The sequence below is a fragment of the Tenrec ecaudatus genome, chromosome 1 (assembly GCF_050624435.1).
Source record: "Tenrec ecaudatus isolate mTenEca1 chromosome 1, mTenEca1.hap1, whole genome shotgun sequence".
Classification (NCBI taxonomy): domain Eukaryota; kingdom Metazoa; phylum Chordata; class Mammalia; order Afrosoricida; family Tenrecidae; genus Tenrec; species Tenrec ecaudatus.
Genome location: NC_134530.1, coordinates 93,258,773 through 94,128,021, shown reverse-complemented (window position 1 = coordinate 94,128,021; position 869,249 = coordinate 93,258,773). Strand labels below are relative to the sequence as shown.

General features: G+C 41.7%; 1 protein-coding gene and 1 non-coding gene across 3 annotated transcripts; both read right to left on the bottom strand.

The window, feature by feature from the left end:
* Positions 1-206,991: 206,991 nt before the first annotated feature.
* On the bottom strand, positions 206,992-756,679 carry PDE4B (phosphodiesterase 4B). 2 transcript variants are annotated; one of them, XM_075557209.1, is made up of 16 exons: positions 756,638-756,679; positions 753,506-753,744; positions 382,265-382,459; positions 359,971-360,007; positions 359,815-359,885; positions 349,995-350,044; positions 250,690-250,802; positions 225,160-225,253; positions 219,071-219,249; positions 217,774-217,872; positions 217,470-217,634; positions 216,136-216,235; positions 213,925-214,079; positions 213,687-213,809; positions 212,789-212,971; positions 206,992-209,309 (listed from the first exon to the last, which is right to left on the bottom strand). In XM_075557209.1, exons 1-16 carry the CDS (start codon positions 756,677-756,679, stop codon positions 208,944-208,946), a joined length of 2,211 nt encoding a protein of 736 aa, XP_075413324.1. In that variant the 3' UTR covers positions 206,992-208,943. The 2 variants fall into 2 exon arrangements, with proteins under 2 accessions (XP_075413324.1, XP_075413329.1); XM_075557214.1 differs by lacking the exons at positions 753,506-753,744; positions 756,638-756,679 and adding an exon at positions 687,781-688,016.
* On the bottom strand, positions 345,428-345,591 carry LOC142437900 (U1 spliceosomal RNA). Its single transcript, XR_012782402.1, has one exon. It is a non-coding gene; the product is annotated as a U1 spliceosomal RNA (small nuclear RNA).
* Positions 756,680-869,249: the final 112,570 nt, after the last annotated feature.

Below are 869,249 nucleotides of genomic sequence, written 5' to 3'. Positions count from 1 at the left end.
AGCTAGGAGTCAAAGGGCATTCATGGAGGTCTAGACAAAGACATGTACATGCAAATATATATAGGAGGATGGAGAAATAGATCTATGTGTCTATATTTATAGGTCAAGTATTAAGGTGGCGGAAGGACCTTGGGCCTCTACTCAAACACTCCCTCAATGCATGAATACCTTCTTTTATTAAATTGGAACTCCATGATGCTCACTCTCCCGACACAACGGCTGGAGCCAAAGTGGGTGAACAAGTAAATGTGGTGAAGAAAGCTGATGGTGCCCGGCTATCAAAAGAGATAGTGACTGGGGTCTTAAAGGCTTGAAGATAAACAAGCGGCCATCTAGCTCAGAAGCAACAAAGTCCACATGGAAGAACACACCAGCCTGTGTGATCGAGGGGTCCCAAAGGGATCAGTTACCAGGCATCAAAGAACAAAAAATCATATCATTGACTGCACACCTCCATGATAGGATCGCTGAAGACAAGTGGGTGCATAAGCAAATGTGGTGAAGAAAGCTGATGGTGCCCGGCTATTAAAAGAGATAGTGTCTGGGGTCTTAAAGGCTTGAAGGTGAACAAGCGGCCATCTAGCTCAGAAGCAAATAAGCCCACATGGAAGAAGCACACCGGCCAGTGCGATCACGAGGTGCCCAAGGGACCAGGTATAAGGCATCATGCAAAAAAAAAAAAGATATAAGTGTGTGTATGTATGTGTATATATGTGTATATGTATATATGTATGTATATATATGTATATATATATCATATTAAATGAAGGGGGAAGTGCAGAGTGGAGACCCAAGGCCCAAGTGTCGACCAATGGAGATCCCCTCATAGAGGGGTTTAGGAGAGGAGATGGGTTAATTAGGGTGTGAGGTAGTATCGATGAAGAACACAGCTTTCCCCCCGATCCTGGATGCTTCCTCCCCCCAACTACCATGATCCGAATTCTACCTTGCAGGGCTGGATAGGACAGAGGCTGTACACTGGTGCATACGAGGGTTGGAGGTACAGGGAATCCAGGGTGGATGATACCTTCAGGACCAAGGGTGTGAGGGACGATGCTGGGAGAGTGGAGGGTGAGTGGGTTGGAAAGGGGGAACTGATTACAAGGATCCACATGTGACCTCTTCCCTGGGAGAGGGACAGCAGAGAAGGGGGGAAGGGAGACTCCGGATAGGGCAAGATATGACAAAACAACGATGTATAAATTACCAAGGGCATATGAGGGAGGGGGGAAGGGGGAGGGAGGAGGGGAAAAAAAAGAGGACCTGATGCAAGGGGCTTAAGTGGAGAGCAAATGCCTTGAGAATGATTGGGGCAGGGAATGTATGGATGTGCTTTATACAATTGATGTATGTATATGTATGGATTGTGGTAAGAGTTGTATGAGTCCCTAATAAAATGTAAAAGAAGAAAAGAGAAAAAAATGATTAGGGCAAAGACTGTACAGATGTGCTTTATACAATTGATGTATGTATATATATGAACTGTGAAAAGAATTGTATGAGCCCCAATAAATTGTTAAAATTAAAAAAAAAAAGTAATGAATACTGAAAAAAAAATCTAATAGTTATTGGAATTTGGAATGTATGAAGTATGAATGTAGGAAAATTGTAAGTTATCAAAAATGAAATGGAGTACATAAAATTTGATATCCTAGGGGTTAGTGTTTTGGAATGGGCTGGTATTGGCCATTTTGAAAGAGAAAAATCATATGGCTTACTATACTGAGAATTATACAATCTTGAAATACAATGTTGTCTGTGTATAGTATTATATCTATCCACCTGTGGTAGTTATAATTTGTCAACTTGAGCAAAGGGGTGGAGTCTACCCTGCCAATCAGGTCATAGCCAATGGTGCCTCTGTGTGGGCACGACCTTCTCCTAAGGATCCTGGGAACTCCTGTCTTCTTCCGTTGCAGGCAGGATACACACTCTCCTTGCAAGACATTCCTTTTGACAAGCCACATGGAGCTAAGCTGGTGGATCCAAAGTCCTGGAGCTGAAGGAGCCACATGGAGACGCACATCAGCATTGATGTGGTTCCATTGCCACTGGATCCACAATACTTTCCAACCACTGGACTATAATCTTCCTGCATGTATTCTGTGAATCTCAAGAGAAATTTATAGATTGGTATCAGACATATGGCCTAAACTCGACTGATCGACTTGATCTGGACTGAGCTGGGATGTTTTCTCAAGCGATATACAATTGCTCTCCTGAATTATATGAAAAGTGTGTAAGACATAGTCTTGCCATCCTTGTCTCTAAGGAGGGATCTGGCTTAAATTCTTCCAAGAACGAACAGTTTGTTCTTCTAGCGGTCCATGGTACTCTGAATATGCTTCACCAGCAGCACAATTCAAATGCATTGATTCTTCTTCAGTCTTCCTTATTCAGTGCCCAGATTTCACTTGCCTATGAGGCAATGGGAAATACCATGCCTTGGGTCAGGTACCCCTTAGTCCTCAAAGTGCCATCCGGCTTTTCAATATTCTAAAGAGGTCTTGTGCAGATTTATCTAATGCAACTTTAAAAACAAATCTCTTGACTGCTGCTTCTGTGAGCATTGATTATGGATGCAAGCAAGACAAAAATGCTTGAAAATTTCAACCATATATCCATTTAACATAATGTTACCTATTGGTCCAGCTGTGAGAATTTAGTCTTCATTACACTGAGTTGTAATCCATACTGAAGACTGCAATCTTTGATCTTTATCTCTAAGTGCTTCAAGTGCTCAATTTCAGTAAGCAAGGATGTGTCATGTGCATGTAACAGGTTGTTAATAAGCCTTCATCCAATCTTGGTGTCACATTTTTCTTCATACAAGCCAAATTCTCTGATGATTTGCTCAGCATACAGATTTAATAAATATGGTGAGAAAATACTCCCTAACACACACATTTTCTGATTTTAAACCATGTAGGATCCCTTGTTCTGTTTGCGCAGCTGCCTTTTGAGTACTACGAGTGTTCTGGAGTTTCCTCATTCCTCTCAAGGCTTTCTCTAGTGTGTTATGATCCACACAGCAGTCTGCCTTTGCAGTCAATGAAACACAAGTAAATGTCTTTCTGGTCTTCTCTGCTTTGAGCCAAGATCCATCTGACATCAGCAACGATATCCCTAGTTTCACATCCTCTTCTGAATCTAGCCGGGAGTTTTGGTTGGAAGATCTCCAGGAGAATTTTACTTGCAGCAGGCATTAATGATATTGTTCTGTAGCTCAAGCAATCTGCTGCATCACTTGGCTTCCCACTTTGAAGGAAGGGACCACTGCAAACCATATGCATAGCTTGTAAATCACTGAAGCTAGTGGTGAAGAAAGTGAAGAATTCTACCACCTTCTTCAGTAAGTAAATTATCACACAGTTGATGCATGTGTGTGAAATGCATGGATAATTATGGGTAGTTCGAATGCAAAAATTGGAAACAAAAAGGATCAGTAGTTGGAAAACATAGCCTTGGTGATAGAAATGAAGGTGGAAATTGCATGATATAACTTTTGGTCATAACATATATCTTTCTTCAACAACACAAATGGTGACTATACACAGGGAATTCCCCAGGTGGAATACACAAAGATCAAATAGACAATATTTGTGGGAAGAGATGATAGACAAAGTAATATTGGCAGCTAAAACTAGGCCAGGGGCCGAGGGTGGAACAGAATGGATTTCTTATATATAAGCTCATATTGAAGCTGAAGAAAATGAAAATAAATCCACTTGAGCCACAATATAACTTGGAATGAGTTCCACCTGCGTTTAGAGAACATCTCAAGAACAGATTTGATGCTCGGAACACGAATGACAGAGACCTGACGAGCTGGGGGGAATATCGAGAACACCACTCACAAAGATAGGAAAGATCATTTAAAAGACAGGGAAAAAATCAGAAGTCAAAATGGATATCAGAAGAGATCCTGAAACTTGCTAAGGCAGATGGAAGAAGGATGAAGCCAAAAAGCTAAATGGAAAATTTCAAAGGCAACTCAAGAAGACAAAATATTCTAATGAAATGTGCATAGACTTAGAACACCAAAAAAGGAGAACTGAAGAAAAAAATCCAAGTCTCAAACTGCAATCTTTGTCCATGCAAAGATTCTATGGACAAATTACGAAACGATGCAGGAACCATCGAAAGAAGATGGGGAGAATACACATGATCATTGTACCAAACACAACTAGTCATCACGTCACCATTTAGGCGGTGGCATATGATCAAGAAGCAACGGTATTGAAAGAAGAAGTTCAAGATGCACTGAAAGCATTGGCCAAAATCAAGGTTCCAAGAATTGATGGAATAACAATTAAAATGTTTCAACAGAGAAGAATGGGGATTTCAGAACATTTCCTTTTGCTAAAGGGGAACTTGTACATGGCTTAAGAGGAAGTCTTGTAAACAGAACAAGGGAATATTGCAGGGTTTCAAACCAGAAAAGGTTTGGGTAGGGTTGCATCCTCTCACCATACTTATTCAATCTATACGTTGAGCGAAGCATCAGAGGGCTGGCTATATACGGAAGAATGCAGCGGCAGAATTGGGGGAAGGCTCATTAACACCTATAGATGACACAACCTTGCTTGCTTGCAGTCAGTGGGAGAACTTGAGACGTTTGCTGATTAAGATGGAGGATTGTCGTCTCAGTATGAATTACAACCCAATGTAACGAAGAACCAAATCCACACAGTAGATCAACAGATAACATGATTAATGGAGAAAATATTGAAGTTGTAAAGGATTTCGTCTTGCTTGGGTACGTACTCGGGGTTCACGAAAGCGGCAGTCAAGAGTTAAAAACATGTTGCATTGGGGAGATCTGCTGCCCAGCTCCTCCTTGGAGCATTGAAAAGCTTGGAGGTTATTTGAGGACTAAGTAATATGTGCCTCACCCAAGCCTTGGTATTTTCATATGCACGTTACTTCATATGCACGCACAATTGGGACATTGAATAAGACTTGGCCGTTGAATTGTGGTGCTACGGAGGAATATTGAAAGTGTGACAGACTGCTAAAACGACAAGTGACAAGTCAATCTCTTGGAAGAAATTAGAGGCAAAATACTGAGACTTTGTCTCCCGTACATTGGACATGTTGTCAGGAGAGAAGAGTCCTTGGAGAGGGCGTCGTGCTTGGTACAGTGGAGGGGTCGTGAACGAGGGGAAGGCCCTCATTGAGATGGAGTGGCTGCAAGCAGGGGCTCACGCACGAGAGCGATTGTGAGGGTGGCCCCGGCCCCGCAGCGCTTTGTTTGGTTGGGCAGTGTCTCTGTGAGTTGGAATCAACTGGATGGCACCTCTAACAACAACATATTATTATTCTAACAAATATAGAGTGATGGAATATTTTAGTTAAAACAAAAGGCTTGTCAATATCTAAAGACCATTTTCAAGTGACAAATCTGAATTTTTTTAAAAAAAGGAAATGTTGGCTCCAACGAGTTTGTAAAAATAACGGATTTATTTCACAAATAGATGCAATGATTTTAAGCAATGTATTAGAAAATTAAATACAATCTTTAAAAATAGATAAAAACATCAAAACTCAGAAATAGTATCATGGAATGGAAGATTATCATGTATTCAAAAATATCATGTTTATTAGTAATGGAGAAAACCCTATGAGTATCCTGGTGCATGTAGTAGTTAATAAAAGTCAGCACTCATCTATGATGAAAACAAGAAGAAATTGGAAGAGGGCTGGGGAAAGCTGATGGAAAGAGAAAATTTGCACGTAACAATAAAATACATTAAGATCCTCTATAAACTTACAAAGTGTGTCATCCAAAAACCTTTAGCAAATATTCTATTTAATAGTTAAACATTAGCTACATCTCTTCAGATCAGAAATAAGGAAGCTCTGATATTGCAGATTTTATTCAACATTATTGTGAATTTCCTAATCAGCTCAATAAAACCAGGAAAAAAACCCAAACTGGTAAAAAGGAATACAACTGGCAATATTCATTGATATGTTTGTCTATAAAGGTTACCCAAAAGAACCAACAAATAACCAAAGGCATTACTGAGAAAGCTTATCAAGTTTCTGAATACCAAGTCAATGGTTCCAAACCAATTGCTTTTCTGTTGACTAGCAAAAAAAGAAAAAGTAAAAGAAATAAAACAATGTAATATTTCAATATATATATTCACAAAGATATGTTATCTGGAAATAAATGAACAAAAGGTGTTTGATCTTTGTGTATAAAAGTATGAAATATTGCAGAAAGCCAGAGAAAACCTGAAAGTGAAGTATGGTGTTAACGAGGAGCCCTGCTGGCATAGTGGGCTAAGCATTAGCTTGCTAAGTACACATCAGCAGTTCGGAGCCCACCGGCTGCTCTGCTGGAGAACTATGAGGCTGTCTTCTCCTGTAAAGGTTAATGTCTTAGCTGTTGGCTGAGACTCTGAGCAGCTTCTGCCCTGTTTAAGCTTAGCGGGGTCCTTTCACGCTTGTTTTGTGAGCTTAGTAGGTTAAATAGTTTGCACTGGTTTTGCAATAAATCCACATAACCCACTAGCAGTTGCTTGTTTTCTTTCTTACTGTGTGTCCATAAACTGATACCAAAAGGCATGGCATAGTGTTTTCCACTCCTGACATAACCCTTAACATGCACAAAATGAGGTGAATCAATAAAATAAGATGTGAAAAATATTCTATAAAGTTATTTTGTATGATGTCAATTTTATTTTGCCTCATGTACATCAGCATAAATAAATAAATAAAATTCCTCATATTAAAAAAAAAGAACAACAGCTTCAGAAACCTGAGAAGCAGCCCTTCTCTGTCCTGTAGGGTCACGATGCATAGGAACTGCTGAGACAGCAGAGGGTGGGTAGGTGGTTCATGGACAGTGTTACTATATAGATGGATCAAATATTGTAGAAATGACAATTGTATAAATTACTATAGAAAGTCAATGCACTCCCACACTACCGGATGGTAGGATTTTCCATGGTGATGATTCTAAAATGTATATAAAATAGCAACAAACCTAATCAGTGATAAGAAGAACCAAGCTGAGATTCTGCTGTATCACAACTTAAGCAACTGTAATTAAGACAGAACACTATGGGTTTTTTTTTTTTTTTGGTTTAACCAAGAGGCTAGTGGAATAAATTAGAGAATGGAAGCATACTACAATGTCTGGTAAACTTTTTCTGTAACAACCAGGAGCACCGGAGGCCCCCTGGTGGGGCTCCTACCCCTGAGGTGAGCGGTACTAAACCATCGGATGCTCTGTGGGAGAAAGGGGAAGCGTTCTACTTGGTAAACAGGCTCAATCTCAGGAACACCCAGGGACAGATCTCCTCTTCCCGACGGGCAATGCCAGGGACAGTGCCAAATAGCTAGTATTTTACATGAAAAATAAACTAAACTTAGATTCTCGATTCTCATACAGCAAATCAAGCCACGGTATTCATCTTTAAATAAAACAAAAACATTCAATATTTAAAAAGAAATTATGGAAGAATTATCTTTAAGTCATCACTGTAGAGAAAACATTTTCAAGACACACATATGCACAAACACACATGCAAACAACCTCATCCCCCCCAAAATCCCAAACTATAATTAAGCCATAAGGAAAAGACTGGCTAGTTGACCTTCACTGAAACATCAAATTTATATTAACCAAAAACGCCATTTACAAGAGCAAAAAATAAACCACAATTTGAGAGAAACTATTTCCAATAAAGATTTTGTTTCCAAATATATGTCACTAAAAATCACCAAGGAAAAGATTAAACTCTTCACCACCATTACAATGACATGCACAGTTATTTCAGAGAAGAGACAAGGATCAATAGTTTTACTATTAAAGTAAATATGTACACATAAATTCAATGTCAGTTGAAAGCAGGTAAATAAAATTTAAACTAGATTGATAAAATTAAAAAGTAGCTTAATGCTACACATTAACATGGTGTCCAGCATTAATAAATGTATAGGGCTTCTTGTATAAAAACAAACTGATATAATTATCTTATAAAATATAACAACATTTCAAGTTTTGTTAAAGATACATTGGCCTTAAGATTTATCGATTCCAATTCAGAGTATATAAACTAGAGAAACTCTGGCACATGCAATTCAGGACTATGGACAAACCAAAGACAAAAGTACCCACTGACAGAAAGACTAGTGAACTCAGTAGTAAGTGATGTATATTCTTATCATGAAATAACATGCACAGATAAACTGAATCAGGGACATTCAACGTGAATGAATCACATGTTCCTGTGGAGAGGGAAGAATGTATTATAACATTTTTATAAAGTTAAAAAAGGAGGATGTTTAAAGTTGTAGAAACATGGAGGGAAATTAAGGATTACATCAGGGCAGGAACTCTAGAAGACTCAGTAGGTATTTGTAATGGGCCCATGATTATTCTATTATACTCATCTTTGTTCTATTTATGTATGCCACCTATATAGAGACTCTCATATGTATACACAGTATTTGTGAGTATAGTATTTCAAGCAGGATTTTTCTATTTTTTTTAGATTCCCTTGAATCACTTCTTGATACGTAATGACCCCACATGACAGAATAGAATTGCCCTATGGAGTTTCCTAAGTTTTAATCCTTTTGAGCTCAGATCCCCAGGTCTGGCTTTCAGGGAGCCACTGGGTGAGTTTACATTGCCAGCCTTTCGTTAGCCATGGAGTGCTTAACCAAATATGTATTTTTAAGAAGAGGTAGGTGAAACGATAGAGATAGAGGTGGGCTGCATGTTGCTGCAAGGCCAGAAGCGATGCCACCAATATTTCCAATACCAGCAGAGTTATCCAGGGGGGTAGCTTTCGGGGCATAGTCTAGGGTAAGGCCGACGAGGAAGAACGGCCTAGCAATCTACTTTCGAAAATTGACCAGTGAAAATCCTATGGATCACATAACATTGTCCCACACACAAACGGAGGGTGAACTCCTTGGACTGGACCGCAGTATGCCCTCCCTTTCGTTCCCAGCTCACGGAATAGGAAGGCTTGGCATTTTCTCTCTTTCTCACGTGAGCTTTGCCATTCATTTTCTTCCACTGCCAAAAAGATCTTCTAAGGTTTGCCCTGCATGTTTTGCTTCATTTTTTAAAAATCCAATTCCAGGCACTCTCCACCCTTGCTTTCCTCTCTGACTTCAGCACCCATATCACAGTTCTCCTGTTTATCTCCCCCTGTCCTCAGTGCCCCTTCCCTGATCCAGCACATCACCACATGCTTCCTTGACATTCTCCCTTCCAATGACCTTCATTTCCATGCGTCTTAGTTACTAAAAGCTTAGCTACATTTGGAACTTTATCTTGTTTATCTGTAACAGTTAGCCTTATTTTGCAATAATCTCACGATAATATCTTTTCTGCCTTTCCTGTCTTTTATATTACTTATCGCCTTCACATCTCTTGCATATGGTTTGACTCAGAAGTAACTTATTTTCTTCTCATTGGAAGTAAAATCTGGGTAAATGTGCTGTAGGGCAAAAATAGAGCTACTTTTTAAAAATTGGAATATACTTCACGCATCATACAATTTAATGACTCATTCATATTAAGAATTGTGTGATCATAACCACAAGCCATTTCAGAACATTTCTCCTCATAAAAAGTTTTGTTAGCTCTTCATTTCCCCAGTCCTCTCCTGCCATGCCCGAAGGCAATTATCACTCCAGGTATGGTCTCTAACCTATCCTGGGTTTCATATGCAGAAAAGCATACAGAACACAGATAGGGAGGAAGCAAACAACAACAATGATTAAATAAAACATAGGAAAATATCAGTAAAAAAAAAAGGCAAAGAGTATTAAAACCTGAAACAACTTTAAAATGGCCAGAAGGGAGATCATATGAACCTAACATCTGCCACAATTGGCTTTACAATGCTTTTATAGTTAGACTATAAAAGGGGGATCTTTGACAGCAACATCTTCTGCAAGTTTGATCACACATTCCCATGTTTTGCTTTATTCTCTTACTTCCAGCACTCAGATGTCTTGGAACCTTTACGTTTTTCTTGGTAAACAGTATTGATTCTTCAAAGTCAAATTCAGGCCTCTCCTATGACACTAAGAACAAGGATCCCTCGGCCCCCCCCCCCCCCGCCCCCGTTTTCTTAGTTCCTATTGCAAGTACCAGATCAGCTTTTGATTATATAATCTGTTATCTCCTAATTATTTTGTGTATATTGGTCACCACCTGTGTTAAACAGGGTTCTCTGGAGAACAAAACCAGGACACTAATAATTAATAAACAGTTAATTAATCCATAAAGCAGTACAACTGGCTCAGTGCAGCTCACTTCCGTGAGACAGCTATTACAATGGCAATCCTTCAAGTCTTGAGGGCCGCAGTGTAGTCCTCTGTAGAGCAGTTCAGGCTATCTGGCCACAGGCAGCAAACAGCAAGCAGGTCACCAACAGTCAGCCAGATGGCTGGGTCCGACAGTCCCCAGCTCAAGAGATGTAAATTCCAGAAGGAAGACTTGGAGGAACTTCAAGTTACAGCGACACAGTCCATGGTTCAGGTGTCCTACAGGTAGTGTAGCTTGCAAATTGAGGCACAGAACAAGCAAGGCAGCTGCACACTGATCTGATGATCAAAGAGCAAGAGAGAGAGGTGCGAGACTCACTGAGCCACTGATCTCTCCACCCTTCATTTAATCTCACATGTGCTTATTGGCCATGTTGGCACAGCACCCTATCATAACTCCACAAGAAAGGACCATACCTCCATTTTACTGATAATGTCCAAATTACTCCAGACAGTGCTGGATACGTATTTGGTATTCAATATTTATTTGATAAACTAATATACTATTTATTAACTTTTAAATATAAGTCTGTAACAAAAATATTGTTATACTTATTTTGAGCAGTGAAGAAATTCAGGAAAGCATAAATGCTTTTCATAGGGTCTTTCTAGAGAGTTCTGGGACAACCCTGTTAGGAACATTAAGTCATATTTTGGGTGCCAGAAGCCAGATGTGGTTGTGTAGTTTGTAGAGTAACTAGGAACAAAATCCACAGAGCGCCTTAATAAAATTGTTATTATTGTTCTTGTTGCTAGTTGCCATCAAGTTGGGTCTGACTTCGGCTGACCTAGGACAGCAGAATGAGATGTTGCCTACCCCACACCATGTTCATAGTCATTGGTACATGTAAGTCTATTGTTGTGGCTGCTACCAATTTGTCATCTCCTTGGGGAGCATAATAAAAGCAAGAGTTTATATAGCATCTTATATAGCCAATTTGCCAAGTAATTTATAAATTACAAGCAATTTGTCAAATGAAGCAGCAAGTTCAAGGTCTGGCCTTTGAACCCAGACTTATCTAAATGTGAGACTTATGACTATACAGAATAAACGTATCTTGAAACCAAAAAAGTACAAACTCAATGCCATCAAGTCAATACTGACTCATAGTGACCCCTCCTGGGTTTCTGAGACTAACTGTTTACAGGCCGACAGTAGGCGCCGACAGCCTACTCTTTCTCCATGGAACTGCTGGTAGTGGCTTCAAACTGTTGATCACGTGGATCACGGTCCAAAGTATAACCACTACACCACGTGGGGTCCTTGTAAATTTATCTTAGGAGGAAGTTATCCTTTGGGTTCAATTTCCACTCTTTCTTTTGTTAACAGACCTGTATTTGGGGAGGGAGTAGAAACCTTCCAGGATAATCCTTTATGAAGAGAAAATGGCTGCTATCATTTTACAACATGATCAAACCTCTTTACGCAAAACAATTGGTGTAGAGAGTGATATCAGGCCTCAGCTGAGGAAATAATGTCTTAGTCACTGGACAAATGACACAAGCTGGCCTATTTAGAATTCTTCCCTGACAGGTAAGAAACTGAACTTTGGAAATGGGGTCCTTTTTCAAGCTGTAAAGATATAAGCCTGAAGTTGTGACTGTAACCTTTATGGAAGACGATTAGCCTTCCTCTCGCTGCACTGTTGAGTGGGTTTGACCTTCAGTGTTTTGGTTAGTAGCAAGTCTGCCACCCCAAGACCTAGTTGTGGTTGCTACATGCATCAAGTTGGTGCTGAATCATGATGACTCTGTCTATGTTCAGCAGAATGAAATAAGGCACAGTTTTGCTCCAACCTCACAACTGTTTTTATGTTGAGTACATTTTTGCAGCCACTACATTAATCCGTCTCCTTGACAGTCTTCCTGTTTTCACGAGTCTTCTACTTTACCAAGCATGATGTGCTTTTTCAGGTGCTGGTCTCTCCGGATGCAAAGGTTTTTCCATGTGCAAAGTATGTAAGACGAAATCTCATTATCCTCCCATCTAACAAGCATTCTGGCTGTCCTTCTTCTAAGACAGATTTCCTTTTTCTTCTAAAAATCCATGGTACTTTCAATATTCTTCACTAGCACCACAATTCAAACACATCGATTCTTCTTTGATCTTCCTTATTCAATGTCCAACTTGCACATGCATATGAGATTATTGACAATTCCATGCTTGGGCCAGCAGGACTGGAGTACGTGATATCCTTACTTTTAAATACTTTACAAAAGGTCTTGTGCAGCAACTTTACTCATACAATGTATTTGATTTCTCGACTAGGACTTCTATGCACATTGATTGTGGATCCAAGCAAGATTAAATCCTTGACAAATTCATTTTTTCTCTATTTATAATAATGTTGTCTCTTGGCCAAGTTGCCAGAGTTTAATTTCTTTAAGTTGAGTTGTAATCCATACCGAGGGCTACAATCTTTGATCTTCCTCAGCAAATGCTCCAAGTCTTGTTGGCTTTCAGGAAGCAAGGTTCTGTCATCTGCACTTTGCAGGTTTTTAGTGAGTTTTCCACTGATCCCAATACCACATTCTTTTTCATATAACATGAGGACAATGAAGCACTGTGGAATTCACCTTTTTTCTAATGCTATCTATAGGTTGTTATGATCCACATAGTCAATTATATGGGCATAGTCAATATAACATAAGTGTGATTGGTAGGTTTAAAGTGCCAACATGGCCAATAAGAACACGTGGGGTTAATAAGGTCGCAGTTTGATTGGAGGGCAAAAATATGGCTTGGTAAACCCACCCCCCTCTCTCTTGTTCTATGGTGATTGGACCAGTGTGCAGTGCTTTAACTAGTTCTCTGACTACCTGTCAGGATGGCCAATCCAAGACCTGCTTCACCATGTTGCTGGTGTGTACATCACTTGAGCTTGAGCTTGAGGCTGTTGGATCCTGTTGTCTTGCATTGCTTGAGTTCCATATCTCATCCAGGCTTCACTAAGTTTCTGAGCAGCTGACTGTTGGTGACCAACCCGGCTGTTTGCTGCCTGTGGCAGGACTGCCTGCATTGTCCTAGGGAAGACTCAGCTGTCTGCTTCTTTGACCTTGCACCCAGTTGCCCTTGTGTGCTGAAGAATTTCCAGGATATTAACTCTTCCATGACAGTGAGTTGAACTGAGCCCTCTGTACTGCTGCATGGGCTAATTAGCTGTTTTATTCCTTTGTGCTGTATCTATCTATACATAAAATCATAAGTGTCATGATTTTGCTTCTCTAGAGCAGTGGTTATGAACCTGTGGGTTGCGACACCTTTGGAGGCTGAACAACCCTTTCACAGGGGTTGCCTAAGACCATCGGAAAACACACATTTCTGATGGTCTTAGGAACAGAGACACCACTCCTCTATTCATATCCAGGCGGATCCTCCCACAGGCAGATATACCCACATATGAGTACCCGGGTTGGCACCATAATGTACTTATGCAGACCAGTCACATCTGTAGAGAGCAGATACTGTGTAGAGAGCAACTACTGTGTTGAAACAACAATATTGGAGGTAAAACAACACTTCATGAATTATAATTACTGGGTAAATGTAAAATCATGTACTGTAAAATCATCAACTACTGCTATATGTATATACAAACACATACACACACCATGGGAACTTAATCTGGATGCTGATAGGTCTTTTTATATTCAGCTGATGTGGATGTGAATATTGCCCCCTTGTGATAGTAACAGGTATGTAAAAAAACAACAACAGGGAATGGTAAATCATAGGAAACTTTAATGAACTGTTTTGACTGAACTATGTCATGTATCACCTTTTGTATTATATTATTTTCATTAGCAAATCATCCATGACAATGGATCATGTAGAGAGGAACATTAAGAAAATAAAATATAGTGAGGATTTTTTACAGTATGGTTTTACCTCAATAATTACAGCAGGAATTGAGAAACTGCAATGTGTTATTTGTTGTGAAGTTCTGTCAGCTGAATCTATGAAGCCAAACAAACTGAAATGCCATTCTGATAGCAAGCATGTGAGCTTTGCCAGCAAGGGTACCAACTAATTTAGAGGCAAAGGTGATGGACTCAGGAAAGCCCGACTTGACACTGGTGGCAAGTATCAGAAACAAAATGTAGCAGCCTTCGAAAGCTTCCTAGTTGGTGGCACTCAGAATCGCCAGAACTATGAAACCTCCCACCAATGCTGAGGATTTACTGTTGCCAGCAGCCGAAGACATTGTTCGAGTTATGATCGGAGATGAATTTGTTATGAAATTGAGTGCAATTTCTTTATCTAATGCACTGTCCACAGAAGAATAGATGACACCACTGCTGATATTCTTGATCAGATAATCCAGGAAGTTAAATCTGCCTCACTTCCAATATTTAGGACACAGCTTGATGAATCTACAGATGTTGCAAACTGTTCACAGTTACTGGTTTATGAGAGGCTTATTAATGATGGTGATTTTGAAAATGAGTTTCTTTTTTGCAAACCTCTTGAAACAACAACTACTTCACATGATGTAGTTGACAGAGTTGGCTCACTTCTGAAAGACCATAAGATCTCTTAGGAAAATGCTTGTGGTGTTTGCACAGATGATGCTCCAGCTATGCTAGGATGTCGAACTGGATTTCAATGTTTGGTACTGAACGAGTCACCAAAAAGTCACTGGAATTCACTGTATGATTCATTGGCAAATATTAGCAATGAACACCCTGCCACAAGAGTTACAAGAAGTAGTGAAAAGAGTCATATGTTCTGTCAATTTTGTAAAGGTGAGCACATTAAACAGTTGACTGTTTATGAAACTGTGCAATGAGTTGGATGTGCCAAATAATGCTCTGTTGTTTCACACTAAAGTGAGATGGTTGTTGAAAGGAAAAGTTTTAAAACGTGTTTTTGAGCTTTGTGATGAACTCAAAATGTTTTTTAATCACAAAGAAAGACCGTAGTTAAAAGCACTTTTCAGTGATAAAAGTGAACTGCAGAAAATAGCTTACTTGGTTGCCATCTTTGCCATCTTGAATGAGCTAAATTTATCACTGCAAGGACCAAATGCAACAGGCCTTGATTTGTCTGAAAAGGTCTGATTATTCCAAATGAAACTTCAGCTTTGGCACACACAAAAAATTGGTTGAAAATAAAATTTACATGTTGCCTATGTTATCTGCTTTCTTTGAGGAACATGACATTGAACCAGATAAAAGTATTATGATGATAATTTCTGTGAAAGAACACTTTCCAAATCTACCTGACAGTCCATTTTCACTTGCCAGAAGCCCATTCACAGTCAAAGTTGAAGATGTTACTAAGACAGCACAAGAGGAATTCATTGAACTTATTAACAGTGATAAAGCAAGACCTGATTTCTCTACAATGCCATTTACAGATTTCTGGATCAAGTGTTTGCAGTCATATCCTGTTCTGTCTGAGACTGCGTTGTGCCTTCTTCTTCCATTTCCAGCAACATATCTTTGTGAAACAAGGTTTTCCAGCTCGTTGGTTATCAAGTCTCAGTACAGAAGTAGACTTGTTGTGGAAGATGATCTTCATTATGCTCTTGCAAAGACTTCCCTGAGAATTTCTGATCTGCTGAGAAAGAAGCTATCTCAACCTTCCCACTGATGTTGGCTTTTTATGCGTATGGTTGCAAAATGTAGCAATGTGTTTTACTGTTGTTATATTAAGACTGTTACCCATGCTACACCATGCTTCAAGACAAAATGTCATTTATTTGTAATTATAAATAAGTATTTCACAATATATAATTACATATTGTTTTTGTAATTAATCACTATGCTTTAATTATGTTCAATTTGTAACAAGGAAAATACATCCTGCATATCAGATATTTACATTATGATTCATAACAGTAGTGAAATTACAGTTATGAAGTAGCAATGAAAATAATTTTATGGTTGGGGGTCAGCACAACATGAGGAACTGTATTAAAGGGTCATGGCATTAGGAAGATTGAGAACCACTGCTCTAGAGAACCTTGTCTAACACAATAAGTAAACATCTTTCTGGTATTCTCTGCTTTCAGCCAAGATCCATTTTATATAAGCAATGACAAAACACATATTATATCCTTGCTGAATACAGCCTGAATTTCTGGCAGTGTGTTCTGTTAATATACTAGTACAACTGTTATTGAATTATCTTCTGCAAAATTTTATTTTTATATGCTATTGTTCAATAATTTCTACATTTTGTTGGGTTGCCTTTCTTTGAAATGGATACAAATATGTATCTCTTTTAGTTGGTCAATCAGGTAGCTGTCTTCTAAAGTTCATAGCCTAGGTAAGAGAGTATTTCCAGTGCTTTGTCAACTTGTTGAAACATCTCAATTGTTATTCTAGAAGTCCATTCTATTCCAGGAACCTTCCTTTTCCCTAATGGTGCAGCTTGAACTAGAGAAACCAATAACATCTTCATTTTACTCAAGAAAATTTAGGTTGGCTATCTGTTACCTGAGAGGTGCCCTGGTGGCATAGAAATTTACTAGTTGAGCTGCTAACTGAAAGGTATGCAGTTCGAAATTACCAGCCACTCCATGAGGGCAAGATGAGGCATTCTATTCCTGTAAAGAGCTACAGTCTTGTATCTCCACAGGATAGGGAGAAACTATGTGCCCCCACCCCACCCCAAGAAGAATGTGCTTCAGAGGACAGTACTGAAGCTACAGCTTGAGGAGAGGGGCATGTCTGATTAGACCACACAGGAGAAATGAAGAGGGAAGGAGAGTGAGTGGAACACATCTTGGACCACCAAACCCCGAGGATGATATTCCTGCTCAGAGCAGACAATGCAGAGAGGACCAAAAGGCTGGCCCCACCAGGAGACACGACACCCCTCAATGAACCAGTGCTATGGGGAACAATACTGGAGACACAGTGTGAGAGTTTTGCCCAATCTGGCCCCATCACACTGGGAGGAAAAACACTAAGGGCATGCAACAGAGCAGCAAGGGGAGAAAAGGGATGAAGTGCCCAAGGAACATCTAAAATAGACTTTGGGGACAGGGTGTGGCACCCCATCAGACTTGACTGGAAAACACTCCTAGAGGTCAAAAAATAGAGCTGGAACTACTTATAGGCTTTTCTTTTTTGTCATTGCTTTCTTTTTGTTGTTGTCATTTTGTTTTGTGGTGTTTTTTAAAAATTTTTTCTTGTTTTTTGGTTTTGTATTCCTTTGTTGTTTTGTTTGGCTTTGCCTGGTTTTTGTGTTTATTAATGTCTCTGCATATCTATCTAGATAAGATAGGCAGGACAATTCTGAAAAGAAAGTAAAGGGACTGATGGTTCCAGGGGACACAGGAGAAGGGGAGGTGGGAGAAAGGGAGAGGGCAGGTCAACCAGCCAAGGGAACAAGTGAACTAACATCAATGGAGAGAAGGGCGTAGGATGCCTAGTGTGGCTTAATCAAGGGCTATATAACAGCGAGGAACAACTGAACCTGAATGAAGGCTGAGCATGATAGTGGGACAAGAGGAAAGTAAAAGGAAATAGAGGAAAGAACCAGGAAGCAAAGGACATTGATAGAAGTCTAAATACCGTTGTAAATATATTTATATATAATGATAGGGAAATAGATCTATACTTATATTTTTATGTTAAGTATTAAGGTAGCAGATGGACATTGAGTCTCAACTCAAGTACTTCATCAGCACAAGAACACGTTGTTCTAATAATCTGGCATTTTGTGATGCTCACCTTCCTGACCCGATCACTGAAGACAAAATGGGTGCATCAGTAAATGTAGTGTAGAAAGCTGAGAGTACCCAGCTTTCAAAAGTTCTGGAGTCTTAAAGGTTTGAAGATAAACAAACAGCCATCTAGCTGAGAAGCAATGAAGCCCACATGGAAGTTAGCACACCAGCCTGTGTGATCATGAGGTGTCAATGGGATGAGTTATCAGACATCTAAAACCCAGGACAAAATCATACTGATGTGAATGGGGGGTGTGGGATTGGAGACCCAAAGCCCATCTCTAAATAATTGGACATCCCCTTGCAGAAGGGTCACAAAGAAGAGATAGGCCAGTAAGTGTGCAGTATAGCACTGATGAAACATACAAATTTCCTCTAGTTCTTTAATGCTCCAACCCCTACGATCATGACCTCAATTCTTCCTTACAAATTAGATTAGACCATGTGTTAGTCTAGGTGCATTATAGAAACAAATCCCCACAAACTCATGTATGAGAGTTTTATATAAATGTTGAGTGTACATCAAGAAAACATCCCAACCCAGTGCTCAAGCCTACAAGTCCAACACCAGTCCACAAAGTCCTCCTCCATCTCACAAAACAAATGCAATGATGTTGACTACAGGAGGAAAGTCGAATCAGTGTGTGTAAGCATCTCAGCACTGGCAGCGGTCTCCACATGGATGTTCCAGCACCCAGGGCTGCATCAGGGTAGGTCCATGTGACTTCTCCTTGGGGATGTCTTGAAGGAAGTGAGCCTTGCCAGCTGAAACAGGGAACTGGCTAAAACAGCTGCACCCTGGTCCGACCATCAGAAAGCAAGAGACCTGAGAACTATAAAGGGGAGGCTCACTGAGCCATTTGATCTGTGCCCTTCAATTAATCCCACATGCGTTTATCAGCCAGATTGGCACAATAAACTTTAACTAACTCAGACCAGAATATGTACACTGCTACAGATAAGATCCCACAACTCAGGGAATCCAGGACAGTTGAAGCCCTCAGGAGCAATAATGAGAATAGAGATACCAGGAGGATAAGAGAAAGGTGGGACTCGATCACAAGGATTGATATGTAACCCACTCCCAGGGGAACAAACAACAGAAAAGTGGGTGAAGGGTGACAGAGGATGATGTAAGATATGAAAAATAATAATCTATAATTTATCAAAAGTTCGAGAGGGTGGGTGGGGGAGTGAGGGAAAAATGAGGAGGTGATACCAAGGGCTCACATAGAAAGAAAATGCTTTGAAAATGATGATGGCAACATATGTACAAATGTGCTCGACACAATGTATGAATGTGTGGATTATGATAAGAGCTGTAAGAGCTCTCCATCTCCAAAGTGTTTAATTAAAAAAAAAAAAAGAGACTCACAGTTTTGGAAATCCACATGGGCAGTTCTACCAGGTCTTGTAGAGTCTCTACAAGTCAAAATTGACTCAATGGCAGTAAAAGCCAAAAAATAATCAGAGGGCCGCAGATTAGTTCTAATACATGGATGTAGTATTTTATAAAATAGGGTCATTACTTTGAACAATCAAGTCTAGAGATAGCCATTCTCATGTTAACATTGTATTTTTCACTTGATCCAGTATCTTCCTTGGAATAATTATTAGTCAATGTGCTAATGACAATGAAGATATAAAAAGAAAACCAAATACATTTAAGTATATGCCATTTCATATTAGCTAAGAAACTAGACTCACAAGGAAACAATCCCAACTAAATGAGTTTCAGCTTATAGCAGAATTAATTTCTCCAAAATGATACATTTGTATTAGCAAATCAACCAATTTTTGACAATGGACAAGAGAGGCACACACTACCATGAATTATTTACATATCACAAAAACAAAACTTTTTCACAGTGTGTTTGCATTTTGAAAATATAATTATATGAGCTTAATTTTATAACTGGGCTTTTATAGGGAGTGGTGTGGAGTATCAGAGCTAAGCAGCAAGCTCTAAGATGTAAAATATTCATTGGTTCACCTTGTCATTTTCTTTGCTCCCAAGGGCTAAGTGCCCTGACCTCTAAGGCTGTGTGTGTGTGTGTGTGTGTGTGTGTGTGTGTGTGTGTGAAGCCTTGGATTGGAGGTTTATTTAGCAAATCCCCTTCAAAACCCATAAGCTCCTTGTCACTGTCAGCAAGTGTCCAGAAGGTGCTTTGTCAACAGACTCCGTTGAAGGACACAGTAAGGCGCAGACAGAATGGGAGGAGCCTTGGGAGATTCTGAGAACACAGTTATGTAAATTGAAGACCGGTTTTCATCTTGAAGTAAATCATATTTGTATGACTCATGCTTTGTTTTATGATATGGGTCCGTGTGTATGGTGAGTACACATGCGCACGTATCAGCTGAAATTGGGAAGTTTCCATATGGTGCATAGTCCAGGAAAAATAAAGGCTATAGGTTTTATGATTATGTTCCAAACAAGAACAATATCTCGCCTCTCGCTGAAGAATTTACCACAAGTTAGCCAAAAAGTATTTACCAGAGTAATACAGCAGCTCAAAATGGATCAACATATGTCTGAGATATAACATCACTCATGTGCCCAATCCCTAGACATAATCTAGGATTTATTTATACCGTTCAAAATCAAAGAAGCTTATGGAATTTCTCTTTTATCTCCTTTTACAAAAGGTTGTATCCTTACTTAGTCACTTCCCTGGAGATAGGCCAGGGCAAAAATATGTCTGCCATAAAAAGGACAAGTTCATAAATTCTCTAAATCTTATCATTTTTATAGTTGACTAGCCAAATGTTGTATCCATAAGGTGTAATAAAAGCAGGGTCTTACTAAGCACATTATTTTTATTTCAGGGTTTCTTGATAAATATTGATAGATATATCAATTTTATTAAGTGGAAAACTGTAGTCTAAATTGGATACACATGATAGACTTGACAAATGGATTTGAAATGAGAAGTATGTTCTCTTTGTGAACCAAAGTAATGCAGCAATTACTAATTCCATTAGGGCATTGGCTGATTATATTCACTATGTTCATTTATTATTTTGGGTGATATGCTCTGCCCTAGTTTCAGTTCTGATCTATTTTTAACTCAGATGACTTGTGTATTCCCATTGCTAAACTATTCTTCACTCAACTCTTTGAATCAACATCATTGATACGTTTTGCCTGTAGCTTCAGCCTCACTTATTCTGACAAAAACTGACAAGGACGTTTGGATTTGCATTGATTCAGGAGCTGAAGCCTAGAATTATTTTTTATTTTCAGTGTAGTAGCAAATGGACCTACGGTGAATGTGGATGCCTGAAAGACCTCCTGGGTTGGATGCCTGGGCTGCGTTTAGTCTTCATACTGTCATTGTCAGGGATCTGGCACCTTATACTTTACCCCACAAGTTCCTTGTTATCCATGCATCACGTATACCTTCATAACATCAGGCATCACTGTCACAGGGTTACGGAACATGAACCAGGAATAAGAGGTCACTTACTGTGTCTAAGTTTGTTCCATAAAACGGATGCACGGAAAATATGAATGTGTATATTTGAGCTAGTAAAACAGGGAAGAGAAGTGGATGGGAGGTAACAATGTGGTGACAAAAAACTTGAAAAACAAATACTGGAGATGGGTCGACAACATGAGTAATGTAATTGGTGTCACTGGATTGTATTTTTTAAAAATATTTAACTGGCTAATATATTGTTTTACAACAATTTAGAAAAAAGAAAAGACATTATTAAAATATAGAAAGAGTAGGAGGCTGACAGAGCTAGGTGGCTGTGTCAGTCTGGGATGATTAGAGAAACAAATTAATATACATTCATATGTATATTAGAAAGAGCTTTATACACAAGAGCAATTGTATATTGGCAAAACATCCTACCCAGTCCAGTTAAAGTCCATAAGTCCAACATTAGGCCATATGTCCAATACTAGTCCATAGATTCCTATTTAGACTCACGCAGGCATGTAATAATGCTGAATGGTGGAAGATCACAGGCCAGTGAGTGGGAAGTCTTGTGGATCCAGTGGTGGTAGAAGAATCTCAATGCTTGCAGGGGTCTTCATGTGGCTCCTCCAATGCCCAGGGCTCTGGCTGCCTTTAACATAGCTCCATGGGGCTCATCATCCATAATGTCTTACAGGGAGTCCGTGTGTGCCCTGCCTCCTGGGAGCTTTTTATCTCCTGTCGCCTCCAAATGAGGTCATCAAGCTGTGAGCTGAGTGGCAGGCGAAACTCCACTCCTTCACTTGGAAGTCCCAAATTGACAATAGATTATGTAACTACAACAGTGACTGAGACTGGAGAATCAAAAATCTGTCACTGCAATGCCACTACAGGAATGCAACAGGAAGAACAGCACGTATGGAAAAGCTAGCAAGCTTCTGTCACTGCAAGGTGAGAACTTCTTCCATGGGGTATGGATGGACGCCTGCCACATTGGATTGCAATGGTTACCCCAGATTCACTTGATTCGTTTTTTTATCTTCCATATCTCACAAAGATTTTCCTTATTGAGAAACTCTAATCCAGAATCCTATAGCACAGGCATCTTTAGAAATGTAGTTCCCAGACTCCAGAGGAACTTGCCAGGATGTTACCAAATGGACATCAATCTACCAGAGTCTATTCCTTAGGAAATTTGACATCTACACCCATGAATTATAACCTCTTTTAATTTCCAAATAAGGAACATATCAACTCCTTTCAATAAGGAGGTCTAGTGGTGTAGTGGATATGTGTTGGCTGGTAACTTCAAACTCAGCGTTCTATACTCCCGGCCTCAGGAGAAAGATGGGGATTTTTTTCTCCCTAAACTGTTACAATCTCTGAAATTCACAGGGGCAGTTCTACCCTGCCCTGCAAGGTCGCTATGAGTTGGCATCGACTCGAGGGCAGTGAGTTTAGGTTTGGTTTCGCTGCTTTCCATAATCATAATGCGACCATCCCGAGTGTATCCAGAGATCAACCGACACCGCTCCTAAAGAGGAAGCGCAGGTTTTATACAGAATTCTAACTGACTCTGGATCCCGTCTATCCCTCTTATTTGAGCTACACCTAGCTCTTGAAAATCTTGTAACATAAATACTGAAATATAGGGATGATCATTAGTATACATTAGATAATATATAAGACTGAAGGGGGGAATTAATTTATTAATATATGTGAATTCATTTGAATCAAAGTAATAAATTAGCATAATTATCATGATTGTGTCTTCATCTGGTGGCATGGCCATAATTGATATTTATGTATTTCTTATTACACAAAACTTCTCTTAATCCCTTTCCCCCCAACAAGTTGCTCAGTGGGATGTGCTTATGTTCAGTGGGGTTATCCAAATATTTCTAAAAGATTTCTGCTTTAGCAGTATTGCTTGTCTTGAATCTCTATAGTTTATTATTTTTTCAAAGGAAATGGATATTAAAAGACACTCCATTGGATCTTCTTATTTCTAGTCATATCCCTCCTACTCTTATTGTATAGTAGCATGCTCATTTCTACTTTATAATCAGGAGAAATTACTCCAAGAATTATAAAAAATGAAAAATCAACTCACTGTCACAACAGACTCATAATTATCATATATCCCACAGTGGCATCAGATTCCCCTTAAGCATTATTGTGACACCCTCATTAGCCTGTTGGCTTAGTGGCGTGAGATGCTTAAGGCATTCAGATGTTAGTTTCCATTTCTAGTTCATTATAAGTATCGTTTGTACCCTGATTGTAGGAATTAAGACCTTAACAGCGCTAAGCCCCACTTGCACGCATGAGATCTGAAGTTTTTGCTTGTGGATTCTTAGAACTAATAATGAGAGACAATGCATATTCACTCCAGATGGCATAGCACCATATTAAAAAAAAATACCTAACTTACTTCCATGGGGTCAATTCTGACTCATGGATACCCTATAGACCGGGGGGCTCAATACGTTGGTCACAATCTACTGGTCGATCTCAAATGTAGTGTGGGTAGATCGCATGGCATTAAAAAAGTAGACATAAGCCTATCATCAGTCCCGTCACTTAAGTGGTATGCAGTGCAGCCAATCAGATGCAATCTTAGTTGTCAAACGCATGCACAAACAACTGCGCTAAGTGCAGTAAAACTGACAAGCTAAGTTATCGCCAATTTTTCGACCTTGTTTTTTTCCTCTTAAACATAAGAAGGGGTATTAAAATGAGTGGGGGAGCTGGACCAAGTAAGAAGACATAAATGTATCACTTTCATATGGAATGGGAGATTTTTACACTACAAGCTGACATTCAACTGAAGTCCAGAGCGCATGAACAGTTCTGGAATTTACTCACAGAGGGAAAGTACCCAAACATAAGAAAATGTGCTACCTCCTTGACTGCATGATTCGGCTCTACTTATTTATGTCAGTCACCCTTTTCCACATAAAGATCATTAAGTCCAAGTACCGTTCCACCATGACTGATGATCATTTGGAAGTGTGCTTGAGACTGGCAGCCAGCAGCTACTGTCCAGATATTGCATCCCTGGCTCATTCCATTCAGTGCAAGTCATCAGAGTAAACTCAGGTAACCACAAAAAATGTACATAATTAATTGTGTTGTGTTGTGCAATATGGACTCATGCGGTTAAGCAAGGTACGTAAATATACATTGTACACATGAAGAATCTCAATTCATTTATAAATAAATGTTATAAATACATAAAATAAATATATGTTTTGCATTTTTGTCATTGGGAGATGATTTTGACTTGATCATTTTATAAGTAGCTCGCATGCTGAAAAAGTGTGAGCACCCCTGCTGTAATAGTTAACAGAGGACATACCTAATGCAAGGTATCCTTTGATCTCTTGACTTTAATCTCTTCAGTGAGCATTGATTGTGGATCCAAGAAAGACAAAAATCCTTGACAACTTCAATCTTGTCTCCGTTTGTTATGTTATCCATTAATCCAGTTGTGAGGACTCTGGTTTTCCTTACCTTGAGTTGTAATCCATACTGATGACTGCAATCTTTGATCTTCATCAGCATATATGTTTCACGTTCTTCTCACTTTCAGCAAGCAAGGTTGAGTCATCTGCATTTTGCAGGATGTTCATGAGCCTTCCTCCAATTCTTCCATTCTTCCTCATATAATCCAGCTTCTCTGATGATTTGCTCAGCATGCAGATTGAAGAAGTGTGGTGAGAGGATACAACCCTGATACACACCTTTCTGGATTTTAAATCATGCAGTATTCCCTTGTTCCGTTAACACTACTCTTGAGCCTCTTGATCCATGTAAACTCCCCCAATTAGCATAATGATGTGTTCTGTAATTCCAGTTATTCTCAAGGAAATCCATAATTTATTATGGTCCACATAGTTGAATGCTTTCACATAATCAATAAAACATAATCAAACATCTTTCTGATGTTCTTTGTTTTCAGTCAAGATCCATCACACATCAGCAATGATATTCCTTGTCCCGTGTTCTCTTTTGATTCTGGCCTTAACTTCTGGCTGCTCCTTGTCAATGCACTGCTGCCTCTGTTGTCAGATGATCTTCAGCAACGTTTTACTTCATGTGATATTAATGATCTTGTTCTACAAGTAGAGCATTGTGTTGGGTCATCTTTCTATGGAATGGGTAGAAATATGAATCTCTTCTAGTCAGTTGGCCAAGTAGCTCTCTTCCAACTTTCCTGGCAGAGATAGTGAGTGCTTCCAGTGCTTCATCGTCTCATTGAAACTCTGGAGCCTTGTTTTTGGCTATTGCCTTCAGTGCAGCTGAAACTTCCATTCTTAATACCATTCATTCTCCTCAAATGCTTATAGTTGTTTTTGGTAGTGACTGTGTATTCTTTCCATCTGCCTTTGATGCTTTCTGCATCATTCAATATTTTGCTGATAGAATTTTTCAATATTGCCTGAATTCTTTGCCATGTCTTTCAGTTAAAGCTATGCTGAATGTGTTCTTCCTTTTTGGTGTTCGAACTTCAGGCCTTACATCTCATTTTCATATTTTAGTTTGTCTTCTTGAAACGTCCTTTGAAATTTTCTGTTCAGCTTATTGACTTCATCATCTCCTCCGTTTGCCTTAGCCACTGTCTGATTGAGAACAAATTTCACAGTCTCTTTTGACATCCACCCTTGTGCACAAAAAGTTGTGCTTTCTTGTCTTTTGAAGGACCCTTTGCTATCTTCATACATCATTATCTTGCTGTCATCCCACAGCTCTTCAAGTATTCTGTCATTAGTGTTCTAGTTGCCAAATCTGCTCTTCAGATGTTCTTGAAATTATTATTTTGGCTCTGGTGGACTTGTTCCCATTTTCTTCACCTGAGCTTACCTATGATCAATTAATGATATGCTCCACACTTGGCCCCTGGCCTACGTTTAACTACTGATATTGAGTTTCTCCATCTTCCCACATATGTGATCAAACTGTGTGTTCCATCTGGAGCAGCCCACGTGTATATGGCCACCTTTTTGTGTTGAAGTTGTTAATGTTGCAAAATTCTATCATATGACCTGCAGCTTTATTGCTTTCACTGAGGCCATATTTTCCAATTATTTTGCCGCCCTCTTTGTTTCTAAGTTTTGCATTCCATAGCCAATAATTATCAATGCGTCTAGATTGCATATTTGATCAATTTCTGACTGAAGATATTGTTGTTCTATTTATACATCACTAACTTTAGTGGTTGGTGCATAAATCTAATGATAGTTGTACACACTGGATTTCCTCGGATGCAGCTAGATACGATGTTATCACAGATGGCATTGTATTGAAAGACAGATCTTGAAATACCCTTTTTGAAGATGAATTCAATACCATTTTCTTAAGTCTGTCATTCCTGGCCAACTAAACCTTAAAAATGCCTGATTCAAGCGGTCAATATCAGGTCCATGCCAGCTCACTAATGCCTAAGGTATTGATCTTTATACATCCTATTCCTTTTTAATTTTTATATATTTTTACATTTTATTGGAAGCTCTTACAGATATTATAACAATCCATAGTTTCAATTAGATTAGGCATAATTGTACAATTGCTGCCAACATCATTTTCTCTTTTACTTTTTTTTTAAACAATTTATTGGGGCTCATACAATTCTTATCACAGTTCATACATATACATACATCAATTATATAAAGCACATCTGTACAGTCTTTGCCCTAATCATTTTTTTCTCCTCTTTTCTTTTTTTACATTTTATTAGGGACTCATACAACTCTTATCACAATCCATACATATACATACATCAATTGTGTAAAGCACATCCATGTATTCCCTGCCCCAATCATTCTCAAGGCATTTGCTCTCCACTTAAGCCCCTTGCATCAGGTCCTCTTTTTTTCCCCTCCCTCCCCTTTCCCCCCTCCCTCATGTGCCCTTGGTAATTTATACATCGTTATTTTGTCATATCTTGCCCTATCCGGAGTCTCCCTTCCCCCCCTTCTCTGCTGTCCCTCTCCCAGGGAAGAGGTCACATGTGGATCCTTGTAATCAGTTCCCCCTTTCCAACCCACTCACCCTCCACTCTCCTAGCATCGTCCCTCACACCCTTGGTCCTGAAGGTATCATCCACCCTGGATTCCCTGTACCTCCAGCCCTCATATGTACCAGTGTACAGCCTCTGTCCTATCCAGGCCTGCAAGGTAGAATTCGGATCATGGTAGTTGGGGGGAGGAAGCATCCAGGATCTGGGGGAAAGCTGTGTTCTTCATCGGTACTACCTCGCACCCTAATTAACCCATCTCCTCTCCTAAACCCCTCTATGAGGGGATCTCCCCCATTTCTGTTGTCTGTCCCCCAGGAAGGAGGTTATATGTAGATCCTTGTACTCAGTTCCCCCTTTCCAACCCACCCTCCCTTCACCTTCCCAGTGTTGTCACTCTCACCACTGGTCCTGAAGGGATCATCCTCCCTGGATTCCTTGTGTTTCCAGTTCCCATCTGTACTAGTGTACATCCTCTGGCCTAGCCAGATTTGTAAGGTAGAATTGGGATCATGATAGTGGGGATGGGGTGGGGAGGAAGCATTTAGGAACTAGAGGAAAGCTGTATGTTTCATCATTGCTATACTGAACCCTGACTGGCTCGTCTCTTCCCCGAGACCCTTCTGTAAAGGGATGTCCAATGGTCTACAAATGGGCTTTGGGTCTCCACTCTGCACTCCCCAACCCCATTCACAATGATATGATTTTTGTTCTGATGATGCCTGATCCCTTCGACACCTCGTGATTTTACAGGCTGGTGTGCTTCTTCCATGTGAGCTTTGTTGCTTCTGAGCTAGATGGCCGCTTTTTTTAACTTCAAGCCAGTAAGACCCCAGACGCTGTATCTTTTGATAGCCAGGCACCATCAGCTTTCTTCACCACATTTGCTTATGTACCCGCTTTGTCTTCAGCAATTGTGTCGTGAAGGTGAGTATCATAGAATGCCAATTTAAGAGAACAAAGTATTCTTGCATTGAGGGAGTACTTGAGTGGAGGCCCAATGTCCATCTGCTACCTTAATACTAAACCTATAAATATATGCACAAAATCTATTTCCCCATCCTCATATATAAATATATTTACATATGCACATGCCTTTATTTAGACCTCTATAAATGCCCGTTGCCTCCAATTCTTTCCTCTATTTCCTTTTACGTTCTTATTGTCCCGCTATCATTCTCAGCCTTCATTTGGGTTTCAGTAATTTCCTCTTGGCTACATTACCCTTGATCATGCCCTACCAGGCCTCCTAAACCCTCCTCACCACCAATTTGGATCACTTGTTGTTCCCTTGTCCCTGGGTTTGTTAATACCACTACCTTTTTACCCTCCTTTTTACCCTCTTTCTCCCCTCCCACCCGCATGACTCCTTGAAAAATGATAAAGCAATATTATTTCCATGTCTTACTCTGATTGCTGTCTCCCTTCCACCATGGCTTCATCCCTCCTCCTCTCCCTACCTTCCTCCTACCCTCCTGGTATAACTACTCTCATTTCTGCTCCTGATGGTTTTATCTGATCTGGATTCCATGTGTCCTGAGCTCTAATCTGCACCTGTGTCCATGCTCTGGCCTAGACCACAGTGAATAGCAGGACTGAGGTCATGAAAGTGGAGGATGAGGCATCTCCCGGGAAACAGAGGAATATTGTGTGTTTCATTGGTGCTGTCCTTACTGGGGTTGACTCATCCTTTCCTTGCTTCCCTTCTGTGAGGGGATAACCAACTGTCCTCAGATCGGTTGGGGGTTTCTGCTCCAACCCCCATGTTCTCAACAATATATATTTTTTTGTTATTTTGGGCCTTCTGGTTCCTGTTCCCTGCTCCTTTTGGCACTTCATGATTGTACAGGCTGGTGTACTTCTGCCTGTGGGTTTGTTTCTTCTTTTAAACCTTTAAGACCCAAGATGCTTTATCTTTTGATAGCCAGGCACCATAAGCTTTCTTCACCACATTTGCTTGTGCACCCATTTTGTCTTCAGTGATCATGTCGGGAGGGTGTGCCTTACAGAATGCCAGATTCTTAGAACAAAGTGTTCTTGCATTGAGGGAGGGCTTGAGCAGAGGCCCAAAGTCCATCCACCCCCTCAATGTATTGTCATATAAATATATGTATCCATATATGTACTCTATTTTTATGAATTAATATGTTTACATATGTGCACACCTATGGTTATGCCTCTATCCATAGCTTTGCTTCCTAGATCTTTCCTCTGTTTCCTTTTACCTTCCTCCTTTCCCACCATCACACTTGCCCTTCTTCTGCCTCTTAGTAATTCCTCTCAGCTAGATTGCTGTTGCTCCAACCCCCCAGGATCTCTAGATCCTCCATGTTGTTGATTTAAATTCCCTAGTTGTTCCCCTGTCTATGGCACTGTTTGCTCACCACTCCATTCCCTCACCTCCTCCTCCTCCCCCAAAGTCCCTCTTTAATCTTTCTTCCCAATGTTTTAGGCTAGCCAACAATAATGTAGATAAAACAAAAAGAAAATAAATTAGAATCAAAACAGAAAATAGTTACACACACACACTTTCCAGATTTCCAGGCCTGTCCCATAGACCTTTATGACTATCTCCCCCCTGGTCCTTGGAGGGCGGGGGTTCTTGGGACTGCCCCTCCCAGCTTGAAGTCTATTTTGGGGGGTTCCTCAGGGGCTTTGTGGCTTTCTTTGCTCCCATTGCTGATCTGTATGTACTCTTCCTGGTTTGCTGTACTGTGGGGCTTTCAGACTGGACTCACTGCCCGCTGTGTGTCTCCAGTATTGCCCTCTGCTGCAGTACGCTCCAGTCAGGGGCCATCACATCTTGAGCTGTCATTAGCCCTACAGTCCTCTCTATGCAGTAGCCACTCTGTGAAGGGACACCGTCCTTGGTGTTCCGATTTGGGGTCTAGAATCTTACTCTCTGTTTTTCTTTCTTGGTTTGCTTGTGGGTGTGGCAGGCTGACCCCTCTCCCCAACCTGTAGGTTTAGTGTAGCACATACTTCTAGGGAGGGGGCCAGTTTAGCTCTGATTGGAACCGGTCCTGTACCCCTCTCTGTTCATGGGTTGCTCCATGTGGTTACATTGTGCTCAAGGTTTTGTGTGCTGTGGTGAGGTATGCATGCACACTCCCAATTCTGTGGAGACATAACCAGTACTCTCCCCCCAGGGTGGGGGTAGTTCCCTGCTCCCCCTTGCCCCACCCTCCACTTTTCCCCATTCCCCTTCCTAGAGTCATACTTTGTACTTTCCAAATTTCAGGTATAAATAGCAGTTTGTAGCAGCTTCTTCTAATTTTGAGGCATTCCTCACAGGGAAATAAAGGTCCAAAAGTCTTTACTCCTGAAAGCGTTGCTCTAGCTACATCATTATGGTCGACTCCACTTTCCTCAGTCAAAATTTGAATGCCTTCCAACCTGAGGTGCTCATCTTCCGTCAGTATCGCTGGCAATTTCTGCTGGAACTCATGAGATTGTCAATGTTTCCATGCTCTCCATACAATTTTTCACGACTAAAACCTCTGAAACAAACAGCCTATTGCTTGATTGTGGTCTGTTCTTAGACTAGAAGCTCTGCTGAAAGCAGTTCACTGTGGGTGACCCTGCATGCATTTGAAATACCAGTGATACAGCTTCCAGCATCACAGCAACACATGAGCCACCACAGTAGGACACACTGACAGACGAGTGGTAGGTTAAAACAGAACAGAACTGCCCCTTTGGATTTCTGAGGCTCTAAATCTTTAGGGGAAAGATGGAAAGCACACCTGTATCCAGAATAAGTGTTTATTTCACTTAGAACAAATCATTGCTACTAGGCATTGAGCTGTTCCTCCCAGAAAATCGTTCCATCTTTGGGGAATCAGAATTGATCTTTGTTGTTGGTATACTGACCACTTTGTGGAGGTGGCGGCTAGCTGTGTTGGTGAGCAGAAGCATGACTTTGGCGAGCTTAAGCAAAAGGGGCTAGGAAAGGTGGTGCTGTGGAGGACAACGGACTGACATCTACACAGGGTCATATTCTCTTTCTGATTATTTTAAGTCTCTTTTGGTGGGGCATTCCTTTGGTGAAAATGTACATTGGATGGGCAAAAATATCCTCATATTTTCTACCAATTTGGAGATGTCTTTGATGTAGTCTTACTTTGGTTTGTTGTTTTATTACATAGAGGCCATTTCTACCATAATATTCCTTCATTCTCAGTTCAAAAACTAACATAGATAGTCTGAGTATGTCTACCCCAACTGTACCCTAACTGTACTTGAGAAATGGTCTATAGCATGATAGACAAGAGCCAAATTCCAATAATCACATAATTATCAAAGTCCCCGCTTTTGATGATTGGATCTTCATTATTGGCCCCAGTTTAGGTCAGTTTATACTAACCCAGGATTTTTTTTTGTCTCATTCTCTTTCAGTAAGGCACAGTCATGCTGATAAACAAAAGCAAATCTCTTTAGGAAAGAATAGGAGGAATGTTTCAAAGTATAAATTTTGGGATATGAAGAAGAAATTTTGGACCACCTGGTAGCATAGTGGTTATGTGTTGGGCTGCTAATCTCGAGGTTCTCAGTTCAGAACTACCAGCCACTCCATGGGAAAAAGATGAAGCTTACTACTCTCATAAAGACTGATAATACCAGAAAACCATAGGGATAGTGTGGCCCTGACCTAGAGTCACTATGATTCAGAATAGACTTGATAGCAATGAATTTGGAGAAGGAACTATACCCAGAGTGATCCAGTGTATTAGTTTCCTGTGGTTGCTCTGACAAATGACCACAAATGTATTATCTTACAGTTGTAAGTCAGAAGTTTGAAATAAAGTCTCAGTAGAATAAAATCAAGTTGTTGACTACATATTTTTCTGATGGGTCTAGGAGGGGGATCCACTTCATTATATATCTATTCCACCTTTAATGTTTGCTTATATTCCTTAGATAATATGCTTTTATCTTCAAATCCAAAAGTGCTACTAGAGTCTCTCCTGAGGCCATCTCCTAGGTCCTGACTGCTTCCCTCTTCTGTAGTTTAAGGATTTTTGTGATTACATTTACCCCACCCAGATAATACTGAATAATCTCCTTAGTTTGATGTCAACTGAGTAGCAGTCTTAGGTCTGGCTGCAACCTTAATTCCCCCTTGCCATAAGACAAGGGATCAGGATGCATGTATCTGCTTACTACCCCTAACCACCTCGTTATTACAAAGCTGTGATTTGGTCCCAGCAGGGAATTTGCTGAGGAAACATGACTTTGTGTGTAGGACTTCTTTCAGAAGATACAATGTTTCTGCTGTATGTTTGCTTGCTTATTTTATACAAATCAAGTAAGATTTCAGTAGGTAGACTGCCATGGTCAGAGGGACCCTGTGCTCAATTATCCATCGCCAAAGATTTCTACAGGCCAAATCGTTGTGATTACTTTTGATCTCTGTCCCTCGGGAATCTCAGCGTCTTCTGAATTCAGTAAGCCCATTTTGATTGCAGCATTTCGTACATTCTTTGTAGCGAATGTCAACTGAGAGCCTTTCAAGGATGTCTTTGCTGCCCTCACCAATTTACTTCATCAGGATGTGTACTTTGCCGACTCCCAGATGACATGGGCAAGCTGGCTATTTATAGCAATTCCACTCTTGTATTTATATCCGTATGAGTCTTTGGATATTTTTCTCTCTGGCAGTAACTCTTAAGTGGGAGCAAACTTGTGCTCCCATGGATATTGACCACATCTGGAGACATTTCTGATTGCCATAATTTGGGAGATTTACTACTGACATCCAGTTCATGTAGGTATAGGCTGGGAAGACCACTAAACATCCCACAATGACAGGACACGCTCACCAGCCCCTCCCTACCCCTAAGAATCTTGCTCTAAAAGTCAATAATTGCCAAGACTGAAAAGCCTTGCTGTAGAATAGAGTTTACCAAACAAGAAGACAAAAAGTAAAACTCACTCGGAATTTTTTCAAGCTGAAAATGCTGAAGAAAATTCAAATCTTAAGTTGAAATATTGAAGGAGTCTCTGAGGGAAAATAATGAACAATGCAAGAATCATCAGAAGAAGATGAAATAAATAAATAGAGTAACTGTATCAGAAAAAAGATGGTTAATGTCCAACCATTTCAAGGGTAGTATATGATAAAGAACTTAGGAAATTAAAGAAAGAAGTTCAAGATGCGCTGAAGATGTTAGAGGGGGGAATAAAGAGAAAGCAGTCGCTGTTCCAGGTTGTGTGTGTGTGTGTGTGTGTGTGTGTTTTGTTTTGTTTGCTTGCTTGTATGTGGGAACTTTTGTTTGTTTTATTTTATTGCTCATTTCTCATTCTGGCTGATGAAGTCAACAGTCCCAATATAACCCAGAAAGATTCTCACCTCCAACAACTACAACCATGGGCCAGGGTCACCACCCATCAATTACCACCTGATCAACAAATATAAATAAACAAACAAAAACCCCACAATGTCTCAGAGATAACAGATAACTTCAATTCACATGAAGAAGCAAGATAGAATGTTGCAAACAGGGACCAAGATACAGAGTCAAAAGATCCTTCTAAGGAAGAAAGGCATTGTAACTACCTGAAAAGGAATCAGAAGAATGACAGCCAAGTACTTTTAACAGATGGATAAAAAGATCGAGAGATTTATGGGTAAAAGTAACAGAAAAATTAGAAGAATTCAGGAAAACATTACACGTACAATATGACAAAAAAATGAGAAAGACTAAATAGAAATTTTAAGATGAATACTGTAATATTAGAATTATATAACACTTAGGAAACTAAGAAGAGTAAAATTTAAGCAATGGAAGGACAAATTAGTGAGTTTAGAGACAAAGTTCTTGATATCAGTCTATGAGGAAAAACTCTCATAAAAGGGGTAAAAATAATCTGATGAAAATTTAAGAATTATGTGCTACCCTATCGAGAGAAGCAACATACAACAGATAAAAATTCCAAAGTAAGAAAGAAAAAATGTAAAACCCTCCACCACCAACAGTACAATATATGTTTTTTTCTAGAGCACATGGAACATTATCCAGAGTAGACCATAGGTTAGGTTACAAAGGAAGCCTAAGTAAGTTTTGAAACATCGAGATATTACAAACATTTTCTCAGATCACAACTCTATAAAACTAGAAACCAGAGATAGAAAGATCAAGGAAAGAAAAATCCACAGAAATTGAACAACACTGTGATGATTAGGTTTTACGCTAACGTGGTTGGGCCAGGATTATCCAATGATGCGATCTATCACAGTGTGGCCATTTCATGATGGAATCTTTAGTGAAGAAACCAAGCAGGGAGAAACAGGGTGCAGTGTTGTTTGGTGCCGTTGAGTCTGTTCTGACCCTTAGCAACCCTATGCACAACAGAACGAAGCACTGCCCAGTCCTGGGTCATCCTCACAATGGTTACTATGCTTAAGCTCACTAGTGCAGCCACTGTTTCAATCCAGTCTGTTGAGACCCTCAATGATGGTGGAGTCCTGCTTCCTCCATCTGGTCATAGCTTTGATACAATTGAAGGAAAGTTCTATTCAGGGTATGGCCTACACTTAGTACAGCTTGACACTGTAAGGAAACTAGCTCACTTGTGCTGCTGGATCTGGATACTGCACTTAGTCCTTTGACCTCCTGTTATATTGCCTGCCAATCCCAAGAACCATCAGTGGACTGCTCACCTTTGATTCATTCAGCAATTCATCCACAAGCCTGTAGTCTTCCTGCTTATTGGCCCCTCCAGCCACACAGGTTAGGATATGCCTCCAGCTTGTAACCTGACCCATGGACTTGAACTATATTGAACTTGTCCACTTTTACATAATTGTGTGAGCTAAAGAATGAATGTGACTGATTTGGCTTCTCTAGAGAACCCAATCTAATACAAACACTAGGTTTAAAAATTAATGGATATTCATCCTTATAAGGAAGAAAAGGGGAGTGGGGGCATGGGGCACTAATCCACCCAAGGGGAGGGTATTGTTTATATCTCCACAGGGAAAGTGGAACCAGACTTCGACCCAGTGCCGCAAGGTGTGAATGCAGCATTACGGCATGGAGTAGGGAACCAGTGGAGAAGTCTGGGAGGCTGGCCCCAGCACCAAAAATTAAGTGGATTCCTGCCCTTCCCCCGAGAAGAATTTATTTCAAAGGACGACATTGATTGTCTGGGAGAGGGACATATCTGATCACAGCACACGGAAACAGGTGAAGGAGGAGGAGGAGAGAGTGGAGCACAGACTGGCCCACCAGGCCGTGAGGATGATGTTCCTGATTAGAGCAGCCAGTCCACAGAGAGAACAAAATGGCTAACCCCACTGTGAGACATGATGCCCCTCAGTGATACAGGGGACAGCATCAGAGACACTGTGCAAATTGCGCCTGACCTGATGCCACCACACTGAGGCAAAGCACTGGGGGAGTGCAGCGGAGCAGCATGGGGATGGAGTGGCAAGGTCCCCAGGGAATGCTGAAAGTGGACTTTGGGGCCAGGGCGTGGTGCCCCAACAGACTGGACTGGAAAACACTCCTAAGGGCCAACAAACGATCCTTGAACTAACTACAAGCTTTTCTTTCTTGATGTGTTTTGTTTTGTTCTTTGTCAGTGGTTTGTTGTTGTTGTTTTGTTGTATGGTTGTATACTGTTGCTTTGTTTTCCTCTGTCTTGTTTTCGTGCATGTTATTATCTCCACAGATTTGTCTAAATAAGACTGGCTGGATGAACTATCTGGAGGAAAAACAACGGGACCAACAGTTTCGGGGGACTTGGGATAGGGAGAGGAGGGGGGGGGCGCGGGTAAGGAAGTGGTGTTAACACCCCCAGGGACAAGGGAACAGCATGGGACCCAAATTGGTGGTGAGGAGGGAGTGGCAGGCATGGTAGGGAATGATCAAAGGTAAGGTTATGTAAAGAAGAGGTATAGCTATAACCCAGGTGGGGACAGAGCATGGTAGTAGGGCAGGAGGAAAGTCAAGGGAGATGGAGGAAAGAGCTAGGAGGCAAAGGGCATTTATAGAGGTCTAGACAAAGACATGTACATGCAAATATGTATATGAGGATGGGGAAATAGACCTATGTGTCTATATTTATAGGTTGAGTATTAAGCTGGCGGAAGGACCTTGGGCCCCTACTCAAGCACTCCCTCAATGCATGAATACTTTCTTTTATTAAATTTGCACTCTACGATGCTCACCCTCCGAACACAACTGCTGAAGCCAAAGCGGGTGAACAAGTAAATGTGGCGAAGAAAGCTGATGGTGCCCGGCTATCAAAAGAGATAGCGTCTGGGGTCTTAAAGGCTTGAAGATAAACAAGCGGCCATTGAGCTCAGAAGCAACAAAGCCCACATGGAAGAACACACCAGCCTGTGTGATCACGTGGTCCCAAAGGAATCAGTTATCAGGCATCAAAGAACAAAAAATCATATCATTGGCTGCACACCTCCATGATACGATCGCCGAGGACAAACGGGTGCATAAACAAATGTGGCGAAGAAAGCTGATGGTGCCCGGCTATCAAAAGAGATAGTGTCTGGTGTCTTAAAGGCTTGAAGGTGAACAAGCGGCCATGTAGCTCAGAAGCAACAAAGCCCACATGGAAGAAGCACACCAGCCTGTGCGATCATGAGGTGCCAAAGGGACCAGGTATAAGGCATCATCCAAAAAAAAATACCATAGTGAATGAAGGGGAAAGTGCAGAATGGAGACCCAAAGCCCATTTGTTGGCCACTGGAAATCCCCTCACAGAGGGGTTTAGGGGAGGAGATGAGTCAGTCAGGGTGCGATGTAGTACCGATGAAGAATACAGCTTTCCCCCAGGTCCTGGATGCTTCTTCCCGACAAGTACCATGATCCGAATTCTACCTTGCAAGACTGGATAGGGCAGAGGTTGTACACTGGTGCATATAGGAGCTGGAGGCACAGGGAATCCAGGGTGGATGATACCTTCAGGACCAGGGGTGTGAGGGGCGTTACTGGGAGAGTAGAGGATGAGTGGGTTGGAAAGGGGGAGCCGGTTACAAGGATCTACATGTGACCTCCTTCCTGGGAGATGGACAACAGAGAAGGGGGTGAAGGGAGACTCCGGATAGGGCAAGATATGACAAAATAATAATCTATAAATTATCAAGGGCTCATGAGGGAGGGGGAAGCGGGAAGGGAGGGGAAAAAAGAGGACCTGGTGCAAAGGGCTTAAGTGGAGAGCAAATGATTTGAGAATGATTAGGGCAAAGAGTGTACAGATGTACTTTGTACAATTGATGTATGTATATGTATGTATTGTGATTAGAGTTGTGTGGGCCCCTAATAAAATGTTTTTTTTAAAAAGCCTCCAGTTTCTCAATAGAAAATACAAGTTTCTCAATTGAACATACAAGTTCATTGACTCATGTCAAGCTTTTTGTTTTAATAAATGAGTCTTCTAATCATACATCCTTGAATAAATCATTTCATTTTTATATTATAAAAATTTCTCTAAATAAAATCAAAATCAGGGTAAGAGGTACATGTTGACTGGTCAATCAATGAGATTCTAAACTTAGTAATTCATTCCTACTGCCTTCATTCAAGTAAATATTCCATAAAATAAAGTTACACATTTTGTTATGTTAGAGACCTTTCAGAGTGCTAATGAAAAATCTAAATAATGAATAACTTATTAATGCTATCCTTGTCTGTCAGTTTGTCATACTGCAGTGGCTTGTGTGTTGCTGTGATGCTAGGCGCTATTGCACTGTATTGCAAATACCAGCAGAATCCCCCAAAGTGGACAGGTTTCAGCAGAGCTTCCTGACTAATGAAGAACTCAGCTTCCCTCTGCAGAGCTGCCTAACACCCAATGCACAAGGTTGCCAGGTTCTGGGGCCAAATCAGTGGAAGCAGAACATTGTCAGAGAGTGTCGAGGATGCGCCTCTTGAGCTGAGAGCTCTTGAAATACGAATGAGAAGGAGCTGATTTCTCATTATTCAAGTCCAACTTTTACATACGTATGAGGCACATGCTTATGGCTTGGGTCGAAGACACTTCAACCTTCAAAGTAATACCCTTGCTTTCCACTAGTCTAAAGAGGTCTTGTGCGGCAGAATTACCTAGTGCAATATGTCTTTTGATCTCTTGATTGCTGCTACCACGAACATTGATTGAGGAGTCAAGCAAGATAAAATCCTTGACAACTTCAACCTTTTCTCTGTTTATCATGTTACCTACTGACCCAGTTATAAGGATTTTGATCTTTGCATTGAATTGTAATCCATAAAGAAGGCTGCAATCCTTGATCTTCATCAGCAAATGAATTGAATTCCTTCTCACTTTCAGCAAGCAAGGTTGTGTCAACTGCATATTACAGGTTGTTAATAAGCCTTCCTCCAATCCTCATGCCCCGTTCTTCATATAATCCAGCTTCTCTGATGATTTGCTCAGCATACGGATTGAATAAGTGTGGTAAGAGGCGAATACCTTGGCGAACACCTTTTTTATTTTAAATCATGAAGTATTCTCTTGTTCTTTTTGCACTGCTGCCTCTTGATCCATGTACAAATTCCACAGGAGCACAATTCTTCTCAGATTATCTATAGTTATGATCCACACAGTTGAATGCCTTAGCATAGTTAACAAAACACGAGTAAACATCTTTCTGGTGTTCTCTGCTTTGAGTCAAGATCCATCTGGCATCAGCAGTGTAGTCCTCATTGCACATCCTCCTCTGATTCTGGCCTGAACTTCTGTCAATGGACTGCTGAAACCTTTGTTGACTGATCTTCAGCAACATTTTATTTGCATGTGATATCAATGACATTGTTCTATGATTTGAGCATTCCGTGGGGTCACCTTTCTTTAGAATGGGTACAAAGATGGATCGCTTTCAGTCAGCTGGCCGTAGCTGTTTACTAAATTTCCAGGCAGAGAAGAGTACATGCATGCAGTGCTTCAACAGCTTGTTGAAACACTTCATTTGGTATCAACTCCTGGAACCTTATTTTGGGCTCATGATTTCAGTGCAACTTGAACTTTTTCCTTCAGCATCCTTGGTTTTGGTTCATATTACACTTCATGAAATGTTGGAATATTGACCACAGTTCTTTTGGGTACAGCAACTCCGTGTCTACTTTTGATGCTTCGTGTGCTATTCAATATTTTGCCCATAGAAGCTTGCGTTTGTCTTCAGTTCTTCGGTTTAAGATGTGCTGAGCATAGTCTTTCTCTTTGGCTTTCTAATCCTAGGTCTTTGCACATTTCATTATAATATTTGACTTTTTCTTCTCAATTTACCCTTTGAAATTTTCTGTTCAACTATTTGCCTTCATCATTTTTTCCATTTGCCTTAGCTACTCCTCAATGAAGAACAAGTTGAAGAGTCTCTTCTGACATTCAGTTTCTCTTCATTCTTTCCTGTCTTTTTAATGACTTTTGTTTTCTTCCTATCGATGTTCTTGAGGTCCTCTGACAGCTGATTGAGTCTTCTGTCATTACTGTTCATTACGGCAGATCTGATCTTGAGATATTCTAACACTTTAGGGAAGATAGACTCAAGGTCATCTCTTGCCTCTTATCGACTTGTTTGAATTTTCTTCAGCTTCTACCTGAACTTACATATGAGCAGTTGATGATCTGTTTTAGCTGCCGATAGGGAGCTTCTCCAGCATCTCTTCCCACAGATGAAGTCAATTGATTTCTATTTATCCTCTTTGGAGAAATCCATGCACAAGGTTGCCATTTGTGTTATTGGAACAAAAGTATGTGCTACAAGTTGTTGGTCTTGCAAAATTCTTTCATGTCATCTCCAGCTTCATTACTCTCACCTAGGCCAGATTTTCCAACTACTATTCCTTCCTCTGTTTCCATTTTAATCTCCAGTAATTATCAATACATCTTGATCGTGTGTTTGATCACATTCAGACTGAAGGCATTGGTAGGATTCTTCATCACTAGCTAGTGTGGTTTTGCTAATGGTGACATTTTTCCAATAGTGGCTCAGAGCTACAGATAAATACTGAATCCATGATTCTCTTGATGTCTCACTTTCTCCCAGGCCCACTTAAGGACTATGTGAGTTTTATAGGAAACCTAGGGAACCCAGCAGAATGGGGTGGATATAAATGTGTGCATGTACAGATACATACACACACACGGAGAACTCAGAGAGCTCATGGAAAATCCCATTATCTTTTAATTGCATTTTTTTTCACACACTCTTTGAAGTTATCCCTATTTAAAAAAAATTTTAAGCCAAGATTGTCTTTCAGCATTTGAAATGACCTTGAAGATTTCCTTTATCAAAGTAGAATTTTCAGTAGTCTTATTTCAAAAACAAGAAAACAGGAGATGATGAATCATTTCCTGAAGCTGTGTATGTCTTGGGAATAAGTAAAATAAATGAACTTCTACTCCCATAAACAAATTTTCTATTTTGAGTAAAATGACCTAAGCAATATGCTGTGAACTCATTCTATCTAAACATTGTGGGTACTTAAAGATTCTTTCATATTTGATGTGAGTTTTTAAATCCCCTCAAATAAACCCATTCCATAATAATTTCCAGTTTGTAATAAATTTTTTTAATAATTTGTTTCCATTACCCTATACTTAGGAGCCCTGCTGGTGTAATGGGTTCTGAGCTGGGCCGTTAACCACGAGGTCAGCATTTTTAACATACTTCATGCTTTTTGGAAGAAAGATGCAGTTTTTCTGCTCTTGTCAAGAATTAAAGTCTTGATTTACCTTTTGACCCATTTTCAATTTGTTCTAGTTTTTAATATTTTATGCTTTCTTTTCTTTTTTTTTTGCTTTCTTTTCTATTGAAGTTTTTCTCTTGTACTTTGTTATTATTGTTAGGTTTCTGTTTTAGTATGGTTTTCTGCATATGAAATCCATGATAGGTAAATCTATAGAAATAGTAACAGAATTTTCTTGGGGGTATGGCAGTGGAGGTTAGGGGGAAATGGCCAGTTATTAATAATAAGTACAAGAATGTGTTCTAAACTTGATTGTGGTGATGGTTGTACAACACTTCTTAATATGATTGAACAACTGAATTGTTAAAAAAAAGCATAATTTTGGGATGACCTGGACCAAGTTATTATAGACTTTATCCTATCTTTGACAGTCTACTAGGTAGCTTCTTATGTCCTTGGCATTGGTGACTGACATAGTAGTAATATCGTGGTTCAGAAAACTGGCCACATCTACCACATTGACTTTGGGCACATTCTTGGAAACCTGAAGTCTAAATTTGATTAAAAGGGAGCCACTGTCCCAGTTTCTGGAAGGCTATGAACCATAGTGAGAGCCTGTGTTAGGCCAGCTTGACTAGGGAAACAAATCCATTGACATTCCTATATATGCAAGAAAGAGCTTTATGTCAAGAAGTAATTATAGATCAAGAAAACAACCCAGCCCAGTCCAACTCAAGCCCATAAGTCCCATATGAATCCATAAGTTCAATTTCAGACTCACAAAGCCACATACAATTATGCATAATGCAGGAAGACCACAGACCGGTGGATGCAAAGTGGTGTGGATCCAATCGTGGTGGCTCTGGCAGCAATCAGGGTCACCAGCATGTAGGGGAGGCAGAGAGAGGAGGGAGATCCCCAGGGCCCTCCTGCTGAGAAGGTCACACCCAAAAGGAGGCACCACCAGGCTGCGGCCCGATTGGCAGGTTGAATCCCACCCTACATTTTTATATAACTTCAAGTTGATATGAAATTATGCAACTACCACAAAGGCCAACATGAGTTTGCAGGGTCTGCACGTGGATGACGCCTCCAGAGAATCCCTCTGACCATGGACCAGGGCTGGGAAGAGCCTTGCGATCAGACAGAGCACATTGGAAAGTGGATTCATGCAGCCGCAGCTGTAACACTTTATAATTTGTTCTCCCCTTTTGACACATTTTAAATTTGTTCTAGTTTTTATTGTTTTCTGCTTTCTTTTTGATTGGTATTTTTATTGTTTTTGTTAGTTGTTAGTGTGATTTTTCTGTATGTGAAATTAAAGACAGGTAGATCTATATAGAAAGTAATTGGATAAATAGTTTCTTAGGGTTATGGCAGGAGAGGTTGGGGAAGGGAAAACTAATAGCAATGAGAACAAAATCAAAGAATTCAATAGATGTTCATCAATCAATAAAAATGTATATTTTGGATATTTTTTCCAATGGCTGTTTTAAAGATGCTATCCTTTTTCTGAATTCTCATCTAAATATCAGTTTCTCTATTTCAATGAATTCAGTTGAATGAACAAATAAATAGATTATAAATCAACATAGTACATAGGGACTCTTAATAATTATGAGGGTGTTTTTTTCAGATTCCTTAAAACAATTAAAAATTGAGCTTTTGAACAATACCAAACTTGGTCATTTGACTGTAAAATTTAATGAGGCCATAAAACTCAACATGGAAAAGAGAGAGAACAATATACCAGCTATCATACGCTTAATAGACAATGGATGCATTTTTAAAATGACCAGTAAGGAATCCTGCAGGTGTAACAATGAAAGTGTTTGGCAACTAACCTAAAGTTTAGCAGTTCAAATCCACCAAACAACTGCATGTGAGAAAGACACAGGGATCTGCTTCCATATAGATTCCAGTCTAGAAAGCTGTATGAGACAGTTCTAATCTGTCACACGGAGAGACCATTAAATGAAAAATGCCTCAGCATATCAATAAAAAACAGTGATAACGCTCTTAAACACTGCAAAATATGGACAAAACTAGAGAAGATTATGCTTAGTAAACTCAGTCAATCTTACAAACATAAACAATGTCACCACTATTGTAGGGGGAAATATGGTTTATACACTAATAGACAAGCCTTTGAGGTCTACGGAAAGGCCAGGGGCAGGGGGGGGGGGAACAGAGCTAGGGGAGCGATGAGGGGAGGAGAAAATAGAGGACTTAACTTGGGGGAAATGCCCCCCAAAACAAATTAAATAAAAATTGCTTCATGGAGAAAAAAAACAAACCCTGCAGATTCCTTAGCCTTCAGATCTTAATCTTGGTCTGAGTGTCTGAAGAGGGAAGAAAAATAAACCAGAAGTGGCTTTGGAGTCTTTAACGACATACGGGTTCATTTAAAACATTAAAATAAAAACAAAGAATGAAAGTGACTCAAAGGCATGTGAACAACAGCAACAAGCAGGTCTTGGGAGCGGTTAGCATGACAAACCACCTGGGAAATAACTTAGTGTGCTGGTAACATGAGGTAGATGGAATTAACCATCCCTAGACCTTACCCTGGTGGCCAGTGGTTCCTCATTGGGCTGCCATTCACAAGGTCAGGCTGCCATTCACAAGGTCAGGCTGCCATTCACAAGGTCAGGCTGCTATTCACAAGGTCAGGCTGCCATTCACGAGGTCAGCAATTTGAAACCACCAGCCACTCTGCAGGAGAAAGACTGGGCTTTCCACTCCTTTCAAGAATTCCAGCCTCAGAACCCCACAGGGGCACTTCTACCTGTGTTATAGGGTAGTCATGAGTCAGAACTGACTCAGTGGCAGTCAGAGAACTTGCCCCACCTCTAGGCCTCCAGACATGCTGCTGAACGATATAGTATGCTTCTATATTGCTTAAGCAAAACAGTTTTTAAGCCAACGTTTCCAAGCAAAATAAAAGAATTTCTATTGCTTGTAGTAAATTGGTGTGTCTCAGCAAATTTGTCTTGCAGGTGAGTCTTAGTCCCCAGGAGTTCTCAAATTCTCAATGTCTTTAAGGCACTCACCTAAGCTTTTACATAGCGATAGCTTATGAGCACTACTGGAACCACATCTAGGAAACCAAATAACAAACTCAATGTCATCGAGTGGATTTAAACTCATAGCAACTGTTTATAGGAGTAGAAAGCCCCATCTTCCTCCCAAGAAGTGGCTGGTGGTCTCTTACAGATCACAGCCCAATATGTAACCACTACATCACCAGAATTCCTTTACCTGTACAATAGACCACTCAAAGTCCCTAAATCATTTCCCATGGTGGTGCTCTGGGGTACAAACTTAATGAAAGCAGAAGCTGAAACTAATGTCCTTTAGGTAGTTGAGGCCTCAGGTCTCATTCACTGAAGAAACTACAATAGCTTCACAGTCTCTGGAGCCAGGGGAAATGGTGATCCACATGGAATTAGGCTTCAATAATGCATGGGGAGGCGAGAGTGGCCCTATGCCTAAGAAAAGATTGCTAAAGGTTGAGACAACTTGGCTTTGGGAACCCCACATCTGTGCTTGGGAACTTGAGTCTGAAATGACTTCTGGGAATCTAGCTGAGTGTGGTCTTAGAACCAGATGTATACTGGTTGAGATGCATGGAAGAGAGGAAAGAATACTACTAGGCATTAATAACAGAATTCTCGTCATGATTATATAACTGACTGACTGATTTCAGGTGAGGCACTTAAATTCTCTGAACTAAAATATCCTCTTCTGAAAAATTGGGACTAATGATACCTACTCTTTCTATATCATAGAATCACTTGTTGGTCCAATCCTATTATTTATTCTTTAAACAAGTGTTAAGCACATATGCTCTATGTGCCGGGCATAGTTAGAGGCTGGGGATATAGTGGTAAGTGATGATGTATTTCCTCTCCTTACGAAACTGTACTCTATATCAATATTTCTCAGCCTCACCCTTATTGATATTTTGGATTGGATAACTATTTGTAGTACGGAGTGGGCCTTATAGAATGTGTACAAGCATCCTTACCTAGAGGTCAGTAGATCCTTGTTTCCATCCATGACAACCAATAATATCTACCGACATTGACAAGTGTCCTTTTTGGAACAAAATTGGCCCTAAGTGAGATCCATTAGTTTAGTGAAAGACCTGTGGTTTCTGAAAAAATAGGTAGGTTTTCTCTTTCTTTCTCTTGCTGGATGTAAATTAGAAATCATTTCTTGATTGAAGCCGCTTTATGACTAAAAAGAGGAATCAACTGCTCCAGTAGGTGGCAAAATGGAAAAATGGAAATAACCTGAGGCTATGGTAATATGACCGGGAACATATTATCCCAGGAACATGCCCTACCCTCAGTTTCCTCATCAGAGAGATAGTGAATTTCCATGCTGGTTATGCAATAGCACTCCCTTTGGAGTTTAAAGAACCCTAACTAATATGACCTCTCCAAGTCTGCCTGTGTCCTAAATGGGAACAGTAATATATTCTTCAGGTCTCTGCTTGGTGCACATGCTTAATTAACTTGACTGCTTTCTGAAAGATGGTAGGTTCAAGTCCGCCAAGACGTACCATGGCAGAAAGACCTGGTTATCTACCTCCATAAAGATACCATTGACAAACTCTATGGGGCATAGTTCCACCCTGACACACATGGGGCCATCATGAGTCAGAGCTTACTCACCAGCAACGGGTAAAATGCATTCTTTGTATTACTGGGAGGATAAAATGTTTGTCAAATACTTTGTTCATTGTTTGACATACTGCATGTGTTTGGAATGGTTATTATTACAATAACTGCATTTTATTGCTACTCCTTCAAGACACTCTGCCATTTTCAAGTCATTTTATTTTCCTATTAATTCTACTACTAAGTGTGTGTTTCAAATACTAATTATTAGTTGATTTCCTTGGAAAATTTCTCCAAAGATGCTCTACATTGTCCTTGTAACTACTATTTGCTGAGCAAACAATAACATGAGCCTTTATGACCACTACTTTCAGCATTTTTAATAACTTGATTATTATTACCTCTGTACATGGGTATCCCGTATAAGACACATAGAGCTGTGGGTTTCCAACGAGATTGTAACTCTTTTCAGGAGTAGGAAGCCTCATCTGTCTCCCGAGGAGAGGCTGGTGGCTTCAAACTGCTGACCGCGTGCTTGCCCCCCAACACGTGACCACTATGGCACTGGGCCTCCTCTGGAGAAGGATATTTTGTCAAGTAAAGTGGAGGGGCAGTGAAAACAAGGAAGGCCTTGGACAAGATGTATTGACCCAGTGGCGGAAACAATGGGCGCAACCAGGAGAACAATTGTGAGGATGGGTCAGGGCTGGGCGGTGTTTTGTTCTGCTGTGCATGGAGTCACTATGAGTTGGAACCCATTCAACAGCATCTAACAACATACATGTATATACCCAATGCCCATGTTGTATAGCTACACTATTTGAAAGAATTTCTCATTCTTTGGTGGGAAGAGTCACTTCATGGATACTAAAACTGCATCTTCAATTAAAAAATAACATAGAAATTAAGATATTGTTATAGCCACAGCACTATACTTACTTACTTATCCAGGCTGCAGCAGCTCTTCAGTAGGTTGGGGTACGCCTAATGAGGGCTCACAATAGCCATGTTTCCTTCCCTTCCTGGGCCCACAGGGAAACTTCCTGATCCTTACAGTCAGGTGGGCGTGTGACTAACTCTGGACAGTAGGCTGTCAGCAGAGATGACAAAGGCATTCGTGACTGGAGCAGTTAGAAGTGAGTAGGGGCTTCCAGGTTATCTATTTTGTGAACATGTAAGCTCTCTGTCTCAGATGGCCTGGATACAAGATGGATGCTACCTACATCCTTATTTGCAAAGGGACAGTTTTGGAAAGCTGTCTGACTTCAAGGAGACTTTATGAGCAAAAAAAATATATATGTTAGACGACTGAAGTTATTGACGTTACAAATACTGAAGTATTTGTAACCAATACCTAGTCAGTGCCAGATCTGTGTAGGATTGCTCCTGCTTCCTCTTTCATGATATCTGCCCCATGGTTACACCAAGCTCCTTTTATTTGCAATCATTTATGTGGGAGGTATCACATATTACTGAATTTCCAAATAACCAAAAGGAACCAGGTTGAAAACTAAGCAGGCCTTATGACTGTTCTGCTTTTTCTTAGAAAATATTCAGTCCGACAATCACTATACGTTGCAAGACCAGCCTAAATTCAGTATTTGGATGGATTCATCTAAGATTTAATCGAAACTCTGAACTTAACCAGCATTGCCATGATTCTAAAGCCAATTAAAGACACCACAAGAATGAAAACTATAGATTAATTTCCCTTATGAATATAGATGCAAACATACCCAACAAAATTTTAGCTACCCAAATGCATCAGCACATTAAAAGGAGATTGCAGAACATGATCAAGAGGGATTTATCCCAGGAATATGATTCAATGTATGAAAGCAATCAATATGCTACTACACATTAATAGAGAGAGGGAGCATAAACACAATCATCTCAATTGGTGCAGAGAATTCAATTGACAAAATCCCGCAGCCTCTCTCATGATTAAAATACCCAGCATCCTGATAAAACGCATTTGTGAAGCCCACTCAGCTAAATTATCCTCCATGGTAAAATTTTGAAAGTCTCCCCCACCTGAGTGCTGGAAGAAGATAAGGATTTGCATTTTGTCACTTGTATTAAATATTGTACCAGAACTTTTAGCTAGGGGAATTAGGAAAAGGAAAGAAGTAAAAAAATCCATATTAGAATATAAGTAAAATGATCTCTAGTTTCAGATCACTCGATCTCAAACAACAACAAAATTCTTAGACAAACAACAACAAAAATACTTTTAGACATATTAAGCAACTCCAGCAAATTTACAGGATAAGAGATCAGCACACAAAAATCACTTGCATTTCCATGTGCTAGGAATAAAGAATCTCCCCCAAATTAAGAAACCATGTTACAGCAGCTTAAAAAAATAAAGTACATAGAAATAAAAGTAATCCAAAGAGGTACGAGACGTACTATGAATAGTTCAAAACCTTTGACAGAAAAATTAAACAAGACTTAAAGAAACAAAATAGACCTTCAATGTTCATGGATTGGAAGACTTAATATTGCTAAAATGCCAACACTTCCCAAATTGTGCTACAGATTAAATGCAATGTCTATAAGAATCCCAACACCTTTCCTTCCTTCCTTCCTTCCTTCCTTCCTTCCTTCCTTCCTTCCTTCCTTCCTTCCTTCCTTCCTTCCTTCCTTTTGTCCCCCCCAGAAGTGGAGAAGCTAATGTTTACATTTATATGATATTGCAAGAGACCTTAAATAGTCAAAACAATCTTGAAGAAGAAAAACTAAATAGGAAGACTTAATACTTCTCCGTTTGAAAATTCACAGTACCCAAAACCGTGTGTGATTGGCATAATGATCAACTATACAAACATAGCTTGGTGATCTTGTGGGTTTGGTTCCAGATGCCCGCAATAAAGAAAATACCACAACAATGTAAATTAGGTGATTTATTTCTGGTTTCCTGGTGTGCTCACAAGGTAGGTTTACATTATATTGTAGTCTAGTAAGTATGCAACAGAGTAATGATAAAGTTCAAAATGTGAGAATTACCAAATGTGCCACAGCGACAGGATGATGTGAGTGAAACCTAGTTGCGAATTCAGAAACAGATTAATATATCAGTGGTCAATTGATACTTACTAAGGGGATTAAGACCAGTTTTGGGGAAGAATAGTCTTCAAAAAAAATCATGCCAAGATAACTAATTCTCCATATGCAAAAAAAAAGTGAATTTGGTACCTGTGTTAGTTAGGTTTTGTGTCCACTTGGCTTGGTCCGATTCTGCACGGTCTGGCAGTATGCCCTCCTCCATCGGTGTAGGTTACAGCCCGATGATGTCTCCTTGGGTGCGCACTTTCCGATGGCTGTGAAAGAGACACTGCCGAGAATCAGCCTTCGCTCCTTCCTTTTTCGCCGCCCTGCTTTTGAAGTCCGGTCACTTGGAATGTGAATGTGTGCGGCTGGCCTGGGATATTGTCTGCTAAACTTGGAGCTCTCCTGGATCCTTGTCTGCTATAACATCTGATCTCTCCATCTGTCTCTGCATTCGCTCTGATCTTCTGGGTTCGCAGCTTCCCAGCGCCAACCAAGCACATGTGTGAGGAAAAGGCTCTAGCACAATATATGACAACCAAACCGGACTCACCCACAGCTGTGTTCACATAGCTGTGTTACTGGCTTGGCTGCTCTAGAGAACCCAGAGTAACAGACTCGCAGCATGGGAAAATGAACTCAGGATATAGCAATGACTTACAGATACACACACACACACACACACATCCTTGTGTCAAGGGCTGACTTTCAATCGATTGCAGCGAGGGAGCTGCTGCCCTGCTCCAGAGGAACCCCCACCCAGAAGCAGGTCATAAAGGAATGCTTTCGCACCAGGCTGCCCAGGAGCATGCGGTGAGTGACTGGCGAGGGGCGGCCGCCTTTCCCACTGCGCCCTATTTCCCTGGACGAAGGGCACTCCCCACCAGACCCCGGTCCTGGCACACCACAGGGATGCACAGCCCACTGAGATGGGCTCCTGTGCCGACTGGCTGGCGGCTATGGTGGGGCGCAGGCTAGCCCGAGGCCAACCGCGGCTCCGTGATGGCGCTGCCATGTTGTTCCTCCTGGGCGGAATGACGTAGAAGAATAAAACTCTTAGAAGAAATCCTCATGACCTCGGATTTGATCATGGTTTACTAGGGATGGTACCAAAAGTGCAAGACATGAAAGAGAAAATATAGATAAATTGAACACGAAAATTTCACATATCTGTGGATCAACTGATACTATCAAGAAAGTGAAAATACAGTCTATATGAGAAAATATTTTCAGATCATCGATGGCAAGCTTCTACTATCCAGAATATATAAAGAACACTTATAACTCAATGGCAAAAAGATATGACTCAAATAAAAACTGGGTAAAAGGTTGAAACAGATGTTTATTGAAAGAAGGTATGGAAATAGTCCATAAGCACATGAAAATACGATGAGCCTCATTAACCGCTAGGAAAATGCAAATCAAAACCACCAGGAGGTGAACGGTGGCTCCCACAGGACAATCGCTGGCCCCCACCTCATAGCATCAGCAAGAGGGGGGGAGGGGAGGAGAGGGTGGTGGTGATGGGGCGCCTGCCGCTGGGCCTGGTGCCCTGAGCAGGGCTCCCCGCGCCCCTGGTCTAGGGGCCTCTTCCCTAGCCCCCGTGTTTTCCATGTTGTTTTTTATTTTAATTGTTATTAAACAGAGGGGACTTTTTGTTTTCATATTGATTCTGCTGCACGGGCCATTGAATAAAGCTAGGAAATGCCAAAGAAAAGAAAAGAAAGAAAAAGCAAACCCACACGGAGAACAACCACTTCATAGCCACTGCTGTTGGTGCGTGCTGTCAAGTCAGTTCTGACGCGGAACGACCTTACGCGCAACAGAACCAACCAGCACCCATTCCTGCCACGCAGCCCTGCGCCGTCTCCGGAATTGTTCTTTGTATGCGTCCTATTTCATGCTGTCCCTCTACTTGACAAAACATGATGTGCTTCCCCAAGAGCGACTCTCGCGGATGATCTGTCCAAGCTCGTGAGATGAAGGCTTGTCATCCTTGCCTCTAGAGAGCGTTCTGGTTGTACTTCTTCTAAGACAGCTCTGCTGGTTTTCTGGCAGTCAGTGTTCTTCACCAACACCATAGTTCAAATGCATCGTTTTTCTCCCATCTTCCTAGTTAAATGTACAGTTTTTGCATGTGTATGAGGCAATTTAAAATACATGACTCGGGGGAGGTGCACCTCAGTCCTCAAGTAACATCTTTTCCTTTCTTCCTTTCTTTTTTTTTCTTTCATCTTTTCTTTTCAACACCAAAAAGAGTTCTCGTGGAGCAGACTTACCCAATGCAATAACCCATTTGATCTCTTGATGGCTGTTCCCATGATCATTGATTGAAATCCTTGACAACTTCAATTTTTTCTCCTCAATAGCCATTAGGATCACTACAATTTAAAATTTTTAAAGAAAAATAACAACTGTTAGAGAGGATATGGACAAATTGCCACCCTCTTCCATTTTTGATCAAAATATAAATTGGTGTTGCGGTTGCTGATAACAGTTTTGTTGTTCCTTAATAAATTATACATAGGGTTATAGGTAACCCAGCCATTCCACTCCTGGGCATCTACTCTGAGGAATTTAAAACTTATACATGAATATTCAGAGCAAGACGATTCACAAGAACTGAAAGGAAGAAGCAATCAAATGTCCTTCAGCAGATGAATGGGTAAGTAAAATATGAAATACATGTGCCATGAACTGTTATTCAGCCTCATAAAGTAATGCAGTACTGATGCATGCTGCAATGTGGATTAACTTAAAAACATTATTTTAAGTGAAAGAAAACATACAGTGAAGTCACATATACCATTTGTATGCAATGTAGAGAATGAATAAATCCACAGAGGCAGAAAGTAGTTTAGTGGTTGCCTAGGACTTGGAGGAAGGGGAAAGGAGAGATTCTTTAATGGATAGTGGATTTCCTTTTGGAGAGAAGAAAATGTTTTGGAAGTAGAAGTGACGGTTACCAAACACCAATGAATTATGCATTATAAAATGGCTAGTTTTATGTTATGCAAATCTTTCCTCAATTTAAATATATACAAAAGAAAAAAATGTTTGAATTTACAACCTACTGTACCCCCTCAGTTAGGCCTCTATCATGATGAAGACCACAGCAAGAATAGCACAAGATCACATTGCTTCTGCTCTCCATACTCATCTGTTCCCACATGTTACATGTAGATTTCATGTGGTCAAGTGTAGGGAGATGATCTAAGGAAAGTTGGCATTTTTCACTTGAATTTAAAACTTATTCATGAATATGTATGCACCATTGTTTTTGCTTTCAAAAGGAGCTCTGAAAGCACAATGGGTTAGGCAATGGGGACAGCTAACCACAAGGTCAGCAGTTCAAATCTACCAGCCATTCCAGACTTACAATATCAGAAACCCTCTGCAAGGTTTCTGTGAGCGCAGAAAGAACAACACTCCCTGATTTCAATATTTACTACTAAACTACAGTAATTAAGACAATGTGGCAAGAGATGAAAACACTGCCACTGATTTAGCCAATGGTATAGAATTTACAATTATCTCTAGGATTTACCTAATTGTAATCATGTGCAACTTGTACATGGATTAAGAGGCTGTTATGCTAATAGAACGAGGGAATACTGCATGGTTTAAAATCAGGAAAGGTGTGTGTCAGGGTTGTACCATGTCACCACACTAATCCAATCTGGATGCTAAACAAATTATCTGAGAAACTGGATTATATGAAGAAGAATTTAGCACCAGGATTGGAGGAAGGCTTATTAACCACCTTCAATATGCAGATGACAAACTTGCTTGTTGCCATTGAGGAGGAATTGAACACTTGCTGATGAAGATCAAAGATGGCAACCTTCAGTAGGGATTACAACTCAATGTAAACAAACAAACAAAAAGTCCTCCCAACTGGATAAGAAAAGTTTGAAGTTGTCAAGGGTTTTGTCTTCCTCTGATCCACAAACAATGGTAAAGAGATCAAATGATGGATTTCATGGGGCAAATCGATTGGGTAAGACTTCTTAAGAGTATTGAAAAGCAGGGTGGATCCTTTGAGTACTAAGGTAAGCCTGACCCAAGACATTGGCCTCATATCTATGTGACAGTGTGATGTTAACTAAAATAGACCAAAGAAGTATCTGTGAATTTGAACTCTGATGCCTGGGAAGAAAATATTAAATACCATGGACTGCCAAAAGAACCAACAAACTTGTCTGGGGTGAAGTCCAGGCAGAATGCTCTGTAGAGGCAAGGGTAAGGGGCACTTCATCTCATGTATTTTGTATATATTATCAGGCGATACCAGTCCCTGGAGAAAGACCTGAAGCTTGGTAAAGTAGAGGGCGGCCTAGAGAAGGAATGCCCGTGACAAGATGGACAGACACGGTGACTGCGACACGGAGCTCAAGCATGGGAACACTTGTGAGGGCGGTGCAGGGTATGGGGACGGTATGCACAGTGTCACTGTGGATGCAAACGGATTCGATGGCACCTAAGCACAAGAACAACAGATTTAAAATACTGCTGAGAATAGGGAATTATGCGAGTAAAGGCCAGCTTCATACTGCAATACATGAATTGTTGACAGACAGATAGAACTCTTAAGTGACTGGACACTATTTACACAAACAATAGGGGTTGTTAATAGGGCAACACTAATTCACCAAGACAGAATCATGCCAAATAAACAGTCATCTAATGAGGTGTCCACTAAGTCCACATGAAGGAAGCCCACTGGCCTTTGCGACCCGAGGCTTATAAAGAACAAAATCCAAGTTTGAAGGAGGGAATGGTACCAGAGCTTATATTGTGAACACCTGGTTTGCAGAAAGTTACAGATGGCAGTGGAAGCCCAAAATCCATTTGCAGGTCCCCACATGGTTTAAGCACGTGGTGACCACTCTCTGACCGGAGTCCAGGGATGTGGATAGCATTGTACCAGACAGAGAGCCTGGTCAAGTAAATCATGGCAGATGGACTTAGGTTAAAATGTAATCCTTTATCATCTGATCTCCCATGGTCCCATTTTAAAGTTGTTTCATTTTTTGTTATTTTCTGCTTTCTCCTTGATTGAGGGTTTCTTTGTTCTGTCTAGCCATTGTTGTTGGGATTTTTGTTTGTTTGCTATTTGTGTTTTGCATGATATTCTGTATATGAAATCCAGGACAGGTGGATCTATAGACAGTATGACAGGCATGACAGGGGAGAATGGGGGAAATAGGGAGCTAACAACAGTGAGTAGGATCCAATACGGTTCTGAGATTTGATTGTGGCAATGCTTATACAAATATTATTATTATTACTGATGGATTGAATTGTGTGATGTGTGAAGTATATGCCAATAAAGCCATTAAAAAAAGAATCACAGTCTCAAAACCTGACAGGGCCACATCTACCCTGTCCTCTAGGGTCACTATGAGTCATAATTGACTCAATGGCAAAGAGTTTGGTTTGGTGTTCTAGGTTACCCAGGATGATATGTTCTTTTCCAGGGATTAAGCTCTCATGATAGCATATTCAAAGTAGGTGAGATGAAGTCTTTCCATCTTACTCTGAGGAGAATTCTGGCTGCACTTCTTCCAAGACAGATGGCTTTATTCTTTTGCCAGTCCATGAGACTGTCAATGTTCTTCACCAGTACCATAATTCAACTGCATCACATCTTCTTCCACCTTCCTCATTCAGTAGAAATCCTCCACATGAATATGAGGTGATTAAAAATACCATGGGTTGGGTGAGGTGCACCTAAGTGTTCAGAGTAACATTTTAGTTTCTTAACACTTTAAAGTAATCTTGTGCAGCTGACTTACTCAATGCAAAGTGTGGTTTGATTTCTTGGCTGCTACTGCCATGAGCATTGCTTATTTATCGAAGCAAGATGAAATGTTTGGCAACTTCATATTTTCTCCATTTATCTCCTTTATCACAACTCAAATGGAGGATTTTTTTATTATTGAGGATTTTTTTAATTCTATGCAATAAATTGTAATCTATCCTGAAGACCACCATCCTTTATCTTCCTCAGCAAGTACTTCAAGTCCTCTTCATTCTCGGCAGCAAGGTGGTATCATCTGCATATTGAGGGTTGTTGATAAGTCTTTCTCCAAACCAGATGCCAAGTTCTTTTTCATATAGTCTAACTTCTCAGGTTATTGCTCAGCATACAGATTGAGCAAGTATGGTGAGATGATACAACTCTGACACACACATACCTTGATTTTAAAACATACAGTGCTCCCTTGCTCTGTTTGCACACCTGTCTCTTGATTTATGCACAGGTTCCACATGAACACTATGAAGTGTTCAAAAGTTCTTCTCCAAACTATAATAATGTATTATGATACACACAGTTGAAAACCTTTTCATAGTTCATACAACACAAGCAAACATCTTTCTGGTATTTTTTGCTTTTAACCAAGATGCATCTGAAGTCAATCATGATATCCGTTTTTCCACTTCCTCTTCTGAATCTATCCTGAATTTCGGTCAGTTCCCTGTCATTGTACTGGAGCAAACATTCTTGAATGATCTTTAGCAAATTGTACTTGCATGGGATATTAAGGATACTGTTCTATAATTTGAGCATTTTGTTGGATCATCTTTCTTTGGAATGGGTACAAATATGGATCTCTCACATTCAATTGCAAGGTAACTGTCTTACTAATTTATATATATTTAAATTTTATTATTAATTAAGAGTTACTACATATATTATATCATTCTATAGTTCAGTCACATCAAGCAGAATTTTACAATTGCTACCACAGTCAGTTTCCATTCTTTTTCTTCCTGGACTCCTTGACATCAGCTCCTTTTTATAGCTAGCCCCATTGCTAGTCACCCCCCCTCGCCCTGTGCCCTGCAAAAAAACCCAAAACCTGATGCTACTTGCTTCACCTATCAGTTCATCCATGCTGTGCTTTATATACCAAAAAACAGAAAAGCATAACACAACTTTAAGAGAGTGACCCCTATGACATAACAACCTCTGAGACAAACCCTAATATGAACAAACAAAAACACAGAAAATGTTGAAAACCAGATTATGTCCAGCATGCATCAGAGTGGGAACAACTGACCAAATTTTGACTGTTCAAGTCAGGTTTATCCCTTTGATAATCTATACCCATCTCTCCAATGCACTCTGTTTAGAAACCACTCTCCTCCCATCCCTCAATTATGGAGAGAGGGAAAGCACTGGAGGCTTATTTCCTACGTAGTTCCCCCTGTCATCCATAGTCATCCCTAAAATGGATTCTCACAATTTAGGCACTGACACTAATTCTTCTTTCGATTTTGGATTATATGATTTACATAAACACTCAGTGACTAATGATGGTGTGCTTCTTCCCTGTGGACTAGCTGACACTCACTTAGATGGCTCCTTGTTTGGAGACAAATCTTTTTGTCTGCCTAATTTCTTGGCATAGATGAGCTAGTGCCTTCATTGCTTCACCAGCTTGTTAAAACATTTTAATTGATATTCTGTCAATTCCTGGAAAGCTGTTGTTGGTTAATGGCCTCACTGCAGCTTGGACCTCTTTGTTCAGTACCACTGGTTCTTGATCATATGCTACCTATGTGGGGACCCTGCAAATGGGTTTTGGGATTCCCTAGACTTCTTCAATCTGGGCATTCATAATTTAAGTCATCCCACAGTTCACCAGGTATTTTGTCATTAGTGTTCAATGTGCCAAATATTTCTTAATATTATCTAAACTCAAGGGATATACTTCAGGTCATATTTTGGCTCTCATGGACTTTTAAAGTTTTCCTTGAGTTTCAGCCTACACGTAGCAATGAACAATTAAGGGTCTGTCCATAGCCGGTGTCTGGCCTCAGTTTTCCTGGTGCTATTGAGTTTCTCCACCACCTCTTTCCACAGATGTAGTCAATTTGCTTTCTGTGTATTTCATGTGGAGAAGTCAATGTGTGTAGTTTCCTTTGTGATTTTGAAAATGGTATTTTCAATTCAATCTCCAACTTTATTTCAATCACCAAGGCCAGATTTTCCTACTACTGTTCCTTCCTCTTTGTTTACAATCTTTGTACTTGAATCACCATCAGTGCATCTGATTGCATGTTTGGTCAATTTCACATTGCAGACAATAAAAAACTCTTCAATCTCTTAATTATCAGCTTTAGTGAGTGGTGCTTAGATAGGAGTAAGAGTCGTAGTGACTGGATTTCCTTGTATGCAGGTAGCCATTATCCTATCACAGACAGTATTGGACATCAACATAGATCTTGAAATGTCCTCTTTGGTGACAAATGTGAAGCTTCTCCTCTTTCATTTGTCAGCCCCAGAATAGTAAACTCTATGAAAATGTGATTTGAAATGGCCAATGGATGTACCGTTCAGATCACTGATGTGCAGGATGCGGATCTTCATGCAGCACATTTAATTTTTGACAATTTGCAATTTTCCTAACTTCATGCTCCTGACATTCTAAGTTCCAGTTATTAATAGATGTTTGCAACTGTTTCTTTTCATGTGAGCTGTGTCCCATCAGCAGCTGACCATTCTGAGGGTTCTATTCCATTCCTGCCAGGCTGTAGTCCACTGTACTTTGAGAAGGCAGCTGTCCCTCAGGCAGGCTTGAGTGCCTTCTGAACTAACGGGCTCATCTTGAGGCACTATCTCTGAAAATGCTTGGCTGCTCTTCATGAAGCTTTCAGTATCGAACAATGTTCCCCTGATTTCATCAGGTTTTCAGCATCTCATTCCTCCGAAGTGGGCAGTCTGTTCCTGCCTCATAGTCGGTTCTTAGTCTGGATGTTCTGCCGAAACCTGTTCACTTTGGGTGACTCTGCTGGCATGGTTTTCAGCAGCACTACACACAAGCAAACACAGTATGACAAACTGACAGATGGATGCTAAAGATGGATGTGGGAGCATAGGGGTAACAGTCTCTCTCCTGCTCAATATAATGGGTGCCCTATTTGATAATAAGATAGCACAAGAAAACCCCATTCTAACATTTTGTTATATGTAGATAATCCTTTTAAAGTCCCAGATTAATTTTATTTTAATAATTTTACAATGTTATATCTTTTAAACATGTATCATACAGTTTGCCTTTAAACTTAAATAATTTATAAATGACTAAAGATGCATGCATATTAAGTATGCTGTTATGCCTAGAAATATTTATGTCTCTTGGGATATAAGTATGCAAATTTGAACTATACAAATTTGCAGGTTTCTAAATCAAAATGTCCCCAAATGAAGACAATGAAGAAAATTTGGAGGATGTATTTATAATGAAGATAAAATGTGTGAAACCATTCTTTAAGCATTTGAAAAATAATTATGTGGGAGAAATATTAGAACTATTTATGTTATCTTGGGAGGGAAATCAACCAATCAACAGGAAACTCTGGCTCATCATGAGAATTAACATTTTTGTGCATGAATTAGGTGAAAGTTTGCAGAGCAGGGCAGTTTTTAATTGAGCAGTTCATTCACATTTTGTTTCATTTCATTGATTGAAATACCCACAGTGAAACCTTGCTGATACCATTTCTTCCCCGAGTTCCCTGCTTCCATTCTGTGTCTTTCTCACTCTTCTGAACTTTGTCCTTGGATAAATGCTGCTGTTTTTACCTTATAAGCTTGGTTGCTCTAAGTGTGCCCCCGTATTAGTGTTTCCGTTTAGACCTGTCCATTGTTTGGCCAAAGATTGAGCCCTGGGGTGAGGCCATGCCCAGACCTGAATAGTGGCTAAAGGCCATAGTCTCAGACGGGGTTCCACCAGTCTCTAACTGACCAGTAAACCTGATCATTTCTAAGATTTTGAGTTTAATTCCATATTCTTGCCCATCCCTGCCCCAACTCTATCAGGGACATTTAGAACAGTTGTCAGTGGCAGGTAGGCATATTCAGTTCTGGTTTCAGGGTTGCGGAGACTGATTCCCCATGGTCTATAGTCATTAAACCAATTATTTCCATGAATCTTCTATTTTTATCACTATTCTTTTATCCTGACAGGGAAAAATCAATAGTTTCCCTTTATATGGCTCAACACAAGTTTTTGGGATCCCACTTGCTACTCCTTCAAGTAGAATATAGAGCATTGCTTTTGTGAATTATGCTAATTGGCCTATGTGTCTCCTAAGACTATGGTCCTTAGTCCTGAGGCCAAGTGACTTGAGAATTAACTCTTTAAAGAACAGACTGTGGCAAAGACTTTACTCTTTTCTCCTCACTGAAGCATATACTTAGTAGCATTTTCCAACCCCCTATTCAATTGGGTATTTCCATGTGATCATGTTTTGACTAGTGATACGACATATGATGTCGGCTGCTTTCAGGCCCGGTCCATCAGCATCTTCCTAACATCATTCTCCTTGTTCTTCATTTCCCATTGGCTCGATGCTAATGGCAGGGATGTGTTAAGAATTTTATTCCAAAGGTGGAAGGAGTCCAGAATCAGTTCTTGAGAGGTAGTTCGCTAGCTACCAATCAGGTAAGAATTTTTAGACTTTATGTGATTTGCTTACTGGGTCACATGCTACAGTCATCAGCACTGCCCAATGAACAAAAACCGAAAAACCCAACTCACAGTCATCGAGTTGATTCTGATTCACAGCGACCCTATAAGGACAGGATGGAAAGAAAGTTCCCTGTGGGTTTCTGAGACTTTACCTCTTTATGGGAGTAGAAATCCTCATCTTTCTCCCATGGAGCTGCTGTATTTTTTTAACAATATTTCAGTCACATCAAGAAGAGTTGTACTATCACCAGCACAATCAGTTTTAGAACATTTTCTCCATTCTTGTACTCATCGTTATTAGGTGGCTTTGAACTGCTAACCTTGTGGTTAGCAGCCTAGCACATCACCCACTATACCACCAGGATTTCTCACAGAATACAAGAATTGTCAAGATTGGAAGGGTGCCATTGGGAAGTACTGTATTCTTTGTCAATAAGGTGTACACAAAGATGCCTCAGGAAAAGTTAAACATTTGCATAATGGTTGAATTATGTGTTTACAGATTTCCTCCAGTCACTCAAATATTTTTTAATTTACTGCACTCTGACATCAATTATGTAATTTAGAGCACATTTCCTTTAACAGTCCAAAAATCTCTCTTCTAATTTGCAATTTCTATAATACTATAAATATTTTAGACAACTAAACTTGTTATATCTGAGTGTAAAATAATAAGCACTATAGAAGAGTCAGGATATAACTTATGCAGAAAGAATCTCATTGTGCAATATATTTATACACACAAAAATAGATTAGAATGAAAAGCACAAGACAATAACTATCTTATTAGCTGGGGATTCTAGCAATGCCTAGTTTTTATTTAAGCTTTTTTGAATACTCCATATTCATTTTTACCAATATTTTTCTTTAAGAATTAAAAAAAAAGACTATTGAGGAAAAGGAGGAGGGCCCTCAACAAGATGGATGGGCACAGAGACTGCAACATGGGCTCGAACATTACAATGAGGAAGATGGATCTGGTCCGGGAGTGTTTTGCCCAGCTGTACATATTGTCATTCTGAGGCTTAATCAACAGCAGCAACTAAGCTATTCTAAATATAAAAAAATGTAAATATACTTAAACATTGGGTGGGTAAGGTTCATGTATGACATAAGTATGTTTGCTTTGATCTGCAGATTTTGTCATATCCATTACCTGTAAACATTCAAACTCTATTGTCCACCGTTCAGGTGACAAATCACATTGCCTCCAGCTAGTGATGTTGTTTTACTATATGTTCACTTCAATTTTATTCATGCCCTTTAGTGGGCATACATTTCTCATTGCTTTATTAAAAATGGAAATCAAGGAGAAGGCTGATGTTAAAACTATTTATCTCATTTTTCATGGCTCATTTCATTAACTGATTGTTCACATGCTACCTATTGTAACCTCACTGAAATCTTTGATTAAAACAATTATTCACAGTTGTAGGCCTTAAAAATGTTTGTGGTGTGTGTGATGAGGTATTATTCTCTATTGTCCACAGAATTATAGTTGAATAACTCTCATTATAGCTTTTGTTTTATTACACCCCCATCCCCAATTTACCTTTGAATTACTTTTCAGTTTGTTTTCCTCTTGCCATATGCAGTTTTCATTTTGTATAATTGTAAAAGAAGGTTGTTTCGCTGATCTATTTTATTTCCTACCTTAAAATCACCAACAGAGCTAGCCATAGAAAAAAAGTCAATTTTCACAATATAATTAGCTGACTGAAATCAGATCAGTGAGTACCTCTGTCTCTAAGTGGAGCCCTGGTGACATAATGGCTACGAGTTGGTCCCTATGGTCTGCAGTTTTAAACCACCAGACAGACGCTGGGTGGGAGAGAGATGGAGTTTTCTACTGTAAAGAGTTACAGCCTTGGAAACTTACAGAGGCAGTTCTGGCAACTCTGTCCCATATGGTCACTTTGAATTGACATTGACTCAATGACTGTAAGTTTGAAGTTTGAGTTTTCTGTTTCTAAAGGCCTATGTTGAGGGCTATGTGTTACAAGGAGAGCCAGCTTCGTACCATGTCGTATCACTAGTTCTGGTGAGCAGACAATGCCCTTTCCGCCGTCACATGTTTCCATATTTCAGTGGTTTGAGTCATGGGTACTCGAGGACCCTGCAGTAGTGAGGACAAGTTCTTGGTGAATAGGAGGTGTGAGCACATTTTCAGCAATGAAGTTGACTTTAGAAGTTACCAATGCATTCTGAACACAGAGAACAGATGACATAGGAGCTTTGTACTCAGTGTTCCCACTGTTAAACATTGTTGGAAGTACCTTCTGACAGATCAGAGGTGCCTTCTGAGATCTTGGGGCCTGAGTATAAACAGCTGAATGATACCATCTAAGAACTTTTTCTTTAAAAAAAAATGAAGATGTATGTCTGACACCATGAGAGAAATAAAAATCCTTTTTTATTTATGTTTGAAATGAACGTATACGTCAGTAAAGAGTCCCAGTCCTCTTCAGTTTTACTTTTCTTCTTTTCTCAGCCACTCAGACCAATATTGAGATCCAAGGTGGAAGGAATCTGGAGGAGATTATATATATATATATAATATATATGTTTGTGTCAAATCCTCCTTTTTTATGTCCTCTCCAACCCTCCCCTCTGCCCATTCCGACCCCATTACAATAAAGATTTTTCTGTAGAGGAGGTTGATGATGATAGTTCACCTAGTTAATAAGTTGAAGGCATTGTGCCTCATATATATTACTTATTTAATGCTCAACAGCAATTCTGGATAGTAAATGTGTCAATAATCAGTTAATGATTATTTCTGGTATCAGGAATAAGCACAAGTTCTTTTTTGCATTCCTTTTTATAGAGCTATGAGAATCGGAGGCAAGGGAACACTCTCATCGCTGCTATATGCAGGTGAGAAAACTGAATCAGAGAGAAATATCCAAAGTTATAATGAGTGTTTAATATTCATGTTAAAATTAAGGAACACCTTTGATATGAAGACACATAAAGTGGGCATAATAAACATACTTTATATTTACATAGGTTATCTTTAATTTTCATAATAACTTTGGTAGATAGATTCACTGTCCTCATTTAACACCAAGAAAACTGAGGGTCAACCTTAGAGAAATATTTGTGGTCTCATAGTAAGAAATTGCTGGAGGTACAAGAAACACACAGATTGTTTGATGAAAAAAAAAACAATAACCAAAACCCAAAGCTACAGATGGGCTTTGGGTCTCTACTTTACCCTACCCCTCATTCACATCGATATAACTTTTTGCTTGAGTATCTGATGCCTGATACCCGATATCAACAACTCATGATCACATCCCCTCATAGAAGTGTCACAAGGAAGATGAGCCAATCAGGGTGCAGTACATGAAAATATACAACTTTCCTCTAGTTCTTTAATGCTGCCCCCCCCCCCACGATCATGACCCCAATGCTACCTTACAAATCTGGCTAGACCAGAGTATGTTCACTAATACACATAAGAGCTGGAAACACAGGGAATCTAGGACAGATAAACCTTTCAGGACCAATAATGAGAGTAGAGATACCAGGAGGGTAAGGGTAGGGTGGGGGGTGAAAGGGGGAACCAATCACAATGATCTACATATAATCCCCTCACAGGGGTACAGACAACAGAAAAGTGGGTGGTGGAGGCAACGGTTAGTGTAAGACATGAAAAAATACTACTTTATAAATTATCAAGGTTTTATGAGAGAGGATGGGTGAGGGAGGGGGAAATGAGCTAATACAAAGGGCTCAAGTAGAAAGATAATATTTTGAAAATGATGATGGCAACACATGCACAAATGTACTTGACACGGTGGATGTATGGATTGTAATTAGAGCTGGAAGAGGATGTCCAGCAAGCGGGTGACCAGGTAATACATAACAGAGGCACTCTGTGGAAATCAGCACAGGAGAGCCTCTGAGAGGGAAATTTCACTCTGCTGGTTCACAGGAGGAACATCATAAACAAGCAGACACAGATTCACTAGGTTTTGAGGCTTTTGACTTACCCCTGTGGAGGCTGGCTAAGGCTTAACCTTAGTCCCACCACAGTCTCAGCCAGAGGTGGGCTCCTTTGGCCTTCCCAAGGGCAGCTTGCTGCTGCATCTGGGCAAGGTTTAAGCCCCTCCAGCCCCAAAGTCAGGTGATCGAGGTTCAGCTATATCTTTTTTTTTTTTTTGGTGTTTTTCTCTTCTCTCTTTCCCCCACAGTCTCAGTAGTCTCAGGTCTCCCCCTCTTCTCTTTCCTCTCACATGCCACTGCCAACCTCCATGCCACTCCTATTCACCTAGGCCAATTATGCCTACCCTCCACCCAGCTGAGGAAGCTCCCACCCTCGCTGCAGGGGAACTCCTACCTACTCTCCAAGGCCCTGTACGTGGTTGGGGGAACTTCTGCCTATTCTTTGGGTTGCTCCACTTGGCTGGGAGAACCGCTGCCATCCTCTGTGGTCCCACATGGTTGATGGAACTTCCTCCCACCTGCCATTGTGTTTCACATGGCCTAAGGCAGCTCCACCAACCCTCTCCAGCACTCCATGCTGCTGTGGGAACCTCAACTAAAGCAATTCTAGTGGGCCCACTAGATCCCACCATCTGCAGTTCTACACCAAAGTGGGCACAGCTACCTTCCCTCTTTGGCACTTCTGTTGCAGCAGGCAAGCTCCCTGAGGCACCTTAAGCTGCTGAGGGCCACACCACCATAGCTTCCTGTGAGATCATCAGTGCAACATCATCTTTTCAGGTCACAACTACCCAATAGCATCCCCTGAGAGGACCATCCAACTTTCCCTCCAAATAACAGAATACTGGTGGACTAGGGAAAGAGTGAAACCACAGGAGGATAAAGCAGTAGCCCAACCTCACAGTGCAATTAGCTGCAGGCAGTTAGGAGAAGCATTCCTATAACTCTTCCGAGAGATCCCAGTGGTCTTTGAATCTCTAGAAAATTGTGCCAGGCTCCTCTCAAGCAACCTAACACAAATAGCAATCAGACCCAACAACATCAACTAAAAAAAGGAGAAAGAAGAGGCAATGTTGGAAGAAGTCCTGAACCTAATGGCATGCATAGAAGAAGCAGACATAGTAGTGCTACAGAAAGAAATCTTCAGAATGTTGCTTGGAATCATACAGTATTTGAGGGAAGCAATACAGAAAAAGGATGAAATTATAGAGGAGAAAAGGGACTTAAGGGACGAGATAACAAAGACCAGTCGCAAATTCACAGACGTCACCAAGAGGCTTGAGGAGACAGAGAATCGCAAGAATAACCCAAAGAACAACCAGGCAGAATTCAAAAAATGTGAAAGGCAGTCAAATAAGATAGAGAAGCTGAAGAAAACCTAAGAGCCATGTCTGATGCAATGAAGAGAAACAACATTAGAATAATTGGACAACCTGAACAAGACATAGCAAAGAAATCAATGGGAAGCATAGTGAGGGAATTCTTAGAGGAAAACTTCCCCAGCTTAATGAATGAAAACCAGGCAACCATTCAGGAGGCCGAGAGAACACCAGCTAGACTGAATCCCAAGAAATAAAGTCACCAAGGCATATAAGAGTTAAACTCTCCAACGCTGAAGAAAAGGAGAAAATCAAAACAGCAGCTAGGGAAAAACAAGCAGTCATCTATAAAGGTGACCAATAAGAATATACTCAGACCTATCAGTGGGCACTATGAAGAAGAGGAGAGAGTGGAGTGATATATTTCAAAAATTGAAGGGAAATAATGCAACAAGAATACTCTATCCAGCCAAATTATCTCTCAAGAAAGATGGAGAAGTAAGAGTCTTCCCAGGCAAAGAAAATCTCAAAGAAGACGTTAAAAGATACTCAGCCCTTCAAAAATTCCTTGCCAACCCAGTATGGGCAGAAGAACAAAACTCAGCAAGCACTAATAAGAGACTGCCACATAGAACAACCCCACCCAGAGGGCAATAAAGAGAAAACAGACCCAAAGATAACATTGGCTCAAGGGTGGAAAGAAGGCAAGAATGAAACACACACACACACACACACACACACACACACACACACATACACACACACACGCACAATGCACTGATAGGACAGGGAGGTAGGAGAACACGAACACAAAAGGTATAAGATGACATCACAAAGTTCATAGATGGATGTAATATCCCTTAATATCAATGGACTGAACTCAGGCACTAAAAGGCAGAGGTTAGACTGGCTTAGAAAACATAACCCATTAATCTGCTGCCTATGGGAGACACATAAAAAAAAAAACATGGGTAGCGGGGGAATGGGGCATTAATTCCCCCAAAGGGAGAATGTTGTTTATATCTCCACAGGAGAGGGAAAGAGGGACCAAACTTCAACCTGGTGCTCCAAGATGTGAATGCAGTATACCGGCATGAAGCAGGGTACCAATAGAGAGGTCTGTAGACCTGGCCTCAAACTCAACTATGTGGACGCCCCCTTCTCCTCCCAGAAGAATTCACTCCAGAGGACAGCTCAGGGAAGCTACAGCTCAGGGAGAGGGGCACGTCTAATCAGAGCATATGAAGAGGGAAGGAGAGAGAGTGGAACACATCGTGGCCCACCAAGCCCCAAGGATATTATTCCTGTTGGGAGCAGTCAATGCACAGAGAGGACCATAGGGCTGGCCCCACCATGAGAAAAGAAGTACTTCAATGACCCATAGTGCTACGAGGAACAACACTGGAGGCACAGTGCAAAAATTGTGCCTGATCTGACCCCACCACACTAGGGTGAAATGCCAAGGTTGTAGAACAGAGCAGCCAGGGAGCAAGGGCGAGCAAGAAGTCCCCAGAGAATACCAAAAGTAGGCTTTCGGGACAGGGCATGGCACCCCATCAGACTCAACTAGAAAACATTCCTAAAGATCAACAAACAGACCTGAACCTATTTATAGGATTTTATTTTTTTGTTGTGGGTTTATTGTTGTTTTGTTTTGCTCTGTCTTGGTTTGTGTTTATTATTGTCTTTGTATGTCTATCTAGATAAGATAGGCAGGATAAAAAATGTAGAGGAGGGTCAATGGGTCAATGGTTCTTGGGGAAACACAGGAGGAGGGAAAGCAGGGGAAAGGAAGTGGGTGTTAACAAACCTAGGAACAAGAGAACAAGTGATCCAAATCGGTGGTGAGGAGGGCGTAGGATGCCTGATAGGGCTTGATCAAGGGCAATGTAACCAAGAGGAATTACTGAAACCTGAACGAAGGGCGAACATGATAGTGGGACAAGAGAAAAGCAAAAGGGAATAGAGGACAGAACTAGGAGGCAAAGGGCATTTCTCGAGGCCTAAATGCAGGGATTGTACATATGTAAATGTATTTTTATATAACAATAGGGAAATGGATCTATGTACATATATTTATAGCTTTAGTCTTAAGGTAGCCGATAGACGTTGGGCCTCTACTCAAGTACTCCCTCAATGCAACAACTCTTTGCTCTAATAACCTGACATTCCGTGATGCTCACCTTTCCAACACAATTGCTGAAGACACAATGGGTACATCAGCAAATGTGGTAAAGACAGCTGATGGTGCCCACCTATCAAAAGATCTTAAGGTCTTAAAGGCTTTAAGATATACAAGCAGCCACCTAGCTGGGAAGCAACAAAGTTCACATGGAAGAAGCATACCAGCCTGTGTGATCATGAGGTGTTGATGGAATCAGGTATCAGGCATCAAAGACCCAGAACAAAAAAATCATATCAATGTGAATGAGGGGGATGGTGAGTAATTTGCCTTCTCTTTACAGAAGGGCCACAAGGAAGAGATGAGCCAGTCAGGGTGCAGTATAGCACTGATGAAACATAAAGATATCAGAGATGAAGAGGAAAGGGTTGGAAGGCTAGAAGCCTGGAAGATTTTATGAAACAGTTACTAAGAAATTAAACCCTAAGAACATTTTGCAATATATATATGTAACAAATTCCATAATGCAGATGGTTTACTCCAATAATTAAAGCCATAGCTTCACTAATTAACTCACTCTGACTGTGTGCACACGTGCTTGTCTAACATTCACACTTAAGTGTGCACACATATACAAACACATGCACACCCAGGTACACATTCTGATCTAATGATATAGAATCCTCAAGAATGAGTGTCCTCATGCAGGTGTAATCTCTTTTGTTGGGAAAAAAGGATGATAATGAAATAAATGGACAGCAACCATTAATTCAAAGCACCACCATGTCATGCTCATTTCAGACTCAGATTCAGACTCATTTATGAGAATGATGCGCCTTTTAAACCAAAGGCCATCGTAATGACTAGATAGTACAGTCTTCACAATCTACATCTACACGTGTTGCACGAAGCATTCCTTTCTTTTGATGACTTCAGTACCTACAAGATTTAATGTTTGGTTCCAAACCAAATCATTCGGTTACATTTGTGATTCAGTCTTACAAAGGCAGGAGAGGAATTTAGCATGATATGAATATATTTGCAGTAAAAAAGGGTTTAAAAACAGTACAATATTTTAATGTGTTTTCTGATTGCTTCCTGGTTGCAAATATTTTTATTAATAGGGGGAAAATCACATAAAATGAAAATAAAACTTGTCAGCAATCCTGCCCAGAGATACTTAAATTGTGTTCCTTAATGTGCTCTGATATAAATACATGTGTAGGTGTGTTTATCCGGTAGAGGAAATACTAATGAAATTAAAATTGTTTTTATTTACTCCTACCTTCTACAGTAATGGCAGAAATTTCATCACTGGTAGATGATTCTTCTGGTTATTTGGGGAATAAGAAATGCAAATATTTGGTAGATCTTTGCAGGAGGACGACAGGTAAAGTTGCTACCATACATCACCCACACATTTACACAAAGCCTGATTTGTGTGAGAAAGAGCACCAGGGGCAAGCTCTATTTTTTTGCTGAATAAAGTCACAGGAAGCACATTCAGAGAGGCCTCACACAATAGTGGGAGGCTGGGTGTCCACAGGGTGTCAGTGAGAAACTGGGCCCCGAAGCTTGATGTTTGCTAGAGTTCCAGGAATTATCATATCTGCCATTGAACTGGAAATTGGTTCCCATCCTGCGCTTTATATTTTGGTTCCTCCCCAATCAATTATTCACCCAAATTTCAGAAACTCCTCATCTACACAAGAGCTTTGTGTTTGACTCTTTGGATAAAAATGTAGAATGCAAGTTTTGTCCCTTTCTCTGCTTTTAATCTTTGCATATAAATTTTTCCGATTGAAGTCATAACTATTAAATAATGAATTCCTTACGTGTTTGTGTGTTGACGCATTCCCCAAAGAAGTGTATGTTCTTTAATGGACACCATGTCAAAACAGCTATTTTGGCAACCTCAAGAGACTCAGTGCACGTGCCTTTTCAATGTCCTTTGAGTTGGGGGACAAAACTCAGCTGAGGGTGTTAGAGCAGGGCTGTAGGGTGGATGAGATACTGTTTCCCAGTGAAGTCCTCCTAGGACAGCTCTGGCTGCCCTTGAAGAATGAGTAGGTGCACTGTTGTGATGAAAGAAAGAAAAAGCAAGAAAAACATAAACCCTCCACACATTTCCCTGGACCTTTCCCTCACCAAGACAGCTTTCAATTTTTTTCAACCACTTTGGGCTGTAATCCAAAAGGTCAGCAGTTCCAAACGACCAGTTGCTACCTGGCAGAAAGACTGGGTTTTCTACTCCTCTAAAGAATCACACTCTCAGAAACTCACACGGGCAGTTCTACCTTGTCCGACAGGGTCTCTATGAGTCAGCTTCAACTCGATGGCAGTGAAATGTTTTAGTTTCTTGATAGTAAGCTGCTGAGATCATTCTGTGTTCTTTGAGAAAATTGATATCAAGGATGTCTCTTTGGAAACTCCCAATGACCATAATCTTCTACTCTGAAGTCTGCCTTGAATATAACCAGTCCATGGACATGCTTTTAGAGATGCCCTAATGAGACTAAGGCAAATAAATTATTAAGAAAATTCACCAGCAAATACCCACAGAACCAGAGACCCGTTTAAACATTCTTCGAATAAAATGAGTGCGTGTATGAACTGGAATCCTGGTAAGAATGTTTAAATGTATCCACATATGTGTATATACTAATGTTGTTGTGACATGGTTGTGTTCCTGTGTGTCACAGAATGAAACACTACTAGCTCAGTGCAGTCCTCACAATCGTTCCCATGTGGGAGCTCAATGTTTCAGTGATGGCGTCAGTCCATCTTGTTGTAGAAGGTTTTCCTCTTTTTCCACGACTCTCTATTTTACCCTGTAGAATGTCCTTCTTCACGGACGAGTCTCTCTTGCTCTAGGTCCAGCGTACTTGAGATGAACTCTCTCCATCCTAGCCTGGAAGGAGCTGTCTGATGTCACTTCCCTAAATATAGATTTGATCACCCTTTTGGTGCTCTGTGGCATGCAGTGATACCTCGGTTATGGAACTCAAGTTCTTCCAAATTCGTGTTCAAATACTGAAAAGTTGAAGTTTTTCCCACAAGAAATAACGGAAAACCAGATAATTGGTTCTGAGGCCCAAACATTACACTTACAAACTCATTTTTTCCAGGACTTTAAGTCACTATGAAGGTGGTTGGCCTTCTCACATATCACTGTCTTCGATCTGCTCTGGCCCTGCAGTTGTTTCTGATTTATCTGAATTAACAGGCGCTTTTCAACCTCTTCAATGACCTGGGTCTTTGTTTCCTGGTTAATATTTTCACACCTCTCACTGCATTAGCTTCTTGAATGGCACTTCCCCTCCTGCCCCCTAAATGTTGAGAATGCTACGGAGCCCTGTTGTATGCAGGTGCCAAATCGGACAAGGCCGTGACCTGATTCAATTTCCCCAATGATTTCTTTCTTTAATTCTACTGTGCTTCCCACAGTTTTTCTCTTAGCTTTACTGCTAGTATCACTAATGTTCTTCGGAGCCAGTGTTACAATGTTTTATGACAAAAAAGCCCAAGAAAAGCCCAGTGACGAGTCTTTTAATGCACCGACACCAGCACCGTATGCTGTCTGAGTGAGCGATGCTTAGACCTGTGGGTCCCAGGTAAGACGTGAGGAGTGACTCACCCTGGGCCACACACATTTTTTTTAATTGGATTTTTGGTTAAACTATCGAGCAAAGTTACAAACACTGAGCACATGTGTATTGACTTTGCAGCTTGAGTGAAGGGCAGTTCGAACACAGAACCATTCGATAACCGAGTACCACTATATTATATATTCTTTGAATTCAAAGGCATAAATTCTTCTTCAGTTTTCCTTACTTTCACATGCATTAAGAGAGATTAAGTATACCATAGCTCAGGTCAAGCACACGCTAGTCTTTAATGACATGTTTCCTTTTTAACACCTTCATTAGGTCTTATGCAACAGATTGTCCCAATGCAATTACATCATTTGGTTTCCTGACTGCTGCTTCACAGGGTGTTGTGGATTCACATAAACTGAGAGGCTTGACACATTCAATCCTTTTCCTGTTCATCATAATGTTGTATTTTGGTCTCGTGGTGATGATGTTGGTTTTCTTTATGTGGCAGTGTAATCTATGTTGGCCTCTGTAGTTTTTCATCTTCATGAGTAACTACTTCAAAGCCTCGATGGGTACAGGAAGTCAGTTTATCTTATCTGCATATTGTGTGCTGTTAGTCTTTTTCCAATCACGATGCCATATAAATCTTCATATTGGTCAGCTCCTCAGATTATTTGTTCAGCATACAGATTAAATAAATATGGTGAAAGGATAAAGCCTGACCCATGGCTTTCCTTGTTTTAATCACCCACGAACCCCATGTTCCCTCTGAGTGACTGCCTCATGGTCTATGTATAGTTTTCATATGAGCACAGTGAAGTGTTTTTGGAATTATCATTTTGAAAAATGTAATTCATAACATTTTATGATCCACACAATTGAATGGCATTGCATGCTCAATAAAATACAGTATGCATTTTTTGGGTTTCTCTATTTTTAGCCAAGATGCATCATATACAGGCAGTGATATCCCTTGGTTCATGTCCTCTTCTGAATTTGGCTTGGATTCCTGGAAGCTCCCTGTCAATGAGTGGCTGCAACAGGGTTTTGAATATAAGGGAGTCTGTTAGCCTGAGTCTTCTAGAGAAGGTAAAGCAGTGACACTTACAAATGTGTGTGTGTGTGTGTGTGTGTGTAGATAGATAGATATTGAGGCCTGTGGCATAATGGTCACACATTGGACTGCTCACCACAAGCCAGGTCAGCAATTCAAAGCCACCAACCCACAGCATTGGAAACGCACAGAGGCAGTACTACCCTGTCTTATAGGGTCACTATGAGCCAGAATCAACTTTATGGCCATGAGTTTGACTTATAGAGAAATTTGTATCAAGATTATGGGTCACACAGTTGTGGAGGTGAGCTAGTCTGATTTCAAGCAGATTCTAAATCCGTGGCCAGATATTAAGCTGGGGACTTCTCCTAACTTGTATAGCTTTGGGGACTGATGGTTCCTAGATTAGCAGGAAGACCTCAGGCTGGAGAGGCAAATAAATCCCAAGTTAATATGTCAGATGAGAGGCTGCTGATGGATCCCGGGACTAGCAGGGTGTTGTTTCAAGTCTAACATACAGAAATCCATAAGATAAATGCAGGATTCTGACACAGCAAAAATCAAGCTTGCTTCCCCACAGCACTCCCCTATGTAGGAAGTAAGCCACTCCCCCCACCAAGAAACTTTCTGTCAATTGCCTCAGGGCTGTGACATCAATAAGGTGGCTTCATTCTACCTTAGTCATCTTATAACTGATCGACTGCTGATAGCAGACCATTTTATGAAGCTGATTGCATTGTATTAGGTAGATCATGAGGGATTACTAAGCCTTACGTGACAAACCATTGAGAATTCTGGCCAAGCCAAGTTAACCTATAGACTGTTATAGTGGACAAAGCTACATACACGCACATAAGATGTACACACACATGTTGTATATGACACATGGCAATATACACATCTATGTACATATATGCGTGCATATGCATGTGTGTATGTAACACATCACATTGCATTGGGAAAATCTGCACAAGAGATTGAGAACAATTGAAGCCCAAGGATGTTACTTTGAGGACCAAGTTGCGCCTGACCCAAGGCAAGGTATTTTCCATCACTTCATATGCATGTGAAAGTTGGATGTTAAAAAAGGAAGACTGGAGGAGAATTGATGTATCTGAATTGTGATGCTTGCCAAGAATATTGGAAATACAATGGGTTGCCTGAAGAGAAAACAAATCTGCCTTAAATGAAGTACAGCCAGAGTGCTCTTTGGAAGCAAGACTGGTGAGAATTCATGGCATGTACTTTGCCCATTAGGAGAGACCAAGACATCCTGCCTGGGAAAGTGAAGGGGCAGGGGAAGAAGCAGGCCCTCAGTGAGTGCCTCAATGAGATGAACTGACCCAGTGGCTGCCACAATGGTCTCAAGCACAGCAGGAGTCGTGAGGGTGCTGCGGCCCGGGCAGTGTCTCATGCTGTTGGATGTAGGGTCTCTGTGAGTCATGACCTACTTGGCAGTACTTAGAGCAGCAACAACAGCCTGTGTAATTCAGAAAGGAACCTGACTGACTCAAGTGGTTTGTGATTAGATGCACAAAAACCCCCGTGGACTAGTTTTACTTTGTAACTCATGATATTCTCAAGAGTTAAAGTGGATTCTATGGCAGTTTATGGCAACATAATACAGAAACAAATATGATACGTATATCAGTATATACAATTTTGATTACTTTCTGAAAAAACAAATGCTTAATAGCAGGATAATTGGGTCGAAGGGCATGAATATTTAAACATTTTTATATTGGCTGCAAATTTTAACAAAGAAAGATTGGGACACAGATCTGTTATGAGGTTAGAGGTGCCCATTTCATCACACCTTTATTAAAGGTAAAAATTTAACAAACTCTTCACAAAAAGGAATTTCCTGTTTATTTATATTGTCTTAATTATTGAGGTTGCATTTTCTGTTACTGTTGGATAGATAGGAATTTTTTCTGAATACTTTTCTTCCTTTTTATTGAACTGAAACACATTTTCTTACAGACATTAATGCCCTGTGATATATATTACCTACATTTTCCCTGAGGAGTGCTGGTGGCATATGGGGCTACCACTGGGGCTGTTCACCACACGGTCTGCAGTTGGAACTCCCGAGGGAGAAAGATGAGTCTTTCCATTTGGGGGCTGGACATCTGGATTCAGGCTGCCTCCCTTAGGGGAAGGCTTTCTATTGTCTGTTCTAGAGGAAGGCCTTTATCTCTTTGAGCTTCTGCTCCTAGGCAACCTTCTTATGACATGGTTCTTCCTCCATTCTCTGTTCTCTTGTTTGCTTGTTTCATCTCATTTTTCTCAAAGGAGGCTGACTCAAGATTCACCTTACACGAATCCTGTCGTATTGATATAACAAGGCAACCCACTCCACATGGGATTATAATGACACATGCAGAGGATAGGATTTACACCACCTATTGGTGGGCGGGGGGGCATAATTCAATCCATAACGGTATCAACCAGCCAAAGGGTCAGACTCCAAAGAGAAAGGCAAAGTTCAGGGCAGACACGGTCTGAATTGCCAGTCACTGCTCTCCACTGCAAATCTCTTCCAATTTAGAAAGTTTGGGATTTGATTTAATAGATTCAAAAAATCTTTTAAATTAATTATTTAAACTTTATTAAGTTAATTTTAGTAATAGTGTGTGACTAGCATCAGGCTTTAAACTGGAGACATGAAAGAAAAAAGGAGGAGTCCCTTGTCCGTGGAGAAAGGCATTAACCAAAAGATCAGTGCATCAATGTACATTTCAAAATAGGGTTATTGCTGCTGCAGGGTGATGGGACAGGTTTCCCCTGACCATCTCCTCTGTTCACTGATGATGCTCCAAACTCTTCTATACTAAATTGGGGAGCTTTTAGGCAAGTCGATGCTCCAGTGTATCTTTCCCTGTCCATGGCTCTCTCTAAGTCCCACAAGGTAGTGTCCCCAGCCACCTTCTCTAGAAGACTGCATCCCTTTCCACATGCAAATGAGGTCCCATCACATATCTTACCTAAACATTTTAGTTAGATATGATTTCCTTAACTCTTTGGCTAGATGCTTATTTCCAACAAATGGGGTTATGTGCATTCTCATGCTATGAGTAAGGAAGACGACAGCTTTTCTGCCTTCCAATCCCTCTCAGCATCCACAGTAGTTGTGGATGGCTGCATCATGAATTCTCTAAAAGCAAACACTCTTCACCAGTGCAAATATCATTTTCTTCCAAAGTAATTTACTCCTCTTAAAAGTTAAGAGGAGATCCATGTTTTACCAATTAACACAACATTAAACTTACTCCTTGTAATAGAATAATCCTGGCAGCATATTGATAAGTGTCATTTGATTGCTTCATAAACCCGTTTTCACTATAAGCCCCATTATATTAGTTTGAAAAGCTGGCGTCTGACCCAGACAAACCAATCTAAATTGATGATATTTTTCACCCAGAACATAAGAATAGAATTGTGCGTGTGTGTGTGTGTGCGCACGCAAAAGCAGATTCCTATGCTTTGTCTTGGATTATGGACTATAGTACCAAATTTTTAAATTGCCAGGGGGTGCTGAGTAATTTTTTTTTCTTAAAAGGGGGCAGTAGACTAAATAAGTTTGGTAATCTTTAACTTAGTACACATTGCTTCTGCAATAACAATATGATGGGTCCATGCTGTCTTGTTTTAGCTGCTATATTGAGGGCATAGAACTACATGATTTCTTAGATTGTATGGACTCCTTCTAGTATAGAAGAGAGGACACAACTGCTTCCCTGGGAACCTATGAAAATGAAAGAGCACTCTTTAAAAATATAGCTAGAATAATAGAAAACCAAACTTATTTTTAAAATAATTTTATTGGGGGCTCTTGCAACTCTTATCACAATCCATAATACACCCATTGTGTCAAGCACATTGGTAGATTTGTTGCCCTCATCATTCTCAAAACATTTGCTTTCTACTTGAGCCCTTGTGGTTCCATTAGTTTTACAGCTTGGTCCTACCAACAAGAATACTCATAAAAATGGCATCAGATAGAGAGCATGCATATCTCAGCACAGATGTTGGCAAAAATTCCATCAAGTATGACTTGGATATCTAACTAAGTCAACAAAAGTAACCCAGAGATGAGCAGCCTGTAATTTCCAGGCCAAGTCTTTCATTTGGGGACTTGAGAGCCAATTAAGCTGTGTTTGACTGCAAGTTAATAGTGTTCTCTTTTTATGGGATGAATTTTAAGTGTTGGCTATGCTTTTGAGTGTCTTCTTGAGTGCTCTTCAGCCTGGAGAGTGGTGCTCAAAAAACTGTGTCTAGTGTGTTGGGATAATAATGGAAAAGAGCTAATGAACTTAGGCTACATTCACTGAAATTCAATATGAAGTTGAAAATATCCTACAATGAAAGCATTGCATCCAGTTCTAATGCTGTCCTTTACCAGGGACACTGGCATTTATAAACACAAAGAAGAAGAAATGTTCTCCAGGAAGGAACAAAGAAGAAAGTGTCTATAAATAAGAGTTGAGTGAATGCTGGATGCTCACCATGAAGAAGTGAACATTCTAGGGTTGGAGAGATGGAAGGAACTGGCAAAAAGTAGCATGAACAGCAATTGACTAGTTAGGATTTATTCCAAATGACTACACAGAGATTTCCTGTAAGTTTCTGGTAGGCAAATTTGGGGTCCAAAAATGAGGAGAAAAAAACTAGAACCATTCAAATATAGTAAGAACGGTTTCTCCAAAAAGAATCTACCTAGACTGGGATATAATCTGTAGAAGAGAATCCTGTGATTGAAGGAATCAAACCTGACATAGGTGCAAAGAGTTAAGATCATGGAATTGAAGAGAGTCATGTTAGTAGACAAGCGACTTCTGGCTATGTCTGAGTGAGTGATTTACCTTCTCTAAACCTGTGTTCGGTTATTTTAAAGACAGAGATAATGCTGTACTCAGAATGATTGTTTTGGGAAAAACAATGAAAAAGATGGGACCATACATGGGGGTACCCCCTCAAAACATTAAAAATTCTGCTAGCTGAGCTTTTGTAGTATGAATTTTTCCTGCTCGGCAAGCACCCAGCGACTTGTTCTGAGTTAGTGCACCCAGCGATGCTCCCTGAGAAGTTTCTCTCTGGCCACAGTGAAATTTTTCGTAAAGCATTTTCCCTTGAACCTCATTTTTTTGTGATAGTCAATTTAAGAGAACAGTGTGTAGCTGTGAAATTTTGTTTCCTGCTCAGGCAAAATGCCACAGAAACTGTTGTGCTGTTGAACACAACTTACAAAGACAGCACTATGGAAAAACTCAAGTGTATGAGCAACTTTCTTTTGTCATACAAGGTGAAATGTTGATTGACAGCAAACCTCGTTCTGGACGTCTGCCAACTTCCCGAACAGATGAAAATGTCAGCTCGTAGTGCATTTAGAGTTGGGTCCACCAGGTCAGATTGTTAATCAGGCTTTCTATTCAGAGGCTCTGGAAATATTACTTTACAGTGTGTGACCAAAAAGGCCTGGTTTGTGGCAGACAGGGCACTGGTTTTACCACCACAACCATGCACCTGCTCACACAGCCATCTCAGTGTGCCAGTGTGTAACCAAAAACATCTCTTGCCCAAAACACCTTAATCACCTGACTTAACTCTGTGTGACTTCTTTTTGTGAATGAAGAGGGACATGAGAGGACAGCGATGTGAAGATTAGAAGAAGTAAAGGAATAAACAAACAAACAATGAGGGAGGTGCTCTCAGCCATCCAAACAGATGAGTTTGCCATATATCTAAGAGAGGAGACATCTAGAGGTCCGGCCCAAATACATGTATGAGGACATACTGTACGTCAGAAGTAGCTGGTTGGTCCAACATGTTAGGAATTTTCTATAAAACAGTATCAAGAGATATTGTAAGAACAAAGCCCACATGGAAGAAGCACACCAGCCTGAGTGATCACGAGGGTTTGAAGGGACCAGTTATCAAGCACCAAAGAACAAAAAAACCATATCATCATGAATGAGGGGGAGTGCGGGATGGAGACCCAATGTCCATCTGTAGACAACTGGACATCCCTTGCAGTGGGGAGGAGCTGAGTCACTCAGGGTGCAGTGTAGCATAGATGAAACACACAACTTTCCTCTAGTTCTTATATGCTTCCTGCACCCCACCTCACCCCCAACTATCATGATCCCAATTCTACCTTACAAACCTGGTTAGACCAGAGGATGTACAGTGGTGCAGATAGGAACTGGAAACACAGGGAATCCAGTACAGATGAACCCCTCAGGACCAATGGTGAGAGTGGTGACACTGGGAGGGAGGATGGAAGGTAGGGTAAAAAGGTGGAACCGATTACAAGTATCTACATATAACCTCCTCCTTGGGGGATGGACAACAGAAAAGTGGGTGAAGGGAGACATCGGGTAGTGGAAGATATGATAAAATAATACTTTACAAATTATCAAGAGTTCATGAGGGAGGGGAGAATGAGGAGTGAAGGAGGAAAAAAAATAAAAATGAGGAGCTGATTCCAAGAGCCCAAGGGGAGAGCAAATGTTTTGAGAATGATGAGGGCAATGAATGTATAACTGTGTTTTACACAATTGACATATGTATGGATTGTGATAAGAGTTGTATGAGCCCCCAGACATCAAAGAACTAAAAATCATATCAGTGGGTGCCCATCTTCCTGATATGATCACGGAAGACAAACGTGTGCATAAGCAAATGTGGTGAAGAAAGTTAATGGTCTCTGGCTATCAAAAGATATAGGATCTGGGATCTTAAAGGCTTGAAAATAAGCAAGCGGCCATCTAGCTCAGAAGCAACAAAGCCTACATGGAAGAAGCACACCAGTGTGTGTGACCATGAGCTGTTGAAGGGATCAGGTATCAAGCATCAGAGAACAAATAATCATATCATTATAAATGTGGGTGAGTGCAGAGTGGAGACTCAAAGCCCATTGGTAGGCAACTGGACACCCCCTTACTGAAGGGTTGTGGGGAAGAGATGAGCCAGTCAGGGTGCAGGGTAGCAACAATGAAACATATAACTTTCCTCTAGTTCTTACTTAAATCCTTGCTCCCCTAACTATCATGATCCCAATTCTACCTTACAAATCCAGCTAGACCAGAGGGTGTACACTGGTACAGATAGCAACTGGAAACACAGGGAATCCAGGACAGATGGCTCCTTCAGGACCAGTGGTGAGAATAGCGATGACTGGAGGGTGGAGGGAATGTGGGATAGAAAAGGGGAAACCGACTTCAAGAATCTACGTATAGCCTCCTCCCTGGGGGATGGACAGCAGAGAAGAGGCCGGGGGAGACATCAGACAGTGTAATATATGACAAAATAATAATAATTTATGAATGATGAAGGGTTCATGAGGGAGAGAGCAGAAAGGGCTCAAGTAGAAAGCAAATGTTTTGAGAATGACGATGGCAACAAATGTACATATGTGCTTGACACAATGGATGTATGTATGGATTGTGATAAGAATTGTACGAGCCCCAATAAAATGATTAAAAATAAATAAATACATCTTTTAAAAAAAAGAAATGTTAGAGAGCACCCACTTGGAGTAAAATGAATAAGATTCTGAAGTTATTAGTAAGCAGTTGCTATAGCATTTGACCTTCTTCCAACCATAAGCCATGAATGTACTTTATTATGACATGCATATATTCAGCAGATATTTTCAAACTGGAGTGAAAATTTTGAAGACCAGACAAATAAATATTAAAAACAAATAAGAAAGAAATAGGAAGGAGGTGAGTGCCTGAAAGTTAATGTGTTTTTGAGTCACAATGTAGTGGAGAAGGGAATTAGTAGTATGGATATTTAGCATTTATCATTCTGTCATACTCTGAAAACATTTATAGATGTACAGTTATGCACACTAAATGGAAAAAAATTGAAGTTGTCAATCATTTTATTTTATTTGGACCTACAGTCAGTGCCATGAAAGCAAAAGTCAAGAAATCAAATGATGTATTATTGCATTGGGCAAATCTGCTGCAAAAGACCTCTTCGAAGTGTTAAAAACTGACATTGTCTGCTATGTGTCAGACCAACTCAATGAATGAACAACATGCAATAGTTACACAGAATCATGCTAAATATTTCACAGAAATAACCAAGTTCTGTCCAAGACTTCAGATTGGTTCATTCTGGTTTGAACACCTCCTGACAATTTAAATTTTCTCCCAGAAAAACGGAATCAGAATCTACATTTTAATATTTTTCCTCAGGTAATCCTTATAGGTCTCATGTTAGAACAGGTTGACTAGAGAATCAAATCCAGGACACTCATATATGTATATAAAAGAGCTTTATATCAAAGAGTAATTGTATATTAAGAAAACATCCCATTCCAGTCCAGATCAAGTCCATACATCTGATATTAGCTCATAAGTCTGGTACTTGTCCATAAATCCCTCTTCAGACTCACACAGCACATGCAATGATGCAAACTACAGGAAGATCACAGGCCGGTAGATGCAAAGCCTTGTGTATCCAGTGGCGGGGGAAGCATCTCCAGGGCTCTTGCAGGTCTCAGCATGGTTCCCTGTGGCTTGTCAACAGGAAGGCAAAGCAGAGAGAGAGAGGGGGACCAGCCTCCAATGAGCCATTTATCTCAGTCCCCCATCAATCATGCTGCAACCTGATTGATAGGTACCCCTACACCCCATTTATCAAGAAGACATGAAATTATGTAAATACCACAGGTCCCTAGATGATTCTTACTATAGAGTCAGACTGAACCACTTCAACATATTATCTCCCTTCCATGGATGCTTACTATGCATCCAGAGTAGGGCAGGCTCTGTGTTGGTGCGGCTGCAAAATTCCCATCTGCAAAATTCTCTAATTCAAAATAATTAAGTGCATAGTTAATTTATTCATCCCCCCAAAATGGCAACTCATCTTGCTTTTGCCCCAATATAGGAGGTGGTCCAGGTTAAGTTCAACTACTGTTTTAGGTATCCTCTGCTTGACTTTGATTTTTTTTTTCTTAGCACTTCTACTTTCCAGTGTCTCCTATTCAGGATGATTTAGGGACAGAGAAGCAGATTACTGTTTGGGAAATATGTAACGTCTCTCTTCTTTAGCCCTAGGATCCCCACTCCTTATGACTGATTCTCATATTCATTTCAGGGGGGAGTAGGTTGGGAGTGAGCGGAGCATCTACTTCCTTCTTTCCCCTGGGTGATAGAAAGTAAAGGAATAAACGTTTCCCCAGTTTGACTACCTTTGCCTCTCTGGCTCTGCTTATATCTAATGGGCTACAACTGAAGGGCTGGTTGGGTGCCCCTCACTAATCCTTCTGGGAAACAGTCTGCTCAACCTTCTGGATGCTCATTATTCATGAAGCGTGACCTAGTGTCTCTTGCCCCAAGCTTAGAGCCTTAACTGTTCATGTGTCTTCTGTTCAGAAAGCAACACAGTCTTTAGAACTGGGATTTGCCTCATAAGACATGGCCATTCCTATAGAAGGAATATTTAACAGATATCAATCCCATTTCCATCTTCCCCAGTGGACACGCAACCAAATTTACTGCCATTGAGTCGATAGTGACTGGCTTATGGTGACCCTATAGGACAGGGTAGAACTGTCCCTGTGACTTTCTGAAGCTACACCTCTTTCAGGAGTAGAAAGCCCCATTTTCTATTGAGAAGAGGCTGGTGATTTTGTATTGCTGACTTTGTGGATCACAGCCCGACGTGTAATCACAACACCCACAGGGTTCCCTCCCCAATGGAAGACCTCTTTAAAGTGTTAAAAAGCAAAGCAAAGATGCCATTGGATGACTAAGGTGTGCTGCCGAAGTCAGTTACTTTCTATGCACGGGAAAGCTAAAAAATGGCACGGATATCGTGCATTCATAAATGTATTGGTCCAAATGCATTTGTACCACTTCAGGTTTTAAGATGTGCAGAAGTTTGTCCAAGATGATGTATTTGTTATTAGGTAATAGAAGTATATCAGTTAGGAGGCTTACGGTAGTAGTTTCAAGAAGCAGGAAATAGTAACTATAAACTGTGTTAAATTAAACACAGCTGGATGTAATATAACAGGAGGTCCAGAGATGGGACAGTCTCTAACAGGGCACATTCAACAACACTGAGTCCGTTACTCTGCTACACATAAGTTGCTCTGTCCTCCTATTAGACATCCGCTGTGACCGCAGGTGTGCGTCCCTCATGTTCTCAGCATGGCTACTCACTGTATCTGAGGCCTAATAATGTCTTCCAAAACAATGTCTAACTGCTGAGCAAAACTCTGTTCTCTAATCATGGAAGGGAAGTTCTTTGTAATCTCACTGGGTCAAATAGGTCATGTGCTTAATCTTGGACAAATATAGTTCCTAGAGGAATGGCCTGCACTGATGACCTTAAAAATGGATTCCTGGAGAAATCACTCGTCAGTGGACAGGATTGAGGATTTAGCCATATTTCTGGAATATTGATGGTTTCTGCTATTCCTGGGTCAAAAATATAAATGTTATTTAATGTAAATGCCTAAACAAAATCATTGTTTGTTTTTATTGCACTGAATTGGTTTTAATTCATTGAAACCTTTTGTACTAGAGATCCAAGTACTGCTAAATCCTACATTATCCTCACAAGCATGGCTATGCTTCACCCCATTGTTGCAGCGATATCTCAGCGATGACCTTCCTGCTTTTCCCTGACCCTCTGCTTTACCACAGAGGATATCCTTCTCCAGTTCCCTCCTGAAAACATGGCCAAAGTGCATGCATCTCATGTAAAGGAGAAAGAAGATAGATATTATATAAACACTATCAATTACAGGGATCATGGACCCCAATATTTCAGCCTCAAATTGAATGACTGACTGACATGTATGGAGAAAGAGGAAGCACTCTGGGGCAAGCTGGTATCTGAAAGAATTTAAAAAATGTTACCCTTGAGTTGACTCCAACTCTTGTGGCCTCATGTGTGTCAGAGTAAACCAGCTCTGTAGAGTTTTCAATGGGTGAATTTGGGGGAGTAGATTGCCAGGACTTTCTTGCAAGGTGCCTCTGGACAAACTCCAACATCCAACCTTGCGATTAGAAACCAAGTACATTAACCATCTGCACCAAAAAAAACCCAAAACACTTTTTGCTCTCCAAAACAGTGGAAACCTGTCAGAGTAGAGCCATGTTCCATGGGGTCTCAGTGGTTTGAGAGAGTTTCACTGAAAACACTTTGTTGTCCTTTCTGCGGATAAAGGTTCAAAAACAGGCCACACAGAAAGGGACTATCCCAAGAGTAAGCACCTCATTGTGCTGCCAAGGCAAGGCCCTCTGCTTAGGACATCGCAGGTGGCACAGCAGCACACGTGATCCTGCGAAGGTGCCAAGGCAACATTGCCTCGTTGTGACAGGGTGAAGTGGCAGTAAAGAACTGGCTCTAAAATGCCAGTTAGACTAAAATTGAACTTAGTGGAGAATAACTTAGAGTTATATGGAGAGAGTATCCAGAAAAGAAGGTAATTACTACGTGTATATCTGCTCATATGTCTCTATATAAATATACATGTACACACATCTATACATATGCACAGGTATTCTAAAATTGGTAAAACTATCAATAAATCCTGTGCGAGGTAATTTTTGAGGACAAATTTCAGTTGCTTTGTTGAAATTTTTCTTTTCTAAATCTGTCTGATTTTATTTATTAATTTTTTTGTCAAGAATCTGACTTATTCTTCACTCCTCTCTCACCAAATTCGGCTCCACTCTATTGCCAGCTATGTTGTGGATCAGCCTCATTCCAATACTTCTTAGGACCTGGCACTCTAAAATGTCTGCCATCCAACCATTGCTGTCCAGTCTATTCCAACTCATGGTGACTCCCTGTGCGTCCCAGCAGAATTGTACCTCATAAGGGTTTCAGTAGTTGTAAAGTGACAGAAGTCGATCACCAGACCTTTCTTCCGCGACATTTCTGAATGGACCCAAACCACCAAGCTGCAGGTTTGTAGTCAAGCTCTTTGCACCATTCAGATTCTCAATAACTGCTCTGAGGAAATTTCTCTTTCTTCATACACCCATATGTTATTTTTGGTTCACCTTCAATTTTCTAAGTTTAATTTTCCTTAGTTGGTTCTTTTTTATTTTAGTGTACTCCAAACTACTAATGGATAAACAATGTAGGTGAGAATAGAGCATGGATCTTACTTAAGGGGTATAACTCATAGTATCTGTTGACTAGGCTGACATATAAGCAGTCCTGGTGGCACTGTTGACTAAGTGTCAAACCCAGTAGCTGCTCAGTGAGAGAAAGAGGAGGCTGTCTCTTTCTATAAAGGTGTACAGGCTTGAAAACGCATAATGTCACTATGAGTTGGAATCTACTAAATGACAATGGGCTGAAATATAAATATGGTTGCATCACTTATATTTTCAATTAGTAGCAAAAACTCTCCCATACCCTCATGAAGAGCAGGGAATCCATTGTCTTCCTGAAGCTTTACCACAGACTGTTCAAGAAGCACAAGATCTTTCTGACTCACTTATTTATAGAACAAATTATTATGAAGGGACTACTGTGTGCCAGAAACCACTCCAGGTTCTAAAGATATAGCAGTGAAAGAGTTTTACTTTTAGATTGGGAAACAAGTTTATAAATCTATGTCTCCAAACACTGATATTTGATCATTTCATTATTGTGTCACTGCTGAAGACTCATTGGGTTGCAGTCAGTCCTTCATGAAGTAAGACCTTGTCAAGTCTAGATTCCTATCTGTGCTTTAGATTCCCTGGGCCAAGCAAATGGTTAAATAAATCACTATGTACTGAAAGATCGACAGCTCGAGCCCACTTAGATGCATATAGGAAAAACTATTTTATATTTCTAAAGAGTACTCTCAAGAAAACCCTATGAGCAAGTCCACTCTGCTATTCAAGGTAGGGCCATTGGTTGGCATTGACTGAATATAAATGATTAGTTTGATTTTGTTGTAGGAGCGTGGTAGTTGGGTGACTGTATGTCAATCGGATACTTCTAGCTAGGAGTAGAGCCAAACCATTCAATCAGGTGGTAGCTTACTGACACCTCCTTGGGGCTGTGGTCTCTTGTATGAGAGTGAAGGACTCTGGGAACTGCTTCTCTCTCCGCTGTTTCACCTCTTCCTTGCGGGGGCTTCACTGGGACTCTGTGTCTGCCTCCAGGAGTGGCCCCACTTGATGGCTGTGTAGCAAATCTGGTGAGGTCCACGTGTTTACTAGTCATTTATGCTGTGTAAAATGATGTTTGCAGTGAACTAGTTGGACTTGTAATTCTGTCAATCAATCTCCAACCTTGTTTCTATCACCAAGGCCTATTTCCAATCACAGATCCTCCCTTTTTGTTTTTAATATTTTAATTCTAATCATCAGTAATTCTAAATGCATCTTAGTTGCAGGTTTGGTCAACTTTAGACTGAAGTTTATGAAATTCTTTATTTTCTTCATTATTGTCTATTGTATTAACTGACATTTAAACTTATTTAATATAAATGATATATTATACATTATTCCTTATGTATGACATTGTTATATTATATACAGCCTGACAACTTTAAGAGGGATCTTGAAATGCTCTGTTTGTTGATGAATGCCCCATAATTCCCTTCAAAGTTATCATTCCCAGCAGAATAAACCATATTATTGTTAGATTAAAAATGGCAATATCAGTCCGTTTCAGCTCACTAATGCTGATGATTTCTAATTTTTAAAGATTCATACTTTGTACTTGACATATTCTGATTACTAATGATGTTGATTATTCTACCGTGGGAGTGCATTCAGTTCCAGATTTGAAGAGTGGCTAAGGGCCTTCGTCTGGGGTCTCATCAGTCTCTTCTTTTTAAAGAGAACCCTTACTAAGTCTTAAATGGGGTAAGGACAGGAAACCTTCTGGGGCTTATTATCCAGATTTTAGAACCCATTAGCACGACATATAATGGTGACGAAGCGTTTGCATTAATAAACAGATTTTTAAAATCACATGGAAGATCAGAGAGAACTGTCACGTAAATATGTTCGGCAGCAGATCAACACAACCGAGTTACTGGCGGAGCTCTTGGAATGGGATCAGGCAGGCTTTCTTTCATGGTTTCCTGTATTATTTTCTCTGTAGATTTGTGTGTGTGTGTGTGTGTGTGCGCCTTCCTGCCCTAGAATCCCACCGAAGTGCAGGTCGTTCCTCTTGAGAGCTCCCCGCGTAATTCTGAGCCTTTTTCCTTGTGCTCTTTTGGATCACTGCTTCTGCCGTCAGGTGGCAGGAGGATTGTTTTCAAGCTCGCTAAGTTGGCTTTCCATTTCTTGGTTTCGCTTACTCTGCTCTTTTACCGTGTTGTTTAGTTTTGCCATCCTATTATTTATCTTTTGGAATTCTAATTGGGGTAGTGTTTCTAGTTTTTTAATGTGAATATCTGAGTCCCATTCTTCTGAACTCTATTTCTGTTCGTTTCAGTGATTTTTCTTCAGAATATTCCTTTGAACCAGGTTTTTTTCCTTCAGTTGTTTGTACCTGTTTCTATTCTTGTGTGCGTGTGTGTGTGTGCGTGTGTGTGCGTGTGTGTGCGTGCGCGCGTGCATTTATGTGACACGGTGGTGCGGCTGTTGGTTCTGGGTTGTGACGCTGAGTTATGTGAGAGGTGTTGACTCTGTCAGGTGGTTCTGGAAAGGAAGAAAGGAAACCACAACAGGAAAGGAGTGAGAGGGGAGAAAGAAGGGAGGAAGGGGAGACAGAGAGAGAGAAAGCAAGAGAAAGGTCCTTTGAAAGGAAAGAGAAACTGGAGCTTGAGAAGGAGGGGAAAGGAAAAGAAAAGAACTCTTCATTAGAGGACAGAAGAGCTAAAATGGGGGAGGGGAAAGTCTGTTTGGGGGATGTTTCCCTCCTTCCAGGAACTTTGTAGCTGTCCTCAGAAAGGGCTGAGGGGCCCGTGGAGCACTCGCTGGTTGGACCCGAGCCCTGTGTGCAGAGCCGTGGGCAGAGGCCTCTGCAGGCCCTGTAAGGGGCTGCCCCCGGCCCTGGTCTTTGGCTTTGGGAGATCGCACTGGGCCTGGTCCTTGACACCCCAGACGTTCATTCCCTAGCCTGCTTGCTGGCACCCCAGAAGTGTGATTCTGCGCCTGCGTGCTAGTGCTGTGGAGGGGTGAGCAGAGGCCTGGCTGCCAGCGTCCCGGAGATCTGCTCCCGGCCTGCTTGTTGCTGCATGAACTGAATGGAAACATGGATTCTAGTGCTGTGGAAGCCTCTCTGGCCTGGTAGCTGGCACTAGGAGGGCTTGAGCAGGGAGCTGGACACTGGGTCGAGGAGATCCGCTCCCTAACCTGGCTGCTGGTGCTCCAGGGCCCCACTAGCGTGGCTGGCCAGGAGCCAGTGGGAAGCCCTGGGGGCCTCGTGCTGGGCTTGGTTCCCTTATCCTGTCTTCCCGCCTTGACCTTCAATCTTTGGGAATTAGGGATTTTGATCCTCTTAACTTTAAAGCCTATTCTGGGAGCTCTCAGGGTATTCTGTCCTTCCGTCCTTCCTACTGATTTTCTGCCGGCAGTTGTAGGGTGACGAGGTTGTATGTGTTTTCACTTGGCCATCTTGTCTCATGGAAGTCACCCCACCTAAGTCTTGAACTTCGGTGGCCCAGTATATCCCCTCAGGAACCACTGCTTGGCCTGGACATGTTTAATGACCTCAAGACAAGTGTACTACTGAGAGAAATTGTCTAATAGCAGAGACTGGCTTACGCGCGTTTTTTGGAATAAATGTGGGTCTATGAACTGCAGCTGTAGCCCAACGACTTCCTCTCGTATTTTGCCCAACTATTAGGTATGTTTGAAGTGATCTCAGAATAAAAGTTTTAGCTGTCAACAAGTTCCGATGATCTGACAAATTGTGAGATCTGGAAATACAGGTCAAAATTTAAATAAACTGTAAAAACCACCAAGTGTATGCAACATAATGAGAACAAGGTTTTAAACATACTCAACAGTTTGTCCTGGTGCCGCTGAGAGAACACCCAACACGGGTCGTCTCTCGAGCTGCCTTGTTTACTGAAGAAAGGAAACGAGAGCGGAAAGACGTGCTCGGGGACCGTGCGCAGCATCTCTTGTGGCTCTTGGCTCTTGATTCTGGAATGTATGATACCCACTACTGAGTATGTGGCTCAGAGTCACTCCAATCAGTGATGGAAAGTGAGGACGCATCCCCTCACATAAACCCTGTCTCACAGACAGAGCGTTATGTCTGGTTATAGCAAGGAAAATGAAAATAAATACATTTAGAATAAATCCCACAATTTCTCCCATTCGCTTTTAAGTTTTGCTTACAACACCTCTTCATTGTTGAAGGAAACCTCTTCTTGTTGACATAACCACTGTCACTTCCTCGGCAGCCCAGAGTAGCTAATGAGTCTCAGGGATTAACTCCCACACTGCTTTGCAATCCTCTGGTTTGACTAAACAACTAGGCTTTAACAGACAACATCTGAGTCTTTTCTCTTTTTTTTGGAGAAGATCCCCTAAAACGTTCTCCAATGTAGGTATCTATGTGAACTTCATCTTCTGGGATTTCTGGGTAGCTGGGAAGAGCTCATCAATTGTTTAAGAACACAAGTTTCCCTGAGGATTTCTTTCACAAGTAACAAATGCATCCATGGCAGGCAGAATGGAATGGCATCACCTACCCCCCAAAGGCTCAATTTAAAAATGGGTGCAAAGCTGAACTGAAAGAATTTATTCTAGAGTCCTCTTAGAAACACGGGGAGCATTCATAAAAAGTCAACACTCTTCGATGATATCGATGATTTCATTTTACTTGAATCCACAATCAATACTTATGGAAAGAGCAGTCAAGAAATCAAACACTTGACAAGTTGACAAAACTGGTACATACTTGACAAATTGAGAAATCTGGTGCATAAGATCACTTTAAAGTGGTCAAGAACACAGATGCCACTTTGAGACGTAGAGGGCGCCTTCCCCAAGATCAGGCTTTTTCAAGGGCCTTCTGCCCTTGAAACATACCCTAGAATATGGAACATATCCTATATTAACAGAATAACAATTATATCTGTCCTGGAGGAAGTTCAGCCAGAATGAGCCTTATAAGGGAATATGGCAAAACTTCTTTCCAAATACTTTGGGTATGTTATCCGGAGAGAACTCTCTCTGGAGATGGTAAAGTAGAGGGTGAGAGAATAAGAGAAAACTCCCCAGCTAAACGGACTGGCACAGTGACTCAGCAATGGGCACAGACACAGCAACCATCGTGAGGGCAGTGCAGACTGGACAGCTTCGGTTCTGTGCTGTGGAGTGTTGCTGGGAACTGACTGGGGGGCTCAGAACCACAACAATGACTTGGGGTTATTTGGTAAATATTTTTTCTAGGTTTACTACAAGATGAGTAAAACACCTTGCTAATTGAAAAGTATTCATCTCATGATAGATTTAGACTACACGACTCTCCTCTCAACACCTCAAATTAATATGTTTTCTTGCATCATATCCATAAATCAGGTAAGACATGTAGGAGCAAGAGTTGCTTAGATATTTGCATTGTTTGGGTCTAGAACTAAGCTGTTTTCTTTCTTAACGCTATCATTCCATCAGGAATACAACACAAACCGACAATGCTGAGTAAGCTTTACCATCTTGACTTTCTTAGTTAATTTGGGGGAAATTCTACCCCATATGCTTTCCCCCCAGTTTTTCCCCTTTCCTGTAACATGGCATCCAGGTCTTGTACAACAGATTCAACCAATGCAACACATTGTTTGAGCTCTTGGTCACTGGTTTCATAAGCATTGATTGTGGGTCCAAGCAAGAAAAAAATCCTTGAAAAAGTCCATTTTTTCTCCATTAATTATGATGCTACCTATTCCAGTTGTGAAGATTTTTTTGGTTTGCTTTACATTGAGTTGTAATGCTTGGTCTTCATCAGCAAGGGCTTCAAGTCCTCACTTTCAGCAAGCTGGGTTGTGCCCACTGTGTATCGCGGGCTGTTTAGAAGCCTTTCTCCACTCCTGATACTGCATTCTTCTTCGTAATCCAGGTTCTCTGGTGATTTGCTCAGCGCACCAGTGAATAGGAGGATGCGCCCTTGTGCAGGCTCAACCTTACTTGATTCTAACCCCTGAAGTCTTCCCTTGTTCTGTCTGCTAAGCTGCCTTTGATCCACTTACAGGTGCGTCCATGTTCTTTGAACTCTCATTTCTCTCAAGCGTATTCACAGTCTGCTATGGTCCACACAGTTGAATGACTTGCCACAGTCAGTAAAGCGCAAGTCAACATCTTTCTGATAATCTCTGCTTTCAACCAGGATCCATCTGACATCAGCAATGATATCCTTGGTTCCACATCCTCTTCTGAACCTGGCCTGAACCTCTGGCAGCTCCCTGTCAATGTACCGCTACAACCATTGCTAGATGATCTTTAGAGAGATTTTACTTGCCTGTGATATCAATGATAGTGTTCTGTAATGTACACAGCCAGTGCTACCAATTACATCAAAAGAATGCTTTTTCTGTCACTTTGAATTTTTTTAATCCATTGCTAATTTTATTTCAGAAATTAAATGCAACAAAATCATTTGGACATTATTCCAGAAGAAAAGAACTGTGGTCTAGTAAATGAGTCGGCAGTGTTCAAAGCAGGTTAGACCGCCTGTGCATGGCTCGTGGTGTCTGATGGATGGTGGTGGATGTTGAGTGCTGCCGTGTAAGTTCGGACTCCTCGCTCCTTGATGGGAAAAGGAACAACACACTGCCCCGTCCAGCACCGTCCTCACAGTTGGTGTTATGTTTGAGCACATTGGACGGAGGATTCGGAAAGAAACTCACTGCCATCGGGTTCATTCCTGACTCACTGTGACCCTCTAGGACAGGAGAGATGTCCTCTGTGGGTTTCCTAGACTGTAACTCTTCATGGGAGTAGAAAGCCTCATCTGTCTCCCAGGGAGTACCTGGTGGTTTCAAACAACTGACCTTGCGGTTCGCAGCCCAATGTGTAACCACTCTGCCAGAGGGATGGAAACAGGGAACACAGAGGAAGTAGAATGTTGAGGAAGTGATATATTACGGGGATTACAATGGATGAGTGGAAACAAAATGTGTCTGAACTGTTGACTTCCAAACTGACCATCTGCCCTGCAAACCTTTGCTGAATTCACAATAAAACATGTTTTTTGGTTTTTTTTTAAGAGGCTGGTGTGGATGGCCACACACCAAGCGGAGAGATTCGGGCCTGGATTCGAGGAGGAGGCTGGACCACATCAGCTATAGATTTTTTCCCCCAAAAGCAATGACAGGGAGCTGTTTGAAAATTTTAAACTAGGAAGGTGAAATTCATCTCAACTATTTGGGTTTCTGAGGCTATCTATCTTTTTGGAGCAGAATGTTCATCTGTGTCTCACGACAAAGTCAGACAGGTGGCTCTTGGACTCAAATGCTGACCTTCTGGTTGGCAGTGAAACGCTTAACCCGCTGTGCCACCGGGGCTCCTTAGCACCGTGAAAGATATCCCAATTTTCATCTTGTGGACCAGACAGTAAGGAGGAGCAAACGAGGGGTGAATACTTTAAAATCAGCTAGATTAACACTGCCATTGTTCTGGTTGACTCAGTCCTCAAGGTGTTTTGAAAGATGATTTGATACAGTTAGATTTTTTAAAAATCCGAGATAACATCTGTTTACACAAAAACAAATGTAAAATTAAAACAAGTTGTTTAACGTCCTCCTAAAATGACTTCTCTGGTCTCCCCAATTAAAGGAACCCCCGTGGTCCCTCGTGTACCTCCCCCTGCTTTCTCCATAGTGCCGTCTATGACCACACGCCATAGCAGACTGCTGTTGCCTAGCTGCCGTCGGGCCAACTCCGACTCATAGAATGTCTCCATCCATAGGAGTTTATTGGATATAATTTAAAATTTTATTTTTATTTTGACTTTTTATTGTGAATTGGGTGAAGTTTTACAGAACAAATCCATGTTGTACTCAACAAATCATACACAGTTTATTTCATGCCGTTCATCGATCACAATGCTCACAATTTAACACACTCACCTCCCTCCCTTCCTCTCTGTGTTTCTTGTTTCCATTCCTCCCACTTTCCTAGCCCTTTTGAACTTCGTCCTTGGGGAAATGCTGCCCTTTTGATCTCAAATTGCTGATTATTCTAAGTGATGTGTATCTCCTGGTGTTGATTTTCCCCTATAGGTCTGATGTTTGCCTGAACATTGAGCCATGGGTATACATTCACCTCCAAACCTGACAGGTGACTAAGCGCCATATTCTTGGCGGCTCTACAGGTTATATATGACCAGTTAGCTCAATTGTTTTCGTGACTTTGAATTTTATTCCACAATTTTTTTTTCACTCTATCCAGGATCATCTAATGTGATCATTTTAGACCAGTTGTTGGTAGCCAGAAGCCATCTAGTTCTTCTGGTCACAGGGTTGCGAAGACTTCTATTCCCATGGTCCATTAGTTCATTAGATTAACTTTTATGCTACTTCAATTTACTTCTTTCCTTTAGACCAGGAGAAACCATCATTGCAGTGTCCCCAGTCTTTGAAATAATGCCTCCCATACAATAGGCATTTGGTAATTAGTTCAATAAATTGACCCAGAGATCTCAACCATTCAAATTTTGTTCCCTGAGATGCAATAGACTTTTTTTTCTTCCTGGAATATATGTTACAGTAAACACCATGTTCAGTAGCGTTCCGGTCCATTACTGCCCTCAAGAGGTGGCATAATGTAATTTTTAAGACCACAAATTCCAGTTTAACTCTTTGCTGCCAAGAATAATAGCATCCAGGGGTGTAGAAAGAGGCAGTTGAACTCACCAGCCACCCCTCAGGGGAAAGACTGGGCTTTCTGCTGCAGTGAAGAATCACAGTCTCAGAAATCTGATAGGGCCCCTATGAGTCAGCATCGACTGGGTGGCGGGGAGTTTGGTTTGGGGGTTGAGGGTTGTAGAAAGGATGACATAGATTAACACATACAGTGTTTGGACAGTGTCTAGCACACTTTCACCATGATCAAATGCTACCTGATATTATTATTATCATCACGATCTACTCGTCCAGTCCATGCTCTGTTAATGGAAGACTGAATTAGGTTTAAAAATTCCAATTCTATTCTTAAATATTTATTTATACATATATTTCATGAATACCTTGCTCTCTAAGAGTCAGAGTGATTTATTTTAGGTTTTAGCATAGGCTGGCGGGAGGAAGGGGCTGGTGCTGGAGACTGAGCCCAAGGCATGCAGAGAGTCAAGTGAAAGCACATAGGAAGTTACTGTTATTTGTTTTCATCATTATGGTAACGGGCCACTTTAAATAAAACATTTCAGGCAATGAGGTCATTCAAAATGCGCTCTTATCTCATATTTCCTATGAGCCTACAGGTCCTTAAGTCCAGAGATTTGTAGCTCTTTTCTGAATGACTCGATCTATCCTTCCTATCTGACTGCAGAGAATATGATGTGCAAAGAAATGTGCTTTCTCTTTTGGTCAGACTCAATCAAACACAACCGGACTTGGTAAGTTACTTGTAGATGTACAGTATCATCTTTGAGGGAAACCTTTACCTACTAACAGATCAAAGAATATAATGATACAAAATCTCTCTTGAATTAAGAAAATGTAATATTTGTTGATTTAAAATAGGTACTTTTTATTTCAATAAAAATTGCTTGAACCCCTCTAAACATGGATATATATTTCTTTAACAAACTTATGTTCATCTTTATAACATACACTGTCATATTTTTGTGTGCTACTAAAATGCTGTCACTTCCATTAGTAAATCTAAATCACCTTTTAATTTTTAATTTCCTTTTAAATTATAGATTCAGTTGGAAAATGAATTTGCTTGCTTTAGGTCATTGATTCTAAATGGAGCCCTCAGGTGGTCAAAAAAGCTGTTGTAAAGTAAAACTCACAGTACGATTCTGAAAACAAATCGAAGTGTAGCATCCTCATGGTTTTGGCTGAAAAAGAAAATAAAATGAATTACTGGATAGGATTTAAAAAATCCATGGTATAAAGCATTTTTCAAGTGTTTTACAGACATGCTATTAGGTACTATCAAGTCAGTTCTGACCCATCGCGATCCTTTCCACAACAGAAAGACACACTGCACAGTCCTGCGCCATCCCCACAATTGCTCCTATGCCTAATTGTTGCAGCCAGTGTGTCAGTCCATCCCCTTGAGGGCCTTCCTCTTGTTCACTGCCCCTCTACTTTACCAATGATCATGTCCTTCTCCAGGACTGGCCTAGCCTTGCAATATATCCAAAGTAAGACAAAATCTTGACATCGTTGCCTCTAAGGAGCACTATGGCCATACTTCTTCCAAGACAGATGGACTTATCCTTTTAGCTGTCTGTGCTGCTTTCAATGTTCTGCACCAGCACCACAATTCAAATACATGGATTCTTCTATTGTCTTCCTTATTCAAAGTCCAACTCTCACACGCTCATGAGACAATTGCACTTGGATATGAGGCATTGCTTGGGTTAGATGCTGTGTTCGCCAGGGTTCATGAGAGAAACTAATCCAGTGACACTTACATATGCGCAAGAGATTTATATCAAGAAGTAATCATATATCAAGAAAACATCCCAGCCCAGTCCAACTCAGGTCCATAAGTCCTATGCTAGTCCTTCATTCCCTGTTCAGACTCATGCAGCCACATGCAATGATGCAGAGTGCAGGGAGATCACAGGCTGGTGGGTGCAAAGTCGTGTGAATCCAATGGCAGTGGTAACATGGCAGGGCTCTGGCAGCAACCAGGGTCAGCCCAGCAGGCAGAGAGAGAGAGAGAGAGAGAGAGAGAGAGAGAGAGAGAGAGAGAGAGAGAGAGAGAGAGAGAAAGAGAGAGAGAGAGAGAGAGAGACCATACTCACAAGGAGGCACCTGTGATCTGATTGGCAGTTTGAATACTACCCTTCATGCTTTTATACATCTTCAAGTTGACATGAAATTATGTAACCACCACAGGTGCACCTTACTCCTCAAAATAACACGTTTGCTTTGCAAGGTCTTGTACAGCAGAGTTGTATAATGCAGTGCATTTTATAGATATTAACTAATTTAATCATGAAAACGATTATACAGGCTCTTGGTATGCCATTAGCAGCAATGGGGGAATTTATGTTTGAGGCAAAATCAAACACACTTGCTTTTGATTTGATTTCAACTTACAGAAACCCTATCTAGGGTTTCCAAGCTTTAAATCCTTATGGGACCGATAGCTTTATCTTTCTGTGGTGGAGCAGCTGGTGGACTTGAACCACCAATCTTAACTTACCAGCATGACCAAGATTGGAAGAGTCAGATTGCAAAGGAAGACAACATGGCTCCACGTTAGCCTTCTTTTTTTTTATTGGTGATGGTTAATTTAATTAATTGATTTATTGTAAATATATTTGTTGTATTCTTTTTTCCCTCCCAAGCCATTTTATTAGGTGTGAATCCAGACATCAGATGATTCCATAGTTCAGTCATATCAAGCAGTGTTGCATAATCACTACCAAGATCAGTTTCAAAACAATTCTTCTTGAACTCCTCAGCATCAGCTCTACCTTAACCCCTATGTCCCCTGCCATGCCCCCTAGGAACCCTCTTTGTTGTCTCTATAGATTCACCTATCTTTGACCTCCTATACTGAACAGCAGAAAAAACATGTAACACAGAGTCAAGAAGGCTCTTAACTCAATGATGAGAAATAAAACAAACCCCAATATGATAAAAGCCCCAGAAATTATTAGAAACCAGATCAAGCACAAGTGCATCAAAAGGGACATCAAGTGACAGTTTTAACCGTTCAAGTCAGATTTGTCATTTTAATCTACTGTAGTCATCTCTCCAGTACTCTGTCTGGTAACCAGGCTATTCCCATCCCTCAATTATGGTTAGAGTGAAATTGCCTGTGTAGGTTCTGCAAATGTATTTTGGGCTTCCACTGCCCTTCATACCCTTTGGCACACTAGAATCTCACAATTGAAGCAGTGATACTATTTCATTCTCAGATCTGGATCATCTTAATTTACAATCTTTAAATCACAGATATCGGTGTGCTTCTTCGTGGGCTTAGTTGATGTCTTCATTAGATGGTTACTTCTTTGAAAACAAGCCTTTAAGACCCTAGATACTATTCTTTCTGATAGCCAGGCACCATCTAATTTCTTCACCCCACTTTTCTATATCACCCATATCTTCCTGGCTTCCTTCATGAGGGAACAAACTATCAAGCGAGTATCACGCAAGCTCAGGTCATAAGAACTAATTGTTCTTAGATTAGAGCTAGAATTATGTGCAAGCCTCAAATCAATTCCTGAATCTGTGTTTTGTTTTTTAATATTCCTCTGGTTCACCTTAGAGACTTCCATGTCAATTTTTGGAAGAGAATTTTATCCATCATCTACCTGGAGCATAAGGGCCTTCTGTTTATAGGATTATTGATTAGCCGATTACTAATTTTAAAACACTATTGAGAAAGGGAGATTGAATAAATGTAGGGTAATGACATATCACAACACACATGGATTATTCACTGGTAAAGAATAAGTCCTTACGTGGCTGCTGTATTTGCACAAGCAATGGGAGTTGGTGATCAGGCAAAACTTAGAATAATATTCACTGACAATGTCAGACACGAGTCTTCCAGAATAAGTTTCAGATCACATGCAGATACATGCTCTCTCATGTTCATTGCAACACAGTTCACAGCAGCAGTAATTGGAAACAGCTCAAATTCCCATCAGAAGATTAAAGGGATTAAAGAAAAACAACAACATAAACTTCGAGTATACACAAGGGAATACTATTCATGCCTAAAAAACAGTGATGAGATTCTGAAACTCCACGTGACCTGGAAGGGTCTAGAAATGATTATGCCGAGTGAAGTCAGTTAGTTGTGAGTCGATTGTTGGAGGGATGAACATGAGGACGGCCACAGGCTCAGGCTTTCAGGCTGTCTAGTCTGCTGGCCATGACCCAGACACCACCCTCCCTATGTGGGCGCCTTGGAGGCCACTTCGGTGGAGGGGTCCTCGCATCCTCTGGGATCAGATTTTCCAGAGAGGGGGAAAGGAGGATGGCCCCCCTGGCTGCCATGCCTAGGTGCCTCCAGATTGGCAGACATTGCTACAGCAGTGGTGAGCGGGACTGATGGGAAAATCAAGTCAGGAGGGGAAAGAGCACATACACGTCTTGGAGAAGACAAGTGCATGTCTGTGGGTGGAAAAGGGGGGGGGGGTTGGGAGGACCAACCTCCTAGTGGGGGAAAATGACTAACGATATGCTCCTAATAAGTCACATTGGTTCAGCGCTCTGTACACCCCCTGGGGGTGCAGACCATGCACCACAGAACACTGGGACATTGAACTCTGGCTCTTCTGGGTGCGCAATATGCTCCAAAGACCAGAGGGCTCCAGAGGGGAAACCCCACTGGGTGAACTAGGCTCTCCATCAAGTACACCTGTAACCTGAAGACTTACGACTGAAACTACATGGTGTGTGAAGAAGCAGAAGACAGCTGTGCTGAGAGTATTGAGCTGTCACTAGGCGGACCAACCCTTACCTACGACTTCAACGCCCTACTTGCTGTATCAAGCTAGCCTTCTTACTGTTCTGACCGGCCTCCACCCACTTGTGCAGTAACTTTCACTTTTTGACCCAAATCAGTTGTGTTAGAACTGCTTTCCTTCTATGGTTCCGATCTTCTATTGCTACACAGCCATGTGCCATATACTATTCACTCGGGCAAGTGCCTGACCACACTCATGCCTGTGGTCCCATAAGGTAATAACAGAGTTGAGAAATCTTGGACCATGAAGCATAGTGAGCACAGTAACTTCCAGTGAATAGCATGTGTATTTCATGTTTCTTGCTGGCACGTATAGTACATATGTAGGTTATAATACATATATCTTTATAGTTATAATAAGCACCTACATTACAGATGTATATGTACTGTACTCTCTACTTGTACCTAAAAAAGTTCACCATATGCTATTGCGTGCCCCACTTACAGCGTCTAATTGGTATGCAGTGTCCTTTGGGTGTTGTAGCCTTACCTCTCTAAGTTTTTGCAAAAATCTTATAGTGAAGTGCATCATGGTTCCCAAATGCAGCAAACTGCATGCTCTTCAGAGTAACAACAAGAGGCAAAGGAGAAAGGCTCTCTTGGAAAATGAAACGAAAGCAATCAACAACAGGAAAGAGGGAACGTAGTGCATGTCGTTGCTCTTGCTCCTAATTTAGACATGATTGGCACTTGGACAAGCAGGATCAGCCTCACATCAAAACATTCTCCAAACTGTGGAAGAGTTGGTTCCACTGAGAGCTCTAAGGATACGGAACGTGCCAAAAGGACTTCCAACACAAATGAAAATGAACCCGTGAGCATGTTGACAAGCACTGTTTGTTCCAGATGACTAATGACAAATGGGTGACAAGCTATGAAATCGTGATTGCACATGCCCAAGTCGCATAAGATCCTGTCTGCAGACCAGCTCGTAGGCGACGAGGGCCACCGAAATGCGTGCTATCCCTTTATCTCTCTGGGTTGCATTCCAGGTCATTTCTCCAGTTACATTTTCCAGATCCAGAACAATCTCTTTAAGGAGCTTTGGTAACAGAGTGGATTACTCCTTGAGCAGCTATTGAAAAGGTCAGCGGTTCAAGCCCCTGAGCCATCGAGGGAGAAAGATGAAACTAAAGATTGAAAGTCTCAGAAACCAAAAGGGCTGGTTCTATTCTGTCCTGCAGCGTCCTAACTGCTGCAGGCCTTGCCTCATTTGATGGTGGGGTTGGTATTTATGGCTAATTATCTCCTCGCCTGTTTAATTTGCCACTTCACCTAGTTACTTTGCTCTGTGTATATATTTTAAATATTTAAGTTACTTAAATATTTAAAATATACAAATTATATTCAATTATTTAAAAATCCACCTACTTTTATTATTCCATTCTTCCTGGCTACTTTTCTCGTTTGTTTCTTTCAGCCTTTTAAACATGCTTATTTCACATGCTTCAGGACTCAGTGTCTGAAGTCTCTGAGGATCTAAACCTTTCACTATGTTTCAACTATCTCTCATTTACTCTTTGCATGCTTTATGTTTTTACTTGGATTGAGAACTATATTTCGTTGTACAAATTCTGTGAGAAATCCGAGGCCCAGTGTCGCAGGCGCTAGCTGGAGTAGAGCTAGAGGGTTTACCTCAGTCAACCCCACTGGACAGCTTCTTCTGCATACTGCTTCCTGCTACCTGCTCATTTTAGTTCACTGTCGTACTGTTTATTTAATATTCCATAAAACACATCACCATAGAGTACCTTCTGATCCATAGTGAGCCTGTCGGCTAGGGTCAAGTTGCTCCTGTGGATCCCTAAGGCTTGACAGGAGTGAAAAGCTGCTTCTTTCACTCGTGGAGCAGTGGGTGGGTTCAAACTGCCGACCTTACAATTAGTAAACCACTTGGGAATTCCCATAACTTGGACAAGTCCAGTGATGTATTATGCTTGCATAATCCATCATGTAATTTTATTTTATTTAGAAAGCCCCAGGAACTCAGAGAGCATGGTGGCCGCAAACCACAAAGCCAGCTGTTGGACCCGAAGGAGAAAGATGAGGCTCTCTCTCTTCCTGTCACAATTCACCACGGTGGAAACCCTGAGGAGCAACTCTATCTGATCTTGGGGGAGAAGGCCCTGGTGGCCCAGTGGTTAAGAATCCATTAATAACCAATAGGTGAGAGTTGCAAGCCTACCAGCTCATCTCTAGGGGAAAGATCTGGTGCTCTAATTCCGTGAAGATTTCCAGTCTTGGATGGAGTACAGGGGACACAGTTATGAAAACATCCTGATGCAGTACTTCTACTCTGTCTTATAGGCACAGTGTGTCCTGGGTCACACTGACGTAATGGGAATGGGTTTAGTCTTGGGGCTTCTAGAATATCTCATTTGCCAATTATTAGAAAGGAAAATGCACACATTCTTGAAGATGTTACGTGTTCCAGGTCAGACTGGACGTTCGGGTGGTCTGAAGTTCTAAGAAGGTCTGCACATATTCTCCAGGAGGATAGCACACCTCCTGAGTTTTCAGGATCAATTTATATGATCGATGTCCAATCATTTCAAGCTTCCACTTTTTCAGTGAGAAAAATGGAGGCCAGAAGGATGAAAGGCCTTGTCCAAATTCCCTGAGCAAACGAAAAGCTGAAACAGGACTGGAGCTGTTGACAAAAGCCGGAGGTGGGGCTGCTGTGAGCCAGAACCAACTTCAAAGCAGAGCGCTTTGAGGCTGTATAGTAGTTGTAATTGAAATAGTAGTAGTTGTAATCATTCAATTAGTTACACTATGTAAAACGTTAGGTAAGCCTGCCTGCCTGCCAGTAAAAGGCAAGGGAAGAATTTTTACCTATTAATCAGGCACCTTTTGAGTCCTGGGCATGATAAGCTGCCTCTTTTCAAAAGTCCATTGGAATAACCAGATACCTCTCTCTCCAAGGCTTAAGCTGCACAGACCTTTGCATGTACAGACTGATAACAACTGAGAGGTTTGGCAAAAAGAGCTCTTCCACCGAAATGTCTAAAACTGGAGTTCAGAGTTTCAGAAACTGCTATTTTCCTGCCCCAGCGACTTAACTGGAGTCACTTCTCTGCTTTGCTTTAAGGCCAGAGGGAGACGTCGGCCCATTTTAGAAACCTAATTCCTCTGTACACATGCCTATGAGAGTGCACGGGGAAAGAAGCCTCTGAGAGCACTGTATGGGGCTTTGTCAATAGCTGTGCTGTGGTCCCAGTGCCCATCACGGGACACGATACACCAAGGACACTTGAATCACTGTTGATTGAGGCAAAAATAAATTGAAGGATGGATGAAGCCTGATCTGGCGCTTCAATGACAGTATAGTTTTTGGCCACTCGATGGCGCTAGAAAACCACTCACACAAAGCTGGCACTGCTTTCCGGCTTCCCTAGAGGAACACGCTTCCCTCACAGTCTCAGGGTTCCAAGTTGTCTTGATTCTTCTTTTTCAGAGAAACGCTGGAAACGTTTCTGATTCGTTGTTGAAACCAGCGATCAATTGTTCGATTGTTCCAGCAACACTTTTTTTTTCCTTTTCTATTTTTACATTTTATTAGGGGCTCATACAACTCTTATCACAATCCATACATATACATACATCAATTGTATAAAGCACATCTGTACATGCTTTGCCCTAATCATTTTCTTTTTTTTCTCCTCTTTTCTTTTTTTACATTTTATTAGGGACTCATACAATTCTTATCACAATCCATACATATACATACATCAATTGTATAAAGCACATCTGCACATTCCCTGCCCCAATCATTCTCAAAGCATTTGCTCTCCACTTAGGCCCTTTGCATCAGGTCCTCTTTTTTTTTTCCCCCTCCCTCCCCGTTCCCCCCTCCCTCATGTGCCCTTGGTAATTTATACATAGTTATTTTGTCATATCTTGCTCTATCCGGAGTCTCCCTTCCCCCCCTTCTCTGCCGTCCATCTCCCAGGGAGGAGGTCACATGTAATCAGTTCCCCCTTTCCGACCCACTCACCCTCCACTCTCCCAGCATCGCCCCTCACACCCTTGGTCCTGAAGGTATCCTCCACCCTAGATTCCCTGTGCCTCCAGCCCTCATATGTACCACTGTACAACCTCTGTCCTATCCAGCCCTGCAAGGTAGAGTTCGGATCATGGTAGTTGGGGGGAGGAAGCATCCAGGATCTGGGGGAAATCCAGCAACACTTTTAAGAATGAGCTCACACCATGATGATTTCTGCAGGTCTGATACAATCTGTAGATCATACATGTATACATACACACACACATATACACACACAAGCAGTGTGCAACAATTAATTAATTCGTGGACAGGCAGAAAACCAGAAAATTTGAGATTTGGGATCCAGGCCCAACATCCCTGTTTGACTTTCCTAAAAGTCACAGTGGCTGTCATGTTAGCATATGTTCTTCAGTGACCCCAGACACTGCAGAGATGTGTTTGCTGCTGTTGCGTGTGCATGCGCGTGCGCACACACGAGTGATTGCAGGGAGTACAGAAAGAAATGAGGACAGTACATGTCTTTGAATTCCTTCAACCAGAGCTACTCCCTGTGTGGAGCAGGGAAGGACTCATGAGCTTTTGTTTAGTTTGCTTTGTAAAATCTTACCACCTGCTGGAGAAAGGGTGAGAATGACAAGGCTCAATGAGTTCTACGAACTTCTCGCCCCTATATTTTAAGCGTTGGAGTTCCTCAGAATAGTCCCCAAGTGGTGCAAACAGCGCACTCACGGTATGGGAAAGGTTGGTAGCTCAAGTCCACCAGAGGTGCCGCAGAGCAAACGGCCTGGCGATGAACTTCTGACAATCCAGCATGGAAAACCCTACGAAGTGCACTCCTGTTTAGGCACACAAGAACGAGCTAGCTACAAGTCAGCATCAACTCAAAGGCAACTGGCTTGGGTAAGTGTTGTAGTTCCCTTGGTTGGATTCACCTCTGCCGACTTGTATGTACACTAGCACATGTGACGTGCATATATGCTAAGCAGAGAGGACATGTATGCATGCTAAGCAGATGTGATGTGTATGCACATTAAGCAGATGTGACGTGTATGTGTGCTCAGCAGATGGGATGCTCTGGATCAGCTTGAAAACCGCACACTCTTCTTTCCTCTCTCAGTGCCTACTCCTTACTGTCATGCTGAACGGACTGCTTAGCCCACACAAGGTACTGCATAGGTCAACAGGCCCTTGGAAGGTTCACTGGAGAGAAGGGATCTCATAGCTAAACAATTCATCAAAGAGATAACATGCCCACTGTTGAGAGTGAGCTTGAACAGGCACGTACGCAGACAGTAAATGCCAAGTCCTTAAAACAGGAAATCATCAACCCAGGGCAGAGTGTTGGGGGCAGGGCCAGCACAGGCACAGAGCAGAGGGCTGGCAGAGCTGGGTGAAGCAAGAAGACCATGCACTACAGTCCAACAGTGTTGTTTTCAGTGTGCACATGTGCTGGGTTCTAAGAATATGGAACTTAAAAGGCAAGCTCAAGAGACTGGAGGTGGGCACGCATAGGGCACACTACCAGGCCATATTTGAGGGCTAGCACTGGATAATATTAGGAAATTCAGAGAAAAGTTACCAAATCTACTGTGTTGGAGGGATGGGGAGACTTCCTAGAGGAGAGGGTGCTCAAACTGAATCTCGATTGACTCAGGGATCCTTAAAATCATCCCTGGTAAGATCGCCATCAGCTCTCTTTTTAGGTGTCTACGGGATTGGGTAACAGGCATTAGAAGACCCAAAATATACAAACAAACAAACAACAACCCATATTGTTGAGAATGAGTGGAGTTGGAGCAGAGGCCCCAAACCCATTGGTCGTCAATGGGACATCTCTTCACAGAGGGGTCACAGGGAAGGAATGAGCCAATCAGGGTGTAGTATACACTGATGAAACACACAATATTCCTCTGACTCCTTGAGGCTTCCTCACCCCCCACTATCATGACCCCAGTCCTGCCTTTCACTGCAGGCTAGATTGGAGCATGTGCAGAGGTACAGATAAGGGATGAGCCCAGGACACAAGGAATCCAGGAACAAGAATGGGATTAGCAATACCAGGAGGTTAGGAGAAAGGGAGGATGTGAGGAGTAAGGGGGAACTGATCTCAATGATTGACACATAACACCTCCCTCCCCCAGGGGGATGAACAACGGAAACTAGAGGGGAAGTGAGACAGCGTTTGGTGTAAGATATGACAATAATAATTTATAGTTTACTAAGGGGTCACAAGGTTAGGGGGGAGGGAGGAAAAAAGAGGAGCTGATACCAAGGGCTCAAATAGAAAGTAAATGTTTAGAAAACAATGATAGCAACATATATACAAATATGCTTGATACAATTGATATATAGGTTGTTCTAAGAGCCTCCAATAAAATGATCTTTTAATACAAAAAGAAAGAAAACAAGAAACAATGAGCACAAAAAAATGTTTCTGTTAGTAGGAAAGCCTTTTCTTAATTTTTATATTAACAATCTCATGCAATGCTTGTCCTTCTGTGATTGACTTATTTCACTTAGCACAACGTCTCTTAGGTTCATCCTTGCTATGAAGCGTCTCACAGATGGATCAATATTCTTTGATATTGGATAGTACTCCATTGTGTGTACTGTGTTTGTCTATTCATCCATTTATGACTATAGATACAAGATGTCATTTTTTGCAAGAGAGTATGATCATTTTATACGTGAAAAACGTATGAAGAACAGAGAAGAGATTTGGACAAGTTATTACTGCTGGCTAGCGGTAAATTCAAACTCATGTCCGTTTGACTCCTAAATCTATGCTTTTAATCATGAGAGCTGCCTTTAAACAGATTCTCATTCAACCTTTCTGAAGTTACAGTTGTTGTGTTACAGCTAACGAACCACTCCTTGTACCGTTATTGATCCATCCTTGAACTAGGCAGTTACTATCTAATGCTTTGTCTGTTGTTAGGAGTTGCCATTGAGTCAGCTCCTACCCACAACTACCCTATACAGAATAGAGCAAAACACTACATAGTCCTGTACCATCTTTACTAAGGGCCAAATGCCTGAGCCCATTGATGTAGCCACTACCCCATGATCCGTGTACAAGTTCTGAGTGAGCAAAATGAAGCTTCTGGAATTCCCCTTCTTCTCTAGGTTTCCCCCAGTTTATTATGGTCCACACAGTCAATGTCTTTGCATCATCAATGACACACAAGTGAACATCTTTCAGGTAATGTCTTCTTTGCCCCTAGATCCATCTGATATTAGCAAAGATTTAGCTTGTTGTTTATCCTATTCTGAACCTGGCCTGAACTTCTGGCAGTTCACTGTCAATATACTGATTCATTGTTGGGTGACCTCAAGTACAATTTCAATTGTGTGTGAGATCAATGATATAGTGAGTGAGCAAGGCCTGGTAAGAAACACCTGTAAAAAGATGCTTAGCATATTTTACAAAGATAATGTGTTACATCCCAATTTTATGAGCAGCAATGAGAATCTTAAATTCTTGTGAGCAGCCCTCTAGTGTACAACTATTGGTCCCTCTCCATCCAGAGGAAAGAAGAGTGATGAAAATAACAAGACAGAAGAAAGAAAAAGAAAACAATTTGTTCAATGAATTAATGGACCATGAAAACATCAGTGTCCACACCACAAGACTAGGTGAACTAGATGGTGTCTAGCTACCACAAACAAATGCTCTGAAAAAGGATCCACTGAGAAAGTTCATGATAGAGTGGAAGAAAATCATAGAACAGAACTAAAAATTCTAAAAGAGACTAAGTTCAAGAGCTCAATCTTACTGGTGACTAGAGATTGGCCTTTTACAAAATTGTCTGATTTCATTTTACCCATTAAAAATATTAATGTTGTCTCTTTCTATAGACCCCAAACTAGCAGAATGCAAATGAGCAAGACAAGTAAGTTTTGGTGGTTAGTAGATTGGAATCTGGCTTTATTCCTGACTCTGCCCTGGACGTTGGGCTGATTGCTTAACTTCTCTGAGTATATATACTTACTCTTAAAATGGACGTGATAATCTCATTAGTAACACCCTAAACCTCACTACTGTATAGTAGATTCCAAGTCATAGCAGCCCCATAGGAGAAAGTAGAACTGCTCTATAGGCTTTCTGACTCTGTACATCTTTATGAAAAATGACTGCCTCTTCTTTCCCCTGAGGAACAACTGTTTTAACCAGCAGTCAATGCTTAACCTGCTGTGCTACCAGGAATCCTGTAAGCTCCATTATCCATTTTGATGACGGTCCTATGCAGGCAAGGTCGGTATGTTAATGTGAGGGGGTCAATTGCGTTTCTGGAACCAGCTCTGTGCTTGTATACGGTTGTACTAGGAGAAGATCTGTCACCCTGGGGGTATGTGGCAGGATACTATATAGAGACATAGAAAGTCTCTGTGTGAATAAGAAAAGCACTTCCCTTCTAGGTGGGTGCAGCCACATAAGGGTCAGAAGTTGATGTGGAGATTCCGGTGTGTTTCAGTCCTCATGTTCCCTGGCATAGCCCTGTGCTGGGCCTGAGCTGCACGGACCCAGCATAGAGAGCCCAGCAGGCCTACTGGAAGTGACTTCCCCCACCAATTGCTCACTCAGTGACTTTGGGCAAATCACTTCACATCTTTCAGTCTCCTCAGTTTGTACAGATTACAAAATTGCTGTATTCATTATTTTATTACTGCTGTTAAAAATGATCATGAACTTATCACTCAACCACAAGCATTTATTCTCTTTAACAGTTCTAGAAGTCTGAAATTGGTTTCATTAGGCCAAGGAGTTGGTAGGGCTGATTCCTTCCGGATAGTCTAGGGGAGAATCTATTCCCTTGTCTTTCCCACTGCTAGATTTTGTCCACACTCCTTGGTTCATGCCCTCTTCCTTCATCTTCAAAGCCAGAAAAGTAGCGTCTGGCTTCCCATTGTTTCTTCCCTTTCTGCCTCCTGCTTATAAGAAGACATTTAGGGCCAACTGACTCATCCATAATAATCTCTTCATTTCAACATCCCTCATGTATTATGTCCCTTTTGGCCCCTTAAGACAACACTCCCGGGTTCTCAGGACCTGGAATTGGAGATCTCAGAGTGCCATTATCCAGCCTACTCCAGTGGCGAAAGCTCCTTTTGTCCCCAAGAACAAAAGATTCCAGAGCGCTTTGTGCTTCTGGCTGGTTGGTGCATTTATCCACTGAGTATTTGTTAAATGTCATTAGGGCGCAATGTCATCTAATGAATTTTTGTTGAGTGCGTGAGTAAAAGAAGAGCTAATAGCACAATTGATTCCTCCCTTCCAAGTCCAGCAGGCTTCTTTCAGATTGGGAATACCTAGGCGACCGTGTGTGCCTATTCAGCTTTGTGGACTCAGTGCCAAGGACAACGTCTGGCAAAGTGTAGCATCCATATAAATGTGCGCAGTTAAAGTGGGTTAGAAGCTTCATTCTCCTTTCACCAGTGGTGTGACTCTAAGTAAGTCGCCTCATCATTTAATGAACACATTAAAGCTGACTTATGTTTTGCTTTCCTTCTCAAGAGTCATCATGAGACCATAGACCTTGTCTATCTTGCTCATTGTTGAATATTTTGTGCTGAGAACAGTGCCTAGCATCCAGTAAGAGGAAAATCCACTAGCAATGTATAAAAATGGGATTACACTAGTTTTTAAAAGAGTAAATTCGATTGTATTAGGACTTCTAAAACATTAAAGAAAATAGTTGTACTGATCAAAACCAAACCAACCCACTGCCATTGAGTAAATACTGACTCGCAGCAACCCGGAAGGACAAAGGAGAACTGCCTCGAACTGGTTTGAAGGTGGGAATCTTTATGAAAGCAAGAGGGCCACAGTTCTTTCCAGTAGAGCAACGGTGAGTTCCAATGGATGGCCTTTCAGTTAGCAGCCAGGTACTTTAAGCCCTGTACCACCAGGGCTACATAATGGCATCAAGGGGGCATTCAAAAGAGAATACACCTGCTCTCCACACATTTCATCATCTAGTATTTCATATTTACAACAATACTAAGACATCGGTTATGCAACACTGTTGCCTATTAACAACATGTCTGGGTAGTAATGTTCTCACTGAGGTTCAAGATGAGAGTAATGTTGTCTGTGATGATGTAGGGATGTGTAAATTTGTCTGTTGCATGGATTTCAGTGGTTTGGCAGTTATATAATGATGTCATTTGGCAATTATTTAATAAGATAATATTTCTGTAATGTCTTTTCCATTTAATGACTGGAACGTAATCATGTAGATTAGTGAGAAGCCAGTGCAGTCCTTGCAAGGTTTGCATTGAATAAAAAGAAAATAAAATGAGAATGTGTTCTTATTTCAAACAGGGCTTCTCTTGCTTCGAATTTTCCACAGCCTTTACCTGTCAGCTTTAACCAGTAAAGCACCTGCAGGCAGTTTTTGACATATTTTTCCCATTACTTTGCTGACACAGCCAACATACTATGTCTGAGCACTCACGTGTCCAATTAGGGAACCAAAAGGTGAGGTAAGTGCGATAAAGTGAGGTCTGAGGATGTCATTAACTGCTTTTCAAGTGGGGCAGCATTAAACAATTAGGGATCTAATGAAGATCAAGGACTTCAGCTTTCAGTATTGATTACAAATCGATGTAAAGGAAACTACAGTCCTCACACCTGAACCAAGAGCCATCATGGCCAACAGATAAAAGGCTGAGTTGTCAAGGATTTCAATCGACTTGGAGCCAGTGCGCACACAATCAAAGCTCAAAGAGCAGTTTTCAAGCAATCAGATAGCACAGCCCATTGAACGAATGGCCTGCATACACGCTCCTTAAAGCGCTGAAGAACTCGGAAGGCACTTTGCGGGCTCAGGTACACCTGACCCATAAAACAGACCAAAGAAGAATGGATCCCTTTGAGTTCTGCAGTTAGTTAAGAACATTAAAAGTATCACAGACTGTCAAAAGTATAAACAAATCTAGCTTGGAAGAAGAACAGCCAGAGTGCTCCTTGGAAACAAAGGATGAGGAGATTTTGTCTCGCATACACTGGACATGCTAACAGAAGAGACCAATCTCTGGAAAAGGACATCAGGCTTTGTCAGCGAAAACCAGGATGCTCCTCCCATAGATGGATTGACCCAATAGCTGTAATTGTGTGCGGATGGCACAAGCCCGGGCAGTGGTCCAGCCACCATGGCTGCTATGAGTCAGAACCCACTTGCCAGCACTCATCAGCAACCACACGAGAGATGTAGAAGCTCCAGTGCACACCGAGGTTTTAGGATTAACAAGGGCCAGGATCTAGGGAAGTTCTAATTGAACGGTCCCTGATGCCTACCTCTGAGAGAAGGTAGGAAAAGAAGTCCCCAATTTGTGGCAGTCTCGCCACTCTCATGACATATGTATCATGAATTGAAATTTTATCTTGCAGCTAGATTGATTATCTGTTAGGAATGGGGGGGAATGAATGGGGAGCTTGTTATTGCACCATGAAAAACATTGGAATACTATTCACTTTTTAGAAATGACTCAAAAGCAGGAGGCCATTTCTACGTAGCATTTTAAAGCAATCAGGGAGTTAATCAATTGTTAGAAAAATAATATTGACTTAAGCTCTTGTTTCTGATCAATAAATTAGCATTGCCGTTTAACCAGACAATGAATAACAAGAGTGTTCACCTAAGCCTTTGCATTTTCAGCCTTTGAAGCAAACAGGATTCAAATCATGAAATTGAGAATTTTTCATTGTTTTAGTCGTGTTGGAGAACCCAATAAGTCCAGGCTTACTTGTGCTTGCTTACTACTTTGTAGTGAGTAATTTCAGTTTTTCAAGACATCAAACACTCTGCTTCTAGATAGGACTGGCATTTCTGCCCCTCCATAGCATCTACTATAGAATCAAAGCCCCCTTTTAAGTTGACAACCCCTAACAAGGACAGAGTGCCCAGTCAGCAAGGCAGGCCTACTTATGTTTGCTCACTAATAGATCATGACCATTTCACCTGTTTTTCAGTAACCAAAGACGTGGGGGAAGCCCATGTAAAATTATTCACTACAAATTAGTAAGTAAGCACAAGTAAGCTTGTGATTACCTTGCTTATCTGGTAACCTACCCATTGATTTAGATAGAGCCCCTGTCTCCTTGGACAAAATTATGGCATTGTCTTAAGCTGTCCCTTTAACCGTATTGTTCCTGAGTCTAAAGAACCAACCAACCAACAAACAAACCTTAAAAAGAAACGAAGTCGTGTTATTGCGCTTCAAGGAGCTAGAATGCTCGTATATGGATTAGAAAGTTTGTACTATATATCCTTATATGTTACTGGAATGAATGATTGAATGGGTTGCTTAAGTGCACAGGAAGTGCTATCAATTAGCCTCAACCTAATGGAAACCAAAACCCTCACACCTGGGCCAACAATCAACGCTGGAGAAAAAACGGAAGATTCCAAGCATTTCACTTTATTTGAGTCCGCAGTCACACCAATGGAAGCAGCAGTTGGGACGCTGGAAATGTATTGCTTTGGGGCCAATGGATAGCACAAGACCTAGTGAAAGTGTTTTTGTAAAAGAAAACCAAGATGTTACTTTTACTGTTAACATGAACTGACCCACATCCTGGTGCAGTAGAACCCCAGACCTCACGACGCTAACGCATTCTAGAAAGAACATACAGATGCGATGCAGTCGAGTTCTGAATCAATTTTTCCCAGAAGAAATTACTGAAAACAGATTAATCCATTCTCGACCACCAAGTTTTTACCCTAACCTTGTCTTTTTATACAAAACATTACACATAAAGTTCAAGGTAAATAAGTAAATAATATAACTTAAATAACAAACATTACATTTAAAACGTCTTTAACAACTACAGTATGGCCCATACCTTGAGATGGATGAGGATCTGTATCTGTGGAGAGGAAGGGGGTTGAGAGAGTCATTGTTCTGAAGGAGAATCCCCTTCTCTAACAGCAACTGGTAGCTGCTTTTCAGAGGTTTTCCCTCTCTTTGTCCTTTTTCACTCGGACCTGGCTGGCTTTCTCAACAGAAGAAAAAAGAAAGAAAGAAATCTGTCTAACGTGGTCTGCTGCTGGCATTTCCTTAACTGTTTTCTAAAAGGGTTTATTAATTATCATCAACAATATCGCTAAACTGGTTAACCAGTTGCTTAGCATAATGCTTCTTTTCAAAAAACCCTTTCTTAGGATCCGCTTTTTTTTATTACAAACAGTACAAAAAGCCACAAAAACGAAGAAAATTATAGCAAGGCGCTCGGAACACAGCCACAAAAGATTTAAGCAGCTCATGCTAACAACGCCAACTAACGCCCAAGAGACCGAAACACGAACTGCATTTGTTTACAAAAATCACGTGCATCAGGTCGGATTCTGATGCTTTGTTTGAGCTCCGATGCAAAATTTTCTCGACATTTCGAGTCAAAATCCGATTATATAAAGTACTGATGCGGTCGAGTGAGTACCGGAGTTCTACTGTATTTTTCAATTACCTCATATGTAATCGAAAGTTGGGCAATGAAAAATATAAAAAATTCAATCAAAAAGGGGCACAAGGCATGAATCGACAGCTTACTAAAGCTAACATCCTGGTGGCCAACAATTACATAAAGAAATGTTCCAGTTTTTCAGCCATAAAGGACACACCTATTAAAGCAATAATAAGATACCACCTCATACCTACATTCTTAGCAATCTCCAAAAACCCAGAAACTAGTAAGTGCTGGAGAAGGCGTAGGGAGCTAGGAATGCTCCTGCACTGCTGGTGGGATTATGGAATTGTACGATCACTATGGAAAAGAGGATGGCACTTCCTAAAATAAATGCAAAAAAAAAAACTTTGATGATCCTGCAGCCTCTCTACTTTGTATATACCCTAAAGGGGGAAAAAAGAACAAATTACAAAGACATTTTCACACCTAAGTTTGCTGCAATGATTTCTCTAATAGCAAAAAGATGGACTCAATTAAAAACCACCCATCTATAGAGGAATGGTAAACAAACTCGTACACACACACATGGAATATTGCGCTTCCTTACAATACAATGATGAACCTGTCAAACATCCCATGACACGTACAAAAGTGGACAACATCATGCTTAGCAAAGTTAGTCGATATCATAAAGTTAAATATTTTATGACACCCTTATTATAAAAGGAAAAATAAAAATAGAAATGGTTTCACACCAAAGAAAATGACTTTAAAGACTAGGATGAGGGGAAGTGAAGGGAACAAGGAAGGGACAGAATGATAAGGAGGGAGAGTGGGTGGGAGGAAAGAAAGGAAGAAAGAAAGTTGAGCAAGAAAGAAAGACTGCAGAATGATTAATATCATGGAATTGTGGTATTAATAAAGAATATTGACTACACCATGGACTTCCATAAAAATGAATAATTCTATGTTAGAGGTGAATTCAGAATGCTCCCAAGAAGCAAAGATGCCCAGACTTTGTCTCATGTACTTTAGACATGTGCTAAGAGAAACCAGTCTCTGGAGAAGAACATCATGCTTGATAAAATATGAGGGGTACCCCCTAAAATGGAAAAAAGCTGCACTGGGTGGAGCTTTGGTAGTACACATTTTTCCCGCTAAGTGAGCATCAAGCAACTCACTGTGAGTTAGTGCACTCAGTGGCATTTCTTGGGAAGGTTCTCTCTGGTCACAGTGAATTTTTTCAGAGAAGCAGTTTCATTCGAACCTCATTTTTTTGTGATGGCTGATTTAAGAGAACAGCGTGCAGCTGAGTAATTTTGTTTTCTGTTGAGAAAAATGCCACAGAAACTGTTGTGCTGTTGAACACAGCTTATGAGGACAGCACTATGGGAAAAGCTCAAATGCATGAGTGGTTTTCTCGTTTCAAAAAAGGTGACATGTTGATTGATAAACCTCATTCTGGAATGTCCATCAACTTCCCAAAGGGATGAAAATGTCTACTCATAATGCATTTGGAGTTCGTTCCACCAGGTCAAACTGTTAATCAAGCTTTTTCTTTCGAGGTTCTGAAAAGATAGTGTAACAGTGTGGGACAAAAAAGTCCTGATTTGTGGTACAGGGGGAACTGATTTTGCCACCGCAACAATGCACCCGCTCACGCAGCCAGGTCAGTGCGCCAGTTTTTGGCAAGAAACAGCATGCTTCTCTTGCCCCATGCACATTACTCATCTAACCTCGCTCCATGTGACTGCTTTTTGTTTCTGCGAGTGCAGAGGGACATGAAAGGACAGCACTTTGACTCCGTAGATGATGTGGAAATAAAACCCAAAACGAGTTGCTATCAGGCATCCAAACAGATGAGATTGAAAAATGTTTCCAAATATGGAATTGTAGATTTGACAAATGTATTAAGTGTATTGTAGAACATTTTGAAGGTGATAAGGTTGTTTTGTTAAAAAAAAAACTAAAATTAAATACATACATAGCTTTTTGGGGTGGGGGAATCCATTAGGGGGAGGGATGTTGGTGGGCAGGGTACCCTCTCATAGAAAGTCTTTGAAAAGAGGAAGGCTCTCTATGAGACGTGACGTCTCATCTCTACGACATGTGATGTCTCGCCATTAGATTGAGTGTCACAGTGGGTACAGGAATGGGCTCCGACACAGTCATTGTTGGGAGAATACAGGACCAGCAACGTTTGCTTCTTTTGTACATGGCCACTGTGAGATGAAGCCACTGTGGAGGCACCGCAAAAACAACAAAGCACTATCATGGGTAACATCAGTGACCCTAATCTTCCTGGGACTCTAAACCCTACAGAGGATGTAAATTATCTCCTGACTCAAAATTTACAAAAAGAACCCAACTGACTCATTTCAGTAGGACTGACACATTAGCAACAAATCAATACCATAAAGGCATGCATTTCCTAATACTGATATTTTTTCAGAGTTTTTTCTTTTTTAAGATTGAAAGAGCGCCAGCAGGCTTCCAGCAGTTACCGCTCGTATATATGAGTAACGTGAAAATAGAACTGCTCATTCTCAGTTGAGCACCAGGATAAATAAATGTATCTAATGCTCCCTTACGCCTGCTCTTAGGCATCACAAGGCAGAGTTGTAAACATGGACTGAAGGGAGGCAGGGGGTGTAGTAATAGGGCACCTGGCGACCAGGACGGGATGAAGTCAGCATCGCCAGAACCACACTGAAGTGCTAACAAACGTGGTAGACAGTTCAGAGGCAAAGCAAGAAAAGTTTTACTTAGCCTTTGTTATGAGCCATCAACTGTTCAGACTCATAGTGACCGTGTGTACAGCAGAGCTGGACATTGCCACTCCCGTGCTCTTTCCCATGGTGGGACTCATTCTTGCAGCCACTGTGCCAATTAATCTTACGGAGGCGCGTCTGCTTCCCACTGACCTCTGACAGCACGACGTTCTTCTCCATGTCTTGAGGACATGGCCAAAGTGTGAGGCCCAAATTGTCACCATCCTCGCTTCCAAGGAGCAATCCAGCTGTGCTTCTCCCACAAAGGACTTGCCCATTCTTCTGGCAGCTCAGGGTATAGTTCATCTTTTTCATGAAAACCAAAATTCAGATGCATCGATGCTTTTCTGAGGTCTTTCTTTTAAAAAAATTATTTTATTGGGGGCTCATACAGCTCTTATCACAGTCCATACATCTATCCATTGTGTCAAGCACATTTGTACACTTGTTGCCATCATCATTCTCAAAACATTTGCTACCCACTTGAACCCTTGGTATCAGTTCCTCAATGTTTTCCCTCCTTCCCCGTTTCCCCCTCCCTCAAGAACACTTATGATTTATAAATTATTATTTAATCATATCTTACACTGCCTGACTTCTCCCTTCACCCACTTTTCTGTTGTTCATCCCCCAGGGAGGAAGTTATATGTAGGTCCTTGTAATCAGTTCCCCCTTTCTATCCCACTCTCCCTCCAACCTCCCAGTATTGCCACTCATACCACTTGTCCTGAAGGGGATCATCTGTCCTGCATTCCCTGTGTTTCCAGTTCCTATCTGTACCAGTGCACATCCACTGGTCTAGCGGGATTTGTAAGGTAGAATTGGAATCATGATAGTGAGGGGGAGGAGAGGAAGCATTTAAGAACTAGAGGAGAGTTGTATGTTTCATTGTCCAGCTTTCACATATATGTGAGAAGACAGAAAATATCCTAGGTTGGGCACACCTTACTCCTCAAACTTGAGCACTTTAAGAGGTCTTGGGTAGCAAGACCAACGCAATTCCAGGTTTGATTTCTAGAATGCTGCTTCCAGAGATGTTGATTGTGGACCTGAATGAAATGAGATTCTTGACAACGTCTCTTCTTCTCCGTTTATCACGACTTCCATTGGTCCTGTGGTGAAGATGCTTGTTTCCTTTACTCTGAGGTGTAATCCATAATGAAGACTGTAGTCTTGGATCCTCATCAGTAAGTCCTTTAAGTCCACTTTGGGCAAACAAAATTGTTTCCTCTGCAAATGGCATTGTTAATGAATCTTCCAGACCTGATGCCACATTCTTCTTCATATGGTGCAGTTTCTCAGATGATTTGCTAAGCATAGATTGAATACATATGGTAAAAAATAAAACACAGATGCACACTTTTGATTTAAAACCATGCCCTATTCCCTTGTTCTTTTCAAATGACTACCTCTTTACTGTATGCACAAGTTTATCCTCGTGAACACAAGAGAGCGTTCTGGAATTCCCATTCTTCACAATGTTATCCATAGCTGGTTATGAACCACACAGTCAAATCCCTTTGCCTAGTTGATATTTAGGCTTCATTCACTGCCATCTAGTTGATATCGAGTCACTGCAACCTTATAGGACAGAGTAGAACTGCTCCTGTGAGTTTCCAAGACTGTAACTCTTGAATGGGAATAGAAGGTTTCATCTTTCTCCTGAAGAGCAGCTGGTGGTTTCAAACTGCTGACCTTGCAGTTAGCAGCCCAACGTGTAACCAATATGTCACCAGTGCTCCCAAGCTAACAGGAAGGAATTACTTCCACAATACAGGAAGGTCTCAAACTTTGAAGACACTATACAAAGACAAATCGTCTGATTTCATTGGTTCACAGAAAGTTTATCTGCCCCATAACGTATCTGCCTATTATGTCTACTCTAGCAAGCGATAACTGTCTGATCCTACTCATATTCATTATTGCCAAACTTCCTCTCCTTTGAACTACAAGAGCACCTATTTATTTATTTATAATACTATAATTGTGCCAAGATCATCTGCTTTTAGAGAAACCCGGAAGTCAGGGGTGGGGGAGGGGCTCTAGAATGGGCTGTAACCCTGCACTATTGATATTTCAGGTTCCATAACCCTTGTTGGTGTGGGATGAAACCCTGAGGGTATTTGCAGCATCCCTGTACTGCATACTAAATGGCAGTGGTGCCTCCCTCTGGTGATAACCAAAAATGTCCCCAGACACTATCAAATGTGGCCTGGGAGACGCCCAGTGGGGGTCATCTCCAGTGTGCTCTGGACCTATCTTTGCTACATCTTGTACACATAGAAATAAAACAACTGTGTACAACATCTTGCACACTGAAGGGATTCTAGGGTAATTTAGACGAAGCGTACAGAACCCTGGTGGCCTAGGGTGTGACTCATTGATCTGCTAACTGCAAGGTCAGCGGTTAAAACCTATCAGCCACTTCACACGAGAACCATGAGGACTTCTACTCCCGCAAAGAGATACAGTCTCAGAAAGCCACAGAGGCAGTTCTAGGCTTACCTATAGGGCCACTGAGAGCTGGAATCAACTTGGCGGCAGTGAGTTTTTTTGGTTATGTGAAGCTTGGTGTCAACAAATTCACTAGCAAAACTGTATATTGATGTAATCACAAGAAACACAAAATAGGAAAGTATTAAATATATGTAAATTAGCAAATAAAATATTTTCCAAATGGTCCAAGAATCAGAATCACAAAACATTCCATTGTGCTCATGCAAACTTGTACAGGGATCAAGAGGCAGTTGTGTAAACAGTCCAAGGGGGTACTGCAGGGTTTGCTATTAGGAAAGGTGTGCGGCAGGCTTGTATCTCTTGCCCTCCTTATTTCATCTGTATGTAGAGATAAGCACCAGAGAAACTGGCTTATTTGAAGCCAACATATATGGAGAATTTGGCATCATGATTAGAGGATGGCTTGTTAACAATCTGCAAGATGCAGATAACACAGCCTGACTTGCTGAAAATGAGGAGGGCGTGAAGCGCAACAAGCAAAGTTGTGTTACGTGCATCTTGCAGATTGTTAATAGGCCGTCCTCTAATCCTGCCTCTCGATCATTTGCACGGGCACAGTGAAATGTCCTGTGGTTCCTATTCTTTTCAAGACTGTGTAGAGCGGTCTATGGTCCACGCAGTCCTTTTGCGTAGTCAATGAAACCCAAGTAAGCATCTTCTTGGTATTCAGTACTTTCAGCCAACATCCATACAGCAGCAATAACATCCCTTGCTCCACATCCTCTTCTGATTCTGGCCTGAATCTCTGGCAGCTCCCTGTTGATGTATTGTTGAATTATCTTATCAAAATTTTAGTTTCATATGATATCAATGATATTGTTCTATAATTGAGCATTCTGTTGGGTCATATTTCTTTGGAATGTGTATGGATGTCTTCCAGTCAGTTGGCCAAATAGCTGTCGTTCATAGTTCATGGCATAGACAAGTGAATGCTTTCAGTGCTTCATCAGCTCGCTGAAACATTTCAGTAGCTATTCCATCAATTCCTGGAGCCAAGTTTTTGGCTAACGCACTCAGTGCAGCTTGGACTTCTTCCTCCAGTACAATTGGCTCTTCATCATATGCTTCCTCTATTGGCAACATGATTGAATGTCATCTGATAGTTTTTGGAACAGTGACTATATATTCTTTCTATCTTCTTCTGATGCTTCTTGCATCATTCAGTATTTTGCCACTAGAATCTCTCGATATTTAAACTCAAACCTTGATGTTTTTCTTTAGTTCTTTCCATTTAAGATATGCTGAGCATGTTGTTACTTTTTGTTTTCTAACTCTATGTATTTGCATATTTCATAATATTTTACTTTGTCATTATCCTAGAAATAGTTATATAGAATACTGATCAAGACTTTTTAGTGATGATGGCTTCAAATACTCCATAGTGGCCATGATAAGAAACTTCATTCATATAAATAGATAACAAAACAATGCAGTACATTACATCTATGATTCTTTACAATGATTGGCTTTTACAACCTTTCAAATGAAAGAACCTTTTGGAAACAACTGAATAAAAACATTGCCAGAATGTTGACTGTTACTCATGATGGCCAGGTAGGACAGGAGAAAATTGCCATCAGGGTTCCAGGCTGTAATTTTCACAGAAGCACACGACAAGACTTTCTCCCATGGAGCGATGATGGGTTCATACTGCCAACCTTTTCATTGGCAGCCAAACTCTTAATCGCCATGCCATCAAGATCCTTCAAGAACCTAATAAATTTCCTTTTTTTACACTGATAAATCAGCACTTAAATTTCTTATGACAAAACAAAAGCATTTTCAATTGAAGAAAACATTGACATACCTTTTGTTTCAAAAATAATGATGGTCTAATTTTTGATTACATGTGCATTATAAGACTTGTTTTCCTATAGTTAGCTTGAAGGTGTCTAAATGTGCTTCTTGTCTATCAACTGCAGGTAGACAAGAGTATCTAATATATATATATACACAGATTCTGGACCACTTGCTGTTATTCAACCAGAAGAACCCATCATGTCTTCGTGCCCCTCCCTCCTCAGCCAGTAGCATCTTGGCCTGTAGGCCCAGCTTGTCCTCGTGTCGGATGATTAATGGCGCACCTCAGCTGGCTGCGGAGATGCTCAGGAGGAGCATGCTTTCAGCTGCACTGAGCATGTCATGGAGGAGCACTGTTTGGCAGCTATGACTCACTGTGCCTTTTCTCTTCTCCGGGAATGAGGAAGCTGGACTTTGGACACTGTTCGAACAGCTCTACTGAGACTCTGTGATGCGACTTCCCTTGGCTAGAGACTTCTGACCCCAAGACTTCAGTGATGCCAAGCCCCACAGGGCACTTTGAGTTCTGAGGGATCCAGTAAATCATAGCAAGCTTGACATCCATTGGATAAACTACACGTGTGCTGACGTACATAGACTGGAAAACTCTGCAGAGAGAATTCTGCTTAGTTCTAGAGTACCTGGCATCCCAGAGAGGGTCAGGACTCTCCCCATGACACACAAAAAGAGAATGACAAGCTGGGATCAGAGCCTGACTCGTGTGGCTCCTGGCACTGTGCCATACAGATGCTTCGTTTCTTGTCTTTATTTTTTCTTCTCGGTCCACCTTCCTTCTGTTGATTCACTCATCACAGAGTTCTTGTGTTCTTCGCCTACCAGTCAAAGATGTTGGCTTATCTAGCACCTCCAACTTGGAAGACAGTGTTTCTAAAGTTTTACCATGCATAAGAATAGAGTTTTTGAAACACGTGTATTTGATTGCTGTGTATGAAGAAAATTGAAACAGGGAAAGAGAAGATTGAATATTTATGATAGGAATCACAAGATAGGATTTCCATTATATTCCACCTAATTTCTTTGATGATCTATGCTGAACATTGCATACAGGTAACCTAGGAAGAGACATAATGTCCAAAAGACTATAAATGTAAAGAGTTCAAACTGATAGATTATTTTATCTGATGAGAAGTTAAAATGATTCAGATGCTCAAGAGGGTATGCAGTGAGCATAAGAATCCAAGTTCCAGTGTGTATGAGGATCTTATTGGAAGCTTGTTTAATTTTAATTGTTAATAAAACCCACATAATTTCAATTCAACTGGTCTGAAATGGAACCACGGAGTCTTCATTTTAACAAGCATTTTGGAATTATTTGGCGAAGAAATGCTGATCTAGGAGTAAGAACTTGGAGCTTGTTTACTCTCTGTATATGGGGCATATTCCTAAAGACTGAGAGTATACAAATTCTTTAATTTAGAAAAGTCTAATTTCTCTTAGGTAGCTTCTATTTAAAACATTCTTGTTATTTAGAATTTTTCTTCCTAGTAAGAGTAATCTAGATTGTGTGCTGAAATATGGAAAAAATCTCTCTCCTCTTCTACTTTTACCAATTTTGAAAACTAGAAGAGAGAATGTTTGGTGTTTCAACAGTGCAGACAGCACAGTGGGAAAACATTGAGTTAGTAAACCTCAAAGTTGTTAGTTCAAAGCCCAACAGCTGATTCTCGGGAGAGAGATTACTCTGTCTTCTTCCATACACAGGGTGATTTTGAGTCTGAATGACAGTGTTTTTTTTTTTTTAATCAATCAACATGGAAAGCAAATTGACCAACCTATATGTTTCTCCCCATGACCTTCTGAGTCTTTGGCCCTTTGCTCTCTGCTTCAAGTTCAAATACCAGCAAATATGCTACCCCCATTTTTGGCAGTCTGACTAGATGTATTTGTGCTAGCTCTTCTGCTTCCTCTTGCCCAGAAGAGGTGAGACAGATAGTGGAAGAATGGGGTAGAGAATGGGTGGCATTGACAAGATAGCCTTTCTGAAGGTAGGGATGTGGGGCAAATTTGGGGGCACAACCCTGTAGGCATAATGGTTATGAGTTGACTACAATCCTCAAGGTCTGCTCCACCAGAGAAAGATGGGGCTCTCTACTCGCATAAAGAATCACAGTCTCAGAAACTCCCAGGAGCAGTTCTACCTTGACCTGTAGGGTCACTGTGAGTTGACATTGACTCTATGAGGATAAGTTTGGAGTTTTTATTTTCTCATCAGTTCAGTAGATATATGATTCCAGGGAAGCACACAAATGAGTCCACCATAGAACATGGACTCATAAACATATTCTTACCTAAGTTAATATGCTTTTCAAAAATCGTTTAAAACAAATCTTACCATGTGTGTCATATTATTTGCATATGTTATATATGCCAACTTTATATGCAAATAACATATGGTTTTTACAAATACAACCATCTTCCACATTAGTTCCCTATGCATACTATTTGAATTATATGTTCATGTGCATTCTTTCTGTGGGAATCTTAAAAGCAAAAATACTGTGGGGTGTGTGTGTGTGTGTGTGTGTATGATTGTTGCTATTTTACCAATGACAGCAATGGAAAGAGAGGAAAGGCAACAAGGAAGGTCCCTTGACCTCCACTTCAAGAATTATGGTGTATTTTCATGCATACTTTCTCAATTGAGCCTTCCAAACTTTGTAAGAAGGTACAGTTGACATTACTATTCTCCTTCTGAGGAAATGGAGATCCAGAGAGTTAATATTCTGTGTAAGTCTGAATAAGTTATTATAGTCTTCTAAGAATTTTTTGTTTTTTTTAACCTTATTGTTCTAGGCTGCTAACAAAAAGGTTGAAGATGTGAGTCCGTGAATAGGCTCCTCAGATTGAAGGTCTGGTAATGCCCTCCCCAAAATTCAGTCATGGTTTTATGAGTTGTTAATTCAGTATCAACTGCTTTTTTAACCAAGAAAATAGGTGACTGGGATAGCCAATATCATGGTAATGATAGATCATAAGTGTTGGTAGGTGCCATCGAGTCAATTCCACCCACAGAGACCTTCTGCACAAAATGAAACACAGCCGTGGCCGGCACCACCTTCACTATTGCTCCTGTGCTTGTGCCCATGGTTTCACACCTGTGTCCATCCATCTCGTTATAGGGCCTTCCTCTCTATTGCTGCCCTCCACTTTACCAAACACGAGGTTCTCCAGGGACTGGTCTCTCCTGACAACATGTTCAAAGAAGGTGAGACAAACTCTCAGTATCTTTGCCTGTAAGGAGCACTCTGGCCATGCTTCTTCCAAGACAGGTCGGTGTGTCTCTCTTAGGAGTCCCTGTTACTTTCAATATTCTCCAGAGCCATAATTCAAATGCATCAGTTTTTCTTCAGTCTTCTTTATTCAATGTCCAACTTTCATAAGCATATGAGGCAACTGAAAATACTATGGCTTGGGTCAGGTGCAGCTTAGTCCTCAAAGTAACATCTATGTTTTTCAATACTCTGAAGAAGTCTTGTGCAGCAGATTTACCTAATTCAATACATCCTTTTTTTAAAAAAAAATAACTTTACTGGAAGCTCGTACAGCTCTTCTAACAATCCATACATCAATTGTATCAAGCATATTTGTACATATGTTTTCATCATCATTTTCTAAACAGTTACTTTCTATTGGAGCCCTTGATATCAGTTCCTCCTTTTCCCCTCCCTTCCCATGATGACCCTTTGATAAATTATTATTGTTTTCATATCTTATACCCACGGCTGTCTTCCTTCACCCACATTTTTGTTGTTCATCCCCCAGGGGGTGGGGGGGCATGTGTCAATCATTGTGATTGGTTCCCTCTTTCTCTCCCCATCTTCCCCTTACCTCCTGGTATCACTACTCCCGTTCTGTTCCTGAGGGGTTTATCTGATCTGGATTCCATGTGTCATGAGCTCTTATCTGTACCAGTGCACATGTTCCAGTCTGGCCAAAACTGGCAGGACTAGGGTCATGATAGTAGGGAGTGAGGAAATCTCAAAGAACCAGAGGAATATTGTGCATTTCATCAGTGCTATACAGCACTCTGGTTGACTCATCTCTTCTGTGTGACGCTTCTGTGAGGGGATGTCCTATTGTCTACAGATAGATGGGTTTTGGGTCTCTGCTCTGACCCTCCCTTGTTCTCAACAATATATATATATATTTGTTGTTGTTCTGGGTCTTCTGGTGCCTGTTACATGAGTCTGTCTGTACCTCATGATCACACAAGCTGGTGTGCTTCTTCCATGTATGCATATAGCTTCTCAGCTGGATGGCCGCTTGTTTCACTTCAAGCCTTTAAGACTCCACAGGCAGGGCAGACAACAGAAAAGGGGGTGAAGGGAGATGCCGGATAGGGCAAGATATGACAAAATAACAATTTATAAATGATCAATGGCTCATGAAGGAGGGGGGATCAGGGAGGGAGGGCAAAAAAGAGGACTTGATGCAAGGGGCTTAAGTGGAGAGCAAATGCTTTGAAAATGATTAGGGCAAAGAATGCACAGATGTGCTTTATACCATTGATATATGGATGGATTGTGATAAGAGTTGTATGAGTCCCTAATAAAATGTTTAAAAAACAGACTCCACATGCTTTATCTTTTGATAGCCAGACACCATCAGCTTTCTTCACCACATGTGCTTATGCACCGCTTTGTCTTCAGTGAGCGTGTCTGGAGGGTGAACATCACAGAACGTCAGGTTATTAGAGCAAAGAGTTCTTGCATTGAGAGAGGGAAGCTTGAGCCGAGGCCCAAAGTCTGTCCACTTCCTCAATGCATTGCTAAATAAATATATTTACATATATTAATACCTCTCCTTGTATGAATTAATATATGTACACACTTATGTTTATACCTTTATTCCTAGCTTTGCTTCCAAGATCTTTCCACTGTTTCCTTTTACCTTCCTCCTGTCCCACCATCATGCTCAAATTTCTTCTGCCTATAGTAATTCCTCTCAACTAAATCGCTGTTGCTTCAGCACCCCAAAGATCTCTACATCTTCTACATTGTTTCTTCTAATTCCCTAGCTGTTTCCTTATCTATGTTGTTGTTTGTTCACCATTCCCTTCCTTCATCTCCTCCTCCCCCAAGTCCCTCCAGAATGGTCGACCTGTTGCCTTGCTTCCCATGTCTATCTTATATAGGTAGGCAAAGCAATCACAATGGAAACAGAACAAAAGATTAAATAAAAAGAGAAAAAGGAAAATAAACTAGCAAAAGAACCCATGATCATTCCCCACCAGGCCTGCCACTCCCCCCTCACTACCATTTTGGGTCCCATGTTGTTCCCTTGTCTCTGTGTTTGTTAACACCACTTCCTTACCCCCCCCCCACCCCAAGTCCCCCCAGAACTGTCGATCCCATTGTTTTTCCTCCAGATAGTTCATCCAGCCTGTCCTATTCAGACAGACCTGTTGTATAGCTGCAGCCCAGGTGGGGACAGAGCATGGTACAGGAGATGGAGGAAGGAGCTGGGAGTCAAGGGGCATTTATGGAGGTCTAGACAAAGACATGTACATGCAAATATATATATGAAGATGGGGAAATAGATCTATGTGTCTATATTTATAGGTTAAGTATTAAGGTGGCAGAAGGACCTTGGGCCTCTACTCAAGCACTCCCTCAATGCATGGATACTTTCTTTTATTAAATTTGCACTCTATGATGCTCACTCTCCCGACACAACTGCTGAAGCCAAAGCAGGTGAACAAATAAATGTGGTGAAGAAAGATGATGGTGCCCGGCTATCAAAAGAGATAGTGACTGGAGTCTTAAAGGCTTGAAGATAAACAAGCGGCCATCTAGCTCAGAAGCAACAAAGCCCACATGGAAGAACACACCAGCCTGTGTGATCGAGTGGTCCCAAAGGGATCAGTTATCAGGCATCAAAGAACAAAATATCATATCATTGGCTGCTCACCTCCATGATAGGATCGCTGAAGACAAACGGATGCATAAGCAAATGTGGCGAAGAAAGCTGATGGTGCCTGCTATTGAAAGAGATAGTGTCTGGGGTCTTAAAGGCTTGAAGGTGAACAAGCGGCCATCTAGCTCAGAAGCAATAAAGGCCACATGGAAGAAGCACACCAGCAGTGCGATCACGAGGTGCCAAAGGGACCAGGTATAAGCCATCATGCAAAAAAAAAAGAATATATATATATATGTGTGTGTGTGTGTGTGTGTATGTATGTGTGTATATATATGTATATATATGCCATATTGAATGAAGGGGGAAGTGCAGAGTGGAGACCCGAGGCCCAAGTGTCGGCAACTGTAGATCCCCTCATAGAGGGGTTTAGGAGAGGAGACGGGTCAGTCAGGGTGCGATGTAGTACCGATGAAGAACACAGCTTTCCCCCAGATCCTGGATGCTTCCTCCCCTCCACTACCATGATCTGAATTCTACCTGGCAGGACTGGATATGGCAGAGATTGTACACTGGTGCATATGGGAGCTGGAGGCACAGGGAATTCAGGGTGGATGATACCTTCAGGACCAGGGGTGTGAGGGGCGAGGCTTGGAGGGTGGAGGGTGAGTGGGTTGGAAAGGGGGAACTGATTAAAAGGATCCATATGTGACCTCCTCCCTGGGAGATGGACGGCAGAGAAGGGGGGGAAGGGAGACTCCGGATAGGGCAAGATATGACAAAATAACAATCTGTGGATTATCAAGGGCTCATGGGGGAAGGGGGAGCGGGGAGGGAGGGGAAAAAAAGAGGACCTGATGCAAAGGGCTTAAGTGGAGAGCAAATGCTTTGAGAGTGATTAGGGCAAAAATGTACGGATGTGCTTTATACAATTGATGCATGTATATGTGTGGATTGTGATAAGAGTTGTATGAGCCCCTAATAAAATGTAAAAAAAGAAAACAAAATGATTAGGGCAAAGAATGTACAGATGTGCTTTATACAACTGATGTATGTATATGCATGGATTGTGATAAGAGTTTTATCAGCCCCTAATAATATGTTAAAAAAAAAAGAACCCCATGAAAAAGCATCTAACAATTCCAGGAATTCCAGGTCTATCCTCAGACATCTATGACGATCTCCCCACCGTCCTGGGGGCTTCCAGGAAATGCCCCTCCTAGCCTGAAGTCTATTTTGGGGGATCCTCAGGGTTTTTGTGGCTTTCCTCTGCTCCCACTGCTGATCTGTTATGTTCCCTTCTTGGTTTCTTCCACTGTGAGAGTGGCCAGACGGGACTCACTCCCAGCCATATGTTTTCAGTTTTGTCCTCTGTCAATCTATGCTCCACCAAGGGGTCATGAAGTCTCGAGCTGTTGCTGACCCTAATGTCCTCTCTGTGCCTGCGCAGCTCCTTGCAGGGACATCATTTTCCAGGACTTGTGTGCCAGGATGGGGTCTAGTCCATTGCTCTCTTTTTCCTTCTTGGTTTGCTTCTGTATGGGCATGGCAGGTCGGCCCCTCTCTCCAACAGTAGGTTTAGTGTTGTCCTCCGCAGCACATACTTCTGGCAGGGGTGGGGTGGGGTGGGGTGCCGGTGCTGGTGGTGCCAGTTTGGCTCTGATTTGGGCTGGCCCTGTAGACTTCTCTGTTCATGAGTTGCTCCTTGCGGTTACGTTGCCCTCATGGTTTGGTGCACTGTGGTGGGGTCAGCACTCATTCCCATTTCTGTGGAAACAAACAATACCCCACCCCCATCTGGGCGGATTAGTGCCTGTGTTAGTCGGGGTTGACTAGAGAAACAAATTCGTAGAGACATTCCTATTTGTATAAGTAAGAGCTTTAGATACAAGAGCAGTTGAATAATGAGAAAACATCCCAATCCAGTCCAGATCAAGTCCATAAGTCTGATATTATCCCATATGTCTGATATCAATCTATAAAGTCCTCTTCTGACTCATGAAACACATGCAATGACTCAAAATGCAGAATGAACACAGGCCAGTGGGAGTCTTGTGGATCCAGTGGTGTTGTGAACATCTCAGTGCTGGCAGGGTTTCCATATGGCTTCTCTGGCTCCAGAAGTCTGGCTCCATCAGCTTCTCTTTATGTGTCTTCTCCACAGGGATGTCTCGCAGGCAGTGAGCCAAGAGAAAGAGTGCTTCCTGCCAGGAGTTCCCAGAATCCTAAGGAGAAGGCCATGTCTACACAGATTCCTCATTGGCTGTATCCTCATTAACAGGCTAGCCTCCACCCCTACACTCCCAGTCCTCAAATTGACATCAGTTTATGTAACTACCACAGTGCCTTATTTCCCAAGTGCGATCATCTCCCTCCTTTTCTTCCTCCCCCCACCTTGCCCCTTCTTTGTGTTGGAATGACATGCACATCCTTGTGTTTGGTCTGTCACCCCACCTGATTGCCTGTACCTCAGCCCATAACGTGTGAGATAAGTGGCTTTTCTTCTATACCTTCTGTGCTGATTATAATTACCTTAGTGGACTCATGTTGTACTTGTCCTTCTGTGATTGGATAACCATACTTACCATGATTTCCTTCAACTCTTCCCACGAGACAATATGCTTCATGTGATCACCAGTGCTTTTTTAGTGATGCATGGCACTCCCTGTGTGTATGCGCCAGAGTTTGCTAATCCACTTGTCTATCAATGGAAATTTGAATTGCTCAAATTTGTTGTGATTGTGAATTGCACCACAAGAAATATTGGAGCACGGACAATTTGGTGTGGCCTCTTCTGGTTACATGCCCAGTATACGGATTGCTGGGTCATAAGGTAGCTTGATTTCCATCTGTTTTAAATATTGCTAGATGGCTTTCTACGAGGTTGTCAGGCGTTCTACATGACCACTAGCAGTGGAGGAGAGTTCCCGTCTCACCACATCCTCTCCAACATTTGTTGCTCTCTGATTTTCTGATTTGGGCTATTCTCAAGGGTATCAGGTGGGATCTCATGATTGACTTAATTTGAATTTCTCTGATGGGTAATGATCGAGAGCATTTTCTCATGTTTATTGGCCTTTTGGATCTTAATCCAAGAGAAACTTCTGTTCAGGTCTTTTGCCCATTTTCTCATGGGGTTAACTCTTTCCTTCCTTTGGCAGGCCAGGTGGGTATTGTAGATTTTAGTAATAAGCCCTTTGTCTGTTGTGTCATTGCTAAAAACCCTCTCCCAGTCTTTGGGCTCTCGTGTTACTCTCTTGGTGAGGTCTTTCAATGAACACAGGTGTTTTATACTTCATATATCCCAATATATCTTTTGATTTCTTGGCTGTTGTTTGCATAAGCATTGATTGTGGATCCATATAAGACTAAATCCTTGACAACTTAACCTTGTCTCCATTTATCATGATGTTACCTATTGCTCATGATGTTACCTTTTATAATCAATTTACCTGAAATCACATGGAACAGAACTTGAACCCAGATCTTGTTTCTCCAAATTCAGTATACAAAACCCACTGCCATCAAGCCTGTTGTGACTCATAGCAACCCTGTGCAGAGTCTGAGAATGTACATCTTTTGGGGAGCAGACAGTCTCATCTCCCATGGAGAGGACAATAGGTTTAAACCACTGACTGTGTGTTAGCAGTGCTGCACATAGGCCATTGAGCCACCAAAGATCCGCAAGTCAGTCTATGGTCTTATAAACCACAGCATTTATCAGAGAGGATTGGGGAGCTTGCTCTCTCTAGGACAATGACGTTAGGGACTAAACCCTACACCCTCATCCATAACACAGTCCCGATTTTCCACATCGCTCTCTTTTCTCCATCCAAGGTTCTACAGCTAGTGACACTTCAGTCCATTCCTTTGTGTTCGCCTCCCCTGAGACTTAAATCCCAGACTCTCCATGAGAGTACACATTCTTTTCAGATACACTCATCCGTGTTAGCCAGGGAATAACGACTCAGGTTTTAATCTGTAGCCCAGTTTCTATGCTGGGTTTCAAATGATCAACTGATGTCTAGAGAGCTCTGCTTAATACCTCTTAACCTACTAATCATCAACCCACTGATCATCAACCCACCCTCATCCAAAAGGAAACAAACACGGAGTGGACTCTTAGTGTTATATTCTATACCACAGTGAGCGAATTTAATGAAGAGAGCATTATTTTCCTACAGTTTAGGAGACTAGAAGTCAATATTCAGGATGCAAGCGCTATGGAATCTCTCAGGGTGAAATCAGTGTCTTAGCATTTCTGGTGTTCGTCTTGGCCTTCTTCAGAGGTCTCTGTGTGGCATAGATCTTTTCTCCATAGCAAGAGTCCCAGCTGTTATTTTTTTTCTTGTTGTATTTTTTTTATTTCAACTTTCTTTTTTTAATTGTTTTATTCGGGACACATATAACTCTTATCAAAATCCATACATACATCAATTGTGTAAAACACATTTGTACAGTCATTGCCCTCATCATTCTCAAAGCATTTGTTCTCCACTTAAGCCGTTGGCATCAGCTCCTCATTTATGTCCCTCCCTCCCAGCTCCCAGCTCCCTCATGAACCCTTGATAATTTATAAATTATTATTTTGTCATATCTTGCCCTGTCCGATGTCTCTCTTCACCCACTTTACTGTTGTCTGTCCCCACAGGAGGAGGTCATATGTAGATCCTTGTAATCGGTTCCCCCTTTCCAACCTACCCTCCCTGTACCCTCCTAGTATCGGCACTCACACCATTGGTCCTGAAGGGATCATGTGCCCTGGATTCCCTGTGTTTCTGGTTCCTATATTTATCAGTCTACATCCTCTGATCTAGCCAGACTTGCAAGGTAGAATTGGGATCATGATAATGGGAGGTGGGGGGAAGCATTTAGGAACTAGAGGAAAGTTGTATTTTTCATTGTTGCTGCACACACCCTATCTGGCTTGTCTCCTCCCCAATACCCCTCTGCAAGGGGATCTCCAGTGGCCTACAAATGGGCTTTGGGTCTCCACTTTGCTCTACCCACTTCATTCACTATGATATGATTTTTTGTTCTGATGATACCTCATCCCTGATCACTTCAACACCTCATGATCACACAGGCTGGTGTGCTTCTTCCATGTGGGCTTTGTTGCTTCTGAACTAGATGGCCACTTGTTTACCTTCAAGCCGTTAAGACCCCAGATGCTATATCTTTTGATAGCTGGGCACCATCAGCTTTCTTTGCCACATTTCCTTATGCACCCACTTGTCTTCAGCGACTGTACCATGGAGGTGAGCACACAATGGTATGATTTTTGTTCTTTGATGCCTGATAACTGATCCCTTCAGCACTTCGTGATCACACAGGCTGGTGTGCTTCTTCCATTTGGGCTTTGTTGCTTCTGAGTTAGATGGCCTCTTGTTTACCTTCAAGCCTTTAAGACTCCAGATGTTATATTGTTTGATAGCCAGGTACCATCAGCTTTCTTCACCACATTTTCTTATTCACCCACTTTATATTCAGTGGTTGTTTTGGGAAGGTGCGCATCATAGAATGCTAATTTAATAGAAGAAAGTATTCTTACATCGAGGGAGTACTTGAGTGGAGGCCCAATGTCCTTCTGTTACCTTAATACTAAGCCTATAAATATATGCCCATAGATCTATTTCCCCATCCTTATATATAAATATATTTGCATATATATGTCTTTATCTGGACCTCTATAAATGCCCTTTGCCTCCCAGCTCTTTCCTCTATTTCCATTGACTTTCCTCCTGTCCCACTAGCATGCTCAGTCTCCACCTGGGTTTCGGCAATTCCTCTTTATTACATTACTGTTGGTCATGCCTTAACAGTCCTCCCACACCGTCCTCACCACCAATTTGGATCACTTGTTGTTCCCTTGTCCCTGGGTTTGTTAACACCACTTCCTTTCCTCCCACTTCCCTGTCTCCCATGTCCCCCCAGAACTGTTGGTCCCATTGTTTTCTCCTCCAGATTGTTCATCCAGCTATCTTATTTAGACAGACCTGCGGGGATAATAACATGCACAAAAACAAGACAGAGCACAACCAAGCAACAATATACAACAAAACAACAATAAGAAGCCAATGACAAAAAAAATCACAACAAGAAAGAAAAACTTATAGTTAGTTCAAGGATCGAACACTCCTAAAGGCCAACAAATGATCCTTGAACAAACGACCCCATCTGTTATTATTCGATATAAAAATAATTAGTTTAAGACACATCGTAGACTAATACAATCTCATTAACATAACAAGGAAAACACCATGTCCCATGGGATTACATTTATAGGGTTAGGGGTTACGATTTGCAGCATAGGCTTTTGGAGGACAGAATTCAACCTCTAATACAACATTGTGAACTTTCTGAAGGCTTTCAGAATTTCCTTTGCTTCTGGCCTCTTGGTGAACATCTTTCTTCTTCTTCAAAAACACTCATGCATTTCCTTTTTACCTGGCTTATTCTCACTAATTCTGTTCATAGATTCCAAATGCGTTTGACCTTCCACCCCTTTTCATATTTAGCGCCCCCCCTGGCAATTTAAAGTTTTTGTACTATCAAAATCCCCAAACCAAACAAACAAGCCAAACAACCAAAAGGCACAAATAACCAAAATCACTGCGATCAAGTTGATTCAGTATCAGAGTGACCCTTTGGACAGAGTAGAAATACCCCTGTGGGTTTCCAACACTATAGCTCTTGATGAGAATTGAAAGCCTCTTCTTTCTCCCCTGGAGTGACTGATGGCTTTGAACTGTTGACCTTGTGCTTAGCATCCCAAATTGTAATTTAGTATATAGTAAATAGAGCGTCAGTGTCTGCTTTTACAGTGTTGCCTTTACCCTGACCAAGAACGTTCTAGCAGCCCAAGGGTTGATATTGTTAATTTTGAGAAACATTTCTACAGATTAATATTTAAATGTGTGTTTATTTGTTTGATTTTAATCCAGGAAGAAACTGACAAAGGAAAGATCCTGCCGTCAGAAGGGAAAGTTTGTTTTTCAAGGGATAGCTATCACCATTCTCAGTTTTCTTGGGAATTCCTGATTTTCAATATTCAGTACCCTGTTACTTTAAAACATTTCCCTGAAATATCAAAAGAACACCATTCACAAGAAGATCTCCTCTACTCTTTGTAACTCCTAATACTGGCACAAAGATGTTTTTGTTGCTCTTGGATCATGTGAATCAAGATTAGGAAAATGTCATTCTGTTTTGGAGACTCTCTGTGGGGACAGGAGAGCCTGTGTAGACTGATCTCTTCCACATGAACACATGCAGGGCCGCCCTGTGGAGGGCATCTAGACTTGGATACTCCAGTATCTACTCACTCAGAGGCTGAGAGTCGGGTTAGGTGGAAAGTACCAGGCTAGCAGCAGCCTTCCTAAAGGACAGGCCTGTTCTGCCTTAGCATGTCGACATCAGTCTCCTGGAATTTTAAAGAACCACATCCATATCCCTTCGGTCCGAGTTCCTGTTTTTCTGCATTGTTGCTTTAAAAGTGAGGAAACAGAGCTTCCTTTGCATCACTCAACCTTCAGATTTAAATCTTGCACAGCATGATAGAGCAAGTCAAGCTTGCCAGCAGGAGGTGACCTCATCCTTGCCCCAGCTACCTGTATCACCCTGCAGAGGTCACCTGGCTTCTGAAGTCCTCCTTTCCACATCTTCAAAATGAATACAGCACATCAATCTCCAGGACAGCTCTACCCACACTTTTGACAGGCATTCAGCATCATATTAAAGTGCATATTTATAAGGGCCCAAACAACTGATCGTGATCCAGTAAACTGAAGAAGAATAAGAACTTTTTGTTTGTTTGTTTGTTTTTAAAACATTTTATTGGGGGCTAGTATAACTCTTTTTTTATATATAAATCATTTTATTGGGGCTCTTACAGATATTATAACAATCCATACATCAATTGTATCAAGCACATTTATGCATATGTTGCCATTATCTTTCAAAACATTTTCTTTCTATTTGAGCTCTTGGTATTAGCTCCTGTCTCCCTTCTCTCATATTTCTTTTATTTGTCTCCCTGGGTGGGGATTATACATTGATCATTTGTGATCAATTTCCCATTTCTGCCTCCACATTCCCCTACCCCGATGGTATGCCTACTCTCATTTCTGTTCCTAGGTGTTTTATCTGTCCTGTATTCCATGTATTGAGAGCTCTTTTTAAAAAACATTTTATTAGGGGCTCATACCACTCTTATCACAATCCATACATACATCAATTGTATAAAGCACATCTGTACATTCTTTGCCCTCATCATTTTCAAAGCATTTGCTCTCCACTTAAGCGCTTTGCATCAAGTCCTCTTTTTTCCCATCCCTCCCCGTTTTCCCCTCCCTCACGAGCCCTTGGTAATTTATAGATTATTATTTTGTCATATCTTACCCTATCTGGCGTCTACCTTCACCCCCTTCTCTGTTGTCCATCCCCCAGGGAGGAGGTCACATGTAGATCCTTATAATCGGTTCCCTCTTTCCAACCCACTCACCCTCTACCCTCCCAGTATCACCTCTCACACCCCTGGTCTGAAGGTATCATCCACCCTGGATGCCCTGTGCCTCCAGCTCCTATCTGCACCAGTGTACAACTTCCGCCCTATCCAGACTTGCAAGGTAGAATTCAGCTCATGGTAGTGGGTGGGGGGAGGAAGCATTTAGGAAGTAGAGGAAATCTCTATTCTTCATCCGTACTAAGTCACACCCTGACTGACTCATCTCCTCCTCTAGACTCCTCTGGGAGGGGATCTCCATTGGCCAACAAATGGGCTTTGGGTCTCCACTCTGCACTTCCCCCTTCATTCACTATGGTAAGATTTTTTTTTATGATGCCTTATTCCTGATCCCTTCGGCATCTTGTGATTGCACAGGCTGGTGTGCTTCTTCTATGTGGGCTTTGTTGATTCTGAGCTAGATGGCCACTTGTTCACCTTCAAGCCTTTAAGACTCCAGACACTCTCTCTTTTGATAGCCGGGCACCATCAGCTTTCTTCACCACATTTGCTTATGCAGCCATTTGTCCTCAGCGATCGTATCATGGAGGTGTGCACCCAATGATGTGATTTTTTGTTCTTTGATGCCTGATAACTGATCCCTTCGGAACCACATGATCACACAGGCTGGTGTGTTCTTCCATGTGGGCTTTGTTGCTTCTGAGCTCGATGGCCGCTTGTTTATCTTCAAGCCTTTAAGACCCCAGATGCTGTCTCTTTTGATAGCCGGGCACCATCAGCTTTCTTCACCACATTTGCTTGTTCATCCACTTTGGCTTCAGCGGTCATGTAGGGAGGGTGAGCATCATAGAATGCCAATTTAATAGAAGGAAGTATTCATGCATTGAGGGGGTGCTTGAGTAGAGGCGCAAGGTCCTTCCGCCACCTTAATACCAAACCTATAAATGTAGGCACATAGATCTATTTCCCCTTCCTCATATATATTTGTATGTACATGTCTTTTTCTAGATCTCTATAAATGCCCTTTGACTCCTAGCTCTTTTCTCTATTTCCCTTGACCTTCCTTCTGCCCCACTAGCATGCTCCGTCCCCACCTGGGTTACAGCTATACCTCTTTGTGAGGTTACCCTTTATCATTCCCTACCAGGTCTGCCACTCCCCCCTCACCACCAATTTGGATCCCATGTTGTTCCCTGGTCCCTGGGTTTGTTAACACCACTTCCTTATCCCCCACCTCCCCTTATCCCAAGTCCCCCCGGAACTGCTGGTCCTGTTGTTTTTCCTCCAGATAGTTCACCCAGCCTATCTTATTTAGACAGACCTGTGGAGATAATAACATGCACAAAAACAAGGCAGAGGAAAACAAAGCAACAGTATACAAGGAAACAACAACTGTTAACCAACACCCTAAGTGATTCCTCTGGAGGGAGGGGTTGGAGGGCTCTAAGCTCTCAAGCTGTGAATTGTCTACCTCCCTCTACAGATAACCAGTCAAGCATCTACCCCTCCCTTTCTAACCCCACCTCAATGCTAATGTTATGCCAGGACAGTGGCAGTGACTTCTGCTTTGGGTTGCCACCTCCATTCCTTTGCCCTTCATGTTTTCCCATGAGAGTTTGCTTAAGTTCTTCTTAAATCACTTCTTCCTTCACAACTCTGATCAAAAATCATACAATGGTTATTTGCTGTTTGTAGGATGAAACTCAACCTTCGTAAGACAACCATGATTCTTATATTCTATGCCTCTTTCATGAACTTCCTGCATAACACAATTTGACTGCTTGATGTGCCCTGAATAACATATCATATCCTCCTCCAGCCCCCCACCTCATGTCTTTGTTCACACAGCGTCTTCTTCCTCACAGGCTCCCCTCCCTCCTCTTTAGCCGCTGCCCAAATTTGAAATACTCTTGAAAGTCCAAATTTTAAAGGTCACCTTTCTCCTGAAGCCTTTTCTGATCTCTCTTTCTGCCTGTGGTACCCTTTATCCTTCCACCCCTAGTCCCGTGCTGCGAAATGAGTAGCCTGACTTTTCTGACGATCTGGCATGTTTATTTTGGTCTCCTCGCTTGTTCTTGGCACCGAGGCGTCTCTCGAGAGGCTATGCATGTCTGCATCTTTCACAAGACTTTGCACAGAGGACGTGCTCAATGTGGACTCACTGTGGTCATTTCTCACAGGGGGCTCTTTCAAAAAGAGTTTTTTGAGTTTATTTTTGGTAGTGATATACACAGTGAAACAAACATCTGTTCACAATTTCTACATGTACCGTTCAATTGCAATGGCTGCCTATTTTACAATGTGTCACTGTTCTCCCTATCTCTTCCCACACTGTGACATCATCCTTGAGAGTTAGACTCACTGATCCTGACAGTGCTCATCTATGCTTTAGATGGGCTGTTGCAGGCTTGAGCTCACAGGGGTAACTCATTATAAAAGCGCCTTGCTGGAGACAAGCATTCTGTGACAATCCAGCAAAAGGAGATGTCTTTTGGCTCAAGGTTTAAACATTGCCTCCAGACTCAGGGATTCCCCAACCTCTGTGGATTCTGTGAATCTGGCTTCCAAATGAATTTGAAGTTGCAGTTCCTTTATTTACCTTCTTGTGGTCAAGGCTTCTGATATTTAAACAACTTTGCCAGCACGCACTTGAATGAGCTAATTAACTGGACATTTTTCTCTGTTTCCAAAACAGAAGAATCAAAACAAGATACTCTTCATCCCAGGATGTTGTAAGAATTGACTTTTTCAACCAAGGAATTGTTGACCGAAAAACATAGGCACAGGTGTCCCTGCCTAGATTAGGAATGCTTGCAAATTCCTTTATGCAAGCTTTATGCCCTCTGGGAAGGATTTCCTGACATCTTTAGTCAATATTGTTGTTATTTTTAATAATTACATGAATCAGGCTTTACAAAGAACCAGTTACTCTATTAAGTACTTCAATAGCTATATTTTAGTTATTGTCATTCTTTTACGTAGTTGATGAAGTTCGAGGTTACCAGTTTACATAATTTGACAAAAACCACCAAGTTTTCTGTGAGTGGCAGAGTCTGAGTTTGCACCCAGTTCAAACTGATTCAAGGGGCTGTGCACTTAGCCAGGACGTTCCCCTGCTCCATTGCAGGTGACCTAACATCACGGGGCCTTCCAGCTGTGAGTTCCTTGGTGTGAGATGAATGCCTTTTTACATCGGTTTCTTTGATACCAGGCACACCGTGGGTGCTCAGAGAAATGGAGCGAAGGAAGGCTGGAAGTGGAGAGATGAATGAGAGACATGGGTCATAGTCAGTACCACAACAGGCTTTCTGTGAAGAGAGCTAATGAGCAGCATAAGTCCAAAACAAAACAAAACAAAAAAATCTACTGCAAAAAGATCTAACAAAAAATGATCCACTGCTATCAAGTGGATTCTGACTCACAGTAACCCTACAAAGAGTTTCTGAGGCTATAAATCATTGCAGAAGCAAAAGGTCTCATTGCTCACCCACAGAGGAGCTGCTGGATTTGAACTAGTGAACGTTTTGCTAGAAGCCTAATTCACAATTCATTTTACACCAGGGCTGCCAACAATGAAAGGCAGAGTAGAGTGAGGCCTCTTCAGCAGTCACAGGAGGGGTTTCATGGTGGAGGTTGCTTTGAGGTAGTGTGTTATTCTAGATTCTCAAAAATAAAACCAAAGCCAGCGATACTTGTATTTATAAAAAAAGAAATTTATATCAAGAAAATGACTCACCTAGTTGAAGAAGTGAACAATTTCAGTCCAGTTTCAATCCAGTGGGTCAGATGTCTCGTCGGAGTCTTCTGATTACAAGATGGTCAGGGACACGAAAAATTGCAGAGGTGGGTGAACTCAACAGTCAGTAGGTCAGGTTTGTGATTAGAGAGGAGAATGATTCCAAGTTTGGCAGTTTAGAGGCAGGCTGCTTCTGATTCCCAGAAATGACACATAATATTGCAGGTCATTAACTCAAGTTTAAAGAACTAGAAGTTGACAAGCTAGATCCAGACCCAGAAATAAGCCAGCAAGTTTCCCACAGAATCCATGAATATAAGAAGTAGACTACATCCCCAAGGAAACCTCTTCCAATTGCATTCGGGCTGTGACCTAAGAGAGGGGTTTGAACTCTATGCTCCTCTTCTTAAAAACTGATTAACTACTCATTAGCAGATGCCATTTTGGAATTAAATACTCTACATTGGGTCATATCTTGGGGGATTGTTGTTGCTCAGTGTCATCGGGTCAATTCCCACTGATAGCGAACTATGTACAATAAAACAAAACACTGCCCCATTCTGCAGGGTCTTCCCAGTTGTGCTCATGATTAAGCCCATTATAACAACCACTGGATCCATCTATCTTATTCAGAACCTTTTTTTTTTGCTTCTTCTCTACTTTATGAAATTGGATGTCCTTTCTTTTCTCAAGCACTGATCTCTCCTAACAATATGTCCAAAGGATGTGAGACAAATTCTCATTATCCTTGCATCTAAAGAACATTCTGGTTTGTTTGTCCCTCAACACCATAATTAAAAGGCATCAATTCTTATTTGACGTTCCTTTCAATTTCCAACTTTCACATATAGAAGAAGTAATGGAAAATACCATGGCTTGGGTCAGGCACACCTTATTCCTCAAAGTAAGTTTCTTGTTTTCAACAAACAAGGGGTTTTTTTCCTTCAATTGTTTTGTATATGATTTTCATTATCTTTTGGAATGATGTTCTTGATGTCCTCTCATAGCTCATTAGGTCTTCTGTCATTAGTGTTTAATGACGCAAATTTTGTTCTTGAGATGTTCTCCAAATTCCTGTGGGATATACTCACGGTTATATTTTGGCTCTCGTTGACTTATTTTTAGTTTTTTCACCTTCAATTTGAACTTACATATGAGTGATGATGAGCTATTATACAGCCAGCCCCTGGCTGGGTATTAACAGCTGATATTGAGCTTCTCCATTATGTCATCCCATAGATGTAGTCTCAATCTGGATAAGTCTATGTGTATAGGCACCATTTGCATTGTTGATACAAGGTGTTTGCTATGAAAAAGTTGTTGGTTTTACAAAATTCTCTCATGAAGTCTCCAGCTTCATTTCTATCATCAAGGCCATATTTTCCAACTACTATTCCTTCCTCTCTGTTTCTAAATTTGCATTCCAACCGCCAATAATTATCCATGCATCCTGATTGCATGCGTGATCATTTTCAGACTGAAGGCCTAGGTAGAATTCTTCAATTTCTTCATTACTAGCTTTTGTAATTAATGCATACATTTTAATAATAGTTGTATTGACTGGATTTCCTTGAAGATGGATAGATACACTCCTATCACAGTATACATTGTGCTTCTTAATAGATCGTGAAATATCCTGTTTCACAAGCCATATCTCTTGAGTGTGTTATTCCTAGCAAAGTAAACCATGTGATTTTCTGATTCCAAATGGTCACTACCAGTCTATTTCAGCTCACTCACACCTAGGATCTTAATCTTTATGTGTTCCATTTCATTTTTAATAACTTCAATTTTTCTAAGATTCATGCTTTTCATATTCCAAGCCCCAAATAATATATTTTCGCAGCTGTATCTTCTTACCTTGAGTCACAGCCCACTAGCAAATGAAGATCCCACAGGCAGCGCTCCCACAGGCTTCACTGTATTTATGTCACCAAGGTCAACTACGCTTTGGGAAAGCAGCTCCTTCTCAGCCACATGTCCAGTACTTCTGACATAAGGGCCTCATCCTCTGGTGCTGTCTCCCACAGAGTTTGACTTCCATTCACTTGACCATCGGTATCTGACAATGTTCAGACACTGCACATAATGCTTTCAGTGGCAACTTCCTCCAAAGTAGGCAGTGGAGGTCTTCTTTGTATTCTGTTCTTAGTCTGGAAACTCCATTGAATTCTGTTCACCTGGGGTGACCCTGCTGGCATTTGAAATACCTGTGATGTAGCTTCCAGATTCACTGCAACACACAGCCACCACCATATGGCAAACTGACGGTCTGTACTTAGTGAACCATTATGACCAAACACAGACTGATCCAATCTTATGTTCTTTATACCATGATCCCATCCCAAAATCATTCCTACACATTTCCAAGTATCTCTTTGCACAATAGAAAACAGAAGCAGCTGTCTGGCAGTATAGCTCACCTCTTTTTTTTTTCAATTTGTCATTGGAATCCAACTTTATTCTTATTTTTTAAAATCATTTTATTGGGGGCTTGTACAACTCTTATCACAATCCATACATACATCAATTGTATAAAGCACATTTGTACATTCATTACCTTCATCATTTTCAAAACATTTGGTCTCCATGTAAGCCCTTATTTTTCCCCCTCCCTCTATGCTCCCCCCTTACTCATGAAACCTTGATAATTTAGAAATTATTATATTGTCACATCTTGCACTGTCTAACGTCTCCCTTGACCCACTTTTCTGTTGTCTGTCCCCCAGGGAGGAAGTTATATGTAGATCCCTGTAATCAGTTCCCCCTTTCTACCCCCCCGCCCCAACCCTCACTCCACCCTCCCAGTATCGCCACTCTCAGCACTGGTCCTGAAGGAATTATCTGTCCTGGATTCCCTGTGTTTCCAATTCCTATCTGTACCAGTGAACATGCTCTGGTCTAGCCAGATTTGTAAGGTAGAATTGGGATCATGATAGTCAGGGGGTGGGGAGGAAGGGGGAGGAAGCATTTAGGAACTAGAGGGAAGTTGTATGTGTCATCTTTGCTATACTGCACCCTGACTGGCTTGTCTCCTCCCCATGACCCTTCCATAAGGGGATGTCCAGTTGCTTACAGATGGGCTTGGGTCCCCACTCCGCACTCCCCCTCATTCACAATATGATTTTTTGTTCTTTTATGCCTGATACCTCATGCCTTCAACACCTCATGATCACACAGGCTGGTGTGCTTCTTCCATCTGGGCTTTGTTTCATCTCAGCTAGATGGCTGCTTGTTTATCTTCAAGCCTTTAAGACCCAGATGCTATGTCTTTTGATAGCCGGGCATTATCAGCTTTCTTCACCACATTTGCTTACTCACCCGCTTTGTATTCAGCAGTTGTGTCGGAAAGGTGAGCATCATAGAATGCCAATTTAATAGAAGAAAGTATTCTTGAGTTGAGGGAGTACTTGAGTGGAGGCCCAATGTCCATCTGCTACCTTAATACTAAAGCTATAAATATATGTACATAGATCTATTTCCCTATTGTCATATATAAATTATATATAGTTTCCTCTTGTCCCACTATCATGTTCAGCCTTCATTTCGGTTTCAGTAATTCCTCTTGGTTACATTGCCCTTGATCAAGCCCTACCAGACCTCCTACACCCTCCTCCCCATTGTTTTTAGATCACTTGTTGTTTCCTTGTCCCTGGATTTGTTAACACCACTTCCTTTCCCTGCCCCCCACCCTTCCTCTCCCATGCCCCGCCCCCAACTGTTGATCCCATTGTTTTCTGCTCCAGATTGTTTATCCTGCCTATCTTATCTAGAGAGACATGCAGAGACAATAATAAGCACAAAAACAAGACAGAGCAAAATAAAGCAACAAAAGAAAATGAAACTACACCAACAACACAAACACCAATGACAAAAAAAGGAAAGACTATAAATAGTTCAAGTTATGTTTGTTGACCTTTAGGAGTGTTTTCCAGTCTAGTCTGATGGGTGCTACGCCCTTAACCCACAGTCTATTTTTTGTATTCCCCAGGGACTTCGTTGCTCTGCTCCCTTTGCTATTCTGTTGCACACCCTTAGGGTTACCTTGGTGTGGTGTGGTCAGTTCGGGCACAATTCATGCACTGTGTTTCCAGTGTTGTCCCTCATAAGTGCTATGAATATATTTCTACCCAACTCTCAGTTAACCCTATCATGGACTAAGCACCATGATGAACTTGGATTCTGATTTGCAGGCAGCATGGCATAACCCAGGGGCTACACCAGAAAGACTTAACATAGAGGCCCGGCTGAATGAACCCTGACTCAAAATTGCCCAAACCCTTGGACTGGGGAATGGAGGACTCTGGATGGGAGAGAAAACAGATAGAGGCTGCCCCAGGGCTGTGAAAATGGCAATCATCGGGTACCCAATGGAAAGGGACCAATATATTCAGTACTTTGATGTCCCCTTTGCAGCAACATGACATGACAGGTGTTGATCTGTTGGGCAGGAATTTTAACTTGAAAGAATTGATCTATGATGTATGCCCCTGGCACAAACCCCCATACTTAGGATAAATAGAGCTCAATTGAATGAGAGATCGAACTATGTAGAGTAATAAGTTCTGGATTTTGGCTCATGGTGGAACTGTGCTTGCATAGACTCTTCATACCAACCGTGTCCAGAGTGCTGTGTCCTTGGAAAAATTTATAATGTTATCAGTGCAATCGCCTTATACTCCAGGGGGATGATTGACAATGTTTCACTTTTTTTTCCCCATGGATTTTTGTTTACCTGTCTTTGGTTTATTTGTTTCTGTTTTTTTTGTTTGTTTGTTTTTGCTGTTGTTTTCTGGTTGGTTTATTGCTGTTGTTGTTGTAATTGGTCTTATGGGGCTTTGGTTTTGCCATAATACAACTGCCAAAGCCAACCTAAGTCATGCATATCCCACACACAAGTAGTTGGATTGTGTTAGTCTGGGTCGACTAGAGAAACAAATCCAGACACTCATATGTGCATAAGAGAGAGTTTTATGTCAAAAGTAATGGCATATTAAGAAAATATCCCAGCCCAGTCCAGATCAAGTCGGTAAGTCCAATATTAGCCTATATGTCTGATACCACTCTATAAATTCCTCTACAGACTCATGCAACACATGCAGTGATGCTGAATGCAGGAGGATCACAGGCCTGTGGGTGAAAATTCTTGTGGATTCATGGCGGTGGAAGCATCTCCAGGGTTCTGGCCATCATCACCATGCTACCATGTGCCTTGTCAACAGGAAAGTTAAGAAGAGGGAGTGTGTATCTCGTCTCCAAGTAGGAAGAGAGAACAACTCCCAGAATCCTTATGAGAAGGCCACGCCCACAAGGAGGAGGCATCAATTAAGTTGTGACCTGATTGACTGGCTAGACTCCACCCCTATAACCTATTTAACAAGTTGACATGAAATCATGAAACTATCACATGGATTTGGGGCTCCCACTTCACTCTATCTCCAATCCAAGAACAGTTAGTTGTGATAACATGGCCCTGTTCATGAAATGAACAATGAAGATAAGGTTGCTACCGTAAAGTGTGGTGAAGAAAGCAGATGGTGCCTGGTTAGCAATCAAATAATGTTTGGAGTCTTAAAGGGTTAAATTCAAACAAGCAGCCATCTAAGTGAGGCATCAACTAAGTCTACATGGAAGAAGCACACTAGCTTGTGAGATCCAAAGATGACAATAACAGAGGTCAAATACAACAAAGGGAAACGTATCAGAGCTTAAATTGAGAATACCCAATTTGTAGAAGGCTATGGAGGACAGTGGGAGCCCAAAATCCATCTGCAGAGCATCTCGTCAGATTAAGCCACTGTATTTTAGGATTTATTATTAGGCAGGATAATTTTAGTTAGAACTCAATAAACATAAAACTAAATGAATATTTAAAGGACAGATCTGAGTCAAAATCTAGGACACATAACACATTCTTTAGCTGTGTGACCTTAAGTAAGTTCTTTGTCTTTCCGGGATCTTGGGATCGTAAGTGTTGAATAAGGAAAACCCACTGAAGAGTTGATGCATTTGAATTATGACGTTGGTGAAGAATGCTGAGTCTACCACAGACTGCCGGAAGAACAAGCAGATCCGTCAGGAAGAAAGTGAGGATGAAGAGATTCATTGCACATACTTTGGACATGTTATCAGAAGAGACTAGTCCCTGGAGAAGGACATTGTGCTTAGGAAAGTAGAGGGTCATTGAAAGAGAGGAAGGCCTTTTCCAAGGTGGATTGACAGTGGCTGTAACAATGGAATCAACCATGACAATTGGGGGATCTTGAAGGATTGGACAACGTTTAATTCTATTGTAATTGCTATGAATCTGACTTGACAGCACCTAACAACAACAACAGCTCAACAACTGCAGTCATCATGAAGGAAAGGAAATTGTTGTATCGATGGAGTGAGAGACCGTGAGGGAGAGAGCCACTGCACCACCCAGTGCATGCTGGTAACGAGCAGGATTTTCACACAACTCACATTCCAACTGCATTTTATGCCTCCATCATATTGGGCTTTTAAAATTTTCATTTACATGTACATCTAGTGGATGTCTCTTTACTCTCTTTAAGTAGTCTGACAGCTACATTCTGGAGCAAATTATGATATAACATATAAATGCACCTTTGTTTCAAACAGCCATTGCCCTCGTTAACCCACATGTCATATAGATATCTCAATTTCTGGCTGAGAAATGATGGAGCTCAAGTGACCGTCCACCAAATAGCTATATCCCCTGGTTCTACTCTTTCTTCCTTTTCTCTGGGAAGACGAGCTGATATTTCTCAAGAGGCCAAGTCTAAGATTAATTGAACTACTTATATCAGGAGCCAAAGAGACTCAAGTATTGCCAGCATGCATGCAGTCACCCCTTAAGTCAAACTTAGACCAGCTCATCTCCAGATGTAAATCCAATGGAGCCTGCTTTGGTTCCACTTGTAGAACGTTACAATTTGGAAACGATGTGCTTATCCTAGGAGAAGAAACAAACAGTTCCAAGCACATAGAGAAGAGACGTGGAGTGGCCCTTTTCGGGAATGCCCCCCCCCCCCCCAAAGACTACCTCCTGAGATAAAGTCAGCTTATATTTGGAATGGAGAAGAAGCAGCAATGGTCAACATGCTTCCGGAAGTAAGGTCAATCATGGAGCCTTTGGCAATGACCTTAACAGATGACCTCACCGCTACAAGCCGGCAAATGGTAACTAAAAGGTTTCAGAGACCTACAAGAGATGTGTCACTCCCTGGGGACTCCCTGAACCAACAAAGGAGGGGCTGGAATTATGGCCAGAGCAGGCAGGAGAAGACAGAGTTTATGAGACTCGAGCTGATTTTTTCCAGGGAAAATGCTAGTTGCAGAGTACTTTCCGAAAGAATTGAACCTTTAAAGGCATTGACGGCGTCTGTCTAAACTTGCACCGATTAGTGTTCACAAACACTGGAGTGAATTTCTGTGCATCACATAAGAAGCCCAATGAATTCACTCCCTGTTGGAAATAAACAATTCATAAACTGAACAAGATTTGAACTATTTCCAGTCATTGAGCTATTTGTGAGCATTTATTAAGAACTGATTCTAAACTTGCCCTGGGCTTGGGGCAAATCTGTTTCCAGTTGTCATGGAACTGCAGATAGCTACAGTCCTTCTAGACCTAAAACGGAGAGTTACAGACCCTCTAGCCAGATTCCCGTCACAGAGCTTCAAATCTGTTCTATCACAAGACTGGGTTTCCTGTATGATTCCCTCCTTCCCGTTCTTAAATTAAAGTGTAGTCAGAGTGCTTCTGATGAAGAGGAGTATGAAAATTCAAGCAGACAATGCACCTGTTGAGGTCTGAGCTGCTTTTCAGAGCATGCAAATCCTCCTTTGCATTTTCCTTAATCTGCCTTACACTGCCAAGTGAGCAAGCGTGTACAGGTAAGGAGCATTTGGTACACCAGAAAGACTAGGCAGAGTTGAACATGGACATATTTCTCTGCTTTGCACAAATGTTTAAACAGGCTTAGGGTCCCTAAAATGGATGGCTTGGACTAATAACCACTGGTTTCCCTGACCCTTGACATGCCTGCCTCCTGAATTCCAATTCAAGAATTTAATAACTCCTTTACAAAAGACAAAGCTCTTAAACTCTTTGAGCCACAGCTGTCGTCTATGTTAAGCGGGGTATATCAGATACTCATCTGAGAAGTTTTTCGAAGGCAAACCAAATAAGGAATTGCATGTGAACAGTTTTGTGGGTTCTTCAAATATTAGGAATCAATATTACTTAAATTTAGCTTGTTGGGAAGAGTCTACTACCCAATGCAGGGCAATGTTGCATCTTATGCAATTTTGTATTCTCAGATTGTGGCGCGTAGTGCCTGACTGAGTTTAGGATGTTCATAAATGTTTGCTGTTGGAGAAATGGGGGAGGTGGGAATCCTGTCATTTTGCCTGGAATCCCTTCAATCTTTGTTTCCAAGAATTGGAAGGAAAATCAGGAGGTCATTTAGTCCATGCCTCTGTGCCTGGCCAAGAGGAAGAAGTAAGTTGGTATGGAGCAAAAGTGAGCCCAAAGATATGAGTGGCATGGTTTTACTGCTGATCAGAAGCACAGAAGTTCCCCTGGGACACGGAATAACAGCCATGGCCTTGCCTTCCGATCAAACAAGCTGTTTCCAGCAGGGACACCATCTTCTCAAATACAGCAGTGGGATCTGCAATGCCACCCTCCGTATCTTCTAGCTGGTTTGTGGGTCTGTGCTGCTAAGAGCTTCCTGTTAAAAATACAAAACACAGTGAAGCATAGCACACAAACTCATTTATAAAGTCTCACACCAAGAACGACATGGCTTATTCCTGAAGGAAAGGGGAGTTGGAGGGTAGAACAAATTTGGAAGAATAGAGAGTTCTAGATTGACTCAACAGAACCAGGGTGAAGAGAATTCAAAGTGTGGACTTAGACATGTAAGGCAGGTGTGCCCAACGTTGATGTCCTGGCTGATTTGTGTGATCATTCAAATCACCAAGGCACTCTATCCTCATCCTCTCCCACTCCACTCCCCCCCACCACCAAAATTCATTGCTCAATTACAAACCCAATTACAACCCAGGGTTCCCCTGTGGGACAACATAGAATTGCCCCACAAGGTTTCCAAAAGAGCAAGCTATGGAAAGAGATGGCTACATCTTGGCACATAGAGTAGCTTGTGGTTTTGAACTGCTGACCATTTTGGTCCGCTGCTTAACTACTGTACTATCTGGACTCTGTTATCAAAAGTTACCTTACATTTCTCATATGGCCCTCATGACGACTCTGCAGGGAGTCACGAAAGTTCATTGTTATCACCCCATGATGTCATCTAGGAAACTGGCTCAGTTGATTCAAGCGAGCTGCTTAACATAATTCAGATCTTAAATAACAAAGCTAATGCTACTTTTTTTCTTCTAATTGGATGTCAAGAGCCCTACTGGTGCAGTGGGTGAGTATTTGGCTACTAACCTGAAATGTCGGCAATCTGAATTCACCAGCCTTTCTCTCATTCATCGTGACCCTAGGCACAACAGAACAAAACACAGACTGCCCTGGCCATTCTCACAATTCTAGTCTGTCTTGTAGCATTTCTACTAGTCAAAATCACATCAATGGTACTAGGTAATGGGATGTCCTGTTCATTAAATTATGTTGCTTTACAGACTAGGGCGATATCAGCAACAGCAAAAGTAAAATAAAGATTGTATTAACATCTTCCTATGGTATGATTATTTCAGGTTTTTTCTGAGCAATCGAGAAGCTTTTTGTCATTTATGAATTAGTACGTGAATTCAGAAGATGTGAAAGGTAAGTCTCATAGGCGATACATGGCATGCTGTGCTCCCACAATGAGAGATAAAATACACATGGACCCACATTTCGGTCTGTCCACTGTCAAAGTCCACAAGCGTAGACAGCTACAAGTGTAGTCATGCCACCATTTAAAATAGCTTTGCTGAGCCACAAACTTGCTCCACTATGAGGAGCGAGTCAGTTGGCAGGGAAGTTGTCCTAACTGGCTGGCTACTGTGAGTCTCTCCCCGCACCTTTCACTGCACGTTCTACATGATTTCATTTAAACCTCACAAAAGACCCTATTGGACAAGTATGGCCTCATATTACAGATTAATGTATAGGAGATAATCTGCTATGGTAATATTCAAGAATAGAGGGATTTGAGGATGCTTCAAGAAATTATTTAAAATGATAGCTCTGAGAGGATCACTTTCTCTCACTGCCACGGAGTCAATGCTGACTCATAGCGACCTCCCTGTGTGTTCATTGCCAAGACTGTAACTGTTTACGGGAGTAGAAAGCCCAATATTCAAGGAGCTGCTGATGGTTTCAAACTGCCAACCATGCGCATCGCAGCCCAACTCATAACCACGACACCACCAAGGCTTCCTCCTAGGTTGGGATAGTCTTAAACTTACTTTGGCATATTCTCCTATCTAAATTCTGCCCCAGTGTTCCCTTAAATGGGGGCCCCCTTTGGTCTAGAGACATCAATAGCTGCCTTCTAAGACAGCATTTTCTAGTTTTGTGTGTGACAGATCTCATGGTGCTGTCACCAAGAGAAGCATTTGATTCATTTAGCAGTAGATATAAAATATTTAGGTAGCGAAACAACACCTCAGTCATCTCACCTGAGGCAGAGCTAAGCCACGCAGAGTCTGGGGTCCGGGGGTGGGGGGGCAGAGCCACCATTGCAGACAGAGAGGTCAGCGAAGGGCATGAGGGAGGAGGGACTGGGCCTCCTGGAGGGCGAGGTGAAGGAAAGCGAAGAAAGAAAGAGTGTGAGGAGAGAAGAAGAGTCAGGTGGTGGCCTTGTGTGAGCTTCCCCATGGAGCTCCTCTTTAAATCCCCAGCCCGGCTATCAAAAGAGATAGTGACTGGGGTCTTAAAGGCTTGAAGATAAACAAGCGGCCATCTAGCTCAGAAGCAACAAAGTCCACATGGAAGAACACACCAGCCTGTGTGATCGAGTGGTCCCAAAGGGATCAGTTACCAGGCATCAAAGAACAAAAAATCATATCATTGACTGCACACCTCCATGATAGGATCGCTGAAGACAAATGGGTGCACAAGCAAATGTGGTGAAGAAAGCTGATGGTGCCCGGCTATCAAAAGAGATAGTGTCTGGGGTCTTAAAGGCTTGAAGGTGAACAAGCGGCCATCTCGCTCAGAAACAAATAAGCCCACATGGAAGAAGCACACCGGACAGTGCGATCACGAGGTGCCCAAGGGACCAGATATAAGGCATCATGCAAAAAAAAAGATATAAGTGTGTGTAGGTATGTGTATATATGTGTATATGTATATATGTATGTGTATATATATATTATATTAAATGAAGGGGGAAGTGCAGAGTGGAGACCCAAGGCCCAAGTGTCGGCCAATGGAGATCCCCTCATAGAGGGGCCTAGGAGAGGAGATGGGTTAATTAGGGTGTGAGGTAGTATCGATGAAGAACACAGCTTTCCCCCAGATCCTGGATGCTTCCTCCCCCCAACTACCATGATCCGAATTCTACCTTGCAGGGCTGGATAGGACAGAGGCTGTACACTGGTACATATGAGGGTTGGAGGTACAGGGAATCCAGGGTGGATGATACCTTCAGGACCAAGGGCGTGAGGGACGATGCTGGGAGAGTGGAGGGTGAGTGGGTTGGAAAGGGGGAACTGATTACAAGGAGCCACATGTGACCTCTTCCCTGGGAGAGGGACAGCAGAGAAGGGGGGAAGGGAGACCCCGAATAGGGCAAGATATGACAAAATAACGAGGTATAAATTACCAAGGGCATATGAGGGAGGGGGGAAAGGGGAGGGAGGGGGGGGGGGGAAAGAGGACCTGATGCAAGGGGCTTAAGTGGAGAGCAAATGCCTTGAGAATGATTGGGGCAGGGAATGTATGGATGTGCTTTATACAATTGATGTATGTATATGTATGGATTGTGGTAAGAGTTGTTGGAGTCCCTAATAAAATGTAAAAGAAGAAAAGAGAAAAAAATGATTAGGGCAAAGACTGTACAGATGTGCTTTATACAATTGATGTATGTATATGTATGAACTGTGAAAAGAATTGTATCAGCCCCAATAAATTGTTAAAAAAAATAAATAAAAATAAATAAATACAAAAATATATATATATATATCCCCAGTCTTTCGGCAGCATCTTCACAAATCCCCAGGCATCTGCTGTGTTTGCATTCCCATAGAATGCTGTGGAAGGGTGGCCTGTGGAGGGTCCAGTGGAATACAGATAGCGTTTGTAGGCAAGGAACCCGCCTATATGAGTGTGAAGCCCAGGGTTTGCACTTTCCAGGACGGTGTGAGTGGAAATGAAGTCCAATTAGACTTTATAATCTAGTGAGTTACAGCTAGAAGATTCTGCGTCCAGATATGGCTTTCCTTCCAGTGGGTTGTTCCAAACAGAGAAGAGGAAAATTAGTCTACTAGGTTCTTGACGTGTCCATCAAATAATTTGTGAAACTTTCTTAAATCCCTCTATTCATGAATATTACCATAGCAGATGATCTCCTATACATTAATCTGTAATATAAGGCCATACTTGTCCAATAGGGTCTTTTGTGAGGTTTAAATGAAACAATGTAGAACGTGCAGTGAAAGGTGCGGGGAGAGACTCACAGTAGCCAGCCAGTTAGGACAACTTCCCTGCCAACTGACTCGCTCCTCATAGTGGAGCAAATTGGTGGCTCAGAAAAAAAAAAAATTAATGGTGGCATGACAGGGTCTTTGAGCATAGTTTGACAATGATCAAGACCTTAAACGCATGCTTCAAGTGCTCAGATTCCCAACATCAAGCAACATATTCAGAACGTTCTATTGTCTCTGCCTGAGAAACTTTAGGCCTTTTCTTTTTAGCCTCCAGGGCAAGTCACCGGATAAACAAGGTAAGCACAGGTTTCCTTGTGTTAACTTAATGGTGGGAGTGACCATTTCACATAGGTTTCCCTATCTCCTTAATATGGTGGAACACATGTGAAACTGTTCACTGCAGGTTAATATCATTGTCATTGTGCCATGGAGTCAGTTCCGAGCCATCGCCACCTCACGGGTAACACAATGAAACATTGCCTGGTCCTGCGCCGTCTTCACAATGGTGCCTGTGCTGGAATCCGCTATGGCTGTAGCCACCGTATCAATCCATCGCCTCGAGAGCCTTCCCTTTTTCCTCTGCTCCTCGACTTCACCAAGCCTGTCGAGTATGACGCACAGATTAATAGTGTACTAGTAACAGCGTGCTTCCTGGGTAATCCAGCTCTATTACTGATTGTAAATCTGACACGAGGCTATAATTCTGTAGGATAGTGTGGGTTTTGGAGAGAGACAAATATCAGCCACACCTCAAAGCAGACTCTTTGATGTGGTTAAAAAGTATGAAATTGTTCACCACAGATTAGTCAGGTCGTAGTCTACATTTCTTGTGCGGTAGGCTCAGGCTGAGCTACTCACATAAAAGGATGAACGATGCAGAATAACATTGCCGGCTTTTACTGCCAGTTGGTTTTTTTCTTTTTCTTTCCTCCAGCTAATAATGAGTTCATCCTGAACCTAATCATCTCTGTTGTTCTTAGGGGCCCTCTGAGTTGGTCTGACTCACAGCGGCCATATGTACAAACATCGTCCCGTGTCCTGCGCGGTGCTCCCAAGAGTTGTTAGCTTTGAGCACACGGCTCCGCCATCTTGCTGCTGGTCTTCCTCTTTTTACTTTCCTCAAAGGATGTCCTTTTCCAGGGACTGACTGCTCCTGATCACCTGCGCCAAGTATATGAGATGAAGTCTTGCCAGGAAGAGCTCTCTGGCTGGACCGACTCCAGGACTGGCCCGGCCATTCGTCTGGGAGTCCAGACTGTGGTCAACATCCTTCCCCAACGCCATCTTCAAAGGCACTACTTCTTTTGGTTTCTTCATTCGCTGTCCAGTTTGGGGATGTACATACAAATACCGTGGTCTGAGTAAGGTGCGCCTCAGTTCTCAAAGTGACATCTTTACGTTCTCTCCCTTTAAAGGGACCCCTTGTGGAATACTTGCCCAGTGCAGTACAGCATTTGATTTCTTGGCCGCTGCTTAGGGGTGCACCAAGTAAAAGGGAAACCTTGACATTCCTTTCTCTGTTTATCAGATTATTGCTTATTGGTACGGGTGTGCAGATTTTTGCTTTATTTGACGGCATACACACGCATGAAAGCTGTTCTCTGATCTTCATCTGTAACTCTTAAATCTCCTTTGCCTCCGATAAGCAAAATGGCTTCACCTGCTTACTGCAGGCTGGAAGTCAGTCCGATTCCACTCCTGATGCCAAGCTCTATTTCCCGTTCCAGCTTCTTCAAGGACGCAGTCTTGATGCACACCACTGCTGACTTAAAACTATACACTATCTCTTTGGTCTGTTCAAATAACTTCTCCTTTGTCTATTTGTATTTACAGGTTCTCTGTAAATACAGGAAGTGTTTTGGAATTTCCATTTTTTTGCAGTATTATCAATAGTTTGCTATTATACAGAGTCGAATGCCTTTGCGTAGTCAACAAAACACAGAGCTCATGATGACCTTGCTGTCATTTGAAATGCCACTGACAAGGCTTCCAGCACCATAGCCACGTACAAGCTACCACAAGGTGACAAACTGACAGAGGCGTGGTTTCTCCCCTACTAAGTAGCATGCAGGAGAAGCCAGTTACGACTGGTTAGATCCTGAATTCTTGTCTCAATGGCATCTGCAGAGCTAGAAGAAGATACTGTCTGGCCGTGACTGAGGGCAGTTATATTGAAGGAAGGGCTGAAATCAGAGATCGAAGCTTGGCTGGATATCACCTGTGTAGCTAATATCATCTTGTGTTTGTCTCCGGAGAAATTTAGGAGAGGTGAGGACTCCGCTTATTTGATTTCAGAGCACGGATCTTAACAGGAGAGAGAATGAGTGAGATTGGTTTCACAAATAATTGGGAGAGAACAGGGTGGTCCCCATACATGATAAGCATCGAGAGCAAGGCGGGGTTCCCAGTCTGCAGTTTACACAGTCTGTGTCGAACCCTTAAACTCCCAGGATGGTGGATGACTGATGCCCCTTGGACAGTAACCAGCTTCGGCCCCCAGCCTTCGGAAGATAAGACAGAGGAAGTGATGACAAGATGGGAGAGCACAAGAAACTGAATTCCCAGGATGACCATCGAGGACCAGCAGAGTTTCTGAGGAATGTTGTTTCTTGCAGGAAAGATATGGCATTATCTCTGAACCATCTGGTGGCGCAAGAACAGGGAGGGGGAAGGAGGTTCTGAGCGGTGGTCACGTAGCCTTGTTGTGCTGTTTGCACATGCCCACAATGAAACCATTTCCTGACAGGAGTGGCTCAGCTAATAGTCTGGACTCAGAAAAGAATGGAGCCTCGGGGAATGAGCAAGCGTCTAAGGAGGCTATAGAATTCCTTTGGCGATGAAATTCCTCTGACCCCCTGCGCCAAAGCTTCCTGTAACTTGGGGAGAGTCTCTGGGCTTGGGGAGAACATAAGATGCATGCAATTTTCCAATCTAAAATTGCTATGGATGGAGGTGGAAGGTGGAACCCTGTAAAATGGCATCTGTGGTTGCCTGAGAGCCCAATCTAATCTGATCAAGTATATTTGATCAATGTTGATAACTGAGTAACCTCCAAGTCACTTCTGACTCAGGGTGATCCACATCGGGTTAGGGTAGAATGGCGCTCTATACGGTTTTCAATAACTGGTTATTTGGAAGTAGATTTCCAGGCCTTTCTCTAAGACACTGCTAGGTTGACTGGAATTGTCAACCTTCCAGGTATCATCTGAGGGAGTTCACCATTTGTACCTGAAGAACTCTATAATCAGTAGTGATTACAGAATAGTTAAAGGACACCCTAGCCCCCCACTTTATAAATCAAGATATTTAAAACAAAATACAGATTTCTAATTCCTTTTGAGAAAAGGAAAGATCAGAAACTCCGGGCCCATTTTATCACATGCCATGTTTGCCCGGAGCTAAGTAGCTGCTGTCTCCAGGAACCAGGGGACAACCCACTAGTCTGACCCACTTACGTCACTCAAGGCTCAATTGTGTCTGTACCTGCTGCTCCTGGCTGTACAGAAGCCAGTATGCCAGCACACGTCCTCTGTGAATCTTTGTCCCCGTCTATCTCTGCACAGTGTGGGGCAGTGAGTAAGCATTCAATAAATATTTGTATAATAAGTAACAGTGAATGAATACAATATTGTTGACGTCAAACATGCCTGCCTTTCAAATCAGGCTGTGGGATGTTGGGTGAGTTATGAAACATTCTGAACCCCTGCTTGCTCATCTGTAAAGCAGAGAAAATAATGCGTACCTCATTGGGAAGTCTGAAATAATAAATGCAAAATACTTAGTGCAGTGCCGACACATAGTCAGCACTCAATAAATATTTGCTGAGTGACCGAAGGATGGTTTGGCCACAGCGTTAGGAGCCGTGGGCTTCCACTGTTTGAATAAACTCAAAATTCCTTTTATGAAGCACATACAGGAACTGTACTGGGCTAGGAAAGAATCACAGGGGTGACCAAAATAGCAGTTCTTGAATGAGCCAAGGAACTCTGGGACAAGCACACAATGGAATACTATGTAGGAGGCCGCTGTTATAAGGGGAATAACAGATTTTTTTAAAAAGAAAATGAAAAAGAGTTTTATGCCAAAGAGAACAGACTTCAGAGACTACCGAATGGGTGGGAGAGGAAGGAGGGAAGCGAAAGCAATGGGCTGAACTGCTAACTTGGGGTCCTGGGAGCTCACAGTCCCCAAGTGGGAGAAGGGAAAACCTGGAGCGTTTCAGGGGTGAGTGAAGGGCCAACTGTTGGGGGATTCAATTAGTAGTTCAAACTCTTGAAGACAACGGTGATGATCTGAAATGTAACCCCCCACGTAATTTAACATGAAAAAATTGAATACAACAACAATTAAAAGCAGCAACAACAAAATGGCAGTTCTCATGGTGGTGAGGGGTTAGTGGGCAGCGGATGGGCACTCCCATTGCTGGTGAAGGGAAAAACCAAACTTGAAATAGAATGGAAGAGGCTGCTGAGGTGGCGTGACCACGGACAATAAAGAAATAGGCTGGTAAGAAGCGACCAAAAGTACAGCAGTAACAACAAACTGCCGAAACTGGCCGGAATCCAAGGCCATTGGACTCAGCACTTGAGGTTACACCCCTTATCAGACGGAACAGCTGGGAGCACACAGCTGGTGACAGTGACAACAGCACCGTCCCTCCCTCCCTCTTCTTGCTAAGTCTTCTCTGTTTGTTTTCAGGACTTGCTAATGACATGTGTGAACTCTCATTAGAATAAATTGCCAGGCTCTTAGAGTGGGCGATGCTCCTGACAGCACCTGGCCGGGTCACTGTGCGAAGCATGGAGACTGAAAGGTCACTGCCTCAGGCCATAAGCCAACTGACTCCTAAACTCCGTGCATGGACCAGTCATAGGGCGCTCAAGACACGATGCGCACAGGATTTGAAGACAGGCATTTTTAAACGGGGCAGTTAATCGTTGAGGTTATAAGTACACTTGAGATGTTCGTTTTTCCCATTATGAGGTACAGCTATGAGCATCCCTCCTCCACAAGGGTTGATCGGACTTGTGAATACACAGCCCATCTAAGATGCTTAGCACATGGGAAATCATCTGCAGGTGATGAACGTAACAGTAGCAGCAAAATCTAAACAGGTTGGGGATTTACAGTTCAGAGGGCTCTTCCTTGATCATCTACTTCACTGTGGGAGCCTTGCGTCATCCCCTTTCCTCCTGAGGGCTCACCCAGTGAGAGAGCGAGCGTGTGTGGTGGACATTGTGGTGCACCAGGCAAACGCACTTCAGATGAACACACGCAGTTCCCCGGAGGCAACTAACTGATGGCCCGGATTGAGTTCCTCTTAGAAAATTGCTGTCAGCTACAGGGGAACTACTTCATTTGAGCTAACAGCCCTACTCCTTCTCTGAGAGCAAGTCTAGGCCGAGGTGGGAAATCTGCAGATGGCCCATTGGAGCCTCTCTGAAGGGCTATTCCAGAGTCAGAAGTTCCCACAGATCAGGGACAACATTTGTTTCAGAGCCTCGCAGCTCACTTCTCCCTCAGGCGAGTCCTTTGACTCACTCCAGGAGGGGTCGTTGCAGAGAGCGCTTCTACAATAAACACTCGTACACAAATCTCTTTCCCAATGTGTTTCCAGGGAACCTGCCCTGTGTCAGCTGGGATGATTTCTACTTTAGTCTTGCGAACGCAATTTTTGTTTTGCTATATTTGGGTTAGATTGTAAGGAATCAGCACGTATTGTAGAACACAATCAGGGATCTCTTTCCATGAAATCCTTAATATAGACTCTCTGGAGAATTCTCTCATAGGAGTCTTAAAATAACATGGGACTGAGACAAATATTTCATCAAGGAACACAAGGACTGAGCACGGGGCCAACCTCGTACTGGGGAGTTGGGGCAGGGCTTGGGGACTTGAGTTACAAGCAGCGAGATGCCATGGCACGTCTTTCAAGAGCCTTGAGAAGAATGGACATCCTAGAACACTTCATGTGCTCCTTCAGGACTTGTCCAGGGATCGAGAGGCGGGTGTAGAGCAGAACAGGGGAACCCTGAGAGTGTGGCTGAAAACCAGGAGAGGCGTCCATCAGGATTGTGTTCTGTCACCATGCTTGTTCATGTGTGGGCTGATGCCAGCCACAGAGGCGCTGGATTCCATGAAGAAGAACGCAGCATCAGGACTGGAGGAAGGCTTATCAACAACCTGGGGCATGCAGATGACAGAATCTTGCTTGTTAAAAGTGAGGAGGACTTGAAGCACTTGCTGATGAAGATCAAGGATGGCATAGCCTTCAGGATGGATTTCAACTCGGTGTAAGAAAGACCAAAATCCTCACAACTGGTAACCTCATGATAAAGGGAGGAAAGGTCAAAGTGGTCAAGTATTTTGTCTTACTTGGATCCACAATCAATGCTCATGGAAGCAGCACTCAGGAGATCAAAATGCATTCGGTAAATCTGCTGCACAAGGCCTCTTTATAGTATTTAAGGGCAAGGATGCTACTGTGAGGACCAAGTTGTGCCTGCCCAAGCCGTCAGACTCTTCATTGTGTCCTGTGCATGTGAAGTTGGACATTGAATAAGGCTGCTACAACGACAAAGCAGTCAGTGTTGGGCGATGTAAGGCCCGAGCGCTCCCTAGAGGCAGGGATGACAAGACTCCATCTCACACACTTTGGACAGGTTGTCAGGAGAGAGCAGTCCCTGGAGAAGAACATTATGTTTGGTCAAGTGGAGGGGGCCTGTGAAAAAGAGGAAGACCCTTTATGAGATGGATTGACTCAGATTGCTGGCATCTGCTAGAAGCTAAAATAAACCTTCAAAAAGGACCTTCCTCTAGAACCACGCCCTAAAACAAGACCCCTAGACTCCAGAGCTATGAGAAAAGAAGTGTTTGTCCACTAAAGTCACCCAATGTGGTCATTCTGTATGGGAGCACTAGGCAAAGAGAGAAAGAGCCCGTGGAGTGGGGAAGTTCCACATCCTGCAGGCAGCTCTCTCCCTGACATCCTGAAATTTTGTGCTAGGGATGGTGGAGGGAGTTTGCCTTTTTGGGAGAGAAGTAAGCATTTTGACCCAGGGTACTCCTTGATGTCCTGGGAGTGCCTATTATGTGTCACTGTATCTCATCCATACCTTTGCTGATGCATGAGGTTGCTTAGGCACATGGAATAAAAATGTCATTGAATGGGGATCACGGGAGAGAAGAAACATAGAGTAGAAGTAATATGGTACCAAATGGAACTTGCTCATGAGTACGTGTGCCTCCCTCCATTGGGCACACCAGAAAACACTGGGCCCTAATCTTGGGGACTTTGAGTCCTTTATTAGCAAGGGGAGGTAAGAGCCAGCCACAGTGTATGTTGGGGTGCTTTTGAACAAATTTCTTGTCATAGGTTTTGTGTTTTTGTACGGAACACCTTCACGACACTTTTTCAAATCTCTCAGTCAGTCTTTCCTGACGCCAATGAAGACAAACTTCAGCTCTTAGGCCTTACCACCCTCCCTGACGTGAGGCCTCACTGGCCTCTTTAATCAGCCTTTCAGACCAGATATGAGCCTGTGGAAGGGGCTAAGGGAGAATCTGCCCCTGGAGAAGGTCTCAGAATTGCTGAGAAAAATCCAGCATAGCCTGTGAGAATTCAAAAGAACCTCTTTGTTAACATTTCTCAGTAGCTTCCTAGGGGATTTCTCTAATCAGAGCCAGAATTCCCAACTGATGAATGTAGTTTCCATGGGATAAGCCAGGACTTGCCTAGATTTCCCAGATCTCGAAGGGACCTTCACCCCAGAGAGTGGCTCTATCACTTCCTTCCCTTCCCTTCCCTTCTTCCTTCTCTCTATTCTTGAGTTTTCATTGGTTTGTTTGCTCGTTCGTTTGTTTTGTTTTTCAACAGACTTATTTTTATGTCCTGGCTTTACCACTAGCCATAAAACTTTGGTCACACTAAGTCCTCTGAGCCTCAGTTTCCCTCTCTCAAACGTATGCAGTGATCTCTAGTATCTCTTTAAGTGACCCTAACACCAAGATAGTGAGGAAGACCTTGGTTTCTGTAGTCCTCCAGGAATCGATGTGGCTCCATGTGTTCCCCTTACTTTGTGAACCCAAACTGATCCCTGTGTCTCTGTACGCCTCTGTGCCTCTAATACAGAGAGAAAGCCAAACTTCCACAAAGAAGGCGATTCGATGAGATGGCTGCACGAGAAAGCCTGTGTGTGATTCTGTTCTCTGTTCTTCGTATGTGTTGACTCATTGAATTCTCATAGCTTCTCTCTCACAAGACGTTTCACCCTGCCCGTGTCAGTGCTCATCTTTTTTTGGCCTGTTGAGGCTTTGTTTTTATTGTGGATTTTATCCATCATGTCCTACTTTGGACTCATATACAAGGGACATCTTGTTCTTCATTCACTATGTCCTTTAAAAGCATATCATAAAGGCTCTGGCCCAGAATAGAACACTAATGTGCTGCCCTAAATCCATGCACATTGTAACACTGCAGAGTTTTTCAAGTTGACAATTGATCGGTGCCTACACTGGACAAACAGAATCAGAGTCTCTGTGAACGGCGCCAGAATTGATGCAGTTTGAAAGTTCCCATGCTTATTCCAGGACTTGGCCGTGCTGGAGAACAGCTGTCTGATATTATCAGTCTGAGGATCCCCGCCTACATAACCTGGCTAGGCATAATCCCTAACCGTCACAAGGAATCATGAATGGATTTGAATAAGGGGGATGTCAAGTGTGACTCATCTTGGCATAGCATCCACATGTACATAATTAATGCAGCATTCAAATCTCCCTCTAAAATCGGAATACATTATTTTTACCATGTCCCTCATCAGAATAGCCTAATGACCTCACTAGACAAGTGCTGGCTCCTAGTCATGACAATTTCATGCCTACGTTTGCATAAATACTAAGGACATAGTTCTATCATTTTTGAACATCACATTTTCAGTGATGAGAAACTTTATCTTGAACCTTCTAGGACTTTACTCAACAACTTTTGCATCCTTATTTTTAAAATGGTTTCCTCACTTCTCCATGTTTTTTTACTTTTTGTGATTAATGTAAAACTGTAGGCTCTAGTTCCAGTAAAGAATCTGAATGCTCTTTCTCCATCCCTGACCTTTATCAGGTTATTTTCCTGTGTTAGCGATTCATTTGATCATCCCAAGATTGAAATCTGGTTGAGTGTCATCTCTGTGCACGACACGATGCCAGAATAATTACAACATGTACTAAAATGCTAGGACGGCTGGAATTCACAGCCCCCCTGGCGGCTCTCTATGAAGAAATCCTTTCCCTAAATCCCCCCTTACTCTTTGGTGCCCCAACTGCTAATCCTGTCCATGCATGTGAGTTATTCAACAGTCCGCGATTATTTCCTTTTTGCTCAGGATGGGCTGCCTCAAATGTCTCTTTAGTGTTTAATTGTCCAGTTGAACTTGGAACCTCAGTGTAAGATTCTTTCATAACACTGAGGTGAATGGGTAGCTCGCCCCATTTGTCAAACATAAGCTCACAGGATTTTATGTTTTGGTAAAGGTCTATTGTACAGCATCCACATGTAAAGCCAACTTGTTTTCAGCAAAATATAGCTTCGTGCCTTGAAGCTTGATTCAATAAAGCCTACGTGCTGGGTGTCAGTTCTCATGTGTTGGCAGTTGTCACAAGGTACAGAAGACACATCAAAAATGGACTGTGACAAAGTAAAATACATTGACCTTTCCTTTTTTTTCCTTCTTGCTGAATCCAAGGTATTCTAACTTTGATTGTTCTATGATTATACTACCAAACACACTTGATGCGCTGAGACATGTTAGTATAATCAGTTGCATACCGGGTCATTGGATTTAAGAACTCCTACCAACATCTCAAAGCCACATGAAGGTGGACATTGTCATGACGGTTTCACAGCTTGGGAAGCTGGGGTTCTGGGCTATTGAGTAAACTGCTCACTGGTTGCAAGAGGTTGGGCTGTGATTCAGGCAGAGGTCAGACTGATGCCAGAGTCGCTTTGTTTGATGTAGTGTCACTTAGAGCAGCCCACAGCTGCTGCTGGCCTCTCTTGTTAACGGGTAAAGTGACTCATTCCTCTCGATTCCGACACCCCTCCTGAGTTCCCAACACATTCTCATGTCCGAAGCCACTAATTACCTCCTGTAAGTAGCAGAGAAGTTGAAGACTATTTTTCATCTTGTTACAATCAGAGCGATGCTGTAGTCATAACCAGACTCTAAGCAGATTACTCAACATTTGACTCCTCCCGAAACCAAACTCACTGCCTTTGAGTCAATCCTGACTCACGGTGGTGTCCTTACAGGCCAGGGTAGATCAGTCCCTGTGTGTTTCTTAGACTGTCATTGTTTATGGAAGTAGAAAACCATGTTTTTTTTCTCACAGAGTGGCTGGTGGTTTCGAACTGCTGACTTTGCGATGAACAGTTCATTGTGTAACCCAGTATGCCACCAGGGCTCCCCTTGTGAAACAGTACTCTGATTATTTTGGTCAAAATCCCTTCCCATTCTGTTAGGGCAAAGACCATTCGACACACTCACCCATATTTTCCATAGTCTAGTCCCTTCTCACCTTGAACCATTTTTCTAAACTCTATCTTTCAGTTCTTCAAACAATCCACCCTCTCTTCCCTCATAGGGCCTTGTCGTGTGGCACTCTTTTTCTCCGTAATGCATCCTCTCCCTCTTTAGCTGGTTGCCTTCTTGTTTTCTCCTCTTCTGCAGGCGTCTTTAAACTGCTTGTGGAAAGGAACCCTGGTGGCTGAGTGGGTTACTCCGCGGGGCTGCTCACCACAGTGCAAAGTGAACAGCTACTCCCTGGGAGTCAGAGGAGGCTTTCTAGTCTCATAAATGTGGCGTCTCAGAAATTCATCGGCACAGTTCTGCTCTGTCCCTTAGGGTCACTACATGTTGGAATGGACTCAATCCAGGGAGCTTCCTTTCTGTTGTTAGAATTGAAGTCCTGCACAATCCTCACAACCCATCCTGTTTGAACACACGGTTGCAGCCCCGGTGTCAATCCATCCTCCTCTCTTGGTAGCTGGAGTGTGTGAACATACATTCATTGTAGGGTTACTTCACAATTCGGACTCTCCTCTTTCCTATTCATAACTCCAGTGTCTGGAACACAGCGCACAGACGATGAGCGAGCGAATGAACATGGACCCATGTTTTCAAATTCCAAATCATTACAGATGTATTTCGAATTGCTAGCTTCCTTTGGGCTTTGAGTATTTAATGTATTAACATTGATTAAAGGTGCAGCGGACCTATCAGGAAATAATGCATTTATAAAGTGAGGTAACCCAACAAAATGGCAGTCTTCCTCTCCCTGGTAGTTCCTTAGTTTTTCTGTCTAAAGACACACACACACACACACACACACACACGGACACACACACACACACTCACTCACACACTCACACTCACACACACACACACTCACACACACACTCACACAGACACACACACTCACACACTCACACACACTCACACACACACACACTCACACACACACACACACTCACACACTCACACACACTCACACACTCACACACACACACACACACTCACACACACACTCACACACATACTCACATACACACTCACACACACACACACTCACACACTCACACACACTCGCACACACACTCTCGCACACACACTCACTCACTCACACACACACTCACACACACACTCTCACACACACACTCACACTCACACACACACTCACACTCACACACACACTCACACACACACACACACACACACACACACACACACACACTCCTGTTGCGGGTTGCTCTGTTTCTGACTAGAGGCGGTGAACAGCAAGAAAGAGGAAAGTGGAAGTTGTGGGGTCAGACCAAGGTTTAAGTTCTAGTTTTAATACCCTGCAGCTGTGTGACATGGATCATCCGACTTCTCTAATCTTCGACTTCCTCATCTGCAAAGTGCCTTTCTTCGGGGCTCTCAATGGAATTCTGAGTCTGAAGCACCCAGCACAGGGTCTGGCTCTGAGCAAGGATTCGTTCTTTCTCCAGGTCCACTATATACCTGGTCAACAAAACCAACAAGCAAACCAAAAGAGCGCAGGTCTTGAATCGACACCCTCCCCAACACTGAGATGTTAGACTGCTAAGTCGTGGATGCCAAGGCCAACTCCAGTTTGTAATAACAGCCTCATATACGTTTACTGTGACCGTCCTTGTCTCAATGCATCTCAGGGAGAGCTTGCTTATCTTTGCATGATTAAAATCCCTGACAATCAGTCACAGTACATGTGCTAAGCATTTCTTTCACGTGAACTCGATTAAAACTCTCAAGCGCTCAATGAAGCAAGCATTTTCCTGAAGAAATAGAGCTAGTAAGTATTTGTGCAGAATTTACACTTTAAATAGCCTGGCTTCAGAGTTTCTGCTTCTAACAACTTTCTGTCACCATGTCTCAGCTGGAGAATTAGCAAGGACTCACAAGCAGTGAAAAAAACAAAACAAAACATGGACTTTGAAAAGAGAAAAATCTCTGGATCCTTCGGTTTGTTGTGTGACCTTGCCCTGCTCAGTTCTCCTTTCTCTGAATGGGACCCACACTTCCCTCCTCTTGGGTGAGAGGAGTGAGGACCGCTGAAAGTCACACACAGGTCCTTTGCCCCTCCACCAGCCTCTCCTCTCCCGACAAGTGGGGTGAGGCGATTCTTCCTACCGTCCAACAAAGTTAACCTTCGGGTGTTCTTGACAATAACCTGAGCAGGGTCAAGAGGACTTTGGTCTTGAATGTTACAAGTAGAAATTGTTGGCACTGAGTGCCCACCAACTGGAAACTCCCAAAGGGAGAACTGAATAGGTTGTGGCCCAGCAAACACTTCCCCTGAATTTTCCAGAGTTTCGACACTGCTGAGGCTCTCTGAGAACAAAAAACTCAGGGTTCCAGAAATGCAGCAGGGTAGGGGGAGGCTCTGCAGCTTTGAATGAGAGGCAGCCCTGTTGATTGACTAAAGAAATTTGGCTGCAGGCCTGGTCCCCACTTTCTGAACAGTCATAAAAGTCTTTCCAGGAGCCTGCCTTCCCACAGCAACATCTAAGGCAGTGATTTTCTTTAAAAAAAAAATGAAGAAGAAAAAAGAAAACATTAAAGTCTGACACTGGCCCTTTGATATTCAGTCTTTCTAGCTGTGGAGGAGGCCAGTCCAGCCGAGGCAGGTGCAGGACAAAAGCTGTAAGTCTGAGTCTTGCAGAGGGACTTTGAGTCTGCACCACGACCCAGCAATTCTGTGGAAGAGTGCAAATGATGCGTCCCATCCCTGCAGGTGCAATGGTATTAGGCACTCAGTTGCTAATTGAAATGTTGACACTTCAAACCCACCCGCCTCCCCTGGAGGGGGAAGATCCTGCAATCTGCTCCCATAAATATTACAGCCAAAAAACCCCGATGGCGCAGCTCTGCTCCGTCCCCTGGAGTTGCCACGAGTTGAAATCGGTGGTGCTCCACAATAACAAAAATGTCTGCTCATGGAACGACATTTTCTCCGGGTGATGTGCCGCACTGCTAACTGAAAAGCTGGAGGGTTGACTCATCAAGGGTGCCTTGAAAGAAAGGTCTGTGGGTGACTTAAAAACTCAGTGATGGAAAGCTCTGTGGAGCACGGGTCTGCTCCGACACACGTGTCATCCCGTGAGTGGGTGCTACCGTGAGTTAGGGTCAACCCCATAGTAACTGGCTATCCTTCTTGTAAAATAAAGTGTAAAAATGAATGGTTAGAGCTTAGCAAAGAGCCTAGCCCTTAGTAAGCGCTCAATGAGTATTAATTGTTGTTTTCATATTTATTGTTGTGTGATTACAGCCTCGGGGCCACTTGCCCAAGCAAAATAAGCAAATCATACAGCAAACTAAGCAAAATGGCTAGAACTGAAACAGATCCTAAGAACTCACTAACTGAGTTCTTTCTGCCACCCGAACCAGTCTCTCCACAGTGTATTTGAACTTCAATTTCTTGCTCTACCTATGAAGGTGCTGTAATGAAGCAAACGTATGTGATAAGGCCTTTCCTGCCATGAGCTCGGTAAGTGCCACCAAATGATTGGCTGGCGCTGTGCAAATAGGGTGTATGACCCGCTAATGAGGAGATGGGCCAATTTTGCCATCCTGCTGGATTTAAGTAAACCATTAGAAGCATCCACTGGGATCACGTTACCATCTGAAAGGGCAGGAGGCAGGCTCTGGGAACAAGAGGCAGAGGGAAGTGGCAGCAGCAGAAACCAGAGCCAGAGCTGGAGATGGCAGTGGTCTTCGCAGCACAGAGTAAAACTGTGAGTGCCTTGAGGCAGGAGGCTTGCTTGTGATGGCTAAGAGCCTGAGCGCCAGAGAGAGGTCTGCCTCTCCTTAAAGTTTCTGATTCCAAATTTCAACCTGTTAAGTTCTCCAAGAAACCCCATAGCCGTGGACATTGGGAGATCTGAGTGGCCACTGCAATGCATTCTCGAACCCAGCAGAGGAGTGGTACTTTAAGAGTGAGAGTGGGTGTAAGCATTTTCAAAAGAGGAAAGAGGGACCAGCCAAATCCGACCCCTGCTTCCTAGGAATTGATATCCTGGCTCAGGTTCTTCTTCCCCCTTGTGTGGTCAGAGGAGTCGGCTGCCACCCCATGTTATTCTTACAGTGCTGGGCCACATCATCTAATGGGCCAGGGCACTGGATGCAGTTGAGTAAATTCTGACTCATGCCTGTCCCAGATGCAGCAGAGTAGATCTGTGATCCACAGACTTTTCAATGTTGGTTTGATTATATGGTTGATTATATGCAAAGTGCATTGCCAGGCCTTTCTTCTGATTGGCCCGTGGGTGGACTTGAACTTCATACCTTTCAGTAGCTTAGGGAATCTACCATTTGCAACCCCTAGGGCCGCCTCAGTAGAATACGTAGCATGAAAAAATCTTTCTCAACAATCTATTTACCACCCTGCTCCATCCCACATGGTCTGCCTCATTAAAACTGTTCCCAGTCCACCAAACCCCAGGGGTCTATGCCTGCCTAGAGGGCTGTCTCTAGCCTGGAGACTGCCAGAGACACACATGGAATTGTTCCCATCAGTATTTTACTCTGAGTTTCCTTGTCTTGCCAGGTGGAAGTTTCTGAGCTTGCTTACCGTTGGAAGTGGCCTGTGACCTATGGGAGTCTTGGGCCCTGAGACGGTGTATTTGGCTGAGTCCTCCTCTGGATGGGAGCCCTGGTGGCATCGTGGTTATGTGTTGGCCTGGAACCCACAAGGCTTGAAGTTCAAAGCAGCCAGCCACTCCTCAGGAGCAAGACAAGGACAGGGAGTTCTACTTCCATAAAGAATCTCAGTCTTGGAAAGTCAGGGACCATCCTCTCCTGTCCTATAGGGTCGCTTTGAGTCAGCATCCACTTGATGGTAGTTTTGTTTTTGTTTTTCTATGCTGGACCAGGCTGGCCAGAAAGCAGAGCGCTGTTTCAGGTCCATGTGACTGAGGGGTGGGAGCCTTGTTCCATGGTCAGCAGAGATGGAGGGAGAGTCATCAGCAGCTCCTGGGATCTGGGGCTCACGATGGCAGCACAGGCTGGAGGTAGCCTGGTTGGAATTTCAGAAGTTAACATAGTTTTTTTTCTGCCTTAAATAAGCTTGTGATATAGTGGAAGGGATTTAACTTTTCTGAATTTCAACTCCTGAATAAATGAGAGATATTTCTATTTAGCTTGTGATAGTCCAAGTGGTGTAGTGGATTACATGTCGGGCTGCTAGCCACTAGGTCAGCAGTTTGAAACTACCAGCTGCTTCATAGGAGAAAGGTGAGGTTTCCTACTCCCGTAAGAGTTCATCTTAGCAATCCACAGGGGCAGCTCTACTTTATCCTATAGGGTCACTGTGAGTCAGAATTGACTCAATGGCAGTGAGCTTGATGACTGGGGAAGATTAGCCAACAATTTGTATAAAGCATTGGTGCGTTATAAGGCAGGAACTCAAGAAGTGACTGCCATTTTGTTCTCTTAAAAAATGCAAACAATGGATCTGGGTCTTGCTATACTGAATGGAGAAGACAACAGTGAATAGCAACCCATCACCAATACTCGGGGGTCCCTGGGGTACAAATGGTTAACGCATCTGGCTGCTCACAGGAAGACTGAAATGGCTTGGGAAAAAAGATCTGGTGGTCTATTTCCCAAAGGCCAACCATGGAAAACCATTTGGAACACACTTCTCCTCGGACACATCTGGGGTCTCCATGCATTGAAGTGGAGACAAAGGCATCTGGTGTTGGTGGATTGTGTGGTGGCTTGTGGAATATTAGTATATGATTTTATCTACTCAATTACTCCAGAGAGAATTGGCGAATTGGCCATCCAGCAAGTGATAGAACTAGGGCAAGACTGCATTGTCTGTCCTCTCATCTCATCCGCGGTTTGAGCATGGTTATCATCTCTGACCTGAGCAGGTGGCTGGCTGCTGAGGACCAGGCTCCCTTTTAGCGTGACCAGTTTCCCTTCCAGCAGTACGGAGTTGAAAACTCTTCTTAGGAAAGCACTGCCACTTCCTTCTCTGGTTTTAGCTCAGTGTCACACTTAAAAATATATATATTTTAAAGATCATAGATCTCCACATGGCTGGCCATTCCTTCGGAAGAGCTGTCCTAACGGCTCGGGCGTGTGCGCATGCTGACTGGGAAAACAGCTTCACCTCACTATGGGGCTTGATCTCATAAAATCACCTTTGTCTGTTGCAGCTCTAATCCCAGTAGCCCAAAGGTGGAGATAGTCTAAACGTCAATCAACAGGTAAATGAATAAACAAAATGCACATATGTGCGATGGACTGTGACTTCATAGTAAAGAGAAATGAAGTTGTGATACATGCCGTGACATGAATAACACTTGATAAATGATGATGAATGAATATGTCACTTGCAACAAAAAGACAAATATTATATGAATCCACTTACATAAAATATCTAGGGTAGTTAAGTGTATCTAGACCAAAGCTTATTAGTGTTTAAGAGTAAAGGGTGGAAAGGAGGGGGGGAAAGGGGTATTCTACTTAGGGCCCACAAAGTTTCTATTGAAAACAATGGGAAACTTGGGAAATAGGTAACGGTTGAACAATATGATACACATACAAATATACAGAATAATGCTTGTAACATGTTGAACTGTAAAACGATTTGTCATCTATATATTTACTACAACAAAATAGTATAAAAATCATCAATTGTCAAATATCCTGCTATTATTTTAATTAGAATTTCTTTTGTTAATATTTAAGTAAGTAGTTTTTACATTATAATTGGCCGTGTGTAGTTTTTAAATGCACTTTCTAGCCAGGAGTCTCACCCATTTTTTTAGTGACTCATCTCTTCTTTTTCTTATTGATTGTTGAGGACCAAGCTGCCTCCTCTCATGTACAATCATGTCACACATCTTTCCTACAGTTTTTTTCCTTTGAATTTTGTGTACGGTGAGTTTTGACATCCAGATTTAAATTTTATGAAGAAAATTGACTGATGTTTTTCTTTATAGTTTACTTGTTTTAGTCTTAGAAAATTTATCTCTACTTTAAGATCAGAGGCACCTATAACTTCTTTTACTTAATTCCCACCCTTGACTCTCTTTAACCAGCATGAATTTAATGCTGACATAATAGAAAGTAGGGATCTATTTTTCTTCTAAAAAGAAATAGTTCCAAATTTTAGCAATATTAAAAAATATTTCCTTTCAAAATTAATTTTATATGAAGCCTTGTCACAGCTGGGAAGCCTTATAAGTGGGGGGCTGGGTTTCTAGATTTTTTGTCTCATTTAGCTTGGCCATTTTCTTATCCCATAACGTCATCCCTTGCCTTAATTATTATAGCCCTATAATACTTTTAATTACCTAAAAGTTTGTCGTGAACATTTTTTCTTTAAAAAATTCTCAGCTATTCTCAAAGTTTTGTTTTGTTTTTAGATAAATAATAGATAATTTTGTTAATTTCTTTGAAAATTATTATTTATCTTTAAATGTACATATGAATTTGAGGTGAATTAAAATTTTTATGCTATCGAGTCTATCCACCCAGGAATTTAATGTAGAGTGTCATTGTTTTCTGCTTCCTAGGCTGTTCTTAGCTGTGGCTGAGTTGGCCCTTGTCCCTGGACAATGGCATGTGCCATCTCTGGTCCTGGGCTATCTCCGGGATCAGGTACAGACTGCTCTTATGCATGGGGATTTAAGGACTGATTTTCTGAATGAGATGACCAGACTGTTCTCAGCCTGTCTTATTCCACACGGAAGCTTCACTGCAACCTGCTCACCGACATAGCAACCTGCAAGACTCCCGGATGGCTGGCTGGTGGCCACGCAGGTAGTACATGGGCCAGAAGCCAGACTATCTGTCTTAGAGATCCTGCTTTTTTTTTTTTTCTTAATGTTGTTCTCAGAGAGTTTAAACTATTTTGGAGACTGCAGATGTGTATTGCCCTGTGTAGATCATGGCGAAGGACCTCTTTATGAAATGTTAAAAAGCAAAGATTTCACTTTGAAGACTAAGGTGCACCTGACATGAGTCACGATGTTTCCGATGACCCATGTGCTTACACAAGTCGGGCAATGAATCATAAAGGTCAGAGAAACTTCACTGTCTTTGAATTATGGTGTTATCAAAGAACACCAAATATCCTATGGATCGCCAGAAGGAAAAATAACTTCAGAAGAAGTATAGTTAGAATTCTCCCTAGAAGGGCCATTTGGACATGTTATCAGGGGAAGCCAGTCCCAGGAGGAGGGCACTCTGCCTGGTCCATCGGAGGGCCATGAGGAGAAGCGGAATATCTTCCAAATGAGATGGACTGACACACCGGCGGCAACAGTAGGGTCCTACACAGTGGCATTTTGAAGCTGGCCCAGGGCTGAGCACTGTCTCGTTCTGCGGTGTGTACGTTTGCTATGATTCAGAATCATAGAAACTTCCTCAACAGCCAATTTTATATATCCAATTTTGAACATGCGTTTTTCTGCAGGACCCAGCCAAGTGATCTGTCTTCCTAAGAAGGTTTCCTAGTAAGTGATAGCACACAAATGCATTTTAAACCTCATTTCTTCTTTCTCTGGTTTGAGGAAGCAGAGAGAGGAAGAAGGGAAGCCCCTTTTATTCCAGATGCCAAAGCGCACCCCTCACCACACCAAGCAAAGTGCACCCCTCACCACCGCCAAGCAAAGCGCACCCCTCACCACACCAAGCAAAGCGCACCCCTCACCACACCAAGCAAAGCGCACCCCTCACCACACCAAGCAAAGCGCACCCTTCACCATCACCAAGCAAAGTGCACCCCTCACCACACCAAGCAAAGTGCACCCCTCACCACACCAAGCAAAGTGCACCCCTCACCACCGCCAAGCAAAGTGCACCCCTCACCACACCAAGCAAAGCGCACCCCTCACCACACCAAGCAAAGTGCACCCCTCACCACCGCCAAGCAAAGTGCACCCCTCACCACACCAAGCAAAGCGCACCCCTCACCACACCAAGCAAAGTGCACACCTCACCACCGCCAAGCACTTCTTTCTGTGTAAACTGAGTGGCCAAGTTTGCCCTGGGGCTAGTGCTTTGCTTGACAGTGGGGCTAACAACTTCCATGCTATACTCCCCTTTCATAGCTGGTACTTCCAAGTCTTTGAGGCCAATGTTGTAAGATGAATGGTGTGTGTGTGTGTGTGTGTGTGTGTGTGTGTGTGTGTGTAACCCTTCTTGGCAGTCTCGTGATGCTCACTTTGAGGCGTCCTGGATTTCGCAGTATGGGCTTCCGTTTTAATTAGGTTCTCAGGAGGTGTTTGCCCAATTCATAAAATAAATAAGCCTGCCTTGGAAGCGGAAGCCAGAAGCTCAGCGCAGAGCGGCTGGGTCTCCGGAGCAAAACCCCCTGCAGCAATGTTTCTGGGAATGGCGTTCGAAGTGGTGAATTTGGCTCACCTCACCTCACCAAGGAGCCGAGGCTGGGGCTGATGCTGCAAACCAGTGCCAGGCTGAGCTATAGCAGTGGCCAAAGGGAACCCCCCCCCCCCAAAAAAAAAAAAAAAAAACAACTCAGGAATATATTGATCGTGTTCTTGAAATTTTTCTCGTGTGTTCATCATTAACTCTCTTTTGGCAATCAGTCTGAGTGTATTTTGTCATTAGTATTCATGTTTCGTAAAAGCTCACTGCCATCAAATGAATTCTCATGTCCGGTGGTTTCTGAGACAGCACTTCTTTGTGGGAGTAGAAAGCCCGGTCTTTGTCCCTCACAGAGTGGCTGGGGATTACGAACTGCTGACCTTGTGGCTAGCGGTCCTGCACACAGCCAGGAAGACAGGGCTGCTGGGGACTTTCTGAAGGCTTGCGCCTGAGGCACGGGTCTCACCAGCTTTGTGCCGGGCTGGACATTTGGGGGTACCACAAAGGCTCGCATGTGGGCAGCTGTCTGTCAGCTCCATCTGGGAAAGCTGCAGCCTTGGTCCAAGCCAGCGCACCTGCAAGTGTTCCAAGATACACAAGAGAAAAACAAGCACAAAACAAAAGTTAGAGGCAGTTTCTGGTGGGCTCAAGGTGAATGTGTGTGTACGTGCTCAAGCGCATGCTTATGTTTCTGTTGATTCAACAGGTATTTATCGAGTCATTTCTGTTTGCCAGCCCCTGTGTGAGGCAGTGTGTGGCAGACACACACCCGGCCATGTGCTTACCTAAGCACGTCCAATCTTGAGAGGTGGAATGAAAACGGGAGCATGGATAGAATTCTAACCATCTTTTCCAAGCGTCTTCACCACATCCCATCCTGCTCCTTAAAGAGACCTGGTGAAAGCTTTCCTCCGTGAGTTCGCAGTGCGTGCCCCACGTTTATCACTAATAGAGCACTTTCTTCACCGTGTTGTAATGAAAACTTTTCTTACCTGCCTCCCCTCCCCCATGTAACTGTAAACGCAAGGAAATGGCAGATTATCTCTGTACATCAGTTTCCCCAGCACTCAGGAGGTGAATTTGTTGAAAGGATAAACAAAGCTGTCTTTTAAAAAAGAAAACCCAGATACCATTTTGGAGAAAGCAGGCAAAACTCCCCATATTGGACACGTCTAGCAAACCCATAATAATTTGAATCCTGAAGGTTTAATAGTAACGCCTAGAAAACAAAGAAGCCAACCAACCAACAAAGAAACCCTGGTAGACGGTACTATAGGGCCGCGAGTAAGCTGGGAGAAGGCTCTGGCCCCACTCGGTTGGGTCTGCGTTCAGATGCTACATTTTACTAGCTTGCCCCGCCATTGGCTCATGGATTAAGACGCTGACCTCATCAGGTAACGCTGGGGATTGAAGAGGTCATTGTCTACAAAGCCTGTCACATAGAAAAACACTCAGAGTTCTATAAAGTGGTTTATTCTTAAGGACATTTTTATGCAATCGCACCCTGTTCTGACATTTGTTATTGTGAATTGTGGGAAGGTTGACCGGAGAGATCCATTTCCCATTGAAAACCCTGGGCCCATTTTGTTTCATCTCATTGATTGCAATTGCCACAATGTAACATCGATGATCCCATTTCTTGATGGTGTTCTCTGTTTTCATTCCTCCTCCTGTCCTCACCCTTCTGAGCGTTGTCCTTGAAGGAATGCAGCCCTTTGAGCTCCAGTGGCTGATTATTCTAAAGCGTGTGTACCTCCGAGTGTGACTGTTCCCCCCAGAAGCCCGTCTGTCACTTGTTTGGCTGAAAATGGAGCCCGAGCGTGAATTCATAAAGGAGGACCACAGGATCCTTTTTAAAGGAGTTCCACCAGTAAGCCTTGCGGGTTTTTTGTTTTTGATTTTTTACAAATTTGAGTTTTCTTCCCTAGGTTTCTTCTACTCTATCTAGGATCTCCCAATGCGATCCTTTCAGAACAATGCCGATTTGGTTCTTGCCTCAAGGCCATTGGACTCTCCATCGGTCTTTGATTTTCATCACTTTTTTTCCACTGAACAAGGAGAGACCAATAGTTGCACCTTAGATGGCTGCTCCCAAGGTTTCAAGACCCCCATTGTACTCATCAATCTTGCAGGTGCCTCAAACTACGGCCCGCGGGCCACATCCGGCCCGCTGAGGACATTTATCTGGCCCGTTGGGTGTTTTTGCCCCATTTGTTTTTTTACTTCAAAATAAGATATGTGCAGTGTGCATAGGAATTTGTTCATAGTTTTTTTAAAAACTATAGTCCGGCCCTCCAACGGGTCTGAGGGACAGTGAACTGTCCCCCTGTTTAAAAAGTGTGAGGACCCCTGCTCCAGAGGACTTAGAATATTGTGGATGATGCAATGACAATTGAATTTTTTGATCCCTGACAAAAAGTCCTCATTACCCAGGCCCAGTGACTTATTCCTTCAGTGGGTTTGGTCATGTCTAAAAAAATATGTTCATCACTTGACAACCCTCTGCTCTACCACATGCATGGCCATATTGGCAGCAAAGGTGGTAACCCATGTATAAATAGCTCTCAGAACAATAGATGCTTGAAAGTATCCACTTTCTCTCCCACACTCATTCAGCCTGCATGTATATCCAAGCTCCCAAGCTTACTGGTCATCCTTGTTGCAGGATAGTGCACGTAACGGTATTGACCTCTCTTTCCTTGAACTCTTACTCTCCTTCTGCGTCTTCCCCTGCCTCCAGCATCTGACTGCCAGGATAGTTTTGCTGTTAGTATACTTTTGTGAGTAGTAATTAGTTTGTTACTAACATGTTTTGGATAGAAGTCTTGCATCATCCTGTTGACTTGTTAGCTTAGTAACATTTTTACTCTCCGCTCCCCCTCCCTATCCCCATCCCAGCCCCATTCCTTACATGTTTCTGTTTTTTCTCTTGCGTGTGTGCTGGCTACCACTTCCGGAAGGGTTGATCAGGGGTGATGGAGGCAGCTACTTTTGTTTTGTTCCCGATATTAGGCAGAAAGCATCCCAGTTTTCATCATTAAGCATGTTTTTTGCTACAGTTTGTTCATTGAACCCTTTATTATACTTTGAAATCTCTATTCCTAGTTAGCTGAGAAATCCTAACTGGTTTTCATTTTGAATTTTTCAGATGATTTTTATATGTTTGGATGATCTTATTTTTTAAATTATATATATATATATATACCTATATGTAATATGGTAAAATACATTGATCAATTTTTAAAATGAGTTTTCCGGGGTTGCTGTAACTATTAGCCTTTGCCTTACCGTGATAAACCCCACTGGTTATCATTTTTCTATAGTGTTGGATTTAATTGAATAGTCTTTGCTTACATATTTGTATTTTGGGATTTTGTTTGTTTTTCTTTATTCATGAGAGATACAGGACTTTGAAGGTTTGCAGTTTATTTCTTGAATGAACTTGTGTCTCTTCAAGAATTTGCCCATATACATTAAATTGCAGCTGTATTGTAGTTCATAAAGTTGTTGGCAGAAAGTTTTTTCTTATATTTCCTTATGATCTTTTCAATATCTTTAGATTCGATACTGATACCACCTCTATTATTCCTGAGTTTGGTAATTTTATGTTTTCTTTTTTATTGTCCTGATCTGTTAAGTGCAAGGTGTAGCAATTGGATAAAATTGAAGGAACTAGCTTTTAGTTTCATTGATTTTTATCCCCTATCCCTTTCTGCTTTCTCTTTTCTTTGTTTCTTCCCTGATGTTTATTATTTCCATTCACCTGAATATTTTAGATTAATTTGCCCTCTTTTTTGACTCAGTTTTCTAAAGCTAAAGATGAATTTAATGGTTAGAGAAATGGAGTCATCATGATGCAGTGTGTGAAACATTGGACTGCTAATTACCATTTGTAGGTTGTCAGTTGGAATCCACAAACCTCTCCATGGGAGAAAGATGAAGCAATCTGCTTCTGTAATGATTGACAGCCTAGGGCACAGTTCTACTTCAGGTCACTATCAGTTAACATTAACTCTATGATAGGTGGGTTCTTTTAATTTTTAATATAAAAGGCACTGAACAGAACTCAAAATCATGAGACCAGGGTTAGAGGTTGGAGAGAGGCTGGCAGAGTCCCAAGATTATGGCCTTTAGTCACCCTTCAAGTCGAGAATTGAACTCACTCCCATGTTTGAATTATCAGCTGTTTAAGGTTAGAAGGCAGCATTTACTGAAGGACAAAGTTCAGAAGGAGAAATGGAAACAGAAAACATAAGGAGGAAGTGGGATAAGTGATGATACATTAAAGAGATTGCAAAGGAGGAATTGAAACAAGATAGGCATGAATTATTTTATGCAAAGCTGATGAATTGCTCTGTAAATGTTCACCTAATTGACAATGAAAAGTCGATTATATATATCTAGTTAAATACATATGGTTAAATACATATATATTCATATCCAACTATATATGTGTGTGTATAACTATACACACACACACATGACATTTAGGGGTGTCAGTTTCTCCAATGGACTGCTCACTTGGAGAAGCTTGTGAGTTTGAACTACTAACTTTGCAGCTCTCAGTACTGTCATAACCAACGGTACTGCCAGAACACTTTGCTCACCATCTACTAAACATGTTCATAATAAACCCTAAAGCAGTGGTTCTCAACCTGTAAGTCAAATGACCCTTTCACAAGGGTCGCCCGATTCATAACAGTAGCAAAATTACAGTTATGAAGTAGCAACGAAAATAATTTTATGGTTGGGAGGGGGGTCCCACCACATGAGGAACTGTATGAAAGGATCATGACATTAGGAAGGTTGAGGACCACTGTCTAAAGCAATTACTAACAAACCAGGGGTTATAGCAAATAAGCCAGAAAAGGAGCTAATCAGGAAAATTAATTCATCCAAAAGAAAGGGGTAGGGGAGGGGCTGTAGTGGAGCCAAGCACTGACTGGACATGGATCTGAGGGTTTGGGGAGGAGCAAACCCAGTGACGTGTGTAACTACACCCATGAAGATGAATTTCAAGGGAATGGCGCCTAGATGTGGAGAATGGCAAGTTCCAACTCTATGGTCAAGTGGCCGCTTGTTTTAAGACAAGCTTTTTTAAAAATCATTTTATTGGGGGCTCATACAGATCTTAATCACAATCCATCCATCCATCTATTGTATCAAGCACATTTGTACATATGTTGCCATCATCCTTTTCAAAATATTTTCTTTCTGCTTGAACCCTTGGTATCAGCTCTTCATTTCCTTCCTCTCTCCTGCTTCCACCCTCACGAACCCTTGATAAATTATACATTGTTGTTATTTTCATATCTTATAGAGTCTGCTGTCTCCCTTCACCCATGTTTCTGTTGTTTGTCACCCTAGTTGGGGGTTTATGTCTATCATTGTGATCGGCGCCCTCTTTCTCCTCCCATCTTTCCCCTACTCTCATGAAATTGCTACTTCCATTATTGTTCCTGAGGGGTTTATCTGTCCTGCATTCTGTGTGTCGACAGCTCTTATCTGTACCAGTGTATGTGCTCTGGTCTAGCTGGAGCTGTAAGGCAGAACTGGGGTCCTGATGGGGGGGTGGGGGAGGAAGCATTAAAGAACTAGAGCAGCAGTTCTGAACCTGGGAGTCGCGACCCCTTTGAGGGTCAAATGACTCTTTCACAGGGGTTGCCTTAGACCTTATTTCCGAAGGTCTTAGGAACCGAGACACCGCCGCTCCTTTTCTGTCTCCAGGCGGGTCCACCCACATGCAGATACACCCACATACAGGGTCACCACTACATGAAGAACTGTTTTAAAGCATTGTGGCATTAGGAAGGTTGAGGACCACTGAACTAGAAGAAAGTTGTATATTTCGTTGGTGCTATACCCTACCCTGGCTGGCTTGTCCCTACCTTGTGACCCTTCTGTGAGAGGATGTCCAATTATCTACAGATGGGCTTTGGTTATCTACTCAGCCCCCCATCCCCTTTGGTTCGCATCGATATGATTCTTTTGTGTCTTCTGATGCCTGATGCTGTTGACACCTCATGAAAGCACAGGCTGGTGTGCTTCTTCCATGTGGACTTTGTTGACAAGCTTTTAAGAGCCAAGATGTTATTCTTTTTGGTGACTGGACACTACCCGATTTCTTCACCATATGAAATCTTCAGTGATCCCTTCATAAGGGGAAATATCAATTAGGGCCACGGTACTATTACCTCTTATCCTTTCCTTATCCTTATCCTTACTCGTGTCTTGAATGATTTCCTCATGTCAGTGATGATCCGTCTCTTACTGTGTACCTGAAGGCTACTCTGTGCAGGCCACCAAAGTTCCCTCTCCATGTGGGTTGTTCCTTCTGCCACTCAGCCCTGATAGCTCTATTCACCTCACTCTCCCCTGACACTCAGCTATGTCTCTTTTAACCCAAGAGAGTCTCTGGACTTTGCTGGCATCACCACAAAGTACACTGTGAGTTAGGAATACTTTTGTTTGTTTGAAATGAACTTGCATATCATTAAAGACTCCAAGTCCACTTCAGTTTGACTTTTCCTCCTTTTTAAACTACTCAGACTAATTTTTTGTCCCATGAAACAATTTTTTCCTTTTCATGTTAGACACCCCCTTTTTTTCAGTCCCTCCATTCTTCCTTTCTCTCTGTTCCCACTCTTGTCCCTGGACTCTTCATAGTCACCCAAGTATTGTCTATTGGCACATAAATCACATTTCTTCCTTTTTGTTTTTCCTTATAGTAATGATGATATTAAATGTCTATTCATGTTATATTCTGGATTTCTCTTGGGTATATTCCCTATAGAGAGATTCCTGCATCATAAGGTGCTTGGATTTGCATTTGTTTAAGAAAATGACATACTTATTTCTATAATTGTTGTACAATTCTATCGAAGCACCTGCAAAATAAAAATGTTCCTATCCCTCTGTACCCTCTCTCTCTAGCATTTATTTTCTGTTTTATTGAATTTTGCCAAAAGTGTCATTGTGAGATGATATCCCATTGTTATTTTCATTTGTATTTTTACTATTGCTAATGATCTTGCACATTTCTTCATATTGTTGTTATTCACCTGTATGTCATATTTGGTTAAAGGGCTATACATGCCTTGTGCCCATTTTGTGATTGGATTATTTGTGTTTTTCTTATTAAGCTGTTTTGGTTTCTACAGATTTCAGAGATGAGCTGTTTATTTGATGCATTATTATTGAATATTTTTCCCAACTTGTGGGTTCTCTATTGATTGTTTTGATGAAGTCTTATGCATGAATGCCATATTTTTAGTAGGTCCCAGTTCTTTATTTTGTCTTCTGTAGTGTGGATATTTTTCATTATATTCAGTAATGTGTTTATGCCTTGCATTTGGGTTCTTAAGTTTGCCCCTATTTATTCATTGATGACCCTAATAATAAGTGTGAAATTTATATTTAATATATCTTTGATCCATTTGGAGTTCACTTTGGGGAAAGGTGTCAGGTATGGGTCTTGAAGCATATTTTTACAGGTGGAGATCCGGCTTTTCCAACACCATATGTTCAATGGGCTCATCCTTACACATTTAATGTTTTATTTCTTTATCAAAAATTAGATGTCTATAGGTACTTGGCTGTATTTCTGGGTTCTTAATTATAACCCATTGGTCTCCATAGCTACCATTGAACCAGTACCAGGCTGTTCTGATTCTCAAAGCTCTATAGTAGGTGTTCCGGTCCAGGAATGAAGGCCTCCTGTGGTGTTGTTAATTTTCAGTAGTGTTGTCTTTATCCTAGGCCTATTTCCTTTCCATATAGAATTGGTACTCAGTGAATCCATTTCTTTGAAAAGTTGTTGTCGGATCAGAATGGCATTGAATTTATAACGTTTTTTTGGTAATATTGACAGTTTCACAATATTTAATCTGCCTATCAAGAAACATGATAACTTGTTCCGTGTGTAAATTCCTTTCAGTATCTTAAAGGAGTATTTTGTAGTTTTCTTTGCACAAATATTTTGTTTCTCTGTGAATATTTATCCCTAAATATTTTATCTTTTGTGAAGTTATCAATGGTATTGTTCTTTAAATATCTTTTTCAGTATCATCATCCTTAATATACAAGAATCAAACTGATATCTGTATGTTGACCTTATAGACTATTACATTACAAAAGTTTTCAATTAGTTCAAGCAATTGTTTAATTGAATCTTTGGGATCTTCTACATACAATCTCTGATTATGTCCTCTGCAAATAGAGATATTTTAAATTTATACTGAAAATAGAGATTTTTTATTTCATTTTGATATACTATGGCTCTAGCTAAAGCTTGCAGAACTATATTAAAGTGGTGATAAAGGGAAAACTCTCCTAGTTCCTGATTGAAGAGGAAATAATTTCAATTTCTCTTCATTCAGTGAGATGCAAACTATTGACTTCACTTATATGGCTTTAATTATGTCGAGAAATTTTCCCTCTATACCTATTTTGTTGAGTGTTTTTATCAGGAATAGATGTTGAATTTCATCAAGTGCCTTTTCTGCATCAATTGACATAATCACATAGTTCTTCTTTATTTTGCTTGTGTGATGAATTACATTGATTGTTTTCCTGATAATAAACCAAACTTGCATATTTGGTAGGAATCCAACTTGATTGCGATGTATTTTTTTTGATGCTCAGTTGAAGTTTATTGGCTAGTATTTTATTGAAAATGTTGGCATCGGAGAGTCCAGGAAGATGGCCGACAGGGACACCCGCATACTCTGAGAGCTCCTTCAAACAAAGCGGGATTGGCGACCAGGTAGCTGAATAGTAAGAGTCTGGTGAGTGAAATATCCCCCTGGGACAGCACCCCAGTCCCACCCCACGTATTTGTCCTGAGCAGGGGTCTAGGTGAAAGAGGACCGGACTCATGGAACATCTCTGGTCACTAAGCTGCCGTGAGCTCACTGGCGATCAGCCTAGGCTCCATCCCCAAACCGGACCCCAGCCCAGAGCTGCTTGCCTGCCCTGCCTAGACAGGTGCAGCAGGTCACACTCCCCTACACCAGCGGCCCACTCGCGGATCCCCACTGGGAGAGAAGCTTTCCTCTCCCGCGGTTCCCCTCTCCCAGCAGGGCAGCGATCTGCCCTCGGGCCCACGTCCCTCCCTCCATTCATCCAAGCTCAGGGGAGCGGACCTGCGGGTTGTCTGGCGACCCCCACGGGGGACCATCCACCCGCACCGCTGCCGCGGACCTCTCCACCTGCCCTCCGTGCGCCGGCCTCCCACTCCCGCCCGCCCCCGCCCGCCCCTGCCCGCCCCTGGCAGCCTAGCGCCAGCTCCACTCCCGCCGGGACCCTGCGCTGAGCACTTCCCGCCGACGGGAGCCATAGCCCAACCCATGCCTGTCCCGGACCCTGAGCTTCCGCGGAGCGCCGTGGCCTGCGCTGCTGAGTCTGCCCGCCAAGGGCCCCTCCCTGCGCAAGGCACAAGAGTAGGTGCCCTCCCCAGGGTGCTGCGGGGACCCCGGCGGCCACGACTCTGAGCCTGAGCGGAGGAAGGGCGCCATTGCCCCCTGCGGTTTCGCGCCAAGCCTCCTTTGCCGGCGCCATTACCCCCTGCAGTTTCGCGCCAAGCCACTACGGTCCACAGGGTTCTGAGCTCAGAGCAGGGCGGAGAGCGAACACCATTGTTCTCTGCAGTGTCGCGCCACTGTCTGCGCAGCTGTCCGAGGGGCCTCCCCGCGCCCACTCACAGCCCGGGCAGATCAAACATTCCACCTGCAGTGGAGCCTGGGACTCAGCTTTGCAGTCCCTGAGGAGCCGTCAGTGAGCTCCAGCCAGCTCTCACCACCTGGGGGCCCTGTGGGGTCCCCAGTGCCAGCCCTAAGCCTGCCGCAGCCCGCCCCAGCCACCCCAGGAGACGGCACAGTGGCCTGAGCCTCCACACAATAAGGTTACTCCTGTCTCCCAGAAGCATGGGGCCTATGAAAGGATCAAGGAAAAATCAACAGACCACATCACTCCCAACAAAAAAAAAATCAGAGAAACGAGGCACTTTAACAGACCTAAAGTCACTCATAGAAGAAACAGATATAGATCAGCCACAAAAGGAAATCTTCAGAACTCTGCTTGCAGTAATACAGGAGCTAAGAGAAGCAAACCAAAATAAGGATGCAACGATATAGGGGATGAAATGCACAATAGAGGGGATGAAGTCCACAATAGAGGGGATGAATACTATCCACCAAAAGGAACTGCAGAAACTAACAGAGGAGGTAGCAGAGGCCACACAAAATGTCACAGAAGCTATATCTAGGCTTGAGGAGGCTGAGAACTGTATCAGTGAACTCAAGGATGCTCAAACCAAACTAAGCAAGCGAGAAAAACAATCAGATAGGAAAATTAAAGAAACAGAAGACAGCCTGAGATCAATGACAGATGCTATGAAGAGGAATAATATTCGAATAATCGGTCTACCGGAACACAACATAACACACAAATCGACTGCCAAGATAGCAAAGGAATTTCTGGAAGAAAATTTCCCCAACCTAACAAAGGAGAATCCGACTCTCATACAGGAAGCAGAGAGGACGCCGGCTAAGCTAAACACCAAGAAAAACACGCCAAGACATATAATTGTAAAATTATCCAACTTAGAGGAAAAAGAGAAAATTTTACAAGCATCAAGAGAAAGGAAGACAGTCACATACAAAGGAGCACAGGTAAGAATATGCTCAGACTTATCAGCAGAAACCATGAAGAGGAGGAGAGAATGGAGTAACATCTTCCAAAAACTGAAAGATAAAAATGCCTCCCCCAGAATCCTATACCCTGCCAAGTTATCCATTAAGATAGAGGGTAAGATAAGGGTCTTCCAGGACAAGGAAGAACTCAAAAAATATACTGCAAGTCACCCGACCCTGCAGAACATACTGGCTGACTCACTATGGCCAGAAGACCAAGCTCCAACTAGAACCACCAGGAGACCACCATATAGCCCATCTCCATCTAGAAGCCAACATGCCAGCAACACGTACCAGGACAACACGGTCTCAGATGGAAAAGAGGACAGGATAGAAACCCTCCACTCAAACGCAGTACACTGATATGAAGGAAGATAGGCAAAGACCCAAAACACAAAACAGAATATGGCAACCATGAAGCCAGAGATTGTAATAATCACTCTGAATACAAATGGGCTCAATTCATATGTTAAAAGAAAGAGGCTGGAGGATTGGATTAGAAAACATAACCCATCAATCTGCTGCCTGCAAGAGACACACCTTAAGCGAGCAGACAAGCATATGCTGAGATTAAAGGGCTGGCAGAAAGTTTACCAAGCAAATGGTAACTCCAAGAAGGCAGGAGTGGCTATCTTAATCTCTGACAAAATGGATCTCAAGATCCAAAACATAAAAAGAGACAAAGAGGGACATTACATAATGCTCAAAGGCTCAGTAAACCAGGAAGCACTTAGCATACTGAATATTTACGCACCTAATAATGGCGCAGCAAATTTCGTCAAACAAACTATTAAAAAAATGACAGAAGAAATCACGGAAACAACAATAATAGTGGGGGACTTCAACACTCCACTATCAGAGAAAGACAGGTCACAGGGAAAGAAGCTCAGCAAAGAGGCCAGAGAGCTAAACAATGTAATTAGGCAACAGGGCCTGATAGACATCTATAGAGCCTTTCATCCAAAAGCAAAAGGTTTCACATTCTTCTCCAATCCACACGGATCTTTCTCAAGAATAGATCACATGCTGGGACACAAGGCCAGCCTGAGTAAATTCAAACACATAGATATTATCCAGACGTCTTTCTCAGACCACCATGCCATAAAGTTGGAGATTAATAGGAGGGCACCCAGAAAAGCAAGGGCCACCAATTGGAGAATAAACAACGATCTCCTGTGACATGAATGGGTTAAAGTCCAGTTCAGAGAGGATATCAGGAAGTTTCTAGAAACTAATGAGAATGAGCATACAACATATCAAAACTTATGGGACACTGCAAAGGCAGTTATCAGAGGTAGCTTGATATCATTGAATGCATATATGAAAAAAGAAGAAAGGCGTATGACAGATATGTTAACACAAAACCTCCAACAACTAGAACAGAGTCAACAGAACTACCCCTCCAATAGCAAGAGAAAAGAAATAATAAAAATCAGGGCGGAGTTAAACCAGTGGGAAGACAAAAGAACAATGCAAAGGATTAACGCAACTAGAAGCTGGTTTTATGGACGAATTAATAAAATTGACACTCCCCTGGCAAAGCTTACCAAAGATAGAAAGGAGCAATCATCAATAGCCAGGATGAGGGATGAATCGGGGGCAATAACAACAGACCCCAATGAGATAAAAAGGATATTCACAAAGTACTATGAAGGTTTGTATTCTAATGAATTCAGAAACCTGGAAGACATGGATAAATATTTAGAAAAACAATCTATCCCTAGATTATCTGAGACAGAGATCAAGAACCTCAACAAACCCATAGCGAAGGAAGAAATAGAGAGTGTCATCAAAAACCTACCAAGGAAAAAGGCCCCAGGGCCAGATGGCTACACAGCAGAATTTTACCAAACATTCAGGGAAGAGCTGACACCGATCCTCCACAAAGTATTCCATAACATAGAAAAGAACGGCAAGCTCCCAAACTCATTTTACGAAGCCAGCATTACTTTGATACCCAAACAGGGAAAAGACCCCACAGGTGTAGAGAATTATAGACCAATATCTCTAATGAACATAGATGCAAAAATCCTTAACAAAATATTGGCCAATAGAATACAAAGGAACATCAAACATATCATTCACCACGACCAAGTAGGATTCATCCCAGCGATGCAGGGATGGTTTAACATCCGAAAATCCATCAATATCATACACCACATCGAGAAGAAAAAGGATAAAAACCATATGATAATATCCATAGATGCAGAAAAAGCATTTGACAACATCCAGCACCCATTCCTAATCAAAACACTCATGAAGATAGGATTGGAAGGTAAGTTCCTCAAGCTCATACAAGCTATCTATGAAAGACCAACAGCCAACATCATAGTCAATGGAGAAAAGACAAGAACAATACCACTGAAAAAGGGTACAAGACAAGGATCCCCCTGTCCCCTCTTCTATTCAATATCGTTTTGGAGGTTCTGGCTAACAACATAAGACAGCGGAAGGACATCAAAGGGATCCAGTTGGGAGAGGAGGAGGTGAAACTATCGTTATTTGCAGATGACATGATCTTATACATTGAAGACCCCCAAAACTCCACAGTTGGAATACTTACAGCAATAGAGGAATACGGAAGAGTAGCAGGATACAAGATCAATAAACAGAAGTCGGTAGGGTTTCTATACACATCGGACAGGGCCATGGAAGAGGCGATTAAGAGGGAAGTACCCTTCACAGTAGCCAAGAACAAACTGAAATACCTAGGAATATATTTAACAAAAATACTAAAGACCTTTATAAGCATAATTATAAAACCCTATTACAGGAAACCAAAAGTGACCTTCACAAATGGATGACCCTCCCCTGCTCATGGTTAGGTAGGCTGAACATAGTAAAGATGACAGTTCTTCCTAAAGCACTCTACAAGTTCAATGCTATACCAATCCAATTACCATCAACCTTCTTTAAAGAATTGGAAAAACTGACCACCAACTTCATATGGAGAGGGAAGAAACCCAGAATTAGCAGAGAACTCCTCAAGAAGAAGGACACAATTGGAGGACTCGCCCTACCTGATTTTAATGCCTACTACACAGCTACAGTGGTCAAAACAGCATGGTACTGGCACAATGATAGACACTCAGACCAGTGGAAAAGAATAGAAAGCCCAGGAGTAAAATCATCAGCATATAGACAACTGATCTTCGACAAGGGTCCCAAAAACGTCAAGTGGGAAGCAGATGCCCTCTTTAATAAGTGGTGCTGGAAACAATGGATATCCACATGTAGAAAGTTGAAACAAGACGTCTACCTCACCCCATGCACAAGAATACACTCAAGGTGGATCACAGATCTAGAAGTCAAACCCCAAACCATCAGGACCATTAAGGAGGGAATCGGGACTAATCTCAGAGCACTGGCCCAGGGAGCACATAGGCTCACTGCAACAGGGAAGGGGACACACACAGGTGATCTGGAAATCGACAAATGGGATCTAATAAGAATAAAACACCTGTGCACCTCGAAAGACTTTGCCAAGAGGGTGACAAGGCAACCCACAGACTGGGAGAAGATTTTTAGTAATGGCACGTCAGACAAAGGGCTCATTACTAAAATCTACAACACCATCATGACCTGCAAAAAGAGGAAAACAGTTAACCCCCTACGGAAGTGGGCAAAAGAAATGAGAAGAACTTTCACTAGAGAGGAGATCAATATGGCCAATAAATATATGAGAAAGTGCTCGAAGTCCCTTGCCATAAGAGAAATGCAAATCAAAACTACCATGAGATACCACCTAACACCCCTGAGGCTAGCCCAGATCAGTAAATCAGAGAGCAACAAGTGTTGGAGGGGCTGTGGTGAAGTAGGAACCCTCCTCCACTGCTGGTGGTCATGCAGATTTGTACAGCCACTGTGGAAAGCAATCTGGCGATACCTAAAGAAAATGGAAATTGATCTACCTTACGACCCAGCCATCCCTCTACTGGGCATATACCCGGTTGAAGCAGAAATAAAACACGACCAGTCATATGTGCTCCAATGTTTATTGCGGCACAATTCACAATAGCAAAGACTTGGAAACAGCCTAAGTTTCCATCGATAGACAAGTGGATTAGCAAACTTTGGCACATACACACAATGGAGTATTATGCAGCACTGAAAAGCACCGATGAGCACATGAAACACGTTATTTCATGGGAAGAGCTGGAAGGAATTATGTTAAGCGAGGTAAGCCAGACCCAAAGGGACAGGTACAACATGAGTCCCCTGAGGTAAGTACAATCAGCATGACAGAAATAGAAGAATAAACATCCATCCCACAATAAACGGGAGGAAGCATAGATAGTTGGAGGGAGGACAGGCCACACCTAGGGAGGTACATGAGAACCCAGCATAATGAAGGAGTAGTGGGGTAGAGAGAGGGAGAACCGGGAGGGGAGAATCTGAATGGATGGTATGGGGGGGGGGCAGGGTACTAACCCACCCGGGGGAGAGTATCGGTTGTGTCCCCACAGATCTGGAACATGCATATGGACCCCAACACGACACACCAAACAAGGAGGGCAACGCAAAGTACAGAGGTCTACACAAAGAGGCTGGACGACAAGCCGGCCCAAACCAGAATTAGGCCGAACCCCACACTCGAAGGGAATACCACAGAAAACAAAAATAGATCGTCTGGAGTGGGAAAGGAACTGATCCACCACACCACATCCAGAAGGAAGCTGAAACAAAAGAAGGAGAAAGGACGTAGTGGAGTACACCTGGGTCCACCAAGCCCAAGGTCGATAGACCAGCTAGAAGGGCCCATCATACAGAGAGGACCATTCAGCTGACCACACTACGAGGTGCGACATCCTGCACCAACACATGGCCCTACACGGGACAGCACCTGAGACACAATGGGGGATGGGTGACTGAGCTGACCCCGCCACACTGAGGCAAACACTGGGGGCGTGCAATGGAGCAGCGGAGGAAGCAGAGCAATGGGAGCCCTAGGGAGTATAAAGGATGGTCTAAAGGCCAACGAAAGGACCTTGAACTACTAGCAAGTTTTCTTTTAATATTTGCTATCTTTTTGCTTAGTCTGTTTTAATTTGTTTTGTTTTTTACCTTGTAAATTTTGTATGTTAGTGGCTTTTCTGCTTATCAGCGTGTCGATGTTGCTTCTGTCAAAGCCATGTTCTTATGGGCCACTTGGGTGCAGTCAAAGTCATATCCATTTGTATGCACATATTACTATGTCAGCAGGTCCACCTAGACAAGATAGGCTGGACAAATAATGAGAGAAGAAAACAACAGGACCAACGGTCCTGGAGGGACATGAGAGCGTGGGAGGTAGGGGAAGGGAGGAGGTGTCGCCCAACACAGGAACAAGGGAACAGCGAATGGTTCTAAACCAGAGGAGGGAGGGGAGGGGAGGACTGGAAGGGAGTGACCAAGAGCAAGGTAACTGAGAGGAACTACTGAATCCAGAATGAAGGCCAAACATGGTAATGGGTCGGGAGGAAAGCGAAAGGAAATAGAGGAAAGGAGTAGGAGGCAAAGTGCATACAGAGAACCCTAAATACAGACATGTACATATGTAAATATATTTATGTTTATGGGGGCAATAGATTTATATGCATATATTTATAGGTTCAGTAGTAGGGTAGCAGATGGACATTGGGCCTCCTCATGCATAATCCCCCAATACAATAGCACTTCGCCCTGCTAAGCAGCCATTGCAGGATACCCATCTTCCCGACATGATCACTGAAGACAGCCGTGTGTGTAAGCAAATGTGGTGAAGAAAGCTGATGGTGCCCGGCTATCAAAAAAAGATATAGCGTCTGGGGTCTTAAAGGCTTGAAGGCAAATAAGCAGCCATCTAGCTCAGAAGCAACAAAGCCCACAGAGAAGAAGCACACGGCCTAAGCGAACACAAGATGTTGAATGGACCATGTAGCAGATACAAAGGAACAAAAACAATCATTGTGTGATCACCTTTCTCACATAATGGCTGAAGACGAAAGTGTGCATAAGCAAGTGTGGTGAAGAAGGCGGATGGTGGCTGGCTACTGAGAGATATAGCGTCTGGGGACTTAAAGGCTTGAAAGCAAACAAGCGGCCATCTAGCCCAGAAGCAACCGAGCCCACACGGAAGCAGCACACCAACATAGGTGACCATGAAGGACAGAGGAGACCAGGTCTCCAACATCAAAGATGGGGTGGTGGTGAGAATCACATCACCGTGAAAAAGGGGGAGTGCATGATGGGGACCCAATGCCCACCTGTAGAGAGCTGAACACCCCTTCCAGAGGGGTAGTGAGGAGGAGATGGGCCACACAGGGTTCAGTGTAACAACAATGAAACTCAAAACCTTCCTCTAGTTCGTGAACGCTTCCTCCCCTCCCAATCATCATGACCCCAATCCTACCTTGCCTTGCGGACCTGGTTGTACCAGAGGATGTACAGCGGTGCAGTGGGGATCTGGAGGCACAGGGAATCTAGGACAGATGAACCCTTCAACACCAGCGGTGGGAGTGGCGACACCAGGAGGGAAGGGCATGTAGAAAGGGAGAACCGATCTCGGAGATCTATGTGTAACCTCCTCTCTGGGAGATTGTCAAGGGGGAGGCGGGTGAGGGGAGACGCCGGGGAGTGTAAGATAAGATATAATAATTATTTATAAACTATCAAGGGACCAGGGGTGGGATCGGGGAGGGAGGGGGATGGGGGGAAAAAAAGGGAAACCGAGCTGATTCCAGGAACCCAAGTGGAAGGTGAATTATGAGAGTGACGAGTGCAACGAATGTATAAGGGTGCTTTGCTCATTTGATGTATGTACAGATTGTGATAAGAGCCGTATGAGCCCCAATAAAAAGATTTTAAAAAAATAAATAAAAAAAAAGAAAATGTTGGCATTTATATTCATTAGAGATATTGGCCTATAATGTTCAATTCTGGTGACATCTTTACGTGGTTTAGGTATCAGAGTTATAGTCCCTTTATAAAATTAACTTGGTAGTACATTATCCATTTGTATATTGTAGAGTAGTTTATATAAAACTGGTATTAAGTATTCTCTAAATGTTTGATAGAATTCCCATTTGGGAATCGTTTTCTGACTAGATCTATTTCTTCTTGTGTTGTAGGCTCATTGTGATTTTCTACATTGTTCTCTGATAAATTTGGTATATAAGCATTTCTAGAACTTTATTTTTTCTACATGATCAGATTTGTTTCAAATTATAATTTTTAATAATACTGTGATTATATTTTATTCTTATTTAATTCTGTTGTGATATCCATTTCGTTTCTTGTTTTTAGCTTCTCTCTCTTTTTTAATAAATTATTTTACTGGGGACTCTTACAACAAGCCAGACATCAATTGTATCAAACACATTTGTACATATGTTGCCAGCATTGTTTTCAAAACATTTTGTTACTACTTGAGCCCTCATTATCAGCTCCTCTTTTTTTTCTCCTTCCCCCAACCTCCCAACCATGTGAATCCTTGATAAATTATAAATCGTTATTATTTTGATACCTTACACCGTCCGTCTGCCTTTACCCATGTTTCTTTTGTTTGTTCTTCTTTCTTGGGTGGGGAGGGTGTTATACATCTCGGTCATTGCAATTGGTTCCCCATTCCCCTCCACCTTGCCCCACCCCCTTACTCCTCCCTTCGTGGCAGTAGAATGGTTACTCCCATTACTATTCCTGAGGGGTTTATCTCTCCTGGATTCTGTGTGCTGAGAGCTGTTACCTGTACCAGTGTACATGCTCTGGTCTAGCTGGATTTGTAAGGTAGAACTGGGGTCATGCTAGTAGGGGGAGAGGAAGCATTAAAGAACTAGAGGAATATTGTGCTTCTTAGCTGCCATGCTGCACCCTGGCTAACTCTGTTGTGCTCCCTTCGTGTTTCACCCAGGTGTGTGGAGGTGGGAAGTGTCAGACTGGGCACGATTTCCCCTGTGTCTCCATTGCTGTCCCCCATAGTGCTGTGGGTGAGTTCAGGGCATCATGTCTCATGGTGGAGCCAGTCTTATGGTCCCCTCTAAGCATGACCTGCTCCAAGCAGGACTGAGGTCCTTGGGGCTTGGTGGGCCAGGTGTGGTCCACTCTCTCTCACTCTCTCCCCCTCTTTGTTTGCTCCTGTGGTCTGGGCAGACCAGTCCCTCTCCCCGGACTGTATCTTCAGTGCTGTCCTCTGTAGTGCATTCTCCTGGGGAGGGGGTCAACATCCAATTTCTTTAAAAAAAAACAATATTTTATTAGGGGCTTATACAACTTTTATCACAATCCCTACATATACATACATCAATTGTATAAAGCACATCCATACTTTCTCTGCCCTAATCATTTTCAAAGCATTTGCTCTCCACTTAAGCCCTTTGCATCAGGTCCTCTTTCCCCCCCCTCCTTCCCTGCTGCCCCCTCCCTCATGAGCCCTTGATAATTTATAGATTATTATTTTGTCATATCTTTCCATGTCCAGCGTCTCCCTTCACCCCCTTCTCTGTTGTCCATCCATCTCCCAGGGAGGAGGTCACATGTAGATCCTTGTAATCAGTTCCCCCTTTCCAACCCACTCACCCTCCACTCTCCCAGTCTCGCCCCTCACACCCCTGGTCCTGAGGTATGCTTCCTCCCCCCATTACCATGATCCGAATTCTGCCTTGCAGGACTGGATAGGGCAGAGGTTGTACACTGGTACATATGAGGGCTGGAGGTACAGGGAATCCAGGGTGGATGATACCTACAGGACATCCAATTTCTGATTGATTTTTTCTATAATTTTTAACTTCCTGATTCATTTATTTCTGCTCTAATGGTTATTATTTATTTTCTTATGGTATCTGATCTTAGGAACACTTTACTTGCAGTAAATGGGACAAGCATTGGGCTTGCCTCACTTGTTTGCTCACTCAGGAGTCACTCCTTTCGTTGATTTTGTTCAGTGTCTTGGAAAGTGTGGTTTAATATTTGGTCAGAGGGTTCTTTTCTTTTTAATGTTCTTTTCGTCATTCCAGGCAGGAAGGTAAATTCAGTTCCTGTTATTCCAATGTACTGGAAGTGGATGTCTGGGCTGCCTTTTCAAGTTTCACATGTCTGGCTGTACTACTAGAGTGTGATTCAGAGTCTGTGTTTTGAAGAAGCGGGGATTTGGGTGGATCGTCACAGTTACAAACCAGATAGCTGGATGGGTGGTATTCAAAATACTAGTCATTTCCTACCAGAAGCATCGCTGCAGAGCTGGCTGAGCATACGGAATCTCTGAACTCGTCTGGCCCTACTGATTCAGAAGCTTCGTGTTGATTTGTTTGCATAATCAAGTTTGAGAAAGATCAGCCAGGCTGTTTCGAACATCCTTTTACGACTCTAACGTCCTATGTGCCAGTGAAATGGATAAAGTGGTTTTCTAATACAGCTAGATGCGTTATTGAGAGACCTATCTTTTTCCGGAGGGTTTCCCATATTAACTGCAAAAAGCCTGACAAAGAATTAGCAAATAGCTAGGTAAAAATGGGGAGAAAAACTCAAGCCACAGAACTGCTTGTTTCTCTTGCACTTAATTTTCCGCTCCTTGATTAATCTGGATAGAACTGGTTAAGTCAATGTTTTATAGTAATTTGATAAATGTTATGGTTTGTGAGGGCAGGGACCACATTTCTTTTGTTTTCTTTATCATTTTATCCTAAGAGGCTAGACAATGCTTGGCATGCAGCAGGGTCTCAGTAAATCGTTTTTGATCGACTAGCTGACCAGCAGGCTGGACGGTTACATGCGTGGCGTGTCAAGGTGGACATTTGTATGCTTCTCGGGGAAACAATGTAAACATAGACCGGGTGGAATTGTTGGACTCAGGCCAGAGATTTTTAAAATGCAAGGATTCAGAGAAGGTGACTCAGACTCCCTTAGAAACAATAATGTGCAAGGGAAATTTATAAAGGCATGGTTTTATAAAAACATGTTTCTTGACAATTTAATAAACAGCCTTTGTAATTGAGGATGCCGCTAAGGAAACTGCACTTCCATGTAATTATGACCCAAAGGGAAGACTTTTTGTTGAGGAGGAAACAAGTGGCAGTTTTGAAGAAAATGACCCTGCCATTTCCTAATTTACAATAGACAAGGAAACAAGGGGCGGGCAGCAGCTTTGCTGTGGAAAGAGCCTAGACTTAAGGGTCAAGCAGGTCTGAACATGACTCTGCTTTGCAATTTCCCAATGGAATGCTCTGAAGCATTTCCCTTTTCTTACTTGCCTTGTCTTTAAAGTGGATTTGGTGGAGATGCTTATGATGTTGATAGGGATGATGCTGTTGGAGTGTGCATGACATTGGAGCTGGTGGCACATGATTTGCATCCCTTGGCATCTCTTTGAGAAGTAAAGGCAGGGATGCCTCGGAATAGATAAGTCTGCGAAGCCTATGAACCACTATGCACATTCCCCTCTCTTAGCAAAACACTTTCTGCTTTCTCTAAGCATGCTTAGGTTTTTCTTAACTTAAACACGCAAACAAACTTCCCCGATCTCACACTCTCTTACAGAGGCCATTCTAGGCCAGTCCTTTTCTTCATACCTGAAGCTCTTGAGAAGTTATCTGTTCTCCTTGTCTCTATTTCTTTTACCTCTCATTCTCTCTTCGTTCACTGAAAATGCTCTACGTTCAGCAGTGATATATATTGTTGGGAATAAAATGATATTTTTCCATTTTTCATCTTCTAAGACCCCAAATTCTCTTGATGGTTCCCCCTTCTCTGGCTCTTAAAGGCACATCCTTTTTCTATTTTGGTGTCAAATTCATAGCTCCTCAAGGATTGTCCCTACCCCCTCACCTTGTCTTATTCTAAACTCTATCCTTAGACCTCCCGATCGCTTCAAGTTCCTTACACATCATCTGTATGATAACTCCCAGAAAAGACTTCTGCTTGGAGTTACACACTGGAGTGGTCACCTGTGTGCTTTATAGAAACATCTGAAAATCAACAACCACCACGTCAATTATGTCTCCCTCTCAACTAAGACTTCCCTGTTTTCCTTTCCTGTGTTCTAAAAGCACGGCTTCGCCCCCTTTCCAACGGCATAAGCAAAAACAAAGCCACTACAACAAACCCTGAATCTTATTCTTGAGTTTTGCCTTTCTTTTCTTTCCCGAATACATCAGCAAGATCTGTAAGTTCAGCCCCTGCTTAGCTCTCACATGCACCCATTTATCCCCATCTCCACAGCCTCCACCCTAGCCCAGAGAGAGCATTTTTTTCTCAGCTAGACTACTGCAAGAGCCCGTGAACTTGGTTTCCACGTCCTTTATGACCCTCTTGGGATCTACCTTTCACACTGTAATCAGAGTGCTCATTCCAAAATGCAAATCTGATAAATTACTTCTTTGCTTAAAACTTTCTGTTGGTGCAGAGCATAATCCTAAACTGCTGACCAGGCCCTGTTGGATTCGCCTGCACCTAACTGATCAACCTCACTTATTGTAATTACTCCACTACTGCAGGCCCAACCGGCCTTATTGCTGGTTCTCTCAAGTGCTCTGCTCCCTCCTGCTATAAGACTTTGGCACAAGCTTTTCAGCCGTGGAACATTTTCCTCATTGTTTCCTGACACATTAGCCAAGATGAGGATATTTTTTCCCCCTGCGTCATTTCCATATATCTAGATTCACATCTTCTGGAGAATATGTAACAATTCCTAAGAACACATATGTTTAGCAGTGTGGTCAAAATCTATATCCCGAATTCCAAATTTAATTTAATGTGAATAGCAGGATAGCCAGATGAGAATATATTCTCAATAAATATTTATGGAATGAATGAATGGACCTCAAAGACTATGGTGTTATGTACACTACTGTTTGCAAGTTTGAATGAGTTTTTGAGGAAAACGACCAACTTCTGAGAGCTTGTTCACTGAAAGCCTGTGGAGAATAACAGAATCTGATCTGATAGCATGTCAGAAGTTCAGCTCCTCCAGCTGGAGGACCCACAAAATACGGCAAGGGAAGAGCCACCTCTTCAGAGTAGAGTCACCCTTATGGACTTGGATCGAGTAAAGCTTTCTAGACCTTCGCTTGTTGATGGAGCATCAATAAAAATCAGACGAAACAGCTGCAAATAGCCACAATCAAAATGTGGAGGACACAAAGTATCAATCTAGGAACATTAAAAAAATTAAAATGCACTGCTGTGGAGTCAATGCTGACTCCAACAACTCCCTGTGGGTTTCTGAGACTATAATTATTTACAGGTGTAGAAAGTCCAGTTTTTCCTCCCAAGGAGCTGCTGGTTGTTTCGAACTGCTGACCATGAGAACCACAGCCCAATGTGTAACCACCACACCACCAGAGGTCCCTCTGGAACACTGAAAGTTATAAAAATAAAATGAAAAGTGCAAAGATTGATATCCTTGTCATGGGTGAGCTAAAATAGACTAGTACTGTCATTTTGAATCAAACAATCATATGACTGACTATATTAGGAATGACAAAATCAAAGGAAATGGTATCACACTCATTAACAAACAATATTTTAAAATCTATCTTGAAGTACAATGCTATCCATATGTCCCCAAAGAAGATGGTTACTATAACTATTATTCAAATTTGTGCACCAATTACCAAAGGTATCAATGAAGAAATAGAAGAATTCTACCAGCTTCTGCAGCCTGAAAATTATCTTGATGAATTTAAGATGAATTGATAAGTACTGGTGATTGGAAGGAGAAAGTTGAAAATAAAGAGGAAGGCTGAGATAAAACAACCTGCTGAAAGTTAAGAGTAATTGAAGCCCTTACTAACGAAGACCAAGAGCTAACCTCCAGAATGACTTGTAGCGCAATGTCAAGAGGACCCAAATGCTCACAGCTCGTCCAGTAGGAAACGTCAAACCAGCTGGAAAAAAATGGGAAGTTCTTAAAGCTTTCATTTACTTGGATCCACAATCAGGTATGTATTACACTGGGAGACGCTGCTGCACAAGAACTGTTTAAAGTATTTACAAGCAAAAGGAAAGAACTATTGTGTTCCTGACCCAAACTCTTGGATTTTCAATCACCTCATTTGCATGGAAAAGTTGGACAATGAAGACGCGAGACCAGGGAATAGTTCACTCATTTGAACGATGGTGTCGATCTTCCAGAAGAACAAACAGATCTGTCATGGGTGTTCAACCAAACTGCTCCCTAGAAGCTGTGGTGGAGACCCTCTGTCTCATCTCCTTTGGACTTGTTCTCAGCAGAGACCAGTCCCTGAAACACATCATGATTGCTAAAGTAGATCAGCCCCAAAGAAGAGTAGCTTGCTCAAGGTGGATTAGCCCTGTGGCTCCAGGTAAAGACTCGGGTAGTCACTGGGGGATGGCACGGGACCAGGCTGAGTTTTGTCCTGCTGTACATAGGGTCTCAATGAGTTGACCCCCTTTGATCTCACCTACTGCAACACCAACACAGCGCCCTTTATGTATGCTCTTTCTTCCTCCAAGAATAGACGCTTTGCCTTTCCTTCACTCCTCCTCTCTCCCTTATCCCTAAAGATTCAGCCTTGCTTTTCTCCGAGGAGTGCACTCTAATGCCCCCAAGAAATTAAGTACTCTCTCCTTTGTGTTTCCTATAGGAACCGCTGCTTTAGTGCTGATAAATGAATAAAACATTGAGGTTGTCAGGATTTCATTTTGCTTAGCTCTAAAATCAATGCTCGTGGAAATAGCAGTGAAGAAATGAAACAGATTGCACTGGTGAAATCTGCTACAAAGGACCTCCTTATTAGTATTAAAGTCTAAAGGAAACATTTTGAGGTGCACCTGACCAAAGCCATAGTGTTTTGAATAGCCTCATATGCACGCAGAAGCTGGACAAAGAACAAGGAAGAGCTGAGAAGAAATGCGATCTTCGCACATGGGTACTGCTGAACGCACCGTGACGTGTCAGAAGAACAAAGCAATATAGCAGAAGGATAGCCCCAGTGCTTTTTCACAGCGACGGTGGTGAGTCTCTCATTCTTGACTTTGGACATGTTATCAGGACAAGTCAGGCCTTGGAGAAAGACATCAAGCTTGGTGAAAATGTAGGTCCAAAAACCAGACGAATCCACCTGCACCCCCACCTAAAAAGATGAATGGACAATATGGCTGAAGCAATGGATTCAAACATAGAAACTTTGTGAAGAGGACACCGGAACAAACAGGGTTTAGTTCTGTTGTTCACAGCACCCAACAACCAAGCCATTAGCACTTTACATCACCTGAATCCTTCAATGCATACAGTAAGTGTCTCAAAAACTGCACAGAATCAATGTATGTTTATTGAGCTAGCCAATTGTAGATGCTTGAGATTAACATTTGAATTAGTAAACAACCTGCCTTCCATCACTGCTCTATGAGCCTCCTTTCTGAAGCTATTTCCATTCATCCGAGAGAAAAGTTACCTGCGTTTGAAGCATATAAGCCCTTCTATCAGAGTTCACAAGAACCATGTTCTTTTCCTGGAATGAAGAAGAACAAAACAAAAACCAAAGCGTGTGAACAGGTGTGAGGAGAGCATTTCTGGTCTTTAAATAGTTTCATGTCTTTGGAGACATGGTTTCTTGGACCATTTTAAACTCACCATCCTGGTCAAATTATCCTGCTGCAGTTGTTATCTCTGAGAAATAAAAAGAACACAAACCATTCCAGAATTATGGGAAGGTGTGATAGGCAAATATTACTCTTCTCTTCCGAAAGATGGGGTTGAGACAATACGGATTTCAACCATGATATTGTTTGTTTTAAAAAATCCAGAAGGGTAGGATTTGTATTGATTATAGCATGCATTTTCTAAGAAAAAGTAAAGATGAAATAGTCACTTTTTCCAGTTAGATAAGGTTACTAGATTATACTAGGAGGGAAATATTTTAGAAATATGTTCAAATTTCAGAAGAGACTTTGATTGCAATTTTTATGATTTTTTTGTCCTAGAATCTAAGTTATCTTTAAAAACACCTGCCTCAGATGATTGACTCCGGGTCATTGACTTGGGCATTTCCTAGTGGATCCGTGTTCATCTGGGAGACTGCAGGTCACTATGCCGACCTCAACCCTACATTCTGTTCTAGGGAACATTTTTACTAACAATGTGAGTGAAAATAAAGAAAAAAAAAAAGATTGTCAATGTTATAGACAAATACTGGTAGGAAGAAAGTAAATAATGGGTTGTCAGCATCAGCATTTAAAGCCAGTCTGTGGGCCCGAAACGAAGGATTAAAACCCACAATATGAAGATCTTTTTGTGACCGTGTTATGTTAGTTAATCATCATAACGGCTGCTGTTGTTCTTAGGGGCCATCCGGTCGGTTCTGGCTCATAGCCTCCCTAAGTACAACAGAATGGAACGCCGCCTGGTTCGGAGCCATTGCTTGTTGGAGCCCATTGCTGTAATCACTGTGTCAACGATCCTATGGAGTCTTCCTCTTTGGGTTCTCCCTCTACTAAGCATGATGTCTTTTCCAGGGATTGGTCTCTCCTGATAACGTGTCCCAGGTACATGAGACCAAGTCATGCCACCCTTGCTTCTCAGAATGATCTTAGCTGTACTGATTCCAAAAGACCATTTGTCTGTCCTTTCCACAGTCCAAAGTACTGTCAGTATTCCTTGCGAGGACCAGACATCAAATGGGTTGGTTCTTCTTTCGTCTTCCTTTTTTTCACAGGCATAGGAGGCTACTGAAAAGATGATGGCTTGAGTCAGGTGTGACGTGGTCCTCAGAGGAACATCCTTGCTTTTCAATACTGTAAGGAGGTCTTGTGTAGCAGCTTTGCCCCCACAGAATGGGGCTTTGATCACTTGACTGCTGCCCCCATGAGCATTGGTTTTGTATCTAAGCTAGATGGAATCCTTAATAATTTCTATCTTTTCTCCATTTATCTTGATTTGTGCGGGTGTGGGGAATTTATTTTCCCTTACATTAAGTTATAGTCCACCAGGAAGGTTGTAATCCTTGATCTTCATAAGCAAGTGTTTCAAGCCCTCTTTACTTTCAGCAAGCAAAATCGTGTCCATTGCATATCTCAGGCTGTTAATAATAGCAATCCTGATGCAACAATCTTCTTGGATTATTTGCTCAGCACAGAGATTAACCAACTCTGGAGAGAGGATGCAACGCTCATGCACACCTTTCTTGACGTTAAACCCGGCAGTACTCCCTCGTCTGCTCACACAACTACATCTGGATCCATGTCCAGGGGCACTTGAGCACAACTAAGTGTTTGGGAATCCCCATTCTTCTCAAGGCTATCCATTATTTGTCATGTTTCACAAAGTAGTCTCTTCATAGTCAATAAAACACAAGTAGATACCTTTTAAGCATTCTCTACCTTCAGCCCCAATCCCCCTGTCATTCGTAATAATATCTTGTCCCATGTCCTTTTTTGATTTTAGCTGGAATTTCTGGTGGCACCTGTGTGTCAATGTAATGTGTAACCATTGTTGAATAGTCTGCAGTAAAATTTTATTTGCAAGTCATATCCATGGCATTGTTGTATAATCTATATATGCTGTTAGGTTACCTTTCTTTGGAATGAGTAAATATATGGATCTCTTCCAGCCAGTTGACCAGGTAGCTATCTTCCTGATTTTTTTGGCATAGACGGGTGAGAGCTTCCAATGCTTCATCAGCTGGCTGAAACATTTCAATTGATATTCCGTCAATTCCTGGGGCCCTCTTTTTAACCACTGTCTGCAGTGAACCTTAGACTTCTTCCATTCAGGACCGTTAGTTCTTGATCAGATGCTACCTCTTGAAATGGTTGAATATTGACTAGTTTCTTTTGGTACACGTGACTCTGTGTATTTTTGTCCATCTCCTTTTGATGCATCCTTTAAAATTTGGTGTCTTTCCCACAGACTCTTCTACTATTGCAACTGAACTTTTGAAAATTTTCTCCATTTCTTTCCGTATAAGATGTGCTGGATATGTTCTCCCCTTTTATTTTTCTAGTTCTAGGCCTTTGCACATTTCATTATAATATTTTACTTTGTCTTCTTGAGCTGCCCTTTGACATTTTCTATTCAGCTCTTTGACATCATCATTTGTTCCATTTGACTTAGCTGCTCTGTGATCAAGACCAAGTTTCTTCTGACATCTGCTTTGATCTTTTCTCTCTTTCCTGTCTTTGTAATGACCTTTGGCTTTCTTCATGCGTGATATTCATACCACAACTCTTCAGGTCTTCTGTCATAAGTGTTCAATGTCTCAAATTTGTTGTTGAGATGTTCTCAAAATTCAGATGGGATAGACACTAGGTCCTACTTTGGCTCTGTGGACTTGTTTTAATTTTTGTCAGTGTACTTCATCTGGAGAAGTTCATGTGTATAATTGCTGTCGGTGCTGCTGAAAAACAGTTATTTGCTATCATGCGATCTACAACTTCACTTTTATCACTAAGACCATATTTTCTAACGACTGTTCCTTCCTCTTTGTTTCCAACTTTTGCACTTCAATTGTGAATAATTATCAACACATTTATATTGCATATTTGAATAATTTCAGACCGAAAAAATTGGTAAAAATCTTTAATTTTTTTCATTCTTTTTAGTGGCTGGTGCATTGATTTAAATAATAGTTTCACTGACTAGATTTCCTTGCATACAAATAGATACTATCCTCTCACCAAATGGATTGTACTTCAAGATAGATATGGAAATGTCCTTTTCCACAATGAATATGACGCCATTCCTCTGCAATTTGTCATTCCCAGCATAGTGAGTCATATGATTGCCGCGATCAAAATGGGCAATACAGCTCCCCAATGTCTGTGATAGTGATCTTAATCAGTCCGTTTCATTTTTACAACTTCCAATATTCCTAGATTCATACTTTGTACGTTCCAACTTCTAATTGTTAATAGATGTCTGCAGCTGTTTCTTCTCATTTGGAGTCATGCCTCATCAGAAAGTGAAGGTCCTGAAGGTTTTATTCCAAAAAGTTTTGCTCCATCCATACCATTATCGTTGACTCTACTTTTAGAAGGTAGCTCTTCTCTAATCATATTTTGAGTGCCTTCTACGGCTAGGTCAACAGTTCAAAACCACCAGCAGCTTCTTGGGAGAAAGATGGGGCTTTCTATTGCCACGATTAGTTATATTCTCAGAAACACACAAGGGCAGTTCTATCCTATCCTGTAGGGTTGTGATGAGTTGGCATTGACTTCATGGCGATGAGTCTGACCTCCAGGGGCGCATTTTATGCCATTATCTCTGACAATGTTTTGTTTTTCATTTTGTTTTCAATGGCTAATTTCTCAGAAGTGGCAGGCTATTTATTTTTTTGTAGTCTGTTTTCAGTCTGGGAGCCCTGCTGCCACCTGTTCACTTTGGGTGATCCTGCTGGTATTTGAAATACCAGAGATATATCATCGAGCATCACAGTAGCGTGCATGCCGCCACAGTAACATAAACTGATGGGCTTCGTCTAGCCAGTAATCCTGTGACCTGGAAGAAAGGAAGGGAAGAAAGAAGGTAAGTGTCTCCGCCAAGGCCATCGGGACAGTGTTGGTGCTGAAATGTACCCACAGGGAAGTTTGAAAACTCACTCCTTTGCTTTCATTATACCAGAACAATCTGCCCTAAGGTTCAAGTCCCTAATTCTGGAAAAGACTTGGTTTAATAGTGTTTCCTGGGAAAACTTGTTAAGGGTTATATTTGCCTATAAAACTCACTGCCGTCGAGTCAGTGCCTAGTCACAATGACCTGAAAGGACAGGGTAGAACTACCCTGTGACTTTCTACGACTGTGACTCTTTATGGGAGTGCACGGCCCCATCTTCCCCCAGGGGAGAGTCTGGGGGTTTCAAACTGCTGACCTTGTAGTTACCAGCCCAGTGCATAACCACTGTGCAACCAGGCCTCCTCAGAGACCTTACAATGATTTCCATCAGTTTAAGAGGCCATTGCTAAATTCTCTAGTTCTGGATGCTTTCTGTCAGGCAGCTTTGGGGAGGTAAGTTTTAGTGTTGGAAAAGCGTTGGTGAGAGCAGACTTCCTCCCAGTTTAATGAGTATTTGAAATACCTGTGGTCTGTTGGCCCTCGGGGTTGCTCCCTGCAAGGTCAATGCTGCAAAGCCACCGGTAGCAGCCGCAGGAGGCCGTCCACTCTCATAAAGATGGACAATCGCAGAGACTTGTTAGGAGCAGTTCTATTCTGCCCTATCGGGTTCCTATTAGTTGAACTCGACCCTGTGCTATGGGTCAGGTATCAGTGTGAGCAAAGTTCATTGCTGGAGACCTGGTATGCGAGCCTTTCCTGGGATCTTGAGTTGTAGGCAGCAAAGTCTACATCGCCCGGGGCTCTATTTCTAGCACCCCAAATCAATCACAACTTGTTCCTGCCTATTCTTTTCAGAGATAGAGTGAATTTGTAAAGTATTTTACATATATAGATAATTTTTTTCAAAACCATTTTATTGGGAATTAAAACAGATATATCATTCCATAGTTCAATCACATCAAGCAATATTGTACAATTGCTACCACAATTAGTTTCAAAATATTCTCTTTCTTCCTGAACTCCTTGATATCAGCTCCCCTTTGTCCCCTCCCTCTGCCCCCACTGTACCCCTAGGAACCCTTATTCTATTTACTGTCTCTATAGGTTCATCCATCAATACGGCTACTCCCAATGACAAAAAACATCAGAGCTAAACCCTAATATGAAAACAGAACAAAACAAAACAAAACAGAACAAAACAAAACAAAAAGAAACCCACAGAAAATGTAGAAAAGCAAATCAGGCCCGATGTGTGTGGCCGAGGAAGTAGGGAATTATCAGACAAGATTTGAACCATTCAAGTCAGGTTTATTATTTTGATATCCTGTAGTCATCTCTCCAATGTACTCTGTTTGCTACCAGTTTGTTCCACCCTTCCATTATGAACAGCGGGAAATCGCGAGTCCTATTTCCTATATAGATCTCTCAAATGAGCATGCGCTTCCACTGTCTTCCGTAGCCGCCTGCAAACCAGAATCTCACAATGTAGGCTCTGATAGCGCTCCCCACTTCTTTAGATTATGTGATGTATCATCCTTCAGTGACGGATGTTGCGGTGCTTCTTCCATGTGGACTTACATGTTTGGAAGCAAGCCTCAAGGTCTTAAAAGACCTCAGATGCTATTTTATCTGATAGCTGGCCACCATCTAATTGATTCACGCACGTTGCTATAGCACCCATATCTTCTGTGTTCCCTTCCAAAGGGTTAGTTTCGAGCAGGTCATGATATAGAATTCATTGTTCTTAAATTGGAGCTACCATTTAGTGCAAGCCCCCCAACTTTTCTTGGATCTGTTGTTTGTTGTTGTTGTTTTATCTGCCTTTTGCTCCCTTTAGAGATCTCCTTGTTAATTTATTGAACATAAAGATCTTCTGTTAATATTGTCATTGATTAGCCCATGGTATTCATTATTTTTAAAAAAAAAGTTGAGAGAGGGATGTTGGGGCAATGTAGGCTAACTACATATCACAGCACCTGAATTATTCACATTTTACAGGATTAATCTTTTTGTGGTTGGACACTATTTACACAACCAGTGGGAGTTGGTTGTCAGGGATCATTTAAAATAAATTCTTTGACAGTGTCAGTCACAAGTTTGGCAGAACAGTAAGTATCTTAATACTGCCTATAAGGCATTCGTGTGGTAAGTCAATGATTGTCTGCCTACTGACAGTTCAGTATTCTTAGATAGCTATCTTCTGCTTCTTTAACACCATGAATTTAACTCTGAAGTCCTCATGTTACAGGGAGCGTCCAGGTCTCCTAGAGGAGTTTGCACATCAGATATCTTTGCTGCAGCCTTTGGAGCATGCTGGGTGCCTTGAAGATTCAGGATGCAATCCCCGGGTGTTCTCTGGCACTTGGCCTGGGTCCTTGAGGTTGTCCGTCCTCACTGTTTGCTTTTTCTACCACATACATACACTTGTGTCCTCCCATAAGTGTCTATCCCTTCCCCCTCCCCTGACTTGCCTTGCGCATCAGGATCCCCCATCCCTCTGATAGAGCTGTCTCCCTGTCCGGGGAGCACATCATCACAACTTCACAAGGAAGCCCCTGAGTGGTCAGCATCCCCTCCCCCTCCCTTGACAATTGGATCCTAGCTGACATGAGGAGAACCTCCAACCAAGAGACCTTCAAGATACATCCCTAGAGAGGACCAGTCAGGCTCTCTCCCAGGCTGTCTGGCGCTCCCTGGCCAGCGCACTGGATGGCCTGCAAGCCTGAGCTTGGGCCTGTCCTGAGTTTGTCCCTACCGCAGTGGACTCAGACTGTATTTGCCCTTTTCTGATTGACTCGCTTGACTCAGCATAATATTTTCCAGAGCCCTCCACGTGTTGAGGTGTTCCGTGGTTCCATCCCTGAGTTGAAGGGAAGTGTAGGGGTGTGTGTACACCAGTGTTTTGTTTTTCTTTTTATCCAACCTTCTACTAATGGGAATTTCGGCTGTTTCCAACTTCTTCCTATTGAGCACGGTGCTGCAATGAGCATGGGGGAGCAGGCGTCTGTTTGTGATCTGTTTGTTTCTTTGGGGTCTATGCCCAGTAATGGTATTGCTGGGTCCTATGGTATTTCTGGTGCCATCTGTTTTCAGATTAGCCTATCACTTCCCTGCAGTGGCTGTACATATTTACGAGCCCAATAGCAGTGTATAAGTGTTTCAGTCTTTCCACAGCCTCTATAGGATTTGTTGGTGTCAGATTGTTTTGGTCTCTTCAAATTGGACTTTGGTTATGGGTGTTAGTTAGATGATGTCCCACGGTTGCTTTGACTTGTACTTCCCCACCAGCTCGTAAAGGAGAGCGTTTCCTTGTGCAGTTATTAGCCACTCAGGGGCTAGTCTTTATGAATTGTGTGTTCAGGTCCTTTGCCCGCTTCTGAGAGTTACTTGTTTGTTTCTTCTTGTTAGCTTGTAGTATACTGTAGATTTTAATAATTAGTCGTTTGTCTGTTGTCATTGCTAAATATCTTTTCCCAACTGTGGACTCTTGTTTGACTCTTCTATTTGGTCTTCCACCTTGTGTGCCTCCTTGTTATGTCTGGTAGCTTTTGTGTGCCCTGTACTAAGGCCCTTAGATTTGTCCCAGTTTTCTCATTGATGATGCTCAGAGCTTTGGACTTTACATTAAGGTCTTTGATCCGTCTTGAGTTGGTTTTTGTGCATGGGGTGAGGTATAGGTCTTGTTTCATTCTTCTGCAGATGGGTTCTTATTGAGTGCTGCTTGGGCCTTTGTAAAGAATTGTTTATATGTGGGTGTTTTCATTTCTGGGTTTTCCGTCCTGCTCCATCGGTCGATGTATCGATCACTGTACTCGGACCAGGCTGTTTTGTCAAAGGTGGCTGTGTAGCGGATTTCGAGGTCAGGTAGCACAAGAGCAACTAGTTTGTTCTTTAAAAATATATTTATTTATCCTACCACTTATGTGGACAAAATAGAGACAACAAAAATTTATTGAGAATCTATTATTTGGAAATTTAGAAGTGGCTCTATCTTTAGCTACCTATTGTTTGTTCCATTGAGTTATGATAAAATAGAAATAATTTGCCCAAATTCCCACAGCTAGAAACAGGAACGAGGGTTAGAAAACAAACTCGCAAAATATGCTTTTACCCTTTCCTCTACTACTCCCTCCAAAACTCAAGTAGATAGAAGCATTTCACAAGTCGTTTCAATAACAGAATTTTAATTTCTGCTTTGTTTGCTTTGTTGGGCTATTTTGGTCATTCGCTCAACAAATTTTATTGATGTTTTCCTCCCTTATATAGGTAGTATTGTTCTTGTTGACCAGAGTTATAAGATTTAAAAATAGAACCAAACATGGTCCTGTTTGGGAGGGGCTCAGTGGCCAGGGGGAAGCTAGACCTTAAACCAGGTCTATCCAATCCACTAAGAGAAAGACAGTTAAACTGCGGAGAGGGAACATTCTTCTAATATTCGTGTCTACTGATTTTAGTGTTGTCAACATCCAGATGTGTCTTCCTCTCCCCTCAGTTTTTGTGTCTATTCTGGCATTTTGTAACTGAAAGCGATTAGGTTTAGGATCCACTCTACACTGGAGTTATCGCATTAGCAAGGAAGAAAACTGTATTTCCAAAGAAGGACATGTTACAGGATTTATAAGGGTTAGGATTTCAACAATTATTTTGGTGGGGGGGACACATTGCAGGCCAGCTGCCATAAGTAAACTCTTTTGTTTTATCTACTAACATATTTCTAAGAAACTTTGTAAGAGAACCATTGTAGAGATTTCCTATTTTGGGCGGGAGAAGGTACAGCAAGATACAGATGTTTACATGTAAATTTCCCTTGGGAAAGCAGTGTATAAGCCTGAATGAAGTACTGGGATAAGCTCCTTCATTTGTAGAGCTGTCAACTCTGCTTGGTCAGCAAAATATGATTGCCAACCGCAGTGCCAAACCCAGGAAAAATAATTCACTTTTGCTCCCAAGAAGAAGGTTCATGAGTTGGACAATGGAAAGAAAAGAAAGCAAGACAGTGCTGTTCAGTCGAAAGTGACCAGCCAAGACCGCCCATAAGTTAGTAACATGTTTGCAGTGCGTCCCCTAATATTGGGGGTTGGGAAATTCCTTCAGGATCCTGTTCAGTGGGTCAATCTTTGTCTCAGATAATTTGGGGATATACTGTTAGTCTTCGTGGATATAAGGAGCTCGTGTATTTGTATTGGCTATGATAAATTTATGACTTTCAGGAACTCTGCTGAATTTCAGGCTCCTATCGCTAAGTTTATCCTGAACATCTCCATTTAGAGGGCCGAAAGGCATTGCTGATGTAAAGCTTCAGCCATCAAAAATGTTTTCCTCCCCAAATGCTTCCTCTCTTAGGAAATGTTCCCACCATCCCGTGAAATGCTCAGACTAGATTCTTGGAATCCGTTTGCTTTCCTTTCTAGCCGATAATGAACACATCAGCGAAGATGTCAAAAACTTTCCTTCAGAATTTATTCTGACGTTTCCAACTTTCGACACCTTTACCACTGCCAATCTTACCCAAGTTCCTGCAACGTCAGAAGATGGTTGCCAGAGCTTCCTTGTTTGTCTCCCTGCTTCTAATAAGCCCAGACAGTTCATTGCCCGCATCGAGTGAGCTCCAGACCATGAAAGTATGGACCCAACCACGCCAGTGTGCTGCCTACAGCTTCCCGAAGGCTTCCCTAAATCCTGGAATGGCCTAAGAGGCTCTGTCGACCATCGGTCGCCTGCTGTGTGTCCACTTCCTGATCGCCACCTGCCCTTCTTGCAATCCTTTGCACTTCATAGGACGTTCCACTTTGAGAGCCTTTGTATGGTTGTGCCCCAATGCGAGCCGTCAGTACTCGGGAACGCTGGCGCCCAAGCCTAACCATGACTCTCACTGCTTGCCATGTGCCAACCTCCAGGCCGGCTTTTTGGGGGCTTCAAATTTTCACGGGGAAAAGAGATCCATTATCTTTCATTTTTTCACTTTTAGAAGACTCCTCACATTTTTCTCATAGTACATACTACTACCTGACCTTGTATGGTATATCTTTGTTTGGAAAATCTTTTTCACCTCACAAAAATATAAACTTCCTTTGGACCTAGATTTTTACCGCTTGTCGCTCACGCGCATCTAAGTGGTACTCCGTAACTATTAGTGACAGGAAGGAAGCAAGCCTTCGGGGACATCTGCCGTCCAACGACTGGCAGTCTGCACTCCGGATACATTATTTCATTAGCCTCCAGGAAACCCCATGAAACAGTTCCTCCAACTTTCTTGTGTGCAGGAGGGAACTGTGGCCTGAAGAGGCAGAGTCATCCGCCCGGGAGCAGACGGCTGCAGGGAAGATGCCGCATTCTCCTTGGGACCTGTCCATCCTCCTAGTGTAACCTTTTCTCGCCGACGTTATGCTGGTCCTCCTCCGCGAGCTTCGGGCTTCTCCACCTGCATCTCTCATGTGGCTTAGCCGCGACAAGAACTCAGGGACAAAACCAAATTAAGCAGACTTATCATAGTGTGCGACATTCTCTGTAAGAAATAGAAATGACCTGTTAGGACATACAGTCCATGCACTGGCACATGGGTTTGAGCTGAAGAGGAAGGACAGGGATTGGGCTCTTCAAACTCCCAAGGCCACCGCTGACGAGTGGGTTTCAACGCTGCCCGGCAGCCAAGAACTGCCCGTTCGCTGTCTGAGGCTGCCAATCTCGAGTTGACCTTGTGGGTAGCAGCCTAAAAGTTACCGGAGGAACCCTGTGAGATATCTTCCCTTGTCATCTTGTCCTTTCCGTTTCCAAGAGATCAAGGGACATCTCTGAGCCGTTCATTATAAACGTTTCTTTCATCATGAGTGGAGCCCTGATGGCACAGCGTTCACGAGTCACAGTAACCGCGACGCCAGCAGTTCGAAACCCCCGATGACTCCACAGGAGAAAAACAAGGCTTCTGTTCCCAAAAAGAATGTCAGCTCGAGACACTCACCGGGGCTGTCCTCCCCTGTCCTACAGGGTCCCTGTGACCGAGTCGATGGCGGTGAGGGAGGCTGAGGGGGAGAGGAAAGAGTTGGATAAATTGATCTCTGAGAAACCTTTGTTCTAGATGATGAGTTCATCATTTTGGAAGTCAGAGAGCAGAAAATTTTGGGTTTAAGGCTAACATTGGTTTGAGGCGGCATTTGACCCTTGTAAGGGGCAGCTTGGTTCGTCAATACATGTTTGTTCTGGATGTCGCAATACGCCCTTGAAGTTCAATAGGAAATGACTTCCAGCCTCTGACTTCTTTGAAGTTCTAGCCTTTCAGAACAAACAGAAACTTAACCAGAACTTAATAGTGTGCTAATAATTAGTACAGTTTGAAAAATAATTTGATGGGTACTATTTTAATCCTTACAAAGCTCACTATATATTAGATGTTATTATAATTTCCCACAACTTTAAGAAAGGGCTAAACTAAAATATACAGAAGTCAAATGACTAGCTTCCAGTTAACCAGCTCATTCATGGTACATCATAGGATGCTCTTAGAGCCCAGAGAAAAAGTCCTTCATGAAACAACCTGGGAATAAGTGAAATTGAGCTCAGGATCAGTAGGAGTTAGTGAGTTGGAGAACTCTCTAGGATACACAAAGGAATGAGTTTGCAAAGGGAGAACCCAATTTGTTTCACAAGTTTCAGGCCCCATACCAACATTGACTTTATCACTACCTAATGCATGAGGGCCAGAAAAGTAGCAATAGAATTGTGGAAAGAGTCCATTTTTCCAAAGCACAGGGGATAGATGGCTTGTCTAACCCAGTATACTTAGTAAGTAGCTTCAGGATCATGCAATAAACCATTTTCCTTCACTTTGATTCTGCTAGGCTTCTTTGAGTGGACTGAGAATAACAACTCTGTAGGAATGTATCATGTGAATGTCATTGTGTGTGTGTGTGTGTGTGTGTGTGTGTCTAGAAAGAGAGCAAACAGCTAGATGAAGTGTACCCTAAATTTTCTTCCAACTTTGACAGCTCCTGAATCAATGAATCAATGTTAGGCTCCTATATATTTTTTGTTTTCTGTACCAAGGTATCATCCTTAGCTCTGGATTAAGTACTATAATAATTCATCTTGTTGCAGTAGCTTTCTGCCATCAGGGACGTTGCTCTGCGTGAGGGAGGATCATTTGACTTGAGGCTTATTCTTTAGAACCAGATGATTAATTTTTTCTTAGGTTTATCTTCATTGTGGTTTTTCTCAGAAGACGAGTGATAGGCAAAACCAGCAGAATGTGAACTTCTGGAGTAGAGGAGTTCTCATTTATCTCTGATCCACACCCTCCGGCGTGTTTGAGCCAGGGCGTGGACAGTGGACGGTGTGTGGTCACATTGGGGTGGGGTGGTGGCTGCCAGCCATCGCTCTCAGCATGGTTTTCTGCTCTGGAGCAATGGTCCCCCCTCTATTGTAAACTAGAACCGCCTGTGTCTAGGGGGCGGTCTACCTAACAGCCATCGCATCAGAAACCTGGAGGGAATTTCAGATCCCTTCTCTACTTCCTCCACACATGATTCAACCTCTTCAGGGCCCAGTCGCCTTCTCACCTAAAATGAAAATAACGGAAATCACTTCACAGGGGGTTTGTTGTGATTATTATTTTTGTAAAGAGAAATGGAGAAATACATTTAAAAGGTACACATGGCAGCTACTGGGTCACAGGCATTACCCGAGGCATCGTTTCTGCCCACACCACACCCACAAGACAAACTTATTTTCCCGTGATTCTCAGTTAAGAAGCACGTACAGAGGTGCTTTATACAACTGATGTATGTACATGTATGGATTATGATAAGAGTTGTATGAGTCCCTAATAAAAGGTTTAAAAAAAAGCACTTCTCTTCAAATATCACTCAACGCTTATAGCTTGAGACATCCTAAAATGTTCAATGATGACTATTTCAACCAATTTGCTTCTTGTCCCTGGGTGTACACGAGCTGAGATGAGAAAGCAGGAGTGGCATCGAGGGTGTAAACATTATCTCTGCAAACAGAAGTCCAGCTGGTTCTGAATGCTTCTGCATCTCCAGGTTTGCCTTTCTAAGCAGAATAATTTCTACTAATTCAGTGTGTGTGTGTGTGTGTGTGTGTGTGTGTGTGTGTGTGTGTGTGTGTCTTCGAGAGGAGACCTTCTTACTGGCTTGTAGATCTCTTCTTTGGGGTTATGTTATTGCGGACCATGCACTGTTTGCAACCATCTCCATGACACACAAACACATATTCCCCAGGAGAAATCATTGATGGTGTCAGGTTTAAGACTTCAACAAGGCAATGAAGTAGCTCATTTAGGTCAAAGACAAAACGAAACAAAACCCACTTTTTAGAAAGGAAAGTATAACCTTATCCTCAATAGGAGATCCAGGGACTACTTTGAGGATCATATGTCCACCCCAATCTGTGGGGTATGCTTTGAGACAGCTCTTTGAACCTCAGACTCCTCCTGTGTGGAATGGACCCAGGAGGCCATCTGACTTACATCAGTTGCATGGGTGTTGAGTCTATGATTCTCTTTTCTGGAGGAATCAGTCAAGTTGGGGATCCCCTTTGTTTATCTAGAACAGGAAGCGCTTCCATTTCTTAAAGAGGTGGAAGGAAGTGGTGGGAGCCGAACACTGTAGCTTCGTTTGCCTTCACCGCCTCCCTTCCTGCTCCATGCAGCAGGCTGAGCAAAAAGTAAAACATTGCAAGCTAGCGGACTTTGGGGCCACCGATTCTGAAACTACAGATGTGATGCTGGCCTGGCAACGTGGCTAGCATTCTTCTGGAGACACGGTAAGAGGAAAGAGGATTCTTTAGGTATACGTATATATCAGCTTTTAATACGTCCGAACTAACTATGAAATAATGGAGCCAAAAGTCTATTCTGACCATGCTTTTGTTTATTCACCTCATATAAAAGTCTCTTAAGAATGCATTGGAGCACAATATATAATAATACTATAACATACATCGTGAGAAACTTTTGGAGACAATACAATGTCCACCTGAAACGACACAGTGTTCAGTAGACATACAAGCCCATTGGTCATGCACGTTTGTGCCATTTTCTGTAACTAGTGAGTCACAATGCTGAACTGAAAGCATGAAACATATTTTACAAACAGACTGACACCAGTAAGAGGCCTAACAAGTGTTATCAGAAGAAGCTTCACATTTGCATAATTTACTACATCAGTTCACATTTTACTGAAAAAAAAATTCACATTGCTTGATTCTTTTCTTTTGTCAATGGGAGCTTGCCACTGCTGCTGAAGGGTGAGATAGGCTTTCTCTTCAAACTCAGCAGTTTGTGAATCCCCTGAGGGAACCCTCTTTGAGCCAATGTAGTGTTGCTTTCTAAGCTGAAGCCACAATTGCAGCAAAACCCTGTGACAACACAGCTCGTGTGTCTCTATATTTGGATGGAACGTGATCGGAAACCACATTCCACTGCCCCCCATCCCAATCAAATGATTCAAAAGTACAAGCTCAGTACGAACCATTTAGAATCTCATGTTGTGGGAATCCTGTTCCAAAACCATGTCCCAAGGGGGTCACACAGGATGAATAACTCAGACAGACAGAAGGGCAGAGTCCTTGACTGAAAGCTCCCCAATGTCCTCACTGGTAAGGGGCTGGTATGTCTTCCATAAGTGATGTTCAGGTCATATCATACACAATACAAAATGTTACACAAGAAAAAAGTTACAACTCTTATGCAGAGTTTTCTTTACACAAATGTAACACCACCATCGACAGGCAATGTTAGGATATATATAAATTAATAACTTAGAAAACATTACATTATGTACATTCAGTAATAAATACACCGTTATAAACAGGAATGGAGGCGTGAGCGCAGACGGCAGTGCAAGGGAAAAGACGGCAGCATTACTCAGAAACAGGTGTAACTGGCTGCACGGCGCAGAGAAGTGGGAAAGAACAGGTCAGAGGAGCGTGCAGTGTGTCCAGAGGCAAGGAGGGCTGAAGACAACATGGTGGACGCTGACGGATAAGTGGAGTTTTACACACTGCTACTGTGAATGACACAACTACCCTTCCTTACCCCCCAGTTTGGTCAATTTTGTTCTGTTGACAGCAAAACTAGTGTTAACTCCAGAGAGGGAACAATACTGTCCCAGCAGGCTGGCAGCGATCAGGGGTCTGGGCAGCTGTGGAGCAGGATTGGACAACAGGGAAAGGAAGTAGAAGGTGGTAAGAAGTGGTTAGACGTCGTTTGTAAAAGGGACTATAGGAAAGAGAGATATTGCCTGAGAAAGAAGGAAGGAAGGAAGGCCATCTATCCCCCACCCCCCTCAAAAAAGAAAGAATCAAAAGCGCTTTTGTCAACGTCGAAATGCTTTGTTCTCTAGAGAAGTTGGTACTCCACCCTAGGCATTCACCAGGCATTTTAGAGACATGAAAATGTTTGACAAAAAAGGCACACAGGTTGGCAGACAAGGGGACAGGTGAGCAGATTTATAAGTGATGTTCTCAGTAAGTTCAGTCACTAGAGGGGACAGGTTCCCATTGCTTAGTGCAGAAAAACCTCTCCGTTTGGTGTCTTCATCTGCAAGCCATTGAGTCTCGACCAGAACTGGCGCCCAGTACCACATAGCTCCAGCTCTCCACAGAGCTTGCAAGCAAGGCAAGTCAACTATGGGGTTTCCTGAGCTGCTAACTACGTCAGGGTCTTTCACGCTGACTCCAAACGCAAGTAACTGGACAGGCCTGGTGGCCCTTGTCCAGCGCGGGTCATGGCCCCCACGGAGGGCTGACCCTACCATACAGCTGGCATGCTTGTTAAAGGTGGAATGTCCATCTCCACACACAGACACACACGGAGATTATGTGTCAATCGGAGACTTGTCTTCTGTTGCAACGTCCACGTCAGTCTCTCCCAGCGGATCCCTGCTTTCCGGATCGATCACACAAAGCGTCTTTGTGCTGCTGAAATAGTTGCGGCCCTCTCCCACCTTTTCATGCCCTTCGGGGTCCTCTTCTTCAAGGGTCAGTTCAAACTGGAACTTTTCCATCAGCCCCTGGCAGTCTCTGTTCTGCTCGTCCAGCGGTGGGGAGGGGCTCTGAGGTATCATGCTCTGATACCAGTTTCTATTATCCTCTAACGTATCCAGAATGTCCTGGGCATCAGGCTGTACCAGATCCGCCCAGGTCTCCCACAGTGGGTGCACGATGTAGTCAATGAAGCCGACCTGAAAAACAAGAAGGCGGTACATCTATGATTGGGATGCCCGTGGCAACTGAGTCCTCTCTCCTGGTTTCTGGCAAAGAAAGAGTGATGATAGTACTCGAGCAATCAATAGGAACGGATTCCCTTACTCAAGCATCTGCTATGCCAGAGGCCCTGCACTGGGCGCAAAGCATGCCTGAGCACTCTTAATCCTGCAAAGTACGGATCGCTCTCCACCACCCATCACTCTCTCTTGGGAACGTTCCTTAAAAACCAAGGTGGCATGGCTTCTCCCCTCCTTCGGACATGTCACCAAGAGGGAAAGGCGCCAGCTGGGGCCCTATGGAGGGTGTGCAAACAATGGGGAGTCCTTCAGGGAGACGCCTGCGCCAGTGGCTGCCACGATGGACTCAAGCAGCAGGAGGGCTAGGATGGTGCTGAGCACGCGGGGTTTCCCTCTGTGGTCCCTGGGCTCGGCCTCAACGGCACAATAACAATCTGTCCTTTACAAAGAAGGAGAGCAGGACTCATCTTGTTCCAGGCGGCACAGCTGGGAAATAGTGAAGCCTGGATCAAAGCGGACTCCAAAGCCCGATTCCTCTCCCTACAACGGACTCGTTTCCCTTTCCCGTGCGCCAAGTAAGAAGTCGCTCTGGCTGGGAGGGACTTGGTCAGTCCTTGGAGTCTGTAAGTCACCCTTTGAAGGAAGCCCCAGGCCTAACATGTTCTAACTCAACCTGCTTTCCCTGCCATCTTTTCAATACGCTTCTGCTCCAGAAGGAACGAGGGCAGTCAGGCCCTGACTACTCTGGCATTTCTCAAGCTCCCGGTGATGCTTGTGGCTTGTAGTCAGGTTTTGGCAAAACACCAAAACACACTGGAAGTCCTTAAACAAACAAATACTCCCTCTGTGGACATGTCTCCCATTGTTTTGGGTCCACAGCTCACGCACACTGTCATCCCAGCAGGATAACGAAGGGAAAAGTAAAAACAATTAAGCAGTTCTGGTTGCTGCCGCTCCTGTGAATAAATGAGGCGTGTAGCTTTGTGATGACTTAGGCAGGGGCTCTGCATCCTGCATGAGGTCGCGTTTGGCCTTCTGCTGACCTCCGCATTGTCTGACAAACAGGAAACCCTGGGGGCCCGGGCAGGTAGAGAGAAAGAATAGGAGCCAGTTGAATGAGGGAATGGAATTCCCCTGTCCTGGTTAGAGGAGCCAGAGAGATCAGGGGAGTACATGGGGGGGGGGGGGGACAAGAGCAATTTACTGGCTCCCAGGACTTGTGTTGTCATCCTGGTCCTTGGCCGGCTATTTAATCCAGCCAAAGAATCACAACCCCAGGGAAACAAGCCTTGTCACCTGCGACTAAATACATATTTATCTTCTCTCTGGTGCTTCATGAACAAATTTCCCATCAAAGTCCGGGCGTCGGTCTGTGATCTGTGCTGGTACAGGAGCGTGGCTGGGGATGGCCCCTCGGTTTCTCTCTTGCTCACACACACTCCTTCTATCTCCCTTCAACTTACTTATTCATGTTTAGTGGCTTTCCCAGGTGATTTCAAAGGCGTTTTCTGGTAGCCTGGGAATAGCACACTCCCACGAATGGAGCAAACGGAATGAAATGGACATGGTGAGGTCATTTCCTGTCTTGCCTTGTTTTGCATCAGTTAAGAAACACTTGGCACTTATTTGTGAGGTGGACCCCATTTGCTGATTTTTTTAAGTTGAGGGAGGTCTACCACCAAATCAAAAGGCGCCTAGTCAAGGGCTCAGAAGAAAGGCTAATCAATGTTCCAGAAAGCTGTTTTGACAAAGATACTGGAAGGAACAGCCCCTGTACAGCAGCAAGGAAACCATCCCCAGTGCAGGAGAGGGAGAGGGAGGAGCGGGCAAAGGGGAAAAGAGAACCGCTCCTTTATCTACCAGACCAGAGGAACACTACGTGCATAGCCGATCTTGTGCAGCTGGTTTGAGGTCTGAAGAAGATAGCGTGTGGCGAGGAGGGAGACACCACACAGAGCATCTACATATCGGCAAGCCACCGTCGCCCGATGGCCGCGAGCTTGGTTTGAGTTTTATATTTTGTGGATTATTAATAAATAATCAATAAAGGTGTTGCCCCATTTATTTATTTAGTTTGTTCCAATCATAGCTTTGGGGATGCTTGAATTGACCTTGATGACCTTTATGCTCTTATGCATTTCTATAGCTTAGCAGATTTCAGAGCATCGTCAAGGGTTTTAACCTGATTTAATTGCGTCTCAAAAGAGCAACAGAGTATTAATCGTAAAGGAACCAAACACTGATGTTTAAGAGTGGGATTTCCTGGTGGTGGGGGAAGAAAATAAATGCCAATAAAAGAGACTCCCCAATTATTGTGATAAAGACTTTGAACAGGCTATCAATCCATTCTCAGTCCCTCTCATCTGGCTCAGGGTGTTTGCTGTTCTAAAAAGTGTGCGAATCCAGCTGACTGTGAAGCCGTGGCGAGGAGGCTGACCTATTCTTCTGCTGAAAACGTACTTATTGGCATCTGCTCTCCCTGCCTTCAGCGGATCAGCCCCAGGACTCAGTAGAAAGGGGATTAAGAGCTGCCAAATCACTCAAGAATGCCAACCTGGCTTCAGAGGGGTCGAAGCAGTCATAGACAGGGACATCATTAGGAGCTTAAGTTGTACGGTTTCTGGTGGTGGCCATGGTCTGCTTCCCTATGGAGCAATGGGCCAAAAAATGGCTCCTGGAATGAAGGGTGTGTGGGCTCGGACACACAGCGACCCTCTGAGCCACAGAAGGGAACACTGCACGCTCCTGCACCATCCTCACCACTCTCCTGTGCCGGAGCCCAGTGCTGCAGCCTCTGGGTCAGTCCACCTGGTGGAGGGTCTCTTTCTTTTTAGGCCAGCCCTCTACTTTGACAAATACGATGTCCTGCACCAGGGACTGGTCTCTCCTGACAAGATGCCTAAAGTATGTATGACGAAGTCTTGCTCTCCTTGCCTCCAAGGAGCGCTTGGGTCTTGCTTTTTTGAATAAAGTTCTGTTGGCCTTTTTAGCAGTCCATGGTTCTTTCAAGATTCTCCTTCAACACCGCAATTCAAATGTCAGGGTGAGGAGCCGGATTGCTATAGAAAACTGATTTGAAAAAGGATGGAGGAAGTGGCAGTATTCAGTTGGATGAGTGGAATTCCCAAGATCACAGGCAAGTAGCTAAACTTTTGGGGGAATACACAGTCCCCAAATGACGTGTTTCTGAATACTGTTTTACCTTGCCCTGGGAAATGGAAGGAATGGAAAGGACTAATTACTCATGAGTACATTGGAACTCCATGGGCAGTTTCTTCCTTGTAAGATAAAGTTATACCTATTTTAATCGTATACATAATATTTAAAATGCCCATTCTTCAAACAGCACAAACCTATCTCCTTCCCCAAAACCCACTGTCATCAAATCAATTCCAAGAAGCTCAGCTCACGCAATATGAAAACTTCACATTAGCTACCTGGGATTTTTCCACAGAGGCAGTGTGCTTATCACACATTGGGCTGATCTCCATTCCCCTCTCTCGCTCTTTGTCTCCTTGCTGGAAAAACTCCTCCATGATGCGGTCTGTCCACTGTCGATACAATTCCAGGGACTTGGTGGGGTTGCTCAGGTCTGCACAGTGGACCATGTTGCGAAGGACCTGGAAGTACCAACATTTTAAAATTCCATAAAACGAGGTGCAAATACTACCAGAACATTTCCTCCTTCTTGTCCTAGTACATTTGGTACCAAACCCAGGAACATTTTAGTTGCAATATAATTATGGTGATGCAGTGTGACAACGGGGCTGGCTAGAGTGTCTCATTTACCACTACAGGTCCCAAAGAGCCACATGTGTGTCTTCTTAGAACATTAGTTGCTGAATTTAAAAACTGGAAGGGACGTTAAAAGTCCAGGCTGCTGTCGTTTCTTCCCCTCAGTTTGGAAAGAATTGAAAGAATCACTCAAAGTAGATGTGTCCATATTTTCCACTGGTGGAAAGAAGAGACCAGCTGATAGCAATTTGTCCAACCAAAACAAGCCTATGAACGTCAAATCAATGGGATTGTGTCCAAACATGAGCTTTGTGTCCAGCAGTCACGTATGCCTTATTACAAATATTTTTTGATATCTATTTTTAGAATGGAGTAATTCTAGGAATAGGGTAGGGTTTTCTTCATAAATTATGGAATAAATTTGAATGTCCCTTATCTTTAGTTTGTTCTTAAAATAAGTCCCAAACTATAGTTTGTTCTTAAAATAAGCTTGTGGCCATAACCTAGGTCATACGACTAAAACGCCCTGTTTATTTTCTTCTGTAATTGTTGTCTGGTTTGGTTTGACCCTGAGTAAACCCAAAGGCTTGTGTCAAATACCTGTATCCGGTCAGTATAGTTATCCAGGAGCAGAACGCCTGAACTTGTAACTTTCTTTGTTTCTACCATCGTCTTCAGATCTGCCAGCAGGCTCATATGCTTGGACATATCGGTGGCTAACACCTTGGAAACAAAGAAGACAAAAACTCTTAATAAGCTCAGTCTATTAGACAGAATGGAGCGTCTCCTCCCGGGCCGGATAACACGAGTGAGGAACAGTGAGAAGCTGGGATCTTACCATGTCGATCACCATTTTCCTTAGGGTCTGACGCTGCTTCTTGGTCAGATTCTGAAAGATGTCACAGTGTTCCTCTTGCAGTAGTTTGAAACCCACAGCAAGGTGATGGTTTTCCAAGACAGATTCATCATTATACATCAGTGCAAGTTCTGAATCTGATGAACAAGAGGGATGATGGCTTACATTAAAAAGGGGAAGATTCTCATGCTGGCATCACCTCAATTGGCTCCAGTTCCTTCCTAATGATTCCAAGAACAGTGACCCATTGCCCATTTTGCCCTGGCACTCTCCCCTCACCCAGGGAAGTAGATATCTTTGAAAGAAAAGGCCCTTCTAGTAGAGAGTCGTGCTTGCTTTTGAATTCGAATGCACTGTATGTTAAAGTTCTCTCCTCTCCATCTCCATTTCAGATGTAGCCTATGGCACTCGGTGAAGCAATTTCCCAGCAGCTGACTTCTCTTTTTATCCAACGCTCTCGTTTCCTTTATGCCTTTCTACACTCTGTGATTTTGAAAAGAACAAAATAAAAAGTGCCTCTGACATTATCAAATTGATCAAGATTTTAAAATGATATTCACTTTTAAAAAATATGCTCATCAACCTCAATTATTGGAATTTAGGGAATTTTCAAAGAAAATAGTGGTGTTGATATAAAACGGCACTTTCTTCCAATTGTGCAACTTTCTGGAGCTTCCTATAAAAATGGTTATTAAATGGTTATCACGTTTGGGGTCATCCTGATGCCAAAGTATCTGCTCTTTTATGGATTGGCTTATAGAAGGAAGGGAGGGTTAACCTCAATGGCATTCAGAACTGGCCCGACCTTAGGACTCTTAGGGGCCTCAAAGGTTTCCCCAAGTTCAGAACGCTTGTCAGGTTCCAAATGGCCCTACCTTCCCGGAGCACAATACCCGGGAGCGGGGACTACACCATCGCCTTTGCTTTGCGCAAAGAAACACGGCAGACTTATTCTGTTGGAACTTTCATCTGTCCTTGAGAACACGAGCAAGTTCATAAAGCCACCTTTTGTAGTTAGCAAGGATAAAAGACCACGGCCGGTAACATGTTACTCAAAGCAGATGTTGTCACTAAAGGACCATATTGTCAACCATGTGCTTTGCAGTGCACCCTCAGAAAGGGCGTGGTGGGGCCTATTGAGGCACCCGGGCACCCTTGCCCTGTGCACCCTGTAGTCCAGGGCTCAGCGCTGCACGGCAGCTTTCCACGGGGCAGTGTTGCAGGTGGCTGTACCAGAAATATGACCTAGCCTGTTTATGATTGGATTCACAGCAGCAGCCTGACACCAGCTGATAGAACTCCTACAAGAAACGAGCTGCTCGAAGTTTGTGTTCTTTCAGTAGAAGAACGTGCAAAACAAAATAAAACAACTGTACAAAAAATCTAGATCACTAAGATGTTCTGATAATAAAACATGACACGCATTCTTTTGCAACACGAAGTAGCTCAAATATGATTTCTATAAAACCATCAGCACTTGATTTTAATCACGATCACAAGGGAATAACACATTTTTTCAGGGGGAAAAAAGTACATAGATTGTCATCACTTAGAGACAGTGCATGACTGATATAATGAATGAATTTGCATTAGTATGGAAACCAGACATTTTCAACTTGACACACAAGATCTGAGCAGTCTAGCATCCTAAGTTGGAATCCCAATCCTGACTGTCATGGAAGCCGTCCTCCCTGCCATCAACAATCCATAATCAAAGTTTCCCAGTTTGAAGAGAGATGTGTGGGGCTCTAATGTGCTTTGCTTTTGAATTTTGGAAACCTATTCCAGAGCTCTCTTTGAATTTTATTTTTGTTTAAAGATTCCCATTTTCTGAACCAATTTCTGATGCGCTTTCTCAGCAGAAAGGGCTACAGTGACCCCTGCGTGAGCCCTTGCACACTACTGAAAACCATTTTCTTCAAATCTTCCCTGTCCTTTTGGGATCACTCCACATCTCTTACTCTTTCCTCACATAATCGTATTTTCCAAACCCTCCAACTTCTCCATGCGGTTCAAAACTTGTGTTGCCAGATTGGCTACAGCATCCAGAAAAGGTTTGACCACTTTGTGTGGAATGGAAGGATTACATCATCATTACTCTTGTTATTATCCATAATGAAAACATTAAGAGGGGGGGAAAATAAGCAATGAATCACACAGCGTTGCAAATGGCTATTCTAGCGGTGAACTCACTCGTGTTGATGAGGAACTGATTGGAGACACCAGGATGATCAACATCATGAATGGCAGCTGCAAAAATGGCGGCCAGGATTTCCAAATCGGTGAAGACGGCCTGAGGAGCAAAATAAATGCATTCAACAACTCATTTGATTCATGGACCTGTTTTTAGCTGGTTTTATTTGAAAAGATCCCACGTAATTCTTGTTGGAAGAGGATTTGTTAATGTATGCAAAGCCAGGATAGGTCAATTTAATTAAAATGTCATCATTGTCCTTTATCATAGGTCTCTGATGTGAGAGAGAATGATATTCAGAACTTATTCCCAAATCAAGTCTGCAGGACAAGGCCTGGGAAGACATTAGCCCCATGTCCATGGTTTATGTGAATACTTAATGTCTGCTTCTCATAGAAATGCTACCGTAAGTCTAAGAAGCAAGCCCGACGGGCTGTGCTCTGAGACACGACAGCGTTCACACTTCATAAAGATGAGTGACTCAGAGAACAATGATCACATTACAGATTTGAAGCCATGAATTATTTCCTGAAAGGAAATTCATACTGTGGTCAGAAGCTTTCATAGATTCATGCATCTGTCCATCAATAGTCCTTAAATGCCTCCTACCTATGGCAATATTGGAGGATAATTCTACGAGTGAAAACTAACAGTCCTGCTCAGCTCCTTCATGCCAGACCCGGTGACTTAAAACTAGTTATGTACTTAAGCATGGATCCTTGCCGCTTTCTAGGCTGAGGGGAAAAGTCTCCCCATTCTCTTGATTCACTGATTCTTCAAATGTCATCTCAGGGTCCACCTCTCCTCCCCCTGCAGACCAATCTAAAGACTCAGGGATTCACAGCTGGTTCCCTTCTCCACACCTGTGCACACACGCAGAGACTTCCTGGTCGAGACACAGCAGTGCAGGATGGAGGGGCCGTGTTGACATGCTGTGGAATATTTCTGCAAAGCATCAACACCATGCTATTTCCTTCCTTTGGGGCATGGAGTCCCTTCACTCGATCTCACTTCCTCAAGTGTTTGGGGATTTCTTTTCCTCGAAAATATTCCAATTTGAGCTCACCAGCCATTTCACAAGGGAAAATGTGGTGGTCTGCTCCCCCTAAAAATGTATAGCCTTGGAAATCCTATAGGGAGCTACACTCCATCCTATATGGTCCTTGTGAGGCAGAATCAAATGGCAGTGGGCCTTTGGTATATATAACAAAACGCATTCCTACCCATCCTGGTATGAAGTCACTTAATGACATGATCTACGACTGCATTACATATTGCAGGGCATTTTTTAAAAGAAGAGTGTCGGGTGTGGAAGCGAAGCATAAGCACTCACATCTAGTGCTGGCGTGGAGAGAAGAACGTGGGTCGACTGGGCTACATCAGCAGCATGCAGGCTGTTGTGGTATGCCACGTCGGAATGGTAATGGTCTTCTAACGTCATCATATAGGTTACAAAGGTGTCGGATGAGATTTTGAATGTCTTTAAGAGGTCTCGTTCCTGTGTAGGAAAATAGATCAGAACATCCTAAGTGCGTGTTCTGCGACAGAGTACGGTCAAATCAGAAAATAAGCTAGAATTTAAAAAGTCACAAGGAGCCAGCCAATTGGGTAACCAAGTTTTGTTCTTGCTGACTCACCTGGAAGATGGCGTACATGATGCACGTCAGGGGCCTGTTGTGTGAGTATCCGGCCACATTAAAGATGTTCAGGCCCCATTTGTTCAGATCCTCTAGCTCCTGCAACCAAAGTTAGGGAAATTCGGGATCAGAAGGGTTTTGTCAGCACACCTTCTTTTTTTTTTGCTGACCCATGGCTGACTAAGTCTCTCCATTTGGTAGAGAACCTGAACTTGAAATGGCCTAGGAAGGAGATTGTCTCTTTGCTGCTGGCCACTTGTTTCTGTATGTTTTGTCAGAGAAAAGAACAATGTACTTCTTTTTAAAATTTTAGTTTTGGGCATATATTTGCCATATGCCCGCCTCCAACCAATGTTGCTTTCAAAGGTAGCTGCAAGTGGGTAGAGGTCACTCTAGTTCCATTTGCTGACCCTTCTTGCTGGTCCCTGGCTCATTAGTAACCAAGGAAATGCCTCTGCCCTTCGCTGATTCTCATTGGGCCAGGTTAGGGCAGCTCTGCTGCCAGAATGTACATACAAGTGTACATCAGGTGAGGTGCATAACCTTTAAATGCAAAAGGCCCTAACTACATTAGCCGTGCATCTTAGCTTAGGGCCCCTAGAAAGAACATTATTTGTGGAATTATTTCAAGTTTACATGACTCTAGGAGCAATTGACTCCATTATTAATCATGGCCTGGCCTAAGAGTTCCAGGATCATTTCAGAGCTTTGGGCCAGTTTTAGTCACCTGGCTCAGGTGATAGCTTTCAGCAGCCTCAGTCAATGCTCATTTGCTCACATTTGGCTCATTTCATAATCTCACAAGGAGGAAAGGATTTATGCAGTTATCTTTTACAGCCTCTTCGTAGATGTGTAAATCCTTTCTAGTCTCTCCGTCACTGCTGTGACTGGGACGTGAGAGTTATAACTGTCCATTTTTTAAAATCATTTCTTTGTTAGCCTCTAATTTGTCCAGACTGCTCCCCTGACCCTTGACATATATTTCCTGGCCTCCCTTGGGGTTGGTTCTCTCTGTGTCCCTTCGGCAGATTTCTCCATTAATGAGGATTTGTCATTTAGTGAGGGACACACAATTCAGCTCCAAAAATGGCCCTATGGCAGAGTAGACGAGCCTGCAGGTGGGTGCTCCAGCAACGGGCAAAGGAGCCACATCCATTTCCTTATCAAAGAAGATGGAACGATAAAGCAAAGGCCATCCTCACTATTTTCTAAAAGGCAGTGTCTGCACCTCTCTCTGCATGGCAGCGAGCGGCGTGTCCCACCCTCACGCCGTGTCCCACCCTCACGCCATACACACCTTGGCCAGATGGTCTTCGTTTTCCGTGTTGACTCCAAAGCGGGAGATGCTCGTGTTGTTCAAGCTTGAGCTGTGCATCAGTTTCTTCACTCCGCTTATTTGTGTCATGAGCTGCTGCTTTTTCTTTTTCTCTCTGTCTTTCTGGGTGGGAGATGGGATCTCCACATCGTTCTGCTTGTCTGCAATAGACAAGGCGGTGTGCATTTCAACATCGGCTTGCAAGTCAGAGTACAGCAATATGGAAAACAAATTCTGAGCATCATAAATGCATGTTGCATCTTACACGGCATGTTCAGGGCATTATTTCACAATCCCGTGGGGGAGAGATGATGATTCATCGCCCTCTCACATTGCTAAACAAAATGAGGCTCACACAAGCTAAGCATCCAAGAAGCGGCAGAGGTAGAACTCAAGCCCAATTATTCTGCTTTCAGGATATGAGAAAATTCTCCTTGTGCACTTGCGGTGGCGCCGTCAATAATGATATGTAGATTTTATTAAAGTGAATTACATATGTATGTGTATAATTAGGAAGGTCCATGTGGTCAAAAACAAATCAATAAAACAGGTTTTGTAATTTACTAAATTGATGTACGATACGTATACCTGCTTTTTAATTTGAAAAATCCAAATGACATTAGTTGGTTTCACTTGACTTGAATTCCTCCATATCCTAGGTGGCTCATAATCTCCCATCACTTTCAAGCTCTGATTTATAATAAACTGAGGTTTAGAGGACGAGCATAACGTCATGCCCTATATCTACTAATCTACTAATAAATAAGAATGGCAAGACCTCTCACACGGCTGGCATTCCATTTACTAGATTATGGTTATTAAATATGTACAACCTCGCGGGATTTTATTCACACATTGCTCTAATCACACGTTGCTCTAATGTGGTAATCATGATGCGGATTAGCGGAAGCACGCCTTCCTGCCCTGAGAACACTGCCAGCGATCCAAGGGTGGATTTCATTTCACAGGTGAGGTGCCCTGGGCATTTCTGAGAAACGCATGAACTCTTTCAGGCCACAGGGATCCCTGTGAGTGACTACAGCTATCATTTACGAAGTCCTTTAACAGCCACTGCAGTGAACTCCGTGACACCCTGTGGCTGAAAGAGTCCATGCAACTTTCCAAAGAGCCTCCACTGGTGGCCTCACAGCGGGGAAACACTGGGCTGCTAAAGGAGAAGAGGCGGCCCCTTGGAGAGGGAGAGACGTGGCAGGCGTCTGCCGCCTTGAAGACTGCCCGCCTGGAAACCCGATGGGGGAGCTCTACTCTGTGGGCTTGCTGTGAGTTGCCAGCAGCTCAAGGCGGTGGCTGGGGGTGACAGGGCCGATTAGCACAAAGACCAAGCCTCCATGTGACAATGTCATGCTTCCAGATGGCATGCTGGGATCTAGACTCTCCACTCTCAGGCTCTTGCAGCTAATGGTAGTCACATGTTCTCCCCAGAGACCTTGGCTGGCTCACAAGTCCCTCCGGACATGGCATCAAAGGCAAGCCAGTACACTGAGACAGTGCCGGTCTGCATGCACAGCTGGCTGCCTGGCTGCAAGCTAACCATGGGGACCCCACTGTCACTAGCATGCTCTCGCCGCTGGGGGCCCATGAGCTCCTAGACTCCTAGGTCCATCTCAGTTACTTTAGTGATTTCAGGTTACTTTAGCATCCGAAGCACCCAGGGTACTTGAAACAGACAGATTCATGAGGCTCACCCAGTCTTACTGAATCCGTATTTAAAATTTTAAAAAAGTCAAAACTTCCCAAGTGACTCTGAGAATCAGCCAGGTTTGGGAACGAGTGGTAATCCCACACTCATTTTTTCAGGTGAAGTCAGCAACTTGACTAAGCTCAAAGGGCAATCTGTTCAAGGGCTATTTATTTTGCAATTACTTTGTTCCAGAAAGAGGGATTTAATAGCATAGAACTCAGGTCTTGTGGTTCCTCTGAAAAATCTCTTTCCTGCCTCACAATCTCTGGCAGAAAGACCACACATTATATTATTTTCAAAATGACGTTTTATCCATGTTACTTTTCTCCGCATCACGACCACTTTGGCTACAATGACAGGCCACAGAGCTTCTGTCACCCGTGCCCAAGCGCAACCCTTGACACCTGGCTCAAGAAGCTGGTGGGTTCTCCGGTGCTGTCATCAGGGAGGCGGTCAGTCTCCCCCCTTTGTTTAATGACAGACTCCCCACAGCTGTGAGGGACTGGCTGAGCTGAACCTTGGCTATGCCTGGAACATTCCAATAAAGAAGGCCATTTTCCCCAGAGACTGCCAATTTGGCGTTAATGGGTGTTCTCCTCTGCAGGCAATGAAACTGCCGAGTGGTCTCCCCAGATTTCCTCTGTGAAAGGCAGAGCCAGCCCAGAGGGGAAATCGCCCAAAACCCAGACCAAAAGAAGTCACAAGAAGCGATTTAAAATCACAGACTGGTCTGAACACTGCAGGGAGACCGTTATCCAGTATAAAACAAACAGACCAAAAAAAAAAAATCAGATACAGGAAATGCTTCTGTCAAAACTCTGCTGATGGGGTCGTCTGGGAGTTTTGTTTGCTCGATCACACAGTACACACACACAGAGAATGCTCAGGCTCTTGTTGCTTCTTGAAAGTTCTAACTTCTCAGAGGGTAAGTGCTGGATTTTTGAAAGAAGGATTTTTTTTCCCTCTTTCCGTCTAGAAAAATATTAAGTATGCCTCTCAGACTATGCCTCTAGACAGCCTTCTAGCCTGGAACGGAACACACTCCCAGAGATGGTCTTAGCCACACAGGCCTGCACAGCGAACAGTGCTGCCTGAGGAACATGCTCCTGGAACCATCAGCTGGGGAGACGAGAAGGGCAGTAAAGAAGGGCAAATGGAAACGAGGAACCCAGACAGGAAGTGGGAAGAATGGGGTCACATCAAAGGGATGGGGGCTAAAGTCACAAAGCTTAATGTACATATATTCCTGAAGGGGAAACAAATTTGCTCTGTAAACCATACCCAGACCACAAGAAAATGTTACCAGGCAGACACAAACCAAACGGTCATCTGACGCCTCAAAAGCATACTTTTGCTAAACCCTCTCCCCTTGGGTCCTGCCTCCCGTCCACCGAGGGTGGATACCTCTTTTTCCTCTTGCACCAGCTCCTTAGAGCCCATGATCTCCTGCCATGGACTCCTGTGGGGCAAGCGATCTCTTGCTGGCTGTTCGGCCAGTCCATCTGGACTTTAGACAGGAGCACCAACAAGCTTTACAGAGCCTTGGAGCAAGCGACTTTCCTCTTTGCTGAGTGACACAGTGTGACGCGCCATGACTAAGTGAGACAGTGCTCTTCGGGGGGATTAGTGGCTAGGGTCTTCCACTCGGTGCTCACGGAGATGCTTCACCCACTCGAACAAGAACTCTTTAATTACTGGACACCACTAATAAATGCCTTTTCACCTAAGGTGCTGCCATCCTAATTCTGAGAGACTTTTCTTGAAAATAATATACATATTACTTCACAGTCCTTAAAATGGACTTTTCTTTCAGCTGTCCCCTGACTTCCTGACAGCCTTCTTTCATAGATCAAGGACCAAAGAAGTATGTAGGTCTGGCACTCAAGAGATAAAGCCCCAGCTCAGGAGTAGATGAGCTGAGTGAGCCTGGGGAAGTTACTTGGCCCCTCTGGGCCTCTGTTTTCTCTCCAAGCAACATGAGGACAGTGGGCGTGGGGCCACCTCATGTCCCTTCCAGACTGGGCAGTCTATGGAGAAGGTGTTAGGCTCCTCCTTCAGGGGCACTCACCTGTGCTCACAACATGGGCCTTGCATCTAGTTTGGAAACATGCACTTGGCTTTTAAAATGTCATGATAAATTCATGGTCCATCACAGAGAATCAGGTTGCCAATGATGTTCTAGCCAAACTGCTAACAGTCAGTGCCTATCAGCGCCGTAAAATGTGAACTCGGGAAGGCATCTGGGAAGCCATCGACGCCAATGGTCCTGTTTCACAGGAGATGCAACGGCTGCATCTCTTGTTGACAGGTTTTCCCTTTCTCACTCCCCGCTCCCAAGGGCACTCAGCATTCTGCTCAGCCCCTCATCTGCTCCGGTCTATACACAAGCACATGCCCCACTCCCCTACTGACAGTCTGTGAGGCTTGAGAGTCCAGCAGCCTTCCTCAACAACTTGTCCTTGATCCCTTCTCCCATCCCCTCAGATATGCCACCCAGTAGCAAATGCAACATGCCAGAAAGAGGAGAGGGTAGCTCTGCAGAGACACGGGGCTTTGAGATGGCGAACTGAGCTTTATGATCTCATCGCAGTTTTCTGACTTGAGAACTGTGACGACTCCAAAGAGCCAGAGATGGCTTAGTAGACTCTGGTCGTCCTTGGCAAGCAGACAGAGAGAGGAACCAGGGAAGGAGAAGATGCTGAGGGCCAGCCTTGGGTGGGTGGAGCTGCAGGCACTTCAGGCAGCTTGGACTCATTTGAGAAGGAAGGCAGGTTCTGACATTTAAAAAGGTTTTATCAAAACAAAGAGGCACGTGTTGACTCTCTTCTTCTTTCTGCTACCCGTTGATCTATATATAGCACGTCCCTAAAACAGCCTCCGGGTGATCTAACATAAGAGAGGGCATTGTATAGCACAGGGCCTATCAGTAATGGCTGTCTCCAAAGGGAGAAAGGGGGACAAAGGAAGACAGAAAGGATCCCCCGGCAATGCTTTCTGTTCAATTCGATGCTAGCCACTTCTTGGAGCTAGGCCTCTGAACAATTCTTGCCCTTTGTTCTCCGACACATGGTTGCAGCAACTGCAGCTGGAGCAAACCACGTGCTGGACACAATTGGGAGAAGCACTTGTTAATTGTGCTGCAAAACAAGCTTTGCACTGGGCTGTGCAACCAGGAAGCCAATCGATCAACTGACAGCAGGCACGGCTTTGGCCTCAGAGAAACAAGATTGATTTTTTAAAAACTAAAACCAGAAGAGGTGTGTGCGTCCATAGAGCATCAAGGCAAGTCAAGCTCATCAAGGCAAGGGAATGCGCATCGATTTAATGACAGGTGGCCCTGCCAAAAAAGAAGGGGGGGCGCGGCATTGTGCTCAGCTGTGAATGGGTCATTTCCCTGGAAAGTGGGGCTTTTAAATCAAATACAATTTAGCCCCAGTTGAAAGCCAACAGAAGCAGAATCTAAATGCTAATCATTCACTCTGATATAGAGACTTGCAGATTCTGCAGGGTTTATTAAATCAAATGATCGTCCCCAAAGGTTGAGAATTCCAGAGTCATGGAATGCGACGCACGGTCACAGTTGAAGCCATTTCTTGTCAGCATCCTGTGCTCAATGCCAGCAATGTGGTCACAGAGAAGAGGAGGTAAAGGCTCACATCAGTTAGATAACCATGCTGCTTGCAGCGGACATCAGAGTTCAGAGGCATGGAAGCTTCTGCTCCCCCCCCCCCCTTTCCCATTTGTCTTTAAGAAAGGACTTAGCCAAGCAACAAATTCTTTCCAAAGCTTACTCTCCTGGGTCCAAGCACTCTAAGGTTATTTATTCCCATCAATATGCCTTAGGATCCACCTAAGAGGAAACCTCTTGCTTGAAGCCTGTGATTGGGCATCTGAATAATACTGTTTGCGGAGCCCTTTGGAGCTGCTGCCATTGTGTGGGTGCCTGCAGCCCCCCTCCTAGGGGCCATTGCTCTGGGATTGCAGAGGTGGGATTAGGGAGGTAAATAGGGGTGACCTGAGGTCCACATAAATAAAATCAGCTCATTCATGTATAAACGCTGTATTTGATGCGTATTTTCATCCATCGTTTTCTTTCCGCTTTAAAAAAATGCCTTCTTGCTTTTACATGTATATGTAAACAAAGGTATATAGGTATATTTACATATAAAAGTATAGAGAGCGTTCCCTATAAAGGCTGCATGGACTTATTTTGTATTTACTTCTTATTAAAGGAATGCGTTTGTTTTTATGTGACCTAACCCTCTTTTAAAATTACATGGGGATGGCCCTGATGTGTTGCAGACGACAATATCAAACAACATTAAAACATTTTAGTGATTTCAGTGACGTTTTCCAGTCAATATCTTACCTAAGAACGTATTTGAAATGTATTCAGACACCTGGTTCCCTGATCGGCTCATCTCTGACAGGTGTGTCAGTTCCCGGTTCAGCATTCGTTTAAACTGTGCATGAAAAATAAAAATGCATTAACCATCTACAGCAGAGCATCTTATCACTTTAAATGTCTTCAACTGTACTGTCAAAAGGCCAAGAAACTGGATGAACAGATATCATCAGACGGGTGACTGAGTTTCTATGAAATATGATCTTATTCAAAGTGAATTCACTTTCATTTAAGGAAAAGGATCTTTTAAAAAGAGTTCTTAGAATGCACATTTGATTTCTTTGAGAGATGCAGGTATCTAGAAAGAGAACCTTGATAGGCCGAGATCATTTTACTTGAACATATAACTATTTAAAAATAGTTATTGGAAATTAGCTCTAAAATATAATTAGATTTTACCCAGTAAAGGGACATTATATGCAAAAAGTTTAAGGAGAAAAAAAGACCAAAAATAGCATCCTGTAAAAGGAGAGTTGAATAGAAATAATAGCATTAACAGACATAAATCAGCACAGAATATTTAAATGCAGTGTAATATTGCATTCCCTTCTTCCACAATAGGCAGTCTCAGTGGGCTAAGTAGACAACACAAATTAAGCCATTACAGATGGGTCCCCCTCCACAGGAAACACACAGATGGAAATATTTCATATTCCACCAAAGACACATAACAGAATCAAATTAACCCACCTTGATGTAACCCCAAGATACAGATAACAAATAGTTTGCCTCAGGCATTTTGAAAAGCTGGTTACCAGAATCCACAAATCCCTCTGAAAGAATTCACAGCTCAAGCAAGCTCCAAAGGACCACCAAAAAACCCCTGCAGATCCAGTGGTAAAATCACCAAAACTTAAAAAAGACAAAGCCTCCCAAATTTAAGGCATTTCCTAATCCAAACAAAGCCCATCTTCGGAATTTCTTTCTTGCAGGAAGCCCTTGCTCCCCGCTTATTCTCTGGCAGAGGAGAGTAATGAAATCAGGGACTGCAGGAAGACTCTGCACGAGCCTGTCCAAACGTATTCAGCTGGCTGGTTTGAAGCACTTATAAATTATGGATAGTCCCAGTGGCCAAAGGGGTTTCCACTTTCGATCAGTCCTGCACAGCTGAACTCTGCAAGGAAGGAGCAAGTCTTCTTTCCTGAGGGATTGCCAGGCTGGGAAACAGCCATCTTTTAAAATGGAGAAGATTAAAATGGAGGAAGCCCCATGAATATTTAAGTGAATCTGAAGTAGGCATCCTCCCCCCCTTTCAACAAGGTGTTCCTTAACCCTCTCCCCACTGCGGAGACAAGAGCCTGGCAGAAGCAGCAGCTGCACAGAGCTCCCCACCCAGACTGTTTCAAAGTGAGGAGGACGTATTCTACTTGCTTACTTTCGGATCATTTTTTACACATTGAAAAGAGTTTGAACTGTGAATATTTTCAGAGTATGCTTTCAGTACCCTAGCCTTTTTCGGTGGTGGTTGGGGGGTGGGGTAGGGAGTACGGGTTGTAAACAGACAGACCCACTTAGCCGTTTTCACAACGAAAGGAATAGGAATAAAATTAATGTATGCCATTTAAAAACATAGAAAGCCATTTGCTGGGCCCCATCAGTTCGTTAATATGCATATTAGATTGCATTTCATGAATGCACCAAACACATTTAACCTAGGATCTAGATCTAGACTGCGGTAGGAAATAAAAGGTATCATTTGCTGAATGAGAATGAATGATGAATTTATTTGGAGTGTGTGTGTGTGTGTGTGTGTATGTGTGTGTGTGTGTTCCGGTTGCATCTTCTGAATCACGGTGGAAATACTTATGAGCTACATTTTGATTCTGACAATCTAGGGCATGTTGAGGAATTCATTTCTCTCTCTTTCTCTCTCTTTCTCTCAGCATCAGAGCACAAAGAGGAAAGACCTAGAGCGCTACTCAAGTGGGGCTCCCTCCTTATCCATTACTGGTCCTATACCCTTCTTTCTCCCTCCCTCTAATACCTCCCTGGGCCCGGGGAGTCCAAGTACAGCATGTCAAAGGAATAGCAAGGCACCATGGCAACAGCCCCACACTCATTGGCTCTCTTTTATCTGAGGCTTCCCCTTTCAGATGAGCATCCTGCACCCACAATGCAATCCTTCATTTCAAGCAACCAAACCGTCTTGCCATTGCCACAACTCGGGAGACCTGGCTTTTTGAGGGGAAGCCAAGGCAAGCTGGTATTGCTGTCCACTGGCTCACGGTCCTCCACGAGGCATGGTCTCCCTCTTTCTGGATGACCCTGTGTATATGCGTGTTTTCCTGGACACAACATGACAGGAGCAGTACCTTCTGGATCAAGTGACTTGGCTGATGTGTCTTATTTTCGAATGTCGGTGAGGGCGATTTGGAACCGCAGGCTCCCTGCCGAGTTATTTTTTTAAGACAGAGCTGCTCAATCACAAGGCCCCTTATTTTCAGTTCTCCAAGACAGGCAGTTACCCTAAAGATTTTGAAGCTGGAAAGGACAGGTTGCTTCTTTCTTTCTTTCTTTTTTTTTGTATTCTGACTGATTCTGCTGAATCTTAGCAAAGTAGAAACCTTCCCTGGACCACTGTAAAAAATATCTTGTAAAAAAGCTGCGAGACAGATGATTTCTCACATAATGAGATAGGGACACTAGACCTAGTCAAATGATACAATTAAACCATCATCTTTCTTTTGGTTATTCTGGTCTCTTTGAAATACCTAAGAACCATTTGGAGTCAGTCGGGTTTGCACCAGTTCAATAACACCATTTATAGTATACTGTGTTTGACAAATATTTATTGAACACCCAAAATGTGCCAGGCAATACACTGGGAATACAGTAGTGGAGAAGAAAAAAAAAACTTTCATATTTTTAAGCAACTTCCTTTCTAGTAGAAAGAGTCAGACATTATATGGAATCCTGGTTTACAACGAGAGTTAACTGCCTAGAGAGGGGCTGGGGTCTGTACTACATTTGGCTTCCATGCCTGCCTCAGCTCAGAAGATAGGAGCCGGTGGAAAGTGAATCGCAGACTACTAGAGGGAAGACTCTGTCTTCATCCCTCTCCCTGCTAGAGGACCCGGATGGGATGTATTATTAATGAGACCCAGTGTAGGAGCAAGCTGTGGGGCCACAAGGTCAAGAATAAACAACCTTCCTGGCATGACTTAGGAAGGGATCAGGGTGCTCCCGTAAGTAGTTCACATAAATCTCACTCCCTCCTCTGGCCTACAACAAGTTTTCTTCTGAGTCCTTTGCATAGGGCATGGCCATGCCACCAAAACCCCAAGTCATCTTCAGGCAACCATAAAAGACACAGCGCGCTGAAGTGCGTAAATGGAAGTTACTCAGTGTCAGAACCCAGCCCATTCCTTTAAATATTGCTTAGCAACAGCTGTAAGTTTTCCTCTCTAAGGGAGGGCCCTGACCACATTGGCTAAGGCGATCCCTGCTCTCATCAAAAAGCCTTTATGAGGGCTCACATATGTTGGGCTCCGTGTAAACTACAGAAGGCAGGCCTAGCCTTCGAAGAGCAGACAGGAGCTGTCTTACACATTCTAGTAACGCACAGCGCACTGTGTGAGAGGTGCATTTAGGACTGGGGTCGATGAATTATGCTTGAGGGTAAAGCTGAGGAGAGAGCCTGGGAAAAGCCTAGGTTGGCTTTTGGCATCGGACTCCCGTCTAGAAAGTGTTTCTCTTAAGTCAGAAGGCAGCCAGGATCTAGTGCATGGGTCTTGAAGTTGATACCGAGCTCTCACTCTCTGGAAAGCTCTCTTGTGCTCTCGATTGCAAAATGAGAGTGGGACAGAATTTCAGGATCTCAGCTTCTCAGCCCTACCCTTTCATGAGTCTATGACATATTTCATGGTGGCTTCCTACAGCCCGAGCTTATCATTTCCCAGCCCCTGCTAATTCCCAGAAAAAAAACGCCCTTAGCACTACTGAGAAAGATATGCTAAATCGGAAATGCATCAGAACAAGTGCATAGAGCAAGCCACCAGCAAAGGAAGAAAAAGAATTTCTCGTTCCCCCAGAGTTTTCTATTCTAAAAGTATTGGAGTTTCCCTGCCTAACTAGTATCAAATCTGCATTTAGTCCAGATTGGGAGATAAAACAGTGAGAAAAACTGTGTCCCAATATTTCTAAGATGGAAAGGAGTCAATGTTATTTACTTTATCAAATGCAATAAAAAAAATTCCACAAGAACAAGTTCACATTACTTCAGTGATAAATATGTCTCTTCTGCCAATGTAAATGCACAGACTCTTTTTTATTCTGTTAAAAATCTCCATTCACAAGAAAACCCTGTGAGGGTCTACCCAGGAATACTGTCCCTAGAGAAAAGAGCCAAGGTCCCCTTCCAACAGACAAGCAGAAGTGTGACTAAGCCCTACATAAAGCACATTTCTTTGGTGTCTCTTAAGTTCATAGCCAGGACTAGGTTCACCAACACTGCTAAAAAACCATAGTGCTTTCGTCACTGGAAAAGGGAATCATTCTACAAATGCAGGTTAAGTACTATTTTTCTACTATCTATATTTTCTATGAAATCATCTATGATGTTCTTGCACGAGCTTCCTTTGCTAGTGTGAAGATCGTTCAAAATTATACAACTAGCCAAAGCTGAAATTCAGCGGTATGCGATATGAACATCTTACTTTATGACTTCAATTTATCTTTCATTTCCATGCTGCACACAAAGCTTATTTTCTTCAGAGCCAGTTTCTGCTGAGGAAGCGAAACACTTTATTCTTTCTCTGTATTTCTCATCAAAGGGCTTGTTTGGGGTTTGTACAAAGACACACAAGGCAGGTCAGGGAACCCAGCTGTGTTGGTAAAAAAAAAAGTTCTTAGTTAAATTTATCACAGAGTGGGCTAGGACGCCCCAAGAGATCATCCCTGGCCTTAAAATTTGGTAATCTTATATTTCTAATCCCGAAAGACTCCAGAACACTAATATTCCTTAATAGTTGGTAAATGATTAAAAGTGAATCCTAGGTGATCAAAATATTCTCCCACATATTAGAGACGAGATACAGCAAACACATTCCTAGCATTGATAACTTCACTGGAATCAGCAGGGGAAATCTGCAGATGGAGAGAGGTGCCAAGGAGAGGAAGATGGCCCAGGAACTACCCCTGTGGGTGGCTGTCTACGCAGGAGCCCAGCTGTGAGACAGGCGCCTTATTGTGTGGGATCTTCCTGTTTTCACAGTATGAAACTCTGCCCAAGTCATTAGTCACAATGACTTTATTAGGGACTGCATTTTGACTCATATTCTATGCTTTCTTAGTCACAACTTAGTAAGAATTCCCAGGCATCAGGAAAGTGCCGGGGCAGAGCATCCCTCCAAAAATCATGGACTGTTCACATGGACTGTTCACAGTCTTGGTAGAAGGCAGAGCGAGAGCAAGGTGCCCTGAGAGTTGGAACCAAGGAGAGCTGTCTCTGTCAGTGCTGGGACTCACCAGGCTGTTATCTTGGGGCAAAGGCAGGAATGCTGTGGGGCTCCTTTTCTTCAGCCATAAAATGCCGGCTTTCCAATGGTCTCTCTGACTTGAAAAAAAAAAGTTGCTTCTTGCATACCCCTAATATTAGAAGGGACGAACTACCATCCCCGGAACCTACACTTTCAGTTGCAAAATACTACTTCAAAACAAAATCACCCTCAAACCCCTGAACAAAGTCAACATTGCCACAATACTTAGCACTTGAGATGATTTAGGTCATGCAAAGCTCATCTCTCCCCTCCTTTCTATTTTTCCTACAAACGTGTGGAACTTGATGGTGTTTCCTGAATGACATATTTTTTTTCCCTTCTCTGAAAGGTGAGACTGCATTAAGCTGACTAAAAGTGGGCGTGGCACTGGCGTGTCCTTGCACCCCTGTGCTAGCCAGTGTTCTAGGGCTCCACTCTAGAGCGCAACCATGACACCTAACACCCAGAGTCTGCAGCAAATCCCGGATGTGTCAGGAAGCACAGGTGATTCGGTCCTTGTATCAAATGAGAAAGCGACCCTTCTAAGCATTGGAAATCATTTAGAGGATTCTCCTCTAAACTACCAAGCGATGTTGCTCACAATGAATAACAGAGTATAAGCATTTATCATGAATTAAAACAATAAATCCTACTTTCTACTTAGAGGGTAAATGACGGGCTAAAAGGGAAAGTACGTGTAAACTAAGCACCTTCACAGAGGAGTCAGAAAAAAATCAAAACAGTTTGGCTACGACTGCTCTACAACTTGACATTAAGTCTGTTAGCAGTCCGAAAATTTGTAAATATTTCATCCTATCTCTCTACCTCCTTCTCTGCTGTCCGTTTTCCTGGAACGTCTACAAGCTTCTCCGGAGAAGACCTCACACTCCCTGTTGGGGCACTGACAACGTGACCTTTCCCAGAGCCAAAGTCATTCCCATACGAATGTTTACAGATGTCTCATGATCTCTGAGCATCGCCGTAGTGACACACTTAATAGACAAAAGACACTGTAAATATTTATGCTTGGTGACTGTTACATGCATTTTGCAGCTACATATATTTTACAGAAGCAGACTGCCTCCATCTTTTTCCCAAGGAGGCTCTGATGGGTTTGATCGACCAATGTGCTGGTTAACAGCCAAGGGTTTAACCACTGAGCCACCAAGCTCTCTGGGGATTTGGGGGATTCTTTCTGGAACAAGTATACAGTTATCCGATTTAGCAAAGAGAAATTTGGGATACCTAGTTAAACTTGAACTTTAATAAGGAACACATTCGGGGGTGGGGGTGGGGTATAAATATGCCTCAGATACCACCTGTCCCAAATATGCCATCCTAAGCATATAAAGAGATCAAATATCAGAGTCATACACGTTTCGTGATGAGTTAGCTTTGGCGACACTGAATTTTTAGATAGTTAGAAATTTTCAAACCTGTTCTTTTGGACAGAAAGTTTACCACGTGGTGAGAAAGGCACTAAGACCTGTCACTATCCTTGGAGCATCACAATTCTAGTGTACATTTTCCTGCCTCTTCTTTGACCTGGCTCCTTTATATGGGTAGGCAAAAAATAAGGTTCTATAACAGACGTGAGCTGCTGGCCCTATAATTAAATATAGCAGAGGCTTCCCCCTACAATATACCACAAGAATCATCAAACAACCCAGCTAGATCCAGGTACACTAACTAGTTACTTGTTTTATTTTTTTCTACAACATTTTCCATGTCGGCCTAATGGCTAATATTTAACCTCAAACTTCCAAACCCAGCGGGAAGGCCATGAGTTATTTAATGGGATTCCAAAGCAGCTGACTAAGGTTTATTTTGAACTGTTTCTAAGTGGGAAGTCCTATAACTTACGATATTTGTAAAATCTAGAGATCTCACCCTGAATCAGCTCATCTACTCCAGTACCCTCTCTGGATCATCATACAACACAAGTGTCAAGAACCTTCCCACCCTCCTTGAAAGCAGTGACACAGAATGAACTCACCATTCTACTTCATTTTCATACTGCCATAAGAATTTGTCATGATTCTCATGGAAAACTGATTTCTATTTACAGTGTGTATAGTATCTTCGAAGTTATTTTAAATCCGGCATGAAGTATTTCTGCCTTTAAAAGGTTCCTTTTTTTAGAATTTTCCTCTATAAAAACATGGTATTCCATGGACTTCCAGAAGAACAAACAAATAGTCATGGAAGAAGACAGCCAGGAGAGCCTTAGAGGCGAGGAGGACACGCCTGTGCTGTCTCACGCACTTTGGGCATGTTAGCAGGGGTGAATGGTCCCTGCAGGACATCAGACTTGGGTTACTAAAAGGTTAATAGAAGAGAGGGTTAGCAGAAGAGAGGAAGACCCTCAATGACTCGATTGACGTAGAGGCTGCAACCATGGTCTGAAACAAAGAAATTCGTGGGGGGTGGGGGTGGGGAGGGGCACAGGGCTGGCCGGTGGCCTCCTGGGGTACACAGGGAGAGTTGCTATGAGTCAGAGCTGACTGGAGAGGACCCAACAAGAGTTGTTCTGAGATTACCCTACTTTTAAAATAATGTCATGTGCCACATATTGTACTTAATGGTCCTTATATTTATTTTAGCTGATGATCTTTGCACACGTTGTGAGGTAAAAGGAGATAGGATGCTTCAAACTTGTCCTGGAAATCTGTGATCCTCCGTTAGCAGTTTCCTAGGAGGGAGACAGCCCAGTAAGACGGCCCTCTCAACACTGACTTCTGCAGGTACAGTTGGGTGCCAGCAAGTGGGTTCGACTCAGACTTTGTGTCCCAAATGATAGTGATACAGGTAGTCTATGAATGAGATCAGATCCTAAGTATGTCGTTAAAGTTGATGTTGGGGGTAAATCGCAAGTGGCACAAACACATTCTTATTGACTTGTCAGCCCTGCTTTAGTGCAAGAAAGAGCTTGAAGCCTTTTCAAGGACTTAAAAGCTCAAGTCCAACAAGTGACGGGGTGAAGAAGAAGAATGTGTTCTAAGGGTTGGCTCCACTGCTTCAACGCGAGGGAAATGTTACTTAACATGAAAACACAAGTTGGAACGGTCCCTAAGTCAGAGGATCCCAAAGAGAAGGGTGCCTACGGGTTGCTGTGGTGGTGGGGTGTTCTCCTGCTAACATCGTCAGCCAACTGGTTGTTGGGAGTCGAGTCTGAGCCTTGGTCACTCCCCATGTGTGTTGGTGTAGAACCGGGGTCCAAAGGTCTTTTGATAGCTGCTTCTTTTTCTCCCCGATGAAGTAGGTCAGTGGAGGAATCCTGAAAGCATAGCAGCTGTTCATTAGGCTGCTAACTGCAAGATCAGCAGTTCAAAACCACCAGCCGCCCCACAGGAGAAAGACAGGGCTATCTATTCCTGTAAAAAGTTACAGTCTCAGAAACTCACATGGGCAGGCACAGTAATTGGCATCGACTCGATGTCGGGGAGTGTGTTAGTTTACTTTTGAAGTAAGTGATCACGCCTGTCCTTTGAGATATCTGCAAATTGAGAAGAATCCTCCACAGGTTCAAACTACACAGATGAAAATCAATAGACTGAAGCAATTTTTTCCTATACAAAAAGGTAATTGTACTCAGGCAGCATTTGGTGTTTCCTGCTATTACCAAAAAACAAACCCACTGCAATTGAGTCAATTTCAAGAATGTCACCTTCACAAAGGCGGGCTGCCGAGATCTTTCTCCCGTGCAGCGGCTGCTGGGTTTGACTTACTGACTTTTGGTTAGCAGTCAAGTGCTTTGGCTGCCATAGTTTACCCTAAGATGCATGCTCTGCACATTGTACCCACAGATGTACAGGTGTGTTGGATCTCTAGAACGGTTGTTTCTGAGTGAGCCACATAGGTCATCTATGAGGTAGAGAGGATACTGGTGACTGGCTCACCTTATCGGGGGCCTAATACAACCTGGAGCCCTGGTGGAACAGTGTATTACACATTGGGCTGTGAACTGCCAGTTCACCAGTTCAAAACCACCATGCATTCAGCTGAAGAAAGATGAGGCTGCTAGTCCTCTAAAGTGTTAACATTTCAGAAACCCCCTGAAGCAGTCTACCCTGCCCTGTGGGGTCACTGTGAGTCAGCATCGACTCTGTGGCAGTGAACTGAGTAACAGCACAAAGGTGACTCTGACATCAAACTCGACATCATGAAATCTTGACATAGGATTAGCTGAAAATCCAACTGTGTGGGAAAAAAATTAAACTTCAAAAAACAACCCCCCCAAAAAAATTGAACTTTAGTAAGCACCCATGTGTTGTAACTTAGTCTGACAAGCTGGGAAAGTTGCTGGGTTCCTTGGAGACTAAGTGCTTCCATCCCGCAGAGTTGGAAATACAGCTGCTGACAAGGTGTCGGAGACCGAGGAGATGTACTTCATTCTACAGGATTTTTACTTGACGAAGTTAGATTTTATCACACGATTTTCAAATCATCTTCTTCGTCTTGGGTTTGTGTTTGGGGGTGGAGGTTTCGGGGTGGATCTTCTAAACTCTTTTCTTTCTTCTCCTTGTTGACAACAGCTTATACAATTAACTACAGAGCTCTCATCATAAGCTGGGGCTGGGGTGAAGCGGTGCTATGTCATGTGGATTATTTGGCCCAGGAATGACTCACAGGAGTTCAGGCTCGCTGGCTGACGATTAGATTGTTCACCGGTCTAAGGAGTGGCAACCAGAATTGCCAGACAGAATGATGAAGCCTGGCAATGGAAACCACACGCAAAGTGTCCTTCTGTTGAAGTCCTGCCACTGCCAGGTCTGATTTTGGCCATACCCCGCTGTGGCTCACTCTAGTCATCCAAGCTACCTGACGTGGCCCATTTCCTCAAATGAAAAACCTTTAGGTTTCTTTGTGTATTGACTACAGTTATGAAGGGCTACACATTTCCTGACCAGAGAATAACTGCAGTAAGCACCCATTCTGCTCCTGTTTCCATTGCTGAGGTCAATCTGGCATCCCGGCTGAACTCATTGACTGTGTGGCCTCAGTCTCTGCGGTGAATGAAACCACAACTAAACAATGGCAGAATGACCAGGCTGCTGTGCTCCACACGGAGCCAGTAGAGGGAATGGCTGAGTTGCACACTCATCATGTGCTCAGTGCCCAGCGGGCACTGCCAATCCCCAAGGGCTTGCTCCAGTCAAGTCTACAGGATACAGCATTTTCGAGAGAAAAGTAGGTCATACGCCTCAGTGACAAAGCAAACAAAAGGCCCCGAGCTTCACAAGTCTGCATGCAAGGCAAGAGTATTATCTCTCCCTTCAACTTGCCCTCTGCCACCTGACTTTGTATGCGAGAGAAGACTTAGGAGCAACATTCCGCTGTGAGCCAGATGGGCGTGGCTCCTTCAACTGAAACAATTGAAACAACGAGAATTAAACACGGCCAATATCTATACCTTATAATGGTTCCTGCTTCTAACGTATTTACCACTGACATCCTGTTAGGTCAACTTTTCATTGGTCCAGCAAGGATTTACTGAACACCTGTTACATGGCCTGTGGCTGTTCAACATGGGGTTTCAACAGTAGCTTATTGGGTGCCTGGAAGACTTATAAAGGCAGGTTCAGAGTGAGTAGCATGGGTCAGACATGAAGCTGAGGGAGGACTGGTGACCAGCTCACATTCCAGCCGTCCCTGCCGCACAGAGACCTTAACAGTGAAAGCAACATCGGAACAGCAGGACTTCGAATCCGCTGAAGTATGACTGAAATGCAATTTGCATCCCTCCATTGTCACTTATCTGAGAAATTGGGAATGTAGTCGTTCGTTTTTCAGTTTAATGGGGAAGACCGGGTAAAGGCAAGTTTAACTACATAACAGAAAGCCTCCATCCACTGGGATGGCCAATTGTAACATAACCCTGCTACTGAGTGAGGCTCCTTGTGGAAGACCTCTCATCAAAGAGTTGACATTTAAACTGAGGAAGACTTTTAAACTTCTATGAAAGCATGTAACAAACCTCCCTATGGGCTTTCTCTTAATTTTTGTTCTTACGTCATTTTACTTTGGGGCAGTGCTTCAAACCAGTTCATTCAGATTTGACTGCTGCTAAGAATTGGTATTTCCACCCCAGATACATGGAAGCCGAATCTTCATGTTAACCAAGAGATCTGTAAGAATAACCGAGGATCTTGTTCGAATGTAGGTGGGAACACAGTGTACCTGGGGTGGTTATGGCCATTCAGCAGGGGATTGGATCCAAATGAATGGGAAGCCCTGTGGAAAAACAGCTCAAGAAGGACGAGCTTTCTCCGTCTTCCTGATGTCTCATTCTCCCCAATCTCTCTAAGAAAAAAGGGGTTCATACTTTATTCATTTTAAACGTAATATATCTCCTTTCGTTAGAAGGAGGAGGGGGGGTAGAGAAGATGAAGAAGAGAAAGAAGAATCTATGCTTGCTTAGAGATTACTTTTTAATTGGTTGATTTTCAATTAGGTGTTTTTGTTTTTTGAAAAGCTCCACTATTTTAGGATTAAAAGCCCTAAAGAACCTTTCTTGAAAAGCAATGTATGATCTTTCTCAGCTTGAAATTCTTACTATGCCATACATCTCATACATTAGGCAACAACCTTGGCTTAAGACATGCAAGAGAAGACTACTCATTCAATACTGCTTTTAATTAATGAAATAAAAATAAGATTCTCTGAAGTTAAATTATATGGTTTCCAAAATCTAAAAAAAAATTAATAATACTGGTAAATTGACCTCATAGAGTCATGAAGCCCCCATGTAATGGATAAAATATGTAAGTACATTTTGTGTAACTAGATCCTGAGAATGTAAAATATAGCAGGGGGAAAAATCAGGGGTAGCTTCCAATGTCAAGGACACAAATAATACATGTGTCTGATCAAGAACAACACCCATGCATCAGTGAAGGCAGGTACCTAGTCATTCTGACTACAGAAATAACAGAAAGCAGTCTCATTCACAATGGACAGGGGCTGCAGATGGGGAGGGCACCTTGCCCTTTGATTGGTAAGTGGGTAGCCTCTAGAAGGTTAGATTGACCTTGAATGGGCTATAAGTGGGATATCCAGAGTGGAAGTTCATTTCATCCGTGACCCATCAAATGGTCCTTGGGTTCTCACCCTAAAATGGAAATGCAAAGTCTAACAGAGAATACACCTCATTACTGCATAGTCTAAGTTAAACTTGTGATCATTTTAACAAAGAGATCTGTAAGAATTGCTTCAGGATTATGATCAAAACAAGTCAGATGGCAAACTATTGATTTAAAAAAAACCAGAAAAAAACAAACCAAATATCAACTACTATTTAATTGACAAAACCCTTCAATTTCCTGGATCCTCTCCCCGACCAACTGGTTGCCCTGGATTCTGTTCCAACCCATGGTGACCTCACATGCGCTAGAGCAGAGCTCTGCTCCTGAGGGCTTCAATGGATGGCCAGACCTTTCTTCCAAGGTGCTTCTGGGTAGGCTTTTGGTTAGTAGCTGAGCACATGAACCCCCAACCTTTTGGTTAATAGTTGAGCATAATAACCATTGCAACCGTGCATGGAGCAGTGGCTGCAACAATGGGCTCAAAGGTAAGGACCATTGTGAGGATGGTGCAGGATCAGGCAGTGGTTCGTTTTGCCATACAGAGGGTTCCTCTGAGTCAAAACCGACTTGATGAAACCTGACAACTGCAATAAGTACCTTCCGGGGCACCACCTTACAGTTGACCAGAAATTCAGCTTTGCTACCGTGATGTCTTCAAGCGCTAACTGCTCTGAGAAAACGCCCAGTTTTAAATATTCAAACAGCATTTACGGCCTTGAGAACTTGCAACCTACAAGAGACATAAATCAAACCCTAGCTAATTAAAATGTTAGCTCTATTAACTGATAAGATAGGCAAGAAGATGAGCCATGAAAATCTCATCAAAGGCTGAGTAGCCAAGGCAAGATTTCAAAAGCAAAAGCCGGTTACAGGATTCTAGAAGTTCCATTCATAACATAGACACACTCAGGCCAGGGGCACATTTTCTATGCCAAGAAGCATGCTGAGGAGGGGGTGAAAGGCCTGTATTCATTTTCAGTTGTTAATGAAGCCTTTACTGATATTTAAACCAGGTTTCCAACAGATCTTCTGATATCAAGAATAGGGTAAAAAATATTGAGACTACTGCTACAATCAATTGGAGCTTCTAAAATTTTAAGTTTTTAAATCTTCTTTATCAACTCCTCCTTCATACATAATTCCATCTCTGTCCAATCCAATCTTAAACACAATGACTACCCTACTTCTTACAAAGTTTCCTTCCTGGGGTATCGCTTGTAAAATATTTTTATTTTTTCATTCTATAATTTCATAACTAAAATATAGGGAGCAACAATTAAAATTTTCCATGTCATCTACTACCTTTTAAAATATTATTTGCCTTAATAGTATACGTAATGATTAGACATGAGTAAATTCCAAATGAACTTAAGTATCTGAGGCATGGGGTCATTTCCCTTTTAAAAATGATGCCAACGTGGTTAATTGTTCTCCAAGCCATTTCCTTTGGTTTTATCTTGTATTTCCTGATTTTAAGTCATTAGATGAATAGTTCAGAATTTATCAGTATTTTATGGGAAAACATTTGAAGTATCTGCTTAGGTCAGAGATCTACAAATACTAAAGTTCATCTTCAACCAGACACATGAAAATGTTTTATTTCCACGTGATATGAATGAGGTTTATTTGACTTAAATATTTACACAACCTTAATTGCACTGATAACTCACTGCCACTGAGTCAATGCCAACTCATAGTGACCCTACATGACAGGGAAGATCTGCCCTGTGAGTTTCCCAGACTGTCGCTCTTTACTGGAGCAGAAAGCCTTGTTTTTCTCCCACAGAGAAGTTGGTGGTTTGAACTACTAACCTGATATTGTTTTTAAATGTGTAACTGGTGAACATAAATGTCCCTAGGATATTGGTAATACAACCTCAAGAAACAGTACTGGAGTTGTGAAAATTCCACTTGTCTGGGCCACTGAGAAGAACCAACCTGGGTGTAGCGGAAACAAGCAAACAAACAAAAATCCAAGTGACTTCATCATGTTGATGTTACTTTCCCAAGCTAGCAGCACAGAGAGCCGGGGCAATCCAAAGGCTTATTTATGTACTACCGGAAGGTTGGAGAGTCAAACCCACCCAGCAGCACCTTGGAAGCCAGGTCTGGCCCTCCGCTTCTGAGAGCTCATTGGCTTGAAGACTCTCTGGATCTACGTTGCACATGTGGGATCTCCGTGAGTTGGCACGGACTCAGTGACAAGCAAGGGCAAGGAGCGATGAGCTCCACTAAGGAGTAAACATCCAGGGCCTGACACTTACTGCCACCCATTGGCGAAACACTGCAGTGTAGCCCCTGCCACTTTGGAGAGAGGAAAGGAAGAAACAGAAACAAGTTAACAGGCAGATAGGATAACGACAAGGTTTTGACTACTTAAGCCTTGGCTTAACAATGCTCACACCTTCCAGCACATTCATTTGATTTGTGAGACTGTAACCTAAGAAAACCATCAAGGATAGCAGGACAGGGTTATAATGATGAAAAGTTAAAATCAATGTAAACTGGTGATTAGTAAAATCATATTTATATTAAATATATAAATATAGCCTTTAAGCAGTACATATCATAATCAGTTAATCACGTGACCAAATATCGAAAAGAAAGGATCTATAGCATCATTTCCATTCGTTTGCTTCATATTTTCAAAACTTTCCAAAAGGTTGGCAGTTCAAAACCGCCAGCAGCAGCTCCAAGGAAGAGAGACGGGCTCTCTGCTCCCACAGTTACAGCTTTGGAAGCTCACATGGGCAGTTGCTCTGGGTGGACGTCGACTTGAGGGTGGTGAGTTGGTCTGGATTGCTTTTTCCCCAATGTCTGGGTATTTATTTGTTTATTTTTAATTTAGAAATGAAAACATCAAGAACCGAGGGCGAAGAACCAATACCAGGGGCATTCATGTTACTTGAACTGTTTCTTGCGATATTTTGATCAAGTTTTCAGAAATAACAAATGAATGCTCTTGACTTAAAATGACTAAGATAACTACTTGTAGCTTTGACTCAGGAAAGATAAACAGACGAGAAGGTTAAGAAGCAGTGAAAACTAGCAGGGGAATGCCCACATTTGCAGATGAATCAACCTTGTTCAAGAAACGAGCAACAGGCTAGATTTGTAACCGGGTATATATTTGAATAGCTAATCGCCTACTCACTAACCATATGGTTCTGGAGAAGTCAAGTCATAATAAAACGATCTTGCATTTAGAGTGTGCTTTACAGTCTATAAAGTTCTTTGGGGAATTGGGCGTTTTAACCCTCAATTTTTATTAATAAGGATCCCTTCCCTGGTAGCATAGTGGTTAGGCACTGGGCTGCAATCCACAAGGTTAACAGTTCAAAACCACCAACTGATCCTTGGGGGAAAGGGGAGTGGACTTTCTACTCCCTTGAAGAGTTACAGTCTCAGAAACTCAAAGGGGCAGTTCTATCTGTCCTTTAGAGGCACCAGAAGTTGGCACTGACTAGATGGTAGGTGAGAATGTTTTATTGATCAGAAAACTGATACCTCTATTTTCTTAGCTAGAAAGTTAAGTCTTCAAGGTAGACAATCTTTAAAGAATCTCTTGCATTCTAAAATCATGCTTAACTCACTAGTAAACTTATAGCTAAAAAAGCAAAGTAGTCAGATATTCTGGGGAGATAAAAGGGTGGTTTATCAGATTTCACCACCCTTTGCTTTGCTTTGCTCTGTTTTGCGGAGCAAAAACATGAGGTGGTTGTCAAATAAAGACCTTGCTTTGCTCTGTGTGTCAGTTTTAGCATAGTCCATGTGGTCTCCTTGGAGACCATTTACCATCGTACTGTTTTCTTTCCTAAGTGACTGCTACAAACCACCTTTTCAGATATTGGGTGCCAAATCGCTTGCCCTAAATCTAACTTGTTTTCTCATTGGCTTACTCCTTTCCCTTCCTGGCCTCCATACTCAATGTTTTCATTCCTAGTTAGGATGCATGGTTGTAACATTATGCCATTGGCAAACTGGCCATTTAAAAATTTCATTGACTGCTTTAGGGTTTCCATATCTTGATCAACTAAAAAGGCACGTGAAGGGATGACGTGGCTACATGAAGATTATTTGTTATTCTCAATGCATTCTGGAAATTGTGATTGCCGAGGGCATCAGGCTTCCAGAGTGGCACATTTTGAGATTGCAAAGAATGAGCGCGGGGGTGGGGGGGGTGGGGTGGGACGGGACACGGGGAGACTGATGGGCAGCATCGCATATGCTGTAAAGCTTCTCCACTCCACTCCATAAAGGGAGGAAGGTTATTGGGCACTTCTCAATGAGCGTAAAATAATCAGGCACTTCCCAAAACAGAAACAAAAGAAGTTGAACTGTCTTCTTCGTTTCTAAATAACGTAACAGCCCTTTCTTTATGGAAGCACTTGGCTACTTTAAGTAAATCAAACAACGGAAGTTACAGTAAAATATCCAAGAGACTAAACAGTTTGGCACCAGTTTGAAAACATCACGTACAAGGAGGCCAGCGCGAGAGAGGCTGGCAGGCCCCAGAACCACGCTACCATGGAGAGATGTGCCGCTACCATGGAGAGATGTGCCGGGAGGCCCATGGACAGTTGGGGTCTTCAAGTGTGCAGGGCCCTGAAGGTGGCACGAGGCCAGGCGGCTTTCCCTGGCTTTGTAAGGTCTGGGAGCTGAGCTGCACCCGAGCACCCTGTTACCCCAAATTAAAATGTGTTGGAGTAATAGTACAAGAGCAATATCTCCCCTTGGCTTTTCTCTCAGAGGTATCAAGGGAATAGAAATTGAGAGCCTTTTAGATGTACTTAAAACTAAAAAAACAACAACAAGAAAAGATGTTTAAAAAGTGAAAAGCTAACACTTATCCTATCGATGCCTGCAACAGAAGGGCACACTGCCGGGGCCTGCATCAGCCTCATCCCGACTGCATTGCTGGAGCTCACTGTTGCAGTCACTGTCAGTCCGTTCATAGAGCCTTCCTCCTTTTTACTGACCCTCTACTTTACCAAGCAGGAACTCCTCCGGGGACTTGTGCCTCCTGACAACCTGTCCCAAGGACAGGAGCCCCAGTCTCTCATCACCCTTGCTTCTAAGGGGCATTCCAGCTGTACGGTCTTCTAAGCCCGACTTCATCTTCTTCTGGTAGTCCACGGTATGTATATTCAATATTTTTGTCAACCCCATAATGCAAATGCATCATCAATTCTTTTTCGGTCTTTCTGATTCATTATCCCGCTTTCACATGCGTGTAAGGTGATTGAAAAAAGCACTGTGGTTCTGGTCAGAGACACCTTAACTCTCAAAGTGACACCTTTGTTTTCTAACATTTTAGAGAGACCCCTGCGATACATTTGTCCAACGCAGTGAGCCTTTTGATTTCTTGCTAGCCGCTTCCATGAGCACTGATTGTGAAACCCTTGACCATGTCAATCCTTTCTCCGTGTATCGTGATGCTGCTCACTGATTCAGTTGGAAAGAGTCTGTCTTAATTACTGAAGCTGGTCATCTCTGGCCTTCATCCTTTAGTGTATCAAGTCCTCTTTCCTTGTAGGAAGCAAGGTGTGCCGTCTTCATATCATGGATTGCTAGCCTGGCCGCCCTGAGTGACCCTGTTAGCATCTGCAACACTGCTGGCGTCACTTGCGGCATGACAGAAACAAGCCGGCCACCACAGTAGGGCCAATGGATAGAGAAGCAGTGGGAATACTGAATTATACTCTCAATCATAACAATCTATTTTGTCATAGATAAAAAAGAAACCGCTTAATCTCCTCTTCCATCATCGTTTGAAAATAAGATCGAAGGAAAACAGTCCCCATGTTGTTTCTAGAAAATGTTTCCTCTATTAAGTATAGGGTCACTGTGAGACAGGCTCCACTACAGAAGACTAAAGAAGACTTGTGTGCACCTGTCCAGACTTACCTACAGAGCCAACTTAAAGATAAGCTTGGAATGCATATAATTCCTAACAGGAGGACCACTTCTACCTTCATCATAGCCTAGAAGAAGAGAGCTTTTGAACTTCTTGCAGTTCAGTGGTTCCTGGACTGTGGACCATGTTCTACTCTTTTCTGTTTCCATGCCTAGAACTTCTTGAAGGACCTAACTAGAACAATGGTTAAATGTTCAACAGCTAATAGAAAGCTTGGTGATTTGAATCCACCCTGGGGATCTGCAGTAGAAAAGCCTGGCTAACTGGTTCTGTAAAGAATAAAACCCAAGGAGAAGACAGTTATTTTCTGCCACATGGCGTCTCCATGAGTCAGAATGGACTTAAACTAGAAATAAAAAATTAAATTAGATGAAAAAAAAACCCTCTACCATCGAGTCAATTCTGACTCATAACAACCCCATAGGACAGGTTGAACTGCCCCTGTGAAAGTCTGAAGCTGTAACTCATTGCAGGAATAGAAAACTCTGTCTTTCTCCCAAGGAGCAGTTAGAGGTTTTAAAGAGCTGACCTCACAGCTAGCAGCCAAAGGTGTAAGCACTGCACATCACAGCACCCCAAAACATGAGGGACCTCATGTAGCAGGCATATGGTCATCCTTGGTCACAGGCTGCATGCCCAAGATCCTCCCATACCATGCTCTCCTCACCCCAAACGGCTGCCTCTTGGACATAAATGCGCTGCCCCTTTGGACCTCAATTTAGGTTCTCCTAGAGTCACCATCTTTAGCCGCTGCACATGCAGGGAAGAGGCCACTATGGGCCCCATAAAGGGGTCCAGAGTCATTGGGGTAGAAAATGTGGGGCTCCTGTTGATGTAAAGTAAGGTATCCTGGGCCCAACAGATTCCTTACCTTCTGGATAAATCACAGGTGGAGGAAGACTAGCCCCAGGTCCCCTTAAAGCACCAAACCCAAACCAAACCTCTGCGATCGGTGGATTCTAACTAATGGTCAATTTGCAGGACAAGTAGAATGGCCCCAAAGGGTTCCCAAGAGCAATCTTTAAGGAAGCGGGTTGCCACAGCTTTGTCCAGGGAGTGGTTGGTGGGTTCGAACCACTGACCTTTGAGTTGACAGCTGAGCACTTAACCATTGCTCGGTCAGGGATCCTTCTTGTGAAGCCCAGTGTCTGGGGAAAGGGCACCATTCGCTCCAGGAATGGCTCTGCATGAATCGTATCATTCAAGGTGGTTGCGAAAGTGGCACTCATTCTTTTTAAACAATTGGTCGCTTGCCAACCATCCTGGCAGAAAGGTAAGTTAGCCAGTATGATGTAGCCCCTTCCATTTCAGTTGAAATCTAAAATTTCCCCTACTTATCGACCCTTCAGTTCTGTAGAAAAATGACTCATTTAAACTAAGTGCTAGTAGCCTGTCCTGATGCTATTCCATTGTCACTCACCCAGGGGTCCCAACTGGCTCCGGGTTGATAGAACTATCTGACTTTATTACACACACACCACCACCACCACCACCACCACCACCTCCACCACCACCACCACCACCACCACCACCACCACCACCACCACCACCACCACCACCACCACCACCACCACCACCACCACCACCACCAAGATCAGAGGCTTTACATTCAGTACTCCAGCAGGGCTGCACCTGAATCATTAGAAAAAATAAGCCCACATAGCCAGGCAGACTTGCCCCGAGGATGCGCTCTGTTGCTGACTTCATGTAGTTTCTTAGCAAACGTTATGGAGTAGTCTTACTCTTTTCCACACAGTGTCACCAAGAATCTGACATCCCTGGAAGGCGAGGGACAACAGTTCCTAATGCTTCATTCTAAAGATAGTATTGTCTTTTACACAATTGCTCCTAACAGAATACAGTAGCACTTTCTACTGATTGGAAGCACACCTTCACATTGCACATCGAATGGCCCGGGGCACAGATAGTAGGGTGGATGCCCTAGATGGCACAGGCAGACTTCTGGAAGGGGAGTTAGTGCAGTGACCGATTACTTTCACCTCACTAGGAAGATGCTGGTGGGCTAGGGTGCAAATTTCACCTGTGATGACATCAAAGGGAGGACACCAAATGATTGCTTATAAAGTTTGTGCTTACATATATCCATATACCTACAAGGTGAAAACTCGATGCTAACTGGCATTTTAAACCCTTTAATGGAGCCCGGTGGTGTAGAGGCTTACACATATTGGGCAAGTCTTTCAAACACACCCACAAACTGCTCCTCGGGGAAAAGATAGGGTTTAATGTGCTCTGCTCAGAGCTGTCATTTTTACCTAATTTCAACGACACTTTGAATCCTGTGGGTTTATCTACACACACTACAAGAATGAGCTGGTTTTATTTCTTTTTTCATCGCTGCTCGTGTTTTAGCAGTCTCTGATTTTGCCAGATGTTCTGAGGCTTCAGCCCCTGCCGTTTTTTTGTTTTGTTTTGTTTTTTCGAGGATGAAGTAGCAATCCAAGGAAAAGAACAATTAAAAAAGAAAAGGCTTCTGCTCAGTCACTAATAATGTTGTAATAATGTGATTCAATGTAGAAAGCGTTTATAAAAGTTTTGTTGTTGGTACTCATATACTCTAAGACGCTTTAAGCATTTGACTGCTCTCTCTGCCACATAGAATGATTAAAGTTGACAATAAGTATTACTAAAGATTCTGAATAGTCTAGGAGGACAGAAGGTAAGTGGTGGGGTTGGGGTGACACCGTGAGTTACCCACATGGTGACACCAAGCCCAGAGATGTCACAGACTTAGAATGTAGCTCCCTATTAAATGTCATATGATGTTCATTTTTGAGAAACATCTCACACGCTGAGTGGAAATGACTCCTCTGACAGCTTCCACCTATAAATTCTAGGAAAAGGGCTACGTTTCTTAGTGAAGCAGCGCTGTGCCTGCCGGTCACCACCGTGCTTGGTGTCAATCATCCGTCCCTCGCCACTGTGGTTGCAACTCTGTACATTTCTGGTGTGGTCTGTCAGGAAGGAGACAGGAAATTCTAGTCACTCTCACAGCAGCTGCGCTGTTCCTCCTGTCCCCCCATCCTCTTTCAATGACGTCGGTTGGCTTTGGTGACAGGAGGTCAGGAACTGAGCCACAGTGAAGGTCAGGAAGATAGGTCAGTGTTTATGCCGTTGCTGGGCTGGGGATCCTGCTGAGGTTATTTGCTTTCTTCCTCTCTATACTGTTTCTCTTTCCGTTCCTCTTTTCATAATGTGGAGTCAAAGCATCCTGTTTTCAAAACATCTGACTGTTTTGCCACTGAGAAGCTCCTGTTCTGATGCATTTCAGTGAGGTGTAAGTGAACTCTGATTCGGGAGGTGATAAAAGTTGAAACTGAGGAGTTAATGTTACGTTTTAAGCAGAAGCGCTCAGGCACATCTGCCTGCACTAGAGAGGCCGGCCCAAACCCCACTGGCACTCTCGTCATTTGCAAAGGCCATTCCATCGCCTGGTAAAAGTTCTGTAGAATTGGTTTCCTCTTGCTATAGCTCTTGGAGGGAAAGAATCTATGATATGAAACCCCCTGACTAAATTGTTCTCTGGAATTCCAATTGACCTGTGGCTTGTATGAAGGGATCTGGGAAGCTTGAGTTAAGAAGACTATGTGTTCATAAGCCACAGGATGTTTTCTATCTGTCACTGGGGTCTCTGAAGTACAGTTGGGAAAAGTTAGTTCCAACATTGGAGTCACTTAGTTCTCTTTAACACATAAGAAAGTCAATAACAAACAATACAGACACATTGCTCAGATGAAGCAAGTATGGGGAAAACAATGCTTGTTTCTGTTCCTCTGCTCGATACAGCCAACTCTCTACTATTTGCACAAAGATGGGCATATCTCTAGTTCCCAAATGCCACCCGCCCCCCTCCTTCCACAGACTAACAGGAGCTCTCCTCTCTCCCCACGTAACTAAGGTCTGTCATTGCCAACAAAACTCGGTAGCCGTTCAACTGCGAAAGAACTCTCACTGTCACGGTCACCGAGTTGATTCCGACTCATAGTGACCCTACAGGTCCGGGTAGAACTGCCCCTTTGGGCTCCCAAGATTGCATCTCTTGATGGGGATAAGAAAACAGCATCTTCCTCCCATGGAGTGCCTAGTGGGCTCAAACTGCTGAGCTTCAGGTTAGCAGCCCAAGCATAACTCATTCCATCACCAGGGCTCCTAGAGAGAGAATCGGGGACACGTATTTCTTACAAAACTGTGGTAGACTTGTCCCGACAAATTATCCCTCAGGGAACGCAAGCTACCTAGCAAGTACCTTGTCGAGCGCTTTACTGCGGCACCTCTCTAATCTACACAACAACCTGGAAGGCGAGTTCCGCACAGAACACAGCATATCCTTATGTTCACAACGAAGACGTTGAGTCCCAGGGAGAGCAAGCAAACTGGCCAGGGCCAATTAGTAACTAGCAGAGTCTGGATATGAACCATAATATTACTGATTCTCAAGACCACGTTCAAAAAGATTCTTTTATAAAACATCTTTACATTCACTCCAGGGAGTTTCCTTTATCTTGTTATTCCATTTCCCCCGGCACTTGTCAAAGCCCCTCTTCTCTACGGTGGGTCTTTTGTTCAGTGCCACTAAGTAAGAAATGACCGAATAGGCGACACTGTAGTGACGATGACGATGAAGAAAACAATGAATATGTTTTTAAACATCGACTTATTTGGAAAGTGCAAATAATTTCAACAATATCTAAAGCAAATGGACTTTTGCTTTCTGCACAGATAAGTCATCCTCCCTAAAAGTGAGTATCAATCCACTTCTTTGTCATGGACACACACACACATACACACACACAAAATCTCACTGCATTGAGTCATGGCTTGAGTTACACAATCTTTACATGAAATAATTATCTGAATAACCAAGACTTTAGATAAATAAAATCATATATATATAATCACCTTAAGCAAGTTAAGATATTATAAAGCATACACATACACACACACGTATGAAGCTGACTTTGGAGGCCATACTTCCATCACTTTGCTCATTCCATGTGTGTTTAGGCAATAGTGCGGTCGTATGGCTTCCACTTGAGTAAGTGTGTCAACATTAAGGCACAGTCCTTTCTTTAGGGTCAGCGCTATTCAACTTTCATTGCTTCCTGCATGCCCTGCTATAGAGGAGGAGCGGAAGGCTGAAGTGGTTGGACTTTTACCAGGACCTACATCAGCTCTGACCACAGAGCCCTATTAGCTACTAGGCTGAATATAAAATTGTTTTTCATAAAATTGCAAGACAGGCAGCTATTAGACCATGTCTACTTTCATCACTCCAGGCACAAACCTGGCTAAACAGCTAAGAGGGCCTCATCCACGCTCTTAAGGAAACACAATAGCAAGTCACAATTTCTTCCGCGTTTTCCTCCTGGAGTGAATTGCCCACTTCACCTTAGTGACTTCAGAAAAGAGTTCACCATGCCCTCTGTACAAGCTGATGAAAAATTACTTCCAAGTACTGGACCTACATCTTGCCTGGGCATCCATTGTGCAAAAGCCCTCTCTGCAGATAGAACTCGGTGTGTTTTAGGAGAAGTTACACAGTCTGTCTCTAGAACTTGGGGAAGCAGTTGCTTGAGTTTACAACAGCCTGGAAAATCCCTGGATTGAGCTTTCAATCCAGAGCTTCAAGGAAAGAAAAAGTGGGGGACAAATAGGTAATTCAATCTTATATATGTCCTTTCTTCTTTTTTTATCTTTTTAGCTTAGACTCCCATCTGAAATTTCAGATGTCTATTAGTTTTTGCCCTTTTCATGATAATTTTGAAAAGAAACCAATGACTTTTCAAATGAGGCGAGCCCTCTCCACTCAAGACTCTGACGGAGGCACTGCTTCCTCTGCTAGGATCCTGTGAGCAGGAGCCAGCAAGCCCTCAGGGTAGGCGATACTGAACACACATCACCAGTCAACTTCAGGCTGGAAAGGGCAGGTGTGGAGCAAAATTGCTTCCCAGTTCAGAAATAGAAGACAGGACAGAACCTCATATTCTTACAAGGGTACAGTGACAACACTTCCTACACACACACACACACACACACACACACACACACACACACACACACACACACACACACCAGGGCTTTAAGAAGTTCCTGGGGAAATGGAATTGAAAGATAATGCAATTTTTATTGTTCCACCAACTTTTAAAAGTCTACTTGTGTGTCTTCGTGCACACACACATACACACAGTTCAAAACTCTTCAAGGAAAAAAAATATAAACAAACAAACAACTCTCTCTCACTACATAAATTAGCACTCTAGGTCCAGATGTTAATTAAACAAATGATATAATGGTAGCTAATTGAAGGTCTTCAGCAATAATTTTGTCTGGAGATTGTAAATAAAACCATTTCTTTGCAGGGTGGGTGGAACTTGGTGTCAAATTATTCCACTTTAAAAACCAGCAATGTTTAAAGAAAAACAAAACTCTCTTTGCAGGACAAGATGTGATTGCTAGTTTGGTCATAGGTTATGTAAGGGATCACAAAAGAAATGTTAGAATATCCCAGAAAATCCTTTACAGAAAGACTCCATCCATCTTCAGAACCATTCCCTTGGCCAGTGGCAGATAAAAGTCACATGCATTATTTTGCTTCCGAAATATCTATACAACACCTGGGTGCAAAATAAAACATGTTCTAAAATGCATGCTGCCTATCCATTTGTATTTTAGCTTCCTGGCCATTATGATTATTTTAAGGCAATGCCTTTGGTGTAGTGACTTCCCAAGCGTCCATAGAGACCTCTCACTTTAAACCTATCCCAAATGTACATCATCTAAAATAAAGTCTGGTCACTCTGAATGAAAGCTTGCTGTGGATTTTCAACTTTTGTCATGGTATCAAGAGACAAGCACAGCGTGGCGCATTGGACCAAGTTCCAAGTCAGCCACCAGATCCCTAAAGTCGTGGTCCCAGTGCAGCTCTGCTGCAGGCGGAGAAGAGCCCAGAGAACCAGAGCGTCCCACCTTCAGGAGTCCAAGGGTCGTGGCTTACCTTGTTAGAAGCCATCTCACTGACGGAGCGGTAGGTCTGTATGGTCTCTAGCTGGTCTAGACACCAGTCTAGTTCCTCCAGCGTCTCCATGGCTAGTTTTTGATAAGATTCTTCTGCAAACAAACACACAGACATGTAGTTAGGCTGCAGCGGCTGCACGCTGTCCATCGCCGGGTCACCGCTGCCACCGCCGATCCGCGCGCCACTGAAGGTGCCACTGAGCTCCTTCATTATTTGCTCTGCCGACTCCTTCCTGCCGGCGCTCTCCGCCCGGGAGCGAGTCACCGTGGCGCCGTGCCCGCGCGGACGCGTGCCAACTCGTCACTCCTCCTGAGGGCCGGCAGCCTGCCGGGATGAGGTGTCCTCAATCTCCCGGGAAACTTCCTGGGGGGAAGCGGGCGGGCTCCCCGCAGCTCATCTGCATACGGGAGTCCGCGGCCACGCGAGGCCCTCGCCCCCTGAGTCATCCCGGGGCGCTGTGGGTGCGTGATGTCATTTCAGGGGAAAGCGTGCGCTCCTTTTGCAAACACGCGGCAGAAAACCTTGGGGGGGCTGGGAGCGGGGGGTGATGGCGGGGTGGTGGGAGAGGACGTGTGGCCGTTCGTTTGTTCCCGTGGGGGTCACTTCAGGCGTGGGAGACTGACCGGCCAGGAGCGAGAAACTGCGCGGGTCCCTCCCCTCCCCCGACTCGCTCCCTTCCGTGCGGCTCTGGCCGCCGGGCTTTCAGAGAAACCGCCCGGGGATTTACGTGCACACCCTCCGGGCCGGCTGCGCTCCGGTTATGCGAACAAAGCGCTAACTTCCCTCCGCAGAGGGCCAGGGTCGCGGAGAAATTCTGAACCGGACTTTCAGGTGGAGCCCATTGCGGAGCTGCAGAGTCCTCTGTTGATTTAAACCTGGGGCGCTTATTTGTCCCCTGGGGAATCTAGACTTACTGGAAAGATTTCTCAGCGATCCATAGAAAAGATAAACATGTTCAATTTAAATAGAAAAAATAGAGAGAGACAGAGTCTTCGAGACCATTGTTACGCTGGAAAATGGAAACTTTTTACATGGCCACAAAATGCCGCTCCCTCTGCAATGTTTGGGGGTCTGAGCTCCAAACAATACTTCAGGTTATTGATTTAAGAACCCAGGGATAATAAACATCGAACTGATCCTTAGAGTGTCAAATTAATTAGTCATGCTGCAGACAACTGGCAAGAAGTCAGTGGCCTCTGCTTGTTTGCAAAGGGGGAATATTCCATAAACTTCCCTTGGCTTTCTGGAACACAGCACGCCCTCGGAACAAACCCAAATTAAAAATCGCGTCTGGAGCTTGAGCAGAAAGAAAAGGCCCCCTTTATCCCCGTCGGATTTAGATGCAATAAAAAAAAAAAACAACATTGTACAGACCACCTAACTTTTCATTATTCTATGAATAATGTTATGTATGTGGCAATCCGATTCCCAAAGCAGAACAGGGAATAAACAGAAGACCCATTTCCAGAGACTGGAATCCCTTGGCTACAGATGCACCTTTCAAAGAATAGGTGCTTTGTTTCCCTCCAAAGGAAGCCAACACTTCTAGGTAAACAGGGGTTAAAATTCAATATCCTGTACGTCATACTTAAAAAGCCACAAAACCACTGGAGGTGACTTCCTCCATTTTTTGACACTCCTCAGAAAATGTGCAACAAGAATTGAGGTGTTATTAGCAAAACTCTTCTTAAGCCAGACTTCCACATACCTTCTTCTCTCTTTCCTTCCTTCTCGATTTTGCGATGCTGCCACCTCAAGGAGATGCTCCTTGGTTTCTAGCGCTTCACAGACACCCCTGCCTCCTCTTTCCTCCCAAATGGAGCCTTCTTCCAAGGAAGTCTTTTCTGAAGTGACTTTTCAGAACCCTTCCCTCCCCATTGCCTGCCTTAATAAAAGAAAATAGTTCAACCACTTACTAGCTCCTCAGGTTTTACTGCCAAGGTGTCTTCTATTTTACAGTCTGAGGCTCTGTGTCACTAAGGTCAGGCAGCCACCAGGACTGTGGGGAGTAAGACAACTCAGCCAGCGCCTTTGGATTTGGCCGATGTGCAAAACAACCTCCAGATGATAGATCACACTTCTCCTTCGTGAAAAGGAAAAAGGAGATCTGATTTCCACTCCGGCCTGACAAAGGAACTACGGTCATTCTCACTGCGAAGGCACTAAAGAAGATCTCCTCCAAGAGGTGTCAATTCGGTGTTTCCAGCAGAGCGCGTTCATTGTCTATTTTACACAGCACAGGCACACGTGTCCTTTATACTTGGCACAAGAGCGAGACACTGACGGCTGGCCCATGCATGTGAGCGATAGGATCTAACACACGGCCCTCTCTTGTTCTGCTCAAACACAACTTTTTTTAAAGTGGAAATTATTACATTTTAAAGTTATGAAGATTTGTCACTTCGCAAATTCTCAACCAGCACTCAAGACTTCCTTTGTGTCCCATAGCACATGAACTCACAGATCTATCCTGGCACGGTCTTATCACTGCAACTTGGTGACGAGGGGAGGAGCGGGGCATCTGAGTGGGCTAACTAGCGGGAGTGGGGGGGCATCAAAGGTGGAGCGGGGCATCTGAGTGGGCTAACTAGCGGGGGTGGGGGGGCATCAAAGGTGGGTCACGTTTGGGAGACATGAGTCCAGGCAAGTAAGCTATCCAGGGAAGCTCAGGACTGGCCTCCACGTGGCAGCGTCTGAGCTTGAGCCCCAGATCCAGGGCTTGGGATCGAGTTACAGTAAACCAACGCCAGGGAGTCACCTCTTAGTCATGGTGACCTGATGGGTGTCCGAGAACAACGATGCTCATCCAGTTTCCAGTGGGTGGGCTTCCGGTAGGTAACCCGGTGACCCTTCTTCTGCAGCACCTAGCACCTCAGATCCCCTGGTTTGCAAGCAAGCACATTAACCCTTTTCCCAGGCAGGGACTCTTAGACCCTCCTAGCGCGCAGCTGTCACGGTTAGCTGCTTTGGAGTCGGTGCCACCGCACAGTGGCCCTATAGGCAACAGAACAAACCACCACCTGGTCCCGTGCCACACACCATCCTCACAATTGTCTGTCTGTTGGCGTCCATTGCTGCGGCCACTGGGTCTGTCAGTCTACCTTGTCCAGGGTCTTCCTCTTTTTCTCTGCCCCTAGAGGCTCAGTCAACACTTGAAGGTGTGAAAACTAAAGAGCCTAGCCAAGCAGGCCACAACCTCTTGGGCACTCACAGGGTGAATGGCACGATGATAGGGTGGTTGAGAGGGCCCTAGCTTTGGAGTGAGACTAGGGTATTTTGACTCGTTCCAGCACTCCCCAAACCTCACTTTCCCGTAACTGTAAAATAAGGTTAAGAATATTCACTTCCTATGGTTGTAAAGGGACTCAGTGAGGCAAAACATATACAGTGTCTGCTGTCCTAGCCAGGCGTCAGTAAGGGATCAATGCTCAAGAGAGTTATTAATGACCGTCAAAGTAAAACAAAATCCTGGCATTGGGGAGAGGGGGAAGACTAGAGTAGAGATTAGGAAGGGAGATAACAGAACTGCTTATTCAAGAAAGGATTTTATAGTCAGAACCAACTACCTAAGTTGTAGGGCCCAGTGCAAAATGAAAGTGCAGCTTGTTTAAACACACACACGCACACACACACACAGACACACACGCACACTCACACACACACTCACACACACACACAGACACTCACACACACTCACACACACACTCAAACACTCACACACACACAGATACACACACACAGACACACACACACAGACACACACACACACTCACACACACAGACACTCACACACACACACACACACTCACACACACTCACACACACAGACACACACACACTCACACACACACACACTCACACAGACACACACACACTCACACACACTCATGCACACACACACTCACGCACACACACACAGACACACACTCACACATACACACACACTCACACACACAGACACACACACTCACACACAGACACACACACACACTCACACACACACTCACACTCACACTCACACACACACTCACACACACTCACACACACACACACAGTGTTAATGCTAAAGCGCCAAGCTCCTTCCTTTCTTCTGCGGTCTCCCTGTCAACCCGTCACAGTGTTTGGGGGTTTTGTTGAGCTTTTTGTTTTAGGTTTATAGAAATTTTGCAAAGAGAACAGAGTTTTTGAATACCTTACATTCAAGTCCCCCTGTTGTTAACATCTTTCATTGAGTTCTATGCTCTTCATATGTTGGTCACAATGAATGAATGGCATGGTGTTTTCCAGTTTCCATCTAATATTTTGACCTCTCAGGTATGGGAAATGGGTGGGACAAGTATAGACCCTGCTAGGAACTGGGGGACTCACTTTGTGATCTGAAGAAAATATGCAATTTGCCATCTCTGGGTTCCTATTAGACTGATATGTTGTGGCCCAGCCCCCAGGGATCCTGGAGAACCTACGCCAGACACTTCCCCTTCCCATAGAGCCGCTCTTTCAAATCCACAGTGGACAAGTCACCCCTAAAAGTACTATAAACTCTATGCTGGGATGTGCTTGCTACCTAGTTCAGGAGTGGATGAGTGGCTTGTGCCAGGGCAAGATATGCCCTCCACCAGTCACATGTCGACACTGCAAGTCTGGGGTGGGGCCGGTTGCTACCCGTTGCTACCTTGCTCTAGATGTTGCAAGGTATGCGCACTCAACCTGGACCCTCCCTAAACCTGCACCCAGGCTCCTGTAGTGGACAGAGTAGCAGTAGTCACAGGGAAGGGAAAGAGATAAAAGGGCTGGACCACTCCTGGGGTGCCAGGAACGAGGGAGCAGGGGGTCAATGTTCCTTCTAGGGGAAGCCGGCAGGTGGCAGGAGTTGTGAGGGCACAGGAGCCAATCCTCTAAGACACCAGTGTATACTCCAGTGTTCTAGCAGGCTTCGCTTACAAAACAGAAATTGAAACATAAAATGATGCAGCAGATCAACATAGAGGCAATAGAGCTTTAAATTCCACACATTGGGCCCGGGGGCCATGCAACCAACCACACAGGGTTCACAGCCATGAAGCCAGCTCTACTTCCTGTCTTACAAAAGAGCGCCGAGAAGGGAGAATGCCTAACATCACAGAAGCAAGCGTCCGAGCAGGGAATGTGGCCATGTATGTGTTTGCTGCCCGCCATAGATCTCACATCCTTCCTAAAGATGGAGAGCAGGGAGAACTAGCCTCTCTTCTCTTCCTTCAAAGGAGAAAAAAAGAAAGATTTTTCTGTCTTCTGCAAGCCTAGTGAGCACTGCACTCCACCTTCAGAAATAGAAATAACAAAGGAGAGGAGGGATTGATATGCATAGTTAATATTCATCCGGTAACGGTACCTGACGTTCAAATAGGCCTTTTCTCAAAGGAGTTCCGAACACACTACGCTTCCGTCTTTGCAACATCGTTCTGGGGTGGGCTTTGAAGAGATGCTCTCTCTAAATTATCTAGAGGCTGAAGCTAAGAACTCAGAGGTTAAATGACTAGAGAAAATCATAGCTGTCAGATCCCTCTGGCAGGGTCTATGAAATCAGGACCTCATCCTCACTCTGACCAGACACCTGATCCTAGAAGTGCTTTATTTAAAACGGAATCCTACCCTTGCATCTTTTCTATTTTAATGGTGCAATGGCATTCAGAAATATTCATTTCATAAGTCTCTTTCTTGATCCATCAAACGCAAATAGCAGCAAATGGAGGCTGTGACAACATATTTCATCAGAAACCTTGGCGTGGCCTGGTCTTGCATTTTGCGTCAGGAGTAATCTGAGGTAACTCATCAAACCAAATTCACTGCCATCAAATTGATTCTGATTCCTAGCAACCCTTTAGGACAGGACAGCACTACTCCTGTAATGTTCCAACAGTGGAACTCTTTATGGGAGTAGTGAGCCTCCTCTGTCTCCCAGGGAGCACCTGAGGCCTTCAGACTGCCAAACTGGAGGTACCAGTCCAATATGTCACCCACGAAACTCTGAAACGGCGTCTTTATTTCTATCTACCTTGATCCCGCACTGCCATTAGGTCAATTCTGACCCAGAGTGTGGGTACAGGACAGGGTCTCCCTGCCCTGTGTGTTCCCAAGACGGCAACTCTTCATGGGAGTAGAAAGCCTCCTCTTTCTCCCACAGAGCAGCTGGTGGTTTCGAACTGCTGGCCTTGTGGTTGGCAGTCCACTGTGTAACCACTCCGCTGCCAGGGCTCATTTCCCTGATCCCACAGGAAACAGTCAAATAGGAGAACACGTTAAAACGTGCACGCACACGCACACAAAACAACAAGGTAATCATTAAGTGTTGTGCTATCTTGTAAACACTGTGCTTTTTATTATTACACATGGAATATGGACACATTATAGAAAAATCAGAAAAGCAAAAATGAGAAAAAATTTAAAAAGTCACATGTTTACCAACCCAAGATTGCCATTGGTAGTCCCTTTTTTTGTATATCCTTTTGTATATTCCCCCCCCCACACACATAGGCATATAATAGAGGTCATGTTCTATGAATTAGGGCCTCAAACCAGTTTAGTCTGGTTTAGCCTCCTGTTGAGAATTTACAATTCCACTCCAGGTACATTGACTCAAAGTCTGCCTTTTAGTAAGACTCCTCCATCGTGAGTGGATTCTTACCCCAGACCCCCAGGTGTTCCTTCTGGAGGCAAAGGAATACAATCTTGTTAAAATGTAGGTTCCAGATCAGGAGATTTGGGGAGGGAATTCAAATTAACAACAGTGACTTAAGCCATGAATGAATGTGTTCAAAGCCCTAATATAAACAGGTTATTCAAGTACTTGTTTTCAATAAAAGATTTCTTCTATTCTGGTGTAATAATTTTTATCCCATTGATTACTTAAGTCATGCTTCAATTTCCCAAGAGTTCTCATGCTGTACAATGAAACCATGTGCATGTCAGCAAAGAGGAGTTGGGAAGACCGAGATACTCCCAGAGAGGGGACAGGAAAGGGTAACTGGAAATCTGCCTGGCTACAAAGAGCCAGCTGTTCACAGTGAGAAAACAGGGGAGGAGATTTTAGCAGCAATGAAGTCAGTGGCCTGCCTAGGAACAGACCTCAGCTGCCCTAAGAAGCTGGCTCTTCAATCAGTTCAGGTGGAGGTGGGGGGGAGGGAGTATGGAGGGGGAATGTGATTTATTATCCCACTTGATCTCTGATAGGATTTAACTTGGAAACCCTTCGAAGTGAAAAAACTGAGGCTCAGAGAGGGACCTTCCTCGTCTAGAAGAACACCGTTGGCAAGTAAAACATCACAGTCTACCCAAATCTTTCTGGCGTTCTAGGGTAGAGGTCAGCAGATAGTCTCATCTCGAGAAAGCTCTCTTTAAAAACAAAAAAAGATTTTAATAAACACACAAACACCTTTCCTTCCTTTTTGCTGAGGCTATTGCAGTGGGTAGCAATAGAATCTGAGAGTCACGAAGCTGAAAAGGCATTGGTTTTCATATGATGTCCATCAAACCCCAACCCAAACCTACACACGGACTCATACAACCCTATAGAGCAATCCAATAGAGGGTTTCCAAGGGAGCAAATCTCTTAAGGGAGCAGATAATTCCATCTTTCTCCTCCAGAGTGGCTGGGGGGTTTGAACTGCCAACCTTGTGGTTAGCAATCAAATGCACGCCCACTATTGTCACCAGGGCACTGTTGACATAGGCTAAGATGGTCTTAAACAAAACCAAACTGGTCATCACTGAGTTTGCTTCAAGGTGGCTCCACGTGTGCTGGAGTAGAATTGTATGGCGTAGGCTTTTCCATAGCAGATCTTTCAGAAACCGATCACCAGACCTTCCTTCTCAAGCCACTGACTGGCCTTGGGTCACCACACTCTCAGTCAACAGGCAAGTGTGTGACCGTGTGTATGACCCCAGGATTCCTACAAACTCACAATTCACTTGAACATGTTGGAGCATGACTCAGCTGTTTCTAAAACCTGACTCTGCACTTACTAGCAGTGTGATGTTGGACAAGCTCAACTGGCTGGTTGTGTGCCTCTCTTTCATGTGTAAAACAGGAAAATGCCACGAACTAACTGAGCATTAAGTGAGGCTCAGTCGACATATGCCAAGTTTGGTGTGTGCCTAGCACTTAGCAGGGATTTTTGATCCTTTCTATCACCTTCTCCCCGGACCCAGGTCACTTTCCTAAGAGTAGATTACCAAATATTTGGTAGTTGAGCAGGGTGGAGTCTTGCTCTGGCCCTAGGGAAGTTAGTGCCTAAATGATGGCCGTGGAATTTTAAAACCTCCCACAACATGACCTGAGATTGGAACATTTCTTCCCTGGGACTTGTCTTTGGTTAGGGTCTGTTGGTTTTCGCTTCTAAAATACAGACCTAGTATATCTGTCAGCTTCTACCAAGTCAGGACCAGCACACCAGGTCAGGGGTGCCAAGAAACAGAGACTTGTGTGGGGAGAAAAAGAGAACCTGTTTGTGCATTCACTCCTTGGGCAAAAATACATTGAGGACCTAAAACATACCAAGGCTGCTGCTGGGTTCTGGGATTTCAGCAATGAACAAACTATCTCAAGAGAGACCCCGAATGGGTTCCTCATTTTCCTAAGGGGTCAGTCTGCAAAACTGAAATAGTTAGTGGCTTTGAAAAAATGAGACGAAAAAAAGGCCTGTGGGCAGATGAAGAAGAGCGCATGCAGAAGAGCGCATGGAAAGCGAAGCATGGGCAGAAATGCAGCTCCCTCTCCACCTGAACGGGTGCCTGGGATCCCTGCCCAGACTGCACCACAGCCCTATGCAATGGCCCAGTGCACAGCCCTGTGGGGGTACAGAGTGTGAAGTGTTTCCAGTGGATCTGAACACAGAGCAGGGGAGGCAAACAATGTCTACACATTTACCCTCAAAAATAAAGCAAAGTCAAGACACTGAAAGGAAAACATCCAAAGTCCTTCCTTACTTCTTAAATTGTGAATATCATTACAACCTCCAGAAAATAGATGAGCATTTTAATTCAGAAAATCATTACCATATAGTAGAGTTTTTGGAGGTGACACAACATCTATTTTTTTTAAAAAAAAGAAGGGCACCATTGGAGGAATAAGAGTCCTGGTGGTGTAGTAGTTATGTGTTAGGTTTCAATCCACAAGGTCGGCAGTTTGAAATCACCATCAGCTCTGATGGAGAAAGATGGAGCTTTCAACTCCTTTAAAGAGTTATGATCTTGGAAACTCATGGGCAGGGAGTTTGGATTTTTGGTTTTATGGGTGGAATCGTTAAAGGATTTTAGGGGAGAAATCTAAAAAAAAGTCCTTTCCTGATCCTTAAAACTGACACGTATATATTAATTGGATTGTGTACATTCAGCTTTGGCTCTGTCTTTAACCAGTGTCATGGATTGGTTGGTGGCCCCTCAAAATACACATGTATCAATTTGGCTAGGCCACAATTCTTAGCATATGATGTAATTATCCTTTATTTTCCCCAAACCTGTTGTAATTACCCTGTGTGTTATAAATCCTAACCTCTATGATGTTAATGAATCAGAATTAGAGGCATTTATGTAATGATGTAATTTATCAGTTATGTAATGATGCAATCATCCCCAATAATGTGATCTGATGTGAGCAGCCAATCAGTTGTAAAAGAATGAGGGTGGGTCACAGCCTTGAGCCAATGTAAGGGGAGTTTCCCTTAGAGCAGTGGTTCTCAGCCTGTGAGTCACGACCCCTTTGGGAGCTGAACGACCCTTTCATAGGGGTCTCCTGATTCATAACAGTAGCAAAATTACAGTTATGAAGTAGCAATGAAAATAAATTTATGGTTGGGGGGTCACCACAATATGAGGAACTGCATTAAAGGGTCACGGCATGAGGAAGGTTGAGAACCGCTGCCTTAGAGAGAAGTGGGGAACCTACTGCCACCAAGAAAGAAGATCCAGGAGTAGATTGTCCTGTTTTGGGAACCACCTAGATTCAGGGGAATATTGATGCCAAGACACATGGGGATCTCCAAGGGATGGCAAGCCAACAGATGTCGCAAGGAGACAAGGACCTTGTGGTAGTTACCTAATCTGCTGTCAATTTGAGACTTATGAGAGAATGGGTGGAGTTTAGCCTGTCAATCAGGTTACATCTTGATGACCTCATTTGGAGGCGCTAAGGAGATAAATAGCTCATTGGAGGTGGGACACACACTCACTCCCTGGGAGGGAGACATTGCAGCTGACAAGACACATGGAGCTGCTCTTGAGCCCCGGAGGTGAAGGAGCCACGTGGAGACCTTGTGAGCACTGAGATGCCTCTGCTGCCACTGGATCCACAACACTTTCTACCCATTGGTCTGTGATTGTCTTGCATTTGGCATCATTTAATGTATTTTGAGAGTCTGAAGGAGAATTTATGGATTGGTGTTAGACATATGGGTTAATATTGGTCTTATGGACTTGATCTGGACTGGGCTGGGATGTTTTCTTAAGGTTCAATTACTCTTATATATAAAGCTTTTCCTTACACACATATCTCAGTGTCTATGAATTTGTATCTTTAGTCTACCCAGACTAACACAGACCTTCTTGCAGAGCCAACAAAGAAAGCATTCTCCTCGAGGTGTTACCCTATTTTCTGACTTCTAGCCTCTTATACTGTGAGAAAATCAGTTTGTTTGCTAAGCCGCCATTGGTGGTGCATTTGTAATAGCCACACTAGATCATTAAGACAACCAGTAACCAGTCACTTCTAACTCATGGTGACCCGATGTATGTAAAAACCTTTCTTCTAAGGCACCTCCAGATGAGTTTAAGAGACCAACCTCTCAGTTAGTGCTCTAGCATGGGACCATTTGCACAGCCCAGGGACACCATGACTGTGATTTTCGACATCTAAAACTTGATGTGGTCGAGTCCAGTCTACAGGACGGAGTAGAACCGCTCCAGAGGGTACCGTACGCTGTACGTCTTCACACAGCAGACAGCCACTGTTTTCTCCTGCGGATCAACTTGTGGGTTTGACCTGAACTCCAGGGCTCTCCCCTGTGTATCTCCTTCTCAGAGTCCCTTACTCGTCCCTGTTGTTAGTGGCCTTTAACAGAAGAAAATGTTGCCACATCTTTGCTATGTTTCAGGTCATCCTGGAGGCTATTGTGTCAATCCTTCACACTTGCTGTATTTTAACGGCCACTCTACTTTGCCCAATAGGATGCACCCTTTCCAGCAACTGATCTTTTCTGAAGTCCCCAACATGAAATCTTGTCATCCTTGCTTCTAGGGAACATTCTGAATTTCTCTTCTAAGACTGATTTGTTACGTCTTCTGGCCATTCACAGTAATACTCAAGTCATTGCCAATACCATGCTTGGAATGTGTCAGTTCCTCTTCTCTCTTCCTTCTTCATGTCCAGTTTTCACATGGGTAGGAGGTAAGTGAAATGTCCACGGTTGGTGAGTCAGGCACCCCTTAGTCCTCGAAGTGACATCTTTTCTTTGTTTTCATTTTTTCACATTCTCGAAAGACCTTTTGAGTAGATTTACTGAATGCAATATGAGCGTAAGTAAAAAAGTACTGCTGCCAAAAATCATAGAAACATGTATTTAAAATATTTAAAAGGTAAAACTATTGTTTCTTCAAACAGCTTCCACCTATATCTATACACTTCTGAAAATGATGCTCCTCCCCCAAAGAATTCTGTGCTCTTAGATTTACACCACACCAAAAGAGCATTTGGGGCACATCCTGGGAGACTCAAATCATGTTCCTTGAGTTTGGGGAAGAGCAACAAAAAAGATATGTGAAGGTGCGAGGCTAGGGCTGTAAGATAGATGCGGGATGTTGCCCATTGCAATTCTCCTGGGACAGCCCTTGCTCCCCTTGAGGGTCCTGATGGAGAAAATTCCTCAGCACAACTCTCCTGGTCTCTTTCTCATAAATGCCATCTTCAGCTTTCTTATGTTTTTCTAATAGACTGCTGTGGTCATCCTGGATCCTTGGAGAACACCTATCATGATTTACTTAGAATATCAGATAACTAGTCACCATACATGTCTGAGCTGACCTCTCTGTTTTGAATTTAACTTGTCCAGCAGATCCCTCAGAAGCCTTTGTTTGAATTGAGTCTTTTCTTTAAGGCCCTTCTACTTAAACTAACACAAGTGTGGCACTGAGACTTGCCTGCAGCCATCCACTGATCACAGAGACATATTTATACACAATTGTATGGAAGAAATCTGTGCATCTATGAACTGGAACTTTCATAACAATATTTATTGACTTACCCTCAAATGTAATTTGGTTTCTTGTGGCCTATATTCCTTGACATTAGCATACTGTGTTCCTCCCTTATTATAATAAGTGTTTATTCGAGCAAAAGATTGTTTCATCAATATTCCAATCTGAGTTTTATTTATTTAAAGGTATTTATGTTGGGGCTATTGATTTACTTATTTGGTAGTTTGGGGTGGCAATATTTTCCCCTTAAAGTTAGCATCTGCTTTCCCCTTCCCCCTCCTTTGCATGTTGTTGTGCTCAAGAGTCCGCATTGTCTTTTGATGCATGTTTGGTAAGTGAAACACACCTGTGTAAGAGTGCAACATTTCTTTTAAAAAAAATTTTAATCATTTTATTAGGGGCTCATGCAACTTTTATCACAATCCATACGTGCATCAATTGTGGAAAGCACATTTGTACTTTCATTGCCCTCATCATTCTCAAAACATTTGCTCTTCACTTAAGCTCCTGGCATCAGCTCCTCATTTTCCCCTCCCTCCTCACTCCCCCTTCCCTTGTTAATTTATATAGTATTGTTTTGTCATATCTTGCCCTGTCCAACATTTCCTTTCACCCACTTTTCTGTTGTCCATCCCCCAGGGAGGCGGTCACTGTAGATCCTTGTAGTCTGTTCCCCCTTTCCAACCCACCCTCCCTCTCCCCTCTCAGTATCGCCACTCTCACCACTGGCCCCAGAGGGATCATCCGCCCTGGATTCCCTGTGTTTCCAGTTCCTATCTGTACCAGTGTCCATCCTAGGTCTAGCCAGACTTGCAAGGTAGAATTGGGATCATGCTAGTCTGTGGTGGGGGGAAGAGGGAGGAAGCATTTAGGAACTAGAGGAAAGATGTATTTTTCATTGTTGCTACATTGCACCCTGACTGTCTCGTCTCCTCCCTTGAGACCCTTCTATAAGGGGATGTTCAGTGGCCTACAAATGGGCTTTGGGTCTCCACTCCGCACCCTCCCCCCTCATTCATAATGATATAATTTTTTGTCCGGATGATGCCTGATCCCTGATCCCTTTGACGCCCCGTGATCGCACAGGCTGGGAACAAGTGCAACATTCCAAGATGATGTGCAATTTTCACTCTGAGCAAAACATGATTGAAGCAAATCACAGGAGCCGGAGAACAGGTACTCTGTTACCTGAGGCTTCCATAGGCAAAGCCAAACAGCTCTGTGGCCTTTCTTTAGCCTTTTAAAAATGTGTCTTTATAAATATGGAACTTTGAAATTGCATATGACAGGACTTTCCCTCTGGGTGGATTCATGGAAGAAGAGGCTCACTACCCTCTAGGGAAAAAACAATGAAAAGTAGGTCCTTTTGCTGCTGATCTCCTCAACCAAATCCTCTAAGACTACAGGTAAAAAAAAAATCAAAAAATATTTTCAGTCAGTTCAGGGAAAGGAGACCAGGAGTTGGTAAAAGACGACCAGGAGTGCTTTGTAAGTTAGACAAAGAAAGAGGGGTAGAATTTTAACAGAAGAAGACAATAGACAAGGCAATGAACATCATGAAGAAAAATATGCAAGGAGACAGAGGAGTCCGACAGAATGAAAGGAGCCTTCGTGGTACAATGGATTAATTGTTGGACTGCAAGGTCTGTGGTTCAAATCTACCAGCTGCTCCGTAAGAGAAAGTTGGTGCTATTTGATCCTGGAGAGATTCCCATCATTGGAAACCTTTAGGAGCAATTCTACTCTCTGACAGAGCTGTTATATAACTTGAGTAAAACTCACATCTTTTAAGTGTTGAAGAGCCAGGATATCACTTTGAGGACTAAGGTGTGCCTGACCCAAGTCATGGGATTTTCTTTCTTTACTTTTTATAGTTTTATTGGCACTTCTTTCACCTACAATTCAATAGTTCAATCATATCAAGAAGAGTCGTACAGTTATTACCACAATCAATTTCAGTGCATTTTCTTCTTCCTTGTACTCATTATTCATGTAAAGATACTTATTTTTCAACTGTGGCAAAAATATACTAACAACATTAAAAAGCCAGAGAAAAATTTCTGTTGTGGAACAAATGGGACATATTTAAGTCTAGAGGAAATTTAGGTTGAGTCAAGTATCATAGTTTGATCCATCATAATCAAGTTTACAACATTCTCTGTTTGATAATAAAGCTGTTCAAGTTCCTTACCTGCGAGCAGAGGGGACCTGCCATGGGCTTTAATCTAACTAGATCCTCTGCAGATGGGTTTGGGGCTCCCACTGGGTTCCATTGCCTTCTGCAAGTTGGATGTTCACAATATAAATTCTGATACTTTTGTCTTCATCATGCTTGGATTTTGTTATTGTCATCTTTGGATCACACAGGGTGGTGTGCTTCTTCCATGTGGACTTAGTTGACACCTTATTTAGATGGCTGCTTGTTTTAATACAAACCTGCAAGACCTCAGACACTATTCCAATTGATAGCCGGGCACCCAAGTCATGATATTCTCAATTGCCACATATGCATGTGAAAGGTAGACACCGAATAAGGAAGACCAAAGAAGGATCAATATATTTGAATTGTGGTGCTGGTGAAGAATATTGAAAGTACATGGACTGTCATAAAAAGAACCAAATACAGCCAGAATGTTCCATAGAAGAAAGGTTGATGAGACGGCTTCTCTCATACTTTGGACATGTTGTCAGGAGAGACCAGTCCCTGAAAAGGACATTCTGCTTGGAAAAGGAGAAGGGCAATGAAAAGAGGAAGGCATTCAACACGATGGATTGACACAGTGGCTGCAGCCTGGGCTCAAACACAACAAACACCGTGCAGGTGGGACAGGCCAGGCAGTACCCACAGGGTCATTGAGAATTGGAATCAATTCAATGGTACCTAACAAGCACAACCAACAGGGTTGCTATGAATTGGAATAGAGTTGATGAGTGTTGGTTGGTGTGGTTAAAATATGAGTATATCATGTACTGCTACAGTGAACAAATTAGTTTGTGGGAAGTACAGTGAGAATGCTTCATAGAAGTGAGGATGATGAGACTGTACCTTACTGACTTTTGGACACATCGTCAAAAAAGATCAGAGACATTCTGTTTGGCATGGATTCTCAATAAGATGGATTGGCAATTTGGCTGCAACCATTCCAACAAGGCACTCAAAAAGGCTCAGGACAGGATGAGGTTTCATTTTGTTATGCTTAATGAGGCGATGAGTGGTCACCAACTGGACAGACAACCGCAGAGAAATTAATTTGGTTAGAACATGGGGTTTGAGTAAAGGAGCAGAGGGGATACATTTGAAAAAGAAAAGTGGTAGCACTGGAAGTTTTCAAAATGCTACCATTAAAAATCAAAATGTATTTGGTGGTGATGTGGAGCCAGTGAAAGCTATTCCACAGCAGAAGGGCATGTACAAAGTGCTTCATAAATGCATGAGTGCTTTTGTCCTTCAGTGTTTAAAGGACTTTCATATGTGTATTCTCTGGTCATCCTCATCATGCATTGCTAAAGGGGTGTGATTGTGTCTATTTTACAGGAAAGAAATGGAGGCTCAGAGAACTTAAGTGTTCTATTCCAAATCCATAACTAACCAATGCAGAACCTAGACTTAATTCTCGGTCACGTGGCTCCACTTTTAGTGCTCTCTCTCTCTTAGAATATGGCCCTTAAGAAGATGAATGGTTGACTCAATAGCATAACATTTTAAGAATTACAAAGTACATGGTGGGTAAAAGAACACAACACTGATCTAATAAATTATTAATATCGGGGATTATATCTTGCATCAATGTAAGGCGATTAAGAAGTCATGAGATCCCATACTAAGGTGTTAGCAGAGGGACTAGAAGGACTATTTATAGCTTAACCTTATCTTTATTTATAGAATGAAAGCTGTCAACAGAATGTCAAACATCATCAGTGAATAGCAGCCACTGTGTTTGGCTTTGAGAGTGGAGGTGGAAGGGTGCAAAGGGAGCAGAGCTAGCTTTCCAGCCCTTTGAAACATTCTGATCTAAAAGATGCAACTACTTGTAAGCCAGTGGCCTCTGCCTGGGTTCCCTGTGGGGTGTCTCAGACCACAGACTTCGGCTGGCCACTGTGATGAAGTGAAATTTCTTAATATGGCTCTTCTATGGGGAGAAAGACTGGGCTTTCTACTCCCATCATAATTACAGTCTCTGAAACCCACAGGGGTCGCTTTGAGTCACTACTGACTCAATGGAAATGACTTTGAGTTCGAGAATTCATGTCTCTATAGCTTTCACCAAATGATTGAGTGGCACAATGCAAATAGGGCACGTGAGACAATATTAGACGGGATTGGTCAGTCTTCTTGGCCACTCTCCAGTGTATGAGAAAAAACATCTTAGAAGTAGGAAGGGAAAGAATTTCCAGGACAAGGAAGAAGCCACTAGCAGAACAAGCTTGAGATGTCTCCCCACCTGAAGTGTAGGAGGCAGTAGAAGCCATGTCACATCAAGACCAGGGGAGATCATGAAGCAGAGTGGAGGAGCTGCATTGAGATATTGAGAATGCGAGGGAAAGCGTGGCGTGGGCTTCCTGCCCCATGGAAGCCGAGGACAAGGGGCCATGCAGCTGAAAGACCAAGGACCTGAGAGAGAGACACCTGGCTGTTCCCTGAGGAAACGTGTTGCTCTGGGCTGTAAGTTAAAAAAAAGAGGGGAAAAAAAGAAGACGCCTTGGTAGCATACTGGTTATGTTATGTGTTTGGCTGCTTACCTGCAAGGTCTGCAGTTCAAAACCACCAGCTGCTCCATAAGAGAAATATGGAGCTTTCTACTCCGCTGCAGTTAGTCTCAAAAACTCAGAGGCAGCTCTAAGGAGTCACTATGAGTCAGCATTGACTCAATGGCAGCCGGGTTGTTTTTATAAATGAATGTAAAATACAAACTGGATTCAAAAGACTTACAGTGAGAAAGGGAAGTAAAATATTTCAATATTTTTTTCTGTTTCATTAGGTATTGAAATTATATTATTTTGAATAAAGTCTTGTTCAAATTAACTGCGCATACCTCCTTTTAAATGGTTATTAGAAAAAGCTATCAGCGAAACGGCAGTCAACCTTCAGTGCCATGGATTGATAGAATGGCAGAAATAATGGGCTCAGAAGCCATGCAGCTGGTGCAGGTGCCAGCCAGTTTCTGTTTTCTTCTACGGAAAGTCACCATGAGCCAACTCAACAGTTAGAAGGTTTTACATGGTGTATGAGGCGTGATGGAATTACATATTTATTCTAGATCTGACTGCTGGGGGCAGGACTTGAAAACCCCAAGGTCATCATTTATTCCAAACATTCATTCCACCACAAGTGCTTATCTTAAAAAAAGGTGATGATAATGACATGCTCATTGGGAACTAGCCATTGCTTCTAAGGGGCCTTGGTGGCGCTGTCACATCCACACTGGACTGCGAACGGGAAGGCCAATGATCCAAACTGAGGAGCAGCTCCAGGGCAGAAGGAAGAGGCTGTCTGCGCCCATGGAGATTCACAGTCTCAGACACTGTACAGTGCGACTATGAACTGGAATCCCTTCGGTGGCAGGGGGTTTGTGTGGGACAGTGCTAGTCACTGTTTCTAAGCACTTTCTGTACATAAACTAGTCTAATCTTTTACATCATTTCATAAGCTGAGTTTTATTTTATCCCTGGTTTCCAGATGAGAGACTGACAGTTCAGTAACAGTCACAGACTTGGTGGAGTCAGGACGCAGACTGAAGCAGCTTCCAATTGCTGGGCTCTGTGGGGTTTTCCATCAGAAGGAGTCCTCCAGGAAACTCTGGGCGGGGAGCTTCCCAGGAAACACTGTAGTTGGCGTACCTTTCCTTTTTGGCTGACTGCAAAGCAGGCAGCATACCACATACATTCGCCTATTTAATCTTGGCCACAGGGTTATTATCCCTGTTTTATAGGTGAGAAAACTGAGGCTCAGAGATGAGATAACCGGCTCGAAATCACGTCACTAGGTTCGGGGTGGAACTCCATTTCAAATTCAGCCTGAATCTCCAGCTTCCGGAGCTCAACTGGCCAGGATGGGTTTGGGGATTTGTTCCTTTTAAGACTGACCCCCTGTGACTCTCAACCTCTATCAGGCTTGGGGGAACCCTCTCCATCTGAGTCTTCAACATGTTTCTTTCTTTACCCCTAGCAGTCTCACCTTCTCAGTATGTCCTAGGAGCTACAGTCCTTGGGGGGAGGCTGAGAATAAAGATGAGAAATAAATAAGAGCAATATTTCCTTTAAGCGGCCTTCAATGGAAATGGCCACATATCCTCCTAGTGTCCTTGTCCCTTGCAAATCTTGTTTCACCACAAATTATGGGTGGTGATGGTCTCATTATTGTCGCCATTGCGGTTGGACCTGATGCATGGCAAATGAAATGTCGTTTGGCTATTATGTCAGGTCAATTCAGTGGGGATTTTCAATTCATCTCATTGAAATCCGAAAAATTAGGGGATTAAACAGATTCCTTCTCTAAGGGAATTCTGGGTAGACTGCTAAGCAGTCCAGGACTACTTCAGAAATTAGTGGAGTAGGGACTTAGTGCCTAGAGGGTGGGAAGGGTCCCAGGTGGCGTAGTGGGTTTACCGAGTGGATCGCTAACTGCAAGGTCAGTAGCTCGAAACCACCAGCCACTCCTCAGAGAAAGATGAAGCTTTCTGTCCTTCTGAAAATTTACAGCCCCCTAAGCTCACAGGGGCAGCTGTACTTTGTCCTGCAGGCTCACGATGTGTTGGAACGGATTTGATGGCACTGAGTGAGTGAGAGATGAAGAGAGAAAGAAGAGAAAACGGTTCGCAAGAGACTCAGGGTACTGAGGTGAGTTAGGGCATTTGGGATAATTCAATAAGACAGCAAAAAGAGTGAATAAAAGTGCCTGTTTCTTGGCTGGTGTGTGTGTGTGTGTGTGTGTGTGTGTGTGTGGTGTGATATGTGTATTGTGGTAGAGAGGCTAACCATGTGCCTTCTGCAGCCTCTGTTGGTAGATAAGCAGTTGCTTTATATAACTGATAAAGGACTTCCAACGAAGGTACGACAAAATAGAGCACTGGGCCCAGGTAGACATGGCAGCCCACGTCGCGTCGACACCGTGGCAAACGAGTAAAGCTTGAGAATGAGAGGAAGAAGCCAGCACGGGGGTGGACGCTAGCTGGCTTGCTTTGGGCCAATTTCACCTAATTTAGCAGGACTTCCGTTTCTGCCCTAATTTCCCCGTTTGTAAACTACGTCACTTAACTGAATTCAACTCCAGACTTTAGAAAAACAGCATTTAATATTTCAGCAGTGGTTTTCTTGGCAGTTCAACTTCTGAAGAATTTTATTCAATTCTGATTTCTTCATTTGTTGTTGTTCTTGAAAGAGTGTCCTGATCAGCTGTGCTTACCTTTTCCCTCCTTCCACCCTAACTGATGGTAAAATGCGCTGTCTGTTTAAATGTGATTAAAGATTTCAGTGTTTCCTTTAAGTCAATATTTACCGGTGAAATTCTGCCAACATAAATGTGCAGGCTGGGTTGAAAATATTGGCTCAATCAGTCTCCCACTGGCTACAAACTCACAGACAAGGACTGAGGACGTCTGCTGTGTCACTTAAGACATTCTGTTCTTTGTCTAGCCCACTTTACAGTGTAGCACTGCTACTGAACACAGATGTAGACCAGTCTTATTGGACCTGGGTGTTTGCCTTTTGGGTCCTTTTGGGGAGGGGGCAAAGGGCATAGGTCTAGTTTACTTTTTGTTTGAATGAATCTTCTGGCATTTACCAAACAATGACACGGCATCTCGTGTAAAATGGCTCCTTGAATTAGTGAGAATTGGTAGTATTTGAAATCATTGTCCACAAGAAAAGTCTGATTTTTAAAAAAAGAAAATAATAGATACACAGAAAAGCTCATTGCAGAGGCTTGAAAACAGTCATTTGGAGATTGCTAAATCAGTCTGGTTGAGTAGCTGCTTTCATTTAATAAACATCTACTGAATTGAATTTATTCACTGTCTGGATTTATTGAATGAGCGAATTACTGCTACACTTTGAATGAATTTCAAATAGTTGTAGTTTGGATGAGAATTTGTTTTTCTGAAACGGAATGGCCCAGGCGGCCAGCCTGGCAGCTGCAGTCTCAGACGAAGAACCCGAACGGGTGGAGGATAAGTGTGGTGAGCTCGGCAAAGGCTCAGAACCAAGCCCTCAGTGAAGACTTTGAATTGCACGGTTCCCATACCCAACTTCCTCTTAGGTAGAGAGGGCTGGGTCTGAGAGGAAGAAGGGGGGATGACTCATCTATATATATATATATATAAAAAAAAAGGTCACTGAAATTGCTAACGACAAGCCCTGAGCAGTGCTTGGCAAACATCAGGTCTTTAATAAAGGCTTGCTTTATGAACAGGTGATGTGAGATGCGTTGATCTAATGTAACTCGTGCGGTTGAGTGTGGAATTTTCCAACCAGGACCTAGGGGCGGGAAAGCTGTCAGTGTCCAGGAGTGATAAAATCCCTTTTCTTACTTAGTCTCTCTGCAAGCTCAACAACCCGTCCACCCAAAACTGCCAGATCTTGGAAGGATGGGTAAGAAAGATAATGTTAATCATAACAAGCATCCATCCATTGAGGACCATATGATATCTCTAGCCTTCAAAACCATTCTTTGAGGTAGATTTTAGATCATCAATTTATAGATGTGAAAACTGGTTTGGAAGAACATGAGGGTGTGGCTGGGAAACTGGTATGGTTACTGGGTAGAATGGCAGGTTGCTTTGGGGAATACAAAGGAGCAGAAAGCACAGCCTTCCCTTTTAAGGAATGTGTGATTTGGGAGGGGAGCAAAGGGCAAACCATGGACTGCCAATCACATCATCAGAGAAAAATTGGGGGAGCAAAGATCCCCCCAGTCCTCCAAAAAACAACCACCAACAAACCTGCCACCAGCCAGTTCTCCTTGCTCAACGTGACACTGTAGAACAGATTATAACTTCTCTGTGGAGTTCTGAGGCTGAAATATTTATGGAAGCCGACTGGTACATCTTAGCAAAGATCCCTCCAGCCCTCCAAAAAAACAACCACCAACAAACCTGCCGCCAGCCAGTTCTCCTTGCTCAACGTGACACTGTAGAACAGATTCGAACTTCTCTGTGGAGTTCTGAGCTGAAATGTTTATGGAAGCAGACTGCCACATCTTTCCCCTTTGAAGCAGCTGGTGGGTTCTATCCCCAACCTTTCACTTAGCAGCTGACTGCTTAGCCACTGCATCACCAGGGACCCTGCTCTGAGCAGAGCAGGTGCTTCATACAGGTGGTGTACACATGTATGGGGCTTCAGAGAATTAAAAGCTAGGTGACAGTTATCACAGGAAGAAAGACATGGGGGCAAGAGTGCAATAGAATTTTGAAGGAGAACGGTAAGTGAGTCAGAGTGGGGTCCGATTATGAAGTCAAGTGAGAGAGGAGTTTAGGCTTGATGCCGACATGGTAAGGAGCCAGGGATGCATATGGTAGCCAACTAAAAAGGAGTGCAGAGGGAAAGGGAAAGGGAAAAAAAAGAAATGGGTAGCGGGGGCACAGGACACTAACCCACAAGAGGAAGGTATTGTTTATATCTCCACAGGGAAAGAGGGACCAGATTTCAACTTGGTGCTCCAAGATGTGAATGCAACATACCTGCATGAAGTAAGGAAGCAGTGGAAAGATCCGAGGGGCCAGCTCCAATCCCAACTACGTGGACACCTGCCCCTCCCTCAGAAGAATTTATTTCAGAAGACGGCACTGAAGTTGCAGCTCAGGGAGAGGGACATGTCTGATCAGAACACACGAGAGCAAATGAAGGGGGAAGAGGAGAGAGTACAGCAAATTGTGGCCCACCAAGCCTTGAGGACGATATTCCTGCTCAGCACAGCTAATCCACAGAGAAGACAATATGGCCGGTCCCACTATGAGACATGACATCCCTCAATGACCCAAAGCCCTATAGGAGACAACACTGGACACACAGTGTGGGAATTAAGCCTGATCTAATCCCACCACACTGAGGCAAAACACTAAAGGCGTACAACAGAACGGCAAGAGGAATAGAGCAATGAAGTCCTCAGGGAATACCAAAAATAGATTTGGGGGCCAGGGCTTGGCACCTCATCAGACTCGACTGGAAAACACTCCTAAAGGCCAACAAACAGTCCTTGAACTAACTACAAGCTTTTCTTTGTTGTTGTTGTTCTTTTTTTGTGTCATTGGCTTTTTGTTGTTGTTTTCTTTTATTGCTTTGTTTTTCAGTGACTTATTTATGTACATGTTATTATCTCCACAGATCTGTCTAAATAAAATTGGCTGGATGAACAACCTGGAAGAGAAAACAATGGGACAGACGGTTACAGAGGGACATGAGCGAGGAGGCAGTGGAGGGGAAAGGAAGTGGTGTTAACAAGCCCAGGGACAAGGGAACAACAAGTGATCCAAATTAGTGGTGAGGAGGGTGTAGGAGGCCTGGTAGGGCATGATTAAGGACAATTAAACTAAGAGGAATTACTGAAATGTAAATGAAAGCTGAGCATGATAGTGGGACAAGAGGAAAGTAAAAGGAAATAAAGGAAAGAACTAGGAGGCAAAGGGCATTTATAGAGGTCTAAACAAAGGCTTGCACATATGTAAATATATTTTATATGAGGATGGGGAAATATGTGCATATATTTATAGGTTTAGTATTAAGTTTAGTATTAAGGTAGCAGATGGACATTGGGCCTCCACTCAAGTACTCCCTCAATGCAAGAATACCTTGTTCTATTAAACTGGCATTCCATGATGCTCACTTTCCCAACACAATTGCTGAGGACAAAATGTATAAGCAAATGTGAAGAAAGCTAATGGAGCCCAGCTATCAAAAGATATAGCACCTAGGGTCATAAGGACTTGAAGGCAAACACGTGGCCATCTAGCTCAGAAGCAACAGAGCCCACATGGAAGAAGCACACCAGTCTGTGTGATCATGAGGTGTTGAAGGGATCAGTAATCAGGCATCAAAAAAACAAAACAAAAAATCACATTGTGTGCTTACCTTCCCGATAAGATCACTGAAGACAAATGGATGCATAAGCAAATGTGGTGGAGAAAGCTGATGGTCCCCAGCTATAAAAAAATATAGGGTCTGGGGTCTCAAAGGCTTGAAGGTAAACAAGTGGCCATCTAGCTCAGAAGCAACAAAGCCCACATGGAAGAAGCACACCAGCCTGTGTGATCACGAGATGTTGAAGGGATCAGGTATCAGGCATCAAAGAACAAAAATTCAAATCATTGTGAATAAGAGGGAGTGCAGATTGGGGACCAAAGACCCATCTGTAGGCAACTGGACACCCCCTTACTGAAGGGTTGAAGGGAGGAGATGAGCCAATCAGTGTGCACGGTAGCAACAATGAAAAATACAACTTTCCTCTAGTTCCTAAATGCTTCCTGACACCCACCCCCCCACCACCACTATCATTATCCCAGTTCTACCTTACAAATCTGGCTGGACCAGAGGATTTTCACTGGTACCGATAGGAACTGGAAAAACATGGAATCCAGGACAGATGATCCCTTCAGGACCAGTGCTGAGAGTGGTAATACCAATAGGGTGGAGAGAGGGTGAGGTGGAAAGGGGGAACCAATTACAAGGATCTACATAAAACTTCCTCCCTGGGGGATGGACAATAGAAAAGTGGGTGAAGGGAGACGTCGGACAGTGTAAGATATGAGAAAATAATAATTTATAAATTATTGAATATTCATGAGGGAGGGGGAGTGGAAAAAAATGAGGAGCTGATACTAAGGGCTCAAGTAGAAAGCAGATGTTTTGCGAATGATGATGACAACAGATGTGCAAGTGTGCCTGACTCAATGGATATATGTATAGATTGTGATGAGTTGTATGAGCCCAAAATAAAATAGTTAAATAAAAATTTTAAAAAGGAAATGGTAAGGAGCTATTCTAGGAAAAAAAAGGCTAGGGAAAGAGGGGGTTTAAGACAATTAGCCTGGTAGCGGTAGCTGTGGGTCAGAATCAGTTAGACTCCAGCGGGTATAGGTTTGGGTTGGTGTATATAATATGGTTCAAATGGTAAGAGGCAAGAGTTAGCGACCTCAGGAAGATCTTGCTGAAGAGATCTAAGAGGACAACAATGAACATAGTAGGAGAACTGAAGAGACGGGTAAGTTGTGAGTCCTGATTGGAAGGAAAAATAATAAGTACATTTTCACAAAACATGGGATACAGAAGACTCAAGAAGACGTGTCCAAATTTGACATCCCAATTTCTAGATTTGGATTAGGAACCAGAAGGAGTTAATGAAAGATACGAGGGAGTGGGAAACAAGTTAACCAGAGCCACCTAAGTCTGATATGATTCTCATATAGACACAAAGATTTGGGGTGGATCTGTAGGAACCAGGCATGGAGTTGCTGCAAAGGATTATGGGCTAAGGGTTGTGAGCCCACAGTCCCTGGCTGTGACTCCCTCAGCATTTGGTTCCTGGAGAAAGGTCAGTAACAAATATTCATTCTAAGGTCCCCCATTTATCTCACTAACTCCGTGCTCTCCTCCACTCCTTTCTTCCCATTTCCTCAGTTCTCAGTGGCCATACACTCAAACGAAGCCATGAGTGATGTGTGTCTTGGATGGTTCCCAATCCTGCAGGGCACAAGCCTAATGAGAGAGATTTCTCTCTCCTCAACATCTGCAAGGAGCCAAGGCAATTTCTTTAACACGAGAGGGCTCATTAAAGGTGGAAGCAACCATTAAGGTTTAGAGATCACCCTTACAACCCAAGTTCCTTGTTGACAAGTGAGGAGACAAAGTCCAGAAGCGGACTGGTGGTGCTAAGATCACACAATAAGTCCCTCAAGAAAACAGCAGAAACCAGTTGTGAATTTTTACAGGTGAGCCACTTCACTGTGCCTCACCTCTGGCGGCCATTCCATTCAATGAGATCCTTCATAGGTCTCCAGGCCTCTGGGGCTCAGAGGACACCCCAATGGACAAATACAAGAGCCCTACTCTTGACACGCTTACAGTCTGGAGACACTGTTTGAGAATGGAAGCCATAACTTTTGCTTGGGTGGGAGGGTTGGTCTCGGCTTCTTGGAGGAAGTTATGCAACAGCAGAGCTTTGCAGATGGAGAGGAGCTGGCTTAGCAGGAACAAGGGAAAGAAACGCATTCCAAGCAAAGGGGAACATGCATCAAACGAAAAGAATCTTCCTCCCCCACTGCTGGTCCATAGGTACACCCCCTGTGGAAAGTGAATGGCACTACCTTAATAAATTAGGAATAGAAGTTCCATAGGACCCAACAGCCCCTCTGCGGGGTACACACCCTAAAGAACTAAGAGTCATAACATGAACACATATATGCAAATATATGCTCATTGCTAAGGTGTGCCTGTCCCAAGCCATGTTTCCAATCACCTCACATGCATGTGACAGTTGGACATTGAGTATGAAAGGAAGATCACAGAAATATTGGAAGGACCATGCAATGCCAAAAGAACAAATATATGTGGCTTGGAAGAAGTACAACCAGAATGCTCCTGAGAGGCAAGGACAGGATGTCCTTAGAGACAACAATAACATGTTCATCACAGCACGGTTCCCAATAGCAAGAACATGGAAGCAACCCAAATGACCATCAGTAACCCGTAGAAGAACGGATACAGAAATGTGGGTAAATACACCCAATGGAATACTATGCATTGCTGAAAGGTAACGATGAAATCACAAAGTATCTCATGGTCTGCAGAGTCCCGGAGAACATTTTGGGCAATGACATTTTTATTGTATGAGGCCACTGTTCAGAAGGAAACAGAGAAGGAGAAGGAAGAGGAGACGAAACTAAGACTAAGACCTCCATAGCAAAGGGAACAGACTTTTAGGTTCCCAAGGGTGGTGGGCAATTGGGAGATGAAACAACAGACCAGATTGGGCGAGAGGGCCGATAGTGCTCCACAAGAGAGAGAGAAGGGGAATCCAAGGAGCAGGGATAGGGTCAGGGAATGTGGGGTTTGATAAGTACTTTAAACTGCTGAATACACAGTGGGTGAGCATGATTGAAAGAGTCAATAAATGGGCTGCCGTTCCCGTGACAGGAGTTAGTACAGGACTAGTCTTTTATGCCATTTGAGGAAAGAAGAGAGGGCAGTTGGAGAGGCAGACAGAGCAGGCACTGCGAATTGAGAAATGGGGCAAAAACCAAAGCCATCAAGATGATAGCCACAGGGTGGTTGAGTGACGCTCTAAAGATTGACTGTCAGAATCAGAATTATTTGGAGCTCCGCAAAGCAATAAGATTTCACAGGGCATTTCCAGCTTTGAAGATGGGAGGGGCCAGGAGTCAAAGAATGTGGGCAGGCTCAGGAAGCTGAAAAAGTCCAGAATTTCCGCATCCAGAAAGAAACAAAACCCTACAAACACGCTGATGCAAGCTTTTAAGCCATGTTCGTAATTTGTTTCAGCAGCAATAGAAAAATGAGTATATTCCCCATGTGACCTAAAACTTCTAAGGATTCTGGAGAAATCCAAACCTCCAGAACGCCGAACATTGGCTCCGCATCCATTCCAAGTCCTAGATGCGAGAGGTGGATTAAAGACAATCTGAGTTTAGATGTGGGGAGAATTGGGCAAGCTTTGGAGCAGTGTGTATAATTAGGAGCTGTTTTTACATTGAAGGGCTTTATGGATCCCTGGTGAGATACAAGAGACATTGAAATAAAATTTCTCTTTAGTTTTGTTTCTCCCGGGGCTCCCAGGCTCACTTATATAGGGATTGACACCTAATCAAAAGAGAGCTTCCATATGTGCGGTAAATATGAACGCCTCTTGGCAGGTCCTGGTGGGCAGGGCTTAAAGCGGGGAGCGGGTCGTCAAAGTCAGCCCCTGACTTTCTATTCCACCTTCTGTCCACGCTGTACCACTGTCCCCTGAGCATCAGGAGAAACACGTTGCGCCACTTTGAAATGCGTGTTGTCGGGGGAATGAGGATGGGATGCTGGTGACATTTGGCAAAGGCGGTAACATTTCAACATAGAGCTGGAACAGACCTGGGCGCTTAAGAATGGTTTCAGAAGTTTCTGCTGCAAGGCACCCACAAAGTAAGTAGGTCAAGGTCAAGTTGCCCCAGAGGATCTCTCCAGTAAACAGTCCTGGCTCTGGGTGGAGACTGCGGTTTCTCATCTCAGTTTTACGTTGTATACTTCTCGGTAGCAAAGGCTTCCCCACAGCATCTCCCACAGTGTCTGTACATGAAGGAGCAGTCATTGTGTGGTGACAAGTGAGTTGATTGGGTCAAGGACAGGAGACAATAAAGGCAGCTGCTGCTGTCCCCAGGATGATTTTCAAAACACGCTCCCATCCCCTTCCAAGGGCGTTAGGAGGTGGGTACTAGCAAACCTGTTTTGCTGCTAAAGAGAATGAATTTCACCCTCAGTTTCACAGCTAATAGCTGGGAACCATGGGACTGGGATCCAACCTTTGGCTTCTCAGATTGTAGTTTAGCAGCATCTCACACCTCTTCCTCCCTCCCTTCTCTAGGCCATTTGCAAACACGAAGTATTCAGTGGGCACTAGACATCAATGCCTACGGCCTCAAGGATGTAAAAAGAAGCTTCTAGTTCTGAGGAAGGTAACAGCTTAGCAGAGGAACATTCTAGGACATTGCTTGGGCCCTCTTATGGGGGAGGCACCCACACATAATTCAGGTCTGCAGCAACTTGACGCTGTGCTGCACCGGTTCCCGTTAATAGGGAAAGAGCAGTAGGTTTAGCATCATGAAGTGTCCAGTGCCAGCTTGATCCTTCTTTCGCTCTCTTTTTAAAGTACCTCTTCATCGCTGTAAAATGTACAGGACATCATATCTACCCTGTAAATCACTTTGAATGCACAATTCCGTGACGTTCATGACATCCAAAACACTGTGCAACCATTTCCACTAACCATTTCCAAACGTTTTCATCAGTCCAAGCAGAAACGTAGTGCCCATAAGGCAATCTCACTTTCCCTTGGCTTCATATAACACCCTCTAACCAACGAGATGCGCTCTCTCGACAGAAGTGCTAGCACAGAGCTCGCGTCCAGGGGTGGCCAGAGAAGAGAGGAAAGACGGATTGAAAGTCCATGATGTGCTTTATACAATTGATGTATGTATATATATGAACTGTGAAAAGAATTGTATGAGCCCCAATAAATTGTTAAAATTAAAAAAAAAAATTCTAACAGAACAGTCCTCAGACCTTGAAGGGTAAGCAAGTGCATTCTTTTAAAAGAAAAAAAAAATCTGCATAACTTCCCTGGCCTTCCCTTACTAATGCAGTTTGTAATTTTCTTTAAAAACTTCTTTATACAATTGATGTATGTATATGTATGGATTGTGATAAGAGTTGTATGAGTCCCTAATAAAATGTAAAAAAAGAAAAGGGAAAAGAAAGAAAGAAAAGAAAATTATTAGGGCAAAGAATGTACAGATGTGCTTTATACAATTGATCTATGTATATGTATGGACTGTGATAAGAGTTGTATGAGCCCCTAATAAAACGTTTAAAAAAAAAAAAAAAGAAAGTCCATGAAAAGACAGTCGTTCCGGGAAGCTGAGCGGCTCCCTTGGCTGTGGAAAACGGACCCACCTGCAGTACAGAGAAACGAGCCAGGGCATTTTAAAGGCTGCCTTCAAGTTTGCTCCCTGGTTCTGAAAACCAAATTAGGAAAGAATGTATCCCAGAAATTTAATTCCACTTAAAATATGTTTAATACTTTCAGTGCACAGCATTGATTACCCAATGGATTCCATGAAGCATGAGATTCAAGCCCAACTCTTAATGAGCTCGCAATCCTGCATTTGTTCTCAGAATGGTGGTGAAGCAACCTGCTCGGGGCCGTGGTGGGAAGAAAGAGCTCTGAGCTAGGAGAGCTGAGTTCTAGGGCCAGCTTCATCACTATTTCACACAAAGGAAGGCCCGCGGCCTCTCGGAACTCCAATTCTGCAGCAATGAAATGTGGCATTAGAACAGATGATTCCAAATGTCCCTTCTAGCTCTTACGAGTCAAATACCAAGGAGGTACAGTCAAAGGGCTTTTCTGGGAGGGCACTGGGAGAAGGACCGAAACCACAGGACCACAGCCAGAGTCCATCCAGACTCCTCGGAACCCTGCAGGGAAAAGCAGAACTGCTCCTGGTGCTTCCTGGGAAAAAGAGCTTCATATTCTCCCTCCGAACAGTGGATTTGAACATCTGACCTTGGGGCTATCAGACCAGTGTTTAATCTGCTACACCACCAGGGCTTCTAGTATAGGAAGACCCACCTACTGCCATTAAACTGACTCTATTGCATAGCGACCCTACGTTGGGTTTCAGAGACGGTAAATCTTTATAGGAGCAGACTGTTAGTTTCTTCTTTCTCCCTCACAAATGATGGTGAGTTTGAACTGCTGAACTTGTGGTTAACAGCCCAATACCTAACCACAGAACGACAGTGCTCCTTAGTATAAAAATAAAATCAAACCCAAACCAAACTCACTGCCTCTGTGCCGATGTGGCCATAGAAAGAGAGGAGAGTAGTTCACCTAATCAGAGCGCCTTCCACCGGAGGCTCCTTTGGCACCTGGATTCCGTGAATGCTTAGCAGCCACATGGTGGGCATGGGCTGCCCAAAGGGGGGCCTCGTCTCTACCGAAACCCCAACAAGAGCTCTCCTAAGGAATGACATCTCCAAACAGTGAGAAGGTCAAGCACATGCCTCTGGAAGTCAAAATTTGGCAGAAGCTTTGTACAGTAACAGCATTTAGTGGTGGCTTGAGACTATAAGTTATGAGTATTGCTTAACTATGATAAAACACACTATTTATTGGGAAGAGTTCATGTGCAAGGTACCATGTGGGTTGTTTTACTGATGATCTATTCCTGTTGGAAAATCTAAGTGTTATTACCACCCCTCTCTCCGTAAGTCTATGCTCCCAGAGGTTAGCTCACCAGAGGGCAAGGCTGCTTCAGTGGTAGAATCCTTAGCTTCTATCCCAGAGACTTAGATTTGATGCCTGATTTCCAGTCAATGCACGTCATGTGTAGCCACTACCCCCTCCTACAGGGGAACTTTGCATGTGGCCATGATGTTGGCCAGGTTTCAATGAAGCTTCCAGATTATGATGGAGTAGGATTAAAGGCCTGGCAAGCTCCTTTTGAAAATCAGCCAATGGAAACTCCATATAACAATGTAATTCTCCAGTAGATCATGGGGATGAGGCATGCAGGACTGGGCATCGTTCCAAGCTCATGGTCATACGTCAAGGGCCAGCTCCATGGCAACCAGTATGCAAGAACTAGTTCAGAGGGAGACTTGGTGGCACTGTCAAGCAAACATTGGACTGCCAACCAACGTCTAGATGCTCAAACCCATCAGCCACTCTGCTGAAGCAAGCTAAGACTGTCTGTAGAGGTCATGATTTATTGACTGTCTGTAGAGATGATGATGCACTGCCTTGGAAAGCCCGCATCGGAGCAGAATTGACTTGATGGCAGTGGGAGGGCTACACAGACACTAAGTGGTACAGCCCGTACTCTCTCATCCAGGACTCTGACTCCAAAGGCCCAGCTCTTCATCATTCTGCTAAAGTTTGGTGCAATCTGTTATGGGTTTAACGCTTTCATTTTGGCCTGCAATTAGCAACTGAAAGGGCGATATACACGTAGTAAGAATCACACTGTACTTTAACCTTACCATTTGCAAAATACTGGCTCATCTATCACATCCTCTGATTCTCACAGAACCCTGGGGAGCTAGAGGGAGTGTTCTGGCCGCTTTTTGGAGGGGAACAGTCTCACGGGGGGCTACATATTTCTGAGGTTTCGTAAACCCACCTATTACACTAATTACAGAATTCCCGGGTGACACAAAAGCAACTCAACCACTAGCAAGCAGAAAGGGTGGCTGTTCAATACCATCCAGAGGCATCCCAGGAAACTCGCCTGGTCATCTCCTACTCGAAGGTCACAACCCTGGAAACTCCACGGCTAATTCTAGACTGCACGCATGGCGTTGACGTGAGTCGGTATTGATTCCATGACAACTAATAACAGCAACAACCTACAAGTCACGTCCTTGTCTAAGCTTTCAACCACATCGGGACACCATTTTTTTCAGAATATTATGTCTTGTGTCTTAAACTGCATCCGGTTATTTATATTTCAGAATAGTTAACACATGACTTCCTAGATGTTACCAAATGTCAGCTGGTGTTGCCTTGAATCTTCTTCCAGAACTAAGTCTACATCATTTCTAAATAACTAAGACTAGTTTTATGAATTCTAGTCTCAAATTCTCATAACGATGCAGGTGTTCTCATCCTTTCTAAATGCCAGAACACCCTTAACGCCATTCTTTTTAACGGGTTTACAATGTGTGTGTAAATGGCATCAAATAGGTGGAGCTTCCTTTTTTCTTTATGAGGTTGCTTGCAATAACACTGTCATAGACTGTGCAAATTGTCCTCATAAGTGCTGTACAAACTATACCTAAAGGGCATCTTATCATAGCTCTGTAAATATAGAAATGTGTGTGTGTGTCAGGTCTCCCTCCCTCCCTCTACACCCTGGCAAAGAGGCACAGCAATGAAACTTGACAGTCTTTTACTTATCTTCCTCAAATAATTTCACTCTCCTTCATTACAGAGAGTGGACGTTTTTGTTAAGATTTTGTTAGTGGTCAAATCACCTGAACCCATGGCCACCGATCCACTGCTATCAAACTGATTCTGACTCACATCAACCCTGTAAGAGAGGGGAGCACTGTTCCTTTGAGTTTGTGAGACTGTACATCTTGACAGGAGCAGACAGTTCCATCTTTCTCCCATGGAGCCTCTGGTGGGTTTGAACTTCCAACCTTAAGGTTCATGGCACCTGCTTAATTCACTATGCTGCCAGATTCCCTTAATTGGAATAGTAGTCATACTCAGTAGCTGAAACGAATCTGATAAACACTAATATTGAGGAAATATATATTCAAAGAAAAGTATTATTCAATTTATACAAATCAGAAACTGGACAGAAACTAATCTCTGAGTTTAGGAGTCACGTAAGTAGTGACTTTCAGGGATCAACGACTGGACTTGAGTGGTTTGCCACGGTGTAGGCGGTGATCTAGTTCTTGTTCTCAATTACACGGTGTGTTCATTTTATGAGACTTCACTGACTTCCACATTTGTGATTTGTGCACATTTCCCTCTGTATATTTCAATAAATTTTGGGGGGGGGATTATTTCTCAAACACCTTGGACTATAACGTGTGTCCCTATACTCTTTCACGTTGGACCTTGCACTTGCCATCTGGGAACTGACTGTTCCGGTGATCTTCCTAAAAGTCCGGACCGCACCTCTAAGAGGCTGAACCTTGCCTTCAGGGCTCCTGGAGGCAACAGCCCACAGTGGCCTGAAGAAGAAAAAGCTTGGTGATTTGCAATTACGTGTCTTTGAGAAAGTGGCTTGTTCAGCCTGAGTTGGGGGGATTTCTACCTGTAAAACTACGATAAGAATGGCTACCACATAAGGTTATTATTACTCACAATGAGGATCGAGTGGGGAAAAAATAGTGTGTAAATGCCCAGTTGAGTACCTAGTATGAAAGTATCTTTGGGAGCCTGATCATTGTCCTCAGGATGACTTCATTTACTAACTCTCTCCATCCACGTTTTCCAGTTTGCTTGACTCTTTGCCTTCTATAAACCTGATTAAAAGTAATATTAAAAATGCACTAATGATGACAGACATTCCTGTAAGTCACATGCCATTTTTTGCCTCTTCTGGTTCCAAAGTGAAAAGTGGCTACATGATGCTAATCAGATGGAACACAAATGAACTACTCAACTGGGCTGTAAATCTAATTGTATTATCTCCCTAGTGAGTCTTCACAGTTCTTGTGCCAAAACATTTCCCCCCACACAAATTCTCATTGTCACTTCCTGTCTCTCACTTTTAACCAAAGACCCAACTACTTAACTCATTGAATTTTTATTTCTTCTTCCTCTCCCCTTCAAGCCTCTGGAGGATCCACTGTATCTCTGAGTTTACCTACTTATTTAATGACTTCCTCAATTCCCACTTCTCCATCTACAGCTGTTAACCCATATCATCTAGCTTTTGCAGGACCTGGATCATTTCATTCATACTCTCACTCATTTGCATCTTCAAACTCATTCACCATGGCCTTCCGTGCTTCTATCCACAAACACACACACACACACACACACACTTATGTTTAACATACTCAGCGACAGATGTGAATCTTTTCTTTCAGCCCTGCTTGAACATCATATAATTTTTCTCCTCTCATTACCAAACTCAAAGAAAGTTTTAAATCCTGTTTCCACTTGCTCACCAAAGCCTTGTCTTGTTCTCTCTTTCCCACTCACTGATAAATGTGGATATACTTTGCTGGCTCTGGATAACTCTCCCGTATCTGGTTATCATCTGACTTTAAGTTCTATGGATTTGAGCCAGAGACCTGCTAGATTGTCTGTTAATCCTGGGACTCATCCCCAGCCTGTGATCTGACCTGCATCTTTGCATTCATTTGCCTCTGCAGCAAGCAGCCTGTCATCTGACCTGCCAGTATTAGACTCATTAGCCCCTGCAGCTACGAGTCAAGAAAAGCCTGACATATATATGTATGATCCATAGGTTTGAACTTGCCAGCTTCTACAATGGTGTGAACATTTCTTTGAGGTAAATCTCAAAAAATACATATCTAAGTATATGCATGTGTGTGTGTGTGTGTGTGTGTGTGTGTGTGTGTGTATAAATTTCACTGGTTTTGCTTCTCTAGGGAACCCAGTCTAAGACAGGGATTCTTCTCAATCAGGCCGTAGTTCAAACTACTCGGTTTCCTTATTCTTTGCTGCAACCATGGAGATATGTAGTTCACAAAACAATACCTGCTGTTTTTTTTCAACTGACTTTTTGCTCGTGCTACTTGATTCGCCTGTGGTAATGTTCCTCTAATGTCTTACTGAAAAATGAATTATTATCATCCTTTGCTACCTGTCTTGGGTGCTAACTCCTACTTGCAGGCTTTGTGGATTCTCCAGGTGAAAACCAGCTCTTTCGGCTCTGAATTCCAGTGCCACCTTGCACTTCTATTGTGGCTCTTTATCGTGCTGTGAGAAGAGTTTGGATAATTGATGTATGTCTACTTTCCTTACTAAAGGTCAGAGCAGCAGAGATGTCCCCTTTGTACCTCGAACAGTGCTTCTGCTGCAGCTTGCAGTAGGAGAGGTAGAGGAGGGGCAGGTGCAAGCATTTGATTAGACTTCCTGTGGAAATACAGTCATTCACAGCCTTCCTTTAAGGAGTTGGTGGGGAGACAAATAGCTAGCTGCCCAATGAGACAAGTAAAAGACAATGAATGTTCTGCTGAAATATCAATTCCTATTTGAATTGCTTCTGGTTTAGATTCAAATTTTATCCCACCTCAGCTCCAAGAGTGTTGGATAACATTAGACACTAATCCCTCTGGCCTGCTTTTTCCAGGAGTGAATGTGTTTGTCAGATTCGGCTAAAAGCAAATGAAGACAAACACACCCAGTCAAATTTGCATTTCATATGAACAACCAAATGTTTGAGTCCTATATTACAATGAACCCTTATACTAAAGAGCGATTTGTTGTTTATCAGAAAGTCAAATGTAACCGAGTGTCCAAAATGAGAGAACTGTTTTAAGCATCGCTAGTAAATCTTCCTGCTCCAGCATTTCTGAGAAGAGCTGTTCCCTCTGCTTGAAGCTCCTTTCCTCCAGCCTTTCTCACTCAGATTTCGCTCCCGTATGGATTCCTGAAGCCCTTCTTGACTGGTCTCCTTAACATGACACTTTATTGTCCTTCTAAACCAGTGGTTCTCAAGCTATGGGTCGTGACCCCTTTGGGGGTTGGGCCACCTTTTCACAAGGGTCTCCCAATTCATAACAGTAGCAAAATTTCAGTTATGAAGTAGCAACAAAAATAATTTTTAAATGAGGGCACATAAAAGTAAGAAATTCACTCAAAAACCATGAAATACTGGGAGAAGAACCTAGGTGCTTTTAGCTCTTGAACCCAGTTGTTGCATTTACCACTGTGCGCTTGCTAGGCAGCAATGGCAAACAGAATCAACCATTTGCAGGGAGATCCCTGTGGACGCTTCTCTAAAAGTCCAGTCACAAGTGTATGAGGCTATAGCATTAGAAATGAACAAGACGGCAGGATGGATGCCTGATAATTTATTCAATATGGGATGAAGGACTGCATGCATCTTGATAATGGCGGCATTCCTATGCTCAGTATAGCGTCTATCACAGGGGGACTAACATTTGTTTATGAACTGAATGAGACCTTGACACATAACTCAGAAATGAACTTTCTCTAAAACATGCCTTTCTTCAAAAATCTGCCTTGGCCGTCGTGTTAGTTTTTGTAGGAAAGTTATAATAAACTGCCATAAATTTAGTGGCTTAAAGTCACACAAATTTATTACCTAACAGACCTGTAGTTTAGAAGTCCACAGTACATCTCTCTGTGATCCAGAATCAAGGTGCCAGCAGGCCTATAGTTCTTTCGATGGGCTCTAGGTTAAAACAGTAGTCCTTGCCGTTTGCAGCTTCTAGATATTGCTCGCATCCCTTGACTTGTGGTCCTCTTCTCTCATCTTCAAAGCCAGCAATTTTGAGCCAAGTCATTTTTTTTCATTTTATTGGGGACTCGTACAGTTCTTATCACAATCCATCCATCCATACAATGTGTCAAGCACATTTGTACATATATTGCCATCATCATTTTCAAAACATTCTCTTTCTACTTGAGCCCTTGGTATCAGCTCTTCATTTTCCCCTCCCTTTCCTACCCTCCCTCCTTTATGAACCTTGATAATTTATAAATTATTAGTATTTTTTTATGTTTTACACTGACCTCTGTCTCCCCTCACCCACTTTTCTGTTGTCCAGCCCCCTGGGAGGGGGTTGTATGTCGATCATTGTGATTGGTTCCCGCTTTCTCCCCCTACCATCCACTTCCCCTCCTGGTATCACTATTCATTATTGATCTGGAGGGGTTTATGTGTCCTGGATTCCCTGTGTTGAGAGCTCGTATCTGTATCCATGTACATGCTCTGGTCTAGTCAGATTTGTAAGGTAGAATTGGGGTCATGATAGTGGCAGGGAGGAAGCATTAAAGAGCCAGAGGAAAGTTGTGTGTTTCATCTATGCAACACTGCACCCTGACTGGTTCATCTCTTCCTTGTGATCCTTCCATAAGGGGATGTCCAATTGTCTCCAAATGGGCTCTGGGTCTTCACTCCACACTCCCCCTCATTCACATTGACATGATTATTTTTTCTGGGTCTTTGATGCCTGGTCCCTGATCCCACTGACACCTCATGATCACACAGGCTGGTGTGCTTCTTCCATGTGGGCTTTGTTGCTTCTCAGCTAGATGGCTGCTTGTTTATTTTCAAGCCTTTAAGACCCCAGATGCTATCTCTTTTAATAGCTGGGCACCATCAGCTTTCTTTACCACATTGGTTTATGCACACATTTTATCTTCAGCAATTGTGTTGTGAAGGTGAACATTACAGAATTCCAGGTTATTAGAACAAAGCATTCTTGAGTTGAGGGAGAACTTGAATAGAGGCCCAATATCCATCTGCTACCTTAATACTCAACATATAAATATATGTACATAAATCTATTTCCCTATCATTACATATAAATATATTTACATATGTACATACCTGTATTTAGGCCTCTATAAATGCCTTTTGCCTCCTAGTTCTTTCCTCTATTTCCTTTGGTTCTGGGATGACATGGGAGTGGGGGAGACAAGGAAAATGAAGGGGAGTATCAACCAGCCCAGGGACAAAGGAACAACAAGTGATTTAAAAATCAATGGCAAGGAGGGCATAGGAGGCCTGATAGGGCTTGATCAATGCCAATGTAACCGAGAGGAATTACTGAAACCTGAATGAAGAGCAAACATGATCGTGGGACAAAAGGAAAGTAAGAGCCAAGTCATTTTTTTACTGTCATTTCTCTGGTTCTGTCTTCTAATTTCCTCCATTTTTCTCAACTCTTGTGATTATATTAGGCCCACCTAGATCATTCAGAATAATCTTCCTATTTTAATGTTAGCTGATTAGTAAATTTAATATATCATCTGCCACCTTAATTTCTTTCTGCTATGCAAACTAATGTATTTATAGGCCCAAGGGACAAGGACAGACAACTTTGAAGGTCATTATTCTACTGCATGACCCTTCATTCACAAGATAAAATTCAGGTTAGTTCAAAGGTATTGTTGTTTTCTTTTAAGCTTGCAAATGTTTCTTGCTCCATGCTTTATTCATATTTAACTTTTTAATGTTCTTTGAATATACCCTGAATTTCAGCATAATGCCTTTAATCCCCATTACTTGCCTGCTTGCTCTACCAGTTGCTATTGAGTCATTTTTGACTCATGTCCACGCAATAGGGTTTTCATAATGGTCTTACAAAATAGGTTACCTGCCCCTCTTCTGATGTCCCTCTAGTGGGTCCAAACCTTGAGCCTTTGAGGTAACTATTGGCCAGTGGGCTAACCACTTACCAAGGCGTCCTGGGAGCATTGTGGGTTATATGTGGGGCTGCTCTCTACAAGTTCAGCAGTTCAAAACCACCAGCTGCTTTTCAGGCAAAAGTGTCATCCTCCTAAAAAGATGAAACTTTCTAATCCTGAAGGATTCATACGTTCAGAAACTCACAGGAGCAGTTGTACTCTGTCCTATAGGAACACCATAAATTGAAATGAACTCAGTGGCAGAGAGTTATCATTATCATTATTATTTGGAACCAGTTGACAGGTAATCATTTGCATTATCTACAAGCTCGTGTCAAGCATTTTATGTCTTTTAAGATCCTGTCCTTGCAGAAATGGCCTCACTACTAAGAGAGGACTGATTCATTTTCCATAATTCCATTCCTGCACTCATTAATTTGTGAAAACTTATGATGTCCTTTGTATATAGAGGTACTAGGTTGGGTGCTGGATTTTATATTTGTATAAAGATCTTGCTCATCATCTTCTATATGTATTGTAATAGATCTATCTCTGGTCCGGATATGGAACCCTGGTGTCACAGGGGTTAAGGACTCAGCTGCTCTAGCCCCAAGGTTGGTGGTATAAATCCACCAGTCACTCCCTGGAAATGTGAAGAGCAGCCTGCTTTCATAGGTGTACAGCTTTGCAAACCATATATAGTTCTCTCTACTATGAGTCAGATTCAACTTGATAGCAATGGGGTTGATAGTTTTTGATTTTATGGTTCTGATAACATACCTCAGTGATGGTGTGGGATCTACTAACCTGACATCCAAAAGTAAGATAGCATTATAAATAACTACATACACAAGTTCAGGTCTCTTCCTGGAAACTATCTGACTATTAGATGCTTGGCATGAAGCTGGGTTCCCACAATAGCTCCAGACATATGAGCAGTCTCAGTGTCCCAGCTAAGTTTTCCAGTACTTCCAAAAATAACTGCTTACTTCTTTCCCTGTATAGTTACACAAATTTTACCCTTAATCCTTGTCACATTTCTAGTCCTCTCCCACTTGTAGGTTTGTTTGTTTTTGGCTTTCATTAAATTATTTACTTATTTTTTTCTATCATTTTATTGGGGACTGTTACAGGCATTATAACAATCCATAAATCAATTATATCAAGTAAATGTGTACAGATGCTGACATCATCATTTTCAAAACATCTTTTTACTTGAGCCCATTGATAACAGCTCCTCTTTTTTCCCTCCCTCCCCCCTTCCACCCTTGTAACCCTTAATAAATGATATATTATTATTTCATATCTTACATTATCTGCTGTATCCCTCCACCCACATTTCTGTTATTGGTCCCCTGGAGGGGTTAATACTTCCATCTTTGCTATCAGTTCCCCCTTCCTTCCTCTCCTCCTCCACCCCCTCCCCAATCGCGATTCCTGTTACAGTTTCTTTCTTTCTTTATTTAGAATCATTTTATTGGGGGCTCATACAACCCCTATCACAATCCATCCATCCATCCATTGTGTCAAGCACATTTGAACATTTGTTGCCATTATCATTCTCAAAACATTTGATTTCTACTTGATCCCTTGGTATCAGCTCCTCATCTTTTCCCCCCTCTCCCCACTCTCCCTCCCTCCATCATGAACCCTTGATAATTTATAAATTATTATTTTGTCATGTCTTACACTGTCCACTGTCTCCCTTCACCCACTTTTCTGCTACTGTTTCTGTTTCTGAGGGGTTTATCTATCCTGGAATCTGTGTGTCGAAAGCACTGATCTGTACCAAGGTACATAGTCTGGTCTAGCAGGATTTGTGAGATAAAACGCTGGTCATGATTGTGTGTGTGTGTGTGTGTGTAGCTTTAAAAAACTAGAGGAGTATTGTGTGTTTGCTTGGTGCCATACTGCGTCCTGGCTGAATCCTCCCTTCCATGTGACTCTTCGGTGAGGGAATGTCCAATTGTCTAAAGATGGGTTCTGGGTCTCCACTCTTACCCCTTTCCTTCACATCAATATAATTGTTTAATTTTGATCTTCCTATACCTGATCCCATTGACACCTCATGATTGCACAGCTTGGTGTGGTTCTTCCATGTGGGCTTTGTTAGTTCCTTGTTAGATGGCCACTTGTTGAACTTCAAGCCCTCAAGCCCTCAGACACTATATCTTTTAATAGCCAGGCACCATCAACTTTCTTCGCCACATTTGCTTATGCACCCGCTTTGTCTTCAGTGACTGTGTTGGGAAGCTGAGTATAACACAATGCTTTTAGGTCTTACTTATAGTATCTCACATGATTACTTTTAGAATAATTTAACACTTTAGGGAATTAATATAGACTGGTTTGTCAAGAGATTCTACTGTTTTAACTCAAGAAGACAAAATTAAAACAACAACAAAACCAAAATCACTGCCATCAAATGGATTCTGACTCCCAATAGGACAGAATAGAAGGACTCCTTTGGGTTTCCAAGGTTGTAAATATTTATGGAAAGAAAATATCTAATCTCACTCCTGATTTGCTGACTCATTATACCAAAGGATTTCTTTTCACAAGAACGCTTTTTAAAAACCTCGCAATTCCACCCCTACACCTGAGGATAATGTGGAAGCTTAATTACCTCTTGGCTATAGTAGATCATTTACCATAAACTGAAAAATATTTACCAAGAGTCTACTATACTAGGGATTAAACTTAAACTAGTTCCCTGCCAAGGAGTCAATTCTGGCTCATGACAACCGTATAAGACAGAACAGAAATGTTCTTGTGGGTTTCCCAGACTAAATCTTTACTGGAGTAGAAAGCCTCGTCTTTGTCTCTTGGAGCAGCTGGCGGTGAGGGTGAGGAACAGCTAGGCCCTCTGGTGGTGTACAGTTATGAGCTGAGTTGTGACATTAAAAGTCTGCAGTTCACAGCCACCATCTACTCTAAAGGAGAGATTGGCTTTGCAGACTGGTAACCAGTGAGAGTCTCTGAAACTCAGAGGCAGTTCTACCCTGTCCTATAGGGCCACTACGAGTTATTACTGACTTTACTGTAGTGAGAATGAGTGGATAGCATTAGTGCCTATAGATCTAACTCGGAGTGACTCAGTAGAACAAAGTAGAATGAGCCCCTAAGGTTCCCACGATATAAATCTTAATGGAAATTGACTTCCACATCTTTCTCCCACAGAGAAGCTAGTGCAGTCAGATTTTGACTTTTGGATTAGCAGTCAAGCAAACACTATGAATTTAAATCAGTTCAATGGCACTTGGTTTGGGCTTTTGCGTGCCTCAATGGGATTCGATTTTAAAACAGGCAATTTATTTAGAAAGCAGCAAGTATGCGGCTCTTGTTAGCTGACATTGAGTGGGCTTCACCTCTCGTGGGGACCTCATAGATAGCTGACTGAAACTGAGTAGACTGACTGGAAGCCAGAGCTGGGTATTGATCATCTTGCGTATTATGGAAGCCCATAGGATGGGCACCTGATGAGATCTTGAGGACTTCTGGGAGGAAGTAGTTTCCAAATAAAGAAGTGAAGTAGAGCTTGGGGGAAGGGAATCAAAAGCACAGGTACCAGAGTCCCTTATTTACAATATGTTACAATTGGTTGCTGATTATCTGCGTATAGTTAAAGAGCTTCAGGGCAGATGTTAATCAACTTCCAGCACATGGCAAAAGGAAAGTTTGGGGTTTAGGCTTTATTTTGCTTTTCCTGTTGCCAGCAAATGTCGTGAACTCTGACTAGTCACTTCACCTCTGGAACATCAGTCTTCTCCTTTGTCAAGAGGGGCTAAGAATACCTCCCCTGGCAGGACTAAGCAGGGATCTCTTGAGACAATGTGTGGGAAAGTGTTCTGTAACCACTAAAACTCAGGGGATTATCATTCTAATTCCTGTCACCACCCAGACCACTCCCTGTTTCAATCCTCCAGTGCCCATCCAGATTTGCTCAACAAATGCAAGCCAATTTTAATATCAGCTACTGACAATAAATCAAGCAGGGTGATCGAGGGAAGAGAGCCCCTTTTAGATTCTCCCAGGACACACGACGCCATGGTGACAGATCACAGTGAGATGGTCATGAGAGCAATTGGCCAAGCCAGTCAATCTGTTATGCTTTTTGTTTTCCTTGTTCCTTTGGCAGATATGGAAACCTGCGCAGGGAAGGGATTTATAAAATCTAGGGGTGACAGATAGAGGAGGGGCGGATTTCTGGGTGAACTGTGTACTTTTACTGTCTCTGGCCTGTGGGTCTTTTCTGCCTCTTGCCTTCCTATTAAGTCTCCAGAAATCAGGATCGGCACCAGAAACTGCAGGCCAGAAGCAGTTCAATTTTCTTTGTTTGCACCCAGTGATCCAGTGTCCTAATCCCCCAGTGCTTCTAGATTAACTGCAACTGAATAGTTCAAATTTCTGTGGTTTGAGAAGCTAATGGCCACTTTCCAGGCAAAGTCAATCCCTTGGATGAAGACTAAGCCTCAAGCTTTAGAAAGACCTTTCTCCAGAGTTATGAGTGCCCAGTGAGCATGCTGGATGTAGCGCTCTCATCGTAAAGTGATTACTTAGGAGAAGTTCAGCAGAAATCCCCGCAGAGTAGGGCCGGCGGGGGCGGGGCAGACCTATACAACAACACACATGGGTGTAGCAACCAGACCTGTCCTCTGGAAAGGAGCTCAATCTACCCATGGGGTGGACTGGCAATGGGATGGATCTATGACCTAGTTCTAGGAAGTCTTTAAAATGAATGTTTATATTCTCATTTCATCATTAAAGTGATATTTATGTATTTTCACAAGTTCTTGTCACTGCTTTTCTTATTGCAAGTCTTTGTAAAAACAACAACAACAACAATCAGGCAATCTGGTGCAGTAAAAAATAAAAAAGCACTGCCCCAGAGGTAAAAAGACTAGGGTTCTAATCACAACGTTACCACTTATTCATCTCATGAAATGGGGGCCTTGATGGTATAGAGGTTATCGAGTTCAGCTGCTAACTGCACGGTCAAGAGTTTGAAACCACCAACTGTCCTGAGGGAGAAAGATGAGGCTTTCCACTCCTTTAAGAGTTACTGTCTCAGAGACTATTCTACCTTGCCTTAGGGTTACTGAGTCAAAACTGGCTTACTGGCAGTGAGTTTGATTTTGGAGTCATGAGTCTTGGTTAGTCACTAAACCTCTGGGAATAATATTGCCACCCTCAGGGGAGCTCTGGTGGCACAGTGGTTACCAGTTGGACTATTAATCAAAAGGTTGGTAGTTTGAAACTGTCAGCCATTCCTCAGAAAGAAAACAAACAATCAAACAAACCGAGCAGGGCTTTCTACTCCTGTAAACAGTTATAGTCTCAGAAACCCACAGGGGGTCACTATGAGTTAGAATGGACTTGATGGAAGTGAGATATATTATATTACATTCTCTTTGACTAGAGATAAAATAGAGCCTATTAATCATATTGATAGCCTGATCTTTAGAGATCATTTACTAAAAAGCTAGTTATAGGTAATATGTTTGGATGAGCAAGTCAGAAGTCTAAGTATTATTATTTGTTATTTGGGTCCAATTCATAGCAACCGGGTGTACAACAAACAGAATGAAACATTGCCTTCCCTCTGCTACCCTCAAATTGTTCTGATGTTGCAGCCCGTTGTTGCAGTCACTGTGTTAATTCATCTCCTTGCTGGTCTTCCTTTTTTTTCTTGAATAACTTCTACTTTATCAAGCATGATATCCTTTCCCAAAGGTTTGCCTCACCTGAGAACATGTCTAAGGTAAGTGAGATGGATTTTCATCATTCTTGCTTCTAAAGAGTGTTCTGTCTGTACTTCTTCCAAGACAGATGAGATTGTTTTTCTGACAGTCCACATATTCAATATTCTTTGTCAGCCCCATAAATCAAATGCATCAATTCCTCTGTGGTCCTCTTTGTTCATTTTCCATCTTTCATATACACACAAGGGGCTGGAAAGTTCCATAACTTGGGTCAGATGCACCTTCATCCTCAAATAACATCCTTGCTCTCCAATAGGGAGATGACTGGCATGGAGTTGCCTTTCTATCATGGAACTCCGGAAGTCTAGGAGAAGGAGTGGGGTGGGATGTTGGGGGTGGGGGGCTAGGGCCTTTGAGTGCAGGGTAGTTGCTGCTTTATTCACTTGTATATACCCTGTTACTCACACACTGTTGCAGAAACAGAGAAAGTAAGCATGCTATAAACTGAGAGAGGAGACCGCACATTCCTGGTGGACAAATGATTACTACATGATAGCTCGCTTGAGTGTCTGCTGGTGGACAGTCTTGCCACATCATTTTCTCTAGTATGTTTGCAAGAGATTGAAAGTTAAAAAATGATATCTGGAACTTTCCAGTATTAATTACAGCAGGAATGGGAGAAGGAGCTCTAACTAGGGATAGGAGAAGGAGGGAGAAGAACCAGTAGGTAAAATGAAAGGTTTACCCACCTAAGGCTTTCTGGCATACAAAGCCGCCAAATGCTGGGAAACACTGAGAGAGTTCACACCTTGAAAATTCCAGTGTCACAGCAATAAAAATCACGAGACACACAAAGACGTGAGAAACAATGGCCCGATCCAAATGCACATTATAATGGGGGTGAAAGCATAACCAGGGCTTTAATAAATCATGAAGAAGAAAGGAAGAATATAGCACAACATTAAACATAATTTAAAAACGAAGAGAATCTGGTGAAACCATGAGCCCCTGGCTCTCAGTCACCTTAAGTCTGAAAAAGAACTCACTCCTATGCCTTGAGTTTCGGCCTAATTAGAGACTGGCCTACAATGGGAACAGTTACGCGAGGGAGGTCCAGACACCTTCGAATAATCAATTATTTGAGATGAAAAGGAGAGCATCTAGCCTAGCACAATATTCAAAAGTGCTAGTAAGTAAGGAGAAATAAAAATAGCAAACCCAAGGAAGAAATGGGATAAATAATGTCATACTGAGTGAATTGCAATAAGTGAGGTGGAACAAAATGTGCAGGTGCCACTGAATGTAAAATTGATGATCTGCACTGTAAGCCTTCACCTCATTCACAATGTTTTCCATTGTTTCCAATGTTTCCTAAGGGAAAACAGAGATGCACGCCTAAAAGAAACAAGAAAAAGGATGCACGAACCAAATGACTATCTGTAAAAGGGCCCTTGTAGCTGAAGAGGGCAATAAGTGTACCAAGAAGTGTAAGAGAAGAACTTACCAAGAGATTGAATCAGGGCGAAGAAAAAACCAGTCATCTAAAGAATGGGATAGTGAAAAGTACAGCTACTGTGAAGCAGCAAGAACATGGGTTCAAGAAAGCTGAATGCATCTTAAGAGGAATGCGGTACAAGAAGGATCCTGGGTGGTGTAGCGGTTACACATTAAGCTGCAAGGCTGGTAGTTCGAAACCATCAGCTGCTCCTTGAGATAAAGACAGGGCCCTCTACTCCCAGAACGTAAGTTTGGCTGCTCTTTTTAATATTACAAGACACTTAATATACTAATCATGGGAATTTCAGGATAAAATTCCTACAAGATTAATACATGTCATAAGAAAGCAAGGAGGGCATTAAATAGGAAATAATATGGTAGTACCATTAATTGGACACTCACAAACCAAGGATCTGAACCAAAGTCAAATGACTGCTGATTTCATAATCTTATAAGAGTTATCTGCTTCTTTATACACTAGGGTGCCTCAGCCTTAAGTCCAAGGCAGTGTGTCACTTACATAAATCTGCTATAGGGGAGTTTGAGGTTCAGGTCAGCTCACAATGTGAGGTTTCCACATTGAATTCTTCTAGTATGGACTACAAAGGATGCTGCTCGCCTCAAAATGCCCCATAGAGTACGCGGCCTGGGTGACTAATTTCCGCAAAGCAGCTGGGTCCCAGGTGTCCAAATGTGATGATAGGAGCAGGCATCTTCTCCTCTTGGGTTCTATATAACTCTTGTTAGACCCTTTCTCCCAACGGATGGTTGCTCCTCCTGGTGTACCCAAGAAGAACAACCAAAAGGTAATACGATAACCCTCTGAGAAAAACATGCTCCGTTCTCCCATCTTGACTTGAATTTCCAGTAAGGTTTGATTATCACCCTTGAAGGGGTGCCTGCTGAACCGGGGTGATCTTAGAACAATGTTGCATGGCAGCAATCTCTGCCTCCGTCTTTTAAAACGGAACCCAGCTGAGGTGAGGCCCTCTCTGTGGAAGCGGTTTGGAAGATGTACCTATCACAGGGGTGATATATGGTTTATGGGTACTAGGTAGGCTCTCTACCTTGTTGCTTGGGAGAGAAGATTCAAACAAGAAGGAAATTCCTCAATATAATTCAGTGCATATATGAACATTCAACAGCCAAAATTATACTTAATGAAGAAAGACTAAGAACTATCCCCTTCAAATAGGGTGCAAGAGAAGGGGTGCATATTCTCACCAATGAACTTTTATGTTGTGCTAGAGTACTAAACAGAGCAATAAGATAAGAAAATGAAGTAAAAAGTGTTTAGTTGGGTGGGAACAAAAATAAATATATTTATAGTTTCTGATGAAATGGTTCTACATTTAGAAAATCCTCAATAGTGTACAAATAAGCTTTGAGAGAGCACAGAAGAATTCCGCAAAGTTGCAGCGCACAAGGTCAAAAACAAAAATCAGTTCACCAGCAATGAGAAATCTGCTAAGGAAATTCAGAAGCAATTCTACTTACAGCATCACCTAAGAGAATCAAATCAAGCATCAAAGGATGTATCGCATCGAACCAGTCTGTTTCATGTGACCGCTTCGAAGGGTTGAAGAGCAAGGATGTCCACTGGAGGACTGAAATGTGCCTGACTCAATTGCTTCATTGCAGGTTAAAGCTGGACATTGAATAAGGAAGACTGCAGAAAGATGGTGTGTTTGAATTATGGTTTTGGTAAAGAATATTGAAAGTCCTCTGGCATTGTCAGAAGAACAACCAAATTTGTTTTGGGAAAAGTACAGACACAGTGCTCCTAAGAGGGGAAGCTGATGGGACTTGGTCTCACGTACATTGGACATGTTATTAGGAGAGGCTAATTTCTCGAGAAGAGCACCATGCCTGGTAGCGTAGAAGGTAAGTGTAAAGAATAAGACCTTCCAAGAGCTGGACTGACACAGTGGCTGCTGCAAGGGGCTCATAACACAACGACCATCGTGAGGATGTGCAGGATTGGGCGGGGTTTAGTTCTACTGTACATAGTAGGCTCGTTATGAGTTGAAGCTCATTCCATGGCACCTAATGAAAACATACTGTTACACTAACCAACAATAACATACAGGTCCCATCATAAATGAGGGGGGAAGATGAGGCTTTCTATTTATATTCAACATGAATCTATGTAAAACATTTGTAAAACTTTGACAGTTTAATAAAAACAAAAAATGCCTTCATAAAAGGGGCAAAGGACTGGCACCAAAGACAACATTCAAATGGCACCAAGCACATAAAAATAGGCTCAGTGAGCATTGCTAGTCACCAGAGATATGAACAAAACCCATGTCTATCTAGGCAATTATGCTCTTTTAAGATCTGTATGGCATCACATTAACAGCAGCCATTGAAAAGATTAGCTGGAACCCTTGACGGGGCAGTGGGATTATGTTATTGGGCCATACCAACTCAGAAAAGGCAGCGAGTGCGGATAACTCCAATGTTATCAAACCACTAAACTCAACCTGTAGAAACTGTTAAACAGGTAAACATATGTATGTTTTTCTGTGTTTAGTCGCAACAACAGCAAAACATTTTGTTTAGAGAATCATGAACTGAACAAAGCACATCATCTTATTGATGAGCTATTCTCTTTTTTTCATATGCTCTCTTATTATATGTTTGAGGATGTTACAGCAAAAAACATGCACAGAAATGGTACTTAAATACATTATCATATAAACAAAGTTTTGAAAGATTAAAATAACACAATTTATTAGGTTCGTAGAATAATCTTGTTTATTTTACATGTGAAATATAAGGTAAGCAATCATAATGCACTACTCATAAGATCATGTAACCCTATTACCTAAAATATTCTGCTAAAATATTATAATGAAGGTTTTAAAATAAATGGATAAGAATGTGAAAGGAAGGTGAGAAAACTCTAATAAAGATGCTTTTATTCTGATGACAGTAAAAATGCCCCTCTGTGTTCCTGAAACCAGTCTTCATGGGAGCAGGAAACCTCATCTTTCTCTTTCAGAGAAGCTGGTGGGTTTGAACTGCTGACCTTCTGTTAGTGCAAGGTGTAGCCTGATATACTACCAGGGCTGCTTTTGACTTAGATATAGTATAACAGAAAAGCAGCACTATTGCTTTTGTTATTTGGCGTGGTGGGGGGGATGAGCAGGGGGAGGCTAATAGGAGAGTTTGAGAACTATTTTTTAAAATTTTGTTTTGCTTCTTTGATAGAAATGTCTGAATGTCTGCCTGATGAAATTCTAAAAAGTTTAAAAGAATACCTTTGCTATGTGGTACAACTGATATACTCATGAAAGTTCTGAAAATGAGAAAGGCCCAAAATAAAACCCTGGAACATCATCATTCATTCATGAAATGGGGAACAGTAAAGGATATTAAGTAATAATGGATTTTCAGCTGTTATACAAGGTCTTTGTAGAGGAAGGGAGTGAATCAACTCTCGGAACACTGAGAAATTAAGCAATGATCCCAAAGGCTCTGAATCAGAACCCGGGTGGGACTATCTGATACACATTGGATTATGATATGGGTAAGACGTGTGCAGATGACTGGAAAAGACATGAGGGTAGAAGAAAGAACCAAATGTCCATGTGTGGCAACTCAAAATCAGAACTGCAGAACCGCCATGGACTGAACAAACAAAATGACTGAACTTCCCAACAGCCGGAGATGCAACATTCTTTTGGGAAGACAAACAATTTAGACCCACCTTCCATCACTAGATGTCTGGTTCTCGAAGGGTCGTCTTGGAGGTGAGGGCCTCACTTCGAGATCAAGTAAGTTCCAAGGAATAATTATGGATTGCATACATTCCCAAGGAATCCTGTACAAGCATTGGAGAGGAATTTATCCACCTAAGAACATCTGTGAAATACAGGGAGGATACTATGAGCTCCTCATCGCGACCCCACATGTTACAAAGGAGAATTGCTCCAGAGGACTTTCTTGGCTGTAATCGGCATGGAAGCATTTCATGAAGCCGTTTGGTAGATTTGAACCTCTAACTTTCCGTTTAGCAGCTGATTGCACTCTTTCTGTCATAGGAGTTGCAAGTTTGGTTTGGGGCCTTGACTGAGCATTTATTCATTCACCAGATACAAGCCATACCCTTTTCTAGGTGCATGCCCCCAGGGGTGCAAGTGAAAAGAACCGCCTTGCCTTCATGGAACTTATCCCCCATTGCTTAACCGCATCCACTCGGTCTTAAAATCAGCCATAGACGTTCCCTTTTTATGGATGAGGATATGCTACTTTGTAACTTTCCTACAGAAGTCTTGGTTGCAATCTAAAAGGTCAGTAGTTTGAAGCCACCAGCCACTCCTCAGGAGACAGATGGGGTGTTCTACTCCCGTAAAGAGATACCGTCTTGGGAACTACCATGTTCTATAGGGCTCACTACGAGCTTACGCCGAGTCAAAGACAGTGAATGAAAATGTGCCTAAGACAACACAGCCAGTAAAAGCAACAGAATTCAAATCCAGCTCCATGTCGCTCCAACGTTTGCAACATTCTCTCCTGCTAGCGGAAGAAGAAGAGTTCTAATGCAGGGGTGCTCTAATGGGGATGCCACATTCTCATCATTGTACACTTTCTCACTTGTGGGAACCAGCCTACAATTTACCAAAGATGCCTCTTATTAAACAGTGCTTCGTCCATCCAAAATTTATCAGCTAGCTATTTGTAAAGTATGACACTAGTTCCTGGGGATATAAAAATCAGACACAGCTTGGTCGTCAAGGATAGTAGAGGAGAAGAAAAACACATGAATGAATCATCGTGACGCGGGATGAAAAGACTGAGATACAGATCAGTCTTGGATGCTTTGGAGAAAGAAAATTCCCCTGACAGAGCCTCAGACAAAGGTGGGCTGATCTTGGAGTGGGATCTTCACCAGCTTGAATTAGCCACGTGAAACAAGATGACAAAGTACTAAAGGGCTTCCAACAAAGAGAAGGGTATATGGAAGAAAGTGAAAGAGGAAAATCCAGGGACTGTAAGGATTTCAGTGTGAACAAGGGAGCAGCATAGAGAGGCTCCTGAAAATTGGCCTTGCTATATTTTAGTAGTGTGGGTGTAGGTGTTAGGATGTTTGTGTGCGTGTGTGCGTGTGTGCGTGTGTGTGTGTGTGTGTGTGTAAAGGATCTTTAGATATACAATCGTGACAGGGGAAAGCCATTTAATAGGTCTTCCTCAACATGTATTTAAAATATGAGTAGAGTAAGATGTTGTTGCCATTGAGTCAGGCCCAACCCTCGGAGAGCCGTGTTCAACAGAACGCTACCCTCCCCTGCCGTGCACCATCTTCACGATTCTTCATAATTGTGGGTGTACTTTAGTCCAGGCTTGCAGCCATTGTGCCTAACCATTTTGCCGAAGGTTTTCTTTCCCAATAACCCTCTACTTTACCAAGCATACTATTCCCTTCCAAAGAGGGGTCTCTGCTGATAACATGCCCAAAGTACTTGGGACAAAGGCTCATCATCCTTGCTCGTAAGGAACAATCTGGCTGCCCTTCTTTCAAGAGAGATTTGTGTGTGTGTGTGTGTGCATGCTTCATAGTACTTTCAATATTCTTTTCCAACATCATAATTCAAATTCATCCGTTCCTCTCTGGTCTTCCTAATTCATTGTCTAGCTTTTGCATCCACATGAGGCAATTGGAAAGTAGCATGGCTTGAATTTGAGGTGCATATTACTCTCCCAAGTGCCATGTTTGCTCTTTAAACAATTTAAACATGTCTTGTGCAGCAGATTTGGCCTATGTACTATGGAGTTTGACTTCTTGACTGCTGCTTCCATGAACCGGCTGTGATTATTGATGCAAGAAAAATGACATTCTTGAAAATGTTTTTTTTCTTTTTTAAATCATGATGTTGTCTACTGGTCTAGTTGTGAGGATTTTAATTTCCTTTTCTTTACACTGAATTGTAGTCCATACAGAAGGCTGTAGTCTGATTTTCTTCAGTAAGTGCTACAAGTCCTCTTTCTTTTCAGCAGGTCAGGTCGTAGCATCTCTATATTGTAAGTCAACAATAAGCCTTCCTATAATCCTCATGCTCTGTTCTACTTCATGTAATTCAGGTTCTCTTATTATTTGTTGTGCATACAGATTGATAAGTAAGTGAAAGAATATAGACCTAATGAACTCTTCCATATTTAAAACCATGCAGTGGAGTGGGGGAGGGAGAGGAAAAAGAGGAGCTGATTGCAAGGAATAAAGTAGAAAGAAAATATTTTGGAACTATTGATGGCAACTTATGTAGAGTGTGCTTAATACAATTGAATGATGAATTGTAATAAGATTTGTAAGAGCCCCATAATAAAATGATTAATAAAAATAATTGATTTAAATAAATAAAAATGTTCAGTGTTTCTTTATTCTGTTTGCACAGTTTTTTCTTCATCTGCATACAAGTTCTCCCAGAGTATGATGAACTGTTGTGGGATTTCCATTCTTTTTTTTTTTGAAAGCTTCTTTTTTTGTTTAAATCATTTTATTGGGGGCTCATACAATTCTTACCACAATCCATATGTAAATCCATTGGGTCATGCACATTTGTACATTTGTTGCCATCATCATTCTCAAAACATTTGTTTTCTACTTGAGCCCTTGGTATCAGCTCCCCAGGGATTTCCATTCTTCTCAGTGGTATCCAAATTGTGTTATGGTCTGCCTAGTTTAATGCTCTGCATAATCAATGAAACAGCAGTGAGCATCTTGTTGATAGTTTCTGCTTTCCACTAAGATCAAACTGATATCAATAATGATGTCAGAATCTGATTGGATAGGGTAATATGGTAGGATAGGTAATATCAAGTATATACCATGTGATATAGCATTACTTCATAAAACACACACTTATATGGGCACTGAGTCTTGATTTTAAAATGTATATATTACTGAGAAGATGCCATTTGATGACTAAGGTGTGACTGAGCCAAGCCATAGTGTTTTCGATTGTATCATAATGCAGTCAATATCTGGAAACTGTCATAGCAAGACTTCTTCCGGACATATTTGGATTAGCATTTTGTGATGAATAGTGAATATGCCACGGACTACTAGAAGAAGGAATAACTCAGTCTTGAAAGAAATGCAACTTAAAAGCTCCTGGAAAGGGAGAACGGAGACTCCATTTCAAGTTCATTGGACATGTGATCAGGAGGGGCCAGTCCAGGGAGAACGGAGACTCCATTTCAAGTTCATTGGACATGTGATCAGGAGGGGCCAGTCCCTGGGGAGAAAGTCATGCTTGGTCAAGTAGAGTGTCAGTGAAAAAGAAGACAGTCAATGAGATGGAGTGGCCCGAGTGGCTGCAACCATGGCCTCAGATAGTACTGCTTACAGGGACAGCAGAGCTTACAGATAGTACAGTGAGTACTGCTTACGGGACCATGTCATTCTGCTCTACCTACGGTTGGTATGAGTCTGAGCTGCCTCAAAGGCAACTAGCAACAACATTGTGAATTAGGATTTTCAAAAGGTTTAAAACCATGTAGCCAGGATGCACTTTCCTAGCAGCCTGTCCCCCTGGACATATCAGCCAAGAAGATTCCCTAGGGGACCTACTTTGTTTTTCCTATGAGAAGACAAAGAAAGAGGCTGCTTAGGACCTATTTGTCCCAGTTTCCAAAGTCCATGATCAACTTCTACGTCTCAAGTGATTGTATGGGTAAACTCTAATGATTAGGGTTATTTAGGAATAGCAATTGATATTTCCATTTTAAAGAAGTAAGAAAAAGTATGCACCCAAACTGAAGCTTAAATGACTCCAGAAAGTTTGGGGTCAGTACAAAGTTTTCCCACTGCACCAAGTTTGCTACTAAATGAATCATGCAGGTACAGCGCCAAGGCAGATGACTCATGAGACACACCCTATGTCAGATCGTTCTCTGCACTTTTACAGAGGGATTTTCCCTACAAAGTCTTCTGGGATTTCCTCCCTATCCCTCAGCCCCACTTTCTCTTCTAACTGGATCCCTTGCCAGTTTCTTTGTTTTATTCTTGATAGTATATAGTCTTGCTTCTCTTCACTTTTGCTGGGATAAATTAAAATGAAAGAACAAAAATCAGTGTACAAGAAAAATACACTTAAAATATGGCTTGAGAATTTAGAAAGCTTAAGATATTGTGTCTTTCATCATTATTATCGACCTTTTTTGCAAAGCAAAAGAATCAAACAGGAAGTTGACAGAATAGTCTAATAAATACCTCTAACTGAATTTCTGGTTAATTTAGGGTATAAAGATGACAGAGACTGATAAAAACGAGTAAAAAGGAATTTCACTTGGGGTCCAAATTTGTTAGCTTGATTGCCAATGTCAATATAATTCATCAGAAAAGTGTGCTTTGTAGGTCAACATACACACTTGTCTGAGAATGAATAATTAAATTCCAACGAGGAAAACAATTCTATATCTATATTTCTCAAACCCTTGTGGGTTACTTTCTCTGAGCATGTATCTCTCTATTCTGAACCAATACCACTGTTAGCACCCGTAAAATCTCTTCTACAAACCAGGAATTTAAAATTTCAAAGCAATCTGTCTGATCCAGAATTGTTCTTCAACTCATTTTATATGGATGAGACCATGAAATACAGCAAACCTGACGCTTACACAAAGAGCCCTGGTGGTGTAGTTGGGCTTTTAATGGAAATGTCAGTAGTTCAATACCACCAGCCACTTCTCAGAAGAAAGATGAGGCTTTCTGCTTCTGTAATGAGTTACAGCCTTGGAAATCCCCAGGGACAGAGCCACTCTGTCCTTTAGGCTCTCTGGGAGTTGGAATCCCCTCAATGACAGTGAGTTTTATTTGGCTTGGTCCCTTATGCAGAACCAGATGGCCCCTTCCTTGCATTTCTATGCTGTTTCATATCGCTATTAGTTAAGAAAGCATTGTCAAACTTTACTGTCTGGAGTTTCTGAAGATTTTTCTTTTAAGCAGATATATAATGTCTAATATGCTTTATCAAGTTTCGCATATGGTTTGAGGATCACTGTTAATGTTTACATTCCCATTTTACAGACCGGGATGATAAATCACAGAGACAGTAAATGATTTTACATCAGTGCCAAACCTCCCTAGACCCATGTCCAATAACGACTCCACTCTTTGTAAAATGGCTATAAGGGAACAAAGTTAAAAAGGAAGCAAAGGACAGAGGTGATCGAGTGAACTGCATACAATCTGTGGCTGGTATTCGCTCCAGGGGCTTGGAAGGGAGGGTGATTTTCCAGGCTATTTCAGAATTTGCCCTTCATTTCTCTCACGCATTAGTCACACTGTCCAGAGTCCCACAGCGAACGGCTGCTGCCTTTGAGGGGACACTTGGCCAGGCCAACGGTGTGAAAACAAAGCTGCCTTGTTTAGGAGGTTTGGTGCCGCCCCTCTTCCCCTGCCTCAGCAAAGGTCATTTTGGGAAGCCCTGGGGTGGACATGAGTCAACTCGAATCATCCTGTGTCACAATGGGCACCACTAAGCCCAAGGCCAGGGATCCGATTGCCATGTCATCCCCAACGAGGTGATCCTGGCAGGTGGGGCTCCTGGGTCACCCAAACATTCCAGCTGGGTTTGTTTTTCTGCTCACCCTCCATGGGCTCTGCCCCTCGGCAAACTGCCGTGCCTAACGCCGCTGGAGAAACAGCCTTCCATTCATTCAAACTGGCCAAGAAAGGACATAACAAACATGAAAGTGCGCGTGCTACTTTCCAAGCCCCAGCATCAGAGTATTCTAAGGCGTCTCAAGCACCGAGTACACCTATAAAAGTAGGAGAGAGAGAGGGCTGCAGTGGTGGTGATCTGAGGAACTTGGACTCTTGACACAGTCAGGAAAGAAAAGTGTATTTTGTATGGGGCAGGCATGATGCATATTCACTCATTGGACTAGTCAGAATTGTGGAGGACCTGATCAGCTTTTCAACTCACTCCATTTAATAAGGGTAGCTGCCATATGTCCCTGTTTAAGGAGCCCTGTTGCATACTCATTACACACTGGGATACTAACCACAAGGTCAGCAGTTCGAAACCACCAGACTCTCTGAGGGAGCAAGATGAGGCGTGCATACTGCTCCTGCAAAGAGTTCCGTGGGTTTCTGAGACAGTAACCCACAGGGACAGTTCCACCCTGTCCTATAGGGTCATGATGAGTCAGCTCAGTGGCAATGTTTGAATTCGAGTTTATGTCCTTGTGTGGTACAAGTGTTTGACATTCAATTACTAGCACTCAGCATAGTGGAAACCCTCCCAGAAACACCACCGAAGAAAGGCCTGTGACCTGCTTCCAGGGAGACTAAACAAAACAAGTCTGTTCCCAGCCAAAGGGGCCCCGGGGGACAGAGTAGAACTCCCCATTTGAGTTTCTGTGACTCTCAATATCTCCAAAATACCAAAAGCTCATCTTTTCCTCTTAGAATCATGGATGGGTTGACTGCTGAGCCACTGTACCTCCAGATCCCCTCCTCCAGAACCAGATGTGTCTGGGCTTTTAACCCTGCACCTCTCACATCTGGAGTGAGAATGATTTCCTTAGGTCACAAACTCACTCCACAAAGATTATAGACAGGAAAAGGCTACGAAGCAGGGCTTCTCTGTAAGCAACCCCTGGGCTGCCAGGAGTTGGAATTGACTCGGTGGCAGTGGCTCGGTTTGGGTTTTTAATAATCATCTAGCACTTAGCAGGCATGCACTTACTGCTTCTCAAGTATTGCGTTGCCATTCTTATAATGAGGTTCCAAAGCCAGTATGATTAACCTCATCAGTCACAGCGTAAGTAGTGAAGTGACGGTTCGCATCCGTGCTTATCAGGCTCTGGATAATGACCGGGCCTTCACAATTATAGTACCATTCTAAACCCTCATTTTGCCTCAGTAGCTGTGTGACCTTGGGGTAGTTACTTAACTTCTCTCCATCTCATTTTCCTCATTTCAACATGGGGCTAATGATAGTCTCTCGGTAATAACTTGGTATAGGAATATAAGGCACTTAGTTGGCACAGACTAAGCATTGAACCAGCTGCTGGCTTTTACTACTATTACTATTGCAGCATAGCCAAACTGATCAGAAGGCCATTTAAATATTCTCATCCTAAATCAGGAAAGCAAAAGGAAGGAATCAAGCAATTAGAATATATTTATTAAATGATTCTTAAACTTTAAAGAATCCCTTGGGGCCTTATTGTAAAATTCAGATCCTGTGCCCTAACTGAGGAATTAAAATCTCATGCTCAGTCCTCATGTGTAGAGTGTGTGGATGAATTCATGCACACCCATGAGTCCTTTAATGTCTACATAGCCTGTCCACATTCCACAACCACTTAAAGCAGCTCAGCAGTAGTTTATTACCTCGGAATAACACCAAACTAAACTCTCTGCCATCCAGTGGATTCATAGTGGCCCTGTAGGACAGGGCAGAGTTTCAGAGATTACAACTCTTTAATGGAGTAGAGGCCAAGTCTTTCTTCAGAGGAGAGGCTGGCGGTTTTCAACTGCTGACGTTGTAGTTAGCAGGCTAACCATCACTGTGCCAACAGGGTTCCTCATCAATCACTTGGACAGATATTAAGTCTAAAATTGTCTAATTGACCTGAGTTTCCTGCCACCAGTTTGGAACCCAAACTGTAAGATCAGTAGTTCAAACCCACCAGCTGTCCTTTGGGAGAAAGAGCAGAGTAGTCCTATAACGATCTATAGCCTCAGAAAACCTACATACGATCACTCGGATTTGAAATCAGCTTGATGGCAATGTTTTGTTTGTTTATTTGTTTGTTTAACCTAGGAATGTCTTTCTTACCAAGGTAAAATCTCAGTAACTGTAGCGTGTGAAAAGATCAGAGTACTGCCAGGCACTGGGGCTCAATGGGCTCAGGTTAGGCTATGTCCCATGGGTCAGCACCTTGGATTTTAAGGGAAAGGCTGGCAACATGGGCCACTGGGTCTTCCCAACATACCCACCGCCATAAACACTTTCCTTTCACAGGCTGCTTGCTCTCAAAAAAGGAAAATAGGATCAAACCTTTAATTCCTGTAATCACCCCCAATGGATTAGTCCCTCATTTTGAGAACCTGGAGAGTATAATACAGTCTCAACCAAACAAAATCCAGGTGTTTTCTGAATAACACGTATAAAATTGTGGCCACACATGCTAACATATTGATATGCATAATAGCTTGATCTGGCCAGGATGCTCATTGATCCGCCATACTCCTCAACTTTTTTTTTAAGACCTTTGATTACTCACTCGTTGGGCTGCTCACCACAAGGTCGGATGTTCAAAACCCCCAGATGCTCTGTGGGTGAAGGATTTGTGTTTCTATTCCTGCAACAATTTCCAGTCTCAGAAACCCAGAAGGAAAGTCCTGCTCTGTCCCATTTGGTAGTTATGAATTGGAATGAAGTGGATGGCAGTGAATTTGGGCTGGGGATTCAGGAACCTGACTGTCGAGATTTAAATCTTGACTTCATCACTTGTTAGCTTCCTTATATTAGGAAAGTGACTTAATCTACCTAAAGATCAGCTGTCTGATAGTGATGATAAGACTATAATATAAACCGCATTGGGCTGGGTAAGGAAGGCTTCGGCATGGAAAGACACATAGTCTAGGACAGGGTGGGAGCCAAATAACTGAACACACAGCTTGCCGCCCTAGTGACCCTTTCAAGGACAAAGAGAGATGTCTCAAATGGTAGCTTAGGGTTTCGTACAATAAATACTTAAACAAGAACAAAGAGGCACACAAAAGAGGATTATGTTGTGTTTTAAAATATTAACGAAGAGTATATTAAATAGTACCTGACGAAAACAATAAAACTGTTAAGATACTTCCCTATTGCTTCATGATTGGTGTCCTCATTTGCAATATTCTTCGCTTTTATTGGAGCCTCATTGACTGTTTTGTCCTTAGCCATCTCTTCACTGTAGAGTAGGAGTCCATTCCTTTAGAAGTAGGCCAATTAGACAATGGCATTGTGTTTGCTATATTAGAAACAGGTCACTTCTCTTCTTTTTCCTTGTTCTTTCTTTTTTTATCATTTTATTGGGGGCTTGTACAATTCTTATCACAATCCATACATCCATCCATTGTGTCACGCACATTTGTACATTTGTTGCCATCATCATTCTCAAAACATTTGCTTTCTACTTGAGCCCTTAATATCAGCTCCTCATTTTCTCCTCCCTCCCCACTCCTTCTCCCTCATGAATGCTTCATAATTCATAAATTATTATTATTGTGTCATATCTTACACTGTCTGATGTTCCCCTTCACCCACTTTTCTGTTGTCCATCCCCCAGGGAGGAAGTTATATGTAGATCCTTGTAATTGGTTACCCCTTTCTACCCTACCTTCCCTCCACCCTCCAGGTATTGCCACTCATGAAGAAAGCTGATGGTGCCTGGTTATTAAAAGATATAGGGTCTGGGGTCTTAAAGGCTTGAAGATAAACAAGTGGCCATCTAGCTCAGAAGCATCAAAGCTCACATGGAAGAAGCACACCAGCCTGTGTGACTACGAGGGGTAGAGGGACCAGGTATCAGACATCAAAGAACAACAACAACAACAATCATATCATTGTAAATGAGAGGGAGTGCAGAGTGGAGACCCAAAGCTAATCTGTAGGCAACTGGACACCCACTTTCTTAAGGGTTGTGGGGAGGAGATGAGTCGTCAGGGTGCAGGGTAGCAACGATGAAACATACAACTCCTTTCTAGTTCTTAAATGCTTCCTCCTCCCACTAGCATGATCCCAATTCTACGGTACAAATCTGGCTAGACCAGAAGATGTACATTGGTACAGATAGGAACTGGATACACAGAGAATCCAGGACAGATGACCTCTTCTTTTAACACATATGTTCATCTTTTAAAAACCCCTTTCTGATTCTGCTGAACTTACAGCATTGTTCTGACAATATTTTAGCTCCTTAGCAATATTTATCAACACTTTCATGAATTGCATAATTTACTCATAATATCTCATGGGAATTTGGGGTGCAACACAGTGCTGAAATGAAGGACAGCTTGGGACCCTCTGGTTGTCAGGCACTTTCCCTCTTCATGTTACATGCTTATTTCCCGAAGTAACAAATGCAGGGAATCAAAATGCAGTGTTCCATAAAAAGTATAGCGAGTTCTGTAAAAGTAATAAATAAATATTACAAGTATAGTTCCGTCTAAGTTTTTATACCTATGGGAGGAATGGATATTAGTGTAGGCGCTTAGAATACACTGTTGCACGGATGGACGTTAGAAGAGAGTAAGCAATGTGAATTTGTGATTTCCACACTGGGTGGCTGCCTGGTTGCCCACCTTAGGGAGAACCTGGATTACAAGTGCCATTTTAGCACCAGGTTCTTGGACCTCAACAACAACAACACAACAGGTACCCATGTTCCTGAACCAGTAAAAACCAGCTGAATCCTACTAATCCCCTTGCTTAGAGCCCAATGTAGAACAAGCCCCAACCCAAACCACACTCATCACCTTCAGGTTGGTCCAGATGCCTGGCAACCCGCTGTGTGTCAAAGTAAAATTGTGCTTCAGGAAATTTTCATTGGCTGATTTTTCCGAAGTAGATCACCAAGTTTTCTTCCCAGGTTCCTTGGGACAAACTGGAACCTCCAAATCTTCAGTTAGTAGCTAAGGATGTGCATTGTGTACACCAGCCAGTCAAGGATTCCAATATAAGTGTTAAAAAAAAAGAATAAGTGTTTAACAAACTTAGCTCTTGGCATTTGTTGCCCAACCAAAGTTTTCCGGGTCAAATAAGAGTGGACTATCCCAATCATGAAATTCTTAGAATAGGGGAAGCTGTTGGTGTCCGAGGGTAAATGGGAAGTGTGCTACTGGCTGACAGAGACCTGGCAAGCTGTGGATCAGGGTGGATCAAGGCAACCAGCCTTTACCGTTTCTTGGCATATGGTTCAAACCTGGTCAGTCAACTTCTACTCTCCTGTTCATGGCCATTGTGTAGTTCCCTCTGTACTATTCTTCATGAAAACCTCGGGTCCTATGTCTGAGCTGGGGGAGTTGGAAGGCTCTCACAGCTGTCTTTTCTAAGCAGCTTCATGAGGGCATATAAATAAGGACTAGGATGTTGGTAGGGGATGCTAATTTAGTTGATCAGCATCCACTGCTTGCATTGGAAATTGCCTCTGCTCCCTAATTAAGCATCAATTAAGCTAGGTCACTGAAGTATGATTGCTGACTGCAGTAGAAAGCTAATTTAGATTTTGCATTGGGCTCTTTTTATACTCAAGATGGCAAATTCCCAATGAATTCCCCATGCTGCCTGGAAGTTCCTCTGAGGATTGATTTCATGTGACAACTATGTCTCCCTTTCTCTCGCATCAAGCCTCCCACTGGCTTTCCCTCCAAAATGGAAACCTTGGTGGAGACGTCTCAGTGTTGAGTCACTGTAACTACAAACCTACCTTATAAAAAGATTCTTGTGATTAAACACATTGATAAAAATTACTTAGGACATTGACTGGTTCAAAATGAACTCTCAACAAAGATTAACTATGCTTTTGACGAGATGGATTGACACAGGAGCTACACACCTGGGTTCAAACATCACAACCAGTGTGAGGAGGGTGCAGGTTCTGGCAGTGACTCGTTTTACGTACTGAGTGTTGCTTTGAGCCCCAGTGGGACTCAATAGCAAGCACCTTAACACAACATGCTGTTGATTGCTGCTAAGTCTATTTAAACTCATCCCCTCCCTCTTACAATTAAGGTGTCCCTGCTCCTGCCAAAGACAAAGCTCTGAACCTCCATTCTGGATCCCACCACTCCTAACCTCTTCTTGGACAGTTTCTTAGCTCCTTTATCTTGTTACTAATAACTTCTTACTTTTCGTTTGGTAGCATACAAGTATGCTTTACTGCACCCAAATGTTCAACCCATATCAAAGAAGTCTTCTATCCTTATAAGTCCTATACATCTTTTATTGTCAAGATCACCAATGATTTCTACATGGTCAAAACCAGTGGTCCCTTTTCTATGCTCAGCTTCTGCAGCACCCGGTCTTCCGAGGTCCCCATTTACCTCTCTGATCATTGCAACTCAGTTGTTTTGCCTTCTTCTCAGTATTGAAATGTTGGTGTTTTTGAGGTTTTATGATCCTGAATAAGTCCACATTCCAATTCCTGTCCATGACCATATTCACAACTTCTATGTTGAAAATGCCCCAATTTCTATCGCCCATCTACCTTTCCCCTTGCTTAGTTGGCATCTTCTCTTGCGTGCATTACAATACTCTACATGAACATCCAACCCCCCCCCCCACACACACACACGCAGGTGCGCAGTCCTCTCTCTCTCTCTCTCTCTCTCTCTCCCTCTCTCTGACTAATAGCAACAATACCTAGAGAAAGTTTTAATTTTTCTGTAAGGCAAAACCTGAGATGATCTGAAACACCTAGTCTTGTGAAATGGGATATAAACAGTTAAGTTTTATCATTATTCAAATTATTCATGCAATAAAAATTACATTATAATGAAATACTGAGAGATTTGTTGACTTAAATCCCTGGCATTTGTTGCTGAAAATGGACAAAAATCATGGTACACATGCTCCTAATCCCATTTTTACATGAATTGATCCCAGATATGCCTTTTCATCTCTCAAACCACTCTCAGAGGGTGTACTTGATGTGGGGCACACACATCCCTCATATCAAACCCAGTGTTCTAACTTACTGAGTTCTTCTCTATTACTTCAGGCATTCATTGCGAACACCACCTTTCATGAATGCTCAGCCTCGGCCAGGCAACGTTTCCATGTTAGATAGTTCATCTCCTTTTTGACTGTCTCTGTAGCTTGACCTTCCCTGGATTTCATATGCAGAAAAACATGAAAAAACAAAGAAACACACAAAAACCCTAACAAGAATTCCTAAGTAAAGCAAAAAAAAAACCTTCATGAGAAAGAAAGCAGAAAATATTAAAAACTAGTACAAATATAAATAGAACATAAGGGAGATCAAATGATAAGGTGATAAATGTTAACCTAACTTCCCAGAATCCACTCCCACCTCACTTTCTTCTCCCAATCTTCTCTGACTTGGAAAATTGAAACACCCCCCCCGCCCCCCATCCAATGACTCGAGCTGAGAGCTTAGATCTGGGCCCTTTGCTTCTCCCTTTCTCATGCTCTCCTCCGGTTCGTCGGCAAGACGGGTCTGTTTCATGTTCACAGTCCAGTACAAATACGCCATGTCCCACCTTCCCTGTGGCTTCCATCCTGGATAAGCAAACAGCACTTCTTCCCTAGACTAGATGGTTCTCTACACTACACATCCTTTCTTTTTCTAATATAACTCATTCTCCTCATTAAAATATAAATGGGCTTTAAAAATAATACAGTTCCCCCCCCCCCATGGCTTCCCAATTCACTTTGCTACAACTCTGATGCCTCTGTGTAGACTACACAGCCCTGGAAGACCCAGCCCCTGTTCATTTCCAACTCCATTCTCTACCACTTACCCCCATCCAGCTGACTCCCCTCCAGCCGCATTGACTTCTTCTTTCCCTGATACACTAATGTCAAACCTTTGAGCATTCTTCTGACTACACTATTGCACTTTGTCCTTCTTAGCTCCAGGCCTCCTGCTGAAATGCCATCTTTTTGGGAAGACCTTGTCTTATTTTTCTGATCTAAATAACCCTGTCCCCCTTTATTATGTACCTTGATACACTCTTAATAGCCTTCAACGTTCTTATTACAACTTGCTCATTTTCTTGCAGAGAATCTGTTGTCCCCTCAGGCCTCACAAGGGGCGAGGTTCATTTATATTCCCTTGGCCACTGTCTCACAAATTATCTCTCAACATTCACTTCATAAATATACGTAGAAAGCAGCAGCAACCAAAGTGTTAATGGGAGCAGTTGAAAGCACAGAGATGAAGCAGAGCTTTAGCAATGCTCACTTAAAATGCTGGACCATGACAAATTATTCTTCCAGAAACTGATGCCAAGTCCTGATGACGTGGGAGCATCTCATGACTATGACCTGGTCTCTCCCTCCTCCAGCTTTATGCAGATTATATGTCTCCTCTCTGTATGCCTCATCCCTTCTTCTCCCTGCCGATTTCGTTCTTCACCACCCTTTCCTAAACAAGATCCAGCTCTAATGTTTGACCTTGAGGAAAACCCTTGCCGTGATTCAAACCCACAAGCTCCACTCCTTCAGCAAGAGCCCATCGACAAAGACGGAAAGCAAACCCACTGACTCCAACTCATGGCAGCCCGATGGGGCAAAGATGAACCACTCCCTGGGGTTTCCAGGTCAGGAAGCCCTGTGCCAAGCTTTTCACGCAGAGAGTCACTGCTGGTCTCAGCTCTGACCTTTCCATTCTCAGCCAACTGCTTTAACCATTGCACCACCACCACTCCACCCACATCCTATTGTTTGCATTAATTATGAGCCATACACTGGCTTAGGAAAAGGGAGTCAAAGATCATGGAGCTATCTATTTGAGCCATCACTTATTTGCTACCTTTTGTACCAGGCTTTGCTAAGAGTTTTATCACAATAACACCCATTGATTCTTACAGCAAACCCATTTCATGTTGTGTTTTTTTTTTCACCAAGACTGATAGCACATACTATGTATCAGGTCCCAGTCTAAGGTCTCTATAGATTTAACCTTGTTTAATCCTCACAACAAACTTAGGAGGTTGGTAGTGTTATTAATATTTGAGAGGTTGAGGCACTTAAGCAAAAGGGATTTTGGCTGAAAATCACAGAAGCCAGAAATTGGTCCAGGCGAGTGGGAGTCTTCACTCTCAGGCTCTGTCCCAGGTGGCCTCTGTGAGTTGGCATGGCCCTCCTGCCTTCCCAGAAGGATGCTGGGCTCAGAGCACAGCTTTCCTAGAGTTCCACAGGTAATCGATGTATCCCAGAGTGCTTTTGGAATGTTAGATCCAATCACAGCCTATCATGGGAGCCGCATAGGAAACGGCAGCATTTCAGCCATGATGGGTGTATTGCCAAGAGTCTGGCACTCACGAACTCCATGGCAATTAATACTTCAACCACAACTAAATTCTGGGCACTGTGTCAGGTTCTGAACTATACAGGGTTTAAAAAGACATCCTTGGGGAGCTTATAATTCAGATAATTATAAGCGATATGAGATTCAAACATAGTGGTGCCTGACTTGAAAACTCGTGGGCTTTCCCATTACTCCATTCTATTACTCACAATCAAAGTCATTGTCATTGAGTCAATTCAGACTCCCAGCAACCCTGTAGAGCAGGGCAGAACCACCTGGTGGGTTTCCAAGATGGTAGCTCTTTAAGCTGCGCCTTTTCCCAAAGAGGACCTGTTGGGTTCAAACTGCTGACCTTTCAGTGAGCTGCCTAATGAGTAGCCACTGTGCCACTTTGGGTTCAGAGATAAAGGTGTGCTGTCTCAGGAATGGGAGGGGTCTGCTCTAAAAAGCGTCTCTGAGGAAGAACTCATTTCTTATCATTTTTATGGCTACTTAAAAGTTTTTAAATGATTTATGCTTAAATAGCTCCTACTCACCTCATTGTAAGCTCTTTGAGGCCTAGAAGTCTCCTTTAATATTCCACGGTGCTCATTAATAAAACACAGGTAAACATTGTGTTTATAGTCTCTGCTTTCAGTCAAGATCCATCTGACATTAGCAATGATAAGCCTTGTTCCAGGTCTTCTGAATCTGGGTTGGATTTCTGGCAGTTCTTTGTTGATGTACTGATGCAAAGATTTTAAAATAATCTTCAGCAAAACATTACTTTTTATTTTTAAATGACGTTCAGCAAAATATTCCTTGTATGTGGTATCAATGATCTATCTATCTATCGATCTATCTATCTATTACATCTTGTTGAGTCACCTGTGTTTGCAAAAAGGAGCTCTCCCGTCAACTGGCCAGGTAGCTATCTTAAAGTTTCCTGGCACAGATGAGTGAATACTTTCAAGCTTTCCTTGATTGACTGAGACATCTCACCTGGTAGCCCATCAGTCCCTGGAGCCCTGTTTCCCTCCTGGTTCCTTCAGTGTAGCATGAGCTTGCTTCTTTAATCCCATCCATTTTTGACTTTCTGAAATGGCTGAAAATCAACCAAATTTATTTTGGAATGGCAGACAGTATGTATTCCTTCCATCTATTTTTCAATGTTTCTTACATCATTCCGTATTTTGAGCACAGAATCCTTCGACATTGCAACCCAACGCTCAAATTTTATTTCCGTTCTTGCAGCGTGAGAAATGAGACTGGTTTTGTTTTTCTAATGTCAGGTTTTTGCATATGTTATTGCAGTGTTTTTCACCGTCAGGCTTGTACACAAATATTCATAGCAGCTGTATTTGTAATAACCAAAAGCTGGAGGTTGCCCACGTGTCCATTGAAGGATGGTTATAGCAGCACACCATGGCCCACCAGTGCAACAGGCACGAGGGTGGCACGAAGGTTAAGCACGCCACTGCTAGCTGAAAGGCCAAAGCTTTGAACCCACCCGCCATTACTCTGCAGAAAAGACCCTCGATCTGATTCCATGCAGCCCAGGGCACCTATAGGACAGTTCTCTCTCTTACAGTGTAGTTATGAGTTAGAATTGATTGTATGGAACACAACAGCAATAACTGATCCACACAGTGGCACATTACTCAAGAATTCAAAATAAACTCTACACGGAGGAATCTCAACATAATTATGTTGAATGAAAGAAGCCAGCCAAAAAAGAGTCCATGCTGTCTGATTCCATTTCAATGAAATTCTACCAAATGAATGCATGTATAGTAACATGGAGCAGAGAGTGACTGGGAAGAGGGTAGGCAGAGAGCTAGAGGAGGAGGAATTATAAAGTGGAACAATGAGACTTTGGGGAAGTGGTGATAGATACATGCATTAGCTTGGCTGTGATGGTGCTTTAAAGGGCCAAAGCTTATCTAATGGTATTCTTCAATTATGTACAATACATATGTATTTTATGCCAATGAGATCTCGATCTTGAAAAGTGACATTACAAGTAAAATAAGTCATGTGATTGGGAGTGCAGTTCTCCTAGAGAGTAAAGGCGGAACTTTCTTCAAAGATGGTATAATGGTACATGTGTGTTTAACATGGGGAAGGAGCCCATGTGGTAATGTATCTCTAAGAGTGAACTGTTACTTTGTCCAGCCCCTTTCTGGGGGAAACTATGTGCCTGAATCCTAAAAAGAAGAGTCTCTGGGTGACAGAGTCCAGCAGCATCCTACACAACACAGTATTGTGAGGCAAAGAAGAGGCATGGAGGACTTGCCAAGGAGCTAGAGGAGCCCCCTGAGGGCAGGGGAAGAGAACGAAGAGAGTGCTTCAAGGGGAAGAGGGTCACGCCACTGAGGACTCAGCTGACGGAATTAGCGACGCCGAGGTCCTTGTCCATCTTGACCAGAGCACATTTCATGGAATGGGGTGAAAGGGGCGATGGCGGTGGCGGGGCGCCTGCCTGCCTGAAGTGTGTTCCGCAGAGGGAAAGGGAGAAGACTGGCAGAGGGGACAGTCCCTTCTTGTCAGGTACCTGCGGCAAAGGCGCAGCGATAAAGTTGTTCAGCAGCAGACAAATGACTTCAGTCTTTTCAGGATGTCTTTGGAGAGCTGCTCGGCTGTTCTGCTTCCCTTTTCAGTTCACATTAGCTACTCTGTACCCAAGAACAAGGTTCGGGCTCCTCTGATATCCAGGTTTATGCTTTGAATGGCTCATTCTCTTTTTTCGGGCATAATGCCCTTGATGTCATCTCATGACACATGTCGCCTTGCATTGGGCAACTTTGCTGCAAACGCCCTCTTTAAAGTGTTTTTGAAAAGTAGTCACTTTGAGGACCAAATCACAGCATTTTCAATTGCATTAAATGCCTTCGAGTGGGATGCTGATAAGGAAGACAGAAGAAGAAGAATTGAGGCCTTGGGATGCTGGGGTGGACAAAGATACAGATTATGCCATGAGGGGTCAGAAGAAATAAAGCTGTGTTGGAAGAAGTACAACCCAAAGCCTCCCCAGAAGAGACGATGGCCGTTTTTGGCCTCGTGGTCCTTGGACGGATGATTTGGAGTACCCCATTCCTGGGGAAGGACCTCACTCCTGCTCAGGTCAGTCAGAGGAAGAAGATCCTCCACAAGATGAACCCAGTGGCTGCGACCATTCGCACAAGCGTAGCGATGACGACGGTGAGAATTGGGCCAATCAGGGGTCTGCTATGTATCGAGCAGCTACTACCCTCAAGGCTGGCGGTTCCCACTTGCTGAGCAGCACAGTAGAAAAGAAGGCCCCCCCAAAGGTATTTCTGTAACTATTAGTGCCTGAAAAACTCATGGAATCATGGGGTCTCCATGACTAGGAATCGACTTCCATAGCAATGGGTTCCCTTTTAGGGGTGTGTGTGTGTGTGTGTGTGTGTGTGTAACAGACAAGGAGTATACCCTGAAGACATTTCAGTGCCCCGCGGCTGGTTGAATTCCCACAGGAGGTAGCAAAGCTGGCAGTGTTCATTTTGCCACATCTCAGAGCTCTTCGGGACTCTCCCAACGTCCGCACTGAACGACTCGGGCAGACACACACTTGCTTTTCCTGGCGCAGCAGCTCCAAGACTGACTGCCATGAACCTGAGGGATGTGCTGGATATTGTCTTTACAACGGGGCCCACGCCCTCTGTAAGTCCAGACTCAGCACCGTCCCCCTCTGGACTCCCCCAGCTCCATCTGTCACCAAGCTGTGTGGCACTACATGTCCTGACTTTGTGACGACAAAGTGTCCCGTGCTCATGTTGCCAAACAGGCAAACTGAATTCTCACTTTTTGCTCCCCACAAATTTCACCTCAGAAATGATTAAGAAAGAGCAACCCAAAGGTGTGCAGTGTGACCCCCACCGATGGCCATGCTGCCTTGCTTGTTTGAGGTGGGAGGGGGTGGCAGTTAATAAAAACGAAGGCTTGCACCATAGCAGACTCATTTACGCTCCAACGTTTCAGTCGCTGAGGCAATGCAGGGAAACTCCGTGAAGTCACCTTGCGTGGCAACGCTGCCAAGACTGCAGGCTACGTTTCTGCCTTTTGAGTTTTACCAGCCTTTTAAATAAAAGAGGAGCTTTTAGGTGCGTTCTCTCAATGACGATTCCTGCTCATAGTCAGCCATGCTGCTCATGACGGGGACATGTTCAACAAAGCATTCAAGGGTTTCAACTTCTCATCATTCTTGGCTCTTTACCCAGGATGTCATTTCCCAAATTTATAGGGAAAGGAAATGAATAAGAAGACCTCAATGAGCAGGTGCGCATTGGCATCTTCTCCAGAGGCTCCTGGGACAAGGAAACCCCTACGTGTATTTATTTAACCTTCTGGCTGGATTAGATTGTCAGGGTTGGTTTTATTTCCTGAATTGCAGGGTTTATGATGGGAACGGGTGTCTACCACTTGCTAAAGGAATAGAACATGAGTCTTTGTCTTCTCTTTTGAATTCAACCAAGGGCCTTAAATGTTTGTTGACACAAGTTCAACTATCGGAGGGAATCAGATCAGCCCCTGACCTTGACTTCATTTTTAATCCCTCCTTTTCTCTTCTGCTAATGTTGCTCCTGGAGCCTTCAGACAGGACCACTGCACAATCTCTTTCTGACGTGGTCTCTTCTGAAACTCCTGTCTGTCCAGTTGAGGGCACACCTTTCAGAGTGTCCACCCCATGCCTGCTTTGTGCCTGACACGATCAAACATACTTAATGTAATCATTAAATCTGGGGTAGAAATAAAGAAACAGTATTTGTAAGTGGTCAATGGAGGCAGCTCAGGATCAGGAGCAATTTTTAAATTCTTGCCCCACATCCTTTAAAAGGAGTTTTGGAGAATGTCCATATTCTCGACTGTAAAGTGAGAATAAGAATAGCACCTAACAGGAGTGGGAACAGGGATCCAAGAAGGGTGGGGGAAGAGAGGGAGAAAAGGGGAACCGATCGCAAGGATTGACACTTAACCACACACTGCTCTACAAGCGGAAGAACAACGGAAAACATGGGGGAAGGGAGAGAGCGGTCGGTGTGACAGATGAAAATAATAATAATGTACAATCTATCAGGGGGTTATGAGGGTGGGGGTGTTAACACAGGGTTCTCTAGAGAGACAAAAACAGATTGCTAATAATTATATATATATATATATTTATACAGATAGATAATACAAGAAATGAGCAGTTAAATTATAAAGCAGTACAAATGGCTCAGTGCATCTCTCCTGTGAGAGAGTTGTGAGACACTGGCAATCCTTCAAGTCTTGAGGGCCACCAGGTAGTCCTCTGTCGAGAGAATTCCGGCTATCTAAGCACAGGCAGCAAACAGCAAAGCTGGTCACCAACAGACAGTCCCCAGCTCAAGAGATATGAATTCCAATTGGGTGATGAAGCAGGTCTTTAAGGAACCTCAAATTACAGTGACACAGTTCACAGCTTAGGTGTCCTACAGTTAGTGTAGCTTGCAAATTCAGGCACAGAATAAGCAAGGCAGCCGCACACTGGTCCAATGATCAAAGAATGAGAGACAAGAAAAGCGAGGCTCACCGGGCCATTCATCTCTCTGCCCTTCAATTAATCCCACATGTGTTTATTGGCCAGGCTGGCACAACAAACTAACCTCCTCAATCCACCCCTTGCCAACCTGGCACCTATACACAATTCTTTAGTCATATATAATCATAAAATTTCCGGACATTGATGAAATCACAATTTTACTTTTACCATCAATCATCTATCATACAAATAAATGAAAACACAATGAGTCCAATTGTATCTGATATGCATGAACAAAGGAAAGATATGCAATAAGCACAAATAGAAAATACACTGACAATTTTAAGCCTCGCTCTTGCAATTGATCACGTGGTCGTAATTGATAGGTAGAACTACCTTCTTCTACTACTCATTCTATATTCCCTTTGCCCTCAGCAAGCGCCTCAGCTGACTGTGTTTTTTTGCCTGGCGGGGTGACCCAGACCTTCATCCCTGAGGGGTCTGGGCATTATAAGTCCTGTCAGGATTGGGTTGCTGAATTTACCATTTACTTTAATAACAGGGCATGGTAACACTAAGAGTCGGCCTATGGGATCTCCTGGATTCCAGACATATTGTTCTTACCTCCATTATGTAAGACCAGTCTAATTTCTCCTTGGTAATCAGGATCAATCACATCACTCAGTATAGTGACACCCTTCCTGACCTGTTGATCCAAAGGCATGAGAAGCCCAAAGTGACCAGGGGGCATTCTCAGCTGCCAATTCAGTGGAATCCGTACTGTGTTTCCAGGTGGGAGAGTTCCTTCCTTTGAGACCAGTACCTGAGGCCTGAGGAACACAGGGTTGCTGGGACAGGAAGCAAAAATGCTGCAAGTGGATCACTAGGAGTAATAGTGAGTGGTGCCACTCTGGTTTAATTTTGTTCCTAGGGACACCATGGTTAAGTAGCCAATGACAAAATTCCACACGAGACAGGTTGCTTTGATTACTATGGAAATCTTGTTGTCTATTATAACCATGCCCACCCTGTCTCTATTGATTCAGTGCTGACACCTGCCCTCTACCATCATAGGGACCAGTCAGCCCCGTTGTGGGCAAATGTCTGAGTTCGCTTAGGGCAGTGCCCACTGTTAATCCTGGTGCACATAAAATAACAATTACAGGAGCCTTAAGAGATGCTGGGGCCCATTTCACAAACTTGTTTCTTATGGTTGTGGTAAAGGGTATGTCCTCAGGACACCCCCATTTTGGATCTATGGGAATATCTTGATAGATCCATTCCAACATACCAATTTCTCTAAGCTTTTGGATGCCTTCCTCTACAGTATACCAAGGTAGGTCAGGTACTTCAAGTTGGTCTAATCTAGGCCGTCTGGTAGTCCATGCTTCATTGAACCAACCAAATAAAGAACTAGATCCTCTCAGCCTCTCTCACAGAGAAATTGAAAGAAGAGTCTGTGCTTAGGGGTCCCATATCCAGAAACTCAGACCGGTCTAATATTACATTTCATGCACCAGTATCCCACTCCCTTAGTAACCAATCCCAGGGATATTCCCCAGGCTTCTGCTTGTACGTATTTGAGAACTCGAGCAGGTCATTATGAGTAGAGCGCACTTCTTGGGGAGGGGGGGCAGGAAGAGCTGATAACAAGGGTTTAATAGAAAGTAAATGTCTAGAAAGGAATAAAGGCAACATATGTACAAACATGCCTGATTCAACTGATGTATGGATTGTGATAAGAGTTTTATTAGCCCCCAATCCAATAAATGATTTAAAAAAAGAAAAGCACCTATCCTCCAGAGTTCTTTGTGAAATATCTCTATTGGGGTCTATTCCATATATTCACAAACCTCCTTCTTCCTAAGTGGAACATTTAATGAGTTTTAGTAAATGTACATAGTGCAATCATCACCATTAGTTGGTTTTAGAATGTTTTCATCACTCCAACATGAACACTGACTTCTCTTGCCTGTGAATCTCCCCTCTCTGCAGTCCCTGTCCAGGCAGCCACTCCCTGATCGTTCGTCTTAGCTAGCTCTGCCTACTCCGAGTATCTCATACAATGGGGTCTCATAAGGTGAGCTCCTCTGTTTCATTCCATCCACTGGGCATAATGTTCTTGAGCTCCATCCATGTGGCGTGTGGTATACATCCACAAATTGTCTCTTTTCATTTTAAATAATATTCTACATTATGGATAGATTATTTTTGTCTATCCATTCAGCATCAGACTTTGCTAATTTTCCACATTATGACTAATCCTGTCTAGTATGTTTGTGTGCATGTCTTTGTGTGGCTATGTTTTCAGTTCTTTTGTGTATACATCTGAGAGTAGAATGCCTGGGTCATATGGTGAATGTAAGAGCCCTGGTGGTATAGTAGGCTATGCATTGAGGTGCCAACTGCAAAGTCTGTCATTAGAACCCACCAGCTGCTCCTATCATAATGCTAGGCAGAGAGGGGCACTCAAAACCAAAACCAGACCTGTTATTGTTATTGTGTCTTCTATTGTCTTAAGGAGGTTTCAACTAATGGGCTCAAACACTCCAATGCTTGTGTGAGGGGTTGCAGTACCTAGCTGTGTTGTGTTCTGTTGCACGTAAGAGCTCTATGAGTTGCAACTAACTAGACAACACGGAACAAAAGCAACTGCAGAGATGAGGAGGCTGAAGCTAAAAATGGATAGCTAACTTGCTCAAGGTCTAATGGAAGAACTGAGATGCTTGCATGTTTTCTGATTCCAAGCCCAGCACTGCTTTCTTTTGCTAACGCTCAGATCACTTGAATCATGAGGAGGGGTGCAGCTCTCAGCAGCCGCTCCTCGGAGCACATGCACTAACAACTTGTCTATTAGAGATACAAAGCTCTCTCTTATTTTCTGATCCACCTTTCCTGCTCAATCCCTCACCACCCCTCTAACCCATTCACCCTGTCTCCCCCACCCCCTTAGGATGACTTTCCCCATATTAACTCAGCCCACACGATTTCAGCCTCTTTATTTTTGCCTGAGCAGCAACTGCTTTCTTGGATGATACCATTTTTGCCTGATGAAATCATACCCGTTCTTCAAAGCTAAGTTCAAGTTATCTATCTGTCCTATACCTTCCTTCCCTTTCTTTGTGGCCCTGGCCAAAATTAATCTGTTCTCTTAATCTACTTCATTACGGTAGGTTTTTGAGATGGCTTGAGCTGAATTGGCCTTAAAAAGTCAACTGTGTCATAGCCCATCTGTGGAAAGTACTAATATTTAAAATTCAATAAAATCTCATTTATGAAATATCTAGGTACAGCCCAGTACAGCGTGCTATTGCACCGAGGATAAGCTCCCGCTCTGAACCACTTGCCTTCCTCGGTGCAAATTGCAGGACACTGTGCTCATACTTCTGGAATGGAAAATTCTTATCACACTATATAGTATATCAGTTTGTGGTTGATGCCCTCAGACCATGAGTTCCTCCGGACAGGCAATGGCATCACGAGCACCAGCATAATGGGAGCCCTGCTGGCACAGCGGGCTACTTGCTGGGCTGCTAACTGCAAGGTCCGCAATTGGAAACGACCAGTTGCTCCACGGGAGAAGGATGAGACTTTCTACTCCTGTAAAGAGGCACAGTCGTGAAAATCTAAGAGGGATGTTCTACTCTGTTGTACACGGTTGCCATGAATCAGAACTGACTCAGTGCAAATGAATGAGATCGCGTAGTATAATGCCTCATTCATAAAGTGGTGTGGACTCACTTATTGTTACAAGAGTGACTGAATTAGTGAGAAGGTGAGAGAATGAAAGAAGGAGACTTTTTCTCTTTCTCCAACACAGAACATTCTTAAAAATATAGGAGGTACCTCATCTCTGACATCAGAGTTCTTTCCGTTAAGAATGACCCCCATCTTCCTATTGGCCTCCTCAGGCTTGCTCCCTTGATCAAGTCAATAAGTACCTACATGTATGTAGAATAAATTCTTCCTGCATCCTTTACTCTCATTAAGCAATGGCCACAAAGAAATGAAGAAAAGGGGATATTTAAGAGAAAAATCTTCCAAATGATATTCAGTAAGCTTTTTTAAAAGTAGCTTGGGTAAATTTGGGGTTCCACCAAACAGCTGACAAAGGACTTTGCACATAGTAGGAACTTTGTAAATCTCTCTTGGCCCATCAGATGCAAAGCACGTATTAAGTGCCAAGGAACACGTGAGTTGGCAACCTTTGAGACTCCTGACCTACTTTAAGTGTTTTTATATTTACACAAAAACAATTAAATTCTTACAATTGCTAAGGGAAGATATTAAAGGAAGAATGAGGATGAAGAAACTGGGGCCTAAAGAACATTTTAGAATAGCCCAGCAAGTCACAGAACTGGGACTTAAAGCCAGGCCATCTGGTTCCAGAACCGCCCTATGGAAAAGCATTTAGGCCTACAGGTGAAAGATCCTGTCTCCTTTGTTTTTTTTAAATTTTCTTGATATTTATAAGCACTCAGTGAATGTTTGTTGTCAGATGGTACCAGTAAAAGGTACTCACACAATAACAAACACACACAGTGTTGTGGAAGAATGGTCCCATGGGGCAGATGGGCAGTTTTTGAGTCAAACCAGCAGACCTGGGTTTGAACCCCAGATTCAGCAGTTACTGGCTCAGGAAATACTTTACGATTCCTCCCGCCCCCACCCCCGCCTCCACAACACACACACACACACACACACACACACACACTGTTTCTGAGTTGGGGGCCATTTTGGAAGTTTGAAAACTTTGTAAAATTGGAATCTGGACTCAAAATGAAAACTTCAGAATGATTCAAAGTGAGGACAACTCTGTTCGGGCAGGCTCAATGATTTACCTCAGGTCCTACACCTGGTTGGGCAGACCCAATCAAACATGCTGCTGCACTCATGTGTAGGTCTCCTGCGTTCCAGCCCGGTACTCTCATTTATGTCACAGTTTCATCTGAGGTAGGAAAGTTGAACAAAATAGGGTCAGAAAGAAATGATCTTGAAAGGGACTTTCCAAGGCCGGTCTAGAATTGGATGGTTGCCTCCTGGTGTTCAAGAGAGGCACGCCCCAGCTTCACTACAGATCTGAAATCCAATGCTCTCTCCTGGTGATGCCAGACGCAGGGATACCTTTGGGGTAGTGCGTAATGCTTTGAAGATAAATTTCCCGCTGCCTCCAGTGTTCTACACACTCTCCCTTTCCTCCTTTCCCTGCCAGGACTGGTCCTCAAACCCCGAATGTCCTGCACGAAAGGGACTTAGTTCGTGAAGAGTAGAAGGCACTGTCACCTTCTTTAGGCTACTTTATTCCCCCAAGGAGAGACAGGGGCTTCAAACATATTTTCCCCTAAATTCTCTCGAGTTGCAGGAGCCTGAGAAAATAACAAGTAAGTATAGCTCAAGAAGAAGGGAGTGGTGTAGCAGGGAGCCCAGAGATTGAAAATATCCTTGCAAGGATGTATATAGGCAATGTAGTGAATTCTTTCACATGGCTCTCCTAGCCAGTACCTTGGTTACTCCCACCAAATAACTTTGAACTTCCTGATGGCTGTAGGGAAGAAGGAGGAGGAAGAAACTGAAGGGATTGTGTGATTTGACTGCCAGTGTTTGTTAACTGGGTTGACTGGGCCTGCCATTTGCTGGGTATAAAATCAATCATCTCAGAAAGTGGGGAGGGGAGAGTGTTACAATCCCAGCAAGAGAGAAGAGCCAGGAGTAGAGAATGTCCCTTAGATCCTGAAACTTTTGCCCATTTATCCCAGATCCTGTGGACAGACCGCACGAACACTACAGCAGCAGCAGCAGCAGCAGCAGCAGCAGCAGCAGCAGCAGCAGCAGCAGCAGCAGCAGCAGCAGCAGCAGCAGCAGCAGCAGTAGCAGCAGGACCCTGAGCAAAGACAATGAGACGAAGCACTGGAATTCCCAGCCTACCAAGCAAGTAAAGCTGAGTGCTTAAGGGCAGGAGGCTGCCTTGTGAAGTGGGGTGCCTCTGGACTTTTAAATGGGGGAGCTGGGTTTGCTGACCATAAAACGGTAGTGGGGTGCTGGGTTTGCTGACCCCCAGAGTTGGAGCCGAGTGCCTTTGGGTTGAGGCTTCTAGCAAAGTGGTCTTCCCTTTGGGCATTTATGGGCAGCTCTAAAAGAACTTTGCAACGTGGCTTGAGGAGAGCAGAGACCCGGCGAAGGGGCCGAGGGTCAAAGAGAGGCCTGCCTGTGAGCAGCGCAGAAAAAAGAAACGCCATTGACGGAACAGTTCTCTCCTGAGCATTTCTTACGTGTGTTGCAAGCTATTAATTTCCCCAATAAATCCTGTAATTGTGAGCATCATCTGTGAGTTCTGTGTGGCCATTGCAAGAATGATCAGACCCAGCAGAAAAGTAGATACAGGAAAAGCAGAGTGTCATGGGAGGAATGGTGATGTCGGAATTGGGTTAAGAAGGATGGGAGGTGGAGACATGTCTGACACCTGCCTTATCTGTCTTGGGAACCAGACGAAGTCAGATGTGGTCCCATGCTCACTTTCTACCTTGAAACCAGGCACCATATGGGAATCTAGAAAAACAGCTTAGAGGGGACCATATCTGACTGTCTTCGCTTCCCTGTTGCCAAGAGACACAGCGAGAGATACCTCCACCCTCCATCTTTCTTTCTCAATTCTGACATCAAGCATCCTTCCTAGGGCATGTTATTTCCATGCTTGGTTCGATAATTCACTGCAAGGGCCACTCAGACCTCCCAGACAATACTCATGATTAAGGAGGTTTTTTAGGAAAGTTAAGAGCTGATCACAAATCAGGATCAGTAAGCAGTAAAGATACAGTCATCAGTCTACAGCAACACCGCTCCTCAGACGTAGTTACATCTCTCTTTGGTCCTTAGCACACATTCAAATAGCTTCTTGGATTCTGCCTAAGTGGGCGCAGAAATCAGAGCAATTCTCCATCTCACAGTGCTCAGAATTTCAGTGCTGTCCCTCTGTTCTATCTCATGGGCTCCTGTCCTCGGGGCTTGTTCCTGGCTCCTATGCTGTGACCCCTGGTGTCCATGCCACAGTCTCTAGGACCTGCAGTCTCAATCCTCACCATTTCAGTCCAAACCAATCACATGCTGTTGAATTGTGACCCTGACTCATAGAAGAGGGTAGAGTTGCCCCTGTGGGTTTCTGAGACTGTATGTAACTTTTTAGTAGAGTAGAAAGCCTCATCTTTCTCTGGTGAAGCAGATAGTGGTTCTGAACTGGTGACCTTGCAGTTACTAACCTAACTTGTAACCATTATGTCATCTGATCTCAAATGTGCTCCACTTTTGGCTCCTGTTCCTTAGTGCTGGGATCTGCCTGCTTCTGAGATGGCTCTAATACTCAAAGGAGTGTGGTTTTATTCTTTTCACAGATCACACTCCAAGGAAACAAGGGGTATTGAACCGCTTCACACCCTGGACTGAGCTGGAAGCTCTGTATACGACCCCTTCCCTTAACCCTTTTTTATTATTAATCATTTTATTAGGGCTCATACAACTCTTACCACAATCCATACATACATCAATTGTGGAAAGCACATTTGTACACTCATTGCCATCATCATTCTCAAAACATTTGCTCTCCACTAAAGCCCCTGGCATCAGGTCCTCATTTTTCCCCTCCCTCCCTACTCCCCTCTCCCTCATGAGCCCTTGATAATTTATTAATTATTATTTTGTCATCTCGCCCTGTCCGATGTCTCTCACTTTTCTGTTGCCCGTCCCCAGGGAGGAGGTCACATGTAGATCCTTGTAATCGGTTCCACCTTTCCAACCCACTCTCCCACTACATTCCCAGTATCGCGACTCATACCACTGGTTCTGAAGTGATCATCTACCCTGGATTCCCTGTGTTTCTGGTTCCTATCTGTACTAGTATACATCCTCTTGTCTAGCCAGACTTTTAAGGTAGAATTCGAATCATGATAGTGGGGCTGGGGAAGCATTTAGGAACTAAAGGAAAGTTGTATTTTTCATTGTTGCTACATTGCACCCTGACTGGCTTGTCTCTAAGAACCCTGTGCAAGAGGATGTCCAGTGGCCGACAAATGGGCTTTGGGTCTCCACTATGCACTCCCCCCTCATTCACTATGGTAAGATTTTTTTTTCTGATGTTGTCCTTAATCCTTTAGCAGAAAACTCCCTCCAAAGTGAGATTTTAACCACAGGCCTATTGTGGTTAGAAGCCATTGAATTGGTTCTGACTCACTGCTACCCTATCTGTACCAGAATGAAACACTGCCCAGTCCTACCCCATTGTTCTTACTTGAGTCCATTGTCGCAACTACTGTATCACCCTCTTGTTGAGGGCCGCCTTTATCTTCACTGTTCCTCTACTTGACTGAGCACGGTGTCCTTCTCCAAGGACTGTTCTTTCTTGCCAACACGTGCTAAGTACATGAGATAAAGTCTCACCATGCATGCTTCTGAGGAGCAGTCTGGCTTGACTTCTTTCAAGACAGACTTATTTGTTCTTTTGGCAGTTCATGGCTCTTTCAATATTTGATGCCAGCATCCCAATTCAAATTCATTGATTGTTCTTTGATCTTCCTTACTCAATGTCTGTCTAACTTTCACATGCATATGAGGTGGCTAAAAATACCCTGGTGCCATGGCATGGGTCAGGTGCACCTTGGTCCCCAAAGTAACTTCCTTGTTTTCCAACACGTACAAAGGTCTTCTGCAGCAGAGTTACCCAGGGCAATGCATCATTTCAGTCCTTGACCACTGCACCCAAGAACAAGATTAAATCATTGACAACTTCAATCTTTTCTCTACTTACGGGGTTATCTATTGATCCAGTGGGAGGATTTGGGATTAATTTACACTGATTTGTAATCCACATCAAAGGCTGCAGTCCTTGATCTTCATCAAGTACTTCAAGTCTGCCTCACTTTAAGCAAGCAAGGCTGTATTATGTATACATTGCAAGTTGTTAATACGCCTTCCTCCAATCCTAATACTTTGTTCTTCTTCATGCAACCCAGCTTCGCTAATGGCTTGCTCAGCATACAGCTTGAATAAGTATAAGAAGCTACTTTTTTCACATTGTTTAAAAATTTAAATCATGCAGTATTCTCTCATTCCATAATTTGTTATGATCCACATAGTTGAATGCCTTTGCATAGTCAATGAAACACAAGTAAACACCTTTCTGATGTTCTCTGCTTTGAGTCAAGATCCATCGGACATCAGCAATGATATTCTTGATTCCATGTCCTCTTCTGAATCCAGCCTGAACTTCTGGCAATTTCCTGTCAATGTATTACTATGGCCATTGTTAGATGATCTTTAGCAAATGTTGACTTACATGTGATATTAATGATGGTCTATAATTGAACACTATGTTGGGTCACATTACTTTGAAATGGGTGCACACATCTATATTTTCCAGTCAGTGGGCCAAGTAACTGCCATTCAAAATTCCTGACATGGATGAGTGAGTGCTCCCAGTGCTCTGTCAGCTGGTTGAAATATTTCCATTGGTTTCTATCAATTCCTGGAGCCTTGTGTTAGGCTAATGCTTTCTCTCAGTAGCTCTTGGACTTCTTCCTGCAGTACCATTGTTCATATGCTACCTCTTGAAATGGCTGGATGTGGACTAGTTCTCTTTGGTACAGTGACACACTCTAGAGTCTTTGTTCTTTTCATGCTTCTGGCATCATTCAATATTTTGCCTATAGAGTCTTTCAATATGCAACTTGAAGCTTGAAATTTTCCTTTAGTTCTTTCTGTTTAAGATCTATTCAAAATAGGGGCCAGTTCACTGTCCCTCACCACGTTGGAGGGCCGGACTATAGTTTAAAAAAAAAAAACTATGAACAAATTCCTATGCACCCTCACATACCTTATTTTGAAGTAAAAAACAAAAACAGGGCAACAACACCTGGTGGGTGGGATAAATGTCCTCGGCGGGCCGCTTGTGGCCCACGGGCCATAGTTTGAGGACGCCTGCTCTAGGTCATTATAAATTTCATTATAATATTTTACTTTGTCTTTTCAACCTGCCTTGTGAAGATTTCTGTCCAAGTCTTTGACTTGATCATTTCTTCCATTTGCCTTAGCTACTCTATGATTAAGAACAAGTTTCAGAATCTCTTTTTTTATTAAAAGATGATTTTATTGGGAGTTCTTACAACACTTATTACAATCCATACATCAATTCTATCAGGCATATTTGTACATATGTTGCCACCATTCTTTTCTAGACAATTACTTTCGATTGAGCCCTTGGTATTAGCTTCTCTTTTCCCCCTTCCACCCCGACTCGTGACCCCTTGAGAGATTATAAATTATTACTATTTTCATATCTCACACCAACTACTGTCTCCCTTGCCCCATGGTTTCTGGTGTTCTTCCTCCTGGAGGGTGTGTGTGTGGTCATGTGTCGATCATTGCGATTGGTTCCCCATTCCTCCCCTCCTCTACCTCTTCTCCCTATCTTTCTGGTATCAATATTCCCATTCCTGTTCCTGAATTCATGTGTTGTGAGCTCTTATCTCTTATCTGTACCTGTGTACATGCTCCTGTCTAATCAAAGTGAGAGGCAGCACTGGGGTCATGATAGAGGGGGGTGAGGAAGCCTCAAGGAACCAGAGGAATATTGTGTGTTTCGTTGGTGCCTTATTGCACCCTGGTTGACTCATCCCATCCCTGTGACCCCTCTGTGGGGGATTTCCATTGTCTACAGATGGGCTTTGGGTCTCTGCTCTGACTCCCCTTGTTCTCAACAATATGTTTGTTTGTTATAGGTCTTATGATGTCTATTGCCTGGTCCTGATGATACCTCATGGTCACACAGGCTGGTGTGCTTCTTCCATGTGGGATGTTGCTTCTCTGCTGGATGGCCACTTGTTTAACTTCAAGCCTTTAAGACCCCAGGCACTATATTTTTAAATAGTCAGGGCCCACTTTCTTCTCCACATTTGCTTATGTACCCATTTTGTCTTCAGCGATTGTGCTGGGAGGGTGAGCTGGGTCTCAGTTTATTGGAACACAGTGTTCTTGTATTGAGGAAGAGTAAGCAGAGGCCCAAAGTCAGCCCACTACCTCAGGATTACCAAATTAATATGTGTACATAGGCCAATTATCTATTTCTTATGGATTCATGTATTTAGATATGTACACACCCATGCTGATTCCTCTTTTCATAGTTTTGCTTCCTAGATCATTCCTCTGTTTCCTTTTACCTTCCTCCTGGCCCACCATCATGCTTACTTTACTTCTGCCTCAGAATCTCTTTTGATATCCACTTTAGTCTTTCTTTCTTCCCTGTCTTTTTAATGACAGCTTGCTTTCTTCATTTATGTTATTCTTGATGTCCTCCCACAGCTCATCAGGCTTTCTGTCCGTAGTGTTCAGTGCACCAAATCTGTTCTTGAGATGTTCTCAAAATTCAGGTGGGATAGAGCCAAGGGTGTATTTTGGTTGTTGTGGAGTTGTTTTTAGTGTTCTTCAGTTTCAACCTGAACTGACATATGAGCAATTGATGCGATTCCACAGTCAGCCCTGGCCTGGTTTTTGCTGCTGGTATTGAGCTTCTCCATGGTCTCTTCCCACAGAGTAGTCAATTATATTTCTGTATATTTCATCTAGTGAAATCCACATGGAATAGTCTCCTTTTGTGTTGTTGAAAAGAAATCATCGGTCTTGCAAAATTCTATCATGCGATCTCCTGCTTCCTTTCTATAACAGGATATATTTTCTGAATATTGTTCTTTCGTTTTGCTTCCAACTTTTCATTCCAAATGCCAGTAATTATTATAGCATCTTGTGCATGTGTTTGATCAATTTCAGACTAAAGAAGTTGGTAGAACTCTTCAATTTCTGCTTTATTTGCATTGGTGGTTAGTGCATAAATGTGAATAATAATTGTATTGACAAAATTCCTTTTTTATGGATAGACACTAGTCTATCTCAGACAGTATGATACTTTGATAGATCTTGAAACTTCCTTTTATGCAATGAACCAGATGCCATTCCACTTGAATCTGTCATTCTTGGACTAGTAACCCATGTGGTTTTCTGAGTCCAAATGGTCAATACTAATCCATGTCAACTCACTAATGTCTAGAATATTGATCTTTATGCATCCCACTTCATTCAATGTCCAATTTTCCTAGATTCATACTTTGAACAAGTTCCAATTATTAATTAATAGTTGCAGCTGTATCTTCTCACTTTGAGGCATGTCCCATCAGTCAACGAGGGCCCTGAAAGCTCTGTCTACTCTTGAAGGCGTTGTTCCAACCACGTCGTTGTGGCTGACTTTACTTTGAGAAGGCCACTCTCCTCAGTCATCCTTTGAGCGTATTCAGCGTTAGGGATTCATTTTCCGGCACTATCTCTGACAATGCTCTGCTTCTATTTACGAGGTTTTCAGTTTCTGATACTATTTTGGAGTTGTCCATGAGGTTTTCAGCGACTAGTTCCTCTGAAGTCAACAGTCTATCCCTTCTTCACTGCCTGTTCTTCACCTGCAAGCTCTGTTGAAACCTGTTCACTCTGGTGACCCTGCTGGCATTGGAAATACCAGTGACAGAGCTTCCAGCATCACAGCAACACACAAGCCACCACAGTACAACACACTGACAGAAAAGGGGTGAAGCCACAGGTATAGAGGTTAGAATTTATAACACGTCTCATAAGGGACTATGGCTAGAAAGGCCGTATTGATTCAGCACATCCAAGCTTCACTCATGGCACTCTTGTTTGCCCAAAGGGTTCAGTCCAAGCACACAGACTTTGGGCTGAGACACTCTAGGGCTTCAGCCATCGCCCGAAACCCACAAGTTGGATGTCTTCATATTATGAGTTATCGTCTTTGAGTGACTGTCTCTGTTTTTTAAATTGAATTCCATGCTGTGTGAAGTAAGTAAATCACAAAAGAGTATCATTTAGACCGCTATGATTAAAAAGACACACACACACACACACACACACACACACACATTCTTCAGTGGTTCCTAAGGACGGGAAAAGAAGGAGAGGAGATCATTAACTGGAGAGTAGATGGGTGAAGGGATAGAAAATATACAATGAAGGGGCTGTCAGCACAATGTAACCAAGGCAAAGGAAGATACTTGCTAGCACCACACATTTAGAGTTGAGGCCAATACCGTGACACACCCCATCTTGCAATACCAGCAATAACAAGCAGTAGTAATCTATGCGTGGATCTATAGGTAGACATGCAAGCGGAACAGGTGTGGGGAGGTGAACAGGGATGCATATAAGTATATATAACTTGGCAGACGATATCCCTATATACAAGAGAGCATACTGGATTCAAAATTAGGAGAACTTCTTCATCATAACTAAGTACCCTAGGGACCTGAGTCACTAGGTTTGGGGTTAAAAACAACCTTCTTGAATTGGCATTAGCAGAGTCCACAGAGACAGTGCTGTACATACCACTTTCATGAGTAGTGACTGGGTCCTAAAAGCTTACGAGCAGCCATTTAAGATGTAACAATTGCTGTCTCTCTGACCAAAGGTGGGGAGAAGTGAAGAAAACCAGACTCAAAGATCCCAGTAGTCAAAGGACTTAAGGACCACAGAGACATCAGCCTGTCTACTACACTGAGACTCGAACTAGACAGTGCCCCACTACTACCACTGACCACTATGACTGGAATCCCCAAGAAGACCCTGGATGGTGTGAGGGAAAGATGCAGCGCAATAGTCAAAGTCCTGAAAAATGAGCAGCATTACTCACTTAATAGAGCTGCTAGCGTCCCTGAGATGAGGGTCCTTAGACACTCTTCCTACCTGGAGCTGATCCCACCCCCTGAGATTACCTTTCAGCCAAACGATGGAGAGATGGGCCTGTACAGTAAGCAATAATAGCCATAAGGAACATAATCCTCAGAACAATAACTCGTATGAAGCCACAGAGCAGCTTTCCCCCTATACTAAAGCTTCAAAGGCAGGGAAGGAGAAGGCATGGGACTGGGAAGCCAGGGTGATCGTGGGAAGAGTCTTGCTACATAGAGGGCACTGCCACTAACGTCATGAAGCAAGAAATGTATAAACTGGTGAATGGCTAAAAGAGTTTCTCTGGAAACTTTCACCCAAACCACAATAAAAATTATTATCTTAATGACTTTATAATAATGGGTTACTAAGAATCATTAAGAATTAAATTAAATGAGTACTTGTTTGCAGAGTTCCTAGTAGAAAACCTGGTCCGTGTGAGCTGTCACTGTCTGCTCTTGACTCATGGTTACCCACAACAGAAATGGTATTACCATGCCCTGTGTGGTCCCCATCATGGGCTGCAGAAGGGACCGTCGTGACCCATTGTCTTTCATGATTGTTGTTTGTTTTCCAAGAGCTGAATTTCAGAAGAAGATAGTCAAGACTCTCTTTCTGCTCCATCATAGTCTGAGAGCACCATTAAAATCTATTTAGCAGCCTGTCAAGACAGGCAGTGGCTGTGACTTTAGTGCATTGATTGGGAATTGAGTCTGGGTCTTCCACAGAGTTGAGATTCTACCACTGGATTCCCCATACCTCAAATCTGGAATGGAGCTGAGGTGTACTTGCCAATGGACACTTCTTCCCCAAGCAAGCCAACTGCTTGAAAGGGAGTTCTTTGGAAATACACAAATCATCGTGGGGATAGTATAGAAGCAAAGTTGATCTGATCGAATCACGCTTATATCTTATATGCCCATAACCCATATCTTATATATTTATAACCTACTTTAGCCTTCTACTGAATGAAAGACTCCCATGTTAGATCCTCTACCTCTGTCTAGATATATGCTCTTCCAGCGGAGGAATGTGCCACTTTTTCATCAATGCTAATGGTTTCAGTGGCTCGGGAAGGGAAAAACTTCTACAACATTTTGTCTCTCCTCTCCCCTGGCAGCACAGGATGTTCCTCCACCGTGTTCCCTGCTAAAGATGAAAGAGAATCACCTCCAGGGAAAGCAGAGAAACAGAATGATCAGTGAGGGAGGGAATCACAAAGTGAGGGAATGGAAGAACAGATACAGGTTCCGTTGCTGCAGCAAAAGAGGAGGCAAAGCTGATTTAAATCACTGAAGTAAAGCAAGATACTCAAGGCCTCAAACAAAAATTAGAATTTAGGGAAAAGAATATGGTGGCAGTGACATCACCCATGGTTGGTTGCCAACCAGTGCAGTAACTCATAATGCCACATCCCTCATAATGCCAGTGACCTCTTCTTGTACGAGATCGTATCGAGTCCTAAGGCATGTTTATCTTTATCAAGTTTAATCATGGAATAAGGTGTGATAGTTGCATTCTAAAATTGGTTCTATGCAGTCACTTTTGGATTACGCAGATATTAAAAACAAAATTGTTTTGTAAAATCTTTCTACATTGAATCACACATTGTTAGCAACTGAGCAGCATCCTTTAAAATTTCGTTCTCTCTCTTTTCCTTCAATGATGATTTCAAGCTCCAGACATGTTATTGATGTACGTTCACAAAGACTAAGCACTACAAAATGGTAACTACGACACCAGAAAGTTTGACAAAGCAGGTGAGTCCAGAACCACCAACAGGATCAAATCACATGCAGATGAAATCGCAGGATTTGAAGCCTCGCTGATGTTGATGCGCGGAATGGTGGCAAAGGCAGTTATGAACCACGATTGGAGAAGTGCCTGGTGACAATATGCTTCCCAGAGGGGCTGGAGGCTCCATCTCTTGACTACTTCCAGACAATGAGAGAAACACAAAACTCTGAGGGTAAATATAGATAAAGAGATTTTGATATTCAGGTTTGAAAAGAAAGGCTAGGTCATTTGAGTTACCAATAAATTTTCAAATTTTTAAAAGGGTATGAATGTCTCCAATCAATAATGAATGTCTCAAATCAGTACCCACAGGGGAGGCACACGTGCTTCCTGGAGATATTTCAGGCACAAATGAACTTCTCTTTGAGGCCTTTCTCCTGACTGAGTTTCAGACAAGTAGCCCCGGTGCTCTAGTGGTCAGCAGTCCCCTTGCAGGAGAAAGATGGAGCAGTCTGCTTCCATGTGGAGCGCAGACTTGGACATTCGCTTTGTCAGAATCTACAGCCCTCTCTCGGTGTGGGAATTTAAGACAACACGCACGTGATCTAGACACAGGACACACATTGATTGGCAGGCATTCCTGTAGAACTGAAAGCTACGAAGATAACATCTTTTCGTTCATGGTTTCTACTTTGCTTCCACTTTCTCTTGGGGATTCTGCCATTTACATAGGTCTGAGTTGCTCAGAGAACTTTCCCAGTCGATGCCACTGGGTGCACTAACTCGGAGTGAGTTGCTTGGTCAATGCTTGAGTAGAAGGAAAAGTGCACCCTACAAAAGCACCACCCAGCAGAGTCCTTTTCCATCTTTTCTTTGATACCCCCTCATATGTATACAGAGTGATGAGATTCAAATCATTTAACAACTTTTTTTTTCTGCCCTAATGACCACTGTATGTCTAAAAACATGATATACCAAAAGGTAATTTATTATTTCAACACTATCTGGTCCTGTGCCATCTTCACAATTGTTCTTCTGTTTGAGTCCTTTGTTGCAGCCACTGTGTCAATCCATTTGTTGAGGGCCTTTCTCTTTTTCACTGTTAATTATATATATCTTATTTGTGGTAAAGTTGAAGATAATTCTGGACCAAGTCACACTTTCAGTGTTAAAGATGTGGTCCTCATGAAACGTATTCTCTAGAATCTTTTTTTCTCGTGGGCCTCCAGTGGATTCCCACCCACAGTATCCCGATAGGACAGGGCAAGACCACCGCTGGGTGTTTCAGAGACTAAGTCTTAACATAAGCAGAACACCCCCTTCCTCTCCTGAAGAGCAGCTGGCGGCTTGGAAATCACTCAGAACTCATTAGGAACCTCACTCACCTATGGGATAAACTCAGCATCCGGGTAGGGTTTATCTACCATATTCCCTGCCCACTACTCTCAGCCTGCATCCCTGGATCATAACAAGCCACAATAAGGAATTCTAGCTGCATGAAAAGACACACATCTGAAAACTGACTGAATGATGTATGAAGAATTCATAGCACAAAGAGCTTACAATTCTTTTCAGAAGGCATATGGGGCATGTGCAGTTCAATGCAATATAAATGGAGTAGACGATAACGGACAATTAGCTGTAGGAGGGTTTCCAAAGGTAAGTTTTAAAAATCAGGTTAAGGTGACTACGGGGGACATTATCTGAAATTGTGAGGGGCCCGGAGCAAAGAGGCCAGTCAGGGAAAGGCCAAGAGATGATGTGTGGGTGATGAGATGTGCGCTGGTCAACTTGAGCTGGGCAAGGAAGGAAATCATGGAAAACCAGGTCAGTGAGGACAGAGGCCCATTGTCCTGACAAAAGTGTGCAGAGAACCCCAATTTCCCGTCAGGGAGAGAAAGGAAACAAACCAGCAGGCACGCATGTGCACACGCAAACACACAGCACAGAACTGGAGCATTCAGCTAGCGGAAGAATTCATTGTCAGGGCAGGTCCCCTGCGCAGCTGCGTGGGGGGATAATGGCAGTGTGGCCAGCGATGCTTCAAAGGCATCTGTGCGGGCCAAAGGCGTGAACAGCCTCCTCTGAAGCGCATGCACCGCACTGAGTTGTGTGTTACTGCACAGAGCTGAGCCCTCTAAGCAATGCAGGGGTGCAGGGGACATTGGGGGTGCTGATACCTGCTAGATAGGCTAACTGCTTCCTTTGGCAGGGATGGCCTTCCAAGAGCCGGGAAAGGGAGCGTTCTAGTTTTTGTCTGGCCTTTGCCTCCCAGTTTGCTGGCCACATAGCCCAATAGGGTGAGAACGCTGTTTCATGAACCCGGCTTTCTTATGGTGCAGTGAGCAGTCTTAACTGGCACCGAGATTTTGAAATCATTTCTCCTCCATTCACACTGTTTCAAGTTCCCCAAAACAGTGACATCTGGGCAGTCCCACAGTCATTTGGTTTCTCTGTCCCCACAAGCCAACTCTCATGATCAGAATACCCCCCGCCCCCCCCTGCCTGGGGGAAACTCCTTTTTTTCCTCTGTGACTAGAAGAGCACTCATTCTTTTGCTTGCAATAGCTTGTGCAACTTTCCTTGCAGTGTCCGTTCTTTGGGTATCATTTTAGTGTGTGCGAGCCTACTTACCAAACCACAAGCCACATCAGCAATTCCTACACCTACAACGCAGTGACGTCGATGACATTCTGCACGTTGTGTCAGCCTTCTCGTCCTCCTTTCCCAAGTCATTCCACCGCCACTGACATCAACTCGGGGCCCACACTAAACCTCCCTTCCCACTGCACCGTCTTTACGCAGTAACGATGTTCGACACCTGCTTGGCATCGGGCACTGAGTTTACAAGCCGTCAGAAAACAGGCGATTCCAATCACCTCAAAAGAACTGGCATTTCCTTAGGGCTATTTGTGTACCAGCCTCTGTTCCCAGGACAGCACGCGTCAGCTAAGTTTGCTCTCATTACCACCCTATGCAGGAAGAACTGACTGTCCCGTTTCACAAATGAGGAAGCCAAGATGTAGGGATGTAACCAGGAACCTGGTGTTGAGCATCCTTTGAAAGAAAGCCCAGGTGCTGTGGGCACATACAGGGGGTGCCTCTGTACCAGACTTAGGGGTGACTGAAGTGCCACATTTAAATGAATACCAGGTCATATCACGCCTCCTTTTTAAAAGCCTTCCTTGGATGTTTCACCACATTCAGAGTCAATGTCACATTCTACATTGACTTACAAAACTTCTGCCCAAATCCTAGCCCACTACACCTCTCTCACTCACCCTTTGAGTTTCCGAGACTCTAAATCTGTATGAGGGCAGAAGGCATTATATTTCTCCCAGACAGTGACTGTTGACCTGGGGGTTAGTCGCTCAATTCATAACCCATTATGCTACCAGGAATCCTGAGAGACCTAGACACCAAAATCAAACTCACAGCCATCAAGTGAATACTGACTCTATAGGACCGGGTGGACCTGCCCCTGTGAGTTTCTGGAGCTGTACCTGTTTATGGGGTAGAAAGCCCTGCCCGTCTCCTAGGGAACAGCTGGTGGCTTTAGACCTTGGGGGTTATAGCCCCACGCATGCCCATGACACTGTCAGTGCTCTATGGGTCAAAGGAAAACTACCTCATATGGATTTCAAGACCATCTTTACAGGAACTGGCTGTCATTTCTTCTCCCACAGGAGTTGGGTTTCAACTGCTTCCCTTGCGATAATCAGCCTGCTGCTTAGCCTCGCTGTGCCATGAGGCTCCTTCCTCGCCAGAATCAAAGCAAACTGAACTCACTGCCATCTAGTTGATTCCAACTCCCAGCGATTCTATAGGACGGAGAACCGTGTGTTCTTCCTGGGAGCATCAAGCTCCCCATTTCTCCCATGGAACTGCAGGGCCTGTGGTTAAAGGGGCCCTGTCTCTACTCACCAGGACGCCTTTACGAGTCCGAATGGACTCTGGTAATAGAAGCCCAGAGTACAAATGCAGGAGTGAAGGCCAAGTCTACATTACCTGCCTCCATGGGTCAAATGCACGGAATCATTGCCTCAGCCACAGCAGGGTGGGGGTGGGGGTGGGGGGGGGTAGAGGTGGGTGGTGGGTGGTGGTGGGGAGAATCAGGGGCCGGGGTAGTTCAAGGAACTCTGAGGGGTCGCTTTGGGTCCTTGTCCATGGCTCTGGCTGGGAAGAAGTCCAGATAATAAAGCCCCAGAGGATCCAGTGAGTTCTGTGCCTCAAGGGGACAGTCCCTGCTTTGTTTCTCTTTCGGGCCAAAGCGTGTTGTTCCCTGAAATGCTCCTCACTTCTGAGAATAGCGCGGGCGGCCATTCCTGAATAGGCTGGGCAGAGACTGATCTGAAGCCAGCAGGCCGAGCTCAGTCTGCCCCCAGCATCACAGGGTCTTTGGGATTGCGGAGAAAGAAAAAGGAACTTAGATGGCCCTCTTCCTTCCTCCTTAACCAACTTCCATGTTCCTTCTTCACTAAGCCAGCCCGGACCTTCTCATGACGGCAACGTAGAGAGGAGAGGCGGATCAGATGGATAATAGAATGCCTTCCCCTTCCCATAGGTAATGGGGCACACAAAAACATCTTTCCTCATGACTCCTCCCTCCCCCCCAGGTCTCTGCAAACAGGTTTGTCTTCTCTGCTCCTGGCTGAGCTACCTGGGCTGAAAACCCCGTGCAGGAGAGGGCCAAGGTCTGAACACGGGATTTACACCCAGCCCTAACAAGTGTGCAATTGTCCCGATCGATTTTGTCAAATGAAATCGTCCAGGGTCAATGTCAGAGAACTCTGTTAGTGAACTAGGACAGTTAGGTTTGTCATAAACCTAAATGATTTAGCTTTTTGTGTATTTGTGTTTGGGGGCACTCTGTTTTAAAAAGAAGGCATGCTCCTACAATATCATTATAGTTGGCATCAACTCCATGCTCCCTGCAGCCCCCTCCACTTTCCTGGGTTCCTTCGGCTCTTGTCTAGTCCATATTGGTGGAATCTGTGGTTTCCGGAGGAAAAAAAATCTTAAACTTCAAAAGAAAATCCTCTGTTAGGTAGTGTTATGACGGCACAGAAATAGACCAAACTTTTAAGAAAGACCTCAATAGGAGTTTCTCTTTTGGTTCCCTATTGATACTTACTGTGACCACCTGCCACATGCTGGGTGTCATCTGGTGTGCTTGAGATAGCGCTCATCAAACACAGCTCAGGAACAATTGTGAGGTGATGCTTCATTCTGTCACACAAAGGGTCTCACTCGATAGCGCCTAACCTCAGTACTGCTGGTCTTCACAGGAGCACTTTCTAAGGGGCAGGAATGATTGCCAGTGCTTTGCCGATGTGAACACATTTATTCTCCCAACCACAGTGGCATATGCAATTCCCATCCCAATTTTAAAGACCAGATATTTTTGACACAGACAGGCCAAATAATTTGTTACAAGTTACCATAGTGGTGAGCTGGAGTAGGGGAGAGGCGCCCAGTTTGCATCTGTAGTTTTTAATTTTTATAGGCTAGACATGCCTTTTCTCCTCCAACTCACACAGCAATCTCCTGAGTTAGAATAACAAGTTCCCAATTCACCAATAAGAAATCCTCCCTCTGAGGGATTGAGCTGGGCTCCCAAGCCAATTCTATTTCGCATGATATTTTAGTAGCTGCTGTGTAGCGGGCATTGTGCTAGGCCCTAGGAACACCAGAAAGAAAGAAAACAACTCAATTTGACTAGCTCACGCTATTTCTTTTACCGCTGCCAATTCTTCCTGAAGTGATGGATAAGGAAGAGTTCAGTTCGAGTGCAAGAAAACAGTCACGTGTAAGCACGGATTCCAAGCACTGTGCTTCTGCCAAGGGCAGGAGCTATTTAGGCAAGCCTGAACACAACCAAAGAAGGGCCTCAGTTTCTTTTAAACCTTCTCTGACTCAGACATAGAATCTGTTCATTACATAAGTATTTGTTGAGAACCTGTGTTCCCGGTCTTATGCTATCACCGGGGCTTTTTTTTTTTCTTTCCTTTTTCTCAAAAGAATACTTGAACTTCAGAAGTTCCTAGTTTCAAATGTGTGTGTGTGAGAGAGAGAACGACTTAAACCGGTAAGTACAATACAACACGGTAAGTGTGATGGCTGAGATTGCCTAGTTATTTGTGGGGAAGGGAAGGTACATCCCAAAGATGGCAGAGATACTGGCTCTTAGATATTGTGAACAAGAGGATTTCCAGCTAGGAGTCGATCAGGGAGCTCACATCTAGTAAACGCATGCTGAAATGAAGACCCTAGGTTGAGACTTTGTATTTCCTTTAATCCAGAATAGAAGAGCCAAGGAGCATAAAGAACTTGCATGAAGTGGCAATGTAAGAAAGCCCCTGCGTTGAAGAGGTGGACGACACTCCTGGACGAGGCAGTGCAGGCAGGGGGACCACACGTGCAGAGGATGAGGAGAGCACCGTAGACTCAGCGCACCACAGCGTGGGGTGTGCGTGGGGAAGGGGTCGCTACAGTAGGAGACGGAGAAAAAGAAGTGGGCAAGTAAAATTTAGAAGGACTCGTTTTCATACCCAACAAGAAATTTGGATTTTATCTGGGAGACAAAAGGTAGCCAGGTAGGGAAAGCGCCTAGCCATGACCGTGCTTTAGAGGAGCCAGTCTGCTACCAGAAAGGAGTGGACATGGGCCTAGGCAGGAGACGGTGGACCCGTGGCCTATTGCAGGGGCTAATGTCGTGGTCTAGACAGAAACCAATGAAATACTGAACTAAGAGAAGAAGAGGAGGAGGGGAGACGAACTAAAAGAGAAATGGACTCAGTGGTAGAGGGAGACGGAAAGAGAAAGAAGAGGGGATGGTGGAATCCCTGCTCGACTCCCACCTTACTGGAGAAGAAGCCATGGAGGAGGATGGCCAGACTGGGCTGGCAGGCAAACCACAGGGATGAGCAATGGTGGTCAGACGTCTGTTATGTACGTCGACACTTACTGTTAATGGAGGTCGGAGAGTCTACAGAGTAAAAGGACCAAGCCTTAGAGGGGAGGCACCAAAGCCACCCTGACCTTGAGATTTCAAGAAACCTGTCAGCATAAGAATGGAGCTCTGGGGGCCTAGAGGGCCCAGCATGGAGGTACTCACCACATGATGAGCGGTTCAAACCCATCACCTGCTCTGCAGGCGAAAGATAAGTCTTTCTGCTCCTGCAAGGTTTGCCCTTTCAGGTACCCTGCAGGGCAGTTCTACTCTGTCTTATAGGAGCACAATGAGTCAGAATGAACTCAAAAGCCATGGCTTGGGTTTGGGGCTCTGCTTGCCATGGTTACCTAACTTTGAGCTTGGCAGCAGAAGAGTCCAGGTGTGAGGCAAATTTGGGGTTCAGACCCTTGGAGCTGTCCAGGAGAATAGAGCTGTCAAAGATACCCAGAAAGAGGCAGATGTTTCTTGAAGAGCTTGTTCTGGCAAGTGTGGGAGCTGCAGGATCAGGCTTGAGAGACGCAGCAGCAGGGCTTTGGGAGGACATGGGCACGTGGGCAGCCTCCTGCAGGAGCTCTGCAGATGAGGCCACTGAGAGGAGCCACACTTTCTTCCCAGCCTCCTCCTCTCCAATTTGCTACAGAAAGCGTGTGATACTGCAGCACAGTGCTGTCTGAATAAAGGGTGATTCATAGGCCGGAGGCTGTAGCTACAAGCCACACAGGCTGCAGAAAGGGCACAATTGTGTGTGTGTGTGTGTGTGTGTGTGTGTGTTTGTGTGTTTGGAAGAGACTGTTTATTTAAGAAATTATATATCCAACACAGCCCTAACTGGTGGACCATAGTAATCTGCCTATTTATGCCACCAAGTGAACAGCAAGATGGGCCAAAGGTGAACAGTTGTCGAGCCAAAGGTGAGACTCATTTTTAAAAGTAGGGTGGGTGCCTCCCTTCACGGTCTCAATTACAGGAGATACTTATGCACACAAAACATTCAGGCAACAATATCTGGGCAGAGGCCTGAGCCTCCTGTAACCAAAGAGAAAGAAGGGCCGGAACTGAAATGCAGAAGAAAGAAAATCTGTTTGGAGATAGGTCTGCTACAGTATAAACGTTTCCCTTTCTCTGGCTTTCCACTACAGCAAAACCTGGTGGTTGTCTTTGTTTAAAAAAAAAAAAAGTGTCTGTATCTAGGTCCCTGGCAGTGATTTGCCTCTGGGAGGGCCAGCGATCTATTTAATGACTCCATTGACGTCAATAGCATAACTGAAATACTTACTAACATGCAGGAGTCCAACTTTCAGAGGAGGGGTGGGAGGAGGGTGTTTTTCGGTAGTACAAAAACATGAAGTGGAGTTAACGCGGAATGAACTCACCTCTTCAGGCAGCTACTAGAGGTTAGATGCTGGGAGTCTCATCGGTTCCATTTAATAGGAAGAAACATTCGTGCTAAATTTAGAAATTAATTTTCAATTAGTGAAGTCGCCATTAATGAGTGGGGCTTTATTTGGGCTCTCTATGCTCAAGGGTAACGTTTTAACTATTTGCACTTCAGCTGACTTATTCAAGGTTGTTTTGCCACTACTCACACTTAATTTCAGACTTCTCTGAAATCATTGCAAATCAATATAAATAGCTGAATGTTGATGCTCAGGGGTAAGCATTCATGGGAGAGTTATTTTAGACTACAGTGATTCTTGCAAAACAACCATTTAGGGCATTATTCTCAGGATTATCAGGGTTTTGTTGCACGTTTGCCCTATTGTTTTGTACACAGGCTGCCTGAACAGTCAAGATGAGTAATTAAGGTAATCATCGCAAGAATTCAGGGCACCAGTATCCAGAACACTGGAGAGAGAGAGAGAGAGATTTAATATTTCCATGATTTCTGCCATCTATCCCTTCTCCTTTCATTGTCTTCCCGTTCCTCTTTCCTTCCTTTCTAGCTCTTTTATTTGTTTGTCGAGCATCCACCAATCTCTGCCCTCCCCTGAGTGACCACAGTCTTTGGTAAGGAAGTTAAGTTTATTCATTTTTGCCCATGAGTGTTGCAATCTCATTGGGCAGTTCTTGCTTAATGTGAAAATCAAGCCAAGGCCCGGCTTACGACGCCTGCCTTCATAGGCAGTCATCTGACACAGAGGAGCCGGAAGGGCCTTGCTGTGATCCTTAGAGAGCCCTTTCCTTGTATACACAGGCTCTGCTCCCATCGCCAACCCTGGATGCTCTGGCAAAAAATGAGAAGCAAACCGATTTCATGAGTCCCCAAACACCTTGGAATCGAAGGTAGCCCATGGAGACAGACCCTTCTCCATCCCCTTAACTGGCTGTGCATCTGGTACATTCGTGGGGCTTCCAGAGGCACAGTCATAATCCTATCAACTATGGCAGAATCGCATACTGAGATATAGGTTTCCTAGGCCTGGGCCTCATCTTCTGCATTATCAACTGATAAAGAGCTACTTCTCCCCAGAATGTTCTGCATTCATAATAAAAGAACCGAATTCCTATGAGCGCTGGAAATAGATTAATTACATCTATTTCTCACTTAGGCCACTGGTTTCAGACTTTATCAGAAAATTTTATTCTATTTCTCGATACACAGCCTTTGCTTCAGAACCATCCTGACCGACTGGTGTTGAAACAGGCAAAAATAAGCAACCAAACCCATTGATGTTGAGTTGATTGCGACTCCTAGCCACCCTATAGGACGGAGTAGAACCGACCCATAAGGTTCCCCGGGTTGAAATCTTTTTTTTTTAAAGGGGAGAGTGCGAACGCAGTCCCCCACTACCACAAATTATGCAGTCGAGTTTCCCACATTTGGGGAAATTACAGGGGTCAGCACATCCAGAGTGCAATGGATAAGCCTCTCCCTGGGAAAACCACCTTCGCGATCATGGTATCTCTCCTGCCAGGTAAGTATTCCGGGTTGAAATCTTTCTGGAATCAGACTGCCACATCTTTGCCCCGTGGAGTGAGTGGCTAGTGGCGTCTAGCCTTTTGGTGAGTAGTTGAGTGCTTTAAGACATTGCACCAGGGGCTCCTTACTTGCGGTTATAAACCTTTGTAAACCAAGGCTGCGTGTGCCCAGGCTGGGTTAGACTGAGTCTACCACAGTCTGGCCTGACGTCAGCAGGGGAGTTTTTAGTCATCTCGTGACTTGGTTTGCTATCATTTCTACTCAGAGATTTCCTGGTTTGTTCATCACAACCTATGACGTCTTAATAGCGGTGACATGGATGCTTGATAAGTTAATTGCTAAGTGTTAGAAAAAGAATGTTTGTTAGGAGAGCTGAGCCCTACTTTGCACACCAACTTGACTGTCCGTTGATGGTGGATATGTGACACATGACAAATCGAGTCACTTTTATAGAAATCAAGGGCACTGATGGTTAAAATAAATACTTCTCTAGCCCTTTGTATAGGAAAGAATTGAAGGAATAAACACTTGACAATTTATCTTTTCAATATTTTTTTTCCTTTTGTGGTCTGCTTGTAATCACAATTGAAATGCATACAAAAGCAAAGAGTAGGTTGGGGTGGGGAAAGTGGGACATTTATCCTACACACACACACACACACACACACACACACGCACACCTTTTTCTCACTTATCTATTTCTGTTGCTCTGTTTAAATAGCTTTAACTTTAGGTCCTGAGATTTTAAAAATTACTTCATTTTTTCTCATTGCAAATGAAAGAGCCCAAGTCCCTGCCTTGTTTGGAGTGTTCTTTCTTCCATACCTGCTTACGGTTTGAATCCTCAAGTATAATGCAGAGAAATAAATGCTTGTTCAGAAGCAAGCCAGGATCAACCTTCAGACGCTCATGAAGCCCCACGGTCGTATCGCTGTCATTATTCTCCAGAAGTCTCTTTGGAGCTTTTCGCCTCCATCTGTTTTCCTTCTTTAAAATACTTACTCACTTTATTCTGCTTGGTGGAGGGGTTTTTTTTTTGGCTTGCTTGTTTGTCTTTATTTTTTAATTATTATTCAGGAAACCAAATGACAACTTTTTAGACTTAATTTATTTGGGGTCCAAACTAATTTGAACACACTAACATATATAAACTGTAACAAAGTGCTTTTCAAATTTCTCTTAATTGTAGCACAACAGTTGATGTTTTCCAACAACAACAACAACAACTTAACTGAGCAGCTTCATAACCATACAGATACACTTTCAAAAATAGAGTCTATTTTTAAAAATAGTTTTATTGACCTTATCATTTGATCTCTCTTTTGACCCATTTGTTCTAGATATTTTTATTTTCTTTTGGAAAAGCCAGTCTATTTTAAAATTTTTAATTGATTGGTCTTTTATTGAAAATAAAGCCAACATCTGTATATTGTTCTTCTGGTCATGTTAACATTTACAATGTTCCTAAGCGTAAATAGTTATTCTAAGCAGCATGAATGACAAAGGTGCAGCTGCTAGCTTCCAGAAGCTTACTTACATTCTAATGGAAGAGACCGTGACAAAATCCTTTAATTGACACGGTAGCCCAGGATGAAATTATCGCCAGAGCAAATAAAGACCGGGCAATATGTCCATGTAAAGATTAACCTACTTTTGTCCAGTCAATTCCAACCCATCACCCTCCTATAGAACCATTGAACTGGTGGCAGAGTCCCGAAACCTTTGCCATGGCCAGCCGTCTCCTTTTTCTCCTGCACAGTGACCAAGGAGCTCTGGCCCATGGACCAGCCGGTCAGTCAGCAGCACGGCACGGACCGGCTGGGCCACCCAAACCTGACACATGGTCTCTAGGGGTGGAGAGCCCTGGGATGACATCTAAGAGCAATACACGGGTGGATTCGGAAACACTTAGGACAGAAACACCGCCCCCACCTCAACCAAGCAAGGGGAGAGAAATTTGGGAGCTGAGAAGAATAACCTGCGTGACCCTGGGGAAGGAAGTCTTCACAGTATAGGACTTGCTTTGATTCCCTAACATATTATTTCTGGTAATGGTCAATTTGTTTGACCAAATGCACCAATGGAACTCTTATTTCTGACAATGGAAAAAAATCTGTTTATTTTTACTTAGCTGTTCAAAAAACCCTCCTTTCCAAAAAGTTGCCTTCCACCCTCCCACCCCCTTCCAACTTGTTTCCGTAGGACCCTACACTTGCCTATAGCAGACCTGTTTCCCTCCAAGCTACTTTGTGGTTAAATCCATTTAGGTTATTAGAGCTTTTGCTTTTTTCTTAGATTTCAGTCGAAACACATGCGATCAATTTCTCTACTCATCAAACAATCCCGGCCTCGCGAGCGCGAAAAGCCGCATTTTAAAGCTGTGTTCCAGCTCTGAAACTTCAGTCTGTGCTACGCTGCTTATTTTTCATTCCCCTCTGAAGTGTCTATTTAAACACACCTCTTTGTCATATGCTGATAAATATTAAAATAACAGGAAAAATCTGCCTGACTTATTCAAGCTGATAATAAGAACAAAACACAGGATGTGTGTACCCCCCTTCCTTTTCTGACGGCAGTTAGACATTAAGGAGATTTGGAAACCTGTAATTACGTCATAATCGGTATGGCTACATTTTCTTCCCATTGAACAGCCAGAGTTCTGGTCGCTGGCCACAGTGGCAGATGGAAACAAATTGCCTGTGGGGTATTGTCATTTCTTTGCTCCATTGTTTTCAAGAAACAGGATCTCTCTTTGCCCAGCTAGAGTGAGCACGCCCAAGTCCGCCGTGATGTTTCCAGCAGACACCTGTGGTTCGTGAGTTAACACACAGGACTGTAAATATCCCACCCAGCCCGCCTGTGCGTCAGGGTTCTTCAAAAGAAACTGCTAAGAGTTTACTCTGGTTGATGACCAAAGCTTCTTCTCAAATCTGGCTAACAGAAATCTGAGCAACAATGTTTCTCTGGAAAACCAGTGTGACGAAATGGTAGGAGTTTCCAAACCTGCCTCCTTTGATCTTCAAGTATATAATCCTCGTTACATGTTAAAACAGTCTATTTAGTTTCTCTTTCTGAAACTTGGAAAGAAACGAGTACATCAAAATTCCAAGCCTTTGAAGTCTACTGTTAGAGCACTGTTTGCTTTTTTCCTGTCTCATGCGCCAGTCGCCTTTACCTAATATCGTGCTCTCTGTTTTATTCTTGTTTTCTGTCTTTCTTCGACACAAACACAAAAATATTTTTAAAAGCGTGTGCCATAAATACTTCAGAAGCCAACGAGTCGATGGAATCCACTGCCTTTGTTCCTATCTTTTAAGAGCTGGACTTTGGTAACATTAAGAGCTGGACTTTGGCTATATTTATGGGCATGATACTCCCAGAGACCAGATTTTAACATTGGTAAAGCGGGACACCATTGATAAAACTCATATCCTGGCGAAATAGCCACATGGCAGCCCAAAACTGTATACCCTAGCTTGTCGTGCATTCTTTCCAAAAATCGGGACTTTTTAAAAACACCACGGGACACGGGACAAGTTATTATCGGGACTGTCCCACCGGAAGCAGGACATCTGGTCACCTAACAAAAGCGCACATGCTCCCCCAAAGGAAAGTGATATGTATAAAGCAAAAGCAATGGGAATAGAAGGCCATGGCCACCGCAATGCAGGTCAGTGCAGCACGAGTTCATCTTAGTAATGGTTCCTAGGTGTTTACGCAAAGCCGGTGCTGCCATGGTGGAGACAGATTGTAGGGCGCGAGCTCTGTGTTGGACTTTAAAAGGGGCCCTGGTCAGCTGCTTAGGATATGAAAGAGAACGTATATTCAACACATCCGTGGTGTGCGGGGGTTTCTTCTAGGGGCCTTATCTCGTGGCCAATCTCAAGCCTCTAAGGAAAGCAAACACATAGGAGTGAAAGAGGGGAAGTTAGCTTTCTTTGAAAACCACCTTGGAGACACACAGTTGGATATCCTCCAAGAGAAATGATCCGTGACCTGCTAAGAGACTTGGTTTCACACCTGAAAGGGTGTAAATACAAACGGGATCTATAACTGAGAGGACAGGAACCGCACTAACATATCCTGCTGCGGGGCGGCCAGGTGAGTGGGAATGGGGTTGGGCACACTCAGGGGACCTTTGGGGTTGGCTCTCCAGTAGGTCAGTGAGCCTGAAAGCTAAGGCCAAATTTGTTCTCAGTGCAGTTCTGTCTCCTGCTCCTCTTCTACGAAGTGGCATTGCCACATTGCATCACCTCCGAAAGCCTTTGAAAGAGTGCCACCAAGAGATGCAGCATTGAGGACTGGGATCTATAAGTAAACCCTATGATTCTGTAGAGAAGTTCTGAATAAGTGGCATGTGTTTTTTATTCGGAGACATTTTCTACAGAGCTAAGGGCATGGCCTACCTTGTAGGTTCACTCTGGAGACAGGAGGCTGGCTGGCAGCTGGGGATCTCCTGTGGAGACAAAGAAGAGACCTGAGTCCATGTATCAATGCTGTCCCCACCGCCAGTCCCAGGAGCTTTGCAGGTCCACATGTGCTATTGAGTGACATCATGCTATCTCCGGAAGGCAGGCTCCTGGGACTCAGAGTAGATGACAGCAATTCTTTCACATCCAAATGGCCTGGAATTCCCCCAAGCGCTGCCTCAGGATGCTCCAACTCCCCAGGAAGGAAATGGTTGGCCCAAGGTCCCTAACCAGTCCCCCTATCCCAGGTTCCACAGGTCCAGGAGGCCCTCCCAATAGGACACGCTCGCTCAGGAATCCCACACAAGGCCATGTGAAACTCAGTTCATTTGGGCAGCGCTATGCAGAGTGACCACTGGACTCAGCGAGGGGAAGTCGCTTGTTCTTGGTCACACAGACCTGAGTAGCTGTAATCCTCTTTGCTTAATTGAAGGAATGGTCTCTCTCCCGAGGGGCAAATAAACAAACAAAGGCACACCCACAGTCAACACACACTCCCAGGATCACAGTTTGTAAGTAAGCTTTCTTTCATATTGGCAGGAGCCCCTCTTCCCTGAAGTGGCTGCTATCACCACTCTACTGTTTGCGTGGAACAGAGACTTCCGGTGTGTTGCTGGAGCACTGGCCTCAAACCTAAGCTACACGAGCAGCCCCTGGAACAGCGGTTCTCAACCTGGGGGTTGCGACCCCTTTGGCCGTTGAATGACCCTTTCACGGGGGCGTTGCCCGATTCATAATAGTAGCAAAATTACAATGATGAAGTAGCAACAAAAATAATTTTATGTTTGGGGGGTCACCACAACATGAGGAACTGTATGAAAGGGTCAGGGCATGAGGAAGGCTGAGACCCACTCTCCTGGAAGACATGTGAAAGCACATTGCTGGGCTTCATACTCGGGTGTTTGGACTCCACGGGTTAGAAGTGGGGCTCGTTTCTAAGCCATGTGCAGTTCTTTCAATATGTACATGTGGCTTTGAAGTCAAATTTTTTAAAAATCGGGATATTATTCAGATAATGTGATCTATCCAACTTTCTCTCTCAGAATCCCTACCTGCTTGACATCGCACCTCAACCCCACAATGGCCTAGGGAGTGTCAGGTGTCTTGTACACATTTCCATTGGAATTAAAATACAAGTCCTGGTCCGGGTAGTTCAGACCAAGTAGTTTGCAATGGTCTGCTAACCTAAAGGTTGGCGGTTCCACCCCACACAGTGGTCCCACAGCAGGAAGTCGTGATGAGCTGCTTCTGTCAAGATGACGGTCAAGAAAACCCTGTGGACCCTTCCAGCCTGTGACCCCTTGGTTGCCATGGTCAGAATTGGCTTGACGTCGACAGCTTTGGTTTGGGTTTTGAGTGGCATAGGCATTAAGTGCTTGGCTTCATACCAAAAGGTTGGTAGTTTGAACTTGTCTCGAGGTACTTAGGAAGACCTGGCATCAACTTCACAACTCTTGGAAACTCTACGAAGCACAGTTTGACCCTGCTCCACAAGGGGCACCATGAGTCACAAGAGTCTCATCGGCAGCTGTTGATTTGCGTTTTGTTTGGCGTCTTTTTGTTATTGGTGGTTTAAACAGAACTCCTTAGCTTAAGTGTAAACTTCAGTGAGGTGGAACCAAGTTGCTGGCTTTGTACCTTGATTCCCAGGGAGGGTTTAACACTCCATTCAGAAAATCGGTTTTGAATGGAAGAATAAAGGAATGAAAGAGCGAAAGAGCTAACTCATCCATTGCCAGGTCCCAACTTGATTCCTCCTTTGTTCTCGAACCTGTGCTATCCCTCCCTGTCTCTGCTCAGGCCACTCCTCCGCCAGGCAGATCCTCCCACCACACATCCATACTTCCTAATAGCAAGGGTCAAGGGCCACCTTCTCCAAAGTTTAGTTTCAGCTGAAAGTGGTGCCTCTTCTCAGCGCCCGGGTGCTTCGTCTGTAACTTGAGGGTGGTTTTGTCATATGATGAGGAATACGGACATGGGTCATCTGTGCTGCTAACCTGTGCTGATGACAGAATTTGTAACTGATGCCATTCCATCACCTCGGCTGGATCCACCGATTGTTGAGAACACTCAGGACTCGAACTCTTGGTGGATGGTCGAGGAGAGGAACCATTGAGGTGAAAGTGGCTGGAGGCATCAAACACAGGACAGGGACATCTTATCTAGCTTCCTTTCCCCACGCAGTCCTGGTTCTACACTACTTGTGGCAGCTGCATGCAGCAGACTCGCTTGCTGTGCCCTTGGAGAAAGTTGCCTCAGCTGTAGCCCCTTCTCCTCCTCGTGGGGTGACTGGCTCCTGCGAGTGTTCTAGCCTGTGACGCAGGCATCTCCTCCACAGAAGAGCCTTCCCTCTTGAGAGGTGGACCTGCTCTGAGGATGTTCCCTGTGGCCCCCCCGCCCCGTCACAGCACCAGCCCTGTCAGATTGTGGGTCCCTATCCCCTGTCTGTCTCCTCAAATTGCCTGTGAGGACTTTAAGGACAAAGACTGAGGCTTATTCACGTGTGCCACCCTGGAAGTTGACATACTGTCCGGTATGATGCAGATTTTCAACCATATTCACAAGACGGTTATGTGTAAATTTTATATCCTTTCTTGGACTCAAAAGGGAAGCTTTTGTTCCAGAAGGCATTTTTCAAGAAGCACTTAGATGACAGAGATCTCTGCTTTTTCAAAATGGCATAGCTAATCAAACAGTGCCCAGTTCTCCCAAGGGCCCCTAGGAGTCACACAGTTCCATCCAAAAGGCAGGGGCCGTCTCAGGGTGGCGTGGCTCCCAGTCTCAGAACGAGGTGTCAAGAAGGGGCTGGGCGCATTTGAAAGGAATGGGTGACTTCTGGCAGCTGGGTTACTCTTCGGAGTGAATGAGAGCATCAGGGTAAATGGTGTTCGTCACCCAGTTCCCAGCAGAGCCTAAGTTACGGGAGAAGTAGAAGTTATGTGAAAGGGGTGCTGGAAATGACAATATTAACAGCAGGCGTCATAAGGCTGCAGTAGTAAGAGCTCTCCAGCTCGGAAAAGCACAGCAGAGAGCGCGATCCAGACTATAAATAAGATTAGAATCCTAATCCTGGTTCTGGCACCTTCTGACTAGACAGCTCCAAGCAACCGAACTCAGCTCAGCTTCCTCATCACAGGGCGAGAGGAGCGCAGGCAGCGACTGGCGTCCACTGAGGCTGTGCGGTGTGCCAGGGCTTGTGTGCGGCGAGCTACATCTACTCCCTCATTCACTTCAGGAGAATTTGGCACACCTCTTTCCAACTCTGAATCTAAAGGTTTTATGATTCTCAGCTAGTTTAAATCACATGCCAATGTACATAAAAGCTTTGAAAGGCACGTCTTCTCCTAGGGGGCTTTAAAATGTTCATGGGAAAAGTCCATGATCTTTCACTTCCATCCTCTTCCCTGTGAACTTCGATGCAGGCAACAGAAAGACACAAGCGGCTATGAACTCTCTCCCCAAGTTTGCCGAAACCGCTGCTAAAATGGTGTTTGGAAAGGATGTAACAACCGAGCCAATTCCTTGAGGCCCACAGGTGAAAATTGTGGTGTTTGTTCTCCAGAGAGCTCCGTGATGAAGGAAGACTCCACTTTGCTCCCGGCTCCATCCTTTGATTGCTAGACTGCTGAGTCTGAGAGTGTGTTGTGGGGGTGGGGGTGGGGGGGGGGTGTCTCCCACTCACACACCTGGTTTCTCCATCAGGCTGTCTAAAGCCAGTATTGCTTGAGGAATGCTGATCTGAATTAACAACTAAATGAAAACCAGATTTTCCAAACGACAAAGGAGATGTAGGTTGTACCCTGAAGCCAAGAAGCACAGGCCCAAGCAGGCATCTCTCAACGGGGCCTTTCACGGTGGAATGAGGAAACCTCTCGGCGGGAACCTGGAGATTTTCTCCCATTGGGTGGTCATGCTCGGGCAGATGCTGCGGAGCAAGGAGCCGAAGGTAAAGGAAATCCTGATTTATGAGAAGTAGCATTCTCTGTGGGAGTTCATTTGCTTTTAAGAAACCACACCACACAGATGTCTCCCCCAAACCACTCCAAGGTCACCGCATTGCTTCCCATTTGCACTCAAAGCACTCTGAAACCAAAGTCCACCAGTTCAGAAAACAATGTCCACTTTCATGAATCCTTCTTTTCCATGTTAAAATAAACCTGTGAGGAGAAATTCTCTCGGTCTGCTGCGTCCAAACCTGGCAGGCCCACTTATATTCAGCTACACCACACCCCTCGTGGTTTTTGTGACTTGTTCTGGTGTCCAGTCTGCAGACCCAGGTGAGGACGGAAGACGTGTTTTTGCTCTCAGCTCCATTCTTCCCTAAGGACCGCTTGATTGTAAGGAGCAGAATGGAGTGTGTCCCAGGGCCCTTCCGTTTCCAACCTGTCCCGGCCAAGTTGCCCGCCTCTGTGCTTGCCCGCCATCACTCGGGTAGCAGGGAGGGTCTGGGCCCAGGGTGTGTAGCTTCCTTGGCAAAGTTGCAGCGGTAGATGTGTCCTGCCTTGAGCATCTGTTGGTGTGAGCTTTCCTGAAGCACTTGTAGCAAATAACAGGGCCGACTGTACAGCTATGGGAATGAATGACCGTGATCGAATACGCAGAACCTTACCGCTCGAGACCTGTTCCGTTCAGTGAGTGTGAGCTGCTTTGGGCCAAAGGGGACACGGATGGCTCATGATTGGAGGCAGGTCCCCAGCCAGAGTCTGAAATGGATGTCGGCTCTGCCATAGAAAGGAGACTCGTGGACACATAGTTTCTAAAGTCCCAGGGCGTAAAAATCCCAGAAAGTTACTGAAAAGACCTGATTAGTTGGAAAGTAGATTTAGCAAACAGATGGTTTCCGAGCCGTTAGCCAAGGCTCCTCTCTTACAGGAGCAAGAAGCGTCCGATGCACATTAGCAAATCCGTTTGAAGACATTCCCCTCCTCCTCTTCCTTGGAGCTGCGGGAAGTGGCGCCTCTGAGTTTAGTTATGTCGAGGAGCCCCAGGATACAGAAGGTTATGTGTTTGAAACCACCAGCTGCTCCGTGGGAGCAAGAAGAGGCTTTCTATTGCCTTGAAGGCACACGGTCTCAGAAATGCACAGGGGAAGTTCCTGCTTGTCCTCGAGTATTGTGTGAGAGTCTGAATCGATTCTACAGCCAGCAGCGACTTTGGAAAGTTTTTGTTTGCTCGCTTGTTTGTGGACGGAAGCCTTTGAAATATACCCCCTACAACCTTGCCTTCCCGGACCACCTCCATCCTCCTGGTCCAGGACTTCAGCCCTCAGTTTCATTCCTGAAGCACTCTTCTGTTTAGTGCCTCTGCTTTTCAGGCTAAATCATTATCTGCTCCAAAGGCTTTGGGGACTTCTTCAAGTAACTCAGAAAACCTAAAATGTGCAGTGAATATGGGCAGTTCATTTAATCTCCCTAAGCATCGTTTCTTTATTCTTTTTTTTTGTTCCAGCCATTGGCAGAAAATTTTATTCAACTGAAAACATAGTTGTAGAATGCACATGAAGTATAGAGATATTGAAGGGATGTATAGCAAAGTTTGCATTCACGGTAGGAAAGTTATTACATGCCACTGAGGCCGATCCAGCTTGTAGTGAGTGCCCCCTGTATACGACCCCCGATACAGCAGAAGTAAGCAAACGGACTCATCCTGACAAACCTTCGTGGCTCTCGTCCTGGGTAAGGACCTGGTTGCAGTCACTGAGCCAGTCTATCTTGTTGAGGGTCTGTACTTTTGCATACCATTACTTTTAACCAGCGTGTTATTCTTCTCTAAGGACTGGTCTTTCTTTTTTTTTTTTGGTTTTAACTCATGACAACCCCATGATGAATTCTTTTTTTTTTTTTTGGGATGCTGTCTTTTTTTTTTTTAATTTTAACAATTTATTGGGGCTCATACAATTCTTTTCACAGTTCATATATATACATACATCAATTGTATAAAGCACATCTGTACAGTCTTTGCCCTAATCATTTTTTTCTCTTTTCTTCTTTTACATTTTATAAGGGACTCATACAACTCTTACCACAATCCATACATATACATACATCAATTGTATAAAGCACATCTATACATTCCCTGCCCCAATCATTCTCAAGGCATTTGCTCTCCACTTAAGCCCCTTGCATCAGGTCCTCTTTTTTTTCCCCTCTTCCCTCCCCCTTCCCCCCTCCCTCATATGCCCTTGGTAATTTATACATCGTTGTTTTGTCATATCTTGCCCTATCCGGAGTCTCCCTTCCCCCCTTCTCTGCTGTCCCTCTCCCAGGGAAGAGGTCACATGTGGATCCCTGTAATCAGTTCCCCCTTTCCAACCCACTCACCCTCCACTCTCCCAGCATCGTCCCTCATACCCTTGGTCCTGAAGGTATCATCCCCCCTGGATTCCCTGTACCTCCAGCCCTCATATGTACCAGTGTACAGCCTCTGTCCTATCCAGCCCTGCAAGGTAGAATTCGGATCATGGTAGTTGGGGGGAGGAAGCATCCAGGTGGTGAAGAAAGCTGATGGTGCCCGGCTATCAAAAGAGATAGTGTCTGGGGTCTTAAAGGCTTGAAGGTGAACAAGCGGCCATCTAGCTCAGAAGCAAATAAGCCCACATGGAAGAAGCACACCGGCCAGTGCGATCACGAGGTGCCCAAGGGACCATGTATAAGGCATCATGCAAAAAAAAAAAAAAGATATAAGTGTGTGTATGTATGTGTATATATGTGTATATGTATATATGTATGTATGTATATGTATATATATATCATATTAAATGAAGGGGGAAGTGCAGAGTGGAGACCCAAGGCCCAAGTGTCGACCAATGGAGATCCCCTCATAGAGGGGTTTAGGAGAGGAGATGGGTTAATTAGGGTGTGAGGTAGTATCGATGAAGAACACAGCTTTCCCCCGGATCCTGGATGCTTCCTCCCCCCAACTACCATGATCCGTTTCTTTATTCTTTATGTGAGCCTAAAATCAGAAACACTTGGTGCGTGTAAATAGGGCAGTCTGAGCATGGAGTCTTACCTCCATTATAAAGTCTTGACATGAATCTAGAATTTATGTGGAATTTTAAAGCTTCCTTCTGACCACAGTTCCTGTAACCAAAGTCTCCACCTTGAAAGAGACAGTCTTTTGCTGCGGGGTCTGGCAGGAGCAGGGCATAGCAGTCTTTCCCAGAGAATCGTGCTCCCTGTGTTGAAACAGATGCTTGTGCCTCGAGGGGCCTGATGCACAGCAGAATAGATACATCTTTACAGTGACTCCCCCGAAAGAGACATCATTGAGCAGGAAGGTTTTCATGCAGGGTGCTGGAGACATCTGCCCTGGGACCACTGTCCTGTGTAGCAGATGGAGGAGCATGTACTTGTAATTAATCATGGAAGCCACTGAATGTGCTATCTACCTCTCCCTGCCGAAGGCTCGCTTTTAGCTATACTACCTTGGACACCTACCCCCCCCCCCACCCACCCACCCACCCACCCTGTTGTCTTTCTGCCAATGACAACATTGTGACACCAAGTTCCTGCCCCAACTGTACAAAAATAAAGAGATAAAAAAGCTATTATTTCCTGCTTCCTTGTTTTCCAACGGTTCAGCCATCTTCGCTCCATGAATTTTCCTTGGGTGCCAAGCACCTGCATTTAAACCTCATCTTAGTGGTAAAATCGAACCCCTGAAATGCTGCCACAAGGAGAGGGACCTGCTGAGGTAGCATTTAAGAAAGATCACTCCTGAGGCAGGTGGGAAACTCGTTCAGAGGAGGAGGGACGAGAGATGGAAGACTCCAGCAGGGTATGCATAGCCATCTCAGCAGGACCCTCAATGAGAAGCCAAGCCACTTTCTCAAAGTCCACTCTGTAGCACTGTGTTGAGGACCCCAGGTAGCACAGTGGTTCTAAGTTGAGAAGTTCACAAGCACCAGCCACTCCTCAGGAGAAAGACGAGACATTTTACTCTTATAAACAGTCACAGGCTCAGAAACTCCGAGAGGGGCAGTTCTACCCTGTCCTAGCATCCCTATGGGTCAGCATTGACTCGGTGGCAGTGAAATTTTGTTTTGTACAGTAACGTGTCAGCTCATGGCCACAGCTGGTGATCAAAGCAGAAGAGAAGGTTGATTAAGAATTATTCCACAACTGGGAAGAACATGCTATTCTGCAGTGAGCACTCACAAGGAAACCAAAACACAAAAGCAAGAACCTCCCTGTCATCGAGTCAATTCTGACTCCTGGGCACTCAGTCAGACAGAGTAAAATGTCTCTGCATGTTTGTCTGACTGTAAGTCTTTATGGGAATAGAACACCCCCTCCATTACCTCACAGAGCAGCTGTGGGTTCACATGTCCGACCATGGGGTTAGCAGCCCACATGAACCCCATGTCATCTGCATCAGCGGGCAGCACTGACCACAAACTCAGGGGCCTTAAGAGCGGGCTGAGGTGCTTCTCTGTGTGGGCAGGGTTGTTAACAAGTCCTTGCATTTCTGAGGGTCTGGGAGTCTCTTTCCGGAAAACAAAAACAGGTTGAATAGCTTCGAGGGTCTCCTGAGGCCAACACAAAGGTCATTGATGCTATGACCTCCCGAGTCTGGTGGTGATCTTTGAAAACATGCCAAATAACCAACTGTGTAGCACTTAGATGGTGTTCATGGGAAAACAAAGGAAAAAGCAAAACAAAACAGCTGTCCTTGAGTTGGCTCTGACTCATGGCACCTCCATGTGTGTCCGAGTAGAACTGTGTCCGTTCTTCTGAGGTGCCTGTGGGACAACTTCCGCCCCATCAGTTAGCAGTCTGGAACATCAACCGCCTCAATACCCAGGGATGGTTAGACTGCTAGGCTGTTAGAATCTTAGGGGAGAAAGTGACTGTCGATGATGTCAAGTTCAAATTTTCATTTTATAGATGAGGAAAAACCAAGGTCCAGCATTCATAATTGAATTTAGCCAGGTCAGGCCAGTAGTTATTTGGTAACGCAAGATAAGATAACCCCACTTTCTGACTTTATTCATTGAACCCACGAACCTGTCTACACAATACCAAAAATATAGGGAACCTAGTCTCTCTGCCTTTTCGGAAACATCAAGAGTTAGAGTGAATCTGAACTCGTGCATAGCCTATCCTGATCGATCTTAATAGAATTTATAGCCATCAAGTATAACATCCAAAATGGTAAATCTAAAAGTCAACAACAGCAACAAAATCCTCATCTCTTTCATTCATCTGCTGAAACAACTCTTACTGGGATCTGTGTAGCTGACATGCTGCTCCCACGCATCGGTAAGTGCAGGCTGTGCGCTCCCGCAAGGCCGAAGAGGATTCAGCAGAGCTTCCAGACTCAGAGGAACGAGGAAGAATGACCTGGACATTGACTTTGGAAATTGGGCCAGTAGAAAACCCATCTGGATCCCCATGTGATCATGGGGAGGGTACAGCTGAGGTAGGGTTTTATTCCTTTGGAAAGGAGGTCACCATAATTTGGGCAACTCAAAATCAACTAGCAACAATAAGAACTGAGTACTTTGGGTTAAGGGACACAGATGGAAAACCAAAACCCACCTAGCCCAGATCATCTCACGAGTGCTAAAGATACTCTTTTCAAATGTCATGCTACCGTTTTCAGAGTTCATGATTTGACCTAGCATAGCTCCAAGCAGCAAATTTCAATGGTGTAGACAATTTCTAAACATACTATCCAACGTCTGTGCCTTAGTGGAAAGGATTCACCAAGTCCATGTCTACATGCTGGTGACACAGAACATCGCCGTGCGTACCTGCTGGCCGTTCCCTGGAGGTTTGTCAGCACCGTGAAGTTGTTCCTCACGCTCCGCAGGCTGGCCAGCACCTAGGAGGGCAAGGTTTCCAACAGTGAGGGACGGAAGGCAGTTCTGAGACTACCCTCGGGGACCCAGGCCTGGCACGACACATACCTGGGCAAACGGTGTCACGATCAGGTCATCGCCGTGTCTGGGGAAAAGAGAGAAAAGAGACTTTTGGAGAACAGCGGTGGCATGTAAACGGTAATATTACCCTTTATCAATGTTCACAGCATATTATAAACATTTTGCTACTTGGCTATAACGCAGTGCTAAATCAGGCATCAATGGGGCGTCTGAAACAAACAAGTAACAGTGCCAGGTTCAAGGTTTCTGGATGTAGAGTGACTATGCTGTAAAAACTCACAAATGAGCACATAACCTTCTGGCTGTAGGGTGACTATGCTTTAAAAACGCTCCCAAATGAGCACATACCCTTGGGGCATATTCCCATTACCTGGCAGGCCCCATCGCTGGAACCCAAAGGGACTGATTTATGGACTTCAGTTACCAGAGCCAGGAAATTCCGGGGGGAGGGCTGCTCCCAGGCACACACGGAGCTGGAAAAAAATGGTGTAACCGTCTGGATAGAGGTTAACAGTGGATTTCCTGCCTTTTGTTGATTTGGACCACAGCCGTGATGCCATTTAAACACAGAATTCTGCCTGGGAAGCCCATTACTTATTGTGTTTGATGTCACACCACCACCCCTGCTTCAAGTACCCCAGGGAAAGCTTTTAATGGGACTGTATAGACGGAACCTACCATTGCCATACCTACGTGGCTGGGCTGGTCACAGAGACATGATTGAGCTCATATCTGGTGGCGGTGGGTTTGGGTTCAGGAGTGTTATGTGAACCTGCCCTTAGGATCAGCCAGTGGGGTATTTTCAGGAGTGTGCCCTGACACTAGTACCTGTGCTCCACCAACGAACTGCAGCTGGAATGCCCCTTCTCGGTGAGTGTCACGACAGTGTGAGCTACAGTCACAGAAGCCAGGCCTCCGGGCTGCACACTCTCAGAAGGAGAGCAGAAGCAGAGGTCTGGGAGACACCGAGCCCCCCTCATTTTCTCGTCGGCCCTCTCTTCGTGATCGCCAGCCAGCCCGGCAGTGAAAGCCATGAGCAGACAGCAGCGTCCCTGCACCGGGGACCGTCGGAGGTCTGGGGATTCAGGGCTGAGTCTGAGACATGTCCACCTGGGCCTCTTCTCTCCACTCAGAGAGTGCACCCCAGACTTTTCCACTTTCATCTTTAGGTCGGATGCCCCTTTGAGTCGATCCCAGCACTCTTTCTGGCCGGCCCACGTTGTACAGAAATAACAGAAAGAAAACCAAGAAAGCTGGAGCCCATGCAAACGGCCTGACCGACGTAACCTCGTTGAGGACGCCTGACAGGCAGTAATGGGAGGAGGCACCTCTCCTCTCTTCCCTTCCACGGAGCAACTGTCCCATCCTCCGCCCTCCTCTCCCCGGACCTAGCCACCTGCCGTCCATCCCGTGGCTTCCCACCATGTTTCTTTCTAAAGTGTTTTCCTCTGTGTTCATCTCACTTTGATCTCACCAGCAACCTTCACAGACTCATTTCTATCTACTGAACTAAGCGGCAACATTATCAACGTGGCCAAGATTATCTGAAATACGCTGCGACTTCGCTAGCTTTCCCAAAGTCACCCCCCCCCCCCAGTGAATTCCATCTCCCCTCACCCCTACAGGACAGAGCGGAACTGCTCCAGGGGGCTTCTGAGACTGGGCATTCTCGTAGGGGTGGGAGATTTCATCCTTGGATGCGCTGGGGTTTTTGATCTGCTGACATTGTGGATAACAAGCCAGTGCATAGCCACTATGCCACAGTGTCACAAATGTCACTAGTAATGATGCTCAGCTCCATCCAATCAGTCACTGAGCATCTCAGCCTGGTGGACACGGTCTTTTACGTCAGGCCAGGACTTGGCATAAGGATCCCTGGTGGCCTAGTTAGGCACTGGGCTTCTAACTACACCAGTGGTTCTCAACCTTCTTGATGCCGCAACCCTTTCATACAGTTCCTCATGTGGTGGGGACCGCCCCCCCCCACCATTAAATTATTTTCGTTGCTACTTCATCATTGTAATTTTGCTACTGTTATAAATCAGGTGACACCTGGGAAAGGGTTATTCGACCCCCAAAGGGGTCACAACCCCCAGGTTGAAAGTCGCTGAACTACACAGTCAACAGTTTGAAACCACCAGCCACTTTGTGGGAGAAAGACTCTGTACTCTTTTGGGGAGTGACAGTCTCAGAAACCCACAGGGGCAATTCTACCCTGTCCCGCATGGTTGCTGTGAGTTAGAATCGACTCCATAGACGTGGAACTGGTTTGTTAGGGAGGATTTGGCATGTCCTAGCCACGGATTCATCCAGAATGCCCAAGCAAACAAACACCCTCACAGCCATGGGGGCCCTTCCGACTCATGGCCAGTACAGGGCATGGTAGACTCAACCTGGGGGTTTTTCCAGACTTCAACGCTCTCTGGGAATAGATCGCCTTGTCTTTCCCCCAAGGGCCTGCTGGTGGCTTCAAAAATGCTCAACTTGCAGTTAGGAGCCCACTGAACCCCCGGGGGTTGCTTCCTCAAGAAGAGATTGGTCGGAAGTAGTGAGGTCCTGACTAGAAGTGTTTCCTTGGTGAGGGAGTGTTTGCTTTCCACGTGCGGAGGTTTAGGTTCAGGCTGGTACCTGCACCAAGTGGGGACACCACTCTGGAAGACTGACTCCTGAGCTGGAGCTTCCAGAATCCGGAACACCAGCTCTAGGCGGGCAGTGAAAGCAACCCAGTGGCGATTCCGTGAGATAAGGTCTAGAAAGAGAGGGATTCCAAAGAACAATCTCAGGAGGCACCGCTGGGGACAGGGAGCGGAGCCAGAAGAGGACAGGACGGCCCTCTACGTGACCAGCGACACAGCGGCTGTAACAATGGGCTCAGGCGTAGGAACAATTGTGAGGATGCCACACGACCACGACCGGGCAGTGTTTTGCTCTGCAGTACACAGGTATGCTATGAGTCGGAACTGTCGCGATTGCACCTAACGACAGAGACGCAAAGTGAGGTGGTGAATGCTATCCAAATCTGCCCCTTTCTGGAGATGCATTTTGAGATGGGAGAAACCCCTTAATGTTTGCTGAGTTTTCTTATGTGAAGCTTACATCACATAGAAGTGGGGTGTGTGAGGCACAAGGAGGTGGAGTTATGAGTGGCTGTCAAGTGCCATCCGTCTGACCCCTGCTGAGTAAAACTGTCCCTAGGCTTCTCAAAAATGGGGTCGTTTAGCATTCAATACAAATGCCTGCCTTCTCAGCTCTCTCTGGGGGGCTTTGAACCCCCAACTGTTTGGCAAATAGTCACATGCTTAATTCTTTGCACCACCCAGGAGAAGGAAGCAATTCATGGATTCTGGCATCTGAGTAGCTGGCAAAAACTGAAAGACCTCAGCAAGTCTTCGCCATGCATAACACTCAGAGGTGATGGGTTGTTGAAGGAATTGGAAGCTCTTAACTCTAATTTAAAAATAATGGCTAAAGGGAGGTTAAAAACAAACAGATAAACAAGAACAACAACTAAAAAACAGGTCACTTTGTCAACAAGGAGCCCTGGTGGCACAGTGGCTTATGCATTGGGCTTGCTAACCGGAAGGCCAACAGTTTGAATCCACCAGCTGTTTGGAGGGAGAAAGACGTGTCTGTCTGTTCCTGTAATGATTTACAGCCTCAGAAACCTCCTATAGGGCAGTTAAGAGTCTGAGTGAGAATCAAGTCAATGAGGGTGTATCAGCATGACTTTATGGAACTTGGAAAGTCTTGGAGAGTAGACTATTTAACAGTAAGAAGTAGATTACAGACCCCAGCAGAACAAACAAACAAACAAACCAAATCTACCGCTGTCAAGTCCGTTCTGGCTCCCAGCGATCGCATAGGACAGGAGAGAACTGCCCCTGTGATTTCTGAGACTGTAAGTCTTCACAGGAGTTAAAGAAACAACAACAACAACAAAACCCCCCTCTCTTCTTCTGTCTTGATGCCTTAAAGTTTGTGAGCTGTGAAAGCTAGTTCTGTAAATCAGACAATAGCTAGTGGAGAAATTATAAGACAACGAATAAAAACAAGCACCAGGAAAGAACAAACCTAAACAGAAGGGAAAACAAAACAAAAAGAAAAACGCTTGCCTAAACACAGCTAGATTATTTACAAAACTGCTCTATGTTCTCCAACATATTTTGATACACTATTAAGGATAAAATTGCATAGAAACAGAAACGCTTGATTGGCTAGGAAAACGGATGAGTTTATAATAATTTCTTAAACCACTCAACCCAAACCAAACTCACTACCATCGAGTCAACTCTGTCTCGTAGCGACACCATAAGGCAGGGTAGACCTGTCCCTGTGGCTTTCAGAGCCCATAACTCTTCAGGGCGGAGCAAGCCTCTGCTTTCTCCCACTGGCTTGGTCTTAATGTCAGGGACAAATATTCAGCAACATTGCGTGCTCGCCACCTAGTGGTAAAATTAACACACTTCAACTCAATAACCCAAACCATTATCATCCAGTGGATTTTGACGCATGGCGACCCTTTTAGGGTCTCCAAGAAAAATCTTTGCAGGAGCATTTCTCCCTAGGAGTGGCTGGTTTGTTCTCGTGGCCCTTAGCAGTACTATACCCGACAGCTACCCTATTTCCAGGGAACTCAGGTTCTTTTCATCTCTACTTCTCTATTACACCCAGAATTTCACTTGTACATAGAATTTTACTTGTACTTTTTTGTAATACCCATTTAAGTCCGTCTTGTAGAGAAACATACACGATACTGTAAACAGTACCGGTTTTGGAGAAACAGCATCTGTTTGTCTCAGCAGAACTATTCGGCAATTTAATAACTCTTTTCCTCCCATCCCTCAATTATGGATAGAGGGGGTTCACAGGAGGCTTGAGTTCTATGTAGTTCACACAATACATCTTGAGCTCCTACTGTCCTCCGTCGCCTTTGGCAAACCAGGTTCTGTGTACTCTGGAGATGAGTATAGGAGATCAAGGCATAAATCTGACTTGAAAAGTTAAAACTTTGTCTGTTGATCCGCCCCCTCTGAGCTCTGCTGGACCTGATCTGGTTCCCTACCCTCTCACCCCCTCTGAGTTCTGCTGGACCTGATCTGGTTTTCAACATTTTCGGTGTTTGTTTGTTCATATTAGGTGTATATCAGAGGTGTTATGGTTTTGGAGGTCACCCTCTTGAAATTGGTTTTATGTTTTTCTGTGTTTGGTAGATCAAACTCAGACTTGATGAACCTATAAGGACAGCAAGACTATAGCAGAACTACACCTGAACTGACAGCAAGTAGAATAGGGGTTTGGGGGTTGGTGGGGTGGGGTACAGAGGTGGTGGTGGGGTAAAAGGGAGAAGATGTCAAGGAGTCCAAGAAGATAAAGAATGTTTGGAAACGGATTGTGGTAGCAATTGTACAATTCTGGTTGATGTGGTGGAACTATGGAATTATATATGTATTAATTCCCAATTCATAATAAGGAGTACAGCAACCAGACTATTCCACATAAATCAGGGATTTCAGATTCAAGAGCGGGTAAGAATAGGTTTGTATGTATGTTATGTATGGATGCATGTATGTGTCCCATCTTTAGAATTGTAAAGAACCAAGACTCATATTAACACTTTTAAAGATGATCTGGAAATACACTTTTGGTGTAAATTTGTCTGAGTATTTTTAAAAAGATCATTTTATTGGGGCTCATACAACTCTTATCACAATCCCTACATACATCCATTGTGTCTAGCACATTTGTACATTTGTTGCCATCATCATTCTCAAAACATGTTTTCTACTTCAGCCCTTGATATCAGCTCCTCATTTCCCCTCCCTCCTCACTCCCCCCTCCCTCATGAACCCTCGATAATTTATAAATTATTATTATTTTGTCATATCTTACACTGCCCGGCATCTCCCTTCACCCACTTTCCTGTTGTCCGTCCCCAAGGGAGGAAGTTATATGTAGATCCTTGTAATCGGTTCCCCTTTTCTACACCACCTTCCCTCTACCCTCCCGGTATCGCCACTCTCAGCACTGGTCCTGAAGGGATCATCCGTCCTGGAGTCCCTATGTTTCCAGTTCCTATCTGTACCAATGTACATCCTCTGGTCTAGCCAGACTTGTAAGGTAGAATTGGGATTTTAAGTATAAAATTTTAAATATTTCAAAAGTAGTTAACTTTTAAAATGTGTAATTACTTTTCCATTCAAATAAAGGACCACCAGTTGGAATTAAAAAAAAAAAAGTCTTTACTGCTGCTTCCATAAGCATTGATGGTGGGATCGAGTAAGATGAAATCCTTGACAATTTCATTGTTTTCTCCATTTATCACGTGGCTGCTTACTGGTCCAGTTGTGAGGATATCTGTTTTCTTTGTATTATGGCATAATCCATAGAGAAAGCTCTAGTCCGTAGTACTCAACGTCTTCACTTGAGCAAGTAAAGTTGTGCCATCTGCTGGTTTCAGATTGTTCACGAATCTTCCTCCAATTCTTATGCAGAGTTCTTCTGCGTCGATTTCGGTTTCTCTGCTTATTTGAGCAGCAGAGGCTAAGGCTGGTGAAAGGACACAGCCCTGACGATGCCTTCTTCAACTGACTGCCTCTTGGTCTATGTGTGACTGAGTCTAGGTCCGCCTGAGCACAGTGATGTGTTCTAGAATTTCCAGTCTTGGCGGTATTATCTACAGCTGGTGATCCACACAGTGGATCATGCACAGTCAATAAAAGCATGAGTATTCTGGTCTCTCTACTGCCATCCAAGGTCAGTGACACTCTTCAGGCCAAGGCCTCTTCTCCATCTGGTTTGAAATCTGGCAGCTCCCTGTCAATGTACTGTGGCAACCATATAAAAATAATCTTTAACAAAAGTTTACTTGTATGTAATATTAGTGATATTGTTCAATAATGTCTGAATTCTACTGGGTCACTTTTCTTTGGAATGAACATAAATATAGAGCTGACCCCTAAATTTCTTGGTATAAAAAAGCAAGTGTGTCCAGCGCTGCATCAATTTGTTGAAATATGTCAATCGATTTCTTTTGGTTATTTCCTGGAGCCTTGCTTTCAAAGCAGTAACTTCAGTGCAGTTTAGATTTCTTCCTTCAGCTTTTGGTTCTTGATCATACTCTCCCTCTCGAAATAGTTGAGTGACGATTAATACTTTTTTAGTTTCTATCTTTCGATGCCTCCTGCGTCTTTAACTATTTTGATCATATTCTTCTTCAATATTGTAACTCAAAGCTTGACTCCTTTCTTCGGTTCTTTCAGCTTAAGCAATTCGGAGCCCGGCCGTCTCTCAAATCTCTGTATCTTTAATTATCATTTTGGGTCTTATTAAACTGCCCTTTGGATTTTTCTGGGAAGTGCTTTGACTTTTTTTCTTCCAGCCCTTTTAGCTTCTCTATATTCAGGAGCAAGTTTCAGCATCCTTCTGACATCTGTTTTGGTCTTTTCTCTATTTCCTGTCTTTTAAATGACCTTTTGGTTTCTTCTTGTATAACGTTCTTGATGTCATCCGACAACGCGGGTATTTCATCATTAGTGTTCAGTGCTAGATGGCTTCCAAATTCAGGTGGGATATACTGAAGGTCCTAGTTTGGACTCATTTTAATTTCCTCCAGCTTTAACTTGAATTAGTATAAGAGAAATTGATGGTTTCCTGCATCGTCAGACCCTGCATTGTTTTGACTGATACAATTGAGCTTCTTTCCATTGATGTTGTCTATTTGGTTCCAGTCCATTCTACTGGTTATGGTCTACATTCCACTATTTATATTATTGAAAAAGATATTTGAAATGAGTAAGTCATCAGGCTTGGAAAATTATACCAACTGATATTTCTATTGCCAATGCTATGCTTTGTAACTATTAATCTTTCCTTTTTATGTATAACTTTTGCATTCCAATCACCAGTTATTATTAGAACCTCTTGATTTCACATATGATCAATTTCTGGCTGAAGAAGTTTATAATTTTTCCATTTCTTCACATTGGCTTTTGTGGTTGGCACATAAATGTTAAAAATTGTCACATGATCAAGTCATCCTTGTATGTACATGAATAATATCGTATCAGTGACAGAACTTGACTTCAAAATTGAACTTAAGTGTTCTTTTGGATGATGAATGTTATGTCCTTTCTCTTCAACTTGAATTTCCAGCATAGTAAACTCTACGACTGCCCAATTCAAAATGCCCAATGCAAACCCATTTGAGATCACCAATAATGAGGATATCAATCATTATGTGTTCTGTTTCATTTTCAACCACTTCCAATTTTCTTGGATTCATACTTCATACATTCCACAATCCTCTTATTATTAATGGATGTTTGCACCTGCTATTTCTAATTTTGAGTTGCACCACATCAGCAAAGGAAGATTTGGAGAGCCATGCTCCATCAGGTCATTAAGATCAATTTCATGTGAAGGAAGCAGGTCGTCCCCAGGAACAGGTTGAGGGTCATCCAACTTGCATGGTTCTTCTGCTGAAACTATACCATACTGCTCTTCATAGGGTTTCTAAAGACTAATTAAATGACTAAAGAACTTTTGCACTGCGATAGGTAGGTTTATTGTGTCAACCTGGCCAATAAACACATGTAGGGTTAATAAGGTTTCAGTTAATTGAAGGGCAAAGAGATAAATGGCTCGGTGAGCTTCACCTTTATGTCTCCTGCTTTCAGATGATTGGAGAAGTGTGTGGCTACCTTAGCTATTTCTCTGCCACAACTTGCGAGCTACCCTACCCGTGGGACACCCAACTCGCGGACTGTGTCGCTATAGTTTGAGATTCCTTCAAGACCTTCTACACCACACTGCTGGTGTGGCCACACTTGAGCTGTTAGACTGTTAGACCCTGTTATCTGGCTGACTGTTGGTGTTTGCTGCCTTTGGTCGACTGCCTGTATTAGTCTACAGAAGACTCAACTGCCTGCTTCCTTGACTTGCAGCCAGTAGCCCTCATGAGTTGAAGGACTGCCAGTGTATTAACTGTCTCACGGAAGTGAGTTGAATTGAACCATTTGTACTGCTCTGTGTACTAATTAGCTGTTTATTTCTTATGTTGTATCTATCTTTCTATAATCTATCTCTATGTAGAACCATAGAAGTGTCCTGGTTTTGTTTCTCTAGAGAACCCTGTAGAACACCTGCACCTATTCTACGTTGTAGTCCTTTTCATGTGGACACTGCTGAAATCTGTCCACCATGGCTTACCCGACGGTGTTTGAAATATTAGTTACATGGCTTCCAGCATCACTGCAACAGGTAAGCTACCACAGATGCACGGTGGAAAAACACTTCAGTTCCTCTGTTTCACGATTATTATTAGGGAGTCACTGGGCTACAAATGGCCTGTGCATTTGCCTATTAACCATAGGCGGAGAACCGAGCCCACTCTAGAAGTGTCTCAGAAGAACCTGGGCATCTACCGTATATACTCGTGTATAAGCCAAGTTTTTCAACACAAAAAATGTGCTAAAAAACTGGGGTTCGGCTTATACATGGGTCAGCGGCATGAATGGATGTCATCTGGTCAAGCCCGACTAACAAGAGGAGGAAATCTCATGAAGCCTGACATAGAGTTAATAGCAAAGTGGGTTCGAGATGCATGGGAAAACATTCCAGAAGACATGGTGTGATGTGCTTTCCAGAAATGTAGTCTTAGTAATGCTATGGATGGATGGCAGTGAAGACTGCGCTTTGTATGAAAATGACAGCAGTGATGGTGATGACGGCGATCTCAGTGAGGACAGTGTCTATGACCTCACACCAGCTGAAGCTCTGCATTGGGATACGGATGATGATGAGGAATTCAGTTTTGAAGGATTTTAACTCTTTCCATTTTAGCTTGGTTGCTGATTGAGCTCAGGGAATAGTACTCTTAAGGTATCATTGTTGATACCTTATTGTTTTTGTTGAACCCAGTTTCCACTTACTGTGCTGGTTTACTAATGTTAAATGACTTGTCCTTTTATTTATGTTTTTATTTAAAATAAATATTTAAATATATTACCCCACTGATGTCTCAATTTTTAGTAATTTTATTTTCATTTGTTTTGATTTTTGAAACTCACCAATAGCTTCTGCATTTTCCACCCTAGGCTTATACTCGAATCAATCAGTTTTTCTTGTTTCCCAGGTAATAATTACGTACCTGGGCTTATACTTGGGTCGGCTTATAGTTGAGTATATAGGTACTTCCAAAATGGCACCAGGGGAAATGCTGGGGAACACTGTTCAACTTTGACACCTGCGTAGTTGCCGTGGGGTCAGGGTCACTTCAAGGGCAACTTGCTTATGAATAATAGTAGTAGATGTTCTTATTATTGTAATGAAAGGGTTGCCTATCTTCTGAGCTGTTGTGTAAGCTTCTGTGTTTGCTGACAGGCGACTTCAAACCCACAGTCTCCCTTGCTGCCAGTTCCTGCAAGAGCTAGATTACTCTCAGGCTTACAGATTGCCTAAGTTCAAGCTCAAGTTCACTTGTGACCAGTCAGTGATGGTCGGGAAGGAAAGTACACACACTCAAGACCAGTCAGCAATGTGCGCTGACTTCCAGGTCTGCCCTCACTGCAATCGGGAGAACTAGTGTTCACAATGTATTGTACAGCTCACAAAGCACAGTCATAAGCATTATTTGATATGATATGAATGCTCCTGAGCTTCAGGAATGGTGCCACTACCTATTTTGTTGGCCAGGGACCCAGAAGTTGTCCTCCCTCTCACTCACCCTGCCATTAGCCACTGCGTCCTGCGGATTCTACGTAGCAAATATTTATGGAATGCCCACTGGCTTGGCTTGAATGTAGATCTTCATTCTCTTCTGCATGTACTACCAACACAGGGCTTCCAAAGTGGTTCTGAGGCGCAAAGCTTGTCCATCCTGCAAACTACTCTTCAGATCACAGTTAGAGCTCTGTTTCCAAAGCTAGTCTGTGGGGCACTTTGCTACTTGAAAACATTTAGCCATTCCTCGTGTTTGTTTGTGGCACACACACCAAACCCTGAGTGTGGGCCCTTTATGACAAGAGCCCCGCTTCCCTTGTCAGCTACATTTTCCCCACTGTCCCTCTTCATGTTCTCTGTGTCAGCCAAACCAGTCTGCAGGTCCTCACCAGCCTCTCGCTTAACTGGAGCGGTAGCACCTCGCCTTCCTTCCTGCACAGCTTTTGCCCCGCTACCCTCTACCTCTGAGCGCTCGGGAGAGCTGGGGCACCTCCGTGTGGGAACCTAGCCCTGCTCCGGGAGACTTCTCTAAAGTCCTGGGCACCTCTCTGCGTCCCCTTAGAAGACACTACAACGGCTCATTGGCTTACGAAGAGGGTGGTGGTGGTGCAGTGGATCAACACTTGGCTGCTCAGGAAAACTCAGTGGGTTGAAGCCATCAGCTGCTTTGGGGAGAAAGATGCGACCGTCTGTTTGCAGAAATGTTCCAGCCTTGGCAACTCTGGGGGCAGCGCTGCCCTGTCCTGCATGGTCGGTATGTGTTCATTAGATAGCATGGGGTTATTTACCATTAAGGAGCCACCATGGAACACGTAGTTGATCTTGGTGAGCAGGGAGTCCACGGGAGAATGGCTTGGTGATCCACTTCCATAACGAGAATAGACAAGAAGATTCTACAAAGTAGCTTTCATCTCTTACACGCATCAAAGTCCACCTAAAAGCAGTATTCTTTTTACTAATGTTTTTGTTTTTTGAAGCCATTGGCAATACATTATGTGTTAGTAAAGTTTACATTTAAATAAATATTTGCTATTAAAGAATTAACTGGGTACTTGCAATAGTTGGAAAAACAGAATAGAAATGCGTATTGTTGCTTTTCTTTTTTATCTTTGTTTAAAAGTTGTTGATACACTGGCTATCCATGAAGTTTATTACTATAGACCTCCAAGTTCAAATCTTGGTTCCCCATTTACTGACAAGTCACTTAATTCCTCAGAACTTCTAACTCCTGATCTTTAAATCAAGAAAATTTACAGTTCATATCTCATTGTAGCTATGAATGTTAATTACCTTATATAAAGAACTTGAGGCAGGATATAACTCAGAGACAGTGCTCAATCAATTTTAGCTTGTCTTTAGGGAGTATAAGATAAATATCTTAGGGACATCATGCTAGTAACTCTGATGGGTTTAATAAAAATACTCGGTGTTTTTAAGGTAATATTTCACATAACTATAAAATTGTTACAGGTTGCTCAGTTTAGGAATTTGTATCTCTCAGGACAACCAGAAGTGGAACTTGAAGTCCCACTTCTCTGAAACTTCGTTTTGTCATGGCCGTGCTGGGAAACCGGACTGTACACAGCATCTGGAGATAAGCTAAAGCAATGCCCTGAGCCATTTCCCCAAATGATTACTCTGCAGAGTGAATGGGATTAAACAGAGGGACGGTCTCTGTGTCCTTCCCAAGCATCTCACTGCTTGTCCTACCTTTCACCTAAGGATCTAGGAAGAAGTGTGATGGCAGGCAGGGAAGGGCACTGGATGGGGCTGCAGGAAAGTCCCTGTTGGTGTGTGAGGGAGTCTCTGGCTGCTCATTGTGAGACGATGGTACAGAGAAGAACTGCCTCCGGAAGTCCCCCAGGCTGTGGTCTTAATGGAGCTTATCATCTTGTCTTGTCTTCCAGGGACTCACAGGTGAGTTCCAACCGCTGACTTTTCAATTAGCAGCTACGTGTTGTAATAACGGCACCAGCAGGGACCCTTATTCCATGTAGGAGTTAGTATACACCCACACAGGAGCCTGGATGGCACGTGGTTACTTGCTGGGCTCATAACTGCAAGGTCAGCAGTTAGAAACCACCAGCAGCTCCTCAGGACAGAGACAAAGCTGTCTACTCCCCAAAAGAACGACAGTCTGGAAACACAGGGCAGCTCTTCTCTGCCCTACGGGGTTGCTATGTGTCCACATTAACTTGATGGCAGTGAGATTGGGTTTTCTGTTTGCCTATTTGTTTTGTTTTGTATACACCTAAAACAGAGTAGTCATGGATTTTTATAAGACACAGAAACTTTTACACAATTGTTACTGTATTAAATCCTAACTGTAGAGGTACAATGGACTTCTAAAAGTTCGCATCTGAACCCTTCTGGGAAAATTAAAAGCAGGGCAAAGGACGGAGATGGAACTATGGAAATACAGTGGGCACAAAGCTATGAGGAGTGAGAATGTGCCTGGAAAATTGAAAGTGGCCTTAACTTTTAGCAACAGAGGAGAGGCTGAAGGGAAGTAAGTATTTTTAGTAAAGTAAAACAAGAATCCTGTTGGATTCCAAAGGACGTGCTGATGCCTCCCTGGGTGTGGCAATCCTGGGGTTTCTGTTTGGCTTCCGTGTTGCTCCTCTCTGACAGCATGTGTGTGTACACTGGAGTCAGATTTTCCAACGAGAACATAAAGTCCTGGAAACCGGTATGGCCATTTTTTTTGTTGTTTATTTGTTTTTAAAATTTTCTATTGTGAATTGGGTGAAGGTTCACAGAGCAGATCACCAATCCCACATCCAGTTTCTACTCCTCCATCTCTCTGAATCCCTCTAAAATTTGCCCTTGTGTAAATCCTGCCCTTTTGATTTCAAATGGTTAAATATGTTAAGGTCTGCATGCTTGTGGAGTGCTATTTTATTCCTTACAGACTTGTCTTTTGTTGGCCTAAAAATTAAGCCATGGAGGGGAATTCATTTTTTATCCTGAAGGGTAATTAAGGACCAGTTTTAGGATTCCATCTGTCTCCATCTGCCCAGTGAGACTGCTCTCATTATTTTGAGTCCCTCCCCACACACACACAATTTTCTCTCCCTTATGATAGTGTGATCCATTACAGAGTAGTTAGTAGTGGCAGTAGGGTACTATCTAGTTCTTTTGATCTTAGGGTCCTGTAGACTGGATGGAGTCCATGTGCCCTATTAATCAATTGAACTGATTGTTTCCATGGAGGGAGATACCAATAATTATACCTGAGAGGGCTGCCCGTAAGCCTTGAAGAGCTCGGTCCCTACTCACCAAAGTAGAATGTAGACCATTGCCTTTGTGAACTACTTATACCAATTGACCTTGGTGTCCCCTGAGACTACTGGCCTGAACTACAATGACCTTACTGTATTTGGTTATGCCTGAGAAGTTCTCATTAACTTTTTCCCTTGTGTGCTCCATCCCATTCATGGATGCACTTGCAGCAAAGATAAATACTCATGTATAATTATCCTCTGTCAAATCCACACATTTTTAAAGGCATACTCCCCTCCAGGCTGCCTATCTATTCATGTTGTTGTTGCTAGACATGATTGAATCAATTCCAGTCAATGTACAGCATAACAGAACACTGATTAATCTTGCATCATTCTTACAATTGTTCTGCTTGAGCTGAAGCTGTGGCCACTATGTGAATCCATCCCATTCTGAGCCTTCCTCTTTCTCTGACCCTCTACTTTGCCAAGAATGAGGATCTTTTCTCGGGACTCTTGACAACATGTCTAAAATATTCGTCCAAAGCACCATCTCTGCTTCTCTAGAGTACTCTGGTTATATTTCATCCAAACAGAGTCATGTGTTCTGGCAGTCCATAGTACTTTCAGTATTCTTCACCAACAAGTATTCTTCAAACGCACCAATTATTGTTCAGTCTTCTCTATTTATTATCCAGTTTTCCTAGGCATATGAAGTGATTGAAAATATGGTCAGGTGCATATTAGTTCCCCAAGTGACATCCTTATTCTTTAATAGGTCTGGTGCAGCAAATTTGCTCGGCGCAATATATCATTTGATTGACTGTTGCTTCCATGAGCATTGATTGTGGATCGAAGTAAAAGCAATTGTTGATAGCGTCAATCTTTTCTTTGTTGATCGTGATGCTGTCTCTTGGTCCATTTGTGAGGACTGTAGGTTTCTTTACCCTGAACTGAAGCTTGCTGAGTTTGATCGTCATCAGCAAGTGCCTCCAGTACTCTTTCCTGTCAGCAAAGCAAGATTGTGTCAGAAGCACATTGCAGGCTATTAGCTAGTCTGCCTCCGATCTTGATGCCCAGTGCTTCTTCAGACGGTCCAGCTTCTCAGATTATTTGCTCAGTAGACAGATTGAATAAGTATGGTGAAAGGATACAACCCCAATGCGCACACCTTTCCTGATTTTAAGCCATGCAATATTCCCTTGTTCTGTTCAAATAACTTTCTCTCTTAGTCTATGTACAGGTTTCACATGAGCACACCAACGTTTGCTGGAATTTCCACTTTTCTCAATGTTTTCTGTAGTTTGTAATGATCTACAGAGTCGAATGCTTTTGCATTTTCAACAAAACACAAGTAAACATCTTTCTGGTCTTCTCTGTTTGTAGCCAAGATCCATTTGACATAAGGGACTGCATCCTTGATTCCAAGCCCTTGATTGAATCTGCCTTGAATTTCTGGCAGCTACAGGTCTATGTACTAGTTTTAAAATTATCTTCATCAAAATCTTCTTTGCATGTAATATTGTTCTACAATATCTAATAGAGTCACCTTAAAAATGGGCACAGGTTTGCGTGGATCTTTTCCAGTCGGTTTGCTAGTTAGCGATCTTCCAGATTTCTTGGCCTTGCATAATGAGTGCTTCCAGGGGCGCATCAGATATTTTGAAGCATTTCAGTTGGCATTCCATCAATGCCCAGAGCACTCTTTTGCATTACTTCCTTCTGAGCAGCTTGGACCTCTTCCTTCAGTGTTGAGTGCATCTCTCATGGATCACTTTTATTGCAGGGTTGTGTATATGACAGTATAACTGCTGTTATCTTTAACTCTTGCACTTCTCCTAGCACCTTCCTCTCCATCTATCACATGTACCAACCACGCCCAGGTTGTATATTGCTTCTCTTTCACCCAATTTTAACACGTGTTCACCTTCTAGCCAGTGACTTTCTCTCCCTTCCCTACCCACTCTGGTAAACAGTAAATCCCCACCCCCGCCCCTTTTATTAGTCTCTTGATTTTTTACAACAGGGATCTCATGTAATATTTTTCACTTTGTCAGTGACTAATTATGCCCAGCATGATGCCCTCCAGGCTCATCTAGGTTCTGAGGTATTTCACATAGTCATCCTTATTCTTTAATGCTGTGTAGGATTCCATTTTGTGTATGTATAAAGTTTATTAACCATTCTTCCATTGATGGGAAAGTACATTGTTTCCATCCTTTTGTTATTATGAATACTGCTGCAATGAACATAGTGTAGTGTTCATGTCTCTATTTGTGTCTCTAAAACATATACCCAGGAGAGGGACTGCTAGTCAGATAGTTCTAGTCCCAAGGCTTTGAAGAAGTGCCATGTTGTTTCCACAGTGGTTACACCATTTTAAAGACCCACAAGCAGTGTGTTAGGGTTTAGGATAGAGTTTATACCCTAACCAGAATTTGTTATTTTATGGGTTTTGGTTTGAACTTTGCTATTAATGCTGGGGTGAAATGATGTGCCATTTTTGGTTTTCATTTGCATATCTCAATGGCTAGAGATGAGCAGCGAATGTCTGTTGGCCACATACATGTCTTCTTGGATGAAGTGTCTATTCATGGGTCTGCCTATGTTTTAATTAGATTGTTTTTTAATTTTTCTCATTGAGGTGTTTAAGTCTCTATACCTTATAGAGCGTAGTCCCTTGTCCTTTATGTCACTGACAAACATTTTTCCCACTGTCTGTGTTGGTGAGACCAATTTTATTGGCCACAAAGGTAGTTGGAATCATACTGTTAGATGTGATTATTTCCCTGCAGAATCACAGGCAAGAAAGATGCTTTTATCTGATCACAGCCCCACTGGGAAACCATATGCAGACTAGTGGTTTTTAGAGAGAACAACCAAAAGAAATACAATCTAACAACCAAAGAGGAAATTGAATTAGAAGACTGTTAATTGATGGGCCGCCCAAACAGTACCAAGTGGATCCTAAGCCTTGTATGAAACTTAAAATATCACAGTTACTAGCACTATACCCCTAATCCACTTAATTTATTTTGTGTTCTATAAATAAGAAATATTAGCTAACAATTATGTGATATGTTCTTATATTCTCTTACAGCACTTTGCATAATTCATTGAACATACATAGTATGCATCCTGTTAGCTGTATCAAGTATTTTTCATAGAATGCTATATGTTTCATAGGATGGTTTATGCTTCTTACTCTGTCTACTTCAGAAATGCTGTTACTTGTTTTAAAGGATGCCCTTCTTTCATTTAAAAACATTTACCAACATTTTTATTTGAAAAAAAATGAGAATGCTACTTTATAGCTTACACATATGCATCTAGGCTCACTTAAATTCAAAGTCAGCACTGTGTAGGTCCCTCAGTTAGAAGGACATTTTTATCAATGTGCAAAATTGTGAAATGGTTAACCCACGAGGATCAGAAGCATGAGTCGCAGAGACGTTCAGAATAGACTCTAGTTCTGTATTTTTGGTCAGGTCACTCCTTTCTCGAATCCTGTTTCAATGTTTTAGACTCAGTGAGTCCATCTGTGTTCTTTAAGTCCTCTGCAAGGGCAAAATCTCTCTACCCTTTGACTCAAAAGGACACATTACGGAGGTTTAATCTGAAAGGTTGGGTGAGTCTTCTGCGAAGCCTCTGGTTGACTCCAGACACCTCATGTTGTGTGGCAGGAGTTTGGGGGAACTAGTAACTGCTTCCCAAAGCTAGGCTTGGACACGTTAAATCGCACATGAATGAAGCTCTAATTATGTCTGAACTAACTCGTGTGAGTGCGCCCCTCAAAGATATGTGTTTTAACTCCCGACTCCTATACATCTGACTGTCCCTGGGGATGGGCTCCTTTTGTAACACTGATGAGGCAGTCTTAAGGTAGGGTGGGTCTGATGTCAACCTCCTTTGAGAGCACCTTCAGAAGCAAGCACGGGACTGAGAAATGCCATCCCGTGCAGAGTCGTCAGGAGACAAGGAACAGGCGCTAACAGGAGGAGGGCCTTCCCAGGAGTGGACAGAAAGAGAGAGCTTTCACTTAGAGATGGATCCTAGAATATGGATTCCTAGCTTCCAAAACAGTGAGGAAAAACATTTTTTCCCTGCCACCCAAACCGAAAGTAAATTTACAACCATAGAGTCGATCCGACTCACTGTGACTCTAAAGGGCTGGGTAGAACTGCCTTGTGAGTCTCTGAGGCTCTGTTTACTAGTGCAGCAAGCCAGTTTTTCCCCAAAAAGCTGCTGGTTGTTTTGAACTGCTGAGCTTATGGGTCAAAGTCTGATGAGTGACCACTATGCCAACAGAGCTCCTAAATCCACTCAGTCGTGGCATTTCTGTCATAGTTCCCTCAATATTGATGAACTGTTGGAATTATCCCAGAATCTTGGTTTCTAGGTGCCTGGATTTCTTGGGAACGTCTCGGGTCACCTACCTGCCCTTCAGCATCTCTTGGCACAGTGAGCCGTTAAGACCCTGTTTTCCTAAAGCCTCCTTCAAGTCAGACAATATCCCAGGGAGCAGCTCCGTTGAGTTATTTGTACCTTAGGGACTGGGTTCTTTCGGTGAATGACATCTTCTGGCTAGTCTTGAGGAGCAGGAACCCCAGGGTCTGGGGGCAAAGTATATCCATTTCTATAACCAACCTCTGAAGCTGTTCCCACAGATTAAACATACCCTGGATGCAGGATATGTTAAGGAACAGTCGCTTCACATTTTGATATTTTTGTTAGGGTTTCTATGACTTCTGGAAAAGTCAAACTATCAGGACAGAAAGCAGACCAGCGGATGCCAGAGTTGGGATAGAAACGATAGACTGCCGCAGGCAAAAAGGGCCCCTTGGGAGTGACAGAAACACCCCTATTCTTGATCACAATAGTGGTAAGTCACCTGTATATATCTGTCAAACTCATGAGCTATGTACTTTAAGAGTAGACATTTTGTTTATGTAAATGATTCCTCAATAAAGCTGGTTTTTAAAAGACGGTCGAGCGGTGCATTGCATTAGGTATATCTGCTGCTCAAGACCCTTTCAATGTGTTGAAAGCAAGGAGGCGACTTTGAGGACAAAGGTGCGCCTGACCTAAGTCATGGTCTTTTCAGTTGCCTCGTATGCATGTGAGAATTGGACATTGAGTAAAGAAGGCCGAAGAAGACTCGATGCATTTGGATGATGGTGCTGGAGAAGAATGCTGAAAGGACCATGGACTGGCAAAAGAACAGGTGCACACATGTTTCAGAAGGAACACAGCCAGGATGCTCCTTAGAGGCAAGGAGAATGCCACTTCCTCTAACATACTTTGGACGCATGAATGGGACAGAGAAGTCCCCAGAAAAGGACCGCACAGTAGAGGAAGACCCTCAACAAGGTGGATCGACCCACTGGCTGTCACGATGGGCTCTAACTTACAAACCGTCGTGAGGACGGCTCAGGACTGAGTAGTGCTTCCATCTGGTGAACACTGGGTCTCTGCGAGGTGGCTCCCCTCGACTACACTGAACATCAGCAGCAAGAATTCTTGGGGTTGGCGGGTGGCTACCAGTGCCTCAAGGACCAGACTTAGCATGGCTACAAAGTGGGAGCCTCGTAAGAGGACACTGCTCCCATGTCCCCTATCCCCTCTTCAAAACCTCCCAGATACATTTCCGATTCAAATCACCTCTACATAAAACCAGAAGAGGCTGGGGGGAGAGAGAAACGATGAGAAGGCTCACTTCCTCTAAACTCTAAACTCTTTTGCTGTTTTTTTTTTCTTTCAACGTTGTTTTGCAGAAAAGTAAACCCACAGGGACCAGCCTGAGATGGATCTGTTCAGCCAGACCTTGCTGCAGTCTAAAGATGATCTTGGATGTCTGACCCATGTCAATTCCCCCATGGTATGCTGAGGATGTCATATTTTTTAAAAAAACACCATGAAATGCATGGCCTCTGCCCATATACTCTGGTCCACCCTCAAAATGCATAAACATGAGGTTTCCAAAGAAATTTTATGAATAGTTATAACTTTCAGGATACTCCACCTATAAAACACAAACCCTAGCTATACGGAGTCCAATTGGAGGACCGATTATTCTCCCAGCTCCTTGATCAGTGTTGCTATCGGTCTACTTCCTCTTTCTCAATGGCTGCTGGTCAGAGATGGATTTCTAGATGTGCTAGGCAGGGATCCTTTGGTTAGTTGATATACTCCCAATAGATATATTCAGTTACACTAGTTTTGGGTCTTCCTCTTCATTTAGGGTTTTGATAATAATAATAATGGAAATGTTCATATTTTTCTATGCTCTCCCCCAGTGAAGTCTGCTCTTCACTTCCACCAATGGATTTCAACTCACAGAAACTCCTTGTATGCAGGACAGAGCGACTGCACAGGCTTTTAAAGTCTGGAAACTTTCCTAAGGAGATTTCTCAGCCTGTCTTCCAAGACACCTATGGGGGTATTTGAACTACTAACCTCTCGGCTAGTGGTGAATGAATAAACCTTTTGTATTATACCAGAATTCCCAAATAAGTCTGGAAAGATTTTTTATGCTGGTGAAAGACAGCCGCTCGAGCACACTCACCATCAAAGCTTCTCCATGCAAACCCGAGGCAGAGCCTGCTGTAGTTCTCCATGACCCACCATGAAGGGCTCCTGGGCTCCAGCCTCAGAGAGAACGAGGCAGCCTTCCTCCGAGTCAGTCTAGACTGGAGCGCAATGGCTTTGGTTTTTATTTTTTAAGCTAGTTCCTTGTGTGGCACAAATGCTTGGAGGCGAAATGTGAAGCTGGAGATTGGAACCAATTCACAGGCTCTTGAAAGACAAGGCTGGCAATCTGCTTCTGAAAGATTGCAGCCTTGGTGGCTGGTGGGTCAGCTCGACTCTGTGCATTGCGGTGGCCATGAGTCCAAATGAACTCACTAGCACCACAGGCACAGCAATAATAGCAAAGATGCTACTGTGCTGTTAGAGGAACATGGTGGGAAGAGTCTAAATATGTTTAGCAGGGCCACTTCACCTCCTAGTTGTGGGATAGAAGTTTCTCAATCCTTGGAGCCCCACGTTCATCCGGTACAAGCCAAACTCACTTCCAGGAATCCATGCTGACCCACAGTGACCTCGAGGACTGGGGAAATGACTCCTGTGGGTTTCTGAGTCTGCATATCTTTACGGAAACAGAAAGTCTCATCTTTCTCCCTCAGAGTGGCTGGTGGATTGGAACAGCTGACCTTGCAGGTAGTAGCCCATCGTAGTCAGAACCCACTATGCCACTTGGGTTCTTATTCATCATCTATAGGTGAAAATAACAATGGCACACCCTTAACAGGGCTGTTGTCAAGACTGGAAAAAATAACACCTGGAAATGGGCCTGGCCCCAGGATAAGTGTTCAGTTAATACTGCTTTCTCTCCACTGAGTAGCGTACATGTCTTTTCTTTCTGATTTAACTGTAACCTCCCTGAAAACAGGATCGGCGTTTGGCTCATCTGTGATTTTTCCACGTCTATTATTCCCAGAGCCTTGCAAGGTACATAGGAGAGGTTCAGCAAATATTTGTCAATCAAGTAAACAAACGAGTTTTGGTTCATCCAACAGTTGAGATATTTCAAGATAGGGATGCTTCTCCTGGCACTTGCTGGCAGAAATGTCCTGAGGCTATTGTCTTACTGGTAGTTTTAGAAGGCTCTCTCTTACTTTGATAAACAGGGTGATTTTTTTCCTTCTTATTCCTTTCCAATAACAGAGGAGAGCCCAGTGGAATTTTCCAGGCTGGGGGCTTTAGGAAACTACTGATATTTTTATAACATATGATGTTCAAAACAATTGTATGTGCCCAGAAACCTTTTCAGGCATAAATTCCAACACCCAATTTTATTTGGCTTCAGAAATTTAATCAACATGCAACACCACCCAGCTGTTGTTCCTTAAATACAGATTAGAGATCTACAATTAAAAGCAGCAAAACAAAAACATCAACTGCATATACTGGAATGGTGGCTCAAGGAGGCCAGGACAACAGGCACGGAGTGGCAGGACAATGGCCCCAAGGAAAGGCTACGGAGAGGATTCAGGTCAACACCCATGAAGTCCCATCCTTAAGGTTCTCCTGCTCTATAAGCAATCAGTTGAGAAAGTGAGGTCTAATGCATAAGGACCATGTGCAGTGTAAACTGGACCCAGATGGGGACCTTGTGCCTGGAGAAGGTTAGTATTCTGGGAGAAATGACTAGAGGCCCCTGATGTCCCTACCAGGGTTGTCATCACAATCGCATGCTCTGCGACTGTGCATGCCCCCTCCCTTCCCCCTCCGATAGGAGAGCGTCTGTTTTGGCTGCTGCCGTGACAGGGTTAAAGATGAAGGATGTGTGAGACTCGGAGCCAGACGGGACTTGTACTCACTGTTCGCTTGGAAGGGAGGAGTTTCGTGACATCGCCTTTGGGGACAAGTCATAGTCGCTGTCGGATCTGTAGAGAAAGGACTCTCTGCGCTGGCTGTGGCCGGGAAAGGTGGCGTGAAGCACCAGCCCAGAAGATGAGCTTGCTTGGGGATCCAACGGGCTCCGACCTGGGGAAGGGCCATTTTCCACGTCAAAGCTTAAAGAGAAAGCAGAACACTGGTCACGTGAGAGCCACAGAGGCGCACAGTGGACAAACATTGAGCACCTAGCATGTGCCGGCACTGGGCGAAAAACCGGGACCTTTATGAGGCATGCCCATGGTTGCCACCATTCTGACTCCCAGGCTATAGATGAGGAAACGGAGCCCCATCAAAATCCAGTCACTTATCCAGAATGCCCTCACAGAAAGCCTGAACCAGGCTCTGAGCCCAGGAGCAGCGAGCCCAGGCTCTGACAGTGTGCAGTCAGAACAGGAGACAAGCAGACAATCACTGGGCTATGAAACACCTCTAGAAGGGGCATCAAACACAGCGCCGGGTGTCAGACACTGAAGTCTCACTTGAACCAGTCTTCCTGCCATAAATAAATAGCAGAGGCTCATGAAAGATACAGCGTGCATATTCCAAATGTTTCAGGAACAACGTGCTACCCTGAACACAGCCACCGGATGAGGAGATTTAATATTCATACGTGCTATTCGAATCAGGGGGGAGATGACGTCATTAATCTGTTCATGCCCAAGTCATCCCCGGGGGTGCCGAGCGGTGTCTCTGGAGGAAGACACCTGGGCTGAGTCTGCGAGAGGAAGCGTCTGGTGAGACTCTGTCCATCTGTCTCCAAGTCTGGGGCCGTTTGAAGAGCTCGGGGCAATGAGCACAGAGCCACGTCTCCCCTCTCTCATCCTCCTCTGGTGGCTCCGTGGGTTAAAGGGTAGAGTGCTAACCACTAAGTGGGGGTTCAAATCCACCAGCCACTCTGCGGGAGGAAGGTAAATCTGTCTGCTCCTGTAAAGATTTAATCTCCTGTCTCTTTGAGGAGTGGCTCTCGTCTGGCCTATAGGGCCACTAAGAATCAGAATTGACTCCATGCCCGTGGGGTCAGAGGGCAAAGAAGGCTCCCCTGGGATCTGATTTCTTGGGTGGTACAAACAGTGCACATGGTATGGTTGGAAGTTCAAGTCCACCCAGAGATGCCTTGGAAGGAAGAGCTGATGATCTGCTTGCCAAGTCACAGCCATGGAAAACAATGTGAAGCGGTGTTCTCAGGAACACACGGCTTCGCCCTGAGTCAGAATGGACTCAATGGCACCTGGAGTTGTGGTGCTATTAGCTTGGCCACTGTGCCTTCCACGAGCTCCTTCATCACCACAGGCACTTGTCCCTGCACCCAACAGCCCCCTGGCCCGCAGAAGAGCAGGGACCCTCATCTCTGGCTCTTCTCTGCTCCTAGGCCCCTCCAGCTAAGCTTTGCTGAAAGATATAAGAGGGAATCCTTTTTCCTAGTTCAATCTTGACAATGGGTTTCCATCATCTTATTCAGAGGCCGCAATTTATTTCTATGCTCTTGCCTCTTTTGTTTCAATAGTTCTTACAACTTACTCTCTTGGGTTTGATATTACTTATCTTTCTCCAGCTTCCAAAGGGCTGTCCAATGGAGCAATGGCTTCACTTACTTCTCATAAGAATCCTGTGAAATACACACTGTGATTTAACTCTATATTTTAGGCAGTGAAGGCTGACTTTTGTTGTTGTTGTTGAGTGCAATTGAGTCAATTCTAACTCATAGCCACCCTATAGGACAGAGTAGAACTGGGCTGTACGGTTTCCTAGGTTTTAATCTTTATGCGGCAGATCTGCATTTCTTTCTCTCAGGGAGCTTGTGGGTGGGTTTGGACCATCAGCACCTTGTTAGCAGCTGATTGCTTAAATCATTGCACTACCAGTGATCCTTCAAAACGAGGCTTCCAAAGGAAATAATAAACTCCCTGAAAGTGAGTCAATTCCAACAAAACCCACTGCCCCCACGTCAATTCCAACTCATGGCGTAAGAGTTAAATATCTTGCTCCAAACCACAGGCTAGGAACTTGGGGAAGGAGAATTGGAAGCCAAGTCATTTTGCTCCACTCTCAGACTGCCCTTGTCACAGAGATTCTGAATGGCCCACAGGATAACTGAGTGCAATTTCCCCTCAGCCTCTGGATTTAAACAGAAGTTGGGGTTGGTGTAGAGATAGCTAGCCAGGCTAGGAGCAACATTGCTTTATCTTGAACAGCGGCAGCAAGTTACCCTGAAGCTGTAAGGTTTCGCTGAAACAAGGCAAGAAGAAATGACAGAATTGAAGGTTATAACGCTTCCCCAGAGACCATTCTGAGAAGCTGTTTCAGCTAACCCACAAAACTCCAGGTGCCTGATAAGAAGCAGCAAGTAAGAATCTCTAGGTAAAAGGGCAAGAGCGAACCATAACAATCCAATATGGATTTGGGCTCGCAAGGCACTGCAGATGGATTTTCACAGCAGGCTAATGGCCTGCCTTTCAAAGGCTGCAGAAAGGCAGGCACGCAGGCCATCCCTCATAGATACCAGCCTATGTGGCAGCCTGCCTGGAGGTACAGCTATGTTGTAAGCCACATACACAGCAGTAAGTGAAGATATAATGCAAGTTGACTTGCAGACCTTGCGCGGGCGAGATCTGTACTGGCGATTGAACAAAACACAGAGCTCTTTTGTAGGTGAGGGCTCCGTTGTGCTGCCACTCAGACTTGTAGAACCAGTAGGTCCCAGAGCTGAGTTTGAACTCTTCTTAAGGACAAAGAGGGCAGAATCTTACAAAGTGAAGGCGGGGCTACACAATGCTTGAGGTTGTGGGCACAAGGTTTGGAAGTTCACGTGTATTCGTGTTGTTCTCCTAGTCTGTGTCCCTATGGCCTTTATGGTTATTAAAATATTAGAAACGTTTTTAAGAGTTGACACAGTGCTCCTGGGTCTCCTGTACTTTAGTAACTCAGGGAGTGGGGGTGGGGGGCGGGTGTCTTTAGCTCCAGTACGCCAGGCTTTGGTTGGTGTGACCCTTCAGTTGGTCAGTGCCCAAGCAGTCCAGACATTAAATATTATGAATATCACCATTGTGTGTAACTGTGCAAAAAGCTTAGAAGAGGTGCCAAGTGGATATGTCTACCCAGCGCTCAGAACATTTTTTCCCATTGAGGGTTTCCACCGATGCTCCCTCTGGCCCTTTCCTTGCTAGAGGCATTCCTAGTGGGCAGACGATAAGTCAGCAGGCATTACTGCTGAGGTGGGTGCCACAAGGCACTTCTGTCCCTCAGATTAGCATCTAACGACAATCTTGCCAGGTAAGCTGGACTAGACCCAGCCCCCCAAATGCTCTCTGCTGTTCCCCTGGGTTTGATCTACTTCTTTGTCACTCGGTTGAAATTCATAGGAAAGTTTGCTGGAATTCAGCTGAAGCTAGAGACGAATTCCTAGGGCAAAGACAGCGTCTTAGTGAGACAAATGGGCTTTCATATTCCCCGGGGCACTGTATCAAAGCAACCAACACAGATGTACAACTTAGGAGCAGACATGAATCACAAACCAGACATCAGCCCCAGTCACAGCAAAATTAGTGGGCAGACATTACAATAAGTCCCACAGATCCAAGGCGGGAGGAGGGCTCTGGGCAAAGGGAAGGCTGAGGACAGATTTGACCAGCCACACAAATGCACCTCACAGGCTGAAACGCAGCTATGAAGACAGCTGATCCAAAATATCAGAAAGACATGCACACATAAGGCCATGATTTATGGAAGATAACTTTGGCCTCTGCCTAAATCAGGACATATGTTTTTAAACTTTAGGTTGTTTGACACACACATATACACATGTGTACTAGAAGTGTGCAATATATAACATAATACATAGATGATATGGCAATAAGTCAAATCACTCTAATCTGTAATACTATTATTTAAAGTTTGGTATTTTCCTGTTCTCTCTCTCTCTCTCTCTCTCTCTCTCTCTCTATATATATATATATATATATATATATATATATATATATATATATATATATATATATATATATATATATCCCCTGAAGAGTTGGACCTTATTATTTTTCACAGGGATTTTTGCCCTAGAATTTTCAGTTTTTAGAATTTTCAGTTTCTAAATTCTAGAATTCTTTCTAGAATTTTCAGTTTCTAGAATTATCTGTGCCATGGGCTACATAACAGTTCATCTAGGAACCATCCCACCATGTTCTTAAGGGTTTTCCTGATCACTCTTCGTCAGATTCTGATTCTAAATGATGTGGATTTCTTTATGTTGGCATTGGTGTCACTCGCCGATGAGTTGATGAGTCACTCACAAGTTTTATAAAGCATGGCTGTAGCATGCCTGCCTTGAGAGGCTGTCCATATCCAGCCCACGAACCAACTAGCACGTAGGACCAGGAGACCTCACAGCTGTCTCTCAGATCTCCAGAGCACATAGCCCCCTGACCCACAGTTCTGCTTCTCCCTTTCATGCTGATTTCCCCATCTGAAGCAACCGCCTGTCATCATTCTGCTACGTTACACCTTTCGTTCTTAGCAACTAAAGCCCATCATTTCAAGGATGGCAGCACTCCATATGGTAAGAAGCAGCAGAAGTGGGGCTCCCTGTAACTGGCCTGCCCTTCACCCCAGCAACCACCTCAGGTCTTCTCCTGCAGGAGGTTTTCACTGCGTCTCTGCTCCCCGAGATTCCATGACCACTGCACCTTTTCCCAGCACGTACATATTTGTACATAACTCTGTTTATTTGGCTATTCCCCCCACTCATCCATCAGCTATGCCAAGAATACCTCAAACAGCAACAGGGTCACCCATGTTGAATATATTTCAGCCAAGCTTCCAGACAAAGGATAGACGGTGGAGCAGGAATAGGCTGTTCACACGTGAGGGAGTAGCTACCCAAACCCACTTGGTAGTTGTCAGATAGATAAAAATAGTGCCGGAAGATGAGCCCCACAGGTTGGGAGGCACTCACAACGTGCTGGGAAAAGCTGCCTCCTCAAGGTCAATGAACTAAAGCTTTCTGGACCTTCATTCGATGATGGGGCATGACTAAAAAATGATACAGACTACTGCAGACATCCATTAAGAAATGGAACATGGACTGTATCTATAGAGTGTGATGCCTAGAATGCTAAAGCAAATAGGACAACTGGAAGGCTTCGAGTGAAATGAAACTCATAAACACTGATGTCTTAGGCACTAATGAGCTGAAATAGGTCATTTTTAATCAGACAATCATATGATTTACTATGCCAGGAATGGAAAACTCAAGAGGAACAGCATTTTATTGTCAGAAAGAACATTTCAAGATATATCTTGAAGTATGAGATACAGTCAAATAATATGGCCCTGCTGGCCTTTCCTAAGGAGCCCCACAATTGTGCCTATGGTTTGTGAGTTCCAGGAGGTCGCTGGAAGCTGTGTGCTGGACTGAAATAGCTGGTGTCAGAATAGGCAAAGGTGAATGGAGGTTGGAAGCACATCTAACCTCTGTCTGCTCTTGGCAACAGGCCAGAGGAAGTCAGATACGTACACGCCTCCTTGCCATTTTTCTCGAAGTCCAATACTGTATGTGGTAAGATAATATCTATGAGCATACAAGGAAATCCAGCTAATAGAACTATGATTCAGATTTACACACTAGTTAGTAGTGAAGAAGTGGAACAATTTTAGCCATTTCTTCTGTCTGAAACTGATCAATCAGTATTCACTGATAATTACTGGTGATTGGAATGCAACATTGGAAACACCGAGGAAGGACCAGTAATCAGAAAATATGTCTTCAGTGTGAAATGAAGCTGGAAATGGAATGATGAAATTTTGCAAGACCAATGACTTCTTCATTCCAAATGCCTTTTTTCTACAACATAAACAGTGACTCCCACGTGAACCTCTTCTGATGGAATACACAGGAATGCCATTGACTACATCTATGAGTGATAGCATCTGCCCAAACAAGGCTGGGAAAGACTTCAGAAGAGGCCATCAATTAATTGGTCAAATGTAAGTTTAGGTTGAAGTTGAAGAAAATGGAAACAAGTCTACAAGAGCCAACGTACAACATTGAGCATCTCCCACTTGAAACAGGAGAACGTCTCAGAACAAATTTGATGCTTAGAATACTAATGGCCAAAGGCCTGACAAGCTGTGAGGTGACGTGAAGAACCTCACACATGAAGAAAGCAAAAAATCCTTAACCAAATGAGATAAAAAGAAGAGAGCAAAGTGGATGTCGGACGGGAACCTGAAACTTGCACTTGAACGTAGAGTAGCTAAAGCAAATGGAAGAAACTCTGAGGTAAAATAGTTGAATCGAAATTCCCAAAGGCCAGCCTGAGGGGACAAGATCGAATGCAATAATGCAGTGTGCAAAGACCTGGAGTTAAACAGCTGAACAGGAAGAACATGCTCAGAATCTCATGCTGAAAGAACATTAAAAAAAAAATAAAATCCTGAGTTGCAATATTGAAAGGGTCTATGGGCAAAATAAGGTCCCTCTGTGATGTGATGAGCTATAACCACGAAGTCAGCAGTTCAAACCCACCAGATGCTCCATGGGAGAAAGATGAGGTTTGCTCCCATAAACATTCAGAATCTCTGAAACTGAAAGGGCAGTCCTACTTTGCCTTATAAGGTTGTTAGGAGTCAGAATAGACTCTATGACAGGGAGGGTTTTTTGGTTTAGTGGACAGAAGATAGAAAGGTGTAGGAAGCACCACAAGACGATGGGAGTTACACATAATCAAAAGGAATTGGTCTAGGTTCAACTACTTCAAAAGGAACTTGATCGAGAACCACTGACCTTGAAGGAAGAAGTCCAAGCTGCACAGAGGCAGTGGTGAAAGTCAAGGCTGCAGACATTGATGAAAGACCAATCCAAATGTTTCAACAAATGGATGAAGCACTGGGAGCACTCACTTTTCTCTGCCAGCAAGTTTGGAAGACAGCTACATGGCCAACCAACTGCAAAAGAGTCCTATATCTTCCCATTTCCATAAAGGTGAATGCTGGCATTATAAAACATATCATTAATAGCACATTTGAATAAAATTTGGCTGAAGATAATTAAAGGCAGTCGCAGAAGCACATTAATGAGGAGTTGCCAGAAATTGGAATTGGATTCTTGGATGTAGCACACGCAGAATGTTCCTGGGAAATGAGGACAGTGAAAGTTCACCCCACAATTTTCTTCCAGTCCCGGGAAAAGGATATTGTACTTGGTAAAGTAGCTGGCCAGCAAAAGAGATCCTCAAAGGGATGGGTGGACACACTGTCTGCAGTTATAGACTCAAATACAATGCAATTGTGTCCTTTTGCATTGTTATATTATTAAAACTATAACAGCTAACAAAATGAAAATACAGGTATGTAAGAAGTAAAAAAAAAAAACTGGCAGTTTTGAGGATGAAACTGGACTGGGCATGCGTCATTCTGTGAGCACCGGAAGGCTATGAGTTGGGACCAAGTAGCAGGCAGCTAGCAGCAAGGACATTATTCCACAATGGATCATTATTTATTAGAAGAAAAGACAAAGAGTGCAAACTCACTGCCATGGAGTCAATGCCGACTCAATGTGACCCCTTGTGGGTGTTTGAGAATGCAACTGTTTATGGGAGTCGAAAGCCCAGTCGGTTCCCCAGGGAGCTGCTGGTGGTTTCAAACTGTGGACCATGTGTTCCAAGCCCAATGTGCAACCACTACAGAAAGAGAACCAAGATTATTTCTTAGCACCTGAACCCCCATCTACTGTATAGTAAATCTTCAAAAATGGATTTCTCGAACCAATTTAAACATATCACCATTCTGGTGAAATGTATCCCCTTCCTGTCTCTTGCCCTGACCTCCAGCCCCGCCAGTGTGGGTCCTTGGTGTCATTCACATGAAGCATTAGAGATAAAGCCTCACCTTAGTGCGTCAGCCTGTGAGGAATGACCCTAAAGAAAAGGGAGAACATAAAAGAACCCCCATGTGTCCTCCCTGAGAAAAGCAAACCTGCATCGACAAAACAAGGCTTAGCTGTTTGAGAGGGTGACCTCTGTGCCCAGGAAGCCAAGAAGGAAAAAGCACAACTAAAACCTCTGTGCCAGTATCGGGGAAGGTTGGTTTAAACCCACCAACAGTTGCTCAGGGGGAAAAAAAGACTTACTATCTGCTCCTGTAAAGATCACAGCCCAGGAACTCCAATGCAGCAGTTCTATGGTGTCATATCAGGTTGCTGTGCGTCGGGCTAGAGCCAACGGCCAACACCACCAACATCACGCCAGCGTTTAGTTTCCATCTTCTTTTCTATTTTGTTTTCAATAGAAGCAGAAACATTTTCTGTCTCATGCGCTCTCTCCTGGGGAATCTAGGCCTCGCCAGTGCTGAGCTGGTGCGGAGAGGGAGCCAGCAGATGGCAGGAGACAGCTACGTCTTCCTCAGGCTGCAGGGCTCCCGCCTCCCATCAGAGCCTGTGGGGCGACTTGGCAGTCTGGGAGGTAGAAGTAGAACTAGAGCCTGATTCATAAGCCTGGGAGGAAAAACCAGGGCTCGGGGACAGAACCACAAGGTGTACATGAAACCTTGTATTAGTCTGAGAGAAGTTCTTTTCTCAGAAGCCAAGCCAAGCCAGGTGGTCACAGAATGGCCTGCAATGGTCCCCAGGGGGTTCTTCCTATTCCCCAATTATCTGCACAAACCCAATTTCTGTAAGCGAGACTCATGAAACAACCTCCTGGGATTCATTTATTTCTGAACTAGAGAAGACTTCTTTTTCAGCCCAGGAATGCTCTAGGCCAGTGTCTGGTTTATTCTGACCCCAAAGAGGGGGGAAAGGCTGTTGAGTTGGCACCAACTCACAATGACCCATGGCAGAGGAGAGCTCTGCTCTGTACTGTGTTCAGTGGCTGGGATTTCAAAACCCATTAGCCAGGCCTTTCTTCTGAGTGGCCTCTGTGTGGGCTCAAACAGCCAAGCATTGGCCTTCAGGTGGATGTGCTAACGTTTGGCTCTTCCATGGATCTCTTTAAACAAATCGCCCCCCTGTAGACAGCAAGTGCTCAGTCGGGTTTAGGCTCAATGGTCAGGAGTGTGGCATCCTGTCTGTGGGGAGAGAATGTGACTGCCTTGGCTTGGCTTGGCTTTCTTAACACACTGGGCCTGCAGTGTCTTCTCTCACTGCCATTCTGGCAGGTGAATTCTCATAGCCTTATTTCAAAGAAGAAGAGATGGAGGCATCAAAATGGGACACATTCTAAAGTGGGACCTCATTACAAGACACTCTGCAGTCTGTGTCCAGCCATCTCTCCTCTCAGTCCCTTCTATGTCCTTGGTTCTAGAACCTTCCACATGGTACTGTGTTCTGTCCTTTATGTTGCTGTTTCACTTCACAGGGCTCAGAACTCCTTGGACCTGAAACGAAGCCTTCCTTAACTTTGCAGTCCCTGGGCGTAGAACTGAACTCTCACCAGCAGGTGTTCAACAGATATTTGTGCTATGAATTCAAGCATCTCATAATAGATCTCTCTCTCATCTGTCGAAAAGTCCGTTAGAGTCTATCTAACCTTGGGCGAGGGAAGACCTAAGTGTCACTGTTAGTTGTCATAGAGATGGCTCTGACTTATGTTGACTTCATGCATGACAGACAAATCTCTGCCTCCTCCTGCATCTTCACGACAGCTGGCATGTTTGAGTCTGTTGCAGCCACTGAGTGGGTGCCATCCCACCTCAGAGGCTTACCTTCCAGCACCGGAGCAAACAACATTCTGTTATGAGTCAGGGTTTGCATTAGCTAATTTTTGGAAGTAGATTGCCAGGTCTTTTTTCCTAGCCTTAGTCCAGAAGGAAGCTCCTCTGAAACCAGTTGGATGCCGCTCTCAGTACCATAAGCACCCATAAAAAAACACAGTGCCACAAGATAACAGCCAGACATGATGGGGACCGCAGTAGAGACTCTGAAAGGTATGGATATTGTTGTTGTTGTGTTATTGATTCATACCAACCCTATAGAACATAGTAGAACTTCCCCATAGGATTTCCCAGGCTGCTGTTTCTATAGGTGCTGACAAGCAGCTCTTTCCCTCCCGTGGAATAGCTGGGGAGTTGTTCCTGTGACTTTTTGACTCGCGGTTGAGTGTTTTAGCCAGTGCGCTGCCAGAGATCCTCAAAGACTTGAACACGTTCCTCTTTCCCCAATCTTTCACTCATTTCCTCTGCAGCACCCTGAGAACCCAACCCTAAAAGCTCACCAAAAGCATCTGTGTCTCTAACAAGGTATACGCTCATGGATGGAATGCATGTGTGAGTCTGTAGTGGGGGGTGGGTTGTATTCCCCAAAGTGCTATGATTCTTTAGCTCTCTGCTAGGGAAAAAAAACACTTCAGTCAAGCCAAATGTGTGTGCTTGACATGTAGTTAAAAATAATAACCATCTTGTTGTGGATGTATATTGGTCATCACCCCAATGTACTATCTGGTCCCTGTCAAGTAGGAAAGCAGGCATGCATTGGAAGCCACAGCGAATGCATGACAGCTGCAATCAGCTCTACTTTCTCACGAAGACCTCAGCTGGGCAAAACCAAGGTCGGCACAACACAGAGCCTATAGAACAGCCGAAGGCAGGCGGCGCACCTCCGCCCGTAGCTGCCCGCGGCAAAACCAAAGATGGCGCTTCTGCGGGCAAAGCCCAGCGCTAAGGCTAGTGCCGACTTCTCTCATAGTGCTGACAACTCTGATTTCTGCTCATCTGAATTCTAGAAGCAGATTTCACGGCTCACCCCCCCCCCCCCCCACACACACACACACACCACCACCACCTCGGCGCAGAGGCTTTGAAAATTACATCACGGAAATAATCCAAAACTGCTTTCCTCCCAGAGAAGCGGAACTCGAGGCAGCATAGGAGCGCTGAAGAGCTGAGATTCTGGATATTCGGCTTCCCGGTCCTGCTCCGTGCAGAACGAGCTGAAATGAAACAGACCCATGCACCCTGCTGCCCCCCATTTCAGTCCCATCTCCGTCAAATTGAAGCTAGGCGTAGACCATTTCTGAGGTACCTATGGGATTAGACATCTTTCAGAGACTTGGGGCCTGGAAGAAAGGTTGGTTCTCAAGTGTGGTCTAGGCTGTTCATGTTGTTGATCATTCATTCAATAAATATTTATTGAACACCCACTAGAAGTCAGGACGGCGATACCTTGGCTGGTTTCCTTTGGACATGTCATCAGGAAAGACCACTTACTACGAAGGGATGTTACATGTGGTCTAGTGGAAACAATAAACCAGCAAGCACTCACTTCCACTGAGTTCATTCTGACTCACAGCACCCCTATGGGGCCAAGTAGCACTAACTACCCCTTTCGGGTCACAAGACTAAATCTTTGAGAGGGGGGATCGACTACTGGGCTCAAACTGCTGAACTTTGGGTAGCAGTCTTACGTGGAACCAGGCTCTTTTGTAATTCATAAGACCACCCAAAATAATTTGACATGAGGCACTGTGTTTGCTTTGGAATACAGCAATGTCGAAGACAGACACAGTTCCTGATGGGGGGTGGTATCAGCAATGAAACCAACACCAAACTCACTGCCATTGAATCAATGATAACTCACTGTGACTCAACAGGACAGGGAGGCTGCCACACGAGCTTCTGAGACGGAAACTGTTTACAGGAGTAGAAAGCCCCATTCTTCTCTCTCAGAGCTGCAGCTGGTTCCAAACTGCCGACCTTGTGGATCTTAGCCCAACACGTAACTGCTGCACCACCAGGGATTCTTCATAGTCAATACACAGCCAATGAATAAGGTCCTTTCAGGTGGTGAGAGAAGCTATAAGGACAGTAAAACATGGTGGTGTGACAGGTAGGGAGAAGGGCGCTTCTTTCTTCGGGTGGTAAACGCCCACTCTGTATTGCCATGTAGATGATCTAAGCTTACGAAGGAGCCCCAGCGGTTTAGTGGTTATGCATTGGGCTGCCACCTGAAAGATCAGCAGTTTGAAACCACCAGTTGCTCTGCGGGAGACAGACCAGGCTTTCTGCTCCAGTAAGTAGTTACTCACACAGGCATTTCTACCCTGTCCTCTCGCTGTGAGACACCCTCGACTCAATGACAGTGAGCTTGTAAAATGTGTTCCATCAGCAGACATCGTACCTTTTTCTCAGAAGGTGTCATTCAAGTTGAGATCTGACTGGAAGTAGTAGTAAACTTGTACTTGGGTTCTTTTTAATACCCACTTCTATGTCCCTTTCAGCTAATACTTGGGCTTGAGTTTACTGAGCTAATGATCTAAGTTTCCTCTTCCTCCTGCCTTTCATCTGCTGTTTGTTGTTCTATTGTCATATTATTATATGTTAATGGACATCTATTTATATATCTGTGCATATGCACAGCACAAGTGTTAACTGTTCCTCAAGAACATAGAATATCTTCTTCATGTGTCTTTATGTGCCATGACTGTCAGAGAGCCCGCAGTCAATACATATCTGGTGATTTAGAAAATTAGAGCAGGCATGGTTTGGAACCAAGGAACTTCCACGAGTTCTTTTGAGCACCTACAACAGACAACACAGGTGTACTTCTTCAAGAGTTGTCATGATGAGTGGTGGACGCACACTAAATCACTTCCTGCCCTCCTCTCTAACGGCCCCTAAAACAAGAAGAACCGGGACCTTGCCATTGAAAACCATCCACACAGAGATTTGGAGACCATCATAGAGCATCAAACCCAACTCAAACTAAAACAAAGACTCACTGTCCTTGAGTCCATTAGGACTCAGAGCGACCCTATGGGACAGGATAGAAGTGCCCTGTGAGTTTCTGAGACTGCAACTCTTTACAGCAGTAGAAAGCCCCATCTTTCTCCTGAGTTGCTGCTGGTGGTTTCGAACTGTTGACCTTGAGGCTAGCAGCCTGATGTACAACCATGAAACCACTCAAAGGAGAAGGCAAGTAATCTGATTTGAATGCTCTCATGCTCATCATTTAGAGCTGATGGTGACAGAAAGGCCACACGTGTTCCTCTGGAGGCTCTACGGATCTGCTCGATGGATTTTCTGTGTCTGAAAGCTTTTATTTTGGTGAGGAAGTTACCTTGTAAATTCTTTCCTTTACTGGGGAAGGCTTTTCTCAACCTTTGCCAAAGAAATGGGTGAATAATACCACCAGAAACAATCCCAACACCAATTGTTTCGAATGAGATTGTAAGATGACGGACAATATATTTTAAAACTGAGCCAAATGTTTAGGAGGACATTTATAAGCAAGTGCTGTTCATCTTCTATCTAAACTGTATCAGAACACTAGAGAGTGTTCCGCTGCCAGCACTCTGTTTCCCGGTATGAGAAACTCACCTGAACTAGAGTAGCCTCCCTCTGAGTCCCCTTCCTTCCTTTCGCCACCCTCCTCTACAGCCTCCACACTCCTTTCTACTAAACTGCAAGGGTACTCTCTTAGCACAAAAATAAAACCACGTTCTGGTACTTAGAATAAAATCCAATTCCTTATGGTGGACTATAAATTCCTATATCTTCTGGCCCCTGCTCCCTCTCCAACCTCATTTTCCTGTGCTCCCCTCTGCTCAGTAGGTTTCCGCCTCAGGGGCTTTCTTGCTGTTCCAGAAACATGTCCACTCTACCCTACTTCAGCAATTTTGCGTGTGTATTGTGCTCACTGGGGTATCTTTGCTTACTTTTAGCGGAGCCTAGCTCATAGAAACAGAAATAAATATTTGCTGAATAAATGAATAAAGTCTGCTTGCTCACTTCTCCACTTTCTGTATGACTGCTTCTTCCCCTCCATTCTTAAATCACTGGCTTAAGTCACCTACTAAAAAATTCCTTCCCAACCAGTTATCTAAGTAGGCCTCCCTTTCCTGTATAGTTCCCACTACAGGTGTTTGATATATTCATCTGTATTTTCATCTTGCTATTGTTTTTCTGTCTCTTAAGACTCCAACCCCCATGAGGGCCAGGTATTAGCTAGTGCCAGACACATACTGCTAGTTCCTATGAATTAAGGTCTGCTCTGCGGATTAATGAATGAAAGAGTGTGTGAGGCTCATACATTGCAACAACACCTTAGCAAAGGATTGCAGGCCTAGCTTGTTAGGATTAAAAAATAGATTACTCCCACCTCAGAAGACTTAAGTAGTTACTGGACCAGCTGCCACATCAAACCTAAGGAAACGGAAACTTGTAATAACCCTTGATGTGGAAACATGTCACAGCTTTGAAGCCATTTCCGTGATTACTACCCCGGGCCTATGGGGGTAAGTCAAACTGTACTGCTATAAAATCATAGAAACCTTCATTGAACAAAAAAATTAATCATGTGAAACTACTGCTTCCCGACGGAGCCTCCATGTAGGGCTGAGCACCACGGAGGGTGATGTTTCCAGCCTCTAACATCGTCTCTGAAGATCTCTGTGCTCTTTGACTTACATCAAGTCAAAGGCACGGTGGTCGCTGGTTCATCCTGGAAGGACTAGCATTGCGTTGCTGTACAGTGCTCTTTGACCATGACGAACAAAAGGGCAGGATCGGCATGAGCCGTGGTCTCCCGACAGCATGCTAGCTGGAGGGCCTAGCGCCCCTCACAGACTGCGCGAGTGCACTGTCACCGCGGGAAAGGATGGTTCAGCATCCCATTCCTGGCCCTTTTCTCAAGAAAGCAGCTTTCAGTTCTCTTTAAATGTTCTCATAACAAGCCTCTGTGCGGATCTTGTATCTTTTAAGAATCTATCAAGATTATCCCTTGTTGGTGTCAGTTGCCATCTAGTTGGTCTCCGTAACCTTATAACCTTCAGAGCTAAATTCTGTTTCGAATTAGTCTTTGAGGTCTTTCTGACCTTCCTTAAAAATGTTAGCTCCGTCAAAAACTGTTGTTTTACGTGGCGGCAACATTCCCATACACTTGTTACAAAACTTCAATCATTTGGGAAGATGGCCACTTGAGTTTTTTCAAAAATTTGACATTAGCCCTGACCACAAAATCATTCTTTCCACGGCGCATGCACCAAAAGTATTCCTGTTTTTCAAAGGCTCCCGGATGAGAGGAAGACAGGGTATGACTGAGAGAATGTGTCTGTCTGCGCCACCCTCTGATGACAGAGGCACATGGAAGCAGAGTGTGTTGGGAATGAATGCGGGCGTGGAGTGACTGACCCCTAGTCACAAGATGTTTTTACTCACTGGCATATTTCAGAAAATTAGACTAATTTCCGACCAAATTTCATAAGTCAGTAGTCATTTGGAGTGCTTCAAGTAGATGCTGAGGTTCACAGACAGCAGGCACTCTCAGTATAGAGTCAGTGAGATGCCATATTTCATGAAATTTCTCTTTTAAAATATAGGTAATGTGTCCCCTTTCTGGTGGAGGAAGATTATAAAAGGAGTAGCAGTATAGTTTTCTATAAATTCAAATTATTTAGAAATTTGGAAATCAAGGCCCCAGTCTTCAGTCTATATAGCATTGACAAGCCCAGTTAACATCTGGACTCCAAATGTGACCAGCATTGAATATTGAGCCTGCCTCCAGTCTGGCAATTGAATTTAAATAGAGCCTTTTAGGAATGAAGGGAGAATGAGAGCAATAGGGGGGGGGGGGAGAAAGATGAGACTCCAGAGTCTTCTCTGCTGTGCACTGGTAGTAATATTAAACACACATTTCTTTCTCAGAGCCAGTCAGCTCTTACCAGGCGGCGGGCAGCATGCTAAGCATTTAGTGTGCATGACCTCATTCAATTGCAAGAGTCACCCTGTGAGGAAGCTATTAACTTGATTCTATACATGTGAAAACTGAGATTCAAAGTGTTTCAACAACTTGCTGAAGTTGGTGGATCCTGGATTTAACTCAATTCGGTCTGATTCATTAACGAATCAACCAACTCACTGGCACTCATCAACGTATGCTCTGGCTTCTCGTTGGTTACTAGGGCTCAACCACAGTGATCTCATCTGTAGCCAATCCCTGCTCGGTGCACCCTGTCCTCTCCTGTCTGCTCAGAAACAACGCTACAAAAGAAATGTGATTCTCGCCTGCATCATCATTTTCCACTTTTCACATCAGCAAACAATCAAGCGGCACAGACCTTTATCGAAAACAAACCAACCCACAAACAGAAAATAACAACTGCAAAGACTTCCATCAGACATACATGTGAAGGTTGAAAGGAATTTTCTTTTTTCTTTTTTTTGCCAGCAGACCGGCACAAAGAAATGTTAAGGGAAATCCTTCAGGCAGAAGGAAAATGATACTGGACAGACATCTGGATCTATACAAAGGCCTGAAGATTATGTTTCATACTATTACAATCCATTTGAAAGCTAATTGAATATAAAGCAAAATAATAGCAATATTTCAGCATATGAAGAGAAAACCGTATGACAACAAGAAGACCAAGGAGAGAGGGGAAAGAAAAACATAGAGAAAACCCGAAACTACCCATAAAGTAATCTTACTTGAAGCTAAACTGCAATAAACTAAAGATTTATATGATAAATCTTAATGTAATCATTAAGACAACTTATAGCTGATATATCAAGAGTAGTAAAGCAGAAGCATGAAATACTTAATTATTTAAAATGAAGCAAAAAAGAGGTAAAAACAGATGAGTAGATAGATCACAAAAAATAGATTTAAGCATGAACATGTCAACAGTCTCTTTAAACTGTAAATGGTTTAAACATGATTAAAGGCAAGTGTTTCAGAATAGAGAAAGTAACAAGATCCAGTTATATGATGCCTACTAGTGTATATCCTAAGTATAAAACCCAAGTAGTGTTAAGACATAGACTGGTTCAAAAATTTTAAATGAAAAATATATAATATGATAAAACTAATATCAACAACCCTATAGTGGCTACATTAATATAAATAAAATTAAAATTCAGCACTCAAAATATTGCAAGGAATAAAGAGGGCTGCTTCAGAATGACAATAGAATTAAGTTATAAAGAGAACATTATAATTATGCTGATTATATATGCACCTGAGTTTCAAAATATAGCAGGCAATTTTTTCAGACTAAAAGGACAAATAGAACAGTCCACAGTATTAGTCTCAATAACCAACAAAACAAATCACAATCAGTAAGAATATAGAAGAATTGAAGAAGATTATCAAATAATTTAATATCCCTGATTTGTATAGACCACTCCCCTAACAACAGCTGAATACACATTCTTTTCAAACAAAGAGAACAGTTGCCGAGGTAGGTAATATTCTGGCTCATAAAGAAAGTCTCAATAAATTTTCTAAAGTCCAATTCATAGAGAGTATATTTTCTGATAAGAGTAGAATAATTTTAGATCAATGACAAAAATATCTCTGGGAAAAAAACCAAATATTTGGACCCTAAACACATTCTAAGTACCTTATGAGTCAACTATGAAATGAAAAGAGAAATGTAAGAGAATTTGTAATTGAATGGAAATAGTATCAAACTTCATGGGATATAAAGCATTATAGATGCAATTGTATCTATCACACTAAATGCCTACATTAAAAAGTCTTAAATAAATAATCTATCTCTCCCTAAATTAATTAGATAAACAAGGTTAAATCCAAATGGAGAAAGGTAAAAGGTGAAAACAAATGAGAGAATGGAAATAGAGTATTGTAAAATCAGTGAGATCCAACACAGGTTCTTTGAGATATTGATCATTTTGATAATCCTCTATCAGGAATAAAGGGAAAATAAACAAGTACAGTAACCAATTTCAGGATTAAAAGAGGTGAAGTCTATGGTTTTTACAAATGATATTAAGGAATTATCATCAACAACTCCTGGCCAATCAATTAGACAATTTAGATGACATATATAAATTCCTTGAAAGACACAAACTACCAAACTTCATACAAAAGGAAGATTAATATGATTAGGCCTACATCTATTACAGAAACCTTTCCTGTGAAGCAAACTGCATGTCCTGATGGCTTCACTGGTGAATTTTGCCAAGTCTAAAGGAGAAATTATTGTAATTATGCACCCTTTTAAAAATTGTAGAAAGTAGTTCCCAACTCGTTATAGCACATAAGCACTTCTTTCTGTTTCTCTGATACTAAAATCAGGCAGACAATCCAAGAGAAGAGAACTATAGATAATGTTTCTCATGAACACACAAATATTCTTGAAACTACACCAGTGGAATTCAATGATGCATAGATGGACAATGTATTTTTTATTGAATAGGTTTTTCCAAGGAATGAAAAGTATTTATAATAGGAAAATGTTAATACAAGCAACTCACTGTATTAATAAATGGAAAAGGAAAGACCAGGCTATCATCTCAAAAAGGTTTTGGCAAAGCGCAACATCCATTTCTAATGAAAACTTCCAGCAAATTTCCAGAAGGGAACTTGTCAACTAGGTAAAGGAGATCAATGGGAATCTTACCACTAAGAACACGAGGTGTGACTGGGCTCGGCAGCAAGATAAGAACGTTGTTAGCTCCCTCACTGACCCACGGGCCTATGGGTGACAGCACTGGAGACTCAGTGTTGGGATTGGCCCACCACACAGAGACAAAAAACCAAGAGCGTGCAGCAGAGCAATGCCCAGGTGTTAGGGGTGGGGTGGAGCAGAGCAAAGAGCTCCCAAGGGAGTGCAAAGCATAGACTTTGGGGCCAGAGCGTGGCACCCCATCGGACTCAACTGGAGGACATGCCAAGAGGTCCAAAATCAGACATTGATCTAGTTACAGGTTTTTCTTTTTTTATTATCATTTTTTAAATTAATTTATTATTTTCTTGGTCATTGGTTTTCTTTGTTGTTGTCATTGTTGTGTTCTCTTTTGTCACTTTGTCTTCTATACCTTGTTTTTTGGGTGCATATTATTATCTCTGCAGATCTATCTAGATAAATAGACTGGATGAACAGTGGGGGGGGGGAGAAAATGTTTGAACCAATGGTTCCAGGGGGACATGGGAGAAGGGGAGGTGAGGAAAGGGAGATGGTGTTGACCAACCCAGGGACGAGGGAGCAACAAGTGATCCAAACTTAGTGGCAAGGAGGTTGTGTGAGTCCTGGTAGGGATTCAGCAAGGACAATGTAACCAAGAAAAATTACTGAAACCCAAATGAAGGCTGAGCATGATAGTGGGACAAGAGGAAAATAAAAGGAAATAGAGGAAAGACCTAGCTGACAAAGGGTATTTATAGAGGTCTAAATACAGGCATGTACATATGTAAATATATTTATATAGGGTGGTGAGGAAATAGATCTACGTGCATATATTTATAGGTTTAGGACTAAGGCAGCAGATGGACATTGGACCTCCACTCAAGTACTTACTCAATGCAAGAACACTTTGTTCTATTAAATTGGCATTCCATGATGCACACCTTCCTGACACAATCACTGAAGACAAATGTGTGCATAAGCGAAGATGGTGAAGAAAGTTCATGGTGCCTGGCTATCAAAAGATATGGCATCTGGGGTCTTAAAGACTTGAAGATAAGCAAGTGGCCATCTAGCTCAGAAGCAGCAAAGCCCACATGAAAGAAGCACACCAGCATGTGTGACCACGAGGTGTTGAAGGGATCAGGTATCAGACCTCAAAGAACAAAAAAAATCATATCATTGTAAATGAGAGGGAGTGTAGAGTGGAGACCCAAAGCTAATTTGTAGGCAACTGGCTATCCTCTTACAGAAGGGTATCAGGGAGGAGATGAACCAGTCAGGGTGCAGGGTAACAACGATGAAACATACAACTTTCCTCTAGTTCTTAAATGCTTCCTTCCCCCACTATCATGATCCTAATTCTACCTTACAAATCTGGCTAGACCAGAGGATGTACACTGATACAGATAGGAACTGGAAACACAGGCAATCCAGGGCAGATGATCCCTTCAGGACCAGTGCTGAGAGTGGCGATACTGGGAGGGCAGAGGGAAGGTGGGGTAGAAAGGGGGAACTGATTACAAGGATCTACATATAACCTCCTCCCTGGGGAATAGACAACAAAAAAGTGGGTGAAGGGAGATGTCATACAGTGTAAGATATGACAAAAAACATAATTTATAAATTAGCAAGGGTTCATGAGGGAGGGGGGTCAGAGAGAGAAGGGGAAAATGAGGAGCTGCTACCAAGGGCTCACGCAGAAAGCAAATGTTTTGAGAAGGACGATGGCAACAAATGTACAAATGTGCTTGACACAATGGATATATGTAAGGATTTTGATAAGGGTTGTAGAAGCCCCCAATAAAATGATTTTTTAAAAAAAGAATGTAAGCACATATTTCAGCTTCAAACTTTTACTGGAAGCTCCTCCCAGTTTAGCAAGGAAAGGGACCCACATTACGAAGAAAGACGGAAAGTTGGCTTTACTTACACATTGGTAATGTCGATTACTTGCGACCGCTTTGTATAGTTCAAACCTCAAAAACAATCACACACTTCACAGATGGATAAACAATTGCTATCATTTATCATTAAAAAGGAATAAACTTTAGATGAACAAATAATTATTCTGAATGAAAGGAGGCAGGTACTTATAGAAAAGTCTGAATTATAAAATGAGTATATGTATATAGAAGTCTGGGAAATAAAATGAAACTACAGGGATAGAAAAGAGATCAGTGGTATCTTGGGGCCAGAGGTCCAGAACAGAGAGGTGCAAGCACTAGCAATGGGAAACACTTGGATTTGATAAAGTCCAACGTTTATTATATTCAAAGTTATGATGGTTCCACAAGTATATACCTGTATCCAAACTAGATATTTTAAGAAGTGTGTTTTTTGTGTTATTTGAACTCAATAAGGCTAATTAAACAAAAACAACTTATGATGATCCCATGTCATCTTGCACCTATTGTTCTCTGTCACTTTGTTCTTTTTGGTGCTTTGTTTTAAAAACAATTCTTAAAAAACAAAACATCTTTCTGGGTGGTTTCCATTTTCACGGCACTAAGTTTATTCTCCACACACTAGCCTAAGGATTTGGTGCCAAGCCCTTCAAAGGAAAGCATTCTCATCATGATCATCAGTGTCCCACATCTTGCTAAAACTCAATGGTGCATTCTTGCTAGCACCTTTCTCAACCCATCGGGTGCATTTGGCACAGCTAGTAGCTTGATTTTCAAGGTCTCACTGTCTCTGTTTTCCTCCATCTGACTGGGCTTCCTGGTGCTTTAACTTCCACCCAAACTCTGACAGCTGTCGGTTGCTGAGCTTGGGCTTAGTCTTCCTTTCCACTCTGGACAGCCCGTTTCCCAGGTCCTTTTATCACTGCTGTGTGTCCACTCTTGTCTCCCTGAGAAATACAGCAATTGCTTTCTTGGGGAGCATGGGAGAGGTTGGGAGGAAACTGGGAGCTAATAACAATGAGTATAAGAAAGAAAAAATGTTCTAAAACTGATAGTGGTGGTGACTGTACAGCTCTTCTTCATATGACTGAACCATAGAATTGAATGATGTGCAAATTATGTGCCAAGAAAGCTGTTAAAATATTTCAAGCAACTTTGAGAAGTGATTCACATTTCATACAATTAATAAATTTAAAGTATCCAGGTCAACAATTTTTGGTGTATTCCCATAGATGTGAAATCGTCACCACAAGTTTCGGAAGCTTCATCAGCTCTAGAAGAAACCCCATATCCTTAAGCCATCACTGCCAAGTCTTCATCAGCCCGTCTCTCATCCCAACATGTGATAGTTACTCATCTTCCTTCTGTCGCTATTGATTCGCCTCTTTGGGACTTTTCAATGAATGGGATCGTGTAGCACGTGGTGGTTTGCGACTGGCTTCTTTCACTTGGCAAACCCTTTCCGGGTTGATCCATGCATCAGAACTGCATTTCCCTGTGTGGCTCAGTTACCTACGGACATAAAGGACTACCGTTTGCGTATCCATTCATCCACCTCTGCTTGGATACTGAGTTTATTTCCACACACCAGCTATTGTGAAAAGCGCTGCTATGAACATCTGCGCATGTTTTTAAAAAATGAAGCAAGAAAACCTGAGAGCCATTGTAGGGTGGTGCTGGATAGTCACTGGGCTAATGGTCCGCGTCAGCAGAGAAACTAACTAATAGGCAGGGGAGCTCAAGAAGAGCACAGTTCTAGGACAAGCGTTTGAAAGGACAGTACAATTTCTAGGTACTTCCAGAGGGTTATTTCTCTTATTTTCTAGACACTACATCTGTGCTTTTGTGCATCATGGACCTCTGCTCTGGTGGTAATTTTATGTGAAATGCATTCAATGTCTCCAAAATTACTTAGCATTGATTTTTCATCTGAAGAGTTTCAGAAACGTCAACATTCCAAAAATAAATGGCGTCATGATTCTATTAGAGCGCAAGTCAAGTCTCCAGGCCTCGCTGTTATTTGCCATTATTTTTAGAAATTAAATCTTCCTGTAATATAAACCAAATTGCCTCCAAGCAGGTCATAGCTTGCCCTTTAATCAGCCTGGGCTGAGCCCCTTTGCATTCCCCAAGGTCTAGGCACGGTGAGGCCGCCAGGATGGGAGGATGGGCTCACCCTTCCAGTGCCCTTCCACACCTGGTGAGCTCCTTTGCCTCCCACAGAGTGTGAAGGTCTCAAATCACCAGGACAGGCTTCAGGTTATCTTTCCAGAACAATTATTTCAAAAGAGAGAGGTAGACATAGTGTTTGGGAATAGGAGTCCTGATTTTTATGTAACCCCTGTGGATACATTTTCCTCTTCAGCTATCCATTTTTATTCATGATTCTCTACTTTAACAAAGGCTTTGTTATTTCATGAATCCATCCTTTTCAGTAACAGAGACAATTACGGTCTCCAAAAGTAAGTGCTTGAGGAAAAGCGTTTGGAGAACCTTCTCGTCCTTTCCACAGTCTGCCTCTCTGGGCCCCAGTTAAATGAGGCATTTCAAGGACTGGTTTGTTTGATAGAGACCTTCCTGAATATTTCCTCTCAGCTTTGCAAATAATCCCTTTGCCTCATTTTATCTTTTCACGGCCAATTTTATCCACACAGATTTCCTCCTTAATACTCAATTATCTTAACTTGCGGGTAAATTACCCAGTCAAACCCAAGCATCACTTTCCGTCAACAAGAGGACAGAGGGCTCTTCACATGGCATTTCTGACTCACTTATCTCTGACTCACAGATAAATCTGCTGGGTATTGGGCCATCTCAGTACGACAGCACTATTTGGACAAATAAAAAGGATCACCTTAAATAATCTAGCTGAGCTTCAAGTAGGTTTGCTCCTCAATTTCCTAAGTGACTCACTTAACTTGTCCAGTATTATTCCTCATTATGACTTCTTACGTGTTTCCTTATGATTGCTTTCAGTTGTCAAGTGTGGCCATTAGACTGTAGACAAGGAGGCCAGCCTGCTCATTGCACTTTCTCTGCAGGTTCTACAATTGAGGGACTCTTCTAACATTGAACTGGGAGACGCTTTTAGTCATTTCTTATTTAATAGAAATAGCACCAACTTGTATTCTTACTAGGAAACTGGAATGGGGGCGGGTAATTGATTTCTAATTTTGTGTATAGGCTAGCAGTTCTTTTGGTGTTTTTTTGGAAAACATTTTTTAAATGATCCTTTCTATTGGCACAAAATCCTCAACTTCCCCTCAGTGATCCCTGGAGCAGGAGCCATCTTTGCTTGATAGGCACAGCATTTCCAGACGTCTTTGCTTTTAAACTGTAGCGTAAAACAGCATGTGTAACTGACCTCTCTGAGTGAAGTGTAGGCGTCTTGGTGGGGCTGTGGTGAAGCCCTGCACCGCTAACGGGAAAGGTCAACAGTTGGAAGCCATCATATACTCCTTGACAGAAAGATGTGGTGATTCGCGTCTGTAAAGATTTTATCCTGGAAAGGCTACTCTGTCCTGTGGGGTTGCTCGAGTGAAAACACCAATTCCATGAAAACAGGTTGGTTTTATAGTTCGTGTGAAAACCTGTGCTACATCACCACTGCAGACAGATCCAACTCCTCAACTGGGCAAAGGCTCAATGGCATGATTTGAATTTGCCTTCCTAAGATTCTGTGCTAACAATTACTACATATACTCTCATCAACCCGTGTGCTACCAATACTCTAACGAAGGGGGACTTGCATGTTCCCTAGTGCTGCATTGCCCTGTCTCATGCTATTCCTGACATCTAGACTGCTTCGCTCTCGAGAATATCTTCTATGGCAAATTTACAAATCCAAATTTCTTCAACTAAACTAAGGGTTTTCGTTGAGGGCAGAAAACTCCAGAACTAAGGAGAATTCAGTCATTCTAACTGTGAGTGACTGCCTATATATTGCTAAGTTTTGTTGTGCGGTCAGCCCCAGGAAGAAATACTCAATGAGTCAAGGGATTCTACAAATAGATGGCTGCTCTCTGAAACATCAACTTAGAAGCAGTTTAATGGAATGAATGGGAAGAGGCTAAGGGTCGAGGCCAACCTGAATTTGCACAGAATTTCTACCATTGGCTAGCCATTTGGTCTTGCATTTCCTCTTTGTGAGACTTAGCTTACTCATCTGTAAAGTAGTGAGAGGGGTGACAGTTGAAAGGATTGCTATGAGCATGAAACTAAATAAAAATTTAAATATTAAATGTTCAACACTGCAGTTTGCTAGGCCTGACAGCATAGGACAAATGCAGAAACACAGATGGTGGCATTGTTTATTTAGACAGAGAGCTTGAGGTGGTGTGATTACTTGGCCCCAAGCCCCCCCTGTAATGCAATTCCACAAATTCTGTAGATATTATACCATAGACTTCTAAGTTTTCATGTGTCTTGGAAGCTGCTGGAGTAATAGACTCACCTAGAATGAGGAGCCCCTAGACTTGTTAAGAAGTGATAAGCAATTGCTGTCAAGTTGACACTGTGTCACGGCAACACTCTGTATGTCAGAGTACAACTGTACTCCTTACGGCTTTCAATGCCTGTCTTTTGAAAGGAGATTACTAGGTTTTTCTATCAAAGCACATCTAGGTGGACTCTCCAATGTCCAGCCTTTCAGTTAGTCATTGAGTGCTTAACCCCTTGCATCACTCAGTGATTGCCCTCTAATAAGAGTTCTTGGCAGGATGACCAAAAACCAAAGAGATGAATGGAGTCTTAGAAGATTAATAACTCAGGAGGAACCAAGGTATACGTGGCTGGCAGTGAACTGGCTACCCTCACAACTCACAAGCTCTCTTATTTTGTGGCTAAGAGTGTCCAATGGCACCATTCTGGCCAATGAGTTGGAGGCAGACATCTTTGGGCGAGGTGTTCCTGGCCAACTATGAGGTCAAACCCCATGAACTAGCCATTTTTGTAGGTCTAAAGTAGTTCCAAACCAGTAACTTCAGCTTCAACTTCTAGAAAGTTAAAATTATGATTAGCAATGAGTTGTCTTTATTCGTTCATCTTGCTTACCTCTCCTTCTTTTTTTTTTCTTTTTCCTGCTGGAAACCAGGGTTTGATTCTAAGAGAATCAGCAGCAGTCTTAGGGTTCCCAGGACAAGCAAGAAGATAAGAGAGCCTAAGTCTTTGGTGTCATCATTGAGTGAATTTCTAGTTGCATAAGACAAGCAAAGCATCACTTGACTACGATAGTACGGGATACGATATTCTAATTGTAAACCACCTGATTGGGACAAGAGTGCTGAAACAGCAGGCAGAGGACCAGTGGACTTTCTGGGACTTGACCCCAGAGAAACAGGCTTCTGGAAACATAGTGCTTCTCAAGATGATCAAAATATTTGTAGTGGAAACAACCCTCCAGGATGACTCTGGAGAAAACATAGTATGATTATTCCTCTCCAGAAAGGAAAGGAAATGGAAGGAAAATGGTGGGAAGGGAAGGAGAGGCCAGGGAAAGAGAGATGAGGAGAGGAAAGGAGGACAGGAAAAAGGGAAAGAGAGGAAGTCTGGTAGGAGGCGAGAGCAGGACAACAGGAAGCCGTATTGTGTGTAGCATTCCTAAAACATGCAAGAAATAAGAATCAATGATGACTGCAACATCACTGGAAATCTGGGAAATCTCAAGACCAGAAATGTCATCACGTGAGAGGAGGAAGACTGTGGAAGGAGCGGGTCTGGGTTTGGAGTTCATGTGAAGTTTGAGGTAGCAGACATCCAAGAAGAGATGTTATGTAGTTAGCTGGCATAAGAATTTGCATTTCAGTGGACCCACACATCGCAGATGCATGTGAGTGTCCTCCAGACGGATGAGTCAGTGGGAGCACGTGCAGGTGTACACATGTGTTTGAAAAGTGACAAAATGAATGTGTGTTTGCATCCAGCTGTGGCCAGTAGCCTATAGACTGGTTGATATATACCAGACAGGGATGACAGTGAGGGGTCCAGTGACAGTTAGATAAAACTAACATATACAAACATACAAAGCAATGACTCAAAGTATACATTTGATATATCACAGTGAATGGGTATTTTTTTGCAGGAATTTTCTTACGCATTCTTCCTAGCTTAATAGAGTATTCCCAACCAATCTATGTGGTATATATTATTTTAATCTCATTATACAGAGGTAGACACTAAAATAATGAAGGAACTTTTATCAAGGTCACAGAAGTGAACAGTACAACTTGAATTCAAATGAAACATTTTGACTCCCGAGTTAACATTTTTTGCCTCTATAATATATGGAAGCTGTAAAATTCAAAGGTCTAAAGGGTGATACAGTCACTTCTATATCCAAAGCCTATTCAGTAGTTACATATGGATGACCAATGGACATCTAAAACTCCACATAACCCAAACCAGAATTCTTTATTTTCCCCACCAACTCCTTTTCTCCTTCACATCTCTAAATATGGCATGAAACCTGTCCAGGTGCTCAAACCCAAAGCATTCCCCCCTCATCTTATACATCCATTCACAACAAGGCCTGATGACTATTTCCCCAAAATTCATTTCGTATCCATTTCCTGATCACATTCTTTGCTCCCCATCTTCATTCTCCAGGTAACAAAAACAGTTAAGCCCTTGGCTGCTAACCGAAAGGATGGCAGTTTAAATCTACCAGAGGCACCTCAGAAGAAAGTTCTGGCTATCTATCGATTTGAGAACTATCAGTCATTGAAGACACTCTGGAGCAAAATTCTACTCTGACACACATGACACCTATGGGGTCCCCACCAACCAAAATCAATTTGAAAGCAACTGGTTATTTTGATTGTTTGATTGCTTTTTACTTCCAATAGTCTCTTACTTGGTCTTCTGTTCCCCATTCCTAGCTTCTCTAGCTAATTCTAGTGATCAGAATAAAAATTGGAATATGTACACTAGCTATAACTGTCAATGAAATTTTAAAACCTTTGTGTCTCTGGAGATACTTTGCTTCTTGTTCATTTTCAGTTCTGGCTCTTCAGGCTCCTAAAACTTGTAGGAGCTATCATAAACCCGGTAGCTTTTCAGTATGCCATTTGTTAGAATTAGTTAAAGTCAATATTCAAAATTGCTAGCTGATCCATCATCACACATGTTATAAATGTTATTATTCCTATCATCACATCTAATGGCAGTGACAGTAACGTATGTGCTTACAACTTTAGACGGAAAAAACCAAGGCTTCATTGGAAAATAAATGAAGATATGAACATCATGTTGTTCTCTGAATCCAAGGCAACCTTTTCAACTTCTTCTCCTTCAAGAGACTATCAATTCCAAACGATGTTATTACCCATCTCCAGAAAGCTCTCGGCAACAATTTTCCGATACCTTTCTATAGCTCTAAATTTGCCAAACCAGCCACAGTAAATCCCAGCCTAGGCCATTAAGAGAGAGCAGCAGAGGAAAAGGCAGTTTAGGAATGTGAGAGGGGAAGGATAAATCACAGATAAAAAGATAAATTAGCAACCAGAAAGGGCAATGACTCAAAAGGGGACCATCCATTCTGTGTTACAATGCAAAGGCTATGCTGTCAGCATCCATGTTAGCTTGCAAGCTCCCACCCAGCTTCTCTGCAAGTTCAACAATCAGTATTGATAACTAATATCCACACTAAAAGTCCTTCAATTTACTTCAGGCTGCATTTAGAAGGGGCTAATATGTCAGGCTCCTGAATGTCTCCCACTTTAAATGCTTAAAAGGCAGGTTGAAAGAATGTCCCTGAATAATAATTTTAAAAGCACCAAATCTTAATCTATAACAATAATACCTTGAAAGAGACAGGATAAAACAACATTCTTGGTATCAGCTACCGTGCTCTTCTCTCTCCCAAGTTTAAGTAAGTCCAAGGCTTAATCTTGCTGTGAGCTTGGGGGCTATTCAACCCCAGCCTAACTCTAAGGCTTGAGGCATAAGTACACTCCCTCTTCCTGCTTTTAATTTAGCTTTTCTTGTCATTAAGCAGCTGTGCGTGTGACTGTCCAACCCAACAATGATTAAAGCACCTTTCAGAATAAAAATAGGATGTTGCATTTAAAAGTATATTAGGGACAACAGGAAGGGTTAAGTTTGTGCTTTGTGACTTCTTTGAATTTGCATTTTCATATAACTTGGTCTACAGCACCATATGTCAAAAACAGATGAATGTACATCTTGTAATCACAACTGAATCAAAACTCAGAACATGCAAATTACATTTAGAGTAATTTGCATGAAGTATAAACTATTTCTCTATGATGTGCTTATAAGTAGGATTTTACTCTCTATGAATCTTCCAAGGCTTCAAGTTAATAATGGATTCTTATTAGCAGCTAATAGATGTAGATGAGAAACATGCTTCCACAGCACTGTCATGTATTAGTGGATACCGGTACCTGACTCCAGCCCTGCTCATCATAATACATTTGCCACTGGACCATGTTACATGGGCAAACAGAGGAAAAGGAATGTTTTAGTGATTTATCTTTCCTGAGACCATGTTTAAGAGACGTCATATATGACTAAGTTATCCACTGTAGTGGAATAAAGTGAGAATAGAATTCCTACAAAATAACGGCGTGTAAAGGACACATGATCTCGCTTTATTTTTTCAACGAGAGAATTGTACTCAGTAAGCTGGGCCTTCCAGCCGTTATTCCTTAGTACCATAGGCAGAAATTATGCACATTATTTTAAAACTTGGCTATTGCTATTGTTATAACTCTATATAATCTTTCCATTTAAATATAAACAATTCTACTATTAGAATAAAATGCACCAAGTTCTGACAGTAGATTTCTCCCAAGATTATAACAACATTTCTGAATGAGAGAGAGCAGGTTCCAGAGGATTAAAATTAGTTGGAATGGGATCTTAGAAACTCAAAGGGGAAGTTCTAGCTGTCCTGTAGAGTTGCTGTGGGTTGGCATCAATTTGAGGGCAGTGAGTTTCCTTTGTTTTCTTTGGAGTGGGGATTGTGTGGTAAGAACTTACTGGTATTAAAAATCTTTACCATCTTAGAGGAAAATAATCCTTTGACAAATGAGAATGAGACCACTAATAAGACAAAGTAGAAATAGTGACTCAGCCCAAAGTATGGTGACTGAGCTATCTCCCTAAACCCCTCCTGAATTTCTCTGATATTTGAGAATGAAAGAGCCAGAGAGCAAGAAGGGAGAGGAAGAGTAAGGGGGATGGAGGGAATCAAGTGACAGAGAGAGGCTCGAGGCTTGTTCCATGATGGATGCCTACCATCTCTGTCATCACTCATATCTGGATAGAAGTAAAATTCTGTCCTGTTGACTGCCCTTGTACTTCATGAGGGTGTTCTATAACTTACTGCATGTAAAATGTGACCAGACTCTGGCTTCCTCCAATCCTCCATTTAGTGGCTAGGAGTGACTATTTCAGATGAAACATTGAGCACGCCAGCATTAGTCTCTCCATGGGAGAAAGTTGAGGGTTTCTCCTCCCATAAAGATGTACAGTCTTTGAGAAGTCTTAAAGTAGGTGCCCAGGTAAGCAGCCCATAAGGGGAGCTCTGGTGATTCTGGTGTCCAGGAGGTCAATGGAAGTGTTCTGGTGAGTTAAAAAATCCCCATGAGGGGCCCTCCCTGTCCAGGAGGCTGTCCTGCCCTGCATCTGCTTTGTTCCAAGTCCCAGCTATCTGGGGCCATATACCAGAGATTTCCCGCCAACTGGGCAACCTCTGTGCACCTTTCTCACCCCTAGCCAGTGCTCCCCATCTCCAGCCCCTGATCTAGTCGCCACCCAAGGAACTGGACAGCTATCATGTAGAGCTCCCCAAGGCCAGACCTGACTACCATATAGCAGCTGTCCACTCATGGCTCCTACCATGGGGAGCTGCACTCATCTCCCAAGGCTCCCCTTCTTCCAAGCAGGTAGGCAGTGAGTCTGCCTGCAAGCTCTGATCCCTCCTGACAGCCACCCAAGGCCCCAGGGCCTAACCCAGATCACGTCTGATTGCCTGCGGCAGGGGGCACCCAGTACAAGTAACTGGTTCACCTCCGCCGCTGTGCAGTCGCATCTTCTTGTCACCAGGGCACAGCCCCCCCCCCCCCAATCCCCACCCCTGCCACTTCTAGGTAGCCTGAGATCATTACAGCCCCATGCACACAGAGTGGCACCCTCACTTCCTGCTCATCAATTCCCCAGCACTGCGGCTTCTGGAAGCCCCAGACCTCCCGACCTGGCACACTGAACCATGTCCAACTTCGGCCTGAGCCGTAAGGATTCAGAGTTGAGGACTGGGACCTTTCACCGCCTTGGCCTGTGGCCAGGGAGTAGAATTCACCGACGGGGGTCTCACAGGTCTGCTGTATGCCGGCTCGCTGGGAACTACAGACCAGGGCCTCTCACGCCCACCACATGCCGCCTCACCTGCAGCCACAGGGAGTCGCAGACCAGGTCTTTTCAGGCCTGATGCACAATACACGACACCTCACCTGGAGTCATGGACTGGGTTCTTTTAGGCCTGCCTGGTGAGCCCCTAGCCCCCCAGGAACTTCGATAGGTGCTGCCTGGGTCTATCCCAGCTCAGGGATCATCAATGCCCTATCCCCTCCCAACCCATGCAGCAAGTGGAACAGTGGAGAATACATCCCTGGTCCAGAGGGCATCCTTCCCCCAAATCTAGCCTAGCTACAGAACCCAGGGGACCAGCGACCCAGTTCTGGGAACTGCGCAGCTCAAGCCAGTCACACCCCCTTAGACCCCAATGGGGCCACCACCCTCCCACGGGTCTCCTACAGCCCTATCACCGTACCAGGAGCTAGGAGCTATCCACCAGTCAAACTGAGATCCCTAGCTGTCCTCACCAGTGCTTGTAACTTCTCCTCACTGTTGACCACTGAGTCACGGCAGCACCTGCCTACATAGCAGACCTGACCCACCTACATTGTAAGCCACAGGGAGCCCTTGAAAACACTGTTGCCAGTCACACAGAGAAAGAATGCAGGTTCTCATGGTCTCCGAGAAATATGGCTGCCAACTCTATGAAATCATCACATAAACAATAGCATACTGCATCACTCCCAACAAGAAAACAAGAAAGATAAACCATCACAGCAGAGCTAACAACACTCATAGAAGAATCTGACGAGGGTTTGCAACAAAAAGAAATTTTCAGAAGGCTGCTTAGAGTAATACAGGAGATGAAGGAAGTTACACAGACTAAGGATGCAATGATAGAAAAGATGAAGTCCATGATAGAGGTCATGAAGTCCATGCACCAAAGGGAAATACAGACGCTAATGGATGAAGTAGCAGAAGCTGCACACAAAATCGCAGATCTCATGAACAGACTAGAGAAGGCTGAGAACCATATCAGTGATCTCAAAAACAATCAGGCAGACCTCAGCAAACGAGAAAGACAATCAAATAACATAACAAGCGGTAGAAGAAAACCTGAGATCAATGACAGATGCTATGAAGAGGAACAACATATGAATTATTGGCCTACTGGAACAAGACAGAGAAGATGTTGACAGCTAAAATAACAAGGGAATTTCTGGAAGAAAATGTCTCCACCCTAATGAATGAGAATCAGTCACTCATTCATGAAGCAGAGAGGACACCAATTGAACCAAACCCCAGGAAGAAATCATCAAGGCATATAATAGTTAAACTATCCAATTTCTATGAAAAAGGGAAAATCCTAAGAGCAGCAAGAGAAAGGAAGACAGTCACATACAATGGCTCTCAGGTAAGAATATGCTCAGACTTATCAACCGAAACCATGAAGAGGAGGAGCGAGTGGAATAACATCTTCCAAAAGCTGAAAGAAAAAACACCTCCCCTAGAATCCTTTACCCTGCCAAATTATCTATTAAGATAGAAGGAGAGATAAGGTTTTATTTAGGACAAGAATAAACTTAAAGAATATGCTGCAAGACACCCAACCCTGTGGAAGATCCTTGCTGACTCACTATAGCCAAACCAACATCCATGAGGCACCATATCGTCCAACTCCAACCAAAAGCCAACAAGGTTATAACAATCACCAAGGTAACATGGCCTCAGAGGGAACAGAGGCAATAAAGAATCCCCTCACAAAAACACAGCACAGTGATAAGAAGGGTGATAGGAAAACACCCAAATCAAAAGGCATAAGATGTCAGCAATGAATCCGCAGATCATGATAACTCTAAAATGTCAATGGCCTTAACTCCTTCACTAAAATGAAAAGGCTTTCAGACTGGTTTGGAAAACATAACCCCTTGATCTATTGCCTGCAGGAGACATATTAAGCTCTCAGACAAGAATAAACTAAGAATAAAAGGCTGGTGGAAGATATATCGGCCAAACGGAAACTCAAAAAAAGGAGGAGTTGCGATCCTAATCTCAGATAAAATTGATCTCAAGGTTCAAACCATAAAGAGATAAGGAGGTGTACTATATAACGCCGAAAGGATCACTTTATCGGGAACCAGTGAGCATAATAAATATATAAGTGCCAGATGAGAGACCCATGAACTTTGTCAAACAAACTATTCAAAATATGAAAAAAGATATCACGGATTCAACAATTATAGTAGGTGACTTTAATACAACACTTTCAGAGAAAGATAGATCATTGGGAAAGAAGCTCAGTAAAGAGACTATAGAGCTAAATATTACAATTAAGCAACTAGTTGTGACAGGCATATCTAGAGCTTTCCATCCAAATGCAAACAAATTTACATTCTTCTCAAATATGCATGGCTCATTTTCAACAATTGATCTCATGCTGGGACACAAGTTAAGCCTGAGTTAATTCAAACACATAGAGTTTACACAGATGTGCCTCTAAGATCACCATGCCATAAAGCTGGAGATAAATCAAAGGATGACCAGAAAAACAAGGGCAAACAATTGGAGGATGAATAATAATCTTCTGCAACATGAGTAGATACTGACCTAGATTAGAGAGGAGATCAGGAGGTTTCTAGAAGCTGATGAGAATGAGAATACAATATATAAAACCTATGGTGGCGGTTCTCAACCTGTGGGTTGTGACCCCTTTGGGGGTCGAATGACCCTTTCACAGGGGTCACCCAATTCAAAACAGTAGCAAAATTACTACTATGAAGTTGCAATAAAAATAATTTATGGTTGGGGGGTCACCACAACACAAGAATTTATATTAAAGGGTCACAGCATTAGGAAGGTTGAGACCCACTGACCGATGGTATACCGTGAAAGCAGTCATCAGAGGTAGCTTGATAGCAATGAGGGCATATATGAAAATGGAAGAGAGACTTGTGATGGATATACTCCAACAGAACAATCCCTCCAATAGCAAAATAAAAAAATAGAGAAAAATCAGGGCAGAGATGAACCACAGGGAAGCCAAAAGAACAATGCAGAAGATTAATGCATCAAAAAGCTGGTTCTTTGAAAGAATCAACAGAATTGGCAGACTGCTAGCAAACCTAACCAAAGAAAGGAAAGAGCAAACAACAAGAGCCAGGATGAGGAATGAAACAAGAGGAATCACGACAGACCCTATTGAGTTGAAAAGGATAATCACAAAGTACTATCAAAGTCTGTACTCCAATGAATTCAACAATGTGGAATCCATGGAAAAATACTTGGAAAAACAATCCCTCCCTAAACTATCCCAGATAGAGGTAAGGAAACTAAACAAAGCCATAGCAAAAGAAGAAATAGATACTGTTACCAAGAAGCTACCAACAAAAAAATGCTCCTGAACCAAATGGCTTAACAGGAGATTTCTACAAAGTATTCAGGAAGAGTTGACCCCAATCCTCCACATAGTCTTCCACACAGTATTCCAGAGTGTAGAAAAGGATGGTAAACTCCCAAGCTCATTTTATGAAGCCAGTATAACTTTGATACCCAAATAGGGCAAGGATACCATCGGAATAAAGAACTATAAACCAATATCTCTAATGAATATACAGGCAAAAATCTTTAACAAGATATTGGCCAATAGAATACAAAAAATATATAAAATACATCATCCATAAGTGTCAGGTAAAATTCATCCCAGCGATGCAGGGATGGTTTAACATCTAAAATTCCATCAATATTATACACCACATTTATAAGAAAATGTATGAGAACCGCATGATAATATTGATAGATGCAGAGAAAGCATTTGACAATATCCAACACTCATTCCTAATTAAGACGCTCGAGAAGATAAGAATGGAATGTCAATTCCTCAAGTTAATACAAGCTATCTATGAGAAACTGACAGCTAACATCATAGTCAATGGAGAAAAGACAAAAATCAATCCCACTGAAAAAGGGGACCTGGCAAGAATGTCCCTTGTCCCCACTTCTATTCAGTATTGTACTGGAGGTCCTAGCTAATAACATAAGACAATGGAAGGACATCAAATGTATCTGACTGGGAGCAGAGGAGATGAAATTATCGTTATTTGCAGATGACATGATTCTGAATATTGAAAATCCCCAAAACTCCACAAATGGAGTACGGACAGCAATAGAGGAATACAGAAGAGTGGCAGGATATAAGATCAACAAACAGAAATCGATAGGTTTGCTATTCATTGGCCAGGATCATGAAAGAGGAGATCAAGAAGGCAGTACACTTCACATTAGCCAAGAACAAATTAAAATATCTAGTGATTTATTTAACCAAAAAAAACTATCGTAAGACCTATATAAGGTAAACTACCAGACCCTACTACAGGAAAACAAAAGCGACCTCCACAAATGGAGGAATATCCAATGCTCATGAATTGGAACCCTCAATTTAGTAAAGATGTCTATCCTACTCAAGGCACTCTCTACGTTGAATGCTATCCTGATTCAAGTGCCAACAATCTTCTTCAAGGAATTGGAAAAAATGACCACTAATTTCATAAGGAGAGGGAAGAAGGCCAGAATTATCAGAACTCCTCAAGAAGAAGGACAAAGTGGGAGGGTTCACTTTACCTGATTTTCACACCTCCTACACAGCCACAGTGGCCAAAACAGCATGATACTGGAATAATGACAGATAAACAGACCAATGGAGAAGAACACAAAACCCTAAATAAAACCATCAGCATATAGACAACTGATCTGCTACAAGGGCCCCAAAAGTATCAAGTGGGATGCGACACCCTATTTAACAAGTGGTGCTGGAAACAATGGAAATCCACTGTAGAAAAATGAAACAAGATGTATACCTCACCCCACGCACAAAAACAAACTCAAGGTGGATCATGGACCTAGAAGTAAAACCCCAAACCATCAGGACCATAAGTGAAGGAATCGAGACCAGCCTAAGAACCTTGGCCCAGGGAATAAGGGTACATACACAGGAAAACATGAAATCGACAAGTGGAATTTACTAAGGATAAAAAGGGTAACAAAGCACCCCACAGACTGGGAGAGGATTCTTAGCAAAGACACAACAAAGGGCTTATTACGAAAATCTACAATACCCTCCTTGCCTGCAAAAGAGGAAAGCAGTTAACCCCTTGAAGAAGTGGGCAATAGAACTAAAAAGTTTCACTAGGGAGGAGATCCAGATGGCAAATAAACATATGAGAAAATGTTCTTGATCATTAGCCATCAGAGAAATGCAAATCAAAACAACCATGAGATACCATCTATACCTTTGAGGTTAGCCCAAATCAGAAAAACAGAGAGCAACAAATGTTGGAGGGGACATGGTGAGATAGGAACTCTCCTACATTGCTGGTGGTCTTGTAGATATGTACAGCTACTATGGAAAGCAATCTGGTGATACTTAAATAAAATGGAAATTGATGTACCTTATGACCTAACCATCCCTCTACAGAAGAGGTAGGAAATAAACCACGACCAGTCACATGCACTCTGTTTATTGTGGTGCAATTCACAATTGCAGAGTTGGAAACAACCTAAATTTCCATCGGTAGAAGTGGATCAGTAAACTCTGGCACATACACAGAACAGAGTACCATTTATGCATTACTAAAAAGCACTGATGAGCACATGGAACACGTCTTTTCATGGGAAGAGTTGGAGGAAATTAGGCTAAGCAAAGTCAGCCAATCACATCATGAATCGCCTGAGGTAAGTGTAATCAGCACGGTAGGTATAGAAGAGAAGCTACCGATATCACAACATTAGGGTTGAGATACAGAGAGTTGGGAGGAGGTTGGACCAAACCCAAGGAAGTGCATGTTAGTCCAACACAAAAAATGGGGAAAGGAGGGAGCAGGGAGGGAGATAGAGGGGAGTGAAAGTGAAATGAGGATGGAGGGAGCAGGGCACTAAACCACCCGGGGGAGAGTACTGGTTTTGTCTCCACAGAATTGGGAGTGGACATGCAGACCTTACCATGGTGCTCTAAACCATGAGGACAAGGGGGTCACATGGAAGAATGCATGAAGAGAGAGAACTAGAGGGCTGGCCCCAACCAGAGCCAAACTGACCCCCTCCCTGGAAGTGGGTGTGGCAGAAAGCAGCACTGAATTTACAGGTTGGGGAGAGAGGCCAGCCTGCCACACCCACACAGCAGCCAGCCAGGAGGGAGGAAGAGCAGGAGAGAGCCAGACTGGACCCCACACTGGCACCCCAGGCCCAGAGGATGACAGCCCTGTGGGGTAACTAATGAGACACAGAGGGAAGAGCTGCCCTGGACAGTTATGAAGGCCAGTGAACAGACCTGGGATTTTTGCATATGTCTTCTCCCTTTTTTCTCTTTTCTTCCTTTTATTGTTCTTTTTTCTTCTCCTTTTCTCATTTCAATATTTCTTTTTCTTTTTTGTTATCACTGGGCTATGTCAGAGTCAGTGTGCCTACCTATATAGGATAGGCATAGGAAGCCTGCCTGAGGAGAGAGAAGCAGAACCAACAGTCCTGGGGAGATCTGGGGGGTGAGGGTGGTGGGGTAAGGAGGAGGTGAGCAGGCAACACCATGGACAGGGCAACAACTGGGGTGTTGGAATCAATAACATGGAGGAGCTAGGGATCCGGGTGGGAGGTGTGTGTGTCAGAGTAACAGCAAACTAGCTAAGGGGAGGTACAATACATGAGTTGTAAGAGTCCCCAGTAAAGTGAGAAAAAAAAAAGATGTACAGTTTTGGAAATCCCCAGTTGCAGCTCTGCTCTGTCCTTTAGGGTCCCTTTAAGTGGGAACCAAATGGATGTCACTGAGTTATTTTTCATTTTAGATTTGTAGCATCAGCTAAATGCAGTTTCTCTAATTCCTACTTGCACAAGACAATTTCCTGACTCTGGATTTTGTCTGTCATTCCAGAACTTGAAAAGTAATTTTATCTATTGAGAAATGCAAAACCAATTTTTAAAAGCCACATGATATAAATACCCAAGAAACCTGGCTGTTTGTTTAGTTGTCTATTTATTTATTCATTTGCCTTTCCCTGACGTCATTCTCCATCCTTCGCTGTGACGCTAGGCACTGGCTCCTGAGCTCCTTTGCCCTCTACTTTTGGGTGGGTGCAGACCGTAGGAGTAGCAATCGGAGATTGATGGACAGGAGAACAGAGATACAAGCACTTTTCTTTTCTTGCTTCCTCCCTTCCGTGGGACCACAGTTCTGACAGGTGTGTATCCTTTACCATGCTAACTTTGTCTTCTCCTTCTAGCTGTCGTAACTACTTCCCACTGTTGTAAGTTCCACCCCTGGGCGTCCCAGCATCCTTTGTAGTTTGTGTCTCTAATATTGCTCACACTTCGGTGTGTCCCTTATGTCTCCCAAAGCAGACTTTGACTGCTATCAACATTGGGGTGTAAACACTCAATGATTAAATGTAGCAGAGCCATATGGTCCTCAAAAATGAGTGAGGTTGAACTGATGGCAGTTGATTAAGCGTGGGTACCAATGGCACAACATGAGTGTTGTGAGTTAAATTGTGTCCCCAGAAATCTATGTTGTCGTCTTCACCTCCAATACCCAGGAATGTGACTTTGTTTGGAAATATGATTCTTACCGGTATATTGAGTTAACATGAGGTGATGGTGGAACCTCCTGGTCAAAAAAGGGTACGAGTCAAGAGACATGCATATGGTTAGAATACAGATGCAGAGAATGGAGTAACATATCCACATGCCAAAGAATGCCAAGAAGTGCCAGTAACCCCTAGAAAGGGAGGAAGAGAGATGGAGGGGTCTTTCGCCTAGGCCCTTCAGGCAGTGTAGCACTACCAAGACATTCACTCGGGATTTCTAGTTTCTAGAACTGTGCGAGAATACATTACTGTCACTTTCAGCTCCCAAGTTTGTGGTACCATGTCACAGCATCCCTAGGAAGTGAACAAACATACCAGGGTCTGGAGCAGGTAAGCTGAGATGATCACAAACTATTGCAGTCTCCTTCTTATTCTTAATGGTCTGCACAATTTTCATGTTAAAAGAATAAAGTTTGAGCATAATAAAATATACGACGGCATAAAGAGAGACATTTAAATCTAAGGCTTTATCCAGTCTCAAGAGGGAAGATGATCTGTAGCTGGGGGTGGAGCTTGAGGCTCTCCGCCCCTCCGTTCACCTTGCTGTGCATGAATACCGCAGCTGGGAGGGGTGCATGCTGCTCAGGGATCATGGTCAATCCTGAAGGAATTGAATGACTGCGTTGCCACTAAGATGACTTCTTCTCCAAACAATCCCCCACTTCTCCTGAAATCAATTGCTTCAGTCTCTCTTTTCCTTTATTCTCTTACATTCGTCCTTCAAGACATGGCGAGCTGCGAGATGAACGCCTAACCGGAGAGTTTTTGAGGCATTTTCAGGAATGCCTTCAGGAAGTAGGCTCATGCCCAGTCTGTGTTGCTTTGTCTAACGATACGGTCTGCTTTTGTGAAAAGTGACATTCTTAGAGGGTTCCACATGTGGATGTGTGTGTGCTAAATACACTGTGTGCAAACATGCCTCTGCGCTCAGTGGACAGCTGCGGGAAAATGCCCTCACGAACCCCCTTGGCTTGGTCACCCCAAAACAGTGACTTGCTTGGGGATCTGCTGGTTGAATTAAATTTAAGACAGAGAGGCCAGCTCAGAAAGTCATGGCATTTATTTTGGACATTTCCAAGTGGTGATATGCATAGATTTTTCTTGAAAGATACAGGATGGTCATGGGACCATATCCTGAAAAGGTTTCAAGACAGTGGTAACTGTATTGGTGAACAAAGGTCCAGGAAAATTGCCCCAACAATCCCCCCCCCCCATTCCAACCATGTACCTGCGCATACTTCAAGCGTAGCAGGGGCTTTCCTATGAGAATGTTGTTGGGGAGTCTTGCCTCATCCATCCTGCAAACCCAAGCGTTTTAGAGGCACTCCCAGTGAGGATCCCAAAGCTGCCATCTTGGTGTAGTATAAATTAAAGATATCCCAGAACTTTTGGGGGGCTAGGGGTCTAAGCCAAATGCTATCAATTCTGACTCACAGTGAGCCTCTATAAAGTTTTCAAGAGTAGATCTTTATAGACAACAGCTAAAATCATGAACAAAAAACTTGACAAAAACACTTTGTCATATTTCCCTGCTGGAGCATCGGGTGGGTTTGAACTGTTACTCTGGATGAGAGCTGTGGAAACACCGTCCTCTGAAGTGCGAAGACTTAGATGGAGATTATATTAGCAATGGTCTTATAGCAATATTTTTATATACTCTCATATTTAAATATTAATTGGCAAGATAACCGGAGCTGGATCCACACAATTACTGCAGACAATTCAGAAATGTATTTGAAAATTCATAATTGAAGACTGTGGAATTGTTTCATAACACCAAGTAACTGGTTTCGTGCAGATTCAAATATGTTGGGGTATAAACTAAGACCAATTTTTTTTTCTTTCTCTTTTACCGCTTTCTTCAAAAATACTTTGTCAAGTTTCCCTTTCCTGTGACAGGTTAAGAACATCATAGTCAGATGCCTCAACTTTCCAAGCAGTTTCTGCTGCAATGTTAAGATCCATGTCACTTTAAAGCACAAATCCCATCTTAAGGTCTCCCCCTTTCTCCTCTTTGGCTGAAGCTTGGTCTTAGCTCTTTCGCTCCCACTTCCCAGGCCAGGACCGTGTAACACGGCCCAGTCTGATCCTGTGTCATCTTGTCCCTTTTCCTTGCGAGACCTAACTCCTCTGGGGTTAGAAGAACAGCCAGAGCCTGAGGTCCTCTCCCTGGCTTCTCTCCGGCTCCTGGCGACAGAGGTTTCCTGTGGAGGCACACATGTTTGACCAGCGGCACTGTCAGCTGACTGCACCCTTTCCTCCATCTCGGAGAAGGTTGTTGTGCTGCACTTCAGCTCCCAAAGGAATCTTCCCTTTATTGCTTTGAGTTGAAGATGTTGTTACTTCCCCAGCAGTAAGCCAGGCTCCCAACTCTTCCACTAGCCTTCCTGTTACCTTACTTTATGGGGAGGCCTGAGAACTATCAGGAAACTCCCCTTCCTCTCTCTGGCAGAGCAGACGTGGAAACTAGGAGTCCTAGCCCCAGCCCGGGGCTCTTTGCCTCTTGTATCCTGCTAGCTGTTCTTTCAGGGTTTTGTCCCGTGTATCATCACAGTAGGGTAAACAACTTGCTTAGACCCTAACATAAAGGCTGGAGCTGCAAGTTCACATTGAAAGCAGGTATCTCACAAGAAAGGCTGAGCAGTCTATTTCTAAATAATCAACATTGAAAAATCTACAGCGCACAGTCCTACTCTGACAAATAGGGAGTCCTCATAAGTTGAAGTCCACTCTGTAGCAGCCTTTTTCTCACATTCTTTTTAATAGTCAAGAAGAATCATGTTTTCCAACTGACTTGCTTCGACAGTAGAAATATTGCTGGCACTGGCTTGCCGTACTACTTTTCCATGGCAACCTTTCCAGGTAGCTTCTGGCTGTCCTCTGAGAGCTCTCTGAGGCCTTCCATCTGCATTGCGATGCGCATGCATTTACCCCTCTGGAGCCCTGTCTACCAGCACAAACACTCTTTGCTGACACCTCCTATCTGTCACATCCCCTGTCTGCTTTTGGTTCCCAATGTCATAACTTTCTCCCTTCCTTCTTAGCTCTCTGCTGTTCCCGCTTCCACTGTCACCTCACTCCTGCGGCTTTTACAGGGAGCTGACTCGGACTCGCAGCAGCCTTGTAAGTCCGAACACAACTACCCAACTGGTTTCCAAGGCTGCACATGTTGACCCAAACGAACGGCCGCTTCTTTCTCCCACTGGACAGTGGGCTGGAAAACAACTTTTTGGTTGCTGTTGTCAAGTTCTTTCAGGTCAACACCAACCCAGAGCAACCCTGTACCCAACAGGAGAAACACTGCCCGGTCCTGCCCCATCCCTAAAGTGGGTCCTGTGCCTGCACCCGTTGATGCAGCCACTGTGTCAATCTGCCTCCTTGAGAGCCTTTCTCTTATTTCCTGGGATGTTGTTTTTGTTATTTTTGTTTCGTTTTGTTTTAGTTTTCATCATACTACCCCAGGAACAAACTATATGTATGATAATATTTCAAGTCTTTGGACATAGAAATATTCACTTTAATATAGTTGGGATATGACAAAACGACCTGGAAAGATAAGCAGGACTAGATTAGAAAATCTTCTCATCATGTAATTAGTTTAATTCCAGCCCCCCCGAAAGTGACATGGGAATTTAAAATTCTCTTGTGTAGATATGGATGAAATAATCTGATAGTCAAATTTGCATCTACAAAGGTTTATTTAGTGGACAATGTGATGGTGAAGTGAACTGGTAAAAGCAGAGGTAGTATAAATCTATATTTATAGCCAGTAACCACAAAAGTCTTAAATTTCAGACACCGTAAATACAGAGTGGATAAACAATGGTCTTAAAAGCAAATTAAAAGGGAACTCAAGCTGTATATGCAGTCTCTGTCACACAAGAAGGGAGACGTCATTTTCCCCTAACTTTCCTATGTGCAGTTGGGGACTTACTAACTATTCAGAGTTCAAAGAGGAGATTCCCTAAAGAACAAAATCCACAAACATCGTTAAAACTGTGTGAGATACTATACATAATGTATGTTTTCAAAGTAATGATTCTTTCTTAAATTTAATCATTTTATTTGGGGCTTGTACAACTCTTATCACAATCCATACTTACATCCATTGTGTCAAGCACATTTGTACATAAGCGACCATCATCATTCTCAAAACATGTGCTTTCTACTTGAGCCCTTGGTATCCGCTCCTCATTTTTCCCCTCCCTCCCCACTCCCTCATGAACTCTTGATAATTTATAAATCATTACTATTTTGTCACATCTTACACTGTCCGACATCTCCCTTCACCCACTTTTCTGTTGTCCACTACCCAGGGGGGAGGCTATAAGTAGATCCTTGAAAGCAGTGATAATTATTTTATGATATTTCATCAAGGGAAAGGACCACTGGTGGCATAGTGATTTTGTGTTGGGCTGCTAACCACAAGGTTAGCAGTTTGAAACCATCAGCTGCTCCCTGGGAGAAAGATGAGGTTTTCTACTCCTGTAAAGTGTGACAATGTGAGAAACCCACAGAGGCATTCCTACCCTGTCTCATAGGTTTATTATGAGTCAGCATGGACTCAGTGGCAGGGTTTGGGTTTTCAAAGTTTCATTAAAGTTGACACAAAACCAGAAATGCAATAAGTATGTGACAAGGATCTAGGAATTAAGATCGCTCAGGGAATACCCAGACTATCTGGGCATCAGATCTGAGCACCAAGAGTTCCATATGGAGACTGAGGTAGTTAACGTTTATTGTGTCAACCTGGCCGATAAACACATGTGGGGTTAACTGAAGGGCAGACGGATAAATGGATTGGTGAGCCTTGCCTTTTGAGTTCTCAGGTCTCTTGCTTTCTGATGGTGAGACCAGGGTGCAGCTGCCATAGCCAGTTCCCTGCTTCAGCTGGCAAGGCTCACTTCCTGCAAGACATCCCTGAGGAGAAGCCCCATGGACCTACCCCGATGCAGCCCTGTGTGCTGGAGCAGCTGTTTGGAAACCCCTGTCAGCGCTGAGATGCTTACACATTCACTGACTCAGCTTTCCTCCTGCAGTCGGCACCTCTGTGTGTGTTTTGTGAGATGGAGGAGGACTTTGTGGATTGGTTTCAGACAAATGGGCTAATGTTGGGCTTGTGGGCTTGGGCAGCACTGGGTTGGAATGTTTTCTTGATGTGCACTTACCCTTTATATAAAACTCCCTCTTATACATATGAGTTTCTGTGGATTTCTCTCTCTTATGTACCCAGACTAACACAAAGACCCACTGAATCTCATAGGATAAATGGAAAAAGGGATTTTAAGACTTAATGTCTGGAAGAAACCACCTAGGGAAGAGACGAACATAAACACTCAAAAGAAAAAACTGTCAAGGTACCATGGACTTTGCTTGGGACATGGATTAATGCTTGGTGGACAAGGCTGAGTCATTAAATATCCTCCAGTTGCCTCGAAGATTTTTCTACAACTTCCTTACAAAGGAGATTTTCTTCAGCGAGCTTAATAATGCATAATGAAACAGTGTCCTCAGAGGTACAAGGAAATTAATCATGAGCTATCTAGAGCTGAGATAATGGGCAAGGTCTGTTCAGGATCTTTCTGATTGAGCACTTTCACTAAGTCACCACTAAGACAGAAAAAGGTTTGATGGGCCTCTGTGGACATTGGAAGCACTACATAACACATTCTGATGTATTGTCTTGCATTACTTGGTCATTTGGATTGGGTCCAGAGCAAGTGAGGAAGGCCTTCAAGCTGGTCAGGGCTGTGGTACAGGCCACTATTCCCCTGGGGATTTATGACTGAGGTTATCCAATGACGTTATACGTGTCCCTAGACTAGCAGATTGGATATACTCTAGTAGGCCCAGAGAGAGTATCACCAAGGAGATCTACCTGGTTTTCCATCAATCCAAAATATATTTAAGGCCTTAATATAGGTCAGAATCGTTCTACGTGCTTTTGCTGTTAGTGAACAGAAAAGACATGGCGTGAGGCGTTTATATTCTATTGGAGGATGAAGACAATAAAACCATTGTCATGGGTCTATTTGCCCCACAGACTCTTCAAGGCTGTAATCTTTATGTAAACAGATAACAGTTTTCTTCTGCAGAGAGACTGGTGGTCTCGAACCATCAAGTACCCAGTTAGCAACTGAGCTCTTTAACCATTATGCCACCAGGGCCCTTTAAAAAGACAATGAACAGCAACAACAAAATATATAAGGAAATTATGCAGCATATTAGGAAGTGATAAGTACTATAGAAAAAAGAAGCTGAGATGGATACTGAGAATTAGGCGTTGTCGTCAGAGAGGGAGGAGAACTGTGAGATTCATGCAGAGGCTTGAAGGAGGTTAGGGAGGCACACAAGGTGGATAGGAGATGCAGGAGAGCTTAAGGTAGAACAAAGGTCTTATGGCAGGTGTGTGCATGCACGGTGTGTTTGAAGGACAGAGGCCAATGTGACTGAAGGAGAAAGAGGGAGACAAGAAAGAGAAGCGGAAGAGAGAAAGAAATGGAGACCTAGATCAAATTAGCCCCCCTTCTACGCTCTGACACGGTTTCCATTCAAAGATCTGATACCAGTTACAAGTAGAATCTATGGCATGGGAAAGGACAGGGTCCCTAAGTATGGCTTCAGAGAACATGATCATGTTTCAGACATGATTATGGTAGCTAGACTTCATGTTATACAATTTGCTATCAAATTTGTGGTAGAAAATACTGGTCATATGTAATTGCTGCTAAACCAAGAGTATCAGATAAAATCTTGAGAAGCCTCTAGTTTATCTTCTGAAACTCCATGTTTGTGGTGAATGGCAAAAAAGTCTCAATACTATGTATGCAAGACCTCAATGATCAGATCCATCAAGAGTAAAGGTTTTGATTTCTCTGAGTAGCTCAAATAGTTAAATGCACATCTAGTAACAGAAATATTGAAATGTTGGTGGTTTAAATGATACCCCCAAGGCCTGATACCCCCAAGGCCCAAAATGATACCCCCAAGGCCTGATGATCTACTTCCAAAATATGGCAGTCATTAAAAATCCTAAACAACCGAGTTCTACTATAAAACACATAGGTCAGCGAAACAGGGTAAATGGTCAGGTCCTCCTATTGGGTGACTTTACTGACCAGTTGGAATACAGTAGCTTGGCATGAGGCACCTTATAGAACATTAGTGCTCTATTTTCACATGCTCCATCCAAAACCATACTCACTGCTATTAAGTTGACTTTTGACTCACAGTGACCCTAGAAGACCCTTGTGCTAGTTACATAATTTCATGTCGACTTGAAGTGTAGGGGTGGAGTCTAGCCTGATGGTGCCTCCTTGTGGGTGTGGCCTCTTCAAAAGAAGGATTCTGGGTTCTCCACCCCACCCCCCACCACGCCACCTGCCTTCACCTTCTGGTTGACAGGCCATGCAGAGACCTGCACTAGCCTTGGGGATGCTCCCACCACCACTGGATCCACACAGCTCTGCATTCACTAGTCCTGCATCTTCCTGCAATCTGCACCATTGCTTGTGGCTGTGTGAGTCTGAAGAGGGATTTATGGACTAGAATCAGACTTCTGAATTAGTATAGGACTTATGGACTTGATTTGGACTGGGCTGGTATGTTTTTCTGATTGATATATAACTAATTTAAAAACAAAACAATTTTATTGGGGGTCCTTACAACTCTTATCACAATGTATCCATCCATCCATTGTGTCAAGCACTTTTGTACATATGTTACCATCATCATTTTCAAAATATTTTCTTTCTACTTGAGCCCTTGGTATCCGCTCCTCATATAGCTCTCTCTTAACCTATATGGGTTACACTGGATTGGCTTCTCTAGTCAACCCAGCCTAACACAACCCTATAGAACTGTCCCTGTGGGTGTCTAAGACTAACTTTTTATAGCAGTAGAAAGCCCTCTCTTTGGTTTTGAACTGCTAGTCTTAAGGTTAGTATCCCAATTATAATAGACACTACTTGACAAAACATAAATAAATAAAATAAATGAACAATATGGGTGTAAGGGAGCCCTGCTGGTGTAGTGGTTACAAATTGGGCTGTGATCCGCATGGTTGGTTGTTCGAAACAACCAGCAGCTCCATGGGAGAAAGACTGGGCTTTCCCCTTCTGTAAACAGTTATAGTGTGGGAAACCCATAGGGGATTGCTATGAGTCAGCGTTGACTTGATGGCAGTGTTGGGAGTTCAGTTTACCACACAGGAAATAACACGTTTGATTCTCTTAAATATTATATTGCTAAAAATACATTATCTACTAAAAATTAAAGAACCTATACCTCATATTCCTTTTAGGGAAAGTTCTAGGATCAGCAAGACTAATCTACAGTAATAGAACGCTTCTGTGAATATAGAGGTGGTCACGGAGAAGGTTGCAAAAGGGCCCAAAACAAGGGTCACAAAGACTGCACCAGGGCACCAAAAATGTTATGTGACGTCAGGGATTGGGAGTTATGAGGGTAGAGACATTTTTAAACCTCATGGAGTACATCATGCTTAACATATGTTTCATTAAATGTAAGCAATACCTGAACAACATCGATTGGCATCCGTGTTTTTAGGAGATCTCTACCATAAGCTTTATCTTCTGCAATCTGGGCAGAGTTTTGGATCGGTTTCACAGTGTGTGCCACACAGTAGGGCCGTGAGGTGTACCCCACACCAGCTGCATGGGAGAAACATGTGACAGCCCACTTCTCTGACAGTTACAGCCATGGGCACTTCTGCTTTGTCCTAAGAGTTTCTATGAGAAAGAACTGACTCAACAGCAGGGAGTTAAAGTTGGAGTTTATCTACCTCTATTTTTTCTCCTATGGTCTCTATTGTGTCAGGTCTCTGATCCATCTTGAGTCACTTTTTGCATGTGGTGTGAGGTATGAATGCTACATAATTTTTCTGCAAATGGATATCCAATTTTGTCCGCACCATTAGTGAAAGAGACTATCTCTTCTGTATTTAATGAATTTTTACCCTTTATAAAAGATAAACTATGGACATTGAAGAACCAAAGTCTTAATAATCATTAAAATGTTTCTTCAGAAGAGTGAAAAGAGAGACCACAGAAAGAGAAAAATATGGCAATGATACTTCTGACAAGGGTATTATTTCTAAAATTTATAGAAAACTGCATCATCACCACCAACAAAAAACAAACAAAATAGTTACAAGGTGGGCAAGACTCATAAGCAAACCTTTTCAAAGAACACATTTAGGCAGTCAACAAATACATGAAGAACTGCTTCAGATCATTAATCATTCCTAAAAAAGCAAACTAAACTCATTGCTATCCAGTCTATCCCGATTCACGGTGATCCTGTGGGACAGGTAGACCTGCTCCTGTATATTTCTGAGACTAATTGGCTATAGGAGTCAAAACCAGCTAGTGGTTCAGAACTGCTGACCTTGGGTTAGTCACACAATCCGTAACCACTATGCACCTGGAGCTCATTTCTTTCAAGATGAGTGTAAGGAATGGGGGCAATTCGAGATTTGGTTACATAGATATATCATTCTAAAAAGCTTTCCATGAAAATGCTCGCCAAAGGTCTGTGGCTCTCTGACCCTAGAAAATGGTTTAAAGACTTCCTTCTTCCCAGCGGGGGCTCTTCTCACGCAATCTTAGGCCACATGATGACGTCCACTCGGTATCTCATGTCGCCCTGTTGGTAGTTCTGGAGAGCAACAAGCCAGGCAAACAGTTTTGGATCAGAGGGCTATGGTTCCAGTTCCTGTGGAAATCAGGCTCTGACAAGGCGTTGTACACACCCATCACACACCCACGTGTAATTACACCGTGACAAATGCCAAGAGGGAAAAGGATGGTGTTCCATGAGACTGGATCTAGCCGGGACTATCCAGGGAAGAGATATCCGAAGAATTAATATTTAATATCCGAGTAAAGGATAACGAATAACTAGGTGAAGTGGATGGGAAGAAGGCTCCAGGCAAAACAAATGCCCCTGCAGTGGGGCAAGAGCTTGATTCTCCTGGAAAAACACAGGACAACTAGTCAACCAGATGCGGAAGATGGGAACCAGATCTACTGAGACCTCTTGGGAACATGGTTTCTCTTGATCCCAAGAGTAAAGGAAGCTTTTACAGGGCTTTGAAGGAACTTGGTGCCATGTTTCAGTGACCAGATTTTAACATTGGTAAAGTGGGACACCATTCCTGGAGAAATAGTCACATGGCAGCCGAAAACCGTATACCCTAGCTTGTCATGCATTCTTTCCAAAAATCGGGTATTTTATAAAACACCGCGAGACATGGGAAAAATTGTTAAAAATCAGGATTGTCCCACCAAAAGCGGGATGTCTGGTCACCTTAAAAATCACTTTTGTGAATGCTGAGTCACATTCAGTTTGAATGCAGTGTCTGCTTATAAGCATTCACAAGCAAAATTGTGCTAAACTGAGTTTGTTATATTTTTCAGTTGTGGAATCTTACTAGCTCTACTATTTATTATCTATGAAGCTCGAGGCCTGTGTGGCCTATGCTGCCCACCCACCCCTCCCACTAGGCTGTTCACTTAGAAATGTGGGTAACGCCTCTACTCCTTTCAGATCCCAGTGCAGGGGTTAAAAAACAACAGTGAGTCATCTCAGGCTAATCTTCATGTTAATTAAAAAATAATAAAGAAAAAGGGAAGACCTCTTCTAGAGTCTCCTGATCCATTTACTTAAGCAAAACTCTACCTATTTATCAGGCAAACAGTTGACCAAAGTGCAGTTATGAAGGAATGTAATTTTACGACATGTAATTACTACTATTAGTGTAGTTTGAGGCTTGGTAGGTGAGACAGAATTGTTTGTCTTATTTTTCCTAACAGAAATCATTGAATGATAATAAACCGAATGGGGAATAAATAATTCAAAATGCCTGCTGTCGTTAGGGGCCCTGGACTTGGTTCTGACTCATAGCGACCCGAGGTACAACATAAAGAAGTGCAGTTGACCTTGCACTAGCTTCACCATTGCTCATGTTTGAGGTCATTAGTGATGCCGCTGTGTCAACCCACGCTGTTAAGGGCCTTCACATTTCATTATTCTACTTTACTTTGTCTTTTTGAGCTGACCTGGGACATTTTCTGTGCAGCAATTTGACTTCATCATTTCTTCCCTTTACCTTAGTTCCTCTACAATTAAAACCAAGTTTCAGAGTCTCTGATTTCCACTTTGATCTTGGTGGCATGGTGGTCTGCTAGGACCCCATGTATTCCCATGAGTTCCCTGGTGCACCCCGTTGCATTTACATAACATTATTGTTTGTTACTATTGTTGCAGGATCGCACATGCAGTAGTCTTTATCTTTCACTGTTATGTGCTTTTGCCTTGGCTACGTTGTTCCGATTTCCCATACATTGTGGATTGTCTTTCTGGAACTTCATTAGGGTTAGTGCATGTCTACCAGTCCAGTTAGTGATTTTTCTTTCCCACCCACTCTCATCTGGTAACCATGAAAAAAAATATCTTTTTATGTTTCAAACTTTTCCTGATTCTTTGCAATTGTAATGTCATACAATATTTGTCTGTTTTTAGTGACTTATTTCACTTAACCCACCACTTGTCTGTTAGTTTGTCATACTTTGGTTGCTTGTGCATTGCTGTGATGCTGGAAACTATATCAGGGCCATCCAGCATGAACAGGTTCATGCAGGTTTAAGAACAGACTATGCAAAAAGCATAGACTGCCCACGTTGGAGGAATTAACTGCTGAGACATTGTCAGAGACTGAAGGCCTAAGAATAGAAGATGAGTCAATCTGATCAGAAGGCATTAAAAATATGACTTGGGAAGAGCTGTCCTCTCATATTACAATTGACCATAATAATGTGAATGAAGCAGAGCCTGGGGGAGTAAAGCCTCTGGGCCCTTCATTCGCATGACTTAAAATGAGAAGAAACAGCTGGCGGGGGTGGGGAATCTACTAATAATCAGAATGTGGAATATACACAGTATGAATCTAAGAAAGTTGGAAGATGTCAAAAATGGAATAGAACGCATAGAGATCAATATCATTGGCATTAGTGACCTGAAATGGACTGGTGTTGGTCATTTTACATCAGAAAATCTTATATTTTACTACGCTGGGAATGACACAATCAAAATTAAAGACATTGAATTCATTGGCAAAAAAGACATTACAAAAACAATCTTACAGGGCAAGGCTGTCTATGATAAGATTATATATATCTACCTTTACAGAAATCCAATCAATACAACTGGAATTCAAATCTACACACTAACCACTAAAGCTAGTGCCGAAGAACTTGGAGAATTCTATCAACACTTCAGTCACAAATTGATCAAACATGCAATCAAGATGCATTGATAATTATTGGCAATTGGAAAGCTAAAGTTGTAAACGAAGAAGAAGGAATAGTATTTGGAAATATGGTCTTGGTGATAGAACTGTAGCCGGAGATCGAAGGGTAGAATTTTGTAAAACCAACAACTTGTTAATAGCAAATACCTTTTTCAACAAGACATAGCAACTATATGAATGGACTTCTCTAGATAGATTACACAGAAATAAAATTGACTACATGTGTGGGAAGAGGCAGTGGGGAAGCTGAATATAAGCAGTTGGCTAGAGGCCCACTCTGCAACAGACCACCCACTGCTCACATATAAGTTCAGGTTGATAGGGTGCAGTACAGCACAGACAAAACACTCGTGATTCCTCTAGTTCCCCTGCCCCACTACCGTGACCCAGTTGTACCCTACAAATCTGGCTAGACCAGAGAACACACATTGGTACAGATAAGAGCTCTCAACACGTAGAATTCAGGACAGATAAACCCTCAGGAACAGTAGAGGGAGTAGCAATATCATGAAGGTAGGGGGATGGTCAGAGAGGAGGAAGGGTGAGAAAGGGGGAACCCATCACAAGGTTGGCTGTATAGCCCCCACCCTCACCCCCAAAGGGGATGAATAACAGACAGCTGGGTAAGGGAGACAACAGACAGTGTAAGATAAGAAATAATGCTAACAAGATATAATTGATCAAGAATTACGAGTAGGGGAGGGAGGGGAAAAAAGAGGAGCTTATACTAGTGGTTATGGGTTGGGCTGCCAACCTCAAGGTCAAAGGGGGAAAGATGAGGCTCTCTACTCCTGGAGAGAACTGTAGCCTTGGAAACTCACAAGTGTAGTTCTAGCCTGGCCTCTAGGCCACTCCCTATGAGTCCACATTGACTTGATAGCAGTGCACTTGTTTTGGTTTGTTCTTTAATGACCTTCTGCTTTCTTCATGTCTGATGGATGTTCTTGGTACCCCATAGCTAATCAAATCACCCATCACTGGTGTTCAAGGCAGACAATCTGCACTTGAGATTTTCTCCCAGGATTCATGTGGCATAGACTCAGAGTTGTATTTTGATTCTCATGAACTTGTTTGAATTTTCTTCAGCTTCAACCTGAACTTTTTAATCTTTTAAATTTTAATAAATCACTTTATTGGGGGCTCTTAAAGCTCTTATAACATTCCATACATCGATTATATCGAGCATATTTGTACATATGTTGCCATCATCATTTCCAAAACATTTCTACTTGAGCCCTTGGTATAAGCTCCTCTTTTTTTTCCCTCCCTCCCCTACTCGTAATTCTTGATCAATTATATCTTGTTAGCATTATTTCATACACTACACTGGCTGTTGTCTCCCTTACCCAGCTGTCTGTTATTCATCCCCTTTGGGGGTGAGGGTGGGGGCTATATATCCCACCTTGTGATGGGTTCCCCCTTTCTCACCCTTCCTCCTCTGTGACCATCCCCCTACCTTCATGATATTACTACTCCCTCTACTGTTCCCGAGGGTTTATCTGTCCTGAATTCTATACATTGAGAGCTCTTATCTATGCATACGTTTGTATATACTGCAGATATACCCACATATAATAGAGCACACCATGGGCACAGGCATGAAGACCTCTTAGCCAGAACCAAGCATCTCTTGGGACTGAGATTCTAGACATTAGAGTTTGATACCATACTGTCAGGGAGCATCTGTGCCAATTGGCATAATATAGTTCATAAAAACAATGGTCCAGATGCTACTTTGGTCAGTAGAGCCTGGGGGCATTAAAAGCTTGTGAGCAACATCTACATGAAAATTATAGGTCCCCTTCTTTCCGGAGCAAAGATGAATGACACCTGTTACCCTGAAAAACAAACAAAAGTACAAAGACTCAAGGAAACAATTAGCCCAAGGGACTAATGAGCCACATGCAATGCAACTTGCACTGACCTAAGAGCGGAAGAACTGGATGGTGCTGGCTATCGCAAGTTACTGCTCTGGCAGGGATCACATGGGAAATTATGGGATAGAGTGGGAGGAACTGGTAAAATAAAATTCAAATTCATAAAAAAGACCAGACGTGCTTGTCTGATAGAGATTTCTGGAACCTTGGAGACAATGGCTTTTAGAACATAGAGCTGAAGCCACTCCTGGCGGTCACCTTTCAGTCATGTGAAAAACAGGCCTAGCAAGTGAACAAGAACACAAGGCGAAACATGCCCATCAGAACCACCACCGACACAAGATCATTTTCCCAAATGCAAAATCAGGATGGGAGGAAGCTCCCAGAGGCTGGATGAATGGAAATTAGGCACTTAAGGTGGAAGGAAAGAGAGTGTTGCCATATGGTGGGGGGTGCAACCGATGTCAGGGAATTATCTGTACATACCTGTCGGAATGGGGAAACTAGTTCACTCTGTAAACTCTTGCCTAAGCCACGATAACATTTTTTAAAATAAATGCTGATAGAATACAAATGTATGGCGACCATAAGCTTCCCTTTCACTTCAAGGGTCGTTTTGTGTGGCTGCTAAATATTTCAACAGCTGAGTCTAAATCCAATACATTCCCCCCAGTTAGTGACCGGAAACCTCCGGAATATCAGACGTTTTATATCCTCATCTCTTTTACAATGAGGATTAAAGGGGGGTGTGTGTGCGTGCATGAAATTGTGAGTAGGCAGTAGAAGCTAAAAAGTAATTATTTCTATAGACAACGGAATTAATTGGACAGATGGTGTTACAAATCACAGCACAGGTAAGCTGTCTTCTGAGTAAAGCAGACTCAGAGATGCCGGCTTGCCATTGCTGTGTACCCAAGAAATCATTCCTAGATTCAAACGTCACCAGCTATAAAACCCATGGGAAATGACGTCCAAGGGGGCCTGATAGGAGACTAAGGGTTGATGTCCTAGCGTACACTCTCCAGATAAGATGACAGGCTCTGAGGCTGCACAGTGTCCCAGAGGGCTCTTTGGAGCCGGACAGTCTGCTGCTGCTCCCTGGTTGAGAAATATTGGCCAGTAGGTTTCCTCTTTACACTTTCATTTGTCACGCCTGAGTGGGCACTAAATCCACTCAAGGCCTTCGTCAAAGGTTGTTGTGGAAGTTAAAGGAGATAAGGCAAGCAAAACATGTAGCACGCTACTTTTTGGTAATTAATAAGTCAGTATATGACCTATATTTACGTAATTGACCTACCCTTCGGGGTCCACTACTTATTTCTGATATTTAGACATTTAACAACATGCAGAATAAACCCTGCTTTGCAATATTAAAAAATCAAAAGATTTTTATGGGAAATTAAATTTCCCATATAGGAAAAAATTATGGGAAATTAATTTTGTAAATCCTATGGCTGTGGGTATAACAGTAAGAGTATTCCTAATTTATTTTTATTATTATTAAATACTTTTATTGGGGGCTCTTACAGCTCTTATCACAATTCATACATTCATCCATTGTGTCAAGTACATTTGTATATATGTTACCATCATCATTTTCAAAGCATTTTCCCTCTACTTGAGCCCTTGTTATTAGCTCCCCGTTTTTTCCCTCCCTCCCCCACCCTCCCTCCTTCACAAACTCTTGTGAAATTATAAATGATTATTTCTGTATCTTACATCGTCAATGTCTCCCTTCACCCATTTTCTGTTGTTCATCCCCCTGGGAGGAGGTTGTATGTTGATCCTAGTGATCCATTCCCCCTTTCTCCCCACACCTCCCTCTTCCCATCCTGGTATCTCTATTCTCATTATTGGTCCTGAGGAGTTTATCTGTCCTGGATTCCCTGTGCTCTGAGCGCGTATCTGTAGCAGCATACATGTTCTGGCGAGTCAGATTTGTCGGGTAGAATTGAGGTCGTGATAGTGGGGAGGAGGAAGCATTAAAGAACTAGTGGGAAGTTGTATGCTTCCTTGGTGCTCTCCTGCACCCTGACTGGATCCTCTCTTCCTTGTGGCCCTTCTGTAAGAGGATGTGCAATAGTCTACAGATGGGCTTTGGGTTTCTGCTCCACGCCCCTCCCCCCCATTCACATGGGTCTTCAATGCCCGATACCTGATCCCATCAACACCTCATGATACACTCTGATGTGCTTCTTCCATGTGGGCTTTGTTGCTTCTGAGTTCGATGGTCGTTTGTTTATCTTCCAGTCTTTAAGACCCCAGATACTATATCTTTTGATAGCTGGGCACCATCAGCTTTCTTCATCACATTTGCTTATACATCCATTTTGCCTTCTGCGATCATGTTGGGAAGGTGAGCATCACAGAATGCCAGATTATTAGAACAAAGTGTTCTTGTGTTGAGGGAGTACTTGAGTCAAGGCCCAATGTCCATCTGCTACATTAATACCTAACATATAAATGTAAGTACATAGATCTATTCCCCTATCATTATATATAAATATATTTACATATATACATGCCTTATTTAGACCTCTATAAATATCCTTTGCCTCTTAGTTCTTTCCTCTATTTCCTTTGACTTTCCTCTTGTCCCACTATCATGTTTGGCCTTCATTTGGGTTTCAGTGATCCCTCGCTGTTACATTGCCCTTGACTAAGCCCCACTAGGCATCCTATGCCCTCCTCTCCATCAATTCTAATTCACTTGTTCCCTTGTCCCTGGGTGGGATGATTCCCCACTTACTTTCTCCCTCTTCCCCTTCTCCTGTGTATCCCTGGAATTGTCAGTCTCATTGTTTTCTTCTCTTATCTTGTTTATCCAACTTATCTTATATAGATAGACATGCAGAGACTTAAATTGGCACAAAAACAAAGCAAAATCAAACAAAACAACCCACTGAAGGGGATGGTATTGTTTATATTTCCACAGGAGTGGAAGAGAGAGACTAGGCTTGAACCCAGTGTGCCAAGATGTGAATACAACAAATTGGCATATAGCAGGGAACCAGTAGAGAGGTCTGCAGGACTGGCCTCTATTCAGATCCAACTATGTGAACACCCCCACTCCCACACCTACCAGAAGAATGCATTTCAGAGAACAACACTGAAGCTACAGCTTGGGGAGAGGGGCACGTCTGATCAGAGCATACAGGAGTAAATGAAGAGGGAAGGAGAGAGTGGAACACATCCTGGTCCACCAAGCCCCAAGGATGATATTCCTGCTTAGAGCAGACAATGCACAGAAGGACCATAGGGTGGACCCCACCAGGACACACGATGTCCCTCACTGAACCGTAACACTTAGGGGGGATAACTCTGGAGACTCAGTGCAGGAATTGTGCCCAATCTGACCCCATCACACTGGGGCAAAACATTAAGGCATGCAACAGAACAGCAAGGGGAGCAAAGCGATGAATTCCCCAGGGAACACCGAAACTAGACTTTGGGGACAGAGTGTAGCAGCCCATCAGACTCAATGGAAAAACACTCCTAACGGTCAAAAACAGACCTGGAACTATTTATAGACTTTTCCTCTTTTGTTATTGGTTTTCTTTTTGCTGTTGTTATTTTTTGTTTGTTTGCTTTTGTTGTTTGTTTTGTCCTCCTTTGTCATTTTGTTTGGCTTTTCCTTGTTTGTGCACTTATTATTTCTAACTTCTTGCTGTGGTGCTGTCCTGTCCATTCAGACTCAATGAGGCACCACTTGTGTGGAGTGGAACTGCACGCTGTGGGCTTTCCAGGGCTGAGACCTGGGATGCCGATGACCAGGTACAGTGTTTCATCAAGGACCCCATACCTAAAGTCACAGGAAATGAGCATCTTCTGCTAAGGGAGGTCATCCTAGCTTCTCTTGAAAGTGACTATAGGAATAATTCCAGAAGAATATTCCAAAACACATGATGAGCATTTACTAAGAAGCCATTTGGGCATCTTTTTCTCTGGAGCTAGCAGGTGCTGGCTAGAACAGCTGGCTGGCGGGAGCCGCTCCCGAGATCACGCCGTCTTCTGTCCTCATTGTCTGGCATGTAGTACACACCACTGAGTACCGCACGGATGGGGAAAGGGGAAAGTAATCAGGAGCAGTAAGAACCCATATAAGAGAACCTGTGCCTGTCCTCCCCCCTCACCACCGCCCCCACTCTCACCCCCAGGTTTCCTTCAGAGAAAATGACAGGGTGAATCAGTGCCCATTTCTGAGCCCCAGCCAGAAACGGCAGGAAATACTGAAGGGAGGGCACCTGGAGAGGCCAGAACATGAGCAACACAGGCAGCTGCGTTTCCACAGGAAGCAGTTACAAGGTGTAGAAACATGCACTGTGTAATGGTGAAAATAAGAGATTTCCCTTAGGACTTCATTCAAAATCAGTCTACATAACTGAGCCGGCAAAAGAGAAAGAAGTGACATTTTACACCTAGGAAGCGACCCTATTAATTGGGAAAATCAAATGGAAGAGGATAAACAAGCCGGGATGTGGGTCTTTATGTAATTCCGAAGACTTCATTCCAGGATACAAAAGTACTAGACGAGTATTTTGTAATTAGAAACCAGTAAGAAAATCCATCCAGGGGGGATAATTATATAATTTCTGCTTGGCTTCACTGTGTGGGGCTTAAAGGAGCAGGAATAAATAGATTCCTTTATCCTTGCACCTGCAGCAGGCAAAGAACGACTCTTCATTACAACGGAGGCGACCTCCTAGCGCCATTCCTTCCCCCTCTTTGTGTGGCAGGTAACACATGAAGAAGGCTGCATGTCCCAGTAACATCTAAGACTGTAAATAGTCCCCCAGCCTCATTCTGTGTGTGGCATTGCATCCTGCCCATCCTGGGTAGACCGGGGCTACTAGTACAAACGAAGGAAATTTTAGTTTAAAAAAATCTTTTGCATTTGCCTTAAACTTCTGGTCTTAAGTGACGGGGAGTTAATTTATATCTGCAGTGACCTGTGGTTTCATAAATATTTATGATAGCAAAATGCCATCTGTGTAAATAATCAAGGTTTGGCTTCTAAATTCTTAAGGTGAACACTATCAATCACCTCGAGAAACATTTCATTGGCTCGGACCCTGTTACTGAGTTTCAGTAACCTTGTTATAAATCTGCATATTTCTTCAAGGAGATGACGGCCCTCAAGAACTAAAAATATAATCAAGAGATTAATTGATGACAATACAAGCAAGTTACTCTGAAAGATAAAATAAAAACCCTGATCTTTTAACCCACAACAAATGACAAGTTATTGGTAAGCTTTCCCTATAAATTGTGTTTATTTATGCAGTTCCATTTGCTGCTTCCAGAAAGCTCTGGGCTGGGCGTAGGGGCGGGAAGTAGTATTTTCTTCCAACACAAGCCTTGGTAAGGTTCCCTTCTATGTAAGCTCGTCGTTGGTGGTTTGGGCCCGGCAGCCCCACTGTGGATATGGCACTGTGCAAGAAAGAAGTGGCGGTCTGTTTCCATCCTTAAAGATGACAGCCTTAGAAACCCTACCCCCAGGTTCTCTCCTGTCCGATAGGACCACTGTGAGTGACGACGGCATTGTGTTTCTTTGTTTCACTGGCAGTAGGGACTAGCCAAACCAAAGTCATGGCCTTTTAGCCAAGCTTGACTCCCAGTGACCTCTAGGCTAGGGCAGACTGGAATGGCCTCCTTTGGGTTCCTGAAGCTAAATCTTCATGGAAGCAGAAAGACTTATCTTCCCCTTATGAGTGGCTGGAGGTTTTGAACCGCTGACCTAGTGGTTTGCAGTCCAAGGTGTAACGCACTACAGCACCAGGCAGTAGGGGCAAGCAGAGTCTTAAGCAGTCCATCACAAACCATGCTGCCATGCAGACTCTTGCTCAGGTTACCTTTTAACCATTCTTCGGTTTAACATATGCTTCAAGCTGGCGTAGTAAGAATTCAGAAGTAAAAGAAACCATGGCCTCGTCTGGAGGACCAGTCTCTGAAACTTCACACCTGCTTGTGTGATGAGTTCACTACCCTCTGCTCTTTGTGGCTGTGGCTCCCTACTCGGGTAGCCTCTCATTGCACTCAGACGACCAGTTCCTAACCCAGCTTGGCCACTTACCAGTCTCACTACCTGTGATGTGACTGGCAAGCTTTTATGTGGCCCAAGCCAACTAACTGTTGGCAAAATGAGTACGTTCATTGTAACTAGTGATGCACAATAGACACGGTCCGTTATTATACCACCAATGGCATCAACGTGTTAAGACCATAAATGATTACGGAATGCTTGGTGCACCTGCCGTAACCAGGTCTCCCTCTTCCTGCAGCATCTACTCTTTGTTCAGGGTTACCAAAGCTTCCCCGCTCCTTAGATATTGGGCTGCTTCTGGCAAGAGACGTTATCAGACTGGAGTGTGGTGTTTGGCTGAAGCATCCCCTAGCGATTCTGTGGGCAATGTCGGTGCTTAGAAACACAGACATAAAAGGCCTGTGAGAGATCCTTTGAAGCTTGCCCAGAATTGGAGTTCCTTCTTTAGGGGTGATTTAGGAGTTTCCCCAAAGGAAGCAGGATGGAAGGAAAACCAAATGGGACTTCAGGGAGAAAAGGCCTCAGACTTGAGGGTCCCTGGCCATGGCAAAGAGGAGAGCTAGCGATGGGGAGAAATCAGAGACTGGTGAGGTAGGATTGGCCCAGATCCTTTGGAAACCATCCGGCCTGTCTCCTGGGAGGGGATTACTGGCATGGGGCTTCACCTCTCCTCCCCTGCTGCCTGCTAGGCCCCTCCATTCAGAGCTCATGTTTCAAAAGGCCCTGGCCAGAGGAGGTGTTCTAGTGTATGAAGGAGGGAGTCAGGCTCTCTGAATACAGGAAAACTCCAGGAAGGAAAACAAACAGACACCTACGGGTTAGCACTGGGAATCCGACCAGCACGGGCCATTTGCTAGCGCAGGCCTTCTGCTGCTCCTCCTGCCTTTCATCGGCTAGTTTGCATAAGGAAATGATACCGCAAGCAGGGACTGGATGACCAGACAAACGGTTGGGAATCTGAACTCACCAACAGGTGCCGTGGAAGAAAGACCTGGAGATCTTCCAGAAGGTCGCAGCCTTGACATCCCCGTGAACCAGTTCCCCTCAGCACATATGGGGTGCCTGTGATGGGGAGTCAATTTGGCAGCAGCTAAAAACAACGAGAGTACCCCATGCCACAGCACTGCTGAGATGACCAAGTGAGATGATATCTATGGAGACAAACCGTCACCTGTAGATGAGCAACTCTGTTAATCGAGATTATTTCACGTGATCGTGAATAATGCAATATATGTGCTAAATAGCTCTTGAAAGACATGGCAGCATTTACGGTGTGGCTCTGGTGGAGATGTTCTTGGTCAGAATAAACTTTGGATACTGATGGTGAAATGCCAGTTAGAAAAGCAAATTTTAAAATTGTATAAACAGGTTGATGTACACACATGGATGAACATCGATGCACACACTCACACGAACACAGCTAATTGTAAGGGAGAAATTAGGTGCTATGTAAAAAGACCATCAGTGAATAGCCCGGAGTGAGGGTGGTGGTGGTGGTTGTTAGGTGCCAGCAAGTGGGTTCTGACCCACAGCGACCCGGTACACAACGGAACCAAACACCGCCTGGTGCTGTGCCATGCTCATCTTTCCCTGAAAGCAGGAGGACAGACTCAGTCGAAGAAGGTTTATTGGAATCTTGCTCAGTGTTCTTTTGGGGGGCGATCTGCCCCACTCCTACCCCACTTGGAAGCAGCCATGATTTGTGATGTGCTTTCCAGCCTTGGTTTGGGCTACGAGCTATTGGGCCAGGGATGGACTATTACATTCAGTCCCTGACTCTCCTTGTAGAGGATGGAGGTATGGAAAGCAGAGAGAATATGGTCAGTAACCTTTTCTTTGCACAGTCAACCATATTTTAAAACTTATGAGCATTGAGGTTGTGCTTTGTAGCACACGTTTTGGAAAAAGCAGGGCTACCAAACGGCTGCCAGGGCTCAGCAGAAGTGGGGAGTAAAGTGAAGAGAGGACCGCAGTTGGAGACTACCCGACAGTCCTAAGGACCCAGGAGGCTTTGGAAACACCTTAGTTCCTGCCTCTGGCTCCCCTGATTTGCCTCTCTCATGATCGTGTTAGCTGTGAGCTGGGCCATCCCACGGTCAGTGGCAGATTGGACTGCTGTGCCTTGCAGGGTTTCATTGACTGGTTTTCAGAAGTAGATTGACAGGCCTTTCTTCCTAATCTCGCATGTGCTAGACACTCGGATGAAACTTGTTTCGGATCCTAGAGGTGCACACACCCTCTGTTCGATGTGTGGTGCCTACCCATTTCAGCATCGGCTGAAATGCACTGAGCTTTCCCACGGGGGTGAGCCACCGCTGGCTCATCCCTACAGTGAATGCCCCTATTGCTTTATCTGGCTTGAGGGTGAGCTGTCATGGTTGTTATCTGAGTGTCTTCATAAATAAGGGCTGTTCAGTATGGTTGTTGTTTTTATTTCATACTTTAATCTGGTTCTCGAAAAACTCCATGATAGGTATGTACTTCTTTTTACGGCTAGAAAAATCATATTAGAAAACTTTTTTTTGCACATAATGAGGGAGTAGAAAAAGGAGAGGCAGAACTCTGACAGCAGTTATTAAGTAATCTCTGAGAAAAATGGACTTTTATAATAGATTTAATTCAGAAAACCCTCAATGTTCAGGACTTACCAGGGACCAAAGCTGGGCCCCCCTCAGGATATCAGTCAATTGGTTTGTTTTTAAGTCTTCATATTCAAATGAACATTTGTCCGATTAGTAGTATATTAATACAAAGCCACAGCCTGCTTGCTCTCTGTATGCATTCTTTTTGCAATGGAGATCTGACTTGTAGCAGTTATGGACTTGCTCCAAAAAAGCTCTTTGCAAAGACAGTACTAAACACAGTGGGATTTCCATGGCCTGCTCTATTTATTCCATGCGAGCACACCAATTTGCCAACTCTACAGAAGCCTGGCCCTGATGAGCCCAGAGGAACAGCAGCGTATTCTGAACAGAAACCTACGGAGCAGGGTCTTCGCACCTCTCTCATAGCCATGGCCAGGGAACGGTACATGTCTCCAAGGTGAATCCCATATCAGCAGGGGTTCTAAACTCTGGCTAGCTATTTCTCACTTGCCACACACTGATGTCTTAAATGCATCTAGGTGTTCGTCTAGTTTGAGCATCGGGGAGAAAAATGTGAATTTACTTAAAAAGCACAGATGGAGATTTTGAAGGAAAACATTGCCCTTTGGGTTTTGTATTCTGCCTCGCTGGCACGTAGGAAAGGGCAAAGGCAGTGCTTCCTTACCTTTTAAGAAACATAGCTGTAGAATATTGCTCCTCAGCTTTAACTGCCAGAAACACTGTTCCAGAATATTCTAAAAATGAACAATAAGTAGGATGCTTTTTAAAATTCCTTGTAAGAGTAGGAGAGATTTCTGCTAGCTGTGGGTTGAATGTCTTTAAGGGATGTTCCTTTTTGTTTAGGTGAAGGGCGTTCATGTATTCTCTGTTATGGCCAAAGAACATGGCTAGTAGCTGATTGTACAATTAGACACAGTCCCTTTTCAAGTGAGAAAAGATTAAACAATATATAAGCTTTTTGAACTCAAGTGTAGTTTTCATTCCATATGAAGAGATCCAACTTAGGTCTTAAGTGGGAGAATCACAAATATCTATACCCTTCTGGCGCTATCAAAATTAAATTACCTAAAATGATTTTCCTATTTGGAAAATTCAAAGGAGACTGCAGAAGCACACATGGATGCAGACTTTAAGCTTTGGGATTTGATTTAGCAAAGTAAATTATTGCCCGATTTCAGATGTATATGGGTTTCACTCCCTTTTTATCATTTCTTTTTTTATCCTGAACTCCTTTTTAGTTGTTTTATTTTAGTAGCAGACTTTTTCAACAACCAAGACAGCATGATCATCTTAAAAACAACAAAAAGAACAACAATAAAGCAAAACAAAGGAGGCAATATGTTTACAGGACCTTCTTATATTTGGATATGTGCGATGGACATTTTTCCTAGAGAGACATGCTGGGCTCAGAGCCACATCACTTCCCAGAAGTCTTCTATGCCTCAAGTTTTGACAGCTTAAGAAGCAGGGGGAGAAAATCATCAGTGTCCAGGCAGTGACTACTTGGGAGAGTAAGAATGCGTGGATCTCAGTACTGACCACTGATGATGCAAGAACAGGCCTTGGCATCACTCCATCATTAAGAGATGGAGCCATTAAAGTCCAGAAAACAAAAGTGTATTCCCAAAGGTTGTCTATTGAGTTCATGTAAGAGCTCGAATTATAAGTCACATGTAGGGGATTCCAAAGGGCAGAATTCTTTTCCATCCTACCTGGCCTTGGGAGAGACAGTAATGGATTTTCACTTTCAAATCGATACATTAATTTTTTGGTCTTCTTTTAACTTGGCTCCTCTAAAAGCAACACATTCTCAGAGGCTTCTAGCTTTGTGTCGTTATCAAGCGATCAATATTATTCCCGCACGGAAATTCAATAAAATGTTTTATCAAAGTTCCAACCACTTTTGGTTGGGGTCTCTTAAGGTCATTGAAAATGCTGGTTGTGTAAATCACATCAAGCAAATCAGTCCTTCCTAATAAGACTGGGAAAAGGAGGAGAAAAGAAAGTAAAGGAGTTCATGAAGTTGCAAAAAATTCAAAACTTCCAGGAATCTCCTAAGTTGGGAATATATCATCCTATATTATAGATAGAATGATGAAGTTAGACCGCCTAATTTCCCCAAACAACACACACACACACATACACACACACAACAACAACAACAGACAAAAAGACAACTATCTAAAGGTTTCTGACTCATAACTCACAATTCAAACTCATTGCCGTAGAGTCAACGGAACAGGACAGAGTAGAGCTGCCCCTGTGGGATTCTGAGACTGTAACTCTTTACCAGAATAGAAAGTCTCCTTTCCCGAGCAGAGCAGTTGGTGGTTTTGAACGTCTGACACCTTGTGATTAGCAGCACAAGGTATAACCTGTCACACCAACAAGGAAATGGTTGGTTTCTGAGACTGCAATCTTTACAGGAGGAGGGTCATCATCTTTCTCCCCGTAAAGGATGATGGGTCTGAACTACCAACTTTGAGGTTAGCAGCTCAATGCCTAATTCATGACACCACCAGGGTCCACTAATGCGTAGAATCTGACAGAGCTGAGAGCTCAACCTACACGATTCTGACCCCAAACCTACTGTGACTTGTGCCAACTATTTGTAAACCAAGTATAAATCAAGGGAAAATGGTCCAAGAAAGATCTAAAATATCATTTTTCAATAGTGTTTTTCAAGTCCCTGAAAAAAAATCTAACTTTCCTCTATTACCCCAGGCCTCTTGGTGATGCTCCATATGGAAGAAGGTCAAACATTTAGGAGACTCATTTTAGTGACGTGATTCATTGAAAAGCCCTGTGATTTATTCCAGTGGATGCTTTTGTCAGTCTAGATGTCACTAACTTTTCTTCCTACATTAGGTAACTATATGCAGGGTCACTGAAGTCCTAGAAAGAAACACATTTTTCAGAGTAGGTTCCTGGTCATCGTACTTGAGTGACTTTTGATTGCCTTTGAAAGGTCATTATCATATTTGAATTCATTCTCAGTCTCATATCTGCTGTAAAATACCTATTTAAATTGTTGAAAAAATAGGATGTTATTTTGAGACGTGAAGGGCATCTAATCGACTGCTTCTCAACCTGTGGGTCACGACCCCTTTGGGGGTCGAATGACTCACAGAGGTCATTCAATTCATAACAGCAGCAACATTAGAGTTATGAAGTAGCAATGAAAATAATGTTATGGTTGGGGGGGGGGCACCACAACATGAGGAACTGTATTAAAGGATGGCAGAATTAGGGAGGTTGAAACCACTCGTCTAACCCAACCATTGTATTTTCAATGACCTCTTACATATATGAAAGTTGGATATTGAATAAGGAATATAAAAGAAGAATTGGTGCCTTTGAATTGTGGCGCTAATGAAGAATATTGGAAATACAACAGACTGCCAAGAGAACAAACAAATCTGTCTTGGAAGAAGTACAGTCAGGATACTCCATAGAAAGAAAGGACTGCGTTCGCGCTCTCCCCTAAAAAAAAAAAAAGAAAGGATGGCAAGACTTCATCTCATGCACTTTGTACATGTTGTGAAGAGAAACCAGTCCCTGGAGAGGGACATCATACTTGGTAAAGTAGATGGGCAGTGAAAAAGAATAGGACTCTCTACAAGATGGATTGACACAGTGGCTGTAATGATAGTCTTAAACATGAACACAATTGTGAAGATTGAACCGGGACAGGAAGTATTGAACATAGGATTGTAATTATTTGGAACCAACTCAATGGTACCTGACAACCACAACAACATTTTCAGTTTGCTCATTAGGAGAGACAAAGCTCTAAGTTCCAAGTACTCAACTTTGTACTAATGATTACCTTTTAAGGAAGTTTATATTTTCCTTTTTTACGTGATATGGATCAAATCAGTAACAGAAGTGTTCCTAGAAAGATGAATACAAATCAAAATTTGGTTCAAACTTTTTTAGAGTACTAGTGATAACCAAAATGATGTACCAAAAAGAAACACTCAACATTCCACCATTTCAGGAGGTAGCATATGAGCAAGAACCAATGTTGTTGAATGAAGAACTACATTGAATGCAAAAACAAGGCTTCAGGAATTGGAATATTCACTGAAATGTTTCAGCAGGTGACGATGCACTAGAAGCCCTCATTAATCTACTTCAGGAAATTTTGAAGAGAGCTATTTGACCAAGTAACTGGGGGAGATGCATATTTGTGCCCATTACAAAGAAAGGTGATCCAGCAGAATGCTCAACCTATAGAGTGATATAATTGATATTGCACTTAAGTAAAATTTTGCTTAAATAATCCAACAAGAGTACATTGACTAGGGAACTGCCAAAAGTTCAGGCTAGATTCAGAAGAGGACATGGAACAAGGGAAACCATTGTTGATAGCAACCCCCAAAAAGCAGGGGTGGCAATACTAATCTCTGACAAAATAGACCTCAAGGTACATGACATATCGAGAGATAAGAATGGGCATATTAACATAATGCTCAAGGGAGCAGTAGACCAAGAGTCCATAAACATATCTGTACCCAATGAAAGACCCTCAAAATTCATCAAATTCCCAAAGAAATTGAAAGAGAAATTATCAGATCAACAATTATAGTTGGTAATTTCTATAAACCGCTCTCAAAGAAATAATGATCAACAGGTAAGAAACTCAATAAAGAAACGGAAGACTTGAACAACACAATCTAACAACTCAACCTAGTAGACATTTTAAGAGTTCTCCAACCAACATAAAAAAAATACACATTCTTCTCCAGTGTTCTTGGCTCATACTTGAAAATAGACCACATGCTGGGCACAAGGCAAGCTTGGGAAAATTCAAACACACAGAAGTCAGGTAGACCACCTTCTCTGCTCACAGCACCCTAAAGATAGAAATTTACAATAGAACGTATAAACAAACTCCTGGAGACCTAATAACACACTTCTCCAAAACCAATAGGTATTACCCCAAATTAGAGAGGAAATTAAGAAGTTCCTCTAAACCAACGAGAACTACAATACAACATACACAAACCTATGGAACACAGCAAAGGCAATTATCAAAGGTCACTTTATTGCAATAAATGCACACATAAAAGGAGAGAAATATGGTCTGAACCTTAACTTAACACCACCAGCAGCTAAACCAAAGCCAACAGAATTAACAACAATAAAAGAAATCATACCAATCAGAGCAGAGATAATTTAACTGAAAAGCAGAACAATGGAAAGAATTAACAGAGGAAAAACTTGGTTATTTGAAAGAATCAACAAAATCGACAAACTTAAAGGAAAATAAGGGGCAAACAGCAATGTCTAGAATTTGGGATGAAACAGGGGAAGTCACAACACATGCCAATGAAATAAAAAAGATTAATTACAGAGCCAACGAAAGTCTGTATTCCAACAAACTCAATAATCCAGAGGACATTGATAAATACTTGGAAGTTCTCTCTCTCCACAAATGAATGCATACGAAAATTCAGAACTTGAACAGACTCACAGCAAGAGAAGAAATAGACAAGGTCATCAAGAAACTCCCAAGTAAAAAAAGCCCCGGTGCTGATGGCTTCACAGGAGAACTTTACCAAGTATTCAGAGAAGAGTTAACACCAGTCCCACCCAAACTCTTCCAGGACAGAGAAAGGGACAGCAAGCTCATTCTATAAAACCTGCATAACCATGATACCAAAATTGGGCAAAGACTCCACAAGGATAGAGAACTACAGACTGATATCTCTCATGAACATAGATGCAAAAATCCTCAACATTATCCTGGCCAATAGAATTCAACACTATATCAAAAAAATAATACATCATGACTGAGTGGGATTCATACGAGGGATGCAGGGATGGTTCAACATTCAAAAAGCAATTGATGTGATCCACTACATCAATAAGAAACAGGATAAGAACGATAGGATCATATAAAGTGATGCACAAAAAGCATCAGATAGCACCCAACATTCATTCCTAATACCCTCTAGAAGGTAGGACTAAAAGGAAAAATTCTCAACATATAAAAACCATATAAGAAAAAACAATAGCTAATATTACACGTAAAACAATTCCAATGAACAATGGAACTCAACAAGGATGGCCCTTAACCCCACTTCTGTGGTGGAAGCACTGTGATGGAAGTCCTAGCCACTCCATAAGACAAAGGCAAGACAGCAAGGCTGTACAACTGGTTTAAGAAGGGAAACTTGCTATTTGCAGATGACATGATTTTATATATTGGGAGCTCTAAGGGGTCCATAGTTGGATTGCTGGGAACAATAGAGGTGCTTAGTAGAGTAGCAGGAGACAAGATTAGCAAGCAGAAATCAATTGAATTCCTATGAACCAGTAATGGGAATACAGAAAAAGATATCAAGGATTCAATACCATTCACAGTAGCCATGCAAAAGCTGACATACCTAGGAATAAATCTCACCAAAGACACAAAAGACCTGTACAAACAAAGCTACTGAACATTACTACAAGGGACTACAGAATTTTACAATCCTACAAGAAGAAAAACACTAATACTCCTTTTAGAATGAGGGCAAAAGAGCTGAACTGACGATTCACAAAGGAGGACACTGGGATGGCTGATAAACCCAGGAGGAATGCTCCAGGCCGTTAGCCATCTGGGAAATGCCAGGCAAAATGACAATGAGATACCACCTAAGGCCCATTACTGTAGCCCAACTGAAATAAAATCTGAGAACAGCAAATGTTGGAGAGGGTGTGGTGAAATAGGAACTCTTATCCACTGCTGGTGGACTTGTAAATATGGACAGCCACTAAGGAAGATGATATGGCGATACCTAAAACAGAAGAAAATGGAACTATCATATGACCCAGCAATATCATCACTGGGCATACACCCCAAAGAAATAAGTAATGGAGTATGAACAGATATTTGTTCCCCCATGTTCATCACAGCATAGTTCACAATAGCAAGAAGCTTGAAACAGCCTAAATTCCCATCAATAGAAGAGTGGACAAAACAACTCTGGTCCACAATGGAATACTATGCAGCCTTATAAAACAACAATGGAATCCTTGCAGGCCTTCCAGTCTTCTGGTGGGAGACCAGACAGCCTGGTAAAGAAGCAGACCCATGCCGCTGCTCCAGCGAAGTATAGCGTAGGTCACTTGGCTGACGAGCACCTCATGACAGCTGGGATCAAATGTTGGGGGCTGGGGGCGGTGCTGTCCACTGAGTGATAGCCATGGGGATCTGGAGTGAAGTCCCCTGGGGAGGGAAGCAGCCCAGTCAGAGGGATGAGGCGAACTGATGAGAAAGGCAGCATAGGAGAGGGGAGAGGGAATGGTCATGTCAGTGCAAACATAGGTACATGTCTGCGTGGGGATTGGGGGGAGGAAGGGTTGACTGCCAGGTGGAGGGAGGAGAGTCTGGGGATTCCCTTGGGAGCACTAGGTAGGGAGGATTTTTAGTGGCATGCAGCCGGAGGGCAGAATTGACCTAGGGCATCTGGGGGTATCCCGGGAACCCAGGCTGGGTGCCACAGAACACTGGGACACTGAGTCGTGGGTCTTCAGGGTGCATATCATGCTCCACAGGCTTCATTGGTGAGACCCCAACTGGGAACTCCCTGGGTGAACTGGACTCTCCCCAGACACCTTTGTAACCTGAGGCCTTAAGCTGGAAACTCACGGTGTCTAAGGTAGAAGAAGACAGTTGAACTGAGAGCAGTGTACTGTTGCTTGGTGAACAAACAAGGTCTTGGTACATCAGCACCCTTTATGCTGTATTAAGATACGTATGATTCCAGCAGTCCTGTGATGCCCATTCTGCTCTATTTTGCTTACGTTCATTTATATTAGGGTGTGTTCCAGAGGTGGGTCACCATGGGGCTCACCCTCTTGAAGCTGAGTTATGCATTGCCTTATTGTTCAGGAAATGAAGCCCAGGGAGGTTGAGTCTGCAGGGAAAGAAACTGTATCAGGGGTTTGGGCGAAGGAGGATATAGCGGAGTGGGGGGGACAAGGGACATGATGTCAATGAGTTCAGGAAGGAAAATAATGTTTTGGAAAACATGTATGATTATGGAAGCAATTTTACAATTGTTTGACATGATGGAACTATGGAATTATGTTACATATGTACTGACTCCCAAGTTACAGTAAATTAAATTTTTTCACAAAGAGCCATTGGTTCAAGAAAGAGCTTAGGGCTTGTACTAAATCCATGTCCAACTTAAGAACAATTAGTTTTTAATGATGGCCCTACTACACACTCATCGGCATGAAATGATCACTGAAGATAAGGATGCTACAGCACAGTGTGGTGAAGAGAGCAGATGGTGTCCAGCTATCAATTGGAATAGTGTCTGGGGTCCTGAAGGCTTGTATTCAAATAAGCAGCTGTGTAAGCGAGGAATCAATAAGTCCACAGAGAAGAACACCAGCTTGTGTGAACCAGAGATGGCAATTACAAAATTCAAATACGATGAGGGGAAGCTTCAGAGCAAAAATTTATGAACACCCAATTTGTAGAGGGCTCTGGGGGATGGTGAAAGTCTCAAATCCATCTGTAAAGTGTCGAATGAGGCGGAGGCACTGGCAATCCGCTCTAACCACAGACAAGAGTCTCGAACAGCTTTCCTCACAGGCAGAGACCATTGCAATGTTGATTATGATGGGTTGACCTTGATACTTGGCCAGCTGACCACCCTATAGACCAGACCTGAGTATGGTCTTGGTGCAAGTATTTTTTTCTCGTTCCATGACAGACATTTCATCCTTGGCTTTTTGAATTTTGTTGGGGATCTGTCCCTTCATAATGCATTATTTGTATCTTTGTCTGTTATCTTTTTAGCCTTATCACCTTAGCAACATTTTTTGTTTTGTTTTATTTTCTGTTGGGTCTCCCAGCTGTGAAGCACAGGAGGAGTGAATGCATTATGAAAATAACTGCTACAGGTGGTTATAGGTAATAGCGGGATGAAGGGTAGATGATGGGGAGGCTAAGGGGATCTTGGGAGTAAACGGTAAAGATGGGAGGTGGGGAGAGAGCACTATAATGGATTGTGATTGTATAACTCATCCTGGAGGTGAATTACTCATGGGAGGGGGAATGTTCTGAAAAAAATTGATGTGGGAGTCACTATACAATTCTCCTTCATATGATTGAATAATTGAACTATTGAACTATATGAGAAGTAAATTACTTGTCAATAAAACTGCTGAAAAAATAGTTATAAGAAAATGTTTTAAAATATTAAGAAAAAATATTAAACAATACTAGATTAAAAAGACTATTAAAAAACTTAAAAAATAGTATGGATTGTGATAAATTGTAGGAGTCCCCAATAAAATGACTTAAAAAAAAAACACCAACCATCTTGTTCTAGTCTTAACACATTCACCTTAGGGGAAATTAGAGGAAAATGACATAAATACACTTTTTCCCAGGATATCTTCCTTATTATTAGTTTTAAGTTCATGATTTTTGTAGTTGGGTTTTTGAGATTTCAAAGAGGCCTGGGGATGGGGTTAGGCTTTGGGCTGCTCACTACAGTTAGTGGTTCAAACCTACAAGCTACTCTTGCAGAGAATGGCCGTATCAGAGAGCCTATCAGATCATTCCAAGTCAGGGAAAACCCAATGGCAGTGAGTAATGAGCTTTGGGCTTTTAAAGAAATGTCTGCCACAGTCACCCCTCTTGCTGTCACAATAACCAAATGCTTTGTGTAGCTATTATTGAAAGAAAATAACGTTTTAACCCTATATTTGCTTAAGTAGAAATCAGTTCTTTTAAAGTCATCATTTTCATGTCATCCTTTCAGCTAAGTAGCTGATAGGAACTGAGCATGCTACATATATATGATTCTGAGACTCACAGTGGAGAAGGAAAATGAACGTGGGAGAGTGCAGAAGCGCAAAAGGAAGGTCATGACATGGTAGACCAAAATATTATGAAGAGAGTGTCAAGGACATTGGCTGAAGGATGATAGCTGAATAATCTCTTAATAGCATTCTTGATGTACATGAAGAGTTATTACACCAGCCGTTTTTTACTTCAAAAGGCATGAGAAAATGAATTCAAGCCGTAGCCCTAGGGATTTAGGTTAGCTATGGGGAATAAATGAGTTACTGACAGGTGAGATCGACAGTTATTGGAATAAGATAACAAGAAAAGTCGAGGACTTCCCTGAATATGGTTCATATGTCATGTGGCTTCAGTTCCTGCCAGCTCAATGACTTTACAGCCATGGTAATTTCAGTTGCTAAAAGCATCTCTACACAACTTAAACCAGTTTGATGCGGAAGCTCATGGTACAGGGGCAATGGATTATTTAATGTGGCTCTTCTAGCCGAAGTCTCTAATTCCCACCCAAACCCCTTTTCTGCATGAGCCTAATAAGAAGATAGAGGAAGCTATCATGAGCAACTGTGATCAGGATTCCCTGGAATGCCATACTGCTGTGGATAACATGGACCCTCAGATTAAGCAGCAGGAGGGATTTCATCACCAGCAAGTGTCAGGAGTGGAGTGCATCCTCTGAACCTGAGATGCCTGCGCAGGGCATTTATTTCCTGGATTCAGAAGGCAGCTGCAACATCAAAGAAGCAGCAGTAGAACCAAAAGTCAGAGAATGGAACCCAGTGGTGGAGTTCACAAATCCAGAAACGAGGAAAGCTGAGGGCTATTGTGCAGAAGGTTGGCTCTGGAGTGGGGTGCCTCTGGGAATTTTATTCTGAGAACTGGTTTGAGCTGGATACTCTCAGGTGGAGGCTTCCAGGGGAGTGGCATGCCCCTTTGGACATATATTGACAGACCTGAAAGAACTTTGTAGCCTTTCCTGATAAATAACGTTTCTGAACATTTCTCACTGGCATTATAACTTGTTGACTTCATTAATAAACCCTTTAATCATGACTTTTTTCCATGTGAGTTCTGTGTAGCCATTAAAATGGATATTAGAACCCAGAAAAGTAAAATAGGGAACGTTATTTAAGACACCACACACACAGCACCTCAAGTCTCTTGTACTTGCTTACATTTCCAAATAAGCATTCAATAATAATCATCATAAGCTATGGCCTTTCTCTAAATGTCAGATAAAAATCAATTTTAAAAGGTCCTGATCAATGTTTCTAACTGCCAAAAGCAGGTGTTACAAGCTGTCTTCTTTCTCACCCACTGACACAAGGCGCCCACACCATGGATAAGCCAGTGGGGAGTATTATCTTAAAGCTTTAAGAAAATAAGGCCAGCCTGTAAGAGTCTAAAAAGTTCCAGATGTTTTATGACCAAACTAAATTCATATTGGGCTACAGAGGTTGCTCAAAATAATACAAAGTTTAAGATACAGTGAACCTAAATGTCATTCTATTCAATCCCTCTATTGAATAGATTGACCACAATCCAGCCTCAGGATGTGGAAGGAATTTAGCAGGGCCATATATCTTGGTAACACAAAAAACTGATATTATAATTCAAGTCTTGTGGCTCAATGTTCAGAAACTATTTCCTAAAAAATATTTTACATTTTCAAAGAACAAAACCAAAGGCTACAAACAAAAAAATCATGTTTCAAAATATATCCAGATGTTCAAAAGGCTAGACAAACAAATTGAAATTCCTTTCTCTTAGAAACATCTGACTAATGGAATCAGGTGCCTTCCTGCCCTACCAGACATGCAGAAGCAGAGTCATTCCATTTATATGCGGCGACCACCTTCTAGCACTGTGCACACAGATGCCAGCTTTTCTTGTGGGCTTCTTAGTGTCCATTACCAATGTCCGGTAAAACTAGACAGTAGAGACCAAAAAATCTCGAGTTAACGCTGATTATTGCTACCTCTTAATATTTGTGTGAATTTAGGAAGATTGCCTAAAAGTTTGTTCCCCCATCTGCAAAATGGAGATCACATTTAGCTAGGTTGTTGAGACAGCGTGATGCTTTAGTGCTTCCCGCAGGTCTAGAAAACAGTGGGACTCAGTGACTTGCAGCTGCTGTCACTGGTGTTGTAGGTGACAGAGTATGTACGATGAACTCTTGCCATCCTTGTGTCTAAGGAGCACTCTGGCTGTATTTCTCTCAAAATAGATCTGTTTGTCCTTTTAGCAGGCCGTGGTGCTTTCAATATTCTTCCCTAGCACCATAATTAAAACTCACTGATTCTTTTACGGTCTTCCTTATTTGAGATCCAACTTTCCCACGCATAGGAAAAGCAAAACCCAAACTTCCTGCCATCGAATAAATGCTGACTCACAGAGAGCCTTGTAGAACAGGGTAGACCTGCCCTGGCGAGTTTCTGAAACGAAGACTGTTTTGAAGGCGTACACAGTCCCATCTCTCTCCCTTGGAGCAGTTGGTAGCTTGGGTCAGGAGCCGTTACTACTACTGCTACTATTATTCTCAAATATATAAACAATTATAAGTAACTTTAAGAGATGAGGAAAGATTCCTGATGGAGCATAAAAGATATATTTCCTTATTAGGAAAGTAAAACCTTTCCCCCCAAATCATGCAGCCCATGTTTCCACTGTCAAAATAACAGATACTCCCTCCATTGTCCAAGGGCCTCTGGAGCCAGAGACCAGCTTGAAGGCAGAAAGCAGCAAGTGCCCACAGACTGGATACGAACTTGTGGCACCAAAATGAGGCAAATAATTGTCTAGCTCAAGTCTCTATGACCCAAAGTTGAAAGTAAATATATAAACAGATGAATTCAATATGAGAACAGCAAAGCAAACAGTAAAGGCAGTGCACAGGGAGGAGGAAGAGCAGAATGTGAGACAAGTATGGTACACAGTGTTTGCTCAGGCTTGTCAGAGAACGTGATGCATCTGAGTCTAATGTCTAAATAACAACTCAATGGAGAATCATGATCACTAAATAGTTTTCTATTTTCTTTAAAATTGTTTAAGCAAAAGGCAGCTACACTGTTCTCATATCTGTTATGTATGTACCTGTAGTCCATTCAATCTAAACCAAACCCACTGCCATTAAGTCAATTCCAATTTGTAGGGACCCTATAGGACCAAGGAGAACTTCCCCTTTGGGTTCCTGAGGGTCTACCTCTTGGTGGGAGAAGAGAACTTCATGTTTTCCCTTCTGAGCAGCTGGTAGTTTCAAACCGCTGACCTTGTGCTTAGCAACCCAACATGTAACCCGTTACTCCATCAGCATTCCTTTTAGTAGGGAATGCCAAATTAATGTCTTAGATAGGTACAAAGAGAGAGAAAAAACAAAACAAAACAGAAATGTGATTCAACTACCAGGTCTAGCACATAGAAAGAACTCAGACAGTGCTTGCTGAATAAGCCTATTTTAGTAAACGTGTCTCTTTTTTTGTTTTTGTTTTTTTGAGGGAGGCGTGATTATCAATGTAAGGTGTTCTTTTATTATTGTCTCATTTTTACTAGCAAGATTCCTCAAAGATAATTGTCCAGAGAATGTTCTCAATTCTACATTTCAGTTTGCACATGGACCCTTGTTCAACCTTGACAAAAAGAAGGCACATCAAGAGTCATCATCAACAGTCGCTCCATACAGCCCCAAGGTTTCTGTCAGTAGAATAGTAATCTAATTTTCAGTCTGTGCTAGCTACATAATCTGGTGTCAATTTGAGGATTCAGAGTGAAAGGGTGGAGTCTAGCCTGTCAATCAGGTCATAGCCAATGAGCCCTCTGTGTGGGTTTGGCTTCTCCTGAGGATTCTGGGAACTCTGGTATTCTACCTTGGAGGTGAGAGACACTCTGCTCACTCCCTGGGAGATATTGCAGCTGACAAACACATGGAGCCATGCTAATGTCCTGAGCTAAAAGAGCCATGTGGAGACCCCTACCAGTGCTCAGATGCCTCTACCACTGGATCCATATGACTTTCCACCTACTGACCTGTGATCCTCCTGCACTTGGCATCATTGCATGTGTTTCATGAGTCTGGAGAGGAATTTATAGATAGGTACCAGACATATGGGCTAATATCGAACTTATGGACTTGATCTGGACTGGGCTGGGATGTTTTCTCAATATTCAATTGCTCTTGTATATAAACCTCCTTTTTATGCACATATGACTGCCTATGAATTTGTCTCTCTAGGCAACCCTGACTAACACACAGTCTCACAGTGGTTGGGATGCATTTGTGCCTTTATAGGGTTCCCAGGAAGGAACTATATTCTTAATCTCTGATTTTTATATATACAGGACAAAGAAACCTTTATTAATCAGATGTCTCACAGATCAGTAGAATAAATAATTTCAGATACATGATGTGGACATTTAGGAAAAATTATTTCTGTCCTATGTAATAAATTGTTCATATAAATAACCTAAAAAATCATGTTTTACAGCATAAAATGCGTGTGACTCAGCCAAACCAAACTCTCCGCTATTGAGTGGATTCCAATTCATAGCTACTGTAGGGACAGAGTAGAATTGCTTCTGTGGGTTTGAACTGCTGACCTTGTGGTTAGCTGCCCAGTGGGCCACACATTATAGCATCAGGGCTCCTACTGCTTTTGACATGTTACAAAATGTATCACTGCATAAGACATGTTTTGTTCTGAAGAAGGTTCTTTCTTAAGGAGTTACTGATACCTGGAGCTAAGTTTTAAGAGCTCCCACGGGATATATAATATCATTTAAAATACATAAGCATATATGCAGAAATCACAACAAAATGATAAAAAAATTATAGCAAGGAAAGTTCCAAACAACACTTCATTGGAAGTCCTTTACAAAAGAACCCTAGAGAGTGACCAAGGGCAAGGTAACTGAGAGGAATTACTGAAACCAGAATGAAGCTGAACATGGTAGTTCAGGGACAGGAGGAAAGCATAAGGAAGTAGAGGAAAGGAGTAGGGCATACATAGAAGCCTAAATACAGCATGTATATATGTAAATATATTTATGATTATGGGGGAAATAGACCTATGTGTATATATTTATAGGTTTAGTAGTAGGGTAGCAGGTGGACATTGGGGCTCCTCATGTGCATTCCCTCAAATCAAGAGTACCTTGCTCAGCTAAACGGTCATTTCATGTTACCCACCTTTCCGACATGATCACTGAAGACAGACGTGTGCATAATAAGCAAATGTGGTGAAGAAAGCTGATGGTGCCCTGCTATCAAAAAGATATAGCGTCTGGGGTCTTAAAGGATTGAAGGCAAACAAGCAGCCATCTAACTCAGAAGCAACAAAACTCACAGAGAAGAAGCACACAAGCCTGTGTGAACATGAGGTGTTGAAGGGATCAGGTAGCAGACACCAAAGAGCAAAAACCATCATTGTGTGATCACCTTCCTCACATAAATGCTGAAGACAAATATGTGCACAAGTAAGTGTGGTGAAGAAGGCTGATGTGCCCAGCTATCAAGAGATATAGCGTCTGGGGTCTTAAAGGCTTGAAAGTAAACAAGCGACCATCTAGCCCATAAGCAACAAATCCCACATGGAAGCAGCACACCAACATGTGTGATCATGAAGGGCCGAGGGGACCAGGGTTCAAACACCAAAGGTAGAGGGGAAAAGTCATATCATCGTGAATGAAGGGAAAGCATGATGGGGACCCAATGCCCATCTGTAGATAACTGGACATCCCTTGCAGAGGGGTAGTGGGAAGGAGATGAGTCACTCAGGGTTCAGTGTAGCAACAATGAAACTCACAACCTTCCTCTAGTTCTTAAATGCTTCCTCCTCCCAACTATTCTGATCCCAAATCTACCTTGCAAACCTGGTTAGTTCAGAGAATGAACAGCGGTGTAGTAGGGATCTGGAAACACAGGGAATATAGAACAGATGAACCTCTCAGGACCAGCGGTGAGAGTGGCGATACTGGGAGGGAAGGGGGGCTAGAAAGGGGGAACCACACAAGAATCTACATATAACCTCCTCTCTGGGGGATGGGCAACAGAAAGGTGGGTGAAGGGAGATGCCGGGCAGTGTAAGATAAGATAAAATAATAATTTATAAATTATTAAGGGTTCATGAGGAGGGGGAATGGGGAGGGAGGGGGAGGGAATAAAGGAAAATAAGGAGCTAATTCCAGGAACCCAAGTGGAAAGCGAATTTTGAGAATGATGAGGGCAACGAATGTATAAGTGTGCTTTACACAATTGATGTATGTATGAATTGTGATAAGAGTTGTATGAGCCCCAATAAAATGACTTTAAAAAATAATAAGAGAACCCTAGAAAACAAAAAATGACTATAAATGTATTCCTCTTCCTTTTTCATGTACCTTATACATCGCTACTTGTGTCACTGTCTGTCTCCTTATTGTGGAACAAGTCAAAGACAAGCCAGTCTTTGGAGATCTTGTATGAATGGCTTCCACCTACCACCCACTGATCTTCCTCCATTTCCTATATGGCCTCGCTCTCAGCACAACATCCTACGTATCATGCCTTTTCACTCCTCATACCACCTCATTGATGTGACTCCTTGCATACAGATTCTTAGCCCCAAATGCCAGCCCCTCCTTTGAAATCACCCTAGCCTTTCAACATTGGCCCGAAGCGCCCCCTCAATCAGGACCACTTGATAGGATGCCACCACTTTGCTATTTCCTGCACCTAACCTATATTTTTCTGTCTTATAATTTAGTTTCAAGTTTTACCCTGTCAATTCTGAGCTACCTAAAGACAGCAAGTAGACTTTCATTATCTTTCACACTACAGCACGTACCACATGGAGTAAATGATCCACAAGCATCTGCTACATGGAGGTAATTCCCAAGGGTAGGGCAATACACACACATGTATGTGTGTGTGCGCACGCATACTCTAGAACGTGTAGTAAAGAAAACAGAGAATCGTAAATTCCCAAAATGTGTATTCAAATATTTTGCCTTTTACAAGTAGTTAGGGCAACATTTCTGTTTTAACCTCTTTGAGCCACAGTCGGCGTCATGGCTTAACAACAGCATGTAAAAACCATGACGGGAATCACGATGCTTACCAGTTGCCGTTCAGCCGATTCTGACTCACGGCGAACCCTCTGTAGCTACTAAACCCAACAAACCCACACTCATTGCCATCTAGCCAATGCCACCTCAGTGATCCTTTAGGGCAAGGTGGAGCTGCCCCGGTGAGTTTCTTGCTGGCAGTAGAAAGCCTCGTCTTGTTTCTGTGGACCGGCTGGGTTTCAGACGATGAACCTGTGGACAGCAGCCCAACTCGTAACCACTGTGCCACCAGTGACTGGGTGCCTGAAAAATGGAAGCTCTTTGCTTCAGGTCCTTCCCAGGGATGTCTGATGGGGGAGGAGGAAGGAGTGTGCATAATGAGAGGGGCGAAGGGATAAAGGAGCCTTCCTATTTTTCCAACAGTCAGGAGGACCCAGCGGATGGCAACTTAGCATTTGGACGTAATAAATACGTTACCAGGAATGCTCAGCCAAGTCACCAAATTGCTATGTGATACCATTTAGAAAAGGCTTTACTGGGATAAACTTTTTACAGGTCTGAGTTTATCATATGTTTAATGTGTTAAGCTGACAAAGGGGCTCTTTTTATTATTTTTTCCTTTTTAATGAAAATCCTTGAAGTTCCCCCTCCCCATCCTTTGCTCTCACTGTGGATTTTCTCTTTGCTGAATTCATTAAAATAAGAACAAAACAAAGCAAAAAACAGAAAACACAACTAACAAAGAACTTGCCATCTTCCCTGGAAAATACTGTAATTCTACCCTGTGTTCAGACCACTGTATAAGAGTTCCCTTCATTTAAAATGCAACACAAAGAGCTACATAGAAGGGGAGAGGTGGGGGCCGGGGGAGTAGGTGTGGAGATGCCAAGAACACGTCTCTAGGGTGACATTGGTTCTGTCTCCAGGGAAAGCCGTTTTCCGTGCCAGTTTCTGCTTCAGGTATTCCCGTTTTTAGAGACAAGCTGGATGCAGGTTATGAAAGCTGAGTACCCCAGACAATTGTGGTGCACTGTGATATAATCTGATTTTAGCAGGGCTTACGCAATTCACATTCCTTGTCTGAGGCTTTCCCACATTTCTGGAGAGCTGATGACATTTCAAATTACATTTATTTATCTATTTTAAGTCCTGGCAAGGAGAAAACATCTGCCCATTATCTGTGAGAATATAACATCCACCTTCTTTGCAGCGAGGGCTGGATTATGAATCCGTGTTTTTCTGTTTGTTCGTTTCATTTATGTGCAGGTTTACTCAACTCCCAGACTGGTTTGAAACCTCCCAATGACGTCAATGGGGCAGAGAAATTGGAGCACCGGAGACAGCTGCAATGCACCAAGTCTACTGAGGTTTAATTCTTTTCTCCCACGGTGACATCTGAGACAAATATTATCAATCAAGCCCTCCTGGCCCAGCACCAAGTCAAAGGCACTTTATCATTCAAAGCAGTAAAAGCTGCAATTAGGTGATCTGCTCAGTTTTTCCCTAGGAATATTGCGTTCATGACAATTAATAATGCAATTAAAATGGAATTAAGCGAGAGAATGTGTACTAAAATATTTCATTTAAACATGAGCGCAGTTTCCTTTGGTGTTTCCCTTTCACAGATGATTATAGATCTCTCTGCCATACATCTTGTCTGAAAAAATCTAAAAGTCAAATGTATAGTTTTTCTGAAAACATGAATTAATGTTAAAGCACAAATGATAAATGTTAAGCAGTTTCCAAGAAATGCCCAAATAAAATGGGGGAAAATGTGTGCGTATAAATATCAGAAAACTCTACTGTCATTTAGGAAAAAAGGCAAAAACAAAACAACAGCAAAATCAAAGCAAAACGTAACAAACAAACAAAGGGTCTGTCACAATTAAAAGAAAGGAAGCTAGTGCTCTGTGAATTAACATTTCTTTCATAAGCTTCAAAATAAAATAATAAAAGAAGCAGAAGCAACTGCTCTGATTTGGTTGTAAAGCACAACATATTATTTACTGACTTCTCAGGCTTCTGAGACATAGTCTTCCTTGCTCCAGAATATAATAGCATGCTTAAATCTTAAAAAATACAGCTCTTAATGTAATTATACAGCTTTAAAGTAAAGGTCTGTACTCGGTCTCTTTTTCTCATCTGTTTTCAAGAAGGAGACTTTAAACTCCTAAAGAGACCCAAGGCTAATCATAGGAAATCTAGCTAATAAACACCCTTAAAGTGGGCCTCTGTTCTCCAAGATACGCAAGAAGACGAGGCAAAGAACACACGTTCAGATGCCACACGGGACCAACTTAACATGGCCAACCAACTCCTTCCGGTGTGTCTCTGGCAAATAATGCTACTAGCAAGATGTAGGTAAAGTAGAGATCCAACTGGGAGTCAGAGTCGGGGACAGTTAACAGACATCTATTTTGATGTTGGGGAGCACTGGTGGCACAGTGGTTACGCATTGGGCTGTGACCCGAAAGGTCAGCTGTTCCAAACTACGAGCTGCTCCTTGGTGGAAAGACAGGGCATTCAATTCCCATAAAGACTTATACTCTCAGAGGAAGTTTTAGGGGGAAGTTTATAGTCTTAGGGGAGGTTCTGTATTGTCCTATAGGTTTGCTGTGTGTTGGCATCAAGTTATTTTATTTTTTTGCTCGTTTGGATGTTTTCCCCCTGAGTCAAAATAGCCCATCTGAATAGGCTCTAAAGCCATTTAGTCTAGAAAGTCCAACTAGCCAAGGACATTGGTCATAGAAAACTATACTCTTCAACAATTGTCTAGTTTCTACAAAGGGTCATCATCAGCTACACCCGTCATGTCTTCATGTAAACATATACATGATAGATGTCTTTCTGTCTAACTTAGTAACTGACTCCAAAAATATAAAAGGCCCTTGCGTGGGAGACATGCTTTGTCAGTGAGGAACAAACAATGACACAAGTTTAAATGTCAGTAGTAGCAGTTAGGTCAGTTAGGAAGACAAACTCGTGGCTAATCAGGTCATTCTTACCCAAGGTAGTAGATCTGAAATGTGTGTGATTTAGATTTAAACAGTAACCCCCTTTTATTCCACATAGCCATGATGCATTCAATAAACTGTGGCAGTTTGATCCTTTCCCTTAGGATCATTGTGAGGTGGCATGAACTAAGTGACAGTGAATTTTTTTTAAGCTGCCAAATATCTTCCATACAGTTTACACGGTTGAGCATCCTGATTCAGCCTTAAACTCTCTATTCTTGTAGATCTGTAATTTCTTTATTCATTCTTTTCATCCACCATGTTGGTAATGATATGAGACTTTAGACCTGGCAGGTTTTGTATCAAGTTAGGATTTTTATTAGTGACATGTCCTTAAATGACTCTTCATTTCATAGAAACTCTAAATGGCATGGTCTTTATTTCTAGATGTTTGTTTTGAAATGTGTAGTGTTATGCTTCAGAGCCAACATTAGGTAATGGAAACACACTCACACACACAATCACACAAAATCCAAATGTGGACAACAGTAGAAATTTAGCAATTCAAGAATCTTTCTTACCCCTCACATATCATTGCCACTACCAATAGGGCTCTTTAATTAAGGTGGGAAATTTGTGTCCTTAGCCAATATCCTGTCAAATGTGGAGAGTTAGCTTAGCACTGAAGATTCTGCTTCCTTGAGCTCCCCTGAGTCGGTTTTCTATTCATCCATCAATGTGGTAGTTCAAGTCATCACTATATCTTTCCTGGATTGTTGCAACTGCCTTCTAATTCCCTGGCCTTGAGCTTGACTTATAATGTTTTACTTTATAAATCTGGCCAGGCCACTCCCTGATTTAAAATCTGCATTACTCCTCAAAGCTTTATTGGGAAGGTCTCTGTTCCTTAGCATAGCATAATGGATTCTATATGACATGTGACTGGATTAACTTTCTAATTTAATCTTCTTGACGTGGCCAACCCTTCCAGACTCCTTCAATTCTCTCAACTTCCTGTGTTTTTGCATGTTTTCAGGTTTTTCCTGTCCCTGTCATCCTACTTTTTTATTCTAGTTCCGAAAATATGTTTTTATTATGATAGACAGGGCAGGTTGGCCCAATTCATTTCTTCTTGGATCTTGTTTCCGTTGAACAATTAGGCACTAGATTCTGAAATATTGAGAAAGGCTAATACTAAAAATCCCAGAATCGGGTTCCAAACTCCAACACTCACCGCCATCTAATTGATTCTGACTCTTAACCACCCTATCGGACAGGGTAGAACTGCCCCCTATGAGTTCCTGAGCCTATGATTCTTTACAGGACTAGACAACCTCATCTTTTTTCCATCGGAGTGGCAGGTGGTTCTGAACTGCTGAATCAGGTTCAGAGCAACTTATTTAAACTCTACACATTCTAATAGTTCCTAGTTCTTCTAAGGAACCTACAGTCTATCACTTGAATCCAGAAATTTCAGTGACACCAAAGGCAAAAGCAACTTAATTCATCATTCAAAGATACCTTGATTTGTTCAAGTGACATGGGAGTCCTCCTGGACCATGTATTAATTCATTCCACAAATATGATTGTGTGATATATTAATTTAATGATGTGCAATGATGTAAGCTTTATATTTATGGAGCACCTATTAAGGAACCTGGGTGATGTAGTGAATTATGTGTTGGGCTCCTAACCTCAAAGTCAGCAGTTCAAAACCACCAACCACTCCCCTGTAGAAAGATGGGGCTTTCTACTCTCTTAGGAATGACAGTCTCTGAAATGCACAGGGGCAGTTCTACCCTGTCCTTAGGCATTGCTGTGAGTCAGCATGGATGATCTGATGGCAGTGAGATAGATTTCAGTTTATTATGGTATCAAGGAGTCTAGGAGGGGCAGTTAGCTAATTGGCTAAATAACGAACTAACTGCTAACAGGTCAGAGGTTCAAATCCATCAGCAAAATGTGGCAAGAAAATGTGTAGCCTTGGAAACTGTGCGGCACTTGTGTTCCGTCATACAGGGCTGCTATATGTTTGAATCCACTTGGGAGCAACATGTTTATTACATTATACATCTCTTTCCTTCTAATGCATTTTTGCTATGTGGCAGCATGTGAATGAAGCCTCTTTTTGTCTCAATAGATAGATCTTACTCTCCATGCTGTACTATGAGATCTTCTTTCTCAGGGAAGTGTGCATTTCCTGCTCTGCATTGATTGATAGAGAAGGAAAGGGTTGCTGCTCTCTAAGTATGCACGGCCATTGATACAGTCTGTTGTTGGTCCGGTCACCATTCTATGGTGCTTTACTCGTAATAAGGAAATAGGCTGGGTGAGGTGGCATGGGAAACAGTGGTAAGTAAGGGCCTTTGAGTTAACCAAGTGGCTCCATGGCTCCTGGCAGACGATGGAGGTGTAGAGCACATATGCTTCATTACCCAAACTTAATTGGAGGGTTCTTGAGGGTCTCACACCTATTTATGTTAGTTTCAGCATGTTGTATTCCTTTATGCCACTCCTTGCCCATGAACGTTTGCCACAAACATGTGTTGCCTGCTAATTATGTGAGCCATTTTCATAAAGGCCACCATGAGGATTTAAATATGATCATTCAATAAAAATTTAAATGTGTATAAACATTACAAATTATCATTTAAATACTAAAGCTGCCATTAGCAGTCAAGAAATCAGTAATTATACAAATTGGCCCTATGACATAATAGGAGCAGCAAGACTTTGCAAGATCTGCCCAAGGCTTATTGCACACAATTGGGAAACTTATAACAATCTAAAAGGGGACGCATTTGACAAGTAGTAGAAAAACTGGCAGTTCAAACCCCCCGACAGGTACCTCTGAAAGCAGGCCTACTGACCTGTTTCCAAAGGGTCATGGTCTTGAAATCCCTATAAAGCCAAGTTCTAGTTGAACATCCATTGGGGCTACAGTGCCTCGGAATAGTTGGTAACTAAAATCAGCAATAGGAAGAAGAGTAACATCGAAAAGGTTTTGGAGAAGAGTGAATAAGCAGGTACAAGGCTTTTTAAGGTGACATAGAGTGAATATTGAATATGCTTAAATAACACAACAATTAGTTTTGTTTGAGAATTCGTGTGTATGCTGTCACATGCACACACACAGAGGGGAGGCCCCACAGTTACATTCTAATTTGGAACTGTGTCATTTATCACTATCTTTTTCAAATAGTATACATGAAATGCATGTGCATAATCTTCTTTCTTGACCTTTTTATTTTATTTTTTAATGAGACACTGCCATTGAATTGATGCCAACTAATGGCGACCCTATAGGAGCCCTGTCTCTCGCCCACAGAGCTGCGGGTCTTTCAAAATGCTGGCCTTTTGGAGCGCAGCCCAATTCATAGCCACTGCGCCACCAGACTTGATGGGATTTCCCATTCTGAGTTATAATTTTAATTACAAAACGGTTTCCTTGTATTTTTGGAAGTGATTTTTTTAAAACTATGGGGCTGCAATATTTGGATTTTCCCTGAAACAATAATGCCTGTGTGGACGCTTCCAAAGCTTTACCTGTTTCCTAAGGGGTCATGACACCCCATCTTTGACAAGAGACATGAGACATTCCTGCTACTTACTTAGCAATCCACTAAAGATCAGGAAACTCTACTAAATATTCTCAACAGGATTTCCTAACATGTCACAGTCTGAGTAGTTATTTTCTGGCTTCCACTGCATGTGGACACATGCCTAAACTGGACTTCTCCTGCCTTGGGCTTTCGACACGGGTCAAATGAAAAGCAGCTCTGTCGGGGCTCTGAAATGTTGCTGTCTGCATAACAAAGCCTACCAAGTGACTTCTAGTTTTAAATATATGTACACTTTCAAGCCAGACAAGAAGACCTAAGAATAAAGGCTTGCCTGATGCCATTTCCAAAATCACTTGAACACTTTGAAGGTTTTAAGTTTCACACAGAGCACAACGACAACTCTCCCTACTTGAACACCCCCCTCCATACACGCACTCATTCTTTTGACAAACACCTATCGCGTACTCACTACGCACCGGGCACCTAAGGATGCAGGATACAGGCTTGCCACCGCACTCTCAGAAAGTGGAGTGTTCCCACAAAGCCTTGCGAAAGCAGAAATGATGTCCAAGAAAACACAATTCCCATTCATTTCTATGGGAAGAGTCATTTTGAGCTTTCCCTGACCCTTAAAGTAACCCACCAAACCACACCGTATAACGCAGACACCCTAAAACAGCACTGCACACAGTGGTCCCAGACACACTTTGAAGCTCTGGTGCTGCCATGCCGCGGCGCCGCGTGGAGGTTGCAGGAAAAGAAGTAGCCACTCTTCTCTGATCCATGTGTGAGCGGCCTCTTTAATGGCTGGCTACAAAACTGATTCTTTCTCTTTTCACATTTTATCTAAAAGCAAAAATCCTCTGCAGATTTCTTTCAGTTCGTGAAAACCGGTACTGATGTAGGTCTTCCTTAAAAGCGAAGTGCTGTAAGGTGAACGTTCAGAAAGCTGAGGGCACCTGTATATATATCAGTAAATGACTAGAAACAAAATATGTCCTGCCCTCAAGGGGTTTCATCCAGCTTGAAGTGGGGGTGGGGGTGGGAGAAGGGTCGTGTAGGTAAGGTGGGTGCAAGTGAACTAGATCCATTTAAATTCTGAGTAGCAGTCATGCCTTATTCCTATCTCCAGCCCTTTGCATGTGCTGCATCATACATATGCCCTTCTAGTGCACTGTCCATGTGGGATTCCCGGATCATCCTTTAGCAAGGTCAATTCTCCCATCTGTGAGGCCCCTGCGGACTCTCCTTGGCATCCTGTGCACAGCTCTGGTAGAATTTCTCAGTCTTCGAATTGTTTCACCCACAGTGATTAAGTGCTATTCTGATCACTTGAAAGGCTGGAGGTTCCAACCCAGCAGCACTTAGCAGCAATCTCCATAGAAGAAAAGGCCTGGCGACCCGTTCTTATAAAGATTCCAGCCTAGAAATCTCTATGGGGCCGGTTTGCTCTGTCACATTAGGTCACTGTGATTGACATCAATTAGATGGCACACAACAACGTTGTATCACCATGGGGACATGGACAGTGGTGCAGTGGTTGAATTTTCATCTCCCATGTGTGAGAGACCCTTGCTGGATAGTGACCACCGCTGAGCCAGTGGAGGTTTGCCTGTTATGATGCTGGACAGAATTCAGCAGAGCTTCCAGACTAAGAAGGACTAGGGAGAAAGGCCTAGACATGTAGACAACCAGCCCATAAAAACCCCATAGATCACAACAGGCCCTTCCAATCTGCAGTCAATCGTGGAATGGCACAGGTCCTGGAGAGGGAACTTCATGAGTCAGGGGTCAACTTAATGGCAACTACCCACATCACATGGTATTGCCAGCGCGGCAGAGCACAGAGAGAGCCCGTAGCACAATAGAGAAGCACTAATTAAATGTTTGTTCGGTTCAAGAATGAATGCAATTTTATTCTACCATAAAGATTAATTGTAGAGTTAGCAGTGATTAGGATGTTACTTTGCACACTATCCAAAACAAAGCCTGGATAATATATACATTTCAGAGAGATGAACTTAAAATAGAACTATTTTATGTGAAATACATTAGCATTGTTTTACTCAAAGCCGAGTCAGCAGACATAGTCATTGAAAGACTAACTTTTAATTAGTTGGCATGAATAGCTTTGATAGCAATACTAATTTTATGACTTGACTATCTTTTAAAAAGCTTAATTTCATCCACACTCTCATCATTTGGATAAACTGAGGAGGGTAGTTAAGATGTGTATGTTCTTCTACTATCTAATTACACAAGAAATTGACTCACGGTCGCACTGAGAAGGTCACCGTCTGCCTAGCCTACCGCTCTGAGCACCGCAGCGCTTACTGTAGGGGAGTGGACGCATCTCCAGCCTCTACCCAGTGATGATTTCACGCTGAGATTGGATTTGTGGTTCTCAGGACCTTATCTACCAACTTAGTTGTCTGTGTCTTTGCCGAAAACAAACCCTGTCATCCAGTTGGTTCCAACTCATAAGGACCCTCTGGGACAAAGTACAATTGCTCATTTGGTGTTTTGAGACTTAAAATAGCCTCGCCTTTCTCCCTAGGAACCACTGGTGGGTTTAAACCTCTCACCCTTGTTGTTAGCTGCTCATTTCGTAACCCACCACCTCACCAGGGCCCCGGTGGCCAATTTCTAGTCTCTCTTCAGCTTGGAGACCCTTGCCTTTGGTGATTCAACTATGCCATGGAAGGGGAAATTATATTTCTGAGAATGAGGGGCAAGCTAACACCCCCTTCTGAAACCCGCTCTCAGGGCCATTGTGGGTTTCCATTGACCTCTAAGGAGCCCTGGTGGTGCTGTCCTGTAGGCCTTGGATTGCTAATCACAGTGCTGGCAGTTCAAACACCCACCAGATTCTCTGCTATGTTGTCTGCTCCCTTAGAGATTTACAGCCTAGGAAACCCCTTACAGGGCTCCTCTAAGTCAGAATCAATAGCACCGGGATGGCCTTGGTATCAAGCCCTGGTGGAGTACTTGGTTACATTGGGCTGATAGCTACAAGGTCAGCATCTCAAATCTGCCAACTGCTCAGTGGAAGAAAGGTGAGACTGTCTGCTCCCTTAAGCTTTATAGCCTTAGAAACCCGATGGGACAGTTCTGTACTCCTCTCTAAGGTCATGAGGAGTAGAAACGGACCCAATTGCCTGCTGAGTGTTGTGAGTTAAGCGTTGTGCTGCTTAAGCAAGGTTGGTGATGCAAAGCCATCAGTCAACCCTGGGAGAGAGGAGGATGTCAGATCCTATCCAGGGCATCTCAAAGTCTTCAAACTCAAACGAAACCAAAGCCACTGCCATCAAGCCTGTGCCGGCTCATAGCAACCCTAGAGGACAGAGTAGAACTGCCCCCGTGAGTTTCCGGCTATAAGTTTTCCTGGGAGTAGAAAGACCCATCTTTCTACCTCAGACTGGCAGATGGTTTTGAATTGCTGATCTTGCTGACTGCAGCCCAATGCTTAACCGCTCCGCCATGAAGGCTTCTCAGAAACCCTACTCCAGAGGTCCTATAAGATCCCTGTGAGTTGGAATCAACTTGAGGACCTATTGACCTGATAGCAAGAGCCACCTGCTTTTAACCAGCTTAGAATAATTTACTTAATAAGTAGCTTTTAAAATGAAATGAGAACATGCATTCCTCTCTCTTTTTTTCTCACAAGGGTCGGGAAATCATGGCATTTCAAGGCAACAATCTTATGGAAAGAGCTGACTTTTGTGCCTCATACTTGAGGCAATTACACTCACATTTCGATTACTTCCCAGCCCCCCATGCCAAGCGTCACGCTGGGTGTAACACATATGTGATATTGATAGATGACTCTGACTTAAAAGTGTATGCTGTGCTTGAGCACACTGTATGCAGTTCCGTTAAATAGCAAAAGAAGAAAGAACTCAGGGAATTCTTCAAACAGCGCACACACTCTCCCCATCCAAGGAGGCTTAAGGCATTTCACTCAGGAGAAGGGTAATGTCCACAGCAAAGAAAGAGAAGACCTTTAAGGAATAATTGTGAAAAAAGAAGTCTTGAGTGTTTATAGTCCACCTAAGTAAATTACTTGTTAATTGAAACAAGCATGTCTAATGATTTGCTGATTTCAACCAAAGCTCTGTATTTGAGGGCTCCTGAGGACCCAAACTTCCAGGCTTAGGTTTTCACAGAAGGAACCTGATCATAGGCACACCGTTCTCATTCTGGCTTGAGGAATTAAAGCAAAGGCTCTCAAGAACCACGAGGTCACCATCCTCCACAAGGGTGGTGCACACAGAGCCGCAGGATGCCAGCCAATGGCTGTCCAACCGGCGCCGGCACAGACTCAGCATGAGCTTCGCTCAGCTGTTCGGCGGTGACAAACGTCCTCTGGCAGAGTCGTGGGGTTTTCTACATACTCGAAAGAAGAGATAACCACTTACCGGTTTCCAGAAATGCTTACGAATCTCTACCTCAGCTTCTAATCTTATTGCCATGGTAGCAAACACAGTTTAGGTTAGGCTGTAATTCTACCTATTAAATATACGAATGAAGAGTGTGCGCTACTTTGAGAAATCATGTAGCACCAATTAGATGCATATCAAACAAATAGAATGAGAAATCATTTTACTGGAAACAGATTTCTGCTCTGTACTGTAGAATGTCCCCTGGGGTTTCTTTAAAGTTTAGCTGCCCGAGCGCATTTAAGTGATTGTTTACAAATTACTAATTGAGGTGGGCGTAATTGAAAATGTACAGCTCAATTTCATTTCCTTACCTGAGTTCCCTGTTCCCTGTAGTTCATTAGAAAAAAATACAGGTAGGTATGGTGACTTAGCAAAATATGCACTCAAATGAATTCAGCTGGCATACAAGAAGTTTTCACTCAACTATGGAGCTGTACAGAAGAGAGGAATCTTCATCAGCTCGAGAGCTTACAAGTGCACTCTGGAGGCAGCTTGCCAAGCTGTTAGCAGTTGAACCTTGAAGAAAATGACCACTTGTAACTTAACAGCTTAATGGTGATGCACTATTTTGATGGCTACCAGTGGCCCTGTAAGAGTTGACTGAGTCACTGGGTCGCAGAAAGGACTCTCTGTCAATGGAAAAGTACGTAGGGTGTAGCAGCACTTGCTTGTTTCTTTTTCTTCCCAAGATGGAATGTCACTGTTTCCTCAGACGGACAAGCTCTTGGCCCCTCACCATTCTCGGCCTCCTTCACCCATTGACTTCAGTCTACCTTTGTCGGCTTTGTCTCAAACTAAGCAATGATCACCGTTCCCACGGTTTGGAACCACTGCAGGAGCCCAGGTGACATAGTGGGTACGTGCTGGCTGCTAATGGCACGGCCAGCAGCTGAGAAACCACCAGCCTGCTCGGTGGCTGGAAAATCAGGATTTCTACTCGAGTCACAGTCTGAGAAACCCGTAGGGGTAGTTCTGCCCTGTCCTGGAGGATGGCTATGAATTGGAATCAACATGATGTCAGTGAGAATACTTCTGTCCCCAATGCTATAGGGTCCCTGTGAAAGCCAGTGGGTAGGTGTTATGCTGCACCTCAATGGTCCCCTTCTAATTCTATGTGTAGTAATGGCCCACTTAGCCATAAACACTCTGATAATGGGCCATTCTCTTTAGGCTGGTCATTACGAGTGGTAATCAACTTGACCACAGTGGATAAATGGGTTACTCTCGTTGTGCAGGGGTTAAACACCCAGCAGTTACCCTAAGGTTGACAGTTAAAATTCACCAGCCCCTGCACGGGAGAAAGATGAGACACTCAGGAAAGATACACCTTGGGAACCAGGTAGTCTTTTCTACTCACTTTTCCTGGTGCACTATCAGTTGGAAACAAACTGACAGCAATGGGTTTGCTTCTTCTGGAAGCTGAGTGGGGTGGGAGGTCCTTTCTTCTTTAGATTCATAGAGATGTAGCCGTGTTTCCCAAGCAGGTTGTGCACAGCTCTATCCTTGCTTTAAAACACTGGTTTACATGAATTGACTTATTAAAGCCTTTCTAGGAGTCCCTGAGTAGTTCGAAAGGTTAAATGTGGCAGCCGCAGGTGCTTTGAAGACGAAAGGCCTGGCTGTCGGTTTCTGAAAACTCATAGCCAGCCAATTCCTCCAGAGCACAATTCTATTCTGCTGCCCATGGAGTCACCTTGAGTCAGAATGGATGAACTTGACAGCACAGTGTTTGCTTTGTGACACTATCTTATAATTACACAACTTACACCAGAAACCTGGTATACGTTGTTGTTGTGGTGGTGGTGGTGTTGTGGTTAGGTACCGCTGAATTGGTTCCAACTCGTAACAGCCCTGTATACAGCAGAACAAAACTCTTCCTGGTCCTGCCCCATCCTCACATTGCTATGTTTGAGTCCATTGCTATCGCCATTGTGTTGATATTTCTTGGTGAGGATCTTCAGTATGCTTTTAACTGCTCTTGTACTTTATAGTGAGCACTTAATAAATGAATATTGCATAGATGATTTAACCACTTCAGTGAGTACCATCAGTTTTAAGAAGTTGTTACTAAAATGATCCTCTGGATTCTCAAAATATGCTAGCCAGTTTATAAATAAATGCAATTTTGAGGAGACAGCGGGTAAGGGGAAGACTATTTGTTGAGCTATTTATTTGGGCCCAGCACTGTGCTCGGTAATTGTACGTCTCATTTATAATATCACAACCAGTCACATGATAGCAATCTCAATGTTTACCTTTCATTATTTACTTTAATACGCTATTCCCTGAATAAGCTAAGGTGCTTCATTTTACATCACTAAGGCTTCACAACATTCCAAGGGAAACATCGTCACCTCATTTACAAACAAGAAGGTTATAATTTAGTCCTGCCCCAAATCAAGTAACGGAGCTACGACTTTCAACCTTATAGGTGTGGTTCTCTAAGCAGAGTTTGTTTCATTGAAACATCACTCAAATCATATTCTTCTCTGAAAATTCCCAACGACACCACTTGCACTTCACCATTGTGAAAACCATCAAGAACTATACCTAAGTGCTCAATTAAGTGTTTACCAGTTTTAAAAAATAGCTTCTCCTTTCCAGGCTTCTCCCACTCCAACACAGGATGCAAACGATTGACCTTTCCCTCATGGTATCACCCTTATTTGAAGCTATATTAAAATGGAAATTTATTTTTGATTCAGTTATTGAAAATCCATGATTTTATTCCACTTTTTGTTTGGAATGGTGAAAATGGTAAGTTCTTTTTCCTTTCAGGTATCCTACATTTTCCACTGATGGGGGGTGGGGTGGAATGCGAACAGGAAAGATTGCGTTCTGGTTCATGAGGATTATATATACTCCAAGTCAAGAGCAAAAGTACTTTTCTCATTTACTTGAGAACACCACCAAAAGCATTTATTAAATTACCTGGCTGAAACCCTGTCCTGGGCAGTGACTAAAAAGTATACCAGCCGTGGCCTTGTCTTCTTAGCGCCAGGGCTCTCAAAGCCATCGAAAAGTTAAATAATCCTCAATAAGTCATCCACATTTAAAATGTCCACTCATATTTCTACCTTTGTGTATATGTATTCATAGTTATATTATTTCTTATGTGTTAATACTCAAAATAAAGATAAAATAGATCATCAAAATATTTTCAGCATAGCAAATTATTTAAAAATTCTCCCATAACCCTGAAAAAGGTAGAAATAATCATCAATTAGTCAATTTCACATAAAACTATTAATGGAGAAAGGGTAAAGCAGGCACCTATGAGAGGTAATAATATTTGCCATTTGTGCCTTCTTCACATTTTAAAAGTCTACTGGAGAAAACCTTCCAAAAATAGTTTGATTTTCAACTTTAAGCAGAAAAAGGTGGTATTCATTCACAAATTTTACTCTGGCCTGAGTAAATAGATAATTTATACTTTTCATAAAACCTCTGCTCAATTCCCCATTCCTAGAGCTAAACAAAAGTAATGTAAAAAAATAAACAAGAAACATTAATGTATGAATATACTAAAATCATTTCCCCCAAATCACATCACTTTACAAAGCATAACATTTTTCCCAAGACTGCTTGTTCCTTTTACATTTCTGGATACTCGGTGGTTTTAAATAGAGACCCCTCTCCCAGCACTCTGCAGGACCTGCCAGGGCCAGTTTGTTGTTCACAGCACACCAGCACCTACCATATCCACGAATGTCGCCGAGGAGGAGGCGCATCACTCACACACAACATCCTGAAGAGCTGGTACACTGTCGACATCCAGCACTCAGAAACTCAGCACATTTCATTAACTGTAAATCTCTCCCTGTGCTCTTGCTGCCTCATAGTTATTGCTTAGCTCTTAGTCCTTTCGTTTTTCCTTGTGATGACATGTCACTTCCCATGGCAGAGTAGATATCATGTTGATTCGAATACAAATGACTTAGCAATCAGGTAACTGTTCAACTGGAGCATCATCTGTAGTCTCCTTTAGATATCGAATGAGAAAATGGATTTGCAGCCAAATCTAAGCCAGGGGTTCCCAGAGCGCATATGGCATTTCTTCCAATTTATCTCAGAAGAGAAAAGGATTTGACTTTCCAAAATTGTAGAGAAAATCTCCCTTTAAACGGTATTCCCTGCTCTCTCCCTCCTTTTGCATTTTCTTCTCCATGCCAGCTGATACGTCGGCGTCTTTTCGGGTGTTCTTTTAGCCGAAGTTCACGGTGATCAGATTAATCAAATAAGATTCTCTCTCCTTCTACCTTTTGCGTTGCGTTTGGCGCTATCAAACCTCCCGTCTGACCCGTTCTGCATTGTTTAGTCCATTCAGTGCACGATGAAAGAACACCTAACACATGGGGTCAGATTTCCTGAATGACATATGTTAGACCACAACAAAGGAGAAAACCCTGGAGAGATTATAAATCCTTTTCATTGCAAGAGATTACAGAGCAAAGAAAATGTCTATGTTACACAAAGAAATAACAGTGAGATTGGAATACGAATTTCAACTTTTCCCAGGTTTGAAATCCACCCCATTTTGCCTCCCCTAGCTGTTCTAAGCCTGCTAGCATGTATTTAAACTTCCAACTTTAGTCTAGAAAAACAGATCTCTCAGCAAACACACTATCCCGTAAAGGTCAGGGGACCCACCATCAGCACAGCAAAACAGTAATAGGCTCAATGAATCTAAGACCCCAGAGGAACTGAAACCATTGTCCTGAGTGATCAATCATATGCCAAACAAAACAGCTGCTCCAACATTTTAGATCCCTGAGTATAATTTGAGCTTTGCTTATGGCTCACACTGACAAACGCTGATTTGCATTTCAACAAGAAGGCAGGTCTGAAAGTCTACCTCATTGCCTCTTCTTTTCGGCTACACTCATTTATCTTCCCTCTTCTCTACTTCTTCTTCTTTACTTCTCATTTATCTTGATAAATCTATCCCTTAATTGTATTCCTCCTCCAGGAATAGATGCCTGATCTCTTTAATTTTCCACTACGTGGCAATGTCTCAACAATGCTTCAGAGAAACCGACTTCAAGACAGTCTTCTTTTTATGCAATGGTAGCCACAGGTACAGAAAGCATATATTCACAGATAATCAAAAACTTAGACATAAATCCCTAGAAATACGCAAACTTGCAGACACCAAAACTTATTAGTAGTTTTCTTAATAGTAGTTATAAGGAGAACTTGTTGTCATAGGAACCATTGAGTATGGTTGCTGGTCATGGGAAGTCTGACCATGAACTCCACATGTGGAGGAATCACGAGCATGACAGGGAACCCTGAAATATGATGTGATTTTCTAGTTATGTGTGTCATTTGTGTCCGTCCACTAGAGAATAACTCCAAGACATAAAAAGGTTTTGTGTTTCCCCCGACTCCTTTACAGTCAGTCTGTAGCGTAATGTCTAGCATACGTAGATGAATAACAAACATTTCCTGAAGAATTAATGCAGTCATAAATGAAAAACTGAATGTAGGTATCTATGTCATGGGCTCTGTTCATAAACAAACCAACTGGGTTCTCATGATAAAATAATATTAATTTGGACCAGAGTAATTTCTCAGGATAGCTCTTTTATAGAAAAAGAGATTTTACATTCTTTGTTGGTTTGAGTAGCAATGTAACTTTGAGAATTACAGAACAGGGAAGAGTGACGCACTCATGAATTTGCTTCATCTAATTCAATCAAGCAGTATAATGACTATTGAGAATGCTATTAATGCATTTTTAAGGATATGTTTTAGATGAAAGAAATGCAAAATTAGCAACGTTCTCTGGAAAAATTTGATAAAGGAATTTTAAAGACGATGTGGGTAATTATTTAACATAACCAAAGCAAGAAACCATATTTTTAATCCCACCCTGACCCCAAATAAACTCACTGTCCTTGAATCAATTCTGAATCATAGTGTTAACTTGTTTACTTTAATAGTCATTACTTTGTTGAGAAAATATCCACCTACTATAAAATCTATCCTTATAAAGCATCCAATCATTAATAGTATATTCACAGAAGGGGCAGGCTTCACCACCGTCTAATTTTAGAACATTTTATTTCACCCTGAGAGGAGCTCCATCTCTATTTACCACCTCAACTCCCAATCCTTGAGAAACACGGATCTACCATTATCTCTACAAATATTCCCAGTCCAAACATGCCATGTAAATTATCACATGCAATATGTGACTTATTATGTTTCTTAAGCTCATTTATCTTGTGATATAGATCAGTATTTCATTCCCCAAAATACTCAAATAAATGGATATGCCAATATCCAATAAATGGATTTTCACTTATCTATTTATTGGCTGATTTACAATGGGCTATTATCTCCTTTTAGATAGAATAGATTCATCTATCAGTTTTCCATATTATGATGGCTTGCATGTTGCTGTGATGCGGGAAGCTTTGCAACCATCATTTCAAATGTCAAAGGGGTCACTGTGCAATCATCATTTCAAATGTCAAAGGGGGTCACTGATGAAGAACAGATTTCAGTAGCTTCCAGACTAAGCTAGACTAAAAAGAGAGCCTGTTGATCAAGTTCTGAAAAAAAATTGACCACTGAAAATTTTATGAATAGCTGTACATCACTGTCTGATAAAATCCCTGAAGATGAGTCTGTCCCGTTGGAAGGAACTCAAAATAAGTGGAGAAATCTGCTTCCTCAAATAAGTCAACCATAAGGAGTAAAATTTTAATGAGCTTCATTTGCTTGCATGGAAAATCTCAACTAGAAAAGAAAATACGAATTGATAAAATGGGAAGTTGTAAAAAATGAAAGTGAAGGTTTGTGAGCTGAACTGGATATGTACTGATCATTTTGAATTGGACAATTACTTGGTTTACTACTTTAGGATTGACAAATTGGAAGAGAAATCATGCTACATTCATTGTCAAAAGGACATTTCAGGATTTGTCCTGAAGTATAACACGGCCTTGACCTAATAATATCTTTGTGTCTACAAGGAAGGCCAGTTGATATGACTCCTATTCATGCTTATGTGCAAACCACAACGGTCAAAGATGAAGAAATGGAAGATTTTTACCTATGTCTACTGTCTGGAATTTGTCACACATGCAGTCCAGATGCACGGATGATTAATGGTGACTGGATGAAGAAGGTTAGAAACAAGAAGAGCGAACCTCTGACCCACCCAAGGGGAGGGAATTGTTTATATCTCCACAGGGAAAGAGGGACCAGACTTCATCCCAGTGCCCCAAGGTGTGAATCCAACATTCTGGGGTGGAGTAGGGAACCAGTGGAGAGTTCTGGGAGGCTGGCCCCAGTACCAAATATTAAGTGGATGCCTGCCCCTCCCCCCAGAAGAATTTGTTTCAAAGGACGACATTGATTCTGCAGCTCCAGGAGAGGGACATATCTGATCAGAGCACATGGGAGCAGATGAAGGGGGGGGAGGAGAGAGTGGAGCACAGCCTGACCCACCAGGCCATGAGGATGATGTTCCTGATTAGAGCAGCCAGTCCACAGAGAGAACAACATGGCTGGCCCCACTATGAGACATGATGCCCCTCACTGACCAATGGCACTACAGGGGACAGCACCAGAGACACAGTGTAGGAATTGCGCCTGACCTGATCCCACCATACCGTGGCAAAGCACTGGTGGAGTGCAGCGGGACAGCAAGGGAATGGAGCTGCAAGGCCTCCAGGGAATGCTGAAAGTAGACTTTGGGGCCAGGGCGTGGGGCCCCAACAGACTGGACTGGAGAATAGTCCTAAAGACCAACAAACGATCCTTGAACTAACTACAAGCTTTTCGTTCTTGATGTGTTTTGTTATTTGTCAGTGGTTTGTTGTTGTTTTGTTGTATACTGTTGCTTGGTTTTCCTCTGTTTTTTTTGTGTGCATGTTATTATCTCCACAGGTCTGTCTAAATAAGATAGGCTGGGTGAATTATCTGGAGGAAAAACAACAGGACCAACAGTTCTGGGGGACTTGGGATAGGGGGAGGTAGGGGGTAAGGAAGTGGTGTTAACAGACCCAGGGACAAGGGAACAACATGGGATCCAAATTGGTGGTGAGGGGGGAGTGGCAGGCCTGGTAGGGAATGATCAAGGGTAAAGTAACATAACGAAGAGGTATAGCTGTAACCCAGGTGGGGACGGAGCATGATAGTGGGGCAGGAGGAAAGTCAAGGGAAAAAGAGGAAAGAGCTAGGAGGCAAAGGGCATTTATAGAGGTCTAGACAAGGACATGTACATGCAAATATATATATATATATATATATATATATATATATATATATATATATATATATATATATATATGATAAGGAAATAGATCTATGTGCCTATATTTATAGATTTAGTATTAAGGTTGTGGAAGGACCTTAGGCCTCTACTCAAGCACTCCCTCAATGCATGAATACTTTCTTCTATTAAACTGGCATTCTATGATGCTCACCCTGCTGACATAACCGCTGAAGCCAAAGACGGTTAACAAGCAAATGTGGTGAAGAAAGCTGATGGTGGCCGGCTATCAAAAGAGATAGCGTCTGGGGTCTTAAAGGCTTGAATATAAACAAGCAGCCATCTAGCTCAGAAGCAACAACGCCCACATGGAAGAACACACCAGCCTATGTGATCAAGTGGTGCCGAAGGGATCAGTTATCAGGCATCAAAGAACAAAAAAATCATATAATTGGGTGAACACCTCCATGATATGATTGTTGAGAACAAATGGGTGCAAAAGCAAATGTGACAAAGAAAGCTGATGGTGCCCAGCTATCTAAAGAGATAGTGTCTGGGGTCTTAAAGGCTTGAAGGTGAACAAGCAGCCATCTAGCTCAGAAGCAACAAAGACCACATGGAAGAAGCATACCAGCCTGTGTGATCATGAGGTGTTGAAGGGATCAGGTATACGACAACATCAAAAAAATTTGTTTTACCATAGTGAATGAAGGGGGAAGTGCAGAGTGGAGACCCAAAGCCTATTTTTCGGCCACTGGAGATCCCCTCACAGAGGGGTCTAGAGGAGGAGATGAGTCAGTCAGGGTGTGATGTGATGAAGAATACAGCTTTCCTCTAGTTCCTAAATGGGCCCCCCGCCCCCTATCATGATCCGAATTCTACCTTGCAAGTCTGGATAGAGCAGAGGTTGTACATTGGTGCATATAGGAGCTGGAGGCACAGTGAATCCAGGGTGGATGATACCTTCAGGACCAGAGGTGTGAGGGGCGATACTTGGAGGGTAGAGGATGAGTGGGTTGGAAAGAGGGAACCGATTACAAGGATCTACATGTGACCTCCTCCCTGGGGAATGGACAACAGAAAAGGGGGTGAAGGGAGATGCCGGATAGGGCAAGATATGACAAAATAATAATTTATAAATTATCAAGGGCTTGTGAGGGAGGTTGGGAGTGGGGAGGGGCGGGGAAAGAGGACCTGATGCAAAGGGCTTAAGTGGAGAGAAAATGCTTTGAAAATGATGAGGGCAAAGAATGTACAGATATGCTTTATACAATTGATGTATGTATGTATTGTGATAAGAGTTGTATGAGTCCCTAATAAAATGTTTAAAAAAGTAGAAGAGTGAACTTTTGACAGATAGGCCGTGCTCATCGACATGATCCTGGTCACCATACGATAAAATCTTGCAAAACCAATGACTCTTTCACTGAACTACCTTTTTCCAGAAGCATAGATTTACTAAGTGAGCAGTGCAGGGATTAATCTTACTACATAAGAGTAAAGAGATGATGGAGAAGATCAATATCATCAATTAGAACAGGCCAGGGGCCAACTGTGAAGTGGACCATCAATTACTTTTATGCAAGTTTAAGTGGAAGTTGAAGAAAATTGAAACAGATCCATGAGGAAAAAACAAACAACACAACTTTGAATGTACCCTGAATTTAGAGACCATCTCACAAGTAGAAATGATGAAGTACACACTAGAGGGCAAAACTTTTAAGAAATGTGGGTGATATCTGGGCATCCTGCAGAAAGCAAGCAAAGGCTCATGAAAAAGGCGAGCAAGAAAGAAAAGATGAAAATCTATGTCAAGAGACTGACACGTGCTCTCAAGTGCATAGTAACAACACAACACAACAAAACCCGCTGCCACTGAGTTGATTTCAACTAATAGTAACCCAATATGGCCAACAATAAATATTTAGAGTAGACATCCTTGTCTGTCGACCAAAAAGTGACTGGTAGACTCAAACTGCTGACTTGCAACTATTCCGCAGCACCATCAAGTCTCCTAAACACACTATAGCTAGAGCAAAAGGGATAAAGAATGAAACAAAAGAGTTGAACAGAAGATTTCAAAGGGCAGTCAGAAAAGATAAAGTATTTAATGAGATGTGCAAAGGCCTGAAGTTAAAAAGCCAACCAGCATCTCTCAAGGTGAAAGAACTGAAGGAAAAGCCAAATGGACCATATTGAGGAATGGACCATATTGAGGAATGGACCATATTGAGGAATGGACCATATTGAGGAATTCTATGGATAAAAAATAACTGAATGACATAGGAAACATCACTGAAAGAATACACAGTCACTGTACCCAAAAGGATTGGTCAACATTCAATCTTCTTCGGGGTAGTGTATGATCAAGAACTGATGGTATCGAAGGAAGAAACCCAAGCTAACTGACAGCACTCATGCAAAGCAAGGTCTCAGGAATTGATAGAAAACTGGTATTATGTTTCAATAAATGAGTGTCATGCAGGAAGCACTCATTCATCTGTCTATGCCAAAGAAAGGTGATCCAACAAAATGCAGAAATCATTTGGCTCTATAACATCACATATAAGTAAAGTTTTGCTGAAGATAGTTCTAAAAGAGTTGCAGTAGTACACAGACAAACAACTTTCAGAAATTGACACCAGATTCAGAAGAGGATTTGGAACAAGTGAGACAATTAATGATGTCACATAGATCTTGGTGGAAAATAAAAAGTCTCAGAATTATGTTTTCTTGTTTTCATTGATTATGAAATGACAATTGAGTAGGTGGATCATAATGAGTTATAAATAACATTGGGAATAATGGGAATTCCTGAATACTTAATGGTGCTCATGCAGTACCTGTACATAGATCAAAAGGCATACATTGAAACAGAACAGGGGGATTCTCTATGGTGTAATATTTCTAAAAGGTGTGACTCAGGGGGGTATATTCTAAGAAGCTGGACTATATGAAGAAGAACAGCAGCAGAATGGGCAAAAACTCATTAATAACCTGCAATATGTAACTGACACAATCTTGCTTGCTGAAAACAAAGAGGGCTTGTAGCACTTACTGATGAAGATAAAAAACTACCGTATGACCTATACCCAAACATAAATAATAATTTCACAAAACTTCACAGCTGGACTGATGTCAACATTATGGTAAGCAGAGAAAATGTTAAAGATGAAGAGTTTTATGTGATCTTGGTCCACAATTAATGCCCATGGAAGCAGTATTCAAGAATCAAAAGTTTACCTTGGGCAAACTACACACATGGAGGAGAGAGCTGGCTTACAGATAAGGAAGAGCAAAGAACACCGAGGCCTTTTGATTATGACATTAGTAAAGAATATCACAGCACAGACATCTAGAAGAATGACAGATTTACAGATTTGTCTAGCTCTATCTATGAGTGATCGATTCAGAGATAGATTATTTATAATATAGATTTATTAATAAACCTATAGATTGATTTATTACTCTATCTAAAAAGAAGTACAGCCAGTATAATTTTGAGAGGCAAGGATGCAGTACTTTGGTCATGTGTTCTCCACATCCCGGAGAAGTCCATCTTGCATGATAAAAGAAAAGTTTATCAAAAACAAGGTAGACTCTCATGGATTGACATAGTGCCTGCAACAAAAGTCTCAAACATGTCAATGATTGTGAGGATGCCGAAGTGGGGCTTCGAATACGTATGAGCAAAAATTTTACATAAACATGTACTTTTTTTCTATGTATGTTCTCAAAAGTGAAGATGATATGTGATACGGTGACTCTGTAGTTAAGCTTAAGGCCTCTGGAGGCATAGTGGGGTATATGTAAGGCTAGTAACCACCAAGTCCATACTAAGAACTCACCAGCCACTGTGCAGGAGAAATATGAAGGTGTCTGGTCCCAAGAAGATATTACAATCTTAGAGACTATAAGGGGGAAGCTCAACTCTGTCACTATAAGTCAGAATTGTCTCAATGGCAGTGAGTTTTGTTTTATATGCTCAGCCTTTTATGGAATTGAGCACCCAGGTGGCTGTTCAATTTGTAATACAATCCTGAAAGAGCAAGGATTCCCATTTACCCAACACTTGTTATTGCCTGTCTTTTGACTATAGGAATAAGGCAAGACAGAGAAATCAAATTTACCCACCTTGAAAAGGAATAAATGACACTATATTTATAGATGACATTATCCTATAAATAGCAGTTGGCTAAAATTTATACCCATACACACTGACACACACACCCACCCCCCCCACACACATGACTTCTGGAACGAATAGAAGAATTCAACAACATTTCTGGGTACAGATCAATGCACAGATAGCTGTTGGGTCCCTCCTTCACGCGAGCAATGAGTCTCTAAAAGAGAAATCAATAAAATGCCATTTACAACGACAGTTGCATAAACTCTTACATGCCTCAGAATGAACCTATCCAGAGACACAGGAGATTGAGACCAGTGCTGCACAGAGAGGCTACAAAAGCAGGCATCTATGCCTTCTCCTGGATTACGGTCTATAGGAGAAATGTTTTTAATTGCCAGGGGGGCATTGAGTAATTTTTTTTCTAAAAAAGAGGTGGTAGATCAAGTAAATTTGGGGACTTATTTCTTATACAATGAGAAATTTAAACCACTACTATGAGAGACTAAAAGAGAGCTAAAAATGGAAAGACATGATATTCATGAATTAGAAGATTTAAAGTAATGAAAATATCAATTATACTTAACGAAATCTTCAGCTATAATTCAATTCTGATACAAAGCCCAGTAATATTCTAAGATAAAATAGAAAATTTTTAACCAACTTCATATAGAAAGGAAAGAAATCCCAAATAGCTAAGAAAATACCAAAGAAAAAGGAAATGGCACACTCCATAATATCAAAAAATACTATACATAAATATGAATAAAACAGACTAGTATAGTTCAATTACAGACACATAGACTAGTGACAAAGAGTTGAGAATTTTGAATGAAACAACTACCTATGAACATTGATATTTGACAAGGAGTAAGAGTACATTCAATGAAAAAAACACATCTCTGTAATAAATTATGTTAACAAAACTGGATATCCGCTTACACAATAATGAAATAGGATCAATATTCAACAATGACCTCAAAAGGAAAAAGACAAAAATATTATATTCAACACTGTAAAATTCCTGAGAGAAAAAATAGGAAGAAGATTATGTGACTTAATCTCTTCAAAGATGAGGTCACAAAAATAGATATAAATTCATGAATATAATAATACAAAATATTATTTTATTACTCTATAAAATAGATAAATGGGCCCCCAGATAAATGAAACAATAATATAAAAACTTATGTAATTCAAAAGACATTATCAATAGAATAAAAAGAGAACCTCCATACTGGGAAACCTTTTTTTTGACATATCAGATAAGAGCCTAATATCAAAAATTTAGATAAAACTTACATCAACAATAAAAAGAATCCAATATAAAATGAGTTAAGTACATGAACAGAATCCTCCTGAAGGACATACAAGCAGCCAACAAGCACAAGAAAAGATTCTCGTGATTATCAGCCATTACCAAGATGAAAACCCAAACCAAACTGAGACACCATCTCACTCCAACTAAGACGGCACTCGGCAGAAAACCGAATACAAAGAATATTGGCAAGGCTATGCAGAGGTTGGGATATTTATTATTATTCATAGTTGGTAAGATTGTGAAGTATTATAACCATCGTGGAAAATGCTTGGCGCGTTCTCAAGAACCACTCCATGATCCAGTAAGCGCATTCCTAAGGACATGCCCTCCTACTACTGCCGTGGAGTCCAGTTCAACTTAGAGACCTAAAATCAGTGACCCAATAGATACTCACATGTGCATTCTTATGTTCATTCTATTGTTACTCACAATAACAGAAACTGGAAACAACTGAAATGCCCATCAGTAGTTGAATGGATATGCCAAATATGCTAAGTACACAGAATAGCGCACCGCCAAACATCATGCCCGAGCTGTCCCTAGAGGGCACAACACTAAGTCCAGTACGTCAAGGACATAGGGGCACACATTGCATACTTCTTCTTTCATAAGCACACATGCATAGAGCAATGTTCAAAGGTGAGTACCCGGGGAGAGGAAGAAAGGGAGGTGAAAACATATTTTATACCATGTATACTTATGTGTACAGAGGGCAGAATAAGAGCAAAGCAAATGATGCTACTTGAGAAACACTATGAGAAAAGACCCTTGAATCAAATAATTTGAAACATCCTATCACAAGAAGGAGAACACAAAGTAAGGCTTCTAGAATCACATAAGGAGGGATACAGATACATGTCTATACACACATTAGCTGAAAGTTTTCACACACACACACACACACACGAGAACACATAGAAGTACCTACAGGCACATATAAATACAGATATGGCTAGACAGATATGGGCTTCAAAAAGTTCAAGGACTTACAGTAAGAGGGATGTTGGCCACAGTTGTACTGATTGAGTCAGAGAAAGACATTGAGAGGAGAGTAGGCAATAGGCAACAGAAGTAAATATCGTTAGATGCTCAATCCTGCAGTAACAATACTATATGAGTATACTCTTGGATAACACCTAAGCACATAGAGTGGAAATACACTCATAAATTGCGCACACACATATATGTAATTTGATTGAGGATATTTGTAATGAACATTTACCAATGATATAACGTATTTATAAATGTGGTAGACTATACAGGGGGTAAATTTATTAGCAATTCTCAGACAAAACACCTTGAGGAAAAGAGTTATAGGGGCTTAAGCCCATGGTTTTAGGGGACACCAAGGTCAACTGGAATAGCATAGTCCACAAAGACGATGCCCTAAATCTTACTTTGATGGCTGGGGTCTTAAAAGGTTGTGAGTGGTCATCTAAATTGCAACTATAGGTCTCTTAAGAGGAAAGAAGAGAGAATAAGAGCCAATACTCGTGGAAACAATTCGTGCAATGGACTAATGAACTCTGTGATTATCAGTCTTCTGGGTCCTGAGACCAGCAGAACCCAGTGGTGCCTGGACACTAGGACCAACTTCTCTGAAAGGGACCACACAGGAAGTCTTGGATAGAGCAGGAATAAAATGTGGACCCAAATTCAAACCCCTTTCTGAAGAACCACGAGCCTTCAGGACTAGAAAGGAAATCCTCTCCCCAGCCCCCCATGGCTCAATCACACTGTAAGGGGAGCAACACTAGGAAGGTAGGTGTACCTTAGTATAGTCAACCATTTGAGATCAAATGGTGACATTTGCCCAAGGGCAACTTTTGGAAGACTTAGAAAGGAAGCAGTTAAATAGAACCAGGAAGCAAAGAGGAAAAGTGGGATAAATGATGTCACATTGTGGGGATTGCAGTCAGTGTGATGTCACAAAATATGTATGAATCATTGAAAAGAAAGCGGATCTGCTCTGTAAACCTTCACCCAATTCACAATAAAAAGTTATAATGGATTTTTTCCATGAAATTTTTGAAACATCCATGTATATTCATGAGTGTTAAAGTCAGATACTCCTCAGACATAACCAAACACCTTCTAGGATCTGTTTCATGTGTTTGAAGGTTTAGTATTACAGTCTCCCCGGGCAACTCAAGTCAACAATTACAATATAGCTCATAAAGGTCACATTCCTCATGGTAGGGAAATGAGTGACATCTGGGCATTAAAAGATTTCCAGCAGATATATGACACAACTCTTGTTCCCTACTCATTGGGAGTAAAGGAGCATATATGTAATCAAAATGCCAGAGAAGGTACACATCTACAAGGCTCTTTATATAAGCCATGGCCAAAGAACTAGATAGGAGCTGGCTACCACTACAGTCCGGTCTGTCAGTGTGGGGGTAGTGGAGGGGTTCAATATAGAATGGGAGAAAGACGCAGAGCAAATCTCAAGCTGTGAAAACTGATAGACTCAGTGGATCACTTGAGACCAGAGGACACCCTCCCTGAGATTATCACCCTAAGACACACTTTAAATCTCGAAACAAAACTCTCCTCCAAGATCACCTTCAAACAGCAAAGCGGTGATACACAAAATAAAGGATACTACACATTTAATCAGTGCTCGACTTAAAAAAATGCCTGTATGAGCCCCAAATGTCAACATTTAGTTCACAACAAAGATAAGGTGACAAGGAGGGCAGAGACACGACAGTATTGGAAATTAAACCAGCACAGCACGTTGAAAATATTGACATCATGTGAACAAGGTGCCATTGATTGATCTGTGTTGAATTTGCCAAAGACGAACCTAACTTGTGTAAATTCCACACAAAATACAATAAAATGTTCTTTAAAAAATAAAGATGATGTATCTGCAAGGTTAGATTATTTGACCAAAAAGAAAAGAAAATCACTATGGACCAAACACATCTCTAGGCTGGAGGACAAAAAAAAAGCCCTCAAGTTTTCTAAGAGGAAACCATGTGGTTTCAAATTAGAGTCTTAGAAAAAATAAGGAAACATAATTTGAATCTCTATCCAATGGCAACATAAAAATAATAACAATTTTGTCAGCTATACGCTCAGGTATACCAGAAACTACAGAGACAACTGTATGAAATGTTACTATTTAAGTTTCACAACCATTCTCATTTCACTGTGAGATCTCCCTGACAACCAATCAACTCTACCATATAGTGACCCAAAACTTTGGGAGCTGGGGCTACAAACGGTCCCATGGTTGGCCATAGATCATAACTGATGAGGTATCATGGAGAGAAGGTATCAAATACAAGTTGAAGACTCTAAATCTGAGACAAAGCTTGCTCAGGATCACACAGTGGTAAGATCTCAGAGTCTAGACTCCAATCTCCATGTCGTTAACCTGCAGTGTGTCCTAGTGTGGTAGGGATTGCTGACCTTTCATAAGAGTGGAACTACTGGTAGTAAGCATACCTGCGGAAGAGGCAAAAAGACCACACATTTGAAATACATTATTTTTTGGAATTTGTCTGAAACTTTCTCTTTTTTCGGTTTTCTACTAATGCATGCATTGCTGACAGAGTGGGTTCTTGTGTTCAGGTGAGGAGGCTGGGCAACATCGGAAGATACATGGAAGAAAGATGAAAGCAGGGACTTGCATACTTATAGGAAAACACACCTCCACGTGTACTTCAAGCGGACAAGGAAGAAAAGCAACCAGGAATAAATGCTCTCTGAGAGCACAGAGGCACACAAGCAGGCCGCCAGCAAGGAACTATTCTAAAGACACTGAGGCAGCCCTGCCTGAGTACAGTCTCCTTTAGCAGTAAGTCACGCACTGGTGCTTGGCGAAGATCTTTCAGTCTGGCACTCAAAGTCTGAAGTGTGATGGGCAGCTAGACAGCCTTTAAGTGCTTAAACAAAAACAGCACTTATTTTATTTCACTAATTTTTAGTCTCATTTGTTTTAAATGACATTTTAAAACTTATTTCACTGAGGAGCAATTTAACATGTTAAAATGACTTCATTGGTTAAAATATTGTGCCTGAGTACAATATAATGAACTGAAGAATTTGAAGAGTTATTCCCATTCAATTTCCGTACAAGCGTAATTTTTGATATGAGAAGCCAGACGCTGCATTATTTGCCTTAGTAGTGATAATGAAATCATAAACGCAGCTGCATGGTGTCCTCATGTGCTAAGACAGTAGAACTCCTCTCTGGGGTCTTCTCCATTCTAACCTTTAGAGTGGCGTATTGCCAGACCCTGCGGGACAAGTTCAAACCACCAACTTTTAGGTGAATATAACTGTTTGTACTATCCATGTACCACACCAATAATAACAGTATTTACAATAAATAGCACTGTGGAGACTAAAGTATTTTCACATGTATTATCACCCTTAACCCTCGTCAAAATATTCTAGGAAAATTACAATCATTTCATAGTTAAGGAAAAAGGTTCTGAACCACTTGGCTAATATAGTACATCAGGGATTATGACAGGTATTGTCCCTCGTGTCACTTTAGTTACCACAGCACTTAATCTCATTCTGAGGCTGCGATTCAGGAAGAAATAAAAGTTACACCATATGGCACCTAAATAAAACAACAACACTGCTAGAGGAGGGCAAAGAAGATATTTGAACACAGACTCCTGAAATATGAAGTTTTTTAATTAAAAGAGCAAATTTTAATTTTTTAATTACACAGGTAAATAAAAACCTTATAGATTTGGTGGATTAACCAAACAGACAATTTAGAAAACGTTTGGCAAACAATAACGCATCATTTTCATGTGTCTCAAGAATGGATGAAAAAAAATCACAAACTTCTTCAAAAGATTCACTGCTTATAAAGGTTATTCAAGTAATTGAGCATTAAACCAGAACATCACTCAGGGTAAGATTACCCTGATACTTTAGATGTGTGAAAGTATCAGAAAGCTTCCACAGCGTACACTTTCCCAACATCTAATTCTAAGAATACATTCTCAAGAAAATACAAAGGCCATTGTGTGTGTGTGTGTTTCTGTTCAGATTTGCATGCTGGATCTGTAGGTGCTGAAATAAGGTTTTCTCTGTCTATTTACTGTTAGATGCAGCCCTATACCTATGCTCCAGATGTTTTATAGGGGTCACCAAGCTCCAGATTTGAATGCCAAAGAAAGATGCTAATAACAATCATTACAAAAATAATATGGTTCCAAGATTTGGGTATGCACACTGTGATTTTCAAGGAGAAAAATGACAATTGCCTTTTCATCTTCCGGAAGATTGGTTGTTTCAGGATATTTTTTCAATTCCTTCCTGGCACTTATATCCTTTAGGATAGTGCTCTGAGCTAGAATGAATGACGTATTGATGTTCTGACGGGGCCACTCTAGAATTATAGTCAGAGGACCGGAAGCTAATTTAGTTCATGATTGTGAATTCTGATAGAAGCACCTCTTCTTGATGCCTCTATGTTTTCATATTTAAATAACCCCTAAAGGCACAGCCAGTGTAATTAGCGATTCAGAGACATTCAGAATCAACTTGACTTTAAATAACTTTCCATGGTGGAGGTGGGAGGGAGATACCAGAGCACATTGAGTCCAATGTGCTCATTTTACAAAGAAGAAACCTTAAGCAGAGTGTGGACATGAGACATGAACATGAACATTTTGTCAATCCACTTGACCTGTTAGATTTTTTTCTGTAACTGCATTGCATGGTTATTTTAAAAAAAAAACAACAAGCAAACAAAAATGGGGAAAACCACAACTAAGTATATTATGTCACATTTTTAACCAGCTGTTCTCAAATGGATTCTGACTCCTGGCGATCCATGAGTAGCAGCGTAGAATTGGGCTCTCTTGGGTTTTCACTGAATGATTTTCAGAAATGGATCATGAGTCCCCACCTCATCCCAACTTTTTCTTTTTTTTTTTTAATGGAATCTCCAGCTGTACTTGAATCCCCAGCCTTTTTGTTAATAGGCAAACATATTAACGTTTGTACCACCCTGTGATTCTTCTGTTAACTGCTTTAGAGGGGGAAATGCAGGAAGCATAGGGTACTTTGAACAAGGGAGATTAGAAACCTACAGAACTGAATTCAGACCTGATTTAGGTCTACTAAATGACTTAAATGACCACTAACCACATAATCAGAAATTTCATTTCTCCATACCTTATGGTTTATAGCTATAAAGCAGAGTTGATCTACTGAATTAATATGGAAAGTTACAATGGGAAATATTCAATTTAAAGCAACATAAGCGAAAAAGAGGAAATTAGTGATTTATATAACTTAGCTATTAAAAAGAATGAAATTATAGAGCTAGTACAAATCTCAAGAAGACTGAATAAAGGTACCCACACACCTCTAGGTTCCTCTGCATCTTCTGACGATATCTGTCCCTTGTAGGTCAAGTGACTTCTTTAAGTCTAGCATCTCCACACAGTACACCCTCCAGACTGCTTTGTGACTATAGGGAAGAACACTCTCCCCTGTAGGATCCACTATAAAAATCCGGTGGGAGCAACGCGGGGGGTGTCACTGAATTGTACACCTAAAACATGTATTTTCAAACATTATTTATATTTTCCAACAATAAGAAATTTCGGTGTGAGGACTCTTACAGGCTCCCCAACACCTCTGGCCAGCAGACAGAAAGCTGTATGCAAAACTCCTGTTAATCCAGAGACTGGATGTGGGCGATCCATTTTCTAGAAGAAAAAGGAGGCTATTCTGGGTAGTTCAAGCTATAAATATCTACTACAAATGTCAATATCAGGGATTCAAAGCCTAAATCAGATAATAGACTTAAAATACTAGGTATATTCTAAGAGCACAATGAACAGCAGCTGCCCTCTCCTATGACACATCGCTTTGGGAAGCATTTTTAATGACAGGAGGCTGCTGGGCAGTAGATCACACATTAGGCTGATAACAAAAAGATCAGTAGTTCAAACCTACCAGCAGCTGCAAGGGAGCAACATGAAACAGCCTGCTTCTGTAGAGTGTTACAGTCTCAGCAATCCCAGGAACAGGGCTAGTCTATCCCATAGGACTGCTATGAGTCAGAACTGACTGGATGGCAGTGAGGTAAGGGAATTAAATTTTAAACCTAGGGACTCTCATGTATTCATGTGATTCCTCTATCAACCTTGGCCCAGTACCCAAATCTACACAATGGAGGATCAGTGCGAAAGGGATTCTGAGCCAATGAGATCATGCAGATGTCTCTATTTCAGGCCTCAGTGTCCCAAACCAAATCACAATGATCTAATGACTCTACTATAATAAATCTGTTGATCTGGAAAAATATGAGATCAAGGTCATCAAAATAGTTTTTAGAATATTCTAATGATATCAAAAAGATGAGAAGATGTTCATGTTTTACAGGCTTTTTGGGGAAGGAAAAGAATCCTCAAATCTCTAGTCAACAGTCAACGTTCAAGTCTTATCACCTCCTTTAAAAATGTTTATTGAGCATCCACAATACCGTAACACCGTTCTTAATACTAGAAGTGTAGGAAGGAATAAGATAGACAAGCTTCTGCCTCTTGTACTTATATTTTACGTACTACAAGCAGTCAATCAAATAGATAATAATAGGTAAGAGAAGAAGAAAAAATTAAATAGAATAAGGAACGACATCATAATAAATTAATAAGAAATTAAAGTTGTCTGTGATTTCATTTCATTTGGCTCAACAATGAAGGTCACTAAATGCAGCAATCAAGCAAGTAAATGAAGTATATTGCCTCGGGATAATTGACACCAAAAATTCTCTCATTTTCTAAAAGAAAAAGTTTCATCTTGACGACTAAGTTGCATCCATGCAAACCGGAGACTTTTAATCACCTCATCTGCAAGTGAAAGCTGAACTAGAACAAGAAGAAAAATAGACGCATTTAAACTGAGCTGGTGAGGAATTCAGAAACTGTCAAAAACACAAACATAACTGTCTTAAACGAACCACGACCAGAAGGTTCTGGGATGTGAGGATGGTGAGACTCTTGTCTCCCTTACTTTGGACTTGTCCTCAGAAGAGAGAACGGCTAGAGAAGTACTTCTTCGTGGAAGTAGAGGGTCAGTGAAGACACGAGAATTGCGACAACCCCAGAACAGATGAAAACATACCAAGGATCACAAAGATGTGAATAATATTTATTAAATCATTGAGTAATATTTATTTGATTATCTACACAGTTGTCACAAGTTGGAGCTGATTCAATAGGAACTAATAATAACAACTAAGGTGGTGGTGGTTGGGGTGATTACAGAACAGTTGGGTTAACCTTCAAGTAGAATCGTCAGAAATGGAAGGAGTGAATTATAGGATAAATGGGAAGAAGTGCTTTTATAGAAATATCAGTAAGTACAAGTATGCTACAGTAGAAATAAGCTTGAACAGAGAGGCAAGAACTAGATCATGTAAGCTTATAAATGACAGGAAACCCTTCGGGTTTTAATCGGAGTGTAAAGCATTTCCCACATTGCATGGTTTTATGTTTATAAGACACATTTTGACTGATTTGTGAAGAAATGAACAGAGAGAAACACAGTAGATACCCAGGTTCAGGAACTACTTTAGACATGTAGGATGGAAATAAAAGGTTTTTACTTAGGTTTGTAGATATAGAGTTCACAATAAATAATGATATTCTAGGTGTATGTGAAGGGAGAGTAAATTGTACTTCCTGATTGACGAAGCTTCGTCAGAAAGTTCCTTGGAAGGAAAAGTGGTGAGAATTTGTCTCATGTACTTTGAAGTGAGCAGGAGGAATGAGTCCTGGGAAGAGGACATAAAGGACACCATGCTTTGTCAAGTAGAGGGTCAGCCAAAAAGAGGAAGACCCCCAAGGAGATGGATTGACACAGTGGCTGCAACACTGATCTCAAACATATTAATAATTGTAAGGATAGAGTGTTTTGTTTTGTTGCACATCAGATCATGATGAGTCTGAACTGATTCTATGGTATTTAGCAACAACAGCAAGAACTAAGGAAAGAGAGACTTCAGGGCCGATCATAGTGTTGAGCGAAAGTATCGCAATTTAGCACAACTTCCTGAGAGGAGAGATTCCAGCATTAGAGCAGGGGTTTTCAGAGTAATGTTTTCGACATGTAAACTTGATATGTCTATTTAGAGAGAATGAAGCTCCATTGGACGCACAGGTTTGCAACACAAGAGAAAGAATGAGGTTAAAGATGGTGAGATTAATCAGCTTACAGGCATTATGGAAACCATGGTCTGATTGAGATCACTTTGGTGGTGAGTGTCCATAAAAGGGAGAGACAAAAATTGAGCACTAGGAGACTTTGAGTCGAGTCCTGGCAGTGTAGTGGTTATGTTTTGGGCTTTGATCTTCATGCTAAGCCTTTCGGAACCACCAACAGCTCCGCAGGAGCAAGACTGGGCTTTTTACTCCTGTAAAACCATTCGACAGCCTGGGAAAACGACAGTGGGTCGCTATGAGTCAGCATTGACTGGCTGGCCATGAGTTTGGTTTGGACAAGACTTCGAAGTCTGATTGCGGTGGTGATTGCAAAACTCTTTATGATATGACCTAACTATTGAAGTCCACGGTATGCGAACTACATGCCAATACAACTGTTATTAAAAAAAATTCTGGAGAAGGAGGAGCCAATAGGGTAACGGGGCAACCAATAGAATATAAGTGTGCGCGAAGCTAAGTGAAGAAGAGCGATTCAAACAGGAGGAGGTGAACAGACCATTCAGAGAGTCCTAGTTACCTTGCAGTTAGCAGTTGACCACATGGTCCATGCCCATTCCCCTGGGACTCCTGAAGAATTAGAGATGGGAATGTTGACACTGAATAGTCATAGTTCTTAGGTTTTGCCATGAATGAGAGAGGACACTTGGGGTTCGTTTCTGGTGGGGAATGTCGGGACTAGACAAAGTTTTACAGACGAGAGATGTTGCAGAAAGCACACTGAAAGAATGGCCCAGCAGCGAGCAAAAATGAAAAGATTCAATATGACAGTGGGTATTACCGTGTTTTGTACATTATAAAGGGCTCTGCAGCCAGCAGATGTGACAGTGCTCCATTGAAATGGGCAGCCACAGCCTCACCTTTCATCACCCCATCCCACAAACCACTGGCAGGTCCCTTTGATGAATATTTTCGGTGATATCATCAGAACTCTCCTGACTGTGCCTTGTTTGTGCCGCTCTCATAAGACTTGCTTTGTTCGTCAGAAGAATAGCTATTGAGTTGGGAAAAGGATGAAATTGTTCTTGTCCCAGTAAACTCCCCCTTTTAGGTTCTTTGGAGTCACTTGTTTTTATTGGACCTTAAGCCTGATAAAACCCAAAATTCCACTTTCAATCAGATCTAACAGGAATGTTTGAAATGCTTACTATGTACAGGGCCAAAGTAGGTGTTGTGAAATTTACACATTAGTTAGGGTAATACGATGTAGACATTAACATTGTCAACCCATTTCTTAAAATATCTCCAAGCTGCTGCATCCTTTCCCTTTGTACTGATTCTGCCATCTGAAAAGGCAGGGAGGTAGCGCCGTCACATCGCAGAGTGACACTGGTTTTGCAGATGCAGTCAGGGCGAGAGCAAAAAATCAACAGCAGTAACCCAGAGAAGCAGACAAGATGCATCCTCATGCCAATAAAATAGCAACAGCACTCGTCATCTCAAGCAGTGAATATCATTGTTTGATTTAGATACTAGAAAGGTTACTCTTTTGAGGATTGATTAGAAGAATATAATAAACAGGAGGATCAATGAGAGGCCTGATGTAGTCATTCTTCAAGGTACCAAGGTTACCAGGACTCCTGTTAGAGTCAGAGGGAGACATGGTGACGTAGACACAACTCTGCTCTAAAGAATTTTATAATCTAGGAATGATTTTCCATAGAGAGCCACAATATATAATTCACATAAATGATAGGGAAAATTAACCCATGGAATATCAGTGCTAAGATTATTTTAAAAACAAAGTCTTTGTAGCAAAGTAATACTTGTATGAAGCAGAGGGTGTCTATTTTTAGAGAAAGGAACTTTTGAAGCTGAAAAGACATGAGGCCGTAGGAATCTGGGGCAGCTTTGATGAGTTTTGTGAAGTTTTGATAGAGCAGAAATTATGAGTGTGCCAAAGATTAGAGGAAAGAGAGGAAGCAGGTGGAGCACGAGGGAAATAAAGCCACTCTGCTGAGAAAAAAGAGATCGTGAGAAAGATGTAGTTTATTCAGCTAAGCTCCTTTCCCGTCCTAATCTCAATGCCAATCTCAACACCAATCTCGATGCATCTTTCAAACAACCCAGTCCTATTCTTTGATGGAACTGGATCTGTTGGTCCGTGTTTCTTGCAAACACAAACAATTGAGAAGAAAACAAACAAGGAACACACTTGCCCCCATTCCCTTTATGACCTTATTCTTTGAGTCAAGGCCAAGGAGTTGCCCGGGGCCGAGATGGGTAAGAGAAGAAGTTTATGCTCTTGGAGAGCAAGCAGTTTGTGCTGAAATAAAAGACATGCTGAAACACTTTTGCTTTTGTAAATGAAGCATGTGTCGCCACGTTTAGACTTGACAAAATGCTTCCAGAATTATGCCTGCCAGCTGAGAGTGCTTTGGATTGTCTGTTGTAAAGAACAGGGAAAAAGCATGTTTAATCACAAGCCACCCTATCCAGGAGTAAATCCCCAAAGTGAACAAATAGCAGAAAGCAGAATCAAGGATAGTCCCAGGCACAAAGGTGGCTCCACAGAGGCCCATATTCTTGCTCCTCTCCTCCAAGCCCTTCACCTTTCATATCATCTGCCTCCTAGAGGTGAATAAACTCACTGCCATCAAGTTGATGGTGGCTCCTAGTGACTCTATAGGACAGGATAGAATTGCCCTATGGGCTTCCGAGACAATAACATGAGTAGACAGACTCATCTTTCTCCCCAGGAGAAGCTGGTGGTTTTGAACTGCTTTTTGTTAAGCAGCCCCATAGGTAACCACTCCATGACCTGAGCACCCTAGATATGCTTAAGACCTCTATCAAAGAGGAAGGCATCCATCTACCTGGCCCTCCCAGAACTGCCTACTGTGTTTGGCCCTGTGTTAGATATCAGGATTATGAAGATAAAACTATTTTCTTAAGAGTGAAGTCTACTGACAGAATCTGGCAAGTAAACAGATAAACAACAGAGGATGAAAAATCTATGCATGTCAGCCAGAGAGCCCTATGGGGACCCAGCAGAGAAGACCCCAAGACTGTGGAATGGTGGGAGTCTTCAAGGAGGGCAACTTAGCTATATCTTAAAAGGGGAGGAAAAAACAGGTGGAAAAAATGAAGGCGAAGAAATTTGAGCAGGATGATGGTCACATGTAGTTAACAACCCTCCTCGGTGCATTTGGAGAGAGGGCAATTCTGCACCTAACTGAGCGGCTAGGCATAGTTATTGTGTTAGCCCAGGTACACTAGAGGAACAAGTGCAGGGGGACACTCACATGTGTGCAATGAGAGCTTAATATCAAAGAGTAAGTGTGTATTAAGAAAGCATCCCAACCCAGTCCAGATCAAGTCCATAAGTCCGATATTAGCCCATATCCAATATTACTCTGATACCAATCTATACATTCCTCTTCAGACTCACACAACACATGAAATGACATCAAATGCAGGAAGATCACAGGTGAGTGGGTGGAAACTCTAGTGGATCCAGTGGTGGTGGAGACATCACAGCGCTGGCAGGTTCTTCCAGCTCCAGCGCTCTGGCTCCATCAGCATAGTTCCCTATGTCTTGTCAAGAAGACAAGGCAGAGAGTGTGGAATTATTTATCTCCTTAGTGCCTCCAAATGAGGTCAAGATGCGACCTGATTGACAGGCTAAACTGCACTCCTTCACTCTTAATAGTCTCAAATTGACAGCAGATTATTTAGCTACCACAGTTATGTATTAGACATCATGGCATCTAAGCAGAAGAGAGTATTGTGGATCTGTGGATTTTCTTGACCTCTCTCCGAGAAGATCACATATATTATCATCTCTACAGATCTTATGAGGATGGAGCGTTCTAGTATATTACAAACACACTGTCTACTCTGGTAAATATCTAGATGTAGGTATCTGTAGGTGAGGAGACGCTGACGGGTGAGTGTCTACACTTCTATAGCAGGAAGTCATTCAGGTCAACAAATACAAATGAACACCTACAGTCTTCGTTTCCATCTCCCACACTGGACTCTGACTTCTCACTATGACCTTTCACAATGCTGGAGCCTCATCGATCTAGTCTTGTCTTACTTAGTGGTTAGCATAGGACCAGACACAGAGTTCCTAAGCTCCATAATATGTAGGGACATAGAAACCAAGCTAAACAACAGAAACATGATCTGTGACCCTCTTGGGTCACAGGAAAGTGTAAGTGCATGCATATATTTATGAATAATGCAAAGCAAAATAGATGGATTGCCTGAAACCCTGATGGGATTTCTAGAGAGGGAGAGATGATAGCTATGTAAGAAAGCAGCCAACGGTTGGGAAGTAAGCGGCCTTTAACAGGGTCTATGGGGAGAGAATAAGAATGTAAGAGCTGAGATGGGATCTTGCCATCCTCACAACTAACGAGCATCCTGACTGTACGTCTTCCAAGACAAATCTGCTTGTTGCTTTGGCAGTCCCTGGCACTTTCGATATTCTTCACCAGCACCATAATGCAAATGCAGCAGTTCTTCTTTGGAGTTCCTTACTTAATGTACAACTTTCATGTGCATCTGAAGGGATTGAAATACCATGGCTTGGGTCAGGCACACCTTAGTCCTCAAAGGAACATGCATGCTCTTCAATACTTGTAAGAGGACTTGTGCAGCAGATTTACCCCCCCCCCCCCTCCCAAAGAGCATAGAGGAAACACTAACTCTGCTTCCCTATTTGGGGACTCACAGTGCTGCTGAGTTTCCCAGATCCTAAGGCCTGGTGGCCCTGAGGGTATAGTCTGTTATGCTTTGGGCTGCTAACTTCAAGGTCAGCAGTTCAAAACCACCAGCTGCTCCACAGGAGAAAGAATTGACTCAGGGGCAGGGAAGACATTAGTAAACAGCACGTGAAATTAAACCCAGACATAGAAAACAAAGCATAGCATTAAAATATGTTTAAAATGGACTTTCCCTCCCCTAGTATCAAGAAACGGAGTCCTGGCCGCAGAGTGAATTATGAGTTGGCTTGCTAACCACAAAACCAGCAAGCGAAGCCATCAGTCATCCCTCGGGAGAAAGATATGGCTTTCTGCTCCCGTAAGACTTACGGCACTGAAAACACTCAGGGGCAATTCCTCTCTGCTGGTGCGCATCAGAATGGATTCAATGGCAGTGAGGTTGTGTTTTGTTTTGTGTCATAGCGTCTAAGAGAAAGGACCCCTCGTGGTGAGGGGTCTGGGATTCAAGCTGCTAATCACAAGGATGCCACCGCCAGCCCTGAGGTGCAAGGTGTCTGCTTTCATAGCTATTTACAATCTCGAATCCCTAGGGCCTTTCTACTCTACCCTGTACGAGATGTGATAGACTGATAGACGTGACAGCAATGATTGGTATCAAGCTGTGTATTTATTATGATCATTAGAACTCTTAAACACAGTTCTGTTACACCCAAAATCTTTCAGTGTAATTATGTATCAAAACACAACAGAAATGTTTTGTGTATATTGAAAAGAGATGGCAACCAAACAGATTTTTATCATTTATATTCTTCACAATTACTTTGAGGCTTTTACAAAGGGTTTGAAATTGCTACTAACACTACAATATCATTTTGTCATTCACTTGAATGAACTTCAGCGAGCAATTACCGGGTGACACCCTTGCTGTAAGACATGCAAAGAAGTACAATTACCTCTCAGCTATCCCCAATGCTGTGGAAACGCCAACAAATATTTAGTGGGTGTTTACTGCGTGTCAAATACTCCCCCCTAGATCGGTGATAAAGCAATGACTACAATGTGGCTTCCACCATCAAAGGATTTTCAGTCCAAGAGAGAAACAGGCAGATTAACACAAAGCACCCAGGTTTCTTACATGATCTTTAGGGACATTTTATTTAGGAACTTTAAGAAGTCTTTAGTGAGAATGTGAAACATGGGGTGAGTCTTTAACACTGAGTGGTTGTTTCTCAGATGGACAGGCAAAGGCAAGAAGGGTGTCAGGATGGAGAAGGCACAGTAACTTCTGGGAAATGGAGGTTTCGTGATCTGAGTTGTAAAGTAAAAGGGACCTTATTTCTGGAACAGCATATGATAGTTCATTGATATTGTGCGATGAACTTAACGTAGGGCCTCGAAGAGAGTAACTACTGTGTCACTACTTCCATATGGATGACACTAACAATGTGGAAAATGAAGTGACAAAAATTGAATGAAGTTGGGGATGCTTAATGTGTCCCACTTTAAAGCCCACTGCCATCAAGTCATTTCCGACTCATATTGGCCTCTAAGTTGGGGTAGTCGATTAGCACTGGACTGCAAACTATAATGATAAGGTGATCAAAATCCATTCTGTGGGAGAAAGATGAGGCTTTCTGTTCCCACCGTCTCAGAAACCTAGAGGGGCAGGTCTACCCTGTCTAGCAGGGCTGCTGTGTGTTGGACACCACTCTGTGGCAGTGACATTGGGCTTGAGTTTATCCTTACAGCTGCCTCAACTAAGCCCAACTGCTGTTAGCATCAGGATAGGAATACGTATCAAGGGGTCCAAAATGAGGATCTAGAAATAAACGCAGACATACATCTATGGTCAACTCATTTCTCACAAAGGGGCCAAGACAGTTCAAGGAGGAAACAAATTTGCTTTTTGTTTTCTTACAACAAAAGGTGTTCAGACAACTGGATGTCCACACACGAAAGAATACGCTTGGCCCCTTCCTTCCTCATGCAATATGCAAAATTAATGAAGAGCCGAATCACAGACGTAAGATGAGAAAACAAACCATAACAGTAATAAAATAAAATAAGATTTGTCCTTGAGTGAGGCAATTGTTTCTTATATATGCCAACAAATTCTCAAATAATAAAAGAAAAAAATAAACTGGACTACCTAAAAATCAATGTGCTACCCCAAATGGCATCATCATGGAAACAAAAAAGACAGCCTCAAATGGGAGAGATGTTTGAAAACCACAAATCAGATTTACAAAGGACTCGATAACATAAAAATATTTTAAAATAGGGATATGAAGATACATTTCTCCAAATAGACAAATTATCATCAAGCACATCAAAACATATTCAACATAATTACTCATTTTGTAAACACAGATGAAACCATAATTAAATGCCACTGATATCTTTTAAGATGGCTAAAGTAAAAATAGACAATAACAAGTATAGGATGTAGAGATACTGTGACCCTCATTCATTTCTGATGGGATTGCAAAATGGTGCAGTTTCTTGGGGAAAGTTTGACAAATTCTTAAAAGATTAAGCATAGTCAGCATCGGGCTTACCAAAAAGTTTTCCTTGAATGTTCATAACATCAATGTGAATGTACAAATAAAATTGAGTATGTCAACACAGTGGCATATCATTTGACCATAAAATGGAAAAATGTACTGTTGCAATCCACAACATGAATTAACCTTGAAAATATTATTTGAATTGAAAGACTCCAGTCAAAATAGACCATCTGTTATATGGCTTCGGCATAAGAAATGTCTAGAATGGGCAACCCCAAAGGGCAGAAAGTAGACATGCAGTTGCCTTGGTCTGAGGAGGCAAAGGAATTTGAAGAGTGAAGGCAAATGGGTAAGGGGTATATTTTGTGGGTGATTAAATATTTTAAGCCTAAATATTGGTGGTCACTGTACAATTTTGTGACTATAGTAAACAAACGAATTATATACTTTAGAAGGATAAATGTTCTATATAGTATAAATATGCTAAAAACAACAAAACTATGCTGGGTTACAGGGAGTCAGATATGCACGTACGATCATGGCAGATGGAAATTGTAAGACTTCTAGAGTCCTGGAAAATAGGTAGGATTTGGCCTGCAAGGAACTGTGGAACATTGCATGCAGAGGCTGATATAAATTCTTCTATTTGGTTGAAGTATTCTTTTAAAGATACATGTTAAGACAGTGCTCCAGGCAAAAGGCAAAGACTGGTTGTTGGTTTTTTGTTTTTTTTCTGGTGGGGGCGGGGTATGGTCTATCTGCAAGACTGGGGAGGGGTTACTTTTTTATAGTGCAAATAATTAAAGCCACAGATGAAAGCCCCCTGCCGGGACAGACCTGCTTGTGTCAGTTTCTCTTCTTCGAGATTTGAAACCGTCTCATGTGCACCTCTAAGAAGCTGAGTAAACTGGGTGAGAAACACCCTTGCAAAGCACCCATCACTGTCTCTGTAATTCACTCATCCCATCTAGAATTCTTCCCGAATGCACACTGACAAAAAGGATTCACTGGATTTAGAAAATCGTTTTTAATTTGCATCAGACACTTGAACCAGAAAAAGGCAATGCGGTATGTGCACTGTTTTTTTTTTCTTCTACTTTCTTGAAAGTGTGCAGTTATTGAAAGGGAACTTCGAGGGTGGGCACGTGGCAGATATCGGGCAACAGAGACAGAGCATTGCTGAGCACCAGAGAACATAGGTTCAACTTGCCATTGACAAAGAGTGGTATCACGAACAGAGCAACCCTGGGCATCAGATCAGTGACGTCTACTACGATACGGACGTATTTCCCCACCCATGTGTGTACCGGGTGGGCCAAATGTAATCAACACTGATTCGCTTACCAGATATTATTGAGAATCTATTTTGGACTATGCCAGGAAGAACACAGAGAATTTATAGATTATCTTTGCTTCGAAGAACGTCACCGTCTAGTCCAAAACAGTTTTCCAAAGTACAATATACTAAACAAATGTAAGGGTCTATTCGGGTCTTCCTTCAACGTGAATTGTTCTTAGCACACACATTAGCTTTGTTGAGTACACAGGATGTATTCTTTTAAGGCTACTGACTCATTACTGTACCCATACACCAACCCTGGAGAACGTGGGCCCACAAAACAAAGCCTAAGCAGCTTGAATTTCCAGACCCTGAAATTTCATTGAACACCTTACCTGAGAAGCCACGCTTATGTTTAATCATCATGTTTATATATTTATTTGGTGTGGTTGTGGATACAAGAAAATACCATAACCAAATCAAATCCCCTGTTATCTAACTGATCTGACACACAGCAGCTCTTTATAAGGGTTTCAGAGATTGCAAATTTTTATGGAAGCAGATAGACTCATTTTCCACCCAAGTAGAGGCGGGTGGTTTTGAATCACTGATGTTGTGACTAACAGCCTAATGCCTAACCCACAATGACCTACCGCTCCCATAAGAAGGTATCAAAAACAATCAAACAAACTCGCTGCCTTCAAGTTGTTGCTGACTCCTAACACCCTTGTAGGATCGGGAAGCTCTGTCCCTGTGAGTTTCTGACACACACTCTTTATGGGAGCGAAAAGTCCCGTCTCTTCCGCAGAGCGGCTGTGGTTTCACACTGCTCATCTTGGAGTGAGCAGCCCACTGGATAACTAGTATAGCAGTTTAAAACTGGTGAGTGCTCCTGGAGTATGAATTTTACCCTGTGAAAATCAAGTTAAAACAGGATTCATATCTTAAATAGAAATGAAACAGAAGCAACATTTACATGAAAATGCGATATTTAACACTTTGAATCCTCAGGGACAGCATGCAGACTTTGAACAACCATGTTTCCAAGGTGAGAATGTTTCAAGCATCTTAGCTCAGAACTGTGACGGTCGGCTGTGTGGATGGTTCATGACACAAGTCACGGGCACCACAGACACTGGCTCTGATGTGAACTATGCTCCTGGGAGAATTGTGCAATGGGGGGAAAATATCTTGGTAGATAATAGACCTGTCCATCAATACCATGCTGTGGCTTTCTCCTAAGGTAAATGGTTAAGATATAGCCCTGTTATAATGCTCTGGGCAGTTTTTAAAAGGACAAGAATGTGAAACAGCAGGCGTGACTTCCAGAGATGGGAGAGGACGAGTGGAGCTGTCAAATACCTTTCCATCCTCATGGACTGTTTCCAGGAAGCCAAGGTTGCCATCCAGCAGCAGTCACAATTTTCAAAACACATGCAAAAAAATTCTTAATAATAGCTCGACTCATCACTCACCCTCACAGAGCTGCTCCCATCCCGCTGAAGGAGCAATTAGGTGAAAATCAATACACAGTATCTGTCCAGGAAAACACTACAATCCATGGTGGGAAGCAAAGTAGCAATGAGTATGCTGGAAAAACACCTTTTGCAAATTTCATTTCTTACCTCAACCCACATTTCTTAAAGGGAGAGCAATAACAGGCATAAAAGCTTTTGTGGACTGCAGCTTGCCATCCTCTGAAGACCACAGGAGTGTTACTTAAATAAAAGGTGTGAAGATGACTTCTGCATGTCCCTGAGACCCACGACCTCAAAACAAACGCTGCCATCAGTCAAAGATGGACTTGGGGAGCCTTGTCTCCTCTTTGGTAGAGGAAGGGTCAAAAATCAAAGGCAGAGGAACCACAGCTTTGCCTCTTCTTTCAACAGGATCCTTGGCACGGCTTGGGTTATGTTTTCTACAAACTCAAGCAAAATCAAGACATAACTACAAAATGAAGATGGGACCTTGGATTTTGATCCCATCAAATATGCTTGACTTCCTACTAATTAACCACTCACGTAACTGCTGCAGCCCTACTCGAGGCTAGCTAAGGAGTCTACTCTCTGTGTGCTTCCTTTTGCCTGCCCAAGGTGTCAGAAGCTCGAGGATAAGTCTCATGACAGCTCTACCTTGTTTGCTCATTGCTCAGTATGGCGTCTGGCACATAGTCAGCAATACAGAATGTTTACTGCATGTTTGGAACCAAAGGGATCACTGGTCAAATTCCGTTTCTTTTAGGAACAAGTAGCACAGTTTGTTGATTGTTCCCAATGGTCACCAAAGCCTGCCCAGTGTAAAGCACGGGTGTACACTCCGTCCATAGTACTAACTTAAGGAGTTAGAAGTACGATGGACTGAACTGGTTTTTAAAAATATAAATGGAAGCTGCTAGAAGTCAACCACAATAGAATCGACATCTATTTTTGTCCTCTGGGTTATATTTATATTTCACCCAAGATTTTCCATTTTCAGCTACTTAACTAATTTTCCTTTCTAAACAAAACCCAAACTCACTGTCATGGAGTCGATGCTGATTCGTAGTGACACTCTAGGACACGGTGGAACTGCTCTCGGAGTTTCCCCAGACCGGAACACCGTACGGGAGCAGACAGCTCCATCTTTCCTCCAGAGAGTGCCTAGTGGCTTCGAATGGCTGACTTTGAGATTAGCAAGCCAATAGTAACCACTATGATGCCACGGCTTCCATTTTACTTCAGAAAGACAATAACATTGCATTCTAGGGACTAGGATGATGATAAAGAACATACTCCTTTTGCTGCACTAAAGTATTAATTTTCCATTTGACACCAAACTGAAACGGGAAGGAAATAATTTATTCTTAAGCAGAGAGTCAGAAACCTTAAAAACCCATTTTTTTCCAATCAAAATTATGTACATGCTTGTTCCCATTGGATCCTGTGTTTCCTGAGGCATCGCGTCATATGCTTTTGTGTCTCCCCGCACCCAGCACAGGAACTCTAGCGGCACAGCAGCTACATGTTGAGCTGCCACCTGCAAGGTCTGAGGTCGGAAACTGCCAGCCTTGTTCCTTACGAGCAACAGGGGGCTTTCTGTTCTCATAAGGAGTTACAGTCTTGGAAACTTACAAGGGCAGCTCTACCCTATCTTACAGGGTCACTAAGAGTCAGCATCAACCCAATAGCAGTGAGTCTGAGCACCTAGTGCAAGGCCTAGGGCACAGCAGATGCAAAATTAGTACTGTTTAGTTAACATTTCTTTAGTCCCAAGAATTCACAGTGTTTCAATAGACAAAAACAAACAAACAAACTGGGAGAGATCTGGAAAGCTTTCCCTTTCTCCTCACAATTCACAGGGTTGTAATTTGAAGTTAGACTCACTTTCTCCTCCTGGGTAGGTTACCTTTGCTTCCTCCCCACATGTGGGACTTGAGAGGATTAAGAGTGAAGGGGTGGAGTCTAGCCTGTCAATCATGTCATAGTCAATGAGGCCTCTGTGTGGGTAAGGCCTTCTCCTGAGGATTCTGGGAACTCCCATATTTCCTACTTGGAGGCAGGAGACGCTCTCTCTTCCAACTCACTCTCTTGGAGACTCTCTACTGACAAGACACATGGCACTACGCTGATAGACCCCATGCCTTGGGCACTGGCTGAGCCATGTGGAGGAGAGCTCTGCCAGCACTGAGAGGCTTCTACCATCACTGGGTCCACCAGACTGCACCATTGGCCTGTGATCTTCCTGCATTCGGTGTCATTGCATGTTTCGTGAGTCTGAAGAGGACTTCAAAGATTTGTATCGGACATATGGGCTAATATTGGACTAATGGACTTTATCTGGCTAGGCTGGAATGTTTTCCCAATATTCAATTACTCTTTTATATAAAGTTATTTCCTCTACATGTATCAGTGTCTATGAATTTGTTGCTCTACTCAACCTAGCCTAACATGCCACAGTATCACTATATATCAAGATTCAATTTTGCTCTATTAGTAGAAAGCTGTTACAATGGCTTAAACAAATGAGAACTTCATTTTCCCCTCAATATAAGAAATTTAGAGTAGCCCAGAGCTATTATAGTGACTTGAAGAACCTGGTTTCCTCTCTCGTTTTTGATACAAAAACTTCTGCCATCCTAATTGCAGGATGGCTGGCCATTTCTGAAAATTAAGTACAAAGAAAGGTAAAATGCAATATGCCAAATGTTGATGACAGCTGTATCTGTCCACTTTCAAGGAGACTTCTAGAATCTCCTCTCTCAACCTCTGCAAATATCTCAATGGCTCAAACTGAGTTGCAAATCTATCCTTCGCTACATGATTCTAAGAAGGTAAGTAATTTTATGTGGACACTTACTTAGCCTCCTAAGTTAGAATTAGGCCCTTATTAGTAAGAAAGAACGAAAGGTTGGGTAGGTTGTGAGCATCTAAGTCTTCCGTACCATTAGCTAGTATAATCACCCCTCCCAGAAACAGCCTGACGGGTATAGTATAGTGTTGCGGGCCTGCCGAATGCTCTGCTTGCCCTTATTCACCACTCATGTTGACCAACCGTATTCCTTCACCTTTCGATAACTCTCAGATTGTTGCCCTGGCTTCCAGTTCTAATGTCTGATTTTGCCCTACTATCTCTACCCGATCTTCTTCTGCCTGTTGATACCCTCCATAACTGTCAAGGTTCCAATTAATTGTCACTCAATGTAGTCTCCCCCCATCTTCTGGTCAAATTTAATCAGCATTTTGGGTAGAAAATATGGCCCATGTGGACAGATCAGTTTCTCCTAATAAAAGCCAAACTCATTAATTCAATGTCTTGTCTTTTTTTTTCCTCACTGCCTTGTATATTTTGTAGATTGGAGTTTATCAAAGGTAGATCCTCCATTTAGGCAGTATTGTGATGTTCTTCTGACCCTTTAAGCATTGTTTGTGTTTAATATCCACTGGTTGGTTCTGAGCCTTATTCTAGTGTGTTGAGGTCCTCACAGTGTGTCCAGAGAATTATATCACTGCCTTTTATAACACGGATGCTGGTGTGAACTTAACTTTTCTAACTTAATTTTCCATCTTGATCACCCATCATCCATTTTCTGATTACGCAAATTAGTCAGTAAGACCTTTCCTAGTGGGCTGATGCAACTATTGAGGACAGCCTTCAAATAATCTTTCTTTTTGACTTCATTCAAAACCAAGTTAAAGATGTACACATACAAAAATTACCAGCCGTGGACAGATATAAACGAAAGATTGAATATCAGGCATTATCATGATGCCATGAAGTCAGAATATGACCCTGAAACATCTAATGGATTATAACATTTTGTCCATTATCCAAGCATTAGATATACAACCAACAGGAATTTGAAGATTTGATTATATTTTCTATTTGTGTGTGGATTTTTCCACACAATGCCCTAAATCATATATTAATTGTTGCCTCCTAAGAGTAATATTACTTTTAAAGCAGGTGTTCTAGTAAATGAAGTCTATTGTGTTTGCTTTCTAATATTCTTTCCTATTAAAACAAAACCAGAACACTTTATCAGTGTCTTGGCAGACTTCAACAAAATTCAAATTCCTCTATGGTATTTCTTATTAGGACATATTTGCATACTGAATTCTTGGCAAAGGATTGGCGTTTTTCTAATTTTGGAGACAGCCAAGAAAAGCAACAAGAAAATTGCCAGAAGTAACTTCAAATATTTTAGCACCACCTATTTACTGACTTTATTAGCGGTTATATAGAATTGTTTCTACTTCTTTGCTATGGTCATGGTACTTTGGGTAGATAGTACACTGTACTGCTTCCCTAGTTTAAGCAACTACTGCCCTACAAGGGAAGTCTATGTGTTGCATGTATACAAGAGACCTATACATTGCCTGCGCCTTCAGCATCCTCATAATTATTGTTATGTTTGAGCCTATTGTAGCCATTGTATCCCTATTTTTCACTGACCTTCTATTGCACGAAGCAAGATATCTTTCTGTAGGGTATGATCTCCAGATAACATGCCCAAAATACATGAGACAAAGTCTCAACATACTTGTTCTAAGGAACATTCTCATTATACTGTACATACTCGTGTAGGGCGAGTTTTTCAGCACAATTTTTATGCAGATTTTGTGGTAAAATCAGGTGCCCCGGCTGATATTCGGGTGGGTTTATACTTGAGTATACACCGTACTTCTTCCAAGACTAGTTTGTTTGTTCTTCTAGTAGGTCCATGACCCTTTCAATATTCTTTGCCAGCACCACAACTAAACTACATCCATTCTTCTCCAGCCTTCCACCTTTCACATGATTTCAAGTGACTGAAAATACTTAGGCCAGTCCCTCCTTCGTCTTCAAAGAGCTATCTTTGATCTTAAACACTTTAAAGAAGTCTGTGCAGCAAATTTGCCCAAAGCAATACATCCTTTGATATCTTGACTTCTGCTTCTATGAGGGTTGATTGTGGATCCAAGCAAAATAAAATCCTTGACAACTTCAATCTTTTCTTCATTTTTATGCTGTTTTTTACTGGTCCAGTTGTGAGGATATGTTTTTCCTTTACATTATGTGCAACCGTACTAAAGGATGATTTTCATCAGTTAGTGCTTCAGATTCCCCTTGCTTTCAGTAAACCAGGTTGTGCCCTACGCACATCAAACACGGTGCAGGGGTTTCCTTTAACCTTGATGCCATATCATGCCCACAGAATCTAGCTTCTCTGATTGTTTCTGCAGCATACAGATTTAGTAAGTATAATAAAATGATTCAACTTTGACTTCCACATTTACCAACCGTGAACCATGCAATCTCCCTTGGTTAAGTTCCCATGGCTTCTCTTTGGTCTATGAACAGGTCCGACAGGAACACAATGAAGTGTTCAGGAAGTACTGTTATGCACACTGTTCTCCCTACTTTGTTACAATCTACAGTCGAATGTCTTAGCACATTCAATAAACATTAAGTAAAAGTCATTCTGCTAGCCTGCTTTCAGCCAAGATCCATGTGGCAAAAGCATGGTCTCATACATTCTTCTGAGTCTGGCTTGAATTTCTGGAAGCTCTGTGTTGCCATTCAGAATTATCTTTAGCAAAGCTTTACCTGCATATGATACTAATGATAGTGTTCAATAATTTCACCACCACCCCCGTTTTTTTTTTTGCAGGGGGTGGCCAAATGTGGGTTTCTTTCAGTCAACTAGTTGTCTTCCAAATTCCTGGCATATATGAATGAATGCTTGCACCAGTTCGTTGAAACTTTCCAATTGGTGTTCCAATAATTCTAAACGCCTTGTTTTTGGCTCCTGCCTCCAATGCCTCCAGCACCACAGCTCCTCATCATGTATTCCCTCTTGAAATGGTTGCATGGACACCATTTCCTTTTGGGATAGTGACTCTCAATGTCTTTGATGCTTCCTGCATGGCTCAATATTTTGCCCATGTAATCCTTCAATATTATACCTTAAGCTTGATATTTTTCTTCAGTTCTTTGAGTTTGAAATATGCTCAGTGTCTTCTCTTTTGTTTTTTATTTAGCTCCAGGTCTAGTCACAGTTTATTATAAAGCTTTACTTTGTCTCCTTGAACTTACCTTTAATATTTTCTCTTTAATTCTTTTACTTCATCATTTTATTCCATCTGTCTTGGCTATACTCTAATTTCAAGAGCAAGCTTCAGAGTTTCCTTTGACATTCACTTTGGTATTTTCTTTCTATCCAGTGGTGATAGGTAGGTTTATTGTGCCAATATGGCCAATAGGAACATGTGGGATTAAAAAAGTCACAGTATGATTGGAGAACAAAGAGATAAATGACTTGGCAAGCCTTTCCTGTCTCTCTCTTGCTCTCTGGTGATCAGACCAGTGTGTGGTTGCCTTAGCTACTTCTCTGCCTTAACTTGTGAGCTACACTACCCGTGAGACAGCCAACCTGTGCATCATGTCACTATAGCTTGAGATGTCTTAGTGACCTGCTTCACCATGATGCTGGTGTAGATTGCTTGGCCTTGGAAATGTCAGATTATGTCATCTAGCTGATTGTTGGTGACCTGCCCTGCTATTTGTTGCCTGTAGCTGGACCGTCTGCATTAATTTATGGAAGATTCAGGGGTCTTCCCCCTTGACCTTGGATCCAGCAGCCCTTGTGAGTTGAAAGACTTCCAGTATATTAGCTGTTCCATGGAAGTGAATTCCATGGAATGAGCCCTCTGTACTGCTGTATGGACTAATTAGCTGTTATACTCCTTTATGTTGTATCTATCTATCTATATAAAATCTTGTTTCCTGGTTTTGTTTCTCAAGAGAACCTTGTCTATTACACCAGTCTTTTAACAAATTATTAATTGGAAGTTAATAGATCATATAATCCCATAGTTCAATCATATTCGGGAGTATTGTATAATTGCTCCCACAATCAGTTTCCAAACATTCTTTTCCTTCCTAGACTCCATGAATCATCTCCCTTTGACTCCACCCTCACCTCCCACCACCACCACTCTATCCCCCACCCTTACCAAAACCGTTATTCTACTTGCTGTCCCGATAGGTTCATCAATCCTGGGTTTCACATACCCCAAATAGAAACACATACAGCACAACTTCAAGAGGGTGACCCCCAATGACATAAGACTTCAGAGATAAACTCTTATATGAACAACAACAAAACAAAAATACAGAAATGTTGAAAAACAAGATTGGGTCCAGTGTGCATTAGAGGGGTGAATCAACTGACAAAGTTTTAACTGTTCAAGTCAACTGCTGCTTTGCTCTTCTATAGTCATCCCTCCAATGCATTCTATTTAGTAACCATTTTCTTCCCATCCCTCTATTATGGATAGAGGGCGATCACTGGAGGCTTATTTCCTATGTAGTTCCCACATGTCGTAGCTACATAATCTGTTGTCTATTTGAGGCTTAAGACTGAGGGGATGGAGTTTAGCCTGTCAATCTAGTCTCAGCTTGATGACCTCATTTGGATGTGCTAAGGATGTAAATAGCTCACTTGAGATAGGAGACACACTCACTCCCTGAGAGACATCACTGATAACAAGCCTGATGAAGCCAGGCTGATGCAGCCAGAGCCCTGGAGCTAGAGAAGCCATGTGGAGACCCACGCCAGCACTGAGATGCTTCTACCTCGACTGGATCCACAACACTTTCCACTCACTGGCCTGCAATCTTCCTGAATTTGGCATCATTTCATGTGTTTCGCAAGTCTGAAGAGGAATTTATAGATTGGTATCAAAAACATGGTCTAATATCTGACCTAGACTAGGATGTTTTTTCACTATTCAATTGCTCTTGTATATAAAGCTCTTTCTTATACACATGAGTAGCTATCACTTTGCTTCTCTGGTAAACCCAGACTAATACACCACAAATGTATCTTGGGCTCCCACTGTCACCAATAACCTTCTGCAAACTGGAATCTCACAATTTAGGCTCTGATACTAATCCCTCTTTTGATTTCAGATGATATGATTTTCAATCCTTCCATGACTGATGACAATCATCTCACTTAGATGGCTACTTGTTTGGGGACAAGTCTTTAAGACCCAGACAGGGTTTTATCTGACAGCAGGGCACCATCTAATTTCTTCACCACAGGTTTCTATAGTGTCCATATGTTCCGTGTTCCCTTCCTTAGGGTGAGTATTGAGCAGGTCCCTGATACAAGAACACATTGTCCTTAAGTTGGAGCTAGGATTTAATGTGAGCCCCAAAGCCATTCCTGGATCTATGTTTTGTTTGTTTTTAATCTGTCTTTGTCTACCTCTCAAAGACTCCTTGTTAATTTATGGTGGGGAGTATTTTGCTTTCTTCATGTACAGGGGTCTTCATGTCATCCAATAATCATCTGACCTTCAATTATTCATGTCCAATGTATCAAACAGATGTTTTTGAAACCAACATGGGGTATACTAAAGATCCTATGTTGGCTCTTGTGGATTTGTCTAAATTTTCTTTAGGTTCAAGCTGAAATTGGCAAGAAGTTGATAGTCTATGCCGCAGTCAATATCTGACCTTATTTCAGCTGATAATATGGAGCATCTTCATAATATCTTACCACAGAGGAAGTCAGTTTTATTTCTGTGTATTCCACCAGATGAGTTTCATGTGTATAAACTCAATTTCTATTGTTGAACAAAAATGTATTTGCATTGAAGAATCCATTGGTCTTGCAAAATTCCATCATGTGACTTATTCCACCAAGATCATACTTTCCAACTACTGATTCTGCCTCTTTGTTTCCAGTTTTCAAATTAAAATCACCAACCATTATGTATATGATTGCATGTCTGTTCAATTTCAGACCAAAGAATTTGGTATAATCCTTCCATTTCATCACTGGCTTTTGTGGTTGGTACTAAGTTAAATAACAGTTGTCCTAATGGTTTTTCCTTGTAGGTGCATGAATATTATTCTACACAGTCAGCCTTACATTTTGAGACAAATCTTGAAATGTTGGATGTGACAGTATTCCTCTTGAATTAGTCATCCCCGGCACAGCCAATCATATGATTGATTCAAAAATAGTCAATACCAGTCTGTTTTAGCTCACGAATGTCTATAAAATGAATCTTTATGCATTTAAGTTAATTTTTGATAACCACCAATTTTCATATATATATACATGTATATATTATATTTTGTATGTCCCAGGTTTTAATGGATGCTGACAGCTGTTATTCTTATTTTGAGCTGTGCCCTATTACCAAATGAAGGTCCCAGCTGATCTACTTTGGGGAGGTAGCCCTTGACCAGTTGGACTTCGAGTGCCTTCCAACCTGAGGGAAACCACCTTTTGGCACTCTATCACAGAACGTCCCACTGGTATTCATTTTATTTTCAGTAGCTAACTTTCCAAAAGCGGATCACCTCTTCCTTATTCCTACTCTGTTTGTAGTCTGCAATCTCCTCTGCAATTTTTTCAGCCGGTGTGACCGTGGTGGTATTTAAATGATGGTGTCATAGCTGGGAGCATCAGAGCTACATGAAAGCCACCACTGTCAGTCAAACTGACAGGTGACTGATGGGAATGACTACACATAGCACTCCCCAGGTTGGCCAGGGGGATGTTGTCCGGAAGGCACTCGTTCTGAGATGTCTCTTAGGTCCTCCCTCTCAAATACCAGAGGGCATCGCTGTAATTTTACACAACGAATGTATGTGTTACAAAGGTTTTATCATCTGAGCGAGCCTTTTGTGCTTTAGTTTTCTGTGTGCTCTAAGTTAAGTGAGAAATGCATAGTATCTGTTCTGCTGTGACTTCTCACAGAGCCAGATGGCCCCCACTCCCAGCTCCTAGGAGACACAGAACAGGGAAACTGTCGCCATAAATGGAAGCTATCACCTGGGCAAACTGTGGAGGCATCCGAGGCAGTACTCTCACTCTCTCTTCTTCTCCAACTCATAGTCCTTCCCCTTACATCCCACTCTCCACCCATGAGGAAATTTATCCAATTTAAAACAGAACCAAAATATCAGAATCCTAAATAAACAACTTAGTCTAAAAATGTGTTCATTACAATATGGTCATGTCAAGAAAATCTTTCCCAATTCTTTCTGCCCTAGTTTAGAATAGATGTCTCTCTGTGTGTTCCCAAAGCTCTCTACCTGCATTGCTGGCTGCTATCACAGCATTGACCACAGTATCTTGTTCTAAATTTCTCTCTGCAAGTTTTCTAATTGTTCTTGGAGACCAGGTCCTATGTCTTTATAACCTTAGAATTTCCAGTGTACAAGTCACTGCATAGACCATAGTAGGTACTCAAAACTATTTTAAGATGAATGGAATGCTAAAATCTTAGTCTATTCCATGACTTAAAACTAAAAACAAACTCACTGTCATTGAACCAATTCTGATTCATAGCGACCCTATGGGACAGAGTAGAACTGTCCCTGTGGGTTTCTTAGACACTCTTTAAGGTAGAAGAAAGTATTGTCTTTCTTCTTTGAAGCTGCTGGTAGTTTCAAACCACTGACCTTGTGGTTAGCTGCCCCAGCCTCTATATCCTGTGAATGCAGTGTAACTCAGGTAATGTAATCATATCCGTAATGCAATCCAATGTAACACAAGCAATCTATTGAAGTCTTATCAGTGTGTTGTTGTGAGGTATCAGTGAATCAGCGTCCCTCCACATTGACCCTGTGCACAGAAGAAAGAAACAGTGCTCAAAAGAGAAACCAGCATATAAGTAAAGGATCGCAGCTAACCTATTAATTAGGATCCCCAGTGGTGTAGTGATTGCTCATTGGTCTGTAATCTGGATGGTGGGAAGTTTGAAACCAACATCCCTTCCTTGGGAGAAAGACTGGGCTTTCTAATCCTATCCACAGTTAGAGTCTCAAACACCAACAGGGGGTCACTATGAGTCATCATTGACTTGATGGTGGGGGGTTGGAGTTAGTGTAAATTTATGAAGTTCTGAGTTGTATAAAGAGCAGCCCAGACATAGAGCTGACAGATGCCACGCATGGTTGCCAAGAATGAAGGGAAAGGAGCCCTGGTAGTGCTGCAATTGGTGAAATACTGGGTTGTGAGGTTATTGGTTCAAACTCTTCAGCCTGTCAGTAGGAGGAAAGACCTGGTGATCCTCTCCCGTAGCAATTATAGCCTCAGAAGCCCTAGGGGAAGCTGCCCTCTTTCATCCAGGTTGTTTTCAGTCAGAACCAACTAGACAATACACAACAATTGGCAAGGAAGGAATCTGTACAGCCGAGACCGTCATGTGAACTTTAAGGATGAGAAAATAAATGGTTGTCCCTTAATGTCCCCAAGTTCTGTTGTTTGTGTTTCAACAGCACTAGGTAGCTAAGGCACAAATACATGAATACTAATGTATGTACCTACATGTAGAAATATAGGGATATATTTAGCTTTGATTATATCGGGACCTGGGACAACCAGTAAAAGTCTGCATCTGCCAAAGAATAGCATATGTGAAATTGCGGTATCCAGACAGAGACATAAAACGTTAATATGATGTTTTTAAATATATCTCACAAGCTTCAAAACAGAGCTTTCAAATGTAAGTGGGTGGCAGAAATAGAGAAACCAACTGCCACAAAGCTAATTTTCAAGGAAGCAAAAATGAATGTGAAATCAAATTCCAAGTAGTACAGGAATCTGCAGCATGCTTTCTGCTACTGATGAAAATGGATTCTTCATATGTAACTTTAATAGGCATTTAAGCACTGTCATAAATTCAGTAATTCCCTTGTGCACTCAAATATAGTTACAGTCACCAAAAAAAGTCATAAAAGAACTTTCAAAAGATGAATATTTTTAAAAGTTGGGTAAAATATACCCAAGAATTCCCATATACAGTAGGGAAAATGACTGATTTATTTTTTGCATGCTAAGACAATGCCATTTGTACTTTTTCCATATAGTACAAATTGAGACATTTAACGCCTTTGAATTTTTTTATGATTAAAAAGAATCTTCTTCTATTTTGACATGTAAATGATATTTTATGCTGCTTATGTAATGATGTGTCATTCTTTGTGTTCACTTTGTCATTGTAAAAGTTGTATCGAGTCCTTTGTTTCTTGACTCTCATTTCTGAACGCAGAGAAGCTTTGCTGTCTTTTTCTCAGTTCCTGGTGTCTCTCAAGTAGCTTCCCGAAGCATCTGACCTTCCTGGGGTGCAAGACTGAAGCATCTGACCTTCCTGAGGTGCAAGACTGCCACTTCACTGGGGGAGCGGCTGCTGTGGTAAATTGCAAGTTACCAAATGGTGTGCTCTCCACCCTCTGCATGATTTTTATGTTGGTGAAGCCAGTTTAAAAAAATAAATAAATCATTTTATTTGAGCTCATACTACTCTTATCACAACCCATCCATCCATCCATCCATTGTGTCAAGCACATTTATACATTTGTTGCCATCATCATTTTCATGAACTCTTGATAATTTATAAATTATTATTATTTTTGTCTTACACTGACCAATGTCTCCCTTCACCCATTTTTCTGTTGTCCGTCCCCCTGGGAGGGGGTTATAGGCAGATGATTGTGATCAGTTCCCGCTATCTCCCCCCATCTTCCCCTTCCCCTCCTGGTATTGCTAAGCTCATTATTTGTCCTGAGGGGTTATCTGTCCTGGATTCCCTGTGTTTACAGCTCTTATCAGTATCTGTGTACATGCTCTGATCTAGCCAGATTTGTAAGGTAGAATTGGGATCATGATAGTGGGGTGTGGGGAGAAGGAAGTATGAAAGAATTAGAGGAAGGTTATGTTTTATCATTGCTAAACTGCACCCTGGCTGGCTCATCTCCTCCCTCAACCCTTATCTCTGGTCTGTTTTCTTAAAACTGAAGCTGGTTATGTTGGATTAGCGTTTCGTCCTCCTCAGTAGCTACTGCACTGCCTCAAGTCCTATCTAGTAGATTACACTGTTGTCCTCACCAACACAATGGCTTTCCATTCACTGACAGTCTCAGTAGGTCAGGAATGACACAGTGCCTAGTATATGTAAATGGAATTGTGAAGAAAAAGAAAACAAAGCCATACAACATTCTTTTCTTTTTAAAAAATTATGTTTACCCCTTCTCCAACCAGAGCTATGAAAACAGATATCTGACTGGTGGAGATTCTGTAATCTTATAGGGATACTCACTTCAGTGGCTAGTCTGAGTAATTCCCCACAGTCTCCAGAAAGAGGAGGCAGCAGGCAGAAGGACCTCCAAAGAGCCCCACACCAGAATCCCTTCATCTCTGTGAACCTTTTACATTCAACGACAAACAGACTTTAAAGGAGAAAGTGGACCACAGTTAATCCAGGTGGGCTCAATTTAATCCCATGAGCCCTTAAGGGTCAGGAACATTCTCCTATTGAAAGCAGAAGAGGGACGAGGCTGAAGGAGAAAGAAGCCATATTTCAAATATACCTACAAAGTCCTTTTCTTATGTAGCTAGCGTAGGAACAGGGGGTTGTCCCTCCCGTGCCTGCAAAGGCCCCAGTCATCCTCTCTCCTTCCTGGATCTTCCTGGGACCCAAACTTTCTTTTACCCCGTTGACATGCTTGTGTTTCTCTCATTCTACAAACTTACCCTGGCCTTCTGTCTCCTCCTTTAGTGTCTGCTCTCTTTCATCCAGTTCCCAAATGCCTCCCTATCTCTATTTTAACCGGATTTACTTGGTGGGATGGTGATTGACCTTTTAATTGCTAAATCTAACATTTCATTTCCCAGGCTTCCTCTAATTGCACTTCCTGACAGTATCTGGTCTGCTGATTATGCCCTGCTTCATGTAACTTCCTACTCTGTAGTTTCGGCAACACCATTTTCTGCTGGTTTTTCTTGGTCTTCTGACCATGACTCCTCTCTCTTTCTCTGCCTCTGCTGCCTTGCAAATCACGTTTTCCCAGCAGTCGATCTACTTTGCTTTCCTTGTGAGCATGCGTGGCGAAGTGTTTCAATAGTTCAGCTCCCATCTCTAAGTGAAGGATCCCTGCATCTGAAACAGGATGTACCAGTAGACTTGTATGGGAGCAGAAAGTCCTGGCTTTCTCCCTCAGAGTGGATTTCAAAACTCGTTGCCATTGAGTCAATGCCGCCTTATAGTGAGCCCTGTGGTTTGTGAGCGTGTCACGGGGTCTGGGGAGGTAGGTCTTTCTCACTTGGAGCTGCTGCTGGATTCAACAATGCAGACCACAGCTCAGCATAGCACCGCTACAACTCCTCGCAGCCGGGGCTCCTTGTATTTTGATTAAAGACCTGAAGCAGTAAATGCCAATCAGTCCATATTCCAGAATAAAGTGCTATATGACGAGTACTCCCCCCAAAATGGAATTTTTTCCCAGCACATTTACATTTACATAAATGCATTTATGCTATGTATTTTCTTTTCTTTTCTTTTTTTTTTTTAACAAAACAGCCTTATCACTTTCAAAGTACTCTCCATTACACTTAATGCCTGTATCAAATCTGTGATTTGATTCTTGGAAACATTTTTCAAATTCATCTGTTTGGATCGCTGACAGCACCTCCCTTGTTTTTTTTTTCTTCACCTCTTCTACATTAACAAGTTACTGTCCTTTCAAGTCCCTCTTCATCCATGAAAACAGAAAGAAGTCGCATGGAGCTAGGTCAGGTGAGTAAGGTGCAAGAGAGCCATGCTGGTTTTTTGCCAAAAAGTGGCTCCCTGAGATGACTGCATGAGCAGGTGCACTGTCCTGGTAACAAAACCAGTCCCTCGTCTGCCACAAGGCAGGTCTGTTTTGTCGCACACTGCTACACTATCTTTTCAGAGCCTCTAAATAGAAAGCTTGATAAACAGTCTGACCTGGTGAATGAACTTCAAATGTACTACGAGTCAACATTTTCATTCATTCTGGAGGTTGACAGATGTCCAGAATGAGATTTGTCATCAATCGACATTTTACCTTTTTTGAAATGAGAAAACCACTTGTACACTTGAGTTTTTCCATGTCCTTGTAAGCTGTGTTCAATATCACAACAGTTTCCCAGCGTTTTTCCTGAGCAGGAAACAAAATGTCACAGCCACCCACTGCTCTCTTAAATCAGTCATCATGAAAATAAATAAATAAAAGGTTAGAGAGAAACGGCTTTTACGAAAAAACCCCACTGTGACCAGACAGAGCTTCTCAGGTGATGCCATTGGGTGCACTAACTCCTAGGTAGTTGCTAGTGGGGAAATGGGTACTCTCTTCCCAATAGAGGTTTTTTTCTGATATTTTTTGGGGGTAGCCTCTCATATAGCACCTGAACAGAACTTGAAGTAGAAAGGAAATCTTAGTTGAGATGCGGTGTACCTTTCCGCAGTGGAGCTGCAGGAGTAGGGTGGCGAGGGGATCTTAAGTGATCAGTTAAAAAGGAGATTCTGCGCGGACAGTGTGGGAGCTCCCTTCGGCAGAGCTCAGTCGTCATTCCTCTAAGGCACCAGAGAAAGTAGCCTTAAGAAAGGATCCCCTTGAAATATCTGGTGCAGCTAGAGCACCCCAATACTAGAGTGCATCAGTTTCTGTAGAGTGAGATGCTTATTGCTCCTTCTTCATTTCATCTCTTGCTGGCCCAAAGTGTGGGAGGGCAGAAGAGCTCGTGTCAAAGGACAATTTGAATGCTCAAGTATTACACAAGAATGCATACTGGGATTAATAACATGAGCTGATTTGGGGAACGTAAACTGACTAAAAGGCTCCATGATTGTCTTCTTTCAGGTTGAAATTATTGTCATTAGCTACTTTTGAGTTGTTTCTGATTCATAGAAACCTCAAGAACAACATAAATAAACTCTGCTTTGACTTGATCTACCCTGTCAACTATTGCTATGTTGAGACTATTGTTGAAGCCAATGTGTAAATCCATCTCATTAAGAGGTTTCCTCTTTTTAAGCCGACCCTCTGCGTCACTAAGCATAATACCATTCTCCAAAGCTTGGTGATTCCTCATACGATGGCCAAAGTTGAAATGAGATGAAGTCTTATTATTCTTGCCTATAATGGGATATTCTGGTTGTACCTCTTTCAAGATAAATGTGGTAGTTATATAATCTGTTGTCAATTTGAGAGGAATAAGAGTGAAGGGGTAGAGTTTAGCCTGCCAATCAGGTGGCAGCTAGAGGACCTCATTTGGAGGCAGTAAGGAGATAAAGAGCTAGCTTGAGGTGGGACACACTCTCCCTGGGAGACATTTCTGATGAGAAGCCACAGGAAGCCACCCTGACACAGCCAGAGCCCTGGGAGCTGGAGGAGCCATGAGGGGACCCCTGCCAGCACTGAGATGCTTACACTGCCACTGGATTCACTGGCCTGTGATCTTCCTTCCTGCATTTGGTGTCATTGCATGTGTTTGTGAATCTGAAGAGGACTTTATAGATTGGTATCAGTAATATGGGCTAATATCAGACTTATGGTCTTGATCTGGACTGGGCTGGGAAGTTTTCTCAATATTCAATTGCTATTGTATATAAAGTTATTATATATGTATATATATATATGAATGTCTATGAATTTGTTTCTCAAGTCTACCTAGACTAACACAATTAATTTGTTCATTCTTCTGTTAGTTAATGGTATATTCAATTCTCTTTTCATTGCTGTAATTCAAAGACATAAACTATTTGGTCTTATTCGTTATCCAGTTTTTGCAGGTGTATAAGGTGGTTGAAATTGCCAAGATCTGGAGCAGAAGTACATTAATACACACTCTTTAACACATTGTGTTAGTCTGGGTAGACTTGAGAAACAAATCCATGGACACACATATGTGTATAAGAAAGAGATTTATATACAAGATAAATTGAACATTGAGAAAGCTTCCCAACCCAGTCTAGTCCAAGTCCATAAGTCCTATACTAGCCCATATGTCCAATACCAATTTATAAAGTCCTCCTGAGACTCATGAAATACATGCAATGATACCGAATGCAGGATGATCACAGGTCAGTTGGTAGAGAGTCTTTGGATCCAGTGGCGTTGTAATAATCTCAGCACTGGCAGGGGTCTCTACGTGGCTTCTCTGGCTTCAGAGGTCTGGTTGCATCAGGGTAGGTCCACGTGCCTTCTCTAACTTAGGATATGAGTGTAGTTCCATGTGTCTTGTCAGCTGCAGTGTTTCCTAGGGAGTGAACTGAGAGAAAAGTGTCTCCTGCCTCCAAGAAAGACGTACTGGATTTCCCAGAATACCCAGGAGAAGGCCATGCTGACACAGAGGCCTCATTGACTATGATCTGTTTGACGAGCTAGACTCCACACACATTAACATTCTTTAACACTTCTGTAATAAAGAAGGCTTATGCCCCATATTTTCCCAGTGCAATACTTTTGATTTATTGACTGTTGCATCCAGGTGCATTGATTGTGGGCCCAAGTAAAGTGAAATCCTTGACAACTTCAATATTCCGTTTATCATGATTGCTTTATGATCCATCTGTGAGGATTTTTTTCTTTATGTTGAGGTCTAATCCATACTGAAGTTTATGGTCTTGGATCTTCATCAATAAATGCATCATGTATTGTTTGCTTTCAGCCAGAAAAGTTGTGCCATCTGCACATCACAGACTGTTAATGGGTCTTCCTCAAATGCATTGTGTGTGCTTCTTCACATAGTCCGAATTCTGAAGTTTTGTTCAGCATACAGAATCAAAAAGTATGGTGGAGGGATGCAATGCGGATGCACCCCTGTCCTTGTTTTAAACCAGGCAGTATCCCCTTGTTCTGTTCAAATGACTGCCTGTTGTTCTGTGTATAGTTTTCTAATGAGCACAATTAGTGTTTGGAATTTCTTATTGTTCTCAGTGCAATCCATACACTGTTCTGATCCACCCAGTCAAATGCCTTTGCATAGCAAATGAAACATGTGCAAACATCGTTCTCCTATATTCTTCTTTCAGCCAAGATGCATCTGACATTAACAAAGAAGTCTGTCATTCCACATCCTCTTCTGAGTCCAGCTTGAACTTCTGGAAGTTTCCTGTAGATGTATTGCTAAAATTGCTTTTGAATTTTCTTTACATGTGGTATTAATGCTAGTGCTCATTAATTTCTGCTCTTTGTAGGTTTGCTATTATTTGGAATGGTCACAATTACGGATCTCTTTCCGTTGTTTGGCCGGTATCTATCTGTCAAATTTCTTGGCATAGCACGGTGCTCACGTCCATTGTTGCATTCGTTAGTTGAAATGTCTCAATTAGTATTCTGTCAGTTCCTGAAGCCGTGTTTTCCAGCAGTGTCATCAGTAGAGTGCAGACTTCTTACTTTACTGTTATCAATCCTTGAGCATATGAAACCTCCTGCATGTCCACCAATTGTTTTCAGTACACTCACTCTGAATTTCTTCCATCTACTTCTCCTTTCTTAATGATTTCTTATTGTAAAAGCAGTTTTTTGGCCCCTCATCCACATATCAGAAGATTCAATAGAAGAGTTGTACAATCATTACCCCCCTCAATTTTAGAACATTTTCTTCTTCCTTATACTCATTGTTATTAGTGTAATTATTACTATTTCATTGTGGCAAAATATACACAACAAAACATTCTCCAAATCAACAGCCTCTGCATGTATAATTCAGTGCCACTGATTATAATCTTCATGTTATTCAACCACTATTGATATCTTTTTACAAATTATTCCACACTATTAATATAAACTCAATGCCCTCTAAGGGAAAACTCTGCCTCTTGGACCCATGGTAACTGTCGGTCAACTTTGGTTTCTGTACTTTTTAGTAGTTCTCTTGATATAAAATCACATATCATACACTTAATTAAGTTACTTTTAAAAAGATCTTCCATCTACTTTTTATGCTTCCAAACTTTTCAGTATTTTTCCCATAGAAATCCTTCCAGGTTGTAACTCAAGGCTTGACTTATCCTATCAAAAATAGTGTTATATTTCAGGATAGATTTGAAATGTTCTTTAGGATAATGAATGATTGTTAATGATTAAAATGGTTAATACCAGTTCATTTTAGATCACTAATACTTAGGATATCAATATTACAACAACCTGCTGAATTTTTGACAACTTGTGATTTTTATTGGTGTATACATTATTGATGCATGCTGGCAGCTGTTTACTTGTGAGTCAATCCACACCAGCAAATGAAGGTTCTAAAAGCTTTATTCCAGTCAGGTCGTGAACGTTGACTACTTTGAGGAAGGGAAGCGGCCCTTTCCTAGCTGTGCTCTGAGTGCCTCCCACCCTGCAGAAGTCATTTTCCCACACTGTATCAAACCAGGTGCTGCTGTTATTCATGAGGTTTTCATTGCTTTTGTTTGTTTGTTTCAAAGAAGTAGCCCACCGGATCCTTCTTAGTCCATCTTAATCTGGAAGCTCACCGAAACCTGTCCACTATGAGTGACCCTGTGGTGTTCAAACACCAGTAGCAGACCTTCCAGTATCATAGCAGCACGCATGATGCTATACATTATGAACACCTTGACGTTGCTGCCCTGGATTCTTTTCTAAGCTTCATTTGTATGATCCTAATATCCAAACATGTACCTCTCTACCTATATGCCTTAAATAGCTCAGGAATTACACATGTGCCAAGCTAAACTTATCCTCACCTAAACTTGCTTCAGGAAATATAACCAAACTGCTCCTTAGATGGCAGTGTGGAGGGTTCACTCGCCTTGGATGCATCACTGGGAAAGACTAAGTGCTAGCAAAGGACATCATGACAGGGTCAGCGGAAAGGGGAGTAAGACCAGGGAGGCTCGTGTTGAGATAGATTAGACACAGTCGTCTAGATAATCCACTCATTTCATAAAGATGGCACAGGATTGGACAGTGTTTTGTTCTCTTTTTTTTAGGTATATGACATTTTTTCTGTTCTTTTAAAATTTTTTAATACTTTTATTGGGGGCTATTACATCTCTTATCACAATCCATACATTCATCCAGCGTGTCAAGCACATTTTCACATATGCTGCCATCATCATTTTCAAAGCATTCTCCTCCTACCTGAGCCCCTGATATCAGCTCCCCATTTCCTCCCCTTCCCTCCCCCACCAGCCCGCCCTCACGAAGCCTTCAAAAGTTAAAGATTATTATTTTCATATCTTACATTGTTCTCCATGGACCCTCACCCACATTCCATTGTTTGCCCCCCTGGGAGGGGGTTATAGGTTGATGCTTGTGATCGATTTTCCCACCCCACCTCTCCCCAAATCCTCCTGGTATCTCTACTCTCATTGTTGGCCCTGGGGGGCTTATCTATCCTGGATTCCCTGTGTTGTGGGGGGTTAGTGTATTATATATCAGGTCACAATGAATTGACAACTATCAACAAATGCAAACGTGTTCCTACATGCATCCTCTTTCTCAATCACTGGTATTAAATAGCGCTCGTGCCCATGTTTATGTTGAAGCATTGTTTAGGGGTTCACTTTCAGTTATTAATGACACTGCATTCATTTTGGCCTTCATCACTGCTCCTCTCTATTACTGGTTAAGTCTGTCTCTTTAATTTGGTCTCATTATTTCAGTGGTATCCTGGGTTAGGTGTTGAGCTGTTTACTGAAAGTTCACCAGTTCAAACCCACCAACTTCTCCAAGGGAGGAAGATTAGATTATCTGCTTCCTAAAAGATGTACAGTCTTGGGATCTCTATGGAGCAGTTTTTTATTCTGTCTCTCAGGGTCACTATGAGTCAGAATCAACTTTATGTCTGTGAATTTATTGGCAAAGTGAATTTATTTATTAAAATAATATGTATATAATATAAAAATGTGTTTGTGTCAAAACCTTCATTGTTACTCATCACCTAAAAAAGAAACTTTTTATGCTTCTGCGGTGTTCAATATTTTGCCCAAAGACACCCATCAAGGTTGTAACTCGAGGCTTGACTTATTCTATGAGATCCTTATAAGGATATTCCAACTTTTAACTACCTCTCCATGTTCATCTCTAAGGAAATATTGATTCAAATTGTATGCTTAAGCCATACTGGTATGTCTAGATTTTTCTTTAAGTACCACAAGCATGCGTTAATATTTACATTTTTTAGCTTTACTTTTATTGACCTTTCTGTGATGTACACTGAAATGCTTTTGTTCCACTGTTCTCTTGCCTATAATTATTGTTTATCCTTTAGGTATCTGATCCATGAGGAAATTAATTCTATACTACCCTTCTATCTATATGTATACTACATAGCTGCCTCTCTTATATATGATTTTTTATATCTACAGATGTTACTCCATATCTATTAATTAATTTACCTGTATTCTTAACTTAATTATATTCCTTGATGGAAATGATTATCTTTTATTTATGTATAAAATCCCAATGTCTAGATCAAAATAAATAATTTGACACATGACAAATACCTAATAGACATTTTGGATAAGGACTGTATAAAATTTAAATTTTTGCTAACCTCATTTCATCATATTATTATTTTTTGACTCACTGAAAAAAATAGGAGGAATATTTGTATCGCTATTTTTAAAACGGGGAAACTAAGGTTCCGATAGCAGAAACAACCTGCCTAAAACCACCACAGGCAATGTTGACTTATTGTTGTCGTTTGAATCATGTACCCTCAAAAGATCACTTATCATCACTTGTCTGTCAGGTTGCTGTACAGGGCTGACGTTAGTGCTGTCGTGATGCTGGAAGCGGTGTCACTGGTATTTCTAATGGCAGCAGGGCCAGCCACAGTGAGCGGGCTTCAGCAGGGCTTCCAGATAAAGAGCAGACAAAGAAGGACTCAGCTCCCCACTCAGAGCAAGAAGGCCCTGGACTCCTGTGCAGACCTTTGAAGCAGTGTCAAATACGGAAAGTCTAAACAAAGAAAGCCGCCTACGGTTAGAAACACTCCAAAGGTGACTGGAGAGGAGCTGACTTCTTGGACGGCAGTTGGCCGTGGTGACATGAGTCCGGTCAAGTCCACGGGAGTGGAGCCGGCAAGATCTTCACCTGCTGACGGAAATGCCTCAAGGGGAAGAGAAATAGTTGCAAATCTTCTAAGGATTAGAACTTAGTCAGTCTCAAGGGTGGGTTTAGGAAATTGGAGGTTATAAAAAATGAAATGGAAAGCATGAAGATCAATATCCTAAGTATTAGTGAGCTGGAATGGATTGTATTGGCCATTTTGAATCAGAAAAAAAACGTATGATTTTCTATGCTGAGAAGAACACAATGGAAAGGAGTGACATGCATTCTTTAGTTCAAATGATCTTGCACCAAATCCTCACCACTGGACCGATAGGGAGCATCATGCTAAGCAGAGAAAAGGTTGATGTTGTCAAGGAGTTTGTCTTGCTTGGGTGCACAATCGATGCTCATGCAAGCAGCAGTAAAGAGATCAAAAGATGTATTTCAATAGGTCAATCTGCTGCATAAGACCTCCTCAGAGTGTTGAAGGACAAGGATGTTCCTTGGAGGACTAAGGTGCGCCTGCTCCAAACCATGGCACTCTCCCTTGCCTCATATGCACGTGCAAGTTGGACACTGAATATGGAAGACTGAAGAAGAATCAATGCATTTGAATCGTGGTGCTGGAGAAGAATACTGAAACTGCTGAAATATTGAAACTGTAAAAATAAAAATATTAGACTGTCAGGAGGACAAACGGATCTGTATTGGAAGAAGGAAGGCCAAAGTGCTCCTTAGAGGGAGGCAAGGATGGTTTGGTAGTCACCTAATAGGATGTCAATTTAAGGATTAAGAGTGTAGGGGTGGAGTCTAGGCTGTCAATCTGGAGATAGCCAAAGAGACTTCTGTGTGGGCACGGCCTTCTCCTGAATTCTGGGAAATCTGGGACTTCCTTCTTGGAGACAGAAGACACCTCTCTCTCTCTTTCTCTGTGACTCCCTGGGAGACATTGCAGACAAGCCACATGGATGCAACCAGACCTCTGAAACCAGAGAAACCACAGAGACCCTGCCAGCGCTGAGATGCTTACAACGCCACTGGACCCAAAGACTTTCTACCCACTGGCCTGTGATCGACCTGCATTTGGCTTCATTGCATGTGTTTCATGATACTGAAGAGGACTTTATAGATTGATATTGGACTTATGGGCTAATATCGGGCTTATGGACTTGATCTGGATTGGGCTGAGATGTTTTCTCCATGTTCAATTGCTCTTGAATATAAACCTCTTTCTTATGCACATAGGTGTGTCTATGGGTTTGTTTCTCTCTTCTACCCAGACTAACACAGATGGAAAGCCTTCACCTTGCATACTTTGGACAAATTATCAGTAGAGATCAGTCTTTGAAGAATACATGATGTTCAATAAAGTGAAGGGGCAGCAAAAACAAGAGGAAGCTGCTTCACCAGATGCTTTGGCTCAGCGGCTGCATCGATGGGCACTAGCACAGGAGCAAATGTGAGGATGGTGCAGGAGCTCCATGTGATTCGTTCTCTTGGTCTCAGGGTCACCAGAGGTTGGAGTCGACTGGATGGCACCAAAGAACTACAATAACAAAAGATATATTGAAATACTAAATCCCAGTACCACTGAAGAGCCCTTCTTTGGAAACAAGGTCTTCACAGATGTAACTCCTTAGGAGGTCGTTTGTACTAGGTTACTGTGAACCTTAAATCCAATCCTTAGTGCCCTTACCAAACAAAACAAAAAGCAGAGGAGGACTGCAATGTTAAGACATATATATAGCAGTGGCACTGGAGTGGAATTGACAGGTAACTTAGGTGTGCAAATTATAAAGCAAGACAACCAGGGGCCAATCAGAAGCAAGAACTGACACATGGAAAAATTCTCCCTCAGAAATTTTCAAAGAGCACATTCTGCTAGCACCTGTATTTTGGGCTTCTGGTCTACCTGAACTGGGAGAAAATTAATCTCTGTTGTTTTATGCAATCCGTTTGTGGTAATTTATTATGACAGCCCCAAGGAAGGAAAACAACTTTGTTCATGCTTTGCAATGAAACCCAGAAATTATGGCAAATCCTGAGTATGATAAAACAAGTAACAAATGAGATAAAGTTTTCTACTAGGTGTGTCTCATATAACTCAGAGGCAAACATTAAGATGTCCTAGAGAACTATTAATAATATATATTGTATCTTGGATTGGTAAATTGACATTAATAAATAAGAACAATTATTATGAGAAGTGAAGTAAAGGTTAGAAAATAATCCTCAAACAAACAACCAGGAAATGGTGAGCTGGCAATGGACATTTTCAGATCCTCAATTGACAGTGATACCCAGGACTGGATTCAGGGCATGAAGAACTGGAACGAACACCTGAGTCTTACAATGTTATGTGACATCATACTCTGAGAAAAATATGGACAGGAGCACATAGACATTTAATCACTCAGGGAAGGAAAATAGAGACAAGCTGCCTGCTTCCATACCGGAATTTTATCATTAGATTTCTTCTTCAGCTCATGTTATTTCTATTCATTTTAAGCAAAATCATCAGAAGCTGTAGTTCTGGGCCCTGATTTTATCAACTCTACATCTAGCTGTCACGTCAAAGCAACAGGGTTTCCTGCATAATAACATCTACCACGACACATCACTGTTGACATATCAGAGTTGTATCTGGCTAAGGAGGCAGTCCTTCACACGAAACTGACACCCACGTCTTCCTTTTTCCCCACCCCCCTCCCCACTAGACTAATATTGATGGCATTAAAGGAGACCAGAAGACATTTTCTACACGTTAGCTCTGCTGTTGTTTCTGTGTTCTCTTCGGTGGATGCTGACTCCGAGTGAGTCTCCAGGACTGGAGAAACGATTTTGGTTTCCCTGGAATCCAAATTTCTGGGGCCATGGGTTTGTGGTGACCTCCACAGCCATTTGCCCATATCGATGTCCTTTTGAGCCTTGAGCCTTTAAGGAACTGGTCTTCCTGGGGTCACCTTCAGGTCACACAATGGCCAAGAAAGCAGCTGAGTAGAGACTGTTTTCGCCTTTGGCACTGAGTTCTTTTGCAGACTTTTCTATGTATTGTCAGGAGAATTGTCAGTTTCCAGAGCATAAACTCCAGGATCTGTCTGGAAACTGTGATTTAGAATATATGACAGATCCTTGGAATTAAAATGGACTTATCACTGGAATTTATGACACATCCTTATAATATATGACATATCCTTAGACATTATGACAGATCCTTAGAATATACGACCCATCCTAAGAATAAGACATATCCCTAAGGACTGCTTTTATCATTGACTGGCCCTGAGTTCTGAAAGCGCTCTGGGAAACCAACATTGGGAGAAATGTGTAATGAACAGGAGACTACCCTGCCTGGGCCCTGCTTATATAACTTGCCTTTTCTCTTCCCTCTACTGGTGTCTTTGGGTTAGTGGTGCCCAATTCAAGTCATATATACCCACAATAAACGTATTCTGTTATACTAATTCCTAGTGTTTCTCTGCACGTGTACAATTTTATCAAGCAAAGTAGAACTTCCCCCAGGGAGTTCTACTTTGATATTTACACAAGCAGAGTATCACATCTTTCTCCCACAGAGTGGCTGGTGAATTCAGACAGCCAGTCAAGAGCTTAACTTTTTCATGAGCCACAGGATCTAAAAACGCTCTGTCTAAGGGCCTCTTGGTCCCTCAGTGATAAAGCCTGAGGGATGCGTGTGCAGAATGAATGAAGTCCACCTGACCTGGACTATGGCAGAGTTGGCACCATCGCCCTGATGATCAGCCCGCTTGGGGAGTGGGGAGATGCTGTGATGCTAACAAATGGCCCACACTTGTTCTGATGTGCTGTGTGCTTTTAGTTGTGTGCAGTAAAAACTACTTTCCATGTCAAAAGCTACTTTCTGGGGGTTTCCAGTGTGTTCAGACTCTGATCAGAAAGGTGTGATATGTGTGAAACAGTACATATTAGTCATTACCCTTTATCTAGCATCCTCCTGGTTATGTCATTAGAGCGTAAAGGATAAAGCGCTTCATGGGTTGAAGGTTGTGGTCTTCAGTGGGAGATCTAACTCAGACTAGCTCTGGACATTGAGTTTGGATGTCGTTTGAGTTCTGTATGTTGTCCCCCGATGTTGCTGACGTTAACACCAGCAGTGTGGCAATGCTTAGACAAATCCAGGGCAATCCCAGGGAGGAGTCATTTGCCCTCAGGAAGAGGGTGGTTGGCAGTGGACGAACTAGTGTGCAGAAGAACATAGCAGCTAAAACAATGGGCTAAACCATAACAATAAATGTGAGGATGGAACAGGACTGCGCAGTATTTGTTCTATTAGTCAGTATGAGTCAGAACCCCCTCACCTAGTAAAAAGATGCCCCCACAAAGAACTAGGGGGCTTGCTTGGATATTTATTGAAAGTAGGGAATCAGATTTGATTTACATTAAAGTTTTGGGGAGGTTAGTACTATGGTCTTGTGATTACGGCTCAGGCAGGCATGATGGCAAGTGTTCCCGTGGTTGAAACTCCAGAACCTGCCCTACAATCTAGTTTAAATGGCAGTTGTGTTTGCACCATATTCACGTACCTTTTCCTGCTTCTGCAGCCCTACATGCAGCAGAGGTGGTCTAATGGACCCCCAGTCATGCGACTGTCATGATTTCCTTTGTTCTTGTGTGTGTGTGGGTGTGTGTGTGTGTATTCATACATGGCTGTGAGCCTACAATTCCTTTGACCCATGTGCTGTATAAATGCTGTGTACATGTTTCTCTTATCTGGGGAGGTTATGTTTGCTTTGCCTTTGTCCTGTTTAAGGCTGAATGAAAGGGTCTCATTGAACATGTTTAAATCTGTTTGTTTTTTTTTCCTTAACACATTACGTAGAAAGAAGGACAACTTGGGAGCACCATTCAAATATGGTTGTTTTTTCTTGCACTCTGAATCTCCCTAATCCCAAAAATCCTGTTAGATGACCTTAGTTTCCTCAGCCTTTTCCATGCGTCATTCCTGAATGAAGGAGAGCCCCCAATGGAAGTGCACTGGTAAATGCACGCTGGCCAGTCTATTCTCTATCACAGGTTGCCCTCTGTGAGCTTCAGGGGAAAACAAAACGTGTTGGAATGAAATCATCTGTTGGAGGTATAGAATTTTGAAGCAACAAGGAAAAAGAAATAAGAAAGAAAGAATCCAGTTTTCCAACTTCAGCAACCTTTACTTTGTTGGGTTTTCTTCCTTTCCCAACAGTTTTACTGGCATATAATTCACATATCATATAAGCAACCTGTCCTTTGTATCCTAGAAGGCCAATCCTTTTCTTTGGAAGCTATAAGGTCAATTACCCACCCCCACCCACCACCATACCACACCTCAACCCCCTTTCTGAACATTTGGATCAAAGATTCTATGAAAGAATTCTGATCAATAAGAGGGAAATGCAGTATAAAATTTCAAATACTGACAGACAACCCGCTTCTGGGAGCCATGAAAGGTAGATGAACCTCTGAATCTATTGCTATGAAATAATCTTTAAAACTGAAATAAAAAATCTCCAAAGTCTGAATGCTGAGAAATTATTTAGCTTAACTGGAGAAAAATGTCTTCTTTGAGCACTGACTTCTTTTAAGAACTATCTTTATGGGGAACAAATTACTAACAGTGATGTGAATGATTAGATAAGAACTTCAGTGGCAGTGAATTTATGTTAATATGAGACAGCAACTAAAAAAAGAATGAAAAGTGTTGTACAAATTAAAGACTGTAATCAATGTCACTAAATGGTATCTGTTGACTTGGTTCTAAAAAAGTCCAACATTTTATAAAAAGGGGAACAAAAGTAACACCTGAGAAAAAGCAGCTTAATTTATGACACCATTTATCCGGTCCTCCATTTCTCATTCATTTCTGGCACAAATTATGAAGCCCTCTCTATGGCAGAAGGGTCTCTGACGGCACAGAGGCTTACACATTTGGCTGAGAACCGCACGGTCAGCACTTTAACGCACCAGCCACTCGCAGGGACAGATATGCAGCTTTCTGTTCCCATAACATTAAAGCCTTAGAAACTTCCACGGACAATTCTACCCTGTCCTGCAGTGTTACTCTGAGTGGGAAGTAACTGATGGCAGGGAGTCTGTGTTAGACTCTGTATATGAGTCGTCTAATCCTAACAGCTGTCATGGACTGAATAGTGTTAGTCCTATATTGCAAATAAGGGGACTTGGGCTCAGACGATAAGGAAACACAGCTAGAATTTGAATCAAGAGGTGTCTGACTGTGAGACATTTTCTCCCCACTATATGGCTTTCTCACTGTCTATTTGTCATCATTGCTGTTAATTGCCTTTGAGTTCGGTCCAACTCATAGGCAACTCACGTATAACAGAGTGAGATACTGGAAGGTCTTTTGCCATCTTCACCATCAATGGGGTATGCTTGAGTCTATTGTTCTGGTTATTGTGTCAGTTCATCTCAGGAATATTACCTTCAGTCTTGAGGACCCTTGAAAATAAACTCTGAAGTGACTAATTTCTCATTATTCATATGTCAGCTCCAAGAGAAGCCTTGCACATTTATGTATTCATTGACTGCACACAGTACAGTCAAAATATGCAAAAAATCAAGCAAGGCCTATGTCTCTCATTCTTGCTCTCATCTAGCCCTATTACTTAAAACAGTGACAGGCATACAATAGGTACTCAACAAATACTTAATGACTGGATTTATTGTAGAGTCTTAGAAAAATTAAAAAATGTTATTGTCCTTTCAATGGCGAATGAATATATATATATGAGGACATAGCCTCCAAAAATGGATAAAAGTTCCACTGAGTGGAGTTTTCCTGGTACCCACCCAGCAAATTCTTCTAAGTTAGTTCACCTAGTGGCATTGCCTGGGAAGGTTCTCTCTGGTCACAGTGAATTTTTTTTCCCATAAAAGCAGTTTCAAGCAAACTTGTGTGTGTGTGTGTGTGTGTGTGTGTGTGTGTGTGTGTGTGATGACTGATCAAAGAGAATAACATGCAGCTGTCAAATTTTGTTACCTGCTCAGGAAAAATTCTGCAGAAATGCTTGTGATGCTGAACACAGCTTAAAGGTGAGCACTATGGGAAAAACTCAAGTGTACAAGTAGTTTTCTCATTTCAAAAAAGGTGAAATGTTGATTGATGACAAACATAGTTCTGGATCTGTCAACTTCCCGATGGATGAAACTGTCCACAAAATTCATGCACTTGGGCTCAAAGACCTACAATGGATCATTGAAGCAATGGGGAAATTATCTGCATTCTCTTGGATGTTGGTTCAGTGAATTTTAACAGAAGATTTGGGAATGAGAAGGCTCACTGTGAAATTTGTGCCTCAGGTTCTGACTGACCAGTAAAAAGAGCATCCAGTGGAAACATGCTGTGCTTTGAAAGAACAGTTCCCAAGTGACCCAGACTCCCTCCCCCCAAAAACATTCATTACTGGAAACAAGACATGGTGTTGAAGCCAAACATAACTCAAGCCAATAAAAGATGCCATCATCACTTTGCCCCCCAAAAGCCAGTCAAGTGAAATCACAGATCAAGACGATTACAAAATATTTATGTGACTGTCAACTTATAGTGCATTTGGAGTTTGTTCCACAAGGTCAGATTGTTAAACAAGCTTTCTACTTAGTGTAATACTTTGAAGGTGATAAGGTTGTTTTGTAAAAAGAAAAACATTAAATACATAGCTATAAAAAATCTGTTTTTTGGAAGGGGTACCCCTTGTATCCAGTGTTACATGTCATAGTTCAATGTTGTGATGTGTTATTGCTGTGAAAGTTGGACATTGACTAAGGAAGACTAAAGAATAGATGCATTTGAATTTCGGTGCTGGAGAAGAATATTGACAATACCATGGTCTGCCATAAGGACAAACTGATCTGTATTGGAAGAAGTAAGATCTGGGTATTCCTTAGGGGCAAGGACAGCAAGACTTTGTCTTACATACTTCTGACATAATATCAGGAGAGACCAGTCTCTGGCGAAGGACATTGTGTTTGGTGAAGTGTGAGACAAAAGAAGAAGATGGATTGACAGTGCTTGTATCAAGGGTCTCGAGCATAGGAATGACTGTCAGGATGGCCCCGCATTGTGCAGTGTTTCACTCTGTTTTGTGTCGGATTGCTATGCATTAGCGCCCACTTGCTGGCACCTAACAACATCTATATATCACAACATTGAAGTACAGTATATAACACTGAAATGAGATCTGTCCTTTTCAACAAAACATATATGCATTTTAATATAAATTCTATTTGTTCTCACATGAGTAATGACTGTAGTTTCAGAATCTACTTTGTATGTCACAATACACGTTTTTTTTAATCTCATAAATATTTGTTGTCTACAGTTCATTATTTTGACTATTCAGTTTCTTGTTACATATTGAAAATAACAAGGTTAAACAATGATTTGTTAGGTGGCATGAACTTATTAAGAGGGTCCCAGTAAAATGAATGGAGTACATGCTTGGCCAGCTCTATCTCCTGGCACGTCCTGCTATTGGGGATACCTAGACAGACCCACACTGTCTGCAGATAGAGCTCTAGCAAGCCCACCTGAGAACTTGTAAAGTGTTCAGACTGACAGCCTGGGGCTGAGTTAAACCTCTCAGACAGGGGCTTATTTACACATTTGTCCTATTTTCGGCAGGTTTTTATAACATGAAAACATTCCAACTCCACTGCCTATAAGCTGTATGGGCCAAGGTGAAATAATACAGCTCCCCTAACCTGAGATTCCTCATTTGTAAAATGGATCTCTAGGAGCCAGGTTCTACTTTCTAAGCATTTCTACGCAGGGTGTTATTGGCTGTTGTGGGCTTATGTGAAAAGCCCAGAGCTCGACAGAGGAAGACATTGACTGACTGACACCAATGGAGAGGACCCTTCAGTGGGGTCCTGAATGGACAGGGTCACTATGTCAGACTCAACTCAAGGGCAGTGAGCTTTGGTTTTCTTCTTGTTTTTGAGAGGTGAGCCTTTATACCCCACATCCATCAATCATTGGATGTAGACTGCCCCAGTAAAACGTGGGACCCAAGCAAGGTGGTTGTTTTTATTGAAAGCAATTCCTAGCTATTATATTTCAATTGTCAACACTCCACTGGGGAGTACCATTTGGGAGAGTGAGTAGCTAAATCCTTAAGGAATCTCTCCGGTGCTTCTCAATATTCTCTGTTATTAGTTGCATTGGGTGATGTGCTGTGGACTAAATCAATGCCCAGTCCTACACCACCCCTATTAATCAATTTGGATCAGACCGTTATGATCCCACAGTTTTTGTGAGGATTACCCATTTCTCTGCTAAATTTCTAGGGATATAAAGTAAGATCGTGTTTTAAAAACATCTTGTCTGGTCCTTCTCCCTTAGATGGCATGCAATAAATTGTTGTCTCTGGATGAATAAAATGATAAATAGCAAATGTATGACTGAGACCACATCTTGCTGTCTGTTTTTTCATTCATGTGTGCTATTTGTTGTCAAAGAGACCCTGATGATGGAGTGGATTGAACCTTGGCTGCTAACCAGAAGATCAGTGGTTCAAACCGATCCAGCTTCGCTGCAGAAAAACAGATCATGAAGTCCGCTTACATAAAGTTTTACAGCCTCAATAACCTTGGGAGAAGCTTTATTCTGTTCTATAGGGTTGTTCTGACTTGGAATTGTTTCAAGGCAATGAGTTTGCTGCTTTTGTTTGTTGGTGTTTCCTATCTCTTACATGCATCTCTATTTCACAAAGAATGGGACCATAAAGATTAAATTTTTCAGAAAGGCTCTATGGAAGGGGTCATGAGGAGACCGGAAAAGCATGTTTCCATTGCACAAGTGGATTTTGTTCCCTATCTTCTTTGATTGGAGTCTCTACTTCTACAAGGCATAGAGGTATGAAGTTTGGGGCTGAATTAGACGGCCCATGTTAAACTAACTCGTCTCTCAGTGTGTCCTACCGTGGTGCTTTGTGCGTGGCTGTAGTGCTACAAGCTATGCAACTGATAGTTCCAAGTCCAGCAGGGTCACCCACAGTGACCACTTTTCAGCAGAGCTTTCTGACTAAAAGCAGACAGCGAAGAAGGACTCGGGTGCCCACTTCTGAGAAAGAAGTCGCTGCAAACCTTGTGCATCGCTGCAAAGCCTTTTCCAATAGGGAAGCCTCACAACCACATGCTAAATCCCATAGGGCAGATTTCGGGAGCTTTTGGGGATCCAATCTTCACAGAATTAAAACATAATAATAATTTTAAAATGTTAGCTTACACAGACTCCCCCAGATGAAATACACAGAAATCAAACGGACTACATCTATGAAAAGAGATCATAAATAAGTTCAACATCAGCAGCTTAGACATTGGTCAATATCAACTGTGGAACAAGCCATTTATTGCTTATATGTAAGTTCAAGTCAGTGCTGAAGAAAGTTAAATTAAATCCCTCAAAGACAAATATGACACCCTACCTGGATCTCCGGAAGCTCTCAGGAATAGATGTGACACAACAGTGAATAGGAATGACAGCACACTCGGGTGCGCTGTGTGGGGGACGGCAGGACCATCATTCAGGTAGAAAGCAAAAGTTCATTCAAAAGACAGGAAGGAAAGATAAGATCAAAGTGGATGTCAGAAGAGAATCTGAAAAATGTGTTCTTAATCATAGCCAGCTAAGGCATATGGAGGAAATGATAAGGAGCTGGACAGAACATTTCAAAGGGCAGCTCAGGAACACAAAGTCAATCCTTATGATTCAAGATGCAAAGTCCTAGAGATAGGAAAGCCAAAAGGAAGAATATGCTCAGTCTATCTTAACCCGAAGGAACGAAAGAAAAAAGTCAGGTCTCAAGTAGCTATTTGGAAAGATTCTATTGGGCAAAATACTGTATGGTGCAAGAATCACCAAGTGACGAGGAAAAGCATTCACAGAGTCACTGGTACTTATTAGCCAAAAACAAGGTTCCAGGAATTGACAGAACATTAATTAAATTGTTCCAACAACCTGTGAAGGGCTGGAAAAACTCCCTGAACTATGCCAAGAAGTTTGGAGGACAGCTCCTGGGACGAATTATTAGAAAAGTCCCATGCTTGATCCCAGTACAGAGAAAGGGGCCCCAACAGCATGCACACATTATGGGACAATGCCACTGCAACCACAGGAAAGACCAATTAGACTGGCGATTGGCCAGCAACAGTGGCACCAATACACTGACTGGGAGTTGCCAGAAATTCAGGCCCAATTTAGGAGAGGATGTGAAACAAGGGCTATCATTGCTGATGTCAGATGGATTTGGCTTAAAGCAGCGACTACCAGAAAGATGTTTCCTTATGTTTCGTTGACTACACAAAGGCTTTTGACTGTATGGAGCATAACAGACAATGGGGAGCCCTGAGAAGAACGGGGGTTCCAGAGCACTTCTTTGTGCGCATGTAAAACCTGTGCATGGATCAAGACGCAGTTGTACAAACAGAACAAGGGAATACTACATGCTTTAAAATCAGGACAGGTGTGTGTCAGAGTTGTATCATCTCCCCATACTTACTCAATCTGTATGCTTCATCAGAATTGGCTGAAGAAGAACAAGGATTACACCCTTCAGTTTGTATTCCACCTCAATGTAAAGAAGACAAAAATCTTCACAAATGGACCAGTAGGCAGCATCGTGACAAATGGAGAAAGATTGAGGTTGTCAAGGATTTCATTTAACTTGGATACGGACATCAGGCTTAGGAACATTGGGGGAAGTGACAAGGATGAGACCCCCCAATAAGATGGATGGACACAGCGGCTGTACTTACTGGCTTCAGTCTAACAATTGTGAGGATGACACAGGACTGGGCAATGTTTTGTTCTCTCCAAACAAATGACAACTACAGAAATTCAGGGTGATTTTAGGGGAGCAAGAATAAATTAAAGTGTTATTTTGGAAAAATCTCCAATGAGAGCTATCTTATGGTACTGTATCTCCCTGGAGACTGATTATGGAATTTTCTTGCAGAAAACATTTTATGCAATGAAACAGAGTGCATTTGTTTCCTTGGAAACAAACCCTTTCACCTTCATTGCACAGAATTTAAAGCAATGAAAATTTAGCAATTAGACCTAGAATCTACCTATTTTAAACTAGTGGAAGTTTTGAAGACATGATATTATTGGAAATAATGTACAATAAAGCACACTTAGCACTGTTGAGGTCAAACAGATAAACCCATACATAATTTATAGGTTTGGACATCTGAGACAGAAATAGAATTACCCAAGAACTCTTAAACTGCATAGCTTAGAAAATCCTCGATTGCAATCATCAGTTAAGTACAATCATTTTCTATCATAAAGAAGAAGCTAAAAACCGAATTAACTTGAGTAATAAAAGTGTGTGTTATTAGAACAATTCAGAAGGAGAAAGTCAATGTTCTAATGCCAGTGGTCTCAGGGCAACACCATCTCCTGGGGATTGCATTTTTTTTCTGTAGGAAACAAAAGCTATTATCTTTTCTAAGGAGTCTTATTTTTTTAATCATTGCATTGGGGGCTCGTACAATTCTTAACACAATCCATACATACATCACTTGTGTCAAGCACATTTGTACACTTGTTCCCATTATCATTCTCAAAACATTTGCTTTCTGCTTGAGCTCTTGGTATCAGCTCCTCATTTTTCCCCCTCCCTCCCCGCTCCTCCTCATGGACCATTGATAATTTATAAATTATTATTATTTTGTCATACCTTACACTGTCTGACATATCCCTTCACCCATTTTTCTGTTGTCCATCCCTCAGGGAGAAGGTTATGTGTAGATCCTTGTAATGGGTTCCCCCTTTCCACCTCACCCTCCCAGTATCACCACTCTCAGCACTGGTCCTGAAGGGATCATCTGCCCTGGATTCCCTGTGTTTCCAGTTCTTATCTGTATCAGTATCCATCCTCTGGTCTAGCCAGATTCGTAAGGTAGAATTGGGATCATGATAGTGGGGGTGGAGATGGTGGAAGAAGCATTTAGGAACTAGAGGAAAGTTATATGGTTCATCATTGGTACACTGCACCCTGACTGGCTCATTTCCTTCCCGGTATGCTTCTGTCCATCTGCTACCTTAATACTAAACCTATAATTATTGGTTTAAAATGCACATAGATCTATTTCTACATCCTCATATATAAATATATTTACATATGTGTATGCCTGTATGTAGACCTCTATAAATGCTCTTTGCCTCCTAGTTCTTTCCTATATTTCCTTTTAGGAATCTTATTCTTATAGCACTAAATCAAATTTAAAACATTTAAATTCTAGTTGATTCATCCTAGAATCAACTTCCTGAATATACTTAAGAAGGTCCACAGTTCCTTTTTGTATTATATACAATTTGCAATGTAAATATCCAAACATAAGTGAGGCAGCAGACAGTTAAATGAAATGCCAACACTTTACTAAGTTAAAAAAAAAGACATCCTGACATCTCTCTAACTCAAAATTATTGTTTCAGTAACAGGTCCTCTACAATTTTAATTCAAAGATAAATCTTTTACAAAAAATGCACCAAGTTTTCTCCTATGTGTTCAGTTTTTAAAAATTAATGCAGTGTTGCAAATCAGCTCTGAACATTGTAAGCTTGTCCCTAAACTCCATCTGACTTAGAAGCATCCCTTTCCAAGACAGTTCTCACTCGATGTCTCTTGATCTCGACATTTTTGAAGATCATCGGTTGTTGTTAGTTGTAGTCCAGTCAAGTCCAACTCCCGCAGACCCATGTGTTCAGAGTGGATCCACTCCACAGGGCACATGGGGCTGTGATGTGCCAGAGGTAGATCACCAGGGCTGACTGGCAGGGCACTTTGTGGTTGGTTTGAACCACTAATCTTCTGGCAGGTAATCGAGTACGTAATCATTGGAGCCACACAGGAACCCTTTTTGAGAAGAACTAGTCAGATGTTTCGTGGCGTGTTCCTTAAAAGTGATGTACCTTTTTGAGTGTGTCGCAATTGACATTTAATTTACTGAAGGTGGTATCTGCTGGAATTCTCCATTGGAAAGTTAGGGTAATTCACATTGTAAGCAATATAAACCTTTAGATAGCTGCCTAGAGACTACACAGTCAGTAATTTTAGCATCCATAGGTGGGTCTTGCCTGCAACTGCTATTGTCGCAGTGTTGTAGCTATAATTTTTCAGGTTTTGCTCGCTCTCTCTCTCTTTACACTTATTTTACTTACTAGAAATTTTCTGTAAGGAAAAGTTACAAGGATAGTTATCTTTTAGTTTGAAAATAAATGATCAGTATACTGCTTAATTCTAGCTCTTCTAAAGCACACACAAGCTACTCTCTTTTTAAAAATAGTTTTATTGATATAAAATTCACATATCATACACTTCCATAAAGTCACTTTTAAAAAGAGTTGCATACACATCATTACAATCCGATTTAATGCTCGCTCCCTCTTCCTGCATTCATTGTGTGCTCCCCAAATCTCCTCCTCACCCCAACTCCTGTCCCTGTTACAACACTGCATACGCTATTGTCTCTCTGCATTCACTCCTGTGCTTCATAAACTGGGAAACCTAACAGTAAAATAAAAGCAAAATAAAATGAAAAAATATTAATACTAATATAAAGAAAAAAAGAGTAAGAAAGAAAAGAACATCAACAAGACTTTTAAAAAATCAGACACTTTATCATGGAACAAATGAGTGATATCTAAAACTAGAGCAAATCCATGTCGGGTCAAGAGGGAGGTCATCTGACTAGGTATCATATTGTACCATGGTTCCATTCACCATTATCAAGTATATGATAATCTCTGTCTCATAACAAAGTTGTTTGTGTCCCTCCATTGTGGCCAGAAGGGATTTGCCAAAGGATTAATCTGACTGGATACTCTGTAGATAGATTTTGGGCTCCAACTGTCCTCCATAGCCTTCTACAAACAGGAAATTTCCAATTTAAGCTCTGAGACTTTTCCCCTTAATCATATTTGAATTTTGTTATCGTCATCTTTGGATCACATAGGCTGGTGTGCTTTGTGGAGGTGGATTTAGTTGCTACTCTACTTAGATGGCTGCTTGTTTGAATACAAACCTTTAAGACCCCAGGCACCATCTCCTTTCTTCACCATACTTTGCTGTGGCACCTTTATCTCAAGTGATTTCTCCATGAAGGTGGCTATAGAGTAGCGTAATGCTATAAGAACTTACTGTTTTTGGATTGCAGCTAGAATTATGAGGGAGCCCACAATCTATCTGCAACTATTCTAAGGGAGGTCTGGGATGAAGAATGTCATGAATAGCAAGGGACGTTAATTTTTTAATCTATCTATCATCTATCTATCTATCTATCCACCATTTATTTCACAAAAGTCAAAACCTGCTGCCATCAAGTCGATTCTGACTCATAGCAGCCCTATAGCTCAGAGTAGAGCTGATCCACAGGTAAACCTTTATGGAAACACACAGCCTCACCCACCAACCCATTGGAGGGTTTCAACAGCCAACCGTGCGGTTAGCAGCCCAGTCCTTAACACAGTACGCCAACGCAACTCCTTGCCAAGCTTCCCACAGAGCATATATTGTAGTAGAAACTCTTCCCCCTGAAATAACCTGTCATCTCGCTCTCTCTTCAATGGTAGATAAATGTAAACATCACAGAGCTGTTAGAAAGCCACTGAGTCTTGATCACTCACAGCCTCATTCAATGAAACGCTAACATTTTACTAAGCTAAACAGCAGCAACAAAACAGTGAAATCTGTTTTTGTTTCTTGTAGGCTACAACTAATCAACTTTTCTTGGGAGCAATGATCTGATTTACTTTTTCAAGGGAGCTATTCCCTGTTTTATGGTCCATGTCTCTAAAGTTCCTTCATGATGCGAAATATCGAGTTCTTGACGACTAACCAAAGGCTGACAATTCCAACTCAAACAGAGATGACTCAGAAGACAGGTCTCAGCCTGGAAAACATGGTGGAGCAGTTCCAGCTGAAGGCACTTGATAGGAACTAACAACACCAATGTGTCTCTCTAATGTTGACCATGCATTATTATATTGTATTTATATTTTATACTTAAACACTGCATTTACATATTTATTAAATTGAGTGACAGTGAATGGCATTTCACTGTGAATTTCATTAGACTACACCTCTTCTTAGGCTACCCTTGTACCCTAAACCAGAGTCGAATCTACTGCTGTGGATTCAAAGCTTGTAGCGACTCTATAGGGCAAAATGGAACCGGAGCCTAAAATTTCCAAAGCTATAATCTCCAGCGAAGCTGAACTGCTATCTCCTCCTCTTCCTGATGGTAGGTTTGAATCACAGGTCCCTGCTTCATCCACTGCATTGCCAGAGCTCCTGTAGTATGCCCTGCCACCGTAGAGTTGCTTCTGACAGCGGAGGCATTGAATGAAAGTTGAATAAATTCTTGGCACATGGATAGCTGGCTTACTGGACTGACGAGTCACAGTTCTTTTCTTTAGAAATCTCAATTTAGTGAACATTACACAATTGTAGGCAAAATAAGTGGAGAAATACATAGAAAGAGTTGGAATTGGCCAAGAAAAGCCACAGTCCATACCAAAAGCATTTGTCCTTCCAAGTTTCTATTTACCAATGGAAATAATTGTAAAGATAACCCTTGAAATTACTTTAAGGATCCCTGGTGAAGTAGTGATTATGTGTTGGGTTGCTAACCACAAGGTTGCTGATTCAAAACCAGCAACCACTCCTCCAGAGAAAGACGAGGCTTCCTACTCCCATAAAAGAGTTACAGTCTCAGAAACCCACATGGGCAGTTTTATCTTGCCCTACGGGGTTACTATGAATCAGCATCAACTTAATAGCAGTGAGGCAGTGTCGTGGCGAATGTGTTGGCTACTAACTGCAGGGTCAGCAGTTTGAATTCACTTGGCCCTCTGAGGGAGAAAGTTGAAGCTGTGTTCCTGTAAAGATTTAGTGTTGGAACCCAAAGGATCACTTCTACTCTGACCTACAGGTCCTCTGTGAGTTGGAATGACTCAGTGTCAGTGGGTTTATGTCATAATTGCTGTTGCTGATAATGAATGCCATCATTCTACCACGTATTTGTATATTGCAGAAACACAAGTACTGCACATTCTTTTCAAAGTGACCATTTGGACATATGTGTTCTTTCTAGCAATAGAATTTTACTATTTCATCTAAGTCTCATTAATGCACAATTATGCCTTGTTTTATATTATTGGCAATCTGTTAGCTCTTCACAATTAACCAAAGGAGAGGATCACCTCTCATTTTAAATTATAAAAAAAGCAAGCATCATATTTTTGGTTAGTTGCCAATATGTCTGGAAATACATTTCTCCATTATGCCAGTCCTGCTTCACACAGCTGATGCTGTTAAGGACATCACCTCTCATGAGACAAACCCATAACTTGAGAAATACAACTGCTTCATTGCATTAGACAGAATTATTTCAATGTAGAACTTTTCTCTAAGTTTGCCAAAATATGTGGACTTCCACTTGCTTTTTATATTACAGTTTTGAAGAGCCTTCACATTCATCACTTTGTGAATGGGAACATTTTGAAAACTTTTATAACCTGAGAAATATTTATTATTATTCTCATAATTTCTTTAATGTAAGACCCCATGACTCTCTAGTGTGGTAGACATGGAGAATAAACATTCTTAGCCTAGTGTAAAAGCGAAGTAATGGTGGGAGATGTGGTGGGATAGTGGATTACAGAGCTCTGGTGGGATAGTGGATTACAGAGTTCCTCTGGTGGGATAGTGGATTACAGAGATCTGGTGGGATAGTGGATTACAGAGATCTGGTGGGATAGTGGATTATGAATTGAGTTGTTAACTATAAGATCATTAGTTGCAATAGCATCAGCTGATACTTCAAAGGAGAGAGATGAAGTTTTCTGCTCCTATAAAAATTTAGACCCAGAAACCCAAAGAGGCCTGTCTACTATTCCCTATAGCTGGATTTAAGTTAGAATGGACTCAATGACAATTAGGTGTTTTATTGAGTAAATCAAATAACAAAGTCGCATAGACTAAGACTTCACCCAGCTACATATACTCTGCCACCACTTGACTGGAAGAGATACATATTTGTACGCATTCCAAAGAAAGGTGACCCAACAGAATGCCCAAATTATAGAATAGTATCATTGATAATTACATACAATAAAGTTTTTCAGGAATACATTGACAGGGAGTTTCCAGTTCAGTCTTGATTCACAAAAAGACGAGTATCAAGGGTTATCATTACTGATGTCACATGGATCTTGGCTAAAAGCAGAGAATACCAGAAAGGTGTCTACTGTGTGTCATAGACTATGGAAAGGCATTTGAATGCCTGGGTCACAGCAAACTATGGACAGCCTTGAGAAAAATAGGAATTCTAGAACACTTCATTGTGCTCATGTGAAATCTATATATGCATCAAAAGGCAGTTTGAACTGCACAAGGAAATACAACATGGTTAAAACCAGGAAAGGTGTACTTCAGGGTTATATCCTCTCACCATATTTTTTCAATATGTATGTTGAGCAAATAGTCAGAGAAGTTGGATTATATAAATATTATATATATGATTAATGCAATATCCAGATGGGAAGAAAGTTTTTTTTAAATCTTTTTATTGGGGCTCATAAGGCTCTTATCACAATCTGTACATACATCAATTGAGCAAAGCACCCTTATACATTGGTTGCACTCGTCACTCTCATAATTCATCTTCCACTTGGGTTCCTGGAATCAGCTCGGTTTCCCTTTTTTTCCCCCCATCCCCCTCCCTCCCCGATCCCACCCCTGGTCCCTTGATAGTTTATAAATAATTATTATATCTTATCTTACACTCCCCGGCATCTCCCCTCACTCGTCTCCCCCTTGCCAATCTCCCAGAGAGGAGGTTACACATAGATCTCCGAGATCGGTTCTCCCTTTCTACATGCCCTTCCCTCCTGGTGTCGCCACTCCCACCGCTGGTGTTGAGGGGTTCGTCTGTCCTAGATTCCCTGTGTCTCCAGATCCCCACTGCACCACTGTACATCCTCTGGTATAACCAGGTCCGCAAGGCAAGGTAGGATTGGGGTCATGATGATTGGGAGGGGAGGAAGCGTTCAGGAACTAGAGGAAGGTTTTGAGTTTCATTGTTGCTACACTGAACCCTGAGTGGCCCATCTCCTCCTCACTACCCCTCTGGAAGGGGTGTCCAGCTGTCTACAGGTGGGCATTGGGTCCCCATCATGCACTCCCCCTCTTTCACGGTGATGTGATTCTCACCACCACCCCACCTTTGATGTTGGAGACCTGGTCTCCTCTGTCCTTCATGGTCACCTATGTTGGTGTGCTGCTTCCGTGTGGGCTTGGTTGCTTCTGGGCTAGATGGCCGCTTGTTTGCTTTCAAGCCTTTAAGTCCCCAGACGCTATATCTCTCAGTAGCCGGGCACCATCCGCCTTCTTCACCATACTTGCTAATGCACACTTTCGTCTTCAGCCATTATGTGAGGAAGGTGATCACACAATGATTGTTTTTGTTCCTTTGTATCTGCTACATGGTCCATTCAACACCTTGTATTCGCTTAGGCCGTGTGCTTCTTCTCTGTGGGCTTTGTTGCTTCTGAGCTAGATGGCCGCTTATTTGCCTTCAAGCCTTTAAGACCCCAGACGCTATATCTTTTTTTGATAGCCGGGCACCATCAGCTTTCTTCACCACATTTGCTTACACACAAGGCTGTCTTCAGTGATCATGTCGGGAAGATGGGTATCCTGCAATGGCTGCTTAGCAGGGCGAGGTGCTATTGTATTGGGGGATTATGCATGAGGAGGCCCAATGTCCATCTGCTACCCTACTACTGAACCTATAAATATATGCATATAAATCTATTGCCCCCATAATCATAAATATATTTACATATGTACATGTCTGTATTTAGGCTTCTCTGTATGCACTTTGCCTCCTACTCCTTTCCTCTATTTCCTTTCGCTTTCCTCCCGACCCATTACCATGTTTAGCCTTCATTCTGGATTCAGTAGTTCCTCTCAGTTACCTTGCTCTTGGTCACTCCCTTCCAGTCCTCCCCTCCCCTCCCTCCTCTGGTTTTGAACCATTCGCTGTTCCCTTGTCCCTGTGTTGGGCGACACCTCCTCCCTTCCCCTACCTCCCACACTCTCATGTCCCTCCAGGACCGTTGGTCCTGTTGTTTTCTTCTCTCATTATTTGTCCAGCCTATCTTGTCTAGGTGGACCTGCTGACATAGTAATATGTGCATACAAATGGATATGACTTTGACTGCGCCCAAGTGGCCCATAAGAACATGGCTTTGACAGAAGCAACATCGACACGCTGATAAGCAGAAAAGCCACTAACATACAAAATTTACAGGGTAAAAAACAAAACAAATTAAAAAAGACTAAACAAAAAGATAGCAATTATTAAAAGAAAAAATTGCTAGTAGTTCAAGGTCCTTTCGTTGGCCTTTAGGAGTGTTTTCTAGATGTAGCTTGTGAGGCGCCACGTCCTGGCCCAGAAGACCATCCTTTATACTCCCTCGGGCTCCCTTTGCTCTGCTTCCTCCGCTGCTCCACTGCATGCCCCCAGTGTTTCAATACCCAGATGGCACAGCCTTGGTTGCTCAAAGTGAGGAATACTTTGATCGTTTGCTGCTGCAGATCTGAGTATAGATTAAAACTCTAGGTAAGGAATACCAAAACTCTCTGAACTGGACCAATAGGTAACTCCATGATAAACCGAGAAGAGAATAAAGCTGTCTAAGATTTCATCTTGCTTATGTCCACAATCAATGGTCCAGGAAGCAGCAGAAATTAAAAGATGGAAATGAAAAAGAAATGAAAAATGATGGATTGCACCAGGCAAACCTGCTGCACAAGACTTCTTCCACGTGTTCCAAAACAAAGTTGTTTCTTTGGGGACTAAGGTGCACCTTACCCAAGCCAGCATGCTTTCATTTGTTTCATAGGCATGTGAGAGATGGACATTGAGTAAGAAAGACCAATAAAGAATGAATGTATTTGGACTATGGTGTTAGCCAAGAATTTGAGACGTATCATGGACTACCAAAAGAACAAACAGATTGTCTTGGAAGTACAACCAGAATGTTCCTTAAAGGTAAGGATGGTAACACTTCATCTGCTGTACTTTGAATGTGTTATCAGGAGAGACCAATCCCTGGACAAGGATATCATATTTGATAGAGTGGAGGACAGGAAAAAGAGAGGCCCTTCACAAGATGGACTGACACAGAGGCTGCAAAATGGGCTCAAACATTACAACAATTGTGATGACCGTGCAGGACTATGAAGCGCTTGTTCTGTCGTATGTAGGGTGGTTATGATTCAGAAGCAACTCAGAGGTACCTAAAACCAAGAGGAGCACATATGAGGTGGTACCCCAAAAGAACCAGAATTGCGCTGGGTGGAGCGGAGCTTTCATATATCCATTTCTCTCGCTAGGCCAGCATCTAGCAACTTGTGCACCCAGTGGCATTGCCTGGGAAGGTTCTCTCTGGTCACAGTGAATTTTTTCATGAAAGCAGTTTTTCTAGAACCTCATTTTTTTTGTGTGTGTTGTTTTGTTTTTTTTGTGGGGGCGATGGCCAATTTAAGGGAACAGCATGTGGCTGTGAAATTTTGTTTCCTGCTCAGAAATGCCACAGACATGTTTGTGATGTTGAACACAGCTTACAAGGATAGTGCTATGGAAAAAACAACTCAAGTATATGAGTGGTTTTCTCAATTCAAAAGAGGTGAAATGTTGATTGATGACAAACCTCATTCTGGACGTCTGTCAACTTCCTGAACGGATGAAAATATCGTCTCATAGTGCATTTGGAGTTTGTTACACCAGGTCAGATTTTTAATCAAGCATTCTATTTAGAGATTCTGAAAATATTGCATAATAGTGTGTGACCCAAAGCCTGTTGGCAGATGGGGGACTGCTTTTGCCCCCACGACAATGCACTGGCTCATGCAGTTATCTCAATACTCCAGTTTTGGGCAAAAACCAGCATACCTCTCTTGCCCCATGCATCTGACTCACGTGACCTCACTCCATGTGACATCTTTTTGTTTCTGAAAATGCAGAGGAATGTGAAAGGACTGCCATTGATGACTAGAAGAGATGAAGAAAAAATGAGGGAGGTGCTTTCAGCCATCCAAATAGATGAGTTTGAAAAATGTTTCCAAGAATCGAACCGCAGATTTGACTAATGTATTAAATGTAATGGAGAGTACTTAGAAGGTGGTAAAGTTGTTTTGTAAAAAAACAAACAAAAACAAAACCTAAATAAATAGCTTTGAAAAAAATCCAGTTTTATTGGGTACCCCTTCATATACTGTAAAACTTTTTTCCCAGGTATTTTGAATGGTACGCTGTTCCTGACCTAATGACGCTCACAGTGTAATAGATGGCAAACACTCAGAAGAATCTCGAGAGACACAGTGGTTGAAGCTCCCATTGCTCACTGAAAGGTGGAATAAAGATGTGGCTCTCTGCATTTGTAAAGATTTGTTGTTAGGATGTCATCAAGTTGGACCTGACCCATAGCGACACTGCACAACAGAACAGAACATCGCATGGCCCTGCACCGTCCTCCCAATTGTTCCTACACTTGCATCTGTTGTTGCGGCCACAGTGTCATTCCATCTCCTTGTAAGTCTTCCACTTTTCTGATGCCCCTCTGCTTTGCCAAGCATGATGTTTGTGTTAGTCCGGATAGACTAGAGAAACAAATCCATAAACATACATATGTGTGTGAGAAAGAGGTTTATATACAAGAGCAATTGAACATCAAGAATACATCCCAGCCCAGTCCAGATCCAGGTAATAGGTCCAAGATCAGCCCATATGTCAGACACTAATCCATAAAGTCCTCTTCAGACTCACAAAGTACATGCAATGATACCAAATGCAGGAGGATCACAGACCAGTTGGTTGGAAGTCTTGTGGATCCGGTGGCACTGTAAACATTTCATTACTGGCAGGGGTCTCTATGTGGCTTCTCCAGTTCCAGGACACAGGATCTATCTGTGTAGTGCCATGTGTCTTGTCAGTGGAGCATCTCCAAGGGAGAGAAGGATCTTCCCCCTCCAAGAAAGAAATATCACAGTTCCCAGAATCCTTAGGGGAAGGCCATACCCACACAGAGGCCTCATTGGTTATATCTTGATTGACAGGCCAAACTCCATCCCTTCATTTGTAATCCTCTCAAGTTCCAAATTGACACCAGATTATATAACTACCACAATGTCATTCTCCAGGGACTGGTATCTCCTGACAATATACCCAAAGTATCCAAGGTGAGGTCTTGTCATCCTTGCCTCTCAGGAGCACTCTGGCTGTACTTGCCAAGACAGATCAGTTTGTTCTTCTAGAAGTCCATGGTACTTTCAATATTCTTCTCTAGAACCACAATTCAAATGCACATAAAGATCTACAGCCTTGTAAGGACAATCCTGTGAAGACAACTCTTCTCAGACCCATAAGGTCACAATGAGTCAGAATTCATTAGATGGCAATGTTTTTATGGGTAATATAAACATGTTTAGCTTGTTTTCCTTTCTTGAGGTGAGGATGAGAATGAGGGCAGTGTTCATGGATCTGTGCTGTCGTTAGCTGCCATCAAGTCTGTTCTGACCTAGAGTGACCGTATGCACAACAAACTGAAACACTGCATGGTCCTGCACCGGCTACCTGGTTGCTCTGTAGCTCTGGAGTGTGTATTAAAAGGTGATGTTTACCAGTTGACAAGAAATAGAAGGGCGTTAAGCTGCTCATCATAAAGAAGGAAGGAAGAAAATGAAAGAGGGAAGGTGGAAGCGGGAAGGGGAGGGGAGAGAAGAAGAAAGAGGAAGAAGGAGAGGTGGAGAAAGGGAGGGATAGAAGAGAAACAGAGGACAGGGAGGAGGGAGGGGAGGAGGGAGGGGAGGAGGGAGGGGAGGAGGGAGGGGAGGAGGGAGGGGAGGAGGGAGGGGAGGAGGGAGGGGAGGAGGGAGGGGGAAGAAGAAAAATAATAAAAGCTTTAATTCCATTCATCTCCCACAACTTCACTTGAGAAATTTGGACGAACTCCCCTGGAAACGCTGCTGAACACATAAACAAAGGTCTTAGCGAGGATAACCTTACAATGGTGCCAATAAAGTTATTCATGTTCACTTACTTGTCGGATCGATAAGGATCTCTTTTACCAGACCTGTTGAACTCAAGGTTATGGCCAGACTTAAGCAGTGCTGTATTCTCTTATTAAAATCACTGTCCTGATAAAAAGGGATTTGAATTTTATTGTTCCACCTCTTCCAAATGGAATATGTTTACAAGTTGTGGAAAAACACTGACCTTTTCAAATGTCAAGGTATGATAGTCTGGGTGTTCTCAAGAACAGAGAGAGAGAGAGAGAGAGAGAGAGAGAGAGAGAGAGAGAGAGAGAGAGAGAGAGAGAGAAAGAGAGAGAGAGAGAGAGAGAGAAATAGCTAAATGAACAAAACATAGATATTTTTTGGGGGGGGAATTCCAACGAAATCCAACACCCTTAATACCTTACATAAAATATGTCATATCACAGTCAGTGTTGTCCAGATACATTGCCGTTGTTAGGTACGGTTAAGTCAGTCCTGACTCGTGTCACATTTGTACACCAAACTGACACAATGTCCTGCCCTGCACCCTCCCCACTAGTGTTGCTGTGTTTGGCCCCATTATCGCCGTCCCTGGGCCGGTCCCTCTCATCGAGGTCTGTTCTAGGAATCACTATGAGTCAAAATTTAATTGAAAGCAACAAGTTTAGGTTTTGGAAAGTTGTATATTCTGTATGTAACAACAAATTTTCAATACCAGAATAAACCTCATTGTTCCCAAATGAAACAAAGACCAGGTACGTGTGTTTTAGCTCCATAGTCTTCTAAAAGTCTCCGTTTTCAACAAGGATGAATTTGAAAAAGATTAGCACTAAATATAATAATAGTAACCATAGCGAGTGATATTTATTCAATATTTTAGAGGTCTTGGGGACTGTTGTGAATATGTCGTATACATTAACATTTGGATAGTCTCAAACATCTTATGAAACCGATTTTATTGCTATTATCCCATTTAGCAGTTGATGAAACTGAGGCTCAAAGAAGCCAGATTGCTATCTCAGGATTTCCCAGCAAGCCTGAAGTGGTGACCAACTTGATAACCTAGGCATGGATGCCTTGGCCATTGTTTTCAACCTTTACATCATATTCTAAAGCTATAGACGGGAGGGAGGAAGGGAAGCAGAAATGAAGGGAAGAAGACAAAGGAGCAGGGAGGGAGCGAAATGGGGGGAAGAAAGAAGAAGGAAAGATGAGGGAGGAAAAAAGCAGGCTCACAGGGATTGGGACAGAGATATGGGGGGGGGGGAGGGAAGGGAGTACAGACAGCTGGAAAGTAGAAAGGAAGATAGACAAAGAATGTGCAAGGAAAAGATTTATCCAATTCAAGGTTCAAAATTAACTTTTCCATGCAGAGCTCTTCAACTCTGTGAATAAGTGATTGAAAAGATTTTGGTGAAAGTCAAGAATGCTACCATTCTCCTTTCCAAAAGTCTGGGGAAGGGAGTCATGACAATAAGAAAACTGGGTTCATACTTCAGAGCAAGAACCGTGTTGGGTCCCATTCTGTGAAAACTGTTACTCCAAAGGGAATGAAGAAACTACAAAGATATTTTCAACAATGAGGGGACATGTTACTAAGACAGAGAAGGACATCATGTTTGGTAGAGTAGATTGACACAGGCGTTGGGCCACAAACCTGACCACTATTGAGAGGCTAGCTCAGGATAGGCAGCATTTTGTTCTGCTGTGCACAAGGTGACCGTAATCCTGGTTTGACGCCACCTAACAACAAGAAGTGTAGTGTGCTAGAAGTTAAGATTTGGAGCATGAAATCTCTCCTGGTTTGGATGGAGGCAACTAATAAATATTATAATTATTGTAAAAAAAACACAAGCATGCAGATAAAAGTCACTTGTGAACCGAATCTAGGTTATGGCTGACAGTTTGGCATAGCTAGTCTGAAACTTTCAGGCAAACATGATGAGCAAATACAACGTGTGTCAGAGATCTACAATGTTTACGTGAAGTATGGTGACTTTTCTCCCTAGTTCTAGCCACCATTCCTGGATCAAAGGAGGCTGCCTCACATAAAAATTTCCTGGGATTCCAGAGAAGAATCAGTGCTCCTTACCTTGCCCCGGCCAAGCCAAGTGTAAAGAAAATGGCATGAAGGGGAAGCGCTAAAAAATGCATGCCTCTATCGCTCAACTAATCAGGCAATATGTAGCCTGAGATGTTTGGAAGTGGAGATCTATTTATTTTAGAAACGAGGAAACAGAGATCCGGAATGGAGATGCAGGAGAGCAAGCCAATTATGATTGTGTCCACAGCTCAGCATGGCTTGTAGCACTCCCTCTGCTAGTGGGAGATCCCAGCAGACACTGGCGCCAGGAAGGAGAACAGGGAACGTGGGAGTAATATCAGTTATAGGGAGGGGTCTTGGCACACAGAATTGCCTTTCTACTCGAGTTTATTAAGAATGCTGGAGACAATATTATTTCTCTTGAGAAATAAGTCAATACATTTCCTTTCTCCCTGCAATCTGAGGAGATGCTCAGTTACCTGGACGTGTTGCGAGCTACCCAGGCAGCTGATCGAGACTAATGGCTTTAACTGATCATGTCCTACCTGATTTTACAGGACTGAATGAGAGCAGGTCGCCAAGCCATTGCACGGAGGGGAACACACTGTGTGGCCTCCACAAATACCCACATTGCATGATAAAGGGTCCTTCTGAGAACTGCACCCACAACAAACTGCTCAGGCTCAACTCCGCCTTCCCTTGGCGTTACACGAGAGGAGACACTGTCAGGAAGCCATGGAAGTCACACTGGTGCTGAAGAGGAATCCTCTGTGGTCCGGTGGCCTTTTGGATGTGTGATCTAGAAAAACCCACTCCATCCCCCTGGACAAGTTTTGCTACTTACAAAATGAAGGAGCTAGAGAGGTAAGGGCAAACAGGGGCGGGGGTTGGGTGGGGGTAGAGATTCACGGTGCCTGGGAAAACTAGGGCAGCCTCAACTCAGAGGGAACATCTAATTGCTTTTGGAAAAACTCGTTAAGAATTCACTAAGAAACAAAGAAGGAGGAAAGGATTATCTCAGGCAGTGCAGAAACACGTCTGGAAACACAGAGGAAAGAGAAATATAAGTCTTATTAGGGGAACGCGGGGATTGTGCTTACTTAATTTTTAAATATACCCACCCTAATGTAGAGCACTCTATTAAGGTCATTAGAGATTTGGTTTCTCTGTTATTAAAAAACAAAACAAAATTAACATGTTAACTGTACATATCACTTTTCATATACGTCACTGTTTAGCAATACTAATATAGGGAAAAGAAAACGGTATCACAATAAAAATAATTTTAAAAAGATTCTCTGCTAAGTCCTATGTAGACCTAACACATTTTAAATTGATAGGGCCGCCAAGACCTTAGTTTATCAATGGAAAATTGAGTAGTCACCTTGGATGGGGTTATGGGCTGGACACTTAAAAATGTAGGAACATTTTGTTTTACAACCATATCTAATCCCGTCTATATCCTTAATCCTCAATTTTCTCTGTACCTAATTACAATGTGTAGACCTATCGATATTAAATGCCTTCCTGTCTGATTCATTCCATAATTCTAGCTTAAGATCTTTGGAGTTCTCAAGTCACCCATGAGATAGTTCTAAGTCAATATCAGGGTGGTTATTCATAAACAGCTATGAAAACAGGAGTAAGTTCTTACTAATACTCAAATACAAATGCCGTGAGCTTCATTGATGCAGATTCAAAAGTGTTGTATCATCAATCTTTTGCAATCTATAAGTTTTCTTATATAGAAGACAAAGGACTGAGATGGCGGAGAATCTGGAATTCTGCACCATTCAAATCTTCGTACACAGAGGAGGGAGGAGCATGCGAAATTCACATTGACATGTCTTTGCCAAAGTCCCAATGTAACAGCTCAAAACAATTTCACTTTCACTGATGTTGCATCCACAATGATTGGATTTCAACATGTACAATTCAGTTACACTGACTACCTGCTTCAAGTTGTGCAACGACTTTCACTCGGCTTTCAATACTGTCATGGACCTCTAAATTTCCTATCTTTGAAAGGTGAATCTCACTGAGCCATTTATCTCTCCGCCCTTCAATTAACCCCACATGCGTTTATCAGTCAGGTTGACACAATAAACTAACTCTCTATCCAATGCTTTAAATTCCTGCTGACAGTTCATTTCTCCATTGACAGATTTTCAAAGAGCACAGAGCTCAAGGCAGACATTCCTTAGTAATCACGTTGAATGATTGTCTGGTTTCAAGGGCATGTACCTTCTCCTCACTTATCAATATAGTGAGGTTCCACAGACCGTCATTTTGTGAACTAGGCCTTATGTGTGAGTTGGGGGCTCTGTCTGGTCCTTCACAATGGTGTCTTCCTTCTGCTCAGTCACCACTTGCCAGGAACCTCCAATGAGTCAGGGATGCTTGTGGCTGGCAGTCCCCCCCCCCAGTCCCGCTCACTCCCCCCCCCCACCTTCCTTAACACTATCACACTCAACATATTTTCTGAATGCCTCGTTATACTTCATCTACAAGTGTTTGCCCTTCGGGTTCCTCCTGAGGGTTTTCTCTCTGCTTCCCCCCTTCTTTAAAAAAGTGATAAACTCTCAACAATGAAGAGAAGAATATGGGGGGGGAGGCCCATCCACAGTTCATGAGACCTAAACCCGAGTGAGCGAGGACAAGTAAATTGTGGCATGAGGTCTTGGTGGTTTGTTGGGAGAATCCTTGCCTTCCATGTAGGAGATCCGGGTTTCCTTCTCAGCTGAAGGACCTCAAGCACAGCTGCTCCTCATCTGTCAGAGGAGGCATGCATGTTGCTGCAGTGCGGAATCTGGGGATGCCCATGGGAGTGTGCAATGCACCTGAACATCACCCTGGATGAGTGCCTCAGTAGAAAAGCAGGTAAAGAATTAACTGCTTTTTGAATGTATGTTCTACTTTGCCCAGCTTCCTGTCTTTCCAGTGTTTGAAAGGCCTTCTATAGTCTGTGTATGCTTCAGGAGACCCAGTTCTCTTGACTAATATAGTCAATGAGACACAGAGACTGTTGGCAGTGTTAAAAACTGTAAGATAAGTTGGTTCCGCTTGAAGCAAGAATGTACTGGTAGAAAGGGGTTATGCATGAAATCACAACAAAAAAGGAATCAAGGAAATGTTTATCTAAAATTGAATCTGCCAGGTACCAGGATTTGGACAAAGGGCATTATTGTTTGTTTTTGAGGTAGGAATTTTTCATCAGGACTTCCTATAACTTGAGCAAAATATCTGAGGACAGTTGGCTCCCTGGGCCCATGGGGCCTCCTACAAATATACATAAGGGAGAGGCATTTGCCAATAACAGATGTTCCCACAAAAACTTTCCATTGTGTAGCCTTTCTTTTATCTATGAGACACATTCAAGTTTGGTTGACACGCTCCCCTTTTTCTTAGGTTCTGACTAATTCTATGAGGGTTAGAATCAGATTTGGGGCCTTCAAAAATGGATGAATTCAAGAAAACGATGCCAGTCAAGGCGATCCTGCCAGGGTTTCTAGCAACCACCTGACATCATCGGGGTGCATTTCTCCTCTGTCACAGCGACCCTCAAGCTTGATTAAACATTAGCATTACCTGGGGAGTCTTAGGAGGCCAGCTCTATCCCCAGGGATGTAGATTCACTTGACCTGTAGTGGACCTAGGCACCGGTACGTGCCCAGTGCTCCCCAGCGAAGCTGAGGTAAGCAAGAAACGAGAACACTGCTGGGAGGAAATGAGCACTCCAGGAGCTTACACCGACACTGGCACTTCACTTGGAATCTCGCCATCCGTTTTTAATATCAGCATTATCCTCTCAAGCTAATTATACGCATTAATGCTCTCTGGTGGGCTAGCCTCAATAAGGAGAAGTTATGGGGGAAAGACTGTAACTGAACAGATGAAAGGCATTCTTGATATCTGCTATTTCATGGGCTACTGTCTGCAAGGAGTTGCTTGACGGCAGAAGTAAGTACTCAGCTGCCAACCGAAGGCTGTGTCCACAGGAGAGAGACCAGGTGAGCTGCTCAGGTAAGGGCTGCCGCCTAGAAAACCCAGAGGTGCTCTACTGCGTCTGCGAAGCCACTACGTGCTGGAACACATTGACTGGCACCCACAACAAACTACACTGCGTGCAGGGAGCTCCCGAGGGAAACAAGACCACAGTCCCCGCACTCATTGCGCTTTACTCTACGCTATGTGCTCTCGAATCATTCTCATCTTTTATAACGTGCTCAGCAATCATTTCATTTTAATCCAACCATATCCTTTTCCTGTATGTTACTGGCTGTCATATCTCACTCTAAATTTTAGTTTCTTGATTTTTAAGAAAGAACTCGTGATGATGGCAAGCACCTACCTCAAAAGAGTCTTTGGAATATTACATGTTTTCTGCATATCATGCCCTTAGCACAGGGTCTAGCACAGATGGGCATATAACAGTGTTTACTATTATCTCATAACCTCTGAAATGATATATTCAATGTACGCTTTATAATATCTTCTTTGTGCTATTACTTTAACTTTAAGAAGCAATGTCTAAGAATTCCTCTAACATTCTGACTAGAATTCCATAAATAGTGCATGTAGTGAATACAGTGTGTGTGTGTGTGTGTGTGTGTGTGTGTGTGTGTGTGTGTGTGAAAGGGAAAGTCAGAAACACCTTACATAAGACGCACTCACTACCAGTCCACTTACAAGCACTCCTGCCCCACCGCCAACGCTCTCTTAGAACCTGTCATTTCTGTTCCTTCTTCAGGTTTCTGCTTCTCCTTCTCTCAGAGCAGTGGGCTCGTCCAATGAAGAGAATTTTCAGATCACGGAGGAGCACAGTGAATGCAAACATGGGTGTGAAAATCACAGCACCTGGTCTTAGGAAAGAACTGCAGCACTGAGCAGCCACGGCAATTTGTACTCACTCATCTGGACGAGCCCTATTTCTGTTTTATAAATCATTAGATAGTTCCTAACTCTGAAGAATCACATAAATTGATGTTTTCCCTCACAAAAATGCTAAAGATGTGATGACAATTATAATTGTAAATGGATCACAAGCTTTGAAATATCAAATGCAAATCAAGCGGCTCAGCGCACAGGACATCTGCAGGAGCACAGCGAAGCAACTCCTCTATGTGTTCTTGTCTTCTCCTTCTCCTTCGTTCCCTTTCTTTCTGCAGTGCAAATGTTCTCCTTGGGTAAACAGATTAAACTTTCCGAATGCTACTAGCTCATTCGAGTCAAATCTGTGGGGAAACCACATTGCAGTGCTTGAGAATTCGAAACGCGAATGCCAACATTGTCTCCAAAATGTAGTGCTAGGGGGGAAGATGGACAAAACAGGAAGCTTGGCCACCTCACCCTCTGCCAGGATCACCACCGACAACAGCAATACGATGCCAGTAGTTGGGCAGGGCCAGATTTCAAATCGCAGTCCCAGCTTTCAATTTTGGAAGTCACTTCAAAATCATTACACATGGTGCACTGCTGTTGTAATGGTGCCTGAGCAGAGGAGGAAACGCAAATAACAACAGGGGTGAAAGGAGGCGGGACTCTACCATGATCACAGGGCGAGTGGCAGGAGCATTGTGCAGGTGGGTGGGTCCTCAGCTCCTGGTTTATAAATGTCATCTTGTCCGTGCTGCTGAAATGATAGATGGGTGACATGAATTACATGATATGGCTCTTTTGGCCGACTTCTGGGAGTCCTTGTAACTTCCACCAAATGATTGGTTAGGCCCATGCCAATATGAAGTGTCTAGGATCCACTAGGGTGATTAGATAGTCTGCTTAAAATGTAAATAAGGTACACAGCACCCTGTGGGGTGGTGGGACCATGCAAATGGGTGCATGAAACCATAACAGGGGCATTGGGCAGTTTTTGCCAATCCACTGAGTTTAAAATGAGCCATCCCAGAAGCAGAAAGGGAAATCTCACTGCCATCCAGAAAGAAGAGGCAGGAGTAGAGCACATCCTTTCGGTCCTGAGGTTTCTATGCTGAACCTGTGCGACGCCAGAGACAGAGAGCTGCAGCACTGAAAGCAGGGAGAGATGGAAAAGAGGCAGCAAAGGATGGCAGCTACAGAGAGTAGAACCAAGAGCATGAGAGAGCGGCAGATGGTGGGTTCCTGGCCTAGAGAATGAGAGCCCTGATTCCCTTCAGACAGGTTTGCTGGCAGGGTTGGTTGCCCACGGGCACGTAATCAGGGGAGCTGAGTTTGCCAGTCTAAGGGAGAGTCACAGCCGAGCACATTCTGGACACGGCTTACTGGTGGAGTGGACACCTAATCGGCAGAGCTACACTTGCTAAACCAGGGTAAAAAGCCTTTGGAGGGGCTCCTGGGTTGAGAGTCTGAGGACATAAAAGTTTTGTGTCCTTTACCCATGCAGGGCATGAGACCAAGGCCTGGGCTTGCTAGCAAGCATAGCTGACAGGAGGCTGTCCTTACTGAAAAGTTGTACCCTGAGTGTTCTTTTTACTGAATTGTAACCACGTAATTCCCCAGTTGCCCTCATGTTTGTGAATATGGTCTGTAAAATTCTATGAGGTCTTTGTCACCACTTCTCACACCAAGTAGAGGAAAAGAGTAGAAATGATTGGGGACCGAATTGGCAAAGGACGTCTCGCCATCCTTGCCTCCAAGGACCACTGTAGTCATCCTTCTTTGTCCAGGAACTGGGAATTCCAACAAACCAGGGACCTGTTCTCCTTTAGGTAGGATATTATAAGCGGACAACACAGAAGACCCCGCCAAAGGAAGTCTGAGCCCTTAAAATGAACTACAGATCAGGTCAAACCAGAATGCTGTTAATGAGCATGCCTCTTGCTGAAATCAAGTGGACAGGGCCCTTCTCTCAGCCTCACCATGTGTAATCCCACCTGCAAAGATTTCTGAGCCATACACAGGGCTGCAGACTCTAATGAGTGTGACTAATCAACATCTGTTATAACCAGCAATTATAGTCACTCGGGGCTGAAAAGGCAAAGGAACATGATTTTAGATCATGTCTGAGACGCCATAGTGGCAATAGGAAAAAGAAGTAATATAACTATAATAAAAATAAAAACCTCACTATAACAGATTTTCCCCAGCAGCTGGTTCATATATTTGCTAGCTCTATTGTGCTGGCTCTCCTCTGTGTGCTCCTCCAGCAGCTCTCTTCACCCTTTCTGATCCTGCTGTATGCTACCAAAGACCCACCCACCCCAGCTTTTGTTTGGGGTCAGATAATGGGGAATGGAGGCAAGACAGTGGGAGAGACAACAGTGGAATTGGGGTATTCATCCTCTAGGCTGTTGTCCACAAGGGGTCAGCAACTGAAGGACTCATCTCTTGTAAGAGGGTCCTTGCTATTCTTCCTTGTTTAGAATTGCTCCCTCTTCTCCCTCCTTAGGGAAAGCTTAGGGATTATGGCAACAATACCACTGTTTCTAACCTGGAAAATAGAGCTATCTCTTTGCGGCATCCTTTTACACCTTTGAAAATAAAGACCTTCATATATCTCCTCCCATTATCCTAATTTACGAGTGTCATCTACTTCCTACTCGGGTTTTAGATTAGAGAACAGTTCACATATACCATCATACTGCACCTGGCTCTATTTATAGGAAAGGGAATGTTGTTTGCGCAAAAAGACAGAGCTAATGACAAAATCAGTACCAGAGGTTTTTGTTTTTCGGTAATTTTTAACCAAAGAAGAGAGGTGCTATTAGGCAGTAGTTCTCAAAATTTGGTCCCTAGACAAAGGGGAGTATTTCCATTAAAAAGGTATGGAAATGGAAATTCTCAACTACTTTTACAGACTTTCTGAATAGCAAACTTGGATACAGTGTAACGGATAGCTCTTTATATGTGGCTTTTTCTGACCCTGGGTGTGTAGGTCTCCTAAAATTTGCAAGGCCAGTATCTTGCAAAGGGATTGGCTAGTCTACTATGCAGATCATTGTATGTATTGGTTCGTTGCTTTGCAAATTAGGTGACTGTGACCTACCAGGACTGATTGGTAGGAAGAAGCAGGCTTATAAAAAGTCCAATCCTACAGTGGTTTAAGGGGATCTCACTAGTAAGAAAGGATAAAGTGACGTCTCCTTTAGAACTGAGGTCCCTGTGCTGAGAAATTCCTAGACATGAAAGAAAATGCTGTAATACTTGATACAATATGAGACAGTCTGAAAAAGCAACTGTATGCATAGTGGGAACCAGAACAGTGTAAAATGGTTGTGGTGAACTTCCCAGCCCAAGGAATGAGGTAGCTATAGCGGACTCCATGATCCGTGGAATGAAATGAGTACCTTCAAACAGGAGGTTTGCTGATGGCGTGGGGTGCCCCCAGGCACTTGTTAGCAGAATTGGGGAGCTATGGCACTTGCCTGAGTAAGATAGAGCCAGTAAAATAGAGTGAAGAGCCTGCGATGGGCATGGCTAAGAAGGAATTGAGAATGTGTTTGTTGAAAGCCACCCTGATTGAGGAATTGTGTCCTGTCTCCAGATTTGTATCCTGTTGGCCTTCTGATTTATGCTGATTCTGATTTATAGCCAATTACTTTCTTATAAAACACATAATCATGAGTAGAGTCTGTGAGTTCCATGTGACCATTGCAACCAATTGCCCAAACCAGGAGAACAGTAGAGAGTGTTGTATGAGGGGAAGATGATGGAAGAATTGATTTAAAACGTTGGAAGGGAGGTATGTCTCATTGCCATAGGAACCAACTTTGGGTTTATGGAGAGTCTCCTCCCTCCTCCATAATGTAGACAATGTCGGGGGCCATGAGATCACACAGAGGCAGAGCCCAGAAATCTGTGTTTAATAAGTCCTTCAGATAGGTGATTCTGGGGCATGGCAAAATTGATCACCACTGTTTTAAGGTACTGCTGTGATACCAAACATAGACATAGGGAAAGCGTCTCACTCACTGCCATCAAGTTCATGCTGACTCATAACTGCGCGATGGAAAGAGCAGGACTGCACCTGTGGGTTTCTAGACTATAACTCCACGGGAACAGAAAGATCATCTCTCTCCCGCAGAGACACTGGTGGTTTCCGACTATTGACCTTTTCAGTAACAACCCAACTCATAAGCACAATACCACTAATGTCTATATCATAAGAAGGAAATTTAAGTTTATTGTAATGTATTAAAGTCCAAGCTTAACAACAGTCTCTTTAAAAACAGATGTCAATTCTTCTGAACTCACCAAATAATTACTGGAAATGGTTTCCAAGTTTATATGAAAGGTTTTTCTTAGTGAATCTCGGAACTTTGTTCTTTCTAGATTGGGAAAGTTTGTATTAATCTATGATTAAGCAGCACCATTCCGTTACTATAATTAATTTCCTAAAGTTGATAGGAAATCCTTTGTTATATCAGAGGGCTCGATACCCATGATAACTTACATGTATATACTTGCTGCATGGATGTCAAAAATGTAAGCTTCAAGCCGCTCAAACTGGCTGTCTTGGTTAGGTCTCTTATTTTCCTAAGAACTAACTGAATTAGACACCATTTTTATCTTGTAAGCCTCAGAGAAGTTAAGTCATATTTCCAGCTGGTGTTGTAGAAAAAAAAAAGGAACTACATAGAGCTAGACTTCAGAGTCTATGCTTTTAACCATTGAGCATACTACCTCCCGTAGCAGCATCTCCCGGGATTTTAGCATTTATTTTGTTTCTGGAAATAAGCTATGTGCTTCTTCATACATATCTCGCTCTGTCATAATGAAGCACTGGTTTAGTGGTAGATACACTATGTGGAGTCTGTTCATCTCATACCCTTGCCCACATTCTCTAAGGGGGTGTCGTCCCAGCCAGGCATCTTCCTGGGGATCCTACCACCTTTGTTGTTGGTAGGTACGGCCCAGTTATTTTGACTCAGAGCAAGCCCACGTCACAGAGTCCAACTGTCCCGTAGAGTTTTCCAGATGGTAATTTTTATGGGTGCAAATAATCAGGTATTTTTTTCTACCGAGCTGCTAACTGGCTTCAAGCTGTGTAACTAGTTGCAACTGGCCAAATTAGAGGCTGAGAAGAGCACCCCGCTCCTTCAAACAGCTCCTCTTCACACTGTCACGCTTACAATGACCATAGAGGTTGCTATTTGATTGTTACTATCTCAAGCTTTCATACTTATTGATACCTAGTTTTAAATTCCAATTTAAAATCAGGATCCTCTTTACATAAATCCTTCTGCATTTATGAACCTTCACATGTTTTGACAGAACAATTGGATGTCCATGGTACCTGGCTGAATCCAGTGGTAGGGTTTGAAAGTTATATTAAGTCAACATTTCAATTGAAAAGAGTTGACACTAAATTACTTGATTGTTCTGTAACCAATCAAATCAAATGAAATGTTATGTAGGAGTTCTGCACAAATCAGAACTAAACTGTCTGCAGGGATCCCATGGTTTCACCCTTGAAATCCTCACCAAAAATGATCTACTGCAAAAATGCTGTCAGAATTATGATGGGTTTTTTTTTCCCCTAAAGAGTTGTTATAACCACTTAAAGAATTATCTTATTGCCAATTACACATATATGTTCAAATGGAATTTTACAAAGACACTCTAAGAAACCAACAGCAATCAAAGACATCTGCTCACTTATTTTACATATATTTCTACCAATACTCAAAACTCACTGTCATTCAGTAGGTCTGACTCTTAGTGACCCTGGAAGACAGGGTGGAAGCACTGTTCTGAAATGGAATACGGTGGCTGCTGTGTGCTCATTACAAACCCTTCATTACCTTTAGCAGGAACCCGTGTGGCACAGTGGTTGAGCCTTCGGCGGCTAAAGGAAGGGTGAACCGTTCCAATCTAGCATGGGAGAAAGATGAATCGGTGTGCGTCTGGAATGATTTACAACCTTGGAAAACCTCTGGGGGCAGCTCTGTGTTCTAAAGCATCCCCTTGAGTCAGAATCAACTCAACAACAATGGGTTTCATTCAATTTTTCAGTCGGTGTTTAATCACCTTCTCTCTCAGCAGTCCAGTACAATGGTACGTAGGGGGTTTTAGAAGAGAGCTTAGTTGTTTCAGTCAAAAGGGTACTCATTCTTCCATCTCCGGTCAGCACTGCCGTGAGAACAGGTGGTCTGGCTGATGAAGAAAATAACCGATCGACAGCAATGGTAACAAAATCTTTCAATTTGGCTAATAGTTTGACTTCGTCTTATTCAGTCACAAGCAAGTAAAATTAGGCTATCTCATTTCTTTGCACAATGGACTGAAAGAGGCAGTTGAGTCAAAATAATTTAAAACAGCTCTTTGTGGGAGCAAATCTCAAACCCTGAGGCATTTCACATAAGTCAATTGACTGACCTGGGCGCAGATTAGACTTCATGTTTTCTTTACCCTTACTCTGCTTCACACCTGGATTTTTGAAACACTTTCACCATGCTGAATGCACGTCGGGAGTATGGTTAAGATTGTAATGGACTCTTTCAGGAAAACTGCTCTCCGCTCCCTCCCTTGAAAAGGCCGCGATCGATTGGAAAGGACACTTGGCGAAGCGCTCCCACCCACCTCCCTGAAAAGCTTTCTTGTACAAGCTTAGCCTTCGAGTTTTTTAAAAAGCTCAAAAAAAAAAAGTTTTTAAAAAGCTGTTTTGAAATGTTTGTGGTCTTTGAATGGAAACTTCTGGGAGCTCATGATGACTCTAGGACTAATTACCCGAAATCCTACCAATCACAAATAGTCTGAGAGTTCCTGATGTTTTGCATATAAACTGCAGTCTAACCCTAGCTCACTGGGGCACTGGGTAATCTCACTACGCTGCCCAACTGTACGGTGATTCCTCCGTAAAACTCCCCTCTCTTGCGTCCTCAGCGATTGTGTTATTTGACAGCTGTCAGTGGAAAGAAAGTATTTTAGATATTAGGGCTGCTCAAAAGATACTTAAAAACGTATGTTGCAGTGCAGATATCTGTAATCTCATGTGAATTCTCTCCAAAGGGTAACCTCAGCAGAGGAAAAGTTTAAAAATGAAGGATTATGCGATCTGTGGCTATGAGTCCGCTGCTTTTATAAGCCTATCATATCATTGCTGAATTGACTCATCATAAAAGTGAGGATGGTGGCAGGGCTTGAGATTATGCAGGGACCCAATAACATGGACTTCCAGTCTCCAAGACTAACTAGGCTACAGCCACTGCTGAATGCCAATCTGAGTCCACCCAAGCTGTGTGCCCATAGGACATGATTTTCTCAGTGATCCTCCAGCAACCTTGGGCCGGTTTAATGCACTGGCCTGCTTCCATCATGGGAAGAGTGGGATTATCGTCTTACTGGGTTAAACACCTACTCTGTATACAGATTTGCTTCCCTTGCATGTCCTGTATCAGCCAGAGCTCCTGTGTGGGCACTTACAGAATGTTCTATCCACCATCGTGGAACGAATTGTTTGGAATGAAGAAACTCACTTCACAGAAGGTAAAGTGCATCAAAAGGCTCATAAATATATATACAGATATATATAATACATGTGTGTGTATATAAATGAAACATATATATACATAGCATTTATATGCATATATATACAGATATATGTAATACATGTGTGTATATAAATGTAACATATGTATATATACATAACACATATTTGCATATCTATTTTGGCTTCATGATTTTGTTAATGAGAGATCAGATGAACTTATTTCTGTGTCGCACTTTGCATTTGTAAATGCCCTGTGTCAGCTCTAGCTTCGCGAAATAAATGAGGAGACTTGTTGTTGCACGAAGAACTGAAAACCAGCTTTTATTGTCTTGGGCTCACTCTTACATAACTGAGCTGATAGCATTCACCTGGTAGCTTAGAATAGTTTTGAATTTTACAGTATCTAATTTGTCTTCAGAAGGACTTTCTTTACCTGCCTCATACAAGTTTCAGAATCACAAAAGCCCTCAAAGTGAAAAACACTAGCAAGTGACTTGAAATGAATACATCTTCATGAAAATACGCCACCTTCTGCAGCAAGACCTCTTACAAATATAAGCATATATATTGGGTTGTCATAGTGGGCTTACCATGAAAAGTCTCATGGAAAGGCCAGTGTACTTTTGACTATTTTTCAAATGACCTGAACAACTGACTCTTTTGTTGTTGCTAAGGACAAAGATCAGCATGTTTCTTGAGCCCATGGCACATCATCGTTTCTTATAAAGGTGTAAAGGGCTTGGCGTTAACGGCCCAAATTCATTACTGTGCTGTTCTCATTTTAAATCCACATAGAAAATAATGCATCACGATGATCGATTTCAATTCAATTTGCATGTAGTGTCTATGTACGTTTATGCATCTGCACGCATTCCCACGGCAAGGGAAAATGCTAGGAAGTTTCATTTCCTGGAAAGTGATGGAGCATATGCTTTGGCATAAAGAGCTTCTGCAGTGAAAAGTGAAATTCCTTCAGAGAACACATGGAAGTCTACCGTGTTCTGACAGATTGGGGGAGGGGCAGATCTATAGCCGATTTTTATCACGACTATCACACCAACTCAATGCCACAGAGCTGTCCTCTGTGTGTACATTGCTTTCACGGAGATGGCACAGGACCAGGCAGCATTGTGTCTGTTCTATGTAAGGTTGCCTGATCCGGGGCTGAGTTGACAATGGAACATTCATCTGCTTGTTTCTTCTGTCGCTTTAGCACTACACTGAAAACTGTAAGCAGGGCCCAGAAAGGATGTTGTCCTCGTTGCGGGAAAAGCCAAAGCTTCTTCTGGAGCTCTGTCATGAGAAGTCACCGTCTGAGTCCTCTCGCGCTCCATGTGTGCGGGCAACATTTAAATTCACTAGAAGGGAAACTCTGATGGCATTTTCCATGGAGAGACGTGCTGGCCTTATTTCACATGCTTGTGATTCCCAATTGGAAGCAAAGTACGATTAGGAAGTCTGATGAAAGAAAACAAGCAATAGCTTTTAAAAGTTTCACTGCCTTGTGGGAAAACCTTCAGCATAATCTCAGGGCCTTGGATTTCTCACAGGTATAGATGTCAAAGAATATCAATATAGATATTGAAAGTGTAGGAAGATAGAGCAATGTGAAGAAACTTACATGAATTTGTACAAGGCAAGATTTCTCTTGCTCTCTCATGCTCAGCAATATCAACAAAATCACTCTCACCTTCCTGTGGGGAGCATGGTGAGTCTCTAGGAGCAGGTACCACGCTTTACAAAATCAACAATGTGCAAACACGTTTATGACACATTCCTGCCATGAAGCCCAGTATGCTGCGGGAGGGGAAATGAGTTTACTAGTAGTAACGGGCTTCATTTTTGAGCTTTATAAAGTATTATTTTCTTAAAGAAATAGAAGTTTCCTTCCTCGTATAAAATGAATTTCCCCCAAACAAGTAACTAACTCTAACAAATGTGTGATGCTGTTAAAGCAATATTTAAGACATGATATATAATCAATATAATCAAGGAGTATAGTTTATTAGTCAATTGGACAAGAGAGAAATTTCAGACTTTTAAGCCTGGCAGTCATTACCTTTATGCTTTAGGAAAGTCACATTCTGACTCAGGAAAGTGGGGCTTGATGTTTCTATTTTTAAATTGAGGAGGCATAGACATTTCCTAGTTCTGTTTTATTTCCCAATAGAGATATTTGTTTGTTTGTTTATTGATAAATATTAAATACATATGTAAATCAGGTCAAACTAAAGGAAAACTATCTACTTTGCAGGGATTGTACTAAAAGACATCATATGGATTTCAGAATAACCCAAGAGGTTTTCTTATAGGATGAACAAGTACTACTAAAAGGCCTAATGGGCAGGCCTCCACTCAAGTCCTCCCTCAATGCAAGAACACTTTGTTCTACTAACTTGGCAATCCATGATGCTCTCCTTCCCGACACAATCGCTATCAAAAGATGTAGCATTTAGAGTCTTAAAGGCTTGAAGATAAACAAGCAGCCATCTAGCTGAGAAGCAAAAAAGTCCACATAGAAGAAGCACACCAGCCTGTGTGATCATGAGGTGTCAATGGGATCAGGTACCTGGCAGCTAAGACCCAGAACAAAATCATACCCAAGGTGAATTAAGGGGAGAGGGCATGGAGTGGAGACCCAAAGCCCATCTGTAGGCAACTGGACATCCACTTACAGAAGGGTAGCAGGGAGGAGACGAGCCAGTCAGAGTGCAGGGTAGCAACGATGAAACATACAACTTTCCTCTAGCTCCTAAATGCTTCCCCCCCTCCCCCTCCCCCAACTATCATGATCACAATTCTACCTTACAAATCTGACTATACCAGAGGTTGTACACTGGTACAGATAGGAACTGGAAACACAGGGAATCCAAGACAGATAAACCCCTCAGGAACAGTGGTGAGAGGCAAAACCGGGAGGGTAGGGGAAAGGGGGGGGTAGAAAGGGGGAACTGATGATAAGGATCTACATATAATCCCCTTCCTGGGGGATGGACAATAGAAAAGTGGGTGAAGGGAGACGTCAGACAGTGTAATACATGACAAAATAACAATTTATAAATCATCAAGTGTTCATGAGGGAGGGAGGGTGGGGGAGTGAGTGGAAAAAATGAGAAGCTGATACCAAGGGCTCAAGTAGAAAGACAATGCTTTGAAAATGATGATGGCAACAAATGCACAAATGTGCCTGACACAATGGATAAGAGTTGTATGAGCTCCCAATGAATTGATTAAAATTAAAAAGCCTACTGGCCACCTTCTCAAACATCAAAGACCTCGATTACAATACCTGACTTTCTAGCTACACTCACAGTAAAGTGAAACCTCAATATTTCAATAGTATCCTGGTAGGATGATCATTTCTGATTTACATGTTCTGTCTGTGATTCATCATATTTTCATAACATTTGAAATAAAAGAAACATGATAATATAATTCCAGATTCAAAAAAGGATTACTAAGGAATGTAAAACACTACTTATTAAATCAAACAAACAAGAATTAAACAAAAACCCAAAAGTCTCAAATGTGTAAAACTATCAAGGCCTATACAAATTAATTATTAAAATTAAAAGGTCAACAGCCAACAGTTTAGAGTTCAGTTTAATTTAAGATAGATAATATCAAAGATATTATTATTTCTTTGCAGGTGTGCAACTGGACTCTAGTCTCACAGACCACATATAGAAACTGCATTCTCACACCAGTCAGTGTAAGAGATGAAAAAAAAAATTTATAAATTATCAAGGGTTCGTGAAGGAGGAAGGGGAAAAATGATGAGCTGATACCAAGGGCTCAAGTAGAAAGAAAATGTTTTGAAAATGATGATGGCAACATATGTACAAATGTGCTTGACACAATGGATGTATGTATGGATTGTGATCAGAACTGTTCAAGCCCCAATGAAATGATTTTAAAAATTCTTTAAAAAACTGTATTCTCTATGAATTTCAATACAATGAACAAGTGGGAAATTCTATATAGCTATCTTTATAAACCCAAACCAAGCCAGTTTCAGTGGATCAAATTCCAACTTATCTAGATTAATAATAGAAAAATTTATTAAAATTAATTTTATTCACCCATTGATTTGATTAGACTAATATTTATTAAGCATTGTGGTCAGGCCCTGTTTTAAGCCCTATGGACAATATAGTCAATGTTTCTCTCGCAGAGTTTTATATAATTTGGGTATGTGGAAATAAGCATATAAATGCGTAATGCATCAGGTGGTAATCAAAGCAAAGCAGTGTAAGGGAATAGGGGATAATGAGTGGTCTCAGTCAAAGGTTTCAGGCCATGTTGATTCCTTTGGAGGCTTTTAGAGACATCTATGGCTTGTGTTTCTCCTGGCTACTGTATGTGGCTCCTGGTCTGACAGCTCCATGTGTGCCTTGGCTAGCAGCTGCAATATCACAGGGCAGCCTTCCTCTGTTTCTATTTGGGCATCATGTGCTCTTTCAGAAGAACAAGTTACACAGGATTAGAACTCACCCTGTGCCAATACCATCACACGTTTACCTACCTAATACCACCTCCAAATACCTGAACAGCAATTCTCACTGTAGCTGAGTTAATTCCAACTCACAGCCACACTGGTGAAGCCCCACATTGTAGAACTACCCCAGAGGTTTCCCTGGACTCTATATTTACAGAAGTAGACTGCTTCATCTCTGTCAGAGAGCAACTGCAGAATTCAAGCCTTCATTTCAAAAGTAACAGCCGGCTGCTGAACACATCGTGCTGCCTGACATAGCAGTAACACCCCACCCTGACCTGCACCAAACCCAAACAAGACAAACGCCACTGCCAGCAAGCTCATTCTGATTCAAAGGGACCCTATAGGGCAGGGTAGAACTGTCCCTGTGAGTTTCTGAGACTGAAATCTTTATAGGATTGGAAAGCCTCATCTTTCTCTTGCATAGCAGCTGGTGGTTTTGAACTACCAACGCTGAGGTTAGCAGCCCAGCAAGTAACTTACTACATTCCCAGGGTTGTTTATGTTACAGAGTCAAGGCTTCAAAATATCATGTAGGGTACATAATTCATTCCATACACACCACAGGATGTTGCATATTTTGGGTGCTAGTATATGTTTAACACGGAGTTTAATTTGCTTTAATTAATCACTGCCTGCTTATTTAAGGATGTATTCATTATCCACTATGAGCTTTCATTCCAAAAGTTAAAATAACTGAACTTATGCTGCCAAACATGATGAGAGAAGAAAATGGACTAGCCCTCCCCCTCAAGCAACTGGAAAACTAGACAAATTACATGTAAACACGTTGATTTCTGAGAGAGATCTAAACAAACTGAAGAAATAGAATGAGGACAATCAAGACCCAAGGCGCAACCTGACACGGTGAGGTTGCTGTTGCCGGTGCAAACTCGGGCTGAGCTCAAGAATCTTTGATTTGAGAGGCTACAGGTCACAGTTAAGGGAGGACCAAGTAGAAGTTATAAGTTGGAGAAGTGTAAGTGGGGAAGCACACATATATAAAGGTTTAGGGTTCTGTTGAAAGGTCTCCTTGAATCTTTTGCTGAATGAATTTCAGTCTTCAAGTGGTCTTTTTCATTTTGGCGATTTTCAATTTCCTTGATTGGTATTTCTTACATTCCACATTCCCATTACTGCGTGTTCGCAGTGCTTCTTCTCAATTTGCATGTGTCACATAGCAAACGAAGATCTTGACTCCCGTATGCCCCTCACTCCATTCATGTGGACTCGATTTGAGGAAGCAGCTCTTGCCTGTTTGTACTTCAGTGCCTTCCACCGCAGGCTCATCTCAGGCCTGGTGACAGACTAAATAGCTCTATGCCAAGTTTCTTGGAAATAAATTGTTAGGTCCTTCTGAGTCCATCTTCATCCAGATTCTCAACCTGTGGGTGGGGACCTGAGGGTGATCGCCTCATCATTTCTTCTAGTTCCATTACTTCATTAGTTCTTTCTAGAAGTTTGCATTTTGTTCTACATTTTTACCCATTCGGTCCGGGACATTCTCATGTGTCCCCGGGCTGGACTGTTCACTGTGGAGCTGAGGAACCGTGCAGCTCTTCGGGGGTCGGTTCAGGAGATGCTGCGGTTCACATGGATTATTGGTCCCATTGACTAGCTCTTCCTTGAATCCTTGATTTACTTATTCTTTTTTGCTCTATATGAATACAGACAAATAGTTTTATCTTAGTTGCCAGGACATCAGCTTTTAAGACCACAAATTGTCTCACCAAACTAGAGTGTAAAGCATTATCTTCATGAAGGAGTGATGTCAATTGTCTAAATTATCCCTTATGATTATGGCCCCAAGGCTTTTGCTCCAGCACACCAATCTGATGAGCTATTTGGACATGTCTAGGAAGTCTTCATCAACTGGGCACTTATGGGGTTTGTTATATATATGTGTGTATGCATACACACATACATGTATATACATGTAATGTAGGTACATCTATACGGGCACATGCATTTACTCACATATATCGTCCTATACACATACGTATCCATATCTACTTATATACCGACGCACATATTTAGAATTGTTTTTGTGGTTGTTGAAAAGTTATTTGTGTTAAAGAAACTGCTTAAGTTTTGTCTCTTATTCATGTGCCTAGTGCTGTTCTGTGTCTTAAGCTGGCTCGCGCATAGAAGCCTATGTACAGCGGAAGGGAACGCGGCCCAGGCTGCACCAGCCTCTATTAGTGTCTTTTAAAATCTGATCAAGGAGTGCTGACTTCATCTTACTGGGGATTGCCTTACGCATAACCAAAGTGTCTACTGTCTGGAAAGTGTTTGCCACTACAAGTAACCATCACAGAACTTTACTTCCTGTACATAGATCTATTCTTGACTTTCAGAATATTGGAACTCTGAATAGTTGTCTTCTGTAATTGATTGATTTCACTCAGCATAGTGCCTGCAGATTGATCCGTGCTATTCGATGCTTTGTGGACTCATTTTATTATAATTGTGTACTATTCTATTGTGGGTTGATATATGTACATGGGTGTTTGTGTGAGTGTATTCACAATTTGTTTATTTATTCATACCCTGCTTGACACTTAGGATGTTTCCATATTTTCATTATTATAATGTATTGCATATGTCTACTTATTTTTCTACTCTTTTGTCTCTAAGATATATATATATATATATTTAGTGCTGAATTACAAGATATTTCTATTTTTAGCATTTTAAGGGAGCACTATACTGTTTACAACAGCAGTTATGGTAATTTACAATCCTGCCAGCAATGTCTGAGTGTTCTCATCACTTCACAGCTTTATTAGTAGTTATTGTTTTCTGGTCTATCTATCTATCATCTATCTATTCCTCTTTCTCTCTATTTATCATCACTGGCAGATTTTGCAAAGGTAAGACGGTATCTCCTGGTAACTTTGGCTTGCATGTCCCTAATAGCTAGTGATCACATGCGGCTTTCACTAGCATTTTCATTGATCAACGGAATGCTTTCTTTGGTGAATTGTCTGATCATGATCTTGGTCTATTTTTACTGATAGTTTGTCATCTTTTGTTGAGATATTGAAGTGTTCAATATATATTTAGAGATTAAACCCTTAACAGCTATGTTGCTCCCCCCAATTTTTTCATCTGGAGGTGCCCTTTTTATATTCTCTGTTTAAACCTTTTGATGAGCATAAGTACTTAATTTTTGGAAGGTCTCATTTGTCTGCTTCATCTCTGTCATTTGTAAATATTAACTTTGTTTAATGAGCTACTTGTGTCAAAATTAGATCCCCTGGTTTTGACCCTCTGTCATCTTCCAGGAACTAAATGATCATGTTAGGAAAATTAGTATTAAGATATGTTATTTCATTTATTAGCTGGTATTTAATACATAGAACATATAATTCCATATTTCAATCACATCAAGTAGAAACTCCTTGGGCATTATCTTCCTTTAACCCAATCACCATCACTGTACCGCCAATCCCTTGACCTCCCACTGTCATCCATTGTCTTCTGAATACCGTATTCTCACAATTTAGGCTTTTAAAAAAATTTAAGTAGATGTTCTGTAGATTTACTCTGTAGCCTTTTCTCTTTTGTTAAAGAACATTTTCTTCACTTTTTTTCCAGGTTGAATTTTCTCCCATAAATATTTTAATAAAAACTGGCCATTCTAACAACACCCATAAAACTAGCAGACACTGAAGCGCATTTGCAAAGTCCAAGTAAAGTCACATTGCTCCTGATGGGCTCTGACTAGGCACTGGAGGGGATATTGAAATGAAAGTGGAAACAAGGGGTCAGAGGCCCTCTCAGAAGCACGTGGCCTTTGTGGCATTCCTGTTTGAAATTCAATTTCCCAATAAGGCCTAACAAACACAGACAAAAGGTAGACACAGAATGGGGACTGGTGAATCCTCCATATACTCTGGGCTAATAAAATGAATCTCGGGATTTTGATTTTACTGTTTTCCTTGAAACAATTGCCAACTGAAATATTTGAAATCAAAAGATACAGAGATGATACAAAATATTGAAGTCAATGATACACAGACGATCAAAACAGTTTTGCTGTGTCTGTTTTTCAGATTTGGGTGATTTTTTTAAAAAGACAGATGCAAATTAAACACAGAAAAACAACCTCACAAAAATGACTAGCTCAACAGAAAGCGTATTGGCTGTCCTCTACACATTTAACACCTCTCTCACTGTTTTAATTTCAGTGGTAAAAACAGTAGGTTTTGATATTGTTTCGTGATAGCAAAAGAAACCTCGATTCCTTTCTATTCCATTTCAAACCATACCAACAGGAATCAAAATTGCCCATTTTCCCCAGTGGCAATTTCTCCACCCGAGAGGGGAATCATGATTCTAAAAAGAAGAAACAATTTCAGTTTTTCTTGCCTTCAAAATCAATTTATCAAATCCTGCATATCTGACAGGCTTTTCAAACAGGTAGAAAATAAGCACGAAATATCCCAGTGAGTGAAAAATACCAAATGGCAGCAATAAGCAAGACACATTCCTTGGGGAAATGGCTGTTAAAAGACAAAATCCAGTCTGTATATGCGACAGAATTCAGTCTCTCACCCTTGCCCCGCTCCCCCCCCCCCATCCTTCATTGTCTTCTTCTTTAAAAATCTGTTTTCCTAAAAAATCATTCCACATGATTGAAAGGGAAGAATTTCTAGATCAGGAGAGGAAGGAGGGAAGGGTGCACACAGCACCCACACAGAAGGAAGCACAGCCCCACCATCCGAAGGCTGGCCGAAGACCTTCGCTTCGTGCCTCAATCATGCCTTCATCACGCCTCCATCACGCCTCCATCCCGCCTTCATCACACCTTCATCATGCCTCCATCACGCCTTCATCACAACCACTGCAGAGCTTTTCCTGCCTTCACGTACTCCCTGCTGTCGGCTCAGCATTCCCCTCTCCACACCTGCTCTTGTCCCCACCTTCCTGACTCCCCAGTCACTCTGCAGAAGAGACCTGGCAACCTGCTCCCCGGAGATTGACAGCCTAGGAAACACCAGCGGGCAGGTGACCCTTCCACTGGGGCCCAGGCCTCGCACTGGGCGGTGGGCTCCGTACAAGGACACACGGTGAAGTCCAGCTGCTTTTCACCCCGCTACTCAGCGGAAGAAACTGGTCATTTCATTCCCTACCCAGAGAGCAAGCTGGAGTGTCCGGCTTCTAAGAATTCTTTTAACTGAATGAGAAGTCAACTGCTAACCACAAGTCCGGGAGCTGAAGTCCACCAGCCACACTTCAGAGGGAAGAGCTACACGCCTTTCCTTAATACAGTTGAACACAAAGCTCAAGGATACAGGAGAAGTGCAAAATTGGAAAGTACAACAGATCCTGGTGTGAAATTCGTATGGTCGAATTAGGAAAGCAAGAGTGAGCCACGGTATATGACACAAGCTCTGATCCTGAAGTAGCACCAATCAGACTCGACGTTCAGGAAATTAGTTATACGAAGTAACATCACTGATTCTGAGCTGGGATCCCAGGAAGCATACCGAAAAAGAAAAAAAAAATCAACAGCTTTATTTTTTTCCTCTGTGAATATTTTCACTGCTTCATACTTTCTGTGGGTCAAAGAACCCAGTAATCCAGAATTCTGAATTTATAATTTGAGTGTTTCACCCTACCAATGTGATGTATGCCCTTGGACCTTAGTTTCCTCTTCAACAACAGTAATTGCAGCATTAATCTATTTTCCTGTCTATACTCAGTACTGCGTTAGGTACTTTTCATCTTTGCTTTTTCCCTGCAACTTAACTTGGCAAGTACAGCTATCCAAATCGTACAGATCAGCAAATGGGCGTCTCAGATCAGCTAAATAACTTGACCTATTTTGCAAGCTAGGAAATGTAAAACTAAATGCAACCAAGGGTTTTGCAGTTCAGAGTCCTGTACAGTCTGGTAGGCAGGGCTGCTTCCCAAAGTAGAACTTGGACTGATGTTCTCCAACAATTGCAGAAGCTATGTGACAGATACTGATTCAAAGCTCAAATTCTGGGATGAGACAAGAGGATGTTGAAGCCCCTCCTTATGTCCCTAGCACCTGGCTTCCCAAGTATATCATCTCGGGAAAGTACTTTATCACTTCTAGTATGTGATGGCTAACATAAAGGCTCTCAAGTCAGACTGATGAGATTCTCTCGTTGCATGGCTATGGGGAATTACTTAACCAACCCCTGTATTTCTTAAATGTCCCAACTTCAAATGGGAGTGCTAATAGTAACTATTACAAAGGTTACAAGAAAAAACCTGTTAATATTTATGAATGTTTACAATTCTATCTGACTGCAATTTCTCGAGTCCTTGGGTTGCTCAAACAATAGTTTACACGCTTAACTGCTAACCAGAAGGTTCAATGTTCTAGTCCATCCAAAGGTGATTGGAAGAAAAGCCTGGTGATTTACCTTTGAGAAATCATCCAGAGAAACCCTATAGCACAGTGTTCCCCTGGCAAGCATGGGTTACTGTGAATTGAGGTTCACTTGAGAGTAACCAAAAGTCAGTATGCAAACATAAGTCAGCATTTCACTCCTAAGTGATGTGAGAAATCACTTTAAAATCTATACTCTTAGGATTCTGTAATTTATGAAACATCATGCGACCAACATAGAACCATTGTCACTTAAAGATTGAGCCAATTAGGGTCTCTGTCATAAATAATTCTGACTCGGGACTTATCGTTGACAAGTCAAGCAGGTATTCCATAGCTTTTTGCCTGAAACCTGATAAGAACTTGCTTTTAAGACCCAAGCTCAAGTGAAAAGATACAGAGTTAGATTTGTGTGGTTCCAGAAGCAGAGATTTATTAGGTAAATGATAGATGTCTGAAAACACCTTCTGTTTATAAGGACTCACTTTATTAGCTTAAAATTATGAATGTAAATTTTCATAAAACCACAGTGCTTATTGATGTTAAAGTGCATGCTTACTTCTATAAGCAGCTTTAAACAACAATGAGTCTTGCAAAGCAACAAATATTTGCTTATGCTTTATTTTAGACCCAATTCAAGGGCTAAAAGGGGAAGGAATATTCACAGGAGGATATTGCGAATTGTAATTTTTTCTCCCTATCTTTCTCTTTCCTTTAATGTTGATAAAGAAAAGGTAATGCTCTGTTATACACCTGTAAAGGGCTGTGCAGGTACCAAGTAAAGCTTGCAGAAGACTGCAGAGGATGCCGAGTTTCAAAGTGAGAATATAATTAGGAGAGACATGCCTCTTTTTACAGAACAAAAAGTGACCTTATTTTTTTTCCTTCTCTTTTCTTTTCTGTGTCATTTAAAAGTGAAGAAGTCATCCTAAAATAATTGTAGGAAAAGCCATTTGGTAATTTTGAGAACTCTTAAAATACAAATACTGCAATGTATACCCACAGTTTTTTCTCAGGAAGAGTTAGAATTTTTGGAATAGTGGCAGCATTGTTCATTTAGAATTTTGCTACTTGAAGAATTATGAAAATAATTTTTAAAATAACACCCTTTTTTAACCAACGTTAATATGGTTACATTGTTCATCTGTATAAAAAGCATTGGTATGGTTTTAACGTTTTTCTTCTCGGTTTGGTGGTTGTTTCATTGTCCTGGGGGTCCGTATGTGAGAGTGAACTGGAATTCCATCTAACTGTAATCACTCATCACTTACAAGGGCTTAAAATTCCACCGCCACCTCTCTACTTACCATACTAAGAAACAAACCAAACTCACTGCTAGCAAGTTGAGCCCTACTCTTAGCTACCTATAGGGCAACGTAGAACATCCTCGCGGGATTTCAAGACTGCGATTCTTACGGGAGGTAAAACCTCATCTTTCTTTTCATATTACTTAGCAATCTAGGTGGCTCTCAATTCTCTTTAGACTCCCTCTTAAACTCTGGTCTCAGTCGCTTGGCCCTTTTGTTTTCCATCTGCTTCTGCCACTTATTCTGCCTCATTCCAACATGCCAGTCTTCATACCCTCTTTTTCCAGCCCACTCCCTTCAGATGTATCTTCCAGTTTGTTTGTGCTTGATCCTCAGGACATCTACAATCTAACTTGAGGCTGTGTCTTTTCCCATCAATCACTTTATGATGTCCTGCCTCCATTGCCCCAGAACTTAAATTTTCATGAATGGCACGAGAGTTAGATTTATTTCTGGTTACCATTTCATCAATTATGAATGATGATTACCTAAGACATCCCAGCTGTTAAATACTTTAATAAGAACACTTTTTCATTGTCATAGTTAGTGTTCTGTGTCAACTTTGCTAACCCTTATTTCCCAGTATTGTGTGGTGGCCTTCCATTTTGCGATCTGATGGGATTATCCTTCAATTTTCAGGTGGGTGACCACATTCATTTAGCAGTTTGTTGTGCTGTGGTGCCTTGCACACTGCTATAATTCAAATACCAACAGGGTCCTTCATGGTGAACAGGCTTCAGCAGAGCTTCTAGAATAAAAATGCACTCAGAAGAAAGAATAGGAGGTCCATTTCTGAGGGATTAGCAGCTTCAAATCTTCTGAGGAGCAGTGAAATATGATCTGATATGGTATATGAGCTCCTCAGGCTCAAGGGCACTTGCAATATGACAAGGGTAGAGCTGTCTAGTCAGAGTAGAGTTAGCATGAATCCTATGGATAGAGCTAAACTTTCCAAACCTTCGTTTGCTTATAGACTATGACTCAAAGAAGTTTATTAATAATCAGCCATAGCATATGAAACATGCATCTGGGGAATTGTAAGTTGAGAAAAATTAAATAAATGGAAGTGTGTGATATATGACTTTTATATCAAGAAAACTACTGAAAAAAGAAACCAATGTTGACCAATGGTTATGATCGGTAAAGAAGGAAGAGTTTTTGCTTAGGGGAATTGAATTTATGTTAATGATGGGGGAAATTGATGCATTTAAATTATGGCGATGGGGATAAATATTGAAAGTACTCTTCACTGTCAAGAAAAAACTAATCTGCGTCGGAGGAAATACAACCAGAGTGCTCCTTAGAAGCAAGGATGCTAAGATTTTACCTGAGATACTTTGGTAATTTTCAGTAAAATCCAGGGGAAAAGTAGAAGGCACTGAATGAGATGGATTGACACAGTGTTCTAACAAAACATTTATGAGGTTGGTCCAAGATTCGGTTATGTTTACTGTTATACACATGGTTGCTCTTTGTCTGGGAGTTATAATCTTTCTAATTATGGCCCTTCCAGACATAATTCCTTATGTAATATATATTTTAGAATTATACACCTGTGGCTATAGTCCAACTTTCGAGGGCATTCTCTACCAAACTAATGGGCAGGATTAGGGTGGGATTATGGTCTGACCTTAGAAGAGGGTGTTAACCAGGCCACACCCTTTGTTCCCTTGGGGACATCGTGACTTAAGACACCATCCTTTGTTTCCTTGGACACAGTGTATATACTGGTACCACTGTACAGTTCTATTATATATCACCTCATTTGAAAGCCTATTTCCTGATCTGAGATTTGGTAGAAGCAAGAATACCTGATGTGACTTTTGGCCATTTAGACATCTGGGTATGGATCCTGCATTTGGCTTGCCTTTATCTGACCTATGGTTCTGGGCCTGAACAGCCCCCTCCACCATATGAGACATTGTCTCAATGTTTTGTAAGTTTCTGTGGGACATTACAGTGAATCACAAAAACCAGGAATATGAGGGAATATACTCCGGGGAGGAGCGGGGAGGGTGGGGGATGGAGCAGACGAGCATCTTGGAAGAGTTGCACATCTGGGACATCTTGAATCTCCAACTCCTTTGGACTAGTCTGAAAGAAATTGTTACTACCATCTGAGTCAACTCAGTGGAATCTAACAAGAATAACAACTTATATTAGGGAAGCAAGATGAGTGTGGGGTGCATCGTGAGTCATCACCTTACAAGAGGGAATGACTCATGGTAGCATACTTACTAAGCCTCACTCTTACTCCAGTCACTACTTACATAGCCGCACACGCTCTTCCTCAAGCCATTCGCCTAGACTGATGTAAGTGGAGCTTCTCTGGGAATGTGTTCCGTTATATGTAACAGACATAGCATGTATAATTACCTTATCATATCATTTCACTTCTTTCATCCAAGATGGCATCCTTGCTCTGCCTCCAAGCCAATCCCTTGCTTGTTTTCAACTGGCTTCCAGTTCTTGAGACTTGAGTTAGAAGCCTGTCTGAGTGTAATTTGTCAGCTTCTGTAGCCATTTAATTAATAGCCTGTCATCTGAGTTACTAAGTGTGGGTTTATCAGCCCTTCCCACAAAGTGCATCAGGAGAAGCCTGACCTAAGAATTAGATAATCGTTCCAACCTCTATAATCTCATGAGCTAGCTCCTTGAAATATGCTCCTTTCTTCATATCCTTCTACCATCTATCTATCTATCTATCTATCTATCTATCTATCTATCTATCTATCTATCTATCATCTCTCTCTTCACATACACAAATACCCAAGTACATGTGGGGGTTCAAAAAGTTCTGAGACAAGTGGAACTGAAAGAAAATAAAATCCATACATGTTTTGAAGTCCCCTTGTATTTCTCAGTTGTCCTGTACAAAAAAAGTCCCCGAAAGCATTGTTGATGACTTCTCTTTCTACTTCTTTACCGATTTTGCTTCACTGAGCACAAGCAAAGTGGGCTTCCAGTCCCAATGCTCCACCAGGAACGTTCCCTTCAGGCATTTGTGGTCTTCCACTTGCCAACATTTTCCTTATTGAGTCTCCATCACACATCTCTACTGAGATCATTTATAAGCACAGTGAATACAACATACCCCAAACCCTTAACAATGATTCTCTCCACTGTTGAAGAAGGTTCTCCCCTAACCAAAGCCAAACTCGCTGCTGCCGAGCTGATTCACAGCGACTCTATAGGGGAGTGTAGGAACTGCCCTGGTGGGTTCTGGAGACTACCTTTTTCTAGGAGTACAAAGCCTCATCGTTCTCCCGGTGGAGCAGCTGGTGGTTTTGAACACACTTTGTAGTTACCAGCCCAACATGTAACCACCATGCTACCACGGCTTCCTTATACCATTGTCCAAATTTTCAGTCTTTCTCTCAAATCCTACATTCCACATACAAGACAATCCTCTTAGTTCTACCTGCAGCCTCTCCCTAAAACCTAAGCACCATTCAAAGTCCTCCCCGCAGACAACACAAAGCTCACCTGGATTCCTGCAACAGCCCCAGTATTCCCATAAACAGCCTCCTACTCCCATAAACTCCCAATAATATCAGATTAGTCTTAGAACATGTAAATGTGATCATATCACTCCAAAGTTCTTCATATCCAAAGGCTTCTCAATACTCTATGAATGTCTTTCCCATGACCATCAAGGCTCCAGGGGATCTAACCAGATTTTCTCTCCTACTTCAACTCCTAAGCTTTGCTTTCATCCCTTTCATTCCTCCAAGCTGCCATCCTTATCATTTCATTTATCAAGGATACTTTTAATCCCCTTTCCTAAAATTCTCTTCCTACTTTTAGTATTCCTGTACTTCCTTCAAGTCTCTGATCAAGCATCACCTCCTTAGAAAGTTTGCCCAAGCCCACCTTCTACTACTTATTTTGTTTCCCTTGTTATCATTTATCACTGTCTGAATATTAATTCTAATTCATAATATTATATTTTGTTTGTTTTCTTTCCGTCATGATGTCAAGACTTTGTTCACTGGGATGCACCTCATTTCTGTCCCCGATAGATAGTAGAGATGCCATTAAAAAAGAAACCCTCAGTTATGGAATGAGTGAAGTAAAGTGTTCCTCTAACACCCTGAAGCGTTCTAATGTACTGCCATTGAGCAATGCCAACTCTAGTCATTTACTAATTGTATTCTCTTTCTGACACAAGCATGTCCTATACTATGTATAGACAATATAAGGACATATAATCTATATTACCCAAACACTATTTTTAATTTTGGAAGCTTTTATTTCCTTCATCTGCTGAAAAAGATTAACTTTTAGCTGCAGAAATCGAGAATATATATACTGATAATCAAAATCAGTCATGCAATAGAATCCTGTAGAAATCAATATAGAAAGAAAAATTATAAAGTTGTAAAATTAGTTATTGCTGGTCATCTAGGACTAATAATTTATGGTGCAGTCTAAGTTATTTAACAAATTATATAAGAAGTCTTTGTCATTGCCATTCCAAATTTCTAAAATATGTAGAACTTGAAGCACTTGCTGATGAAGATCAAGGATTGCAGTCTTCAGTAGGGATTACAACTCAGTGTAAGGAAGATCCAAATCCTCACACCTGGACCAAGAGGTAACATCGTGATCAATGGAGAAGGGGTTGAAGTTGTAAAGGATTTCATCTTCCTTGGATCTATGATTAATGTTAATGGCAGCAGTAGTGAAGAGATATTTTTTAAAAAGCATTACATTAGATAAATCTGCTGTACAAGACCTCTGTAGAGTATTGAAAAGCAGAAGAAAATAATGGGACCAACGGTCCTGCAGGGACATGAGAGTGTGGGAGGTAGGGGAAGGGAGGAGGTGTTGGCCAACCCAGGCACAAGGGAACAATGAGTGGTTCAACCAGGGGAGGGAGGGGATGGGAGGACTGGTAGGGAGTAACCAAGAGCAAGGTAACTGAGAGGAATTACTGAAACCAGAATGAAGGCTGAACATGGTAGTGGGGCAGGAGAAAGTGTAAGGAAATAGAGGAAAGGAGTAGGAGGCAAAGGGCATGCATAGAAGCCTAAATACAGACATGTATACATGTAAATATATTTATGATTATGGGGGAAATACACTATGTGGATATATTTATAGGTTCAATAGTAGGGTAGCAGGTGGACATTGGGCCTCCTCGCGCACACTCCCTCAATACAATAGCACCTTTCTCAGCTAAACGGCCATTTCATGATAACCACCTTCCCGACATGATCACTGAAGACAGACGTGTGCATAAGCAAACGTGGTAAAGAAAACTGATGGTGCCCGGCTATCAAAAAAGATGGTGCCCGGCATCTGGGGTCTTAAAGGATTGAAAGCAAACAAGCAGGCATCTAGCTCAGAAGCAATAAAGCCCACAGAGAAGAAGCACGCAAGCCTGTGTGAACACGAGGTGTTGAAGGGATCAGGTAGCAGACATCAAAGAACAAAAGTCATCATTGTGTGATCACCATCCCCACATAAACACTGAAGACAAATGTGTGCATAAGTAAATGTGGTGAAGAAGGCTGATGGTGCCCGGCTATCGAGAGATATAGTGTCTGGGGTTTTAAAGGCTTTAAAGTAATCAAGCGGCCATCTAGCCCAGAAGCAACAAAGTCCACATTGAAGCAGCACACCAACATGTGTGATCATGAGGGAACGATAGGGCCAGTTTTCAAGCAACAAAGGCAGGGGGGAAATATTCATATCATTGTGAATGAGAGGAGCATGTGATGGGGACCCAATGTCCATCTGTAGACAACTAGACATCCCTTGCAGAGGGGTAGTGGGGAGGAGATGAGTCACTCAGGGTTCAGTGTAGCAACATTGAAACTCACAACCTTCCTCTAGTTCTTAAATGCTTCTTCCCCCCAACTATCATGATCCTAATTCTACTTTGCAAACCTGGTTAGACCAGAGGATGCACAGCGGTACAGATGGGACCTGGAAACACAGGGAATCTAGGACAGATGAACCCCTCAGGACCAGCAGTGAGAGTGGTGATACCTGGAGGGAAGGAGGGGTAGACAGGGGGAACCAATCACAAGGATCTACATATAACCTCCTCTCTGGGGGATGGGCAACAGAAAAGCAGGTGAAGGGACACGCTGGGCAATGTAAGATAAGATAAAATAATAATTTATAAATTATTAAGGGTTCATGAGGGAGAAGGGAGCAGGGAGGGAGGGGGATGGAAAAAGGAAAATGAGCTGATTCCAGGAACCCAAGCGGAAGGCGAATTTTTCCGCATTTTGAGAATGATGAGGGCAACGAATGTATAAGGGTGCTTTACACAATTGATGTATGTATGGATTGTGATAAGAGTTATATGATCCCCAATAAAATATAGAAAAAAAGATAGAAAAGCAGGATATTTCTTTGAGGATTAAGATGCGCCTGACCAAAGCCATAGTATTTTCCATTTCAATGCCTCATATACATGTGAAAGTTGGGTATTGAATAAAGAAGACTGAAATAAATTTGATGCATTTGAACTGTGGTGGAGGAGAAGATATGGAAAGTGCCATGTAATGCTAAAGGGACAAATCTGTCTTGGAAGAAGTAGGCCAGAGTGCTCCTGAGAGGAAAGGATGGCAAAACATTGGCTTACATGTTTTGGACATGCTGTCAGGAGCGACCAGTCCCTGGAGAAGGCCATCATGCTGGGTAAAGCAGAGGGGCAGTGAAGGAGAGGAAGGTCCTCCAAAAGAGGGATTGGCTCCATGGCTGCAACAATGGGTTTAGGCATAGGAAACGATGAAGATGGCACAGGGCCAAGAAATATTTCGATCTTTTGTGCCATCTTCAACGTTTCCTATGCCTAAACCCATTGTTGCAGCCATGTCAATGGCACGTAACATCAAGACCCACAAAGTAAATTGTGCTATTTCTGAGCAAGTACAGCTCTGTTGTCTTCACAAAGGACCTAAACATGAAACCAGCAATGTAAATTTCATCTGCTGGCCATAATTAAGACCAGTGGTCAATAACAGATTAGAAATCTGTGGCAATGCCAGGAAAAAGGAGGAGCATATTTAAAAGACAGAAAAAAGAATATCAAGGAGAACATATGGTTGATTTTGCTATCTCCACATACCATTCAATTGTGTTATTAATGCTTTTGTGGAGAAACTTCTTCATTATTAACAGAGACACACGGTGAGCATAGCCTGAATTTTTTGGAACCATGTTATTTCTAAAGAGGGCTTTCTTCTGTGCTTCTGAAGTTGCCCACAAGAGTTATATCTTTGCTTATAACCAAGGAAACCACAGGAAACTTGGTTGCTAGGTAACCACTGAATTGTCTCGATGAAGATCCCGACAGTAGTCTTGGCTTGAATAGAACAGATGCTAGGAAAATAAAATTATGAAGTTACAATTACTTTTTTTTTAAAGCAACTATGATGCCTCTTTAATTGCCAGTCAAATTTTTACACCTAGTAGAAACTGTTTGTCATTTCTGTGGGCTATTACCGGGGTGAAATAGGGGCCACAGCAGGGTGCTACCTGAGCTGGTGAGAAGGACCCAGGGAGAGGGTGTGAGCTTGGTTTCAATGCACACATTCTTCCTTTACCCAATTAATTTGATTACCTAGGCCAAGGTGTGTGTTGACGGCTATTGTCATTTCAGCTGAGGGATGAATTTTAGAGATAAAACACTTGTAATTGAATATTTTTAGCCCTGTGACTTTCAATATTGTCTAGTTTTCTTCCATCAGAGAAGAGTTGTCTGTGCATTCTTCTGGAAATGTGTTAACTATTTAAAATGTATGCAATATATATAAAAATTATTTCATCAAAAAAGTTTTGATGGAACTTGTAAAAATCTGTCCCTGTGAGTAATTGGCATATGCCAAAAAGGCTACCAGAATCCAAAGTCCAGATTCTCTCCACATCACCTTGTTAAATACACAATCTGATGACACTGGACAGAGACAAATGGCCAGGTTTCTATGTCACCATTGCTCAAACAGTGCAAGAATGCAAGTACAAGATTGGGAAGATCTGACAAAGCAGAGAATATGTAACAAGTTTTAGAATTTTTAAATACAAACTCTAGTGAGAGGGGCTAAGAAAATGCATGGTTAGGTGGAATTAAAAGATAGTGGAAGTTTTCCTTGAATTTTGGGGAATGGTATTACTCGAAGAAGTTTTATTATTAATATGGTTACATCGTCACTCGGGGCAGCAATAAATTCCATCTTCAAAAATCCATGGCTCCTGTACTTGTTAGTCCGGGTAGACTAGAGAAACAAATTCATTGACACTCATAAAAATTTTAAGAGAGTACTTTATATCAAAGAGCAATTGTATATTAAGAAACATCCCAGGCTAGTTCATATGAAGTCCATAAGTTCAATATTAGCCCATATGTCTGATACGAGTCTATAAATTTCAATTTAGACTCATGCAGCCATGCAATGATGCTGAATGCAGGAATTGCATAGGCCAGTGGGTGGAAATCTTGTGGATCCAGCGGCAGTGGAAGCATCTCAGCACTGGTGTGGGTCTCCACTTGGCTCCTCCAGCTCCAGGGCTCTTGTTCCATCAGTGTTTCCATGGCTAGTCAACAGGAATGTCAAGCAGAGAGGGTGGATCTGGCCTCCAGTGAGCTACTTATCTCTGTCATGCCTCCAAATGAGGTCATATAGTGGCAACCTGATTGACAGAATATACTCCACCCTTTTGCTCATGTTCACACATTATGTAATTGCTGCACCATGTTGAACTTATTTCTACACACTGCCATTTGGATGCCAAAGAGTGCATGGAATTTAACTTTCAAAAACTGAACTTCGTAATTGTTTGTACTTCAAAGGAGATAGCCTTCCCCTGTATGCCTTATCTGAGATGAACAGCCCAAAACAACGCCTTGAATTTGACATTTCAGCCTCACTGCATTCTATTCGTCGGCTCTCCTCAGCTTCAAGCAGTCAATCACCTAATTGGTCTCCTTCCTCAACAACGTCTCTCCATTCCAAGGGCCTCGGTCTAGGGTATGTTTCTTCTCCGTTCTTTTAGGAATGATAGCAATAGTCCCTTCACTGATGTCCCTGCCTCCAGTTAGGCCCACTTGGAATCATTTTGCATGCTCTGCTAGTGTAATTTCTCGAAGGGTATTTCAAAAGAACATTTCCCTCCTTAAGAAGCACTGATTTCCCTGACACTGCTTATAAGATCAAGTTCACTGGTGTGGAGCATAAGGGCACTCACAAGTTGACCTCAGGTTTGCCCCTTCACCTTCATTAGCCGGATAGCAGCCATCTCTGATCATATGCCGCCCACTCTTCCTTCCCAGGAATCCTGCCCTTGAACAAGCAGGTGCCTCTCTCTGGAATGAGCATCTTACCCTGCACAATCTGGTGAATTTTTACTTTCAGTCCTTCAAGATCTATTTTTTAAATCATGATATCTCAAATACACTTCTCTCTTCCAACCTCTTTAGTATTATCCTATCACAGCGCACACGCGTTATTTCTTTACAAGCCTCTGGTTGTTTTACCAACTACATGCTGTGCCCTCGCCCTTAACAGGCCCTAAAGATCTCCAAGACCGAGGAAGTGAGCTGGAGGATGAAACCTTAATGAGCTGGGACCAGGGGTAGAATCTGAAAAAGTGACATTGAGTTAAAATTTGTGAAACTGCAGTCAAACCCACTTCCATCCATTCGACTCTGACCCCGTGTGACCCTGAAGAATAGAGCAGGGCTGCAGCTCAGGATTCGCGAGACTGTACATCTTAGAGAAACAGACCACTGTGTCTTCTTGTGGCATAGCCGAGGGGTTCCAACTGCCCGCCAGTTGGTTAGAAACCCAGTGCTTAATCCACTGCACCACCCGGGCTCCTAAATTTTCAGAAATGAACAAAATATGAAATTTTCATTGCTCAAAGAAAAAGCTATAAGAAGACACGTAAATTGTGGTTATTAATAGCATTGATAAGTACATGCCATTGTCCTAATAAAAATGAATTTATATTAAAATACCCTGCATTACGGATATGAGTAAGTAAGCTTGAGCATAGAGATTATGAGGAAGGAAGGTGAAAGGTCATGGTGAACTGTTTGCTGACCCTAGTCAAGTGGCCCCCAAACTCACCTGGCCTTTTATTCTACTGCATCTACCACTTCGTTACCAACATCTCAGGTAGCAAAGATCAACAATAGTAGCATCACACCTGACTGCATGCTCCTTGAGGAATTTTAAATCAGCACAAAGGCAAATGTTTCCCTGGAGAGCTCTTTTGGCCGTTTGTACTCACAGATTACAGCTGGTACACGAGACCAGCGCAACATGCTTCTAATACAAGAGCTTATCGATCTGGAAGGGGTGTGTTTCATACCCCTGGTGATTATTCTGCCTTTTCCCTTCAGAGGAGAGAGGCCTTGAACCCCACTGAGCTGATAAAATAGGCTCCATGGGTCCCTATGGGGAGGGGAGCATTAACAGTGGGGATGCAAAGATTTCCTATCACAGAAGCCTGGGTAGCGTTTCATTATTGAAGTTGCCTAATTGCTTTGGCTCAAACCTTTCCCCAAATTCCTCTATTGCTCTATTTAAACTCACTACAACAAACAGATGAAACAATAACACAACAAGCAGCAGCGTGGGATGAGCTCATTGTCACAAGGACAGCTGCACAAACTTGCAGTCAAAACACCTATTTTTGAGGCGAGCACAAAGAGAGCTTGTCATGGTTCCCTGTAACCCATCAAGACCAAGGAAAAGGTGCACTGCCTGCTCTGAATCTGGGTATCAGTGCTGGCAGAGTGCATCCAGACTCCCGAAGAAAACTCTGGAATCCGAGTGCCCACTGATGATTAGGCCGACCTATGGGATTCTGATGATTAGGCCAACCCACGGGACTGTTTCTCGGCTGTGTCCATCTGCTAACAGGATACTGTGTCCCCAGCTGCATGTACAGCCTCTCCAGATATCTCCTCTCCTAATGGAAAACGTCACAGGAGCTCTGAGAGCTGCTTTAAATGAAAGCAAATGGTAGGATTTGCTACTAGCTCATATTAAAATGCGCCCTTGATTAAATTTGTACCTTCTCTCATTATTAAGAGGAATTCTAAATTCCCTCGCCTGCCCTTCTTGAAAAAAAAAACCACCCTATTTTAATATTCAATGATGACTTCAAGGTGACTTCATCATTTTATGTTTCATAATTCTATAAGCCTGATAGAACGATTCAGTCTCCAATACTAGCCCCATATCAAACTAAGTGCAGATCTTTGATAATAAAATCTATGTTTGTTCTCAGTCAGTCTTTGGCTCATTGGTCAATGACCACTGGTCATTGACTTTTGGTCTCTATGAGAATTGCTTGGGGGATTTGAAAAGTTGCATCTTCCCAGAACCTATGATGCCAATGACACTGACTCAGGGGACCTTGTACAGGGCCCAGCACTCAGCATGTTAACAACCCCAGGTGATTCTGTTCCCACATATTGGGACCCCACGCTGATTCCCAGCCTGCTCACCACTGACTGTAAAATTGTGTTTATCCTTCCCTAGCCCTGTGAACATAGCTTGGCATTCGCCTTAGTTTTTGATCAGTACGCCTTTATTCTGATGGGATATAATGATTCATGGTAGAATTCTTAACCGTCCATGTCGAAAACTTGGGTTCGGTTCCCAGGAAAGACATCTCCTGAGTAGTTACCATCAATCTATCACTGGGGGATTGATTGCATGGTGTTAGATGCTGAACCATGGTCAGCGGAGTTTCCAGAGAAGACAGCCTAGGAAGAGAAACCTGTGCACCCAACTTCAAATATCAAATCACTAATAAAACCTTAGAGTACAATGGGCTGATTCCTCTGACTGGCAATGCTTTGTTTTGGTGCGCGTGGAGCTTCCACGAGGAAGAGCCGATTCACTGCAGCTACCAATATGAACCCGTTTCTAGCCCAAACAAGAGCCATGCCTGGCCCTTGAGCCCGGCCTATGAGAACGATGGTCCTCTGTCCGGTTCTCATTAGGGAGAAGCCCCTCCACTCTATCCCCAGACAGAGGGTGAATTCCACCAAAACCCCAGTACAATGAAGAGATCACCATTAAAAAAGGACAACAACAACAACAAAATCAGACTTCACCTGCCAGATAGATCTCCCTGGGTGAATACTACTCTGCATGAATGCTTTTTCTCTACTTCCATATCTAAGTCCCTTTAAGGTAGGTACACGAGCACTACTTTGAGAATGGATTTGCACTGAATAGATATCCTTTGTACCAGCATCTTCCAAGTGTGTCAGCCCCAGAGTCCTTCTACCAGATGAGTTCCTTTGATGTCTAAACTACAATGTTTGCTCTTCTCCTCACTTGAAGATTTGCTTTTCTTGTATTTCACAGTTTCCTATGATGTCATTCCCTAGATCAAGAGGTATTATAAAACATAGTCCTATGAAACTCTTTATTGTAAGTATCATAATAATGTTGGCAGTAATATTGTTCAAAAGTTCACCCAATTTCCTCTTAATAAGGACACTTGAAAAGAAAGTGCTGTCTGGTCTTGATACCAAAAATAGTTTTATTGCTCATGAGCAATTAGTTTGTTTTTTATAACAAGAACATTGAATATTGTAAGAGAAGGCTTCAGGTTTTGCCTTTGCAAGGAAGCTGAACCTGCCTCTAGCATTGGGGTTTATGTTTTAAGTCAGATTTTCAGAAATCATGCTCCACTTATATATTTCTTTATTTTTATCTCAATTTATCCTCCCTTGCTATCATTCACATTACACAACTTTTACACTATTTCAATTTTAAAAAGTTAAATTAAGACTTACTCTTTCCTCCTTATTCTCCAGCCCATTTGGTCTCAAGGCAGTCAACAGCTTGTCAAACTATCCCAACACAAGCAGAGATCACAAACCCTCCTTAGGTTCAAAACAATGGCGGCTGCCCTGGGAGATTATGAAGTAATGCAGAATCCATGGCTTTAGAGAACCTACAATGGAGATTAGGAAGGAAGACTATCATGTGGAGTCATATAGCTGAACATCATGCGATCAGAATGAAAGAACAAGGTGGTACTGAGGGCTGTTATTGTCGGAGTTCAATGATGAGGGGTCCAGGAAAGGGATGAAGAGCGAGGACTTTTCCAAGAGATGAGGCTTAAACTAGTATCTAGATCATGGAGAAATTTGTTTGATTTAGATTTTCATTGATAGATTGGGGGAGGAAGTCATTTGGACAGAGGAACCGCATAGTCCCCACCCCTAGCCAGTCCTGGGGCTTTGGAGCTTAGCTCAAGGGGAGTCCCTCTGGGACATGGGGGTACAGTGAATGGTATGACTCTTTGCTGGGCATGCCTACACAGTAGGGTATGCTGGGCCCCCTAGGGCTTCCCATATGGGCTCCAATAAATTTTAAAAGAAAAAAAAAAGGAACAGCATGTAGTCAAGTCACAATGAAAAGACTAAGAGAATTGAGGTGAAAGATACAGATTTTCATCTGGGCTATGTAGGCAGATCCCATCACCTCTCAGAATAACTTTCCTCATATGTAACTCAGAAGAACAATGTCCAAGAAGAATGTAGTTTTTGATAAAGTTAGAGATAAACTGTATAAGGTAACTGGCAGAAGGGCTAACACATCACACGCATTCAAAGATAAGCCATATCTTTGACAATAGTGGGGACTGAAGGTGGGTGTCGCCTCACTGGAGCAGCTGCTGTGCCCTCAGGAGGAGAGGAAACGTGCTGATGCAGTTATTGCTGGGGCAAATGGGGGCAGGCGTTTCAGTTAGGCAGATCACTTGGACTTGGGAGAGCTATTTAAAGTTACTGACCAGGGAAGTGACACGATGAGAGCAGTGTTTAAAGAAGATGAACGTGACCATGGAGGGGAGACAGAAGGAGAGAATGCGATAGGCATGGACACTAACGAGAATGCTCGTTGGTAATAGGCGTCAAGTGACAAAATGCAGGATGAGGGAGGTGGCAGAAGGCTCCAGGGGAAAGACTGTGAAATAATTTAAAGGAAGCAATTCTTTACTTTCACTGGAGAGGGTCTTGTGACTGACTATCCAGAGAAGATGACGGGGTCGGATATCAAAGGTATGCATCGCAGCTGTCCTATGAATTCTTTGTTGTTTGTATCTCCCACTACATTTTGAACTTTAAAGGAAAACACATTTCTATTTTACTCATCAGGGTCTATGTAGAATTTCAAGCAAGTAGAAAAACCATAAGTAGTTTTTAATGAATTTCCTTCATGAATAGTGAATTGAATGGATTTTATTCATGGGAAGTAAATTGAATGATAAGTAAATAGCACCCATGATTGCCACAGATAATAATTGTGAACATTCATTGAACATTTGTACTGAGCATTTTGTAAAAACTTCATATGAATTATTTAATCCTTACAAAAGTTCAACATGGCAGGTATTGTTATTATCTCCATTTAATACTCAGGAAAGTTGAGGTACAGAAAGCTTGGGAAACTTACCCAAATTTGTGTAAACAGAAAATGTCAAAGTCAGGATCACAATCTATTCCAGCTATTGTCAAAGTTGACATAATTACTATCAGCAGAAGTCGTAAAAACCGAATAATTTTAGACACTCGGCGCGTCAAAAGCATGCTATCATCATGTCAGCGCTACAGGTAGATACCAGATTAGGGTTAAATTGGTCTCCTGCTGTGGCTAAGCAGGGTGCCCATAAGGAAAACAAACAAACAAACAAACAGCCCCACATCGCCTCAGCACGTGATTAAGTGTGTATGAAGATGCAGGCAAATATTTGTCAGGACCTGAGACAAAGGACTGAATGCTATTATATTTCTCCATTCCAATGTTCCTGTTTTATGTCCTTACTCCTTTATGTGTACACATTTCCAGTTGGACTTCTCAGCTGTGTTGTTGTGGTGGTGGTGGTGGTGGTGGTTAGGTACCCTGGAGTTGGCTCTGTTTCATAGTGATCCTGGGTACACAGAATAAAACACTGCCTGGTCGTGTGCAAAATCATTTCATTGGACACTGAATAAGTCAGACCTGAATTCTGGTGCTAGGGAAGAATATGCAAAGGACCACGGACTGCCAAAAGAACAGACAAATCTGTCTTTGAAGACATACAGCTAGAATACTCCTGGAGACGAGGAGGGGAGACTTGGTCTCATGTACCTAGAGCACATAATCAGGAGAAAGCAGTCCTTAGAGAAGGCCTTCTTGCTTGGTGAAGTAGACGGGGAGTGGAAAAATAGGAGACCCTCGACAAGATGGACTGATACTGGCTGCAAAAATGTGCTCAAGCATAGGAACAAGTGTAAAGCTGTCACAGGACCAGACAGGGTTTTGTTGTGTTGTGCATAAGGTAGCTTTGAGTCTCAGGCAATGACTGAATGAAAATGTATGGGGGGAACCTCACATCTCAATTATCTTACAATGACTGCATTGTAGGTGCTCTATGTATCAGACGGTCTTCGGCTTCCTGGAGGAGGGTGTATGAAGGATCTGAATTACCTTTAGGCCAAACACTTGAGTTGCTCCTTACGATCACTGACAGTAATGTTTCTCCAAATGGGGAATCGCGACCCTTAGGAATGTTAGCATGACAGTGGGCAGGGGCTGTAAAAGCAGATACCAGTATTTTATGTGGGATTACAGACTTTAGAACAACAGCGTGTCATTGCCATGGGAGCACGGAGTGTTGTTTTTTTTTTAATGGAGCAGTAGGACAAATAAGTTAGGATCTCAGTAAGTGACGCAGAGAACTCCAGTCTTTCTGCTTTATGACATGGACCAGGGATGAGTAACATCACTTTCAACTCTGACTCAGAGACGTATTTATGAATATCAGTTATTTCGGTGGTCACTGCTCATAGACAGAGAGATGTATGGAGAGGAAAATTTCACGAGATGTAGACTCATGATTTAGCTTGTCTGAGCTCTTGTTTCTTGACAGAACCAGAATGGTGTTAGTCCAGTGTTCCTGAGTCCTTCCAACGTGCCAGGTACATTTCTTCAAGGTCTGCCAGGTACATTTCTTCAAAAATCCAAAGGATGGATTTTTTAAGGTATTACCGGTCATTCAGTACCTTCGACATAATATCAAGAGAAATCAACTGTAGAGGGGGTGTCGTGTTTGTTGAAGAAGTGGGTCAAGCAAGGGCAAGCAGACCCGTGGTGAGATGGACTGGCACGACAACTCCCATCATGAACCTGGACACACTGGAAATTATGAGGATGAAACATTTGGGATACAGCTGGAATCAAGTCAATGGCATCAATGGCAAAAACAATGATTCTCACACAAAGGCCAGTGGAACGTAACAAGGAAGGAAAGAGAATCAGCTGTGACGTTCATGAGAGGAACCAAAAATGCTGGTCGAACAGACACAGGTGCAAACTGATCTCAACTGATGCCAAAATTAGAAACTTAATCTCCTGAAGACTAAGCAGTCGTTTTTATGCAGAAAAATGATAATAGGTGAAAATTACATTTGCTACCAAGAGAAAAAGAAGTTGAAGAAAAGGCTCTGCAGGACCTGGGACATCAGTGTATCAAGAAGACTGTGACATAGACACGGAGCTCACAAGATCTCCCCAAATAACCAAGTGCAATAGGTGGAGCTCATTTCTCATTTCAACGTCTCCAATGCCCAGTCTATCAATCACGCACATAGTGACTATCTTGGTGTTGGCTCTCAGGCGGGCCCCTCAGTTAGTAAGGGAAGGCACTTGGATGCAAGCTGGTCTCCATTTTGCTTTCTGACTTTCCGTGGTACATATGACTTCCTATCACCTTTATTATAAATCCAGACCACCTCACCAGTAACTTCTAAACACCAAACTTTTCATAATGTCTTAAATGATTATATTTTGAATTTTACTCATGTAGTCGAGCCTCCTCCTCTACATTTTATCTGAGGTTTATGATTCGAATTAGAAGCACTGTCTTTTCAATTACTAAAAGACAACTATATTCTTTTATTATTTGGCTTAGTCAAAGTAATTATGTAGATATCTTTGGTCATTTGTTGGACTTTCCAGAAAGTACCTTACAGACGTTCTATCTGGAGCTGCATAGTGATTTTGGGGGCGGTAAGTAAGTAGCTCTTTGACATTTTATATTTCTCACTCAGGCAGGACAGGAAAACATAATGCATAGAAACACAGACATGGAAATGCCATCAGTCTGGTCAATTACTCCCGTTACCTCAAAGCTGAATAAATGAAACAAAATCCTCATCCTTAGTTCTTTTTACATTGCTATCGTGGGCCTCTTTTACACCGTTAAAGACCTAAGATTTTGCAAGGCAAAATATTGCAGAAATATCTGAAAGCATATTGAGTCCCAATTGGGATGACAGGATTGTTCAAATTTATAAACAGCAGGTCATTAAAACCATCCAACAAGAATTAAAAACTGTTTTTTTAAGCCTTTAAATCTATTTTTCTAGGCCTATGCTTATTTCTTCAAATAAAAGATTGCACTTCATCATTGGAAAGAGAATGCTTTAATTTAATACACTTTATTTTTAAGGGACTTCACACAGACTCCACTGAAATGTATTCATTCTCAGTTCTGTCCTAGTCCTTGAAATAGCATTTGTTGCTCACACAAAACATTCTTTATCTTTGCCATATTTTGTAACTTCAAATAATATCAAATGGCCATTAATTCACCCTTTTGTTTCTGCTTAGTTGAGCTGTGCATAAATTAGCTCTATTTAATCTTCTCTCTAAATAACACTCTGTATTTTCTTAAACAGTTTCCAGTGCATTCTCTGAAGCTTCTTTTAATGCAGCGACATGCTGCATTGTATGGGGCACACAGGAGCCCGCCAAACACGTTGCACAGTATGCAGGATCAGCTACTCTGCAGAATAGCCACAGGGAAGTTAGCATGCTGGACGGCTTAAGTGATACATTATGCATGTAACCTACGGGCTACTGAGCACACACAGCCACAGATATAAAAGGTCAGCTTCCTCATGCTCCTTCAGGTCACCAAAGTGGCACCTGCACAGCTGTGATTCAATCAGTAGGAACTTTTATCCAACGACACTGTCTATACCCCCCCTCCCCCATCAACAGAGGAGCTTTAACTGGGGTAAAACAGAACACAGGGCGAAAGAGACAGGCAGAGAGACACCAACAGGGTGCAGATACAACTGGGCTGTGCAGAAAATAGATTTAAGTTGTTTCTAAATCACTCATAATATGCTCCCTTAATACCATGTATAGATGGTGTGACTGAAAATTGTGCAGCCCTCACCACCCTGGCGTCCAGGCTGACGCATAGAGGCTCTGGGGGAGAGGGTAGAAATGCCCCTGTAGCTTCAAGACGGTCACTCTTTGTGACAGTCAAAGGACCTGACTTACCCCTCAAAGTGGCTTGTGCTTGCGTAACCACGACCATAGCTACCATAAATTGGATGATGTTCCACACCAGAAGTTTATTTTTTCATAGTTTGGAGGCTAGAGGCTGAATTCAAAGGACTGGCTCTGGGAAAGTTGATATTTTTGTTTACTCTGTAGGAAGTTAATAATCTTTTGCAGTTTCTTCTCCTGAGTGATCTTCATGTGGTCTGGCATATCGCTTCTCCCCTTCTACTTCATTTTTGCCTCTTTAATGTCTTTTTTTGAGTATATATATCTCCAAAATAGATTTAAAACAACATACACTACAGTAACCCTCATGATCGTAACAAACAAAACTGGTGTTCTGACCACATCTACACTGAACCAGACACTCCGTTGAGTTAATTCTGCCTCGTCGTGACCCTACTGGGCAGAGTAGAAGTGCTCCTGTGGGTTTCCACGGCTGCAAATCTTTACAGGAATAAAAAGCCTGTGATAGTGGTTTTGAACTACTGATCTTGTGGTGAGCAGCCACTAAAACACCACTCTAATAGGGATTAGAATTTGCAACAGATAATTTGAACATAATTCAATCCATAACAAGTATGTTTTGGAATCAGAAAGGGTGAGTTCTTCTACGTTGATCTTCTTCCGTCCTGCTTTTGCGATCCAGGCCCTCTTTTCTTTCCATTTAAAGGTGCTGATTTGTTTTTCCACATCAGCAAGCAATATGCTGTTGAAATGGGGACGGACACCACATTGTATCTGTAATTACTTTGGATAGCCTGGCCATTTCACAAAATTAAGTCTTCCAGTCCATGAGCATGGATGTTCCCTTTCATTTTATAGGTCTTTGTTTATGTAGTAGTTCTTTTTTTTTTAGCTCTCATTTTATAGGTCTTAGACATTCCTGGTTAAGTTGATTCCCATATATTTTATAATTCTGGAGATGATTAAAATTATGTTGTTTTGGGTTTCCCATGGGGTTGTTTTTAGTTCCTTTTTTGGCATAAAGACATTCATCTGATGTTTATGTAGTGATCTTGTACACTGGCACTTTGCTGACTTTCTTGATTCCCTAGCTTTCTGGTGGAATCTTTGGGATTCGGGATATATAAGATAATGTTATTTGTGAATATAGACAGAGCAACTTATTCCTTTCCAATGTGGATACTCCTTGTTTTCTGTACTGATCTTGTTGATCTGCCTAGGACTTCTAAAATAGTATAGAATAAGAAAAGTGAACAAGGACACCTTCGTTTCATTTCCTTTCTCAAGGAGAAGACTTTAAAGTCTTTTTCCATGGAAAATTCTGTAATGTTGGCTGTTGTTTTTTCACAAATTCCTTTCATCATGTAAAGAAATTCCACTTTTATTCTTATTTTGCTGAGATTTTTCATTAGGAAAGGATGTAGGTTTTTTATCAAACGTCTTGTCTGTTTTAATTGAAATGATCATGTGATTATTTTTCTTTACTAATGTAGTGATTGATATTTAAGACCAATTTTCACTGACTAATTTTCCAGAAGTAGATTAAGAGGCCTTTCTTCACAGTTGTTCTTAGCCTGGAATCTCTACTGGGACCTCCCACCATGGCTAATCCTGCCCTAGGCATACCTCCCAACATTCTAGCAACAATGTGGCAAACTAAAAGGCAAATATGTTAGCTGCTACTGAGTTGACCACTACTCTAATCCTTATAGTCAGAAAGACAGAGCAGAAGTAGAACACGGATGGCCCGGGAGCCAGATCCAACTCGCAGACTTGGTTTGCTTGAAACACGTGGTGCACCCATGGGTAGGTATGTATGTGTGCGGGTTTCGTTTTTATGGATTTTTCCCCTCTCCTTTCAATGTGACTGATTTGATAGCATTTTAAAAAAATAGACAACTATAAAAATCTGGATCGCCAGTTTCTCCTGAAAAGATCTGGAAGCAGATTTCTGCCTGTCCAACATCTGTTAGTTGGGTTTAACATGCACACATCCCATTGAATGGTGTCAGAGACCAAGTCCAAATCAACATGAGGACTGCAGCTGCCCAACTCCTGGCTGGAGGGCAATAAGATACGATCCTAGACATGATGCAGACGTTGCCCATTACATTTATACCTCTATGTGTAGAATCATTCTGTCGTCATTATCAATGGTTAACACACCGAGACACTAACGGAGAGGGTGGAGGCACCATTGTTCTCAGATGTCTCTCAGATGAAAAGCCTTGTAGTGTAATTCTGAAATAGCAGCCTTGAATGAAAATCTAGGAGGTTCCGCTCTAATCTGCTGTCCTTGGGTACATCCGGAGTCAGATTCAACTTGACCGTGGCTAGCTTACTGGCTTTTAGTAAGTGTTTAGTAACGGATGGATTTTAGTTCAGTATTTATACTTAAGGAAATGTTGCTAAATTTCTAAAGATATGATAATTAGGGCACTGATAACCTCACCCATTCCTGAAGTTTGTAAGAAAACTGGAGAAAAAGAAGCCAGAAAGTTTTATATATATAATTTTTTTAAAGCAGGGGATTTCTTCTCTTTAGTCAAATTATCTGTTACACAAGCTTTCTGTAATAAATGGTTACATTAATCAGCACTGTGTGAATGGGTATCAACTAATTACTGAGTGAAAGAAAATATGACCTGATTATTTTTCACTAAAGGTAGGACATCATTGATATCACACACATTGACCAAGAAAATATCTGGGCATGTTTGCCATTATACATGTGAAGCTCACTCATTGAACCAAAGGCTTTGCATCCCTCGATCTCTGCAATGTTTTGACAGATCATTGGTTTTAGGATGTTCAGGTGGGTTACATATAGGATGAGTACTCTCTGTCAATGTTCTACTTAACAGGCCAACCAAAGAAACACAGCATCTAACAAGCACTTGGCCTTGTAGCTCTCAAGAATATCTGCCCTGAATTGGTATCCATCAAGGATCTACTGCCACTCCCACAAAGACACACCTTGTCCTGAGATCTGAACTGGAAAAAGTATTCACTCACAAAGATGTCCACTTTTGACGAACTCAAATGTTAGAGGCATTGAACTACCACGAGCTCAGAAGTTCCTAGTCTGTAAGCCCCTCTTTCTCCTGCTGAATTTCCTTTCTAAACGGCAGTCCGCACTCTCTCCACATGAGAGTCCACTTCATATCTTACAGAGTCTATTGTTCTCCCTACGGAACGCCCATATTCTTCAACTCTTTCCTTCAGAAGATGATTTCCCATCATTTGCATACCTACACACCTTTCCTAGAATGAACTCAGTGTGTCATGTGCTGCAGTCCGTTATAGTTGTAGCCAAGCTGATTCCAACTCATTCATGGTAACCACCTCGGGTCCTCCCGGCTGTGGTCTTTCAGCACACTGCCAGTGCTGGCTTCCAAAGCACCTCGACCTAGATGTGAACGAACAATCCTTCACAAATAGTTGAGCATTTAATTGTTTAGATTCATAAATACATAAAAGGGGATTGAGAGTTATAAATATTATCCATGGGGTGCCTTCGGAAGGTTTCAGAATTCTAGAAACTATGCCTTTATTGGTGCAGTTTAGATTTGTGCTTGCTATGGGGGAACCATGTTGTCTGCTCGTTCACTGGGTTTGTTGCTAACTAAATCTTGCAGGTAGCAGTTTCAATATTTCTATATTGAATATGATGCATTACAATGTGTTATATAGTTCAAATGAATGTATATCTTGTTTTGATAAGTGCACAGGAAGACATGGTTGCATCATTATATTGTTTAAAATAGTATCAGTAGAGAGAGTGGATATGGTCAGGCTTGAGAAAAAAATTGATGAAAACCGGGGAATATGTGAAAAAAGAGGAGGGGGAAATAGCAAGTCAGCCTCAGTGGGTAAAAGAAAAGAAAACAAATCTACAAAGTTGGTTGTGATGGTGATTTCACAGGCATTCTTGATACGATGGAACAGTTAAATTCTATGATATGTTTATTATAGCTTAATTTTTAAAAGGAAGAGAAAAAAAGCGATATGAGCTAGTTAGATTGAGGGTGCAAAGGTTTTGCTCTGAGTTTCCTCTGATCTCCAGCAGTCATGGATTCCATCACTGAGTATATCCTAAAATCCATATCATCATTCATATCTAAATGTGTCACACCGTGGTGGCTCTGGTGTGACTGTGGAAGCATAGATAATCCGTATTTCAAGTACCAGCAGGGTCACCCACAGTAGACTGGTGTCACTGGAACTTTAGGAGAAAAATAGACGAAAGAAGGAATAACTGGTCCCCTTCTAAAGGGTTAGCCATCTCAAATTGCATTCACAGCAGTGGAACAGTGTCTGAGAAAATGAGGCACTCAGGTTGGAAGGCACTCAACAACCACTGCAGGAGCGTCTCCTACTTCCCAGGAGAGTTAACCTGAATGAAATGAATGGAACAAGGCTTTGGGGACTTTAATGTGCAGCTTGGCCATGACTTAAAATGAAAAAACTAGAACCTATCGCAATGATAGACAGAAAACCGCCACCCCACCCTACCCCAGGGGGATGAATAAAAGAAATGTGCGGGAAGGGAGACAGTGGATGGTGTAAGATATGAAAATAATTATAATTTATCAAGGGTTCATGAGAGTGGGAGGGTGGGTAAGAGAGGGTAAAAATAGGAGCTAATACCAAGGGCTGAATGAGAAAGAAAATGTTTTGAAAATTATGATGGCAACATATGTACAAATATGTTTGGTACAATTGATGTGTGGATTGCTATAAAAACAGTAAGAGCCCCCAATAAAATGATTTCTTAAAAATATAAAAAATAAAATAAAATGAGTAGAAATAGCAGTAAACAACCATTAATAAGCAGAATGTGAAGTGTGTGATATGTTAATCTAAGCAGTCAAAAATTTCAATGGAATGCCAAAAATTCAATATCCTAAGTAAGCAATAGTGAGCTGAAGTAGATTGGCATTGGCTCCTTTGAATTAAGCATTCATTTGGTTTATTATGTCAGGAATGACAAATTCACGAGGAATGGCTTCACTTCACCAGCAAAAAGAACATTTCAAGAGCTGTGTTGAAGTACAACACTGTGTATGATAGGGTAACAGCCATTTGCCTACAAGGAAAACCAGTCAATAGAACTGTTTCCCAAAAAATGGACACCAATTTGTAAAGCCAGTGATGAAGAAATTTAAGAATTCTACCAAATTCTTCAGTCTGGAACAGATCAAATATGCAATCAAATGTTTTGATAATTAGTGGTGGTTAGAATGGAAAAAAAGAAAGGAGCCGTATTTGGAAAACATGACCTTAGTGGATAGAATTGAACCTGGACAAGGTATTCAGAATTCAACATTGCAAACATCTTTTACAACAACATCATACATGTGGACTTTGCCAGAAATCAGACTGACTCCATCTGTGGGAAGAGAAAATACAGAGCAGGAGCCAACTGTGGAGCAAACAATTGACCACATACAGGTTCAGGTTGAAGCAGAAGAAAATTAAAACCAGTCTACCAGAGCTTGTTCTCAAGTGCTTTGGGCTTGTTGTCAGGAGAGACCAGTTTCTGGAGAAGGATATCATTCGTGGTTAAGTATATGGTGAGCAGAAAAGAGAAAAAGTGTCAATGTGGCTTCAACTATGGGCTCAAATATAAATAACAGCAATTGTGAGGGTGACACAGAAGTGAGCACTGTACACAGGGTTATGAGAAGGAACGGATTTGGGGACATCTAAGGAGGACGCCTGGTGGCACTGTAGCTAAGCAATGAGCTGCTCATTGCAAGGTCAATAGTTTGAAACCACCAGCCACTGCAAGGGAGATAAAGGAGGCGTTCTATTCCTGTAAAGACTGTAAGAGCCCACAATAAAATGATTTTTTTAAAGTTACAGCCTCAGAGTCTCACAGGGGCTGTTCTACCCTGTCCTATAGGGCTGCTTGAGTTGGGATTGATTCAATGGCTGTCAGTTTGTTGTTTTTATGTTTGTTTGTTTGTGTTATTTTGGTTAACATCCACATAATATGTGCACTACTAAAACTTTCACCAAAACTGATTGAAATTTCAACACAACACTAAGAAATAGATATTAGCATCTATATCTTTTTAAAAATAATTTTATTAGCGTATACTTCACATGCCATATAATTTAATTATTCAATTCAATTAAGAAGAATTGTAAAATCACCAAAACAATCAATTTCAGGCCTTCTTTTTCATCCCCATAATCATTGTTCTTAGCTTCTCAATTTCCCTGCAAACTCCCCTGCCATTCCCATAGGAAATTAATAATCTAGTTACTGTCTGATAGAGTTAACTATCCTGGATATCATATGCATAAAATCATACAAAACGCACAGAAGCAAACAATAAAAACAACAAAAACCTCCAGTAACAAGACAAAATAAATAAAACTTTCATCGAAAATAAAGCAGAAAATGATATAAACTGAAACAACTGTAACATGGATGAGGTAGATCAAATGATAAGGTATTGTATTTAACCAGGTATTTAGCAAAGAATGGCAGAAGAATGTTCACTTGTGTTTTATTGACTATGACTGTGAAGATCATAACAAACTATAGATGATAGCTTGGAGGAGAATGGGAATGCCAGGACACTTCATTGTGCTCATGTGAAACTTGCACACGGATCAAGAAGCAGTTGTGCAAAGAGGACAAGGGAACATTGCATGTTCAAACTGAGTGTAGGTGTGTGTCAGGGTTGTAGCCTCTCACCATATTTACTCAAAATGTATGCTGAGAAAGTCATCTGAGAAGCTGGCTTATATGAAGAGGAATGTGATATCATGATTGGAGGAAGGCTTGTTATTAACTTATCATATGCAGATGACACAACCGTGCTTGCTGAAAGTGAGAAACAATTGACATTCTTGACGATAAAGATTAAGCATTGTAGTTCTTCAGTAAGGAGTCCAAATCAGTGTAAAGACCCAAATCCTCAAAACTGGACCAATAGGTATCATGATAAATGAGGAATATTTGAAGTTGTCAAGGATTTGGCCTGACTTGGATTCACAATCAGTGCTCAAGGAAGTAGCAGTCAGGAGATCACAGGACATACTACATTAGGTAAATCCGCTGCATAAGACCTCGTTAGAGTATTGATGAGCAAGGGTCAAACTTGGAAGACGACAGTCCACCTGACCTGAGCCACAGTATTTTCCATTGCATCCTATGCATGGGAAAGCTGGACATTGAAAAAGGAAGGCTGAACAAGAACTAACGCATTTGAATGGCGGTTCTGGAGAACATTGGAAGTACCTTGGATTGCTGAAAGGACAAATCAATCTGTCTTGGAAGGAGTATGGCCAAGCTGCTCCTTCAAGGCAATGATGGCAAGATTCCGACATAATTTGGACATATTTGCAGAAGAGACTAGTCCTTGGAGGACATCATTCTTGGTCAAGAGAAGGCTTTCAAGGGGAGGGACTGATCTCGTGGCTGACACAATGGACTCGGGCATAGGAACAATTGAAGGATAGAGCAGCACTGGCCCTGGTTTGGAACTGTTGTGCTCAGGGTTGCTATTCATTAGAAGCAATGTACGCCATCTAATAACAACAACATTTTGCCCTCACTACATTTGCCACAGTGGAGTTCCCATGCCCTGGGGGGATTCATGTGGGGACCCAGCGGATGGAAATGGGGCTCCAGCTGTCATCCACAGACGTCCGCAACCAGGTGTTTATCATTTAAGATCTAACGCCATTCTCTCCTTCAGATTTGAACTGTATTATTAGCCATGCTTCGATGACCCAGGCTAGTGTGCTTCTCTCATGCGGATTTCGTTATTAGATCAGTAGGTGTGGTTCTGCCCTTGCGCATCGGTATTATCGAAAGTTTTGCCCTATCATCAATCCCATTGTTTGCAAAAAGGAGTGTCCAGTCACTGAAGAGTTAAATCTGTAAAAGTCAATGATTCACGCTTTTCAGTCTGAACCTGGCTTTTCCTTATATAATTTTCTTTTCTCAATGTTTTAAATTCTCTATCATTGTCTAAATTAATGACATTATCAAGAACATTACTTATGCTCCAGCGGATGATTTATAGTGCTCTCTACCATACAAAATGATAATAGTGTCTGTACAATGAGCTAGAGACATACAAAACCGTAGAGATATCATTTGGGGCTCACCTTTAATTCTAATCCCAATCGAAGAACAATTAGTTTTTATGACATGACCCTTGTAATCACCCTCATGAAGAGATCACTAAAGATATGGGGTGCTATTGCAAAGTATGTTGAAGACACCAGATGGTCCCTGGCTATCAGAAAGAATAGTAGCTGGGGTTTTAAAGGCTTAGCTTAAAACAAGCAGCTCTCTAATAGAGGTGTCAACTAAGTCCGCATGCAATAAATACATCATCTCTATTTTATAATGAGATTTGGAGAAACAAAATCACTGCCCCAAGTGACATGGACAATTTGTGCCACAGACTTGATTCAAACACAGGTCTTCTTGACCACACGGTGCTCTTAACTATTAGGTGATGCTGTAAAGAGAGTACTCAGAGGCACCGCAGAAAGGTCAATCTGCTAGGTGCACTAGTTTTTCCTGACAGGGCTGGTTCTCACCTACCTGACACATTAAGGTCCATTCTCTGCCCCAGGGGATTAGACTGTCTAGCAGGACCTACTTTTCAAAACCACAGGATTATCCTCAAATTTCTAAAGAATGGGAAATACTTTCCTATAAGGCAGAGGTTCTCAACCTGGGGTCATGACCCCTTTGGTGGTTGAATGGCCCTTTCACAGAGGTCACCTGATTCATAACAGTAGCAAAATTACAGATATGAAGGAGCAATGAAAATAATGTTCTGGTTGGGGGGTCACCACCACATGAGGAACTGTATGAAAGGGTCACGGCATTAGGAAGGTTGAGAACCACTGCTATAAGGAAATGGATAGAGTTGTCTGAGAAAGGTTTAGAATTAGAAAGGATTGATATCAGAGCAGTAGAACTGTGTGTTCTTGACATTCTGTTTGTTCTGCCTTCACCTGCACTGATCCCTAACTGTACACTGGACTTCCACCTCTAGGACACCGGTTGAATATGCCCTCTTTTCTGTTCATTTGCCTTTCCGCCACATCATATTGAAAATGTAAAGGGCAGGAACTATATATGACTTCTCTTTGTGTCCCTAGTGGGCAGCAAGGTACCCAGCTAGACCAGATGTTCTTTGGGAGGGTGGGGGTAGTAATAAAACAACACTCTTAATCAGCCAGTCATTTGAATTCAACTGAAAAGCTGCATTTTTATGGTACCAACATGTTCCAAAATACCCTCTTTACTCAATAAAATGGAAAGTTTCACTTGCAACTATTCAGTGGACTGGCGAGCTCTCTGGCTCTTTTTCTGCAAATTTGTTAAATCAAGTCACTAAAATAAGTAAAGCCATTTTGTTATGAGTGCCTCTCAGAGAAATCACAAGAAAGTATCCACCAATGTAGTTAATAAGGGTAATTTTGAAAAGAGATAAGTAACATCTCAATCTAACAATTGCAGAAGATGTTAAATATCCCTTCACTTAGTAATGGTTACCTTAATTTTTGAGTTGGGTAAATGTTTCTAGTTCAGCTACGCATTTTCCATTGGTCAATTCTTGCACGTGTTGTTTCATCTCATCCATGGCGATTCCTCCTGGGTAAATCACTCATCCACATCCTCCAGTGTCCCATTTCCACTCTTCCTTCTTTTCTAAACCTTCTCGATTGTGCCCCCTGAGTAAATGCTGTCCTTTTGCTCACCAACAACTGAGTATTCACAACTGTCCCTCCGTCCTAGGGTGACTGGGAGTGGAGCCCGGTGAGTTCATTTCCAGACCTGAAGGAAATAAACTCAAATCCACAGCCAACAGGGTTCCAGCAACCAGTAAATCTGGTCACTTTTATGATTTCAAATTTGTTCTACATTTTTGTCACATTCTGCCCAGAACACATTCTAATGTCTTCCTTTTGGGAGAAATTATTAGATCTTCTGGTCTCAGCGTCCTTCTGTTGGTCCATGAGTCTACTGGACTAATCATTTCCATGAGTCTTAGATTTTATCCACTCATCTTTCTTTCCTTTGCACCTTTAAAAGACATTCATGATGTTAAGACCGCAGCCACTAGTCACGGAAGTAGAATGTGGAACACTGCCTTCAGGGGGCGGGGCGGGGGGTTCAGAGGAGAGATGAACTAGTTTGCCACTAAAGACTCCAAATGTATTTCATTTTTCTTTTTTTAAAGATCATTTATTGGAGGCTCTTACAACTCTTGTTACAATCCATACATTGATTTTATCAGACACATTGGTGCATATATTGCCATCGTTCTTTTCTTGACACTTACTTTCTATTGAGCCCCCAGGTTCAGTTCCTCTTTTCTTCATTACCCCCCCCCCCGGTGGCCCCTTGATAGGTTACAGATTGTTATTATTTTCATATCTCACAAGTGCATTTCCATTTTACTTTTCCTCCTTAAAAATAACAAACAAACTCAGACCACTATTTCGGTTTGAGGCATAGGGAATCTGTCGGGATTTTTAAAAGAAGCATGCTGTATATAGTTGCACAGCCCGTCGCAGAAATGAACTCAAGGACAATATCCTGTTAAACACTCCATAGCTGTGGTTCTGTCTCTTCCCTCCTCCTCCCTCCCCCGCTCAGCGTTGTCTTCGTGGGCTGTGTTATGTTCATTGATCTTAGAGTCCTTCAGGAGGATGGTCTTGAGCTCCCCGTCTGTGGTCCCAGACTCATTTTTTCAAGGTGTTTGCTTATGTCTAAAAAGCTTCTATAACTCTGTCTCCTGTATGTCCCATCTTCAGTCGTGTGTGTGTGTGTGTGTGTGTGTGTGTGTGTGTAATTTAGGGTATATTCCAAGTCTCCCTCCCATACCCAATTGGTCTGCTTGTAGATATGCATTTACTTGGTTCAAAGGTAAGGCATTACACAATAAGAGGTAGGTTGGAAAAAAATCTACAAGTTGATGCATTAATATATGTTTGATTTTCCTTCGAAATATTTATTCTACTTAGACATATTTCTTTATTTTACTATCTCTTATTCAGCCATCACCAAGGTATTAAACTACCTCTAGAATTTTTGATAGGAGACGCATGAAATAAAAATAATTAACTTAAGGCTTTATTCGTATGCTGCCGTTGAGTGCTGCTCAGTCCGTTCTGACATATGTACACCTGAAAGCACATGGCCCTCTCCTGCACAGCCTCACGGTCGTTGTTATGCTTGAGCCCGTTGCTGCAGCCCTGTGTTAACCCCTCTCTTTGTAGGCTTTCCTCTTTGTTACTCACTTCCTATTCCATCTATGGAGGAGACAGGTCTGTAGAGCATATGTCTATGTGTGTAGGAGACAGGTCTATAGAAGGCATGTTTATGTGTGTGGGAGACAGGTCTATAAAAGACATGTTTATGTGTGTGGGAGACAGGTCTATAAAAGACATGTTTATGTGTATAGGAGACAGGTCTATGGAATGTACGTTTATGTGTGGTGTCTTGGAGTGGGAATTATGGTCACGTATAACCTGTACAGTGACCAAGAGGCAAGTTTTAAAACATAGCAAAGAGATCATGAGTATTTAAAACTCAAACTGGTGTGTATAGAGTTGTTTTTTGCTCTCTACTTATGTACTCTGCATGCTGTACACATAACCCAAGAAATTGGATTGCACAAAAAATAAAGTAGAACCAAGATCATCAACAACCTGTGATATGTCGCTGACACAATTTTGTTTGCTGAAGGGGAAAAGGACTCGAAGTATTTATTGAAAAGAACAGACCCCAAACCTTCAGTATTGATCACACTTGAACACAAATCAAAATCCCTACAACTGGACCAACAAGATGCATCGTGATAAATGGAGAAAAGACTGAGGTCAGGATTTCATTTTGCTTGGGTCCTCATTCAATGCTCATGGAAGGAGCAGTCAGGATAGCAAACAATACATTGCATTGGGCACCTCCATCTACAGGTAGCATTAATGTATGTTAGTATATGGTTGGAAATCATGTATTGTATGTAAGGTTTTTTACACAACGAAAAACTAAGGCATTATTTCAGAATATATTATGAAAATAAGGAATGATTTCCAGGATATATTATGCAAAATTATCTGAAAAGGAAAGTTGGCAGTTGTATCCTACACATGCTTAATTATTCTAATGTTTAATTTCCTACTTTGTCAATTCAAATGTCTATCGCATTGAATAATCCTTTAAATATCCTATGAATAGTCTATATGTACATACTGTTCAATCACAGACTTATTGTTCATTATAGTCACTTCCTCACCTTTCAGTACACAGCCAAAACAAGACAAAATCCAGAGTTAAGACCAATAAAAAAAGAAACAAACTCACTGCCATCGAGTCATTGCTGACTCATAACGACCCCCTGTGCATTTCCAATACAATAAGTGTTCACAGGAGCAGAAAACACAGCGTCTATCCCACGGAGCTACTGGCTTTGAACTGCTGTCCAGGCGGAGTGCAGCTCAGTGCTCAACAACTACTCCACCAGGGCTCCAAGCACATCACAATTCAGGTCATAAGGATTTGCTTGGGGAACAAAAGAGCCTGTTTCACAAAGCATTTAAAGTTAAATTATTTTTACTATTTATAGAGTATTTTATATCATAAGGCATACAAATTAATTTAAGAAAATTTTAATCTTGATAACTTTATATATGCTAAGAAATAGTTTTTAAAAGTCTATGTTTATAATAATAATGCAACCATAATATTTTATAATAAATGTTTTATGTATTTCAGGATGGGTTTTATAAGCATAACAAGTTGCCCTGTAAGTCATGTTGTAAAGGTGAAACACCTCAGGAGACAGGCAGGTTTGGAGAACATCATGCTGAGTGAAGTGAGCGAACTACACAAGCAGAAATGTTAAGACTAAAGTATCAAGAAAGGTTTTCATATCCAAGGGAATAGGGTTTGATGCTTAGCAGTGGGGGGTTGGAGTTGAAGGGAAGAAAGGGGTGCAATGGGCTGAAGGGGAGCTGAGCACTAACTTGAGTGGAGGTCAAACTAGGGTACTGAGAGACAGGTGGGGGAAACTGGACAGCAGGTGGAGGGAACTGCAGGGCAAACCGTGAGAAGATTTGATCAGTTGTTTAGGTTGCTAAAAGGAAAAGTGAGGATCTGAAATGAAAATCCTCACTTCATGCACAATTAAAAAAAAAGAATTTGGAGAGGAGTCAGACAATATAGGAAATCATACATTACAAAGAATCTTTTTCTCCAGCTATGATCTATGTTTAAAATCAAACTGGTTAGCCATCATGAATGATACAGATGCAATACAATTCTGCAAAATATAAGCTATGTTAATTAAACCCAATCAAAAAAATTTTTAAAGATACCTTAATGAATTAAAATCAATTCCTATGAATATAATTTACCAGGAAAAAATGTGACACCCTAAAGGATTTAAAAAACAAATTTGAAAACCAGAGTATAGCATTTTAGATTGAGCAGACATTTAGCTAAAATAATAAAACGTCTCTTCAAGTGCATTTTTTCTGAATGTCCATGTTTCTATGGCAACTATCTTTTTCCTTTTTTGCTTCCTAATATTGCCACCAATCATTATTTTATGGTAATTGTTTCCATGGAAATTTGAACTTCCTACTCTTCCCCTAGCCTAACTCCCCACCTTCCCAAATGAAGAACCAAAAATAAAATAAAATACTTTCTTGGTAAAGATGCATTTAGAAAATAGCCCATACTTTAGGACACATTATTTTTAAATGGTTTATTGTCACTCTGTTTCATTTCACCGCCTTCCACTGCCCCCAGCTTCCCACGCCCTCTCCTTTTCCCACTGCCATTTCTTGTATTCTGACACATTCTTTTTTCTCCAGCTTGAAAGTCTCTTTCCCACCCTCAAAGCCTTTCCTCCATGCAAACTACATATAGTAACAAGAACACTCATTTCTTCCAACTAAATATTTTAAAGGAATTTTGCCTCTCAAAATATAGTTTTTGACATGTATTCCCTCAGTAATCAACCAATTCCAACATATTTACTGTGGCTACCTTGTGTTGCATCAGACCCTGAGCTGAGCTGCCGGGTAAATGGGTATGAAATGATCATAGCCCAGGCCCCCAATGAGCCCCTAGTCTTGTCAAGATGGACAGACATGAAACATAATTTCAGGGCAATAAGTATGCAGATGCACTGTGTTAGCTCTAATGAAGAGCTCACAGTCTAAATGAATAAATACATCATAAACACACAAAATAAATATAAATAATTGCACGTGAAATAAATATTATAAAAGAGGTGAACACTAAAATCATTAAAGTCTGCCAGGATACAAAGTTCTACTCCAAATATGGTTTAACTGAGAGAATGTATTAAAGAGACTATTTAGGGCTAATACTTAACTTCCCAATGAATGTTAAGTCTAACTTAGTTCTTCACCATCTCCTAAAATTAAGGTCAATCTAAAGGAGGTGTCCCACCAGCCCATGTTTTCCAAGGATTAGAAACAATAAAATCTCAAATTAAAGGAGGGCAATGTATTAGAGGTGGAATTTTGCAGTCCTGGTTTGCAGAAGGCTGCGGATAACAGAGGAAAAGCCCGGAATCCATTTGCAGAGCACCCCAAATGATCAAGTTGATGGTGAGCTACCCTTCACAAGCTATGTACTAGTTTTGTCCTCAGACACACTGCACCGGACAATGGATAACTGCACAGAGAAATAGCTTGAAATTCAACATTTACCATTTGTTTTGCCTTTGACCCATTTAAATTTGTTCTAGTTTTTATTATCTAGTTTTTATTATTATTTCTTTTTTATTTAAATAATTTTATTGGGGGTTCGTACAATTCTTATCACAATCCATACATCCATCCATTGTGTCAAGCACATTTGTACATTTGTTGCCATCATCATTCTCAATACATTTGCCTTCTACTTGAGCCCTTAATATAGGCTGCTTATCTTCCCCCTACCCCCCTACCTCATGAACCCTTCATAATTCATAAATTATTATTATTTTGTCATATGTTACACTGTCCAACATCTCCCACTCTCTTATCTGCTGTCCATCCCCCAGGGAGCAGGTTAGCAATGATGAAACATACAACTTTCCTCTAGTTCTTAAATGCTTCCTCCCCCACCCCACCCCACACACACTATCATGATCCCAATTCTACCTTACAAATCTGGCTAGACCAGAGGATGTACATTGGTACAGATAGGAACTGGAAACACAGGGAATCCAGGGCAGATGATCCCTTCAGGACCAGTAGTGAGAATGGCACTACCTGGAATGTGGAGGGAATGTGGGGTAGAAAGGGGGAACTGATAACAAGAATCTAAGTTTATTATAATTTCTTACAGCATGATGGTCATCTGAGCTTTATTTTGTTGTTGCTTATGGGTATGATTTTCTTTATAAGAAATCCAGGATCGGTAAATCTACAGAGCCAATAACTAGATGAACATAATTTTAGGGTCACGACAGAGGAGGTTAGAGGCAAATGGAGAGCTACTAAGAATGAAGAAGCTGACCTAAAATTGATTGTACCAATGACTGCAGAACTCTGCTGGAATATTTAAACCATTGAATTGTATAGTACATGAAGTTGATAAAAATGTTAAAAATAAATTGAAATAAGTAATAAAATGAAGACTAGGTGTTCATCTTTTATACACCTGAGGTAGTTACAGAATTTGTGTCAATTTGAGAGCATTAGAGTCAAATGGTGGAGTCTAGCCTGTCACATCATCAGGTCACAGCCTGATGATGCCGCCTGTGTGTGTGACCTTCTCATGAGGATTCTGGGAACTTCCCCTCTTTTTCCTGGCTGTTTAACTTTCCTGCTGTTGAGGAGCCACACTCAAAGAGCTGGAGGAGTCATGTGGAGACCCGCGCCAGCACAGAGATGCTGCCACCGCCACTGGATCTACAAGACTTTTCACCCACCGGCCTGTGGTCTTCCTGCTTTTGGCATCATTGCATGCACTGCGTGAGTCTGAAGAGGAATACGTGGGCTAATCTCAGACTCATGGGCTAATAGTGGACGTATGGTCTTGCTCTGGACTGAGCTTGGATGTTTTTTTGATGCATAATTGCTTCTTGATATAAAGTTCTCTCTTACACATTGATGCGTGGCTCTGGATTTGCTTCTCTAGCCAGCCCGGTCTAACACAACCCCATAGATTACCTTAATTTATCTAGTAAACCATACTCAATTTTAAAGATTTTTCTCTTCTACTTCCTTACTAAAAAAACTTGACATCTATAAGAGGGGGGAGTACAGTTATTTTATCTTCACCATGTTAGTGTGCAAACCTAGTATCTGCCTCGTAAACATGACCTCTAGTAGGGTCACATCAGGTCGATGGGACTCACAATCCATCCCATGGACCCAGAACCAAACAAATACAACAACAACAATGAGAAATAAGGACCCTTTGAGGCACAACCATTACACACGCAGCTGTCACCTGAAAGACTAGCAGTTTGGCTCACCCAGCGTATTCCTAGGGGAAAAACCTCCCATAAATCAGTCCCGAATCCTTCCATAATCAATTGCTTGCATTCAAAAGAGCAGAATTTGCCCAAGGACAAAGTTTACAAGGGTTAGGAAAGAAAGAGAATGGAAAGAGGAAATACAGGATGGAAGAAAGATACTGATGTTACATCGAGAGGATTGCAATGAATGAAATACAAAAAAAATGTGTATGAATGGATCCTTTTGTGTGTGTGTGTTTATTATCATCTTGGAATGATATTTTCCTATTCTCCTTTATATTCCACACACCACTTCAGTCTATCTTATATCCCCACCTACTGCCATTGAGTCAATTCCGAATCACAGAGGCCTTTCATCGGGCTCCCAAGGCTGTAGAGAACCACTAAGCCTCATCTTTCTCCCAAGGAGTGGCTGGTAGATTTGAACCACTGACTTTGTGGTTAACATTCCAATTCTTATCTGGCAGTGCCACTAGGAATCTTTTACATTATAATAGTCTGATACAAAAAAATCCTTTGATTTAGGGCTTATGTTTAAATGAGAAGGATGTTTCCATATTTCCATCTATATTTTTTCAAAAGGTATTAATTAATACAGGGAAGTATATATTATCTTATTTCCACTGATTCTAATACTGTTAACTGGATTCTCCCTACTACCCTTCAGTGAGGTGTTAATAAAACATTATTTCCAAGAGGGAATCATGACATTAAGTCAAGCATGAGGTCAATTCCAAATTCAGAGGTGTTAAACCCTAAATATCCATAGGTGTAGGATGTGTGTGTGTGTGTGTGTGTGTGTGTGTGTGCGCGCGCGCGCGCGATATTTGTCCTTTGGATTTAGGCTATACGGCAAATCAGTCCACTAACAATCTTCTTTAACTCTTCCCCAACTCAGTATTTTAGTCTGTGGTTAATTCTAATCATTGCTGCACAGATCTCCAAAGAATTCTCATCTCCTTAGCTGCATTCTCTGCAAAATTCTTGTACTTTTGCCTTTTCTCACTGGAAGGGCTTTGTTGGTGATGAGTGGTACATCCCTCAGTGGCATTCTGTCAGGGAGAGTTCTCTAGGCGATGTTGTACTCCTGGATTTTCAGTAGGACAAGGATTATTATTAGTTTGGCACCATCAAAACAACAGCTATTAGCTGCTGTGTCTTATATGCTCCCTTGCTTCAGCAAACTAAGCTTAGTTGGGCAACTGTGAGAAAACAAAACAGCGGACAAAATGTATTAAATTATGCAATGAATCGAACAAAATTCATTTTACAGCTAAAATTTCCCAGTCATTCTATATTGTTTGCACTGTATGACATATTTGTGTATAAGAAAACTGAGTCAAGGATGATCAAGAAGGATCCTTAAAATCATATTGCTCATTCAGCGTCAGAGGCAAGATTGAGCTTTTAGTACTGTAAGCCAACATTCTCCAGTACTGGACTTCATGCCCTATGCCTTAAGAATATTACTTAGGAGGACAAAGAAAGATAGAAGAGATAGAAAACATTTAAAAGCAAATATGAACATACAACTACACCTTAGATAGAATGAAGAAAGTCACATTGTAAATAAATTACAATCTGCAGATTTTAAGAAATATGAATCCACCTGGGAACTCCAAATTTTATGTACAGTTTTCTCAATGTTGATAATCAGTCCACATTAACATATCCACAAAACTCATGCCAAAGACTGATCATTGAATTCAAAATCAGCTATTTTTTATGTAACAGAAATATTACCAATCATTCCCTGTTTCTGTTTAAAGTTATTTGACTTTGAACAATAATAAAATGTACTACTAACCAAATTTGCAAGGTCCGGGGAAAATCTTTTTATGTCACCCATGATGGTATAAAAGTAAATTTTGGTGATTACATACTTGAAAACATACTGCAAGAGACTAGCTTGCAGGGAAAAAGAAGAGTGAATTTAGTATATATAATATATATCTTCATGAATGCATCTCATGGGCAGCCACCAGCCACCTGTCAGTGGAGGGTTAGCTAATATGATGCTGCAGAGGGCTCAAATGAGCTTTCTTAGTAGGAGAGATGAAGAAGAAAGTCCTGACAATATACTTCCAAACGCCAGTCAGGAAAATCCCTGTGGATCAAACCTGCCCAGTGTGACACCCATCACAGGGCTGGCACAGAAGCAAGCAGCCTTTCCTGCCAATGGTATACTGTCACCAAAGTCAGGACCCAGTTCAAGAGCAGTTCACACCCTTGTATTTTTATGCACTTTTAAAGAACATATATTAACATGATTACTTATGTATTCATGCTATTCTTGTAAACACTTAATCTAAAATTCACCAATAAATGCCCTCTTGTAAACATATATTTATTTAATTTTTAAGAATATTCTGAAGGGAGCTAGCTTCCACTCACAGACACATCCTTCTTCCACATAGAAATCACAACTTTGGTTCACCATACAATTTAGAAACTCAGCCAACTACTATTGAAATAATTCTGACTAACATCAGCATTACCTACCCAGGGTTTCGAAGACTGTAAACCTTTATGTAAGCAAACAGCTTCATCTTTCTCCCTTGGCATGACTTGTGGGTATAAACCAATGACCTTGTAGTTAGTGCCCAACATCGAATGCACAGTCTCACCCAGACTCCTTGGAAGTTAGAAAAAGATATGTATTAAATATACTGAATTAACTTTTATTTTGCCAATGAATTATTCTCCCGTATTATGTCTTCATATAAAATCATCAAAATTTACTTTTTTCCAGTAATGGATTTTGAAAATTTGGAGAGTAGAAAATTTTATATATATTTTCTAACTGTTCAAAGACAAATCATTTCCAACATAAGTGGGAATGATTGCGAGTGCTTCTGTTGAATAAACAACACTGATTTTGCCTTTGAATTCAATGATTCAGTTATAAAATGGACAAATTAAAAATAGTTCAGGGGTAACTGAATAAATGTCTGATTCTTCAGAAAATACAGGAGACATAATTCTTATTTAGATTTTTTTTAAAGAAACACTGCATGGGGTAATACTAAATTGAAATCAATCTGACAGCAAGTAGCAATTTGGGTGGTTTAAAATTTTAACCAAAATTAGAAGGCATGGCACAGAGTTCACGAAGCCAATAAGACATGGAGATTGTGCTGTTGTTATTGCTGATGAGTTGATTCTGACTCATGTGAAACATATTGCAGAGTAGAATTGTTCCATAAGGTTTTGCAAGGCTAGATAATTCAGAAGTAGATCTCTATGCCTAACTTTCAAGGCACCTGTGAGTACATTTGAACTGCCAACTTTTTAATTAATACTCAAGTGGTTAACAATTTGTGCTACTCAGAGACTCCCTATAGCATTCATAGGATTCCAAATACGATGTTGTTGTTAGGTGTTGTATTAGACTAGGTTGTCTGGAGAAACAAATCCAAACAAATCCAGTGGAAAATCCACTCATATATGTATAAGAAAGAATTTTATATCAAGAAGTAATTTGACATCAAGAAGGCATCCCAGTCCATTCCAACTCAAGTTCATAAGTCCAATGCAAGTGAGGGATTTCTTCAGACTCACGTTGCTGTAAGTTGAGGATCCAGAGAAATTAATCGTAGAGCAGAGTTGCATGAATCTAACGCCAGTAAAAATATGACAACAGCTCTCAGATTCACATGGCTCCATGTGGCAGGCAGAGTCTCATCAAGCATGAATGCAAAGGGTCAGAGAGATAGAGTTCCCAGTCTCTCCCACACTTATATAAAAAAAGCTTATGACACCCAGGAGATGACATTGGGCTACACCTCAATTGATAATGTTGAGACCCGCCCCAGTCCTTACCCAAGAACGTCTGGTTGACATAATCCCTAGCCATCACAGACCACCCCTTGTCACCTTGACTCCTTTACAAAATCTTCAAACATGCATAATCACCCAGGATAAAAATGCAATTATACTTGGGCTAACATACAACGAACACAAGTACATTTGAAAATGTACCAGACTCACTTAACCCATACATTGTCTGCCAAACTATAGAAATTTCATTAACACTTACACCTTAATCCTACAATCCTATCAACATTGACCCCTGCCCATGAAAGTTTGTAAGCAACTTCTGTCTTTCTCTCTCCACATTTTGCGATCCAATCTCTAAACTGCCCATTTTTATCAACCCAGTGCTCAGAGGAGACAAGCATATTCTTTAATGTGAATAATCTTTATTCCAGTTGGAACTTTGCATCTATAAGCAATGTCAAATCAAGGCAGGCCACCCTTCAAGTCAGCAGGCAATATGCACCAACTCATAGGGTCAAATATCTTCCTCTTCCTTTGCTTGGGTTTGGGTCAACTCAGTCTGAGCCATCCCAAGTAAAGTCACTGAGAACTTCAGCAAGCTAGGGAGCTCTAGCCCTCTGGGGATAGGTCATGAAGCAGGCTCAAGTTCTACACAGTTCTTTAATTTTCCCAGCAGCCAATCCATTTTCATCTCTCTTCTAGTCCCTTGAGAACCAGATTCATGGCTATCAGTGGCCAGACTCAATTCATTCTTCTGTTGCTCTCAATTGTGCTTCCCCAACTTTCATTCAAGTGGATCCAAGTGGTCACCTAGTAGACATTTTAGGCAGCCCAAAGTCTCCCTTTAACTTTCATTCCTAGAGGGGGACGTTCTCTCATGGATCCAGACTTTCCCGTCAATGCCAGCTCATAAAGACTCTATGTTCAATAGAACAAAACAATGGCCCATTCTGCATCATTCCCCTATTGTTCTTTTGTTTGAGCCCATTGTTGCAACCCCTGTTCAGTTCATCTTGCCTAGGCTCTTTCTCTTTGTCACTGCCCCTGTACTTTGCCAAGCATGATGTCCTTCTTCAGAGACATGTTCATAAGACATGAAGAAGCATAGTCAGGAAAAATAAACTACGAAAGTAACGAAAAGGAAAATGAGTGAAGTCACTACCATAAGTGGTTTAAGAAGAAAGCTCTAGTTGGCTTCTATTTGGATTTGACCAATGGTAAACATCAGCAGGAAAATGTAGGGCAAAAGAGGCCATGATATTCCTCCTTGACTCTCTTAAGCCTGAGTTGCTTTTTCTTTTCTTGCATTTTATTTTTTAAAAGATGAGACCTCCTAATTCTAGAGTTTTAAGGGGTATTCCATACCCTAAACTTTAGCTCACTAGCATTTGTAACACCACTTACTTGCCCCTTCAGACACAGGCTTTCCACTGTTGATAGTCTTTCTGTGTCTCATTCCCACCCAACCCTGCCCCAGACTTTTTCCTTCTTATCTTGACCACTTCTCTCTAAATAGTTTTCCTTCACTGGTATTTCTCCAATAGGATCATATGTGGGTTCTATTTTTGATAAAGGATAGGAGAAACCCAAGCGAAGCCAGAAATATGGATAATCTTAAAGACTGAAAAACTAATTCTGCTTAATTACACTTCAATTTTTTTTTCACAAGTTGCCTCATTACTCTCAGGAATGAAGTACTGACTCACCTTTGGATGACTCGATGGTGTTTTGTTAACTCCAACCTTCCTAAAACCTCATTATGATGTTCACTGTCCAGAGTTCTAACTGAACGGGATGTCATTTCAGATATTCCCTATGGATTACTTTCTCCACAACGATCCGCTGGTGGTCCAGCTTTGATAGCTCATTCAGTTTTTTAAAACATTTAGGAAATTTCTCTTTGAAATTTAAGAAATGAACTCACCACCATTTTTTAAAACTCACTCATATTAAATTCCCTAATGTAATTACTCTATTTTAGTACTGTCTGCACGTTTATAGAACTTAGAAAATACGAACTCTGTCATTGTATTATTCTTATTTATTTAAAGTGATAGTATTGTAGATAGGTCCAACTATATCCTGAAACCAACCATCTTGAATTTAAAATAATCCTACTAGAACGACCCATCAGGTTTCTTTGGCTGTTGTCTTACTGAGAGCAGCGCACCACCCCTTTCTCAAGCACAGCTGCTGCTCCATTCGAACCGCCAGCCTTACAGCTTCTGAAATGCTGGGCTGTGATTAACAAGGAAGTGGATCCAACGCAATATGACACAGAAAACTGCAATTAGGTATTAATTTTCACCACATTTTTTGTTATGTATATGCCTTCAGATAGTCTTTTAAGACTAAAAAAAAACAACAACAAACAAACAGGAGTGGATGTGTAACATTGGGCAGATGGCCTGCACTGTATATCATGTGGTCTCCATCAAAAAATTGGGGAGCTGCTGATCCATCTGTAATTCTCTGCTACTCCTTAATGTGATGGAGGGTGGAGCACATTACCCAAGGACACTTCAGTAGATCTATAGGCTCATAAATAATTCTAAGTACAAGGAGTGAAACGGAATTGGAGAATTTAAAAGGGAATTACAGTACATGAAGGGACTTGTTATAGATTTAATAGACACAGTATATACATTTTAAATCAGCTTAAGCACCAAATTCCATAACTCGATATCAGGACATGCTGATAATTCTTTGAGAACTACCTCTATCAATTTTCAGAATGTAGAGAAAAGATGCTCGAAAATGCTGGAAGCTACCTATATAAATATAGCTATTCCTGAAAATTATTAGATTATCTCTCATTGTAAGACTCCTTATCAAACCATCATCCCTTACCATTTATACAATTCAAAAGGACTAATAATATAAAATATCAAATTTTCATCAACATAATAATTTTCAGAGTAGCTTTAGTTATGCAGTGCTTAAAGCACTCAACTGCTAACTGGAAAAAAGGGTCAGCTGTCAGAACCTAGGAGTTCTGTTTCTGTAGCAACTTATAGCCTCAGAAAGCCCGCCAGGCAATTCTACTTTGTTCTGTAGAATTGTTGTGAATTGGAATTGGTTCGATGATAGTGTGTTTGGGAATCATTTCCAGTTTTGTAAGGGGTCACTTCATAGTCTTTTTATTATATTCATAGTTGAAATCCTTCCTTAAGTAAGCCATTCTTAGGTAGAAAGCTAATTTTTTTATAAATATATAAAGCTATATTTTGCTACAACTGAGTAACAAATTGTTAACATCTTGGTGTTCTTTATGATTTTCTGCCAAGAATGTTCTTCCCTTTCCCTTTTTGCTTAGTTAAATCTTATTCCTCTTCCGAGGGAAGCTTTGGCAAAACCTACTGCTGGTGCCTTGTTTCTCACTCACAGTGGCTCCCTAGGACAGAGTCCAACTGCTCCACGGGGTTTCTAAGGCCACGTAAATCCTTCAGGACATAGACAGTCTCATATTCTCCCGCGGGCACATCGTGGGTTTAAACAGCCAGTCTTTTGGTTAGAAGCCCAGCAATTAATCCACTTTACCACCCCTGGTCCAAGCATTGTCCAAACAGCCCTAAACAGGCCACGACTCCTCTATCCCTTTTAAAATCTCTATAGAACTGTACATCCTTTTTCTACTACAATTCCTGCAAATGTTTACATTATTTTAGTAATGTCTATTAGCTCCCCGAAGGCAAAGGTTGTCTTTATCTATCTTCAGAATAGGAAATAATGCCTTACATAGCGAACATTCACACACTGAGTGAAATAAATGGAAGCTCATTCACAGAGGCAGCCATAGGATACACTTTCAAGGGCAGTACCACTGTAAGTACCAGAAAGCAACCATCTAACAGCAAAGGAGGATCACCAGTACGAGGAAGCTGGCAGTGTAAGGAGGCATGGGCCATGGTGGCCATGTCTTTGCATTCTCCCCCTGCTAGAATCTTAGGGATCCAGGAACAAACACCAGCAGACCTCACCCACACACCTTGCCCCGAATACAATAGTTTGTCTAAAAGTCCAAGAGGTCCCATCCCAGACATGGCACTGATGGTCTGATGAACCCTTCCCTCCTGGGGGAGTAGAGTTGGCAAATTGACTTGTACATCTAACTGAGTTTCATGACCCTTGAGATAAAAAAAATAGCCAGCCATGGGGCCTGTGGACGCCTCCGCTGTAATGCAGGAGGGGCATGTGCCGCAAAGGCTTACACTCCGTCTAATAGGACGTGCCTGACCAGCAGGGGACTGATAGGAGGTAAGGTCCTATGGAGAACCTCATCCATGAAGCCGAGGTGGGATATGAAGTTCCTCTTTAGAAAATTACTAAGGCAAATCAACAGCTCCTCTTCATAGAACCTTACATTGGAGAGACGTCAAAGTTAGTTCATTTCATTTTCCACACAAGGCAGAAATCCCCTTCTGGAATATTTATAGCCTGTCATTATCTGGGCTCTGCTTAGCAATTCTATTCTGTGACTCTGAGCATCTCTGCCCAGACAGTTCTTGACCAAGGGGCATCTGCTTGTCTGTTGAATGTTGTCTGCTATTTTGGTAAGTAATGAGAACTCCTTTCCATGTAGTTGGGCTAAAATGTGCTTGGGCTCTTACAGGAAGGGCATGATATTCATGGAGGGATGGCGTGAGTGATCAGTACCCTATTTATAAGGACCTTTTGGTATTTAGAAATTAGAACCTCTTGTTAGCACCACACAGATTTTGCATGCTGAATTTCGGTTTGTATTTAAGTGAGCTTGGTTAGCGTCCCTGCACACCAAAAACTAACAAAGAAACAAGCAAAAAATGCTGCTGTCGAGTTAAACCGACTCAGAGAGACCCAACAAAAAGGGTTTTGAGGTGAAGATCTTTATGGGAACACACAACTTCATCTTGCTCTGGTGGAGCAGCTGTTGGGCTTGACTTTGCTGTTAGCAGCTCAACACCTAACCTACTGCACTACCAGAGTTCATACCGGTGAATGGGTTAGCTGCAAAGTTGGCAGGATGCTAGTACAATAATTGCAGGTTGTTGGTAGACACTGTGACTCATCATTTTACTACAATAATAAGTGTCTTGTGATGGTTAATTTCATTTTCCACCTGGGTCTGCTATGGCCGGCCCAGTGGTCTAGCCAAACACTAGCCTTTATGTGGGTGTTAGGATGGTTCTGTTTTTATGTGATAACAACTATAATCAGTTAAGCCATGGATATTACCCTGATCCAATCAGTTGAAAGCCCAAAGAGCACAAATGGAGGGGCCCTGGAGAAGAAAGCTCAGTTTCCCGCCTGGTGGAATAGTCACTTCAGAGTGACGATTACAACAGCAACAATCCTAGGAGTGAGACGCTGCTTCAAAAATGTCAGCCTTGCTAACACGCATCATTATCTGAACCAATTTTTTCAATCCTTATGTATAACTATATATTTTTGTGTTATTTGTATCAGTGTGTGCAATTTCTTATATTCTGCTGGTGTAAAGTGGTTTATGGTAGTCTGGTGTACTTTGTGTGTGCTATATAAACTTCTAGCATTGAGAATATGCTACACAAATTTAACAAACAAAACTTTTTGAGCCTCTTTTTAAGTTCTAATTTCCTCACTAAGGGGAAGACGAAGTTGGAAAGGAATAGTGGTTTCCAACATTGTCAACACATTGCTACCAAAACACAGTCAGTAGTCTCTTCAGCCCAGTTAAATTAGAAAGCTCAAGTATGGGATCTAGACACTGATTTTTAAAAGTTTACATCACAGTCCAGTTACAAACTATGTGATTGAAACTTTCTGGTTTGGAAAGGTACACTCGAATAGAATAAATCATTTTTACCTTCTCTTTTCATTACATTTTGTCATTCCAATTTGCTCAGAACTAGCAGAAGACACCTTCTGTTATAGTTTTGCAAGGTTTGAAGTTTGGAGTTTTTTAAACCATTTTCAACACGAGTAGAGCATAAAATGAGCTATATCTACCAAGAGGCTTCTATGTACAAATGAGCTTCGTGAAGTCGTGGCTGATCCCTGGTTCAGGAGGGTCAGCATAGAGACAAACTGTGCCAACAGCACTAACAGATATGTCCTGCGTGGGAGGACTACAGAAACCCATGATTAGTTGATCATCATCATCTTGCCTGTAACATGAGAACTCACACCAAGATACATGTTTCACTGCAGGAAAGATTAAAAAGAATTACAATACAAATAGTCAACAGCTTTAAATACATAAGTACAAGTGATAAATTATTGAAGAGTTTTAAAGGTAGAAAAATCACTCTAGAACACCGTCCAAAATCAAAATCCAAATGAACAAATTCACTGCTACCAAGTCAAGTCTGACTCATTGGGGCACTATAGGACAGGGCAGAGCTGTCCCTTTGAGTTTCCCAAGGCTGTAAATCTTTATGGGAGCAGAAAGTCTCATCTTTCTCCCATAGAATCCCTGGTGGATTTGAACAACTGACCTTTGGTTAATAGCCCAGGACTTAACCTACTGGGCCACTGCCGCCAGGGCTCCTTACAGATTACTCTCTAGAGTCTGCGTAACATTTTTATCATGAACACATGAAACTAAAACGGACTGCCATCATCTTTCTGAGTGATGGCATCACCTCTCTATTACCTACAGCCTTCATCACACTTTCTATCATTAATGAACCAGGCCAAAACTCACTGCCATCATCTTTCTAATATTCCCTTATTTGAACAAAGATCCACCTGTCTTCAGTAATGATATCCCTTGTTCCACATTCCTTCATGAATCTGACCTGAACTCTGGCAATTTCCTGTCAATGTACTATTGCAATTATTGTTGGATGAACTTCAGCAAATCTACTTGCATGTGATATAGATGATATTTCCCTATAGTTTGAGCATTCTGTTGGGTCAACTTTCTTTGGAATGGGCACAAATATCGATCTTTTAGTCAGTTTGTTAGATCCAATCTAATTTTTTTCATCTGGCCAATAAACAAGCCACCTCTCTTCTTTTTCAAGGGACAGCTTATATATTGTGCACAACCAAATATATATATATATTTGTTTCAGTTATATTGATTTCATTATTTCACAACAACCAATGCAAGGATTATTTGTGATATTTTACATTCTTTATTATTTTCTTTTGTACTAAGCTTTCCAAATCCAGTCTGTATTTTACACTTACCCCACGCCTCAAACTAAACTAACCACATTTCAAGTGCTCGATAGTCAAATGTATGGCCAGTGGCTATTGTATTAGAAGCCCCGGAGAGGGCTTACTGAATGGTCTTTCAGATCTATTTATTTATTTATTTCTAACACCAGGATAAATTTTTTATGTTGATGCTTGTAAAAGTATTAACATTTTGTGGGGATTTTTTTCTTACATTTTCTATAGTATTTAAAAAGAGTTGGAAATAGCAATCAAGCACACAGGGGTGGCGTTCTTTGGGAGTGAGCCGTACAAGACAGAATCCTGTGGCTCCGAGCACAGTGACAATGCGGCCGGATCGAGGTGGCCAGACAGCCCTTACTGGCTGTGGTCCCCTCTGAAAGAAATACGAGTTCCTGGCATTCATGAGGCATTATGTGCTCACGAATTAGTCTCGGCAGATCTGCATAGTAAGACTTAATTTTCACAGAACTGACTGACACTGTTCCTGAAGTGGAGTTAGATTCCAAATGTATGTCTGGTCTTGGAATTCTCTCTGGGCTATTTTCTTGTTCACTGCCATTTCGGCTGGAAACGGGTTTAAATTCCCAAGGGCTCTGCTGCAGAATGTATGCTACAAACAATGTGATAATGCCAAAGAAATGAACCATTCCTGATTCCACATTAGCTTCCAATTTGCCAGTCGGGATTTAGCAGCCAAACACTACAGGCTCCTTGTATAGATAATAGCTTTGAAATCCTGCGTTTCAGAATCAACTTGAAGGCACCCAACAACAACATCTGGGCTCACCTCCTGTGGAGGGGTATCCAGGAAGTGAGAGTCACAGAGTCAACCACTGCCACAGGCAAGCCCAAAGGACACCTAGTTAGTTGTCCCTCACTGAAGTGAAATGGCTGGATCTTTCCACCCTCTTTTCCAGCAGCATGGAGAAAGGGCTGCTTAAATGGTGTGAATTTGGATGAAAAGGCAGGAGCTGGGACAAATCTGCTTTAAGAAGAGACTGGGTGGCCCACTAGAATGCTCCCATGCTTACGCAAAATGGTGTTAGTCTACAGATAGATGTTGCCTGAAAATATATCAAATCTTAAACAATATCATATCATTTCATCTTGCTTTAATCCATCTTGAATTTGCTTCAGTTTTTAATATTTTCTGCTTTCTTTGAGGTTTTTCTGTTTATTGCACATTTGTTGCTTTTGTTGGTTTCTTGTTTGTGTTTTGTGTGACTTTTTTGTATATGAATGAGTACAAGAAAGAAGAAAATGTTCTGAAACTGATTGCCATGAAGACTACACAACTCTTCTTGATATGATTGAAGTATTAAATTGTATGACATCTGAATTACATGTCAATAAACTCTTTAAATTTTTTAGAAATATCACCTTATATAGTCTATGCATGATACAAAATTATGATAAAGATATAATTTAACTTTGACAATTTATCCACCCTAACAAGTGACTCTGAATAAAATTATACTTCTTAAGGTTTTTTGAAGGTTAAAAAGTAGTATTTTAATAGAATTTTATTTCTTCATGTTGTAGATAATCATTGTTATATGCTTACATATATATAATGGTTATTTTCTACCTCTATGTACTGTGTTCAAATATGAACCAGTTATATTTATGTTTGGAGTATTGTTATTGTTATTGTTGTTGTTGTTAAGGGATATAGAGTGAGCTCTGACCCATCGTGACCCCATATGTAACAGAATGAATCACCGCATGGCCCTCGGCCATCCTCACAATTGTTTCGATGCTTAAGCTCCTTGCTGCAGCCACTGTGTCAACCCATTTGGTTGGTGGTCTTCCTTTCTTGAGCTGTCGCTCTATTTTATCAAGCATGATGTTGTTTTCTGGGGACTGGAGGGTAGGGGTCAGGAGAATATTTACTTATGCAAATACATTTTCTTTTCCTTTTCCTTCTGAACTGGGTGACTTATATCCCATATTCTGTTTACTAATCTTTCTCTGAATTACAAATGCCCATTCCTATACAAAGTTTTGAATTTAGTTCTGTTACAGACTAGCCTAGTAACTTGTGAGACTGATGTAATTTTCCCTATTTTAAGAGGAGATCAAATGACTTTCCTCACAGTGTCAAGACTAAAATTTGCATTAGTGCATAAACTTCAATGATTTCCTGATGTTGTTTCTTTACTTGGTTAAAATTTTAATTTTAAAGAAAGATTTCAGGATTCAAGGAGTAGTTTCAGTAAAATATGTTCAACATTGAAAGACACTTTCTGAAAACTACAGAAGTTACCATGTTTTTGTAGTCCCTGTCCAATCTGATACTGTTTTTCACATTTTCCATGGAATTTTCCATATGTAGGCCCCGCGCTTTTTCACACTCTTCTTTCCTCAACCATCCCCATTCAGTACTTCATGTGCCGTTTCTTCTATGCTCGTTTTATGGAAGCTCTTCTTCCATTGCGGTTCCACTCCTTAGTCCTCAGTTTCAGTTTCTCCTTTGTAAGTCTTTGAGAGGAGCAGGATGCGTTTCTATAGCAACCACAATACTCATCTCCTAGGTTGCCCAAACCACAAACTAACCCAGTCTTGCAGGAGAGGTTCCTTTTTGCCGAGTTTTAGTTAGTGAGTCAGTCAGGCCAAGACACATTGAAGGGAACCTTTAGAGCCAAGGTGTCACTCATAGTAGAAATAGCTGTGTCTTGTCTTGGCCTCAATTAAATCGATACCTTACATAAGCACACACACACAAAAAAAAAAAACAACAGTAGCAACAAACAAACCTACTATTGTGATTTCTGACTCACAGCAAGCCTATAGCGAATACCCCATGGTTTCCACAGCTGCAACCTTTCCTGAAGCCAACTGCCTGGTCTTTCTCCCACAGAGCAGCTCATCCATGCAAACTGCCCGTTTGTCACTTAGCAGCTGACTGTTGAATTCACGGGGACCTCAGGGTGCCCTCTATATGCTGCACCTGAAGATATTACTTCCAACCGATTCCTGCCGTAAGTTTGCCAAACCGTGGTAGCTTGAGTGTTGCAATGATGTTGGAAATTATGGCAGTGACGGTTTATCAGGTAAAAGCAGGATTGCCTCTGAGCACTAGATTTCACCAGAGCTGCCAGAAGCAATGAAGTAGGAAGAAATATCTGCATATTGTCCAACCTTATTTAATGAAAGCACCATGGTTTGACCCTGACTAGTCATGGGGATGGCTCGGGGCAGGGGACCACTTAGCTCTGCTGTGTAGGGTCACCATGAGTCAGGGTACCCTGATGGTAGATCCTAACAAACGTATAATACAACTTCAGCACACCGCCAGGGCAGCATTACTCCTAGACTTTTGAAGCTTTGTGAATGTCATGGACTAGTGATAAATGTCTGCTCTATACGTGGCTATGTGTGTTAATGATGTCTATAAATCCTCTGTCTATGAAGCACTCTACTCTGCTGCCTTAGCATCCACTAGTTTCTTCCAGAGTCAAGCAGAGAAGCCCCGCACTCTGCTTCCCAACTGTTTCCAACGCTGTTTCCTCTGAGGGATGTCACTCATGTCATGGTTACATCAATGCTGCACAGAGCCTCATTCCTGCCACCGACCACTGATACAATTGGTCATTTGAGCAGCTGAGTCATTCGTTACAAACAATAGATTCTCTACCGTTTTCAAATTAAATGCATATTCTCAAGTGAGCATATGTTTTATGAAAACAAAATATAAAATGGCTTATGATTAAGCAGTGATGAATATCCTGTAGCGTTTAATTCATTAAGGACACATCTATTTCTGTAAGCACGTGTGATGAAGCAGGGAATCAAACAAACATAGAAAGAAGGGACTTACTGTCATGTATGCCCCCCTTGTTTTCAGATCACTCTTCTAGGAGTAATGTGTTCATATATATTTTTACTTGTGTGGGGTTTTCATACTTTTAAAATTTAAATTCTTATAATCAATGAGAAATTTTACATTGGTTTTGTCCATCCCTAAGGCAAAACGTAACTCAGGGCCCCAAAGTGTATGTTCGCTAAGGGAAAGGGAAAGATATTTGAGGAAGCACACAACAGTGGAACACTAATGGTCAAGAGATGCCCCAAATCAACTTCTGGGGATCCCCAGTATGCAGACCCAGCCCTGGTGCAAGCCTGATGCATGCTGACCACAGGTGCCACAGAGTAGGACTGCTCGTATATTGTTGGTTTGGGTGCCGTGGAGTCAATGCCGACTCCAGCGACTGTGCACAACAGAAACAAACCCGCCCTGTCCAGAGCCATCCTCACAACAGGGTAGCCTGTCTGTAATCTTCAGGCGGCAGGACAGTAGGTCTTTTTGTCTGTAGTGCTATAGTTGGGCGTGTTTTAACTTTCCACCTTTGAGGCTCACAATCAATTCAAATAATTTTTTGTCATCGAATAACTGATTAAAGTGACGCTGGTGGCACAGTTGTTCAAGCACTGGGTTGCTAACCTCAAAACCAGCCGTTTGACGCCACCAGTCGCTCCGTGAGAGAGAGATGGGGATTTCTGCTTCCGTGAAGATTGACAGCCTCAGAAACCCAATGGGGACAGTTCTGCTCTGTCTTATACGGTGATGCCAAGTTGGAATTAACTTGTTTGATAGCAGCGAGTTGATCTGTTTTGGGGAAGAACTTTACTGATTCTAATTTAGATAGTTTCAAGATTTATATTGTTATTGTTGTTAGGCGGCGGCAAGTTGATTTTGATGTGGGGTGACCTCGTGTGGCTTAGTCAGACTCCCTTACGGGTCTTTTTTTTTTTCTATTGCAACTGATTGCTGGGTCTTGTTCTTGCGGAAGCACTAGGTGAATTCAAAATGTCAACCTTTATGCTAGCAGCCCGTGCTTAACATGCCCCAGTGCAAATGAGCACAAGGGAAGCCACACACTCTAATGCCTATTTCTAGGCCCAGGGTTTATTTAGAAAACTCATTTCTGCCTGACCCAGTTTTAGAATATATCATGCCAACATCCTGATTTTAAGACAAAGCAACTACATATCACTTACATGAATTAATTTTTTAAAAATCAGAAATGCAGGCATAGATTAAACCTTTCCAGTGTTCTTCCTGAGAAATGTGTTCCAGCACCATCTCATTATTTGATGAGTCACTCGAGGTCTCTTTGCTATTCACACCATCCTACTACTTTTTGTACAGGTCTGTCAGCTGACCGTACAAACAGATACCTGACCCCCACCTTGTCCTTCTTCCAACAAAGGACGACTGGAAATATATGAGACTGTTATTTGAAGTGATGTGGTAGTAGTCACATTCAGAGACAAATAGCTTTTACCATTCATTCATAATAACTGTAAGGAATTTTAGATATCATTTAGGATAACTCCCACTTCCATGCTAATTTTGCAACTGTAGAACTCGGGCAAAGAGTGGTGACGTGCTTTGGGTTCACAGTAGCATCTGAAGTAGAACTCACTGTTCTTCTCCTAGACTTATTCACCTTCCAATCTCAAAATAACAACTCATAAAATACAATCATTCAAATCTAATACTTGGAGATTTTAGTGAGAACTCCAAAGGTCAAAACCCAATCAATTACTGGAGTAATAATTGTAGATGGATTTAAGCAAGACTTATAGTTAATTAGTTAGGGGACAGGGATCCCCTACTTCCTCTAGCAATGAACCTTCACTTATTTGCTCATTCATCCTATCTGTGATTTGTTGTATGGCTGTTAGCTGTCCTCCATTCAGACCCTGAGCCCTAGCTATTTTTCAGGTAGACTTCTTATGAGAACCTTGGCATTGCCTTAAAAACAAAGTAATCTCAAATAACTTCACAAGCAAAAATGTTTAGACATTTTCAACAACACATAAGAGATTTATACAGTGCTGAAATGTTTGAGATTGCAGGACATTCTGTGGACTGCAAGTGAGAGCACTTTACCCATTATCACGTTTTCATCTTGTACTATAAGTAAGTGGGGTCTTGAGGAATTTGTTAAACTTCAGCTTCCACAATTAGAAATAAAGAAGCTGAACTAGTTAACTGATTTCTCTTTTTATCACGAATTGCTCTTGCATTCCATAGTTTATTTCCCCCTTACTAATTTCTCAATAGCATGCATCACCTTTAGCATGGCACACCTTCCAGAAAAGGTCCATACAGTATATTGAATACCATCCTCATATTAGTTGATTGGTCAAGAGTCCTCACCACCATCCCTCAAGTCATCAGAGGATACACTCGTAGGAGTCTATATTATTGACTGCAGAACAAATTATTCACTGTGCTGTAGGAGGATGGTGGAGCTGATGGCTCTTTAGCTGTCAGGAAAAGGCTCATTAAAAACCTTGAGGTATCGGGTGTCTCAAAAGGAAAGTTTACTCATAAATACAAGCAATACCTCGGTAAGGGAAACTAAGTAGTCAAAGCCAAATAGAGTGATAATGGCAATTGCCTAAGCCTGTGTGCAGAGGCTGGTTCAGGAGGCTTTCGGCCTGAGTGAAGAGACTAGTTGCCATGATGTAACAACGATGGGGAGACTGAAAACAACTCTGAGAACGGCGATGGTGTCCTGAGGACAACTCCAGTCATGATCCAAAGGACAGACTTTGTGTGCACACTCTAGGGAAACGACTCATGGGTCTCTTCACACCCACGGGTGGGTATCACCAGCACTAATAAGATCACAGAATGTTAAGTAAACAAACAACACATCCCTTGGCAGGAAAGGGCAGCTAATCGAGGATTGAGGCAGAATTTATTTAATTGGTATTTACAATCCACCCTCTCAAAGTGTCTTTATTTATACCTCCAAAGGAGATAAGGCCAGAGTCATTGAGGAGCTTATTATGCTATGTTCAGTAAAGTGCCAAGGTAGCAACAGTATTTCTCTGACATTCCGAAACAAAAACAGAACAGGTGCAATCATCCATCGGTCTCTGGATGACACTATGAGCGAGGCAAGGTCAGCCGATCAAACCCTGGGGAGCTAGAAGAGGCCCTCTGCCCCCTTACAGACCGACGGTCTTGGAAACCCTATATCACGTTGCTCCGAGTTGTCGTTGACTCCACAGCCAGGGGTTTGGTTTTGGGTTTGAGGGGTGCAAGCAGTTAAGAGAAAATGCTAAAGGCCAGAGAAATACTCCCCGCCCCCACCAAAGCAGACACTGGAAACCCTGTGGAGCCCACACTGGGCTGCCAGAAGTCCGAGGTTAACTCCATCGGGATGGGTTAGAGAGGATGACTGCTCCATCATCTCCAGAGTCCATCCTTGCAGCCCGGGCTCTTACAGTTCCAGGTCACACAAACCTACACAGAAGTTTCTGACACCTCTAAAATATTTCATTTAATTTGGTGTAATATTTATTGGGAAATAACATTTACCTCAGAACACCTCTGTGAAACACAGTTTGGGAAACACTGGGCTGGAATTCAAAATGGCTGGCCGACGAGTGAGGCACAGTGGGGAAAGGCTGGATTCTGCTGGACATGGGTTTAGGACGCTTCTAAGGGAAGTGTTCTTTCTATTTGAGCCACAAAATTGAACAATCATTTGTATGATTCCTAAGTACCATGTGCTAGTCATCAATTCTAAGAGCCTTGCATAAATTAACAAGTAATTCACTCAGTGAGTCAACAATGTATGCACTGTTACTATTATTATTTACACAAGACAAAACAGGCACCCCGAGGCCCTGTGCATCCTCTGGGGGGTGGATCTGAGTTCTAACTCAGGTCATCAAGCTCGGGAGTACTTCATCCCACTACTGCACTCTTTCTAAATAGAGTTAAGCCATTTCCTAAATGACGTTTCATCGTAATTTTCCTAATTGGAATGAAGAGTTGTCTCAAAAATGTTGAACAAAATGATAGGAATTATGCTGTAAGGCCAATATTTATTATCCTCTAAGTAAAACAATGTAAAAATTCCAAATATTTTAGTTGTTATCCTCTAACTAAAACAATATATAAAATCCAAATATTCTTAGTTTTTTTAAAAGCATTTTATTGGGGGCTCTTGCAGCTCTTATCACAAGCCATACATAAATACTTTGTGTCAAGAACATTTATACACATGTTGTACAGATGTACAACATTTGCACATATGTTGCCTTCATCATTTTGAAAACATTTTCTTTCTATTTTAGCCCTGGGTATCAGTTCATTTATTCCCCTGCCTTCTACCTCCCTCATGATAATTTATAATTTTTTTTTTCATGTTTTACAGTGACCACTGTCTCCCTACACCGACTTTTCTTTTGTCTGTTCCCCTGGGAGGGGGTTATATAATGATCATTGTGATCAGTTCCCCCTTTCTCCCCCCACTTTCCCCCTACCTTTCTGGTATCATTACTCTCATTATTGGTTCTGAGGGGTTTATCTTTCTTGGATTCCCTGTGCTGTGGGCTCTTACCTGCACCAGTGTGCATGCTCTGGTCTAGCCAGATTTTTAAGGAAGAATTGGATTATGATATTTGGGGGAGGGGAGGAAGTATTAAAGAACTAGAGGGAAGTTGTGTGTTTCCTTGGTGCTATACTGCACTCTGACTGGCTGGTCTCTTTCTTGTGACCCTCTGTAAGGGAATGTCCAATTGTCTACAGATGGGCTTTGAGTGTACCCATTTTGTCTTCAGAGATCATGTAGGGAAGGTGAGCATCAGAGAATGCTGGGTTATTAGAACAATGTGTTCTTGCATTGAGGGACTACAATGTCCATCTGCTGCCTTAATACTTAACAAATAAACATATAAGCGCACATCTATTTCCCTATCATTGTATATAAATATATTTACATATGTGCATGCCTGTATTTAGACCTTTATAAATGTCCTTTGCCTACTATTTCTTTTCTCTATTTCCTTTACTTTCCTCTTGTCCCACTATCATGTTCAACCTTCATTCAAGTTTCGGTAATTCCTCTAAGCTATATGGCCCTTGACCAAACCACACTAGGCATCTTATGCCTCTTTACCATTGATTTTAGATAACTTGTTGTTCCCTTGTCCCTAGGTTTGTTGGCACCCCACTTCCTTTTCCCCACTTACCCATCTCCCATGTGCCCCTGGAACCATCAATCCCCTTGGAACAATCGGTCCCATGTATTCTCCTCATGATTGTTTATCCTGCCTATCTTATCTAGATGGACATGCAGACTCCATAATAAGTAAAAACAAGACCAAGCAAAACAGAAAAATAAAATAAAAACAATAACAAAATCAACAGCAAAAAATATTCTTAATTTTTATCCTCTAAGTAAAACAATTTATAAAATTCCAAATATTTTCTTTTCTTTTTTTTTAAAGTTGGGGCTCTTACAGCTCTTATTACAATCCATACATATATCCACTTTGTCAAACACATCTTTACATATGTTGTCATCTTTTTAAAAGCATTCTCTTTCTACTTGAGCCCCTGGCATCAAGCTCCTCCTTTTCCCCCCTCCCTCCCCCACCTTCCCTCCCTCCCCCAAACCTGTTTATATGGCTCATATTGAGTGACTATGGTAGTTACGTAATCTGTTGTCAATTTGATAATTAGGAGTATAGGGGTGGAGTCTAACTTGTTAATTGGGATATAGCCAATGAGGTCTCTGTGTGGGAATGGTCTTCCCCAAAGGATTCTGGGAATTCCTGGATTTCCTCCTTGGATGCAAGAGACAGACTCCTGGCTCACTTCCTTAGTAATTCTCTACTGACAAGGCTGACTCCCTGGGAGATATCCCTGAGAAGCCACATGGACCTACCCTGATGGAGGCAGAACCCTGGACCTGGAGAAGCCATGTGGAGACCCCTGCCAGTGCTGAGATGCTTACAATGCCACTGGATCTACAAGACTTTCCACCCTGTGATCTTCCTGCATTCGGCATCAGTTTTGGTGACTCTGAAGAGGACTTAAAGATCGGTGTCAGACATCTGGGCTAATATTGGACTTATGGGCTTGGATCAGACTGGGCTGGGATGTTTTCTCAATATTCAATTGCTCTAGTAGGTAAATGTCTTTTTTCTACACATGAGCGTGTCTATGAATTTGTTTCTCTCGTCTACCCGGACTAACACAGTAACAAACGAAAGTTCAGAGAAATTTGTCTGCATTGGGTTTGATTTGTTTTTTCATACTCAAAGACCATAATTGAATCTTATGTGTCTTGATATTACAGGGGTCTCAATTTAACAAGGTAAAAGAAAAAAAGATAAATCATGGAAGAAAATGGGACTCACATCTAAACAAAGTTCCTTTTTCCTTCCTCCTTACTTAGCTAACATGCCTCACTTCTCACCATTAATAACTACAGTCATCATTCTATTCTTAAGGCCAAAAATGCATAATTCATGATCATTCAGAATCTTCTTCATTCAACAATTTAATTTATTTCACGCAGATGAGAAAGAATAAGACTGTCTATATCTGTGCTCAGTACACACCCAACTGATATTGTTCAATCCACCATCAAGAACAAAAGATTCTGGGAGGTGTCCTGCTCTCTCTTGATGATCTTCCTGCCTCTTGGGTCATTTCTCCTCGGACTCCTGCAGTGTCCTCCCCAAATGCTCAGCCTATTTCCACGCAGGCCCCTTCTTGGTCACTCTTCTTCCCATTCCATGTGCCCTCCCTGCTCAGTCACAACATCTTTGTTTTACTGACCATAGATAAGGCTCCATGAATCTCTAGTCACACCCGTGACCTCCTCTCTGACTTTCCAGTGCTCATGAACAGGTGTGGTAGGTCAGTGATCGGAGTTTTGTCTTCCAAGGGGAAGATTCATGTTTGATTCTCAGATCATGTACCTACCAGCCCCTTTGCAGGGAGCTTGAGAACTGCTATAATTTGAACAAGTGTGTGTTGCTTGCAGACTGATGGGCTATTGCTGCCGCTGTTGTGAGGTGCCCTTGTATCAGTTTCCACTCACAGTGGCCTTATTGATGCCAAATCCAACGATTGCCACCACTAATGTGCCATTCACACAATGGTTCTTAAGTTTAAAGCCAGGGTTACAGACACTGTATCAATCCATGTTGGGTGTCTTCCTCCTTTTGGGTGACCCTGTATGTTACTATCTTTCCTCCAGAGACTGGTCCTTCCTGTTGACATGTCCAACATATGTGAAACAAGATCGTGGCAGCTTAACTTCTAAGGAGCATTTTGGGTATGTACCTTTCAACGTTGTTTCTTTTTTTTGTTTTTTCATTCTTCTGGAAGTCTGTGGTATGGTAATATTTTTCATCGATACCATAATTCAAAGACATTCTTCTATATTCCTTATCCACGACCTACATTGCATCTCTGTGTGGAAAAATCTCCACAGCCATGACATCTGAGTCAAAACAACCCATAGGACAGATGAGAACTGCTCCCTGGGGTTTCTGAGACTGTAAGTCTTTACCAAAGCACAAAGCCACATGGTCCTCCTTCAGCACAACTGTTAGGCTTCAGTCTTGGATCTTGTGGTTAGTAGCCCGGTGCACAGCCACGAGCCCACAGCTCCTCACATCATATGACTTCATTGAAAGGGCTGTAGTTTGGGTCACACCTTAGTCCTCAAAATGATATCTTTGGTTTTTAATACTTTAATGAGATTTTTTGCAGTGGGTTTTCCCAATGCCATTGTTTGATTTCTAACAGCTGCTTCCAATGGTTTGGAAGTGTGATATCAAATTATGAGTTTTATTTTATGAGAACCATGGTACTATTTTCCACTTGACACCAAAATGCATGTTATCAAACGTGGTGGATAGTCATACTATGCAATATTTAAATGCTTATACATATGATTTTAACTGTTAGAAACCTTTTAATTTAAAAAAACCACAAACATCTCAAAATGAGTAACATTTCTTTTACTAAATTTAGGAATGTTAGTGTTTGTCATTTTCTTAAAATGCATAACTTTGTGATTTTTTTGCTCATTTAACATAAATATTTATATTCATATCTAATTCTGAACTCACATTTTGTACTCTTTTTGTTAAATTGCTTAAACTTCAGCATCTACCTAACTTGGGTTTGATCTTGTTGCTCAATATAAGCATTTGAATTCTCCTCGCAGATAAGATGTGACTAATTATTCCTCTAAATGTTCTCTTCCACCTGTACCAGCGCAGCCTTCATCATCTCTGGTTTAGAGCATTTGCGATTGTTGCCCAACTGGATTCTCTGCTTCAGTTTTCCCTGCTCAAGTATCTCCTCTACACTGCTGCCAAAGAATAGCCTATCGGAGATGCAAACCCTCTGTCATGTATAAAGTTATGTATGGTTCTCTAGCATGATGCTATGCAGCCTAGGCTGTTGGTCTTCTTGTTTGTCTTGGGTGCCATACAGGTAGTTCTGACTCATACCGACCCCATGAACAGCAGAATGAAACCCTGCCCTGTCCTGTTCCATCCCCACAACAGTTACCATGCTGAAGCCAGTGTCAATTTGTCAAGGGCCGTCCTCTTGTCAAGGGCCGTCCTCTTTTTTCCATGTCTCCACACTTTACCAAGCATGATGTCCTTCTCCAGGGACTGGTGTCTCCTGATGTGTCTGTCCAAAGTATGTAAGGTGAAGACTTTCCAAGCCTTATCTCTAAGGAACACTTGATGAACCCCAAAGTTATACGCCTCAATTCTTGTGTGATATTTGTGTTACAGCAGCATTAGAAACTAAGATAGGACTAGTAAGATTTTACTAATTATTCCTCTAAACAAGTGGTTCTCAACCTTCCTAAGGCAGTGACCCTTTAATACAGTTCCTCATGTTGTGGTGACCCCGAGCCATCAGAAATATGTGTTTTCTCATGGTCTTAGGTGACCCCTGTGGAAGGCTCATTCGACCCCCAAAGGGGTCGCGACCCACACATTGAGAACCGCTGCTCTAAACGGTTCCAAATCTGATTCTCATTCTACAGCTTTCTCTTCATCTACTCATCTACACCTTGACGTAGCCTTCACATCTGTGCCCCACATTATTTTACAAGACATAGTTCCTGGAAGCATATACTTTCATGTCTTTGGTCCTACTATCTGTTATTTTCCATTTTCTTAGTTCAAAGTATTTACCCATTAAGTCTTATTATTCAAGATCATCTATCCTTAGATGGACCAGTATATCTATGCCTCCAAAATCAAATCATAAAGGGCTTCTGCTTCTGTCTTCTATATTAACATAAACTTCTGAGGATTTAGTAGAGTCTCTCTTGTTCGTGCAACATCTAAGAGAGTTATGCTCCTATATCAGGAACTTTATTGTTCACTGCTAGCAATATACTTGTATATAATTATAGGATACCAGAAGTAGATATTTTAGGGACTTATGGGCTTTTATATACTAAAAATAATTCAAACCTTGTTGCAATAGTACATAGCCAGGGACCTCGCAGAACGCCAAGCCATATTAGGAGAGGCTGTCAAATCAACATCCCAACCATTGTTGATGTCAGATGGATCATGGCTGAAATCAGAAAGTATCAAAATGAAGTATACCTTTGTTTCATTGATTATGTGCAGATGTTCAAATATTTGGATCAGAAAAAAAAACTGTGGACACTATTGTGAAGAGTGTGAATTCCAGTACACTTAACTGCGCTCATGTGAAAATCATACACAAATCTAGAGGCAGACTTCCGGCAGAACACAGGGTTCCTGCGTGGTTTAAAATCAGGAACGGCATCTTTCAGGGTCGGGTCCTTTCACCAAACTTATTCAATCTGTTTGCGGAACAAATACTTTGAGAAGTTGGACTCTGGAGAAGAAGGTGACATGGGCAGTAGAGGAAGGCTGGTTAACCTGTGCTGTGGAGACGGCACAGCCCTGCTGAAAGGATGTGCACCTGAAGTATTTAGCGGAAGAAGGTCAAAAACGACAGTTTTTAGTATGGGTCAAACCTCAACAGTAAAACAGCAATCCTTACAGCACCAACAAGCAGCATCAAGACAAAGAGGAAAGAATGAAGTCGTCAAGGATTTCGTTTTGATTGGCTCCACTGTCAAGGTTAACGGAAGCAACTCTCAAGAAGTCAAACGGCTTATTGCATTGTGCAAATGTGCTGTGATGAAGTGTTAAAGAACAACGAAGTCACTTCAAAGACAAACATCACCTGACCAAGTTGTAGTATCTGCTAGGTCTCATGCATGCAGAAGTTAGACAATACATGATAAATGTGGAAGAATAATGGATTTGTTGCATTATAGAGTAGGCAACATATTTTAAAACATCTCTGGACTGCCAGAAGTACTAAAAAGAAATCTGTCTTGGGCCAAGTATACCTGGACTATCTCAGAGGCGTGAGGACGGTGAGACTTTAGGGACACTGGTGAAAGACATCATGCTTGGTAAAGCAGAGCATCAGGGAAAAAGAGGAAGAGCCGTAGGGACGGCAACAACAGGCTCAAACATGAAACCATTGTTAGGATGGCACAAGGCCTGTCCGTGCTTCCTTCTTTGGATGAGGAGTTGCTATGAGTCAGAATCCACTTGATGGTACCTAATAACAAGACTGGGGACTTTATTCATGGCTCTAATTTCAGGTTGAGGGTGAATTATCTAGCATTGACGCTAGAACCTAGATGAGTTAGAATGGGTATCAGGAAAAAGGAACAAAATTTTTGGTTCTAAATTGAGGTACATGGTTAAAAGAGATAAAAAAAAGTACATGTGCTTGTTTGTTCTGGTATGAGTCAGAAGATTTAATCTAGAAAATAGGTCCCATTCCTTTCAAATACACACTGACCGGTTATTTGAATCCAATAAAAGAGGGCTTACACATTTGCCATTTGCTATAAAGAGATAGGTCATATGGGTATTTTTAGTTTTAAAAAAACTAGGACCAGTTCTCACTCTGATATGTCATTAAAATCCCATTGATATCTGGTAACAGAATGCTTCAGAAAGTGATGCTTACAAGATGACCAAGACTCAAGCAGAGTAACCTTGTATTTCAGACGTAATCACACAAGGCACAGTCACAAGGCATCATGTCTTTCTCAGTGTTAACATTAGATTGACTAGACAGTTTAGTTACACGGAATATCTCATTTACTCCTCGTGAAGCATAAGGGAACATAAGAACAAGGAATGCAATTGTGCTTCATGTATGCGTTTTGAAAAAAACACATTTTTCCAAATTCCTCTGTCTCCTATGAATCCAGGAAAATTTGCCTCATTTAAAAGGTATCTCATCTTTTAAACATTTACTTAAAAGTAAATCCAGCTGGCCATTCTTCTGTTCAGGCACTCAGAGCAGGCTGTTGCACCCGCACCTTAGCAAGTAGAAAAGCTGCCCGAGCCTCAATAGGCCAGTGTGTTTTCCTAAACACAGCAAGTCTTTCATTTCACAACAGAGATCCAATCTTGTAGAACATCTTAAAAAGTAGGCCTGCAAAGGCTTTAAAGTGATTTTTTGAAATTGCATTTGTCAATATTTTGAGGCTGGTGGATGCTCTCATTACTCTTAGTATTTGCAAATCCACGAAACCAAGAGATACATCCTAACCCCCTCAGCAAGCAATGGAGTGTATTGAAAAGAGGTTTGGACACACAGGATTCAACGCTGGACTCAGCCTTTCCCGCTTGTGTGACTTTGGGAAGGTGCTGCATATTTCAGTCTCAGTTTATTCTGAAGTAAAAATGAGGTTAAAATAATTCCTGCTTCTGGTGCCGAGAAAATTAGGTGATAAAATGCATGTAATAAGTTTAGCATAATTCGTAGTCAAGCCTCCTCATAATCACCGTAGCTTCCATTTTTCTTTTTTTTTTCATTTCCACTCTCCATCCTCTGCCCTTGCCAATCATGGTTCCTCGCTGTGTCTAATTGACAATGCTCAACCTAAGTAGCTTATTTGCTTCTAGGTAATTTAAAACGAAAAACATCATCCTACCATCCATGTTTCACTATAGGACAGATGTCACTTTAGTTCTGATTCTGTTTAGAAACCTTTCAAGCTTTTAGGTGAACCAATTATAAGTGTTCCTATATTCTATAAAGAAAATTAAAATGAATTTCCTCCTCTCCTTGTAATTAAAAGTAAGTTTTAATAAGTTTGATTTTCATAGGACAGAAATACAGATTTCCAGGAAAAAAGATACCATGGTAAGCCAAACAAGAAATCAGTATTCTACAGAGTCATAGAAACCTTTATATATATAATGTGAAGCTACTGTTTTATCAACAAATCCTCCATGTAGGCAGTGAGTGTTTCCATTTTTCTAAACCCTTTCCTAAAAATTCCAAGCTCTTTGATTTGCACCATGTCAGAAACCCAATTTTGGCATGCTCCAGAGACTTAAATCAAGTTCAAGTTTATTTTATTTGATTTGTGGAACAAAAAGAAATCTCAAAGGGCAAGATTAAAGCTGTAGGATGGATGGGGTAAGGTTTCCCAATGTAATGTCCATGGGGCAAGTCTTGCTACCTTTTAAGAATGAACAAGTGAGTTGTCATAATGTGGAGGGGGGATAAAAAACCCAAAACAATCCACAGCAAACTTCCCTGGTTCTTTCCTTAGACCATGCAGCCAATTAATTTCCTAAGAACGTCTTCCTAATAATCCCCCGTGACCATCTTCTGTCTTTTGAAAAATTCTATCAAGATTTTACATTTGGAATTCCCAAAGGAAGTCAACCCAACTTTTGGAACTGACCTCCACCTTGAACTGAGCTGACACAAGCGCCGTTTTGATAGAACCTCGTCCTTGAAGTCAGCTTCAGGAGATCCACACGCGTGTGTTGCGAGAGAACTTGCCAGCAGCCGCCCGGTGATCCCAGAGTCAAGCGTAAGCAGGTTTGGTTTGGAGTCAAATCCTGCGTGTTGAGCCAGAATCCTTACAGTCATACTTTTGGACTTTGCTTGGTAGCTGCCATCCGGTCGGTTCCCCTGAGAGCCAATGTGCAGCAGAACAAAAGACTCCCTGGTCCAGTGCCGTCCGCACAACTGCTGTTATGTTTGAGCCCGTTGTTGCAGCCACGGGATCAATCCAGCTTGTACAGACTCTTCCTCTTTTTCACCGCCCTGTCCTTTACCGAGCATGGAGTCCTTTGTCAGGGACTGGTCTCTCGTAAGATACTTTTAGGGTCCTGGGATATTGGACAGAGAGCCCTCAGCTGCTCTTAGATGGTATAATAAGAGGGTTTGGTTTCTTCACACCCTTTAGCTTTCCATACAGAAGTTCAGAAGTTGAAACTATGAAACCAATTCAAGGAAATTCAAACTGAGTTCTGCACTGCCGTAAAAGAGCACCTCTATTTGCGACCCAGCAAGAACTTGGGACATTTTCCATTTTTCCAGAGGCTGTCGTGGAAGCTGCTGAACCAGTTTGGCTCAAAGATTCCATGCAGATTAAAACATCAATTCCAATCCAGTTACACACACCCCTATTATGAACCCAAATCCACTCGAGTCTACCTATTAAACACCAGTTGGTAGGTGAGTCGGAACAGGCACACACAGGTCTTATTTAGTCTTACTTTGGTGCAAGAAGAAGAGCCATGATGGAATAGTGGGTTAGGAAACAGGTTTGCTACCACAGGCCAGCAGTTTGAAATGTCCAGCCTCCCTGAGAGAGAAAGATGAGGCTTTCTGTCCCACAAAGACACACATACAGTCTGGAAACCCAAAGGGTGGTTCTACTCTGTGCTGAAGGGTTGCTATACGTCTGAATCGCGTCAACGGTTGTGAGTGTAGTCAGTGCAAGAATGGCCTGAGTCTTTTCAATGTTTAAAGGTGATTGTGATGAAGAATTTGTGGAGAGCAATGGGTGCTACATAGGTTTTAAAGTGATTCTAAATCTACATGGCATTAAAGGACAAAAGGAGCCACCTGTAAATTGGATCTTCATAACTTGAAGACCTCTCAAAATCGAAATCTACCTTTCGCTTTATTTTATAACTGCCGATTTTGGTCAAAATTCAAATAGATTTTAACAACTTTTATTTCTCAAGGTCTCTAAAGTGTTGCAGTTAAACAGGAAGAACTCAGATATTTTTCATCTTTTTATTCAAAAAACACTAAACGCATGTAGACTCTGATTCCATTGTCCCCACTTTATGAGAACTCCTTAAAGCTCTATTCATAGAGTTTAACTCACAGATGACATCACTCCTTGGAATCCCATGCTAAATGATGGAACATGTGAATAGAGTGTGCATGATAGACTGAACCTCAAAGAACCACATGATTGCTAGTAATTCCTTCTAATTTGTTAGGCTCATACTACATTTGCTGCTTAGAATTTTCATAGGCACCGAAGAGTCAAAACCCTTTAAATAACAGATCCATTCTATTTTTGTTAACAAATTATATCTATATTTTGATACTACAAAATAATTACTCTTCTTAATAAAAAGACCTTTCCCTTAACAGAGCAAAAAAAATTGTCAATGCCAGCTAAGTGTTGCTAAATCCAGAACATCCAGCTCAAAAGCCACTAAAATATCTTGTCTCAAAATCAATATCCTTAGTAGAAAATGGTATTTTATTGAACGTTTTCTTTTTTGTTGTTGAACATTTTCTATACACCATGGGAAAGAAGTTTTATAAGTAGCTTATAAGTCATCCAGACTTATTAAGTGAGGGAGTCAGAAGTTGAACTCAAGTAGATGTGACTTGCCTGCTCTCCTCCATCACCTCCCAGTTCAGTCCGTACTTGGTACTTTTATTGTTCTGTTCCTGAAACTCATCTCACATAAGTTAAAATAGACTGAGCAAAAAAAAAAAAAAAGGGGGTCGTAGTGTCTTTCAGAGGGACTAATGACGGGAGGATGGTGTCCCTGTCCGGCTTTTTGATGGTAAGGAAGCAGTGTATTTTATCCCTGCACTTCTCTCCAGCGTCCTGTGTTCAAGTAAAGGCATAAACAAAAGTATGATAAATCTCAACATTTACTTTCTTCATATAAATAAACACTTTTCAGTTTTTTTCACTCACTAATTTTCAAGGTATATTATGAATTAAGTAGTAGTTGTCTAGTTTAAAGAATATTTACCTTATGCTGTTTTGGGTCTTAAAAAGTTTCTATTAAAACACTTTTCTTCGATTTTTAAATATAATAATTATATTGATCATGAGAGAGCTACACAAAAATGTTAAGATTAATTTGAATTGTAAATATTTAGAAAAGGAAAATCTGCACGGTTGATTGTAAAGAATTACTGCCTGGAATAACAAATGCCACTTCTGCCCCTTCCCTTCAAAATGGCTAATAAAACCCTGCATGTCATTCGAAACTTTTATTTTAAAAGTACAACTGAGGGATTTGTTGTATTCAAGGAAAGTGGCTCATTTGAAAACATTTGTTTAATATTTATATGCTGAATGCCCCTTATATAGGGCATTTGAAATTCATATATTCATTCATTCTCTTCACCTACTGGGTCATGTAGTACCAAGTCATGGAGTGGGTGCTGTTTAACTAAATAGCAGAGCAGAAGTAAAATATGGTCTCTCTCCTCAAATTATTCATGGCCTAGGAGGAAAGGCCCAAGAAGACATGTCTCAGGCTGTAATGAGGGCCACTACAGAGAAAAGGGCACAAAGCTCTCTGGAGCCCATAGCAATAACCGCTGACTCTGACTTCCGCTCTCGACTAGTCACACAACTCAGGTAGGGCATTGACAGCACCTGAGAACCTCGTAGAGCATGATGAGAGGTGACGCAAATGGGAATGTTGTGACCTCTGAGTGGAGCATAGGCAAAGAAAGCCCGTTGGGAAAGCCAAAGAATAGTTTTATTTATGGCTGGGACTTGATTTTGGAAGAAGAGAAAGATTTAGAGGACTCTTGGTAAGTCCCGATGACAAAACACTTCATTAAGAACTTTTGGCTTTGGGTGGTAATATAAAACAAACCAATATCATGGGAAACTGTCAATACAAAGAGAATTCTCATGGGACACAGAAAATGCTGGGGAAGTTTTTTAATTGCTGTTGAGTATTGAATAGATGGTTTAAAAAATTTAGACGCCAACTACAAAAATTGAGTCATTTCATTTTTTTCCTCCAGTGGACACAAAGTGATCCACAATGCTCTCTCTCTAAATTACTATGCTCGCCCAAGACACCTAGTTACCACAGTGCCACACTTTCTGTTTTCAAGAGAGTGTTAAAATGGGTAAGTTCTAGAGAAAGACTTGTTGCAGTAAACAAGTTACCATTGGAGGATATCCACAATTCCTACTCATTTCCAATCTTATTATTTCCAAGAAAGATGGAATAAGTGGTTTCAAAGAATATGTGGCTACACGCCAAGTGTATCAGGCATATAAGATTGTGAGTAGACTTATCAAAGGAACAAAGTTCAACTTTGTCTTCTTTACGAGCCCTTCCGCCCTCCCCTCTCCCAATAGTTTGAGCTCAGAGTTGACTTTCCAAATGGCCTCTATATGGCAATACCTGGGAATCTTCCCTAAAAAAGCATCTAAAGTGTAAATTATCTATTTGTATTCAGACCCACATAAAACATGTTTATATCTTAAGAAAATTATATTTTTTAAATGTATCAAAAAATCCCAAGTATCACAAAATAATACAATTTTACTGGGAATGCAACTGGTATTTTTAGCTACCACCCATTTCATATAACTTTTTACTCATTCTTTATTTTGGCACATTCTGTGCCTCAGAATATTCTTCATCTATTATACCCCTCATCCATTAGGTGTTTCACTTGTCATAAAGAGGGCTACCTGTCATTTCAATTGCTTAATGTAGCAAAGGAATGTACCCCTCTGCCTACTTCTTCTACATAGCTTTGCTCTGTAGAAATGGGAAGAAACAGGCATTTGTGTTTTCAGGCTCCCTCTTCCTACTGGGCTAAGGAAGCTGTCAGAGACTCTGTACTTCAAAGATAACAGGGCATTTGTCTTACGTTCAATGATAGTCAGGCCTGAATATTTTGGACAGTTAGAGACACAGAATGATACCTAAAATCTCTCTTTCTGCCAGAACAAAAATCATTCTTACTTAAACAGAAGATCTTTATGCGCCAAGGGGATGAGCAGAAGACACTACCATAAATTAACAAGGAGGTTTCAAAAGGGAGCCAAAGGATAATCAATAAACATAGATCTGGGAATAGGTTTGGGCTCACACAAATTTCTAGCTCCGATTTAAGAATGATTAGTTCTTATATCATGCCCCTGCTTGATACTTACACTCAAGAAGGAAACACAGAAGATGTGAGTGTTATCACAAGGTGTGGTGAAGAAATTAGATGGTGCCCGGCTATCAGATAAAATAGTCTGGGGTCTTGTAGGCTTATTTGCAAACAAGCAGCCATCTAAGTGAGATATCAAATAAGTCCACAGGGAAGAAGCACACCAACATCAGTCACCAAAGGACTATAAATCATATGATTCAAAGCCAAAGAAGGGAATAGTAGCAGAGCCTAAGTTGTGAGAACTTGTTTTGCAGAAGGCTATGGATGACAGTGGGAGCCCTCGCTATGTTTGTGGGATCGCATAGGAAATACACCTTCGGTGATTTCCCTGTATCCATAATAGAGGGATGGGAAGAAACTAGTTACCAAACAGAGAGCATTAGAGAAATGACTATAGAAGGTCAAAATGATAAGCCTGCCTTGAACAGGCAAACCTTGTCAGTCGATCCCTCATATGATGCACGTTAAGCCTGATCTGGTTTCAACATTTTCTGTACTTTTTTGTCTGTTCATATTAGGGTTTATCTCAGATGTGTTCTGTCATTGGGGGTCACCCTCTTGAATTTTTATTATGTGTGTGTCTGATTTTTGGCATATAAAGCTCAGGATTGATAGGGACAGCAAGTAGAATCAGGGCAGGGTTTCTGGGGGAGTGCCGTGGTGGTGGCAGTAGGATGAAGGGTGCTGATGTCAAGGAGTTCAAGGAGATGAGTGTTCTGAAGCTGATTCTGGTGGCAATTGTACAATACTGCTTGACTTGATTGAACAGATGTGACATCTGTATTAATTCCCAGTAAAATAGTTTTGAAAAACAAATAATGGGAAGATAGATATGCAGGTTTTAGTACCAACCAATGTTGAGTTGGTGTGGCAACCTTCCCTATACTGGACTGAAGGAGGACCTGCCCCATCTTCTACTAATAATTCAAAAAATAGAATAGGTTTTGGTGTGTACCCTTCCAAAGGCTAAATAAAAGTAGCGTTATAAAAAACAATTATAAAATAGTCTCTGTGTTTTGAACAGTAGCCAATATGTCTGCTTGGGGCATAGAACTGATTTCTATAAGAAAATATAGAGACGTTCCAAATTATGATGTCTCATACTTGTGGCTTCACCCAAAGCTAAGCACCACAAAGGTTACCCTTCAGTTGGGCAGTCGATCAACAATGGGGTCCAGAGTGCTCCTTTGCACTGTAATTTCCAAACTCTCCTTTAGAGACCCAATGTGAGATGAATGACATTTCTCCAGCTCAGAGCACATTAATAGACTTATTCTGAGGACATACATATAAATATTTAATGGTTTCATAGAATATGCACCAGCAGAACTAGAATTAGAATTCTGTGGGATTTTGAACTAGGAGCAATACTGCACATATAACTTTTGAGACAGACACCTACCCAACTCCTTCTTCTTTTTAAAATAAGAGTGAAAAAATGTCACAAACCCATAAACACCCAGAGAATATTTTCCATATGGACAATACACTCTGCTGACTCATGATTCTTTGACTCCATCCTTGCTATTTTTTGTGGTTGCATGTTATGCTTTCCCATTCTACCTAGTCTTTAGCACTTTCCAATTCCAATCATTGAACAAACCAATGCTACCAAACTGTAAAACAGTACCTTTATCGTATCTTGCTTAAAACCTCACCAAATTATGGTCTTATTTAATAGTCTCTTCATTTTTATTTCTACCATCTCAGGTGTCTCCTTGGTTGTCCATATTTTCTACTACTTCTAAATATTGCATCTTTCCCTTCAAAACTTTAGCAGGCCAATTGCTAATCTTAAAACAAATAAACAAAGTAAAACTGTACTGTAGATTGAATATCAGTGTCTTCTCATTTTAAATATTTTCTCTGTCCTATGCTTCAGATCAAAAGCCCCCTTTAAAGATAAATTCAAGTTCTTGGCCAGAAAAAACACTTATTTCATGGTTTATTATTACAATCGTGCATGGTTACTCAAATGGTGCTTATATAATAATATATTTCATTATTTTTTTGTTTGTTCACCACTGAAATTTCAAAACATAATATAATCATTAACATAAGATAGAAACTCATCGATTACCTTTTTAAACAAGTGCTTGACTAACAGTAACTGAACCCTGTGTACTGAAAACATCTTATTCCAGTCATATACTAATATATATCTGTTTTATTCTACCCCTTTACTGCCCCCTTGCTCCTGTAGTTCTGAAGCTCCTGGAATGCTCTCCCTAACTTTTCTTCATCCAAAGGCTGTCAATATTTCAAATTGCTAGGAAAGTTCTTCAAAGAACTTTATCTCATTAACCTTAACAATTTTCTATTCAATTTTTATAAAGGATGAGCTTTAAAATAGTTTTTCTCTTCATTAACATTTTTCTGATTTGGAATCTTTTACCCAGGGATAAAAATACCATTCATAAACAGCATTCACTACAACCTAGATTTTTTTAAACATCCTCCATGATGGAAATGATGCCAACCCTAATTAAGCTAAAATTTACTTTTAATTCTTTTAGTCGAGAGACACCCATCTCTGGAGAAGGACAGCATGCTCAGTAAAGCAGAGAGCAGTGAAAAGAGGAAAACCTAATACAAGATGGATTGACACAGTGACTGCAACAATGGCTCAAGGGTAAGAAGAAGAATCGTGAGGATGGGACCAGAAAGAGCAGTGTTTGTCTTGTTTTGTTGTACATAAGGTCATTGTGAATCGGACTGACTTGGTGGCCCCTAACAACAACAACAACATATACTGGGCGTATAGTGCAGGAACATATTGGCGAACAATCCTGCATGTTGGTGGTGCTGGTGGTCTCCCATCAAACCCAAGTCACAACAACTCTGTATGGCACAGTAGAACTAGTCTTCTAGGGTTCTCGTGGCTGCAATCTTTCTGGGGATGTCGTTGTAGAACCCGCGCAGAGAGGAAACTGACAGCAGAAGGAAAGTGCAGCTCTTCTGCCCTCTGCCCTGCAATCTCCTCAAGTGAGAGAGAGCAGAAGCCTTGGTCGGTAGGACGAGCACCGGCAGTGCAGTGTGCGGGCTTCCTGCAACAGGGCAGTGTGAAATCAAAGCTGTACAGCCAGAGAGGAGGAGTTCAGGTGCATGGAGCTAAACAAGGTTAGAAATAAAAAAAGACGCACAATCATTGCTGAGGCTCAGCACATGCAGTATGAATTTCTGACAATGCTAAGAGTCTGAGTAGAAGAGCAAAGGCCTTCCAAGCCATAGAGGGGAAAAGAAGCCAAGGCAATGATTGAGTTGAATGGATTGACAGGCTCGAGTCTCTGTTGAAATGGATAGTATCTATATGTATTTAAAGGGAAACAGAGAGACTATGAGAGAGGAGAGATTAGGAAAACAGCATAGTCAATGAAAATGTGAGTGAGAGACTCATAAAATGGAATGGGAGAGGAGCAGAGAAAGAAACAGATTAAGAAGATGAATGCTGACAAGCCAAGTTCAGGGTAGGAGTGGGGGCGGGGCCTGTGTCAGGGGGTTAGTCAAGCTGTCTTTCACTTGGGGTGATTCAGAGTCATCCCTCATCGTCTCTATCTTTTTGAAATGCTAATTCATCAGAAGTCTAATATTAAAAGCTAGTTCAAGAAGTAAAAGGTGATTTGAATGGAAAACCTATGACAAAGTTATTTTTTAAAAAAAAGAAAGGAAAGAAATTCACCTGCAGTCGTCTCTCCTCTTTCTAAGTTTTCTGGTTTCGTTCTCTCATCTGCTCTTGGTTGGCACAGCTGCCCCCTCTGGCAGCCTTCCCGAAGGTGACTTGGGTTCCGATGGCTAAAATATGCAATGGTTCCTGCCAAGTGTATTTACCCTCGAGCAGTTCACCTCCGAGAGGTACGTATTGTTCCTCAAGTTGAAGAGCAGCTTTACATCAGTGGTGAATAACACACTGTCCTCTTGGAGGTGAGCAGCCTCACAAAGGAGGTCATGAGGAACTGAGTGATGGGGAGCAAGAAGGCCTGGGCCAGGCATCATACAAGAGACTGCAGGAAGCCAGGTGGTTTGGCTGTGAAGAAAGAATGGAGTAGCCTCTTCACTGCTCCATGGTCTGTTCACATGGTCCTGTGACCAGCTTTTCCTGAAAGCTCCATTGCTCAGTAGTAAGATTAAAGAGGCAAAAAAATAGAAAATATTTAAGAGGCCCTGGTGGTATAGTGGTTACACACTGGGCTGTTATCCAAATGGTCACCAGTTTGAAACCACCAGCAGCTCTTCAGGAGAAAGACTTGGCTTTCTATTCCCATTTTGCCATTCTCTTTCACTGTGCTAGCTACTCTATTTTCTAATTCATATCTAATATATAGTGTTTGGCACAATATAAAAAGCAAAGATATGAGAGAAGGAAGGCAAAGAAAAAAGGAAAAAAGAGGTATAATGGATTGTGTGTTAAGGTTTGATTAACAGTGACATATTATCATCTACTTTAGAGACCTCAGAGTGAAATGTGGAATTTCTTTACACATCAAAAGATTAGATTTATGATCTTGCATTGTGGGATTATTGAAAATATTTTTACATACAAAAATGAAAATTATATTGTATCCTAAGGATGTTCATCAATCCAATATCTTAAAGAGTGCCTTACAATTCATTACTCAAGGTCAGGCTCCTTTTATATCTGTATTTTCACAATCTCTAAGTTGGAAAAAAACAAAAAGTAGCATTGTCATTTTACCAGGATTATACACCTAATTTACCATATTTAGATCTCTCATCAAACAAGCCACTGTTACTGTCATTGACATGATCTCCATGGCTTACAGTCTACATCATATTGCTATAGGGTATGAAAATTGTCCTACAGAAGATATCATTCAACATTGGATGCAGTAATAATAAAGTACCAGGCACTTGATATGGAGCACTTCAATCCCCAGGGCAGTTTTACAAAGTAGGCAGTATTTAATCTCCATTTTTACTGAGGGAATTGACATGTGGAGAAGTTATACTCAAGGTGATAAGGCTAATTGGTACAGAGGTTATGGTTTGAATTCATATGAGGAATGTAGTACCCTTGAACTTGAACTACAATCTATTAGCTTTGTCATGACCACCGCTTTCCAAAATCTGTTAAATAAGAGGGTCTGCCTTTGAGAGGCCACTTCTTGGGGTCAAAAAAGAGCGATGGAAGTTGAAGGGTCCAGGGAGAAGTGTTTCTTTCCCACTTTAAACCAAGCAGCTCTGCTGAAATGTGTTCTATGAGTTTGAGACCAGGTTATTAATTAATGTGAAAATTAGTTCTACTGCTAATAGAAAGAAAACAACTTGGAGAAGTACTGATTTAGATTTCTAAAATTTTGACGATTTTATTTCCCATGGCAAGCTTGAATTATTGATGAGTTGTGAGAACCGGAACCATATGTGGTTCATCAGAAACTAAAGAGCAAGTGGTGGGGGTGGGGGGAAGGACACAATTCCACCCTCACATTAATAGAAAATGAACCTTTCAGGCAGCTGATTAATAATTTAAAATGAAAACAACAAGTGTTCTCTAATTTACTTGCAGGCTGAAGCTCAATTTTAGATTGTAACAAACACATAAAATTAACTGGATGGGTCATGGAAATAGTTTATGCTCCTTCTAAATAGTCAATTTTTAAAGTATCAATCTGAAAACTATGAATTAGAGTTTACATTTTGGGTATACTATACTAATTGCTCACCAGTGGGAGCAAGATTTTCTCCTGTTCAAATCAGGTGGATTGACCGAATCATTTTCTTTCCCCGTGCCTTTGTGCCCCTTCTCACGCCATTGCTCTAGAAAACCAGAGAAAGTGAAAAAGAAGCCATTCAAATTCCTCCTGTGTTCATCCTTAGTGAAAGCGTATTTTACCATCATGCAAAATTCTATAATCAATTATTTTAAGGACCCAAAGACGCAGTATTTGACATCCTAAATCCAGGTTTTGAAAAATGAAAACTGTTTCTAAACTGGATTGAGTGTTCTGAACTTAAGATGAATACGTTGAGGTGAGCAACAAAAGACACTGACTGTAGCATCCGCAGTTTGAATCTATCAACCGCTTCATGGGAGAAAGATGAGGCTTTCCAGCCGCATAAACTGTTTCAGTCTCAGAAACCCGCAGGGGCAGTTCTCTCCTGTCCTGTCAGATTAGAACTACAAGGTCAGAAAGGACCCGATGTCAGTGAGTTAGGAGGTGGAATAACAGGTTTGTGATAGCTGGATTTGGTGTCAGTTGACTGGGGAAGGATTATTGTGGTTTGGCAGTTAAAACCTCATTATTCTTCAGGATGTGACCTAATACACGGTGATCCACTCCAGAAAGGACACTACTGGGAGTAGTCGATCAGTTGTCAGATATTATAGTAGACTATAACCCCCTTCCATTCCTTGGAGGTATGCCCTACTTCCATGTAAGTAGACTTTCTGGAGACCTTCTTTGCTTCCAGTTGGGTCTAGAACAGTGGTTCTCAACCTTCCTAATGCCACAACCCTTTCATACAGTCCCTCATGCTGTGGTGACTCCCAGTCATAAATTTAATTTTGTTTCTACTTCATAACTGTAATTTTGCTACTGTTATAAATTGGACGACCCCATATGAAAGGGTCACTCAACTCCCAACGAGGTCGTGACCCATAGGTTGAGAACCGCTGGTTTAGATCTTGCTTCTGGCTCATTGACTGCTTGTTCCCTGGACTTGAGCCAATGGCATAGCCCACCATATTGACTGCTGATCCTTGGCATCCTTGGCACCATCAGCAGCCTGTCATCTAACCGACTGGGATTCATGGACTCTGCATCCCAAGCCTGACCTACTGATTTTGGATTCGTCTGTCTCTGCATCCACCAGCCTGTACCTGCCTCCTGGTCTGTCAGCCTTTTCAGTTATGTAAAGCAGGAAAAGCTACAAGCTTAACATCTGACTCATGTACTTAGATGGGACTGGATTTACCTATACAATTGCGTGAGCGATGTTCTTGATAGAACTTCCTATCATCTATCTATCTATCATCTATCCATCCAACTATCTGTCTATCTTAATGGGTTTGCTTCTCTAGAGAACCAAGCCTAACACATGTTTAGAAGTATTTTATTAACTATCAAATAATTATAAGTACTGGATGAGAAATTTAGAAACTTTGCATTTCTATCATAAGATGATATTAAAGATATCCTAAATCAGTATTTAAATTATTTTATGATTATATATCTACATGTAGGGAATTTCTTTTACTATGTTAATGTATTATAATTAAGAATTTTTGTTAATTTTATTTATTCTTATAGTTAATATATAACTTGTAACCTATATTATAAAGAATCAAAGGGACGGAGAGAGAAGGGCGGGCATGCTGGCCCACCAAGCCCTGAAGGCAATATTGCTGCTCAGAGCAGACAACATACAGAAAGGACCATAGGGCCAGCCCTACCATGAGACACGATGTCCCTCACATAGCGCTGCGGGGGACAATACTGGAGACACAGTGCGGGAATTGTACACAATCTGACCCCATAATGCTGGGGGGAAATACCAGGGGCATGCAACAGAGCAGCAAGGGGAGCAAAGTCAGACTCTACTGGAAAATACTTGTAAAAGCCAACTAACAGACTTTGAACTATTTATAGGCCTTTCCATTTTGGGCAGGGGCTTTCTTTTTGTTGTTGTTTTATTGGTCTTGATTTTCTTGGTTGTTTTATTTGGCTTTCCCGGGGTTTGTGCTTATTAATGTATCTGCATGTCTATCTAGATAAGATAGGCAGGATAAACATATGGAGATGAAAATAATGGGACCAATGATTCAGGGAAATGGAAGAAGGGGAGGTGGGAGAAAGGAAGGTGGTTGGAGAAACCAACCCAGGGACAAGGGAACAACAAGTAAACTAAACTCAATGGAAAGAAGGGTGTAGGATGCTATGGTAGTCACCTAATCTGGTGTCAATTTAAGGATTAAGAGTGTAGGGGTGGAGTCTAGGCTGTCAATCTGGAGATAGCCAATGAGACTTCTGTGTGGGCATGGCCTTCTCCTGAGAATTCTGGGAAATCTGGTACATCCTCCTTGGGGGCAGAAGACACCTCTTTCTCTCTGCTACTCCCTGGGAGACATTGCAGAAGACAAGTCACATGACCACAACCAGACCTCGGAAGCTGGAGAAGCCATAGAGAGACCCCTGCCAGAGCTGAGATGCTTACAACACCACTGGACCCAAAGACTTTCCACCCACTGGCTGTGATCAGCCTGCATTTGGCTTCATCACATGTGCTTTGTGAGTCTGAGGAGGACTTTATCGTTTGGTATCAGACATATGAGCTAATATCAGACTTATGGCCTTGATCTGGACTGAGTTAGGATGTTTTCTCAATGTTCAATTCCTCTTGTACATAAATCTCTTTCTTATACACATATGTGTATCCATGGATTTGTTTCTCTAGTCTACCCAGACTAACACAGATGCCAGTGGGGCTTAATCAAGGACTATGTATTTACTAAGCCCGAATGAAGGCCGAAGGTGATGGTGTGACAAGAGGAAAGTAAAAGGAAATAAAGAACCTGGAGGCAAAGAATAGTTATACTGGTGCATATGGGAGCTGCAAGCACAGAGAATCCAGGGCAGATGATACCTTCAGGACCAGGGGTGTGAGGGGCGATACTGGGAGAGTAGAGGGTGAGTGGGTTGGAAAGAGGGAATTGATTACAAGTATCTACATGTGACCTCCTCCCTGGGGGACGAACAACAGAAAAGGGGGTGAAGGGAAATGCCGGATAGGGTAAGATATGGCAAAATAATAATTTATAGATTATCAAGGGCTCATGAGGGAGAGGGGAGCCGGGAGGGAGGGGAAAAAAAAGAAGACCTGATGCAAAGGGCTTAAGTGGAGAGCAAATGCCTTGAAAATGATTAGAGAAAGAATGTACAGATGTGCTTTATACAATTGATGTATGTATATGTATGCATTGTGATAAGAATTGTATGAGCCCCTAAAAAATGTTTTTTAAAAAAGAAATAACTCAAATTATACCATGAAAAAATAGTAACTCTTAGTGTCAATAACCCTCACAGACTTCCTCCTCTCCAAAATTATATAACAAAAATAACAGTGCCTCCTAATACTATGTAGAGAGGAAATCGTGAGATTAAAAGCAACAATGTAACAAAAAGAAGCAAAATTGCAATTGGGTAATAATGACAACCCTGCCCAGAGCTCATTAGTATGACCCCTTCTGATATTTTATGCAATATGGCACACACACACACACACCACCCAGATGATGACACTGACCCTAACAGACTGCTATAGGAAGAGTGTAGCTTTATTATAAAATAGCTCCAGCACACGTTTTTGAAAAGTAGTTCGAGTTTCTTAATATATCTCAAACCTTACTTTTGTTTTAAAACGTAGTCAGTTCTAGTGTTCTTGAAGCAAAGCTTAAGTGCTACAAACTGCAACCACTGGACTCCAGTTAGAAGATCGATGTCGTGGGACAGTGAGTGCTGGCATTCCGCAGAACCTGGGTATGTATATAGTTGGATATGTATATAGTTGGGTATGTATTTAGTGACAAAGCTCTAGGACCTTCCCCTCTAGCATGCGGGCTTGAAGGATATGCCCACATTTTAATGAAATGCAGGAAAAACTTTTATGATGTACTTATTTATGTACAGATGATCTTAAAATGCATATTCATTAAGTATATATAATATTTCAGTAGTTCATGTATATCATCTGAAAACAAATACATATATATTGGATTTGACTAAATTTGTAAAACTATGGCCTATCATTTTAGGTATTTGTATTAATACTCATGGAACCTATGAAATTCCTTGCACATATTATGTGCCCAAAAACTTTGCTGAATAAATGTTGAATTGACCGGGTTGGCATAACTTCTCTAGAAATAAATCAGATCAGCATTTATGAAGTTATGGAGACAGACTCTGGCTTACTGCAAGATCTTTCCAAGTTACTGTACCTTAGAATGCCTGCCTTCTGGTCCTGAGTTCCTCATCTTTGAACATTTCTGGACCATGCCTGATGATCAGGCTTCAAGGATACAATGCAGTTTGGATGATTATATGATTGGCCAAAGGGTGAATGAGGCGATATCTGGAATATTTCTAACTCTAAGCTATCTTGATGCTAGATTTATATTATTTGGAGGGCCTTCTGAAGATCCCTTGGTGAAATACTTTTTCTCATACCATTGAAAATAATTTTGATCTATTTGTCCCTATTACTGCTTATGTTTCCATTCTCCAGAACTTGTGGCAAGTACAAGCAACTCTATTCAACATGAATGGAGGACACTCATCTGGACAGGCTCTCTTAGAGGAGAAGCCAAAATCAAGGGGTCAAGAGAAACACAAGTGGTGGTGAGTATGCACCAAAGAGCTCAACAAATTCAGTCTGAAACACCCATGAAATCAATTATCAAAACATGTGTACTGGAAGTCCCAGGCTATAGACATCCAATTTGTGGACAACTCCTACATAGCATTTAATGTTATGTAAATTTCCTTCACTTTGAAATAACTGAACTAAACCCTTCTCAGAACAAATGCTTCATTCCAGTTATCTTCACAGGCTAAGCACTTGACGCCTCCAATCATTGCACTGAAGCACCACTGAAGGAGACACTATACCCAGAGAGAGATCGGGATGATCCCAAAGAGCAGCAAAAGCAAATACCTATACTTTATTCTAGATGATGGGCTATAGTACAAAAGCATTTAATTACCAGGGGGGTGCTATAATTCTTTTGTTTGTTTTGTTTTAAATTGGCAGTAGTTTCCAAATAAATTTGGGAACCTATGCCCTAAATTCAAATTCAAACTCAAACTCACTGCCACCAAATCTATGCTGACTCAGTGACCCATGGACAAGGTAGACCTGCCCCCTGGGAGCTTCTGAGACAGTAACCAGACTGTAACCGTTTATGCAGAGTGTTGATGGTTTTGAACTGTTGACCTTTAGGTTAGCAACCTAACGTGTAATCACTATACCACCATATACACTAAAGGGATCCTTATACACAAAAGTAAGGCCGAATAAGAAGTGCTCAGACTTGTTCTAACTTGACTACAAAATTGACTAAAGACACAATGAATCTTGTTGTAATTGAGATCTCAAAGATACAGAGAATAAGTTTCTTGCTTTACTTTGTAATTAAACAAAACTATAATCCCTTACCCTCTAGCATGTGGTCTTCACAGGACAGTGTGCTAGGTGTTTTAAATGAAATGCAGGCATAAATCGTTAGCATGTATTTGTGTATGTATGAAGTACGTTAAATGTCTATTTAGTATACACTCATATATGGTTCATAAATTTCTGAGTTCAGTTCTTCAGTGAATAACATATACTTCAGGAGTATGAATGAAAGAAACAGAAAATAGTAACTCATATCAAAAGACAAATTTCCACATACCACCCTGAACAACCCTATCCAACAGTGATTTTTTTTATTTCTAAGATTTTATTTTCTAGGTTTTACTCTACCTATTTATTTTTTTACTATGTAACTAATAATTCTTTTATTATCAATTCATGAGAATGGGGCTTTTTCCCCCATTTGTTGATTAGAGGCTATTTACAGATAAAGTTCTTGTCGTGTAATTGTCTTCCCCTAAAGCCAATGGTTTGTTCATGGTAGCCATGTCTTCCCACCTGGATTTATTTCCCTCTCCACTGCTCTGAGATTGCTTGAACTTTCTTTACTGAAGGACCACCTATTGCATGGAGTCTTTCATGCATTTTCCAGCCCTCCTGATCGCTTCCTGCTCTGAGCCTAAGAGTGTTTATTATCTCTACCACTAATTGGAGCTGAGCATATGCCACCTTGTCCTTGGCAAATCGCTCCCAGCCTGAGCCAAGAACACGCTCCTTCCCCAGGAGGGAGAGTGTGCCAACATTATGAACCCCTGGTAAGCCTGTTTGTCTTCCCCCGTGCAGATATACTTTTGAGGAATCCAAAATTATTGTCCAGAATTTAGTGTGGGAGACGAAAGCTTTGAGCAGGTTGAGGATATTGTCCCAGCCCTGAGAAGCACAATCACAGCAAAGTGGAGTCTGCTGCATGTACTATCTTTCCTTCCCCCAGGAGGAAAGGAATCATCAGGTAGGCCTCGGGGCCAAGGGCAAAAATACCCAAAATGGGCCCTACCACAAAATCAAGTTAGAGCTAGTTGGGAGCTCTCCAAGGTACAAAAGCATTATAATTTTTAGTCTCCCCACTAAAGAACCTGCTTCTACAAAAAGAACCTTGTGTCTTGGTGCTCTTTAAGTGAACGTATTTATTAAACAGTGTACTGCATTATGCAAATGTGTAACACAAGACCTCTTTAAAGTCCTGCAGCACAGTGATGTCGCTTTGAGGAGTAAGGGGCAGTGGGAACTAACACTGCAGGAAACATGATAAGGACTACAGTCCCTAACTTACAGGAGAGAGAATCTAGAGAGCTAGTGTTCCATGCCAGGGAAGCCATCACTTCGGTACGTTAGAGATAAAGTCCACGTACATTATCCTGCATTAAATATATTCCCACGATTCTCCCTAACAGCTCTGCTGCCTTCAAGTGAGCACGTAGTTGATTCTAGCTCCCAGTAGAAGCAGACATTCCCCCTGCCGTGGCACCCATCTCCGCTCTTGCTATGTCCCAATGAAGATAATGGGTCTCCTCACCTTTGAGCTCGGGGACTTTACTGTGGTTACCACTCACCTTGTGATGTATGTAACTATTCAATATATATATGATTTGTGTCTCCCTATAAAATTCCTCAACTGGTAAAGATGCTCTCTTCTCCCACCTCCACATGGACCACCAAGAGAGACTGAGGTGAGCATGCTACTATGAAATGTGTCTGGCTCCTTTATTTTATCTTCTCTCCTTCCTCTCCTATCTCTATGACTTCATTATAATCTTTAGATATTATAACTGTACAGTTGCTCCTGTGGACCCCCCATGATTGTTAGAGGCTGGTTTCCTCTGACAAGGTGCCTGTCTGAGCCACGGGTTCTCATCCCTTCATGGGCATGTGAAAGGTGGACAAGGAAGAAGGACGACTGTTTCCCAGAAGGAAATGGTGCATTTGAATAGTGCTGCTGGTGCAGAGTTAGAGCGTGTCATGGACTGCCAGAAGAACAGCAAACCTGTCTTAGAGGAAATGCACCAGCAGTGCCTTAAGCGGAGGGTGAGGAGATTTCATCTTGGGTCCTTTGGGTGTGTTCTCGGTAAAGAAGCAATCCTGGCAAAGGACATCATGTTTGGTAAAGTGAAGAGTCATCCAAAACAGAGGAAGATTCTCAATGAGATGGACTGGCACAGTGACTGTCACAATCACCTCAAGTGTTACTGAGAGCGGTGTAGGACCATGCAAGGTTTGTTCTTTCATGCATGGGATGACTCAGAGTCAAAATTGGTGTTTATCTAGAATCCTCACTCCCTTGCTTCTCCTAATGTAATTCCAGGGAACTGCCTTATTCTGAACGCCGAGAGTCCTAGCAAACACAGTAGTACACCTCCCAACCAGACCTAAGGACTGTGTGCTGCTGCACCTGGCTGAGTTACCCTTTGGCAATTCCTGGGCCAAATTTCAAATAGGTATTGAAAAAGGTATATGTCTTTCCTCTCTAGCATTAATGCAAACTATTGAGTCAGAAGTTATGCCTCTGTAAGTATTCAATAATTATTTGTTGATAAAGATTGATTTCTCTTTCTATGAATCCTACCTACACAGTCTAACTTAGGTTTCAACCATGAGTAAGCAGCAAGTGAATTCCTATCATCCTGGAGGACCTGAAGTAAAGAATTCAAACCTGAGGCTTGAATGATGCCATAAAAGGAACTACAGAGTACACGTACCTCGCTCCTATACATGTCTGTAGGTGTTGTCTGCTTAACTAAACCTCCATACGAGGGCTGGACAGGCTTCCAGTTTGATTTTAGATTAGTGGTATACAGTAGGATTAACTAAAAGAGAAAGTGGTTAGAAGTGTAAATATCAAATTGTCCTGTAGTAGTTACATAATCCGGTGTCATTTTGGGACTTGAGAAGATTAAGAATGAAGGTGTGGGGTCTAGTCTATCAATGGAGTTGTAGTCAATGAGGCCCCTCTATAGGCCTGGCCTTCCTCTGAGGATTCTGGGAATTGAGGTGGGAGACACTTCTTCTCTCTTGGCTCACTCCCTGAGAGGTGCTCTACTGACATGACACATGGCACTATGCTGATGGACGCTCATGCCCTGGGAACGGGAGGAGCCAGGTAGAGACCCCTGCCAGTGCTGAGGTGCTTACGATGCCAATGGGTCCACAAGACTTCCAACCCACTGGCCTGTGATCGTCCTGCATTTGGCGTCATTGCATTTGTTTTGTGAATCTGACGACGACCTTACAGATTGATATTGGACATATGGGCTAATATTGGACTTATGGACTTGATCTGGACTGGGCTGGGATGTTTTCTCAATATTCAGTTGCTCTTGTATATAAACCTCTTTCTTATACACATATGCATGTTTATGAATTTGTTTCTCTAGTCTAACACACTTTCCAATGAAAAAGAATGATAGTCAAAGAGAATACAGTATTTTTGCAAAGAGAATACTGTTTCCTTCAGTGTGCAAAGACCTATGATTTATATAAATATATTTTTCCTACAAAATGTTTGCTGAAGCATCTCACACATTTGTAGAACTCACTGCCATCGAGCTGATTCTGGCTCATTTGCATGGGGCATTTAAATAACTGTGAACTCTTCACTGACTCTATAATTGCCTTTTAAATAAATTAAGCCTCAATTCTTTAAGTAATGAGTTCTTGACTAGGGAAAGATATAATATGTTTACTGTCATTGCAAAAATATAAAAATAAAATGTGCAGCAGAGTACAAGCCCCTAGCAATGCTACTGGACGTTGTCATCAGTAGTGACCGGGCCATCAAAGTGATCCATTTCATCATATCAGAATATATTTACATGTGAAAATAGCAATAATTCACCACTGTAATGACTTCAAAATTCAGCAAACAATGCAGCTTTCAGTTTAACCAGCAGTTTCTTCAGTATAAATTTTGAAATGATGTGATTTGTTAAATCCTGAATATATTTTGTTTTAAGATCACTGCCTTAGAATTGTAGTTATTTTAATACACTTTATTACACCTTAGAATACAAATACAGTAGGTACTCAATTGGTAATGATTAAATAAACATAAAATAAAGCACAGTCTGCTCACTTAAGATGGTATTTCATGGATAACATTAGGAAATTATATTATTTTGAGTTTGATAATGCTTCTATTCAAAGCCTACACTCAAATTGAATTACAGAATCATCTACTGTAAGCTGTTGATCACTACAAATCTTATGTGAGGTTCTCAAATATTTTTATAAGGTAGACTAAAATATTATTCTCATTTTGAAAGTGTTACAGTCCTGTTCCCATCTATCCAAGGGAAGCACAGCATTCAAACACTTCATCTTAGTGTCTATGCAAACAAGAATCCATTATAAACGTCAAAACCAAGTTTCCACTGTTCAGGTGGAAATGTTTACCTAGTTTCTGCTACAAACATAAAGGAAAAGAAGAAACCACTTCTAAGATTTTAAGATTTTTTTTTTTTCAGATCTGCAGTAAAGAAAGCCAGTTCTCCTGGTACCAATTTGAATGTGTTTTGAAAATATAGCTGGAATGAATGGTACCAGTTAACTGATTTCTATGTCCAACTCTTTATAAAAGTTTTATATGTAAATTGTTCTTAGAAAGCACCTTTAAATATCATTTTAAATCTGATTAAAGCTCGGTAATCTCTGCTGAAATTTCTGCACTAAAACCGTTATGATTTCCTGATTTAAAACAATAATTCTTTTCAGCTGAATTTATGATGCAAAGCATGTATGGCATGAGGATTTTATCATGGATAAATGATACATTTAATTCTAATGTTTCCTAGATTTCTGATTTTCAGATTCACAAATGAAACTTTAAAAACAAGAGAATCTACAGAAACATTTGCTGAGTATATTCACAATATTGCTGTTTTGGCCCCAGGAATATCAGTTGTTTCCCATAACCATTGAAAATGTGTAGACTAAACGGAAATACTCTATAGAGACACCAAATTATTCACCCTATTATAGTAACCGCTTATTCTATTAAGACCCTTTTTTTCTGGTTGGGACTCTGAGCTTTCTTTTCAAAGGCATCAATATTGAATACAATGTAGCCTAAGTTTAGAGGCTATGATTCTCTTCTCTCAAATTTAATTTATCGATTCATTAATTGTCATCTAAGTTTATAACAATGGATACCAACTGAGACACCAATTAATGAATCGACAAATTGAGTTTGAGAGAAGAGAATCATGTAAAAGCTTTTCATATGCCCACACAAAGAGAAATGCTGGTTATGCAAAGGCAATAAATCCCCTGCCTCCACTTCTTTGCTCTCATTTAACATACTAATAAAGGATAACAATGTATAAACCTACAGGGGTCTAAGAAGTGGTTCTCAGGTACTTTTATTTTCCTATACAATCACGTCTTTGCCCAATCACCCAGCATAACTTCCTGCTCTAAAGCTCATCTAGCCCAGTTCTGATCTGCTCCCACCCTATCACCACCCCGAGAATCCTCAAAGTGCCCACACCCTCTCTTCCCTTGGCTGCTCTACCTATTTTGTCCCCTGAACAAATACTTCTCCCCACTTATGTCTAGCACGAGACTGAACACCAGCTATATTGTTAAATTTCTTATCCATTTTTGGCTGAAAAAACAAAAAAAAGACAAACATGAAATACTTCTTGTTGTGTTTACTTTTAGAACTAAAAAATAATAATTTCAAATATGGAGAACTTATGGATTCCACAAAGGTATTGGTTATTCCATCTCTTCTTAAAATACTCTACATTTATTATTTCATTTCTAGGCCAAGACAGTTCATCATCTTTCAGTTTCACAGTATGTCTTCTACATTTTTCCTCTTACTGACTAGATTATAGTTGATATAATGGTTTTCAAATACTACTAAATAATGATTTGTATGACTTATATCTCTAATATCCATATTCTCCTCTATAGTAGGAGAGATGATATTAAAAAGGCTGATACAAATGTTAAAGTCTGACAGCAGAACAATAATATCTACCAACCAAGACATGTGCAAAAGCAGGGAAGCAGTACCTGGAACCCAGTGGACACTCAATATATATTTATTCAATAAAGAAATGTGTGAATCCATGGACTTCAGCTTCATCTGTTATTTTGTGATTCTACAACCTCAGAACTAAATCATACTCATCCTTAAATGAATCACAACAAAAATAATCATCACTGAATATGTACTCTGTCAGAGACTGTTCTACAGGCTATCACCCTTTTAAATCCATGGGAGATCTATTACCCACAGTTTGCAGCCTCTAGTGCTTCATAGGGAGCTCTTGTCTCAGTTGTAATGCATGCTACCACCAAGCAAGGTCCTATGTAATTAGGTCATTTTGAAGAACCCGGTTTCACCTAACCAATTCTACCCCCAGAGTCCACATAGGACACACATGTCCCATATATTGTATCAAAATCCACACTGCCTCATTTCTCTTCCCCTTTGCCTTTTGAATACCTCCTGTGGTAGTTAAGATACATTTATGTCAACTTGATGTATGAATGTGGAGGGGTGGTATCCAACCTTTCAATCAGGTCATAGCCTGTATGCCTCCTTGTGGGCATGGCCTCCTCATAAGCAGGGCCCTGAGAACTTCCCCCTCTTTCTCTGCCTCTGACCCTGAGACATGTCAGAGCGCTGCCATCTTTCTGCCAACGTGGGGGAGCCACAAGATATTGCAACCCTGGTTTATGATCTTCCTGAAATGTACATCATTACATGTGGCTGGGTGAGTCTGCAGAGGGACTTATTAACTAGTATTGGACTTGTGGACTTGAGTTGGACTGGGCTGGGACACTTTCTTGATACATAATTGTATATTGATATAAAGCTATTTCTTAAGCACATATGACAGTCACCGAATTAGTTTCTCTAGTCAACCCAGTCTAAAACAACTTTCATTCCTGAAAACGCATAGTGTCATCAAAAATTTCAAAGTATTGAAAATATTTTATTATAAAAGCGGCAAAACTTATGCATTAACTAATTCAATTTTCACAATACTATGAGATAGCTACAATGAATTTCACAATTTAGAGATACAGCTATTCACACACAAAGTGCATTGGTGACTAACCCATGACCACACATGCACTGATTGGAGAAGTTCTGCAACATCCATCGCACTCTCACCCTCACACCCAAACACACCTCCATAAGCTCCTTGACATAAGCCCATTTTGTCTTATTTTTGTCTCCCCAGTAGTTTGCTTTTTAATAGAATATAAAAAGTACTCAATTTTTTGATAAATGAACATATAAAGACTTTAATGATGAGTTATATTCAATTAATGGGATCATTCCAGCCATAAACCTTTATGTGATATACTATAAGACTTGATTTCATACATTTGTGGCTATTGTCCCCTTTTTAGAGGACATTATCTGCTAAGAAATAGGAGTAGGACAAGATTACGACCTGGCCTTAGTAGAGGGTGTGAGTCTGACCACACTCATTGATTAATGGCCATCTTGGTTAGTGTTCAGAGTTGTAATATATAAAGAATCATATGCTACAGCAGAAGGAGAAAGGCTGCTCCTGGAGTGGCCTGGGACAATGCCTGACGGACTAAAATTAGTAGAAGGCCAAACCTAATGGAAACATCCTGCCAGACTCCCAGGTCAGATGTGTGTAAATAGGATACAGTCCATGGGTGGAGAAGATGATTATATTTGAGTGAAGGGTTATATGTTAATTTTATAGCACCACTGACCTCAATGTAACTTCTACCAAATGGCCTTTCCCTGCATGGATAATAAGTATAGGGGCGGAGGGCGGGGGAGGGGATATTGGTAAAATTCACCAATTGTGAACAGGTTTCCCTGAAATGTCATCCTTCTGCATATAAAATAAACATCCTATGAAACAGGAGGCATGGTCCCACCATTGACAAGAGCCAGGAATGAAGCACATCCTCTGAAGCAAGCATCTGGTTGATCTCTTCCTAACATTCAGATTTTGAAATTGAACAGCATCCATCACCATGTGAGACATTCCTTCACATACTTGTGTGTTTCTGTGGGACATGGGACTGGTGGTGATTCACAGAAATGAGGAACATGAGGGAATATACTCAAGTGAGGGGGGCGGCGGGGTGGAGCAGAGCAGCATCTTGGAAGAGTTGGATATTTGGAATTTCTTCAATCGCCACTCCTTGGGACTAGTTTGGTATTAATTCTTACCAAAGAAAATATTACCCCAAATGATCATTGATATTATGAACCAACCAGGCAATAGAAAATGCGATCCTCACACACTGCCAACTGTAGGGCTTCATGCTTCAACAGAGTTCTTAACTATTCACGCTCTCTCAGGGGAAGCTCTATTCAGCCCTTTCTCCTCTTTCCCTCCTGAGAAGGAAATATGAATTGGATCCACTCTATTATGCCATAGCATTGCTTCCCTCGCTCATACGCATCAGCCACAGTAGACTCATTCGTTTCCTGAACATGCCATGCTAACTTCTACCATAGGACCATTGAACTTTTAACTTTCTGTTCTTGCTGGTGGAAACACTTTCTGTACAAACGTTCTTATGGTTGGAGCTATCTAACCAGTCAGGACTCACTCATGCAAGTCTTCCTCACTGGAAGTTATTTATGTTACCATAATAGGGTAGTATAAAACTCCACTGGGGATGAAGCCACAGGACAGAGGAGAAAGCTTTGTAACCTCAGGATGTTACAAAACCAAAACAAAAAAAGATTTCCTATTTGTTTTTTTCCATGGGCATTCTTCATCCAGGGGCTCAGAAGTAGGAGGAGTGGTTGGCTGTAAGAATCCTATAATCCTTGACCATTACACAATCTAATCACCCCTCAAAATCAAATGGTCATTTATTTATTCACTTCCTGATGGAAAGAAAAATGAAGGCATCAAAAGGCAAAGTCATAGTGACAGGAAGTGAGAAAAGATGGCCATAAAGCCACACACGTTATGTCGAATATGATTCTACTGCTAAACTTAAGTGGATGCAGACAAATTTCAGATCTCTTTATAAACCACTTAGCCATAGAATCAGACCTCTGGGCAGGCACCACCCAAATCATCATTGTCAAAACCTCAAATAACTAAAAAGGCCATAAATATTGACCTTATTTATTCTATGTATGGGTTTTTCAACCTCAACATCACTGCCATGTTGTAGGGGGCTGCTAAACAACCTGCAATGCCCAGAGCAGTTCCACTAAGGGGACGTCCTTCCCCTGGATGTAACAACAAATTGGTCAAACCTTGTCACACTCAGAATGCCAGAAATCATTTCTTCTAAATCAATCAGGGTGAGGACTCAAGTATGAGAGTGATTCCAGGAATATAGGTATGAATTTTGATTCCCATTTTAAACCAGATGAGCCAAGATAAATTATTAAAATTAGGACTATTCTTAATATTTGAAAATACAAATCATAAAGTATCATCCATGAAGAATCAGGGATTCCATCCTAGTGGGATTCCTGAACGAAGAGCAGTTTTTCTACTGGCTATCATTTTGATTCATCTTTGGTTTTATTTCAATTTAACATATTTAATTATTATGTCATTCATTGTTAAACAAGAAAACAAGCAAACAAACTCTGATTGGCAACTATGTGTTAAGAATAGTGTTGTGAGGAGTGACCCAGATACACACAAATGCAACTCAATCCTAGGAAATCAATAATAAGTCTTTGGAAATGTGTAACTAAATACAATTATTTATAGCAGACTTTAATGGTTAAATCTTGATCTATGGAGATTAACGCCTGAATGACTGCCTAGGTTTGGTTCTAGCTTTGTCCCTTGCTAGCTGTGGACTGGGACAAGCTTCTTTGGGGCAAGTTTCTTAGAGCCACTTCATCTCCACTTCCTCAGCCTTAACATGGCAGGAATAGCAATGTAATACTCATAAAGTTACTATGACAATTATATGAATTAAAATCTGCTCTTAGATCATTGCCTGGCACATAGAATGGCTATGTAAGTATTTGTCACACAAATCCACAAACATGTACTGAGTTTCTAACTAATTAGAAAAGACCTTTTTAGAAGCTATGCACTTTTATTCAAACTGTGCACAGGACCTGCCTTATAACATGGGGTAACATGGGGAATGGTTATTCCTACGTGTTTCACTATGTCAATAAAATATCCGATATTTGAGAATATTTCTTCCATCCGTGATGACTGAGTACAAATTGCTCAGTAAAGATGAAGGCTGACAACTGCTAAATTGACTTACACCGATCAAGTGTGATGACTTCTCTTAGCCTGGTAGCTTCACACTCCACAGAAGGAGTGAGGAGTGAGACTGTTATTTTCAGTGAAAAATGTACCATTAAAAAGAAAGGTTATTCCTAGGTAAAATAAAGAGGAAAATACAAAACCCAAAGTTAAAACAAAGCACCACATGTCTATCAAGCCAGAGTCATGGATGGCATTATGATGATGCTGTCTGAGCAGGAGCCTGAGTTGCAGCACCAATGTGAAATCTTTCATGAGGATGATGTCTGATATATGCTCCCCGCAAACCAGAAATAATGCCCTTAAAAGATTGCCTTTCACGGAAAACCAAACAAAGCCAAAGAGATTCCAACTGGTAAAAACTTGTCTAGAAACTCTTGAATGAAATTTCACACAATATTACTGGACCTGGACACAGGTGAAATGTTCATGCTTGATCTTTGTCAGTATTATAACACTGAAAGGAAAATGATAGATTCAAGAGCTCAATTAATCAAAAGCTTAGAAAACATGTCCCTATATAAAATGTCTATATATTCATGTGAAACATAAAAAATGAGTAGCCTTTCATTTTTATATTACATATAAGTTCATGTTATAGAAACATCCTAATGGTTTGACAAAGACCATGTGAATAAGTTCGTCTATAGGCTAATTTCATATATTAAATTATCATATCACCATCTTCTTGCTAATATTCTAATGAGAAATCTTGGACGGTTGTGAGGATTTGGGTTTTCTTTACATTGAATTGTAATCCATACGGAAGGCTGAAATCTTTGATCTTTATCAGCAAATGCTTCAAGTCGTCTTTGTTTTCAGCAAGCAAGGATGTGTCGTCTGCATATCGCAGACTGCTGACAAGCGTCTGATCCGAAACCCACACTGTTCTTCCTATAGGCCAGTTTCATGGATTATTTGCTCAGCATGTAGATTGAATAAGGATGATAAAAGAACATACTCCTGATGCACAAACACTTCTGGTTCTAAATCACACAGCGTTCCCTTGTTCTACTCTCTCAGTGCCTCCTGGTCATGAACAGGTTCCGCATGAGCACAATGACATGTCCTGGAATCCTCACTCGGCAATGCTGTCCATAGTTTCTATGGTCCACCCAGCTGAATGCATTTTCATAGTCAAGAAAACACACGTTAACTTCTTTTTGGTACTATTTGCTCTCAACCAAATTAATCTGACTTCAGTACCCCCCCTTTTTTTATAGTATCCCTTTTACCATGTCCTCTTGTGAATCCAGCTTGAATTTTTAGCAGCTCCCTGCACCTGTAATTAATTGATGTTCAGTAAACTTTTATTTGCATGTGATAGTAATGATATCATCTGTATGTTCCTCCGTTTCATACATCCAATGTCTGAGTTGCCGAATCTTAAAAATGCAGTACACCAAGGAGACAAGGTTTCTTGATATAAAAACTCTTCATTTAGGTTCATCTGCACCCATAACCAAAGTCCAGTCCAGAGGAAGCCATTAAATTTTAGGAAGTTACAAAAGATCACTGTGTCCATCATCTCATTTGGTCCACTCTGGCCACCTCAGGCCTAGCCATCATGCTCGGTCAATTAGATGCCTTGGAGCCATTGGGAGCGCACATAGACCTTCTCTCATCAGCCGGCCCCTGGGGCTGTGCAGCCGAGGCTAGGAATATCAGAACCTACATGAAAAAGTAGACAGATCTGGAGAGGCGACATAGCCTCTCCAGACATTCTGCTCACTCGTCTGGCTTTGCCTCAGACCTCTGCAGAACAGCTTGTCTCCCCTCAGGTGCAGCGTATGTATAATGTCTTACATTATTTTCAATAATTCTAGGTAACAATCTCTTAAGTAGTCATCTAAGAATCAAAAAGAGTACTTCTTTCTCCTGCAGAATGTCATGTTTGCAATGAGTTTGGAACCATGGCAAAGAACACCACTCTGGGCCCTAACTGAAGAAACAGTGTGTGTGTGTGTGGGGGGGGGGGCACACATAACCTCCTCTGACCCCTAAGGCTGAATGCTAGAAGGCAGACATCAGGAATGCCCTCCTGCCCTCCCTCCCGTCTGCCTGACTCTACATGAGCCGTCCCTCCCACCCTACTCTACTTGTGTAGCTGTGTTAGAATTTTCGTTACTTTCCAGTAGTTGCTTTACTATTTTCCTTATGACTTTGCTTTATATCTGTTCACATTTTTCCTTTCAAATTGAGGACAGATGACTTTATCTTTGGCTATTTTGAGATGAACACAGTGCTTAAAATTAGCAGGTTCCCAAAACAGTCTGCTCAATTCATTTATTAATTGTTCAATTATTAACTCACATGTGCACTGATTGTTCACCGTGTGGTGGCCAATGTTAGATGTTTGGGCAATAAAAAAAACACAACAGAAAAGTTCTATCCTCATGGAATTTATATTCTAGAAGGAGTAGAGAGACAACACAGATCACATGTACACACACACACCACATAGGGTAATAAAGTGTTATGCAATATTCAAAAGTAGGGGTAAAGATGATAGGACAGCTGGAATAAAGGCATTGTTCTATTTAGAATTTCAAAATGCACTCTCTGGTTGGGTGACATTCACAAACTTCCTGGAAAACAAAAAAGTACATGCAAGCGTGTGGAAGTTACTCTTTCTTAACAAAAAAAAAAGGCAGAGATTGGTGAGGGACGTGGCTCAGACTACTGGCAAACTAGCATGTAGACCAGAGTGGCCGTCTAGTGTGAGGACAGGAACGACAGGAAAGGAGTCCGAGAAGCAGCAGGGGGAGAGCAATCGGGCCTTGTGGGGAGAGGTCATTCACAATGACCTTGTTATGGGGGAGATGGCATGCCACTGGGCGATTGAGAGGCGAGGAGTGGCATGTTTGCTCACACAGGTAAGGGCTCATTGTGGAAGCTGAGAAGAGAATACAGTGGAATGAAGGCATAAAAGCAAGAGAATCGCTTAAGGGGTCAACCTAACGATGCAGACACAGGATAACAGTGCCTGGGATCGGAAGGCTGACAGCGGTAGTGATAAAACGTCAGGTTCTGGGCACACTGAAAAACTAGAACTAATCATATTTGCTGATGCATCTGAAACAAACTATCAGAGAAAAGTAGGAGTCGAGGAAAACTTAGAGATTTCTTGTCTAGGCGATCAGAAAGATGGATTTTCTTTGTGTCCAATGGATCAGATTGAGAACAACTTGCAAGGATGAGGAACAAATAATTATTTCGGTTTGGGACTTGCTGTTTTAAACGTTGAGATGCGTTGACTGGAGCAAAAGTCGGAGCTAGCGACATAGATTTGGGAATCACCAGTACACAAATGTTATTTAAGGCCATGAATCTATGTGAGAGACTTGACCTTGGGCCAGAGAAGAGTGTTGACAAAAAGGGAGGAGGGACACATTCTTCTGGAAGCTTTTGGATGTGTAGAGTTTGGGAAAATCTGAAGAGGTTGGGAAAGCACAGCCTGGGAGGAAGGAGAGGAATTGGTGTCTGGGAAATGAAGGGAAGCATTCATCTCAAGAGTAATGCAAACTAGTTTGGTGGTTCCTCAAAGAGGTAAATTTAGAACTTCCATGTGATGCAGCAATGCCAGTCCTCTGTGTGTGCCCACATGAACTGAAAGCAGGAGCACGAACAGAAACCTGTCCCTAACGTCCATTGTTCATGCAGCCCTGCTCGCAATAGCCAGAAGCTGAAACCGTGTTCAACAGATTCATGGGTAAGCAAATTGTGATATATACATGCAATGAAATATTACTGAGCTATAAAGAGTGCAGTCTGATACATGCCACAGCATGAGGGACACTTGACAGTATAATGGTGAGTGGCATGGGTCCATCCAAAAGGACAAGTATTGTTACTATCACGACCATCACCCACTGTCATCTAGTGATTCTGACCCACAGCAGCCAGATTTAGTGTTTCTGAGACTGTAGATCTTTACAGATCCCTCCTTTCTCTGCCATGGTGCTAGCAGCTGCTTGTCTTGAACAGCTAACTGGGAGGTTCGCAGTCCAACACTTACCTGACACACCACCTTTAATGAAGTAGGTAAGGCATATGGGTGATTCCCAAGGAGGGAGGGCGAAAGGAGGCGCTTGTGCTCAGGGAGCAAAGAATTCCTGCTAATAGGCATGGACCAGTTCGGATAAGGATAGTGGTGGTTGTGGTTGAACAACATGATCAACACAACACATGTCCACAAACTGCACGTCAGTTGTTGGATTGGAAAATGTACTCCAAGAATAAGAAAAAATGGGGAGGGACCTATGAATGGCTACTTATGGACTGATTTGGAGGATTGAAAATTTATCACTGGATCTGCCACATGGATGTCCTGTATAACCACAGCAAGCATTCTCTCGGTGGAATGAAGGAGAAACTTGATTATGATGGGAAGGTTTAACAAGAGGAGTATTGGTTTGGGTGCTGCTACTTCTGGTCTAACTCATAGCAACCCCATGTAACACAGAACAGAGCCCTGGCTGATCTCACATCGTCCTCACAATTACTGTTAGCTTTCAGCTCGTTGCTGCCACCACGGAATCAATCCTTCTTAGGGTTTGTCTTCCTATTTTCTGTTGACCCTCCAATTTCCCAAGTATGATGTCACTTTCTAGGGACGGACAGGTGTCCTCTGATAATACGTCCAAAGTACATGAGATGAAGCCTTGCTGCCCTTGCTTGTAGGGAGCATTCTGGGTGTACTTCTTTCCGGACAAGAGGATTAGAGGAGAAAACAATATGTGAGCAGAGTAAAAGGGAGTCGAGATGGGGTAAGAGAAAGAAGCAAGCATGAGGTCAAAGAGAACTTTCTAAGGAAGAAAGTAATTGCTTGTCTGTATGCGGATGTGAATAATCGGACACCTCTTGGAAAACCCGGTGCTGCAGGAGACGGTGAGCACATGGATGGGAGGAAAGTCGCTGTAAGTGAGAAGTGATCGAATATAAGCACAGTAGAGCTGAGGGTCTTAAGCAGGTGGCCAGAGGGAAGGCGTGAACACGGGCGTGGAACTACTAGGGGGTAAACACGTGAGTGAATGGAAGCTTTGGAAATACCACTCCATTTCTGGGGCATGCAGTCTCTTATCTCTATCCCATTCCTCCAGGGGAAAGGAAAGACTCTTTCCTTCAAATTATGTCCCTTTGCCTCTGCTCTCTCAAGTGTCACATTATGAGTAGAAATTAATTCCACTGGTTTAATGCTTATTGCCCTAAAATGGAAAACCACATTAAACCCCATGAGTCACTTATGCTTAACTGTGAATGAATTTGTCAGGGCCTCGTTGTAGGAAGGCTTTTAGTGGAGTGACGTGAGAATAAGCCATCATGGATGTTTTCCCAGTGGTGCAGGGAGCTGGCAGTTGGGAAAGGGTGTTGTGGATGGCATGAAGAGCCACGGACTCCACAGACCTTGCTAAGACATTCAGTGCGTAACTCCGAATCAGAACACATGGGCTGAGTCTGGCTTGCACCCCTTCACAACTTAGTTACTTGGACCTGTCGGTTGACCTCCGAGTCAGTTTCTTCCTCTCCACATGGTGATGAGACAGAAATGCTATACGAAAAGTGGGGTGTAAGGGTTCTATCGCTATTCTATTTTTTCTATGACAAGAGGGGTCATTCTCACTCTATTTTTGTTCCTCTTCCACCAGGGCCAGTCCCACAAGCAGACTACCTATGCTTGGGCTCTTGCTGGTGCACTAGATTCCCCAGTATAACTCCCAGTCATTGGTTGCTCAGGAAGAGAGACCACAAGAACAGGGGCAGATCCGAGGCTCATAGACATGAGGGAGGAGGAGTGGTATCATTACTTGGGCATCTTAATTCCATAAGCAGATTGGCACCACGTTTTAACAGAAGTGAGCCAGTATAGTTTATATTATTATCACTTGTATTTATTGTACATAGCAAACAACTATACATTCTCCTTGCCTCGATTATAATTCCTTAGTGGGAAGGTCCATATTGCCTGTACCATCCAACAATAAATATTAACAAATTGACATCAATCAAAACTAAAACTATGTCCCCTTGGCTTTCAGCCATTGAAAAGGTCTAACAACATAAATGCATCAATGACAAAAGGAACTAAAAAATACAAACATACATTTAAGAATACTAAGCTGTTCGCAAAAACATTTTTAGGTTAGCGTAAAGTATAAACTTCATGTATTTATAAATGTAACCCATTTTTAAAATGATATTCACAAAGCTTCTCAGAAATGTTTCTCCTTCTTCTTCATGCCTTTGTCATGTTGCTTTGTAAAAACCTAAAACTTTCTATTACCATATTACGCAATATTCATGCTGTAATCTATAAGTTTGATAAAGCAGGTAATTATTAATTCCATTGGACAAAAAAATCTAACAGCCGCAAATGTGTGCATCTGTACTCACTGGGTATTTGGTATTAGGGTAGCATTCAAAATCAGATTCCTTGAATCCTACTTAAGGGCTGTGCTTATTAAGATAGCTCCTTCATAATATTAAACTCCAAAAAGCTGTATTAAAGTGAAGTGGTTGCTTAATTTAATCTGCAATTTCTAGAGAGGTTCCCAAAATCTTACTTTTACTAATTCAGACCAAGCCAGAAGCTTGGCACGATCCTGAGGAAATCTAAAGGTACTTTATTATTCTCTGTCTCACAGCTTTCAGTTTATTTGAATAGTCGTTTTCCAATGAGATAGAAATTCATGTGATTGGGATACCTTTCCTTAAAGATGTAACCTTTTTATTGTCTTTAAATCAGTAGGAGACAAAAGCAACTTGATCAATGATAAGGTAGGAAGGACATCTTTGACATAAGAGAAGCAATAACCTTTAGTTCCATTTTCATCCCTAAATTATTCTTTGAAACAACCAAGAAATAGAATGCAATTTGATTTAAATGTTGTAAAGTCATTCAGGTGAAGGTTAAATACATCTTTCTCTGCACTCCACGTTGGAGTTATGTGAGCTTACTAGTCACATGTCTCTGCAGGAATCATGAAAACAATCTAAAGGCTCATGGGAGTTGATAAGTCTGGAGGACCATTGAGCGTAGTCTTCCTTGTCTCCACACTGTCTCACAGTCCAGTGCGTTTACATAGCAGATTTTCTCCCCATTTTTAAAAGGAAGCACAGAGCAATGGTTGGGGTATTTTAGAATATATTAAAGCTATATTTCTACACCACTAGCACTAAGCCAAATACTTTGCTTCGTAATCATTTAAGATAGATTACCATAACATGCTGTCCAGTGCCCTTATTTTTCTTCTTCTAGCAAATACACCCCATTTTATCTAAAAATATAAATATCACTTATAAATTATTCAGTGAGGCTCCAAAAGGTTAAATGAAAATCTCTTCCCAACTGAAAAACAAAAGCTAATCGAAGCTTCTAATTGGTGGCACCAAAGCATATGTCTTGGTTTCTTTGACTAAGACCTTCAGCTCTTGTTTCATTGCTTCTCGTGAACAAACTCTCTTACACAAATTGGCCAAAAAGAGCTTATATTTTACTAGCTGGACAAAAAAATTCAGAGACCTACTTGTACTTAGGGTTCAAAACAAACATTATATATTATACCTTTCAGCTTCTCTGAAGCTGCAAAATATCTGTGATCTAAATATAATTTATTTAAGACACATAACAATTACTCAATGAAATATATTTAATAAAATCATTATAGGAGTCAGAATCCACTCAATGACAGTGACTTGGTTTGGGTTTTATGCAAAACAACTCATGTATTTAAAGGTCGATTTCTTATGAATCCCTAAGCTCTGGATACCTCAGTGGGCGAATATGTTGATTACCTTGTGTCATTTGCCAGGGATTGTGCTAAACGCTGAACACACACTATTTCAGTCAGTCTCCAAATCAGAGGGATACATAGAATTGCCCTTAATTTTCAGTAGCAGAAAGATCTGAGGTACATTAAATAGCTTTTCCAAATCCTGAGATTAATGAAATGTAAAGTTCATGCTCATATGCTGTGCTTGCCCACTACACAAGCCCGGCTCCCCAGGAACCCGTGTGGTTTTGGTAAATGACCATGTCAGAGTCACAAACTATGTTATCCGGGTGAGTTCACTCCAGGCCAAGAGCTGATAGGCAAGGATAACACTAATCTGTCCTCCTGAAGTTAAGTCTTGCATCTGGATTTCAACAGTAAAATCTCAAGAGGATGTCCTCACCAGCTACATTAGCGGAGAGGAGACTTGGATATCATGATTCCTCTGTGCTTCCTGCTCCTTCTTCAGCAGGCCTACGTAGTCTTGATGGAGCAGAGTTTCCTATGTACACAGTGGAGGCAATCAGAGCAGAAATAAGCCATAGGCGCATGCTCACATTCCCCAGCTGTCACAGACTGCCTGCACTTTTTAATTTCAGAGAGCAACAGACAAGAGTATGGTGGCAGGAGACAGTCTCAGATAAGTGCGTCTTTAATGGAATTGGAGTTCTGCCAAGTCTTTTCTTCACTGAATCCTCTATCGGCTTTTTAGATGTGGGATCCTGAAATAGACAAGGCATCTTCTTATCTTACCCCTCGCTTTATGGCTTTCAAACTTATTGGTGCTTGTGGGTAGAGTTGCTTCAAAGTGGTCTGCTCTTATCTCTTTCTACAGGAGATGATAATAACTGTCTTCTAAAAATATTTTAAGGATAGAAGCAAAACAAGGTTATGAAATTTCTGTGGGGCATGTAGGCTATTCATATTGGAGTTTCGGTTATTAGTGCATTGCATTACTATCTTGTTTATCCTGCCTTGGTAGCCCATGATTATCACATGACACAGGAAGTGAATGGTCTTTATTTAGCAAACTGAATCACTGTGATCACACTATGAATATTATGAACTTAGTAGTTCACAATCTAGTGCACTTTGGCACTTTTGAATTGGTGTGCACAGAAATGTTTTTCAAATGATTAAAAGTAATACACATGGTAGTGTCTAATTGGAAAATTGGTAAGATGAGTAAAAGGTAGCTAGCATCTATTGTCAAAGAGTCCTGGTTCAAAGCCCGGCTGTTAGCTGAAAGGTCAGAAGTTTGAACAGACTCGCCACTGTGCAGAACGATGTGGCCGTTGCTCCAGTAGTGATGACAGCTGTAGGGATCCTGTGGGGCAGTGGGTCATTGTGCATCAGAATTGGGTGTACAGCAGTGGATATGGCTTTTAGTATCAATTATGTAATCTATTTTGCACCAAGTATCATGGTAAACATTTTAATATATCAACGAAATCGCTTGACGGCTAGCAGGTTACACAGATTGATTTCCTATTAGTATTATTATATCCATATCATGTAAAATTGTCACATGAACCAATTTTGAGCCCTACTAACTTCTCGTGTATGTCTGTCTTTGTGACTTGCTTTCTCTAGATATTTCACATAAGTGGGATCATTCAATACTTGTCCCTACATACCTATCTTATTTCACTTAACATAATGTTCCAAAGCAGGCAGAAGTTGAGGCTGTCTGCTCCCATAAAGTTCATCTTCGTCTATGTTGTGTATGTATCACAATTGTATTACATTTTAAGAGTGAATAGCCTTCCCTTATATGCACAGACCGTATTTCATTGCATCCATCTGTTTATGACCATTTAACTTGTTTTCACCCTCTAGATATTGTGATAATGTTGCTCTGAATTTTGGCATACAAGCTTCTGATTGAGGCCCTGCTTTCAATGCTCAATATATAGGAGATATAATTGCTGAGTCAGACAGTTATTCTATCGACCTTTTGTGAAGCCACCAAATTGTCCCTTCAGCAGCTGTATCATTTTACATACTCAATCGCAATGTTTGAGGGTCCCAATTTGTTCACACAATTACCAACACTTAACTATTTTACTAAAACCCTTCTTCTATGTGTGAAGTGGGATCTTGGTGTGGTTTTGATTTCTGTTCTCTAAGAATATTGATGCTGAGCATCTTCTCATATAATGGTTGACCATTTTTATATCTGCTTTGAAGAAATGTCTACGGAGTCCTTTGGTCATAGTTTAATTATTATTAAATTAATACTTGTGTATTATTTTTGTTAGTTGTACAAGGTTGTTATGTACTATGGATATTACACCTCTCTAAAGCATATATCATTTTCAAATATATCAATTTCAAATATCAGTATCCATGTTTTATAATTTCCCCTAAACCACAGTTTTCTTTGCTGTGCTTATTGTGTTTGAAGAAACCCAACTTTTCTATTTTTTTAAATTCTTTTAAAGTTAATCTTTTTGGTGTCAAATTTGAGGTCCTGTATATTTTCTCTTATGCTTTCTTCTAAGAGTGTTAGGGTTTTAGCCCTTAAATTTAGTCTTTAATTCATTTTGAATTATGTTTTGTAGACAGTGTAAGCTAAGGATTTAATTGTATAGTGTTGCAAGTGACAGCCACTGTGTCCAGCAAAGAGTGTTTTTCTTCCACAGAATGGTCTTTTTGAAAATCACCCTTGTCAATAATTAATTAGCAAATCCATCTAAGGTAAAACTATTGGTCTATCTTCATGAGGAAAAAAGAAGAGGTATGAAAATCAGACATATGAAAACAATTCATCTGATGTACAAATGGACCAAGTGAACATCAGTCTACATGACCCTGAGGTCAGGAGAACTAGATCAGGGCCACTATCATGGCCAACTGCTCTGGAAGGGATCACACTAAAAATCCACAATAAAGTGGGAGAAAAGGCAAAACAAAACTGGAAATCACAAGCAAGACCCGAACTCTTGGTTGAGTAGAGACGGCTTGAATTCCTGGAACGCTGCCCCTTCCTCACCTGTCAGGCCTGGAGCTGAACTCAACCCTGTGGTTCAATTTTCAGCCCAACCATAGACAGGTTTATAAGCGGAAAAATAGTCCAATGTAAATACACACACCTTACAATGATCAGCCATTTGAAATAAAAAGAGAAGTATTTGGCCAAGGACAAAATTCAGAAGAATTAGTGCCGAGGAAGGAGGAAAGAGGCACAAAGGAGGACCTGCGGTAAGTGAAGTCACATGGTGAGGAAAAGACAAAACAGGGAGGTTTCACTAAGAGGAAACTCACTTATGCTGAACACTTTCTCCCAATTCATAAAAAAAAAAGTTAAGAAAACAAATTTTGGTAGAAACACTAACTTTTCATTCTGAGTTTCTATGGACTTTTTGTAACTCTTGCTTTTAGGTGTCAGGAGTCAGAACAAAGCACGACCCGGTCCTGTGTCGTTTCCCATGTCATATATGTGCGCCTATGGTGCAGCACTGTGTCATTCCATTCGGTGAAGACCATTATACACAGACACTCCACTTTACCAAGAATGATTCCTTTTTTCCAGGGAATAGTGTCTGCTGATCACCTGTCCAAAGTATGTGAGACAAAGTTTTGGCATCCTTACTTCTAAGAACATTCCATTCTGGCTGTATTTCGTTCAATACATGATTCTCTTCCAGAAGACCATGACACTTTCAATATTCTTTTCCAGTCCCGGAGTGGAAGGCATAAATTGTTTTACGGTCTTCTTTACTCAGTGTCCTGCTTTCATATGCATACGAGGCAACGGCAAACACCTTGGCTCGAGCAGACACATCTTAGTCCTCCTAGCGGCACTGTGCTCTTTAACACTGTCAAGAGGGCAGTAGATTCACATCCTTGGATTTTTTGACTGCTGCTTCCATGAACATTGATGGAAATATTTGACAATTTCAATCTTTTGTCCACTTATCATGATGTTACTAGTCCAGTCCTGAGGATTTTTGTTTTCTTTACTTAAAGCTGCGATCTAGACCAAAGGATGCATGTATATGCATGTGGGCACGCGCGCACACACACACACACACACACACAATGTAAAGCGCTTTGGTGGTATGGTCCTTAGCACTTGTTTGTTAACTGAGTGATTGGCATTCTGTACCCATCCAACAATCTGCTTCTATAATGATTTACAGCCTTGGGCAACAAAGGTGAACACTATTATATACACAATCCTGCAGTAACAGTAAAACAAAAACTACTAGTAATTACATAGATAGATAAGTAAGCTAAATGGTGTAGGGATATGAAAATATATCCTTTGCCAAAGGATGTTTTTACATATGTATTCATATGTGCTGAAAATATATCCATAAATATAGTAGAGCATACAGGAGATCAAGTTGCTAAAACTTCTAAGCATCTTGAGCAAACAACTGGGACCAATGTCTTTACATGGACATACCACAGTCCACAATGTTCCACTTCCTACTCTGATGAGTAGCAAGTGGAGTCTCAAAAGTGTGTGAATGTCAACCTGAGGCACAGCTATTGGTCTCTCCCTGTCAGGAGCAAAGAGTCAAGAAAATCAAATATTATTGAACTACAAAACCTTCAGTCCATACGACCTTGAGATCAGAAGCACTAGATGGTGCCCAGATACTCATTGCCAACAATTCTGAAATGTATTGCAATGGGAGAAAAATGTGGAATTAACTCAAAGTAATAAAAAGACCAGCTTACTCGTCAGGTAGAGACTAGTGGAACCACCCTACCTGACACGTTACCTGGTAATTCACCCTTTGGTCTTGAAAGTTAATTCTCCCTAGTGGTTACACTTTGTGGCACACAAGAGACAGTCCCATAAGATTCACAAAACACTTAGGAAGCAGATACTTCTTAGAAAATCAATATTATATAATATCAAAAGGGCAGCATTTTCCCAGAGAAGACAGGAAAGCATATGAAAAAAGGACAAAAGAAAATAATAAACACAGGGAAGAAGTAAATCGTGTATGGACTCATTGTAGAGATTGCAATCACTGTCAATAAACAAAATGTTTATGCACTGTTGAATGAAAGTTAATTTGCTTTAAAGATATTCTCCTAAATCATAAAAAAAGCTTAAAATTAATTGTAGATTTGAGCATTTTTATGAGCTTCTAATTCTTTTCCACTGATATATTTGCTTACCTTTATGCCACTTACATCTTTTCTACTATTATATTTCCTTACTCTTACGTGGTCTCAGAAAGTAGCTCTGGTAATGTGTTAGCAGTTGGAAACCTTCAGGCTTTCTAGTCCTGGAAGGAATTACAGTCTTGGGAACTCACCAGGGCAGTTCTACCCTGTCTTATAGGGTGGCAAAGGGTCACGGTAGACTCAATGGTAGTGAATTTGACTTTTGTTTAAGCTTCATGCAACAACCAGACTGTTTTAAATATTGCAGCTTTGTAGTGAGTTTTGAGATAATTGATTGTGAGTCCTACAACTTTGCTTTTCTTTCTCAAATTTATTTAGGCTATTCTGGACCCCTTCAACATTAATAACATTATGAGGGGTTTTTCCATTTCTAAAAAATACACTGGTCAAATTTTGATAGAGATTGCATTGATTCTGTAGGTTACTTTGAATATTGTTGTCATTTTAAAAAATAATAAGCTATTTCAATGAACATGGGATGTCTTTCCATTCACTTACGTCTTCTTCGATTGCTTTCAGCAATGTTTTATAGTCTTCTGTGTACAACATTGCACCATCTTGGTTAAATTTCTCCCTAAGAATTTATTCTTTTTGATGTTATTGTAAATGGAATTATTTTCTTACTCCCACTGTAGTCTATTTAGTTCAAGTGTTTAGGAATGTGTTATGTGTAGATTTTGTATCCTGCAATTTTGCCAATTCATTTATTAACCCTAAATATTTAAGGACGATTCTTTAGGGATTTATAGATATAAGACCATGCAATCTATAAATTCTTTGATTTTTTAATTTTCAATTTATATACCTTTTACTCCATTTATTAACTTATGTTTTTTAGCAATTAAAAACAAAAGCAAAAACTTCTCATGGCCAGTGAGTGAATTCTGACTCCTAGTGAGTCTATAGGACAGAGTGGATCTACCTCCGTGGGTTTCTGAGGCTGTAAGTACCTGTGGGAAAACTGTCTCATCCTCCTCTCTCAATCATTGAAAAGGTCTTGAAGTTTAGCAAATTTTTCTTGCATCATTGAGATGATCATGGGTGCTATTTTGCCTGTTTAGTTAGTGTGTGTATGACATTGATTCATTTGCTTATATTTAAAAACTTTTTTCATACCTGGAATAAATCCCACTGGATCATGGTGAATAATCATTTTAAAAACTGATAAATTCAGTTGGCACACATTTTACTGCATGTTCCTGTATCTATAGTCATAAACATATTGATCTGTAATTTGCTTTTCCTTTTTAAAAAAATGTTTAAATTTAATTTTCTTATAGTGTTTTGGTCTGAAAAATTTGGCCTCATCTAATTAGCTAGGAAATGACTCCTCCTCTTGAGATTTTAGGAAGGGTTTGAGAAAGATTTGTGTTAATTCTTAGTTAAATGTTTTTTAGATTTCCCCAGTGAAGCCATCTGGCCCTGGAATTTTCTTTTCTTTTTTAATCATTTTATTGGGGGCCCATACAATTCTTATCACAATCCATAAATGAATTTTCTTTCTTGAGTTTTATTACTGATTTAATCTCTTCACTTGTTAGGTTTGTTGAGGATTCCTGTTAAATTCCTTTGGGTACTGTGTGTGTTCCTTTAAGTGTGTCTATTTAATCTGTTACCTAGTTTGTTGGCATGTCATTACTACAGTATTCTCTTATAACCTTATTATTTCTTAAAGGTCAGTATTTCCACCCACTTTCCTTTTTAGAAAAAAAATCACTACATAACTAAACTATGTCATTTTATCTTCTCTTATTTTGCTTTGTCAATTTAGTTAAAAGGTAATCAGTGCTATTGACATCATAAACAACTATTTGATTGCATTTTCTCTATTATATTATGTATCTCTAATATAGGGAGAAACAATCTGAAGCAAACGTGGAAAAGTCTTAACAATTATTACATCGCTATAATGGTAAAGGCTATTCTTCAAACTTGTTAATTTTTTGACAGTTGATTTGACATCACACCTTTAATCTCGAAAGTTAGAAAAGTAAAATAATCATATTTTATGTTAATCATTCATCACCATGTTCTCCCTACCAATGACCTCTCAATGATCACCAGTAATTCTTCTCTCATCCCTGGACAGCTTAGCTGCATATAACTCAATAAAGAAATTGAAATTTCTCAAGCTCTTCACAAGGAGCCCTGGTGGTACAGTGGGTTACATGTGGGCAGGTAACTATGAAGTGAGCAGGTCAAACCACCAGCCACTCCACCAGGAAAAAAGCAAACAAACAAAAAACTAACAAAACCATGAGGCTTTCTACTCCCATAAAGATTTGCAGTCTCAGAAACCCAGAGTGGCAGTCCTACCCTCTCCTGTGGTGTTACTATGAGTTGGAGTCAACTCAATGGCAGTGAGTTTGCTTTTTGTGATAGCGTGCCATGGCCGCTGCACAGACTGCGTACTTTTCTTTCCATTCCTGCCACTGCGCGAACTCTGACTCATGGTGAATCGACAGGACAGAGTAGATCTGGCCCTGTGGGTTTCCGAGGCTGAAAACCTTTGTGGGAACACTAAGCCCCACCCTTCTCCCTCAATGATTCAAGGGTCTTGAATTGCAGCAGTATTTCTTGCATCAATCGAGATGGTCACGTGTGCAATGTTGCCTGGTTTGGTTGCATTGTGGGAACTATCCTGTGGGGGCTCTCGCGCTGTCTCCGCCAGGAGCACCTGTGGCCACAGGCTCCGCTCATTCACAAAGGCTCTTGAGAAGCAGGAGCCCTTGCTCCCTTGAAAGAAAAAAATGCCTAAGCTCGAGCAAGAGACAATCTGAGAAGGTCAATACATTATTCTTTTCACTTACAGCTCACAGCAGGGTTCAAATACGACCATGGCAAATAAGTTATGAGGCGTGATAAAGTTACCCAACCTCCCATTTCAGGAAAACTGAGAGAGAAGTGAGTGAAAATGTTCACCTCTGGTGAAGGGGGGGGGGTGCTTTTTCTAGAGGACGAGTGCTATTAATTCACATTTTCCTCACTCTGTAAGTGACGGTTCTTATTCCCAGTTCCCTAAGGAAATCCTATTAAAAGCTCAAGCCACTCTTGCCATTGAGAGTGTTAATTTTTTAAACATTGTAGTGACAGAAAATCATAGACGAGTAAACATTCTACTATATGAGATGTGAACATTTGAAAGGCAAAAGAACACTCAGCTTCTTCTGTGTAGTACTTCCAGGGAGCGAGTGAATGAAAGCTAGGAAGAGCTTTTCTGAGCTGAAGCACTGGCTGTGTTGTTCGATGCAAGAAGGATAATTAAATAAATAATTGTGCAGGGCTACAAACAAATATTTACATAACTGCATTACAGGCTCTGTGGTATGATTTGTACATAGTGGCTCAACTAAATAGGCTACCAGGTAAAAAGACGTTGCCTATAGTGAGGTATTATAATTAACTCTGCATCTGCAACAGCAAAGAATACTAAGGAAGATCGGTAGCCTACTTGTATCAAGGGATCAGAGCAGGTCAGAATGGTCCGTAGCTGTCTCTAGGTGCCAAGGCAACTAGGTTTTCTTTGGTCTCAAGTTAACGCAAAGATCAAGCTCATTGTGATCATGCTGAATCCAACTGATAGCAATCTAATAGGACTGGGGAAAACGGCCCCCACCCCTGTGGGAGCTTTTAGAGTTTTCACAGGAGTAGAAACCTTTATCTTCCTTGGGGCAGCAGGTGGTTTTGAACTGCGTACCTTGTAGTTCGCAGCCCCACCTTTAATGCGCTACACCACCACAGACCCACGGTCTCAGGTTAGGAGAGATTATAAATGCTTTGCAGGAACTATTAACTCCTAGAATTAGTGCTTCCTTAGAGTCTGATTTCTTTCGTTTTCTTTTGCTCTGTGGGGAACAAGAGTAGTCCCTTGGTTTCTTTTTATTTGTCTCGGTTAGTTGCAGATTTCTTTTGCCAAATTAAAGTTTCTTTGGAACAGAAACTGTGTATTTACAATCTCCTATGCTCAAATATAAGAGCTCCGGTGGTGTAGAGGTTATGCATTGGCCTGAGATCCAGGGGGGTTGGCAGTTAGAACCCAATATTGCCTATGGACTAGAGAAAGACGGGCTTCTGCCCTCATCATGAGTTACAACCCTCAGTGTCTCGCTATGAGTTGGCATCGAGTTGATGGCAGTTGAGTTTGATTTCTTTTAGGTTTGTACTCAAATAAATGAGCACTCAATTATTCATGATCCTTTGTTAAAATTATCGACAATATCCAAGCTATACCTAGGACTTCATAGTTAAATGCAGGCAGGATTTGTACACACGTACACATACAAAGGCCCCCCAATAACTGTTAATTAAAAATATCATTCCCTGTGCAAGTATGGACACTGATACAGAGGGTAGAGCTCAACAATGCATTTTCTTTGTAGCAAGAGGGTTTAATGAGGAATTTAGTGTAGAAGTGTCCCTGGAAGTATGGTGAGGCACACAGTGGAGAAATGGGCCCAGATGAAGTGAGGAGCACAGTAGAGACGTGTGGCCCGGAGGGATGGCGAGGAGTACAGTAAGTGTGCCCCGGATGGACAGCGAGGAGTACAGTAAGTGTGCCCGGATGAACAGTGAGGAGTACAGTAAGTGTGCCCGGATGAACAGTGAGGTGTACAGTAAGTGTGCCCAGATGGACAGTGAGGTGTACAGTAAGTGTGCCCAAATGGACAGTGGGGAGTACAGTAAGTGTGTCCAGATGGACAGTGAGGAGTACAGTAAGTGTACCCCGATGAACAGTGAGGAGTGCAGTAAGAGTGTCCAGATGAACAGTGGGGAGTACAGTAAGTGTGCCCAGATGGACAGTGAGGAGTACAGTAAGTGTGCCCGGATGGACAGTGAGGAGTACAGTAAGTGTGCCCAGATGGACAGTGAGGAGTGCAGTAAGTGTGCCCGGATGGACAGTGAGGAGTACAGTAAGTGTGCCCGGATGGACAGTGAGGAGTGCAGTAAGTGTGCCCGGATGGACAGTGAGGAGTGCAGTAAGTGTGCCCGGATGGACAGTGAGGAGTACAGTAAGTGTGCCCAGATGGACAGTGAGAAGTGCAGTAAGTGTGCCCGGATGGACAGTGAGGAGTACAGTAAGTGTGCCCAGATGGACAGTGAGGAGTGCAGTAAGTGTGCCCGGATGGACAGTGAGGAGTACAGTAAGTGTACCCCGATGAACAGTGAGGAGTGCAGTAAGTGTTCCCAGATGGACAGTGAGGAGTACAGTAAGTGTGCCCCGGATGGACAGTAAGGAGTACAGTAAGTGTGCCCGGATGAACAGTGGGGAGTACAGTAAGTGTGCCCCAGATGAACAGTGAGTAGTACAGTAAGTGTGCCCGGATGAACAGTGGGGAGTACAGTAAGTGTGCCCGGATGGACAGTGAGGAGTACAGTAAGTGTGCCCCAGATGGACAGTGAGGAGTACAGTAAGTGTGCCCCAGATGGACAGTGAGGAGTACAGTAAGTGTGCCCCAGATGAACAGTGGGGAGTACAGTAAGTGTGCCCGGATGAACAGTGGGGAGTACAGTAAGTGTGCCCCAGATGGACAGTGAGGAGTACAGTAAGTGGATGGGAAAAGCAGAGTGTGAAATGTGCCCTGGATGAATAGTGAGGAGCACCGTGCAAAGTGGACCCAAGATGTCTGGTGAGGAGCAGAGTGGAGGGGGTGCTCTGATGTATGGTGAGCAGATGTATTCAAGACAAGCAGCCGCTGATTTCTTCCAAAACTGTCATGCTTCTGATACTGGAGGAGAACTGATGATTGAAGTATGTAAATGAAAGTAGTATAAAAGTCAAATAGTTGAAAAATGAGCACCATGTGAAACATGTGAGTCAAGAATAGACATGAATAGACAGGCCACATAAATCTGGAAGGAAAACTTTAGACTCTCTCACCCCAGATTTAGGCACGAGGGCAGCCAATATGCCGGTCCCAGACTCTGAAAGTAATTTTCTTACTCCTTCTGTACCTGTCAGGCCCTCAGTGGTGATGCTCAATCTTATAGTGACACTTGACAATGTATAACATGTTTGTAAATCTATTTGAATATTTCCCATATTACTCAACTGTAAATATGGTGCTCATATTTGAACTCAAAAAAAGTTGTTTGGAGTGTGATAATGCTCCAAATGAAACTTCTATCAGATAGTGCATGTGAACATTCCCAGTGAAGAATTTAGAATGTACTAGATGTTGAAATACATATAGATTGAATGCATTTTTCATCCTCTCAGCAGTGCTTAATTATATGTGTTGGTTTGATTATTTTTTTAATCCTGGGAGAGGTTAATGATGATATTATGATTGATACATCTTCCTATAAGTCTTTTTCTCAATATCCAGTAAGACCAAAACAATAAAAAGATAGATAATTTCCAATACAATCAACTCACTGTCATTGAGTTAATTTCAACTCAGGGCAACTCTGTAAGGCAAGGTAGAACTGCTCTCTGGGTTTCTGAGAGTGAAGCTTTATGGGAGTAGAAAGCCTCTTCTTTCTCCTGTGGATCAGCTGGAGGTTTCTAGCTGCTGACCTTGTGATTGGCTACCCATCTAAGACCCGCTATGCCCTCAGGGCTCCTAATTTCCAGTATAAACTATCTAAATTAGTCATGAGGAAGAATTTTCCAGTACCTGGATTATGAGATAGTGACATTGTGCATTTACTAAGGTTATAGAACTTTATTTTCTCTGGAGCCTCCATATGCCATGGAGGAGTGATTGCGGGCCGGCCTCAGGGTGAAAGGGAACATAAGAGAGTCGCCAAATTTCTTCCAGATTTAAATCTGAGCACAGACTGCAATTAGTAACAACACATTGGATGTCGACTTTTCTTCATATGTTTAACAATATAATCCCAAAGCCAAAATCTCACGAATATTTCTTAAACTTTCAGACTCTGCCATTATCCCACCCTGATAGCTTGGGTTTTCAAATCTAGGACTACACGTTTATCTGACCCAAATATGAAATCTACAAATAACTTAAGATGAAAACCAAACATACTCAGTGGGTTTAGATATAAACTGCATCCTCTGCATTGTTTAGTTTCTTCATGAAAATTACTTTAATTTCAATGCTAGAATCCAAACAATCCAATCTTCTTAAAAGAAGTTTACTGTCTACTGTAAAGTAATAACATGTTTTTAGAGTCTTCTAAGTGCATATCTTGGAATTTCTAACTTAAATGCATGCTTGGAAAATACCAATCATTGATCATAAAAGGCTGGTTGCATTTCATCAAGAAAAAGAAGCAAAAATACAAAATAAAGAACTATGTTCTTTTTTCCTTATGTAACTATTTCATATGACATTAAAAAAATGAACCATATAATGTTTAGGGTTTGTAGGAAAGGCATTGAAACACATAAGATAAACATCTATTTCCCAAATATAAATAACTTTGCTTCATCTAAATACAGTTGAAAAATGATAGCTGTGTATTTATACTTTAAAATGCAAATGGAGAGTTACTTACAGAAGCTGAGAACAAACTGTGACAAAGTTTCCATAAGAAACATGAGCGGGGAATGTATGATTTTGGAAAGAAATAGTGACAATGACTCAAGCCATAACTAGAGTTATTTTGTGTTTGAAGATTGATGAATCACTTAAGCCTATATTATGATAATTATATTAAAGTCATGTGTATTCTTTTTGGCAACTTGTGGGAAGATGTATTATAACTCAACTAGGGGATGATGATTTTATTAGCATGTTACCTAAAATATCATTTAATTGTTCTTTTTGCAGCTTGCAGTGAGAAAATGTGTATGATGCATGAGTAAAAATTTCTCTTCAATCTAGTCATTTTAAAATTTGGGTATCATGAAGAAAAAGCAGAGTTTTCATAGTTCTACATTAAAGGCATTTTAAGTATCTGTTCTAAGTAAATAAATGGTCACAGTGATATATTTAAGAATCAAATTTCAACATTAACAAAAATAAGATTTTAAGCAGAACTACCATGTCTTAAAATTAACTTACTAAAATTAATTATAGCTTTGGTTAAAAAAATAATGTAGAATGAACCTTAGTAGTAAAACACACACTTATAACATATATTTTTTATTTAAGTTAATTAACAATCTCTCTCTATATATATATACTTCTCCTCCCTACTTGTTCATGCTATTTGGCACAAGAAATGAAGATATAATACACCTGGGATTTGAGAAAAAGAGCTTTAGGTCAGTACATATTTAAATATAAAACCTTCTCTTTTTATAAATGCTATCATTTCAGAAATCATTCACGTGTGTTCTCCATTCTACAAGTAGGATATGTGTTCTCCATTCTACAAGTAGGATATGTGTTCTCCATTCTACAAGTAGGATATGTGTTCTCCATTCTACAAGATTTAATTAATGAAAAAGATGGCAAGAAAATAATAATACTCCAAGAGAGTGATCATATGAACAGCAGTCTAGAATCAGAGGACAAGAGTCACCTCACGTTTTACCAAGTGAAGGATGTGTTGGCTAAACATACAGGATCCCTCAAAACAGGCTCCCTTTTGCCTAGGGGTAACTTTAATTTCCTGGGCTCTGTGCAAGAGAGGAGGCAGGCAGACATTTCTGGCACATAGAAAACCGAATTTGATGGATTAATTGCCAAAGTCCAGGAAACCCCAATTTCTAACATTGGCTGGCCGTCTATTATGCAGCACAAGATCATTGGATTAGAACTTCCCGTAGGAAGTGCTGGTTTTCTTTTTAAAAATCATTGTATTGGGGGCTCTTACAGCTCTCATAGCATTGCATGCATCAATTATATCAAACATATTTATACATATGCTGCTGCCATTTTCTAAACATTTACTTTCCATTTGGGCCGGCCCTTAGGACTGTCACACTTAAAAAAAATCATTTTATTAGGGTCTCGTACAACTCTTATTACAGTCCATTCATCCATCCACGGTGTCAAGCACATCTGTACATTTGTTGCCATCATCATTCTCAAAACATTTTCTTTCCACTTGAGCTCTTGGTATCAGCTCATTTTTTTCTCTCCCTCTCTGACCCCCTCCCTAGTTTTTGTTATTGCTAGGGCTCCTATTAAAATCTATAGCTAAGGATACTCAACTTTGGAGAGTATTTAATATGAAAGAAAATATTTTTTCCAAGGAATTTGAATATCTAGTGGTCTAACTTTCATAGTTAAGGTTGATTTAATTTCCAGTTTGCTCTTCATTATACTTTATTCCTATCCTAGCTTAAGGAGGCTATGCTAATCTATATATGCCCTCAACATATAGGTATATATATACACACCTATATATACATATATACACACATATATATACCTATATATACATATATATATTAAAGGTGCCAGATTTCACATCTGAAAATGTGCCAAAGTGTTTCCTATATCAGTAGGAAATCTTTAGTGCAATTTTTAAAGCGAGTTCTTGAATTCATTTACTTGACACTCCTAAAAATAGGTATAAATTGGAAGTCACAATGAAAAACAAAGTGTCAAAATAACAGCAAGTGGAAATTACAAATAAAGTAATTACGCAAATGTAGAAGTGGAGACACAGTTATCTCTTTCTCTCAGGTATAATGCACACAGAAAAGTCAATAAATTAAGAAAAAACTCACTGGTTCATATACTGGCTCATATATACTGAAGTATGTAGTTCAATAAATTAAGCCTAATCTTAGACCTTCTCTTAATGAATAAAGTAGAACTAAAGGAAAAAGCAATTATTTTACTGAACCGTGCACACACGAACCACCACCAACTACAAAACAACAAGTCATCTATCACTTCAACAGAGATGAAACACTCCGTGATTCAACTGAACTCAAATTAGTTATGTGTTTCTTATAAGCAGCAATGTTTAAGACTCTCGTTGGTTACAGATTTATTTTAGCTGGAACCAGCTAGTAGCACACGATAATTGAGCAGAGAGTGCATCATGAGTTCGTCGGCTGACCCGCTCCCTGTACACTGCTCCCTTAATGTATGTATTATGAAAAGAAATAAAGCGCTAAATTTTCTACATTTCTAAACCACTGCTGCTAATGCATCATCTGAAAAGCACTGTAGATAGCGCCCAGTTCTGTCTTACCATGTATGAGCCACAGTGAAGCGACGCCGCTGTCGGATGCTTTTATTAACCAGCAACTTTCTGAAAAAGCATGGTGAGTTCCTGGGCGAACTGCGCGGAGAAATTTTAGGAGATGTCGGTCGGTTCCCCTGGAGTCTCGGCAGCTCGAGTTCTAAGCGCATTTGCTCCTTGAAAGTCTTTATGCAAACCTCCGGTTCAGACGCGCTGAGTCCCGGTGCAGAATCTTTGGCTGTCATGTCTTATATGCAGGGCTCGCTTTCAGCGTCCAAAACAAAACCTTCACACATAGCACGGGCACAGCGGCTAGGCTAGGGAGCTGAGAAGTCCCTAAACTGTTTGCAGTTGAATTGGGGAGGCTGCGGCTCCAGCGGAGGAGCTGCTTAGAGAAAGAGCAGCACACTCAAAGAATGGCAAGCCCGGGCTGTCACAAGGAGCCCTAGCAGCCCGGCTTGCCTCTGCAAATGTGCCAAAGTGCCTGCTATGTCAGTAGCCTCCTTGTGGATGAGGTTTGTCTGCAAGCTACACACTGACACTCACTGAATTCATTCAGCTGAATATATCAACTCATGAAATATTCATAAAAGCTTCTGATAAATCCTTTACATGTATTTTTAAAAAAACCTTTATCAAACAAGCTGTGTTCACTAATGGAGAGTAAGCAAAACCTAGTTACCTCGTCACTAGATTTGTCCGCACCAGAATCTGTCCCGTGTGTGATGTTTGAAGTCCTCATTCAGAATTATCTTTCTCTGTATAGCCGCACAACAGTAACCCCACCCACGAATGCCGATTGGCCCAGGATTATTTAAGCAACTGCACGGTGTTTCCCCACCAAAAACACCCCCTCCACCTTGCTCAGATTTTCACAAATTGTGCGAGGTTACTTTCCCCATCGGAGTGAAACTAATCCAATCCAGAATTGTCCAAAAGCTTAGCTAAAACAGCCTTCGACATTTCATTTCTGAATGAAAGGGCTGATTTGCTGAAGAGCCCCTCTTCCCCCAGTCCCTGCCTCTTTCTCTAGAAAAACCAAAGCAGCATCAATTTAACAAATGTCAGCTCACAGGAAAACATTGGATTTGCTTCATTCCCCCAAGGCATTGAGAGCCTAATCTTTATTCCAATAAACATTGCCCCCATTCTTTCTGAACTTGAAGCTCATTGTTCATGGGTTGCCTGGAGCAGCCACTCCGTGAGAGGCAAAGGCAGATCTGACGGCAAAGCACCCGAAACTGACATGGGGAGGACACCAGGGGACATGAATGCTTTGCGCTGAAGTGGAAACCCAAAGTCAAACACTGCGCATGTGTTTGTGGGTGTGTGGGCAGGTACACAAACCGTACATGTTTGTGTATATGCATGTGTGAGTTTTATGCCTAGGGTATGCAAGTCGGACGTCCAGGCAAGCGCGTCCAAAACGTCTTCAAATTCAAAACTGAAGAGCGGTAACCTGACATTCCATTGAGAAGCACGTGTTGGAATACCACTGCCATATTTTAGAGGGAATGTAGAAGTTTCAAAAGTATATTGTGGTACTGTGGTTCTTGAAGTTTATGGATTTTAGGAAAAATCTGTACCAGCCATGATTGCAACCAAGGCCGGCCTGACTTCATGCAAATTTGACAAGTGGAATCAGGACTAGTCAGTTATAGTGACAGAAAAAGGGTGATTCGCAGTAAGACTTCAGTGAAAACATAAAAATATATAGTTTCCTCTACGGTAAAATCATTTCTATATGTCATATACTCTGGCTAAACATTGAAAGGGATAAACGAGAGCAGACATATAAAAACCTAGATATAGGAGTAAGGCGATCCCATACCAGTCCTTGGGGGAGGTGGTGCAACATGAAGCAAGCATTTATTTCTCTTTGAGGTGTCATCCCATGTGGATTAGAAGGTTGCCACTTGGGTTCATTGGCAGTTTCCTAGGTACTCAAAAGGAGCCCTGCTGGCGTAGGGGTTACGCCTTGGACTGAGATTGGCATGGTCAGGAGTTTGAAACCATCAACAGCTCCATAGACTTGGGAAATGTATTAATTTTTCAATGTTAACTACAAATATATTAAAAATGAAATCTAAGTGATGGAATGCTAGAGTTAGAAATGAGTCTAGTAACAACCTTATTTAGCTCCTCATTTCAAAAACAAGGAAACAGAGCTAAGAAACTTAAGTAAAATGCCTAATGTCATACCCTTAACTAATGTTACAGACGAAGCTAAAGGTTTTCTGATTTCCAGATGAATACTGCTTAATAATATACCAGCTAGCCTAGTCCCATTGAATCTCTTGCAACTCATAGCAACTAGATAGGAAAGCGCTCCTCACTTTCAGCAAGCAAAGTTGTGTCAGTGGCACACTGAAGGCTGTCAGTAAAGCTCCTTCCAAACATGAGGCCAAGTTCCTCAAGCCAGATTCAGAAAAGAACCTGCCATGAAGAATATCATTGCGATGTCAGGTGAACAAAATACCAGAAAGATGTGCACTTGTGTGTTATTAACTATGCCAATGCGTTCAACTGTGTGTATCTCAACACCCTGTGGATAGCATGGGTAACATTAGGAACTCCAGGATACTTACTTGTGCTCCTGCAGAAGTTCTACATGAATTAAGAGGCGCCATTGGAACAGAACAGGGGATGCTGCGTATTTTAAAATCTGGAAAAGGTGTGGGTCAAGGTTGTATCTTTTCACCATACTTATTCAATCTAGGGTATCCTTGTCATTTTCTCATGAGATAGAAATATATACCTATTATGAGTAAAACAATATGGTTAACGTTGTCTCTTACTTACTACTTTATGAAAACAAAGCTGGGATTTTCTCCAATGGCGGAATTATTAAAAGTAGAAGAGGAGAAAATGTGATTCCACCAATATATACAGACTTATTTGCAAAAGTAAAGGAACAGTTTGAAATCACTAAAGACGTTCCTTGTAATAGTCACCGATGTTTTCAACATTTTAATTGGCATATAATTCACATATCATACAATTCGATAGTTCAATCACATCACGTACCAAAGGTTCCAAAATATAGTAAGCATTCTAGAAATTCCTTTTCCCTCTTTCCAAATTAGGCAAATTTCACAACCCATATATCTGCATGTAAACTGGAGCTCAGATTATAAAATACCGACATAAACATACCTAAAGCAATATCATGGTGGAATACTCAATAACCAAAATAACCATGGACTTATTTGGGCTCATTTATGAATCTGTAGTCAATCTTTCACCACCAAAGAACACTATTTTTGAGAAACATATCCAGGAAAACAGGGCAAAACCCCAAGAAGAATGCAAATACGAGTTTATGTACTCTTTTGAGTACCTTGACTTACTCGCTGCCACCAAGTCACTGCTGACTCATAGTGACCCCCTGTGGGTTTCCGAGATGGTAACTGTTTACAGGAGTAGAAAGTCCACTCTTTCTCCTATGGTGCTGTTGATGGTTTCAAACTCCTGACCATGCCAATGGCAGCCCAAGGCGTAACCACTACACCAGCAGGGCTCTTTTTGAGTACCTAGGAAACTGCCAATGAACCCAAGTGGCAACCTTCTAATCCACATTGGATGACACCTCAAAGAGAAATGAACTTTATTAGTAAACAATGGTGGCCTTCAGGACTTACTTTTTTATATTACAGTTATGCCTACATTCCAATTTTAAATACACACTCTCCTCACTTATTGACATACTTAGGTTCCAAAGACTAGGTTTTTATGTGAAAATAAGTGTTCAATACAAATGAAGGATGACCATATCAGATGAGAAAATGAAGGATTAATAACATCATTGTATAGCTGCCAAGCCGCTGAGAATCATGGTTCAACTGGGTTGACACCTAACTTTCACCATCACAGCAAGTGATGCCTCATGGGTTAGCATTCATCACTGTCAGATATTTATAATTAATGTATAAAATAGTCAGATGGTAATTATTTTTACTGTTGTCTTATGTGTAAATTGTTAGATAATGTGATGAAATTCCTGGTATCTCTATCCAGTCAAAAATACAAATAAAAAATTTAACATAATAAAATATCATTAAGTCCTGTCTTAGAATTACATGCTCAGTAACAACCAAATAATGTATTACTCTTATAAATATCATTGGAAATTAAAATATTTCAGTTTTATTACATTTAAATACAAATCAAACTACAACCAAATTTAAATAAATTGAAACACTTACACCGTGAGTATAATGCTAGTCCAAAAATGATTTTCAAAATCAGTACCCTTCAACCAAATTATTTGACATGATTTTATTACATACAATATCCTTCAGACTTAAAATTTCACATAACACAAATCTTTTTTCTCTGAATGATCATTTTTGCTTGACTTTCAAGGCAGGAAGCTGCACTTCTGTGTAATGTTGTACCCAGCACAGCATGATGAAAGAATGGATCACAATTACTACAAATGCAATGCTAGAAATATGAGAAGACAGAATGTATTTGGAAGTGTATAAAATAAGAGTATGTTTAAGACTATTGACATTAACAGAATTAAGTTATTCCTTAAATGGATTTTAGCTATCCAGTTCCTTTTTTCTAAGTCAATACACCATTATAGCAAAATCATCAAGCTCTGTTCAATTAAAAAGACACACAATTCCTTCTTCTGTCAAGGTTGGGGAATGGGATTACAGAAGAACACTAATACACTCAAGCCTTTTACAATAGAACATCTCACTTTTCATACATGGCACTTTCTCCCAATTTCTCTATGCCACTATAAAGGATTGCAGCAAGAAATTATTATAACACGACAGAAGACATGATCATTTTCAGTCATCTTTCTTGGGATAGAACAACTTAAGAGATTGTACAGATACCCCTTTGTCAGTTTCATACAGTTGGCGGCTTTGATATAATCATAGTGTTGGAAGCGACACCTCGGGTTTCCAATACTAGCAGAGTCACCATGATGAGCACCTTTCAGCAGAATCTCCAGGCACGGAACAGACAAGGAAGAAGGACTACACACCCATTCCCTTGAAGGCTTAGCCAGAACACCTTTAAATCTGCAGCAGAACATTGTCTGATGTAGTTCTTGGGAAGAACCTCTTCAAATTGAAGGAAATACTTGTGAGGAAGAGCTACCTTCTCAAAGCAGAGTCAACCTTGATGATGCGGATTGAGGGAGACATCTGGAGACCTCCGTTGCTGAGGCACGTGTTTCAAAATGAGAAGATACTGTTGCAACCATTCATTAATAACCAGAACATGATGAACTGTACAAAGAAAGAACCTAGGAAAATTGGAAGTCCTCAAACTAAATGGAAAGCAAGCGAAACGATCCATATCCTGTTAGTAAGTTGAACCCACGAGGCTGAAAGGAAGTCAAAATATACCCAGGGAACAGCTGCCCCTCAGAGTGCCATTGACCCTAATGACGCGGCTGGAGCGGAGCTTTCGGTCTTTCATTTTCTGATGGCGTCTAACTCAATGCACAAGAAGCAGCTGTAAACATATATCACTAACCAGAATCCTTAGTGTATAAAGTACAAATCTAGGAAAATTAAAGGTCTTGAAAAAATGAAAAGGAAGGCATAAATATCAATACCCTAGGCATTAGGGAGTTGAACTGGTAAAAGCCATTCTGGACCAAACGTTCTTTTATAATTTAACATTCAAGAGGCATGGCATCACATTCATCACTGAAAAGAATATTTCAAGATTTAGTCTGAAAATGCAGTCTGCGAAAGAATAATATCTGTATACCTACAAGACAATCCGTGGAATAGATCATCAGTCGCTCAACTGTAAGGTCAGGCATCAGTTGAAGTAGATAACAAGTACATGAGAACCAAAATATGACTCTGAGTATAGCTCCTGAAATTTTAAATCTCTCAAGAATAGATTTAAGCCAAGAAGACCTCACGAGCTGTGAGATGACATCAAGAGCATCGGACACTTAGAAAACCAAACGTCATTGTAAGGACAAGAGTGGAGGCACGAAGAGAAGTTCTGAATCGTGTTCGTGCTCATGGAGCACCCGAAGCACATGGGATAAATGATGAAGATGAGGCAAAAAGCTGACCAGAAATTTTCAAAGTGCAGCTCAAGAAGACAAAGAGAAGTATTATAATGAAATGTGAAAGAAACCTAAACTTAGAAACAGCATATTCAGTGGAAGCCAAGTTGAACCTGAAACAAAATTCAAGGCTTATGTTGTAATACTGAAGGATTCTACGGGCAAATTAGTAAATTTTGCAGGAAGCATCAAAATACAATCAAAATACGCAGAGTCATTGTGCAAAAAAGAACTGGTTGATATTCAACCATTTCAAAAGACACTATATGAGCCAGAACCAGAAATACTCAAGGAAGGAACCCATGCTGCACTGAAGGCATTAGTAAAAGCAAGGTTACAGGAATTGGCAGATTACCGGTGGAAATATTCCAGTAGGATAATGGAGTACTGGAAGCACTCACTAGGATCCACCTAGAAATTTGGAAGCTAGGCAACCAACTGGAAGAGCTCTTTATTTGTACACATTCCAGAGAAAGGTAACCCAGCAGAATGTGAAAGTAGTTAGAAAATATTATTAATATCACATGCAAGCAAAGTTTTGCTGATGACCATTTAACAGTCGTTGCAATAACACACTGACAGGGATCGGCCAGATATTCAAGACAAATTCAGAAAAGGACCAGGCATAAGGGATATCATTCTGATGTCAGATGGATCTTGGCTGAAAGCAGATACTACCAGAAAAAGGTTGGTGTTTTATTGAGCATGCGATGTGTGGAGCATAACAAACTATTGGTAGCATTGAGGAAAAAATGGGAATTCCAGAACACTTCACTGTGCTCCTGCCAAACCTGGACACTGACCACGGAGCAATTGTTTCGACAGAACAAGGGACTACCACATGGCTGAAAACTGGGAAGGTGCGTGTGAAGATTGTGTTCCTTCACCATAATTATTCAATCTGTATGCAGAGCAAGTAATCAGAGAAGCTGACTTCATGAATAAAAGTGCAGCATACGGATTAGGGGAAAGCTTATACTAACAATCGATATGTGGATGAAACAGCCTTGCTTGCTAAATACAAGGAGAACCTTGAGCACTTTATAAGATCATAGGCCACAGCCTTTGGTATGGATTATAACTCAATTTAAGGAAAACTAAAATCCTCACAACTGAATCAACTGGTAACATCATCATAAACAGAGAAATGTTGAAGTGGTCAGGGATTTTGTTTTGCTTGGATCCACTATCAATGCTCATGGAAGCAGCAGTTATGTAAATTTGCTGCAGAAGAATTTGTTAATGTGTTGAAAAGCAAGGACCTTATTTTGATGACAAAAACGATCCTGACCCAAGTCATGGTATTTCGTAAACAGTTTTGGGATGCATATAATTCACATATCATACAATTCTGTAGTTCATTTAGCTGTCAAGGATTTAATTTTGCTCACTGATCATGCGTCCTGGAAGCAGCAGTCAAGAACTCAAGTGGTGCATTGTATAGGGTAAATCTGCTGCAAAAGACTTTTTAAAGGTGTGCCTGAACTAATCAGTGCCGTATTCAATTGCTTCAGATGCATGTGAAAGCTGGAAAACAAATAAGAAAGCCCGAAGACAATTGATGCTTTTAAGTATGGTATTGGTGAAAGATGCTGCAAGTACCACGGATTTCCTGAAGATCAAACCAATCTTGCTTGAAGTAGTAGAACCAGAATTCTCGAGAGGAAAGCTGGCAAGACTTGGCCTCACGTACTTAGAGCATGGTATCTGTCCCTGGAAAAGGACATCCTACTTGGTAAAGTAGCTGTTCATAAGTTCCCGGGAGTTGCCTCTGATTCATAATGAATTTATGTAAAAAAGTAGACTAACTGTTATGAAGTCCATTCAGATTCATAGCAACTCTGTGTAGACAGTTTTCAAGGATGTAAATTGTTACAGGAGCAGATAACCTCATAGTCATCCTGCAGACCAGTTGGTGGTTTTGAACTGTCAACCTTGTGGCTAGCAGTCTAACAATTATCTGGCATACAGAGTTCTTTTGTAAAGCAGAGGGGCAGCAAAAAAAGAGGAGACCCTTAAAGAATTGGATTGGCATGGTGGCTTGCAACAATAGGTTCAAACATATCGCGTGTGAGGATGGGGAAAGACCAGGTGGTGCTTTACTCGGTTGGATATTGGGTCTCTAGGGAGAGAAACAGACTTGAAAGTGCCTAACAACAGCGACAAAGATGTTCCTTACATGTACTGAAAATGAATGGGTGTTGAGTATTGGGATAAGCATTTCTCACAATTTCGTTTGGCACATATTGTAAGCATATCAGACAGTGGTGCTGAGGTTTCTTGACTGCTTTCCCACCGTATTGTATGATAAGCTCTTTTATGACTGGGCTGAGTCTGTTCAATACTATGTTTCCAGACTGTGGACTCTGCCAGAGAAAACATGTCTGATACTATTTGTAGAAAGAATGTATAGTATGGTGTACATTTTCAGATGATAACAAGAAGACACAAAACCCACAGCTTTTAAAGACTTGATCCAACAATCCAACCTAGGCCATCCCACTCTGTCTGGGGTGCTTGGTGTATTGTAGCACATCCAGGCTAGCCAAGGTTCCCTTATCCTTCCAGACAACACATCACGGTGCAGAACAGAGAATGGCACACTTCCAAGGTGGTCGAGTTGCGTAGCTGGAAGTCAGAATCCACAAGCACTAAATGTCTTTGCACTTGAAGTTAGCTAGTGTGTTGTCTACATTATGTGACGGGAATGCATCGCTTTTACCCACATGGTGCCATTTAATGACTCGTCAGAAGTTAAAAGAATTCTCTAGAAAGATTAAGTTTAACCTGTAACACCTAGAAATACCACCTGAATTCTGAAACCTAGGAAGTGGTAAGCTTGTACACTTGCATTGGACAAAGTATTATTTGATTCGTAAGGTGGTCTCCTTGAACAAAGGTCTGTCCACTCAAAGTAACTCCCCATCCAACTCAGACTTTGCATGAGTATCCCCAGACTCAGCTGAAAGACCTCTCTGACTTGATCTCCTTCTGTCCTAGGCCACTGCTACATCAGACAGGCTAGTCCCTTTCTGTTTGTGGTTGTCATACAAGTTCCATTTTTCCATAGGTATACTTTGTTTCCTCAGCATCTTCCAGAATTAACTAAAGTATCACTTGCCTGAGGGTGTCTTCCCCAATCACATAATATAAAGTTGCAATACCAACATATGCGTTAATTTTCTCAAAAGTATTTGTCACTATTTAATATAGTACACATTTTATTGTATATTAGTTTATCATATTTTACATTCCTTGAAGCTGTGTTTCATGCGGGAAAGTCTGTGGTTGGTTCACTCCTATAACACCAGAATCATTTTTGCCGTATAGTCAGTAGCTACATAGCATGCATTTGTTAAATGATCAATGATCTCAAATTTTTCATCCCATCTATATTTCACCAGCACTGAAAAGAAGTTCTGGTGGTAATATCAATTAAGCATTGGATTGCTAATCACAAGGTCCATAGTTCAAACCCACCAACTGCTCCTAGAGGCCAAAACGAGGCTCTCTGACCTCTTAAAGATTTACAAAGTCTTGAAAATCTTACATAGGGCCACTGTGAGTCAGAATTGCCTGGAAGGCAGTGGATGGGTTTCATCTCTCAGAATATTGCACATGGAAGTGCATGTTTTCTTCTTAACCTCAGAGCTCCCCAAAAGGACCATTTATTTCATTCATCTTTGTATCTCCAGAAGCTGACAATGGATCCTGATTGATTAATGTGTATTGATTGAAAATAGAAATCAAAAATAAATTTAGAGCTCTAGACCACCATCTCAGACATTCAGCTCTCAATTTCACGTACTATCTGGAAAATTAGTCCAGTGAATATCCTAACTTCCTGTATTTGATTTTTTACAAAGGAATCTAAATTGAACTTCCTAAATCATACCAAGTTGGATATGTTTGCCATTTTAATAACCATTCTTTGTTATTAAAAATATCATTTTTGTTTTTATTCACATCCTCACCACCGTGCTAAAGCAGAATACCAGAGCGTTGCCATCTCTATTCATTAAAGAGCAGTGTTTTAGGTAGGACAGGCTTGCAAGGCAACGCTCTCCGGTGATGGCAGAGTAATTAGGTGCTTCTTTCACAAGGCACATTGTGAAGGCAGGTTACACAGATAAAATACTAAGGAGGCTCCTTTCTTTGTTTCCTAGGTCATTGTTAAATTCAAAAATATTGGCAAGGATGAGTCAGTCACCTAAATGCAGGGAGAGAAATTGTTCCCATGGTAGGTGTTTTGAAAATGACATTACAAGAGGGTACTCCAATTCCCAAAGATAATACTTACCTGTCAGCAAGTCTAAAAGGGTTATTTCAAAAGAATAGAATATTAGGGACATACATGTTAAACACAGAGGCATATTTAGGAAAGCTTTTTTCTCTAAATTGAACATTTAATTATTTTTTTCTATTCTACTATGTCAGTAGTTTTCTGTGAAACTTATAAGAAATAATTTCTTTTTCGCCTACAGAGTTAAAATGCAGAATGTAAATCAATACCAAGCAAGTCCAATTAAATGTGAAATCACAGAAAGAGTAGGATACACCTGAAAATTAAATCCAATTCCATTCCATTGCTCTCTAAAAAAGAATAATACTATGGGATTCATTTCATGTTAAGCATACATTCCCAGGTTATTTTATAGAAACCATGTTTCCAAAGTAATATTTGAATATCATGAGTCTAAATGGATAAAGAATTCATATCAACAGGAAAAAGTATTTTAAAACAGGGTACAGATGAAAGCATATTACTTATTTTAAAGATTTATCTACTCATTATATATTCTGTTAATTTTAAATCTTATAACAGAAAACAATTATAAACTTTAAAAAACCTTCAAATTTACTACCATTGACTCAATACATAAAATTTGATTTATATGAAAGACATAGAAATTTTATCTGTAGACTGGCTATGAAGTTACAAAATTAAGAAGCAACTCAATTTTAATTTTTAAAAACATTTTTCTCTTGAAACAGTACAATAATGGAATGTAGAAAATGATGAGAAATAGTATATGTGAGAATGCTGAGATTTATGGTAAAGATTTAAATAGAGCATACATATTTTTGGCAAGTTCCATGATTAGTTTTTTTGTTTGCTTACATTTTTAATTTGTCGTTGTTGCTGTGGTTCGATGTTGTAGAATTGATTCCAACTCATAGCAACACTACGTAAAAACAGAATGCAACACTGACTGATGCTCAGCCTTCTTCGCGATGTTTCTTATGCTCAAATCCATCGTTGTAACCAATGTGTCAATCCATCTTGTCATAAGTGTTCCTCTTTGTTACTGAACCTCTGCTTCAGCTCCCATAAGAGCATTTTCCAGACATTTGCCTTTCCTGATAACATACCCAAAGTATGTGAGACAAAGTCTTACCATCCTTGCTTGCATGGAGCATTTTTATTGTTATTCTTCTGAGACAGATCTGTTTGTTCCTTTGGCTGTCCATGGTATTTTCAATCGTCATCACAAGCATCATCATTCAAATGTATCAACTCATCTTCGACCTTCCTTACTCAGTGTCCAATTTAAACGTGCATAGGAGGCTGTAGTCTACATGTCTTCTAGAGGGATGGGTGCCTCTAATGCTTCATCAGCTTGTTGAGGCATTTCAATTGGTAGTCTGTCAGTTCCTGGAGCTTTGTTTTTGGCTAATACCAACCTGGACTTCTTCCTTCAGTACCAACGGCCCTTGTGTATATGCTAGCTCTTGAAATGGTCAGATGTCGATTAGTTCTTTATGATACAGCAACTCTGTGTTCTTACCATCTTCTTTTGATACTTCCTGCATCATTCAATATTTTGCCCTAAGAATCAATATTGGAACGTAAGCCTTGGACTTTCTCTTTATTTCTTCCAGTTTAAGACATTTTGAGTGTGTTCTTCCTTTTTTGTGTTCTTGCACATTAGCTATATAATTAGGTCTTTATACATTTCGTTATCATATTTTACTTTGAGTCCTTGATCTGCCCTTTGAAATATTCTGGTCAGCTCTTTGCTGTCATCATTTCTTCCATTTGCTTTAGCTACTCTATAATAAAAGCAAGTTGCAAAGTCTCTTCTGATAACCATTTTTAACTTTTCTCTCTTATCTTAATCATATTTTACTTTCTTCATGAATGATGCTCTTGATGTCATTCCATAGCTCATCAGGTCTTCTGTTATTAGTATTCAATGCAGCAAAACTGTTTTTGAGATTTTCTCAAAATTCAGGTGGAGTATACTAAAGGTCATATTTTGGCTCTGGTGGACTTGTTTTAATTTTCCTCACCTTCAACATGAACTTTAATATGAACAATCGATGATCTATTCCACTACGGTCAGTTCCTGTCCTCATTTTAGCTGCTGATGCTCAGCTTTCCCAAAGATGTAGTCAGTTTGATATTCCATCTGGAGCTATCCTTGTGTCTAGTTGCCATTGTGTTGCTGAAAAAAGGTTTGGTAGTTACATAATCTGGTGCCAACTTGAGACTATTAAGGGTGAAGGGGTGGCGTTTAGCCTGTTAATAGGGTCACAGCTTGATGACATCATTTGGAGGCACTACAGAGATAAATAGCTCACTGGAGACACTCTCTGCTTCCTATTCCTGATGACAAACCACATGGAGCCTAGCTGATGGAGCCAGAGTCGTGGAGCAGCAGGAGCCAAATGGAGACCCACACCAGTGTGGAGATGCTTCGACTGCCACTGGATCTACAAGGCTTTCCACCCATTGTCCTATGATCTTCCTGAACTCGCCATCATTGCATGTGTTGTGAGTCTGAAGAGGAATTTACAGACTGGTATCGGACATATGGGTTGATATCAGACTTAAGGACTTGATCTGGACTGGGCTGGATGTTTTCTTAATATGCAATTACTCTTTTATAAAAAGTTCTTTCTTAATCACAAATGAGTGTCTATGAATTTGTTTCTCAAGTAAACTCACACTAACACAAGTAGCATTTGTAATGAAGAAGTTATTAGGTGTACAAAATTCTATCATACATTCTCCAGGTTCATTTCTATCACCAAGCCCATATTTTCCAAGTACCATGCTTCCTCTTCCTTTCCAACTTTTCATTCCAATCGCCAGTAATTATCAATGCATCTTGATTTGCATATTTGATCAACTTCAGACTGATGATGTTGGTAAAATTCTTCAATTGCTGCACCACTAGCTTTAGTGGTTGGTGCATAAACTTACATAATAGTGTGATGACTAGATTTCCTTGAGTGTGGATACATATTGTCCTATCACTGATAGCATTGGACTTCTTGAAATGTTTTTTGTGATGATGACCTCAACTGCATTCCTCTTGAATCTGTCGTCCTCAGAATAGTAAATCGTATGATTTTCTGATCCAAGATGGACAATGCTAGAACATTTCAGCTAACTAACGTCTAAGATATCGATGCTTTCACATCCCATTTCTTTTTTAACAACTTCCATAGTCATAGATTCCAAATTCTAATTATTAATGAATGTTTACAGCTGTTTCTCCAACTTTTGAGTCATACCAAATCAGCAAATGCAGGTCTTAAAGCCTTTATTACTCAAGCCTTTACTTAATCCATGTCAGTATGGTAACTCTGCTTTGAAAAAGCAGTTCTTCCTTAGTCATATTTTGTGTGTCCTCCAACCTGAGGGGCTCATCTCCTGGCACTATCTCTGACAATGCTTTGCTGCTCTTCATGAGGTTTTTCAGTATCTGGTAACATTTTAATGCTATTTTTAAAATCATATGATAAAATCGACTTCTTACTGTGTACCAAAACCCAAAACCAAACCCACTGCCATGGAATCAATGCCAGAAAAGGTAAAGTTGTCCAGATGAGATCCTGAGGTGGCTAACTCTCTACCAGAGTAAAAAGCCCATTCTCCTGGGCAGTGACATATGGTTTTGAACCAAGAACCTTGAAGTTAGCCACCAAACACATAACTATTATTCCATCAGAACAGATCATGAGATGACAAGGATTAGGATGGTGGAGGCTATGACTATCAGGAGAATAAGAGAGTTCTCTGGAGTAATGGAACTAGACATTATGGCAGTGATGATAGCTGAGACTATATTAGGTTAGAGTTCATACAACCTCTGGTGTACAACAACTCAACTCAACTCACTGTCGTAGAGTCGTTGTCGACTCATAGTGACCCGATTGGACCCGGGAGGACAGAACTGTATCCAGGGTTCCCTAGACTATAACTCTCGACAAGGATCAAAGCTCATTTTTCTCTCAGAGAATTGTTGGCTGTGGTTTCGAACTGCTGACCTTGATGTGACCAGCCAAATGTGCAACCACTACATCACCAGGGTTCTTTTCTTGTGTATAGTGCTATGAAATTTAACTCAGCTAACCACTATCACCACCAGGATACCGACTTGTTCCATTACTTCAAGGAATTCTCTTGTACTATACCTTTATAAAAGTCATATTCTATACCGCACCAAACCTTGGCATCCTCTGATTTATTTATAATCTCTATAGTTGTATCTCTTACTTAATATTATATAACATGAATAGCATTAAATGATATTTAATCATTTGAGACTGGCTTATTTCATGAAGCACAGTGTCTCTAAAGCTTATGGAAGATGACACCTTTATTAAAAGTTCATTCATTTTAATAGCCAAATAAAATTAATATATGGTATATCATTATATGGATATAACACTTTTGGGGGTTCACCTATTGAAGAGTATTTGATTTGTTTCCAGTTTGGAGCGATTGTGAATGAGGCTTCCATAAGCATCCATGTCCAGGTTTTGTGTGAATAATTGCTGTTCTTTTGCTAGGGGAAATTGCAGGAGTGATATTTGTAGTTCAAATGAAAAGGGTACGTTCAACTTTATAAGAAAAGTCAAACTATTTTCCAGCATGTTTTTGTCATTACGGTTTTGACTCCCAATATATAGAAGCTCAGGTTGCTTGGCATACTTGCTAGTACTTGTTACTGTCCCTTATGTTTTTAATTTGTTCAAACAGTTGTGCAGTGGTACCTTAGATTAATGTTGAGTATCTTTGTGTGTACTATGACACCCATATAGAGTCGCCATCCATAGGAATTGACTCCGTGGCAGTGAGTTTCATGTACTGAGAAATGATTCACAGGAGAAGCAGGAGCTCCGCCAAAGGCACAAAGGCAATCTGTACAGAATACTCTACACGCAGAGAGCGCTCTTTTCATGGCAGTGAACACATGTCTTCTTTAGTGACGTACCTGTTCTAGATTATCTAATCAGATTGCTTTTTTTTTAATTGAGCCTTTCCCCCCAACTCCCCAATACCATTTACTTTTGAGTTGTCAATTAGCTACTCTATGCATTCTCTTCAAGATATAAAACTTTATTCAATGGCAAAGTCAAAATGGGGTGAGGTATTTTAATTTTACATGAATCTAGAATAGGTTATTATCAATAAAAAATCCGAAAACTTTCTAATTAATTTTACAACTTGTAATCTCTTTACTGTATTGCTCATTTCTCAAAGTCTTCAGTGTTTACAACGTTCCCTGTCACTTTGAGCCTGCACTGTGGAGACTACATGTTGGACCATGTTTCCTAAGGGTTGCTCTTGCTGTATAGTTAGTTCTCTATTAGTCTGGGTGCTTTAGAGAAACAAACCCACAGATACTCATACGTATAAAAGAGAGTTTTATGTAAAGGGTAAGAGCACATCAAGTGAACATCCCAACCCAGTGCTGCCCAAGCCCACAAGTCCAACATTAGCCCATTTGTCTGAAACCAATCCACAAAGTCTTCCTCCACCTCACAAAACAGACGCAATGATGCTGACTGCTGGAGAAAAGCAGACTCAGTGAATGTGTAAGCATCTCAGCGCTGGCAGGGGTCTCCACACGGCTGCTCCAGCACCCAGGGCTGCATCGGGGTAGGTCCATGTGGCTTCTCCTCAGGGATGTCTCGCAGGAAGTGAGCCTTGCCACCTGAATCAGGGAATTGGCTAAGGCAGCTGCATCCTGGTCTGACCGTCACAAAGTAAGAGAACTGAGAACTCAAAAGGCAAGGTTCCCTAAGCCATTTATCTCTCCGCCCTTCAATTAACCCCACATGTGTTTATCAGCCAGGTTGGCAAAATACACTAACTACCTCATCCTCCATGCCACAAAAGATGAAAACCCGGAGGAGCAGCAGCAGCAGCTCGGATGCACTTCTGTAGCTCTGCTCACAGGAATGCATGGACTCTGTGGACTCCATTGCCTGTCCAAATCACTCTCCAAAGCAACAGGCCCTTCTTCTCTGTGGCCAGTCGTGGTATCAGGAATACCTCAAAACATTGATGTCTAAAATGTTCATCTTCTGGGCCCTCCCTTTGAACCTCTATAATTTTACAAACTCATGTATTCCCCACAGAAAAGTTCATGAAATATGTGAGCAAACTCAAAATAAAGCGTATTGAAAACACATATGAGAATGAAATGAAAGAGACCCCTCCCCTTGCATGGCAAGTGATTTGTCTTCTAGAATCACTCTGATGATTATGGCTGTAGATTCCATCAGCTTTTTTTTTTTTTTACAGCTAAGAAAACGTTCCTCTGGAGGCACAGATCCAAATTTCTGAATCGTGACAGCAACAGCTGAAGACTAAAGATAGACAGTCAAAACACCATTTTCTGTACATTTTCAGTTGTTAAAAAAGCAGTTACAGTGCATTATGTATGAAGTATATTGTTTTAACCCCATGATGCCTCTACTGGGAAAAAGACTTATGACAAAATATTATTTTATACCTTCATCATATACATACAGTTTTTAATGTGGTGTTGCCTCTTTAATGCCATATTTTCAGATGCATTTTAAAAGATTTGCAAAATATTTGTCAACGCGGTGTTTTGATTTCAAGTAACTGGGATTAACAACATGGACGGGCCACACAAAGTCATGCATGCTTATACCTCGGTTTTTGGCATTTGCTTTAAACTCTTTCTAGAATTTTCCCCTTATATCTCCCCTGCCTCATTTCCTTCAGGCAATTGTTCATCTGTGCTCTCTTCATAGAGGATTTCCATAACTATTATATGTAAGGCAGCATCCCATCCTCCTTCACTAACAGCATCTCTCCCTCTCTGACTTTATATTGTCTGAATCCCTTTACTAAAATCAGAGTGTCATGAGGACAGAGATCATTAAAGGTTTGTATTTCTGTTTCTTACAATACTTACTCCAACACCTAGAACAGGGCCTGCATCCAGCAGGAGGTCACTAGATCAAATGCAAGTCTGCCCCAGGCTCCCGTTAAATGCCTTCTGCCTCCTTCTCTGTCTCTTCAACTGGCTCCTTAATCGAACTTATCTTTATAGCCATTAAGAAGAGATACTGAAAGATGCATTCTGCACAACAGACCTAAAAACAAGGACAAACATTGTCTTAGATTCACCATTACTAACGCTAGAGTACTACTAAAAGCCTAACTTTCATACCCAGAGGAGTATTGAAGATATCTCTTCCTTAGCCAGAAGAGTTCTTGCTAGACAGAAGTCAAGGCAGACATGAACTTGTGACCTTCCCCGTGGAGTAGCTGCACCACCACCCAGCGGGGTTTGCTCTTTCAGAAAGCACAATGGTAACACTGTGTACTGAGAAATGATTCACAGGAGAAGCAGGAGCTCCGCCAAAGGCAGAAAGGCAATCTGTACAGAATACTCTACACGCAGAGAGCGCTCTTTTCATTGCAACATGAGAAGCAAGAAGTTTGGGGGATGGTAGCTACCCAAGCTATGTTCTATATTCTGAAGATAGCAAGACCTCTTTATGATCCACCAGTCACTTCTTTTTCACATTTTAGTGGCGTCCAAATAAACAAAATTCCTGTTTACAAAATAGAGGTTATGTTCTTAGAACTTGAACAATTTTTGAAGAAGGGTGAATACGGTACTGAAAGTGAATATTTTGCTGTGAAAATGAAAATGTTTCAAATGCAACTGAATTAGTTGTTCCAAAATATTTTTAAAGCAACATTTAAGGAGATGACAAAGTGAGAGGCTCTTAAATCTATATAAAAATCTAAATGATTCACTATTCATGCAAAGTATGATAAGTACACTCATTCTCCTTTCAATCCTAACCTACTGTTTACACTGTCCAGAAACACAGCATTATACTTAAGAACTTTATTGCCATAGTTAACATTTTATTTCTTAAAGAGTATTCTTATATTTCTATACTGAGCTCACTAGAAATAAAAAGAACATCAAACTATGAAGAATCTGCATGTGAAATGTGCATATGGAAATAAATTAACCCCCTCATAGACTGACAAGCAATCAAGTAGAAGAATGACTTAAGTAAGGATATTATTTATCAGGAGACTATTCTTTGAGATCCTTCTTAGGCAAGCTACTTTATCATCCCTAGAAAATTCCATAGCACTTTCTGTTTTTCAATCTATCATCTGTAAAATGTAAATGTTAATATGAAAATATTTCAATGGGTAACACATAAACTGAAAATTTACCTTTTAAAATGTAAACGTTAATGCATCCCTAATGCAATCTAGTACATAAATATTGATAGCATACATCCTTAAAGGATTAAAAAGATATAGGATAAAAAATTATAGGGATAAATATATCCCTGCATGTAATTTTACCTCTTCTCTAAAGAGGGGAAGGCCAAGATTCAACACAAACGCGATGCTTTTGTGCACAGACACTCGTGGTTCTACCTACCATTTCTGCTCATTCCCAAACTTAAGTAAAGTAAAATTCTCTTCTCGTGATCTAAGGCAAGATTTTCAAAGCAAAGAAAATTATGACTGATTTTTAGAATAGCACAGAGCATGTTTATGAAGATTGAAATATGTAACATTTCTCAGAAGAAAGAGCTTGCAAGTACACTACATCGCCATCTCCACTTCACTATAGTATCAGAATAATGCTAACCAAACCAAGCAGCCCACTGTTCATACTCCTAGCGATCCCATGTAGGATGTCCAAGGCTATGTATCTCTCAGGAGCAGACAGCCCCATTTCTCTCCCGTGGAGAAGCTTGTGGTTAGTACCACCCACCAGTGCTTAGCTATTTCTGGTGGTTTTGCAGGTTGAACATTTGGCTACTGACCAGTCAGGGGCTTACACCCGTGGCTCCAAGATGGCAGTGTATGTTCCTTAAAGATGATCTCTCCCAGGAAATCTGTGTAGGGTTACAACATATGGGCATCATCTTGATGACGGTGGGTTGAGGTTTTTGTACCTACCAATTGACACGTAGCTGGTTCTGCAACCCATATGTATGATAGTACAGCTTTGCTTCATTTTTAATGGCTGATTTTTTTTCTTTTCAGGAATTAGGATCAGGCCTTCCTTTCAAGGGACCCTGGGTGGACTTGAGGCTCCACCCTTCGGATTAGCAGCCAAACATGCTAACCATTTGTACCACCAGGCTTCCAAGGCACAAGTAAAAGTCACATCAAGGGAATAAATAATTATAAAGATATCATTTTTCCTGTATGCTAAATATGTGGCATTTGCTATTGAATCAGGTATAATTATAGAAAAAATAGCATAAACAAAATATTTACCAAAAGATTGTTTTCATAAGTCACTTAAAATATTGCAGATAATTTTAGCATACAATTATTATTACAGGAAAAATTCCATGAATAAAACATGAGACCCAGATAGCCCAAGAAACAGATTCACAGTCAAAGCATGAGTAATAATGCCCCCAAGTCATTTGTGACTGTAATTCTGTGCTCTTTTCACTTTACCGGTAGCTCTACAAGTATCAATCATCAACAAATGCTACCAGCATTACCTCACTTGATGTTCTGTTGACAGTACTCCTTATACATTTTTGAGATGGCTACCTACCGAATAAGAAACTCTAGATGGAGTCAAGCTTCCTGTGCTGTATAAGCCTTCTGGTGGTGCTGGTGCATTCAGATGTATGTCAGCTATTGCATTCCACCATGTTTACATGATTGACAGCACAAGATTCTAGCACATAATGAGACCCACAACAACCCACTGTTGACAACTTGAGTCTGACTCACTTTCACACTATAGAGCAGGATAAAACTGTCCCATAAGTTTTGTGAACTTAGAAATTTTACAACAGCTTTGCCTTTTTCTTCTGGAACACCTGGTTAGTTTGAACCTCCCACCTCTGTACCACCAGAACAAAGGTAGCAGGGGAATGCAGAATTGTCATTAGTAGATATAAATTTCCATCTAGAGAAATCTATTTCACTTGTTTAATATGAAAGAATTTCTCAAATTCCTATGTCATGATGACCAGGTATTATCTCAAGAATCAAGTCAAATGCCTTGGCTGAAATTGCCTGGATCACGGGGAGGAAAGGCTTGTAAAGCCACATGCAGTGAGAAGGAACACCATACTCAACAGTGATGTCTTCAAGGGTCTGGGGAGATGGTGCCCGCCCACTATCAGTGCGTTTGTTGATCCTTTAAAAGTAGTGATCAAATGAAGGCTGAGAATGATAGTGGGACAAGAGGAAAGTAAAAGAAAACGGAGAAAAGAGTTATGAGGAAAAGGGCATTTATAGAGGTCTAAATACAGGCATGTACATATGTAAATATATTTATATATGAGGATTGAGAAATATATCTATGTGTAAATATATGTATAGGTTTAGTATTAATGTAGCAGATGGACATTGAGCCTCCACTCAAGTACTCCCTCAATGCAAGAATACTTTGTTCTATTAAACTGGCATTCCATGATGATCACCTTCCCGACATGATCGCTGAAGACAAACGGGTGCATAAGTAAATGTGGTGAAGAAAGCTGATGGTCCCTGGCTATCAAAAGATATAGGGTCTGGGGCCTTAAAGGCTTGAAGGTAAACAAGCGGCCATCTACCACAGAAGCAACAGAGCCCACATGGAAGAAGCACACCAGCCTGTGTGATCATGAGATGTAGAATGGATCAGATATCAGGCATCAAAGAACAAAAAATCATATACTTGAAGTGAAATAAGCGGCCATCTAGCAGAGAAACAAGCCCACATGGAAGAAGCACACCAGCCTGTGAGATCATGAGGTGTCATCAGGACCAGGTAACAGGTATCAGAAGACCCTTAACAAACAAACAAACAAACAAACTATATGATTGAGGACCATGGGTGTCAGAGCAGAGACCCAAAGCTCATCTGTAGACAATGGAACACCCCTACAGAGGGGTCAAAGGGAAGGAATGAGTCATTCAGGGTACAGTAAAGCACTGATGAAACACACAACACTCTTCTGGTTCCTTGAGGCTTCCTCGCCCACCACTACCACGACCCCCTGATGCCTCTCACTTCGACTAGACAGGAGCATGTACACAGGTGTAGACAAGAGATAAGAGCTCAGGACACATGCAACCAAGGAGCAGGAATGGGAATAGCGATAGTAGATGGGTAGTGAGAAGTGGGGGCTGGGGAGGGGGAATGGATCATAATGATCAACACACACCACACACACCCTTCCAGGGGGAAGAACAACGGAAACCATGGGGGAAGGGAGACAGTGATCAGTGTGAAATATGAAAATAATAATTATTTATTATTTATAATCTATCAAGGGGTCATAAGGGTGGGGGAGGAAGGGATAAAAAAGGAGCTGATACCAAGGGCCCAATAAAATAATTGTCTAGAAAAGAATGATGGCAACATATGTACAAATGTCCTGAGACAACCGATGTATGGATTGTAATAAGAATTGTAAGAGCCCTAATTAAAATCATCAAAAATTATTTTAAATAAATATTTGAGTGCTATTATGAGCAAAATATTGTTGTAAGGTACTGTGAAGGAGCAAATTTTTTTAAATGACAGCTCTGTCTTCAACAGAAAACAGGTCTTTAACAGAACCTTTCTTTTCAGAAAAGACAATTAGTTGAGGAAGGAGGTTTAGAGTGAGACTGAGCTAGGTTTGAATAATTCTTCAGAACTCACTAATTTTCAGTTTTGAACCCCCTCTCAGAACACATTTCTTCAAGTGTACAACAAACCAAAACCAAACAAATCGCTTGCAATCCCATTGATTTCAACTCACAGTAGCCCTGTCAGTTACTCTACAAAATAGAGAATGCCTCTACTAAATGCAAGAAAAAACATCCATTGACATTGCATTTATTCCAACTCATAGCAACCCTCTATGACAGAGGAGAGCTGCCCTCTAGAATTTCCAAGGTTTAAATCTTTAAGGGAGCAGATTGCCTTGTTTCCCTCCCACAAGGCCACTTTTGCACCCAGACCAGTTAGTAGTAGTACTGGCCTTTCAGTTAGTAGCTGAGTACTTTATTTCCAACACTAGAATTCCTATCTATTATATATAGATATATATAGAAATAGAGATAGATAGAGATCATATTCAAGTATACAAATGTCACTAAGTTTGAATATCTACATTAGTAAGCTTACATTGGTTAATAATATTTTGAATTGAAGCTTTTCCTAGTTACTCATTGAACTTCACTTCATAATTGAATATCAGTTCAATTATGTGGAGTGGGTCTATATTAAAGAATAATTATATGTGACTTTCAAAATAATAAGAAAGAGGTCTAGTACAGGAGCTGGCATCACTTCCAACACTGTCCATTAGGTAATTCTTAAAATTGCCTAGCTCAGATTTTCCTGATAAAAAACAAAAGAGACAAATTTTCCCCAAATAAAGCTTTGCTTTCAGTCTTAACTAGATTCAATGTAAGAATAATTTTTAAGTCAACAATTTTTTCACATTCAATATTATGCAAAAGGAGAAGTATATATGCAATAACTGTTTATTCCTAAGGAAGTTTTTTTTAATCCCAGGGTATTACTTCCTTTACTGGAAAAGTTGTCTATAAGAAGATCAATCAGTTACGGATTAAATATGCTTAAAAAAGGGGAAACTTTTTGAAAATACTGTCCAAAAACAGTCATGCAGGAATAGCGAGCATGTCATGGTAGATGAGATACAATATTATCCCTAGCCCTCCACCCCGTCTACTATTTGTAAATCACACAGCCTTCCAACCAAGTATACCGGCTCGCCTCCAATTTCAGTCACTTGAAGACTCTCTTCTCCCTTCAACTAAAGCTATTTTCCATTCAGAAAGGCTAAACTGTCGTCATTGTTAGCTGCCATCGAGGGCATTCCAACTGATAGTGATTCTTGGTTGATGTTCAGGAAATTGTGCTTGCATGTGATATCAAACAACTATATTGTTTGATAAGTTGAGCATACTGTTGGGTAAAAATATGGATCTCTTCCAAATTCCCTGGCATAGATGAATAAGTGCTTCCTTGGTTGCAACCTTTGATTGGTACCCTGTCAATACTTGGAGCCTTGTATTGATGTAGTGCAGCTGGAGCTTTTTCGTTCAGTACCATTGGGTGTCGCTCACATTCTATCTCCTTAAATGGTGCAATATCAGCTAGGTTTTGTATATGGTGATTCTTTGTACCGTTTCCATCTTCTTTTGATGCTACCTGCACAATTCAATATTTTACCCATTGAATCTTTCCATATTGCAATTTGAGGTTTGAATGTTTTCTCTATTTCTTTCCGTTTCAGATATGCTGAGCATGTTTTTTTCCTTTTTGGTTTTCTATCTCTAGGCTATTGTATGTTTCAACATAATGTTTTACTTTCTCTTTGCAAACAGCCTTTTGAAATTTTCTGTTCAGCTCTTTAACTTCATTGTTTCTTCCATGCACTTGGGCTATTCTATGATTAAAAGCAAGTTTCAGGGTCTATTCTGACATCTACTTTTATTTCTTCATTCTTTCTTGTCTTCTTTAACATTTTTTTATTAAAAGATCATTTTCCTGGAGGCTTTTACAGCTCTTATAACAATCCATACACCAATGGTATCAAGGATAAATGTGCACATATGCTGCCATCATTATTTTCTAGATATTTACTTTCTGTTGAGCCCTTGGTGTCAGCCCACCCCCACTCCCCACCCCCAATGACCTTGGCTTTTTTCATGAACGCTCTTCTTGATGTCCTGCCATCGATCTTCTGGTCTGAGTCACTAGTATTCGATGAGGCAAATGTGTTCTTGATATTCAGGGGTGTATATTCACGGTTTCATTTTGGTTCTGATGGACTTATTTTCATTTTAGACAACTTCAACCTGAACTTACATATAACCAATTGATGGTCTGCTCCACGGCCAGTCCCTGCCTTAGTTTTAGAGATTGATATTGAGGTTCTCCATCATCTCTTCCTACAGATGTAGCCAATGTGGTGTCTGTTTATTCCATCTGGGGAAATCCATGTGTTTAGACACCTTTTGTGTTGTTGAAAACTGTTGTTTTGATGAAGAAGTCATTGGTCTTGAAAAACTGCATCATGTTATTTCCAGCTTTGTGTGTGTCACCAAGACCATATTTTCCAACTATGGTCCTCCTTTGTGTTTCCAACATTTGCATTCCAACCACCAATAATTATTCATGCAACTTGATAACTAAGTTTGATCAACTTCAGACTGAAGATGTTGGTAAAATTTTTCAATATCAATTTGAATAATAGTTGTATTGATTGGATTTGCTTGAAGGTGGATAAATATAATCCAACCAGAGACAGTAAGCACTATACTTCACGATATATCCTGAAATGTCCTTTTGGTGTCTAATGCAATGACATTCTTCTTAATTGGGTCATTCCCAGCACAGTTTTCTTATTTAAAACAGCCAATATCAGTCCATTTCAGCTCACTGACACCTTTATGCATGCCATTTCATATTTTATGACTTCCAGTTTTCCTGGATTCATAGTTCATACATTCCAAATTCCAATGGTTAGTAGATTTTTTTCAGCTGTTTTTTCTCATTTTGAATCATGCCATCAGCAAATAAAGGTGTTAATGCTTTACTCAGCACAGATTTGACTCCGTTCACAACTCACTGCTGTCACCTTTACTTTGAGGAGGCAGCCTTCCCGCTGACGGACGGACGGCCTGGGGGCTCGTCGTCTATTCACTAGGGCGTCAGTATCTGACAACATGTCAGTGCCATGGTTTTCAGATTAATTCCTCTCTGAGACCTGTTCACATCAGGTGACCCTGCTGGCGTTTGAAATACCAGTGACACAGCTTCCAGCCTCACAGCAGGCCACAAGCCACCACAGTAAGACAGACTGGCAGACATGTGCTGGGATGCTCACCTAGAAGATTACAAATTGTCCTTTCATCATAGAAATATTCAGAATCCCTTGATAACTTCTCCAATAGCCTTATGTGTAAAAATGCACAGGGAGTTGGGGATCCTAAATAAAGATGTGAGCATTTCCCTCAAAACTCTGCGATTGTGATAGACAGAAAGTCCACATCATGAAAAATCTGCTCTGTAATGTGGCAAACTAGAGAACACTTACAGTCGCTTGGTCATTTGGAAGATTGATCATCTCAATGGAAAATCGATTACCCAAATAATCTGTCACCTGACCACAGAGCATGCAGAGAAGCACACCTGTTGGTGAAATGGGTGCTGTTGTTTTTATGTGCCATTGAGTGGTTTCCAATCCAGAGCTGATCCTGTGCAACAGCAGAACAAAACACGGCTCTTCCTCACAATTGTTCCTAGGCTTGAGCCCATTGTTGCAGCTACTGTGTCAGTCCATCTCCCTGAGGGTCTAAGCACTCCACGGCACTTTCGATATTCTTCTCTACCACCATAATTCCCAGGCACCAATTCTGTGGTCTTCTTTTTGAGTGTCCAGCTTTCACTTGCATATGGTGTCATAGTTGTGAGGTTTCATACTTCAGTCAGGCTGACATTGTGACCCCATGAAAATCAATGAAACACTAGCCTGGCCTGCGCCATCCTCACAATTGTTGTTGTGCCTTGGCCTATTGTTTCCCTAACTGTGGCATTCCATGTCCTTGAAGACCTCCTTCTTTATCACCGAACCTCCACTTTACCAAGCATGATGTCCTTCTTCAGGGACTAGTCTCTCCTGACAGGTCCAAAGTATGCAAGATGAAGTCTTGCCATCTTTGTCTCCAAGGAGCACTCTGGCTGTACTTCTCCCAAGACAGATCAGCTTGTTCTCTTAATAGTTGATAGTAATGTCGATGTTCTTGTTAACACTACAATTCAAATGCATCAATTCTCCTCCAGTCTTCCTTATTCAGTGTCCAACTTTTAGATGCATAAGAGGTTATTGAAAATACTATGGCTGTGTCAGGTGCCAATCAAAATAACACAGTGAAACGACTTTGCATAGTAAGTAAAACACAAATAATCATCTTTCTGGTATTCTCTGCTTTCATCTCAAATCCATCTGAAGTCAGAAATGATAGGCCTAATTCCATGTCCTTAAGACTCTGGCCTAAATACCTGGCAGCTCCCTTTCAATGTACTGCTACACCATTGTTGGATGATTTTCAGCAAAATTTTACTTACATGTGATATTAAAGATACTGTTCTATAATTTGTGCATTCTGCTTGAGTCAGTCACTTTTCTTTGAAATGGATACAAGTATGGATCTTTTCCCATCAGTTGACCATCTGGCTGACTTTCAATTTTTCTGGCAAATCAAATAGTTAAAAACTTAAAAATCATATCTAACAATTACAAAGAAGTACACTCTCCAACATGCACAACAATACTATGCTTTAAAAAAGAAGCTGTGGATTTTGTTATTTTTATTGCTGTATATTTTTCATTCTGTATTACTATTGTTGTTTCATATTTCTTTGTCCTCTGACTGGAAATAACAATGTGATTGCACAACTGAGGGGGAAAAACCATAGTAGAGTTTTGGGCACCACAGTTAATGGATTCTCTATTCATAAGATATAAGGCATAGCGCTTAAAAATCAAAAGAAAGAGGAGATTATCATTCACTTTGCTTAATTATTGGTAATGGTGCTCATCACTGGAGTATATCAAATGATATATAATTAGAGCCACAGGAAGACAGCAAAACACCTGCTTAGGTATTCCTGAGAAGATTATGTAGTCAATTTTGGCACTAATCAGTCTTCCTCATTTTTATGCTTGGTGCATCAAAAGCCGCTGATCTTTCTGATAACAGCATCCTTTCTGAACATTGTCAGGGATGATCACACTGTACTTTAGAAAGAGTTGGAATAAATATAACTCAGCGTGTTCATTTCACTTCAACGCATACCATTCTTTAAAGTAGGCTCATGGCCACATACGCGATACTAGCTCTTTGTACACTGATGGGTTCCTGCATTAAAGTCACATAGGACTCTTCGTGAAATGATTTCCTTCACGATTTCTCAAGCACACCGATGACTACCTATTAATAGGAAAGCCTAAGTAAGCACTTGGCACCACGTAGGCTTTCATAGCTGTGGAAGACAGCAACTGCTGTTAGCATACCTCCTGCTCTCTAGCGAACTCCTTGGTACCTCAACGGAAATTTCAGTGAAGACGTTTTATATGGAGAACACAAAAAAGTGATTCAAGGACCAGCTGCCATTTTCTGAGCACCAAGTCATAATATTATGTTACAGTATAAGAATTAGTCACTATATCCATTGTCTTGGATCCAGTCACTGAAGAATTAAAGTAATGTAGCAAGCCCCATGTGATTTAAATCCCTTAACCCCTGGCGTCATTGCACTGCATTTTGAACTACATCTTTCTCTTCATCTTGTACTACAACTACTGACCTTCTTCCAGAACATATCAATCTGACCGTGCCAATCTGAATCAATCTGAACATATCAATCTGAATCAATCTGAACATATCAATCTGACCATGCCAATCTGCATCGATCTAAACATGCCAATCTGATCATGCCACTCTCTTGCTTTATAAGATTAGTGATTCCAGGGACCTACAAGATAAACTCAAAATGGTGTATTCCAAAACCTTTTCAGAACTGTATTTCTTTCTGGAAAAGGAATACGTTCTTTGGGGACAATCCCCAATCAAGGCTGCGTTCTGTCTAGCCCACGTTTTTGTTCAGGCCTATCTCCTGCTTCTTCTGTCCACGCACCATGTAGATGACTCTCCAGATGCAATTGATTCACAGTTCCACACATCTAATCCTTCCAGCAGTTTGTCAAGAACCCCTGGTGGCATAATAGATTACTCATTGGACTGCTAACCAGAACATCAGCGGTTCAAACCCATCAGATCCTTCCCAGGAAAAGATGAGGTTTTCTGCTCCCATCAAGATTTGCATTCTTGGAAATCCACAGGGGCAGTTCTAACCTATCCTATGGGGGTGCCTATGAATGAGAATCAACTCAATGATGGTGAAGTGGGGTTTGTTGTTTGAGAAGTGTGGTATGCTTCGATCTTCTTCTCCATGATCTCTCATCCAGTGAATTCAAGGTCAAGTCAAATGCCACTTGCTTACCACATTCAGGGAAGAGTTCACTGACACTCCCAGAATGGTCTTAGATTATATCACAGTGTCTCACTGTACTCTCTAGGCATCATCACTATAAACATATACTGTGTCATACGTGTTTTCCCTTACATGCTGGGTATTCCGTGTTCTAACTTCTACCAAAGTGTCAGCCCCACTTCAGACCCATACTCATGTGGGGCTGGTTAAGTAAGTATAGATCCTAGAATATCAGAATTGATAAAAGTTCCACTTATCTTCATAGCATTCAAGTACATCCAACCAGTAATATTTCAAATTAATATAGAACGCCTCTCCCAAAAATCACAAAGAAGAATGTACTCTACTCCTGACACTGATCATGTATTTAAAAGTGCATATTTCATGGCTAGGCTTGTACTACCATCTTCATATAAAATAGCGGGACCTAGATAGTCCTTAGGGAGAAACTAATTTCCTTTGAAAAGTATAAGAACATTCATAAAGTTTCAGTAATATGCACATAATAAAACCATTTTGAGTGACCTGTATATAGGAGTACAATAAAAGTTTGTGAATACATTAATAAATGAATGAATGAAATTGCTAGTATGTACATAATATAAGATGATGTAAAAGACATCCGCATATTGTTTACTATTTTGCCCAGGAAGGTTACATAATGAATAAACCTTTGCGACTGAGATTTAGAAGTACTCGAAAACCTAAAATGATGTGACAGATTCCTATGTGCTTCGGCTCAAATTTGATACTAGAAAAGAAAATGACTAAACAGTAGGAAAGCGTTGTCAAAGAATAATTTAAAATAACAATTCAAAACAAAATCTTCCCTCTAAGAAATGCAATGGGAAAACAAAAGAAAAAACACAAAGACATTTTTTTAATGAAAGCTCTAGTGTAACCTAATATAATTTTTAATGCTTTTGAAAATCAAGGGATAGAATGATTTGTATTCATGGCTAGGAGCCTGTGATAATTATTCCTGGTGGCACACAGGCTAAGAGCTCAATTACTAACCCAAAGGTTGGCGGTTCAAACCCACCAGCTATCCCATGGGGCAAAGATGCGACGGTCTGCTGTTGGAAAGATTCATAGGCATGAAAACTCTATGGGGGATTTGTATTCTGTCCTGAACTAGAATCAATTTGATGCCAGTGGGGTTTGCTTTGTATTAAAATATGGGGTACTTTGCACTACAAATGATTTTATGATAAATAAATCAAATATGGAAGATAAGGTTAAAGGATTCAAATCAGTAAGGATTAATTTTACGTCACTGAAACAATATTAGAATTGTTTATTATGGGACACAGAAAATATGACAGTGAGCAAAATATTTGTAAACAAATATAGGCTTATATCTCCAATGCAATCTTGGTATACCTATAATACCATTAAAACACCAAGTCTGTCATTGATCTGCTCCAGTCAAACAATTTACATAGAAACACAAGTGATGAGCTTAAATTTCTGAATTCCTTTATCTCATCAAAGAGGTAACAAACAACCCAAATTAATACCTCATCCCTCTAAATGCTACCTACTTTAATAAATGAGTGAACTTTTTTTTTATTTTTAAAAAGATACAAGGCATACAGCTCATACTAGAAGAATGAGACCCTGAAGCTAGGTCATAGTATGTGTGTGTGGCTTGTGTGTAAGCCTACTCTCTGCACAATGTAGACCATGCTTGACACATAGAAAACATAGAAATATATTTTTATATACGTAGACTTTCTCAATAGGAACCTAAAAGAAAGAAACTCTGAACGGTCCCTTATATCTTAGGTACCCACATCTGAGAGTTCCCCAATAATTAACCTAACCATTTCCTTCTTGTGGAAAATTCATAAATAGAGCCATGATGTAAAGACTGCCATATACTTAGTTGATGGATAACCTGAGATTATAATTCATATTCACAAACCACTCAGTCCAATTATTCTTGTTATTATCCCATTCTACTCAAACACACGCATACATTAGAAATTTCCAGGGAATCAAATTTTCTAGCTACATCAAGTATTCATATTTTGTTGAGTGTCTATTATGTGTTAGGCACTGTGTTATGCACTAGGGGTAAATGTAAGTGTGATAGTTACATAAGCTGCTGTCAATTTGAGACTTTACAAATGAAGGGGTAGCGTTTAGCTTGTCCATCAGGCCGCAGCTTGATGGCCTCATTTGGCGGTGCTAAGGAGATAAATAGCTTGCTGGAGGCGGGACACATGCTCACTCCCTGGGTGACATTGCAGCTGACAAGCCACATGGAGCTATGCCAGTGCCCTGAGCTGGAGGAACCATGTATAAACCCCTACCAATGCTTACAATGCCACTGGACCCACTAGACTTCCAACCCACTGGCCTGTGATCTTCCTGCATTTGGCACCATCACATGTGTTTCTTAAGGACTTTATAGATTGGTATCAGACAGATGGGCTAATATTGGACTTATGGACTTGATCTGAGCTGGGATGTTTTCTTAATGTACAATTACTCTTTATATAAAGTTCTTTCTTAAACACATATGAGTCTCCCTGAACTTTTCTACCTGGACTAACACGGTAAGTAAGCTCTAGCTTTAGTATTTTAAAGGTGGAGTAGTGGTTACTTCTTGGACTGCTAGCTACAGAGTCAGCTGTTTGAAACCATCAGCTGCTCGAACCCACCAAGATTCTGTGGGAGAAAGATGAGGCTTTCTACTCCCATGGAGAGTTACAGTTTGGAAACCCAAAGGAGCAGTACTTCCTTGCCTTAAAGGTTCACTATGAGTCAGAAGTATTTTGGTGGCAGTGAGTTCAATTTATAATTTATAAAATATATTCATTGTAATTTTATTTCTCTATCCGTTGAGTTGGAACTATTATCAGAATGGGCGATATTTATGTTCTAGGGAAAATTTTATCATCAGTTAAGCTGTGTAAAAAATAAAAAGCAAAATCTTAGATTTTTGGAAAATATGGACCTTCAATTTAAGTAATAAAACTGACAAAATTCCTGGAACTCTTCACCACCATTAAATATTTAAGCCTGTGAAAGTATCTAATGTATTTTGTTCCATATAACATGCATTTAACTTTTATTTCAAGGATGGCATCTTCCTGTGCTGGATTTGCTTTGACAACAATATGTGCTTTGTAACCCTTGCAGAATAGGATCCTGCACCAATTCAACTTAAGTTTGTAACCACAGACGATGCAAGGCTGAATTCTAATTAATCATACAGTAAAAGCTTTGTTCTCCTTGCTCCGTGGGAGAATGAGATGCCTTCACTCTGTAAGCAGGCATCTGTTCAGGTTATCTGAGGTGCCCTCGTTTCTCTAAGTAACTCTGTTCACCTCTCTAGCAGCAAACTAAAACCGAAGCCCACTACTCGCGAGTCGATTCTGACTCATCACCTGTCAGATAGAGTACAACTGGCCCACAGAGCTCCTACCTGTTACCATCTTTATGGAAGCCAATTTCCACATTTTTTTCTGAGGAGCGGCTTGTGACATCGAACCACTGACCTTTTGTTTGGCAGCCAAGCACTTAACCCCCATGCCACCAGGGCTTCTTACCTGCTACAATGTATCCTTAAACACAAGAGCAGGGATCTCAGGAATAACACATCCTGAAAAATTGAGAACAAATACCACGTCTCATTTTATAGTTGACTATGTACAACTCTATCCCTCTAAAATGCAATAAGCTCGTTGAGAATATTTCCCTTTAACTGGTATGGTGAAGGAATTAAAAGAAAGACACAATTAAAAATAAATACGTAGAACTTGGGCCACGATAGTGGGGAGGGGAAGCAGTACAGAACTAGCGGAATGTTGTGTCTCATCAGTGCTATACTGCACCCTGTCTGACTCGTCCCTTCCTGTGACCCTGCTGTGAGAGGGTGTCCAATGGTCTACAGGTGGACTTTGGGTCTCTGCTCTGAGCCCCATAATTTGCATTGAAATGATTGTTTGTTTAGGGGCTTCTGCTGCCTGATACCAGATTGTGTCAACACCTCATGATCACACAGGCTGGTGTGTTTCTTCCATGCGCGCTTTGTTGCTTCCCTGCTAAATGGTAGCTTGCTTAACTACAAGTCTTTAAGACCAAAGGTGCTTTATCATTTAATAACTGGGTATCACCCACTTTCTTCACCACATTTCCTTATGTACCCTTTTGTCTTCAGCGATCGTGTATGGAAGGTGAGCATCACCGAATTCCAGGTTATTAGAAAAAGTGTTCTTATATTAAGGGAGAACTTGAGTAGATGCCCCATGTCCGTCTGCTACCTTAAAACTAACCTATAAATCTACAGCATATGCACAGACCTATATCCCTATCTTACAAATCCAGCTAGACCAGATCATGTACACTGGTACAGATAAGAGCTTGAGACACACTGAATCCAGGACAGATAAACCCCTTAGGGACAGTAATGGGAGTAGGGATACCATGAGGGTGGGGGGGGCAGGTGGAGGGAGAAGAGGGAGAAAGGGGGAACCTATCGTAATGATGGACGTATGACTTGCCTGCCCCTGAGGAGGAACGAACATCAGAAACGTGGGTGAAGGGAGACAGCAGACGGTGTAAGATATGAAAATAATAATAATTTATAATTTATCAAGGGTCCATGAATGTGGGAGAGTGGGAAATGGAGCGACAAAACTGAAGCTGGTACCAAGGGCTCAAGTAGAAAGAAAATGTTTTGAAAATGATGATGGCAACGCATGTATCAATATGCTAGCTACAATCGATGTATGCATCATTATAAGAGCTATAAAAGCCCTCAATAAAATGATTTATAAATAAACAAATAAGTTGTGAAGCAATCTACCTTTGACCACACTACCTAATCCAGGTTTAACCACTGCTAGCAGCCTGGTATAAATTTTTCTAGTCTTATATATCTACTTCCTACACACACATCTGAACTTTCATGACAAAATGTTATCCTATACTTTTGTGGTTTGATTTTATCACTTAGATCCTTGATAGCTTTCCAAATCTAACATTCTTCTACAAGTGTCTTTAACTGTAAAGGTAGTAATCCATCACCTAGATGCATTAAATCATCAGTAAGAATGCTCACATACTAGATATGAAGACTATGTATGATTTTTCAGAAGTTAAAACAATGCTTAAGCAAACATTTTATATATACTACATTAGGAGCATCTATTATTTAGTGGCATGATAATATAGACCAGTGGTTCTCAACTTTCTTAATGCTTGACCCTTTACTACAGTTACCCATGTTGTGGTGACACCCCAACCATAAAATTATTTTCATTGCTACTTCATAACTGTAATTTTGCTACTATTATGAATTGGGTGACTCATGTGAAAGGATTGTTCAACTCCAAAAGGGGTCGCGCCCCATAGGTTGAGAACCACTGATATAGACCATTGTTCTAGATCATCAAGGCTATTAATGGGTACTTTATAGGGATTTTTCACACTGTAGTTTAAGGGAAGGTGGAGGGAAGGTGGGGTAGAAAGAGGGCACTGATTATAAGGATCTGCATATAACCTCCTCTCTGGGGGACGGACAACAGAAAAGTGGGTGAAGGGAGATGTCGGACAGTATAAGATATGACAAAATAATAATAATTTATAAATTATCAAGGGTTCATGAGGGAGGGGGAGCGGGGAAATAGGGGGAAAATGAGGAGCTGATTCCAAGAGCTTAAGTGGAGAGCAAATATTTTGAGAATGATGAGGGCAACGAATGTACAAATGTGCTTGACACTATGGGTAGATGTATGGATTGTGATACGAGTTGTATGAGTCCCCAATAAAATGATTTTTAATAAAAAACTCTTTTTTCCCCCTCTATTCAAAGATATCAGAACTCAGTGAATCTTGACCTTCTTGGTTCCAATATGTGCTTGTTAAATGTTGAGTCCTAAGTTTATTAATAATAAACATGCTTTTGTAACTTAGTCTTGAGGATACTCGGTTAATTTATCTTTGAAAGCTTATAATTAACCTCTTTTTTTTTGGTCTGGTGCATAACCTGGCAAGACCTTTTAAATGAACCATTAAGCAGTTAACTTCGAAAGGACAATGTTAGTACAAGTTTAGGTGCTATCTCACTTTGTTTCTTTCAGCTGAGAACTGCTGGAGGAGAAAGGATTTGTGTGCGCGTGTATTATGCGTGCACATGGCTGTCGGTATATCTGTGTGCACAAGAATACAAGTGTACATTTTTTCTCAGCAAAGGTGCTTCATGTCAATCATTTAACAATACTTCATTCAGGATTTTCAGAGCTGTCTTCCAGTCTTGCCACATCTCAGACATTTGTTAGAAATTGAACACTTCTAAAAGGTCAGCAGTCTCTGAAACCATGTATAGATATTTCTATACAAGCAGAGAAAAGAACAAAAGATGAAAATGATGCTCTGTAAGAACCCTAGGCCCCAGGTTAGAATATTTATACACCATCTATGCCCACCTCATCAGTTCATAACCATCTATTTACAGAAACAAGAAGGAAAGTTTTCTTTAGGAGAAGCAAGCATTGGGTTGCTTGAAGAACGAAGAGCCAAGAACGGGGGTGACAGTGCTTGCCTCTGGCCCATGTGTGCACGCTGAGGAGAAGCATCGACCAGGCAGTTCGTATCAGGAAGCCACAGCGTAAGGTCTTCTGGTCAGTGGATGAAGAGGCTTCATGTTCCGCTTAGAGAAGGCAGGGTTTGACAAAGCATGATGAGCTGACAACAGTCCGGTCTGGAGGAGGATGTCAGAGTACAGGTTTCAGAATTCCCTGAGAACCTCAGGCTGGGTTTTCTGTCATAAAGGTCCTTGCCCACTGCTGGGAGTCACAGTACAAATCTCGGTCAGGTTACCTGCTCTCGTGGGGCCAATGAGTAACACCGGAAGCACTCATTTAGAAGTGATGTAATGACTATCCAAGCCAAACTCGCCATCATCAGCCCAAGGTCCAACTCACGACAACCCTGCAGGACCGTTAAGAGGGGCCTCGTGTGTTTCTGAGATGTAACTTTTCATGGGAGTAGGAAGCCTGTCTTCCTTCCGAGGAGCAGCACGTGGTTTTGAACTGCTGACCTTTCGGGCAAGTTACTTATAGATATGGCCCATTCTCACACTGGGATGTCAAAGGAAGTGTAAGACTCACTTCCTCTGAGTTAAATCATTTACTTGACAGATCAGTCTAGTGGTGGAGTCTAGCCTGTCAATCAGGTCACAGCCTGATGATGCCTCCTTGTGGGCATGGCCTTCTCCTGGGGATTCTGGGAGCTTCCTCTCTCTGCTTTCCCCCTCCTATTGACAAGCCATGGGGAGCCAAGTTGAGGAGAGACTCGGGAGCTGGAGGAGCTACCTGGAGATGCTTCCACAGCTAGTATCCACAAGACTTCCTGCCGCCAGCCTGTGCTCCTCCTGCAATTAGCATCCTTGCATTACTGCCTGAATCTGAGAGGAATTTATGGACTAATATTGGACAAATGGGCGATTATCAGACGAATGGACTTGATCTGGACTGGACTGTATTCTTAATATAAAATTGCTCTTTGATACAAATCTTTCTCACACACACAACATGAGTGTCTCTGGATTTGTTTCTCTAGTTGACCCAGACAAACACACCTATTTCAAGTCCAAACCCATTACTGTTCTAATTAATATTTCTTGTGTCACGAGGATCAAATATGCTTTCAAAAAATAAAGTAAACCTCAGTAAACATAAGGTAGGGGTATGGGGTTAAAGGAGGGCAATGTACATACATAGTATGGTCGGCTGACTCAAAGCAGCCTGTAGGAGCCATGTAAGAACGTTCAGGTTTTGGCAAGCCAGCTCAAAAGTGGATAGCATCAATAAGCCAAGGTAGGAATATTTACACCATAGAACCTGGACAATACCATATATCAGACTTCAGTATTTTCTAGCTGTTTTTTGCTTTCTGGAGAATCAGATGTGAAACATTTATTCAATCATACACCCTAGCTTCACCAATACATTTTCAGCTTGCACTTGGATTTCATGTATTGGGTTATCTTCATTATACAAATGATTAATAATAATAAAATTATTTTATATACCCTGGGGACAGGATGAGGGAGGAAGGGGACAAAGGGAAGCTGATAACAAAGAGTTCAAGAAGAAAGAAAATTTTTTGAAAGTGATGGTGGCATTGATTGTACGATTATGCTTGAATTGAATTATGAATTATTGTACTATCTTTAAAATGGTTTATAAAATAGAAGAGTTACAGTCTCAGAAACCCACAGGGAAGTTCGACTTGGTCCTACAGAATCACCATGATCCAGAATTGGCTCAATGACAGTGTTTGTTTGTTTTCATTTATTTGCTGGGAATTTAAATCAGAGAAGGGAACAATGTAATGATGTCATATTTTACAAGGCTTTACAGTTTACAGAGAATGTTCACATGTACTGAATTTCTTTTACCTAGACGTCAAGATTTCTAGAGACACCCAGTGGCCTCAATAGGCGCTGCCCGGACAGCAGATACTGAGCTGGAAAGACTGGCGGCTTTTCCACAGATGGGGGGGTGGAGGCAAAGCGCAGGGACAGGAGGTCGCAGGGAGCAGCCATTATTTATTTAATGTGTGTGTATCTGACACAAAATATGTATTTTGACTGTCCTGAGCCATTGGTATTGCTCACATCCTTATTTTACACACGAGGAATGTGAGACAGAAGTTTTGCCCATTAACATGGCAAAGCTGGGGATACACGTATGGCTGCCTGAGTCCTAAAGTCATGTTAGACTCAGAAGACGCAGTCCCGGGTCACTGATAGAGCTCAGGGATTTCAGTCATCAGCCATGTGGACAAGCACATCCGCAGTCTGTCCTTCCTTTCCCTTTCTCCCAGGTAAGATGAAATCTGTCTTCCGTGAACTCCCCTGACAAGAGTGGTGATGAGAACCTACCATTGTCACAGAACTAGAAGCAATGGGAGAAACACAAAAGATTGTGTAAGTGCTTATCATACGGTATTATTTTCAAAACTATCATTACAAAGAAGTTCGTCTGAAAGATAAATAGTGCAGGCCCAGCACTGTACAATTCTCCAGTGATTAACCATTTGAAAAAGGTGCACTGTCTATTCAAACTCGCACAAAGCACAGACAGGAAGCTTACCGGTGGAAGAAACTGTGTGGCAATGCTGCCCCCTGGTGTTGGAAAATAAAACAGCAGGCATCATTTTATTTGCAGTCAAACTCCCTGTCCTGTAGATTTTAACTTACAGCAATCTTATAGGACGCAATGGAAAGGCCCAATCGGGTTCATAGAAAGGCCCAATAGGGTTCATAGAAAGGCCCAATAGGGTCCCCAAGGCTGTTGGTCTTTATGGAATCAAACGGATACACCCTGCTCTCAAACAGCAGCTAGTGGGTTCCACCTGCCAACCAGCCTTTCCGCGGCACCTGGGGCTTCACGCTGAGCCTCCAGGGCTCCCCAGATAGGCCATGCAGAATTGACTCGCCTCCTACAGTTCTAGAACATTTTTCTGATACATAGTTACAAACTTAATATTTCAAGAACAAGTTTCACAACCATGAGTGAGATGTCAGGAAGAGATATAGATGATAGAAATAGAAGTAGAGACAGACAGACAGGTATATCTGTGATACAAATTGCCACATGGGCCAGTGTTCTCTCCATTTGGACAGATCATTAAAGCAAATGTAGCACTGTGTGTGTGTGAGTGTGTGTGTGTGAGTGTGTGAGTGTGTGTGTGTGAGTGTGTGTGCGTGAGTGTGTGTGAGTGTGTGTGTGAGTGTGTGTGTGTGTGTGTGTGTGTGTAATAAAGAGCTTTATATAAAGAGTAATTGTATATTGAGAATAGATCCCAGCCCAGTCCAGCTAAAGTCCATAAGTCCAATACTAGCCCATATGTCCAATACCAGTCTATAAAGTCATCTTCAGACTCACGCAACACAAGCAATGACACCAACTGCAGGAAGATCACAGGCCAGTGGGTGGAAAGGCTTGTGGATTCAGTGGTGGTGGAAGCATTTCAGCGCTAGCATGGGTCTTCGAGTGGCTCCTCCAACTCCAGGCCTCTGGCTCTATCAGCATAGCTCCATGTGACTTGCCAACAGGAAAGTCTCTCAGGGAGAGAGCATGAGTCCCTCCTCCAGCGTGCTATTTATCTCCTTGGTGCCTCCAAATGAGATCATCAAGCTGCGACCGGATTGACAGACTAAACTCCACCCCTGCACTCGAATGACAACAGATTATGTAACTACCACAACTGTACGTTACAGCAACATCTGCGGACAAATGTAGCATTTTATAAACCACAAAATGTTTAAATTCTTTTTTACAGTCTGCATGCACACTCTGTTGGGGTTGGCTGGGTTTTGCCGACCATGGGAAAGAACAAGCGGAGCCGGGGACCCAGTGGCGTTGTGGTCGCTGCCCACTGCCAGCCTCCTCTCCAGATTTTCCTTTCTTCTGGAAGAATAAAAGCCACACGACTAGGACATGACAAATGTCCAGGCCCATGTGTCTTATTCCCATGCTCGAAGACAATGGCGCAGGTAATTATACTGTGAAGATTCACAGAAAGAGTAGAAGATCACTTCCAGGAAGAATGGAAAGGAAATTACTAAGGTGAGAATCCATTCCACTTTTATGTAAATCTTTCTGGTAATTAATAAGAATGGGGTCAGAGAAAACACGGGAGAGAAAAAATACTCTTATTAAGGATCGAATAATTGGACGGCGGTAGGACAAAGTTCCTTTTTTGAAAACAATCAGAATTCATTGATTTTGCTCAGTTATTCATCACTATAGGTTTGGTCCATCTTGAGGAATTCTGCCAGAACTCAGAGAGGAGAGCCTGCCAGGAATAGCGACGAGGATTTAGAATGCAGTGACAAGAGATTTCGCCTTCTCCTCATGGGCACATTGGCTGGCCCAGAGCACCTGAAGTTGCACTGCCACTCAGGTAACCCTTGTCCTTAGTGATTTATAGTTGTCACATCTCTCGAAACAAGATTGTTCAGACGTGTTGCCTACTTTGTCTCCATCAGCGAAGCATTTGACCAGGCGATTCCAAGTCACAGCAACCGTATATGAGAGGGTAGAACTGCCCCTGTGAGTTCCCGAGAATGTTAAGTCTCTACAGGAGTAGAAAGCCCAGTCTTTCTCCAGTGCAGTGGTGCGTGGTTTTGAACTGCTGACCTTGTGTTCTGCAGCCCAACACATAACCACTGCACAACGAGGGCTCCTTGAAATAATAGTGGTCAGCATTTACTAGAGGGACACTGGGTCCCAGGAATCATGCGCATTTAACTTTCACCACAATCCTATGAAGTGTAAACTCATTACCACTGCCACTTGCAGGTGGGTCACAAAGGGCGCTAAAGAAGTTTTCATATGGTAATACCATTGAAAATGTTTCAACATAGAAAAGAAAACCACAAGCTAGGACCCTTTGGCTTAACTTTTCTACTTCCCATACTTTTTTTTAACATGAGAGTGATTGTGGTGATATGTACTATGTAAACTATGGCCCGTGGGCCACATGCCGCCCGCCAAGGACATTTATCTGGCCCGCCAGGTGTTTTTGCCCCGTTTGTTTTTTTACTTCAAAATAAGATATGTGCAGTGTGTATAGAAATTTGTTCCTAGTTTGTTTTTGTTTTTTTAACTATAGTCCAGCCCTCAAATGGGTCTGAGGGACAGTGAACTGGCCCCCTGTTTAAAAAGTCTGAGGGCCTCTGATCTAAACTAATGTTCCAGGTATTGTTATCAACCTGTTATCAACATTTTCTCAAGGAGGAAACAGACACAGAGAGATTAAGAAACTCACTGAAGGCCGTCCACCAAGGATGTTCTCTCCTACCCTGTGCCTCAGAAAGTTGTTCCTTTGCTGATGGAAAAACGCCAACCTAGAATCAGTTGCACTGTTTGCATAGACCACCATCAGGTGAAGCCATGAGGGGCTCACGCTGGTGTCCTGTTGGGATGGTGGGTCCTCGCTGTTCTGTGCCCATGCATGTCAATCTGAACATCACCTGTGAAGTTCGGTGAAAGCCTAGTAAGATCTCTGAACCCATTTGAGGGACTCTGGCATTTTAATGGTATTGACTGCTCCTCGTCCCACTGGTGTAGTGGTTATTCCTTGGGCCCTGTTCCTCAAGGTCTGCAATCCAAATCGGCCAGCTGCTTCACAGGAGAAAAACAGGGCTCACTACAGCAGGAAACAGTTACAATCTAGGACGCTTGTAGGGGGCGGTTCTACCCTGCCCCCGACGGCAGCTATAAGTTGACATCGACTCAATGGCAGTGAATCTGGGTTTTTGCTCTCTATCTACATGTCCAAAGTAAAACACCATCTATATTCTTGTTCTATTTCTCTATGTAGATATTGTATGTCATTAGCAAAGTCGTATAATTCTTACTATGAAGTCTTGCATGTATTTTGTTGGATTTAGTCTAGGTAACCTTACTTTCACTGATTTTTGCATTAGGATCTTTTAAAGAAATACATGTTTTATATTGTTGTAGATAGGGAAATAAAATTGATTTTTGAAATGTTAACTTATAAGCAGCTTGTTTGTATATGAGATTTGTTTTGAGATGCTGTGTGTTTTTACACAAAGGCCTGTTTTATTAAGTGCCTCCCATTCTAAAACATAACTCTTCATTTATTTTTATTGGGTTGCCCATTACAGTGTTGGAAAAAAAGGCATTTTATGGAATATGCTTCTATTGTTATTTATTCTGAAGGTGAATGTAATCCACGTTGTGAGTGTTTATGGGAGCATGGAGCCTCAGATCAATGGACAGAAGACCCAAATCCTCACGGCTGCACCGAGAGAGAACGTCATGATCGATGCGGGAAAGGTCGAAGTCAAGGTTGTTGCCTGGCTTGGATCCGTCATCATTACTTGTGGAAGCAGTAGACAAGAGATCAAAAAGACATGTTGGATTAGGTAAATCTGCTGCACAAGACTGCTTTCACATACTGAAAGGCAAAGATGTTGCTTTGAGAATTAAGGTGTGCCCGACCCAAACCACATGAATGTGAAAATTGGACATTGAACAAAGAAAACTGAAGAATGGATGCATTTGAATTGTGGTGCTGGTGAAGAGGATTGAAATTTCCATGGACTGCCATCGGGATAAATTGATCTGTCTTGGAAGGAAAATGGTTCAAGTGTCCCTTAGAGGTAAGGCTGGAGAAAATGCATCTTACATACTTTGCACAAGTTGTCAGTCCCTGGAGAAGGACATAACGTTGGTAAAGTAGAGGGGCAGTGAAGCAGGGGAATGTCTTAAATGAGATAAATTCACAGAGTGAATTTGATTTTGCATAAAAGTCATGAACGAGTTTTCAGCTGTTCACAGGGAGTAGAGCAAGTGGTACCAAGATTATACACTGTGAGCGCTGACAATGTTGCAGTCATTGGAGAAATTGATGGAGACGGATTCTGCACTTGATTTGGAGAATATCCAAACAGAACTCTAACCTACATTAAGGAAAAATGAGGGTTGGACATCAGTCCACCTTTTTGCCGAAATTGATTATTCTGAATAAGATGTGCAGAATTTTTGCGAATGTGTAATTGTGAATTTTGACTCATTGGTTCATTGGTAATAGGATAATGTAAATTAAAATAGTTCTACATTTTGTTGGAAAAAAATCTTCCTTGAAACAGATATGTCTCGTCCCCACCCCCAGCCAGTCTTGGGGCTCTGGGGCTCGGCTCAAGGGGAGTCCCTCTGGGACATGGAGGTACAGTGAATGGTGTGACCCTTTGTTGGGCATGCCTACACAGTAGGGTATGCTGGGCCCCTCTAGGGTTTCCCATATGGGCTCCAATAAATCTCTTCCCTATTGCTTAAAAAAAAGAAAGAACAAAGAAACAGATATGTCTTATATCTATTGTTTTAAATCTCCCGATGCTCTGCATGGTGAGAACAGTTAACAGGCTCTGTGGACAACAGAAGGGTGGGCATTCTATTCCACCAAATCTTGCCTCCGATGAAAAGTCTGTTGATGGACATCACTCAGAAAAGTTTCCTTTCAAAACCTTGGGGAGCACAAGTTGACCCTAACACATGAGGCTGCTCTGTGCCAGTACTGACTGGGTGGAAACTGGTTTATAAATGCCTATGTCTACAATAAGGAGAGGTTATAAATTTTAATAGTGGCTTTAAGAAGAGCTAGAACAGAGCATGGATGGTGAAAAGGCTTCAGAGGGGAAACAGTATTTGTGGTACTATCAAACTGTTAATTAACCCAAAACCTTTAGTTCCTGAATTACAACAGGGCCTTTTGGACAAAGAGCCAAATTGTGCTGATTTAATCTTTTCCCGACCATAAATTTACCCCCGTAGAAAGAAGGAACTTTGGCAATTATAGAAACTCCTAAAGCCCCAGCGTATCGTTTAGTAGGTTACTGCTTCGAGTTAAATACTAGGAAAGAATTGCTGACAATGTGGAAAGATCATTACTTGAATCAATTACTGCAGAAGACAGTGGTGTCTTCTTAGGCACTCTTAAAATACCTCAATAGCTAATTATTCTCAGAACTACATGTATCTGAGTGATTTATGAATGAATATCTTTCCAAACACTCATTGCCAATGGGTTGACTCCGATTCACAGTGATTCTGTAAGACCGAGGAGGACTGCTCCCTGGGGGGGGGGGGGGTCAATCCCTACAGGGGCAGGCTGCCTGATGGATTCCACCTGCGAATATTGTAGCTATCTGGGTCCCTTTGCCTGCCCAGCCTTACCAATACTTGCCGGGGCTGTAATGAGAGTGGATTATATCCTCCAGCCCTAACGGGGAAAAAAGCTCCTCTGGTTGCACTGAATCAAGACTATTTGTTCAGCTCCTGGTACAAGGATGCTTACCCCCCTAAAGAACCAATTACAGCCTCAGAAACACAGCAGCGGCTCTACCCTGTCCGATAGGGTTGCTATGAGTGGAATTCACCCGATGGCAGTACATTTGGTTTGTTTTGGGTAAGTGGGCATCAGAAACATGGAAGTCAATAAAACACAACCCCTGTCTTCAAGGAATTCAGAGACAAGTGGACAATTATCATATACTGTCAAAAATGAGTAGTGTGTTCATTCAACCTCAGGATTGTGCATCAGCAGGTATAACGCTGCATCAGAAGTCACCAGTGAGATGGTTCTGAGGGATGAATTGTGTGGGTAACATGGTAAACAACTGAGAGGAAGGAGGGTAACGCTCTAGGACCTGAGACTGGCCTACGCAGACCAGCTTACCAGAAAGCTGACTTAAATTTGTATCTCGCATCTGAGTTTACTAATGGAAGGTTGGGCATCTTAGACTTTTGTGTGTGTGATAATATATGTGTGTGCACACATTGTCTTAGCCACTTAAGTACTGTTTTAATCAAATGTCACAAATGGTGTCTGTAACAGAAATTTCCTTTCTCACAGTTGACTTGACCAGAATTCCAGCTCCAGAGTGCCCGCTCCAGAGGAAGTCGCTTGCCTTCAGTCACCTTTGGAGGAAAGTCCTGTCTCTTTGGATTTCTGCTCCTGTGTGAGCATCCTGGAGCTCCGCATTCTCTTTCCCATCTCTGCTTTGTGCGTGGTTGTTTAAGCTCTATCTCAAAAGAGACAGACTCGGGATGTACCCCACAGGACACCTTTATCATTGTGATCATGAAGACAAGCCTTTTCCAAATGGGTTCCGATTAAAATACATAATTACGGGGTACAGTCAATTCAATCCATAATGTACGTGCTGCTTGGTTTATTGTATTATGTTGTTGTGACAAGAAGCTTTTGTGGCTGTTGTCTGAAACAAGTCTCACATTGAGGCACCAAAATGTGTGTTGGCCAGTGTAATAAAGGCTCTAAGGCCAGAGGAAACACTTCTATGCATACCTTGCCTTGCTGACATGTGAATGCGCCCATGCAGACATCTGAGGCAGGCACAGCTTTAGAGAATGGGAAAATGATTTTTAAATCATTTTATTGGGGGCTCGCACAACTCTTATCCCAATCCATGCATCCATCCACTGTGTGAAGCACACTTGTATAATTGTTGCCATCATCTTTCTCAAAACACTTGCTTTCTACTTGAGCCCTTGGTATCAGTTCCTCATTTTTTTCCTTCCCTCCCCATTACCCCCTTTCTCATGAACCCTTGATAATTTATAAATGATTATTAGTTTATCATATCTTACACTGCCTGACGTCTCCCTTAACCCACTTTTCTGTTGTCCATCGCATTTCTTCTGGAAGAAAATAAATGCAATAGATACTTGCTTGGCAATGGCCAGCAGTGCAAGTATCCATTTTATTGCTCCCATACTTCTTTCTGCCTTTTCAATCAGCAGCTCTGGGGATACACAGGAGTTGGTATAGTATTTTCAACAGTTGCAAGTGACAGCTACAGTGTATTTTGAAATAAGAAACACTTAGTATTGCTATTAATTGCATATATATGAAACCAAAGACATTACAACAAAATAGAAACACAGACCAGTATCTCTCATGTACACAACGGAACCTTGCAGTTGAACCCACAAATTATATTAAAAAAAATTTTACAGCACAACCAAGGCTGGTTCAACCTTTGAAAGTAAATGTATGCAATCCATCAGGCTAAATTAAAAAAAGAATAATATGATCTTATTAAAAGATGTGTGGGGGGAGCATTGGCAAAGCCAATACATATTCACATTTCAAACAAAGTACTGCAAAAATCTCTCAGAAAAGTACAAATACAGGAAAACATTTTCCAAACTGCTATCAAACATTGACAAAAACCCTGAAACTAACTTAATACTTAAAAGTGTGAAACTAGATGTTTTCCTTCTATGACAAGAAGCAAGACAAAAACATCTCCTCTCAGCACCAATAAAATACACTTCACTCCTCTTAGTTCCTGAATGCTTCTTCCCCCACCCCCACTACCATGACCCAGTTCTACCTTACAAATCTGACTAGACCAGAGAACACGCAGTGGTACAGATAAGAGCTCTCGACACATGGAATTCAGGACCGATAAACCCCTCAGGAACAGTAGTGGGAGTAGTGATATCATGAGGGTAGAGGGATAGTCAGGGAGGGGGAAGGGGGAGAAATGGGGACACAAGTTTGAATATATATCACAAGGTTGGATAATAGCTGCCCCAAAGGATGAATAACATAAATGTGGGTGAAGGGAGACATAGGATAGTGTAAGATATGAAATAATAATAGCAATATAATTGATCAAGGATTCATAAGGGTGGAAAGGGGGGAGGGAGGAGAGAAAAGAGCTTATACCAAGGGCTCAAGTAGAAAATGTTTTGGAAATGATGATGGTAATATATATACAAATATGCTTGATAAAAATTTATATTTGGAATGTTTTAAGAGCCCCCCGATAACATGATTTTAAAAATATCTCATCTCGCCATGTCTGTATAATGTTGAATTATAAGTCCTAGCTAATGCAGTAAGACAAGAAAATATATACAGATTGGGGAGGGAAACATAATACTGTCTTTATACATGATATGACTGTATATGTAGAAATACAAAGAACTGGCAAAAATCCTTCTAACTAAAACAAGATTTGAAGATACAACATTAATATACCAAAGTCGATCTTTTTTTTAATACAAGTAAAGAATTATTGAATAGATTAATTCTCTATCAAAATCCCAGGAAGCTGTTTTAAGTATATTTTATGTTTACATTAAAGGTAAAAGACCAAACAAGCAAATAGATTATCCATTACAATCCTGGAAAAGAGAACTGGACGTAGGACACTGCCCAGCCTCAAGACCTGTTGAAAGATCGAGATCAAGACAGTGCCGTTTTGATGACCGGAACAGAAAAATTGATCAGTGGAGCAAAACAGAAGGCACAGCAATATTGTTGTTGGTGACTAATGTACACACAGACTAAGACACTGCACAATTCTACAACATCCTCACAAGCGTTGGGTTTGAGTCCATCGTAGCAGCCAGAAGGCTAATCCACTTCTCTGTCTGACCCTCTACTTCCCCAGGCATGGTCCCTTCTCTAGAAACTAGTCTCTCTCGATAGCATGTCCAGCATATGTGATACCAAGTCTCACCATCCTTGCTTTTAAGGAGCATTTCAGGCGTACTTTGTCCAAGATAGATTTGTTTGTTCTTCTGACGGTCTACGATTCTTTCGATATTCTTCACAAACACCATAATTCAAATGGTGTGCTTTTTCTTTACCTTCATTGTCCATGCTCACATCCAGATGGGGTGACTGAACATACCATGAGTGGTGCCTGGTGCTCCTAATTCCTCAAAGGACATCTTTGCTCTGTAACCCTTTAAAGACATCGTGTGCTGGATGTTTGTTCAATGCAATGCATTGTTTGATTTCTTGGCTGATGCTTCTATGAGCATTGACTGAGCTTGGAAGTAAGTGGAAAACCTTGACAACTTCAGTCTTTTCTATGTATCATGATGTTGCCTGCTGGTCCAATTGTGAGGATTTTCATTATCTTTGCACTAAATTGAGAATCATATTGAAGCCTGCAATCTTTTCTCTTCAAGTCCTCCTTGATTTCAGTAAGCAAGGTAGTATCATCTCATACTGTATGTTGTTAATGAGCCTTCAATCAATCCTGATGCTTCTCCTTCATACAGCCCATCTTTCCAGAGTAGATTCTCAGCATACAGACTGAATGAGTATGGTGAAAGGATACAACCCTGACCCACAACTTAAATGAGTTTTAAACTAAGAATATTTTCTCATATTTGAATGACTGCCTCTTGATCTATGTGCACGTGTCCTGTGAGCATTAGTACATGTTACGTAATTCCCATTCTTTTCAATATTATCCAGTTTGTTAAGATCCACTTCTATAGTCAATAAAACACAAGTATAATAAGCGATGTGTCAACTTGGCAGGGTGTGGATTTTCCCCAATGATGTGACCTAACACAATAAAACAACCCCACAATGGGATTTGCTGTGAGCAGACAATCAGCTGTAAGAAGATCATCATAAAGAGCAACCGCTTACTCAGGTCCCAGTCCTGGTGCAATTGAAAGGAAGTTTCGTTTTGAATTGGGACAGAGGTGGCCGACTCCTTGTATAAGTGGATGTTGTTGAAGAACTTACATAGCTTTTCGCTGAGTTTGAACCCTGCATCAGATCCTTAACTTCAGATGCTTTGGTCTTTAGGCAATGGCTTGTCGGGTTGCCTGCTCATCCCAGGCGCCATCAGCAGGCTGACATCTGGCCTGTGGACCGAGGATGCACGGGCCTGTCCGCCACATGCTGGACTTGGATTCCTCTGCACCCACCAGCCTGTGGTCTTCCTGCCAATCTTAGGGTAGTCAGTCCCTGACACTATGAAAACCTAGAGAAGCGTCCCACTTAACATCTGGCCCCTGAACTTGGAACCTGCCTAGACTGAGACTGACTTCCCTGCTTCTACAAGGATGTGAGCCACTTTCTTGATAAAAATGTATATTGATAAATGACTTTGTTTCTCTAGAGAATCAAAACAAGCATATCTCTCTCTGGTATTCTCTGCTTTCAGCCAAGATCCATCTACCCGGCAATGATATGGCCTCTTGTGAATCCCACTTGAATTTCTGGCAGCAACCTCTCAGCATTCTGTGCAACTGCTTTTTAATGATCTTCAGTAGATTTTATTTGCATGTGATATTAATGGTAGGGTTCCATAATTCCTGCATTCTGTTGAGTCACCTTTCTTGGGAATGAGAATTCCTTACACAATATACAGTTTACGGTTTAATTTTGTTGCTACAAGATACAGTATCAACTGAGCGATTAGCAGTCATACTCTATGGAACAATTCCAAAAGTTTGGGCAATATTTTGTGAGTCTTCCAAAAGATTAAATGTATTATTTAAAAAGTTAATTGCCATAAAATCAATTATGACTCCTACAGATCCTGTAGATAAGGGTAGAACTATCCTTATGAGTTTCTGAGGCTCCAACTCTTGCCAGGAGTAGAAAACCTCACTAATACAGGCATAGAAATCCCAACTGGTAGTTTTAAACTGCTGACCTTGTAATCAGTGGACCAATAAATAACCCCTATACCAAAAGTATCCTTAATAAAGCACATGTTAAATTTGACCTTAAGCTCATTCTTGAAACATGGCAGAAATGCTAACTAACTTCAGTTAAACCAAAGAGATTAATTTAGACATAAAGAACAGACATGTAAGAAGTAATAAGATGCTCACGTAAGAAACAGATCATGGTGTTTGGTGGGAAATGTAATCAATTTTTAATTTAGAATGCCTCATAATTATAGAATACTCCATAATTTTCTCTTATTGATGTGTCAAAAACTTAAAAAAACACAAACAAATCTAAATTTCAGTCCTACATTTTAAAAGAATAAAATGTATTTTGTATTTTTGAAAAATATTTTCTTAAATTAAATACATATGAAGTGTACAAAAGGCAGCATCTAATGAAATATTTTTAAAGTTAGAGGAAATGAAGATTTATATGAGCATGAAGGAGAAGATGTGATGTATTTAAATGTAAATATTTTGTTATTTTTTCCTGATATAATATGATCATCATGTTTTCTTTAAAATTAAATGTATGCTTAAAAGTTTATTTCTAAATTGAAATATGTTTTAAAATGTTAAAGAATTGTGGTAAATTAAAATTAACTGAGTTGTAAATTAAAATTGTTTTTTATAAATTGTCTAAGAACTACAGTAATTCAAGAAAAGTTACACAGGTAGCAATATTGTCTATTAAAACCAAATTCTTAAAATAACACAATTCAAGATTGCACTTAAAGGAAAAGAAGAACAATAAATATGAAAATAATTTATAATTTAGTGAGGAGAAAATAGAGGAGCTGATACCAAGAGCTCAAGTAGAAAGAAAATGTTTCAAAAAGAATGATGGCAACTTATGTAAAAATGGGCTTGATACAATGAATGTACGGACTGTTATAAACGCTGTAAAAGCCCCCAATAAAATGATCTATTAATTTTTTAAAAGAAAAGGAAATGCTATGGAATAAATTTAATTAATTAAATTTTAGTCTATTATCCATCTAAATACTATGGATCATTCACAAAATAGTCAAAATAATTAAGCATGGTCATCCACTGATATTCTGTCAACTTTTAGTCTTATAATAACACAGATTTACATATTTAACCCATATTTGCTTCTTTGGGAGGTAGAAAGGTATAGTAGTTTCCTACTACTGGTATAGAAAATGAATACATTCTGAATGGATTAAAACAACACAAATACATTAGCCTGCAATCTAATGGTCAAATATTGAATAAATCATAGAGTAGCCAAAGCAAGTAGAGTGAATGAAAGAGTAGACGACCTGAACAGAACATTTCAAAGGACAGCTCAAGGAGACAAACTAACGTATTTGAATGAGATGCGAAAAGACCTGGACTGAGTTAGAAAACCAAAAAGGAGGAGGAGACTTTCTCGTAAATTCTTCAGATCCCAAGGCGCCGCAGGACATCAGCACAAATCATTTGCTGGAAGTTGGAAAAGCACAAAGCCGAGCCATAAGTAAGGAATTTTGCTTCACCACAGATACCCACCACAGATTCACCGGGCTCTGGACCCCTGCAGAGTTGCTGTGTGGTTGCCTTTGCCAGCTTCAAGAAGCTGCCTCAGCTTGGTTTCCCAAATCTTCCTTGGCTCCTGGCCCCCATCTCTCCAATCTGCTTTCGTCTTCACAGTTGCTACTCTATCTGTCCTGTAACCTTCTCAAAATAACTCCACTGGGTGCATTAGGCCCACCCATAGTATCCAATAACATCTCCACCTCCATATGCTAATTTAGTCACATCTACAAGGTCCCATTTGCTATGTAAATTAACATATTTACAGGTTCCAGGAATTTGGACAAAAATAAATGTGGGGCAGGAAGCATTATTCTGCCTAACACTGAGGATAAAACACTGTTTGTCTTGCTCTATCAATTATAAGCATATGGTACCTGCTTCTAATTTGTATTCTTTCTCCAGGCTCTGTGAATGTCAGGGTTGGCCCTGACGCTTCACAAAAACAACAGCCTAAATTTGAAATGAAAAACCAGAATATGGAAATAAGATTGCAAAGGGAGTAATCCTGCATATGTCTTTTCTAGACAGTTAGAAGCCCAAAAATACTTAGAGTTGTTTCTGAATCCAAGAATGAAAAATACCTCAAGCTTGTGAATGTGGTCTGGGAGCTAATCCTTGAGACCCAGTGCAGATGCAGAATTGGGATTTAAGATGATTTTGCTAAATTACAATTTATTGCTATGTATTGTACACCTCTTCTGGGTCAAGCAATTTACTTTTATCATGTCCTTTAATTTTCACCATCGTCTTAATAGTTAGGTACAATTATCATCACTTTTTAACATATGTACAACCTTAATATCAAGATGATTAAGTGACTAAATGGATTCAAATTCTCTTTGGTCTGACTATAAAACTAGGGCTTTTAGTCACTCTGTTACAATATATTTTTATATCTAATGAGTCATTGTATCTAATTATGCATTACTCTGGGAATTCATTTTCATTTTATTATGGGCAAGCTGTTAGTAAAGTATATTTTAATGCACCAACTGTGATATGGCAATTAGGACTTGTTTGGCCAGAAATGCTAACTTGCGGAGCATCCCTGAGGTCTCCTGGTACCCATAGTGGTTACCAAGAGCTCTGCCTGCTCAGGCAGTGATTCTTCAACTTCGGAAGAGTACGGAATCCCTGAGAAGGCTTATTAAAAGTGGCTTGGTTCTACCACTAAGATTTCTGACTGCATAGGCCTGGGGAGAGACTGCAGTAGGATCTCTTCCATCTTTCACAGTGGAAAACTGCCCAGTGCCCTTCACGAGCAGTCCCCATCTGGCTGGCTGTCAGTGGAGGCTTGCGTTTTTCTCGGATGCTGACCAGATTTAGACTATGAAGAAAGGCCTGGGCATCCACTTCCAAAAATCAGCCAGCGAAACCCCAGTGGATCAAAACAGGATGATGTGCAACCAATCACTGTGTAAAGGCAAAGGACCACCCGGTTTTTCATCCTGTTTGGCATTGTGTTGTCTTGAGTCTGGCCTAACTCAGTGGGTGCTGCTAACAACCACTGGGCTGGGGTGGAGCCAAATAGTGTACATTTATCATAACATCTCCGGTGATGCTGACCCTCTGGTTTAGGCCTGACATGGAGAGAGCACAGCCATGATGAAAGAGGTCCCTAAGGAAAGCACAATCTCAGTGGATGAGAGGGAAGCGCACACGGTCCTGCCGTCTTCTCAGCACACAGATTCATTCACCCCTGCCAAACTGTGCATTATTGAGATTTGTGCTCACGCAATGGGATTCAAGTCAAATTTAGAAATAGGGGTTGGATTTTAACAACCAGAAAAAAATGATAAAGGGAAGGTCATTCTGGAGCACATGAGAGAAAAAGCTCAGCCCAGACAATGGGGGAGGATCATGGGATACAAGGGTGAGTGGGGACTTTGGAGAGATACTAACAGTCAGTGTAATGTAACAACATGCCTCCTAAGTGGATGGTTTGCAGCAGTTCTCAGCCTGTGGGTCACAACTCCTTTGGGGTCGCCCGATTCGTAACAGTAGCAACAAAAATAATGCTATGGTCGGGGTGGGGGGGGAAGGGGGTCACCACAACATGAGGGACTGTATTAGAGTCACGGCATTAGGAAAGTTGAGAACCACTGGTTTACAGTTTTCAGAGCACTTTAGCACGGGGGACTAGTTTTCCATTATTTATGTAGCATGGACTACTCATTCTGCCATGTTCTCAGAGATTCAGGGAGTCAAGAACAGCATGGAAGGGAGGAATCAACGGAACATAAAAATTCCCAAATTCAAAAATAGAAATCAAACCTAACTTAATTTTGTACATTAGTTTTTTATCATCTATTTTCTTTTCCTTTGTTCTGTCATCTTTTGTAAAATATCACACTCTCTTATAGAGATATTAGCAGAACAATGGATCAAAGTATGGATAATCTCATGATCTCTCTGAGACCTCAATCATTCAAAACCAGTGTTGATGTTCTTGTTAGTGCCACTGAGCTGGTCCCAAGTCCTAAGGACCCCATGCACACCAGAATGGCATATTACCAGTCCTGCCTGACCCTGACAGTTGTTCTTAATGCTTGTGCCCATTGTTGCAGCCACTGTGTCAGTCCATCTCGTTGTTGAATACTTGTGGCAGAAAGGAGGGGTGGGGGAGGGAGATAAAAACAAAATAACCAAGGGTTATAATGAGAAAGGAGTATTTGCAACTTAGTGGCCTATGGATTGACAACTGACAAGGAGGGGACCATGCAGTCCGAAGTGACCATCTATCAGAGGCACTAGAAGGAGGACATGCAAACACATCTCTTTACCAGCCCCTCTGGCAGTTTGTAATTGGTTATAGTGGGATTATATACACAACAGAATTTGTCAAATGTTACAAACTAGTTGTATGTTTCAAAGATGTGGTTATTAAACATTTATGAGATCACTCTTCATACGGACAAACTCAAAGAGACAGAAGATCAAGTGACTACAGTAGCAATCTAACATAAGGGAAATGTTTGATTCGGGATAAAATTATAAAAGGTCCAGATGGTGTAAGAAAGGGACACAAGTATATGCTGAAAATCTTTGTGTCATTTCTCACTGTGGAACCAATGTCTCTTCCTCAGTTCATCATTTTGAACTCTCAGAGTATTGCCTGTGACCTGTTGATGAAGCAGAAAACAATCCAAGTATGCTTCATGGGTGCATCAGTTTAGTGCATGACTGCAAGATAAAAACAAACAAACAAAAGGTTGATATTGCATTATGGAGAGAGTACTTAGGGGAAAGACTCCCAATGAGCAGGTTTTTGAGTAGTATATGTGGTCATAAAACGTCCTGGGGGCACAGTGGGTTATGTGTTGGGCTGCTAACCTCAAGATCAGCAGTTCAATTCCACCAGCCACTCTAAGGTAGAAAGATGACCCTTTCTTCTTCCCTAAGTATTTACAGCCTCTGAAACCCAAAGATGGAATTCTACTCTGTCCTACCAAGTCACTATGTCAGAATCAACTGAAGTAAGGGGCCAAGGTCATCAGGCGGCACCTATGTCTTCAAATTCATGATACTCTTAATATATCCCCTGGTAAGAGTGTCTTCTATCCTGAACCAGGACTACAAGGCCAACAAGAATTCAAAACAGGGTTTAAAGTGTCACACGTAGCTTTCAAACTGCCATCTCCAGGACAAGCTTCCTGCTCTTGTTTTACTTGGTTTTCCGGCAGCAGGAGGAACAATTGTTCCAGGCTTCCTGACTCAGACCTCCTGGTCTCAGATTTACCAGGACAGTACATTCTCTTTCCTTCAAGTGTTCTTCCTTTTCAGCCTCCCCTCGACGTTCCTCCTTTACCCATTTAAGGATTCCATTTCTCCACTAGTTAAAAAACAAAAACAAAATTAACTATGATTTAGTTTTCCAATGACTAAAAATTTGGTTTCTCTACACGTATTTTTTTTCTCTTGAACTTGACAGATAATTCCAGTTGCTCAAAAATTTCCACACTCATCATTTTTCTTTCACCTAAATAAGATTCTATATTCTCAATTTGGAAATTTATGTGACAATAAATATATGAGGAATAAATTGATCAACTGGATGAAAGACCTATCAACAAGGAAATTATCCTGGATTTATTATTTGTTCATTTGATCAATCTGCCAAGGTTTTTCCAACATTACTCGAAATCAACTGAGGTGGCTATCATTAAATAGATATCCGCTCACAGCAACTTTATAGGATGGAGTAGAACTACCTCATAGACTTGCGTAGGCTGTAATTTTTATGAGAGCCAATGGTCAGGTCTTGTCTCCTTGAAGCCATCGGTGGATTTGAATGGCAGGCCTTTCAAGAGGCAACTTACAGCTACTCTTCTGGGGAATGGAAGACTTTCTTCTAAACATGTGGAGTCAACTTGTATTCAAGTAATAAATACTCCATGACAATACCCCTTTGGACATTTGTCATTGCCAAAAAAATTAGTAAATCCCTGGAGAGAAAAATAGCACAGATTTAGAAGTCAGAAGACCAGCCAAATTTGACTAACGAAAGGGCCATAATCAGCAAAAGTTATCTTTTCCTGTACTTGCTGATTAAAGGTAACTTGATGTTACTGCAAGAGAAAGAGAAAAAAATGGCAAGTTGCTTGGAAAAATAATAATTCTTTTTATAAATAGCTTTCTAGGGCACCAAAATTGGATAGAACTTGCATTCTGACCCAAAGAATGTTCAATAATGACCCCAGACATCAGTAGAAAGACCATGGCGTGTGGGGGGTGCAACACAGATAAGCCAATCCACATCAATATTTTGTTGGGATGTTTATTACAACTGATATTTTGTAATAATTTTAGCCTTGATAATGCTTCCATTTGTTATAACACTAATGCAATTGGTAAGAATATGACTGATTTTAACAAAATCTTGTGTCCTGGTGATATCAATATAATGAGAACCTGAATTAAAACTCTCACAAGATGCTCTTTCAATGAAAGCAAATTGGGCAGATGAGCAACTAGATTTATCTAACAATAAATCAACCACTACGTTTAACCAATCTATCGAGATTTTATGGGGCTCTGGAAGCTTAGACATTAAGCATTCATCTGCTAACAGAAAGATCTGTAGTCCAAACCAATCAGTGACTCCACAGAAAAGGATGTGGTGTTTGCTTCAATGAAGATTTACAGACTTACAAACCCTATGTGTGGGATTTATACTTTGTCCTGTGGGGTCATTATTAATCAGAATTCAACTCAATTACATACTTATTTTTCCTTTTGTTATTGAGATCTTATAGAAAATTAAAACTTTAGTAGTAATACATTAAAAGTTTGAAATACATATACATGATTACAAGCAAGTATGTTCTATAATATTTGGAAAAATGTACCAACATCTTCTTAGATTATAAAAAATATTTTAGGATATGTACGTTTGCTTTTTAAAAGGTTTGGTCCCATAAATGGCGAAGGGAAAACAATGATGGTAAACAATTTATAATTTCCTCTTCTGTTTAGTTCACTACCATTAATGTAAATCGTTAAAACCAAGGCTTCTTATCTAACCTGTCAAGATGCCACTTATCAATTTGACCCCACACAGGTAAACCCTGACAGAGCAAAGTGTTAACTGCTTGTAAGGTTCAAAGCAGACTTCTGGGGGCAAGTTCTGGTTTGAGTTTTAAATGAAATGATTACCTCAAGGGTCAAGGCAGAAGTCTTAGTGTTTGGGAAGCCTTGATGACTCCTAAGATTCCTGATGCCATTTAGAGTTTGAAATTATACTGTCTTCTTCCCTTTCTGTCAAGGATTTCTACATAATTTTCTCTCAAACTCTTCCCCAATGGTAACCAAGCAAGCGCCATCCAATCCTGTTAGTCTTACGACACAGAGGACATATGTGTATGGTAGGAGCGCTTCCTCCTCCAATCCCTGACTCTGTCTTCCTTTGCTGCTGCAGGTGAGCGGATACCTAGTGTATCCTAGCTCTGATGGCGCTTCTTCAATGAACTGGAGGCGCAACCCAAACGCTGAGAAACTCAACTGCAAAGCGCTAGTGTGTGAGTGTGTGCACGAGTTTTCTTTATTTCTCTCGGCAAAGTTTGTGCTCCACATCTGTTCCTCTCATAGCAATTTTATTTTTACAATATTTTTGTTTTCAGGTCCAGAACATCTTTACTTCTGTGTGTGTGTGTGTGTGTGTGTGTGTGTATACCCTTAGGTTAGTTTCCCTCATCATACTTAGTTCAGTCTGTACTTTTATTCCAATCACTAGAGGACATCATGTTTAGCCAAGGATCAGCACAAACGAGGAAAAGCTTCAATGGGACGGATGGACAAAATTGTCCCAGCGATGGACTCAAATACATCAAAGTTGACGGAGATAGCACAGGGTGGCAAATGCTTCTTTCTGTTGTCTATAAGCTCATCATAATTTAGAGTCAAGTCCAAGATACTAAGAGCACAGTTTTCTATACTTCAATGAACAGATCGATGCCTGCATCAATTGATTAACCAGTTTATTTCATGTCCCAGGAGTAAGTACCTCCGATAGGATTGGTGTTGTGTGCTGTCAGTCAGTCCCTGCTCGTAGTGACTCAGTTCAGGACAGAAGGAAACTTTGCCTGCAACCGAGCCATCCTCTCAATTATTGCTACACTGGAGACTGCTGCTGCCGCCACTGTGTCAACCCATCTCATTTAGGTCTTTCTTCTTCTTCTTCTTCTTCTTCTTCTTCTTCTTCTTCTTCTTCTTCTTCTTCTTCTTCTTCTTCCTCTTCCTCTTCCTCTTCCTCTTCTATCCTCTACTGTGCCACCCATGATGTCTTTCCCTGGGGACCGGTCTCTCTGAGGTATGTGAGAAGTCGTGCCATCCTTTTTAGTAAAGAGCATATTGGTTGTACTTCACCCCAGGTAGATTTGTTTGTTCTTCTGACTGTCCACAATACTTTAAATATTATTTACCAACACCATACTTCAAATGCATCAATTCTCTGTCGGTGTTAATTCATTGTCCAACTTTCCCTTGTATATGGGGCCACTGAAAATATCATGACTCTGTCAAGTTCCCCTTAGTCCTGGAAGTGGCATCTTTTTTTTTTAACACTTTAAAAGAGGTCTGTGAAGCAAATTTGCCCAATACAATCTGCTGTTTGGCTTCTCGACTATTTTTTTTCAAATATGCCGATTGTGGATCCAAGTAAAATGGAATTCTTGGCAATCTCTCCTTTCTCTATTTATCAGGATATTGCCTAATGGTCCTGCAGTGAAAACTTGGGGGGTTTTCTACATTGATTTGTAATCCAAACTTATGACTGTAGCCTTTAATTTTCATTACTAAGTGATTTGAGTCCTTTGTGCTTCAACGAGCAAAGTGTGTTGCCTTTATACCACACGTTGTTAATGAGCCTTCCTACAGTCCTGACGCAGCCTTCTTCATATAATCAGACCTCTGCAGTTTATTTGCTCAGGTTATAAATGGAATAAATATAGTGAAAGGATGCAATCTGACATGCATATGAGGCGATAGAAACTATCGGACCTGGGACGGGCTGCCTTAATTCTCCAAGTGGCCTCTTTGCTTCATGACTTTCTAAAGAGGACCTCGCAACACCTCCCCAGAGCTTTGACTGGCACACCCGCGGGCGTGGACTGGATCCACGGGAACGAAAGCCTCGGCAACTGGAGTATTGATCCGTCTATCGTGATAGTGCTCTGGGCCCAATGGTGGGATCTTTCTCTTCCTTTTATGTGGAGGTGTAACCCATGTGTGCATAGACCAAGAGTCGGTTGTCTTAACAGAGCAAGGTGATAGTACGTAGTTTAAAATCAAGTGATCATGTAAGTTATTCAGTGTGCATGCTGAGAAAATAATCTAAGAAGCTTGCATATATGAAGAAGAATGAGGCATTGGCACTGGAGGGCAGCTCGTTAACAACTTACAAGTACCTTGGCCTCATGGTGACAAAAACAGCTCACACTGCATATCTATCCCACCAGTAAAGAAGAAGCAGCAGCAGCAGAAGAAGGTCCCTTTATTATAAGGACATGATCTAATCTAGTCACATAATCCTATTCAGCTGCAAGGGAAGCGGGGAAAACTAGAGTCTTCCCTTGCTGGGTAGTCCTAGGCCCATATAAACCCTGAACTCCCCACTGCTGGAGAGCAGATCATCGCAATTACGGTTCTCCTGCTACCACTCCAACGCCAACTCCATACTATACAATCACACCAGGGTCATCTTCATCACTGCAGCCCCAGACAATAGGACCTGTCCTCCCCTGACTCCTCCTCCTTGCCCTGGTTCTGACCCGAACTTCTTCACTGTTCTCCTGGAGAAAGCAGGAGCCTTCCAACATGTAACGCCCCCATCTCCAACCTACAGTCTATGCCACCGGCAAAGAAGTTTGCTTAAAATAAAAATGTCCCTTTCTCATGACATTTCTTAAAGTCCTCGAGGACAATGTCCAGTGCACCAACAGAGGCTTCCAGGCCCTTTCCAGTTGAGTCTAACCACACACCCTGATCTACAACCCAATAAAACGCATGCTCTTCTTTCAAAATACAATCTCCTCTCTTGCTTTTATGACATGCATACCTATTGTCCAGCCCACAAAGGACCAACCACTCATCCTCTGCATCCCATTGTTCTTGCACATCCTAGTTATGGTGTCATTTCTTAATATTTTAAACATTTGCCTCACTTACTAGCCTATGGTTGCTCAAGGGCAGTGGGCATGTCTTGTTTACCTTTATCTCTTCATTAGCCCCCATCTCTAACACATTATTTTCGTTTTCCTGAAATGACTAAAGGAAAAAAAACACATCACTATCCACCTAAGCTTAAGAAGCCTGTGTTATTAGGATACCTGACATTCCCTGAGGCGCATGCCTTCCAGGGGGACTTGTGGATGCCAGGAGGAATGATAAATAGACACTAGTGGCTATGAAAAAAACAGAAACAAAAAAAATTTTTCCTCACATAGTTAATGGGAAAAAACTAAGAAGGACTTAGCGCCTGTCTAAAGTGGAATGAGTTAGAGGAGGTGGGTGGCCTAGCCTTGTTCTATGGCCGTGGTGAGAGTTACTCAGAGGGTAGGTGTTTGCATGGCTTAAACTTCCCCACACATGCCAACTATGGGATGCCCAGGTTTTCTTATCTTCCCCAGATGATAATAAAAGGAATGGCAGGGGTGAGAACTGAAGCGTTGTACATCATCAAATATGAATGAAACCTTCCTCTTCATGCCGAAAACATTGCGCCAACTACTACCCTTGGTTCGCAGCCATTTTTGCTTACCTATTTTTGCTTTCCACTAAAGAATGATGTTCCTCTCACAAGGCTGTTATTGAGTTAAATTTAGAGATGGAATGCGTTTTCATCAATGGGTAACCACAGAGTCAACTCTGACTCAAGGCAAGAGCACGTGTGTCCGAGAACCCCTGCACTCCATTGCATGTTCCACAGCCAATTTGAGGGGGAAGTAGGTCACCAGACTTTTCTTCTAAGGCACCTTGGAGTAAACGTGAGTCTGCATTATTATAGTCAGCTGCCAAGTACATTAACATTTTGCTCCATGTAGGGATTCCATAATGTTATAGTAACAATATAGTCTATATTTGATTGCAACATAGTATAATTATTTTAATCATACAGACTAGATCCTAAATGTATGTTACATAAAATATGAAAATATGATTGCAGCATGTACAGCAATGAAGTACAGAAGGGCTGATGCACGATCTTAAACGGCCCTTGTCTGTCACCTCATGTGGAGCACTCTGCAGAGACCGTGTGACTCTCTGACTGCACTGCTTGATGCACAAATCACAAGGACAATCTCTGTTGCGAAAGGATGTCAGTGGGTGGTCAGCTTGGTGAGAGCTGAGCAGATGTGTGTCATCGATCCCCTGCTCTCACACTGGCTCTTGTTGAATCTCTGGCATTTGTCCACAACATCTGTGGATATTTACATCTTTGAAACAGGTCTTCCAGATCAGTCATTGAGAAGCAGCACAACAGAATAAAACATTTTATTGAGAATCTTATCCAACTGTCCATTTTGGAGAGTCTGGGAGCAATGGAGAACTTTACATGTTTCTGCAGTAACACCTCCACAGACTGATTCATTTCACCTCCATGAGAAGGAAAATCGTGGCAATTGCTTCCAGCTTCCCAACAGCGTGGAAATCATGAACACCACTGTCCTCAGCAGAGGTAAAGGTTGGGACAGAGAACATTAGGGACATTTCACCTATGTTAATAGAAGCCTGAATAGAGCCGCATGTTCACAACTAAAACAGAGACGTAAAGTACACCCCTCGGGCACTCAGAGGTGGGAGACAAGCAAATTTATATTTATAATCTTCTCTGAGAGAAAAACAAAGGACAAGCCAGGAAAAATACACCATAGGAACCACAAAACAAGATCCCCTGCCTACTTTATCTCTTTGCCCCTTCCTATATATATGAAAGGCACCTTGGTGGCATAGACTGGCAATAAATCAATAAATCAAAACCAAATCTCTTCCCATGGAGTTGATCTGACTCATAGGAACCCGATAAGACAGGTTAGAACTGCCCTTATAGGGCACCTAAGGCCTCTAGCTCCTGGGCCCCACCTATCACCTTTAGCCACTGGCCCCATAAAGCTCCTCTAGAGTAGCAAAAGGTGTATTTTTATCAATAAAGTATAAGCACTCTCGAAAGAGTACTGTCCTCTAACACCTTGTGAGTTCAAGTCCAAACCAAACCTAGAAAAAACCCACTGCATTTTGCTGATTCTGACTCGTAATGACACTATAGGCAGAGTAGAAGTGCTCCAAAGGGTTTCCAGGACTGAAAATCTTTATAGGAACAGACAGCCTGTTTTTCTCCCACAGAGCAAGTAGTGTATTTGAACCACCAACCTTCAGGTTAGTAGTCTAGTGCCTACCTGAACAAGTCAATCGTCTTGGCATATGAAAAAATAAAAATCCCCGGGACAAAACCTGGTCCTAGCATACTTCTGATCTGGAAAAAAAAAGGTGTCATTGGCTGAAATAAGGAGAGTGAGAGAGTTTTTCCCACTCCTTATTCTCAGATTACTTAACCTCCTTCTTCCTTGAGAAAATCTAAGCCAGTAATTCTTAAACAGGGAGAATTGGTGGTACCAAAGTTTAGCCTTTGGCTGCTAACAGGAGTTTGGCAGTTTCAAACAATGGGAGAAAAGACCACATCTTCTGTTCTCATAAATAGACTTACAGCCTGGGAGGCTGGATAGGGCAGTGAAGGAGCCCTGATGGCACGGTGGTCAAGTCCTTAATCAATAATTGAAATGTTGGAAGTTCAAACGCACCAAAAAGGAATGGCTGTCTATTTCCATAAACGTTTACAATCTTGGGAACTCATAAGGAGTCAGAATCGGCATCGTTAAATGGATGGTGCAGTGCATGACAGCCGTCACCACAACAGACCATAAAATGGGATACCAGTGCCACTGGTATCACCAAGGGATGCCATCTTTCTAGCAAGAAAGTTCTAATTTTTGGCGCAACACCAGACCCCCAGAAAGTCTTGGAATGGGGTCTAGTAATCTGTGTGTCAAAAAGCCTTCCGTTCTACTAATGGGTATGTAGCAGCATCTCATTGTTTTCATTTTACATTCCCTTATGAAAAAAAGATGTTGAGTGTCTTTTCCTATGTCTATTTGCCATCTGTATATCTTCTTTAGTGAGGCATCTATTTAAATCTTTTGCCCATTTTCTAATTGGGTTGTTTATTTACTTATTGCTGAGTTTTTATGTGCTATGCAAGTCTTTTTACCCGGTTTTGGGTTTATCTTTTAGTCTTATAATTGCTGTTCACAAAGCAGATGTTTATAATTTTAAGAAAGGCCTACCTTTCTATTATTTTCATGAATTGTGCTTCAGCAGTTTTATCTAAAAATTCCTTGTCAAACCCAAGATCACCTGGAATTTCTAGTGTCTGTGTGTTTTACATGGAAATTTATGATACATATTGTAGTAGTTACATAATCTGGTGTCAACTTGAGACGATTAAGAGTGAAGGGGTGGAGCTTACCTGTCATTCAGGTCACAGCTGGATGACCTCATTTGGAGGTGTGACAAGAACAAATAGCTCCCTGGAGGCCAGACACACACTCTCTCTCTGCAAGACATTCCTGTTGACAAGCCACATAGAACTACACTGATGCCAGAGGCCTGCGGCTGGAGGAGCCATATGGAGACACACCCCACTGCTGAGAGGCTTCCACCACCACTGGATCCACAGACTTTCCACCCACTGGCCTGTGATCTTCCTGCCTTTAGCATCGTTCCATGTGTTCCGTGAGTCTGAAGAGGAGTTTATAGACTGGTATCAGACATAAGGGCTAATATCGGACTATGAACTTGTTCTGGACTGGGCTGGGATGTTTCTCAATATACAATTGCTCTTTTATATAAAACCCTTTCTTATTCAAATTCTATGAATTTGTTTCTCTAGTCAGCCCAGACTAACACGCATCATATCCAGCTAACTTTCTTAGGATTTACAAGTGAGTTTAGTTATCTTCAGAACCATTGGTGGAGAAGGCTGTTTTTGTTCTCTATTAAATTATCTCAGGTCCTTTGTCAAAGACTCTAATTTTGTGGATATATTTATGAATTTCGTATTCTAGCCCGGAATCTACATGTGTCGTCTTTTACTAATACTATACTTTCTTGAATAGTTTAACCTGAGTCTTGCCACCGGGTACTGTGCTTCTTCGATTCTATTCTTCTTCGTTATTGTATTGACTAATCTATAGCTTTTGCTTTTCATATAAACTTTAGAATCAATTTGCCAATATTTAAAAAATAGCTTACTGGGGATGTGCTAAATTTTTATTAGGATTTGTTCAACATGTAGCTCACATTAAAAAGTACTGTTTCCAATAAATGAACACAAAGTATGCATGGATTTATCAGTATTTACTTCTTTGGGGTTTTTGTTTTTTTGTTGTTGTTTGTTTGCTTTGTTGTTGTTTCTTTTCATAAAATAACAAAATAAACAAAGTCATTCAGATCAAATTACTGTGAGTATACATGTACAAGAGAAAAGATTAACTGAAATGGGAATCTGATCCAACTATTACATAGGTGGATGCTCTTTGTTTAAAGGGAAATGAAGCATAGAGCCACACATCTTTTCTACTGAAAAATAAAAAGTTTATCACTTAAGCCTGAAATACTCAGAGGTTAAGGAAAATCCTGGGGCTTCAGGAGCATAAAACAAAAACCAGTTTCAGAAATAGGTTTCAGAAATACAAGTGTAAATTTCATTTCAAGAATGTACTGACACTTATTGCACAGTTGAAACACGTGTAGAATGAAAAGCCTACTAACTCCTTTAACAACGGGCTACCAAATGTTTGCAATCAGCAGACTACAGAATTTCATTCAACTAACTCTTCAGAAAACAAATTGAAGTGCTTAAAAAGTGTGGGGGTGAGGGGTGAGTATCTCTATCTCTTTAACACATCCTAAAAGATGACAGATCAATAAAGAAATAGCAGGTCAAATTTACGGAGCATTTTCTCACCAGAACTACATTATAAACAACATCCCCTGGACAATTGTAAACATGAGAGAGAATGTGAGCATTGATATGACTGCCTTGAAGGTCAAGGTTGATGTCACTGGAATTCCAAGTCAAAGATGAGGAGCCCAAAAGAAGAGCCTCCTCACATTAAAGTGAGACCTCAGGGGGGTATTCTTTTTGGAAACACATAAAATCAATGGAAACCTGCCCTACCCAGAGATGCGGGTGCCTTTGTGTTAAACCAATCCTAAGAGAAATCCTGGACAGGTTATCACCAAAGTCCAACCAAGTTTTTGAGAGTTTCAAAAGCATCTCGTAGTGTTGCAACGCCCTGATATAACTGGTAGAATCAAATGCAAAAGACCGATGGGGGAGCACGCTTTCTTTTTTATACCTTAAAGTATATTTGCAAGTCCTATTTCAATGGCAATGAGCAGTATACAGTTAAGAAGAAAAACATTAATCAGACCTCATCATCCTAGGGTTGAGGAAAAGATCTTAGAGTCAAAAGACTACATTTGTGTCAGCCCTCGCATACGCAGGGAAAGCACAAAACAAAAGTCAATTCTGGCAAAGGGGGAAGGAGGCAGTAGCTGGAGGGGCTCTCTGAGGTGTAGGTGATGTATTGTTTCTTCGTTCCAGTTCTGATTGAGTGTGTATGGCTGCTTTGCAAAGGTCCATCAAGCTGCATCTTTATATACATACTTGTACCAGTCTGGGGGGTTCTCCAGAAAAAACAAAAGATAGAAGATAGATAATAGAGGGTAGATAAATGATGGATAGATAGATAGATAGATAGATAGATAGATAGATAGATAGATAGATAGATAGATAGATACATAGATACATAGATAGATACATAGATAGATACATAGATAGATACATATAGATACATAGATAGATATAGGGATAGATCCCATATTAAGGGAAACGAGTTTGTTCAATGGTTAGGCTCTTGGCTGTCAACTGAATGATCAACGGTGCAAACCCTCTAGTCGCTCTGCAGGAGAACAAACCAGCAGAACGTTCCTGGAAAGGGCCCAGCCCAGGAAGCCCGCAAAGACGATTCTATTCCATCCCATTGGAGTTTCTAGAGTCATGATCAAATCCGTGGCGATGAATGACTGGCTCTGAGTGTTCCACTCTTTAAGTCAGCTAAATCAATTTGCTTCTCAAATCTTTAACCCATTCTTGCTGCAACGCATTAGCATACTACTTTATCGTGCTTCCCTGTCACCTACAGAACATTTTGGTGGACCATTTTATGCAGCTCAGTGTGGTACTTGGAGTCTCAGTGATCTAACACTGAATGCCGTTACTAGGTGACAGCTTGTATCCCTCAAAGAGTCCATGTTGGATTATCCATCAGCATGCCACGCTTAGCATGTGGCACAGATTACAGTGACTTATTGAGATAGTACTACAATAAGTTATTGTGTTTAGTCTTTTGATTTAATAAATGATTTACACAGCAATTGATTTTCTAAAATACCTCATTAGCATCATTAAAAATTACGAGACACACAGGGAAATATCTTTCAATTAAATGATAAAAACCTCACGCTATGTAAACAACCCATTCTTAGAAAACACAAAAATTATGCAAAAATGAATTCTATGCTAATTACTAAAAATTTAATAAGAACATTTGAAGGAGTATCATCATGTTGGAATTTTAATCACAGTTATAAGACTACATGTTATAGTTTAAAATAGCATCTTCATCAAATATAGATTATACAAAATATTTCAGGCAATTCCAAGGTACAATGCTGTATTTTCTTTCGATTTACAAGGAAGTGTTTTACTTTGTAGATAAGCACAAAATAAGGTTCTTAAAGTGAAATTATAATAAAAAGAAATTAGGGACAAATATATACCAGAATACAGCAATAAGAATAATATCTCCTGTCTCTAAAAATCAATATTCTTTCTACGGATATCCTTATATATATTTTTAATATTGAAACATACTGGGTAATTCTTTTTTAAGAGCCAGATGATAAGTAGTTATTTTGATGTCTCTTGACATTAATGAAAATTGTATTTCCTTCCCTTATCATTAGACTTTACATAAAATATTGGCCTACTGATCTTCAGTGCTAGAAATATTTACATTTTCTTTTAAATATTGGATTATTTTTTAAAAGCCTCTTTTTGCTACCCAGGGACAAACAATTTCTCAGAGTAACAACAGCTGGGTTCATCTATAGGTATTTCATATTTTAATAGCATGACATAGTATTTAGAGTAATTGGAAAATAAAATGTTAGGCTTGACCTTTGTGTTTGAGACTACTCACCACTCGTGGCTTACAGTTGTGATAGCAATGCTTGGCAGCGCGGTCAGCGGCAGCGTGGTTGGCCTGGAAAGGCCGTCTCCCTCGGGAGTCCTTGCTCTCTCAGCCTGTCTCTGGGACAGCGGTGGCAACTGTAAATTCCCTGAGCAGCACCTCCTACCTCTCCAGAGGTCGATCCCAAGTGTGTTACTGGAAGAACTGTAGGATTTACTCAAACTGCATTCAAAACAATCCTTCACATTCTAGAGACACCACAGGAGAAAGAAGAGAAGGGAAATGAAGTGTAACGATTGTGCACGATGCGCTGCAGGGGAAAATGGGGACTATGCGATCATGCTGTCTCTCATACGGTCCTCATCCACTGTCGCTCAACTGCAATCTAACATTGACGTCAAAAGCTTAAGAGAAGCCAAAAGAGGAAGCTCATTCTCAACTTTTAGAATAAATTTGTCAGTTGCCGATTCTTAGCAGTCTTTACGCACAGGCGATGCTTTTGATCACTTATAGCATCTGGGATAGAAGGCTTTTTATTTCTGTCTTCCTCTGTCTTTCAGTATTGCTTTCTTGATCATTTTGCATTTTTGCTTCCTTTCTCACACTCTTTTTAAAATATTTGCTAAAATGAAATCCTATAATTAAACATATTTTTGGACACCAATGCTGTCATTCTTCAATAAGGGAACAAATTTTAATAGCTAAAGGATGAAGTTCTTTAAGCAGCGTGTTTTTTTTTTAACTACAAATAATCTCTAAGGACAGCAGGGTGTTGGTAATTATGGGCGACTGACTGCTTTGTTTCCCTGTGTTTTGTTTTTGTTGTTAAGTAAGAGTTGAGAAAAAAGAAAAGTATACTTTATCAAGTTTTGAACTTCAATGTTCAGTTGCATGCCTCTGTATGGTCATGAACAACACAGCTGTGAACAGAGGAGCCCAGTCTAATACCCTTGCATAAGACTTACTCAGCTTGGCACATTTCTTGGCAACTATGGTTCCTGGGACTCTTGGTAGTGGGAATGACAAATGGACCTCTGCTGACATATTCATACCAGCACAAAACTGAGAAAATACTATAGCGCCGCGAACAGCCACTGAGAGCAACTCACAGTAACCCACTGCGCCCCTAGGGCTCCTTGGGAATTACTGTTAAACCCACTTCAAGCCCCTTGCCATCCAGTCCCTTCTGCCCCATAGGAGCCCTCGCCTTGCTGAGACTGTGAGTCCTTCTAGGAAAGACAGCCTCAGCTTTCCCCACTTGCCAGCAGAAGGCAGATGTAAATCAAAATCACCGTGAAATACTACCTTACCTCTGTTAAAATGACAATGATACAAAAAGAGAAAACAAAAAGGTTGGCGAGCTTGTGAAGAAAACAGAACCTGCATCCCTTGCTCGTGGAAATGTCAAATGCCAGAGCTGCCTGTAGGAAACAGGTTGGTAGTCGCTCCAACGGTGACCAATGAGGACCCATTCATAGGTCTCTACTCAGAAGTGACGACAGGGATATTGACTGAGATATGCAACTCAGGGTGCATTGCCGTACTCCTCACGAGAGGCAGACCGTGGAAATGAAGGAAACATCCACTAAAAAATATAAGGATCAGCCAAGCACGGCGTATGCGCTGTGTGGGATATACCCTGTGGTGTACACAGGTGGAGTACTATTCAGCAACAAAGACCAATTAAGTCTTGCTGCGTGCCTTGAAAACATTATCTCCTTTGGAGGGGCTGGTGGTTTCAAACAGTTGACGTGCGCTTAAAAGCCCAGTGCATAACCACTACACCACCAGGGTTCCCTAACAACTAGTAGATAAACTAAGTGGACTCTTTTTTGGTACCTGCTATTTGAAAAATTATAATGTCACACCAAAATATCTCCCCCACTGATTTGCCAGTATGCTTGAAATTACAGGTATGAAGTTACTCTTTTAGAAAAGAGATTTGTTTTTTAGCAAACCTCAGTTAAAATGAAATGCATTGTCATGAAAGAACATAATGGAATAGCTTTTTGGAAATCAGTTTAAATACTGAAAATATTAAAATTGTTTTCTATACACCCATTAACCCATGCAGAGCGATTCATAACATCCAACTCTTACCCATCAGTTGAAGTGTTACTCCCCCTCAACTTAATAACAACCTCAGAAGCTCAAGCTGTCTGTCAAATCTTAATTGCTTGCAGTGAAATTATTATTAATTGGCTTCCTTTAAGCATTTCTTTTCACCAGCAGGGTGCTGTCTGACTACACAACACATCAGTTTAAGGAGATTCCAAGAAAGGGTTTCCGTTGACGGTTAGTTCTGAAAACCAATTTTTTTTTTTAATTCCTAAGAATGCTACTCAAAGTACGCTTATGTCTCTAAAAAACCTCTGGGGAAAGGAAATGGTTTGAGATCGTCTGCATGTTCTTAGATTAAAAAATTGTTTAGAGATTAATATTCTTTCCACTGTAACTCCAAGGTTATTACAAAGGAACAGTTAGTGGAAGGATGGATGGAGCTTTATGTTGTTGGTGCTTAGAGATCATTAATGTCAGTCACTCTTGATCCAGAGCTATGATGACAGTGAGTTTACAGACTTGCCCGGTGATGTAGAGCAGAGCTCTTCAAACCTGATGAATATGCCAGCCAGCTGCGGCTGGCATTAAGATGCATTCTGATCTGGAGGCTGAGGGAGGCCAAGCTCTCTTCACTTTTAATAAACACCCAAGGGTGCCATTGCTGTTGGCCCGAGGAGCACACTTGGAGCAGCGAAGACCTAGAGCAGCTGTATATCGCACAGGGAAGGGACTCCCCAAGATGGGCTGTAAGTGGGGGGAAGCTTGGAAGAAAGACATCACAGAGGAGTGCTAATGCAAGCAGAACACCTAAGAATTAGCATGTGGGCATACACCGTGTATCAGTATTTTGGGGAACAAAAACACAAGCCAAAAGAACCCTCATCCAAGATGCAGTTACTCCTGCCACCTACCTTGCAGTGATGATGGATCCAGGTTGTGGCAAAGTGTAGGTCTTAGAAAGACATAGTCATGGAGCAGTGGTGTTAAACAACCTTGCTGTTTGAATTAGAATTATTGGGTGACAAAAATGAACAAGGAGAAAGTAGGTGGAATATGGCAACTCGGACTTTTTCAACTTACATCATCAGCCATCACTGTCATCACACTCCTGCTTTTCTTCATGATAGAGATGGGCAATATCCCTGGTCAGGATGTCATGGAATGCCTCTGTAAAGGAAGTTTCTTAATAGCTATAGAAGGGAAAAAAGACATAAAATAACAACTTCTGTATCCTTAGTTACAACTCAATACATACATTATTTATACTCTAAACCTAACATTTTAAACATATACACATATAAGTAAATATCACAATATACCCAGCCTGCCAATCAAGGCATGATGAGAAAAAAGAAGCTCATAAAATAGATCCAAAAAAATCAATGCCAACCTATTTGACATTGAAGTCATAGCATATAAATTCAGCTCCAAAATAATCAGTGATCAAAGAATATAAAAGTAACATGCATTTGTGTCAGGCTGTATTGGTTACAAATCACTTTCATCCACGATATTTCATTTAATCCCATAAATATCTGCAGAGCTATTTTTATATTTTCCATATTTTTTCCTAACGAGAAACTGAAGGTCAGCTAAATTATTTGGCCAAGGTTAAATAGCTAAAACATGAAAAATTCAGAATTTAAGGAATATGTTCCCTTGAAGATACTGTCTTTTAAAAAAGAAAAGAAACGGGTAAATAAAACCAATATCAAAAAATAATATATTTTTCTAAAATTTCCTAGGGAAAAATCCATCATAATCTTTCCATTCCATTTAAAAACTATATCAAAAAGCTTTTTGAAGCCTTCACATACAAATATGGGAGGAAATTAAATGTCTTTGACCTCTACTGGACTACGAATTTCAATCTCTCATAAGTATAGGAAATTCAGCAAATGCTCATCACAGAGAAACTTAGCAACCTTGAGTTTTAAGGAGCTAGAGACCCCTGCTTTAAATTACATGACCAAGCCATTTGAAGGTTAAAAAATCAGCACTTTGTGGCATGTGTTACATAGATCATTTAGAAGTCATACCAGAACCAATGAACTTCAATAACACTCTCAAATATAAATGCCCATCATAGTTCTACACACCCCAGAGAAAAACTCATCGCTGCTAAATAAAACCTCAGTTTTTCAAACAGACCGAATTCAAAATTCAGTCAAATAAGGTCTACTAGAAAATATGAATAATTCTGTGTTGGCAGTATTTAACTGAAAAGAATATTGCAATTTCCCAAAATCTTGGTAGAAAAAAAGTGCCCGGTGTCATTGCTGAGTCTCAAGAAGCTTCTGTATATCTTCTTATTATGAGCATTTAAACTCCTGTTACATGAGTGATTTCAAGTCGGTTTTATTAACATGAAGATATATATAGATAGGAGCTAGATGGAATTGTAGCTATGTGACTAGAAATACTAAGTAGTGGCATTGTTAACGTCACCCAGGAAACCAGGGCTGAATTTCTAACACATACTTTGACTACATTATGCAGGAGTTAAGGAACACTAGTGTTGCCGTGGGCAAAGCCCTTGGTTGCTGACCCCAAAACGGTCAGTATTGGAACCCAGCAATCCCACTTCAAAAGAGAGATGGGACCGGCTTTTGATGTAAAGTGTTAGTCTTAGGAACTTCATGGGAGTAGCTCTACTTTGTCCTCTCTTAATTGCTCAATACCTTCAAGTTCATTCAGACTCAGAGAAACCTTACGAACAACACAACAAAATAGCATTTTCCTGTCAATTTGTCAACTTTTATGCTTGCGCCCACTATTGCAGCCACTGTGCCAATCCATCTCCTTGACGGTTGTCCTCTTTCTAGCTGACCCCCTTTTCCCAAGTATGATGCCCTTTTCCAGGACTAGGTTCTCCTGAAAACATCTCCAAAGTACAGGTAGTAAAGTCAGGTCATCCTCACTTCTCAGGAGCAATCTGGCTGCACGTCTCCCAGAGCAGATTTGATGGTTGTCTGCTGTCCCTATTACTTCTAAATATGGTTCACCAGTGCCCATCATTTAATTGGGTCATTTGACTGTGCCCTTTGGTATTCATTGTCTAAGTCCCACATCATGTCACAAATGGAAATGCATGGCTTCAAACACACCTGTCCTCAAAGCGATACCCTTCCTCTTCAATCCCTTCTGGAGGTCTTTTGAAAGCGATTTACCCAACACAGTATGCCATGTATTTTGTCTGCTGCTTCCCTGAGCACTGATAGTGGATCCAAGCAAACTGAAAATCTTGACAACTTCGATATTTTCTCTGTTTATCATAATGTTGTCTATTTGTCCAGTAGTGAGGATTTTGAGTTGTAGTAATCCACGCTGAAGGCTGCAATCCTTGATCTTCATCTGCCAGTGTTTCCAGTCCTGCTTGCTCTCTGCAGGCAAGGTTGTGTCATCTGCATAGCTAATGTTGTTCATGAGCCTCCCTCCAATCCTGATGCTGATTTCTTCTTCATATAGTCCAGCTTCTCATATCATCTGCTCAGCTCTGAGATCTAATAAGTATGGTGAAATAATATAATACCGATGCATGCCTTTCCTGATTTTAAACCATGCAGAATTCCCTGTTCTGTTCACACAACCACCCTTTGATCCATGCACAAGTTTTGCATGAGCACAATTAAGTGTTGTGGATTTCCCATTCTTCTCAAGTCTGCTATGATCTATACAGCTGAATGCCTTTGCAGAGTCAATAAACAAATACACATCTTTTTGATATTTTCTATTTTGATCCAAGATCCATTAATGTCAGCAATGATATCCCCTTGTACAATGATCTCCTCTGAATATGGCTTAAACTTCTGGAAGCTGTCAGTGTACTGCTGAAATCATTTTTAATGATCTTCAGAAATATTTTAATTTCCTGTGATATTGATGATATTATTCAATGAAGTCTACATTCTGTTAGATTACTTTTCTTTGGGATGTGTACAAGGAGGACTCTGTCCTACATTATCGCTGTGGTTTGGTGCCACCGAGTCAGTTCCAAGCTGCAGTGATCCCGTGCACAACGGAAGGAAACACTGCGCGCTCCTGCACCCTCCTCACAATGATCCCTGTGCCTGAGCCCACTGTTGCAGCCACGGTGTCAATCCAGCTCCTTGAGGGTCTTCTTCAACTTTACCAAATATCTCCTTTCCAGGGACTCGTCTCTCCTGACAACAAGTCTGAAATACGTAAGACAGAGTCTTGCCATCTTTGCCTCTAAGGAGCACCGGGGCCTTACTTCCCCTAAGACGGATTGGTTTGTCATTTTAGCAGCCCACAGGGCTTTCCATAGAGTTCCAGTAAGTGTGAATTGACTGAAAGGGGTAATTTGACTGAAAGGGAGTAGCGTTGGCGGTGAAACTGAAAGTAGCCTAGGGTGAGGAAAGGGAGAACCTTCCCCTTTTTCTATGAAGAGAACCCCTCAGGCACTTCAGGTATTTAATTCAATATGGCTAGGGAAATAATGGCTACTGCATAAATTAAACATCATTATACTTACTGTGCTCGGCTAATATTCGCCAACTAGAAGTAGGCAGAATTTTAGAGCTTTTTAAAAAATCTAACCCTGTTTTTGGAATACAATAATGTTTTCCATTATGTACACTGTTAATTGAATCCATTATTGAAGACAAAAAAGGAACTTCCCTGCTGTTTCCTAGGGATACCAAACAAAGTACCATGTATTGGATGGCTTAAAAGAGCAGACATTAATTGTTTGATGGTTCTGGGGATTCGGTGGATGAAGTTATGGTATTGAGAGAACTATCTCTCTGAAGGTCCATGGAAAAAATAGTTCCTTGTCTCGATTGAACTTACAGTGGTTTGTAACAATCTTGACTTAGCTCCTCTCTCTCAGCTTCCCTCTCATTTTCCCTTTGGGTCTCTCTGTCTCTTCTTCTTCTTTTTATTTTTATTTTTTACAAAATTGCGAGTTACTTGTATAAAGCCTACCCAAATGAGTATGACTTCATTCGTTTATCTTAAGAACTGACACGTTCAAAGGCCCTATTTTCAAATAAGGTCACAGAGCCAAGCACCATGGGCTGACACTTCAAAATAGCATTTTAGGAATCACAATTTAACTTATAAAAACATTCTCTAAAATTGTATGCTAATCCCTTCCTTAACTACCAGAAGTCTATACAGAGGGTAGAAACCATTTTTAAAACATGGTTTATACCAGAAATTTTTTTCACAGCTATGTATTTAATTTTTTTTTTACAACACAACCTTAGCACCTTCAAAGTACTCTCCATTACACTTAATACATTTTAATGTTTATCAAATCTGTGATTCCATCCTTGGAAAGATTTTTCAAACATCTGTTTGGATGGCTGATAGCACCTCGCTCGTTTATCCTTCACCTCTTCTAGTCATCAAATTGCTGTCCTTTCATGTTCCTCTTCATTAATGGGAAAAAAAGCAAGTTGCACAGAGTGAGGTCAGGTGAGTCAGGAGTATGGGGCAAGAGAAGCATGCTGTTTTTTTGCCAAAAATTGATGCAGTGAGATGACTGTGTGAGCATACACATGTCGTGGTGGTAAAACCAGTCTATTCCCCTACCCATCTGCCACAAATCAGGCCTTTTTTGTCACACACTTTTATGCAATCTTTTCAAAACTCTGAAATAGAAAGCATGAGTCTGACCTGGTGGGATGAACTCCAAATACCCTATGAGTTGACTTCTTCATCTGTTTGGGAAACTGATGGATGTTCAGAATGAAGTTTGTCATCAATCAACATTTCACCTCTTTTGAAATGAGAAAACCACTCGTACATTTGAGTTTTTCCAATAGGGCTGTCCTTATAAGCTCTATTCAACATCATAGCAGTTTCTACAGTATTTTTCCCAAGCAGAAAACAAAATTCCACAGCTGCATACTGTTCTATTAAATTGGCCATCACAAAAAAAAATGAAATTTGAGTGAAACTACTTTCACACAAAAAAATTCACTGTGATCATAGAGAACCTCCCCAGGTGACACCACAGTGTGCACTAACTCAAAGAGAGAGTTACATGATGCTCACATAGTGGGAAAATGTGCAACATGAAAGCTCCACTCTACTCAGTGCAGTTATGGTTTTGGAGGGAGTACCTCCTCATCTATATGGAGCATTATGATACTTTTTTAAAAATTCAATAATTTTACAAATATTGTTGAGTGCCTACATGTATATAATTCATTGCTGTCATTTCTTGCAAGCTAGATTCAAATGCCTTGAAACCTTAACTTGCATTGTGCTTCATTGGGATTTCATTTTAATCTTGAACAAGTCTGAGAAAGTGTGGAGTTTATGTTTAATCCTTCATTTTTGCTGGTGAAATTTGAATTGTCTAAACAAGTTCTTGTAGGAAACCCCTTTTATGTTTTATGTTTTCTGGCTGGAATGAAATTTATAAAGAAACACCTTCCCTTACTTGAAGGTGTCCCTGGTCTATAGGAGTCATTATTCATCTTCAGTAGCTAAAAAATTCACTTCTCTAACACCTTTCCTGGTTAGTTCCGTTTTACAACCACAATAATTTATATGAGGAAGACATTTCCAGAGAGATGATTGATAGCAAAACCTGTCTAGCTACCTCTTGAGTCAGCCTGTTGATGCACACAAAGGTAAGTCACAAAGATTGCCACTAGGGTTCATATTCATGTATGCATGGGTTTATACCCAACAAACCGTGTGTTAGGTCAGGGTGACTAGAGAAGCAAATTCAGTGACACTCATATATGTAGAAGAGAGAGCTTTCTATCAAGAAGTAATTGTGCATCAATAAAATATCCCAGACCAGTCCAACTCAAGACCATAACTCCAGTACTAGTCCATAAATCACTCCTCAAATACACAAAGTGACATGCAATGATGCAGAATGCAGGAATACCACCTGCTAGTGGGTGCAAAGTCTGTGGATCCAATGATAGTGGAAGCATCTCCAGGGCTCACACAGGTCTCAGCATGGAGAGACTCCACTCCTACACTTTTATATCTTCAAGTTGACATGAAATTATGTTTAAACTTGCTTAATTTGTTCAAGCAACATGTTTAAATGTGCTTCTGCACTTAGTGGCTGGCTACAAACTAGCTATCTCAGCAATAGACTTGACTTGGTCTCATTAGGTTGCCTTTGAAAAAGGTGCAGATCCAGACAATGACTTTCAATGGGATTTTCTGGGACATTTCAAATCACGGCAGAGAAGTCAGCTTCTGGAGATTCCCAAGGATAAACTGGATGGATTTTCTCAAAGCACAAAGGACAATTATGAACTTTCATTAGAAAGAAGTTTTCAGAAAATTTCAAACTACATTGGTAAGAGACAGTTCAGGAAAATTGTGTCAAAAGATGTTCACCCCATAACCACCATGCACTGACTTAGTCATTGAGGGTGTTCACCCCATAACCCCCATGCGCTGACTGAGTCATTAAGGATAGCAAGGGCTTCCCCAAGTGACATATCTCACCACCTCCACCCTACAGCCCTGATTTTGCCCCTTCCGACTCCTTTTTGTTTCTAAAACTCAGAGAACATTGAAAATGCCTTATGTGAGTTCTTCAACGAAGTCCAAACTGCCACTTTCATGTGGTGTGAACCAGAGAGACTAGAGTTCTTTGGGGGAAGGGAACTATCGAAACAGCATCTTCAGAAGTGTATCAACCTGGATGGCGGATATTTTAAGAAATAACACCTTCACACTTTGACATTTTTGTTTATTAAAGATTCCTATGGTTTTATAACAATGCTTTTTTACTCACTCTCATATAGCTATCTCTTTAAAGATTTGGGGCATTTATTAACTAGGTGGTCCTAGTGGCTCAGAGATTAAAGCGCTGGACATCTAACTGAAATATTGATGGCTTGAGCCCACAGCTGCTCTGCAAGAGAAAGATAGGATGATCTACCTCCATAAAGACTTACAGTCTTGGAAACTCTATAGAATAGCTCTACAGTATTATTCTCTGATGCTAGTATGAGTGAGAATTTACTTGACAGTAAGGTTTTGCTTCTTAGCATTCTGTTTGGGGGTATAGTCATCATTTCTAGACTAACAAGCTAAGTACCACTCATCATCATGTCAGGTAAAATGTCCACTTATGAAATAACGATAATTTATTGAGGCATGGGGATGTATGTCTATTTTTAATTCACTTCTCTGAAGGAATAAATATTGCAACAGTATGTCAGTGCCCTAATTCTTTGGAAATGTTAAGTGAATCATGAATATCTAAAACTCTCTGCACTCTATCAGTGAGTCTTAGCCTTTTCAAATAGTAAACCTAAAGTCTAGTTCAAGAATGGAAGTTTGGGACTAAAATTTAAAATAATATGGATTAGGAAAAGGAATTCAAAACTGGGAGAGCTGGAATCACCATCCCTACTCTAGTCCTCATACGTGCCTAGTCATGGCTGCCTGTCTTGTTCTGGGATTTGCTTCCTGCAATTGTCGAATAAAAGCACTAGAATATAATCACCCATAAACTTTATGACTTCACTGAAATTCCAGGAAAACTAGTAGGGAAAAAATTCTCTAGGCTCAACAAATGACTAAGTTCATCCAGAATTTGATACATAAAATATGCAAGTCCTCCCTTGAGTTTGTGTCTACTGTCTCACCACACTCTCAGAAACTCACAACGACTGCACTCAAGTGCAGTTAGTTTAGTGTATGAATGTGGGGAAATAATAGAGAAAGCAATACTTGTTCAAAAAACAAAAAAAATTGTCAGGGGAAGTAAATAATGGAGAGTCATTGAATTTGAGATAAATCTGTAGGTAAGAAAAACAAGTTCCTAAGTAAAACTAAGACTATAAGCATCCATCAATGAGATCTAAGAATTTTTTAGAGAGCATTTATTTATTTAATTGAATAACAAGCATCAGGAACATTCAAGATTTTAAAAAATTAAGTGTTAAAAATTAATATCAACTGAAACTGTTAGCTTAGCCTGAGATAATAAGTAACCAAGAGATAATGACACCTTCGAATAGCCATCTAACTGCAATGCAGCTTCACTAAATGTTACTCTGAGTGAAACGTGTCTCCCGAACAGTCATTTACATGCAACTTTTATAACAAAACACATGTTCTGTAAAATATTAGTAGAATTCAAACTGAATGTTAACAAGGAAGGGAGAATGAATTCTTCGCATATAATTTGTTTGCTGATTTGCAACCATAACACAGCAAAGTGAGTATGACAAATTATTCCCCTGTTTCTCCTTGTCGGGTGATACCACAGTTAAAGCGACTAACTACTAATTGAGAGGACGGCAGTTCAAATCCACCAGCATCTTTATGGTGGCAAGATGTGGCAGTCTGCTTCTGTAACTATTTGCAAGCTTGGACGCCCTGCAGGGAAGTCCAACTACGTCCTATAGGGTCACTGCCACTGGAATTGGCTTGGTTTTTAATGGGCTTATTAGTGAGTTTTCCTCCAGTAAGCACTACCTAAGTGGGGAAGTTCAAAGAGGTGAATTATTTGTTCTTCATTAAAAATGTCTGCATACCACAATTATCTTTCATCGTTAAAAAATGCCATTTGGTAGCATTTAACCTGCTTCCTTTTTCAGCCATTTTTGGCTCCACTTTAAACAAAGGAGAAAGAAAAAGGAACACCGGAATCCAAAGGCATAAACCTGTGAACAATTTGACGTTCTGACTTCTGTCCACGGCAGAAGGCTTACATCACCCAGTTCCCGCCGGACAGAGTCAAGATGTAATTAGACAAGACCTAGCAAGGAATAGGGAATGTGTACTATGTCCTGAAAAAACTCCATAGAAGGTTCTACAACAGATAGAAAGGAGCAGCATGGCCGAAGCACATTCAAATACCTGAACAAGTAAGTCAGAGCACCTTCCCATGGGCCAACGCGTCTTCTAATCACCCTCAAACTTCAAAACTCAAAGCTCACTGTCATCAAACCAATTCCAGCTCACAGCAACCCCATCGGACAGAGTATAGGTGCGCCTGTGGGTTTCTGAACAGAGAACACTTCACCTTTCTCTGGTGCTTTTGAACTACCGACCTTGAGGTTAGCAACCCAGTGGATAAAACACCAGGGTTCCTCAAGGTTCCTTAGTGACATTAATAAGTCTATTTACACTTTCTCTAGCATCCTTTCCCTCCCTCATTTACTATTAGCAATTTTGAAAAAAGTATAAAAAAGGAAATCACAACCATAATTCAAAATCCCCATTTTCACCCTTTTTAGTACTCCCCTCTTCTTTTCTTCTTGACTGCTTCATTTAATTTTTGTTCCAAATCCACTATGATCGACATATTGGAATGTGACAGTGTTCTGGACCTTAAAATACTCATCTAGTCTGAGGAGAGAAGAAACAATGTGGACTATGGAACGGACCCACATCAATCCCGTGCACACGCAAACAGCGCGGGGAAATGGCAGCGTTATGTTGAGAAGTCATGACTAGCATGTTCATAAATAAATTAAAATAAATAAATAAATAAAGTTCAGAAGCGAACTTCAGCTTCATCCACGCTACTTCTGAAATTGTTACTGTTAATCATGTTGTCTAATAAAGCTATACGCCATGGTTAAAAAGTTGTGGATCATTTTAAGATGAAAATGCGATTTTGTGTGCTAGTATTTGTTGATTTTGAAAACACTAATATCAAAATTATGCTTCAGTTTATTTATAAAAATAATAAAATATAAATATCTTGTTCTGGTAGCTTTAGTCCTAGATCATTTCTTCTTGATATTGAGTGATTCATGTATTTCTACTCCATGGGTCCAAGCAGCCATCCCATTCCCATCACAGGCCCCTCAACTTCACCATGGGTTGCACTTGGTTTAGCAAATTTTTCCTGTCTTACATGAAGCTTCTATAAGGTCAGTTTTATCCGGTAACATTAAATCCACTGGGCAGAAAATACTGAAATTGAAGTCAGTAGCATGTTAAAAAGTAATTGTGCAGCATGCTTATCAAAATAACAGGGGATAAGTTGGGTTGAAAAAACATATAAAGTGTGCCTCACTTGTATAAAAATAAGGAACGCATTCTGTGGTGCTTACATGTGTGCTGACCATGAGCCACACGCCCGGTGCAATGTGACCAGTGTCTGGCAGACAGAGACAACGAGTCCCTTCATAACCAGTGGAGTGTAGACTATCTCTCTGGCCACCGAGTTCTCAAGGAAAACTTTATAGCTGAGGTTCTAGTCCGTTTACAAGCCTCTAAGCCCCTCCTGTCTCCTCTCCAGAGTGATATTTTTTCATTGTAAACCCTTTATATTGTTGCTGCTAGCTGCCACTATGCTAATTTCTGGTCACCGCGTGGTGAAGTGACAGCGCAGCACTGCCCGGTAAGAGGTTATGGGAGAAGATCGCCACGTCTTGTTTTCCGAGGAGCCTCTGGGTGGGCTGAAAGCCCCGACTAGTAAGTGCTCCTCATCTTTACATTTGTCCCTGGACCTTCTTCAGTGGCTCCATGGGTAGATCCCATGTGGGATAATTCAAAAACATCAATATGGCTTACAAGTTCCTACAAAATCTCATTCCGACTAGCACTCGCTGCTTTGGTCTCCTCATTACTCCCCTTACCTCATGATATTTACTCAGACTGAACTTGGAGCTTCTCCATCAGGCCTTCATGGCCTCAGGACTTCGCTCTCCACTGTCCAACTGGAATGGCTACACAGCCAGTCTTTCCGCCTTCAGTTGACATACTCTTCCTCCTGAAAGCTTCCCAGGACTCCCTCCACTTGCTACAAGGCCTCTCACCTACCACCATTTACACATTTGTTTGCATGAATGCAAGTTTGCAGTTTTCAGTAGCTCACAGTGAGTATGTTCATACAAATTCTGTGCCGGGCAGCAAACACTGGATGAATTGATGGTGGAATGAAGAAACTATATCTCTTCCTGAATCTTCTAAAAGTATGATAACCCAAAGGCAAAATATCAGAGGGTGCAAAAGATAGAATCAGAATGGGTGACAATTATAAATATCCATTCACAAAGAATTCATCTAGACAGAACACATCTTGTTTGTCTTGTATCCTAAGTACTATAACTTTGTGGCAGGCATTATTCGATAGCCCCGAAATGTATTATCTGATAACATTTTCTCAACTCCCGTCATCTTCACTTGACGGGTGAGACTTGTACATCACAGAGAGGGAGAGACGTATCCACATCCACCCAGGTAGGAAAGGGCAGAGGCGGGAGTCACCCCCAGGTACTGGCAATATGGCTACAGACTCGGGCCATTCGCCTGGAGTTGCCATTGCCCGGTGTGACTACCGAAGGGGAGTAGCAAATGTGGATTATTTATGAGAGATCATGCAGGAAACGGGAATGGGTCAAAGCCAAAAATAAAAAAAAAGTGGGATTTCACAAGAAAGGGAACATATTTTTAATGGTAAAACAAAAAGCGATAGATGAGGGCATATGGAGACTATGAAAAGCCCTCCTTACATAATCTCATGGAAGCTTATATTAAAATACAAACTTAGATTTTATGCATACAAATGTGCATCTAAAACATAACTAAAAAGGCATTTGACTTGCATCTGTCTTCTCTTAGGTTTGAGCAAGAATTCATGAGTAGTTTATCTTCTAAATTAGGTCTTTGCTTCACTGTCTAGGGTTGTTTTTTAAGTCCATACAGACAGCTATTGAAATTAATTCATACATGCTAAGTCCTTGGGTTTTAAAAAAAATTAGCTGCCACCACAGTGCTGCCTAATAGGTCTCATGGAGCACAAGGGAGCTAAAAAGAACCTTAGCCAAAGACTCCTTGTTAGGCTGAAAGATCCCGGACAATCGTAATCAATTTTAAAATGTTCCTCTTCTTGAGAAAACTGAGCTAACAAAGTGCAACAGTTGAATATTCCTTTAAGCAAACAAATGCACAAAATCTCTGAGGGCTTCTCTCTCAGAAATATAGAAATCACTGCATTCAAACTTCCTGCAGGAAGGATCACACAAAAACGTGACGAATGTGCCTCTCCTCCAGTGAATCCCTGGCATGACATCGACTGCCTTCACCGAACAGAGCGCGCATGCACTCTGCCGCGGGTGACCGCCCTGCTTGGCAACGGACACTAGACTTTGGTCCTAACAATCTGTTCCAGCTTTAGTAAAAGGTCAGGGAATCCAGCCCCATATGGCTACACAAAAACTAAAAAAAGAACCGATCCTAAAAGCAGAAGGTAAAGCCCGGAGTTAATACCAAAATTCTATGAACTGCAGTGCTGTTTTCATAGAGGAAAAAGGAACACAGGTAGCCCTTTGGGACTGGTCTGAGTAGGTTTGCCACCTGGAGCCACCATTTCCTTGGTCACTTAAAAAGGCGCAAATTTGAACCCCACCTTAGGAATTTGACAAGCACTCTGCGAGTGGTACGGAAGGGATGAGACTACAGACTGAGCTGGATTAGAGGGCAAAACAGTTCAAGGGTCATCGATCTGCTTTTATTGGTTTTACGTATTGGGGCTCGCAGTAAACTGTACATGCTGGAGCTCTGGGTATAATTTCCCTTGACAAGAGTTCTGACATTTAGAAAGGCATGCTCCCAGACCACTGCATGATGCCCACAATTTCCTCCATGTGTCTTCACTCACTGCCATCAAGTCCACGCTGACTCACTGCGAGCCTGCAGTACAGGGAGAACTGCCCCTGTGAGTGTGCAAGACTAACTGTTTAAGGGATTAGAAAGTCCTGCCTTTCACCCACGGAGCCTCTGGTGGCTTCGAACTGCGGATCCTGAGGATCAAAGTCCAACACATAACCATTATGCCACCAGGACTCCTGTGAAATATCTTAGATGAGTACATTCCAACCTCCATCTATTCAAGTGCTATCTTTCTAACTTTTTCTATACATAGTCCTTTTGCATTACAAATGAAAGCTGGAGCCCAGTAAAATTGGACTAGTCGTTCACCTGTTTTGTGGCATAGCTAGACGAACACTCTAGCAATCTGACGCTGGGTCCATAGTTTGTTCTACTTCATTGCCGATGTCACCTTGAAATGGGAGGGAGTCTTGTTTTGTTTCATTTTAGTGGGCGATAACCAAAAAGTTGGCAGTTCTAACCCACCAGTCGGTCAGTGAGTGAAAGATATGGCAGTCTGCATCCACAAAGATCCACAGCCTTGGGAACTCAAATGAGGAGCTCTACTCTACCTTTTGGGATCACTATGAGTCACAATGGACCCAACAGCAGTGGGCGGAGGTGGAAGTCATGTACTAGAATGGCACTGAGGATACACAGATGAAAAGGCAGGGCACCCGCTGTCGAGAATTGCACACAGTCGCAAGATGAGCTCTCAGAGTGCTGCATTATTAGAACACATTGTTCTTGTGTTGAAGAAGTGCTGGAGTAGAGGCCCAATGTCCATCTGCTTCCTTAATACTACGTGGGTGCATAAGCAAATGTGGTGAAGAAAGCTGATGGTGCCTGCCTATCAAAATCTGGGGTCATAAATGCAATATAGTACATTCTCTTTTATTAATGTATAAGAAATAACACCTACCAGTATTCCTTTCTTTCTCATAAAACTAAATTAACATTTATATCACACGCAAAAATATTTTAGCCTTATCTCTGCTTTACAGATTGTTATTTTAAGTGGTCAATGCCCTAATGACTATCAATCCTATTAAAATATGTAGTATTTTTTTAGAAAACATGTAATGTAATTAGGTTACAGATCAGTTTCTTACCCCAAAAACAATAGATTTTAAATATAGAATGCAAAAGTTACACAAAATCTTTCCATTCACTTTTTGCATACTTGCTTTTATGAAATTATTATTATGGACTCCTAACAGGAAGCAAGACAATCATCTCAAAGCTGAATGTAATTAAATATTCATGCAAGTATTTAAATCAAATAAATATTATGGACCTTCAAGGTGACAGACTCTGCTCACCACAGAAGGCATCCAATTCGCCAGCCAAAGACCTCACCAGCGAGAGTAATGTAATGTTGAGTGGGCAGAACAATGGGCATTACGTGTTATGTGATGCGGTTACAGAAGCCCTGGACACAATGGTTAAACACTATATGCTAGCCTCATAGTTGCCATTTGGAACCTACCCAGGACTCCACAGCAAGAAGACCTGATATTCCGGCCCCCTGGCCATTACAGCCAAGAAAACTCTGGGCACAGTTTGACTCTGTCATACGGGGCCTTTATAAATGGGATCACTAAGCAGGTCTCAATGAAAATAGCAACGGCGAGGCCACATATCCGAATAACTGATTAGCAGAGAATAGGAGTCTGACAGGAAAACTGGTCCCAGAGCAATGAGACGCCATACAATGAAAACAAAGGGAAGCTAATCTAATCAGAATGAGCATCATAGAGATGGACACTTCGTGAATTACCCACAGTTGGTGTGGCTCTAAATCCCTAAGTGGCACCAGTGGTTTGTGGTGGGTTTCTAACCTAAAGCTTGCTGGTTTGAATCCACCTAAAGACCAGGTGATTGTCACCTGTGAAGATTACAGCTAAGAAGATCCCATGAAGGAGCACATCTAGTCTCTAACACAGGAGGTCGTCCTAAGTCAGCATCAATTTTATGCAAAAGAGTTATCTTTTTTGTTTTGTTTGGCTTTGTATGACTCTTAAGAATAGAATCTGTAGAAAGGGAAGCATGGAGCATAAATTTAGGAAGCTGGGTAAAACATTCATATTTTCATGTAACACTAAGGGTTTTGGTTTTCCATATGTAATATGGCAAGGGGCTGGTTTTGAGTAGTTGTTAACAGATAATCAAAATTGTCAGGTCTGCAGTCTAAAGATACAGTCTCCGCAGTGAGAAAGTAATTTGAAGGAAGTAGGATCTTGAACCGGGGATAGAGATAAGCCCTGAAAGAATGATCAAGAAGATGGGAAGCAACAGGAGACAAGATTAGCAGATGCCAAATATGTAAGATGTTTTAAGGAAGAAAAAACATGGTGTATGACATAGAAAACTAAATTAAGATAAAACTAAACAAATAATACAAAGGAAATCGGTGGTTATTAGCAATATTTGATAAGGAAAGTCTCCAGTAACTGATCGGCCTGGGAGCCTGATTTGAAGGGGCTGCAAAATGCGATCACAATCTTGAAAGGTCCTAAGCACTGAACTGATTAGCACATGTCTGCTGAATCCCAGTGGGATTCAAAATAACAAGCCTCCAGCGTCCGTTAAGTCTGCTGAGAGGAAATAAAGCACAAAACTATCCATCCATACACCAAATCCTGTGTCCGAGAGAATTCCCTCTGCCTACAGCAGAGTTCTGATGCCACCGTCACACATAGCTCAGAAAAGAGGGGGGAAAAAGTTGGCTATGAAAAGCTAACTGACATAAAGCATAAAGATGAGTAAACAGCACAAAGGACAGATCACGGATATACACAAAGGAACGACAAGAAACAGAGACAAACAATATACATATGTGACGAGGACATTACTATCAGGTTGCCCTCAAGTCCATCCTTACTCATAATGACTTTATACAGAGCGAACCAAGCTGCCTGCTACTGCGTCAGCCTCACAATTGTCCCTGGGCTTGAGTCAGTGTTGCAGCCATGTGTCACTCCATCTCGCCCAGGGTCTCCTCCTGTCACTGCCCCTCCACTTTACCAAGCATGATGTCCTTCTCCCAAAACTGATCTCTCCTGATAACACGTCCAAATCATGGGAACTGAAGTCTCACTAGTCTCGCTTTCAAGAAACCTTCTGGACATATTTCTGTCGCGCCAGATTTGTTAGTTCTTTTGGCAATTCATGGAGCTTTCAATAGCCTGACCCATCATCACAATTCAAATGCACCAGTTTCTCTTCAGTCTTGCTTATCCAATGCCCAACTTTTATATCATCTCTCAAACTTCAATAGTAGGCTAAGGGACTTTAAAAAAAATTAGGGACAGTAAACTTGAAATGGATTTGGAGTCTTTAGTGACAAGTTCATCTCAGAAACAAACAAAAAGGAATTATCTGTCAGATAGCTATCTTTCTCTATTTTCTCCTAAAAATTGAATACATATCGAGTTGTACTTAATATGTGATCTAGACTTATTTTCCCACATGTATGTCAAAACTTTCCCCAAACTAATCATGGGAAATACTAATTTTTCCTCTATGAATTCCTTATGCATTTTGGTGTTTAAAAATACTCGATGAGAGACTAAAAATTAATAAAAAATAAACAGGGACTAAAAATTGTTTTTAAATAAAAAGAAAAATACTAGATGAGACTGTTTCTGGACATTTTATTTTTCAGTCATCTTTAAAACTCCCCAAATCAAATCCACTGCCTTGGAGTCTTTTCCAACTCGGAGTGACCCTGTGGGGCAGAGTAGAGCTGCCCCTCTGTGTTGCCAGGACTATACCTCTTTTTGGTCATAGAAAGCCTCGTCTTTCTCCCATAGAGTTCATACTGCTGATCTTGCACTTGGCAGCCCACAGGTAGCCACGCCATCCCCAGGGCACCACTGTCTTGCAATCACACTCTCTTGAAATCAGACTAATTCTTCCAACTATAATTTTATTTCTCAAAATTGTTCAGCTATGAAAGTTATTTGCATTTCAATATTAGTTTAGAAAATATGTTGTTAAAATTTACTTAGAAAAATCAACTACAGCTTAATGTTTATGCAGAAATTATAGAAAAATATCATTAATATAAAACATATGGCTAATGATAATATTTTAAATGGTTGCAACAGTACATCAACAAAGAGCTGCCAGATAGCCAAACTGGATTCAGAAAAGTATATGGAATAGGAGATATCATAATTGATGTCAGATTATCTGAAATGAAAGAAGAAAATACCAGAATATGTTTACTTTTATTTAATTGACTCCTCAGAAGTGTTTGATTCTATGGCTCAAATAAAATAAAGATAATTTTGTGAAAAATAGGAATTCCAGAAAATAAGGAGAAGTGAAATGAGGTAACTTCACAACTAGATGAAGTGGTACAGTAGTTGTAAAAAAATGTCCAAGCATAATGTAGATTGTGTAAATGATGCAGGGCAAGGAAGTGCCCCGTTCTACTGCATACTGGGTATCAATGGCTTGTAACGGGCTCAACACTAGCTAACAACAACTACCAGTACTTTAAAAAAATTTTGTTTTAAGATCATTGTATTTGGGGCTCTTACAGCTCTTATAGCAATCCATACATCAATAGTATCAAGCATATTTATACATATGTTGCCGTCAGCATTTTCTAAACCTTTACTTTCTATTTGAGCCCTTGGTGTCAGTTCCTCTTTTCCCCTCCTCCTCCCACCTTCCCACCCTCGTGAACCCTTGATAAATGATAAGTTCTTATTATTTTCTGTCCTGGAGCTCTTATCTGCACCTGTGTACATGCTGTGGTCTATCAGGATTTATAAGGTAGAACTGGGGTCATGATAGCAGGGGAGGGAGGCCGCCAGCAGGAAAGAACCAGAGGAATGTGGTGTGTTTTGTCAGTGCTATACAGCACCCTGGCTTGTTTGTCCCTTCCTTGCGATCTTTTTGTGAGGGGATGTTCAATTGTCTACAGATGGACTTTCGGTCTCCACTCCACCCCCACACCTTGTTTGCATCCATATGATTGCTTGTTTTGGGTCTTTTGATGCCTGATACCTGATCCTGGAGACACCTCATGATCACGCAAGCTTGTGTGCTTCCTCCATGTGGGCATTGTTGCTTCTGAGCTAGATGGCCGCTTGTTTATCTTCAAGCCTTTAAGACCCCAGACGCTATATCTTTTGATAACCAGGCACGATTAGTTTTCTTCACATTTGCTTATGTACCGATTTTGTTTTCAGCAATTGTGTCGGGAAGGTGAGCATCACAGAAGGCCAGGTTATTGGAACAAAGTGTTCTTGCATTGAGGGAGGACTTGAGTAGAGGCCCAATGTCCGTCTGCTACCTTAATACTTAACATATAAATATATGTACATAGACCTATATCCCTATTGTTCTAGATAAATATTTACATATGTACATGGCTGTATTTATACTGCTATACAGATTCTTTTCCTCCTAGTTCTTTCCTCTATTTCCTTTTACATTCCTCCTGTCTCACTATCATGTTCGACTGTTATTCGGCTCTCAGTAATTCCTCTTGGCTACATTGTACTTGATCAAGCCCCAGCAGGCATTCTACGTCCTCCTTACCATCAATTTTAGATCACTTGTTGTTCTCTTGATTCTCGGTTTGTTGACTCCCACCTCCCTCCTTTCCCCTACCTCTCTCTCTCCCATGTCCCCCCAGAGCCATCTGTCCCATTGCTTTCTCCTTGGGATGGTTTATCCTGCCTATCTTATATAAATATACATGGAAAGGGGGTGGAGCCTATAAAAGGTTTCAGGTCTGTCTGCTGACCCTTATGAATGCTTTCCAGTGGAATCTGATGAGGTGCCAAGCCATGCTCCCTCAAGTCTGGATTCCTTGGGGCCCTCATCCCATTATTCCTTTGCTGCTCTGTTGTTCTCCCTTTGGGTTTGGTCCAGTGTGGGAGGAGGGGGTCAGACTGGGCACAATTCCCACACTGTGTCTCAAGTGCTGTCCCCACTAAGTGCTCTGGGGACACCGTGTCTCATAAGTTGTTCCTCCAAGCTACAGCAGCAATGTTGTCCTTGGGGCTTGGCGGGCCAGGATGCTGTTCTCGCTATGTCTCTCTCTCCTTTCCTCTTAGTTTGCTCCTGTGAGGTCTGAGAAGATGCACCCCTCTCCCCAGGCTGTATCTTCAGTCCTGTCCTCTGTGGTGGAATTTTCTGGGGACAGAGGGGGTGCCCCTCCCCCACACACCCCCATCCCAGCTGAGATTGGGGCTGGCCATGCAGACCTATACGATTATGGATTGGCTGCTAAACACAATGTCAGAAGTTTGAGACCCCCAGTCACTCTACATGAGAAAGACTTTATGTTTCAGTAAAGATTTACAGTCTCAGAAGACCTATAGGAGCAGTCCTAGTCTGTCCTTTAAGACCACCAGGAATCAGAATCAAATGGATGGCAATGAATTTGTTTTCCTTTGGTTTTGCTTTGTAGAAACTTGGAAACAGAAGATCTTAGTTCCAGCCTGGATGTTACCACTATGATCTTAAGCAATAAGCAAGTAAAAACTCCAGAAGCCCTGATTTCCTCACGAGTAACATAAGGGGATTTCTATTCCCATCTAGCTCTAGAACACTGTGTTACCGTGGCTTTATTGATTTCAAAATACAGGAAAGGAAAATTAGACAAACTCAATCTAAAAAAAAACATACTTGAGATTCGCAAAGTGGCTTTTCTATAGAAAAACAAACATACATACATACATATTTACATACATACATACATGATAGACAGATAGCAGATCTGAGGGTTATCTGAGATCTCTAAAGTTTCCAATTCTTTTCAGGACTCCCCGAGCAACTCTTTGACCTTTAAAATACAGGATTCAATTTTCTACTGTGAGAAATGAATTAATACACTTTTTAAATATTAATCATGTGATCCATCAAAAATATTGTATAAATGCCAATTACTGTTAATACTTTGAACCTTGAAAATTCTGCCATCATTTTCACTAAATAATAAAGTATTTCAGTCCTCCACCCATTACAACACTGAACTATAAAACAAATGAATAAGCTAAGATAAATCTCATTGATGTAAATTGATTTACTATTTATATGTAGCTCAGACTTGAGTAACAGATAAAAAAAAAGCACAACATTTCATCTGGGTTAAAGTTAACCTGACTACATGTAGGAGAGGCTAAATGAGTTTGTGAAGAAATGGAATTAAAAAGTAATGAGTTTTCCATAAAATTGTTAAGGTTCTTCATAGATGAATTATAACTATCACATACCTATCCGCCTTCAAGGAAATCCAGTCGATACAATTGTTATTCAAATTTATGCAATAACCACAAAGGCTAATGATGAAGAAAGTAAAGAATTCTAATAATCAATTTAGTGGAACATTGATCAAACATGCAATTAAGATGCATTGATAGTTATTGGGGATTGGAATCCAAAAGTTGGAAACACAGAGGAAGGAACAGTAGTTGAGAAATATGGACTTGGTGACAATTAAGATGCATTGATAGTGGTGGTTGGAAACCAAGAGGAAGGAACAGTAGTTGAGAAATATGGACTTGGAGATAGAAATGTGGCTGGAAATAGCATGATGGGCTGGGGGAGGACATCAAGACCATTATTTATGAAGAAAGCCAAAGGTCACTAAAACGACAGGAAAGGAAGGCAAGATGAAAATGCATGTCAGAGGGGATTGTGAAATTTGCTCTTAGTCCTAGAGTAGCTACAGCAAGTGGAAGAAAAGATGAAATCAGGGAGCTGAGTAGAAAACGCCAAAGGGAAGTTTAGAAGACAGAGCCAAATATTAGAATGAAATATTTCAAGGACCTAAAATTAGAAAACAACAGGGAAGAACACACTCAGCATATCTGAAACGGAAATAACGCGAGAAAAATTTCAAGCCTCAAATGGCAATTGTGAAAGATCCTGTAGGTCAAATATTGAACGATGCAGGAAGCACCCAGAGAGACTGAAAAGAATACACAGAGTCACCGTACCAAAAAGAACTAGTGGACAGCCCACCATCTCAGGAGGCAGCATATGGGCAAGAACCACTGGTGCCGAAGGATACACGCACGCTGCATGGAAGGCATCAGCCAAACACAAGGCTCCAGGGATTGACAGAATGCCACTGAAATGCTGCAGAAAGCTGCAGACACACTGGAAAACTCATTAGTCTATGTCAGGAAAATTTGAAGACAGCTATCTGGCCAACTGGATAGAAGAGATCCATATTTATACTCATCGCAAAGAAAGATGACCTAGCAGAATGACTAAATTATAGGATGATATCATTGATGTTGCACATGAGTCAGTTTTTACTTAGGACCATGCACCAATGGTTACAGCAGCACATTGACAGGGAACTGCTAGACGTACGGACAAGATTCAGAATAGAATGTAGAACAAGGGATACCACTGCTGATGTCAGATGAATTTTGGTTCAAAGCGGAGAATACCAAAAAGATGTTTACTTGTGCTTCATTGACTATGCAAGGGATTCAGCTACATGGACCATAATAAACGATAGATAACCTTGAGAAGAATGGGACTTCTGGAACACTTCATTGTGCTCATTCAGAACTTGTATGTGGATCAACAGGCAGTTGTGGGAGCAGAGCTATACATGGTTTAAAATCAGGACACCTGTGCATCATGGTTGTATCCTCTCACCATAGTTGTTCAGTCTGAGAAAATCATCTGAGAAGCAGGGTTATATGGGGAAAGTGCTGCATCAGGCTGGAAGGAAAGCTTATTAACAACATGCAATATGCAGGGGAAACAACCTTGTTTGCTGAAAATGAAGAATTCCAGCACTCGCTTATGAAGATCAAGGATTTTAGCCTTCATTGTGGATTACAACTCAGTGTAAGGCAGATGCAAATCCTCACAACTGGACCAATAGTAACATCATGATAAATGGAAAAAAGCTTGAAGTGGTCAAGGATTTTGTCTTACTTGGATCCACAAGCTCATGGAAGCAGCAATCAAGAATCAAAAGACATGGTGCGTATTAGGTAAACTTGCTACACGAGACCTCCTCAGAGGATTGAAGAGCAAGGCTGTCTCCTTGAGGACGGAGGTGCACCTGACCCCAGCCATGCTGTTCTCCATTATATCCTCTGTATTATAGGTTTAGTATTAAGGTGGTGGAAGGACCTTGGGCCTCTACTCAAGCATTCCCTCAATGCATGAATACTTTCTTCTATTAAATTGGCATTCTATGATGCTCACCCTCCCGACACAACTGCTGAAGCCAAAGTGGGTGAACAAGCAAATGTGGTGAAGAAAGCTGATGGTGCCTGGCTATCAAAAGAGATAGTGTCTGGGGTCTTAAAGGCTTGAAGATAAACAAGTGGCCATCTAGCGCAGAAGCAAAAAAGCCCACATGGAAGAACACACCAGCCTGTGTGATCACGTGGTCCCGAAGGGATCAGTTAACAGGCATCAAAGAACAAAAAATCATATCATTGGCTGCACACTTCCATGATGCGATCGTGGAGGACAAATGGGTGTATAAGCAAATGTGGCGAAGAAAGCTGATGGTGCCCGGCTATCGAAAGAGATAGTGTCTGGGGTCTTAAAGGCTTGAAGGTGAACAAGCGGCCATCTAGCTATGAAGCAACAAAGCCCACATGGAAGAAGCACACCAGCCTGTGTGATCACGAGGTGCCAAAGGGATCAGGTATAAGGCATCATCAAAAAAAAATAAAAAATCTTACCATAGAGAATGAAGGGGGAAGTACAGAGTGGAGACCCAAAACCCATTTGTCGGCCAATGGAGATCCCCTCACAGAGGGGTCTAGGGGAGGAGATGAGTCAGTCAGGTGCGATGTAGCACCTATGGATGAAGAATACAGCTTCCCTCCAGTTCCAAAATGCTCCCCCCCCCCGGCCCACTACCATGATCTGAATTCTACCTTGCAGGACTGGATAGAGCAGAGGTTGTACACTAGTGCATATAGGAGCTGGAGGCGCAGGGAATTCAGGGTGGATGATACATTCAGGACCAGGGGTGTGAGGGGTGATACTTGGAGAGTAGAGGGAGAGAGGGTTGGAAAAGGGGAAGCGATTACAAGGATCTACATGTGACCTCCTCTCTGGGGGATGGACAACAGAAAAGGGGTGAAGGGAGATGCCGGATAGGGCAAGATATGACAAAATAATAATTTATAAATTATCAAGGGCTCGTGAGGGAGGGGGGAGCGGGGAGGGAGGGGAAAAGAGGACCTGATGCAAAGGGTTTAAGTGGAGAGAAAATGCTTCGAAAATGATTATGGCAAAGAATGTACAGATGTGCTTTATACAATTGATGTATGTATATGTATAGATTGTGACAAGAGTTGTATGTGCCCCTAATAAAACGTTAATAAATAAATAAATGAATGAATGAATGGAGAAGAGATTGTTGACGCTAAGAAAAAAGAAAGTTGGACACGGAATAAGGAAGAATGCAGAAGAATCGATGTGTTTGAACTGTGGTGCTAAAGAAAAATAATAGACGTGCCATTGGAAGGCTAAATCGACCAACATCTGTCTTGGAAGAAATAAGGCCAGAGTGCTTCTTAAAAACCAGGACGGCAAGACTCTAGCTTACCTACTCTGGGCGTGTGGTCAGGAGAGACCAGTCCCTGGACCAGGCCATCATGTTTGGGAAAGTGGAGATGCAGTGGAAAGAGGAAGTCCCTCCAGGTGCAGTGGCTGCACCCATGGGCTCAGGCTAAGAGCAGTTGTGAGAAAGGCACAGGACTGGGCAGTGTTTTCCTTCTACTGCGCTGAGGTCGCCTCAGGGTGGAGCCCACGCAGTGGCCCCTAATAACCACAGTCAATAAATTAGTTCCTTTACTGGAATAAATACACAAAAATAATGCACCAAAGAAGAAAGTATGATAGAACTTTAAAAAGCAGGGCTATAATAAGTGCTAGTGACAGTGTCCTGGGAGAAAATGTGACTCACACTTTCAAAACACAGCAATCAAGTTGCCAATACTTAACGTTGACAGTGGAAGACAGAGTAGACTGCCTCTGTGGGTTCCTGAGAGCGGCTGGGAGTTTCAAGCTGATGACCTTGACTTTAACTGCCCAAAGTTAAATCCTCTAGAACATAAAAACACTGTAAACTTCTATCATCTGAAAACGATTTTAATTTAAATAGTGATCATGTAAAATGTAAAAGCACTGAATGTACTTTATTAGACAACCTATCCCATCTTTAGAACCTGGTGTGCAAAAACATGAGTGCTAAATGAAATAATGAATTAAAAGTAAATAAGGTGTATGTTTTTGTGACAATACATACATGAAAGTCAGCAATTTTATGTTTTACACATTCTCAACAAGTGAATATAAAAGAATACAAGCATGATCTGATATAAAGTTTCTGAGTGGCACAACTGGCTTGCACTCAACTACTTTCTGAAAGACTCCTTGTTCAAATCTACCAAGTGCATTGATGCCCAAAGGCCTGCTGGCTGTCTTCCCTAGGACTACGGCCGTTGCAAACCTTGCTGAGCATAACTCTACTCTGGCACACATGGGGTATCCAGGAGATAGAACTGACTCCCTCGCGATGGGTTTCTCTGAGCCAATTGCACACTAAACTAGGCTTTATGTACTTTATCTTTTTTCAGTTGTCACTTTTCCACCAGGTCATATTTTGCTCAATCCCATTCCACAGAGAAATAACTCAGGGTGAGAACAGACCGGCATGTAGGTCAGCATCTACAATATAGACAAAGAACACACTCGGGTTTAATTTACGACTGGAGAGTGAAAATACATTTAACAGAAGTGTAGGTTTTATAGAGGTATAAATAGGATAAATAACTTGACAAAAATAACGTGACACCTAAGAACTAGTGTTATAGTTTGGTTTGTGTCAATCTGGCTGTGCCAGATCCTCAGTTGTGTGTTAGTAAGCCCTCTCACATAAGATTCAGTGAAGTCTCCTTGTTTTGCATGTATAAATGGACTGTAGAGGACTGGCACACTCTCTTCTTCCTCCTGCTGGCCTGGATCCTGCTTCTGGTTCCTTCTGACTCAGGCTGGTGTCCCACCAGCCCTGGGAGCCTGCCTTGGATCTACTCAACAATGTCCCCACCAGCCTGTGATATTCACACCTCCTCGCTCATCTTCCGGCTTCGTCTGGAAAGTCTTCAGGCTTAACTTCTGACCAATGGACTTGAGTTTGACTGGGCTTGCCCTCTCTGCAGCTGTTTGGATTTCTTTCTTGTTATAAATTTACTTCTTATATATTTGAGAGTCACTGGTTTTGTTTTTTTCTATAAAGCCCAGTCTATAGGTTAGGCTGGATTTTCTTCTCTCTAGAAAAGCAAAACCAGTAACATTAAAAATGACTCATACATTAGTAGAAATGGTTAAGTCTGAAGGGTTCATGTCTATGTGTCCTATATTAAGCTGGGGACTTTTTCTGATGAATGACTGTCAGGGCTGTGAAAGTGGGAAGCCAGGAGACCAGGAAGCTGGAGGATCACAGAGCAGTGTAGACAGGCAGATCCGATGTTAAAGTAGATCACTGATCACTCCCCAGATGGATTTCTGGAATTGGGAGGCTGGGAAACCAGGAAGGCAGGAAGCTGGAAGTGGATGATACTGTTCCAGGATAGACACCAAAAATAACAGAGTGTGTTCTGTATGATATCTCACTTTATGGATACCAAATATGCCACAACTCAAAGGAGGCACCATCAGACTGTGACCTGCATGAGAGACTGCACTCCACCCATATTTTCTTATCGGTTTAATCAAATTAATATAAAACCTAACTATCACAGCCAGCAACAGTCAGGAGTTGTTACACATGTGCTAGGCTAGGTGTTCTAGAGAAACAAAACCAGTCACTGGGAAAAGGCAGTGACACTCATATAGGTATAGTAAATAAATTTATATCAAGAAATAAATTTCTATAAAGAGTGCAGCCCACAAAGCACAGAATGGGAAGCTCAGTCCAGCTCAAGGCCATGTGTCAGATGCTAAACTGGAAGACTGTTCCCGACTCATGCAGTTGCTGGGCCGACAAAGCAAGGTGATGAATCAGGAGGTAGGAATACCACAGAATGGTAGACGCAGAGGCAAAGGGATCCAAGGCAGTCAACAGGGCAGGCCCCAGGACTGGCAGACCATACCGTGGTCCACTGACCTAAGTAGACACAAAATCAAACTATCATACCATGCTTTAATCTGTGTCCTGAGCAAATAATCCAAGAAGCTGGAATTAGAATGTGGCATCAGGATTGGAGGATACAGATTTACAACCTGCAATATGCAGAATACACAATCTTTCTTGCTGAAAGCAAGGGAGACTTGAAGGACTTGCTGATGAAGATCAAAGGTTGCTGCCTTCTATAGGAATTGAAATTCAGTCTAAACAAACAAAGCCCAACCCCTCACAACTGGACCAACAGTGAAGAAATCTTGAAATCGATCATCTTGGTTTCATCTTGATTGGGTCCGCCCCAACAATCATGAATGCAGCAGTCTGTAAATCAAATACAGTAATGCACCGGGCCAATTTGCTGCACAAGACCCCTCTCAAATGTTGAAGGGCAGAGATTTCACATTGAGGACTAAGGTGCACCTGACATACATCATGGTATTTACAACTACCTCATGTGCAAGTGAAAGAGAAATGTTGGAGGACTGAAGAATGTACGATGGCGTTTTGGCAAAGATTAAAATGCCATGGACTACCAGGAAAACAACAAATTTGTCTCAGAAGTACAGCTACATTGGTTCCTTAAAAGTGAGGATGGTGAGACTTTGTCTCTTGGATTTCCAACATGTTATCAGGAGAGACCAGACCCAGGAAAAGGGCATCATGCTTGGAAAAGTAGAAGGAGAGTTAAAGGGAGAAGACTAGTGAGCTGGATTGATACACTTGCTGGAACAATGGGCTCAAACATAGCAACCACTGGGAGGATGTCACTGGAAAAGGCCATATTTCATCCTATTTCACAGCCGGTTCACCACGAGTCAGAACTGACTTCCCTGCAGCTAACCACTTGAGGCCAAATGGCTTAACAATGCCCCTAGGATGGGGCAGAGCTTTCAGCTACGAGTGGGTTGCCTGACTATAGCTGAAGAAACAGACCCTCTGCCAAAACCAAGATCCGCAAAGGAGAACGATGTCTTAAACTTCAACCACCCTCTCCTTCTGTGCTACTGGTCCTGAGATGGTAAAATCAGCTAGAATCCAAAAGAGAAGGGGCAACAGTCATGGAGGATCAGAGGTTGGCTTCATGCAGCACTAAAGAGGGAAGAGCTCAAGTCTTTATTTTCTATAGCTTTGCATCATGCTTGCTCAGCTGGTGCTCCTTAAGCGTGGGACATATGAATGATGAAGTGAAAATCCACACTAAGCCTGGGAAAATAGCATATGCCTATCCTTGATACACAGCAGGTATGTGCTATTTCTGCACAGCTTTGTTCTGGGGTCCACTTTTTGCCTTTCCCCGATTTAGATCATCATCATTAATTTTAAGTAATTTATGTCCAAGGTATTCATATTAACTGACTTCTCTATGAGTTCAGGCAAAATAATGCAAGGGCATAACCGCTCTGTCCCTGCATCTCTGAAATGAGAATAAGAAGGCCTGCGTCATAGAGTAGATGTGAAAAGAATGCAATTAATTTATATGCGATTAATGTAGAAAAACACCTGGCACACAATAACCCCTCCTAAAGCAGGCATTCTTATTATTCAAGGATCTTCTACAACAGCTTACATTGACTTGGTAATATTTGAAAGTTTCTCTTCTAATTGCATTGATTTTAAAATGTTACACACAAACATGCTTTCAAGCTGTCATACCTAATGATGAAAATATTTTGAATCACATAAACACAGGAACCTGCTAAATAATTGCATGCATGCACAATTTTGTCACAGAGTACAATAGCTGCTCTTCAGACACAGTAAGATCATGTATTTAGGGGCGATGTGATCAGTTAACATGGCCCTGCCTTAGACGGTGCATTAGAATTCTCCACTCCAGGCCTGTGGCTGTGATCTCATTTTGGAAGGAGTTCTTTGTTCCAAGATCAATTCCTGATCTTAGTAGAAGGTAGAACCAAATCCTACCCTTTGGGAGGAATGGCTGATGTCAGAGTAGACAAAGATGGATGGACCATGGAGGTACAGCTTCCCCCTCCCTGCCTCATGCCAGTAGGGAATCCAGAGGAGATCAGAAATATCTACCCACATTTACTGGTCACCAACAATTTAACTAATTTATGGTAAAAATGGTTTTAAAAAATCACCAGGTCCTGGAGACTTTGATTTATGTATCGGCACTAAACAAATAATAATTTAATAGTAAATAAAATAATGTATATACTTTACATTTCTAATTTAGTAGACTTCTAACAAAAGTTTACACATATATGTGTATTTTAGATAAGTGTATACATATTTTAAATATTTGACAAGATACTGAAAATACGAAGTATTTTTCCAGTTTGTGTTTTCCAAGTCAGTGTGGGTCATGAAATGATTACAATTTCTGTGAGAATTTTTTTATTTATGAAAGTTCCATAAGGGTTGAAAGTATTGAATTGCATAAATAAATATTTAAAATAGAAAGAATAATGTGTATCTGCTGGTTAATCTAGGGAATCAGAATAAAAATTAATAAACTATAACTAAATGATTTTGATTAAAGACAGATATTTAGGATTATATGAACATATATATTTCATATACCTTGCTCTTTAATTCTTGAAAAATCTATCTTACCTCCTACCTTCTTACAAAGTTTGCCCAAACTTGACTGCACATGAAAAAATGGAGGGAAAAATTTTAATTTTGAAAAAGAATCTCTAAGTCTATACTTGTAGAATTCCATCCTTACAGGAAATGAAGGTTTTAGACATTGATCTGATTTTTTAAATATTGATAACAAAAAAGGAGTTATACATTTTCATATATTCACTTAAAACCACTCTTTTATATTAAATTCTTTCCCATATGTCAAAGGAAGAATTCAGAAAAGCTTGCAGTTATTATCATACCTTAACAAAGTAAACAGTACAAGAAGAAACTTTAAATCGATTACAAAAATTAGGTCTTGGGTGTGTGTTTCCCTAAAATATTGGTTTCGACTTCTAAGCCTTCTTTCTTGTGCCTGTAAGAGTTTGGAAAGAGGTGGTTTCGTTATGCTAATGAAGCCATGCCTCGTTAGTTGTTGTTCTCCACCAATCACTTCTGAGTTTTCAGAAAGAGCTGCTCAGACGTGCTACATACGGAGAAGGCCGATCCTTCGCAATCCCAGGACCGCCCGTGAAAGGGAAGCCCGTTGATTTAAACTGGAAGCCCCCAGAACTGGGAGGAAATGAAGCCTTGTTGCATGAAGGACACCCGTTTGTGCTATTTCTGTTACACGAAGAAGGCTGGTTTCCTGATTCTGATCTCATGCTTCATATTTCCACAAACCACACCCTAGTAAATTAACTTCTATTCAGTCTTAGGTATTTTCATGCTTAAAAATCCCCCAAAATTCCTACTTCATAAAGTTCAAGGTTTTTGGTCTGGCTCTCACTTTTCTTGCATAGCTTCCACTAGCCCAACGGATTGATTTAATTTACATTTTCTAGTTTCGAGGAACCTTGGTGGAAATAGTGGGTTACACGTTGAGCTGCTAGCTAGCCTCAAGGTGCGCAGTTCGAAACCACCAGCCGGTATGAGGGCAAAAAACGACAAGGCTTTCTGCCCCTACCAAAAGTTAGTCTGGGAAACCCACTGGGCAGTCCTACCCCGTGCGGTGTCTAGGGTGACGATAAGTCGGCAGAGACTCGATGGCAGTGAGTTCCTTCCCCCCACCCCCACCCCGAGTTCCGCTTGGTGGCTGCCCTTGCTATTCCTGCTTCCCTCTCCCAGACTCGGCGGAAATCCCAGACTTCCCTGCCACCCTGGCAAACACTTCCCTCTCGGGGTTGTCGGTGCATTTCAATACGTCAGCATCATCTGAGCAGAGCCCAGCATTTCCCACTCGGATCTGCTCTGTTTCCATTTTCCTTCTGAAATGCAAGCTCTGGTGGACCCAGCACTTCAGCTTTGCCATTCCTCGGTGCTTGGCATCAGGCTTGGCACATAGTAAGCTCTCAGACAGACAGTTGATAGATGGATAGATAGATAGATAGATAGATAGATAGATAGATAGATAGATAGATAGATAGATAGATAGACAGACATAGATGATAGATAGGTAGCTGATGGATGCATGGTAGGTGTGTGTGTGTGTGTGTGTGTGTGTGTGTGTGTGTGTGTAGAGAGAGAGAGAGAGAGAGAGGTATTTGCGTTAGAAGATGTGGATCTGGATGCTGACTCTGCTGGTCACTGAGCATATCACTTGACCTCAAAACTCTCAGTTGTCTTATCTGTACATGGGGCGTGGGCGGTGGGGGGGGGCATAGTCCTTCCTCAGGGATGCTGTGAATATAAGACAATACACCGGAAACAATTGTCCCTTTCTAAAATGTGTGACAGAATATTTTAAGGATATTTTGATATCACTCTACAGTTTTTAGGATATTTTGTTATCACTCTACAGTGCTTTACTGCATACTATACAGCCCTTGACATGCCTTAGGTAGTCGGCTGGGTGCGCTCAGTGAGTGAGGATGGAGAACATGCCACATCCATTAACACTGTCATGCTGTAAACTTCATAAACCCCGGTGGTTGAGTAGTTGCTCTCTCTCCCTGCCCCTTCTTCTTCTCTAGACAGTAAGCAGACTGACAGTGACTTGGTAATCTATTCATGGAACACTGAGTTGTCCAAAACTTCTGTGGTTCCGAATAAGGCAGTCTGATCTCAGAGCCTAGCAAGGTGCCACTCCGCAGCCGCTGTCTTTATCTGCCCCCCACCCTCAGAGGGGATTCAGTGTCAGTTCAAATACTGACCTTTCTGAGAAGAACTGTTCTACAATTGCATTTCAAGGCCTGTGCGTTATCGGAGGCTGGATTCTGCCTTTTGTCATTCATGATTAACAATCCAATAAATTGCATGTGTCATTTTACTACTCGTGCACATGACTACTTGTCGGAAAATCATTCCAGACAAAATCCTAAGTAATTCAGTGGCTAGCTGGCAGCTGAGGTTTTCTTGTTTTGTTTTGTTTAAATATTACATTTTCTGAGAAATATGGTTAAATCAGCAACTGATAAATTTGAAAATAAGCCCGGATGGGTTTGACAGGCACAATGGGAAGAACTGAGTAATTGCACATCCAACAATTATGTATACTTTCCTTCAAACGACTCATAAAACCAAAACAAGTCACCACTGAGAGCAATTTTTAGATTCACTTATGAGTAAAGTATGCATATTTTCACAGAAGAATATATCAGCAAAAACTTCAAGTATCTTATTAGATCAAGGATAAAAAGTCAGATTCAAAACCAAAGGGAAATTGATTATTAAGCAGACATAGTCGTACTAGTGTTATATTTCTTGACAAGCATAATTATAGATGCTTCATGGGTGCTTACTAAAGCACTGTGATGATACGACCAGGCTGCAGGCACAATAGGAGGAAAACTATCGACCAGGAATGTGAATAGTTGTGTTATATTAAACAGAGTACATTGAAAAGTGGATTCATGCAGCTATAGTTAGGTTAAATTTTAACAACTTATTATATGATCTTCCTTTTGACCCATTTTAAATTCGCTCTACGTTTTCATTATTTTCTGCCATCTTGTCAGTTAAAGATTTTCTTTATTTTGCTAAGGTTGCTGGATATTGGTTTGGGTATGTTTTTCTTTTTATGAAAACCAAAATAGGCAAATCTATAGAGATAGTAACTGAATTAATAGATGCTTAGGGTTTGGGCAATGGAAGTTGGGGAAGGGGGTATATGGGGAGCTAATATTAATGAGTATAGGAAGGAAGAAAATGTGCTAATATTATGTTAATGGATGCTGCATTCTTAAATATGCTTAAATCATTGAATTGAATGATATGTGAATTGTATGTCAGTAAAATTGTTAAACTATAAAAAAAATAAAGAAACAGAAGTGTCAGTCTACTGACCATCTAGCCAGATAAAAGAAGTCTCTATCAGTTAGTGTCTGGGTAGCGTCCCTTTGACCGAAGTTAAAGTCCTCCTTTCACAGTGAGCGTCCTCACCTGCTCACTGAAAGACTGAAGGCTCGAGCCCGTGGTGGTGTGCTTCCCAAGCAGACTTTCAAAGTCCTATGGAACACAGTTCTATTTCAACACGAGCGGAGTGGCCAGGAATCAATTAGACTCAATGGCAACTAGTACTGATGAGGTAGTTAGTTAATTGTGCCAACCTGGCCGATAAACACATATGGGGTTAATTGAAAGGCAGGGAGATTAATGGCTGGGCGAGTCTCACTTTTCTAGTTCTCGGGTCTCTAGCTTTCTGATGGCTGGACCAGGGCTCAGTTGCCTTCGCGAGTTCCATACTTCAGCTGGCAAGGCTCACTTCCTGCGAGACATCCCTGAGAAGAAGCCACATGGGCCTACCCCGATACAGTCCTGGGTGCTGGAGCAGCCGTGTGGAGACCCCTGCCAGAGCTGAGATGGTTACATGCTCACTGATTTGGCGTTCCTCCTGCAGTTAGCATCATTGCGTGTGTTTTGTGAGATGGAGGAAGACTTGTGGATTGGTGTCAACATATGGGTTAATGTTGGACTTGTGGGTTTGGGCAGCACTGGGTCGTGCACTTACCCTTTATATGAAACTCTCTCTTATACATGAGTTTCTGTGGATTGGTTTCTCTAAAGTACCCAGACTGACACAGCTGATAAGGATTCCAAATGCAACAAAGAACTAAAATTCTAGTATTGAAATATAGACATTAAGCTAGTTGTTTAATATGAATCCTAGCAATAATGTTGTAAATTAATGTCTTATTTTCATTTTAAAGCTAAGGATGCAGAGGCTTTTCACAGTTAAATAATCTGACTTGGTGCCTAGGTTAGTAAGAGGATCTGTCCAATATTGAAACGTTTATCTGAAACTGCCACACTATCCATTCTTAGCTAAATGAACACAACAACTCAGACTGAAGTAAATACAAAATGGGTTGTACTAGGGGAGTTATCCCAAATTGGAAAAGAAAAATTTTGAAGCCCCCAAATCAAGTCAAAAAGATTGAATGCATCTTCAGAAGAGATCAGGTGAACCTGGCTCTAGCTCTCACCCTAATAACCAAGCATCAGCCTTAGCCTCAAAAAGAAACCTCAACCTCGTCCCCCAGTTCTGGTAACTAAATCCCTGCCCTCTCTCAAGTTCATCTGCCCGACATCCTGATGCTGGCCACTTCCCAGGGCGGCAGGGTTGCCTGGAATATTAGTTCCATATTACGGTCCTTCCAAGTTTTAAAATTTGTTCTTTTCTCCATGACAGTCTGAGGTTTCCAGAAAAATCACGCAGACTGTCCCCATGGACACTCTTTGTGCCGTCAGAGGTGCTGAGTCAAATGTCAAGGTGCGAACCACAAGGTCAGTGGCTCCACTTACCAGCCGCCCTGCATTAGACAAAATGCAGAGGTGCCTCCTTTGAAGATTCCCAGCCTTGGAAACCCCAAGGAGCAGCTTCCCTCCGCCTGCAGCGTAGCGCGGAGTCAGGACCTGAAATTACCCTGGTGGCACAGTGGTTCAGTGCTGAGCTGCTAACTGAAAGAAAGGTGAAGGTTCACTCCTAGTAATCGGTCTGTGAGAGACGGAAGTGGCAGTCAACTTCCATAAAGATTTACGGCCTTGGGAAGCCGACTAGGACAGTTCTACCCTGTCCCCGGGTCGCTAAGAGTCCGAAGCAGCTCGAGGGCAACAGGTTTAAACTTAATCCGAATCACAGCGTATTGTTTGCTATAGTCATGCCGTCCGAGAATCGGTTTGTAGTTGAATGTGAGAAACCAGTGTAAAAGAGGGAAGCCTCCACAAGATGGGCTGACGCAGTGGCTGCAGCCATGGGCTTGAACTTGAGTCCAGTGAGGAGGAAGGTACGGGATTGGGCAATGCTTCGGTCTGTTGTTCATAGGGTTCCTATGCATCCAAAGCCACTCGATGGCACCTAATGACAAGACCCTCAGTCTTATTGATAGGCTTACAAGAAGATAGTTTTCTCATTCCTGTAATATATACTTCAATGGTGCTGACATGCATGGGGAAATAAAAATGCAGTTCCCTTTCCTTTGAGCTTGAGGAGTTATTGATGATTGGAAAGAAGAATCCATATATTTTAACCATATTTAACGTTTTCTATGTAATCTCAAATACTTTTACTAAGGAGCACATCTAACTGCCACGATGGAAATGTACTGATTAATTTGTTTTCTTTATAAATTGAATCTCAAAAAACCTCTGGATGGTTTTGATATGTCCTAACTAAATAATATTAGCTCCATTTACCATTTTTCTTTTTTTATTACTTTGGTTAATGGAAATGAATATTTATCTGGGTTGGCAAAGAACTACTGGGAAAATATTCCAATATGTTTGATAAAATAGCTTATGTTTAATAAGCAATAGAAGTGTCATCGCAGGCATTCTAGGACATGTTTTAGTGACAAAGTGACATCTTGCTATCCAGTTTAATTGTGAGATGAGATATGGAACCTATTCTGATAAAAATAAGGACATTAATATGCTGATTTGGGAGACATTTTTTACAAATCTATTGTCCTAGCTCTGAACTGTATTCAGCTTAGAAAAGAATATAAATGCAGAATGAATCAATCCTCATGGGAAACAATTCTCTCTCTCTCTCTCTCTCTCTCTCTCTTTCTCTCTCTCTCTCGTCAAAATACTGTGGATATTTTAAATCTTAGCATGGTGCTGTAAAAATGGGGAAAGTGAGTGTTAGTGGGAAAGAAATCTCATCTAAAATTAACTTTATGACATATGTGAACTGTCATGGTTCTCAACTGCTTTACACAACCATAGTCTCACATTTTTGCCATCTCTGATGGAAGAAAATTTATAGAGAGACTACAGGCTCCAATTGATTTTTATGGGAGCAGATCCCTGAGTTTATGAAAACAATCACTATTTAGAAGTTAAAATTAATTGGAATGTTGTTAGCTTTCTAAAAGAAGTGAAATCTACATCTAATAAGAAATGATAAACGCAGTGGGAGAATAGTGTGGCACTATCGCACTTCTCTGGTGACTCAAAAATACCAACTATTGATTGTAGGTCCTTCTTTGTTTACTTAATAATTCATACATCCATGAACAATTCTCCCTAAATAAATACATGCAAAGTGGGAGTGGAGGAGGAAAAGGGAGCGAGAACAGAACTACAGTAGGCACTGTTTCCTTCTATAACACTTAAAGTTGGTGCCAACTTGATGGCAACAACAACAGAGCTATAACAACACAACAGGTGAAATAATACATCAAAAATTATAAAGGGTGAATTTTGTTCAGCTTTTGACAAATGTGCAGAAATAAGTCAGTTTCCCTCTAAGGAAAAAAATGTCAAATCCAACACTACAGGATACCATTCTTGTCATTAATAAGGGAAAATCCATATTTAAATTAATGATAATTATTGATTACTCTCACAAATTAATTTCTTCTTTGACATTTTGTGAACTCCTGCACTCTTAATTTATGTACTTTTCTGTTCCATCTATTCAGAAAAACGCTATAATTATCATTTCAAAGCTCTGAAACTTTAAGCAATTACATTTACTGAGCTCCCTCCAGGTTATAAAAACTCTTAGATTACATCATTTATTTGAACCAACTTGAACAGGCTATGGGGTAACCACTGATATCTTGGTTTTGCGGGTATAAAAACAAGGCACAAAAGAATAACTTTTCCAAGCTAATACTTTGGGGATATGAATCCATATAAAAAGCACAAACTGTACCCAACTGAGCATGATGTAAGAACATTGTGGGACTACATTTTAAAGGTAGTTTGCTTTAACCTCTATCCAAATTGTTAAAGACATTGTTCCTGGCAAAAATCAGCTCAGATTGTCCACATGCCTGGTCTAAACTTGATCTGCGAATGTACTGCTGCATGCCACCTCACAGAATGGCTTATCCCCTTCTCTGTATTGTCCCTTTGCTAGCTCGGAAACCTGCAAGGCCATACTAAATGGAGCGCCTATCACCGAGTAGATGCTTGATACCTGTTCAATGAGCGCACAGATGTACGAAGGCTTTGTGGCAACGGCCAGCTAGCTGTATGAAGGGGAGAGGGACAAGGAAGAACACTGTTAACCCAACTCTGTAGGCCAGCCCTCAAAACACACCTGGATGTCCACCGTTTCTCAGAAGCCCTCTGGATTCTTCTGCCCCCACAGTATTGAACACTCCTTGTTTCTCCTTGGACAGCAGGATGTCCAGAACCAGAAAACAGTAGGAGGTCTACCTTCTAGTAATTGAACAGAAGAGAGGGATGCCAGAACGGCCTCAGGTCACCGAAGGGAAGAGCAGCAGTCAGGGATCAGCGGAGAGGGAGAAGAAGGCGGGAAGGGCTAGAGCACCGCGGGGAGCAAGAATGAGAGAGTGGCTGTAGGGGGCAGTCGCCAGGGTCAAAGAGAGCACTGAGGACAAAAAGACAGACAGAAGGAAAGGACAGGGAGTAAGAACCGTGCTTTCCACATTTGCCTCCTGATCCTCAAGACCCAGCCCTGAGTCAGCGCTTGTTAGTCACCCATTAACTGCTTTATTAAATCCCCATTAAGTGAGGGCCTGGTGATGTCTGCATCATCAGGGTCTGTGAAATCGTCAATGCCAGCGTCAGTGGAGGAAACTAGAGGGATGTTACAGAGGACAGATGGTGTGGCCTCTGCCCACTGTGCATCAATAACTGTGCTTGTTTACAAAGAGAGGGAGAGGGAGAGAGAGAGAGAGAGAGAGAGAGAGAGAGAGAGAGAGAGAGAGAGAGAGAGAGAGAGAGAGAGAGAGAGAGAGAGAGAGAGAGGCAGAGATATGCTTCGCTCGGGAATGTAAATCCCTTTTTGGGAAAAGCCACGGACCACTCAGACGTTGATGTGGGCCATAGAGAAGAATTCCCATGCTAAGGGGCCCAGACTTTGCGTCTAGTATGTTTAGGCCCCAAGTGTGTGTTTGTTCTGTTTGTTTGCTTGCTTGCTTTATATTATGACACATATTTAATAAGAATCATGACAACAAAAAGTCTTCTGACAACTGGAGGCTGGAAGTCTGAGCCCATTGGTTCGGCCACCTGCCCCACTCCGAGCGTTAAAGCAAACCAGGAGCCCACTCAACACACAAGTTGGGAGAGTCTGGTTAACTAACACCTGTGATCTGTCAGCCTGTTTGCAGAGTAAAAAGATACACGATGTGTTCCAAATGTTTTAAGAAATGGTTTGCATGCATTTGCTATTGTAGATCACTAAGGAGCCCTAAAATTTAACCAGAGGTGAAAACATTTTTATTTGATACCTGGGATTTTAAAATGTGCAGTGGATTTTCTTTGTATGATGAAAAGCACTTTATCAAAACTATAGCAGCCCATTCAGTGGTCCTTTTAGTCTCATGTTAGCATCCTTTTGTATTTTTAATAGTTTAAATATTTTTCCCTATAGAAACTTTCAAACATGTTCCAGAATAGAGAGGTTAATATAATAAACCTCAATCACCAGCTTCGAAGTTATCAACTCATGGTCAATCTTATTCCATCTAAACCTCATTCCATTTTCACCCCTCCAGGCAACCATTAGACTGTAAACCTTTCGCTGCACATTTCCAAAAGCTGGAGATTCTTTGATAGAAAGCCACAAAAGCCATTATCATGTCCCCAAAGTGTTATTAATAATGATCCCTTATCATCAAAATTAATATTTTTCTCCTATTTCCTAATTTTCTTATCACATTTTAGCTGTTTAAAACAATATCCAAATAGGAAAAACCCATAACCCCCCCAAAAAATCAATGTCATTATGTAGATCCGCCTGCATGTCTCCAAAGTCCTTTTACTCCTTTTGTGTTCGCAGTCATTTGCTAGTGGGACCAGTTCATCCACGTGTCCTCCCATGGACGTGAATTTGCTGAATGTCTTCCTGAAGGGGGGGTGGAGCACCTTCCCCCGTAACTGGGTTTTGCTATGATGTGCATGCTGTAGCTGCCAGTAGTGGTCCCCTCACACTGACCCGGGTGGAGATGATGACCTTGTCAGCTAATCTTACTCTAGAGATTGCCAGTGAATTGTGGAGCTTTACTCTTGTTTGGGGTTTTATGGTAAACTCGTGAAAATTCAAAAATTATCTGCTCTCACTGCCAAGTTTAAAAAGTAGCTCTCAAAATGGTCTTTATGTAAAGAAAGTTTGAATATTATTCTGACTGAGTTTCAGGAAGCTAGCAATAATTCTCCCTCTTAAATTTTCACTAACTTAAATGATATATGAATACCTTCCAAAGAAAGACGAAGAAAAAGAATGACATGCTCAGGAATTATCTGTGTGGCTGAATTATTTTATTATAATGTTATTTATATAACACAAAAAGCAAGGAGAGCTGTCGCAGAACACTAAGGCAACTCTACAACATAAATAGAAACGTGTTGGGATTTGACAGCCTCGGCAATGATTAGCCCCCTCCACCCTTCTCAAGATTGGAATCGATTAAGGAAAGAAACAGAATTAGTTGGCTAGAGATCAACACAGCACCTTCCATACGGATAAGGCTGTTGGAGAACATGTCTTAGTGTCAGGACAGGCAGTCCCTCCCCGAACCTTCCATCTCTCTCTCTCTCTCTCTCTCTCTCAAGCTGACTTGCCAAAAGATCAGTTCTATGGAGCAGTGATCATTTACCCAGGGCCCCTGCCTGGTACTTATCCAAGCCAAACAGTGGAATAGATACACACACCCAAGGCAGAGAGAGAGAAGGAGAGAATCTACAATAATGTATAATCTTTCAACAGACAAATTTAATCCAATCAAGAAATATGGAATAATAGTCATCACTCTCCAACCACATAGTTCATTCCTCACCCACAGATAAGAACGAGGGGTTGATCAAGAGGTCAGGGATTTTATTCTAATGAGTTTTTCTCTAAATGAACATAAAAGTGGAGAAATTCACTCTAACCAGAATGAAATCCAGTTTGCAATTAATTTAATCACATTACTTCAACGTGGTATATAACGTGTTTTTTCTAAGACTAAGTTGATTCCATCCAGTGTACTAGTAGCAATCTGTATAATATATAATATGCATATGATTTAAGTTAGTTATTGGTTTTATTTTATTATTTGCATCACATTTTAACCATTAATTCTCACTAATATTCTTTTATAAAAGCAAACTACTTCTTGACAATCAGTCCAGTATTTTATGTGATAATCAATTTCAATAATATACTCATTTCTTAGATATTGTTTAATAAATGTCTATTACATTACAAAACCAACAAAAATACTATAATTTGTACAAAAATAGAATCGACTCAATCACCCAGTATATTTACCAATACTTAAAGGGATATCAAATAAAAAGAATGTGAACTATAAAATAGTATATTCAATACCTTGGACTATCTCACCTTAACTGCTCTCAAGATGATGCCAATGCATAGCAACCCTAGAAGACAGTGTAAAGCTGCCAGTGTGAGCTTCCAAGACTGTAACTGTAAGTGAGAGAAAGCCCCATCTTTCTCCCCCGGAACTGCGAGCGTTTTCAACCTGCCGACCTGACAGAAGCCCAGTGAGAACCACCTACGCCACTAGGGCTCCTCAGGAACACGTACTGTTTAATCTAACACTGTAACCAGCCAACTCTAATAGAGTCCATGTTCCTCTGTATTCGCCATCCTCATTCTGAGTCCTGGTGATTCAATTAGCCCAAGTTGTTTCCCAATTAAAGGTTTCCATTCATTTTCGTGATGTTAACTAGCCTTCCTTCATTTTCATAGGAATTATACATCCAATGAATATCTTTCATCTATAATTCTGTATTAGCAAATAAAAACTCCCAACACTCTCACTATACTAATAAATAACCCGGGATTTGTGGCCACCAGTTTTATCAACGCTGAACACTGGAGGTCAGCACACAATTATCTGATGTGGGAAAGTTGGGTGCCAAGAGGTTGAAAAACAACAAATAGTAAGATCCAAAAGTTTCCAGAAAAAAGTAAAAATTCACATACTGCCAAAGGCAGACATCTCTGATATGGAGCAAAGGTCCTCTCTTCTCCTATCTCTTAATAATAATCTCAATAATGGGCATTGGGTAAAGGGAGGGAGACTGAACGGTACACAGACAGCTGTTAGGTGTCATGCAATTGGTTCCGACTCAGAGAGTTGGCCCACAGAACAAAACCCGACCGAGTCTTGGGCCAGTCTCAAAATCTTACCGATGTTGGAATCCATTGCTGAAACTACGGTGTTCATCTGTCCCCCTGAAGTTCTTTTAGTGCCGACCTTCTAGAGTAGAAAGTACGATGTCTTTATCCAGGGACATCATGAGAACAGCCCCAAGAATATGAAGCAAAATCTCTAGTTTCTGGCTTCTAAGGAACATTCTGACTATACTTCTTCCAAGATCAATTTGTTCATTTTCTGACAGTCCACGGTATAGTTGATAATCTTTGCCAACACTGTCTATAATTCAAATCCACCAGTTTTTCTCTAGTCTTCATTATTTATTGCTTAGCTTTCACATGCATATGAGACAAGTGAAAATACCATAGACTGAGTCCGGCACACTTTAGGCCTCAAAGTCGCACCTTTGTTCTTTAACAATTTAACATTCTGTATCACTATTTGTCACACACAAAACATCACTTGTGTCCTTGGATGCTACCTCCGTGGCCACTGATTGTGAATCAAAGTAAAATGAAATCCTTGATAATATCTTCCCTATATATTATTATTTTTCTTATTGGTCTAATTGTATAATGGGATATATCCAGTATCCAAAATCTTTAGTAAAGCTACTGAGCCAGGCTCAAAATACCATATAATCCAATATTATTAATGGCTATCATGTGGTTTATCTGAAAGTTGTCTCACTTTTCTGGAAGATGAACTCAATTTTCCTGAGATCACTCTATATATTAAGGAAGTATTTTTACATCATCATGATAGCCAGAACATAAATCATCTGCACAATGCACCAGGCCAGCATTCAAAGTTGAATTACTTCTCTTATCTTTTACCTAATATGTTTGGAAGTTGCTTAGCAAACAGAAGCAAATACCCCATTCTCTGTCAGCAAAAGTACTAACCATTTACCCTACAGTCAAGGTTTCAAATATCAAATCACCTGATCCTAATTATTTCAACTGCTAACCAAGAGGCCTGGTGGTGTAGTGATTATGAGTTGGTTTGCTAAGTCCGAGGTCAGCAGTTTGAAACCACCAGGTGTGCCAGGTGCTCACCAGCAGCAAGACGAGGCACGACAGCCTCCAAAATTGAGAGGGGCAATTCTGCCCTGTTCTCTAGGATAGCCATGAGTCAGAATCAACACAATGGCAGCGTTTGTGTTTGGGTTGTTTATTTTAAACAGGATATACAGATACAGAAGAAGAGGTAGCAATAATAGACACTCTGGCAAGAAGGCCACATAGTTGATGAAACAAGATGAAAGAGAGACAATAAAGTTAAATCTAAATTTTGCTACTTGCATCTTTAAATGTCAAAGACTGGTATACAACAATTAATAAATATTGGTTGTCACATTTTACCTATGATAATAAATATTTCTAGTTAATTAAATCTCAAATTCATTATCAAACTAAATTTCAAAATATTATTTGTAAGGTATTTACTTGGAAACTGCAACCAGATATCCTTGACTACTGCTTTGAACTTGGATACATTTTACATGTTAAACAAGCTTATAAATAATGTAATACAGTGACATTCCGAAAACTATAGTTCAGCTTCATGTGGATCAAATAGCCTTTTGTCAACTGGCCTATGCATTTAAATACCATTTATATTAAGAAGGTAGCAAGGAATTACTACTGATGTATGAATTCTAATGTTCACAGTTGAACAGTATTCATTTCTTAAGGCGTTCAGAAGGACTACCAGTGACTACAACACGTTACTCTGGAACATAAATGAATATTACATCTGAAAACAGAGCCAGACAAAAACAAAACAAAACAAAATATAACCCCTGCAAACTGCAGAATTGATTCTCAGTGGGAATAATTTACTCCAAAAGATATATACTGAAAAGGATATATACTGAATTTATTTGAGAATTTCTATGTCCAGACAAGGAACCAGTATGAAATTTCAAGAGAATCTGTCTAAATGCAAAGGGAAGATCAATCTTAGACCTCTACATCATGTAATCTGTCTGCAAATAGAAAATGTGACAATAGGGATGTCATAAATCAAGAACCTATAAAAGTTGTAAAGGTTGGTTGTTTGTTTGTCTTTACAACACTATCAAACACTGAGTTGAGAAGACACAAGTAGTGACTATGATAATTGATTTCAAATAGTCCTTTAATCTATAAATATCTTGCCAGTGTCTAGTAGAGTGCATAATAGTGCTTTGTCTTTCTTTCTTTCTCTTTAATCATTTCATCGGGGGATCTTACAGCTCTTATCACAATTCATACATACATCTATTTTGTCAGACACATCTGTACATATGTTGTCATCATCTTTTTCAAAACATGTTCTTTCTACTTGAGCCCCTGGCATCAGCTCCTCAGTATTCCCCCACACTCCATCCCCCCACACCCCCTTGATAATTTATCAATTATTCTTTTTTTTCATGTCTTACACCAACTGCTGCCTCATTTTACCTACTTTTCTGCTGTTTGTCCCCCTGGAATAGGGACCCTACATCAATCATTATGATCAGTTTCCCCTTACTACCCTCTACCAACTCTTACCCTGCTAGTATCGCTCCTCCCCTTCTTGGTCCTGAGAGGTTTATCTATCTGGATTCCCTGTGTTGCTAGCTCTTAACTGTACTAGAACACAGGCTCTGGTCCAGCCAGATTTGTAAGATAGAATTGGGGTCATGGTAGTGGGGGTGGGTAGGAATCATTAAAGGACCAGAGGAAGGTTGTCTGTTTTATTGGTGTGATACTGCACCTTGACTGGCTCTTCTCTTCCTTGTGGCCATTCTGACAGGGGGTGTCCAGTTGTCTACTGATGGTCTTTGGGTCTCCACTCTGCAATCACCCTCATTCCCTTCTTTCGTTTTGAGTCTTTGAGGCCTGATACCTGATCCCATGGACACCTCAGGATCACACAGGCTGGTGTGCTTCTTCCATGTGGGCTTTGTTGCTTCTGAGCTAAATGGCCACTTGTTTGTCTTCAAGCCTTTAAGATCCCAGACGCTATATCTTTTGATAGCTGGGCACCATCAGCTTTCTTTGCCACATTTGCTTATGCACCCATTTGTCTTCAGCAATCATGTTGGGAAGGTGAGCATCACAGAGTGCCATGTTAGTAGAACAAATTGTTCTTGCATTGCAGGAGTACTTGAGTAGAGGCCAAATGCCCATCCGCTACCATAATACTTTATAAATAATATATGTGCATATCTCTATTCCTGTCATTGTATGTAAATGTATTTACATATAGACATGCTTGTATGTAGACCCCTATAACTGTCATATGCCTCCCAGTTCTTTCCCCTAGTTCCTTTCACTGTCCTCCCATCCCACTATCATGTTTGACCTTCATTCAGGTTTTGGTAATTCCTCTCAGCCACATTTCCCTTGATTGAGCACCCCAAGCATCTTATGCCCACCTTACCATCAATATTAGATCACTTATTCTTCCCTTGTCCCTGAGTTTGTTGTCACCTGCCTCCTTTTCCCCATCTCTCCCTCTCCTGTGAATAGTACTTTAACTATAAGAATAGTCTACTAAATAAAACAGACAAAAATTACATTCAAGACAGCTGCCCTCCACCTGTGAGTCACAATACCTCTAGGGGTCGAACAACCCTTTCACTGGGGCTGCCTGATTCATAACAGTAGCAAAAGTACAGTGATGATGTAGCAATGAAAATAATGTTACAGTTGGAGGTCACCACACATGAGGAACTGTATGAAAGGGTCGCGGCATTAGGAAGGGTGAAAACCACTGTTCTAGGAGGAGTAATGATAAAGAGAAATAAAATAGATGAAAGTGTTAGCTGTGTTGTATGATGATAAATGTTATAGGGGAAATTGAGAAAAAAAATGAGAAGAGTGAGATGGACAGAAAGGTACAATTGTAATAACTTGGTCAGAAAAATAGAACAGAGGAGGTGATTTTTGAAGAAACCCTACTTGGTGGTGAAAGAAGCAGCAGTGTGGATACTCAGCAATGTGCATGCGCACGCAAACACGCACACGCACACTACAGAACAAAGAGAACAGAAAGGTGAGGTTCTGGAGAAGAAGTATGTCTGGTGTTTTATGCAACAGCAAAAAATATCAGTATATCTGGAGAGCAGCGAGGAATAGGGAAAATAATCAACTGAAGCTAGGCTGATTCGACTTCTACCCGGAGATGGAAAACTCGAGAAGGTTTTAGAACAGAAGGTTAATATCAGCTGACTTGCATTTTAAGTTTCCCGGTAGATGTTATCTCACCAACAGACTGGGTGGGGTGTGCGCAGAAAGAGAGAGAGGGAAGGCGGTTAAGAAGCTATGCTATTTAGGCACAAAGTCACGGTGGCAAGGACCAGTGCACTGAGGACGCCAAAGGCCTTCCACTCCCATAAAGATTTAGTTGCAGTCATTCAGAGACGACCCTAGCCTGCCTTATAGGGTTGTCATGCATCTGAATTGACTGGATGGCAGTGATTTTATTATTTTTTAATTCACTCAACTGGGAGAATTTTGCGTCCAGTTGTGAAGCAGTAACAGATCCCAGATTCAGCTTCCTGCCATATATAAATAGAAGAGTATGTAGGAGTGTAGGGGAGTGGGGTGGGGGGGAAGGAGGAATGCTCTTAAAGATAGAAAATCAGAGAGAACAGGACTGTGGACCAAATGAGAAAGGAAATAAATTAAATTTGACCTGTGCCTACCCTGACCTTCTACCAAGAGCCATGTCCCAGGTCTCAGAGCAGGAAAGGGGCTCCTGGGCAGAGGACAGCATCCCCACTACGTTACGAACATACAGGTCGGATTCCAAGGAGGCTGCAGTAGCTAGAAGCTCCAGGCAGAGTTCTAGAGATGATGGGCTACAAATAGCAAAAACCAGAAAGGATGTGGATGTAAATATCTTTAGATACGTATATATAGGAGAAAACCAGGTAACTGCCCTTTGACTAATCCCTGATGTTTACACAATACTGGGAAACATTTGACTTCTAACCAGTAAGAATGAAGAGTTTTCATGGATCACATAGAGAAGTCAGTAAAATCTCAGAAATTTTGCCCAAGTAGCAGTACAGTCTATCTCCAATGAAGGGACTATTCTACACCAATTCTATTGATATGAACTTAATACTTTAAAAAGTATAAACTTAAAATAATAATTTATGAATGATGAAGGGTTCATGAGGTAGGGGGAGTGGGGAGGGAGGGGGAAATGAGCAGCAGATATTAAGGGCTCAAGTAGAAGGCAAATGTTTCAAGAATGATGATGGCAACAAATGTACATATGTTTTTGACACCATGGATGTATGTATGGATTGTGATAAGACTTGTACAAGTCCCCAATAAAATGATTTTTTAAAATATCAACTTAATCTGCAAGTAAGTTCACCAACAGTGGAAAAAAGAAGAGAATTAAATCTAGACAGTCAACAGAATATTCACAATGCCTTGTACTCAATTTTTAAAAGGTGTTACACATGAAAAATAATTCTGTGTGATTTACATTCAGGAACAGATATCAGTCACTGAAAACCAACCCTGAATGACAAATATGATAGAATAAGCAGACAAGGACATGTAAACAGTAATTATAAGTATCAATGCTTTTAAAATCAAAATCACCAGATATTAACAGCAGATTCAATAACATGAAATGAACAAAAAGGTAAAGCAGAGACATATCACAAAGTATTTAATAAATAAGAATTCATTGTAAAGCCTCTTGAAATACACATCAAAGGGGTTAGTTAGTAACTTAATAATGAATAAAATGAAAACATTTAAAACTGTTCAGCCCAAACAAAAGAAATTAAGCAGAAACGAAGAAAAGAACAGAATAGAGGACAAATCACAAGATGATAGACTCAAATTCAAACATCAAATAATATTAAGTAAAAATCACTTCAACGTTCCAGCTAAAATGCAGAAATTATTAAGATTAATTAAATGAATAAGCCCCATGTGCATGCTATATGCCACAGATATGAGTATACTGATAGATTATATGTAAAATGATGAAAAACGATGCACTAACGAACAGTAATCATGAAAGTACTACTAAGGCAGACAATAGAGCCTCCGGACAATAAATATGATCCGGATAAAAGAGTGTGCCAGATAATAAAGTGTTTGCAGTTCAAAAATATATCGCAGTCCTAAGTCTATATGCACCTAATAAAATAACTTCAAAAAACATGGGGAAAAAAGACAGAACTAAAAAATGGATATATGGATATAAAATTATAATTGGTAAGTTTAATACGCTTCCTTCATTAGTGGCTAGAACAGTAGACAGAAAAGCTGTAAAGATAGGAAACTTGAACAACATTAGCAGCAAATTTGATGTAGTTGGCATTTATAAAACAGTAAAACTCAAAATTTTTTCAAGTATATTCAAAGTAGACCAAGATAAATCATAGTCATGCTCATAAATTAGGTTTTAATTTATTTATGAGGATTGTAGTCATTCAGAGAATTCTATCTGACCACAATAAAATTAAACTAACACTTTTTTTAATTACATGGACATTTCCAAATAGATGTAGATTAAACATCTTACCTCTAAATAACAAACTACCTTTAAATATGGATCAAAGAAGAAATTATAAGAAAACTTAGCAAATGTTTTAGCTGAATAAATAAGTGCATCATATAAAATGTATGATGTACAGCTAGAACACTGTCTAGAAAAATAGATATATATATTCAAGTGTTTATATTTAAAAATAAGATAGTCCAAAATCAATCCTCTATAATTCCAGATTAGGATTATTTTTCTTTTATAAATCATTTTATTGGGGGCTTGTACAACTCATCACAATCCATGCATCCATCCATTGTTTCAAGCACATTTGTATATTTGTTGCCATCATCATCCTCAAAACATTCTTTCTACTTGAGCCCTTGGTATCACCTCCTCATTGTTTCCCTTTCCTCCATGCGCCCCCCTCCTTCACAAACTCTTGATAATTTATAAATTATTATTATTTTGTCATATCTTACACCGCCTGACATCTCCCTTCACCTACTTTTCTGTTATCCATCCCCCAGGGAGGGGGTTATATGTAGATCCTTGTGATAGGTTTAGGATTATTTTTTTAAAGCAAATTAAACTCAAAGTAGACAAAAGGAAGAAAATAATAGAAATAAACGCATTAACTAAGCAGAAAGTAAACAAAACAATAAGAAATGGAATGTAAATAAAAAATGATCTTAATGGATAACGGTTCTTTAATCATTAATTTAACAAAACAACCGTTATAAATAGAAATGCTAAGTATTTCTATATCTGTTCAAAAAATTTGGCTCATTATGAAAAACCTAACAAAAATCCGAGGGCAAGATGGATTCATTAAAGAATTGTGTAAAACATTTAAGTAATTTGCCAATCCTATGTAAACTCTGCAGATATTAGAAAATGAAAGAACACTTCCCAATGTGTCATATGAGGTGAGCATAAGCTGCATGCTTAACCAAAGTAATTACACAATATACACATATAGCGTCCCTCACAACGCTGTACAACAAAACTTAAGGGATTTTCAAGAGAACCTTGCAATATACAAAATATGCATATACTATACACATCATCGTGAAGAAAAATCTCTCCCAGGAACATAAAACTGATTTCACATTTTTTTTAAAAAAGTCAATGTAACTCACCGATTTTGGTGTGACTTTCCATGGAGCTGAGCCCTGATAGTGCACTGGTTTTGCATTAGACTGCTAACTACAAGGTCAGCAGTTCAAGACCACTAATCAACCCAGGAGAGAAAAACTAGGCTTTCTCCTCCTGCAAAGAGTGATATTCTCAGAAACGTATGGGGCACTTCCACTTCGTCCTGTCGGGTGCTCTGTGTCAGAATCACCTCGATGGCAGCGAGTTAGGTTTGGGGTTCCAGTTCATGGCAGCCCCTATTTGCAGGGTAGAGGCTGTAACCTTCAGAAGCATGTCACCTGTCCTGACTTCAAAGTGTCTCCGGATGCATTCGAACTGCCCCCCATTCAGTTAGCAGGTGGGCCCTTTGAAGGGCTTGTAGTTCAGTAGTACACTTACATATTGGCAGCAATAGAAGCAATAGGTTAAACATATGAAATAACATTAAGGGATCTCAGAAATATTTCTTTGACCAGAAAAAGCTGCCACTGAAGAATGTGTACAACATGATTTAATTTATAAGCAATATCGAGAGAGAAGCTGTGTTTTCTAGGGAGAGGGAGCAGATGATGTAGTTGCCTGAAGACAAGAGTCAGGCCGGGGAAATAACTACCTGTTGCAGGCGGGCCTCTTTTGGGGCACTATGTTGATTGTGGGTGAATTTACACAGTTGCATACATGTGTCACCATTCATCGAGCTGTTCCCTTAAAGGGAAAAAGATGGGACTTTCTACACTAGTAAACAGTACAGAAACCCTGTCCGATAGGATCGCGATGAGTCAGCAGCTACTGAATGGCAGTGAGCTTTGTTTTGTTTTGTTCCGTTCTGTTTTGGATGCATTTTATTGTTTAGAAAGGAAAGTTCATAGTTGATTTTAAGATTAGTTAATATTGTTCATTTCTTGTTCATTTAATTTGGGCAACCCCACCTCCCCATTTCCGCCCCACCCCCGAGCAGCGAACGTCTTCTTGTATAGTCAAGAGTGCATTTAGAGACCCTTGGAGCTAAGGACTTAATGAGGAATCATGATATTGTACTAAAGAGTTGCAACCCCTCTAATTTTTTCCTTGATACCAGCTGTTTTTAAGGTCTCTGTGTCATTAGCAATGACAACAGAAAAGAGACAATAATGTGGGTCTGTCGCCCATATACAGGCTCCTGAGGCTGCTAAATTCACAGCACTTTACTGACTCCCCGTGATTCAGAAACAGCCGATTGGCTACAGTCGAACAAGGAAGGATTCAGTGATTTTCACCAAAAAGAGAAATGTGAAAAGAAAAAAATGTTTTTAACAGGAGGCAGCCCACCAACTCATAGTAAGTAAAGTTCTTCAAAGCTATACCCATTCGATCTGCTAAAAATAAGCCCACGATGCATCCCTTATGTTTGAATATTGAAGCTGATTCATCCCAAGTCCTATATTTGTCCAACCATAACTGTGAAGTTGAACCCAGATTGCTCAGATTGCACGTGTGAGCATGGACACACCGTGACTCTCCGTGTCAGATACGGCTGGGAAGCCACACCCTCCTCATGGGGCTGTTGTGCGACTCAAACAAGCCTGCGTGATGATGGTACGAAACGGCAGACCTGTGGGAGAGCTCAGTAATTGGTATGTTATTACCGTTGTTACTGTTCCTCTATTAGCACTCGGTTCTATCATCGCGTCTACAACAATCATTGTAACAGGGGTTATTAAGGCTGCTGCCCAACAATACCAGAAAATGCTAAGATTTTTAACATTCATATGAATTCATGTGTTCAAAACAATCAGTTTTGCCTATTGTTCCTATATTGCTATCGTCGGTGATGAAGCAATACCAGGAGAAAAGTGTTTGCTCCTACAAAGATTGCAATCTGTTCTCTTTAATTCCAAACAGAGACGGCGTCATATGCCTGCAATGAAAGGCATGAGGGCCCTCTTCAACCGCAGAGAAACTGCTCTGACAGCCCCAGATGCGCTGCGGGCCATCTCCAGATTTCACCTCCCACCGCTACTACCTCAGAAAGTCCACAAAATACAGTGCAGACGACAATGTCAACGTTTGTAAAAACCCGTCTTTCTGTTTTGGCCACAACTGTATCCTGAGCATCTTGGACCCGGACAAAAAAACCTGAAAATCATGAGATTCCATGAGATGTAAAGTTTCCTTGTTCATGTTAGTGGTTTTCATGGGAAGTGAGGCTATTTGGGGACAGTTATTTTAAAGGAGGCTGTGAATAGATGTCTATTGGAAGATGTGAGCTCCAGGGATCCTTGCAATCTGTCAGTCCTTGATTGGAGGTCACTAACTGCTACCTACGTTCATCCAGCACTTCACATTTGAGCCTCAATATTAATGGCTCCAAAACAAAGTTATGCCTTTTATCCTGTACTTCCATCTCCATCTAATTTCTGCTGATAACACACTCGATTCAATCTCAAAACCCTTGCAGTATTGTTTTATAAATTCTTTTTCCTAATTTTTCAATGTTATATTGTTTGCTAAGGTCTGTATCTCTAATTCTCTATTAATATCATACCTTTTATTCAATTCACTATCACTTTAATTCTAATCTCTCTTACTTTTCTAGTGGAGTAAAAAGAACCTTTTAAATCAGCTCTTCACTTAAGTGCATTCAATCCATGGTAGAAAAAAATAATTTTTAAAAACAAAATCATTAATGCATGTAATAGTTCCAGAATGCCTCCTAAGTTCATTTTAACTTCTTCAGTCTATCATTCAAGTATCTCCACAAAACGCTCCAACTTTGAACCTTTCTGCACCTTCATTTGTCACCGGTATCCCTGTGGCACAACTGAACCAGACTCTTCCTTTGTTCCCATGCACGTGCTATGACTGAGCACCTCCAGGCTCATTTCAGCCTTTCCATATGAAAAGCCATAAGTATTCATCTGTATTTTTCAACATATAGTAAAATGTTCAGTACTTAATTCTTTCTCTCTTTTGTTTTCAATGCCATTTACTGAAGCTGCCAGCCCCACCAAGCTTTGGGGAGTGAAGGTCCCTCTCTGTGCATTCTCCTTCCCAGAAGTAAGTGAAAGAGACTCACTTCACAGGGATTGGGAAGTCCTGATACTTCGACCCTGCTGCATGCTTTCTCGACTGAAAAAACCTGTGGGTCTACCTAGTGCTGTCATGGAAGGGAAAAGACTGAGGCGGAGCTTTACATGTAACCTTTGAAGTTTGAAGGATTGTGAACATGGGAACTGATGTTCTTTTGCTGGAAGAGATTTCTAAAGATGGAAAATCCAATGAATATCCAGGCCAGCAAGATTTCAGGAGACTATTGTGCTGTGTGCTTTGGAAAATTAGAGATTTGCTTCCCTACTCTCTAGCCACCTCAGCAAGTACTCGAGAGCTTCACCGTGGTTCTCTGGATTCTTGAGATGGGTTTTCATCCAAAGAAATTCAGTGCGTAACTGAAGAATTATTTCACTTCCATGATATACAAAGGACCATGGGGATTAAGGGGTCGAGGGCTAGGATCAACCTTACCACTAACCAAAGAAGACCATGCACAATGCCTGTGTGGAGATTCCACCGTCTCAACAAAGGTCAGCAGGACCTGTCCGTGTCTGGTGGAAGAGAATGGCAACAGGAACACATTCCACCACAACTACCTTGTTCCAAACCAGAAAAGTTTAACCTTGACAAATAAAGCAGAAAATTTAGCTCTGAGTGAGACAGACCATACTTTTCTAAGCAACCCTATAGGACAGAGTAAAACAGTCCCTCAAGTGTTCTTAGACAGTAAATCTTCATGGGTTCAGACAGCCCCATCTTTCTTCCACAAATATGCCGGTGGTTTTGAACTGCCGACCATGAGCTTAGCAACCCAATACTTAACCCGCAGCACCAAATAGGACTCCTGACTACACAATGATTATCCGGAAAACTCCATTAGCTGCTTTGTGGGTGTTAGAGGACAGTTGGAGGACAAATTAGAGAGAACCATGAAATGTCAAGTGTCTTGTGTAATAACATTTTGAAAAATTAGTTTCTAAATGTTACCTTATTGATTAATTTTTTATATGCTACACTAAGGATCATTTGTTAAAGTAAAATAAAATCTAGAGATCATTCAGACCCGAAATTAAACTTAAAGGGAGGCATATAGATTCCCGAGGAGCTAAATAATTGGAAGCTTAATGAAAAATAATATTCTGAAACATACACCCAACATTTTGCGTGCCAGTTAAAGTGATCTGCACCATTCATCAACGTCGTCTGTGACTTCAGGTGCAAACTGTTATTTGGGCTCCATATTAAATGTGAAGAAATTGCAGGTTCAACAATTATCTATATCTTGCTGTGATCACTCAAGAACCCGACTCACAGACTCCGGATGTTTCTGCTCTTTTGTTGTCGTGCGGTGCTGTCGAGTCAGTTCCAATTCATAGCGGTCCTCTGACAACCGAGTGAAACATCAACCAGTCGGGCTCATCCTCACAGCCACTGCTACGTTGAAAACCACTGGTGTGGCCGCTGAGTCCATCTGTACTGCAGAACGTCTTCCTCATTTTGCTGACCCTCGACTTTACCCAGCATGGGACGCTTCTCTATGGACTGCCCCACCCCAGTAGCATTCCCAACACAGCGAACAAAATCTCACCGTCCTTCCTTCTAATGAGCATTCTTGATGTTCTTCTTCCAAGACAGATTTATTCATCTGTTCCTTTGACAGTCCATGATCGAGTCAATATCCTTCACTAACCCGAAATTCAATTTGATCCATTTTTCTTCGATCTCTCTCATTCGCTGTCAAGTTCTCGCATGAATTTGATGCAATTGAAAATCTGACTCAGGTCAGATACCACTTAATTCTCAAAATGACATCATAGCTTTTTAAAACTTAAAAAAAATAATGTGAACTCAATGAAGAACAGGCAAGTCTTCTATTCATACACAGTTTATTTCAACTCATCCATGACAATCCCTTCAATTTACCGAAGCGTGTCCCACTTCCTCCTTGTGCTTCCAGGTGCTATTCCTCTTTCTTCCTAACATTTCTGAAGTTTGTCCTTGGGGAAATGTTGCCCTTTTGACCTCAAATGATGGATTTTCTAAGAAGGGCATACCTCCTTGTTTTATTGTTCACTCTGTGTACCTGTCTATCGTTTGGTCGAAAATTGAGTCATGGTGGTGCGTTCAATTATAGGCCTGAAAGATGACTGAGAGCTTGCAGGGTCCACCAATCTCCATTCTACCAGTAAACCTGGTCTTTTAGAAAAATAATTATTTTGAGTTTTGTTTCGCATTTTTCTCCTACTCTACCCAGAACCTTCTACCGTTATTCTTTTCAGAGCAATTGATAGGGGTAGCCAAATTCTATCTAGTTCTTCTGCGGTTAAGATTGAGGAGGCTTCACTTTGCAATATCTGTTAATCAATTGATCTAATTATTTCCATGGGTCTTCAATTCTCTTCACTCTTTTTTGCTCCAGGTGCAGAGAGACCAATACATGCACTTTAGGTGTCTGCTGATGAGATATTTTTTCCTTAACATTTTATTGTAAACTGAGTGAAGATTTAGACTAGATTCTCAGTTTTACATTAAATAAATCATATGCATCTTGTCTTAACTCATCCATTGCAATCTGCTCATTGTACCAGGACATATCCCACTTCTCCCTGTGTTTTCTGTTTCCATTCATCCCCCTTCCTAGCCCTCTAGAGTTTTACCTTAGGTAAATGCTTCTCTTCTTATCATAAAGGGCTTTTGATTCTTGTGAACACAGAGATGAGATCATTTAGAAACCTGAACAGTAGCAAAGGGCCATATCTTAAAGGGTACCACTAGTCTCAATACAACCCATGAACCTCTTTTATAATTCTAAATTCTGGTCCACAATTTCCTCTCACTCTACCCAGGATCTTCTAATGTGATCCTTTACAGAATTATTGGTAGTACTAGCAGGGCACTATCTAGGTCTTCTCGTCTCAGGGTTGTAAAGGCTGATGAATGTCTATCCCATCAGTTCATTGGACTAATTGTTTCCATGAGACTTGATTTTAACCAGTGTGTTTTACTCCAGATGGGGAGAGATCAATGGCAGCTTATATTGGAGCTCACCAGCTTCGAATACCTCAGTCAATACTCATCAGACTGTAGTAGAATATACTCAGAATATAGTAGAATATAGAATAAGTAGAATACAGAGCATCATCATTGTGGACAATGCCATTTCAATTGGTCTTGGTGTCCTTCAAGACTATAGCCCAGAGTCCCCAGGTCCAGCAACTCGTTCCCTCAAGGTGCTTGGTTATGGCTAAGAAACTTTCATAACTTAGTCCCTTGTATTCTCTATTATATTTATGGTATATTTATAGCACAGATAAGCGCACATGAAGAAAGACCTTCTTTCAAACCTATCTCATCTTGTGTGTCTATCTCTGGATCCACTCACAGATTATTGTTGTGATAGGATTGTGTGTATAGTTGTATTTATCTTTGTTGCCTTTAGCAATCGCATTCTTCTCAATATCTTCTTTTGCTTTTATCATTTTATTTTTCTGACTTCTCTTATTAGTTACTGACTTCCCTTCCATCTAAGTTAATATTTGACTCATGCTTGGTAAAGCAGAGGGAAGACCCTCAGTCACGTGGATTGACACAGTGGCTTCCAACATGGGCTCGAGCATGGATAAGATTGTGAGGATGACACAGGACTAAGCAGTATTCCATTCTAGTGTATATGGAATTGCTGTGAGTCATAACTGACTCAACAACATCTAATAATAATAATAACCCCCTAGTTTGTCATTTACTTTCCCATTCCCTCTTAACCCTGGAAACTATCAAAGAAGGTTTACATTTTCGTGAAAGCCTTTCCTTAACTTTGTGTAGTAGTGATCTCATACAATATTTGGCCTTTGGTGATTTACTGATTCCATTCAGCCTAATGTCCTCCAGGGCCATCCTTGCTCTTAGGTGTTTCATAGACTCGGTTATTCTTTATAATTAAACATGCATGCACACACTTTAAAGAGCCCATTGGTATGGGTTACCCATTGTTTTGAGTATTGTCTCAATCCATCTCATTAAGGATTTCCTTCATTTTGGCTGATCACCTATTTCACTGACCATAAAGTTATTTTCTAGCAACTGCTTTTTCCTTATGATATGTCCAAAGTAACCATGACAGTCTCACCATATTTATGTCTAAAGAGCATTCCCACTATACATTCTTCAATACAGATTTATACATTCTTCAACCAATCCACAGTCCATTCAATACTTAAATTGAATACTCACTATACCTCGGTATGCTCAATATCCCACTGTGTATTCAATATTACTCGCCAGCACCACAGTGTGAATCTATCTATTCCTCTTCTACATTCCTTTTTCACTCTCTGGCTTTCACAGCTCATGAGGTCTTTGAAAAAAACATGACTTGAGTCAGATACACTATAATCCTCAAAGTGACATCTTTGCTTTTAAATTTTAATGAAGTCTTTTGCAGCAAAATGTCCCTATCAAATACAGCATTTGATTACTTTACTTCTGCTTCCATGGACAGGGATGGTTGCTGCCAACAAAATAAAATCAGGGTCAGTGATTCCAAAATCTTACTTGTCCTCTCTTACAGCAAATGTCCATTTCAAAACCAGAAAAGAGATACTGTCTGGTATGTATGGCCTCTTATGTGTCTAGTTCTCTACTTTATGCTAAAATTACAGAAATGACTAACACATTTAAAAGAACAAAGCTAGCCATTTCCTCTGTCCTGGAGTAGAGAAATTGTGTTTTACCCATCCTTTGTCCAGCATAGGACCTGGTACCTAGTGATCACACCAAAGAGATTTGATAAACTAAAACTATTAAAGAAATGAACCATGATCTTTAATAGCTGATGTTTTCTGAGCAGTTTTTTTCTCACTGTTATTTCTATTTTCCCAGATTGAATCATCAATCTGTTGTGTCACTTTGCTTTGTTTTTAATTTGGTTAACGCTTATCATAATATTGTAAGTACTCCAGAGAAAATGACTAAGATTTCCAGAGGTTAGAATAAAATTACAACTTTCAAAAATTAGGGTAATTTTTTCAGTGATTTTAAAAAGTAATTGTTGCACATCAATTTTAGTAAGTGTAACTACATGTTTTTCTGATTATGGTTGAGGATTTTATTTCACTGTGTTAAATCATGCCGCATTGAATCTAGATCTTTGGCATAATCTACATTAACATTTGAGAAGTTTATATTCATTTTCTTCTATTATAGTTTTCCATGCTTTAATCATTATGCATTTCTTTATTTTAAAGCACAATATTTAATATTCCCTGAAAATCAATATGACTAGTAGTTAGAAAAATCATAAATGAATTTTAAGAAGATAAGTAGATTCCACAGTACAGCTTTTCTATTAACTTTTTTAATCATCTTTTATATATTCTAATTTGTATATATTACCTTCATTAGATTTATTTCATTTCATTTTTCTATGCATAAAATCACATAAAATTATACATCTCACAAAAATAACACAGATCTCATCTTGGAGATGAGAAAACAAGTAGTATAGGGAATGTAGTGGATTGTCACTGTAGATTCTATCTTCCTCACTGCCACTGTGTGGTCTATGACCCATAAAGAATCTGTAGGACAGAGTTGAACTGCCCAGTGTGTTTCCTAGACTTCAATGAACTCTTTATGTGAGTGGAAAGTCTCATCTTTTTCATTCAGAGGATAAGATAGTTAGTTTATTGTGCCAGTCTGGCAGATAAACACAAGTGGGATTAATTGAAGGGCGGAGAGGTAAATGGCTCAGTGAGCCTCACCTTTCTTGTCTCTTGCTCTTTGATCATTGGACCAGTGTGCGGCTGCCTTGCTTGTTCTGTGCCTCAATTTACAGGCTACACTACCTGTGGGACGCATAGCTGGTGGACTGTGTCACTGTAAGTTGAGGTTCCTTTAAGCCCACATGATTGGAATGTTCATCTTTGGAGCAGGGGACCAACAGTTGGTGACAGTTGGTGACCTGCCTTGCTGTTTGCTGCCTGGGTATATATAGCCCAGCTCTCTCTACAGAGTAACTGGCGGCCCTCAAGACTGAAAGGACTGCTAGTGTCTCACAACTCTCTCAGGGGAGTGAGTTGCACTGAACCATTTGTACTGTTTTATAATTTAACTGTTCATTTCGTGTATTATATATCTATCTATCTGTATATAATTCAACAGTTCATTTCTTGTGTTATATACCTATCTTTATAAATATAGAGTGAAAATTATTAGCAATCTGGTTTTGTCTCTCTGGAGAACCCTGTCTAACACAGAGGAGCTGGTGGTTTCAAACTGCTGGCTTTGTGGTTAGCAACGCAATGCATCAACCACTACGCTTAGTAATTTCCAAATCCCAAGTGCTCAAGTAGAAAGAAACTATTTTGAAAAGGTGATGGCGACTTATGTACAAATGTGCTGGACACAATAGATGTATGGATTGTTATAAGAGCTCTAAGAGACCTCAACAAAATGATCTTTTAAATAATAAAAATAAAGGGGTAGTGGAAGAGACTACAATGGCTTGCTACATTAGATGTGTTTTGCCCAATCTATAAAATATCATCCAAGTTTACCCATCTGTTTTTACCTTACATGCTGATCCTCAGGACACCGCAGCTAGTAGTGTATTAGGTGTAGTCTCCTTATCCTATGGATCATGGTAGTGAAATACTTTCAGAGTGTTGTTTCTCTATGGGGGTCCAGGCTATCGATCTCCATAGTAGAATAAGTGATAAACAAGGAGGGCTAACAGGGACAGTCCAACTTTGAAAAGTAGGCAATAAATATTTGTCACAATTGAGCTCCTTATTATCTGAGAAAATTATGAACAAAAAGCATGGTTGTGATAAAAAAAGTACTCGACCTGAGTCATGGAATCCCCTTTACAATCAGCATATTTTACTGCTGAGATCTTAAGTCCCATGAAAGCAAAGTATATGGCATCTCTCCTAAAGGAAGAATAAAAAGTGTTTTGTCTGTTTAAACCCTCAGATTTATTGCCATTGAGTCGACGCTGAGTCCTAGGGCAGGGTGAAACTGTCCCTGTGGGTATCCAAGACTGCAACTCTTCATGGAAATACCAAGCCCTGTCTTTATCCTGCAGAACAGCTAATGGTTTCGAACTGCCGACCTTGCACATCACAACAGGTAACCACTGCACCACCAGGGATCCAAGAAAGAGGACGAGTGACTAAATATTCAAACACGCCTTGTTACCTCATTAAGTCCGGCACTCTCCCTCTCTACCGCTGGTCACCTTTTAGGCATCCTGGTCTAAATATACACACTAAGTCAGTGGTTCTCAACCTGTGGGTTGCGACCTCTTTGTGGGTCGAATGACCTTTCACAGGGGTTGCCCGATTCATAACAGTAGCAAAATGACAGTGACGAAGTAGCAACGAAAATAATGTTACGGTTGGGGGTCCCCACCCCATGAGGAAGTGTCTGAAGGGGCTGCGACAGTTGTAAGTGGATGATAATCTTTATGGAGGATGATTGAAATGGGACGACAACAGAGCGGCCGCGCAGCTGTGAGAGAAGACAGCGTTCAGGCAGGAAGAGCCCTTAGTTACCACTGGGGATCAAAATATAACACTTCCCCTAGCACTCGGAAAGATGAGACCCAGGAAAGCTTACCAGGCTAGGAAAACAACACCAATGACGACAACAACAACAACAACCTGGAGGAAGTAGCGGTGACCAGGGAGGGCGTGGTGTAGAAAATTAGCTGGAGAGTGTGGCTCAAAGAACCTTCTGCCAGAGTTCATCAATATACTGAAAGCTTAACAGAAATCAGAAATCTAGATTGCTAGTAGAAATCTCTTGCTTTTTAATCGGTGGGAACTAATTCAATGCACTTTTTCAGTATAGATTACCACACAATGTAAAGGAGATTGAAATCCTCACAAATGGACCAAATGGTAACATCATGATAACTGGAGGAAAGGTTGAGATTGCCAAAAGTTGTGTCCTACTTGGATCCATAGTCAATTCTCATAAAAGCAACACTGTATTGCATTAGGCAAATCTGCTGCATGAGTCCTCCTTAGAGTATTGAAAAGCAAATATATAACTTTGAGGACTGAGGTGCCCAAGCCATGCTATTTACAATGGCGTCACCTGCATGAGAAAGTTGGACACTGAATAAGAAAAACGGAAGACAAATAAATGCATTTGAATTGTGGAGCTGGAGAAAAATGTGGAAAGGTGTGTGGACTGCTGAAAGGACAGGCCAGTTTCTCTTAGGAGAAGTACAGCCAGAGGGCTCTTCAGAGGAAAGGATGGCAAGACTTCACCTCATGTTGTCCAGAGAGAGCAGTCCCTAGAGAAAGTCATCATGCTTGGTAACGTGGAAGGCTAGCGAGGGAGAGGACAGCCCTCAACAGGGTGAGTTGGCATCATGGCTGCAATAATGGGCACAGGCTTAGGAACAATTGTGAGGATGCCAGAGGCAATGCCGTGTTTCGTGATTTGGTGCCAAGGGGCCCAGTAGAGGTGACCCGTCACAGCAACGGCTGGGTGTTTTAAACGCACATAGGGGTTCAGCTGAACCAGGCCACACGAGCTCAGCTGAAGCAGTGCAAATGTCCTCAGAAATCTCTCTCTGTGTCTTATTTTAATGCGTTCAGAGGTGGATGCTCTAGTGACGTCATTCATGTAACCACTATTGTTCAGTAGAAGGAACATTGCAGTGAAACCTCTTGAAGATTGTCACTCTGATTGCCTTCAATTTCCCTTGCTCAGCCTCCCTTCAGGGCACGGGCGGTAATTGGGCTTGGCTTCTCTTGACTGACAGGCAATCTGCCGCCCAGCTTTATCTCCTTTTTTTTTTCAGGTTTGCTGAGATGGTATTTTGAAGACTAAGTCTACTTTGAGTTAATATCTTACCTCTTTTTTCCAAAAAATCAGCGCTCCAGCCTGCAAATGTACCAGCATTAAACACACATTAGAAGGAAAAGGAATATGGTCCAATTTTCTTCAGGAACTTGTGATGGCTCGCGCCTTGATTTGGGGAGATTTCTTTGAAAGCTTGAGTGTGCAAACTGAATGGTGCTAGATGTGATTCCCGTGTGCTGTCCCTGGAAAGCAGCCAAGACGAGCACACCAAAAAAAGATAGCAATTTCGACTCTATCCAAACTGCCTTCCACTCATAGCCTCTCTTAGGAGAGTTGAATTGTGTGCACCATCGAGAGGCATGGCTGTCCGAACCATTGCATTGGGGAATGAGACTCTGCTGCGAAGTGGAGTCCTTGAAAATCGGATGAGTGAGGTTAGCCGTAGATTATACTGTCGGCAGGTTCCCATCCTGCATCGTAGTATCTGGATGTGAGAGAAGATGCACAGGGAGGGGCACAGGAAGAGAGCCAGATGGTGCTGCAGCCACAAGCCGAGGAGCAGCCTGAGGTACCAGAAAGGAGAACAGTCATATCACTGATTCGCACTCAAAGCTTCAGAAGGAATAAGCAAGAATGACACCTTATTCTCAGGCTCCCAGCCTTCAGAATTGGGAGGCAATTAATGTCTGTTCTTCAATGTTTGTGATGTTTTCTCCTGACAGCCCTGGGAAACTAATATACCTAGTTTCCCTCATCGTGCTGGGTTTTTTTATTCCTGCTGGCCTTGCTGTTGTTGGGTGCCATTGAGTCAGTCGCGACCCATAGCAACCCTGTGCGCAACTGGGTGAAACACTGCCTGGTCCTGTGCCTCCCTCACATTTATTTCTATGATTGAACCCATTGGTACAGCCTCTGTCAATCCATCACTTCAAAGACCCTTCCATGTTCTCACCACCCCTCCACTTTCCTGAACATGATCTTCTTCTCCAGGGACTGGTCTCTCCTGACATGTCCAAAGTGCGTAAGATGGAATCTTGTCATTCTTGCCTCTAAGGAGCACTCTGGCCTCACTTCTTTTAATATAGATCCATTGCTTATAGACCCTAGAGTCCGTCATTACTTTATGTAACTAATATTTAGTGAGGATGACCAGCAGTGAACATAAGTAAGCCTGTACCATCATGTAACTTGAATTCTTGAGTCCAAGAAAGATAGATCGATATAGTGATGTGCCGGTTGATGTTTAATAAACTGTTCTCCAAGACAAAATGCTATGATTTATGATGTCTGAAGATTTCCATGTGTAAATAATCCCAACATGCCTGACTTTTAGCTACTGAGGCAACATTAGTAAACACAAAATTGAGGGAGACGTGTGTAGGACACCACTACATAAACTTCCCATCATACAGATATAATAAATGAACAAAAAACTTCAGACATATAAATATTAGTAAAATATCATCAGACAATCAAGAACTGAGCATTATTACTTTGGCTTTTAATATAATTTATTTAGTATAGATAAACTTTGAAACAGAAGGGCCTTCCCCCAAATTGTGGGAAAATTTCATTATTGTGAGATTCCAGTGTTCAGTACACTTTCTGGAGTCCCTCACCTGGGATAAAGAAGGGACGCATTTGTTCAAGGAGCAAGTTTCTCTTGCTGGTTCCATAACAAAAATGTCTTCCCTGGCTTTTACAATATTTATGGAGTCTTTTCGCCCATGCTCATTATTTGTATTTTTATCTTTATATTATGATTTTATCCCTACCACTTTATTTCGGTTTTTTTCTTACTGTCTCTTTTGGGTTTTCTAATTTGCGAAGAACAGGAGGAACAGATGCATTGAGATAATAACTGATGCAGGTTTATAGGGGTGCAGGGATGGGGGATGGGAGATGGGGAGGTTGAGTGGATTTTGGGAGTCAACAATGAATGAAGGAGGGGGTGGGAGCAATGAACTGATTGTGATTACAGAATTCATTTTAAAGGCGATTTAACCCTGTGGGGAAAAAGAAAGAAAAGGTTCTAAAATTGACTGTGGTAATGATTGTACAATTCTTCTTGATATGATTAACTACTGAATTGTATGATACATGGAGGATGTGCCAATAAAACTGTAAAATTTAAAAAAGAAGAAGTGATGCATTTGATGGGGAAAGATCAGAGAAAAAGCTAAAGAAAGACACAGGAAGATATTCAGTCAAATAGGTTTAAGTATTAAAAACTCCAAGGCTTGGAAACCCCAGGCAATTATGGGATGCCTTCTCCCACATAATCCCCAGTCTCACGAATCAATATTTTAGCACTTCCCATGACAGAAGCTTACTACTTTAATATCTAACAGAAAGTATTTCTTTTATTGACCTAAAATCTATTTTCCTGTAACTAATGTTTTAAACTGTTCTTTGTTCAAACTCTTAAAGAGGTATTTCTCCAAGGACCTCTGAGGGCCTGCAGATGCAGCAAAGAGGGGGTGGAAGGAGAGAAGAATGATTAAAGATGCCATTCCAGCTTAATATCAAGGGGGATTCAACAATATTCATGGAACAAACTCTATTGGTTTTTAAGGCACTATGTTTACAAACCTTTTGATGACTCCTTATATAGCAAATATTTGTTTCTCATACAGGCAGAATGTGCTCCAATTCCAGGTGATGTCTAGGGTTTTTGTTTTGTTTCATTTTAAACTTTTTAGTGATTGCTCTAGGGTTTGTAATCACTATTTTTAAAATTCGAAGTCTACCTGCAAATAATATTACATCGTTTATGTCCTTTAAAGACATCCTTCCAATGTGTTTATAATCCTGTCCTCTCTGCCTTTGTGCCTTTTCTCTTAATTCACTGTTACATATGCTATAAACATTGTATATCTTTTACATTTGCCTTCAACAGTTCCCTAGTTATCTGAATGATTAAAAATAAAAACATTTTCATTGTTGCTACACTGCATGCTGACTGGCTCATCTCCTCCTTCTATAGGGGGGCTGGTCCCATTATCTACAGATGGGCTTTGGGTCCCCACTCTACACTCCCCCTCATTTACAATGATATGATTTTTTATTCTTTGTTGCCTGATACCTGATCTCTTTGACACCTCGTGTTCACACAGGCTGGTGTGCTTCTTCCATGTGGGCTTTGTTGCTTATGAGCTAGATGGCTGCTTGTTAAACTACAATCCTTTAAGACCCCAGAAGCTGTATCTTTTGATATGGGGCACCACCAGCTTTCTTGACCACATTTGCTTATGCACACATTTGTCTTCAGCAACCATGTCAGGAAGGTGTGCATCATGGAATGCCAATTTAATAGAACAAAGTGTTCTTGCATTGAGGGAGTACTTGAGTGGAGGTCCAATGTCCATCTGCTGCCTTAAAACTAAACCTATAAATATATGCACGTAGATCTATTTCCCCACCATCCTATATAAATATATCACATATGCACATGCCTGTATTTGAACCTCTATAAATGCCCTTTGCCCCCTAGTTCTTTCCTCTATTTCCTTTTACTTTCCTCTTCTCCCACTATAATGCTCAAACTGTACTCTAATTCTTCCTCCCCACAACTGTCATGATCCCAATTCTACCTTACAAAGTCAGCTAGACCAGAGGATGTACACTGGTACAGATAGGAACCAGAAGCACAGGAAATCCAGGAGAGATGAACCTTTCAGGACCAGTGGTGAAAATGGTGATACTGGAGGGTGGAGGGAAGGTGGGGTAGAAAGAGGAACCGATTCCAGGAATCTACATATAACCTCCTCTCTGGGGAACAGACAAAAGAAAAGTAGATGAAGGGAGATGTTGGACAGTATAAGACATGAAAAAATAATAGTATTTTATAAATTATCAAGGATTCATGAGGAAGGGGGAGAGGGGACAGAGGGAGGGTGATACAAGGGCTTGGAGAGCAAATATTTTGAGAATGATGAGGGCAATGAATGTACAAATGTACTTGACACAATTGATATATGTATAGATTTTGTTAAGAGTTGTATGAGTCCCCCCCCCCCGCAATAAAATGATTTTTTTAAACTGATACCTACAGAAATGAGTGGCCAGATTTGGCTTTTGGTTTTATATACACAGTATCTTACTGTACCTATCCTTCTACAGTTTGCTTTGTATCTGCCCAAATGGTGGCTTTGAGATTGACCTACATTGATTCATAGAGTTGTAGTTTTCTTAGTCTTAACAGAACGATGTAACTCTTTGGGCACCGGTGAAAGAATGTTTCTTTCTTTCTTTCTTTTTAAAATAATTTTTTATTGGGTGCTCTTACAACTCTTATAACAATCAATCAATCAAATAAATAAATACATTTTATTGTTACACATTTCTTTACAAAGATTCAAGTTTCTGATTCACATCTTCCTAAGAAACTCCCTTTAATTCTTTTTATTAGATGGGTGACCATTAATACTGGTCATTAATTTTGGTCATCTGAGTATATTACCCACCTTTTCATTTTTAAAGAATGTTTTCCTCAGTAATAGAATGTTGAGTTGGCATTGTTTTTCATATCACATTTCATTACACTTTAGTTCACACACTTTCTGACACATACCTGCTCTACTCTAACTCTTATCCTTTCTATGACTACCTTAAAGATTTTCCTTTTTTTCTTTTGATTTCAGCATTTTAAAATATTATATGACTAAGTATGAATCCTTTTTTTCAGTTAAGTGTTCTCTCAAATTTTTGAGACTGTGCTTTTGGTATGTTACGGAATTCTGAAATTCCCAGTGTTGATTTCTTCAGTGGTTTTCTGCCTCATTTTCTCCGTCCTCTCCTCGGGTTGTCAGTTGCTTGTATGTTCAGCTGCTTGATCCTGTCTCTTAGGCCTTGGACGCTCTGCTCTGCTTTGCCTTTGTTTCATTATGTTTGTCATTTGAGTTTCCATTTGGGTCATATCTATTTGGTTCTAGTAATGGTTCAGTGATAAAACTCTCATATTCAGTGCAGGAAATTTGGGTTCAATTCTAAACACGTCAAGCACAGTCAGCATCGCAATGCCAATGAAAGCTTGTGTATTGCTATGATAATGAAGAGGTTTCAGTAGGATTTCCAGAATAAGCCATGGTTTATGGGGCTTTGTAGGGGAGCAGAGGGAAGGGGGAAGATCTGATTATGTATTTCTACAATAATCAGCCAAAACAAAGGTGTTTCCATGAAAGCAGTACAAAGGAATGACTCAAATCAGAGAAGGGAGACATCAAGTCAAGTGATGAGCAGCCATTGAGGGGAAAAAAAAACCTCTGGAAAATACCGCACAAGGCATCTCGAAAGGAACTGGAAGTCTTTGGTGCACAGTGTGTGATTGCAGGAATCATGATTGTTAAATGCAGTCTAAATAACACCTGATTAGAACAACGCAAACTCCAACCAGTTTTCAAGAACAAGCTGAACAAAAAGCATGCTTGTTTTCAAGCACTAAAAAAACAGTTAACATGCCATCTCCTGTCAAATACAACTTGTCATGCTTTCAACAAAAGACTCTAAGGACATTCAAAAGTCAAGAAAAATATTATCTTATGAGGGAAAGCCTCATCAGAACCAGGCTAGATATGATAGATACATACAGTGAAACTATCAGTCCAGAAATTTAAAATAACTATGATTAATATATTAAAAGATTTATTGGAAAAGGTAGATATTGGGCATGATAATTAGGTTTTGAATAAATTTGTCTGGGTCCAAATACTAAGTCAATGTCTAGGAATCCCCTTGATATGTCTTAACATAATATAATCAATCCATGATATCTATATACTTACAAGAAAATCCAGCCAATACAATAATTATTCAAATTTATACACCAACTATTCAAGCCAATGATGAAGAAATTGAAGGATTCTATCAACTTCAGTAGTCTGAAGTTGATCAAACATGCAGTCAAGACATTGACAATTATTGGAAAATAGAATGTGAAAGTTGCAAAGAAAAAAGAGGGATCGATAGTTAGAAATATGGCCTTGGTAGGAGAACTGAAGCTATCCATCACATCATAGAATTTTCAAGATGAATAACTTCTTCATCGCAAATACCTTCTTTCAACAACATACAATGTATACACACACCTGGGTCCCATCAGATGGAATGCACAGAAATGAAATTCAATGCCTTTGTATGAAGAGACAACAGAGAAGTTCAATATCATCACCCAAAACTGACTGTTGGAGCTGACTTCTGACCATACCATCCCTTCTTCTTACACAAGTTCAGGTTGAATCAAAACAAAATTAATGTGAGTATATAAGTGCCAAAATAAAACCTTGAATATATCCTACCTGAACACAGAGACCATCTCAAGGCACTATTTGACATAATGAATACTATAAATCTACTTTGATGGAAGGTCGGCCAGAGGGCTCCTTTGAAGTGAGGGTGCCATGGCCGTGCCTCCTGTACTTTGGACATGCCAATGAGACATCAGTGCCTGGAGAGGACAACATGCGTGGTAAAGTAGGAGGTCCACGAGCAAAGAGAAAGACCCTCAGCGAGATGAACTGGGCAAATGTCTCCAACAATGGCTCAAGCATTACAATAAGTGGGAGGAAGACATGACTGGGCAATGTTTGGCTCTGCCATCCGTGGGGAATCCATGCGTCATTGACTTGGTGGCACCTAACAGCAAAATGACCAAGCCACATTCTTAAGCAGGCACTGTGAATCTGCCTCAACTTGAGGTGTGACTTTTGACAATGCCTGTCTCTCCCCAGATGTACTGCGGAATTGAACATGCATTCTACTCTGACCCCAGGGTAGACCTTTCTCGTGCTCTGCTTCCCTCCCTAACCTACGATGGGTTTTTGCCACTGACTACAGTTCGTGTTGTTCTTCCTCTTCAGATTAAGGTATTCAAACAAAGCAAGGTCTGGGTGGATCAACTTAGTAGTTTCAGCAATTAGCTACTATTTCTTCCCCAGTAAGCACTAGGGAGCGAGAGACAGCTTCTTCCGGATTCTCCCCAGCCTTCCCAGTGAGAACCTGGCAAGGGTGGAGGTGGGGTGGGGATTAGAGGGAGTGCAGGGTCCTTTAAACAAAACCTGAAAGAATATATGAATCACTTTGCCTAAACCACAGGATATTTATGTTTTCATGCTATCCCACACCCATTTTATAGCAATTCACTAACAAGGTTCTGCTAATCTTCTCAGATCGTATGCCAACCCAACATACCTCTCTGCCCTATTGGATGAAAATGCTCAGAACGGTTCCTTCTCGCTCCAGACTCCCAAGTTGTTTGCTTAGACCTAAGTCCTTTGAGTGTTCAAGAAAAATTATTAGCTTGTAGTTTCTTGAGTTTTATGCTTGTTGTAAGGGTACAGTTTATAATCTTCCCAGCTTTCTACATTTCCAGGCTGAAACTAAAATTGAGCCAAACATTTATTAAATGCATAAAATGTTGGAATGCTAGGACTTTTTCCTTCTTCTCTTCTCTCTCACTCGCACGTAACTTTCATACAACAGCTTGTCCAAGGAGTGGTGGAAGCTTCTGAACCCTTCCTTCTGGAATAGCTTTGAAGAGAGGTTGGCAAGCCACCGCTGGACCAAAGCCAATTGTACCCGGTCAGCTGACATGGTTTTGCATTTTTAAAGAATTATAAGCAATGAAACACAAATGGTATGCAACACACATGGTATATGACCCACAAAGTTTAAAATATTTAATATTTTCTCCTTTACAGAAAGAGATTGCTCACTCCTTTTGTAGAACAAAGAATTCCCAGATTCTTGGATATCTTTCATGCAAGTTCAGTGTGTCAATGAAACTCAAATGAGACAAGGAAAAATAATGATAATTTATACTATGCAATTATTTTAAAGAAGTATAAGGAGGACTTGTGGGTACATCTAGGTTCTGTGAGGCAACTTTTCCAATGAAATCTCAAAAATTTCTAGAAAATGCAGACTTTGAAGCATGAAGCTGTCCTATAGATGAAAATTTTAAGTCTCCCTAAAAGGCAAAACCAGAGACTCCTTAGTAAGCTAGATACATCAATTATCAAGATAAATATAGAATATTATATAAAACAACATTTAAATGAGTCAGATTGCCATAATGATGATGACATCATCATTGTAAAGAAATTCACAAGTGCCAGAAGGAAGTAATGTATAACGATAATGAGTAAGAAGTTGTTTAAAAATCTCAGGGAAGGAAAAATAAAAGACAGTTTTTGGAAGTTCATTTCAGAGCAGATAAAAAAAAATTAACCAAGGATTGTTGGAATTAGACAGACATGAGATAGGATGGGCTGCAGTTGGGTGGATTGGGATGGGATGAGAAGGCATGAGATAGTGAGATGAGATGAGATGAGATGAGATGAGATGAGATGAGATGAGATGAGATGAGATGAGAGAGGAATATATTAGAGATGGCTAAATATTTTCTAGGAGACTTTAATTAATTCACAGATTGAGAATTCTTTCCATCTGTGATTCTCTCAATTAGGAAGCATTCAGCTTCCAAAAATACAAAATCCAATAAAAGTAAAGAATATGACATTTACTGTGTATCTGTATATATATATGGAAGTTGTCAGTTCCAGGATTCATTCAAGAGCATCACAAGATAGCCTTTTTCCATTCACTACCTCAGTCTCAGTATGCTAGTTGCTAGTCTTTATCCTTGCAGTCACGGGATGACTATTGCAATTTTAGACATATCGTTTCAACAACAACCCAAGAAAGAAGGAAAGGAGAGAACAATGCCAATTACTTTTCCTCAGATACCTATCTTCTTCATTGGGAAGTAAATGATCTTCCTGCTAGAGTTTCCTTGAGCAGTACAGAGTCATACGCAAGAATCTAGTGGAAAAAAACCAAGAGAGATAAGGGGCAAGGAGGGATAATTTCTTCAGTGCCAATCGCCAGCTAAGTCAATACAGACCTTAAACCATGTTAGAGAAATTTATGGAACAAACCTTGCAACATTGTTCTACTGTCACTATTATGAGAAATAGGCTGGGTGTAATGAATGCGACCATTTTACTGGTCTTGGGCACCACAGGAAACCTGATTCTACTGGGATTCAGAAGCTTGCCTTCATACTAGCTCACCTGAGAGGAGAAAATAACAAGAGATTCAGGATCATGGCACAAAAGCTACTGAGAAGATCTCCACTTTATGAGAGTAGGTTAAAATATATATGGAGGGTACCCCCCCCAAAAAATGGATTTTGTTAAATCTATTTATTTACTTACAAAACAACCTTATCATCTTTAAAGTATTCTCTGTTATCTGGGAAATCTGTGATTAGATAATTGGAATCATCGTTGAAATGCATCTGTTTGGATGACTCACAGGACCTTCACTTCTTCCAGTCTTCAAATCAGTGTCCTTTCATCTGCTCATCATTAGAGGAAACAAAAAGAAGCCACAGAGTGAGGTCAGGTGAGTCAGTGTGTGCGGCAAGAGAAGCATGCTGTTTTTTGCCCAAAACTGGCGCACTGAGATGGCTATGTGAGCAGGTGCATTGTCGTGGAGGCAAAACCAGTTCCACATCTGCCACAAATCAGGGCTTCTTTGTTGCACACTGTTAGTCAATCATTTTAGAACCTCTAATAGAAAGCTTAGTTAACAGTCTGACTCGCTGGAACGAACTCCAAATGCACTATCCCCCTCACATTAAAAAATAAAAATGAGAATCCTCTTGATCTTTGATTTCACTTGACAAGCCTTTGTGGGGCAAGGTGACAATGGCATCTTCCACTGGCTTGATTGATGTTTGCTTTTGGGGTGTCAAGAATTTCACCATGTCTCATCAGTAGTAATGTCCTTGGAAAAAAGTGAAGGTCACTTCAGAGCTGTTCTTTCAAAGCACGGCATGGTTCCATTAGACACTCTTTTTCCTGATCAGTCAGGGCACAAATTTCCCATCTCTTCAATGGTCGATTTACAGTCTTCAGGCACAAGTACACAAATTTTGTCAACATTTCGTCCATTCAGTAAGTTGACTGATGTCCAGAATGAGGTTAGTCATCTGTTTTAGTCCAGGTTGACTAGAGGAAACAAATTCATACATACTCATAGGTATATAAGAAAGAGCTTTATATAAAAGAACAATTGTATGTTGAGAAAACATCCTAACCCAGTAAAAATCAAGTCCATAAGTACGATATTAGCCCATATATCCAATATCAATCTATAAATTCCTCTTCAGACTCATAAAACACATGCAATGACACCAAATGCAGGAAGAGCACAGGCCAGTAGATGGAAAGTCATGTGGATCTAGTGGCGGTGTAAGCATCCGAGTGCTGGCAGGGGTCTCCATGTGGCTCCTCCAACTGCAGGGCTCTAGGGTAGCTCCATGTGTCTTGTCAGAAGAAATGTCCCCCAGGGAGTGAGCATGTGTCCCATCTCCAGTGAACTATTTATCTCCTCAGTACCTCCAAATGATGTCATCAAGCTGCGACCTGCTGGACAGACTAAACTCCACCTCTTCACTCTTAAGTCTCAAATTGACAACAGATTATGTAACTACTACACCAACTTTCACGTGTGTATGAGGCGATTGAAAACATCATGGCTTGTATTTCACAATATGAAATGTGGTTACCCTAAAACATACACAGGGATGGATTTCAACCCACTGTCATCAAGTAGATTAGGACTCCCAGCAACTCCATAGGGTTTCCTGTGGCTTTCGATCTCTGCACGAGCAGATAATCTCATTTGTTTTCCCAAGGAGCAGAGCACCGCCTTTGAGGGTTGCAGTCCAGCCAGTACTTAGCCTACCGTGTCCACAGGGCTCCCAGCATGCATTTCCAAAGTAATGATATCAAAATATCCCACACAGAAGTCTCATGCATGTCAGGGGTGAAAATCACTACTTGGTCAGTAAAACTGACAGGAGATCAACCACGAGGTGCTGTTGGACAGAGAATATAAACTGATACTCAGTTTTGGAGATAGTATTTTGAGAAAGAAAAATAGGTCTCATTGACAAAAATAGGAAAGTTGGGAGAATGAGGTTAGGGAGAAGAACTCTTCACAACATAAATTAAAAGTACAAATAGGACCAAGACTCTTTGTTGAATATAACTGAAGAATGTAGCTAGTGTTCTAGGACAGCCCAAAACTAAAACAAAACAAAAACACTGCTTCCAAGTAGATTCTGACTCGTAGCAATATTGCAAGTCAGAGTAGAACTTCTCCTGAGGACTTCCTAGACTTGGGGTTCTCTAGGTTGGAGAAGGAGCTGACAGCCTTATCTTTCTCCCACAAAACAGGTGGTAGGTTTGAACACCCGCTTTGCCTCTAATCTGGAGAATTGGCGTCTCTCTGAAGACCAGGACTAGAGAAAGAAAATGTGTGTAGGAGATGGCTTCCAGCCCTAAGAACTATTATTCTTCAAATCTCTGCAAGTTTCCAGGAAAACGGGGCAAAAGAAGTTGTTGCTTTCAAAGGAAAGCGTTTTGAATAAATCACAACCCAAATCACCAATCTTTCTACCAAGGAGAATCCTTGTACTCATCTGCATTGAAGGGGATAGCTGTTGCTATGGCAATCATTTTCCTGCAATCTTAAGCAAGAATCAAAAAAGATAGCTGTTTAGAAATGACATAATAGTTTGAGCTTTCTAAGGTCAGGGTGAGCTGTGTTTCACTGTGCCTCCATTCGCCACTCACCTCTCCTGCCCACGTGCAGACAGGCTGTTGCTGTGCTTAAGGTGCCCTGGAATTGGTGCTGACTCATAGCCACCCGATGTACAACAGAATAAACCACGGCCTGGTCCTGCGCCATCCTCACAATTGTGCTTATGTTTGCGCCCACCTTTACAGCCACCCTTGTCAAGCCATCTCAACAAGGACCTTCCTCTTTCTCACTGCCTCCTCCACCTTGTCCACCATGGTGTCCTTTTCCGTGGATTGGATTCTCCTGATAACACGTCCAAGGTACGTTGAGATGAAGTCTCACTATCCTTGGCTCTGAAGAGAGGTGCCGCTTCCGAGACGGATGTGTTTGTTCTTCTGGCAGTCCATGATACTTGCAGTATTCCTCAAATACATCAGATTGTCTTTGATCTTCATTAGTCAAGATCCAGCTTTCCTATGCATATGAGCCAATTAAAAATACCATGGCTTAGGGCGGGCACATCTTAGTTCTCAAAGTAACATTCTTGCTTTTTAAGACTTTTGCTAAGTCTTGTGCAGTAGATTTATGCATTGCAAGGTGCCGCTTAATCCCTTGCCTGATGCTCTCATCAGCATCGATTATGGATCCAAGCAAGATGATGACATCCCTGACGACGTCAGTCTTTTCTCAGTTTATCGAACTGTACCTTTTCAAATTATAGCCAGGGTACCTGAAAATTTTCATTCAGAAGCCAAGTGGCTAAATGGATTCTGAGACACAGTAGAACTGTGGAGAAAGAAATTTCCCTCTGAGACACTACTGTTCAACACTGTTACAGCTGATTAACCTTCCTGAGATATCAGCAAGTATCCAATCTAAGAGTAACAGCATGACCAAATTCTATCTTTCTAACCTCACTTTTCTTGCTTTCTCTAAGAGCTAAAAGTTTCATTCTCTTGTACATAAAGTCATTAAGAGCTGGAACCAACTTTATGGGACCTAACAACAAAAGTAGATGAGTACTTGTCACCATAAGTATTTCTAATAATACAGCAGCATTACTGATTTTCTATACTTTGATTATTGATTTTCTATACTACTGCCAATTTTCAATGCCTCACATTTTTATTAGTTATCATAACAAAATTTAAAGATACTGTTATCATTTTATAGATGAGATAAAGAAGAATCAAAGGGATTAAGTTCTTACTGCTTTCAAAAAATTAAAGACTAAATTCAAATCTAAATTTAGAGTGTGAAAAAGATAATCTAGACCCATCTTCTTTACAAACTTGTGTTCTTACTTCGCCTTTCTACATGGACTTCCTCTTATGAAAATTCATCTCTCCCTGCACGAATCTCATGTGCTACCATGCCGTGGTGATGACACACAAGCTATTCTAAGTGAGAAGGCAGTGCTTCAATGAATCTTTAGGATTTCCATTTGCTTTTACCCTAAACTTGATTACCAGATTTTCAAAAGGTGCCAAGTGTCTATCTAGCTCACCACATTTCAATTCCCTCCCCGTTCGTACTTGGAGTGAATTAGTGGGACTGGTTTCAGACATTCTAGGAGACTAATGTGGTGACTCGGGGATCGAATCCATTCTTCATATTAAAAGCTGTTTCCTACTCTGTCGTAAAGAAAATGGAGAAATGGACCACTTGAATGCCCTATAGAAAGAGGCCAGTCCTCAGTACCTCACATATGAGATCTTGACTTTCTCAGCCAACCCCGATCATAATCTTAGAATGCCCGAGGGAAGATATACTCACTATTCCTTCTACCTTCTCAAATCTGATCAAACCCTAGCATCTTCCCTTGGGATTTTCCCCCCTGACTTCCCTGAAGTGTCGAAGTACAGACTTTTCTCACGAGTCCATATTTTTTCCTAATCAGCCTCTTGCTGTGCTTGATACATCCCGTCATTTTCCTTTGAGTTTTTGTCAGAGCATGCTTCTTTTTCTGGAACAATACATTCTGAAATTTATTCTCCTTCTGCAGCCGTTCATTCTCTAATTTCTTAACTGGGCAGAGCCAACACTGCCCAATGACGCGCAGAACAATTAAACAGAACGCAAGGCCGGAGGGGGTGAGCCAAGATAAGGCTAGTAGGAGGCACCAGAAACTCGGTAACAGATGGCAAAGTCATCCTGAGAGGTTTCGGCAGGCAAAGAAACCAAATCACAATTTCAGAACAGCAATTAGTTTTGTGATGTTCAATCATTCACTCAACAAACACTGGATGCTACAATGTGCTAGCCATAGTACTGGGGGCTGACTAAGCCCCAATCAAACCCGTCTCCCTTGAGTTGATTCTGATTCATGAAGACTTCCAGGGATTACATAATAGAACTGCCCAGTAGCGTTTTCTTGGCTGTTATCCTTACAAAAGCAGATGCCCAAGCCTTTCTTCCACAGTGCCTCTGAGTGGGATGAAGTCTCCAACCCCTTAAGTTTGTCATCCTGTGCAAACCTTTCACACCACACAGAGACCGTGGTAAACGAGACAGCTCCCAGTGGTACATTATGTCATTGTTTGCCACCCTTTTCCTCCCCGGGGTACCCATCCTCTTGTAATTTGGATGGGCACAGACCGGCTTGGACCAATGAAGCTAGTCATCCTGAGGTTTCACTTTCATGCCTTCTCTCTCTGCTCTCCTAACTGGCTCTGTCGCACGAGATCTCAAAGTGAAATCTTGGTCAAACAGAATGGCATCTGTCCTGTGACGGGAGCACGTGGTGTGGAAAACAAACTCGGTGACTGTTTGGGATACTTATCTGTGTCTTTGTCATTTCATTTCTGTGTCTCTGTAAGTCACTGAAACATTTGAATGTTTTATTGTGGCTGTATATGTTAGCCCGTTTTTTAATCACACTGTACCTACAATCCTGGAAAACCATGAGGCTTCCTACTGCCGTCAGAGGCGCAGTCTCACGAAACTCACAGAGGCAGTTCTGCCCTCTCCTAGAGAGTTGCTATGAGCTGACACTGACTTGGTGGCAGTGAGTTTGGTGTGTTTCTTTGCTTGTTTTCCAATCCAGTGGTTCTACAACCCAGTGGAAGGGGCAGCATAAGCGAGCATATGATCTCTAAGTAACCTTCATAGGGATTAAATGAAACCATGCATATAAACATTTTAGTTACTGGGCCTGCTTAGATCCAAAATCCACCCTCACAGAAGCAGCAGGCCAGAAATCAAACCGCACATTGCACCGGGCACACCTACAGCACAGTGCGCTTTTGAGATGTTGAAGAACATAGATGCCGCCCCAAGGGCTCGGGTCATGTATTTTCAGTGGACTCATATATTTGTTAAAGTTGGGCAGTGAATAAGGAAGACCACAGCATAATTGATGTGTGTGGATTATGGTGTTGGTGAGGTACCACGAACTGCCAAAGAGCAAACAAATCCGTTGAAGATGAAGGACAATTTGAATGCTCCTTGGAGGCGAGGGTGGCAAGTCTTTGTCTCCCAAACTTTGCACATGTTCTCCGGAGAGACAGGTCCTGGGAAAGGGACAGGATGCTTTGTGAAGCGAGTGCCCATGAAAATGAAGAAGACCCTGAATGTAGTAGATTGGCATGGTGACTGCCACAATGCCATAAACCATAATAGCAGTGTGACGACGTCGCACTGTCTGAGTCTGTTGTGCAGGAGGTTGCTGTAAGTGGTAATCATCCTGCCATTACCTAAAAGACAACATGCTTCTGAGCATCAAATCTCTATTATATAATAAGCTCTCAGGTAGTTGAGGAAGATATCGTTCTGATCTTCGAAGATTCCCTATAATTTATAGGACAAAGGTACAAATAAGTGGAAATTAGAGCACTGTGTGTGCAGTGCTGGGACTTCAAAGGACAACTCTACCGAGTGAAGCTGAACTAATGAAAGGAAAATAATGTTCTCTCTGAGGGGGAGGGACAGGGGGATAATGGAGAAAGGAAGAGCAAAAGGCAGGAGCCATGGGACACAGGCGTCGCGGAGCGCACACCATTCTGAGGAAATCACAGATAATTTCATCAAGCTGAAGAGCAGGGAGAACCAGGACAGAGCAAGGCACAAGGTGAGACGTGCTGAGTCCTACGAGATAAAGGCCAGGGGATGTGCCAGATCGAATGTTTGCTATTACGCTAGAGGACGCCTTCAAAGAACTTGAAGTACGGAAGTCAGCGCAGTCAGATTTGCATTCTGGAAGCATCCCTCCAAAGTCAGTATTAAGGAAGGAGATGGCTACAGCAGGGGACAGTTGGAAGGTGGCTGAGGAATTCTAAATAAGATATGAAGAGGGAAAAATCAATGACGGTGACGGTTGTGCAATGAATTGGGCTTTGTTTCCTGGTAACTAAAGCAAAAGAGACCCAATACTCTTAGCTGATCAGAGCAATCTTCAGGTTTTCTGAGAGAAACATAATTTCTTTAGAAAGAAGATACTGCCTGGGGTCTTACAAGCGGTAACTCCAGGAATAAATATCTTCAGTCACAATTTTTACAAAGATGCCTTTTCATAATAGATGTTCTTGTGAATGTATAGGTCACACATTATTTGTTGATGGGAAATACAGGGAAGCCCACGGATATAAATAAAATGCATACATAAGTGTATTACCAAAGGGTAGCCATCATTGCTCTTCAGTGTATATCCCCCAGTTCTATTTGTCCAATCATATATGTACAAAAAATACAAAGCAATCTCAAAACCAACAAACAGCAATTGGGCTATGCATCTAGACAACACATCAGGTAAGAGATGCAGGAATAAAGAAAAAGCAGCCAGATTTTCGCCTACTAGAGTTGGCAATATATCAAATCAGTTTTGAGGTGTAAGCCTCAAAGAGCCGAGACTCCTTAATAAGCTATAAATGCATATATGCATGCCCATGCATAAACTTTAAGTTACTGCAACATTTTGACCTTGATATCCAAGACTGAGCCCCTTTCCATTTTAAATGTCGCCCTTCCTGAATTCGAAAGCTCTTTTATCCCCTGCCATCGATGGACACTGAAGGTTTAAATTTAAGGTGAAGTATCTTTGCATACACCCTCCTCTAATAATATAAGTCCTCCAAATTAGGAAAAGGGTTATTATCTCCCAGTTCAACTGGGAAGGAGCCCTGCTGGCATAGTGGTTATGCATTGGGCTGCACTCCACAGGAACGGCAGTTTGAAACCACCCACCTCAACTCGGGAGAAATATGAGACTTTCTACTCACTCTTAAAATAAAATGCCTGGTGGCCTTTTTTCAGAAAAGCAGTCACTCTAGAGCCCAATTCTACTCCAACACAAATGAGACAGCCATGAGTCAGAATCAACTCAAAGACTACTTGCTTTGTTCATAAGTACAAAACTCTGTTAGACAATGAGGTTCCACCCATCCCATGTTTGCACTTTAATAATAATGTTGTGAGTGATAGTTAAGGTTTATTGTGCCAACCTGGCCCATAAACACATATGGAACTAATTGAAGGGCGGAGAGATAAATGGTTAGGTGAGCCTCACCTTTGTAGTTCTCGGGTCTCTTGCTCTCTGATGATCAGACCAGTTGCATCTGCCTTAGCTAATTCTCTGCCTCAGCTGGCAAGGCTCACTTCCTGCAAGACACCCCTGAGGAGAAGCCACATGGACCTACCCCGATGCAGCCCTGGGTGCTGGAGCAGCTGTGTGGAGACCCCTGCCAGTACTGAGATGCTTACACATTCGCTGACTCGGCTTTCCTCCTGCAGTCGGCATCATTGCGTCTGTTTTGTGAGTTTGAGGGGGACTTTGTAGATCAATGTCAGACATGTAGGCTAATGTCAGGCTTATGGGCTTGGACTGGACTAAGCTGGGATGATTAATGTACAATTACTCTTCAAATATAAAACTCTCATGGAATATGAGTGTTTATGAATTTTGTTTCTCTAGTCCACCCAGACTAACTCACTGTGACTAACATCCTTGTTCATAAATCTTTGTGAAGAATTTGACTACCTTGTATTTCATCCTAAAAATGAAACTAATGAACATGGACCATTTTGTGGTTATTGATATAAGTGACAATTTTCCCTTTGAGAAAATGGTACCAATTTATACTTCTATTCAGAATTTAAAAGAGATTTTCAGTACAAATTCTTCAATACTTGCTATCTGTCCCTCAGAGACCTTTACTAAAATATCAATTTGGTGACAGAAAAAAATTGTTATTTTCTTCTTTAAAGTTTCTTTGGTTACTATGGAACTAATATACTTTCAAATGTCTATTTAAACTGTCAGACTGTGGGATAATTAATCGCACCCTTCCTTCAGACACCTACACACATCCACAGTCATATGTACAAATTGTCTCAACTGTCTTTGTGCCCTCGGCTAATTTTTATTATGGACTACAAACCGACACAGGACTGAACAAAGATATATCTCTATCACTTACACATCACATATTTTTATCAGATTAATCTTTTGCTCACATTAATTTTTTCACTTTATGACAAATTTTATTGCAAATTAATTATCCATGCAGTCTCTCAATAAACTTGTCTTAAAATTTTAACTCTTTAATTTGAAATAAACAAGTTTACGGAAAAGTTACAAGGAGAATACAGTACCTATTTCACCTGGCTTTCCCACTGTTAACACGTTTTGTAACCATGGTACATTTGTCAAAATTATCAAAGTAATATTGGTATATTCATCTTACTGAAATGAACCTGAGACTTAATTTGTATTTCAAGTGTGTCCATTAGTGTCCTTTTATTGTTCCAATATTTAATCCATGATGCAATATTGCCCTTATTATCAGTTTGATGTTCAATTTTGGCTGCAATGCTTTTAAATTTACAGAGCCAACGGTGTTCTCTTTCTTCTCTCATATTCACCAATGATTTGGTAAATAATCATTGTCTTCTTCAGTGACTTGGGATACCAACATGATCATATTAATAGATTTCAAATTGATATTATAAAACTAGAGTCCTACAAAAAGAGAGGTGTAAAATTTAATGTTGCCTCTCAAAGTAAGCGTAAAGCACGTTGGTTTCAAAGGTGTATTAAAGTGAGAATGAATGAATGGAGTTATCCTGGGAAGTGTGATTATTGCAGCACAGCTAGAGCTGTGTGTCCCTAACGCAACCCAGCTATTTCAAAGCCCAATATATATTAAGACAAATGAAACCATGCATCCATACAAATATACAGTCTGGGTCAGATGAAATCTCAATCAAAAGATGAAAACATAAACAACTGTAGTATATCCGTACAACAATAAAAAAAATTTAAGCTGAGTGAAAAAAAGCAAGACAAAAAGAGTATAAATTTCATGATTCTATTTATAGGAAACTTTTAAAGGTACAAATTAATTCACAATTTAAAAACCCAAGAATGATTCTCTATGGCTGTGGCAGAGGGAGAAATGGGCGACAAAGTAGTGTAAGGAAACTTCTTGAGGATTATGGAAATATTTTGATTACTTTGGTTATGCATCTGACAACACCTATCACATCGTCAGTGTAAACAAAATGTCAATAAAGTTGATTTTAGGACGTTTTAAATGGTCTACAAATAATCCTTTAGTTGTAGGAATATAGGTATTACAATTCATATTTATATCTATTCATTTAATCTTTATAAATTTACTTTTGTCTTCTCTACAGCATACTCACACAAATACACCCCAAACATATAATATAGTTATATAGTTAATTTTTTATCTTAAAAACAACTTGTAAGGATGAGATATCAAAGATATTTAAAGACAAGCAATCTGACAAACCAGGGTATGTGGAAGCCAATATGTCTTTTGAGCTGTTTCTATCCACCAGCAGCTGCCTAGAGCAAATATTTGGCAAGCAATGCATGTTAGTCAATTCACGACTGAATTCTCTGTCAAGTGCCCGCCACGTCCAAGACCTTCTGTTCACCTGGCTCTCTCCTCTAGATATTGTCCAGAGATCAAAATTTGGCCACTTATATATTTCTCCCTTTATTCTAACCTTTTCGTTAGATCTCAAAGACGTTAACAAATTCCGGATATCTTTCTTGCGTGTCTTCCTTCGCCATAATGACTCATGCCAACAGGCCATGCTACTTAAAGGAGGTCGACTCCTTTTTGTTAGGTGCTGAAGCGTCTGTTCCTGCTCATAGCAGCCCTGTGCACCACAAAGCCGAACACTGCCTATCCCAGTCCCAAGAGTGTTTCTTTGTTTGAGCTTACTGCTGCACACACTGTGCCAATCCATCTGGTGGATTGCCCTCTACTTTGCCAAGCAGAATGTCTTTTTCCTGGGGCTAGTACCTTCTGGTAACAGACCTACAGGCTATGAGATAAAGTCTCCTCAAACCCATTGCAAAGGATCATTTTGCCTGTACTTCTTCCAAGATCGATTTGTTCCTTCTACTGGTAGGCTAATTTCAAAGGCATCAATTTTACCCCAATGTTCCTTATTCGTTGTCTTTGGCATGCCTGTGAGGCACTTGAACGCACCGTGGATTGGGTCAGGGGTGCTTTGGTCCTCAAAGTGAAGTCTTTGCTTTCTAACGCTTTGAAAAGGGCTTCTGCAGCAGATTTCCCCCAACTGCATACATGGTATGACTTCTTACCTGCTTCTTCCATGTATATTGATTGTGAAGTAAGATGACTTAACATGAATATTTTCTCTATTTATAATGATGTTGATTTGCTAGTACTGTTGTGTAGTTGTTATTTGTCTGATTTGTATATGGGTGTTGATGTGTAATCCATACTGAAAGCTGGATTCTAAATCTTCAACTTAAATGTTCTAAGCTCTCATCAATCCCGGCAAGCACAGTCAAATCATGTACATGTCACGTGTCGTTAAGGAGTCTTCCTCCGGTCCTGATGCCATATTCTACATAGAGCGCGGCCGCAGATTCTTTGTTGAGGGTGCAGCTTGAGTAAGTGTAGTGAATAGTACAGCCCTGACGCACACCTTTCCTGATTTTAAATCACATGGTATGATCTTCGTCTTTTGAATAACTGTCTCTTGGTTTGTGTACAGGTTCCAGGGGAGCATAATCTTGCGTTCTGGACATCTTGTTTTCACAATGTTACCCACAATCCGCTATGATGGACACAAAGTAGTGCTTTTGCAGGGTCAAGGATACATGGGTATCTTTGGCCAAAATCCACCTAACATCAGCAATGAGATTCTTCATTCTACGATCTCTTCTGAATCCAGCTTGAATTCTGTTTCCTGGGTAGGTACTGCTGTCTTTAAAAATTATCTTGAGCAAAACGTTGCTTAGCTGTGATCCAACTATTGTGCAGTAATTGCCACAGTAGCCTGTTGGGCAACTTCTCCATGCCCAAGGACTCCTCATGGGCCTCGTCCAAGTGGCTTGCAGGGAGTTGTCTTCAAATTGCTGACACAGACAAGTAACTCCCAGTGTTGCATTTATTTGTCAGAATAATTCGATTGGTTTTCTGTCGATTCTTGCTGACCTGTTTTCCACCTTTGGCTTCAATGTAGCTTGGTTCTGGATCACCTGAAATAGTTCAACGTGGCAGTGATTCTATTCCTGCCATCTTCTTTTTGGTGTTTCCTACTTTGTTCAATATGTTGCACATAGAAAACTTCAATAGTATGTTTTGAGGCTTGAATTTCTTTCTTCATATTTTATATTGTTCCCAGTCCTTGCTTCCTTTTTAATTTATTAACTTCAAATTTTGTACATATCATTATAACACTTTAGTTTGTCTTCTTGGTCCTAGATCTGAAACTTCTGGCCCCTTATTTTGCTCATCCTCGCTTCCTTTCACTTCAGCTCATCTGTGTTGAAGAACAAGTTTCAGAGTCTCTTTCGCATCCAGTTTGATTTTTGTCCCAGTATTTTTAATGCTCTTTTCTTTCTTCATATCCTTGATATCATTCTACACCTTGTCTAGTGTTCAGTCATTGGTGTCAGTACATCAAATCTATTTTTTCCTTTTGTAACATTTTATTATCAACAGGATGAAGATTACAGAACACATTTGTTTTCCGTCCAGCATTTCAAACACATTCTGCTTCAAGTCATTGATTGCAAGCCCTCGATGAAACATCACTTACCCATCTTCCTCCCCGGTCCCTGTTTCAGTTCCTCCTTCTTTCTTTACTCCTTGTCCTTGGGTAAACGCTGTCCTTTTCATCTCAGATGGGTGATTATTCTGAGAATTTTGTACTTCCCTTGTGTTTTCTTCTCCTTGTACATTTGCCTATTGTTTGAAAACTGAGCTAGATGTGCATTTGTTTCCAGCCCTGAAGATTGACTATGTTCCACAGTCTTGGAGTTCCAGTCTCTATGTGACTAGTAACCCTGTTTGTTTGGTTGGTTGGTTGGTTTTTCTTTTTATCATTTCCCTGTTTGTTTTGTAATCATATATATTCTTTAGATGGTCTCTAATTTCAAGTGGTATATATTCAAGGTCACTGTGCTAATTGAGGCTTTGTTTCAACTTGGCTGGGCCACGATTCTCAGTGGCTGGGGTTAAGACCTAGTCATTTCCCCTGATGAGCTCTCCTCATGAGTGTGCTCTGCTTCCAATATAAGTTGATGGTGTAGGAAAAGCTGCTTGGTTGTTTCTACTTGTTGGGTCTGGATCTCACAGTGGCTTAACCTTGGGAGTGAGCAGCTGATCTTACAAGTTCTTAGCACTTGTCATCTTACTTGCCAAGCCTGGATTCTTTGCCCTCGGAAGCCCGAAGCCTGCCTTCTGACCTGCCTCTCTTTAGTTCATCAGCTCCTGCAGTTTTGTGAAGAAGGGAAATCTCCAGCCTGGCATCTGACCCAAGCACTTGGAATTTATCCACCTCTACAAACATGTAAGCCACTTCCTTCATATAAACTTATTTATTTATTTATAAGCTTCACTAGCTTTGCTTCTCTAGATAACCCAGCCCAAGACAGCCATACTTTGGGGGACATGGACTAGCTTTAATTCTCTTCAGCTTCAAATTGAATTTTCAATCGAGCATTTGGTGGGCTGGTCTGCACCATCCCCTGACCTTGTTCTGACTGATGTTACTGAACTTCTCCATCAACTTTTTCCACAGATGTACCGCGTTTTCCAGAAATTAAGATATGGCTTATTTTCAGGGGATGTCTTGTTTTTATTAAGTATGGTACAACAATCTACATTTATTCAAATATAGCAAAGCCGTCTCTACTGGAACAATCGACCCGCAGTGCTGAGTCAAACGGCAGCGCGCCTTCTCCCCCCTGAGGACACACAACACCTAAAGCAGAGTGTCCTGCTGCTCACTTCACCCAGGGGAGGAGGGGGGGCGACTTTGACTCTCACAGTCTCTGTCTCCCTCTCTGCCTCAGCTTGCAGCATGCACAGAATGACCGGACATGACGGGGAGACGACCTTGCGGATGGGCTGCCCGCACCTCTCCGGTCACCTCTTAGTTGGCAGCTGTCACGATGGGGCGGATGAGAAGGGCTGCCGGTCTTCTTGACCGCTCGGCGCCGGTGCTCTGCAGAGCCACGCCCATCACAATTCTTATTTTCGGGGGATGGCTTATATAGCACAAATGCTTAGAAATCCTGCTACGGCTTATTTTATGGGTATGTATTATTTTGGGGAAAACACGGTAGTTAATTTGATTCCTGTCTGTTGTATCTGTTGAGGTTCAATGCATAATTCCCACTTAGGTTGTTGAAAAAAGGGCTGCTCATGGGATGACTTATAATGTTCCATGGTATAAAATGATAATGATTCATCTAAAGTGAACGACAGATAGATAGATAGATAGATAGATAGATAGATAGATAGATAGATAGATAGATAGATGATAGATACATATCATAGATATATGAATGGGTTCTGGGTTTGCACTTAATTGTAGCCATAATCTGAAAGTATTAGTTCTTATGACATGACCTTACTCCATACTGTTCTCACGAAGAGATCACTGAAGGTGTGGATGTTATAGTAAAGTGTGGAGAAGACAGCAGATGGTGCCTGGCTATCATAAAGAAGAGTTTGGAGTGTGGTGACTTGTCTTTAAACAAGCAACCATTTAAGTAAGGCATCATCTAAATCCACATGGAAGAAGCACCTCAGTCGGTGTGATCCAAGGACTGTATTAATAAAATCCAAATCTGGAGAAGGGAACAATATCAGAGCTTCTGTTCTGAACACCTGGTTTGCAGAAGACTGTGAATGACGGCAGAAGTCCAAACTCCATTTACAGTGTGCCCCATGGATGAAGACTCTGCTGAATCCCCCTGGCCACAGCTTGAGAATGCAAACGGCCTTGGGGTCACAGAAAAAGAGCAATCGTAAATTCCATTATGGCAGATGGAGTTAGACTAAAATGTAACGCCTTATCATTGAATCGCCCCTGCTGACGTAGTTTTAATGGGTTCTGGTTTTTAGATACTCTGCTTTCTTTTTGATTGAGGTTTTTCTGTTTCACTTTATGATTATTGTTGTTGCTTTGGATTTTCCCTCTGGTTTGTATACTGTTTTTCTTTTTGTATTTTTTCTGTGTATGAAATCAGGACTAGTAAATCTTATAGAGACAGTGACTGGATGAACAATCATCTAGGGACATGACAGAGGAGTTTGGGGAAAATGAGGAGCTAGCAACAATAAGTATGAATAGGAAGAAAATATTCTGAAATTAATTGTACTAATGATTTCACATAACTCTTCTTAACATGATCGAACTATTAAATTATATGATGTATGAACTATGTGCAATGGATCTATTTACAAAAGTAAACTATTACAAGAAAAATGGGCTAAGATGATGCATTCCATTAGGAATTTTACCATTTGGGGACGTTTGGACTCATTGTGTTTGGAAGTGCTGTCTAAGTTGGTCCCGGGGAGCAGCAGGTGGTGAGAAATGCCGCCCCAAACAAGCCACTCAGACAGGGCAGCGCCTGCGCTGTCGTCACCCAGGATGCAGTCCAGAAGCAACACAAAAGGAAGTTAATAAATAAGCTGCAAGGGGAACCGGGAACCTCGCAAAGGAGACCTCAGAGGCAAAGTGGCAAGCCCGAAGCAGACCTCAAAGATGAGTCAGAGGAAGCGAGGCGATAGGTCAGCGCTTGGGGAAGGAAGCAAGCCTTGCCAAGCCAGCAGAAGGCGAAGGGCTGAGATCACAGAGGAGCGCAGCTGTTCCCGAGGGCAAAGAGAGGCTTCTGAGCCACCTCGACAAGGAAGAGTTCGTTACTGAAATGCAATGAGCTAAACTTACTGCGTCATTGAAAATGCAGCAGTTCAATATGTCATTTTAGTCCATGTCCTGATCCTATGTTTTTTTCTGATTTATTTTGTTTTGTTACCCCCTCCACCACATTTTTCTTTCATATACATAAATATATGTATAATTTTTATGACATATATATCTAATGATAATAAAACCATAATGTTCAAATTGTGCCAGGTAAATAAATGAGAACATTGTTTTCTGACTTGATTTGAAGCCTTAAGTACATAAAGTAAAAATAAAAGAAGAATTCAAATAATTTCATTATCACTAATACTGATATTATTTGAATGACTCGTGGTTGCCATTTGCTGATTTTTTTAACCTATGCATGTGCTTTGCTTGTATATTGTAACTTACATGTGTTAACCCATGTATTCCTCACAATAGTCTCAGGAAGAATTATTAGTTCCAAACAAGAAAGGAAACCAAAGTATCTGAAGCCAAAGAAATGGGGTCTCTGATTTCAAATCCTGCATTCCAATTACTGCATTGAGCTTTAGATATTAATGGGACTATTGCTTAAATATGCCCCATATATAATGAGTGGAGTGGTCCCAAAAGATTTCCTAGGCCATAATCTTTTTTGTTTTAATCATTTTATTGGGGGCTCGTACAACTCTTATCATCCATTAACAGCATACATCCATTGTAGCAAGCACACTTGTACATTTGCTGCCATCATCACTCTCCTCAAAACATTTGCTTTCTACTTGAGCCCTTGATATCAGCTCCTCAATTGTCCCTCTTTCCCCGCTGCCCACTCCATCATGAACTCTTGATAATTTATAAATTATTATTATTTTCCATATCTTACACTGTTCAACATCTCCCTTGACCCACTTTTCTGTTGTCTGTCCCCGTGGGAGTAGGTTGTATGTAAATCATTGTGATTGGTTCCCTTGTCTACCCTGACCTTCTCCTTACCCTCCTGGTATCGCTACTCTCAATATTGATCCTGGGGGGGGGGGGGTATCTGTCCTGGAATCCCTGTGTTTCCAGCTCTTATTTGTACCCGTGTACATACTCTTGTCTAGCCGGATTTGTAAGGTAGAATTGTGGGGAGAAAGCTTTTAAGAAGCAGAGGAAAGTTGTATGTTTCATCGTTGATACCCTGCACTCTGACTGGCTCATTCCTCCCCACAACGCTTCTGTAAGGGGGTGTCCAGTTGCCTATAGATGGGCTTTAGCTTCCCACTTCGCACTCCCCCTCATTCACAATGATATATTATTTTTGTTGTTCTTTGATGCCTGATACTTTATCCTAATGACATCTCATGATCACAGAGGCTGATATCCTTCTAAGAGGTGGGCTTTGTTGCTTCTCAGCTAGATGGCCGCTTGTTTATCTTCAAGCCTTTTAAGACCTCAGTTGCTAGATCTTTTGATAGCCTGACACCATTAGCTTTCTTTACCACATTTGCTTATGTACCAGCTTTGTCTTCGGCAATAGTTATGGGAAGGTGAGTATCATGGAATGGCAGTTTAATAGAGCACAGTGTTCTTGCATTGACGGAGTACTTGAGTAGAGCCTAGGCTACAATCTTTACTAGAGCAGATCACCAGCATGGCTGAGAAGGGCCAAGCCACCAACCTTTCAAATAGCAGCTGAACACTTGACCACTGCCCACCAGGGGATCTTACACTTGAATTTGGTAAAAGGAAACAACATCACCCTGGCAATGCGCATTTAAGCAAATTACTTCGTTTCGGTGAGCCTTAACTTCATCCTCAAAATGTGTACAAGGACATCCTACTCACAGGGTTACAGTCAGAAGTAAATGAAGTAACATTCAAAGCAATTAATATGATCGGTGCCTGTCACGTAGTATGGGCTTAGTTCATATTGTAGTTACTTTCTCTGCCAAAGCAGGGAGTGGGGGTGGGGGGCGTTACAAATATCGAGGTGGAAATAAACAATAAAATATGCCTTCACTGAACCAGTGGAGCAGTCTGGGGGACAGGCCCCAATCCCAACTACTAAGTGGACACCTGCCCCTCCCCCCAGAAGAATTTATTTTAAAAGACGGCATTGAATCTGTAGCTCCAGGAGAGGGACATATCTGATAGGAGCACACAGGTGCTGATGAAGGGGGAGGAGGACAGTGGAGCACATCCTGGCCAACCAGGACTTGAGGACGATGACCCTAATTAGAGCAGCCAGTCCACAGTGAGGACCACACGGCCAGCCCCACTATGAGACATGACGCCCCTCACTGGCTCACAGCTCTACAGAGGACAACACCTGAGACACAGTGTGGGGTGATCTGATCCTGCCACACCGAGGCAAAACACTAAGGGGGTGCAATGGAACAGCAAGGAAATGGAGTGGCGAGGTCCCCAAGGAATGCTGAAGATGGACTTTGGGGCCAGGGTGTGGTGCCCCAGCAGACTTCACTGGAAAACACTCCTAAAGGCCAACAAACAACCCTTGAACTAACTACAAGCTTTTCTTTCTTGTTATGTTTTGTTTTGTTCTGTTTGTCATTTGTTGTTGTTTTGTTGTATATTGTTGCTTGGTTTTGCTCTGTCTTTTTTTGTGCATGTTATTATTTCTGCAGGTCTGTCTATATAAAATAGACTGGATGAACAATCTGGAGGAGAAAACAACAGGACCGACAGTTCCGGGGGGACATGGGAGAGGAGGAAGTGGGGGGGAAAGGAAGTGGTGTTAACAAACCCAGGGATGAGGGAACAAAAAGTTATTCAAATTGGTGGTGCAGAGGTTGTGGGAGACCTGGTAGGGCATGTTCAAGGGTAATGTAGCAAAGAGGAATTGCTGAAACCCTGGTGGGGACTGAGCATGAAAGGGGGACAGGAGAAAAGTCAAGGGAAATAGAGGAAAGAGCTGGGAGGCAAAGGGCATTTATAGAGCTCTAGATAAAGACATGTATATATGCAAATATATTTATAGGTGAGGATGGGGAAACAGATTTTTGTGCGTATATTTATAAGGTTAGTATTAAAGTAGCAGATGGACATTGGGACTCCACTCAAGTACGACCTCAATGCAAGAATACTTTCTTCTATTAAATTGGCATTCTTTGATGCTCACCTTCCCGACACAACCGCTAAAGACAAAGCGGGTGCATAAGCAAACGTAGTGAAGAAAGCTGATGCTTCCCGGCTCTCAAAAGATATAGCATCTGAGGTCTTAAAGGCTTGAAGGTAAACAAGCAGCCATCTAGCTGAGAAGCAACAAAGCCTACATGGAAGAAGCACACCAGCCTGTGTGATCATGAGGTGTTGCAGGGATCAGGTATCATCAGAACAAAAAAATCTTACCATAGTGAATGAGGGGCGGAGTGCAGAGGGGAGACGCAAAGCCCATTTGTAGGCCACTGGAGATCCCCTTGCATAGGGGTCTCGGGGAGGAGACGAGCCAGACAGGGTGCAATGTATTTACAATGAAAAATACAACTTTCCTCTAGTTCCTAAATGCTTCTTTCCTCCCCCCACCCCCACCCCCAGCCCACTATCATGATCCCAATTCTACCTTGCAAGTCTGGCTAGACCAGAGGAATGACACTGGTACAGATAGGAACCAGAAACACAGGAAATCCAGGGCAGATGATCCCTTCAGGACCAGTGGTGTGAGTGGCAATACTGGGATGGAAGAGGGGGGGAGTGGTCAGAAAGGGGGACCTGATTACAAGGATCTACATGTGACCTCCTCCCTGGGGGACAGACAACAGAAAAGTGGGAGACGTCAGACAGGGCAAGATATGACAAAATAATAATTTGTAAATTATCAAGGGTTCTAAGGGAGGGGGGAGCTGGGAGGGAGGGAAAAAATGAGGACCTGATGCCAGGGGCTTAAGTGGAGAGCAAATGTTTTGAGAATAATGAGGACAATGAATGTCCAAATGTGCTTTACACAATTGATGTATGTATATGTATGGATTGTGATAAGAGTTGTATGAGCCCCTAGTAAAATGATTTTAAAAAAAGAAAAAAATGTCTTCACTGAAGCAGCTGGACTTAGGAGTTCTAGACCTGTCTGTATTTCTAAACACTCCATCCTGGAGAAGCCCTGTATCTGTATTTGAAAGAAAAGCTACACACTGCGTCTCCTGCTCTCCACCCACAAGCTTTCAACAGCATCCTCCTTTTGATTTGGAATGTCACTATGCCTTAGCTAGGCTGAAAGAGAGTACAATCCTGGGCCGCAGTTACTGGAAGAATGGAAATTGAATTCTTCAATTGTAAATTTAAATGCATTTCATGAGCATCAAAATGACCCACAGTAACAGCTATTCAGAAATGGGCTAAGCATCAGACATGATTTATCAGAAGATATTTGCCATTCTGCTTCTAAAAGTGATCATTTGCGCTGTTTTATAACCATCTCTAGAACGCACTCCTTGTCAGGCAGCGGCACCAGAAGTGAAATGACTTATTCAGTAAGTGACTGCCTCGCCAAGGCAGATGATAGCTAAAGGCAGAATAAATGCCATTGCAGAAAGTACAGTTTACATTTCAATCACACTAAATACAAAATAATTGTAAACTACCCTAATCCAAGCTATAAATTCTTAAACCTTTTAAAATATACTATAGTTGAGATTACTTTGCGATCAGATGAAGGCGGTTCCTAGATATAATTTACAGCCTGGTGGTGTGATGGTTATGCAGTGGCTGCTTAGCCCGACGTCAGCAGTTCAAAATCACCAACCACCCTGCCAGAGAAAGATGGGCCTTCTGCTCCTGGGGCTAACAACGATGAGGACAGGAATAAAAACAACGTTCTAAAACTGATTATGGTGATGTTTGTGTGACTTCTTGAAGTGATTGAACTACTGAATTATGTGATGTGTGCATTATATGCAAAAAGTTGAAAAAAGACTTAGTCTAGGAAACTCACAGGGCTAATTCTACCCTTTCCCCCAGGGTCACCTATGAGCTGGAATTAACTACAGTGTGAGAGTGAGTGAATATTTCGAGTATCATAACTATGTCTGTATATAAATGAAATAAAAAATTTAACCTAAAACATCTCTAGTTTAGGTGGTTCAATGAGTTTATTTTCCATTTGAGTTACCCACTTGCTATAATTTGGCAAAGTGGATGATTTTACGGTTTGTGTATAGCATGTCTTTGATGTACTCTCTGAATTAATTCTGCATTCTATATGCCAAAGATCTGCCCATATACCACATAGCATGTTCAAAAAACTTCACTTTCTGTTAAAACTTGTGCATATTCCAAAGGTTTAAACTTCCGATCAAGAAAGGAACTATTCATACCAATGAATTGCTAATACCACGTTGTCTTTTTCTGAAATATAAACAGTAACAACACCTTGTACTATAAAACATTCAGTAAATTTGGTATCCCTATACATTCACATTGGTTTCCATTGAAAAGGCTATAGTCCTCCAGCCTATAATCTGCATGTAGGAAGCTGAGAATAAATCTCATCTGTATTGCCGGCATCCATTTCCGATGCAATGTTCTGCTGCTCTCTTTCCTAAAGCATGATATTTGGCAGACATCAATAGAGTAGGGTATCACATTTCACCGTTCCCTCCTGCCTTAAGATAAAGACCAAATGCCTTAAATTCACCTCCAAGGCCCACTTAATTTTCTCAGTGTTGCCCCCTCAAACCAGCTCTCCACGGCTGTTTCTTTTCAAAACCATTTTATTCGGTGCTACTATAGATATCATACCATTCCTTAGCTCAGTCGCATCAAGCAGTATTGTACAAGTGTTCCCATGATGAGTTTGAAAACATTTTCTTTCTTCCTGAACTTGATATCAACCCTCCATTAAAACCCCACCCCACCCCACCACGTCCTCCACCATAGCACCCAGGAACTCTTAATCTACCTGTGACATCAATCCTGGATTTCATACACTGTTAAAGAGAAAAAAAAACACAAAACAGATTCAAGAAGGCTACTAACGTGACAAAATACATCAAAGATAAACCTAGTATGAAAATATATATGTTGAAAACCAAATCATATCCAAAATGTACCAGAGGGGGGAATCAAGTGACAAGGTTTTAACCATTTGTGTCCAGTTTATCATTTTAATCTATTATAGTCATCTCTCCAATACTTTCTATTTGGTAACCAGTTTATTCCCATCCCTCAATTATGCTTAGAAGAAATTCACCGGTGGCTTATTTCCTGTGTAGATCTCGCAAATGTATATTGGGCTTCTACTGTCATCATGGCCTTCTGCCAACCAGAATCCCACAATTTAAACTACAATGCTATTCCTTCCTTTGGCGTTGGATTCTATAATTTGTGTTACAGATGTTGGTGTGCTTCATCCATGTGGACTTAGTTGACGTCTCTTGTACACAGCTATTTGTTTAGAAATAAGCCTTTGAGACCCCAGACACTATTCTATCTGACACTGGACAATTGTCTAGAGTCAAATTATTCCCTGATGATGCCTTATCCAGTCTCCCTTTACATGACTATGTTTCCTAGGCCCTGGCTTAACTCTCTCCTGACTTGGTTTATAGACCACATGAGGACCGTGTCTACAAGTTACTGTTCCTTAGGCGCTAAGGTCAAAACAACAAGAAATGTGAACCTGGAAGGGATTCAGTCACTTGTCAATAGAGAGGATTTCTGCAGTGATTAGACCCTCCATTGAGTAACTTAGACGTCTCAAAACTCCAGAAGCTGATTCCTCTCCAGATACCTTCTACCCATACAAACCTGTTGTCACTTCAGCTGCTCTGCTTACCTCCACCCAATCAGTCAACTTCTCCCCTTCAAAGGAACCCACAGTACCTAAAAATGGTTTTCAAGGTTCCCCAGCAATCAAAGATCATGACTCAAGGCACCGGCGAGATAATTTTCTTCTCAAACTAACAAAAGACTAATAAATTGAACAAATTCAGAATTAGAATAATATAGGGAAATCTTTACTCTGCTGGCTAGTTTGTGAAAGTGTAAATTGGTAGCAACTTTCTGGTTATAAACAGCATTCCAAACGTGTTCAGTCCTGGGCTCAGTAATGACAAACATTTATATCAGGATGTTTATTAGTGTGTTGCTTAATGATCATTGAGGAATTTATTAAATAATTCATAGTACATTTACTCAACAGTAAAGTAAGCAGTCATTTGTAAAGATGATAGAAATGGATGTCTTTGACATAAAATGAGTGAGTCAGTCAAGGGACAGAAGAGCATACAATGGCTGGGAATCTAGGGAGAAGGAGCGCTGGGAAAAAATATTTCCCACCGATTTAGGCATCACTCCCAAAGCACCTGATTCAGGAGTTCTCAAATCATTCATGTGATTCTCCTTTCAATTTGATCGCCTTCTGTGTCAGGTGAGTCTTCTAGCAAACGTGCTGCTTTTAGAGGTTGAGAGTCCCCATGTATTCTTCCATCTCCATTTCACCTTGAGAAAAGCAAGCTCTTCTCTACTTTGATTTAGAAATCCATGAAAGCACATAGTAGAAGAGACCGAGAGACAGATTGTCATCTTCATGATTACCTGCATCTTCAAGTCCATAATTGGCTATGATGCCAATCCTTGTCCCCGATTCTCTCCCCTTCCCCTCACTGAATCTCTGCTTCGCCAAGCATGATATCCTCCTCCAGCATACGATCCACTGATGATGTGTCCAAAGCAAGCTAGTCAGACAATGTGCTGTTAGGTCCTTAAGGTTTAATTGGCTTAATTTCTGAAGCATATTCCTGAGACTTTCTTATCTGTGTTTGGAAGCTCTGCTGAAACCTGTCTGCCATGAGAGACCGACCCTGCTGATATGGTGCAACACCAGCTGTATAGTGGCCAGCATCACAACAACACAAAAGCCAACAGTGAAATAAACTGAACAAAGAGGTGACGAATCGATACATACATAAGATGTGAAAGTGGCTTTGCAAACAATAAGAAAAATTTAGTGGCTCAATCCAGATGATCCCACATCCAAAGGCCATGCACATTTTCCCATATTATTACAGCCCTGAAATCAGGCTACATCTTATAACTGATTGGATCTTATCCTTGTGTGGGAAACAAAACTGAGATAGTTGTCATGACATAAACATTCATGAAAACTAGCACATTGACAGTTTAGATGAGGGAAGAGGATCCAAGAGACAATAAAAGAATAGAACATGCTTTGAAAGGAATCACACGTGTTTTGCCATATCCCCTGCTTACTCACTGCCATGGAGTTGATTCTGACTCAGAGCAACCCGATAGGACAGAGTAGAACTGCCCCTGTGGGTTTCTGGGACTGTAAATCTTCATGTGAGTAGAAAGCCTCATCTTTCTCTTGCAGAACTTCTGGTGGTTTTGAACTGCTGACCTTGTAGTCGGCATCCCACTAGTTAGCCTACCATTCTGCCACCAGGGCCCCTAACACCCTCTAAGTAGAAACAAAAGCGAAGCTCTTTCCACATATTTGCAAAGCGTCTTTTAGAAGCAGCACTGCTGGCGCACAGAGCGCACTCAGGTAAACACTGGGACTGTTGTCTTGAAGTTGAAAGGGTTCAGAAGAGATGGAATCTGGCAGCAAATAAGGTGTCAAAATAACTTACCTGATTTATTTTAGAGTATCTGAGTGCATGTTCCTGTTTAAGTGTACACAAGAGAGATGCACAATAGATGTGCTATCTCATTCTATCTCAGCATGTTCTTTCAGTAAGAATAAAAGTCATAATCCGAGTGATATAAACCATCCAATGTTCCACTGTTCTTAGTGATACATAAATGAACAGTGCGTCTTCTTATCAAATGCACCTGAGAGCGCGTGGAATGTAGGCATGGAAGCTCTGCAAATAGAAAATCAAGAAAGCAAAAAGACTTGCAATACTTCATGGAATCTGACACTCCTTGCTGCGGGCCTTTTCCCAAAAATGCATGAGAAAATGGCAAGAGGGTGTTCTTTACAAAACCAGGTTCTAGACTGATACCTGATTTAAAGCTGACTTCACATACGTCCAGACTTCAGTCGTGCAGCATTGCGGGGACTTTTGACTTCGGAATTGATGGCATTAATGATGAGAGTAAAACTCCTATACCTCAAGGACAAGCATCCGAACACAGAAAGACTCACTGAGCCACGCTCAATAAACTAGAAATGGCCTGTAGCGAGATATGTGGGTTTCAAGTTCCAAAGAGTCCTTTGAAAGATGACAAATGCTTCCCATAAGAAAATAAATAGTTAATATTTAAAGAGTTAAGATTCATAATAGCATCATAGTTTTCAGTGGTTAAATGGTAATAGGAAGACACTGAAATATGTCCTTAATTGCTTTAAGGGAAATGGCTTCCAATAAGAACTCTTTATCTTTTGGATGTAAGCCAGAATAAAAGACCCCAAAGATTTTTGGCTCCAAGGTTCCATTTATAAGATATTGGAGGATGTGTTTCACCCATCCAAACAAGGGATTTACTCGCCAAAGAGCAAAATACCACCATCAGGAAACAATCCCTCCAACATAGGAAAGAAGTGTATATATCCACAGAATGAGGGTACTGCACATACTACTGGCTGCCCAGCAATCTTCACTTCCTTTTATCTGAACACCAAGCAAACGCAGTGCCATCGAGTCAATTCCAACTCAAAGCCACCCGGTAGGACGGAGAAAAACTGCCTCTTTTGGTTTCCAAAACGTTAAATCTTGAAAGGAGTCATCAGATGCATCTCTCTCCTGCAGAGCAGCTGGTGGGTTTGAACCACTGACCTTTGGGTTATCAGCTTCTCTGCAATAAAAGTGACCATCTGACTGAGCCTTTACCATGATATCAAACTGGAAGGGATGTGTCCTACTCCCAGAACAAAACTATAAAATTCTCCCTCCCTTTCTTCAAATCCAAGGAAAGCCAAAACACCCCAATGCTTCTCAGTCTATTCTAACACATAGCAACCCTACTCCCACAGGAGTGGGACTACTCCCACAGGGTTTCCATGACTGCTACATTTCATTTTCCATAGGCCCCTTGCTGCACCAGAATTCAGGAAAAGTCCCTCTCTCCTGGATCCCTAAAGGACTTCAGGAAACAGAGTAGCACACCATGCTGCCCATTCATCTGGAACAGCCTAGGATTGTTAAATGGGCAGGAAAAAGTATTTCTGTTCTCTTTGAGCCATTATAGATTTTTGGCGTACCTGCTCCCTAACTTACATTGCCCTAACTAATTTAAATGTAAAAGGAAGATACAGTAAGCACATGCATGCACAGCTCCAAAATGCACCTATCTAACGAAAAGATAACATGTCCAGATTGCCTGGTGGATTTTAACATATTAAGAAGAGGTTTACAATTTAGCTTGGCAGTTTGAGACGAGACAGTGAGAGATATGGCAGATGTCGCTGGTTTAAAATGTAACACCTCATCACTTGATTCCCCTTTGACCCCTTTGAAAGTTATGTCCATGTTTAATATTGTCTGCTCTCTTTTTGACTGAAGTGTTTCTACGTTTTATCTAGTCATTGTTAGTGGGGCTTTTGTGTGTGTTTGCTTGCTTGCTCCCTGTTTGTTTGTTTTCCTGTAGAAGAAATCCAGGACAGGAAGCTCTGTCGAGTCAGTAACTGGCTTGATAAGTGCCTAAAGGCATGGGGGGGGGGGAGGGGAGCACACAACAGTGAGTACAAGGAGAACATGTCCTGAAATTGATTGTGGTGAACATTGCACAAGCCTTCTTAATAGGATCAAACAATCAAACTGGATGATACGTGACATATATGTCAATAATAGTATTTTTAATTGTATAAAATAAAATAAATAAAACAGAAATCCCAGGAAATATCATACTAGTTAAACAGAAGAATTCCTCTGTGAGTGATAATAATTTAAAATTTTACAGGAAGAAGCAGAGTGAGTGCATATTTGCTGTGTGTGTTCATGTGTGTGGTTGGCAACAGTGGGAGACAAGTATACAGACAATAAAAGTGGGAATCAGAAAAGAGCAGCAGAAAACAACATCAGCATGCGATTGCACAAAATAGGCGAGCCCGAAGATGCAGGAAACTCTGGAAACGTGAATGTTCCCAGGAAGCAGTAGTAATCCGGGGGAGTGAAGGGTACAACAGGGATCACTGCGTTTAGTTGACCTTTTGAGATCTATAAATTTACAATTTAACAAAAGGTACATGCTTGGATGAGCAAAACTATTCAATCTGTTTGCTTTAGGTGAAATTATAACTTCTCAGAATGGCAGCACTAGTATTTGCATATTGATTAGGAGCTTTAATTGGTTGCTTCATATGCTTCTGGTTACTGTGAAAAGACATAATGACACAGACAGTAGGTTTGGCAGACAATCTTAAACTTAGGGAGTTGTCGAGGAGAAATAACCATGACTATGAAACTAAACTCTGGCCTAATCCTCCCATTTTCCCACTGAGAAAAATTCATGGGGAATTTGCCATCTTCTTCAAAGAGAGTCAACCCTATGCTCGGGCAGTGCACTGTGGAGCAAGAATCGCCATTTGGGAAAGTACAAGGAGCAGCTCAACTTCCGGTAGTGCTTGACAGCCACATCTCTGACACACTCCCTGCTCTTCCAGAAGGATCTTCTTCTCCCAGGGGTTTCCTACCGTCTAATTGCTTTAGGAGCTCTGATGAGGTTGTAGTTACGAATTGGGGTGCTAACTGCAAGATCAGCAGTTCAAAGCCACCAACCGCTCAGTGAGAGTTGCAGTCTACTCTGTCCTGCAGAGTCGCTATGTGCTGGCAATGACGCAAGGGCAGCCAGGGTGGCTTTGGGTTTTCTTTCATCACCGTGAGTAAAGTGTTGGTGGTGCTGTTGTGTAAGTATTGAGGCTGCAAACCCTACTGTCAGCAGTACAAAGACACTGGTTCCGCAGGAGACAATTGACGCTATCTGTTCCCACAGGTCAGAATCAACTCAATGGAAGTGGGTTTGTTTGCTTTTAAATATTGCAGGAGTTGCTACAACCACAATGCCTATATTGGGGGTACTTCTTTCCCCTTAAAGCTCTTGCCATAGTGGGTGAACAAGTAAATGTGGTGAAGAAAGCTGATGGTGCTCGGCTATCAAAAGAGATAGTGACTGGGGTCTTAAAGGCTTGAAGATAAACAAGCGGCCATCTAGCTCAGAAGCAACAAAGTCCACATGGAAGAACACACCAACCTGTGTGATCGCGTGGTCCCGAAGGGATCAGTTATCAGGCACCAAAGAACAAAAAATCATATCATTGGCTGCACACCTCTATGATACGATCGCCGAAGACAAACGGGTGCATAAGCAAATGTGGCAAAGAAAGCTGATGGCGCCCGGCTATTGAAAGAGATAGTGCCTGGGGTCTTAAAGGCTTGAAGGTGAACAAGCGGCCATCTAGCTCAGAAGCAAAAAAGCCCACATGGAAGAAGCACACCAGCTGGTGTGATCACGAGGTGCCAAAGGGACCAGGTATAAGGCATCATGCAAAAAAAAAAAGAATATATATATATGTGTGTGTGTGTGTGTGTGTATGTAGATATGTGTGTATGTATATAAATATATATCATAGTGAATGAAGGGGGGAGTGCAGAGTGGAGACCCGAGGCCCAAGTGTCGACCACTGGAGATCCGCTCATAGAGGGGTTTAGGAGAGGAGATGGGTCAGTCAGGGTGCGATGTAGTACCAAGGAAGAACACAGCTTTCCCCCAGATCCTGGATGCTTCCTCCCCCCAACTACCATGATCTGAATTCTACCTTGCAGGACTGGATATGGCAGAGGTTGTACACTGGTGCATATGGGAGCTGGAGGCACAGGGAATCCAGGGTGGACGACACCTTCAGGACCAGGGGTGTGAGGGGCGATGCTGGGAGAGTGGAGGGTGAGTGGGTTGGAAAGGGGAAACTGATTACAAGAATCCACATGTGACCTCCTCCCTCGGAGATGGACGGCAGAGAAGGGGGGGAAGGGAGACTCCGGATAGGGCAAGATATGACAAAATAACAATCTGTGGATTATCAAGGGCTCATGAGGCAGGGGGGAGCAGGGAGGAGGGGGAAAAAAAGAGGACCTGATGCAGAAGGCTTAAGTGGAGAGCAAATGCTTTGAGAGTGATTAGGGCAAAGAATGTACGGATGTGCTTTATACAATTGATGTATGCATGGATTGTGATAAGAGTTGTATAAGCCCCTAATAAAATGTTTTTTTTAAAAAAAGCTCTTGCCAGACTTTAACTTAAATGCCTAAGACTATACCAATTTTCATAAGACAGTTAAGGCAGCTTACAGGAACCAGACTTTGTAAAGTCTCAGAGTAATAAAAGCGAGATAAAACAATCTAGGTGATCTGATTGAGCACATATGACATGCTCTCCTGAACGGAATTTGTTGTATCTTAGCTCCTGATTCTTTAGCATATTCCACACCCAAGCTTCTGTCTTCAGAATACCACCCAAAAAGAAATAAGCACAGAAAGAAAAATAGTAAACGTCCCTGGTGGTAACCACTTCCAGTCCAGTTCCTACACACCAATGTCATGGTTGAATGAATGCCTGTCACCATGAAAGTGACCTGAGGGAAACCCCACTTTCCTCCCCCAAAGCTCTGGCATTCCCCTGGGCCTGGCGGGAAAAGGATGTGGCTTCAAGGAGGGTTCAGTCTTTACCCAAAACAAACCAATTGTTTTCCCAGTGACTCAGAAATGTAGTGGCAAAACTGAAATGCCAACCTCTGTCCCTGGCTCAAAGCGATCTTTCTGAACAGCATTTCATGTCGTGTATTTTGACTGTTGCTCGGGCAAGCAGAGCACAGCACGTAGGTTAGCAATAAGGAGCAACTCACTGTCTCCAATTGGTTCAATGGATGACGGAAGCCTTTACTGAATATGTGACCCAAAAATGTACTGAAGATTTTTTTTATAAATCAAGCAGAACCTTATAATGTTAATGGTATGATCATTGGAAATTCCGTTCTAAGCCTAAGATCATATATTTAAATAAGGGTTTTTGATATATCCCTAACAATTTAACAGACTCAATAGAGCTCTTTGCTTGTGTTTTTAATCTGGAGGGGGGGAATCTATCACTATATTGCACTATTTAATAAAGCTCCTCTCCTTGAAGCTCTTTCTGAACTTTCTCTCCCCCTAACAGTGAAGTTTACCTTTGATATGTTAATACAGAAATATAAAACTCTATTTTTATTCAGTATCACTGTCCATTGGGAAAACCAACGCTGCAGTCCGCGGGCAAAATTCCTGGTTTGGATGCTTACTTTTGGAAATGACCTCCCATCATCTTGTTTACATATTAATATTACTGTTTATAGAATTTATATAGCACTATCTTTCAGAGAAATAACACTTCACATCCATCATTTCATTTGTCTAGATGCTACCCCTCTGAAGTATGGTGAGAAGAGTTGGCTCGCCCTATTTTAATGGAATAGAAAACATTAACCAAGAAGGATCCATTATCTTTTGTGAGGAGTACGCAGCTTCTAAATAGAGTGCCTTCATCAAGTAGAGACTACACCCTCAATTACAAGGGATTTTTGTCAATATCCTGAATGAGAATAGCAAAGTAGAAATGCTGACATTCTTCCAATTTTTATTCTTTTGAAACTAAATATTTGTCCTTGAGTATTTTTCATAGATGTCATTCAAAATTTGATGATAATGAAATAGCTTAAAATTATAGATATAAACTTAAACAAAAATTGAGGGAAGCACTTTATAAAATAATAATACACGACATAGTTACTGTATCTCAGAATTTCACAAATATGTGATTATTTATTGGAGAAGAAAATTATGAGAAGGTCTAGCTAAGTATTATGTAACAGCTATCTTGAAGTACAGGTTGAATAAATATGGTGATAGAGGAGGAAGTGAACAAGAGAGGTCAGTTGGTCTTAGCTGGAAATAGAGAATACTAGAAAGATGTATGCTTAGATTTTATTGGCTATGCCGAAGCATTCAACTGTGTGGACTATAACACACTAAGGAGAGCTTTGAGAAGAATGGGGAACCCAGAACAATGTAGAGTTCCATAGTTTGCTCACAAGGAATGCATGCATCGCTCAAGAGACAGTTGTGCAAACAGAACAAGAGATTTCTACATGCATCCTGTTATATGCTTATTCAACCTGTTTGCTGAGCAAAAATTCAGAAATTCTGGATTATATGAAAAATTGTATCAGGATTGAAAGAAGGCTACTTAACTTGGGATATGCAGATAACACAACTTTGCTTGCTGAAAGTAAGAAGAACTTAAAGTACTTCAGTCTGGATTACAATTCAATGTAAAGAAAATCAAAATGATCACAACTGGACCGGTGGGTAGCATCATGATAAATGGAGAAACGATTAAAGCGATCAAGAATTTTGTCTCGCTCGGATCCACAATCAAGGCTCATGGAAGCAGCAATCATGAGATGAAACAGTGCACAGCAGGGGTAAATATGCTACAGAAAAATTCATTAAGGTGTTGAAAAGCAAAGATGCTACTTTAATGACTAAGGTGTGTCTCCCCTAAGCCATGGTGTAATTTTAAAAACAGGATTGGGGGAGCATATAGTTCACATATGACACAATTCAGTAGTTCAATCATATTGAAAAGAGTTGTGCAGTCATCACCACAATCAATTTTAGAACATTTTCTTATTATACTAATTGTTATTAGCTACCCCACTTCCCCCAACTTCCTCTGCTATACTCCCAAAGATCCAGTTACTTTCTTTACAGGTTTACCCATCCAGGATTCCATATATAGACAATCATAACAACAACAAAATAAAACAGAAAAAAACTCAATGGCAAAAGAAAGCAGAAAATATTAAAAACCAGAGCAAATTTCAAATAGACCAAATGCTAAGGTGTTACATTTTGAGCCAGCTGCATCTGCAAGAATCCACTTTCCAGTGTGCTCTGCACGATGGCAATGCTGGTCACATACTGGCCCGAGCCAGTCAACCACTCAAGTCACATGCACGCAGGGTACCAGCCTGTGTGAGCCAAGGCTTACACGGAATAATGGATGGACTGGAGTCAGAGCTTACACTGTGAACACCCCATTAGCAGAAGGCTGTCAGTGACGGTTGAAACCCAAAATGCACTTGCAGGACCCACAGGTGGATTCAGCCTCCAATGACGACCCACTGACCATGGTCAAGGGATGCGAGCAGCCTTGTTCTCAGACAGAGAACAGTGTCAAATTGTTTGTGGCAGCAAGAGTTAGGTTTAAATGTAACACCTTGTCATTTGATCTCCATTTTGACCCATTTTAAAGTTGTTTTAGCTCAAAGGGCCCTGGTATTTTCAATTGTCTCCTATTAAATAGGACGACTGAACAAGAGCTGATACATTGGGATGCTGGCACTGGGGAGAATGTTGAAAGTACTGTGGACTGCCCGAAAATAAATAAATAAACAAATGAGAACGCTCTTTAGAGGAAAAGATGGCAAGACTTCACCTCACGCGCTTTGGGCGTGTTGCCAGGAGTGAGCACTCCCTGGAGAAGGCCATCGTGCCTGGTAAAATGGAGGGGCCCCGAAGAGAGGAAGGCCCTCGACACGATGAATGGATACAGTGGCTGCATCTACCCAGGAGGTCAAACACAAGGGCAGCTGTGAGGACCGCACAGGCCGGGCAGTGTTCAGTTCCAGTGGACACAGTGTGGCCATGAGCTGGAAACAACTGAAAGGCACGGAAAGCAATGAGCTCACAGGAGCCTCCCAACACCTGGCAAGGCTGCAGATGTCGTGCCTAAAGGTTCACTAATCACTTTCCATTGGGAGAAAGAACAGGCATAAACTAATAGCAATGGATTAGGAAGCAAGAAAGAACCTGGATCATTGCTAATCTCATTGTGCTGTTAGCACAGCCTTAGAAAAATAAAACCACACACTTGCTGCCTCCTAGCAAATGTGCAGGACAGAGCAGAACTGCCCCCTAGGATTTCTAAGACAGTACATGTTGGCAGACTGCGCGTCGCTCTTCCCCGCACCGCTGGTGTGTCCAATCTATCAGCTTTTTGTGAAAAGAGCTGAGCACTTAAACCGCCGCATCAACAGGGCCCCCTTAGGAAAATAAACTCCTTACTCATTTAAGTCATTAGCTAGTGAATTTCCTCTTATTCCCAAGTGAATGCTACATTAACGGATACAATATTTTAAACAGCTCTTCATCTGATTTTTCTTTTCCCTCTCATCATATGACTTAATGCAAAAATTAATTCACGGCACTTAAAAATTTATTTTCTACCTGTTCCATCCACTGAACTGTGACCGGCCATTTCTCCTTAACCTTTGAACACCATCTCTCACACTCTGTGAAATCAGGAGATGGAATGTGATTGGAAACAACTGACACGGAACAAAGCAAAGGACAGCCCACACAGCGATGCGCTTTTGCTTCTACTCCAAACGGGGGAGATACATGTTCTAAGCCTCATTGGTATTCTTGAGCTATATCCTCACTTGACTGGCAATCATGGCTAAGTAGGAGGTGTGAGTCACAGAAATAGTTTTCCTCTTCTAAATCTCGCCCATTGAATAAAATTTGAAATATTCCCTGAGCAACACAAAACAGAAACTCTTAGAGTCACATGTTATTCTTCATAAAATGAACAATAAAATGGGAATTTCATAAATTATCCCAAATTTGTATGCCCTTGCTTCTCCAAAAGGAGAACAGTTGTGGCTTAGTGGTTATGCACTGGGCTGCTAACCAGAAGGTCAGCAGTTTGAAGCCCCGGCATGTTCCGCAAGCAAAGGATGGAGCTTTCTGCTCCCTTTAGAGTTACAAACCCAGCTAGACCAGAGGATGTACGCTGGTGCAGATAGGAACTGGAAACACTGGGAATCCAGGGCAGATGATCCCTTCAGGACCAGTGGTGAGAGTGGTGATACCGGGAGGGTGGCCAGGAGGGTAGGGTGGAAAAGAGAAACCAATTACAAGGATCTACATATAACCTCCTCCCTGGGGGACGGACAACAGAAAAATGGGTGAAGGGAGACATGGACATGTAAGATATGACAAAATAATAATGATTTATAAATTATCAAGAGTTCATGAGGGAGAGGAAAGCAGGGAGGGAGGGGAAAAATGAGGAGCTGATATCAAGAGCACAAGTAGAAAGCAAATGTTTTGAGAATGATGATGGCAACAAATGTGCAAATGTACTTGACACAATGGATATATGTATGAATAGTGCTAAGAGTTATATGAACCCCCAATAAAATTATTTTTATAAACATAATGAATGCTATGAAATGAACAAATAAATATTAGTTTATCAAATTTTTAAAAAAGAGTCACAGTCTTGGAAAGCCACAAGGGCCATTCTGCCCTGTCCTACAAGGTCCTTATGAGTAGGAATTAGATGCGGAGCTTCACCTTTAGAGTCCAAGTTCACTCATTACAAATTTCTATAGACACTGATTTTATCCTTCAGAGAGGAAACTATGTAAAGTTATATAAATTATTCTCTGCGTTCAGTTGAAAATATGCTTGGGAGTAACAAAATAAAATTCTAAAAACCTAACAAATAATGAGAGAAACAGGCAGCTTCTTTTGCTTGAGGAATTGAAAGGCAGGAAATAGTGCAAAGCTAGTAAGTACATCTGCTGTAAGCCATCCGCGGCTCACCAAGCTACCTCTGCCTCCGCTTCATCGTCCTAAGTGCACGCATCCACTTCTCACAATTGCGAGATTGCTGCTTTCCTCAAAATAGAGCATCCTTTTTCCACAGAGAAAGAAGGAGTAAGGGTCAAGGGCAAAAGCAAGGGCACTCTTATAGATGGCTGATTCATTTATAAGTTCATGTTTCCAAACATGCTTTTTAAAAGTGTTACCATGGTATCACACCAACATATTAAAGTGTTTTTCTCATTTATAACAAGTACTGAGAAATCATGCCTCCTTTAAATTTTTTTTAAAACATCATGTCAAAAGAAAATTTTGATTTCTCAAAAAACATACAATTTTAAACTCCTAAGAAACTAGAAAAAACAAGTCCTTCCATTGTTTACTTGAAGGAATATGGCTCCTTTTAGTCTTCTGTGGCCTCGGTTTTCTGAGCAACAATAAGGCGGAAATAAATGATCTCTAAATTCAGGTTCAGTTCAGAAAATGGTATAATTCTACAAGTGGTGTAAACCGGAGAAACAAAGACTGCGAACCTTGATACCTTTCCCTTAATCTACTCAAAATGTCAGCAAGATGCTGTGCAAAAGATGCAACCGAGTTTTCCTGAAAATAAGCAGAGAAGTAGAGAAAAGATCATAATCAAGGGTTGGCTTTCACAATCTACGCTCCAGTCAGGAAATCTAATAACTGGGGGATCGGGTGGGGAGCAGATGCTTTGAGAATGATGAGGGCAATGAATGTGCAAATGTGCTTGACACAATTGATGTATGTATGGATTGTGATAAGAGTTTCATGAGCCCCTAATAAAATGATTTTTTTTAAGAAAGAAATCAAATGACACGTGGTCTTGGGAAAGTCGGCTGCGCAAGACTATCTAGCATTTTAAAGAGCCAAGAAATCACTTTGAACAAAGGTCCTCCTGATCCAAGTCACGGTACTCGCAATTGCCTCAAATGTGCGTGAAAGTTTGATCAGAAATGAGGACAACCAGAGACGAATTGATCAGTTTCGATTTCTGTGACCAATGTTGGAAGCACATGGACCTCCCAAAGAACAAACCGATCTGTCTTGGACGAGGACACTTCATCTCGGGTACTTTGGATATGTTGTCAGGAGAGACCAGTCCCTAGAGGACATCACAGTGGGTAAAAAAAAAGAGAGAGAAACCCACCATGAGAGCGCCATCTCCTGGACACTTTTTAAAAAGAGATGGGTAGGCACTAATATTTCTCAAATGTTTTAAAACAGCCTGGAGAAAAAAATGTTATAAAGAAAATATCACAGGCATAGATCTCTGTCCGAGACAAGCAAGACAAATCCTCGACAATTCCAAACGTTTGCTCTGCTTCTCATGCTGTTACCTATTGGTCCAGCTGTGAGGAGTGGGCTTTCTGTACATTGAATTGTAACCCACACTGCACGCTGCCATCTTTGATCTACATCACCAAGTACTTCCTGCTTTCAGCCAGCAAAGATGTGTTATCTGCGCAGTTAGAGCTGTTCATAAGCCTTCCTCCAATACTTAGGCCACATTCTTCTTTGTGTAATCCGTTTCATCTGCATATTTTCTCCACGTTGAATAAGTATGTGAGAGAACACAACCGTGATGCTCACCTTTCCTGATTTTAAACCAGGCAGTATTTTCTCGTTCCGCTCATTCGCCAGCCTCTTGAGCCATCTCCAGGTTCCACATGAGCGCATGTCCTAGTTTTCTCAAGACCGTCCATAGTTTGTTATGGTCCACACAGCCTAATTCCTTAGCATAGTCAAGACAACACAAGTAAACATCCTCCTCTCTGCTTTCAGCCACGATCCATCTGACATCAGCAAGGCTATCCTTTGTTCCATGTCCTCTTGAATCCAGCCCGAATCTCTGGCAGCCCCCTTGTCAAGGTACTGCTGCAACTGTTGTTGGCTGATTTTCAGCAGAACTTTGCTTGCATAGGATAATTAGTGATGTTGTTCTATAGTTTGAGAATTCGGTGGGGTCACCTTTCTTTGGAATGAGTGCAAATATGGATCTCTTCCAGTCAGTTGGCTAAGTCACTGTCTTCCAAATACCTTGCCCTAGATGAGTGAGTGTTGGCAGTGCTTCATCAGTTGGCTGAAACATGTCAACGAGCATTCCATCAATTCCTGGAATCTTCATTTTGGCTAATCCTTTTGGGGCAGCTTGACCTTCTCCTTTAAATTGGTTCTTGCTCATATGCTACCTTGTGAAATGATGGGACATTCGCTACTTATTTATGGTACAGTGACTCTGTATTCTTCTGTCTTTTATGATCCAAAGACTCTTTTGATGCTTCTGCCTCCTTCAATACTTTGCCAATTGAATTTCAAGACTGCAGCTCAAGGCTGGAATATTTGCTTGAGTCCTTTCAGATGAAGCTATGCTGAGCGGGCTCTTCTCTTTTGATTTTCTAACTTGAGGGGTTTTTCACATTTCATTGCAATGCTTTACGTTGCCTTCTCTAGCTGCCCTTTGAAATTGTCTGTCAGCTCTTTGACTTTGCTTCTTCTTTTTGACTCGGTTATTCTATGATTAAGAGCATGTGTCAGAGTCGCTTCAGATCTTGGATCTTTTCTTTTTACTTATCCTGTATGACCTTTCTGTGCTGCCTGAAGGATGTTCCTGATGCCCTCCCATGGCTTAGCATGTCTTCTGTCTTTGGTGTTCAACGCAGCAAATTTGTACTTGAGATGTTCTCAAAATTGTGGTGGAATATACTCAAAGTTATATTTTGTCTCTCATGGACTTGTTTCAATTTTCTTCAGCGTCTTCCTGAACTTACACATGAGCATTAGTGGTCTGCTCCCCATGTGAATTGGTGTTCAACCATATTAATAAATAATGCTCCTGAGGAGTTACACAGGAATGTTTTTAAAAGGAAAATTAACATTAATAATATTATGTATTCATTCCATATATGTCAAGGAAAACTTATGTTCACCACAAAACCTAAATATCAGCTCTTAGTTATATATTTTAATAACAACCCAAATCATGAAAGAACTCAATAGTCCTTCAATGGTTAAAAAATAAACAGTGTTTCAGTCATATTGTGGAAAACTACTCAGCAACGAAGAGGAATGAACTACTGATGCTTGCAACAACATGGGTGTATCTCTAAAGAATTACCTTGAGGGGAAAAATAAAAATACTAATCCATCCCAAAGGTTATGTAATCTATGATGACATGTGTGTACCATTTTTGAAAAGACGAAAATTAGAGAAATGGAGAACATGTCAGTGGTTTTGAGGGGATAGGAATGTGGCAAGATGTAGAGAGTGAGGGAGGTTTTCAAAGTTTTCTGTTTTGACTGTTTATGAAGTGGGTACACAAACCTTCACGTGTGATAAAATTGCAAAGATCCATATATGTGCAATTGACTACATAGAAAATGGTGAAATCTGGATAAGAGCTACAGATTGTCTCTGTTCAATGGTTTATGGTTGAACAGTGTACAGGATCTCCCTGCCTCAGGAAAAAAGGTTTCATTGGAAATAATATATGGAAATTGTGTAGAAGCACGTTTCTCAGATAGTAACCAAGAATCAACTTAAGTTCACTGCCATTGAACTGATTCTGACTCATGGAGTCTCTATATGAATACCACAAACTATTAATTAATTTTAAAGTTTTAAAAAATGAAGTTAAAAAGGAGAGGTTGGGTAGCCACTACCTCTCGAGTGTAATTTACTGAATCATAATAGGACAGACTGGTTCTCCTGCTGTGATGTAGCAGGAAGCACACATCATCTGTGTGGAATGAAGTCTCCTTGCTATGATTGTTAAACCTGAATTTAATCAAGTGAGGAAAATGTAAATGGGTTAAGAGGCATTCCATAAGACAAACTGGAATGGATGTGTTAATATACTAAGGTACAAAAAGATCAAAAGAAAAAGACGGAGTATTATACATTAATATAAATGCAAAATGCGAGTTCCTGATGGTGGTGGTAGGGAGACACAAATAACTGAAAATAGACTGAAATTCTCTAATTGAACAGAGTTCTGGCTCCACCACCATGGTCAATTAGGCTAATGTGGTCTAAACTCCCTAGTCCTATGAATACCTAGACATTTGGCTAAAATAAGACCAGAAAAATAAAATACTTTAAGTAGTCAAGCTCTTTATGGAAAAGAAAGAATGAAAATAATGATAATCCTTTGATATCAGAAAAGTCTCACATGCTGAAACAACTGATACATAAATTGGCATGATCGCAATCCTAACAGACCGTGAATTCAGACACAAGTATTAATGACAAAAGGCTGTGAATTCCATGTGTGTTTAAGAGCAGTCACTTGGTCTTGGGCTCAAGCGAGGGAGGAAACTGGAGCTAGGATATTTGCAAACAGCCCTGGAAAAGCTGTTCTTTTGTGTAAGACCTGAAAACTTAGCCTGGGAAGTGTGCAACAGCAAAAAAACAAAACAAAAAAATCTGCCTCTTCCTACTAAGAAAAAAGAAACGTGCTCTTTGAATTAAATCCTTAAACCTATGTACACACAGTTTGAATTTATATCACCTACATGGAATATCAAGCCAAGAAATTCATATAAAAGCTGATCCCACAGCAGTGATCCTCTGGCCTGTTCTGCCGAAGCAACATAGTTTTACTCTACAGGAAAGCATATAAACTAGGAACATGTGACTCTCACAGGAAATAAAACAGAAACCTTGCTGAAGATAAACCATAATCCAAACAATAAATAGCATGAGGAATGATCCACAAGGAAGACCCAAACACTGGGATGATATGTTCTTCAGAAGAATATGAAATAAGCAAACAATATAAAAGTGATTGTAAAAGAAGATAAAATAATTAAATAAGTAAACTAAATCCATAATGAAAGTATAAGAACCAAGGAAGAAAAAGTAAAAATCAAACAAACAATTTTAAAGGGGTTGGGTGGACCCATTCAATATACTTCTAGAAATAAAAGGATAGATCATAGTTCAATAAGGAATGTAAACAATTAGATGAGGCACCAACGAGGAATACATTTGTTAACTAAAAAATGGTTCTCAATAATTATTCAAAGTATTGAATAATACGTCTCTCTAAATATTTCTGTCGTATTACCCCCACAAAGTAAAACTGAGCTGTGCAAACCCCATGGACAAGCAAATGGAGCCTGGGCTCTTACTTAACTCTAGCCCAAATACAAGAACAGTTAGTTGTGATAATACGGCCCTGCTCCATACTCACCCTCATGAAATGACTACTGAAGATAAGGGTGCTACAGCAGAGTGTGGTGAAGAAAGTAGACGGTGCCCAGCTATCAGTGGAATAGTGTCTTGGGTTTTAAAAGCTTGTATTCAAACAAGCAACCAGCTAAGCGAGGAGTCAACTAATTCCACACAGAACAAGCACACCAGCTTGTGTGATCCAAAGATGGCAATTACAAAATTTAGATATGGCGAAGGGGAAAGTATCAGAGCTAAATTATGCACACCCAATTTATAAAAGACTATGAAAGATGGTGGGAGACCAAAACCGGTCTGCAGAGAATCTAATTAGACTGAACCCCTGGCAGATCCACTCTAGCCACAGGCAAGAGTCTCGAACAGCCTTACTATCCAGCAGACAACCTTATAATCTTGATTATGCTGGATAGAACTCAATAGCTCATTCACCTCCCTATAGACGCTACCTGAATCTGTTCTGGGTGCAAGCATCTCTTACTTGTTCCATGACAGAAATTTCTTCCCTGGTTTTTTGAATGTTGATGGATGAAGATCTTTTCTTTCTTACTCACTATTTTTACTTTTGTCTTGATATTATTATTTTATCCTTACCATCTTATTTAGATTCTGTTTTTATTGTTTCTGCTGGGTTTCCCAGTTTCTGAAGCACAGGGGGAGTGGATGCATAGTGACAATAACTAATACAAAGGTTTATGAGGGATATAGGGGTGGGGTGCATTAGGGAGGAAGGAAATTTAGAGAGTAAACAATGAAGGTGAGAATGCAGAGGGAGCACTAGAATTGATTGTGACTGTACAACTCATGGCGGGGAGTTGGGGGAGGCGGTTCTAAAATTGATGGGGTAATGATTGTACAATTCATATTGATATGATTGAACAATTGAACAATTGAATTTATGATATATAAATTACATGACAATAAAACTGTTGGAGATAAAAATAACACACGCAAATATTTCTGAATGTATTATTTTAGAGTGGTAAAGAACAGAAGACACAGAGTAAGAAAGTTCAACATATGTCTAATAAGAATTTCAGACAAATAATAGAGAGAACAGTGGAAAGACATATACGAAGAAGTAATGTTACAACTTTTAAGAATTCAAGAAATAGGATAATCATTTGATTAAAGAAGCACAAAAAAATACTAAAAAGAAAAATTATATATACAGCATGGTGAAATGTAAGAATACCCCAAACACCAAAGAACATTGAAGAGCAATCTTCACAGCAAACAGGAAAAAGAGGACTCATAACCAACAGTAATATCCAGAAAACAATGGAATTATTTCTTCAAAGCGATTGTCAATTTATAATTCTGTGCCCCATATGTTTATAATCCAAGTATTATGATGAAATATAGTTTCAAACAAGCCAACAAAGAAAAGATTAAGATTTGTATGTACATAGCAACTTTTATAAGATGAAACTTGAATCCAGAAGGAAGGAAACAAAACTCAAGTAAGCAAAAGCAATGCAGGTAAATATTAATAAATAATCATTGATTGTAAAAAAATGAAAAATGTATGAAGAGGAACACAGAGAATGTATAATATGTCGTGGAACTACATGACTATACAATACGATGGGACAGGGATGATAATCAGAATTGAAACATTTTAAGTTCATATATTAGTCAAGGTATATTTTAATAAAATGCATTAAGATGAAAGCTGAGTATTTAAAAGAAGAATGACCACTGAGAGGATAGTAATGGAATAGATCATTTTCAAATCAAGAGGACAAGAGCTCCCTGCTATTGTTCTGCAGTCAATTCTGACTCAGAGTGGCTCAACAGAGCAGAGTAGAACTAACACATCTTTCTACCACGGAACATCTGGAGGATTCAAGCCACCATTTCAGTTAGCAGCTAAGAATGTATCTGGTGTGCAACTTGGGGTCCTTAAAAGAGCTTAATAAATCTGAAATAATTGGAAATGAACATTAAAAGTAGGAGACACAGAAAAGAGAAAGCACCTGTCAATGCCCTGCAATGAGAAATTACACTGTGTTTTGAAGCAGGTATGCCATTTAGACGGGGAAGCTGACTCTGACTTAAGGAGTAGGGTTTTGTTTGTTTGGGGGTTGTTTGCTTTTAAGAACAGCCCTTGTTATCAAGAGCTGAGTGAAGATGGGGAAGGATGGGCAAAGGGAGGGAGGATTCAAGTTGCAATGCAAGTCTCAAAGGAACTGCAAAATTAGACTAAGTCATCAGCTTTGTCTTTGGTGGGGGTGGGGGGGCTCAGATATTCAGCTCTCCATATTCTGAAAAGCAACGACTGCATCAGTCCGTGGAAGTGGGCAGCTTGGAAGGGGCAAGGTCTTGGGGAAGGGGGAGGGGGACTTCTTCAAGGGGTGACCATGGAAGGCCAGGAAAAGACCATGGAAGAACTTGTTTTTCCCATGCTGGAAGAAATCAGCAGTCACCAGTCTCAGCACTGGAGAAATAAATTCTTCCTTAAAGAAAGGTTTTACAAGTCACAAAACCCACTGCAAAAGAGTTTATCTTCCCTCTAGAGACCCATAGTGCAATATGGAATTATCCTTGAGGATTTTCAAGGCTATAACTCTTTAAAGAGGCAGATTGCCACGTTTTTTTCCCCCAACAGAGTGGGTTTGAACCACTGAACTTTCCAAGTTCTTTCATCACCATGGTTTCTTCTGAACACATCCCTGTCCACCAGATCACCCCAAGTAGTCTTAACGACCAGTGCTCATAGGAACCCATCTGTCCTGTGATCACATCCTCATCGTCACGCCTCCTCTGAAGGGTGCTGCTTGAATTGCTCATGAAAAGAGCAGTAGGTGAAGGTTTAATCCCTAAATGGTTCTAACACAGGATCCCTTCATGCACCCAAAGTAAATCCAATATGACATTACAAGTCACTGTGGACTCTTCATTCATAATTTTTAAATCGCAGGTTTCTAAACCAAAATAAAAATGTTATTCCTGTGTTTTGATACCATTATTAAAAATGAATCCTTCCTTGCACATACACTGTAACTGTTACTCGCAAATAACAGTTATCAGTAAATACCGGTTTCAAGATGAATAAATAGCTCCAAGATTAGAACACAACACACGACAGATTTCTTTTTCCTCAAACCCAAAGCAACTCTATTCCAGAAGTAAACAAGCATGTCCAGGGGCTACCCTCTCGAGAAATTTAGGAAAATTCATCTTTTGCAATATGTCAAATCAAGATAAACTAAAAGGAAAATCAGTTGACGGAAAAATTACAAGTAAATTCACTGCAAACTGATTTCACTCACAACTCTGATCACGGCTGGATAATCTCAATTTCAGCACATTGAATAGTTGTACTGTTTTATTTTTATTTATTTTTTTTGTAGATTAACCTTCTGTTATTTAAAAAAAGAGAGTTGGCAATATATAACTACTCATGTCTTATAAGCATTTATCAGACATGAGTGATACATTGGAAAACCGGATAAGAAAAGGTTATGCTGAAGACACAGGTTGACTCTAAAAAGCTTTCTCTTTGGTGATGTCAGGAGTTAAATGAGGCATTTTAAGAAGGAAATGCAACTGAATTTCTTTTACCTGAAGTGAAATCAGCCAGAACTATCCAATTTATGTACATGGAAATCTCAGACTCCTCCCTACAACTTCAGGGTGTACACCAAAACAGACTTAGGCACCCAAACAGGTTTTGTTTTGGTTTTATGTAAATTATTTATATAAAATTGCTTTCATTAAAAAGGAAGAGGGAAAAATATATGCTGCATTAAAAAAATCTGGACTTTCAGGAGTATTTCGGTTTTGTTTTAAATTTGATGTACCTTCTTTGCTTACAATTAATTCAAGGGTTCCAAGAAGGTAGAAACCTCTGAATGCAAATATGTAAAAAGCAATGAATGTAATGTAAAATGGATGTGATTCAAGGCGTTCTTTCATACAGATCTAAGATGTGGAATGCTTAGATTAGCATCTCTGCTTAGTAGTATCATTTACAAATGATGTAAATATAATGCAAATGAAATCCTAAGTGATATTCTCAAAGTATTGTTTGGAATCCATCCCAGGTGTGTGTTTGTGTGTGTGTGCGCGCGTGTGTGTGTGTGTGTGCGCGCGCGCAAATACATGTAGGGACTTCATAAAGCTTGTGAAAAAATAGCCTAAAAAGATATTGGTTTTTGTTGTTGTTGTTGTTGTTGTTTTCAGGAACTTTTTGAAGTCCCTTCCTCTGTTTATCTTAAAATGAATCACAGGGTAACGAAGAGCTAATTCCCTCTTTATACTTGCTTTAAACAGTTGGCTCCCGTGGGTTGGGATTTTTGTTAAAAGTATGCCACATGCACCAGTAGTCTGTAAAAATGGAAAGAAAGGAAATTGAGAGAAGAGAGAAGATAGGCAGGAGGGCGGGCGGGAGCTACCGGGTCTCTTTCCTGGCACCTTAGAAAGGTGAACACACCTTAGCACTCCTGACCCAGCATCAGACAGAGATTGCCAGGCTTGGGGACGCCCACTTAGTGCCCAGTCACCTAGGCGTGTGGGACCATGCCCAGCAAACTCTTGGAGACTTCAGGCTTCTTCATGGCAGCCGCCTGCAGTCCATCAGCAGGCACCAGCGACCGCTGAACTACTAGAACCATAAATCCTTGTCCCTTTCCCTCTGCTTCCTGGGCCCTCTCTTCTTCCCAGCGACTTGCTAAGAGGTCCAAGCGCTGAGGCTGGCGCAAACAAACAAACAAACAACAACAAACACCCCAAGATGCCAAAGGAAAGGGGCCAGTGGTTGGATTGATTACCAGGGGCTCCAAGGAACCAGTGAAGACGACCATCCGGACCCGATCCCACCCCACCCACC

What these genes read in the sequence shown, in the direction of transcription:
- PDE4B (XM_075557209.1), bottom strand. Translation starts at nt 756,679, where the DNA reads ATGAAGAAAAGCAGGAGTGTGATGACAGTGATGGCTGATGAT. An exon ending in TCGTGACACCGTTTGCCCAG is followed by an intron (nt 359,886 to 359,970) that starts GTATGTGTCGTG and finishes TTGCCCTCCTAG; the next exon opens with GTGCTGGCCAGCCTGCGGAG. An exon ending in GGAAAATGGTGATCGACATG is followed by an intron (nt 213,810 to 213,924) that starts GTAAGATCCCAG and finishes TTTGTTTCCAAG; the next exon opens with GTGTTAGCCACCGATATGTC.